This window comes from Mustelus asterias, chromosome 14 (genome assembly GCF_964213995.1).
Source record: "Mustelus asterias chromosome 14, sMusAst1.hap1.1, whole genome shotgun sequence".
In the NCBI taxonomy this organism is placed as follows: Eukaryota; Metazoa; Chordata; class Chondrichthyes; order Carcharhiniformes; family Triakidae; genus Mustelus; species Mustelus asterias.
Genome location: NC_135814.1, coordinates 84815103 through 85694072, shown reverse-complemented (window position 1 = coordinate 85694072; position 878970 = coordinate 84815103). Strand labels below are relative to the sequence as shown.

The 878970-nt window shown below is 43.9% G+C and overlaps 3 protein-coding genes across 4 annotated transcripts; 1 reads left to right on the top strand and 2 right to left on the bottom strand.

The window, feature by feature from the left end:
- Positions 1–4: 4 nt before the first annotated feature.
- LOC144503414 (nmrA-like family domain-containing protein 1) lies at positions 5–119913 on the top strand (the record flags this gene model as incomplete). The annotated part of the gene is made up of 5 exons (XM_078227722.1): positions 5–20; positions 63246–63484; positions 102254–102500; positions 104894–105084; positions 119670–119913. Coding segments are annotated over 5 exons (873 nt in total), but the record flags the coding sequence as incomplete, so codon positions are not given.
- A 29806-nt stretch (positions 119914–149719) lies between these two features.
- LOC144503832 (ETS translocation variant 5-like) lies at positions 149720–184068 on the bottom strand. The gene is made up of 13 exons (XM_078228760.1): positions 183960–184068; positions 183342–183518; positions 183061–183148; positions 182896–182943; positions 182690–182743; positions 173493–173619; positions 169987–170259; positions 166771–167021; positions 161025–161093; positions 157510–157578; positions 156021–156190; positions 151624–151725; positions 149720–150858 (listed from the first exon to the last, which is right to left on the bottom strand). Exons 2-13 carry the CDS (start codon positions 183390–183392, stop codon positions 150637–150639), a joined length of 1524 nt encoding a protein of 507 aa, XP_078084886.1. The 5' UTR covers positions 183393–183518; positions 183960–184068; the 3' UTR covers positions 149720–150636.
- A 65295-nt stretch (positions 184069–249363) lies between these two features.
- LOC144503830 (diacylglycerol kinase beta-like) lies at positions 249364–809255 on the bottom strand. Of its 2 annotated transcripts, XM_078228758.1 has the most exons (24): positions 808864–809068; positions 771637–771713; positions 716025–716190; positions 691521–691583; positions 631158–631328; positions 599796–599845; positions 594687–594761; positions 590712–590831; positions 581353–581470; positions 569885–569973; positions 567998–568114; positions 539693–539791; positions 536461–536577; positions 522122–522195; positions 512794–512868; positions 489486–489571; positions 489001–489090; positions 484015–484175; positions 427038–427102; positions 368376–368466; positions 323843–324044; positions 261953–262073; positions 261361–261421; positions 249364–250881 (listed from the first exon to the last, which is right to left on the bottom strand). In XM_078228758.1, the coding sequence occupies exons 1-24, from the start codon at positions 808928–808930 to the stop codon at positions 250783–250785; spliced, it is 2454 nt and encodes an 817-aa protein (XP_078084884.1). In that variant the 5' UTR covers positions 808931–809068; the 3' UTR covers positions 249364–250782. The 2 variants fall into 2 exon arrangements, with proteins under 2 accessions (XP_078084884.1, XP_078084885.1); XM_078228759.1 differs by lacking the exon at positions 691521–691583 and having other exon boundaries at positions 808864–809255.
- Positions 809256–878970: the final 69715 nt, after the last annotated feature.

Sequence of the window (878970 nt, the reverse complement as noted above, 5' to 3'; positions counted from 1 at the left end):
CGCTGTTTTTGGCGCCTCGGGTGAGTGAGAAACTCCCGAATCCGACCCACTGGATCCTCAGTGATCACTCAGCACAGCGAGGGCCGCTTCCGCGATCCACTCCCAGCCCGGGATGCACCCGCTTGTCCCGCACCGAGTGATCCATTCCCGGGTGTTTACCCCGCGATCCGCATCCCTCACACCCCGGATCCACCCCCTTCCCCCAGGGATCTCCCCCCCGACCCAAAGATCTCCCCTCATCCTCTCCCACCCAGGGACCCTCCCATGGGATCTCCTCCCTCGCATCCAGGGTTCCATTGCCCCCCCCCCCTCCTCTGGGATCCACTCCCCCCCCCCCCCCCCCGGATCCACTCCCCCCTCCCCCCCCCCCGGATCCACTCCCCCCTGGGATCCACTCCCCTCCTCTGGGATCCACTCCCCTCCCCTCCCCCTCCGGGATCCCCCCCGCTGTGGGATCCCCCCCTGGGATCCAGCCCCCCCTCTGGGATCCACCCCCCGCCTCTGGGATCCACCCCCCCCCCGCCTCTGGGATCCACCCCCCCACCCCCCCCCCCCGCCTCTGGGATCCCCCCCTCTGGGATCCACCTCCCCCCCTGGGATCCACCTCCCCCTCTGGGATCCCCCCCCCCCCCCCCTCTGGGATCCCCCCCCCCCCCTCTGGGATCCCCCCCCCCCCTCTGGGATCCCCCCCCCCCCTCTGGGATCCACCCCCCCTCCCCTCTGGGATCCACCCCCCCCCTCTGGGATTCACCCCCCCCCCTCTGGGATCCACTCCCCCCCTCTGGGATCCACCCCCCCTCTGGGATCCACTCCCCCTTCCCCCATCCACCAGTTCACTCCGGGGTCACCCATTCACTCCCTACCTGCATCTCAGCACCCCTTCCCCAGGTAACACTGACATTTATCAAAACAGTTTTTCAGCTAAAGAGAATATATAAAAATGACCCGTTTATTATTGAGTTAAATCTACCTATTTCCACGTGTTCGACATTTATCAGAAGTTAAATACTACAGATGTGGAAACCTGTCAGCAGGATCGCAAATTAACGTTTAATCACTGTGCAACTTCTTGATTCACTTTGCAAACACAGATTTAATGTTGTGACAAGAGATTGGGATGTGTGAAAGAAATCTTTTACATTGTGAATGGTAATAACCTCATACTCACTGGTCGGGATTCTCCCAAAAAAAATTCTAAGTGCCGAATTTGCTTAAACACTGGAGTAAATCCTACTTTTTTTTAGCGGGATTTTCAAAATGAATTTCCCACAGAGTGTCAACCTTGATTTTGATGCTCAAACCTTGGAGTGGGATTTGAACCCAGAATCATGTGATTCAGGGGCAGAGTGTTACCAACTGAACCATAGTTGATGATGGGTCAAATGGCAGCTCCTCTATTGTTATGATTCTCCTGACAGATGAAACAGTCTTCTGGCACATATCCTGTTAAACCATCCCAGAATTTTATATGTTTCTATGAAATCTGTGCAATCACCTCTCATTCTTCTAAACTCCAGGGAGTATAGGCCTATTCAACTCAATCTAAAGCTTAGTTCAAAGTTTATTTATTAGTGTCACAAGTAGGCTTACATTAACACTGCAATGAAGTTACTGTGAAAATTCCCCAGTCGCCACACTCTGGCTCCTGTCCAGGTACACTGATGGAGAATTTAGCATGGCCAATGCACAAACTGTTCTCATTGGAGAGCTCTCTCATTCCAGGGGTCAGTGTAGTGAACCTTAGATGCAATCTCCTTAAGGCAGTTATATCCTTCCTGGGGTAAGGAGGCCAAAACTGTACACAGTACCCAAGTGTAATTTCACCTGAGTCCTACATAATTGAAACAAGAACTTCTTTACTCTTACGCCCCAATCTCGTTGCAATAAAGACTAATATACCATTTCCCTTCCTAATTGCTTGATATACATGTGTGTTAATTTTCTCTGAAACAAATTTGGGTACATTACAATCAAATCCCTCATCTCTCTGTCCTGATGACCAGTCATCAACCTAAAACGTTGGGCAGAATTTACCCATATTTTTTCAAAGTTTCAGGCTCTGACTGAAAGTCAGCGTGTAGCTCTCCAGCTGCACAGACTAGTTTTCGCCCCAGATCTTGAGCCTCCCTGAGTAAAATAAATTAGTGGACAGGGTTTATGCCATCACTCTAGCGGGTGGGGCCTGATAGAGCTGGCAAGACCAGCTCCACAGAGATCGGAGTGCCATCTTTAAAGGGCACCACGATCAGAATTGAAGTTCAACTACCTGCCACCCCCTCCCCGACCACAGAGGTATCAGGGCTCTCCCCCACCCTCACTGCACAATCATTGGGGGCTCTCTCTTGCCCCCCTACCCCCAGCATCGTAGAAGTATTGCTGATGTTTACCCCCTCACTGCCCACTTCCCCACTCCTGTTCCTGCAAGTTACCCTCTCATTGGCCTTGGCGCTCTCCCCCACACTGCAGATAATGGACAGCCCCTCCCCATGTGACTCGCCTGTGGCATTGCTTGGCACAGATTGGCACTGTCATGTTGGCACTTTGTGTTTCCCAATTCTCTCTGGATTTTCCACCTGCAACGGCATTCCTGTGGACCGCTAACGCAACCTCAAAATTGCCCTCGTTAGCTTTGTTTCTCTCCATAGATGCTGCCTGACCTGCTGAGCTTTTCCAACATTTTATTTTGTTTTTAATTTGTCATCCAAGTCATTGATATGAATTGTAAATGGCTGAGACCCAAGCACTGATCTGTGTTGGACTTGACTTATTACACCCTGAAATCCCAAAAATGAGTAACTTATTCCTATTCTATTTTTCTGTTTGTTAACCGATCCTCGGTCTCTGTTAACATATTATCCTCATCCCCCTGAGCCCTAAGGCGTTCTCCCCCTTTCTTTCCTTGTTGATCTCCAATTGCCCCAACATGTTGAAAATAAACTCCCTTTGTTACCTCCAAATCCTTTTGCACCTTAACCATATGTGTATAATCTCCTGTAGCTTTAGATCCTTCAGTGCTGAGTTGCTGTGCACCATCCATTCTCTCTTTGCTCTGACTTGCTGCCAGAGTATTCAGCTGTCTTGGCCCTAGTCTCTGGAACTCACTTGCAAGTTACTGTTGAGAGTGTAGACCTTTTGTTTTTTATGACCACTTTGTTGAAGTCTATCGTTATGTTACCATATAATTGTCATTTAAACTACTATTATGATGACCTTCTCTTCCATTGTAGCTTTTTCAGTGTAATGAATGCTGCAGGCAAATTATAATGATAAGACATTCCACGTAAACCCTTTCATGTTACTGCAATATTTGTGTTGGGAGAGGAAATAAATATTTCAACAATTAAAATAAAGCCCGAGGGGGATAAATTAATTTCAAGTCAGCCAATTGTAAATTAATTATATTCATTTGTATGCAGGTGGTGGGTAAGAACTGGAGATTCACTTACATTCCTATAAAAAAGAACTGACTGAAACTGTGGTTATGGGGTGAGGGGGTGCATGCTTGTAATGTGTATCTCTGAACATAATTGCTAAGAAAAGAGTAAAGATTGAACAAAGAACAAAGAAAATTACAGCATAGGAACAGGCCCTTCAGCCTTCCAAGCCTGCACCGACCATGCTGCCTGACTTAACTAAAACCCCCTACCCTTACGCAGACCATAGCCCTCTATTCCCATCCTCTTCATGTATTTGTCCAGACGCCCCTTAAAAGTCACTAGCGTATCCGCTTCCACTACCTCCCCCGGCAACAAGTTCCAGGCACCCAGTACCCTCTGTGTAAAAAATCTGCCTCGTACATTTCCTTTAAACCTTGCCCCTCGCACCTTAAACCTGTGCCCCCTAGCAATTGACTCTTCCACTCTGGGAAAAACATCTGACTATCCATTCTGTCCATGCCTCTCTTAATCTTGTAGGCTTCTATCAGATCACCCCTCAACCTCCTTCGTTCCAGTGAGAACAAACCAAGTTTCTCCAACCTCTCCTCATAGCTAATGCCCTCCATACCAGGCAACATCCTGGTAAATATTTTCTGTACCCTCTCCAAAGCCTCCACATCCTTCTGGTAGTGTGGTGACCAGAATTGAACACTATATTCCAAGTGCGGCCTAACTAAGGTTCTATAAAGCTGCAACATGACTTGCCAATTTTTAAACTCAGTGCCCCAGCTGATGAAGGCAAGCATGCTGTATGCCTTCTCCACCTGCGCTGCCACTTTCAGTGACCTGTGTACCTGTACACCCAGATCCCTTTACCTATCAATATTCTTAAGGGTTCTGCCATTTACTGTATATTTCCTATCCGTATTAGACCTTCCAAAATGCATTACCTCTCATTTGTCTGGATTAAACTCCATCTGCCATCTCTCCGCCAAGTCTCCAAATGTTCTGTATCCTGCTGTATCCTCTGATAGTCCTCATCGCCATCTGCAAATCCACCAACCTTTGTGTCATCCACACACTTACTAATCAAACCAGTTACATTTTCCTCCAAATCATTTATATATATTACAAACAGCAAAGGTCCCAGCACTGATCCCTGAGGAATGCCACTTGTCACAGCCCTCCATTCAGAAATGCACCCTTCCACTGCAACCCTTTGTCTTCTTTAACTGATGTGGAGATGCCGGCGTTGGACTGCGGTAAACACAGTAACAGTTTTAACAACACCAGGTTAAAGTCCAACAGGTTTATTTGGTAGCAAATACCATTAGCTTTCGGAGCGCTGCTCCTTCGTCAGATGGAGTGGATATCTGCTCCCAAACGAGGCACACAGAGACACAAAATCAATTTACAGAATACTGATTAGAATGCGAATCTTTACAGCTAATCAAGTCTTAAAGCTAATCAAGTCTTAAAGTCTCGCTGGCTGTAGGAGAAGGGAAGGAGCAGGGCTCCGAAAGCTAATGGCATTTGCTACCAAATAAACCTGTTGGACTTTAACCTGGTGTTGTTAAAACTGTTACTGTTCTTTAACTGAGCCAGTTTTGTATCCACTTTGCCAGCTCACCTCTGATCCCGTGTGACTTCACCTTCTGCACCAGTCTGCCATGAGGGACCTTATCAAAAGCCTTACTGAAGTCCATGTAGGCAACATCCACTGCCCTACCCTCATCAATCATCTTCGTCACTTCCTCGAAAAACTCGATCAAGTTCGTGAGACATGACCTCCCCTTCACAAAACCATGTTGCCTCTCACTAATCCGCTTATTTCCAAGTGGGAATAAATCCTGTCTCGAAGAATCCTCTCCAATAATTTCCCTACCACTTATGTAAAGCTCATTGGCCTGTAATTACCTGGATTATCCTTGCTACCCTTCTTAAACAAAGGAACAACATTGGCTATTCTCCAATCCTCTGGGACCTCCCTTGTAGCCAGTGAGGATACAAAGATTTCTCTCAAGGCCCCAGCAATTTCCTCCCTTGCCTCCCTCAGTATTCTGGGGTATATCCCATCAGGCCCTGGGGACTTATCTACCTTAATGTTTCTCAAGAACTCCAATACCTCCTCTTTTCTGATCTCAACATGACTCAAACTATCTACACACCCTTTCCCAGACTCATCATCCACCAAGTCCTTCTCTTTGGTGAATACTGACGCAAAGTACTCATTTAATACCTTGCCCATTTGCTCTGGCTCCACGCATAGATTCCCTCTCTTGTCCTTGAGTGGGCCAACTCTCACCCTGGCTACCCTCTTGCTCTTTATACATGTATAAAAGATGTGCGGGTTAGGTTGATTGGCCAGGTTAAAAATTGCCCCTGAGATGCGTAGGTTAGAGGGATTAGCGGGTAAATATGTGGGGGTAGGGCCTGGGTGGGATTGTGGTCGGTGCAGACTCGATGGGCCGAATGGCCTCCTTCTGCACTGTAGGGTTTCTATGATTTCTATGAAAAAGCCTTGGGATTTTCCTTAATCCTGCTGGTCAATGCTTTTTCGTGACCCCTTTTAGCCCTCATTCCTTGCTGAAGTTTCTTTCTACTTTCCTTGTATTCCACACTTGCTTCGTGTGTTCCCAGCCCCCTAGCTTTGACAAATGCATCCTTTTTCTTTTTGACTCGGCTCACAATACCTCTCGTTATCCAAGGTTCCCAAAAATTGTCATACTTATCCTTCATCCTTACAGTAATGTGCCGGTCCTGAATCCCTATCAACTTACACTTGAAAGCCTCCCACATGCCAGATGTTGATTTGCCCTCAAACATCTGCCCGCAATCTACATTCTTCAGTTCCTGCCGGCTCCAGTTCTATCCTTTATAGCTTTCTAGATTATAACAAGCAGGCAAGAATGGTTGCCTAAAGGTAAAGGTTAGAAACTAAAAGATTTTCTTTTGGACAGTAAACTAAAATTTAGGGCAGCATGGTGGCACTGTGGTTAGCACTGCTGCCTCGCAGTGCCAGGTACCCGGGTTCAATTCCAGCTTCGGGGACTGTCTATGTGGAGTTTGCACGTTCTCCCTGTGTCTGCATGGGTTTCTTCCGAGTGTTTCAGTTTCCTCTCACAATCCAAAGATGTACAGGTTAGGTTGGCTGGCCATGCTAAATTGGCCTTTAGGGCCTTATTTTATCATTTTGATTCTAAGTGCTGGGCGGACTTGAAACTGGGAGTGTTTCAGATCCGATTTTTAGACCAGTTCTCAGGCGCCGCCATATGAAAAAATATCAGCAATTCCGAATCGTGCTACAGGAGCCTGTGGGCGGGGCCCAACGCGCCCGAAATCCTGCAGCTTCGATCAGTGCCCTCAACTGCACATGCGCAGAAAAAAAAGATAGAATGCGGCTCCCCTGCCACATCGCTCCCGGGCCGGATAATGCCTCCCCCTGGCCCACATACATTGCCCAACCCCCCCAACATTACTGACCCCCTTACCCCCCCACCCCCTCTGCCACCCAGACCGATTGCAGGCCCCTCCCCCCCTCCCCTCCACCCATCTCAGGCAGAGTGGCAGAAACCCCCCCCCCTTCCCCCTCACTGATCTCAGGCAGAGTGGCAGTGGATCGCCCCATTCCCCCCCCACTGATCTCAGGCAGAGTGGCAGCGGACCCAACCTTCCCACTCCGCACCGCTCTCAAGAAGAGAGGTGTCGGACGCTGGGCACTTACCTCCTCACTAACTGAAGCGTCCGAATCGGACTTTTGTAGAGCATGTCTATTTCACACTGATTCTGGATGGGTGAACGCAATGGTAAAGGGGGAAGTGCCGGTAAGATTGGGCGTGCAGCCCATCAAGTCAATTTAAATGTATGCAAATGCATTTAAATGGCCGTTGTGCCTGTTTCAGGCCCGGTCCCAATCGCGGCCATTTTCGGGCCTTGGTAAAGGGGGGAGCCGGCGCGGAGGCGGGTGCAGATTGCGCTACATCCCTCACGCCCGACTTTATCAAGTTTACGCGCCCGAAAACGGGCGAAACTTGATGATGATAAAATCGGGCTCTTAGTGTCCCAAGGTTAGATGTATTAGCCGTGGTAATTGTGGGGTTACAGGAATAGAGTGGGGAAAGAGAGCCGAGGTAAGATACCTGTCAAAGAGTTGGTGCAGACTCGATGGCCCAAATGGGCTCTTCTGCACTGTAGGGATTCTATGATTCTATGAAAATCCTAGTGACTGTTGTGGAAAATGGCAAAAATACCAAATGTAAATTGCTGGCATAATGATTACCCTCTGATGATGTCGGTGTCTGAACCATACGACCAGCAGAAGAGTGAAGTGGGTAGGTGGACATGGGTTAAAGAAACAAGTAATTGCCTCAGCGTTGTCGCTTCTCATAAGAAGTAAAATCAGAGATAAAGTATTTTATGAGATGAGTGCGTACCATTGAATAATGACGAAGATTTGAACCAACTTTAAGAGATTTTGGATGACATCTACAAGAAAGAAGATTGTTAAACACCTATCAGGCATGGTCAGAATTTGATAGATTTCAGAAAATGCATAGACTTCCTCAAATTGTATAAAAGATGGACAAAATTCAATTTAAATTAACGCTTTTTCAAATGGGCAGACATCTGGTTCTAATTGGTGTTTGGTTCTCAGAGAAGGAAACCCTATTCAATCAGATGCCAGTTGCCTTAAAATAATTTCTGGGGCAACAGTCCTATCCTTCAATCTTCATGGAACAAATGAGCCATTCTGCAGTGACACAAATAATCGAAGACTCAATGAATACCAGATTCCAAAATGGTCCAGATACTAGCTGCAGCTGTCAATACAATCTTCGATTGAAGACAGACAGAATGGGGATGAAAGCATGTTTGGCAGATTTCACTGTTACATCAGAAGAAAGAATTGGAGTAAAAATAATGGTAGAATGAATCATGGAACAATTAATAGATGGTTCAGGTGTGATTTGTAGTGATAATGTAGTGAATTGCATGCCAAAACAAAGCCAGGCAGTGTGCCTTAATGACTACCACCCGGTGGCTCTGACATCCAGCATCACGAAGTACTTCGAAAATTTAGTCATGGCACACATTAACTCCAGTCTCCCAGATTGCCTGGATCCACTATTCATCTATTGCCCCAAAAGGTCCACAGCAGACACCATTTCCCTGGTCCTACAGTCAACCTTGGAACACCTGGGTTATAAGGACACTTTGTCAGACTCCTTTTTATTGACTACAGCTCCGAACAAAACTCATCTCCAAACGCTGTGGCCTAGGGCATAACTCCTCCCTCTCCTCCCACAGACCACAATCAGTAAAGCTCCGTAATGAGGCTGCATAGGGCATGGTGGTTAGCACTCTTGCCTCACTGCGCCAAGGACCCAGGTTCAATTCTGGCCATGGGTCACTGTCCATGTGGAGTTTGCACGTTCGCCCCATGTCTGCGTGGGTTTCTTCTGGGTGCTCCGGGTTCCTCCAACACTCCAAAGATGTGTGGGCCAGGTTGATTGGCAATGCTAAAGTGCCCTTTAGTGTCAGGGGGACTAGTAGGGTAAATCATTGGGGTTACAGGGATAAGACCTGGGTGGGATTGTGGTCGGTGCAGGCTCAATGGGCCAAATAACCTGATTCTGCACTGTAAGGATTCTATGACGCCTCCTCCATGATTATCCTCAACATTGGTGCCCCGCAATGTTGGTCCTCAGCCCCGTACTATACTGCTTCTACAGCTATGACTGTGTGGCCAAATTCCGCTCCAACTCCATTTTCAAGTTTGCTGATGACACCATGTAGTGGGTCGGATCGCAAACAATGTTGAGATGGAGTACAGGAAAGAGAGAGAATCTGGTGAAGTGGTGCGATGACAATAATCTCTCCCTCAATGTCAGTAAAACGAAGGAAATAGTCACCAACTTCAGAAACGTAGTGGATCTCTACATCAAAGGAGATGAAGTGGAGATGATCGAGAGCTTCAAGTTTCTATGTGTTCAGATCATCAACAACCTGTCATGACCCCTCCATGCCGACGCTATAGTTAAGAAAGCCCACCAACACCTCTACTTCCTCATGAGGCTAAGGAAATTTGGCATGTCTGCTATGACTCTCACCAACCTTTACAGATGTACCAGAGAAAGCATTCTTTCTGGTTGTATCACAGCCTGGTATGGATCCTGCTCTGTCCAAGACCGCAAGAAACTACAAAGGGTTGTGAACGTAGCCCAGCCCATGACGCAAACCAGCCTCCCATCCATTGACTCCATTAACACTTCCCACTGCCTCGGAAAAGCAGCCAGCATAATCAAAGACCCCCCCACCTAGACAACTACCTACAAGAAATATTTTTATTCCACATTTCATCGACCTGGCGACAAGATTTAATCTTCCTGTCACCATATTTAAAAAAGGACATTAATTAATGACAAAATCGTGGAGAAGCAGTTAGGGAGCAAACTTGAGACACCAGCGAAGATTCTGACTGATAAAGAAAGAAAGTTTAGTGACATATAAAAATATGAACATCATGATCATCAATATCGCAGCTCGAAGTCCTTTCAGCAGTGGACTCTATTCTGTATAAAATGTTTGCTGATAAACCAGACTGCAAGTTGACAACATGACTGAGTCATATAAAGAATTTAGGCTGGATGATTGCGGCGTATAGTCCCTATCAATTAGTCTGTGGGCAAAATCCCAATTGCCATCTGTGCTGTGAGTTAGTTGCCCTGAGCAAGAAGGTAGTACCGGTAGTTCTGCTTTTTACTGTACATTTGACTGCTTCACATGGAGGGAAACGGCCTTTTATCACTGCCGAGATCTCAGAGAAAATTTAGAGAGCACTGAGACATCGTATAAGACCATCTGAGACAGAATTTAATTTGGGTTATTAAGTGTATTCTAAAATAGGGGGTCAAGGGGAATGGAAATGACCTGGAATTCATTACAAAATTGTGGACCTGAGAGACAGGTAGAAATAAATAAGCACCTTGTACCTGAAATGATTATGTGTCTTGTGTTGAGGGCCCTGAGGAACAGATTGAGCTGGATTAGGGACTGGATAGTGGTAATATGACTGATCGTGACACACATGACAGAGCAATCATATCTACAATCCAACTGTTCAAATTGAGTACAAGGGTGATGTATATTCCAGAGGAGTATAATGAATAGAGGGGTACGACAATTGTGAGATATCGCAGCAAAAACTATTGGAAAGTTTAAATATTTGTTGAATGATCAATATGATGGCCAAGATGTGAGGTCCTTGGATTGGCAGAATGAAGGGAAAGAGTGGAGAGTAAGAAATTGTGCAATTATATCAGTGGGTCTGGAATTAACTCTTGCATCAGTAAATAAATGAAGAGCCTCCAGTGGTGCAATAGGTAATAGTCCTGGTTGACGGAAAAGTGAAAGGAGAATCCTTATTTTGAATAGATTGGACACTGAAATAAGTGTCACAGATCAGTCCAGATTTTATTTATTAGTGTCGCAAATAGGCTTACATTAACTCTGCAATGAATTTACTGTGAAAATCCCCTAGTTGCCACATTCTGGCACCTGTTCGGGTACACTGAGGGAGAATTTAGCATGGCACCTAACCAGCACATCTTTCAGATTGTGGGGGGAAACCAGAGCACCCGGCGAAAACCCACGCAGACATGGAGAGAATGGGCAAACTCCGCAGACAGTCACCCAAGCCGGGAATCGAACCCGGGTCTCTGGCACTGGGAGGCAACAGTGCTAACCACCGTGCCACCCATAGAAGCAGAACTAGAAGCAGAAGTCCTCATGATCATGAAGTTTTGGTGGCTGCTGATAAACTTGAAGATAAACTCAAGAGGAGGGAGAGGCAAAACAGTCTCCGTGTTAGATCGTTAGAGAGAATTTGGAGTTCATTCTGAGGGATCAGATAAGGGACAACCTGCATTGTCACATGGGCATTTTTGATGCAAATTCACCTTTGCTAATGTGACTTATAAGGCTAAAGCGAGGCTAGTGCTAGGGATTTTGAAGAGCAACTGGTTGCTACAGATGCTAAGTAGCTTCTCCCACAGCTGGAAAAGTAACGTTAAAACTCCTTCTAACTCATTTGGCCGCTTACGGGAATCTAGGTCAATTAACGTAAAAATTGCATTTCTATAGAGCAGCTCAGTTCAGAGACAAATGTTTCTGAAACTGCCCAAAAGAGGCAGCAAATGCAGAAGAAAAACTGTAAACTAAACAAGTTTGTCTATGGCCTGAATGATGCTTTCAGAGTACGGCATTGTTTTGGTGAGATCTTTTTTGCTGAAGAGAAGTTGCATTCAATGAAAAGCTGCGCCCGCGATGTTTTATTAGCATAATAAAGAAAATGTGCAGGCATCTCTGCATGATGCACGTTGACTTCCAATGGGGTTTTACTGCGGAATTTGGGAAATGCGTTATGAATAAGATGAGAGAAAAATTTAAAATTGGGAGCCCAGACTTGTGAGGTTTTTAAGTATGTTGGTTTAGATATCGAGCAAAGTCGTTCTGGAATAACTTTAAACCAATAATTCTGTTTGGAGAGTGTTACCTCCCCATCTGTGACAGAGCAATTGTGATGCTTGGCTGGCCTGTTGAACTGGTTGTGCATTTAAACTAGACCAGATAGAAACATAGAAACTAGAAACAGGAGTAGGCCATTCGGCCCTCTGAGCCTGCCCACCATTCATTTTGATCATGGTTGATCATCGAATTCAATATCCTGATCCCCCCTTCTTCCCATATCCCTTGATCTCTTTAGACCCAAGACCTTGCCTTTTAGTGCTTCCCAATAGTTTTCCACTGATTTATCCTCTAGCAGCGCTGTCCAGCCAAGTCCCTTCTCATCCCTTCTCCCCCAGTTCAAAACTTTTACTATAATAAGAGTAAAATACTGCGGATACCGGAATCTGAATCAAAAACAGAAAATGCTGAAAAATCTCAGCAGGCCTGACAGAATTATGGAGAGAGAATGGAGCTAATGTTTCAAATTTGGATAATCGGGGGGGGGGGGGGGGGGGGGGAGGGTGTTGTACAATTGACCAAGATGCCACAGACAAAAAGACAAAAGGAATGCACATTTACACATTCTGATCTCTTGATGGACAATATTAGCACCATTCTCAGCCTTAATCACCACCATTTATATTCCTTTTGTCTTTCCATCCATGACATCTTGGTCAATCACACAACCCCCCCTCACCCTTACAGTATAAATCTTGTCCTATTTTCTTTGTCTTCAGCTCCGACGAAGGGCCATCCAAATTCGAAAGGTTATCTCTGTCAGACCTGCTGAGACCCTCCAGCACTTCCTGTTTTATTTCAAAATGCTAGTTTCAATGTGATGTAGTTCAGTACTATGATGAAACATTCTAAAGTAAAGTATGCTTTAAGGACAAATGAAACATTAAGAAAGTTAAATGTGCATTTATCCAGATTTAAGTTCCCACCCTTAAGTGACCCAAAGGATATTTTTAGCGATGCTTCGCATGCTAAACTTCTTGAGGAGTACTCCAGTGCAGCTGGTTTCATAATATTGCTGATGGCTGAGAATGGGGAAGGAATATTGTCCTTTATTTAGCTTGGGCAGCTAAGAAAATAAAAAGGATTGTTAAAAAGTACTTTGGGTTCAGACATTTTGTGCTCTGGGTTCTCTTGGGAGCCATGATGTGCAGATGCCGTTGTTGGACTGGGGAACAGAACTCCCACTTACCTGATGAAGGAGCAGCGCTCCGAAAGCTTGTGGCTTGTGCTACCAAATAAACCTGTTGGACTTTAACCTGGTGTTGTGAGACTTCTCTTGAGAGACAGAGAATATGGGATCCTATTGTCAGATTTTTAAAGTGAGATTCTGTACAGTGGGCATACTGAAGATTGTGTACCCACTGAATGTTATGTGGATAATGGTTCCTTGTTGCATAATGTACACTCAGTGAAAAGTGTGAATCAGAAAAGGTTACGGATTGACCTTGCTGTCTTAAAGCAAATGCTAAAGAGAAAGGAAATCTCTGAAATTAAGTGGGTGGATATTGGATCATTTTAACAAAAATGCATATGTGAAGAAATGATTAGGGATTCTAAAGGAGGGGAATATTACAATGCAATGCCTTGTACAGAATATTTGATTTAGTTTGTTTTGAAATTTTGGATTGTATATTTAAACTCTAATTTCTATTTAAAGAGTGGGAAAGGATTCCATTAATTGTATTAAGTCATATGCAAATAGTGGGCAATAACTGGGGTTTCATTCCTTCCCCTACAAATGGGAACAGTCTGAAAGTTTGGATTAAGTGCGTAAAGATTGGCTCAATTTCTATCCTTCATAACTGTCAGACCGTACATGGGAATCCCTCACTCCTTCCAAAGGGGATGAGTGAGTTTATGTGAATGAGTAGCTGAAACACAAACACCAGATTTGACCTGGTGACTGTTGAGTTGGATAATCACCAACAGAGTGACAGCAGTGGTGCTATAATTTGTAGGGAAAGGAAAATTGGTCAGGATTCCAGCTCCAGAGAAATAGCCAGTGGCTCTTTCTGGAAGTACATGTGTGCATGTGGAGGTTGTATGAGGACAGCTGAGGCTCAGTGAAGAAGTCTCCCGGCACTGCACTCTGTCTCGACTTCTAAATTGATAATGGCCACATGGGACAAGATACTTAAGGGAAGCAGTGCCTTGAGCAAAGGGTCACCATTTCAGGAAAGATATTGGGGGGGGGGCAAAAACTGCTGAGCCAAATAAAGGATGTCAAATGGCATTAAAAAATATGATCTGAGCACTGTTGGCAATATGTGGCAATAGAGTTTTCACAAAAATAAATGTTACATTTTATTTAAAATGTTTTTCATCTCTATTGACTTTGGCAGTGAATCTGGGGAGGGAAAGACAGCCGAGATGGGTTGCACTTGAACAGAGCTTGAACTACTGCCCTTGTGAAGTGGTTTGCTACTGCTAGTGGGGAGGATTTAAACTAACATGGCAGGGGGGATGGAAACCAAGAGATAATAGGAAAGAGAAAAACAAGATGCACAAAAAATCGGGAGAGATAGATAGCACTAGAGTGGGAAATAATTTTCAGCAAGTTTCACCCGACTCTTGGGCCGCAAATCACCTTCCAAGTGCCTGAGGAGTACATTTCAAGGGAGCTGTTTGATACAGTCCAGGTGTACATCATAACAAAGATGTGGAGATGCCGGCGTTGGACTGGGGTAAGCACAGTAATTGGTCTCACAACACCAGGTTAAAGTCCAACAGGTTTATTGTGCTGCCAAAGTTACAGAATAAGCTCATTACGGTCACTGCTATGGGTGAGAAGCTAATTGGCTGTCCTATGTGCATCGAAGTATGTCCGAAATGTATTGCTCTTCAATCTGGGCTTTGATTGTGATGCAAAAGCCAAGACCTGCTCCTTGGAGCCAATTGTAAAAAAGCTGGCAGGCTACCTCACCACACTGGAGCTTGAGAGTGGTTTCATCTCGAATGAAGACAGCAAGCAGAGTCCCACTGGTGACCATTATTCTGGAGGAGTTGAATGCCCATGGAGAGTGTTGGGTGGAATTTTCCATTCTGCCCAAGGTGGGTTTCATGGCGAGTGGGAGTGGAGAATTTTGCAGCAAGCAAGCGTAGTAAACAGTTTGCAATTCTCCCAATGGTGGGTTAATGGCAGCTCATTATTCCCGCTGCCCGGTGGCGTGAATGCAATTCGCAATCATTTGCATTTCGTGAATGTTCATTAAAACAGCTGCTCGCTGGAATCTCCTCACGCTTTCCAATGTCACGCCAGTGGGAAATTTTGTTGCCTCACATCCATTTGAAAATGAGTGGCATGCACAAAGTCAGACCTCAGTTCACTTGTGACTTCGAGCTGAGTGCAACATACATAGTGTACCTACTATAACGCTGCACCACTCTTGTTACACTCGACGCCACACTCCTGGGGCTGTACAGTGGTGCCCTTCTGCTCCATGCCGACGTTCTCTGTAATGACACCACTGTGCTGCGGGATTCATATAGCTTCCACTTTGACCAACTCTGCCCAGTACTGTGCCTGGGGTTGGGAAATGTAGGGGTTTTCTGCTCCTGGTGCCTGACACCGTTGTCTGTCTGGACAGCACTGTGCTGCAGGACTCATGCAGCCTCCACTTTGACCCACTTGAAGTTTGCCTGGGGATGGATGTGAGGTGAGGGTGGAATTGATGAAGGCAAGGGGAGCAGTGCGGAAGGAAGGCTGAGTAAGGGTCGGGGGGGGGGGGGGGTAAGGGAAGACACTAGGGGGGCAGTTGGGAAGAAAGGTTGTGCAGGGGCAATGGGAGAAGGACAAAGAGGCATGGTGGAAGGCAGAGGGCAAGGAGGTGGAGGAGGATGACAAAAAATGCAAGACAGAGGGAAAACCAAGAGCTGGGAAGCTGGAGCCTGACAAGGGTGCATTAAACGCTGACAAGTTTAAAGTTTATTTGTTGGTGTCACAAGTATGCTTACCTCAATACTGCAATGAAGTTACTGTTAAAATCCCCTAGTTGCCACACTTCGGCGCCTGTTTGGGTACACTGAGGGCGAATTTAGCACGGCCAATACACCTAACCTGCACATCTTTTGGACTGTGGGAGGCAACCAGAGCAACTGGACGAAACCCACGCAGACACAGGGAGAAAGTGCAGACTCCGCACAGACAGTGACCCAAGCCTGGAATCAAACCTGTGAGGTGCTGTGAGGCAGCAGTGCTAACCAGTGTGCCACCATGTCGCTCAGACACGATCAGAGCTGCAATATTGATATTTGTCTTTTGATTATGACATTATGGTCTCTATGATAGGAATAATCAATTATAAAAGAATAATACGGTGTACTGAAAGCTAGATTAAGTTTGGGCACCATTTGAGGTCCCAGAGCAATGGCATCCAGCAAAAACAAAGTAACATTGGTTCAGTCCAGGAAGAGTATGGGGCAGTGTGGGAAGACCACTCTGGTGGACTACAAGGCCCTGTATTGAGACACAGACTCACTTGTTGGTGCCACTACAATGGACAGCATCCAAGTCAGTTACAAAGGAGAGAGATCTTCCTGACATGTTGAAGATTCTCCTGAAGGCAGTGGGCTGGAGAGAGAGTTATGAGTGCGTTAGCCTGGCATTTACATATGGCACCGGGACCTTTGAACTTACCAACTAATGGCAGGCGGATGAATCAGCTCCTGACCCATCAGGTGAATCAGCCAGATGCTTGCCTGTGATGATTAATGAACTTCCAAGTGCAGAATCAGTCACGGGTTCCTGCCATTCCGAACAGCGGGAAGGGTGCAGCCAGAACTACCTGCCAATGCACTTAGTCAAACAAATGGAAAATTCTGCCCATTAAATGGAATCAAAGTAATATGGAATGCAGTAAGGTTTAAAGTACTGTGCATTGTAAGTGAACACAGAATGTGGTGAATGATGTTGGTGAGCTGTAACTACAGATAATATTGTGGAGAAAGCAGAGATCTGGCTCAAAAAAGGACTCTGCTGGATACTAAATATTTCTGGATGTAAGGTATTCAGAAAAGATAAGGTAGGAAATAAAGGGTGACAATATATTGATTAAGGAGCATATTACACTGTTTAAGATAGAATATGTCCTAAAGGAGTCAAGGACAGAATCTGCTTGGTTAGAGCCAGAATCAATAGAGGTAACATTACACTATTAGCTGTATTTTATAGGCTGCTGACTAGTGGGGAAGATACAGAGGGACACATTTGCAGGAAAATTAAAGAGGTGCTAAAACTATACAGTTATAATGTGGTTTTTAATTTTCCTCAGTAAAGTTTGGGGTGGCCATGGTGTACAGAGCAGAGATAGAGAAGAGTTTCTAGAGTGTGTTCAGGAGAATTTTGATCAGCATGTTTCTGGTCCAATGAAGAAGGAAACATCTGGTTCTAGGGAATGCAGCAGTCAAATGGTTCAAGTGTCAGTAGGTGAATATTTAGGAGACAGTGATCATAATATCATAAAGTTTAATTTGGCTGTGGAAGAGTACAGGGAAAAATCCAGAGTGAAAATAATTAATTGGGGGTGAGCCAATTAATTGGGGGAGGCGATGTTTTTGTTTTGTGTTTAGCTAACTGGATTAATTATATTGATGAAGTAACAGAGAGGGTAATGTGATTGATGTGGTGTATTTGGACTTCCAAATGAATTTTGTAAAATGCCACATAACAGACTTGTCATCAAAGTTAAAGTTCAAAAGGACAGTGGCAGAATGGAGATATCGTTGGCTTGAGTGAGTGACAGGAAGCAGAGAGCCATGGTGAATTGTTTTGAGACTGGTTTATAGTGTGGGTTCTCCAGGGATTGGTATTCGGATATCTGCTTTTCTTGCTCTCTGCTTAATGGCCAAATAGTTGGGTGTGCAGGGCACAATTACAACATTTGCAGCTGATGCAAAGCTTGAAATCTTGCAAACTGTGAGGAGGATAGACTTCAAGAGGGCGTAGACGGGTAGGATAGGCAGATATATTGCAGATGAAACTTAATGTAGAGGAGATTGAAGTAATAGAGTTTGGGATGAAGAATGAGGAGAGGCAATATAAAATACAGGGTACATTTCTAAGCAGGGTGCAGGGACAGAGGGACTTGGAGTGTGCAGATTGTTGAATGCGGAAGTGCAGGTTGAGAAAACATTTAATAAGCTTTCCAGGATCCTGGACCAAGAGAAGCATTGAGTACAAAAGTTATGGTGAACCATGAGAAAATACTGGTTTGTCTTCAGCTGGAGTATCGTGTCCAATTCTGGACACCACACTTTAGGAATGATGAGAGAGGATGCAGAAAAGATTGATATGAAATATTCCAAGGGTGAGGGAGAAGCTGGGGCTGGTCTTCTTGGAGAAGGTTGAGCGGAGGTTTAATGAGTAGATAAGAGTGAAACTGTTCCCATTGACAGAAGGATCGAGAATCAAAGGACACTGATTTAAGTTGCCTGGAAAAAAGAACTAAAGATGACCTGAGGAAAATATCTTTTTTACGCGGTGAGTGGTTAGGATGTTTAATGCACTGCCTGAGAGAGTGGAGTAGGCAGATTCAATTGTGACTTTCAGAAGAGTATTGGATAATTATCTGAAAAGAGAAAATAAATTGCAGAGCCATAGGGCAAACGCTGGGGGTCAGAACTAACGGAGTTGCTCTTGGAGAGAGCTGGCACAACACATTGGGATGAATGTGTCCTTCTGTGATGCAACTATTCTGTGTTTCTGTGATTACCCTAAGGTTTAGTTTGTTGGTGAAGTTAATAACAATTATGAGGAGAAAAGACAGGATCAAATTGCATCCTTTAAAATGGAATTTCAGAATCATAAATTATCAGTAAAAATGAAAAGAAGTAGTTACTAGTTTGTTATTACTACTTCTGGCTTCACGCGAGCTTTGCAACTAGTAATAGTCCGGTACTCCACATGTAAGATGTACTAGAAGGTAACAGCTGTCAGAATATTTTTGACAAACATTTATTTATTATTTTGGGCAGCAACATTTAATGGTAGTCAAGTTGATTGTTCAATAAAGAAAAGCCACTTTAATCTGAAGATATTATACTTCGCAAAGATGTATGCTAATGGATAGTGGCTCTGCTTTATAGATCCTGGGTACTTTCATCGGTCTAAGCACGGCGCTGCAATTTTAACATTGTTCAATGTCAGAACATCTTAATGTGGAACAATCTTGATGTAGAGTTTAACCAGAGGGATGATAACTGGGCAGGTCCAGTGAGTGGCCAAGTCCTCTTCAATGGATTACTGCCCAAACTGCAAATTTGAGGATTACTCTTTCTTAGTCTTGTGGATCATGGCTTTATCTGGGGGAACGTCTTAAATTATGGAGAACTATTCCCTCATTATTTGACGAAATGGCGCAAAGAGAATTCTGCTCTTCTTAATAGGCTCAGTTCATTTGTTCCTTTGATTGTGAACAGATCCTGGAACAGCTGTACATAGAATTTGTCTATATATGATACAGGGATAGGTAGGCTGTTCATATTGATAAATCAAATGTACCTCCTATCTTCCTTTCCCCACCCACCAGTCAGCTACAACCACCTTGCATTGCTTCATGATAAAGAAAAGCTCCAGACTGAAATCTCTATTTATATACCAGCTCATTGAAAACTCTGGATTTGATGCTGTCTATTGGTTTACATGCATTGTTAAAATGAGGTTTGTGATTTTCGGTTGTTGCTGAGAATTTATTGATCGTAGTTTTGAGTGCCTAGTATACTTTAGGAAGGCTTTGTTACATCTTAAAAGGCCAATTGCTAGTCGTGTCTACAGTTGTTTGCATCACAAGTGTACATAGTGAATGCATTGAAGTTTAAATCTTGCCTTTAGAAACGAAACATGAGCAATAGAAGACAGATTAAACAGATGTCATCTTTCAGCATCTCAGTCCCATTGATCTGCCTTTAGCACGCACTCTGTTGACCAGTTTTGTTACTATAGCAGCAGAGGTCAGAAGAGTTGGATGCTTTGGTTTCCTCGGAGACTGATGATTGTCTCCCTGTGTTTGCGATATTTGCCAGTCTTGGAAACAGCTTGTTAGGAAGCAGCAAGGAATGGAATCCCAGCGTGTCAATCCCTTTCATGAATGTTGGAGTATGACGCTAATTAGTGTACACAATAAAGAAACTGTCCCTGCTACTGTCTGGCTGTTTCAAATTCGATACAGAATATAAATTTCATTCAGTTTTTCACTTTAATAGCAGTTACCTGTGGCTTGGGGTGAAATGGGTTCCTAGAGGATGATTAGATTACAGTTACAGACTTTGAAGAACTGCATAAAGCAGTGAAAATGACTGCATACTTTGATCTTGTTTATGCTAATTTTGTACAATATGAGACATTTCGACATCGTGTTTCTTTTTTTTAAAGCTCTGGTTTTCATGGTCCTGACTGTAGCAGGATGAGCTACTTTCATAGTATTTTAATTGGCATTCTGAACGGCCCCTTTGGAGGTGTGCCAGACCTTTTTGTTTACCCCTTCCTCCTGTGGCAGGGTGCAGGGAGGGTTTGCAGGGATGGTACCAAAGGGAGAGTTAGGGTGAGCTGGCCAAACTAGGGCTTGGGGTGGGAGGAGGGGATGACCTGCTACATGTCTTTAAGATAATGGGCAATAGGGAATTATGTCATAGTTGTTATGTTACTGGTCTAGTAATCCAAAGGCCTGGATTAATGACCCAAAGATATGAGTTCAATTTGCACCACAACAACTGGAGAGTTCAAATTCAATTAAATAAATCATTCTGGAATTGTAAAACCAGTCTCAGTAAGGGTGAACATTACTAGCAAATTGACATAAAAACCCAACTGGTTCACTAATGTCCTTTGGGGAACAAAATTTGCCATCCCTACCCACACTGACTTTATTTGTTATTATTTATTAGTGTCACAAGTAGGCTTACATTAACACTGCAATAAAGTTATTGTGAAAATCCCCTAGTCGCCACACTCCAGTACATGTTCAGGTACACTGAGGGAGACTTTAGCACGGCCAATTCACCTAACCAGCATGTCTTTTGGTCTATGGGAGGAAACATAACCCAGAGGAAACCCATGCAGACACGTGTGGGTTTCCAGCCTCGGGTGACTGTGTGGAATTTGCATGCTCTCCCCATGTCTGCGTGGGTTTCCTCCGGGTGCTCTGGTTTCCTCCCACAGTCCAAAGATGTGCGGTTTAGGTGGATTGGCCATGCTAAATTGTCCCTTAGTGTCAGGGGGACTAGGGTAAATATGTGGGGTTACAGGGGTAGGGCCTGGATGGGATTGTTGTCAGTACAGGCTCAATGGGCCGAAAGGCCTCCTTCTGCACTGTAGGGATTCTATGAAATTGGTACCTCACTATCTCTGAAGAGACCTGTAATAACATCTCTGTAGATTGCAGAGACCATGTTCAAAATGGACTATATAAAGGTCATCTGCATTTCTGAACTCATATTTGCCAACCAAACTTAACCAGTCTGCTAGGACAAAGAGCCCTGCAACTTTCCTCAATTCTTAACTAGCTGGGGCATTTAACAGCCTTGTGTGACACGAATCTCCAGCTGGAAAAACCACTCATACTCTCTTGCTCCCTCCATAGCTCAGTCTGTCATTTCTCCACTTAGCAGCAGCAGCACTGAAAAGATACTTTGACCCAGTTTGAATGCCTGGCCCCCATTTACGCTGTTTCTATGAGACCTCTGTACCATTGCTGATAAGATTGGCTCATCTCCGCATGCCAATCTCATTGTGGAATTTAACTCTAATGAAAACATGAATTATCCAGCATTAGTTCAACCTTCCCACTTCTTGTGAAGAAATACACCATTGGACTTCGATTCTGGACACTGGACTCACATGAAAAAAATAATCCTTTTCTCTGTGGTCTTTGCCATATAAATCTTTCTTTCTTCAACCCTCTTTTGCTCTATGAACGAAAAGGAGGCAGTGTCGCTACCCTCCTCTCACGTTTGCATTTGACCATTGGGACAAACATGGGCTAATAGAGAGGCAGCATGGATTTGTTGAGGGAAAATTGGCTAACTTGATTACATTTTTTGAGGAGTTGGAAGTGGGTGTTGGATGAGGGGAGTATAGCTTACGTTGTTGGTACATGGACTTTCAAAATGTGTTTGATATTGTACACATCAAGTTTGATGGCAAAACTGAAGCCCATGGAATAAATGTTGGAACAGCATGAATACAAAACTGGGTAAGTGTTGGAATGATGTGGAGATGCCGGCGTTGGACTGGGGTAAACACAGTAAGAAGTTTCACAACACCAGGTTAAAGTCCAACAGGTTTATTTAGTAGCAAAAGCCACACAAGCTTTCGAAGCTCTAAGCCCCTTCTTCAGGTGAGTCTCACCTGAAGAAGGTGAGTCTCACCTGAAGAAGGGGCTTAGAGCTTCGAAAGCTTGTGTGGCTTTTGCTACCAAATAAACCTGTTGGACTTTAACCTGGTGTTGTTAAACTTTTTAAGTGTTGGAAAACAGAGTTGTGAATAGCTTTTTTTCCAGATTGGAAGGAAGTATGCAGTGGTTTTCTAAGGGTTCAGTACTAGGATCACTGCTGTTTTGATTTACATGAATAGTTTGGACTTGGGGAAGGGTACAAGGCTCAATTTTGAGATTTGCAGTTGATCTGGAACTTGGAAATCTAATAAATGATGAGGAAGATAATAATAGACTTCGAGAGGAAATTGATGGGTCGCTCGGTGGGAAGATATATGACAAATTATATTCAATGCAGGTTTTGGAAGGAAGAAGGAAGAGAGAAAATACGAGCGAACTTTTTAAAGGGAGTGCAAAAACTGAGAGATCTCGGTCATTTTACACAAATCTTTGAAAATGACTGGGCAGGTTAACGAATTATTCAGCAAAATCTGTGGGATTCTGGGCTTTATAAATTTAGGTATGAAGCACAAAAACTGGGAAATGATGCTAAACCTACATAAAACCTGACCCCAGCTAGAGTATTACATTCAATTTTAAACACCACAGTTTAGAGAAGATGTGAAAGCTTGGAGCACATACTGAAGAGATTTACTAGAATTGTTCCAAGGCTGACTGATTACAGTTACATAAGTATATTAGATAAGCTAGAATTGTCCTTACAGCAGACAAAGTTAAGAGTGGAATTGATAGAGGTATTTAAAATCATGAATTGTTCGAAAAAATAAAGAGAAACTGTCTTCAGTGGCTGCATGGTGGATAACCAGAGGGCACTGATTTAAGATGATTATTAAAAGAATCCTTCCAGTCTGGAAAAAAAGCTATTCACAACTCTGTTTTTTAACCTGGTGTTGTTAAACTTCTTACTGTGTTTACCCCAGTCCAACGCTGGCACCTCCACATCATTCCAACACTTACCCAGTTTTGTATTCATGCTGTTCCAACATTTATTCCATGCGCTTCAGTTTTGCCATCAAACTTGATGTGTACAATATCAAGCACATTTTGAAAGTCCATGTACCAACAACGTAAGCTATAGTCCCCTCATCCAACACCCACTTCCAACTCCTCAAGGGAGGAAAAACCTTTCCACACAGTGAATGGTTAGGATTTGGAATGGCATGCTGGGCAACATGGTGGCATAATGGTTAGCACTGCTGCCTCACAGCAATAGGGACCCAGGTTCAATTCTGGTCACTGTCTGTGTGGAGTTTGCACGTTCTCCCCATGTCTGCGTGGGTTTCCTCCGGGTGCTCCGGTTTCCTCCCACCGACCAAACATGTGCAGATTAGATGGATTGGCCATGCTAAATTGACCCCAGTGTCAGGGGGATTAGCAGGATAAATGTGTGGGATTGAGAAGGGGAATGTAATAACTGGAAATGAGGAAATGGCTGAGGCATTGAACAGGTATTTTCTGTTGGTCTTCACAGTGGAAGACACAAACAATATGCCAAAAATTGATGACAAGAAGGCTAGAAACTATCATAATCACGAAAGAGGTAGTGTTGGGCAAGCTAATGGGGCTAAAGGTAGACAAGTCTCCTGGCCCTGATGGAATGCATCCCAGGGTACTAAAAGAGATGGCGGGAGAAATAGCAAATGCACTAGTGGTAATTTACCAAAATTGGCTGGACTCTGGGGTGGTTCCCGCAGATTGGAAAACAGCAAATGTGACGCCACTGTTTCAGAAAGGAGGTAGACCAAAGGCGGGTAACTATAGGCCGGTTAACTTAACTTCTGTAGTAGGGAAAATGCTTGAATCTATCATCAAGTAAGAAATAGCGAGACATCTGGATATAAATTGTCGCATTTGGAGGACGCAGCATGGGTTCATGAAGGGCAGGTCATGTTTGACTAATTTGGTGGAATTCTTTGAGAACATTACATGTGCAGTGGACAATGGGGAACTTGTGGATGTGTATCTGGATTTCCAGATGGTATTTGACAAGGTGCCGCACCAAAAGCTGCTACATAAGATAAAGGTGCACAGTGTTACGGGTAATGTATTAGCATTAACAGAGGATTGGTTAACTAACAGAAAGCAAAGAGTGGGGGTAAATGGGTGTTTTTCTGGTTGGCGATCAGTGACTAGTGGTGTGCCTCAGGGATCAGTGTTGGGACCACAATTGTTTACGATTTACATAGATGATTTGGAGTTGCGGACCAAATGTAGTGTGTCAAAATTCGCAGATGACACTAAGATGAGTGGCAGACAAAGTGTGCAGAGGATGCTGAAAGTCTGCAAAGGGATGTAGATAGTCTAAGTGAGTGGGCGAGGGTCTGACAGATGGAGTACAATGTTGGTAAATGGGAGATTATCCATTTTGGTAGGAATAAATGGTAAAAAATTGCAGCATGCTGCTGTGCAGAGGGACCTGGTTGACCTTGTGCATGCATCACAAAAAGTTGGTTTGCAGGTGCAGCAGGTAATTAAGAAGGCAAATGGAATTTTGTCCTTTATTGCTAGAGGGATAGAGTTTAAAAAGAGCGAGGTTATGTTGCAGCTGTATAAGGTGCTGGTGAGGCCACACCTGGAGTATTGTGAACAGTTTTGGTCTTCTTACTTGAAAAAGGATATACTGGCACAGGAGTGGGTGCAGAGGAGCTTCACTCGGTTGATTCTGGAGTTGAGAGGATTGGTTTATGAGGAGAGACTGAGTAGACTGGGGCTATACTCATTGGAATTCAGAAGACTGAGGGGAGATCTTATAGAAACATATAAGATTATGAAGGGAATAGATAAGATAGAAGGAAGAAAGTTGTTTTGACTGGCAGGTGAAACTAGAACGAGGGGGCATGGCCTCAAAATAAAGGGGAGCAGATTTAGGACTGAGTTGAGGAGGAACTTCTTCACACAAAGGGTTGTGAATCTGTGGAATTCCCTGCCCAGTGAAGCAGTTGAGGCTACCTCATTGAATGTTTTTAAGGCAAGGGTAGATAAATTTTTGAAGAGTAAAGGAATAAAGGGTTATGGTGAGCGGGTGGTAAGTGGAGCTGAGTCCACGAAAAGATCAGCCATGATCTTATTGAATGGCGGAGCAGGCTCGAGGGGCCAGATGGCCTACTCCTGCTCCTAGTTCTTATGTTCTTATGATTATGGGAATAGGGCCTGGGTGGGATCGTGGTCGGTACAGACTCGATGGGCTGAATGGCCTCCTTCTATATTGTAGGGATTCTAGGATTCTATGGAACATGCTGCCTGGTGGGATGGTGGATACAGATTCAATAGCAGCCTTCCAAAGAGAATTCGAGAAATACCTGAAGAACAAAAAAATGTAGAAGCATAGGAAAGAGCGCAAGAATGGAGCTAACTGGATTGTTTTTTGAAAGAGTCACGCAGACACGCTGAGCTGAAGGGTCTTTTTCTGTGCCATACCAATCTATGATTCTATTCTATGCTGATAAATTAGTATGCAAGTGATTAGGAGGACAAATGGAACATCATCATTTATTGCAAGGGAAATTGAGTATAAAAGTAGGGGAGTGTTGCTATGGCTGTATTGAGCCTTAGTTAGACCTCATGCGGAGTACAATGTACAGTTTTGGTCTCCTGACTTAAGAAAGAATATACTTGCATTAGAAGCAGCTCAGTGAAGCTTCACTTGACTGATTCCTGGGATGCAGGGGTTTTAATATGAGGAAAGATTGGGCCTATACCCATTGGAGTTTAGAAGGATGAAAGATGATCTTATTGAAACTTATAAGATTCTGAGGGCATTTGACGGTGGATGTTGAGAGAATGTTTCCCCTTCTGGGAAAGTCTAGAGTGAGAGGACAGAGTTAAAAAAAATTACAGGCCTCCCATTTAAAATTGAGATAAGGAAATCTTTTTTCTCAGAGGGTTAGTACTGTGTGGAATTCTCTTCCCTGGAGAGCGGTGAATTTTGAGTCATTAAAGCACCTTGGGACATTCTATATAAGTTCAAGCTGGTGTTGCGCTTGCGTGTTGGAGGAAATTATAACTTTGGCAACTGATGATATGGGTCCAGTGAGTTGAATAGGTCAGTTGAAACAGTTTTGTTTTCAGTACCCAGTTTTAGTAGATAAGTTCTGGTGGAATGGTAACCGCAAGAATATGTTCCTTCCATTTTGGTCCTGCCTATTAACCAGCTATATCTACGGGGGTTCTGGAAACCACTATCTTAACTATCTCTCCACACAAGTCAATATATAGACATCTGTTGCCGGGCTAAGGTACCCACATTCACAAGCTTTTCTTCACTATGTCCTTTCCCCTACTATGATACAACCCATCAGGAAATGAATGCTCAGTGCAGTTGTGGAACCTTTGCCAGTCAGAGCAATGGAAGGGGTTGTAGCTGGGAAAATATCAGGGTTCAGGCTTGCACTCTATACAACCTTCTACGATTGATCTCATCTGTGGCTGCCTGCTCAGTTGATAGGGACAGGCCACAGCACCCTGACAGAAACCTGGTGCTGCTTCAGCTTATTGTAACGGGGAGGCATGGTGGCACAGTGGTTAACAGTGCTGTCTCACAGCGCCAGGGACCTGGGTTCGATTCCCAGCTTGGGTCACTGTCTATGTGGAGTTTGTACGTTCTCCCCGTGTCTGCGTGGGTTTCCACCGGGTGCTCCAGTTTCCTCGCACAGTCCAAAAGCTGTCCTGGTTAGGCGCAATGGCCATGTACCTCAGTGTACCTGAACAGGTGCTGGAGTGTGGAGACTAGGTGATTTTCATAGTGACTTCATTGCAGTGTTAATGTAAGCCTACTTGTGACACTAATAAATACACTTTGAAAAAAAAACTTTAAAAGCACCTAATCCTCCAAATGTGTCCTCAGTACCCTGACTAGGAATGACCACGGTTCCAGCACTGAGAAAACCTGTGCTTAACTGTATGACCCGAAACTACACGTGGCTGCAAACATTGTGAAAATAATTATAGAATGAAGTCTGTGTGAAACTATGTCCTGAGCGAGCATATAAATCACTTGTATAAAATTATTAAATGTTTACAGCAGCCCTTTGGCATCACCCTTTAATTGTGAACCTAGATAATGATTCAGCAAGCCAACCAGTTGTGAGAGTGGGTGTTGCAAATGAGTCGTACCAATATTGTTGCTGGTGCAGACTTAGATGGGCCGAACGGCCTCCTTCTGCACTGTAGGGATTCTATGATTCCCTATGATTCTATGAATATTTCGATGCAAGAGTGCTTTGCAGTAGGATGAGTGCGTCACAGTTTTATTTGGGAAACTCACACAGAATAAGGATCAGGGTGGGACTTACATTTTGTGTGGCTCAGTATCAGCCTGATCATTTTTTTTGAAATATGCATATTTTAGTTAGTTATTGCCAGGCAACTTTGCTGCCACAAAAATGTAGATACTTCTAATTAGCAGGTTGTTGGTCAGAGAATCCTGGTGTTAGCAATTAGATCTGCCACCCACTCACTGTGGTAGTGTCATTGAAATGATAATCAGATGTGATCGTTCACAGTCTCAGCTAAAGAGTAAGTATTTCACACACTTCAACAGGTGTGCTTTGATGCTGGAAGTTTAGTTTTAGTGGCAGTCACTTTTTTTCTCTCACTTAATTAGAATTGGTCAGTGAGCAGAGGGATGGGTGAATGGAACTTGATGCAAGTTAATAATCAGGGAGGAAAGGAAAGGCTGGGAAACATGCAACAGGTCTGCTGGCATCTGTGAAGAGAAAAACCAGGCTAATATATTCTGTTGCAAAGTTAATCAGAAGATTCTAAGTAGATAAAGCACTGCTGATATATATGAGTGAAGCAGGAAAACGGATCTGAAAATAGAGATGGGCCATAAATAGTGAAAAAGAGAAAATCAAAGGAAGGGTTGGAGATGGAGATATAAACACGCTATGTTTGCAAACTGTGGAGCTGATTTGCTCATTTAGCTCACCAAACCTATAAAGTAGCTCAGTCCAGGTTAGCTTAGTCCAGGTTAGCTTTAAGTGGAATTTTCCATACTTAGATCTCATGACTTTTACTGTTTCTTCCATTTAAACTTCATGGGCGGCACAGTGGTTAGCACTGCTGCCTCACAGCGCCAGGGACCCAGATTTGAATCCCAGCTTGGGTCACTGTCTGTGCGGAATCTGCACGTTCTCCCCGTGCCTACATGGGTTTCCTCTGGGTGCTCCGGTTTCCTCCCGCAGTCTGAAAGACGTGCTGGTTAGGCGCATTGGCCATGCTAAATTCTCCCTCAGTGTACCCCCAGTGTGGCGAATAGGGGATTTTCACAGTAACTTCATTGCAGTGTTAATGTAAGCCTACTTGTGACACTAATAAATAAACTTAAATTTATTCTCAGGTCCAGTAAAGAATCTGGGCACGAATAATCAGAAACACGTGGGTAAAATTTCCCCACCTGTACATAATTTTCTTTGTAGCAAAAAAGGTCTGGAAGGTCCAGAATGAAAGAGCACACATTGGACCCTCAGTTTCTGCGCACCATCCATGTATGATGTAGAGATGTGCACCCACACAAATGGAGAGGGAGAAGTCCAAAGGGATAGTATTATACACACAATTTGAGGCACTTGGGAAAGATTAAATCTCACAGATGTCAAAATAAAACAGCAGAAGAAATACATTACAACTATGCGGCACGGTGGCACAGTGAATAGCACTGCTGTCTCACAGCACCCGCTTTCAATTCTGGCCTTGGGTGACTGTCTATGTGGAGTTTGTATGTTCCTCCCTGTCTGTGTGGGTTTCCTCTGGGTGCTCTGGTTTCCTCCCACTGTCCAAAATGTACAGGTTGGGTGGATTGGCCATACCAAACTCCCGCTTAGTATCCAAAGATGTGTAGGTTAGGTGGATTAGGGGTGTTACATGTGCGGGGTTATGGGGATAGGATGGAGGGGTGATCCTGGGTAAGATCCTGGGAGAGTCTGTGCAGACTTGTTGGGCCGAATGGCCTCCTTCTGCAGTGCAGGGATTCTATGGTTTGTGTTTCCTATAATTCATGCAAAAGATAAAGCAATTTTAAATGTCTACACTGTAGTACCTGGTATACATTTAACACGTTTTATATGTTATATGGCATTTAAATATAGGAAAGTGATTTATATCTCGTGTTGAGTTAAAGAGTTCCTATCACCCTCACCCCATGCACCTCCAGATACAAATATAGAATAGGAGAATGGCCCTGCTGAACTAAAACAATTTCTGTCACTTAATGTACTGCGTAAAAATAGCAAGTACAATCATCTCACTCAGGTTGTTCTCCTGACTGGGTTGCCTTTCTTTTATCAAGTTTCAGAGAAACTGATGCTGGCATTGGTCTCACTGACTGACAGCAGACATTCTTGACCTTTACTGATGAGATGGAGGGTCCCTCACTTGCTGAAAAATTCACCATCCAAGACACTATTCTTCATTATAGCAATAGAAAACTATACTTGAATAATTTAATATCTAAGAAGTTTCTGTACTGTATTCTGCATCTTGTTTTAGTATTAGTATGTTCAAATTTATTCTGCATGCCAACACAAATAAGTGACTTGTAAGATTCAGGTGATTTAATAAAAATATAGTTCATTTGGGATCGGCCATAGGTGTTCAGTTCAGTTCAGTTCTTATTGCTTGTGCTGTTCCTCCCAATTATCTTTTGTGCTGCCAATTTTCTCTGCTTCCCTCTTCTTATGAAGGCCTCTTTGCTGCAGTATGGTACCACAGGTCCTCGTCATCCTCCCTCAGTTACCTCATCCCTTATTCATAGAATCCTACAGCGCAGAAGGAGGCCATTCAGCCCACAATGCACTGACCACAATCCCAACCAGGCCCTATTCCCATAACCCCATGTATTCACCCAAGCTAGTCCCCCTGACACTAAGGGGCAATTTAGCATGGCCAATCCACCTAACCCACACATCTTTGGACTGTGGAAACCCACGTAGATACACGGAGAACGTGCAGACTCTGCACAGACAGTGACCCAATCTGGGAATCGAACCCAGGTCTCTGGCACTTTAAGGCAGCAGCACTGTGCCATCGTGCCGCCTTAGCAATGACTGTCTTTAGGTTATGAAAGCATTGGTGCGAACCCAATGGTTTCATAATCTAAACTTCTTACTAAAGATCCAGGTACCTGCATGTTTAGTAAAGGACACTCCATACCAATCCAGAGGACTTTTTAATACTGTAAATCTTAGGATTGCAGGATATTGAATTTAAAGATAACCTTATTTTCCCACATACTCTTTTCATTTTTATTTGATACATTGTTTAATATTTGAAAGAGATAATGTGGTTATATCGCTCTGCTATTAAATGTGATCTCCTCTTGGGATGTTAAGTGGCTTAAATTGCCAAATTGATTTAGACTTTAAATTTGTTGAGATGAATGCAAAGTCTATAACCCAACCAAACTCACTCCAAAACCCTGCATGTACTAAAAGATGACCACCATTGAGGTGGTCATAATTGGCTGTGCTCTGCTTATTATCCTCAGTTAGCCACTACAAGGGGAATGGATGAGGAAGGTTAAGTTTTAACAATATGGGTGGGATTTCCTGGCCGCGCTTATCCCAAAACCGGAAAATCTCACCCGAGGTCAATGGACCTTTCCATGGTCCGCCCTTCACCCCCTCTACGATTCCTGTGGCGGGCGAGACGGGAAAACTCCCCTCTATATCTATAAAAAGTCTCAGTGAGAATGCACAGATGCTAAGTAATTCGAGAGTTGGATATTTAAAACTTTCTTATAATGAAAACAAAGTAATACCTGTTTCACACCACAGTTAACGATCTGCTAACAAAGTTCAGTAATGTGTGGCTTAGAAATGTACTGTCAGCTGGCGGATCATTGTTTATGCAGAGAATGAGGCATTCGCTCAGGATCAGCTATGTATAATGTGCTGTGAAAAGTATCCAAGAATTTATCTTGCACATTTTGTGGGTTTTCTAACCAAACCTTTGGAGAACAGTGATGTTCTGCTTGACTTATATGATATGGAACATATTGACAATTCATATAAATTGTTTTATTAGCTGCCTCTACGGTTAGAATAATATCCTTTCCTCATAAGATATGCTCTGTAATTTTTATGCCTACGGGCACTAAGGCTATTTACTTGGTATCTACGCTGTAATTATAAGTAATAACATTTTTCATTTTCCTGCATGTTAATTTGCTGTTGACAGCAAGTGTTCTCTTTGCAAATGTATCTCTTCCTCTCCTAAAGGTGTAAAGAAGCTTCATAATCGCCTGCTCTTTTTTGGTACTTCGTCCAAATTACCATTCTTTATGTGTGAGTCTCAATAGCGTTTGTCTAGGGATTATTCTACCATGCAGACATTATTGTTAAACCCATTCCTGTCTTGATCTGACATGACGTGTATATGCATTTTTTTGATAGGCATCATCGGTGAGTGATTATAATTGTGTAAATTAAGGTTAAGTATATACAGATGGAGGGCATTGATTGGATGATTCCTTGAGCACATATAAAGAGACACTCCCTTTAAGGGGCTGTCAAATTGTTAGCTTATTTTTTTATTGGTGTACTCAAAAGAGTATAAAGAGACACTTATTGACACTGTTGGAGAGTAGAGTTAGGAGTTGTACTGGAGTTGGTATTTCACCATGTGAATAAATTTAAAACTGAGTAAAGATTGGCTTCTGGTCTCCTACTTCACCAGCTGGTTGTTAATAGTGATCAGGAATATACGATTTCACCTTCTGTAATCTAAGAATACTATTGGGGCGGCACGGTAGCACAGTGGTTAGCACTGCTGTTTCACAGCTCCAAGGACCTGGGTTCGATTCCTGGCTTGGGTCACTGTCTGTGTGGAGTTTGCACATTCTCCTCGTGTCTGCGTGAGTTTCCTCCGGGTGCTCCGGTTTCCTCCCACAGTCCAAAGATATGCGGGTTAGGTTGATTGGCCATGCTAAAAATTGCCCCTTGGTGTCCTGGGATGCGTAGATTAGAGGGATTAGCGGGTAAAATATGTAGGGATATGGGGGTAGGGCCTGGGTGGGATTGTGGTCGGTGCAGACTCGATGGGCCGAATGGCCTCTTTCTGTACTGTAGGGTTTCTATGATTTCTATTGCATAGTCTACATATTGAACCTGGGTCAGATAAGAATAATGTAGAGAACTGCACCTTGCATTTAAGTTCCCCACCTGTGAGAAATTGGAACGTTCAGTTAAGCGATGCGCACTTTATGAGCTTTCACCCCTTTCACCACTGAATGGTCTGCATGGACCTTGCATAACTTCATTCGAGTGGCATTACAAATGCTGTATCAAGGCTGGATGAGGAAGCCAGGAGTTGCTTTCATTTTGCAGGAATTTTGCCTCCAATTTAATTCTATCATTTACTCTATGCTTTTAAAACTGTATCCTAATTCTTATAAACTAACGTTGCTCTATTCTATGACTGTAACACTATATTCTGCACCCTCTCCTTTCCTTCTCTCCTATGTTACTCTATGAATGGTATGCTTTGTCTGTATAGCGCGTAAGAAACAATACTTTTCACTGAATCCCAATATATGTGACAATAAATCAAATCAAATCTAAAAATTGACAGTCTCCAATTGAATCAGAGGATTTGGCAGAGGTATTGCTGATGGAATTTCTCCAGCGCTAATACGTTGCTAACACGCAGTACAGGTTGTATTGCAATACAGGAATGCGGTGATGACAACCTCTCTATACACTGAGCAATAGGCCACTTCCAGAGGGTTTTGTGGTCATACACTCACTGCCATAGTTTGTAGATAGAGATGGTGCAACTGATCCGGTGTTGAATCTCCTCGTCGATGGTGGCCTTTTGAGGAAATTGACTGCTGAAGTAAGGTAAGTGTTCAACATGTTCCAAAGTCTGTCCTTCAAAATCATTGGGAGATGGAATATTTGGCTGACCAGATGTGCTTTGATATATAAGTTTTTGGTGACCACTCAGGTACAGGCTGAATTTCTTGTATGCAGAATTGAAGATATCTAGAATGACTTGCAAACCTGTTGCAGAATGGGCAATGAGACTGCAGTCATCTGCAAACTATAGATCATGTATATCTACGGTGGTCAGTTTAGTTTTGGCATGGTACTGATATCAGAGGGAAGTTGATTTTTGGTAAGGTAGATTCTGAATAGTATGGGATCCTGTGAAAGTTCTGACATCCTTATCCATGGGAATTGTCCGGGAGGTTTGAACTTCTGCCATGAATTTCCCCTTCTTTCATGGACCCTCTGCAAAACTCTCTGATTCTGAATTAGAGTGGGAGACTTTGGACAATTCCATGGTACTAACCTAAATAGTTACAGAGGAAATGTTAGACAGAAAAATCCTAGTCTAACTCCTGAATAACTACAAAACTGGACCCCAATTGCAGTTTCTCACACTGATGCCCTGACTCTCCCCCCTCCTCTGATCCTGACTTCCCCTACTGACCTGTGTTTTGCTTACCCATTGTGAAGAGAGGCTTTAAGTCTGTAAGAGGAATATTGTTTGAACTGGAACTCGAGTGAGAGGTTAGCAGTTAAGACTTGTAGCTTGCCTTGTTTAAGTATTGTTCAATTGTTAAAAGTTAAGCTAATTCATTTGTTATAGTTAAACTATGTAGTTAAATAAAAGTTATTTTGATGAAAGCTTTGATTTGATTTATTATTGTCACATATATTAACATACAGTGAAAAGTATTGTTTCTTGTGTTTTGTCTGTATTGTTTTATACAGACAAAACTTACCATTCATAGAGAAGGAAACGAGAGAGTGCAGAATGTAGTGTTACAGTCATAGCTAGGGTGTAGAGAAAGATCAACTTAATGCAAGGTAGGTCCATTCAAAAATCTGATGGCAGCAGGGAAGAAGCTGTTCTTGAGTCGGTTGGTACGTGACCTCAGACTTTTGTATCTTTTTCCCGAAGGAAGAAAGTGGAAGAGAGAGTGTCATGGGTGCGTGGGGTCCTTAACTATGCTGGCTGCTTTGCCGAGGAAGCGGGAAGTGTAGACGGAGTCAATGGATGGGAGGCTGGTTTACGTGATGGATTGGGCTACATTCACGACCTTTTGTAGATCCTTGTGGTCTTGGGCAGAATAGGAGCCATACCCAAGCTGTGATACAACCAGAAAGAATGCTTTCTCTGGTGCATCTGTAAAAGTTGGTGAGAGCCATGGCTGACATGCCAAATTTCCTTAGTCTTCTGAGAAAGTAGAGGCGTTGGTGAGCTTTCTTAACTATAGTGTTGGCATGGGGGGACCAGGACAGGTTGTTGGTGATCTGGACACCTAAAACCTTGAAGCTCTCGACCCTTTCTACTTCCTTCCCATTGATGTAGACAGGGGCATGTTCTCCTTTATGTTTCTGAAGTCGATGACAATCTCCTTCATTTTGTTGAGATTGAGGGAGAGATTATTGTTGCCGCACCAGTTCACCAGATTCTCTATCTCATTCCTGTACTCTGTCTCATCACTGTTTGAGATCCAACCCACTATGCTGGTGACGTCAGCAAACTTGAAAATCGAATTGGAGAGGAATTTAGCGCCACAATCATAGGTGTATAAGGAGTATAGCAGGGGGCTGAGAACACAGCCTTGTGGGGGCACCGGTGTTGAGGATGATCGTGGAGGAGGTGTTGTTGTCTATCTTTATTGATTGTGGTCTGTGAGTTAGGAAGTTCAGGATCCAGTCACAGAGGGAGGTGCCGAGGCCCAGGCCACAGAGTTTGGAGATGAGTTTCATGGGAATAATAGTGTTGAAGGCTGAGCTGTAGTCAACAAATAGGAGTCTGACATAGGTGTCCTTGTTATCTAGGTGTTACAGGGTTGAGTGCAGGGCCAGAGAAATGGCGTCTGCTGTGGACCTGCTGCGGCGGTAGGCAAACTTCCCAGCTTCCCAGTATGTCAGTAGTCGTACCTGGAGTGAAATATCATATCCTCATATTAATGCCAAAATAGCAAATTGTTGGGGTCTAGTCACACTTCGTAATATACCTTGGGGTTTCAGATCTGTACCCTAACATTTGTCATCCACTCATCCGTTCACTAACATTCACATTGTACATTTAAACTTACCTTACAGCAGCTCGTGCTGTAAGAAGGGGTTGCGGCTTGCCTACCCCTGATGCTACAATGCTGCAGTGGAGCTCTTCATTGGACTGTATTTCCTGCATTTCTGAAAAAGCCCACCTCTGAAGACCCATCCAGAAATGCAGAGCACTGTCAGGGTGTCGGAAAGTTCGAGCGGAACAGCAATCCGATAATGATTGCCTCTTCGTGAAAGATCCAGGCCAATCTTTTAATAATCCTGACTTAAGTTTCTAGCGGTTAAGGGAAGATCAGAACATTATTTTAACCTCAGAAACTACATAAATTACAAAAGTCAGTGATCTGAGTTGTCACTCTTAATGCTTCTGAAAATCGTAACATTAAATGGTCACATTATGGTCTATTTTTGGTAGTTCCATCATTGCTGTATCATGTGTGTCTATGGTGACTATTCTGGGAAAGAAGGCTCCTCCATATCTTGAGGCTGTGAACAGCGCAGATGTTAACAAGTCATTCACCATTGTAATTTTGTTCACCGAGTGCCTTTGTTCCAATGGCCTTAGCCAGATTTGATCTGTCAGCTTCTATTTCAGCATTAATGTTCCTCAATAGGAAGACCAGGTCCCGCTGTGGTACTATCATGATGGCTATTTGGATTTATCTATAGAACTTGTCTTTCTCCTCCAGCATATAGAATAGGAGTTTATTTATTAGTGTCACAAGTAGACTTACATTAACACTGCAATGAAGTTGCTGTGAAAATCCCCTAGTTGTCACACTTCGGCGCCAGTTCGAGTACACTGAAGGAGAATTTAGTGTGGCCAATGCACCTAACCAGCACATCCTTCGGACTGTCGGAGGAAACCAGAGCACCTGGAGGAAACCCACGCTGACACAGGGAGAATGTGCAGACTCCACACAGACAGTGACCCAAGCCAGGAATCAAACCTGGGTCACTGGCGCTGTGAGGCAGCAGTGCTAACCATTGTGCCACCGTGCCGCTGATCAGGTAGGTGGATTTGGGATCCCATAAGTCTGATGAAGATCATTGCATTATGCCCATTTAGGCCTGCTCCATCTGCTGTTTTATTAGCACATTATTAAATTCACCTTGGAAAATTGAAGTTTGTGTTAAGCACAATAAAGAGTGTAATTGACAAAAACGTGATGAGGATCAAAATAACCATTCCGTTGACAGTGGTGGGTGCAGGTGGCATGGTGGCACAGTGGTTAGCACTGCTGCCTCACAGCTCCAGGGACCCAGGTTCAATTCCAGCCTGGGGTCACTGTCTGTGTGGTCTTCGCACATTCTCCCTGTGTCTGCGTGGATTTCATCCGGGTATCTATTTTCCTCCCATACTCCAAAGATGTGTGGGTTAGGTTGATTGGCCATGCTAAATTGCCCCTTAGTGTCAGGGAGACTAGTACGGTAAATATGGGGATAGGGCCTGGGTGGGATTATGGTCGATGCAGACTCGATGGGCCGAATGGCCTTAGAAACATAGAAACCCTACAGTGCAGAAGGAGGCCATTCGGCCCATCGAGTCTGCACCGACCACAATCCCACCCAGGCCCTACCCCCACATATTTTACCCGCTAATCCCTCTAACCTACGCATCCCAGGACTCTAAGGGACATTTTTTAACCTGGCCAATCAACCTAACCCTTCTGCACTGTAGGGATTATAAGATGGATGGAATGATTCATATATGTGTTAATCCTGTATGTCTCCAGCTGAATTTTAGGATGGAATTGAATAATAAAAAAGCTGGTTTGTGATCTGCTGAGTAGTTTTGTTATTGATTGCAGCTGTGGATTGTTGTGATAGGCTTTAATTGGGATGTAATCAATACTAATTTAGTTTTAAAAAATCCACATCCATCTGGGCCACTTAGAGAAGAATGTAATGGACTCAAATTACATGCATTGTGGATACAGTGTGTGCATGTAATAGCTCGCTGCCAAAAGTCAATCATTAATGAAGATTTTTGATGCACAAAAAGAAACCTGATGAGACCATTAGAAGAGAGGAGAAATTGCTCATGTCAGAGGCCATTTATGGCTCCAATGAGATTCAATAAAATCCTAGTTACTGTATACTGCAAATCATCTCTGTATGTGTGTATATGCATCAAATATATTTTTTATTTTTCCCTCGCCAGTTTCCTCCTTTCTCTCCTTATGGTGTTGTCTCTTAGCTGGGAACTCTTTGGTGCCTTTTCTTTGTCCTGAGGATGTAGCTGACCCTGGCAAGACTAAATGAATTGTTGTGCCGAGTTGCTCAGTGATGGTGACTGCCTTCTTGAACCACTACCTGGTGAAGGTGCCCCACAATCTCCATAGTATCCATTGCAATTGGATTGATGGACATGTGAACGGGAGGTGGGAGGGATAGAAACTGTGAATGAGTAATGGGTCTAAATAAGGATTAGGAATCGGCGCAGGCGTGGTGGGCTGAAGGGCCTGTTCCTGTGCTGCATCGTGCTTTGTTCTTCTTTTTCCTTTGTAATTTGGAAGCAAAGACTTACCTCCCATTAACAAATGTTACTTTTTGTACACAATCTAGACGAGTCTTATTTGATTTGATTTGATTTATTATTGTCACATGTATTGGGATACAGTGAAAAGTATTGTTTCTTGCACGCTAAGCAGACAAAGCATACCATTCATAGAGTACATAGGAGAGAAGGAAATGCGATTGTGCAGAATGTAGTGTTACAGTCATAGCTAGGGTGTAGAGAAAGATCAACTTAATATAAGGTGGGTCCATTTAAAAGTCTGATGGCAGCAGGGAAGAAGCTGTTCTTGAGTCGGTTGGTACGTGAACTCAGACTTGTGTATCTTTTTCCCGATGGAAGAGAGGATGTCTGGGGTGCGTGGGGTCCTTAATTATGCTGGCTGCTTTGCCGAGAAACGCTATTTGGGAATTTAATGTTCCTGTTGAAAAATGTTTTAAACTGCTTTAATCTGGTTCGAAAATATGACATCTTTACTCATAACCCATTGGAACATGAGAGGTCACACGACTTCACCTGACGAAGGAGCAGCGCTCCAAAAGCTTGTGATTTCAAATAAACCTATTGGACTATAACCTGTGTGACCTCTCATCTTGTCCTCCCCAACACTGGCATCTCCACATCATGGCCATTGGAATATGTAATAGGTTTTCAGAAACAGATGAAATATAGCTAGCATGATCAAAATACGATTGCTATTTGATACACTGGTTCCTAAGGAGCTCAGTGGAACAGGAATAAACTTTTCTATAATTTATAATAGAGCCATTGGGGAAAAGGCCCTGAGTATTTACAAAGTTACTGCTCCAAATCAGGATCAATACACAGTTTTAATGATAGTTATTTGAAACAATTGGGAATAGGTATTGTTATACTCATCCCTTTCAAGAGTGTCTCCATTGAGAGATATTTAATCATCATAGAATCCCTACAGTTCAGAAGGAGGCCATTCGACCCATCGAGTCTCTACCGACCACAATCCCACCCAGGCCCTATTCCCGTAATCCTTATTTACCCTGCTAATCCGCCTGACACTAAGGGGCAATTTAACGTGGCCAATCAACCTAACCCACACATCTTTGGACTGTGGGAGGAAACCGGAGCACCCGGAGGAAACCCACGCAGACACGAGGAGAAAGTGCAAACTCCACACGGACAGTCACACGAGGCTGGAATTGAACCTGGGTCCCTGGGGCTGTGAGGCAGCAGTGCTAACCACTGTGCCACCGTGCCGCCCCTGTTCTAAGCCAGTTTTATAAGGCTTGAACTGAAAACATATGTTAATAAATGAATAACTATTTTTAGAATTTTAATAAAGTTTGCAGATCTTTCAACTTAACTTGGTATTATGATGAATTATGACATTAGCTTTTAGTTTGTTGTCCTGTCATAAGATGCATTTGGTTTAGGATGTGTTGAATTGCAGGAAGATGTTTGGTCCTCCTTCTATGTTGAAATCAAGACTCATCTACTCAGTTCTTTTTCAGGATTTTAAAAAAGAGGCAAACTTATCTTCCTGGAATATTTCCACTCTTCAAATATTTTCAGACTTTTAAAACTTCATCTCAACAATGCCCAACCAATACTCACTTCTTTGTCTTGCTATCCCCTTCTGGGTTGTTTGCTTTGTAGGTGGTGTCCTACAGTATGGAACCTGGGCCTCATCTTGACTTCACAACAGAAAAACAATATGTACGTTAGACTTGAAAATTTATCCATGATTGAGCTGAGTTGCTTGTTTGCATATCTGCTAAGAACAATACTAAAACCCTGCTTCAAGATCCCGTTTAAAGGACATTTTTGAACGTTTGTGCATTAAAAAAATGTGTGGAATACACTTGAAGATTCAATTGTGGCATTGTTCATGATCAGAAGTTCTTTATAAAATAAAGAACAAAGAAAAGTACAGCACAGGAACAGGCTCTTCGGTCCCCCAAGTCTTCGCCGATCATGATGCCTGCCTAAACTAAAACTGTATGCACTTACGGAGCCCGTATCCTTCCATTCCCATCCTATTCATGTATTTGTCTAGTTGCCCCTTAAATGCCGCTATCGTACCTGCTCCCACCACCTCCCCGGGCAGTGCGTTCCAGACATTCACCACCCTCTGTGTAAAAACGTTGTCTCGCACATCTCCTCTAAACTTTTCCCCAAGCACCTTAAACTTATATCCCCTATTACTTGACTTCTCTACCCTAGGAAAGAGCATCTGACTATCCACTGTCCATGCTACACATGATCTTGTAGACCTCCATCAGGTCACGCCTCAACCTCCGTCGTTTCAGTGAGAACAAACAGAGTTTATCTAACATCTCCTCATAGCTAATACCCTCCAGACCAGGCAACATCCTGGTAAACCTCTTCTGTACCCTCTCTAAAGCAGCCACATCCTTCTGGTAGTGTGGCGACCAAGATTGTACACAATATTCTAAATGAGGCTTAACTAAGGTTCATTTGTACAGCTGCAGCATCACCTGCCAATTTTTATACTCAGTGCCTCGACCAATGAAGGCAAGCATGCCGTATGCCTTCTTGACTACCTTATCCATCTGCATTGCCACTTTCAGTGATCTGTGGACATGTACGCCCAGATCCCTCTGCCTGTCAATACTCCTAAGGGTTCTACCATTTACTGTATAATTCCTACATGCATTGGACCTTCCAAAATGCATTATCTCACACTTGTCCGGATTAAACTCCATCTGCCATTTCTCTGCCCAAGTCTCCAACCGGTCTATATCTTACTGTAACCTCTGACAATCCTCTTCACTATCCGCAGCTCCACCAATTTTTGTGTCATCTGTGAACTTACTATTCAGACCAGCTACATCTCCCTCCAAATCATTTATATATACCACGAACAACAAAGATCCCAGAACTGATCCCTGTGGAACACCGCTAGTCACAGCCTTCCATTGAAAAGCACCCCTCCACTGCTACCCTCTGTCTTCTATGGCCAAGCCAGTTCTGTATCCATCCTGCCAACTCTCCTCTGATCACCTGTGACTTCACATTTCGCACCAGTCTTCCATGAGGTACCTTGTCAAAGGCTTTACTGAATTCCATGCATACAACATCCACTGCCTTTCCCTCATCTATCATCTTTGTCACTTCCTTGAAAAACTCGATCAAGTTGGTGAGGCACGACCTCCCCTTCATAAAACCATGCTATCTATCAGTAATAAGTCCATTTGTTTCCAAATGTGAGTAAATCCTGTCCCTGAGAATCTTTTCCAATAATTTCTCTACTACTGATGTAAGGCTCACCGGCCTATAATTTCTTGGATTATCCCTGCTGCCCTTCTTAAACAATGGAACAACATTGGCTATCCTCCAGTCCTCCAGAACGTCACCTGTAGCCAATGAGGATACAAAAATTTCTGTCAGGTCCCCAGCAATTTCCGCCCTTGCCTCCATCAGTATTCTAGGGTAGATCCCATCAGGTCCTGGGGGCTTATCTATTTTAATGCTTTTTAAGATGCCCCAACACCACCTCCTTTTTGACATCGACGTGACCCAGAATATCTACACACCCTACCGTAGGCTCCTCATTCATCAAGTCCCTCTGTTTGGTGAATACTGAGACAAAGTATTCATTTAGTATCTTGCCCATTTCCTTTGGTTCCATGCATAGATTCCCTCCACTATCCTTGAGTGGACCAACCCTTTCCCTGGCTACCCTCTTGCTCTTTATGTATAAAACGCCTTAGGATTTTCCTTAATCCTGTTTGCCAAATGGACTATTAAATTTACAAACAAATGAAACAAAGCATTGGGAGATTTTTAGTTCAGGTGCAAATTGTGTGGCTGTGGCATACGCCCATGGCCAGAGCCATGAGGCCTGTATTGTTTTCAGGTTTGAGCCTCAATTAAATTTTCTGAGCAAACTGCAAGCATTCTGCTCTCCAGTTTTGGACTTTATAAAGTCGCCTGACTTCAACACAGAACTGGTGGGTAGAACCAGTTGAATGAGGGGGTCATAGAATTATAGAATCCCTACAGTGCAGAATGAATCCATTTAGCCCATCAAGTCTGCACCGACCACAATCCCACCTAGGCCCTATCCCCGTAACCCTACATATTTACCCCGCTAATCCCCCTGACCTACGTATCCCAGGACACTAAGCAGCAATTTAGCATGGCCAATGCACCTAACCCACACATCTTTGCAGTGTGGGAGGAAACTGGAGCACTCGAAGGAAACCCAGCAGACAAGGAGAGAATGTGCAAACTCCACACAGATAATGATCCAAGTTGGGAATTGAACCCAGATCCCTGGAGTTGTGAGGCAGCAGTGCTAACCACTGTGCCACCATGCCACCCGGTTAGGGTGTTCGGGATAAAGGAACGACAGCAGGCTGGAAGATTTTTGAGAAGCCAAGAGGAGCAAGATTGCTCCTTCAGGCCCCATCAAAATTTTATTCTTTCAAAAACAGAGGATCTTATCTTTTCAGAGGAGCTTCCCTTTAAGTCCCTTTAAGAAACATTGGTTCGGCCACTGAACAAGTTGAAATATGGAATCAGAATGTACTGCCCTCTGCCAGTTGCCAGGTGAGAGATTGGCAACTAGCAGTTGAGAATTTCACCCCCTGCCTCTTTCACTATCAATCTCAGAGCTTGCACTATAGCAAAAACATTTTTGTTGGGTATAATTACTTTTGCATAATATGAGAAAAATGGTTTTGCTCCAAAGTCACAGGACCTGACCTAACTCCAGCATATATGAAAGCCAATTGTGTGATTTCATCAGAGAGCTTTCAAGAGCAGAGGAGACTAAGCGGGGGAGGGGACATGATTGAGATGTATAAAATTATAAGATGTGGAGATGCCGGCGTTGGACTGGGGTAAACACAGTAAGAAGTCACACAACACCAGGTTAAAGTCCAACAGGTTTATTTGGTAGCAAAAGCCACTGGCTTTCGGAGCGCTGCTCCTTCGTCAGGTAAGTGGGAGTTCTGTTCACAAGTTCTGTTTGTGAACAGAACTCCCACGTACCTGACGAAGGGGCAGCGCTCCGAAAGCTAGTGGCTTTTGCTACCAAATGAACCCGTTGGACTTTAACCTGGTGTTGTGAGACTTCTTACTAAAATTATAAGAAGCATAGATAGAGTAGACAAGAGGAAACTTTTCCCCCTGGTGGAGGGATCAAGATTAGGGGTGTAGATTTATGGTAAGGGGCAGGAGGTTTAGAGGTAATGTGAGGAAAAACTTTTACACCCAAAAGGTGGTGGGAGTCTGGAACTCGGCCTGAAAGGGTGGTGGAGGCAGAGACCCTCATAACATTTAAGAAGTATTTAGATGTGCACTTGCAATGCCAAGTGCTGGAAAATGGGATTCGAATAGTTAGGTAATTTGTATTTGACAGGCGTAGACACGATGGACTGAAGGGCCTTTTTCTGTGCTGTGTACCTCTATGGCTCAAATGGATAACCACAGCAAGGTATATTCAGTAGTCAAGGCCATAGCTGGAAAGGAGTATGGAAGTCCAGGAATAGGTATCAAGGACGAAGGGCCTGTTTCCATGCTGTAAACCTCTATGGCTCTATGACTCTGACAACAGTCCCACCTAGGTCTTATCCCCCGTTACGCTACATATTTACCCCGCTAATCCCCCTCACCTATGCATTCCGGGACACTAAGAGGGAATTTAGCATGGTTAATGCACCTAACCCGCAAATCTTTGGAGTGTGGGAGGAAGCCGGAGCACCTGGAGGAAACCCACGCAGACACGGGGAGAATATACAAGCTCCACATAGACAGTGACCCAAGCCGGGAATTGAACCCAGGTCCCTGGAGTTGTGAGGAGACTTGTTATAGAAGGACAAGATCAGGCTGAGATGGAAAAACTGTTGCAGAACACAAGAAAAAATGGAAAAGATACACAATTAAATTGAAAGTTAAAGGAGGGACTGAAAGATGAGATTTGAAAGGTATAAAGAATATTAAAAGTGTAAAGGCAGAAGGATAAGCAGAAGCAGAAGTAGGAGGTGAAACAATCGTAGATGCAATGAAAGAACGTATTGATAAGATATGGTCAACAGATGAATGGCCTTGCAAATGGATCGTATAGTGAGAGAAAGATAGTCAAATATGGACATTGGAAATGAAGACCTGACAGCTTTGTCCTGGCAACATGTGAAGTAGAAATGGAGGGTCAAAACAGAAGAGGAAGAAATGTCAGATGGATGGATGACATTGAGATGTGGACCGAGGGAAGCTTGAAGAAAACCAGAAAAGCAAAGCAATGCCATTGGCCATGGTGAAGACAAACATTAGCCCCCTGAAGGACACTGCCTCTTATATTTGGGCTTAGACATTGGCTGGAATTTTCCAGCCCCACCGCAGCAGGTTTTCCTGCGGTGGAGGCAGCTCACCATTGGCCACTGGTGGGATCTTCTGATCCCATCGAAGTCAATGGCAACTTATGTGACTCAACTGTCCTGTCACCGGGGAACCTGCAATGGGGGTCAACTTTGGCAAGACCGGATGATCCCGCCAGTAGGAAGGACTGGAAAGTCCTGCCCACTGTGTGGAGCTTAGTTCAAGTTTGCTGTGAATCTAGATTTAAAAGTCCTAACCTGCTTTTGTAGCCACAGTGTTTTTGTAGTTTGCCCAGTTAAGTTTCTGGTGGCTGGTCAGATCTCCTGGATTCTTTATCGATGTAATAGTTTTAAAATATTGAATGAGAATGGACGCTAACACTCTGCCGCTGCTTTCTGCTTCTAGACCTTATTAAGTCACCTGTTAGACTTTTTATGGCTGTTCCTAGACCTTGCTCTTCATTATATGGCGCCAAACCTCACTTAACCTTCATTAAAGCAATTACTATACTGTACAACTGAAAGGTTTGCTACGATTGTTAAAGGAAAATCCTGATTGCCATTGATATTTCCATTGATTTTTTAAAAAAGAATTCTTCCTTGGGTGTGGGCATCACTGGCAAAACCAGCATTTATTGATCACCTCGAATTGTTCTTGAGAAAACGGTGTTGAGTTATCTTCTTGAACGCACAGTCCATGTGGTGTAGGTATACTACTACAGGTAGGCTCTGCGGTGGAAGTGAAGCGGAGAGGCAGAGACACTCGGAGGGGAGAAGCGGTGTGAAGCCTGGCCCAGCCCACCCACAGACACCAATACCATGAAATCTACAGCACCTCTGCTGCACTCCTCTTACTCCATCAGACACATCCTCCTGCTGCTGATATTCACTCCATCTGACGAAGGAGCAGGGCTCCGAAAGCTAATGGCATTTGCTACCAAATAAACCTGTTGGACTTTAACCTGGTGTTGTTAAAACTCTTACTGTGTAGATATATCCACAGTGCTGTTCCAGGATTTTGACCCAGCAATGATGAAAGAGCAGAGATATGAAGAAGTTTGCAAAGAAGCCTTGTTGAGTTACTGCAATGCATCTTGTTGATGGTACAAACTGCAACCACGGTATGCCAGTTTTGGAGGGAATGAATGCCTGTGGTGGTGGAATGGATACCAATCAAGCAGGATGCTTTGTTTTGAATGCTGTGTCGATGTTCTGGGAGTTGGGCTCATCCAGGCAAGTGCATTTGGCTTCTGATTTGTGCCATGTAGATTATGTACTGGTTTTGTGGATTCAGGAAGTGAGTTATTTGTCACAGAATACTTGGCCCCTGATACCCTCGTGCAGCCTCAGTATTTATGTGGGTTGTCCAGTTAAGTTGATGGCAATGCTCTTGCATGTCATGGGAAGATGGTTAGATTTGTTCTTGTTGGAGATGGTCGTTGTCTGATACTTGTGAGACACGAATGTTACTTGTCACCTATCAGCCCAAGCCTGATCATTATCCCGGTCTTGTTGCATGTCTACTAACAGTAACAAGCACCAGGTCTGGCAGCTGTCGCCCCAGTCACGGGAGCTTGGCAGATATTAACATGGCTCCTCACACTGCATGGATTCTGCAGTGCTGCCTACAATGGCCACCTGTCTTGTCACATTCATGAGGGTGCTTCTCCACCGTCTGTCTGAACTGCAGCCATTCCTGGAAGCCACTGCACCAGACGTCCAGGTGCATTCAGGTCTATGCATCAAGGGTTCCCAATGGGGCCCCCCCTCACGGTCACCCTCATGTTCCCCGTGCCCACCGTGGCAAGGATGTGGTAATGGCCAGCAGCCCATTGAGGTGACACATGACACTGGGGATGGTGTCGGGTTGCCAGCATCTAGTCTCATAGGGACAGTGGTTGATGGGATGGAGTGAAGGGTCGGGATGGATAACCTTATGGGCTCTCTCTCTCTTTTCACCCACTGCCCAGGGCAAATATGGATTTCACATTGGAGCCAGCAGAGCCGGCAGTTATCCTCTTGGCTGCTGTGGCGGAGGAGGCAGACGGCTGCCCGTGATGAGGCCAATTCAGGCTAGAGGCTGCACTAGGGGGACAGGGGGCCATTGTTTGGGGCCAGGATGCGGCTGCCCATTGGACTGAGGGGGGTGTCAGGTGACGGTGGAAGTAGCGACACAGACTTTACAGGACCCATCTATCCTTTAATGATAGGATGCCATGTGTCGCTGCAGACTCTGGCTCAGTCAAGAGACAGTGCCAGGTCCTCGTGGGGTAGGAGGACACCTGCTCCCGGTGGCAGTGGAAGTCACAGTGGCCTTCAAATTCTACGCCACTGGATCCATCTAGACTCCCAGTGGTGACCTCTGCGGCATCTCCTAGTCCTCTGCACACAAGTGCATCCGTGAGGTGATGGATGCCCTGTATGCCTGGGCCGGATACTACATCCACTTTTACATGGCCCGGACTCCACAGGATGCCCGAGCTGCAGGCTTTGCCGCCATCGTCGGGGTGCCCATAGTGCAGGTTTCTGTCGACGGAATTTATGTCGCCCTTAGGGCCTTGTGGAATCAGGGGATGCCCTTAATCAATCGGAAGGAGTTCTATTCCCCAAATGTCCAGGGCTTCACAAGTGCCTTCACAAAATTCAACATTTTCTCTTACTTAATGCTCAGCACCAGGATTGGACCAAATATCTGGGACTGTTTTTCAAAGAACCTTTTGCTGTCATTCACATTAGACTTGACGTTATCCTGGCCAGGCTTCCAGTCAGCGGGGTAAACTTCTCCATGTTTGTCAGTGAATTAGAATCATAGAATCCATAGAATCCCTACAGTGCAGAAGGAGGCCATTCGGCCCATCGAGTGTGCACCAACCACAATCCCACCTGGTCCTATCCCCATAACCCTATGCACTTACCCCAGCTAGTCCCCCTGACACTAAGGGGCAGTTTAGCACAGCCAATGCACCTAACCCGCACATCTTTCAGACTGTGGGAGGAAACCGGAGCTCCCGGAGGAAACCCACGCACACACGGAGAATGTGCAAACTCCACATAGACAGTGTCCCAAGCCGGGAAATGAACCCGGGTTCCTGGCGCTGTGAAGCAGCAGTGCTAACCACTGTGCCACCGTGCCGCCCAGGCTTGCACCAGCCTTAGAATCTCATTCTCTGAACAGCTAGAAGGTCATTGATTGTAATCTGCCGCAGATTTCCTTTATCATCAATAATAAAGAGTCCTCTAAGCAAGTCTTTCATCCTCTTTCAGAATACCATAGTCTTTGGCAATCTACTGTTTCAGTGGGATATCCATAGGACCAATACCACCCTTCTTATGAGGAGTCTTGGTCCAGGCCAAGCAGCTGAAGTGAGAAACTATGGAGGCACCAATTACTCCACAGTTGACTTTTTGAAACTCAGCAGCTCGGGCACTGAATGTTATCATCACCGTTGGGCAGACAAAGGTGAAATCCAGGGGGTAGAAGAAATACATGACATACTTTCTTTGGTATGATAATGATCCCAAGAATGAAGGGTTTGTCATATGAGGAGTGGTTGAGGAGGCTGGGTCTATACTCAGTGGATGGAAGGATGAGGGGGGTATCTAATTGAAACTTACAGAATACTGAGAGGCCTAGATAGAATGGACGTGGAGAGGATGTTCCCACTAGTGGAGGAGATTAAAACTTGAGGGTACAGCCTCAGAGTGAAGGGACGCTCCTTTAAAACAGAGGTGGAGGAATTTCTTCAGCCAGAGAGTGGTGAATCTGTGGAACTCATTGCCACAGAGGGCTGTGGAGGCCAGGTCATTGAGTGTCTTTAAGACAGAGATAGATAGGTCCTTGATTAACAAGGGGATCAAAGGTTACGGGAAGAAGGGAGGAGAATGGGGATGAGAATCATAGCAGCCATGATTGAATGATGGAACAGACTTGATGGGCCGAATGACCTAATTCTGTTTCTTATGGTAACTGGGCAGACTCAGGTCCTGGAATTCTCCAACTGACATCAAATTGGTTGAGTTGTCCCTCAGTTAATTTGCTTTATTTATTCTCGTTATACTCAAAAGAAATTAAAAAGGAACTGATTAAAACTGTGATTGATGGAGTGAGAAGGTACATATTTCTAATGTATATCTCTAAAGAAATACTTATAAAAGTATGTAAAGGTTGGATCCAGTCCTGTCCTTCACCACCTGATTTCCTGGAGTATGACATGCCATGTCCCTGACTGACCTACTGTGGGAACACCGTCACCATGAGGATGCAACAATTTGAAAGGAGGCTCAAGGCAAGTTGGACTGAGTAATAAATACAGCCTGAGAACGAATGTATTTCAGTAGCTGTTGTGAGCAGATGAGATCAGAAGGGTCTTTTCCAACTTGTCCTCATCGACTTCCAATGAGAAAAGAAGCTTCCATATATTGGGATTGTAGGCAATAGATGGAGAGCAACTATTCTCCTTTGCATTTTATTCATTCACTACCTACCCACTCATTCACTCATTTTCTGAAACATTGGCAGACACTGCAGTATTACAAGCATGGCACGGAATATATTATTTTTAATTGTTTTATAGGATGTGGGCGTCACTGGCTCGGCCAGCATTTATTGCCCATCCCTAATTGCCCTTGAGAAGATGGTGGTGAGCTGCCTTCTTGATCCGCTGTAATCGATGTGGTCTAGGTACACCCACAGTGCTGTTAGGGAGGGAGTTCTGGGAATTTGACCCAGCGACAGAGAAGGAACAGCAATCTATTTCCAAGTCAAGATGGTGAGTGGCTTGGAGGGGAACTTCCAGATAGTGGTGTTCCCAATTATCTGCTGCCCTGTCCTTCAAGATAGTAGCGGTCATGGATTTGGAAGCTGTTGTCAGAGGAGTCTTGGTGAGTTGCTGCAGTGCATCTTGTAGATGGTACACACTGATGCTACTGCACGTTGATGGTGGAGGGAGTGGATGTTTGTGGATGGGGTGCCAATCAAGTGGGCTACTTTGTCCTGGATGGTGTCTTGCTTCTTGAGTGTTGCTGGAGCTGCACTCATCCAGGCAAGTGGGGAGTATTCCATCACACTCCTGACTTGTGCCTTGTAGACGATGGACATGCGTTGGGGAGTCAGGAGGTAAGTTATTTGCCACTGGATTCCTAGCCTCTGACCTGCTCTTGTAGCCACAGTATTTACATGGCTAGTCCAGTTCAATTTCTGGTCAATGGTAACTCCCAGGATAGGGGATTCAACAATGGTAATGCCATTGAATGTCAAGGAGGTGGTGATTAAATTCTCTCTTGTTAGAGATGGTCATTGCTTGACACTTGTGTGGTGAGAATGTTACTTACCACTTGTCAGCCAAGCCTGGATGCTGTCTAGGTCTTGCTGCATTGGACATGAACTGCTTCTGTATCTGAAGCGTCATGAATGGTGCTGAACATTGTGCGATCATCATCAAAAATCCCCACTCTTGACCTAACGATGAAAGGAAACTCATTGATGAAGCAGCTAAATATGGTTGGATCTAGAACGCTACTCATAAGAACTCTTGCAGTGATGTCCTGCAACTGAAATGATTGATATCCAATAACCACAACCGTCATATTTTGTGTTAGGTATGACTCCAACCAGTGGAGGGGTTTCCCTCTGACACCCATTGACCCCAGTTTTGCTAAGACTCCTTGATGCCACACAAGGTCAAATGCTGCATTGATGTCAAGGGCAATGACTCTCACCTTACTTCTTGTGTTCAGCTCTTCTGTCCATGTTTTAACCAAACTGTAATGAGGTCAGGAGCTGAGTGACCCTGGCGAAATCCAAACTGGGCATCACAGAGCAGCTTATTGCTGAGTAAGTGCCGCTTGATAGTGCTGTTAATGACCCCTTCCATCACTTTTCAGTTGATTGAGAGTAGACTAATGGGGCAGTAATTAGCCGGGTTGAATTTGTCCTTTTTGTGTACAGGACATATCTGAGCAATTTTCTGGATTGCTGGGTAGTTGCCAGTATTGTAGCTGTACTGGAACAGCTTAACTAGGGGTGTGGAGCACAAGCCTTCAGTACTATTGCCGGGATGATGTCAGGGCCCATAGCCTTTTCAATATCCAGTGCCTTCAGCTGTTTCTTGATATCATGTGTAGTGAATTGAATTGGCTGAAGTCTGATATCTGTGATACTGGGGACCTCGGGAGGAGGGCAAGATGGATTATCTATTGGCACTTCTGGCTGAAAATGGTTGCAAATGCTTCAATTTTGTCTGATGTGCCAGGCTGCTCCACCTTTGAGGATGGGGATATTTGTGAAGGCTGCTCCTGTGGTTAGTTGTTTAATCAGCCACCATCTTCATAACCAGGCGTGGCAGGACGGTAAAGCTTTGATCTGATCTGTTGGTTGTGTGATCACTTTAGTTTGAATATTGCATGCTGCTCCTGCTGTTTAGCATGCATGTAATTATGTGTTTTAACTTCATCTGGTTGACACTCCATTTTTAGGTTGCCTGGTGCTGCTCCTGACATGCTCTCGTGCGCTCTTCATGGTGCCAGGGTTGACTCCAGCTTGATAGTAATGGTAGGATGGGGTTATGCCACGCCATGTGGTTACAGATTGTGGTTGAATATAATTCTGCTGCTGATGGCCCAAACGTCTCCAGTTTTTAACTCTTAGATCTGTTCTGAATCTATCCCATTTAGCATGGTGTTAGCGCACCACAGCACATTGAAGGGTATCCTCAGTGTAAGAGGTCAGTCTCTACAAGGACTGTCTGGTGGTGTCTCTGATCAGTATTTTCATGGACAGTTCCATCTGTGACAAGTCACCATTGGGGAGGGGGAGGTTAATTAGTGTTTTCCTTTTTGTTAGTTCTCTCACCACCAGCTGCAGACTCCGTCTGGTAGAGATGTCCTTCAGGACTCAGCCATCTTGGTCAGTCGTGGTGCTACTGAGCCATTCTTGGTAATGATCTTTGAAGTCACCCACTTAGAGTTCATTCTGTGCTCTTGCTACCCTCAAATCGCCTTCTAAGTTGTGTTCATCATGGGCAAGTACTAACTCATCAGCTGAGGGAAGGCAGTAGGTGATAATCAGTGACAGGTTTTCGTGCCCATTTTGACATGATGCCATGGAGCCTGGACTCAATATTGAGGCAGGGCGTATTTGTCATTTCTGGTGCCTAGGTTGAAGGTGGTCCAATTTTATTCTTCAACTTTTCTGTAATGGTTTGATTCAACTGATGACCATGAAACCATTGTCAATTGTCAGAAAATCTCATCTAGTGTTAGTGCCCCACAACACATGGGGAGATAGTGGCATAGTGGTAATGCCGCTAGACTAATATTCCAGAGACACAGGCTGGGGACACAGGTTCAAATCCCAGCATGGCAGCTAGTGTAATTCAAATTCAATTAATTTTGGGTGGCATGGTGGTTAGCACTATTGCCTCACAGCTCAGGTGGCTGGGTTCAATTCCCGGCTTGGGTCACTGTCTGTGTGGAGTTTGCACATTCTCCTCGTGTCTGCTTGGGTTTCCTCTGGGTGCTCCGGTTTCCTCCCACAGTCCAAAGATGTGCGGGTTAGGTGCATTGGCCATGCTACATTGGCCCTTACTGTTCCGGGGATGCGTACGGTAGAGGGATTAGCGGGGTAATTATGTGGGGTTACGGGGATAAGGTCTTGGTGGGACTGATGTCGGTGCAGACTCGATGGGCCGAATGACTTTTTTCTGCACTGTCGGGTTTCTATGATTCTATGATTCACTTATGTCCTTTAGGGAAGGAAATCTGCCATCCTTACCTGGTCTGCCCTACATGTGACTCCAGAGTCACAGCAATGTGGTTGACTCTCAACTGTTCTCAGACAACTAGGGATGGGCAATAAATGCTGGCCCAGTCAGCAATGTCCATGTCCCACAAATGAATTTTTAAAAAAACTGATTGGCTTGCTAGGCCATTTCAGAGAGCAATTCAGAGTCAATGCATTGCTGTTGGTCTGGAGTAACATGTAGGCCAGACCGGTTAAAGACGGCAGATTTTCTTCCAAAACGGGCATTGATAAACCAGATGGATTTTGATGACAGTCTAGTAGTTCCATGGTCCAGTGGATACATAGTGCATTTCGAGAGGGAGCGTTAGGTGAATCTCAGAAGAAAGGAGGAGCAAGTGGTGTTGGCATTTGAACAGATTAAGGAGTTGTGTCTAAGGGCAATGACTAATCTTTATCACCAAGAAGCTCTGCTTAAATGATGTCCAGCGTATCCAGAGATTTTTGGATAGTGGGACAAATAAAGCCTCGACCACATTGCTATTTATAAAGCAGCACAAGTAGGAGCTTTAGCATCTAATTGTCCTGTCAGTTAAGGGAAAATATGCAGGATCTATCCAATCATTCAACATGGGTGGCATGGTGGCACAGTGGTTAGCACACTGCTGCCTCACAGCGCCAGGGACTCAGGTTCAATTCTCACCTCGGGTCACTGTCTGTGTGGAGATTGGACATTCTCCCCGTGTCTGCGTGGGTTTCCTCTGGGGGCTCCAGTTTCCTCCTGTAGTCCAAAGATGTGCAGGTTAGGTTGATTGGTCATGCTAAATTGCCTCTTAGTGCCAGGGCGATTAGCAGGGTAAATTTGTGGGATTATAGGGATAGGCCTGGGTGGGATTGTTGTCAGTGCAGGTTCGATGGGCCAAATGGCCACTTTCTGCATTGTAGAGATTCTATGATTCTGTGATCTATCAATTCACAGCTTCTCAGCCTCCTTCAGCCAGGCTTCCAGACAATCTTCCAGAAATAGTCTGCTTTTACATTATAACAAGATAAAAAAAGTCTTAATATTTTATAAAATCATTTTCTAACATTGAGATAATTTCAATGCGGCATCTGTTTTTCTTGGAAGAGAGTGATTACCATGACAGAAGAAAATTGATAAAATAAACATGCAATCTCATTTTTAGTCAATAATCTTGACATCTATATATGTGCAACAGCTTCCAGCACAATTAATTTGTTAAGCATATCTACAGGCATCAGTGCCATCATGCATTACTTCCAACAAGTCCCAGTGTGTGGGGTGAAGCCAGTGATTTCCCGCACAAATCACAGCCATACTGCAAGTGAGCACAGTATGAAGTCTCACAACACCAGGTCAAAGTCCAACAGGTTTATTTGGAATCACGAGCTTTCGGAGCACAGCTCCTTTATCAGGTGAGCACTCCGAAAGCTCGTGATTCCAAATAATCTTGTTGGACTTTAACCTTCTGCTGTGAGACTTCTTACTGTGCCCACCCCAGTCCAATGCCGGCGTCTCCACATCATACTGCAAGCGAGGAAGAGGCAACAAATAAGCATTTCCTCTAATGGTTGTCAATTAGCTGTTAAAGCCTTGACCACATTACAGTTTATAAAGCAGCACGAGTAGGAACTTTAGCATCTAATTGTCCTCTTAGTTAAGGGAAAATGTGCAAGATCTATCCAATCATCCAACATCTTATCAATTCACAGCTTTTCAGTGACTCAACAAAATTGTATATTCCTGTTACATTTTATGCGAAATGTGAATGCAGCATTTAAGCAAGTAATGATTAAATTAGTTATTATTTTAGCTTTTCATTGGCATTATATCAGTCATTATACTTGGGGATATAAACACTGCACACATCAAGTGATTCAGATCGTGCAAAGTGACAAGGAGTTATTGATTGTTGCTATCACACCATAAATTAACTTTTATTAAAAATCAGATCCCCACTTTGGAGTGAGCAAAGCAGTTTGTTGAATATCTTAGCTGAGGCAAGCTACTGTGAAGGAAAGTCTGAAAATTCTGAAGAAGTCAAGTACATGCCAAAAATGGAAACTGCCGCTGTTTTAAATGCACTTGCCTCTCAGTTTTGCTCATTTTAAATCAGTCGGTAATTTTGCTTCTGTCCCAGCTTTCTTCTTTTCTCTCCCCTCTTCATGGAAATCATAAAAACCCTACAGTGCAGAAGGAGGCCATTCCGCCTATCGAGTCTGCACCGACAACAATCCCACCTAGGCCTTATCCTTGTAACCCCACATTTTACCCTGCTAATCCCTCTAACCTACACATCCTGGGACACTAGCATGGCCAATCCACCTAACCCGCATATCTTTGGAATGTGGAAGGAAACTGGAGAATCGGAGGAAAGGTTGGTGAGCCTTACATCAGTGGTAGGGAAATTATTGGAGAGGATTCTTCGAGACAGGATTTATTCCCACTTGGAAATAAGTGGACGTATTAGTGAGAGGCAACACGGTTTTGTGAAGGGGAGGTCGTGTCTCACGAACTTGATCGAGTTTTTCGAGGAAGTGACGAAGATGATTGATGAGGGAAGGGCAGTGGATGTTGTCTACATGGATTTCAGTAAGGCCTTTGACAAGGTCCCTCATGGCAGACTGGTGCCGAAGGTGAAGTCACATGGGATCAGAGGTGAGCTGGCAAGGTGAATGCAAAACTGGCTCGGTCAAAGAAGACAGAGGGTAGCAATGGAAGGGTGCGTTTCTGAATGGAGGGCTGTGACATTATTCATGTAAATAGAGTTTGGGTCTTTATATGCCCTGTTTGTGAACAGAATTCCCACTCACCTGAAGAAGGGGCTTAAGGCTCCGAAAGCTTGTGTGGCTTTTGCTACCAAATAAACCTGTTGGACTTTAACCTGGTGTTGTTAAACTTCTTACTGTGTTTACCCCAGTCCAACGCCGGCATCTCCACATCATGACAAGTGGTGTTCCTCAGGGATCAGTGCTGGGACCTTTGCTGTTTGTAATATATATAAATGATTTGGAGGAAAATGTAACTGGATTGATTTATAAGTTTGCGGACGACACAAAGGTTGGTGGATTTGCGGATAGCGATGAACATAGAACATAGAACATAGAACATTACAGCGCAGAACAGGCCCTTCGGCCCACGATGTTGCACCGACCAGTTAAAAAAAAACTGTGACCCTCCAACCTAAACCAATTTCTTTTCGTCCATGAACCTATCTACGGATCTCTTAAACGCCCCCAAACTAGGCGCATTTACTACTGATGCTGGCAGGGCATTCCAATCCCTCACCACCCTCTGGGTAAAGAACCTACCCCTGACATCGGTTCTATAACTACCCCCCCTCAATTTAAAGCCATGCCCCCTCGTGCTGGATTTCTCCATCAGAGGAAAAAGGCTATCACTATCCACCCTATCTAAACCTCTAATCATCTTATATGTTTCAATAAGATCCCCTCTTAGCCGCCGCCTTTCCAGCGAAAACAATCCCAAATCCCTCAGCCTCTCCTCATAGGATCTCCCCTCCATACCAGGCAACATCCTGGTAAACCTCCTCTGCACCCTCTCCAAAGCCTCCACATCCTTCCTGTAATGTGGGGACCAGAACTGCACACAGTACTCCAAGTGCGGCCGCACCAGAGTTGTGTACAGTTGCAACATAACGCTACGACTCCTAAATTCAATCCCCCTACCAATAAACGCCAAGACACCATATGCCTTCTTAACAACCTTATCTACTTGATTCCCAACTTTCAGGGATCTATGCACACATACACCTAGATCCCTCTGCTCCTCCACACTATTCAAAGTCCTCCCGTTAGCCCTATACTCAACACATCTGTTATTCCTACCAAAGTGAATTACCTCACACTTCTCCGCATTAAACTCCATCCGCCACCTCTCGGCCCAACTTTGCAACCTGTCTAAGTCTTCCTGCAAACTACGACACCCTTCCTCACTGTCTACCACACCACCGACTTTGGTGTCATCAGCAAATTTGCTAATCCACCCAACTATACCCTCATCCAGATCATTAATAAATATTACAAACAGCAGTGGCCCCAAAACAGATCCCTGAGGTACACCACTTGTAACCGCACTCCATGATGAATATTTACTATCAACCACCACCCTCTGTTTCCTATCCGCTAGCCAATTCCTGATCCAATTTCCTAGATCACCCCCAATCCCATACATCTGCATTTTCTGCAGAAGCCTACCATGGTGAACCTTATCAAACGCCTTACTAAAATCCATATATACCACGTCCACTGCCTTGCCCCCATCCACCTCCTTGGTCACTTTCTCAAAAAACTCAATAAGGTTAGTAAGGCACGACCTACCTGCCACAAAACCATGCTGACTATCACCTATCAATTCATTACTCTCCAAATAACTATGAATCCTATCCCTTATAATTTTTTCCAACATCTTGCCGACAACAGAAGTGAGACTCACCGGTCTATAATTCCCGGGGAAGTCTCTGTTCCCCTTCTTAAACAATGGGACAACATTCGCTAACCTCCAATCTTCTGGTACTATACCAGAGGCCAACGACGACCTGAAGATCAGAGCCAGAGGCTCTGCAATCACTTCTCTTGCCTCCCAGAGAATCCTTGGATAAATCCCATCCGGACCAGGGGATTTATCTATTTTCAGACCCTCCAGAATATCCTGCACATCCTCCTTATCAACTGTAATACTGTCTATTCTACTCCCTTGCAACCCAGTGTCCTCCTCAGCTATATTCATGTCCCCTTGCGTGAACACCGAAGAGAAATATTGGTTCAATGCTTCACCAATCTCCTCCGGTTCCACACATAACTTCCCTCTGCCATCTATAACTGGCCCTAAACTTGCCCTAACCAACCTTCTGTTCTTGACATACCTATAGAACGCCTTAGGATTCTCTTTAACCCTATCCGCCAAAGTCTTCTCATGTCCCCTTTTAGCCCTTCTAAGCTCGCTCTTCAACTCCCTCTTAGCCAATCTAAAGTTTTCTAGTGCACTACCCGAGTGCTCACGTCTCATCCGAACATAAGCCTCCTTTTTCTTTTTAACCAACAAAGAAACTTTTTTGGTGCACCACGGTTCCCTAGCCCTACCAATTCCTCCTTGCCTGACAGGGACATACCTATCACAGACTCGCAGTAGCTGCTCCTTGAAAAAACTCCACATGTCGGACGTTCCCAGTCCCTGTAATCTCCTAGTCCAACCTATGTTTCCTAATTCTCTCCTAATAGCCTCATAATTACCCTTCCCCCAGCTAAAACCACTGGCCCGAGGTTCATGCCTATCCCTTTCCATGAGGACCATCAGAGGATACAGCAGGATATAGATCAGTTGGAGACTTGGGCGGAGAGATGGCAGATGGAGTTTAATCCGGACAAATGTGAGGTAATGCATTTTGGAAGGTCTAATACAGATAGGAAAACTACAGTAAATGGCAGAACCCTATGGAGTATTGATAGGCAGAGGGATCTGGGTGTACAGGTACACAGGTCACTGAAAGTGGCAATGCAGGTGGAGAAGGTAGTCAAGAAGGCATACAGCATGCTTGCCTTCATCAGCCGGGGTATTGAGTTTAAAAATTGGCAAGTCATGTTGACGCTTTATAGAACCTTAATGAGGCCGCACTTGAATATAGTGTTCAATTCTGGTCGCCACAATACCAGAAGGATGTGGAGGCTTTGGAGAGGGTACAGAAAGGATTTACCAGGATGTTGCCTGGTATGGAGGGCATTAGCTATGAGGAGAGGTTGGAGAAACTTGGTTTGTTCTCACTTGAGCGACGGAAGTTGAGGGGAGACCTGATAGAAGTCTACAAGATTATGAGAGGCATGGACAGAGTGGATAGTCAAAAGCTTTTTCCCAGGGTGGAAGAGTCAATTACTAGGGGGCATAGGTTTAAGGTGCGAGGGGCAAGTTTTAAAAGAGGTGTACAAGGCAGATTTTTTATACAGAGAGTGGTGGGTGCCTGGAACTCGTTGCCAGGGGAGGTAGTGGAAGTGGATACGGTAGTGACTTTTAAGGGGCATCTTGACAAGTTCATGAATGAGATGGGAATAGAGGGATATGGTCCCCGGAAGCGTAGAGGGTTTTAGTTAAATCAGGCAGCATGGTCGGTGCTGGCTTGGAGGGATGAAGGGCCTGTTCCTGTGCTGTAATTTTCTTTGTTCTTTGTTCTTTGAAACCACGCAGACATGGGGAGAACGTGCAAACTCCACACAGACAGTGACCCAAGCCGGGAATCAAACCCAGGTCCCTGGAGCTGTGAGGCAACAGTGCTAACCACTGTGCCATCATGCCGCGCTCTTCTCTGAAGGAACAGACTCAAGATGGGCACGGTGGCCAGTAACTAGGGGTGGGTTTGGGTTGGGTGATGTGGCTTGCAGGTGGGAAATTCATAGAATCATAGAATCCCTACGGTGCGAAAGAGGCCATTCAGCCCATCAAACCTGCACTGACAACAATTCCACCCAGGCCCTATCCCTGTAACCCCATGTATTTGCCCTGCTAATCTCCCTGACACCAAAGGGCAATTCAGCATGGCCAATCCACCCAACCTGCACATTTTTGGAGTATGAGAGGAAACCCACGCAAACACAGGGAGAATGTGCACACTCCACACAGTCGCCCGAGGCTGGAATTGAACCCGGGTCCCTGGCTCTGTGAGGCAGCAGTGCTAACCACTGTGCCGCCCATGGTCACATTCTATTCATATCAGGCAGTTTAACATAAAGAGAACACTGTACAAGATCAGGGCTGGAATTTAGTGCAGGCAATCCTACCAATGGACCCAGAAATGGGGGCAACCTCAGTTTAGCAGTCAGTGGAACTACTGGCCGCATCTTTTCAGTGGTAGCTAATTAAGTACGGCCACCCACTTCCAAGAGCCACTGGTCACTTGGAGGGCCATTTATGATCATCTATTTCAGAGGCCTGTCCAAGGACCAAAGGGTTCTCCCCCACAGCTCACTGAGAGGTCACCAGGATTTACCTGGCTGTCTCCCCAGGTGATCCCTATTGCTAGTAAAATGCCAGCAGGGGTGGGAAGAAGGCTTTAATTGGCCTTTTAAGTGGCTCATTTGGGCTCTAGGCAGGAGTGCCATCTGCTACCTTCTTTGCTGCTGGCAAGATGGCATGGTGGCAAGAAGATGATGGGCATGCCAGCTCTGTCTTCACTTGCTATTTTATACCCCTGCTCCAACTCTGTATGGTGAGGTGTAACATGTGACTGCGAATGGCTTGCTTGGGCCGAAGTGTACGAGCAGTGTTGATGACTGTAAAGCCTGTTTAATTTTGACAAAAGCTTCTCTTTGCAAGTCTCCCCAATATCGCTGATGTTTTTACAATAGCCGGTGTACGGGGGCAAGATTTGTTGATGTGTCCGGCTGGAACCTTCCGTAGTAATTGACCATTCCTAGGAAAGACTTCAGTACTGTCACATTCCTAGGTGCAGGCGCTCTTTTAATAGCTTTCACTTTATCTTCGAGGGATGAAACCCTTTTATATCCACTTTGAAATTGAGGTACGTAATCTCCTCAGCTTGAACGATACATTTCTCATGTCTTAACCGTGTGCCACCTTCCTTAAACCTCTTCAGGATCTCTTCTAGGTTTGCACTATCTTCTTCGGGAGACGCACCTGAAATTAGAACATCATCCAAGTATGCCACTGCTTTGCGGATTCCTTGCAACAGACTCTCTATAGTGTGCTGAAAAATAGCACAGGCTAACGAGACACCAAATGGCAATCTGGTGTACTGATATAAGCCATTGTAACTATATTTATTGTAACTAACCTTCTGGAGTCCCCTTCCAGTTTCAGTTGCTGACAAGCATGGCTTAGTATATTTGATGCCCCCTCCTAACCTAGCATCGAGATCCTCTGCCCTCGGAATGGGGTAACAATCTAGCTGGGCTCTCCTGTTTACTGTTAGTTTGTAGTCCCCGCAGATCCTCACGGTATGGTCTGGTTTCAGGGGACGATGGGCACAGCCCATTCTGAAAACTGTACAGCTTGATGATGCCTAGGCCTTTTCAGCCTTTTCAGTTTGACCTCTAGTTTCTGGTGTGAACTCTGAAAAACCTAGACGTAGCTGACTGGTTCCTGTATGATACAGGTACAGAGGTTGTCCCCACTATCTTTAGTGTCTTTCCAATATAAGTCGTCAGAGTAGCCTCAGAATGGCTAAGACTGAAGGTTTGCAGTCCCTGCTGGAGATGTTTGAATGTTTTTATTATTATTATATTAATAATAATTAACAGTATGATATATCATATTATTAATATAATATTAGCTATGAGGAAAGGTTGAATAAACTGGTTTGTACTGACTGGAACGACGGAGGCTGAGGGGCGACCTGATAGAGGTTTACAAGATTATGAGTGGCATGGACAGAGTGGATAGTCAGATGCTCTTTCCTCGAGTAGAAAAGTCAAGTACTAGGGGACATAGGTTTAAGGTGTGTGGGGAAAAGTTTAGAGGAGAACTGTATGCAGCAAAGGGTGTAACACCACAACTATACAGGTCTACTCCTAACAAAGCCTTGACTCCAACTGCAGCCTCCAGCCATGGCGATGCGTGCCATCGCTCCTGAAGATTTGCATGTTCGCGGGCCTGATCACATGGCCCGCAAAGGATCACCCATTAAAGGGGCCACCCTACCACCAAAACAATCAAGGAAACTCAGGGATTCCACTAATCTGCTGTAGTCTTTAAAGCAGTTGAACCAGGAGCACTCCTCGTCACAATGGATGTCTCGGCACTCTACACCAGCATCCCCCACGATGATGGCATTGCTGCAACGGCCTCAGTGCTCAGCGCCGACAACTGCCAGTTTCCAGATGCAATTTTACATCTCATCCACTTCATCCTGAACCACAATATCTTCACCTTCAACAACCAGTTCTTCATCCAGACACACGGAACAGCCATGGGGACCAAATTCGCACCTCAATATGCCAACATCTTCATGCACAGGTTCGAACAAGACTTCTTCACCGCACAGGACCTTCAACCGATGCTATACACTAGATACATCGATGACATTTTCTTCCTTTGGACTCATGGTGAACAAGCACTGAAACAACTATATGATGACATCAACAAGTTCCATCCCACCATCAGACTCACCATGGACTACTCTCCAGAATCGATTGCATTCTTGGACACACGCATCTCCATTAAGGACGGTCACCTCAGCACCTCACTATATCGCAAGCCCACGGATAACCTCATGATGCTCCACTTATCCAGCTTCCACCCTAAACACATTAAAGAAGCCATCCCCTACGGACAAGCCCTCCGTATACACAGGATCTGCTCGGATGAGGAGGATCGCAACAGACACCTCCAGATGCTGAAAGATGCCCTCATAAGAACAGGATATGGCGCTCGACTCATCGATCAACAGTTCGGACGCGCCACAGTGAAAAACCTCACTGACCTCCTCAGAAGACAAACACGGGACACAGTGGACAGAGTACCCTTCGTCGTCCAGTACTTCCCCGGAGCGGAGAAGCTACGGCATCTCCTCTGGAGCCTTCAACATGTCATTGATGAAGACGAACATCTCGCCAAGGCTATCCCCACACCTCCACCTCTTGCCTTCAAACAACCGCACAACCTCAAACAGACCATTGTCCGCAGCAAACTACCCAGCCTTCAGGAGTACAGTGACCACGACACCACACAACCCTGCCACAGCAACCTCTGCAAGACGTGCCGGATCATCGACACAGATGGCATCATCTCACGTGAGAACACCATCCACCAGGTACACGGTACATACTCTTGCAACTCGGTCAACGTTGTCTACCTGATACACTGCAGGAAAGGATGTCCCGAGGTATGGTACATTGGGGAAACCATGCAGACGCTACGACAACAGATGAATGAACACCGCTCGACAATCACCAGGCAAGACTGTTATCTTCCTGTTGGGGAGCACTTCAGCGGTCACGGGCATTCGGCCTCTGATCTTCGCGTAAGCGTTCTCCAAGGCGGCCTTCACGACACACGACAGCGCAGAGTCGCTGAGCAGAAACTGATAGCCAAATTCTGCACACATGAGGATGGCCTCAACCGGGATCTTGGGTTCATGTCACACTATCTGTAATCCCCACAGCTTGTCTGGACTTGCAGAATCTCACTGGCTGTCCTGTCTGGAGACAATACACATCTCTTTAACCTGTGCTTAATGCTCCCTTCACTCACATTGTTTGTACCTTTAAGGCTTGATTATCTGTAAAGACTGCATTCCAATCATTATTCTGTAAATTGAGTTTGTGTCTCTGTATGCCCTGTTTGTGAGCATTTCTCCACTCCACCTGACGAAGGGGCAGCGCTCCGAAAGCTAGTGGCATTTGCTACCAAATAAACCTGTTGGACTTCAACCTGGTGTTGTTAAACTTCTTACTGTCTTTAAATAATCCAGTGAAAGACTAATCAGATTTTGTTTCTTCAGATGAAAGACGAAGCAACCTCTGATCATACAGTGCAAGGTCAAATAAATAACGAGGCAAAAAGTAATAGAATAATTTAAATAATTTTTGCACATAACTCATGTGCAAAGACATGTTTGGTGGGATTTTCCGGCCACGCTCTCCCCAAGACCGGAAAATCCCACCTGAGGTCAATGGACCTTTACATTGTCCGTGTCCCGCCCGCTACAATTCCTGTGGTGGGCGGGATGGGAAAATTCTGCCCATTAATTTCTATACAAATAATAAGTCTTGTATCTAACACGTCCAAAAGTGTTACATGCAGGAGGTGAAGTGCAATGCAAATGCAATGTAGGTTGCATTTTCACCCATTAGCTGAAAAATCGTGTTCACTAAACGAACAACTCCTAACTGGATAGTGAACCCAACAAATAGAACCCGATTTATTAAAAAAACTCACTTTTTAAAAAAAGCATACTCTCCTGAGGAATGGTAATTAGCCTCTGCTTAACCTTGGGATGTGTCTATTTACAGCACTTTCTACCCAGGGAATATCGAGAAAGTAGAAGGTCAGATTTCTATTCAGTTGGTGGCCTTAAAGGGACAGGAACAATTCTTGATGGGTCCTTGTTTTTAAATGACTGCTTTATAAACTCATTTTAATGGAACGCTGTGGAACATCATGGCTAAACATCAGATGTGCATTTTTTGAGTTGCCAAGTTCATTGCTGTAAATTGGAAAAAAGATTCTTTAATGTGGTTAATATTTGGTAACATATAAATATTTGTTACCAAGACAATTCCTTGTTACGTATTAAGAAAGGTCCATCAAAATGTAGACATTCTCCACCAGTAAACTAAATGGATGTTCTTTCATCTTGCACAGGAAATCAAGGTGGGTCAGTGGCAAAGGCCCTGTTAAAGGACGGTACATTTAAGGTGAGAGCTATCACCAGGAACCCAAGAAAACAAGAAGCTAAAGAACTGAAAGGTCTTGGAGCTGAAATAGTGAAAGCTGATCTGGACAATGAAAAGAGCCTGTTTGATGCGTTGAAAAATGTGTATGGAGTCTTCTTAGTCACTAACTACTGGGAATGTATGGACATTGATAGAGAAGTGCAGCAGGTATGAAGGAAATGTACATCTCCGTGTAATTTTTTAATATATTTTTTGCATACAGGATAGAAAAGAGACAACTGTTAAAAAAAACCCGACAGTAATTAAGGGACTGAAATTTGGTTCCTGTGTCTGGATGATGCAGTGGGCGCAAAAAACCCAGGACTATTCCCAATGTATCTGATTTGTCCTTGTCTTTGCTCTTCCAAGAGGGTGCTAGAGGGTGTTTGTTCTTCTCTATGGCATAAGCCTCTTGACAACACTCATTGGGTTGATTGCCGAAGGTTGTGATATGTTGATCCCTTGGAGCTGGGTCAACTTTTTCAATTCTTCGAAGGTGAACAACATAAGAACATAATAAACAAGAGCAGGTCTATAGCTATGGCCCCATAGGCCTGTTCTGCCAATCAATATAATCACGCCAGGTCATCTACTTTCACCCCACTATCCTGCCTGGTCCCCATATATCTTGGTTTCCTGAGAGATTAAAATTTTATCTACCCTAGCCTTGAATATATTCGATGATCCACAACCCTCAGAGGGAATTACTTGACAAGATTGACAATCTCTGAGTGAAGAAATTCCTCTTCATCTCAATCTTAAATAATCGACCCCTTATCCTAAGACTGCAGTCAAATGTTCTAGATTCCCTAGCAAGGTAGAACAAACTCAAAATTGCCTGCCTTGTCAAACCTCTTCAGAATCTTTATGTTTCAATGGTCACCTCTCCTTCCAAGCTCTAGTGTGTATAGGCTCAATTTACTCAGCCTCTCATCATAGAACAACACTCTCATTCTACTGAACCTTTGCTCTACTGATTCTGAGGCAAGTATATTCTTTCTTACATATGGAGGCCAAAATTGAATACAGTACTGACTCCAAAGTGGTTTCTCAAAACCCCCACTCAACGCTTAGCGCCACTGGGATAGTGTGGCCACCTATACAGTTGGAGGTGATCTTGAGGCCTGTCGTTTGGCACATAGAGGTAACTGTCCCCAGAGAGGCAGAGTGTCCTTGGGCACTGGACCTCAGACATGTTCAGGTAGCTGGAGTGCTGCCTGTAGACTCTTGCTGCAGGATAATGGTGTCTTCTGCTGACCCTTCCGTAGAGTCAATAGAACCATAGAATCCCTACAGTGCAGAAGGAGGCCACTTGGCCCATTGAGTCACCGACTCTCCGAAAGAGCATCTTAACCAGGCCCACCTGCTCCCTGCACTATCCCCATAACCCTGAAACCAAAGTGGTTCCTCAATTTACCATGGCTAATCCACCTTGCACTTCCTGCCATGGTTCCGGGTGACTTTTATCACACCTTGGATTGAAAAACAATTAAAAATGGATGGTCGTGTAGCCCATGTGCCGACCACTTTAATTGTTGGCAGACACACTACTGACTCCCGTGTGTGTCAGCCGACCGTAATATGATGCAACATCACAGTGATATTGGGATGCCCACCCAGCGTTTACTCGTGATTTCACACGAGTTCGGGTCAGCTACATGTTCAAATGCAGCACGTAAAGTTCTGGCCCATGTGTCAGTATTGGCGATTATGTCAAGCTCATTTCTCTCTATTTTTGCTGCTCGTTTGTCTTTCTTATTATGAATGGTACTTATGTTTGGGTGAAGAGCCTCTTTTTAACCACTATTATTTGCATGGGCATTATTTGCTGATGAACTATTAATGTTAAACCCTCTGTCCCTTCCTTGTCCCACTTTGCTTGTCTTTATCCAAATCATTACATTGCTCTATTGCCTCAAATTTTCCCTTTAGATTACTTAATCTCTCCTTCCACCTAACCAGTCCACTCCCCACTTCTCTCCTTTAAATCTAAAGATCACCACAGCTCTATGCCAGGACATTAATTCAAACCGGATTTATTTGGAGCCCATTCCACTGGAACAGCTCACGCTTCCCAGAATGTTGGTACCAATGCCCCATGAATCAAAACTCCTTCCCACAACACTCTTTGGCCCACATGTTTAATTCCCCAGTTTGTTGACTCTGTGATAATGAGCATGTGGCTCAGGTAACAATCCAAAGATTATTATCTTTGAGGTTCTGCATTTTGATTTGGACCCTAACTCCTCAAAATCTTTCAGCCGATCATTATTTCTAGTTTTATCTAGCTCATTAGTTCCTATGTGGACCACAACCACTGGATTCACCCCCTACCACTCTGAGGAGAGTTGGAGCTGGGGCGGCGCACTGGCACAGTTGTTAGCTGTCTCACAGGGCCAGGGACCCTGATTCGATTCCCGGCTTAGGTCACTGTTTGTGTGGAGTTTGCACATTCTCCCCTGGGTGCCCTGGTTTCCTTCCACAGTTCAAAGATGTGTGGGTTAGGTGGATTGGCTATGCTAAATTGCCCCTTAGTGTCAGGGGGACTAGCTAGGGTAAATGCACGGGATTATGGGGATAGGGCTTGGGTGGGATTGTGGTTGGTGCAGACTTGATGGGCCGAATAGCCTCCTTCTGCACTGTAGGATTTCTATGATTCTATTCTATGATTCTATGAGATCTCCATGACCCTGGCACCAGGCAGGCAACACAGCCATTGGAACTCCCAATTGCTGCTGCAGAGAACAGTATCTATTCCCCTAACTATACTGCCCCCTATCACTACCACGTAACCCCTTCACCCATTTGAATGGCATCCTGCACAATGGTGCCAAAGTCAATTTGCTCAACCACCCTTCATTTTCGTCCACACAGGTAGTAAGTACCTTGTACCTGTTGGTCATGATCAAGGGCTCAGGCTCCTCCATCAATACATCTTGGACCCTCTTACCTGACTGAATTGTAGTAACATCCTCCTCTCTCCCACCGTTGACCAACTCTAAAGCCCTGCTTAACCTAAATGTTGTGGCTGCCTCCTGGAACAGAGTGCCCAGGTAACTCTTCTCCTCCCTGGTGCCCCACAATGCTCCCACTCCACCTCAACAACTCTGAGCCGAATCAAGCTGCAGACACTAAACAGCAGGTATGTTTGCCCAGGATTGAGGTGCTGTCTACACATTGCAGTTATGACACACCATCTGTCCTGCCATGGCTGTCTAACCATATTTATCTGGCTAGTTAATTGGTTACTTGCTTAGTAAAGTAATACCAAATAGACCCCTGCAGACACACAACAGCATAAAATAGCTTTTAAAATTGACTTTTTCATGAGGTTATGTAATAACTCCACAGAGGCGAAAGTCCTGTCACCAAATTACTTTATTTACACCATAATCTGTACACAGCCAGCTCTCCAGTTACTCCCTGCTGAATGCAGGCTGGGAGTCTGACACACCTGCTTTAAATAGGGAGCATGAGGCTCCCTGATTTAACCATCAATTAGGACTCATCAGGTATTTCTTTCGACACCAATCAAGTAAACGAACTCAAATTAACTTAGGGACAAAGTAAAAGGGGCGGCTCCCCAAAAGGAAGGGGGGAACAGCCCGAACCAAAATCAAAGTCGAAAGGAAACTTAAAACGTCAAACCAAAAGGTGATTATCGGGGTCGATAATACACCCCAGCCCCTGCGGCGCCCAGCGGTCGCGGAAGGCGTCAACCGCGCCCGTGGACACCGCATGCTCCCTCTCCAGAGACACCTGGCTGCGAATGTAGCCGCGGTAGAGGGGCAGACAGTCAGGATGGACGGCCCCGTCGATCGCCCGCTGCCTGGACCTATTGATGGCGCGTCTCACCAGGCCCAGGAGCAGGTTCACGAGGAGGTCGGCATCCCGACCCGCCCCTCTCCGCACCAGGTGCCCGTAGATCAGGAGCGTGGGACTGAAGTGCAAACAAAACATCAGTAAAAGGTGTTTGAGGAAACCAAAAAGGGTGTGCAGCCTAAAACACAGAACGTAGACATGGTCCACGGACTCCACGAGGCCACAGAAAGGGCAGTCTCGGGAGCCCGTGTACCGGAAAAACCTACGGTTGCACGGCACTGCCGCGTGCAGCACCCTCCACCCCAGGTCCCCAAGATAATTGGGGGAGATCCCTCCGTAGAGGGACCTCCACTGGGGACCTCCGCCGCCCGGCGGCAACAAGGCCCGCCAAGGTGTATCCGGGCGACGGGCGAGGACGCGGTAGTGAAAGGTGTGCAGCAGCAGCCCGTACAGGAAACGCCTCCGCGCGGTGGAAAAGGGCACGGAGGGCATTTCCGCGAGGCGGCACACACAGTGGGGCACCTGACCCGGGGGGGGGAGGTCTAGGCTTCGGGCCAATGTGAAATTCCGTCCGAGCAGGGGAACGCTCGGGCGGGATCCCACCGCACGCCTGCGCTGCCTCTAGACCGCGTGCGCACTCGGGGCCGAGCACGACCGTCCTAAGGTCTCGGATGGCTTTGGCCGCGCGCCAGACGGCCACCCCCGCGCGCTCAGCCAGCACGTGGGGGCTCATCCAGCCCGCTCCTCCGCCATCCAGCACGTCCCCTATCCTGGTCACCCCGGCGTCCACGGCCCTCCTCTCCGCCAGCCACCTGAAGTCGTAAGGCTGGAGGTGCGGATTCCTGAGCAGCGGCTCTCGCACGAGAGCCGCTACTCCTGACGGGGGAGAGCTGCGTCGCGAGGCGACCGTGTTCCAGACCGTGAGGAGGTCCTGGTAAAAGACGGGCAACTCCCGCAGGGAGGTGGGAATATGCCCCAGGTTGATGTGCAGGAGCTGCACGTCGTAATTGAGGTCGTGCAAGTGGCGGAAAAAATACGTCGCCATCGCACGCCATCGTGGAGGAGGCTCGACGTAAAGGTATCGCTGCAGGGTCTGGAGGCGGAAGCTCGCTAGCTGCGTGCGGAGGCACACCAGACCTTGTCCGCCCTCCTCAATCGGGAGATGCAGCACCTCGGCAGCGACCCAGTGCAGTCGGTTGTCCCAGAAAAACCGCACGAGGGTTTTCTGCATATCGGTGACAAAGCCAGGGGAGGGGTCAAAGTGACCAGCCGGTACCACAGCATGGAGGCGACCAGTTGGTTTATGACGAGAACTCGCGCCCTGTCGGACAGCACTCGGAGCAGTCCTGTCCAGCGACCCAGGCGGGCGGAGACTTTGGCCTCCAACTCCCGCCAGTTTGCCGGCCAGGATTCCTCGGCTGGGCAGAGATGGACCCCCAGGTAGAGGAGGTTGGTCCTGCTCCAGGTGAAAGGCCTGAGCTCCTCCGGAAGGGGGTCCGTCTCCCACGGACCGACCAGGAGTCCGGAGCACTTGGCCCAGTTGATCCTGGCGGAGGACGCGGCGGAGTACACCGCCTGGCATTCTCGCATCCTCCGCAGGTCAGCCGGATCCGTGAACACGAGGAGCACGTCGTCAGCGTAAGCAGACAGGACCACCCTGACGTCCGGGCCGCGCAGAGTCAAACCCGACAACCTCCTCCGCAAGAGGCGCAGGAATGGCTCCACGCACATAGAATAAAGTTGGCCGGACAAGGGGCAGCCCTGCCGTACTCCTCTCCCAAAGCGAAGGGGCGCCGTCAGGGACCCGTTAACCTTAATCAGACACTCTGCGGCAGAGTAGAGTAAACGGATCCGGGCGACAAACTGCATCCCGAACCCGAATGCCCGCAAAGTCCCGAGCAAATACTCGTGCTCCACCCTGTCGAACGCCTTCTCCTGATCTAAGGACAAGAAGGCGCTCGACAGACCAGCCCTCTGGGAATGGTGGATCAGGTCCCGGACCAGATGGAGGTTATCGTGAATCGATCGGCCCGGGACCGTGTAGGACTGGTCGGGGTGGATCATGTGGTCCAGCACGGACCCAAGGCGTGAAGCTAAAGCCCTGGCAAAGATTTTATAATCCGTGCTGAGGAGGGAGACTGGGCGCCAGTTTTTAAGGCACCGGAGATCCCCCTTCTTTGGCAGCAGGGCAATGACGGCCCTGCGCCACGAAAGGGGCATCTCCCCGGTGGAGTTGCTCTCCTCCAGGACCCCCGCGTAGTCGCCCCCCAGGACGTCCTAGAACGCCCTGAAGAACTCTACCGTCAGCCCGTCCAGCCCCGGGGCCTTGCCCCGACCGAGGCCATTGAGGGCGCCGGTCAGCTCGGCCACGGCGATGGGGGCCTCGAGCCTGCCGACGCCCTCCGGGCTGACTTGCGGAAGGTCCTCCCACAGAAGTCTGCGGGCATCCTCGCTGGACGGATCCGGAGAGAAGAGGGAGGTGTAATAATCCCGGGCGATGGCCCGGATGCCCTCCGGATCCGAGACGGGGGAACCGTCGTCGGCCAGCAGCGTAAGGAGCTGCTGACGGTTAGCCCGCCCTTTTTCCAGCGAGTAGAAGAAGGGGGAGCCGCGGTCCAGGTCCACCCGGAACTGGAGCCGCGACCTCACGTACGCGCCGCGGGACCCGACCAGTTGCAGGTCCCGCAGCGCGCCCTTCTTCTCCCTGTACTCTAGCCGCAGGGCCGGGTCCGCGTCGGGCTGACTGAGACGTGCCTCCAGGTCGAAGAGCTCCTTCTCCAACTCCTCGAGCCTGGATTTCCGCCTCCTCGTCGACCCCCTCGTGTACTCCTGACAGAAGGTCCGGACGTGAGTCTTGCCCACATCCCACCATAGCCTCAAGGAGGGGAAGCCTCCCCGCTTCCTTCTCCAGCCGGCCCAGAATCGACGGAACGAGTCCAGGAAGCGCTCGTCCTCCAGCAGCGTGTTGTTGAAGTGCCAGTACGCGATTACCCCCGGATGCGAGACGGAGCAAACTCCGCCCACACCAGGTGGTGGTCCGTGCACGGCACCTGCCGTATGGAGGCCGACGGCACGCCGGACACGTGCGCCCTCGAAATGTAAAGGCGGTCGATTCTGGACGCTCCGCCTCCAGGCTTCACGAAACTGAAAGCTCTGGAGCCAGGATGGAGATGTCTCCAGGCGTCCACCAAGTCGTGGGTCCCGAGCAGGTCCCGCAACTTCATCATCGCCGGGGTGTGCAGCCAGAAGCCGGCGCGGTCCCGTGCCTCGAGGGTGCAGTTGAAATCCCCCCCGAGGATGATGCATTCGCCCCCAGCGATGGTGTCGAGGTGAGCGGACACTTTCTCGTAGAAAGTCGTTTGCTGCGGTCCGGCACCCGGGGCGTAGACGTTCAGCAAGTGAATGACCACGCCCCCCACACGGACCGTCAAGTGCAGCAACCGGCCTGGCACCGGCTCCTTGACCCCCAAGATCTCCGGCTGAAAATTCGGGGCCAACAAGATAGCCACCCCGCTAGAAGCGAGCATGAGGTGGCCCATGTAGACCCCCCTCGCCACTCCAGGAGCCATCGGGCTTCGTCTCCCGGAATGGTACGGGTTTCTTGCAGGAAACACACCGCATACTCCCCGTCGCGGAGGACCGAGAAGTTCTGGAACCTGCGGAGTGGCTCGCTGCTGCCGTTGATGTTGAGGCTGGCTATAGTCACCTTCATGTCAGTAGCATTGTGCCACCATCACCACTTATCTAAGTGCGTGGGGGAGCGCTGGCGGAAGACGCGCCAGTCCACTCCCCCGTGAGCCTGTCGAGGAACTCCTGTACCCGATGCCGCTCTTCTTCAGTCAGGTCCGACGCGGCCTGGGAGCAGGCCCGCGTGGACCGGACGTGCAGCGCCAGGTCCGACCAACGGTCGAGGGCCAGTCGGACGCTGTCAGGGCGACCAGAATGGTCATTGATAAAGGCCCTGAGTTCCCCAGAGGAGATGAGGGGCAACTCGGTGAGGGACACGAGGGAGTCCCCCGCCTCGCTCCAGGTGGACCCTGAAACAATCCCCGTGCCCACCACCGAGCAGCTTACCTCCTCTGGGCCGTTGTCCTTCAACTCCGAGTCCCCCGCCGCAGGGCGTACGGTGGGTGGCACGGAGCCGCCAACTAGTCCTAACTCCCCCAGGATCGGCGGAGGAGGGGTTCCCCCCGGGCTTTTCCCCCTGGGTTTGTAGGTCTGTGGGCGACGGCGGCTCAGTCCCCCGCTCTGCCCCAGACGTCTGGGCACCCCCCAAGTCCGGAGAGTCCTCCGGCCCGAGGTCGGGGGACGCCCAGCATCAGAGGTCGGGACAGAGAAGGGGTCCTTCCTCACCACCGTCGCCCAGGGACCCAAACATCGGGGTGCTGCCACAGTCCCCCAGCAGGTCAAGGAAGAACTCCTCCATGGTGCTAAAATGCACCGGGTGGAACGAGACCACGGGGACCCCGCTCCCACCCGGACACGGGGGGCCCCGCTCCCACCCGGACACGGGGGCCCCACTCCCACCCGGACATGGGGGGGCCCCGCTCCCACCCGGACACGGGGGGGCCCCGCTCCCACCCGGACACGGGGGCCCCGCTCCCACCCGGACACGGGGGGGCCCGCTCCCACCCGGACACGGGGGCCCCACTCCCACCCGGACATGGGGGGGCCCCGCTCCCACCCGGACACGGGGGGGCCCCGCTCCCACCCGGACACGGGGGCCCCACTCCCACCCGGACACGGGGGGGCCCCGCTCCCACCCGGACACGGGGGGGCCCCGCTCCCACCCGGACACTGGGGCCCCGCTCCCACCCGGACACGGGGGCCCCGCTCCCACCCGGACACGGGGGGCCCCGCTCCCACCCGGACACGGGGGCCCCGCTCCCACCCGGACACGGGGAGCCCCGCTCCCACCCGGACACGGGGGGGCCCCGCTCCCACCCGGACACGGGGAGCCCCGCTCCCACCCGGACACGGGGGGCCCCGCTCCCACCCGGACACGGGGGGGCCCGCTCCCACCCGGACACGGGGGCCCCGCTCCCACCCGGACACGGGGGCCCCACCCGGACACGGGGGGCCCCGCTCCCACCCGGACACGGGGGCCCCACTCCCACCCGGACACGGGGGCCCCGCTCCCACCCGGACACGGGGAGCTCCACTCCCACCCGGACACGGGGGCCCCGCTCCCACTCGGACACGGGGGACTCCTCTCCCACCCGGACACGGGGGCCCCGCTCCCACCCGGACACGGGGGCCCCACTCCCACCCGGACACGGGGGCCCCACTCCCACCCGGACACGGGGGCCCCACTCCCACCCGGACACGGGGGCCCCACTCCCACCCGGACACGGGGGCCCCACTCCCACCCGGACACGGGGGCCCCACTCCCACCCGGACACGGGGGCCCCACTCCCACCCGGACACTGGGGCCCCACCCGGACACGGGGGCCCCACTCCCACCCGGACACGGGGGCCCCACTCCCACCCGGACACGGGGGCCCCACTCCCACCCGGACACGGGGGCCCCACCCGGACACGGGGGCCCCACCCGGACACGGGGGCCCCACTCCCACCCGGACACGGGGGCCCCACTCCCACCCGGACACGGGGGCCCCACTCCCACCCGGACACTGGGGCCCCGCTCCCACCCGGACACGGGGGCCCCACCCGGACACGGGGGCCCCACCCGGACACGGGGGCCCCACTCCCACCCGGACACGGGGGCCCCGCTCCCACCCGGACACTGGGGCTCCGCTCCCACCCGGACACGGGGGCCCCGCTCCCACCCGGACACTGGGGCCCCGCTCCCACCCGGACACGGGGGCCCCGCTCCCACCCGGACACGGGGAGCTCCGCTTGGGGGACTGCGGCAGCACGTTCTTTTCCTTGCTCTTTGCCTTGCTCCCGACTTGGGGGCAAGGCACGAAGTCGGGTGGGGGCGGGGCAGGAGATGGTGTGAGTTGGGAGAGGGGCGTAGGCGCCACGACCTCTGAGCTAGGGGAGGGGGTGTGGGGAGTCCCACAGGTGTCAAGTTCCCCCTCCCCTGAGGTGTAGCGCCTCTTCCTGAGGGGCAACCCCTTGGCAGGGGATGCCCCTCGCACTCGGCCCCTCTCCTTCCTGCCCTGTCCTTTGGCCTTCCCATTTCCCTCCCCAGGAGCTGTAACATCCGCCGGCTCGGGGTCGCTACCCCCCCACGCCTGGACCCGGGAGCGTGCGCACCTGTGACGCCGGGCCCAGCACAGGACGCAGAGGCGCACACGGGCCCGGTTGATGTTTTCAGAGGGCAGCCATAGGTGGATGCTGTCCCCGAGCCGGCAGCCGGGGTGACTGGGGTGGTGGTGGGGGTTCCGTCCCCCCCCCTTGTTTTTGCCCTTGCCTTTTCCCGGGGTCTTCTGGCCTCACGGAGGCTCCACTTCCCCCCCCCCCCTCCCGCCGGCAGCCAAGGTGGCAGCTGCTGCCGGCGTGGCCTCCCCTTGCGGGGGGCCAGGTGGTACTCGGTTAGAGGGAGAGTGGGCTGAGGCGCCAGCTGCGGCCGCCTTGGATTGGGGGTCGGCGGCCTTGGAGGTGGGGCAGTTCTTCTTAATATGCCCCGCCTCCTTATAGGCATGGCACCGCACACCGTCCGCGGACCAGAAGACCCGATAGGTAGTCCCTTCGAAGGGGACATTAAAGCCCCCTTCCAGGCACTCCTCCCGGACCAGGCGGACATATACCTGGCACCGGAAGGAGTACACGTGCCTGAGGGTCGGGTCACGAAGGCCGAGCGGGACCGGTGCCACCCCGGACCTCACCTCCCCCAGTAGATGGAGGTGGGGGAGGAGGAGCTCCACGGGGATGAAGGGCGGGACGTTCGAGATGACTAATCAATGGGCGGTGGCCTCTAGGGGGTCCACCGCCAAAAACGTCCCGCCCACCGTGAGCCCCTTTTCCAGGGCGAGGTGGGCCGCCCGCTCGGCCTTCAGAAAGAATACGGCCTTGCCGTATATCTTGGAGGCTGCGACAATGGCTGAGGGGCTGACAACCCCAGCCATTGCCCGAACGCACGCCTCGATGGTCATGTCGGGGTGAGCGTAGCACTTTACCCCGAGTTGTTTCGTTAGTAGTCTAAATGGTGGCAGGGCCTTGGGAGCGGCAGGGGCTCTGGCTGCCACCACACCCGCATAGGTGGGCCTAGACGGCCCTGCCACTGGCGATGGTGTCACTGTCGCCATGATGTTAATGGTAGGTGCTACACCCACCCCGAGACTGCCCAGATGTACGGCAGGGCGTATTTGTCTTGAAAAATCCGTGGGGGGTGCAGGGAGTGTTAGGTGAGGTGCCTCTCTGGCCTTTATGTGAGGACAGTAAGAACTTTAACAACACCAGGTTAAAATCCAACAGGTTTATTTGGTAGCAAAAGCCACACAAGCTTTCGGAGCTCCAAGCCCCTTCTTCAGGTGAGTGGGAATTCTGTTCACAAACAGAGCATATAAAGACACAGACTCAATTTACAGAATAACGGTTGGAATGCGAATACTTACAGCTAATCAAGTCTTTTAAGATACAAACAACGTGAGTGGAGAGAGCATCAAGACAGGCTAAAAAGATGTGTATTGTCTCCAGACAAGACAGCCAGTGAAACTCTGCAGGTCCAGGCAAGCTGTGGGGGTTACAAATAGTGTGACATGAACCCAATATCCTGGTTGAGGTCGTCCTCGTGTGTGCGGAACTTGGCTATCAGTTTCTGCTCAGCGACTCTGCGCCGTCGTGTGTTGTGAAGGCCGCCTTGGAGAACGCTTACCCAAATATCAGAGGCCGAATGCCCATTCGACGCTGCAACAACGGATGAATGAACACCGCTCGACAATCACCAGGCAAGACTGTTCTCTTCCTGTTGGGGAGCACTTCAGCGGTCACGGGCATTCGGCCTCTGATCTTCAGCCTTCTAATCTTCAAGCCTGTTGGGCCAGCAATAAAGAAGTCCGGGTGTCTTCACCCCCACCCCTGTAGATGGTAGGGAGCTTCCTGTGGTTCTTGCCTCCCCCCCCCCCCCCCCTTCCTTCCAGGCACGGACCTTGGATAACTGGGGACACCAGCCCAACAACTCAGTCCTTTGATGTTGAGAGTCTTCCTTTGTGGAGAGCTGTCCTCCCTCCTGCAGGCGGAGAGCGTCTCTTTCTCTCTCTCTCTCCCTCTCTCCTCCCAGGGAGAGAGCACCTTCCGATGGTTCCCTGTGCAGGCGGGACGATGGTAACTCCTTCCTGGCCTTCCTTCCTCTGGAAATCCTTGAAGGGAAGCAAATGAGCCCTCACCCAGCCTTCTTCTTTCCAACAGCAGCAGCAGCACCAACAGTCCACTTCTCTGCATCCACACAGCCAGCTCGAACAGTTGCGACCTGCTGAATGCAGGACTCATCAGACAGTTCATACTGTAGCAAGCCAACCTCATTAGCCTGGCTGAAGACATCACAGGTTAGTATGTATTTTCTTTCGGATTTTGGTTTATTGGCACTTCGCCATTATTTGCCTCTTTGGATGAGAAGGTTATTGGTTTCCTTTTGTTTGATATCATCTTTGCTTCTGCACCCTAACATTCAAAACACTTTACTTGGCATAACTTTGTCTTAGGGTTCTAGAGCAATACAGCATGGAAACAGGCCCTTCGGCCCAACCAGTCCATGTCGACTATGGTGTCCTCCCAGTTAGTCCCAATTGCCTGCGTTTATAGTCTTGTCTTGTTCGTCCTCTGGACACCTGAGCACAAAGCAACAACAGAAATTGCCCAACTTCATACTTCCCTGATAACAGGGGTTGCAGCTGCCATCTTAAGAAACTGTACCATACTTTTCTACTTCTACATAGCAAAGGCAAACCTTTGTGTTCCCATTGCATGATATAAATTTCACTGGAAACGTACCAGCTGCATTTATATGAACTAATTCTGAGAAAGGGTCCATTTGCCCAAATAATCAATTTGTCTGTTTCCTCCACTGAAGTTCCCTGGCCAGCTGAGTGGTTTTAGCATTTCCCGTTTTTGTTTCAAATCTTTGGCACCTGCAGAACTCTTGCTGTTTGTTTAGAAAGTGCAAAATGTGCCTTGCTACCAAGTTCTCATGGGGGGGATTTTAGCCCTAACTCATCACAACATGTTCTACACATACAGGACTTGCAGTATGACTGGTGACTTCAAAGAATGGCTTGCTTCCACTGAAATTAGCGTCAAGGAGCATCCGGAACAAGGTAGATGAACTTGGGGCGTGGATTGGTACTTGGGACTACGATGTTGTGGCCATTACGGAGACGTGGGTAGAACAAGGACAGGAATGGTTGTTGGACGTTCCGGGGTATAGATGTTTCACTAAGTGTAGGGAAGCTGGTAAAAGAGGTGGAGGAGTGGCACTGTTAATCAAGGATAGTTTAACGGCTGCGGAAAGGCACTTCGTGGGGGATCTGCACACTGAGGTAATATGGGCTGAAGTTAGAAATAGGAAAGGAGCGGTCACGTTGCTAGGAGTTTACTATAGGCCCCCAAATAGTAATAGAGATGTGGAGGAAGAAATTGCTAAGCAGATTATGGATATGTGTGGGGGTCACAGGGTAATTGTCATGGGGGACTTTAACTTTCCAAATATTGATTGGAACCTTTGTAGGTCAAATAGTTTGGATGGGGCAGTTTTTGTGCAGTGTGTGCGGGAGGGTTTCCTGACACAATATGTGGATGGGCCGACTAGAGGTGAGGCCACATTGGATTTGGTACTGGGAAATGAACCGGGCCAAGTGTTAGATTTGGTTGTGGGAGAGCAATTTGGAGATAGTGACCACAATTCGGTGTCTTTTGTTATTGCAATGGAGAGGGATAGGGCCGTACGGCAGGGCAAGGTTTACAATTGGGGGAGGGGTAATTATGATGCGATTAGGCAAGAATTAGGGGGCATAAGTTGGGAACAGAAACTGTCAGAGAAAGGAACTAATGAAAAGTGGAACTTTTTCAAGGAACAAATACTGGATATCCTTGATAGGTATGTTCCTGTCAGGCAGGGAGGAAATGGCCGAGTGAGGGAACCATGGTTCACGAAAGAGGTGGAATGTCTTGTGAAAAGGAAGAGGGAAGCTTATGTAGGGATGAGGAAACAAGGTTCAGATGGCTCGATTGAGGGTTACAAGTTAGCAAGGAATGAGCTGAAAAAAGGGCTTAGGAGAGCTAGGAGGGGACATGAGAAGTCCTTGGCGGGTCGGATCAAGGAAAACCCCAAGGCTTTTTACTCTTATGTGAGGAATAAAAGAATGACCAGGGTGAGGTTAGGGCCGGTCAAGGACAGTAGTGGGAACTTGTGTATGGAGTCAGTAGAGATAGGCGAGGTGATGAATGAATACTTTTCTTCAGTGTTCACCAAGGAGAGGGGCCATGTTTTTCAGGAAGAGAAGGTGTTACAGGCTAATTGGCTGGAGGAAATAGATGTTCGGAGGGAGGATGTCTTGGCAGTTTTGAATAAACTGAAGGTCGATAAGTCCCCTGGGCCTGATGAAATGTATCCTAGGATTCTGTGGGAGGCAAGGGATGAGATTGCAGAGCCTTTGGCGTTGATCTTTGGGTCCTCGCTGTCCACGGGGATGGTGCCAGAGGACTGGAGAATGGCGAATGTTGTTCCTCTGTTTAAGAAAGGGAATAGAAATGACCCTGGTAATTATAGACCGGTTAGTCTTACTTCGGTGGTTGGTAAATTGATGGAAAGGGTCCTTAGGGATGGGATTTACGACCATTTTGAAAGATGCGGATTAATCCGAGATAGTCAGCACGGATTCGTGAAGGGCAAGTCGTGCCTCACAAATTTGATAGAATTTTTTGAGGAGGTAACTAAGTGTGTTGATGAAGGTAGGGCAGTTGATGTCATATACATGGATTTTAGTAAGGCGTTTGATAAGGTCCCCCATGGTCGGCTTATGATGAAAGTGAGGAGGTGTGGGATAGAGGGAAAGTTGGCCGATTGGATAGGTAACTGGCTGTCTGACCGAAGACAGAGGGTGGTGGTCGATGGAAAATTTTCGGATTGGAGGCAGGTTGCTAGCGGTGTGCCGCAGGGATCAGTGTTTGGTCCTCTGCTCTTTGTGATTTTTATTAATGACTTAGAGGAGGGAGCTGAAGGGTGGATCAGTAAATTTGCTGATGACACCAAGATTGGTGGAGTAGTGGATGAGGTGGAGGGCTGTTGTAGGCTGCAAAGAGACATAGATAGGATGCAAAGCTGGGCTGAAAAATGGCAAATGGAGTTTAACCCTGATAAATGTGAGGTGATTCATTTTGGTAGGACAAATTTAAATGTGGATTACAGGGTCAAAGGTAGGGTTCTGAAGACTGTGGAGGAACAGAGAGATCTTGGGGTCCATATCCACAGATCTCTAAAGGTTGCCACTCAAGTGGATAGAGCTGTGAAGAAGGCCTATAGTGTGTTAGCTTTTATTAACAGGGGGTTGGAGTTTAAGAGCCGTGGGGTTATGCTGCAACTGTACAGGACCTTGGTGAGACCACATTTGGAATATTGTGTGCAGTTCTGGTCACCTCACTATAAGAAGGATGTGGAAGCGCTGGAAAGAGTGCAGAGGAGATTTACCAGGATGCTGCCTGGTTTGGAGGGTAGGTCATATGAGGAAAGGTTGAGGGAGCTAGGGCTGTTCTCTCTGGAGCGGAGGAGGCTGAGGGGAGACTTAATAGAGGTGTATAAAATGATGAAGGGGATAGATAGAGTGAACGTTCAAAGACTATTTCCTCGGGTGGATGGAGCTATTACAAGGGGGCATAACTATAGGGTTCGTGGTGGGAGATACAGGACGGATATCAGAGGTAGGTTCTTTACGCAGAGAGTGGTTGGGGTGTGGAATGGACTGCCTGCAGTGATAGTGGAGTCAGACACTTTAGAAACATTTAAGCGGTTATTGGATAGGCACATGGAGCACACCAGGATGATAGGGAGTGGGATAGCTTGATCTTGGTTTCAGATGAAGGTCGGCACAACATCGTGGGCCGAAGGGCCTGTTCTGTGCTGTACTGTTCTATGTTCTATGTTCTAAAATGCTACTTCCCCTCCCCTAATATTTTTGTTTTGTCGAATTTATCATCTCTGAGCCATGCCCCAGTGTCTGGCTTGAGGTAAATGATTTGCTCCAGGGATTCTGCTGAAATGAACCCATGTGGAAGGAACTATTTATCATTGAATCACCAAATGTGACAGCTCAGAAACAGGACCTTTGGCCTATCATATTTGTGCTTTTGTCTCGGTGGCACAGTGATTTAGCACTGCTGCCTCACAGCTCCAGGGACCCGGGTTCGATTCCGACTTGGGTGACTGTCTATGTGGGTTTCTTCCCGATGCTCCGGTTTCCTGCACTGTAGAGATTCTATGATTCTTTTGGGCAGCATGATGGCACAGTGGTTAGCACTGCTGCCTCAGAGCGCCAGGGACCCGGATTCGATTCCCAGCTTGGGTCACTGTCTGTGCGAAGTCTGAATGTTCTCCTCGCGTCTACGTGGGTTTCCTCTGGGTGCTCCGGTTTCCTTCCACAGTCCGAAAGACGTGCTGGTTAGATACATTGTCCATGCTAAATTCTCCCTCAGTTTACCTGAACAGGCACTGGAGTGTGGCGACTAAGGGATTTTCACAGTAACTTCATTGCAGTGTTAATGTTAGCCTAGTTGTGACACTAATAAATAAACTAAACTAAACTAAAACTCGACATGAGCCATCTAGTCGTCTGCTTGCTCCCAATCCCTTTCAATTTTTCTCTTTTATAAACAGCTATCTAATTCCTGTCTAAAATAATTTATGTACTCAGCTTTAACAATGGATTGTGGCAGAGAATTCCACATTGTAACTTCCTTCTTTGTAAAGAAATTTGTGGCGATGACTGCCTTCCCCCGTTGGCGTGGGAAACTGGTAAATGATGTGCTGCGTGGCTGCGCCTCTGCTATTTGGTGACAGAGTTTTTTATAACTAGCACAGTGTCACCCCGTCACTTTCACAACACTTCTTTAAGTTAAAGATGGTGTGGACTTGGTGCTTCAAAGATCCTGCCAGCTTTGTGTTTTTCTGTAAGATTTCTGCCGAGTACTAGGAATTTGCAGAAATCTAAATCAAGCTTTGTCAGTCCTCTTTAGTTGGGGTCAGGTATCCTATAAAACACAACAGTTGAATTGCCTATATTACAAAAAATGTAGATATAATCCATGGAAAATGAGGCATGGAGCCAAGTTTTAGTTATAACATTGGATTCAACTCTTCAATTATAGTGGTTTGAATCCTGCAATTAGTATGATAGGTTGGGGTCATTTTGGGTTAAACTAAATTAAACAGAAGATCCAAGACAGCTATAAGGCAGTATTCTGATCTCAAGAGAGCACTTTATACAACTGGAACTTACGTGGAACTATCTTGTGCAGTATATGCAGATTGTCATCAGGGAAATCAGCCTTAGAGCTGTGTTAGGAATCTTTTTGGTTAATTGTGCTTTCTTGCTGGAGAGGCTTGTAGGCTTTTAAAGTGATTATTTTCGACTGGTGCAAACAGCTCATTAAAAATGCAATGCGTAGAATAGCTTACTTGTTGAAAATTTATTTTGCTCAAACTATAGTCTCTGCCTAGATATTCTGCTTTATTACTGCACTTCTGAAATTTCTTTCCATCTCTTTTGCAGACTGCCCAGTCTAGAATGCCTCTCCTAATGCCCCTTCCATATTTTGCCTGCACAAGATTAGCATCAAAACCCCTTCGCCTACCACTTACTGAATCTTAAATAATTTAACCAACTGATGTTAAACCTACAAGCTAAGCTATAACTTGCTTTGGATTGTCCCATGAATGCAAGGGGCGGGATTTTCTCACCCCAAGGACTGAAAATCCCGCCCGAGGTCAAAGCACCGTTGGATGGTCCGCTCCCCTGCCCGCTACGATTCCCGTGGCAGGCGGGACGGGCAAATTCCGCCGTTAATTGAATTAAATATTCTTTGATAAGACATTTCTCATCATTTTCCCATTTTCACTTGATTAAAAATTCCGGAACTCTGAAGTGTGTACAAGCTTTGTGGCATTTTATATTAGCGTGGTTTCTAGTGGCATCCTAACATTGATGACGATGCTATAATATAAATTAGTGATGATGTTGCTGCTGGAGGAACCGAGAATGACACTTATGCTGTTGTTTTGCAAATGTCTTTTGGGAATGGCAGTTCTGCCACTGCAAGTGTAAACAGATGGCACTAGCTGCCACTTTACAGGGGCCAGGACTTGGTATGGATTCCCTTGGTAGTCTTTGGGGAATATTCACAAGGGGTGGGACAATGAGTGCAGTTGATCGTCACATTTATTAGAACAGATTTTCTTAAAATTAATCCTTAGAGGGGATGGAGATTAAGGTTTGTGAAAGATTGTTCCAGTCCTCAACTGTTTTTAGGGAGGAGGGGGTGGTGGAAGCAGACTTAGTTGAAGATGGTTATGAACTCTTCAAAGTTGGTTACTTTTGGACTAAATGTACTGCTTAGAAATATTTGATAGTTTATTCAAAATTACATAGAGATTTGATTTATTATTGTCACATGTATTGTATACAGTGAAAAGTATTGTTTCTTGCGCGCGATACAGACAGAGCATTCCGTTCATAGAGAAGGAAACAAGAGTGCAGAATGTAGTGTTACAGTCATAGCTAGGGTGCAGAGAAAGATCAACTTAATGCAAGGTAGTTCCATTCAAAAGTCTGACAGCAGCAAGGAAGAAGCTGCTCTTGAATCGGCTGGTACGTGACCTCAGACTTTTGTATCTTTTTCCCGAAGGAAGAAGGTGGAAGAGGGAATGTCCGAGGTGCGTGGGGTCCTTAATTATGCTGGCTGCTTTTCCGAGGCAGCGGGAAGTGTATTCAGAGTCAATGGATGGCATGTCAACCTGGAGTCATAGAATCATAGACTACCTACAGTGCAGAAGGAGGCCATTTGACCCATAGAGCCTACACCGACAACAATCCCACCCTGGTCCCACCCCCGCAACCCCACACATTTACCCTACTAATCCCCCCGACATCCCTCTAACACGAAGGAGCAATTTAGCATGGCCAATCAACCTAACCCGCACATCTTTGGACTGTTGGCTTTTCTTTGTTTCTGGAGACTTTGCCAGCCTATGACCTGACCAGCTGGGATTTACTACTATCTCGCTGTCATAATAATGAAGAAAAAACACCGAATTACATCTGGAAATATTGAACTTTAAATAAGACCCGTTTTTCAAAATGGACACACAAGACAAAGATGGCTGAGCATGGAGAGTTGGTCACTGGCTGAATTACTGGGGCATGATGCCCTGCGAGACAATGGAACCACCCTGTTTACAGGCAAAGGTTCTTTTAAAGCACCCAGAAACTAATTGCCATTTCCTGTGGAGACAATGGGAGAACAGTGTCATCTCACCAAAAGATATCCTGTGTATGATGTCCAGATGGATTTGTGGACTTCACTTTTCAGGAACATACAAAGACTATATACAATATACAAATAAAAGCCAGCTGAAAAGCTGTCCTAAGCTGAACCAGTGCTGGGGTGATCCCGGAGCATATATGACACCAAAGAAGAAGGTGCTAGCAACAGCACCCTTGAAAAAGCTTTTTGCAGGAATCTTGCTCTCTGATTGTTAAAGTAAGACAAGTCATCAAAGACCCAGCTGAAACGGAAACAGGGAAGCTTCTCCACCAGACTGCAAAACACTGGAATCTCCAAACCCACTACTCACCTGCTGAAGTTAACGCTACTAGAATCTCAAAACCAACTATTCACCTGCTCAAGTCAACACTATGGAATCTTGAATCACATCCATATGAGCCGTAACGCTCAATCATCTATTCCTCATGAGTCAAGACTTTTTTGTATACTTTCTTAAACTTACTTTGGACTCAATTCTTGTTTCTAATCTGTATGAATGTTTCTGCATGTGTTTTATCATTTTCTTGCCTTTTGTAGTTAATAAACTCACTCCGTCTTTACTCAAGAAAACCTGGTTAAATTTTCTCCTTTTAAAACATAAATATTGGGCAAAATCTTGCCCAATAATGGCAGAGTGTTGTTCCTGGTGAGAAAACTGGTGTGTTTCTCTCCAGAGCAACCGGTTGGTTTTCTCTCCAGATTCTACAGCACTCTGCCAAAAACAATCAGGGGGGTGTGAATCACACCATCATAGAGGTGGGCATAGCTTAAACACGCTGGCAAACCCGGCTGCTCGGAGATCGGGCACCATCTTATAGGGCACCCTGATCAAAACTCCAATAGATCTCACCTTACCCCACCACCGAGGCTTCAGGAGCTCCCCTTCCCATCCCATAATCAGAGCCGGAACCCCACCCGCTGCCCCCCCCCCCCCCCCCCCCCCCCCGCATTATGCTCATCGCTGGCATCCCACATTCCCACTCATCGGGCCATACCCGGCTCACAAGCATAGCAGCATTAAACATTCACCCCCCCACCCCACTCCCCCCCACCCACCCATGAGGCTCCTGCTGGGTTGACATAAGAACTAGGAGCAGGAGTAGGCCGTCTGGCCCCTCAAGACTGCTCCGCCATTCAATAAGATCTTGGCTGATCTTTTCGTGGACTCAGCTCCACTTACCCGCCCGCTCACCATAACCCTTAATTCCTTTACTGTTCAAAAATTTATCTATCCTTGCCTTACAAACATTCAATGAGGTAGCCTCAACTGCTTCACTGGGCAGGGAATTTCACAGATTCCTCTTCAACTCAGTCCTAAATCTGCTTCCCCTTATTTTGAGGCTATGCCCCCTAGTTCTAGTTTCACCTGCCAGTGGAAACAACTTCCCTGCTTCTATCTTATCTATTACCTTCATAATCCTATATGTTTCTATAAGATCTCCCCTCATTCTTCTGAATTCCAATGAGTATAGCCCCAGTCTACTCAGTCTCTCCTCATAAGCCAACCCTCTCAACTCCAGAATCAACCTAGTGAATCTTCTCTGCACCCCTTCCAGTGCCAGTATATCCTTTCTCAAGTAAGGAGACCAAAACTGTACACAGTACTCCAGGTGTGGCCTCACCAGCACCTTATACAGCTGCAACATAATCTCGCTGTTTTTAAACTCCATCCCTCTTGCAATAAAGGACAAAATTCCATTTGCCTTCTTAATTACCTGCTGCACCTGCAAATCAACTCCTTGAGATTCCTGCACAAGGACGCCCAGGTCCCTCTGCAGCATGCTGCAATTTTTTACCATTTAAATAATGGTCCATTTTGCTGTTATTCCTACCAAAATGGATGACCTCACATTTATCAACATTGTACTCCATCTGCCAGACCCTCGCCCACTCTCTTAGACTATCTATATCCCTTTGCAGACTTTCAGTATCCTCTGCACACTATGCTTTGCCACCCATCTTAGTGTCATCTGCAAATTTAGACACACTACACTTGGTCCCCAACTCCAAATCATCGATGTAAATCGTAAACAATTGCGGTGCCAATACTGATCCCTGAGGCACATCACTAGTCACTGATCGCCAACCAGAAAAACACCCATTTACCCCACTCTTTGCTTTCTGTTAGTTAACCAATCCTCTATCCATGCTAATACATTACCCGTAACACCGTGCACCTTTATCTTATGTAGCAGTCTTTGGTGTGGCACCTTGTCAAATGCCTTCTGGAAATCCAGATACACCATATCCACAGGTTCCCCATTGTCCACTGCACATGTAATGTTCTCAAAGAATTCCACCAAATTAGTCAAACACGACCTCCCCTTCATGAATCCATGCTGCGTCTTACCAATGGGACAATTTATATCCAGATGTCTTGCTATTTCTTCCTTGATGATAGATTCAAGCATTTTCTCTACTACAGAAGTTAAGCTAACCGGCCTATAGTTACCCGCTTTTGTCTACCTCCTTTTTTGAACAGTGGCGTCACATTTGCTGTTTTCCAATCTGCGGGAACCACCCCAGAGTCCAGCGAATTTTGGTAAATTACCACCAGTGCATTTGCTATTCCTCCTGCCATCTCTTTTAGTACCCTGGGATGCATTCCATCAGGACCAGGAGACTTGTCTACCTTTAGCCCCATTAACTTGCCCAACACTACCTCTTTCGTGATAATTCATGTCATCAGTTCCTGTCATCAATTTTTGGCATGTTATTTGTGTCTTCCACTGTGAAGACCGACACAAAATACTGTTCAATGCCTGAGCCATTTTCTCATTTCCAGTTATTACATCCCACTTTTCATCCTTTAAAGGACCAATGTTTACTTTAGCCACTCTTTTTTGTTTTATATATGTGTAGAAACTTTTACTATCTGTTTTTATATTCTGAGCTAGTTTACTCTCATAATCCATAGAAACATAGAAAAACTAAAGCACAAACAGGCCCTTCGGCCCACAAGTTGTGCCGAACACATCCCTACCTTCTAGACCTACCTATAACCCTCCATCCTATTAAGTCCCATGTACTCATCCAGGAGTCTCTTAAAAGACCCTATTGAGTTCGCCTCCACCACCACTGACGGCAGCCGATTCCACTCGCCCACCACCCTCTGTGTGAAAAACTTACCCCTAACATCTCCCCAGTACCTACCCCCCAGCACTCTAAACCTGTGTCCTCTCGTAACAGACATTTCCACCCTGGGAAAAAGCCTCTGAGAGTCCACCCGACCTATGCCTCTCAGAATCTTATTCACCTCTATTAGGTCTCCTCTCATCCTTCGTCTCTCCAAGGAGAAAAGACCGAGCTCCCTCAGCCTATCCTCATAAGGCATGCCACTCAATCCAGGCAACATCCTTGTAAATCTCCTCTGCACCCTTTCAATCTTTTCCACATCCTTTCTATAGTGAGGCGACCAGAATTGAGCACAGTATTCCAAGTGGGTCTTATATAGCTGCATCATTAACCCCGGACTCCTAAACTCAATCCCTCGATTGATAAAGGCCAGCACACCATACGCCTTCTTAATCCATCTTACTTTTCTTTATAGCTTTTTTCATGGCTTCCTGCTGACCTTTAAAGATTTTCCAATTCTCTAGGTTCCCACTAATTTTTGCCACTTTGGATGCATTTTCTTTCAATTTGATACCCTCCTTTATTTCCTTAGATATCCATGACTGATTATCTATTTTTCTACAGTCCTCCCTTATCACTGGTATATACTTTTGCTGAGCACTGTGAAAGATCGCTTTGAAAGTCCTCCACTGTTCCTCAGTTGTCCCACCATAAAGTTTTTGCCCTCAGTCTAACTTAGCCAACTCCTCCCTCATCCCTTTGTAGTCTCCTTTGTTTAAGCACAAGACACTGGTATTGGATTTTACCTTCTCTCGTTCCATCTGTATTTTAAATTCAACCGTACTGTGATCGCTTCTTCCAAGAGGATCCCTAACTGCAAGATCATTAATTGTTCCTGTCTCATTACACAGGAAGAAGTCTCACAACACCAGGTTAAAGTCCAACAGGTTTATTTGCTACCAAATAAGTGACCAAAATGGTTGACGAAGGAAGGGCCGTGGATGTTGTCTATATGGACTTTAGTAAAGCGTTTGACAAAGTCCCTCATGGTAGGCTAGTGAAAAAGGTTGGATCCCATGGGATAAAGGGGGAGGTGGCTAGATGGGTGGAGAACTGGCTTGGTCATAGAAGACAGAGGGTGGTAGTGGAAGGGTCTTTTTCCGGCTGGAGGCCTGTGACTAGTGGTGTACCGCAGGGCTCTGTATTGGGACCTCTGCTGTTTGTGATTTATATAAATGATCTGGAAGAAGGAGTAACTGGGGTGATCAGTAAGTTTGCGGACGACACAAAACTGGCAGGACTTGCAGATAGTGAGGAACATTGTCAGAGGCTACAGAAGGATATAGATAGGCTGGGAAATTTGGGCAAAGAAATGGCAGATGGAGTTCAATTCTGATAAATGCGAAGTGATGCATTTTGGTGGGAATAATGTAGGGAGGAGCTACACGATAAATGGAAGAACCATAAAGGGTGTAGAGACGCAGAGGGACCTGGGTGTGCAAGTCCACAGATCTTTGAAGGTGACGTCACAGGTGGAGAAGGTGGTGAAGAAGGCATATGGCATGCTTGCCTTTATAGGACGGGGCATAGAGTATAAGAGTTGGGGTCTGATGTTGCAGATGTATAGAACGTTGGTTCGGCCGCATTTGGAATACTGCGTCCAGTTCTGGTCGCCACATTACCAGAAGGACGTGGAGGCTTTGGAGAGAGTACAGAGGAGGTTTACCAGGATGTTGCCTGGTATGGAGGGGCTTGGTTATGAGGAGAGATTGGGGAAACTGGGGTTGTTCTCCTTGGAAAGACGGAGGATGAGGGGAGACTTAATAGAGGTGTATAAAATTATGAAAGGCATAGATAGGGTGAACGGTGGGAAGCTTTTCCCCGGGTCGGTGGTGACGTTCACGAGGGGTCATAGGTTCAAGGTGAAGGGGGGGAGGTTTAACACAGATATCAGAAGGACATATTTCACACAGAGGGTCGTGGGGGCCTGGAATGTGTTGCCGGGCAAGGTGGTGGAGGCGGACACACTGGGAACGTTTAAGACTTATCTAGACAGCTATATGAACGGAGTGGGAATGGAGGGATACAAAAGAGTGGTCTAGTCTGGACCAGGGAGCGGCGCGGGCTAATTGTTCCTTGTTTCTCGTTTCAAGGCTTCATTCTATGATCATCTTGCTGGTGCCAGTACAGAGCGAGACTGCGGATAGTTGGGAACCTGTCTCGGGGGCAGGGAATTCATATGGTGTACGTGGAAGTGGAAATGACTAGGGTTGGGAAGCATTTCCCGATCAGGGCCATTGTGATCTCCTGGACTCGTTTCGATCGCCTCAGGGGGTCGGAGAGGAATTTCCCAGATTTTTTTCCCCATATTGGCCCTGGGGTTTTTCACTCTGGGTTTTCGCCTCTCCCTGGAGATCACATGGTCTGGAATGGGGGGGTGGGGGTGAGTTAATAGGTTGTAATGAACAAAGCATCGTAGCTGTGAGGGACAGCTCGGTGGATAGGATATTGGTATGTAGATAGGCTGGAAAATTGGGCGGGGATCCTGGATTCAGGATTCAATCCTGGACCGGGGAGCGGCGCGGGCTTGGAGGGCCGAAGGGCCTGTTCCTGTGCTGTATTGTTCTTTGTTGTTGTTGTTGTTCTTACTGTGCTTACCCCAGTCCAACGCCGGCATCTCCACATCATCATTACACAGGACCAGATCTGGGATAGCTTGCTCCCTCGGAGGTTCCATTACACACTGTTCAAGGAAGCTATCGTGGATACATTTTATGAACTCCTCCTCAAGGCTGCCTTGACCGACCTGGTTTGACCAATTAATATGTAGATTAAAATCCCCCATGATAATTGCTGTACCATTTTTACATGCATAAGTTACTTCTTTGTTTATTTCTCACCCCACCATGATGTCATTATTTGGTGGCGTATAGACTACGCCTATCAGTGACTTTTTCTCCTGACATGGCAGTGCCAATCTGGCAGTGCCAACCTGACAGTGCCAAACTGTGCCAAGGAGCATTGCTGGGGCACTACCTGGCCATGTCCCTGTCCCCTCAGGGCTATACCTCCTTTATGCCCTGGGGGAAACCCTCACGGTTCCTGTCTGTGCTGATCTGTTGTGAGCCATGCTGATGTGACATCACGTTGGCCTGTTGTCAATGTCTGGCCTGGGGGGAGGGGGGAGGGCGAGTTAATCGTATGGAAATGCATGCTAATACATGCAAAGCAGGTTCACACTCACTGTGGGTTTGAATCTAATGATGTCACTGGCGAGGGGCGGGGAAGATCCGAAGTCACCGGCGACTTCCTTATCTTGAGCCCCCCCCCCGCTGGCATCCTCGAAGATGGCAAACGTGGGCTCAAGATTTTGCCTATTTGGACCGGGAAAAGGGAATTTTTTTCTTAGATTAATCTTGTTGCGGCCAGCAGAGAGGGTTGAATAAAGAAAGAGAGCCAGTTCATCCCACATCACCTGGGCAACAACAATTTGGGGGCATCCTAGCCGCGCTGTAACAGATTGAGGGATCTTACCCAGGTTAATTGTAATAAAACGAGCTGCTTGGTGTTGAACTTTCTCAAGGAGGGTAATATTTTAAGCAGGATATGGGTCTCCAGTAGCTACACTATGCTGTGTGAGTGCTCTAACCAATGTCTGCTACAGCATAGCCTTCATTGTAGTTCACAAACCCAAGCATTTTGGACGTCTTGGAGGCTGCATGGTGACTTTCCCTTCCACTTCAAATTATTTTGGATGTGGATTCTTTAGCACATTGTATAGTTGAGTACTGATGGACATTGAGTATTGCTGATTTGCATGTTGTCGCAGGGATTCACTAGGTAGATTCCAGAGTTGGGAGGGTTGGCTTATGAGGAGAGGCTGAGTAGACTGGGACTATACTCATTGGAATTCAGAAGACTGAGGGGGATCTTATAGAAGCATATAAAATTGTGAAGGGAATAGATAAAATAGAAGCAGGGAGGTTGTTTCCACTGGCGGGTGAAACTAGAACTAGGGGGCATGGCCTCAAAATAAGGGGGAGCAGATTTAGGACTGAGTTGAGGAGGAACTTCTTCACCCAAAGGGTTGTGAATCTGTGGAATTCCCTGCCCAGTGAAGCAGTTGAGGCTACCTCGTTGAATGATTTTAAGGCAAAGACAGATAGATTTTTGAACAGTAAAGGAATTAAGGGTTATGGTGAGCAGACGGGTAAGTGGAACTGAGTCCATGAAAAAATCAGCCATGATCTTATTGCATGGCGGAGCAGGCTCGTGGGGCCAGATAGAGTCATAGAGTCATAGAGGTTCACAGCATGGAAACAGGCCCTTCGGCCCAACTTGTCCATGCCACCCTTTTTTTTTAAAACAGCTAAGCTAATCCCAATTGCCCGCATTTGGCCCATATCCCTCTATACCCATCGTACCCATGTAACTATCTAAATGCTTTTTAAAAGATAAAATTGTACCCGCCTCTACTACTACCTCTGGCAGCTTGTTCCAGACACTCACCACCCTCTGTGTGAAAAAATTGCCCCTCTGGACCCTTTTGTATCTCTCCCCTCTCACCGTAAACCTATGCCCTCTAGTTTTAGACTCCCCTACCTTTGGGAAAAGACATTGACTATCTAGCTGATCTGTGTCCCTCATTATTTTATAGACCTCTATAAGATCACCCCTCAGCCTCCTACGCTCCAGAGAAAAACGTCCCAGTCTATCCAGCCTCTCCTTATAACTCAATCCATCAAGTCTGGTAGCTTCCTAGTAAATCATTTCTGCACTCTTTCTAGTTTAATAATATCCTTTCTATCATAGGATGACCAGAATTGCACACAGTATTCCAAGTGTGGCCTCGCCAATGTCTTGTATAACTTCAACAAGACATTCCAATTCCTGTATTCAATGTTCTGACCGATGAAACCAAGCATGCCGAATGCCTTCTTCACCACTCTGTCCACCTGTGACTCCACTTTCAAGGAGCTATGAACATGTACCCCTCGATCTCTTTGTTCTGTAACTCTCCCCAACGCCCTACCATTAACTGAGTAAGTCCTGCCCCGGTTCAAGCTACCAAAATGCATCACCTCATATTTGTCTAAATTAAACTCCATCTGCCATTCGTCAGCCCACTGGCCCAATTGATCAAGATCCCATTGCAATTGGAGATAACTTTCTTCACTGTCCACTATGCCACCAATCTTAGTGTCATCTGCAAGTAGATGGCCTACTCCTGCTCCTAGTTCTTATGTTCTTATATTCTTATGTTGCATTTTTCTCCATTGAATTTAACTCCCCATATATTGGCCCATTTGATGAGATTATTTAAATTTTCCTGAAGATGAACCTCATCTGCTGCTTCAGCAATGGCTCTACTAGACTGGGCAGTCATCTGCAAAGACTCTTGTCTGTCTTGATGTTCCATCCTGGATGTCATTTATAAAGAGGAGAGACAAGGGTGGACCCAGGACTGTACCTTGGGGCACATTGCTTAATACTGGTTTCCAGTTCGAGACTTCCCCATTCATTGTGACTCTTTGTTGCTGTTTGGTATGAAATGTTCTTATCCACTGCTTAGCATTTCCTCAGACTCCATAACAATGTGGTTTGTCCAGTAGCTTCCCATGTGGTTTGAAAGCCTTGGAAAAATCTAAAATTGCTAAATCTGTGGGACTTGTTTGCAATTCGAATTTGTATATGGCCATGTCTCTCACATCAAGCAAAGTTCACAGCGAGGAAAGTAAATTCATAAATGTGATTTTTAAATGAAAGCAAATTGAGGCACTAGATTGCCACAGAGTAGCCCCACTGGGAAATACATGGCTATGCTCAGCATCTCTTGATGGTAGCGCAGTTTAGGAATGACAACTCGGCGAATGGAGAACTGCCATTGCAAACACATTCTCCCCCCTGTCTGGTTCAGTATCCTGATGGCCTGGGCCCTTTTGTTAAAATGCTACTTTGTAAACAGAGCTTTAGTAGCAGAAACAAAATGGAACTAGGTACTTGTCTTTGGGAAATTCACCTGTAGTTTCTGCAACAAGACGATCATTTGTGTGTCATGAAGTTATATTTGTACTCTGATAAAGTGACGTATTCCATTGAATATACAGTAGCACCAAGCATTAACTTTCCTGTACTAAGGCAGCTATACTGAGGTATGTAAAAGCAGTGAAGCAAGACGTAGTTATAGGCACTTTGTATTCTGCTACCCAAGTTCCATTCACAAAAGTCATAAACTGCAATTTCCTTATTATAAAGGCAAAATACTGTGGATGTTGGAATCTGAAACAAAAACAGAAAATGCTGGAGAAACTCAGCAGATCTGACGAAGGCTCATCCAGACCAGAAATGTTGGCTCTATTCTCTCTCCACAGATACTGTCAGAACTGCTGAGTTTCTCCAACATTTCTGGTACAATTTCCTTATTGTTGGCTGTTAAGATACCATCAAAGTTGCGTTAAGGATACCCATTGAAAGTAACTATAACAATGGCATAAATATAAAGTACTAATTGTAAGTTTACGTGGTTAGCATAAGCTAACTCTCCTCCTTTCAATAAAACAATTTGATTTGAGTTATTATTGTCATGTGTAGTGGGATACACTGAAACAAATTGGGCCTAATTTTACTATTTTGAGTCTAAGTGCTGAATCCGGGCATCAAATAGATCCACGCCTGGAATCCTCTTTCCAGCGTGCCCATACGCGTTTTGCTGGCTCCAGTCCGATCCGCGCTGTGGGTGGGGCTTAGCGCTGGCGGACTGATCGGAGCTCTGAACTGCGCATGCGCAGTTAAAAAAAAATCTGACAGAGCGCGCCTGGGCTCGAAAGAAAAAAAAAGCAGAAAGCGGAGAGAGCGGCTCTCTGACGATCATCCTCTGGTCGGGGGAGGTGTCCGCTGCCAGTCTGCAGCCAATCAGTGGGGAGGGAGGGGGCAGGGGGGTCCGCTGTCACTCTGCGGGCAATCCCGCCTCCCCGTCGGAGGAATGAATCCCTCCTGCTAGAGTGGACGTGTGGCCATGCCATCCCACAAAATCTTCAGGATGAAGCAATTCCTCGCTAAGAAGATGAAGCAGAACCGGCCGATTCCACAGTGGATCCGCATGAAAACCGGCTACAAGATCAGTACAAGTCCAAGAGGAGACACTGGAGAAGGACCAAGCTGGGTCTGTAAAGGGATACACCATCACTGGTTTGCCCCCCCCCCCCCCCCCCCCCCCCCACCAACCAGAGGATGACCTGGGTCAGAGAGCCGTTGCAGGCTCTGAGCCCGCTCTTCGGAAGCTGCAGCGACGACTTCAGACTTTTATTTACCAGGTTGTTAAAAGCACGGATCCGGATCAGGCCAAAAGACGGTTAAGTGGGATTTGGCGGTAGAGTTGGGCGCGCGGTTCATTAAGTCGATTTACATGCATGCTAATGCATTTAAATTGTTGGGCCACCTGATCCAGGCACGGGCTGGACCCGTGCCTGAATCTGGTGTTGGTAAAGCCGCGATCTGCCCGGAATCGGGTGCAGATTGCCATATAGGCCCGAAGCCCAACTTTACCGCGATTTCGTGCCTGAAAACGGGCGTGAAGATTTGGTAAAATCAGGCCCATTGTCTCTCGTGTTGTACAGACAAAGTATACCATTCATAGAGCACATAGGGGAGAAGGAAAGGAGAGGGCACAGAATATAGTGTTGCAGTTACTGATGGGATGAAGAGAAAGATCAGCTTAATATATGATAGGTCCATTCAAAAGCTTGAAGGCAGTGTGGAAGAATCTATTCTTGAGTCGGTTGGTACGTGATCTCAGATTTTTGTATATATTTCCTGATGGAAGAGAGTATATCCAGGGTGTGTGAAGTCCTTGATTATGCTGGCTGCTTTTCCGAGGCAGCGGATAGTGTAGATGGAGTCAATAGATGGGAGGCTGGTTTGCATGATGGATTGGGCTACGTTCATGACCCTTTGTAGTTTCTTGTGGTCTTGGTCAGAGCAGGAGCCATACCAAGCTTTGATACAACCAGAAAGGAGGCATTCTATGGTGCATCTCTAAAAATTGGTGAGAGTCATAGCGGACATGCTGAATTTCCTTAGCCTCCTTAAAACGTAGGGGTGTTGGTGGACTTTCTTAACTATTGCATTGACATGGAGGGACTAGGACAGATTGTTGGTGATCCGAACACCTAAAAACTTGAAACTCTCAACCATTTCCACTTCATCACCATTGATGTAGACAGGGGCATGTCCACAATTACGCTTTCTGAAGTCGATGACGATCTCCTTCGTTTTATTGACATTGAGGGAGAGATTATTGTCATCGTACCATTTCACCAGATTCGCTATCCCGTTCCTGTATTCCATCTCGTTATTGCTTTAGATGTGACTCACTACGGTGGTGTCATCAGCAAACTTGACATTGGAGTTGGAGCGGATTTGTTTTTTCCCCTGGGGTTTCAGAGTAGGGTTTTGATTGGGTTGATTGACAGAGTAAGAGTTTTAACAACACCAGGTTGAAGTCCAACAGGTTTATTTGGTAGCAAATGCCATTAGCTTTTGGAGCCCTGCTCCTTCGTCAGATGGAGTGGATATCTGCTCTCAAACAGGGCATACAGAGACACAAAATCAAGTTACAGGATACTGATTAGAATGCGAATCTCTACAGCCAACCAGGCCTTAAAGATACAGACAATGTGAGTGGAGGGAGCATTAAGCACAGGCTAAAGAGATGTGTATTGTCTCCAGACAGGACAGCCAGTGAGATTCTGCAAGTCCAGCAGGCAAGCTGTGGGGGTTACTGATAGTGTGACATGAACCCAAGATCCCGGTTTAGGCCGTCCTCATGTGTGTGGAACTTGGTTATCAGTTTCTGCTCAGCGACTCTGCGCTGTCGTGTGTCGTGAAGGCCGCCTTGGAGAATGCTTTCCCGAAGGTCAGAGGCTGAATGCCCGTGACCGCTGAAGTGCTCCCCCACAGGAAGAGAACAGTCTTGCCTGGTGATTGTCGAGCGGTGTTCATTCATCCGTTGTCGTAGCGTCTGCATGGTTTCCCCAATGTACCATGCCTCGGGACATTCTTTCCTGCAGCGTATCAGGTAGACAACGTTGGCCGAATTGCAAGTGTAGGTACCGTGTACCTGGTAGATGGTGTTCTCATGTGAGATGATGGCATCCGTGTCGATGATCCGGCACGTTTTGCAGAGGTTGCTGTGGCAACACAGCAAAAACCGCATCGACTTCCTCAGAAGACAAACACGGGACACGGTGGACAGAGTACCCTTCGTCGTCCAGTACTTCCCCGGAGCGGAGAAGCTACGGCATCTCCTTCGGAGCCTTCAACATGTCATTGATCAAGACAAACATCTCGCCAAGGCCATCCCACACCCCCACTTCTTGCCTTCAAACAACCACGCAACCTCAAACAGACCATTGTCCGCAGCAAACTACCCAGCCTTCAGGAGAACAGTGACCACGACACCACACAACCCTGCCATAGCAACCTCTGCAAGACGTGCCGGATCATCGAGTACATTGGCACTACCCATGAGGTATTAGGCAGTGCCAAGGGGGTGGGACCAGAGGGGGCAGGGCCTAATGGGGCAGGGCCTCTGGAGGAGATCAGTGGGGGTGGGGGGGTACCGCTGCCACTCTGCACTATGATCAGTGACAGAGGGAGCGAGGCCAGCAATCGGGACTGGCCATCAGGGTGTGTGGGGGGGTGGGGGTCGGGATCGCTGGGTGGCGCACAGAGTGTGGGAGACTTATTTTGAAACTGAAAGAACCAACGGGATTTACTCCAGTTTTTACGCAAATTCGACACTTAGAATTTATTTGGGAGAATCCCACTCCTTATCCTCAAACTAATGCCAAAAATAGAAAGAATTGTTGGGGTCCAGTCGGGCTTCATAACATACTTTGGGGTTTCTGCTCTGGTACCCTAACATTGTTTATGACATGAATGCTGTAAGTCACTGGCAGAGTGACCTTCTTGATTTCTCTGTAAAGTCCCTTGTGTTTCTCTCTCTCTCACACAGATCTATGCAAAGTCCTTTTGTTATCTTGTAATCCTATTATGTTTTCATTAGGCAATAAATTTGTACTTGTAATAATTGGCAGTTTAATGTCTTCCAAATTGCTTTTGATGATTTTTGCAGAATAGTGATGGAATGTAACCTCACATTGCTGACCACAAACATGGCATCTATCAAAAGAACTGGCAAACGGCAGCAAACTGTGCAAACACAGCAGCAGCTGCATTCTCACTGCCCATGGGTAGAGATTGTACATTTTTCTAACTTCTTCAAAGAACAGAAAATGGAAACTGAATACCCAACGTCTAAACAGATTGTGAAAATCAACATCAAATCATTTGCAAATGACTGAGACATACTTTCTCAAACAATAATTTATTTTGCTGGGCTGCAGATTATTTTAAGCTTTGCACCAATCTTTGTATATTCAGCTGGTTTTGATTAATCCTACATAAATGGCATTTTTAACGTTCTTTCATGAGATGTGAGCATCGCTGGCAAAGCCAACATTTGTTGTTCATCCCTAGTTGTCCTTGAGAAGATGGTGGTGAGCTGCCTTCTTGAACCACTGGAGTCCATCTGGTGTAGGCACACCCACAGTGCTGTTAGGGAGTTCCAGGATTTTGATCCAGTAACAGTAAAGGCATAGTTCCATGTCAGGATGGCATGTGTATTTTGTATATGGTACATACTGCTGCCAATATGCATGGGTGGTGGAGGGGAGTGAATGTTTAATGTTAAGGATGAGGTGACGATCAAGTGAGCTGCTTGATCCTCGACGTTGTCGACTTTCTTAATTATTGTTCCCTTCCCCACGCTGTAACCCTCAATTCTCTTCCTGTTTTTCCTAAAGGTGCTGGATCATGCTGGGCTGTGGTTCCTTCAGTGCTACATCGACGTGGACTGCTGTTAATGTTGGATCCTATTTAGCATTGAAAGGTTAATTAGTGATGGGTGGGAGAATCATAATGTTGTCCTCATCTAATGGTCACAAAAAGTACGGTTCAAACAACAGTCACTGGCTAGTGATCAGAAGCCGGAACCGTGTCTTGTATTTCTCCATTCTAATCTGGGGTGATGTGGCCACATATATTACCCTCACTGCCACACACCTGACATTAGCCATCTCAGCACAGATTGAATTTCAGGGCTTCCTGGAATGTATGACTTGGATTCTTACAAGGCAGTACATTTATCAGTTAGGGAGTGTTGCAGGTTTTGACGTCAGCCTCTTAATTGATCACAACTTTACCCTTCGAGTAACCAGACCAAGTCACGGAGTTCTCTTAAACTGCTGTTTTAATGCAAGCTATAGCAAGGACGCTGGAAAGCTACAGTTCACATCTCGGTAGCTCGCCAGAGTGGCGTATCCCGAGATACATAAGCAATTATAGTTTTCAAGTTCGGTTACAAGTAATTAGCATATACCAATCACAATCACTTGCTTCATATAATATCCAGTCAGCGTGAAAACTTAATACGTCACTGCTACAAAGTTATCATAGCTCCTTCCTATGGATCACTCCCTTCCTAATTACAGATGTCTGATTTAATGAGCTTTGCCCAGACTAATAGCCTTGGTGCCTATCTGTGAAGGGTCTTATAAGAAGACTTGTGTTTTCATATCAGAAAGTGAAGTGAAGTGTGATTATTAAACTTGTGTGATTATTAACCCTTTCAGGGAGTTTACTGTAATCCCTTCCTTTTTAAAAAAAAGGAAAAGTAATTGAGATTAAATAGCAAATAAAATTTCAAATGAGTAGACATGTTTATTTTGCTGAGTTCCAAATATTGATGATGCCTTAACAGATTTTCAACAGGAAGAGGAATAAAACTGCCATCTTATTCAGGGCCGTAGAAGAAAGTGAATTGACTGCTGCACTAAATCCTACTTATTGTGTCATGTAAAATTTAAGTATTTTATTCATCCCTATGAGCTATTTTACATGGCTGTTTGTTACCGATGAAAAATAATTTTTAACGGGATACAGAGATTCTTCCGTTGTTTTGAGTGGATGTCTATTTCCCCACCTCCAATCTTCTTTGTAATAATTTTAAGGCAGTTTCTTTCTCCTCCCACTCACATACATGCAAAATATTTCCTCTTACCATAAAATGCTGTGTGGGAATTCAATCTGTGCACAATGCAACAAGAGAATGAAAGTGTCGCCTACACTGAACATCTCCAACTTGGATCTGAAAATGCTTCACTTAACCTCGATGGTGTAACATTTGTTTTTTTAACTCTATCCAATTAACAAACTCTCTGTTTGTGATCTTTGTGAGGTGTAGCACGATTTGCATCTTTAATTTTATTTCTTTCTGTAGAGATTCTGAAATGCTAATATTCTGATGATTTATTTTAATAATCAACACATTTTTGTTTTAAAGAACACAAATCTAGGGTCCAGCTAGTGTTTTCCCTCCCTACAGATGCTGCCAGAGCTGCGGAATTTTTTCAGCATTTTCTGTTTTGTTTCCGATTCCAGCATCCACAGTATTTTGCTTATTTCAGTTTTTTTAATTTGATGTAATGAGGGGATTCTTACCAGAAAATGGCAGAATGTTGGTTCCGGTGAGAAAAACGATGTGTTTCTCTCCAGAGAAACATGCCAGTCTTCCCTCCAGATCTTACAGAGAAACAGGTGGGCATGTTTCATGCCATCGTGTGGAGGGGCGGGGCCTCAACACATGATGGCGGCTGCACTGAGGTCGGGGCGCCATGTTTAAAGGGTGCCCCAGTCAGAGCAAACAATGACCCCCCCCCGCTAAGCCCACCACATAGGTCTCACGGGCTCCCCCGTGATCAGGACCGACATTTATCCACTCGCCGCCCATGCCCCCCCCCTCGATCAGAGCTCACATTGGCGCCCCCCCCCTACCCTGCCCATATAAATGAATCCCCTCTCCCACATGAGGCTCCCACCGGGGTCCATCCCTGACACTGCACCTGATATGGTGCCAACTTGGCAGCGCCAACCTGTGCCATGGGGCAATGCCGGGGCACATGGCCAGACAGCTGCCTGGCCATCTCCATCGCTCCTGGGAGTTATATTCACTATTATGCCCCCGGGGGGAATCTCACAATAGGTTCACGTCTGGGCGAACCTGTTGGAAATCGTGGCGTGATTTGAATATACAGCAGGAGGTCAATATCTGGCAGGGGGTTTTTTAAATTATATTTAGATCGAGTAAAATGAATGTAAATCAGGTTAATGCCCGTTACAGGTATGAACCTGATGATGTCACCGACGTGGGGTGGCCAAAATCGGAAGTCACAATCTTGCTGACAAAATTTGGTAAAAATTACAGAGCAGAAGGAGGCCATTTGGCCCATTTTTTCCATGCCAGCCCAAGGAAACCCAAATGCCCTTTCTTAACCCACCTTCCTGCACCCGGCCCATAGTCCTGTAGCTTACAGCACGTAAGGTGCAGATCCAGGTACTTTTTAAAAGAGTTTAGGTTCTGTGCCTCCACCACCAACTCAGGCAGCAAATTTCAGACACCCACCACCCTCTGTGTAAAAAGATTCTTCCTCATGTCCCCTCTACACTTACTGCCACTTATCTTGAATCTATGTCTCCTGCTTCTAGAATTCTCCACCAAGGGAAATAATTTTATTCTGTCCACTCTATCTCTTCCCCTCATAATTTTGTACACCTCTTCCAAGTCACCTCTCGGCCTGCTTTGTTCCAAGGAAAATAACCCCAACCTATCCAATCTCTCCTCATAGCTACACTTTTCCAGGCCTGGCAACATTCTTGTAAACCTCCTCTGCACTCTCTCCAGAGCAATCTTGTCCTTCCTTCCTGCGGTGACCAGAACTGCACACAATACTCCAGTTGAGCCTCACCAGTGTTTTATACAATTCCAACATTATATCCTTACTTTTATATGCTCTATCACTGCCAATGAAGGAGAGAATTCCATATGCCTTCTTTACAAACTTGTCTACTTGGACTGCTGCCTTTAGGGACCTGTATATTTGTATACCAAGATCTCTCACTTCATCTACGCTTCTTGGTATATTCCCATTTACTGTGCATTCCTATGACTGTTTGACCTCTCATTTCACTATGTTAAAATCCATCTGCCACTTTACCGCTCACTCCACCAACCCATCGATTTTGTTTTGTATGTTTTACAGATTATAGCTGTCCAATACATTATCCGCTACTCGGCCAATCTTTGTGTCTGTAAATTTCCCAATCGTGTCCCCCACATTCATATCCAAATTGCTAATACATAACACAAACAGCAAGGATCCCAACACCAAACCTTGTGGAACACCATCTGTAATAACTTTCCATTCACAAGGGCATCCATCGACCTTTGTTTCCTGTTACTAAGCTAACTTTTGCCACGTTACCCTGTAAACCATGGACTTTTACTTTTCTGACCAGTCTGCCATGTGGGATCTTGTCAAACATCCGTGTACACAACATCCACAGCACTACCTTCATCAATCCCTCTTGTCACTTCCTCAAATAATTCATTCAAGTTTCCGAGGCAAGCCCCCCGGTCACGGGAATCGGAGCAGGCTAGGGGCGGACAATGGGAAGGTCTGTTGACCTCGGGCAGGATTTTACGGTTTCAGGATGAGTGAGGCCATGAAATACTGTGCATAATGTTTTTTATTTAGTATACATGTTACTAAAGTTTGGAAGAACAAAATAATTGTTCTGTCTATATTTGTTGTAAACTAATGTTTTGATTTGATTCATTATTGTCACATGCATTAGTATACAGTGAAAAGTATTGTTTCTTGCACGCTATATAGACAAAGCATACTGCTCATAGAGAAGCAAAGAAGAGGGTGCAGAATGTAGTGTTACAGTCAAAGCTAGAGTGTAGAGAAAGATCAACTTAATATAAGATAGATCCATTCAGAAGTCTGACGGCAGCAGGGAAGAAGCTGTTCTTGAGTTGATTGGTACGTGATCTCAGACTTTTGTATTTTTTTCCTGATGGGAAAAAGTTTATTAGTGTCACGAGTAGGTTTACATTAACACTGCAATGAAGTTAGTGTGAAAATCCCCTAGTCGCGACACTCTGGCACCTGTTCAGGCACACCAAGAGAGAATTCAGCATGGCCAATGCATCTAACCAGCTTTCGGACTGTGGGAGGAAACCAGAGCACCCGGAGGAAACCCATGCACACACGTGGAGAACTTGCAGACTCCACACAGACAGTGACCCAAGCTGGGAATCGAACCTGGTGCTGTGAGGCATCAGTGCTAACCACTGTGCTACCGTGGTGCCAAGGTGGAAGAGAGTATGTTCGGGTTGCGTGTGGTCCTTGATTATGTTGGCTGCTTTTCTGAGGAAGTGTAGACAGTGTCAATGGATGGGAGGCTGGTCTGTGTGATGGACTGGGCTTCGTTCATGACCCTTCTGTAATTTCGTGCTGTCTTGGTCAGAGCAGGAGCCATACCAAGCTGTGATACATACACAAGCTGTGATACATACACAAGCTGTGATGAAATGGTAATATACGAAAACCAACTCTAAAGGAAGCAGCACTAAACTTGTTCTATTCTAGAACTCTGGAATTGGAACTACACAGCTCAGCAAAATTGCTCAGACTGTCAAAACTTTGTTTCTTAGTTTTAATTCAGATGTTATAGAAAGCTGTTTGACATCATTCATTGACTATATTCTCCAGACAGTACGCAGTATCCATGGCCGCATCACACTGTTGCATCGAGTCAGTTTAGATTTCACCCTTAGATTACTGGAAAACCCCAGCAGATTTTGCTGTTCACACATAAATTTAATTACCATTTGGAACAACAATGGTTTACGAGGTCTTAGTATCGTAAAAATAGAATTAGAATCCAACAATATCACTCTTTCTTCTCTGAATGATACTGTATTTCAATTTTGTTCGATATTATTTGGTGAAATCTTTTCTCAAGTTTTAAGTTTTCTCTTACTTACGTTTGTCGTCTTTAGGTTTTACCAAGCATTGTTCCATAGCAGAGAGGGAAGGCACGTAGCATAACGTTGGGTTTTTTCCAAAGAACAGTGGCAAAACCAATCTTCAAAAGTGACAAATATATGTATTTTAACTGATCTGTGTTAAAATAAGTTCCCCTAACCTCTCCCGTCGCCTTCCCCCCCCCCCCCCCCCCCAACCCCCTTATCCCCACAAGCATTATTTTACTTTGAATCTTCATTACATGTGTCATTCTTCCTTCTCACATCTCTTGGATTTCTCTTGAAGGTACCCAGTTGTGCTGGAGTACTATTGTATATAGTGAGGTGATTCAGTCAAATAGCAGTTCTACATGTGAGAGACTGCAGCGTTACCAATATCAGCAGGTTACTTGAGATTGAAATAAATTTCACCTAACTGGATCCTGACTTCACCTGATACCTGCCCATATATGCTTCCAGATTGACAGTTGGACCAGGAATGGTCCAACACCACCCCTCCCTCTTTCTCTCTCAGATCCAGCCCCAATGATTAAGGCAACTGAGATCAGGATTGGAACCAAGGACTGTCCGAGACTATTGAAGGAGCTATAAAAGCGATTTTAATTCGTGGATTACTAACAAAGTAATGTTTTACTCTTTTTCTTTGTCAGGGTAAAAGAGTAGCTGACATTTCCAACCACCTTGGCGTGAAGCACATTGTATTCAGTGGTCTTGAGAATGTCAGAAAGCTGACCAATGGAAAGCTGGATGTGCCGCATTTTGATGGGAAGGGGCAGATCGAAGATTACTTCAGGGAACTTGGTGCTCCCATGACAAGTGTTAGAATGCCTGACTACTTTGAAAATTTCCTTGATGTGCTTAGGCCTGTTAAATCAGACAAAGGTTATTATGTTTTAGGTAAGTTATTGGAAAGCCTAAAGTGTTTTTGAAACAGCTAAATGGTTGGTGTTATAAGTAAATATTTTCTACTGCTCTGGAGAGTTATGACATTTTGAAGTACAGTTTTCCTCTTTCTCTTCTGAAGCTACAGATTCTTTTTGGGGTATGGCCCATGTGTGGGGTTGCGGGGATAGGACAGTACCTGGGTGAGATTGTTCTCAGTCCGGGCTTGATGGGCTGGATGACCTCCTTCTGCCTGTAGATTCTATGATATGGACCAACAGCTCTCCTGCACCTCACCTAAATAGAGGTCTACAAAATTATGAGATGCCTAGATAGGGTGAATAGTCAGAGGCCTTTTCCCAGCGTGGAAGGGTCGACTACGAGAGGGCACAGGTTTACGGAGCGAGGGGATAGGTTTAGGGGAGACATCATTCATTGACTATATTCTCCAGACAGTACACAGTATCCATGGCCGCATCACACTGTTGCATCGAGTCAGTTTAGATTTCACCCTTAGATTACTGGAAAACCCCATCAGATTTTGCTGTTCACACATAAATTTAATTACCATTTGTAACAACAATGGTTTACGAGGTCTTAGTATCGTAAAAATAGAATTAGAATCCAACAATATCACTCTTTCTTCTCTGAATGATACTATATTTAAATTTTGTTCTATATTATTTGGTGAAATCTTTTCTCAAGTTTTAAGTTGCGGGGAAAGTTTTTCACACAGAGGGTGGTGGGTGCCTGGAACGCACTGCCAGTAGAAGTGGTAGAAACAGGCATGTTAGCAACATTCAAGGTGTATCTTGATAGATACATTAATGGGAGGTGAACAGAGGGATAAAAACCATGTATTGACGCAAGCTTGGTGGGCCGAAAGTCTTGTTCCTGTGCTGTATTGTTCTTTGTTCTTTGTAAATGTTCTTTATGTTCAAGTATGGGCAATGAATCTTGACAGCCGATTAAATTATGGAGGACATGGTCCAGTCAGTCCTTTATATGAGTAATTCTTCCAGGCATCCAAAACTACATTAGACAGCAAACAGGAGCTAGACATTGGCTAGATTTTCCTTTCCATTCTTTGGGGCACTATAGCCAATCCCAGCTACTGCCTAGCTGAAATCGACTAACTTAGTGCAGGTTGGAGGGTTTTAACCAAACACATTCCTGATCTGAGGGGCACTTACCTCTTGATCTACGGCAATATAAACATTCTGAATTTTGAATGTGAACTTCAAGTTAGAAATTTTCTGAATTTTGCTTTTATCCTAATGTGGATTTACACCAATATTGATTCCATTCTTTCAGTTCAGATGTATTCAGAATTCATGTTGAAATAATTGAGGTTGCCAATGGAAACAAGGTTAAAATTGCGTTATTAAGCAACGAATAGAACAGAAACGAGTATTTCACTTTACCAAGTCTTGATAGTCAAGTTTCAAACAACATTGCACTGTAACTGTGATCAATAAGAGAAAACATTATAGCTAAGGTGAGTTAAATTCCTTATAGAAAGATTTTTACTAATTGATTAATTGTATTTGCTGATTCATTCTATTCAATTTCTGTTAATATTTAAAAAATAAAAACAGAAAATGCAGGATAAACGCAACAGGTCTGGCAGCATCTGTGGAGAGAAACAGAGTTAAAGGGTGGAATTTTACCAGCACGTCCGCTCGAGGTTCATACAATCCCGCTCGAGGCCAACGGAGAATGATGCTCTCAGAGCCCCTGGAATAGGGGCGGGCATGCCGGTAAAATTCTGGCCAAAGTTTTGGATCTAAATGATCTTTCTACAGAACTGAAGGAAGGTAGGAATGTGCAGAATTGTATAGTGGGAAAGTGGGTGGAGGAGGTGGGGCAGAATAGAAGACCAAGAATAGGTCAGGACTAAAGAGATGTGGACAAATTTGTCATGGACAAAAGACAATGGTGCCATTAAGGGCTGAAGAGTGCTAATAGCGGCAAAACGTGAGATGGCAGAGTGTTTAAATGGGAGCCACTGAACAGCCGGGGACAGGTGGTCAAGTGGGGGAGGAGTGGGGTTATGTTGGGACAGGCCAAGGAGCTGAAAAATTACTGACAACAAACTACAAACGGTAATATCCCTCTGTTCCTCGCCACTGATACTGCCAGACCTGCTGAGTTTATCCACCATTTTCAGTTTTCATTTCAGATCTTCAGCATTTTGCTTTTAAGTATTTAAAAAAATGTCTGAGTTAAATCTTGGTGAACATGTAAGAAGATGAAGAGAATGGTTGAAAAATAGACAAATTAATCTTTTTGATGTTGCTAGATTTCATTGTACACCCATGAAGCCTTTGCATTTGTCTGTTGTTAATTTTTCTGTTATCAAATCTTCTGTTGCCATCTGTCTAAATGATAGAATCATCAATTCCTAGACATTCCGATGGGAGGCGTTCCAATGGATGGGATGTCAGTCAAGGACTTGGGTGGAGTTGTTCTAGCCATCTTGAAAAGCCCTGAAAACTTCATTGGGAAAGAGATAGGTCTCAGCACTGACAAGCTTACGATTGAGGAATATGCTGATGTTATGTCCCGACACACTGGGAAAATAATCAGAGACTCTAAGGTTGGTAAAAAATATATATTTCTAAGCTAATTGGTTAATAGTAAAAAGGAGCAACTCCACCAGTGTTTAATCTGCAGCCCATTGGCTACATGTGATTGTCAAGGCCCAGACAATTCAATCCTGTTTGTACCTATATAGAATAGAATAGAAGGCCATTCGGCCCATTGAGCTTGCACCGACAACAATCCCACCCAGGCCCTATCCCTATAACCCCACATATTTACCCTGCTAGTCCCCCCGACACTAAGGGGCAATTTAATATGGCCCATCAACCTAACCAGCACATCTTTGAGCTGTGGGAGGAAACTAAATCATCCGGAGGCAACCCACGCAGACATGGGGAGACCATGCAAACTCCACACAATGACCCGAGGCCAGAATTGAACCCAGGTCCCTAGCACTGTGAGGCAACAGTGCTAACCATTGTGCCACCGTGACATTTGGCAGGTTTGTCCTACATGAGTGATATGGGCCTGACAATTTGGAAAGAGCTCATTTTGTCCTCGGTAGTGCATAAATCCAAAATCAGAACATCAAAATCTGTGAGAAGCCTTCAGTGTTCAATGGGATGAACATTTTGTGTCCCACGAACACTAAAAGCTTGAACACTTCTTACTTAGACAAACACTAGTGTTCAAGGTCAGAAGAAAATGTGTTCATTTTATAAACATTGTGTGCTGGTCTTCACCGTGGCCTAGAATGGGGATGTTCATATAGCAATCTCCACCTGTTGGCTTGTTTTTAACATAATTTTTGACTCAATGTGGTAGAGCTACAGAGTTTTGTTCTGATTTGATGATTAACTCTAAATCTGCTGATGTTGGTATGCAGCTGTTTCCTTAACCTTGCTGTTGCACAAGGACCACAACAGAGGTTTTTGACCAATCTGTGATACCAGTAACCGCAATCCCAATTCCTCATTCACCCAAACCTTCCCTCTGTTACTATCACAAAGTCCGCTTGGCTACACTGCAACAATAAGAGTAATCAGAAAATTTGATTTGATTTATTATGTATTTGTATACAGTGAAAAGTAGTGTTTCCTGCGCTATATAGACAAAGCATACCGTACATAGAGAAGGAAAGGAGAGAGTGCAGAATGTAGTGTGACAATTATAGCTAGGGTGTAGAGAAAGATCAACTTAATGCGAGGTAGGTCCATTCAAAAGTCTGATGGCAGCAGGGAAGAAGCTGTTCTTGATCGATTGGTACGTGTCCTCAGACTTCTGTATCTTTTTCCTGACGGAAGAAGGTGGAAGAGAGAATGTCTGGGGAGCTGGTTGTTTTTCCAAGGCAGCGGGAAGCATAGACAGAGTCAATGGGTGATGGACTCGGCTTCATTCACAACCCTTTGTAGTTTCTTGCAGTCTTGGACAGAGCAGGAGCTATACCAAGAATGCTTTCTATGGTGCATCTGTAAAAGTTGGCGAGAGTCGCAGCGGACGTGCCAAATTTCCTTAGTCTTCTGAGAAAGTAGAGGTGTTGATGGGCTTTCCTAACTATAGCGTCGGCATGGGGGGACCAGGACAGGCTGTTGGTGATCTGGACACTTGAAAACTTGAAGCTCTCAACCATTTCTACTTTGTCCCCATTGATGTAGACAGCGGCATGTTCTCCACTACGCATCCTGAAGTCGATGACTATCTCCTTCATTTTGTTGACATTGAGGGAGAGATTATTAATAATTAGAATAAACATTCCACACCAACTTTACAAATCCATGCAGCTGTATTATATTCCAAAGTCACCGAATCACCCTTGTACATTCTTTTAAAGTCTGATTCCAAGAACCTTTGCTTGTCTTAATGCTCCTAAGATGTACTACTCTTGTGGCTACAGCATGGCTGAAATGTGATCTCCACAACTTCAGTCCTGAAATGCCCATCTTCAGGCTGCACAATCTTGGCATGGACTGCAGCATCTGGGCTGGCTGGCTGATAGGCACCAGCAAGTGCAACATGGCAGGAGAATGAATGCTGTAACACTGAGAGAGAACAGCAGGTTTATGCTTCACGTTGCCATTGCCAATCCCATGTGGCAGCATCTCAAAAATCCTAGCAATGCATAGGAGGACAAATTGCTGGATAGCTGTGATTCCCTCAAGTTCCAGAGCTATGATGGCAGCAGTTTGAGCTTGAGTGATAACAGTTGATCTTGCATGACTTCAGTCTGAACTTTCTCTGTAACACTAAGACATTGGGTGGCTTCAGCTTGTGCTGTCACAGAAACAAACATAGGCCATGAGGTGCTGCATCATGCAAGTGAATTAATGTACCTGGCCAATGGTGTGTAAAACGGCTACTGCCTAGAAGCCTTTGTAGTAACATCAGAGGTCACATGAGTATGGCAAGCCACAGTGTACAAACGTATTTATCCAAACATCCCCATTTTCATAAAAGAGAAAGAAATTGCTTATTTATTTGTTAGTGTCACAAGTAGGCTTATGTTAACACTGCAATGAAGTTATGTGAAAATCCTCTAGTTGCCACAGTCCAGCGCCTGTTCGGGTACACTAAGCGAGAATTTAGCATGGTCAGTGCACCTAACCAGAACGACTTTTGGGCTGTGAGAGGAAACCGGAACACCCGGTGGAAACCCACGCAGACACGGGAGAACGTTCAGACTCCGCACAGACAGTGACCCAAGCCAAGAATCGAACCCAGGTCCCTGGTGTTGTGAGGCAGCAGTGCTTGCCACTGTGCTGCCCCCACATGCGCTGTCATTTACAAACTACTCCATATCCATAGTCTATGAAGAAAATCATCAGGCGTGAACAAAAACTGTTTTTCTAGTCTGGTCCAATTTTATTCACCCCCTACACGTGCATTGCACGCACAATCTTTAAAGTGTTCATTTTAATATTTTTATGTTAGAAATGCAAGTTGTTCACCTGGTGTCTGCTGGTTCCTGTGATGACAATGTTTCTCCGGGGAATGTTGTTGCCGTGGTGAGCGTTGCTGCTATGTTAATTGTTTTTGCTGATCTGTTGCATTTGTTGGGAAACGATTGACCTCTGGGACTGATGGTCGTTCAGTTCCTTGCGCAGTTGGTGAAATGCGATCTGCTGCATCAGCTGTCTGCTGCGAAGGAGCGGCTTCTCCAGTTGCACGAAGCAGTCTGCGGTTATGACGTTAGACCTAGTCATTCACTTTCATGATCAAGGTGATAATTTCTCTGCACAGGTCTCAAGTTGTAATGTGGGCTGACTTTTGTTAAATTCGTTGAATATTTGTACTCAAATCATCTCTCCAACTCTCAGGGCTGACAACAATTTGGCAGCTTTATCAAAGTGAAATTTGGCGGTCATTTCCCTTGATCTTGTCACTCCTGTTATCACTTCTGGCTTCGGTAGAATTTTAGCTATTAGTAGAGTAGTCTAGGTGTGACATTACTTTAGCGTTTGGACTGGAATACTCTCCATGCCTTCAGTAGGTTTGCTTTTCCACTTTGATTGCCTTGTTCACACCTGTGCTTGATCGAGTCAATTTTCTGATGCTCCCATTGGCAATTTTTACCATTGCCTCAGCCTTTCCGTTTCACTGAGGATAGTGTGGAGACGATGTGTATGGCTGAATTTCCCAATCATTCATGAAGTGTCTGAATTCTTCACTCGTGAATAGAAAGCCATTGTCACTCATCACAATGTTGGGGTGCCGTCACAACTCAAATGTGTTTTCAGGTGTTCTATGATCTCACTAGTTGTCATTAAGATCAGCTGATCTAATTTCCAGGCTGAATAGTAGTCGACTGTGACAAGATCATTAATAACAGTAAGAATGAAGAGGTCTACTCCAATCTTTATCCATGGTCTGGCTAGGATGTAATGAGTCTAACAACACCAGATTAAAGTCCAACAGGTTTATTTGGTAGCAAACGCCACTAGCTTTCGGAGCGCTGGCTCCTTGAAGGAGCAGCGCTCCGAAAGCTAGTGGTGTTTGCTACCAAATAAACCTGTTGGACTTTAACCTGGTGTTGTTAGACTCCTTACTGTGTTTACCCAAGTCCAACGCCGGCATCTCGACATTAGGATGTAATGAGCAGCTCTTTAGCTTGCTTAACTTGATGTTAATTTAAAACACTGCAAGGGCTGATGTGTTCCTTCATCTCATTGCTCGTATTTGGCCAGTAGGGCTTTCCTTCAACGGACTGGACTCGATTCCTTGATGGCTTGCACGGATGTACTTCAGTATCGCCTTTATCATCGTTTTAGGGATAATAACCCTAATCACTTTGCTCAAGATGCCATCTTGTGTGATCACTTCATCTCTGTGTGCCCAAATACTTGCTTACATCAACAGATATGCCCTGATGATTTCAAGTCATCCTTTCATCGCAACATCCTGTAACACTTGGAAAGTTGCGCCTTGTATAGTTTACTTGATCTCAACAAGACTGTCAGGATCTGTTCAGCAGTCAATGGTTTGGTGTCATGCAAGCACTGCAACTCTCTTCTGGTACAAGAAGCTTCACATCTCCACATCATGACTAGAAGCTTTACCAGTCCAAGTTCTTGACTTGTTTCAGCTAAGATGATGTGATTTTGCTTTGTGTCCACTATTTGGACCTGCTGCCCTCCCTTTGTATTGGACTCTCAGCTTATCTTATTGGGGTGAGCATCTGGTCATCCTAGATCCTCAACTTTATCTTTGACAGCTTCATTTTCAGGTCACCATCATGAGCAACTTCACACAAGCCTGTGAAGCACATGATGTTTCAACACCTCACATTCATTTGCTGTCTTCCTTCTGCAGTCATCATTTCCTCGGTAACAAACCATTTCCTATCTCGAGACATTATGGAGCCAACCCTTTCTAGTGTATATAGCGATTCGTCAGAATCATCATCTGACATCTCTACAACGAGTATCCTCTACAACTACGGCTGGAGGTCTGTGACCAGTGGTGTTCCGCAGGGCTCTGTACTGGGACCTCTGCTATTTGTGATATATATAAATGATTTGGAAGAAGGTGTAACTGGTGTAATCAGCAAGTTTGTGGATGACACGAAGATGGCTGGACTTGCAGATAGCGAAGAGCATTGTCGGGCAATACAGCAGGATATAGATAGGCTGGAAAATTGGGCGGAGAGGTGGCAGATGGAGTTTAATCCGGATAAATGCGAAGTGATGCATTTTGGAAGAAATAATGTAGGGAGGAGTTCTACAATAAACGGCAGAGTCATCAGGAGTATAGAAACACAGAGGGACCTAGGTATGCAAGTCCACAAATCCTTGAAGGTGGCAACACAGGTGGAGAAGGTGGTGAAGAAGGCATATGGTATGCTTGCCTTTATAGGACGGGGTATAGAGTATAAAAGCTGGAGTCTGATGATGCAGCTGTATAGAACGCTGGTTAGGCCACATTTGGAGTACTGCGTCCAGTTCTGGTCGCCGCACTACCAGAAGGACGTGGAGGCGTTAGAGAGAGTGCAGAGAAGGTTTACCAGGATGTTGCCTGGTATGGAGGGTCTTAGCTATGAGGAGAGATTGGGTAAACTGGGGTTGTTCTCCGTGGAAAGACGGAGAATGAGGAGAGATCTAATAGAGGTGTACAAGATTATGAAGGGGATAGATAGGGTGAACGGTGGGAAGCTTTTTCCCAGATCAGAAGTGACGTTCACGAGGGGTCACGGGCTCAAGGTGAGAGGGGTGAAGTATAACTCAGATATTAGAGGGATGTTTTTTACACAGAGGGTGGTGGGGGCCTGGAATGCGCTGCCAAGTAGGGTGGTGGAGGCAGGCACGCTGACATCGTTTAAGACTTACCTGGATAGTCACATGAGCAGCCTGGGAATGGAGGGATACAAACGATTGGTCTAGTTGGACCAAGGAGCGGCACAGGCTTGGAGGGCCGAAGGGCCTGTTTCCTGTGCTGTCCTGTTCTTTGTTCTTTATAGGCTTGCTTGTCTTCTTTCCAGCAAACACTTGTGTGCAAAGTGATTCAGTTTCTTACAGTTAGAGCTGGACATGTTTCCTTTTCCTTCCTCCTCAGTATTTACATCCAGTACTCTGGCCTTGATCTATCTCCTGGCCCTTCTGTAAATTACCCTTTCTTTTCTTCATTGACTTGTGCCAAGAAGGCTTGGACTGCCTCTCAGCTTAGTGCAAAATCTTCAAGATACTTAAAAGATCCAGCCTCTAAAGTCCGCTGTGGTAAAGAATTTCACAGATTCACTTCTATCTGAGAGAAGAAATTCCTCCTTTACTCTGAGATCATGATGTCTGGTCCTAGGCCGTTTCTCTTCTCTCAGCATTTTTGATCCGTCAGGGAATCAAGGGTTAAGGGGAAACGGCAGGAAAGTGGACGTGAGGAATGTCAGATCGGCCATCATCCTATTGAATGGTGGAGCAGGCTTGAGGGCCGAATGGCCTACTCTATGGTCTATTTCTATGGTCCTATGTACTCTCACAGCAAGATCTCTTGTTCCGAAGACAATCCTTTCTCTGATGAGATCATCTTCAGTTGCCCAAACTCTCAAGATTCAGCTAAACATCTCGGTGCAGTACTGACCAATGTTCTCCCTCTCTTCTTGGACTCTCATGTTAAACACAGTGTTCATTATTAACAGTAAAGGGCTCAAAGCGGCTCTGCAAGACCTCTAAAATTTCACAAGTCTGGCCCTCTGCTCCTCAGTGAGGTCTAAGTGCAATTTGGGTTGTAGCATTCCTTTCCCAACACTGATAACAGATTTGCTACTCTTATCATGATGTCACAGTGGATAGCACTGCTGCCTCACAGCACCAGGGACCCAGGTTCAATTCCGGCCTTGGGTGACAGTCTATGTAGAGTTTGAACATTCTCCTGAATCAGCGTGGGTTTCCTTTGGGTGCTCTGGTTTCTTCCCACTCTCCAAAGATGTGGGGGTTAGCTTGATTAGCCATGCTAAATTGCCCCTTAGCGTCAGGGGAATTAGCAGGGTAAATACGTGGAGTTCTGGGGTAGGATGGGATTGTTGTCAGTGCAGGCTTGATGGGCCAAATGGCCTCCTTCTGAACTGTAGGGATTCTATGATTCTATGATGATCTGTTCATGTTCCTTGTTCAACACTGTAGCAATCTCATAATTCTGCCATCAAGACTGGAAGGATTGCTAATTACCTCTCAAATCTCCCTTTGTCACCATAGGAACACGTACTGGAATATCCAAAGCTATAATGACCTACCCAGTTGTCAATATCCTTGGCAAAGTTGCCGACCAAAGTTTTAATTATTCTCTTGTTTCTGAAGACTTTATTTACATCTAGGGAAGGATTTTCTGTTCACGCTCATCACAAGGTTGGAAAATCCTGCCTGAGGTCAACAGACCTTTGCATGGTCCGTGTCCCGCCTGCTAGATTCCCGTGATGGACGGGACAGGGAACTTCCACCCATAATGTCATCAGAGGTCACATGTATGCGGTAAGCCTCAGTGTACAAAACTACTTACCCAAAGAGCCACCACCTCTATGACGGAAAGAATGAGCTCCCAGCTTTTGCACAAAGCTCCATGCAAAATTGGTGCCTAATTTCCCCCATGCTCCATGGCATTGAATGCAAGCTATCTGTCTCTGCCAATGCACCAAACATTTCACTGTGCAATCCCATCACCCTTTACAAAGGGTCATGAACGAAGCCCAGTCCATCACTCAAACCAGCCTCCCACCCATTGACACTGTCTACACTTCCTGCTGCCTCAGAAAAGGAACCAGCATAATCAAGGACCCCACGCACCTCAGACAAACACTCTTCCACCTTCTTCTGTCGGGAAAAAGGTACAAAAGTCTGAGATCATGTACCAATCGACTCAAGAACAGCATCTTCCCTGCTGCCATCAGACTTTTGAATGGACCTACCATGCATTAAGTTGATTTTTCCCTACAGCCCAGCTATGACTGTAGCACTATATTCTGCACCTTCTCCTTTCCTACTCTGTGCTTTATCTGTATAGTAGGCAAGAAACAATACATGTGACAATAATAAATCAAATCAAATCAAAGTCCTGATCTGAATCCCCATGTCCAAAACTCATGTGCAACTTGTCAGGAAATCGTGACTAAATAAAACAAATAAGAAATCTAATAATTGGGAGAGTGTTAGAAACATAGAAAAACTACAGCACAAACAGGCCCTTCGGCCCACAAGTTGTGCCGAACACATCCCTACCTTCTAGACCTACCTATAACCCTCCATCCTATTAAGCTCCATGTACTCATCCAGGAGTATAGAAACATAGAAAAACTACAACTGTTCTGGTGGTTCTATGACTAAAGAAGAACAAATGATTTCAAAATGAAAATTGTAGAAAGACAGGTTGGCTGAATTGGTGGAACTAGAGCTTTTGATATGCTGATTAGCTTAGCAACACTGTAAACAGATGTTTATGTAAGGCAAGTTGGTGACAATGGAGAATGGAGTATCAAAAGTGAAAGTAGAGGTGGTAAAAGTTCAAAAGAGAAAATGTGGAGGAATATCACACTTACCTTCTAAAATGTGAACTCATGTAATAAAGGTAATTGAGAGTGACTTCTGAGAAGGTTAGTTCAGATAAGGAAAGACCAGAAGGAAAAAACAGTAGTTCAGAGGCAAGTTCACCTTAAGTAAGGAATCTGCTTTTGAGATCGCAGCTCACAGCACGAAGCTGTCAACTCTCAACAAGCTACGCCTGGTGAAAGTCTGTTTGAGAAGGCAGCTGTCTTTATCCTAACTCAGAACTAAACCCAAAAGATATAGGTGCACGGTGTGGTAACAATTGCTGGATTTTGCGTATAATTTTGAAACCTGTGGGATGTTGTTCAGAGAGGTTTAGCTCTGAGGTTAGGAAAATAGAGGGATTTGGAACTGGGTAAACTTAAAGATACTGATGGCCCGATTTTGCCATCAAGTTGTGCCCATTTTCGGGCACGAAAACTTGGTAAAGTCGGGCATGAGGTGAGTAGCATGATCCGCGATCGCCTCTGCGCCCGTTCCCCCTTTACCCAGGGCCTAAAATGGCCGCTGTCGGCACCGCATTTGCATGCATTTAAATTGACTTAATGGGCTGGACACCCAAACTTACCGACATTTCCCCCTTTACCACCACGTTCGCCCGTTCAGATTCAGCGCGAAACAGACATGGTCCACAAAGGTCCGATTCGGGTGCTGCAGCTTCTGAGGAGTAAGTTCAGAGCTTCCAGCAGCTCTCTGACTCAGGTCGATAGTGGGGGTGGGGGAGTCAGATGGCTCTCTGGTGGGGGGGGTCAGATGGCTCTCTGTGGAAGGGGAGGGAGGCGGGTCAGATCGCTCTGTGGTGGGGGGGGAGGGAGGCGGGTCAGATGTTCTCTGGTGGGGGGGGAGAAGAGAGTCGGGACAGATGGCTCTCTGTTTGGGGGGAAGGGAGGCGGGCAAGATGTTCTCTGGTGGGGGGAGAGAGGTGGGTCAGATGGCTGTCTGGTGGGGGGGTGATGAGGAGTCTGCTGCCATTCTGCATGCGATCGGTAGGGGGGAAGGGGGCAGGGGGCCATGATCGGGCTGGGTAGCAGGGGAGGTGGGGGGATAAGGGATCAATTATGTTGTGGGTGTGGGGCAATGTCTGTGGGAGCCAGGGGTGAGGCATTATCCGGCCTGGGAGTGATGTGGCAGGGGAGCGTTTTTCTATTTTTTTTACTGCACATGCGCATTTGAAGGCTCTGATCGGAGCTGCAGTGTTTTGGGCACAATAAACCCGGCCCACAAGCTTCTACAGCGCAATTTGGAATTACTGATATTTTTTCAGGCAGAGTGCATATGGGGGGGCGCCTGAGAACAGGTCTAAAAGTCGGATCTGAAACACTCCCAGATTCAGCACTTAGAATCAAAATGGTAAAATGGGGCCCTGAGTATAGTCATTAATGTAGTTAAGTGTATTTTTAGTTGACTTTCTTGTTTTTTTTACTGTTTAATAAACATTTGTTTAAAATCATCATGAAATATCTGGAACATCCTTCACTGGTCTGTGTGGAGTTTGCACATTCTCCTCACGTCTGCGTGGGTTTCCTCCCACAGTCCAAAGATGTGTGGGTTAGATTGATTGGCCATGCTAAAATTGCCCCTTAGTGTCCTGAGATGTGTAGGTTAGAGGGATTAGCGGGTAAATATGTAGGGATATGGGGGTCGGGCCAGGGTGGGATTGTGGTCGGTGCAGACTCGATGGGCCGAATGGCCTCTTCCTGCACTGTAGGGTTTCTATGATTTCTATGGTCTTCACATCTTTCCTCACATTATATCAAATTGCAAAATATAGTCTTCCAAGTTTCCCTTCTAGTATTTGGAATACTCCTAACTCTTATCCCTCTCCAGTGAGGATGTGCCTGTGTTACCTTTAACTGCAGGCCATGTATGTCCTGTGTGTCCAATTGCAGATACCACCTCTGAGCCATCCTCTCGATTCTGCACATTGTCAGTATCTGATCTGGTGGCAGCAAGTGTGAATAGGTTATGGGGTTCTGCATTATCACTGTTTTCCTTCCTGCCCTCCAACACTTTTCAGGCCATGCTGCAGATCTTGGATATCTGAAAGAAGAAAGGCACATGGGTAGGTGTAGGAGCATTTTCAGAGACTATGTATTAAGCTGGCTTTCACGTAGAGGATTTCCTCTCTTAATTACGGCTCAGCTAACACAAAGACCCACGTAGACAAGTATTCTGGTGAAAGACGTTTCTTTATTTTCCGAGCTTGGTCAACGTATGAGGGAAAGAGGTTTGGGGCAGTTCCAAATCTGCTCTGAAATTACATCACTCTCAGTATTACAATTATACAATTTTCGAAAGTCATTTGCCCACCTCTTGCTCACCCCAGCCGGGTATGAGCCAATCATAATTAGTATACATTATTTACTTTGGCCAATAACATTTACCCTCTGACAGCATGACATGATCAGTTTGTGGACTTTGAGAGTCTTTCTCACAGTCACCTGACACCTTCCTGACCCTCTCATCTAGTGCAATGTATATCCTATTCATTAGAACTGTCTGGGACCCCTGGTATGTCCTTGGTTAGTGAATATCCTAATCATTGGGACTGTCTAGAGGCACTGATAAGAGTTGCTCTTCCCTTCGCTCAGTAGCTACACTGTCCGAGGAATGTGGTTCCTTTTACTTAACTACGTCCCATCATGCCTTAGACTATTGTGTCATTAACCAAGGTATATGCTTTCATTAGAGAAAATGTTTTCAAAAATATATGTCTAAATTCTCTAACAGTGGTTATAGGTGCCCCTCTGCAAACAATATTTTTCAGGCACTTCGTAACTTCTCTATACTCTATTCACTCTGATCTAATCTACCCTGATCTGTTAGTCTTTTAATCCCAAATTATTCTATATTCACTCTTACAGTGGGGTTGTGGTGAGGAAAGAGGGGATGGGGAAAGAAAGAGGCTCATGCTTATACCGTCTTCAGTTTTAAACTGGAAGAGATTGTGGGATGAGGGCTCAGTGAGAGGAAAAAAAGAGGATTAGACATTAGGATACAGTCACCTTTGGCTTCAACGCTGCTGCTAGCCACCGCCTCAGTTACAACAGCTCCAATGTAAGTATCCACTGTCTTTTGCAAAAGGGGAAGGACATGTTGTCATGCCTGTCCCCCAAGTTAGCTGCTGCAGACTCTGCTTGTCCTGCAAGAGAGATGGAGGTGTGTCAGTGGGGTGTGGGGTAATGTGATGTGACTGTCGTGGTTGAATAGCTGGCAGTGTGTGCTGATCATTGAGAGTAGACTGCTGCAGTGGTAATTGGCCGGGTTGGATTTGTCCTGTTTCTTGTGTACAGGACAAAGCTGGTACATTTTCCACGATGTGGAGATGCCGGCGTTGGACTGGGGTAAGCACAGTAAGAAGTCTCACAACACCAGGTTAAAGTCCAACAGGTTTATTTGGTAGCAAATGCCATAAGCTTTCGGAGCAATGCTCCTTCGTCAGATGGAGTGGTCTCTGTTCTCAAACAGGGCACAGACACAGAAATCAAATTACAGAATACTGATTAGCTGTAGAGATTTGCATTCTAATCAGTATTCTGTAATTTGATTTCTGTGTCTGTGCCCTGTTTGAGAACAGAGACCACTCCATCTGACGGAGGAGCATTGCTCCGAAAGCTTATGGCATTTGCTACCAAATAAACCTGTTGGACTTTAACCTGGTGTTGTGAGACTTCTTACTACATTTTCCACATTGCAGGGTAGATGCCCAGTGTTGTAGTTGTACTGGTATAGCTTGGCTAGGGGCAGAGCAAGTTCTGGAGCACAAGTCTTTAGTACTATTGCTGGAATATTGTCAGGGCCCATAGCCTTTGCAGTATCCAGTGCCTTCAACTGTTCCTTGATATCATGTGGAGTGAATCGAATTGGCTGAAGACTGATGTCTGTGAAGCTGGGGACCTCTGGAGGAGGCCGAAGTGGTTTATCCACTTGGCACTTCTAGCGGAAGATTGCTACAAATGCAAATGTCTTATCTTTTGCACTGATGTGCTGGGCTCTCCCATCATTGAGGTTGAGGATATTTGTGGAGTCTCTTCCTCCTGTGAATTCATAGAATTCCTACGGTACAGAAGGAGGCCATTTGGCCCATCGAGCCTGCACCAACAACAATCCCTCTCTATTCCCATAACCCCACATATTTACCCTGCTAATCCCCCCCCGAAACTCAGGTCGATTTAACTTATCAATCAATCTAACCCACACATCTTTGGACTGTGGGAGGAAACCAGAGCACCCGGAGGAAACCCACGCAGAGATGGGGAGAATGTACAAACTCCACATAGACAGTGACCCGAGCCGGGAATCGAACCCGGGTCCCTGGGAATGCGAGGCAGCAATGCTAACCACTGTGCCCCCGTGCTGCCCCCATTCAATTGTTTAATTGTCTCAGCCAGCGTGCCTTAAGCAGGGCAGATTGGCTTTAAATACTGGAGGTTAAATTTTAACTTTTGCTCACCTCTCACTGTTTTGTTCTCCCTGTTCGGCTGTGCAGCAATGTAACAGTGTGCTCAGTGCCGGTTCACACTGCCGTCATTTAAACCCACAGAGAGCACAAAGTCTGCTGGCCATTTTCAGGCTCTGTTCAATTTCATGGCATTTGCAATTTGGGTTACTTCAAAGCAATGGTACACATGATTTGAACTACACTCACATAGGTAGCTTGATTCAGATAGCTGCTGGTTGCTTTGTTGTGTAACCCAGAAAGAAGTCTCACAACACCAGGTAAAAGTACAACAGGTTTCTTTGGTAGCACAAGCCACTAGCTTTCGGAGCGCTGCTCCTTCATCAGGTGAGTGGGATTTCAATTCACAAACAGGGCATGTATAGACACAAACTCAATTTACAAAATAATGGTTGGAATGCGAATCTTTACAGGTAATCAAGTCTTAAAGGTACAGACAATGTGAGTGGAGAGAGGGTTAAGCACAGGTTAAAGAGATGTGTATTGTCTCCAGCCAGGACAGCTAGTGAGATTTTGCAAGCCCAGGCAAATCGTGGGGGCTACAGATAGTGTGACATGAACCCAAGATCCCGGTTGAGGCCGTCCTCATGTGTGCGGAACTTGGCTATCAGTCTCTGCTCAGCAACTCTGCATTGTCATGTGTCGTGAAGGCCGCCTTGGAGAACTCTTACCCGAAGATCAGAGGCCGAATGCCCATGACCGCTGAAGTGTTCCCCAACAGGAAGATTGTTGTTCTCTTCCTGTTGGGAACACTTCAGCGGTCACGGGCATTCGGCCTCTGATCTTCAGGTAAGAGTTCTCCAAGGCGGCCTTCACGACACAGACAATGCAGAGTCGCTGAGCAGAGACTGAGAGCCAAGTTCCGCACACATGAGGACGGCCTCAACCAGGATCTTGGGTTCATGTCACACTATCTGTAACCCCCACGACTTGCCTGGGCTTGCAAAATCTCACTAACTGTCCTGGCTGGAGACAATACACATCTCTTTAACCTGTGCTTAACCCTCTCTCCACTCACATTGTCTGTACCTTTAAGACTTGATCACCTGTAAAGACTCGCATTCCAACCATTATCTTGTAAATTGAGTTTGTGTCTTTATATGCCCTGTTTGCGAACAGAACTCCCACTTACCTGATGAAGGAGAAGCGCTCCGAAAGCTAGTGGCTTGTGCTACCAGATAAACCTGTTGGACTTTAACCTGGTGTTGTGAGACTTCTTACCGTGTTTACCCCAGTCCAACGCCGGCATCTCCACATCACATGTAACTCAGACCCAGATTGTGTACAATTGTTTGATGCAATCCTCCTTTGGATACAATGCTGGGTTTTATCAACAGATCTGGTACGTAACTAGGATGTATATGTCACCATAAAGAGCTGCTTTATATTATCCTATTGAATCATGGAACATTCAGGCACCGATTGATTTTTCTTAAAAGCATTTATAAACAAAATTGTTTTATAAAAATGTGGTCTTTATTTTAGCCAGTTTCTAAGTACAGTTCTTTTTCCTTTAGTATGAGGTTCTTGGTCTTATTAATGATTAAATCTAACCTTGTGCAGTATTAATTTAACATCAATTTTAAGTACAACACAACATTTCTTGCATGGGTGGACGCAATGGATTTAAACAGAGGTAATAAATTTCTATTATTATTTCAGATGTCAATCAAGGATTTTGAGGAACTGAATTTCCCAGGAGCGCAGGAACTTGCCAAAATGTTCCAGTTTTATATGAATCAACCCGATCGCAACAAGGATCTGACATTAATGTTAAATCCTGAGGCACAATCCTTTGAAGAGTGGATGTCAAGAAACAAGAATGCCTTCATGAATATCTGAACATAAGAAACTATTTTTAATGTGGATAAAATGCAATTGAAATAAACATCTGACAGCTAATGCACTCAAGTATCAGATAATCTTTGTGCAGTACCAGGCAAGCATAATGATCTTTAATATCAGACAAGCATTATTCTTCAAGTCGTGTGAGACAAACTATTCTCCAGAGAGTAGCAGACAAGCCTACCTGCATTCATCTAACTCGGGACTCTTGAATATCCCCAGTTTCAATGGCTCCGCCATTCGTGACTGTGGGGGCAATTGTCCTGTCCTGCCCGCCACAGGAATCGTAGTAGGTGGGGGACAGACCATGCAAAGGTCTATTGTCCTTGGGCGGGATTTTCCAATTTTGGTGCGAGCGCGGCTGGAAAATCCCACCCTATGTCTTTAACTGTCCAAGCCTAAGCTCTGCAATACTCTCCTATCCCTTTCTGCCTCTCTACATTGCTGTCTTCCTTTAAGATCTCCTTAGACTCTATCTACTTGATCAAACTTTTGATTATCTGTCCTACTATTTCCTTACGTAGCTTGATAATTTGTTTGGTAATGCCTTTGATGTTTTATTATGTTAAATACTTTATTTTTATGTTGTTGTGTAGCATCAGACAATCATTAATATCTGTGTACCACAGAATCCCTACAGTGCAGAAAGAGGCCATCCGGCCCATCGAGTCTGCATCGACTCTTCAAAAGAACATCCCACCCAGGCTCTGCCCTCTGCCCTATCCGCATAACCCCATGCTTTTACTATAGTTAATCCACCAAACCTACACATCTTTGGAGTGTGGGAGGAAACTGGAGCACCTGGAGGGAACCCACGGGGAGAACGTGCAAACTCCACACAGACAGTCACCAAGGCCAGAATCAAACCCGGGTCCAAGACCTACTGTAAGCCTACTTGTGACAATAATAAATAAACTTTAACAAACTTTTGCATGTCCCTGTAGATTGCTCTGTAACATTTAATGAATTTATCTAACTCACAGCAAAAACCATTACTGCAATTTACCATAGGGTCCGAATCTTGAATGATAGACTGCAACTCATCATTTAAACTAACATTTTTAAAATTATAATTTGACGAGTTACTTCTGTTCCTTCATTGTCTTTGTCATCATCCCCCCACAAACTAATTTCTATCTTCTCCAACTCCCACCAGATCTTCATTTGAAAAAGCTTCATTGTTAATTGCTGACAACTGCTCCATATCACCTGCATCAACTTCATTAAAACCTCACATAAGGGGAAGTTTAACAATCTCATTCATTTCAACTGCATTTTTACTAGGGGTAAACCCACAAAATTCACGCACACATTCTGGTCAAATCTTGTGCCAAACTGCATCTAATGTTAATGTTGGACTTCATCCCAAGTCTCACCAGTAAAATTAATGGCATGAAATACCGTTTGATATAAAGTTTATATTTATAACACACTATCATAAGAAACTAATTTGAAAGCATTGATTTTATTCTTTCTAATGATATACAGCAATACAGTACCGTATAATTCTATTTTAATCAAATACTTGTACTTGCACTCACTATGGTGAGAAATAGGTTTAAAAACGTCCTTTCTTTTGTACATAGTGCCTGTTTATGAAGCCCAGGATTCAATGTACATTTTAACCACTTCCTCAACCTGTCTTGTCACCTTCAATGATTTGTGCACAAGTTCCTCTGTTCCTGCATCCTGTTTGAAATTGTAGCCTCGATACTGCAATTCCTCGTTCTCCCTCCCAAAATGTATCACTACACACATCTCTTCATTAAATGTCATCTGCCATATGCCTGCCCATTCCACCAGCCTCTCTCTATGTTCTCTTGAAGCCTATCTTCATTCATAGATTGTCTTATTAATATTAACATTAATTATTAATATTCATAAATCTTCAGTCATCTGACACTTCCTGTGAGGTTGGACTACATGTCACCAGCTGTGCGGTGTTATAGTGTGGGAAGGCGTTGAAAAAATGTGCTGTCGGAATGCATATTCAGAGTTGCAGCATAAAGGCAAATGCATCACCTCCAAACATTTTAAACTCCTCATCAAAAAAAGTTAGGAATTTAAGTACATCACTCACATTCTTAATTACAATGGAGGAAATGTATCTTTTATACAAGACTTATTAAAGGTAGACATGGAAATATGCTAACTGAAACATCAAACATACCGGTGGATTTATGATCGCTGAGAATGCTCAAAACTGAATTAGTAATTAATAGATTGTAATGCATTATTTTCTCTTGTTTTGGGTGTGCACTAGACGCATGATACATTGATGTATATTTTCAGTTGCAGTGCCTGCTTACATATACATTAATTCTGAACTACTGTTCGTCTTTGTTTAGGCAGTTTAATGTTCCACGAAAAAAATCATCAAAAATGTGTTGCATGTTTCCTGTATATAAATCATACCTGCATTGCACTGGAACAGTGTGTGCAGTTCTGGGCACTACTCTTGAGGAAGCCTTTTGGGTGCAGAGGAGATTTATCAGGAACTTACCAGAGTTGAGTTTTGTGGGGAGACTAGAGAAACTGACATTGTTTCCCATGGAGAAGAGGAAGTTGTGGGGAGATTTAATGATATGTTCAAAATTATGAGCTGTTTTGACGGAGTAAAGAGGGAGAAGCTTACTTCCATTGGCAGTAACCAATAGTCACAGATTTAAGACAGTTGGCTAAGGAACTGTAATGAGATTTCTTGGCAGGTTGCAGGGCTGGAGGAAATTGCAGATAGCAGGAGGGATTTGAAAAGAAGGATGAGAATTTTAAACTCAAGTTATTACTTAACCAAGAACTAATATAGAGTCATAGAGCAATACAGCACGGAAACAGGACCTTCGGCCCAACCGGCCCATGATGACGACCATGGTGACAGCTCGTCCCAATTGTCCGTGTTTGGTTCATATCCCTGTAATCCTTTCCCATCCATCTACTTATCCAAATGCTTTTTAAATGTTGCTAATGGGCAGTGCCGGGAGTGGGTGGGGGGGGGGGGGGGGGGGGGTGTGTGTCAGGGCTGCGGGAGGTGCGGGGGTGGTCGGGACTGTGGGGGAGGGGTGGCGAGGCTGGCCGGGACATGTTGGGAGGCTAGTGATCGGGGCGTGGGGGACTCGGAGGGGCGGCGATGGAGGGTCATGGGGCTGGCCAGCGATCGGGAGGCCGGCAGTGCAGGGCTACTGTGCATGCGCCGATCCCCACTGAGACAGATTGGCACATGCGTAGTGGCCCGCTCAGCGCTATTCTGCTGGCCTCTCCAGGGGGAATAGGCCCCACCCACTGATTTTTAATGAGATTCTCGCTAGTGCACGCTGCAGTGCACAGTGTGTGCAAGATTCATTTTGAAAATCCTGCTGAAAAAACCAGCGGGGTTTATTCCAGTTTTTATGCGAATTTGGCACTTAGAATTTTTTTGTAAGAATTCCACTCTACATTCTCAAACCTACATTCTCTGGCCCTGTCCCTTGGCATTGCCCGATGCCCGGTGGGCAGTGCCAAGGTGCCCCCAGGACATTGCCACTTTGCCACTTGGGCAATGCCAGGGGGCCAGGTTGGCAATGCCCAGGGGCACTCCCCTTACCCCATGAGTGGGGGAGCTGTTGTAAACCCCGCTGGAGTGAAATCCTCTTGGCGGGTGGGGTGAGAGGCTAGCGGACCCCGGAGACTTCAATCCAATTTCTGTTGCGGAGCTGACGACACTGGAAATCTGCTAGAGCAGCACAGCGGGCCAGGAGAATCAACCCCGTATTGTTGTAAGGAACTTCGCTGAATATACTCTATGAACGCATCCTCCAGGTTAACTTTGCCAATTTGATTTGGCCAATTGATGTGAAGATTAAAGTCACCCTTGATCATTGCAGTACCTTTCCTGCAAGCCCCACTATTTCTTGATTATGTTCTGTCCTACTGGGTAACTGCTGTTAGGTGGCCTTTGAACTCTTGTCACACCAGTGACTGAATTCCTTTGCTATTTTCTATCTCCATCCATATGATTAGAGGGGATATCAGGAAAAACATTTTCACCCAGAGAATGGTAAGTGTCTGGAGCTTGATGCCCAGATTGGTCTTTGAAGTAGAAACCTTCAACTTGGTTAAAGGGTACTTGGATCTGCACCTGAGGGGCTGTAACCTGCAAATCTATGGACTGTGGTGCTGGAAGATGGGGTTAGAATGAACCGGTAGTTTTTCAGCTGGTGGAGACATGATGGGCTGAATGGCATCTTTCTGTGCCGTAACCTTTCTATGGTTGTAAATGACTCATCACATGCTGATCCGCTAAGTGGCAACATTCAGATATATGTTGTGAATAGCTGGGATCCCAGCACTGAGCCCTGTGATACCCCACTAGTCACTGCCTGCCAATTGGAAAAAGATCTGCTTCCGGTTTTCTATCCATCTCAATACACAACTCCCAATCCCACGCTCTTCAATTTTACACATTAATCTCTGAAGTGGGACCTTATTAAAAGCCTTCTGCAAGTAAACAACATCCACTGGCTCCCTCTCATCAAGTCTACTAGTTACATCCTCAAAGAATTCCAGTAGATTTGTCAAGCATTACTTCCCTTTTGTAAATCCATGCTGACTCTGTCCAATTTTACCATTGTTTTTCAAGTTCTCTGCTATTAAATCTTTTATAATGGATTCTAGCATTTCCCCACTACCAACGTCAGGCTGACTGGTCTATAATTCCCTGTTTTCTCTCTACTTTCCTTTTTAAATAGTGGGGTTACATTAGCTACCTTTCAAACTGCAGGAACTGTTTCAGAGTTTATAGAATCTTGGAAGATGACCACCAATGTATCCACTATTTCTAGGGCTACTTCCTTAAGTACTCTGGAATGTAGATTATCAGGCCCTGGGGATTTATTGGCCTTCAATCCCACCAATTTCCCCAACACCATTTCTCTACTAATAGGGATTTCCTTCAGTTACGACCTTTCACTAGTTTTTGCGTTTCCCACCATTTCTGGTACGTTATTTCTGCCCTCCTTTGTGAAGACAGAACAAAAGTATGTATTTAGTTGGTCAACCATTTCTTGTTCCCCATTATAAATTCCACTGTTTCTGACATTTGTTTTCAATCTTTTTCTCTTCACCCACCTACAGAAGCTTTTGCAGTCAGTTTTTATGTTCATCGCAAGCTTCAACTATGTCACTGTCCATCATGAATTCTATCATATTTTGGCTCAAGGGGCCCGCACAATTATTCCACAATATCCAGTCTAGGATGGCCTGTTCTCTAGTTGGTTCCTCAATGTAGTTGTCCAGAAAACCATCCCGTACACACTCTGGGAATTTCTTCTCTGCGGTATTGTTACTAATTTGATTTGTCCAATCTATATGCAGCTTAAAGTTACCCATAATTACAGATGTTCCTTTATCACATGCATGTCTGATTTCTTATTTAATGCTATCCCCGACATCATCACTACAGTTTGGGAGTTATATATAACCACCGGTAACATTTTTTGCTCCTTGGTGTTTCACAGCTCTGCCCATACAGATACCTCATCATCGGAGCTAATATTTTTCCTCATTGTTATTTCCTCATAATTTTCTCTTTCATCAGCAATAGTATTGTCTGTCCTTTCTAAATACTGAATATCTCTAGATGTTCAATTCCCATCCCTTAGTTACCCTGCAGCATGTCTCTGTAACTCTGACTATGTCATACCCATTTACATCCATTTGCACGTTTAATTCATCCACTTAATTTAAATGCTCTGTGCATTAAGGCACAAAGCCTTAAGGCTTGTCTTTTTAACATTCCTTATCCCATTCGCATTATTTTTCACTGTGGCCCTGTTTGATTCTGGCCCTTGATTCCTCTGCCTATCATTTTTCTTATTCCCCTTTCTATTTTTTGTTCTTGCCTGTGATTTCCCCCTCCTCTGAATCCTTGTGTAGGTTCCCATCCCTCTGCCATATTAGGTTAAACACTCCCCAACCATTCTAGCAAATACATAAGTCCTGGACCCACCCAGGTGTAATCTCTCCGGTTGGAACCGGTCCTACCTCCTCCAAAACCGATGCCAATGTCCCAGGAATCTGAAACCCTCCCCCTCACACGTATTCTTCCGATATATCCTGCTATTTTTACTCTGACCAGCATGTGGCACTAGATCTTGAGATCACGACATTTGAGGTTCTACTTTTCAACTTATTTCCTAACTTCCTATATTCTGCTTTTAGGACCTCATCTTCTTTTTGCCTATATCATCTGTACCAATGTGTACCATGACCATTGGTTGTTCACCCTCCCTCTCCAGAATGTCCTGTAGCTTCTCTGAGATCCTTGACCTTAGCAGCAAGGAGGCAACATACCATCCTGGAGTCTCATTTGAAGCCACAGAAATGCTTTTCTCTTCCCCTTAGAATTGAATCCCCTATACCTGTTGCATTCCCATACTCTTTATTCTTCCACTGTGCAGCAGATCCAACTGTGGTGCAACTAATTTGGCTAGTGCAGTTTTCCCCTGAGAGGCCATTCCCCTCAATAGTATCTAAAGCGCTATATCTGTTTTGCAGAAGATTGGCCAGAGGAGATTCTTGCACTTCCTGCCTAGTCCGCTTGCTCTGCTGGTGGTCACCCATTCCCTTCTTGCCTGCAGAGACTAGCCTGTGGTGTGACCACCTCTTTATATGTGCTATCCACGATACTCTCCACCTCATGAATTCTCCACAGTGTCCCCAGCTGCTTCTCCAGCTCTGAAATGTGGGCTTCCAAGAGCTTCAGCTGGAGACACTTCCTGCACACATGCTGGCCCCAGGCTCTAGAAATGATTCTGGCTTCCCACATACAGCAGGAGGAGCACACAATGGCTTTCAGCTCTCCTGCCATAACTTACTCCTTTAAATTAAACCTTTTGGAAGATATTTTAAATCAAATAATATCAATTATCCTAAGGCCCGGTAGTAAGAGGGGGACCAACCTGACCAGCCAGAGAGGAGGTTGCCAGAGAAATGTGATGATGGTGGATGGAAGAGAAGTGGAAGAGCATGCATGACTGTTGCGTGTGCTGTGCCCTCCTCAGTTAGGACAGAGGCCGGAATTTTACCGGCCCACCTGCCACTGGAATTGGAGCGGGCGAGGGGCGGACCATGGAAAGGTCCGTTGATCTCGGGTGGGATTTTACGGTTTTGGGACGAGCGAGGTTGTAAAGGCCTGCCCACTAAGTGTGCAGGATGAAATATGAGATGACGGTGATGTTAAAGTGTGTGTGAGACATTCAGTGCAAATGTCCCTTCTGTTTATAGTGTATGAAATTCCTGTGGAGTGTAATCCAAAGAGCCCCTGATGAGTGTGTGAGTCTAGAGTGTGTTGAAGCAGATGAGGTCATTCATCCTCTCCCTGCAGTGCAGGGCATTTCTTTTCTGTGTGCCAGATACAGATTTCTCTGGCAACCGCCTCTCTGGCTGGTCAGGTTGGTCCCCCTCTTACTACCATCCTTTGGGAAGAAGACACATGGGCATTTGCACATGGCCTGGAAGAGAGTCACCAGGGAGTTGTGACTGAGTTGACTGTTATGGTACGAGATCAGAAACACCAGGTTTATGAAGTTAGACTAGACCCCAACTATTTGTTATTTTGGCATTAATGTGAGGATATATTTCACTCCAGGTGTGATTCTATTGACAAAATAGGAAGCTTTTATCAAAACAAATTTTAGTTAACAAAACACTTTAACTATAACAAATGAATTACTTAACTTTTACCAATTTAAATGCTTAAACATGATGAGATACAATTCTTACCTGCTAATCTATCTCTATTAGTTCCACTTCAAACAATATTCCTCGTACAGACTTAAATTCCTCTTCAAAATTAGTTAGCAAACCCTACCTTACATGATTGTACTTATTAACAGTCTTAAAGCCTTTTGAACACCTCTGGGGGGAGAGAGATGGAGAGACACCTGTCTTCTGACCCCAAACAGCAGCCTCCAGAGAGTGACAGAAAGGCATCTCTTGCTTCTTTCAGGACCAAGCAGAAAACTGATTGTTTTTTGCTGTCAGCTTAACTCCTCTCATTTGCACATGACTCTGTCTCATATCCATCAACCTAATCAAACCCTACTGTGAAGTCCCAGGGGAAAAACCAAATCAACAAAAATGCATTAACTCAGATTAAAACAAACACATCCCTAGCTCATATATCAGTCATTCGCCTGCATTCTCAGCACGTGAGCTGCCTGGTATCCAGACAAATGGGCATCGTGTAAAACAGAGCTGAATTTTAAACATATCCCTCACAAGAAACATGATATGAATACATTTCTGAAAGGCACCATATCATCACATAACGCTCAGGGATTGCTCTCCCTGGTGGACATTTTATTCAGTGACACTACACACTGGCCTGCAGAGAGCAATTGTGTGTTTGCCTACTGTTTAAATATAGCACAAGGAACTTTGACCGCATGAGGTAACAGCAGGTGGACGAATCAGTGCGCACCCCACCACGTGATCCATCAGTCAGCTCACTGCTGCATAATTAAGTTGCTTTGAAGCTGAAAACCGGGTGTGAGAACCCACCCCATTGATTAGCGTTGATTGGGGTGGCCTTCAGTTTTTCACCGTCAGGAGGGGGTCAGTCAGAGGGGAGGCCGGTAGGGTGGGGTTGGTTGGGGCGGGGGAAGGAACGGGTGGTCAGTGGAGGATGGAGGTCAGTCCAGGGATGTGAATTGTGGGGTAGGGTCAGTGGGTGGAGATGTTGAGGGTCAGGTGCTCAGTACGAGGGGACTGGTTGGGAAGGGGTTGTGTGGTCGGGCGGTTGGGTAGGTTTGGTTGTGGGGTGGGGTGTTCAGGTGGTCAGATGGAGATTCAGGTTATCAGTGAGGGAGTCCTGGTGGTCAGTCGGGACATCAAGTGGTTGAGGGGCTTTCTGTGGAGAGTCCTGTGTGTGTGGGGGGAGGGGGGGTGGGGGCCGAGGGAACAGTTACCCAGTTAGAAGTGATTTTAATTATTGTAACTTTTCCTGAGTAATAATTACTGTAAGACAATGGGAACCATCCAAGTTTGCAATTTATAGCATACTTTTGGATAATTGCCATTGCAGAGCAATTGCCCAATGGAAGTTTGGATTTCCCATTGGACTTCCCGGGAAAGTGTAGGGTAATCCTCAGCTCGGGACTGCAGTGAGTGGGGCAGGGCGGGGTGCTTTGTTGGGGTATTCCCCCAGTTACGACATCCCGGAGCCTGGAGGTTACTCAGAATGTTCATAGTGACAGATAAAATGCAAGGACATCTCTGTCGCTTGCCACAGAAAGTGGGGTTGAGAAAGCTTTTCGCTGCTTTGTGAACCTGGCAACTAAATGATTATTTCACTTGGCAGAATCTTCAATCTTTTATCCAGTTTCTAGGATTGAGATTCTTTTAAGTTTCTTTTAAAGACCCTACTTACTTTAATATCCAAGAATATCTACTTCTAATAAAACCAATGTAATATTTCCTTTTTTTAATGAGATTTTCCAGTTGTTACAATGATTTTGTTTCACAAATACTTCCTTTGCATTTCAGAGAACGAACTTCTTCTTTTCCCACAATTTTCTTGTTTTGACTTACAGATGGAAATCCAATGCAGTTCCTTCATTTCAAGACACATTTAAAGAACCTCAGAACATAGAATCATGGAATCCTACAGTGCAGAAGGAGGCCATTCGGCCTATCGAGTCTGCCAACCACAGCCCCACCCAGGTCCTATCCCCATAGCCCCATGCATTTGCCTTAGCTAGGCCCCCTGACACTAAGGGGCAATTTAGCATGGTCAATACACCTAACCCGCACATCTTTGGACTGTGGGAGGAAACCCACGCAGACACGGGGAGAATGTGCAAACTCCACACAGACAGTGACCCAAGTCGGGAATCGAACCGGGGTCCCTGGCGCTGTGAGGTTGCAGTGCAAACCACTGTGCCATCTTGCTACCCTAATACCCAGTACATATTCATTGCTGAGTACATTCTAAGGCATGAGGCATTTACCACTGACTGCATTAATCTAATGGCATCTCCCTTTGCCAGGCCTTTGCTCCCATATCATATTTGATCATCTTGAAAACCAACACAGCTTGGCTTTGTGTTTCATTTTAGTCCTTGAATGTTTTTCTATTGCTTTTCCTGTATTAACCATGAGGGACAAAGAGACACAAAGAGAAATATAGGATTCATATTCTACAAACACATCGCAACAAAAATTTTAAAATAATCGTAAAAAAAGTTTTTGTAACTTTTTTTGGGTGAGAAATGAAAAACAACCAGATGATTGTTGCTATTGCCATGTCTTGCACAAGTGAGGTGAAATTATGTTTTGATGGATATTGCTGTAAGTTGTGGAGTGTTCACAAGCAAATAAGAAAAAAGCATTCACAAGAAAGAATTGGTTTCCCAAAGCGATGTTTCATTCTTCTAAGGCAGCTGAGAGGAATTTTTCCATTTCCCCCCGCCCCCGCAACCTAATCTGTTTTCTGCCCCTTTGGGAGATTATTGGCTTTCAAGTGGGGAGTGTGTATTTGTGCTACACCAGGTATCGCTAATGTGTGGGGCCAGCAGGGTGGGCTGGTGGCTCCTTCCCACTCCATCCCTTTCCCACCTCCATGGAGAGGCAGTGGCACAGTGGTATTGTCACTGGACAACTCATCCAGAGACCCAGGATAATGCTCTAGGGACTCGGGTTTAAATCATGCCACGGCAGATGGTGAAATTTGAATTCAATAAAAATCTGGAATTAGTCTATTGATGACCATGAAATCATTGTCAATTGTTGGAAAAACCCATCTGGTTCACTGATGTTCTTTAGGGAAGGAAATCTGCCACCCTTACCTGATCTGGCCTACATATGACTCCAGATCCACAGCAATGTGGTTGACTCTTAAATGTCCTGAGGGATGGGCAATAAATACTGGCCCAGCCAGTGATGCCCACAGCCCCCGAATGAATTTTTAAAAAATCATTACTCTGAACAAAGTTGATTGTTGTGCCCCGTATAATCCGCCCTATTTTCCTTCCATTGAGCAAGCCATGCAGTCTGCCAGGTAACCACTCGAAGTTGAAAGTTACCCCCGTAACTTAATGGGCACATGGCGAGCCATGATGAAAAGGAATGCTGGAGCAGGCTCGAGGGGCCGAATGGCCTACTCTTGCTTCTATTTCTATGTTTTTGATGCCTTTTGAGTGACGCACACAACAGATGGCGTCATTTCCAGTAAATATTTTGAAATCGGACTAAAACATTGGGAATCTGAGATTCTAACCAACCAATGTTTTCCTTCTTACAAAGAACAAAGAAAAGTACAGCACAGGAACAGGCCCTTTGGCCCTCCAAGCCTGTGCCCATCATGATGCCCTAACTAACTAAAACCTTCTGCCCTTACTCAGTCCGCATCCCTCCATTCCCTTCCTATTCATGTACCCATCCAGGTGCCTCGTGGATACTCGTGCCTGCTTCCGCCACCTCCTCTGGCAGCATTTCCAGGCATCCACCACTCTTGAAAAACTTCCCCCGCACATCTCCCTTAAACTTTCCCCCTCTCACCTTGAACCTGTGCCCCCTTGTAATTGACATTTCCACCCTGAAGAAAAAAATCTCTGACGATCCACCCTGTCTATGCCTCTCATCATTTGGTAGACTTCCTGCTCCAACGTCAGCGAGCTTTCCCAGTGAAATATGGGAACGGCTTCAGAATGTTCGTGGCAGCCTTGGTTGTGTCGAGAAATCTGTGGTCCTAACCAGGAAAAGCATTAAAATGTTACTGCAGCCACCGCACATATATCTTTAAGATTAGTCTGCTCTTCACACTGGCAGATGCTGCTGAGTCATACATCTTACTGTGCTTGTCACGACACACTGCCAATGTCTTTACCCTGTAGCACTGTTGCTGAAGAGTTAAAGCTCAACTGTAACAACTTGGAGGATTATTCTCCTAAGACCAAGGTTCTTTTTTCCTCTATTCATAGCAAGATTCATAGCAAGGTCTCGGATCAAAGGTTGACCTCAATACATGACTAAAAATCTGAGCACTTCTGTTTAGCACGGTGTCCTCTCTTTTTTTAAAAAATCCCGCCGTACTTTTTAAGAAGCTAAAAACCGGTTCCACTCACAGGAAAAAATGTTCCACTTTAATGCAGCTGTTAAAGATGTTATCCATTTGCCTGTGCCTGATCCCCAACGAGGCGGGCCAAGTTATTCAGTTCAAGTACAGACATCTTGTGGGATTTCATCAAATATGCGTTTGATTGGGAGAAGGAGTTTTGATCTGAACAGCCAGCTAGTTAAACCTGCTGGATCCCAGTTATTTTTTTAAGCTAGGATATAAAAGGACAAACTGTAGACCTGAAATAGAAATGGAAACTGCTGGTTTGTTTTGACTTTTGAAAAGGAAATGGTTCAAATTTCTACTTGAACTAATTCTGTATAACACAAATGCAACATTATTGTCCTTCCATTTTCAATATCCGTCCTCAGGCACTGCCATGTGATGTATTTTTTTGCCGCACCGCAGTTGCTAATGTCATTCGCTGTTCTGTCAGTTAACTGTTGTCACCTTCACACTTCACGCTAGTGTGAACGGGACTTTTGCATGTCCCCCCACCCCCTCCCCGGAAGGTGTTGGATCTTGCTGGGAATGCAGTTCCACACACTCAGCGTTGCCTGACAAGTAAATGTCAGCAGGCGGTTTAACAGCGCAGAGAATCACAGCCAGTCCTGCTTCTGTTCACACTTTACTGTCACACACACACAGTAACCAGGGCTGGGTACGATGTTTCATTTATCCCTTGCCCTGACCCAATGGTCATAAAGAGCCGGTTATAGCACCTCCAGCTCTCTGCAGTGAACGAGATCAGTTACAACAACAACTTGCTTTCATATAGCACCTTTTTAACGTGACAAAACATCCCAAGATGCTAGTTAATTCCACGTTGATCAGGAATTAAACCTAGCACCATTCACATGGCTTGCGAACATATTGTGAACGTACTTTCTAAAGACAAAAAAAATTCTCCACCACATGCGAGCCTTTTCATAAAATCCTTACAGTGCAGAAGGTGGCCGTTCAGCCCATCGAATCTGCACTGACTCTCTGACCCAGGCCCTCTCTCCTGCCCTATCACTGTAACCCACACATTTACCATGGCTAATCCACCTAACCTACACATTTTTGGATACTAAGGGCCAATTTTACCATGGCCAATTCACCCAACCTGTGCATTTTTGGACTGTGAGAGGAAACCGGAACAGCCAGAGGAAATCCATGCAGACATAAGGAGAATGTGCAAACTCCACAGAGACAACAACCCAAGGCAGGAATCGAACCGGGTCCCTGGCACTGTGAAGCAGCAGTGCTAACCACTGCGCAACGTGCAGCCTTTTTCTTGCAATATCTCTGGTTCCATCGGTTAGTGTATTGGTTGCTTTGACTCTCAGCTGCTTGTTTGTCAGATGGAGAGGAGAGGGATACTTTAATCATGAGTGGTGGAGAAATAAGTCAGAGATCCCCTTCAAATTAATCAAATCTTAGCTGAGACTTCACCAAATTTTTCAGACCTGGCTTTGAACTCAGCACAAATGAAACTCAGTTGTACATTGAGTATTCTTTTGGAACATGGCTTGGTTTTCAAATCTTTTGAAGAAAAATGCATGGATGACCAGGGTCAAGCCCTCAATTCGCATTGGGTCAGATAACTTGAGCATGTCTTTGCATAGACCCAAATATGTGGGCTGGATTTACTTCATCCGTAGAAAATTGTTAAGCCAGATTAATCCTCACAAACAACATGTTCTTGATTAAATTAAACCATATGGGAGCAAAACCATTGATCTTGGGCCATTATACTGATTGCACCAACAAGCCTCTTGCTTCAGTTTTTACTGTCCCAGTTGTTTTAGAGACAGTTATCTTGGGCAATCCACTCGTACTGAGTGATTGGCAAATAGACAACAAAAAAAATGTTTAAACTTTCTATAACCAAGATAGGAAATAAAAGTATGACACATTAACATGACATGTATGATCATGGCCACTTAGAATGAAGTGAGGTCACGCTGTAGCAATCACAGCAATGTGCTGGGAGAAATGTGACCTTCTTTAACAAGTTTGATGTCGGGGTCAGAAGGTTGAGAAAACAATTCAATCTCTGAATGTCAGGATGGAAAGTGGAATGTTATAACTAACCAGCAACAGAGCATGGATCCAAGTCTGATCAAACTGCAGCTATTGCCCACATATGTAAAATGAGTGAGTTATCTGAGATCTCTTCTCATCTGTACTCCCTTGACCAAGGTGGAGATCAGCATGCACAGGGGTGATGCATGAGGAAAACTTGAGACTTGATGCAAGTTAGGATACAACAGGCAGAATTCTGGATGGGCTCCAAGGTGGTTGGTCAGGAGAGCATTAGAGAACGCTAGAGGGTTAGAATCCCTACAGAGCTGAAGGCTGCCATTCGGCCCATCGAGCCTGCATCAACAACAATTCCACCCAGGCCCCATTCCTGTAACCCCACGCATTTATCCTGCTAATCCCCCCTGATGCTACAGGGCAATTTAACATGGCTAATCAACCTAACCCACACATCTTTGGAGTGTGGGAGGAAACCGGAGCACTGGAGGAAACCTGTGCAGACATGGGGAGAACATGCAGACTCTGCACAGACAGTCATCCAAGCTGGGAATCAAACCCGGTTCTCTGGCACTGTTAGGCAGCTGTGCTAACCACTGTGCCACCGTACAGCCCTATTGAGATCATTCATTGTACTCTAGTGCAGTGTTCAATATGTAACTCTCCAACCATGGCAGAACCATTGCTTTGCATAAATTCAAGAACAATACCATTGTTCAGAGGTTTGGGTGCATTGACTTTATGCAGGCTGAACATGTTGTGCTAGGATGGTGAGATAGGTAGGTAATAGGTAGGCCTCATCACCCATTGTAATAGATGGTGATGCAGCCACCGTGATTGCTGCTGGGAGTTATGTCAAGAGAGGGTGGCTGATCAGGGGGTGAGGGAGAGAGCAGCAACTGGGTATCAGCTCCATAATATGGGCAACTGGGGATCAGGAGCAGTGACAATCAAACGGGGATAAAAGTGGAGTCACGAGGAACAGAAATGCTTGCATTCAGGTGAATTACTTTCCTTCTTTTATTTTATTTATTTTATTCATTCATGGGACATGGGTGTTGCTCTCTGGCCAGCATTTATTGCCCATCCCTAGTTGCCCAATTGAGAGTCCAACCACGTTGCTGCGGGGCTGGAGTCACGTGTAGGCCAGACAAGGTAAGGACGGCAGATTTCCTTCCCTAAAGGACATTAGTGAACCAGATGGGTTTTTCCAACAATCGATAATGGTTTCATGGTCATCAGTAGGTTCCTAATTCCAGATTTTTCTTTTACTGAATTCAAATTCCACCACCTGCTGTAGCAGGATTCAAACCTGGGTCCCCAGAACATTAGCTGAGTTTCTGGATTAATAGTCTAGCGATAATACCACTGGGCCATTGCCTCCCAAAATGTCATTTCATGCCACTCCAAGGGCTGTTTTCTGTGAATGCAGACAATGATGACATTTGCTGTCTTTGGGCAAACCAATCTTGGAGCAGGGACATGTGTCGGGTTACTTATTTGAATATGCAAAGTGTTTGACATCTGCTTCAGGCTGTGGTGGCTCTTTTTTGACCATATCCAATGGCAGTTGACATACTTCAGGTGGCCATTTGGAGTGTCAGATATCACTTCCTGGCTCACATTTTTTAAAGCTTGCAACTTATTAATAATATAATAAAGAGGTGCAAAGACATAAAAGTAAAGTCTTTTTTAACCTGCCTTTAGCTTTGGTAATGAACCATCAAGATTCTACACTTTAAGAGAACTAGCATAACGTAGAAAACGTTAGGAGAACATGGGACACAGTTGATTTTTTTACTACATAATTAATTTTTGTACTTTATCATTTCTCTTCAGCCAGTTTGGATTCTGCACATTTTATCCAGAATGCACTTTGATCACAGCAATGCACACAACTGTTTTAGATGTTGAGATCACACTGGATAATTGGTGTGGGTGATGGAGATGATTCAGCTCATCAGAAACACATGATCACCTGAGTGTAACAGTAAATTAAAACTATATTTAATTCTTAGAGAAGATTGATTTAAAAATAAAACAACGTAACATAACGAAGAAGAAGATAGATTCTGACTCAATTTAAATCTGTATCAGTCTTACAATATGAACCAGGTCAAATAGACCATAAGAGCATAAGATATAGGAGCCGAATTAGGCCATTTGGCCCATCGAGTCTCTTCTGCCATTCGATAATAGCGGATAAGTTTCTCAACCCCATTCTCCCACCTTTTCCCCATAACCTTACCAACCAAGAACCTGTCTATCTCTGTCGTAAATACACTCAATGACTTGGCCTCTGCAGCCTTATGTGGCAATGAATTCCATAGATTCACCACCTACTGGCTGAAGAAATTCCTCCTCATCTCACTTGTAAAAGGTATTCATAGAATCATAGAAACCCTACAGTACAGAAAGAGGCCATTCGGCCCATCGAGTCTGCACCGACCACAATCCCACCCAGGCCCTACCCCCATATCCCTACATATTCCCTTTACTCTGAGGCTGTGCCCTCAGATCCTAGTCTCTCCTACTAGTGGAAACATCTTCCCCACACAGAAGAAAAGCTAATGGCTGATTTCTGTGAGCCGGAGTGATTGATGTCTGTGATGCTGTGGCTGGAAGACTCCAAGCACAGATAAACATAAACAGTGAGCAATGTTATGGCTTAGACATCTTCTTCATGCTGGTGTCATGTGCCTGAAAGTGAGTATAATCTTATCTTAACTATAATGCAATAATGATCTTAGGACTCTGCAAAGTGTTTTATTATTGTTGAAGATAGTTTACAGATCATCCAAAGAGAGGGCCTGAACTATAAGATGTTAAGCAAGACAAATCTGACACATAGGTCACCTGGCTTCTTTGAAATGCAAGCTCTTCTAGATGTACACCTAACTAAGTCTATTCATGTCACTTGCTGTTAAGAGGCTACAGATTTAATCCTTTTTTAATCTCATCTAGGTTAGTACGGTCCTCCTGGACTTTAGAACAAATAAATCGAGGTTCAAAGTAGTAGCTTGTTTTGGATTTGGTTAAACTCAGAGAAGTTTGCATCTGTAACAAAAAGGAACATGAGAGATATTAAGTGGGAGTGATGTCCACTTATAACTGCTCTGTTGATAAATCCTTTTGTGGACTCTGTATCCAGCCATTATATTGTCTGGTATGTGATACCTGCATCACTGCAGCTAGGGACTGAAACAGATAGGAGCTTCTGACCTCCAAACACAAAAGCAAATTGCTCATCTTCAAATCTTCACGGCTTTATGATTCTCTCCACTTTATTCATTAGAGAAGCTTTTTTGTTTGTCATGTTCATTGTCAGAACTCATGTAAATATGCAAATTGTATTCAGTGACTGGAGATAAATGAGAGGCGGTGGCATGGTGGTATTGTCTCTGGACAAGTAACCCAGTGACCCAAGGTAACTGGGGACCCGGGTTCGAATCCCACTACGACAGGTAGTGGAACTTCAATTCAATTAAAAATTCTGGAATGAAAATAAATTTGGAATTAAAAGTCTAATGATGACCATGAATCAATTGTCATAAAAAGCCATCTGGTTCACTAATCCCCCTTTAGGGAAGGAAATCTGCCACTCTTATCTTGTTTCACAATGTCAGCTTTAGCTTCTTATCCTATCTCCAATCCATTGATTTGCTCAGTGTTTAAAAATCTATGTGACTCCAGATCCACAGCAAAAAATCTATGTGATTTCAGATTCCTTCTGTCTGAAATGGTCTAGTAAGCCACTCAACTGTATCAAATCTTTACAAAGTCTATACAAAGAAATAAAGCCGGATGGACCACTTGGCATTGACCTAGACACTGGAAATGATAATGGCAAACACAGCCCTGTCAACCCTGCAAAGTCCTCCTTACTAACATCCGGGAGCTTGTGCCAAAATTGGGAGAGCTGTCTCACAGACTAGTCAAGCAGCAGCTTGACACAGACTCACAGACTCATACCTTACAGATGATGCCCGAGTCACCACCATCGCCAATCCTGTGTATTCCCTGTCTCCCCAGAAGGACGGACCCAGAAGAGTTGGCGGCACAATTGGATACAGTTGGGAGGAAGTTGCTCATGTGGTCCAGAGTCGATGATGGACCACATGAAGTCTCAAGGCATCAGGTCAAACATGGGCAACCCGGGTTTGGTTCAAGCCTTGGGTGACTGTCTGCATAGAGTTTGCACATTCTCCCCGTGTTTCCTCCAGGTGCTCCGGTTTCCTCCCACAGTCCAAAGGTGTGTCGGTCAGGTGGATTGGCCATGCTAAATTGTCCCTTAGTGTCAGGGGGTTTAGCAGGGTAAATACGTGTGGTTATGGGGATAGGGCCACAGTGGGATTGTTGTTAGTACAGATTTGATGGGCCGAATGACCCCCTTCTCTATGATAGGGATTTTATGAACAGGTCGAAGGTTTTTGCATCTGAAGCACCTTGGTGACGTCAAATGCCTCACTAGGACTACTTGCATGACAAACAGTATAAGCAGCAAGTAATAGACAGAGCTATGTGGTTCCACAAGCAACGGAGCAGATGCAGTCCTCTGCAGTCCTGCCACATCCAGTCGTGACAATTAAACATCCCACTGGAGGAGGAGGCTCCACAAATATCCTCATTCTCAATGATGGAGGAGTCCAGCACATACATAGAACATAGAACAGTACAGCACAGAACAGGCCCTTCGGCCTGTTGTGCCGAGCTTTATCTGAAACCAAGATCAAGCTATCCCACTCCCTATCATCCTGGTGTGCTCCATGTGCCTATCCAATAACCGCTTAAATGTTCCTAAAGTGTCTGACTCCACTATCACTGCAGGCAGTCCATTCCACATCCCAACCACTCTCTGCGTAAAGAATCTACCTCTGATATGCTTCCTATATCTCCCACCATGAACCCTATCTGTGCAAAAGATAAAGTTGAGGCATTTACTACAATCAGCCAGAAGTGCCAAGTGGGTAATCCACCTCATCATCTTCCGGAGGTCCCAACATTACAGATGCCAGCCTTCAACCAATTCAATTTACTTCATGTGATATCAAGAAATGACCATGGATCTTGACAATGTTCTGACAATAGTACTGAACATTTGTGCTCTAGAACTTGCTGCTCCCCTAGCCAAGCTATTCCAGTATAGCTACTGGTATCTACCCAGCAATGTGGAAAATTGCCCAGGAATGTCCTGTACACAAAAAGCAGGAATGGTCCAACCCAGCTAAGTACCACCCCATCAGTCCACTCTCGATCATCAGTAAAGTGATGGAAGGTGTCATCGACAGTGCTATCAAGCGGCACTTACTCAGCAATAATCTGCTCACTGACACTCAGTTTGGGTTCTGCCAGGGCTACTCAACTTCTAACATCATTACAGCCTTGATTCAAACATGGACAAACAAGCTCAATGCCAGAGGTGAGGTGAATGACTGCCCTTGATATCAAGGCTGCATTTGACTGAGCTCGGCATCAAGGAGCCCCATAGAACCATAGATCATAGAATCATATAATGCAGAAGAGGCCCTTTGGCCCATTGAGTCCGCACCGACACATTAGAAACAACAGAACTCCCACCTAATCCCATCTGCTAACACTTGGCCCATAGCTCTGAATGCCAAGTGCTCATCCAGGTACTTTTTAAAGGATGTGAGGCAACCTGCCTCAACTACCCTCCCAGCAATGGGAATCTGGGGGGAACCCTCCGCTGGTTGGATTGACACCTGGCACAAAGGAAAATGGTTACGATTGTTGGAGGTCAGTCATCTCAGCTCCACAGAACATCACTGCAATAGCTCCTCAAGGCCCAACCATCTTCAGTTGCTTCATCAATGACTTTTCTTCGATCATAAGGTCAGAAAGGGAATGTTCGCTATGATTGCACAATGTTTGGCAACACTCGTTGCTCATAAAATATTGAAGCAGTCCATGTCCAAATGGGGCGGCACGGTGGCCAGGGATGCAGGTTCAATTCCGGCCTCGGGTGACTGTCTGTGTGGAGTTTGCACATTCTCCCCATGTCTGCGTAGGTTTCTTCCGGGTGCTCTGGTTCCCTCCCACACTCCAAAGATGCACGGGTTAGGTTGATTGGCCATGGTAAATTGCACTTGAGTGTCAGGGGGATTAGCAGGATAAATATATGGGGTTATGGGGATAGGGTCTGGGTGGGATTGTTGTTGGTGCAGGCTCAATGGGCCAAATGGCCTTAGAACCATAGAAAATGACAGCTCAGAAACAGGTCTTTTGGCCCTTCTTGTCTGTGCCGAACCATTTTTTGCCTAGTCCCACTGACCTGCACTTGGACCATATCCCTCCACACCCCTCTCATCCATGAACCCGTCCAAGTTTTTCTTAAATATTAAAAGTGACCCCGCATTTACCACTTTATCCGAAAGCTCATTCCACACTCCCACCACTCTCTGCGTGAAGAAGCCCCCCGTAATATTCCCTTTAAACTTTTCTCCTTCCACCCTTAACCCATGCCCTCTGGTTTTTTTCTCCCCTAGCCTCAGTGGAAAAAGCCTGCTTGCATTCACTCTATCTATACCCATCAAAATCTTATACACCTCGATCAAATCTCCCCTCATTCTTCTGCGCTCCAGGGAATAAAGTCCCAACCTATTCAATCTCTCTCTGTAACTCAGCTTCTCAAGTCCCGGCAACATCCTTGTGAACCTTCTCTGCACTCTCAACCTTATTTACATCCTTCCTGTAACTAGGTGACCAAAACTGTACACAATACTCTAAATTCGGCCTCACCAATGCCTTATATAACCTTGTAAGAAGCTTAACAACACCAGGTTAAAGTCCAACAGGTTTATTTGGTAGCAAAAGCCACACAAGCTTTCGGAGCTCTAAGCCCCTTCTTCAGGTGAGTGGGAATTCTGTTCACAAACAGAGCATATAAAGACACAAACTCAATTTACATGAATAATGGTTGGAATGCGAATACTTACAACTAATCAAGTCTTTAAGAAACAAAACAATGTGAGTGGCGAGAGCATCAAGACAGGCTAAAAAGATGTGTATTGTCTCCAGACAAGACAGCCAGTGAAACTCTGCAGGTCTAGGCAACTGTGGGGGTTACAAATAGTGTGACATGAACCCAATATCCCGGTTGAGGCCGTCCTCGTGTGTGCGGAACTTGGCTATCAGTTTCTGCTCAGCGACTCTGCGCTGTCGTGTGTCGCGAAGGCCGCCTTGGAGAACGCTTACCCGAATATCAGAGGCCGAATGCCCGTGACCGCTGAAGTGCTCCCCAACAGGAAGAGAACAGTCTTGCCTGGTGATTGTCGAGCGGTGTTCATTCATCCGTTGTCGCAGCGTCTGCATAGTTTCTCCAATGTACCATGCCTCGGGACATCCTTTCTTGCAGCGTATCAGGTAGACAACGTTGGCCGAATTGCAAGAGTATGTACCGTGTACCTGGTGGATGGTCTCACGTGAGATGATGGCATCTCACCTTACCATAACACTCCAACTTTTATACTCGATACTCCGGTTTATAAAGGCCAATGTACCAAAGGCACTCTTTACGACCCTATCCACCTGTGACGTCACTTTTAGGGAATTCTGTACCTGTATTCCCAGATCCCTCTGTTCAATTGCGCTCTTCAGAGTCCTACCATTTACCCTGTACGTTCTACTTTGGTTTGTCCTTCCAAAGTGCAATATCTCACACTTGTCTGCGTTAAATTCCATTTGCCATTTTTCAGCCCATTTTTCTAGTTGGTCCAAATCCCTCTGCAAGCTTTGAAAACTTTCCTCACTGTCCACTGCACCTCCAATCTTTGTATCATTAGCAAATTTGCTGATCCAATTTACCACATTATCATCCAGATCATTGATATAGATGACAAACAACAATGGACCCAACACCGATCCCTGCGGCACACCACTAGTCACAGGCCTCCACTCAGAGAAGCAATCCTCCACAACCACTCTCTGGCTTCTTCCATTGAGCCAGCGTCTAATCCAATTTACTACCTCCCCATGTATACCCAGTGACTGAACCTTCCTAACTAACCTCCCATGAGTGACCTTGTCAAAGGCCTTGCTGAAATCCAGGTAGGCAACATCCACTGCCTTCCCTTCATCCACTTTCCTGGTAACCTCCTCGTAAAACTCTAATAGATTGGTCAAACATGACCTACCACGCACAAAGCCATGTTGACTCTCCCTAATGATTCTCCTATGATTCTAAATGCAATAAGACCTGGGCAATATCTAGGCTTGGGCTGACCAGTGGCAAGTAGCTCCCACCAACAAGGGAAAATTTAACGAGCACCCCTATACATTCAATGGCATTCCATCACTGAAATCCCTACTATCAACATCCTGGGGGTTACCATTGACCAGAAACTGAACTGGACTACCAATATAAATACGAAAAGAGCAGGGCAGAGGCTAGGAATGCAGTGGCAAGTAACGCACCTCCTGACTCCCCAAAACCTGTTCACCATCTACAAGGCACAAGTCATGAGTGTGATGGAATATTCTCCCCTTGTCTAGATGAGTCACTCACCATCGTTCATTCAATGTCGCTGGGTCAAAATCCTGAAACTCTCTTCCTAATAGTACTGTGGGTGTACCTACAGGGTTTTCAGCGGTTCAAGAAGGCAGCTCACCACTACCTTCTCAAGGGCAGTTAGGAATTTGCAATGAATGCTGGCCTAGCCAACGAAGCCCACATCATCTGAAGGAATAAAAAAGTCCATCCTCATTTAATTTTGGGGAGAAGGATAACTGGGTATCTATGTTCAGGATAGTTGAACATCAGTTGTGAGAAAAATACCAGGACCGGAAAATGTAGGGGTTGGAGCAGACATGAATAGCAGTGATATTTATGGGAGGTTGAAAAATGGCCTGAACCTTCACACTACTGGTCACATTTGACTGGACCAAGCTATTCTGGTTGGAGAAACTGAAATGTAACTTTTGTTTGTCACGATGGGATTGACTTTGTTTTTAAAAAAAGGCACTGGACTGTGTTCATGTCTTTTTAATGCTTGAAATTTTAAATGCAGTAGAAGCATTTGTGTGTACTATTTTATAACATGCAAAATGTTTAATGTTGCCCAGTACTGAAGGTAGCACATTTAACAAGATGTGCGATCTGTGTTCCAGAATGGGTAAGCATTTATCAATGTGAGTCATTCAGACTCTGAATAAAACAATACTATGGCTTCTGGTTAACAGCCGATTAAACACACCTAATTTGCTGTTTCCATTTAGCATTTTAATAATCTTTATGTCAGGTGGATAGTTACAACAAATTGACATCCATTTATAATGGCTTTAGTTCTATAAAATCAATCAATAATGTGCATCAGTTATTAGTAAAAATTGGAAGGCAAATCTTAATGCTCCTGTTAGTGGCTTTAAGATATGTCCAGGGTCAAAAGTTAATCAATATCACTTCCAGTTCATTGATACTGATGCCAAAAGGTTGTTGATGAATGAATGGAACAGACAGAATGACTGGAGAGATTCTTCCAATCTGTCATTTTATTGAACATCATTACCATAGATCGCAGAATTAATCATAAAAATCAGGAAATTTTCAATTATTATTTTTCCTTGCTCTCAAAGGTGCTAAATCCTGATGGAGGACAGCACCATAGCCACGGCTTGGTACCTGACCCATATAGTTGTACATTGTGTAAACTTAGTGAGTGAATGAAATGTAGGCTATTTCTCAATGGAAGGTATTACCTCGAAAACCTGTTGCTGGTCTCACCAATATGCTATTCAGCAAGGACATACTGGATAGCATTCCTAAGACCAAGGACACAGAAGTCTCTCAATCACTACTATCTCAATCACACCCTGAGCTGCAATCAACTGAGTTAGCAGATTGAAATTGGCATTGTATGTTTGTGTGTGTGTGTGTGTGTGTGTGCGCACGCGCATGTTTTAAAGTTGAAAGTTTATTTATTAGTGTCACAAGTAGGCTTACATTAATATTGCAATGAAATTATTGTGAAAATCCCCTAGTCGGCACACTCCGGCACCTGTTCGGGTACACGGAGGGAGAATTTAGCATGGCCAATGCATTTAACCAGCACGTCTTTCGGACTGTGGGAGAAAACCGGAGCACCCGGAGGAAACCCACGCAGACATGGGGAGAACGTGTAGACTCTGCACAGACAGTGACCCAAGCCGGGAATCGATCCGGATCCCTGGCACTGTGAGGCAACAGTGCTAACCACTGTGCCACCGGGCCATGTGTTTGAGTGCATGTGTGCGTGTGTGGGAAATTACTTGATAAGGGAAGGGATTACTTACAAATCTCAATGTTGCCGGAATCACTGAGAAATGGTACAAACAGCCAGTTTCAGTCTTATCCATGCAGTTCTACTTATCTTTGATTGGGAACCCACATGGAAACCCCAGGCACTGTGTACAGATTGCTTGACATTATAAATAGGCACACTCAGGTGAATCATTTAATCCAGTCATTAGGGAGCAGGAAGAAAATCTTATTAGATTTATCAGTTAGTGAAGGTTAAGTAGTAGGGACCAACTGGAAGTGCTATACAGGGATTTATTTTTGTCCTCCAGGTGACTGACACATAAAGTAAACCCATCAGGCTAACATCTTCCAAATCAAACAATATAGAAATCCCTGGTATCTACCTACCACAAAGAGTGCATTCAATTCTGTATGCAAACACTCCACTTATCCAAGCCCAGAAAATGTGTACAGGTTGTTGAGAGGTCATTAATTTGCACAGGAATACCACTGTATTTTCATGGCAAAATGTCAGACCAGGTCAGTTGGTAGCACTCACATCAGACTCAAAAGGTTGTACATTCAAGGGCCAATACAAGATTTATCTTATAATCTACTCTAATGCTATAAAATGCATCAATGAGCGCGAGCTGCCTTTTGGATGAGAGGCCCCATCTATTTGCTCAGGTAAATGTAAAAAACACATTCAAAGAACAGCAAGTGTTCTAGCCAACATTTCTTTCTCAACCAACATCACATTAGGATGGCATGGTGGCACAATAGTTAGTACTGCTGCCTCACAGCGCCAGGGACCCGGATCGATTCCTGTGCTTGGGTCACTGTCTGTGCAGAGTCTGCACATTCTCCCCATGTCTGTGTGGGTTTCCTCCGGGTGCTCCGGTTTCCTCCCACAGTCCGAAAGAATGAAAAGATGCACTGATCAAGTCTACGAGGAGAAGTGAAGAAGAGAGAAACTATATTTATGCAAAACATTTTAAAACCAAAATGATGGTTAGCTGCATTGGCTATGCTAAATTCTCCCTCAGTGTACCTGAACAGGAACCGGAGTGAGGTGACTAGAGGGTTTTCACAGTAACATCATTGTTTACTTGTGACACTAATAAATCTGCTTTAAAGTAGATTATATAGTAATTTCTTTGTTGAGTTTTGTTGCTGCTTTTTCTCTCTGCATTTCAAAAATTGGTTTCAAAATGTTTTAGAAAGCGGATTGTTTTGCGTAAATATAGTTTCTCTTCTTCACTTGTGTTCCTACTTGTGACAATAATAATAAATAAACTTTAAACCCCACACTTGACTGCCTAGCACCTTCTCTAATCTTCTACAATCCTTCTCAATAGCTCCTCAATTCACCCTGAAAAAACTCCTCAGAGGCCCGTGTCCCTTCATCAGATTCTATTTATTTACAAACTTATCTCCACTCCTGCTTAGGTATTAAGTCAGAATCCGGAGTGTCAGTCGCCCTGACACACTTCAATATATATATTCAGGTGAGACTCCCTGATTGGGCAGGCAATCATTACCAACCTTTTGGCGCACCTGGTATTCCAATGCAGTCTCCCATCCAAATACTAACCAGGCTCGAGTCTGCTTAGTTTCCGAGATCAGACATTTTCAGACTAGTATGGCTGTAGTCAGATGATCATTACCAATCTTTTTGGCTTTTTAAAAAAGTATTTTTATTTATGAGTGTCACAAGTAGGCTTATGTTAACACAGCAATAAAGTTACTGTGAAAATCCCCTAGTCGCCACTCTCCAGCGCCTGTTTGGGTACACTGAGGGAGAATTTAGCATGGCCAATGCACCTAAACCAGCACGTCTTTCGCACCGCAGGTAATCACTACCTCAATCAGGGAGCTCATATTCCAAGAGGCCTGCCTCATGGGCCTCAATAAGGTCATTACACATCCAAAATCTCACCATTGGAGGAATGCTTTCAGCTGTTTAGATCCTACACCTGAATCCCCTCCATTGATGTTTCTATCGCCCACTCCTTCGTCCAACAGGGATACAAAGTACTGCACCCATGCCTGAGAGCAGCTGTGTGGCGCAGGATCCTTGAAGTCAGGACCAAGTCGTTTTGCAGTTACCACATGACTCCCTGTAGATTTCAGCAACATCAAATAATACAAGTCACCACACGCTAGTACATACTTGGGAAAAGCTAGCAGAAAATAAATCAACTCATCTGAAAATAGACAATGATCCTGTTAAATAGCACTAGTGGGAGGTCTTTCCTGCTGTTGAATGCATCTTCAACTTAGGTTCAAGAGTTAATTAGCTGAGCAATGAGTTCAAAAATGGCAACTCTGATATCAAAACATTGCAGACTAACTGATGTCATGGTCTGCCTAATCTGCACGGTGGCAGTGGTTAGCACTGCTGCCTCACAGCACCAGGGACCCAGGTTCGATTGTCACTGTCTGTGTGGAGTCTGCACATTCTGCATGCCTGCGTGGATTTCCTCCGGGTGCTCCAGTTTCCTCCCACAGTCCGAAAGACATGCTGATTAGGTGCATTGGCTATGCTCAAGTCTCCCTCAGTGCACCCGAACAGGTGCTGGAGTGTAGAAACTAGGGGATTTTCACAGCAATTTCATTGCAATGTCAATGTAAGCCTACTTGTCACACTAATAAATAAATGCTTTCAGCATATGCTCACTGCACCCAAGCTAATACCACACCCAAGATGGTGGCCGCACAACCCCCAGAAGAAATGTGCTTGCTGTGGAAGTCGATTTAGAACCAAACCAGTGCCAAAAAACAGCACAACACAACTGAATGTTGCAATTATTAATTACCAATCTTCCCTTTTGAGTCAGGTCTCAGATGTTACCAGTATATAATCCAAATGGAAATGTGTGGATGCAGCTCATCAACATTATTTAGCATGCTCAATACATTTATGCATATTCATTCCAAACCCATCCCATCTTGCATCTCTCGTACCAGATTCCAGTTTCTCAACTGGTTTCCTGGAAAATATGCAGCACAACTGCATGGCACCCAAGTCATTACAGGGCTTGTAGGCGAAACTACAAGGGGAGCTCCAGCTTGCTACTATGACACAGGTTAATATATGTCTCTAGAAAGCATTGACTAAACATCAAGGCTGCGATTTTCCAGTCACGTCACGCCCAGTGCAGAACATGTCAGAGTGGAGCGGGGCCAGAGAATCGCAGGTTAGCTCATTCTGCGCCAGCACCAAACCTTGTATCTTTCCATCTACCACTCCCAGATAAAATCTGCTACCCCCCACCCAAGAATAAGGACCGGGAACCAGGTCAGCATTCAAGGCTGGACCTTTCCTGCTTCTGGGATTTCCTGACCCTTGGGCACAGCGAGAACCATTACTGGTCTCTACAGAGACTAGGCATGATGGCAATGGCAGCAGGTGGGGGTGGAGGGGCTTGGAGACCATTGAAGTCCCCAGTGGTCAGGGACATTGCTCATCTGGCAATGCCAACTGGTACTGGGCACTGCCAAGGTGCCAGGGAAGTGCCAACTGGTCTGGTCATGAAGGGGGGGGGGGGGGAGTTCATGAATGGAGGGGTCATGAAGGGGGATCACTGGGAAGGCGCTGATGCTGACAATCTTGGTTGGTGAAGGGGCTGAGGAACCATCCATTCAATGAGGGGAGGGCGGGGGAGTCCCTGATGTCTGTGTTGGGGAGGGAGCGAGTTCTTCATTTCAATTTAAGATTGGGGCGCCCTGTAATAATGCCACCCGAGCTCTGTGAAGCCAGATTTGCTGGCACGTTTAGGCCCCACTCCTCAGAACCGGTACGAAACTCACCAGTCTCCCAAAAAATGACTAAGTGTGGGACAATTGCAATTTGATTCATGCCAGCACATCTGGTGAGAATCATACCAGCTTTCCCGCCCGAAATGGCACTTCATCTTTGGGAAGATAAGACCATATATAGGAGCAGAATTAGGCCATTCAGACCATCGAGTCTGCTTATTTTACACAGAGGGTAGTGGGGGCCTGGAATGTGTTGCCGGGCAAGGTGGTGGAGGCGGACACACTGGGAACGTTTAAGACTTATCTAGACAGCTATATGAACGGAGTGGGAATGGAGGGATACAAAAGAGTGGTCTAGTTTGGACCAGGGAGCGGCACGGGCTAATTGTTCTTTGTTTCTCGTTTCAAGGCTTCATTCTATGATCATCTTGCTGGTGCCAGTACAGAGCGAGACTGCGGATAGTTGGGAACCTGTCTCGGGGGCAGGGAATTCAGATGGTGTTCGTGGAAGTGGAAATGAATAGGGTTGGGAAGCATTTTCCGATCAGGGCCAGTGTGATCTCCTGGACTCGTTTCGATCGCCTCAGGGGGTCGGAGAGGAACTTCCCAGATTTTTTTTTCCCCATATTGGCCCTGGGGTTTTCACTCTGGGTTTTTGCCTCTCCCTGGAGATCACATGGTCTGGAATGGGGGGGTGGGGGTGAGTTAATAGGTTGTGATGAACAAAGCATCGTAGCTGTGAGGGACAGCTCGGTGGATAGGATATTAGTATGTAGATAGGCTGGAAAATTGGGCGGGGATCCTGGATTCAGGATTCAATCCTGGACCGGGGAGCGGCGCAGGCTTGGAGGGCCGAAGGGCCTGTTCCTGTGCTGTATTGTTCTTTGTTCTTGCTCCGCCATTCAATCACGACTGATTTGATTCTCAGCCCCACTCTCCGGCCTTTTTCTTCCACCCCAAGTTTCTTCTCCTTAAATGTGAAACAATGAAAATGCCTTCCCCTCACTCGACAAAGACAACGTACAAATCGTGTGCAAGGCAAAAAAAAAACTTTATTGTACACATTAGAGATGAAACATTTATTTGGTGTATGGGTTTCCCTTAAATGCACAACACGTCGGAAAAGAAAAATTGTGAAATCTCAATAAATGCATCCAATAGTCATTAAAATGGACTTTGTCGCACAAATGTAGAAGCAAAACCAAAAAAAAACTGAATTACTAAAATAATATACAATTGAGATCCGGTGTAAAAATAATTTTGTTTCCAATAATATAAACCCTGGGGACTTTATACATAAAATCTAAAGAACTGAACAGAAAAGAGGTGTGAATATGTTGTAATTATACAATTGCAATGTGCCATTGCAGGATACAATGTGCAGAAACAATCATACCTATATTTAGATTTCCAAACATTAAATTGTAAAAGGTGTTCGGTGCAAAGCTAGAAGCAGGCATGTAAAACCTGCAGCAGAATTAACTGTGTTACACAGTAAAAGCCCTAACCCTCTGATTAAAGCTGAAACATTACCACCAAAATATTGGAACTTTATACTCTCGAGTGCAGTGCCATTAACAAAACCATTTTGCCTTAAATATAAAGAGAAAAAAACAAACCGTACAAATTTAATATACTTTTTTTGAAATTATCTTGAAAAATACCTGTCAACCTCTTCCCCAACCCCCATCTTCCCCTCCCAAAAGATAGTGTTACGAGCATTACCTCATTAGCGCTACTTGTGGGAACAACTTTTTACACAAAATGGTACCGAATAGAATGACTTTCCCTACAGCGGGACTGAGTTATCAAAGAATTGATTCCAGCCTTTCTTTTGTAGAAAGATTAAGTAACAAATTAGGAGGAGTGGGGTTGGATAGAGAAGGGGCGAAATAATTGAACGGCAGTGGTAAACCTGAATAAAGCTCTTCATCCATTGGAGAAAGAATGGGAATAAAATACTTAGAAACTGCTACATATACAAGTGTTGCTTAGAAAAGGAGAAATCATGGTGCCAGGTGTCAAAGAGTTAAAACATTTTGAAGCTTTTTTAAAAAAAAACACAAAATAAACTACAAGCTGTACTGTATTGAAGTCTCGGGTAGATAGGACTCTTGTCTTCAGCTACTTTAATACAGCACCAATTTGTATCCAATTCAGGGGACAGATCAACATGCTATAGTGCACACGGTTTTCTTTTCGAGTCTGACCCCATGATACAACGGTGGGGATTGTGCAAGTTGAAGCCCTTTAACATCGGAAAGGCAGATGAAAGAACTGTGTTCAACGCAAAGCAGATTGTCATTACAAATGCTAGTCACACGGTCTATCCAAGCTCTGTGAATGCCACACTGAACAATCACAAATGCCACACCTGAATGCATTTCTGATAATAACACACAGCCTAGCAGTTGGGCTTTTCTCCCCGCCCCACCCCCTTAACTACCAAAAGTAGAGGACTTAGCCATATTAAGTCACGCTTGTTAGTGCATCATCAGTGAAGCACACAGCAGCTTCTTCAGTAGTGCGACACTACTGTACAACTTTTAGGCTCCTGAATGTTCTGAAGAGCTGGATTCTTAACAGCTGAGAGCAATAGTACCACACGAGATGCTTCTTTTTTCAGCTGGCCAGTGATGCATTCAGTCACATGGGCTGCTGCGATTAAGTCAATACGCAAAGCCCTCTGGATACTGGAGGTTGGTGCAGTGATCCATGTCCAACAAGTAGGTCGCACTATCGTCAAAATGCGTGAGGGGGACAGTATCCTCCTTGTTAATATGACAGTCGATTTCTGTTTTCAGAAAGGGGCGTTGATTGTCTGGGAAGGCCATAGAGAAAAGCGCCTCGGGGTCACACACAAACTTGTAGACGTACCGCTCTCCTGCAACCTAGAGAGCAGAAAAACCAGTTTACATTTCTCAATCGACTGCAGCATTTCCGGCTGGTTTTTAAAGTTATGCCAAAATGGAAAAACAAATGTAAGTGGAAGTGACAATTACAAGGAGGCACAGGTTCAAGGTGAGAAAGGGAAAGTTTAAGGGAGATGTGCGGGGGAAGCTTTCCACACAGAGTGGTGGGTGCCTGGAACATGCTGCCGGATGAGGTGGTGGAAGTATGCACATTAGCAGCATTTAAGTAGCATCTGGATGGGTACATCAATAGGGAGGGAATAGAGGGATACGGACCGAATAAGAGCAGAAGATCTTTTCAGTTAGGGCACATGATCGGCACAGGCTTGGAAGGCCGAAGGGCCTGTTCCTGAACTTTTTTCTTTGTTAAAATGCAGAGAAAAAGAGTTAAGACCAATAAAAGTGTGAAAATAGTTGACCAAAGGACATGACACAACAGTGAGAAATGCAATGGGCATAATTTACATAAGCACAACTGCAAATCAATGTTTGAACCCATGCTATTTCGAAGGAGTGACACAACACAATATTTTATACTTAGAACAAAAACAGAATTCCACGTTTAACAAGATTATAATAGAATTTAAATACTTTTAAGAGTTGGATATTTATGGCTGGGTTGCTTGGATAGTAAATTTCACACAGATGCTACCACTTTAAGGAGTTACAGGATGGAAGGTTCCAACACTGTGGTGGCTGCTATGATTTATGTATTTTAAAAAAAAATCTTGATCTCTGTCCCACCTTTTGCATGATCCCCTTTTCGTAGTAATAGCGAAGTGAGCGGCTCAACTTGTCGTAGTTCATTGCAGGGCGGTTTTTCTGGAGTCCCCAGCGCCGAGCAACCTACAGCAGAAGAGGATAAAGAGACGAGGGTAAGAAAACATGTGGTTATATATTCATAGATATGGAAGCCGCACAAAAGGAGCTCTTAAATGGATGCAGAGATAAAATGACTGCGGACTGTGTTTGCATGCTATTGATCTATATTCCATTAGCAGCATTTCAGTATCAATGCAGAGGTCTGAATTTAGAAATCAATAGAAGGTAAATGGAAGGCCCATAGGTCACCGCTGTAACAATATAGTGCATCAGCTGCTTGCTAATGGGGCTGCTGATGTGGCAAGCAGGATTTTAATGAGATTTGAGAAAATGTTTAGTCCTTATCACCAGTGCATCTTTTTGCAGTCCTACTGCTCCCAAAGGTTTCAATAATTTAACACAAGAACTGGAAACGGCAAACATGAATTTGTCGAACTTGGTTGAGCTGATACATAAAGAACATAATGCTCAGAGAAAAAGTAGTAACAAAATGTTCCCTAACCAGAGCACCCGGAGGAAACCCACACCGACATGAGGAGAACGTCCAGCCAATGGGCAGACAGTGACCCAAGCCGGGAATCGAACCTGGGTCCCTGCTGCCTCACAGCACCGGGGACCTGGGTTCAATTCCTGGGCTAGGGTCATTATCTGTGTGGAGTCTGCACGTTCTCCCTGCGTCGGCGTGCATTTTCTCCGGGTGCTCTGGTTTCCTCCCACAGTCCACAAGACGTCCTGGTTAGGTGCATTGGCCATGCTAAACTCTCCCTCAGTGTACCCGAACAGATGCCAGAGTGTGGCGACTAGGGGATTTTCACAGTAACTTCATTGTAGTGTTAATGTAAGCTTGCTTGTGACAATAATAAATAAAGTGTTAATTCCAAGATGACTAGCGTCATGAGCTCAATGGCCAGCAAATATTGCAACATCCCTTCCTCAAGTCCCTTGAAGTTCTCCAAGTGATCAAATGAACAAGGTACAATTCATTAGTCACAAATAAATTAACAACCAAGGTTACATCCAATACAGCACCCTCCGACTTACAATTAGGGCGGAACAAAAACATAGTTGTCGCTTTGAAAAAGGAGTTGTATTGTCATTTTCTGACATACAAATCAAAAGGAGGAAGTTTTTGATTCAAATCAAACTGGACTCGGTTGGCCAGTAATTAAAAACGCTCCATTTTATGCATTTTCAAAAGCCATAAGCAGGTCTGCAAAGCTGCTGCAATTTCAGTCACAATCTGTTAAAACATGCAATTCAAATATGCATAGCCTCACATCAAGAGCACTGCCCAAATTCACTTAATTCTCACTGTGGCCTCAGCAGCCTAATTTGGTTTTGAGGTAGTGTTTCTACCTTGCTTTTCCAACCGTACCAAAGGCCACTTTTACAGGTCACAGCCTCCTCTTACTTTCCTAAATGTTCTTGCTGATGTAGCGAGTCCCAGTGCACTGACATGACATACTGATTTTGGACTTTGCTCGTTTTTAAAAGGGAAATGCACCATCTGAAGTGCTAAGCAAAAGAAATGGCACGTGGGCTTTGCAAAGTAACACTGCCAACTTTGATGAGTAACGTGGGCCCCAGTTTACGACTGAGAAAGGAGGGCCTTTCTGCAACTTGCTCAGTAGAAAATTATTCCGAAATAGCATCAAGATCTGCTCGTTGCAACTTGTAGAAATATGCTCAGATAATTGGTTTTTCTGAAAGCTGTCTCCTACACATGGGACGCAAAGGAACAGCTTAGACACCTTAACCCAAATATTCATCCAATAAAGGTTCACGTAAATAGCGGAAATCATAGAATCCCTACAGTGCAGAAGGAGGCTATTCGGTCCATCGAGCCTGTACCGACAACAATCCCCCCACCCCCCGAACCTTCCAGGCCCTATCTCCGTAACCCCACATATTTACCTCATTAATCCCCGTGACATTAAGGGGCAATTTAGCATGGCCAATCCACCTAACCCACACATCTTTGGGAGGAAACCAGAGCATCCAGAGGAAACCCAAGCAGATACGGGAAGAACGTGCAAACTCCACATAGACAGTCACCCGAGGCCGCGAATCGAACCCTAGTCCCTGGCGCTGTGTGGCAGCAGTGCTAGCCACTGTACCACCGTGCCACCCTGATATCCAGCTCAAATTCAAAGCGGAGTGCATTCTAAGGCATTTATCACTAACTGCATTAATCCATTGGCATCTCCCTTTGCTCCCATTTCATAATCGATCATCTTGAAAACCAACACAGCTTGGCTGTGTGTTTCATCTTAGTCCTTGACTGTTTTTCTATTGCTTTTCCTGAGAACATACAAACTTCACACAGTCACCCGAGGCCAGGAATCGAACCCGGAGGACCCTGATACTTTGAGGCAGCAGTGCTAACCACTGTACCGCCCACCACAGCCTGCTGTTGTATTTAAAGGGTTTCTTTGATGTGAACTGTACTAGAATAGATTTGCAGCAGTCTGCATTAAACAGGGCGAGCGATCCTGCCTATCTCCAAGTTTCACTCAGATCTGGATCCATTTTCTGGCATCGCCAGTTTTCAGTAATTCCATCCTGTGCACAGCTGTCGGCATAATACCGTGCGGTTTCAGCTAAAAAACCTTTCCTGGCCCCAGCGGGAGCCAGTAACTGGCTCACCCCCATCGCTTTCTTTTCATTTGTCTTAGCAAACCCTAGGCAGCCACACATCTATACCCTTGGGCTGTACAATACTCTTCAGAGCAAACATTTTTTTTTTCCTGAATGGGACAAGATCACACTGGTATTCTTCTTCAAATAATTTGTGGAGAACATAACCCTTTTGGACTGCGTGGCTGGGGGATACTCACAAATTTAAGACAGTTGATGCCTTCATCTCATCCCACACACACAATTTTAAAAACACAGACAGTAGCTCCAGGCAAGCAAAAGATGTAAGAAGTGACTGGAGACAGGGTTGCATATTCTGACTATTTCTCCTAAATGAAGGCTTGTGACCACACCCTAACAGTGCAGATAAATGGTTCTATTAAAACCTTGGGGCGCAACGGAAATCCGAATGTGCAAAAAAAAGACAAGAAAAATGGCCCGATTGCCATGGAAACGGGGCTTCAGGCAACTTGTTTGAACTCCAGGACTATGCTCTTTTGTTCCAGACCACCACTGAACCCGAGTCCCACTATTATGTACTATTTCTAGGTAAACCTGAAATACATGGAGGGACAATTGCAGTTTATCTCCCTGCAGCCACCTCGATGGTAAATTAAATCTGATGCAAGGTTATAAAGCATACACTGTTTTTTTTTTAAAGGTTTTGTTCCTTAAATGGTTACTTTGTCTTGTAACATTCAGCAGTACGGTATACCCATGATAAAGCTGAATTATTAGTAACAGAAAATAATTCAGTTCAATCTTATTCCAGTAACTCTGCAGAACTGAACAAAAGGCAAAGTTCAACAAGTCATTCTAATTTCCATTTCTTTAATAATAGTTCTGCTGCCCCTTGGCTTTTGCCGTAACATCACTTTGACATGAAATTCGAACAATTTCTGTGGGGCTGATCAATTTATGCTGGTATGCATCTAGGGAACTAAACCAGGAACCACAGCTACTAGCTTCAAGGCCCAGGCAGCTGAAGGCAGAGCCATGAAAATCAGCTGCGCAACAAGCCAGATTTGGAGGAGCACAGAGATCATAGAATCATACAGCGCAGGAGAGACCCTTCAGCCCATTGACCTCCCACCTAATCTCATTTACCAGCACTTGGCCCATAGCCCTGAATATTATGATGTGCCAAGTGCTCATCCAGGTACTTTTTAAAAGGATGTGAGGCAACCCACCTCCACCACCCTCCAGGACAGCACATTCCAGACCGCCACCACCCTCTGGGTAAAAAAACTTTTCCTCACATCCCCTCTAAACCTCCTGCCCCTCACCTTGAACTTATGTCCCTTTGTGGTTGACCCTTCAACTAGGAGGAACAGCTCTCTCTATCCACTTTGTCCATGTCTCTCAATCCTGTAAACCTCAACCAGGTTACACCTCAGTCTTCTCTGCTCCAATAAAGCCTATCCAACCTCTCTTCATAACTTATGTTCCATCCTGGCAGCATCCTGGTGAATCTCCTCTGCAATCACAATGCGGCGACCAGAACTGCACACGGTACTCTAGCTGTGGACTCACCAAAGTTCTATACAACTCCAACATGACTTCCCTGCTTTTGTAATCTATGCCTTGATTGATAACAGCAAGTGTCTCATCTGCCCTTTTCACCAGCCAACTAACATCAATTCAAATAAATATGAATAATAGAGTCCTGCCACAGCACCTACCTCTTCAGGTTCAATTAACTTGAATTCCATGCCTCGGCCTGTCCAGGCGATGAAATGGGAATTTGATGGATCATCCAAGAGGGTTACTAGGAACTGCCACAGCTGTAAAGAACCTCGACGCTGGTATGGCAGATTTTCCCTGTACACGGGCGATTCCTGCTTGACTTTATCTGTTTTTTAAAAAAAGAATCAAGTCAAAGAATGAAACACTGGTTTCATTTTTCTTACGGATTGCTTTCCATCTCAATAAACACCGATTTTCACAGAATTAAACTCCAACCCAAAGGACATATTGCTGCGGATACCTCTGCTCAACAGAGGAGCAGTGAGAAGATTTGTATATTTTATGTTGGTGTGAAGAATGCTTGCGGAGGCTTTCCTTTTCCACATGGCCAATTCCTTCAGGGACCGACAAAAATTCCACTGGTGAGCGGGAGTGACTTGAACAAACATGAGAGGCTCGCATTGGATGTTATTGACTCAGGCTCTCAGTCTCAGCAGTTGGCACGTGACATATGCAAGAATGAATAGCTGAATTTTATCCCTTTCAATAAAACACATCCCTGTACACGCACCAACCTCCTTCCTCAATCACCATAAAGGATCATTAAACAAGGTCTAGATTCTCCATTCGTATATATTTTTTTGTTTGAAATGAAAAATTAATGTTTACATCATTACTGTAGGTCCGCAGCTCAACTGACTCACCCCACTCTGAAGATCTCATCATTGACAACAGTTCAAGGCTTAGTAATGAACATTTTCAAACTCAAAAAGCATCTTCATTTGACAACAATGGACATCTATTTGGAATAGGTCTTGCCTCGACTGTACCTGGAGTACATGATCCCCACTGAATCACAGAATCCCTACAGTGCAGGAGGCGGCCATTCGGCCCATCGAGTCTGCACCGACTACAACCCTACCCAGCCCCATAGCCCCACATATTTACCTTGCTGGTCCCCCTGACACAAAGGGGCAATTTAGCATGGCCAATCAACCTAACCCACACATCTTTGGACTGTGGGAGGAAACTGGAGCACCCGGAGGAAACCCAGTCAGACATGGAGAGAATGTGCAAAGGCCACACTCCAAACTTCCACAATGGAAGATTGGTGGCAAGTCTTCCATTTCTCCATGTCTGAAACTAGGAAAAAAAAGGGCTGGACTCTGGTTGTGGTTTGGTGGGGCAGAAGGGGGTATCATAGACATGGTGGGCCGAAGGGCCTGTTTCTGTGCTGTATTACTCTATGACAAGTGCACCTTCCAATGGGGGTCACTGATTGGTGATAAGACGCATGAAGGCTGCTAGCTTTGAACCACCAATTCTCATAATCCTACTAATCCCTCAGTTGAGATCAACTAATTTAACAGATAATCTAATTTAATATAGACTGGCAATCAAAAGTGATTGCCACTGAACCATCACATAATTCTTTTGGAACCAGAGTTAAACTGCATTAAATAATAGGTTAAGCACATCACTTACGGTCAATTCTATCCGGTACCACACACGTATCATCATAGTATAGCCGTGGATCTTTCTCATAAGGAAAACCTGAGAAAAGGGTAAAGATGGGACATTTTCAATTGACTAATTGATTACAGACTTCCATTGCCAACATTACTTCGATTCAGTCAGAAGGTTCTTCAAGCAAAATAGGAGCTTGCTTTCCAAAAAAATTCTCAAAGTTGACATTGATGCGACACAAAGCCAATAGACCTTGTGTGCTACGGAGATAAGACCTATTGAGTTACAGACAAATACAGTTTACATATCAGCCCTGGGGCATTTGACTTGTTTGCAGAATGGGCCAATAGGTGGTAAATGCAGTGTGGTGCACGGACAAGATACTAGATTTTTTTTTAAACAAGGACATGCAAGCAGCAAGATGGAAGGGCAAAAAAAATCTGGAATTTTTTCCCCCCAATGTTAGTGCTGCAGGAAGAAAAGGCCACTAAAAAGCAACTCAGATTGTGGATTTGTACACAGAATATTGCTTCTTTTTGTATACAGTATTCAGAGAAAATTTTAACTTTCTGCAACTGGGTAAATGGATGCTAGTAAATTGGTAACCTGTTTTACTGACCTCCGCTCCATTATCTGATTGAACAACAGATTACAATCCAACAGCATTCAACATGCATGGACTTTGCATCCTGATCTGTGTTGGCACAATTGACAAAACCGTACCTCAAAAAGAAAAATCACCGTTATACTGCTTTGTTCCTGATTTTAATTTTTCTTTGCAGGTTGTTCATCGGAGGCCCTGGTGCTCTGTTCATAGCTAACATTAGTACTGCTCTGTCCTGTCTTGGACTCAGTGGAGTAGCTAGTGTTCTCACTGGCAGATTCAGATGAGATTTTGATTTGATGATTTGATTTGATTTATTATTGTCACATGTATTAGTTTACAGTGAAAAGTATTGTTTCTTGCTTGCAATGCAAAGCATACCATTCATAGAGAAGGGAAGGAGAGAGTGTAGAATGTAATGTTACAGTCATAGCTAGGGTATAGAGAAAGATCAACTTTATATAAAGTAGGTCCATTCAAAAGTCTGATGGCAGCGGAAGCTGTTCTTGTTCCTGACTAATAGATTGATTGGCTATGGCTCTCTCTTTCCCATAAGGAAACAATCCATGTCTACAATCAGTTTACTAGAAAGGGAAAGAAAATTGGCAGCATGTGCATATACAGGGTGCACTGACCTGTTTATTGCCTCATGTGGTCATACACTGTATTGCAATGAAATATATAATTCATTTACCCAGAGAGAAAAAAAAGAGGAAAAGGGTCAGAGGATCTTTGCACGATCATTTTTGGCAACGCATTTTTTTAATATCCCGTGACCCACCCGAGGGTCGGGACCCCCACTTTGAAAAACACTGATCTAACTGGGCAGCATGGTGGCAGTGTGGTTAGCACTGCTGCCTCACAGCGCCAGGGGCACGGGTTCGATTCCAGCCTCGGGTGACTGTCTGTGTGGAGTTTGCATGTTCTCCCCATTTCTGTGTGGGTTTCCTCCAGGTGTTCCGGGCCCTCCCACAGTCCAACAATGTGCAGGTTAGATTGATTGGCCATGCTAAATTGCCAGTTAGTGTTGGGAGATTAGCCGGGTAAATATGTGGGGTTACGGGGATAGGGCCTTGGTTGATTTTACTGTCGGTGCAGGCTCGATGGGCCGAATAGTCTCCTTCTGCACTGTAGGGATTCTATGAAATTGGTACCTCACCATCTCTGAAGAGACCATAACGACTTTCCTGTAGGCTATAGAGACCACGTTGAAAAGGAACTATACAAAGGTCATCTGCACTTCCGAACCCATATTGACCAATCAGACTTAACCAGTCTGCTAGGACAAAGAGCCCTGCAACCTTCCTGTTATAATGCAGCCTTGAGTAAATCTTCAGTGTTGCTTAGCATTCTAAGTTGGACGGTCTAAAATATAAGTTCTAGTTAAATGGCTAAATCTTGGAGCCTACACTCAACAGCCAAAGGAGATAACCTCACCGTTCCAAAATAGAAGAATTTCATTGATTAGCCATTTTGTCTTCTGAGAAGATGGGGATGGGAGCAAGAGGATGGAGGTAAAGCAATAAAAAAAACCATTTTGTGATCTTAAAGTTTAAGGAGAATATGATTATATAGGCCAGAAAAGCTGACTGCTTGAAGTAGGCTGACACCCAATTAAATAAAAAGATACTTATCAAGTTGCAGCACCTGCATTTTAGGGTTGAGATTTTGAGCTACCTAGCTTTCTCCTAAATATATAAACATGCAATACTCCTCCAGAAGCTGAGGTACAGCTGGAGATTAACCACAGCACATAACCCTGCTACCCAGGAAACTTACATAAAGCAACATCAACAAGCAGCTAAAACCTGCAGCTGCCGATGCCCCAGTCGCTGAGAATGGCAACAGTTCCGTTAAACCCTCAGAGTTCCAAAATAGATTGGTTTCTTTTTACACCTGCGTTTTTCAATCAGATATGTCGATGTTTTAGCAAATTAAATAGAACACTAAGGCTTGATGGCGAGTGTACGAACCCATCCTTCTCTCATTATTTAACTTTAGTTGTTAAAAGAAAAAATTGCCATATTTCATAGAATCCTACAGTGCAGGAGGCCACCATATGGCCCATCCAGCCTGCACCGACCACAATCCCATCCAGGCCCTATACCCGTAACCCCACATATTTAGCCTGTTGATCCTCTGACACTAGGGTCGATTTATCACGGCCAATCCCCCTAACCTGCACATCTTTGGACTGTGGGAGGAAACCAGAGCAGCCGGAGGAAACCCACGCAGAAACAGGGAGAAAGTGCAAACTCCACACAGACAGTGACCCAAGCTGGGAATCGAACCTGGGTCCCTGGTGCTGTGAGGCAGCAGTGCTAGCCACTGAGCCAGCCCATTGCAAAGGAACAAGTCAAATTTAGGGTTGGCCATTGCCTTCGAGTTGTTCCTTTGCAAGTTTGGTTGTTGCTGCATACCCGGCTGCCACTGAAATCCTGGGTGGTTGGGGACATGGCTGGGCAGTACCCATCTAGTAGGGCCAACCTGACAGCGCCAGTTGGGCACTGCCAGTATGCCAGGGGCAGTGCCATGGAGGTGGGGCCTGAGCTGGGTGCGGTATGCCAGTGGTCATAGAGTGGAACACATTGGAAGGGCCCAATGTTGCCGATGGTCGGGGCGGGGGGGGGGGGGGGTCCACGATGTCCGTGAGGGGAGAGAGGAGGTCTTCCAGTAACACAAGGAGATCGGGGCACCCTTTCAAACCGGCGCCCAATCACTTCACAGCCAGGCTCACCAGTGTGCGTGGCCCCCCCAACCCCAGAACCAGCACGCAACTCACCACTCTCCCAAAAAATGACCGAGTTTGGGACCATCGCAGTCTGGGTTGCGCCGGCTCTGATTTTCTCATCACTAGTGAAGTCGTTTTTTGGGAAAATTGCAGCCCACCATCACAATAAACAGTGGGGGAAAAAATGGCATGACTTACCTTCTGCGTTGTTGGGACTGGTGTAATAGCTTCCTCCCGAAATGTAAGAGGATTGGCAATTAGGCACTTCTATACAGAAAGATTGAGAGAGAGAAAAAAGGAGGAATTAAACAGGTGGAGACGAGGACATTTATCGTAACAGTTTATTTAGGCAAGTGAAAAATAAGATGGGAATTGCAACTCACTGAAACATCTCAGGAACATCTCTGGGCAACTCAACAAGCAAGACAAACAGGTGTGTATTAATAATTTACACACCAAGGCAAGTGCAAATTTAAACCTTAGAACAAGCTGTCGCCACTTCCAACATGAAAGCGTCATCTAAAATGCCAGTTGCCTTTACGGGAAGAGAATGAAATTTTAAAATAAAAGGCCCTGAAATAGGGAGCATCAGTTCCTGGTGTACAGTCTTGCTCAATGCGAGAAACATGGGAAAACTGGACATTGCCGGGGCTGATCCATGTTCTTAAGGCTGTTATTTCTTGTTTCTCTTAAAAGTAAAACTCCCAAATTGTAAGATTCTGCATCAGGAGCAAAGAATATTAGGGACTTAGAGCAGTCAGACATATTGCCTACATAAACAGAATTACATCGCAGCATGGTGGCACAGTGGTTAGCACTGCTGGCTCACAGCGGATTCGATCCCGGCCTTGGGAGACAGTCTGAGTGGAGTTTCCTCTGGGTGCTCCGGTTTCCTCCCACAGTCCCAAGATGTGTAGGTTAGGTAGATTAGCCATGGTAATATGTGGGGTTATGGGGGTGGGTGGCCGGGGGGGGGGGATGCACCTTGGTAAGATGCTCTTACAGAGTTGGTGCTGACTCAATGGGCCGAATGGCCTCCTTCTGCACTGTCAGGACTCTATAGTTCTATAGCACAGAGAAAAGCTATTCAGCCCCATTGATCTACACCCATATTTATGTTCCTCCCACTCCTGATTAAAGGCTTCATTTGCACAACATTGGGTTCTTCACAGGGGAACCTACTTCAATTTAATATTTAAGTTTTAAAATCTGGCCACTAAATTGTTGAAACCATATAAAACGTGAACAACTTCACTTTTTGCAATGCTATTAACTGTCCCTCTCGCTCTCTGTTCCGACCTTCCACGTTCATCGTCTTACTATCCTGAGGCCAGAACACCAGCAAATCCCACATCTCGACCAATGTCATTTTGAATTGAGAAATTTAAACAAGACCTCAGTTCATCCCAAATTTTCAGTAAGCGGAGTCATTTAGAATTGACGTGGAGGGACTTCGATATTCTGCTAAGGCTTCTGGATGGATGGAGGCTCATAGAATCCCTGCAGTGCAGGAGGCCATTTGGCCCATCGAGTCTGTACCGACAACAATCCCACCCAGGCCTTATCCCGGTACCCCCACATATTTACCCTGCTACTCCCTCTAACCTAAGCATCCCGGGACACTAAGGAGCAATTTAGCATGGCCAATCAACCTAACCCGCACATCTTTGGACGGTGGGAGGAAACTGGAACACCCACGCAGACACAGGGAGAATGTGCAAATTCCACACAGACAATCACCCAAGCTGGGAATTGAACCTAGGTCCTTGGAACGGTGAGGCAGCAGTGCTAACCACTGTGCCTTCCACAGATGTTGAGAGTCAGAGAGCCGAGACTGCTCTTCCTCAAATGAATTTACTCGAGCTGGTTTGATGCTCCTGGCTCGAGTAACTTGGCGACCTACTTATTCAGCACAAAACCCTGTGGATGCAGTTCAAAGACCAGAGAGAATGTAGGTCACTGGAAGTTATACTACAGAACGTTGACAACACTGAGGGTACCACACATCTGTTTTATCAGCACCTTGGGAGTGTAAAACTGCCTCAAAAGCTATTTGCAAGTGGCCCGAAGGCCTGGGGTACCAGAACTCAACTGCTCATTAATGCCCAATAGGTGATCTCACCATATTCTAATTCTATACCATTGTGTGAAGATGGATACCAACATAAACAATTGGGAAGATTTTAAACCAGATACTGCTGACTTCACCTAGTTTGTTGACTCCTGTTGAACACATTCACAGAGGTCAGATCTGCAATGTAAGAGGGGCTTAGCCAATCCTCAGGTGGAGTTAGCAGTTAGGCTGCGATGAATGCCACATCGGCAACTGAAGGGGACAAACCAAAAGATTTTTTTTTAGCTAATCACTAAATAGTGAGTCCTGTTGCAAAAGGTGTACTTATGCAGTCTCCATGGGTGAAATTCTCCAGCCTCCCAGTTGCGCGTTTCCCTCGGCGGGAGGTGGCACGTTGTTTGCTGGCGGTGGGATTCTCTGGTCCTGCTGCCATTAATAGGAATCCCCATTGGCGCCACCCCACGCCAGCAGAAAACCTGCAGGCGAGGGTGCGCTGCCGACAGGACTGGAGAATCCCACTGGTGTGAATGGCCGGAGAATTCCAGCCCATGTGAAGAAGTGACTTGGTTGCAGTGAACCCATCATGAATCAAAAATCAGGCTGAATCCATAGCAATGGCTTCCTCTGTATTTACATGAAGTGTTGATGTCCAAAAGGGCCTGGGTGCCCTTGTTCATGAGTCACTGAAAGCTAGCCGGGGAGAGGCTGGCCTTATATTCCAGGAGGAGACTGGCCTTATATTCTCTAGCATCTAAAGGAATGAGAGGTGATCTCACTGAAGTATGCAACATTCTTAGAACTCAACGTTGTAGATGCAGGAAGGGTGTTTCCCCTAGCTAGAGGTGGGGAACACAGTTTCAGAATCGGGGGTAGCCCAGTGAGGGCTGAGATGAGGAGGGATGTCTTCACCTTGGAGGGTGGCGAGTCTTTGGAAAGCTCTACTCCAGAGGTCTCAGGAGGCTCAGTCATTGGGTATATTCAAGGTAGAGATCGATAGATTTCTAGATATTAAATATGTATCAAGTGAAATGGGGATAATGTAGGAAAATGTCTGCAGGTAGAAGATCAGCCATGAATGACAGAGCTAGTTCAAGGGCCAAATGGCCTACTCAGAAGTAAAAGTTTATTTATTAGTGTCACAAGTCGGCTTACGATAACACTATAATAAAGCTACTGTGAAAATCCCTTAGTCACCACACTGTGTGCGCTCAGGTACACCGAGGGAGAATTCAGTATGGCCAATGCACTTAACCAACACGTCTTTTGGACTGTGGGAGGAAACCCACTCAGACATGCAGAGAACATGCAGACTCTGGACTGAGTGACCCAAGCTGGGAATCGAACCCGGGTCCTGGTGCCATGAAGCAGCAGTGCTAACCACTGTGCCACCATACCTCACTCCTATTTTCCTATGAGAGCAGTTTAAAATTTTGGTTTTCACTGCACTATCAAATTCCATATTACCTTCTTCTGCCCAGCCCACACTCCATTAAAAGAAGCGGCTGTGACTGCAATATATTGCAAGGCCTGAGCATTTTGTTACATTGCCCTCCTGGTGGAGAAGCGCAAGTAAAATTGGTTCAATAGTAGCTGCTTGCTGTGAACCCACATGTTAATCTGTTCTCCATGCAACATCAAAGCAAAAGCTGATAGGATAGGATAGAATTCTTAAAAGTTTTAAGGCCTGAAGAACATCTGTGACACACTTGTTGAAACTCAAAGTTGAACTTGAAGAAGTTTGAAGGATCTAAAAGATTCCTCTGTATGTGTGCATGTTGTATTCAGGTACACAGTGAGTCAGCATGGAACACAATAAACAAATGGCACAGAAGGCATATTTGGGGACAATGGGGGGGATTCAATCTTCACAAAGCGGACTGATGTAAAGGCTACATTTTCTGTTGGAAGCAAACAAAAGAGATGAGGATAACAAAGATATTTTCCTCAACATGAAGCAGCCAGACAGTCCATCTGGTCAAACCAATTTGGGCTGCAAGATCCCAGTTCTATGGATTATTCTGACATTAAATGAGACTTTGGATTCTTACGACAACTAAAAATGAGTGTTGACTGAGGGTTGCACTTGGCCACGTGAGATTGTTGCAGATTACATTCTCGAATTAAAGAAACTCTCTCCCCCACTGTAGTATGGCCCGAATTTAAAAAAGCAACCTTAGAGACATGTTTGTAGGAGGTCTAAAGAATAATGAGATCTAGGCCAAGCTTTTGAACAAAGCAATAAGAGGACGTGTAAAGAGTTCTTCAATGAAGCCACAGCCATGGAATGGCAGAAGGAAATAGTTGCAAATTGCAAGGGAGTTCTTTTCCAGATCTGGTAGGGAAGGTGACAATGTGGACTTGTCTGTTTGCACATGCTCCCGGTGTCTGTGTGGGTTTCCTCCGATAGTCCAAAGACTGGTTCAGTGGATTGGCCATGCTAAATTGCTCCTTAGCACCCAAAGGTGTGTAGGTTAGGGAGATTAGTGGGGTAAATATATCGGGTTACGGGAATAGGGCCTGGGTAGGGTGCTCCGTCACACAGTCGGTGCAAACTCAATGGGCTGAATGGCCTCCTTCTTCACTGTAGGGATTCTCTGATTTAGGAAAAGTAAACAGGAAAACCAGGCAATTGCTGTGGAATCTGTAACACAACCATTTTAGCGAACTGGCATCATTTCGTAGAATCATAGAACCCGACAGTGCAACAGGAGGCCATTCGGCCCATCGGGCCTGCACCGACAACAATCCCACCAAGGCCCTATCCTTGTAACCCCATGTATTTACCCTGCTAGTGCCTTTGAAACTAAGGGGCATGGGCCAATCAACCTAACCTCCTTGCATTGTGCTAAGTGGAATAGGGGAATTATTTAATTTTTGGAGGGGATACAACAACTGTCTAGCTATTACAAATAAATTCTCCACTCCGACCCATCTCCAACCAGCATGCAAAGCTGGGTCAGCCAGTTCCACTGGACTGACAGGTGACAGCAACACCTGCAAAGAAAGCAGCTGTTTCCTGGCCATTGTCCAATTAAATCAGATGTCTCTGCTCGCAAACCAGTACTCCCTGGATTTTTTAATCTGTCAGATGGACCAATAAACACCTTTCGGTAGTCAACGTGAACATGGGAAGGAAAACTTTATTTATTTATTATTTAAAATCATGTGTAACCATGACCTACATTAGAAAAAAAATCTGTTCTCTTAAATCTTTGGACGCTATTAGACGTTGTCCTTTAGCTTTAAATCTTTACCATCTGCTTAGCTTTACTGTAGATCACCACTCAGCCTCTTATAGGTGATGGTATTTTTAGTCCTAAGCTGATTAGAAGAGTTTACAGTCACATGACAGAGCATCAAATTAATAACACACTTGAAGAAACAGTTTTGCAAACTGCATGAAAAAAGATTGACCTTTAAATATCAACTCTTTTAAAGGCTTATTTTGGTTTTAAGCACAAAGGACCTGCTACCTAACACAGGACAATCCACGGACATTAAAAATAAAAACTAGAGGAAGTGAGTTATTCCGAAAGCTGGTGACTTCCCCCTCACCTCCCATGAAAGGTTGGCCTAAATGAAAGGTCACTTTTGTAAAGCATTCTCAGCCACATCTGTCAAACAACATCCATGAAGTAAGTGTGTGAAATGCCAACCAAGGCCTATCGCCGTGGTAACAAATCTCTCAGCTTGCTGATGTCAAAGATAATAAAATACCCAAGGGCAGGAAGGCTGGCCAGACTCATTCCTTCAAACCATCGACAACTCAATCATTTGACAACTTAAGAAAAAACTCATTTTACACCTACTGAAATAACAGGTCAACGCGATCTGTAGGCCTCACCACCAGGCCCGAATCGGGGAACCAACCTGAGTCATAGCAGTAGTCTCTTGGCTCCTGCTTAATCCCGAGGGGGGGCTGGAAATTCTGTCTGCTGGGACCACTGACGCCTGTAGCAATATGATCATAACGCGAGTCATGGTACTCCTGCTTAAAGCCCTGAGGAGATGGCGAAGGCATCGGTTCGGACATCTGGCGTTGGTAAACTTGCCGACTGTCACTGGAGACTCCTGACTGGGGTGGGTATTGGTGGCATGGCTCAGACATCTGCCGGTGGAACCTTTGATGATAAAACAAAGTCAGTGTCAGTCACCTCTCAAGACACAGCACACTAGCATCAAAGGGCTCTTTATTAGCCAGATGTTTAAAAAAAGGGTTGAATAAATATCTTCTGTGTGCCTCAAATAAATCTGGGTAGCCCACTCTTCTCTCGTTTCCGCACTCTCCGTAATATTATGGATTGTTGCCCAGATTGTCTGCAATTGTTGTAATTTGGTACAAATGCATGTCGGTTGAACACCAGATGCACATTATGAAGCACCAGGGATAGCTAACAAACCTTTACATCATGTGTAGACACATATAAACATATTAACAGCAGGATGGTGGCACAGTAGTTAGCACTGCTGCCTCAGTGTTACTGTGTTTACCCAAGTCCAACGCTGGTATCTCCACATCATACCTCACAGCACCAGGGACCAGAGTTCGATTCCTGGTTTGGATTACTGTCTGCATGGGTTTCCTCCAGGTGCTCTGATTTCCTCCCACACTGCAAAGATATGCAGGCTAGGTGGATTGGCCATGCTAAATTGCCCCTTAATATCCAAAAATGTGTAGGTTAAGGGGATTAGCCATGGTAATTAAAAAAAAATTATTCATGGGATGTGGGCGTCACTGGCTGGACCAGCATCTATTGCCCATCCCGGAGGGCATTGAGCGTCAACCACATTGGTGTGGCTCTGGAGTCACATGTAGGCCACACCAGGCAAGGGTGACAGATTTCCTTCCCTAAATGACATTAGTGAATGAGATGGACTTTTGTGATAATCGGCAATGGTTTCATGGTCATCTTTAGACTTTTTCATTCCAGATTTTTTTATTGAATTCAAATTTCACCATCTGCCATGGTGGGATTTGAACCCAGGTCTCCAGAGCATTACCCTGGGTCTCTGGATTACTAGCAGAGCGCCCCGTGAATGTTTGGGGTTACGGGGATAGGGCGGGAGAGAGGACCTGGGGAAGATACTCTGTCAGAATCAGTGCAGACTTGATGGGCTGAACGGCCTCCTTCTGCACTGTAGGGATTCTATGAAGCATAAAGGCAATTATTTGAAAGGCCAACCATACAAACTGTACAATAAATGTGACTCTAAGAGGGTGGCCTGGGTTGAAAGCATACATTTTGGAGAGAGACATTGGATGGTATTTTCTCACATACCCCCCCAGCATTTTTGGCAGCGGCAGAGACAGCCCACCATTGGCTGGTGGTGGGATCTTCCAGTCCCGCTGCTGTCAACGGGGTTTCCCGATGTTTGCACCCTCTGGGGTGAGGGGGCAGAAATCCCGCTCATTTGATTTGGTAACAGGCCATGAACTCCTGGACTGCAGAACTGAACACAGGGGTTATAGTATTGTCATAGAATGGCACTTTCACATTAAAATAATGTTGGTTTGGTCTCAAAACTACTTTCTCTTCAGGAGGGTAAGTCAGTACACATCCAAAATTTACCACTCGAGAATCTTTTAGCACCTTGAAAGGTGATCCCACACAAAATCAGCTCTTTGCAAATCATCTGGGCCTCCGGCACCACTTTCTGTGCAAGACGATCCTTCACAGCTGACTGCGGGCAGATTAGTCCCATTTCCACTTCGTATCAAAGTGCCTGCCAAGCTGAAATCCATAGCATCGCTGGTATGTCTCCATCGGAACAAACACTTCCAGATGGTCTGTAGCCAGCATCCCGTGCATACCACTTGGCAAGAGTGAAAGCCAAGAATTGTGGGAAGCAAAAGCCGCCACGGAAGCAGGTGCCATCCCGGGAGCTGCCGTTGCCCGAAATACTGCGCCCTTTTAGCACATCTTCCTGCACTCCTTTAGGAGAAGGGCAGCTCCTAATAGGTCCTTAATTCTGATCTGCCCAAAATAACTCCCATATGCACATAGAAGCAGGGAGATAAAGGATTTGACCTTAGAAATAAAATTCCTTCCCTCCTGGGTAGGGGAACATGAGCCAAAGAGCCCAGTGCGTTCCGCTGTGCGCTATTTCTGCTGATAACTCATCCAATTAGTGGGGTTGGTATTTTAAAGACAAAAGTTAAGCCTGTCTTTTGCAAGTGCAGCATGTAATAATTGAACCAAGTAGCATCTTGGGGTAAGTTTTACCCCCCTCGTTCAGAATGCACATTCCAGTGGAATAAAGTGCACCAAGATCAGCTTCTCCAGTAAATGTTCCCTTCTCCACTGTGCCACCCCCCCTCCCCCCACACTCACCATTGTTTGCCCTTCTGCCTCCATTCAAAGTCTTGGTTCACACTGAGGTACAATTCCTCAGCTAGCCTCTTCACTCATCTTGCCAGGTTTTCACAAGCCAAGACAGTGGAGCTTGGCTATTCCACCACAGGGGCCATCACAACTGAATGCAGGCTGTCCTCACTGCAGTAGGGCTTTGACTCATAGAATCCCTACAGTGCAGAAAGAAGCCTTTCGGCCCATCGAGCCTGCACTGACAACAATCTCACACAGTCCCTATTCCCATAACCCCATACATTTACCCTACTAATCTCCCTGAGACTAAGAGGCAATTTAGCAATGCCAATCAACCTGACCGGCACATCTTGTGGGAGGAAACCGGAGGAAACGCATACAGACATGGGGAGAACTCGAAACTCCACACAGACAGTTGCTGAAGCTGGAATTGAACCTGGGTCCCTGGAGCTGTGAGGCAGCAGTGCTCACCACTGCGACACCCATTGCCTTTGGGCAATGATTTCTTCGTTTCCTATTACAAGGAATGCTACTGTCAACTGTGGCATTTCTCCTGCAGGCCTGACTGAGATTGTGGGATGAAGCAGAGACCAGGGGTCAAAATCTTCACAGTGAGACAGAACTGACTGGGGAAAAGATTTCACAACATGCGCAGATCCAAAAAGTAATCAGGAACTGGGGCCACTATTTTCTTGCAAGATTCATGGAGCACTTTTAAGCACTAAGTTGGGACTGCTATAAACCGTCAGCACATTCTTACCTGTGCTCTGGCGTGTACTGGGACTCGCTCAGGGTCTGCGACATCTGAAGTGGGGGCTGGGGAGGTCGAGGTACTGCGAAGGTCTGTTGCTGCTGTTGTGGAGTTGACGCGGGAACTGCAGGCTGCACGGGGGATGATATCGGGCCATGGGCCGAGGCTGGCACTGCTGGGGGGGAGAGGTGAGAAAGAGGGGAATTCTGATGGACTGGAGACACAGGGGTGGCTGGTGGAGTTAATGGCTTGAACCCAGCGGGGGGTTTCCTATCATAGGCACTGCAAATAGAAAAAGCACAAAGATTAGATACTTTGCTGGTGTTTCACTTAGCACATCATTCACTTTGCATTTTAGGTTAGCATTGGTGAATAGTTGAGTGGAAATACAATAGTCTGCATCAACCTGTTACAATTAACAGCTCTTTATGTAAAACTGTGTGCCCTGAGGCGATTTGTGTGTCACCTTCGATGATAGCCCATACGATACAAATCTATTCAAAAGCAGTTTCTCAACCAGGCCACATTCCTCAGGGTACAATTTCCTCATCATTTCTCCATGATTCGTGATTTTCACTAAAGTGAAGCCTTAATTTGGGATTGGGGGTGTTAAGATTGTGAAAAGCAACATTTGAAACTACTTCAGGCCAGGTCAGGTACTTTCCAACAGAAACTGGAGTGAGATCGCATAGAACAATACAGCACAGAAAATGCCCTCTGGCCCATCGAGTCCACACCGACACATTAGAAACACCTGAACTCCCACCTAATCCCATCTGCCAGCACTCGGCCCATAGCCCTGAATGTTATGAGGTGTCAAGTGCTCATCCAGGTACTTTTTAAAGGATATGAGGCAACCCGCTTCCACCACCCTCCCAGGCAGCGCATTCCAGACCTCCACCGTCCTCTGGGTAAAAAAGCTTTTCCTCACATTCCCCCCCCCCCCTAACCTCCTGCCCCACACCTTGAACCTATGCCCCTTCGTAACGGACCCTTCAACCAAGGGGAACAGCTGCTCCCTATTCACTCTATCCATGCCACCTCGATTAAGTCACCCCTCAGTCTTTTCTGCTCCAATGACTTTTGCTACCAAATAAACCTGTTGGACTTTAACCTGGTGTTGTTAAACTTCTTACAATGAAAACAACCCAAGCATACACAATCTCTCTTCATAACTTCAATGTTCCACCCCAGGCAGTATTCTGGTGAACCTCCTCTGCATCCCCTCCAGTGCAATCACATCCTTTCCATAATGTGGTGACTAGAACTGCACACAGAACTCTAGCTGTGGCCTCACCAAAGTTCTATACAACTCCAACATGACTTGCCTGCTTTTGTAATCTATGCCTTGATTGATAAAGGCAAGTGTCCCATGTGCCTTTTTCACCACCCTACTAACATGCCCTTCCGCCTTCAGAGACCTGTGGACAAACACGCCAAGGTCCTTTTGTTCCACAGAACTTCCTAGTGTCCTACCATTCACCGAGTATCTCCTTGTCAAATTACTCCTTCCAAACTGTATCACTTCGCTTTTCAAGGTTAAATTCCATCTGCCACTTATCTGCCCATTTGACCATTCCATCTATATCTTCTTGTAGCCCAAGACACTGCCTCACTGTTAACCACCCATTCAGCCTTGGTGTAATTTCCTCTCCCTGACCCAGAGTCACTGAGGAAAATTGTAGTACCCTCACAGCAGGTGCGGCTAAAATTCAATTGCTGACGCTAACCGTGGGAAAGAATCTAAAATCTACCTTAATTATTTTTCCATGCAAGAGCTGTCTTTCAGAACACAGGGTTCCTTCAAAAATTGGTCTACATGCACATTTAAATTAGGCTGGACTAATTTAACAACTATACCAATCAGCCATCCTCACTCTGTAAATTAGATCCCAAACTCTGGCCGGAATTCTCCGGCCATTCATGCCCGCCGCCACTGCCAGTGACGACGAACAATTTGACATTCAGCCAAATCTCCATTCAGTGCAGCGGGACAGGAGAATCCCGGTTGTTAGCGAAGTCGGAGAATTGGGCCATCTCCACAGATGCTGCCAGATCTGCTGAGTTTATCCAGTGTTTTGTGTTTTTATCTTTTTCTTATCGTGGCAAAATTCACTCTTCAGTGTATTTTACAAGTAGTTCTGTAATCATTACAATGTATGGAGCAATAGGCTACTCCCAGTCAGCCTGAGTCACAGTTTACGAACATACAGATGAACAAGGAGTAGTAAGCCATTCGGCCCTTCAAATCTGCTCCACCATTCAACAGGGCCATGGCTATCGGATTGTGGTCTCCACATTCCACCTACCCCCGACCACCTTTGAAACTGCAAGCATGTCCTCCCTGTGCTATAGACCGTGTGACTATCAGAATAATAAAAGTACAGTAAGAAATAAAGTTGCGGGAACACATGTGCACCAGGATAGATGATGGGGATGTTCACTTGACTGTCAAACAATTGCTTCAAAATCAGAATGAGTAAAGATTATGTGACAAGCATGATGTGACGTACTTGAAGGGGAGGTCATGGCCTAGTGGTTTAATGCTGACTATTAATCCAGAAACTCAGTTAATGCTCTGGGGACCCAGGTTGGAATCCTGCCACGGCAGATGTTGGAATTTGAATTCAATATTAAAAAAAATCTGGAATTAAGAATCTAAAGATGACCATGAAACCATTGTTGATTGTCAGAAAAACCCATCTGGTTTGCTCATGCCCTTTAGGGAAGGAAATCTGCCATCTTTGCCTTGTCTGGCCTACATGTGATGCCACAGCAATGTGGTTGACTCTCAATTGCCCTCAGGCCACTAGGGATGGGCAATAAATGCCAGTCAGCCAGCGACAGCCATGCCCCACTGTGGTGAACCATCGTTGGTTCCCACCAGGTAGTACTGAGCCAGGGTCTGGCCAGTACTATGAGTTTGTATATATGTTACTGTTGGGGTTAGGGTTGGGCTGTTCTACATGTTACTGTTGGGGTTAGGGTTGGGCTGTTCTACCTGTATTATAGTTATTATGGTACATCCCAGTCGGGCTCCGCCTCCTGGGAGAGGTATAAAGGTCACTGCTCTGTCTGGGACCCTTCAGTCTGGGGTCGTGTATTATATATGGTAGCTCTATTGTAGTAGTCAATAAAAGCCTTTATTTCCTCGAGCATCTCTAGCCTCGTGAGTTATATCGCGCATCACCCACAAAAAAAAAATCATCACTGGAGAACACAAAGGGAAAAGCTTTGAAGGGAAGAATGGTGCAGGCTCAGCTGGAGTTACAGCAGAAGCAAGGGCACTTAATGAGCCAAGGTACAGGATGAGGAGTGGGGAGGGTAGTAAAGACTCGGAGCGAAATAAAGCAGAAAAAAATAAGGCAACTTAAAAAATTTGTACTTGTATGACACATCACTGACACTCTCAATGTCTTAAAGCACTTCACAGCTAATGAAATGACAGTTGTTGTGGAAGCAAAAAGCACAAAGAGTTGAGGATTGCTCAAATCTAAGAATAACACATTGCGTACCTATAACTGTAGAGGCAGTTTTCACCATAACTAGAACTGAGGCGCTGCTTGTGACGGCAGGACACATCCGTATTTGGGCCGTCGGATTCTCGCTTGACCTTGGCTGGAGGCGGTCCATGAAATACCACTGAAAGAAAATAAGTTGACTTTTGTAACTCTAGCTGCAGAAACTGACAGATGTAATACGAAGATAGATAAATGATGAATCCGCACCAACTAGAACGTGATTGGACATTAAAGGCCATCTATAATTGTCCAGCTGAAAGGTGGTGGCGCATTGACTGTAAACGGAACCGTGTTATTTATATGCAATAAATGTTGAGAGATTTTTTTTTGCAGGGGAGGGGAAAGAAATGTAGAAAAAAAGTGGATCCCCATAAATCATAAAATCCCTACAGTGCAGAAGGAAGCCCATCGAGCCTGCACCGACAACAATCCCAACCAGGCCCTATCCCCGTAACCCCACATATTTACCCTGCAAATCCCCCTGACACTAAGGGGCAATTTAGCACGGCAAACATCTTTGGAGTGTGGGAGGAAACCGGAGCACCTGAAGGAAATCCACGCAGACACGAGGAGAATGTGTAAACTCCACACAGTGACCAAAACCGGGAATCGAACCCAGGTCCCCGGTGCTGAGAGGCAGCAGTGCTAACCACTGTGCCACCATGCTGCCCCAACTTGAAATACAGAGGATGAGTCTGCAATGGTTAGATTTCTCTAATTTATAACATTCCACAATATTTATAAATTAAGTACACATCCTTAAATATCAGTATAAATCCACATTCTCTGAATACTTAGTCATATTTCACTTCGTTTTCACACACACTAAATGACTATCCACAAAATTCAGCAGATAACATATGAATTCTCTTATTGTAGTGTATCGGATTCACTAACTAGACAAGGCAGATCTAACTGTTGCACTCCAAAGCTCAAAGTTTACTGTGAAGAAATATTTTCACAGAGAGTGAATGGTTTACAGATGGAGGCCGTTCAAAACAAAAGGCCAGACATTGACCCTCACACCTTGTGGGAAAGTTAATGATCTTTCCAAGTTTGAATTTCACTCCCCAGAGAGAGATTCCAACCCTTCCCAGGGAATGAGAGTTGTTTTTTAAAAATCACCTACAGGATTATCACTCAAACCTATGAAGAACAAGTCATACAATTTATTTCCTAGACTTCATTACCAAATGCAGGAGAAAATTTAATAATACCAAGATTAAAAATGCAGGCATTAAAACATGTGTGGCTAATATGCTTCATGTTTCCTGGAAATGGAATTGTAAGCACTGTATTCATACTGTGGCATATTCTGGTATGCATACATAAACTATCACTGTAGAAATAATATAGAAACATATTGATCTATATCATCCACATATATCTATTTCCCAAAAAGCTATATGTTGTAACAGCAGTTAGCACTGTTGCCCTACAGTAAGAATTTTAACAACACCAGGTTACAGTACCAAGGACCCGGGTTCAATTCCTGGCTTGAGTCACTGTCTGTGCAGAGTTTGCACATTCTCCCCGTGTCTGCATGGGTTTCCTCCAGGTGCTCCGGTTTCCTCCCACAGTCCGAAAGATGTGTTGGTTAGGTGTATTGGCCATGCTAAATTCTCCCCCAGGTGCCAGAGTGTGGCAACTGGGGGATTTTCATAGCAACTTCATTGCGGTGTTAATGTAAGCCTACATGTGACACTAATAAGTAAATAATTAATAAATAAACTTTAAACCTTAAACAATGTTTAAATGTATCCACAAAGAACTGCAGCCTGGAACTAGCCCAGCACCACCTGCATGATCTACAATTGCCACATTACTTGTGGCATATACCTTTGGTATTTGGAGATGCCTATCAGCAAAAGGCTACAGTTATCTTTTCAAAATTTTTGGCACAAAACAAAATTGGTGCCAGAGCCAAACCTTTACCAAAGACCACTACCAATGCACGTTAACATCGGCTAAATCAATTCTAAACATCAATCAAGCTGTGGATCACCGCAGCCAGACCCAGAGAAGAAACTACACAATGGGCTATGGCCCTGGGCTAATTGCTTCCATCCATCTTTCCTAAGCAGATGATGCAACAGTTCACTAAGGGATGACTTCCCCACAGACGAATAAGCCGATAAGCTTCACAAACACAGCTGGTGGCTGACTGCAGGAATTCAACTGTGCAAATAAAATCTACTTACAATTATCAGAGGAAAAATTATCTGCCTTGTAATTATATACAACTGTGGCAGTTAATGTACAAATTTCTTTCCAAGTTGAAGAAAACTACAACTTGCATTTTTAACAAACTGGACTCTCAGAATATGGTGGCACAGAAACCAAATCACTTCACGTTGCAAAGATGCTGGAAAATCTCAGCAAGTCTGACAGCATCTCTGGGGAGACAGAATAGAGCCAACGTTTTGAGTCCAGATGAGCCTTCGTCAGAGTTGACTCGAAACGTTGGCTCTATTCTCTCTCCACAGATGCTGTCAGACCTGCTGAGATTTTCCAGCATTTTCTGTTTTTGTTTCAGATTCCAGCATCCGCAGTATTTTGCTTTTATCGCTTTACGTTACCCCCACTTCACTATCCAAAAACATAATTTTCTGTGAGTGAGCAGGGTATGGGTAATGAGATGAATAACCAAGTCATTTAATGTGCTCGGTGCATCATGTAAGGACCGAGCTACTGCTGTACTTTCTCAAGTGCCTTATGCTTCGCTGTCTTTTAGTCACCATGATAGTTTGTGTCAATGTTGCACCTTTTGTTTTGCAGTCACTGTGGGTAGAATGTGACATTGTACAATCAATCTGTCTTTTGGTAACAGCACATTTCACCACTGCAGACATCAGCAGCAATAAAGAAAAGCCAAAAGGATTGCTTACCAATTATTGTGCTCTGTATTTGTTTAGCACCTGCTACAGCATCACACTTCAGCAAATTAAAGATCATTAGCATGCACTTTACAAGCCAGGTTTCATGTCCAGCCGAATACTTGCTGTTAATTAACACAGACTGAGATGAGGGGCAAACTTAGCATTAATGGTTTCTTAGCTAACTGAAACATTCAAATTCACTAGCCCCCAAACCACAATCTTCAAGTCAAGAAAGTCTTAATTTCTTCTACCTTGCATGCCATAAATATAACAGGAGCTAGTTATATCAGCTTACATTTACAATGGCTTCAATGTAGTTAAACACTTCACAAGAAGGTAACCAGAAAGACAATTGACATCAAGATAGAGGATAAGGCAATGGGACAGAAAACCTATTGGTTTAAGGGTGAGTGGGGAGGAGAGAGAGATAGATTCAGGGAGAGAATCCAGGGCTTAGGGCATTGACAACTAAAGACAATGATGAGAGTTACAGAAAGGGGTAGATGGACAGCAGGTCAGAATTAAGAAGGGTTGGAGGAGCTTACAGCGATAGAGTGGTGAGGCCATGGAGGGCTTTTGAACACAAGGATGAAAGTTTTAAATGGAGGCATTTGGCGACTGGGAGTCATTATAGGTCGGCAAGCGCAGGGATGATGAGTGGGTGGGATTGTGAGAGAGGGTTAGGGTAAAGTTTTCAATTAGGTTCAGTTGATGGGATATTGGAAGATAGGAGATTGGCAAGTAGAGTATTGGAATAGTTGAGTCCTGAAGTGCAAAAAAGCACAAACAAGATGATCTCAGTCGTATACGGGCTGAAGCAGGGGTAGAGACAGGCATTGTTACAGATGTGGAACTACAGGGTCAATAGCAAGCCAGAGTGGGGTCCCTATTCCATTCAAAATACGTCAATTTCAAATTACTCTTTTGCATTTAGTTCTGCTTTCTGTGTTGAATATGTATGCTTACATCATGCAAACAGTATTACTAAATCAGCACAACTTCTGAATTGCCTATAATAGAGGCCAGCTCAGACCCGAAACTGGATTCCGGGTGAATATATGATTTAAAGGGGACTCAGTGAACATTTATTCTCTTTGATACCAGTGCACTCATAGGCAATTGCGAAACCGAAATTTTCACTGTATAACTAGAGTTTCTATTGACTTCCAAAACCAAGTGTTCCCTGCCAAGCATGACCTATTTTATTCAACAAAAACCCACTTTTACACCACGTTCAGCATGGAGGTTCGTGAAGGCCTGACTTTGTGTAGTGCCATTTTTTCACCAGTGGTACCTCTACCCACTATTCTATTGTCCAACAAGGCAGCATATATGTCTGGGGCTTCTGGGTTGCCCCAGCTCAGCTTCGCTAGCGGGGCACAGACACGGACACACACACGCACAACTGTGGCCAATACACCTAACCTGTATGTCTTTTGACTGTGAGAGGAAACTGAAGCACCCAGCAAAAATCCATATAAACACAGGGAGAATGTGCAAACTCCACGCAGACAGATACCCAAGGCTGGAATTGAATCCAGGTCCCTGATGCTGTGAGGCAGCAGCGCCAAGCACTGTGCCACCCCTTCCAAGGTTAATATACATCTTATTACTATCATTTTCACATACAATTGTACTGTTGAGGAAGTGCCAGGGTCAGAATTAGAACATGCTAATCATATGGCTTAGTTTAGAAGAACATTTATATCTATATCAATCTATTCTGTGCCTCCAGCCATCTCAAATTATCAATAAAGAAGCATTGAATCAGACAGAGATGGCTATCGCCCAAACCACAACAATGCTTTATCTGAAAGCTACAATCTAAGCAGAATTTTCCTCCTCCTGCTTAAATATTGGCACAGTTTCACGGCAATAGCCTTAACTCTTCACCTACATAACGATTAGCACAAACAGCAAGTGGCCATACACACAATACAAACATGAAAATTCAAGGCAGCTCTGGAAGGTGTTATGTGCATGAAGTCAGTTTTTTTGTGTGCTGTTTAAACTAATGTTGTGTGGGACCTAAAATTCATTAAACAAAATACCCTTCCCATTCCAACATACAGCATGCCCATCCATCACATTACCCCACAGTACCACCATCTGTATACAATCCACACCCAGACTCATGCACATTTACCAGCACAAGCCTACTGCACCAAGGACTCTAGGATTGCAGAAAGATAGATAGGTTTCCATGAACAATGAGTACATGCCAGGCATCAATTTCTAGACCACTCTGCCAGCTATCAGAAATGGAGCTTGTATTCCACCACTGTATAACCCTATAAGCTAATTAAAGCAGGTCTTAGCTGCATTGAATTTGAACTTGGCACAGTTAATACCAAAAGATCACTTTCACACTGTAAAAAGATGTTTCAAGTGAATCCCACAGCTCCCGAGGGATTGGAGGATTGTGATGTTGAAGATCAGTCTGACCTGCCTCGTACACACTGCAACAGGGCACAACTTCAGAAATCTGACTTAACAAGCTACATTTTTAGCCAACAACTCCAGCGCTATCTGCTTCATTACATGCTGCACACAGACATATCTGGATAGCAGCCAACAAAATATATTTTAAGCAATGATGATTTCATAGAACAGAATTCAGCCTAAAAGATGTAGCCTTTTCCTGCATTCTTTCGATATAAAGCTTTCTGGTGAACCCCGGCAAATTTTTACTGTACTTAATATAAAGAAAAAAAAACAAGGTTTTTAAAGAACTATTATCTCTCTGGTGTGACTGTTAAGCAGCAGCTTCCAGGGTGCGGATCATAATTCTAGGCTGATCAAAAGGTCCCGTTTACAATGCAATTGCAAGGCTTCCCTTCCGATCAGAATCTGTAATGGAGGTTGGTTTTTAAATGTTTCATTAAAACTAATTGAGTGCCGTATGATGAATCAAAGCCAGGCTCTCCAGGCTACCAGCACTGCTTCAAATTGATGATCATCTGACTTCCAAGTACTCCACAAGTGATGGGAATGAAATGTTGAGTGTGTTGGGGCAGGGGGGAGAGATAAATCCCTTATTCCACAGAGAGCATTCAACACAAAATAAACTTCAACTTAGTTAAAATGTCAACGTGCTTCTCATAAATTAAGAGAGATAGCATTGTTGCTTAGGCAAAATCTGCTTCAACAGCACATTATGCTGGAAGAATGCCATTTCATATCAAGTAGCATTATCCATTGTTCGACAGCACTTGGAGAGATTTGGAGTGGCAGTATTACTTTCTTGCATAAACAGGTTTTGGAAGGAAAGGGAAGTGAACAATAAAGATTCATCTCACCTAGTAGCAACTGGAGGGGGGGGGGGGGTGCAATGAAAAGAGACATTTGCATCCCAATTATTGTCAATAAACATGCATATCCTCTACCATTGCTTCACTCAACAACTCTGTGAAAGTCACTATTTATAAGCAAATAGGGCTATTATTGCACTGCACAGTGCTTCTGGGTTTTGTGCAAAGGAACTTGATTACTGACATTAGTTTTGGGATGGGCTTCTGGACAAGTAACACATTCTCTCCCCCCCTGCCATCCCCCTAAGATATCCTAGCACCACTCTTTATTCCCTGATAGAGCAAGTCAGGTCACCTGTTCCCATAGCTTCCCTTGTGGCTTTGAAACTGGCTCTTGGGAATTATACAGAAGTCACGGGCAATACGTAACAGCACAGCTGAGATCAGAAATTCTAACAGCATCAAATCCATGGTGCGCTGTCAGAGTCACGGCTCCAATCTACAATGTGGTTCCAATAAACAGCATGCTCACGGGTCAGTTTGCCTGATTCTCCAAGCGGTTACAATATTGCAAAAGGATGAATGTTCCTGAGTGAAGCAGGTTTGCTGCAAGTCACTTCTGCATCAGTGACACAAATTCAAAAGGCAAGAAAAGCACACTTTCTTGACTTAAATCATCACATTTAATATAGTTTGGGTTAAAGAAAAACCAAAGTGAGACCCTGTTACTTAAGTGTTATACTTAAAGTGTTGTTAATTAGAACAAGACAAAGTCAATGTGGAAAAACCACAGTACCATCGCAAAAACATGCAGCCTTTGCAGTCTGCAAGCACAATTAACCAGAGATAGTAGAAAAGGAAGCCCAGTAATACTGCATAAAGCTGTAACTATTTCTCGCATTACAAGTGATCATACTTCATGAAGTTCTTCACTGGAAGTTGGATATCCTAAGGTCACGAGAGGCACTAGTTAAGTGCAAGTCTTTTCAATTACTGCCGTGACTGTTCCATTGTGGTAAACTTCACCACATTAAAAAGGAAACAAAACACACAGGCAGCTATCCAAAGCCAGAGACAATCACAATGACTAATAGCATCTAAAGCTGCCATCGGCTGGTCAAGTTTCAGTAATGATTCTCGATCAACCAGATAATATAATAAAATATTAGAGAACCACTCCTGTTAGAGAAATGGGCAGGATCTCCAGGTTTAAGGTAAAATGAATGCAGATTAAAAGTTGTGGTTAGTTTATGTCAGTATGCCGACAAAGAGTTAAACGCTAAACACTCATTGGATCATTATAAATCTGAACAGACACGAGAAGCCCCCTGGCCTTGTGCCAACCCCTCCTCTCAGCACCCAAAATATTAAGCTATTCACGAGCCTGTTACAAGAGTCTACAATTATCCAGGAGCCAGCCAAAAATGAAAGGACGAAAAGGAAAACAACAAATCTCACCCTCACTGAATCTATTTATACGGGTTTAGTCATTGGAAGATTTCATAGGACCTGGATCCCAGCTAAATCTAATCACTTTTGACAGTCTTCTAAACTGTGATATAAAGGAAAGGTGGTTAAATGTTCATAAACTGGTATATGCTAGGATGGCAAGACAGGAAGAGAAAGGAGAATGACAAGTTCATAAACTACAGCAGCTAAAACCAAGGCAATAATGTCCTCAGTGATCAAAAGGTCTATATTTGAAATATATACCCACATATTGTTGCTTCTTCCAGAAACTAGAATGTTGATTACTCACTTGGCATTTAGATGGCACAAGGATTCATCTGTTCCTCACTACTTTTCATCTCTGCCCAAGGCCCACCTTGCAATAGTAAATTGTAATTCCCACTGGTGTAGCAAGTTTGGGATTCGCTACAACAAACAGAAAATGCTGGAAAATCTCAGCAGGTCTGACAGCATCTGTGGAGAGGGAATCAAGCTAATGTTTCAAGTCTGGATGACCAACTCTGATGAAGGGTTGAAATGTTGGCTCTATTCTCCCTCCACAGATGCTGTAGGACCTGAAATTTTTCAGCATTTTCTGTTTTGGTTTCAGACTCCAGCATCCGCAGTATTTTGCCTTTATCTGGGATTCACTAAACTGTTTCCCTCCTACCCACGAATAGCTACCGAGGCCATTACTTCATTGGGGCTGCATGGTGGCTAGCACTGCTGCCTCACAGCACCAGCGACCTGGGTTCGATTCCCGGCTTGGGTCAGTGTGTGTGGAGTTTGCACATTCTCCCCGTGTCTGTGTGGGTTTCCTCTGGGTGCTCCGGTTTCTTCCCACAGACCAAAAGATGTATGGGTTAGGTGGATTGGCCATGCTAAAATTGCCCCTTAGTGTCTAGCTAGGGTAAATGCATGTGGTTATGGGGATAGGGTCTGGGTGGGATTGTGGTTGGTGCAGACTCGATGGGCCGAATGGTCTCCTTCTGTACTGTAGGATTCCTCTCTACCAGATGAAGACTTGCGAAACACATGACAAAGACCCAAAACAGTTCTAAGCAGACTCTGCAGATTTATATATCAAGATTTTAGTGAAAAACAAGAAAAAGGATCAAATCGGAAATGCCCAAAATCTTCTAAATGGGTGGTCCAAGTTTATCGCCAACTCTCCAAATAAGGTTAACCTCAACAGTATCCCCCACACAATAAGATATATAGCTGGGTTTCTAATATTCCAATAAAAACTGAAATAATAATTTAGTCATTGATTATACTGTGTCTAAAAGACCTTCAATTTAAAAAAATGAAAATAATTTAGTAACCGGTATTAAGATAAGACAGACACATTACAAATACAGCTCTGCATTAATATTTTTTCCATGCCTGGGTAACATCCCACTCCACCTTCCCCGACTATTTACAGCTGATTAACACTCGGGGGCGAAATCCAAGCGAATTAATTGAGACCCCCACGAATAAAGGGTTAAATCTTAAACTTAGGCTACTTCCAAGGCAGCAAGGAAAAGGCTATACCGGCACAGCAATTGCATTAAGATAGCCACCATATCAAATTAAATCAGTAAACCACCCCCGTAAAAAAAATACTTACAATTAACCGACTGAAAATCTGGTACAAACTGTTCATCTTCTTCGGGAACTTGGGCTACAGAAGAAAAAGAATAAAGGAAAAGATTTCTAACATTTTTCCCCAATCACTTCTACATTTTATCTCTTATTGCTAAAGACAAAATATGTAGTTTCAGGCTTCATAGCTTAAAGATTATATCTTTTTAAAAAAAAACACGCCTAACTTACCCTCTGCAAGCCACGTTTCTTGCAACAAGCTCAAATCTTGAAATAGTTCTGAGAAAGGTGAAACAGACCAGAGGTAAGAACGATACAAAAAGAAAAGTCGTTGCAACACGCAGAGTATCCAACGTGAAAAGTAACCATTGAATCCAAACCAAAAGATATATTTACCTTCAGAATCGTGAGCGAGGTCGGTCTCCACAAATTTCCTTTTTCTGTCGTTCAGTTGTCGGCCGCGAAGTTCATCCACGCGTGTTTTCTGCCAAATAAATCCACGTAGGAAAAATTGAGAGAACTTAACACGAACACACACAAAAAACCTAGCGCATTTAAACCATCACCCCCCCCCAAAAAAAATGAAAACACAGATAAGGTGCAACTTTCTTAATACTCGTGAATTCTAAATACAACATCTTCAAAAGGAAAGTGAACATTTGTTCTATTTCGCTTACCGGTACACTGTGCACCACAAAAGGAACTTGCTGGTCGTAAAATCCGTCCATTTTGTAGCTGGTCTTCTCTTAAAAGTCCTGCTGCAAACCATTAACATGGACTCGCAGAGTGGGGTGAGGTTTCTCTCTCTCTTTTTTATTTGGCTTGTTTTGTTTCCCTTTGCTCTGCAGCTCCTCCTGAGAGAGACAAGAGAAAATTATGAATGGGAGAGGCTGACGACAGGTAGGAAGGAGCGTAACGGGATCCAAGCGCCCCATTCACAAAAAAAAACACTCATTCACTCACTCACTCAGCTGAGCCCACCGCCTCCCACACTGCAAACAACAACTCGCTTTCCCCCCCCAGCGGCCAAGGCAGCCGCCCCTGTGCTCACCTCCCAAATGGAATAAATACAAAAAAAAACCTTGCACAAAATCACTTCGACGGGCACCACTCTCCAGAGAGCAGAGACGTGTTAGGAGAAAATGGCGAACATTTGCAACACAAGCGAACATTAGCATCTATGTTTAGCTTTGAGAAGCAACACTTTAACCCCCCCTCCCTCCCATTCTGCTGAAAATAAAAACATCCACTTTATTTCAATCAACCCTGCACCATCAAATATCTCTTCTGCTTACCTGTGAAGGGCCTGGTGTTGTGTTTACTCAAGGGTTTTGTTCCCAAAAATATACACTTTCTAGCAATTAAAAGAAACACCACGCACTTGGACTCCCAAATCGCCGCTCTGAAAAAAAAGTTGAATGGGTTTTTTTTTGCTTCAGTTTCAGTGAATGCGACTTCTCTCCCCCGCCCCCTCCAGAGGAACGCCGGCACCACCGATTGGTTAGTCTGCCCGTCAATCATGGTGTACGCCAGTCCATTGGTCCGCGCGGCAACATCGGGCCAGCCAATGGGCGGACGGCGTTGAAGAATCCGCAGCTCGGATTGGCCAAAGGCTGCGAACTCGATACATACACACAATGGGCCGTGCCGGCCAATCAGAGAGCCGGGCGTGCCCCACTGATTGATAACTGGCCCAGGGTTTTCATTCACGAAAATCTGCTCAGGGCTGAGTGAGTGCGCCATTGAAAAGGGGCAAGGCACCGCGGTTAGAGCTAATCCCGTGCAAGGTCACAAATAACTTCAGATAGCCAAAAGCCTGATCACTTGCAGCAACCCCAATCTCTTCTTCCTACTTTCACAAGTAGGAAGAAACAAAAATAGACAGCTCGTGAGAGCCAACACTCGGCTCAAGAAATATCCACTGCTGCCTCACAGCTCCAGGGACCCAGGTTCGATTCCCAGCTTGGATCACTGTCTGTGTGGGGTTTGCACATTCTCCCAGTGTCTGCGTGGGTTCCCTCCGGGTGCTCTGGTTTCCTCCCACAGTTTGAAAGACGTGCTGGTTAGGTGCATTGGCTATGCTAAATTCTCCCTCAGTGTACCCGAACAGGCGCCCGAGTGTGACGACTAGAGGATTTTCACAGTCACTTTATTGCAACCTACTTGTGACGCTCAGCTCAAGAAATATTCACGGTGGCATAGTGGTTAGCACTGCTGCCTCACAGCGACAGGGACCCGGGTTCAATAACTGTCTGTGTGGAGTTTGCACATTCTCCCCGTGTCTGTGTGCATTTCCTCAGGGTGCTCCGGTTTCCTCCCACAGTCTGAATGGTTAGGCGCATTGGCCATGGTAAATTGTCCCTCAGTGTAACCCGAACGTGTGCGACTGGGGGATTTTCACAGTAACTTCATTGCAGTGTTAGTGTAAGCCTACTTGTGACACTAATAAATAAACTTAAATATTCACTGCAATTTGATGCATTATTGTCACATATATTAGTATACAGTGAAAAGTATTGTTTCTTGCATGCTATACAGACATAGCATACTGTACATAGAGAAGGAAAGGGTGCAGATGTAGTGTTACAGATATAGCTAGGGGTGTAGAGAAAGATCAATTTAATATAAGGTAGGTCCATTTAAAAGTCTGATGGCAGCAGGGAAGAAGCTGTTCTTGAGTCGTTTGGTACATGACCTCAGTTCTGTACCTGTTAGCACCTTCCTTTAAAATATGCAATTTAGCAGATGAAACCTTAATACTTTCTGCTTTGGTGACTGTGAAAACGTCATTTTTAATGTTAGGATGTGATGTATTTTTTCAGTCTACAGATTTTGCATTTCTGCTATTATACAATCAAAGATCTAAGCTTAATGCATTTACAAAAATAGATTTTGGGTCTGCCCCGTCCACTCTTCAGCTGTGTAACTTTCAGAATGGAAGTTATTTCCATACCCTCGCCACCAACTTTGCATGTACCAGCTAGATTTTCAGGAGCTGGCGAGGGGGAGGATTCTCAGACAACTCCGGGCTCTCTCTCTCCCCAGCCGCACACTTGTAGATGATGTAAAGGGGGAATGGGTGGGTGCGCCCCGCTAGAAATGGTAAAATCCAGCCAGTGAAGGAAAGAGGATTCTCAAATCCCTCATTAATTAATTCAGCAATTCCCCATACTAAAAAAAAACACATTTCCACTCTCTCCTGCCATTGTGCTGTGTTCCCTTGTGGAGTGATCTTCAACAAGAAAAACAGACTCCTACATCCGTAATCTGCCAGCTCTCTGTTTGTATCTGTGTATCGCGGGTCTCTAACTAAAATTACACCGATATCGATACAGTTCAGCGTCAAATATGTGGTACAATGCCACTGTAAGCCGGTTTTGTGGCTCCTGTACAGCTGAATCTTCCAAACATGGAGGTTTGATCGTAGATTGATGCCGTTTCGATTCCACTGTAACAGCTGGAGCCCATACAGTGTAAACAAAAGGGCAAAGCACACAGAAAAATCTCTTGTAGCTGCCGGAGAACTGAAACAAAAGCAGAGAATAGAGGAAACAATCTGCAATCAGCCTGCATTGGTTCACGTGTCAACTTGTCTGTTCTCCCCACAGATGTTGACAGACCTGCTGAGTGTTTGCAGCTTTCCCCCCCCTCTTGTTTGACGCCCATACAGATCTTAAAGGGGGTGGATAACTTAATTGGAGATATATGTTGGACGACACAAAACGCGTTGCCAACGAGGCAGCTTTTAAAAAAAAAGTGTATACCTTGTTGTATGGAACATATAAGCCAATTTCGTGTGTGCAAGTCCCACTGACAGCAATGACTAGGTAATCTATAATGACAATACTGGCTCAGTTGGTTAAGACACCAGAGAATACTTGCAACAAAAACAGAAAATGCTGGAAAATCTCAGCAGGCCTGACAGTATCTGTGGAGAGAGAATAGACGTGATGTGGAGATGCCGGCGTTGGACTGGGGTAAACACAGTAAGAGTTTAACAACACCAGGTTAAAGTCCAACAGGTTTATTTGGTAGCAAATACCATTAGTTTTCAGAGCGCTGCTCCTTCGTCAGATGGAGTGGATATCTGTGGATGGAGTGGTGTGAATGGAATGGAGCAGATATCCACTCCATCTGATGAAGGAGCAGCGCTCCGAAAGCTAATGACATTTGCTACTAAATAAACCTGTTGGACTTTAACCTGGTGTTGTTAAAACTCTTACTGACAGAGAATAGAACCAGACTCAGTTTGAGACCAGATTTTAGATGCGGTCAGACCTGATGAGATTTTCCAGCATTTTTGTTTCAGATTCCACCACCCGCAGTATTTTGCTTTATTTGAGGTAAAGCTTGCTCTCCTTCAAAAGTCTTCATTAATGGACAATCCCTGGTGTCGAAAACGATTGTTTTGGTGGAAGATGTAAAAGTTGACTGTAGTACACAGCCTTACACATTGGCAGGTAGAGTTGGCAGCAGATTGTTGACTGGAGCAGCTGCCCTCTCTTTCCATCTTCTCTCTTGTTGTTTAGAAGATTTTGACACCATTTCAATGATGGGTTGCTATTTTGGTCGTGATTAGTCATCTGTTGATGGAACAGATCTCCACTGAGGATTTGAGGTTGTCTTTGAAACGTGCCTTTTGGCTTCCATGTGAGCAGGCTGCCTGAGTAAAGTACCTGTATGAGCAATTTTGAATTGACTATTGTGAAATATGTTCCATCCACCTCGGCTGTGAGATTGTCATGGCCTATAAAATCCTGATGTGGAGATGCCGGCGTTAGACTGGGGTAAGCACAGTAAGAAGTCTCACAACACCAGGTTAAAGTCCAACAGGTTTATTTGGTAGCAAATACCATAAGCTTTCGGAGCGCTGCCCCTTCGTCAGATGGAGTGGATATCTGTTCTCCAACAGTGCACAGAGACACAGAAATCAAGTTACAGAATACTAATATTCTGTATTCTAGTATACTATAGTATATTCAGAATACTAGTATTCTGTAACTTGATTTCTGTGTCTCTGTGCACTGTTGGAGAACAGATATCCACTCCACCTGACGAAGGGGCAGCGCTCCGAAAGCTTATGGTATTTGCTACCAAATAAACCTGTTGGACTTTAACCTGGTGTTGTGAGACTTCTTACTGTGCTATAAAATCCTTCCAGGGCAGCAGAGGCCATTTGGCCCATCGAGTCTACACTGACTCTCTGACAGACCCAGGCCCATCCTCTTCTTGCCCTATACCCATAACTTAGCCATGGTAAATGTGTGGGATTAAACTTTATTTATTATTGTCACAAGTAGACTTACGTTAACACTGTAATGAAGTTACTGTGAAAATCCCCTAGTTGCCACACTCTGGCACCTGTTCGGCTGCACTTAGGGAGAATTTAGCATGGCCAATGCACCTAACCCGCACAAACTGTTGGAGGAAACCGGAACACCCGGCGGAAATCCAAGCAGACATAGGGAGAACGTGCAGAGTCCACACAGTGACCCAAGCCTGGAATCGAACCTGGGTCCCTGGCAGCAGTGCTAACCACTGTGACACCATGCTGGCCATCCATCAAATGTATACATCTTGGGACAGTAAGGGCAACTTAGCAAGGCCAGCCTACCTAACCTGCACATCTTTGGACTCATAAATTATCTGTGTCTTGGAGGAGGATCATGTTTGTGCTTCTGTCCTCCTATTTAAATCATAAGATCCTTCTAAGAGAGAGTTGAAGATGTTCTTCTGGGATCTTGATGTGGTGATTTTCCAGCACTTTAGTTTATTTATTATTGTCACAAGTAGCCTTACGTTAACACTGCAATGAAGTTACTGTGAAAGTCCCCGAGGTGCCACACTCCAGCACTTCTTTGGGCACACTGAGGGTGAATGTAGCATGGCCAATGCACGTCTTTCAGACTGTGGGAGGAAACCGGAGCACCCGCAGGGAGAATATGCAGACTCCGCACAGACAGTGACCCAAGCCGGGAATCAAACCCAGGTCCTTGGCGCTGTGAAGCAGCAGTCATTGTGCCACCATTAAGGTCTTGAGCCTATTAGCAGTGCTAACCATTCTGCCACTGTGCTGCCCACCATGAATCTCAGTTGAAGGTATTAGATTTGATACATTCGGTGTAGATTGGTAGAGGACTTTGATCTTCCTGTTCAGGGCAAGTGTTTCGCTGTCATAGGCGAGGGTGAATATGTCAACTATCTCTTCTTCAGAATGAGCACTAACATGTGCATCATCACCACACTGGAGTTTTAATACAGAAGTAGTTATTGCCTTGGTCATGGCCTTCACAACTGACCAGATAGAATGAGGGATATTATCCTGCAGGCAGGGTTTAGCAAGCCAGGAAAGAATCAAAGGGTTGAATTTTAAAGTTTATTTATTAGTGTCGCAAGTAGGCTTACATCAACACTGCAACAAAGTTACTGTGAAAATCCCCTAGTCACCATCCGGTGCCTGTTCGGGTACACTGAGGGAGAATTTAGCATGGCCAATGCACCTAACCAGCACATCTTTTGGACTGTGGGAGGAAACCAGAGCACCCGGAGGAAGCCCACACAGACAGGGGCAGACACTGCACAGACAGTGACCCAAACCGGGAATCGAACCAGGGTCTCTGGCGCGAGGCACCAGTGCCACCCTATTTTATTTTTCCAAGGGAAATTTTACAAGGGGCATTGGATCCGTGCTGTAGGGGTAAAAGCAAATCCTCAGTCCCCACTGACCAATTCTCAGCAATTTTACACAAGCGTCCTCCTAATTGGTTATCTGTGGGCCTGCCCTCTGGACAGGCTCCAGATGCCCTGCAGCTCTGGAACCCCAGAGGTGCTATTGGGAGAGGGGTGGTCACTGCTGAAAGATGTAGGAACCTGGAGGCTCCAAGAGATAACATAAAAACAAAATGAAATTAAGCAAATTCATGAGGTTGAGAGTCAGAGGGGAAACCCTTCTGGGGAGGTTGTTGGGTGCTGCCTTTTCAGCCTGTGGCCCCCTCTTGGGCCCATCGAGCTTTGCCCTGTTGACTGCGACAGGGAAACCAACTTCATTTAGCTGACAGCCTGCCCAAACAGAGGGAGGGGGCCTCTGAAGTTGTAGACCAACTCCTTGGAGTGCAGCCTCTCCACACCCAGTCCTGCTGCCAGTTAAAATCCCCTATGACTCCCTGTGATGGTACCAACCCTGCCATTGGGGCTGGCAAAATCCTGGCCTAAGAAGCAGGATCTCAAAGACAGTAATCTCTGGCTGTGCTGGAGAATATAGAAATAGGATGATAGGGCAACCTAATGTGAGACTGGAAAGAGAGCGCTGCAGGGAGTTTAGATTCCTGGGACATTGCAACTGGTTGGGGAGGGGGGGGGGGGGGGGGGAGAAAGAGGGGGGCAGGTGGGACTGAAGCAGGCCGCAGGCCAGATGCATTGTACCCTCAGAGCAGAACTGGAGCCAATATCGTGTTGGGATGGTTTGATAATGCTGTAGGGAAGGTTTAAGCTACTTGGCAGCATGAGGGGAGCTAGGATGTCGCAACAGAAAGGAAGTAGAAGGAGCACAAAGTAATTGGAGAGACAGATGGCACAAGAATAAAAGATATTGATATATTAGGTGGGGTCATAGTAAGAGGGAATGAAATTAAGATCCAATTGGCCTTCACATGTCTGTAATCATTCTATGATAGATTGTCAATTTGACATATTACCTTATCCAGAAGATACTGCCTGAATAGCTGAGTGTTTCCTCCATTTTCGGTGGGTAGGCCAGTGGCATCATTACTGGACTAATAATCCCAAGAATAATGATCTGGGGACCAGAATTCAAATCTCACTATGGCAGATGGTGAAATTTGAATTCATAAAAAAAAATCTGGAATTAAAATGTCTAATGGTAACCAAGGGCGGCGCGGTGGCAGTGGTTAGCACTGCTGCATCACCGAACCAGGGTTCGATTCCTGGCTTGGGTCACTGTCTGTGTGGTGTTTGCACGTCCTCCCCGTGTCTGTGCGGGTTTCCTCCGGGTGCTCCAGTTTCCTCTCACACTCCAAAGATGTGCGGGTCAGGTTGATTGGCCATGCTAAATTGCCCCTTAGTGTTAGGGGGACCAGCAGGGTTAATACGTGGGGCTATGGGGATAGGGGCTGGGTGGGATTGTGGTTGGTGCAGACTTGATGGGCCGAATGGCCTCCTTCTGCACTGTAGGGATTCTATGATTTTATGAAACCATTGTCGATTGTTGTAAAAACCCATCTGGTTCCTTCCTTGGGGAAGAAAGTTGCCACACTCACTTGGTCCGGCCTACGTATGACTCCAGATCCACAGCAATGTGGTTGCCTCTTAACATGCTTTTTCAAGGGCAATTAGGGATGGGCAGAAAATGTTGGCCCAGCCAACGACACCCACATTCCAAAAAAGCATTAAAAAAAATTCAAACTTCCAGTATCTGCTGTACTTTTAAGCCCAATGCTACACTCACTACACAGCCACACAGAGGGGCCACCTTACCTTTATATAGGATATATATATTGGACATTACTTTTACTGAACTATTGGGAGCATGAAAGACTAATGGGGTGGGATTTTCCAGCCACACTCACCCCCAAAACCAGAAAATCCCTCCCCAGGTCAATGATCCAATGCATGGTCTGCTCCCCGGCCACTACGATGCCCATGGTGGGCGGGACAAGATAACTCCCCCCATAGATTTCCCATTGGATAGTTCCGGGATAACAAAGACCTTTGATGGTGACTGGGTGGATAGCATCTTAAAAGTAATAGTTGTTTTCTCATTACTATAATTACAGCATACTTTCAAAAGATTGTAAAAATATTGCATGGTTTAGAGATATGAAAAGACCTGGGCCTCATGGTCCTAAGTTTATTATAATCCTTGCCTAAATTTACAAAACTGCTCAACATTATCCTTCCATCGGAAATCATTTTCATTTAATTGCTTGCATTTTATTGTACTTCTTACAACCAATTTATAAGATTTGGGTCTTGTAGCAGGGTAAAAACAATAAATCCTCTATGCATTTGGCTCACAGCAAGGTTCCTGTCAGGAACTGGAACTCCCAGATCCAAGCTGTGTGACTGAAGCAAGATTCAAACCAGGAGCTGCCAAGGGGCGGTCAGGTGAAGGGGGTGGGGGATGGGTGAATCCATCTGGAGAGGGGAAGGTTTTTCTACATCTTTCCAAAATTAAATGTATAATTTTATGTTTAGTGTTCCCCTACCCACCCCCATTCCATGGTTATGCAATTGTTAACATTGATATGAATACTATTTTGAGTTGTATAGACTGACCTGAGGGATGAAAGAATATAGAGACTAAAACTAGTTTATTTATTTAATTAGTCACAAGTAAGGCTTACAGTAACACTGCAATGAAGTTACTGTGAAATTCCCCACACTTCTGCGCCTGTTCGGGTCAATGCACCTAACCAGCATGTCTTTCAGTCTGTGGGAGGAAACCGGAGCACCCAGAGGAAACCCACACAGACAGAGAGAACATGCAAACTCCACACAGACAGTGACCCAAGCCGAGAATCGAACCCGGGTCCCTGGCTCTGTGAGGCAGCAGTGCTAACCACTGTGAACCCTGCCACCCACTTTTGTAGAAGCAAGTTCAGCATTTGACTGTTTGCGATTCCTGATTGGAAATGGTAGCAATGAGATATTTGAACAAATCCGAAGAGGTCTTAGTTATTAAACTAAGCATTAAAATATGTGGAATCTCTCTTTACTGTCTTTTCCAAACACTGTTTGTGCATATTACTCATCTTTCCTTACCATGTGCAATAATTGCATTCTGGCCAGCTCCAAAAATTGATTCATGACTTCCCCCCATTTTATTTCACAGCCCTTCCAAGTTGGATCCCATCTGGAAATTTAACCAATTTGCACTGAGTTTCTGAAGTTACCAATGCTAATTATAAACCACGGTATCTCAAGTACTGAGCCCTGGACCACACCAGTCAGTATTTCTCCCCACTGGGCATTTTCCCTCTAACTGAGACCTATTATTTACAAACCTTCAGCCTTATCCATTCCCTGAATCCTCACCGCTTTGAGTTTAATTAGTAATGTTTTGTGTGGACTTCGTCAAATGCCTTTTGGAAGTCTGAATACATAAGGTTTACTGTGATTCACTTGCATTGTCATATCCTCAATGACAATCTAGGAGGTTGGTCAGGCATGATCTTCCTTGTCTAAAGGCGTGTCGACTATTGTTTGCTCGGTTGTTTTAGCACAGATAATCCCAAAGTTTACCCTTGATAATCAAGTGTTTTGTTTTACATTGAATGGAAGTAAGATTAAGGAGTTTAAGGCCCCCTATAATGAAGACAGAAAAAAATGGAAATACTTAGCAGATCTGGCAGCAACTGTGAGAGAAAAAGAGAGTTAATGTTTCAAGTTGATGACTTTTTGTCAGAACAAGAGTTGGCGGTGTAACAGGTTTTAAGCGAGTGAAGAGGGCAGAGAAGGGAGGAAGAACAAAAGGAAAGGTCTGACTGAGTGAAGCCCTCAAAACACTGCTTTCCTCCAACCCCCAACATGAGGCTGTGCACATACCTAGCCACGGCAGAGGAGAGATCAGAGGAAATCAGAAGGGGCAAGGATTGAGGAAGAAAGATAAAGGGGACACTGGAGATCAAGGGGCAAGAGATGGGATCAGAAAGGAAAGGATTAATATCACAGGGAGAGTGAAAAGGAACCATTAGGAAAGGGAGAATGTGACCCAGGTCTAACAAAGGGAGGATGTGATCCAGATGGGAAAATTGGAACACGTTCTCCCCATTCTGTTAGACCTACAAATCATTCTTTCCCCTCACCCCAACACTTACCTTTTCAAACCTGGTCCAGATTTACTCTTTCCACAGACCTGAATCATGTCTCCCACCCCCTATATACCTGCAGCCATTCATCCCATGTAGACCTGGATCACGCTCTTGATGCTCAGCCCAACATGAGTGTAGCCAGTTACATCACTGGATTGGAAGAAATCAGAATTGCTTCCAAATGCAAAAAGGTGACACCCCTCAACCCCCACACTTACTACCCAATAAACAATCCCCACACACTGCCCATCCGTCACTGCGGCTCTCATCCACAGTATTTAGTTTGATGGTGCGATTGGTGACACTGTGGGTAATTCAATTTTGGGTCAATGACTTCACCTGATACATGAATTGGGTCAATGGCATCATTCTCAGAGCATGCTAAAGCTGTACTTCTCTGCTCATGATATCTCTTGCAATTATGTTTAGTTTATTTGTTATTGTCACAAGTAGGCTTACATTAACACTGCAATGAAGTTACTGTGAAAATCCCCTAGTCGCCACACTCCGGCACCTGTTCGGGAGAATTTAGCATGGCCAATCAACCTAACCTGCACATCTTTGGACTGTGGGAGGAAACTGGAGCACCCGAAGGAAACCCACGCAGACACAGGAAGGGCGTGCAAACTCCACACAGACAGTGACCCAAGCCGGGAATCGAACCCAGGTCCCTTACGCTGTGAGGCAGCAGTGCTATTCACTGTGCCCCCGTCAATCACCTCTGAGAAATGGATGCAGCACCCTCCATGATCTTGCATTGCCCATTGTTGGGGTCACCTTTTTGAAGGGGCCCAGAAGTCCTTGGTACTGGTGAAGAGCCACTCGTGTGGGCAGCCTGGGGTCACTGTTGCTGTTTCCTACAAATCGCTCTGCTGCAGATACTGGAAATCTGACGCAAAATGCAGGAAAGGCTCAGCAAACTAGGAAGCATTTTAGGGGAAAGAAAAAGAGACATAAAATTAGGCCTGATTTGAACCCTATCAAAACCCGTTTACTTACACAAGAGTTAAAATCAGGTCTATTAATGTTACATGTCCTTGTGAATGGTCATTGACCTGAATTTTTACCAATTGGACAAGTGACTCAATGTTGGGCGAATGTCCAGAGAGTCAGGATGGGCAGCAGGTTACATCATCGACTTCACGACAAAGAGTCAATTAAGGACCAGCAGATGGGGGAGCTGACTAGTCAAGGGTGGGTCCTCGTGCCAGCAGCTTTCCTCTGAGGCAGCATTTTTAAAGAAATATACGTGGCATTCAGGTAACCAGGAATCGAGGTAGCAGGGGAATGCCTTCAGCATAAGGAAGGATCGCTTCACGATTCTGTGACACCTCCCTGGTTTTGTTCCCACAGGCTGTAAGAGAAAGAGGAAACATCCTGGTTCCAGCAGATAGGAGGAGGGGGGCCAGACCAAGAAGGTTTGATTGGATGTAGAAGAGACAGCGAGCAACTGAGAAGTCATTGCAGGAAGCTGGGTCAGTGCTGGGAGAGATTTAATGATCTGGTACAGTCTGGAGTGGCATTTAGAATGGGAAACCAGATGCCCAACACGAATTAGCACTGCTGCATCACAGCACCAGAGACCCGGGTTTGATTCCCGGCTTGGGTGATTGTCTGCGTGGAGTCTGCACGTTCTCCCCGTGTCTGCGTGGGTTTCTTCTGGGTACTCTGGTTTCCTCCCACAGTCTGAAATATGTGCATTGACCATGCTAAATTCTCCCTCCCTCCGTGTACCCAAACAGGCGTCAGAGTGTGGCGACTAGGAGATTTTCACAGTAACTTAATTGCAGTGTTAATGTAAGCCTACTTGTGACACTAATAAATAAAACTTTTAACTTGAATTAAAAAGGCACTCATGAAATGAGAGGCCAGGTGGTGGGTCTCATGCATGGGACTGCACGAGGCACCAACATTCACACAAACCCGAACTCCATGGTTAGGGGAAGCGATGGCCTAGTGTTGTTGCTAGACTATTAATCCAGAAACTGAGTTTTGGGGACCCGAGTTCAAATCCCTCCTGGTGATGGTGAGCCTCAGGTGTCATAAGCAGATGTGTCTCAGCAGCAGCGTGAATATCTGTCGGAGTTAAGAGGCAATGAAAACACATGCGCAAACAATAGAGGGATCCTTTCATGCCAAAAGTGATGTCATGTCTCTGGCATGTGAGCAAGTGATATCCTCTGTAAAGATGGTGGTGATCCCTCATAGAAACATAGAAACATAGAACCCTACAGTGCAGAAGGAGGCCATTCGGCCCATCGAGTCTGCACCGACCACAATCCCACCCAGGCCCTACCCCCACATATTTACCCGCTAATCCCTCTAACTACACATCTCAGGGACAATTTTTAACCTGGCCAATCAACCTAACCCGCACATCTTTGGACTGCTGTGTATATTTTCATAAGGATATACACAGCAGAGCAGCCAATGGATGCAGCAGGTCTCAGACCGCCCTAGCAGGCAACATCTATAAGGTGACCAGATTTAGGTGGGGGAGATTGGCCAATTATGCATCAGCCCTTTGCCAGGAACAGCACCATTTCAGGTAAATGGGGCCAGAAAAGGCGGAATGGCAGAATGAAAGCAATGGAGGCTCCTCTCAAGGCACTTGGAACATTGCATGGTGACACTCACATTGATGACTGAGTGAGGTGACCCCTGATGTGCTGGGCCCCAGAGTGCTCAGATACAGACATCATGCTCAGGAGCAAGACAGATAGCAGACTGCCCCTACTTCAACTCCAGGAGCAGGGGATGCATCTGTAGAAATAAGACCACAAGATATAGGAGCACAATTAGGCCATTCAGTCCATTGCTCTGCCATTCGATCATGGCTGGTATGCTTCTCAATAAGAGTTTTAACAACACCAGGTTAAAGTCCAACAGGTTTATTTGGTAGCAAATGCCATTAGCTTTCGGAGCGCTGCTCCTTCGTCAGATGGAGTGGAAATCTGCTCTCAAACAGGGCACAGAGACACAAAATCAAGTTACAGAATACTGATTAGAATGCGAATCTCTACAACCAACCAGGTCTTAAAGATACAGACAATGTGAGTGGAGGGAGCATTAAGCACAGGTTAAAGAGATGTGTATTGTCTCCAGACAGGAGAGCCAGTGAGATTCTGCAAGTCCAGGAAGCAAGCTGTGGGGGCTACTGATAGTGTGACATGAACCCAACATCCCGGTTTAGGCCATCCTCATGTGTGCGGAACTTGGCTATCAGTTTCTGCTCAGCGACTCTGCACTGTCGTGTGTCGTGAAGGCCGCCTTGGAGAACGCTTACCCGAAGATCAAAGGCTGAATGCCCGTGACCACTGAAATGCTCCCCCACAGGAAGAGAACAGTCTTGCCTGGTGATTGTCGAGCAGTGTTCATTCATCCATTGTCGTAGCGTCTGCATGGTTTCCCCAATGTACCATGCCTCGGGACATCCTTTCCTGCAGCGTATTAGGTAGACAACGTTGGCTGAGTTGCAAGAGTAGGTACCGTGTACCTGGTAGATGGTGTTCTCACGTGAGATGATGGCATCCGTGTCAATGATCCGGCACGTCTTGCAGCTGTTGCTGTGGCAGGGTTGTGTGGTGTCGTGGTCACTGTTCTCTTGAAGGCTGGGTATACTGTGTCCAGTTCTGGGTACCGCTCTTTTAGGAAGGATGGGAAGGCATAATAGAGGGTGCAGAAAAGATTCACAAGAATGGTACCAGGGAGGAGGGTCTTCAGTTATGGGGATAGAGTAGCTGGATCGATTCTCCCCAGAGAAGTGATTTGATAGGCATCTGGACACAGTAGACAAAATTAATGACAAAAGACCAAAAGGAAATTCTTATGCAATGAGTGGTTATGTTCTGGAATGCAGTGCTCAAGAGTGTGAAGGCAGATTCAATTTGAGAAGTAAGAGTTTGCAGAACAATAAGTAATGGTGGACAAGTGGAACTAAGTGAGTTGCTCTTGCAAACGGCCAGCATGGATACTATGGGCCTGTGTTGTAGCCCATATGATTCGAGGAACTTACTCAGTTTTTCATTGGACAGCCCTCCCAGGAACTAATGTAGTGAATCTGCACTGTACCACCTCCAATACAAGCACATCCTTCCTCAGATACAAAACTACACACCGTACTCCAGATGTGGTCAAAGTAGTTGGTAACTTTTTTTAAAAATGTGATCAAGAGAATCTGGGAGAAATATATCTCATTGAAAAGCAAGAAGAAATAAACTCATTTTAAATCATGTCCACTGCCTGAAATACTAAAAATAATTTCAAAAAATGCACTCTGTAGCAAGAACATCTTTCCTCAGATAAGGAAACAAAACTGTATACATTATTCTGATGTGGCCTCACTAAGGCCCTGTATAATTGTAGCAAGACACCCTTGCTCCTGTACTCGAATGCTCTCGCTATGAACATAAGAACATAAGAAATAGGAGCAGGAGTAGGCCATCTAGCCCCTCGAGCCTGCCTCGCCATTCAATAAGATCATGGCTGATCTGACGTGGATCAGTACCACTTACCCGCCTGATCCCCATAACCCTTAATTCCCTTACCGATCAGGAATCCATCCATCCGCGCTTTAAACATATTCAGCGAGGTAGCCTCCACCACCTCAGTGGGCAGAGAATTCCAGAGATTCACCACCCTCTGGGAGAAGAAGTTCCTCCTCAACTCTGTCTTAAACCGACCCCCCTTTATTTTGAGGCTGTGTCCTCTAGTTTTAACTTCCTTACTAAGTGGAAAGAATCTCTCCGCCTCCACCCTATCCAGCCCCCGCATTATCTTATAAGTCTCCATAAGATCCCCCCTCATCCTTCTAAACTCCAACGAGTACAAACCCAATCTCCTCAGCCTCTCCTCATAATCCAAACCCCTCATCTCCGGTATCAACCTGGTGAACCTTCTCTGCACTCCCTCCAATGCCAATATATCCTTCCTCATATAAGGGGACCAATACTGCACACAGTATTCCAGCTGCGGCCTCACCAATGCCCTGTACAGGTGCATCAAGACATCCCTGCTTTTATATTCTATCCCCTTCGCAATATAGGCCAACATCCCATTTGCCTTCTTGATCACCTGTTGTACCTGCAGACTGGGCTTTTGCGTCTCATGCACAAGGACCCCCAGGTCCCTTTGCACGGTAGCATGTTTTAATTTGTTTCCATTGAGATAGTAATCCCATTTGTTATTATTTCCTCCAAAGTGTATAACCTCGCATTTCTCAACGTTATACTCCATTTGCCATATCCTCGCCCACTCACTCAGCCTGTCCAAATCTCTCTGCAGATCTTCTCCGTCCTCCACACGATTCACTTTTCCACTTATCTTTGTGTCGTCTGCAAACTTCGTTACCCTACACTCCGTCCCCTCCTCCAGATCATCTATATAAATGGTAAACAGTTGCAGCCCGAGTACCGATCCCTGCGGCACGCCACTAGTTACCTTCCTCCAACCGGAAAAACACCCATTTATTCCGACTCTTTGCTTCCTGTCGGATAGCCAGTCCCCAATCCACTTTAACACACTACCCCCAACTCCGTGTGCCCTAATCTTCTTCAGCAGCCTTTTATGGGGCACCTTATCAAACGCCTTTTGGAAATCCAAAAACACCGCATCCACCGGTTCTCCTCCATCAACCGCCCTAGTCACATCTTCATAAAAATCCAACATGTTTGTCAAGCACAACTTTCCCCTCATGAATCCATGCTGCGTCTGATTGATCGAACCATTTCTATCCAGATGAAGGGAGATTAAATAAAACAAAATGTCGGCAGAACTCAGCAGGTCTGGCAGATTCTTTGGAGAGAGAAATTGGCTGCTGATGAGATCTTCCAGTCCTATTGATGTCTACAGTGTTGTGTGGCTTTCCTGTCCCATCGCCAGGGAACCTGTTGCACGCAGGGAGGGGTGAGGGGGGGGAGCGCAAGGTCCTGCTGGCAGAAAGAGTTGGAAAATTCAGCCCAATGTTTTGGGGTGGCATGGTGGCAGTGGTTAGCATTGCTGCCTCACAGCGCCAGGGACCCAGTTCGATTCCCAGCTTGGGTCACTGTGTGCAGAGTCTGCTCATTCGCCTTGTGTCTGCGTGGGTTTCCTCCGGGTGCTCTGGTTTCCTCCCACAGTCTGAAAGACGTGCTGATTAGGTGGATTGGCCATGCTAAATTCTCCCTCAGTGTACCCGAACAGGCGCCAGAGTGTGGGGACTAGGGGAGTTTCACAGTAACTTCATTGCAATGTTAATGTAAGCCTATTTGTTTAAACTATTCAAAGTGTTATTGACTCAAAACGTTCACTCTCCCTTTCCATAGATGTTGCCAAATTTTATTTCAGATTTCCACAGGATTTTCCATTAATTAAGGAATATGGTAGGCCTATCCCCCCAGCTCCAGGACATTGGGAGTTTCTCAGGACAGCGTTGCAGCTCAGACATCAACAAGTACTCCATTAATGACCCTCCCTCCATCACAAGGCCAGACGTGGTGATTTTCTTTGAAGATTGCGCAGTTCTCACTTCTATTTGCAGTCCCTCAGATAATGAAGTGGTCTGTGCCTTGTACGCCTGGATAACATGAAGGCTTGGGCTCGGAGGTGGAAAGCCAACTAACCGACTGGAAGCTGTCTTGAGAGATGGGAAGTCTCAGGCAGCTGTTACCATTCCATTGGGTCCTGGAGCTGACTGATCTAATAACAGTCATCATCTTCTTGAAAGCCCAGAGAGAGGCAGAAACCTGAACACAGACCACCATCCCCTGGAAGCCTGCTCCAAAAGAGAAGATGTGAAAAGTGAGCCAAACTCTATGTGCCATTTAGCTGCTGCTTCCCCAGTGGGATTCTTTAATCTTTTGCCACTTTGGCTCTGTAAAGGATACACTCTTAATTTTCAAACACCCACCAGCACATCACACCCATTTGAGAGGGGATTTGCATTGGAGATTCTCCAATGAATATAGAATGAGTTGATCCATGGAATTCCGGCAGATTCCGTTGCTTATTGGTGGATGTAATTCCTGACAAATCCGACTTCTCATCACATGAAATTCCAGGATCCCAGTGACCAGGCCAAAAGGCATCAAGGTGCAAATACTACTGATTTTAAAAAAATATATTTGTAGATGGGAATAGGCTTAATTACCATAATGTAGTTTATTAGTTTCTCATCCCTTAATGTTCCTCATGTAACTGACACTACACTGTGGGATTGCGGAGCCGGGATGGGTTATATGGAAGTATTATTTCAAAATTACCTCAGAACAGTGCCAATTATGGTAATCGTCAGGGAAAGTTACATTAAAATGCCATTAAAGGTTACATTAGCTGGAGGCAAAGAGATAGAAATCAACGGGAGGCACTGCAAATTGGAACACTCAATAGCGTTTAACACTTTACCACAGCAGCTCTTAGTTGGACTTGCAGCATTCACCTCAATTCAAAATCAAACAGCCTTTAGGATTTCATCTTCCCAGTTTTCTCCCATGCTCTTGGCCAGGGGAGAGGGTGGCGTAGTGGCAATGTTGCTAGGTACCTCATCCAGAGGTTCATGCTCTTTGCTTTTACTAATGGATTCAAATCCCACCAGAGCAGGAGGTGGAATTTAAATTCAATTAATAAACCTGGAATATAAAACTAGTCTCAATGGTGACCAGGACAGCTATTGCCGTTTGTTGTATAAACCTGTTTGATTCACAAATACCCCTTCAGGAAGGAAAGCTACCATCCTTATTTAGTTTGGCCTACATGTGACTCCAGACCCATAGCAGTATGGTTGACACTTCACTCGCCCCCTGAAATAGCCTAGCAAGCTGTGCAATTAAACAAGGTCTGCTCTCCTTGGCTTTCTAGGCGGTAGAGGCAGCAGGCAGGTGGTGAGCTAGTTCCAGTGAAGGCCAAGCAGAGGTGGAGCACATTCGGAGCAGGCAATGGATTGCTGGTCAGGTAGATGCCTCATTCCTGTGCAAAACGGTCAAAGATGGGGTTGTCCCTGAAAAACCTGTCATGTCTCTGTGGCCCTGGCATCGTGGAGAGGTGCTGTGATATATCTGGCCTCTTCCTTGCTGTCAAGTTCATCATACAGCAGCACCTCCGTGCCTCGGATTGGCAACTCCTCTCCACTTTGCAATATAACATTGTTGCAGTCTGCTAGGCATTGCACAATCCTGGACACCCGCTGTGACATGTATTGTAAAGCTCTGCTAAACTGGTCAGGGCATCAGAAGCACATTTTCAGCAATCCAGTGGTCTGCTCTATGAGTGCCCTCATGGATCTGTGTGCAGCATTGCAACACTTCTCCACGAGACAGTGGGAATAACACACTAGTGTCATGAGCCACGTCCTGACATGATAGCCATTGTCACCTAACATCCAATCTAGCAACTGGGAATTGCATAAGATGTGAGAGTCATGAGGGCTCCCTGGAAAACAAACACCGGCTTGCTGTGTAATGTTTTTTTGATAGTCACAGACCAGTTGAACTTTAAGTGAAACCTCTTCCAATTTACAAATGCAGCAGGCTTTTCACAGGAACTTTAATGGCCATGTGAGTGCAGTTAATTACACATTGTGCTTGTGGGAGGCACACAATGACCCTGAAACCCACTGCTCGAGAGGCCTGGCTGGTAATGTCTGTTGTGAATGAACTCGTTGACTCTTCTGAGCAAGACATTGGTCACTCCCCTCACACATACAATCAAAATGATAAAATAGGGCCTTAATTGCTGGGCGGAGTTGAAACTGGGAGTGTTTCAGATCCAACTTTTAGACCTGTTCTCAGGCGCCCCCGTACGCACTCTGCCTGCAAAAATGTCAGCGATTCCAAATCAAGCTGCAAAAGCCTGGGAGCGGAGCTTAACGCGCTCGAAACCCTGCAGCTCCAATCAGCGCCTCCAACTGTGCATGCGTAGAAAAATGATACAATGCGGCTCCCTGCCACATCGTTCCTGGGCCAGATAATGCCCCCTGGCCCCCACAGACATTGCCCCACCCCCACAACATTACTGACCCCCTTATGCCCCCACCACCCAGACCGATCCCAGGCCCCTCCCCCTTACCGATCACAGGCAGAGTGGCAGCAGACCCCCCTTCCCCTTACCGATCACAGGCAGAGTGGCAGCGGACCCCCCTCCCCCTCTTCTCCAGTAGCTGAAGCGCCCGAATCATACTTTTGTAGACCATGTCTGTTTTGTGTCGATTCAGGATGGGCGAAGGTGGTGGTGAAGGGAGAAGTGCAGTCCATTAAGCCAATTTGAATGCATGCAGCCTGGTTGATGACCCTGTGGCCTGTGGTGCTGTGCAGTCCAGGTTCTGTTGAATCCTGTCCTCCACCATCCAATGGGTGTATGTGACCCATTGCAAATTTACAAAGTGAACTGTGAGAAAAAACATGCAAAGGTATGAGCACCTTTACTCTTAGACACATTTGTGGGACATGGGCACCGCTGGCTAGCCAGCATTTATTGCCCATCCCTAATTGCCCTTGGGAAGGTGGTGGGTGAGCTGCCTTCTTGAAACACTGATACAACTCAGTGGCTTGCTAGGCCATTTCAGAGAGCAGGTAAGGACGGCAGATTTCCTTCCCTAAAGGAACCAGATGGGCTTTTCCAACAATCGACAATGGTTTCATGGTCATAAGTAGATTCTTATTTTTAAGATCAAATTCAAATTGCACCATCTGCCGTGGCGGGACTCGAACCTGGGTCCCCAGAACATTAGCTGAGTTTCTAGATTAATAAATCTAGTGATAATACCACTAGGCCATTGCCTCTCCATTTGCATGGCCTTAATTTCTAGAGCAACTGTAATTGGCCAATGGGAATACCTCATCCTTCCATAGACCACACCCAAAACTCCCATGCCATAGTGGCTTCCTCCCACAACAAGCTTATCTGCGAGTTCAAATTCCCTTAGCAGCCATGTCGATAGACACTGGACTTCACCACCCTTCCAGTCCCCAATCTTAAACAGTGCCCCAGGCAACTTCTCATTCTCCCCTCCCCTGTGCCACTGAATTAGACAAAGACAAAAGCTCGCTTCATATGCAAAGATTGAATAATCCCACCTGGTGCACACCACCTTTACGTTTCCTGTGTATTCCTGACTCAATCTTGAAGATAGATAGGGCCTGTAGTGATCAGTTGTTTGATTATGTATGTCTGTTGACTCTTGACTACGCACTGCATATTTTTTTATTCAGTCATGGAACATGGGCGTCACTGACTGAACAGCATTTATTGTCAACCACATTGCTGTGGCTCTGGAGTCACATGTAGGCCAGACCAGGTAAGGATCCATGATCAACATGATAGTGAGGAATATCAGGAAGAGGCCAGAGATATCACAGATGATGCCAGGGCCATGGACAGACATGACAAGTCTATCAGAGACAACCCCATCTTCAACCATTTTGCACAGGAATGAGGCATCTACCTGACCAGCAATACATTGCCTGCTCCTAATGTTCTCCATCGGTTTGGCCTTCAGCAGATTTCCTTCCCTAAAGGACATTAGTGAACCAGGTGGGTTTTTCCCGTCAATCCACAATGGTTTCATGGTCATCAGTAGATAATTCGTCCCAGATATTTGTTATTGAATTCCAATTCCACCATCTGCTGTGACTGGATTCAAACCCGGGTCCCCAGAACATTAGCTGAGTTTCTGGATTAACAGCCTAGCGATAATATCAGTAGGCCATCGCTAATATGATTAGCTAGGCCTGGTCACGTAGAAAAATAAACTAACTTCGGGGAAGCATCTGTAACCATGAACAAGCAGTCATTTGAAAGTATTGAGAAGCTGGTGTATTATCTCTGCATATGTCCAAAGCATACAACACAATAGGGCCTCGTTTACTGAAACTCCCATTTAATGAGAATTCATGGTATGAAATCCATGGCAAATAGGGAACCTATTGGAACAATCAATGGGCAGCGTGCTTGCTGCCCCACCACTAACCAAGTGCCCCCACCCATTTTCCTTCCAGCTCCTGCAGACTGCACTCCATTCTTACCATTGTGGGAGACTGAAGGAAGTGTTATCAGTAGGACATTGATCACTTTGTTGGAAATCTCTTCAAAATTGGGAAATAACTGATGATATAATTTCCCTGTTGCCAGGAGAGGAACACAAGGTCTCACAGCAGGGAGATGGGTGAAAGGACAAATACCTTCCTGCCTTGCCTATTACAAATTATTTCCTTCAATATCTTCCGCTGCATCTCATTTTTTCAGCTGAAATCTTTCCTCAGTATATGTTAACCTCCAACTGGTTTCTTTTTCACTCCACAATTGCCCACACAAAATGCGTAGCATACAAGGCTACAGACCAAGTGCTGGAAAATTGGATTAGAATAGATAGGTGCTTGGTGGCCAGTGCAGACACAATGGGCCGAAGGGCCTCTTTCGGCACTGTATGATTCAGTATCGCTTCCAGCAGGCTGGTAGTGCCAGGTGAAACCTCTGCACATTTGGGTGCCACTTTCTATTCAGATCCCTCTCATGGACAACTGGAATTAGGAAATGGGGGCCCAAACACTTTATACATTTTTGCTTTCTTTACTTTTCCTTTATTGATTTTGAGCTGTCTTTCAGGTTTTACCAGCCTTGTGATCTCCTGGGTCTGTCTTTTTTATCTGTCCTGTTTGATTGACAGCAAGTGCAAGCTTCATACCCTGGTTGTAAGCATGCAATCTCAGTGAAGATAATAGCACTACAACTTGTCTCTCATTCTGGCAAGAGCTGTGTTTCAATCTCAAAATATAACTGGAAGTCAGACTCACTTAAAGAATCTTAGAATGTTACAGTACAGAAATAAGCCATTTTATTATCCAAATGAGCCAACTCATCTAAATCAGATGTCCCCACTCTTCATTCATTCCCCATAAAAAATGGTGGTGTTTGATGCGCGATTAAATCACTCGGGAGGCTGGATCGTACCCAGGAAATAAAGCCTTTTATTAGTAACAAGAATGGAGCATACTGCTTAACAATACAATCCCAGACTAAAGGGTCACCCGGCAGTGCAGTGACCTTTATACTCCTATAGGTAGGCAGAGCCAACCGGAGTGTACCACAGAACAATACCAACAGGTAGAACACCCCAACCCTAACCCCAACAGTGACAACAGTAACATATGTACAAGTACCCATAGTGGTAACCATCTATGGTTCAGTACCCATAGTGGTAACCATCTATGGTTCAGTACCCATAGTGCTAACCATCTATGGTTCAGTACCCATAGTGCTAACCATCTATGGTTCAGTACCCATAGTGCTAATCATCTATGGTTCAGTACCCATAGTGCTAACCATCTATGGTTCAGTACCCATAGTGCTAACCATCTATGGGTTCAGTACCCATAGTGCTAACCATCTATGGTTCAGTACCCATAGTGGTAACCATCTATGGTTCACCACAGTGTTACAAGGGGCTGAGCATCACTCAGTTCAACAGCTCAGTTGTTCAAATAAAAAAAAAATCTTTATTTAAAGGTCTTCCACTACTCAGCAAAAAAAAAACAGAAAAGGAAATAAACACCGAGCTATTCTTTGAGCCTAACTTTACACACCAAGGGCACAATCTTACCACTCATTCACACCACGCTCCCACTACAGCAAGGTCAGAGAGTTTGGCAGCCAGCCAAATCTCCATTCACTGCAGCAGGATGGGAAAATCCTACCAGCATGAACAGTGGTAAGATTCCAGCCCATATGTCCCCATTTAAGCCAGGATGGTTAATCAATTTCCCAGGGAAAACTCAACAACAGTATATAATAACAACAGTCCTTCAGGAGGGTAAGGCAAGGTCAAAACACAGACAAGAAGGTCAGATTACCAGAGCAGTTCTCCTACAGGCCAACATTCAATCCATATCAGGGTTTTCATACATTCCAAGGTCAGCAACAAAACCAATTGGCACACAGCAAATTCTTCACTCTCCACCTCACATTCACAAAGTTAGCTTCCCCTGTGGTAGGGCGCAGTGCTCTGCTTATATAGTCTAGCCAGGCGACACAGCTGATTCTCACAGCACTGATTCCTGACAGGTGTTCTCCATTAGTTTGCCATGTGACTTCTGGGTTGGCTTCCTGTAGCCATCTTGGTAGGGGGAAACACTGTTAAGAAACTGGGGTGGCTCGGTGGCGCAGTGGTTAGCACTACTGCCTCACAGCACCAGGGACCCAGATTCAATTCCGGCCTCAGGTCACTGTCTGTGTGGAGTTTGCACGTTCTCCTTGTGTCTGTGTGGGTTTCCTCCGGGTGCTCTGGTTTTCTTCCACAGTTGTGCAGGTTTGGTTGATTGGCCATGTTAAATTGCCATTCAGTGTCAGGGGGATTAGCAAGATAAATGAGGGTTACAGGAATAAGGCTTGGGTGGGATTGTGGTTGGTACAGACTTGTTGGGCCGAATGGCCTCCTTCTGTACTGTAGGGATTCTATGATCATTCAATGAAATTGGAGGGTATTACGAGAAAAGTATCTTCCAGCGCACAGCCCCTGGTGACACCACAAAATTAACTCTCCTTCATCAAAGGTTTGTTGCAGAGTTCCACATCCACACCACCCTCCACATAAAGACATTTATTCCAAACTCACATTTAATTCCTTTTGTCATTATGTTAAATGTCTGTCTTCTTGCTATTGTCACACAGTCCAGTGGAAACAATCTATCAATATTTACCTTATCTTAACACTTGGTAATCTTGAAGATTTCTGTTAGGTTACCAGTTAACTTCAGTTGAATGAAGTCTGCAATTCTCCCAAAATAACTGTAATACTCTAATTCTTTTTTATTCAGTCATGGGACATGGGCATCACTGGCTGGCCAGCATTTATTGCCCAACCCTAGTTGCCCTTGAGAAGGCGTGGTGAGCTGCCTTCTTGAAACACTGCAGTCCACGTGCCGTTAGGGTCGGAGTTCCAGGATTTTGACCCAGCGACTGTGAAGGAACGGCAATGTATTTCCAAGTCAGGACGGTGAGTGGCTTGGAGGGGAACTTGCAGGTGATGGTGTTCCCATGTATCTGCTGCCCTTGTCCTTCTAGATGGGAGTAGTTGTGGGTTTGGAAGATGCTGTCTAAGGATCTTTGGTGAATTGCTGCAGTGCATCTTGTAGATAGTACACACTGCTGCTACTGAGCGCGGTGGTGGAGGGAGTGGATGTTTGTTCCAATCAAGTGTCCTGAATTGTGTCAAGTTTCTTTAGTGTTGTTGGAGCTGCACCGTTCCAGGCAAGTGGGGAGTATTCCATCACACTCCTGACTTGTGCCTTGTAGATGGTGGATAGGCTTTGGGGAGTACGGAGGTGAATCACTTGCCACAGTATTCATAGCCTCTGACCTGCTCCTGTAGCCACTGTGTTTATGTGGCGAGTCCAGTTGAGTTTCTGGTCAATGGTAACCCTAAGGATGTTGACGGTGAGGGATTCAGTGATGGTAACACTATTGAATGTCAAGGGGCGGTGGTTAGAATGACTGTTATTGGTGATGGTTGTTGCCTGGCATTTGTGCAGCACAAGTGTTACTTGCCACTTGTCAATCCAATTCCTGGTGGTTTACAAGTGAATCAATGCTGAACATTTTACATTGTTTTCATGACCTTTCCCTAATAGCCAAGGCTAAAACTGTATTCCATCTACAGCCTAATAATTTAGTATTACCTTTGGCTTTGCGTTCCACGGCTTTAGATGCCAGAGTTTATTTGCATTGCTACCTTTAATAACCTGTGTGCCTGTGGCCTCATTTGGATAGGTAACTGGATTCTTGTCACCCACTTCTATTTGGAGGATTGTGTGTGAATTGCAGATTGATTGCATCTTGTATGATGCAAGCAGGCAGTATCCACGTGTTGCTATGAAACGCAAGGCTAAATTCAGTTTCAGTTTCCTAGAGACACAGACATGTGAGCAATAGAAGAAACTGATTGGAACTTGTTAATGGAGGTAAATTGTAGTGTCCCCTTGCTATTCATAGAAATACGGTGCGCTGATCCATCTAAAACTGGCCATAGCTTAATTTAAATAATTAGCAATGATTTCAATGAATCTATTTCACATCAACCTCCGCACACATTGGCGTTAATTAATCTGCTATTGAATTGAGATGTGGGCCAGGATTCTCCAATCTCATTCACCCCACCACCGCTGCCAGCGAGAACGGAGAATTTAGCGCTCAGCCAAAATTCCATTCACTGCAGCGGGACTGGAGAATCCCAGCCACAGGCGTGGTCGGAGAATTCCGGCCATTATTGTTCAATTATATATTAAATAAACTAATCCTAGATATAGGAAATAACAATACAGAATGTCAGTCAGAATCGAAAAGAAACAGACAAGTCATTTGAAGCTTTCAGGACTTGAGAAATCACAGATTTAATGTTATTGTTAATGACATTACTGACCAGTTCTGTAGCTCCAGAAGCCAGCAGCTGGGTTAGTTTGTTTTTTTAAAATTTGTTCCTTGAATGTGGGCACCGCCGGTAAGGTCAGCATTTATTGCCCATCCCTAATTGCCCTTGACAATCTGCCTTCTTGAACCTCGATGTGGAGATGCCGGCGTTGGACTGGGGTAAGCACAGTAAGAAGTCTCACAACACCAGGTTAAAGTCCAACAGGTTTATTTGGTAGCAAATACCATTAGCTTTCGGAGCGCTGCTCCTTCGTCAGATGGAGTGGATATCTGTTCTCCAACAGTGCACAGACTCAGAAATCAAGTTACAGAATACTAATTAGAATGCAAATCTCTACAGCCAGCCAGGTCTTAAAGGTACAGATAATGTGGGTGGAGGGAGCATTCAACACAGGTTAAAGAGATGTGTATTGTCTCCAGACAGAACAGCTAGTGAGATTCTACAAGCCCAGGAGGCAAGCTGTGGGGGTTACTGATAATGTGACATAAATCCAACATCCCGGTTTAGGCCGTCCTCATGTGTGCGGAACTTGGCTATCAGTTTCTGCTCAGCGACTCTGCGCTGTTGTGTGTCGTGAAGGCCGCCTTGGAGAACGCTTACCTGAAGATCCAAGGCTGAGTGCCCGTGACTGCTGAAGTGCTCCCCCACAGGAAGAGAACAGTTTTGCCTGGTGATTGTCGAGCGGTGTTCATTCATCCGTTGTTGTAGTGTCTGCATGGTTTCCCCAATGTACCATGCCTCGGGACATCCTTTCCTGCAGCGTATCAGGTAGACAACGTTGGCCGAGTTGCAAGAGTAGGTACCGTGTACCTGGTAGATGGTGTTCTCACGTGAGATGATGGCATCCGTGTCGATGATCCGGCACGTCTTGCAGAGGTTGCTGTGGCAGGGTTGTGTGGTGTCGTGGTCACTGTTCTCCTGAAGGCTGGGTAGTTTGCTATGGACAATGGTCTGTTTGAGGTTGCGTGGTTGTTTGAAGGCAAGAAGTGGGGGTGTGGGGATGGCCTTGGCGAGATGTTCGTCTTCATCAATGACATGTTGAAGGCTCCGGAGGAGATGCCGTAGCTTCTCCGCTCTGGGGAAGTACTGGACGACGAAGGGTACTCTGTCCACCGTGTCCCCTGTTTGTCTTCTGAGGAGGTCGGTGCACAGGACCTTCAACCGATGCTATACACTAGATACATCGAAGACGAACACGGGACACAGTGGACAGAGTACCCTTCGTCGTCCAGTACTTCCCCGGAGCGGAGAAGCTACGGCATCTCCTCCGGAGCCTTCAACATGTCACTGATGAAGACGAACATCTCGCCAAGGCCATCCCCACACCCCCACTTCTTGCCTTCAAACAACCACGCAACCTCAAACAGACCATTGTCCATAGCAAACTACCCAGCCTTCAGGAGAACAGTGACCACGACACCACACAACCCTGCCACAGCAACCTCTGCAAGACGTGCCGGATCATCGACACGGATGCCATCATCTCACGTGAGGACACCATCTACCAGGTACACGGTACCTACTCTTGCAACTCGGCCAACGTTGTCTACCTGATACGCTGCAGGAAAGGATGTCCCAAGGCATGGTACATTGGGGAAACTATGCAGATGCTGCGACAACGGATGAATGAACACCGCTCGACAATCACCAGGCAAAACTGTTCTCTTCCTGTGGGGGAGCACTTCAGCAGTCACGGGCATTCAGCCTTGGATCTTCAGGTAAGCGTTCTCCAAGGCGGCCTTCACAACACACGACAGCGCAGAGTCGCTGAGCAGAAACTGATAGCCAAGTTCCGCACACATGAGGATGGCCTAAACCGGGATGTTGGATTTATGTCACATTATCAGTAACCCCCACAGCTTGCCTCCTGGGCTTGTAGAATCTCACTAGCTGTTCTGTCTGGAGACAATTCACATCTCTTTAACCTGTGTTGAATGCTCCCTCCACCCACATTATCTGTACCTTTAAGACCTGGCTGGCTGTAGAGATTTGCATTCTAATTAGTATTCTGTAACTTGATTTCTGTGTCTGTGCACTGTTGGAGAACAGATATCCACTCCATCTGACGAAGGAACTGTGCTCCGAAAGCTTATGGTATTTGCTACCAAATAAACCTGTTGGACTTTAACCTGGTGTTGTGAGACTTCTTACTGTTCTTGAACCACTGCAATCTTTGTGGGGAATGCATTCCCACTATGCTGTTAGGAAGGGAATTCCAAGTTTTTGACAGTGATGGTGAAGGAACGGCAGAGTATTCCAAATCTGGATGATGGGCAAATTGGAGGAGAACTTGTGGGTGTTTGCATGCATCTGCTGCCCTGGTGTTTCTAGGTGGAGAGGCTTGGGAGGTGGTGTTGAAGGAGCCTTGACGCAGTGCATCTTGTGGATGGTACACCTGCAGACACAACGTACCTTCTGATGGTGGAGGGATTGGATGACGAGGCTTCTTGTTTTGCCAGGTCATTCCCGGTTTATCACCAAATGTCCCGTGTCCAAAAATTTGCTTAAATATCTCAGCTTTCAGCTTCCCTGAGTCCCTTCCCTGGTAACCTGTGACCTGTGTTCCACTGGGTGGGATTTTCCACGCACTTCATGGAGTGTTTTTAATTCATTTGTGGGAATGGGTATCGCCGGCTGGCCAGCATTTATTGCCCATCCCTAGTTGCCCGAGGACAGTTGAGAATCAACCACATTGTTGTGGCTCTGGAGTCACATGTAGGACAGACCAAGTAAGGACAGCAGATTTCCTTCCCTAAAGGGCATTAGTGAACTGAATTGATTTTTCCAACAATCAACAACTGTTTCATAAAATAAGCTTTGACAAAGGGTCATCTGGACTCAAAATGTCAGCTTTTTTCCCTCTTTACAGATGCTGCCAGACCTGCTGAGATTTTCCAGCATTTTCTCTTTTGGACAATGGTTTCATGGTTATCAGTAGATTCTTAATTCCAGATTTTTTGAATTGAATTTTAATGCCACCATCTGCCGTAGTGGGATTCGAACACGGACCCCCAGAACATTAGCTGAGTTTCTGGATTAATAATCTAGCGATAATACCACCAGGCCATCGCCTCTCCTTTCTATTGCAGCAGCAGAGGTAACAAGCCATTAGCCGGCGGCAGGATCTTCCAGTCACGCTGGGGTTTCTTATTGTTTGCACCCTCTACCGCCAGCGAACCCGCAGTGGTGGCTCATCATCATCAGGACTGGAGGATCCTGCCAGTGGGATCAGCCGGAAAATCCTGCCTACTGTCAGCAAACTCTCCCCCCCACCACCAAAAAAAACCTGTCGTGCTGCACTGCACCTTGGGAACCGCAATTCTGCCTGTTAAGTGGTCGTATTGGGATGCTCCTGTCTGCACCAAAATCCTTCTCACCGACATTCGAAGCTGAAAGGAAATCAGTCTGTGGATGATGGCAGCTGATTGGCAGCGGTGCCTTTGTTACTCACTGTGAAATGAATTTGATGAGTTAGTTGGATGGCATCCATCAGAAAGCTGCCAATCAGTGCTGAGGAAGATGGCAGGCAAGTTTGGTTGAACCTTGGTACATTCAACCAAATTTCTCATTGAAAGGTGATGGGTTTTCCTGTTTGTGACTTTGCACGCAAACAAAATCTTCCACATTTGAGCGACATTTATCAGTTTAAAATCCAGCTTCTGGCTGTACATGTCTATTGTTAGAACCCAGTGCGCAAGTGGAAATAAATAAAGTTTTAAATGGGGATTGATTTAAAGTTTATTTATTAGTGAGACAAGTAGGCTTACATTAACACTGCAATGAAGTTACTGTGAAAATCCCCTAGTCACCACACTCCGGCGCCTGTTCGGGTACACTGAGAGAGAATTTAGCATAGCTAATGCACCTAACCAGCAGGTCTTTTGGACTGAGAGGGGAAACTGGAGCACCCGGAGGAAACCCACGGGGAGAATGTGCAGATTTGCAGATTCCGCACAGAGACAGTGACCCAAGCCGAGAATTGAACCCAGGTCTCTGGTGCTGTGAGGCAGCTGTGCCTCTGTGCTGCCCAGTGGTCTTACTGTTGTGCATTGCACAATAAAATTGAAGTGAAATAGAGCATCTGGCTGGGATCTTGTGAGTGACGAAGCCTTGGTTCAATATTCTTTTCAGAAATTGAGGCAAAAATGTCATTGAAACAATAATCTGTGGTTCACAACAGCCATTTTCAATAATTGACTGCCTTAATAGATATCCCAACTGTGACTGGACATATGCTGGGAGATGTAATCACATGACCATCCACCTTTAACTGCCCCTCCCCATGGCTATTGCCATTGCTTGCCCAACATGTGTATAATCAGGGTGCCCTGCCTTCCCATTTCCAATATTTTGGGCTTTGTCTTTTGAAAATCTGGTCACCATACGGTGGAAATGAATGTTTAAGGTTGTGGATGGGTTCCAATCCAGCAGGATGCATTGTCCTGGATAATGTGAAGCTTCTTGAGTATTGCTGGAACTCATCCAAACCAGTGGACTCTATTCCACCACACCCCTGATGGTAGAAATGTTTTGGACAGTCAGTCAGTAAGTGAGACACTTGCTGCAGAATTCCCAGCCACTGACCTGCGCTCGTAGCCAAGTATTCGTGCGGCTGGGCACTTGGTGGTGGGTTGTTCACCTCCTGATACCTCAGAGCTTCTGCAGTACTGACAAGACTCAAGTCAGGAATGTGCTGCAATACTCACTACTTGCCTGGATGGGTGTAGCTTCAACTCCAGTATAATAACTCCAAGAGCTGGTTGTAAAGGAACAGTGCCTTATTGCACAAAATAAAGTAAAGCAAAAACCACAAGCCTGTGGTGAAAACAACAGGTCCCAACTGGGACAAAGCAATAACGGACCCACTCAGGGGCCTGCTTTATAAAGGGCTCGGTATGCAAGCTCCACCTGGTTAGTTAATTACCAATCCCCAGGGACCTCGTATTCAATGAGTCCTACAGGGAGGTCAATCAGTGATTCCCTAAGCAAGTCCTGGGGGTTATCACACCCAGCTTATTCTGCAATCAGATTCGATGTCCATTCCCTCTATCACTGCCGTGTCTAAACTACCAAATACATTGCAGCAACTCACCCAGGTTACTCCAGCTAACCTCCCCATCCTCTATCACCGAGAAGAACAAAAACAGTGACATGGGAACACCATCGCCCTCAGGTTGCAGACTATCCAGATCCAGGACGGCATGATGGCCCAGTGGTTAGCACTGCTGCCTCACAGCTCCAGGGACCCGGGTTCAATTCCGGCCTCAGGTCACTGTCTGTGCGAACGTTCTCCCTGTGTCTGCGTGTGTTTCCTCCTACAGTCCAAAGATGTGCGGGTTAGGTTGATTGGCTATGCTAAATTGCCCCTTAGTGTCAGGAGGATATAGTAGGGTAAATACATGGGGTTACGGGGATAGGGTCTGGGTGGGATTGTTGTCAGGGCAGGCTCATGGGCCGAATGGCTTCCTTCTGCACTGTAAGGATTTTATGATTTGTATTTATATCTCAGCTCCATCATTATCACAAACAAATATTTCAATTTAAGAGCCTGATGGCTCTTAAATGCTTCAATTTAAAATGCTGATAGACTTATTGTGGTGGGATTACAATAGACCCATCAGCATCTTCTCAAGACAATCAGGGCTGTAATAAAAGTATCTTCGCCAGTGTTATCTACATTCTGGGAACAAATTAGAAAATGCATTCATAACTGCTCAGAATACATTGGTAAGGAAAGCCCTGGCAGGGCCCCTCTGTAATTGTAATTTGTACTCTGGGAAATGAGCCTAATAGTCTGAGAATGGAAGTATAAATGCATACAACTTGTCCAGGGTTATGGATGAAAATAGGTTTTTGTTAACCAATAATTGCTAATTGACTATTCATAATTTATTCAGGTATGGGAACAATTTTTTCCATTAGTTTTAGATCAAAACTGTCGCACTTAATGCTCCAAAAATAGTACTTGTATTAATAAATTGTCACAGCACCAGTTTAATCTTTTTATCTCTGTGTCTCATTAACACTCTAGATATAAATACATATTTCAAATTGGCAGTTTGGGGAGGAATTGGATCAAGGTGTATGTCCCTGGTACTGTGTGACTGCACGCAGATCTGACAGGAAATGTGCACAGAGGCTCAGATTGTAGAAGCTTCTGTAAACTTCCCAGGGTATTTGTAAATGGCCACCGCTCTAGACATGTAGGTAGACACAGGAGCCACTATATCTATAATTGGAGAGAAAACCTTTAGGCAACTCCAATTGGGCATCTTGTCTTTAAGCCTATGGAATACAAGGCTAGATTGGCAACATACACTGGGGAGCCCTTACATATTGTTGGGACCATTGTAACTCTAGTTACACACGGGCAACAGACAGTCCGATTCCCCCTAATAGCGATGCAAGGACCAGGGCCTGGCCTTTTGGGAAGAGACAGGCTACAGAAAATCTGCCTGGATTGGCAACAATCTTTAAAATGGGTACTGGCAATCTGTACAAAGTTATTATGAAGTATCCCAAAGTATTCCAAGAAGGCCTCGGAAAGATGAGAGACGATAGGGCCAAGATCTACATGGACCCAGAGGCCCGACCTTAATACTTCCAGGCACGATCAGACCCCTATGCCTTACAAGCCAAAGCAGAAGCTGAATTGGGATGTTTAGAGGAACCTGGTATTGTACACCCAGTACAATTTGCTGAATGGGCTGCGCTGGTAGTACCAGTTTTAAAACCTGACAATTCGGACCATCAGTGTGGGGATTATAAATTGACGTGCTACAGAGCCTCCCACTTAGCCAGATACTAAGTCTTCTATGTCACACATACAAGACTTGTATGTAAAGCTGGCTGGAGGTCACATATTTTCCAAATTAAACATGAGCCATGCCTAGGTCCAGCTGGAGCTTGAGGTGTCATCCAGGAAGTATGTCACCATAAATACTCACAAAGGACTGAATAAGTTTACTCGTTTGCCCTTTGGGATGTCTTCGGCTTGCGCCATTTTTCAAAGAGTGATGGAGAACATCCTTCAAGCGGTGCCCAGATTGGCAGTCTATCTGGATGATGTTTTAATCTCAGGAGCTACTGCAAAGGAACATTTGGAGAATTAGGAGAAGGTCTTATGGCTTTTTTCTGATGCTGGCATCGATTAAAAAGGGAAAAATGTGTGTTCTGGGTCAACAAGGTAACGTATCTCAGGTACAGAGTTGACAAGGATGGATTACACCCTGTCAAAGAAATGGTTAAAGCCATAAAAGGGGCTCTGACTCCAAGGAATGTAACAGAGTTGAAGTCTTTCCGAGGCCTCATAAATTACTAAGGAAAGTTCATACTTGGTGACCCTGCTGGCACCCCTCCCCGTAACGTTAAAAAAAAATCAGAAATAGTCATGGCAAATGCCAAAAGAGAGAGTCTTTACAAATGTCAAACAACAATTACTGTCAACAAATATACCAGCCCATTATGACCTCCGAGACCACTCATTGTAACCTGTGATACCTCCCCCTTTGGAACAGGACCGGTATTATTTCACTGTTGGGATGATGGGACAGAGTGTCCAATCGCGTACGCAACACGAACCTTGGCGGATGCAGAGAGGAAGTATGCTCAGATCAAAGATGGTTTGGCCATCTTTGGTCACAATGGAAAAAGTTCCACCAGTACATCTACGGTCAGCATTTCACCATAGTAACCGATCACAAACCTCTGATGGGCTTCTTCAAGGAAGACAAAGTGATTCCTCCCATCGCATCAGTCCAAATCAAACGCTGTGCACTGCTATTAAGTGCCTAAGAAAATACCTTAGAACATCATTCTGAGAGATATGTAGCCAATGCCTTGAGCCACCTGCCACTACCCACCAGCCTACCATCGCCTCCAAAGATGGATGAAGTTATCATGACGCTGAACTTCATGGACACACTGCCAGTATCTGGCAAGCAAATCCAGGCATGGACCCAAAAGGACCCTACGTTGGTGAAACTACGTCACATCATCCTAAGTGCTGGACCACAAGGGCATCTGACGGAGGATTTGAAACTTTATCTCTCTAAATATCAGAAGTCGCGTATAGAAGATGGCATCATCTTGTGGAGAGCCCGGGTGGCTGTGCCACGTCCAGGCCAGTGACCAATACTTGAAGAATTACACAATGGCCACCCAGGGATTTCTAAGATGAAAATGCTCACAAGGTGCTATGTCTGGTGGCCTGGCACAGACAGTGATATGGAAAACCTGGTCAAGCAGTGCAAAATCTGCCAGGAAAACCAGAAGGTCCCACCAGCAGCCTTGTTGCATCGTTGGGAATGACCGGGGATTCCCTGGGTGTGAGTACATGCTGACTTTGCAGGGCCATTTGTTGGCTCCATGTTTTTAATTCTCATTGACGTCCATTCAAAATGCATTGATGTGACCCAAATGGCCTCTACTACCTCTTACAACACCATAGAGAACCTCTGTCAGTCTTTTAGTTATATGGTATACCCAAGGTTCTCGTGACAGTCAACAGGACCCCATTTACCAGCGGGGAGTTTCAGATCTTCCTGAGTACGAATGGAATAAGGCACATCCGCACGGCCCCCTACCACCCATCCTCAAACAGCCTGGCTGAGCGGGCGGCCCAGGCAAAAGTGGCATAAAGAAACAAAGCACAGATTCTCTAGAAACAAAGCTCGCACTTTCCTTTCTAACTACAGGACTATGCCATCAGACAACGGGAATAGTCCCAGCGAAGCTATTGATGGGCCAACACCTTCAGACTAGGCTTACTCTGATGTTCCCAAATTTGGCTGGCAATGTCGAGTTAAAACAGGAAGCCCAGAAAAGGGGCCATGATGGTCAGAGACCGGATAGAGACTTCAAACTGGGAGATACAGTCCATGTGAGGAGCTTCAGTGACGGCTCTCTGTGGATTCCAGGAGTTATTCTCGAGAAAACAGGGCCAGTGTCTTATAAGATAAAGACCAGGGAGAAGACCTTAAAGAAGCACATAGATCACCTCCATCACAGGGAACCCTCCGCAGAGGCAACTGTTTCTATGGACGCGCCACTGTCAGCGTCCTTCACACAGCCTGTGGACTGGAAACTCCACCCTCCAAAAACTCAAGATGAAGATTCTGGCATGGACATGGAGACAGAGGTGGCGGACACCCAGTCAGAGGTCGCCACTGAGGACAAGCCTCCTGTAGTGGCTCTTTCATGGCCAGACCCTAAAAGCGACGGAGTTGAGGTCACGGGCAAAGAGACGGAGAAGGCCCCATCATCGTGAGAGCAAAGGGAAATATTGGTATGATAATCTCCACGAGGTCCATAGGGAATCACTGATTGATTTCCCTCTGGATCTTGTTGAGTATGAGTTCCCGCGGTATCAGGCAGTGGGCTGCCCGGCTGGAACTCATTTCCTGAGCCTTTTATAAGGGCTCAGGACTGGGCCTGCTGAACTGTAGTCCCAGGCACAGACTAGTGTGCATATACCATGGTAGTGATTTACTTTGCACTCTGTAATAAACTATGTTCCTTTCCAGTCGGGCTTCCTGAATCATTGCAGTTTCACTTAGTATGTCTCCAGAAGTGTGGATTAAAGTTGATTACTATGGCAGTAAGGACATGGGAACCCATTCAAAATGCAGTTAGGCCCGAGCCTAACTGAATTCACACTCTCACACACATACACATTTAGCAATATAGGAGCAGGAGCAGGCTGCTGCTTTTGTTGTTGATAAAAAGAATGTGGAGTTGGTTTCCATGGGTTTTGTAGAATAAAACAAGCAGGTTTGTTAAGAGCTGTTCATTACACAAGGGCTGGATTTCGACCCTGGCAAAGCCCGTGAAATATCCAATGACGACACGGAGTGAATTTAGAGTGAACGCGTGAACATTCTTAAAGTGACAATGCAACAACACAACAACAACTCAAAATATAACAAAGGCCATTTGGCCCTTTGAGACTGCTCCACCATTCAGTTGGATCATGGCTGATCTGGTTGTGGTTTCAACTCCACTTTCCTGTCTGCCCCCCTTGACTCCTTCTTTGTTTATCAAAGATCTGTCTAACTCGGCCTTGAATAAATTCAATGACCCAGCCTCCAATTCTTGCTGGGAAAGGCAGTTCCTCAGACTGATGACTGAGAGGATGAAAAGTCTCCTCATCTCAGTTTTAAGTTCATTCTTAAACAGTGTCCTGTACTTCTCGTCTTCCCCCATAAGTGGAAATGTTCTACCGGTATTGTCTTTGTCAAGTCTCCTCAGGGTCTTATATGTTTCAATAAGATCACCACCCATTCTGCTAAACTCCAATAGGTACAGCCCAACCTGTCCAGCCTTTCATCATAGGATAAGCCCCTCAATCCAGGAATCAGTTGAGTGAACCTTCACTGTATTGCTTCTAATGCAATTACATCTTTTTTCAAATAAGGAGCCCAAAACCGTACACATTACTCCAAATGTGGTCTCACTAATGCCTTGCGCAACTGCAGTAAAGTGCCAATGTTCCATTTACCTTGCTGAACCTGCACATACTTTTTATGATTTTACAGTTCACTTTAGCTAGCCCTACTTTCATATTCTGATTATGTCCTTTATTCAGCTTTCAAACACTCAACTCTCGACCCACGAGACCCATAGTTTATCCCTTCAAACTGAACATAAAATTCTATCATGTTATGATCACTGTGACCTAAAGGCTCCTTTACCATGAGGTTAATGATTAATTCTGTCTCATTTCCGAGTTCAGACTAGTCTGCTTCCTGATTGGCTCCCAAATATACTGCTCGAAGAAATTGTCGCGCATACGCTCCAGGAATTCATTTTCCAGGTACCATTGTCAATATGATTTTCCCAGTCCAAATGATTAAAGTCACCCATGATTATTGCGGTACCTTTCTTCCATGTCCCATTTACTTCTTCCTGTATACTCTGTCCTACAGTGTAATTGCTATTAGGGGGCCTTGAACTACTCCCACAAGTTCTTTTGAGCTAAGGTAATCTCACTACCGCACTAATGACATCCTTAATTAACTGAGATACCTCACCACTTTTCCCAGCTTCCCATCTTTTCAGTATGTCAAATACACGTCAATATTCAGGTCCCAGTTTTGGTGGCTCTTCAGCTATAACTCTGCGATCGCTATCAGTGGAAAGAATTAATTCATTTTGTTATGTGTGCAGTGCGCATTCAGGTACAGAAACTTCTACTTTGACTTTTTACCATTTTTGCAATCTCTATTCTTATCTCCCAGTGCACTAATTTTGTACTCTCTGTTCCTTCCTGCCACACTCTGGTTATCTTTACCCAAATCGCTATCATGCTGATACTTTTTGATTTAGTACATCACCTCTCACACATTCCCATCCCCCCACTATTTAGTTTAAAACCCTATCTAGCTTCCTGGCTATGTGACTCATCAGAACGCTGGCGCCTGTATGGTTCAGATGGAAACTGTCCCAATGGCACAGCTCCTATATTTCCCAATACTGGTCCCAGTACCCCATGAATTGAAACCCATTTCTCCCACACCAGTCTTTGAACCATGCTTTCATCACTCTGATCTTATTTATCCTACTCCAATTTGCTCATGGTCAGGTAATGAGAGACTTTTTTCCCTGGAGCGTAGGAGGATGAAGGGCATCAGTGAGATGAATAGCCAAGGTCTTTTCCCAGGGTAGAAGAGTCCAAAACTAGAAGGCATGAGGTTAAGATGAGAGGGAAAAGGTTTAAAAGGGGCCTGAGGGGCACCTTTTTCACACAGAAGGTGGTGCGAATATGGAATGAGCTGCCAGAGGAGGTGGTAGAGGCGGGTACAATTACAACATTTAAGATACATTTGGACAGGTACATGGATGGGAAAGGTTTGGAGGGATATGGGCCAAACGCAGGCAAAAGGGACTAACTAGTATAGTTTAGGAAACCTGGTCAGCATGGACGAGTTGGGCTGAAGGGCCTGTTTCTGTGCTGTATACCTCTATGACTCTAATAATCCAGCGGTTATTTATTATCTTTGAGATTTGGCTTTCTATTTTAATCTTGAGCTGCTCAGAATCCCTGAGCAGAACCTCTTTCCTCGTCCTACCAGTGTCGTTGGTACCAACATGGTCCATGACAACAGGATCCTTCTTGTCCCACTGCAATTTCCTCTCCAACCCCGAGTAGATGTCCTGAACCCTGGCATCAGGCAGTCCACACATCAGTCTGGACTTACTCTCAGCTGCAGACAACTGTGTCCACCCCACTGACTATAATGTTCCTTACTGCCACCACATTTATTAACTCCCCCAACTTGAATGGCTTTCTGTGCCACAGTGCCATGGTGAGTTCACTCACCCAACCTACAGCCCCCACTTTCATTCCCACAGCTGCAAGAACCTTAAAGCTATTGGACAATTGTAAAATCTGAGGCTCTTCCACTTCCACCTTCTTGATTCCCTTACCAATTTCGGGGACACATTCCTGTCCCTGACCACTGACCAATTCAAAAAGGTCCTAGACTAAGCATCATAGAATAAAATTCCTACACTGCAGAAGGAGGCCATTCAGCCCATCGAGTCTGCACCGACAACAATCCCACCCATGCCCTATCGCCATAACCCCACATATTTACCCCATTAATCCCTCGAACCTACGCATCCTGGGACGATAAGGGGCAATTTTAGCATGGCCAATCAACTTAACTCATACATCTTTGGACTGTGGGAGGAAACCGGAGCACTTGGAGGAAACCCACGCAGACACAGGGAGAACGTGCAGACTCCACACAGACAGTGACCCAAGCCGAGAATTGAACTCAGGTTCCTGGAGCTGTGAGGCAGCAGTGCTAACCACTGTGCCATCGTGCCACCCTTGAGGTGAGAGATGTAACCACTTCTTGGTACAAAGTGTCCAGGTAAATTTCCCCCTTTCCGGATGTGTCGCAGTGTCTGCAGCTCAGTCTCCAGCTCAATGACTCTGAGCTGAAGCTCTTCAAATCACTGACACTTACTAAAAGCAAATTACTGTGGATGCTGGAATCCGAAATAAAAACAGAAAATGCAAAACACAGAAACATTTGGGGTTATCCAGACTTGAAACGTTGGCTCTATTTTCTCTCCACAGATGCTGTCAGACCTGCTGAGATTTTCCAGCCTTTTCTGTTTTTGTTTCTTATTAGAGATGTGTTTAGAAATATAGAAACATAGAAGATAGGAGCAGAAGGAGGCCATTTGGCCCTTCAACCTGTCAAGGTTCGTTTTTCAGAGACCCTTACGTACTTGATGCAAGAGCAAGACACTGATCTGTATAAGAAAACCCAGTCCTTTATTTTCAAGCAAGTACAAGTTTTTGGAGGATTGCAGAACTTCACCGAGCAATACTCTCCGAACGGGGGGGGGGGAGTTCCCCCTTTTATACTCTTTTTACAGCAATTAGTCACATACACACAGTATAACTTCACCCAGATCACATGCTTAGCAACAGCAAGTCAGTACAAAGACAGTATGTCACATAAAGCGAATGTTATCTCCTTCAAACAAGGACAGCATTAGGAGTTGATATAGGGAATATGTTAGCAGCACAAATTGTTCCAGAGAGCAAGTTAATCACAGCTGCGTTTGCAAAGTTCAAAAGTTCAAGCACACATTTTTTAAAAAATCATAGGATATTCATGGGATGTTAACCCCTTAACATCTCATTCCCTCCTTTTATCATTCCATGATAACACTAACCTCTTTAGAGGGGAACTTGTGCTCTATGATATGCTAGGCATTGGCAGACACCCTTCAATAAGCCTAGCAGTAAGCAAACTACCAGGGTAATGACTCCCAGGTGCAACAGCATTCCTCCCCAGTCTCCAAAGAGGTTGCTAAAAGGCCACCAGCCAGGAGGATTGTAGTTCTTAAAGTTTTGCCCTTCAGCCCTAATTTTGTCAGCGGTCTTTTTAATATGCTCAGCTAAATCAGTGATATTGTTGGAGGAGTCTGGAATGTATGTACAGCACTCGGAGCCTATTAGGGCACAGGTGCCTCCTGTTGCGGCCAACAAATAATCTAAAGCCATTCGATTTTGGAGTGCCACCGTCCGTATAGCTACGACTTCAGCTGAAACTTCGGAGATAGTGGTGCTCACATCCTCTAATCTATCTGCAGTATCATTAGCTATTTTCTCAAGAGCTGATGCCATATTGATCAGTTCTCGAGCTGCTATGGCGGTCCCATAGGCAGGAAAGGCTATCATCCAAAACCGTTGAGCTTCGGTGATGGCCCGTTTAGATCATAACAGATGTATCTTGGGGTGGAGATGCAGGGAGTCATAATGTCGGACATAGGGGACCACATACGCTAGATAGCAAGATCCGGACCAGTCCCAGGGAAGCCAAGGGTAGGCGTTATCTCCACAGACAAAATAGGTGCCATTGTACGCTACCATATCGTCTAATAGGCTGGGATTGGCTGGGAAACTGTTGTCATTGGGGCATGTAATGTTTCTCCCTTCCCAGCCCCAACCTTCACATTCCTTTGATAAGATGAAGGCGTTCTGTATGAACATCCCAGTTTGTGTAGTGGAACAAAAAACCTTTTTTTCTTTCCGACTGGGATAGGTAATATTAAACTGCTGAATGCAGCAGCTACGGCCAACGGGTATGGTTCCGTTTCTTATCAGGCAGATAGATCCTCTTTGTTGATTTTTTACAACAAAGTGGGGTGGGGAGTCTGATCTATCGTAGTTGGGTTGGTAATGGTTCTTAAAAGAATTCGTTATATTACACCTCTCTGCAAGTTGAGCAATATTTTTGCCCGAAGGTACCCATAGAGGGACGTCCTGTCCGTTAACTTTTATGAAGCCTATAGGACCGAACACAGCCCTCATTCCGTTTTTAGTCTCGCTTTGATACAAAGTCCATTCTATCATTTCCTGGAAGTTGAGAGGAATAGGGAACAGAGGAATCCCTTCTTTAGCATGTGGTGGTATGTGTGAGCAGACCTAACACCCACTTACGTTAAACTTTACAGCATACTCATAAGACATGTACAAAAAGGTGTTAGAGTGAAATCGTCCATTAGTCAGTCCATCTTTCAAACTCCTCTTCTGTACTGATTCAGAGAGCGGAAAAAGGGCCAAGAGGCCAAGAATTAGGAAACACGCCTTCATGATGAATCACTTAGCTGTCGGGGTCCACTGCTTGCAACTTCCCAAATGGATCCAGTGATTCTGTCCTTTAGCTTTAACTGCCGTTGGAGTTTGGAGAAGCACTTGAAACGGTCCTTTCCACTTTGGTCCAAGTTTGGGGCGATCCCAATCTTGAATCAGCAAGAAGTCTCCTATCTGCGGCCCAGGGAAGTAGCCCTCTGGGTCAGAATCTTGATCCGGTGTCCGTGGAGTTGATCCAAAAGCGCACTGTACCTGTGAATGAAGAAACTTTAAAGACGATGTTAGCTGTCGAAGTACTTCTGTATTTCATCACCCATAACGTGTAAATCTATCTGGGTGGGCGGGCTTGTATTTGCATCCCAGGGTGTTCTACTGGGTCGGCCATAAATTATTTCTTCCGCCGTGAGTCCAGTAGTAGAGTGGGGCGTTATTCTCATATGGTACAGAGCTAGGGGCAAAACCTTTAACCAGTTAAGGCCGGTTTCGGACATTAACTTAGTCAATTTAGCTTTAAGAGTTCCGTTAGCTCTTTCCACTATTCCTGCTGCCTGAGGATGGTAGGCACAGTGGAATTGTTGTTGGATGTGTAACGCATCACACAATTCCTTATTGACTTTTCCTACAAAGTGGGGGCCATTATCTGAACTAATTTGTCGAGGCACCCCAAACCTTGGTATTACTTCAGTTAGCAACAATTTTACTACTGTCGAGGCCTTGTTGTTTGTTGTTGGGAAAGCCTCTATCCATCTACTAAATACATCAACAATCACAAGACAATACTTGTAGCAATGTACACGCGGCAATTCAATAAAATCTAGCTGAATACTTTCAAATGGTCCACCTGGCAAGGGTGTTCTTCCTGGTGAGCATCTCACCCTCTTGACCAACATTGTTTTGCTGGCATGTCAAACCTGATGCTATACGAGACTGGGCTGCCTCAGCTAGTCGGGGGTGTCACCAGGTACGGAGCATAATACCACTCATTCCCTCCTTGCCAAGGTGGGTATCAGAATGAAGACAATCAATGAGCAAAGGCAACAAAGCATCAGGTATACACACTTGGCCGATTGGAGTAACCCAAAGGCCTGATGGCGCAGAATGTGAACATCCATGTGCCTTCCAAATGTCCTTTTCAGAGGCAGGGGCGTCTCCCTGTAAGAGCTGAACAGTGACAATATCTGGCATACCCGTCGTGTTCGAAGAAGGTGAGCGATTTATCGCCTGCTTGCTCATAGAGGGCACAATAAAAGTTTGATCTGCGGCAGCCAGTTTGGCAGCCTGATCAGCCCGAGCATTGCCCTAAGTATCTGTAGAGTCATTGGAGGCATGGGCAACGCATTTGCTAATAGCCAATTATTTAGGGAGGAGTATTGCTTGGAGAAGGTTTTGGACATACAAAGAATTCTGGATGGGCGTGCCCGAGGACGTTAAAAACCCACGCTGAGACCATAGTTGGCTGAAGTCGTGGGAGACGCCAAAGGCATACCGAGAGTCAGTGTAAATATTTGCTGACTTTCCTGAGGCTAGAATGCAAGCACGGGTGAGGGCAAAAAGTTCTGCTTTCTGAGCAGTCACCGGTGGGTCAAATGCCACCGATTCTAATGTGGAGGCGGCATCGACAATCGCGTATCCGGAGAGGGGGGTACCCAAGGGGGACATAGATGAGCTGCCGTCAACAAACAAGATAAGGTCCGAAGAAGGGAGTGGGACGTCAGTAAGGTCTAGGCGGGGAGAGGTTAAAAATTGGTTCCTTAGTAAGCAGTCTTGTGGGGGTTCTAAGAACTCATCTGGAGGGGCACTCAAAAATGTGGCTGGGTTAATAGTGGAATGTTAAGGGGTTAACATCCCAAAGCCTGCTTCTCCATTCATCACGATCATGGCTGATTGTCCAACCCAATCGCCTAATTCTGCTTTTTCCTCAAACATTTGATTCCTTTCACCCCAAGTGCTATATCTAGCCACCTCTCGATTATAGAAATATTCAATAACTACGTAGAACATAGTTTGCCTTGGATCACACTGGTGTCCAGAAACCTCCTCGTTCTAAAGTTGCAACACATCACCTGCCTCACCATCTTTATTATGTGCTAATTAATTTATTAGTTTCTTGATTAATTTATAATTACAAACCGTACTACTCCCAATCAGGTTTACTAGTACTACTTAACAAGACCACCTCCATTTATACTGGCTGAAATTCTACAGAGATGTATCAGAACTGCTGGCAGTGGAAACTAGCTCAAAACTAGCTACCTGATGAACTATAAGTGCCTCTCCTGTTTATCCCTGACGTAAGACTGAAAGAAACTTAACTTTAACAGGAAATTGTGATTGAATACTAAACGCAAACTAGACTAGATTTTAGAAACAGATTAATCCTTAAATATAACCTCAAAATTCCCTCAACCACCAAGTTCACACTGTGTGGCTAGCCCCTCTCAGTGACGAGCTGCTGTCTTTGTGCATGCTTACTTCCAGCAGTTTTATCTGGTTAAAGGGTAGCGCCCATAACTCTGAGGTTATGACATATGTGACTAGACATCTACACCCAAGATCAGCTCATCCAGCATAGTGATCAGAACTGAAACTTTGTTGTTCTATTAAATCCTCATAGAGACTGATAACTTTTAAGAAGATATTTGAGTTCCAATGACCAACTGAAAAGATCACATGATTACAAGTTTAAAAACTTTTACTGTAATGAATAAACTAAAAGCAACGTTGACCAACATTATTTTTGTTGGCAATTTATATTTTAAATGATAGAAAAAATCCCCTATTTGGTTTTAACACGACTGAAAATCATGTGCAACACATTTGTGCTCTGTCCTTTAAGTGGACACTTTATTCTCCTGGAACCTGTCCATTCTCCACTTCCAATTGTTGGCTTCCTTCTTTCATTCGCAGCTATGTTAATCCCTGGACTGGACTGACTTTCACAGTGAGGGTTAACCTGGAGATTTCTCCTTCTAGTCAAGGCTAGGTGAATCTTCCATCGTCGCCTAAATATTCACCAGTTATGTTTCTTCAATCTGAGCACCAGCTCCCGCCTGCCTTCTGTATGGTCCCAAGGCCGTCCTCCCCAGCTTACTCCTGGCAAATGTCCAATCTTTGGAAAACAAGCTCGATGAACTTAAAGTCGGACTCAGTTTTCAAAGGGAATTGAGGGACTACTGTGTGCTCGGTTTCACAAAGACTCCTACTTCACCGGACTGTGCCCTAAAATCAGAGGGCTTTTCAATCCACTGAAAGGACCACATCGTAGGGGAGGTGGATCTGCCTTCAAAACAACACTTCTTGGTGCCTAGACATAGCAACACTGGCGAGTTTCTGCTCCCCAGACCTAGAATACCTGACAGCAAAATGCTACTACCTTTGGTGGGAGTTCACCTCTGTTATCCTGACAGCAGTTTACATCGCACCCCACACGGACGTGAAGACCGTGCTGGATGAAATACACACCACCACAAATAGTCTTGAGAAGAAACATCCCGAGGCCTGGTTCATCATGGTCAGGGAGTTCAGTCAGGCCAAGCTCAAGAGTGACGCACCAAGGTACCACCAACACATCTCCTGTTCCACCAGAGTTCTACCGCTCTATCGCCCGCCTACACTTTGGCAAACCAGACCACAAGGCTGGGCTCCTGCTCCCGGCTTACAAGCAAAAACTGAAATGGGAGAATCCGTGAAAGAAAGTTGTGCAATGTTGGTCTGAGGAATCGGATGATTTCCTACGGACTGCTTAGAGTCAGCGGACCGGTCAATATTTAAAAACTCTGCGACCAGCCTGAACGAGTACGCCACTACAGTAACTGACTTCATTAGCAAGTATGTAGAAGACTGTCAAATGAGCAAATCCGTGTGTTTCCCCAACCGGAAACCATGGATGAACAGGGATATCCACTGCTTGCTGAAGTCCAGATCTGAGGCGTTCAAGTCAGATGACACTGACCTATACAAGAAAGCCAGATACAATCTAAGGAGATCCATCAAAGATGCCAAAAGACAGTACCAGACCAAGCTAGAGTGCCAGGCTAGCCATACAGACTCCCGCCGACTATGGCAAGACCTGCAAGAAATAACAGCCTACAAGATGAAGGCATGTAAAATCACCGGCTCCAATGCACCTCTCCCTGATGAGCTCAATACATTCTGTGCCCGTTTTGAGCAAGAGGTCAGAGAGAGCATGTCCTCCACCCTGGAAATCTCGGCCGAATTTGTATCTGAGGTCACCATCGCTGACGTTCTCGAAAGTCAACCCACGGAAAGTGACTGGCCTGGATGGGGTACCCGGACGAGCACTCAGATCCTGTGCAGATCAGCTGGTCGGGATATTCGCAGACATTTTTAACCTCTCTTTACACCAATCTGAGGTCCCTATCTGCTTCAAGAAGACGACCATCATCCCAGTACCAAAGAAAAGCCAGGAAGCGTGCCTTAATAACTACTGTCCATCATTATGAAGTGCTTCAAAAGGTTAGTCATGGCACGAATCAATTCCAGCCTCCGAGATTGCCTGGATCCACTACAGTTTGTCTACCGCCACAACAGGTCCACAGCAGACGCCATTTCCCTGAGCCTGCACTCAACCCTGGAACACCTAGACAACAAAGACACCTATGTCAGACTCCTATTTATTGACTACAGCTCAACCTTCAACACCACTATTCCTACAAAACACATCTCCAACCACCATGGCCTCGGGCTCGACTCCTCCCTCTGTGACTGGATCCTAGACTTCCTAACCCAGAGGCTGCAATGAGTAACAATAAGCAACAACACCTCCTCCATGATCATCCTCAACACCAGTGCCCCACAAGACTGCGTCCTCAGTCCCTTACTATACTCCTTGTACAGCTCTGACTGTGTGGCCAAATTTCCCTCCAACTCGACTTTCAAGTTTGCTGATGACACCACCATAGTGGGTTGGATCTCAAACAACAACGAGATGGAGTACAGGAAAGAGATAGAGAATCTGGTGAACTGGTGCGACGACAATAATCTCTCCCTCAATGTCAACAAAATAAAAGAGCTAGTCACTGGCTTCAGGAAGTGTAGTGGAGGACATGCCCCTGTCTACATCAATGGGAATGAAGTGGAAACGGTCGAGAGCTTCAGGTTTCTAGGTGTCCAGATCACTAACAACCTGTCCTGATCTCTCCATACCGACACTATAGTTAAGAAACGCCTCTACTGTCTCAGAAGGCTAAGGAAATTTGGCATGTTCACTAAGACTCTCACCAACTTTTACAGATGCTCCATAGAAAGCATTCTTTCTGGTTGTATCACAGCTTGGTATGGCTCCTGCTCTGTCCAAGACCGCATAAACCTACAAAGGGTTGTGAACGTAGCCCAGTCCATCATGCAAAACAGCCTCCCAGCCATTGATTTGGTCCACACTTCCCACTGCCTTGGAAAAGCAGCCAGCATAATCAAGGACCTGGACATTCTCTCTTCCACCTTCTTCTGTTGGGAAAAAGATACAAAAGTCTGAGGACAGGTACCAACCGACTCAAGAACAGCTTCTTCCCTGCTGCCATCAGATTTTTGAGTGGACCTATCTCTATTAAGTTGATCTTTTTTTACACCCTAGCTATAATGTAACATTACATTCTGCACCCTCTCCTTCTCTATGAACAGTATGTTTTGTTTGTATTGCGCCCAAGAAACAATACTTTTCACTCTATACTAATACATGTGACAATAATAAATCAAATCAAATCAAATAGACTCAGTATTTTCTCTGCTTCAGGTGCAGGACTGATTGCCGCTATCCCAATGCTCTCTCTCCCTCTCTTAGATTGTTGCAGACTAACCTGACTTGAGGTCCAGGAATATCTCAAAAAAACTGCAACCTGACATCGCAATGTCTTTCTACTGACTTTTCCCTCCCACAACCCATCCCAACATGAATCACATGGACCTCGTATCCAGGTAGGAATGCTAATCCTCTAGAAACCCCAAATCCATTCTATCTTGGAATTACATAGACATTTGAAAGTATAATTGTTTATAAAACCTGACATTCCAAACATTTCCCTGTGAGACTAAGGCTTGAATTTTCACTCACAAAGGGAGTGCACAGAATCAGGAAATCTCTTGGCTTGCTGCACCTGCCACAAGAAAAAGTGCCTCAAATGGCAAGACCTTCATTCCAGAGCTACCGGATGCGAGGTGCAGCCAGGCCCACTAAAATCTAGGCCTAAAGGTCCATCTCCAATCAGTCCAGATCTTCTTGCTTCTGTCTACAGGTGTAAGCACCTTGCATATTTTTCCCAATAAAACAACCCGGGCTCCCCTTTAGCAGCTAAACCAACCAGACTTGTTGTCGGGCAGAATTCAGAGTAAATTAAGTGATCCTTTAATTGTACCCCAATTTAAAGAGACAGTCGCAAGACGTAACAACCTTATAAATTGGCTATTTCTAAAGTGGCTGAGCTATGGATACCAGTGAGGCAGTTGGAATGGCTGTAGGAGTGGGGGGTGGGCAGAGGGTCCCCAGCTCGTAAATGGCCTTGGGATGCCTCCCCTAACTTTCCCTCTCCCAGTAGGTGGTGGGGACTTGGAACTTACTGTTAGAAAGATGTGCAGGTTAGATGGATTGGCCATGCGAAAATTGCTCCTTCAGTGTCGGGGGATTAGCAGGGTAAATATGTGAGGTTACAGGGATAGGGCCTAGGTGGGATTGTTGTTGACGCAGGCTCGATGGACCGAATGGCCTCCTTCTGCACTGTAAAGACTGACAGAGAAAGAAACTCTCACTGTACTTACAAAAAGATTGGATTTATGTATGAAGTGGTATAACTTACAGAGAAACACACCCAGGACTGGGAAGTGGTATTAGGCTATATAGCGTGTTTCTTTTAGCTGGCACAGTCACGATGAATGGAATGGTTTCCTTCTGTGTTATTAATTTTCTACGTTTCTCTTTCCCTGGCAAAAATGATACTGAGGTCAGCTGGATTGCCCCTAATTTTTCTAATAAGAGCACGGGAGTTCCTGATCAATACTTATTCTCTCAACCAAAATGATCTGGTCATTATCAAATTAGTTGTGTGTTTCCTACATTACTACAGTGACTACACTTCAAAAGTACTTAATTGGCTATAAAGCGCTTTGGGATACCCTCAGGTCATGAAAGGCACTAAAGTAGTAAATCATATATATAAATTCAAAAGCAAAAACTCAGCATGATTTCACTCACTTGTGGTCAAGTTCCAGGGAGTTAAGGATGGCACTCGATTAGAAGCAGAGGCTGATGAAGTTGCAGAGCATTGGAACAAGTCTGAGGATTGGGGAGAGTTTTAGAAACTATCAAAGTGCTCCAGAAAGACTGGTAAAAAGGGAAAATACAGAACACAAGAGCAACATGGGTTGGTAAGTAACTGCTAATTTGAATTACCTACTCTAAATTGCTTTAAGATTACAGGTAATAAGGTAAATATTTTATGGATCAAGAGGCTAAGAACCAGTTGAAAATGAAAAAAAAAACAAATTAAAAACAAATTAAAAAAAGTAAGGATGGATGGCCAAGCAATGTGTTGTACCTGCATGATGTGGAAGCCGGTGGACCCCATTGTGGTTCCTAGTGGACACATCTGCAGTAAGTGCTGGTTGTTGAGGAAGAATGTAGTGGCATTAGAGGTAGTTCAGTGGAGGTTCACTAGATTGATTCCAGAGATGAGGTGTTTGCCTTATGTAGAGAGGTTGAGCAATTTAGGCCTATACTCTCTAGTGGTCAGAGGAATGAGAGGAGATCTCATTGACGTGTATAAGATGATAAAAGGCATTGATAAAATAGACGTAGGGTGGATGCTTCCTCTTGTGGGCAATCCAGAACAAGAGGTCATAGATTTAGGATAAGAGGTGGCAAACTTAAAACAGAGATGAGGAGAAACTACTTCTCTCAAAGGGTGGTGAATCTGTGGAATTCCTTACCCCAGAGTGCGGTGAAGGCCAGGACATTGAGTAAATTTAAGGAGAAGATAGACAGATTTTTAAATAGTAATGGGTTGAAGGGTTATGGAGAATGGGCAGGAAAGTGGAGTTGAAGCCAAGACAAGATCAGCCATGATCGTATTGAATGGTGGAGCAGACGCGAGGGGCTGAATTGCCTGCTCCTGCTCCTACTTCTTACGTTCTAACTAACCAGGAATGAGAAAAGTAAGAGCTTTTACAATATAAAAAAGGAGAGTAGCTAAAGCAGAGACAGGAAAACCTATTATGGTGAATATGTAAATGGCAGAGACTTTGAACAAATACTTAGTATCTGTCTTCACAGTAGAAGACACAAGTTGTAAACCAGAAACAGAGGATAATCTAAGGGGCTAAACAAAGTGTAGAAATTAGGGAAATTAATATAAACAAGAGAAAAAGTACTGGAGAAATTTGAGAGACCAAAAGATGACAATCTGCCATTTCCCAGGGTCTGATGGCCTATGCCCTAGGGTTCTAAAAGGGACAACTTCGGAGATAATGAATGTCCTGGCCATGGTTTTCCAAAATTCCCTGCATTCTGGAATGGTCCCGATAGTTTGGAAATGAGCAAATATAACACTGTTATTCAAGAAATGAGAGAGCGAGAAAAAGGGAACTGCAGGCCAGTTAACCTGATGCCAGTTAACCTGATGTCAGTTCAGAAAATTGTTGGAATCAATTAACAAGGGAGGCTGCAGTGGTTCAGTGATGGTTCCTGGCAGAGTGTGATAACCAGTGCTGTGAGATGTGATGTCTTTGGCGATGAGGTTACAGATCTCGGTGACCAACTGCCTGGACCCTCCTGTGGCACTGGTTCTTGGTCAGCTCCAGATAGCTGCATATTGGGCAGCAGACCCTGTGTTCAGGGTATGATCTCTGTTGCGTTCCTGCCCGTCTTTTCTCCCCGGTCCTCCGGCTACTTGCTGTTCCTCCCTTTTTGTAGGGGGCGTTCGTTACCTGTCATTGCTACCAGTCTCAAAATCAGAAATGAAAGGAAATTACTATGGATGCTGGAATCTGAAACAAAAACAGAAATCTCAGCAGGTGTGACAGCATCTGTGGAGGGAGAATGGAGCTAATGTTTTGAGTCTAGATGACCCTTAGTCAGATCCAAAATCTGAAAGTTGTGCCTCGATTTCCTGCCTTCCTTTCAAACAATTGGAGGTCCTATTGTGACTGCCAGCCTTTCCCAATAGCTTGTGTGCTGTGATGCCAGGGGTGATGACCCCATTCAATGTTCAAATACTGAGTGCCCATTCTCCTCACCAGCTGGGCACTGCTAAGGGCACCTCTTATCCAAATGCTAAATCCTTCTTTCCACCGTTGACTCTGCTGATGAGGCCAGGGTAGCAGCCATGACTGGCTCCCTAAACTGTTCCTCTCTCCCTCCCTTCAATTCAATCAGCAAAGCCATTCAATAATTTTATGTTTGATTATCTGAGTTTGTTTACTATTGATGTTCACTGTGCATGATTGATTTAGCTTGAATGTGGACTCAGAAAAAAATAAACAAACTGTAGAAAGAGTTAGAAATCAGAGCTAGTAACATGGAATTTACATTTTAAAATATTTTATAAAGCATTATAAATAATACTCCTACACATATAGAAACTGGTGTCATCTCTGCATAGCTCCAAGGTATAAAAAACACAATATACAGCTCCTCTAAACTTCATGTCACCTTCAAAGTTCCAGCTTCCACCTCGAACACGCTCTATAAAATCAGAGAATCATAGAATCCCTACAGTGCAGAAGGAAGCCATTCAGCCCATCGAATCTGTACCAACCACAATCCCACCCAGGCTCTATACCTGTAGCCCTCATTAACCCTGCTAATCCCCATGGCACTAGGGTCAATTTAGCATGGCCCCTCCACCTAACTCCCACATCTTTGGACTGTGGGAGGAAACCCATGCAGATGCAGACACAGGGAAAAAGTGCAAACTCTACACAGGCAGTGACCGAGGCTGGAATTGAACCTGGATCCCTGATGCTGTGAGGCAGCAGTGCTAACCACTGTGCCACCGTGCTGTATCTCATTGTGTAGGGTCAGGAGGAGACGGGGTCCTTGTCCTGCCTCTCACCCTCTCCCCCCCAGTTAACATTGCCAGCACTGGGAATGGTTTCTTGAAACTGACATGGAGGCTTGCACCAGTATTTCTGAGCCTCCTTCCGCTCCATTCCTGACCTAGGCTGGGGGTTGGGGGTGGGCGGGGGTGGGGGGGGGGGGGGGGGTGGAGGAGGGGGAATGGAAGGTGTTGTATGGGCCTCTATAAATTCCGGTCCTAATTTTGAATCTCTGGTTAATCATCTTGAAAACTGAAGCCATCATCTTTAGTCCTCACTCCGAACTCTGTACGCTTGCCATTAATTCCCCTCACCACTCTGGCCACTGCATTAGGTCTGATAGCCTATAAACAACTGCAGCATCCTACTCAATCATTAAGCATCTCAACCTTGTCCTTCAAAACCTGCCGATTATTTCTTGATTTCGTCCCTATTTCAGCCCATCTGCTGCTGAAACTCTCACCCATTTCTGTGGCACTTCTAAGAATAATTATTCCAATTCTGTCTCAGCTTGCTTCGAGTCCTAACCTTCTCTGAACTGCAGCCCATCCAAAACTCCACTGTTCAGATCCTAGCCCACACCAAGCCCTGCTAACCCATCGCTCCTGCCCTGCTAACCTACACTGGCTCCCGATGCTCCAAATCTAAATTCCAATTCTTGTGTTTCAGTCAATTCATGGCCACGCCCTTCCCCAGCCCTGTAATCACCTTTACACAGAGCTCTACTTCTCTTCATCTCTGTACTTGCTCCTTCATCCTGAGCAACCTCAGTCTTCTAGAATCATAGAATCCCTGCAATGCAGAAGGGGGCCATTCGGCCCATCGAGCCTGCACTGACAACAATCCCACCCAGTCCCTACCTATGTAACCCCACATATTTACCCTGCTAATCCTCCCGATGCTAAGGGTCAATTTAGCATGACCAATCCACCTAATCCGCACAAGTTTGGAGTGTGGGAGGAAACCCACGCAGGCACAGGGAGAACATGCAGACTCCACACTGGCAGTCACCTGAGGCCGGAATTCAACTCGGGTCCCTGGCGTTGTGAAGCACAGTAAGAAGTCTCACAACACCAGGTTAAAGTCCAACAGGTTTATTTGGTAGCAAATACCATAAGCTTTCGGAGCAGAGCTCCTTCGTCAGATGGAGTGGATATCTATTCTCAAACAGGGCACAGACACAGAAATCAAATTACAGAATACTGATTAGAATGCAAATCTCTACAGCCAGCCAGGTCTTAAATGTACAGACAATGTGGGTGGAGGGAGCATTCAACACAGGTTAAAGAGATGTGTATTGTCTCCAGACAGCAGCCCTGCTAACCACTGTGCCACCAGGCCGCCCTAGTCCTAAATGGGGAATTTCCTCCCTTTACTTCTCCAGTTCCCTCTCCTTTAAGGCTCAATTCTTTGGCCAAATCTTTGGTCATCCCTTCTTGGATCAACTGTATTAGTTTTGCATTCAATTTCACTTGATTAAACCTCTGGGAAGATGTTTCTCAAAGTGAAAGGTTTTAGATGAATACAAGTTCTCATTGGCTGAGATTACCTAACATGGGTGCACTCGTGATTTTCCTGCTTGATAATTGTAAGCTTTTTAAAAAGTTTTATTTATTAGTAGGCTCGGGGCGGCAAGGTGGCACAATGGTTAGCACTGCTGCCTCACAGCGCCAGGGACCCAGATTCGATTCCCGGCTTGGGTCACTGTCTGTGCGGAGTCTGCACGTTTACACTGTGTATGCGTGGGTTTCCTCCGGGTGCTCTGGTTTCCTCCCACACTCCAAGAGATGTGCAGGTTAGGTGCATTGGCCATGCTAAATACTCCCTCAGTGTACCTGAACAGGGGCTGGAGTGTGGCAACTAGGGGATTTTCACAGTAACTTCACTACAGTGTGAATGTAAGCCTACTTGTGACACTCATAAATAAACTTTACCTTTAACTTTACCTTTTTACCTTTATTTTAACACTGTAATGAAGTTACTGTGAAAATCCCCTAGACGCCACACTCTGGCACCTGTTCGGGTTCACTGAGGGAAAATTTAGCATGGCCAATGCACCTAACCAGCATGCCATTCAGACTGTGGGAGGAAACCGGAGCACCCGGAGGAAGCCCACACATATACAGGGAGAACATGCAGATTCCGCACAGACAGTGACCCAAGCCGGAAATCGAACCTGGGTCCCTGGCGCTGTGAGGCAGCAGTGCTAACCACTGTGCCACCATGCTGCCCATTATAATGGTATTGAACGACTGAGTCACCAATATCTGTCGCCTAATTTAGGTGCTGTTGTTGAGGGAGCTAAGGGAGTATTTGAATTGACTCATCCTCAAACAGCTTCTTCCTGCAGCAATAAACTGCCTGTTCTGTGTTGAGACAGGGAGAACAGACATTCTGTTTCAACCTGAATGAGCAGAGATTCCACAGTTGGCATGGAAACCCCCTTATAGCCCATCAAGCTTAAATGACACAAGTGGTGCCTGATGCAAGTATCACCAATTTCCAGCTAATAAGAATGAGAATGTGGGAATTCAGTCAATGCTTTGGAGCGAAAGAGCAGTCTGAGTTGTCAGATAGGCTCCCTCAATCATTTAGTGAGTGTCTGCATCCTCGTATCTCATTGTGTAGGGTTAATAATCACTCGAAAGTCCACATGGTGAATTTCCCTCAATGGACCCACTTCCCACATTGATCTTGGGCTACTTGATGAAGATGGATTAAGTGCTTTCCTTCAAGAAGGGAAGGTAGATCTAATTGCTGGCTCTTGAGGCTGGATATAGTTAACTCAAGAGTCACATTGGCAGAGGACTGGCATCAGGGCATCTATCCACCATCCCACCTGAGGCAGTTGGGAAGAAAGCTTTTATTTCCATTTGGCGCCCTTTCTTGCTGGGTCTTTCTGGGGCAATAGCTGAGTGTTGACTACCTTGCTAAAGTGGCCATTGCAAGTGTAAGCCTAGATAATGGGGGCGATTCTCCAAAAGTGCTGAATTGGCTAGAAAACTGGTCTAAATCCTGTTTTTTCTGTTCAACTTCAGACCCGAATCTCCCCACTCTGTGCAATGCAGAGGTCAAGAGGTCACAACCGTCAATATTATTAAAAGCTCAGGGGTCGAGGCCTATTCGCGCCAGAGGCTGACAGCTCTGGAACTCACCCCACAGCCCAATTGTAGCCCCCACGACAATTCCCGGGCCAGCCCCGACCCACGCCCCCGTCCTGGAGCACTCCAATGTCCAGGCCCCCCCCCACAGCAGTGGCGATCCCCACCACCCCGACAGACCTCCTGCCCCCCCTGCTCCCCAGGAGGCAGGTCCTCTCCAGCAAACGCCCCCAGGAGTCGGACCCCCCTAGCAGACCAACCCCTGGGAGGCAGACCACTCCCACCTCCCCCAGCAGAGCACCCCGCCCCCAGCCCGCCCCGATCACTGGCCTCCCTCCAGCCCTGACCGATCCCAATGCAGAGTGGCAGCGGGACCCCCCCACCCCCATCCACTAGGCCCCACCCACAATAGACCCCATCCCCTTGGCCCTGTCCCCTTGGCACTGCACGATGCCCGGTGGGCAGTGCCAAGGTGCCCCATGGGCACGGGCACTTTGCCTCTTGGGCAGTGCTGGGGCCACAGGCTGGCACTGCCAGGGTGCCCATGCCCGGGGGCACCACCCTCCCACTGCCTGACCCCCTGAGGGGCCCCGATTGCCATCCCTTAACTCTGGCAGGGTCTCCCGCTAGTTCCCCGAACGTGGGGAGCTTCTCTAAACCCCACTGGAATGAAATACTCCTGGATGGGAGATGCTATCAGGCCCAGAGAATTCCGTGCTGGGCCCGATAATCACATTTAAATTACATTAAAAAAATATTTAAATCACTTACCTCTCTTCCTGCCGGTTTCCAGCACGGTCCCGACTGCGCCTGTTCTTCGGCTCTGGGAATCGCACATGCATCAGGAACGCATGCACAAATCATGCGAAATGGCCGACACGCGATTCTCCCATCCCAACCCGCCAAAAAACGTGCGCATCGGGATGGAGAATCGCCCCCAATATGTGTTGTTGGCTATTCAACCTTGGGGAACATCACAGCAAATATTGAATCATTTCCCATCTAATATCACACATCCAAAAAAGTTAAGGAAACCTCAAAGATATTATAAATGCATAAAGAGCATGAGGGTAAGAGAGTAGGACCTATTACACCCAAAAGGTAACTTGTGTATGGAAACAGAAGCTGTCAGCATGATTCTAAATACCTTGCATGTGTTTTTGCAAAAGAGGCAGAGAGGTATTGTGGTTAAGGAGTAAGGTTATGGTGATATGACAGGGAAGCGGGACTAAGTGGAATGCTCTTTCAGAGAGCCAGTGCAGACTCGATGGGCCAAATGGCCTCATTCTGCATTTGAAAGGTCCTGTGATTTTGTGAGTTGGAATGTGATGTATTAGATTGATTTGGTTTGATTGATTTGATTTATTATTGTCACATGTATTGGTATACAGTGAAAAGTACTGTTTCTTGTGCACTATGCAGACAAAGCATACCATTCATAGAGAAGGAAAGGAGAGAGTGCAGAATGTAGTGTTACAGTCGTAGCTAGGATGGAGAGAAAGATCAATTTAATGTGAGGTAGGACAATTCAAAGGTCTGATGGCAACAAGGAAGAAGCTGTTCTTGAGTCGGTTGCTACGTGTCCTCAGACTTTTGTATCTTTTTCCCAATGGAAGAAGGTGGAAGAGAGAATGTCCAGGGTGCGTGGTAGCCTTAATTATGCTGGCTGCTTTTTCAAGGCAGCGGGAAGTGTAGACACAGTCAATGGGTGGGAAGCTCGTTTGAGTGATGGACTGGGCTTCGTTCATGTAGTTTCTTTCAGTCTTGGGCAGAACAGCAGCCATACCAGATGATACAACCAGAAATAATTCTTTCTATGTTGCATCTGTAAAAGTTGGTGAGAGTCGTAGTGGACATACCAAATTTCCTTAGTCTTCGAGGAAGTAGAGGCAATGGTGGGCTTTCTTAACTATAGTGTTGGCATGGGGGGACTAGGGCAGGTTGTTGGTGATCTGGACATCTAAAACCTTGAAGCTCTTGACCATTTCTATTTAATCCCCATTGATGTAGATAGGGGCGTGTCCTCCACTACGCTTCCTGAAGTCGATGACAATCTCCTTCATTTTGTTGACATTGGGGGAGAGATTATTATTGTCGCACAAGCTCACCAGATTCTCTATCTCATTCCTGTACTCCGTCTCGTCATTGTTTGAGATCCGACCCACTATGGTAGTGTCATCAGCAAACTTGAAAATCGAGTTGGAGGGAAATTGGAGGCAATAACCTTAGTGAGAGAAGAAATATTAAGGAGTTTATCATTACTCACAATATATATTAATGATTTGGATGAGAGAACTAAATACAATATCTCCAAACATTGCAGATGACACAAAGCTAGGTGGGAGGGTGAGCTATGAGGAGGATACAGAGGTGCTTCGGTATGATTTGGACAAGCTGAGTGAGTGGGCAAATGCGTGGCAGATGCAGTATAATGTGAATAAATGTGAGATTATCCATTTTGGTAGAACAGGAAGACAAATTATTATCGGAATGGCTATAAATTGAGGGGAGTGTGCAACGAGACTTGGTGTCTTGTACACCATTTGCTAAAGTTAAGCATGCAGGTGCAGCAGGCAGTAAAGAAACCAGATGGTATATTGGCCTTCACTGTGAGCGAATTTGAGCACAGGAGCAGGGATATCTTGCTGCAATTATACAGGGCCTTGGTGAGGCCACACCTGGAATATTGTGTGCAGTTTTGGTCTTATCTGAGGAAGGATGTTCTTGCTATAGAAGGTGTGCAACTAAGGTTTACTAGACTGATTCCTGGGATGGCAGGACTGATGTATGCGGAAAGATTGAGTCAGTTAAGATTATATTCGCTGGAGTTCTAAAGAATGAGGGGGTTCTCATAGAAACTTATACAATTCTAACAGGACTACACAGGTAGATGCAGGAAGGATGTTCCTGATGGTGGGGGTGTCCAGAACCAGGGGTCATAGTCTGAGGATACAGGATGAAACTTTTAGGATTGACATGAGGAGAAATTTCTTCACCCAGAGAGTTGTGAGCCTATGCAATTCGTTACCACTGAAAGCAGTTGAGGCCAAAACATTGTATGTTTTCAAGAAGGATATAGTTCTTGGGGTGAAGGGGATCAAAGGATATGGGGGGGAAGGTGGTATCAGGCTATTGAGTTGGATGATCAGCCATGATCATAATGAATGGCAGAGCAGGCTCGAAGGGCCGAATGGTCTATTCCTGCCCCTACTTTCTGTGTTTCTATCTTTGAGAGTAGATAAATATCAAGGCCCAGATGAAATGTGTCTCAGGTTGCTGAGAGAAGTGGGGCAGTAGTAAAGGCTCTGAACTTCATTTTCCAAGATTTTCTGGCTACAGGTATGGTGCTGGAGGACAGGCAGGCCACTGAGGTTGTACCATGATGTAAAAAGGGAGCAAGTGATAGCCCATGTAATTGCAAGGCAGTCAGCCTCACGTTGCTGGTGGGCAAATTATTGGAGAAAGATCTGAGGACCAGTATACATCATTTAGATTCTAAATATACTGATCCTCAGAATTTTCTCCAGTAATTTGCCCACCACCAACATTAAGCTGACTTGCAATTACATGGGCTATTTCTTTCTTCCTTTTTACAGAGGGTACAGATTAATCAAGGACAGTCAACACAGATATGGTAAGAAGTATCACAACACCAGGTTAAAGTCGAACAGGTTTATTTGGAATCATGAGCATTTGGAGCGCTGTTCTTTCATCACATGATGAAGGAGCAGCGCTCTGAAAGCTCATGATTCCAAATAAACCTGTTCGACTTTAACCTGGTGTTGTGAGACTTCTTATTATGCCCACCATAGTCCAACGCCGGCATCTCCACAACATGGATATGTTAAGAGAATGTTGTTCCTAACTTGATTGACTTTTTTGAGGAGGTAACAAGGAGGGTCAATGACAACAACTTGTTTAGTGTAGTCTCCATGGATTTTAGCAAGGCTTTTGACAAGGTCTCACAGGGCAGACTAATCAGAAAAGTAAAATGCATAGGATTGGAGATAAAGTGGCAAGTTAGATCCAAAACTGCTTCAGTGGGCAGAGCAAAGAGTAATGGTCAAGGGGTACTTTTGTGACTGGAAGGGACACCACAGGGCTCAGTACCAGGTCCCTTGCTGTACATGGTGCATACCAATGATTTAAACCTAAATATAGGGGGCATGATTAAAGAAAATTGCAGAAGATACAAAAATTGGTTGCATGTTTGACAACGAGGAAGGAAGCTTTAGACTGCAGGAAGATATCAATGAATCAGAGAGGTGGGCAGGAAAAGAACAAATTAATTTCAATAAAACATTTGTTAGGCCACAGCTAGAGTACCCCATTACAGGAACAATGTAATCATTTTAGAAAGGGTGCAGAGAGGAGATTTGCAAGCATCCTGACAGGACTGGGACATTTCCCTTATCTCAGTCAGTGATTGGGTTTTTCTTGACATAGGTATGTGTTTTACTGCCCATTTCAGTGTTTATCTATTATTCAATGGATTACATCCTTATTTCTAGTGATAGCATAGGGATTAGTATTGGGATCACAGCACTGTAGGTGAAGAATGTCAATACTAATGTAAGTTGCTGTTAACAGAATCTGACCTGTTACATTAATTATTCATTCCTTAGACTTTTAACTTTGAACAAATAAAAGTGTTATTTGTTATCATTGTAAAGTCTTTGGTGATTTTGATTAAAAGAAGCTGAGCTAAGATTAACATTGAAGCTTCTTCACATTGCCAATTATTGTTGTTCCTGACTCTGCCTATGCAGTCTTTGTGAACTAGGTGATCAGCTGAGAATTCACACCAGCCCTCACTGACAGTAAAAGCAACCTCTAACTGAACATCTGACCGCAGGTTTAATTCCAGGTCACTGCTGGGTCAGCTGCCCTCAGCTGGGGTGACAGTGTTGATGCTACAACCTTTGGGTTAGACTCTTAGAATCTACACTGCAGAAGTAGGCCCATCAAGCCTGCACCGACAACAATCCCACCCAGGTTCTATCCCCGTAACTCCACATATTGACTCTCCTAAACCCCCTGACACTGAGCGGAAATTTAGCATGGCCAATCAACCTAATCTGCACATCTTTGGAGTGTAGGAGGAAACCAGAGCACCCAGAGGAAACTGATGCAGGCACGGGGAGAATGTGCAAACATCACACAGACAGTGACCTGAGGCTGAAATTGAGCCCAGGTCCCTGGCGCTGTGAGGCAGCAGTGCTAACCACTATGCCACCGTGCTGCCCCCTTAGGAAGGGTTGTCACTAAGTTCATTCATCCATCACCCCTGTGCTCGCTGACTCACATTGGCTCCCAGTCCCCAATAACCTGCTTTTAAAAGTTTCAACCTTTTTATTCCAAATCTGCTGATGGCCTGGCCCATCCCTATATCCATAACATACATCATATGCCATGGTGGGATTTGAACTCAGGTCCCCAGAGCATTACCGTGGGGCTCTGGATTACTAGTCAAGCTATTACACCACTGTCTCCACCACCACCTATTTGCTGGCACCCCCTGATTTAAACTGTTGTGGGGAGAGGGGAAATTCCTGCCAGAGATTGCTGGATGTTTGTGGGCAGCCTTCTTTGAGATCAGAAGTGAGCATCCTTGATTTGTCACTGACTGCAAAGTTCAGTTTATTGTCGACAAGACAGGAGGGGTGGGGGAAAGGCAAAAATGAAGATGTTTAGACTTGACTTGTTAAAATGATGGCAAATCCAAATAAGTCTAGTTACTGACTCTTTTGTTAACTTACCAATGTTCTTTGAAACAAGTACTGTTTGGCAAAAAATTGAAAGTTCAGTTCACTCGGGCAAGGCTCGTAAAATCCTGCCTGAGGCCAACAGAGAATTCCGTTCTGCGAGGCAGTAAAAGTCCGGCCCATGTGTTCAGTTGCATCTTTCAAATTTCCCCTTTGCCCCTCAAACCAAAATTCTCTGCTGCCCAGCGTAAACTTTGTCTTTTTTCCACTTCTGTCCGTACCTCACCTCATGTCTTGCTGCATCTGTACAGGGCATTGGTGAGGCCGCAGCTGGAATACTGTGTGCAGTATTGGTCCCCTTATTTGCGGAAGGATATATTGGTCTTGGAGGGAGTGCAGAGAAGGTTCACCAGGTTGATACCAGAGATGAGGGGTGTTGATTATGAGGAGAGACTGAGCAGATTGGGTTTGTACTCATTGGAATTTAGAAGGCTGAGGGGGGATCTTATAGAGACCTATAAGATAATGAAGGGGCTGGATAGGGTAGAGGTGGAGAGATTCTTTCCACTTAGAAAGGAAGCTAGAACTCGTTGAATATGTTTAAATCACGGATAGATGGATTCCTGAGAATTAGGGGTTATAGGGATCAGGCGAGTAAGTGGAACTGATCCACTTCAGATCAGCCATGATCTTATTGAATGGCGGGGCAGGCTCGAGGGGCTAGATGGCCTACTCCTGCTCCTATTTCTTATGTTCTTATGTCCTCCAAAGAACTTCCCACCCCTGCACCTTTGAAATTCTCCAAACACGTATCCTGGGACTTTGTCTTGAACAGGTTCATATTCAGGGGAAATCTTATTTGATGTGGCCACTTTGGATAGTTTCTATTTCTGGAAGAGAGTTAATAAGCTTGGCGGAGAGTTTCACGGTCTCAATTTTGTTGGTAACTATCAAATATAGCAGATTAAGGATATTTCTAAAATCAAAGCAAATATTATTTTTCTGGAAACTGGAATAAATATTTTCCATTATAGTGTGTCACGCAGTCACCAAGAGCTATGCTATTATATAATTTGCCTTTGGAGTCGGATAAATACTGGTCAGTAATACATTGTAAGACATACAGATCAAAGCTAAAGCATTGTTACAAACTTGAAGACTCACACGGACATACTGATTAGGAGCAGGAATAGGTCATTCAGCGCCTTTAGCCTGCTCTGCCTTTTAATAAAATCATCGCTGATCTGATAGTGGCCTCAACTCAGTTTTCTTGTCTTCGTGCTATAATCCTTGTTGATCAAGAATCTACCTATTCTGTGACCCTACCTCCAATGTTCTCTGGGGAACAAAGAATTCCAAAGACTACTCTCAGAGAAAAAAATTCTCCTCATCTCCATCTTAAAAACAGACCCCTCATATTTGAACTGTATCCCCTAATTCTAGTCTCTCACATGGGAAACATCCTCTCAGCATTCACCCTGTCCAATTCCCTCAGGATCTTGGATGTGTCAATAAGGTCATCTCTCATTCTTCTAAACTCCAATGGATACAGGCCCAACCTGTCCTCATAACCCCTTCATTCCAGGAATTGGTCGCCTGAAGCTTCATTGAACTGCTTTCTGATGTGGTCTCACCAACACCTGGAACAACTGTAACAAGACTTTTGCACTCAATCCGCCTTGCAATAAACACCAACATTTCCTTTGCTTTTCTAATCACTTCAAACCAACCTTTTGTGGTTCATGGGCCAGGCCACCCAGAGTTCTGCAATCTCTCCCCATTTAAATAACATTTTTAAAAATCTTCCTGCCCAAATGGACAATTTCACATTTCCCCACAATATATTCCATTTGCTAAATCTTTGCCCACTCACTTAACCTATCTATGTCCCTTTGCAAACTCCTTATGCCCACTTCACAATCTACTCTCCTACCTTTGTGTCAACAGAACATTTAGCTACCATACATTCTGTCCAAATCATTGCTATAAATTGTAAATAGTTGAGTTGCCAGAATTAATCCCTGTGCCACTCTACCAATTACAGCCAAAAAAGACCCATTTATCCCTACTCTCTACTTCCTGTTAGCTAGCTAATCTTCTATCCATGCTCCTATGTTACCCCAACACCAGGGGCTCTTATTTTGTGTAGCACCCTTTGATACTGCACCTTGTCAAAAACCTTTTAGAAATCCAAGTACACTGCATCTCCAGATTCCCCTTTATCCATGTTGCTTGTTACTGCCTCAAAGAACTTTAAATTATTCGAACTCAATTTCCTTTCACAAAACCATGTTGATTCTGCCCGATTTGCATTAATATTTTCTCAATGTCTTGCTATAACCTCTTTAATCAAAGACTCTAGCATTTTTTCTATCACAGACATTAAGGTGTAGTCTTCCTGTTTTCTTGAATGGGAGGGGTTACATTTACTTTTTGCTAATCCGATGGAACTTTTCCAAAATCTGGGGAATTTTGCAACCAGTGCATCCACTATCTCTGCAGCCACTTCTTTGAAGACTCTAGGATGCAAATGATCAGGTCTGAGGGATTTCATTTTCAGTTCCAGTAATTTTCTCTGCACCCTTTTCCTGGCGATTGAAATTACTTTCAGTTCCTCCGTACCTTTTGCCTCTTGATTTACAAGTATTTTTGGGATTTCTTTCTGTTTCCTACAGTGAAGACAAACACAAAGGTTGGAGTTCTCCTGTTTTGAGACAAAGTCCTGTGGTGGGGGCTGGAATGTGGAGAGTTTTCCACTGTTGAGGTTGGCTGGAAAACATGCCAAATCTTCCAGCCCCAGCCTCATTAATTATGCACCTGGGTGTTGTATGCGGTATTCTGTGGTGGGACAGGCCGGGATGGCACATAGTCTGTCATTATGTGTGGGCACCAAATTGAAAAAGCACCCAACATCACTGACCCACTAATGAAGGAAGAAGGTGGACATCCTGGAAATGAAGGTGGATTCCGGAAGCACTCTTGAGGCTGGATGATGGATACCCTCCAGGGCACTGAATAGAACAGTACAGCACAGAATAGGCCCTTCGGCCCACGTTGTTGTGCCGAGTTTTGTCTGAAACCCAGATCAAGCTATTTCCTCCCTATCATCCCGAAGTACTCCATGTGCCTATCCAATAGCTTCTTAAATGTTCCTAAAGTTTCTGACTCCACTATCACTGCAGGCAGTCCATTCCACACCCCAACCACTCTCTGAGTAAAGAACCTACCTCGGACATCCTTCCTATATCTCCCACCATGAACCCTATAGTTATGCCCAGTAGTTACCACTCCATTCACCCGAGGAAATAGTCTTTGAACGTTCACTCTATCTATCCCCCTCATCATCTTATCATAGAAACCCTACAGTGCAGAAGGAGGCCATTCGGCCCATCGAGTCTGCACCGACCACAATCCCACCCAGGCCCTACCCCCACATATTTACCCGCTAATCCCTCTAACCTACGCATCCCAGGACTCTAAGGGGCAATTTTTAACCTGGCCAATCAACCTAACCCCAAACCTCTATCAAGTCTCCTCTCAACCTCCTCCGCTCCAAAGAGAAAAGCCCAAGTTCCCTCAACCTTTCCTCATAAGACCTACTCTCCAAACCAGGCAGCATCCTGGTAAATCTCCTTTGCACTCTTTCCAGTGTCTCCACATCCTTCTTATAGTGAGGTGACCAGAACTGCACACAATATTCCAAATGTGGTCTCACCAAGGTCCTGTACAGTTGCAGCATAACCCCATGGCTCTTAAACTCAAACCCCCTGTTAATGAATGCCAACACACTATAGGCCTTCTTCACGGCTCTATCCACTTGAGTGGCAACCTTCAGAGATCAATGGATATGAACCCCAAGATCTCTCTGTTCCTCCACATTCTTCAGAACCCTACCTTTGACCCTGTAATCCACATGTAAATTTGTCCTACCAAAATGAATCACCTCGCATTTGTCAGGGTTAAACTCCATTTGCCATTTTTCAGCCCAGCTCTGCATCCTATCTATATCTCTTTGCAGCCTACAACAGCCCTCCACCTCATCCACCACTCCACCAATCTTGGTGTCATCAGCAAATTTACTGATCCACCCTTCAGCCCCCTCCTCCAAGTCATTTATAAAAATGACAAATAGCAGAGGACCAAGCACTGATCCCTGTGGCACTCCGCTGGTAACCGGTTTCCAGTCCGAAAATTTTCCAACCACCACCCTCCCTCTGTCTTCTGTTAGATAGCCAGTTACCTATCCAATCGGCCAAACTTCCCTCTATCCCACACATCCTTACTTTCTTCATAAGCCGACCGTGGGGGACTTTATCAAACGCCTTACTAAAATCCATGTATATGACATCAACTGCCCGACCTTCATCTACATACTTAGTTACCTCCTCAAAACATTCTATCAAATTTGTGAGGCAAGACTTGCCCATCACAAATCCGTGCTGACTATCCCAGATTAAGCTGCATCTTTCTAAATGGTCGTAAATCCTATCCCTGAGGACCTTTTCCATCAACTTACCAACCACCGAAGTAAGACTAACCGGCCTATAATTACCAGGGTCATTTCTATTCCCTTTCTTAAACAGAGGAACCACATTCGCCACTCTCCAGTCCTCTGGCACCACCCCCGTGGACAGTGAGGACGCAAAGATCAATGCCAAAGGCTCTGCTATCTCATCCCTTGCCTCCCAAAGACTCCTAGGATATATTTCATCAGGCCCAGGGGACTTATCAACTTTCAGTTTATTCAAAATTGCTAGTACATCTTCCCTCCGAACATCTACTTCCTCCAGCCTATCAGCCTGTGACACCCTCTCTTCCTCAAAAACATGGCCCCTCTCCTTGGTGAACACCGAAGAAAAGTATTCATTCATCACCTCTGTTATCTCTTCTGACTCCATGCACAAATTCCCACTGCTGTCCTTGACCGACCCCAACCTCACCCTGGTCATTCTTTTATTCCTCACATAAGAGTAAAAAGCCTTGGGGTTTTCCTTGATCCGACCCGCCAAGGACTTCTCATGCCCCCTCCTAGCTCTCCTAAGCCCCTTTTTCAGCTCATTTCTTGCTAACTTGTAACCCTCCATCGAGCCAACTGAACCTTGTTTTCTCAACCTTACATATGCTTCCTTCTTCCTCTTGACAAGACATTCCACCTCTTTTGTGAACCATGGTTCCCTCACTCGGCCATTTTCTCTCTGCCTGGCAGGGACATACCTATCAAGGACACGCAGTATTTGTTCCTTGAAAAAGTTCCACTTTTCATTAGTGCCTTTCCCTGACAATTTTTGTTCCCATCCTATGCTTCCTAATTCCCGCCTGATTGCATCATAATTACCTCTCCCCCAATTGTAAACTATGCCCTGCCGCATGGCCCTCTCCCTCTCCATTGCAATAACAAAAGACACCGAATTGTGGTCACTATCTCCAAAGTGCTCTCCCACAACCAAATCCAACACTTGGCCCGGTTCATTTCCCATTACCAAATCCATTGTGGCCCCACCTCTTGTCGGCTTATCCACATATTGTGTCAGGAACCCCTCCTGCACACTCTGCATAAAATCTGCCCCATCCGAACTATTCGACCTATAAAGGCTCCAATCAATATTTGGAAAGTTAAAGGAATCTGGAAGGTCCACCTGTAGATGCTCCCCTGACCCACTGCTGTGGTGTTCCGGGTCGAGGTTTGCTGGTGGATTCCATCCTGAATTCCAGAGGCAGCCTGTTAAGACCCAGGCCAGAGACGCCAAGGTGTTTTATGAAGATAGCCTAGACCCTAAGTTTTACATTTCATTTTGGCATGGGTGAGCAGAAGGTGTTCCACTCCAGGTATGATTCAAGTGACCCAGCCTTTATCAAACAAAGTTTATTTAAGAACACAGTTAAAATATAATAAAAAATAAATTAACATAACATTTACCAATTACAAGAATTAAACATGACACAATATAAACCTTAACAGCTAGCTATCTATGTTGTTCCAGGACAAATGCCATCCCACATACCCTTTTCTATACTTGGCACAAAAAGCAAGTATACTCACGTGATACTGGGTCTTCAGCTTTTTAACACTTGCTGTGAATTGGTCCTTTGAATTTTGGATCAACTCTCTGAGGCTTCCCAGTCCTGGAACTTTCCAAAAAGCCTCTGGAGAGAGAGAGAGAGACTCTGTCTGCTTCCACCAGGTTCTAACAACAACTAAACCAAAACTAAAAACTTAGACTTTTCTGTGAAAACAAAATTGTCCCCAGGCATCACCTGACCTGTCAATCATCCTCAAATCAATCTCCACTCAGCAATCCCCAAAGGATTGTAAAACTCCAGGACATTGCATTAGTCCAGATTAAAGGTAAGCACGATGTCCACTATATTGCTTCAGTAATTAGAGACACTGGCTGCAGACAAAACAATGCCAACAACTTCCAGGGCCTGCTGGAAACATCCTGCAAAGGAACATGGTTAAAATACATTTCTTCTTAAAGGCACAGTATAGTCACAAGCCCCAGGCATTATTCCGGTTATACAATAACGACATTCAGCGAGAATCAGCCGTTTTTTTTTATTTGTTCTAAAACAGTATCCATTTCAGGTTACATACAAACATGGTACACAACAGATCTACACAACACCCAGCAAGCAGCTGAAAGCAATTCAACTGACAAGGGAGAACATGACACAGGCAGACTTTATTTTACATAACTTTCAAACTCAGAACAATATACAGGTAAGAAAACTCTAAATTATCCAAACAGCAAAAGTAAATGTCTTCTAACAGCTTTACAGTACATTCAAAATAGATATGGACCTTCTCACCATACTAGTAGTGTGTTTAGTGGCATTTCTATTCATGGACCTTTCACATGTAGAGCAAACACAAAGAATATAAAACAAGTGCTATATATTTGGCTTCTTTTACCATTTAAGACCTATATTTTTTTAATAATTATTGCACCTTTTATGTCCAGACACATAGTTAAGGCTGATGATTGTAAACTGACACAGAGAACACACAAGCCTATCTTTGCCACTAATATACTACATCAAAAATGATAGTCTACACGTAAACACAACCAGTGCTGATGCATAGGTTTAACTTGAATACCAATGATGTTCTGCAATCATGTATATGATTCACACACACACACACATACACACAGGTCTGGCCTCTAAGCACAGCTTCCTCTGAATGTCAGTACAACTATATTACTTAATAGATTTCTCAGTCTTTGCCAATATTAGGAATATCGACATACAGTCATTTAAATATATTTTACTGTTACTTTCTATAGCTATGCAGTGGTATCACAGCATAAGAGAAGATTCACCATTAGATTTTGTCATTTTTTTGCCATGATACTATGGGGGTATTTAATCAGCGTGTAAGCTACAGGGCTTACAATTTCAGAACATTGGTACTATTCACAATCCCAAAATGCAAATCTCCTCTCGCTATCCCAGAACTGCCTGCAGTTCTGAGATGATTACATGAAATAAATGCTGTACTGATTGGCAATGTGCATGGTCTGGAGTGGATCGTTTTATTATTGTAGCACTGGTGAATCTGGATCACGTCACGAAGTACTGCACCACTTTTTTTGAGGATTCTGTTGCATTGTTCCTAAGAAGACACAAGAACAAAGCTTTGGAAATGGAAATGTCTTGGTCTGACATTTACCCAAGTATTTGCTGATTCGGTTCATTCTCAGAGAGCTTACTGCTTCACTTCATCGGTCCATTTTAAAATAGATAGTACAAAGTTATCTTCATTCAAGTCCAAATCACGTGTTGCTATTATACAGTATTTGAGTCCAAAGACTCTGTGCTACAAATGCAGAGTAAAAATGAACAATCTTAAGTAAAAAGAAAAAATCCATTTGTCCAGCGGGCTTCCTTGTAACATTATAATTATCAGCTGTAACATTTTCCTGCATGCTTAATCTCTGCTGCAATTTCTTCTTTTCCAGAAAAGTAAACTTGCCTTTGCTGGAGGTCCCAGGAGCATGGGTACCTGGTTTCTGTGTGTAATTTTGATCTAGAAAAATATAACGAGGAAGGAAATAAGTCTTAAACTCGGTATTTATTAAATAGCACTTATTTTCATGTCCTACTGTTAACAGGTTAAACACTGGGTTAAAACACAAGCCACACTGATGAAGTAAAGTCATTCATTACAATTTATGCAGAACGTGTTCCTTCCTCATTCTAGTCTAACCCAATTCCTCTCCATTCCAAATTGAATTTGGATTTGAACTGGGTAACAACTACTGCCTCACAGCGCCAAGGACCCGGGTTCAATTCCGGTCTCGGGTGACCAACTGTGTGAAGTCTGCACATTCTCCCCATGTCTGCGTGGGTTTCCTTGGGGTGCTCCGGTTTCCTCCCACACTCCAAAGGCATGCAGGTTAAGTGAATTGGCCATACTAAATTGCCCATTAGTGTCAGGGGACTAGCAGGGTAAATATGTGGGGTTACGGGGATAGGACCTGGGTGGGTTAGTTATCGGTGCTGGCTCGATGGGCTGAATGGCCTCCTTCTGTACTGTAGGGATTCTATGACTTCTATGTATAAGTAGTGAATGTGCAGACGAGATGGACTGAGGGGCAACATTAATAACACCATAATGGTGGAACCTATTCATCAGGAAGGCATGTTTCTGCAAACTAAAAGCGTAGAAATTGTATATATCTATTAGGACTGGCGGGACTGACTTCATTTCATCCTTTTTCAAAAATCATTAACTCTGCTGACTAAGGTGATGATGTTGGAAGGACCTTTAAACAATCGTGCTGAATGCCAATTTGTTAATGATCCTCTCTACCTTCTCTGGACCATGACCTTGCTACTGAACTCCATGCCATCATTTCTTTGACTATTACCGATCTCACATCCATACACCCCTCAATCCCATAGTCTTCAAGATCATTGTTCCCCAACCCCACAGAGTTTCTCCTCTAAGATACACAAACAGGGCCGTCCTGGCTGACTGACAGCACGCTCCAATCCCACTGAACTACACTTCTTCCTCCTAGATTCTATTTTTAGCCTCCATGTGCCCCTATATTTAGCACTCCTCTGATGCCCTCCATTGCTTTAAAAAAATCATTTTCTCCAGCTCTGACCATCTTGTTTTCCCCAATGCAACTCCAATCTCTCTACATTGCTCTTCCTCACCAGGATGGTCTTTGGGCTCTCTGCTTCTTATACAAATACATGGATGCCAGCAATGTATGCTTTTCATTGAGTTACTTTGAAAATGTGACTAAACACATTGATGAAGGAAAAGCGGTAGATGTGGTTTACATGGACTTCAGCAAGGCGTTCGATAAGGTCCCCCATGCAAGACTTCTCGAGAAAGTGAGAGGGCATGGGATCCGAGGGGCTTTTGCCTTGTGGATTGAAAACTGGCTTGCCTGCAGAAGGCAGAGAGTGGTTGTAGATGGGTCTTTTTCTGAATGGAGGTCGGTCACCAATGGAGTGCCCCAGGGATCTGTTCTGGGACCCTTGCTGTTTGTCATTTTCATAAATGACATGGATGAGGAAGTGGAGGGATGGGTTGGTAAGTTTGCCGACGACATGAAGGTTGGTAGTGTTGTGGATAGGTTGGAGGGATGTCAGAAGCTGCAGCGTGACATAGATAGGATACAAGACTGGGCGGAGAAGTGGCAGATGGACTTCAACCCGGATAAATGTGTAGTGGTCCATTTTGGCAGGTCAAATGGGATGAAGGAGTATAATACCAAGGGTAAGACTCTTAGCAGTGTAGAGGATCAGAAGGACCTTGGGGTCTGGGTCCATAGGACTCTTAAATCGGCGGAGGAGGTGGTTAAGAAGGTGTATGGTGTGCTGGCCTTCATCAATTGAGGGATTGAGTTTAGGAGTCGGGAGATAATGATGCAGCTTTATAAGACCCTCGTCAGAAACCACTTGGAGTACTGTGCTCAGTTCTGGTCGCCTCATTACAGGAGGGATGTGGAAATGATTGAAAGGGTGCAGAGAAGATTTACAAGGATGTTGCCTGGATTGGTTGGCATGCCTTATGAGGATAGGCTGAGGGAGCTCGGTCTTTTCTCCTTGGAGAGACGAAGGATGAGAGGTGACCTGATAGAGGTGTACAAGATGTTGAGAGGTATAGATCGGGTGGATTCTCGGAGGCTTTTTCCCAGGGCTGAAATGGCTGCTACGAGAGGACACAGGTTTAAGGTGCTGGGGAGTAGGTACAGAGGAGATGTCAGGGGTAAGTTTTTCACTCAGAGGTTGGTGGGTGAGTGGAATCGGCTGCCATCAGTGGTGGTGGAGGCAAACTCAATATGGTCTTTTAAGAGACTTCTGGATGAGTACATGGGACTGAATAGGATTGAGGGTTATAGGTAAGCCTATATATAAGCCTAGATAGGTAGGGACATGACCGGCGCAACTGTATAAATGTTTTTATTTTTCCTCAGTCAAGACCTCACTTATCACAGTGGTCAAAAGGACCCATGATAATATCCACCACATTTTTCAGTTCATCCCTTCCACCTCCGCTTGTCACAACATTCCTTTTCTCTCACCTTCCAACCCACTGGCCTCTGTATTTGCCAGGCCATCTTCCAACGCCTTGTCCATTCTTCCCTTATCCCGATTTATAACTGACTCTCCCATACGATCATAAGGGATGTAATACCTAAGCGTTCACCTCCCCCAACACTTTGCAAGTAGTCATTTGACAAGAAAGTATTCAATGAATGGCATGACACTAGGAAGTTCTGAGGAACAAAGGGACCTTGGCGTATTTGTCCACAGATCTCTAAAGATGAAAGGACACGTTAGTAGGGTGGTGAAAAACACATATAGGACACTTGCCTTTATCGATCAAGACATAGATTAGAACTGCAGGGAAGTCATGTTAGAGTTGTATGGAACTTTGGTGAGGTCACAGCTAGAGTACTGTGTGCAGTTCTGGTCGCCACATATAGAAGGGATATGATTGCACTGGAGGGGATGCAGAGAAGATTCACCAGGGTGCTGCCTGGGATGGAACATTGAAGTTATGAAGAGAAGTTGGAAAGGCTTGGGTTGTTTTCTTTGGAGCAGAGAAGTCTGAGGGGACAACCTGATCAAAGTGTCCAAGATTACGAGGGGCATAGACAGAATGGATAAGGAATCACGAGGGGACACAAATTCAAGGTGAGGGGCAGGAGGTTTAGGGGGGATGTGAGGAAAAACTTTTTTACCCAGAGGGTGGTGACGGTCTGGAATGTGCTGCCTGGGAGCGTGGTAGTGGCGGGTTGCCTCACATCCTTTAAAAAGTGCCTAGATGAGCACTTGGCATGTCATAGCATTCAAGGCTATGGGCCAAGTGCTGATAAACTGGATTAGGTGGGAGGCCAGGTGTTTCACACATGTCAGTGCAGATTCGAAGGGCTGACGAGCCTCTTCTGCACTATTTGATTCCATGATAGTTCAAGGGGGCCAAGTATTCCTTCCATGCGAGGCAGCAATCCCTTCAATTAAGGCATGAGGAATATAGCAAGGGATCCTGTTTTTAACTCTGTGAAAGTGAGAGTGAGTTCAAATCCCACCCACAGATTTCAAGAAGATGTATATATGCAGGTGGAATGGGTGGACGCATGGTAGATAATACTCGATGGAGGCATGAGGTGATACATTTTAGTGGGGCAGAGATTAGAAGGAAACTTGATAGTTGTGCTTAAAATCTGGAAGGGTATAATTTAAATAAATAAAGAGAAGTTGTTTCCAACAGCAGAAGGGTCAACAGCCAGAAGCATAGATTCAAGAAACGAATCTTCATGGAGAATTTGTTCATCTTCATCTTTAAAAATGGTGGGGGGCTGCTATTTAGAAATCCCACGCCTTTCCAACAGACCCTATTTTCATCAGTTGGAGAATGGGGGCAGGGTATGAGACACACACATGATGGAAAACTGAACTCAATTGGGCCATTTCAACTCAGTGCTTAGCTCAAATTCACCATTTTCACTGCAGCTGGAGATTTAGCCCACAGTGTGGGTGTTAGAATTTTTAAAAAAAGCTTTTGAAGAGCGGATAAGATCTGTGGAACTGTCAGATTATTTAAATCACCAGTTCTTTAAAAATTAAAATAGGCTGCCTGTGTCAGTGATAGATGAAAAAACTGTTTTAATGGTTAAAAAGCTGTCAGTTGGCATTATCCCAAGTGCTATCACTACATCATTATTAATGATTGGTTGCTTTGCACAAGCTATCATCATCTTAGTTGGGGTCCTAAATTCACAGATTGACTGGCTGCTTAAAGAGGTTATTAAAGGATTAGCTATCTTTGATGTGGGGTTATAAATCTAAGTCTGTTTGTTTCTGCAAATAATTAAGCACTTGAGGGGATTTAAATGTTTTGAATGGGCTTTCACGAATGGGAAAGTATTTTTTACTACTGCAAATGCTGCAATAGATATTTAGAACAGTATTTTATTTAATCTCAATTTGGCTCCTGAGGTCTACCCATGCTGGATACTGGGTGAGTTGGCATGGAGGGTATAGGGGCAAAGGATTGTGAGTGGGTTGGCATGATGTTGGCATCAAGGCTCTAAGAGACCAAGGGGGTGGGTGGAGACATGGGCTAGCATGGACCTTATTAGAGATCATTGGGGGTGGGAAGACACAGGTTCGCATGGAGGTTAGAGGGGCTACTGGGGTAGATGGGGGTATGGTTTTCCATGAGGTCGCATGGATCAGGCTAGGGGAATGGTTGGGAGGTGGTATGGTGGGTAGAAGGCCTGATATTTAACAAAGCAACTGGGACAAAGACCCAAAGAATCAAGACGGACCTTTTAATCAGCCCACCTGACCCCCTCCGCTTTGAATCCAGGGGTGGTGAGCTTGAATCTATTCTGCTTCTGCATCCCCTCACCCTTCCGAAGTGAAGATCCCACCATCTGAAGCAGATGAGGTGAGCCATAAGATTTCCCAAATTCCGCTACCTGACCCAGGAGCAAACATTTGGGCCAAGGCGTTTGGCGAAAGAACCAGAAACAACAGGAAGAAATTTATTTTGTGCAATGAGTGATTAGGGTGTGGAATGCTCTGTCTGATAGGATGGTGAATACAGATTAACTAGTAGCCTTCAAATCAAACTGGGTAAGTACTAAGGAGGAGAGATATTTGTAGGGTTATGGAAAAAGAGTGGGCAGTGGGACCTAATGGGCTTTATAAATCGAAGTTCTGATGAGCCTTTATAAATAACATTGGCTTGGTTTCATCTGGAGTATTGTGTCCAGTTTGGGGAATTGCTCTTTGAGGGGAATGTGAAGTCATTGCAGAGGGTGCAGAAAAAGAATTAAGAGAATGATTCCAAGGATGAGGGACTTCACTGAGCAGATTGGAGAAGCCATGGTTATTCTTCTTAGAGAAGGATGAGAGGAGATTTGATAGAGGTGTTCAAAATCATAAGGGTTCAGGATAGAACAGATAAAAACCATTCATGTTGGCGGAAGAGTTGAGAATCAGACAATGCTGATTTAAGGGATGCACAATGGTTCGCACTGCTGCCTCACAGTGCCAGGGATCCGGATTTGATTCTGGTCTTGGGTCACTGTCTGTGTGGAGTTTGCATGTTCTCCCAGTGTCTGCGTGGGTTTCCTTCGGGTGCTCCGGTTTCCTCCCACAATCCAAAAAACATGCTGGTTAGGTGCATTGGCCATGCTAAATTGTCCCTCAGTGTGGCCACTAGGGGATTTTCACAGTAACTTCATTGCGCTGTTAATGTAAGCCGACTTGTGACACTAATAAATAAGCTTAAACCTCAAGTGGAATGGCAAAAAAAACAGCAGAAGAACAATGTTTTTCCACAGTAAGTGGTTTGGACCTGGAATGCACCGCTTGGAGAGTGAGGTGGAGGCAGATTCAGTTGTGGCTTTCAAAAAGGAAAAGCAAAGGGAAGGGGAAAGGGAAAAGATTGCAGGACTCTGGAAAGAGAGATGAGTGGGCCGAGCAAAGAGCTGGTAAGTACCCAATGGGTCAATTGGCCTTCTGTGCTGTAGCCATTTTATGATTCATTCTAGAGCTGGATTGCTCAACAAAAGACTTGATAGGCTGAATGGCCTCTGTCTGTGCTGTACACTACTAGGATTTTATTACACCGCACTCATTGCCCAGTTAACATGTTCAGCATTTTCTGATTTAATTCTTGATAATGGAATAATTGCTTTCCACTTACAGAAACTCAGATATTACATTTCTGTTTTTCTCCAAAACCTGCATAATCTGAAAGAATATTTTTAAAAATAATAATCTGTCCACCTGTGATTCACTTAAAAAACCCCAAATTGTCTGGTAGTGGTAAATCAGAAAAAAAGTAAACAGATCTTGTAGCAATACTATTGCATTCCTGTTGCAATCATTTTCAGCGTGAGGTGAGGTGCAAGGGGAGATGTAATTCCCTAAAGGAAAGGAAATTACACCAAATAAATATTTCCATATCCTAACCGCTCCCAGTCTACAACTTTTTAATAAAAGATAGCAGAAAGAGGGAACAGATAAATCCCACGGAGAAATTTTATTACTTATTTTCTTGGTTCAGAGCTTGAATAACTTAATGTTGGGAATTCTGAATGCGCCAACCAGTCAGCATTCTAGATTCATGGCCTACATGATTATCCTCAACACTGGGGCCCGCAAGGCTGTGTCTCCAGTCCCTTACTATGCTCCTTATACACCTATGACTGTGCAGCCAAATACCCCCCTCAACTCAATTTTCAAGTTCGCCAATGACCCCACTGTAGTGGGTCGGATCTCAAGCAATGGCGAGACAGAGGGCCTGATTTTACCATTTTCATTCTAAGTGCTGAATCTGGGCGCAATTCAGATCCGACTTGGAAATCTGCTTTCTGGCGCCCTCATTAGCACTTAGCCTGAAAAAAAAAATCGTGAGCCTGAATCGTGCTGAGGGCGGGGCTTAGTGCACCTGAAACGATCGGAGCTCTGAATTGCTCAGTTAGAAAAAAATTGAAAAAGCGCGCCCATGTCAATCGCTCCCGGGCTGCAGAAAGTGGAGAAAGCAGCACGGAAATGAAAAGCGGGAGCGATGGCCCTCACAGACATCACTGTCCCCCTTATCCACCCACCCCGTGCCCTCTTCCCCCCCACCGATCGCCCGCAGAGTGGCAGTGGAACCCCCTGTCCCCCCACCAGAGATACATCTTACCCATCTCCCTCCTGCCCCCCCCCCCCAGACAATGATCTGGCCTCATTTCCACCCCCCCGCCCCACCTCAGAGAAGGATGTGGCCTCACTTCCCCCCCTCCCACCCAGAGAATGATCTGGCCTCACTCCTCCTCCTCCCCCCAGACAATGATCTGGCCTCACTCCTCCCCCCCCTCCCCCAGAGGTACATCTGACCCGCCTCCCTCCTCCCTCCCCCCCACCTCACCAGAGAATGATCTGACCTGCCCCCCCCCCCCCCCCCCCCCACCCCCGACTGCCCCCACCACCGATCTGAGTCAGGGAGCCGTTGAAGCTCTGAACTCGCCTCTTCAGCAGCTGGAGTGCCCGAAACAGACTTTTATTCAGCATGTCCATTTCGGCGCGATTCCGGATCGGTGAACGCGATGGTAAAGGGGGAAATGCTGATAAAGTTGGGCAGTTCATTCATTCAATTTAAATGCATGCACTTGAATTTAAATCGCCGTTGCACCCGTTTCAGGCACGAATCGGATCGTGGCCATTCCCGGGTCTCAGTAAAGTGACCATCTGCGTGGAGGCGGGGGCGGATCGCGTTAATGGCCTCACACCATCCTTTACCATGTTTTTGCGCCTGTTTAAAATCGGGCCCAGAGTACAGGAATGAGAATCTGATGAAATGGTGCGATGACAATAATCTCTCCCTTAATGTCAGTAAAATGAAGGAGATAGTCACTGACTTCAGGAAGCGTTGTGGAGAACATGCCCGTCTACATCAACAGTGGTGAAATGGAAATGCTCGAGAGTTTCAAGTTTCTAGGTATCCAGATCACCACCAACCTGTCCGGGCTCCTCCATGCTGGTGCTATAGTTGATAAAGCCCACCAATGCCTCTACTTTCTCAGGACGCTTAGCAAAACTGACATGCCTGCTACGACTCTCACCAACTTTTACAGATGCACCATAGAAAGCATCCTCACTGCTTGGTACGGCTTCTGCTCTGACCAAGACTGCAAGAAACTACAAAGGCTCGTGAACGTAGCCCAGTCCATCACGCAAACCAGCCGTGTGGGCGGCACGGTAGCACAGTGGTTAGCACTGCTGCTTCACAGCTCCAGGGTCCTGGGTTCGATTCCCGGCTCGGGTCACTGTCTGTGTGGAGTTTGCACATTCTCCTCGTGTCTGCGTGGGTTTCCTCCGGGTGCTCCGGTTTCCTCCCACAGTCCAAAGATGTGCGGGTTAGGTTGATTGGCCAGGTTAAAAATTGCCCCTTAGAGTCCTGGGATGCGTAGGTTAGAAGGATTAGCGGGTAAATATGTGGGGGTAGGGCCTGGGTGGGATTGTGGTCAGTGCAGACTCGATGGGCCGAATGGCCTCCTTCTGCACTGTAGGGTTTCTATGTTTCTCCCACCCATTGACTCTGTTTACAGTTCCTGCTGCCTCACAAAAGCAGCCAGCATAATTAAGGATGCCACGCACCTCGGGCATACTCTTTTCCACCTTCTTCCTTCAGGAAAACGATACAAATCCAACCGACTCAAAAGCAGCTTCTTTCCTGCTGCCATCAGACTTTTGAATGAACCTACCATATATGAAGCTGATCTTCCTCCACACCCTAGCTGTGACTGTAACACTATATTCTACACCCTCTCCTTTCCTTCTCTCCTATGTACTCTATGAATGGTATGTTTTATCTGTATAGTGCAAGAAACAATACTTTTCACTGCATCCCAATACATGTGACAATAATAAATCAAATCAAATCAAATACACCATTTTCCACTGGTCACATGCAGCTCTGTGGTGGTAGTGCCAAACTCCTCAATGTGCCACACATGAAGTGGTGGGTTAATGCCACCACATGGTAATTCCCAATCTTGAGTGTGCCAGTGAGGTGAGGCACTGAACAGATGGTAAGCTGCTTCCCTACGCTCCAGGGCTGCTCCTGCACATGTTCTAGTGGTCAGATCGAGACCAGATTTGGCAGAGGCCCTGGGAACAGGTTGCAAGGACTGAGAGGAATCCAAAACGGGGGATTAAATGCAACTGCTTATTTTAAAGAAGTGAAATGTTTAAAGAAAATGCTTTTGGCAGATATTTACAAGACAAAAAATAGTTAATGAGAAGTGATCACTACTCAAAATAATACAGTACCCAGCTTCAAATTTTTAGAAGGTTGTTGCTCAATGTTAATTACATTTATCCTCTGTGGTTTAGTCAATCAAACAGTAATGGGTGGCAGACCTAATACCACTCATTTTGTGCACTTGCTGAAATTGAATTTTATTCCCCATGCCTCTAAAGAAAATCCCAAACATTTATGGGATGGGGTGGGGTGGGGGCGGGATAGTGAGCTTGATTGACAAGTTATGCTTCCAGGAGTTGTGTATGTTCAAGCTTGATTATGGGGAGGTGATGGCCAAATGGTATTATCGCTAGACAATTAATTAATCCAGAACTTCAGCCCATGTTCTGAGGACCCGGGTTCGAATCCTGCCACGGCAGATGGTGGAATTTGAATTCAATTTAAAAAATCTGGAATTAAGAATCTACTGATGACCATGAAACCATTACAGATTGTCACAAAAACCCACCTGGTTCACTAATGTCTTTTAGGGAAGGAAATCATAGAATCCCGACAGTGCAGAAGGAGGTCATTCGGCCAAACGAGCCTGCTCCAACAACAATCCCACCCAGACCCTAACCCCATGCATTTATCCTACTAATCCCCCTGACGCTAAGGGGCAATTTAGCATGGCCAATACACTTAATCAAATCCCACCACGGCAGATGGTGGAAGGGCAGCTGGCCCTTGCCAGCTGAAAATGGTGCATGACTGCAGGATCCCTTTTTTTATTTAAGATTTAGAAATGCTGGAGGGCTCCTCCACATTGATGAGCTCTCTTCATTCCTTACCCTCGGCCCATCCCCCTCATTGAGAGAAAATCATGCCTTAAAATGCAGATGGTGTTTCCTATGGTGCTATTTTTAATATCATCGCTTCTTGATCTTTTGGCTAAGATCAAGCGTCAGATCAAACTCAAGATGGGATGCAATGCCTTAGCTTGTCAGCTTGGGTCTTGCTTGTCTCTCTCTTGTGGGGACCATGAAATGGACTCAATTTGGATTTGGTTTTTGGAGTAAGCAGGGTGATGGATTTGGGTCCGCCATGTACACTCTGAGCATTGGCTTTGTAACTTTAAGAATGAAGTAAAAATTCTTTTAAAAAGGTGGTATTTTTAACAAATCATTAAATAACACAAAGGTGAGTCAGTGGCGGCAGGTATGAGAGAGTAGATGTATTCATATTGTGTCGCACAATAGCACAACCACAGAAATAGGTAGAATTAACACTTACAGTAGAAGGAGGCTGCATCCAGGGCTCCCCATCAATCTGCATAGGCAGCAGCTTGGTTGTTCTATAAATAATTACATGCAGTTAACTCAGTATTTGAAGGGGACATTTCTGTGCCATGCTTAGTTTTCAGACTGACTAGTCATCAGACTAGTGTGTGTGTGTGTGTGCCTGTGTTTGCGTGCGTCTGTGTGCACGTGTGCATGTGCGTCTGTGTGTGTGTGCACGTCTCTGTGTGCATGTGTGTGTGCATGGTGTGTGTCTATGTGCATGCGTGTCTGTGCGTTTGTATGTCTGTGTGTGCATTTGTGTGTGTGCGCGTGCATGCGTGTCTGTGCATGTGTGCGCATGCATGTCTGTGCATGGGTGCCTGTGTGCTTGTGCACAGTGTGTGTCTGTGTGTGCATTCGTGTATCTGTGTGTGTGTCTCTGTGTGTGTGCATGCATGTCTGTGTGTGTGCATGCATGTCTGTGTGCGCGCATGCATGTGTGTGTGTGTGGGGCGTAAAAAGGGTCAGGCAAAAGCTGCAATGGTTTTGGCTCTGAACAATCTGCTGTGGAAGAGAAGAGCAAATGGAGAGATTTGAATAATTACCTGATAGTGACGCAGGAACACTGAGCCAGGCGTTTCCCAGCACTTTTCAATCCAGTGTAAATCTGCCCCATCTCCATGGCACCTTCAAGGCCAACAACCTCAAGCAGCTGATCACTGAAATCTACAACAAAAGTAAAGACAAACTCAGCTCTTTTTGAAGCCAGTGACTGACAAACTGAAATCCTACACAGGTATATATACAAGCTGAGTGATGACAAACATTTCCTGACGATTGAACACAAAAACATCTTCCAACTCCGGCTTCCACCTTGTTGTCCTGTTTGAAGCAGTTTTATAATTAATATATAAATATACCTTCAAATATAAACCAGGATACTTTTACTGATCTGTAACATTTTGTTCACTGATTTATTTCTGTGGATAATATTGCTACATAAAAATAATGCACTACTTGCGCCATAATGCACTGTACCACTGACATTTGGTGTCATGGAATTATGTGACGTAGGTTCAATTGCACTCATACACAAGGGAATATCACCGGGATTATTAATGTTTTGGCTCTATTCCGGCTGAGATTTTCCAGTCCTACTGTGGCAGATTCCCTAGCGGCGGATGCGGTGAGCCGTTCAAATATCCGTTAACTTTGGCGGGACCAGAAAATCCCACCACCGTGAGAGGCCAAAAAAATTCAGCCAAAGGGAATATTTAGAAAGTAAAAGAAAAGTCATTTTGGGAGGCCACGATTTGCCGATACTGGTCGGCAGCCAGGTTTACGATAGTTAGCAAAAAAAAATCCAGGATAAGGAGAAGGTTTTTCCATTTCTGCCGTATTTTGCTCTAGTCAGAAGGTAACATTTTCTGGAGTGAACAACTTTGTTGCAATCTCAAACTTTTCATCAGAAAAATCAGATCATTAGTAGATCGTAGAATGATGCAGCAGAGTGCCGCATTGCTGTGAAACAGTGGCACTGGCTCCCAGCCCTGGTTTAATGAAAGATGTGCTGTAAGTCCAGCCAAGGGGTGGAAATGCTTTGGTAGTCAGGGAAAAACAAGACAACAAGGAACTATATATTTGCATCAAATTCCAATAGCAAAACACCCTGTGATCTGCTTAACTAAAGCTGCAACGTTCATCTTCCAACCTCAGATAGATTCTGAGGGCCAGTCGGAAATTATCGCAGATGCATGTCCTTCTGTGACAGAGGTACCCCACACCCTCTGTGGAGAGGTGGAGTCAGTGAATGTTGCATTAATTGAAAAGCTTTTTTAAGCCAAGGTCAGATACCAAAAGATTCATTGAAACGTGATTACTTATAAAAGATGCTCAAGATACCAAGGCACTTTCTGAGAAAACTGCTGCTCTCTGGCTCATCTACTCAAACAATGCCCATTAACCAGCGCTAAATAAGAAGCAACAAACCTTCTCCGTATCTACATTAAGGAACACAAGTTAGATCCTGATAACTAAATTCCAAGTATGCTATTGTCAGTTGTGCTAAAGTTCTAGGAAAAATAAGCTGCAATTTCTGACTTACACAATTGGGTTATCAGTTCAATGTTTACATAGAATTTGTAGTACGCAAACAGGCCATTCAGGACAACTGGCTTATGTTTGTGTTTCTGCTCCATGTGAGTCACTGTCCATCTTTCTTCATCTCACTGTATCAACAAATCCTTCTACTCTTTTCTCCCTCATGTAATTGCATCCGTGCTATCCATCTCAAACACTTCATATGGAATTGAATCACACATTCTCACCACCCTCTCAGTAAAGAAGTTTCCCTTGAATCCAGTATTGGAGTTATTAGTGACACTATATTCTGCACTCTCTTTTTTCCTTCTCTATGAACGGTATGCTTTGTCTGTATGGTGTGCAAGAAACAATACTTTTCACTGTATACTAATACATGCGACAATAATAAATCAAATCATCGTAGATTTGTGCTCTCTTGTTCTGGATTCTCCAAAAGTGGAAACATCTCCTCGACCATAACTCCTTCATTAAAGGAGATGTGCAAGAGGTTCAAATTCAAGGAGCACAGATATCTTGGAGTATTTTAGGATTGGAGGAGATTACAGAGATTGGGGTGGGGCAGGCCATGGAGGAATTTGACAACAAGGATGGAAATTTTAAAATTGAAGTTTGCTTAACTGGAATCAGTCTAGGTCAGTGGGTGTTGGGTGAACAGGATTTGGTGTAAGATAGGACACAGGGACTCCTGAATGAGATTAAGTTTATGGATAATAAAATGCAGGAGGGAGGTCCTGCAGTGCATTAGAATAGTTAATAAAAATGCTTAGCCTAGAATCCTAAAAGGAGGGAATAAAATGACATTCGAAAGATGTGTTTGGGGTAGGGAAAGGGGAAATTAAGTTTATTTATTCGTGGTCAAGTAGGCTTAACACTGCAATGAAGTTATTGTGAAAATCCCCTAGTCGCCATACTCCGGCGCCTGTTCAGGTACAATGAGGGAGAATTTAGCATGGCCAACGCACCTAACCAGCACATTTCTCGGATTGAGGGAGGAAATCGGAGCACCCGGACGAAGCCCATGCAGACACTAGGAAAACATGCAAACTCCACACAGACAGTGACCCTAACTGGGAATCAAACCTGGGTCCCTGGCACTGTGAAGCAGCAGTGCTAACCACTGTGCCACCGTGCTGTACCATGCTGTTTTTGTTACATTCTATTTCTATTAAGAACTAACATTTATATAATATCCTTAAGACATTCTAAAGCACCTGACATGTAACAAAGGACTTCCACAATGTATTCACTGTTGTACAAGCAAACACAGTGGCCAACTTCCACACAGTAAAATTCTACAAATAGGGAATGAGATGAAGGAACAGCTTTTGGTGATGGCTGAGGGAGGAATGCTGGCCAGGACATTGAAATAACTCTTTACTCTTCTTTAAATCATGCCATGAGATCTTTACAGTGGCACAGTGGTTAGCATTGCTGCCTCACAGTGTCTGGGACCTGACTTTGATTCCAGCCTTGGGTGATTGTGTGGAATTTGTACGTTCTCCTCGTGTTTGCGTGGATTGCCTCTCGGTGTTCCGGTTTCCTCCCCACAGTCCAAAAATGTTTAGGTCAAGTGGGTTGGCCATGCTAAATTGTCCCTTAGTATCCAAAAATCTGTAGGGGAGGAGGATTAGTGGGATAAATGTGTCGGGTTATGGGGAATAAGAGAATTGGTGCAGACTCGATGGGCCGAGGGTCTCCTTCTGCACTGTAGGAATTATATGACTATAAGATATGATTGAACAGTCAGACGTGGCTTGGGTTTAATGTTTCATTCAAAGGATGTGCAGTTTGGTATATGAGAGTCTCTGATTTCACTCAGGAGTGGGCTGATTGCAGACATAGAGATAATGTTCCTGCTTGTGGGGGAGTCCAAAACAGGAGTCAATAATAACTAATAAATCCAGTCAGAATTCAGGAGAAACTTCCTTTTCCAGGGAGTGGTGACAAAATGGAACTTGCGACCACATGGCGGTATGAGACCATCATGGTTATGATACTTGCCTCACAAACCATAGGGCTGTGCAAACGCTCGGGAAACACGAGTTCATATCCCACCATATGGCAACTTGGGCAATTGGTTAGTCAATAAATCTGGAATTAAAAACTAGTATCAGGAATGGTGACCATGAAATAACGGGATTGTTGTAGAATCCCATCTGGTCTACTAATGTCTCTTAAGGAAGGAAATCTGCCATCCTTATCCGGTCTGGCCTAGAAAATGACTCCAGATCCACAGCACTGTCATTCCCTCTTAACTGTCTAAAGTGGCCTAGCAAGTCACCCAGTTCTATTCAAGGAGATGGCTCTTTGCCACCTTCTCAAGGCAATTATGGGTGGGCAACAGATATTGTCCTTGTCAGCCAAACCCACATGCTGTGAATGAATAAAAATAAAACATGGGGTAATTAAGACAAATAGCATAGATGCATTTATTGGGAAGCTGCACAAGGAAGAAAAGAATAGGTGGTATTACTGGCAGGATGGGAGGAGGCGGAGCAAAACACCAGCATGGACCAACTGGGCTGAAAGGCCTCTTTCTGAGCAGCAATTTCTATGAAATGGCTTCTTCCTTCCTAACCCGGAGCATTGAAGTTTATTTGATGCCACTACCGATCTGTATGATTCAGTTATTCATTGAATAAATTCAGCAAATCATCAAGGGAGCATACAGCATTTAACAACAATGCACCGCTCCCTCAGTACCCTCTGAAATGCCAGTCTAGACTCAATGCATTATAGAGTATGTATAGATAGAAATGGTATGGACTGTTACTGTGCCACGATGTAACAGAGGCCTCAATTATCCCAAGACTCTTTCACAACATTATAGTGCATTTCTTGAGTGCTGCAGTAACTTTGTGGTTAAAGTTAAAACCATCTGGGCTGATGTTGCAAACAGATTATCAGAGATACACTTGGGAATGTAAACAAGGCACTCATTCAGGGTTTGCCAAAAGTGCTAGTTAGTCAGGAAGCAAATAACTATTTTATATATTCCTTTGGGGAAGAAAAAATAAATGTTTTGATTTCTCATAGCATACATAACTTTTTAAAAGAGCATTTGTTAGATTTGGACAAAGTTTACAAAATCAAACTTTATTTTATTCTCCTCCCCAGCCCCCCCCCCCTTTCTCTGAAGGATGTTGAATCCTTGGTGGGTATGGTTTCGCAGGTGCCAACTGTCTGCTGATATTTCATCCAAATGGTCATTACTCACATGAGAGACCTAACAGTAGGTGTTGGCAGGCTACTCACCATTACTGCTGAGCCTGATCTTGTCCCCATCCAACTCCCAGAAATGTACACTTGTAGCAAGGAAACCATTGGGTTTCTTTCAGAAGCACAAACTCTGGCTCTTTTGTCCCTTCCTGCTCCAGGACTCCAGGCATTTGCTGCTGCTACTACCCAACACCCAGGATTAGGTCAGCTAACTGTGTAGATTGAAGAGCGAAGATGGGTCCTTTCTGATGTATATATCTTTGTTATTTGCTTAATAAATTCTGTGGGGGGGAGGGGTGCTTTGAGAGACATTTTAAGCATTTATAAACAGAGATAGCTAATATCTAATTAATTACACACCCTATACCTCTGCCAAAGAGAGACAATAGAATCTGTGTAAACTGCCTTAGCCTTAAGGCAGCAATGAGTTCTCAAGGGACTTCTGGTTGGAAATTTGTGGACTCGAGTAGACTCTGTGGACCTTTAAAAATGGCAGCAGGACCCAGATGCTGATGTCTTGCCCTCATTTCTGAGGTATTCAATTTGGAAAGGAGTAGGGCGTCATTCACAGCGCTGAGTCTAAGTTTAAACAGACCCCTTTTGGCTGTTACAAGGGCCTTAACCTGCATTGCGGGATCTACAAATTGATGGAGTAAACATAAAAAACTCTTGGAGGGTGGATGTGATCTGTATAAACATTTTGGTCTGAATATTTTTAAATAACCTGCTCTTTATACTTTAAAAAAATAGGTTGCAGCTGTCGGTGAGAGTTAAAAGATACCCATTGCCGGGCTGTTTTGATTCACAGAGCAGGTTAGAAAATAAAATAGCATCTGCTTATGCAGTTGCAATACTTTCTTGATATTTCCTAAGGGTTATCATTATGCAACAATGAATGCTTGGTTGAGTTTCAAAAGCTAAATTATCTCAGCAGTTGGGTTCTGAGTTCACAGTTTGATTGACAGTTTAAAGAATCATAGAAATCATAGAAACCCTACAGTACAGAAAGAGGCCATTCGGCCCATTGAGTCTGCACCGACCACAATTCCACCCAGACCCTACTCCCATATCCCTACATATTTTACCCACTAATCCCTCTAACCTACGCATCTCAGGACACTAAGGGGCAATTTTAACATGGCCAATCAACCTAACCCGCACATCTTTGGACTGTGGGAGGAAACCGGAGCACCTGGAGGAAACCCACGCAGACACGAGGAGAATGTGCAAACTCCACACAGACAGTGACCCAAGCCGGGAATCAAACCCAGGTCCCTGGAGCTGTGAAGCAGCAGTGCTAACTACTGTGCTACCGTGCCGCCCCAATCTATTAAAAGATTAGCTGATTTTGATGTGGGTTCTGAATAGAAGTTTCCTTGTTTTTTTTATTAGAGATTTAAAAGCTTTGGATGGGTTTTATGAATGGTATTTTTTCACTATGACTATCAAAAGTGTAGAAGTGAGACCTTTATCCAATTTTTAGATGTTGTTTTTCATCTCAACATTGCTCCTGAGGTCTGCCCATGATGGATACTGGGTGAATTCACAGTGAGTTGGCTTGGAGAGTATGAATGGCCATGGGGGGATGGGTGGGGGGCATAGAATGACACTGAGTTGACATGGAGGGCAAGAGGGGCCATGGAGATGGGTGGGGTATGAAGGGTGAGGGCTAAAGGGCTGAATGAAGTATAAAACAACTGGGGCAAAGTCTGAGAGAACGGAGGTGAGCCTCACCCACCCCAGTAGTGACTTGCGTTCTGCTTCTGAAGTCATTGGGCTGACTCCATCCTGCCCCTGCTCACTAGAGCGAGAATGTTGCATTTTGGGGTATATTTTACCCTGGAAGGTCTGGCCAGTCAGGAGGTTTCCTTGCTTGAGTTACCTGTCTCGGTACACTTCGATAATCCAATTCTCTAAACTCAGTTTCCTTTAAAAAAATCTAATGAATTCTCCCACATCCCTTCTCCCTCAGCAGACACTAGAATGCAAATGTTGTTTAAAATTCAGTGAAAATCCTCATGAAGCCAGCTTTTGTACTATCTGCTAGAAATGCATAATGAAACCTTGTAACTCTGTTGGCACCTTGCAGGATCGCGATTCCATATGTGGTAATAAGCTGAGGCATAACAAGCTACCTTCTGCCTGGGATAGAAACAGCTGATAGTGATACTTGCCAAGAATTCATGAATGAAAAACAGGATGCAATGCTGTTGGAGGTGGCGGTGGCATAATGAAGAGTGAAGTGAAAAAAAATCATTGTACACAGAAAAGGAGTTTTTCTTGGGGAACAGTTCACCTAATGTGCTGAACTTCAGCAATATAATTTTATGCAACACAGAGTGAGCTGACAAAAATCAGGCTGCTATTGTATTGTGGATAAACAAAGTGGTCAGTGGGTGAGGGAAGGTTACTTTTCTAATGTTGCGCTCAGGAGAGGCAACTTACCTGTTCAAAATGACTACCGGGAATTCAGGTATACTCTACATGCAGTATTCATACCATTAGTTTAAGTGAACAGAAAATCATGTTCACTTAACTATCCCCCACCCCACCCTCCCAACCACCCCCCCCACCCTCCCTAGCCCCCCACACCCCTCCACCCTCCCTACCCTCCCCCACCCTCCCTACCCCCTAACCCCTCCCCCACCCTCCCCCATGACGTATTTCTACTCATGTAATTGAACTGACTGACCTCTGGTCCTTTCCGAAGAGTTGAAGTGAAATAATCTAATCGGCATGTAATTCAGCCTTTTCATTGTTTAATTAACTCTTAGTAATCTCTGTTGCTGTTTTAACTATAGTTCTTTAAGCTGGTAAATAATCTTGTGGTACTTTTCTGAACCTTCTACTCTCTCACTTGCCATGTGAAAGAAACAAAACTGAATTATACACGTGGTCATTTCTACATCTCTTACTCTGCAGATTATTTTAAAGTTTTTGTAGCATAAAGGGTCAGCTAATGGGAATTTTTTAAATATTCTGTTATGGGATGTGGGCATCGCTGGCTGGGCCAGCACTTATTGCCCATCCCTAACTACCCTTCATTTCAGAGGGCAACTGAGAGTCAACCACATTGCTGTGGTTCTGGAATCACGTGTAGGCCAGAACAGATAAGGATGGCAGATTTCCTTCCATAAAAGACATTAGTGAACCAGATGGGTTTTCCCGACAATCGACAATGGTTTCATGGCCATCAGTCGATTCTTAATTCCAGATATTTGTTATTGAATTCAAATTCCATCAGCTGCAGTAGTGGGATTTGAACCCAGGTCCCTGGACCTTACTAATTACTAATCCAGTGACAATATCATTACACTGCCACCTCCCCCTATGCTAACATATAAAATGGGTGATGGTATTCCACTGACATCAGTCAGTTGTATGTTAGATTCTCTCTAGAGAGGTTGGAATACCATGCCTAGAAGCAACATGCTTACTCTGTAACCTGTTTAGATGAAGCACTAATAAGCAAGCGTTAAACAGACACCAGATATGACTGCAGTCTGTCTACCAACTACTGTGCCTAGGGTCCACAGAAAGAAAGACTATCTCAGAACATGGTGGGAGCAGTGGAGACATCAAAAAGCATTTGGTGGTATTGAAGGAACTTGTGACTCAACGCAAGAAAGAGGCAAACTGGAGAGAGGTAACGATGACCATACCTGGTGAACGGTCCTGCCTCTATCTTGACCATCTGACTGCCTCGCGAGCCTGCAGAGAGGCCAGCAGTGGAAGTTATAGAAACCCCATTTTTGCCGTTATCAAGCAGCATTGGATCGTCGATGAAAAGCATATTTATTCTGTAGTTCCAGTAGCAGGTGACGTTCTCCTCAGACAGGAGTGGAGGAGTACACTGTACTTAAGACTGTAAGAGTTTTAACAACACCAGGTTAAAGTCCAACCTGGTGTTGTTAAAACTCTTACTGTGTTTACCCCAGTCCAATGCCGGCATCTCCACCTTAAGACTGTACTCAAAGCTTTTGACACCTATGCTCCTAGTGGCAGAGTGGGCCTCATTGTAATGGGTTTCCCCCTCAGTCTGGGGCCTCTACACAGGTGTCATCAGCCATGACCTTAACGGGTAGTCCTTGTCCCCCACTAGCCATCCTCTCGGCTGAGGGTGACCTTTGAACATGTCGGATATCTCCGACTGTCCCAAGATGTAGGAGTCGTGCATGCTCCCAGATTGTGTGCACAGACATGTATGATGTTCATGAGGTGGTCACACACCAGTTGGATATTCATAGAGTGGTACCCCTTCCTGTTAATGAAGGACACCCCATGTTGAGACGGAGCACGAAGGGCGACATGGGTGCTATCTATTGCCCCCTGGATCAGGGGCATCCTGGCGATGGCAGAGAATCCTTCAGCCTGGGCATCCTGGTGAGCCGGGTCCAGGTGGAAGGTGATATAATCAGATGCCCGAACACTCAGGGCATCTGTCACTTCACGAATGCACCTGTGCCTGGAGGTTTGAGATATACCGCACAGGTCCCCAGTCGATTCCTGGAATGATCCAATTGCACAAAAGTTCAAGGTAGCTGTGACCTTCCAAGGCCACTGGGAACAGGTATCCTCCTCCTCCTCCTGCAGGTGCCAGATGAGTTAACGCCTGGCACAGATGCTGCACCGTCTCCCTATGAAGGGGAGAATGGGGGAGGGCAGGGAGAGAGAGAGAGAGACAGAGCAATAGAGCGAGAGAGAGACACTCCGCATTGTCAAACACCCTGTTGCCCTCGAGTCCTCCCTTATTCCTGAATCATATAGTGTTTGAAGACTGACGAACCCTCTCCAATGCAGCTTGCAGGAGCTGCTTCCTCCAGGAGTGAGGTGGAAGGGTCACAGACACAGGCCCCTGCTCCCCCTGACCCACCCATGGTCTCTGGGTTAGGTGATCCCTAACCTCACTGGACATCATCACACTCCAAACTGCAGTGAGGCCACACAAGGAACAGGCAACTTTTCCACTCAAACCTGTCTCCCCCAAGAAAGCCATGATGTGGAGATGCCGGCGTTGAACCTCTCCGGCTACGTCGAGGGCATCCTGAGACCCATTGTACAAAGAACCCCCAGCTTCTGTCGTGACACTACGGACTTCCTACAGAAACTCAGCACACATGGAGCAGTTGAACCAGGAACACTCCTCGTCACAATGGATGTCTCGGCACTCTACACCAGCATCCCCCACGACGACGGCATTGCTGCAACTGCCTCAGTACTCAACGCCGACAACTGCCAATCTCCAGATGCAATTCTACAACTCATCCGCTTCATCCTGGACCACAACGTCTTCACCTTCAACAACCAGTTCTTCATCCAGACGCACGAAACAGCCGTGGGGACCAAATTCGCACCTCAATATGCCAATATCTTTATGCACAGGTTCGAAAAAAACCTCTTCACCGCACAGGACCCTCAACCGACACTATAACTAGATACATCGATGATATTTTCGTCCTTTGGACTCAGGGCGAACAATCATTGAAACAGCTATATGATGACATCAACAAGTTCCAACCTACCATCAGAGTCATCATGGACTACTCTCCGGAATCGGTTGCATTCTTGGACACACGCATCTCCATCAAGGAAGGTAATCTCAGCACTTCACTGTACCGCAAGCCCACGGATAACCTCACGATGCTCCACTTCTCCAGCTTCCACCCTAAACACGTTAAAGAAGCCATCCCCTACGGACAAGCCCTCCGTATACACAGGATCTGCTCGGATGAGGAGGATCGCAACAGATACCTACAGACACTGAAAGATGCCCTCATAAGAACAGGATATGGCGCTTGACTCATCAATCGACAGTTCCGATGCGCCACAGTGAAAAACTGCACCGACCTCCTCAGAAGACAAACACGGGACACGGCGGACAGAGTACCCTTCGTCGTCCAGTACTTCCCCGGAGCGGAAAAGCTACGACATCTTCTCCGGAGCCTTCAACATGTCATCAATGAAGACTAACATCTCACCAAGGCCATCCCCATACCCCCATTTCTTGCCTTCAAACAACCGCACAACCTCAAACAGACCATTGTCCGCAGCAAACTACCCAGCCTTCAGGAGAACAGTGACCACAACACCACACAACCCTGCCACAGCAACCTCTGCAAGACGTGCCAGATCATCGACACGGATGTCATCATCTCACGTGAGAACACCATCCACCAGGTACACGGGTACATACTCTTGCAACTCGGCCAACGTTGTCTACCTGATACGCTGCAGGAAAAGATGGTACATTGGGGAGACCATGCAAACGCTATGACAACGGATGAATGAACACTGCTCGACAATCGCCAGGCAGGAGTGTTCCCTTCCAGTCGGGGAACACTTTAGCAGTCATGGGCATTCAGCCTCTGATCTTCGGGTAAGTGTTCTCCAAGATGGCCTTCACGACACATGACAACGCAGAATTGCTGAGCAGAGACTGATAGCCAAGTTCTGCACACATGAGGACGGCCTCAACCGGGATCTTGGGTTCATGTCACACTATCTGTAACCCCCATGACTTGCCTGGGCTTGCAAAATCTCACTAACTGTCCTGGCTGGAGACAATACACATCCCTTTAACCTGTGCTTAACCCTCTCTCCACTCACATTGTTTGTACCTTTAAGACTTGATTACCTGTAAAGATTTGCATTCCAACCATTATCTTGTAAATTGAGTCTGTGTCTTTATATGCCCTGTTTGTGAACACAACTCCCACTCACCTGATGAAGGGGCAGTGCTCCGAAAGCTCGTGCTGCCAAATAAACCTGTTGGACTTTAACCTGGTGTTGTGAGACTTCTTACTGTGCTTCCCCCAAGAAAGCCAAGGCATTCCCACTCTCCCACCTGTCCAGCAACCCCCCTGTTAATTACAAAATATTCAGTCAGACCCAGTGATACTGATTTTGGCCATAAGACAATAGCTGGAACTCTACCACATCACCCGCCACGGAATCGGAATCGGAACGGGTGAAGGTCCAACAACGGAAATCTCCGTTGACCTCGGCTGGGAATTCCCGGTCTTGCTCGAGCGAGGCCTTAAAATCCCACCCATACTCTTCAGGATGGGTTTCTCCCCTCACTTCAGCTACAGAAGAATGAGCTTGAGCATTATCTTGTAGTTCCATTCCCATTTCAGAGTCCACTTCTGGTTCAAGTTTTTCAGGTGATGTGTTGGCTCCAGAAATTGGCAGGTCAAAGCAATCAGACAAATCATCAAAACCTGTGGTGGATGTTGTTGTTGGGGATGAACGTGCAGTTTAGGCACTGCTCAATACTTCAAACCTTTACCTTTTGCCCAGCTTCATCCTCTTGTTTCACCTTCAACTTTCTGCATTTTGGCCAGATTTGTAGTGTCACTTCATGTTAATTGATTGATCTTCATTTCAACAAATATGAATTTTCAGAAAGAGCAGGCCTCTTTGCCCTTCTCAGCCCTGGGGGTCAAATTGTCCCTGCTGACCTCGAACACTTTGCCTCACTGCTGGCTCAGGCTGCCTGGCTATGGTCTGGCCTCACCCTCGCCTGCCCAGCCCTCCTCAGCTCTGGCCTGGGGGCCATGTCGCTCCTGCAGCTGCTCCCTTGATGACCTAAGCTTGCAGGCAAGCTGGTGGCTCACTGGTTACCGCTGCTGGTTCTCTGGCCTGGTCCCTGCTCTCACCCTTGTCAGTCTGGTTGCCCAGCCCTCCTCACTCTCAGCCATGGCCTCTGGTTGAGTTGGCCACTGCTCCGTGAAAACAATGTTGGTGCCTGTCTGGCCCATGCACCGCCTGACTGCTTATCTCTTGCTTGGGTGGCCAGGCTTTGAATTTTGACCAACTTGTATGTTCCTGGCTGGCTGCCTGGCTGCTGTTGTTGGCTTTATCTGGCCTCCCCTGGCCTCTGCTCTCGCCCTGGCTCAGCAGCCTCGTCCTCGCCGCCTGGGCCTCTCACTCTCAAGTTCAGAAACTTCAGGCCAGACAATAAGGAGATAAGTCCAAACTGCTTTCAAGTCACCACCACCTTTCAATGTCTAAGGGAACCCCACCAAACAGTCTGATGTTTTTCTGCAATGCCCGCTGATAGGCTGAAGAGCCTAATGGTGGCAAGTGGTTAGCACTGCTGTACCACAGCTCCAGGTTCGATTCCCGGCTTGGGTCACCATCAGTGCAGAGTCTACACGTTCTTCCCGTGTCAACATGGTTTTCCTCCGGGTGCTCCGGTTTCCTCCCACAGTCTGAAAGGCGTGCTGGTTAGATGCATTGGCCATGCAAAATTCTCCCTCAGTGTACCTGAACAGGTGCTGGAGTGTGGCGACTAGGGGATTTTCACAGTAATTTCATTGTGATGTTAATGTAAGCTTACTTGTGACACTAACAAATAAACTTTTTATTAGCAAATACTGAGCTACCAGGCTCTGATTGGTGCTCCCACACCCACCTCTCAGTATGGGGCCCCTCCATTGGTGGGGGCCCTATGCTGCAGTGCTATATGTTTCATTGTAAGTCTACCTCTGCCATGGCTCAGTTGTTAGCACTCTCACCTCTGAGTTATAAGATTGTGCGTTCACGTCACGCTCCAGAGACTTGACCACAAAATGTCGGCAATGCAACACCGATGTGGATGCTGTGTTTTGGATGAGATGTTAAACTGAGGGCCCCGTCTGCTCCCTCAGGTGGATATAGAAGGTCTCATGACATTTTTAAAAAGACGAACACAGGGGAGTTACCATCAGTGTTCTGGCCATTTTAACCCTCGGTCAACGTTCAGTGTCACTCAAGCAGATTATCACATCGTTGTTCTGGGAACTTGCTGTATGGAAACTGATTGCCAAACCTCTTACATTACAACAGAAGTATTTCATTAGCTGTAAAGTAATTTGGAATGATCTGAGGTATGAAAAGCATTATTGAAATGCTAGGATTCTTTCTTTCCTCTCGAGTCTGAAGAACAACCGTTTATCACTATGCTTTCTGTCCCTTAGCCAATTTTGTATCCCAGTTCATAGAATCATTGAATCCTTACAGTGCAAAAGGAGGCCACTCAGCCCATCAGGTGTGCACCGACAACAATCCCAACCAGGCCCTATCCCTGTAACCCCACGCATTAACCCACTAGACCCCCTAATGCTAAAAGGCAATTTAATATGGCCGATCAACCTAACCTACACATCTTTGAAACGTGGGAGGAAACCGGAGCACCCGGAGGAAACCCACACAGACTTGGGGAAAATGTGCAAACTCCACACAGTCACCCAAGGCCGGAATTGAACCTGGGTCCCTGGCACTTTGAGGCAGCAGTGCTAACACTGTGTCGCCCAGTTGTCACGGTCCCTTTAATTCCATAGGTTCAATTTTGCTAACAAGTCTATTGTGCGATATTTTATGTTCTGTAAGTCTATCTACACAACTGCCCTGTGTGCCTGGTGCAAATCGCGTTGTGGCCGGAGAATTGCGCAAGATGCGCCAAAACACACAACCCTCCCACCGCAGCGACGTATTTCCACTCATGTAGTTGAACTGCCTGACCCCTGGTCCTTTCCAAACAGTTAAAGTGAAATAATCTAATAGACATGTTTTTCAAACTAGAGGCCTGTGACCAGTGGTGTGCATCAGGGATCTGTATTAGGTCCACTGTTATTTGTCATTTATATTAATGATTTGGATGAGAATTTAGGAGGCATGGTTAGTAAGTTTGCAGATGACGCCAAGATTGGTGGCATGTGGACAGTGAAGAGGGTTTCCAGGATTGCAATGGATCTTGATCAATTGGGCCAGTGGGCTAACGAATGGCAGATGGAGTTTAATTTAGACAAATGCGAGGTGATGCATTTTGGTAGATTGAACCAGGGCAAGACTTACTCAGTTAATGGTAGGGCGTTGGGGAGAGTTACAGAACAAAGAGATCTAGGGGTACCTGTTCATAGCTCCTTGAAAGTGGAGTCACAGGTGGACAGAGTGGTGAAGACGGCATTCGGCATGCTTGGTTTCATCGGTCAGAAGACTGAATACAGGAGTTGGAACGTCTTGTTGAAGTTGTACAAGACATTGGTAAAGCCACACTTGGAATACTGTGTGCAATTCTGGTCACCCTATTATGGAAAGGATATTATTAAACTAGAAAGAGTGCAGAAAAGATTTACTAGGATGTTACCGGGACTTGATGGATTGAGTTATAAGGAGAGGCTGGATAGACTGGGACTTTTTTCTCTGGAGCGCAGGAGGCTTAGGGGCAATCTTATAGAGGTCTATAAAATAATGAGGGGCGTAGATCAGCTAGATAGTCATTATCTTTTCCCAAAGGTAGGGGAGTCTAAAACTAGAGGGCATAGGTTTAAGGTGAGAGGGGAGAGATACAAAAGGATCCAGAGGGGCAATTTTTTAACACAGAGGGTGTTAAGTGTCTGGAACAAGCTGCCACAGGTAGTAGTAAAGGCAGATACAATTTTGTCTTTTAAAAAGCATTTAGACAATTACATGGGTAAGATGGGTATAGAGGGATATGGGCCAAACGCAGGCAATTGGGACTTGCTTTGGGGTTAAAAAAGGGGCGGCATGGAAAAGTTGGGCCAAAGGGCCTGTTTCCATGCTGTAAACCTCTATGACTCTATGTAATTCAGCCTTTTCACTGTTTTATAAACTTCTAGCAATCTCTGTTGCTTTTTTAACTATAGTTCTTTAAACTGGGAAATAATCTTGTGGTACTTTTTTGAACTTTTTACTCTCTCACTCGTTATGTAAAAGAAACAAAACTGAATACAGTATTATACATGTGGCTATCTTTAGATCTCTTACTCTGCTGATTATTTTAAAGTTTTTGTAATATAAAGGGTTAGCTGATGGGATTTTAAAAAATATTCACCATGAGGTTCAATTTTGCTAACAAGTCTATTTTATAATATTTTATTTTCTGTAAGTCTATACACACAACTGTGCTACCTTGACCAATCCCTTATGTTAGTTCATCAGATAACTTAACCAAGTTAGTTAAATATGATTGTGACACATTTGGGCTGACTTGCATATTTTTCTAAATGCTAATTAATTTTGTCCCAGATTAATATCTTTAAATGTTTCACCATCATCAACACTTGGGTAACTGATCTGTAGTTGTTGGGTTTATCCCTCTCCCCTTTTTTGAACAGGGATTTCCAATCCTCCAGACCTCTGGCACAACTTTCACATCTGAGGAGGAATGAAAGAATTTTGCCAGGGCCTCCAGAGTTTCCAACCTTACTTTTCTTATCAACTTGGTGTGGTTGATGTTGTGTAAACAGACTTTCAAAAAGCTTTTGACAAAGAACCACATTAAAGACTTGTTAGCACAATTGAAGCAAAGCCCACTGGATAAAAGGAACAGTGTGGATACACAATAGGCTAAGAGACAGAAAGCAGAGAATAGGAAGCGTCCTATCCTGAGCAGGTGTCTTTTCTAATCATTTTAATATTTCCTCTTTACCTGTTTTTATCCTATCCAATTTCTCTACTGCATCATTGGCAATATCCTAGTCCTTACTAGCAACATCTGAAAAATACTCAATTAGTACCTCAGTCATGTCCTCTGATTTAAGAAGATTTTTGTTTGCCTCAATTGACTCCACCCTTTATTTGACCACTGTTTTACTTTTATCATGTCTATAAAAGACTTTTGGGTTCCCTTTTAAACTTATTCTCAAACACAGGCTATTCCTCTCTTATTTCCATTTTTGGTTTGGCCTGTACTTTCTGTATTTACAGACTGGAAGACCAGAAGTCTCATTAGATTCCATTAAGGTTGCGAGTTAAGCTAGTTCCCTGCTCCCCTCTGGGTGAGTGGCTCACTTGTATGTTATTGTCATAGCATTTTTTTAAAGAAAGCTGTTACAACTTTAGAAAATTGCAAAGCATTAAACCTCATTTCTGGCACTTGAGCACTGCCTCTTATACTTTCCAGGCATATCTCAATCCAGTTAGTTGTTACAAAAAGCTTCATGAATTGTGCATAAAGGGAAGGATCGCGGCTTGTTAACTAGTCTCTTTTGCAAATTAACTTTTTGGTAAGCAGTTTACATCTGCAAGCTTTTATTTAGGGCACTTCCTAAAATTCACAGCTCCTTGTTACATGTGGCTTTGTGGTTACATGTGGCTTTGTTGCACCTTGTTTGACTCAGCATGTTCAATGGTGGCTTCAGAAAGGAAATGTGTTGTGGAGGCAGTGAATAGTGAGGGTGGGAGATGCTTGGAAAATGTAAACCTATGTTACTTAGTATAGGCTGGAATATCCCTGCACAGATGACTGACTACACTTGTGTTTTATGATTGTTCGTTCAATTAAAGTAATTGGTATTGAAAATCACCTATAACAGAACAGAGATGAAGGAGCTTGCAGATTACCCTTGGGGAAAACAGAAGTAACCAACATCCATCTCACATTAACTCTTTATTTGCCAATCACAGGGGATGATTTTTTAAAAGTGTATTTATTAGTGTCACAAGTAGGCTTACATTAACACTGCAATGAAGTTACTGTGAAAATCCCCTAGTCGCCACACTTTGGCAGCAGTTTGGGTACACTGAGGGAGAATTTAGCATGGCCAATGCATCCAAACAGTACGTCTTTCAGAGGAAACCGGAGCACCCGGAGGAAACCCACACAGACACGGGGAGAATGTGCAGACTCCGTACTGACAGTGACCCAAGCTGGGAATCGAACCCGGGTCCCTGGCGCTGTGAGGCAGCGGTGCTAACCACTGTGCCACCGTCACTCTGCATCTGCTTATGAAAGGAAAAAGGATAACTCGAATTGCCCAGCAGAACACAAGAGACCTTGAACCCAAATACCTCATCCCCATTGAGATCACACGGACAGATAACAAGCTTTACTGAAGATAGGATCTTAAAGGCCAAATAAGTCACAAGTATAGGAAAGCTCACGGGATAGTCACAGCTTTTATTGCAGTATGGCAATGGAGTTAAACTCAAATAATCACAACAGCAATACTGGAATTTGAGCTTCAAAAACAAGACTGATAGGTCTTTGTTAGTTACAGGTATTAAGGAATATCGGGCGAAGTTGGGTATATTAAGTTATGTCGCTCAGTAATGATCTTACTAAATGGTGGAACAGACAAGAGGCTTTTTTGAGTGGCTCAGTTGCTCATGGAAAAATCAGGGAAGCAAAATCTGTCTACGTTTTTATCGATACATTCGCGATTGGATCTTTGGATTCCGACTATTTGAATTATGGTAAGGAGTCTAACAACACCAGGTTAAAGCCCAACAGGTTTATTTGGTAGCAAACGGCACTAGCTTTCAGAGCACTGCTCCTTCGTCAGGTGAGTGGGAGATCTGCTAACAAACAGCAAACAGGGCATATAAAGACCCAAACTCAAGTTACAGAATAATGAATAATGATTGGAATGCGAGTCTTTACAGCTAATCAAGTCTTAAAGGTACAGACAATGTGGGTGGAGAGAGCATTTAGCACAGGTTAAAGAGATGTGTATTGTCTCCAGACAGGACAGCCAGTGAGACTTTGCAAGTCCAAGCAAGTTGTGGGGGTTACAGATAGTGTGACATGAACCCAAGATCCCGATTGAGGCCGTCCTCATGTGTGCGGAACCTGGCTATCAGTCTCTGCTCAGCGACTCTGCGCTGTCGTGTGTCGTGAAGGCCGCCTTGGAGAACGCTTACCCGAATATCAGAGGCCGAATGCCCGTGACCACTGAAATGCTCCCCAACAGGAAGAGAACAGTCTTGCCTGGTGATTGTCGAGCGGTGTTCATTCATCCGTTGTCGTAGCGTCTGCATGGTTTCCCCAATGTACCATGCCTTGGGACATCCTTTCCTGCAGCGTATCAGGTAGACAACGTTGGCCGAGTTGCAAGAGTATGTACCGTGTACCTGGTGGATGGTGTTCTCACGTGAGATGATGGCATCCGTGTTGATGATCCGACATGCTCTCCCAAAAGTCACTGAGTGTTGGATGACTGCAGTCTGCACTGCGTCAGTGGGTCCGGTGCAGGTCACTCTGGTTTTCTCGTTGTTATGACACTTAGGCTAGAATTTTCCGCTCCGCCGCCTCTGCGAGAAAGGACGGAGAATTTGGCGCTCAGCCAAATTCCCATTCATTGCAGCGGGAGCAGAGATTCCCACTGGCGTGAATGGTCAGCCTTAGTTTTGTTTGGGGAAAATCGCGTCCTTTGTATTTTTTGTATCTTGTTTGGAGAGACTCCACTTAAATGGAAGTGTATAGTTTGAAGAATAGTTGGATTCTATTCGACAACAATTTGGATTGGACAAATTGTCTTTTGTCCAATCTTTTTTAATTCAGTAAAGCTGAAGATTCTGTGAAGAGCTGTCTGTCTGAAAAGCCTTACCCAGTTAGGTCAATTCAACAGCTAGCAAGATGTTGCTGAGTGCATTTCCAGATTGAAAATCTCTCTGCTGAAAATGAACATCGATTGTGCAAATGTTACAAGAACATAAGAACATAAGAATTAGGAGCAGGAGTAGGCCATCTGGCCCTTCGAGCCTGCTCTGCCATTCAATAGGATCATGGCTGATCTTTTTGTGGACTCAGCTCCACTTACCCGCCCGCTCACCATAACCCTTAATTCCTTTACTGTTCAAAAATGTATCTATCCTTGCCTTAAAAACATTCAATGAGGTAGCCTCAACTGCTTCTCTGGGCAGGGAATTCCACAGATTCACAATCCTTTGTGTGAAGAAGTTCCTCCTCAACTCAGTCCTAAATCTGCTTCCCCTTATTTTGAGGCTATGCCCCCTAGTTCTAGTTTCACCCGCCAGTGGAAACAACTTCCTTGCTTCAATCTGATCTATTCCCTTCATAATCTTACATGTTTCTATAAGATCTCCCCTCATTCTTCTGAATTCCAATGAGTATAGCCCCAGTCTACTCAGTCTCTCCTCATAAGCCAACCCTGTCAACTCTGGAATCAACATGTTGTGTTGTGATGGAAGTGCATAGAGTCATAGACCTGAAGTGGGAATGAATGGGAGATCTTTGCCTTTTGAGTCAGGTATTTAAAATACTGACTAAAACGCACATACCCAATCAAAGTAAACAATACCCTTAATTTCAATTGTACATTCGTATTTTGAAAATAACATGGCAGAGTGTGTCATGGAGGCAGGAATTTGTAAGCAGTGTTTGCAACAAAGAATCCATTGAACAGAGTTATCCCCAGCGACAGAAATAGGAATCTACAATGAAAACAATGGTATTCCATGGTTAATGTTAAGAGTTCTGTTAATGCACCAAGGCCCCAAGGCCCCAATGTTAACTCCCCATGCCTACGGAAACCAAGCAACTGGCAATGAAAACCAGGGTAGTCATTTACTCCTCCACCTTCTTGCTGTATCTCGATGTTACCATGTTTCTTTACATATGCAGAATGGCTGTTGATGAGATTATAGAGTCATAAGAGGTTTACAGCATGGAAACAGGCCCTTCGGCCCAACTTGTCCATGGCGCCCTTTTTTTAAAACCACTAAGCTAATCCCAATTGCCCGCATTTGACCCAGATCCCTCTATACCCATCTTACCCATGTAACTATCTAAACGTTTTTTAAAAGAGAAAATTGTACCCGCCTCTACTACTACCTCTGGCAGCTTGTTCCAGACACTCACAACCCTCTGTGTGAAAAGATTGCCCCTCTGGATCCTTTTGTATCGCTCCCCCCTCGCCTTAAACCTATGCCCTCTAGTGTTAAACTCCCCTACCTTTGGGAAAGGATGTTGACTATCTATCTTACCTATGCCCCTCATTATTTTATAGACCTCTATAAGATCATCCCGAAGCCTCCTATGCGCCAGAGAAAAAAGTCCCAGTCTATCCAGCCTCTCCTTATAACTCAAACCATCAAGTCTCGGTAGCATCCTAGTAAATCTTTTCTGCACTCTTTCTAGTTTATTAATATCCTTTCTATAATAGGTGACCAGAACTGTACACAGATTGTCAGGACCAAATGTGATATAGCTGGGAGGTTTGAGCAGGGACAGTGACAGTTTCGCCCTCAGTCTAGACCTGTCAGAAGGATGGGCTCGAGGAAGCTCAGACAATTAGGTTTGAAAATTTCATTTGAGTTTTCCATGTAGGGCCTGGAGTGCTCCTCAGCTGATTAAGAAGCTTTGGGCCTCCCTTACTCTGGACACCCTCTCCATACCTACCACTCCCCTCACCCCCACCTGGTTTCCACAGTCCCCAGCTGTGGCACTGGCTGCAGAATTTCCCAATCAAATCCATCAACCAATTACTGAATCTGGCTGGGACACAGGGAAAATCAATGGGAACAAGAGCCAGTCGTTAAGATTGGTCATGAGAAGGTCCAGAGCAGGTTCACGAGAATGATCCTGGGAATAAAAAGCTTGACGTATGAGGAGCGTTTGAGGACTCTGTGTCTGTACTCCATGGAGTTTAGAAGGATGAGGAGGGATCTCATTGAAACTTACAGAATATTGAAAGGCCTGGATAGAGTGGATGTGGAAAAGATGTTTCCATTAGTTGAAGAGACTAGGATCCGAGGGCACAGCCTCAGAGTAAAGGGACAACCCTTTAGAACCGAGATGAGGAGGAATTTCTTCAGCCAGAGAGTGGTGAATCTGTGGGATTCATTGCCAGAAAAGGCTGTAGAGGTCAGGTCATTTGAATATATTAAAAACAGAGATAGATAGGTTCTTGATTCGTGAAGGGTAAAGGTGGGAGAATGGGGTTGAGAAATTTGCCAGCCATGATTGAATGGCGGAACAGACCTGATGGGCCGATGGCCTAATTTTGTTCCTACATCTTATGGTCTTATGTCCTCCCTACCCTGGACTGCTCTCCAGCCCTCACCAGTGAGGTATTATTTGATTATGAGGTTTGGAGAGCATCATCTGACTCTTGTGATTAGTTTAGAACGTTAAAAGTCATTCCTGGTGTCTGCTATTTTATGTAATATGACTTTTGTGTGTGAAATGTGGAGCTAGAGCTAAATCCTTTCAGCATTCCTGTTAATGTTCCAGTATTTCTTGCCATTTTCTTGGTGTTAGAAAGTCTCAGTGCTGTGCACCATGATGTTCACAAAAGGATACTATGGCTATTTTGATATTGCTAAAAAATTAGAGAAAAATCTACAAATGATTCAAGGAACTAGATTGCGGTAAGCATTATATTATTTGATATTAATGCAATTTCATGAATTGGTGATAAAGAAGTCATAGATCACTGAATTGAAATGCTTTATATGGTACTGAAATTCATACAAGTTAAGATTTGCCTATAAATTGAAATCTATTTCTGTTGTGCTTTTGTTATGGTGTGGAATTGCTGTAGAAATAATGGTGAGGCTAATAGCACTTAACGTGATTTGAGTGTCAATCAGATGGCAACATCTGCTACCTGCACCCACATACAGAAATCCAAATATTTCTATCCGAGTTACCCTGCTACTCCAGTAACTTTTTTATATCCCCTCAATAGGCTTGACATTCAAACGGATGGAATGGCATGAAAGATTCTATACTTACATGATAAATATACACAAAACATGCTGGAATAAGGGTAGGGCTTGTGCATTCCTGTGTAATTTTTAATGGTGCGATAAATCTGAATTATTGCCAAACAAATCTCTGGCTCTAAAAATCAGCTTTTACAAGTGTGGAATCTAATTCCTTCAGATTTTCATCATTTTTAGAGATTTAAAAACAATGGGCTCAATTCTCCAAAATAAATGCCTAAGTGTCAGTTCCAGTGGGAAACACGGTATAATTCCTGCTGGATTGGTTGGCATGATCGCTATCACAATCCTTCCCCATTTTCTTTTGGGGGGAGCATGATTTGCGTTGTTAATGAGAGGGGTGGGGCTTAAAGACACCGGGTTAAAGGCCCCCTCGCCCACTGTCCAGCATTAGGTCCCGCATTCCTCAGAGCCCTTTCTCAGTGCTCCCCCCGTCACGTGAGTGAGACCCTGCTATGGGGTCAACAAAGGCCCTCTCCTCAGGCCTCTTCCCCTTCAGAAACCTTCAGGCCCCACCACCTCACGCCCTGCCCCTCATGCTCAGCCCCCTTCAGATTTTCCTCCTTTCAGGCCCCATCCCGTGGCAGTGCCAACCTGGCACTTCCCCCAGCACCTTGCCAGTGCCAAACTGAGGGTGGCCAGTGGGAAGTGCTCGGGCATTGCTCAGCCATGTCCCTGACCACTCAATGGCCTCTGAGCTCCCCCCCACCCCACTCTCCTGGCATGGTCATCATGTCTCTACTTGTGAGGTCTGTAGTGCTTCCCACTGGCTTCACGTTGTGCTGGTGGGTGAGTGGATTCTGGAGCCAGGTGAATCTAGTTTAAAACAGATCCTGCATATTTAAATGAAGGTTTACATATGCTAACCTGGTTTACACCCTCGCTGGGCCTGAATCAGGTTACGTTGCCGCCGGCAGGAGCCAGGAAGAATCTCCAAATGAGCTCCCTCCCCCGGCAAGTGTCTCTGGCCAGAACGGGATCTGTGCTGCACCAGTGGGGCCAGTTAATCTCCCCCAATCATTTCTTTGTCTTTTTTTCTTGCCCTCTGTCTCTTAATCCCAGTTTTCCTCTCTTTATTTTGCTTTCTGCACCTGCCTTAAAATTGAATTAAATATTCCAGAAGACACTTTCTGGTTCAGCCTCCGTGGTACTCATTTAACGATTCTTCAATCAGATTGGTAAATAAGGCCATAAGGTATAGAAGCATCCTTATCTGATCTGGCCTACCTGAGAATTCAGACTCACTTGACACTTAAATGTCTTCTGTAATGACCTAGCAAGCCATTCACTTCAAGGGCAATGGGATGCTTAGCCAGCAACACACAACACCCATGTATGAATAGAAGATCTCGATCATTAATACATATCAGGAAAAGTAAGGGCCCCAATACTAACCCATGGGGAATTCCACTACCGCAAGCCCATGGATAACCTCACGATGCTCCATTTCTCCAGCTTCCACCCTAAACGCGTTAAAGAAGCCATCCCCTACGGACAAGCCCTCCGTATACACAGGATCTGCTCAGATGAGGAGGATCACAACAGACACCTCCAGACATTGAAAGATGCCCTCATAAGAACAGGATATGGCGCTCGACTCATCAATCGACAGTTCCGACGTGCCACAGCAAAAAACCGCACCGACCTCCTCAGAAGACAAACACAGGACACGATGGACAGAGTTACCCTTCGTCGTCCAACACTTCCCCGGAGCAGAGAAGCTACAACATCTTCTCCCGAGCCTTCAACATGTCATTGATGAAGACGAACATCTCGCCAAGGCTATCCCCACACCCCCACTTCTTGCCTTCAAACAACCGCACAACCTCATACAGACCATTGTCCGCAGCAAACTACCCAGCCTTCAGGAGAACAGTGACCATGACACCACACAACCCTGCCACAGCAACCTCTGCAAGACATGCCGGATCATCGACATGGATGCCATCATCTCATGTGAGAACACCATCCACCAGGTACACGGTACATACACTTGCAACTCGGCCAACGTTGTCTACCTGATACGCTGCAGGAAAGGATGTCCCGAGGCATGGTACATTGGGGAGACCATGCAGACGCTACGACAACAGATGAATGAACACCGCTCGACACCGCTCTTCCTGTTGGGGAACACTTCAGTGGTCATGGGCATTCGGCCTCTGATCTTCGGGTAAGTGTTCTCCAAGGCGGCCTTCACGACACATGACAGCGCAGAGTCGCTGAGCAGAGACTGATAGCCAAGTTCCGCACACATGAGGACGGCCTCAACCAGGATCTTGGATTCATGTCACACTATCTGTGACCCCCACGACTTGCCTGGGCTTGCAAAATCTCACTAACTGTCCTGGCTGGAGACAATACACATCTCTTTAACCTGTGCTTAACCCTCTCTCCACTCACATTGTCTGTACCTTTGAGACTTGATTACCTGTAAAGACTCGCATTCCAACCATTATTTTGTAAATTGAGTTTGTGTCTTTATGTGTCCTGTTTGTGAACTGAAAGACCACTCACCTGACGAAGGAGCAGCGAGCGCTTTGAAAGCTAGTGGTTTTTGCTACCAAATAAACCTGTTGGACTTTAACCTGGTGTTGTGAGACTTCTTACTGTGTTTACCCCAATCCAACGCCGGCATCTCCACATCATGAATTCCACTACAGAAAGGGTCCCAATACCGTTACTCCACTCCAAACTTCCTCCAGCCCTAAAAATATCCACTAATCGTTACTCTCTATTTCCCATTACTCAGCCAATTTTGTATCCACATTGCTACTTCTACTCCATGAGTTATAATTTTTCTCACAGGTCTGTTGTGTGGCACTGTATCAAATCCCAATCCAACATACTTGGGATGGGACGGGACTTTGTCCTTCTGGGAACATTTGAAGAAAACAGCAGCAAAGGTCAAAACGAGAAAGAAACCAAACTTGCTGGATCTACGTGAGGCGCTGCTGCCACAACACTCCAGACCTCCGTCCTTGCCCTATCATACTCTGCAGCAGAGTACTGTCTGGCAAAGGCCATCAAAGACACATCTTGTTGATACTCAACTGAATGCAATAATGTGCATTATAACTGGAACCTTCTGCTCAAAACCGCTCCCCTGGCTTCCTGTTCTTGCAAACATCACTCCACCACACATCCACTGCCGACTGAAGAAAACCCACACACTTGTTTAAACCATCCATGCTGCACCTCACTTTGGAATGACCTGTTCAACTCACCTACTGCTTGCCTTCCACCTCAAAGTCCCATGTGAAGCGCCCTACCTGAGGAAGATCCATTGGTAGACATCCTTTGCATCAATGAATGGGAAACACAGGAAGTCACTGGTCGAATGGTTGGCTTCAAAGTACCCCGGTGAGAGTGGTTCATGCTAAATAAGGAAAGGCCAGGGTACCTGCGCAGCCAACCTCCATCACTGGGGCCTGATCCACTTATGAAAGACACAAAGAATGCTGCACATAACCGAGGACTGTCCCCTCTACAGGCCAAGTGGCAAACTAATCAACTTAGAATCAGCAAATTGGGATTTACATTTGCTAAATAAATAACTGTGAAGATGGACACAAAATACTTGTTTCGTGACTCAGCTCAGCATGTGTTGTGGTACCCAGATATAAAGAGCAGAAAGATCCATCAAACCATAGAAATGTTACAGTACGAAAAGAGGACATTCAGCTCATCATATCTGCATCAGCCAAAAAGAGAGAAAAGATAAACTAGCAGCTCATTTTAATCTCACTACCAGCTTTGCAGTTGAGTGCTTCAGCATCAACCACCAAGACACCCCACCCTCTGGGTGAAAAAATGTTCCCTCATGTCCTCCCTAATCCTTCTACCAATTACCTTAAATCTATGCCCTCTGGAATTTAACCCCCCCCCCCCCCCCCCTCTCCAAGCTCAGGGAAACAGGTCTATGATGTTTTCCCTATCTAGGCCCCGAATAATTTTGTACACCTCAATTAGGTCACCCCTTAGCATTTTCTGTTTGAAGGAAAACAACTCAAGCCTCTCCAATCTCTCCTCATAGCTGCAATTTTCAAGCCCTGGCAACATTCTTGTAAATCTCCCCCTGCAATCTCTCCACAGCAATTGCATCCTTCCAGTAATGTGGTGACCAGAACTGTACACTAAATTCCAGCTGTGGCCTAACCAGCATTTTATACAGTTCCATCACTACATTCCTGCTTTTCTATTCAATACCTCATCCTTTATTGGATGAGGTATTGAATAGAAAAGCAGGAATGTAATGATGGAAGCTGTATAACCTTTACCACCTTGTCCACCTATCCTGCCACCTTTAAGGACCTGTGGACATGCACTCCAACGTCTCTCATTTTCTCAACCGCTCTCAATATCCTCCCATTTATTGAGTATTCCCTTCCTTTGTTTGATTCCTAAATGCATTACCGCACATTTCTCTGGACTGAATTCCCAATCATGCCTTCCACATTTTAGTCCAGATTGTTCATATATACTACAAACTGCCAGTACCATAAGATGTAGGAATAGAAGTAGGCCATTTGGTCCATTGGGTCTGCTCCGCCATGGCTGATCTGCTATGATAATCCTCAACTCCACTTTGCCACTTTATCCCCATAATCCTTGATTCCCTTATTGATTAAAAATCTGTCTATCTCAGCCTTGAACATACCTAATGACCCAACCTCTACAGCTCTCTGTGGTAGAGAATTCCACAGATTCACTACCCTCTAAGAGAAGAAATTCCTTCTCATCTCTGTCTCAATGGGTGACCGCTTACTCTGAGATTATGCGCTGTGGTCCTCGACTCTACTACAAAGGGAAACAATCTCTCAGCATCTACTCTTTCAACCCCTCTGAGAATCCTATATGTCTCAATAAGGTCACCTCTCATTCTTCTAAACTCCAATGAGTACAGGCCCAACCTGTTCAACCTCTCCTCATTAGAAAACCCCTCCATACCCAGGATTAACCTAGTAAACTTTCTCTGGACTGTCTCTAATGCCAATATATCTTACCCTAAATAAGGAGACCAAAACTATTCACAATATTCCAGGTGTGGTTCCCAACACTGAACCCTGTGAAATGCCACTGGAAACAACTTTCCAATTGCAAAAACATCCATCGACCATTATCCTTTGTTTCCTGTCACTGAGCCAATCTGCCACCTTCCCCTGTAAGCCCTAAGATCTCACTTTTCTGAGCAGTCTGCCTTGTGGGACCTTGTCAAATACCTTACTGAAATCCACAGCACTACCCTCATCAATCTTCCTTACTACTTCCTCAAAAAATTTGATTAAGTTAATATGACACAATCTTTTCCGAGCAAAACCATGCTGACTGACCCTTTCTCAGTGACAGTTTATCCGGTCTCTCAGAGTTGATTCAATTAAATTGCCCACCACTAAAGTCAGACTGACTGACTATAATTTTTTTGGCCTATCCCTTGCATCCTTTTAAAATAGTGGTACAATGTTTGCAGACCTCCAGTCCTCTGGTGCCTGTATCTAGTGAGGATTGGAAAATGAGCCTCAGAGCATCCATTTCCTTCCTGGCTTCCTTCAACAGCCTTGGATATAACCCATCTGGCCCTGGTGATTTATTCACCTTCAAGGATGTCAGTCCCTCCGGTACTTTCTCTCTCATTATGCTTATTGTATCTAATGTTTTACACTCCTCCTCTAACGAGAATGTCTGCATCATCCCGCTCCATCATGAAGACAGAGACAAAGTACTCAAAGAATCTTACCTACATCTTCTCAATTAATGCGCAAGTTATCCTGTAAATCTCTTATATACCTCTTCCCTTAGCATTCTCTTGCTCTTAATGGACTGGTAAAACATCTTTGGGTTTTCTTTGATATTACCTGCCAATATTTTTGTACCTTCTCTTTGCTTTCCCAATTTCCTTTCTTACTTCACCCCTGTAATTTCTACACTCCTCCAGGCTTTCAAAGGTATTAAGCATTTTGTGGCTATCTTAAGCTTTCTTTTTCTGCTTTATCTTACCCTGTATGCTTCTGGATAATCAGCGGGCAGTACCACTCCTTTTCCTCTGTGGGGACATGTCTACATTGTGCCCTCAGAATCTTGTCTTCGAATGCCTCCCACTGATTTGACACTGTTTTCACTTCAAGTGGCTGTATCCAGTCCACTTTCGCCAGTTCACCTCTCAGCTTTGTAAAATTTGTCTTCCCCCAGTTTAAAACCTTTACTCCTGTTCTATCTTTGTTCTCTGAAAGTAAGCGTACAGGTACAGCAGGCAGTAAAGAAGGCAAATGCTATGTTGGCCTTCATAGCGAGAACATTTGAGTATAGGGATAGGGATGTTTTATTGCAGTTGTATAGGGCTTTGGTGAGGTCACACCTGGAACATTGTGTGCTGTTTTGGTGTCCTTATCTGAGGAAGGATGTCGTTGCTATAGAGGGAATACTGCAAAAGTTTACCAGGCTGATTCCTGGGATGGCAGGTCTGCCATATGAGGAGAGATTAAGTCGGTTAGGATTATATTCACTGGAGTTCAGAAGTGAGAGGGGATCTCATAGAAACTTATAAAATTCTAACAGGGTTGGACAGGGTAGATTCAGAAAGAATTTCCCAATGGTGGGGGAGTCCAGAACTAAAATTTATTTATTAGTCACAACTAGGCTTACATCAACACTGCAATGAAGTTACTGTGATAGTTTGAGGATAAGTGGAAAACCTTTTAGAACTAAGGTGAGGAGAAATTTCTTCACCCAGAGGATGGTGACTGTGCTGAAATCACGACCACAGAATGCAGTTGAGACCAAAACTTTGTCTGATTTCAAGAAGAAATTAGATATAGCTCGAGGGGCTAAAGGGATCAAGGATATGAGAGGAAGTGGGGATCAGGATATTGAATTCGATGATCAGCCATGATCAAAATGAATGGCGGAGCACGTTCGAAGGGCCGAATAAGAACATAAGAACTAGGAGCAGGAGTAGGCCATTTGGTCCCTCAAGCCTGCTTCGCCATTCAATAAGAACATGGCTGATCTTTTTGTGGACTCAGCTCCACTTACCCGCCTGCTCATCATAACCCTTAATTCCTTTACTGTTCAAAAATTTATCTATCCTTGCCTTAAAAACACTCAATGAGGTAGCCTCAACTGCTTCACTGGGCAGGGAATTCCACAGATTCACAACCCTTTGTGTGAAGAAGTTCCTCCTCAACTCAGTCCTAAATCTGCTTCCCCTTATTTTGAGGCTATGCCCCCTAGTTCTAGTTTCACCCGCCAGTGGAAACAACTTCCTTGCTTCTATCTTATCTATTCCCTTCATAATTTTATATGTTTCTATAAGATCTCCCCTCATTCTTCTGAATTCCAATGAGTATAGCCCCAGTCTACTCAGTCTCTCCTCATAAGCCAACCCTCTCAACTCCGGAATCAACCTAGTGAATCTCCTCTGCACCCCCTCCAGTGCCAGTATATCCTTTATCAAGTAAGACCTCATCCAATACCTCCTGGCCGACTCCTGCTTCTAGTTTCTATGTTTCTTCCATAATGATGCTAAATCTAAATATATTATGGTCACTATCTCCAAAGTGGTCTCCCACTGCTACCTCATCCACTTGCCCAGCTTCAATTCCTAAGACTAAATCCAGAATTGCATCCCCTCTTGTTGGACTTATCGCTAAAAAAGTTCTTTTGAATGCAGTTCAAGAATTTTGTGCCACTGTGGTCTTCACAGTGTTCAAATCCCAATTGATATTTGGGTAGTTGAAGTCCCCAACAATTACTGCCCTATTGCTATTGCAGTCAGAACTTTGCCTGCATATTTGCTCTTCTAACTCTTCTACTATTTGGGGGGTCTATAGTATGTTCCTAGCATTGTGGCTGCCCCTTTTTTATTTCTGAGCTCAATCGATATGGCCTCATTTGATGATACATTTAGTATATCATCTCACTTCACAGCTGTATTTGATTCTTTTACCAATAATGCTACATCCCCACCTTTTTATCCTCGTCCATATCCTGCCTGTAAACTCTATATGTGGAGATGCCAGCGTTGGACTGGGGTAAACACAGTAAGAAGTCTCACAACACCAGGTTAAAGTCCAACTTTAAACTTTAAAGTTGGACTTTAACCTGATGTTGTTAGACTTCTTACTGTGTAAACTCTATATCCAGGGATGTTGAGCTGCCATTTTTGCCCCTCTTTAAACTAGGTTTCTATTATAGCGATGATATCATGCTGCCATTTGTCTATCTGTGCCCTCAGATCATCAGCTTCATTTACTACACTCCTTGCATTTTAACTCTTAACACTGCCACATTCCTGTGTCATACACTTTTTAAACCTATGCTTTTTTGGTTTTTCAGTCACCGCTAATTTTCCATCTCTCATTCCCTGCTCTTAATATGCCCTCAGGTTCCCATCCTCCTACCAATCTAGTTTAAACCCCCCCTCAAAAGCACTAGCAAATCTCCCTGCAAGGATGTTCATCCCAGTCCTGTTCATGTGTAGACCGTCCTACTTGTACATGTCTCACCTTCCCCAGAAACAGTCCCAAAACTTCAGAAGCCTAATGCTCTTCCTCTTGCACCAGCTTTTCTGCCACATGTCCATTCCTCAATTCTCCAATTTAATGTTCACTTTAATGTGGGACTAGGTGTCATCCTGAGATTACTGCTTTACAGGTCCTGTTTTTCAATCTCCTTCCTGGATGCCTACAATCTGCTTTCAGGACCCATTCCCTTTCTCACCTAAGTCATTGGTACTAACGTGGACCATGACCTCTGACTGATCACTCTGCCCCAGAAGAATGTCCTGCTGCTGCTCCAATACATCCTTAACTCTGGAACCAGGGAGGCAACATACCAGCCTGGGGTCATGTCTACGGCCACAGAAACACCTGCGTGTTCCTCTAACTGGTGAATCTCCTATCACTACTGCTCTTCCTTTCTTCTTCCTCCCCTCCAGTACAGCCAAGCCACCCACAAACTTAGTTCTGACAGTACTCCTCCGAGGAACCAACTTCACCAGTATCCAAAATGGAAAACCGATTGGTGAGCGGGACCCTAGCGGACTGCTGTACTAGCCTGGTTCTCTTGGACTGCCTGGGTCACCTATTCCCTTTCTGCCTCCAGGCCCCTAAGCTGTGGTGTGACCACCTCTCTGAATATGTAGCTCTGTGCCACAGTGACTCCAGCCACTGCTTGAACTGCAAAGCACGGAGCTCAGGTTTCTGTAGTTGGTGACACTCCCAGCACATGTGGTCTTCTAGGACTCCGGTAGCATTCACAACTTCCCACATGTTACATGACATGCATTCCACTTAACCAAGCGGTCCTACCATGGATTCAGTTTACTTCCCTTTTGTTAACTTCAAGGAAAGATGTAATCCAAGGTTACATCGACTCCTTCAGTGAATTTTACCCAGACAGGGATTGGGTAAAGCTTTGATGATCCTCACAGGCCAATGCCTTATCGACTCTCACACACAGGACACTTAGTTAAGATAGTCAAGGGCCATTGAAATCATACTAAGCCCCTTGAGAGCAGGAGAGATGAGAAACTGGGAGCAATGTGTTTTGTTAGTATTATTCTTGAGAATGGTGGCCCAACAATACAGCGACTTCAACACAAAGAGAATGCGGTGATGGTGTGGAGCTGAAGCCAGCAATGAAAAAAACCCATCTATGTGGGCCATTGTCAATGCATACCAAGGGCAGGGAAATGAGAAAACCAAAGTTTGATGCTTGCTATACCAGCTGTTAAATTGATTTATATCACTTCTCCAGAATTATCTCATTACCTCCATTGATGAAAGATTGAAAGACCTTCTGTGAAAATTCTACCCAAGAATAGGTTTTAATCCAAATATCTTAAGCACTAGCGTCATTTCCCGAAGAGAAAACAGGGATGGAATTTTCTGGCTGTGCTCGCTCCAAAATTGGAAAATCCTGCCCAAGGTCAATGGACCTTTGCATGGTCTGCCCCTTGCCTGCGACGATTCCTGTGGCAGGCGGGATGGAAAATCCACCCCCTGCCCCCCTATCTGTCGGTTTCTGTTTTGTGAAGTAGAATGGCACCGGATATTGAAATTGACTTTTGTAGGATACCACAATTTTAGATTGTGGAAGAGAGAACATCTCATAATACCAGTGCCTAGTATCTGAAATGCAAATCCCTCTGTCTGAGAGTCAGTGATGGTATAGGTGGTATAGTTTTAGTCGGTTAGGTAAAATTACCTCAAGGTATTAAACACATCAGATTTTAATCGTATATTCTATTTTTGGAAACACCATTAAAGCAAATTACAAAGCACATCACTGGAATTGCTAAGTGAAAGGTAGCAGAGTTTTTAGTCAGTCGACACAGCGATGATTATTAAAAATATACCACAAAGAGATATTTTCAGCTGCTCTGTCAGAACCTGCATCTGTCTTCAGGCCGTACATGTTCTCCTTGTCGACTTCTCCCGAGTTCAGCAACAAGCTATCAAGCTGGATGAGTCAGACAAAGTGATGATGTCGACTGATGTTACATGGCCTGATATGGCAGGCAAGTCTCTCAGCTTTTGGTTACCATACCAACTGTCCTTTCTGCATTCAAACATCAGTGCAAAGGCAATTAACATGTAATGAGGTCAAGACAGTGCCGCAAAAGATGTGTGCTGACTAAACACGCAGAGAAGTGGATTTACATTGGCAGAACTTAAGTTGATTATTTTCATAAATCACAAGACTGGATGAAAGAATTAAGTTGCATCTTTATTCTGTGAATAGCATCTAAATATATTCTTACAGTGCCAGCTCATCTGATGCAGTTGCAATCCAATCTAACTCAGAAGCTTGCAGGTTCAAACTTACACCAGGACCCCTGACTGTGTGGCCAAATTCCCCATCAACTCGATTTTCAAGTTTGCTGATGACACCACCGTTGTGGGTCGGATCTCAACCAACGACAAGACACAGTACAGGAAAAAGATAGAGAATCTGGTGAACTGGTGCGATGACAATAATCTCTCCCTCAATGTCAACAAAATGAAGAAGACAGTCATCAACTTCAGGAAGCGTAGTGGAGGGCATGTCCCTGTCTATGCTAATATGAATGTAGCCAATCCATCATGCAAACCAGTGTCCCATCCATTGACTCTGTGTATACTTCCCACTGCCATGGAAAAGCAGACAGCATAATCAAGGACCCCGCACACCCCGGACATACTCTCTTCCACCTTCTTCCATCGGGAAAAAAATACAAAAGTCTGAGATCACATACCAACCGACTAAAGAACAGCTTCTTCCCTGCTGCCATCAGACTTTCGAATGGCCTTACCTCGCATTAAGTTGATCTTTCTCTACACCCTGGCTATGACTGTAACACTACATTCTGCACTCTCTCATTTCCTTCTCTAAGTACGGTATGTTTTGTCTGCATAGCTCGCAAGAAACAGTACTTTTCACTGTGTGCTAATACATGTGACAATAATAAATCAAATCAAATAATCAGGGACAGGGATGTTCAAACTTTGATTTTGTGGAGCAGCACAGGGGGCACACCATGGGTCCAAAGGGCCATATGTAAAACTTTTCATACAGTCTTATTAATTTTCACTTTTTTCCTCAAATTACTGATACTAACAGAGCTTGGGTTTCTGATTAAGATTTATTCACAGCTCCAAAGACCTGGGTTCAATTGCGGCCTTGGGTCACTGTCTGTGTGCAGTTTGCATGTTTTCCCCGTGTCTACGTGGGTTTCCTCCAGGTGATCCGGTTTCCTCCCACAGTCTGAAAGACGTGCTGGTTAGGTGCATTGGCCGTGCTAAATTCTTCCTCAGTGTACTCGAGCAAGCGCCGAAGTGTGGCGATTAGAGGATTTTCACAGTAAAACTTCATTGCAGTGTTAATGTAAGCCTACTGATGACACTAATAAATAAACTTTAAACTTTAACCAGCCCATCAGTCAGCCGAACCTAGCTCCGCCCACTGAATAAATAATTCACGCATGTATTTGGGCTGAAATGGCAATGTTCCGAAACTAGGAAGGGGAAAATATGCTCATATGGTATCATCTAGTGATGCTGCTGAAATGGTGCAATATATGTATGTTAAATAAGAACTATACTAGGCCAAACAATTCCATGATCAAATAATATGTCAACTTTCAATTTCCATCCTCACATACAAAGAAATTCTCCTTTGGCAAGGTTCCAGAGGGTTCCACATGAGGCAGCGGCTTCAGCAGAATAAGGTTAAATAGTGCGGAGAGAAGAAAATTCAAATCATTAAGTGCGCTCCATTCACATATGTCTGTTTTAAGATTTCTCTTGGAGAGGGAAAAGGTTAAATCACTGCCACTAATTCTCATCATTTTGTCTGTCTTGTTTCCCACTCTTCCTTCAATAAAATCATACATACACAACAAAGATCCCAGCTTTGATCATCAGTCTGTGCTAAATTATTTTATTTCAGGTTTTTGGGAGAGCATTATAATTACTCTCTGCACCTGAATTCAGGCAAAGAAAAATGTGAGCAGATTTACAACTCTGACTGATGTCTGGTATTTCAGGAATTGGGCTCGTCTCAATGTTGAGTGAGGATAGGACTGCAAGAGGGAAAAGAAAAACTGAATGGTGCTGAAATATAGGGAGGAATTTCCAAAATAAAAATTAAGGGCTCTGAAAAACATTCTAAGCCCCGAATGTGTGAAAAAACGGGAGAGAATCGTGCTGGTTTTTTGAGCGAGCTGCAAGTCACAATCTTACATCACTGAGTGCAAAAGAAATAAGAAGTCTCACAACACCAGGTTAAAGTCCAACAGGTTTATTTGGTAGCAAAAGCCACTAGCTTTCGTCAGGTGAGTGGGAGTTCTGTTCACAAACAGGGCATATAAAGACAGAAACTCAATTTACAAAATAATGGTTGGAATGCGAGTCTTTACAGGTAATCAAGTCTCAAATGTACAGACAATGTGAGTGGAGAGAGCATTAAGCACAGGTTAAAGAGATGTGTATTGTCTCCAGACAGGACAGTTAGTGAGATTTTGCAAGCCCAGGCAAGTCATGGGGGTTACAGATAGTGTGACATGAACCCAAGATCCCGGTTGAGGCCGTCCTCATGTGTGCGGAACTTGGCTATCAGAGACTTGTGAATAGAGACTTGTGAATCAGAGTTTGAGAATAGAACTCCCTCTCACCTGACAAAGGAGCAGCAAGCGCTCCGAAAGCTAGTGGCTTTTGCTACCAAATAAACCTGTTGGACTTTAACCTGGTGTTGTGAGACTTCGTACTGTGTTTACCCCAGTCCAACGCCGGCATCTCCACATCATGACTGCAAAAGAAGTGCCAGGATGCTGTTCTTGCCAGTAGGGGAGGTGGTGGTGAGGGGTGGGGGTGGGGGGGTGATGCCTGAGCTCATCCCCCCACCCATCTCACGGACATTGGGACCTCCCTCCCCCACTTATTGCCTCCTGTGCAGGTCTACGTTGCACCCCCCCTCCCCCCATGGACATTGCCACTCCACCCCACCATGCCATTCAGCACCCCTACAGAATTCCCTCCCTCTCCGATTACCTGTTTGCAGTTTCCCTCTTCCCCGATCATCACTCCTGCAGAGTTCCCTTCCTCCCCGATCACCACCCATGCAGAGTTCCCTCCCTCTCCGATCACCACCCCTGCAGAGTTCACTCCCTCTCTGAGTCAATGTCGTGTTAATCACTCTCGCGCCCTTTCTGGGTGAGATCTGGTTTGCATCAATATAAAGGGACTGGGACTATTGCAAACAGTTTGGTGCCGGGCATGGAGCCGATTTTTAGGCCCACACGCTATTTTGTGGGATTGGTGCAAACTCCATTACCTCTCTTTTTCCCTAAACACACCTTGAAACAGCCCTTGAAACTGCCTCTCTGACTAAACGTTTGGTCAGCTGGCTTTATATCTCCTTATGTGGCTCGTAGTCCAATTTAGTTTCATTACACTTGTGTCAAGTACCTTGGGATGTTTTACTATGTTAAAGGTGTAACTTAAATGCACGCTATTGCTGTTGTCCCGTTGTGGTCATGACGTAGTTAGGAGGCACTCAAGTCTTGGAGGAGGCAGAGAAAAAAGTCAGTTTTAGACACCCAGTTGGCAATATGGAGTGACTTGAATAAAGCAGTTCTGTATTCCTGCATCTCGGCTCTAGTGTGGTGAAATTACCCTGTTTCTATTGCAGAGTGAGTTTGTCAGCAGGAGGACCAATAAAGATGCTGCTGCTTTCAATCAAGTCATCCCTAATGGAAAGTCTACCTGTGTAGGTGAAGCGTGAGGACAAGTTTGAGCTTGGTTATAACACCCATTGTGTAAGAAACCATCAACATACTGTCAAGGCTTACACATGAACAATAGCCACTTTGGGTGAAGCGTTGAAAGGCTACTGGCACCAGTACATCCAAATTGCAATGTGAATCTCAAACTTTGAAAGAAAAGGAGTAACACGGAAAAAAAAAGGAAGACAATTGGGAAAGGAGTAAAAGGAATGACCTACTCCAAGCTGTACAGGTCTCAGTAAAGAATGCTGGGTGGAATTTTCCCATCCTGCCCGCCACAGAAATCGTAGTGGGCGGGACACGCACCATGCAAAGGTCCGTTGATTTCAGGTGGGGTTTTCCGGCCTTGGGGTGAGCATGGCTGGAAAATCCCGCCCGCTGACTTTTGTCCTAATTTGCAGAGTTCAGGAGGAACTCAGTACGGCTATACAGTCCACCCAGAGCTAGATTTCAGACCTGCTACAATTCTTGAACTGCAGGATAACCAGGGCATGAAAAGAAATGGGTCAATTGGAATAGGATTCCACTTGCATTACATGACTCCTGTGTCAGTCCAAATTATGTGCAGATCACTGTTGCCTAGCTGCTACCAGGCTACAGCAGCTTAGTTACAATCTGGAACATTTTCATAAGATGAAAGTATGCGTCAATTGAGCATTACTGATACTTCACAATGAAACCATGAAGACTGAATATTCTTAATCGTGAATGAAATGTGAGAAATAGGACTATCCTGCTTTAGTTATGTTGTGACCAAAAAAAAGCCCGATGACCCAATAATTTTGCCGCACGGACAAATTAGATTTTGTTTTGCAGGGTAATTGTATTGGCAAATGTTAATGTCAAATAAAGTCAGTTAAATTCGGAGATCTCAAGTTGACTTAAATCTAAATGCCTTCTTACTCCAGGGTTGAAATTGCATTTTGAAAGTATTACTGCACTGACAAACACATTACAGGGCCATGTTCATCTGAATTTCCTGTTTATTATCTTAATTCATTTGTACTTGCTGCTAACCACACACTGCACTCTTAAAAAAACACTCATAATTTGCAGGAAGTAATTTCTGCCCCTAGATTCACAGCTATATGGGTGCAAGTCGCAGCCACTGATTTGTGTTTGAAACCGAAGGAAGTTCTAAGATTTCATTTATTTTTCAGTCCTTTTTCCTTCTCCAATTGAAACAGTAGTATCTGCTCAATGACTGCAGCACTGTGTATGCACTGAAGGAGTCAGTACTGACATTAACATACAAATGTTAATACCAGTACTGACTCTCAGCGCCAGGGACCCAGGTTCAATTCCCGGCTTGGGTCACCGTCAGTGCAGAGCCTGCACGTTCTCCCTGTGTCTCCATGGGCTTCCTCTGGGTGCTCCGGTTTCCTCACACAATCCGAAAGACGTGCTGGTTCGATGCATTGGCCATGTTAAATTCTCCCTCAGTGTGCCCAAACAGGCACCAGAGTGTGGCAACTAGGGAATTTTCACAGTAACTTCATTGCAGTGTTAATGTAAACCTACTTGTGACACTAATAAATAAACTTTACACTTAAAAAAACTTAAAACTAACGAGGTTAACAACCCATTCAATGGCTTCAGCTGAGATAGCATGCATGATTTTGATGCAACCAGGAATGGATCTCTCAGGGCAGAAATTCAGTATGTGGATGTTCGTCTAACTTGGATGGCAGTCACAATGTGGAGCAAGTGGTCACATCTCCCCTCAAGTGGCTGAAAGTTGCCCAAATTTTACATGGAAGGTTGAAACCTGGGACTTCATTCAGATCAGTTACGAGGTTGTGGTTGGTGATCTTCGCGGTCAATCAGTGTGGAGTGTGTTCCAGGAGGATTTAGGGAATTTCAGACGAGCGCATGCGGCTTCTTTTGAGGTCCGATGTCAAAAGGAATGCTTCGTTAGCTGTCAGCCATTGGTGTTCTTTGAAGAGAATATTTTCCCTGTGGACATCAGGATGTCCAATATGTGTTATCACAGGAAGCCATGTTGGCCTCCACATCCCAGAAATAAACCTCATGACTTCCTGGAAGTGGATGTCCACCTCTGTTTGTGTGGCGACTCCTGAGCCAGGTTGAGAAAGTACTCTGCTGGTAGGCAGACTAGGGCAAGTGGAGCTTTGTGTAGTTTGTTGGTTCTGTCGCCCCAGGTGTTACCTGCAGTTTGTGTATGAGATTCACTCTCATCACAGAATCCCTACAGTGCAGAAGGAGGCCATTCGGCCCACCAAGTTTGCACCGACCACAATCACACCCAACCCTATCCCCATAACCCCGTGCATTTACCCTAGCCAGTCCCCCTGACATTAAGGGGCAATTTAGCATGGCCAATCCACCTAATCCACCCATCTTTGGACTGTGCGAGGAAACCGGAGGACCCGGAGGAAACCCACAGACACGGGGAGGGCATGAAACTCCACATGGACAGTGACTCAAGCTGGGAATTGAACCTGGGTCCCTAGCGCTGTGAGGCAGCAGTGCTAACCACTGTGCCACCATGCCGCCGTCATCTTGACGTTGGCTCAGGTTTTCTGAATGTGCTGCCGGATGTATTAACCTTGACATCAAGCTATAATTGCTTCTCCAGCTATACGAATATTAAGTATATTAAGTATATAAGCTATATTGAGTATACCTCATCATCACCCATTGTTTCCAATGTACAATTTGGAATTCAATACGAATTGGTTTAATTTACAGAAGATATCAAAGTGAGGTTGACTGGAGAGCAACTGAATCCGAGGTGGTTGGGAATGACAAAATGAATTGGACAGAATATGTAAGTGGGTCAGAGTTTGTAAAATTATATTTAATATGGCCAAATTTAGATTACTTTATACAGGAAGAAAAATGGACAATGTAAGCCCTTCACAAATAGTGTTGAAAAAACTAAAGATGAAACCATGTGAAATCAAGGCTAGAAATAGACATCATGCTCAACGTGATAGGACAGTAATTGGAAAAGCAGAGAGTGTGTTAAACTCTGTAAACCAAAACAGTAGCATACAATCAGAGAAAGTCAAACTGTCTAATGCTCTGGTCAGATAACACCAGCTCTGGTCACTGAGTAGCAAAGGAGATATTCAAACTCTGGATGTTTTTGAGGAGAGCAGAATTCACCGGCAGGTCGGAGATTGAGATATCCTATGAAGAGTGGCTCACCCATCAATGTTTCTCCCCATCTAAAACTCAAGTCAGGAGTTTAGAATAATCATCGCTTGCCTGGACATGGTGGCTGCTGATTCAAACTCTAGGATTCTCTATCTAACCACATTGCGAAAACACTATCACTAGAAATACGGCAGCGGTTGAAGAAAGCAATTCACCAACCACCTTCTGTGGACAATTAGGAATGAGCGATACATTTGGCCCCACCAGCATCACCTACTTTGTGAGAACAAATTAAAGAATGAAGTGAAGAATGAGGAAAGATTGGAGAAACCTGAGCTTTTCAGCTTTGAAAGGATGCATTTGAGAGATCTTATCATAGAATCACTACAGTGCAAAAGGAGGCCATTCGGCCATCGAGCCTGCACTGACAACAATTCCACCCAGGCCCTATCCCCGTATTTACCCTGCTAATCCCTCTGACACTAAGGGTCAATTTTTAGCAAATCAACCTAATCCGCACATCTTTGGACTGTGGAGGAAACGGGAGCAACCGGAGGAAACCCACGGAGACACAGGAGAACGTGCAAACTCCACACAGTCACCCAAGGCCGGAACTGAACCTGGGTCCCTGGCGCTGTGAGGTGGCAGTGCTAACCACCGTGCTGCCCCTTATATATGAGATAAGCAGAATAGAAATGTTAGATAAAGATAATTATTTCAAAGTAAACCAGGTAAGACATGTGGACAGGTACAAGCTAGCGTAACGGAAATTGAGGGCTGATTTTAGAAAGTGCTTCACAACATAGGTGATTAATTAAACTTTGGGTAAAGTACCTGAGGCAAAAACCTTTGCATCATTTAAGGAACAATTAGATAAAGGTAAGAGGGGACCAGGGGGTCTTTCTGAATGGGTAATCTGAGATTAGTCCAATTTCTGGTATTGTTAAAAGTTGGTAGACATTTCGCAAAAGTTTTGAGTTCTATTGGCCTACATTTTAAAATGTTTATTGACTGTACAGTACATGCGATGTCCTGGAGATTTGAAGGGCATTATATAAATGCAAATTCTTTCTTTGTGGGAGCTGAATCACTTTGCTAAAGCTTGCAGTTGCTGGTTAGTTAACAGGTTTGAAATATCCAATAAAAAGCTGAGAAAACCACACCGCACATCCTGGGGGTGTTCTACACATTCTATTGTATGAATTGTCACCTGGTCGTTAAGGATCTGACTTGCTATTTCCAATAGACATGTAAGCAGGAAAATTCTGAAATCCTAACCCCTCCTCAGGTCACACAACGTTTTGAAATACAGGTGCGGAATTCACTCCAAATGACAAACTGAACATGATTAATAAAACCACTCATTATTTTAATGACTTCATTTGCATAAAATCTTGCTTAAAGCAATAACGTGCTCACATCAGTTTATTGCATAGAGTCACTTTGAAAGGAAAAAGATATTTTCTGTGGCAGTTTCAGCCATCTGATGCTACAACTACCCTCTTATTTTCCCAGCAGAGAGGAGGGAAAAGATGTTTCTGCCTTGTCTGTGCTCTCGCCAACTTTGGATAAAAGGAAATTACTGCGGATGCTGGAATCTGAAACCAAAAGAGAAAATACTGCAAAATTTCAGCAGGTCTGGCAGCATCTGTAAGGAGAAAAAAGGCCTGACGTTTCGAGCCAAAGCTTTGTCAAAGGGTCATCCGGACTCAGCTCCCACAAAAAAAGAATTTGCATTTATATAGTGCTCTTCAAATCTCCAGAACATCGCATGTTCTGTACAGTCAACTTTCTCCTTTACTCTCACTGTAGGCATTAACTTCTGCCTGGAATTTGGTAAGAAATCTCACAACACCAGATTAAAGTCCAACAGGTTTATTTGATAGCACAAGCCACAAGCTTTCGAGCGCTGCCCCTTCATCAGGTGAGTGGGAGTTCTGTTCCCAAACAGGGCATATAAAGACACAAACTCAATTTACAAAATTGAAAGCTTGTGGCTTGTGCTACCAAATAAACCTGTTGGACTTTAACCTACTGTTGTGAGACTTCTTACTGTGCTTACCCCAGTCCAACGCCGGCATCTCCACATCATGGGATTTGGTTCCCAGAGTGTCAATCACCTTTCAGAACCTCACTCCAGTGGTCATTTTTCATGCATGAGCTTTGGCAATAGTCGGCAGACTATTCACAGTAGAGATCATTGTAAATCAAGACAAATGATGACACTGGCTCACAGGGCTGGATTCTTGTGTGGTTGTGGAGACTCCAAAGATCTTTCAAAACAGTGGGCGGATTTGGACCTGGAAGTCCTGTCCCTATTCTGACAGATCCCATTTTTGCTGATAGGGACAAGTGGGTGGGGTTTGACTCCCATGGGGGAAACTTGAACTCAACAGGGCCATTTGAACTCAGTGCTGAGTTTAACCAGACCCCATTATCACAAGGGCCTTGAGCCGTAGTGTGGCAATTACAAATTTCGAGAGTAGATATAAGTACTGTTGAAGTGTGGTGAGGGTTTGTGGAGCTGTCAGGATATGAAATTATTTAAATTCACAGTCCTTTAAAAAAGGGAAAGGAAACTTGCCTGCGTCAGTGAGAGGTAAGAAAAGTCAACCTGTGAAGTTACTTAAATCCCCAATGTTGTTAAAGAAATAAAGGTTGCCTGTGTTAGTGAGAGGAAAAACAAACATAGTCTGAGAGTTACAAAAGCTGTTTGTTGGCATTTCCCCAAGGTTTATCATTATGTCATTATTAACGCTTGGCTGCTACCGGCAAGTTATAATTACTCCAACAGAGGGTCTTAAATTCATAGTTTGATCGACAGCTTAAAGAGGGTATTAAATAATTAGTTGTCCTTTATGTGGGACTACAATACAAGTCCATTTGATTTTATAAGGGATCAAGTATTGAGGGAATTTAAAAAATGTAATGGATTTTCATGAATGGGGTGTTTGTTTTAAATAAAGTGAAGGCTATCATAGATATTTAGAACTTTACTTTATTTCATTTCAACATGGCTCCTGAGGTCTGTCCATGATGGATATCAGGTGAGTTGGCATGGAGGGTGTAAAGGCAAAGGGTGGTGGTGGTGGAAAATCCCACCAGTTGGAAGAGATTAATCTGAGGCGGGTGAGCTTAAAAATTCCCCCACATGCACTCTGGGTCAAAATCCTGGAATTTCCTCCATAACAGCACTGTGCTTTTACCTACATCACAGGGACTGCAGCGGTTCAAGAAGGCAGTTAACCACCACCTTCTCAAGGGAAATTAGGGATGGACAATAAATACTGGCGATGCTTACATCCTATAAATGAATTTTTTAAAACCCTCAGAAGTGGAAATCCAAGCCACAGACATAGCTAGTTGACAATAGGAAAGCTGGCTGAATTTTACCCAGTATAAAATGATGAAGCCCAATGTGGAATGTCCACCATCACCCTTATTGAGATCAGTCAATTCTGCAAGAAGCAGGGGTATTGAGACGCTAACAGTCTAGTGGACTCAACATCACAGGAGCTTAATATAAAAGTATTTTTCACCTGTTGCAGGCAGGAAACTGGCTTTGGAACCACAGTTTGGTTTGTTTTCTAGGTAACCTTCTGGCACTTTGCTTTTTCCAATCTAACAAGTATCCAGGTAATATCATTACATAAATTAAAAGTTATTTCCAGACTCTAGGGTTTACTATTAACCAAGCAAAATGAGGAGGGTGCAGAGAGTTGAGAACTGCCCTGAGAACAAGAAACATTTTAGTGCATGGACAGGCTTTGAAAATTATTTTCAACTACAGTTTCACTCAGTTGCATTTTTATACTAAAACTGGGAAAATGGAGGACAGGCAGCCAGCAAGTCTCCCAAGAAACTCAGGAGTAAGAGTAGGAGGGGAGAGTTTGAAGTGTGTGTGTGTGGGTGGGTGGGTGGATGGCGGGTGGGGGGTGGGGGGGTGGGGGGGTTGGGATTTCTTCCAGGTGCTCCGATTTCCTCTCTCAGTTCAAAGATGTGCAGGTTAGGTTGATTTGCCATGCAGAATTGATGCTCAGTGTCAGGGGAATTAGCAGAGTAAAGACATGGGGTTACGGGTGGGACTGTAGTTGGTGCACACTCGATGGTTGGATGGCCTCCTTCTGCACTGTAGGGATTCTATATTTCTATGCGAGGTAGCAAGAAGCATTTCTCTTGGGCACCATGGATTGTGTTTTCATTAACATCAGAGCAGCAGAAAAGTGAAGTCAAACCTTTCCTAAAAATTGCGGATCTTAGGCTTTTATTTTGCAACTGAGGAGCTTACAGTGATTACCAGGAGACAATTCAAACACTGTCTCAAGTGTGTGCTACAACTCAACCTGAGGTGCAGTTGTCCATGGGCAGAAATTCAGACAGAAGCATTTAGAAGAATTCAACTCCATTTTTGTGCCATTTAAGGTAATTTCCTGGTATAAGAACCAAACAAAGTCCCCACTTAGCTACTGTCAGAAGGGGTTACTGGATGGTGTTCAGAACCCAGGTGTCTGAACTAGAGACACTTAGGCCAATTGCGCTGTCAGCAGTATAGCAATATGTGAGAGTAAGTAACAGCATAGATCTTGGGTGGAAGTGGGAACCACTTTCATTTCGGTGACTGTCAATCTCACTCAGTGCAATTAGCTAATCAGTTTGGAGGCCAAAGGCCTTTTCATTGTTTGTGCATTTTGTGGTAATTGCAAGCATGTTGAAGTGCTTTGCTCATTAACATCATAATGAGATGTCAATGGTGCAGAAGACATTTGGAAACATACATTCACAATTGGGAATTTGTGTACTGCTGATGCATGCTGTGGATGTAACAACCTGCAGTTTAGTGGATGAAAAAATGGTTTTCAGCAAAGCCTTTGTGCATTGCTAACCGCAGTAGGGTTGTATGTTGGCCGATCTGACTTCACTGAAATGTTTTCATTTAGACACACACAGTAGATGAAGAAATTTGAGCCTGACGCAAAGAAAAAAATACCAGCATAATGACTGGAGACATATGCAAGTTTGATTCATTTCACTTCCTTACTTAAAAAGACACGCAAGAACCTGTTAAATCAACAGGCCCCAAATAAACAGAGGAGATTCTTTTATTTGCAAGAAGCATCATGCCTCTATCAAAATGTTTGGTCAGGTCCTGCAACATTAGGAATCACTTATATTTACATAAGGTCAATAAGGATGGTGTGTTACATAATCATCTCAAAGGTATTAGATTCAATGACATCATGGTTACTTTTTATTAGATGGATTGTGAATTAGGATACTTGAGATAATATGGGAGTTTCAAAGTGTGAGATTAGCCACCTCCTCACACATTAGGGATTCTGCACAAGACAAGTGGAATTTATGCACTGAGTCAACACAAGAGCAAGCTGCTGATTCTAAGTTATGGTTTGCAACTGTGTACATGCATCAGGCTTATGTAATCCGACCGACTCACCAACCGACCTCCCCCGCCGCCCTCCCACCACACACACCCACACAAAAGAAAGGCCAAGTAAGTGTGCCTAAACCATGAAATGGACCAAATAATATTCAAATATCTAATCAACCCAACGTAACCTTCTTTGATTTGGTTCTCATCTTCATTTAAGTCTACCTCGTATATCTATGATCGCTGAAGGGACTGAGTACTGTAATCATCACCTGTGTGGATTATATTCTAGGCTACAATTCTAGTTGAATTTTACTATCTATTTTACCAAATCTAAGTGTGCTTTTTGTTGCTATTTTAGTTATAGCTAATTACTCAATCTTAATTCATCATTAGTGCATTTCCACTTTGTTCAAATGTGGAGTGTGCAGATTCCTGTCAGTAATCCATCTTTGAATCCATATTAAAACAAGACCATAAATATTTTGCTCCTAAACAAGCTATCAAGTTACAAACACACTGGAGTCACTGATCACATAGTTGCAAGTCTGTGCTTATATGATATAATAAATGGTTGACATTGCAGCAATATATTTTAATAATTACTGCTTTCTTGCTGATGCCTATTCTCACTAATGTATTTGTGTTACTGTAAATGGATGTGAATTGCTCATGCAGCTGATGATGCAGCAAGGAAGTTATTCTCATAGAATCATAGAAACCCTCCAGTACAGAAAGAGGCCATTCAGCCCATCGACCACAATCCCACCCAGGCCCTATCCCCAGATCCCTACATATTTACCCACTAATCCCTCTAACCTACGCATCTCAGGACACTAAGGGCAATTTTTAGCATGGCCAATCAACCTAACCCGCACATCTTTGGACTGTGGGAGGAAACCGGAGCACCCGGAGGAAACCCACGCAGACACGAGGAGAATGTGCAAACTCCACACAGACAGTGACCCAAGCCGGGAATCGAACCCAGGTCCCTGGAGCTGTGAAGCAGCAGTGCTAACCACTGTGCTACCATGCCACCCTTCTCCTTCTTAACTGTCTCACAGCAGCTTCAATGGATGAAACTTTAATGAAAATCTGTTCACTGATTAAAGGAAACCAGGCCCTGGATTTTTGTGTGGGCTTGGGTAAACCTGACCTTCACCTTAGAGTCATAGAGGTTTATAGCGTGGAAACAGGCCCTTCGGCCCAACTTGTCCATGCCACTCTATTTTTTAAAGCCTTAAGCTAATCCCAATTGCCTGCATTTGGCCCATATCCCACTATACCCATCTTATCCATGTAACTCTCTAAATGTTTTTTAAAAGACAAAATTGTACCCACCTCTACTACTACCTCTGGCGGCTTGTTCCAGACACTCACCATCCTGTGTGTGAAAAAATTGCCCCTCTGGACACTTTCTTCCCTCCCACCTTAAACCTATGCCCTCTAGTTTTAAACTCCACTACCTTTGGGAAAAGATATTGACTATCTAGCTGATCTATGCCCCTCATTAATTTATAGACCTCTATAAGGTCACTCTTCAGCCTCTTACGCTCCAGAGAAAAAAGTCCCAGTTTGGTCCCAGACCAAAGATGTGCGGGTGAGGTTGATTGGCCATGCTAAAAATTGCCCCTTAGTGTCCTGGGATGCGTAGGTTAGAGGGATTAGCAGGTAAAATATGTAGGGATATGGGGGTAGGGCCTGGGTGGGATTGTGGTTGGTGCAGACTCGATGGGCTGAATGGCCTCTTTCTGTACTGTAGGGTTTCTATCCAGCCTCTCCTTATAACTCAAACCATCAAGTCCCGGTCGCATCCTAGTAATTCTTTTCTGCACTCTTTCTAGTTTAATAACATCCTTTCTATAACAGGGTGACCAGAACGGCACACAGTATTCCAAGTGTGGCCTTACCAATTTCTTGTACAACTTCAACAAGATGTCCCAACTCCTGTATTCAATGTTCTGACCGATGAAACCAAGCATGCCGAATGCCTTCTTCACCACTCTGTCCACCTGTGACTCCACTTTCAAGGAGCTATGAACATGTACCCCTAGATCTCTTTGTTCTGTAACTCTCCCCAAAGCCCTACCATTAACTGAGTAAGTTCTGCCCTGGTTCAATCTACCAAAATGCATTACCTCGCATTTGTCTAAATTAAACTCCATCTGCCATTCGTCAGCCCACTGGCCCAATTGATCAAGATCCCATTGCAATTGGAGATAACTTTCTTCACTGTCCACTATGCCACCAATCTTAGTGTCATCTGCAAACTTACTAACCATGCCTCCTATATTCTCATCCAAATCATTAATATAAATGACAAATAACAGTGGATCCAGCACTGATCCCTGAGGCACACCGCTGGTCACAGGCCTCCAGTTTGAAAAACAACCCTCTACAACCACCCTCTGGCTTCTGTCAAGAAGCCAATTTTGTATCCATTTAGATACCTCACCCTGGATCCCGTGAGATTTAACCTTATGCAACAAGCTACCATGCGGTACCTTGTCAAAGGCCTTGCTAAAGTCCATGTAGACAACATCAACTCCACTGCCCTCATTTACCTTCTTGGTTACCCCTTCAAAAAATTCAATCAAATTTGTGAGACATGATTTTCCACTCACAAAGCCATGCTGACTGTCCCTAATCAGTCCTTGCATCTCTAAATGCCTGTAGATCCTGTCTCTCAAAATACCTTCCAACAACCTACCCACCACAGATGTGAGGCTCACTGGCCTGTAGTTCCCAGGCTTTTCCCTGCAGCCCTTTTTAATCAAAGCCATAATATTTGCCACTCTCCAATCTTCAGGCACCTCACCTGTGACAATCGATGATTCAAATATCTCGGCTAGGGGACCCGCAATTTCCTCCCTAGCCTCCCACAATGTCCTGGGATACACGTCATCAGGTCCCGGGGATTTATCTACCTTGATGCGCTTTAAGACTTTCAACACCTCCTTCTCTGTAATATGTACACTCCTCAAGACATCACTATTTATTTCCCCAAGTTCCCTAACATCCATGCTTTTCTCAATAGTAAATACCGATGAGAAATATTCATTTAGCATCTCACCCATCTCTTATGGATCTGCACACAGAAAACCTTGTTGATCCTTAAGAGGCCCGACTCTCTCCCTTGTTACTCTTTTGCCCTTTATGTATTTGTAGAAGCTCTTTGGATTCTCCTTTGCTTTATCTGCCAAAACGATTTTGTGTCCCCTTTTTGCCTTCCTGATTTCTCTCTTAACTCTACTCCTACACCCCCATACTCTTCAAGGGATTCACTTGATCCCAGCTGCCTATGCATGTCATGTGCCTCTTTCTTCTTCTTGACCAGGGCCTCAATATCCCAAGACATCCCTATATCTACCAGCCTTGTCCTTCACTCTAAGAGGAATGTGTTTACCCTGAACCCTGGTTAACACACTTTTGAAAGCCTGCCACTTACCAGACATCCCTTTGCCTTCCCACAGACTCCCCCAATTAACTTTTGAAAGTTCCTGCCTGATACCATCAAAATTGGCCTTGCCTCAATTTAGAATTTTAACTTTTGGGCCAGACCGATCATTCTCCACAGTTATCTTAAAACTGATAGAATTATGGTCACCTTTTGCACCTTCTGAAATGCATACCCAACCCATGTGTGACTTTGTCCGTGATTTTTGTCTTTTTACACAAGATTTTGGTTCATAATACATTTTGTGAGCCGTGATGGAGTGATTGACAAATGTGGGTGTGGAGGTGGCCTGGTCAAAAGGCCCACTCCAGTTTTCTAGCACAGCAGGCTAGCGCCCAACACCATTTAAAGACCATCTACACCTCACACTCGCACCCCTACCAATGCACCTTGCCACCTCATGCTCCCTTAGATCATCCATGCCAATATGATTCCTCTATAGCCACTCACTCAATGTGCACATTGAGCAATCTTCAGGAACCATGCAATAGCAATACAAATTATTTTAAAATCATTGGGAAAATTAAATCTCTAATAATCTAATAAATAAAATCCTAAATTCAAATACACCATCATTGATACTGGATTCCAGCACAGGAAAGGTCTTAAACAAACAAGAAATCACGTCAGAGGAAATTCTGTTATTACAACCTCTTAAAAACTTCAACTATTCTTGGATCAACAGACCACCTGCTGAGCTGAACCCATGAACAGCTTTGGAAATGCAGGCAAGCATTCCTAATGGCTACAGCTGTCATAACAAAGGCTTCCAACTACTGTGCCTTCCAAATTAGAATGATGTCCCATTTCCATTTCAAAGAATTTCAATCAATGGAGGGGAGCAGGTGCAGAGATTTTTTCAACTTTCAAAAGCAGGTGTTTTTTTTAAACAGCCAGAGTGGTCAGTGGATTTAAATCACTGTACAAAATATGATAGCAGAGGCTAACAGAGCATTTTGTTTTACATTGTTAATGCATTATGGCACTTTGACCATTGGAAAAGTCCTGAAAACATGACAGCAATTAAAATGATGCTGATCAATACCTTGCAGGACAAATCTCTTTGATGAATCATAGCATTAAAAATACATCTACATTACAACATAGCACCTAATAGTGACACATCTGAAGGAGCCAAAACATTCTACACTTACCTTTCAAAATTATCCCAGTCAGGCTTCCTCCAGTGGTCGCAAATTCTCCAAAAAGATGCCTTTGTGTTGGACTTACAAAACCCACACCAGTACACAAAAATAGTGTGTGGAAGGGAATGCAATTTTCCTGTGCTCCTCATAGTGGGGATCCTGAAACCCTTGCACCCAAGGCCTTCCTGACCCGCCAAAAGGCCAGACAAAAAATGGTATGAGGTCAGGAAGACAGATGAAAATTGTTTTTCCTGCAAAGAAAATGAAGTTTTGTATTTCATGACCTGATTCGCACCTCCTTTGGGAGACGAAAATCTGGCCTAATGTATCTGCTCTTAATATTTGCCTTCAGCATACAGAACCCAATATGATTTGAGACTTGACATCTCAGTCAGTATTTTGCTGAATATGGGTACGTGGTTTATTTTATCCATTACTGCAAATTTTCCACTTTGCACTCCTTAATGATGTGTTACCTGCTAAGGTACAGTGCCAAGTGTGTTAATTAATTCTTCATCTAAGTCACTATTTTGTACAGTGCGTACTAGTAATCTATTCACCTACAGATGACATTTAAGGGTGGCATGGTGGTCAGCACTGCTGTCTCACAGCGCCAGGGACCCGGGTTCAAATCCGGCCTTGTGTGGAGTTCGCATGTTCTCCCCGTGTCTGCGTGGGTTTCCTCCGGGTGCTCTGGTTTCCTCCTATACTCCAAAGATGTGCGGTTTAGATTGATTGGCCATGCAAAATTGCCCCTTAGTGTCGGGGGATTAGCAGGGTAAATACAAGGGGTTACGGGAATAGGGCCTTGTAGGATTGTTGCTAGTGCATGTTTGATGGGCTGAATGGCCTCCTTCTGCACTGTATGGATTCTAGGATTATATTCAATGGCATCACCTACAAACACACATTTCTATCCCAAACGTGCATATATACTTTCTAACAGGGATCACTAATAATGGAAATAAACTAGATCACCCCTGGATTCTTCTCCTTCTTAGTGCAAGACACTGATGTCAACTGCTGCATCTCTGCTGCCTCCTGGATGAGATTGGGATTTTTGTCTGCTAATTCCTTGTCTGGATAGCTCAGCTACAAACTACCTTTGTGAATTGAATCGGCAGTTTCATTCAGCATGTTTTTGGTGAATAGCTATCATATTGGTTCATCATCACACTCCATTACTGTGCTCTCTTCATAATGAAAAAATTTATAGCTTGTGATTGGAGTATGTGATGGGAAATCTATTATGACTTGCTACATTTTATTAGTTTGATGACCCTTAGGGAAGCGACTTCCTGATTAAACTTGAAAGCTTCTTATAAGTTACTGGCACTTATCAGTCTACATACACATATCTTTGCTGATTACATGGTTCTGAACTACTGTTGTAATCTAGTCTCAATGTATTATTGCATGTCAAATTAGCAGAATTGGCGAATTGTTATAGTACCTCTTGTTCTATATTACCTTCTTCCATTGTTTCTGCCAAAGCAAGTGTATCCTAATGGTAAAAAAATGTAACTCCACCTCTCAGAATTTCTTGGATATCATTCCACAGATAGCAATAACTGGTCCCTCGACAAAGTCACTGTTATTGATGTGGGAGTCCTGAGTGTGAGAGTCAGTGGATGAGTGGACCAAGCAAAGGGTTAATATGTTTTTGCATTGTTTTTAACTTCTTATTCCAGGTAGATACAGAGGAGTAGGCTCTAAGATTGCACTCCCGCTCTGAATCCTTCAACTTGCATTTGGAGTTACTCTCATAGGTAAGTCTGAACTCCTGGCAGTCTTAACTGTACCACCATTAATTCCGGCATCTGGAGAATGTTTCTGATAGTGAGACCAGGATAATGAATTTTTCTCTTTCTCTAAAACTTTTCTCTAAGTTGGGAGAGAGAGCTTCATAACAACAGCATTCATTATTCCATCATTATGAAATGCTTCGAAAGGTTAGTCATGGCACGAATCGATTCCAGCCTCCCGGACTACCTGGATCCACTAGTCTGCCTACTGCCACAACAGGTCCACAGCAGACGCCATTTCCCTGGCCCTGCACTCAACCCTGGAACACCTAGATAACAAGGACACCTATATCAGACTCCTATTTATTGACTACAGTTCAGCCTTCAACACTATTATTCCTACGAAACACATCTCCAAACTCCATGGCCTGAGCCTCGGCACCTCCCTCTGCGACTGGATCCTGAACTTCCTAACTCACAGACCACAATCAGTAAGGATAGGCAATAACACCTCCTCCATGATCATCCTGAACATCGGTGCTCCACAAAGCTGTGTTCTCAGCCCCCTACTATACTCCTTACACCCTATGACTGTGCGGTCAAATTTCCCTCCAATTCGATTTTCAAGTTTGCTGACGACACCACCGTAGTGGGTCAGATCTCAAACAATGACGAGACAGAGTACAGGAATGAGATGGAGAATCTGGTGAACTGGTGCGGCAACAATAATCTCTCCTTCAATGTCAACAAAATGAAGGAGATCGTCATCGACTTCAGGAATTGTAAAGGAGAACATGCCCCTGTCTACATCAACAGGGACAAAGTAGAAAGGGTCGAGAGCTTCATGCTTTTAGGTGTTCAGATCACCAACAACCTGTCCTGGTCCCCCCATGCCAACAATATAGTTAAGGAAGCCCACCAACGCCTCCACTTTCTCAGAAGACTAAGAAAATTTGGCATGTCAGCTACAACTCTCACCAACTTTTGCAGATGCCCCATAGAAAGCATTCTTTCTGGTTGTATCACAGCTTGGTATGGCTCCTGCTCTGCCCAAGACCGCAAGGAACTACAAAGGATCGTGAATGTAACCCAATCCATCACGCAAACCAGCCTCACATCCATTGACTCTGTCTACACTTCCCACTGCCTCGGCAAGCAGCCAGCATAATTAAGGACCCCACGCACTCCGGACATTCTCTCTTCCACTTTCTTCCTTCGGGAAAAAAATACAAAAGTCTGAGGTCATGTACCAAACGACTCAAGAACAGCTTCTTCCCTGCTGCTGTCAGACTTTTGAATGGACTTACCTTGCAATAAGTTGATCTTTCTCTACACCCTAGCTATGACTGTAATACTACATTCTGCACTCTCTCATTTCCTTCTCTATGAATGGTATGTTTTGTCTGTATAGCGTGCACGAAACAAACTTTTCACTGTATGTTAATACATGTGACAATAATAAATCAAATCAAATTCATTTTAGGTTTTTACAATTATGAAAATGTGTTGGGTGACAGATGAACAAGTAACTAGATAAGAGTAAGATAGAGCTGAACTTAATGCTCCCCATAAGGTGGGCAGGTGGGTGAGAGTAAAATTAAATGGATGGCAATTCCGCCGGAAACCTGCCCGCCCAACCCAGATGCAATTTCACACTTGGACGCACCATGGCCTTGGGCGGGCAACCTGTCCATTCACTTATTAAGTGGCCACCTAAGGGCCTTATCCTGCCCAGCCTCAATTTTCAGGCTGGCGGGAGCGAGCATAGTGGCAAAGTGACATTTACACTTTTCCCACCTTGGTCGGAAAGGAGGGGGTGGCTCACAAGATCCCCTCCTCCCCCTCAGGGCATTGGCGCTCCAGGACCAGCCCCCCACCACACCCAACCCTCCCTTCTGGGCGTCCCTTACCCTCCTGCCCGCGGGACTTGGCATTTCAAATGTGCCGGGACTGGTTCCAGTCAGAGCACTGCAGTACGCTTCTGACCACTGCTGCACTGTGCCTGGCCAACTCAAAGGTGCAACTTCCTTCTCAGGGCATTTGGAAGTCCCACTCACTGCCAATCAATGCCTGAGTGAGCATTAAATGGCAGTGGGATTTCAAGAGTTTCTGGCTGCACATTGGGCGCTGATTCTCGCTTGCTACCATTAAAATCCTATCCATATTGTAGATACTAAACTAACCAGTTACTGGAAGAGTGAAAGCAATCTTAACACTTACTATTTTGCAGATAATCTTTAAATTAACAGTATTATTTTCAACCTCAGTCTAACTGCCCGGAATAATTAAACTAACCATCACGCCAAGTATACCAACCATTTAATGATTCAAACAGTTTAATTTACCCAAAAACTACTCTATCAGTTATTAGGACTAGTTGTCCCATTTTAAATGGCGGATCCATCATGCACATAAGAAGAAGAACTTACATTTATATAATACATCAGACATAGTAAAAAATCTCAAGCTGGTTTCACAGGAGTGTTATCAAACAAAATTTGACGCTAAGGAGGCAACAAGAGAGGGTCAATGATGTGGCACATTTAACGGAATCTACAAGGTCCAATTTGACAGACTGGTCAGAAAAGTAGCAGATCATAGGATTCAAGGGAAAGTGGCAAGTTAGGCCCAAAATTGGAACAGTGACAGGAAGCAAAGGGTAATTAATAATATATGATCAGAAGGCTGTTTCCAGTGCAGTTCTGCGGAGCGCGGAATAAGGTACCTTGCGTTTTGTTGTACATATAAATGATCTGGCATTAGTAGGGGGAATAATGAAGAAATTTTCAGATGATACAAAAGTTGGGTGTGTGTTTGAAAGTGCTGAAGAAAGCTGTAGACTGTAGGAATATATCAATAGGGTGGTCAGGTGGGCAGAAAAGTGCCAAATGGAATTCATTTACTGAGAATGGTGAGATGATGCATTTGGGGTGGGCAAACAAAGCAAGAAGTACCCAATTATTGATAGGAAACTAAGAGGTGTACCAAGGGACCTTAGAGTGTAACGTTATAGTCACTACCTTAAGAGGAAGGATCTGATTGCGCTGGGGTGGCTATAGTGGTAATTTATTTGGATGCTGCCAGGAATGGAGAAATTTAGCATTAGTAAAAATGAGCTTTGAACAAAAAACAATGCAGAATTAATTGAAATTGATTATAACTATGTATTGAATAGAAAGAGCTCTGAATCGTAAGGACGTAGAAGCAAACGTATTGCACTGACAGTAATGGAGGAAGCAAAGACCAAGCAGTAGAGTTGGGGAGTAATGGCTTTGGGTGAAAGGGGTGAAGGGACAGAGGCAGTGATGGTAGATGGTATTTACTGTGATTGGAATGAGTGGTGCTGGGGAAGTAGTATCAGTGTTGAGGAAAGTTATGAGAGGAACAGCAACCACGAGGTGAATGATGTTGCTTTCAGAGTGAAGGCGGTGGAGGGAAAATGGTGGTGACCAAGTGGCGCAAAGGAGATGTAGGGGGAAATAATGGTTATGGCAGGGTTGACAGTAATGGGGTAGCAGGAGTGACGGGGAGTGGTGATTGAGGTACTGATGGTGGGTTTGACAGCTGAACAATATTGACAAATCAGTCGAGTTTAAATCCCATGGAGTGAATCTCGTGTATTATCCTGTTCAGGACATATTGGAATGCTGCTTAGAATTTTGGTTATCCCAACATAACACAGCCATGCAGACTTTCTGGGCAATGCACAGTGAAGTAACAAGGCTGAGAAAAGCAATGAGGAATGACGTGATAAGTTAGGGCTCTTTAACATTGAATCGGGATATTTGACAGTGGGCATCTTTGAACAACACAAGACGGAGAACATAAAACTAAAAGAGTACCTTTATAGGTGCCAGGCCACAAGTTCAGGATTCTGAAGGTTAAATTTAGGTTAAATATGAGGAAATATTTATTTGAACGGAGCAAGATCAACAGCCTCTACTGATTGACATGAAGATTGCTTAAAGCCAGTACACTGGGCTCACTTAAAAGGAGTTAGATGCTGTAATGGGACGAGGACAGGACTGAAGTTGTGAAAGGATGAGATAAAGTGAGTCGAAAAGCTGTCTTCATTCAAACATCCTTTCCAATCCTGTGATGATCAAAACGTTTGGAGAGAAGAGTGGAATACTGGAGGAAGGGAGAGAGCTCTATTTTATATCAAATAACCCATTCAATTTAATATTTGATGCAAACATTTAAAATTTTACTGATCAGAAGGTAGTAATGCTTCAATAGATTTCTTCACCTTGCTACACACTCATCCTTCAACTCCCAGTGGTTAGTATTGAAAAGGACTATGCTTTTTGGCCATAAACCTGGTTTTACTGCCTACCTTTGTATGCACAAACAAATGCCTTTTGAGCAGGATGCAATGGACAACGCTAGGAGTGGAATCCTCGCATCAATAAAACATAAACCCTCAGACAAAGTGTTATTCCATCTCCTGATACAAATTTTAAAAGCTGGAACAGCACAGTTGTTTTCGAAAATCTGCATGAAAATCAGCCCTCGGCTACCAGTGTAATCAATGCCACTGAGCCCAGTGGACTCTGCCTTTGATGTGCGGCAACATCTTGCCTGCCCCTCTGTTATTGCTCTGAATTTAACAAATGGCACCACACAGGAAAAGCAACATGTGAGGAAGTACAAAAGTTCTGATAGAGAATAAAGGAAAATGCATGAGGACATTTCCTATTATTTGCACTTGTCAATGACTTTTGCAGGTAGATTGAATACCACTTCAAAGGTTCAACTGCAATAAATGTTCGGCTTTGTAACCTTTGGCACACATGGTGAAAGACTACACTAAGTGCGGCAATTCTTATTATGGGAGGATTTACACTGTATTCAAATGACAATGAATTACATCTAGCCCTGGGAAGATTGATGCATAACATCCACAACCTCAGAATGTAGCTGTTAACAGAGCTCTTCGACTTGGCATCCATTTTAAGATTACATCTCTGCACAGCATTTTGCAACATCTTTTGATACTGAAGGTTGTTAACGAAATACAAGTTACTGTAATGTCATATCAAAATGTAACCAAACTCTGTATAAACGCAGCACTCAGATTTTAAGAGATGTGGTCACTTCAATAGGAAATGTGAGTATGTTACAGGATTGCAACACATCAAAGCATTTGGATGCCATAAACTACGAAACAGAGTTCCTCCCCATCACCACCCTCTGCTTTCCCTGTCGCCTACTAATTGCTAGAGGCACCGACTAATGCTGAATACAGCGCTTCAAGAACCGAATGCCTTCCAGTATCGCAACCAAGTACTGATTATACTTCACAGGCAGAATGGAACATGAGTGTCCAAGTGGGGACCATGTTGAGTCATTTACTATTTGCACCCAAAATCCACAAGATTAGCTCCTTTTGGGTTCACTAGAGTCGGACAATTGAGGCAGCTCTTTGTAACTCTGTGGTGACATCAAAATGACATTCACTATACAGTATTACACTGGTCTTTGCACAAAGTTCCCTGTTCCAAAAGAGAACCTGTGGGATATGATGGTATGCTTCAAAACACATCACACTATTGAGGATTAATACTCAGAGTCACAAGCCAGGCAGTGTATATACTAGACAAACTGACTTTACTTAAGAGTTTTCCAGCAAAAGCTAGTCTTGTATCTGTCAGCAGCGGAACATAAGCGTGGGAGTAGGTCATTCAGCTCCTGCTCTGCTATTTAATTATATCTTGACTGTGTACTTCAACTCCATTTACCTTTGTTCCATACTCCTCAATATCCTAACTGAACGTGAATCAATTAATCCCTCAGCACCGACTGAGGGGGCAAGAAGTTTCAGATTTTCACACATTTGGCTGGATTTTACTGGATGCTGTGGTCCCCGTTCCCTGGCTAGAAATTCAGGGAGAGGTAGGGATGGTGGGAATTGTCCATTGTCCCGACGGCTATCCTACAGCAAGTTAAAGCTGTGAGCCGTGTTAAATCACTTCAAGACTGAGACTTCTGGCGCTTTCTTAGGAGGGAGGGAGACCTGCTTTAGAGATCTGCCAGCCAGTTGGATGGCCGACAGCTTTCTCATTTCAGCAGCGCCAGCCATGAGCAATGGCCACTGCTGGGACTACAAGCAGTAGTCCACATCGAGGAGCCCAGAGAGATCTGCGGTTGGGAGTCTCAGCAAAGGGGGTGATGGAGGGATGGGTTCAAGAGGCTGGGAGAGGATTAAAGAGGAGGACTGGCCAGGAGAGGGGAGCCTCCAATGGGCCAAGGAGATCCGCAAAGAAGGTCCCCCCCTCCCCTTAGTTGACACTTGCCTCTGCAGCCAAAGCTGCTGGGCTTCCTGCGTGGAGTGGGCCTGTACCTACCACGGGTAAAATACCAGTGGGATAGGATGAAGTCAATTGATTGACTACCTAAGGACCTCAATAGGCACAAAGGTGATCGGGCCACCAATGCCTCCTCTGTCCCCACATAAAGGGTCCTATTTTACCATTTTGATTCTAAGTGCTGGGCGGACTTGAAACTGGGAGTGTTTCAGATCCGACTTTTAGACCCATTCTCAGGCCCCCCCCCCGTACGCATTTTACCTGCAAATATCAGCGAGTCCAAATTGTGCTGCACAAGCCTGTGGGCGGGGCTAAATGTACCCGAAACCCTGCAGCTCCGATCGGCGCCTCCATGTGCAGAAAAAAAATGATAGAATGCCGCTCCCCAGCCGCATCGCGCCCGGGCTGGATAATGCCTCCCCCGGCCCCACAGACATTGCTCCACCCCCACAACATTACTGACCCCCTTATTCTCCCAACCCCTCCGCCACCCAGGCCCCGATCGTGGCCTCCTCCCCCCCACTGATCTCAGGCAGAGTGGCAGTGGATTGCGCTGCTTGCCTCACGCTCGATTTTACCAAGTTTTCACATCTGAAAATGGGAGCAAAGCGATGGTAAAAATCGGGCCCAAAATTTCAGAGACAGGTTGTGGGGGGTCAACCCCACCCCCAGAAGAGGGTAGAATCCAGTCCATTCCTGATTTCATTTGAAAATGCCTAGCTGTAATTTTAAGGTTGTCTTCTTGCCCTGGATTCCTCACCAAAGGAAATGGTTTCTCTGTAAACATGCTGTCAAAAGATCTGCGTTTATATGGTGCTTTCCACCACCATCATACGTCCAAAAGGGCTTTCCAGCCAATGAAGTACTTTTTGAAGTGTAGTCACTGTTGTAACGTAGGAAAACTGGCAGCTAAGTTCGCACAGGAAACTCTCACTGTGACAATGACCAGATAATCTCTTGTTTTGTTGATTGAGGGATAAATATTGACCATTAAACATTTACATTAACAGTGCAATGAAGTTACTATGAAAATCCCCGAGTCGCCACACTCCGGCACCTGTTTGGGTATACTGGGGGAGAATTTAGCATGGCCAATGCACCTAACCAGCACGTCTTTCAGACTGTGGGAGGAAACCCACGCAGACACGGGGAGAATGTGCAGTCTCTGCACAGATAGTGATCCAATCCAGGGTCCCTGGCACTGTGAGGCAGTAGTGCTAACCACTGTACACTCATATTCTCATCTGAGCAATCCCGATCAGTGAATCATAGAACAAAAACACAGCAAAAATGTTCAGCAGCTAACAATGATTTCTACCAAATATATATTAATTATTTATGTTTAACGTGCAGAGTGAAGTGGCTTGACTGGTTGGTTTGACTGGGCCTGTATTCACTGGAATTTAGAAGAATGTGAGGAGGTCTGATTGAAACGTATAAACTTGTAACAGGGCTGGACAGACTAGATGCAGGGAGGATGTTTTCCCTGGCTGGGAAATCTAGATGTGGAGATGCCGGCGTTGGACTGGGGTAAACACAGTAAGAGTTTTAACAACACCAGGTTAAAGTCCAACAGATTTATTAGGTAGCAAATGCCATTAGCTTTCGGAGCGCTGCTCCTTCGTCAGATGGAGTGATATCTCTGGTTGGATGTAGAGATTCGCATTCTAATCAGTATTCTGTAACTTGATTTTGTGTCTCTGTATGCCCTGTTTGCTTGGTAGCAAATACCATAAGCTTTCGGAGCGCTGCTCCTTCGGCATTTCCACTTCATCTGACGAAGGAGCAGCGCTCTGAAAGCTTATGGTATTTGCTACCAAATAAACCTGTTGGACTTTAACCTGGTGTTGTTAAAACTCTTACTGTGTTCACCCCAGTCCAACGCCGGCATCTCCACATCATGCCCTGTTTGAGAACAGATATCCACTCCATCTGACGAAGGAGCAACGCTCCGAAAGCTAATGGCATTTGCCAGCAAATAAACCTGTTGGACTTTAACCTGGTGTTGTTAAAACTCTTACTGGGAAATCTAGAACCAGGGGACACAATCTCAGGATACAGGGTAGTCCATTTAGGACTGAGATGCGGAAAAATTTCTTCACTCAAAGGTAGTGAATCTGTGGAATTCTCTAGCATAGAAGGAAGTGGAGGCCAAGTCACTGAATATATTCAAGAAAGAGCTGGATGAAGGTTTAGATTTTAATGGCATCAAGGGGTATGGCATTGAGATAGAGGATCAGCCATGGTCATATTGAATAGTGAAGCAGGCACGAAGGGCTGAATGGCCTACTCCTGTTCCTAGTTTCTATATAGTTAGATAGATAAAAAATGTCTCATTATCTTAGTTACTGGCATTCAGGATCTCCCTGAATGGAAGCAAATTTCCATTAATGTTTGATTATCATTTCATAACTAGGAAGATTAGGAAAGAAGATAAAGAAATGCTGACATCAAGCATAACATATAGTATATTTGTTTGCTTACCATGAGAATCGTATTTTGCTTTGGTTTTTCCTTTGTTGCTGACACTGCAGTGCACCAGCCTTTGACAACAACTTGTATTTATATAACACAGTAATGTAATAAAAATAACAAAATAATAAAGAAGAGCATGTTTTCCACATCAAAGGTTATTGTGGAAAATAAAAGCTCATGGTGTAGTGGGGGGTAACATATTAGCTTGGATAGAAGTTTAGCTGGCTGGCAGAAAACAGAGAGCATGCATAAATGTGTCTTTTTCTGATTGGCAGGATGTGATGAGTGGACCCCACAGAGGTCTGTGCTGGGGGCTCAACTTTTAGCAATTTACATCAATGACTTAGGTGAGGGGAGTGAAGGCATGGTAGCTAAACTTGCAGATGACACAAAGATAGGTAGGAAAGTATGCTGTGAATAGGGTGTAATGAGGTTGCAGATGGATATAGGTAGGTTGAGTGGGAAAAAATCTGGCAGATGGAGTATAATGTGGGAAAATGTGAAGTTATTCACTTTGACAGGAAGAATAAAAAGACAGAGCATTACTTCAACAGAGAACACCTGCAGTATTCGGAGGATCGAGGTGTTCTCGTGCATGACTCAAAAAGTTAGAATGCAGGTACAGCAAGTAATTAAGAAAGCTAATGGAATGCTATCCTTTATTACGAGAGGAGTTGAACATAAAACTGAGGATGTTATGCTTCACTTACCAGGGGAAATGGTGAGATCACGTTTTGAATATTGCGTGCAGGTTTGGTCCCCTTATTTAAGGAAGGATGTAGATACATTGGAGATTGTTCAAAGGAGGTTTACTAGATTGATGCCTGGAATGAGTGGGTTGTATTATGAGGAAAGGTTATAAAGACTGGGTTTGTTTCCACTGGAGTTTAGAAGAGTGAGGGGTGGCTTAATTGAAATAGATAAGATCCTGAACGGTCTTGACAAGGTGAGCATAGAAAAGATGTTTCCTCTTGTAGGTGAATCCAGAGGTAGGTGGCACTGTTTTAAAATTAAGAGTCATCCTTTTAGGATAGAGATGAGAAGTTTTTTCTCACTCAGAGGGTTGTGCAACTCTCTGCCTCAGAAGACAGTGGAGGTGGAGGGGCGGGGGGTGGAAGTAGGTGGATTTTTGTTAGGCCAAGGAACTAAAGGTTATCAGAGATAGATAGGAATGTGGAACTCGAAACACAAACAGGTCAATGGTGATCTTAGTGAATGGTGGAACAGGCTCAAGGGGCTGAATGGCCTATTTCTACTCCTATTCTGTATGTTCATATGTAATGAAATGCCCCAAGGAGCTTCACAATGCCATTATCAAATAAAATATGATGCAGAACCAAATCAGGAGATATTAGGGCAGATGATGAAAAACCTGGTTAATGAGGAAGGTTTTAAGAAGTGTATGAAAGGAAGAGAGCAAATTAGAGAGGCAGAGTGGCTAAGAGAGGGGGTTCCAGAGCTTAGGAGGAGGGGATTCAAGAGCTGTTTCAGGTTTGAATGCCAGATACTTGAGACTCATATCTATGAACAAAAAATGGAAGTCCAATAGTGGACTGCAAACAAATTGACGTTTGAATTATATTTTGAATGGGTTTCATGGTACCTGTTGATAATATAGCTGGGATATTGAATACCTGAATGGGCTCACAAATGATCTGCTGCTTGCGACATGCTTTTCTCACATATTAATTACAATAGTTACGCAGTTAAATGTTTCACAGCACTTTTAAAGATGTACTGGTGGCACAGACACCAATGCAAACCCATGAGTTAAACAGCACACAACATGAATTTCCTACCTTGTACACAGAACTTCAGCTCCTTCACGTCTGTCACTGTTGTTGAAAAGAGTTTCTCTGGGACTTTTTTACTCATCCGGTTATAGTTCCTTCGCTTCTTTGTCTCACCCCAAAGGTTGGAGCCTCCATGCATGCTAGGAATGTTGAGGATTGCAATTCCTTCCAGTGACGTGTTACTTAGATCAAGGACAATACCATCACACTGGAAGATATAAATCATAATGCATCATGCTAAACTGCTTAACCCAATCTTCCAAAGTCTGAAGGGAGGCACAGAATAAACTCTGCCATACCACTGGTCATCAACCAACTGGACTTTCCTGGGCTAAAGGAACGCTTGCACAATTCTCACTTCATGTCAACCATCTGGCTTTCATCCACAAAAAAAATGTTAAGCTCTTTTGATCCAAATAGAATTCGAATGAATCCAAAACAGTTTTAAGGTCATCACCTTAGAAGGATGCAGCTGCTTGGTAGCAATACCATCTTCAGCTGATTCCCTAAGCTAAAGTACAATTCAAAAAGATCAGACATCTGGCATGTGCCTCAAAAGAAGAATTGAAAAGTGACATGATAAACAATTTGGGACATTTTTCGCAACCCATGTTTCCAAGGTGGCAGAAACAGATACATGAGACCAGGCTGCCTCTACTTTCCTCCTCAGACTGGGATTGGTATAAATGCAAATAATAGGAAGTTAATAAAGTAGGAACAATAATTTAAACACAAGGACAAATGATTTAAAAATCTTCAATTCAATATTATATATATGAATAAATGGAGCAATAGGCCATATCTATGGCCCTTAGAATAAATCTTTTCAATTCCATAAAATTAGTAATCAATGATATAAGAAAGGTTTTGCTAATTTCCAAAGTTAGTATTTAATAAACAACATTCAAAGGAGATTAATTTTCACCACAATATTACCTCAGACCAAAGTTTGCAACTTATGTCCTGTGGTAATGTGGCCCTTTTAAAGGACAATGCTTTGAGGGCCACGTGATCAGGCTGGACCCTCAGGAGAGGCTGCGTGGGAAGCCGAGCCAATTGGGAGCGAGGACGCACGTCCCGGGACGGGGAGAAACCTCGGTTGGAGTCAGGAAGGAGAAGAGTAGACTTGTGTATTAGCTCTGTCAGACTCTTATCTTGTATACACATTATATTAATAATAAATCATTCATTATTGAAGCCACAACAAGCTGCCTTTGACTTTACTGCAGGTCTGAATTTTATTTTCAGTAGGTCTTGTAATCTGGGGAGATTTGGGAGGAAAGTTTTGTGGCCAACGGTTCTACAGGTGGTTCCCCGCTGCCACGCAGGGTTTTCAGCTAAGGAGGACCATTGATATGTAATACGCCAACCCAAATGAGATAGGATTTTCCTCTTTTTTTCAACATACTAAATTCATAATTATCCAACATAAATTTTACAATTCAGAGCTAGCACCATTTAACATCCTATATTGCGGTAGAGCCACTTGTTCAGCAATAAGGTCCCCTTCTTTCCTGAAGACTTTTATCATTAAAACCTGTGTTATTACCATGATAGAACATAGAAGAACTACAGCACGAACAGGCCCTTCGGCCCACAAGTTGCGCCGGTCGTGTCCCTACCTACCTAGGCTTATAAAGAGACTTACCTATAACCCTCAATCCTATTAAGTCCCATGTACTCATCCAGAAGTCTCTTAAAAGACCCTATCGAGTTTGCCTCCACCACCACTGACGGCAGCCGATTCCACTCACCCACCACCCTCTGAGTGAAAAACTTACCCCTGACATCTCCTCTGTACCTACTCCCCAGCACCTTAAACCTGTGTCCTCTCGTAGCAACGATTTCAGCCCTAGGAAAAAGCCTCTGAGAATCCACCCGATCTATATCTCTCAACATCTTGTAAACCTCTATCAGGTACCTCTCATCCTTCGTCTCTCCAAGGAGAAAAGACCGAGCTCCCTCAACCTATCCTCATAAGGCATGCCACCGAATCTAGGCAACATCCTTGTAAATCTCCTCTGCACCCTTTCTATGGCTTCCACATCCTTTCTGTAATGAGGCGACCAGAACTGGGCACAGTACTCCAGGTGGGGTCTGACAAGGGTCTTATAAAGCTGCATCATTATCCCCCGACTCCTAAACTCAATCCTTCGATTGATGAAGGCCAGCACACCATACGCCTCCTTAACCACCTCCTCCACCTGGGGGCCGATTTTAGAGTCCTATGGACCCGGACTCCAAGGTCCTTCTGATCCTCTACACTGCTAAGAGTCTTACCCCTGATATTATACTCCTTCATCCCATTTGACTTGCCAAAATGGACCACTACACATTTATCCGGGTTGAAGTCCATCTGCCATTTCTCTGCCCAGTCTTGCATCCTATCTATGTCACTCTGCAGCTTCTGACATCCCTCCAAACTTTCCACAACACCACCAACCTTCGTGTCGTCGGCAAACTTGCCAACCCATCCCTCCACTTCCTCATCCAGGTCATTTATGAAGATGACAACTGGTGACCAACCTCCATTCAGAAAAAGACCCATCTACAACCACTCTCTGCCTTCTGCAAGCAAGCCAGTTCTGGTTCCACAAGGCAACAGCCCCTTGGATCCCATGCCCTCTCACTTTCTCGAGAAGTTTTGCATGGGGGACCTTATCGAATGCCTTGCTGAAGTCCATGTAAACCCCATCTACCGCTTTTCCTTCGTCAATGTGTTTAGTCACATTTTCAAAGAACTCCACCACGCTCGTAAGGCACGATTTGCCTTTGACAAAGCCGTGCTGACTACTTTTGAGCATATTAAATCTCTCTAAATGTTCATAAATCCTGTCCCTCAGGATCTTCTCCATCAACTTACCAACCACTGAGGTTAGACTCACCGGTTGGTAATTTCCTGGGCTATCCCTATTCCCTTTCTTGAATATAGGAACCACATCTGCAATCCTCCAATCCTCCGGAACCTCTCCCGTCTCCATCGACGATGCAAAGATCATCGCCAGAGGCTAAATCCAATTCTATTCTTCTTTGTACATTTTCTTCCTCCCTTAGAGGTATAGACATTCTGATATGTGATTCTACAGGCACGATTCCATCCAGTATCTTGCCCAGAAAATTATTCACATGAATAAAAAGCACTGGCTACGCAACAAAATTCTGTCCTCATGCTATGCAAAGCAAGAGCAATTCAAATAGGAATTACTCATGTGAGATAGGCAGCCTGACTCTTTACCTATCATAGAATCCCTACAGTGCAGAAGAGACCATTCGGCCCATCGAGTCTGCACTGACTCTCTGACAGAGTATCATACCCAGGCCCTCACCCCCTCCATATCCCTGTAATCCCACGCATTTACCTTGGCTAATCCACCTAATCTGCACATCTTTGGAGTGTGGGAGGAAACTAGAGCACTCGGAAGAAACCCACACAGATAAGGGGAGGATGTGCAAACTCCACACAGACAGTCACCTGAGGCTGGAATTGAACCCGGGACCCTGGAGCTATGAGACTGCAGTGCTAACCACTGTGTCACCGTGCCGCTCATAAAAGCCCGTAAATTATGGGTGCTTTGACCGACTGTAGAACCCCTAGCTAGCTGAAATCAACTGACTGACCCCATGGAGTAGGATGTCACAAGCTTTTTGACATTGAGGTGGAGGTGCAGATAAAATCTATCTCAGGCCACTGTGGAAAATGATTGACAACAAATTGGCAGCCTGTTTTACTCCAGCAAAGTTAGCAAAGATAAATTTCACCTCTTAAGGTTTCCTGAATTCTAAAAGGGATATAAATTGAAACTAGGTTAAGCACCGAACTTTAATCAAGAACAAGAACTCAACATTCATTTGACCCTTCACAGAGCAAATGTGACCAAAATTGAAGATTCTCTTTTGCTCCCTTTTCTCTCAAAGTATTTGCATAAGATCAACCATAATTCTATCCAGAGATTGAAACCCCTGTGGAGACTAGCACCCGATGACAAATTGATGGGAGCGGGTGGCATATGTGGATTGTTCTTCAGGTATGGACAAAAGAGTGAAAGTAAAAGCTCCTTCACACAGTACAATAAGGCAATACTGTACAGAAAACTGAAAATTACAATGCTTCACTGTTTAGCTTAGGAAGGCAACAATCATGTTCGAGCCTCACAGACTATATCACATTTACATCTGAAGTCCACATCATACACTTAAGGCAAGGGGCCATTGAAGAGCAACCAGGAATGAGGTGTTTATTTTCCCTCTTCTTAACTCATGTTGACACAGTGGTTAGCAAAATTTGTAAAATATGATGAAAGTGCTGATTGTGCATCAGTATTTGATGGTCATGGGTTAGGTTTTTATCTGGTTTTATCCTATCTATTTTTCTGCTGTGCTAACTCAATGAATTTTTGATGGTGGTTAAGGTGCATGTGTGTGAGAGAGTTAGTATTCTCTAGAGAATGTCTGACATTAACATTCTAATACTTGGATGAGATGTATTGCAGTGATGACCTACTGTTTGGTCTCTATGTAAAATTAATAAAGGAATGTTTGGAAAAACACACTGCACGTTGAATGATGACTTTGAAATTCTATCCTGTGAAATAACCAAGAATTTCATGCAATTAGCACCACAAAATTATTACTGTTACAACCAAAAGATTTATTTTACTTCAGTCGCTTCTATATTGGCTGATTTTAAATGTCTGGGTCAAGGGAAAGTGCTTGTTTATCACTCTCCATTTATTTTTCACAAGGTTTGTTTCATTTTCTTCTACTTTAGGATGTGGGTGTCACTAACAAGGCCAACATTTATTGCCCACCCACATTCTTGAGAAGGCAGTGGGTAAACAGTCTTCTTGAACCGCTGCAGTCCATGTATTGTAGGTACACCCAAAGTGCTACTGGGAAAGGAGTTCCAGGATTTTGATCCCACACAGTGATATCGTTCCAAGTCAGGATGGTGTGCAGATTGGGAGAAAACCTGCAGGAAGTGGCGTTCCCATCGGCTGCTCTTCTCCTTCTAGATGGTAGAGGTTGAGAGTTTCGAAGGTGCTATCAAATGAGTCTTGGTGAATTGATGCAGTGCATTTTGTATTTGTCACATAATGCTGCCACTATGTGTCGGTGGTGGAGGGAGTGAATGCTTAAGTTGGATGGAATGCTGATTAAGCAGGCAGTTATTTCTTGAATGGTGTCGAACGATTGGAGCTGCACTCATACAGGCAAGTGGAGAATATCCCATCACACTCGTGACTTGTGCATTGTTGGTGATGGACAGGCTTTGGGGAATCAGGAGGTGAGTTACACACTTCAGAATTCCTGATGAAGGAGCAGTGCTCCGAAAGCTTGTGCAACCAAATAAACCTGTTGGACTTTAACCTGGTGTTGAGAGACTTCTTACTGTGCCCACCCCAGTCCAACGCCGGCATTTCCACATTCAGAATTCCTAACCTCTGAACTGCTCTTGTAGCCACATTATTTATATGGCTAGTCCAATTCAGTTTCTGGCTAATGGTAACCTCCAAGTGTAACCCGAGTTAGAAACATAGAAACATAGAAAACTACGGCACAAAACAGGCCCTTCGATCCCACAAGTTGTGCCGAACATATCCCTACCTTCTAGGCCTACCTATAACCCTCCATCCTATTAAGTCCCATGTACTCATCCAGGAGTCTCTTAAAAGACCCTATTGAGTTTGCCTCCACCACCACTCCAGCCAAACTATTCCAGCTGGTTTGGCTGGAATGGATTTGTCCTGGTTTTTGTGAACAGCACATACTTAGAATCCCTACAGTGCAGGGAGAAGGAGGCCATTCAGTTCATGAGTCTGCACCGACCACAATCCCACCTAGGCCGTATTCCCATAACCCCGCACATTTCCCCGGCTAATCCCCTAGCATGGCCAATCAACCTAACTTGCACAGCTTTGGACTTGGACTTGGGCAATTTTCCACATTGTTGGGTAGATGTAATTGTTCTGGAACATCTTGGCTAGGGGTGCAGCTAGATCTGGAGCACAAGTCTTCAGTACTATTGCTGGGATTTTGCCAGGACCGCAGCCGTTGCAGTCTCCAGTGCCTTTAGCCATTTGTTTTATCATGTGGAGTGAATCCAATTGGCTGAAGACCAGTATCTAGTTGTCCCAGGCTGTGCTGTGTAATGCAGGGATCTGATTGTAATAAGAGTGACATGGCAGGAAACTTGTTGTACAATTTTGCCTGACTTACCAGAACCTAGTGGAAGATTTGGAGACCTTTTGTTTTTGGTAGGTCTCCAACTGTATCATTTCTACATTGAATTACTTCTTCCTTGGAGAACGACCAACGAAGAGAGAATGGCATACTCTTTGATTCCACTTTTGCATTGTAGAAGTGCTTAAAGAATTGCACAACATCAGTTGTACTTAGTTCCAGTTTAAATACATTTCCTCCTGGCTGATCTATGATAGATTTTGTTAAGACTCAATAAATCTTATCTATTGCGCTACCATCAACAGATGGAAAAGGTTTAATAAGATGCCTGGCAAGCTTCGAACCAACCGAACCTGCTACAATCTATGCAGTTGTTGTTGGCAAAGATACAGCCAATTCAGTGTGCGGTGCGAGAATGTGGGCATGTCTGAACAACACTACAGTAGACTGTTTCAGTAGGAAGTGATTCGTTGAATCAAAAAAATGAACAGCAAGCTATCAAAAAGGCTTTTAAAAAAAGTCTTCCCATTAGTATATTATTTTTTGTCCATCTTCCAAATCTCAGCTAAAAGGATTTTAAATAGGCAACTTCTTCCTAGCCCTCTGGGGATGTCAGTTTGACTGCCAGGACATGTTCAGGATAATTCAACCTCTGACTATTCCATCAGTTCCTCTGGGGAAACACCTGGCTGCTGTTCGGAATTTGCCCTAATGCTATTCCCAAATGTCTGGCGGAAGGTAGAGTGATAATGTAATAAAATGAGCAACGTCTACCTTCAAAAACACTCCCGCTCAGAGAACAACCAGAAAACAGTATTATTGTCACAAAATTTGCGGTGAGGTCTGGGTGTCCTGCAGCTGAAGTTCACCAATCTGTGGCAGCATGGTGGCACACTGGTCAGCAGCACTCACAGCGCCAGGGACCCAGGTTCAATTCCGGCCTCGGGTCACTGTCTGTGTAGAGTTTGCATAATTGACAAAAAAAAATCATTACAGTTTGGAATAGAATTGAGGCTTAGGATCAGTTCTTTCTCAATGTTTTACAAGCACTGTAAAACAATAAGAAAGCCTACAACCTCCTAATTAATGCCATCCAATTAGCAACAAGGTAATGACATACATGAGAATTTGGCAATGCTAGTTAAATAAAAAAATAGACATAGGCTGTTGTGTCACTTTTCTCAAGAATGTTTCATGATGGATTGCTCTGAATTCAGTTACCATTATGCAGGCATCCAGCAGATAGTAAGATCCCATAATTGGGCCGCACGGGGTGGCACAGTTATTAGCACTGCTGCGTCACAGATCCAGGGACCCAGGTTCAATTCCAGCCTTGAGTCACTGTCTGTGTGGAGTTTGCATGTTTCCCCCCCGTGTCTGCATGGGTTTCCTCCAGGTGCTCTGGTTTCCTCCTTGGAGAAGGGGATTCCTAACCAGCTAATAAGATTCATAGGCAGAACGCAGTCTTTCAGAGAACAAGGGATCAGTAAGGAGTTAAATGATTATTAGACAAGCTAACACAAACAGTTTACACATAAGTGAATCAAAACAGGTAGTTATGATTTTAAAACATATGTGCTGATATTTTAAATGTATTTTAAATGTATTATTCACTTTAGCCAAGCAAAGTTACCGAAAGGCATGGTGGTAAATGTCATTAGTTTAAAACTAGTGGTCTTGGGATCCGGCTAGTCAGCAGTAGTCATGTTGGGAATTCCTATGAGGGAACATATTTTGCAACGTTAATGAATCGATGCATTCACTGCCCAGACACAAAGATAGATCTGCCCCTGGATGCAGGAACACATGTCTATCCAACTTGACAGTGATATTTTGGGAGAATTGTTAAATTCTGTAAGTGAGCCTGTGTGAGGCTGCTCTATTCTGGACAATGTGAATAATTGCTGAGACATGGAGACAAGTCAGCCTCATCCTCTATAATGAGACAAAGTTCCTTTAAGTCAATTAACTCAGGGACAAGACTGCTGTACAGAAGTCTACAGTTTCCAGAGTACTCGAGATTCTATTGCAGCTTCTGTCCTGACCTTCAGCTCTGGAGGGAAGAGAACTTCCAGCCGGAACTGAAGTATGGCTGTGTTACGATCCCAATTAGTGTTATAACTAGATGGGAAGATCCCAGAATGGAACTCTGGCTCAAAAGACTGTAACCTTTTTTCATAAAATATGAAGGAATAGAACCTCAGGTTCGCTGATTAGTTTTAACAAGAAAAAGCATTTATTAATCATGAAAAACTTGGATTATAATACCCCTTGGTTTAACAAATACACAGAGTTTATTAACACAGATTATGAAGTATCTCTTAAACTACAATGGTCTTTGTAACACAATGTACCTTTAAACATACAAGATGACTGTGGTCAAATACACTCTAGACTCTGAACCTCAAGTGATCGTCTATATTGATTTCTCCTCCGAATCCCCCCAGATGATTGCTACATGAGAATTTCTAAACTCCACTCCCAAAAACGTGCTTTAAAATCTTTGTTCATAATAATGTCACACAGATTGTGCTAGACTACATGGACAGTCCAAAGATGTGCGGGTTAAGTTGATTGGCCATGCTAAAATTGCCCCTTAGTGTCCTAAGATGCATAGGTTAGAGGGATTAGTGGGTAAATATGTAGGGATATGGGGGTAGGGCCTGGGTGGGATTGTCGTCGGTGCAGACTCGATGGGCCAGATGGCCTCTTTCTGCACTGTAGGGTTTCTATGATTCTATGAATGCTTTCCATCTGTGTTTTGCATTCCAAATTCCAGTCCACATTTTCCAAATGATTCTTTTAAACAGAGCTTCTGCTCCACTTTTAACACTAATTCCAGTCCAGGATTTACACCAACCCCCTTAGGATTTATTTGTCTTGACTGCTGCATAAACTGTTCACAATTACTTTAACTCTCAATTCCAAGACTGTATTAAAATGGCATCAGATGTTTGATTTAACTACTAAGCCTGCTGTCCCACTTTAAATCTAGTTACTGCTATTGTCTCTTTAGCTCAGAACACTTTGTTTATTCTTCCTTGAATTCAACTGAACAATATCTTTGTCTTTATCACTTAACTTTAGTCGTCTCAATCATTGAATTGCCCCTTAGTGTCCGGGCATGTGTAGGTTAGGTGGATTAGTCATGGTAAATGTGCGGGGTTCCAGGGTGGTGGGCCTTGGTGAGATGCTGTTTCGGAGAGTCAGTGCAGTCTCGATTGGCTGAATGGCCTCCTTCTGTACTGTAGAAATTCTATGATTTATGATTCTATGGTTCTTTCTGTCCAAGCTCCTCGTTATCTGGACTGTAACTTGTTCCTTAGGAAGCCTGCATCTTTGCAATTCCCTTGTCTTGTCCAGCTTTTCCTGGCAAAGTTGAGAGAAGTTCACTCACCAGTGTCCTGTCTCCAACTACAATATATCCAGCTAAAATGTTAAAATCATTTTTTTCCTTAAAAGGGCCTCCATTTGTTAAGCAACACCCACACGTTTATGCCTTTTTTTTATTCTTCACGTTGTAGCCCTCTCTAGGCACAATAGAAACACAGTTGGAACTTAACCAACCCCCACACATACAAACACCTTTGACCAGCATGAATCTAACTATAGGTTTTACCCTTCCAGGCACAGACACATCAAATTAAACCAACTTAACACTATACCTTATTTCTAATACACATATAAATCCCTTAAAACTTCCTAACAGGGTCGCAATTGACTCTCACTCCAGAAGGTACCAGCTTTTCAGCAGTGCGATCCTCCATGGACTCTGACATGGACTCAGGCAAGGCATTCTTTGTGCTAGACTACATGGACAATAGGAGATAGACAATACATTGGTAGATTCATTATGATTAAGATCTCATAGAGTCGTAGAGGTTTACAGCATGGAAACAGACTGTTGGGCCCAGTTTTTACCAATTGCCTGTGTTTGGCCCATATTCATCTATACCAATACCAATCTTACCCATGTAACTGTCTAAACACTTTTTAAAAAACAAAATTGTATCTGCCTCTACTACTACCTCTGGCAGCTTGTTCCAGACACTCTACTCTCTGTGTGAAAAAATTGTCCCTCTGGACCCTTTTGTATTTCTCCCCTCTCACCTTAAACCTATGCCCTCTAGTTTTAGACTCTCCTCCCATCGAATGCTGCTCAGCCACTAGAAACATGGCTGACTCCTCTAGAAAGACAACAGATAGATGATATGGTGCATCAGTCGATTGGAAAGGTTAATCATCCTCTCAGATCTCAACCTCCAACAGGTCACTCAATACAGCAAGGAATTCTGCTTCATCAATTTCTATAAGAGCCAATTCAGATCCAGCAGGTCTTCATGTGGATGGCCACTGTCTGCTGCAGTATCTTTTGCATCTGCCACCTCTGGCCTTACTTCATGAAGAACTGAGAGGTTCATTACTCCAATCACTGCTAAGGGTCTCTCATAAAATATCAAAGAATCATAGATATCATAGAATCCTTACAGTGCAGAAGGAGGCCATTCAGCCCATCAAGTCTGCTCCGACCACAATCCCACCCAAGCCCATGTATTTACCCTAGCTAGTTCCCCTGACACTAAGGGGCAATTTAGCATGGTCAACCCACCTAACCCGCACATCTTTGGACTGTGGAAGGAAACCGGAGCACCTGGAAGAAACCCATGCAGACACAGGGAGAACGTGCAAACTCCACACAGATAGTCACCCGAGTCCAGAATTGAACCTGGGTTCCTGGCGCTGGGAGGCAGCAGTGCTAACCGCTGTGCCACCGTGCCGCACTGTCTAGTACATGGTGTTTCTGTGAAAGAAAGAAACTAGCTGCTGAGTGTACAAATGTTCTCAGCTTCTGCCGGCTGAATTGCCACTGGTTCTAAATAAAAGATTGAAGCTTGTTCTACAAATGACAGTGAGTCATCCAAATGATAAACATAATCTTTTTTTTTCTGAGATTCCTAGAAGTATGCCAACATCACTACTCAACAAGGATGTATGTTGATTATAGAACATAGAGAATAGACAATCTGTTAACCCTTGTAATGAAAAGGAGCAATAATCCTGCCTTTGACTGAAAGGTCTATGCTGCCTGGATCTTGTATTTTGATGACTGAATGATGAAGTGCCATTGGCTGAAGCAAGCTATGGTCATCTGCAAATTCTAATAACAATCCTTAACAGGGGAGGCGGTAGCTTAGTGGTATTATCACTGGACTGGTAACCCAGAGGCCCAGGGTAATGCTCTGGCTTGAATCCCACCATGGCAGATGGTGGAATTTGAAATGAAGAAAAATAAATCTGGAATGATAAGTCTATTGAATCCATTACCGATTGTCGTAAAAACCCATCTGGTTAATTGATGTACTTGAGGGAAGGAAATCTGCTGTCCTTGCATGTGACTCCAGACTCACAGCAATGTAGTTGACTCTTAAATACCCTCTGAACAAGGGCAATTAGAGATGCGCAATAAATGCTGGATGCCCAGCTTGAATTTAAAAAGCTCCAGTATCAGTTTTAAAAATAGTATCGAAGCCTTGAACTGTAACTAACCAATAGTCTGGATTAAGAATATCAACTTCTCGGAAAAATTGTGTAATTTTGCCTTTTTCTTGACTTTCTATTTCTAGATGGAATGTGTTTCATAAATACTTAGTGTTCACTTTGATTAAAATTGTTTGATTTGCAGAAACACTTGAAATGTCCTGTTTGGCTGCATTGGAAACAACATCCCATGCCCCCCATTGGACAGTCCTGCATCTATGTTGGTTTTGTTTTGCACCCTGTTGTCCTGTTTTTGTGTGGGTGGGGCCACTGCCTGTAAGATTACCCAGCCATTGCAGCCTTGTGAAGCCTCAGAACTGTGCTGACTTATAGGCTGGTTGAGTTCTCTAAGCTCACCTTTCTTGATTTGATTTACTATTGTCACATGTATACAGTAAAAAGTATTGTTTCTTGTGTGCTATACAGACAAAGCATAGCGTTCATTGAGAGGGAAAGGAGAGGGTGCAGAATGAAGTGTTATAGTCATAGCTAGGGTGTAGAGAAAGATCAGCTTAATACAAGGTAGTACCGTAGGAATGCCATTCAAAAGAATGATGGCAGCAGGGAAGAAGCTGTTCTTGAGTCGGTTGGTACACAACCTCAGACTTTTGCATCTTTTTCCCAATGCAAGAAGGTGGAAGAGAGCATGTCCGGGGTGCGTGGGGTCCTTGATAATGCTGGCTGCTTTTCCAAGGCAGTGGGAAATGTAGCTGGAGTCAATGGATGGAAGACTGGTTTGTGTGATGGACTGGGCTTCTTCGTTCATGACCCATTGTAATTTCTTGCAGCCTTGGTCATAGCAGGAACCACAACAAGCTGTGATGTAACCAGAAAGAATGCTTTCTATGATGCATCTGTAAATGTTGATGAGAATCGTAGCGGACATGCCAAATTTCCTTAGCCTCCTGAGAAAGTAGAGGCATTGGTGGGCTTTCTTAACTATAGCATCGGTGTGGAGGGACCAGGACAGGTTGTTAGTGATCTGGACATCTAGAAACTTGAAGCTCTCGAACATTTCTACTTGATCTCTGTTGATGTAGACAGGGGCAAGTTCTCCACTACGCTTCCTGAAGTCAATGACTATCTCCTTTGTTTTGCTGACATTGAGGGAGAGTCTCGCACACTGAACCACTTGATCCAAAGTAAGATCATCTTTGGTTTGCAGAAGGTCGGAGTTTTTCATCCATGACTATGCAATCACAGATTAGCTCATCCTTCGGCCCATATCTGCAAGAACCCGAGGCAGTCAAATGGGTGCAGTAAGGGCAGGGACTACTCTCTAGGTACAGTCAGTTATCTGTCTCCAGTCTGTCTCTTTCTTCTAACCATGTTTTACGAGCTTCGATCAAACTTTTCTTCACTCTGTGCTTCCTTCGATAACACTAATGTGTTTTTTTGCATTCCTGTCTCCACTGTTGCCACCATGTATTGGGATGGCTTTCCTATCTTGGACTCTCAGCGTGGGACTTGGTTAATAGACAGACTATAGATATAGTCTGGTTTCTGCTTAACACTTGTTTATCAGTGTTTCACCTAAACAGGTTACAAAGTAGACATGCTGCTTCTAGGCATGATTCCAATCTCCCTCTCAAGAGATGCCAGTGGTACATTATCCACATCATAGATTAGCATAGCCCATCTGTTAACCCTTTATACTATACCACACAAATTAAGATGAGATCGTGTGGAAAAGTCAGGAGCACTCTTCCCATTGGTGAAGAGTTATAACTATTGGGTTTGAAATTGTTAGGCGCACATACTTGGACTAAACTTTGTAAAAAGGATAGGGGTGCATCATTGAGGACTTTCCATCTGTCACAGGACACTTGTTGGTCGGGAAAGAGAATTAGGAGTAATTACCAGGTGAGCACTTGCCAGGAGTTGGACACTTGCTAGGAAGTTACATTTGGATAGGACATTGCCAGTTAAATGGTTGAGGTTGCCTTAAGAACCCAGTATAAACCAGATCACCAGGGCTAAAGTAATTGGAGGGAGGGAGAGAGAGGTTGAAAGGAGAATGGGGGGTGGGAGATGGTGGGAGAGGGGGAGAGGGATAGAGGGCGTGGGGGTCACAGAAGGAAGAGGGTCATAGGGAGGAGAGCTGGGGAAGGGTCAGGGGGCAAGGATCAAGGGCGAGGAGGTCGGGGAGAGGCTCACGGGGGGGAGAGGGTCGGGGGAGAGAGGGTCGGGGGGGAGAGGGTCGGGGGGGAGAGGGTCGGGGGGGAGAGGGTCGGGGGGGAGAGGGTCGGGGGGGAGAGGGTCGGAGTGGGAGAGGGTCGGTGTGGGAGAGGGTCGGGGGGGAGAAGAGGGGGTCGGGGGGGAGAGGGGGTCGGGGGGGAGAGGGGGTCGGGGGGGAGAGGGGGTCGGGGGGGAGAGGGGGTCGGGGGGGGAGACGGGGTCAGGGGGGAGACGGGGTCGGGGGGGAGACGGGGTCGGGGGGGGAGAGGGGGTCGGGGGGGTCGGGGGGGAGAGGGGGTCGGGGGGGGGAGAGGGGGTCGGGGGGGAGAGGGGGTCGGGGGGGAGAGGGGGTCGGGGGGGAGAGGGGGTCGGGGGGGAGAGGGGGTCGGGGGGGAGAGGGGGTCGGGGGGGAGAGGGGGTCGGGGGGAAAGGGGGTTGGGGGGGAGAGGGGGTCGGGGGGAGAGGGGGTCGGGGGGGAGAGGGGGTCGGGGGAGGAGAGGGGGCTGGGGGGGGAGGGGGGGGCGAGGGGGTCGGCGGGGCGAGGGGGTCGGGGAGGCGAGGGGGTCGGGGGGCGAGGGGGTCGGGGGGCGAGGGGGTCGGTGGGGCGAGGGGGTCGGGGGCCGAGGGGGTCGGGGGCCGAGGGGGTCGGGGGCCGAGGGGGTCGGGGGCCGAGGGGGTCGGGGGCCGAGGGGGTCGGGGGTCGGGCGAGGGGGTCGGGCGAGGGGGTCGGGCGAGGGGGTCGGGCGAGGGGGTCGGGCGAGGGGGTCAGGGGTGAGAGGGTCGGGGTAGGGTCGAGGTAGGGAGAGTGTTTAAGGGGGGAGAACGTTTAAGGGGGGAGAGGGGTTGTTTGACAAAGGATCCACGAGGATTGAACCCTTCAAGCAGTAAAGGGATTTGTATGTATGTTCGAGTTAAATTGGCAAACCTGAAATCTCAGGACATCGTGAGGCAAGATATGAGGATCAAGGAACCAAGAAAAGACTCCCGGTGTCTTAGGATCCTTGGGGAAGACAGGCCCACATGTACTGAACTTGTGGATTGTTCCATGACATGGCTGGTGAAATAATACGCATCAATATTTATTGTCCAATAAACTTTGTGAGATTGCATTCTAAATTAGTGATTGCCGGTTTTGCCAATATAGTTATTCTTTAACAGGTATTTTCTTGCTCTGGGATTTAGTATAGAGTCCAGATTTTTACAAGGCTCTGAAGCTGATTGTAGAGCAGGGTGGCCGAGCTGGTGTGGATGGTGAGATTGGAATACAGCGCGATGCCTTGAGCTCAGTGTCCATGGCTCGGCATTAAGTGTGGATCAGACATGAATAGGAAGAGGGATTGGGATGGTCTTTGCACCAATTGTTTGTGTTTTTCTGTTGGAGTTGCAGCTGGCAGACAGGGGAGAGGCAAAGGCTATGATCAGCCATGTGTGGATGACACAGGAGTTGGAGCTCTGCTATGTGTTGGGTGTCTGGGTGCATGGCTTTCACCATGTCGAGGCTAGTGACTCTCATTGAAAGCCAGATCCAACAATCACACTGTGGCTGCTGTTCTGTGCACAGCTCTGCCTACCATTGCAATGGCCTTGAACTCTATGCAGGGAAAGATGGGCCTAAACTTCTCTCCTGGTGTCCCACCATTTCCAGTAGATAGGGAGATCCTATTGCCTCCTGCAGCATCTGGGGGTTCTTCTCTGGACAGACACTCCTCAGTACCTCTGTCAGTGACCGGTCTGCCTCCAGTACCCGCTGCTATGGAGAAAGTAGCTGCACTTGTGCTGAAGCCCTCCAGGTTTGAGGCAGGCCGAGGAGGATTTTGGGAGTCACATGTAGGCTAGACCTTCCCCAAAGGGCATTTGTGAACCAAATGTTTTTTTCTAATGACAATTGATAACGGTTTCATGCTCATCAACTGAATTTTTAATTCCAGATTTTTATTGAAATCAAATTTCACCATCTGTCGTGGTGGGATTCGAACTTGGGACCCCAGATCTTGCCCTCGATCTCTGGAATGCTAGTCTAGTGACGGTACCACTACCCCGCCACCTCCCTGTAATTTGCAAGTTAACATTTAAATTCCATTTCAGAGGTATGGAAATGTGATACAAGTCCCTCTTCAACAATCTCTTTTGCCATTCGGCATTTGAAACAGTGCCTCCCATGGCACGATCCATACACCCCCTGCTCACCCCATCTGGCATTTTACTCCTCGATCCAACAGGATTCATGGAATTCCAGCCCAATTGCCAGCATTAGGTAGACACACAGTATACAGTGTAAAAAAAAACAACCTTCCCCTCAATATCTGTATTTCCCACCCACAATGAACCTTGGTCCCGAACTTAGTATCTCTTACATTACCAGTCTGTCAATTTTCCCTACTTCCTCAGTGATTAGCATTTCTATGGTGCTCTAAGGTAGCAGATGAGCGCCTGCACCTCAGCATGAGTCACCACCGTAAAAGGAAAAGGGATAAAAACTGGCGGGAAATATATGTAACTATCTATAATGTGGTATAACTTCTTATGGCTTGGTCTTGGACAATAGTTTGCACATCATGTGTGAAATCTGAATTCAACTAGTTTCCTAACAGATTTTCTGAACTAAGGATACAACGAGAATCTAATCAGCACAGTGGTTAGCACTCCTGCCTCATAGTGCCAGGGACCAGAGTTCAATTCTGGCCTCAGGTGACTGTGTGGAGTTTGCACGTTCTCCCCGTTACTGCGTGAGTTTCCTCCGAGTGCTCCGGTTTCCTCCCACAGTTCAAAGATGTGCAGCTCGGGATTGACCATGCTAAATTGCCTCTTAGTGTCCCAAGATGCGTAGGTGATAGATTAGCCAGGGTAAATGTGTGGATAGGGTGGGGGAAGAGGGCCTCGGTAAGCTCCTCTGTCAGAGAGTTGGTGCAGACCCAATGGGCCAAATGGCCTCCTTCTGGACTGTAGGAATTCTACATTGGTTTTCTATCTTTCCTGTACAAAAATAGGAAACTTTAATGACCTTACACTGGCATAAATTAATGAGAGCATTGTTCCAGAAATACATGCAATATTTTATTTTAGTCTGATAGAACATACTGCACAATGACTCAGTACTGTGCCATACAATGCCTTCAGTTATGATCTGCACTAAGTTTGCTAATTGCTGTTGAAGCTGTAACTGAGCTGCTGCATCTAGCCACCAATATTGCAAAATGAAGATAAATTTACTGTGTTTTTAGAAGCTGCCGCCTCTATCCAGGAGCCATTGAAAATGCTATTTCTGTGGCAGCAGTATACTCACCGGGGGCAATACCACAAGACATCAGTGTGACATTGCCCCTTTGTGCATTGCTCATCAACCCTATCTTCTGGCAAATGCAGGAGAGTCACCCTCCCCAGATCCAGTCTGCATTATAAAAATAGCCACATGGGCAGGAAAGATTAAAAATATTCTGGTTTCCTGATTCTGTGTGCTGCTGCGCAGTGCAAACGGGCACTTGGTGGCAATAAGGTTCATAACAGTTATGAGATGATGGCTGCCATGCAGGAATATCCACTAAGGCAAGAATGTGCAATACATAGAGAGGAGATTCTCGTATTAAGTTTGCAAAATGAGTTAAGTGGTGAAAATTTCTTCACTGGATTATAGATCTCAGTGAGTAGTTGGATGCTATAGACCAGAAAACTTTAAACTCCAAATTCAAACCAAGATCGGTGTTGAAGGGTCCTACAATAATCTTGGGTTGGTGGTGTGTTCCAGTTCACTCAGGGGGTCCAAGTTGTGTGGCTACATGGACATTTTACACGCATGTTGTAGCCTGGAGTTATGCATAGTAATGATAGAGCCTCCAACTTTCCTTCCATCGTACGCTGACCCAGGAATCTCTCCCGCTCTGACCGCCTGCCACTGACTTGTGTTGGAAGGATTTGCAGGTTGATGTTCAATCTGTTTGGTCACATTATGAAATCATCTTCCTTGGCCATCAAGTCCTGAGGTAGGACTCAAATCTGGAGCTTCTGGCCTAGAGGCAGGGCTACTGGTACCTGCCTCAGTTCTGGGTTAGGGAAGGGAAATGCACTGAGGTTCCAGCTCTTGTACGGTATCTAGAAATTGTCCTTGTGTTTGTTAGGTCGAGACAGAATTGGGCTAATTGTGCTGACCCAGAATCAAAATTATTGTAAAGGTTCAAACATATATATGAGCCACTGGGTAAGACATTAGAGAATGTCTGGCACTAGTAACCAAATTAGGAATCAATGTTATCAAGGCAGGAAGGGAGGGAAAAACAATTGGCAGGGATTTAGCAGGGAGACAGTGATGTAGTGTTAGTGCTACTGGACTAGCAATCCAGGAATAATGATGGGAATCAGGGGGAAAATAGTCTCTATTGGTTGGAGTAATACCTAGCACAAAGGAAGGTGCCTGCACTTGTTAGACGTCAATCATCTCGGTCCCAGGATATCACTGCAGGAGTCCCTCAGGGTGGTGTTCATGATCCAGCCATCTTTGGCTGTTTCGTTAATGATCTTCCCTTCATCATAAGGTCAGGAGTGTGAATGTTCACGGATAATTGCACACATTCAGCACCATTTGCGATTCCTCATATACTGAAGCAGTCCATGTCCAAATGCAGGAAGACCTGGACAAGGCTTGGGCTGACAAGTGGAAGTAACATTCACACCACACCAGTGCCAGGCAATGTTCATCTCCAACAAGAGAGAATCTAACCAATGATCATTGACAATCAATGACAGTACTATCACTGAATAACCCACTATCAACATTCGAGGGTTACCACCGACCAGAAACTGAACTGGACTGGACTATACATACATACAAACATTGTGGCTATAAGAGCAAGTCAGAAGGTAGGAATCCTGTGGCAAGTAACTCCCAAAAGCCTGTCCACCATCTACAATACACAAATCAGGAGTGGGATGCAATACTCTCCATTTGCCTGGATAAGTGCAGCTCTAACAACAAGCTTGACAGCATCTAGAACAAAACAGCCCGCTTGATTGGCACCACATCCACAAACATTCACTCCTTCTACCACTGACGAGCAGATGCATTTCCAAGCTCACAACCACTACAATCCAGAAGGACAATGGCAGCAGAAACATAGGAATGCCACTTCCTGGAGGTTTCCCTCCAAACCACCCACCATCCTGACTTGGAAATATATCACTGTGCCTTCATTGTCACTGGGTCAAAATCCTGGAACTCACTCCATAATAGCACTGCAGCAGTTCCAGAAGGCTACTCATCACCACCTTCTCAAGGGATTGGTAATAAATGTTGACCTGGCCAGTGACGCCCACATCCAAGGAATTAATTTTAAAAACCATCCAGGACAAAGCAGCCCACTAATTTAAACATTCATTCCTCCCACCACTAACACATTGGGGGTGATTTTGAGCCCGGACCTCTGTCTGTGGGAATGGTGGCATGCGCTAAAAGTCCAGAGGGCGCAATTCGCACCTCCGAGTTCTGATCTTTTCTGCCACTCGTCAGTGCAGTGGCGAGAAACATTCCGCGGGACCGCATGTCATTAGCGTGTACACCCTCTGGAACCTGCCCCTCACCAGATCTTCAGTAGGCACCGGCATGACATCACATGGGTGCCATTTACAACAGGTGAATTCACCAGACGTGAATCTGTTGTGGGGGCCTTCCTGGGGTGTAAAGCTGAGTATAGCCACCGGAGAAGAAGGACATGACCGGGAAGTGTCTGGCACTGCCCCTTGGCACTGGTTGGCATTGCCAGGTTGGCATCATGCCCATGACAGTTCCGACTGTGGGTAGGGGAAGGGGTTGATGATTGTTGGGAGGGTGGGATGAAGGTGCCAATGATCGGTGGGGGATAGAGAAGTGCCGACTCCAATCAGGGGTGGGGAGGTGGGCCACTGAGACCTCCATGGTGGGTTGGGGGAGGAAGATGATGTCCCAACCACTGTGTAGCCAGCCGGGTTTTGCCAGTGTGTTTCAGCCCAGCCCCACTGTATGACGGTGTGGAACACGTCCCGTTGATTTTTTTGACAGAGTGTCATTAAGATCTGGAGAGAAGAAGACTGGTTTCTCTGGAGAGAAACATGCCAGTCTTCTCGCCAGAAACAACACTCTGCCATTTTTTGGTTAGATTCCCTCAACAGTGCCAGTAGTGTGCACCATCTACAAGATGCACTGCAGCACTTCAACAAGGCTCTTCAACAGCACCTTCTAAACCCACACCCTCTACCATCTAAAAGGACAAGGGCAACAGATGCATGAGAAGAGTATCACCTGCAAGTTCCCCTCCAAGTCACCCACCATCCTGACTTGGAAATATATCACTAGTCCTTCTTTGTCACTGGGTCAAAATCCTGGAACTTCATTCCTAACAGCACCGTGCATACCTACACCACATGCTGTGGCTCAAGGTAGGTCAGTCATCACCACTTTCTCAAGGGCTATTAGGGATTGGCAACAAATGCTGGCCTAGGCAGCGATGCCCACATATTGTGAAAAAAACTTAAAATCCAGAGCTGTGGGCACATGGCAATGATGGAATTTAAATTTAATGAATAAATCTGGAATATAAACCTCATCTCAGTAATGTAGACCATGACATCCATGCTTGATGGTTATAAAAACCCACTTAATTTACTGGTGACTTTTAGGGAAGGAAATCTGCCAACCTTACCTGGTCCAGCCTCCAGATCCACAGAAAATGTGTTTCACTTTTAAATACTTTCTGAAATGGCCTAGTAAGCCACACAGTTCAAGGGCAATTAGGGATGCTGCCCCTGCCACATCCATGGAAAAAATAAAGGAGGAAGATGATGGGGATGAGAAAAGAAAATAATTGAATATCTGACAAAACTCAATTACAAGGCAGTATAGTGCACCACTATATAGTATAATAACTATATTGTTCTACTACATTGCTGTTTTTAGTGTCATAATGCCAGTTTTCCTCTAAAGAAAGGAAAAACCAAATTTGATTACAAACTCAATTCAAAAGCATTACCTTACTGTGTACAATGGATGACCAGATGTGGGAAAGCTGCTATGTGAAATTTAAGTGCGTCATAGTCTCAAAATTATGGGCATATTATGCTTGTAAAAGAGCACCGATAAAGTTCACGTTTGAATGAACATTAAGCTGCAGCAGGCTATTTTATATTAACAAAGGTTTCTGGACTTGGTGCGTGTCCTTGTGCGAAATCCTGGTGTAAACATAATTTGTCAACCGTAAGTCGAAAGATTCAGATAAGCCTTCATCCAAGAGAGAGGGCTGGGTAAATGGAGCTGAATTCAGAGGTCAGGGTGGGGATAAGCCATGAGAAACAGTAAATAACCCGGGATATTTTTAGCAGTGGTGTGACTGGGAAAGAAAAAGTGCTGTTTAATCAGGCTGTATTCGCATGCACTGCCATGACCACAAAATGGCAGAGTTCAGTTGCAAGCAAGGATAGAATTCATGGCACAAGGCCAAATAGTGTGATGGAAAATCAATCTCTTGTTGATCTTGCACCAAAATTTGAAAGGAATAATGTAAACCTAAATGCCTTCCTCCATTTGACTAAATTCCTAAAAGGTCATCTGCTCCATATACCTGCTTTGCACTACTGTCATATCTCTGCGGCATTCTTCAAATATCAAAATTGACAGCTTATTCATTCTTGAGTTTAACTCTACTGTGTTATTTGCACTGGCTTAATTAATTCAAAGAACATTCTTTATAAAGAACGATTCTTAACTTTTTAAAATCCTTCAGCGCAGTATTTGATGCTTAGTTTGCATTTATAAAAAAAGTCTGTTGCAATATTATCTGCAAACAATTTTTTTTTTTTAAAACCACAAGGAACTTCATCTAATCTAAATGATCTGATCAGATTTTATTTTGCACATACTGTGAAATAATCTATTAGCAAGTAGCGTTTTGAAGATTGCAAGCGCATTGAACTATATACAGCAAAAGAATCACGGTTGAAATGGAGCGGAATTGGGGTCTAGGCTATTGACACCTGTTGTGCCTAGGTTACTTAGTACCAATAAACTGATCTGTCTGTCACTATGCTCAGCCACCTGCTAACACAAAGCAGTTTGAAAAGTATGAGCAGATGCAACACAAACAGAATGCAATCCTCAAGCTCTTAAGATGTGTTCTCTGTCAGTCAACTGGATTCTCTGTCAGTCAACTGGGCCAGTCCACAGGCATGGGTTGCCCTTGGACAACCCTTGCTCATGGCTAGTTCTCCTATCTGAATGTGAACAGTGATTGTCTGCAGGTTTTTCAACAGTGGTTTGTACCACAGCTCTGCCCAATTCTGGGCTCATTTTATCACCCACACATACGCACTTCCAGCGGGCACCCTTGAACAAGAATCAGAAGTGGACATCTTGACAGAATTTTCATTTCCCATTCAAGAGCAATTGCAGCTCTTCATCATAGGCTTTGCTGAGATTAGTTAATGTGGTCTCCATAGCTCAGCAAGTCATTGGATTAATTCTCTGAGTCAGCAGAAGAATGAACTAAACTAGATTGCAGCTAGCTGGAATTATGTTGGTTGCCTACCTCTCGTCATCTCCCACGGACAAACGTATTGTTCTGCTGATTAGGCAATTCTAGGATTAATTACTTAAAATCAACCAGTTACACCACAGAAGGCACAGTGGTTAGCACTGCTGCCTCACAGCACTAGGGACCCTGGCTTTGGTCACTGTCTGTGCAGAGTCTGCATGTTCTCCCCGTGTCTGTGTGGGTTTCCTCCGGGTGCTCCGGTTTCCTCCCACAGTCCGAAAGATGTACTGGTTAGGTGCATTGGTCATGCTAAATTCCCCCTCAGTGTACCCGAATAGGCACTGGAGTGTGGCGACTAGGGGATTTTCATAGTAACTTCATTGCAGTGTTAATTTCAGCCTACTTGTAACATTAATAAATAAACTAAACTAAACGGGAGGAGGCTATTCCTCCCTCACTTTTGGGACGTCATAACCCTCGATGTGAATGGAATTACAAGCACAAACCCACATCTCATCACTTTATATGTCAATGCTGCCTTTATTTTCGCTGCGATTCAATTCATCTCATGTGGCTGAACGATTTGGGTTAGACTTCATGATTCACACACTGGAATAAGCACTCCTCACAATGTGTGGAATGATGCACAACTACCATTTGAATGACTGGACTATTGGACTCGTATGGTTTCAAACCTAAAGCCACCAGAAATAATTCAACTACCTTCTTGAAAATGCGAGTCACAGACGACATACTAAACAGAACTCTTTCCACACAATTCTCTCCCAGTGTGTAAGGCTGGCAGAATGGCCAACCAACAAACCTTAAGTTATTACTCTTAATATAAACAACCATTCTAACAATTTTCACATTTTAAAAACTTTAGAACTTTTTAAAACTTTAAAACATTTTAAAAACTTTAAAAGGTTACTGCATTGCCTGACAAATACTTAGCTTTTCCCCATACAGGCCACCTTAGAAAACCAGCCATGACCTGAAAACAAAACTTGAGACTGCACAAAATAAATGACTGCAGCTACAAGCTACATGCACTTATTGTTACTTAAATTGCAAATACTGTATAACACTTCTCACTTGTGCAGGACTGATTCAACATTTTTGCTTTCTTCACCTTAATTTCTCACAGAGAGCCTCTTGTGTACTGGGAACATGTTTTAGTGGTGCTCTCAGTAAATCTGAGCAGGTTACAATGGCACTATAATACTGGTACACTCCCTCCGACATGTTCAGCTCACATTGGTGTTCTCCTCCCTGCTCCTCCTAGTTCACAGTATACCCAATTTATGATTGTTCTCTTCTCCAACTCTCACACCTGATGCCCCCCCCCACCCCCCCCACCCCCAAGTTCACCCTGACAAAGATGCTACCAGAGTCTCCTCACATCTCAAAACTCTGCCCAATGCTGTGGAAGATAATGTCCGGTAATGCAAGACTTTCACTTTCTCGCTGATTGGTTGCTGTTGGTAACTGCAGGTAACTAACATAAATAAATTAATCTCTGCACTTCCAGTAGTGTTCAGAAGTTGACATTTGTGGGGTTTCAACAGCATCACAGGGGATGTAGAAATTGAGGACAGTTTCCTGTTGACCTTCCAACAGGTACAGTAACAATGTTGCTCTAAGGCCGTTGGTCTCTGTTTTATCACTTGGTCCTAGCCACAGTTTGGAAATATTGTTCTGATGAGCATAACATTTTGAATATAGAATAGAATCGCTACAGTGCAGAAGGAGGCCATTCAGCCCATTGAGTCTGCAGCGACAGCATCTTACCCAGGCCTACACACCCCCCACTCGCCCAATCCCCCTAACCCATTTTACCTACACAATTTGGAACATTTAGGGGAAATTTAGCAAGGCCAATCCACCTAACCTGCACATCTTCGGACTGTAGGAGGAAACCAGAGCACCCGGAGGAAACCCATGCAGACACGGAAAGAATGTGCAAACTCCACAGAGACAGTCACTTGAGGCTGGAATTGAACTCAGGTCCCTGGCACAGTGAGGCAGCTGTGCTAACCACTGTGCCACCGTGAGCACTGTTTGGAAGATTATAACATTGTATATGCTATCAGCATGGGGATAACAATGAGGTCCTTCTCGCATGACTAAAAAGGCAAGTTAACTGTCCTGATTCATGTCCCTTTGCTTTCTATGAACTGACAGTTCTACAAATTGATATGTTTTCAGTAACATGCTTCTGTTAAATATTACTCTACATCCAACCCTTACTAGCTGAATTGCGTCGAGTGCTGTAATTATCCTTTTCACTGCTTTAAATAAAACAAGTTCTGTTTCGTTCAGATGGTATTAGTCAGGTGATTTTATATTGTTCCAACCCAGCCTGGGCTGCACTTTCACTGCACGCCTATTTCTGGAGTCCAGCCACAGACCTTTTTTTAATCCCTGCTACTTGAATGACCTAGTCCCATAATACAAATGAGAATGATTGCAAGCAATAGAGGGATTTGGAGCTACGTTGGTGCTGAAAAGCTTGTGGCTGGACAATGATTACACACAAAGCAGACTTTCTGCAGTGCCTGCAGAATATCAAGCACTCTCACTGACCAATCAAAAGCCAATCTCACTGGCTTTTATTTACCTGATATTCTGAATACAGCTAAACCAAGGACGACTGATGCAAAATGCGAGGGGGTGGGGAGCGGTGAGCAATGGGAGTCTCCAGCACATTACAAAATGATAGATACAAGCTTGCACCTGGAGCCTTCCACACACTGATGTATGTACCTCAGCTATGCTGACATTATGAGCAGCACTTCTCGACAGGGAGGTATGAAAGTCTCTCTTTCGATTTTTCAATTTATTGCTCTTTGCTTTGAGTCACAAGATATTGACTGTGGATCCCAGCTTCTTACTTGAATTTATTACAACCAACTCCATTATTTTGGATCTCAACACAACATTGAGGTTTGTCTGACTGACCAGCAGTTCCTTGATCATTCCCCTTCTCTCTTTCTAAACAACAGTGCACTGTTAGCAGTCTTCCAGTACCACAACTGTAATAAGAAAGGATTGGAAAAGATTGGTCAGAATTGCTGCTATTTTCTGCCTTGCTTTTCCAAAGAGCCTGGGATACATTTCATTTGGATCTGGCAACTTACCTATTTGAAAATGCTAAAGTCCTGAGTATTTCCTCTCTTTTTACATTTACTCCACTCAATATTCTATACTCCTTCTCACCTACATTGTACTGGCTTTGGCTTTCCTAGTTTCCTTTTTCTACTGTACTTTTTATATTCCTCTGTGCTTTCCGCAATATCTGACACAACATTCTCCCTTTTTGTCTTATCCTGCTCCTTACATGTGCTCTTTGACTTCTCAGGTGGTCTAGGTTTGGGAATCTCATCCTTTTTCTTCTCACTTGCTGGAGATGGTCATCGCCTGGCACTTGGGTGGCGCGAATGTTACTTGCCTCTCAACAGCACAACCCACACTAGATGGACTGCAGCAATTCAAAATACAGCTCACAGCCACCTTCACAATGGTTATTAGTGATGGATAACAAATGCTCACCTCAGCAGAGTTGCCACCTATGCTCATATCTCATGAAACATTAAAGAAACAAATGTTTGAATAACTTGCCTTTTGTTATCATTTTGCTAAAATGACAACTAACAATACATTTGCCTATAAATTCTATAGACTTAAAGGCCAGAAAATGGACAACAAAGGACTTGTTCAGTGATTAATGGTGTACACTTTAAAGTAAGAAGTTCAGTGGCAAAGACAAATGTGATGAAGAAACAGACACTTGGAAGCATGATATCAAAGCTATGACTAAAATTTCGCTTAAAGGACAGGAATGACAGCTGAATATTTCTGCCCACAGGGTTTTCATAGGGGACAGAGGGGGGATAAAAAAGGAGACAGGTCACAATATTGGTTAAACAAACAAACACAGCTGTAAGGAGGAAGGATATGCAAAAAGAATAAATACACAAGGTCACATTTGCTGAACTGATGATCAAGAAGGGGGCAATCATACTGCTGGGAGTGTGCGAGAGATCCCAAACAGTTCAGTGGGAGTTGGAAGAGAAAATATGTAAGTAAATTGCTGAGAAGTGCAGAAACAATCCAGCAGGTCTTGCTGGATATGGAAGTAATGCTTTATACCTGAGGAGTTGCAAATGGTTCTGAACACTGTTCAATCATCAATTTAACTTAATAATGGAAGGAAAGTCAGTGATGAAGCAGTTGAAGATGGTTGGGTCTGCTGATATGACTAACTTTTTTACATTAATTAGCAATTGAGCTTCCAATCCCACATCCCATGTAAATGCACAAAGTGTGATGAATAAGGTTGGTGAGCCACAAGCACAAATAACCGTGTGGGAATATGATGTAGTAGCAATTACAGAAACATGGCTTAAACATGGCGAGGATTTGGGGCGGCACGGTGACACAGTGGTTAGCACTGTTGCCTCACAGTGCCAGGGACCTGGGTTCAATTCTGGCCTCGGTCATTATCTGTGGAATTTGCACATTCTCCCCGTGGCTGCGTGGGTTTTCTCCGGCTGTTCCGGTTTCCTCCCAGCTCAAAGATAAGTGGGTTAGGTTGATTGGCCATGCTATATTAGACCATAAGACATAGGAGCAGAATTGGGCCGCTCGGCCCATCGAGTCTGCTCTGCCATTCAATCACGGCTAATATTTTTCTCATCCCCATTCTTCTGCCTTTTCCCCATAACCCCTGATCCCCTTATTAATCAAGAACCTATCTATCTCTGTTTTAAAGACATTCAATGCCTGGCCTCCACAGCCTTCTGTGGCAAAGAGTTCCACAGATTCACCACTCTCTGGCTGAAGAAATTCCTCCTCAACTCTGTTTTAAAGGATTGTCCCTTTAGCCTGAGGTTGTGCCCTCTGATTCTAGGTTTTCCTACTGGTGGAAACCTCCTCTCCACGTCCACTCTATCCAGGCCTCGCAGTATCCTGTAAGTTTCAATAAGATCCCCCCTCATCCTTCTAAATTCCAATGAGTACAGACCCAGAGTCCTCAACTGTTCCTCAAACGACAAGTTCTTCATTCCAGGGATCATTCTTGTGAACATCCTCTGGACCTTTTCCAAGGCCAGCACATCCTTCCTTAGATACGGGGCCCAAAACTGCTCACAATACTCCAAATGCAGTCTGAACAGAGCCTTATACAGCCTCAGAATTTTCATCCCAGCTCTTGTATTCTAGCCCTCTCGACATGAATGCTAACATTGCATTTGCCTTCCTTACTGCTGACTGAACCTGCACGTTAACCTTAAGAGGATCTTGAACAAGGACTCCCAAGTCCCTTTGTGCTTCTGATTTCCTAAGCATTTCCCCATTTAGAAAATAGTCTATGCCTCCATTCCTCCTTCCAAAGTGCATAACCTCACTCTTTTCCACATTGTATTCCATCTGCCACTTCTTTGCCCACTCTCCTAATCTGTCCTAGTCCTTCTGCAGCCCCCCGCTTCCTCAATACTATATGTCCCTCTACATATCTTTGTATCATCTGTAAACTTAGCAACAGTGCCTTCAGTTCCTTCCTCCAAATCGTTAATGTATATTGTGAAAAGTTGTGGTCACAGCACCGACCCTTGAGGCAAACCACTAGTCACCGGCTACCGTCCTGAAAAAGACCCCAATATCCCCACTCTCTGCTTTCTGCCAGTCAACCAATCCTCTATCCGTGCCAGGATCTTACACTTAACACCATGGGCTCTTAACTTATTTAACAGTCTCCTATGTGGCACCTCGTCAAAGGCCTTTTGGAAATCTAAATAAATCACATCCACTGGTTCTCCTTTATCTAACTTCCTTGTTACCTCCTCAAAGAACTCTAACAGATTTGTCAGACATAACCTCCGCTTGACGAAGCTGTGCTGACTCAGTCCTATTTTATCATGCACTTCCAAGTACTCCGCGATCTCATCTTTAATAATGGACTTTAAAATCCTGCCAATGACCGAAGTCAGGCTAACTGGCCTATAATTTCCCGTCTGTTGCCTCCCTCCCTTCTTAAACAGTGGTGTTACATTAGCCACTTTCCAGTCCTCTGGGATCCTCCCTGCCTCTAGTGATTCCTGAAAGATCACCACCAATGTCTCCACAATTTCCTCAACTATCTCTTTTAGAACCCTGGGGTGTAGTCCAGATGATTTATCCACCTTCAGACCTTTCAGTTTCCCCAGAACCTTCTCCTTAGTGATGGCCACTACACTCACCTGTAGCCCCTGATTCTCCTGGAGCTCTGGCATCCCACTGATGTCTTCCACCGTGAAGACTGATGCAATGTAACTATTCAGTTCCTCTGCCATTTCTTTATATTCATATTGCCCCTTAGTGTCAGGAGGATTAGCAGGGTAAATATGTGGGGTTGGGGGAATAGAGCCTGGGTGGGATTGTGGTCGGTACGGACTCAAGGGGCCGAAAGGCTTCCTTCTATACTGCAGGGATTCTATGATTGGGTGCTTAATATACAAGGTGCTCAAAAAAAATAGGGAAGGAAACAAGTGGGCTGGCGGTTGTTAGGGAAGACATTGCAACTTTGCAAAGAGAGGCTGTGCTTGTGGGAGCAAGGACAGCATCTATTTCTTTAGAGTTGAGAAGCAAGAAAGGTAAGATCTTACTACTGAGAGTAATCTGCTGGTCGTTCAAATAGTGAGAGAGATAGAAGAGCAAATCTGCAGGGAAATCACAGAGATGTGAATGAACTATAGAATGGTATTACTGAAGGGGCTTTTAATTGTACAATTATCAACTTGGATAAGGCTAGAGTATGGGGAAAGGAGGTGCCGGAATTTCTGAAATGTAACCAGGAGTACTTCCTTGAGCAGTGTGTTCTCAGTCCAACCCGGAAGGAGATATTGCTGGATCTGATGCTGGGAAATGAAGAGTGCCAAATGGACCAAGTGGCCATGGGTAACACTTGAGAAGAGTGATCATCGTATCATAAAGTTTAGATTAATAATGGCGAGGAGCCATTAACATCGAACTTCTAGATTGGAAGAGGGCTAATTTCAATGGGCTGAGGATCTCTGGTGAAGGTAAATTGGAATCAAACATGGTCATGAAAACTGCAATGTAACAATGGGCAATCTTTCAGCAGTAGATCCTGCAGCTGCATTCCATTAAGAGTGAATGTTTTGGATGGCCAGGAAGATAGAGTATATGTTGAAACAAAACAAAATAATATATGATGCATGTCAGGTGAATTCTTCAAGCAAGACATTGGCCAAATACAATAACTTGAGAGTGGATGTGGCGATGAAATGAAACTGATAAGTGAGAATATGAGAATAGAAAGGAAATTAAAACAAAAGGTAATCCAAAGATCTTCTACCAGAATGTAAATAGTAAGGTGGGTGGGTGCTCTTAGGGACAAAGAGAGTGATATATGCTTTAGGGTGCAGGGCAAGGCTGGAATACTTAATAAGTACATTGGTTTTTACAAAGGAAGAGGATAAGAAAAATGCCATTAGAAACAGAGATGGTAGAGGAGGGGTGATAATTAATAGGCAGGATATACTAGAAAGACTGATTAGATAAGTCGCCTGCTCCAGAAGGTTTGTTTCACAGGCTGCTAGGGTTGAAGATAGTGGAAGATTTTGCCAAAATCTTCCAATTTTCCCTAAATAGGTAGGAGATGCCAAAGGAAAATGACACCCTATGACACCCTTATTTAAGTAAGGGTGTGAATGTATTCCGACTAACCACAGGCTGGTCAATTTAACATCAGTGGTGGACTGCCTTTCCTACCACTGATGTGGAGGATCAATGTGAAGCCATTGCCAGTGGGACTTCTCCAGTGTTTCGAGGTGACTGCTGTAGGTTGTCCAAGTCTCAGAAGCATATAGGAACTTGGGAATTAATGCTGCCCAGTAAACCATGACCTTAGTCTTAGATTTGAGATACTGGTCCTCAAATAGTCTTTTTCTTAGTCAGCCAAAGGCTGAGCTGGCACATTAGAGGCACAGGTGAATTTTGTCATCTACTTTTGCCTTCATCGAGAAGAGACTCCCAAGATATGGAAAAAAAAGTCATAGTTCGAAAGAGTGTGCAGGAACAGAGGGACACGGATGCTCACGTGCATCTATCTTTGAAGGTTGCAGCACATATCGAGACATATTGAAAGTACCTTCCATTCTCACATAGATTTCTCTTGCAGGGCAAATCAATCTCCTTCTTATGCTGACCTATAGTATTGCCCAAGTGTTATTTTGTAATTTTTTAAGCATTAAAATTATCCAAGCAGAGTAATTCATTTTGCAGCTTCCTACCGCATTTAGAATCAACTTCTTTTATCTCCCAGGTATCCCCGATAAACCACCTCTTTTTCTATCCAATCATGTTTAAAACATCGTAGACCTCCGAGTACTGTGTTTATTTCCGAGCTTTGGTTAAACCATAGTTCTGATATTCGCACCATATCACATTCCAGGGATACATGGCAATTCTGAAGAAGTGCCATATTGGACTTGAAAAGTTAAATCGTTTCTCTCTCTCCACAGATGCTGCCAGAATTGCTGAGATTTTCCAGCATTTTCTGTTTTCATTTCAGATCTACAGCATCTGCAACATTTTGCTTTTATTTTATCCACTCCTGGACCTGGTGCGTGTGTTTCTTTGTAGTGTGAGTTTGTAACCGTCTACTAACCATTCTCTGTGATCTGGAATTTTACTCTTCACTCTTTCCCAACTCAGCCCATCTAATTCAATTGATCTTCTGTTGCTCCTCACGTTCCTCGCAAATCTGTTCCCTCTAATTACTTCAAGTGTAGCCCTGCTCTGCTTTCCCAGTCCATTTTACCCTGTGGGATTCCAGTTAGTTACAAAGGTAATATTGTTACACTCACACCGTGCTGCTACTCATTTACCTCTTCAGTTCTTTTGGGGAATTTCCCACCTTTTCCAAATGCAGTACTCGAAATACACAGAGAACATCACTTTGTATCCTCCACCTTTGAACTTTGAGCAATTCCCCAGATATGTGGTGCTTAAATCCCCGACTATTTTATGAATAAATAAAAATAAACATAGCAGGGTGCAGTAAATCAAACCACAAGCAGAACGTATTTCATGAACTGAATCCCCAACAGCACCTGCCTGCAGAAACCCCAGGCAACAGTCTATCCAAATGCAAAAACTAAAACGGTCACTATCACATCTGTCCATGTCCATTATCACACGGTAGCCCACAGGATGGAATTGAGAGCATGCAGGCTGAACTATTTTAAATAAACAGCTTTCATTTCTGATGATTGGTCAGTAGCCTGAAATGTTAACTTTGCTTCCCTCTCCACAGGCACCACCAGACCTGCTGAGTATTTTCGGCATTTCGTTTTTATCTTAGATTCCCAGAATATTTGCAGTACTTTAACCTTGAGCTTTCATATCTATGTGGTCTTATTTATTTTATGTAGCGAATGGAAAGCCCCAAAGCCAAGTGATGGCCTCCTCATTTGCTGAGTTTGTGATTAGTTTGCCTCTTAGTCTGTAGAGGAGAGACTCCTTGGTAATGAGGAGCATTGTGTCTGGCTCTCTGTAACTACACAAGTGGTTTTTAACAAGGCCTTAGCAGCGGAGGTTGGCTGGATAGGGACCCTGGTTTATTTTGATTTGATTTATTATTGTCACATGTATTAGCATACAGTGAAAAGTATTGTTTCTTACGTGCTATGCAGACAGAGCATACCGTTCATAGAGAAGGAAACGAGAAAGTGAAGAATGTTACAGCCATAGCTAGGTGTAGAGAAAGATCAAGGTAGGTCCATTCAAAAGTCAGATGGCAGCAGGGAAGAAGCTGTTCTTGAGTCGGTTGGTACATGACTTCAGACATTTGTATCTTTTTCCCGACGGAATAAGTTGGAAGAGAGAATGTCCGGGGTGCGTGGGGTCCTCACTTATGCTGGCTGCTTTGCCGAGGCAGCGGCAAGTGTAGACAGAGTCAATGGATGGGAGGCTGGTTTGTGTGATGGATTGGGCTACATTCACAACCTTTTGTAGTTCCTTGCGGTCTTGGGCAGAGCAGGAGCCATACCAAGCTGTGATACAACCAGAAAGAAAGCTTTCTATGGTGCATCTGTAAAAGTTGGTAAGAGTCATAGTTGACATGCCAAATTTCCTTAGTCTGCTGAGAAAGTAAAGGCGTTGGTGGCTTTCTTAACTATAGTGTCGGCATGGGGGGACCAGGACAGGTTGTTGGTAATCTGGACACCTAAAAACTTGAAACTCTCGACCCTTTCTACTTCGTCCCCGTTGATATAGACAGGGGCTTGTTCTCCTCTACGCTTCCTGACATCGATGACAATCTCCTTCGTTTTGTTGACATTGAGGGATAGATTATTGTTGCCGTACGAGTTCACCAGATTCTCTATCTCATTCCTGTACTCTGTCTCATCATTGTTTGAGATCTGACCCACTACGATGGTGTCGTCTGCAAACTTGAAAATCAAATTGGAGGGGAATTTAGCCACACAATCATTGGTGTATAAGGAGTATAGTAGAGGGCTGAGAACACAGCCTTGTGGGGCACCGTGTTGAGGATGATCATGGAGGAGGTGTTGTTGCCTATCCTTATTGATTGCGGTCTGTGGGTTAGGAAGTTCAGGATCCAGTCGTAGAGGGAGGAGCTGAAGCCCAGGCCTTGGAGTTAGGAGATGAGTTATCTTAAATCTGTTTAGTAAGGACTCAGACGTCCTTTGGATCAATGAAGTCACTAATAAGTTCCTTGTGACAAACCCCATCTGTAAAATGGTAGGCTTTGGGCTACCGTGGTTAGAGTAGTCCTTACTACTCTAACCGAGATAGTCCAAAGCCTACCGTTTGACAGATGGTGTTTGTCTCCAGGAACTTGTTGGTGACTTCATTGATCCAAAGGACGTCTGCTGGTGGATCATGCTCCGGAAGTGAGCTTCATATGGGGCGTCAAGATGGAAGGCAGACAGTAGGTGAGTTGAACAGCTCATGGTGGAGTGATTAGTGAGGTGCAGCACAGATAATTTCAACCAGCTTGTGGGTTTTCATCGGTTGGAGGATGTGTGGCGGAGCGATGCTTGTGTGGACAGCAAGTCGGGGAGGAATGCTGAGTGGAGAGTTCCAGGTATGATATGCTTTGTTGCATTCAGCTGAGTGTCAACAAGATGTGTGTGTGCTGACCTTTGCCAGACAGATGCACAGTACTCTGATTGTCTAGAGTCTTTTGGCCACAGAGTCCCATGCAGATCCAGCAAAGTTGGTTCATGGGTTGTTTCTGACCTTGATCTTTGCTGCTGTTTCTTTCAGATCATAGAATCCCTACAGTACAGAAGGAGGCCATTCGGCCCATCGAACCTGCACCGACAACAATCCCACCCCGGCCCTATCCCCAGAACCCCTCATATTTACCCTGCTAATCCCTCTAACCTACGCATCCCGGGGACACTAAGGGGCAACTTGGCATGGCCAATGCATCTAACCTGCACATCTTGGACTGTGGGAGGAAATCGGAGCACCCGGAGGAAACGCACGCAGATATGGGGAGAATGTGCAAACTCCACACAGACAGCGACCCAAGTTGGGAATTGAACCCAGGTCTCTGGAGCTGTGAGGCAGCAGTGCTAACCACTGTGCTACCGTGCCGCCCTGGAAGGACAAATTCCCAAATTCCGTCAACTTTGTAATGTCTTCATTAAAGGTCTGGTCCACAGTGTAGAAAGATAAAACTTGGGTGGCGCAACATATGTCAGCAGCAAAGATGAACTTGTGGGACTTGATTGTTGGCTGGTCATTTGTTTGTGTGTTGAGGAGGATTTGGGTAGCATTAAGCCTCATAGACTCCCTGCAGCGCAGAAGGCGGCCATTTGACTCATGAAGCCTGCACTGATAACAACCCCACCCAGACCTTATCCTCGCAACCCACATATTTACCCTGCTAGTCTCCTGACACTAAGGGGCAATTTAGCATGGCCAATCAACCTAACCCACACATCTTTGGAGTAGTCAGTAGTCATGGTAGTCAGTATTCTACAAGCACTTCTGCTTTGCCCAAGATGGACTCTAAAGCAACTGTTATGAAGGAGTACATTCACAACCATCCTGACCTAGATTGGAAGCACTCAGGACAGTTCCAGGAGCAGGTTAATGTACTGCACTATATTGTAGGTACTGTATCATTGGAGTGTTCGCATTACATGATGACTTTAATATTGAGGAGCTGTTGGCTGCCAAGTGAATACTCGTGTTTTAAGAGGGACTAGTGTGAGTCAGCTCACTAAAACAAAACCTGGGGTGTCACATGAACATTAGCCTGCATCTACTAGAAGCTGCTCAACCCACAATGTATCTCAAACATTTTCTAATGCATGAAGTTAGTAATTGATGTTGAAGTTAAAAGATGATGAATGCTTAATGCACATGTGCACATTCCTTTAACAAGTAGTTCAACCAAGAAACAGTGGTTAGCACTGCTGCCTCACAGTGCCAGGGATGCAGGTTCAATTCCTGGCTTGGGTCACACGTTTCCCCCATGTCTGTGTGGGTTTCCTCCGGGTGCTCTGGTTTCCTCTCACAGTCCGAAAGACGTGCTGGTTAGGTGCATTAGCCACACTAAATTCTCCCTCAGTGTTCCCGAACAGGCACTGGAGTGTGGCGACTAGGGGATTTTCACAGTAACTTCATTGCGGTGTTGATGTAAGCTTACTTATGACACTAACAAATAAAGTAAATAAAGTACATTGATAGACTGCTTCTAGTCTTGGGAGCTGGAATCTATTCTACTTACAAGCATGGTGTAACAATTACAACTGTTACTCCTCACATTTCCCTGCGGATGCCCACTCCTCCATTATGGATGGGTGTGGGCTCAGCCTCTGAATGTTAAATGGTGAAAAATGGATGTCTACCACGAGTCTATAAACAAACTGAAAACTGCAATCCAAGTTACAGAAGAGAGTTAGGTACTGGAACTCACCCACACAGCCCAACCGTCTGCAATATGCATTATGGTTGGATACTGTAGTAAAATCCAGAATATAAGGATCTCAATATAATTAATTAAACCTGGCGCCATTCCAATCTCCTGCCTTACATTTTCAAAGCCCAACACTTGTGCAGGTGACAGGAATGCACAAGCAATGCCAATTAACATATTTACAGTAGAATATTCTTCAAAAAGGATTCTGCAATTGATCTTAAAGAAAAATGTGCACATAGAACAACAGTTGAGCATGCTCTATGAAGTTCCTTTGACATGTTTCTGAGAAACTGAATTTTGGCAGCCTACTTATATATAATCGCTTCAGCGTCTAACACTAACTAATTGCATCTCTCAGCAATTATTAGCTTATTTGAAAACATGAGCATAACTTAAAGTGGAAAAAAGTTATGTTAGATTGTTTCTCAGATTTTGCAGTTGCAAAGTCGAACAGAACTGATTGACCTGGATCTTCTGTGAAGCAGCAATCACCGTCGCGTGTGCAGGAAGTGTCACCAGCTGCAGAAACTTGAGCTCTGGGTTTCCAAACTCGAGCGATGGCTGGAGACAACATGGCGTATCCGGGAAGCTGAGAACTACATAGATAGCACATTTCTTTATGTGGTCAACCCTAGGATAATAGAGAGCAGGTAGCGAGGGAATGGGTGACTGCCAGACTGTCTAGGAGGACCAGGCAGGTAGTGCGAGAGTCCTGAATCTATCTCGCTCACTAACCGGTTTCCCATTTTGGATACTTCTTGGATGGTCCTTCAGAGGATTGTAGCAAGAGCCAAGTTTGTGGCACCATGGGTGGCTCAGCTGCACAGGTGAGGAGGAAGAAGAGTGGAAGAACATTAGTGCGAGGAGGTTCAAAGTTAGGGGGACAGGTGTTTCTGTACAGATGTGACTCCAGGATGGTATGTTGCTTCCCTGATGCCAGGGTCAGGGATGTCATTAAGTAAGAGCAAGATATTTCTTTGGGAGTTGGTGAATAACCAGAGGTCATGGTCCACGTTGGTACCAATGACACAGGTAGAAAGAGGGATGAGGTCCTGAAGCCAGATTTTAGGGAATTAGGGAAGAGATTGAAAAGCAGGACCTCTAAGGACGTAATTTCAGTATTACTCTGAGTACCACGTTAGTGAGTATAGAAATAGGAGATTTGAGCGAATGAAGATGTGGCTGGAGAAATGGTGCAGGAGGGAAGGCTTTATATTTCTTGGTCATTAGGACTAGTAAAAGGAGGATGGGTTACATAGTAGGAGTGCAACTAATGTCTGATGGGCAGGTTTGTTAGTACTGTTGAGGAGGGTTTAAACTAGCTCGCCAGGGGATGGGGAATTCAGATAGGAAAAAAACAAAACTGGCAATGGGATGTAGAAAAGTTATAAACAAAAGTGGAAGGCAGCAGAAACAAAGGCCAGTATCAAATAAAGTGGACACAAATGGACACAAAATCCGACGGCATTGTTTCCCAACTCACTCCCACACAGTTATTGATTCCTTGCTAGGGTAGAGTTCCATAGCATAAATCACCAACTGATACCTTGACAAAGTGATTGTTCATCTTGTTTGAGTCTAGACAGTGAATGTCGGCAAATTATTTAAGCAAGGGGAGATCACTGCCGAATCTGATCATGATAACTGATGGTCACACAAGCATATCCAGTGTGGGTTTCTAGATAGTGGTTACATCTGGCAACATGAGCTGATTTTCTCCTCTCTAACCTGGGATACAAAGTCAATTGTAGTTCTTTTCTCATTACCCTGGCTGAGATCATGACTGTAATGTCATGATATAAAGGTTAGATAAGCTGAGTATTTCCCTTAAACTGAAGTCTAATTAAAAAAAAACAGGATGTTAGGCCTACAAGTTTGTGAATAGAGATCCATTAAAACCACTCCTTCCAAGAATGATGATCAATAATGAAAGCCCCTCCCCCACCTAGCATCTCAAATCACTTCATTACTCATGAGTCAGGCAGATCTGTATAGCCCTCAATTTGACAGCTGCCAGTGCAGTTCCTCTTTAAAGGTATCAATTGATGTGGAATCAACTACTTTTTGCAAGTTGTCTGTTCCACATATGGAAAGAATGATTTTTAAGTGGAATCACAGACAGATTATAGCAAAAGGCCTGTTCAGCAAGTTGAAAAAGAAAGGCCTCACATTTCATTGAATGTGTTTACTCTGTACAGTCCTTGGCTTCTATTCAGGGGAGCTTGCTTTTTCCTGCTGCTTCCAATCGAGGTCAAAGCAATCATATGTGGAGCAACAGGGAATGGAAAAACTATTTTTCATTGCTTTAGTCCGGTCTTGAATCGAGACAGGAATGGAAACAGATGACAGATTTTACAGCAATTGGCAAGCTGCCCAAAATGGATCTGTATGATGAATGGATGAAAGTCATTCATTAGGAATGCTTTTGCTAAATGGTTGTGTTGTGAGCAGTACATTTATGATGACTTGGCACTGGCTGGCATATGTTGTTTATTACACACAGTAAAAACCATGAATAGATGTCCACATAATAGGCTGGAATGAAGTTTGATTTGTGAATCCAACTGTAGCAATTCTGGTGCACAATGCCATTAAAAATATGGTTAATTGAGATTAAATAATTGAATATAGTAAAAAATGTTTATCTACAAATTAGCTGAAATTCTAACCGAGTGCTTTCAGTTTGTCAGATCATTGAAACAAAATTGAAATTGATCATCAAGAATAAAGGGTATTTTCTTGAGTATAATTTACTATCTAACAACAGAAAGTGTTCCCTCCCTGGATCCTGATATAGAGGCAGTCAGAGCTGTCAGAATGTCAACTCCAAAGTACAAAACAGATCATATTAAGTTTCAACATCATACTAAGTACAGAAATATACAAATGGGACAATAAAATTCTTCCTAAAGTATAACTAATACACTGAATTTATAGTGGATATCACCAGTTTTAAATGCAACTGGGGATATTTTGTGATCTGAAGGCCACATAGGCTAGAGTTTCACCAATGCAATAAACAAAGGAAGATGTTTTGTTCAACAGAAGTATTGGAGATTATGGGCCCTTTTTTACCATTTTGATCCTAAGTGCTGCGCGGACTTGAAACTGGGAGTGTTTCAGATTTGATTTTTAGACCCATTCTGAGGCGCCTCCATGCGCATTCTGCCTGCAAAAAATATCAGCGTTTCCCGAATTGTGCTGCAAAAGCCTGTGGGTGGGGGCTTAATGTGCCCAAAATCCTGCAGCCTCCAACTGCACATGCGCAGAAAAAAAAAAGATAAAATGCTGCTCCCCGCCACATCCCTCCCGTGCCGGATAATGCCTCCCCTTGGCCCCCACAGACATTGCCCCACCCCCACAACATTACTAACCCCCTTACCCCCCCCTACACTCCCACCACCCAGACCAATCGCAGGCCCTTCCCCCCCACTGATCACAGGTAGAGTGGCAGCGGACCCACCATCCCCCCCCCACTGATCTCAAGCAGGGTGGCAGCGGACTCAGCTCCCCTCCCCCCCACTCCACACCGATCTCAAGCAGGGAGCCATCGGACACTCGGCACTTACCTCCTCACTAATCCTCACCGATGGAGCGCCTGAATTGAACTAATATGGAGCATCTTTTTCACGCCGATTCCGGATGGGCGAACACGGTGGTAAAGGGGGAAGTGCCAGTAAAGTTGGGTGTGCAGCCCATTAAATCAATTTAAATGCATGCAAATACATTGGCTGTTGCGCCCATTTCAGGCGCGGTCCTGATCGCGGCCATTTTCATGCCTTGGTAAAGGGGGAACCGGCATGGAGGCGGGCGCGGATCGCGCTTCTCGCCTCATGCCCGACTCTACCAAGTTCTCGTGCCCAAAAATGGGTGCAACGCTATGATAAAATCGGGCCCTATGTCTAACATATTGTTAAAGGGATATTGAATTGTGCGATGAAAGACTTCCATGTTGCCAGGTATAAGAAAGCTCAGAGAGTTCCAAGTACGGCTGGTGGTGAAATGGAAAACATCAGGTTGCTGCAGGAAGAGAAGAGCCAGTTATAATTTTTAATCATGATGTGGAGATGCCGGCGTTGGATTGGGGTGGGCACATTAAGAAGTCTCACAACATCAGGTTAAAGTCCAACAAGTTTTTTGGAATCACAAGCTTTCGGAGCACTGCTCACCTGATGAAGGTGCTGTGCTCTGAAAGCTCGTGATTCCAAATAAACCTGTTGCCTTTTTAATCAGACTCTACTACGTGGAAGTAACAATGTGCATCTATTTTTAGTTTAGCCCACGTGCTAGTATAAGATTTACAATTTCAAAACAGAGGTTCATATATTTCACTGGATACCCCAAATTTGACAGTTGAATTCACTTTAACATTCTTTCCCTGCCACTACAAATTATGGCAGTCGTGAAAACAAAGTCTGGGCGAGGCTAAAGCAAACCGCCATACTGCAGCTGAAGCAGTTTTTGAAGCATGTGCTTGTACTCTGTTCCTTCTAAGTAATACCATGCAAATAAATTGGTTAACAGAGCACACACCAGGGACGCAGAACTTGGGATCCTATAGCCTCATGGTTCAGGCTAAAATACATGTTGTTTTTATTGGCTGGACCACCGAGGGAGTTTTTTTAAAACCCCTATTTGTACAATACATTTTTCTTAGCCAGTTTTCTCATATCTCACACAAACAGCCAAATGGATAGAAATTAGTGCCTCCAAATTTCTGCAATAGCGGAGGAAGAAGATAAGTGTGCTGCAGATGGGAAGGAAGAAGTTGACAAGAATCACATTGTTTGGACAATATAACCACCTTTTACTTTCTGATTTACTTTCCTCTTCACCTTCAGGCAGGAACCTCTGTGAGATCACAATTCTGCAGGTGCTGTGCACACTTTTAATCTTTGCCACATTGATAATTTTTCATCTGGACAATGTTTGCTTAGAGCTATTGGATCTCGGGCAGAAGTAAGACAGCTACTGTTCTCATCTGAACATTGCAATTTTAAGCAGCGTTCTATTGGACAGAGATCAAATGTGGGAACCCTGGCTAAATTATTCTCCCTCCCATCGCTGAAAAGCCAATGGAGTTAAAGGTAGTTGCTACGTCAGCTGAGTGCATGACTCTTTCTCCTTGCTAAGTGAAACTGTCCCACTTGTAATAGTTTTTTTTTTGCAAAAGTATACTGTATTTATGAAGTACCTGAAAGAACATTACAAACCTTTCAAAATATCCATCACACAAAGTGCAATAATATTCAGGTTCTCTACATACATCATGTTGTACTCTGGGGTGCTTCAATATAGTGAAAGAAACATTAGACATTTCACAAATTGTGCAAAAGTATTTAAGTTGTTGGTGACTGAGATCAAGTTGCATTCTGAGGTGCTTCAATACAAGTGTGATACATATAATATTCACTGTGTACATTCAATTTGAGTCACGCAGCCCAATGGGGGTTCTGTACCATTCCTCTCCCCTCAGTTCACTATGGCTGAAAGGTCTTTGAGAGCGACATTCCCCATTGTGCCTTTGCGGCAGCTGCTCCAAGTTTTAGTGCATCACTCAACACACAGTCCTGGACTTTGGAATGTGCCAGTCTGCAACACTTGGTCAAGGTCAACTCCTTGCACTGGAAGACCAACAAGTTTTGGGCAGACCAAAAAGCGTCTTTCACCGAGTTGATGACCCTTCAGCAGCAGTTGATGTTTCTCTCGGAGTGCATCTCTGGGGACAGCCCGTAGAGCACAGAGTCCTCCGTCATGGAGCTGCTTGGGATGAACCTCTACAAAAACCACCTCATCTCTCTCCAAATTACTACCTGAATGGCTGTAAATTGGGAGAGGAGAGTGTGCAGCGGGACCTGGGTGTCCTTGTGCACCGGTCACTGAAGGTAAGCATGCAGGTGCAGCAGGCAGTAAAGAAGGCAAATGGCATGTTGGCCTTCATTGCGAGAGGTTTCGAGTACAGGAGCAGGGATGTGCTGTTGCAACTATACAGGGCCTTGGTGAGGCCACATCTAGAGTATTCTGTGCAGTTTTGGTCTCCTTTTCTGCAGAAGGATGTTCTTGCTCTCGAGGGAGTGCAGCAAAGGTTTACCAGGCTGATCCTCAGGATGGTGGGACTGATGTATGAGGAGAGATTGACTAGGTTAGGATTGTTTTCGCTGGAGTTCAGACAAATGTGGGAGGAGGGATCTCATAGAGACTTATAAAATTCTAACAGGTCTAGACAGGATAGATGCAAGGAGGATGTTCCCAATGGCGGGGGAGTCCAGAACCAGGGGTCACAGTCTGAGGATTTAGGGTAGACCATTTAGGACGGAGGTGAGGAGACATTTCTTCACCCAAAGAGTGGTGAGCCTGTGGAATTCATTACCACAGGAAGTAGTTGATGTCAAAACATTGAATGCATTCAAAAAGCGGCTGGATATAGCACTTGGGGCAAATGGGATCAAAGGTTATGGGGAAAAAGCAGGATTAGGTTATTGAGTTGGATGATCAGCCATGATCTTAATGAATGGCGGAGCAGGCTCGAAGGGCCAAATGGCCTCCTCCTGCTCCTATGTTCTATGCTTCTATGTTTCTTTGCAAAGGCACCTTCCACAAAACAGTGGACAATGGTCTCTTCTCCACCACAGTCACCTCGAGGGCAACGTGCAGATGGGGTGAAACTCCGGGTGTGTAGGAAGGATCTGACGGGGAGGGCCTTTCTCATGACCAGTCAAACTAGCTCTTGGCGAAAGTTCTGGTGATGAGGCATTCTGCCAAATTACCTTGACAGTCTGCTCAGGGAACCATCTGACTGGATCCACCATCTTCTTTTCCCATATGGCCTCTAGGATACTACGTACAGACCATTCCCTGATGGACTTGTGGTCATACATTTTTCCAGGAGGGACAGGTGGTACGGCACGGTCCAACTACTTGGAATGTTCTGCGGCAGACCCATCCTTCACAACACTGGGGACAGGTAGAACCTCAGTACACAGTGACACTTGGTATTTGCGTACTGAGGATCTATGCACAGCTAGTTGCAGTCACACACAAAGGTGGCCTTCAGGATAAGGGCGATGTTTTTCCCTGGAGGTTTGTACATCATGTCCCTTTGAAGGCAGTCCATTTTTGACCATGAGATGATTGCCACAGTGCAGGAGTGAGGAATGGGCCAGACCTGCACCACATACAGTAACTCCTTGTAATAGTTTCATCTGGATGTTTATACTGGGAAGCAGCAAAACCTCAAAGCTGCTGTTTCACTTGTAAATCCAAAGTTGTGGAGCCTTGTTTTCTCACCATCAAGGACTAGCCAGACTAGAGAACCAGAAATCATTCAGCTAGCCTTCAATATCTCCCCTTTGAGAAACATTTCTCTTCATCAATTAACTCTGAATCAGGTCAATTACTTGAAATTACCTAGCTGCAATAAGCATTTATCATGGTGGCCAATATGAGCCTTTAATTAAATGGATGTGTAAAGTTGAGAGAGGGCAATGGTTCTTCCAGCTAAATCTGTTGCAGGTCTGGAAAATCACTCCTATTCTGAACAGTGCAAAAATTCTCGTCACCAGAGCAGGCAGCAATTTGTAGTGAGATTTACTTATAACAGTGTGAAGCGAAACAGGTGGAAATAGGAGCATTGGGAAATGAAATCATGAATTCACAGCAGGATTGAACATATGGGAACAAAAAATGTGAAGCATTGACCGGTGAAGCAATGTAACCTGGCTACTTTAAGTAATCTAGAAATTGCTCTTTTAAAATTGATAACCAGGTTAAACAGTTGGATTTAATAAACTGAAGATTTTCTTTGCGATCTTTTACTACTAGATATCAAATTATTGAGTACAATTTCAATCTAAGGTAACAATGAGTTTGCTTGAGTAAGCAGGAACTTAAATAAAGCTCCTTTTTATTCCTTGAGGCTAATTAACACCTTTGTAGTAATACTACCATTCACAGTATCCCTGGAGCAAATACTTAGAGAGAATAGTATCAGTATTTGCTGAGTACAGCTGTGGTTAGAATATTCATTCCGACACCAGATGGTGCGTATTAAGGGGGGAGGCCTGGTGAAATATGATTTTAGGCTGAAGGAAATTGGAAGTAATTTCTTGGAATTATTGATATTCCCATGAGACAGGAAATCATATTTTCAGCAAATGGCAAAAGGTTTGTATACAATTTCATTCAGTTAAAATTTACAATGTAGGCAAAGTCATGTGAGAAAGCATGAATGATTTCCCTGCAGTTGCTGATTGCTGCTTTTCCAAGTTTTCAACAAATTGCGCATTAACTTCTTAGTCCAGAAAATGTGCCAAATACATGGCAAGTCCATCAATATTTGTAATAGATTCATGTTTCACGTAAAGTTTATTTATTAGTCACAAGTAGGCTTACATTAATACACTGCAATGAAGCTACTGTGAAATTCCCCTAGTCGCCACACTCCAGCGCCTGTTTGGTTACACTGAGGGAGAATTTAGCATGGCCAATGCACCGAACCAGCACATCTTTCGTTATGTGGGACGAAACCCATGCAGACACGGGGAGAATGTGCAGACTCTGCACAGACCGTGACCCAATCCGGGTCCCTGGTGCTGTGAGGCAGCAGTGTTAACCACTGCGCCACCATGCCACCCATGCAGACTTGGGGAGGTGATGGCCTCGTGGTATTATGGCTAGACTATTCATCCAGAAACTCAGCTAATGTTCTGGGGACCCAGGCTTGGATCCCGCGACGGCAGATGCTGGAATTTGAATTCAATTAAAAACTGTCTGGAATTAAGAATCTAATTGATGACTATGAAAACATTGTCAATTGTCGCAAAAACCCATCAGGTTCATTAATGTCCTTTAGGGAAGGAAATCTGCTATCCTTAGCTGGTCTGGCCTACATGTGACCCCAGAGCCATAGAAATGTGGTTAACTTTCAACTGCCCATGGACAACTAGGAATGAGCAATAAATGCTGGCCAGCCAGTGATGCCCATGTCCCATGAATGAATATTTTTTTAAAACCCTCAGAACGGCTTGAAGAGTCTACAATGGAGCCATTATCTTACTTTTCTCTTTCCAGATGCTGACCGATATTGCTACATGTGTTCACCATTCTCTGTTTTTATCTCAGATTTCTAAGCTCCATAGTTCTTTAAACTTCAACCAACTTAGTAGCAACAAGAAAATGAGATACCTACCTCTACTTCTACAAATTCATTTAACTTCTTGCAAGTCGCAGAAAATGTCTCTGTGGTTCCAAATTCAAAATACCATAGTTTGTTCTTCATTCTGAAAATAATATAAAGAAGCAGAACCTTTTATTTAAAATTGGAGAGTAATATGACTGAACAGACCTAATTTGAAAAACCTTCCCATGGGTTTCATTATTATGTTCGTAACAAATGAATGCAGTGGCTAATACTTTATCAATAGTAATCTCAGCAGGAGGGAGAAGGCAATCACAAAGACCTCCTCTCCCCCTGCTCGTCATTCACCAAATTGAAACCTGCCAAGGGCAGTGAGTGAGTCATCGCTTGTGGTATAGAACAATGATTACTAGTAGCAAGTTAACCCTATACACACAACTCCAGTTATCCTCACTGAGTTGTCGAGTTCCCTTGCAGTCGTCTAGGGCCAACTCCTAGCTGGGAAGGCATTGTTGCCTGCCAGGGTGAATTTGTTTAGACATTTGTGAAAAAAACTCCCCTTACTAGTAGCAATTTCTTTAATGAGGGCGGCACGGTGGCTCAGTGGTTAGCACTGCTGCCTCACAGTGCCAGGGACCCGGGTTCAATTCTGACCTTGGGTGACTGCCTGTGTGCAGTTTGTACGTTCTCCATGTGTCTGCGTGGGTTTCCTCCAGGTGCTCTGGTTTCCTCCCAAAGATGTGCAGATTAGGTGGATTGTCCATGCTAAATTTCCCCTTATTATCCCAAGATGTGTAGATTAGGGGGATTAGCAGGGTAAATACGTGGGGTTACAGGAAAGTGCCTGGGTGAGATGCTCTGTCAGAGAGTTGGTGCAGATCTGATGGGCTGAATAGCCTCCTTTTGCACAGTAGGGATTCTATGATTCTATTCTATGATAGGCGAGTGTGTGGTAAGATCTACTTGGGTGAGATTTCATATTCGTTTGAAACCCATCCAGTTGCTCAGACTTAAAATTGGACACTTGGACTTTAAACTGAATTCAGAACGTGCACATTTTAAAAAACTGCAACTTGCATTTATGCAGCACCGCTAACGCAAGATAGACATCTGAAACATCCCACAGATACATCAACAGAAAAAAATGGATGCAATGAAAGAGATACTAAGAGGCATGAGCAAAAGCTTTGCTCAGGCTCCTGAAGTAGTTGGCAAGTATGGCAAAGGACAGCCAGATCTAATTGCACATGGCAAGGTCAAGTCAGATGTGCTAATGAATGGCTAAATCAATGGTACACTAAATACATTCAAAATCTGCACTCTCTGATTTGAGGAAATGGAGATGGGGCTGTACCCATGGCAACAATTGGGATGGGAGTAAAGGAATTGCTGAGACAACATCAATTAGAGATGGTAAACATTGAGCACATCAATGAATGTATTCAAGAGGCTGGATATAGCACTTGGGGCGAATGGGATCAAAGGTTATGGGGAGAAAGCAGGATTAGGCTATTGAGTTGGATGATCAGCCATGATCATAATGAATGGCAGAGCAGGCTTGAAGGGCCAAGTGGCCTCCTCCTGCTCCTATCTTCTATGTTTCAACGATACTGTTGGAGTTGTGGTAAATAGTGGATCAAAAGTTTTCAGTTTATAGATATAAAGTGCAGTTGTACATAACTTCAGAGCATTCTACTAGTGGCTGCTGCAGAAGGAAGTGGTGAAAGATGTAAGGAAATGGTCGGAAATGGCCTTGTCTGTGATTGAGGCCAGGAGAAGCTGTGGGAATAGCACGAATGAAGGGATGGAGGTACAAATGAGGAGGAACGTTTATATGGCCAGAAATGTTTAAGGAGGACAGTGGATACACAGTGGGGAGGGCTGCTGAGATGGGGATGGATGTCAATGAGGATGAGGGACCGTTTTGTCTAGAAGCTGAGGGAAAATATCTCAAGATTTTAAAGGAGAGAATGATGGAAGGTGAGGTGAGGTGCTCAACTAGAAGTTTACAGAGGAGCAGGAAGAAAGACCCAAGGTGTTTTCTTGATGATAAGGGCCCCAATGTGTTTGTTAATGTGTGGAAGGTGGTAGAAAGTATAGCCAGGTGACTTCAATAAGGACACCTGTATATCAGGTTTCAGTCAAAACTATGATGCCAATGAAATCACATTAAAATCGTGGATGTAGTGAGGGCCAATTCATGTATGAACATTCTGGAAGGACATGGAACCAGGGGCAAGGATTGCTGATTCACTGACCATCCAAAGGGTAGTGGTCTTATTGAGACGGGATTTTAGGTAAACACGTTTTGGAGAGGCAAGTCTTTAAAAACTGCATAAAATGGAACTTTTAAAAACATTGCAATGCACATATGATGTTAAGAATGAGGAAATATCACACTGATGATGATAATGAGTTCTGAGCAATGTCATAAAAGTAAAAAAGATTAAAAACTCACAAGAAAATAAGCATACCAATAATTTATGATAGAGGTCTAGTGAGTTAAATAACACATATAATTTGATGTAATTGGCATGTTATCCAGCTTGCTTTATGCTTGTTGAGAACATCTGCCTGTCGGATGGCACAATGGTTAGCACTGCTGTCTCACAGCTCCAGGGTCCTGGGTTCGCTTCCCAGCTTGGGTCACTCTCGAGTAGATCTTAAATGAGTTGCAGCGTCCCACAGTCCAACACTGGAGAAACTGAAGCCATTACAGGCTCTGACCAACAACTATCTATCTGTCTCTGACTCCCATCAACTTCTGGACTGAACCCAGTGGTCTGCAATCTTAGTAATCTGTTCAAACCTATATTGAGTTTTCTACCTTCACGTCCTGCTCATCACAAGTGCATTTCCTTCCACTCTATAACATTGACTGCTTACACTATTCCCTGATCCCTTCTTCTGCTGGCATTCATTCATCAAATGCCTTAACATAGGAACATAGGAATTAGGAGCAGAAGTAGGAAGTTCAGCCCTTCAAGCCTGCTCTGCCATTCAATCAGATCATGGCTGACCTCTCCCTGGTCTCAAATCCACCTCCCCATAACTCCTTATCCTGTTTTTTTATTGGAAATATATCTATCTCCCTCTTGAAATCATTCAACGATTCAGACTCCACTGCACTAAAGGTTTATTTATTGGTCACAAGTAGGCTTACATTAACACTGCAATGAATTTACTGTGAAAATCCCCTAGTCGTCACACTCCTGCACCTGTTTGGGTACACTGAGGGTGAATTTCGCATGGCCAATGCACCTAACTAGCACGTCTTTCGGACTGGGGGAGGAAACCAGAGCACTCGGAGGAAACTCACGCGGACACAGAGAGAATGTTCAGACTCCACACAGACTGTGACCCAAGCTGTGAATTGAGCCTGGATCCCTGGAGCTGTGAGGCAGCAGTGCTAACCACTGTGCCACTGTGGAGCAGCGAGTTCTACAAATTCACCACCCTCTGCAAGAAGTAGTTCCTCCTCATCTCAGTTTTAAATCTACTGCCTTGCAACATAACCTTCAGTAATAATTCAGAGTCAGAGGAGTGGAAGAGATAGGCTGGGATACATAATCGTAGAAAATGGCTCAGATTAGGTGCAATGGAACGATTTAATAATAAAAAGGGACCTTGCTATCCCATTGACAGGGAGCTAACAGAGCTTAGCAAGGGCTGAGAGAATAAGAGTACAAGTCTTTACATGGAAAAGGATTTGGGCTGCAGCTTCAAATTCAAGTGAGGTTTCACAGAGTAGTGGAGAGGAGGCCAGGGGGAGAATAATTGATAAATGCCCTTCTGGAGCAAAGCCAGATTCATAAAATTATATTCTCCTTCTGCCTGGATCACATTAAATTCCCATCAATATTCTAAAGATCAGGTGCTTAAGCAGCTGAAATAGCCCATAGGGAGTGACTGATGCTGCCATCATAGATTCCACGGATGAAACACAATAAAAGTAAACAAAATAAATTGAAGGAGAAATAAATAGAGGAAAGCAGGACAACATTCCCAGACAGGGAGCTGAACATTAACATATAATTACAACGACAAAAGTAAAAATATGCCGAAAGTTAGACAAACTGGATTAACTACAGAAAAAACAGAACTGTCTATTCAACAACACCTACATAAACACAGGTCCACGGAAGAAACAACGCAAGCCTGAACTGGCGATAATACTCAGAAATATAGTCGTGTATAAGAATATTTTCAAGACCTTCAGTCAATTACATGAAGAAAAAGATAAAGGAGGCGATTCTCCCATCCTGCTGCGCCTCAAAGGCAGTGCAGTAGGCCGGGAGACTCGAGTGGACGCTATTTCGTGGGCTCCCCGTTAGGCGCCACGGCCTCCGCGCATTTCGGCGCCGTCAGTTCTCTTACGTAGATGTGCATCTCCATGTCTTTTGAATATTAGCGGGCCCGGGACTGAAGTCAATACTAAGAGAATAAATACAGTCAAATTATTTATAATTGCTTCAGCCTGCAAACATGTACAAATCTAAAGTTCATTCATGAATTTTATCAAAAATATTTTCGAATTCCAACAGATGATTAATAAGGTGGTTTGATGTTCTGAGGTTTTATCAGACTAGGCCCAATCATTGCAAACTTATCAGCATCCGGCAAAAACAATTACTTAATTTTAGGGGTGGCGCGGTGGCACAGTGGTTAGCATTGCTGCCTCATGGCATCAGGGACCCGGGTTCGATGCCTTGGGTGACTGTCTGTTTGGAGGTTGGACGTTCTCCCTGTTTCTGCGTGGGTTTGTTCCGGGTGCTCCGGTTTCTTTCCACAGTCTGAAAGACGCGCTGGTTAGATGGATTGGCCATGGTAAACTGCCCCATAGTGTCCCAAGATGTATACGTTAGATGTTTAGCCGTGGGAAATATGAGGATAGGTGAGAGGGCTTGTGTAAGTTACTCTGTCAGAGAGTCGGTGCTGACTCAATGGGTTGAATGGTCACTTCAGCACTGTAATTCTTCTATGATTTTAGACCTCTCTGTATAAGATGATGGCAAGGCTTTTATTGTGAGGAGAGACAAGAGAAAAAGCATGTTAAGTAGAGCTTTAATGGGATGTTCATAATTATGGAGGAGTTTGGGGAGACTCTGGGATGTGGATATGGCTCTGATCTCTCAACAGGGAGCATGGAGTAAAGAGGCCTGGCCCTCTGAACAAGGAGCAAGATGTTGGCAGGGAGTGAACCTGGGTTTTTGCAAAAGCAGCACCAAGTGTAGGCCAGAGTCACAAGAAAACCAAATATATGTGTGACTGTTGAGGGGTATCTTAGAATCTTAGAAACCCTACAGCGCAGAAAGAGGCCATTCGGCCCATCGAGTCAGCACCGACCACAATCCCATCCAGGCCCTACCCCCATATACCTACATATTTACCCACTAATCCCTCTAACCTACGCATCCCAGGACACTAAGGGCAATTTTTTTTAGCTTGGCCAATCAACCTAACCTGCACATCTTTGGACTGTGGGAGGAAACCGGAGCACCCGGAGGAAACCCACGCAGACACGAGGAGAATGTGCAAACTCCACACAGACAGTGACCCAAGCCGGGAATCGAACCCGGGTCCCTGGAGCTGTGAAGCAGCAGTGCTAACCACTGTGCTGCTGTAGGACCTTGACATGATATGGAATGTGGCTAATTGACAGGAACCACTGCAGTAACAACATTATTCAAATTAACATGTGCAGTAACAGCAATATTTAAAATAACTGCTGCCGTAACAGCATTATTTAAATTATATTTATTCTTTGATTTCTAGGTCCTTCACTGCACGCAACCGATGTCTTACAACCCACAGTTTGAGAATTACTGCAGGTAAAAGGAAAACTAAAAGATGAAATGTAACTAAACCAGATGAGAGAAATGGAAAACGTGTGACACAACTTAAGAACTGTTTGGAGTGTCTGGCTGAAATGAGCATTCTTTATGCAGACATGGAGAATGAACCACAGGCACATATTTAACCATGATAGCCATTGCGAATGGCCGTAAATTTTTGAAGGGGTAGCCAAGAAGGTAGATGAGGGCAGTGCAGTTGATGTTGTCTACATGGACTTTAGCAAGGCCTTTGACAAGGTACCGCATGGTAGGTTGTTGCATAAGGTTAAATCTCATGGGATCCAGGGTGACGTGTCTAAATGGATACAAAATTGGCTTCTTGACAGAAGCCAGAGGGTGGTTGTAGAGGGTTGTTTTTCAAACTGGAGGCCTGTGACCAGCGGCGTGCCTCAGGGATCAGTGCTGGGTCTACTGTTATTTGTCATTTGTATTAATGATTTGGATGAGAATATAGGAGGCACGGTTAGTAAGTTTGCAGATGTCACTAAGATTGGTAGCATAGTGAACAGTGAAGAATGTTATCTCCAATTGCAACGGGATCTTGATCAATTGGGCCAGTGGGCTGACGAATGGCAGATGGAGTTTAATTTAGACAAATGTGAGGTGATGCATTTTGGTAGATTGAACCAGGGCAGGACTTACTCAGTTAATGGTAGGGCCTTGGGGAGAGTTACAGAACAAAGAGATCTCGGGGTACATGTTCATAGCTCATTGAAAGTGGAGTCACAGGTGGACAGAGTGGTGAAGAAGGCATTCGGCATGCTTGGTTTCATCGGTCAGAACATTGAATACAGGAGTTGGAACGTCTTGTTGAAGTTGTACAAGACATTGGTAAGGCCACACTTGGAATACTGTGTGCAATTCTGGTCACCCTATTATAGAAAGGATATTATTAAACTAGAAAGAGTGCAGAAAAGCTTTACTAGGATGCCACTGGGACTTGATCGATTGAGTTATAAGGAAAGGCTGGATAGATTGGGACTTTTTTCTCTGGAGTGTAGGAGGCTGAGAGGTGATCTTATAGAGGTCTATAAAATAATGAGGGGCACAGATCAGCTAGATACTCAATATCTTTTCCCAAAGGTAGGGGAGTCTAAAACTAGAGGGCATACGTTTAAGGTGAGAGGGGAGAGATACAAAAGTGTCCAGAGGGGCAATTCTTTCACACAGTGGGGGTTGAGTGTCTGGAACAAGCTGCCGGAGGTAGTAGTAGAGGCGGGTACAATTTTGTCTTTTAAAAAGCATTTAGATAGTTACATGGGTACAATGGGTATCGAGGGATAGGGGTCCAATGCAGGCAATTGGGATTAGCTTAGGGGTTTTAAAAAAAAGGGCGGCATGGACAAGTTGGGCCGAAGGGCCTGTTTCCATGCTGTAAACCTCCATGACTCTATAATGGGTGGCTTGTGGTGTGTGTACAACCACAAATTTGCCTAGTAATTCATGATTACCTTAATTCTGGATGTTAGAGTACAAGATCGTGTTGACTGTAGACTTTTATATAGTAAAGGCTCTTCTGTGCATTTAAAATCAGAATCGTGTGGCTTTATTCCCTTAGTAAGTAACTGGGATTTCAAATTTCAACTACCTCATTAAAAAAAAAGTTACTGGTCCCAAACTGGATCTCAACAAATTTGGCCATCTAGTCAGGGATCATAACAATGCACAGTGGTAGATGTTTGGTATGCTTGTCTGCAAAAGGCAATTAACGCTAGCTACATTGTTCATTTCAAAACTAAGATTGATCGACTGTTAGACAAAAGGCATTAAGGGATATGGAGCACAGGTGGGTAAATGGAGTTTGGTCACAATTCAGCCATGATCTCATTGAGTGGAAGGTACAGGTTTGAAGGACTAAATGTTCCCATGTTCCTATCACCATGCTGCACCATGTACCATGTGTAGGGGCTTCAAATGTTGATTAAAGCTATGAGAGTTCGAAATTCCCTGGAGTCGTACTGAAAAGGAACATCAATTTGCATCAACGATATACACCTCATGCTGGCAGAATGTGGGAACAGATTCTATTCCCACGAGAAAGGAATTCCTAGTTCTGAGTACGTTTTGATTTGATTTGATTTATTATTGTCACATGTATTACTATACAGTGAAAAGTATTGTTTCTTACCAGCTATACAGAAAAAGCATACCGTTCATAGAGAAGGAAACGAGAGTGCAGAATGTGGTCTTACAGTCATAGCTAGGGAGTAGAGAAAGGTCAACTTAATGCAAGGTAGGTTCATTCAAAGGTCTGATGGCACCAGGGAAGAACCTGTTCTTGAATCGGTTGGTATGTGACCTCAGACTTTTGTATCTTTTTCCTGATGGAAGAAGGTGGAAGAGAGAATGTGTGGGGTGCGTGGGGTCCTTAATTATGCTGGCTGCTTTGCCGAGGCAGCGAGAAGTGTAGACAGAGTCAATGGATGGGAGGCTGGTTTGCGTGATGGTTTGGGCTACATTCATGACCTTTTGTAGTTTCTTGCAGTCTTGGGCAGAGCAGGAGCCACACCAAGCTGTGAAACAACCAGAAAGAATGCTTTCTATGGTGCGTCTGTAAAAGTTGGAGAGAGTCGTAGCTGACATGCCAAATTTCCTTAGTCTTCTGAGGAAGTAGAGGCATTGGTGGGCTTTCTTAACTATAGTGTCGGCATGGGGGTACCAGGACATGTTGTTGGTGGTCTGGACACCTAAAAACCTGAAGCTCTCGACCATCTCTACTTTGTTGATGTAGACAGGGGCATGTTCTCCACTATGATTCCTGAAGTCGATGACAATCTCCTTTTTGTTGACATTGAGGGAGAGATTATTGTCGTTGCACCAGTTCACCAGATTCTCTATCTCATTTCTGTACTCTGTCTCGTCATTGTTCGAGATCTGACCCACTATGGTGGTGTTGTCAGCAAATTTGAAAATTGAGTTAGAGGGGAATTTGGCCACACAGTCATAGATGTATAAGGAGTATAGTCGAATAACTAAATAAAGATCTGTAACCAATAATTATTTATATTTTAAACTGAACACTGCCTTAATAAGCACTGGTTCACTGATATGTTAAGAAGCAATGTGCTTCAAGATTATTTTCAATGAGGTAACTCTTTAAGGTAATGTAGAATTCAGATGAAAATATACTGAATTAATTAGTTTAGAAAAATAAAGCTAAAGTTGGAATAAATAGCAGTGTACAGAAATAGTGTAGGATGCACTACATAGTTTTCTCCTCTTAGATAACTGCATGCCAAGCACATTATCGAGATATATGTACACAAACTGAATTATAGTCTACGCCGTTCATATTTGCCATGGTTCATAAGTCTGTGCTAATGGGTGGGTACAGTCAACTTGATGTGAGGCCAGAGGTTTTGGTAATGCTTTATGTGTCAGCCTTTCATTTCAATACTTCCCAAATGGTGTGGCCACACAAATGGTGCAGACTGGCACATTCCAAAGACCAGGACTACATGCTAAGGGATGCACTAATGTTTGGGGCACCGCTGCTGAAGTGCATCAGTCTGCGTGACTCACATTGAAAATATATGGTGAATGTTACACTTACCACAATTGTATTGAAGCACCTCAGAGCACAACTTGACCTACGTAAATAGCTTAAATACCACTGCACCATTTGTGATGACCATACTGAATTATCTGTAATTTTTTTGACTGCATTGAAGCACCTGAGAGTACAACAGGATCTCTGGAAGACCTGAATATTATTGCACTTTCTGTGATGGCCATTTTGAAATGCTTGCAATGTTCTTTCAAATATTTAATGAACAAAATCTATTTTTTTCAAAAACAAATGAACAATAATTCTCTCAATTTCCACATATCTGACTCCCAATATTTACAGCACTAATGAAATTGCATTTTGTTCTATGTAGGTGTGGCAGCAAGAATAAAAACAAAATGCTAATACTGACAAAACAAAAATGTAGGGATCATTAACATACGAACAAGGAGCAGGAACAGGCCATTTGGCCCCTCGAGCCTACTCTGCCATTTACTAAGATCATGGATGATCTGATTTATCACCTCAAATCTGCATCCCGCCTATCCCCAGTAACCTATCACGCTCTTGCTAACCAAGAATCTATCCACCTTTGTCTTAAAATTAAGACTGCTTCCACTATCTTTTCAGGAAGAGTCCCATAGACTCATGACTCTCAGAGAAAACGTTTGCCTTATCTCCGTTTTAAATGGACGATTCTTTATTTTTTAATAGTGATCCTTCCCACAAGAGCAAGCATCCTCTCCATATCCACCCTGTCAAGATCCCTCAGGATCATATTGGTTTCAATTAAGTTGTCTTCTACTCTTCTAAACTCCAATGGGTAGAAGCCTAGCCTGTCTAACCTTTCCCCATAAGGCAACCCATCCATTCCAGGAATTAGTCTGCTAAACTTTCTCTGAACTGCTTTCAATGCATTTACATCCTTCCTTAAATAAGGTGACCAATATTGTACACAATACTCCAGATACGATCTCATAGTGCACTGTATAACTGAAGCATAACCTCCTTACTTTTGCATTCAATTCTCTTCGTAATAAATTATGACATTCATTCACTTAACTAATTACTTGCTGTACCTGCATAGTAGCCTTTTATGATTCATGCACGAAGATACCCAGATCCCTCTGCATCTCAGAGCTCTGCAATCTCTAACCATTCAGATAATATGCTTCTCTTTTAATTTTCCTGCCAAAATGGACAATTTCAAATTTTCCCACATTATACACCATTTATCAGAACTTTGCCCACTCACATAACCTATCTATATCATTTTGTAGCCTCTTTATGTCCTCTTCACAACTTACTTTCCTACTTTTCTTTGTGTCATCAGCAAATTTGGCAACCATACCATCCATCCCTTCATCCAAGTCATTTATATAAATTATAAACATTTGAGGTCCAAGTACTGATATATGTGGAGTACCACTTGTTACATCTTGCCAACCTGAAAAAAACCCTTTTATGCCTGTTAGCCAGCCAATCTTCTATCGATGCCAATATGTTACCCCCATACCATGAGCTTTTATTTTCCACAATGATCTTTGATGTAGCACTATATCAAATACCTTTTGGTAATCTAAGTACAGCACATACTCTGGTTCCCCTTTAGCCACAGCACATGTCATCTCCTCAAAGAACGCAAATAAGTTGGTTAAATATAATTTGCCTAAATATAATTTGCCTTTCACAAAGCCATGTTGACTCTGCCCGATTACCTTGAACTTCTTCAAGTGCTTCTTTAATATTAGCTTCAAACATTATCCCTATGACAAATGTTAAGCTAACCAGCCTGTAGTTTCCCCATCTCCCTTCCTTTATGAAAAATGGAGTTACATCCGGATCTTACAATCTAATCTGACCTTCCCCGAATCTAGGGAGCTTCGGAAAATTAACAACAATGCATCATCTATCTCATTAGACACTTCTTTTAAGGCCAGAGGATGAAGTCCATCAGGACCTGGACTTCTGTCAGCCTGCAGCTCCAACAATTTACTCAGTACCATTTCTCTGAGCTACTCACTCCTTTCCATTTCTCTGATTTTTGCTGCTTCTGGGATGTTACTTGTACCCTTTATAAGGATTATCCTACAAAATCTAAAATGCACATATCCAACCGACCGTACCCTATATGCTTGCGTAAAGGTTGCGTTTCTGAGACTACATTTTTAGCCAAAAAGTAGGGGGTCAGCCTTTACACGTGTAATATTTCTAAGTGGTTGAAGTCTATCCTCTCTCACTGTATCACTATGGTAAAGTTGCCAGATCAGAGACTGTTTCTGCTAACCCCACCCCAAAAGTAATATAAAAGGAGCCCTGTTGAATTTCTACTTACTAGATAATAACCTTCATGATGACACCAAACTTAAATTAATCAAAAACAAAAGCCACATATACAAATTTATACACAAAGTACAGAAAAAGAATACTATTTAGCAGCAGAGCATGCATCGGACATGTATTAAAATCCATAAAAATCACCCTCCTCCTTGTTTTCAAACCTAAATAACGTGTCCCAAACCACTTCTTAAAAATGCATTTATTCATGGGATGTGAGCATTGCTGGCTAGGTCACGATTTATTGCCTATCCCTACTTGCCCTTGAGAAGCAGGTAGTGAGCCACCTTCTTGGACTGCATCTTGAACTGTATCATCATATGGATCATTGGCTGCATAATTCCACAAATAATCACCTTCTATGCCAGAAAGTGCATTGAATATCCCACCAGTCCAAAGAGGTGCTGGTTAGGTTGATTGGCCATGCTAAAATTGCCCCTTAGTGTCCTGAGATGCATAGGTTAGAGGGATTAGTGGGTGGATATGGGGTAGAGCTTGGGTGGGATTGTGGTCGGTGCAGACTCGATGGGCCAAATGGCGTTTTTCTGCACTGTAGGGTATCTATGATTCTTTCTTGAATGACTTGTTGATAATTTACTTTTTGATTTCATACCAAGCCTCTACAACATGGTTAACATCAGAAACCAAATGCTACCTTCCTTGGAGAATGTCTTTCCTCCTCTGATCATCCAGTTATTCCACTTTTCCTCATGCTATCCTTGAAGGATTTGTTTAGAGAGACATTCAATGTTTAAACAAGGTTGTTTAGACAACCAGGAATCAGTGCAAATTAGCGAACAAACCTCAGCAACAACATCATCAACAAGGTGCGATCTGTACATGTCCTATGGGAAGAAGCTTTTCTTTACGTTAATCCTCCTGGCCGGAAACTCCCAACTTTCCCCAGCCATATTTTCCAGCCACCTTCATCGATCCATCCTTTATTGTGAATGTGGGTGACTACTACTTTTGGGAACTGTTTTTGGGAGGATTTTTCTCTTGAGCATTATCATCGTCTTAAGCTTTGTCCTGTCAGACGTACACAACAGCACAACAGTAAATCTACTCTTTTTATTGCCAATTGTCTTCATGAACGCTTTTTCTCTCTCCAACTTTGCTTGCCATTTGACTGGTTAGCATGTCAAAATTCATGGGAGTCTCATCCATGTTCCCAATACAGGCCAATCTGGATTTGTTTTGTTAACGTTTGACTATAAACCAGTGAGATATACGATAAGCATTGAAGCATGGAGTCGTGGGAAATATAAGCAACACTCCCAAGAACTTTGGAGAGATATGGGAGATTGGAGGCGGCACAGTAGTTTGCAAGGATAGATTAACTGAGAGTGAGTTTTTGAGATCAGGAAGAGATGTTGGGTGGGCAAGGAGCAGGATGATAAGCTGAGCTTGAAGTAGCCATAAGGCAGCATAGGAGAGAAATTAAGTAACATCCAGTTCTCAGGTTAGGGCAGAAGCTAGACTAGGGAAGGTTTGACCTGGTGGGGAAAACAGCTTGAGGCAGCTAAAAGGATGGTCTTGATCATAATGACAAATAAATCCTTGAGCTCCTTGGCTGGTGAGGGGTGTTAGAGAGACAACTAGCAATGGAAAGTAAGTCAGGGTTTATCTATGCTCTTGAGCAATCTCTTATGTTTGAGCTAAAAGTATCTGAATACTATATTTGGTCTTCAATGTAAATTTCTCTCTATTTAAGTATGGATCAATTATAACATTTGCGCAAGTTCATTCAATCAGTTTAATCATAGGCTAAACATCATTTATATATAGCTTTATCTAAATTAATATAAATTTAATGTAATCTGCTAAGGCATAACAGTTTATATGTTTCACATTTTTCAACGGGATTTCTCCCGTATTTTATTTACATCTGAGGTATAAAACTTAACACTAGCCATTTCACAGAATCTTTACAATGCAGGAGGAGGCTATTTGGCCCAGTGATTCTGCACTGGTTCTCTGAAAGAGCATTCTACCTAGTTCCATTCTCCTGTCTTATCCCCATAACATTGCACATTTTTTCTTTCCAATTCCCTTTTGAATACCTCAATTGAACCCACCTCCACTGCCCTCTCAGGAAGTTTGTTCCAGACTCCAACCACCCTCTGGTGAAAATATTTCCCGTACATCACTTTTACTCCTTTTGCCAATTTTTGTGAATCTGTGCCCTCCAGTTCTTGATGCTGTCTTGAGTGGGAACAGTTTCTTACTATTTACCCGGTCAAATCCCCTTAGGACCTTGATAGTCTCCTCAGCCTTATTTTCTTCAAGGAAAACAGTACCAACTTCATAGAATCCCTACAGTGCAGGAAGAGGCTATATGGCCCATCAAGTCTGAACAAGATAACAATCCCACCCTGGCCCAATCCCCGCAACCCCACATATTTACCCCGCTAATCCCTCTAATCTACGCATCCCGGGACACTAAGGGAAAATTTTGCATGTCCAATCAACCTCATCCAGACATCTTTGGACTGTGGGAGGAAACTGGAAAACCCAGAGGAAACCCATGCAGACATGGAGAGAATGTGCAAACTCCACACAGAGAGTGACCCAAGCCGGATATCAAACCCAGGTCCCTGGAGCTGTGAGGCTGCAGCTATCTGCATAGCTATAGTCCCTGGAATTATTCCGGTAATTCTCCTCTGTATTCTCCCCCTAATGCCTTCACATCCTTCTTCAAGTATGGCCCCCAGAACTGGACATATTATTCCAGATGATGCCTAACTAGTGTCTTATACAAGTTCAACGTGACTTCCTTACTCTTGTACTCAATGCCTCTATTAATAAAGCTGAGGATACTATATGCTTTATTAACTGCTCTTTCAACATGCCCTGCCATCTTCAATAACATATGCACATAATCACTGAGGTCCCTTTGTTCCTGCATCTCCTTTAGAATTTCTCCCTTTATTTTGTATTGTCTCTCTGTATTCTTCCTGCCAAAATGAATCACCTCACACTTCTCTGCATTGACCTTCATCTACCATGCGTCTGATCGATCCACTAAAATATGTCTATGGCCTTTTGAAGTTCAAGACGATCCTCATCACAGTTGACAACTTCCAACCTTTGTATAATCTGCATTCTGAAAAACAACCATTTATCACTACTCTTTTTTCCTGCCACTCAGCCAATTTCTTTTCCTAGTGCCTAGGTTGCCTTTTATTCTATGAGCTAGAACTTTGTTCAAGTCTGTTGTGTGGCATTGTATCAAATGCCTTTTGGAAATCCACATATATTACATCAACAGGAATGCCCTTATCAATCTTCTCTGTTACCTCCAGCAAAATGCCAGCAGATTAGTTAAACACAATTTTCCCTGACTGAATCCATGCTGACTTTCTTTAGTTATCCGGCATTTCTCTAAGTGACTATTTTGTCTCAAACTATAGTTTCCATAAGTTTCCCTACCACTGAAATCAACTAACTGGTCTGTGGTGGCCGGCTTTATCATTTTGCCCTTTTTGAATTCTCTAGTCCTCTGGCACACCCCTGTGTCTAAGGAAGACTGGAAGAATATCACTAGTGCTTTGTAATTTCCACTTTCCCTTCCCTCAGTATCCTTGGATGCATCACATTTGGTCCTGGTACGTTATCAATTTTAAGTAATGACAGCCTTTCTAACACCTCCTCCTTTTCCAGTGTAAATTATTCAGTGCATCAGTTACTTCCTCTCTCATCTCGGCCTGGGTAGCATCTTTTTCCTCTGTGAAGACAGATGCAAATTATTTGATTAGTACCTCCACTATTTCTCCTAGCTCCACATGCAAGTCCACTTTTCTTTGTACCTAATCAGCCCTACTCATTCTTTACCACCCTCATATTATTGATACACTTATAGGAGACCTTCATATGTTAGGTGCCAGCCTCTTTTCATGCTCTTTCTTTGTTTTTCTTATTAGTTTCTTCACTTCGCCTCTGGTTGTTCTATGTCCAGCCTGATTTTCCATTGTATTTACAACCTGACATCTGTCATATGCACACTTCTTCCTTTTCATCTTCACCTCCATTTCTCTTGTCATCCAGGGCACTCTTGTTTTATTTGTCCTACCTTTCCCCTTCAAGGGAAGGTACCTTGACATTGTCTGCAATACTTTTTCTTTAAAAGATAGCCCATTGTTCAGTCACCATCTTTTCTGCCAACATTTAATTCCAACTCACTCGACTCAAATGCATTCTCATCCCATCGAAGTTGGCTTTCCCCTAATTAATTACTTCAGCTCTGAATTGTTGATGACTATGGTGGCTCCTACATATCTCTCACACTCCAAAGATGTGCGGGTTAGGTTGATTGGCTGTGCTATAATACCCCTCAGTGTCAGGATAAATAGGTGGGATTACGGGGATACGGCCTAGATGGGATTGTCATCGGTGCAGACTCAAGGGCCAAATGACTTCCTTCTACACTGTTGTGATTCTCTGATTATTCTCACAATATTTTTGCATTGCAGCAGTAATAAGACTTCGGCAATGGTGTGCAGTTCTTCGATTTCACTGTGAGCTCAGCCACCTGGCAAGTCACCTCCAGTGAACTCCAAACCATGCACGTTTGACCCTTTCTCAACTGGTGCGCGCACGGAAGGCCCAAGCTTCATTGGGATTTGGAGTTGCTGACCCCCAAGCTGAAGACGAAAGTCAGTTTTGATTTATTCACATGAATTTTAAATCACTTTGAATCTTATATCATGGCACACTTGGGAGGCCTTCACATCACACCAGTTGGCAACCACTGCTGTATTGTAACAAGTTTCACATTCTCACCATTCTCTGGGTAAAGATGTTTCTCCCGAAAACCCAATCATATTTATTAGTATGACGCTCGGTTTTGTATTTAACATGCAAATTGGAATGTCCCCTTTACATTTACCTTATCAAATCTCCTCACACTTTTGAAGACCTCCAACAGGTCACCTCTCAGTCAGTTATAGAATCATAGAGTCATAGAGGTTTACAGCATGGAAACAGGCCCTTTGGCCCAACTTGTCCATGCCGCCCATTTGTTTAAACCCCTAAGCTAATCCCAATTGCCCGCATTTGGCCCATATCCCTCTATACCCATCTTATCCATGTAACTACCTAAATTTTAAAAGACAAAATTGTACCCGCCTCTACTACTACCTCTGGCAGCTTGTTCCAGACACTCACCACCCTGTGTGTGGACAAATTGCCCCTCTGGACACTTTTGTATCTCTCCCCTCTCACCTTAAGCCTATGCCCTCTAGTTTTAGACTCCCCTACCTTTGGGAAAAGATATTGCCTATCTACCTTATCTATGCCCCTCATTATTTTATAGACCTCTATAAGGTCAGCCTCAGCCTCCTACACTCCAGAGAAAAACGACCCAGTCTATCCAGCCTCTCCTTATAACTCAAACCATCAAGTAGCATCCTAGTAAATCTTTTCTGCACTCTTTCTTGTTTAATAATATCCTTTCTATAATAGGGTGACCAGAACAGTATTCCAAGTGTGGCTTTACCAATGTCTTGTACAACTTCAACAAGACGTCTCAACTCCTGTATTCAATGTTCTGACCAATGATACCAAGCATGCTGAATGCCTTCTTCACCACTCTGTCCACCTGTGACTCCACTTTCAAGGAGCTATGAACGTGTACCCCTGGATCTCTTTGTTCTGTAACTCTCCCCAATGCCCTACCATTAACTGAGTAAGTTCTCTTTTCTAAAGAAAGGCAGCCTTATTGGTTCCGTCTTTCCTGATAATTAAACTTGCCATCAACAAACATGTGATGACTGTTCCCAATTTCGCTATGTGGCTGAAAATACTCACTAGTTTTATCTCTAACCATGAGCTTTAAGTGTTGGCCTAAGGTAGATATGAGATTAACTGGTCTGTTGATACTTGGTGCATCTTTCCCTTCCTTTAGGAGGAGGCATTTTCACAGCTGATGCCATGTACAATTTGGATGTCTAAGGAATGAACAATTGTCGTCAGTCTCTCTGGCTGTTCCTCTCTAGTTTCCACCAATGGCCCCGGGTGCGTGCTGTCCAGGCACAGTGACTTGTACACTTTGAGTGCTTATATTTTTCCCAAAGCCAATGTATTTTCTAGTTACCTCTAATAATTATTTCACAGCCTCTTTGGCACATCTACATTCTCAATTCACTGTCATTTCTAAAAATGGATACAAAGAGGTTGAATTTTAACACAGAACAGGTTTTTGGAAGATGAGATTGGCTAAAGGCACAATGCACTTACCTAAATTTCAGGCCCGGTATATTTTAACAACTGGCTCCTATTTAACCTAAGACCACACATTCCATAATGTGACCCTAATTCGTAAAAACTTGTCAGCTCCTTTCAGTGGCTACTTCCTTGACATACCTGCTAAATATGGAATTGAGCCACAATTAACTGTAAATGTGCATTCAGCTCTATTTGCTCATCTTGCTAATAAAATGAAAGTAAAATCAAGCCTGTGATCTTGGGCAAGTTGCATCCTTTTGCACAATGTTGTGATTAGATGCATTTGATGACTATGGCAATAATTAGAAAATGAAGAGTCCTATACTTAAAGCTGAATAAGAAAGCAAAACAGAAAATGCTGGAATACTCAGCAGACCTTCCAGTTTCTATGGAATGAGAAACAGTTAACATTTCAGGTCAAGCACCCATCAGCAGAACCCTGACCTGAAACATTAACTATAGAGACCTTACAGTGCGGAAGGAGGCCATTCAGCCCACCGAGTCGGCACCGACAACAATCCCACCCAGGCCCTATCCCTGTAACCCAACATATTTACCCTGCTAATCCCTCTAACCTACGCATCCCCGGACACTGTGCCAGATCTGCTGATTGCGCCCTATCGTCTTGGGCGCAATCTTACCATCCGTTCACGCAACATTCCCGCTGAAGCGAGGTCGGAGAATTTGGCGGCCAGCCAAATTTCCATTCACTGCAGTGGGATGGGAAAATCCCGCCGGCGTGAACGGCTGTAATATTCCAGCCACTGTTTTATATTTCAGATTTCTAGCATCCACAGTATTTTCCTTCTGTAAGAAAGAGCTTGGTTTTATACAGCCCATTCACAAATTCAAGATAACAGAAGCTGATAGTTAAATTTGAGAAGAAACAACATTCTTTAGTCAAAATTTCACCAGTAGATCCCCTGACCCTACAACAATGGGTGGATCAGAAGGAGCAATTTGGATTCTGAAGCATGGTTGGATGGCTGGTTCATGCTGTGGATCGACGCCGACAATGTGTGTTCAATTCCTGTACAGGCTGAGGTTATTCATGAAGGCCCTGTCTTCTCAACCTTGCCCCTCACCTGAGGTGTGGTGACCCTCAGATTAAATCACAACCAGTCAGCTACCTCTCAAAGGGGAGAGAAGCCTATGGTCCTCTGGGACTGGTGGCCACTGAAACACAGTAAGGAGTCTAACAACACCAGGTTAAAGTCCAACAGGTTTATTTGGTAGCAAATGCCACTAGCTTTCGGAGCGCTGCTCCTTCATCAGGTGAGTGGGAGATCTGCTCACAAACAGCAAAAAAGGGCATATAAAGACACAAACTCAATTTACAGAATAATAAATAATGATTGAAATGTGAGTCTTTACAGCTATTCAAGTCTTAAAGGTACAGACAATGTGAGTGGAGAGAGCATTAAGCACAGGTTAAAGAGATGTGTATTGTCTCCAGACAGGACAACCAGTGAGATTTTGCAAGTCCAGGCAAGTTGTAGGGGTTACTCACCTGACGAAGGAGCAGCGCTCCGAAAGCTAGTGGCGTTTGCTACCAAATAAACCTGTTAGACTTTAACCTGGTGTTGTTAGACTCCTTACTGTGTTTAACCCAGTCCAACGCCGGCATCTCCACATCATGGCCACTGAAACTACAGGGTTACAGAGCAAGAACAATGAAGAGAGGGAGTATAGATCAATTAGCTCTGCATTTTTAATTAGCTAAGTTGCACTTCAGGTTGTGAATGGGGATTCACACACTAATAGCTAAATCTGGAAATGCCACTTTATTTTGCAGCTATCCCTGTTATTGTTATCACTGAGGCAGCACTAATATAAACTGTGCTGCTTCAAAAGCAACGATAGATAGAAACAACTCATTCAAATGAAGCAATGCATAAGAGGAACCACGAGCATCATTTTAATATAACTGATCCTGAGGAATCACATTAATCTTCATAACACCCACTCCAAGAGAAGATGAGTAACAGAATACACTGCCTCTGGTGTAAAATGAGGCTAATGTACAATGACGCAGGATCCTCCGATTCCTTTTGTATGCCGAAGGCAAATCATTAACTTCAAGGAAGTGCTTGGAGTTAATCTAGCAACCAGATAAAAAATTAAAATGGTAAATAGGATCCAATGAGATGGCTAGCTTTACTAAAGCCAGCTAAAAACAGTGAGGCCCCAGTTGCATAAAATCAATTTAAATGATGATCACCAATTCAGCGCCTTCTGACTTACAGGGCAAGATTGTCCTGTGATCTCCAGAAATCTAATGCTGGACCAAAAAGGGGTCTTGAGTCCGCACTTGCCAGGAATCAGGCTGGGAGGTGGGGGTGTGTGTGTGTGTGTGTGTGTGTGTGTGTGTGTGTGTGTGTGTGTGTGTGTGTGTGTGTGTGTGTGTGCGCTATTTTCCAGTGGCAGAGAGCATTAAGCTCTCCAATTGGCCACCTCCAATTAGGCCGGCCAATTGTGTGTGGGGTCCTGATATGAAACACAACCATGTGGGGCCAGCAGCTCTGGCACTATGGGTGAAGTGAGCACTCCTGAGGCAGGTAAGGGAACTTGAGGGTGCCTCATAATGGAGATACCCCTCAGAGGCAGAATAATAATTATTTTAGATAGCCCAAACAAATAGGCCCTTCCGATTAGAGGGGAAACTGCTCCGACGGAATCACTTGGGCCGTGACCTTTACTCTAATAGTCCCATCATTGATGGTGGAGCCAATGACCCCTCAGCCTGCCACAGGGTGGTGGGGGAATGCTCCACTGCCATGGGACCTAACTGGGGGCTTCTTCATTCAAATTGGATGCTCGCTTCTGTTCAGCAGTCAGCTGATCCAAATCCCTGCGTGCCTCTGGGGGGCTTCCCCAATGACAGGGATGTGCCAGAGATTAGCCCTGACACAGCCCCCCCCTATTTTCCTGGTACCCCTGCCTCCAAGCCCACCACTCAGAGCTGGATAAATTCTGCCCATACATTCCAGAAACGTCTTAGAATGGGATGCAAGTGGGTTTGAGATTTACGCTAGGAGCAAAGAGTAATCTATCTCGGTGCATCTTGAATGGGGATGGATTACTAAATTGGCAGAAGGCACAGGCCCAAAAATAGACTTCTTGGATCAGACTCAAATCACAGCGTTGTGCAGCAAGTAGATTTCAATGCAGCTCTGTTGAAACCCTCGTCCACAACAACCACTATACAGTGGAGTTCCTCGAGACGTATCAGCAATGCTATACAAATGCAAGTGTTTATTTTTTAGCCAGCACTGAATTTCACACTGATTGAATAATCTGCATTTGGCAACATTACATGTTCAAAGGTTTACCGATAGAATAAAACTATTCTTCCAACATAAATTCCTATGAAAGAATTTGCCACCTATGACAAAGTGGTTGGTTATTAAATAAGACCTTTATGTGCTATGAAAAGAGTAGGTGCTGGGAATACTCAGAAGCTCAGGCTGCATCAATGGAGTGAGAAACAGAACTAATGGGTGGAATTTTCCCGTCCCGCCACGGGAATCGCAGTGAGCAAAGGTCCGTTGACCTGGGGTGGGAATTTCCGGCCTTGGGGTGAGCACGGCTGGAAAATCCCGCCCAATGTTTCATGTGAGTTAACTCTTATTTCTCTCTCCACAGGTGATGCCCAACTTGCTGAGTCTTTCCAGAATTTTCTATTTTTCTTTCAGATTTTGCTTTTCTGCGTAATTACTATAATTGAAGACTGAAATACCAGTCCGCTTAACTGCTGAGAAATTTTAAATGAAACAGATTTTACATGCTTAATACCAAACAAAACAACTGCTTATCTATATTCATAACCAATGCTTAACCGCAAAGCTTAATTACTGCTGGGCGAACGTGGTCTAAATGCTGCATGTGGATGTGAGTTCATTTGTCCAGCTTGTGATTACATCTTGGTAAAGTGATACTGGTGTTCAGTTTCGACCTAGATTGCTCATGAGGCAGCTTGGCTCCTAGTGTAACATCTGTTACGATCCCCTGGGGGGGATTGTAAACCAAAATAAGCAAATTTACTATATGATCCCCAAATGGAGAAATCGGCAACAAGATTTTACTTTTTGTAACATTTGCCTCAACATGAATCAGAGTCAAATTAAACATGAATTAACAGGCAAATGAAACTTCAAATAGAAAGGTAAATTTCACTTTAAATAGTTAATACAACAAAGATACACCTTACATCTTGCATCACTGCCTGCAGATACGTGGCACTATGTAGCTCCACAGTTCCACAATATGCAGTTCTTTATTCACACAAGGCAGTCCAGAAGTCCTATCCAACAATAGCTCTCACCTTCAGGTCTCCATAGTTATGATTATCACCAGCAAGGCACTTTTCTACGATCCCTCTCTCCCTTGGGTCATGACAGTCCTGATGGTGCAGCTTTCCAATCAGCCAACCAATAGAAATCTGGCTGACAGTTTGGTCACTTCTGGGAAAACACCTAGCTCTTTAATGTCTCTGAGGTATTCATGTAACTTTCCAGGTTGTGGATCTTTTTAGCCAGCTCGCAGGTTGCCTCCAAGAACTCCTGTCTCCTTTTCTGCCAAGCAGAAAAACTGATCTCTTCCTCAGTGATTTACTTCTGCTCCTCACAGGAATTCTGTGTTCCTCTTTTTGTCTCTGTTTTCTCTTTGTATCTGCATCTGTGCTTCCGCCCTCCAGATCCTCTGCTTGCATCTCTCCTTTGTGTCTGCAAGCCACATGGCTTCTTTGTATCTTCCTTCCTATTAGTTCTACTTGCATGTCAAAGGTGGCTAGGTCACATGGACCAGTATTTCTTATTATTGAAAAAAATTACAATTGATCCTTTTACAATTGATGCAAACGCTTAAAAATCCTTTTCAAGCATTGTTTAAGAACACTAACAGATTCTGCAGGCCTTTTAAAGAAATTAAAGACATTTTCCTTGTTGTACTGCCTCCAGGTCAAATTGTCACTCTCACTGCACTGTCCTGCATTCCGGTAAAACCTGTTGATGTTGGAAATGTGTTGTGTTGCAAATGTAGCACATTTTGAACTATTAAAGGTCAGCATGACAAGTCTCACTTGTGAACAGGCAGAGAGGGATGGAAAAGACCTTCCAGGCAATGTGCAACCTGATGTGTCAATGAAGCACTCAATCTCTCATAGAAAGAGAAAAAAAAGAGCAAAACAAACTGCAGCTGATTCAGTGAGGAATTTAATGAGGAATTCAAGGATACTAACGCTCCGTTTTTAACGCAAACAAAACCCTGGAAGACAATGGTAGCTCATAACACCTCACACTTGGAATTAGCAAGCAGTTTATCCTCTATAATATCCTCTATAAACTCCCTTTTGAAGGATTGCTGCATCCCCTTAATCACCATACATTTCAGCAGCATGTTCCAGAAACTGTAAAATATACTTCCTGACGTCTAAGCTGACACTTTGCCTGCAGATTTTAAGTGCATGACCTGAGGCTTAGCACCCATGCCCTGCTCTGAAAAATAATCCCAACCATGGCCAGTCCAGTCCTTTCATTATTTAAAAACTATATATTTATATAGTTTATATACATTTATATTTATATCTCCTGCTAAGTCTGCAATTCTCGAAATGAAAACAAGCCTGTATCCTGGAGCCTATACTAAAACTTAAAGTTTCAAGATTAATTATTATTGTGCTTGACATCTTTTACAACTTCGTCAGAGCTTCAACATCCTTCCGTCACATGTAAAACCAAGGATTAACACAATAATCTGACAGCAGACATGCCTTATATTGTGAACCCTGGTAGTGCCCTCATCTTTGAGTCACAATAACAAAGAACAGTACAGCACAGGAACAGGCCCTTTGGCCCTATTTAAAAGATATAGCTCCATGCTCCACTTCAGACTTATCTATCTGCTCTTCTTGAGCAGATAGATAATCTTGGTGATATTTCAGTGTGGTGCTGTGAGAATGCCGTCTTTCGGATGAGACCAAGGCCCCAACTTTCTCTCAAGTGGACATGAAAGGAGCCATATAAAACCAAATTCTTTATTTCTTCCTTCAGTATAATAATCTTTTTGTCTTTAATAACTGTACCAATGTAAGCCAAAACACTATTTGCCTCTTCTATAATCACCTCTTTAATTCACCTTCAACGGGTGATCAACTATTAACCTTAGAGTTCTTTCTTGATTTTCCACCATTAACGGTTAGCTATTCCTGCATTATTTAAACCACTCTGGGATTTCCAAACTCCAAGCGACAGTGTTCTAAGAATTCATAGACCTATCCATTGGACTGCAACCAATTAATTTGCCTAAATGACTATTTCCTGCACAGATGTTTGCATCATCGGTGAATTTATGAATGATGCCCTTTAAACCCTCCTCTGAATCCTTAATGCAAATGATTAGCAGCAATATTTCCAATAGAGCCTTGTGGAATTCTACTCAGACCACACCACAATATAATGTTAAAGAAACAAACTGCTGGAATGATTTCACTAAGGTATCTGTTTAGTGTAACAGCTGCTAACCTATCTAATCTATATTATTTCTAACAGCTGTATAGGCAGGACTTTATGAAATGCTTCATGGAAGACAATTTTCTTCAATGTGATATTGCTGATCCAAACATGCAAGCAAGTCATTTTTGGATCCCAATCCAAATAATAAACACATCTCCGTTCATTTCAATTGGTCTGACTTGATTTGCCTATGAAGCATCCACTCTTGAAACAGGCTACACTGACAACTATACTGATGCAAAAAAAATGTTAATTCATCCCAGAAACTTTTGGAGAATGCTATTTGCCTTATTCATTTATATTAATATAATTATTAATACGTTAAAGTATTTCTTTAAGATAAAACATTCAGGACAACAAATATCGACTGAAGTTTTATCAGTATTTCCTTGACGGATAATCGAATTGAAGGTTAGTTAGGTTCAGATAGAGCTATTAGAAAGACTCATAAATTTTCATAATTGAGAATTGCCAATATAAATTTTTAACTGGATGCTTACACAGCAACTGACTACGAACACATGATTCTATTAGAGCACTTCAGAAATGGATGTAAACATCGATCAATTTAATTAACTAAATTATATTCTTTCGTTCATTCACAGCTTTAAACACGAGCTTTTAAAAAAAAATTTAAGAAAGAGGATGAACACTGAGCCCCAAAGATCTTAATTCGGTTTGGATGAATGCGTGTGCATTTCTCCATTACAGCTATACAAGTATGTACTAAAAAAAAACCAGGTGGTATGGAGCACTAATGCTGAATGTATCAAGGTGAGAAACATATGTTTGAGCTGTTATTCTGCTCACTTCCCAATCTGAGCCATATCAACAAGCAGGGGAGTGCCGAGAGGAAGCTGTGGCACCTGCAGACAGGAGAAGGGACAATTGGACAAAGTAGCCAAATCTGATAGGATAGGTGATTCACATCCTTTACCACCTGAACACAGATGATCTATGAGCAATAGCGAGGTAAATATGTGGGTTACGGGAATAGGGAGGAGGGGTGGTCCTGGATAAGATGGTCTGTCAGAGAGTAGGTGCAGACTTGATGGGTCGAACGGCCTCTGTCTACACTGTAGGGATTTTTTATTCCCTTACCAGTCCTGATGCCATACAAACCAATGGTAATTTACTTGCTTCTGAAAATAAATCAGTAACACAATATGGGACAAATGTTCTTGTACAAGATATTTTACCTTTCTATGTATAACAGAATTTTCTTTGCTTTATCAAATTGTTTCCATTTATGTATTTGAAGAGGTACAAAACTTTCTTACAGCATTTGATGAGACAATAACACAAAGGGGTAGAAATTCATCTGCCCTGATTTTTTGGCACCGGGACTGTGATTTGTGAGCTGGCTGAACCTATTCAGATTGAGGTGGGTAAGAATCAAAATTTGTGTACCGATCTCATTTGAATGATTGTGGCACTAGTTGGTCCACCCCCGCCTCCAACATAGCTCCCTGCTCTTCAATACTGCGAGTGAGCTCTGCATACAGCAGGTAGTGCTGGCAAGGTTGTCTGACAATTACGTGGTACAGGCAGTCAGCTCTTTCTTAAAGGCAGGCTGTCTCTTGAAGGGAAGCTGCTTATAGCGACTGCTACAATGGAAAATTTTGGAAAATTGACACTGAGGAGAATAGAGGATCCCAAGTGATGGAAGCATTGGTAGTGTAGGGGTGAAACCACGATCATGCAGGTGATGAGGCTAGCCCATTGCACTTGACGTGTGCTGGCGCTTGCGATAGTGGTTTGCCCAGGCTAGGATAGATTAGGGCGGCACGGTGGCACAGTGGTTAGCACTGCTGCCTCACAGCGCCAGCAGCCTAGGTTCGATTCCCAGCTTGGGTCACTGTCTGTGTGGAGTTGCACATTCTCCCCATGTCTGCGTGGGTTTCCTCCTACAGTCCAAGGATGTAAGTGTTAGGTGGATTGGCCATGCTAAATTGACCCTTAGTGTCAGGGGGACTAGCTAGGGTAAATGCATGGGCTTATGGGGATACGGCCTGGGCGGGATTGTGGTTAGTGCAGACCCGATGGGCCGAATGGTCTCCTTCTGCACTGTAGGATTCTATGAGTTAAAGGATCAGGATAATCAATGAGGTTAAACCGAGACTTTACCTGATGCAATTTTTAAAGCCATCTCAGGCAGCATCCCAGATACTCACCAAAAACAGAAAGTCAAACTAAAAATGTCACCCAGTTTGAAATGGTGCAGTGGTCGGAGAAGCTTTTTAATTCATTTGAAAAATAACAAAGGTTGTGCTTTTACACTTGGCACAGAATAATTTACTCAAGAGCAGAATTTGTCACAATTACAAATGCTTTGCAAAATAATTGTTTTTGTGCAGTTTGAAGATTAGTTCCATCAGTTCATTCTGATCCATGGCCAGTGTTAGAAAACATTAAGCACTAATGTACTGTACTGTATCCAAAAAGCACTTTACATCTTTAAGGTAGTTCTGGTTTTGAAGGCGGTCAGCAAGCAGGGAACCTAAATCGGACAGTCAGCACTGCTTCCCAGGGATATCAGAGACAGATCTCTATAACACAGGCTGTAATTACATACATGCATCTTTAATGCACCATCCTCTGAGATTACTTTACGTTGGAGGTTAAGTGTGTAATGGCAGAAATGTGAAACCATCCACTAAGAGCTTGTGCTTCAATCTGGACATAATATTTTGTCTTTTATGGAGCTTTACATTCAACATAGCTGCTATTTTTCTTCTATTAGCTTACTGCTTGCTACCATCCATACACCCCAATGTTAGAAATATCTTCAGCAAGACTGATTGATATTTTCTATTCTCTACATTAAAAGATCATTTTTCTACACGTGATATAACTGAAATTATATATTTACATGTACCTTTATTTAGAAGGCTGAGAAAAGGAAGTTAAAATAGAACCATTAATATTGTGATGGACAATGCAGACATTTAGGCCGGAATTGTACTGCCCCGCCCACCACGGGAATCAGAGCAGGCGAGGAGCAGACAGTGGAAAGATCCATTGACCTCGGGTGGGTAGTTACGGTTTCGGGATGAGCGAGGCCGTAAAATCCCACCCTTAATTTTACAAACAGAGATGGTAAAACTTGCAAACATTCTACGGAACTGAAAAAGTGAAACTGAAAATTGAAATCTTTCCCATAAGTATTTTCTAAAAATTTGCACAGAAGACAAGCTAGAATTTGGGAACTTGACAGTACCTCATTGCAAAGAACCACCATCTGATAAGGTAATGTATGTGCATTTGGATGATTAGATATAAAGATGGGGGGAGAGAGAGAGAGAGAGAGAGAGATAGAGACATAGATAGATGGAGATATCTCACAGGACGGTTGCCTTTTGGAACCATCACTTGGAGTTGAGAATCTTAAATGCTTTATGCATGTTTTATGTTTTATTACACCAAAGAGCAGGAAAAATGAACATTCTGATTCAAATTAAAATATTTTCTGGAATTCATGATTGTCAAATCCTGGTGAATCGAAAAGCTGCTGTGATGGAGTAAGACCTTTATTGTTATGTCACTGCAATGTAGAAAAGGCTACCTCCATTTTCAAAATTCAATTCCCATTAGTTGTGATATGTGCATACTGTGGGGTAGATTTCTATCTTCACCTGCTGTGTAGTGCTGTGATGGTGTGGATCACCTATTCATTATAGAAAGTGCCAGTTTTCAGTCTGTTTGGTTGTGGGGGTAATCCACCCTTCCAGAATACTGCCCAGTGAAGATGAAAATTTACTTATGTCTTTTTCAAATATGAAGCACCAGCTCATTGACGGACAAAATGTCTTTTTTATTTGGGCAATGCACTTACACCGTTAAGCTTATTGTTCATTTCCATCTCTGTGGCTGCATATACATAGTTTTAAAGATATGCTACGTGTTTTAAAATGTCATTGAAGAAAATTCAATAAATGATATACAAAAAAAATCAAGTCGCTTTTCAGTAATTCATCAAGTTTTACACCTTTGTGTAAATTAATAAAGGCAGAATTTGCCATTTTTAAACTTTCTACCTCAGCATAATTAACACACTTCAAAGTATCTGCAACATTTTTCCATGCGTATCCACGTATTTATCCTGAGCTCATTTATAAACTAAGTTTTGTTTAGCACACTCTTTTGTGTTGGGAACAGGAATCAAGAAGCCGCACATTCCTGCAAGAGGAGAGAACAGTAACATACTCAATTAACACAAGCACTTTTGCAACATCAGAAATTTCAATATAAGCCCATCCAGTGTGAAAAGATTACTATTGAAATGTGGCAAAAATGTACACTTTGAATTTAGAACAAAATGCACGTTTCACGTGTAGTTAATTAAGGCAATGAATGCCTGGGCCTTTCTGGAGATATAAGGTTCTATCGGCTGAGTTAGCTGATCTCAGAAGACATGGTGATATGGGTGCTCTTGTTTAGACTGTCTCATTATCTTTCCAATTCGTGAGTGTGTCTGCATATTGCTCAGTTTACCTGCATTCTGATTTTCAGCAGGGCATAAGTCTTGTCATTGAATAATCCCATAGAATCACTACAGTGCAGAAGGAGGCCATTCAGCCCATCAAGTCTGCATCGACTCTTCAAAGCGGGTCCCACCCAGGCACTATCCCCATAATCCCACGTATTTACCCCGTTAATCTGCCGACAATAAAGGGCAGTTTAGCATGGGCAATCCATCTAATCGGCACAGCTTTGGACTGTGGGGGGAAACCGGAACATCTGGAGGAAACCCACGCAGACACGGGAAGAATGTGCAAACTCCACACAGTCACCCAAGGCCAGAATCAAACCCGGGTCCCTGGCGCTGTGAGGCAGCAGTGCTAACCACTGTGCCGCCCTACTCCTTGGTGGAAGTAGTTCCTTTATATTCCAGATGGAAGTTGCTTAGTGCATGTAAATACAGTCAAGAGAGGTCATTTCAACACCAATCTTGTTTTCAACCCTTACTGCCCGACTATTGCCAGTTCTTGTGCTGTTCACTAATAATGGAACGGGCTTAGGAGCACTCAACACCTCAGACCAATTCTGCATTCAATTAGAATATGGCTGATGTGTACCTGTACTCCATATCTTCATAGGAAAACTCCAGAGGGGCTCTGACCAAGACTGTGTACAAGTTAAGTATCACATTAATTTCAATCCCCTTAAGATAAAGGTCAAAATCCCACCTGCCTTTCTGATTACGGTTTGCACTTGTGCACAAGTTTTCAGCAGTCTATACACATCCAAATCTCTCAGCCTTTCAACAGCTCTGAATCTCTCACCATTAAGAAACTATTCTGAATGATCTTTCTAGAATTTAGTGTGAATGACCTTACACTTCTCTTGAGTTTTAGACCAAATTGTCCAATACTCAAGTTTTGTCCATTCACCTGGTTCATCTATGTTCTTTAGTAACAAACACTGCAGCCATGGCAAGAGTCAGCGTAAAAATCCAAACAATAAGATCCTCAGCTGTTCTCAGGCAAAACAATATAGCTATTAGGAGACTTAAATGTTTTGAAAGCACAACTTGAGATGATGGGAGAACGTGGTGAAAAGACAGGTACATTCACCCACTGATCTATGGTGGCGTGAAGAGGTGAAGTAACCATGACATTTCTTTAAACATAGTGTGCAAAACAGAGTATTAAACTATTTATTTACTTGGAAAGAACCCATAACAATCTTTAGCAAGTGAACTATTTTAAATATATAAACATTTATTAGTGTCCATTTAACATGGTTTTTCACAACGATAAACCATTTTGACAGATACAGGCTGAATTCTTCCAAAGGGCTCATTCTCTCTCCTAATACCATCCCATATTCTTATAATACATGGCATTAAAGTTCCTGAGATGTGCAAGCTGTCCAAGGTAGACAGCAAAGCAGGGGAATAAGGGGTAGGTATCCAGAGTGGCAGAAGGTGGGAAAGTGATCTTCCATGAGGGTCAGCTCTGCGACCACGCTGAACACAATTTACATTCACAATTTGGAATTTGGAATCAAAATCACTTTCTACATTTGTGGATGACACCAATTTGGTGATATGGTCAATATGGCAAAGGATTGCAAAGTACAGGAGGATATCAATAAACTTGCAGAATGGACAAATAATTGGCAAATGAATTTCAGCACAGATGAGGTGAGGTAGCCCATAGGGAGGTCACCCATTATTTGAAAGGTGCAAATCTAGGTGGAGTAGAGGGACAACGGAATCTCACTATATCAAAATACCACATGTGAGCAAGGTCATTATAAAAAAACACAAACCAAGTATTAAGCTTTATTTCTAGAGCTGTAGTATTGTAAATTAGTTACGGGAGAGGTCATAGAGAAGATTTACCTGAAATATGTAGGTATATGTATATATATATATTTATATGTAAGGATTGACAGATTGGGCTTCCTTTCTCCAGGAGAAAGAAGGTCGAGTGGTGACCTAATAGAGGTCTTTAAATGAGAATGTACAGCATAGCTAGAGACTATCAGAAGAAGCTAGTCACCAACAAATCCAATCGGAAATTCAGAAGAAGCTTCTTTACCCAAAGCATGGTGAGAATGTGGAATTCATTACCATAAGGAGTGGTTGAAACTAATAGTATCTATACATTGAAGGGGATACTGCACAGATTTATGAGGGAGAAGAGGATAGATTGTTACAGTCATAGAATCCTTACAATGCAGAAGGAGGCTATTCAGCCCATCGAATCTACACCAACCACAATCCCATCCAGGCCTTATTCCCAGAACCCCACATATTTACCCTGCTAATCCCCTTACACCAGGGTCAATTTAACATGGCCAATCAACCTAACCCGCACATCTTTGGACTGTGGGAGGAAACCGGAGCATCCGGAGGAAACCCAAGCAGTCACGGGGAGAATGTGCAAACTCCACACAGATAGTGACCAGAGGCTGGAATTGAACCTGGGTCCCTGGTGCTGTGAGGCAGCAGTGCTAACCACTGTGCCACCGTGCTGCCCCGTGATATATTTAGATGAGAAAAGACAGGAAAGGCTTGACCGGAACATAAACACTGTTATGGACTGGTTGGACGGAATGGCCTGTTTCTGCACTGTATATCCTATGTAATATGTATCATACGCAAGAGGTCTGCAAGGCAAAACAGTGAATACAAGCAGAATAATCAACTATGGAAAGCATCACAGCTAAGGCCTAGTATTATCCACATGCATACTGCGCACCAATCAGGGAAGGGAATGGGCATAATGACCTCCATCTATGTCATCAATTTTCTATGATATCCATAGAACCCTGGTTGATATTTTTTTCCTTCCTTAATAACATAGGGTCACAGAAGTTAACTTTAAAACCCAGGATGCTACTTCAATTCAGAATTATCAGAGCAAGGACTGGGAATCAAACACAAAACCATCTAGTCATTACAGAAGACTGCTTGCACTTAGAGGGGCTTTTACCCATTAGGCTGTTTGCTAGAGGAAACTGTTGGTTTCAATTTAATAGCAATCGAAACAGGACACGTAGTTAGGCAAATGTTCTGTCTGTTTTGGCCAGTGTCCAGATTAACAATGGGATGAACTCGATCCAAGGAGGGGCGAATTCAAACAGACATTGATGTGGCATTAAGATAACAAAAATGCTTTTGATAGGACAGTGATGTAAGGTTTTGTGCACTAATTTGTTTTCAAAAAGATCACATGGCACACCTTTGAGAGCAGTGAAATTGTATACCTCAGCTAATTGTGGTTGCCTTCCGAGGAAGATGGATTGACGGCCAATGTTGGGTGTTGCTAGATTTCATTTTACAGATACAAATGGGAACAATGCCAGAGGATTGTAATGTATCAAGTGTTACATTATATAAAAGAGGAAGGAAACCCAAACAAAATGACTGCAGGCTGGGGAATTTCCAGTCATGGCAAAGTTCTTGAATCTTCTTAGTCAATTTCGAATCAGTTAGCTGCGTGAAAAATATAGACTGATCAGGAAGACTCAGCTTAATTTTATGAAAAGAATTCATAAAACACTACATATGTTGAAAATCTAAAACAGAACAAAACCAAAATAGCAATGCTCAGCAAATTAGTCTGCTGTTGTGGAGAGAATAAATGCCGAGAGGTTGTTTCCCCTTGTGGGAGAGTCTAGGACCAGAGGGGAAAAAAATCTCAGAGTAAGTGGTCGCCCATTTAAGACCGAGATTAGGAGAAATTTCTTCTCTCAGAGGGTAGAGAATATGTGGAGTTCTTTACCGCAGAGAGATGTAGAGGTTGGGTCATTAAGTATGTTGAAGGCTGAGATAAACAGATTTTTAATCAGTAAGGGAATCAAGGATTATGGGATAAGGCGGGAAAGTGGAGTTGAGGATTATCATAGCAGATCAGTTATGATCTCATTGAACAGCAGGACAGAGTCGATGGGCCGAATGGCCTACTTCTGTTCCTACATCTGATGGTTTTTCTTTTACAAACCACAATACTGCGTGGTGGTTTTAGATAATTCTAGACTTCAGGTTGAAATTACAAGATGTTAAAACTTTCTATTACTTTGAAGTGCAGAAGTATTACTTGCGTGATACAGGATGGGGGTGAGTGTAACTTCTGTATTTTCACCCCACTACACATTGAAGTAAAATGACTGGAATATTTAGCACACATAAGCAGGCCAATTGGCCCAGTGTTGGCTCCTTACTGGAGCAATCAAAATAAATAATTGCCCCTTCTCTTCCCATTTTCTTAAATTTTTATCTGCTTCAAACACCTTATCCACTTTTCCTTTCAGAGATGTAATGGTCTCAGCCTCTCTACCTATAACTATACTCCACTCAAAGTATCCCATGTCCCAACAACCATCAACATAAAAGAATTTCTCCTATCTTTATCTTCAGTCTTCATAATATTGAAGGTACACACTCATCAATTCTCTCCACAGACTCTGACTGATGCACTGTATGTTCTTAGCAATATTTGCTTTTTTAATGCCTTTGCAAAATGGTTATATCTAATTAAACCTATTGGGGTAAATTTTTGGGTCCCACCCGTTGCGGGAATCATTGTGGGTGGGACGGAAAATGTAACTGACCATTTAAAGGAATTTCTGGTCTCAGCGTGGATGGGACCTGAAAATCCCATCCATTGAACTCTTGGAGAGATTTGCTCGTGGATAATAGAAAAAGAATCATTGGATGATGCCATTTATGAGAATTTGAGGTGAGTGAAGTAGAGTGAACCTCATTGCATGGAAAGGAAATTGGATGGGAGGCAGTGATAAGTAGGATCAAGAAGATATTTTAGAATATCAACATATAGGGCCTGATTTTACCAAACCTTTGCGCCTGTTTTCGGGCGCGAAATCGTGGTAAAGTTGGGCGTCGGGCCTTTAACGCTCTGCACCCGAATCCAAGCAGATCGTGCCTTTACCGACACCCATGACGTCTCATCCCCTGGGGGGTGGGGGGGCGGGGTGGGAGGGGAGGGGGTGTGATGTCTCATCCTCTGGTTGAGGGGGGGGGGGGTCGGCTGCCAGTCTGTGGCCGATGCCTCCTGGCACCATCACTGGTACACTACCAGCCACAGATTACTCTTCCCTGTAGGGGCAAGAGAGCGGGAGAGATGGCTGTGGCTGGTAGTGTACCAGTGATGGTGTATCCCTTTATGCTGTGGAATCGGCCACTGTGGAATCGGCTGGTTCTGCTTCATCTTCTTAGCGAGGAATCGCTTCATCCTGAAGGTTTCGTGGGATGGCATGGCTGCACGTCCACTCCTGCAGGAGGCATTGGCCGCAGACTGGCAGCTGACCCCTCCCCCCGACCAGAGGATAAGACGTCACTCCCATCTCCCCCCCCCCAGAGGATAAGACGTCACACCCCTCCTCCCCCCCCCACCCCCCCAGGGGATGAGACGTCACACCCCCTCTCCTCCTCCCCCCCCCCAGGGGATGAGATGTCACCCCCCCCACCCCACCCAGGGGATGAGATGCCACACCCCCTCCCATCACACCCCGTCCCCTCCCACCCCCCCCCAGGGGATGATACGTCACACCCCCTCCCCCCCAGAGGATGATCAGTCTCACCCCCCCCCCCCTCCCCCACACCCCGCCCAAAGGATGAACGTCAGAGAGCCGCTCTCTCCGCTTTCTGCTTTTTTTTTTTGCGCCCGGGCGCGCTGTCAGATTTTTTCGAACTGCGCATGCGCAGTTCAGAGCGCCGATCGGTCCTCCAGCGCTAAGCCCCGGCCACGGCGTGGATCGGGCCGGAGCCGGCAAAATGCGTATGGGCGCGCTGGAAAGAGGATTCCAGGCGCGGATCTATTTGATGCCCAGACTCGGCACTTAGGCTCAAAATGGTAAAATTCCCCCCATAACGTTGGTACCCCCAACAGCGGCATGGGAAGAACAGCTTTGCTCTTTATACATAAAACAACTGAATTTTGGAAGAGGGGAGTACAGCTAAAAGAGGAAAATTGACAATGATTGAAAATGATAATAAATGAGAGGGTAAAATGAACTGAGAAAGAAGATAGCAGAAGATAAGTTACTAGATACTGCGAAATACTATGGACCATGGACACAGTTTAAAAATAAGGGGTCTCCCATTTAAGACAGAGATGAGAATCTTTTTTCTCTCGGAGGGCATTCTCTTCCACATAGAGAAATGGAGGCCGGGTCATTGAATATTTTAAGGCTGTTAGATTGACTTCCTTGTTAATCAAGCATCTAAGACTCCGGGAGTAATTCTAAGTGGAATTAAGGCCACAATCAGATCAGCCATGATCTTATCAAATGGAGGAGGAGCATTAAGAGGCTGAATGGCCTATTCCTGCTCCAGATTTGGATGTTTGTGTTGTTATAACCAGGTGAGGAGTCGTCAAATGGCTCCCCTTTGCCCACAACAGGATTTTGAGAGAAAGATCTTACATGATCATGCTGTGATCATGTAAGAAAAGGGCAGGTTTCCATGAGTTTAACAAAAAGGTTAGCTTTATCATACACAAACCTAAGCAAAATTATAAAATCGGTACGTACATACAGCTGGTTAATGGCTGAATCTGGTGGTCTTTTGCATTGAATGTCAAGATGGTTTAAAACTAAAATGGATGATCTAGAACAAATACAATTACAGCACAGGAACTGGCCCTTCGGCCCTCCAAGCCTGCACCAACCACGCTGCTCAACTGAACTAAAACCCCCTACCCTTCTGGGGATCATCTCCCTCCATTCCCATCCTATTCATGTATTTGTCAAGATGCCCCTTAAAAGTCACTATTGTTTCTGCTTCCACTACCTCCCCCAGCAGCGAGTTCCAGGCACCCATCACCCTCTGTGTAAAAAAACTTGCCTTGTGCATCTCCTTTGAACCTTGCCCCTCGCACCTTAAACCTATGCCCTCTAGTAATTGACTCTTCTACCCTGGGAAAAATATGCCCCTCATAATCTTGTAGATTTCTATCAGGTCGCCCCTCAACCTCCGTCGTTCCAGTGAGAACAAACCAAGTTTCTCCGACATCTCCTCATAGCTAATGCCCTCCATACCAGGCAACATCCTGGTAAATCTTTTCCGTATCCTCTCCAAAACTTCCACATCCTTCTGGTAGTGTGGTGACCAGAATTGAACACTATATTCCAAGTGCGGCCTAACTAAGGTTCTATAAAGCTGCAACATACTGCCTCTATTTGCTCTTCTGGAGACAGCTGTAGAGTTAAATTCTTTCCTTAAAATCTCTTGTGTGCCGTACCTGGAGAGTGACTCAACAATAGCAGAGAGGACCCAGGAAAACTTGCGAGTTGGGTGATAAGAAAGAGAGAGAGAGAGAAAGAGGTAGAGGGAGGAAAGAACTCTCTCAGCTGCTTAAGTTCAGTTCTGCTAAGAAACAATGTGCATAGAAAATACAACGGGTTGGATTGTCATGTGACCACTCTCTCCCATTGATCAGTAATTCAAACATTATCCATATATTCCCATTCTAACATGTTTAGATTGGGTCTGGGAATTCCCCCTCTTAACCAGGGTCCTGCTGTTCAAATGATTATGTTTGATGGCTTGTCTCCACACAGTTGAGTATCTTGAAAGTGTCCTAATGGATTTATACATATTCCTCTGAGGTCATTGTCTTTGATGGATTTTGCAGGGTTGGAATATGGAATGTGCAGTAATGCAAATTAGGTAGCCACCCTGACTGAGTTCAACTCCCCTTAGTTTTAAAAAGTGTTTGTGTTTTTAAAAGTTTAATTTATATTTCTAGTCAGTGGATTAAAAATCATTATCTGGCATAAAATACATCTTCATTATGTTGTGAAGTAGAGTAATTGTAGAATTTGGTGTTTGTAAAATTATTAAAACATTTTAAAAATGCAAAGAGGTGAAAGTATTGCATGGTCCCTGTAAAAAGGTTTTTTTTTGTGCTTAGCAAGTTAAAAAAATGTAAGTACATCAGAGAACTCAGACTGAAACATTTGCATCGAAGGGCCAGGCAGCAGTGTTGCCAAGACAACAAACATGAATATTTCTGAATTTAACCAATCAGTTTAAATCAGGCACTTGGATGCCGGCAACCTATTAGATTTAAATTCGATGATTCTGGCAACCTGAGACCAATCCTATTGTGGGGGACAGGGATATGTCATCACAGATATAAAACAAGGCGGCAGTTGGACAATAAGCAGAGAGAGAATCTGCCAGCGTAACAGCCTCATTTATGTCTTAGAGAAAGCTCCATCTCAATAGTGAAGATAGCAAAGAAGAAATAAGACAGAAGAATCAACAGAGAAGGTCCAAAATATTCTGGAAGACACCAAACCTGGTTGTAATTTAGAGAGCAACTAAAATTCTATTTCTGTGTTAATAAGTGGGACTTGTATGTATCTAAGCAGCATTCTGTTAGAATCGTGTTTTATTCGGTTTGTTAATAGTTTAGTTAACTTGTTCACTGTTGGCTGACTTTAAACAGAATGTCAGGGAGTTATTTTGATTTCACCACTAGAAGTTGCTGAAGTGCAGGTCGTACCACTTCCCACCCACCTTTGCAGATTATAAGGCGAGGTACTCCTCTTTGAGTGGTTAGGTGTTAGTCTCAGAGGAGGGGCTCCACCTCCACTTCATAACAATTACGTCTCCATACCATGCAAAATAGAAATGACAACAAGACCTTTCATTATATGGTTGTAAATAGTAAAAAACAGACAGACACATTCATCCTCAAACACACACAAATCAACATTACCAGAGGACCAGGAAACACATCTCATAATAAAAGGTGGACCGTTGAGGACTGAGACAATGAGGAATTTCTTCACTCAGAGGGTGGTGAATCTTTGGAATTCTCTATGCCAGAGATATGTGGAGGCTCAGTCATTGAGTATACTCAAGACAGAGATCACTAGATTTCTCTATATTAAACACATCAATGGATATGGATTAGTGCGGAAAATTGGTGTTGAGGTAGAAGATCAGTCATGATCTAGTTGAATGTCCCACTCTGCTCCTATTTCCTATGTTACATGGCTATAGCTATGCTCTGTTTAACTTTCTTCTGGGATGATTCAGTAATGAGTTACCTCTGGATAAAGCTCTAACATTGTTTTTCTTTGCAATGTGGGCAATCTTTAGGTGGTAAACAGGGTTCATCAAAACAGCCTTGCATTAAGTGTTCTGAATTTCATTTAGTGCTGAGTTCTGGCTTCAGGAAGGCGTTGTTTCAGAACCTGGCGCCACCATCTGCCTATTCGTCTAGGGGATGTCTGGGTTTTCACCAACATCTAGTGATAGTGCTCTGGGCATGTTCCTGCACACATCTTCTAAGTTGTTGGGGGTAACAGAGATTCAGGTTTGCCTCTGCAGTTGAAGGAGTTGCACCCACAAGTTGCTGAAGAGACCTGTTGCTTGATTGCCTGGTTGTACTGCCAGTAAGTGTCCTTCAACAGCCATTTTGCAACACATGGGTCTAATAGTTCAATTTTGGGCATATTCACAAATCTTGTTTCTCGAGTGATTGTGTACTGTAACCTGCTTTTAGTTGTGTGTAAGGTGTCTAGATTCACCTCCTGCACCTCGTCTTCATTGGGTTCTGAATATAAACTGCTAGGTTTGGTGATATTTGAAACCTGGACTTAACCCTTTGATTCACCAGTGGGCACATAGATTTCACTGATATGTCCCTTGTGGTTTGCATAGGTGGTGTTTACTTTCGGGTATGTTACCTTCCCTTTCCCTCACTTTTCCCTTAATCTGTCCCATGCCCTTTGCCAGCCAGCTTCTGCTGCATTGCTCTTTGGCTGGTTGAGGCATCACCGTCGCTGTCTGTCAACAAAATATGCATAGGTGCGTGGGTCAGCCAATTACACAAGCATTAGGTTGCTGAACTCATTGTCAGTTGACAGAGTCAGAGATCTGGGCATCATTTTTCAGCAGCATATGGACATGCCTCCAATCCCTACTGTAGTCATGATGTGACAGTGGCTGTTAGACCCAGGGGCATTACCTTGACTTCCTCCTTCCTCTCTGCCACTGACTCCAGGAGCATCACCTTGGCCTTCACACTTAACTGGCAAATTTCCCAGACGAGGCAACATGTGGCCCCACATTTCACTGATGCTTTCCTGCCAGTAGAATTCAGTGTAAGTCTCAGCAGAAGAAGCATCCTGAGGCCAGAACTTGCAGGCTGATATGTTCACCACTGTACAAGTAACATTAGGATTGGAATTGGACTGGTTACCTGGGAGGCCTCATTATCTTTCAGAGTGATGCATGCTGATAAAGAGGGCTTAGGTGTTCATCAAGATGAGATTCATTCTCCCCTTCTGTCTGCAGGACAAAATGGCCCGTAACGACAAGGAATGAGCAAACTCAGATTGCCTAATATAAAGACAGTCACACCAGCAGAGGTGGCAGCAGTGGAGTTGGCTGGAGAGCAGGGAGGCCAGGCAATCACAGACAGCACACTGCAGAGAGAGTTAAGTGAGGAGGCCTCGAGCCGGGTGTCTACCACTGGTCAGAAAGGATACATGCGCCACAGAGGGATGGAAAGAAGGATTCATAGAATCATAGAATCTCTACAGTGCAGGAGGAGGCCATTCGGCCCATCGAGTCTGCACTGACAACAATCCCACCCAGGCCCTATCCCCGAAACCCCACCTATTTACCCTGCTAATCCCTCTAACATACACACCCCGGACACTAAGGGTCAATTTAGCATGACCAACCAACCTAACCTGCACATCTTCGGACTGTGGAAGGAAACCGGAGCACCCGGAGGAAACCCACGCAGACAGGGGGAGAATTGCAAACTCCACACAGACAGTGGCCCAAGCCAGGAATTGAACCCAGGTCCCTGGAGCTGTGAGGCAGCAGTGCTAATCACTGTGCCATGTGAACAACGTGAACCTAATTTTGTGTGCTCTCTTGCTTTCTGGAGGAACAACCTGCTCCATCATCCGTGACCCTCTGTCCGTCTCCGAGTAGGAGAGTGTCCATGCCTCAGAGGGTGCACTGTCACATCTTTCCTTTGCACTTCCCACTAGTACAGATACTAACTGGTTGGGCATTATTAAACGTGGGACAATGCCATATAAAGAAATAATAACTTTGTTCAGAAAACAATTCAGTTATAGAGGAAACAGAGCGGAAGGAAATAGAATAAGAAAAAAAAATCTGACAACTGGAAATTAAGCTGGGCTCACAAAAATCCTTTGTGAAATTATTTCAAATGTGGTAACAAATACTCATACATTGGGGTTTCCCGTTGTTCACACTCACTGCTGTGGGTTCGGCGAAACCAGACGAACTTGCCGGCGGGAATGCCCGGAAAATCCTGCCCAGTGACTATGAACTGAACTCTATTCCTGCATTTGGTGCATTTGTTTGAATTATTAGAAATCTGGAATTATAGCCAGAAGGTGGCAGGATGTATTTACTTGGAATGCAAATAATTTAAAACAAAGTTAACATTTATTTTTACTTTTCCTTTGAACGTCAAAGAGTAAATTTCAAAGTTAGCAGGCAGGGTACTTGTTTTGTAGTCTTCTGACTGTCAAGTTGCTCTTTTGTAGTGTTCACTAACAGCCAGATGGATAAAGCTGCTACAGAGGAGATACTGTAGTGACTGGTACGCCCATTATTTGAAGAAACCACAGGCTGCAGTTATGAAACATTTTTAACTTATTGATGACACAAGTAACTATGCATTGATGGGTGACCCATGGCTGAAAACAGATGGCACTATAGCTTAAATTACCCCTCTGCTGAAGCATGAGGTAGTGATGGTACAGACTGAGAACTAGCTACCATCTTGTTCAAATTGAAGTTACAAACTCAATTTGACCTGTCTCTTGACATTCGTGGTGAAGTAAACATAGGCAGTTTACTTGTCAAGTAACATTTCCTGTAATAAAAAAAGGATATCTGATGATGACTGATTGGTTTTTATTTCACTCTGCGAATGGGTAATGCTTTCTTTGTGGTAAGCTTTTACAGAGATAGAGGGAAAAAAAACCTAATAAATAAAACATCAGAAAGATTGTCTGGGCCTTTTGCCTAGAACTACAAACAAAATGTTCAAAACAAGTGATTGAATTTTAAATGACATGTAAATTTGCCTTTGAAGATGAAAGATAATTAGCTAAAAAGGGACAGGTCTTTTCAGTCCTTCAGAATTTACATGAGATCTGTTGAAAACCAAATATGCAAAGCCTGTCCCCAATGTTAAATCAGAAAATAAAGTGTACCAGTACAAATTGTATTCCTTAAGAACTTAAGTAAATAACTGGGCTGCCAATTAAAGACCGAATGCCACTTAGAATTTGAAAGTAATGTTGGTGATAAGTATCTGTATTTTGAGGCGAAGCTATTGTTACATAACCAGCAATTGCATAATCCCATGGACCACTGCAGATTGCCAAGTTACAAAAAGAGGGCTTGATCCTTCTTTTTATCACTGAGGAAAAGTGAAGAAGCAAGCCACAGTAAGGCTGAAAAGCACGAGAAAGATAAAATAAATCAGAAAGCAGTGAAGAGATGGTACTAAGCAAATGTTTTGAAAGATTGGAGTTTCCAGGAAGAAAGGAAAACAGAGAAAAATAAAGAGGGGAATTTTAGCTCCCCTCCCCCAAAGAAAAACAGGGTTGGGTTGGGATACAAACATTTATAAATCTCAAACCTAAATATCCAACCAATCTTGAGCTTGTCCACTTGCAGATTTAATATAGGTGAGATATGAGATGGGGGCGGGGGGGGGGGGGGGGGGGTGGTGTTCTGGGAGGGCGGGCAACCAACCCTATCCCAGGAAGCAGGTTTCCCATTTAAGTATTTTAATGGGTCCATGTGCCTCAAATTTTATCTTCATTTTGAATTGAATGCTGGCCGACCACGTTTCCCAGGCTCTGGGAAACCCAGGACCAATGGGTGGAAGATGTCTTTTCAGCACTCTCTGCAGGCCAGGAGAAGTAGGAGTGCTTCCCACTGGTCCTACTAAACTAGTCTGTTTCCCTGTCCGTGATCATACCGCTTCCCCACTCGCCTACCATGATAACTCTCTCTCCACAGATGCTGTCAGACCTGCTGAGATTTTCCAGCATTCTTCTGTTTTTGTATGGAAGAGAGTATGTCCGGGGTGCGTAGGGTCCTTGATTAGCTGGCTGCTTTTCCGAGGCAGCGGGAAGTGTAGACGGAGTGAATGGATGGGAGGCTGCTTTGTGCGATGAACCGGGCTACGTTCACAATCCTTTGTAGTTTCTTGTGATCTTGGTCAGAGCAGGAGCCAGGAGCTAGGAGCTGTGATACAACCAGAAAGGATACTTTCTATGGTGCATCTGTAAAAATTGGTGAGGGTCGTAGTGGACATTCCAAATTTCCTTAGCCTCCTGAAAAAGTAGAGGCATTGGTGGGCTTTCTTAACTGTACTGCCTTATTATGCATATTCAGAGCTGACGAAGGGTCATCTAGACCCGAAACATAGGCTCTACTCTCTCCTCACAGATGCTGTCAGACCTGCTGAGATTTTCCAGCATTTTCTGTTTTAGTTTCAGATTCCAGCATCTGCAGTATTTTGCATTTATACTCTCTTCCAACTTCCTCCGTCAGGAAAAAGATACAGAAGTCTGAGATTACGCACCCATTGTACTTTTGAATGGACCTACCATATATTAAGCTGATCTTTCTATATACCATGGTTATGACTGTAACACTACATTCTTCACCCTCCTTTCCTTTTCCCCTATGTACTCTCTGAGCGGTATGCTTTGTTTGTATAGCGTGTAAGAAACAATGCTTTTCACTGTATCCCAATACATGTGACAATAATAAATCAAATCAAAAAGAATTTTCACCTTCAGATGGACCAATTTACCATCATGTCACCAATAGCTGTTAGTGAAGAGGCAGCTCAAACACAGAACTACATATGTTCAGGGTACTCTCAGTAGGCAAAATATTGCTAACATTTTGTGCAAAGGTGGAACAGTGAGCAAAGGAGAGTTCAGAGAAAATTTAATAATGACAAAAGATTGGAAAAAATGAATGAAGCAAGGATCAGGAGAGTGACTGTAGGCGAGAATCAGAAATAAATAAAACATGAATTAATCCTGCAGGCAGGACTTTACAAAGGTCTTTACATCCATTTGAACTACTTTCCAAAATCGTGAAAGTATTTTCTGAACGTAAATGAAGTGGACCAGAGACATTCGAGAAGCAAAGGGCTGACAGTCATTGCTACACATTGGAACATCCTCAATGAGTTAAGGATCTAAAAGAAATGGTGACCTTAGATGATTGGCTCTTACTTGTCAGAAGATTCTGGCTCTCTGCCTGACTCATAGTGGCCAGATGTGGGATTCCTAAAAGCAATCTAGAATGTTAGCCCTGAAGAAATATTTATAGCAAAAAAGTACTCGGCACTTTTTTTCCAATAGTAAATAATCACTATCATTACTCCTCATCTCATTGAGGGCAAAAGATTCGATGGCACGGGCATTTTGTTAGCAAAGCCAGGATGCACAGGAAGTCAAGTCATTTCAAGTCCAAGTACCCTTTTAATAATATGATAAATGTTAATTACTGCCAGTCAACCTCACTGATAGAAAGATTGAAAATGTGGAGTGTTAAAAACAAATTGTAAAATTATTTTTTCAAACTTTTTTCTCGCATTTTTCAAACCTTAAATAATATTTGCTAAAGAGAGATGGATTGTTGGTGCCATCGTTCATCAAGGTCCCGATGCCCAGTTGATCTCATGGTATCCATATCAGCTTGCACTTTCAATAATTTGCAGTGCAGTAGTGTTTCTAGTTGAAGTGAGATAAACAGTCCAACTGAACAAACACGGGAGATACATCACTCTAGCAAACATTGAGCTTAAAGAGTTATAACTCTGAAAACCAGCACCTTCTGATTCCGAGCAAGAGTGCTACCACCAGGTTTAGCTAAAACGCTTCATCATTTCATTTTTACTTCAGAAAATATAGCTGAAGACTTGCAAAGCAGAATTATGCCAGATTTTATATTATTTAATTTCCTTTGAAAATTGATGTTTCAAAGCACTTCCTTTATACAGTAGGGGAATTCCTTACTGACTGTCTAGTTTACAGATGGCCCCCAAGTCTGTTTACAATTATATTCTCCTTTCTTTTGCCTGACAATTGTCTCACTTCCAATTTGATGTTAAAGTTTTTCCTCCTTGCTAGGGTAAAGTTCCCAGGCTCTGGTATCTGCCACATGCAATCATTATGCTTGTGTAAGCCTTCACTCTGGATGCTAACAAGCCAAGTCTGCCTCATGCAACATCCATACCTTTCTAAAAACAGAGCAACATTTTGAGTCATGTCTCTCTTTTGGGAGAAGAAATAATCTTACAATTCCCAAAGGAAGGTGTTTGTATTCGAAGGTTTATTTTCCCTGAAATAGGGAAAACAACTAAAAGCTTCTGATGGATGCCATAAAATCAACCAAGTGCATTAGTGGATAGATTACTGTAAATGAACAGTTTAATTGGTAGATTGAATTGACACCAATGCGCAATAAAAGCCCATATTTCCTAGAAAAAGCTCGATGGTTACAGCGTCGGGGCTTTGCACCAATTTAATCTATTTATTAAATAAGAGACACTAACATTTTCTGCCAGACCAGTGGTGTATACGGCATGCGGCACTGAGTGCTTTAGAGTGTGTACGATGTGCATTGAATGTAAAATATACCTGTATATTCACTATAACTGCATTAAGTTTAAGGTTATTTATTTATTGTCACAAGTAGGCTTATGCTAACACTGCAATGAAATTACTGTGAAAATCCCCTAGTCACCACACTCTGTCCCCTGTTTGGGTATCGCCTGTTTGAGTATACTGAGGGAGAATTTAGCATGGCCAATGCACCTAACCCGCACGTCTTTCAGACTGTGGGAGGAAACCGGAGCACCCGGAGGAAACCCATGCAGACATGGGGAAAACATGCAGACTCCACAGAGACAGTGACCCAAGCTGGGAATCGAACCCAGGTCCCTGGTGCTATGAGGCAGCAATGCTAAGCACTGTATCACCGTGCCGCCCAAATGCACAATAAAGTTGAACCCAAGATAAGGATTGGATGACCAATAATCATGAATTCACAGTGTACACCTTTGAATGGGAAAATGGCATATGTTAGCAGAACAAAAGTGATGCATTCAAATACCTTTTCTAATCAAAAGGAAGTGTAACAGTACCAATCCAAAAAATTAAATACAAGAGTCCAGGTCTTTCATGAAGTGACAATCTTCGTCGAGGGGGAAGCCAAGCCACATCCCCTTTTTTACAGCAGTAGCTGCTGTAAGGCAAGTTTAATGGATGAATGCCAGTGAATGGATGAATGGGCAATGAGTGAATGGGCAGAGTGGCAGGGTGGGTGAAGTAAATCAATAAATGGGTAGGGTGCAGTGGGTAGGGTGACAGTTAGGTAAGGTGATAGATAGGTGAAGTTGCCAGTGAGTAGGGTGGCAAATGGGTCGGGGATTAGTTAGTTTGGGACAATAGTCAGGTTAGTTGGGGGGGGTTAGCATGGTCAGGAGAGGTAGTTTGGTTGGGTCAGGGAGTCAGTGTGACTGATTTGGGAAGGGGGGTCAGATCTGCAGATACTCAGAAGTTAGATTTGGATTTTTCTCACAAACATTTCCTGGGTAAGTCCCACAGAACTGTTAGAAGTCCCCAGCTTTAACTCAGGATTGGCGAGTCCCAAGGAGCAGAGGAATTGCCCATTGCAGGTTGAATCATGGACTGTACGTCTGCAGACCGGAAGCTCTGGGCTAATATTCTTAACTGAAAACTGTTAACTGGGGAAAAAATGTTTGCATAAAAAAATGCTAAAAGTGGCTCATCCTGAATCATGCATGAACTGAATGTTCCACTTAGATCTAAACTGCAACTTTAATGCAACACGAAAGGAGACCATTCAGCTTATCGAGCCCATGCTGGCTCTCCGAAAGTTATCCAATTGGCTCAATTTCCTCATTACCCTGCAAACATTTTCTTTTTATGTATATATCCCCTTGCCTTTTGAAAGCTATGATTGAATCTGCTGCCATGATCATTTTAGACAGTGCTTTCTAGTTCATAAGATGCTGCATAAAAAAATAAATCTCATCTCTCTGTAGCGTTTTCCCAAATATCTTAAGTTTGTGTCCACTCGTCAACAACCCCTCTGCCAGAGAAAACATATTCCCCCATCCACTGTACGAAGCCATATCTCTGCAACCCAGGCTTTAAAAAAACTCTGTGGCCCTGATTCCAAACAGACCTATTGGATCTTTGATTATAGTCCTGTCAATGATTTGTTAAGTTAAAATAATAAGTTTTTGAATGAGTGCAGTACAAAGTGCGGTACTGATGAGTCACAACTTTAAATAGCTGCAGTACGTACCAACATATAAAAAGGTTGAAGAACCATGTGCAGCAGTTGAAAGGAAGTCACTCAAATAGCTAACGAAAATATCCACCTACATGGCAGACATTCACAAGTGCCTGAACATGTAAATTTAGAATGCCAGGGGACAGATTCTGAGTAGCACATTGTATTACAGGAACTTGGAATCCCTAAGTGGAAGCAACTCATTGTGGGTATTACAGGTCCAAACTTGTAGACTAAACACAATCTGCAAGAAATAATAGATGCCTGTTCAGAAGCAATACTGTACTTGACATTGATCCAAAAGACATTTTACTGTTATATGAATTGTAACTGGCACTTCCCATTGCCATATGAGGGTGTTTTGGCCAGACTTCTAAGACAATCAAACATGAGCAAAACATTTATGATGTCTCAAGTAAGTTTTACCTATTGGTTGGATGTGATATATAGGCTTGGAAGGCCTGAGATTTGATCTCTTGACTGGGCTGAATTTGTTGATCTCAACTGGGGAGCAATAGGGCTCTACAACCGGCTATATTGCCACTGGGGTTAGGGATGGGAAATATCAGCCAGGCTTCTGGTCTTGACTATCCAGAGACAGGAGTATACAAATGAGAACAAAAACTTGTATTTATATAGCACCCTTACCATAATAAAATGTCTCAAAGTAGAGAGATGTAGAGAGGTATTGCCAGAGTTAAGGACTTAGGCAACTGAAGGCATGACCACCAATGGTGGAGTGATTAAAATTAGGAATGTGTAACAATCAGAAATAGATGAGCAAAAATACTTTGCAAGCTGAAGGAGATACAGAGATAGGGAGAGGGGTTTAAAAACAAAGATGAGAATTTTAGAATCAAGATATTGTTTGACTGAGAGCCAATATAGGCCAGCGAGCACTTGGTGAGAGTTAAAACACAGGCAGCAGAGTTTTGGATAATTTTGAGCTTATGGGCATAGAATCATAGAATAGAATCCTGACAGTGCAGAAGGAGGCCATTCGTCCCATCAAGTCTGCACCAACTCTCAGAGTATCTTATCTCTTCCCCACCCTATCCCCGTGACCCCACATATTTTGCATGGCTAATCCATGCAAATCTTAGGACACTAAGGGGCAATTGAGCGTGGCCAATCCATTCTGCACATCTTTAGACTGTGGAAGGAAACTGGAGCACGCAGAGGAAACCCAGGCAGACACGGGGCGAACATACAAACTCCACACAGATAGTCACCAATATCAGGCCAGAATTGAACCCTGGTCCCTGGCGTTGTGATGCTGCAGTGCTAACCATTGTGCTGCCCTGGAATGTGGGAGGCCAGCCAGGTGTGCATAGGAATAGTCTAGTCTATAGGTAGCAAAGGCATGAATGAGGGTTTCATCCGCAGACAAGTACCATACCATACATAAGGTGCAGAAGGAGGCCATTCAGCCCATCGAGCCTGCACCGACAACAATCCCACCCAGCCCCGTATTTACCCAGCTAATCCCCCTGACACTAAGGGGAAATTTTGCATGGCCAATCAACTTAACCCACACTGTGGACTGTGGAAGGAAACTGGAACACCCGGAGGAAACCCACGCAGACACAGGGAGAACGTGCAAACTCCACACAGTCATCCAAGGCCATAATTGAACCTGGGTCCCTGGCACTGTGAGGCAGCAGTGTTAACCACTGTACCACCGTGCTGCCCAAGCTGAGATGGGTGAAGCTGGGTGATGTTACGGAGGTGGAAATAAGTGGTCTTATTGATGAAGTGAATACCTGGTTTGAGGCACATCTCTTGGTAAACAACGGATGTGAAGAAATCATGCTTAGTCATTAAGACAGAGATAGATAGGTTCTTGATTAATAAGAGGATCAGGGATTATGGGGAAAAGGCAGGAGAATGGGGATGAGAAAAAATATCAGCCATGATTGAATGGTGGAGCAGACTCGATGGGCCGAGTGGCCTAATTCTGCTCCTATTTCTTATGGTCTTATGGTTGTGGTATCCCCACCATTAGATAAATGCATAATGATACTCATTGTCAAGACACACATATAAATAACAGCGAATTGCCAAAGGTAATGAGGGGCAACTGGCTCCTGTGGAATTGTACAACAGTAACAAGCCAATGGCTGCAAGAGAGGCAGGGAAGGAAAAGAAAACTGGGCCAGGGGAAAATGTAAGCTGATCAATGACTTCAGTTTGTTAGGTAGTGAATTCTATTCACTGAATTAGTGGGGATTTCGAAAAAAATAATTCCCGGGTTAATTTTTCCATCACATCCATAAATGCACATGAAAATTATTCACACACATCTGCATTCTTGGCTGCTCTCCTTCTATACTCTTATTTCTGCACAGGCAATTTCCTTCAAGCTCTCATATCGAATATCTATCCTTGCTAATTTAATAGAGATTGTGTAGAATTTACAGCACAGAAAATGAGGCCCAGCTGGTGTTTATCAGTGTTTATGTTTCACAAAAGCTTCCTTCATTTAATCCCATCTGCATATGCTTCCATACATTTTTGTCTCATGGTTCCTCTTAAAGGCTATTCACCTCAACAACTCCATTCTGGTAGCAGTTTTACATTCCTTTTGAATACCTCTGTCAGCTTTTCTTCTTAAGTAAAGAGCCCCATCCTGTTCAATCTTTTCTAATAGTTAAAACCTCTTAGTTCGGTTGTCATCCTCGTAAGTATTTTCTGCACCTTCACCAGTATAATTTGGAGGCCAGAACTGTGCACAATACTCTAAGGGAGAAGTTTTCCACTGCCATTTTCGGCAGTAGACACCAAACAGCTTTAATGAAGGTGGGAGGAATGTCCCCACTCAATTGTCCCCACTCACCACCAATGACATAATGAGGACCCCAACTTTACATATGTGTATCAGGCGTTTATGTCCGATTGCCTCTCCATATTGGACTGCATGCCTACAACGTCCACTTCGCGAGCAGAACCCGCACAGGGGAGTACAGCCCCAAGGAGTGGGGGAAGAGTTATGCTCGGGCAGTACCCTGGCATTGGTCCTGGGCACTGCCCCTGAAGGGACAGTGCCCAGGGTGGATTCCATGGGGGAGGTGCCAGGAGTTCCATGGTGGTTGGGGGGATTTCTGGGTTGGGTGATGGGGGGTGGAATTCTGAGTTGGAGGGTGGTTGTGGATGGTGGGGGTGGTCAGAGATCTGCGTCTGTGAAGGGGACTTTGTGGTGGGGATTTTGGGAGGGGGGTGGGTAATTCCATGTCCGTGGGGTCCTTCTTTTTACTATTTTTATTTTCTTTAATTAAAGTTGGGGCACCCTTGAAACTTACATTTCCGAATAATAAAACACTAAGTATTTTTCTCCTGTAATGTAACATAGGTAGGTTGGTGAAATGAAAAAAACAAATCCTACACCTCCATTCTAAACACAGCTCTGAATGGAAAACCATAATTTAAAACAAAGCAATGTGGTTTGGAGTTTAATTAAAGCAGAACAGCAAACTGGATTTTCTTTGATATTTCCCCAGCTGCAGGTTTTTGAAGCAGAAATTTGAATGCCAATTTTTGATCTGCGGTGTAGAATTTGGAGTTGCACAGACTTGAGGATTCTTGATCATTTCACATAGAAAAATCAGCATTATATGTTAGGTTCCTGTATGAGTCAAACACACAGCTGCCAAATTCCAGCATATTTCGTAGCTCAATGAAAACAATGATGAAAGCCCCAATTACTAAATAGTTGGCAAATTAATCACTAGATGTAAAAAGCTTAAGGTAACTCAACTTCAACCCATTAATATATCTGCTGAGTTAGGTAGATTGAAAAAGTACAACCTTTTTCCCTTCTGAAGTGGCCAGGCTGAAACCTCTATTATAGGTTTGTGTTGAGAAGTGCACTGCTTACCACATAGTGGAAAAACTATCGACATTTTGGAGCCAAAATTTGCAGCCAGGAGTCTTTTAATAAGTCTCTTATGATTTCTCCAATACAGCATAGGTGGAACAATTATTATACTCATACCTTGGGCATTGCTGCAGATTGCTTTCCTGGTTCCATGCCATTTATCATAAGAATATGTACCTAATTGATACAGCATGTAGTTTGTTAGTAGCGGAGCCCACTGGAATTAATTGACATCCTTTTATATTGAGGTTCTTCGAAAGATGACCAAAGTAGGTCTGACTCCATTGAGTTGACACTCAGCAAATCAGACCTTTTCCTCTTCTTTCCATCAATTTTCTCCTCTCTTGACAATGTCGATCCCTTGCTGTGAGTCCACCCTCCTGCTTCTCACCAGGTTCTCACCAGATGCATTCTTCATCTGTGAACCCAGCGATTGAGTACTAGCAGAAACAACACCCGATCCCCTTCTCACCCAATGTCCTGCCACATACACACATGGGTGGCGTGGTAGCACGGTGGTTAGCACTGCTGCCTCACAGTACCAGAAACCACGGTTTGAATCCAGCCTTGGGTAACTGTCTGTGTGGAGTTTGCATATTCTCCCTGTGTCTCTGTGAGTTTCCTCCGGGTGCTCTGGTTTCCTCCCACAGTCCAAAGATGTGCAGGTTAGATGGATTGGCCATGCTAAATTGCCCTTTTGTATCCTAAAATTGTAGGTTAGGGGGAATAGCGGTATAAATACGTGAAGTAATAGGGATAGGGTCTGGGTAAGATGCTCTGCTGGAGAGTCAGTGCAGACTCAATGGGCCAAATGGCCCTGTAGGGATTCTATGAATGGTTGCTGCACAGAATCTGGATTGATTTATCCATCCCTCAACCAGATGTAATTGGAAATGTCATCTTTACAAACACTGGGACATGGAGTAGCAAAGAAGTAAAAAGCCAATTCAATTCAACAATCAGTATAAAAAGTGTTCCCCAACAAAGAAAATTTATTTGGATAAGATAGAGATGTGGAATCCATTTTGACTTCCAGATATGATTTGTTGGCATCAGAAACCAGGTTCAGGGATACTAAATTAGAACCAAAATAAAGATGCTGATGCCCATTGCATACAGCTGCAACAATGTTAGTGGGCAACTCCATAAAGCATTTGCATAACATTCCTTTGCCCACTGTTTAAAGAGAACTTCTACTGAGGAGTTCCAAAGTAAAATAAAAGCCAAATACTGCGAATGCTGGAAATTTGAAATAAAAATAAAAAATGCTGGAAATACTCAGCTGGTCAGATAATGTGGAGAGAGTAGTTGAGTTAATGGGCAGAATTTACTGGAGCTCGTTGGAGCAAGCAAGATGGCGGGAGGCCCCAGAGGATCATGTGGGAGGCTGCGGGTCCAACTCCGGCTGACAGGAAAACCGTCCCACGTTTAGTGAGGGGTGGGAAGGGCCTAAACATGGAAAACTCGCTGCTGGTGATGGGAAGGGAATTCAGGGTTTCAAGTGTTTAACAAACTACTTGAAACCAATTATTCCCGAGTCCTCTCGGTGGTTCCCATCTTAGCTCAATGACCTCTTTCCAGGGATCTATCAATGATCTCTAGTGAAGGCCTCAAGAGTATTACCTACAGTGGTCACCACTCCCAGTTATGCTGTTGTTAATGACAAGCAGTCGGCCTCTTTTTAGCTAGCTCTTGAGGGTGGGATTTCTGCCCTACTGAGGGCTTGATTCAGTGAGTCACCCAATGTTGTCCAGGTAAGTGAAAACTTACCTTGTAATTGTGCCAGGCCTCCTGTGGAATGGCGATGTGGGACTACCACTGGTGCTTCAACCAGTGGGCAGGACCCTAAGCACCACCACCAAATTGCACCCAACCGTTCAGGTCGGTGACCTTTCATCAGAACCATAAGGCCATAAGAACGTAAAAAGTTGAAGCAGAAGTAGGCCATTTGGCCCATCAAGTCTGTTCCTCCATTCAATGAGAGCATGATTGATCTGATATGATAATCCTCAATTCTACTTTCCCGCTTTATCCCCATTAAAAATCTGTCTATCTCAGCTTTGAATATACACAACAATCTAGTCTCTACAATAAAGAATTCCACAGATTCACTACCCGCTGAAAGAAGAAATTCTTCCTCATCTCTGTTTTAAATGGGTGACCCCTTACCCCTTTGCCTTCTTCCACAAGGGAAAACAATCTCTTAGCATCTATCCGGTCGAGCTCCCTGAGAGTCCTACATGTCTCAATAAGGTTGTCTCTCAGTCTTCTAAACTCCAATGAGTACAGGCCCAACTTACTCCCCTTATAAAACATCCCTCCATACCTGGGATCAGCCTAGTGAACCAAGGAGCTGAAAAGTAAAGATTATGAACCTTATGTGGCCTGTGAGGATAGGTAATTGTAATAACTTCACGGAGGCGAAGGTCCCGTCACCAAGTTGCTTTATTTACATGATAATCTGTACACAGCCAGCTCTCCAGTTGCTCCCTGCTGAATGCAGGCTAGGAATCTGACACACCTGCTTTAAATAGGGAGCATGAGGCTCCCTGATTTAATCGTCAATTAGGACTCATCAGATAGTTCATACTCTGGCAAGCCAACCATATTAGCCTGGCTGAAGTCATCACACTCCTCTCCCCCGCCAAAGTCCATGAAATCCCCTTGGTTTGCTTCCCTCAGGGGTCTTTTCCTCTGCTTCAGCACCGGGTCAGGATCCTCCAACTCGGCCTCTGATGTCGGCGGTGTGTAACAGTTGGGCACCCGTCTCTTCCGCAGTGACCGCCGGAGGTCTGGTTCCTGGTCCACTTCAGGTGGTAGGTGAATCGCTGTAGCTTCACCCCCTGTGTCCATTTTGGACCCCGAGGTCCCCATTAAGGGTGCAGGAAAGGCGGTACTGGCTTGTCGAGGGGGACTCTGCTCGTCCCTAGGGCTGCAGGGTGGACTCGGCTCCGGAACGGGTGGAGAGCTTGAGGCCCGGACCTGGTCCAGGTGTTTCCTTATCACTGCCTCGCCTACGTGTACACAGTAGGATACCGGTCCGGTCCTGGACTCGGATGTTCCGGTTAGCCAAGCGGGGCCATTTGCATAATTTCTGACCCAAACTCTCTCCCCCGCTTCAAAGTGCCTCTCTCGGCGAGTGTTGTTATGGCCCCTGCATTGGGCTTTCTGGTGCCTTTCCACCTTTCCTCCCAGGTTTGGCAACAACAGGCTCAGTCTGGTGCAGGGCCGTCTGCCCATCAGTAACTCTGCTGGCGCAGTTCCCATGGTGGGGTGGGGAGTGGTCCTATAGTCAAATAACCACCTTGAGAGTTTTGTCTCTAATGAGGCCGCTGGCTGTTTTTACAACCCAGCCTTTAACGTCTGGACTGCTCTCTCCGCTGGCCCATTTGACGCCAGGTGATAGGTGCCGTCTTGATGTGCCGGATCCCATTTGATTTCATAAATTTTGTGAATTCGAGGCTGGTGAACACTGAACCATTATCGGAAACTAATACCTCTGGAATCCCGTGCGTTGCAAATGAGGTGCGCAGTTTCTCAACGGTTGCCGTTGTGTTTGCCGAGTTTAGTTTATAGACATCTAACCACTTGGAATGGGCATCTATTATCACTAGAAACATGGACCCCATAAACGGGCCTGCCAAATCGACATGGAGTCGCGACCATGGTCTGTCTGGCCATTCCAATGGGTCGCCAGTTTAAAGCATCGGCATTTGCCACTCTAGTCTCTGGTCGGTGCTCCAATCGATACTGCTATGCCCCCAGCAATAATGCCCAATGCTGGATCCGGGCTGACGCTATCTGCAGCACAGCTTTGTCTTCCTTCAGTAGGCCCAGCAAGAGTTTATGATCTGTTACGATCGTAAATTTTCGCCCATATAAATACTGGTGAAATCTTTTAACTGCGAAGATTACCGCCAGTCCTTCCTTTTCAATCTGGGCATATCTTCACTCTGCCATTGCCATGGTCCTGGAGGTGTACGCTATTGGCTGCTCTTGTTCGCTCTGCCTCCTGTGTGCCAGGACTGTGCCCACTCCATATGGGGACGTATCACAGGTGAGTATCAATTCCTTCCTGGGGTCATAATGTACCAATACTTTTTCGGATGAGAGTTGCTGTTTAATTTTCTTGAAGGCCCTGTCTTGGTGGGCCGACAGTTCCCAAGTTTGTCCCCTTTTTAGCAATTGGTGGAGGGGATCCATTTCTCATCCAGAATGGAGGCCCTATTCTGTATGAATTTCCTGTAGTATGTTACCAGTCCTAAAAACGACCGCAGCTCCTGGATGGTTGTGGCAGCCGGAGAAACTTTTATTGCTTGCACCCGATCCTCCAGAGGATGTAGGCCCGACTTATCCACTTTGTACCCGAGGTAGGTTACTTGTGGTGCTAAAAAGACACATTTCTCCCTTTTCAAACGCACTTCCGCTGCTGCAAATGTCCTGAGAACTTCCTCCAGGTTCTGCAGATGTTCCGCCCTTGTTTTACCCGTAAAGAGGACATCGTCTCGGTAAATGGCAACCTGTGGTAACACCTGTAGGATGCTCTCCATGGTCCTTTGGAATATGACACACGCTGATGAAACCCTAAAAGACAATCTTTTATACTGGAAGAGGCCTTTCAGTGTATTTATTGTGGTGAATTTCTGCGAGTCCTCGTCCAGCCGTAGCTGCAGGTATGCGTGGCCCATGTCCAGTTTTGTGAATAGGAGTCCTCGTGCCAACTTTGCGTACAGGTCCTCAATCCTGGGAATTGGGTATTTGTCTAGCTCAGAGTAACAATTTATCTCTGTTTGAAATCGCCGCAAAGGTGCACCGAGCCATCCGGCTTTAAGATAGGAACCACGGGTGCCGCCTATTCCCCTAACTGGACCGGTTTTATTATTCCTTCATGCAGTAATCTTTTGATTTTTCCGCATCGACCTTTTCCCTTAACGCAAACGGTACCGGTTGGGCTTTGCAAAACTTTGGGACAGCCTCAGGGTCGACGTGCAATTTTGCCTTGACTCCTTTGATTGTCTCTAGGCCTTCCCTAAAAACCTCTGGATATTTGCTCAGGGCCTCTCTCAGGCAACCATTTTCCAGCTGGAAGATATTTGTCCAATCTAGCTGGATCTCTTTTAGCCAATTTCGTCCTAATAGGCTCGGTCCCGAACCTTCCACTACCATTAATGGGAGCCTCACTAATTGTTTCCCGTAAGCAACTGGCACATGGGTTGTACCCATCACTTTCAGTGGTTCCCCCATATAGGTCCTCAGCCTTGCCAAAGTTTTGGTCAGGGCTAAGGGTTGGTGTCCATCTTGCGTATCTTGTTAAACATTGTCCCCCCCTATGACCGATACGGCTGCGCCTGTGTTGACCTCCATTAAAATTGGACGTCCATTCAGTCTCACTGACAATTTGATGGGTTCTGATTTTGTCATCACTACACCCAGTAGCTGTTCCTCGTCAGAGGTGGGGGGAGTTTCCAGGTTGTGCATTCTCCTGTCCCTCGGCATATGTGTTCTTGTCGGCCACGTTGGTTTAGGAAACTTGCTTTTCCTCTGTACAACCTGATACTGGCAATTATCGCAATGTCGTGTCGGGCGGGGCTCTACAGGAACTGCTGTCACTCTGGGCTTAACCCGACCTTGTCTAAGTGCGGTTCTATAGGCGGACTTGGGCTCCCTCGTATCCAAATCCTTCCGGAGGGCCGCTATGTAGTGGCCTGCCCTGTAGTGGTAGTCCCCTAGCCCAGTCTCCCTGGTGTTGGCCTCTACCTCCATTGGGATACCTTGGAGCTCATGCGCTCCGCTTGCCTCTTTTTCTAACAACAAGGCCAGCTGTAATGCTATTTACAGTCCAGCTGGGCCTCCGCCAACAGGCGTTTCTGTATAGTCATATCGTAAATTTGCCCACATCAATTGGTCCCGGAGCATCTCATTCAGTGTACCCCCGAATTCGCAAGCCTACGCCAGACATCTTAGCCTCGTTAGGAAACTGGTGATTGACTCCCCCACTTCTCTAAATGTGGAGTAAAAATGGTACATCTGCAGGATCAGGGGGGGCTTAGGGTCATAATATTCTTGAACTAAGTTTGATAACTCTTGGAAGGACTTTGTGTCCGGTGCCTCCAGGAAAGTTAAACTGCGCATAATCGCAAAAGCTGCTGGTCCACATGCAGTCAGCAGGGTAACCCTTGGCTTCTCATCTGAAGTTACATCGTTTGCCCTGAAGAAACACTTAATCCTTTCCACCTATTGGGCCTAGTCCTCCACTGCGGGGTCAAAAGAGTCCAATTTCCCAAACAGCGGCATGTTTTCTCAACAATGGCTTACTTTCAATATGTGTGGTGATTCAGCAAGTTCCTTCAGGTCACTCCTTTTTCCTCGTCGCCACTGTAATAACTCCACAGAGGCGAAAGTCCCATCACCAAGTTACTTTATTAACACCATACACCTGTACACAGCCAGCTCTTCAGTTGCCCCCTGCTGAATGCAAGCTGGGAAACTGACACACCTGCCTTTTATAGGGAGCATGTGACTTCCTGATTTAACCATCAATTAGGACTCATCAGGTATTTCTTTCGACACCAACCAAGTAAACGAACTCAAACTAACTTAGGGACAAACTAAAAGGGGCAGCCCCCCAAAAGGAAGGGGGAACAGCTCGAATCAAGAACAAAGTCGAAAGGAAACTTAAAACATCAAACCAAAAGGTGATTAGCAGGGTCGATAATACACCCCAGTCCCTGCGGTGCCCAGTGGTCGCGGAAGGCGTCAACTGCGTGGACACCGCATGCTCCCTCTCCAGAGACACCTGGCCGCGAATGTAGCCGCGGTAGAGGGGCAGACAGTCAGGATGGACGGCCCCGTCGATCGCCCGCTGCCTGGACCTATTGATGGCGCGTCTCGCCAGGCCCAGGAGCAGGTTCACGAGGAGGTCGGCATCCCGACCTGCCCCTCTCCGCACCAGGTGCCCGTAGATTAGGAGCGTGGGACCGAAGTGCAAAGAAAACATCAGTAAAAGGTGTTTGAGGAAACCAAAAAGGGTGTGCAATCTAAAACATAGAACATAGACATGGTCGGACTCATCAGATATTTCATACTCTAGCAAGCCAATCTCATTAGCCTGGCTGAAGTCATCACAGTAATCTAATGCACAAACTCCAGTGTTAGATCAACTTTTATTTCTTATTTGCTGGCTTTTTCTGTTTGAACTTTGTGGCTTTACAGGATTGGGAGGGATGACCATTTTTTAGTATATGAATCTTGAGATATAAACAAATTAACAGGTGTATTAGCTGCAGCTTGATATGTGGCCCACATTCCTCCATGAAATGCAGCTAAGCAGCTTGCAAAGGTACAAGTTAAGATACTAAATGCATTAAAAATATATGGACTAATGTTTCTGTTGAAAAAGTGGACTCAGGAATATCAAGAATTAAGCATGTCTGTTAGATGGCCTGCAGTAATATCAAGTTATATCATAAACTATTTTCTTCTGATCCAAAATGATCCAGGGGTTGCCTCTTTTGGTTCAGTTACGAAAATATGAAGCAATAAAAGATCAGTTCATTAACTATTTCTCCAACTTGGAATTATACATTCATATTCATTAGGTAGCAGAACATTCAAACAAATCTTTGCTGGAATACCACAATATCGGTTTTAATCACCTTTCGCTAAAATAAACAATTTCCCAACCACCATTTTAAAATCAGACAGAATAAAAGTTCATAAATATTAATTCATTCCGTCTAATTGTTCACTCAACTTGATTCTACCCTATTATATCGCTGACAGGTCTTTAATTCAAGCCTTGCTGTTTCTGTTTTTATTCTATGCTAGAATACATGATTATTATAAGTTATTAAACTATGCCACTGAAGGAATAGACAGAGTACTCACCAAACTCAATCAACCTGTGGTTGCAAAACTCAGAACTTAATGTCTAATGTTAGGCGTGATTCCATGATTGGCCAACAGTTGCTGAACAATCTTGAGTGCATTAAGAATTACACGAACAACCAACTTCAGTTGGGTTCACAATGTGCCTCAGTTTGTTTGAAACTACACATGTTCCAATACAGGGCCCTTTCCTCTGCAGGCAAAAACAAAACGTCCAGGCAATGCGCCTTTTGAATTGAACAGAAGCATAGCAGACAATAGTGCCCTGGTGCTCTCTCCATGGCAATGCTTTGACCAGAGTTGACTTGCAAACCAATCAAAACCCTCTTCTCATGCTGTATAAATTGTTGCTCCCTTCGAAATTTGGCATTCTTGTGTATGTCCTGATGAGTGCAAGATGAAAAATTTCGACATGTCTCTTTTTTCAGCAATACTCAGGTTCTGTACGACCAAATGACTATTCTTAAACCATATGTAAGCCAGACAGATAATGAGCAGAAACAAACAAAAGTGTACTGAATCAACATTTTTATATGTATTCAGTTATGAATTGGAATGAAGGAACATTGTCTCAATATTCAACATCTAATGAAAATGTATTACTGTCAGTGTAGCTGCACAGTTAGCAGTTTCTCTAGAAAAGAAAAATAGAGGAAAAGAACTCTTACCTGCTGTTGAATTTTTCTGGATGCTTTTCTCTCATTACGTGAAATCTATGAGCAATTGATGCATCCTGCAGAAAAAGATTTCAAAAATTTAATAGTGTACAAGAAACAAAAATAAAAAGGACAACAATCAATACAGTTTAACTGGTATAGAATTGGGCTGTGCCTCTTTTTATACTTCATACATTTTGGTCCAAGTTATTCATTTCACTGATTTAAATTTAAAAAAAATACTTCTGTGGCATTGCATGGCAGTCAGAAGATATTATGCTTCATTACACAGATGCAATTCCTTAAAGCACACAGAATAAAAACAGGTTACTTGGCCCGACCAGAGCAGAATGTGGTTTATGCTCCACTTGAACCAGCTCCACTTTTTCTTTAGCTAATTCCTTCAGCATCACCCTCTATTCCCATCTCCCTCAAAATGCTCATCTAGCCTCATCATAAATATATCTCTACTATCCACTTCATCATTTCACTTCATAGCAAATTGCACATCCCCACCAATCTCAAAGCAAAGAAGTTAGTTCTTAATTTCCTACTTGATTTCTGGGCTGGATTTTTCAGATGCCGGGGTTTCCTTCCCCAACTCTGGTGGGGATGCATTGCCCGCCGATCACAGCAGCTCCATAGCTCTTTAATGCTCAGAGCAAGTTTTGACATCCGCCCTTCACTTGAGCAGAGAGGTGCCAACCAATCTGATAGGCTGGTACCTTTGTAATCCCAGCAGCGTCAGTGGCAGACACTCAGACGGCAAGAGGTCCCCAGATTCTAAGTCCTGTAGACCAGGACCAAGTAAATCCGGAGGAAGGGTTGGGGGGGGGGGGGGGGGGGAGGTCCAAACAGCAGGGAGAAGGGTGAGGCCATGAGGGAAGAAGGGCGAGGCCAGGAAGGAAGGGGACACCTGAGGATGGGGAAGATGCACTTGATGTGGAAATGGGGCCCTTGAGGGAGGATTCCACTCCCCCTCCCACTTCCTGCCTGATTAGGGTGACCTGCTGAGCTTCCCCCTGCCCCCGAATCCTCCCTGTTAAACTCAAAATTGAGGAGAGACATGAAGGGCCCTTAAGTGGCCAATACCTGGGCCTCACTGGGATAAAATTAAAGACAGGTCAGGGGTGGGCGGTGAGAAGGCCAACCGGGGAATTTTCTGGGGTTTCCGTCTGCAAGCCTGTTGGTGGGTAGCCGTAAAATTCTGCTCTATGCTATTTCTATTATGGCGTTATCTGGTTACGTTCTTCCCACACGTGGAATAATTCACTGTTGACTCTGTTAAAAACCTTTCATAACTAAAATTGTCAACATTGAGCCTCTATTCAAGAAAAATAAACAGCCCATTCATCCTTTCCCGATTACTGTAACCTTGAATTTCTGTAAATAGCTTTTGCACCCTCTCCTGTACCTTTATAACCATTATATAATATATGTGACTAAGTATTATCGGGATGTTTAAGCCATCCAGCGGACAACTTCAGTAACACTAAACCACGATGATGAATTTCTTCTACAATCTTTCTTTCTGCTTTGGGCACTAAGTTTTGAAACCTTAGCCAATCTATTTACCTATGCATTTCATTTTTTACTTTCCATTTTTACTACACAGACAAATGGCATGCAATATTGTCTTTGGAACTTCCTTTCTCAAAACTTGGTGGAAAGCAGAGTCTTTTTAAAGCAGTGATAGACAGTTTCTTGATAAGCACGAGGGTGAAAGATTATAGGAGGTAGGTGGGAATTTGGGGTTGAGGTTACAATCAGATTAGCCATGATTTTATTGAATGGCGGAGCAGGCTTGAGGGGCCGAGCGGCCTACTACCACTCCTAATTCGTATGTAATATATACGAATATATATTGGAGAAATGTGGTATTCAGCAGTCCAGTTGAGTATGGAGTTTAGCTGCACCTGGGAAAGTACCATGCTTTGGTAACAAATGAGACAGTCTTGGGGTTTGACAAATTGTTTGGGGTTTGGAAGAGATGTGGGTGGAGATCCTGGTGCTTGAGGAACTGCTGAAATTTGGGAAGCTTTTGGTTGGGCATCACTTGGAGAGGAGGATGCAATTTGGCTAAACTGCAGCAGGTGATCCTGGATTTTGGCGGAACTGGAGATTGAATAAGAGCTTTGGCTCATTATGCTACAGATCACTAGGGGTTGGAGAGGAGAATGATGGTCTGATAGTATTGGTTGTGTACAGGGTGCAGGGTGTGAGGGTGTGGTATGGTGAGATTCCATGCTAACATTCCATGTTCCATGTGACATTGTTAAGGATCAATGTAAAAACTGAATTTGGCATTTTTGTGACTGGTTCCTCGGTGTCATCTCTGCCTGTGCCTTTGCACTGTCTCTGTCTTTTTAAATACCATGACCAAACCAATGACCAGGTCTCAATCAAGATGAGGGTAGGTGGGTCACCTTTTGCCTTGCTTGCCTCCTGTAAAATTGAGGACAAGTCGGGGGCAGGACAGCAACAGGAAGACAACTGTGGAATTTTATTTCATTATTTACATTTCATCAGCACAGTGTATGGCACCCAAATTCCTTTGCCCTTACACAGCAAGAGCAGCATGGTGGCATAGTGGTTAGCACTGCTGCCTCACAATGCCAGGGACCCGGGTTCAATTCCTAGCTTGGGTTACTGTCTATGCGGAGTTTGCACGTGCTCCCCGTGTCTGCGTGGGTTTCCTCCGGGCGCTTCAGTTGTCTCCCACAGTCCGAAAGACATGCTGGTTAGGTGCATTGGCCGTGCTAAATTCTCCCTCAGTGTACCCGAACAGGTGCCGGAGTGTGGCGACTAGGGGATTTTCACAGTAACTTCACTGCAGTGTTAATGTAAGCCTACTTGTGACACTAGTAAATAAACTTTAAACTTAAATTAGCTACTCATTTGGGATCATTAAGAAAATATTTTGATTTAAATTCTTCGATCCAAAGACCATCTTTCATCATATTAAGCTCCGCCTGCCTGATTTTGTCCATGTCCTTTTGTAACCTTTTAGTCAAATTCATGCAACTATGCCTTAGGGTAGCAACTATTATGTGCAACATTAGCTCACATTTGCTCTTGTCTGTCACCCACAACAGCTGTGAAGAATGTGGCTTCGAATGGATGTGGTGTGATGAAATTGGACAGGATAATAATGACCTTTTCAAAACTGAACTGCATGAACACCAAAACGTAATGGGAAGCATATGAACCTGCTTTACATGTGACTGTTAATTAGCCATATTGACTTCATTTGAATTAAATCAAATAAAAAACTCTTCATATTTCCATGTGACTGACAGAAAAGCTGAAATGCTTTAGTACTCTACAACCACTCCTGTAATGCAAATCACTGCATCACAACTCAGATTTCATTTTTACCAATCTGCAATTGAAAAAAACCACAGAAAGTTCTACATTATCCTTTATTTTTGTCTTTTAACCTTACATGCTGCTTAATTGCAAAAGAAACACAATTGGCATTTCATCTAATGGGCATCATATTTAACACTCATTTGTTATGTGACTTCCCTCACAATTTACATATTCATTCACTGTTCATGTGTTTCCAAATGTCAATTGAATCCATTAAAAATGATCTCGCGCAGGAAAGTTTAATTTCACTTAAATCCCCCTGGAACTGCTATAAAGTATTCTTGGGACTGGTCCATTAGGTTAAAGCTTTAAATGTCTACAGTGATTGCGGTTTGCAAGTCCAGCCAAGTCCCTTTGGGACTATGGATTAAGGGACACTGGTAATTTTCAAATCTCGTTACATGCTGAGTGCTGGGATGCAAAGAAAACCAAGCCAATAAAAGAGTGAAGTTCCTCTTTTCACCCATTGATGTTGTTCGACTGGGTTCAGTCCTGCTTGCATTAATTCAGTAAGAGTTTTAACAACACCAGGTTAAAGTCCAACAGGTTTATTTGGTAGCAAATGCCATTAGCTCTCAAATCTGCTCTCAAACAGGGCACAGAGACACAAAATCAAGTTACAGAATACTGATTAGAATGCAAATCTCTACAGCCAACCAGGTCTTAAAGATACAGACAATGTGAGTGGAGGGAGCATTAAGCACAGGTTAAAGAGATGTGTATTGTCTCCAGACAGGACAGCCAGTGAGATTCTGCAAGTCCAGGAGGCAAGCTGTGGGGGTTACTGATAGTGTGACATAAACCCAACATCCCGGTTTGGGCCGTCCTCATGTGTGCGGAACTTGGCCATCAGTTTCTGCTCAGCGACTCTGCGCTGTCGTGTGTCGTGAAGGCCGCCTTGGAGAACGCTTACCCGAAGATCAGAGGCTGAATGCCTGTGACCGCTGAAGTGCTCCCCCACAGGAAGAGAACAGTCTTGCCTGGTGATTGTCGAGCGGTGTTCATTCATCCGTTGTCGTAGCGTCAGCATGGTTTCCCCAATGTACCATGCCTTGGGACATCCTTTCCTGCAGCGTATCAGGTAGACAACGTTGGTCAAGTTGCAGGAGTAGGTACCATTACCTGGTGTTCTCACGTGAGATGATGGCATCCGTGTCGATGATCCGACACGTCTTGCAGAGGTTGCTGTGGCAGGGTTGTGTGGTGTCGTGGTCACTGTTCTCCTGAAGGCTGGGTAGTTTGCTGCGGACAATGGCCTGTTTGAGGTTGTGTGGTTGTTTGAAGGCAAGGAGTGGGGGGGTGTGGGGATGGCCTTGGTGAGATGTTCGTCTTCATCAATGACATATTGATGGCTCCGGAGGAGATGCCGTAGCTTCTCCGCTCCGGGGAAGTACTGGACAACGAAGGGTACTCTGTCCACCGTGTCCCGTGTTTGTCTTCTGAAGAGGTCGGTGCGGTTTTTTGCTGTGGCGCGTCGGAACTGTCGATCGATGAGTCGAGCGCCATATCCTGTTCTTATGAGGGCATCTTTCAGCGTCTGGAGGTGTCTGTTGCGATCCTCCTCATCCGAGCAGATTCTGTGTATACGGAGGGCTTGTCCGTAGGGGATGGCTTCTTTAATGTGTTTAGGGTGGAAGCTGGAGAAGTGGTGCATCGTGAGGTTATCCGTGGGCTTGCGGTACAGTGAGGTGCTGAGGTAACCGTCCTTAATGGAGATGCGTGTGTCCAAGAATGCAACCGATTCCGGACAGTAGTCCATGGTGAGTCTGATGGTGGGATGGAACTTGTTGATGTCATCATATAGTTGTTTCAGTGATTGTTCACCATGAGTCCAAAGTAAGAAAATGTCATCGATGTATCTAGTGTATAGCATCGGTTGAAGGTCCTGTGTGGTGAAGAAGTCTTGTTCGAACCTGTGCATGAAGATGTTGGCATATTGAGGTGCGAATTTGATCCCCATGCATTAATTCTGCATTAATTCATCCAGTGACTCCTTATTAAGTTGTAGCAACTCGCTGCTTCTCCTGGTTTTGTTCCAAAATTAGGTTCTTTATCATCTTTTTTACTAAATTATAAAATCTTGATGGTTATTTATTCTGTCAATTTCTTTAGGTATCAGTTGCATTAAAGTAATACTTCTTCTAAATTGCATCAGCAAACTGTATGCAGTAGAAAGAGAGGAAATAAATCAGTTAGTCCCTGAAAATGGGGGCAACTGGTAATTTAACTGTTATCCTTTCCTGCAATCTTTGTGCTACCGAGTCAATTACATTGCTTGCAGTCTAATGCTAAATGCACTGCTAAGTGATGCCAACACCATTTAAAGCTAGTCTGCACCTCTTAGAGGGGAGGCACATTCTGGCTAAAGCAGCTGGAAGAGGCTGAAGACGATATTCAGAGCAGGAAGAAATAGTGATTAATGGTGCAACAGGGCAGCAAGCATGCTCCAATGTTCTCAGATGCTGTAATGAAGGCCTTGGTGAAGGAGGTGGATAGGCAAAGAGATGTCCTCTATCCACAGGGGTCAGAAGATCCTCCAAACAAACTCTCAAAAGATAACGGAAGCATGCAGTCATTGCAGATTATGCAGCACTTTGAGCTCACACAAGTTGCCAAGGTCAGTGAATTACTCTTCAAATGCCAAAGAAAACCAACTGAACCACTAGAATCAAACTCTGCTCAATTCATCAACCCTATCTTCACTTACCTTCCAATGATTGTTATCAATCATGACTCATACCTCAAATTCATAGCTTCACCTCCCTTGTATACAATTAGCACTGCTGGATGCAGCACACGCACATGTACACGCGCACACACACACTTTTAAACCATGACAGCCACATCACCCAAGGCACATTGCATCACACCCACTGACACAACTCCCACGTTTTTGCAAGACAAGGTGGCATTTAACTGTAAACAGCAGTACCTAACCAGCCAAGGATAGGTATAGATGTTATGTCTCCATCTAATGGTGGAGACTAGCTATCGGCAGAGTGGCCACAACTAAACCCTGGACAGCAACAGGGCTTAAAGCTTTGAAGTCGTCGTCGCTCATAATCTTCCTAAGATTCTCTTGTCCATTACTCCATAATCTTATCCAATTTACAAAGCTGCAGATGTTTTAAGGACGCATCTGGTGCTTTCTCCATCTCCCCTCACCTTTGTTTTTCTCTATTCAGATACAGAAAGACTGCAACCTGGTCCAAAACAGGTGCAGGGGCAAGAAATGTGAGCAAAAGAAGATGAACAAACACTGTCATTTGCTCGGAGGCCAGTTCAGACACTGCATGTACATGAGAAGGTATCACAGGCAGGATCATTATTTAATTGGTTTACAGAGTGTGGGTGTTGCTGCTGAGACCATGATTTACTGTCCATTGCTAATTTTTCTTGAGAAGGTGATGGTGAGTTGGCTTCTTGGACCAGTGTGTTTTTTGTGGAATGGCTGCACACAGCACTTGCTGTTAGGGAGGAAGTTCCAGGTTTTTGAACCATTCATGGTGGAGAAATAGTGCTATAATTTCAAACAAAGTTGGCATATGGCTTGCAGGGGAAACTTGATGGTGGTAGTTTCCCAAGAACTCCTACCCTTGTCCTTCTCGGTTGTAGAAGTCACAGCTTTGGAAGATACTATCAAAAGAGTTTTGGTGAGTTGCTGCAGAGCATCTCATAGATGATGCACACTGCTACCACTGTGTGCTGCAGGAAGTGAATGTTTAAGGTGGTGGATGGGGGTGCCAGTCAAGCGGTTTGCTTTGTCTTGGATGGTGCCAAGCTTCCTAAGTGTTACTGATGCTGCTCTCATCAAGGGAAGTGGAGAGTATTCCATCACACTTTTGACTTGTGCCTTCAAGATGGTGGACAGGCTTTGCGGAAGTCAGGAGATGAGATACTTGCCAAAGAATTTCCATCCTTTGACCTGCCCTTTTAACTGCTTGTACCATTGAAGACTACTTACATATTTTGCAAGACTGAAACTAATTTTTTCCTTTCTGGTCGAACATCTTTGAAGACACTATTTGTTTAGAATGCATTCGGTCAATTGCAGCAGACTGCAATTCAAAAGCATTCTTGCTGGGAGTCACTAAGGCTCGTGACTGGAAGAGTATGCTTTTATTAGATCCTAGTGACTGAACCTGAACTGGTTGCATGAGAGCTGCTGCAAGTAATTAGAACTGACTGCATGGGAGCAGCTGTAACTCACCTAAACTGACTGCATGGGAGCTGCTGCAACTACCCTGGACTGACTGCGTGGGAGTCACTGCTAACCTTGTCTGACTGCAGGGGAGCTGTTGTAACTAATCTGGATCGACTATGCAGGAGCTGCTGCAACTAACCTGGACTAACTGCATGGATTATGTTGCAATTAACCTGAACTAATTGTGTGGGAGCCTCTGCAAGTAACCTGGACTGACTGCATAGAAGTCACTGCTTACCTTATCTGATTGTATGGGAGCTGCTGTAACTGACCTGGACTGACTGCATGTGGGACACTACAAGTAGCCTGAACTGACTGCGTGGGAAAATAAAATTCCTTGGAATGAAGGGCTTGTATTTATAAAGCATTTTCCTGAACTCAAGACATCTTAAAGCACTTCACAGGCAATGAAGTACCTTTGAAGTCTGCTTATTTCTGTAATGTAGGAACTGCGTCACTTTGCACACGGGTTCATGAAAAGAAGTAGCTCTATACAGCATGTACTTTTGGTATAATAAACCAAAACCATTTTGTCATTCAGAAAGATTTTACAACTCTTCCTTAAGTTAACTTTCCCCATAATATGTTGCCTGATTTTCATTCTTTCTACTCATCCAAGGGAGTGAGGACATAAAGCTCCAGAGACTGGTGCTTCGTAAAAATGTTTAGGAATCTCGAGCTTAGAGGATAGATCAATAAATCAGTCTAGAATTATTTTAAGGAAGTGGTTTATAAAAAGTGTTTTTGTTTGACGGTCACTTACAGAATAATCTACACAAGTAGTTTGATTGTTTGGTTACTACAATAAGAACATAAGAAATAGGAGCAGGAGTAGGCCATCTGGCCCTTCGAGCCTGCCCCGCCATTCAACAAGATCATGGCTGATCTGAAGCGAATCAGTTCCACTTACCCGCCTGCTCCCCATAACCCCTAATTCCCTTATCGATCAGAAAACTATCTACCCAATAAATTATATTTCATATTTAAATTCTTCATCCATTTTAATGATGGCAAATTTCAAATGAATTGCCATTGGCATTTTGCAGATTAAACACCGAGACACTATTTTGAAAGAAAAAGGTAATTTAAAATAAGATCATTCCTTATGGCTTCAAAAATAGAGACTAGGATTCTGCCAAAAAAATTGTAAGCTCCCAACAAATGGGAAAGTGGGAGTAACTCCCGCTGGTTTTTTCAGCGTGATTGCCAGAATGAATCTTCGACCCTCTGTGCATTGCAGAGTGCCCTAGCACGATTCACACTGGAAATCAGTGTGCGGGGCTTATTTCCACCTGAGAGGATGGCAGCATAGTGCTGAGCGGGCCACTGCGCATGTGAGATCTGCGCTTGCACAGTGGCCCTGCATTGCTGGCCTCCCGATTGCTGGCCAGTCCCACAACCCCCCAATGCAGTCTGATCACGGGGCAGCCCCCAATCTCCCTGGCCCCCAACCCCACTCCCGGCCAGCCCCAATTTCCCGATTCCCCCTGACAGTCTCAAACTGCCCCCCTCCCCCCGATGACCATCCCTGATCCCCCCCCCCACAAGCAGCCTTGACAACCCCCCACCCTGATGGCCAGCCCCCATCACCCTCACTCCCTCCTTCCCCCACCGATCCTCTTGCACTGCCTAAGGAGCACCCCCCTCCGCCAACCTCCTGGGGGAGCCTCATTCTCTTTCCTCCAGTGGGGCCGGGCCATCTGTTTCCCGTTAGTGAGGAGCTGGAGTAAACCCCGCTGGAGTCAATCACTAGTGGCCGGGCGGGTGGGGTGCTGGAGATGCACGGAGGCCATGACGCCCAGCGGGAAGCCCGCGAAGTGGCCCCGCTGATGTCTCCTGGCCTGCTGCGCTACTCGAGCAGTGCAGCGGGCTGGGAGAATCGCCCCCAGAATCTTATATTACAAAAAGAGAAAATGCTGGAAATATTCAGCAGGTCAGGCAGTATCTGCACACTGACCAATGAAATGGATGTTATCCTTATTAATCTGTCATCCAAACAGAATTTTCCTGTCCTGTCCACCACGGGAAGTATAGTGGGTGGGACATGGACCATGCAAATGCCTGTTGACCTCGAGTGGGACCTTCCAGCTTTGGGGTGAACATGCCCTTGGTATTTTGTGTTAGGTTATTGAACACAAAATTGTAAATATCTGATTTGATTATATTTCCAATACTAGGGGTGAGAAATTAATTTGCATGGCGCTGCTAGATGTGCCTCGATTCCTCTGATGTGGAAAGCTTACGTGCTTCCTGCATGTCTCGCAAGATGTTTCAAACTGGTATAGGAGCACGAAGCAGCAATAATAGTGTCTCTGGATCTGCAGCACCAAAGGAAGATGGAACAGATCATGCATAGACAGGTTCTGTACCATGCCTGGGACCCAGACTCAGACATGTTCTTTGAAGTGACAGGTGGCTCTCTGGCAGGCCAGCCAATGCATTCGGCATCTTGGTGAGCCTGTCCCATCCATGTTTCCCTGTATACTTTCCCATTGAGACCTGCATCTGAGTCCTTTGCAGCAGAACTGGGTCTGCCACTTCATCTTCGAGAGAGCTGACAAATGGCCACCCTTTATCTGTGGTCTGTTTGCAGTCCAGTTGTGTCTAGATGACTGAATGTATGTTGTTCCCACCTCTCTTCTGTTCATTCAAGTGATGTAGCTAGGCTAGCATTTATCGCCCATCCCTAATTGCCCTTGAGAAGGTGGCAGTGTGTTACATTCTGTACATACCTCTGAGGGCATTTTTGGGGTGTGAAAGGAGGAAATGAGAAGGGGAAGGTTGGGGTGAGGGAAAGAGGTGGGGTGGAAAGCAAGAAGTCTGTGGTCACACCATCTGTATCAGTCTTGCCACACAGGAGGATGAGGATCAGCTGTGAGTTGATAAGGGACATAAAGCAGGGACATGCCATCATTCTCAATGTTCTCACAGGCTTACCTTCATACAAATTATGGAGAAGTGGAATTATGGAGAAGTAAGCTACTCGGTGCCTTGGGCCTACTCCAGCATTCCATAAGATTATGCTGGAACTAACTGTCGCTTCTCGGCCTTTTGGCTAAGATCAAGTGTAAGCAATCAGGGCAGCCAATGAGGTTAAACTACAGCTTCATCTGATGCAATTACTCAAAGCCATCTCAGCCTTTTGGCTAAAGTGAAGCATCAGATCGAGCCCAGGAAGACGTGTAATGCCTCATCCAGTCAGCTTGGATCTTGTTTGCTCAAGCCCAAGGTGGGATGTATATCCTTGTCTAACATAGAAACAAGAAGCAGGAATAGGCCATTCAGCCCTTCGTGCCTGCTCCGCCATTCATTTTGATCACGGCTGGCCATTGAATTCAATATCCTGATCCCCCCTTCCCCCCATATCCCTTGATCCCTTTAGTCCCTAGAGCTATATCTAATATCCCTTGATCCCTTTAGTCCCTAGAGCTATATCTAATATCCCTTGATCCCTTTAGTCCCTAGAGCTATATCTAATTTCTTCTTGAAATCAGACAATGTTTTGGCCTCAACTACTTTGTGATAGTGAACTCCACACATTCACCACCCTCTGGATGAAGAAAACCTTGGGGGCGATTCTCCCATTGCAACCCGCAAATTTTCTGGCGGGTCTGGTCGGGAGAATCGCGTTTCGGCCATTTCGCGGGATTCACACAGGTGTTCCCAATGCATGCGCGTCTCCCGAGCCAGAGAATAGTCGCAATCGGGACCGCGCTGGAAACCGGCGGGAAGTAAGTGATTTAGATCTTTTTAAAATGTATTTTAAATCTATTTTGCATGTGATTATTGGGCCCGGCATGGAACTTGCCGGGCACAATAGCATCACCCACCCTGCCAGGAGTACTTCATTCCAATGGGGTTTAGGGTAGCTCCCCACATTCGGGGAACTAGCAGGAGACCCCGCCGGGGTGAAGGGAGGCAATCGGGGGCCCCCCTGGGCATGGGCACCGTGCAAGTGCCAGCCTGTGCCCCCGGCACACTGCCCTAGGGGCAAAGTGCCCGTGCTCAAGGGGAACCTTGGCACTGTCCAACAGGCATCGGGCAGTGCCAAGGGGGCGGAGCCTATTGTAGGCAGGGCCTAGGGGCGATTGGGGGGGGGTCCCGCTGTCAAGGGGATCAATCTGGCCAGCAAACGGGGAGACTGACAGTTTGGGGCCACTGCGCATGCGCAGAGTTCCAGAGCTGTCAGACTCTGGCATGAATAGGCCCCGCCCCCCCGGGTTTTTAATGATATTCACGATTGGGACCTCTGCAGTGCACAGAGTGCGGAGATTCGGGTCTGAAGCTGCACTGAAAAAACAGTCGTGATCTAGAACAGTTCTCTCATCAATTCAGCACTTTTGGGAGAATCGCCCCCCTCAGTTCTAAAAGGTTTGTCAGCTTGGATCTGGTTTGACTCTCAAAGGGGACCATGATGTCAATCACTTCTTTGATTTGGAATAAAGTAGCAAATAGTGAAAGAAAATCTAACTGTGGCATTGCTGTCAGTTCCTTTCAGTATTCGTGTACTCAAATCCTCTTGTGATAAAGGCTAATGTCCATTAGCCTTCCTAATAGCTTGCTGCACCTGCATGTTAGCCTTCAGTGACTTCTGAACCAGGATTCCTTTCTACATCTAGACTTTCTAATTTCTTACCATTTAGGAAATGCTCAGCGCATCTGTTCCTCTTATTAAAGTGATCAGATTTTTCCACATTATATTCTATTTGCCATGTCCTTGCCCACTCAGTGGGTGGAATTTTACTGTTCAACCTGCCCAGCGGTGGCTGGAGCGAGCTAATAAAATCGCTTGAAAACCGAGAAATCAGGATCGCTCCCGATTTCTCAGCTCTTGTGATCTTACCAAAACCGAATTTCTGGCGAAGTCAGTCTCTCGCCCATTTCTGGTGAGAGGCTGAATAAATTATTTAAATTTATGTTAATGTTCATTTACACACATTAACAAGCCCGGCGCTTAATCGTCCGGGCTCACTTGCCTTTATGACCTTGCCAAGCGAGTTTCTCTCCAGCAAGGAAAACACCTATGCCAGAATTCTACCCCCCTGCCTGCCACAGAATCGGAGGGGGTGAGGTGCAGACAATGGGAAGCTCCATTGACCTGCATCATTATATTTGTGAAGTGCATCATATCAATGTGCAGGATGTAGATGTAGCTACAACCACTTATCTGCATCTTTAATGCTCTCATATGCTCACTGCTGCTCTTCATCCATCAGGTGGATCGTCATCCAGACCAAAAGATGATCCAGCCGGCCCACCATTAACATCAGAGGCTGGTCCCACAAATGCTGCCATGTCACCTACTGGTCCCGCACCAGTAGGTCCACACTCTGTGGGGTAAAGCACATCTGTATGGATGGTAGCAGAGACTGGGTGCAGCACATCACAATTACTTCAGCTGTCAGAGACTAAGAGTTTCCAGGACTCTTGACCGCTGGAGGAGTGTTGGAAACCAGAAAGAATTTGAGCCCCTTGCAGATGATGAGCCTCTGGAATCCTCCATCAAGCGACAAATGCTATAATGCCCAGCGGGATGTACGTGGAGACCTGGCAGAGCTTCCAGAGAGCATGCTTGTCCTGGTCCGCACAATGACAGAGTTCATGTGGGAGCACTGTGGTCACCCTATCATTTGAACACACATCATGCTCCATTAAGATATTGGCAACTCTCATGGCGAGCCAACTCCATCAGCTCAATCGAGGGTTCCTGGGGCATGGAATAACTCAGAAAATTAGAGATGCATGTAATGTGGGTCATACAATAATAATGGATGACTTCAATTTACATATAGACTGGGTCAACCAAATCAGCACTAATGCTCTGGAGGAGAATTCCTAGAGTGCGTACGAGATTGGTTTCTGGAGCAGTTCATTCACTAGGAATCAGGCTACTTTGAATTCATTGTTGTGCAATGAGAAAGGGATAACTAATAGCCTTGCTGTAAATGAGCCTTCAGGAAATAGTGACCATAATATGAAAGAATTTTGCATCAAGTTTGAATGCAATGTAGTTCATTCTGAAACTTTTTTTTTTATTCGTTCGTGGGACATGGGCGTCGCTGGCTGGCCAGCATTTATTGCTCATCTCTAGTTGCCCTTGAAAAGGTGGTGGTGAGCTCCTTCTTGAATTGCTGCAGTCCATGTTCTGTGGGTTGACCCACAATGTCATTAGGAAGGGAATCCAAGGATTTTGACCCAGCGACTGTGAAGGAACGGCAATGTATTTTCAAGTCAGGATGGTGAGTGGCTTGGAGGGGATCTTTAAAGTTTATTAGTCACAAGTAAGACTTACATTAACACTGCAATGAAGTTACTGTGAAATTCCCCTAGTCGCCACACTCTGGTGCCTGTTCAGGTCAGTGCACCCAACCAGCACGTCTTTCAGAATGAGGGAGGAAACCGGAGCACCCAGAAGAAACCCATGCAGACACGGGGAGAACATGCAAACTCCATACACTGACCCAAGCCGGGAATTGAACCCAGGTCCCTGGCGCTGTTAAACAGCAGTGCTAACCACTGTGCTACCGTGCTGAACTTGCAGGTGGTGGGTAGCGTTCCCATTTATCTGCTACCCTTGTCCTTCGAGGTGGAAGTAGTTGTGGGTTTGGAAGGTGGTGTCCAAGGATCTTTGGTGAATTGCTGCAATGCATCTTGTCGATAATACGCACTGCTGCTCCTGAGCATCGGTGGTGGAGGGAGTGGGTGTTTGTGGATGTGGTGCCAATCAAGCGGGCTGCTTTGTCCTGGATGGTGTCAAGCTTCTTGAGTGTTGTTGGAGCTGTACTCACCCACTCTTTTCTCCTTCTGCAGCATGCTATCCCACCTTGAATTGAGAGAGTACTCATTCTTAAGTCCTCGGTTGCCCTTGCCCTGACTGTAAAATTCATTGGCTGCTTAAAATTGCAGTGCATTGTCTCTCTAATTAGTTCAATTGCCCCTTTAGCGGGCTGCCTACCTATCATAAAATCTGTTCAGTTCAGAAGAGGCTACTCAGCCCATCGAGTCTGCACCAACTCTCTGACAGAGAATCTTACCCAGATCTTCTCCCCCGCCCTACCCCCATGACCCCACACATTTCCCATGGCTAAACCATCTAACCTTCACATCTTTGGACACTAAGGGGCAATTTACCATGGCCAATCCACCAAACCTGCACATCTATGGGCACGCCTGCTTCCTGAAATATTGTGATGCGGTGCAATGGTATTGGGGACCCTCCGACGGCACGGCAGGCATTTTCCACGCTGTCCCCACGCGTCGTAAAATTCAGACCATTACTTCTTTCGCAATATTGAGTGACATGGAATGTGTAATTGAAACTAGAGCATTATTAAGCAGAATTAAGAATTAAATTTAGTTTTGGAAAAAATAAACCACTCTGTAACCAACTTCCTGTTACTGATACTTCCTCTGACAGCGCCCAGACTTAGAAAAAAGACTCAAGCACTAATTATTTTCAGATGAATGAATCGTTCAAGATGTAACAACCATACATTTATGGTTAGTCCCACTCCTGCAATTTTGTTAAACCAGATGTAATCAGCATGATCTCATAGATATCTACATGCAAAATGCTACTGAAGATTAGTATTTTTGAGACAAACCCAAAATTATAAACCTAACATTTAAATAGCAGAACTGATCTACTTAACACTGAGTTACGATCATTGGATATATTTACATCTAGATAGAGCCCAGTTAAGTTCAAAAGGTGAACGCAAACATTTTGTCTGATGTGATAAATAAAGAGCCAAAAGAAATATTTGCTCTTGTCGAAATGTAGAAGCAAAATATGCATTGTTAAAAAGAATTAGCACAAATTGATTTATTCTGCTTAAAAGGAGTGCCTTTTGAAAACTCAGTGACTGTACCGTTTACTTTCCCTCCTTTAATGGATGAAGAGCTTAAAATAATTCAAATAAGTATTTTGCTGATTTTTGGTAAAAAAGATGTTTCAGTCTTTTTAATATGCTGAAGATAAATTGAAATAGTTACACAATAAACACAGACATCTTTTCGGTTCTTAATAAATGATTAATGTGGCTGCAATGTATAATAATGGAAACATTACAGCTGACAATGGAAACAAAACCATATCAATGTAACACATTCAAGGGTGCTGCTCAAGAACATTAATGTCATATTGCAGAATTATCATTTTATGATAGTCTGTGGCTGGGGAATGAAAGAACATTTGTCATGTGATGTCACAATCCTTCAGGACTATATTTACCACCCTTTCACCAACTCATTGCCATTTTGTGATGCATAACATAAGTAACAAAAGATATACAAAAAAAATTAAACTTTATAATAACAGGTAATCAAAAGCTGGTGGTAAGGTTAAAAATTGAATCTCAGCCTCCAGCTCTGCTCAATTGAATTAGTATTCTTTATTTCACAACTAGCTCCCTCCTATCCTTCATATATGTAATCCTTTCTGCCAGTTACAAGATTGATAACATGCCTTTGCTTACATCACAAAGGATTGGAATATGTATTGACAATCCACCTTCACTAGGATCCAAAGGAATTTACAAAAGGGCAAAACTAAATTTAAAATACATTCAGCGTAATAAAAATAGACAGGCTGAAGGGAGTTAAAGATGGTAACATAACCTTATGACTCACATGTCATTCATAAACTACTGAGCTGCAATTTCAGTTTCTGATCTAATTTGATCGCACATTGCTGTTGTTGCATTGTCAGCTTGTCCACTTTGCTGGGAAAGTCCATTGCATTATAAGAGCATCCGGCACAGCTCAAGGGTCTATCTGCTGTCTGAAGATTGCACAAGGAAAGCAACTCCGTTGGCAATAAGTAAATTTATTTTCTGTGCAGGTGCAATGAAATGAAAAAGAACCTTCTTTATAAAGTACAGAGCGGAAACTTTCTGCTCCAGGAGTAAGTAGGATAATCAGTTAATGAAAAAAAGACAAAGAAAACCTCAATTTCTTTCAAGATGGATAAACACAAACAAAATTTTAACAGGAAAAGCAATTACAAAATAAAAATTAAGCAAAATTGCAAAGGCAATTTACTTTGAATTTACTTTTTGAAATAACTTGCAGAAAATCCTTTTAATCCAAGTGGTGCAGTCGCATGCTGGAGTCCCACTGTGTGGTGGCATGGCAACATGCTGCTTTTGGCCTTCCATTCCCTTGAATTGCCAAGCTCAAACGATGTTGCTATGGAGTGGTGTCAAATGCAGGGCCCACTAAAGGTAGCAAAAATCTGAAAGTGGTCACAGGGTTTTCATGTACACCTGAAGCCAGGCTCACGAGTAACACAGACAAGGCTTTGGTTTCAGCCATTCAGCTGCCATCTCAGCTACAGTTGGTGCAAGGGGAAAGTTTGTTTCTTTTTGAAAAAAAAGAAACATATCCTCATCCAAAAACTTCTCTAGATTGGATGCAAGCATTGGGTAACAAGATGGGCGCAGAGGGGCTCAGTATATCTGATTGTGAGCCCTACTGATTTTCTGTTATGTAACTTATTCCTGATTTTGCAAGATTTAATCTTTTAAGCCTACCTGAAATTAGTAAAAATATACAGCTACATCAGGACTGTCTGATGAGTAAAGTCCAATTTGTAAAATATATATTTCCTCTGAAGATGTGGGCAGTGTTGGCATGGCCACAAAAAAGTGTGTGCCTTCTCTTTAAACTGTTGCACTCCCTTTATTGAAGATGCCATTAGTTTGAGGATTCCAGGATATATGTTCACTAATGATGAAGGAGCTATGTTATCTGTCCAAGTGAGGATGAAGTGCGACTTAGAGATGAGCTTGGAGGTGATGGTTTTCCCATGACAACCCTTTTCAAAGATTGAACGAACAGTGGAAGCAACCTTGGTGAGTTACTGCTCTGCATTCTGTAGATTGCACATACTGCAGCCACAATATGCTGCTGGTGGGGGTGGGGTAGAATATATCATCTAATAAACCAAGTGAGGATTAAGCAGGTTGCTCTGTTGCGGATGGCATCAAACTCCCTGAATGTTGTTTTGCTGTGTCCGCCCAGGCAGGCAAGTGAGGAGCATTTCACTGCATTCCTCATCAAATATTAAATTTTTGACCCTCAGATGGTGGAAACGCTTTGAAGGTTTTGGAAGCGAGTCACCCATTACAGTATACACAGCCTCTGTCCTGCTTGTGTAGCAATGTTGATAAAGCTGGACCTCTTCAGTTTCTGGCCAATGGTAATGCCCAGGACATTGATGTTGGGGGAGATCAGTGATGGCGTATATTCCTGAAAATCAGAGGAAGGACTGAACTTTTTCTTCTTGAAAGTGGCCATTGTCTGACATTTCTAAATGTCATTTGTCAGTCCATGACTTGCTGTTCCTCAGGCCCTGTTGTAGTTGGGCACAGACTGCTTCATTATCAATAAGGTCTTTTGCGAGATAGAAAATAGGCCAGTAAGCAGCAGGTGCTATATCATTTGGCTGTCTTGTGAGTGGAGTAAACACACTGGAAAAGTTACTGACAGCAAACGTGTGCACTAGAAATTAAAACACTGCTATATGAAGTATTTTAAAGGTAACCCTGTGATTTAAGTAATTAATTTTCCAGCAGTAACAGCTGGTTCCTAAATATAAATAAATGTGAGGCAAGAAACTACTGAGCAAAGATTATAACTGCCACACAAGCAAAGAAAGGTATCAAATTATTTCCTCCTCCTGCTGCTGCTGCCTTTGGGAATTCTCTTCCCTTCTTTGCTGAACTCTGACTCAACTGCATGAAGTCCCGCAGGCACCTTTTGCTCTCCAGTTGACCATGTGCAAGACCCCATTGTGATTCAGTGAAACATCAAAGCTGAGCCTGGTCCTGTCCTCCATCTGGCAAGAATCCTACAAGGCGATACTGGATATTGACTGGGAATTTTAGCCAATCCTTCCCTTCCTAATTCGGAGTTGAACTTGGTTGTTATGGTTCAGCCATCCACTGGAGTTGTGGGACCGATGGGCACAGATTTGGGAAGAAAGACTTGCTGACAAAGTTTTGGAAATGGAAAACTGAAGAAGCAAGACTTGTCAGCAAATGAGTACAACCAGAAACAATAGTAGTTGTAACTAGACAGGAATGTTTATTGTTGGCACAGATCTGACTTTTCTTTTCACCTTTCAGGCTTGTGGATGTTTTTATGGGATAACATCATGATTAAATTAATTAAAACATCTTAATTGCTTCCATGAATGTCACAGGTATAGTGACTCATGTTAATCATTTTGTTGCATCATGATTTTCTCTATCTGGAGATTAGACACTGATACTTCTCTGAGGAACTGTATTGGTGCTATAAATGTTAATTTACAATGTGGACACATTAGCAGAGTGACTCACATACACATACTCACTCTCTTATCCCACCCCCACAAACATACTCATATCAGATGATCAACTTTTTTCCTAATTTGCTGTCAGAATACCCGTGAGGCTAATTGCCCTCACCATTATTTATACCGAAATGATACAACTTCAGGCAAGGAGAAGATGGGTGGTTAAATGGCAATATTCAAAAGTTACTGTCTGAGCTGTGCCACTCCACTCTTAGCCTCACAGTTTGCTATCTGCCCCACAAGGAGGCGCCCAATCTCAGTGGACCATAGGGCTGAATTTTATAGGTGTAGGTTGGTTGTGAATGACTGACTTTAAAGAGCTGTCTAGCGATAAGATGCTGATGGCGATGGACCTAAAGAAGTAATTACTCCTCTCAGGGAAGCCCCACCCTTAGAGAGCTGTCAGCAATCTGATTGGTTGGCAGTGCAGTAGACCCAGCAGCACCAGAACTCAGGGACTACAAGCAATCCCAAGAGAATTGGCAAACCCGTGGCAAATGGACTTAGAAGTTAGGACTGAGATTCTTGGTCTTGGTGGGATTGGGGACTGTGGGTCCGGGGTGGGGTGGGGGGAAGGGGGGGGGGTGTGTGGCCAGACAGCTGGTTAGTGATGTAGAGAAATGCCAAAAGTGCAGGAGTCATCCCTGTAGTGCAGCACAGATTTACCAGGGTTAAGTTACGAGGAAGCATATCAGAGTTGAATTCCCTGCACTTTAAAAGATTAAGGGGTGATTTTGTTCAAGGTTTTCCAAATATTAAGGGTACTGTTGTGATAGAAAAGGAGGAATCATTTCCATTGGTTGGGCAATCTGGATGGGGGAACTTCATTTAAAAATTAGAGCCAGGCCTTTCATAGACCCATAGAATCCCTACAGTGCAGGAGGAAGCCATTAGGCCCATTGAGTCTGCACCGACTCTCTGACAGAGTACCTTACCCAGGCCTTTTCCCTGTAACCCCACGTATTTACCCTGCTAATCGTCCTTTGGACACTTAGGGGCAGTTGAGCATGGCCAATCCACCTAACCTGCACATCTTTGGACTAAGTTTCAGGAAGTGGAATTAGGAAACACAAAAGGTGGTAGAAGTTTGGAACTTTCTTCTGCAGGCAGTAGTTGGTATTCAATCAATCGTTAATTTTGAATTTGATATTTATTGATAGATTATTGTTAACTAAAAGTATCAAGGCAGATGGACATGTGGAGTTAGTTCACAGATTAATTCTGATTTCACTGAATGAGGAAAAGGCTTGAGAGATTAAATAGCCGACTCCTATGTTTCACATGTGCAATTATGTTCCCAACTCCAACAGCTTTGAATGTCAGTCTAGGAGGCCACAAAGACTACAGACAAAACTGTTGATTTCTGAAGGAGTCAGGCAAGGCTGCAATTTTTTAAATATAGAATTATAGACGTATAAAATCCCTACAGTGCAGAAGAGGCCATTCGGCCCATCAAGTCTGCATCGATGCTCCGACAGAGTATCTCACCTAGGCCTTATCCCCTGCTCAAACCTTGTAATCCCACACATTTAGCATGGCCAATCCAATCTAATTTACACATCTTGGAACACTAAGGGGTAATCTAGCATGGTCAATCCACTTAAACTACACATCTTTGGGGTGTGGGAGGAAACTGGAGCACCCAGAGGAATCCCACGCAGACACGGGGAGAATGTGCAAACTCCACACTGACAGTCACCTGAGGCCGGAATTGAACCCGGATCTCAGGAGCTGTGAGGCAGCAGTGCTAACCACTAAGCCACTGTGCAGCCCAATTTCCTGTACCTGGCTGGGTTGCCAGTGTGTTCCTCCTTTTGGGCCATTTTGGACCTTGCTGCTTTGGTGCCAGTGGGGCGGGTGATGATGGCTACTGGCCCATAAGTGGTGGGTAGCTTTTTAAGACAAGTAAAGGGCCTTTTAAGGCCAATTTCTGAAGCCAACACAAATTTTCCCATCAGCTGGCCAAATCTGGATGGAGTTCGGCTTCCGCCGGTAGACCAGTATGATGCACTCCAGCATCATTTCAAACCCATCCCCCATGCTGCAGCCAACACTCCTTCCATAGTAACTGTGGAAAGTTTCAACTTCTTCAGAGGGTGCCTCCTTCTCTTCCTATTTGCCACATTGTCAGCTCCTACCTCACAGTGGGGCTGCTGATCTCTCTGTGGAGGAAGGTCTCCGATAGGAGCATGCTCACGGTCCTTCACTGAACAGCTTACACACAACTTGGCCACTAATTGGCTAGCCATTACAAAATCAAATCAGATTTCAGGCTGCAACAGAATGCCGGGTTGGGAATCTGAAGTGGCCCCAAAGTTGGGGTCCCAAACCTGGAGCTAAACTTCAGCCCTATCAGTGACCTTAAGTTCCTTCTCTGAAAGCCATTTAGCTCCTCCTGGGTAAGTCTGCCACTTAAAGAATGAAAGTCTTCTAGCATCTGGGTTAGTGCAGTTCTTGAAGATGCCAGCTTACCAAGGGGAAATGCAGCCCTCTCAACAGCATATGTGCGGGTAAGACAGCTGCATAATATCTGACAGTTTGAATGGTTTCCATATGGAATTGGGAAAGTGAGGAAGTGCCAAGCAATCTGGCTACCCCCCCTGGAGGCCCACACAACATGTGTTTCCATTAGCAATATGTTGCACATTGTCTTCCAGCAGCCGTATTCTGGAAGGAACAGTTCAAATGGTCTGGAGCGCCTTCAAGCCGATTCAAATCAATCGTCAGATCTTGTGAAGATTAGGAACTCTTTGGGGCCAAAAAAAAAAGGTGCTACATGGTGGGAAGAAATATCACCTGTATCCGTCACAAAGCCGCATCAATGATCCAGCAGTATTTCACTTACAGGACGGTGAATTTACAGCCTTGACAATAGCTATCAGCAGGTCATGCAACCACAGCGGCAGGGTAGGGGTGGGGGAGAAGGTGGGAAAGTTGAGGATGCTGGAAATAAATCATAGTCAAGCCTACTCCAATCCTTTCACAGTGTAGGAAATGTATCTGATTTCTTCTCTCCAATGATATGGAGGCCAACTGCGTTACCCCTAGCTGAAGTCAGTTAACTTGGCATTCAATCCTGGGATCTTCCAAGTCTGCTTGGCTGCTCAATGGATATACTCACTAAGTTATGAGGAGAGTTACAAAGCTAGTTAAACATACATACTTTTATAAAGAATAAAAGATAGCTAAGCATACATATTTTTATAACGAATAAAAGATATCTGGGAGTATATTACAAACTTGAACACACTTAAGGGATTAAAAAGAGCAGGAAAAGATCAAAAGCAAATCTTGAATGGCTTATATATTCAGTCCCTGAAGAATGTATTAAAGCTGGAACTTTCTTCCAAACTATTAAACTTGTCTATTTTTAAGGATACATACGGTTTATCTTTTTGAACCTTGTCTTTAGAGTTTTGCCAAAGAGTATAATTGATTTGAAGCTCCTTTTATGGACTCTGGGTATTTCCAGCGAGGATGCAAGAACATTTTACAAGATTCACACATTAAATTGAGCATCGCCTTCCACAGCAAAGCAAATTCTTTTATTAATAAACAAAAACTTACTTTACACCAATATGCTACTTTTGGATGCATACAATACATAGTTAACAGTATCTCAACACTAGCGTCTCAAGCACTGCTGCCTCACAGCGGCAGGGACCCAGGTTCAATCCGGCCTCGGGTCATTGTCTGTATGGAGTTTGCACATTCTCCCCGTGTCGGTGTTGGTTTCCTCCGGGTGCTCCAGTTTCCTCCCACACTCCAAAGGTGTGTGGGTTAGGTTGATTGGCCATGCTAAACTACCCCTTAGTGTCGGGAGATTAGGAGGGTAAATACGTGAGGTTACGGGGAGGGCCTGGGTGGGATTGTTGTCGGTGCAGGTTTGCTGGGCCGAATGGCCTCCTTCTGTACTGTAGGGATTCTATGAATATGAACTCCAATTAAATAGAAATTAGATACAACCTAGCGGGCTACTCAGAAAATAAAAAATCAACTTGACAGATAATACTAGCATTTTGTTCATAATTCTTCAGGAATCAGCAATGGTAAATGGATGACTTTTGATGGTTTAAAAACTAATTTATGGCTCGGCTCAGCTCATCTGTTTAGGTCACAGAGCAATTTTTGTACTCACTAGGCTGCATGGACATTTTCCAGCTATGGAGAATGATGCACTACCCAGCTACACAGCCACAAGTCATGATTTTAAAACAACTCGCCATGTTCTAGCATGTGCCTGTACAGTTCTTCTTCTGTTGTTTGGCTACTGGAGAAACTGTGGCATAGAGAGAAGGTTTCTGTAGCATACACACACCCAGAATCAGAATTGCAAGATCATGCCAGGAAACAGCTCTGCAATTAAAGGACAAGTTTGTTCCACAAACAGGCATTGTCATTGCCACATAATCTTCCTGTTATGAAAAACAGTTGGGAGTAAATACAGTTAGATAAGGAATGCTGGGGCTGATTTTCATTGCCCTACATGCCCACTTTTCAAAGTGAATGGGATGGTAATGTGATATGGGAATTGCAAATAAAATCTGCCAGTTATCTCTGATTTTCAGGTGGGCCAATGCTCTTCCTCAAAACAGATGGGGGCCTAATTAATAAATTGATTGAAGATCTTATGACATTAAGACCGTTTTTGTGTCAATGAGAGATACCGTACCTGAAATCTGTCCACAAGTCATAGTTAGGAGTTAACCACTCACAGTGCTCTTTAAAGGCCTTATAAATTATTCAAGTTGGAATTACGTCTGGAAATATCTTTTTCTTTATTACTTTGGGAACTTCTAAGTCTTAAAGGCACCCTGAAGTTCAAACCATTGCTATGATGTACCCTTTAAGTTTCCCTATCATGTCAATCTACCCTCCCCTTTAAAGTGTCCTGATCACCAACAACCTGTCCTGGTCCCCCCACGCCGATGCTATAGTTGAGACAGCTTACCAATGCCTCTACTTTCTCAGGAGACGAAAAGAATTCGGCATGTCCACTATGACTCTCACCAATTTTTACAGATGCACCATTGTTATGGTTCAGGTCAGAAACTCCAGAGTGTTCTATGGAGCCCGCCTGAATCATAAGTTTTGTATCTTGAATTTGGCTAGGATAAGCACAAGATGTTTCACTTCAGGTATGATTCCAGTGACCCACCAGGGAGCTTTTATCCCACAAAGTTTATTTAAGAATAAATTAGCAAGAACTTTTATCATTTACAAACAAGAAACAAAACAACCACTATAATGTATCACCCTTCACAAAGATATCTAATGTGTTCCAATCAAATCAAAACCCTTGCCATAGACAAAGCCCTTTAAACAGTTTCAATAGAGCAAAGTCTACTGCTCATGTGACAATGGGGTTGAGGCCATTAGTTGAATTTTACAGTCAAATGTTCTTGTGAAGCAGAACAGTTTGAAGATAAGACAGCTTCCCAAAAAACCAGAGAGACTCTGGTTCAGCCCCAACAACAGCAGATTTTCACCCTTCAGGAAACCAACAGAATTTTCAGAACAACAGGAAGAGAGGGAAAACCTTTTTTAGCTTGCTGTCCCTTCTAAAACCCAAAAGTTCAAACGTGCAACTCCAAACTGAAACTGAAAATGAATCCCTGTCACCTGGCCTGTACACAGGCTTTTTCTCCTCCCAGCAATGACATCACCGAAGGCTGTGAGCATGAATTAAAAAAAAACTCTTAAAGGTACACTGACATCACACCATAGAAAGCATCCTTTCTGGATATCACAGCTTGGTATGGCTCCTGCTCTGACCAAGACTGCAAGAAACTACTAAGGATTGAGAACATAGCCCACTCCATTACGCAAAGCAGTCTCCCAACCATTGACTCAGTCTACACTTTCTGCTGCCTTGGAAAAGCAGCCAGCATAATCAAGGACCCCACGCACCCTGGACCCGTTGGGAAAAAGATACAAAAGTCAACAACTGACTCAAGAGCAGCTTCTTCCCTGCTCTGGACATTTGAATGGACCTACCATATATTAAGTTGATTTTGCTCTACATCCTAACTATGACTGTAACACTACATTCTGTACCTTCTCCTTTCCTTGTCCCTACGTACTTTATGAATGGTATGCTTTGTCTGTATAGCATGCACGAAACAGTACTTTTCACCATATAGCAATACATGTGACAATAATAAATCAAATCAAAATGCTGTTTCAGGTTCACTTCAATCTTTGCCTTGCCGGATCTCCTGCTCGCCCAAATGGCATATTAGCAAGGTGACAAAAGTGCTTGCAGCTCTTATAAATGACTTCAAATCTTCAGTATCTAAATGAGCTCATTCAGAAAAAGGATCAATCAAGGCTCTTATCAATATCATCAGGTGGGTGCAATGGGGCTCCCTTATCTACTGCCCATCTAAGGCACCTCAGAAACAAATCGATCCCACTGCTACGAGCCTTAAATAATCATGTTTAACACTCAGCAATGAAATCCATCTTCTTAAATTTTAATTATATTTAGAACAAAAAATAAATTGGTCTTAACATAGATTATAATAAGCAAAACTGATATCTTCCTTAGTACGTAAACTTTTTCAAAAGCTAACACTCGTACATTAAAGCCAGCAGTGCCTCAGTACCACAATTACTGCAATCATAAAGGACAATCGCATGATTTTCCCTGAGCTTCCAACACTTTGTAAGTGATTATAAATCAAACTGTTGGAGGACTGGTATATCAATGGCTGAAACAGCATGAAGGTAAGTGATGGTTTCAAACACCATCAATTTTAATGATGAATTAATGTGTTATCTGGACAGGGGAAGAAAAATCCTTCCTTGGCTCACTTGAAAGCATCTGAAACAAGAATTGATACATCATGGGCCTGATTTTAACAAAACTTAAACGGGCGCGAAATCGCGGTTAAGTTGGGTGTCGGGCCTTTAACGTGAACTGCACCCGAATCCGAGCAGATCGCGCCTTTACCAACACCCGATTCGGGCGCGGGTCCGGCCCATGCCCGAATCGGACAGCGCGATGATTTAAATGCATTTGCATGCATTTAAATCGACTTAATGAACCGCGCGCCCAACTCTACTGCCAAATCATATTTTACTGTCTTCTGGCCCGATCCGCGTCCGCGCTGTTACCGACCTGCAAAATAAAAGTCTGAAGTCGCCGCTGCAGCCTCCGAAGAGTGGGGTCAGAGACTGCAACGGCTCTCTGACCCAGGTCATCCTCTGGTCGGGGCGGGAGGAGGAGGGAGTGTGACGTATCATCCCCTTTTGGGGGGGGGGGGGGTGGGAGAGGGGGTGTGACGTATCATCCCTTGGGTGGGGGGAGGAGAGTGGGTGTGACGTCTCATCCCCTGAGGGGGGCGGGGAGGGGGGGGGGGGAGAGGGGGTGTGACGTATCATCCCTTGGGTGGGGGGAGGAGAGTGGGTGTGACGTCTCATCCCCTGAGGGGGGCGGGGGGGGGAGAGGGGGTGTGACATCTCATCCTCTGGTCGGGGGGTTCCGCTGCCCGTCTGCAGCCAATCCCTCCTGGCACCATCACTGGTACACTGCCAGCCACAGATTACTCTTCCCTGCAGGTACGAGAGAGTGGGAGGGATGGCTGTGGCTGGTAGTGTACCAGTGATGGTGCCAGGAGGGATTGGCCGCAGACGGGCAGCGGAACCCCCCCGACCAGAGGATGATACGTCACACCCCCTCTCCTCCCCCCACCAGGGGATGGTCGGTCACACCCCCTTCCCTCCCACCCCCCAGGGGGTGATACGTCACACCCCCTCTCCAACCCCGCTCCCCCCCAAGGGGATGGTCGGTCACACCCCCTCTCCAACCCCCCCCCCCCCCCCCCCCCACTAAAGGGGATGATCGGTCACACCCCCTCCCCCCGAACAGAGGATGAATGTCAGAGAGCCGCTCTTTCTGCTTTTTCTTTCGCGCCCGGGCGCGCTGTCAGATTTTTTTCGAACTGCGCATGCGCAGTTCAGAGCTCCGATCTGCCAGCGCTAAGCCCCGCCCACAGCGCGGATCGGACCGGAGCTGGCAAAACACGTATGGGCGCGCTGGAAAGAGGATTCCAGGTGCGGATCTATTTGACGCCCCAGAGAAAGCAGTATTTCACTTCAAGATCTTTATTCATTGGGAAGCACTGTATGTATCTTTGGTGACACATCATCTGGAATTGGGTTAAAGGATAGTTAGCTTTATTCCTTCTAGACTATCAACATCAGTTCAGTCATCACCTTTTAAAATAAGAGCCATATTTAATTTGACTGTCAAAACCACCTGACTGGAAGACAGCAGAATTAAAATTGAAAAGTGGATTGGGATAAGCATTGGCAAGAAAACAACTTGCACACAGGACTGACAGAGACAAATGCAGGAGCATTATAAAATGCATTATTGAAAACAACTAATAGACTACCTCTTTGCTAATACGTTATTTCTTCTTTTTAATCCATTCACGGGACAAGGGTGTCGCTGGCTGGCGAGCATTTATTGCCCATCCCCAGTTGCCCTTGGAAGGTAATTGAGAGTCAACTACATTGCTAATACATTATTCCTTTGGATTGATTGTTTTAGTTTTTAAGTGATCTCAAATTTGTGCTTTGTCCATTTTGTGAACGCAATTTTCTGCATACAACACAATGGAGGCTTGTTGGCTTCAGTTGGCTCGGTGGCTTGAATATGGTGCATGATGACATCAAGAGCATGGGTACAATCCTGGTACTGGCTGTGATAGTTCCTGGAGGCAAGCCTTCTTATCTTGCTCCACACTTGATGTGGAGCGTTGCCTCTCAAGCTACATTACCACTGCTCTCTCTCTCTAATGGAGAGAGATGCCGATGGTCCTTAAATGTTCTGTGGCTAATGATCATTGTGTACAACACAACAGGGTGCTTTAAATATCAATCACGGCCTTTAACTCATTTCTGAACATTGGTGTGAAACCATATAAAAACATTTTGGAATTAATTGTGTAACCTGATAAACAAATTCAATGCATCCTCTATTATCCTAGATCGCAATTAAACTGAATTGTTTTCACTGTCTTCAAAGTTTAAAATCTTACGTGAGCATCCTCAGATGTTGTTAATATATTTAAGAAAAATCAGCCTTATAAATTTTGTTTCTGATGACTTTGAAATTAAGCCAATGAAATGCAAAGTTTCAACTTACATTAATTGATGGGTTTCTAATTTGCAAATGTAATTACTTCCACAGTCAGTTCAAATTTGGATCAGGGCACCAGCTGCACAATAATTAACACCATGTCTCAAGCACTAAAGCAATCCTATCATCATCTGTATAACCCTCATTAACAAACATCCTGTAAGCACACAATTCCTTACTTGGAAATGCTTGCAGCATTGTGCCCTTTCACCTCTGAAAGATAGGTCTGAATCAAACTCAGAATCACAAGGAAAAGGTATCCTCCTTTTTGATGGCTGTTAAAGATCCTGAGCAAAAATAAGTTAACATATATAAGGAACGCATTGTCTTCAGGTACGGTGATTCCGCACTCTCCATGAACGCAGTTTCAGCCTGAACCAGGCTGTTTGCAAATCCATGTATTCTCATTCACAAGAATAACATGCACTGCCCATCAATTTTGTTCCTTCCAAAGACCTTGTAATGTTACCCAATCAATTTGCAAGATTTGTCCCATCCTCTCCCAAATGGTAATGGAATTATTTTAAAAATATCAAATCTCTAATCCGCATAACTCGAATATGAGTGATTCCATTACAAGATTCATTTCCATGACCCCTATAAACAAGGGATCGTTGTTTTCTAGTGAGTATTCCCCCGTCTCTGTCTCCAACTACCATAATGATCTGGAGCCTGATTCCTAATCATGTATCCATCCAACTTGTCTAAACTCTACAGTTAAACGTGGATGAACTCTCCATATATTCTCTCAGGGGGGAGATTCACCCGACTGCATGCTCAGTGCTCCCATCAGCATGAAATCTGCTACCTGGTGGCGTTAGCAGCCCCTGTCAGGTGGGATTCTCCCATCTAAATAATTAAAAACATTCATGCTGTAAAACACTCTGACCAGCCCAACTTTACAGAGAAAAGGGCACTGAGAGACAGACCCGTCTCCACCCCACAACAGACATGGCAACTTCCATTGTCAAGGAGAGCACCCCCTAACCCCAGAGTGGGGCATCCTACCCCCCCAATCACTGAAAGAGCAGGTCACCTCCCTCACACCACATAGTCCTGAGGGTGACGTGATTCCCCCAAGTGCTTTGTAAACATTGTGGTTAGAAAAGAGGAACTAAAACTTCATGGCTGGTGGATAATTGATCCAACCTCTCAATTATAAACATTGTAGTTAGGAACAAAGGCAGCACTTGAGATGCATTCAATTGTGAAGGGAAAACAAACAAAGATCCTGGCTAGTGGGTAAGTGATCCAACCTGTCAATCAGAGCACTTCAAAGGAGCCAGACAGCAGATGCTACTCTTTCAATGTGAAAAGGGGAACTCAATCCCTGCTGTTAATCAAAGCACTCCAAAGGGGCCAGGCAGCAGGTGCAGCTCTTTCAATGTTAAAAGGAGATCTTCCCAGTAAATCTGACAGCCTGCTGTCCATCAAAGCACTTCAAAGAGGTTTCAGAACAACTGAGCCTTATGAGAGAGAGCAAGGGGATGACCCTGGTAAACCTGACAGGTCCTTTCTAGAAAAGTACTTTGAAGAGATCATTTAACATCAGAAGCTTAAGACATTTACCAGGATCAATCCCTACTGTGGAATGGAGTGCTGTGGTGATTTTGAAGGCTTCCAGGTGTTCAGAGGGCATGGTGTTCTATGTGACCAGGGCACTTCAAAGATCTTAAAGGACACAGACAATAATGAATATATTTACCAGAATGGATCTGAAATAACTATCCTGAGAGCGAACACCACTTTTTCCTGGGTGCAGTCACTAGACCACCATTCTGGGGGAAAGTCCCGAGCTTAACCCCTTCCTGCCAGCCCAAGCCCTGCCAAATCCCCATGTCCCTTGAGGGAACCTCCCTCTGCAGCTTGGCAGCGGGACACAGTTGGAGGTTGCAGTTCACTCCTTGCTCCCGCTCGTAGTTCATGGTGCCAGGTCTGCACTTCTGTGGATCATGTGCAATCAGTGCCCACAGGACTTCCAGCTTTTGGGGGTGGGAAGAAATGCAGGAGCCCATTCGGGCTTCAAGCCCGCTAAATTACAATTAATTTAAATGATCTGTGACCAGGTTCTTGCCCACTATGGGATCAATGCCCAGTGGGTATTTTGATTTGCCCTCTCGCCTGATTCATCGGGGACCAATATTCTCAGTTGGTGTGAACGGACCCGGGGAATCACGGCCTCAATCTTTATGTTCAAGTTAAATTCAGGAACTCTTTCAATCTTCTTTGCTTCAGTAAAAAAATTAAATTTAATCTTTCTTCATAATTTAGAGCATTATGACCGAGAATTATCCTTGATTCTCTTCTGAGAATTCAAGTTAAAGCATTGATATCTTTCCATCATAACGCCATTCTCAGTGAAGCGCACAAAACTAATGGTATAAATTGCAATCTTGTAATTAATGAACAAAGTGACTAGCATGATGGATGGATGGAAATGCCGCACTTTCACATTAGGATGAAAACAGGCACATTTATACATGTATAACAGTCCTATGGAAGATGTAGTTTGCAGAATGATGTTTTGACAAAATTATCCCTTCCAGAAACTTCCTTGATGGTTCACTGAGCTGACCAGTGAATAGTTAAGTGATGCCATTCAGGAAGATCGCTGGTTCAGTAGCAGTGCTTAATTAACCTCAGTGCCTTTGGGTTATGAAAGGAAAAAAAAAAAGAGGCCAGTTTTCTGCTCAAACACCACCTACGTGCATAAAGGGTACTTCTTTGATCCCATTCCCATTAAATTGCTGGCGACTAAACTCCCCTTGGAGGTTCCCATGCTAGATAATACTGTAAGTGGTTCCCTATCATCAGGTACTCTATATTTACTGGGATGCTACCAGGACTTGATGGTTTGAGTTATAAAGAGAGGCTGGATAGACTGGGACTTTTTTCCCTCAGAGTGTAGGAGGCTTAGGGGATGATCTTATAGAGGTCTGTAAAATAATGAGGGGCATAGATGAGGTAGATAGTCAATATATTTTCCCAAAGGTAGGGGAGTCTAAAACTAGAGGGCATAGGTTTAAGGTGAGAGGGGAGAGATACAAAAGTGTTCAGAGGGGCAATTCTTTTACTCAGAGGGTGGTGAGTGTCTAGAACGAGCTGCCAGAGGCAGTAATAGAGGTGAGTACAATATTGTCTTTTAAAAAGCATTGAGACAGTTACATGGGTGAAATGGGTATAGAGGGATATGGGCCAAATGTGGGCAATTGGCACTGGCTTAGTGGTAAAAACTGGGTGGCATGGACAAATTGGGCCAAAGGGCCTGTTTCCAGGCTGTAAACCTCTATGACTCAACTGCCATCTCCCTTTCAAAATCATCAACATCTTCTTCTTCTTCAAAAAAGGACCCATCCGTTGCTGGTAAAATGCCAATGGCATTGGGAGGAGGTCCTTCATTGACCACTTAAGCGGTACAATTTGCGTCTGGGTGGGAGGGCAATCCTCCACCTTCCCTCTTGCTGATAAAATGACCGTGGTGATAGGAAGACAAAGGGCACTCCACCCACACTGTTTTAAGGCCACACCCACCTTCCAGATAATTAATTCCCAGACTTGCTCAATCCAGTTTTTTTCTGGTTTGTGTCCCATTCTCCACTCTCTGCAAATTACAATGGATCTTAACCTCTACTGCCCAGATCTCATCTTGCAGCAAGTCTTTCCAATAAATCTTTGCTACCCTACGTTGGTTTCTGGTTCCCTCATATGTCCAATTTCAAATTCTCATCCTCGTGTTTAAAACTCTTCATGATCTTGTGCCTTTCTATCTCCGCGAATTTCTTTAACCCTTTAACTCATGCGACTACTCTCCCTTTATCCGTACACCCTCTTTCTTATGCCCTTACAATCAGCATCTCTTCAGCTATCTAAACTCCACAATGTGCAATCCCCTGCCAAACTCCCCCCCGCCTCCTATCCTCCTTAATATCCAGTTTTTGACCAAGCTTTTTGATCACTGTTCCAAATATTTCCTTCAGCTTGCTGCCGTCTATTTTTTTGTCAGATTATACTTCTTTGAAGCACCATGGGACATATTTCAATGTATAAAGGCGATATATAAATGGAAGTATGGGGAGGGTTTAAACTAGATTGGCAAGGAGTTGTGGACCTGAAGGAAGACTCAGATTGGGCAAAATCAGAAATGGTAACGGAAGGCAGAGGAAAGCAAAGATAGAAAATAAAAAAGAGAATTTGGCTGGGCTCAAGGAAGTTCTATACTTCAATACAAGGATGTGGAGTTGCCAGCATTGGACTGGGGTAGGCACAGTAAGTAGTCTCACAACACCAGGTTAAAGTCTAACAGGTTTGTTTGGTAGCACAAGCTTTCGGAGCATTGCCCCTGACTCACCTGATGAAGGTGCAATGCTCCGAAAGCTCATGCTACCAAATAAACCTGTTGGACCTTAACCTGATGTTGTGAGACTACTTACTATACAAGGAGTATAGCAAATAAAGCACATGAGCTGAGGGCACAGATAGAAACGTGGCAGTATGATATCACATCTATTACAGAAACATGGCTTACAGAGGAACAGGAATGGCAGGTCAACATTCTTGGTTGTAGGGTTTTCAGACGAGACAGAGAGAAGGATAAAAAGCAAGGGGATTGGCAATTTGAGTTAGGGAAGAAATTAGTTGTGAGGAGGGATGATACATTAGAAAGATAATAATTGAGGCCACATGGATTGAGCTTGGGAGCAAGAAAATGGGGCATTTGGGAGAGCGCTATAGGAACTCCAAAACAGTCAGAGGGTGATGGAAGAGCAAATATGCAGACAAATCTCTGAGATGTGCAACAGCAGTGGGGCAGTAATAGTAAGGGATTTTAGCTACCCCAATATTATCTGGGATAGTTTAGTGTGAAAGGAATGGAGGGAATAGAATTCTTAAAGTATATTCAGGAGAACCTTTTTTGGCTAGTTTGTAGCAAGTCCAACAAAAGGATGCAGTTCTAAACTTAGTTTTAGTTAATTTAACTGGGCAGGTGGAATGAATGACAGTGGGGGAGCATTTTGATGCTAGTGATCATAATTCAGTTAGTTTTAACATAATTATAGAAAAGGACAAAGATAAAACAGAAGTTAAGAATTCTAAATTGGGGCAAGGCTAATTTTACTAAGCTAAGGAGTGATTTAGCAAAAGCAAATTGGAAACAGATACTTGAAATTAAATTGGTGACAGAGCAGTGGGAGGCATTCAAAGGGGTTCAGAGTTAATATTTTCTCACAAAGAAAAAGGGTGGGATGGCCATATCTAGGCTTCCCCTTCCCTGGAAGTCAAGGAGCTTGCCGGATAAGATAGGGAAAGTTTGCCAATGAGAACTCAGCAATACAAAAAACCAAATGGAGTTTGAAATCAAAAAGGAAATTAGGAAAGCAAAAAGAGGGCATGAAAGATTTTGGCAAGCAAAATCAAAGAGGACACAAGATGTTTTATATATGCATTAAGATCAAGAGGACAATGAAGGAAAGAGTAGTGCCCATAAAAGACCAGAAAGGTAATCCATGTGTGGAGTGGAGGATGTAGACATAGCAACATAGAAGAGCAACATCTTCTGGCTAGACACTTTACAGCCTTCAGGTATCAACATTGAATTCAACAACTTCAGATGATTTACTCTACCCCACCTTGACCCTTCCGTTTTCATTCTACCTTATTTAATTTTGTACTATTCTCTACCTTTTATTTCTTTGTCTTTCTTCATTTTTTCCCCACTTTTTTCCCCTACTTTACGCCCCTTCCTTTAACTTTTCTCCCTTTTTGCTTCTCCTTTTCTAAATCTTACCTCTGTTCCATCCATTCCCCCCCCCCCCCCCCTCCTCCTCCTCTAACATCTTCACTTTAGCGTCTCTGCCGTTTGGCCATTCACACCCTTTATTCTCTCTATGGACAGGTATTAATTGGTTTCCCTGGTTTCTGTGGCTATGACTCATCTTTCATTCCCTCACCCTGCAGTATAAATATCTCCCACTTTCTATGCCTTTTAGCTTTGACAAAGGGTCGTCTGGACTTGAAACGTCAGCTCTTTTCTCTCCTTACAGATGCTGCCAGACCTGCTGAGATTTTCCGGCATTTTCTCTTTTGATAGCAACATAAAAAACAGGAGCAGGAGTAGGCCATTCGGGCCTTTGAACCTGCTCCTCCATTCACTATGACCATAGTTAATCATCCAACTCAATAGCCTGATCCCACCATTCCCCCATATCCTTTAATCCCCTTTGCCCTAAGAGCTATACCTAATCCCTTTTCGAAAACATATAGGCTTGAATTCTCTATTCCCACCGCAGTGAATAGAGATTTGGCTGAGCGCCAAATTCTCTGTCCAAGCTTGCAGCAGCAGCGGGCGTGAACGGCCGGAAAAAATATCAGTTAGGCCAAAACTTGAGCGCAATTTGCTCTTCTGGTCACCTCATTACAGAAAGCATTTGAGAGGGTACGGAGGAGATTCACGAGGATGTTGCCAGGACTGGAAAATAGCAGCAATGTGGAAATATTGGATAGGCTGGGGTTGTTCTCTTTGAAGTAGAGAAGACTGTGGGGAGGTTTGATTGAGATGTACAGAATTGTGAGGGGCCTGGATAGAGTGGATGGAAAGTGTCTATTTACTTCAGCAGTGAGGTCAATGACTAAGGCATAGATTTCAAGTGTTTGGTAGAAGGATTAGAGGGAGATGAGAAAAAGTTATTTCACTGAGAGGGTTATGGGGGTCTGGAAATTACTGCCTGATAGGTTGGTTGAAGGAGTAACCCTCAATTCATTTAAAAAGTGTCTGGATATGTACCTGAAGTGCCGTAACCTGCAAGATTAAGGACTAAATGCTGGAAAGTGGAAATAGGCTGGGTGGCTCCTTTTTTGGCTCGTGCAGACACGGTGGGTCAAGTGGCCTCTTTTTGTGTTGCAAACCTTCTGGGATTGTAAGTTTTTGATAATGTTGATGATGAAATTAGGCTCAACCATGAGCCTCCACCAATCAAATAGCTGATCATCAATCAGTGTCAAGAGTTAGAGACTACAGTCAAGGTTTCAGACAAGGGGTTGGATTTACTCTGTGGGTGCGGAAAACAAAAGCCCTTCCCGCTCCTGGGGTGGGGTGGGGAGGGTCACTTTTTGGCATTTTCAAGGGAGTGCCGCCTTAATAGGCCAGGAATCAAGTTCACTTTTCAATTCAGAGAAATGGGCGGGTGCTCAGAATTGGAGAAGCAATCAAGGGCGTTCCATCAGGCCTGCCCCTGAGTGCCCACCTCCTGGCACCTAAACTGGTCGCTGCTGGTGCCCGAACCTGGAGGCCAACTGGAAAATTCCTTTAGTTGGCTTTGATTAGGACCTTACTGAACTTGATCAATGGGTAGTTGGCCAGCCTGGATTCTGCCTCTGCAAAAATGATCTAGAAGTGGGATGGAGCTGAGGAACAGGCACATTGGTTGACAAGGCTAATTTTCACCATCGCTCGCCTTCAATCTGGTCAAAAGTCCAGCCCAAAGTGACAACAAATTAAATAAAAATTTACATTTACAGCATCTTTCATGTCCCAAAGCATTCCAAAAGTCTAACAACCAATGAATTACTTTAGTAGTTTAGTCACTATTGTGGATACACGGCAAGGTACATCAAAGAATAAATAAAATCAGAGGCCTGATAATCTCTTTGATGGTTTTGGTTGAGTGATGAGTATTGGTTGTATTTCATTAAATAATGCCTCGGGATCTCATTTTTCCTTGTTTTGTCTAAATGACAGCACCTCAGTCATTACAGCACTCCCTCCGTACTACACTGAATTTCCAACCGAGCTCTTTCAAATTCCACAGCAGAGCTTGAAACATAATCTTGTGAGTCAGAGGCAAGAGTACAAACACTGTGCTATTTGATATATAGAAACAGCTAACCCTTTTGGACAGGAAGTGTAGGGAGAAAATTGATTAGAAAAATTCTTATTTAACTAAAATAGTATTTGCAGCCAACGTCGACAATTGCAAAACTTGAATCTCAAAATGATACTACAAGGTTTTAACCTAACTTTTAAACAATTTATAATAAAATTAACTGCGATAAGATAGCTGTAAAATAATTTTCTAAGTATATATTAACCAGTGATTGCAGAAGAAAGCAAGTACACTGATGTCCCTTTTACTTTGATTCAGTTTTATGCCAAGGTTGTTATATATTTCCTTAAAATGTTATATTTTAGGTATTGTGTCTTTTTTTATTCTTATATTATTGCTGGGAGAGCCGATGGAAAATAAATGGGTCAGTGTTAGATTAACAATTGGAAAATCTAAGCTTGTGGATCTGGGCAAATCAATGACTGGTAATAGTGAGCAATCTTCCCCCTAATTTTATTACATGAAAATAATTGCTCCATTAAGCAGAAGCTATTTTTGAGAACTGCACTGAAGGTAGGGGAGTTTCTGACTTAGTGTCTATTTACATCACAGAATTGTTACAGTGCAGCAGGAGGCCATTCAGCCCATCGTGTTTGCATTGGTTCTCTGAATGAGCAACTCATCTGGTTCCATTCTCCCATCTTCTGCCCATAACTTTGCACATTCTTCCTTTTCAGATAAATCTAATTCCGTTTTGAATGCTTCAATTGAAACTGCCTCCAACACACTCTCAGACATCTATTCCAAACCCTAACCTCTCACTGCTTAAAAAAAATCCTCATATCATGTTTGCTTCTTTCACTAATTGCTTTAAAATCTGTGCCCTCCGTTCTTGATCCTTTCAAGAGTGGAAACAGTTTCTCCCTATCTACCCTGTCCAGACTCCTCATGATTTTGAACCCCTCTATCAAATCTCCACTCAACCTTCTTTTCTCTCAGGAAAATAGCCCTAACCTCTCCAATCTATCTTCATAACTGAAGTTCCTCATTCCTGGAACAATTCTTGTGAATCTTTCCTACACTCTCCCCAGTCCTTGCAACCATTCTGAAGTGTGGCATCCAGAACTGGATGCAATACTCTAGTTGAGGCCGAACTAGTCACTTAAGTAAATGCAACATAACTTCCTTGCTTCTTCTCTGTGCTTATTTTAATAAAGCCCAGGACATTGTATGCTTTGTTAACTGCTCTCTTAACCTGTCCTGCCACTTTTAAATGATTTATAAACAGGTTCCTCTGCTCCTTCATCTCCTTTAGAGATGTACTCTATTTTATATGGGAGGGGGAATCCACTGGGCCCGCTAGCTGCTGAAGAGAATCCCAATGGCCCATTGAACCCTGCACTGAGACTAAAACAGGATTCCCAATGGGCGGGAATCCACTGATTATGCAAAATTGGTCATTGTAATGTCATTAATGGGCTGGAAGCCTGATTCAACAGCCTGCTGTCACGCACCCACCTCTCCAGCGGGAAGACCACCGGGTGGGCTTTGGTGCTGCCCATGAAAAGCAGGGCCCTGGGCACAATGGACTCTGAGGGGAGGCAAGGCGGTAAGTGCTGTGCCCATGTGACCCGCTACTGCTGCCAGGCTATAGAGAAAGGGTCCCCCAAGGGTCCTGTGGCGTAAGGGGTTGACCTTGGTACTTTTCCTGGGATGGGGGTCATATGGCTGGACTCCCCCTTCGAGCCCTGGGAAACCTAAAGATCACTCTTGACATGGTGATTTCAGGCACCTTTCTGTTCGCAATTTACATTCTACAGGAAAAATCTAAAATACAAAATTTCACTCAAATATGAATTGGCTATAATATTAAACTGAAGTGAAACAAACATTAGTATGTTTAATTTCCTCTGGCAATGCAGATGCAAATAATATTTTGTTTTGAATTAAGGATTGGCTTAAAACAACGCAAAGGAATTTTATACTGAGCACTGCGCTAGAAAGGCAATTATATAGGCGGCAGGGTGGCACAATGGTTTGCACTCTGCCTCACTGTACCAGGGACCCGGGTTTGATTCCGGCCTTGGGTGACTGACTGTGTGGAGTTTACACATTCTCCCTGTGTCTATGTGGGTTTCCTCCCACAGTCCAAAGATGTGCAGGAGGATTGGCCATGTTAAATTGTCCCTTAGTGTTCTAAGATGTGTAGGCTAGATGGATTAGCCATGATAAATGTGTGGGGTTACAGATATAGGGAGTGGGAGAGGGCCTCAGTAGGATACTCTGCCAGAGAGTCAGTGCAGATTTGATGAGCCGAATGGCCTCTTCTGCACTGCAGGGATTCTATGATATGTCCAGGCATCTAAATCCAAACTCTTGGTGTAATGGAAAGTATTAATTTTCCTATAATGTCAATCTCAGTGGTAACACTCTTGGCTTTGAGTGAAAACGTTCTGAGTTTAAGCCTTGCTTGAGCACGAATTCTAAGCTGATAGGCTATTACACTGCTGAGGAGTGCTGCATTGTCAGAAGTGCCGTCTTTTAGGACAGTATTAAATTGAGGCCTGGCTACGTGTTAAGAACATAAGAACTAGGAGCAGGAGTAGGCCATCTGGCCTCTCGAGCCTGCTCCGCCATTCAATATGCTCATGGCTGATCTTTTTGTGGACTCAGCTCCACTTACCCACCCGCTCACCATAACCCTTAATTCCTTTACTGTTCAATAATTTATCTATCCTTGCCTTAAAAACATTCAATAAGGTAGCCTCAACTGCTTCACTGGGCAGGGAATTCCACAGATTCACAACCCTTTGAGTGAAGAAGTTCCTCCTCAACTCAGTCCTAAATCTGCTTCCCCTTATTTTGAGGCCATGCCCCTAATTCTAGTTTCACCTGCCAGTGGAAACAACTTCCTTGCTTCTATCTTATCTATTCCCTTCATAATCTTATATGTTTCTATAAGATCTCCCCTCATTCTTCTGAATTCCAATGAGTATAGCCCCAGTCTACTCAGTCTCTCCTCATAAGCCAACCCTCTCAACTCCAGAATCAACCTTGTGAATCTCCTCTGCACCCCCTCCAGTGCCAGTATATCCTTTCTCAAGTAAGGAGACCAAAACAGTACACAGTACTCTAGGTGTGGCCTCACCAGCATCTTATACAGCTGCAACATAATTTTGCTGTTTTTAAACTCCATCCCTCTAGCAATAAAGGACAAAATTCCATTTGCCTTCTTAATTACCTGCTGCACCTGCAAACCAAAACCTTGAGATTCCTGCACAAGGCCACCCAGGTCCCTCTGCACAGCAGCATGCTGCAATTTTTTACCATTTAACTGATAGTCCATTTTGCTGTTATTTCTACCAAAATGGGTGACCTCACATTTACCAACATTGTACTCCATCTGCCAGACCCTCGCTCACTCACTTAGATGATCTATATCCCTTGGCAGACTTTCAGCGTCCTCTGCACACTTTGCTCTTCCACACATCTTGGTGTCATCTGCGAATTTTGACACACTACACTTGGTCCCCAACTCCAAATCATCTATGTAAATCATAAACAATTGCGGTCCCAACACTGATCCCTGAGGTACACCACTAGTCACTGATCGCCAACCAGAAAAACACCCATTTACCCCCACTCTTTGCTTTCTGTTAGTTAACCAATCCTCTATCCATGCTAATACATTACCCGTAACACCGTGCACCTTTATCTTATGTAGCAGTCTTTGGTGTGGCACCTTGTCAAATGCCTTCTGGAAATCCAGATACACCACATCCACAGGTTCCCCATTGTCCACTGCACATGTAATGTTCTCAAAGAATTCCACCAAATTAGTTAAACATGACCTGCCCTTCATGAACCCATGTTGCGTCTTCCCAATGGGACAATTTATATCCAGATGTCTCGCTATTTCTTCCTTGATGATAGATTCAAGCATTTTCCTTACTACAGAAGTTAAGCTAACCAGCCTATAGTTACCTGCCTTTTTTAAACAGTGGCGTCACATTTGCTGTTTTCCAATCTGCGGGAACCACCCCAGAGTCTAGCGAATTTTGGTAAATTACCACTAGTGCATTTGCTATTTCTCCTGCCATCTCTTTTAGTACCCTGGGTGTTCAGTTGGCTGTAAAATATCCTATGGCATGTTAATATACTATTAATCATACTGCATGGCAATTACCTTGTAAAGGTAATTGCTAGTTAAGCATATGATCATAGAATTCCTATGTGCAGAAGGCGGCCATTTGGCCCATCAGGTCTGCACCGACAACAATCCCAACCTATTCCCATAACCCCATGTATTTACCTGCTAGTCCCCCTGACAATGAGGGGCAATTGAGCACAGTCAATCCACGCAACCCACACATCTTTGGACTGTGGGGGAAACCCACGCAGACACATGGAGAGCATGCAGACTCCACACAGACAGCGACCTGAGGCTGGAATTGAACCCGGGTCCTTGGCGCTGTGATGCAACAGTGCTAACCACTCTGCCACCATGCTGGCCAGATATAGACTGTCCTACAAATAGAGACAGCTGGAACACTTTGGGGAGGGAATTTCACGTAGGTTAGTAGCACACTAAGGAAGTGTCTTACAATAAACCTGCTTGAACCTAAAAGACTAGATTAGAATGATTCTTCCACTGTAGCCTCTTGTCGTGAGTAACAATGGTAGCAGAGGATAAGCCTTAAGCTTGGTGACTGACTGTTGTATGTGAAACCTTTTGTCTCAGCCCTCTGAGGATATTATCAAACTAGAAAGAGTGCAGAAAAGTTTTACTAGGATGCCACTGGGACATGATAGTTTGAGTTATAAGGAGAGGCTGGATAAACTGGGACTTTTTTCTCTGGAGCGTAGGAGGCTTAGGGGCGATCTTATAGAAGTCTATAAAATAATGAGGGGCATAGATCAGCTAGATAGTCAATATCTTTTCCCAAAGGTAGGGGAGTCTAAAATTAGAGGGCATAGGTTTAAGGTGAGAGGGAGAAATACAAAAGTGTCCAGAGGGGCAATTCTTTCACACAGAGGGTGGTGAGTGTCTGGAACAAGTTGCAAGGGGTAGCAGTCGAGGTGGATACAATTTGGTCTTTTAAAAAGCGTTTGGACTGTTACATGGGTAAAACGGGTATAAAGGAATATGGGCCAAGTGCGGGCAATTGGGACTAGATTAGTGGTTTAAAAAAAGGGCGGCATGGACAAGTTGAGTCGAGGGCCTGTTTCCGTGCTGTAAACCTCTATGTCTCTATGAAAACAAGTTTTCTGTTGCTGGTGAATTAAGTTGCAGAATGGCGGAGGGATTTGCAAGTTTTGACTATCTACCAATTTTTTCTGAAGCATACCAGCAATGGAAAGCTGAAGTGGAAATGTGGACCATGTTTTTAAAGTCACCCACGAGACTGATTTACCTGAGACTGAAAATGATGATGCTGACTGCCATGATGGAATTGCATTGGTAACTGAGATTTGAATGCAATGATGAGCATATTGGTGGTCAATTCCTTCAACTGTGCAGTTTTCAACAGTGGTTGCACTTCAACAGTGAATGGTGTGGACTGGTTTTACTACTAAGTGGGGGTCTCTCAATGAGACAGACCGGCGGAAGGTCACGGAGTATGAAAGCAACACCAGCTTCAGATTTGGAAATGACACATTAATATCCTCCAAATGGGAGGTCCTCCCTTGTAAGACCACAGGGATCAGGCTTCCAAACAGAAAGAGTGAGAAAGTTGGAAGGAATTTGGAGTATATTCTAAGTACCTGACAGCCAGCTCCATTTCACCGGTGGATCTGTACAGAAAAGATACTCCGTTGGCACATATAAGGCCAAAGTGAGGTTAGTCGCCAGAGGCTTTGAAGAGACATTGGGAAATCAGGATATCAGGGTGGACTTACCTCCTGCAGGAAAAGTAAGTGTGAAGATTTGAAAATCTATTGACATAAAGGCTGCATTTTTACAAAGGGAAAAGTTTCAAATAAAAGTTTTTTGAAACCACCCAAAGGAGCTAGTGATGAAGAAGGAAAGCTATGGAAGTTGAACAAGTGTGTTTATGGAGTGAATGATGCATCAAGAGTGTGGTATTTTTCCCTGATGTCTGTCCTATTGAAAATGGTTGCATTTGGCTGGAGGTGGATCCTGCAATGTTCTACTGGTACCCCGAGGAGAAACTAGCTGGAATTTTCATCATACACGTTGATGATTTCCTGTGGGGAGGCCCTGTTGAATTTGAGCAAAGGGTAATCCAGAAGGTAAAGAAGGAATTCAAGGTAGCAAGTCAGGCTTCAAGGGCCTTTAAATACATAGGTTTAGACATTAAGCAAAACAAGTTAGGAACACTGAATCACCAGTCTTATCGAGAAAATGTTAAGCATATCCCTCATCCGGATGGTTATGGCTAACATGAGGGGACATAGCTTTAAATTGAGGGGTGGGACATATAGGACAGATGTTAGAGGTAGGTTCTTTACTCAGAGAGTAGAAGGGCGTGGAATGCCCTGCCTGCAGCAGTAGTGGACTCGTCAACATTAAGAGCATTCAAATGGTTATTGGATAAACATATGGATGATATTGGAATAGTGTAGATTAGAGGGGCTTTAGATTGGTTTCACTGGTCGGCGCAACATCGAGGGCCGAAGGGCCTGTACTGCGCTGTAATGTTCTATGTTCTATGTTTTAACCCAGGTTAGATCCTCACAAAAAGTGGATCCAGCTACCAAGGAAGAAACAGAACAAATGAGAAGTTTGACTGGGCAGTTGAAGTGTTGTGCATTCAGAGAAGACCTGATGCTATAATGTGTTATAGCTAAGTACCATGATGAAACTTGGTAATTGACAGCAAATAAAACACTAAAAATGTAACATTTGGAAAGATGTGTGCTCAGGTTCCCAGCCTTGGGTGAGCCACAGGATATGAGTTTAGTGATGCTTCACATGCCAATCGCCCAGATGGGTACTCTAGTACAGCAGGGTTTATCGTATTCTTGGAAAAGATGAGAAGTGTTGCCCTTTGGCTGGGGAGACCAAGAAAATAAAAAGAATCGTAAAAAGCACATTAGCTGCTGAAACACTGGCATTGATAGAAGCACTGGATATGGGGAATGTCCATTACATTACCAGAAATAAGGGGCAATGTCAGAAAAACTTACCCATAGAGTTATGTCGACAACCGATCTCTTTGGGACAATGTTCATCCAACAATGAAAGTAACTGAGAAAAGGCTAAGAATAGACCTAGCCAGCATAAAATTAATGCAAGAGAGAAGGGAAATCTCTTAAAAACAATGGGTTGAAACAAGTCACCAGCTATTGGACTGTTTACCAAAAAAAGTGCCGGCTCTCAGAAATTACTAAATGCATTAGAAGTGAGGCATCTTATTATAATTATGGAATGAAAAAAAATCTATTTTCTGTTCTTATAATCGCTTATGTATATTTGGTAAAGGAATTACAGGATTCATAGATGTGGAAATGTGGGATCATTTATTTGTTTAAATTCAAAAGAATGTTCTTTAATTTTTTTTCTTTTAAAAGCTTTAATTTGAAGAGAGGGGAATCTGTTAATGTACTATTAATCACAGTGCATGGAATTACCTCAAGGGAATTGCTAGTTAAACATGTGACATTGATTGTCCTAGAAATAGAGACAGCTGGAACACCTTGGGGGTAGGAGTTTCTTATAGGTTAGTGGTACTGAGGAAGTGTCTTACAATAAACCTGCATAAAGACCGGATTGGATTGATTCTTCCACCATTGCTTCCAGTTGTGAGTAACATGACATTATTCAAAAACGGGAAACAGCTCTAGATATTATCAATATTTAAATCACAGTCTATACCACGCAAAACACATTTTGTTGCTGTTTGTACACTTCAACAAAAACAGTCCATTGGTTGTGAGCACTCTGATTATGTGAATGGTGCAATATAAATGCAAGTTCTTTCTTACTTTCACATAGTTGTATGCAGCAATGAAATGTGCTTTTTAAAAATAAAATAGTTGTTGGTGCAGAGTTTGTATTGTTCAGATAAAACTCAATACAAAATCAGGTAATCTGCCAATACTATAATGACAAGCAAAAGGATGTAGCAATGCCTTTAAAACTGGCAGATCATTAGTGGAATGAGCTATTAAAAAGAAATATTGGAGACTAACTTCAAAAGGTTCCTTTCATCCATCATTAATCAATCTGAAGCAAAAATCAAAGTGAAGTCAAGAGTCTGACAGAAACGGAAACCTCCAAGTTACTTTGTAAACAAGATAAATGTAGCGTTTGTAAAAACACCTGCTCAGTCCATAGGATACATCAATTATAAATGGTTTTATTTCAATACGCTATCAAGTTTACTGTAGTAGAATAAATATAGTTTTACTATTTCCAATAAGATTATACTGTAGTTTTAAAGTGTTTGCATATGATTTCAAGAGATGACTGCAAAATTAACATTTTAGAATGTGTGGAAGTTAAACTGGATAATCGCTGAGAATGGGTGTGGGGATTGTGTTACTACACAACTAATTCACACAGTATGTTAAATTGGCACTCCCTGCTGTTTCAAACAATTTCTATGCATAGCCAGTGCTATATCCTCACTGTTCATTGGCTCCACACATCATCAGGGGCCTGATATTGAGTAGCTAGGGTTACTTGAGGATGCTCGAGGGGGGGGTACTCTGTGGTTGTAAGAAGTAGTGCAAGATTATTGAAAAGTGAACTTGGACTGTGACACTTTTGAGTAATGGCTGAATATGGGGCAGAGTGAACACTATGATTTTTACAGGTGGTCTTGGTGAAATGGTGGGATGGACGTGTGATATTCACAGAGGGGTAGGAGACCCTTGAGACACATGTTCAGGTTAGTGGGAACAAATGGCAGTGGATGTCAATGACAGGAGTGTTGCTTCAAGCACATGTACACACAAGGAAGTTGTTCTAATGAAGGGTTATTGACCTGAAACATTAATCTAATTTCTCCCCACAGATGATACCTGACCTAAGTATTTCCAACATTTCAAGTTTAATTATCTGACATGCATTGTCAAGGTGAGTGGGCTCATCTTCAAAATGGCATATCCTACGAACTGCACCACTAGCCATATATATTGCTTAACTCAACACATCCCCATTACCCACTAACAGTCTCTAACAATCAGTGCCCAACCCTTCAACTGATGTCCTTTACCTCACCCTCAGACACACAAAGCACTGTCGCGATCTCGCACCCACAACTTGGGAGTTTACACACACTAGCAACTTTTCAACAATGACAGTAATATCACCCCAAACATATTGCAGAAGACACTTCCCTCTTTCCTGCAAGAGGAAGTGGTGCATAACAGGAAGCAGCAGGAAAACACAGGTGGAGAACAAGCAGCATGCGTGCTTTAACCCCAATGGAGGAGTCAGTGCTGGCCATCAGAGGATGCAAGAGCTGGAAGGATCAATGATGAGGATACCAGCATACCTAATGCTCCTTCTCTCATCCCACTTCTCCCTCATTCCACAATCTCTTCCACCTCACAAGCTGCAGAGGGTGTATACAGGTACTTCTTCCTTTCTCCTCTCCCATCACCACAACCCATTTTTTTTCTTATTCAATTGTGGGACATGGGCATTGCGGGCTGGCCAGCACTTATTGCCCATCCCGAGTTGCCCTTGAGAAGGTGGTAGTGAGCTGCCTCCTTGAAATACTGCAGTCCATGTGCTTGGTTTGACGGATTTTGTCCCAGCGATTGTGAAGGAATGGCGATATATTTCCAAATCAGGATGGTGAGTTGCTTGGAGGAGAACTTGCAGGCGATGGTATTCCCATGTATCTGCTGCCCTTGTCCTTCTAGATGGAAATAGTCATAGGTTTGGAAGGTGCTTTCTAAGGATCCTTGCCTCTTTTTCATTTCAGATACTCAAGAACTGGAACCTTACTATTCATTGGACGGGGAATGAGGAGGAACTTGGTGAAGATGGAAAAAAAACTGTCACTTAATCTTATATTCATGGCCACCAGCTCAGAGACTAACCCTGCGCATATTTTAGAAGTTAGGATAGAGAAATCTACATTGGAGATAATGAGCACAAGTGCACAGGAGACAGAATGTCTCAGGATAGCTCAGGTTCTAACTTGTCATTGTACATAATGATTGAATTTTCTAAATTCAATTAGAATGTATATTTTCTGGTAGTTTTTATTTTTGTGTTGCTCAGAGGATGGGAATGTAATCAATGATGGAGGAAAGGTAAGATAAAAACTGAGTGAAAGGTGAATGTGTTTGAGGTTACTGGCATTGCTCATGAATTATTCAATCCTGTAAAGTCCCAGCAGAAAGGGGCTGTCTATGTTTTAGCCTCCCTTCCTCCTTGGCTTCTAGTCGGATAGGTGATGGCAATGCACTGTCCCCTCATAGTTACCTCATAAAAGTAAATATGCAGAGTATTTTCACAAATTGTGATACTGCTCAGCTAAGATTTACAGGGCTTCTCCAAAAATGTCTGGGCAGTTGAAGTATTATTAGAAAATACCAATGGTGGGTTCCGTGGTGTTGCTTGTGGAAGTAAGGCTCTCAATTTAAGCTTCAGTGCCTATGCACATGATTTCTGGACTGGGTCATCATAAGTCATGTCATGAAAGGATAATCTTTGACTTCTAGTGGTGTTTGGGTCAAATAGGGGTGACACTGAGGGCTGCTGTGGAGTGAAGGATTCTTGACTATTGCCAGAATAACATTATTCCTGCATGATGTGCTGCCTGTAGTCGCACACCAGCTTCACACTGAGGCAGTGGAATCCCTTTTGGACCATAAGAATGAATAAGTCCACATGAAGCATATACAAGGCAAGATACATGCAGGCACCCTACACAATGGAGGAGTTTGCATCACTTGCAAACTCTTGTGCTCAAACCGCTTTCTCGCCTCTGGCAAGAGGGAATGAGATTCAACTGTTTCTCTTTGCACAGAGTGCCTAAGTGATAACCATTATGCATCACTGAACTGCAAACTGTCAGACCTTAATTATATCTCCAGCAGAGCTAAAAAAAGGTAGGCGCACAAAAGTTAAGAGCTATGGTCATTTTAACAGCCATATGCAATGTGTTCCTTGGTCTGTGATTGCAATTTTCGCTGCTGTGGTATATTGAAAATTGTATTTTGCATTTCCCCAATTAAGGTTACGATTCACATTTATCAGCAGAGGGATTCTAGAAGGAGAATAAAGGAATCTATATTTTCACAGCTCGCAAGTTCAGATTCTGAATGAAAGGATCTTACTGAATCTTATGGTTTCTTCCCGAGAACTTCACAATGGTGACAAAGAGGTTTGAAAATATGCAACATTGCTTTCAAGTGTGCAATTTTTGGAAGGTGTTTGTCTAGTTTCTAGAGATAGCGTTTTAAATTAGGGTTTTAGGGAATACATTGCAGCAGTAGCCTGTTGTTAAACACACAAGAGGCACTCCAGCTCGGTATTAGCAACAGGAAGTGTAAACACATATTGATTACGCTAAAATAACCTTCCAAAAATTAATCTCGGATCGCTAGAGAGAGGTGTTCTTTGAAAGAAGCATGATCCTGGATCCTTAATCACGCACTATTGCTGTACTGCAGATCAAGATGGTGTCTATGTCCAATCTAGAACATAGACATAGAACATAGAACATTACAGCACAGAACAGGCCCTTCGGCCCACGATGTTGTGCCGACCTTCATCTGAAACCAAGATCAAGCTATCCCACTCCCTATCATCCTGGTGTGCTCCATGTGCCTATCCAATAACCGCTTAAATGTTCCTAAAGTGTCTGACTCCACTATCACTGCAGGCAGTCCATTCCACACCCCAACCACTCTCTGCGTGAAGAACCTACCTCTGATATCCTTCCTATATCTCCCACCATGAACCCTATAGTTATGCCCCCTTGTAATAGCTCCATCCACCCGAGGAAATAGTCTTTGAACGTTCACTCGATCTATCCCCTTCATCATTTTATAAACCTCTATTAAGTCTCCCCTCAATCTCCTCCGCTCCAGAGAGAACAGCCCCAGCTCCCTCAACCTTTCCTCATAAGACCGACACTCCAAACCAGGCAGCATCCTGGTAAATCTCCTCTGCACTCTTTCCAGCGCTTCCACATCCTTCTTATAGAATCTATCACTTTTTGATGGGGATTTGGAGTCATCCTCTATATTCCTGCATTGGCACAAGTCTCTGTGACATCTGAAGATGCAACAGCACGTTTTGCAATCACAGATGACAAGAGAAAAGTACTTACCTATTCTACTATCTTGGTGAAGAATTGGAGAGATGTATTTGAAACACTTATGCCTGGGCAAGATGCAAACAACTAGGGTTGGCAAAAAAAATGCCCGAACAACCTATTTCATGCCCGGAAAGAATACAATATACGAAATGTTTTCTGACATGAAGCAGGAAACGAATGAGGCAATTGACTAATATTGCATGCAGATGAGGCAACTAGCAAACAAAAAAAGGTTTCAATGTTGAACGGGAAATCAAAACTCAAATAATTGAAGGTTGTCTCTCTCTAGTCAGCTATGCCAAAAGGCACTTCACAAAGACTGAGAGCTGTCAGAGTTGCTGAAGTTAGCAAGGTTGCTATTGCCTTTGAGTTCAGAGAACAAAGAAAATTATAACACAGGAACAGGCCCTTCGGTCCTCCAAGCCTGCACTGGCCATGCTGCCCGACTGAACTAAAAAACCTTCCGGGAACCATATCCCTCCATTTCCACCCTGTTCACATATTTGTCAAGATGCCCCTTAAAAGCCACTATCGTATCTGCTTCCACTACCTACCCCGGCAGAGAGTTCCAGGCACCCACCACCCTCTGTGTAAAAAACAAAACTTGCCTCGTACTTCTCCTTAAACCTTGCCCCTCGCACCTTAAACCTGTGCCCCCTTAGTAATTGACTCTTCCACCCTGGGAAAAAGCTTCTGACTATCTACTCTGTCCATACCCCTCATAATCTTGTAGACTTCCATCAGGTTGCCCCTCAACCTCCGCCGCTCCGGTGAGGTACTGAAGTTAAAATTAAAGCAACTACCACACTATTGAGCTCAAATCCTGTAAACACAGTTCATCACTATGCCAGGAAACCACATGAGAGGCAAGAGCAGTTATCTCCCAAACAGAGTTGCAACTTGTCCAAAGGATGTTTCCACTGTGGTGGTCTTTACCTACACTGGACAGAATGTCCTGCTGCAGGCAAACAATGTAAAGCTTGTGGGAAACTCTGCCACTTGGCTCATATTTGTTGCTCATCAGCGAACTCCATGACGATGACCAATATTGCAACAAAAGGGCGAGAGAATATCGCCAATCTAGAGGCAGATGACCCCGAACACAAGTTTGTGTTCTTTCTTGTGTACAGCAACCAGTCACATGTGACAGTCACCATAAACTGTCTGGAGGTAGATGCTCTCATGGATACAGGAACATTTGTCCATGTTATGGGAGACAAGATGTTCAGTAAGCTTCAGGACTGCCCTATTTGCAAACAAGGAACATGAACATATTCCCTTGCAACAGTGACAAACCACTGAAAATTGAGACTTTTGAAAGGCCATTCTCATTCAGAGACTAGAATTAATGTATTCTATGTCATACCTGGAGAATCTAAGACTTAGCAGTTTTCATACAGCAACACACATGATTGTAGTACAAGTCTGATGTTTACTGACAACATTCTTAACTTGTAAACTGACAACTCCTCTGGGATTGGCAGACTGAAAGGTGTTAATACAAGCTGCATGTAGACACTACTGTGCCCCCAGTCATTCATCAGCGACAATAATTACCATTTCACTTCAGAAAACAGACAGGAGGAACTTCAGTGTTCACTTGACCTTGACAGTATTGAGAAAGTTGGGGATAAATCTAGCCCTTGGGTCTCACTCATAAAAGTTGTCATGAAACCCAGTGAGATTAGAATCTGTGTTGATGTGTGATCACCAAACCAAGTCATACAACAAGAAAGATATTTGACTCTGACACTTGATGCTATTATAGAGGAAATGAATAGTGTTAAGCACTAAGCTTGACTTCAATGCGAGCCACCATTAAATTGAACTTGAAGAAGAATGGAAGTATCCTCTAGTATTTTCCACTTGCATCAAACTTTTCCGAAACAAGAGGCTCAACTTTGGAGGCAATTCAGCAGCTGAGGTATTTCAGCATATGATTCAGTCTGTACTTCAGCAACTTGAAGCCATGCTGAACATCAGTGATATTGTCTCCCCTACAGTCACACTGAAACTGAGATCAAGACACACCTCCATGCATATCTACAACATCTTGCAACCTCACCTTAAACAAAGACAAGTGCCTGTTCAATGAAAGCAGAACTGGATTCTTTGGTCATGTGTTTAGCAGTGAAGGAATATCACCTGATCCACAGAAAGTTGAAGCCAATACAAACATCGCTGATCCTACAAAGGTGAAGGAAGTTCAGAGTCTGCCATAACTCATCACATACTGTAGTCATTTCATTCCTGACTTTGCTATGTCACCTGCGCCCCTAGGATCTGACAAATGAGACCACCAAGTGGGAATGGACTAAATCACATGAACAGATCAAACAATGGCTGTCTGTAAATTGCACAAATGCCTATTTTGACCCTGAGACAACCACCCAGCTAGCTGTGGATGTAAATCCAGTGGCTTAGGCACAGTTTTCATGCAGAAAGACAAGGCAGACAACCCATCAATCTTTGCGATGGCAAGTAGATTAGTAATGCTATTTGCAAAAAGAGAAGCACTCTCAATCACATAGGGTCACAGAATCATAGAAACCCTACAGTGCAGAAAGAGGCCATTTGGCCCATCGAGTCTGCACCGACCACAATCTCACCCAGGCCCTACCCTGTAAGGGTAAGGGTATCTTACACTTCCATCTCTATTTGTATGGAAGTGAGTTTGAGTAATAACAGTTCATAGACCACTAATAAACTTGTTCAACAATCCAAACTACCCAACTCAAATAGAGTGTGGGATACTCAAACTATAAGAGTACAAGTTCCATGTTGAGTATCAGCCAGGCAAGCTCAACCCAGCTATCTTTAATAACATCTGTTGCCGATAGTCAGTCCTAATAGTTATTAAGAAAAGGTTATCAACATCTTAACCTTAAGCCTAAACTAAACTAAAGTTACTAAAATTAGTTGACATCAAAGCAAGAAAAAATAAGATGAGATGTTGAAACAATGTATGATGGATATGGAATCACAAAACTGGAAAGATTTGATCAAGAGAGCATCTACAAACAAGTCACTCGCGTACTACAATGTTTTAACAATGTTTATTGCTGCAACCACATCTGAACTTGTATTACATGGCAACTGAATTGTCATTCCGGATTCATTGAGAGAATGTGTTGTAAACATGAAGGTCACCATGGAATTGTCAAAACCAAACAACTCCTTTGGAAAAGGAGTTCCCAGAAATTGACCACATGGTAGACATGATACATACAGCTACACCTGAGAGCAAGTCATGGAAGCAAGAGCTGTATCATTTATTTGCAATTATAGAGTGACTGTTCAATTGACTACAGGAAAGTCTACAGCTACGCTCACTGTTGAACACCTCCGCACATGCGTCTTCCTGAGCTATCCCACAGAATTAATGATCATCGGGTACGTTAATGTGATTGAGAACAGAAGGATAGAATGAGAGTCAATACAGAGCAAAATATGCAATTCAGAACTATACTGCTTAAAGCCAGGAGATAAAGTACTTGTGAAATGTGATGATCATGTTGGAAAGCAAACAACACCTCATGACATCCAGCTATTTGTTGTGCCCAACACGAAAGATCAAGCATGAGTTCGCAAATCATCACGTGAAATGTCTTTGCTCAAAGCACTGAAAACACCATTTACAAGCATTACATCCAATTCTGACATTGACATCTCAGATTAAGAGTTGTCAGATGATATTCAACTCATGACAGAAGACATCCAACATACTTGAGCAATTTGGTTACAAAGCAAACTATTTTCAGTTGACAAACAAATCTTTTAAATCATTGTACATCGTACAATGTGTTGATTATGAGGAGAGACTGAGCAGATTGGGTTTGTATTCGTTGGAATTTAGAAGGCTGAGGGGGGATCTTATAGAGACCTATAAGATAATGAAGGGGCTGGATAGGGTAGAGATGGAGAGATTCTTTCCACTTAGAAAGGAAACTAGAACTAGAGGGCACAGCCTCAAAATAAAGGGGAGTCAGTTTAGGACAGAGTTGAGGAGGAACTTCTTCTCTCAGAGGGTGGTGAATCTCTGGAATTCTCTGCCCACTGAAGTGGTGGAGGCTACCTCGTTGAATATATTTAAATCATGGATAGATGGATTCCTGATCGGTAAGGGAATTAGGGGTTATAGGGATCAGGCGGGTAAGTGGAACTGATCCACTTCAGATCAGCCATGATCTTGTTGAGTGGCGGGGCAGGCTCGAGGGGCTGGATGGCCTACTCCTGCTCCTATTTCTTATGTTCTTATGTTGTTATAACCAAATGTGTTGTTGAATCAACAGGAAAGAATATGTAATTGCGTTTCTGGTGAAGTTGATTGTTTGCATCATGTTTAAGTTTATTCTTTACACTTTTGGAAACAAACCATTGACACACTATGCCTCTGATTTAATAAGGAGAGGGTGTAGTGTATTGAAAAGTGCTTTGTGCACAGCATCCACTTAAGCCTACCGTGCACATGCAGCAGCAGAGGGGTCTAGACGGAGAATAAAGAAATCCATATTTTAATAGCACATGCAGTTGTGATTCTGAGTGCATCTTACTTAATATTACTGTTTCTTCCTAGCAGCTTCACAGCTGCAGCAATTGGTAGATTTCAATCATGAACGCTTTTGCGACACATAGACATCACAAAGTTCTTGCTGAAAGTTGAGGTAAGAGAATTGTTTCCTAAAGACCTTGGGCCTCCTTTTCCCCCTCCTCCTCTGTCTTCTCGCAGCTTATGTGTGATTTTGTGTAAACTCTCTTCATTCTCCCAGTAATGCTCAATTCCCAGATCATCCATGTCTAATAAAAACATGTGCTGAAATAAGTTGTTTATGGCACCAGCCAGATCAATCTTTCTGTACTCCTAAAAGTTTAGATGTAAGAACATTCCAAAGAAAGATACCATTGCAACATCCACCAAACAAATTAATCCAGCAATTAATTTACAAGTACAGTTCATAGTCCCTTTAAGCTGCACTGGTTGATCTGGAGGGAGGCATGGGGGTTTTCTTCATTCCATTAAATGTTGTGTTTAGTTGTGTGAGGTTAAGGCAGGATGTTGTCTGGAATATGATGGCACACTCATTGATTAATCTGCATTCTCTGCAAGTCCCCAGCCGTGTTGTCAGGTACATGCATATGCAAACCCTCTTAGCAAGATGACATTTGGCATATCTCTGGTCAGAAGTGTGATCATGCATCTCATACCACATTTTCGAGCATTAGGTTGATGTATAACACTTAAAACATGGGTGTTACGTACCCCGATTTAGCCCTGAGATAGCTATTAAGAAATGTCAGCTGTTTTCCCAGAGATAATGTGTTGGATTGTGTGGTCCCAAATTGGGACTGCATAGCTTCAGGAGGGAGAAACAAAATGGTACCCAGAACAAGGTAACCCACCCTCTTTTCCATCTCCAGCTATTTTCAGGTTTAGGGGACCAGTTAGGTCAGTTGGCTGCATGGCTGGTGCGTAATTTGGAGTGACGCCAGCAGCACAGGTTCAATTTCCATACCGGCGAAGTTTATTCAGCCTTCTCAACCTTGCCTCTTACCTGAGGTGCAGTGACCTTCAGATTAGATCACCACCAGTCAGCTCTCTTTCAAAAAAGTGGGAGAGCAGCCTATGGTCCTCTGGGACTTTGGCGACTACCATTTCATTTTCAGTTTTCCAGGTTGTGGTTGCCAGGCTGTTACTTCAGACAACTGTCAAGTTTTCAAGTGAAAAAACAGCAATGTAAAGTGGAAAAGTCTTTGGATGCATTGGAATAGATAATCCACTGAATAAAGTGTTATTTCACACTGTACAATATGGAAAGTACAGTTCAGTGTGAGATCAGGAGCCAATTGTGTAAACGTTTCACAAGACTTTCACTCATTCTTTGTAGAACAACCCAGCCATCTGTTTGGTTGTTTGAAAGCTTTGACAGTTTACTGAGCTTTCACATAATCTTTATAGAACAGCATAGCCCAATCCGTTTGATTGCTTCAAGGCTTTCCCCGATGTCTGAGCTTTTGGCTGTCTTTAAAGACACAAATGGATCACGCACTAAAGTATTAGGTTTGTTTATACAGCTGTTCTGGGGAATATTACTGCCTTCCAAACCTCTGATTCAACACTGCAGGGTTTATTTACATAGCTGTTTGGGAAATGTGAGCGTGTTTACTATGATAGGTTTATGAGCATGTGTTGTGAGAGGATAATGGTTTTCAAGCACGTGGTCAAGTGATATTTGTTTATACGGACAGATTTATGAGCTTTCCAAAGACCTTGTGCTTCAGCATAGATCTACCTCCATCTCAAACACCCAGTCAGAATCCAGGCTGTCCCCTCCTCCACCAGATGAAAACCCTGCTGGCTGACACTGATGGAGATGAGATTGTGACTTCAAGAAAATTCCTGACTTCCAATTCCCACTTCCATAATGAAAATCTGGCCCAATGATATTTTTTTAGATTGCTTGAATGTGATTTGACACAGTACTTCAATCTAATCAATTGGACGAATCCAAAGCTTTCTGCCTAAAAGAAAGGACATGTGTGTGAACTTGCCATGGCCCACAATTTAACTGCCTATTAACATCAACTGTTGTGGGACATGTATAAATAATGTCCACTTGGCAAGTTACTGGATGATTAGAACAAAGAACAAAGAACAAAGCACAGGAAACAGGCCCTTCGGCCCTCCAAGCCTGTGCCACTCCTTGGTCCAACTAGACCAATCGTTTGTATCCCTCCATTCCCAGGCTGCTCATGTGACTATCCAGGTAAGTCTTAAACGATGTCAGCGTGCCATGATTGTTACTATTCATGGAATTATTCTCAACCTTAATCACTGTCATTAGGAAAGAGATAAAGAAAGGGAAATTAGAAAAATTAAAAGGAAAATTTTGTTTCATGGGTAAGGAACAGACAAAGATATTGACATAAGTCCTTGGAATATGATTTCCTGAAAATGTTGAATCCCTATTCATATTTGTTTTATTAGTTATATATTAAAGGCATTACAGAATAGAGCTACCAAACTATGACTCCATATACCGAACAAACTCAAAGTGTGGGACAAAATACATGCCTGAACTAAATAAAAGGCAGCAATTTACTATTAACATTTTAAATACAAAGCATTGATATTTCCCAAAGTTACAGCTCTGCCAATTGTGAAAATCTGTTCAATGAAAGCAGAACTTAACCTTTTTGTATTGAAACTCATGCTCAGGTGAAACAGTGCATGACACTAACATAAAACTCATGAAAGAAAATCCATTTTATCCTGCAACATTTTAGTTACTTTATGTTAGATCTCAATCCTATTCACTTCTAATAAATCTAAAACAAGATGAGAATCATACATATATGGATTGACTATGATTTCTAGAACCACTAATGTTATTTCCCTCACTGCAGGATATATTCAATTTGGCGTTGGAGCCACCCAGCTTGGGTTTACTTCAGGTATATTTCTCAGTTGACTAAGCCTTTGTTGATAATAAAAACCACTTACGACCTGGCATGTGTACTATAAATATGCCAAACTATAGTATGCATTGAGTAACATCAAGTGTAAATACATTTTTGGGAAGAAGGTCCACCACAGTGACCGAATGCCCTATAAACTTTCCATTGACATAAATACAACATGCAGATCTAAAACACATTTTCTATGAAGGTTACTCATGAGAAACCTTAGTCTTAGATTTTTTAATTAAACTATCCATTTCCATGCACTGGAAATTACCCTTAATAGAATTATACAATTAGGCAAACGGATTTTTCTGACAGAATGGTATATCTATACCAATTAACAGTTGCTCATATTTCCACAGCAAATTATTTTTTCATGTGTTAGGTTAGGCAAAAGGTGAAAGGGTGAAAAAAACTCGCACTTTTTGGCTTTGGGTTTTAGAGATTTCCTCAAATCAATCTATTTCAATGCTATAATTGTGTGCAAAGGTTCCAGCTTCACAAATGCATCCCATTGAATGTTTATATTCTTTGTTCTGTGGTAGTGTCAATATAGACAGTGAACAATGAAAATGAAATCTACCTCTCTGACACTCAACCGTTGGAGGTGACTTAGGCTCACTTGTGTATTAGTGTAAGGAAATGACCCTGAACGGGATAAGATTTCCTGAAATCCTTGGAGGAAAATGTTCTGAAAGATAGTTTCCTTCAATAAAGTGATATATCAAATGAAATGCCATTGCTTTGGCACACTGACTTGGGCTCAAAAGTGCTGAAGTTACATGATACTGCCTGGGCAGAAATACCCAGACACCACTTCTCTTAATGGGTTTTTTTCCTGAACATTAGAGAACAAAAACACTTCAATATCTTTGTCAAAGTATAATGAGAATATATTATGGTCTCTGCACAGTGAATGAGGCAATGGTAACTCATACTGTCTTAAACCTCTAATTAAATCTAAACATAATTCTAGTTGCTGTCTTTGCTTTGGTTGTAGTTTCTATCTTTTTGGGTCATCAGCTAACTGAAAGTGACTGGTCACATCTGACTGATGAGAGAAGTGAAGCTAAGGTGGCACATGAATGACTTGCTTATCTTTGTCAAACATGTTGGCTGAAATGTGTATGATTTGCACTAAAATCAAATATCTTGCACACTGACAAAAGGCCATGAAAAACGTTGGGTGGGATTTTCCAGCCTCACCCGCCATCAAAATCTGCCGAAAGTCAATGGATCTTTGGCTGGGCTGTCGAACTCCCACAGCAGGTCCTACCATGATGGGGCTGGAAAATCCTGGTCATTATGTGGTGAAGTCAGATGAGAATTAGCAAATCTAATAGATACTTGTAGAAAATAAAAGGACAAGAACATCCTTTGGATACTTACCACACCTATAGAGAAATAGTTGTTAACAATACTGTATGGCACTGGATCCCCTTTTTCATCTTTGTTGTTTGGTATCACCTCTATACTCCATCTGTCCAGCATCACCTCGATACTGTTCTCAATGTCTTTGAGAACTTTCATTAAGTTTCCGCCTTCATATCCTTTTATAAGCATAAAGAAACACAAGTTTAAAACTTATCTTTGACTCTACATAACTGAAGTAACAATGATATTTCAGATTGCTGAAGCAGAACTTTGGACTGGTTATGAATTTGAACAAAGTTTATTTATAGTGCCTTTCACAACCACAGGATGTCCCGAAGTCCTTTAATAGCCAGTGATGTACTTTATGAAGTGTAGTCATTTTTGCAATGTTTGGGAGTACAGCAGCCTTTTTTCACACATGCAAAAGCAATGCCCTTCTGTGACCAGGTAATCTGTTTTTAGTCATCTTGGCTGAGTAATAAATGTTGTCATGATGTGGAGATGCCAGCGTTGGACTGGGGTGAACACAGTAAGAGTTTTAACAACACCAGGTTAAAGTCCAACAGGTTTATTTGGTAGCAAATACCATTAGCTTTCGGAGCGCTGCTCCTTCGTCAGATGGAGTGGAAATGTGCTCTCAAACAGGGCACAGAGATCTGTCGATCCATCTGACGAAGGAGCAGTGCTCCGAAAGCGAATGGTGTTTGCTACCAAATAAACCTGTTGGACTTTAACCTGGTGTTGTTAAAACTCTTAATAAATGTTGAACAGGGCACCAGGAGAACTGCCTTGCTGGTCATAAGAAGTGGAATGGAATTCAGTTGAGGGACAGATAGAATCTCAGTTTAACACCAAATTTGAAAGATGGCACCTCCAGCAATCCCTCAGTGCTGTAGTGAAGATTAAGAAAGAATTTGTATGCATTGTCACCTGATCACATCCTCATGACATCCAAGAACCATTTCACATTGAAATCACCTTTGAAGTGTACTTGCTGTTGTTTTGAAGGTGAACTTAGGGGCGGCACGGTGGTTAGCACTGCTGCCTCACAGCACCAGGGACCCGGTTCAATTCCAGCCTCGGGTCACTGTGTGTGGAGTTTGCACATTCTCCCCGTCTCTGCATGGGTTTCCTCCGGGTGCTCCGGTTTCCTCCCACAGTCCAAAGATGTGCAGGTTAGGTTGATTGGCCATGCTAAATTGACCCAAGTGTCGGGGGGATTAGCAGGATAAATATGTGGGTTACAGGAATAGGGCCTGGGTGGGCTTGTAGTCAGTGCAGACTCGATGGGCTGAATGGCCTCCCTCTGCACTGTAGGGATTCTATGATTCTATGAACTTAGCAGCCAATTAAAAAAAAAACCATGAATAGTGTCCCATAAATAGCAGTTGAGATATATGATTAGCTATTTTTTCTAAAGGCTGTTTGCAGGAAAAATGTTGGAAGAATTAAAAGCTCTTTTTCAAATAGTACCATAGGATTTTGATGAATAACCAAATAGGAGTTTAGTTCAATGGGCCACACCTTTGCCTTATTCTTTAGTTGGTATTCTTTGACTTTAAATTCAATACAATGAAAATCTGGAGAATTAATGAATGGGTGATCCTTTCAATGAGATTAACACTCAAGAGGTGAAGCTAAAAATCTATCATGAAAGTCAGCAACCCCGTCAATGTAGTACACTCTCAGTGACATGCACATACCAGCTCTGAGACAAAATGACAATATCTCATTACAGTTAGGACTGAAAATGATCCCATTTACATTACAAGCTTGACTCTGGAACATGCCTTCAGCACACTAGCTGAAATTCTCCGGCCGTTCACGCCAGCGGGATTCTCTGGTCCTGCCAGCAACGCACCCCCGCCCATGGGTTTCCTGGCAGAGTGGGGTGACATCAATGGGAATTCCCATTGACAGCGGCGGGACCAGAGAACCTCGCCGCTAACAAATAGCATGTCGCCTTCCTCCGCTGGGAAGCACGTGGCTGGAAGGTCGGGAAATCTCACCCACTGATATAAACATGATATAATGGCTGAGGGCTTCCAGTCTCCGGATGGGCAGAGACTGGCCATATCTGGAGGAAGTGCTACGGGACCCCTTGGGATGAGAGAGTCGGTGTGGGGGCACAGCGAGAGAGTCAGGGGGTGGGGAGGACGAGAGAGTCATTGGAGGGGATGAGAGAGTTGGTTGGGGGGGAGCGGCAAGAGAAATGTAGGGGGCGAGAGAGTTGAGGGTGTGGGGGAGGGAGCAACAGAGTTAGGTAGTCATGCGCGCATTGGGTGGTCGGGAACGGGTGGGAGGGGCAGTTGGATGAGTCAGGTGGTCAGGGATGTAATCGAGTAGTTGGGAAGGGGTGGGGCGGTTATAACTGGGTAGATGTGAGGGTGGCAGTCAGGTGAGACTGGGGTAGTTGGGTATTCAAATGGAGTAGTCGGATGGGAGTCCAGGGGTCACCCAAGAGTTAGAAATGATTTTACTCGGTAAATAAGTTTTCCTTGGTATCTATTCTGCTTAGCCAGTTGGAACCAGTGGAAGTCTGATTTTAAAATCAGAGTTTCAGAGGGTTCCAGATGAACAGTAATCAGCTAACAGAAGCTGAAACTTTCCAGGCAATTCCCATGCAGTTGTACCCTGGAGGTAGACATCTCCCAGGCTACCTCCAGGGTCGACTGGAGGATCTGGGCCAACATGTCTAACTCCTTGGTATTTATACAACTAACACCCCCCATCTCTTCCTACCCGATCCTCTTACCCCCAGCCTCCGACCAACCCCAACACCTTCTCCTGAACCTATGCTGACCCACCAAATCTTTGCCTTCCTCCAACCTGCAAACTCCTGACTCCTCTCTGACCTTCTGACTTCCTGACTCTCCCCGACTTCCCCTTGATGCTGAGACTCTCCCTCAACCTGATCACCCTGCCACCCTACCCATGCTCACTAATAGGCTGAAAATCTTTTAAATGTCCCAAATCTTTTCAGTCCGTCATTGAATGACGACCTACCATAGTATGGCATCTGGTGGTGTAGAAAGCGGGTGTGAGGGATAGATGAACTCCCCCCCCATATACCAACTTCCCTCCCCCACCCCTGACTACCCGACCCCCCAACTCTTCTCCCATTCTCTGTGATTCTGCATTATGAGGAATCTCTCCCAGAACAAGTATGTTCTGAAGACTCTCCATTCCGAAGTCCAGGACTGAAATGCAGAGCTCCATTTTAGTGTAAAGGAAAAGTTGCAGAATGGCAATCTGACAGCGTTTGCCACTTCTCAGAAGATTTGGCCCAATAACTCAGCCCAGTGAACTTGATTTTTACTGTTATAAAATGAGCATAACCCCAGCGTAACGAGATAACACTGATATAATTGCCTAAAGTCAGATCTGACAAACAAGTGAGTCTAGTTAGGTGGATTGGCCATGCTAAATTGCCCCATAGTGTCAGGGGGACTAGCTAGGGTAAATGCATGGGGGTTATGGGGATAGGGTGGGATTGTGGTTGGTGCAGACTCAATGGGCCAAATGGCCTCCTTCTGCAGTGTAGGATTCTATGATTCTAGTGGAACAGATATTATTTTGGGGTCAATACTACCCATCTTCCAACCCAACAGAAGCAGTCACAGGCACACCGAATGGAGATGGTTGGAGACCCGAACCACATTCAGAATTGGAACTGATATTAATTCCATTGGTGAGCAGCTTGTGCACTCCAACCAATTTGTTAATTTGATGAGATGGGTTTCTGGCAGCTCTGCTGCAGATCCCAGCTGATTCAGAAAGGTTAAAGGAGGGTGGGTGGAAACACTCCTGTGAGAGAACCGAAGGAGTGAGGCATGCACCCTTCAACTCTCAACAGTCATTCAAACATAGTCTGGGATTTACTGGCTGTGTCATGCCCGATGCAGAATGTGTTACAGTGGAGTGGGGTCAGAGAGTTGCGCGCACAAGTGGTTTAGAGCATTCTGCACTGGCACCAAACTTGTCGGTAACTTCCCACCCACCGCTCTTGGAGCATTTAAACATGCAGATTCCATTCGAGGCCACATCTTCCCTGCTCTCAGCTCGGATTTTCCAACCCTTGGGAGCAGCGAGAACCCTGCAAGCGTCATCACTAGTCTCCACAAACAGAGATCAGACATGATGGCCACGACAGTTTGGGGGGGGGAGACGGAAGGGCTCATAAGCCATTTAAATTGGCACTGCCAGGTGGGCACTGCCAGAGTGTCAGGGGCAGTGCCAAGAGGGAGGTGAAGCTTGAGGGGAGTGGGGCATAAAGTGGGGGGTGGTTCCATGAATGGGTGGTTCCTGAAGTTGGTTATGAAGGGGGACCCATTGAGAGGCCCCAGTGCAGGTGACCTTTGCTGGATAATCATCCCTTTAATGAGAGAAGTGGGGAGTCCCCGATGTCCGTGAGGGTTGGAAATTCCTCGGAGCTGGAAGAATCCAGTGTCGAATGGGCTATGCCTATTTAAATACTACTTTAAATATGCTAATCAACCTCGCGATTTTTCTGTGCGCAATCCAGTTCACACCATTAGAAAGGGACTGGGATGATTGCAAACCGTTTGGCGCCACGCGTGGAACCGATTGTTATGATGGCACGCTATTTTCTGGGATCAGCGCGATCTGCAGCAGGGGCAGCGAGGTCGGAAAATCACCCCCTTATTCATTTTTGGGAAAATTCTGACCATAGAGTCTCAGGCTAATCCACAGCTCCAGCCAATCTTCAAGTTAAGGTGTGTTTTATTTTGCAAGTTTCCTACAGCTGCGCAACAAAATTTTTAAAAATCGTTCTCATGAATCACTCTTTAAAACAGTAGATTTTTAGAAAATATGGAAAAAACCAAAGCACCTTTTCCTTAGCAGCAATGCACAATCTTTAATCATATTATTTGCTATAGCCAGAGAGAAACGATGTAGGAATAAAACATTTCTGCTTTTATTTATACAGTCAAAGCCAAGGGTCGCCCTCAATAATGAGACACTACGTTTCATTCTTACCTCCTCCCCATCTCAGACATCTAGCCAGATCATTTCCAGTACCCAATGGCAACACAGCTACTGGTGGGTGTTTTACAAGGTTGATTTTATCTGCAATAATGACAACAGATATGTAAGGCTCAGGTAAATTGAAAGCTGGGGAAACAGACACAAAGAAACTGCTGTTCATCACAAGGATAAGATCATAAACCAGTCATCAGCAATTATCACACGAGTGTGGGCCTTGAATATAGATTTAGGCATCTATAATAAAAAGGTTTATCAGCTCCTTTTATTCAAACTATTACATATTTTGGGCTGTACAGTCTTTACAATCCATTGGCTATCAAATTATAGGCTGATCGATAATTAAAATTTAATATGCAGCATTATGGTTAAGAAGCAAAAGTACTTTTTTACCCAAGTTAGAGAAGTTTGGGTTAAATATAATTTAGAAGATAAAATATAATTGCATTTTACTATAATGTTTTGAATATTGCAAATACCAATACAATCCAGTATCCATCCTACAGTTCCATCTCCTCCACAGGCTAGGATTCGGAAATCAGGTATGTCACGAAAAGTATTTAACCTGAAACAAAAATGCAAATTACAACATACTTTTAAACCTACAGAGCACTGAATGCTGCCAATAATCCACAACATGAAAAATTATTTTGAAAGCATGATACAATTATCTATAAATCTCTAACTATTTTTCAAAAATGCCAAGAGCAGGCCAGGTCCAACAATTGGCAGAGTGATAGTCTAGATTAGTTGTTTGGTTGAATCTCAGTCAATCCAACATTTGGTCAACACTACAATCAACATAATTTGTAGACTATTTTAGTCATCTCTCTCTGTGAAGTCCCTCAAGGAGGTTTCCTATGTTAAAAGATCTATACAAATGCAAATTGGTGGCGACAAAAGGGAAATGACTCCAGGGCTACATCAAAGTGGGCAGCACGGTGGCACAAGGACCCGGGTTCGATTCCCAGCTTGGGTCACTGTCCGTGCAGGAGTCTGCATGTTCTCCCATGTCTGTGTGGGTTTCCTCTGGTTTCCTCCAACAGTACAAAAGATGTGCTGGTTAGGTGCTTTGTCCATGCTAAATTCTCCCTAAATGTACCTAAACAGGCGCCAGACTTTCCCAGTAACTTCATTGCAGTGTTAATGTAAGCCTACTTGTGACACTAATAAATAATGAACTTAAAGTTCAGATTTTATGGAGCGTCGAAGTTTTCTGTAGAAATCAGTCTGATAAAATGTGAGCATTGATTTTTTGGAAAGAAATGGCAATTGAAAAGCAATTTATAACAAACTCTTTACTCTCTGCAGGGCCCAAGCAATGTCTTAAGAATTGTTGATGTTCAAAGGTTCTTTAACATATTCTGTGAAGGCCTACATATCTGTTTTCCCTTTTATCTCGGTCCTTGCAAGCTGAGTTATGAAAAACCAGAAGAGCTTCAAATAATTACAGCTGAATGATGCATTGTGCTTGAGGTTTGGTTAAAAGATGTTACGCAGACGATTAAAATATTCATAGTAGCCATGCAATCATAGTCATGTGCACAGCACTGCAATAGTTCTATAATCGATATGTAGGCTGGGATTCTCCCAAAAACTTTTAAAGTCCCCAACATGTGGGTAAAGGAGTAAATCCCGCTGTTTTTTTCAGCGTGCTTTCCAAAATGAATCTCTGCCAGTCCGTGAATCAGAGTGCCCCGGTGAGGTTCACTCTAAAAATCAGGGTGCAGGGCCTGCACATGTGCGATCTGTCAGCGCGGAGATCGGCGCATGTGCAGTGGTGGCCCCACATTGCTGGCTTCCCGATTGCTGGCCAACCCGATCACTGGCAAACCGAGCAGCCAGCCATCGCTGGTCTTCCAAAACCAGCCCCCCCCCCCCCCCCCCCCACCACCACTCCCCGATCGCTGGCCTCCCAGACCTCCCCGGGCTTCAGTCCTGGGCCCGCTAATCAAATGCAAAAGGGATTTCGGTATTGTAATCAGCTCAGCGCCTATTTCCAGTGCAGAGCTGGTGACGCTGGAAATCTTAGTTGCGGAGACTCCTAGAGGCCTGGATGCCCACCGGGAAGCCCATGAAACTGCCCCCACTGATGTCTCCCAGCCCACTGCGCTACTCGAGCAGAGCAGCGGGCTGGGAGACTCACCCCATAACATTTTCCTAATGACTCAACATGCAATCTCAACATGTTACATCTGCACCAAAGAACTTCAGCATTCTGCTGTCACTATAATATCTCCAACCTTAGTTGTCAAAATTGTGTTAAAATTTCAGCGCATTTGTGTCACACCATACATTGGAGTTTGAGATTAATCTCAGCAGTTTAGATATTCTTGGAACGTACATATGCCTGAAATAAATGTTACATGCTAAATCCACATGGCAGATTTTGAAAACCCACCTTTAAGGTAACATTTTAATAAATGATATATAATCTGTACACAATTAAATGTTTTGACGTACAAGTCAACAAAAGTGGCAAACCTAGTCAGCTGCAATGCTACATAGCCCGATCTCCCTTGGCACTGTTTGTGGGTAATTTGGCTATGGAAATGATTGTAATGTTTAGCTACTAATCTGGCCTATCTCTTCAAGGCCAGTGTTCAAGTATTTTGTCTGGGACATCAAAAGACACGCACTAAGATTCAAAAAGCAAATCACTAGTGCTTTTGGACATTTCGCTTGGGTAAAAGTTACCTGGCTCCTTGTGAAAAGTTTTGTTTTAGCTTTGTTTTAACATACATCTCTTATTACATCGCTCATTACCAAATATAATGAGGAACTGAGAAGGTTAATAAATAGAAGCAAGTTTTCCAAGGCACCGCCTGCAGTACATAGCTGCACAGAAAATAGATGGGTCTCAGGGAATTAGGTTCACGGCACTGAGCCCAAATCATAGTCAATTCCTAACTGGCACAGGAATGAACTCATGCTACTGTTCTCATGACCATTGAGAAATTTTTCATATGTGGTCCCTTACTGCAATTCCAAATGTGCAAATGATGGATTGTCACAGCATCTTGATTGTCCAGATGACTGCACATACTGGAAAATCTTAGATTTTGGTAGCGTTCTTAAAGGACCTGTTAGTTGTTAAACATTAGGGGCTTTTGTTCATTTCTGGAACAAGTTTACTGCATTTTACTCGGTCCAGTAGTTATTTTTGCTGGGATCTATGCCATTTTTGTGGATTTGCTCTTGCTGCCAATGCTTTACTTCTGCAGTTTGATTCTTGCTTGACATATAAATTGAAACAAACAAAACGAATACTCGTTACCAAATTCTGAATGCACAGGATGCTTCAGATTAGGATGTGTAGTCCACATGTGATTACCAAATCCAAATGCAGTTTCAGTGACACCCGAGACTTTCTGCTCATGCTTGGGGAGCACGGTGGCACAGCGGTTAGCACTGCTGCCTCACAGTGCCAGGTATCTGGATTCAATTCTGACCTTGGGTCACTGTTTGTGTGGAGTTTGCATGTTCTCCCTGTGTCTGTGTGGGTTTCCTCCGGGTGCTCCGGTTTCCTCCCAACTCCAAAGATGTGTGGTTTAGGTACATTGGCCATGTTAAATTGCCCCTAATTGTCAGGGAGCCAACAGGGTAAATATGTGGAGTTGCGAGAATAGGGCATGGGTGGAACTGTTGTTGGTGCAGGCTCGATGAGCCTGCTGCCCTCCTCCTGATCTGTAGGGATTCTATGATTCTATCTATAAATCCCTCCTCCTTTTGCACCTTGGCATGTTAGAGGAGATCTGCCTTAGTCACATTCTCTTTGCAAGACAAGCTGTCATTGTACCACATTTTGTGGGCTAACCTGCAGACATCTGGAACATGGACAGCTGTTACTGCTGAACTGAAAGTTACCATAACATGCAACTTACATGTTTCCAGAACCTTCTAAGCTACTCCAGGATCATGCACAACACAAGGAAATCTGTATCAAACAAGTGAGAGATATTGTACTTGCAAGACCTTCAACACTTTCATCAGCTGAACAAGATATAGAAGTCTCATAAGATGTTAGGCTTCTCGTGAATGTAAAGTGCCTCTAGTGGCAACCTAGAAGTCATCATTTCTCAACCTTGTGGCTGGTATGTAAGTAAAGGGTTTGCACTCTTGCCAGAGAAAGGATGTCAATGTCTGTTCTCCAAATATAAAGCCACGATGCCATTATTAAACTGTAGCTCAAGGTGCAGTTTTGGAGGTGGCAGAGTGTGGTGTTTGTCCCCTTTAAGGATCGAACTTCAGAGAGGTTCACATGATCCACGTAACCAATCAGGGCATGGAATCACTCTAACATACCTGCAGATTCGATCCTGGGAGCTGACTGGCAGCACAAGGCTGTGAAACTTTTGTGTTATAGTTGTATGTAAATAAATGTTACAGTTGTTATTTGCCTAACTGGTGAACTGGAGTTATTATATTGGCGATGAGGATAAAAGAAAAAAATGGCGGTCTCAAAATCGTGAGTATAAAACCCCACTGAAGTTGAGTCTAGGTTCAGAAACATAGAAGTACTTGCAGATATGCCCCTATTCAGACGGATCGATCCCTTTGATGCCTTGGTGGAGGATTGGACACAACATATTGAGCATTTGGGCTATTACTGTCAGGCTAACGGAATAAAGGAGGAATGGAAGAGAAAGGCAGTCCTCCAAGCATGTGGGGCCCAGGCCTACAATTTAATTTGCAGCTCACAGTCCCAAATGTGCTCGATCCCACATCAGCCACAGAGATAGTTGATTTGGTGAAGCCCTCAGTCACCCTATAGTGGTTTAAGTTTAATTCAATGGGAATTGCCACAGGGGAGACCACTGCAGAGGAGACCAAGCTGAGACAGATCTCAGGGCACTCCAACTTCGGAGCCACTCGGAACGATATGCTGAGAGAAAGGTTAGTTTGTGGGTTAAATAATGAGGCCATCCAAAGTAAGTTGTTAGCTGAGTGTTTGTCCCCTTGAAGGTTCAAACTGTGGAGAGGATCACATGGCCCAGATAACTAATCAGCGGCCAGGGTGAGGGATCACCCTAACAAGCCCAGGCTTGCCCAGTAGATTTGACCCTGGAAGTGGACTGGTAACACAAGGCTGCAAAACCACTATTATTTTGCATATAAATAAAAATTGCAGTTGTTACTTACCTAATTGGTGAATCAGAGTTATTACAGAGGTTAATGGTATTTGGGGAACCAGGCTATCTTCTGCATCCTGCATTAATGGTAGGGCATTGGGGAGAGTTATAGAACAAAGAGATCTAGGGGTACAGGTTCATAGCTCCTTGAAAGTGGAGAAACAGATGGACAGGGTGGTGAAGGCATTCGGTATGCTTGGTTTCATTGGTCAGAACATTGAATACAGGAGTTGGGACATCTTGTTGACGTTGTACAAGACATTGGTAAGGCCACACTTGGAATACTGTGTACAGTTCTGGTCACCCTATTATAGAAATTATTTTATTAAACTAGAAAGAGTGCACAAAAGATTTACTGGGATGCTACCGGGACTTGATGGTTCGATTTATAAGGAGAGGCTGGATAGACTGGGACTTTTTGCCCTGGAGCGTAGGAGGCTGAGGGGTGATGTTATAGAGGTCTATAAAATAAAGAGGGGCATAGATAAAGCAGATAGTCAACATCTTTTCCCAATGGTAGGGGAATCTGAAACGAGAGGGCATAGGTTTAAAGTGAGAGGGGAGAGATACAAAAGGGTCCAGAGGGGCAATTGTTTCACACAGAAGGTGGTGAGTGTCTGGAAGGAGCTGCCAGAGGTAATAGTGGAGGCGGGTACAATTTTGTCTTTTGAAAAGCATTTAGACAGCTATATGAGTAAGATGGGTATAGAGGGATATGGGCCAAAAGTGGGCAATTGGGACTAGCTTAGTGGTAAAAACTGGGCGGCATTGGACCAAAGGGCCTGTTTCCATGCTGTAAACCTCTATGACTCTATCCATGGCACTGAGAAATCTCTTAACAACAGAGGAGAGCTTTAGGTTAGAATCTGAATGTAGTACTTTTCCCGCAACAAATCACTCAAAATTAGCATGTCAATAGGAAATGGAGCGAGAGTAGACAGAGGAGTCCTCAGGTAAGGTTGTGCAGTCTGAGGAAGCATCATCACCATGGCTCATGACACCATTCACCCACTCAGATACACACAGCATGGTGGAGCCTCTGAGGGAGATAGCTAGGTTGTCACAGGTGAAGTGCACATTATAAGTGATCAGGAGCATCGTATTGTAGCCAGATTTCCTGATGATACAAGCAAGATCTGAGGCATGCACAAGCGTCTGCATAGTGATGTACATTGGTTAAGTGGGTGGGCAAAATTTTGCAGATGTAGTGTAATGTGGAAAATGTTACGTTGTCCACTTTTGAAGGAAGACTAGGAAAGCAGAATATTTAAATATGGAGTGACTGCAGAATGCTGCATAACAGAGGGTCTTGTGTGCTTGAATCACAAGAAGTTACCAAGCAGGTATAGCATGTAATTAGGAAGGCAAATAGAATGTTGGCCTTAATACAAGGGGAATGGAGTAGAAAAATGAACAAGTCTAACTACAACTGTACAGGACATTGGTAAGACCACACCTAGAGTATTGCATACCGTTTTGGTCTCCTTATTTAAGAAGGGATATATTTGCAATTGGGGCAGTTCAGAAAAGGTTTACTTGGTTGGGATGAAGGTGTTGTCTTATAAGGAAAGGTTGAACAGATTTGGTTTAATTTCGGAGTATGATCCTGAGGGGCCTTCAGAGGAAGGATGGTGTTAAGGACCAGACCAAAATCTCCAAGGTATTTTGCGCAGGTAGCCTAGATCCCAACTTCTGCATTTGATTTTGGCATTGGTGAGCATAAGGTGTTTCGCTCCAGGTATGATGCAATTGATCCACTAGCAGGTTTTTATTGAAAAAAACTTCATTTAGGAACACAGACCATAACAAAAAGTACTAGCATATCTTTTACCAAATAAAATACTTAAACATGACAAAGTATAATTCTTAACAACTAGCTATCTATATTATTCCAATTCAGCAGTATTCCCCCATAGACATAAATCCCTTCTGTAGAACCAGTTAGCACAGAAACCAAAGGTGCTTACGTGATGCTAGATTTCCAGCTGTTTGACTTCCGGACAAAGATCCACACAACAGTTTTCAGAGAAGAATATATCCTCAAAACAGCAAAATGTCAAAGAAGTAAATCTAGTCTCTGGCAGGTCCCAGTCTCCAAACTTTAGAGGCAGAAAGGGATACATATCCCTCTGCAGCTTCTAAAACAGCAACTCTGAAGTAAGATCCACTCTCATATAGCAGAATCTCGAGAAAGAAACTCATCACTTGCCAGTCTCCAACTTCAATGACTGGAAAAGAGAGGCACTTTTCCCAAAAAAAGCAGACTGAGCTTGAGTTCTCTGTGTAAGCCCAGCTGTATCCAGTCATATGACCTTACCTGTCAATTAACCTAATCAAGCCCCACTCTGCAAAATCCCAGGGAAATACCAAGCACAGCATTAGTTCGGATTAAGCAATTATGCTGCTGCAACATCAATATAGGAGGTGAGTTATATACAGAATGGCTCCGAATGCATAGAACTACTGCAACAGTTCCTGGAACAGGAACATGACTCAAATACATTTCTCAAAGGCACGGTATTGTCACAATGAACTATAGAACCATAGAAACCCTACAGTGCAGAAAGAGGCCATTCGGCCCATCGAGTCTGCACCGACAACAATCCCACCCAGGCCCTATCCCCGTATCCCTACATATTTACCTGCTAATCCCGCTAACCCTCATATTTACCCGCTAATCCCTCTAATCTACGCATCCCGAGACACTAAGGGGCAATTTAGCTTGGCCAATCAACCTAACCCACACATCTTTGGACTGTGGGAGGAAACCGGAGCACCCGGAGGAAACCCACGCAGACACAGGGAGAATGTGCAAACTCCGCACAGACAGTGACGCGAGCCGGGAATCGAACCCAGGTCCCTGGAGCTGTGAAGCAGCAGTGCTAACCACTATGCTACCGTGCTGCCTTCACAATGGTGTGAGGATGTTTACTTCCATGGGAAAATTTAGAACTAAGGGGCACAGTTTAAAAATAATGGAACTCCTATTTAAGACAGAAAGGATATCTTTTCCAAGAAGGTAGCCAATCTTTGGAATTTTCCGCCCAGAGACCAGTGGAATATATTCAGGACTGAGTTAGGTTGGATTTTTGATCTTCACAGGAGTCAAAGGTTATGGGTCAGTCAGCAAAGTGGAGTCAAGGCCACAATCAGATTAGCCATGATCTTACTGAATGGCACAGCATTACCGAGAGGCCAAATGGCTTATTCCTGCTCCTATTTCTTATGTTCTTAACAGTTTCATGTTGTTGAAAGTCTTCATAAATTGGCTCTTAACATTTTTAGACTATAGATTCATGGGTGTTTCCCAAGTATGTCCAAACATGCTCTGTAGAAGCTTGATCATGTTAGAATCATAGAAACCCTACAGGGTAGAAAGAGGCCATTCGGCCCATCGGGTCTACACCAACCACAATCCCACCCTGGCCCTACCCCCATATCCCTACATATTTACCCGCTAATACCTCTAACCTACCCATCTCAAGATACTAAGGGGCAATTTTAGCACGGCCAATCAACCTAACCCACACATCTTTGGACTGTGGGAGGAAACCGGGGCACCCGGAGGAAACCCACGCAGTCACGAGGAGAATGTGCAAACTCCACACAGACAGTGACCCAAGCCGGGAATCGAACCCAGGTCCCTGGAGCTGTGAAGCAGCAGTGCTAACCACTGTGCTACCGTGCCGCCCTTTCTGACATGCTGCTTTTCCCGGGAGATTTAACCCCCTTCCTGTACCCAGTCTCTCCCTTACCTTTCCAGTTAAGATTCTGCTCATAAAACCAGTTTAATATAGCAAAATAAATTGACCTCATGGATGGTCAAAGATGACTCCTCACAGGTTTCATATTGGTTCAGCCTTATTTTTGTTGAGCAGATGCCTAGAGAACAAAAATGGGGAAGAGTAAGAGTTTCCGTGATATAAACCAAGGAAGCTGAGCTTTTGTTGCTAAATTGTTGCCGCCAACATTCAACATTCAGCCCAACTTGTCCATGCCGCCCTTTTTTTTAAAACCACGAAGCTAGTCCCAATTGCCCGCGTTTGGCCCATATCCCTCTGCACCCAGCTTACCCATGTAACTGTCTGAATGCTTTTTAAAAGACAAAATTGTATCCACCTTTACTACTACCTCTGGTAGCTTGTACCAGACACTCACCACCCTCTGCGTGAAAAAATTGTCCCTCTGGACCCCTTTGTATCTCTCCCCTCTCACCTTAAACCTATGCCCTCTAGTTTTAGACTCCCCTACCTTTGGGAAAAGATATTGACTATCCAGCTGATCTATGCCCCTCATTATTTTATAGACCTCTATAAGATTACCCCTAAGCCTCCTCCGCTCCAGAGAAAAAAGTCTCAGCCATGATCTTATTGAATGGCGGAGCAGGCTCGAGGAGCCAGATGGCCTACTCCTGCTCCTAGTTCTTTCCGGCCTCTCCTTATAACTCCAACCATCAAGTCCCAGTAGCATCCCAGTAAATCTTTTCTGCACTTTTTCTAGTTTAATAATATTCTTTCTATAATAGGGTGACCAGAACCGTACACAGTATTCCAAGTGTGGCCTTACCAATGTCTTGTACAACTTCAACGAGACGTCCCAACTCCTGTATTCAACGTTCTGGCCAATGAAACCAAGCATGCTGAATACCTGCTTCACCACTCTGTCCACCTGTGACTCCACTTTCAAGGACCTATGAACCTGTACCCCTAGGTCTCTTTGTTCTATAACTCTCCCCAACACCCTACCATTAACTGAGTAAGTCCTGCCCTGGTTCGATTATCAAAATGCATCACCTCGCATTTATCTAAATTAAACTGCTATTTGTCAGCCCACTGGTCCAATTGATCAAGATCCCGTTGCAATCCTAGATAACCTTCTTCACTGTCCACTATGCCATCAATCTTGATGTCATCTGCAAACTTACTAACCATGCCTCCTAAGTTCTCATCCAAATCATTAATATAAATGACAAATAACAGTGGACCCAGCACAGATCCCTGAGGCACACCACTGGTCACAGGCCTCCAGCTTGAAAAATAACCCTCTACAACCATCTGTCTTCTGTCATCAAGCCAATTTTGTATCCAATTGGCTACCTCACTCTGGATCCCGTGAGATTCAACCTTATCCAACAACCTACCATGCAGTACCTTGTCAAAGGCCTTGCTAAAGTCCATGTAGACAACATCAACTGCACTGTCCTCATCTGCCTTCTTGGTTACCCCTTCAAAAAACTGAATCCAATTTGTGAGACATGATTTTCCACTCACAAAGCCATGCTGACTCCCTAATCAGTCCTTGAGTCTCTAAATGCCTGTAGATCCTGTCTCTTAAAATACCTTCTAACAACTTACCCACTACAGATGTGAGGCTCACCAGCCTTTAGTTCCCAGGCTTTTCCCTGTAGCCCTTCTTAAACAAAGGCACAACATTTTTCACTCTCCAATCTTCAGGCACCTCACCTGTGACAATCACGAAGCTCAAATTGAGGCAGCAGTGAGTAGTATCAGAATACAACCCGGGGGGCTAGACAGACTTTTATGCCCCCAGAGGGATCCCCTTGACAGGCTTAGGTTTGGTTAAAGCTGTCAGGAATCTTGCCAACGTGACATCAGGTCGGAGAGATATGAAAATTCAGCAAGGGCAGATAATGTGATTGGGGGGGGGGGGGGGGGGGGGGTGCATATGATTATAAATTTATTGGAATGTATTGAAATCAGGTTCTACCTGATTATGTCTCCGGTGAGGGGCTGGGCAAACTGGAGATCGCGATCTTGTTGGCAAGATTTACGATTTCCGGTTTTTGCCGAATTTTGAGCCTCCTCCAGTGGAGAGTGTGGATTCAATATCCCGTCCAATGTCTTTAGTCTTTATGGCTCCAAACGAAATACATTCACGATGAGCTCATCAGAATAATCTTCCCATGTAATTTTTAAGAAAGATAGAAAGTGCATTGATTTGGCAACATTCCCAACCTTGGGATGTGCCACACAATCAAGTATTTGAAGTCATGACAGCACAGCAAGACTTCAAAGTCAGCAGTGAGATGTTGTCAAGATAATCCGTTTCTCAGTGCAGCTAGATCGAGAGGTAAATATTGGTCAGGACATCAGGCGGAGCCTCTTTGCTTCAATGTGCATCCGAGCGGGTAGCTGGCACCTTGGTTTAACATCTCAGCTGAAACAAGGCACCTACATTGCTACAGTGTTTAAATGCCAGCCTAAATTATTCACTCAGGTTTTGACCCACGACATTCTGGCTCAGAGGTGACAGTGATATCACAACCATAGCTGACATCTCAAAACTGGCAACATCAGGACCAAGTCCCTGCCGGATTTCAGATCTTGCCAGTTTTCAGAGGCAAGGTGACGGTTGGCTTCAGTCTCATATATATTGCAACATGTCTGCTTAACAGAAGTGCTATACTTGTCAAAAAAATAAAGTAATGAATTTCAGAAGTTTTTTATATATATATAAAAATATAATATATATATATATATGTATACCATATCATAAATGGCTTCAGTACACAATACCAGATCCACAGAATCATCGAATTCCTGCAGTGCAGAAAGAGGCCATTCGGCCCATTAAGTCAGCACCAACTCTCTGGCAAAGGATCTTACCCAGGCCCACCTCTGCCCTACCCAGGAACCCCATTCTTTTACCATGGCTAATCCCCCTAATTTGCACTTCTTTGGACACTAAGGGGCAATTTAGTAAGGCCAGTCCACCTAACTTGCACATATTTGGACAGTGGCGGAAAACCGGAGCATCTAGAGGAAACCCATGCAGACACGGGCAGAATGTGCAAACTCCACACAGACAGTGCCCTGAGGCCAGAATTGAACTCTGGTGCTGTGAGGCAGCAGTGCTAACCACTTTGCCACCGTGGCGCCAATCCAGCCTGATTTACACGCAGCTTGAAGAAATGGGGATGTTACAGTGGTGGGACTTGGGGAAGATGCCCTGTCGGAGAGTCGGTGCAGATCCAATGCGTCCCGATGTCATGGGTAAATTCAAAATGCTCGATGTCACCGTGCTGGAAGTAGTGAAGACTTTTCAGCAATACCAATGTTCCTGTGAAGTTGTGGGCAAGCGTGGCTGCTTAGCAGCCTGGAATGTACTGCACTGGTCTTTTCCTGTGGTAAATACTGAGGGTGCACAGCAGTGCAGAAAAGTTTAGAGTTATTGCACATTTTTAAAAACTGTCACACACGACAGAATTTTAAGAGAGAACATTAACCAGTCCATAAAACATTGGCTAGGCCACAGCTGGAATTTTGCATACTGTTCTGGTCACCACATTACTGAAAGGACATAACTGCTCTGGAGAGAGGGCAGAGATTTCTAAGAATGCTTGAGAATTTTAACTTTTCTATGGTTTTGTGGTGGACTGCAGTTGCGCCTTTGTCCGGCCTGGACCACCGTTGTGTGTTTGTCATGCCTGGACACATCCCCTGCCGGCTCCTCCCCTTGTCACCTAGTATAAAGGTGGCTGTTTCCTCCCCCTTGTTCAGTTCGGGTCGGTTATCTGTTGGGATATGCTCCTAGTTCTGTAATGAATAAAAGCCTACAGTTGTATTGGCACACAAGTAGTCTTTTGCCTAATTGATAGCGCATCAGGTTTTATGGTAAGAAATAGGACTAAAGAACAAAGAACAGTACAGCACAGGAAACAGGCCCTTCGGCCCTCCAAGCCTGTGCCGCTCCTTGGTCCAACTAGACCAATCGTTTGTATCCCTCCATTCCCAGGCTGCTCATGTGACTATCCAGGTAAGTCTTAAACGATGTCAGCGTGCCTGCCTCCACCACCCTACTTGGCAGCGCATTCCAGGCCCCCACCACCCTCTGTGTAAAAAACGTCCCTCTGATATCTGAGTTATACTTCGCCCCTCTCACCTTGAGCCCGTGACCCCTCGTGATCGTCACCTCCGACCTGGGAAAAAGCTTCCCACTGTTCACCCTATCTATACCCTTCATAATCTTGTACACCTCTATTAGATCTCCCCTCATTCTCCGTCTTTCCAAGGAGAACAACCCCAGTTTACCCAATCTCTCCTCATAGCTAAGACCCTCCATACCAGGCAACATCCTGGTAAACCTTCTCTGCACTCTCTCTAACGCCTCCACGTCCTTCTGGTAGTGCGGCGACCAGAACTGGATGCAGTACTCCAAATGTGGCCTAACCAGCGTTCTATACAGCTGCATCATCAGACTCCAGCTTTTATACTCTATACCCCATCCTATAAAGGCAAGCATACCATATGCCTTCTTCACCACCTTCTCCACCTGTGTTGCCACCTTCAAGGATTTGTGGACTTGCACACCTAGGTCCCTCTGTGTTTCTATACTCCTGATGACTCTGCCATTTATTGTATAACTCCTCCCTACATTATTTCTTCCAAAATGCATCACTTCGCATTTATCCGGATTAAACTCCATCTGCCACCTCTCCGCCCAATTTTCCAGCCTATCTATATCCTGCTGTATTGTCCGACAATGTTCATCGCTATCCGCAAGTCTAGCCATCTTCGTGTCATCCGCAAACTTGCTGATTACACGAGTTACACCTTCTTCCAAATCATTTATATATATCACAAATAGCAGAGGCCCCAGTACAGAGCCCTGCGGAACACCACTGGTCACAGACCTCCAGCCGGAAAAAGACCCTTAGACCACTACCCTCTGTCTCCTATGGCCAAGCAGGCCACATGGCCCATCAAGCTTTCTCTGCCATTCAATAGGATCACAGCTGAACTTCTACAGCAACTCCACTTTCCCATTCTATCTGCACACCTCTTGATTCACTGATTCCTCCTTATCTGCCTTGATAGATACAACATAAAAAAACTCTAATACATTTGTCAAACACAAATGCCCTTCCACAAAATACTGTTGACTCTGCCTAATCATTTTGTGATTTTCCAAGTACCTTCCCCTAATAAATAGATTCTAGGATTCTCCGCACCACTGCTATCAGGCCTGGCCTATAATTCCCTGTTTCTCTCTCCCGCTTTTCTTAAATGGTGGGGATATTTACTATCTTCCAATCATTCTATAATCCAAGGAATTCCGAAAGATCAAAAGAAATGCATCCTCTATTTCTGTAGCCAGTGTTGTTAAAAGCTGAGGTGCAGACTATCAGGAGCAGGGGATTGGTCAACTTTTAGTTGTATTGATTTTTCTAGTACTTACTTTTTACTAATATTAATTATTTTAATTTCCTCCTTCCATTAGGTTCTTAGTTCCGCAAAATTTCCGATGTTTTCTCTATTGTGTGGAGGGGCACATAAGGCTAGATTTTGGTGGAAGAGATAGGAAGGTCGAATTGGAAAACTTCTCCACATGGCAGGTCCATCTCATTTAAAAGGGCGCCCAACTGCTGCGTTTTCATTCCAGATAGGGTTTGGATGGAGTCAGGAATATCACCTCTGGAGGCAGTTTGGAGGTGGTCATGGAGGCGTGTGAGTGCTGAGATGGGTTGGTTAGAAGGCCTCTTGGCTCTGGGACGTTTGGCCCTGATGCATTAAAGTAGCTAGGCCCTCTAGCCCTCATACACCCTCATCGCCCCCATCCACCCCCATGTCACCTCCAGACGCTTTTCATACCTCCCATATGCCTTCTATTACCTCCATGCTCCCTGCATATTCCACACCCAATCACCCAGTATGCACTATGTACAGAACCAATGAGCCACATAATAATAGAGGCAAATGTTTGAAATGCTTATGAAACCTAAAAAATACAGACAATAAATCTCCTTTTTTAAAACAGGCCACTGCTCTGACAACCTTGTAAAATTGCTAATTAGACACAACCATTCGTAGGATTAATAGCAGATTTTTCCCACTTCAGTCCTCTTAATCTTGTCCAAATAAATACACAGACATTGAAAAACCACAAAGAAAAGGTAGCTTATTATAACTTTACAAAGATGTCAATCAATCAAAGCTAAAACTTCCCTTCAAGATGTATAATCAGATCCCCTACTAAGCTGATTACATCAGTGAGACTGGGAGCACAGCCAAGCAATCATAATGAGGCCATTTGAAGGAACAGATGTCTAGCCATGGAAAGGGAACATGAGGTATTTGAGCGGGTATGGGAGTAGCATGGAGTATAAGCAGGGATGGGTAAGTCCTTTAAACTTAACCGTTAAACTTCACAAATCCAGACTTCTCTGAGGAATCATGAGTCCTTAAGAAACTGGCCGGACTCCATCAAAATTTTGTGGGGGAGGACATGAGATGTCATTCATGAAGTCTGTACCAAGCCAATGACTCATGCAATAATAATGTGTTGAAACGTTCATGAAAATCCCACCCAAAAAAAACCAGGTTGAGAGCACAGGGTGCAGGCTCAGTACCCAAACCCTTACCTCCGCTGGCAAAAATTGCCAGAAATGGGAATGGGGGTGTGAATCTTAGAATTGGATCCACTTGCCATCCCTAAGGGTCTCTGGAGAAGGCCTGATAATGCAAAAGTCTGGGCCAAAGTATTTGTTTGAAGTCGCTGCCATTTTCTGATTCCCCATTAAAATTTGCCCTGTCTCTAAGGGATTCATGTTTATTTTCACTAATCTTTATTTTTAGTCGCAAAAACTCTCAAATTATCTGTTTCGATATTTTTGTTAGTTTACTCTCATATTCTATCTGCTTCTTCTCAATCAATTTCTTGGTCATTCTTTGCTATTTGTTAAACCTTATCAATCTTCAGGGGTATATTACTTTTGGCAACATTGTAAGCTCCTTTCAATCCAATATATTATCCTTAAGTCCCTCGCTAGCCATGGCTGTATTACTTGTCCAGTGGAGATTTTGTTCCTCAAGGGAATGGATATTGATGGGATTTATGATTTATTTCTTTGGATGCTTGCTATTGCTTATCTTTAGATCTAGTATATTTTCATCTAATTGCCAAATCTACCTCAGGCAAAATACATCTCATACTTTCATAATTGGCTTTGTTTAAATTTTAAGACCCTAGTTCCAAACTTAACCACATCACATTCAGGCTTAGTATAAAATCCTATCACGTGATTACTCTTCCACAGAGGTTCCTTTCCTGTAGGATTACTAATTAACCCTGTCTCATTACACAATGCTAGATCTAAAAGAGGCTGCTCTGTAGTCGATTTCTCAATATATTGCTCTAGAAATTTGTCTCGAATATAATCCATAAATTTGCCCTCCATATTACTATTGACTATTGAGAGACTACATGAAGATTCAAGTTCCCATTACATTATACTATCCTTGTTACAAGCTCCTATGATTTTCTTATTAATACTTTAAACAATACTAGGATTAATGTGAAGTGGCCTATAAACTATTTCCACCAATATTCTCTGCCCTTTGTTATTTCATAGGTCCACTCATACAGCTTCTACATCCAATTTATCTGGGCTGAGATCCTTTCTCACTACTGTCTTTTTTTCTTCCTTTACTTTCAGGCCTACTCCTTATCCATTATGGTGACTTTTAGCTCATCAGCCACCCTGGCTTACGTAGTTTCTAATCTTGGTTGCCCTGCAAACATTTTCTCAAGAATGGTTACTGGATCAAACCCATTTATCTCTATTTCGACCATTAATTCACCTATCTTGTTACATATGTTTTCTGTATTCAGATACATTCACCGACATCTTGCTACCGTTTAGGCCGCAGGTTTCCGGGTGATGAGGGGTGTGTTCAACAGGAAACCCCGTTGACAACAGTGGGACCATAAGATCCCATTGCCAGCCAGCTGTATACCGCTGTGAAACACAGCGCAGAGGGGGAGGAAATTTCTACCCATTGTCTTTAAGGACAGCTTTTATCAGTTTTTCTGATGCGAATTTACTTGCTGCTTGCAATTACAGTTATCAGATGTTCCAGAGTCTAAAATTGATGCTCCTGAAACAAGCTGTGGTCTCGTGATGGTAATTATCACACACCAATTGTCTGCAATGCAGGCACCATGCCATATGTTGGCTGCCTACTGTCTTGCTCAAATGTCCAGCATCCAGTCAGCTGGACATTTGAATTGGATCCACTTGCCAATTCAGTCAGCTGGACATTTGTGCAAGAGGCCAGTAACTTGAGTGGCGACCACCACTTAAAGTTGGTCTGCACTGTTTCAAACTGTTTAAAACTGGCCTTTGTTTCTCAAAGGGCTGGTGCATTGTGTCTGGAGCACATACATGTAATCATATGTGAGCTGAATCTAACCTGGGAAGGCAACATAGGAGGGAGCAGACTCCACAGTTTTCTGATGCTGCAGTCAAGGCCTTGTTGAAAGAGGTGCAGAGGAGGACAGATGGAGACAAAGAAACCATCCAGACACATGCTGAGAAGGCAGTGGGAGGAGATAGTTGTGGAGGTTAATGCAAAGGGTCGAGGACCTGAATTTGCCACAAGAAGTTTAATAACCTCATGAGTGCTCAAGGTTAGTGAATGTATACTTAAATTCTACCTCATAACCCTCTGCACTAACCTTAGCCACTGCTCAATTCACCATATAATCACTCATCTATCAGTTAGGATTCACATCAGCCATTCATATCTTAAGTTGCACTCTCACACATTTAGCTGTGGCAAGCCTCACATCTGAGTCCCAAACGTTGCAGCCATTGTCAGCTATTCAACCATGACAATCATATTACCTGATGTGGAGATCATATTACCTAACAGTGATGCACTTCCCTCTCTCTCAAAGGGCAAGGTGGCATACAAGCGGGGCAGAGAAATCCAACTGGAGGGAGACAGCCATGTCTGCATGTCCTGGTCCTCATGGAGGCGATAACAGTGCTGGCTATGATTGAATGCCCAAGTGTTGTGATCTTGAGAAAATAGGGCTTGAAACCATTGAAGTTGCTTGTATCTTTATACCTAATCCATCTCTGATTTATAAACTGTAGATGGCATAAGCAAACACTTCCGATTTCCCACCCAAGCCCTACAGCGGAACCTTACCCTTATGCCTTCCTACTTTCAGATAGCCAGTAGTTAGTAAGCTAGTCTGGCAATGGAGGAACAGCAAGATGATAGTGGCGAAGAAGACGTAGACCATCACTTGATTTTATATTTGCAACAATCAGATACTGAACTGTATGCAATTTGGAGGGGGTAGAGGTGAAGTGATGAGACACAGGTCACAAATGGCTAATAATCAGGGAAGGGAGAGTGGGGGTGGGGGGTTAATGTAGATGCATGACTTCTGTTGCTTTGAATTCAGATGAATATTTCAATGACAGGGGTGGGTGTACATTAATGGCTAGGATTTGGAATGCGCTGCCTGACTGGATACAGATTCAATAATAGTCTTCAAAACAGAACTGGATAGATATTGCATAAATAATGGAAGGAGAAATAATTGTAGAAAAATGAGGGACTGGCACTAACTGAAGGGTCTTTTAAAGACCAGGCACAGACTTGATGGGCTGAATCATCTAATTCTGTGTTATAATAATTTATGGTTCTAGACAAAAGCTGATGGATAAGCAGGGCAAAACGCTTGGTGCACTGGGAGCCTGCCAGAAAGCCAGCTGTCCACGTCAAGGAATAAGAAGGTGGTCAGCACCAACTTGGCATTGGGCTTTGCACAAAGCTCGGAGCTCATTCTGTTCAGCATGGAGAATTCACTTAGCACCCTTGTGGACTGAACCATGCTGCACTGTGTGATGGGCAATATCTTAGTTTCCATCCCAGTCCAATATGTGTGCTGCAATGGAAGCACAGAGGGTTGTCATGCATGGTCAGCTTGCTGCCACATCAGCTCAGACTGTTATCATCATGGCTGTGGATGCCAGCATGCTGAGAAATTTACCAGGTGTCATAGCACTCTAACAATATGTCCAACAGATTACTGTTGACCAGCTAATCTTGGAGAGACACATGGAATCACGAAGCTGCTGTCCTCTCTCAGGGAGACAGAATTAATCTTTCCACTCTTCCTCCTCTGCCAGTGCCCACACGGGCAGCACCTTGGCACAGTGGTTAGCACTGCTGCCTCACAGCTCCAAGAACCCAGGTTCAATTCCCAGCTTGGGTCATTGACTGTGTCGGGTCTGCACGTTCTCCCCATGTCTGCGTGGGTTTCCACTAGGTGCTTTGGTTTCCTCCCACAGTCCGAAAGACGAGCTGGTTAGGTGCATTGGCCAAGCTAAATTCTCCCTCAATATGCCCGAACAATGTGGTGACGAGGGGATTTTCACAATAATTTCATTGCAGTGTTAATGTAAGCCTACTTGTGACTAAAATAATAAATAAACTGCTGTCACCCATGCTGATGTGTGCAATCCACAGCCAGACTAACTAACTAGGTAGAACACTGGGTGCTTCAGTTTTCTCCAAAAGCCAGAACAAAATAGTATACATAAAATACGCTAAATAATGTATTACTATATACAGACACTAAATAGCATGTGCCCATGCTTGTGTGATAGTGCTGAGTCTCATTCGACAGAGGAATGTGCAATGTGTGTGATAAGGGTAATCAGATCCCACCTGCCAAATTTGATTACTGATACAAGCTCCAACCTCTACTCATCACACCGATACTAGGGGTGAGGGGTAATTTCAAGTTGTCAGATTGGAGCTAACATAAAGCTACTCGATCCATCTACTTAGCCAAATAAGAGCATAGGAAGGGAAGACAATTCAGCCCTTCAAGCCAGTACTGCCATTAAATTAACTGATCATAGAATCCTGCAGTGCAGGAGGCCGCCATTCGGCCCATCGAGTCTGCACGGACCACAATCCCACCCAGCCCCTGTCCCCATAACCCCATGCATTTACCGTAGCGAGTCTCCCTGACACTAAGGGGGCAACTTAGCATGGCCAATCCACCTAAACTGCACATCTTTGATCTACAACTTAATGTCACCTACCTGCTTTGGTTCCCTAATCCTTAACACTCTCACACCCAAAAAAAACCTATTAATCTAATGACCTTTTCTCAGCAGCACTTTGGAGGAATCAAATTCTAGATTTCCATTACCCATTGTGCAAAAAGTTGCTTCCTGATATCACACCTCAGTGGACATCATACAACTAATTCAGTGAGATTTGGTTACTGTACATTCTGATATTTATATTAAACTTACATGGTAACCAACCGTGGAAACAAGAGTACAACCAAAACATAACAATGCAGCTGAAATAGGCAAACCCTTTTCCTAGAATCATAGCATGAAACAGCACAGCAGGCAGCCATTTGGCCCACTGTGCCTGTGCTGGAAAGGTTATCAACTCAAACCATAAGACTACAAGAAATAGGAACATGTGTAGGCCATTCAGCCCTTTGGGTCTGCTCCATGTAATCAGATTATGGCGAATCTGATACTCACTAAGTTCACTTTCCTGCCTTCTCTCTGTAACCGTTAATTTCCCTACTGATTAAAAACCTATCGATCTCAGTCTTGAAAATGTTCAAGGACTTGGCCTTTACAGCTTCCTGGGTAAAGAATTCCAAAGAATCACCACTCCTTGAGAGAAACAATTCTTCCTCAAATCCGTCTTATTCTCCTTATTCTGCGACTATGCCCTCTGGTCCTCCACTCTCCCATGAGTGGAAACACCCTCACAAATCCCCGTCTAACCCGCTAAGAATCTTACATGTTTTAATCATATCAACTCATTCTTCTGAACTCCAAAGTGTACAAAGCCAACATTAGGCTGTACTTTTGTGGAGGAGGTAGAGTCAGGAAATTGCCCGAGCTGACAGACCCATCTCCTTTAACCAGGCCTCTACCTGCTGTTTTTCGATCTGGGGAGATGGGGTGGGTTGGATTCGGGCCTGCTGACTCCATGGTGTGTCCAAGATGATAAGAGGTGAGTGGGTGGTCACTCAGGCAGGCTGGAATGTCTGCTTCAGTTCACTGGGACATAAGGTCCTCAAACTCTTTCCCTCTGCACTCCCACCCACCCCTTATGCATCGCCATGCACCCTGCGTCATCTCCATATCCTAATTACCCCATGCAACCTCCATGACCCCCCTCCATCTTCTGTCCCCCATGTATCCTCCATAACCACTCACTCAGTATCAACAATGTTAGCCCTCAGGATATAAAAAAAAAATAAACTGCTAACAATCTAATAGAGCTGTCATATTCAAAGATACTTCATTCTGAGAAAAAGACCCTCTCATCCATCAAACCCACTGAAAAAAATGTAAATTCCATCAAGTGATCAATCCATTATAAAAACAAACACATCCACTTTCAATATCAAAGACAGATAATCCTTTAACAACTTCTTAAAGGAGTCCATCTTAACTTGTAAAATTCAGCCAAGCATTCATAGCTATCAGAACAATTCCTGACAAATATCAACAGTGGAAATCACTGAAATCCGATAGCCTTTCACTGGAAATCTGCAACTGCTGTTTAATTTCCGTTTCAAAGTAAATTGCCTGTTAATTGATGTGGTGTCGCAAGTGCTTAAATTTGTTTTAAAAAACTTTCAGGAGCAGGGTCATTTTTTCAAAGCCAACAATTGTTGGACATTTAAATGGCAGTCCAAAATATGAGGTGAGTTTCCAAGTATATTTTTCTCCAGTTTGGAATGCATTCTGCCGATTTATCCATTGGGAAATTTACTGTAATGCATGTTAACACTTACACAATGGTGGTCAACATGATAGTTTACTTGCCTTTGTGGGACAGAACCCTATAATTAATCACTGCAGTAAACCACAACTATTAAACATCTAACCCCAGAAACTGAAAGAACATTGTTCTGTATTTCAAAGCCTGTCAATGAAAGAATTCCAGAAAAAGTGAATTATTTTGATTCTCCTCTTGGGACTGGTGATTCCCTGTGGTTTGTGACCCTCTGATGTTCTGCAAATCACATCTCCTGACAAAACAGGCCTGACTCCATGAAAATAGTGGGATATCTAAAATAGCCATCTCCACAATTGAGTGGGCAGGGGCAGGATTGTTGAGTATGGGCTTGGTACACACACTCTTATCCTGGTACCATTAAAATTCCACACATTGGAATAGGGATTTGGGTCCTGCCCTCCATTTCTTCTTTCTTTTGCCTCAATTCTGAAATGGTCAGAGGCATAAAAATCTGGGCCATTAACTTCATTCTCCATAGTTGCTGTCGACCTTAGAACCATAGAAACCCTACAGTGCAGGAGAGGCCATTCAGCTCATCGAGTCTGCACCGACTCTTGGAAAGAGCATCTTACCCAGGCCTTCTCTCCCACTCTATCCCTGTAACCCCAAGCATTTCCCATGGCTAATCCATCTAACCTACACCTTGGAACAATAAGGGGCAATTTAGCATGGCCAATCCACCTAACCTGCACATCTTTGGACTGTTTCCTCCGGGTGCTCTGGAGGACACCCATATAGACATGGGAGAACGTGCAAACTCCACAAAGATAGTCATCCAAGGCCAGAATTGAACCCGGCTCCCTGGAGCAGTGAGGCAGCAGTGCTAACCACTGTGCCACCGTGACGCCCCTGACTTGCTGAGTGTTTCCAATGCTTATTGTTTTTTTAAAAAAAACTAAGATCTGTAACAAAATATTGCTACAAATGGACCAACATCAAATCTCACAACTTTGCTCAATTGTAATTTGCTTCACAATTTTTATATTGGGAAACAAAATAGGTAATAGGTATATCTGACAAAATGGACATATTGAAATCTTGCATTCTATATCTTCAAATAGAGGTACCTGGGTGATGACCAGATGTTTAACAAAAATTGAATATTAAACATGAGGGGGTTGGATGCTGTTATTAAATAATATTTTAATTTTATTTTGCTGCTATGGTGATTCCAACGTAACCCGAATGTGACTCAAGTCAATTTATTGCTGTTGAAGTCCAACCGGTTTTCATATCCCAACATTATTTTAGTTATGGTTAATTAAACATTGTAACATGGTTGTTAAATCATGATCATGGAAATCAGGAAAATATGCTGTACTATGAACAAACTATTTATTTGTGATAGTAAAGTGTTACCAATGTAATTTCTTCTGCTTTCACCTTACTGCACACCAGATTGTTTACCTGACTCTCTCAAATCCAACAGCAAATATACTTGCATCTCTAAGTTTATCAGACAAACTCATAAAAGTGTTAACATCTATCATTTCAATAATAAGATTTGATTTGATTTATTATTTTCACATGTATTAGCACACAGTGAAAAGTATTTTTTCTTGCCTGCTATACAGACAAAACATACCGTTCATAGAGAAGAAAACGAGAGAATGCAGGATGTAGTGTTACAGTCATAGCTAGGGTGTAGAGAAAGATCAACATAATATAAGGTAAGTCCATTCAAGAGTCTGATGGCAGCAGGGAAGAAGCTGTTTTTGCGTCGGTTGGTACGTGACCTCAGACTTTTGTATCTTTTTCCCGAAGGAAGAAGGTGGAAGAGAGAACGTGCGAGGGTTGTTCAGCTTCTGCATTCTATCAATACCCCGTGAATATATAATTTCCATGTACCAAACATTAAACTAGATAATACCGAGACATATAAACTAGGGGAGTAGATTTATGTGGGCTTGGCTGACCCGAAGCAGATGAACAGTTTCAATTGTGCTTTTGGTCTGAACATCTCCTTCGTAGTTTCCCCCATGAATAAAAGAAAACACAATGCATCAGTATTATCCACTGTTTAAAATATTGTGTAACACACTTACCCTGGCACAGGTCCACCCCTGTCAAGATTATAAATTTGTCTTGGGTTGAGGAGGTATTGAAATTTTCGGAGAACTCTATCAAAAAAAGGGTTTACAGAAATTATTCTTAATTTTCAAGAGACAAAGTATTTTGCAATCAAGCTGTACTGCAATCTATATATTTCATCTCAGGTACAACTCCAAATGTAAAATAAAGGCAGATGCTGGAAATCTGAAATAAAAGCAGAAAGTACTGGTAAAACTCAACAGGTCTGGCAGCTTTTGTGGAGAAACACTTTGGACGGGATTCTCCAGCTGTGCTTGCCTGAAAACCGGAGATTCCTGCCCAACTTCAATGGACCTTTACATGGTCCGCCAATCCTGCCCACTAGAATTCCAGTGGCGGATGGGATGGGAGAATTCCAGCCTTTGAGTCAGTGTTGGACTCGAAGGGCCCGATTTTACCATCAAGTTGCACCTGTTTTCAGTCACAGAAACGTAGTAAAGTCGGGTGTGAGGCGAGTAGCGAGATCCGTGCCCACCGCTGTGCCGTTTCCCCTTTACCAAAGCTAGAAAATGGCTGCAATCGGGATTGTGCCTGAAACAGGCACGACGGCCATTTAAATGTATTCGTATGCATTTAAATTGACTTAATGGGCTGCGCGCCCAACCTCATCGACACTTCCCCCTTTAAAACAATGTTCGCCCATCCGGAATCAACGCGAAACAGGCATGCTCTACAAAAGTCCCACATTCAGGCGCTCCAGTTAGTGAGGAGGGAGGTGCCGAGTGTCCAACAGCTCTCTGCGTGAGATCGGGGGGGGGGGTCCACTGCCACTCTGCCTGAGATCAGCAGGGAGGAAAGGGGGAGGGGCCCCTGATAGGTCTGGGTAGCGGAGGGATGGAGGGATTCGGGGGGGTTAGTAATGTTGTGGGGGTGGGGCAATATCTGTGGGGGCCAGGGGGAGGCATTGTCCGGCCCGGGAGGGATGTGGCAGGGGAGCGTTATTCTATGGTTTCTTTCAGCGCCGAGGCGCCGATCGGAGCTGTAGGATTTTGGACGCGTTAAGCCACGCCCACAGGCTTGTGCAGCACGATTCAGACTCACTCATATTTTTCCACGCAAAGTGCATATGGGGGGTGCCTGAGAACGGGTCTGAGAGTCGGATCTGAAACACTCCCAGTTTCAAGTCTGCCCAGCACTTAGAATTAAAATGGTAAAATAAGATCCAAAATGTTAACTGTTTTCTCTTTGCACAGATACTGCCAGACCTGCTGAGTTTACCCAGCATTTTTTGCTTTTACAACATCAACTGTTATTTACATAGTATCTTTAGCCCAAGACACTTCATAGAAGCACTAAGCCACATTTGACAATAAGCCACATGTTAGGGCAGATGCCCAAAAGCTGGGTCAAAGATGCTGGAGCATCTTAAAGGAGGAAACAGAGGTAGTGAGGCAGGGAAGTTCTGGTAGGGAATTCAAGAGTTTAGGGCCTAAACAGCTGAAGGCTCAGCTGTCAATGTCAGAGCCATAATGGCACAGGAGGAGGCCATCGACCTATCAAATCCATGCCAGCTCTCTGTAAAGCAACCCAGTCAGTCCCATTTTCCCAGTTGATCCCCATTGCCCTTCAAGATTTTTTTGCCTAAGTGCCTATTGAAATCACTAATTTTAAAGGAATTTCTAGGTCATAACCACTCACTGCGGTAAAAAAATTCTTCATTTCCTTACTGCATCTCTTGCCAAAGCATTAGATCTGTGTCCCCATGTCAGCTAATGAGAACAGCTTTCCATTGACTACCTTCTTTAGTCCTGTCATAACCTTGTACACTTCTATCACATTGCCCCGCAAACCTGCTTAGAGTAATAGAGGTATACAGCACAGAGAAAGGCCCTTCAGCTCATCACATTTGCGCTGGTCAAAGACAAATCACCTAACTATTCTAACCCCATTTTCCAGTACATGGCTCATAACCTTGTATGCCTTGGCATTGCAAGTGCACATCTGAATACTTCTTAAATGTTATGAGGGTCTCGGTCTCCACCACCCTTTCAGGCAGAGAGTTCCAGATTCCCACCACTCTTTGAGTGATAAAGTTTTTCCTCTCATACTTCTAAACCTCCTGCCCCTTACCTTAAATCCATGTTCCTTAGTCATTGATCCCTCCACCAAGGGAAACGTTTCTTCCTGTCTACTCTATCTATGCCAATCTTAATTTATTCATCTTAATCACGCAGATGACACCAAGATTGGTGGCATAGCGGACAGTGAAGAAGGTTATCTCGGATTGCAACGGGATCTTGATCAATTGGGTCAGTGGGCTGACGAATGGCAGGTGGAGTTTAATTTAGATAAATGCGAGGTGAAGCATTTTGGTAGATTGAACCAGGGCAGGACTTACTCAATTAATGGTAGTAGGGCATTGGGGAGAGTTACAGAACAAAGAGGTCGAGGGGTACTAGTTCATAGCTCCTTGAAAGTGGAGTCAGCGGTGGACAGAGTGGTGAAGAAGGCATTCAGCATGCTTAGCTTCATTGGTCAGAACACTGAATACAGGAGTTGGGATGTCTTGTTGAAGTTATACAAGACATTGGTAAGGCCACACTTGGAATACTGTGTACAGTTCTGGTCACCCTATTATAGAAAGGATATTATTAACCAAGAAGGAGTGCATAAAAGATTTACTAGGATGCTACCGGGACTTGATGGTTTGAATTATAAGGAGCGGCTGGATAGACTGGGACTTTTTTCTCTGGAGCGTAGAAGGCTGAGGGATGATCTTATAGAGGTCTATAAAATAATGAGGGGGATAGATCAGCGAGATAGTCAGTATCTTTTCCCAAAGGTAGGGGAGTCTAAAATTAGAGGGCATAGGTTTAAGGTGAGAGGGGAGATACACAAAAGTGTCCAGAGGGGCAGTTCTTTCACACAGAGGGTGGTGAGTGTCTGGGACAAGCTGCCAGAGGTAGTAGTAGAGGCAGGTACAATTTTGTCTTTTAAAAAGCATTTAGACAGTTACACGGGTAAGATGGGTAGAGACGGATATGGGCCAAATGCGGGCAATTGGGACTAGCTTCAGGGTTTAAAAAAAAGTGCTGCATGGACAAGTTGGGCCGAAGGGCCTGTGTCCATGCTGTAAACCTCTATGACTCTGTTCCTCCTCAGCTCCAAGGAAAACAGCCCCGGTCTATCCAATCACTCCAAGGAGTGCAATCTCAATCTTAACCAATCTTGTAGCTAAATTTCCTCATCCTCGGAGTCATTCCGGTAAACCTTTCTGCACCCAATCAAGAAGCTTACATTCTTCCTAGCCAGAACACATAATACACTAGTTGTAACTTATAGCACAGTGGTTAGCACTGCTGCCTTACAGTGCTAGGGACCCGGGTTCGATTCCTGGCTTGGGTCACTGTCTGCGTGAAGTTTGCACGTCCTCCCCGTGTCTGCGTGGGTTTCCTCCGGGTGCTCCGGTTTCCTCCCACAGTCCAAAGATATTCCTGGTTAGGTGGATTGGCTATGCTAAATTCTCCCTCAGTTTACCCGAACAGGCGATTAGGGGATTTTCACAGTAACTTCATTGCAGTGTTGATTTAAGCCTCCTTGTGACTAATAAATTTTACTTTAAAGGTTCAGCATAATGTCCCTGCTTTTGTACTCAATACTTCTATTTGTGTCCAGGATCCAGCTTTCTTAGCTCACTGATCTTTCAATATGTCCTGCACATGAAGCCCCAGTTCTCTCTGTCTCTCTACACTCTCAGAACTAACCTGTTACTGGGAAATTAGGTGAACAATGCAGCCGTGGAAGAGTATCATAAGATTTATATTAATGGAGAAGAGGAAGAAACAAAGTAGAACTTTACTGTACAATTACTCACTATCTCCTTTGCTAAAATGCATCACTTCATACTTCTCTGAATTAAATTCCAGCTGCCACTTCTGTCCACTCTGCTAGTCCATGTCCTGTTACAGTTGATTATCATCATTACTGTTTGCCACACCTCCAAGTTTGCTATCAGCAAAGCTTGAAATATTCACATATATTATTTTATATATATAATATATAGATCAGAAAAGTAGTGTTTCGAACACCGACCCTTGGGGCACACAACCAGCTACCACCCTCTCGTCTGAAAACAACCATTTAACGTAAGTCAGTATTTTCCATCCTTTAACCTAATTTTACTCAAGGTGACACTGATCCTCCTACTCCATAAGCCTCATTTTTGTTAACCAGCCTTTTATGTGGTCACCTCTACCATCTCCACTGCTACTGATATTTTATCAGCATCTTCTTCCTCAGTAAGTACCAACACAAAGTTTTCATTAAATATTTTAACTCTGCTCTGCAGCTCTAAGCATATCTCGCCTTCTTTGTTCCCTGAACGACTTTCCTCACCTCTTACTATCTACTTACTATTTACATGTTGACAGAATACTTTTGGGTTACCTTTTATATTAACTGCAATTCTGTTCATCTACTAGTCTTATTTTCCTCTTCGCTATCCCTCCCAACTTATTGTATTTAGCCTAGTTCTCAATTGAAGAACTCATTTGACATTCACATATAATACATCCTTTTGTTTCACTGTATTCCCAAGCTCACTTGTCATCCAAGAAGTCCTGGCTTTGATTCCCCTGTCTTTCCCTCTGGGGAGTGTACCTAGCCTGCACGTGAAACATCTTGTCCTCAAGGATTACCCATTTTTCTGTTACAGACCTTCATGTTGAATTTTGGTTCTGTTTTTCCCTGGCTAGATTCTCCCTCATCCCATTGAAATTAACCCTCTTCCAATTAAAAGTTCTATTTTAGTTTATTTCTCGCCTCCATTAATCAAAGGGCCCGATTTTACCAATCGAAGCCGAAGGGCGGGATCCGGGTGTAATACGGATCCGAGCCCGGAATCCTCTTTGCAGCGCGCCCATACGTGTTTTGCCGGCTCTGGTTCGATTCGCGCTGTGGGCGGGGCTTAGCGCTGCCGGAATGATTGGAGCTCTGAACTGCGCATGCGCAGTTCGAAAAAATCTGACAGAGCGCGCCCGGGCGGGGAGAAAAAAGCAGAGAGCGGCTCATCTGGGGGGGCGGGGTGTGACCGATCATCCCCTGGGGGGGGTGGGGAGAGGGGGTGTGATGTATCATCCTCTCGGGGGGAGGGGGGGGCGGGCGCTGCCACTCTGCGGCCGATCGGTGGGGAGGGAGGGGGCAGGGGGTTCCGCTGCGACTCTGCGGCCGATCCCTCCTCCCCACCGGAGGAACGAATCCCTCCTCTCCGGAGTGGCCACATACTTCAAACACCACGACTGTCATTATTCACCTCAGCAGAACCCCTTGCCGCCTCTCTCCCCACTAATCGGCCACAGAGTGGCAGCAGCTCCCCCCCCCCTTTCAAAGAGGATGATACGTCACACCCCCTCCCCTCCCACCACCCCCCACGGGATGATTGATCACATCCCCCCCCTCCTCTCCCCGCCCCCCCCCCCGAAACGGGATGATCGGTCACCCCCCCCACCCCCCCCAGAGGATGATACGTCACACCCCCCTCTCCTCCTCCCATCCCGCCCCCCCCACCCACCCAGAGGAGGAGGTGGGTCAGAGAGCTGTTGCAGTCTCTGACCCCGCTCTTCGAAGGCTGCAGCGGCGACTTCGGATTTTTATTTGGCAGGTCAATTGGAGCACGGATCCGCATCGGACCAGAAGATGGCAAAGTGGGATTTGGCGGTAGAGTTGGGCACGCGGTTCATTAAGTCGATTTAAATGCATGCAAATGCATTTAAATCGTCGGGCCGTCCGATTCGGGCGAGGGCCGGACCCGCGCCCGAATCGGGTGTCAGTAAATCCGTGATCTGCTCGGAATCGGGTGCAGATCGCGGTATAGGCCCGACGCCCAACTTTACAGCGATTTCGCGCCCAGGTTTTGGTAAAATCGGGCCCAAAGTCTTCTGATACAATCTTACACAAGTGCTCTCACATAGATATTTCATCCATCTCATTTCCCCAGCCCTACATCCAGCAATTCCTCTTTCCTAGATGGACCAGGAACATATTTATCAAAGATGTTTTCCTGAATACATTTCAGAAATTCCACTCCCTCCTTTCCATTTAATCTTCTTCAGTTTTCTGCCTGAAGGCAGGTCTGATTCACAGTGCCACAATCTCCAGCACAGGTAGGACAAGGAGGCAGGTCCCAGACCTTCCTCTGGCAAAATTCGGGATTGACCCACAATGTCCATCCATCCCTCTAAGCCAGCGCACCACCCCCCTGCCAATTACAAAGAGTCTGAGTTGTTGCAGCAACATACATTTTTACATGCGTGTTGTAGCCTGGAGCTATGGACAGTGATAGTAGAGGCTACAATTTTCTTTCCAGCACATGGTTGACCAGGAATCTCCTCACTCTAACTGCCTGCCATTGGCTTGTGTTGGAAGGATTTAGAAGATGACACTCCACCTGTTTGACACCTTCTTTGACCAAATGCTGGAGTGGGACTTGAACTCAGAGCTTCTGGCTCAGAGGCAGGAACATAACGCTCTGCACAACAGAATCTCCCTTACCCATTTAACCTAACATCATCCAACTTGATATTTGCGTAATTAAAGTCCTAATATCATTATTCTATAGTTCTTGCATACCTCAGATTTTCCAGCAGATTTGCTCTATCTCTCACTAATTGGAGGCCTTTATCCCCAATAGCATGATCATCCCATTTTGCTTCTCAACTTAAACCAGATGGTTTTTGTCTAATTCCCTCAAGGAAATCCTCTCTTTCCAACAGTACGATGTTTTCCCTAATTAGTGTCATTCCACATTCCCTTTTTCCTTTCCTATCTTTTGTATACACTTTATATCTTTGAATATTAAGTGCCCAGCATTCAGATTTTAAGCCATCTCTCCGTTATTGCCACAATATCATATTCTCACACTTTTATTTGTGCTTGTACCTCATCATCCTTATTCACCACACTTTGGTTTACATACAAGGGATGGTATTTAACTGAGGAGATGAGGGTTTCACCTGCTGGCTGGAGAGCTGGCGGGAGTCTTGCACCCACTCCTTTGGTGAAGGCCCATTGAATTAACTGTGTTTCAGGCACTTGAGTGGCCAGCAGCAGGCCATCAGCACCGCGGGGACTGAAATTCAGCACCCTATGAAAGCTACCGAACCATCAGAGGCCATCAGCACCATCAGGGGACCACGCACCCACAGAGGTCCAGGATTGTTGAGTGACCAGGGTCACAGATGAGTGAAGGCAGGATGCACTTCCGCTTCCTGATACTAGGAACGCTCGTCAGGCACTGAACACCTAATAGCGAGAAACTCTCCTCTCCGCCTCCTCCTCCTTCTGTCCCCGTTGTGCACCCCCCAAGGTAATGCCGAAAGGGTTTGCTTTTCAGGCTCCCTACATGCTGATTGCCCCACCAGAGGCTGGCTGAATACCAGTGATGGTGGAATAAGGAGTGAATGGCCATTAATTTCCCACTTGAAGACATCAATTGGCAGCAGGGTACCTTCGCGTCCCAGATTGAATGGAGGCCTCTATTAGATCCCCATCCGGCACACTCCCTTCTGATTAAATGCTCCACCCCCCTCACTGCCTCCAACCTAGGCATTAAATTCTACCCATGCAATGTAAGCCTGTATTTGTACTCCTCCCAGATCTTCTTAGTCTGCTCTTATCTAACGAGGGTATTACGTACCTAGTACTATCGAACACGTGCACTCATTAATGGATCTTATTGCTCTGTTCCACTTCTATAAGCTGGTGACCCATCCCCTGTAATTTAGTTCAATTCCCTCTCCAACCTCAGAAGTGAACCACCTCATGAAGACATTGATTCAAATCCGTCTGAGATGCAACTCTTCCTTTTGACTAGGTGCCTCATCGTCCAAAAAATGTTCTAATGTCCTCAAAGCTGAAGTCCTCTCTCTTACACACATTAGTTGTGTGCTAATGAGAATTTTATTCTCATTAGCACACAACACTGGGAGGTATCCAGAGATGACCACCTTTAATGTCCTATTTTTTTAGCTTCCTCCCTAGCTCCTGAAAGTCTGACTATATAACGTCAATACCTGCCCTCTCCATCTCAACGGTGCTGAATTGTGGACCAATTAAGATCAGGAATCTGAAGGAACTGTCCAGCTGTCAAAGCTATCCAGGAAGTGTCAAACTCATCCAGGAAGTGTCAAAGGAGGGTCGAATACTGCTGAAATCTGGCAGATTACACCCAGCTGCCATCTTAATTTTTCACCTGCCCTGTTCAAACTGGGTATTCAAGGTTAAAATCAGTGCTCCAGCATCTGAATTTGAGGCCTGGAGTTTGCAGTCATTGTCAAACGAATGGCTTTAGCGATTCATTACACCTATACTTGTCCACGTCTATGGATTTTTGCACTGGAAATTGCACTAATTGGAAATCCAAAATAGCATACATAGTACTCTCTCAACAGGGGATCTGGGACTCCTGTGCACAGACCAAGCAACTGTATATCTCCTTAAGCAATCAGATGGATGAACCTCTAATGAAACCTGTTAAATCTAGACCAAGAAATGTAATTTAGAATATTTAATTCAATGTCAAATCATGCAAAATAAAGACAGGTGAAGGGAAAATGGTATTAAAAGAGAGACAAATGGAAAAAAGAAAAGTAAAACCTATTTTTATTTAAATTCTTTAAAATCTGAAGGGATTTGACGCTAGGCTTCTAAAAGTAAAAGTTCAGTGCCAGAGTGTGCCGTCAGCAATTAAGAAATTAAGTGGTCCCCAACTTCACAATGTTGCCCATGTTTCAATGCGTGAAGTTGTGAATATTGTGAAGTTTCTGGAGTAGCAAGGCAACACAAGGCAGCACCTTCTTGACTTCCACGTTTAATTTATATGTGTGGTTGCTGAAATTTTTTAAATTTTCTCTGTAATCATGATTAATATTGACAACCTCACTGTTATTCTTGCTGCAAAACATGCACCATTATGTATTCATCAAAAATCATTTTGAGACCGCTTCCTGTAGCTAAGCTGAAATACTGCCTTGAATAACACTGCACACTTACAAAGTTGCTGTAAAGGTTAAGTCATTTATTTCTTCTGTTTTGCAATCTCTTGTGTTTAATATGTATCAAAAGTAGAAGATTAGATGATCATTCAACTGTGTATTAATTTCAAAAACAATATTATGCTGTTTAGCTGCAAATGGATGGAGGAAATTTCTCCATGGAGATAGGCAGATTTCTTCTGTCAAGGAGATTTTCCTTTATGTAACTTTACTGGAGTTTCCAGATCTTATGAACCGCAAACAAATAATGTTTCATCAGGGCCTCTTCTGATCTGATATTCTTCTCACTTACCTTTCCCCTTGTCTTCCACCACTTTTGGGATTCACAAACACAAGAAGTGGATGTGTTCCAGGCACTGATGTTATCTGTAAAATAAACGTCCTAATAAATATGAAGTTCTGATAGCAAACACACATTGTATCAGTTTGTCAAGCGGGTGCCATTTAACTTTGGGTATATTCATATTTACAAAAGTAATAATCTTTTATTATGATTAACCACCTCCGGATAGAGGCTTCATCCCCAGTGCTCACTGAGTCATAGAAGATATTCTGCTCTTTGATCATAACTATAACCATATGCTGTGAACATAGCCATTGAAAGTAAATGCAATTAAAGATTGAAAACACATTAAAAACAACGTTGATGCGTGCATAGCATACACAAATTGTCAGAGGTAATTGTGCAATATTTTCCATAAATGTACGACTTCATATTGGGGTAGTAAAACTGAACAACAAAGAATATGACTGTAACTCATAGTGAACACTAAACATAGAATAGAATCATAAAATCCCTACAGTGCAGGAGACCATTCGGTCCATCGAGCCTGCACCGACAATAATCCCACCCAAGCCCTTTCCCCATATCCCCATGCATTTACCCTAGTCCCTCTGACACTAAGGGGCAATTGACCATGGCCATTTCACCTAACCTGCACATCTTTGGACTATGGGAGGAAACCGGAGCACCCGGAAGAAACCCACACAGATATGGGGAGAACGTGCAACCTCCACACAGACAATCACCAAAAGCTGGAATCGAACTCGGGACCCTGGCACTGTAGGCAGCAGTGCCAACTACTGTGCCACCATGCCACAATGGTTTAAATAAAAGCTGTACACATCATAACAGTGGATAAAAGCATTACTGCGGATGCTGAAATCTGAAACCAAAAGAGAAAACGCTGGAAAATCTCAGCAGGTCTGGCAGCATCTGTAAGGAGAGAAAAGAGCTGACGTTTCGAGTCCAGATGACCCATTGTCAAAGCAAATCAGAACAGCATTGGCGGCACAGAAACAGGTCATTTGATCCTACAAATCCAATCCACTGTTTATGCTCCACATGAGCTCTTCCCACCCTTCCTCATCTAGCCCCCTCAACTACTTTCTCCCTCAGCTTCCTTTGAAATGAATCTATTCTTGTTGCCTCAGTTACTCCTTAGATAATGGATTTCACATTCTAAACACTCTCTGGGGTAAAACGGTTTCCCCTGAATTCCTTATTGGGTTATTATAGTAGCCCTTTTATATTTATGATCATTAGTTCTGGTCTCCACCAAAACTGGAAATATCCTCCTCAATTCACAGACTTTTACAGCACAGGAGGAGGCCATTTGGCCTCTCATGTCCACACTGGTCAACAAAGATCTGGCTATACTAATCCCATTTTCAAGCGCTTGGCCCACAGCCCTGGAAGTTACGGCAGCGCAAGTGATTACCTAAATACCTCTTAAATATATAAGTTTCTGCCTTAGCCACAGACACCACACTCAGTGAAAAAGTTTCTCCTTAACTCCCCTTTTAGCCTCAACTTCCCCTCTTACTGTAAATCTATGCCCTGTGGTTCTTGGCCCCTCTACTAATGGAAAAAGTGCATTTCTATCCTATTCCTCTTCCCCAAGTCCTCGACTTATCAACTTTTTCATAATAAAAAGGCTTGATCAGAACTAGTTGTGTCCCTAGCCAACTTGTTCCAATTCTGTTCCAACATTGACATCCACTTGATAAAGTGGGAAATTGCCCAATAAGTTCTGCCCATAAAAGCAGGGCAACTCCAATCTGACCAATCACTGTTCCATCAGTCCACTCTCAATCATCAGCAAAGTGGCAGAAGGTATCATCAGCAGTGCCAATAAATGGCACTTACTCACCTATAATTTGCCCAATGATGCCCAGCTAGAATAATTTGGCTCCAGACCTCAGTGCGCCACATGGACTGCAGCAGTTCAAGAAGGCAGCTCACCAGCACCTTCTTGTGGGCTTTAGGGGCAATAAATGCTGTTCTTGTCAGCAATATCCAGAACCCATGGATGACCAAAAAAAGGTCACTCCCCAGTCTTCCCTTTTCCAGACAAAAGAATCCCAGGTTGTTCAATCTTTCCTGATGGGTATAACCTCAAAGCATCATACTAGTAAATCTATTTTACATCTTCCCCTGGTCATAAAACAGAGATCAGAACTGCTCAAAGTACTCCAAGTGTGGTCTAACCAGCGTTCCTAGCAAGGTTAACATAACTTATCTGCTTTCAATTCCAATCCTCTAGAAATGAACCTGGGTGCTCAGTTTGCCTTATTATGTCCTTTTAACCTGGCTCACTAATTTAAGTGATTTGTGTAACTGCACCCACAGGTCCCTCTGCTTCTAACTCTAGACAAAGGGGTATGTGATGTTCTTATTCTGCCTACTTCATCTATACTGAAGTTCATTTTGCAGACCCACTATTTACATTTATTTATTCAGGTTTTTCTGCATTTTTTCGCAGTCATCCTCTGTAAAACAATGCTCCTTATTAGGTGTACAGTAATGCACAACGTTCAAAACTGTGTTTTTGATTAGGGTCCAAGTTGTTTTTGCAAAAAGTGAACAACTTGGCACCACAACCAATCCTTCTGAACACCACTTTCTAACTTTTGCCTGTCTATTTAACTACTTTTAGTCTGGACTTTGTTTGGTAGCCAGTTTGCTATGCATTCTGCTGAAAGGTCACTGACCTAGAACACTGGCCCATAACTTCCAGGTTCCTCAGTGTTGCAGTTGGGAAGGGGGAGTACCCCAATGATGTGCTGAGGGATCCCTGCAGGAAGCACGGGACCGCCCTCAGGCCCTGCCCATTGGCAGTGCCAAACTTGCACTGTCCCCAATGTTGACACCTGGCGGTGACCATCCTGACCTGGTGCCTTGGACTCTGAGTGGGGGGATGGGGGAGGAAATCAGTGCTGTGCCCATGTTCCCTTCTGTTGCTCCAAGCTGCAGAGGGAGGGTTCCAAAAGAGACATGGGAGTTGGGTGGGCTCTGGCTGAGGGGAAAGGGTTGACCTCAGGACTCTCCATTGGATGGGAAGATGGGGGAGTCTCATGGCTGGTCTTCCCCTTCATGCCCTGGGAAAAGTGAAGATCACTCTTGACATGATGAACTCAGGCAGCTTTCTGTTCCAAATCTTCATTCTGATCTGTAGTGCTGTGAAACCGTTGAAGTGGCCTGGTCATTTTAATATCCATGCTCCCTGGATACCTAGAATTCTTTAAAATCACAGCAGCATTCCATTCTGCAAAAGAGATTGCCCTTGCTCTCTCTCAGAAGCCCCAGGTGCCAGCAGACCCCCTCCTTGCCTCCCTTGGAGTCCAAGGTGCCAGGTCTACGTTTATCAAATCCCGGCCACTGGACCTCCCATTGGGGGTGGGGGTATAATTGTAGGAGCGCGTTGTATCAGCCTGATAATGACATTCAAACGCCCAATTATGATTATTCATCAGGTTCCGTCCCACTCTGTTTGGGAACCTGATCGAGGGCTGGCGCAGTGGACAGGGAGACTTGCAATGGGTTTGACGCTTGGCGAGAATCTTCGTTTTGCCTTACGCCCAATTCAACGGGTCATTGTGATTCCTGCAGCAGCCCCGGTGAATCGCCTCCAGGATTTCTAGCTATTCTCTCACCAATTATTTTAACAGAATAAAAAGCTCTCACAAAGTTACAGAAAGCTGTCCATGTGGAGAACAGGCTTAGAAATAGAACTTCAAATTTGGTCTTGCATTGTAACTTGCTTATAGTAATAGAATATGAAAGCTTAATTGGGAATCATTTTCTCCTGAGCTGTAAAGGTAAGTTTACATTTGGTGGGTTCAATGTTATTTGAGGAATAAATACATGAGTGAGTTTTATGGCCACTTGCTGGTGTATCTGAAGATGGGGGTGTCACGTCAAATAAAGTGAGTAGTCATCCGCTGCTTTCTCATCCACCCATGATCTGTCCCCATATTACAAGAGGAGGGGGTAAGGTGTCAGGCAATATGCCTTTCCTTAGGCCTGTTGAGGCCTTTAAATGTATAAGTAACGCCAGTAAAAGGGCAATTTATTGGAGGAAGGTGGGTAGACACGCAGCTGTAACAGCGCTGATGCTGTTGGGCAGGAACGGAGTTGGGGTGCAGGAGGTCCTGAAATCGGGGATACCTCCTCAAGGCATAATGTTCCCCTGCGCCCCCCCCCCCCCCCCCCATCCACTTTGTCCCTACCTCCTGGCTTCTCTATTCTGGCCCCCATTCCAGGCAACATTCTCACATCTTCATGGGGAGTGTTATAGTCCCAACAGTGGCTATTGCTGTCTTCTGGCAGTGCTGAGACTACAGAATTGCCGGCCAAACAGATTGACTGGCCCTATATGGGGGAGGGGGGGACACATCCTGTCCCTGAGGGCAGAAATCCTGTTCTACATTAATTAAGGCTGTCCCCACTAAATGGTTACAAGATGCCCAGATTTAAAGTCAGCTAGGTGCCAAGTGACTTTCAGCTCAGGAGGTGAGCAGTCCACCCCTCCCACCTCCCCCCGCCCCTCTAAAATTTACTTATCTCTGTGAAATCTGCCTGTTGTAATATCAGCATCTATCAAGGGAGAAAATAGCTTCATAACTACCCATCTTTGTAGCATGACAATGCCTTTGTTTAGGATTCACGTTTCGTGGCAACATCATAACTGTTCCTTTCTTGAGTCTAAGTGTGTATGGTGGCACGCTCATTGGAGTTGGACTGTGTACGAACTCTGGACGGTTTAGACGATCATCTTCTTTTTGCACAGTATCACTGCTAATGTATTCTTTTAACTTGCTTGACAGCTTCTCTAAAACTCTTTCATCCAAATCCAGTGAGTCTTCATTTTTATCACAGAGTATAACTTCCAAATAATCAGTTCCATCAAATAATTGTCCCAATCATTTTGTCATATTTCTTCAATTTCATGATCTCATCCATTCCTCATATTGGGAGGGCCGAATGGCTCCTATTTTCGATGTTTCATTTTCTATGTTTTTACCCCGTGCCACCACTTGTTTCTATTCCTCCCATGTAAAAGTAAAGTTTATTTATTAGTCACAAGTGATGCTTACATTAACACTGCAATGAAGTTACTGTGAAATTCCCCTAGTCGCCATAGTCCGGCACCTGTTCAGGTCAATACACCTAACCAGCACGTCTTTCAGAATGTGGGAGGAAACCGAAGCACCCGGAGGAAACCCACACAGACACGGGGAGAACGTGCAGACTCCACACAGACAGTGACCCAGAGGTCGGAATCGAACCCGGGACCCTGGCGCTGTGAAGCAGCAGTGCTAAACACTGTTACCGTGCTGCCCTCATTTCCATCCCCATCTTATCCCCATCTCTCCCGTCACTATACCATACTATTGCGGCACAATGGTACAGTGGTTGGCACTGCTGCCTCACAGCACCAGGGGACCGGGTTCAATTCTGGTCTCGGGTGACTGTCTGTGTGGGGTTTGCACGTTCTCCCCATGTCTGCGTGGGTTTCCTCCGGGTGCTCCGGTTTCCTTCCACAGTCCAAAGATGTGTGAGTTAGGCCGATTGGCCATGGTAAATTGCCCCTTAGTGTCAAGGGGACTAGCAGGGTAAATACGTGAGGTTAAAAGCAAATTACTGCGGATGCTGGAATCTGAAACCAAAAGAGAAAATGCTGGAAAATCTCAGCAGGTTTGGCAGCATCTGTATGGAGAGAAACGAGCTGATATATCGAGTCCGGATGACCCTTTGTAAAAGCTACTTTGAGAAAGGATCATCTGGACTCGAAACGTCAGCTCTTTTCTCTCCTTGCAGATGCTGCCAAACCTGCCGAGATTTTCCAGCATTTTCTCTTTTGATTTCAAATATGTGGGGTTACTGGGATAGGGCCAGGGAAGAATTGTTGTCGGTGGTGCAGGCTTGATGGGCCAAATGGCCTCTTTCTCCACTGTAGGGATTGTATGATTCCAATTATATCCCTCACAGGAACAATTTCTGCAGCCAGGATAACTTTGCTACTGGGCTCCCCTTATCATCCACTTGTTTTTGTTCTCTGCCAACACTCATCATCACCCGCATGTGCAACATGAGCTCCCATCCATGCATCCTTTGAGCCTCTGCCAGCTGTTGCCAACCATATAAACCCACCAACAAATACACCCTTAAACTGACCAAAACAGTTCAGAGAGGCAAAAACTGAATATTAATATAGATTTTTTAATATTCTTTGATAATTCGATTCTGTAATTTCTCAGCTTTCCAAACTACTTTGTTGACTTGTTTTTCAACATTTTTGTCTGATCTTTTGTTATCCTCTCCTTTTTTCCCTGACATATTTTATCTTTGCTCTCAATTTAGCTCTTATTTCTTCACTCAACCAGGGTGTTTCATTATTGGCTACTTTGTCTTTGCTTTTACTGGGACTTTTCTCTTGGAATCTATTGGTCAAGGTTTTAAATGCTGCATTTCTTGGTTTGTCAGTAAACGTTTTCAGTTTGTTTTCCCTGAATCCACACTCATCCCCTTAACAAACCAGCTTTGCCTGAGTTTTAAAAATCTTGGCTATAATTAGGTCCTTCTCAATGTTTATCGTAAACTGACGGGATTGTGATTGCTATTGTCAAGATTTTCCCCTGCTCTTTCTTGTTCTGGTTCATTTCCCTCACATGGTCCCTCACAGGGCAAAATAGGAGTCCTGCACACACTGTAAAAATACTCCATTCCATAGAATTAATAGAATCCCTACAGTGCAGAAGGAGGCCATTCGGCCCATCAAGTCTGCACTGACCACAATCCCACCCAGGTCCTATCCCCATGACCCCATGCATTTACCCTGCTAGACCCCATGACACTAAGGGACAATTTATTGTGGCCAATTCACCTAACCCACACATCTTTGGACTGCGGGAGGAAACCGGAGCACCTGGAGGAAACTCATGCCGACACGGGGAGAACGTGCAAACTCCACACAGACAGTGACCCAAGCTGGAAATCGAACCCAGGTCCCTGGCGTTGTAAGGCAGCAGTGCTAACCACGGTGTCACCGTGGCGCCCCAATAACCTTTTCTTTACCTCTTCTTGCTAATTTCTTTTGGAGCACTTAAAGCCTGGAATTCTCCCGTCCTGCCTGCCATGGGAATCATAGAAGGCAGAGGCAGACCATTGCAAAGGTCTGTTGACTTCAGGCAGGATTCTCCGATTTTGAGGTGAGCGTGGCCGGAGAATCCCGCCCAAAATCTCTGATGATCATTATTTTACGTATTTAATTCATTTCACATTTCTGTTTACATATTTCTTCTCCCACCTCCTTTTGACCACCAGGCAATTTGTAGTATATCCTGGCTAACAGAATTGATCTTTTATCTGTTACTTTAATCCACATGGATTGTGTTCCTATCCTTCTGTTAAACATGTCCTTTTTATCTACAGCCATGATGTTAGTGTTAATTAGTATAGTTACCCCAAACCCTTTTTCTCCTGCACTGTCCTTTCTAATTACATTCAAACTTAATATTTAGTTGTCAGCCCTGTTCTTTATCTATGTCTCAGTTATCCCTATTATATCTGGTCCCTTGATATAGATTATTGCTTCCAGCTTTCCCATTTCACTTGGATGCCATTTCCATTGTTGTGCAGGCAGTTTAATTTGTCTTCAATAGTTATTCCTTTTACTTTATTTTGACAGTCCTTTTTTATATCGGTTTTAAGATCTGTATTTGTTCTGTGGCACTGCATGCTATCCTTGTTCCTTACCCTGGTCTAACCTTTAGCCTCATCTATTTCTTTTGCCTTCAGACTCACTTTAATTTTTACCAGACGCCTTCTTCCACCTTATAAGATGAAAGTTCTATCTACAGCCCTTCTTACCCTTTTTACTTTTCAGGCGATGCTTTCACGGTGGCACAGTGGTTAGCACTGCTGCCTCACAGCGCCAGGGACCTGGGTTCAATTCCGACCTCGGATCACTATCTGTGTGCAGTTTGAATGTTCTTCCTGCGTCTGTGTGGGTTTCCTCCAGGTGCTCCAGTTTCCTCCCATGGTCCAAAGATGTGCGGGTTAGGTTGATTGGCCATGTTAATTTGACCCTAGTGTCAGGGGGATTACTAGGGTAAATATGTGGTGGTACGGGAATAGGGCCTGGGTGGGATTGTGGTCGGTGCAGACACGATGTGGTGAGTCTGCACCGACCACAATCCCACCCAGAATGGCCTCCTTTTGCACTGTAGGGATTCTATGATTCACTAGGAAACCAGTCCCACTCTCGTTCGAGTTGAGCTCATCCCAGTGGAATAGGTACAGTATTTCCTGTCCAATACTGGTGCCAGTATTTCATGAAATGGAACCCCTCTTACCCAATCAGGATTTAAGTTGTAGACATAATTAATCTGTAATAGCCACAGTAGAATTGTTCACAACAGAAGGCAAACTGCAGACTTTAACACTAGGTATGAAATTTGCTTTGTACCATTCAAAACACTCTGCACACTTACTTTTTTGGAAATACAATGAAGTACTGGAATGGATGAAAGTCGTGAAATTTTCACAATAGCTACTAACTTCTCTCTCTCGATGAAATTGGAAAGGAAACTTGTTACATTAATAAAAGTAGCAAAACATATTTATGCTAATTAGGCATTTTCATTATGCAACCTGGGTAATTATTAAATACATTTTCTCCTGTAGTTCATAAAACATAATTCCTTTCTCTAAGTTACTTGGGACAGTACATTTGTTATCCTAAGATGAATATGGTAATGAAGTAAGCTAATTAACCTAATTAGAAAGCATACAGGACACTTGGCTATGATTATAAGGAAAGAGCAGACTTATAAAATTACCACAAAATCCCAGGGAATCTAAAAAGTCAGAGCTTATTGGATTTGATATCAGTTTTTAAAATGTGGGAATAGAAAACTTACAGGACACTAGAGTTTTTAAAAAATTTATTAGTGTCACAAGTAGGCTTACATTAACACTGCAATGAAGTTACTGTGAAAATCCCCTAGTTGCCACACTCTGGCACCTGTTCAGGTACACTGAAGGAGAATTTAGCATGGCCAATGCACCCAACCAGCACATCTTTCGGACTGTGGGGGGAAACCGGAGCACCCGGAGGAAACCCACACAGACACGGGGAGAACGTGCAAACTCCACACAGAAAGTGACCCAAGCCTGGAATCGAATCCAGGTCTCTGGTGCTGTGAGGCAGCTGTGCTAACCACTGTGCCACCCAGATGGACATTTCCTCAAGTCCTAACAATTGCTACCAAAGGAGGTAGATGGGAAAATTTCCACCGTGTTCATCATCATTTTCTAAAACTATCTAGATTCAGGAATTGTGCCTTTTGTTGAAAAAATTGCCATTAATTAAAAAAAGGAAGGTGGCAGAACCCAGGGAACTATTGATCTGACAGTTCTGGGGAATTGACTGGAATCTTTCATCTGGGGCTGAGCACTGGAATATGTATGAGCTAATCAGAGGGAATTTAGATTTGGGAAGGGTGGATCGTATCTGATTAAGCTAGTTGAATTTCCAAGGAAGTCACTAGCATGATGGACAGGGGACTGTACCTGGATGTTATCTATGTAAACTTCCAGACAGCATTAGTAAAGATTCCGCACAAGAGGTTATGGGAAAGAACTATTTAAGATTTGGTCAAAGCAATGCAATGATGGGGGAAATTGAAGCAAGCACAGGATACCTGGCAGGTTTCTATTCTATTGCTTACACACACATAAGGTAAAGGGTGGGATTGTCTGGCCATGATTGCCCCAAGACTGGAAAATCCTGCCCGAGGTCAACGGACCTTTGTATGGTCTGTGTCCCAGATTCCCTTGGTGGGTGGGACGGTAAAATTCTCTCCAGTGTCACCTGGACAATGATTGAAACACACCTAGTTAACCAAGGTACTAGCCTATGCATGCAGTACACTGGATAGCTAAGAGCAATATTCAGATTCACATCAGCTCTGCTCTAATTGTTGGAACAATCTTAAGGGTTTGAATGACCTACTGCTTCTACAGAGAGCTGGCAAAACCCTGACTTTTTGTCTTCATTATTAATCTTCTCTAAACCTCTCTCCACAAACCCATGATCACGTGGAAGAAGCTAATGGGCTTCTTTGCCACGATGATTGAGGCCATCTACTGATTTCCCTCTACTGATTCCCATCCTTCCCCTTGCTCAATTTTCCCCCCACTTCTTGCACTGACTTTTTTCTTGATTCTTCTTCATATCTCCCTCATCCCTTTCTTGAGACCACCTTACCCCAGAGAATCACATGTGCTTCCATGATCCCATTTCCAGTAAACTGCTGACCACTCAACTTCCCTTTCTGATAATCATGCCAGTAGTTACATGGTAAATGTCTCACGCGGTCCCCTTATAATTAGCCATTATCATCCTCCTTCTCAAATCAAAAGCACCCTTGATCCTATAGACCTTGAACACTACCACCCCAACTCGATACCCATCTTTCCTGCAACTCCACTCTGCTCCCATCTCTGGCACAGCACTGAACCAACCCCAACCAGCATCATAAATAACATTGTCCGTGAAAATTGTCCATTATCCATCCTTGTCGTATGTGACCTTTTTTGACAAGCGAACCTCCCCATTCTAATCCAAAGCTTCTCTGTTATTCAGCTCAGTGGTACTACACTTTCTTGACTTTGTTCTTAACGATTTGATCATAGCCACAACAATTGTTCTTAACGATTTGATCATAGCCACAACAATGATTGAAACATATCACAAAGCCCCCAAAGGACATATCCTGAGCTCCTTCCTCTTCCTCATCTACATTCTGGCCCATTGTCTTTGGGATCAACTTGAGAGAGAAACTTTTGAAATACGCTCCACAGACCCACCTAGTGGCCAGAACCTTCAACAACAATATGGAAAGGGGCAGGAAGAGACCAGCTAGTCCATCCAACCTTTCATTCTTTCGTAACCGTTTCGAGCTAAATCGAATAGAAAATATTGGCATTGGAGTTTACAATGGTAAATGCTGACAGAAAGGGGCGGCACGGTAGCACAGTGGTTAGCACTGCTGCTTCACAGCTCCAGGGACCTGGGTTCGATTCCCGGCTTGGGTCACTGTCTGTGTGGAGTTTGCACATTCTCCTCGTGTCTGCGTGGGTTTCCTCCGGGTGCTCCGGTTTCCTCCCACAGTCCAAAGATGTGCGGGTTAGGTTGATTGGCCGTGCTAAAATTGCCCCTTAGTGTGCTGGGATGCGTAGGTTAGAGGGATTAGACGGTAAATATGTAGGGATAAGGGGGTAGGGCTGGGGTGGGATTGCGGTCGGTGCAGACTCGATGAGCCAAACGGCCTCTTTCTGCACTGTACGGCTTCTATGATTCTATGAAAGGCATGGCCAAAATTGTGAAAAAAAGGAGGATTTGTGAACAGGGAGTGCAGGCCCTATGAAAATTACATTCACTTTTCATATCACCTTATTCACAAGTTTGGAGAGGTGGATTATCGATTAATATTAGGCATAAATAAAATTTAACTACCATGGCAAAATATTTTCAGTAAAATGGTTCATGTAAAGTGACATTTCTAAAGTTTGTACTCCTATCAGCCTTCTATCCCAGAAAGATAAAAACAAATAGTTATTTTAAAAAATTGAAAAATTGCCATGTATTAATATTTATTTTCAAGAGAAAATGCACTTGTGGTGGCTGTACAATGTATTTATGTACAGAGAATAAACAATGTTTCCATGCAAGAGGTCCACAATAATCCCTGACTAATAACAACAAATTTCATGTCACGGTTTTAAACAGAGCAGCAACATTGACTTGTTTTTTACGTGGTAGTGCAGTACACATGGATAATTATATGGTTATTAAATATAGGCTGACAAACCAGTGACAACAGTTTACTAAAAAAATGTCATGAGCCATTTATATTTAAAGGTTTTTTTTTCATGTTCTATGTATATCTCGAACGAATGTTTTTAGCATGCACCCGAGACCTTCAAATGGATGATTCACAATAGCAAATCAATAGAGAGTTTGATTTTTAAAAATTCAATTACAACAAGTTACCAGAACATTGGGTAATTAACTTATTGCTTACAGTTGTATAATAAAGGTATATTTGACATAAAAATAATCTCTTTATATTTTTACTAGTATTGCATGATGCATATGAAGGGGTGCAATATATTGAGTGATTTGTTCTACTTGTGTGAGATTTCTTATGTAAATAGTAGAGATTCCAACTATTAGAACGATGCAGTAGTTATTCGTCCATGTTCCACTTAAACATCCATTCTCCACTTTATACAATGTTCAAAATCTACTCATGACTTTGATACTTCTATATAACTTTCAGTCATGGAACCAATTGCTCATCCTACTTCTCTTCACTGTGGTCACATCAATAGGTTTCTGTCTCTGACGAAAGGTCATCTAGACTCAAAAACATTGGCTTTATTCTCTCCCCACAGATGATATCAGACCTGTTGAGATTTTCTAGCATTTTCTGTTTTTGTTTCAGATTCCAGCATCTGCAGTATTTTTCTTTTGTCAATAAGTTTGTTGCTATTTTGACTCGTAGCAGCACTCTCTTCTCTTAATCAGAAAATGTGCCTTTGAGCCTCGGTCCAAGATGTAACCTTTCCAGCGCAGTACTGGGCTGGTGTACTGCATTGTTGGAGGTGCCATTTTTCAGAATATTAAACTGCCTGCTTTGGTGGTTTGGGTGGATGATAATGAATTATTTGAAGAAAAGTCCAATTTTCTGGCCAACATTACTCCCTTAACCAGTTACCAAAAACTGATTGTTCATCTTCTTATTATATAATGCACACAATGCCTGCCTTGTTTAGCTGTTTTACAATAGTAGCAGTTCGTGTAGATTTAGTGCTCTACTTACAAAGCCAAGTATCCTGAATGCTTCCTCAACAGCGTTATCAATTTGCACTGCTGAGTTCAAAGGTTTGTGAATATGTGCCCCCATGTCCTACTGTTTTTGCACATCCTTCAAACTAGTACCATGTAGATTAGACTACCCCTCTGGCACAACCATCCTTCTAAACCATGGTTGGTTAACGAAAAGCTTTGAAAGTAATAAGTTACTTTTGTACATTTTATGCAGTTTTACAATATACAATTGAGAACGAAAAGTGGTTTCACAATGTTATAATATAAAAAACAAGCTAATTAAATAAGAATTGAATGCCTCCTCCACCTGATGTGAGCTCTGGGATTGGGGGGCGCGGTTGCGTGGGAGGTGGAGTGTTCAATTTAGCTCAGTTGGCTGGACAGCTGGTTACTGATGTGGAGCGATGCCAACAGTGCGGGTTCAATTCCCTTACTGGCTGAGGCTATTGATGAAGGTCCGCCTTCTCAACCGTGCCCCTCGCCTGAGGTTTGGCGATCTTTAGGTTAAATCACCACCAGTCACACCTCCCCCTTGAATACCATTAGCCTTTGGTCATCTGCAACTATGGCAACTTTACCTTACTGTATGACTTGAATCTGTCTTTAATGGGTCCATATGCCCTGATAGCACTCTCTCTTAATTTATGAGTGAAACATTTTCCTGTTGATTCTGACATCCGTTGCATGGTTTTGCTCCTATCTCTTTTGCTCCCTTTATTGTTTTTTTTTAATAGATTTTCCAGAATTTCTGCTTAAGTTTAGCCCAGTTAACCTGAGGTCAATTCATTTCTTATCCTTGCAAAATTTGGCTTGCTTAAATTTAAAACCTCTGCATCTCTCGTCTCCCTTTCGAACCTAATATCAAAATATTATAGCTGTTGTTTATATCAAACAGCACAACAAAACAGCAATTCATCCTCAAGGTTGCTGCAGATTCCTTCCTCAGCTGCTAGCATGTTACTCATGTGTCAGCTTTCATAGAATCATAGAATCTATAGTGCAGAAGGAGGCCATTTGGCTCATCGAGCCTGCACCGACAACAATCCCCGTAACCCCACATATTTACCCTGCTAATCCCCCTGACACTAAGGGGCAATTTAGCATGGCCAATCTACCTAACCTGCACATCTTTGGACTGTGAGAGGAAATCGGAGCACCTGGAGGAAACCCACACAGACACGGGGAGAACGTGCGAACTCCACACACAGTCACCCGGGGCTGGAATTGAACCTGGGTCCCTGGTGCTGTGAGGCAGCAGTGCTAACCATTGTGCCACCCCTTTGCTCAGTCCTCTTGATGTCAGACAGGTAAGTATATAAAAATTGGTGCAGCAAAGCTGTCCATTTTCAAGCCTCTCCAGTTCCACCTTCACCAGGGGTCACATCAATCCCTTTACATTTCAAGTTAATAAATGGGAATTGCTGATGAATTGATCTTTTTAACATACCTGCAGTCCTTGCCCATCTACTGTTGTCGAGTTGTATTTAAAAGCCTGATTGTTATCATCTGAACTTGTGGTAGTTGGTGAATCATTTTCAGCCTTTTTCTGATTGGGCTGTCTATCCTTTAAAACAGAAAACCAACCCAAACAATTAATCAAATCTGATTCCAGCGTATCATAATAATTGCAACATTTTCTACATCTGACTGCATCACTGAAATCAGTATTCTAAATTGTCCGCAACGTTTAAAATCTATGCATCAAGGACAATCCAAGGACACTTAGCCATACATCTTTTAAAAAACTTTTTGCCCAATTGGACTCTAATTTCCCTTATTTCTGATTCCCACGTGTGTGACATTGTGTGTTTATTATTTTTTGCCTTCTGGTTTTGTGGTTAATAAATTTGCTCCTTCTTTGGCTCAAGAAAACCTTGTTTGATTGGCTCCTTATTGCTCACAGCTTACATGGTTGAATACATTTCTATTCGGACAATGGTTTATTCTTGTGAAAAAGAAACTTGAACCTTTGTTGTGACTAACTGAAGAGGTTGAACAAAGGGAGCATGTTCACTCCAACTCAATACCACTCCTGAAAGCTGCCAGCCAATCGGAGGCCTGCAGCACGCCATTATTATCAGCCCCACAGAGCGATGGCCACTGTCAGCCCCAGACTTGGTCCTGCTGAAGGGATTGGTGACGGATCCCTCAATAGAGATGAGTATGGCAGGTCATGGGGGTGGGATTGTCAGATGGGCAAAGGGGTGGTTTTCAGTGGGCACCTCCCTTCCAAATGCCAGGTTTCTCAGTCAGGGACATGGGGCCTGTCAATGAGGGACATCTACACACTGCCCTCGTGGGCCACAGGGTTTGCTGGGTGGCTTCCCTGGATGATACGTTCTCCGCACACCATTGGTATTCAATCTGAAGTGCCTCCATTGGCCACCAGGATGGAAAGTCACCCCACTACCCTTCTTGGCCTGAGCTTGATCACAGGGAGTCGTGAATGTTATAGGGTGCCCACCCTGCACCCTACTTCCCAATCTAGTGGCAGCCACCTGTGTTTATAATGAAACCACAGGCTGCCAATCAGAATTAGACTCTGTCAACATTGCGGTTAGGATCAATGGGGTAATTGAGCTGGATTCAACCATAAAGGGAAATCAAAATAAACACAGGTGGTTGGAGGATGATAGAAATCCATTGAGCTGAGAACTGAATCTTTTACAAGACATTGCACATTGAACTTGTCACAGATCAAAAGCTTCAAGTGCAATGGAAAGGGTTTCAATGATTTCAGCTTGCTGGGAAGCCTCGGTAACTTCAAATCAAAGCTGTGTGCGTACATTTGGGTTGAGTGCACAGCTGGGCAGATTGGAACCGTCCCCCTCTGCCACCGCAGCTTCCTCCCAGGTGAAATTGAGATCTCCTCTTTGTCAGAGGACTTTAAGGGGGTCTGCTCTCACCTGCAGCTCCTAACAAGAAGAAAGGGAAATCTCTGTGCAGAATGGAGTGCTGTAATGATTTAAAATCCTGCCTGGTGACCAGGTGGTCTGGCCAATTCGGAATTTTCACAGCTGACAGGCAGGAATGCAAATGTTGATCACAGGGCTGCCTGAAAATCACCATGCCAGGGGTGCTCTTCAGGTCTGCCAGGGCTTGGAGCGGCAGTCCAGCTACGACACCCTCATTCTGGCAGAGGCTGGTGAGGTCAACTCCTTGTTCCTAGCCCAAGCCTACCCAACCTCCAGGATCCTTGAGGAGCCCTTCCTTTGCAGCTTGGCTGCAGCAGAGGGGCAAATGGCACTGGACCTACCTCCTTGAGCTCCCTTGGGGTCCAAGTCACCAGGCCAGGGTATCAGTGCCAGGGTGCCGTGGACAGCGCACTGTTGACACGGCCAAGGCTCATGGCCTGATGGGGGTTGAGTGAGGGGTCTGTGGGGTCTGAGAGGTCGGGGGGCCTGAGTGGGGGCTCGGACTGGATAAAACTCATGCCTGTGTGGTGTGGATTGGGGACGATAACTCTCATTGCTGAGGGATTGGTGGTGTTTCCTTGATCCTCAGAGTCCAACATGCAATGTTCTCGCTTGTAAGGACCTGTACGAAAACTTGCTTGCTGCAGATCCCGCTGGGGAGGTGGGGGGTGAAAAGCGAGGGCCATTTGACTTGGGCTGCAAGCCCGCTAATTGTATTTAAATTTGTGGATTTGAATATGCATCAGCTTTTTGCCCACTACGGACAGGAACTCAATGAGGCCGGCAGCGCAGCTTGGGAGGGTCGCAGCGGATTCTCTTTTTCGCCGACTCCCAATTCTCTGGGCCATTGCGATTCGCGATCGCAGGTGGCGAGCCTGAAGACCCCCCCATAATCTCTGCTTATTATAAATGATCTGGTGTAGGGAAATTAGACACACATGAAATTTCTTCACAAGTTCCTATCATCAACATTGGTGCAGAAAACAACATAAAATTAGGCCTCCCGGAGTACAATCCAGGAAATTCTGTATTCCTACTGTTCCCAAACAGGTACTTGACAAGCAAGTTCAAATGGTATTCATTTCATAATATCTTCACCTTTTTATTTCCATTTTCTAAACACCTTACTCACGGCTTGGTTCTTACACCTCAGCCAACCATTAGGAGAGCTGAATTCCTACGTCAGATCATAATCCCCCTGATTATTCTAGCATCTAGTCATGAATATACTCTAGACTTGATTAATTTGTAAACTCATGTCTTGCTTAATCAGACCAATGGAAAAGTTCCAAATATTCAAAGCTGCTCACAGTATTTATACTTTAAGAGTAATTTTTTGGCAAGGAAACAACACACATGTATTCACAACACCCAACCTGTGCTTGAACTCAAAATATACACACTTGAAGAGATTGGGAACCTATTTAAAAGAAATGGCAGCTAATTTAATCATTTACCTCTAACAATACTTGAAGTATTAAAGACGGAAATGAAAAAAGATCAATGTGTTCTGTTACTCAATAGTTTCACAGAATATTTTTTATCTACTGCCCGTTTTTGCATGTACCTGCATGCCTTTATTCCCTTCTGAATCAAGAATTGGTCCACTCTTTTTTGAATATTTCTCTCAAGTCAACATTTTGAGAACGCTAAGAGTGAAATTCAAAAACCAGAGGAAGTTTAAAAGATTAAGAGGAAAGTAATACAAAATTACACTTGAAATCTCAGGATTTGCACAAGAAAATAAATTGTTGGATGCCTTACCAGGACTACAGGGCATATGTAGGAGGGAAGTAATATATGGTCTTTTAGTTGGCCACCGTCACATTCAGGTTTGATATGTGAGACACATTTGTTGTGAAGCTGCAAAAAAAAAAACAATAAGTAACTCAAACTAGAAATAACTAACAAGTAAAGATGACCTTAACAATCAATGATGGAGGGTTACACAGTCCAAATAGATTCTAAAATAATTAAATGAAGTCAAGAATCAAAGTTCTAGGATTGTATAATGGGCCCAGACAGGATTTCCATAGAGTGGCTATCATAGTTGGATTGCCACTTTGTTCTTTATTACTCATCTCAGCCTGGGGCGATATATTTCTCACTTGGACTTCTGACCTAGGCCTGTGAGAAGTGTGCAGCGCAGCAGCTCCAGACTCCTTCCAGTACAGGATAGGGTAATTGGGGGTGGGAGGGAAGTGGAGCCACAATGATTTCTTAAGGTACTAGCTGTGTAAAGCAGCAAGTTTAAAAGTCCCAGTCACTTTGAGAAGCCAGGGAGAAAGTAAATGTGTGAGAATTGGGGAGTGGGGGGGGAGGTGGGGTATTCTTCTAACTTGTCCTGGGTAATAATTCAGTTAAAAATGTTGGAACATTTGAAGTGTTTGATTTCTATCTCAGTTTTGGATGGTCCCAGTACAGGGTAATTACCTATCGGATGTTTAAGCTTCTAGCCAATTGTCATGTAGTCCTTGTGTGGGGATTTTTGGCAGGGGTGGGCAGTCCTCCACCGTAAGTTCTGGGGTAGCTCTGGGATACGGTCCTCAGGAAATGGAAGTTCTGGGCCATTATGATTAAAACAATGGGTGGGATTCTCCAGCCGTGCATGCCCCAAGACTGGAAATTCCTGCCCAAGGACCTTTAAATGGTTCACTGAATTTTCTCTCTCAACCACGACGATTCCCACGGCAGGCTTTATCAAAAATATTACATTCTCAAAGCAAAAGACAAGGAGTGACAGCACCCTAAGGGCTTGATTGACAAGGGCCTACAAGCTGAGGCCTGCAAGCATGTAACCCACTTGCCCTCTAAAGTGCAAAGTAAAATATGGCCAGGAGAAAAGTGAAAACATTGGATATCTTGAAAAATTAAAAGAAGAATCCATCGACAAATTTAAAAAAACTAAATTCAGATTAAATTTAATTTGTGGCTTAGGAATGAAGGTATCCTCATTCTGGATTCTTTCAGGAGGTAACCCTGATGTATCTATGAAAAGAATCTGCATGCTGTCTTGATGCGCAATATAACTCACGAGGCTAGAGATGCTCGAGGAAATAAAGGCTTTTATTGACTACTACAATAGAGCTACCATATATAGTACACGATCCCAGACTGAAGGGTCCCAGACAGAGCAGTGACCTTTATACCTCTCCCAGGAGGCGGAGCCCGACTGGGATGTACCATAATAACCATATTACAGGTAGGACAGCCCAACTCTAACCCCAACAGTAACATGTAGAACAGCCCAACCCTAACCCCAATAGTAACATATATACAGACTCATAATACTGGCCAGACCCTGGCTCAGTACTACCTGGTGGGAACCAACGATGGTTCACCACATTCACCCTTCCTTTGAAGACAAAGGCCGGCGGGGTACAAAAAAACACAGAACAATTGGTCATCAGTCTATAAGTTCAGACGGTCAGGGGGACTGCACCGTCGTTGTGACCTCCTCAACACCGGCGATGACACCGGAGTAGGCACTCGCGGTGGCGTTCTCCCCAAGGCGGTGTCCAACGGCTCCTCCAATGTCTCACGGGCCGGTTGACCCCGAGGTGGTGACAATCCGCTGAACTTGGACACGCCTTGAAGTGGCGACCATCTCCTGGACTCAGGCAAGCTGTACACGGGAGTAAAAGGGTTAAGTGATGGTCCCGATGCTGCCCGCGCCGTGTCAGGAGGGGAAACAATAGTTGGGGGGTCTCTAACAGGAGGTATGGGAGCGACAGGGGTTTCCAAGCCCCCTGCTGGCGCCAGGTCTCGAATCGAGACCGTGTCCTCTCGCCCGTCAGGGTATGCCACATAGGCATACTGAGGGTTGGCGTGGAGGAGATGGACCTGTTCAATCAAAGGGTCGGACTTGCGGGCCCTAACATGTCGCCGCAGGAGGACAGGTCCTGAGTACGTCAACCAAGATGGTAATGAGGTCCCAGAGGAAGACTTCCGAGGGAATGAAAACAGTCTCTTATGGGGGGTAGCGTTGGTTGCCGTACACAGGAGTGAGCGTATGGAGTGGAGCGCATCAGGGAGCACCTCTTGCCAACGGGAGACTGGAAGGCCTTTTGACTTCAATGCCAGTAAGACAGCCTTCCAGACTGTAGCATTCTCACGTTCCACCTGTCCGTTACCCCTAGGGTTGTAGCTCGTGGTTCTACTAGAGGCAATCCCGTATGAGAGCAGGTATTGCCTCAAGTCATCGCTCATGAACGACGAGCCCCTATCGCTGTGGATGTAACAGGGGTACCCGAACAGGGTGAAAAGATCACGAAATGCCTTGATAACCGTGGCAGCGGACGTATCAGAACAGGGAATGACAAAAGGGAATCGTGAGTACTCATCAATGATATTGAGGAAGTACACATTCCGATCTGTCGAGGGAAGGGGGCCCTTAAAGTCCACACTCAGTCTTTCGAAGGGACGAGTGGCCTTAATGAGGTGTGCCCTGTCAGGTCGGTAAAAGTGCGGTTTGCATTCCGCGCACACCCGGCAGCTTCTAGTTATGGACCTGACATCCTCCACCGAGTAGGGGAGTTTCCGGGCTTTTACGAAGTGGTAGAGCCGAGTGACCCCTGGATGGCAGAGGTCATTGTGGAGAGCCTGCAAACGATTCTCCTGCATATTGGCGCATGTTCCACGCGACAGGGCATCCGAGGGTTCGTTGAGTTTCCCTGGATGATTTATGATGTCGTAATTATAGGTGGAGAGTTCGATTCTCCACCTCAAGATCTTATCGTTCTTGATCTTGCCCCGTAACGTGTTATTGACCATGAACGCCACGGACCTCTGGTCCGTGATCAGGGTGAACCATTTTCCCGCCAAGTAATGGCGCCAATGCCGGACGGCCTCCACAATGGCCTGGGCCTCCTTTTCCACCGCTGAATGTCGAATTTCGGGGCCTTGGAGGGTGCGAGAAAAAAAGGCGACGGGCCTGCCCGCCTGGTTAAGTGTGGCGGCCAGGGCGAAATCAGATGCATCGCTCTCCATCTGGAAGGGGATGGACTCATCGATAGCGTGCATCGTGGCTTTCGCGATGTCGGCTTTTAGTTTTTCAAAGGCCAATCGAGCCTCTGGTGCTAGGGGAAAAGAGGTAGACTTGATGAGCGGACGGGCTTTGTCCGCGTAATTGGGAACCCACTGTGCGTAGTAAGAGAAGAAGCCTAAGCATCTTCTCAGTGCTTTTGCGCTAGTGAGCAGGGGAAGTTCGAGGAGGGGACGCATACGGTCTGGATCAGGGCCAATGACCCCGTTTTCCACCACATATCCGAGGATAGCTAGGCGGCGCGTGCGAAATACACACTTCTCCCTGTTGTAGGTCAGATTCAGGCGAGATGCAGTGCGAAGGAACCTAAGAAGGTTGGTATCGTGGTCCTGCTGGTCATGGCCGCAGATGGTGACGTTATCCAGGTACGGGAAGGTAGCCCGCAGTCCGTTATGGTCCACCATTCGGTCCATAGCACGCTGGAAGACCGGAACCCCATTCGTGACACCAAAAGGAACCCTTAGAAAATGGTACAAGCGACCATCCGCCTCAAAAGCCGTGTATTGTCGGTCCTCTGGGCGAATGGGGAGCTGGTGGTAGGCAGACTTTAGGTCGATGGTGGAGAACACCCGGTACTGCGCAATCTGGTTGACCATGTCAGAAATGTGCGGGAGGGGATACGCATCCAGCTGCGTGTATCTATTAATGGTCTGACTATAGTCAATGACCATCCGGGGTTTGTTCCCACTCTTGTCCACCACGACCTGCGCTCTCCAAGGACTAGCGCTAGATTGTATGATCCCTTCCTTGAGGAGCCGCTGAACCTCAGATCGAATGAAGATCCGATCCTCAGCGCTGTAACGCCTACTCTTAGTCGCGATGGGCTTGCAGCCTGGCACGAGATTCTGGAATAGGGAGGGTGTGGTAATCTTAAACGTTGAGAGGCTACAGGTGGAGCGCGTTGGACAATTTGGAGGCTGCTGTTCTCCCACTGAAAGCGGAGGGAGTGGCCCACCGTACTGTAGGGTTACACTCTTCAAGTGGACCATGAAATTTAGTCCGAGGAGTATTTGGCGCGCAAAGGTGCGGTAACACCAGGAGTTTGAAGCTCTCGTAAACTGTGCCCTGCACCGTTAGATTTACCACGCAACTCCCTAGCACGGTGACAGACCGGGACCTTGACGCCATTGAGATTGTCTGCTTGACAGGATGGATCTGGAGGCCACACCGCTTCACGGCGTCTGGGTGAATAAAGCTCTCCGTGCTCCCGCTGTCAAACAGACAATAAAACGTGCGTTTGTTTACCTGTATGTCCATCATGGACTTGTCGAGTCTGTGAGGCTTTGCCTGGTCCAGGATAATCGACGCCACCGTTGGTTCGTGAGCGCCACTGCAGGAGCTGAGATGGATGATGACGACCCCTGCTGGTCATTCGCGGTCGGTGCTGACCAAAATGGCTGCTCCCATAGGTCGCACGTGGGCGATGGCGCCAAAATGAGCGACCCCTGGTGGTCGCGCGTCTCTTGCGACTCCGTCGTCAGGAATGGCGACGTCCTGGCCTCGCACGTGGAAGAAACCCTTGACGATTCCGACGACGAGGAACCCGGTTCCGGGGAGTCACACGCCGCACTGCTGTTCCTGGATGTAAGTTTGGATCGACATACCTTTGAATAATGCCCCTTCTTGCCGCAGGCGGAGCACAACACCGCTTTAGCGGGACATCGCTGCCGAGTGTGCTTCACTCCCCCACAGAAGTAACACCGTGGGCCGCCTGGAGCTGCTGCCGTCGTCAGGCCCGATGGTGGGCACGCCATCACGCAGCTTTTCGGACCCGCTGGACGAAGTGGGGTCTGTGACTGCTCCTGCCACGCTGTCTCCACGTGGTCTTCGGGATACATCGCCAGGCTTTTGGAGGCCGTTTCTAGCGTATCCACTAGCTCTATAGACTCAGTGAGATCGAGATTACCTTGCTTCAACAGTCGAAGTCGGATATAAGATGATCCGATTCCCGCCACAAACGCATCTCGAGCGAGGTCATTCATGTTCTGGTCTGCCGACACTGCTTTGCAGTTACAGCCCCTGGCTAGCTGTAGGAGCTCGCACGCGTACTGTTCCGTCGTTTCGCCGGGCTGCCATCGTCGAGTGGCTAAGAGATATCGAGCATGCATCTCGTTTGGCGGTTTAATGTAGCGCTTCTTAAGAAGCTCGAGGGCCCCTTTGTAGTCGGTGGCCGCATGGATCGCTAAATATACAGCGTCGCTTACCCTCGCGTGGAGTACCCGAAGTCTGTCGTCATCTGTGGTGACTGCTGCGGAGGCTTCGAGGTAATCCTGAAAACATTTCAACCAGTGGTCGAAGGTGTTGGAGGCGCCCGCCGCACGTGGGTCCAGCGTAAGACGTTCGGGTTTTAACATTTGCTCCATGCTCTCTGTATCGTTTTCTTTTTTTTTTCAACGACGAGAGTTCAATTAGTAGTCAATAAAATTGATGCGCGATATAACTCACGAGGCTAGAGATGCTCGAGGAAATAAAGGCTTTTATTGACTATTACAATAGAGCTACCATATATAATACACGACCCCAGACTGAAGGGTCCCAGACAGAGCAGTGACCTTTATACCTCTCCCAGGAGGCGGAGCCCGACTGGGATGTACCATAATAACTATATTACAGGTAGAACAGCCCAACCTTAACCCCAACAGTAACATGTAGAACAGCCCAACCCTAACCCCAACAGTAACATATATACAGACTCATAGTACTGGCCAGACCCTGGCTCAGTACTACCTGGTGGGAACCAACGATGGTTCACCACATGTCTGTAGCTACTTGTGGAAATGCAACATGTGTTGTACCTGTGTATTTTCAAAAGATGCATGATAGGATGCAAGATAGGAGGTTTGCGGATAAAATTATGTTTATGACATCGTACGAATTCGGGCAGCATGGACTGGAAATTGGAAGTGGTGCTGAATGGATATTTATTGGACTGGAAATACATAACATTTGCATTCCTGAAATGCCTCTGTTGAGTTCATGAACCCCTTTTATTTATTTGTAGGTAAGCGAGGGGTAATCATGAGGCGGAGTGGGTAGACTCCCTGCCTTGGGGCAAGAAGCTCTCGGTTCAGTCCTACTCCAGCACTTGATGGGCAAGGAAGGTGTGCTCATAACGCAACCAAGCAGGTTGTGTACCAACGTGTAAATCCTAACAACATGCACCAATGGCAGGTGGTAAGAGGGGAGAAATTGCTGGTCAGCTATGTGATGGAAAGAAATTGGACGTTTTTTTAATTCTTCCATGGGATGTGGGTGACACTGGCTAGGCCAGCAAATTCTGGTCATCCCTAATTGCCCCTGAGAAGGTGAGGGTCAGCCACCATGTTGAACTGCTGAAGTCCGTGTGGTGTAGGTACACCCAGAGTACCGTTAGGAAGAAAATTCCAGGATTTTGACCCAGTGACAGTGAAAGGATAGCAATATAGTTCCAAATCAGGATGGTGTGCATCTTAGAGGGGAACTTGCAGATGATAGTGTTCTTTCCGTAGAGAGTACATTATCCCACGATGAACAATTATCTACGTACCATTCACCAGGTATAATTTCTCAGGACCACCACTGCACAAAACACTGCAACTTTTGTATGCAACGTCTCCACAAGAGCCAGTGTTTCAGTAGCCAGAATACTTTTAACAATCTGTTTGATTTTCTTAGCTACCGGACAGCATTTCTCAACCTCACCATGAAGAAATACCAATGAAACCAGCTGTATTAAAATACTTATCAGGAAGATTGGCATGTGAAGCATCATGATTTATAACTTGCTTCATGTTCTTTGGGTCACCTAAATAGGGGAACTTAAGAACACATTTTTCGAGACTTAAATTTTGTAATCTTTTGTTTATGCTTAAAATATCCTCTGCTGTGGGGTATGTCATCAAAGTACTGAACAGCAACAAACAAAACTAGTTTCGGGTCTAATCTGAATGCATAACCGGATCAACTGGCCAATCGAGCTTTACAACTATTATGGTCTCTTCTTTAGATATAAAATCACTCCTCTGTGATGACCTACATATTTAACTGGAATAAACACAATATTCTCTAAATTGGATTGTTGATTAGAAGTATACCAGACTCACTTAGCTTTTCTAAACCAAAACATTTAAGAGCCTATGAGCCTGATTCCCAATTTTAAATTTTCCTCGACGCATGTCAAATTCCACATTAATACTCCATAAGAAATTATCAACACACATCATGAAGGTACCTGATGGTAACAACAAAACATTGAGAGATCTATTTTTCGGTCGATCACATTCTAGTTTCAACAAAACATATCTCACCAAAAATCACCTGGAAGCATCCTTCAGGATGTGGAGATGCCGGCGTTGGACTGGGGTAAGCACAGTAAGAAGTCTCACAACACCAGGTTAAAGTCCAACAGGTTTATTTGGTAGCACAAGCCACAAGCTTTCGGAGCGCTGCTCCTTCATCAGGTGAGTGGGAGTTGTGTTCACAAACAGGGCATATAAAGACACAAACTCAATTTACAAGCTAATGGTTGGAATGCGAGTCTTTACAGGTAATCAAGTCTTAAAGGTACAGACAATGTGAGTGGAGAGAAGGTTAAGCACAGGTTAAAGAGATGTGTATTGTCTCCAGCCAGGACAGTTAGTGAGATTTTGCAAGTCCAGGCAAGTCGTGGAAGTTACAGATAGTGTGACATGAACCCAAGATCCTGCAAGAAGTGGGGGTGTGGGGATGGCCTTGGTGAGATGTTCATCTTCATCGATGACATGTTGAAGGCTCCGGAAAAGATGTCGTAGGTTCTCCAAGGCGGCCTTCACGACACAAACAACTTGCCTTCAAACAACCGCACAACCTCAAACAGACCATTGTCCGCAGCAAACTACCCAGCCTTCAGGAGAACAGTAACCACGACACCACACAACCCTGCCACAGCAACCTCTGCAAGACGTGCCGGATCATCGATACGGATGCCATCATCTCACGCGAGAACACCATCCACCAGGTACACGGTACATACTCTTGCAACTCGGCCAACGTCGTCTGCCTGATACGCTGCAGGAAAGGATGTCCCGAGGCATGGTACATTAGGGGGACCATGCAGACGCCACGACAATGGACGAATGAACACCACTCGACAATCACCAGGCAGGAGTGTTCTCTTCCTGTTGGGAAATACTTCAGCAGTCACTGGCATTCAGTCTCTGATCTTCCGGTAAGTGTTCTCCAAGGCGGCCTTCACGACACACGACAATGCAGAATCGCTGAGCAGAAACTTATAGCCAAGTTCCACACACATGAGGACGGCCTCAACCGGGATCTTGGTTCAGGTCACACTATCTGTAACCCCCACGACTTGCCTGGGCTTGCAAAATCTCACTAACTGTCCTGGCTGGAGACAATACACATCTCTTTAACCTGTGCTTAACGCTCTCTCCACTCACATTGTCTGTACCTTTAAGACTTGATTACCTGTAAAGACTCGCATTCTAACCATTATTTTGTAAATTTAGTTTGTGTCTTTATATGCCATGTTTGTGAACACAACTCCTGCTCACCTGATGAAGGAGCAGCACTCCGAAAGCTTGTAATTTGTGCTACCAAATAAACCTGTTGGACTTTAACCTGGTGTTGTGAGACTTCTTACTGAGCATCCTTCAGACCAGCCATAGATGCACTGATTTAGTTTCCATAGCTTTTCTTCTGCACCTGCTGTCTCTTTGGACAGTTTTGGAAACCTTCTCAATGAAAAGTTTGCTCTGCAAAAATGCAGACTTTGTACCAATTGACTGATCATGAATATGTGACCAAGGAGTCAAAAAGATGAACGATCACAGACCTGAATCGTTAACCTCTCAGCATAGATGCTGCCAGATCAATGTGTTCCAGATTTTCTGTTTTCATTCCAGATTTCCAGCATCCATAATATTTTGTGTTTGATTGCTAAGGTAACTTTTCCAACAGTGGGAGAATCCACTCTAATATCTGCACCATCCAGTTGCTCTTCAAAATGCCTAGCTGCTAACCTTGCTTTAGCCTTATACATCCTATTTGCATGGGGAAACTTTCCAGTACAAAACAGGTGATGAGTTTGGTTGACATTTGACTGGTACAACAGAGTGAACTCCAAACTCTCTCCAATTAGCACCCTTTGTTTTGCTTCTTTTATTAGTTTAACTTCAAGTTTATTGGCAGCCACCAAAACTTCACGATCAAGCCGACTTCTAATATTAGTTCCATTAAGTGACTGTTCTGTGTTATTTCATTGTAATCAATACAACTTTTTATGCCTGTAGGAATTACTGCTGCAAGACCTCCCTCTTGAACTCTGAGGTTTCTTTTGTAAGTTGTGATTCTTTTCTGACTTAAGAATCACTTTGGGACCCACTATCATTACTTGTACTGTGGCATTTTAACTCTTTCATCCCATTCTGTTAGTCCATGGACGTTCCTTGGCCATCATCCTGAATGGTTATCTAAAATTTAAACTTATCCTGGTTTACCCTGGTACATCAAATAATTGCTACATCTCCACTCACTGCACCCCCTGGAACATATAGCATCAATGCACCCACTGTGGGATATTGTTCTGAGCATGCGATAGTCTTGTCATGTGTGTCGTGATCACTTGCATTACCACTATCCAGTCTGTAATCCACCTCATTCTGTTCCTCAAGATCTTTATGAGGAACTATCATGAGATTTGAGGTGTAGGATGCCTGGTTTACTTCTATCAGGCTGCTCAAAGTCTGATATCTTATAATTAATTCCATTTAACCCTGAGAAATGAACCTTAAAAGTTTGAAGGTTATAATTGAAAAGTACGATAACCATCACAACATGTTGGCTTTCAGAGTCATTTCATTCCCTACAATCTTCTATTTCATAGTATACCAAATCTGAATCGAACTTTGCCTCAGAAGGTCTGATAATCTCAGTGATCTATCAATGCCATCTCTTAACGCAATCTTGGTAACAGTTAGTTCCCCTCTATTCAAAGCATTTGAATGCTCAGAAAAAAATGGAAATAATTGTAGTAGCTTCTACATCAGAAAGACTATCACAAAGAACAGAAGCTGAGGGTCTGGCTTTATCTCTCAATTTCCAAGGAGACACAAGCTATAGAATACCCAAAGCTGACAGTCTCTCAAGCTGCTTCTCTCTACCTGCTGGCTATACAGAATTCAGAGACAACTCAAATCAAAGAATCTCACTAGGCTGCACCTACCTCCATGGTAATGTGACATACATGGCCTGTTTCCAGGTAGATTGCAAATTAACTACCTTTCCATTCCAACTCTTTTCGTAATTCTAGGAAATAGCATGAATAATTTATCCCTTACTCAAATAACTCCAAATGTCATGTCTCCAGTTCTTTAGCTGCCATTTTATGATCTTGCCTTTCCAGCTGCTAACCTCTTAAATTAACACGGCCTCAACATTTTAAGTGTAATCAACTCTTGCTTGAATTGCGTTTTCTTAATCAGGATTTTCCATTTATCTTGCAATTAACACATTAACCTCCAAACTACAAAGTTATATTCTATAACATCTGTATCATGAACTAGATATTCACAACATTGGTTACCATCAAGACCTCTATTCTTTGTGTCACAGCTTAATGCCTCATTTGTTGCAGGAAGGCTGAAACAAATGACTCTTTTTGCAGGAATATTTCCAAGGCAGCAGACATCTGATCCAACCGAGTGTTGTTCTCTTAGAACTGAACACCAATTAGAAACATTTGTCTGTCCGTATGAGAAACCTGAGCACACTCTAGCATTGTAAACTCTAGCACTGAGGCAGGGGTCCCCAAAGTAAATTGTCAACATTTTGTGCAATTTGTTAAAGTTCCTGGATTTATGGAATTACCATCTGTTTTCCAAAGTCTATCAACTTTTGACCAGGCCTCATAAATCATCTTTCTTGTAGACATCCAGTAAGCAATCCCATTAGAACATCCAAACCCTCATCACTCTTCAATTAATTGGCATCCGTAGGCAGCAACAATACCAAAGCCAACTACGTTTTTTAGTAGAGTACTTACCTATGTCCAATTAGCAACATCATTCTTCCACTCGTTATAAAGTTCAAACTTTCAGAACACCAGAGGGGAATGATACCATGACAACTCAAACTTGCTTTCTGCTATTTTTAAAAAAGTTTTAAAAAGTTAAAAGTTGAAAAGTTTTTTTATTAGTGTCACAGGTAGGCTTACATTAACACTGCAATGAAATTAATGTGAAAATCCCCTAGTTGCCACACTCTGGCGTCAGTTCGGGTACACTGAGGGAGAATTCAGTATGGCCAATGCACCTAACCAGAACATCTTTCAGGCTGTGGGAGGAAACCGGAGACTCAGAGGAAACCCACACACAGGGAGAATGTGCAGACGCCGCACAGACAGTGACCCAAGTCGGGAATTGAACCCAGGTCCTTGGCACTGTGAGACAGCAGTGCTAACCACCGTGCCGCCCCCCACCCCCCCCCCCCCCCCCCCCCAGACTATTTTCCATAATCCATAAGCATTATATTCCAACCTTCATATTTGATTCTCTGCTACCCCTGTTACATTCAGATAGTCAGATATATCATTAGAAGCTTTATTGACAGACATTACATATTGTGCGCATCCAATCTCAGGTCTTCTCTGATATGAACATTGACGAGTCCCAGTTAATGCCCAGCACCTGAACACAACGAACACCGATATAAAATTAACATTCAAGATTAGGGGAGAAAATGTAAAAAAAAAGGCGAAAAATAAATTTATTTTGCAAAGGAGTTCTTCATATGGTAACGGTTCTCCAAATTTCTAGCATATTCTTGAAAATCCAAGGAAGCTCTGAAACACAAATCTCCCTCAGCCCACTCTTGTAAATAGTTCTTTCTGTTCTTAGAAAACATATCAAATGTAATCTATGGTTTGACAGAAAACTATAAAGCGAGTGTTTGCTGCTGCACAGTTTGAGAAAAGTTGATGATCTACTGGCTTAGAAGGTAGTTTTTGTTAGTTATTTATGAGGTAGAAGCTTAAAGCAGTAAAATCGCCAACTACAAACACTCTCAGATGCTTTGGAAAATCAATTTTCTCCTCTCCACTTGCCAATCTAAAATAATGTGAATTACATCTTTTAACATCCAGTTCCTGATGTTGATCCTAAGGGTTTACTGGCTATAACATTTCCTTGTGCTTTAGTCAGATGCCTTGCACCACTGGCTAGTTCCTGTACTGTGCTCAGGGAAGGGCCACCAGAAGTCACTGAATCAATCAAATTTGGCTATTGCTGGTCTTGGCATGGAATCATAGATCAATCTTCAAGTGTTCGGCTGCAAGACCAGTGCTGCACTAGAGTTACTTAAACAACCATGCATACAAATTGGGGGTGTGGCAATTTTAAAGAACCATCGCAGAATGTCTGGAAGTGCTTTGGAGTGTTTTTGGAGGTATTGTGGTAAGTTCCTGGATTTGGCAGGGAGTGGTGCTGCTTCCACACTGGACAGTGACTTGTGCGCACAAAGGCTGCAACAGGCAAGGAACAACATTGGCTGCACTGCTGGTTTTCAGGAAGATGCAGCAGAGCTACAGAGGGGGCAAGCTCTGCACGATGTCCTCAGCCAATCTGGAGTCAGACTCCTCCATGCTCCTTAACATTGACAGGTGGCTGTTTTGCAGGCCAACCAATGCACCCAGTATCTCAGTTTGTTTGTCCATTCAGTGGTAGCCTGAATGCCCATTGAAGTCCTTATCTGAACCCTCCGCAGAAAACCAACCACGACCTCACCCACGAGTGAAGTTGGCAAACAATTATCCTTTCCCCCAAGGCCTGGTTATCGCCCACTCATATCCGATGACTCAACATATGCTGATCCCAAATCTATAGTTATCTCCAAGGTACATGCAGTACCAATATCAGGGCTGGTGGTTGTGAGCATCAGATGAAGTGACAGTGCCACTCCATCAGTGCTATGCTGTTATTCTCTCTTTCCTCCTTGAGCTGCCGTGGTTGAGTAAAAACAAGAAATCAGGCTGGAAGAGTTTGGCAAAATGGGGGGATGGGAAGCAGGAAATTCCTGGTCACATCTTGCAGCTTGCGTATCATGTCTGGTGGCAGGATGAAAGTGTGCTGTGAATTGAGAAGGGACAGAAAGCTGGAACTTACTGACACCTTCAATGTTTTCATTGACATTGGTACCACAGACCCGGTTGCAGCTGGTACCAGACCATCTTTGCCACAGGGCTCAGGATGATGCATGCACCCTTGTCCCCCTCTGATTCTTCTCTGCTCCCCTGTGTACTGCCTTGTTCTCCAAGAGAGAGGACAGAATGCCAGTGATTGTGTTGTGCTATTTTTGGGTGAAGTGATGGCATGGCTGAGTAACTGGAGATATGTGCAAGGCAATGAGAGGGGGATGTGAGGATGGCAGTGGTGGGTGAGGGTAAGGTGATGGAGTATCTGGATGTTAGGTACAAGTCCTGAGTGCCAGAATGTAATACTGGAATAGTGACGTGGGTCTGGTGAACAGTACAAGATGCCATGTGAAGGTATGTTGTGTTAACCACGCTGGCTACCTGCTCCTACTTCGAGAGGATAATCCTTGATGGCTTCCTAAACTACTTTCCACTCATCCACCCTCTTTCTCCCTCCCATCCTCTCCTCCTCCTCACTACCACCACTAATGCCTCCAGTGCTGCATCCTTCACCCTGGAACCCTCTCCCTTCCCTGGTGTTTGCCATCATTTAAGAGGGACAACCTGCCTTTAAGAATAGCAGGTTAGGTACACTGTGGTTTGTGAATAATACTACTGGACTTCTTTGCTGAATGCAGAGGCAGGTGAAACTGCTAAGAAGAGGGTTCTCCCTTGGTTGGATGTTGTAATCATTTAGATGAGGTGGGTGTACCAAATCTCATGCTGCCCACCTTGATCTGAATGGGGCATGGGCACATTGTAAATTGTGACCCCCAGCACCTGAATTTATATCCTTCCATGTTTCCAACCAACAATGATCTCCCATGACAAAGTCTACAACTTTACAACTTAATTTACATGTTTAACAAAATTGAACAAATGGTTTTAAAAAGGCTAAACAACTTGCACGAGTATCGCCAAAGCTCTCGGTTGCTTTCTGTGCTGGCCAGAGCTGCATCTGGCAATAATGTTCAATAGCTTATTTTCACATGTAGGTATTTCTCAGATAATGTCAGTGTAAAGTTGCTTCAACTACTACGTTCTTTTGACAAGAGAAACTTATCCTGGGATGGCCAGTTTGGCCATCGATGGCCTCCTGAAATAACAAATGGAGAAATGAGGTGCTTCTTGCAACAGCTCTTCTTGTGCATGTTGAAGTGATGTGATGTCATTCATGGCCTGGGACTCCCAGCCACAATCTCTCGTCGGGTCCATTCCTTATCTTCTACTTGTGGAGCAGGTGGCTGCATCAACAATGTCTTTTGTATTTTTAGTTAAGCTTGTCCTCTATCCTCAAGGGAGGCCGAAGTGAGGGATCTCTGCTGCTAAGTCAATGATGAGGTGCTAGCTGTTTTTATCCAACATGCGCCCCATGATTCTGAACAGCTGCATGAAACAACTGCTGTTCCCAGAATGATGGCGTGACTTTATGTACTTTCTTGATGTGTTTTTCTGAGTTGTAATGAATGGGAAGGTTGATGTTGCTCATGACCTTGTCCATCCCATGTAGTATGAACCCCCTGTCGTGACTGGCAGGAAGGGCAATGAGGGACAGCATTGGAGCCATTCAGTTAGTGTGCAGTTAAGCATTCCTGTCTGTAGGATCTGTTCACCTGTCAGAATAGACAGAGGCAGCACTGGTCCGAAGATGAACTTCTTTTATTGAACATCATTTAAAATTAACACATCAGAATAAGGGGGCGAGGGAGGCGGGGTGAGGGAGACAGGGTGGGGGGGCCGAGATTGGGGAGGGGGGGGGGGAAGGGGGCCGAGACGGGGAGGGGGGCCGAGACGGGGGAGGGGGCCGAGACGGGGGGGGGGGGGGGGGGGTGGGGGCGGGGGCAGGGGCGAGCGGGAGCGCGGGGGGGTGGGGGGAAGGGAGGGGGGTGGGGGGAGGGGGGCGGGGGCAGGGTGCGGGGGGTGCGGGGCAGGGGGCTGGGGGGCGGGGGGAAGGGGGCGGGGGAAGGGGGCGGGGGAAGGGGGCGGGGGAAGGGGGCGGGGGAAGGGGGCGGGGGAAGGGGGCGGGGGAAGGGGGCGGGGGAAGGGGGCGGGGGAAGGGGGCGGGGGGCAGGGGTGGGGGGAAGGGGGCGGGGGGAAGGGGGCGGGGGGAAGGGGGGCGGGGGGAAGGGGGGCGGGGGGAAGGGGGGCGGGGGGAAGGGGGCAGGGGAAGGGGGGGGAAGGGGGAGGGGGAAGGGGGAGGGGGGGAGGGGGGAAGGGGGAGGGGGGAAGGGGGAGGGGGGAAGGGGAGGGGGGAAGGGGGAGGGGGCGGAGTGCGGGGGCAGGGTGCGGGGGGCAGGGTGCGGGGGGCAGAGGGCAGGGGGTGCGGGGGGGAGGACAGAGAGCGAGAGAGAGCGAGAGAAAGTGAGAGAGACTGGCAGAAGCTGGTCCCAATACTGACTTGATCCAAATCTTGGATGGAACAGAAATGAACAGATGACTGTTGCTAAAATATATGAATTCATATCTGTGTTATTGAAAGAGCCGGGCGCACATAATCTCTAACTTATATAAACAATTGGCAGCTGTGTGGCCATGAAAACTTTGTTTAGCATCATTTCTGCTAACATTGTATTTTGAAAGAAGGCAGTCAATTTCTAAGGTCATCCCAGAATTCCCAGCTGAGTTTTAAAATGTGGCCAAGTTAGCTTCAAAGTATAGCATAATTAGTTACATAGGCAGAAATACCTTAAAATGACGCCTTTTAACTGAACCAAACCATACAAAGGATCCCACACTGACATTGTCCTCATGGACATGTTCAGCTGCAGGACCACAAGACAGAATAACATTCTGCAGTAAACAAGTAAAGTTGCAGTGTGGAATGTTCTGCTACATTGCCCCATGACACTGGACCAGGTTCACCCCTGATTTTTCACCTTTTGGCCAGTGTTGATGAGCTGAGACAGATAGTGAGAGTACTGTCCCAGGTGCCATCCAGGTGTTACGTGGGGTCATACAGAAGGAAACACTGAGTCCTTGCTTGACAGTGACACACTGGCTTTTCTGTAAGACTGCAAGCCATGCTGGTTCCAGAAGACCCAAGGATTTCTGGCAGAGTGTAATGTCACTCAAGAACCAGACAAAGCAACAGCAGTCATAGATTCCGGAAATGAAGGTAAATTAGCACAATGGTGAGGAACCACTGGAAACCTACAATCCTCACAGTCCAGCAGGAAGCCCTTGAACTTGCTTCACCACCTCACCACCCTGACATGAGGCACCAAAGGTCAGCGCAGATCCTAACCAACTCAAAGGCAATGGCCATCACTGAAAACAAACGTAGAGTGAAAAGGCTGCTTCAGCTCTTCATACACCTTTATGGCTGCCTTCACCCCTGACGAAATGGACACAGTGCTGACAGCTACCAAGCCTGGGCAGGTCACTGGGATTATTGGCATTTATCCAGAATTTCTCAAGGGCCAAGACCCAAATGGTTGGATATAGCTTGGAAAACTTGCCTCCAACATCTTTGACACTGGGATAATCCCAGGAGTCTGATACTGTTCCAAAGCTGTTGCCATCCTAAAGCCAAGAAAACCAACCCAATATTCCAAGAGCTAAGTGTTCCATCACTCTTCTATCTATGGTTTACAAGGTGGTTCAACAGCTTGCCCTTAACCAGATAAAATTGGTTTTAGAAACCATCCTCCCAAATGAGCAGGTGGGCTTCAGAGAAGGAAGAGGCTACTCTGACAAAGATCTTGCACCCATGACCAACAAGGCAAGTTTCCAGGAGTATTGAAGATTAGACTGGGGCTGTGGTTTTCCGGCCGCGTTGTGCCTGGCGCAGATCACACTAATCTGGGAAAACTGCATGCGGCCTAAAGACAGGTTCTGCGCCTGGCGCCAAACGGTTTGCAATCTTCCGGTGCCTTTCTGCTGGTGCAAACTGGATCTGACCCAGAAAGATGCAAGGCTGATTAGCATGAGATTGACTAGATTTCAATCTCATTGGCGAGTTCGACACAGGACCATCCCCCCTCCCGGATGGTTCCCATCCCCTCAGTGGCATGTCACTGGGGTGCAAATCACTACTGGTCCCTTGAAGTGTGGTCCAGGTTCCATGGATTGTGAAGGCGGGTGAGGGGGTGAGTACCGCTTAGCACTAATATCCAGGGTGCAAAAGGGCAAGTCAGCCACTGCCATGGTGTGGGGTTAGGGGAACCTTCAAGGATGGAGGACCTTGGCGGGGCTCGAGTTCCACAGGTCAGGGCCCACTGTTGGGTTGGGGCTTGTGTGGCGGGTATTCTCACTGGCTGCTGAGAGGCCCTTCAGGAACTGCCTATGATGCCAATTGCAAAGCCTGCTAATGTCGCACTGGTTACCCTGTTTGAAAGGTTCTTTGGTCTATTTTTGACATTCCGTCCCAGGCCTGACTAACAGTTGCAAACACAAGCATGATGCCCACACCGGGGGTCTTGGAGGCCACTGAATCCCTCGGTGTTGGGGACACGGCTAGACATTGCCCACCTAGCGCTGTCAGCCAGCACAAAAACAGAAAATGTTGGAAAATCTCAGCAGGTTTGACAGCATCTGTGCAGAGAGATTAGAATCAACATTTTGAATCTGGATGACCCTTCGTCAGAGGTGCCGTCAGTGCCAAATTTCACCCTGGTATTGCAACCTGGCACTTCCAGATAGTACCCTGGCACTGCCAGGTGGGTATCGCCAGGGTGCCGGAGCAGTGCCAAGGGAGTGAGAGCATGGGGAGGGTGGAACCTGAACCGGCTGGGCCATGAGGAGGGTGGAACCTGAGGGGGTTGGGGCATAGGGAGCGGGGTCATGAAGGGGCGTGCATTAGGTGGGATTCAATGCCCTGATGCCAGAGATCTTTGTTCACTAGGGCCGGAGGGAAACATCCCTTCAATGAGGGCAGTGCCAGGAGGGGGTGGAGGGATGAGGATCCCCCGATGTCTGTGGGGGCGCTGGGGGGGCCTCAATTTCAAATAGTGATTGGGGCGCTCGACCTTTGTGAAGCTGAAGTATCGGCATTTTTAGGCCCTGTCCCTCTCAGAACCGGTGCAAAACTCACCACTCTCCCAAAAATGACCAAATGTGGGGCGATTGCGATCTTATTCACGGTTTTCTTGCCCAAAATGACACTTGGGGAATTTTCCCAGCCCGCCCACCATGGGAATCATAGCGGGTGGAGGTAGCGGATCATACAAAGGTCTGTTTATCTCGGGCAGGATTTTACGGCATTGGAGTGAGCGCGGCTGGAAAATCCCATCCTTTGTCATTTTTTGGGAAAATTTCACCCTGGAGCTTCTTTCATAGATTCGTCACAGCCTCAGCAGTTCATATGGTGAAAGTTTATCAAAAGCAATAAGTGCATGTGCCAACATGAGTCTCATCATCAATACCTATTTAGCAGAAAGGAATGGAAGGGAGTGGATTTTCTTCCTCAACACTTTGTGGGACATTAGCTAAATTAGAATGGTTATAGTGAGCCCCATGACACTGGATTCAGTGGATGATGCCTATCGAAGTGTTTGAAATACCCATCTTTACCACATTGTACGGTGTGATTTAACTACCGTCAGCAATCAAGAATAATGAAGGAAATCAAGTGGTAACAGTTAAACTATCTAATAAAACCAACTAAAGGATAGAGCAACTTCCGATTCAAACTGCAGCAATAAACAACAACTTTTATCAACAACAAGAAGCCTGCTTGAGCGGGCCATGGCTGTGAATTATATAACAAAGTCATAAAATTCTATAGGGACCATTTGAAACACAATTTTAATAAAGAAATAAGGCCCATGTCTATCAGTGAAAAATTTCCTAGGAAATTGGGTGCCCAGAAATTGGAATACATCTAATTTTCTGGCCCACATTGAGACTTGTGTTTGACAAAGCTTTGGAAAAATTGGGACTAGAATATTCTACACAATGGGCAGAATTTTCCCGTCCCACCTGCCACGGGAATCGTAGCGTGCAGGGGTAGACCATGCAAAGGTCCATTGACCTCGGACGGGATTTTCCAGTCTTGGGGCAAGCGCGGCCAGAACAATCCCGCCCAAGGTCATCAGAGATATCTGACCCTGCAGACTGAACCCTGGATTAATTTAGGAAATGCATTTGGAGTCTGCTTTGGAATTTTGCATTTCCACAGAGCATGAAACCCTCTGCTAAAATTTCAGGTCTGTATGCGACAGTAAGGGAAAGATCTGTTGACTGTAAATTATTTTTGTGCAAACTGGGTTGAAATGGAATCATGTTATAAGATGAGAGTAACTTGACCCACATAAAAACCAAATATATGTATTGAAAGGATTCCCTTTTCTTTACTGTTGCTTTTTCCACGTTCAAATGTATCCATCCAAAGTCTTGAAAATTATTTTTTTAAACAATGATGGCAACAACGCCATTAACTGTTTTCTTTATAATTCAAAGATTTAAAAATGAAGTGTGGGGAATTAATTGAAACTGAATTCTGAACCGGCTTAATTATTCCTGGATTTAAAATTTTACCATATGTAGGCCGTGACACAACAAAGGGATTTCTTTAAATTAGTCACATATGTCGATTGTCACAAAATGCAATTTATTCAGAAAGTATTATTCATTACTAGTGTCAACAATTTAACGTTTTAAAAAATAATATCTAGCAGGGTTTCAGAAAGAGCGAACACACTCGGGATATGGTAAGGGTTTACTGTAGGTGCAGACTTCAAAGAGATATATCCAAGATCACAAATACAGCAAACAAACTCGGGATCCTACATAATTAATGCTCTGGTGACTGCAGTTTCCATGAGCCACCCTTGGCACAAACAACTGAATCTATTTGACTTCAATCGAATTACAAGACAGCTCTTAGATCTGCTTCTGCTGATATTTAACCCTCTCCCACTCAACTGATGAAAACACCCACTCAAAATGTTCTCAAGCATCCTTCTAGAGCTGAAGAGATTTTTCATTTCATTGCACCGCTCAGCTTTATATAATCTCCTTTCTTCTCCTCTCTAAATCTCATACTCCTGTAAAGATGGTAACTGGATGACCTTCCCCCATGGTTTCTGAAAATGTTTCTCATGAGCCAGCTGCTCATGGACACATGGCATTAATTCAATCGTTTGATTTTCCTCCCTCACTATAGAGAAGCACCCTTCTAAAACTCAGTTTGAAATTAGGAACGAGCTATGTGGAGGAACATTGAACTTGTGTCTCCTTTGTCAAGCTTTGAAGAATTAGAAAATAAGATCTGATAATTTCTCCAGGTATCACCGTAGCCCATTTTAATTTTATGTAAATATATATTATTCACTGAAACTACATTTCTTTTTGGAACTTGTGGGTTGAAATAGGTTTCACACCATACATTCATCCTGAGAATGAGAACAAACTAACAGGTCTTGGAATCATAGAATACAATGTAGAGAGAGGCCAATCGGCCCAGCAAGCCTGCAGTGACAACAATCCCACCCAGGCCCTACCCCAGTAACCTCACGTATTTACCTTGCTAATCCCCCTGACACTGAGGGGCAATTTAGCATGGCCAATCAACCTGACCCGCACATCTTTGAAGTGTGGGAGGAAACCGGAACACCCGGAGGAAACCCACGTAGACCTTGGGAAAATGTGCAAACTCCACACAGACAGTCACCTGAGACTGGAATTGAACCTGGGTCCCTGGCGCTGTGAGGTAGCAGCGTTAACCACTGTGCCCTCGTGCTGCCCCGTCTTCTCTTTGTAAAGGTTCAATATGAGTGGACTTTGGGTGACCAGGAATCCGCAGAATAAAATCAGACCAAATTTGGCTTTGCTTTAATTGATATATTTACCTGGGACTAAGTGATGTTGACACTGGCTGCTGAGGTAAAGCATTATTACCCCGAATACCGACATTTCTTTAGTGATGGGGAGTGCAAATATGCTCACTTCTAAGGAACTGTTAGCGGAGTAGATCATGAACAGATTGGGAAGTTGAGGATTTGGTAAGAGTGGGACGCTCTGGTAAGATGCGAAGTAGATCAAATTGAAATGAGGGTTAATATTTAGAATTAAACTTTAAAATCGGTAAGACAGTTAACAGTGGAAAATTTGCTGAGTGTGTAAATTCAATGCAGAGAAAGAAGGATCTGTTTTTTATTCCTAGTGATTTGTCTAAAATCAACCAAATGGGTTAATTTCAGAACTTTAATCAAATATCTAAAACAAGATTAAATAGAGATGACGGTGCAGGAAGTGCTCCACATATGAAGTGTGTGGGAGGTTGTGGAGAGTAGTGTGATCCCAGGCAACTACATCTGCAAGAAGTGTCTGTAATATGAGGAACTTTGGTTTAAAAGTTTTTTTGAGCTGGAGTTAAAAGTGCAGACATTGCAATGCATCAGGAAGAGTTTTCCCAGAAGATTTTGTCCCAGGCAATCAAACTCTTTGGGCAGAATTTTATCAAATAAAATTGAAGTGTTATAACGGCGGGAACACTGGCGCGATCTGCGCCAGTCTGACAGGCACAGGGCAGAGGGGGGGGGGGCAGAGGAGGTGGGGGGGGGGGGGGGGCAGACTAACCATGCCAATGAGCCAAGCTTCAGGGCACTCGGATGCCGTTTTGTAAGAATGCCCCAATCTCACAGTGCACTCGGTGATCCTTTCCTTCCCTCCACAGACATTGGGACTTCCCATCAATGGCATATTACCCACCCCCTCCCCAATGCAGGTTGTTGGCATCAGGGAATTGGGGCCCTCCAGATGGGTCCCCTTGCCTGACCCCCAACATGACCCCAATGTGACCCGCCAACATGCCCTCCCCATTATGACCCCTTCTTGCTCCACCCCTACATAGTCCCCCACCACCATCATAGCTCCCCACTGTAGCCCCTACTCAGGCCCTTCCCATTGTAACCCCAAGTCAGACCTCATCCCCAGTCAGGCCCCTTGGATTGCCCCTGGCATACTGGCACTGCCCACCTGTGCTGCCGATCACTTGAGACTTCAATGGACTCCTTGCTGTGGCCATCGAACCTGGTCTGTGATAGTGGAGGCTGGTGTTGATTCATGTCCATGTGACGTCCCGCTGGAAAGGTGGGAACATTCCGGGAGAGGGGACAATATTTGCTAATGAGATTGAAATCAAGTCAATTTCATGCTAATCAGCCTCATGCGCTTCCTGGGCATGATCTGGCTTGTGCCAGTGGAAAGGGGCCGGGACAATTGCAAATCATTTGGCGCCGGGCTGTTAGGCATACATGCTATTTTCCAAGATTGCCGTGATCTGCGCCAGGTGTGGCAAGGTTGGAAAATCGCCTCCTTTATGTTAGGTAGTGAGTTAGATCTTATTAGAGTGGTCAGGAAAAGAAGGGTGGTATTGCGACCCACGCATGTAAAAGGACCACAGATGAAGAAGTGGAAGATCTTCGTCAACAGATGAGACTTTTGCTATTAGTGTGCAATGTCAGTAACTGCAACACCAACACCTTGACTTGCTTCAGTCACAATGCCCACTTGACCAAAGCGCAAAAATAAAAGCCACCACAAAATAAACATTCCAAATAGTCACCTGGCAGTACAGAACCTGAACATTGCTAAAAAGAGAAACACATTGTCCAGGTTGTTCATCTTGCACTTCTCAGGACAAACACAAGAATGCCAAATTTCACCAATCACAATAATTAATACTACAGATATTGTTGGTTGGCAAGTAGACTCTGATTGGCCCAGGCCAGTCATGGAGAAAGCAAAGGCTCTCCAGGCTCCTGGATAATGTGCAAGTCTTGAACCTATTCCTTTTGTTTGAAGAAAATGAACCTCTTTATATTAATGTATATAATTTCTAGCAAACATAAATGAGCCACATTGCAAGCTCGATTTGATTATCTTCAATTGCTCGTTCGTATAGCTATTAGTGTATTCAGGATTATTTAGCAAATGCAAAATTACATCTAACAGTAGATGTAATGTTTTGGGTTTTGAAAGCATAGGCTGGTGAGTATGGTCTGTATTCTGTCTATTACACACTGCTTGATTCAATCTGCCAATTGCTGGGATCTACAGCCTATACATCACACTGGCACTGACACGACATTGCTCAATTGTGTGGTAGGGAGAACGTCTTTTTGGACTGATCGTAGCACAATGTTGGTGGAAAATATTACTCACATAGACGCTGCATTGTAGCACCAGTGAAAGGCTTACAAATCGAGGAAACAGCATTCATTCCACAAAGCAAAGCAATCCCCAACTAACTGATCAGATCAAAGCTTTGCCACAAGGTCATGAATAGTGGTTGACTATTAAGCAACTAACGGGGAGAAGGCTCCAAAATACGTCCCCATCTTCAATGATGGGCCAAGTCCACAAACAGTGCTTAAGACAAAGCTGAATCACCTGATTCATCTTCAATGAAGTGTGCTGAATAGATGATCCATCACAGCCTTCAGCTGAGCCTTAGTCCCAGCATCACAGATGCCAATCTTCAGCCAGTTCAATTTGTTTCAGGGAATTTCACAAAATGACTGAAGGCACTGGATAGAGCAAAGACCAGAGGAATTGTCAGCTGTAGTACCCAAGACCTGTGCTCCAGAATTAGCTACTCTCCTGGCCAGGATGCTTCAGTAGAGCTACAGCAGTGTCTTTTACCCATCAATGTGACAAATTGCTCAGGTAAACCTGTCCGCAAAACACAAGACAAACCCAACCTGACCAATTACCACCACACCCATCTACTCTCAGTAATCAGCAAAATGATGGACAGTTTGGCAGTTCTGTCAAGTAGCACTTATACAACATTTACCTGCTTACTGACGCTCAGTGTGGGCAGGGTCACTCAGCTCCTGACCACATTACAGCCTTGGTCCAAACATGGACAGGAGAGCTGATTTCAAGAGGTCAGGTGGGAATAACTGCCTTTGACATAAATATAACATTTGAACGAATGTGGCATTAAGAAGCCAGAGCAAATCCGGGAGAGAACTCCCTACTAGTCAGAATCATACTTAGCACAAAGAAAGCTGGTTGTGGTTGTTGGAGGTTAATCATCTTAGCTGCAAGACATCACTGTAAATAATGTCGTGGGCCCGTTTTCAGCTTCTTCATCAGTAACACTCTGATGTGGGATGTGCATTGATGATTGCATAGTGTTCAGTACTATTCACAACTCATCAGATACTGAAGCAGTCTGTGTTTGCTTGCAGCAAGACCTGGATAACGTTCAGATTAGGTGGATAATTGGGAACTGGCATTTGTGCCACACAAGTGCCTAGCAGTGACCATTTCCAATTAAATGGAAATCAATATTAGTAGAGAAATGGGGAAATTAATGGGATTGAAAGTGGATAAATCTCCAGGGCCTGATAATAAGAGTACTTAAGGAAGTGGCCCTAGAAATAGTAAATCCATTGGTGGTCCTTTTCCAAAATTCTCTGGATCCTGGAACAGTTCCTACAGATTGGAGGGTAGCTAATGTAAGCCCACTATTCAAAAAGGGAGGTAGAGAGAAAATAGGGAACTTGAGACCAGTGAGTCTAATGTTAGTAGCAGGGAAGTTGTGAGAGTCCATTATCAAGGATTTCATAGCACAGCATTTGGAAAGCAGTGATACAATCAGACAAAGTCAGCGTGGATTTATGAAAAGGAAATGACAAATTATGCCAGAATTCTTTGAGGATGTAATTAATAGAGTTGACCAGGGAGAACCGGTGAATGTGGTTTATTTAGACTTTCAGAAGGCTTTCGACAAGGTCTCACATAGCAGATTACTATATAAAGTTAAAGCACATGGGATTGCATGTATCCATTGAGATGGATAGAAAGCTGGTTAGCAGACTGGAAGCAAAGAGTTGGAATAAATGGGTCTTTTTCCAATTGGCAGGCAGTGACTAGTAGAGTACCGCAGGGGTCTGAACCCCACTGTTCACAGTATATATTAATGATTTGGACAACAGAACTAAATGTATTATCTCCAAACTTGCAGATGATACAAAGTTGGGTGGGAGCATGAGCTGTGTGGTGGATGCAGAGATGCTTCAGCGTGATTTGGACACGTGACTGGAGTGTCCAGTCAGTCCAAGTCCAATATAGTGTCTCTGTCTGCAGGATTCCGTTCTTTGTTCGGAAGAGACTCTCTGAAGGAAAGACTTGGGAGTGATGGTGGTCAGAAGTATCGGCATATGATCAGCTGCGGCCATTATATCAGACCTGCAATGGTCCATTTTGAAAAACAGAATTTAAACAAGAGAATATGGAAGAAGGAAAGATTTTAAAAAGATTTTCTTGCTTCATCCCTTGCTTGCATGGCAAATTAGATAGTTTTTTTCTGTACTTCTTTACAAAATTATTAATATCATTGTGGATAAAATCTCGTCGTAAAGATGCACTTTCAATCATCAATATTGCTGAACTTGTCAGATGTTCCTGATTCATTGTACTTTGCAAATATTTTTTTAACTCTGTTTAATACAGAAAAAGAACATTCATTGGAATCATTTGTGTCAAGTTTTTAAAAAATATTTTCAGAATGGTTTCCACATTTGGAAAGGTTGCCTGCAAACGATCACGAACAAATCTGTACAAATCAGCTGATGATCTAGAAGCACAGAACTCATTATTTTCCATGAAATATCTATGGGCGGCACGGTAGCACAGTGGTTAGCACTGCTGCTTCACAACTCCGGGGACCTGGGTTCGATTCCCAGCTTGGGTCACTGTGTGGAGTTTGCACATTCTCCTTGAGTCTGTGTGGGTTTCCTCCGGGTGCTCCGGTTTCCTCCCACAGTCCAAAGATGTGTGGGTTGATTGGCTATGCTAAAAATTGCCCGGTTAGCGGGATTAGTGGGTAAATATGTAGGGATATGGGGCTAGGGCCTGGGTGGGATTGTGGTCGGTGCAGACTCGATGGGCCGAATGGCCTCTTTCTGTACTGTAGGGTTTCTATGATTCTATGAAATGAACTGTTTCACTTCAGCTTCAAAAAGATTTGTTCTGAAGAGACTATGTCCTCCCAGTAGAATTCACTTAATTTCTTACTGCAGTGGCTTTTAGCATTCTCACCCAAACTTCTGTCGAAAAGCATGCAGAATAAATTTTTTTCTTCAGAGGTTCACTTCTAATCTACAATTGCACCATTATTTTGTCACAAATAACACTGACAGTCTCAATGATGATCTTCTCTTTCCCCTTTAAAGTGATTTCATTGTCAGATTGATAGCGCCACTTCATATTAACTGATCTTTCTTAATTTTAATGAAAATGAATTTTCTGAAAGTGCAGTCTTTTTTTGCCCTCCTCAGCCCTGTGAGTCAAGTCGCCCCTTGTAGCTCGATGATGGCTACCCTGAGTCCCTACTGCAGGCTGGCTCACTCACCACCTTTTCTTTTTGCCAATTTGTCATTCCCAGCGGCGCCTTGCACCTCACCTCGACAACCTTGCTTCGCTGCTGACTGCCTGGCTGTGGCCTGCTCTGCCTTCCTCAGCCCCTGGCCTGGATATCGAGTCGCCCCTGCTCCCCCATTAATGGTTTGCTTCTGAGTCCAAATCTGCTGGCTGGCTCACTACCACCTTTCCTCGTGGCTTTTTTCACCAATACCCAAAATAGTTACTTAAGTAAACACAGGAGATCTTCGCCTTGACTGCTGCCTCTCGCCTTCCTAATCACTCAATGTTCACCAGTGTTTTCCTGCTCTGAGGGGACTCGACCAATCAAAGTCTGATGTTACTCTGCATTGCCTGCTGATAGGTTCAAATGCAGAGTGTCTTCAGGCTCTGATTGGTGCCCACAGACACAAGGGGGAGAGGCAAGGGGCTCCTCCATTGGTCAAGGCCCTGTGTCTAGGCATAATGTGTTTCATTACAAGCCTGCCCCTGTTCCAGGTCATGATGCTTGATCAGAACTGGGAAAATATAGAATTGTAATAGCTTTTCTTGCCCGAGTAGAGTTTTGAATCCAGATATCTAGGCAAACGCCACAAGCCAATACATTAATAACACTGAAAATAGCAGTTTGGACATGATGTTCATTCCCATAACTAGGATTTGTTTTGAGCTAATGATGTTGGTAGGGACATTAATTAGAGTGAAATAGTTGACCTCAGAAATACTGTGCTACAGCATGTAATAATAGCTCGGTTCCCATCCCTAGCCTGGTTTACTGTAGTAACCTGGGCTTGTGCAGCTGTGATCCCTACTTTGGAAATTTAATTAGAGTGAAATACTACTTTGAGGACTTGACAATAAGGGAGATGGAAATTTATTTTCTCCTTTTAAGAACCCCTCTTTCCATTACTATGTTATTTTTAAAAAATCTGGCAATAGCATCTCACGGAAGACAGCCGTGCAGATGAATCATTATTTTGCAGTGCAAGTATCATAATGGCAGCACCAAGGAAAATGTAAATCAAAGGGCAAGTGAGACAGCGTTTAGGATAAAATTAGCAACACAAGGAAGAGTTGTACACTGAAATGGCATTGTTTTCCCCTCCATGAACAGCACGACACCAACACCAAATAAGCTAATTTTAACATGATATACATCAATGGTTTATATCTGTTTTGTTTATTTTCCACGTCTCGTGAGTTGTCGTCTTAACCGAATGCACGGATTCACCTACTTTGCTCCTCTCCCTTCATTTTAAAATGAAACATCATCATCTGGACTTTGTATAAAATGCAAAAGAATCTGACAAAAAAAATCTTGCGAATATGGTGAACTATGAAACGCGCAAAGAACACTTTTTTTCATGATCATCACCATTCCTGTTTCAAACTGTGCATATCTGGGTAACATTTCCATTGGCAACAATTATTTGACGGTGCCGCGAAACCAGCCTGCCCTCTAGTGCTGATGAAATATGACTGGACTTTCTCAAAAAATCCTTGCATGTTCGTTTTAAAAATTGCATCTTATTTTCTCTGTACTTACAGTAATTTGGCACCAAACACAGTGGAGACCTGTGAGACCCTGGTAACATTTAATGCTTTTATGGCACCGGTCGCACTTGGTTGGAGAGTTCCCTTCCACCCAAACGTGCTGCATAACCTGTATAGAAGGTAGAAAAATGGGGGAAAAAAATTAGATCAGTAACATAGATTAATCAGATAATTAGCTCCGTTGTATAAATCAAATAGGGCTCTTGCATAAAACAGACAGACACACCAGCGGATTCCAATTCAAATAATCCTAATATAACATGTTAAATTATCTCACTGACATGAGTAAAAAAATATGAGGGCACTATTTTCAGAATGACTTCATCATAAAATAATTTTCAGAATAACCAACCTTTGAAAAGTCACATTTTTTGTGGTGTTTAATTAAATTTTAAAACCTCAAGTTGCTCAAAGGCCCTACACACTTTTCACCTGTCAGTCTGTGTGGGACTGGGGAAGGATATTAGAGGGAGGACAATGGTCAAACTGTTAAACTTAACATTTATCCTCTTGAACAATTGATGGCAGTTCTATTTCTGGAAGGAATGATCTTGTAATGTGGTATTCATTTAGTTTTGTGACATTCTTTTGGAGTACAATAGTCTGAGAGTTGTAATGGCCTGGATTCAGTTAGCAACAGAGTGGGAGTACACACCACTGACCACATTTGAAACTATGGACTTCCCTTTTTATACCAGAGTCTTAGGACCTTCCTGTCCTGTTCCCGATTGAATCTGGCAACCAGGTGCTTCAGGAAATCCATTTATGAGGCAGAATTCCATGGATGCCAAGTCCCCTTTCATGTCATGAACTGAAAACCCCCCACCCCCGATATTGTGGGAGAGGTATTTTGGGAGGCAGGAGAGGGTGAGCAGCATTGGGGACATGCAATATTGTTGGGGGGGTGGGTGGTGAGCAGTGTCAGTGGTGCAGGAGGGGGTTTAACAGTGTGTGGAGTTGGGAGGTAGGAGCAGTGTTTGGAGGTTGAGCAGTGTTGGGAAGGTTCATTGGGTGGGGAGGTATGGTGTTGAGCCATGTTGGATTGTAAGCAATGTTGGGAATGAAGGAATAAACAGTGTTGGAGGGTGGAAGGTAAACAGTTTCAAATATGTCGGGGTGCCGGAGCACTTTGAATTGAATCCTCTGAATTTAAGGCGCTGCACTGAGCAGTGGGTAACAACTACTCAAGCACTGGGCAAACAATCCAAGTTTACAGCCGACAAGTCTGGGGATACCATCAACGTGGGATCCAAAAGGGCCAATCCTGACAAACCTCAAGTTTGGGGTTTGAATGTAAATTGGCTTCTGGAAGTTCCAATACCGCTACCCCACACCTCTCTGTAGCAGCGAATGGCTTAGCCACATCTGGGATCAGAAAATCTGGGCTATTTTTTGTTTTTGATGACCGCATGCTATGTTTTAACAAAATCTAGATCAAAGGAGTTAATTTTTAGTTGGGATATATTTTCATCACACAACCCAAATGATGTTTCTGATTCATTGACAGGCTTTGAAAGGCACAAAGATCAAGTATTATAATGACTTAGTCTAGACTATGACCTGCCCCAATATGTATTTCCTAGGTAATTATACTAAACGTATTTAAACAACAATTACTTTAACAGCACAACCAATTTCTCAAATACAAAAATGTTACAGATAAATCTCTTTATATCTCTGAAAAATTAGCACTCAATTATTGGGCTTGGGTTTGTTATTGAATGGTTTGCTTAAGACAGCGAACTTATTTGTTTGTAAAGTTTGCTTCGAGCAAGATTCGAAAACATGAATGAATGCTCCATTTTCAGTCTTACAGTATTCACAAGTTCAAAATCTATCTTCTGTATGCACTGCAAACGATCAGTGAAATTGCACTTACATTAGTATTCCTTTTGGATTTCACATACGTGCTTATGCATGATGCAATTTCTTTGGAAACACATCTCTCATGGACTGTGTACTTGCAAACTGAAAAATAAAAAGGGAGGTCAAATAATTATTTTGTAGCAAATGTGGATTTCTCTTATTTATAGGATGCCAGTCTACCCTGTTTAATATGAAATTACTTAATTTTAATTATTTGTTAACTTGAATATTTCTGAAAAAGAAGACTTTTTTGTCAAAACTTTTGGTCTTGCACTCGACAGAACTGCTCGCAAGAATATCAATGTCAGGGGAAACAAGAAATTTATGCTGTATGAGAAGAAAGTGTTGATTGGTTGGCAAGCGGAATCTGACTGGTAGAGGCATTGCCATGGAAAATGCACCAGTTGATGGTGTCTAACAGTTAACTGCTATGCATTGTTTGCAATTTAAATCAGGCTGTTGGACTTTGATTGGTCATGGCATTGCCCTGAGGAATGAATTACCAAATGTCTGTCACCTAAAATTGTTTCATTCACATTTTTGATGATTCAGACTGTGTTGATCAAAAGCCAACTTCAAATTGACAGGTATGAGCTGTATCAATATGATTCATGCCATCAATCTTTCAATAACTAGTTCAGTAAACTCTGTAAGCTTTAATTAAACTTGGAATTCTAAGGATGTAGGTCTGCTCTCAATCTGCATTTGGGAACAAGGAGGAAGCTTCCCATGTGTGGGCTTGGAATTTCATAGCTTAGGTCCTAGGCAACTGAAAGCAGTCTCTAATGGTGGAACAATTATAATTGCGATGAGCAAGAGGCCAAAATGAGATGTTTGCAGATATATTTCAGAGGTTTGTGCTCTAAAAAAATCTTATATATTGTTACATTTTTGGGTGAGATCCTCCTCTATCTTCTTCTTATACAGTCCCTTGGGTTCGAGCATGATTTGCTTCCACTCCGATTTGATGGATCCTGAGATGTCTAATGAGTCCAATGCACAATCTGCATGTGGTGCTTGAAGAGTTGGTAGATAAATGGTTTAGAGGTTTGCTCTTTCCATTTGATTCTTTGATTTCACCTCTGTTCCTGATGAAGTCTCTCCATGTGTTCATTGCCATTCTGAATGAACCATCTCTATTTTGGTTGGTCATAAGCTAGGGTCTCCCTTGAGTTGCTGGTTATGTTTGGCCTCTTCAGGGATGATTTGAGGAGATCTCTAAAGCATTTGCCATGTCTTCCTCGGAGTCTCATGGCAACAATAAGTTCTGAGCAGAGCAGGAACTTTCCTGCCACTGGGTTTGGAGGATGGACGTTTGAGGGGCAGAAAGATGTAGGGAGGAAATTCCATTACTTAGGTCCTAGGCATCTGAAGGCATGGTCCCCAATTATGGAGCAATTTAAACCAGGGATGCACAAGAGACCAGAATTAATGAGCACCAGATATCATGGAGAGTTGTTGGGATGGAGGAGATTACAGAAAAGAGAAGGGAGAAGCCACAGAGGGACACAAAAACAAAGATGAAAGTTTTAAAATCAAGAAACTGCTTGAGTGAGAGCCAATGTATATAAGGAGCACAGGGGCAACAGCTGGTGCGAGTTAGGACACAGGTAGCTGAGTTTTGGATGACCTCAAATTCACTGATGGTAGAAGGTGAGGACCAGCCAGGAGTGTGATGGGAGAGTCAAGTCTAAAGGGAACAAAAGCAGAAATGAAGATTTCAGATTCGAGGCAGGGTGAAGTTGGGCGATGTTATGGAGGTGGAAATCCGTGGTCCTGGTGATAATATGGATCTATGGTCCGAAGCTCATTTTCAGGATCAACTAAAGTTGTGAATAGACTGATTTGTGAATGGATCAATTTGACGCAAGCTGTTAACAATGGCAGGGATAGATTTGGTAGCTAGGAAGCGGAGTTTGGAGCGGGGACTAAAAACAATTGCTTGGGTCTATGCAATATTTGACTGAAGGAACTTTCCGCTCATCCAGTACTAGATTTCAAATAAGAGGTCTATCACTATAGCAACAGTAGAGGCAACAAGATGGGTGATGGTGAGGAAGAGCTGGGTGTTATCATGTAAAAACTCTTGTATGAAGTCACCAGGGAGCAGCAAGCAGATGAGAAATACGAAAGGCTTGAGAACAGATTCTTGAAGGACATCTGGGGTAACAGTGCAGAAGTGGAAAGAAAATCCATTGCAGGTGACACTTTAGCTACGATTAGGTAGATAAAATAATCCATGTGCCTTGAAATATCAATAACAAAAATGTTTGTGTGTTAACTCTACATAAAATTGTGAAACTAATTGCTCTGTTAGGTGTTTAGTAGTTACAGCCGAATCTCTGTTTTACCTTGTATACCCTCACTCAATTGCTGTCTTGATGCATCACCGTCCAGATAAAACTCCCAATTGCTTTGGAAATACCCAAACCAAACAGGCATTGAAACTACACCACACACAACTAGAGTTAGTGATCCATTATTTAATAGCAATGGGACCAGTGGTGGTCAATTCCAGATGTTGGCCCTGAGGACCTAGATGCAGGTCCTGAGGACCTAGATGCAGTGCAGCAAGTAGCTCATAAGAACGGTCAAGATCATTGAATGCATCTTACAATGCCAGAACCTACAAACTGAATCATGAGCCTTACAAACTTCTCATTGCAACACATCCCCATTCACTCAATTAACAAGTCTCCATTGATCATGACTTACCCCCAATATTTACAGCTTTGCTTTATCCTCACAGATTCAGCGCTGCTGCAAGCTTCACACTCTCACATTTCACAGCTTGCACACACTGTCAACTATTCAATCCAGACAGACAGGTCATCCATAAACTTCACACCACTCAAACTGACATTCTCACTCGCAAGACAGGTTGGTGCATAACCAGAGTCAGCAGGAACTAACTGATGGGGACAAAAACCAACAATGGCCTTACCCCAATGGAGATGATGGTAGTCACCAGTGTGGCCAACAACTGGGCTAAAAATATTGAAGTTGAAGGTACCCTCATACATAATCCTCCTTACACATCCCCCCTCTCCTTTATCCCACAAGCTCTTCTGGATTTACAAGCTGCAGATCATGAACATTTATCTATGACTTCCCCAGATTCCCCTCATAACAATCCTTCCTTTGTGCCTTTCTCCATTCAGATAGCCAGGAGCTGCAACCTGGTCAGGCAGTACTGCAAAAGCAAGAAGTGGAAGAGCAGGAAGATAGTGGGGAAGAAGAAACATTGCCACTTGCTCTCATGTTTGAAACTATCAGCTGAGATACTGACATTGTTGGCAATTTAGAGGATGGCATAAAGGCTGAACCCTAGCTTGAGACTCCGTGCATGAATGGCCAGCAGGCAGGTAGCACGAGTTCCCACTCATTGGGAGGACAAGGTCACACCTGGGGACTGCGCGGAGATCTCAGTTGAGGACTTTGATGGAGCTGTCTATAGAAGGTGGATGCTGGGGATAAATAATGCACTGGCAGGCCTGCAGAAAGCATATGTGCAATGTCATTTGGAGTACTGTGAGCAATTTTGGGCCCCACACCTCAGGAAGGACATACTGGCACTGGAGCGGGTCCAGCGGAGATTCACACGGATGATCCCAGGAATGGTAGGCCTGACATACGATGAACGTCTGAGGATCGTGGGATTATATTCATTGGAGTTTAGGAGGTTGAGGGGAGATCTGATAGAAACTTACAAGATAATGAACGGCTTAGATAGGATGGACGTAGGGAAGTTGTTTCCATTAACAGGGGAGACTAGGACGCGGGGGCACAGCCTTAGAATAAAAGGGAGTCACTTTAGAACAGAGATGAGGAGAAATTTCTTCAGCCAGAGAGTGGTGGGTCTGTGGAATTCATTGCCACAGAGGGCTGTGGAGGCCGAGACGTTGAGCGTCTTCAAGACAGAAATTGATAAATTCTTGATTTCTCGAGGAATTAAGGGCTATGGGGAGAGAGCGGGTAAATGGAGTTGAAATCAACCATGATTGAATGGTGGAGTGGACTCGATGGGCCGAATGGCCTTACTTCCGCTCCTATGTCTTATGGTCTTATGGTCATGGAGCATTGAGGGGATTGGCAAAAATTTGACACAGGGCTTTGTACAGAGCTGTTAGACCATCATTTTTGGCATGGAAGTAATGGCCAACTCCATGAAAACACTTGCAGACCCACAGTTAAGATGATCAATATCTCAGCTTCCATTGCACTCTGCAATTGGGATCGGTGGGAGAGGGAGGGAGGAGGGTGCCCGCAGCTGGCCATTGGGGTGGAGTGGAGGGTGGGGAGAGTTCTGGGCTGGCCCGTGCGGTCCAGTAGGCCAGCTTCAGGTGGGGTGGGTGGGGGGAACGTCAGGAAGGCTGGCAATCAAAGAACAGTACAGCACAGGAACAGGCCCTTTGGCCCACCAAACCTGCGCCGATCACGTTATCTAGGCCAACCACCTGTATCCCAAAGAACAAAGAATCAGGGGGATTGTGGGCCAGGCCTGAGATCGGAAGCCGGCAATCGGGGTGGGGGGGGCATGCACCAATCCGTCAGTGCGGAGATCAGCACATGCGCGCACTGGCCCACTCAGCACTATGCTACTGGCCTCTCGGGTGGGATGAGGCCCTGTTCCCAACCCCCCCCCCCCCCCCCCAACTTTCCAAAGGGAATCATGCTGAGGCACGCTGTGTTGCTCAGAGTCTGGTAAGTGCGCACAAAAAACAGGTGGGAAATACTCCTGTTTTCCCACCCGATGGGCACTTAGTGCTTTCTTTGGGAGAATCCCAGCCATTGTTCATGGACAGTCTGACTGGAACAGCACTGTGTTGGTTGCCTTTCCAGTCTCCTCAGCTGCTCACTGTACAGCTAGTAACAATGCGAGAATGTGCACAAATTATGATACATGTTCTGGCAAGTATTGCAGAGGCGCCCCAGAGCAGTTCAAGGAGCTGATGCATTGTTTCAACATATCACCAATCTGTTCTTTCACAGCTCATGTGGCTGCTTGGCTTTTGTAGCAGGCATACCGCCCACCTGAGCGTGGGCTGTGCATCAGAGTCACGAGTCATCCTACCAAAGGATAGCTCTCGTCAGTCAGTAGTCACCCTCGCCTTTGTCTTGATGACTCCAGTGCAGATTACAGAGTGGATTGCAGAATGAAGACATCATGAGTGCTGCTATCATATCAGTGGGGACACGTTAGCTTAATGTTGAGGGAGCATGGTATATTTGAAAGTAGACATCCGATACTTGAAAAGTGACATATGCGTGGTCAATGGCACCGGATACCAGGGGAAAGCCTGCAATGCTCACAAAGTTGCATGATCACTTTCATATCTCTCTCCGGCAACACAGCGTAATGTTTAACAATAAATAACAATACATTTCTACAATCACAGCAATAGCCGGAAGAAATTGATTGATCAGTAACTAGCCTCAAGACTAACATAGGAATATAGGACTTAGGAGAAGGAATGGGCTATTCAGCTCTTTGAGCCTGCTCCACCATTCAATAAGATCATGGCTGATTTCATAGAAACGTCAAATCCCTACATTGCAGAAGGAAGCCATTCGGCCCATCAAGCCTGCAGCAGCAACAATGCCACCCAGGCCCTATCGCCATAACCCCACACATTTATCCTGCTAATCCTGCTGACACTAAGGGGCAATTTAGCATGGCCAATCAACACATATCTCTGGACTGTGCATCTCAAAAATGGATGCTGAATCAAATCTTGAAGCCAGTGTGTTTAAATTAACAAAAATGCTGTAGCGTGGTACTGTGGCATATCTGTTACTTGGATATCTTTGTCTTGGATATTGAGGCCCTGGTCAAGAAGAAAGAGACACATGACATGCATAGGTAGCTGGGATCAAGTGAATCCATTGAAGAGTGTAGGAGTAGAGTTGAGAGAGAAATCAGGAGGGCAAAAAGGGGACACGAGATTGTTTTGGCAGCTCAGGCAAAGGAGAATCCAAAGAGCTTCTACAAATACATAAAGGGCAAAAGAGTAACAAGGGAGAGAGTAGGGCCTTTTAAGGATCAAGAAGATCATCTATGTGCGGATCCATAAGAGATGGGCGAGATCCTAAATGAATATTTCTCATCAGTATTTACTATTGAGAAAAGCATGGATGTTAGGGAACTTGGGGAAATAAATAGTGATGTCTTGAGGAGTGTACATATTACAGAGGAGGTGGTGCTGGAAGTCTTAAAGCGCATCAAGGTCAATAAATCCCCGGGACCTGATGAAGTGTATCCCAGGACATTGTGGGAGACAAGGGGGGAAATTGCGGGTCCCCTAGCCGAGATATTTGAATCATCGATAGTCACGGATGAGGTGCCTGAAGATTGGAGAGTGGCAAATGTTGTGCCTTTGTTTAAAAAGGGCTGCAGGGAAAAACCTGGGAGCTACAGGCCAGTGAGCCTCACATCTGTGGTGGGTAGGTTGTTGGAAGGTATTTTGAGAGACAGGATCTACAGGCATTTAGAGACGCAAGTACTGATTAGGGACAGTCAGCATGGCTTTGTGAGTGAAAAATCATGTCTCACAAATTTGATTGAGTTTTTTGAAGGGGTAGATGATCTACCAAGAAGGTAGATGAGGACAGTGCAGTTGATGTTGTCTACAGGGACTTTAGCAAGGCCTTTGACAAGGTACCGCATGGTAGGTTGTTGCATAAGGTTAAATCTCGCGGGATCCAGGATGAGGTATCTAAATGGATACAAAATTGGCTTCTTGACAGAAGTCAGAGGGTGGTTGTAGAGGGTTGTTTTTCAAACTGGAGGCCTGTGACCAACGGTGTGCCTCAGGGATCAGTGCTGGGCCCACTGTTATTTGTCATTGATATTAATGATTTGGATGAGAATATAGGACGCATGGTTAGTTAGTTTGCAGATGACACTAAAAATTGGTGGCATAGTGGACAGTGAAGAAAGTTATCTCCAATTGCAATGGGATCTTGATCAATTGGGCCAGTGGGCTGACGAATGGCAGATGGAGTTTAATTTAGACAAATGCGAGGTGATGCATTTTGGTAGATTGAACCAGGGCAAGACTTACTCAGTTAATGGTAGGGCGTTGGGGAGAGTTACAGAACAAAGAGATCTAGGGGGTACCTGTTCATAGCTCCTTGAAAGTGGAGTCACAGGTGGACAGAGTGGTGAAGACGGCATTCGGCATGCTTGGTTTCATCGGTCAGAAGACTGAATACAGGAGTTGGAATGTCTTGGTGAAGTTGTACAAGACAATGGTAAAGCCACACTTGGAATACTGTGTGCAATTCTGGTCACCCTATTATGGAAAGGATATTATTAAACTAGAAAGAGTGCAGAAAAGATTTACTAGGATGTTACCGGGACTTGATGGATTGAGTTATAAGGAGAGGCTGGATAGACTGGGACTTTTTTCTCTGGAGCGTAGGAGGCTGAGGGGTGATCTTATAGAGGTCTATAAAATAATGAGGGGCACAGATCAGCTAGATAGTCAATATATTTTCCCAAAGGTAGGAGAGTCTAAAACTAGAGGGCATAGGTTTAAGGTGAGAGGGTAGAGATATAAAAGTGTCCAGAGGGGAAATATTTTCACACAGAGGGTGGTGAGTGTCTGGAACAAGCTGCCAGAGGTAGTAGTAGAGGTGGGTACAATTTTGTCTTTTAAAAAGCATTTAGATAGTTACATGGGTACGATGGATATAGAGCGATATGGGCCAAATGCGGGCAATTGGGATTAGCTTAGGGGTTTTTAAAAAAGTGCAGCATGGACAAGTTGGGCCGAAGGGCCTGTTTCCATGCTGTAAACCTCAATGAAGGAACAGCTGATCTGTTTTTGTGGCGAAACTCAGAACTCTTCGTCAAAAAGAAAACAAAACTGCCCTGAGATATTTTATGTTCATCTTAAAAGGACATCAGTGTCTTTGCTTAATGTTTGATCTTTAAGATGACAGCTCTTAAAATCCCCTCAGTACTCTCACGTGCTATGTTGAAATAAGGTATGTGTTACTTCAACAATGCTGAAGGTGCAAAGCAAACTGTCTGATCCTTGTCAAGTCTCTTGAAGGTGTCTGAAAGGGTCGGGTGGTGTTAAAATGTGAAACAGTCATGATATTATCCCCATGGTGTTGGGTTGCTGCTTTTATTCTGCCAGATGGCATAGTTCAAAAATAGTTTTCTCAATCAGACACAGATTTCAATCAGCTTTCCTACCCAAACTGAAGGAATTAAATTATTTCAACTTTGCTACTTACAGTCCAGTATAAAGAACTGACAGCAGCGCGGTGACACAGTGGTTAGCACTGCTGCCTCACAGCGCCACGTACCCAGGTTCAATTTCGGCCTCGGGTCACTATCTGCATGGAGTTTGCACGTACTCCCCGTGTCTGCGTGGGTTTCCTCTGGGTGCTCCGGTTTCCTCCCACAGTCCAAAGAAGAATGGGTTAGGTTGATTAGCCATGCTAAATTGACCCTAGTGTCAGGGGGACCAGCAAGGTAAATATGTGGGGTTACGGGAATAGGGCCTGGGTTGGATCATGGTCGGTGCAGACTTGATGGGCAGAATGACCTCCTTCTGCGCTGTCGACATTCTATGATTTAAGTGGAATTTTCTCTCACATCTCCTCGTCACCCCTGCCTCCCTGAAGTTCTGCTCTTTATTCAAAGTCTCCACTAGGGTCATGGAAGCAGCTCAGCACCTACATAGTTGTCCCCTAATCAGTTCAGTGAGATGTGTGTGTCTGAATCAAGCTCCAAAGAAATCTGCAGCATCTCAAATGCCAATTTTTGAGGGTAGCCCTCTCAGATTCTGTTGCTGATTTCTGGGCCGCTCCTTTGAATTTCTGTGAAATATTACTAAGAGGCCCAAACATCAAGGGAGTTTGAAGAGGAGAAATGGATATGGTGATCGGCCCAATGATTCATGGCTTTTTATTAATTTTCCAGAAATTGAGAAGGCTGACTCTCTGCATCAACTTATCTCAGCCATGTTCCTGCATGTGAAAGCACCACCCTGGGACTGAAGCCTTCAAAAATCAACCCTAAATTCCTGTGACTGGACAAATGTACATATTTAAAATGAGAGTAAGCATGCAACCTTACTAAAAGCTAAAATTAATCCCTTAACTACATGAAATCAATGAACCACAGAGAAACAAATCTCTTTCTTTAGAAAGCATGGCAGACAATGCCTGTCAAAGTTACAGATTACATTCTGTGTGATCAGGACAGTGTTACACTATCTCTCCACATCCTTCGCAAACCATCTTCTGCCTTTGACATGACTGACCACTCCAGCTTCCTCAAACACCTCTTTTCCATTGTCCAACTGGATGGGATTACACTCATCTATCAAGTCATAGCCCCAGAATCACTTTGCAATGGCTTTACTTCTCTTTCCACTCCTGCACCGTTAACTTTGAATTCCACCAAGAATCAGTGCTTGGCCCCAGCCATTTCTCATCCACATGCTAACGCTTGGTGATACCATTTGAAAATGCATCAGGTTCCACATGTATGATGTGGGTTATTTTTAAATACAACGGGCACACAATTGTTCCTGATTCAAGGGCACAGAACAGGAGGACTTCAAACTTCAATGCATAAAGGACCGTATTCCAGACTGCTTCTCTGACACCCAGTACTGGATGATATTGAGAGCACCAATGTCATTGTCTTCAGCTCTTGTCTGTTCCTGAGCATTGACTCTATTCCTCTCCCTGGCAACCAGTTAAGGTTGAACCAGGCAATTAGCAACCTTGATGCCATACTTGACCCAGACATGAGTTTTTGCGCACATATGCATCCCATCACGAAAACCATCACCTGATTTAAACCACCCATCTCCAACCCTCCCTCAGCTCATCTGTTACTGAAGCACTCATTCATGCCTTTGCTGCTTCTAGGTTTGACTATCCCAATGCACTCCTGGCCAAATTCCTATCTTCCACCCTGAATAACCTTAAGCTTACTCAAAATCCTGCTACCTGCACCCCACTTCACTCCATTGTCTTCTTCACCCACTGCTCACTGATATACATGGTGCTTCACTTTTAAAATTCTTATCATTGTTTCTAAATTCCTGTGAGATCTGGCCCCTCCTTATCTTTGTAACCAATTCCAACACTATAACCCGCCAAAATCTCTGCACTTCTCCAACTGTGTCTTCTTGCAAATCCCTCCAGCATTGGCATCTGTGTCCCCAGCTGCTGAGGACCTGAGCTCTGGAATTCCTTCTGTAAATCTCTCCGCTTTTCTTTTCTCCATTAGGATGCTCCTTAAAAGCTACCTTTGGACCAAGCTTTTGGCACAGTCTCCGGCGGAGCAATGTTCTTTCCGTGCAGGAGAGTTGATCTTCTTGTGTTTCTTGCAGCCCCTTTATTAAAATTCACACCAAAAATTGGTCCAAATGCCCGACCGGTATAATATGATACACTCCACAGGAAGAAAAAGCAGTTCACTGAAACATTGCTGCCATTTGACTGCATCTTCAAAACCACAACGCCTTTTTTTAGAAACAAATTTTAAAAGGTAAAGTGGCTTCAGAGAAGGTCAAACTATATGGCAGGATGGCGAATCGCACAGCACGCAAACATGTAACTAACCAAGATCTGCTGAAATTTAGAATGAAATCTATGGGACAATTTGGCAGGTTCCATCCAGTTTTGGACCCAGCTTGCCACGCAAGATTCCGTACAATTGCACAAAGCCATTTATTATCTACAATATTCTGCAGGATGTTTTGCCTTACCATTTAATCAGTGCTTACTGACACTTAACAAGCACAAGTCCCATTTAACAGATAACCTGTGCATTATGCTTCTCTTCTCTACACCACTCATTTCCTCAAATTATTAACTTCAATAACGTGATAACTATTGCATTAGCACAAGCACACCAAATTGCCTTATGTTAATACAGGTTTAACACATGCTAACTTTGATGCACAGACCAATGTATAATTAGGATTCCATCGGTTTTATGTTGGTGAAATTTCCATACCATTTAAGATTAAACAGACAAGTAATCATGATCGCAATTTAGTTAGCCTAACGTAAAAATAAAGTTAAAGTTTATTTATTAGTCACAAGTCGGCTAACATTAACACTGCAATGAAGTTACTGTGAAAATCCCCCAGTCTCCACAATCCGACACCTGTTCGGGTAAACTGAGGGAGAGTTTAGTATGGCCAATGCATCTGACCAGCATGTCTTTCGGACTGAGAGAGAAAATCGGAGCACTCGGAGCAAACCCACGCAGACACGGGCAGAATGTGCAGACTCCACACAGACAGTGACCCAAGCTGGGAATCAAACCCTGGCACTGTGAGGCAAGAGTGCCAACCACTGTGTCACTGTGCCACATGCAAATCTGAAATCAAATTTGTGAACTGTATTCTACAACATATCAGAACTTAACTGCATAATATGCGCAGATGCTCAGAAAGAATGGCGTTCTTTAGTAGTAAAATAGGTGGAGGATTTACTTACAAGAACAGCAAAGACCTTGTTTTCTAACACCCAACAGCATATTCAGACAGAAGTTGCAGTATGCAGGCTTGTTGAAATGTTTTAATCGCCAAACATGTTGCCCATCATCTTTCACGTTCTGCAGTGAAAGAAAGCATACACAATGAAAACAAATAGTAACTTCACTGAAATATTTCCTTTTCTTATTCCCTGTCTCTATCATACAATAGCACAGCTCTGAAAGAGGCCATTCACATCACTGAGTCTGTGTCGACTCTTCTAAAAAGCAATCCAGTTAGTTCCACTTTTCTGCTTTATCACCATACTCCTGCTGTATTTTCTCCTTCAAGTATTTATCCAATTCCCTTTTGCAAACTAGAATTTAAACTATTTCCATCACCCAATCGGGTGGTGAATTCCAAATTCTAACCATGTATTTCATGACAATTTTTTTCTCACATCATCTTTGGTTCTTTTGCCAATCACCTTAAATCTGTGCCATCTACTTTTGTGCTCTAAGCAGCACAAGTTCAGCTTTTAGTCTATCTAAATCCCACATCCTTAAAACCATTCCAGTAAATCCCTTCCCGGGAGGAGTGTGAAGCAGGTCAGCTTCACTGTGAAGCAGACCGGGAGGAGTGTGAAGCAGACCGGGAGCTGTGTGAAGCAGACCGGGAGCAGTGTGAAGCAGACCGGGAGCAGTGTGAAGCAGACCGGGAGCAGTGTGAAGCAGACCGGGAGGAGTGTGTGAAGCAGACCGGGAGCTGTGTGAAGCAGACCGGGAGCTGTGTGAAGCAGACCGGGAGCTGTGTGAAGCAGACCGGGAGCAGTGTGAAGCAGACCGGGAGCTGTGTGAAGTAGACCGGGAGGAGTGTGAAGCAGACTGGGAGGAGTGTGAAGCAGACCGGGAGCAGTGTGAAGCAGACCGGGAGGAGTGTGAAGCAGACCGGGAGCAGTGTGAAGCAGACCGGGAGCAGTGTGAAGCAGACCGGGAGGAGTGTGAAGCAGACCGGGAGGAGTGTGTGAAGCAGACCGGGAGGAGTGTGTGAAGCAGACCGGGAGGAGTGTGTGAAGCAGACCGGGAGGAGTGTGTGAAGCAGACCGGGAGGAGTGTGTGAAGCAGACCGGGAGGAGTGTGTGAAGCAGACCGGGAGGAGTGTGAAGCAGACCGGGAGGAGTGTGTGAAGCAGACCGGGAGGAGTGTGTGAAGCAGACCGGGAGGAGTGTGTGAAGCAGACCGGGAGGAGTGTGTGAAGCAGACCGGGAGGAGTGTGTGAAGCAGACCGGGAGGAGTGTGTGAAGCAGACCGGGAGGAGTGTGTGAAGCAGACCGGGAGGAGTGTGTGAAGCAGACCGGGAGGAGTGTGTGAAGCAGACCGGGAGGAGTGTGTGAAGCAGACCGGGAGGAGTGTGTGAAGCAGACCGGGAGGAGTGTGTGAAGCAGACCGGGAGGAGTGTGTGAAGCAGACCGGGAGGAGTGTGTGAAGCAGACCGGGAGGAGTGTGTGAAGCAGACCGGGAGGAGTGTGTGAAGCAGACCGGGAGGAGTGTGTGAAGCAGACCGGGAGGAGTGTGTGAAGCAGACCGGGAGGAGTGTGTGAAGCAGACCGGGAGGAGTGTGTGAAGCAGACCGGGAGGAGTGTGTGAAGCAGACCGGGAGGAGTGTGTGAAGCAGACCGGGAGGAGTGTGAAGCAGACCGGGAGGAGTGTGAAGCAGACCGGGAGCAGTGTGAAGCAGACCGGGAGGAGTGTGAAGCAGACCGGGAGGAGTGTGAAGCAGACCGGGAGGAGTGTGAAGCAGACCGGGAGCTGTGTGAAGCAGACCGGGAGCTGTGTGAAGCAGACCGGGAGGAGTGTGTGAAGCAGACCGGGAGCAGTGTGAAGCAGACCGGGAGGAGTGTGTGAAGCAGACCGGGAGGAGTGTGTGAAGCAGACCGGGAGCAGTGTGAAGCAGACCGGAAGGAGTGTGTGAAGCAGACCGGGAGGAGTGTGAAGCAGACCGGGAGGAGTGTGAAGCAGACCGGGAGGAGTGTGAAGCAGACCGGGAGGAGTGTGAAGCAGACCGGGAGGAGTGTGAAGCAGACCGGGAGGAGTGTGTGAAGCAGACCGGGAGCAGTGTGAAGCAGACCGGGAGCAGTGTGAAGCAGACCGGGAGGAGTGTGTGAAGCAGACCGGGAGGAGTGTGTGAAGCAGACCGGGAGGAGTGTGTGAAGCAGACCGGGAGCAGTGTGAAGCAGACCGGGAGGAGTGTGTGAAGCAGACCGGGAGGAGTGTGAAGCAGACCGGGAGGAGTGTGAAGCAGACCGGGAGGAGTGTGAAGCAGACCGGGAGGAGTGTGAAGCAGACCGGGAGGAGTGTGAAGCAGACCGGGAGGAGTGTGTGAAGCAGACCGGGAGGAGTGTGTGAAGCAGACCGGGAGGAGTGTGAAGCAGACCGGGAGGAGTGTGAAGCAGACCGGGAGGAGTGTGAAGCAGACCGGGAGGAGTGTGTGAAGCAGACCGGGAGGAGTGTGAAGCAGACCGGGAGGAGTGTGAAGCAGACCGGGAGGAGTGTGAAGCAGACCGGGAGGAATGTGAAGCAGACCGGGAGCAGTGTGAAGCAGACCGGGAGCAGTGTGAAGCAGACCGGGAGGAGTGTGAAGCAGACCGGGAGGAGTGTGTGAAGCAGACCGGGAGGAGTGTGAAGCAGACCGGGAGGAGTGTGAAGCAGACCGGGAGGAGTGTGAAGCAGACCGGGAGGAGTGTGAAGCAGACCGGGAGGAGTGTGTGAAGCAGACCGGGAGGAGTGTGTGAAGCAGACCGGGAGGAGTGTGTGAAGCAGACCGGGAGGAGTGTGTGAAGCAGACCGGGAGGAGTGTGAAGCAGACCGGGAGGAATGTGAAGCAGACCGGGAGGAGTGTGAAGCAGACCGGGAGGAGTGTGAAGCAGACCGGGAGGAGTGTGAAGCAGACCGGGAGGAGTGTGTGAAGCAGACCGGGAGGAGTGTGTGAAGCAGACCGGGAGGAGTGTGAAGCAGACCGGGAGGAGTGTGAAGCAGACCGGGAGGAGTGTGTGAAGCAGACCGGGAGGAGTGTGTGAAGCAGACCGGGAGGAGTGTGTGAAGCAGACCGGGAGGAGTGTGTGAAGCAGACCGGGAGGAGTGTGTGAAGCAGACCGGGAGGAGTGTGAAGCAGACCGGGAGCTGTGTGAAGCAGACCGGGAGCTGTGTGAAGCAGACCGGGAGGAGTGTGTGAAGCAGACCGGGAGGAGTGTGTGAAGCAGACCGGGAGGAGTGTGTGAAGCAGACCGGGAGGAGTGTGAAGCAGACCGGGAGGAGTGTGTGAAGCAGACCGGGAGGAGTGTGTGAAGCAGACCGGGAGGAGTGTGTGAAGCAGACCGGGAGGAGTGTGAAGCAGACCGGGAGCAGTGTGAAGCAGACCGGGAGCAGTGTGAAGCAGACCGGGAGGAGTGTGAAGCAGACCGGGAGGAGTGTGTGAAGCAGACCGGGAGGAGTGTGAAGCAGACCGGGAGCTGTGTGAAGCAGACCGGGAGGAGTGTGAAGCAGACCGGGAGGAGTGTGAAGCAGACCGGGAGGAGTGTGTGAAGCAGACGGGGAGGTGTGTGAAGCAGACCGGGAGGAGTGTGTGAAGCAGACCGGGAGGAGTGTGAAGCAGACCGGGAGGAGTGTGTGAAGCAGACGGGGAGGAGTGTGAAGCAGACCGGGAGGAGTGTGAAGCAGACCGGGAGGAGTGTGAAGCAGACCGGGAGGAGTGTGTGAAGCAGACCGGGAGGAGTGTGAAGCAGACCGGGAGGAGTGTGAAGCAGACCGGGAGGAGTGTGAAGCAGACCGGGAGGAGTGTGAAGCAGACCGGGAGGAGTGTGAAGCAGACCGGGAGCTGTGTGAAGCAGACCGGGAGGAGTGTGTGAAGCAGACCGGGAGGAGTGTGTGAAGCAGACCGGGAGGAGTGTGTGAAGCAGACGGGGAGGAGTGTGAAGCAGACCGGGAGGAGTGTGAAGCAGACCGGGAGGAGTGTGAAGCAGACCGGGAGGAGTGTGTGAAGCAGACCGGGAGGAGTGTGAAGCAGACCGGGAGGAGTGTGAAGCAGACCGGGAGGAGTGTGAAGCAGACCGGGAGGAGTGTGAAGCAGACCGGGAGGAGTGTGAAGCAGACCGGGAGCTGTGTGAAGCAGACCGGGAGGAGTGTGAAGCAGACCGGGAGGAGTGTGTGAAGCAGACCGGGAGGAGTGTGAAGCAGACCGGGAGCAGTGTGAAGCAGACCGGGAGGAGTGTGAAGCAGACCGGGAGGAGTGTGAAGCAGACCGGGAGGAGTGTGAAGCAGACCGGGAGGAGTGTGAAGCAGACCGGGAGGAGTGTGTGAAGCAGACCGGGAGGAGTGTGAAGCAGACCGGGAGGAGTGTGTGAAGCAGACCGGGAGGAGTGTGTGAAGCAGACCGGGAGGAGTGTGTGAAGCAGACCGGGAGGAGTGTGTGAAGCAGACCGGGAGGAGTGTGTGAAGCAGACCGGGAGGAGTGTGTGAAGCAGACCGGGAGGAGTGTGTGAAGCAGACCGGGAGGAGTGTGTGAAGCAGACCGGGAGGAGTGTGTTTCAGACCGGGAGGAGTGTGTGAAGCAGACCGGGAGGAGTGTGTGAAGCAGACCGGGAGGAGTGTGTGAAGCAGACCGGGAGGAGTGTGTGAAGCAGACCGGGAGGAGTGTGTGAAGCAGACCGGGAGGAGTGTGTGAAGCAGACCGGGAGGAGTGTGAAGCAGACCGGGAGCAGTGTGAAGCAGACCGGGAGCAGTGTGAAGCAGACCGGGAGGAGTGTGAAGCAGACCGGGAGGAGTGTGTGAAGCAGACCGGGAGGAGTGTGAAGCAGACCGGGAGCAGTGTGAAGCAGACCGGGAGGAGTGTGAAGCAGACCGGGAGGAGTGTGAAGCAGACCGGGAGGAGTGTGAAGCAGACCGGGAGGAGTGTGAAGCAGACCGGGAGGAGTGTGAAGCAGACCGGGAGGAGTGTGAAGCAGACTGGGAGCAGTGTGAAGCAGACCGGGAGGAGTGTGAAGCAGACCGGGAGGAGTGTGAAGCAGACTGGGAGGAGTGTGAAGCAGACCGGGAGGAGTGTGAAGCAGACTGGGAGCAGTGTGAAGCAGACCGGGAGGAGTGTGAAGCAGACCGGGAGCAGTGTGAAGCAGACCGGGAGGAGTGTGAAGCAGACCGGGAGCTGTGTGAAGCAGACCGGGAGCTGTGTGAAGCAGACCGGGAGGAGTGTGAAGCAGACCGGGAGCAGTGTGAAGCAGACCGGGAGCAGTGTGAAGCAGACCGGGAGCAGTGTGAAGCAGACCGGGAGGAGTGTGAAGCAGACCGGGAGGAGTGTGTGAAGCAGACCGGGAGGAGTGTGAAGCAGACCGGGAGGAGTGTGTGAAGCAGACCGGGAGGAGTGTGAAGCAGACCGGGAGCAGTGTGAAGCAGACCGGGAGCAGTGTGAAGCAGACCGGGAGGAGTGTGAAGCAGACCGGGAGCAGTGTGAAGCAGACCGGGAGCTGTGTGAAGCAGACCGGGAGGAGTGTGTGAAGCAGACCGGGAGCAGTGTGAAGCAGACCGGGAGGAGTGTGTGAAGCAGACCGGGAGGAGTGTGTGAAGCAGACCGGGAGGAGTGTGAAGCAGACCGGGAGGAGTGTGTGAAGCAGACCGGGAGGAGTGTGAAGCAGACCGGGAGGAGTGTGAAGCAGACCGGGAGGAGTGTGTGAAGCAGACCGGGAGGAGTGTGAAGCAGACCGGGAGCAGTGTGAAGCAGACCGCGAGGAGTGTGAAGCAGACCGGGAGGAGTGTGAAGCAGACCGGGAGGAGTGTGTGAAGCAGACCGGGAGGAGTGTGTGAAGCAGACCGGGAGGAGTGTGAAGCAGACCGGGAGGAGTGTGAAGCAGACCGGGAGGAGTGTGAAGCAGACCGGGAGGAGTGTGAAGCAGACCGGGAGCAGTGTGAACCAGACCGGGAGGAGTGTGAAGCAGACCGGGAGCAGTGTGAAGCAGACCGGGAGGAGTGTGAAGCAGACCGGGAGCAGTGTGAAGCAGACCGGGAGGAGTGTGAAGCAGACCGGGAGCAGTGTGAAGCAGACCGGGAGGAGTGTGAAGCAGACCGGGAGCAGTGTGAAGCAGACCGGGAGGAGTGTGAAGCAGACCGGGAGCAGTGTGAAGCAGACCGGGAGGAGTGTGAAGCAGACCGGGAGCAGTGTGAAGCAGACCGGGAGGAGTGTGAAGCAGACCGGGAGGAGTGTGTGAAGCAGACCGGGAGCTGTGTGAAGCAGACCGGGAGGAGTGTGTGAAGCAGACCGGGAGCTGTGTGAAGCAGACCGGGAGGAGTGTGTGAAGCAGACCGGGAGCAGTGTGAAGCAGACCGGGAGGAGTGTGAAGCAGACCGGGAGGAGTGTGAAGCAGACCGGGAGCTGTGTGAAGCAGACCGGGAGCTGTGTGAAGCAGACCGGGAGCAGTGTGAAGCAGACCAGGAGGAGTGTGAAGCAGACCGGGAGCTGTGTGAAGCAGACCGGGAGCTGTGTGAAGCAGACCGGGAGGAGTGTGAAGCAGACCGGGAGCTGTGTGAAGCAGACCGGGAGCTGTGTGAAGCAGACCGGGAGGAGTGTGAAGCAGACCGGGAGGAGTGTGTGAAGCAGACCGGGAGCTGTGTGAAGCAGACCGGGAGGAGTGTGTGAAGCAGACCGGGAGCTGTGTGAAGCAGGTCAGCATCACTGAAGTGACAACGAGAAACATCGCTGGAAAGCCAAGAGGTGATTGGCTGGTGAGTATTGCTGCTGCTTTTCTTTTCTCTAAAGTTAAAATTGGTGAGTGGCGGGAAACATTGGGAGCAGAGCGGGGCTATCCACTCCTACCAGGGGCCAGTCTGTGGGTTCACAGCCTGCATTTGGAAAGATAATCAAGTTATAATATCATAGGGGAGTAGTTAGGTGATTTGATCATGAGTATTTCCTATTGATCTTATCTAAATAGGGGAATAAACTATATCTTATATTTTATTTTAGAAGTTGGAGGAGCCCTGCCATTTTTCTATCTATTAGTTAATAACTTTGCTACTGCAAATAATCCTTTACCAATGCTAATAAACCTTACTAACATAATAAACCCTAATAATATTTAATAATAGTGACTAGTTGGGTATCACAGGGATCTGTGCTAGGACCCCAACTGTTGACATTATATATTAATGATTTGGAAGAGAGGGCTGAATATATTATTTCCAAATTTGCAGATGATACAAAGTCAGGTGGGAGGGTGAGCTATGAGAATGATGCAGAGATGCTTCAGCGTGATTTGGACAAGCTGAGTGTGTGGGTATATGCATGGCAGATGTAATATAATGTGGATAAGTGTGAGGTTATCCACTTTGGTAGCAATAAGAAGAAAACAGATTATTAGTTGAATGGGTGTAAATTGAGAGAGGTGGATACTCAGCGAGATCTTGGTGTCCTTGTTCATCAGTCACTGAAAGTAAGCACGCAAGTACATCAGGCAGTAAAGAAGGCAAATGTAATGTTGGCCTTCGAAGCGAGACGATTTGAGTATAGGAATAGGGATGTTTTGCTGCAATTGGATTAGGGGTTGGTGAGGCCACACCAGGTGTATTGTGTGCAGTTTTAGTGTCCTTATCTGAGGAAGGATGCCCTTGCTATAGACGGAGTACAGCAAAAGTTTACCAGGCTGATTCCTGGGATGGCAGGTCTGTCATATGAGGGGAGACTAAATTGGATAGGATTATATTCCACTGGAGTTTAGAAGAGTGAGAAGGGATCTCACAGAAACTTACAAAATTCTAACAGGGTTAGGCAGGGTTGACTCAGAAATGATGGGGGCGATTCTCCCATCGCAACCTGCAACTTTTCTGGCGGATGGGAGATGCGCGTCATCGGCCTTGTTTTGGGATTTGCGCATGCGCAGAGTTCCAGAACTGTCAGACTCCGGCGCGAATAGGCCCTGTCCCCCGGGTTTTTAATGAGATTCACGACTGGGACAACTGCAGTGCACCGAGTGGGGAGATTCGAGTGTGAAGTTGAATTGAGAAAACAGTCGTGATCTAGAACAGTTTTCTCACCAATTCAGCACTTTTGGGAGAATCGCCCCCATGTTCCCAATAGTGGGGGAGTCGTGAACTAGGGGTCATAGTTTGAGGATAAGGGGTAAAACTTTTAGGACTGAGGTGAGGAGAAACTTCTTCACCCAAAGGATGATGAATATGTGGAATTCACTATCACAGAATGTAATTGAGGCCAAAATGCTGTCTGATTTCAAGAGGAAATTAGATATAACTCTCGGGAGCAAAGGGATCAAGGGATATTGGGGGGGGGGATCAGGATATTGAATTTGATGCTCAACCATGATCAAAATGAATGGTGGAGTAGGCTTCAAGGTCTGAATGGCCTACTCCTGCTTCTAGTTTCTATGTTGCTATAATAAAAGGCTGGGTAACAAAATTGTGGCCCATAGAATAAGAGGTTCAATCAGCTTGGATTAAAAGTGGCTTAAGGACAGAAATCACCCTGTCATACTAAATGGTTATTTTTCAGACTGAAGAATGCAAGAATCACTGCACTGGACATAACTTTTTTTCTGTGTGTGTGTATGTATGTAGAATCACAGAATCGCTGCAGTGCAGAAGGAGGCCATTCAGCATATCGAACCTGCACAGACAACAATCCCACCCAGGTCCTATCTCCCTAACCCCACATATTTACCCTGCTAATCCCCCTGACACTAAGGGACAATTTATTATGGCCAATCCACCTAACCCACACACCTTTGGAGTGCGGGAGGAAACCGGAGCACCTGGAGGAAACCCACGCAGGGCAAACGTGCAAACTCCACACAGTTGGCCAAGGCCGGAATTGAATCCGGGACCCCCGCACTGAGGCAGCAGTGCTAACCACTGTGTCACCGTGCAGCCCCACATGCCTTATGTAAATGACATAGATATTGGGATTTCAAAATTTGATGCTGATACCAAACAATGGGAAAGAGGGCAGTTGATATAAATCAACTACAGCCGGACATAGATAGGCAAGTAGAATGGGAGGCACACGGCAAATGGAATTTAATACAGAGAAGTGTGAGGTGGTGCATTTTGGCAGAGCGAGACATGTGTTCAATGTAATGAGGATTACTTACCATAGTTATGTAAATAGCTAAGAAACATCATTGGTTTTTAGCAGTATTCTCACTGATACAATAAAATTATTTGTACTATACCGGAAACTTCAGTAGATGGTTAGATCAAGTCATTCTCCAGTACCACAAGTTGTCACGAACATATCAGTGATAGTTGCAAAAAGAACGTGTGTTTAAAATTCTACTTCTAAATAACACAACGTTTTACTGATGAATGCTCACAGCCCTCTACTTACTGTCTCCATGCCAAGGAGGACGAGTAATGGAATGGTAGTTATTCCTCCTCTAATCCACTCTTCCAGCGTAACTGTACCATCGTGATCATAGTCTATTTCCTCCATCATCTCCATTAGAATCTGCAGTGTAACATATGAACACATAATCTCCTAATGTGAAGAGACTTTCCTTAAACATGTATTCTGCACACTTTGAAAACAAATACTAAAGATTAGCATTAAAGCACTTACTGTTCTCTTTAAAAGTTACAAGGTAAGCTAATGCAACTCTTTCTATAACCATTCCAAGATATTTATCAAAGGTGAATAATTGCTGGGCACAGATAAAGGGGCTTGATGATCAAAGGCACAGTGGTCAGAATTAAATCTAGTGAAGACTTTTGGGGAAGGGGAGAGAGGTAACGAGGTAAAGGATTCTACGGTGCAAGGTGAGATAGCTGAAGATGCTGCCATCAAAGGTTGAAGGAAATGGGAGGGGTTGCACAAGAAGTTGAGGTGTAGAAACAGAGGGCATGAGCTGACAAATAAGAGCGCAGGAACTGAAAATGCAGGGAGTGGGAGGAGTGGGTGGACAAGGGCTGTGGAGAGATTTGTATACAAGAATGAGGATTGGATGCCAATGGCGGTCAGTGATAATAGAAGCAAGTGAGCTAGATTTAGGGTGCTACATGATGGAGATGTGGCAATTGAGATGAGTTAGTGTTTGGAGGATGGAGTCTAGGAGAACATTAGAGGAGTGGAAACCAGAGATGAAGATGTGGATCAGAGCAATGGAAGGTAAAATAATGGGGGTGAAAATCAATGGATAAGACATGGAGCTTTAAGCTTTCAGGTAGGATGCTGAGGGTGAACACAATTGAGTTGAATCTGAAACATACATAGAAAATAGGAGGAGGCCATTCGGCCCTTTGAACCTGCTCCACCATTCATTATGATTATGGCTGATTATCAAATTCAATATCCTGATCTGTTCCTTCCTCCCATATCTCTTGACCCCTTTAGCCCCAAGAGCTATACCTAATTATTTCTTGAAATAAGGCAACATTTTGACCTCAACCTTTCTGTGGTAGTGAATTCCACAGATTCACCACTCTCTGGGTGAAGATATTTCTCCTCACCTCAGTCCTAAAAGGTTTACCCCTTATCCTCAAACTACGACCCCTAGTTCAGGATATTCCCATTGCCATTCTTTCTGAATCTACCCTGTGTAATCCTACACGAATTTTATAAGTTTCTATGAGCTCCCCTCTCACTCTTTGAAACTCCAGTGAATATAATCGCGCGTCTCAGTGGCTAGCACTGCTGCCTCACAGCACCAGGGACCCGGATAACTGTCTGTGGGGTTTGCATGTTCTTCCTGTGGATGCGTGGGTTTCCTCTGAGTGCTCCAGTTTCCTCCCACAGTCCAAAGATGTGTGGGTTAGGTTGATATGGCATGCTGAATTGACCCTAGTGTCAGGACGATCAGCAGGATAAATACTTGGGGCTCCAGGGATAGAGCCTGGGTGGAATTGTTGTCAGTGCAGGCTCAATGGGCCGAATGGCCTCCTTCTGACTGTAGGGATTCTATGGTTCTATGATTCTAAACTTAACCGATTAAGTCTCTCCTAATATGATAGTCCTGACATCCCTGCAATCAGCCTGGTAAATCTTCGCTTCATTCCCTCTATAGCAAGAACATCCTTCCTCAGGTAAGGGCATCAAAACTGCACACAATACTCCCGGTGTACCCTCACCAACACCCTATATAATTGCAGTAAAACATCCCTTTTTCTATACTCGAATCCTCTTGTTACGAAGGCCATCATGCCATTTTCCTTCTTTGCTGCCTATTGTACCTGCATACTTCCTTTCAGCGACTGATACACAAGGACACCAAGGTCTCGCTGAGTATCCACCTCTCTCAGTTTACACCTATTCAAATAATAACCTGTCTTCCTATTTTTGCTACTGAAGTGGATAACCTCCCATTTATCCACATTTTACTGCATCTGTCATGTATATGCCCACTCACTAAGCCTGTCCAAATCATATTGAAGCATCTCTGCATCCTCCTCACAGTTCACCCTGCCACCCAACTTTGTATCATCTGCAAATTTGGAGATAATATATTCAGTCCCCTCTTCCAAATCATTAATATATAATGTGAACAGTTGGGTCCTAGCACAGATCCCTGTGGTACCGCACTAGTTGCTGCCTGCCAATCGGAAAGAGACCCATTTATTCCATCTCTTTGCTTCCTGTCTACTAACCAGCTTTCCATCCATCTCAAGACAGTACCTATAATCCCTTGAGCTTTAATTTGACGTAGTAATCTGCTATGTGAGACCTTGTCAAAAACCTGCTGAAAATCTAAATAAACCACATCCACTGGTTCTCCCTGGTCAACTCTACTAGTTACATCCTCAAAGAGTTCTGGTACATTTGTCGAGCATGGTTTCCCTTTTGTAAACCCATGCTGACTTTGAATGAGCTGCAACAAGGATATGGAGAATGTGCAGCATCTTTGACAGGGCTAAAAGATATTGTTTTAATCTTGGAATCAGAAAATTCCACAACCCATGATTACAGTACAGAAGCAAATCATTTGGCCTATTAGGTCCAGGCTGGCTCTCTACAAGAGCACTTAGCTAGCCCCACTCCCCTGTCCCTCCCATTTCACCTGCAATTGTTTTTAGCTTCAGGTCTAGATGCTTATCTAATTCCCTTCTGAAAGCCACAATTGAATCTGCCTCCATCTCTCTCTCTCAGGCAGTTCATTCTTAATTACAAGAGGGAACTCTGGTGAGATGAGTGCAGAGTTGGGTGAAAAGGAAGCAATCCAGTGCTTTATACTGGAATGCAAAAATAAAGTGAGGGTAGAAATAGGAGTGGACCGAGGCAGTAGAAGGTTAGCTTTCTGAGGAGAGGTGGATGACTAAAGTTTTGAAGCATGTAGAAAAGTGCATGTGTTTAAAAGCACAGAAGCGGTTAGGTCAGAAGTCAGTTTTTGATAGGAAGGAGGAAATAATGCGGGTTTTTACGGAGTACATTTCCTGTGAAGAAATGAAGGTCATGATAGTGTGGGGTGGGGTGGAAGTTGAGTGAGGATTGGAGGGCGGTGAAATTGAGGGAAGGGTGGGGAGGGGGGGGCGGGGGCAGGGGAAATTTAAGGAAAGGTTGAAATCCTATCACATATTAAGCTGATCTTTCTCTTCGTCCTACCTGTGACTGTAACATGATATTTTGCACCCTATCCTTTCCTGCTCCCCTATGTACTCTATGAACAGTATGTTTGGCTGTACAGGGCACAAGAAACAATACTTTTCACTGCATTCCAATACACGTGACAATAATAAATCAAATCAAATCAATGAGAATGAGGGCATAGCTTCTTGCAAAGTCTAAGCAAAAAGATCTTTGTGAAGAAATTTCCACTATAAATAAATATACTTCCCATCAGCATACAGTTTACATACTGTACACTGATGCATGCATTACGTAATTTAGGCCACACAATATTTGAAATCATTGATTTTTTTTTTCTCCCAATTGTTTCCCAATTATTTTTGAAAGCTTTATTAATGTGGATGTGGAAGGAGCTCTGGTGAAATTATAAATGCAATGTGGCCCAAAAACAACGAAAGGCCAGAAACAACTAAACTCCCAAACAATTGCTTTGTAAGTAGCATACTTCATAATAAGCAGGAGACATGTGGCAGCATGTTGTATCTGACATTTTAAATTAACTTTGTCCTAATGATTTGTGGGCATGCTAACAGTGGCTATTAAAGGCATAAATCCAATAGAAATGACAAATATGCATGTAATTTCTGAGAAACATAATGTGAAGTTTGCAGAGCAGTTAGTTAGCAGGATAAAACGCGGTTTTTAAATATCTGACAGTGGTGTATGTTCATACCATCATACTGTCATGAGCTGCAGTCAAAATTTCACTTGTTTAATAAAACAATTCTGCTTCAATGCAGCACTTACCGGCCTGAGTTCAGTAGCATCCCATTCCAGATATTCTGCTACATGGACCATTTGGTTAATGATACGGTCTAATTCCTGAAGTTAAAATAAACATAGAAATTAACCAACTGACCATTTATCTTTTGCTTGCAAAGACACTATGGGCCCGATTTTACCAACAATTTGCGCCCGTTTTCAGGCGCGAAATCGTGGTAAAGTCGGGTGTGAGGCCTTTATCGTGATCTGCACCCACGTCCGCGCAGATCGCCACTTTACCGAGACCCGCAAATGACGGGGATCCGTTCCACGCCCAAATCGGGCGCAACGACGATTTAAATGTATTTGCATGCATTTGAATTGAATTAATGAACTGCCCGCCCAACTCTATCAGCATTTCCCCCTTTACCACCGCGTTTACCAATCCGGAACCACGCTTTTAGGGACCTGCTGAATAAAAGTCCGAGTCGGGTGCTCCAGCTTCTGAAAAGCGCGTTCAATGTTTCCAATGGCTCTCTGGCTCAGGTCAGTGGTGGGGGGAGGGGGAGGAGGGAGGTGGGTCAGATCATTCTCTGGTTGGAGGGGGGAGGAGGGGAGTGAGGTCAGATTGTTGTCTGGTTGGGGGGAACGGGGGGAGAGGAGGAGGCGGGTCAGATGTATCTCTGGCGGGGGAGGGCCAATCATTGTCTGGTGGTGGTGGTGGGGGGGGAGGGCCGATCTTTGTCTTGTGGTGGTGGGGACGGGGACGGGGACGGGGGGGGGGGGAGAGGAGGAGGAGGGGTGTCAGATGTTCCTCGGGAGGGGAGGGGGAGTGAGGCCAGACCATTCTCTGGCGGGGGCGGGGGGGGAGCGGGGTGAGCCAGATCGTTGTATGAGGGGGGTGGGGTGGGGTGTGAGACCAGATTGTCGTCTGGAGGGGGCAGGGGGGAATGAGCCAGATCGTTGTCTGGGGAGGGGGGGGGGGTGGAGTGAGGCCACATTGTCGTCTGGGGGGGCGGGGTGGGGAGTGAGGCCAGATCATTGTCTGGGGGTGTGGGGGGGGGGGGTGTGGGGGGGGAGGGAGGCGGGTACGATGTATTTTGGGGGGGAGGGGGCAGATGGATCTCTTGTGGGGGGGGCAGTTGGATCTCTGGTGGGGGGGGGCAGCGGGTCCGCTGCCACTCTGCGGGTGATCGGTGGGGAGGGGGGGCAGGGGTGGCGATCGGTCTGGGTAGCAGGGGGGTTGGGTAAGGGGGACCTCCCACTACCCAGACCGATCACCACCCCTGCCCCCCTCACCGATCGCCTGCAGAGTGGCAGCGGCCCCCCTGCCCCCCACCAGAGGTCCATCTGTCCCCCCCCACCAGAGATCCATCTGCCCCCCCACCAGAGATCCATCTGCCCCCCCACCAGAGATCCATCTGTACCCCCCCACCAGAGATCCATCTGTACCCCCCCCACCAGAGATCCATCTGTACCCCCCCACCAGAGATCCATCTGTACCCCCCCACCAGAGATCCATCTGCACCCCCCCCCCCCCCCGAGATCCATCTGCACACCGCCCCCCCCCCCGAGATACACCCTCGCTCCCACTTGTCACTCCCGGGTTGCTTTATCCGCTTTCTGCGGCCCGGGAGCGACCTGACACGGGCGCGCTTTTTCCAATTTTTTTCTAACTGCGCATGCGCAGTTCAGAGCTCCGATCGTTCCGGCCGCGCTAAGCCCCGCCCACAGCGCGAATGGGACTGGAGATGGCTGAGCGCGTATGAAAGCAGATTTCTATGTCGGATCTGTACTACGCCCAGATTCAGCACTTAGAATGAAAATGGTAAAATCGGGCCCTATGGGTTTTGTTTTACTAGCCCACAGGAAATAGGCTGGGAGGTGGAGGCCTCTTAAATCAACATCGGAAGGCATCAAATGGTGGGATTAGCTACACTGACCATCAGCCGACCATACAGCCACTTCCAGCCCTCACCGGTATTTAACCGGTACATGGGCCAACCATCTCATAAAAAAACCACAGTGGCCTCCGAGCAGGTTCCCAGGGTGGGATGAGAGGGATGGGGAGTGGGGGGATGGACATACATAAAACCATAAGACATAGGAGCAGAATTAGGCCACTCGGCCCATCGAGTCTGCTCCGCCATTCAATCATGGCTGATATTTTTCTCATCCCCATTCTCCTGCCTTTTCCCCATAACCCCTGATCCCCTTATTAATCAAGAACCTATCTAGCTCTGTCTTAAAGACACTCAATGACCTGGCCTCCACAGCCTTCTGCGGCAAAGAGTTCCACAGATTCACCACTCTCTGGCTGAAGAAATTCTCCTTATTTCCGTTTTAAAGGATCGTACTTTTAGCCTGAGATTGTGCTCTCTGGTTCTAGTTTGTCCTCCTAGTGGAAACATCCTTTCCACATCCACTCTATCCAGGCCTCGCAGTATCCTGTAAGTTTCAATAAGATCCCCCCTCATCCTTCTAAACTCCCAACGAGTACAGACCCAGAGTCCTCAACAGTTCCTCGTACGACAAGCTCTTCATTGCAGGGATCATTCTTGTGAACCTCCCCTGGACCCTTTCCAAAGCCAGCACATCCTTCATTAGATATGAGGCCCAAAACTGCTCACAATACTCCAAATGGGGTCTGACCAGAGCCTTATACAGCCTCAGAAGTACATCCCTGCTCTTGTATTCTAGCCCTCTCGACATGAATGCTAACATTGCATTTGCCTTCCTAACTGCCGACTGAACCTGCACGTTAACCTTAAGGGAATCTTGAACAATGACTCCCAAGTCCCTTTGTGTTTCTGATTTCCTAAGCATTTTCCCATTTAGAAAATAGTCTATGCCTCCATTCCTCCTTCCAAAGTGCATAACCTCACACTTTTCCACATTGTATTCCATCTGCCACATCTTTGCCCACTCTCCTAAGCTGTCCAAGTCCTTCTGCAGCCCCCCGCTTCCTCAATACTACCTGCCCCTCTACCTATCTTTATATCATCTTCAAACTTAGCAACAGTGCCTTCAGTTCCTTCCTCCAAAGGAAGAACATCATAGGTGGGGTAAGGTGCCTTCCTTTCTGGCTGCTCTATGATCGATGGAGTGGACAGAAATGGCTCCATGCCACCACTGGAGGATTTATCCCTGAGTGCCAGTGTCTGCCTGCCAGACCCAGCACAGTAAAAAAGACTTTTAAGGGCACCTCGACATGGAGGTGCTACCTCCTTTTCCCTGCAGCCTCCTCAGCACCAGCCACCTTTACTGGTGACATGTGGAGAATGCCAGCCCGGAGGGCTTGGCAGCTCTGAGTGATGAACCATTCATAATCCCAACAGTAATATCCTGCTTAGGGTCCTGCTGTCCTCCCACGCAGGCTCGGGACCTGCTTTTACCCCAGCAGTAGTTCCCTCTAAAATTTCACCCTGTATATTTCAGAACATGAATCATCACAGATAATGTTTATCAGAGAAAGTCACTGTATAAATTGCATAAACCTTGCATTCAAATCAAACCATTTTACATTTCCACATCCTGCCTCTAAAACAAGTTAAAGACAAAGATGAAGAACAAATTAAAATTGCACCTTGCAAAGATATCTCCCTATTACACTTGGAATCCTTGTTGCCGTAGCCTTTCAGTTGCGAGTAGCTAATTTTTTGGCATCATGAGGAAAACCTACACAATACCCTAATTGTTACTAGATCGATTGTGAAAACATCAGCTTACTTTCTGTGGACTTACATCCCCTTGTTCTCAGTATAAATTAGCTATTTCTGGACATCGAAACTGCAAAAGCAATTAATTACTATTAATACTTGCGGATTCCTTCCTAAAGCCCCAATCTGTGGCGAATGCGGAGGGTTCCATGGCTGAGTTAAAGTGGCACCGGACCCTTGATACATTATTAATTACCAGGGTGGGAGTGGGTGGCATGGACGGGGTATGGGGATTGTGTGGGGGCTGAGAGGAGAGGGCTAAAGGGCTGTTTTTTGGTTTTATTGTTTTTGCTATAGCTGAAATGAAGTCCCAGAGAACTGAAGTGAACCTTTAAACCAGCGTGCTTTGACATTCCCCCATATGGCTGTCTCCACACCCGGGGGTGGCGGTGGTGGGGGCGGGGGGGCGCAGTCCCACAAACCATTGGAATGAAAGATCGACTGTTTGGGACACTCCCTCCGCAGTTGGGGTTGAAGAGTTGGGAAATTTCATACTTGGGAGCAAAATTTCAGCCCCAAGCCTCCCTGCTAGAGTTCAAGATAAGCTGCAAACTTAAAAGCGTGGCATTAAAAATATTTGAGGCCAACAAGTCTTTCGACTGTCTCTGCTAAGCTTGAAAAAAAAAAGCCATGCAGACCAGGAAAACTACAGGTTCAATCCCTGATTTGTGCTGAATTAACTGGAGCAGAACTGTTTGGACAGTTAAACTCTGCACTAGGCTTGTCAACTTTGGTTGGAGATACTCCAGGAGGTTTTGCCACTTGATTCTTGCTTCGACAGTCCTGCCACTGGCTGCCCAGCATGTTCCTCCTCATGTGTACCCGCATTCCTGTGCCAATTGGAAACTGAACGGAGTCTTCATTATCCGATGTCCCGCTGTCAGTCAAACAGCGCTTTTCTCAAAGTTTAATACTTTTATAATTAATAAAACGTGTTTAAATAATTTTTTAAGAAGCATTTTTTTGATGCACCTGTGATTTTTCTCCTGGGTTGCTCACAAAAGTCTTGGAAATAAGTCTTCAGTGCTTGGAGACTCTTGGACAATCCTGGGGAATTGGGAACCATTCTCAGCACCCAGAGCTCAAGAAGGTTGGTGGTGGTGGTGAAGATGTAAAAAAAAAGGCCGAGTTGCTGTTACTAATTGATGTTTAATGACTCATGCCATAAAATGGGTGTAACTTGGGGAAGAACAGGATGGGATACAGCTGTCATGTCCTCCATTGACAAGTAATCTCTTTAAAACAATATTGAAGTTTACGATATTTAATTACTGCAGGAAAAACTGTATGGAAACCATGAAATTGTTCATTACTATTGATGCTTCTGCTGCAATATTCAGGAGATATATGGACTTTGAAAAGACAGAGAATTATTTCTGTTGGGTAGATGAGTCTCAAGGAATGCGACTGCAAACTATTAAATAAAAAGACTTACTGAGCTGTCCAGAACACCATTTCCATCTGTGTCATAGAGTCGAAACATAACTGTCAAAAAATAAATATTAGAAAGTGAATAATGATACACTCCAATACTGAACCTCAAATATTAATTATTTTTATGAGCTGAATATATAATCTTTATTGAAAAAACAGAAGCTGAGCATTAACAGTGATTCAGCATTTTAAGAGATTGGTGTCAATTCTCAAAATCATGTGAATGGGCAAACACAGCATTCCTTCCTCAAAATGATTTCTGAGGAGAGGTTGGAGAGAGGAGAAGGTTTTTTGGTGTGTTTTGTTGCCCCTCACATATAGGTTTACCTCACATATTTGGGATCTACTGAAGGGCAAGTGCACCAATGCAATCTAAAGTACAGCAAGATCCTTGAGACTTATCAGTGCTATTAAATACAGATAGGATAGCTTAATTGGTAGGAGTAATATCAAAGCTGCTACAAAGACTACTCCAGGATTCCTTAAAAAACCTACTAGACTAGGAGGTTCGCATCCACTTCCCACAGTCCACACATCATTACTGTCACACTTTTCAATGTCTCACAAATTTGATTGAGTTTTTTGAAGTGGTAACCAAGAGGTAGATAAAGGCAGTGCAGTCGACATTGTCGGCATGGGCTTTAGCAAGGTTTTTGACAAGGTACTGCATGGTGGGTTTTTGCACAAGGTTAAATCTCATGGGATCCAGGGTGAGATAGCCAATTGGATACAAAATTGGCTTGATGACAAAAGACAGAGGGTTGTTGTAGGGGGTTGTTTTTCAAACTGGAGGCCTGTGACCAGCGGTGTGCCTCAAGGATCGGTGTTGGGTCCACTGTTATTTGTCATTTATATTAATGATTTGGATGAGAATTTAGGAGGCATGACTAGTAAGTTTGCAAATGACACCAAGATTGGTGGCATAGTGGACAGTGAAGAAGGTTATCTAGGATTGCAACCGGGTTTTGATCAATAGAACCAGTGGGCTGATGAATGGCAGATGGAGTTTAATTTAGATAAATGTAAGGTGATGCATTTTGGCAGATCGAATCGGGGCAGGACTTACTCAGTTAATGGTAGGGTGTTGGGGAGGGTTGTTGAACAAAGAGATCTGGGGGTACAGGTTCATAGCTCCTTGAAAGTAGAGTCACAGGTGGGTGAAGAAGGCATTTGGAATGCTTGGTTTCATTGGTCAGAATATTGAATACAGGATTTAGGACATCTTATTGAAGTTGTACAAGACATTAATAAGGCCGCACTTGGGAATACTGTGTACAGTTCTGGTCACCCTATTATTGAAAAGATATTATTAAACTAGGAAGAGAGCAGAAAAGATTTACTAGGATGCCACCGGGACTTAGAACATAAGAACTAGGAGCAGGAGTAGGCCATCTGGCCCCTCGAGTCTGCTCCGCCATTCAATAAGATCATGGCTGATCTTTTCGTGGACTCAGCTCCACTCACCCACCCGCTCACCATAACCCTTAATTCCTTTACTGTTCAAAAATATATCTATCATTGCCTTAAAAACATTCAATGAGGTAGCCTCAACTGCTTCACTGGGCAGGGAATTCCACAGATTCACAACCCTTTGTGTGAAGAAGTTCCTCCTCAACTCAGTCCTAAATCTGCTTCCCCTTATTTTGAGGCTATGACCCCTAGTTCTAGTTTCACCCGCTAGTGGAAACAACTTCCCTGCTTCTATCTTAGCTATTCCCTTCATAATCTTATATGTTTCTGTAAGATCTCCCCTCATTCTTCTGAATTCCAATGAGTATAGCCCCAATCTACTCAGTCTCTCCTCATAAGCCAACCCTCTCAACTCCGGAATCAACCTAGTGAATCTCCTCTGCACCCCCTCCAGTGCCAGTATATCCTTTCTCAACTAAGGATACCAAAACTTGATGGTTTGAGTTAGAAAGAGAGGCTGGATAGACTGGGACTAGATTGCCTGGAGCGTAGGAGGCTTAGGGGTGATCTTATAGAGCTGCCGGAGGCAGTAGTAGAGGCAGATACAATTTTGTCTTTTAAAAAGCATTTCGACAGCTACATAGGTAAGATGGGTATAGTGGGATATTGGCCAAACGTGGGCAATTGGGACTAGCTTAGTGGTAAAAACTGAGCGGCATGGACAAGTTGGGCTGAAGGGCCTGTTTCCATGCTATAAACATCTATGACTATGACTATATTCCCTGGAACTATCACCTGGTCAACCATCGCCCATTGTAAATGTGCACAATAATGCACGCCTACAATTATAGTCATGTTATGTGTAATGTTAATGCAGACATTTGGCAATTCCCTGAATACAGCTATAAACATTTTTCTTTAATGCTAACGTAGAGGGAATGCAGGAATGTACTTCAATAAGACACACTTAAATCCTTCATGTTAATAAATTCATAAAGTTCACAAAATATCTTGTTTGTAAACATGCTTTAAAATTGGGCGGCACAGTGGTTAGCGCTGCTGCCGCACAGTGCCAAGGCTCTGGGTTCAATTCCGGCCTTGAGTGACTTTGTGAAGTTTACACATTCTTCCCGAGCCTGCGTGGGTTTCCTTTGTGTGCTCCGGTTTCCTCCCACAATCCAAAGATATGTAGGTAAGGTGGATTAGCCATAATAAATGTGCGAGTTATGGAGATAAAGCAGAGGGGTGGGCCTGGGTGGGATGCTCTTTCGGAGAGTCGGTGCAGACTTAATGGGCCAAAATGGCCTCCTTCTGCATTGTAGCAATTCTATGGTTCTATGGCTTCTGCAGAAAACAGGGGATCATGTCGTGCAATGGTCAATAATCTTCATGGCAAGGATGGGCCCAATTTTACCATTTTGATTCTAAGTGCTGAACCTGGGCACAATTCAGATCCGACTTGGAAACCTGTTCTCTGCCCCCATACGCACTTAGCCTGAACAGAAAATGCGAGTCTGAATTGCGCTGTTGGTGGGGCTTATCATGCCCAAAACACTAAAGCTCCGATCGGAGCTTTGAACTGCGCATGCGCAGTGAAAAGAAAATTTGAAAAATGCGCTGATCACATCGCTCCCTGGCCGCAAAAAGTGGATAAAGCGGCCTGGGAGCGAAAAGCTGGAGCGATAGCCCCCATAGACATCACCCCACCCCCACAACATAACTGTCCCCCTTATCCACCCACCCCCCTCCCCCCCGCTATCCATACCGATTGCGACCCTCTGCCCCCTCCCCCCCCCACGATCACCCGCAGAGTGGCAGCAGTGCCCCCTGCCCCCCCCCGCCACCCCCACCAGAGACCCATCTGACCTCCCTTCCCCCTCCATCAGAGAATGATCGGGCCTCCCTCCCCCTCCCACCAGAGAATGACCGGGCCTCCCTCCTCCCCCCCACCCCCCCCCACTCCCCCAACCAGAGAGCGATCGGGCCTCTCTCCCCCTGGCACCCCCCCCACCAGAGATATATCTGACCTGCCTCCCTCCCTCCCCTCCCACCAGAGAATGATCAGGCCTCCCTCCTTCCCCTCCCTCACCATAGATGCATCTGACTCTCCTCCCGACCAGAGAATGATCTGGCCTCCCTTCCCACTCACCAGAGAATGATCTGCCCGCCTCCCTTCACGCCCCCCCATCACTGATCCGAGTCAGAGAGTCGCTGGAAGCTCTGAACTTATCACTTCAGAAGCTGGAGCACCCGAAACAGACCTTTGCCGAGCATGTCTGATTCATGCCGAATCTGGACGGGCGAACGTGATGGTAAAAGGGGAAATGTTGGTAAAATTGGGTGGGCAGCCCATTAATTCAATTTAAATGCATGCAAATGTGTTTTGGGTGCGGTTCGGATCGTGGCCATTTTTGGGCCTTGATAAAGTGGGCATCTCTGTGGACGTGGGTGCAGATCGCGCTAATCGCCTCACGCCCGACTTTACCAAGTTTTCACGCCCGAAAACAGGCACGATACAATGGTAAAATCGGGCCCAATGACTTCAATAATTCTTCAATCGTATGGACTATACAAATGTTTGGTGGTAAGCACGTAGTAGTCCTAACACTTATGTATTTTTTTTCCTGGTGCCATCTTATTAACAGGAGGCAGTATCACCACTGAACATACTGGAAAATACATCTGAAGTCTCAGCTGTTGACTGAAACCCAAACAGTCTATAGTGAATAAAGATACTGACTTTCAAAGTGAGCCCTCTTTCATTCATTAGTAAATCAAGAGTGGAGGGCCTAGTCACAACAGAGCATGTTGCAGCACACAGCTAAACACAAAATAATCATTTATTGTGACGGGAATTGAATACAGAAGTAGGGAGGTTATATGCCTCAGTTGTAAACAGCATTAGTGAGACCATATTTACAATAGTGTACACTATTGGCCATCTTACTTAAGGAAGGTTGTACATACATGGAAACAGTTCAGAGAAGATTTACCAGATTAATACCTGGATTGGGTGGATTGGATAGGTTAGGCTTGTATCCACCAGACTTTATAAGACTAAGAGGTGACTTGACTGAAGCATACAAAATCCTGAGGAGTTTTGATAGGATGGAAGTGGAGATGATGCTTCTTCTTATGGGAGAACCTAGAACAAGGGGTCACTGTTTAAAAATAAGGGGTCGCCCATTTAAAACAGGGATCAGGCAAGTTATTTTCACTCAGAAGGTCATGAGTATTTGGAACTCTCTTAAAACTTAGTGGAAGCAGAGCTTTTGAATATTTGCAAGACAGAGGTGGATAGATTCTTCGTAAGCAAGGGGGTGAAAGATTATCGGGGGGTAGGCGGGATACAGATTCAAGGTTACTATCAGATCAGCCACGATCTTATTAAATGGCCTACTCCTGCTCCTTGTTCATATGTAATTAACAATGATAGCCTTTGCAAGTGAAATGTAGTCCAATGGTGGAACACCTCAAATCATTCAGCAAGTATGCCATGATGCAACAAACTACACTCCATATGGCAGGCAAAAATAGTTAAAAATCAAAGTAATTATTGCAAAAGTGTTTAATTTGCAGATAGTATATAATTAAAACAGTACAGACATTACACCACTTGTTCGAGTGGACCAATAAATCAAATCACGTCTACTCCATCCTCTATTTCTGTATCCCTGGGATAAATACAGTGCAAATTGGTTTAAGTCCTTTTGAAGGCTGCAATATTTCTTCGTCAAGTAATGAAACTGACACTTTGTTTATCCACAGACCATTACAAATTTCTGAAAGGTGTTATAGATTCACCTATTTCGCTACTTCTACTTCTAATGTTTAGCAGTTGTAAAAGCAACATCATTTTTATATCCATCATGAATGTTCACACGTTTTCAAAGTTGTTAATTATCATAAGCATTGAAATTAGCTATTTTTTGTGGCCAAAAAGTCTATTTTTTTTTGCTTCTTCCTTATCTGGTGCTGACTTACACCTTAGTGCATGTCGCCTGGCTACGTACCTATTGCCACCACTGGATCCATAGCAATTAAGGGAGATATTTAATGGTCAAGGGTGATAATTGAAGTTGATTTTTAAGAATGTTTTCATGCTTAAGCGGTTTAGTTGTGTTTGAACAACATACTTCTTTCCTGCTGCTCCCTGAATTTTTTCCGAGGAACAAAGGAGCTTTTAGGATCGATCACCCTGTTGCCCACCAAATATATGGGCGAACAATGAAATTGTGGATTATTAACCTTAAAACTTAAAGATTGTCTGGTGACAAAAAGCCCTAGATGATCAAACTGCCCTCATAGATCAATCTTTTTGGTTGCATATTTATTGTCCTCAGGATCTGGACAGCTCCTTTATATCACAATAATTCTGTAAGCAGTGCTGCAATTGTAGCCTGGCCAAGACACTTTATATGTTCAGCAAAACTTGTGGGGATGTGAACTCAATACATTTGTCATTATAACTCATCCCATCCATTCTGTTTATTGCCACATTGTGCCGATTAGACATAGAGCAACGAATCAAAGAACACCCTAGTCACTGTCAACTTCCCTCTCAGTAAGTTATATTTCATCCATGAATTACAGGGGTCTCACATTCTTACTTCTAATCTGCAAAACTTTTACATTTATTGATGTTGAACTTCAGATGTCATAAATCAGCTCAGAATTTTGCAGTATCTTCTGGTTGCTTGGTTATATCCTCAGAATGCTCAGTTCTTGTAGCCTGGCAACATCTGGGAATTTAGTTGTATTAGGACTGCAATTTCAAAATACTTGTTACTCGGGGAAGAGGGGTTCCAGCACCACATTGGGTATCTTATTCAAATCTAATTCCTTTTATGACTCTATGGTATGTTAATGGATATAGAACATAGAACATTACAGCGCAGTACAGGCCCTTCGGCCCTCGATGTTGCGCCGACCAGTGAAACCAATCTAAAGCCCATCTAACCTACACTATTCCAATATCATCCATATGTTTATCCAATAACCATTTGAATGCTCTTAACGTTGACGAGTCTACTACTGCTGCAGGCAGGGCATTCCACGCCCTTACTACTCTCTGAGTAAGGAACCCACCTCTAACATCTGTCCTATATGTCCCACCCCTCAATTTAAAGCTATGTCCCCTAGTGTTAGCCATCACCATCCGAGGAAAAAGACTCTCACTATCCACCCTATCTAATCCTCTGATCATCTTGTATGCCTCTATTAAGTCACCTCTTAACCTCCTTCTCTCTAACGAAAACAACCTCAAGCCCCTCGGCCTTTCCTCATACGATTTTCCCACCATACCAGGCAACATCCTGATAAATCTCCTCTGCACCCTTTCCAACACTTCCACATCCTTCCTATAATGCGGCGACCAGAACTGTACGCAATACTCCAAATGCGGCCGCACCAGAGTTTTGTACAGTTGCAACATGACCTCCTGGCTCCGAAACTCAATCCCTCTACCAATAAAAGCTAACACACCATACGCCTTCTTAACAACCCTATCAACCTGGGTGCCAACTTTCAGGGATCTGTGCACATGGACACCCAGATCCCTCTGTTCATCCACACTACCAAGTATCTTACCATTAGCCCAGTACTCTGTATTCCTGTTACTCTTTCCAAAGTGAATCACCTCACACTTTTCCGCATTAAACTCCATTTGCCATCTCTCAGCCCAGCGCTGCAGCTTATCTATGTCCCTCTGTAACCTGCCACTTCCCTCCGCACTGTCTACAACTCCACCGACTTTAGTGTCATCCGCAAATTTACTAATCCATCCTTCTACGCCCTCATCCAGGTCATTAATAAAAATGACAAACAGCAGTGGCCCTAAAACAGATGCTTGCGGTACACCACTAGTAACTGAACTCCAGGATGAATATTTCCCATCAACCACCACCCTCTGTTTTCTTCCCGCTAGCCAATTCCTGATCCAAACCACTAAATCACCCTCAATCCCATGTGTTCGTATTTTCTGCAAAAGCTTACCATGGGGAACCTTATCAAACGCTTTGCTGAAATCCATATACACCACATCAACAGCTTTACCTTCATCCACCTCTTTGGTCACCTTCTCAAAGAACTCAATCAGGTTTGTGAGGCACGACCTACCCTTCACAAAACCGTGCTGACTATCCCTAATCAAATTATTCCTTTCCAGGTGATTATAAATCCTATCTCTTATAATCCTTTCCAATACTTTGCCCACAACAGAAGTAAGGCTCACTGGTCTATAATTACCAGGGTTGTCCCTACTCCCCTTTTTGAACAAGGGGACAACATTTGCTATCCTCCAGTCTTCTGGCACTGTTCCAGTAGACAATGACGACCCAATATGGTTATTTCAGGAGCAAATTCAAAACAAATCTATGGAAACGTTTCAGGAAGTGAATGGTAAATCTATGGAACAGACTCCTTGGGGAGATGATGGAAGCAGTTAGCAATGATTCATCAAATACAAATTAATCGATTTATTTTATTTATATAATAACATTTTGAGAAACAATCCATGAGTAACTTGAAGTCTGATGTGCTAAGGGTAATGTGCCTTTGAAGCCATGATTAGCCTAAATTTCCACCACTGGGGTTTTCCCCACCTCATGTCTGAGACTAATTAATACAGATTGATTCTGTTCCTATGTTCCTATGATTGGTCAACAACTCCATTATTATGGCATCAGATGACCACCAGGATTGTAGAAGGGAAACGAGAAGGACCCTGGTCTATTTTTTGTACATCAATTCTTACATTCCTATGTTCCTCATAGCGGAGGTAACTCATTCTTTTAGATATATATGCAGGAAATTCATTTTCTGAAAAAAAATCAAATGGAGATAATAACTGATTTGCGATGAAGCCACTCAAACCTTGAATTAAAGCTACCCTTATCCAGAACTCCCAGATTAAAATGATGTCGATTGAAAGAGTGCCCCATAAGTTGCACATGTGGCTAAAAAGAAACATTCCTATTTAGTTTTACAAAATACTCAAGATAACAAGCCGCAATACTCTAATTTAATTGCTGAGCTCAAAAGTGTAACATCTTAGCTTCTGGTAACAAGTATAGAAAAATCAGCAGACATTAAATTAGACTTTTTGTTGAACAGAAGTCATTATTCAAACCAATGTTGACAACAATAGACAAGCACCTAATTGCCATGTGCTCGGGAGCAAAGCATTTAACATGAAATGCAATTGAGAGCACTTCCTGATTAAGAAGAACAACTCTGCAATCACAGTGATGGCTAACAATCTCAGTGTGAAAATCTTATTGCAGAGTTTCGTTAAAGAGAGAAAGGAAAATGGCCCAAATTTTCAGATGAGTGGCAATCACTGTCGGATTGCTAGTCTGCTCCTACTTTGCTGCACCATGCCAGGTTCTGTGTTTCTGGCTATGATTTCTGATCCCAGCTTCTCCAGAAATGCAGAGTATACCTGAAATGGAACTGGTTCTTTGTTGCATTGGATTGTCAGGGAAAGACAAGCCAGGCCCTCTTTTTACTACACTAGTTGCGGTATTCTGGTGAGTAAAGTGAGGTAAATGGGTAAAAGAGTAATGCGGGTAAGGTAAATGGGTAAAGGGGGTAGGGTGGGTGAAGTCAGCAGGTAAAGGGGAAGGGTGGTTAAGGAAAGTGGATAAGATGGGAAAGGGGGCAAGGTGAATGAAGGGCAGGGTAATAGCTGGGTAGAGTGGCAAGATCAGGTTGTTTCAGGTTGGCGGTAGTTGGAGCTAGTCAGGTTAGGTGGGGGAAGGAGGGGATCTAGAGGGGAGCCAGGTGGTGAGGTCAGGTTGGGGTCATGGGGGGGGGGGAGGCATGGGGTTCAATGTGAGTGAATACTCAGGAATTAGACTAGGAATTATCAGTCTAACATTTCCTGGGTAACTATCCAGGTAAGTCAGTCAGAACTGTCCGACTTCTCCCACTCTAGCTCAGAGTTGGGGACTTTCTCAGAGGGTTCCAGGGAGCTGGAGAAATTGCCCATCGGAAGTTCAAACTTCCCATGGAATACTTGTGTTGGAATTTTTGAGGGGTATCAGAGTGCACCCTGGGAGGGTACACGTCCAGTCTCCGACCATCTGGAGACCAGAAAATCTGAATCATGAGGATTAAACCTGAAATCCTAGCTCCAGTTCCCCACTGATCAAGCAATGAGATTGCACTGTGTAATATTCTTTGGTATTATTGGAGGAAAGGGTTAATTAAGTCACTAATTTACATTTTGCAAATGAATAACTATAATAATGATGCAACTTAAAATATTGGAAATCAAACATGAAGCAAAGTTGCAAGTGGCCTATACACAGTAGATGAATAATTCTTCTCATGTCTGAACCTAGATACTGAGGTGAGGGCAGTGGGGAGTGGTGGAGTGTCTGGGCTCCCATTCCTAATCAGTATTTAGTGAGTCAGTGCTGTAAATCACACATGAACCATACACCAACACACCGAGCAGATGTAAATGAAATTATTTTCAGTCAAAGCTCCGAAACGCACAAGCAGAAACACCTTTATCCTTTAAAAAAAATACATGAGGCTTTTTCTGAGCTCCTGCAATAATTTCCCTTCCTCCTTCAGACACCATTCCCTGAGAGAAAGCTGGCGACCATGGACTTCTATTGGATTATACTTGACAAAGTGCTGCAGTGGTTTGTCATTGGCTTCTGCAGTATGGTTGACCAGGAAACTCTCCTGCTCTTACTGCCTGCTTACTGGAAGGATTCACAGGCTGATAACCTGAACTCATCTGTGCAAGTCATCATTTCTGACCTTATGGTGGAAGGTCGACATCTGAAGGCAACTGAAGATGGTTGGGTCTAGAAGACTATTCTGAAGAACTCTTACAATGATCTCTTACGGCTGAGATCATTCGCATCCAACAAAGACAACCATCTTTCTTTGTCTTGACTTCAATGGTAGTCACCCTCACCTTACCGCCTTTGGAATTCAGCTTTGGGTCCAGTTTTAGGCCAAGGCTGTTAGGAGATCTGGAGCCGAGCACCTGGTGGCACTGAGCATCAGTGAGCAGGTTATTGGTGACTTAGTATTCCATGGTAGCATTGCCAATGACACCTTCCATGACTTTGTTGAGTGGCAATTGTTCAGATCTGATCGATCTTGTTTTTTGTGTACCGAACAATCCCAGGCAATTTCCTATATTGTTGGGTAGATGCCAGTGTTGTGGCTGTACTGAAACAACTTGACTAAGGGTATGGGTAGTCCTGGAGTACAAGTCCTTCAGCACTGCAGCCGAATTGCTCTCAGGGTCCATGGTTCTGCTGCATCCAGTACCTTTAGCCATTTCTGCGAATTGATTTGACTGAAGACTGGAGGTTGTGACGCTGAGGGCCTCAGGAGGAGGCTGAGGTGGATGGATCATTCACTTGACACTTCCGGCTGAAAATGATTGCAAATGCTTCAGTCTTATCTTTTGCAGTAACATGCTGGGCTCCCCCATTTTGGATGAGGAGGCTTCCAGATCCTCCTCCTCCTACAATTGGTTGTTTAATTGCCCACCACCATTTATATGTAGAGCTTTAATCTGACCAAGTGGATGTGGGATCACTTGGCTCTGTCTATTGCATGCTGCTTCCGCACCCCGGACATACTCTATTCCACCTTCTTCCATCGGGAAAAAGATACAAAAGTCTGAGATCATGTACCAACCGACTCAAAAACAGCTTCTTCCCTGCTGCCATCGGACTTTTGAATGGACATACCTTATATTAAGTTGACTTTTCTCTACACACTAGCTACGACTGTAACACCATATTCTGCACTCTCTCCTTTCCTTCTCCCCTATGTACTTTATTAACGGTATGCTTTGCACGGTAGCATGCAAGAAACAATACTTTTCATTGTATACCAATACATGTAACAATAATAAATCAAATCAAATCAAATCCTGCATGTGTATAGTGCTGTATTGTAGCTTCACCAGCTTGGCATCATATATTCAGGTATTTCTGGGCCTTGCATGATCTCTTGCTCATTGAACCAGGGTTGATCCTTTAGCTTGCTAATGATAAGAGGGCTACGCCTGGCCATGCAGTTATAGATTGTGGGGAAATATAATTCTGCTACTGCTGGTGGCCTCATGGATGCTCAGTTTTGAGCACTGACTTCCTTGTTGCTGAACGTCTGGAGAACCCCTTGACTTGACATCAGGTTCAAACCGAGGACAAGAAAAGGGGAATGCCACAAGAGATCATTAAGATCTTTACGGAGAGCTTTCATTGCGGTTAGCAGCAAGCGTGGCTCAGGCTTGTATTTTTCCAGCGCACAAAAACATTTCCAAAGTTATATAATTCAATTTCACTGAAATTTTTGGATTACTTTAGCTTTCAGTAGTTAAAGTAGTAGTTAGTAAAGGGATACATATTTGCAAATATTAGATGTTAAAGCAAACTGCAAACAATTTACAATTTAGAGTTCACTATCAAAGAAATAATGAGACTAATGACATCCACTGTTACTTATCTAAGGTACATGGATAAATGTCAAAACCCAAACATTTTTGTTCAACTTCATCTCACCATTGACATATGGGGCAAAATCTTGCCAAAAAACGGCAGTGTTGTTCCTGGCGAGAAAACTGGCATGTTTCTCCCTGGCTGAGAAACTGGCTGAATTTCTCTCCAGATCTTACGACACACTGCCTAAAAAAATCAAGGGGGCATGCTTCACACCGTCATGCAGGGGGCAGGGCCTCAACATACTGGCAAAACTCAATGACACTGGGATCGTGGCACTATCGTTAAAGGGCACCCTGATTAGAACAGCAATAAACCTCCCTCAGAGCCCACCAGGGAGTTCTCGGGCTCCTGCCAATGCCTCCCCCCCACCCCCCCAACCGGATACTGCACTTGAACTCCCCGCACCTCCCCCAATTGGAGACGTCATTCAACCCCCCACACACCCAGATCATTGCACCCCTTTCCCCCAACAGTCAATGCTGGCATCCCCTTCTCCCCAATGATGGGGCCCTCCTCCCACCATCCCCAAACTGTCAATGTCAGCACCCATCCCCCTGATCATTGGCCCCTTCCCCCTCACCCTCCATCAGCCAGCACTGGCATCACCAGCTCCCATGTCCTCTCCAGCCCACCTCACATATGAATGACTCCCTCCAACGCCCTGCCATGAGGCTCCCACTGGGGTCACCCCTGGCACTGCCCCCGACACACATTGGCACTGCCAGAGTGACACTGTGCCAACCTGTGCCAAAGGGCAGTGCTAGGGGGCATTACCAGGTCACTGCCTGGCCATGTCCCCCTCACCTGGGGACTATACTTACCATTACATCCCTGGAGAGACCCTCACGACAGGTTCACGTCTAGGTGAACCTGTTGTAAACCTCTTTGTATATAGTGGAAACTGTCAAGATCTGGCAAGGGGACAGGTTAATGATAGTAAGATTTATTGAGATACATGTAAGCAGCTTCACGCCTGAGGGACAGGGAAGATCCAAAATTAGGATCTCGCCGGCGAGATTTGCGACTTGCAGATCGGGAGGCTCCGCCAGAATTGCACGGACGGTGAGCATGGACTCAAAATCGCCCTCACATTGTAAGTCATTGAACTGCTTTAATCAAGTGAAAGGTACAAACGATATAACTATGCATTTTAAGGGATGATTTTTAGTAGTGCAAGTATACTTTTAACAATGTAAGAATTGTTACTTGCTTGCAATCAACCTCTCTGGAGCTGACAATTAACTAGTGCAAGAATGCAGTCTTATTCCTCCTGGTTTTGAACTTTTAAGGGATTTGATAAAAATATTGTCTTCATTTTTGTCTTTTTCTTTCTCTCTTCCCTCTCTGTATCTGTTTCGGCACTGAATTCACTACCTTAAATTCACACTTCTTCTAGGAACATGTCCTCCCACTGTTTATTTCCCAATCTTTAAATCTGACTGATTAAGCTATTGCTCTGTAAGTTGCCCTGTTATTCAGGTTCCCTCTCTCCCTCACTGCACCATTATCAGTTTGCACATTCAGCAATTGCAGGAAATGTTTTTTGTGGCTGACAGGTTCAGGGGCAAACGTAACGAATGGCACACCCCAAAAGAAGCTCTGCTTTAACAAAATCTGGCCCAGCTGTTTTGGTTGTGTTGGAGCTCTATCTAGTGGCAATAGTGCGAACAGTACAGTCAAATCAGTAGATTGTTTCTGTGCAATAGCACACAATGGCAACTCATGAGAAATACAAACACATTGGGTAAGATTCTCTGGCCTCCCCTCAGCATTTCTCTCAGTGGTGGGAGATGGCCTACTGTTTGCTGGCAGCAGGATCTTCTGGTCCAGCTGCTGTCAATGACGATTCCCATTGAAGCCATCCCACACTGCCAGGAAACAGCGGCAGGGGGTATGCTGCCGGTGGGACCAGAGAATCTCGCTGGCGTGAATGGCTGGACAATTCTGGCCATTGTCTAGGCATTTGAAAACTTTTGGGCTGCTCATTTCAATGTTTGCCCAATTTTGGTAGTTCCTATTGATTTTAATTTGAAAATCTGTAGAAACAAAGAACAAAAAAAATTACAGCACAGGAACAGGCCCTTCGGCCCTCCAAGCCTGCACCAACCACGCTGCCCGACTGAACTGAAAACCCCCTACTCTTCCGGGGACCATATCCCTCTATTCCCATCCCATTCATGTACTTGTCAAGACGCCCCTTAAAAGTCACTACCGTATCCGCTTCCACTACCTCCCCCGGCAACAGGTTCCAGGCACCCAGTACTCTCTGTGTAAAAAATCTGCCTCGTACATCTCTTTTAAACCTTGCCCCTTGCACCTTAAACCTATGCCCCCTAGTAATTGACTCTTCCACCCTGGGAAAAAGCTTCTGACTATCCACTCTGTCCATGCCTCTCATAATCTTGTAGACTTCTATCAGGTGACCCCTCAACCTCCCTCGTTCCGGTGAGAACAAACCAAGTTTCTCCAACCTCTCCTCATAGCTGATGCCCTCCATACCAGGCAACATTCTGGTAAATCTTTTCTGTACCCTCTCCAAAGCCTCCACATTCTTCTGGTAGTGTGGCGACCAGAATTGAACACTATATTCCAAGTGCGGCCTAACTAAGGTTCTATAAAGCTGCAACATGACTTGCCAATTTTTAAACTCAGTACCCCGGCCGATGAAGGCAAGCATGCCGTATGCCTTCCTGACTACCTTCTCCACCTGCATTGCCACTTTCAGTGACCTGTGTACCTGTACACCCAGATCCCTTTGCCTATCAATACTCTTAAGGGTTCTGCCATTTACTGTATATTTCCTATCTGTATTAGACCTTCCAAAATGCATTACCTCACATTTGTCTGGATTAAACTCCATCTGCCATCTCTCCGACCAAGTCTCCAACTGATCTATATCCTGCTGTATCCTCTGATGGTCCTCATCGCTGTCCGCAAATCTACCAACCTGTCGTCAGCAAACTTATCAAACCAGTTACGTTTTCCTCTAAATCATTTATATATATTACAAACAGCAAAGATCCCAGCACTGATCCCTGAGGAATGCCATTCGTCACAGCCCTCCATTCAGAAACGCACCCTTCCACTGCTACCCTCTGTCTTCTTTGACCGAGCCAGTTTTGTATCCACCTTGCCAGCTCACCTCTGATCCCATGCGACTTCACCTTCTGCACCAGTCTGCCATGAGGGATCTTGTCAAAGGCCTTACTGTAGTCCACGTAGACATCCACTGCCCTACCCTCATCAATCATCTTCGTCACTTCCTCGCAAAACTCGATCAAAATGTGGTGACTTTATACGGGCGGCACGGTAGCACAGTGGTTAGCACTGCTGCTTCACAGCTCCAGGGACCTGGGTTCGATTCCCAGCTTGGGTCACTGTCTGTGCGGAGTTTGCACATTCTCCTCGTGTCTGCGTGGGTTTCCTCCGGGTGCTCCGGTTTCCTCCCACAGTCCAAAGATGAGCGGGTTAGGTTGATTGGCCATGTTAAAATTGCCCCTTAGTGTCCTGGGATGCGTAGATTAGAGGGATTAGCAGGTAAAATATATAGGGATATGGGGGTAGGGCCTGGGTGGGATTGTGGTCGGTGCAGACTCGATGGGCCGAATGGCCTCTTTCTGTACTGTAGGGTTTCTATGATTTCTATGATACAAATCTCATGATTTTGTTGAGTACAACGGGTTCTGGGTTTGTGCATTTAATGTGGTCACATGCCAAAATCATACCTTCTTTCTCCTGTCCACAGCAGTGCACAAGTTACATAGATATACAGGGTCACTGTAAAACACAACTTTCTTTCTGCATGTTCAATGGTCAGCTGTCAACTTTCTCTTCACCTCTCAAGAACAGTCATACTAACTTGTAATGTTAACTGTTTCTCCCACCACAGATGTTGAGAGACCTGTTGAGTTTTCCCGGCATTTTCTGTTTTTATTTCAGATTTTCAGCATCTGCAATATTTTGCTTTTATTGCCAAATTCCCTATTGCTTAATGAGGGTTCCTTGCTGCCCATTGATTTCTCCCAGTTCACTTTTCCTGATCTTATCCTCCTGTTCTTAAGGTTCCATTTATGTCACATAGCCAGGAGAGCTCCTTTCACAGTGAACTGAAATCCACAGTAGTGCTATCATGAGGGAACTTTTCATATTGTAGTAATTCAACTGAACGTCAGTTTCCCATCACTAAGCACCCTTTAATGTATACCAAGAAAGAGATCGCTCCTGCGGCTCAGTTAAATAGTGTAACACCTCGGGACCTACAACACTGGTCCGAGTAAACTAACAGGTTTAAAAGCCTCTGCTGAATGCATCCTATTGGGCAAGCCTGAGTCTGCTCAATAAGGAAGCTCGTACTCGAAAAGCCCATGGAGAGATCTATTGATGATCCCCCCTGGCCTTCGTCACCATCAAAATATCCCTCCCCCCTTCAGTCCGAATCTCTCCCAGCACCTCAATTGCGAGCAAGTCCTTTATGTTATTTAGCGATCGGTTGGAGATCCGTCGAAGGTGGGGCTGTGGGTCAGGCAGCGTAAACCTGACAGGGGATCTTCATTTCCAGAGGAAGCATCACAGGGCTACAGGTGTGGGTTCCTCCTCCGGTTCTACTTCAGCCTGGAGGCCTATTTCTTCTGTCTCCATCTCTGAGTCCATCCCATCACTATCTAGAGGGGCTAACTCGGAATCAGCTTTGAGCAGAGGGCTGTTACTGGCAGCGGCTATCTCCATGGCCAGGAGTGGAGCCTGCTCAGGCATGGACACCCTGGCTGTGAGATGGTCAAGTGCATCATCAAGGCTTTACCTTGGACTTTGACTTTATAAGATACTGGTTCTGGTTTTTCCATAATGATCCTAGGGATCCAATTAGGACCATCCCTGAAGTATCTCCGTAAACTAGATCACCCTTTGAGGAAGTTCTTTTTGCCCTTGCAGAATCATCATTTATTTTTTGGTGTTCTTGTTGGGATTCTACCATCCCCACCAATTTTGGGAATAGCAGGCTCAATCTGGTACAAAGCCTTCATCCCATTCACAGTTCTGCTGGAGCAACATCTGCTGTTGGGTGCAGTGTGGTCCTATAACCAAACAAAAATCATACCAGTTTGGTCTCCATGGATGCTGCTGGTTGCTTCCTCATACTGTTTTTGAAGGTTTGTGCCACCTGTCCACGTGAGAAGGTGAGTTTGGATGTGTCAGATACTATTGGACAGCACAAAGTTCTGGAAATTACTGCTAGTAAAGGCCATGCCGTTATCGGAAACCAGGACTTCTGAGATCCTGTGTAGACTGAAGCTTAGACATGATTTCTCGATCATATACTGGGAAGACATGGAGCCCATGCAGTGCACCTCCAACCATTTGGAGTGCGAGTCCACCATGATTGATAACATGGAGCCCATAAAGGGCCCCACAAAGTCCACATGTACACACACCCAAGGCCTGCCAGGCCACCTCTATGGGCGTAGAGAGGCTGAGGGAGGGTATTTTTAATTTTCCTGGCACAAGTCACATCGCCTCACCAAGTCTGTGATGTCAGAGTCAAAACCGGCCCACCAGATGTAACTTCTGGCCAGCATTTTCATTTTTGAAAAAATGGTGGCCATTATGTCGTTCTGTTAATATTGGACATTGTCCTGGGGGTGGAAAAATTACTCAGGATCTCCAAAGAATGATCCCGTCCTCAACACTAAAGTCAGCTTTTTTAGTAAGGTAGGGTTTCATTTCTTCGAAGTGTCGTCCTTGCAATCCACCATGTAGGATCATGTGCCTTATTTTAGATAAGGATCATAGAGTAGAATCATAGAATCCTACAGTGCAGAAGGAGGGCCATACATCCCATTGAGTCTGCACGGACCACAATCCCACCCAAGCCCTATCCCCACAACTCAATGCATTTACCCTAGCTAGTCCCCCTGACACGAAGGGACAATTTAGCATGGCCAATCCACCTAACCCACACATCTTTGGACTATGGGAGGAAACCGGAGCACCCGGAGGAAATGCACGCAGGCATGGGGAGAACGTGCAAACTCCACACAGACAGTGACCCGAGGCTGGAATTTAACCCAGGTATCTGTCGCTGTGAGGCAGCCGTGCTAACCACTGTGCCGCCTCAATAGGGTTGGATGTTTTTGGGTCCAGGCCTTAATCTGCCTTGCTGACACTGGCAAAGTCTCCAAAAACATTCAGTCATCACAACCTCTCCCGATGCTGGTAAAGGAGTCAGGCTTGTGGATAACTGGAGGCGACTCAGTGCATCAGCATTAGTTATCTGGGTTCTAGGATAATATTCTAGAAGATATTGGTAGGCCGCCAATAACAAGGCCCAGTGGTGTATCTAAGTGGAGGCAAAAGGGGGGATTGTCTTGTCCTTTTTGAAAAGGCCCAATAAGGGTTTACGGTTGGTAACTATAAAATAAGCATCTACTGTAGACTTATTGATGGAACTTTTTCACACCTAATACGACTGTCAACCGTTCTTTCTCAATCTGAGGATACCTTTGCTCTGCCTCAGAAAGGATCCTGGAGGAATATGCGATGGGATTTTCCATCCCATCTTTCCAGCGATGTGACAGCACTGCCCCAATTGCCTGGATTCACTACAGTTCGCCTACCGCCGCAACAGATCCACAGCAGACGCCATCTCCCTATCCCTGAACTCAACCCTGAAACACCTCGGTAACAAAGACACCTATGTCAGACTCCTATTTATTGACTACAGCTCGACCTTCAACGCCATTATTCCTACGAAACTCATCTCCAAACTCTGTGGCCTGGGTCTCGGCACCTCTCTCTGCAACTGGATCTGTACTTCCTAACCCACAGACCACAATCAGTAAGGATAAGCCAACAACACCTCCTCCACGATAATCCTCAACACCGGTGCCCCACAAGGCTGTGTTCTCAGCCCCCTACTATAGTCCTTATACACCTATGATTGTGTGGCCAAATTCCCCTCCAACTCCATTTTCAAGTTTGCTGATGACACTACCTTAGTGGGTCGGATCTCAAACAATGAAGAGGCAGAATACAGGAATGAGATAGAGAATCTGGTGAACTGGTGCGACGACAATGTCCCTCAATGTCAACAAAATGAAGGAGATTGTCATTGACTTCAGGAAATGTAGTGGAGAACATGCCCGTCTACATCAACGGGGATGAAGTAGAAATGGTCGAAACCTTCATGTTTTTAGGTGTCCAGACCACCAACATGTCCTGGTCCACCCATGCCGACACTATATTTAAGAAAGCCCACCAATGCTTCTACTTTCTCACCAACTTTTACAGATGCACCATAGAAAGCATTCTTTCTGGTTGTATCACAGCTTGGTATGGCTCCTGCTCTGCCCAAGACTGCAAGAAACTACCAAAGGTCATGAATGTAGCCCAGTCCATCACGCAAACCAGCCTCCCATCCATTGACTCTGTCTACACTTCCCACTGCCTCGGTAAAGCAGCCAGCATAATTAAGGACCCCATGCACCACGGACATACTCTAGTCCACCTTCTTCCGTCGGGAAAAAGATATAAAAGTCTGAAGTCACGTACCAACTGACTCAAAAACAGCCTCCTCCTTCCTGCCATCAGACTTTTGAATAGACCTACCTCGCATTAAGTTGATCTTTCTCTATACCCGAGCTATGACTGTAACACTATATCCTGCACTCTCTCGTTTCCTTCTCTATGAATGGTATGCTTTGTCTGTATAATGCATAAGAAACAATACTTTTCATTGTATACTGATACATTGACAATAATAAATCAAATCAAATCAACTCCATATTGGGAAGCATCACAAGTCAATTGAAGTTCTTTCTTGGGGTCAAAATGGACCAGTAGGTTGGATGACAGTAAATGATGTTTAACTTTAGAGAAAGCCACTGCTTGCAGATCTTCCCAAGACCTGTTTGCAGGTATTTTTGTAGCAGGGCATGCAGGGAGGCCAGCACAGAAGCCAAGTCTGGGATAACTTTTCCATAACAGTTTACTAGCCCAAAGAAGGATTTCAACTCTGTGGTGTTTCTAGCATTGGTTGATGGCCTTTACCTTATCCTCTACTGGATGTAACCCCTTGCCATCTACTCGGTAGCCTAAATAAGTTACTTCAACTGCTCGAAAAATGCATATCTCCCTCTTCAAGCAAAATCTAGCCTTGGAAAATTGCTGCAAGACTTCTTCTAAGTTGGCCAAGTATTCCTGTTCTGAAGCCCCTTGACCAAGACATCATCTAAGTATACTGCTACCTTATGTACCCCTTGGAGAATGTTTTCCATCATTCTTTGGGAAGTGACGCACGCTGGCGAGATCCCAAAAGACAAGTGGGTATACTCAGAGTCCCTTATGCACATATTTCCAGGATTCAAGCTGAAGATGGGCATGGCTCATGTCCAACTTGGAGAACGTCCTTCCCTGGCTCAGTCTTCATTAAGTTTGTAATGTTACCAAGTCCCACAATCAAGATCCGTGCCTTCCAAGTCTGGCCTATTTTGCATCTTCAATTTTTATTGTGATGCCACTGGCGGCTGTGTTTTCAGCTGCCAAGCCTCTCTGGAATTTCCTTTCTACACCCCTCCATCTCTTTTCGTCTAAGACACCCTTTCAAACCTACCTCATGATCAAGCTTTTGTTCACCTCTCCTTGTATCTCCTGACCTAGGTCTTTGTCAAATTTTGCTTGATAAAGCTTCTGTGAAGTATCATGGGATATTTTGTGACATTAAAGACACTATATAAATTCAGGTTGTTGTTGTGGAATTTTTTAAAAAGATGAATAATTCTTCATATAACTTTTCAATTGCCCCAAATAAGGAATTCTATTTATCCTGTGCAATTTGGAGAACAATACAATTACTGCTTAAAGGACATGAGGATAAACAATTACTTCATAGGTATGTGTACATATGAGCGGGATTGGATGAAAGAAAGGAAAGGAGAGATGTGAGACAGAAAGAAGGGCAAATGGAAAGACCATAGAAACCCTACAGTGCAGAAGGAGGCCATTCGGCCCATCGAGTCTGCACCAACCACAATCCCACCCAAGCCCTACCCCCATATATTTTACCCGCTAATCCCTCTAACCTACGCATCTAGGACACTAAGGGCAATTTTTAACCTGGCCAATCAACCTAACCCGCACATCTTTGGACTGTGGGAGGAAACCGGAGCACCCGGAGGAAACCCACGCAGACATGAGGAGAATGTGCAAACTCCACACAGACAGTGACCCGAGCCGGGAATCGAACCCGGGACCCTGGAGCTGTGAAGCAGCAGTGCTAACCACTGTGCTACCGTGCCATCCTGTAGAAAAAGTCTGAATAAAATTAATAATGATGGAAAACATTCCAATGTTTGGCCTTCCAGAAAGGTCAAACCTTTTGAACTGCCACTACATCCATCCAAAGACGAACAGACCCACACAGAACTTTGTAGGGCTCTTATTTTCTGCCATCCTTTGGATGTCATTGTAATTATTTTACTTCCAAGTCAGTACTCCAATAGCTTGATTAAAATACTTTCAGTACTTCCCATTAAACCAGCTTTAAATCCATGACAACTTTAACTTGCGCAATAACCTGTTTTGTCTTTTATCACAGTATGATAATCCCACACCGAGTACTGTAACACTTCGTCAAACTAGTTCAATGAATCATTTTCATTTCCTTTCACTGCACCAGTTGTGCCTTTAATAAGGTCATGCACATAAAGGTGCGTTAATCTTTTGTGTTCAAATACATTTACAAGCAGAAATGGCAAACATGTTTCAAAACCATCTGTTTTTAAAGAAAAGACATTTGTATAGAGTCTCGTTCATAACCACTGGATGTTACACATACGTGAAAGGTAAAGCCATCCTCAAATACCTACTTCAAAAATGGGTAACGTAAAATTAAAATCTAAGATGAAAACCATGAATAATGCAACAAGACATTGCATGCGCCCTGACATGCCCTTATGTAGTGTGGGTGGGTTGAGAGAGGAGTGTAGGTTGGAAGCTGTCAATTCTTTAAAATGTACATCTTTAGCTACATTTGTTCTTCCCTCCAAGAGTGTGTGTTGCAAGGCAAATAAATTTCAGTCGTACGGGAAATGGCAACTATTGTCATACCACTGACTACATCAGTGCTAGATATCAGTTCAAAAGCCAAACACGGTGGATGTGGAAATCTAAAAGAAATCAAAAAATGTTGCAAAAACTCAGCAACTCAGGCAGCATGTGTGGAGAGAAACAGTGTTTGTTTCAGATCGATGACTTGTTATCAGAACAAGATATTAGCATACAGATTAGCACTTAAGCCTTGTTATCAATGGTCATGTGGAAAATGTTATTTTCATTGCTGCTGTCAATCTCGACCTAGTCGCAAGTTATAGTTGATTTAATTTAAAAGCTGCAGCATAAAAACTGCACAGTGGTTAGCACTGCTGTCTCATAGCGCCAGGGACCTGGTTTCGATTCTGGCTTGGGTCACTGTCTGTGCGGAGTCTGCACGTTCCCCGTGTCTGCCTGGGTTTCCTCCGGGTGCTCCGGTTTCTTTCCACAGTCCAAAAGTCGTGCATTGGCCATGCTAAATTCTCCCTCAGTGCAACCGAACAGGTGCCGGAGTGTGGCGAGTAGGTGATTTTCACAGTAACTTCATTGCAGTGTTAATGTAAGCCTACTTATGACACTAATAAGTAAGCTTTAAATTTTAAAAAGTGCACATTCTCTATCTCACTGCCAAAACTTAAAATTAGCCACTGTCTGAGGTAAAGATGCATTAAAATCAGGTTAGAGTAATAAACTTCATTACAATCCTTATGCATACATTGGTTTTGGTTAAAATTACAATGAACTGCTAAATAAATACTGGCTACCTGACATTGCTGGAGAGCAGCATTTACTCAAGCTATGTGAAAGAGGTTAGTGATAAGCTTGAGACACAGCCAATATATAACAGCTGTGCCTCATCTCACAACTCCATTTGCAAAATAAAACAAAGGACTGCAATCGCCCTTGTCATACTACTAAACTGCATTGTCCGACACAAAATGGAACACACTTATTACTCACAAATGTGCTTGTGATAGCCCAGCGTCTGATATCCCAGCACAAAAACAATCTTTCAGAGACTTTCAAACTAAACTCGGAAGAGTACAACTGTCATAAAATCCCAAAATTAAACCAAACCAGAGGATGTGAAGTTTTCATTTCGCCATTTTATTTGAAGGGATTAATGGGCTGCCCATGTAATCAGGGGTAGTAACCAGATGATAGTGTGGGGTAGAGAGTCCTGTTCATAAGCTTGAGGATGGCTATTTGCACAATAGATCAGGAATGAAGCCGTAGCAGTGACATTCAAGACTGTGCAGCATCCCTTTCTCTACAAGATGCAGCAAGTTAATTAAAATCAGGCCTTTACACATATAGATCAGCACTCACATGCCCCTAGATTGATCAAGCATTTTGCCAATTTAAACAAAGACAGTGCCATATGCAGCTAACAGTAGGGAACCTAAATTACTTTTCATTTGGACTGCAGGGTTTGATTTACTTTGATTTAAATCATAACAGTTTGAATTCCGATTGAATCCAGCTCAGTGGGGTGGCCTTTTTTAATTTGGTCGCACTCCAAGGTGATTATATTTATGCTGTATTTAAACAATAGTCCATTGAAAACAAGGACTTACGTATTCACAGTTCAAGCTTACAATATAAGCAAATGTTTTCACAAAGGCTACCAGATAACTGGGATGTGCTTCCTTCTTGCACTTTATTTTACATATTTTATTTTATCACGACCAAGTGCAAGTATATGCTTAAAATTTGTTTTCAGAAAGGTTTCTGTGTTACCCAGATGAGTGCACTGAATAATGACAATATTGAAGCAGCCATAGAATAGTACAGCAGAGGAGGCCATTCAGTCCACAAAGTTTGTGTTGGCCTTTTTGGGACAGCAATATTTAGTCCCACAACTAGTTACGTAACAACATTCTTAGACTCTCAGAATCGATCCATCACAGGAGGAAGCCATTCAGCCTATCTGGTCTGTGCTTGCTCAAGACAGCAGCAATTCATCTACTGCCACTCTCCACCTTCCTCCAGGAGCCCTGCACATTCTCCCTTTTCAGATAATAATCCAATTTCCTCTTGAAAAACCACGATTGAACCTGCCTCCACCACACTCTCAGGCAGCACATTTGAGATCTATTTGCTATGTGAAAAATATTCTTCTCATGTTTCCTCCATTGCTGCTTTTGCCTAAATCCATGTCTCTGGTTCTTGACCTTTCTACCAATTGGAACAGTTTCTCCTCAAATACTCTGTCCAGATCCCTCATGATTTTGAATACCTCTATCAAATCAACCTTCCCTTCTCCAGAGAAAACAGCCCCAAAATCTAAAACATCTAACTCAATTTCCTTATCCCTGGAACCATCTCGTGAATCTTTTCTTCGCACTCTCTAATGCCAGCACATCCATCCTAAAGCATGATGTCCAGAACTGGATGCAACTCTCCACTTGCGGCCGAACCCATGTTTCTACAAATATAAAATAACTTTCTTGCTTTTGGACTTTATGCCCCTATTGATAAAGACTGTATCAACCTGTCCTGCCATCTTCAATGATTTATTCACATGTATTCCCAGATCCCTCTGCTTCTGCACCCCTTTTAGAATTGTACCCTTTACTTAATATTGTCTATTTGTGTTCTTTCTACCAAAATGAATCATTCCATCCTTCTCTGCATTAAGTTGCATATGCCACTTGTCTGCCCATTCCACCCACCAAAGTCCCTTTGAAGTTCTAGAATATCCTCCTCATAGTTCACCATGCTTCCAAGTTTTGTATCATTTGCAGTTTTTGAAATTGTGCCCTGTACACCAACATTTAGGTCATTTATATATGCGTCAGGAAGAGCAAGGGTCCTAACTCTAACCCCTGGGGAACTCCACTATCAATTATCCCCCAGCCCGAAAAGCATTCAACAACCATTACACTCTTGTCACTCAGCTAATTTTTTTACCCATATTGCTCCTGTCCCTATTATTCCATAAGCCCTAACATTTCTCAAAAGTCTGTTGATTGAATACCTTTTAGAAGTCCACGTGTACAACATCAACAGCATTACCCTCAACACTCTTGTTCTCTCATCAAAAAATTCAAGCAAGTTAGATAATAGAATTTTTCCTTCACAAATTCATGCTGGCTTTCCTTAATTAACCTACATTTGCCCAAGTGACTATTAACTTTACCCTGAATTATCATTTCTAGAAGCTTCCGCAGCACTGAGGCGAAACTGACTGGCCTGTAGTTGCTAGGCTTATCTTTACACCCTTTTTGGAACAGGGATCTAATACTGCAATTCTCCAGTCCTCTGGCACCTACTTGGAGTCTAAACAAGATTGGCAAATTTTAGCCGACACCTCTGAAATTTCTATACATCCACTGTCCTCGGTATGCCTGAATATATCGCATCTGGTCAAGGTGCCTTATCAACCTTTAAGTACAGAGTCTATCAAATGCTTCCTCCTTATCAAATTCAAACCCTATTAGTGACTGACTGACCTGTTCTTTCACAATGGTTTGGGTAGCATCTTGTTCTTTGGCAAAGACAAATGTAAAGTATTAATTTAATGCCTCGGTAGGCCCCTGTGCCTCCATTTGGTCCTTAATCAGCCTCATTCCTCCTTTTACCTTCATTTTACTATTTGCATTCCTATGGAAGACTTTTGAATCCCCTTTGATGTTAGCTTGCAGACTCTTTGCATATTCTCTCCTTGTTTCTATTATTTGTGTTTTCAATTCCCCTCTGAACTTTCTATATTCAGCCTGGTTCTTGATTATTATCTACCTAACATTTATCATAAAGCATACTTAATCTTCTTCAATTTAATCTTAATCTCTTTGCCATCCTGGGAGCTCCAGCTTTCCTCTCTGTAGGAATATACCTTGATTCTGTCCTAAGTAATTCATTTTTTAAGACATTTAAAGCAATGGGATGTGGCGTTGCTGACTAAGCAGCATTTTTATTGCCCATCCCAAATTGGGAACCCATTGTTCAGTTACAGTCTTGCCTGTCAAACTTTGATTACAATTTTTTGGAGTCCAACCCATTCTCATCCCATTGAAGTTGGCTTCTCCCTCCACCCCGGTGCCCACCCACCCACCTGCCCCTCACCACACCAGTAATTATTCTTACGCTGTATTGTTTCTTCGTCTTTTCTTTAACCAACCTAAGCTTTACGAATCACTGTCCCCTATACGTTCCTCGACTAACACTTGATCCACTTGGCCTACGTCTTTCCAACGAACCAGGTCCAGCAGTGCCTCTTTTCTCATCGGACTGGAAATAACCTAGTCTGGAATTCTTGTGAAGTCGTGGAGATGCCAGAACCTTTAAAAATGGCTGCAGGGATCCAGATCTAGAAGTTCTTCTCCCATTTTCAACAGATCGCATGTTTGCCAGTAGGAGAAAGGATGCAAAGGCCTGATTTATGCAGGGAAGCCCAGACTAGGCAGGGCCATTTGTACTCGTGCTGGTTTCATAAATTTTTGGAATTGTCATGAAGGCTCTTGTAGGGTGGATAAGGTCTATAGAACTGTCAAGCTCAGAAGTTATTTAAATCTCCAGCCCTTTATCTCTTTAAAAAATAGGCTGTGTCAGTGACAGCTAAAAAAAGAAATCTTTGCTAGCAGTTATAACAGCTGTTTGTTGACATTACTCCAAGGGTTATCATTATGTCATTAATAATACTTGATTGCTTTCCACAACGTATTATTATCTCAGTACAGAATTCTAAGTTCACAGTTTGACTGACTAGTCAGAGGTTATTAAAGGGTTAGTTAGCTGTCTTCGATGTGAGGTTATAACTATGAATCTATTTGTTTCTGTAAAGGAATAAGTGCTTGAGGGGATTTAAATATTTTGAATGGTGGCTTAGTAGAAGTGTCACTGGACTAGTAATCCAGAGCGCCAGGCTAATGCCACAGGGCATGAGTTCAAATTCCACATTGGCAGCTAGCGTAATTTAAATCCAACTAATAAAATCTGGAAATGAAAACTAGCATCAGTGATGGTGATAATGGCAACTATCATTGATTGTTGTAAAAACCCACCTGGTTTAGTTATGTCCTTTACGGAAGGAAGTCTACCATCATTACCTGGTGTGGTCTACATGTGACTTCAGATTTGGTTGATTCTTAAAGGCTCTCTGAAATGACCAAGCAAGCCACTCAGTTCAAGGTTAATTAGGGATGAGCAATAAATGTTGGCCTTGTCAATGATCCCTCCATCCCAAGAGAGACTAAATGAGGCTCATGTTTGTATTGTGCATCTCTGAGAATAAAAGCTTGTAAAAACATGTAACTATTTCCTACTGTTCTATCAAACATATGAATTAAGAACAGGAGTAGGCCACTTGGCCCTTTGAATTTGCTCCACCATTCTTTAAGACCATGGCTGATCTGATTGTAACCTCAACTCTACATTCACACCTATTGCTGATAGCCTTTTGTTCCTTATCTATCTAACTCTACCTTAAAAATATTCAAAGACTCTCCTTCTGCTGCCTTTTGAGGAAGAGAGAGTTTCAAAGGCTTTCAATCCTCTAAAATAAATTCTTATCTCTGTCCTAAAACGGCAACACTGTTTTTTTTAAAAAAACAGTGGCCCCAGTTGTAGATTCTCCCACAAAAGGGAACATCCTCTCTACCTCAACCCTGCCAAGAACCTCAAGATCTTGTATATTTCAGTCATCAACTTCAGGAAGCGTAAAGGAGAACATGCTCCTGTCTACATCAATGGGGACGAAGTAGAAATGATCAAGAGCTTCAGGTTTTTAGGTGCCCAGATCCCCACCAATTTGTTGTGGTCCCCCCATCCTGACACTGTCGTTAAGAAAGCCCATCAATGCTTCTACTTTCTTAAAAGACTAAGAAATTAGTGAATAGTGGATAATGAAGAGGATTGTCAGAGGTTACAGCACGATATAGACCAGTTGGAGGCTTGGGCGGAGAAATGGCAGATGAAGTTTAATCCAGATAAGTAGAAACCCTGCAGTACAGAAAGAGGCCAATCGGCCCATCGAGTCTGCACCGACCACGATCCCACCCAGGCACTATCCCCATATGCCTATATTTACCCACTAATCCCTCTAACCTACACATCTCAGGACACTAAGGGCAATTTTTTTTTAGCATGGCCAATCAACCTAACCCGCACATCTTTGGACTGTGGGAGGAACCTGGAGGAAACCCACGCAGACACGAGGAGAATGTGCAAACTCCACACAGACAGTGACCCAAGCCGGGAATCGAACCCAGGTCCCTGGAGCTGTGAAGCAGCAGTGCTAACCACTGTGCTACCGTGCCGCCCGAGTGTGAGATAATGCATTTTGGAAGGTCCAATGCATGTAGGAATTATATAGTAAATGGTAGCACCTTAGGAATATTGACAGGCAGAGAGATCTGGGCGTATATGTCCATCGATAACTGAAAGTGGCAACGCAGGTGGATAAGGTAATCAAGAAAGCATACGGCATGCTTGCCTTCATCGGTCGGGGCATTGAGTATAAAAATTGGCAGGTCATGCTGCAGCTATACAGAACCTTAGTTAGGCCTTATTTAGAATATTGCATACAGTTTTGGTTGCCACACTACCAGAAGGATGTGGATGCTTTGGAGCGGGTACAGGAGAGGTTTACCAGGATGTTGCCTGGTCTGGAGGGCATTAGCTATGAGGAGAGGTTGGATAAACTCGGTTTGTTCTCACTGGAACGACGGAGGTTGAGGGGTGACCTGATAGAGACCTGATGGGAAAATTCCACCTGCAATATTTTTGGCTTTAACTGCTCCAATTCTTGTTATTAGACTGCAGTTCACAGATGTGAGCAAGAGCACCAGCTGCTATTTCAGTGACAGGGCTAACACCTATTCTATTTCTGATGGATCTCCTGCGGCATCGCTTGCAATGAGAGTCTACAAGTCAAATAAGGATTCTAGAGAATGAGTTAAATAGGCCGGACCAATATCCATTGGAATTTAGAAGAATGAGAGGTGAGGATAATGGGAAGCTGCTTCCACTTGTGGGGCAGACTCGAACCTGGGGACATAGTTTAAGAATGAGAGATTCTCTTTTTAAGATTGAGATGAGTTTTTCTTTCCCTCTCAGAGGGCTATGTGGAAAGCTCACTGAATCTATTTAAGATAGTGTTCGACAGATTTTTGATCAACATGGGAGTCAAGGGTGATGGGTGCAAACAGGAAAGTGGGATTGAGATCATGACCAGATCAGCCGTGACCTTATTGAATGGCAGAGCAGGCTTGATGGGCCGTATGGCCTACTCCCGCTCCCAAGCCCAACATTCCTATGAGTAACATGCAAGACCAAGGCTGGTAAAAGAGGAAGGATTGACTTGGCTTAGGAGGACCAGTCAAAAATATGACAAAGGCATATTGGCCTTATTGCCAATTATGTCAATATTAACTGTGTTTAAAAGGTCAGCAATGATGAGAAAAGGGAATTACAAGAGAAGCAGAAAACTGCCAGTACTTCCAAATATTTTCTAAATTTTAATGGGATGCGGTTGGTGCCTTATTTGTGCATTTAGCCGATTTTCTGAATGATAGTGAAACACTGTGTGCTTTTTGATCATGTGCTATTTAACGAAAGCAATACATGAGCCAAATCACATATTACTTGAAGACACATTAGACCTATTGCTGTTTGCAGCATACCAGATACAAATTTATGCATGTAGACATAGAATTGAAAATAACATCTTATAAAATAATGCTGGTATTCCATTATTTCCACAGCAATGCACAATTGATCTGTGTTCAATCCCCACTTAAGTGATTTCAGATCCATTTATGGATGTGTTCCAGAAATCCCCAGCTGTGCATCCCAATTTTACCCTGTTGTCATCTAGAATTGGATTACTGTGCATTTCCCCTCCATCCATTAGTGGGAGCAATTCTCATATCCCAGCACTTATCATCATCTCTACATTGTTACATCTTGCAGCTGTGATGAATATCCAGCTCATGTTAATATTCATGTTAATAATTTAGAGGTAATTTTTAGTTCTGGGAAGATATGTAGAAAATGTGACAAATGCAATTAAAGCAGCCTCAATGCAGTCTATTACACTGAGAAAAGATTAAGGACGTGTTGAGTTAAGGAGTTAACAGCTAAGGTAAGATCCATTAACCAGCAGGCGGGCTTACCTAGTTGGATATATGATGTCGACACTAGTTGCAAAGAAGTGCAATCCAAAACGATGTTTTGGACTGCAAAGGCTTCTGTCAACCTTAAAAGGCTACATTATCATGGGGATGGGTGGTGCTCAAGAAGATTCTTCAGTTTCAATTTACCTGAGTGTTCTGCAGCAGGACAAGAGGTTATACTGAAAGGGTGCTGTTGTTCGCAGGCTCCAGACAATTAGTACTCGAAGAAGCGCCGGGAACTATTAGAGCTGCTGTTGACTGCAGTTCATAGGTCAAAGAGAAGCCCGTGGAGCTGTCAACTGGTTCCAGCCAGTTAGGGCTCAGGGAAGTCCTGTGGAGCTGAGAAGGTGGCACAAGGTCACTAGCTAAATTTGAGAGGAGATTAGAACTCAGGAGACGCCATGAAAGCCATTTATAACTCTGTGCATCTAGGAGACAGAAGTTTGGAGAAACCCAGGGACAGTGACAGTTTAGTGAAGCTATGACCTGAGAAATAATTGGAAGTGGGCCAGTAATTAGGGCTTTAGAAATTCCATGAAACACAGACTCAGGAGAAGAGACTGAACCATCGGGGGTGAACAGTCACCGAGACAGGTTGAGTTGGAGCCGCTTTCAAGGGAACTCAAGAGTCTAGGTCTTTGAAAGTGAAGAATTGAAATCCGTTATGAGGAAGATAGAGATTTAATGAAATTGTGTGACGCACAGTGGTCACTGACGTCTGGGTGAGTTGCTGAGAAATCTGTGGCATCTGTCTTGGTGACATCTACCATTTAATGTTCAGTGTGATGCGTTTGCCCACAGTTTGCCTGTTAGTTAACATTTATCTCTATTTAATTCTGAATGTTAGTGTCAAAAATAGATATTAAAGATTTCACTTCTCTGACTTTACTGTTCTAGTAAAGTTATTTTGTTTGTTTTAGACCATGGAATCTTGTGGCTTTATTCTCCGAGTGGGTATCTGGGAATTCAAACTTTGTTTATTATAAACAAAAAGGTTACTGGTCTCTAACCAGATCATAACACATCTTCAAGTGTATACCTCAAAGTCTCTCTCTTTCACCACATCTTCAGATACCATCTTGAGCTCTTTCTCCCATTTTCTGTTGTGTCCAGTGCCCCTTTATTTGAAGCCTTTTGGATAGATTTGCTACATTTAAGCTACAAGATGGATGCAACTTATGAAAAATTACCAATATGTTGTTTCCATAATGAAATCATAATATTGTATTTGCCGATTGTTTGTTTCAGTCAGACCTGCAGTCAGTCACTTACACTCCAGCTTATCTTCAGCTCGTCCTCGCTCCAGCAATGACAAATAACAGACAATATCCTTTAGATAGACCACTTGCGGCATCTGCGACTGTAGCATGTGAGATGGTGATTTCAGAGGGCTGTGACTCTTCCGAAGTGCTGAACTCATCTTCTTGTCCAAGCATTTTGTACCTGTGAAACACAAGGAATAAATTAACATTAATGGTATGAAATGCGATGAAACAGTCACTCATGGATTGGGGAAAGAATGGGTTTGACTTGCCAGACAATCTCTTCTTGTTATTAACTTATTTATTAAATGTGCATTTAGCCACAAATGCAATTTCTATGATACATGCCTTGTCCATAGAGGATCATTTTTTATGTGTCTGTTTTTAGACCTAGAGCAGTTGCATATTGGAATGGAATCCTATTACATAAAAGACAGGATACAAAACACAGATGCATATTCCTTAGTCCAGCAAGAAATGATACAAAACAGACCAACTGCCCTTTAAAAACAAGGGAAATCAAAAGTCATAGATGCATTATAGCAAAACCTAGAATCTCAGAAGAACAGAACTGTTATGGTGAAGGAGGCCATTTGGCCCATCATGTCTACATTGGCTCACTAATTGAGCATTATGACTTAGTGCCATTCTCCTGCCTTTTCCCCATACCTCTGCACATTATTTCCATTCAAATAATCACCTCATGCCCTCTTGAATCCGTCGATTGAACCTGCCTCCACCACACATCCAGGCAGTGCATTCCAGACAAGAACAATTGGCTGAGTGAAAAAGTTTGTTCTCACATCACATTTGTTTCTTTTGCAAATCTCATTAAATCTGTGCCTTCCCATTCTTGATCCTTTTACGAGCTGGAACAGTTTCTCCCTATCTACTCTGTCCAGCTCCCTCATGATTTTGAACATCTCTATCAAATCTCCTCTTAGCTTTCTTCTCTCCAAGAAGAACAGTCCCAACCTCTCCAATCTAGCCTCATAATGGAAATTTCTCATCCCTGGAACCATTCTTGTAAACTTCTTCTGCACTTTGGCCAATGCATTTACCCTTCCTATAGTGTGGCACAGAACTATACACAATATTCCAGTTGAGGTTGAATTAGTGTCTTATAAGTTCAGCAAAATCTCCTCATATTTGTACCTATTCTTGCCCCTATTAATAAAGCCCAGAATATCATATGCTTCATAAACTGCTCTCTCCACCTGTAGTGTCATCTTCAATGATCTATGCCCATACACTTCTCCCAGGTCCCTCTGCTCCTGCACCCCCTTAAGAATTGTACCCCTTATTTCATACTGCTCTTCCTACCAAAATGCATCACCTCACACTTCTCCACTTTGAACTTCATCCCTTCCCTATATGCCCATTCCACTAACCTCTCTATGTTCTTTTGAAATTCTACACCATCTTTCTCAGTTTACAAAGCTGCCAAATTTCATATCATCCACAAACTTTGAAACTGTCCCCTGCATGCCAAGATCTAGATCATTGTGTATCAGGCAGAACAAGGGCCCCAATAACGATCCCTGGAGGACTCCACTACAAACCTTTCTCCAGCCTGAAAAATACCCATTGACCATTATTGTTACCTACAACTCAGCCAATTTAGTATTCACATTGCTAGTGTCCCTTTTACTCTATGAGCTATAACTTTTCTCATAAGTTGTATGGCACTGTATCAAATGCCTTCTGAAAATCTATGTACACCACATCAACAGCATTACTCTCATAGACCCTTTCTATTAACACCTCAAAAAAGCCCATCAATTAGTTAAACATGATTTCCCCTTTAGAAATCCACGCTGGCTCTTCCAAATCAATCCACAATAATTGTTTCTAGAAGTTTCCCCACCACTGAAATTAAACTGGCTGCTCTGTAATTGCTGGACTTATCCTTCCAACATTTTTTGAACAAGGTGCAACATTTGCTATTCTCCTGAGTTTAGAGAAGCCTGGAAAATTATGGCCAGCGCTCCTGCAATTTCCATTCTCAGCTCTTTCAATATCCTTGGATGCATCTTATCCAGTCCTGGTGCTTTGTCAAGTTTAAGTTACCACAGTCTATTCGACACTTCCTCCTTATCAATTTTGAACCCTCCTAGTGACAGAGTTTAGTCCTCTGTCACCGTGACCTGGAGAGTATCTACCATCTTGGCAAAGATAAAGTTGCAAAATATTAATTTAATACCTCAGCCACGTCCCTGCCTCCATGTATAAATTACTTTTTAGGTCCCTAATCGGCCCTACTCCTCCTTTTACTATTTATACGCCTATAAAAGACTTATATTGGCTGCCAGTCTTTTCTCATTATCCCTCTCTGCTCCTTTAATGTGCTTTTCCACTTCTGCATGAACCTCCTGTATTCCTGTCGGTTTGAATTGCGTTTTCTACCTGACACCTGTCATAAGCACACTTTTTCTTCTTTATCTTAATTTCTATCTCCTTTCTCATCTAGGAAGCTGTGGATTTGTTCACTCTATCTTACGCTTTTGAGGAAATATACCTCAACTGTGTCCGAACCCTTTATTTTTGAAGGTAGTTCATTGGTCAGCTACAGTTTTCCTCGCCAACCTTTTATTCCAGTCTATCCAGCCCACTTCTGTTCTTGCCACATTGAAGCTGGTTCTTCCCCAGTTAATTATTCTTATTCTGGATTGCCCATTGCCTTTTTCTATCATCATCCCAAACCTTAAGGTACAATGATCATTGTCTCCTAAATGTACCCCCACTGACACCTGATCTACTTGTCCCACTTTATTTCCAAGAACCAGGTCCAATAGTGCATCTTTCTTTGTTGGATTGTGCACATAGTGCTGTAAAATGTTTTCTGAATACCCCTCTCTCCGCCCTTTGCACTACCACTATATCCCAGTCTACATTTGGGTAATTAAAACCCTCCATTATAAAGACTCTGTATTTTTTACCTCTCTGTCATTTCCCTGCAGATTTGTTTCTCTACATCCTTCCTACTATATAAACTACACCGTGCAATATGATCACCCTTTTGTTCCTTAGCTCTAGCCAAATTAATTCTGTCCTTGAACCCTCTGGGCCATTCTCTTTCTCCAGCATAGCAATGATCTCCTTAACTAATACTGCCACATTTTCCACCTTTTCTTTTCTCTCCTGTATTTTAGGAGGTATGGTTAGACTCCTCTTTCATATCTTTTCTGAACACCTTGCACCCATGAATATTTCACACCTGGTGCTGCCCTTCCTTGAGCCAGGTCTCTGATATCACCACAACATCATGGCCGTGATTCTCCCATCCGTGCCCGCCACTTTTCTGGTGGGTCTGGCCGGGAGACACGCGTCTGTGGCCTTGAATGGGGATTATCGCATGCGCAGGGAATGCATGCGCATCTCCCAGAGCCGGCGAGCAGTCGCCCGCTGGACCACGCTGGAAACCGGCGGGAAGGCAGGCAAGCAATTTAAATCTTTTAAAAATCTATTTTAAACATGAAGATTAGTTAATTATCAAGGCCTTTCAGGTCCCGATCGAATCTCCCACCCCGCCAACAGTACTTCACTCTGGAGGGGTTCAGACTAGCTCCCCATGTTCGGGGAGCTAGTGGGAGACCCTGCCAGAATGAAGGGGGGCAATCTGGACCCCCCAGGAGATCGGGTAGTGGGGGGGTGGTGGCCCTTGGGCATGTGAACCCTGGCAGTGCCAGCCTGTGCCCCCAGCACTGCCCAAGGGGCACAGTGCCCATGCCCAGGGGGCACCTTGGCTCTGCCCATTGGGCATCAGGCAGTGCCAAGGGGGAGGGGCCTATTGTGGGCAGGGCCTAGGGGCGATCGGTGGGGTTGGGGGGTCCCGTTGTCACTCTGCAGACAGGATCAGTCTGGGATGGAGGGTGGGCAGCGATTGGGGCGGGGGAGGATTGCCACTGCTGGGGGTGTGGGGCCTGGGCATCAGGGCGGTCCGGGACGGTGAGGGTCAGGGCTGGCCTGGGAATTGCTGTGGGGGCTGCGATCCAGGCCATGGTGGTGTTGGGAGGGGCAGCACTGCAGTGGTCCCAGGCTGGCCAGCGATCGAGTTTTCCAGCAAACGGGAGTTTGACAGTTTGGGGCCACTGCGCATGCACAGAGCACCAGAACTGTCAAACTCCGGTGTGAATAGGCCCCGCCCCCCTGTGATTTTAATGAGATTCACGACTGGGCCCTCTGCATTGCACAGAGTGTGGAGACTCGGGTGAGAAGCTGACCTGTCAGAACTGGTGTGATCTAGAACAGTTTTGCCGCCTATTCAGCACTTTTGGGAGAATTGCCCCCCCCACATTTCCACATGGCAATCTGTGCATGTAACTCTCCAATCAATCATACACTCCATGCATTCACATACATGTACAGTAACATTGATTTAGACTTCATTATTTTCTCCTGTACTCCACCTATGAATTTACTATTCTCTGTATTAGCGTTATGTATCTCTCCCAGTATGTTGTGCATCCTGATATTCCTCTCTAATATACTCTCTAGTTCCCACACCCCTGTAAACTTTAGTTTAAAACCCTCTGAACTGCACGAGAAAAATGCCCCACAAGGAACTCAGTTCCAGCTCTATTTAGGTGCAACCCATCCAGCTTATACAGGTGACATCTTCCCCAGAGCCACTCCTAGTGTCTCAGGAATCTAAAGTCTTCCTTCATGCACCATCTTTCCAGCCACACATTCATCTGCATTATCCTCCTGTTTCTGTACTCACTTGCATGTGGCACATGGATAATCTCGAGATCCAATACATTTGAGGTCTTGCTGGCTAGTTTTCTATCTAGCTCTCTAAATTCTAATTGCATGATCTGCCACCGTGTGACACTCTTGATTCTGGCAACAGGATGGGAACACACCATCCTGCATTCACATCTATGGCTACAGAAACGCCCATCTGTTCAACTAACTAACAAACCCCCAATCACTGTTGCTCTTCCCTTCTTCTTCCTCCCCTCCTGTCCAGCCGAGCCACTCGTGTTGCAACAAATTTGGCTCTGACTGCAGTCCTCTGAGGAAACAATGCCCCCACCAGCTTCCAAAACAGAAAACTGACTTGTGAACATGACCTCAGGCATTACCTGCCTCGTTCTCTTGAACTGCCTGGTGGTCACCCATTCCCTTACCGCCTTCAGATTCCGAAGCTGCGGTGTGACCACCTCTCTGAATGAGCTCGCTCCATGTAGCTTTTCAGCCTTGTGAACGTGCCACTGGATGTCATTGATGCATACACATAGACACCATAGTGAATAAATAGTGATCAGATCACCACAGATATTAACTTCAGGGCACAGGTATAACAGCAGGTGACATTAGAAGTTTAGAGGTATGGTTAGACTCCTCTTTCAATGCACATCAAAAATATTTGTCACTTGGGGTACTTTTTGAAGGAATAAGGGTTCATATTACCTGTGTACCTCAACGTCCTGTGTTATTTGTTGGATCAACACAGAGTTAATTCAGCTTTCTGTTGAAGATGTATAGAGTGGATCTTATAGACAGGATTAAGGAGCTGATGGAATGTGTAAAATATCTTGATGGTCTAGAAGGTGTAGATCTGGTCACTGGTGTTTATAATAAAATGTAGCAGACTATATATCCATGGCAGCAGGATGATTACCAAAGAACATAGAAAAGCTACAGCACAAACAGGCCCTTTGGCCCACAAGTTGCACCGAACATGTCCCTACCTACTAGGCTTACCTATAACCCTCTATCTTACTAACTTCCGTGAACTTATCCAAAAGTCTCTTAAAAGACCCTATCGAATCCGCTTCCACCACCACTACTGGCAACCGATTCCACACACCCACCACCCTCTGAGTGAGAAACTTACCCCTAACATCTCCTCTGTACCTACTCCCCAGCACCCTAAACCTGTGACCTCTTGGGTTTGAGAAAGTCTAACTGTGTTTTGCTGTCTCCCCTGTAATGTATCAAAGGTGACATATGGTGCCTGTGTACTCTGTTGTTTAACATAATGAAATAAATTAGAACAAGAAAGAAGTCCAACACCTTGCTGTGTGTAAATTGGCTGCTGTGCTTGTCTGCATAACAACAGTGACTGCATTTAGGCTGTCCTGAAGCTGTTAAATGTTGGTTCTTTATGCAAACTGGTTTGGTTTAGCAGTGAAATATTTTTCCCATTACCATTTTCTTAAATTGTATACTGCACTGAATGAAAGCAAAGTACAAAATATTTCATCTTTAAAAAATGGCATCTGACATGTTCCTTCCCCCCCCCCCCCCCCCCAGAAGCTGCAGAGTTTTCAAGCAGCTAAGAATGACCACTCTTTAGTATTCCAGACACATATTAAACAAACAGCCTTTACTCAGTTCCCTGGCACCATGCTGACAGAGCACATTGTTACCTTTCAGTTTTTTGGCCCTGTTTTAGTCATTTTGTTTTATTTAATCTTTTGCAGCTTTGAAATAGATTTGGTTCAAACAGCATCACAGAATTTTCTGCTCAGGTATTGATGGTTGCTGAATAACTGAAACAAGCCATAATTTCCTCTACTGAACGTGACTAACTAATTGACAAGTATATGCTGTTCGGCCACTGGAATGTTGATCTTTTATTCTCTTACAGCTCTAACCTTCAAATCGAAGGATGTTTTCATTCAAATACACAACAAATGCATTATTGACAGGTTCTTTTCTGGTAAATTTACATTTTTAGCCTCCAGGTGATATCTCTTCAGTATGCTGAAGAATTGCATCTGGAAAGTTGCTTCTACTTTGAAGTAATCCAATGAACTGGCTGCATTACAGAATGTGGAGATGCCGGCATTGAACTGGGGTAAATACAGTAAGAAGTCTCACAACACAAGGTTAAAGTCCAACAGGTGGCTTTTGCTACCAAATAAATCTGTTGGACTTTAACCTGGTGTTGTGAGATTTCTTACTGCATTACAGAATGCCAGAGAATATTGCTGTGGTGAAGGTTCACTAGCATTGCCTGGCTATTGATCAATTATGCCTCAGGTTGATCATTGCATATGTATCTTAATAGTAACTAATCAAAATAATATTATTTTCTAAATTAGCACTGCAGTAAGATGTAATATTTTTTAGGAGATACTAAATTAGTAAGGGACGGCTAAATTAAACAATAAGCAAAAAGGAAGGACTACCCTAAAAAGTACAAGGTTCGTTGAAATTTTAAGAGCTGTGAAATTCATAGAATTACCATTGAATCCCAATCATGCAAAAGGAGGCTATTCGGCCCATTGAGTCTGCACCAACTCTCCGACTGAGCACCTGCCAGGGCCCACCCCCATTCTATCACCATGATCCCGACGTATTTACTCCACTAATCCCCCCTAACCTATACACCTTGGGACACTAAGGTGCAATTTAGCATGGCCAATCCACCTAACCTGTACATCTTTAGACTGTGGGAAGAAACCAGACCAGAGCACCTGGAGGAAATCCACACAGACATGGGGAAAACATACAAACACTGCACAGACAGTGTCCTGAGGCTGGAATTGAACCCAAGTCCCTGGCGCTGTGAGGGGGCAGTGCTGACCACTATGCCACTGTGTTGCCCTTCACAAAAATCACAGAAGTGTTGTGGTGCAGAAGGAGGACATTTGGCCAATCATGTTTGCACCTGCTCTCCAAATGCGCTTCATGACTTTGTGCCGTTCCCCTGTCTTTTCCCCATACCACTGCACATTGTTTCTATTCAAGTAAGTATATAATGCCTCGATTGAACCCGTCTCCATCATACTTCCAGGCAGTATGTTTCAGACCCAAACCACTCATTGTGTGAAAACGTTTTTTCGCATTTGCTCCTTTTACAAATCACTCTGACATCCTTTCGTTCTTGATCCTTTTACGAGGTGGAACAGTTTCTCCCTATCTACTCTGTTCAGCTCTTTCATGATTTTGAAATTGTTACTTCATGCAACATAATTCCATAGGCTTGAAAACTAAGGCGCTGTTAATGGTTCAGGTTTATGTTACAAGAACCTTCCTTCCAAAGTTCAACACATCTGACAATGCAGCACCTCTTTAGCATTGAAGTGAACTGTCAATAAGTGAATGAAGGGAAGGCTGAGAGACAGCCCTTCATTTTGTGGAATTAAATGCTTATGCTCAATTTGCTATGCAAACAACATATCAGTTTTTTGAGGAGTTAATTTTAACCAGATCATAATACTTTTTCAAAGGGTTCAAGACTTGTAGTTATAATACTATTGCAGGGTAAAGAGAAGAAAGAAAACTGGGTATTTCTTAATCGCTGCTGATAATTTTTCAGGAATTAGCAAAGTGGTAAATCTTTTCAATTGCAAAAATGCTAGTGTCAGGGCACAGAATAGTCATAAAATTGGTCTCAAGTGCCAATGGGTTGAGTCATGAAAGCGAACTGGAGAGCTTCTCGGATGGAAAACGAGGCACATGGGAGGTGATGGTATAAAATTATTCAATATAGCAATAGGAGCATCTGTAATACAATATTTGATTGAGATAAAAACTGCATACAAGAAAACAGATTCAGTAAAACTGTGGGAATAGGACAAGAACACACTTGTTCAAACAATATGCAATTAGATGTTGCCAGCAATGGAGAAAGCTGTAGGATATTTCTAGATGAAGGAATTGTGATGGAACTATAATGGATCACAGCATCTTCTGCACATGTTACAAAAAAGGTGCATTATAGAGAAGGAAAGGGTGAAAAACTACAATCAAATCATTCTTGTATACATGACCTTGGCTAACAGTTCACTGAGTGCTGCATTATTCAAAGTGCTATGCTGTGGGTCGGTGTCTAATGTCCACTTTAACCGAGGACAAGATCCAATGGCACTATTTGATAATGACCATGAAATTCTCCCAGACATTCTTCTTTTGACTATCATCATCAATAAATAAAGATTAACTGATCATTCATAATGGTTGTGAAATCTTGTAGTGTGCAAAACCTCAGAAACTGCAGTCTGTGTAGACTCTGCAGCTCCAGGACTGGACTATTCATCCACTGTAGAACCCAAATTCCTGGAGTGGAAGCAAGTCATCCCTGACCGTGAGGGACTGCCAAAGAAAGACTATTTATATATCAGTGGAAGACTTTGGGTTTCCCTTTTAATGTTGGCTGCCAGTCTTTCCTCATTGAAGAAGGGAAAGGGTTAATTTTTTTGTACTCAATGTATTTTGTACCTTAAAGGTTGAACTTTGTACTTAGAATGTATCACAAGCATAACCCTTCATTATAGCTAATCCCCTTGTTTATACTGCTTCTGGCATTAATACAAGTTAACTTTTATTCTTATAACAATAGATAGTCAAATGTAAATGTGTGTGTGTTTGAGAGAATACCTTTTCTACCAGCCAGTGTGTGGTTTGCGGAAGGAAAGCAATTCCATGATGTTTGACAGAAGGATTCCCGCTGGGGCCGCTGACCGCACACAATCACTTCAAAGGGAAGCCGCGGAAGAGCAGGAAACCAGAGACTACATCGTGACTACAGCTGCCAGAGACTGGTGCTTCGTGACCTGAGAATCAGATACACTCTGATTTATGGTCAGGTGCATCGTGCTTCGTGATCAAGGACTGTCAATTGGACTTTAGTTCATGACCAGACCAGTGTTTGTGTCGTGACTGGTGCTGGGAGCCATGCTGTATAAATGTCCCCACTTTCTGGTGTTCTGGTGAATCGCTGTTAAGGTTGCCAGACCTCTCCCGCAAGCTTGTGAGAATAAAGCCTACTCTATTTTGACTCATAGCAGTCTCAAGTAGTATTTTTTACCTACTACATCATTATCCCCCTTCAATCCTCTAATGAGTTTTTTCACCTCCCTTCAAATCTCACCAATCACCATGGTGGGATTTGAACCCAGGTCCCCAGAGGATTATGCTGGGTGTCTGAATTACCAGTCCAGTGACAATACTACTACGTTACTGCCTCCACAGTAAGTGGAGTTCTTAAACTGCCATAAGGAGCAATCATGCTTGGTGGTGTGAGGAAATTGAATTGATACCAATTAAAATGAAGTCACTTCAGTTTATCTGCTTCAATAGTACACATTCCTTCACTTCTCTTCTAAGCTCTTACATGAAGTAATATCCTCTACTGCTTATACTAAAGGAAAGTTAAGGATCATTTTTTGCAATAGTTTAATATTAAAGTGACTCTCCAAGTATAATAATTACTCTCAGTTGCAATTCTGACTCACATTATCCAATACAACAATTTTAAAGATGGATTATTCAATTTAATTGATACCTTTTATTTTCATTTTTTTACATTTATATGAAACCCCTCCTCCACTTCGTTCCACACTTACTTTTAGTTGCTAAGGGTGTTATGTTGCCCTGATTTGAATGCCTGGAGATGCTCCAATCCTTGTGCCAATGATCCAGATGCATGAAAATGAGTGAGAATCATGTGATGTGAAATTTCAAGTTCGCCTCAACAGATCTAGTTCATATTTCAGCCAATAAATGCCATCTAATGCTAATTCCCAGGCTGTGCCAACGTGCAACACTGCCATCAGCACCTAACCCTTCGTTTGTTATTCTCTAGTCTTCAAGTTATCTACAAATTAAGGGACTTGAAAAGATGCTCCTCTTTCTTGGAGCTATTTTTAAAACCATTAACTTGGTTATTCCAAGGTTTATGGAAGAGGAATAATTTATAAATAAAAATAATGATATACCACTCACAGGCCATGAGCACACTCACATTTCTGCACCCCCCAATGTGCAACAGTAGATCAATGATACTGTTATAATTCAGTGGAAGTATTGACAGTGGTATCATTGTCACACTGAGCCTAAAGGTTTGGTCTTTGTTGCCTGTTGCATTTGCCCAGCCTCTTCCACATAAATCAGAACAGCCCCTGCAGTCTCTGTTTCCTCCAAAGCTTCAAAAATTGTGTACACTATAACTTCCTCTTCATCTGGCTCCATGACCTTTGCTCTTGCTCTCTCAGCCACATCTCACAAGTCCCTTGATATCTCTTCAATTACGCACAAGAGTGCAGCTATTTTCTGTTGCTGTAGTACCCTGTACAAGTTGTGCAACACTGGTTCTGCAGTGCCATGTTCCACGTTGGCATCAATTGTTTTGTCACACCATACCTGGCACAACAATAAGCTTTATTTTTAAACAGAGAAAAGCTGTGTCATGGAACTTCCCTGTAGTGGCCTGACTGGTTTTTACTTTAACACTCCTGTGATTTAGTTCAAGAGCAGATATCCACCTCTCGGTAAATGAAACATCGAATCAAAAGCTGCACAAGACTGATAATGGTAAGTGCAATAGCACTTCTTAGCCACGGCATGGTTATATTAAAAAGTAGCTCATTGTGAATATTTCTCTGATATCAGCAGTGTTACAATGGTATGAAACTTACTTCCAGCTTAATGCCATTTTCGTAGCTAGTTAATTAGGGAAATTGATTGAGCACACAGAGTGTCACGTCTCAATTATTTATTACACTCATCTTACTGAAAATTTTATCTGCGTAATCTGATGCAAGAGAAGCAGTCTAGTTTCAACATTTTCAATCAGATTAAATATTTTGATTAGACACTGTGCTGCTATTTCTCCTCCCCCTCCCTTAATTTATTCCCCATCTCTTCTCAAGGCCCAAGCTACGCTGTGATAACATGGGCACTGGCAATCCTCCAGCACCTTGCCTAAAATGGCCAGTCTGGAGAGTGGTCCTAATCAGCAGACTATTTGACTACGGCAGGTATTACAACTGAGCCCAAAGCTTATCCTTACACAACATTTGTGCAGAAGTGGGTACAGAAACCCCTGGGATGTTGAAGACGATTAAAACAAAGTAGACTAGTTTAGAATAGGGATCACAGTGTGTCATATGGAATCACAAAGTGCCTCATGTAGATCTCATGTGAAGGTATTGTCTGCATAGACACATATAATCATTGGTAAAGAGTTTTGAATAAGTATTGTAGATTTAAAATGTATTTTTAAATGTCTTGTAAACTTTGGCCAAGATGCAGCCTGTCCTAAAGCATAATGGGAAACAAGCTGAACTAGACAGACCACATTCTTTGGAAACAATAAGGTATAGAATATATTCTCTATTATCAGTAGCTTGCAAGCTACCAAGGTTTTAAAATGAATGGAGGTATTTAGTTTCTGGTTGCAGTGAATAGATGTATTCAGCTTCTACTGGTAAGGGGTAGTTAGCAGAAAGAGGGAAAAGACTCCATCTCCATTCCCATGGTTTGCAGGTGATGAAGGCGATTCTTGAACCTACCGGATTTGTGAAGGTAAGGTTGCTAGGCAATAGTGGGTAAGAACTTCCGGGTCCGGTTGACCAATGAATTCCCAATTCTGCTAGAAGGTAGAATGCCATTGGCCAAGGTAAATAACATGTATTAAAGTAATTGGATCATCCAGTTTGGATGACAGGTTTGTTTCTCCTGCCCAACCTTCGAAAAAGTATATCTGTCTTATACATAAGACCATAAGACAGAACAGAATTAGGCCACTTGGCCCATCGAGTCTGCTCCGCCATTCAACCATGGCTGATATTTTTCTCATCCCTCTTCTCCTCCCTTTTCCCCATAACTCCTGATCCCCTTATTAATCAAGAACCTATCCCTATCTATCTCTGTCTTAAAGACCCTCAATGACCTGGCCTCCACAGCCTTCTGCGGCAAAGAGTTCCACAGATTCACCACTCTCTGGCTGAAGAAATTCCTCCTCATCTCTGTTTTAAAGGATCGTCCCTTTAGCCTGAGGTTGTGCCCTCTGGTTCTAGTTTTTCCTATTAGTGGAAACATCCTCTCCACGTCCACTCTATCCAGGCCTCGCAGTATCCTTTAAGTTTCAATAAGATCCCTCCCTCATCCTTCTTAACTCCAACGAGTACAGACCCAGAGTCTCAACCGTTCCACATACGACAAGCTCTCCTTTCCAGGGATCATTCTTGTGAACTTCCTCTGGACCCTTTCCAAGGTCAGCACATCCTTCCTTAGATATGGGGCTCAAAACTGCTCACAATACTTCAAATGGGGTGTGACCAGAGCCTTATACAGCCTCAGAAGTACATCCTTGTTCTTGTGTTCTAATCCTCTTGACACGAATGTTAACATTGCATTTGCCTTCCTAACTGTCAACTGAACCTGCACGTTAACCTTAAGAGAATCTTGAACAAGGACTCCCAAGTCCCATTGTGTTTCTGATTTCCTAAGCATTTCCCCATTTAGAAAATAGTCTGTGCCTCCATTCCTCCTTCCAAAGTGCATGACCTCACACTTTTCCACATTGTATTCCATCTGTCACTTCTTTGCCCATTCTCCTAACCTGTCCTAGTCCTTCTGCAGCCCCCCTGCTTCCTCAATACTATCTGTCCCTCTACATATCTTTGTATCATCTGCAAACTTAGCAACAGTGCCTTCAGTTCCTTCTTCCAAATCGTTAATGTATATTGTGAAAGATTGTGGTCCCAGCACCGCCCCTGAGGCACACCACTAATCACCAGCTACCATCCTGAAAAAGACCCCTTTATCCCCACTCTCTGCCTTCTGCCAGTCAGCCAATCCTCTATCCCTACCAGGATCTTACTCTTAACACCATGGGCTCTTAACTTATTTAACAGTCTCCTATGCAGTACCTTTTGGAAATCTAAATGAACCACGTCCACTGGTTCTCCTTTATCTAACTTCCTTGTTACCTCCTCAAAGAACTCTAACAGATTTGTCAGACATAACCTCCCCTTGACGAAGCCATGCGGACTCAGTCCTATTTTATCATGCACTTCCAAGTACTCCGCGATCTCATCTTTAATAATGGACACTAAAATCTTGCCAATGACCGAAGTCAGACTAACCGACCTATAATCTCCTGTCTGCTGCCTCCCTCCTTTCTTAAATAGCGGTGTTACATTTGCTACTTTCCAGTCCTCTGGTACCCTCCCTGCCTCCAGTGATTCCTGAAAGATCCTCACCAATGCCTCCACAATTTCCTCAGCTATCTCTTTTAGCTATCTCTGGGGTGTATTCCATTCAGTCCAGGTGATTTATCCACCTTCAGACCTTTCAGTTTCCCCAATACCTTCTCCTTAATGATGGCCACTACACTCACCAATGCCCCCTCATTCTCCTGGAGCTCTGGCATCCCACTGGTGTCTTCCACCGTGAAGACTGATGCAAAGTAACTATTCAGTTCCTCTGCCATTTCTTTGTTTCCTATTATTACTTCTCCAGCCTCATTTTCTAGTGGTCCAATGTCTATTTTTGCCTCTCTCTTACCTTTTATATATTGAAAAAAACTCTTATCTTCTTTGATATTATTAGCTAGCTTACACTCATATTTCATCTTCGCCCCCCCTTATTGCTTTTTTAGTTGTCCTCTGCTCGCTTTTAATGGCTTTCCAAACCTCTGGCTTCCCACTAATCCTCGCCACTTTGTATGCATTTTCTTTTGCTTTTATGCTATCCTTGACATGTACTGTAATGGCAGAGAGAATCTTCTGGCTGTCGCTCTCCTAATACTTATTGGTCAATATAGAACGTCTTTAACTGCATACTGTCTTTCGTGAGTCTTTGTATGAGCTGAGTTCAGTTCATAACACCGGAGGGAAGCCCCCGGAAAATCTGCCTAATATATTCCAGCAAAAACTGGATGCCAATCAAGAACAGGGATGGTGCTATCAGCTACACTGCGATAAGTGCTGATCCAACATAATCAGCAGAGTCTGGGGATCAAACCTGGGGCCTTCTACTCTGCACGGTTTATTATTGGGTGTAGTACTTTACCCGCTAGGTTTTTGGGGACCCAAACATACTGTTTGTCTCAGGAACAAGCTTATTAATTCCCAGAATCATCAGACATTAACTTGTGAAATTTGACTGTGTTCAGGTCAGGTTTGTAACCAAACAAACTGTACCAACCAGAATTCTACGGAGCACTGTAGAATTCTGGCCATTGTTGGTAGAATGGGGGCGGTGCATCAAGTAGAGTGTGAGGCTACAGTTGCTGCTGGTGGATATTCATGTGAGATCATTGATCTTGGAAGTGGCAATGTACCCAGATCCTCAGTCCTCCTGACATTCTGTGCCATCTTTCAGCTATATCTGTCTGCAGATAGATATCGGTCAACGAAGGAGCACTTTTCTCCAGAGGCGTCCAGAGAACCCATTGAGTGTCCTCCTTGCTTACACTCTATTTTGCCATCGGTTTTAGCAGCCATCCTGCCCAGATTGCATCTCCCCTTTAAGAATTGCAGTCTAGTTTTATGTGGTGCTTGCGTCAAATAAATGTAGGCTACAGCTCAGGCATGCAGCCATTCAACAGCACATACAACTCTGGTTGTCTGCAGCTGTCATGCAAATCTGCAGGGAGCATAAAGTTTGCATAATGACTGTATCGGAAGCAATAGGTGAAGGTTAATTATGCATTGTGGCTGTTTTCAGGTCCTGTTGTATTTTGCAGCCACAGTAGTGAGTGTGTTAATAATGCTGAATCCTGTCACTTACGAAAAATGCTCCTAGCTGATTAGACAAGTCGTTTTGGGGCTACCGATTACAAGATGTAGCATCTAATCTAATATAAATGGCAAAGTGACAAGGCTACAAGGGAATTCATTTGCATCTGGTACCCATTGTTATTGCTGACATATTGAGCTGTATGTATACTGAACTGAGTCTATTAACTTGTATAAACCCATCACTGGTTACTCTTTAAAATCGATAAACTGGTTGTAAGCAGACAAGACTACTGGTTTTAAAACAATCATAACTGTAGGTCAACATATTAAAATATCCTGTCTCCTCCACCATAATGTGGAGATGCCGGCGTTGGACTGGGGCAAACACAGTAAGAAGTCTAACAACACCAGGTTAAAATTCAAGTTGGACTTTAACCTGGTGTTATTATACTTCTTACCGTGTCTTCCACCATAGGCAGGAGAGCATTAATCAGTCAACATAATTACATCTTTTTACTACAGAACAAAACTCTGTGTACTCTCTGTGTTGATATTGGACCTTATGGCTCTGATTATCCCCAGCTCCCCTAAGCCATCAGGGCGAAATAGGTGCCTGATTGGAGAAAGTGTGTCCCAATACCTGGGGAGGGTCACTCCGGTGTTTCTATGGTGCAGGGGAGGCTGCCCTGATGTTTACACAATTGTGGGGGGGGGGGGGATTACCCGTTGCTTGTGTGGGGGGAGGGGATGGTGCTGCCCTGATGTTTGTGGTGGGTGTCCTCAGTGTCCATGGGGGATGGGAGGAGTTTATTTTTGTGCAGATTGGGACACCCTTTAAAGATGGCATCCTGGTCTCTCCGGAGATGGCCTTGCCAGTTCTATCAGGCCTCGCCCCACCAAAACCATGCCCCCAGATTCTCTGTGCACTAAATGTCAGAAAATTGGGAGTGGAAACTCGGCTGTGCATCTGGACAGATACACGCAGAGTTGCCATCTGAACCTGACACTCTGACAAACTTTGGAAAGTACTGCCCACAATCTCACTTACCGAGCACGCCTGTCCTTACTGATGTGTATTGGCTCCCATTACCCCAAAAGTTCAAATTTAAATTCCCATCAATATTTTTAAATATTGCAATGGCCCTAACATTCCCTATTTTCCTTTCCTACTCCAGCCCTGTAACCAACAATCCCGCATCTCTATTCACACTAAACCTTCTACCCACCATGTGCATCAATGCTTTCACCATACTGTGAGAATCCTATCCTAAAGCCCACCTCCTGCTTCAAACCATCTTTAAAATCCACCTCCTTGAAAGAGTCTGTGTTTACCATTGTGATTACCTCAGAGAAGTGCCTCAAGATGTTTTCTAATTTATAGATGCTATATAAATCCAAGCTGTTACAGATGGTAATAGAATATACAAGTTCATAGAATCTACAATGCAGAAGGAGGTCATTCGGCCCATCAAGTCTGCACTGACCACAATCCCACCCAGGCCCTATTCCCGTAATCCCTTATATTTACCCTGCTAATCCCCCTGACACTAGGTTTGATTTAGCATGGCCAATCAACCGAACCCGCACATTTTTGGACTGTGGGAGAAAACCCACGCAGACATGGGGAGAATGTGCAAACTCCACACAGACAGTGACCCAAGCTGGGAATCGAACCTGGGTCCCTGGCACTGTGAGGCAGCAATGCTAACCACTATGCCACCCCATTCTAAGTTCTAAGCTAAAAACTGAAAATGCAGGCCAGACATCATCCACGAAGAAAGTGGGCAGAATTTTCCAGCCGTTCACGCTGGTGGGATTTTCCAGTCCCACTGCAGTGAATGGAGATTTGGCTGAGCGCCAAATTCTCCGTCGTCACTTGCAGTGGTGGCGGGGTGTGAGCAGCTGGAAAATTCCAGCGATGGGGTTGAAGTTTCAGATTAATGACCTATCATCAGAACTTCTGAAACAACAGCCTGAATCTTGCCAGTACTGGTAATGATGGTCAGATTGCCTCTGCACTCAGAAATTTCCCTAACTCGATGCTGTTGTGCATTTCTTCCACAGTGTTCCCATTCCGGCTTTTACAAAAAGGCAGAGTGCAGCATTCCACAGGGAACGCTGTTGGAGTAGAGTCAGGGGAAGACAGGAAAGAGATCCCTTTTACAGCACTAGCTGCCATAGGCTATCTTTAAAGGCTCAGTTTTAACATTAGTGAATGGACAAGTGAATGGGTGAATGCACAAGTGGATGAATGAACAGGTGATTGGGTGACTTGGTGTAAGAGGTGGGCGAGTGGGCAGTTGGATCAGTGAGGAGTGGGGTTAGTCGGATGGCCAGGTCAGATGGGTAGTTGAGTTAGATTGTTGTCGGGGAATGGGGGGAGGGGTCAGTCAGGTGAGGTCAGGTGACAGTGGGGAGGTGATTGGGGTCGGGTGGGAGGTGGTCAGTTTTATAGTTACTCAGGTGTTACACGAGATTTTAATCTAAGATTTCCTGTGTAACTATTCAGGCAAGTACCGCAAAACCATCTGAAATCCCCAACTCTAGCTGAGAGTTGGAGACATTGATGGAAGCTCCTAGGGATTAGAGGAATTGCCCATCGGAACAAAGAACAATACAGCATAGGAACAGGCCCTTCGGCCCTCCAAGCCTGCGCCGCTCCCTGGTCCAAACTAGACCATTCTTTTGTATCCCTCCATTCCCACTCCGTTCATGTGGCTATCTAGATAAGTCTTAAATGTTCCCAGTGTGTCCGCCTCCACCACCTTGCCTGGCAGCACATTCCAGGCCCCACCACCCTCTGTGTAAAATACGTCCTTCTGATATCCGAGTTAAACCTCCCCCGCCTCACCTTGAACCTATGACCCCTCGTGAACGTCACCACCGACCTGGGAAAAAGCTTCCCACCGTTCACCCTATCTATGCCTTTCATAATTTTATGCACCTCTATTTGGTCACCCCTCATCCTCCATCTTTCCAGTGAGAACAACCCCAGTTTACCCAATCTCTCCTCATAACTAAGCCCTTCCATACCAGGCATCATCCTGGTAAACCTCCCCCGCACTCTCTCTAAAGCCTCCACGTCCTTTTGGTAGTGTGGCGACCAGAACTGGGCGCAGTATTCCAAATGCAGCCGAACCAACGTTCTACACAACTGCAACATCAGACCCCAACTTTTATACTCTATGCCCCGTCCTATAAAGTGGGGATGCCGGCGTTGGACTGGGGTAAACACAGTAAAAAGTTTAACAACACCAGGTTAAAGTCCAACAGGTTTATTTGGTAGCAAAAGCCACACAAGCTTTCGGAGCTGCAAGCCCCTTCTTCAGGTGAGTGGGAATTCTGTTCACAAACAGAGCATATAAAGACACAGACTCAATTTACATGAATAATGGTTGGAATGCGAATACTTACAACTAATTAAGTCTTTAAGAAACAAAACAATGTGAGTGGAGAGAGCATCAAGACAGGCTAAAAAGACGTGTATTGTCTCCAGACAAGACAGCCAGTGAAACTCTGTGGGGGTTACAGATAGTGTGACATGAACCCAATATCCCGGTTGAGGCCGTCCTCGTGTGTGCGGAACTTGGCTATCAGTTTCTGCTCAGCGACTCTGCGCCGTCGTGTGTCGTGAAGGCTGCCTTGGAGAACGCTTACCCGAATATCAGAGGCCGAATGCCCGTGACCACTGAAGTGCTCCCCAACAGGAAGAGAACAGTCTTGCCTGGTGATTGTCGAGCGGTGTTCATTCATCCGTTGTCACAGCGTCTGCATAGTTTCCCCAATGTACCATGCCTCGGGACATCCTTTCTTGCAGCGTATCAGGTAGACAACGTTGGCCGAGTTGCAAGAGTATGTACCGTGTACCTGGTGGATGGTGTTCTCACGTGAGATGATGGCATCTGTGTCGATGATCCGGCACGTCTTGCAGAGGTTGCTGTGGCAGGGTTGTGTGTTGTCGTGGTCACTGTTCTCCTGAAGGCTGGGTAGTTTGCTGCGGACAATGGTCTGTTTGAGGTTGTGCGGTTGTTTGAAGGCAAGAAGTGGGGGTGTGGGGATGGCCTTGGCGAGATGTTCGTCTTCATCAATGACATGTTGAAGGCTCCGGAGGAGATGCCGTAGCTTCTCCGCTCCGGGGAAGTACTGGACAACGAAGGGTACTCTGTCCACTGTGTCCCGTGTTTGTCTTCTGAGGAGGTCGGTGCGGTCTTTCGCTGTGGCGCGTTGGAACTGTTGATCAATGAGTCGAGCGCCATATTCTGTTCTTATGAGGGCATCTTTCAGCGTCTGGAGGTGTCTGTTGCGATCCTCCTCATCCGAGCAGATCCTGTGTATACGGAGGGCTTGTCCGTAGGGGATGGCTTCTTTAACGGTGTTTAGGGTGGAAGCTGGAGAAGTGGAGCATCGTGAGGTTATCCGTGGGCTTGCAGTACAGTGAGGTGCTGAGGTGACCGTCCTTAATGGAGATGCGTGTGTCCAAGAATGCAACCGATTCCGGAGAGTAGTCTATGGTGAGTCTGATGGTGGGATGGAACTTGTTGATGTCATCATAGAGTTGTTTCAGTGATTGTTCACCATGAGTCCAAAGGAAGAAAATGCAACCTCTGCAAGAAGTGCCGGATCATCGACACAGATGCCATCATCTCACGTGAGAACACCATCCACCAGGTACACGGTACATACTCTTGCAACTCGGCCAACGTTGTCTACCTGATACGCTGCAAGAAAGGATGTCCCGAGGCATGGTACATTGGGGAAACTATGCAGACGCTGCGACAACGGATGAATGAACACCGCTCGACAATCACCAGGCAAGACTGTTCTCTTCCTGTTGGGGAGCACTTCAGCGGTCACGGGCATTCGGCCTCTGATATTCGGGTAAGCGTTCTCCAAGGCGGCCTTCGCGACACACGACGGCGCAGAGTCGCTGAGCAGAAACTGATAGCCAAGTTCCACACACACGAGGACGGCCTCAACCGGGATATTGGGTTCATGTCACACTATCTGTAACCCCCACAGAGTTTCACTGGCTGTCTTGCCTGGAGACAATACACATCTTTTTAGCCTGTCTTGATGCTCTCTCCACTCACATTGTTTTGTTTCTTAAAGACTTGATTAGTTGTAAGTATTCGCATTCCAACCATTATTCATGTAAATTGAGTCTGTGTCTTTATATGCTCTGTTTGTGAACAGAATTCCCACTCACCTGAAGAAGGGGCTTGCAGCTCCGAAAGCTTGTGTGGCTTTTGCTACCAAATAAACATGTTGGACATTAACCTGGTGTTGTTAAACTTTTTACCGTCCTATAAAGGCAAGCATGCCATATGCCTTATTCACTACCTTCTCCACCTGTGACGTCTAACTAGTTTCTAACTAATACATGAACTGTATCAGCACCAACTAAAAGGAAAGCTTCTCCGTATTGGCTTCTCTTTTCAAGGGACAAAAAAAAATCTTTTATCTTATCTTCACCCATTTCTCTTTACATCTAGTCATTGGCTGTCTACTTTTACTTCAACTCATTTGTTTTGGTTTCCTACCCATCTTTTCTTTCCTTTTTGCCCTGGCATCAATTTCGCCTTTCCTTGCCTGACGATCTCCAGAACCATTCCATCTCTGTTCATCAACCTTGCTTTCCCCTCGTTCTGCCCACTTTTCTCAAAAAAAAAGTTGTTCCCCCCCCACTGTTCTTACAATCACAGCATTATTGGGGGCACTGACAATAATTGCAACTTTGTATTCGCTGCTGCCATATAGAACACCATTTTACACTAATTGCTTAAAACAAACAAGCCGATGACCAGTATACTAATATTTCCTGAGTATACTTCGGATAATGAGCAATACACTTAACCGTAAAGCCCTCTGATACTCATCAATTCTCAAGTCTTTCATTCCAGCTTTAAACAGGTACTATTCATTATACCCAAACTTTCAATTATTAACAGTTTTGCAGTTTTACACTGTTCATTTCCAACATGAAAGCATAATTTATAATCTGTGCAGGAGGCTTAACCTCAACCAAATAAGTGTAGGTAACGTCATCATATCACATCACTATTTTATGAAACATTTAGTTTACAGGGTAACTACCCAGTCAAATAAGGAACTGCCAATATTATCTCATCCCTAGTTGCAAGAATTTCATTATTCATGCTTCAAATATACACATTATGATTCATGGTATTTTTCATACATTTATTGCCTTATTTGACTAAATATCACAGTGATTTAGAATGAAGTATCTGAAATTGTGTAACTGTAGTTAAATGCCATGGAAATAAATTAACCTGTTCTCTATATCTTATTTCATTTCATTATATATTCCCGCACAGAAATTTGAAATTTTAGGGACTAATACATACTTAATTCAGATTTACCAAATAAATATTTTAATAGTTTATTGAAACATTAATTGAAATTCTTTACACCACTGATCTGTATACACAGCTTTGCACATTGTATCTTCAGCCACATTATGTTTACAAGCAGACTGATGACTAAAATGCATCTTCAGTCAGGGATTTTCTCTAAAGTGAATATTTAACATTCAGTTTGTGGCATTGTGTTATTATTAACGTACTCAAGCAGAGAGAAATTTGTGGTCTTTGAAAACTGTGTTGAATTATTGCAGTGTTCTCCTGATGGACCACCTCAGGGAAGGCAGACTGTCCATTTGTAGTTTCCTTAATAATAAACTTTGAGTTTTGTGAGGAATCCATACAGCCAACAGCTAACTGTAGCAAATAATGAAGATCCTGGGCACCCAATAAAATCTCCATTAATAAATTAAACAAAGTACCTGCAGGAGTTTCATATGGTAGCACAGATGGTGAAAATGACTACAAAGTTTCATGTCAAGAATATTGCAAAATATTTTGTATAGATTTATGTAATTTTACTTTTAAAAGTAAAAAGTTACAAATCTAACAGGGTAATGGGACCAGCAGAGTTGCTCATACAGTGAGCTGGCACAGGCATGATGGACTGAATGGCTTTGACCATTCAATGCGTTGATGATTATTCTTCTTCAGTTTTCTAAGATTTATCACTGCTTTACCAACAGGACAGGATACAAACCTTGCTTTCAGGCTTTTATCAAAGCCACTGCTAAGATGGCTGTTATAAAATGAAGCAAAAGTGGTCTTTATTTTTTGCATTGTAATTTTCCCTCTCCTTCAGAAGGAAACAACTACTGTTGGTTTGCTTGATTCCTTGTGTAATTCCATTAACAGTGTTAGCAAACTTCACTCACAGAAGGCATTGGGAATATTATTTTAGGGTAAAATCACCCAGCTGACACATCTGAACATTTTTCTAACCTCTTATTCGGTACACATGTGCATACAATTTTCCAACCATCAACAGCAACTTCAATTTAATAGGTAGTTCATTGTTGTAAAACACGTTTTGGGATGTCCTGAGATTGTACTAGTTTTTTCACCCCACAATATATGTCATTTCCTTTTCTAATTTTCTACCCTTTTGTACTAAGATCTGGATTATAGCTGTTAGTATCAATATGTATCGACCCAACCAACCCATGCTGGAGCTTGTGCACCACATGAGCCTCCCCCATTTTTTTCTCATTTAAATCTACCATTGCAACAATCCATACCCTTTTCCCTCCTAGATTTATCCAGCTTCCCCTTAAATGCATTTGTACTAGTTACTTCAGCCATCCACCTGTGGCAGCAAGTTCCACACTCTCACCATTCTCTGGGTAAAGAAATGTCTGCAAAATTTCCGATTAGATTTCTTGGTGACTATGGGCGGGATTTTACAGCCTCGCTTGTCCCAAAACTGTAAAGTCCTGCCCGAGGTCAACAGACCTTTCCATGTTCTGCCCCTCGCCCGTTCTGATTCCCGTGGTGGGTTGGGCAGTAAAATCCCAGCCTGTATATTGATAGTCTCTAGTTACACTCCTCCCCACAAGAAAAGACATTCCCTCTGTATCCACGCTATCAAAACCTTTTGTAATTTTAAACACCTCTATTAGGTCATCCCTCAGCCTTTTTTCAAGGGAGAAGAGATCCAGCCTGTCAATCCTTTCCCATATCTAAACCCACGCATTTCTGATATCACCGATGTCCTTTAGGGAAGGAAATTTGCCGTCCTTACCTCATCTGGCCTATATGTGACTTCAGAGTGGTTGACTCTCAACTGCCCTCTGAAATGGCTTAGCAAGCTACTCAGTTCAAAGGCAACAAGGATGGGCACTAAGTGCTGGCCAGCCAGCGAAGCCCATGTCCCATGAATGAATAAAAAATCATCCTAGTAGATGTTCTCTCCACCCTCTCTAGAGCCTCTATATTATTTTTACAATATAGAGACTTGAACTGCACACTGTACTCTAATTGTGGTATAACCAGGGTTCGATACATGTTCAGGCCAACTTCCTTACTTTTAGTCCTGGTTTGCTTTTCTTATGGCTTTGCTAGCCTGTGGCATAAATTCCTGTCAGTGTTGTGTTTTTATTCCATGATCCATTAGCTTCTCTACCCCACCTAGACTTGCAGCTACTAAGTAACAAATAAAATTCCCTATTCTTCGTACAATGCCAGTCATCTTAGGGGACATCACAATTGAGCACAATCTAGTCCTTGGCACAAATGCAGGAATCAGTGGACAAGGCAGTAGAACCCTGGTTGAATAAATCCCTAACCTCAAGAACGTTGCGACCAATGCCAAATGCCATGCGGAAATGAACAAATCAGTGCTTAAAGTGGGATGTAAGATTCATAGTATCTGAAAGCATTGAGTTCAGAGCCTGCAAGCTGTTCAATAATCTTGGTCTTAATCGAGCACAGGGCGGGACGGTAGCACAGTGATAAGCACTGCTGCTTCACAGCTCCAGGGACCTGGGTTTGATTCCCGGCTTGGGTCACTGTCTGTGTGGAGTTTGCACATTCTCCTCGTGTCTGCGTGGGTTTCCTCCGGGTGCTCCAGTTTCCTCCCACAGTCCAAAGATGTGCGGGTTAGGTTGATTGGCCATGCTAAAATTGCCCCTTAGTGTCCTGAGATGTGTAGGTTAGAGGGATTAGCGGGTAAATGTGTAGGGATATGGGAGTAGGGCCTGGGTGGGATTGTGGTCGGTGCAGATTCGATGGGCCGAATGGCCTCCTTCTGCACTGTAGGGTTTCTATGATTCTATGAAAAATCCGGAGTTAAGTCTGGTAACGTTCTGAACTGAAAAGCTTATTAACATGCTACGGAAAGCATTGAGTCAATGAATCATCAAAATATCAAAACAACATTTTTTGTTGGCATAATATAACAATTTAAAACAATATTTAATTACATCATAAGATGCAAAGCTAATTGCATGTGGGAAATGTAGATTTGATGCAAAGCTGAAATAGATGCATTGGCACATTCCCACTTAGCAGCATGTTTTATTTTTAATGGAAACATTTAGACAATCTATCTTGCCATATTTTGTCATTTTCCACTGCATACGAACTTCCTTCATTTAGCAATCTTGTTTTAAAGTACACAAATTCCATTTTCCTTATATTTTTGATAAATTTAACTTGTTTATAAAAAAGAGGGAAATAGTTTTTTAAATTCCTATTTGCATTTGTCATTTCTCCTGAAGAGCATATTCCCTTTGCCATTAATAGTACTTAGCTTGCCCATAACTCTGCATGTGTGTTATGTACCATAGAAGATTAGAAAACTGATTGCTTAAATCACACTAATTTTAAAATGCTGCATTGGTGACAAATTCCGGACGTATATGTCTGTAAAATGACCTGCACCTTGTTCTCTTAAGTTAGGGCATTGAAAGGTTTCACAGCATTTGGTGAACCCTAAAGCACCATTCACATTGTGTAATTTAAGAACAAATCTGTAAACATTACCATTACTCTCCAAATCTTCTTTAACTGAGGTGGAGACCTTTTAATCACAGCTCATAATTGATCATCATAAAACCTTAGAAATTATTTCAAAACACTTTAGAGAAGATTTGAGTCCCCTTACTCTGATGAGTAGACTGCCCATGGGATTGTCATTCATTGCACTTATGATAAGGAGATAATTCATGTTTTCGCACAGGGACTCTTTCATCCCTCCTCTCCCATTGAGATAATTAGATTCCCTGATCATTCACTTCTGCCTGAATTGACTAAGGACATGACTGATATTCAGCAGGTGCTTTCAAATTCAACTAAAAGCTGAAGACAAGAGAAGTCACTTTTGGTGGATGACCAAGACCATCTTGTATAAATGTACTGTGACCTTGACAATTGGGCAGATGGGATGTGGTGACTCAGCGAAGCCTCCCCTGCTTCCTTATGTCCGGATGCGATGATACTTCAGTAACACACCTATGACTTCCAACAAGCACGCTGAGATTTAATTAAGATGTTTATGAAAGGCAAACCTGGTGAGGGGATGAATGTTTGCAGGTCCTAATTAAAACTGTAGCATCCGTTTCTACAGACCTTTCTGAGTTGTACTTTAGTACTAACAAAGATTCGAGTTACCTCCTATGCCAGCTCAACAGTCACCTTTGGCAAGCATGCAACTTTTGGAATAGACCAGGCTGCTGGAAATTCACTCTTAATAACATCCCTGTAGATTAAGACCTGCTGGGAATAGCAGAATCAAACAATGGGCATCAATATTCATCCACAATGTAATCACTAACCACAGACTTGGCAATATTGATAAATTTTAAAAAGTGCATTTTCAAAAACATGAAAACGTTCATAGCTAGTCAGCAGCCTGTTATACACATGTTCGACTTCCTTTTCTATAATTTTGAGCTACGAGTGAAGACCAAATACACTCTTATACCTTTTCTAAATCTTCAACAAAAAAAAAGTTGCAATGAAAATATAGTTGGAATATATTTATCCGGCAACATGAATACTACATTGCTGAATATAATACTGTCTGCTATTCAGATCTATTACAAACAAACAAAATGATTGTTTTGCTCTGTTATGTTCCTATCAGAAAAAAAGTATTTAATGAAAAATCACCGATGAATGAATACATAATACTTGATTATCTGGAATACACAGAGTTTAAGTGTCACACTTGAATAGATTTGGTTTGGATAACAACAGTAGACAAGTGAAGAGTATACTGAAGAGCGCCATGCTGTGTTAATGCAATGTTATTACAACTATGCAGCTCTTCCTTAAGAACTTTCCCTGAAGTTGGTGCTCCAAGTAAAATGGAATCTTATTACAAACTTCCATTTCATTGAGGAGGTTACAGGCAAATCCACATCCAAAAACCTGCTCTGAAAACTCTGCTCCATTTTTGAAAGCCATGCCAAATTCCACCATAGCAGCTGAGAAAATCCACAACATTCTAAATAAAACTCAACATTCTAAAAATAAACCAATTCACCAGATACCCTAACATTAATGGATCTTTTTAAAAATTCCAGGATCAGGATCTACATCTTCATCAAAAATAATCAGTTCTTCCTTGGGCCATACCCTGATGGCATATCAGGTTTAGTTGAAATCCATGCATTAGTTGAGATGTATAAGGCCAGATACTCTGATCTCGCCCGCTGCTGGGATTTTCAGGTCTTGCTGCAGTGAATGGAGATTTGATTAGCATGCGGAATACATGTGTGTCAAAATCAAGTATGCACAGCAGCAGTGTCAGGCGTGACACTCTTTTGATCGAGGGCCACAACAGCATCCACCGTCAAGTGATTAACAGTTATTTCATTGAGTGACCAGAGGTCAGCCATTATCAAGAGCCAGATTCCAATATGCCTACATGGGAGGTAGAAAGACAGTGAGGGGAAATTGGGTGTGTGTCAGTAGGGTGGTGGGGAAGGTGTTGCAGAAGGAAACTCTGGAATTATAATATGGAATAATGTGGAAGAATGCCTATGGTATAACTTTTGAAACCTGTGGAAAAGTCTGATTTGAGCAGGGTACTAACTTACACTCAATTGAAACAAAATTAATTTTGTATTTGCAAGTGAATGAAATGGGAGATGGTCCCTGAAATCAGCTTTGAATACCAATGCACCTAGTTTGCAGCTATATAATCGCAGTCTTAATGCAGTAGCTTGGTCTTTGACATACATATTCCTACTTCTGTCAGACACATGGACAAATCACCAGCTTGTTTTAATCCTTTTCATTCATCATGCTCTTTCTGAATGGAATCAGAAACTCAGTATGGGGGCTGTAAAGGGCATCGGGATCACAAACTGTCTGACCCAAACTGCTTGCAATCCCGACATCCTCTGGATTCAGAGCTGAGCTTCGACCTCATATCCATGCAGCAACAAACACCTCCTACATCTCCATAACATTATCTGCCTCTCACCTGAGTCTATCTGTTGCTGAAACCGCACCAATGCCTTTTGTCACCCTCAAACTCAACTACTTATATGCTCTCCTGCAGGCCTTCCATCGTCCAAGATTTTCAGGTCATCCAAAATTTAGCCAGCCAGATCATATCCTACACAAGTCCCATTCATTAATCAGACCGATCCTCAGTTACATCTGATGTCAATTTCCTAACACCTCAAATTTAAAATTATGATTCATGCGTTTAAACCCACTCACTGCCACACTCCTTCTCATCTCCAAACTCCTCCATTCTACAGTCCTATTCCTAAATACTCTGGGTGGGACTTTCTAGTCACGCGCGCCCCAAGACCAGAAATTGAGCCCAAGTTCAACGGACCTTTAAACGGTATGCCAAATTTTCTATCTTGCTGATCACGGGAATTATAGACGAGAAATTTTCAGCCTCTATTTAACCGGGTGGAATTTTCCCATTTTGAGACTAAGAACGGTGGTGGTGAGGGATGGAAACATGGGAGTGTTTCCCACTGTGGAGACTGGCGGGGAAACATACCAAATCTTCCAGCCTCGAACTCATTAATAACGTACCCAGATGTTTGATGCTGTATTCAGAGTTGGGGCAGGTCTGGAAGGTGCACAGTCCAGTGTCATGTTCGAGTGCCACAGTGAATAGGCAACCAACATCACTGACCCAGTATTGAAGAAATAAGATGGATCTCCTTAAAAATTAAGATAGGTTTTTGGGAGCATTCTGAGACCAAGTTTTGCCTGAATGAGAATAAAGATGGATCTCCTGGAACATTCTGAGGCTGGAAGTCCTCCAGGGTGCCAAATCTGGAAGGTGCACCTGAAGATGCCTCCTGACTCACTGCTGTGGTGTTCCAAGTTGCAGGGTTGCAGATGGCCTCCATCCTGATCTGCCGCCCCAGGTATTAATCAAGTGAGTCCAAAAATCTGCACGACATATTGTTCTGAATGTGTTTGATGCTGGCGTGTTGACCCGCCAGCATCATGGAGAATCAGGCAAGAGGGGGGTGGTGGGGTAATCAGGGGAGGCCTTCATCTGCACCCCATTAATGCGATCAAATGAGGTTCACGCCAGCCTCTGGTGGGTTTCCGATCTCCATGGTGGGCACCTGTGGAAGATCCCGCTGTAAATTCATGCTGGTGTGAAACTGATTTCTGGGCCTTCTGCCATATTCTCCCTCTCATTCCCACCATCAAACCCGCCAGTGGTGGCTTGGAAAAATTCTGCTCACGGACCCTAGTACCTTTTCCCTATCATTAACGACCATTCTTTCACGAGGCTAAGTGCTACACTCTGGAATTCCCTTCTTCAAAACCTCTGCCTTTTTGAAGTTAAATTCCTTATTAACTATTTTGTTAATGCAGCAATCATTTTTCTGCCTCTGTGAAGCACTGGAGTGCATTTATCTGTTTAAGGCACGCAAAGTATTGTTGATGCTGCTGCTTTTAATATACTTCCCTTCCCATTGTTAAAGTGAGCTAATTAAATCAAGATAGTACCCAAAAAAAAACTTATTTCAATTATTTGATTGGAGTAATTTCTTCAACAATAACTTATATTTATATACTATCCGTAACATAATAAAATATCCCAATTCACAGGAGTGTTAATAAGCAAATATTAGACAGTCACATGAGGAGATATTAGGGGGGTTGCTACAGTTTGGTCGAAGAGGTAGGTTCGAAGAACATCTTGGAAAGGTAGAGAGGTGAAGAGGTCTAAGGAAGGAGTAGCAGAGCTTAGAACCTGAAGAACTGAAGGCACAGCCACCATTGATGGAGCAATTAAAAATTCGGGATACTTAAGAGGCTGGAATTTGATGAGTGCAGATGTCACAGAGGGTTGTGAGAGGGGAGGAGATTCCAGAAGTCGTAAGAGGTGAAGTCATGGAGGACTTGAAAACAATGTATATAACATTCAAAACATAAATTCAGACCAATCTTTATCTAACATCTGAAAATAATTTCTAAACTCTCATATTCGGGCAACAACTTAAATTAAAAACATTAAACTACACAATGAAACTGACTACAACAACTTATACTTATGTAGTACCTTTAGTGTATAGAATATCCTAATGCACTTCATAGAAGGCTGTTAAAGCAAATATGATATGGGGATTCAGAGTTTAGAAAGGATGTGAAGGCATTAGGGAGAGTGTCGAAAAGATTCATGAGAATGGTTCCAGGGATGAAGAATTTCAGTTATGAGGAAAGATTGGAGAAAATAGATCTGTTTTCTTCAGAGAAAAGAAAGCTGAGAGGAGATTTGGTAAGAGGTACTCAACATCATGCATGGTTTTGACATGTCCCACTCATGAAAGAATTGGGATCAAGAGGCTGAAAATTTAAAGTAATGATAACAGAAGCAAAGGTGATAGAAGGAAGCCTTTTTTATGTAGTGAGCAGCTAAGGTTTGGGATGCACTGCTCGGGAGTGTGGTGAAGGCGGATTCAATTGTAGCAGTCAAAAGGGAATTAGATTGTTATCAGAAATGGATACTCCATACAGCTTGCAATACACATTCTGTTTGCTTTCCTAATTACTTGCTGTATGTGCATGCTATGTTTTTGTGACCCATGCACAGGGACACCCAGATCCCTCTGTACTGTAGCATTCTATAATTTTCCATTTAAATAATATTTTGTTTTTCTATTCTTCCTGCCAAAAGGGGCAACCTCATATTTTCCTTCATTATGCTCCATCTGCCAAATATTCCCCCCTCGATTTATATCCCTTTGCAGACTCTCACAACTCCACCCGGGCCATTAATATGGATCGTACATAGTTGAGACCTCAGCACTGATGCCTGTGGTACTCCATTATTTACAGTTTGCCAACCTGAAAACGACCCATTTATCCTGACTCTCTTTCTTGTCAATTAGCCAATCCTCTATCCATGCTAATATAGCAACCTCCCAGACATGGATGCAGAGGACAGTATTTATCCCATGACAACACTGTCTCCTATCACCATCAGATTCCTTTTCATTCCAAGTTCCCCCACACGAATGGCAGCCTGCACCATAGTGTCATGGTCCATGTTGTCACCCACATAGGTTCTCATACCTCTTGGTCAATGTAAAGGGTCAAGGCCCTTCTATTACTGTATACTGCATCCATACCTGCCTGATTCTCAGTAATACCCTCATGTGCCTGATCAGTGACCAACTATAAAGTTCTACTTAACCTAAGGGATGTGACTACCTCTCAGAACAAAGTGCCCAGGAGTCTCTCCCCATCCCTGATGCATGCAACTCAGATTGTACTTCAACAAATCTGAGGTCGTCTGAGATTGCAATGCATTCCTGCAACTCCCACTCATGGCACATTAACTGCCCTGCCATGCCTGTCTAAACATAGTTATCTGATTACTTCAGCTAAGTAGTAACTAATTTAATAAAGTAATAGAAAGCTACAGTCACCTAGAATTGGAGGCAAAGAAGGAACACACATTAGCAATAGAGAGCAAACAGAATAAAAAGCAGCAGCGCCACCTTCCCCCTCTGTACCAATTTCCCATTTACGCCAATTCCCAACTTGACACTGTTCACAAAACACTCTATTGCCAGCTCCCTCTGTAGGACAGCAAACACCATCTACTTATACAGACAGCATTTGACTCACACCTAAATTACAACTAAGTCAGCTTCCCGCTGGAATCATTAACACTTATTCCGGCAACCACTTTTCATTGATTAACAATTAACTGCCGCTGCCAGGCAGTTTCTGTTAACTAGGTATCTTAACTAGCTGGCTGTCTCTTCTGCATTTTTAAAGTTTAAGTCAGATTCTAATTACAGCTTAAGAAATACTTAGCAGAGAGACCCCCACTTAGACCAGATTTCAAACTAAGTACCGGAGCTTAAGGCCTAGGCAATTGAAGGCACAGCCACCAATAGTGGAGTAATTAAAAATCAGAGAAGTTGAAGAGGCCAGGCTTAGAGCAGCACAGGTATCTCAGAGGATGTTGCGGCTGCAGGAGATACAGAGAGTAAAGGGCAGGGTCGGGCTGTGGAGGAATGAAAATTTTTAAATCAAAGACATTGTTTGACCAGCAGTCGATGTAGGTCGGTGAGCACAGAGGTGATAGGTGAAAGGCTCTTGGGGCAAGTTAAGACCTGGACAGCAGATTTTGGATGATCTCAAATTTATGGAGGAGAGGCTATGCAACACTATCCAGAGTACTTTGGAATAGTCAGGTAACGGAGACAACAAATGCATGAATGAGGATTTCATTAGCAGAAGAGCTGAAACAAGACAAAGTTAGGGGATGTTATGCAGGTGGAAGTAGGCAGTCTCAGCAATGACGCAGATACAAGGACAGAAGCTAAACTCAGGGTCAAACATGACGCATGGTTATGATCAGACTGGCTTAATCTCAGACTGTTGCTGGGGAAAGAATGGGGACTTTAACTTTCCAAATATTGATTGGAACCTTTGTAGGTCGAATAGTTCGGATGGGGCAGTTTTTGTGCAGTGTGTGCAGGAGGGTTTCCTGACACAATATGTGGATAGGCCGACAAGAGGTGGGGCCACATTGGATTTGGTACTGGGAAATAAACCGGGCCAAGTGTTAGATTTGGTTGTGGGAGAGCACTTTGGAGATAGTGACCACAATTCGGTGTCTTTTGTTATTGCAATGGAGAGGGATAGGGCCGTATGGCAGGGCAAGGTTTATAATTGGGGGAGAGGTAATTATGATGCGATTAGGCAAGAATTAGGGGGCATAAGATGGGAACAGAAACTGTCAGGGAAAGGCACTAATGAAAAGTGGAACTTTTTCAAGGAACAAATACTGTGTGTTCTTGATAGGTATGTCCCTGTCAGGCAGGGAGGAAATGGCCGAGTGAGGGAACCATGGTTCACAAAAGAGGTGGAATGTCTTGTGAAAAGGAAGAGGGAAGCTTATGTAGGGATGAGGAAACAAGGTTCAGAAGGCTCGATTGAGGGTTACAAGTTAGCAAGGAATGAGCTGAAAAAGGGGCTTAGGAGAGCTAGGAGGGAACATGAGAAGTCCTTGGCGGGTCGGATCAAGGAAAACTCCAAAGCTTTTTACTCTTATGTGAGGAATAAAAGAATGACCAGGGTGAGGTTAGGGCCGGTCAAGGACAGTAGTGGGAACTTGTGTAAGGAGTCAGTAGAGATAGAAGAGGTGATGAATGAATACTTTTCTTCAGTGTTCACCGAGGAGAGGGGCCATGTTTTTGAGGAAGAGAAGGTGTTACAGGCTAATAGGCTGGAGGAAGTAGATGTTTGGAGGGAGGATGTACTAGCAGTTTTGAATAAACTGAAGGTCGATAAGTCCCCTGGGCCTGATGAAATATTTCCTAGGATTCTTTGGGAGGCAAGGGATGAGATTGCAGAGCCTTTGGCTTTGAACTTTGGGTCCTCACTTCCACGGGGATGGTGCCAGAGGACTGGAGAGTGGAGAATGTTGTTCCTCTGTTTAAGAAAGGGAATAGAAACGACCCTGGTAATTATAGGCCGGTTAGTCTTACTTCAGTGATTGATAAGTTGATGGAAAAGGTCCTTAGGGATGGGATTTACGACCATTTAGAAAGATGCGGATTAATCCAGGATAGTCAGCACGGATTCGTGAAGGGCAAGTCGTGCGTCACAAATTTGATAGAATTTTTTGAGGAGGTAACTAAGTGTGTTGATGAAGGTAGGGCAGTTGATGTCATATACATGGATTTTAGTAAGGTGTTTGATAAGGTCCCCATGGTCGGCTTATGATGAAAGTAAGGAGGGTGGGACAGAGGGAAAGTTGGCCGATTGGATAGGTAACTGGCTATCTGATCGAAGACAGAGGGTGGTGGTGGATAGAAAATTTTCGGACTGGAGGCAGGTTGCTAGCGGAGTGCCACAGGGATCAGTGCTTGGTCCTCTGCTCTTTGTGATTTTTATTAATGACTGAGAGGAGGGGGCTGAAGGGTGGATCAGTAAATTTGCTGATGACACCAAGATTGGTGGAGTAGTGGATGAGGTGGAGGGCTGTTGTAGGCTGCAAAGAGACATAGATAGGATGCAAAGCTGGGCTGAAAAATGGCAAATGGAGTTTAACCCTGATAAATGTGAGGTGATTCATTTTGGTAGGACAAATTTAAATGTGGATTACAGGGTCAAAGGTAGGGTTCTGAAGACTTTGGAGCAACAGAGAGATCTTGGGGTCCATATCCACATATCTCTGAAGGTTGCCACTCAAGTGGATAGAGCTGTGAAGAAGGCCTATAGTGTGTTAGCTTTTATTAACAGAGGGTTGGAGTTTAAGAGCCGTGGGGTTATGCTGCAACTGTACAGGACCTTGGTGAGACCACATTTGGAATATTGTGTGCAGCTCTGGTCACCTCACTATAAAAAGGATGTGGAAGCGCTGGAAAGAGTGCAAAGGAGATTTACCAGGATGCTGCCTGGTTTGGAGGGTAGGTCTTATGAGGAAAGGTTGAGGGAGCTAGGGCTGTTCTCTCTGGAGCGGAGGAAGTTGAGGAGAGACTTAATAGAGGTTTATAAAATGATGAAGGGGATAGATAGAGTGAACGTTCAAAGACTAATTCCTCGGGTGGATGGAGCTATTACAAGGGGGCATACCTATAGGGTTCATGGTGGGAGATATAGGAAGGATGCCCGAGGTAGGTTCTTTACTCAGAGAGTGGTTGGGGTGTGGAATGGACTGCCTGCAGTGATAGTGGAGTCAGACACTTTAGGAACATTTAAGCGGTTATTGGATAGGCACATGGAGCACACCAGGATGATGGGGAGTGGGATAGCTTGATCTTAGTTTCAGATTAAGCTCGGCACAACATCGTGGGCCGAAGGGCCTGTTCTGTGCTGTACTGTTCTATGTTCTATGAATGCTAGGGAGCTTAGAGCAGGGAGTGAATGCCTTCAGTATTCCCAATATTTAACTGAAGGAGATTTTTGCTCATCCAGCATGGAAGTCTAATAATTTAGCAATAAACTTCAGCTACGAGACAAAACACCAAAAAACTCATAAGATAATGGGGCTGATTTTGCAGCACTTGTGGCACCTTGCAATGTTTGTGCCCTATTAGTCACTCGTTCATCATGTTTGGAGTTTAAAAATTTCTACTCAAAGTTGCTGGAGGTGTATTTTTAAAAAATTCATTTATGGGATGTGGGCGTCGCTGGCTAGGCCAGCATTTATTGCCCATCCATTTTTAAGAGTCAACTACATTTTGCTGTGGATCTGGAGTCACATGTAGGTCAGACCGGGTGAAGACAGCAGATTTCCTTCCCTAAAGGACATTTGTGAACCAGATACATTTTTACGACAATTGACAATGTTTCATGGTCAGTATTAGACTTTTAATTCCAGATTTTTATTGAATTCAAAGTTCAGCATCCGCTGTGGTGGGATTTGAACCCAGGTCCCCAGAGCATTAGCCTGGGTCTCCGGATCACCAGTCCAGTGATAATACCACTACGCCACCGCCTCCCCTCAGGGTTGCAGTGCAGGGAGGGCAATGAGGGTCTGGGGCCTTTGTGAATAACTGGACAAACAGGATCTGTAACCAATGAGATTTAAGGATTGATAAACAGAGGAAGGATTAAGAGTAAATTAGAGTGGGCAAACTCCATACCAAATCATCATCGAATCCCTACAGTGCAGGAGGCGGCCATTCGGCCCATCGAGCCTGTACCGACAACAATCCCACCCAGGCCCTTTCCCTGCAAATCCCGTATTAACCCTACTTGTCCCTTTGACAGTAAGGGGCAACTTAGCAAAACCAATCCACCTAACCCGCACATCTTTGGACTGTGGGAAGAAACCGGAGAAATCCACGCAGACATAGGGAGAATGTGCAAACTCCACACACACCCGTGGCCGGAATTGAACCCCGGTCCCTGGTGCTGTGAGACAGCAGTGCTAACCACTGTGCCGCCCTTATTAGACTCTGAAAGAAATAGAGAGGGAAAGAAAGAAAGATGGTTTAAGAGACATAAAAGATCAGGAAAAAAAGTGTTAAATTTGATTTATTAAAACCCAAAATATTTCACAAACTGAGGAATGAGACATTTGTAAGTCTTAACCTCCTCTGCAAAGTTTATTGACAGTTGTCAACAATTATCCTGTCATTTAAAGGGCATTTATTCCGCTAATTACCAGGCTCAACTAGCCGTGGCAAGTTTAATGGTTAATTAATGTGTAGATGCAGCAACTTCATGAAAATCACAGGGAGGTTAAGCACGAAGTGTTGCTTTTATAAAGCTAATGCTGCAACAAGGCAAATAAAACAGCAACTTTGATGATTTGCAATTCACAAGGCATCTCTTTCACATCGCAGATTGCTGAGTCATTTGTGCATTAATAACAGTGTTGTTATCCTTTTAGCAAAATCTGGCCGATTGGTTTTTAAAAAATTAACTATTTGACTTCCTTGAAATTAACAAACGTGATTCTTAAGCAACAAATAGACCTTTAGTGGACGTTCAAAAAAAAAAAGACGATTGATGCACATTTTTAAATGGCAAGGCAAGGAAGCCGAAGTTGTGTGGTTTTTGAACACAGTGTGCAATGGGTAGGTTGTACATCAATGGAGAGAACAAAGAGTAATTAGTGAAAGAATCAAGGTGTGAACAGAGAAAACGTGTTGAATGGCTTCTTTCACCACCACATAACATTCCAAAACACTTTACAACCAACAAACTACTTTTGAATTGTATTCACTGTTGTAATGTAGAAAACTCAGCAGCCAATGTGTGCAGAAGACTCCTACAAACTGCAATTTGATAAATGAACAGATGCTCTGGTTTAGTCACGAAGTGTTGCTTTTATAAAGCTAATGCTGCAACAAGGCAAATAAAACAGCAACTTTGATGATTTGCAATTCACAAATTTTACCAAGACTCCCTTGGCTCCTCTTTGAAATAGTGTCATGGAATCCTATGACCATCTGACCAAACAGATTGTTTAATGCTTCATCTGAAGGATCGGAAAAATGGGCCGTGCACACTGGCGCGAGACAATAATTTTAAGTTGGAATAATTTTAAGTTTGATATTCAACCAGCATGCCTTGGGAAAATGCTAATGAAACGATGCTGGTTTTAAAATTAAACTTGCTGAACATCCTAAATCGAGAGATTCAAAACAAATGGGCCATACACACTGGTAACAACCCAGAAAATATAGACTAACCTGAGACACTAATATTTTACGTTATGAAGACTAAGCCTCAAAATGAGGTAGGGTGAAGTACGATATTCCAGAAAATACAAACATCTTTTCCTGGAAAACTGACCATATGGGGTTTAACATAATGGAAAATTACCGGAGAAGGCAAAGAGATAGAAAGCTTTCTGAGTGGATACAAATCATGGTTTAAATAAAGGTCACAGAACATAATTGGGTATTGTGCTTTGAAAAGAAACTTCACAAAATTGTATGGCAGTATATCCTGAACTAACTCTATCCCCTGGAAAACACATGGGAGATCTTTACCGAAGGAGTGAGAGGCCAGCACTCCAGTTAGGGTATTGCAATCCCAATGAGAAAAGCTAATTATTGGGCAAAGAATCTACAATCACAGGAACCGGCCACTTCAGACTGAATGAGCAGAGTTAAAAACAGTATTGAGTTAGATATTGACAAAGTACTTACGTGCTTGAAGTACCACAGTTAAGCATTCTGCTCCTAGATATGAGTGAAGCATACGCTTGCTGGAAGCACGGTAACAAAGCAGCATTTTAAAAAATCATCTCTTCTCTGCTTTTCTCAACTTGCTAATTCTGTAATCATTTTCTGCAACCATTTTCATTTTCCTGCGCAAGTCTCATATCGTGGGTATAAATAAACTAACACCAAGCATAACAGCTTTTGAGTGAGTCCTTGTAATTTGCGGGTCAAGAGAACCGTAAGTTAAGTAGGGTGTTATGTCAAAGGATAAGAAGCTAATTTCCTCCAAAATTCTAGCAGTTATGCAGATAGAGTGTTGTCATCACATATTCACCCGTACATGCACAGTGGTTCAACGTATTTAAAGACAATGGAATTACTATCATTTTAGCAACTATAGGGTGGAACTTTCCCAAAACAAAATGACTAGGGGTGGGATTTTACACCCTCACTCGTCCCGAAATCGTAAAATCCCGCCTGAGGTCAATGGGCCTTTCCATGGTCTGCCCCTCACCCACTCCAATTCCTGTGGCAGGTGGAACGGTAAAATTCCGGCCGAAGTGTCAGAAGGGTGAAAGATCCGGAGCGATCCGCACCACTCTGTCTGGAACGAAGTGGCACTGGGGCTTTCCCAATGGGTCTCCCTTCATGACCCCTGACATGCCTCCCCTTCATGACCCCCACAGGCCCCAGCCCCACTCAGGCCCTATCCCCTTGGCAGTGCCCCGGCACACTGGCAGTCCCTACCTGGACACCAGTAGTGATTCTCGTCAGGATCAAGCTGCGCCCAAAGTTTGGAAAATCCTGGGAGCTGGGAGAATTCGGCGTCGAACAGGCTAAGCATTTCTGGGTGAGATCTGGTTTCTGCCAGCATTGGGACGATTGCAAACCGTTTGGCCCTGGGCGCAAAACCTGTTTTTAGGCCTGCACACAATTTACTCAGATTAGCGCAACCTGTGTCAGGCACGGTGAGGCTGGAAAATCGCTCCCATAATCTTGATGATAAAGTGCAGCCAGTACAGCAAAATCTATTGCAAGATTGGACCAGGTTATGTGAACTAAATATTAAACCTCATACAAATGGTATTCAATGGCAAATTGTTGTAAACAGAACTTATTCATGAATGATGGGAATAAATGATGTTTAAGAACCACAGGTATGAAATAAGCAATGCAGCGTAGGCTTGTATCAGCTAAATTCTATGTTCAACAGATTATTACTGAATATTCTGTTTAATACCACAATTGGTGGCATACCATAGCATGCTAAAATGGAATGTTACAATTTTGCCAACATTGTTTTAATCTGCTGTAAACATGTGAATTAACTATCATGTTTCGGGGAGATTTTGAAAATCCCATCAGATGGGATAATGATAAAAATGAACTGCATGAAGTGTTAAGTCTTTAATTACTATATGTTTCAACAAAGGAATTATGCCTGCGATTCTCCCATTGCGATCCGCAACTTTTCTGGCGGGTTGCGGTGGGAGACATGCGTCTCCAGCCTTGAACAGGGATTTGCGCATGCGGGAATGTGCATCTTCCGGAGTTGTAGAACAGTCACTGGCCAGACCATGCTGGAAATTGGCGGGAAGGCAGGTAAGTAATTTAAATCTTTTCTGCATGTATTTAAAATGTGTTTATTAGTTAATTATTGGCACCTTTGAGGTCCCGATTGAATCTCCCACCCCGCCAGGAGCACCTCATTCCAGTGATGTTCAGACTAGCTCCCCACGTTCAGGGAACTAGCGGGAGACTCAGCTGGAATGAAGGGGGAGCTTTCGGGGCCCCCCCAGGGGGCTGGACAGTGGTGCCCCCTGGGCCTGGGCACACTGGGAGTGCCAGCCAGAAAATACTGCCCAAGGGGTGAAGTGCCCATGCCCATTGGGCATCAGGCAGTGCCAAAGGGGCGGGGCCTATTGTGGACAGGGCCTGGGGTGATCGGTGAGGGGGATCCCGCTGCCACTCTGCATTGGGATCGGTCTGGGATGGAGGGAGGGCAGCGACTGGGGGGGGGAGCTGGGGGAGGGTGGCTGGTCTGCTGGGGATGGGTCTGCCTTCTGGATGATGGGGGGGGGGATTGAGGGTCTGACCCTGGGAGGGCTGTCAGCTACGGGGGGGGGGGGGGGGGGGAATTGCCACTGCTGGGGGGGCGGGGCCTGGACATTGGGGCATTCCAGGACAGGGAGAGGGTCAGAGCTGGCCTGATAATTGCTGTGGGGGCCGCGATCGGGCCTTGGGGGGGGGTTGTGCAGCACTGCGGGGGTCCTGGGCTGGCCAACAAATGGGAGGTTGACAGTTTGGGGCCACTGCGCATGCTCAGAGTTCCAGAACTGTCAAACTCTGGCGTGAATAGCCCCCCAGCCCCCACCCCCCCCCCCCCCCCCTGCATTTTTTATGAGATTCCCGACTGGGACCTGTTCAGTGCACAGAGTGTGGAGATTCAGGTGAGAAGCGGGACTGACAGAACCGTCAGGATTTAGAACAGTTCTCCCACCAATTCAGCACTTTTGGGAGAATCGTGGCCTATATTTCTGGTTTCAATGACATTTGGTATTTGAAATATCACAATAATATATAAATCAATTTGATTACAACCTACACTTTGTGAAAATTTTCTCCACTACAAAATAATTATTATATGCTTCACAATCTTTGTTTCTTGCTCCACAAGCAGATGAACATATAAATTAGAAGCAGGCCCACTCAGCCCCTTGAGCCTGCTCCACCATCCAATAAGATCGTAGCTGATTTAATTTGAACCTCAACTCCACATTCCTGCCTACCCCCTGATAATCTTTCACCACCTTGTTTATGAAGAATGTATCTCCTTCTACCTTAAAGATATTCAAAGACTCTGCCTCAACCACATTTTGAGGAAGAGAATTCTAAATTCTCACAAACCTCAGAGACAAAAAGTTCCACATCCCTGGCTTGAAACAGTGGCCCCTAGTCCTCGATTCTCCCACAAGAGGAATCCACCATGTCTATGTCCATCGGGAACTTGTATGTTTCAATCATGTGGCCTCTTGCTCTTCTAAACTCCAGCAGATACAATCCTAGCCTGTCAAATCTTTCCTCATTAGACAACCTGCCCAATCCAAGTATTAATCTAGTAAACTTTCTCTGATCAGCTTCCAATGCATTTACATCCTTCCATAAATAAGGAGCCCAGAATTGTAAATAGTCCAGATGTGGTCTCACCAACGTCCTGTATAACCGAAGCATAACCTCCCTATTCTTGTGCTCAATTTCCCTTGCAAAAAATGATAACATTCTACTAGCTTTGCTCAATATTTTATGCACCTGTATACTAACCTTGTGCAATGCACGAGGACACCCAGATCCCTCTGCATCTCAGAGTCTGCAATCACTCACAATTTTGATAATGTGCTTTCCTTTGATTTGTCCTACCAAAATGGACAACCTCACACTTTCCCCACATAATACTCCATTTGCCAGATCTTTGCTCACATACCTCACCTGCTGTGGATAGGGGGAAATTTATAGATGTACTGTACTTGGATTTCCAGAAAGTATTTGATAAGGTGCCACAAAGGTTATTGCAAAAAAAGCTCATTTTGTAGTGTGTAACATATTAGCTTAGTGTGAAGATTGGCTGGCCGTCAGAAAACAGAGTATGCATCAACGGGTCTTTGTCTGATTGGTAGAATGTGATAAGTGGAGTCCTCTTCACAACTTACTTCCCTATCCATCTTTGTGTCATCAGCAAATTTAGCAACCATTCCACTGATCCCTTCATCCAAGTCCTTTGTATAAATTGTAAAGAATTGAGACCCCAGCACTGATCCCTGTGGCACAACACTTGTAACATCCTGCCAACCAGAAAATAATCAATTTATGCCTACACGTTTCATGTTAGCTAGCTAATTTTCAAACCATGCCAATATGTTACCCCCTACACCATGAGTTTTTATTTTTTGTAATAACCTTTGGTGAGGCACCTCATCAGGTTCCTTCTGAAGCCCTTTACAAACCCTTGTGGGGCTCCACTCATCAAATTCTATCAATCAGACAAAGACTGGTTGATGCATACTCTGTTTTCTGCCAGCCAGCCAATCTTTACACCAAGCTAATATGTTACACCCTACTCTATGAATTTTTTGCAATAACTTTGATGTGGTGCCTTATCAAATGCTTTCTGGAAATCCAAGTACAGTACATCTATAGGTTCCCCTCGATCCACAGCAGTTGTTACTCCTTCAAAAAACTTTGATAAATTAGTTAAACATGATTTCCCTTTTATAAAACCATACTGACTCATCCCAATTACCTTGAGCTTGTTTAAATGCCCAGTTACAACCTCTTTAATGATCGATCTTTTGTGCACTCCCAAATTTGCTCATTTCCTTCCTATATGTGGCACCCAGAACTGTACACAATACTCCAACTGAGATCTAACTAGTGTCTTGTATAAGTTCGGCAACGCTGCTTGGTCTTGTACTCTATGCCTCTGTTAATAAAGTCCAGAATATTATATGCTTTATTAACTGTTCTCTTCACCTATCCTGCCACCTTCAATGATCTGCGCACAGTCCCTCTGCTCCTACACCGTCTTAAGAATTTTACCCCTTATTTTATATTGTCCCTCCATGTTCTTCCTACCAAAATATATTACCTCACATTTCTCCACATTGAACTTCATTTGCCAACTACCTGCTCACTCCACCAACGTAACTATGTTCTATTGAGGATTAACATCTTGATAATATAACACTTAGCAACACTGTCCTCTTCATTGTTTACAGTGTTTCCAAGGTTTCTGTCATTCGCAAACTTTGAAATTCTCCCTTGCACACCAAGATCTAGGTCATTAATATACATCAGGAACAGCAAGGCTCCCAAAGCAAACCTTCCTCCAGTCTGAAAAATATCCATTGATCATTACCTTCTGCTTCCTATTATTCAGCCAATTTAGCATCCACATTGCTCTTGTCCCTTTCATTTCATGAACTATAACTTTTCTCAAAAGTCTGTTGTGTGGCACTGTATTGAATGCATTTTGTACACCACATCAACAGCATTACCTTCATCTATATCTTCATATTTCTAGCTAGCTTGCTCGTGCGCTCAGATTTCTCCCTCCTTGTTAATTGTCATGGATTTGCCTGGTAACAACAAGACCCAGAATTAATAAAAGGAATGATGGGATACACTCTACCTAGCAACAAGGGAGAACATTCAAAGGGGCCGATGGGATGTGTCCTTTACTCAGTAATGAGATTAGCAGACATCTACATAAGATCTGATGTAAATGACCTTATCATCAGGAAGCAGTTAATATAGAAGACTGAGACATCAGTGGAGGAATACAGATGTTAATTTACGAGCGTCCAGGAATGTAGGAGAGACAGACAGCCCAATGTATGGTGGGCAGAATCAAAGAGAGCCAGAGGTATAATTGCCAAGTCCTGCGGAAGCAGACAGGCCAGTTTAACATCTCACCAGAAGACCAGGGTAACCTCTAATAGCAGCTAACAGCAGCGGTCCTTTGTAACATCTTACAGCTAAGTTAATGCAGAAACCTTTGTAAAGGCAGTTTAAATATATTTGCTGGACCAGACAGAGATGCTTTCCAGACTGGATCATCCTCCTAGTATCGCGTGGTAACTAGAAGCTGGATTTGCATTAAGGTGGGTGTTGTGTTTGGGGAACGGGGAAATCTTACAGAGTTCAGGTATTGGGGATATATTTTGGAACAAGGGGTAAGTTCTAGATAGAACTGTGTGAATTGGTATTGCTCCAGGGTTTGTGTGTTTTATAGAATTATAGTCCTGTTCGTATTTGTCTGTTCTTCCATTTAATAAATAGCCTTTAGAAATTGGAACACTACGACTGGACTGTTTATTCTCACAGGTGGTTTCACATCACGTCATTTAAAAAAAACAACATACACCACCATGAACCACTGTCTCACATTGAGACACTCTCGCAGATAACATCAGCGTGATTTGGGACATAACCTTGTTATTCTTTGCTGTTTTTTCTGCCCAATCTTCTGACCTACCACCCACCTATGCGCACTTATATGCCTTTTCTTTAAGTTTTATATTATCTTTAACTTGTTCTGTTAACCACAGATGGTGGGTCATCCCCTTGGAATTTTTCTCTCTCGTTGGAATGTATATATATATCTGAATTTTAATCAAGAATCTGCTTAAAGTGGGAGCTGGCCCTCTGCCTTTTTCCAGCTTTTGAGTTTGGAAGATCTTTTATGGATAAGACTGCCTAATGCCCTGCTACTGGACCAGTAACCCAGAGGTTGAGTATTCAAATCTAAGTTGTGAAACTAACTTCCGTAAATCTGGTCAATTGTGAGCTGGTACCAAAAAAGAGCTGTTCGAAAGCCGCCAGATAGTTAAAAAACCCTATCTGGTTCACTGATGCCCTTTAAGGACCTGCTCTTACTAACTTCCAGCAACCAGAGGTGAATGATAAATAACGCCTTGCCAGTGTTGCTTTCATCCCAAAAATAAATGAAAATAATACTTGCTGCTCTGAGAATCAGTTGGGGCTTGCTTGCTCTGAAAGGTTGTACTGTTTGAAATTAGATTCTGGTCAACAAAGCCTGTGTTACATTTCTTATATCCCTGGTCTTGCAAAGCAGACATGACCCAAATGTTTCCCATGCTGGTTTTGAAACACTGACTGTGGTAAAGCTTGAGCATGAGTAAGTAACCAGGCAGATATAAAAAGCCAATCTTTAGAAACCTCTGAGGAATGATGCTGGAGATAGACTAGTAATCTGGCAATAAATGCTGCTTCTCATTAAGAAGAAATACTTTTTTGCTGTACATCAAAGTAAATTAATTCTAAAATTAGTGGTTTTTCAGAAACACTTTTGGTCTTCTAAAGTGGCATGCTTTAGCTAAATAATTGCTCGAACATTTTCATCAAAGTCTTTGATAATGAAAAAAATTTTTCAACTAGCGTGCTTTTTGATATTCTTGCAGTGATCTTAGCTTTGTGAAGTGGAGTTCAGTTTTATTTGAAATCCTCACAGAGGGAGACATTGTCTTTTATTACCATTATACATTTCCAGACTGGTTATTTAATGATATTATTTCCTCAACCCAAGACTTATGCTTCAATTTAGCCAGCAGAAAAACAATAAAACCCAAACCTAAACATGACAAGGCTGACCTACAGAAAGGAAATATAGTCACCTGGGTGGCACATGGCACAGTGGTTAGCACTGCTGCCTCAACAGTGCCAGGAACCCGGGTTTGATTCCCGGCTTGGGTCACTGCCTGTGTGGAGTCTGCACGTGCTCCCTGCGTCTGTGTGGATTTCCTCCGGATGCTCTGGTTTCCTCCCACAGTCCGAAAGAAGTGCTGGTTAGGTGCATTGACCATGCTAAATTCTCCCTCAGTGTACCCGAACAGGCACCAGAGTGTGGCAACTGGGGAATTTTCACAGTAACTTCATTGCAGTGTTAATGTAAGCCTACTTGTGACACTAATAAATAAACTTAATAATATTTCTGAATTCAACCATTAAGGCTGGTTTATTTCCCTACCTTTTCACCATAGTTAACAATAAATATTACAATTCAACTAAGAACCTCAGAGGTGAAATTGGCCAATGGTAACAATGCGAAATGGCATGGCAATGCATTGGCAGCCATTTCTCACCCGGTCAATTTTTATTTTTCATTTAGTTGGAAAATATTGCCAAGATTTATACCTTCAAACGAACTAAAAGTGATTGACTAGGAAACAAGTGCCCAAAAATAAAAGTGTTTAAACTATTACCCCATGAATTTTAGTGGAAAGAAGATCAGGCACAAACAAAATCAGTTGCCGATTCACTACAAGCCTGTTTCGTCCTGCTAACAGGCCAGTTTCATCCCTTTTACATTCTGAAATATAAATTGAGTATTTTTATGTTTTTTGCCAATAACTAATAACAAATTTAGAACTGCCAATGTTTATGCTGATCTCGCCAAGGAATTTCTTTTTAGCGAAGAAAATCAGAAGTAAATTATAGCTGCAAATTTATTTAGTAAACCTGTCCAAAAATAATGAACAAGCCTCCTAAAGCATGCCAATGTTTAAACATTTGCAGTATACAAGTTTGTTCCTGTGTTGACATTTCAAACTTGAACAATACAATGCAATCAAGCTTAATACAATCCAATCCAAGTTAAGAAACAATGCAGACACAATAGGCCACTATCAATTAAATCTCAAGCAAAGGTTTTTCTTTTAAATATTTAATGCCACAACATACTAACAGCAAAGTAAGTACATAGATACTGGGTCATAAGAACACAGCATTTGTTTTTATATTGCAAAGAATATGACCTGCTATGTGGTTCACACATTAGATTTCTATACTGAATTTAAATTTAGAATCATTTAGGTTTCTCTTCCAGATTGAAGCTAAATCCGACAGTTACCCAAAAGACAAAGACACAGGGCATGAAATAATTCCTTCCTTCACCACTGATGCATTCCTTCTGGCATTAATCTATATTGTCCATTGATTCTGACAATGGTGTTCTTGTAAACTTCTCTAGTCCTGATCAAGCACGGGGAAGAGGTGAGATTACTCATTCAGAATACAGCCATCTACAATCATCAAATCAAAGTCTCCTACGTTTGCCCCAGTACAAATTCACAGTCTAACAGGATAGCTCACATCTTTTAATGTCATGTGTCTGGAATGCAGGAAAGGATTGCAGAAAAAATAATGCAGTACATCTGGTGTACCACGGTTATAGTTTGTCCTACTTTTAGGATGCACTGCAGCAATTTGAATTTTTTGACAGACCCTCCCAAACACACAGCCTCCATTATCTACAAGGACAAGGGCAGTGGATGCATAGGACATTCACACCCAGGTTTTCCTCCAAACCACACACGATTTAAACTTGGACAGGTATTCTTTGATTATAGCTGGATCAAATTTCTGGAACTCATTATCTAATAGCATCATGGCACCACATGAACTGCAATGGTTCAAATAGAAGGGCGACCACCTTCAGTTTCTGAAAGGCAACTTGGAGTGGATAATCAGTGCTCACTTTGCCAGTGATACCCACATCCAAATAATTAATTTTAAAAGAAACAGAAAAATGTGAGACCATGTGAGGAAATTCATCTGCTCGATCATCCTTCCCCATTCAATTGTTCCCATCCTTCTATTATCCCAAATAATCCTTTTTGATGATTTCTGTGTTCCAACTTCTTTTTCTGCTTCTCTCTCCCCTCACGCAGTTCTTTCACTCTCGATCACTCCTCAACCATCAGTTCCCTTTTCTCTGCATCTTTTCTCTCCGCTCCTCTTCTGATTGTATGCATGCACATGATGCATCTCTCTCTTTTCAGGAGAAAGTATCATAGAATAGAATCCCTACAGTGCAGAAGAGGCCATTTGGCCCATCATGTCTCCACTGAGTCTCTGACAGAGTATCTTACCCAGACCCTTTCCCAGCCCTATCCCCGCAACCCCACACTTTTCGCGTGGCCAATCCATCTAACTTACACATCTTTGGACTGTGGGAGAAAACCGGAGCACCCGGAGGCAACCCACGCAGACACAGGGAGAATGTGCAAACTCTGCAGAGACAGTTACCAAAGGCTGCAACTGAACCCGGATCCCTGGAGCTGTGAGGTAGCAGTTCTAACTAACCACTGTGCTACTGTACTTCTTAAAAAGTTCCATCTAATGATATGATCTGCAGTAAACAAAGCAAAAGTCTGATTATTTCTATTAAAGCAAAGAGTAGGCAACAAAATGTTTCAATTCTTGAAAATCACCCCTGGGTGCCAGATGAAACCACTTGCGTTATGAAGCAGTAACTAAAGTCATCCTGAGAACTTCAGAGACATCTCCCTCAATGCTCTGAGCATGAGGATAATTTTGTCTTTTAAAAAGCATTAAGACAATTACATGGGTAGGATGGGTATAGAGGGATATGGGCCAAACACAGGCAATTGGGGATAGTTTAGTGGTTTAAAAAAAAGGGTGGCATGGACAAGTTGGGCTGAAGGGCCTGTTTCCATGTTGTAAACCTCTATGATTGCAAAAAGGAACAGATTAATCCAATGTGACCTTAAAGAGTATGATAAAAAAGATAAATGACTGTACCAATCCTACAGGTGAAAGGAGTTAAAGGAATAGAAATATATAAGTAAAAAAATTAGCGAGGCAAGAGAGACTTGAAGAAACCATAACATGATATTAAGCAGCAAAATAAAATCAGTGCCACTGCAGCAAAAGAGCAGCAAGAGGTGAAAACCATTAAAGCAAACAGCCTTAAAACCAACGATAAGAACAGAATAGTTAACATTCTGAATCCAATATTTTCAGAAAGGAAGTCGTGAGCAACATTCCCCATCTAAAAATATCCCAATTAAAATCAATGGATTTGTTCCAGACATCTCAGGCAGCCTATTCAGGCTCAAAGGAAATAAACCAAAGGGATAGATGACACTTATACTGGATGTTAAATCAGATGAGGGAAGAGGAGAGAGTGACAATTATGAGGGTGTTCTTTGAATCCTACAGATGTACCGTGAAATTCGAAACAGACTAATTGGTACTCGTACTCAAAAAAGGCAACATCACAGACATGGCTAACTAGAAGTCCATTTATCTGCCACGTAAAATGATGGAATTGATCACCAGAGGTAAACTTGAGGATTATCTGTACAATTATCCAGTCAACAACTAAGAACTTGGATTCATTTACTGCAAAATTATCTGAATTTCAGGTAGTATCGATCAGAAAAGACAATCTGCAAATGGCCAAAGCTGTTGAAGTGGTATAAAAGAAAAAGAATTGCAGGAGGGCAGATAATGGCACACTGAATTTTGGTAAGAAGTTTAACAACACCAGGTTAAAGTCCAACAGGTTTATTTGGTAGCAAAAGCCACACAGGTGGCTTTTGCTACCAAATAAACCTGTCGGACTTTAACCTGGTGTTGTTAAACTTCTTACTGTGTTTACCCCAGTCCAACGCCGGCATCTCCACATCAACACTGAATTTTACACAGACAAATGTAAAGTGCTCTACTTGAGTAGAAAAAAATGACATGCATCTGTATGAATGCCGTTGAAATAGCCAAGGATGAAGCTGACGGAAATCTTAAATACTTTGTTTGATTTTGGTCATCAAAAAACAGAGGTATTTAGATGCTGGACAGCAGTGCGCAAAGAACCATAAGGGTAACCACAGAATCGCAGAATTGTTACAGTGCAGAATGAGGCCATTTGGCTCATTGTGTCTGCACTGGCTCTCCAAAAGAGCATCATGACTTTGTGCCATTCCCCAGCCTTTTCCCCATAGCCCTGCACATTATTTCTATTCAAATAATCAACCAATGCCCTCTTGAATGCTTCAATTGAACCTGCTTCCACCATAATTCCAGGCAGTGCATTCCAAGCCCAAACCATCTGTGTGAAAAAGTTCTCACATCGCATTTGCTTCTTTTGCAAATCACTTTAAATCTGTGCCCTCTCATTCTTGATCCTTTTACGAGCTGGAATAGTATCCCCCTATCTACTCTGTCCAGCTCCCTCATGAGTTTGAACACCTCTATCGAATCTCCTCTTAGCTTACTTCTCTCCAACGAGAACAGTCCCGACCTCTGCAATCTTTATACTCATAACTGAAGTTTCTCATCCCTGGAACCATTCTTGTAACCCTCTTCTACACTCCAATGCATTCAAATTCTTCCTAATAATGTGATGCCCAGCACTGTACACAATATTCCAACTATGATCAAACTAGTGTCTTGTGTAAGTTCAGCATAACCTCCTTGCTCTTGTACTCTATGCCCCTATTAATAAATTCCAGAATAGTATATGCTTCATTAACTGCTCTCTCCACCACTCCTCCTACCTTCAATCATATATGCACATATACACCCAGGTCTCTCGGTTCCTTTACCCCTTTAAGACATTTACCCCTTATTTTATATTGTCTCCCCATGTTCTTCCCACCAAAATGCATCACCTCATACTTCTCCGCATTGAACTTCATCTGCCATCTATCTGCCCACTCCATCAATGTGCCCATATCCTTTTGAAGTTCTACACTGTCCTCTTCACAGTTTACAATACTTCCAAGTTGTGTGTCATCTACACACCAAGATCCAGATCACTGATATATATCAGGAAAAGCAATGGTCCCATTAACAACCACGTGGGAACACCAGTACAAATCTACTTCCAGCCTGAAAAATATCCATTGACCATTAGTCTCTGCTTCTTACTATTCAGCCAGTTTTATATTCATATTGCTACTGTCCCTTTTATTCTATGAGCTAATCGTTTGAGTCAGAGACACAAGTTATGAAAAAGGAATGGAAACATTTGAGCCTTTCAGGCCAAAATTGAGTCATCAGAGAAGCAATTTTCTTGAGGTTTAGTTATTGTTCAGGTTTTGAAAAGTTTTACCTGGAATATCATTTTAAAACTGCAGAAGCAGAATAAGGAGACTCAGATTCAAACTGGAGACAAGTTGCTACACATAGGACAGTGATCAAGAAATTCTGCTTCGTACAAATGAATGAAGCGCATCTGGAATACGTTTCCAGATAAGAGTGGTGGAGAGAACAAAAGTGGAATCATAGAATCCTACAGTGCAGAAGGTCACTTGGCCCACCAAGTCTGCACCGACCACAATCCCATCCAGGCCCTATCCCCATAACCCCATGCAGCTCCCCTCCCCGTGGTCCCCTCCCTCTTCCTTCCCCCAGCCCCTGTTCCTTAAAATCATGTAAGAAAATTGGTTGACAGTAAGATCCCTCTCGATAGATGAATCAAAATTGACTTCTTCACCCACAACTACCTTGTGAACCGTGCCTCTCTGACTCAAACTTTTGAGGTATACATAAAAAAGAAGCCAGCCAGCAAAACTTAGAAAGCAATGCTGTGTTCGGGTTGCATACCTGTAATCAGAATTTTACTTCAGTAAATCAAAAAATCTGGGATATTAAAATGGCATTGCTTACAGCTCTGAAATACAAGCTCCCTGCAGGCTGGTTCAAGAGAATGGTCATCTACATGAAATATTAACTGTTTTTCTCTCCACAGATGCCGCCAGACCAGATGAGTATTTCCAGCATATCCTGTTTTTACTCTCTATATGCTGCCTGCATTGACAATATCATTACCAACATGATTTTCACTTTCCCTGTCTCAAAACATCTTTTCAATTTAATGTGCAGCTCTTGGTGCATGTAAAATTCTCCACAGAACCAAATTCAATTTGTTTAATTGAGTTTCACATCACACCGTTTCTGGAAATAACAAATCAATCTTGATTATTACATTGTTTTCTTTACATTTTTGAATTTGAGTTGCTTACATTCTGTACTATTTCCATCAACTTAGAGATTAGCAAAGTTACAGCGCTCCCTTGTATAATGCTACAGTTATGAAGTGCAGTAAAGCAAACATTTTATTATCATCATATCTTGCACAGGGAAATGAAACAGAATAACGGATCAAATAAATCACCACAATTTAAAGTGAATAGTTTCAAAATTAGGAAAGTCTGCAGCAGTGTTTTTCTCACCAGTGCAGGATCCCTGAAGACACTGACAGTCCTACAGACCCATGCTAACATTGTCAAACTGCCAAAGGACCTTGCCCTAACTTCCAAAGGGTAGTGTCAACCAATCAAAAGAAAAACAGGCTTTCATTGTAATGAAAATATTTCATTAATATGCGACAGCAGAAATAATGTGTTAAAAGGTCAACGGATAAAGAAGAATATAGAAATCTGATTATCTCTCGGACATTGCGATGACTCAGGCACTTCAGTTTTAAAGTTTACAGGTTAAAGAGGGTTGTAGCAGCTAATAGGATAGTGACAGTTCCAATTATCAAGATTCCAGGAAATAAATTGTGACTGTAAAAATGCTTTTGAAAGTTCATGCTGGTTTCATTGACTTGTGCTAAGCAGTCTTCTGCAGCATGCAAGATAGAGCATAAATTAAAAATCAACTCAGCCGAATATTATTAATCACAGCATATTCAGAAGTCTAAGAAATGGGATTTAGCTGGAAAGATAAACGAACAATGGATCCCTCCCCGCAAACATTAACAGCAGCTGAAAAACACAGGAGAGAGAGAAAATGAGGTATAACCACTACCTGGGGATTGGGAGTTAAGCATTGAGGCAGAAGAAATCTTGGAGGAACCAGAGGAGTTATGAGCAGAGCGAGCACCGACAGTGGATTTCTGGGAGGAAGACCGAGAGGAACCGGGAGAGCAAGTTGCGGTGGCGGCAGCAGCTGTAGCGACAGGAGCCAAGGTGGGAAATTGCTGATCGCAGAGGTTAACCTGGGAATTCCTGCCATCTGGAGTATGTCTGCTCATGGCATTCAGAATACTTTTACCATTAATTCCTGCAGTGTTATTACAAAGACAATAAGGGTTAGTATAAAACCGATGAAGATAAAAAGATCTCAACCATCCGGAGGTTTTTATTTTGCAGCATGTTTGACTGAAACTAAACAGCTTAATCACTAGAAATGCACTTATGACTTCTACTATCCCACCATAGCTCCTGGGAAAACCTGTTTCGGGAATTCTGTTGAATTTGGGTGGGGAGAGGGGAGGGAGGGGGAGATTCCTAAAAGACTAATACTTCATAAATAAATCACTTCTAACATTTCATCGCCTAAAGTTGCCAACTCCCACAGGGGTACAGTCATCCTCCAGTATCTTATTCAAATTGTTTCTTTCGCCCTGTGTGAACCTTGTGTGTGTTGACAGCTCGTGGGCAGCATAATCACAACTCAACCCACTCACATCCTCACCAGGCATCCACCTTCATGCAGGCAAAAGTGAAATGCTGGAGTTCTGAAATAACAACAGAAAATGCTGAAAATATTCAGCAGGGCAAGCAGGACCTGTGGCAAGAGAAGCAAAGTTAACATTTCAGGTCAATGATCTTTCCCAGAACTGGGAAAAGTTAGCGATGTTAACAGATTTTAAACATGCCCAGAGCCAGGGAAAGTGCGGAGTGGACGAAAGGTCAGAGTGGGAGTGAGGTGGAGAATTAAGGTAACAGGCAACCAGAGCTCAGGGTCTCATCTGTGTACTGAACTAACAAAATTTGCAAAACTCTTAGCATCTCTTTTGGTAACTAAAATGATTTGAGCATTATACTTAAATTAAATACCTCCTTCTGCAGTAAGCATTTCATTTGATGTTCCAAACTCATAAATACTTCACACAAAAAAAAACAATTCAGCAATGTCATTTTAATAACACTGCAAATCATATAGTGGCCCAAAACTGCAAATAATGAAACACTTCCTCCTGAACAAAAGTTACAGGTTCAAGCTCCTGAATTACCAAGCACTCACATCAGTTTTTAAATATGTGCTAGATGGAGTCTCACATTTCATCTCTGTGTTTGCTAGGAGATCACAATACTAAGGAAACTCTCCTTGAATTTTACCTTCAGCTAAGTCGTTACATGACAGCTTTGAGGGTGTTCATGGTGATGGATGCAGCCCAGATGGTTTTACCTTACTAGTTAAGGAAGGATGTTTAGAGACTGGGGGCTGCAGAGAAAAAAATGTGCAACACTCCACCACATTGTTTAATGTTATAAAAATGGATATCAGAATGATGGACATTTCTGCCTCCCAAAGTTTGTGCAGTGGGTTTATTTGACATTTTTCCGAAACTAAGGCTGCATTGCTCAGTCCATTAGATAGGAGTGTAGCAAAGTACTTGAAAAGATTCTGCAGCTGATTTGGCCATTGCAAAGTTATCTTAATCACCTCAATGTCATAGGGAAAATGTTTGAAGCTATTATTAAATATGTTATAGCAGGGCACTTAGATAAATTCAAGGTAATCAAGCAGAGTCAACATGGTTTTGTGAAAGGGAAAACATGTTAAACTAATTTATTAGCGTTCTTTGAAGGATTAACAGGTGCTGTGGATAAAGGCGAACCAGTGGATGTACTGTACTTAGAATTGAGAAGGCACTTGATAAGGTGCCATATGCGGAAAATATGAGCTCATGGTGTAGGAGTAACATATTGACGAGAGGATTGGTGAGCTATCAGCAAACAGAAAATACACAAATGGGTCATTTTTTGGTTGGCATGATGTAATGAGTGGTGTCCCACAGGAATCCGTGCTGGGATCTCAACTGTTTACCATTTATATAAATGACTTGGATGAAGGGATCAGAGGTACGGTTGCTAAATTCGCTGATGATACAAAGCTAGGTAGGAAACTAAGTTGTGAAGAGGACATAAAGATGCTACATATAGATAGCTTATGTGCGTGGGCAAAGATCTGGCAAATGGAGTATAATGTGGGCAAATGTGAAATTGTCCATTTCGATGAATAAAAGAGAAGAACATTATCTAAATGGTGAGAGATTGCAGAACTCTGAGATGCAAAGGGATCTTGGTATCCTAGTGCATGAATCACAAAAGGTTAATATGCAGGTGTAGCAAGTAATTAGCAAAGCTAATAGAATATCATTTGCTGCTAGTGGAACTGAAAATAAAAGGAGGTTATGTTTCAGTTATCCAAGGCACTGATGAGACCACATCTGGGGTACTGTGTGTAGTATTAGTCTCCTTACATAAGGAAGGATGTAAATGCATTGGAAGCAGTTCAGAGACGCTTTACTAGATTAAGGATTGTCTTATGAGGAAAGGTTGAATAGGCTAGGTTTGTATCCATTGGAGTTAAGAGTAAGAGGAGTCTTGATTGAAACATAGATCCTGAGGGATCTTGAGAGAATGGACGTGGAGAGGATGTTTACTCTTGTGGGAGATACTAGAACTTGGGGTCACTGTTTAAAAATAACAGGTCACCCACTTAAGACAGAGATGAAAAGAAGTGTTTTCACTCAGAGGGTTGAGAGTCTCTGGAACAAAGGGAGGTGGAAGTGGTACCTTTAAATATTTTAGGGCAATGCTAGATAGATTTGCAATAAGCAAGGGGGTGAAAGGTTATTGGAGGTTGATGGGAATGCGGAGTTACAATTACAATCAGATAAGCCATGATCTTAGAAACATAGAAGAAACATAGAAAAACTACAGCACAAAACAGGCGCTTCGGCACCACAAGTTGTGCCGAACATATCCCTACCTTCTAGGCCTACCTATAACCCTCCATCCTATTAAGTCCCATGTACTCATCCAGGAGTCTCTTAAAAGACCCTATTGAGTTTGCCTCCACCACCACTGACGGCAGCCGATTCCACTCGCCCACCACCCTCTGTGTGAAAAATTTCCCCCCAACATTTCCCCTGTACCTACCCCCCAGCATCTTAAACCTGTGTCCTCTCATAGCAGCCATTACCACCCTGGGAAAAAGCCTCTGAGAGTCCACCCGATCTATGCCTCTCAACATCTTATATACCTCTATTAGGTCTCCTCTCATCCGACGTCTCTCCAAGGAGAAAAGACCGAGTTCCCTCAGCCTATCCTCATAAAGCATGCCACTCAATCCAGGCAACATCCTTGTAAATCTCCTCTGCACCCTTTCAATCTTTTCCACATCCTTCCTGTAATGAGGCGACCAGACCTGAGCACAGTACTCCAAGTGGGGTCTGACGAGGATCTTATATAGCTGCATCATTATCCCCAGACTCCTAAACTCAATCCCTCGATTGATAAAGGCCAGCACACCATACGCCTTCTTAACCACCTCCTCCACCTGCGGGGCCGATTTTAGAGTCCTATGGACCCGGGCCCCAAGGTCCTTCTGATCCTCTACAGTACTAAGAGTCTTTCCCTTTATATTGAACTCCTTCATCCCATTTGACCTGCCAAAATGGACCACTATGCATTTATCTGGGTTGAAGTCCATCTGCTACTTCTCCACCCAGTCTTGCATCCTATCTATGTCCCTCTATAACTTCTGACATCCCTCCAGACTATCCACAACCTTTGTGTCATTGGCAAACTTACCAACCCATCTCTCCACTTCCTCATCCAGGTCATTTATGAAAATGACGAACAGCAAGGGTCCCAGAACGGATCCCTGGGGCACACCACTGGTGACCGACCTCCATTTAGAAAAAGACCCATCTATACCCACTCTCTGCCTCCCTTGGGCAAGCCAGTTCTGGATCCACAGGGCAGCAGCCCCTTGGATCCTACGCCCTCTCACTTTTTCTAGAAGCCTTGCATGGGGGCCTTATCGAACGCCTTGCTAAAATCCATATAAACCACGTCTACTGCTTTCCCTTCGCCAATGTGTTTAGTCACATTTTCGAAAAAGGTTATAGGTAGGCCTAAAAGGTAGGGATATGTTCGGCACAACTTGTGGGGCTGAAGGGCCTGTTTTGTGCTGTAGTTTTCTATGTTTCTAACTCCACCAGGCTCGTAAGGCACGATCTGCCTTTGGCAAAGCCATGCTGAGTATTCTTGAGCATACTAAATCTCTCTAAATGCTCATAAATCTTGTCCCTCAGGATCCTCTCCATCAGCTTACCAACCACTGAGGTTAGACTCATCGGTCGGTAATTTCCTGGGCTATCCCTATTCCCCTTCTTGAAAATAGGAACCACATCCGCAATCCTCCAATCCTCTGGCACCTCTCCCGTCTCCATCGACGACTCAAAGATCATCGCCAGAGGCTCTGCAATCTCTTCCCTCGCCTCCCACAGTAACCTGGGGTACATCCCATCCAGACCCGGCGACTTATCTATCTTAATGCCATTCAAAGATTCCAGCACAACCTCTTTCTAAAAGTCCACATACTCAATCTTTTCAGTCCACCGCAAGCCCGCAGTACATCCACGCAGGTCCTTCTCCTCTGTGAAATCCGAGGCAAAATACTCATTAAGCACCTCTGCCATTTCTACTGGTTCCGTACAGACTTTCCCGCCTTCACTTTTTATAGGCCCTATTCCTTCACGTCTCATCCTTTTACTCTTCACATATTTATAGAATGCCTTTGGGTTTTCCTTAATCCTACCTGCCAAGGCCTTCTCGTGATCCCTTCTAGCTCTCCTAATTTCCTTCTTTAGTCCCTTCCTACAAGCCGTATACTCATCTAGATCCCTATCTTCTTGAATGGCGCAACAGGCTTGTGGGGCTGGGTGGCCTACTCCTGCTCCTAATTCACATGTTCACATGGACCCGCTTCCTCATCTCTTTTAATGGGTGACTGCTCTTAAAAAATATTTACATTTATATAGTGTCTTTCATGACCATTGGATATCCCAAAGTGCTTTACAACAAATGAAGTACTTTTGAAGTGTAGGCACTGGTGTAAGATAGGAAGTACGGGAGCCAATTTGCACACAGCCATCTCCCTCACACAGCATTGTGACAGTGACCAGATAATAGCTACCAATACCTCCCCCCATTCTACTTCAAAATAGTGCCGCTTTACATCCGCTTGAGAAAGCAGATTGTAACTCGATTTAATGTCTCATCTGATAGATGGCACCACCGTGTGTAGCACACCCTCAAGTACTGCAATGAAGTGTCAGCTTTGACTTGTGAGCTCAAGTCATGAGTGAGATTTGAACCCACAAGCTTCTGACTTGAAAGGTGAGAGTCCTGGTAACACCGTATTTATGTACTGAGTTATGATTTTGACTGTCCCATTGATGTTACAATGTCACAATAAAAAATGAATATGTTAACAAGTTTAGTGTGCAATACTTTTCATATCGTGAGACTTACTGCATTTAGTTTATCATCATGCTGTAAGGAGAGCAAGGCTAGACACCTGCTTCGAGGTTCTACTCATCCAACAGAAAGACATGATACCATTATGACAGTGAATGCGTCTATTTGGATAAATATCAGGTCCAGTAAGCAATAAAGACACAGGGGTGATTTTGAGCCACATTCTCCGTCTGCAGGGATAGCGGCACATGCTCAAAATCCAGAGGGTGCAAATCACGCCGGCAAGTTTCCAAGTTCCAATCTTCCTGGCCCCTAGCCGGTGGAGTGGCGAGAAACACATTGCAGGACTGCAGAAAGCTCATTTGAAGACGTTAGCATGTCATTAGTGAGCACTCTCTGGATATTGAGCCCACACAGAATATTCAGCTGGTGCCAGCGTAACGTCACATTGGCGCCATTTACACCAGAATTACATAAATGTGAACCTGGCACCTTCATCTCAGAGGGGTTTTCAAAGGTGAGCACCTCAGGCAACCAGCACCCTTGACAGTGTGCATTGCTCAAGGGGCACCGGGGAGGACTCAGGGGACACAGATAGGTTCAACTGGGGACCAGGGGTGGGGGTCCCAGAATCGTCATTTCAGGGAGAGGGGTCGGGAAGGGTCATTTGCAGGGATTACTTTCCCTTCATGTCAGGCCACCCCTTGCTTTAAAGGGGTTGAAAAGACTGTTATGTAGGCAGCGCTTCCCATGCGCTCCTCCCTGGATTCCTGTCCATATCGCAGCTGAGGGAGGTCCTTCCTTAGTGGGGGCTGACAAGAGGGTGGGAGGGACATGGCTGTGCCATTCTCACACTTCACAGGGATGAGATGCCAGGTGAGTGTGGTCGTTCCTCCAAGCTTGGTGGCAGGAACAGACAAGGTGGAGGCTCTGTGGGTGAACGGAGTGAAATGTACTGATAAACATTCAGAATAAAATTGTGACCTTACTGCAATAGTGCCTATATTCACCTGTGCCCAAGTGCCTGCTGCTTTATAACCTTCCTCCCACTATATCTCGGCGTCTCCCCAAGACCTGTAGCTGAGGTTGAGGTTGCCTGTTGACTTCCACATCCTTTTGCCTGAGATTATTTTAGTGGACGTCCCCTGGGAGCTGGGACCTTGAGGGTCCAGGTCTGCTTTTGGGCAGCACAGATGTTGGACTAATGTCCTTCACAGTGTAAGGGGCTGGAGACTGTGTTGCTCACAGGGAGGGGGGTGTCAAATAGGCTGGGGATGCCCAGAGTCTAGAGGACTAAAGGGCCCTGGGCAGTACTCCTGCCGATCCTCTTCCCTTCGGGTTCCCGGGGGTCCCTATGCTGGAGTGAGATCCCGAAGGCCCACCGTCATCTGATGCTGACACTGATGGATTCCCACCAGTGTCTCCACCATGCAGTCGAAGCCCTGTACCATGGTGAAGACATCTCCTGTCAAGGAGTTCATGTCTTGCACCAAGGTCTCCACTGCAGACGCCAACCTCGCAGTGTTGGCCTCGGTGACGACATCTCCTTGGATGGAAGGCCATGGGACTGCTCCAATTGGCCTAGCAGTCTGAGGAGGGCTGCTGTCATCCCTTCCTGATACTCGTGACTCTGCCTTTACAGCTCCAGCAGCTGTGGGATGAACGGACCCAGGGGCACATCATCAGTAAGGGGCTCAGCAGAGTCCTGGACTCCGGCATCCCTCCAAGGGCCGATTCCCTGGGACTTTCCTGCCTCCGCTGGCTGTGGATCCTCAACTGTGAGGTGCTCACCAGGGAGTGATCCAGAAGCTTGTCTACTGATTGGGCCCATCGAGGCATGAGTAACTGCACTGGTGCCAGGAGTGGGTGACAGCTGTGACACATCTCCCACTGACGCCTGTTGTGGTTGAGTTTGTCCTGCAATGACACAGACAGGGAGAGTGTGGATGGGAGTGTTGACATTTAAGATGGTGATGAGGTGTGGCAGGTGGGCTTGGGTGGGAGCTGAAGTATGAGGAGCATGGGAACTACTGGGAAACCCAGTGATTGGGGGGGGAGGGTACCTGGTGCTGGCAAAGGCCAAGGTGGCTGATTGCGAGAAGAGTTGGGGCAACGAGGGAGTCCAGTGGGAGACTGAGAGTGGTTCACTTACCCTGACTAAGGGAAGATGATCATTCATCTTCTGACACTTCTGCCCTGTCCTCTTCTATGGTGCACTTGCATTCACAGTAAGAAGTCTCACAACACCAGGTTAAAGTCCAACAGGTTTATTTGGTAGCAAAAGCCACTAGCTTTCGGAGCGCTGCTCCTTCGTCAGGTAAGTGGGAGTTCTGTTCTGATCTTCGGGTAAGTGTTCTCCAAGGCGGCCTTCACGACACACGACAACGCAGAGTCGCTGAGCAGAGATTGATAGCCAGGTTCCGCACACATGAGGACAGCCTCAACCGGGATCTTGGGTTCATGTCACATTATCTGTAACCCCCACGACTTGCCTGGGCTTGCAAAATCTCACTAACTGTCTTGTCTGGAAACAATACACATTTCTGTGTTTAACGCTCTCTCCACTCACATTGTCTGTACCTTTAAGACTTGATTACCTGTAAAGACTCGCATTCCAACCATTATTTTGTAAATTGAGTTTGTGTCTTTATATGCCCTGTTTGTGAACAGAACTCCCACTTACCTGACGAAGGAGCAGCGTTCCGAAAGCGAGTAGCTTGTGCTACCAAATAAACCTGTTGGACTTTAACCTGATGTTGTGAGACTTCTTACTGTGTTTACCCCAGTCCAACACCGGCATCTCCACATCAGCACTTGCATTCATCAGGGCAGCCCCTGCATCCCAGGCAGGGATGGTCACCATGCTGGATGGCCGTCCAGCATCCTAGTGATGTCCCCCTCTGAAAAGCACAGTGCTGGTTTCTTGGCTACCATCCCTTTCAATTGTGGAACATGTGCTGGGGAGCCATTTATATGGAGCTTCCCAGTGCTTGCAGGAATTAAGTCATTACATGGTGGGTGAATCAGAAGGAACACGCTGCGGGAGTGGTGTGAAACTTGTGGAAATAGGCGCTGACAGCAAGAAATACTGCGTTTTTGATAAGATTCACCCATATTGTTTACTTATCCAGTAACAAGGATTATACCACATATGAATCACTTAAAATGAGATGGCTACCATAATCAGAGATGATACATTATACAATGCTACACAGAAAGATGATCGCAAGCTTGCAAAATGAATTATTTTGTTCTATTTACACATCTGCACTATATGAAGAACAAGCCCACTTTATAGTTACAAAACTTAGCCAACCTGCAAAAAAAGGTCACGGAACAGTAAGGTTCAAAGGAAAGAAGGATACACCATGTACCTGTAATAGGAGCACATGCTACTTCTGTCTGGAAGGAGATGCCAGCATCTATAGTTTTTGGTTCTATAACAAATAATAATTAAAAGCAATTTCATTTAATTACAAAATGTTGTAGTTTTTATTTAGCATTATTACTTAAATTTCTTTTTGAAAAGAAAAAATATATGAAACATGAAAAACGAGCAATGGCAATTAGTTTTTTTTAAACCAGATTGAATCACAAACATTGTACTAATAGAAATGTTATAACGATCTGATAAATGGTATGGTCATGTACACTGAGCAATGTTCTGTTATAATGACATGTAACAAAGAAGAGAACAGTTTGTTAACTTTCATTCAATAGTGCTGGTCAACATACCCTACCATGTAATTGGTAAAAACATAGGGGGTGGGTTTTTCCGGCCGTGCTCACTCCGAAACCAGAAAATCCAGTCCGAGGTCAACAAACCTTTCCATGGTTCGCCCCTCGCCTGCTAAGATTCCCATGTTGGGTGGAATGGGAAAATTCGCCCCATTAATTCTCAAAATCACAAAGTGGGATTTTTAACACTCAAGACTACCTGGTCTGCAATTTACAAACAGTGCAAACTCATCTCTTCTTTTGGAATCCCAAACATTTCAAATGGAGATCAAATTGAGACCTTCAAATCAAAATAGGGCATAGGTTTGAAAGGTTAAACAATTCAGCCTAGAATGTTAAACCAAGACAAATACAACCATTTTAAACAGTTCACATAGACACTGAACATTACCATAAAAGATGCATTTTTAGGGATTTGAAAGCTAAATTTAGCATTCCGTTTGTCAAACAACTATAATGCATTTACAGGCCTAAAGTCGAAAGAAAATAGCAATAAAACTCAAACTATTTTTTGGATGTCTTAGCACCCTTTTTCTGGAAACTCTAATAAACAATATATTAGATTCCCATAAAAGGGTACCATTTCTTCTTACAGAAGTTTGTAGATGACTCCACAGTGTTAATAATAGCAATGCTGAAATGTGCAAAGCTAGAAGCAGCATCTCCTCTAGATGATAGTGTTGATGTTGAGCCTTTCCATTGCGAAAATAGCAGAAGAGATTGAAATATGAAGTCCCATTCTGAAAATGGCACCTACCATTTCCATGGGAACAGAAAGCGGCCCGGGTCAGGATTTGTGCATTTTGCAGAGGCAGCTACCCATGTAAAACAGTAGCTGTCTCCAGTCCTATTAGGGATTTAGCTTTCCTATTTAGCTTTCAAAGCCCTGAATAAACTGAAGGTCAATAAGTCCCCTGGGCCTGATGAAATATATCCTAGGATTCTTTGGGAGGCAAGGGATGAGATTGCAGAGCCTTTGGCTTTGATCTTTGGGTCCTCACTTCCACGGGGATGGTGCCAGAGGACTGGAGAGTGGCGAATGTTGTTCCTCTGTTTAAGAAAGGGAATAGAAATGACCCTGGTAATTATAGACCGGTTAGTCTTACTTCGGTGGTTGGTAAATTGATGGAAAAGGTCCTTAGGGATGGGATTTACGACCATTTAGAAAGATGCGGATTAATCCGGGATAGTCAACACGGATTCGTGAAGGGCAAGTCGTGCCTCACAAATTTGATAGAATTTTTTGAGGAGGTAACTAAGTGTGTTGATGAAGGTAGGGCAGTTGATGTCATATACATGGATTTTAGTAAGGCGTTTGATAAGGTCCCCATGGTCGGCTTATGATGAAAGTGAGGAGGTGTGGGATAGAGGGAAAGTTGGCCGATTGGATAGGTAACTGGCTATCTGATCGAAGACAGAGGGTGGTGGTGGATGGAAAATTTTCGGACTGGAGGCAGGTTGCTAGCGGAGTGCCACAGGGATCAGTGCTTCTGCTCTTTGTGATTTTTATGAATGACTTAGAGGAGGGGGCTGAAGGGTGGATCAGTAAATTTGCTGATGACACCAAGATTGGTGGAGTAGTGGATGAGGTGGAGGGCTGTTGTAGGCTGCAAAGAGACATAGATAGGATGCAAAGCTGGGCTGAAAAATGGCAAATGGAGTTTAACCCTGATAAATGTGAGGTGATTCATTTTGGTAGGACAAATTTAAATGTGGATTACAGGGTCAAAGGTAGGGTTCTGAAGACTGTGGAGGAACAGAGAGATCTTGGGGTCCATATCCACAGATCTCTAAAGGTTGCCACTCAAGTGGATAGAGCTGTGAAGAAGGCCTATAGAGTGTTAGCTTTTATTAACAGGGAGTTGGAGTTTAAGAGCCGTGGGGTTATGCTGCAACTGTACAGGACCTTGGTGAGACCACATTTGGAATACTGTGTGCAGTTCTGGTCACCTCACTATAAGAAGGATGTGGAAGCACTGGAAAGAGTGCAGAGGAGATTTACCAGGATGCTGCCTGGTTTGGAGGGTAGGTCTTATGAGGAAAGGTTGAGGGAGCTAGGGCTGTTCTCTCTGGAGCGGAGGAGGCTGAGGGGAGACTTAATAGAGGTTTATAAAATGATGAAGGGGATAGATAGAGTGAAACGTTCAAAGACTATTTCCTCAGGTAGATGGAGCTATTACAAGGGGGCATAACTATAGGGTTCGTGGTGGGAGATATAGGAAGGATATCAGAGGTAGGTTCTTTACGTAGAGAGTGGTTGGGGTGTGGAATGGACTGCCTGCAGTGATAGTGGAGTCAGACACTTTAGGAACATTTAAGCGGTTATTGGATAGGCACATGGAGCACACCAGGATGGTAGGGAGTGGGATAGCTTGATCTTGGTTTCAGATAAAGCTCGGCACAACATCGTGGGCCGAAGGGCCTGTTCTGTGCTGTACTGTTCTATGTTCTGTCTCCAGTCATACCTAATTTTTATTAGCCACGAGTAGCAAACATGTCATGTGCAGATTAGATCTGATAGGAGCAGATCTAACCTTTGCGGAGTCCTTTGGAGAGGTGGGGTATCTATTTGGATATGGTCCTGGGACATTTTTGGGTGCGGTAAGGTGCGCTTTTGGATTGTTAAGAATTGGACAGGAATGTGCATAAATTCATTGGAACTGTCAAAAGCAACTGTCAAACTGTACTTTAAATCTTTGAAAAACTTTTGTGGCATATTAGAAATCATCGCTTGATATTTCGCTCTGTCTGTGGACATTAAAACTGAGGGCTATCATTACTTGGTTAGTTCTATGAGTGATTTCACAACCTTATATCATCACAGTAGGGTGAGTTCTATGAGAATTTGATTGACAGCTTCAAGGGCTTATAGACTCTTTCAAGTGGGACTATGAATTCCAATGATTGCTATAATTAGGAATTAAGCACTTGAATAAAATGGCTGTTCTTATATTGGCTTATATAGTTGAAAGGAAGTCAATTTTGTGAATAGGCTTTTATGAATTAAAAAAAAATAAAGTCTACAATAGATGCTTAGAAATTTGTTTCATTTACTCTCAGCATGATTCCCGAGGTCTGGTGGATAACGGGTGAATTGGCATGTTAGGCATAAGGTGATGGGTGCAGGGATTGGCACTAATTTGGCAAAGGGGCTATAAAGGGACATGGAGGTGGGTAGAGGATCATCGTTGGCATGGAGGGTATGAAAGGTTATAGGGTAGGTGTACAGGATAAAATGGCATAGATCAGCATGGATGGGGCATGGGGTGTTTATGGTGGGTTAAAGGGGATGAGGGAGCTTTAGGTGAGAGCTGTTTTTTTATTTTAACGCTTTTAAAAAAGGTAATTGAAGAAGTGCCGGCACACCAAGTTAAGCTTTCCATCCAGCCTGTTTCTGCACCCGGCAGCCTCCATGCTTGCTCAGGGGTTGCCTAGCTCGATTCGCAGAGAATACCACACCCCAGAACAAGCATTCTAAATTCCGGGCACTTGCTCCCTGGTTAGGTTTGCAGGAAATGTCTCATCTCTCTATTCCTGAACCAGGAATGAAAATTCAGGTCCAAGGAGGCCTCCTTCCGCACTGTAGGGATTGTATGATTCTCTTAAAGAGGTTTGACCAATTTAAAGAGAATTAAGCTGCACATCAAACCAAATTTTAAGTCAAAGCTTCCATACCCAACATGGCACTCCGCCCCCCCCACCACACTGGTTATATGATATTACAACTTTATCAAAAGTGCTCAATCAACAGAAATGTCTGTACATAACAGTACATTGCATAAGCAATTTTCTAATTTTCCTTCACTTATTTCATAGAACATAGAAACCCTACAGTGCAGAAAGAGGCCATTCAGCCCATCATGTCTACACCGACTCTCCAACAGAGCAACTTACCCAGGATTAGCCAGGGTAATCTACACACCTTGGGATACAAAGAGGCAATTTACCATGGCCAATGCACTGAACCTGCACATCTTTGCAAACCCACGCAGACACAGGGAGAATGCGCAAACTCCACACAGGCAGTCTCCCGAGGCCAGAATTGAACCCAGTTCCTGGTGCTGCGAGGCAGCAGTGCTAACCACGGCACCACCATGCAAATAACCTACCACAAAGGCTTGGCCATCATTAAAAGCTCTCCTTGTGGAAGACAGACCAACAAGTTCTGAGGACACGTACCAACGGACTCAAGAACAGCTTCTTCCCTGCTGCCATCAGCCTTTTGAATGGACCTACCTCGCATTAAATTGATCTTTCTCTCCAGCCTAGCTATGACTGTAACACTACATTCTGCACTTGTGCCTTTCCTTCTCTATGAATGGTATGCTTTGTCTGTATAGTGCGCAAGTAACAATACTTTCCACTGTATACCAATACATGTGACAATAATAAGTCAAATAAAAATCTTGCCATTAAATAATGGTGTATTAGAATTCAGTGAACTGGGTAATAGAGAGGGAGTGACTTTCAGCTGTTGTCAAAAAGGAACCACACTCGAGCCAATATTTGCTGCCCCCTCTCCTGCCTCTGACTTACTGACTCTTATGAGCGGATTGTTCACCCTCCTACATCTGGGCAACTGCAGCAAAGCACCTCTTGGCATTCTCAGCTACACCAATTTATTCAAGTAAAGTCCGAACAGGCTCCCAAGCCTGGCAGAAATTAATAAAGAAATTAATAAAGACACTGCCATGTCTCCCCAACAATTTAAATATATTCTGTCACCAATGCTACTTACTAGAATGTTCCAGACTCTCAAAATGTTTATCCAGCCGACTAACACGAGATATCAAAAAATTTCAAATTTCTATATTACGGTTAAGTGTTTTGGGGCACCCTGTGATTGCCTAAAGGTAATAAACATGCAATTCTGATTCCCTTTCAATACATCTATTAAATTAGATCCAAGAAATGGTTTCGCAATGCTGAGACTCAGCATTGCGAAACCATTTATTGGATCTAATTTAAACACATTTCCAGTGCCCTTTGGTATTTAAAGTGTAGATATGATTAAAACTGAAGGCGGCATGGGGCAGAGAAATGCAAAACCTGGTCAGGGAAAAAAAATGGAAATGTAGGGGATTTGGACTGGACGCTGGACATGCTGCAACATTGGATGCAGCGAAGGTTATTCCATTTGAAATGGGAACATCATGTTTTCAAAGGCGGTGTGAGGGGCAAGTTTTTTTTAAAAACAGTGGTAGGTGTCAGAATTTTGGTTGCTACAAAGTTGCCTATTGGCAGCATTTCCAGCCACTGGCCCACTAACATTTTGCCGGGAAGCCCCATCAAAATTGCACTGCCAGGGATGGTGGTGCAGGCAGGTACGATAGGTGCATTTAAAGGGCTTTTAGTTAAGCATGTGAATATGCAAGGAATAGAGGGATATGGACCAAGGGCAAACAGAAGGGATTAGTTTAATTTGGCATCATGTTTGGCACAACTTCGAGGGCCAAAGGGCCTGTTCCTATGTGGTACTATTCTATGTTCGGTAGGAGGTGGCAGTCACGTTCACACTTTCTACAGTGCTGGCTGGACATGGAGCAATACATACTGAGGAATTAGGCATGGCAAGACAACCCAAAATTACAAATTGCCAGGCATATGCTCTACGATACCTTATCACAATCTGTTCCACAAGTAAAACTCACATGCCACTAAATCTTAAGGTTCTTTCATCACATATCCATACCACAGAAGGGCACACACTCAAACTACAAGGTAGATTTGAAAGCTTTGCCATCATACCAACCTGCTTCCACAAACATGGACAACTGCCGACTACCAAGAAGGGATTTAGATTGGGCTTGCGGCATCAACACTAAAACAAAACGTATTGTGGAAAAGGTGATCAAAGTGAAGACCGGTTTAACAATCACCTATTTGATATATGTGTCAGAATCATATTAGCGAGTGCCAGAAACTGGAAATGAGCCAGACCATTCCACTAGCTGTGCGGGTTATGTTGATTGGCCATGATAAATTGCCCCTTAATGTCAGGAGGATCAGCAGGGCAAATAGGATTGTTGTCAGTGCAGGCTCAATGGGCCGAATGACCTGCACTGTTGGGATTCCAGGAAAGAAAAATACGCATGTCAATTAATAGCCCAGAACTCAGCCAGGTAGTCATTCAAGTATTTTTACAGATAATCTAGCCTTCTAGAGACTACAAGTACAAAATAGGGGGAAACACTTCAACTCACATGCAGCAGGCTACAGAAACACCATTCCATAGGAAACCAAGGTGCTTTCCTAATGCTGTGATTTCTCCTATGCTAGTCGAACATTTGCTTGTCAGCAGAAAGCAATGTACAATTTTACTTGAAAAGATTTAGTCCATTATCTTATTAATTCTCACAATCGCAAACTGCTGAGACCAGCAAATCTGGATATTCAGATTTATACTCATCTACCAGTGAGGCAACAGCATGATGAGTAGCACTTTCCAATCTCCAGGCCCACAAATTTCCAAAGTGGACAACCCAGGAAATTAGGTACAGAAGTTTTAAAGGGACAGTGTAGTGATAGAATCAGGGCTTCAAGAACCAAACTGCAAGTTCTTACAGAAAACAATAGCCCAATGGACAATATTTTGGAAACCAATGATATAAACGATGCTGTGGGGAACATGATTTTTACATTTTTTTTACAAACTGAATGAATATTGTCTAAAGATGATGCACATTCATTTCCAAACTACTTCATTTAAACAAAAGACTGGAGAGGGGAGAAAATCTTATTTAGGACTTGTTCATTGCTGAATGTGTTTGTCCAGCATTACGGCATCAAAAATGTTCATGTTTTTCTCAAAAAAAGGTGGAATTCAAAGAGGAGGAGAATTCTGCTGTTTGGGAGGAGACATTAATGAGAAACAGATGTGACAATGTTCCTGGTTCATTTACAAAGCTCAGTGTGGAGCAATGACAGCTTATTACAGCAACTTAGCTTAGATTTTCGATTTGAATGCATCTCTGGTAGAATCAGAATTTTGTTTGCTGCAAAGATGCCCACTGGCAGCATTTCCAGCAACACCAGGTTAAAGTCCAACAGGTTTATTTGGTAGCAAACGCCACTAGCTTTCAGAGCGCTGCTCCTTCATCAGGTGAGTGGGAGTTCTGTTCACAAATAGGGCATATAAAGACACAAACTCAATTTACAGAATAATGAATAATGATTGGAATGCGAGTCTTTACAGCTAATCAAGTCTTAAAGGTGCAGACAATGTGAGTGGAGAGAGCATTAGCATAGGTTAAAGAGATGCGTATTGTCTCCAGACAGGACAGCCAGTGAGACTTTGCAAGTCCAGGCAAGTTGTGGGAGCTACAGATAGTGTGACATGAACCCAAGATCCCGGTTGAGGCCATCCTCATGTGTGCATCATGTGTGCACATCCACACGAGGACAGCCTCAACCGGGATCTTGGGTTCATGTCACACTATCTGTAACTCCCACAACTTGCCTGGACTTGCAAAGTCTCACTGGCTGTCCTGTCTGGAGACAATACACATCTCTTTAACCTATGCTAATGCTCTCTCCACTCACATTGTCTGCACCTTTAAGACTTGATTAGCTGTAAAGACTCGCATTCCAATCATTAGTCATTATTCTGTAAATTGAGTTTGTGTCTTTATATGCCCTGTTTGTGAACAGAACTCCCACTCACCTGGCGAAGGAGCAGCGCTCCGAAAGCTAGTGGCGTTTGCTACCAAATAAACCTGTTGGACTTTAATCTGGTGTTGTTAGACTCCTTACTGTGTTTACCCCAGTCCAACGCCGGCATCTCCACAGCATTTCCAGCCACAGGGCCACTAACATTTTGCCGGGAAGCCCCATCAAAATTGGGCCCAAAATTGTCACAACAGGGTTGGGCAACCTGTGCTCGGTTATTGTGCAGGAAATGAACTCGCTTGCTTCGAGTACTCCTGCACTGCAGCTGAGTTGCATGTCTGCCTTTGCAACATGCAGCAACTATGCACATTCCAGCATCGTGAGAGGCATGATGCTGCTGAACAGGAAGGATCACCTCCTCCCACACCAACACTATTGCCAGATGCACATTAAAATTTCTTTGTGTAATATTTAACATGAAACAAGGTCAATGCAGTACTTTCCAGGCTGCTGCATGCCTGTACACATGTGCAGCTAACTGGGACCGCTGATGGAAGATCTGATAGAATCCCTACAGTACAGAAAGAGGCCATTCGGCCCATCGCGTCTGCACCAACCACAATCCCACCCAGGCCCTACCCCCATATCCCTACATATTTTACCCACTAATCCCTCTAACCTACGCATCTCAGGACACTAAGGGGCAATTTTAGCACGGCCAATCGACCTAACCCGCACATCTTTGGACTGTGGGAGGAAACCGGAGCACCCGGAGGAAACCCACGCAGACACGAGGAGAATGTGCAAACTCCACACAGACAGAGACCCAAGATGGGAATCGAACCCGGGTCCCTGGAGCTGTGAAGCAGCAGTGCTAACCACTGTGCTACCGTGCCGCCCATATCTGACATAGGTGATATTGGGTAATCCTCTTGTGAAGAGGATATTTCCTCCCACTCATTCTAGCCTCTTGCACATCCACAAATTTAACCACTCCACAATTGGATACTGAAGCAGTCCGTGATCCAGACAACATTCAGGCTTGGATTGATTGGCAAGTAACCACCACACCAGTGCCAAATAATGGCCATCTCTAACAAGAAAAAATCTATCCAGTTTCACTTGACATTAAACAGCATTATCATCAACATTCTGGGAGGTACCGCTGACCATAAACTTAACTGGACTAATCATACAAATACTGTGGCTGTAAGAGCAGGGCAGAGGCTGGGAATACTGGAGCAAATAACTCACCTCCGTGGGCTCAAAAGCCTGTCCATCATCTACTAGGCACAAGTCAGGAGTGTGACCAAAGAGTATAGCTCCAACTATACTCAAGCAGCTCAACACCATCCAGGACAAAACAGCCCCTTGACTGGAACCCCATCCACCACCTGAAACATTCACTCCCTCCACCACTGGTGCATGGTGGCCGCAGTGTGTTTGATGTACACTATGCACTGCAATAACTCATCAAGCATCTTGCAGATAGCTTACACTGCTACCACAACGAAAACCTGCAACTTCTACAATCTGGAAAATCAAGGACAACGTGCACATGGAAACACCACCACCTTCAAGTTCCCTCCAAGACAGACACAATTCTGACTTGGAACTATGACATTGTTCCTTCACTATCACTGGGTCAAAATCCTGGAACTCCTGCCTAACAGCACTTACATTATATGGACTGCAGCAGTTAAAAAGGCAGTTCATCACCATTACCTTCTCGAGGGCATTAGGAATGGACAATAAATGTTGGCCTTTGCCAGCGATGCTTACATCCCATAAACAAATGAGCAAAAATTTGGAGTACAACATTTTAACTGAAATGGAATGTTCTTCTTACCCAAGCAGAAACCACAGATTTCCATTGTAGCAATTTTGTAGGACATTTACTGAAGACACATCCAATTTTATTATTTTAATGAAATTTTCAATGACAGTTATAACATGTTTTATATGATCTACAAAAATTGATTTCTTATGCACAAAGCCACAAATCTGGATTTTAGGATTACATTAACCGCATTTAGAAATGAATCATGCAGTAATGCTTTCATATCCTTTTATTTAAAAAATCTTTCAACCGTTATTAAAAATAAATTCTAATCCTTTTTAAAACAATCATAAAATGTTAAACTAACAAAAACTTTCACTTCATTTCTAAATAGTGATGGAAAGGTACAATACTTTTTTTAAAATTTGCACTTGTTCCCATCAAATCATTAGCTATACCAGCTGTGTTACCTTGGTTTGAGTTTCATCAAGACTGCTCAACTCCAGACCTCATTGCAGGTTCGGTCCAAACATGGACAAAAAAGCAGAATTCCTGAGTTCATAACATCAAGGCACCATTCAACGAAGTGTGACATCTACTGAATTCAGCAGGAATCATGGGAAAGACTCTCCACTGGTTAGGGTCATGCCTAGTACAAAGGAAGATGGCTGTGGGTTGTTGGAGGTCAACCTTCTCAGCCACAGGGCATTACTGCAGGAGTTCCTCATGGAAGTGCCCAAGGTACAAGCATCACCTGCTGCTTCATTAGTGATCTTCTCTCCATCAAATGGTCAAAACAAGATTTTTTCTGATGATTGCACAGAGTTCAGGATCATTTACAACTCCTCAGATCCTGAAGCCTCAGTAGTTGGATGCAGTAAAACCAGGTTGACACTCAGTCTTGGGCTGATGAGTGGTCATGTCACCACACAAGTGGCTTGCAATGATCACCTCCAGGAAGAGAGAATCTAACCATCTCCCCATGACATTCAAAGGCACCACTATCACTGAATACCCCATCATCAATATCCTGGATGTTACTATTGACAAGAAATATAACTGGACCAGCTATGCAAATACCATTTCTGAAAGAGCTAAAATTTACTACTGACTTCCCAAAATTTTGGTGAGCCAACCTTTGACTGCATTAACCCGACTTCTTTCAGAAATATGTGCCAGATTAGGAAGCAGTGGCATCCCCAGGTTTTCTAATGGAATAAATCTGTCCTAATCTCAACTGGTGTTAATAGAAGAAAGCTGTATGCAGAGGTTTCAGGTATTCATTCATTGTAAATTCTGAATCCATTTGAGGTGCAGATATTGGAAATGCCAGACATCAAGTTCACGTGAAGAGCTGATCAGGGACAGAATGGAAGCAGAAGATCAGCACACATTTTCTTCCTCTGCTATTACATCTATCCTTTGGCTACTACTTGAGGGACAATCATCCCTCAAGCCTTCATCTGAATTTTAATTCTCCAACGAGGAAACCTACGTTATAGTGGACAATCAGGTCACGTCTGAAGTAGACTGGATCCCTTATGAAAAAATGTTTTCTACCCAAATTAACATCTCCAGATTGCTAATCAATGATAACCAGGCCAATGATTTATCACGGATGACTAAGGTGCCTTTTAAGATGAGCCAGAATCTCAAATATTGTGAAATATTGCAACCATATCAATGATTAGGGCATATATTTAGTGGTTATATAAGCTATCTCCAAGTTCAGACCTTTAGAAGAGGGCTTTGGCCACAAATCTGACTTTTATCTTTCAGTACCAAAGCTTATCTGCTAAAACGTTTCTAATCATTCTGTAGAAATCCTCTCTACTGATTAACAATATTTCAATTTATTTTCAGAGACACATTACTGTCATTTATTTTTTACTTCATTTTGGAATTATGAGATTTGATAAACAACAGTTTTTACAATAACAATTCTTTTTTGTATGAAATCAACATTTGTTATTACATTAACTATTACTCTATCCACATGTACTCAATGTTAGCATTCATTCTACACTGAACTTCACTCAACTTCAACTGCATGATCTGCATTGTTATCCTCACAATGACAAGCTATGATTAACAAAAATGTTTGCTGTTATCTTTGGAATTGTAAGATAAATTTGAAGTTTAATGTTAAAGTTTATTTATTAATGTCACAAGTAGGCTTATATTAACCCTGCAACGAAGTTATTGTGTAAATCCCCTAGCTGCCACACTCCGGTACCTGTTCGGGTATTGAGGGAGAATTTAGCATGGCCAATGCATCTAACCAGCACGTCTTTCAGACTGTGCGAGGAAATCGGAGCACCCGGAGGAAACCCACGCAGACATGGGGAGAATGCGCAGACTTCGCACAGACAGTGACCCAAGCCAAGAATCAAACTCTGCTCCCTGGCACTGTGAGGCAGCAGTGCTAACCACTGTGCCATAAAATTTGAACACAGGAGTAGAGGGGTACAAAGGCCAAGGATGCTTGGGGAACAAAATGAGAAGGGAAGGTTGGAGTGTGAGAGGAAAAATAAAAAGAGAAAAAAAAGACTTGCATTTATAAAGTGTCTTTCACAACTACTGGACATCCCTAAGCAATCATCTAATGAGGTACTTCTGAAATGTACTCAATGTAGGAAACATGGCAGCCAATTTGCATTCTGCAAACTCCGACAAACAGTTATGTGATAATAGCAAGATCATTTGTTTTGTGATATTGATCAGGAATAAATATTGGCTAGAACAGTGCATTTACTTCCCTGTTCTCCTTCAACATAATGCCCTGAGATTATTTACATCCATTTGAGAGGACAGATGAGGCCCGGTTTAACGTTTCATCCAAAAAACCTCTGACAGTGCAGCACTCCCTCAGTACCGTACTGGAGTTTCAGCCTTGATTTTTGTGCTCAAACCCTGCAGTGCGGCTTAAGTGCACAACCTTTTGACTCGGAAGGTGAGAACATTACCAACTGAATCACAGCTGATGTAAGAGAAGCAGAACGGGGGAGTAGAAAAACTGCCAGCCTCTACTAACCTCCATCGCCAATCCAGAAATATTGCCAAGTTGTAGATCTCCTCTTCACCACGTACCCTGATCCCATTTTATTTCTCACTCCTGCTACCACAGTTATCCTCCCACTCTGCAGCCTGGTACTAGCTGCTCATAAGCCTATTAGACGGCAGGCATCAGCAACTGACACAAGCAGATAATGGTGGATGAAGGTCAGGGTGAAGGGACTGGTCAAGGTGGTCAGGATCTGGCAGCATGGGGAATCTGAGACATCAGATGCTAGCACCCTCCTCCTCCTGCATGCATGCAGATCTTGGGACCTTCTGCAGGGCTGAAAGAATTCACAACCTAGCACCCCAGCACTCACAAACATCATGATTCTTTATCCTCTCCTCTCTTCTCTAACTGGGAATTCCTCTGTATCTAGTCTGCAGGAACACACAATCAGAATGCTGTATTCACAGCCTCATCTTCTTGCCCCTTTGTTTTTTCCCTTTAGCTCATTTTTCCATAAGGGATACCTGTGCAAGGTGTTTATTAGGGGATGAAGCAGGTCCAATACAGCTGAAATTTAGCAGCTAACCATTATTACCACAGATCCCAGCTGTACATTTTCTCCTTTGTTATAGACACAAATATGTACTGCATAAACTGAGCAACAAATGATGTTGCACATAGTTAATGTCATTGACTTTTTATTTCTGAAGTTGACGGCCATCCGACTTTACGGAATGAAAGAATGGGGAAAGTAATCATATGTTCTTTAATTATGTAACCAACAGATTCAAATCATAATCATATAGCTAATGTAGGTAGACATAACCACTGGAGAGAGAGAAACCAACAAACTGCTAATCTACAGTGAAAAAAAACCAGCTGTATATATTAAACTGAGAAGGGGAATAAATTCTGAATTAAAGATGCACAGATACAACAGATGGATGACAGAGATTACCTGGTAAAGTAGTATCTTGAACAGAAATGCAATGAAGTGGGCCAGTTCACAAATTATGCAAAAGAGTGAATCTGATCATTCAATCTGGATTCAATCTGTCCACATCAGCAGTTTTTGTTGAGCTAAAGTTTTAGTCATGAAAACTGCTATAAGAGATTGTAACAATAATGCTTGCACCAAGCATAATTAGTGTTGCAATATATCCTGTGTCAGCCTAATTAAATCAAAAAGCATAACAGACAACGCAAACTTCCACAGTGGTTTCAAGCATAAAGCTTACACAACTAAAGATTCTATAGTAACTTTTAACTCTCACGACCAATAAATAACGGATAATAATTAACTGGGACTAATAAAACTTATGATTTTGGTCCCCGCCACAGTTTCGGTTCCAAAGCCACCAACTCCATCTCTCCCCTGGAAACTGTCCAGACTGCTCACAGCCTTGTTAACCAGAGATGAGCTTCTAACCACATATCTGTATGAAGACTACCTATTTTCACCTCTGTGACATTGCCCAACTCCACTCATGCCTCATAAACTTGACAACTTTCTTTTTCAAATTTTTAGACAAATTTCCCCCAAAGGAGATAATGGTTTCTGCCTCATCCACTCCCCCAGACAAAGCATTCCATGTTCCAACAACTTTTGTGTAAAGGATTATCTCCTAACCTCTCTGCTTATTACTGACATTTATAAATTAATGATCCTTCTGCATCAATTCCCCAGAGGAAATAGTCTTTCCCTATTCAGACTAATAAAACTCTTCATTATTTCAAAAGTCCTGAAATCTCCTCTTAACCTCCTCTGCCTCAAGAGAAATTGTCCCAGCAAATCTCACCTCATAAATAGCATGATTTTAAATTAAAATATTAATTGTTTACTGAAAGCCCATCAAATAAGTACAGAGTGCATTTAATCAATTTGATACAACAAAATTTGTGCATCCTCACCAAAGTTATTAACCTTTTTTAGGTCCCTGGTGAGCAAGTGTTCATCAGATAAGGAACTTTTTTCGTTCGTCTACTCATCAATAGCTAAAAATGAGGCCAAATTTTACTGACAAAGGTAGTGATTAATCATTACCAATGTTAATGTTGAAGTTAGTGGATAAATATACTTGAATATATTCAGTGAAAAAGAGTAATTGGTGGATCAACTTGCTTGTAGTAACAAAGTAACTTTGATGAGCTAAAAATGATGTCTTCCCCTTTCATTCAGAGGTAAGAACAATTTGAGAGAAAGGTGTCTGTCAGGAAGCATGTCAGACTCTGTTCAGACCGAGAAGAATAATCAAATGCTTGCTGTGCCAAAGGGAAAACTGAAAATGTTTGTAACAGTATATTCTGCAGCCTCTCCTTTCCTTCTCCCCTATGTACTTTATGAATGGTATGTTTAGTCTGTATAGCACGCAGGAAACAATAGTTTTCAATGTATCCCAATACATGTGACAATAATCAATCAAATCAAAAATTGCCGAATGGTATGATGCCTGCAGTGGTTTAGCTGAAATTCGAACAGGAAAGACAAGGACTGCAGACGACCCAAGGAAAGGCAGCAAAGCGCAGGGAAAGATGGATTTATTTCAATGTAGCAGGATAATGGAAATTAGATTAAAAGAAGCCCCGGAGAGGAACCACAGACTGAGAGAAGCCCATGGGAGGAGAAGCACTGTGATCGAATTCAGAGTTTGAACCAGACAAGAATAATTTAACAAAGCCACAGCAATGGACAAAATGTCATGTGGGATGAATATAAATTAAACTATAAAGTTAGACTAGATAAATTAATCAGTATAATAATTTACAGCCATTTTGATAATTTATCATAATTAAAACCAGTTCAATCAATCACTCAGAGAGAGGATAATGTAAAGTCTAAATAGCAAAGAATAGGACACTAAAGGGCTCTGAATTTTTCAGCAAATTAAAATCTGATGTGGTTAGTTGGGTTAAAAACATTTCAGCTAACACTCTGCAGAATGAAGTGAAGCCAGCATATGGTAAGTTGCTGATTGTTGAATTGCTGGTCTTAATTTTATTTCAATTATCAGTCCAATAAATAGTGGCAAGGTAGGACATCTTGGACCCATAGAGTGCACAGTCTGTTCAAAGTAGGAACTCTAGTATCTTTCTTGTGTCCTGAACAACCACACATGAAAGTAGTGTTGTCAGCTGGGGAAAACTGAGCTCTGGGTTTTGGAACTTGGGCAGCAGCTGGTGTCACTGCAGTGCACTTGTGAGGTTAAGAGTTTCATGGATAGCACATTTCTGGATGTGGTCATCTTGCAGCTTAAAGATGTGCGGACAGAGAGGAAACGGGTGAGTACCAGACTAGTTCCGAATATTAGAAACAGTGATAGCCCCTCTGGGAAGTGGTGCCAGTGCCAGCCAGGGATCATAATCCATGTCCATACCAATGACACTGGTAGAAAGAGGATATGGTTCTGCAGGCAGATTTTAGGGAGCTGACAAAGAAACTAGCAAGCAGGACCTCAAAAGTAGTCACCTCCAATTTCCTCCTGGTGCCACACTCTAGTGAATATATATAATTTATACAAACGTAGTGCAGATAATACATGGCGCGGGAGGAAGGGTTTTAGATTCCTGGGACACAATCAGTTCTGCAGGGAAATGGGACATGTACAGGCCAGATGGCTCGCAACTAAGCAGAGCCTGTACCAAGCTATCAGCATGGTTTGCAAGTGCTGTTGTGAAAGATTTAAACTAACGTACGGACATAGAACATAGAACAGTACAGCACAGTACAGGCCCTTCAGCCCTCGATGTTGTGCCGAGCTTTGTCCGAAACCAAGATCAAGCTATCCCACTCCTTATCATTCTGGTGTGCTCCATGTGCCTATCCAATAACCACTTGAAAGTTCCTAAAGTGTCCAACTCCACTGTCACAGCAGGCAGTCCATTCCACACCCCAACCACTCTCTGAGTAAAGAACCTACCTCGGACATCCCTCCTATATCTCCCACCATGAACCTTATAGTTATGCCCCCCAGTAACAGCTACATCCACCCGAGGAAATAGTCTCTGAACGTCCACTCTGTCTATCCCCCTCATCATTTTATAAACCTCTATTAAGTTGCCTCTCATCCTCCTCCGCTCTCAAGAGAAAAGCCCTAGCTCCCTCAACCTTTCCTCATAAGACCTACCCTCCAAACCAGGCAGCATCCTGGTAAATCTCCTCTGCACTCTCTCCAATGCTTCCACATCCTTCTTATAGTGAGGTGACCAGAACTGCACACAATATTCCAAATGTGGTCTCACCAAGGTCCTGTACAGTTGCAGCATAACCCCACGGCTCTTAAACTCAAACCCCCTGTTAATAAACGCTAACACACTATAGGCCTTCTTCACGGCTCTATCCACTTGAGTGGCAACCTTCAGAGATATGTGGATATGGACCCCAAGATCTCTCTGTTGCTCCAAAGTCTTCAGAACCCTGCCGTTGACCCTGTAATCCGCATTCAAATTTGTCCTACCAAAATGAATCACCTCGCACTTATCAGGGTTAAACTCTATCTGCCATTTTTCGGCCCAGCTCTGCATCCTATCTATGTCTCTTTGCAGCCTACAACAGCCCTCCACCTCATCCACTACTCCACCAATCTTGGTGTCATCAGCAAATTTACTGACCCACCCTTCAGCCCCTTCCTCCAAGTCATTGATAAAAATCACAAATAGCAGAGGACCCAGCACTGATCCCTGTGGTACACTGCTGGTAACTGGTCTCCAGTCTGAAAAATTTCCATCCACCACCACCCTCTGTCTTCTATGAGCCAGTTACCTATCCAATCGGCCAAATTTCCCTCAATCCCACACCTCCTTACTTTCTTCGTGAGCCGACCATGGGGAACCTTATCAAATGTCTTATTAAAATCCATGTATGTGACATCAACTGCTCTACCTTCATCTACACACTTAGTTACCTCCTCAAAGAATTCAATCAAATTTGTGAGGCAAGACTTACCCTTCACGAATCCCGGATTAAGCTGCATCTTTCCAAATGGTCATAAATCCATGGGAAGAGAGAAAGACTGAAACCCAATTCCCTTTCTCTTCTGCCTGTAATTAGTGTAGTTTTGATGTGCGTTCCCAACAGCCCCTTCACCCCCAACCCTGTTAGTGGTGGTCAATTTAAAAGTCACCAGCAGCAGACTTCCATGGAGTTAATCAAGGAGTATTATTTATTCACAAACACAGACTCCAGGAAGGTCTATTGCTATGTCAATCACACAACTCAAACTCAAGGTACATCCAGTGATATTCAGTGTTTAGGAAGGACAGATAAAAAGGAAAAGGTGGCGTGATTGCATTGCTGGTAAAAGAGGGAATTAACACAATCGTGAGGACGGATTTTAACTCCAATGATGTGAAATCTGTATGGGTGGAGCTGAGAAACACCAAGAAGCAAACAAATTGGTTGGCCAATAGGAAACAAGGAGTAGGAATAAACTGGTCTTTTTCCTAATGGCAGGCAGTGACTAGTCGGGTACCACAGGGATTAGTGCTGGGACCCGAGCTATTCACAATATATATTGATGAGGGAACTAAATATAATAGAAACATAGAAAACTGCAGCACAAAACAGGCCCTTCGGCCCCACAAGTTGTGCCGAACATATCCCTACCTTCTAGGCCTACCTATAACCCTCCATCCTATTTAAGTCCCATGTACTCATCCAGGAGTCTCTTAAGAGACCCTATTGAGTTTGCCTCCACCACCACTGACGACAGCCGATTCCACTCGCCCACCACCCTCTGTGTGAAAAATTTCCCCCCAACATTTCCCCTGTACCTACCCCCCAGCATCTTAAACCTGTGACCTCTCATAGCAGCCATTACCACCCTGGGAAAAAACCTCTGAGAGTCCACCCGATCTATGCCTCTCAACATCTTATATACCTCTATTAGGTCTCCTCTCATCCGACGTCTCTCCAAGGAGAAAAGACCGAGTTCCCTCAGCCTATCCTCATAAAGTATGCCACTCAATCCAGGCAACATCCTTGTAAATCTCCTCTGCACCCTTTCAATCTTTTCCACATCCTTCCTGTAATGAGGCGACCAGAACTGAGCACAGTACTCCAAGTGGGGTCTGACGAGGGTCTTATATAGCTGCATCATTATCCCCGGACTCCTAAACTCAATCCCTCGATTGATAAAGGCCAGCACACCATATGCCTTCTTAACCACCTCCTCCATCTGCGGGGCCGATTTTAGAGTCCTATGGACCCGGACCCCAAGGTCCTTCAGATCCTCTACCGTACTAAGAGTCTTTCCCTTTATATTGTACTCCTTCATCCCATTTGACCTGCCAAAATGGACCACGACGCATTTATCTGGGTTGAAGTCCATCTGCCACTTCTCCGCCCATAATATCTACAAATTTGCAGATGACACAACGCTGGTTGTAAGGGTGAGCTGTGAGGAGGATGCAGAGATGCTTCAGTGTTACTTGGACAAGTTGAGAGAGTGGGCAAATGCATGGCAGACACAGTACTATGTGGATAATTATGAAGTCATCCACTTTGGTAGCAGAAACAGAAAGGCAGATTATTATCTGAATGGCTATAGATTGAGAGAGGGGAATGCGCAGCTAGACATAGGTATCCTTGTACACCAGTCACTGAAGATAAGCATGCAGGTGCAGCAGGCGGTAAAGAAGGCAAATGGTATATTGGTCTACATAGCGAAAGGATTCGAGTACAGGAGCAGGGATGTCTCGTTGCAATTATACAGGGCCTTGGTGAGACTACACCTTCACCCAGCTGATGCTTTGACAGGTGATTAAGATACAATGGCCCAGATCTTCCAGTCAACAGTGGAGAGGGTGTCTTCCGCAGACTGAGATTTATTTTAAATTCAATTACGGGATGTGGGTGATGCTGGCTGGGCAATTTTAGAGGGCAATTGAGAGCCAACCACGTTGCTATGGGTCTAGTGTCACATACAAGCCAGACTGAGGATGGCAGATTTCCTTCCCTAAACGACATCAGTGAACCAGATGGGATTTTACAACAATCGGCCATGGTTTCATGGTCATCATTAAGACTTTTAAATCCGGATGTTCATTGAAATTAACTTTCACCATTTGCCATGGTGGCATTTGAACCCGGGTTGTGGTTGCGTTCCTGGAATTGCCACTTTAAGTGAAAAAAACCTAATGCAAATCATGGGTTCCCATAAGAGTCAATGTTAAAGCTGGAGTTAGGTTCTGTCGCACAATTCTCACCCGAGAAAAACAATGTACAAATACCGCACACTATGCCTGCATCATTCTGATTAAATTTAAATTTTAATAATTTAAAGCAAAAAGGAATCCTGTATAAATACAAATTAGATAACACTCACTAGCCTCAGGATGTTTGAAAACATCCAATTTCACTTCCAGGCTGATGGCTTTTCTTGCTTTCTTTGCAGCCACAGGCACACTACCAGCACTTACTGGGGATTTCCAGCTCATGGTTAAATGTACTTTAAAATTCTCACCCACAGCAGGCACTCCTGAACCTCCAAAATTTAAAGAAAATTTAAATCCAGCTTTCTGCTTGAAAATAACTGCTTTGGGTGCCTCTAGGTTTAAAAAAAATCGATCTTTCCTTGAGAACAGTAAAACAGTCTCCTTAGCAATGGCGCAGATTGGGTCACAGGACCCGATGTTACAGGAAAGGAGCCAATGAAAGGGAGGGGGTGGTCTAATAATCCAGAGACCCAGGTAATGCTCTGGGGACCCAGGTTCGAATCACATCACGGCAGATAGTGACATTTGAATTCACTAAAAATCTGGAATTAAAAGTCGAATGATGAACATGAAACCATTGCCAATCTGGTTCACTAATGTCCTTTAGGAAAGATAATCTGCCATCCTTAACGGTTATGGTCTACATTTGACTCCAGGTCCACAGCAATGTGATTGACTCTTAAATGCCCTCTGAAATGGTCTAACAAGCCACTCAGTTTGAGGGCAATTAGGGATGGGCAACAAATGCTGGCCCACTCAGCAACACCCATATCCAATGAATAAAAAAATAACCAGTAATGATTACCAATGAAGATAAGCAGTAATAAAGATTGGCGATGATGACAGGAGAAAGCTGGTGATGCAAAATGACTCTGAAGCAGTAGTCATGATTTAAATTGGGGAAAGTGTTTCTAAAACAAAAACAATGTTAAAACAAAACAACTTAAGTTGGGACATCTTAAAATGAGGACTTGCTTATTTCCATCTCTTTGTAGACAGCATGTTAAAATATAGCAAGCTCTAATTTTAAACTCAATATAACCTTTAAAAGTATGTTCCCAAATTATGTTATCAAATATGAAGTTAAATTCAGCATAGTGTAAACCTGCATGACGCACTGAAAGCGATTTTGTGCAGAGAACACTTTGTATTAGCTGCATACTGCAAGGCAGCATCAATATAGAATACTCCTTGAACTTCCCCCAACTTGTGCTGTCAGGACCCATAGGGACAAGATGCTCTGAATGCAGCTGATCATGCTCATCGAATTTTACATTATGCTTTGCAAGTTCTCAAGATTTACTTATAAGTATTTCTTTCCAAGACCAAGAAGTTTTCAGACTACAGATGTTTTGTCTTTTTTTAACCTGATAAAGGACATATTGACTACAGGTGATTTTACCTATTCTTTTCCACCAAATTCAGAAAATATTAGTTTGAAGATCAGAAGACCAAAAAATAAAGCACAAAGCTATAATTTATCATTGTAGAAAAGCTTCCACACAAAGAACTTAGGCAATTCTAGATTTGGTTAGATGTAATATTGTTGATTTTCATAGCAGGTTTATAAGGTCAAAAATGAATAATTGCCTTATTAAAATATTGATCAGACATATCTGATCAGATATTACTAACACAATAACATAACATAAATGGTACTTCTAATGTGATAAAATGCCCAAATTTGATTCAAAGGTGAAAAATAACCTGGCACCAATCAGTGCTGAGAGCAGGGCTAGGCAGGTGGAAGAATTATCAAGTGTTACGAGGGTAGGAATCTTCTACAAAACATGAACAATTACTCGTAAAAAACAATGGAAAAGACAATCAAACTGGTGTAAACAAGGCTGTCAATTCACTATTTGCCAATTTTGCATCATCACCAATTTCACCCCACAAGTGTCTCAGTAACAGCAGCTTTTGCAATGCAGCTACAATGTCATCCATATCACTAGCAAAACATAATTGATTAACCAACTATTAATGCACATGTACATTGATTATCAGAAACTTCAGTCATTTTATCGAATGAATTTGTTTTCACCCCACTCCATCTTGGAAGCGGTTTTGTCCTTCATTAGGGCCCCATTTTATCAGGGGGAGCTCAGGTAGTTAAACACGCAGCAGCTATGAATCTGACAATGCTCAACAGCAGGCTAGACACATTTTGAAACATACATGTCTTTACCCACTCATTTATGCTGATATTTCTCATTAATAAGCAAGACTTTCATCGTGGAATTACAGATGACATATGATGAATCTTGTTAATTGAGCTACCAGGCCAATGAGACTACTGACTAACTGGCTGCCAACAACCCTCAATGTTTATGTATCCTTCCATTAATGAATCTTCTTGTCATCTGTTGATAATTCAACATTTTAAAGCCGAACATCTGTGACTCCCTATATTGGTACAACCTGTTACCAACTTATTTTGAATTAGCAGATTGCTCCCCAAATATAAGCTCCTGAACCTAATAGTTTTGTACATTTTCAATGCACCCCTGTTATACTCAAACATATGCGATTACGGTAACCAAAAGTGACATTGGGCTTGTACTCACTGGAATTTAGAAGTATAAGAGAGGATAGCATAGAAACATATAAAATCCTGATGGGACTGGGCAGGCTAGATGCGGGAAGAATGTTCCTGATGTTGGGGAAGTCCAGAACTAGAGGTCACAGTCTAAGAATAAGGGGCAAGCCATTCAAATGGGGAAGAACCTCTTCACTCAGAGTTGTGAGTAAAATGTATAATTAATACCATTAGATAAACATTCTAACACTAATAAGCTGTTAACTAAATCTGGCTCACTTCTCAGTCTAATATGATATGCCCTCTTGTTAGTTCTATTGCTAAACATACTATTGCAGAAAACTCTCTCAGACATGCTCAAGAAATTCAAATGACAATTGTTCGCTAGTTTGTCCGATATGAAAGTTAAAATTACCCATTAAAATCACTCTGCCGTTGCTTTATGTTTGTCTAATTTCTGCTGGGATGCAAACTCTCACTTCACAGCTGCTTCCAGGGGGTCTGTGCACCAACTCCCACAACAAGTTTTCCTATTCTTTAATTTCCCTGCATATCTCTAATTATATCCTCTCTTGAAATCCGCATGGATATGATCTATCCTTAATCACCAAAGTTTCCTCCTCCTCTCCAATTGTCCTTTCTTTGTTGTAGACTTTATAACCATGGTAAATTCGGTCCCAGCCCTGACCATTCTGCAGCCAGGGCTCAGTATTGGCCACCATGTCATACACTTCAAGTTGAATTTCTGCCTGCAATACATTCCAATTTAACTGGGAGTTAACTGGGTTAAACACCTTAACCTGTCTTCCTGACCTAATGTTTACTCATACAGTTCTTATTTCTCTTTCTTAGTTTAATTACTGTACTTGTTTAGTTTTTCCTTTACTTGTAGTGTCTGGAGCACAATTACTCTCTTCCCTTTTATTTGTTTTCAAACCGTTCTTTAAACTACCTTTTCTACCCGAGTCCTCCACGCAGTTATTAAATCCCAAGTGACTGCCCCCATTCCATTTTCTCTCCCTTCCTTTTCTCCATCTATTTTTATTCATTCCTTTTCGTCATTTGTTATCAGTTTAACTTTGATATTACTGTTTCATCATCAGGTCTGAGTTGAACTACTTTTCCTTTCTTTTTTCGAATTTCAAAACATTTCACTGACCTTTTCCTTTGATCCTCCCAAATACAGTACACATTTTGTAAATGTAAGCAACTTTTATTTCATTGACTGATAAAAGAAATGGTCTGAAACAGCATCTTTGCAGCCAAATAATAAATCAAAATAGAATTATTGTCACGGTCACAGTGCAGAAATAACCAGGTCAATCTTTCTTATGTGGTAACATCAAACAAACGGGAGGTCTGCCAAATAAGTGCTCTGACCCTAACAAATACAATTCCACACTTGTGCTAGAAATATTAAATCACAATGCCCTTTCATAAAAAACCATTCTTCATTCATGCTATTAGTTGTTTTTCTAGCTAAAGTCTCCTTTAATTGTGAAAGATTCCTCCTAGGATAAAGGGAGAACACGACTGCCTATAACACAGAGATGGTCAGGCTCTAATACCCTTTACTGTAACCATTTGAGAGACAGAATGCTGCAGTGAGCATTATGAGATAGTTCAACACACTACGACAATTTTTCATGTACCAGTGCATTGATGAATTGCATTGATCATCAGTTACTTCTGAACATATACAGATCATTACATTCTCAGCAGTTTGGTTGCTAAATTAAACATTTCGAATAAACATTAACTTTGTTTTACAAAGCACACTGTATTGCATAGTGTTAAACCATGACCAAAAACAGAATAATAGGATCATTAACCAAAACATTTCCTACATTTGCAGGCATTAGGTTTCCCATATTCCTGCAATCCACTAGCTAAATCACCCTATTTGGGAGAACTGCATTAGGGTCCTGTTTTTCAGAAAAACAAAACCTAGCCATTTGAATGTCAAAGTGATACCATATTAACTTGATCCTTACCCAACAGATTAAACTGTGAATTGCTTGAGCCTTGCCTCTGGGATTCTGGTGAATTTTGGCATGTCTTCCTTTTAAAAGACATGAATAAGTGTTGACAGAGCTCCTCTGGGATCTCCACCTCCAGATATGTCTTCATGAATAATTTGAAGCCTTCATAATCTATAGGCTGGTGACAAGGAAAACATTGATTGAAACAAAGAGCATATAATGCCAACAATTTATTCAATAACATATGTATGTATCGCTAAAGAAAAAACTTTTTTGTTGAACCTTTTCATCTTGCATTCATTGGGACATTTTGCAAGAATACAAATCCAAAGGAGACAAGGAATTTATATTCTATGAGAAAAGAGTGTTGATTGGTTGGCAAGTGGACACTGATTGGTGGAGGCATTGCCATGGAGAATGCAGCAGTTGATGGCGATTGTTAAACGTTTTAAAAAATTTAAACCAGGCAGCCCGACTTTGATTTGTCATGCCATTGTCCTGAGGAATGAACCAGAAAACGTCTGCCAGTTATTCTGTTTGCCTGAAACAGGTTCAATGTGTGTACATGTTCTTGATATCTTTGGTTATTCTCAAAGATTGGTGGATCGTATCAAAACATGTCCCTTCTGCTGTTCACAACAGGCAAGATATAGACCATACCCAACCAGCTGTGCTCGCAAAATTCAAAACACAGTGCTCAACATCAGATGTGATTGTGTGACTGGACAACATTTGCTAAATAATCAGTGTACTAACAATTGTCCTGACAACCAATTTAAGATAATCAGTAGGGCTTGCATGTGGTGCATTTGTACATGCTGGAAGCTACATGTATTGATACACAGGGCCCGGTTCATTGCGGACAGAAAGAACATGTACACACATTGCATCTGTTTCAGCTGCACAAAATAGATGACAGCCATTTGCTGGTCCGTTCCTCAGGGCAGCGCCTAGCTCAATTAGTCAAAATGCCTGGTTTGAATTTTAAACATTGCTTGTGTGATGAGACATGCATATTTTTATATTTTTGAGTTAAAGAAAACCATATGCATGTGTGTGTGACACCAGGGTTAATTTAATTAAACAGGGGGAAGTTTCCTAGAGACAGTCTGTCTGTTAGGTCTAAGAGATGAAAGCTTAAAAGTGTTTGGTTTGTGGATTTGTAATGAAAGGTTATGGTGAGTTTGTGTTTTTTAAAATTCATTTATGGCATATGGGTGTCTCTAGTTAGGCTAGCATTTATTATCCATACCAAATTTCCATCAAGAAGATAGTGGTAAGCTGCCTTCTTGAACTGCTGTAGTCCCTCTAGTGTATGGACATGCATAGGGCTGCTAGGGAGTGAGTTGCAGGATTCTAAGCCAGCACCAATGAAAGAACGGCAATATATTTCCAAGTCTGGATGGGGAGTAGCCTGAAGGAGAACTTTTATTTGCTGGTATTCCCATGTGTCCACTGCCCTTGTCCTTCTAGATGCCAGGAGTCTTGGGATTGGAAGGCGTTGCTTAAGGAGCCCCGATTAGTTCCTGCAGTGCATTTTGCAGATGGCACACACTGCTGCCGCTGCTTGTCAGTGGTGGAGGGAGTGAATATTTGTGGAAGTGGTACCAATCAAGCAGGTTGCTTTGTTTTGGATGTTGTTAATCTCCTGAATGTTGTTGGAGCTGCACTCATCCAGGCAAGAGGAGAGTATTCTACCACATTCCTGATTTGTGCTATGTAGATGGTGGACAGGCTTTGGATAGTCAAGGGATGAGTTAAGTGCTGTAGGATTCCTAACTCTGATTGGATCTTGTAACCACAGCATTTATATGGCTAGTTCAGTTCAATTTTTTGTAAATGATAACTCACAGGATGTTAATAATGAGGGATTCAGCAATGGTAATGCCATTAAATATCAAAGTGCGATGGCTAGATTCTCTCTGTTCGAGATGACCATTGACTGGCACTTGTGTTGCGCAAATGTTGCTCGTCAGCGTCAACCCAAACCTGGACATTTGGACCTCAACTGCTTCAGACTAACAAGCAAACAGTTGGATCTAAATTTGCATTGAAAGGTAAGTGAGGAAATTGTTTCTTCAGCTGTTAAATTTCAGAAGGGAGTTCAGAGATGATAAGGAACATTTGCATCTTACAGGGATTCTGTGAATACATTAAATTAAAGATATATTAAATTTATTGAACCAAAATTAGAGTCAAAATAGAAAAAAACCATGAAAGATTAAATTTGGGGAAGTTGAATTCAAAAGAGTGTTTAAAGACAATGAAACTTGAGGTGAAAGGGGAAAAAGATTTTGAGTTGCAGTGGGGGGGAGAACCTTTGAAGACCAGCTCCTTTGTGTGGAATGCTGAGGAGCTTCTGTTTTCAGTTCTGAATTGGAGGCATCCACTCAGTGTTAAGCCTGGAGAGTTTGTTTAAGGAAACAGTTTGTTTCTGAACCTACTTTTGGAATTCTCCATCAAGGTGGAAATGTCTGAGAAGTTGTGAGGTGTACCTTCATTAAAGTGACAACAATTCCTTCACTTTTGTTGTATTTTAGTATTTCCCGGATTATCGTGATTAGAATCTAATAGAGGTTAGTGCCGAAAAGATAGTTTAATTGTTTACTTTTGACCAAGTATTTTTTTTTTAGGGGGGTGGCTCTGTAAGATTTTTTTAACTGTACAACTTTTATCTTGTAGCTTAAGTTTATTTTTTTTAAATAAATCTTCTAATTTTTAGAATTCTAAAGGTGTTTCTAGAGTCCTATGCTTTTGAGGAAAGTAGCTCTACCCCCTCATTTTCTTAATGAAAATACGGTTTATGATTAGCAAGAAAGACTTCACTCTGGGGTCTGCCTTGCTCAGCAGTATCAGCTGTGGATGTACCACTTGACAGTTTACTATCAGTCACCAGCAACTGGTGCCTCCTCCACAGCAATGCCTCCACCACAGATTCCACTTATCAACCAATCAGCACTCTCTTCTCATGCAGTATAAATCTGTCGTCCCTTGGATTTGTATTCTTGTGAAATGTCTTGTTGGGTGCAAGACAAAAAGCTTTGACAAAAAATCTTTTTTTCAGCAATACTCAAGTTCCATATTACCAAACGACATATATATTAGGAGCTAAACAATTACAAGTTGAGTAACAAATGAAAGTTATGAATTTAAAAAAATCCTTTTCCTGCGCCACAAGTTTTTGACATCCGTTTTAGTCCACATGCTGCTTCCACAAAAATATTTAGATGTTGTAATGGACAACAAAAAACCTGATTGTAAATGTTCCTACTCATGGGGCTTGAATTACTGTGATGCTCAATATTTTTGTATGAACAAACCACAATTGTATTTACAATGCATTTAAGAGAGAAATGTAGTTATTATCATAAAATTAATGATGTATGTAGTGACAAAATATACTCCAAGTTGCAGCTTGCATGACACAAATGACAGAAGGAATAGGTACTGAAAATGACGAATAAAGCTATGGGTCAGGCATTGATTATTAATTCTTCTGGTTAGTCACTTTGTATCAAGGCAGCATTAATATCACAAGAGTCCATTAGCTAATTACACCTCTGTACAGATCTTAATTTTAACATGATAGAGCTGTTCTAATACAAATTTCCTGCTGTAATTGATTTAAATTGCTCATTGGGAAGCTGCACTGTATGCAAAAAAGTAAATAAACCACCTTAAATCCCTCAGTGATGAGCATTAACATTTGAAAGTAATGCTTATAAAATGCATGTAACACTCTGAATCTGCAAGTTATAAATATACTATGATGCCAAAACTTCAAACTAAAAGCATTCCAAAGAATACATTCAAAATTGTACATATATATTTTTTTTAAATCACGTACGAGACTGGAAAACAACAGCACAATCTTAAGACGCTATGGGCTAAATTCTACGTTCTACCGGAGTGAGAGAGGCCGGAGAATTGCGGTCTATATCATTCTCACAATCTTTCAATGCAATTTTAAGCCTCTTTTTAACATTACCTAGGAACATAGCTCTTTTTAACATTACCTAGGAACATAGCAACTAAGCTATCAAGTCTTGTAAGAACGCTGTATGTTTCAAAAAGATCACCTAAACTCTGAAGAACATAGGCACAGTCTCCTCAATCTCTCCTCATAGGACAATCCTGCCATCTCAGGAATTAATTTAGTGAACCTTCATTGCACTCCCTCTAATAAATCCTTCCTTAGGTAAAGAAACCAAAGCTGTATATGGTGCTCCAGGCGCAATCTCTCCAAGGCTCTCTACAATCACAGCAAGACTTTTTTACTCCTGTACTCAAGTTCTCTAGGGATAAAGGTCAACATAAAACTTGCCTTCCTGATTGCTTGCTGTTCCTGCATGTTAACTTTGGGTGACTCATGAGCAAAGACACTCAAGTCCCCTCAGACATCAACACTTCCCAATCTCACCATTTAAGAAATACGCCACATTTGTTTTTCCTACTGAAGTGGAAAACAATATTTTCCCACATTATTTTCCATCTGATTACTTATTTAGCTTGCTATTAATGCAGGATACTCCTTTATAATGCATACCACTGTGAAATCAAAGCTAATAATATTGCAGTTCAAGTAAGTTTTTACTTTAGTTGAAATCATAGATTAATCCCAGTATCTGAGGTTACCTTCAAAAGCACCCACTTGCAATTAAAATCTGTGAAAAACAAAGATACACAAGTGTATATGTCATAATATAACTTCAACCCAGATAAGTGTGTGGTGGTTCATTTTGGCAGGTTGAATAGGATGGAAGAATATAATATTAAGGGTAAGACGCTTGGCAGTGTGGAAGAACAGTGGGATTTTGGGGTCCGCGTTCATAGGACGCTCAAAGCGGCGTCGCAGATAGAGGCTGTGGTTAAGAAGGCGTATGGAATACTGGCCTTCATCAATAGAGGAATTGAGTTTAGAAATCGGGAGATAATGCTGCAGCTGTATAGGACCCTGGTCAGACCCCACTTAGAGTACTGTGCCCAGTTCTGGTCGCCTCATTACAGAAAGGATGTGGAAGCCATAGAACAGGTGCAGAGGAGATTTACGAGGATGTTGCCAGGATGAGGATAGGTTGAGAGAGCTAGGTCTATTCTCCTTGGAGAGGCGAAGGATGAGAGGTGACCTGATAGAGGTGTATAAGATGTTGAGAGGTATTGATAGAGTGGATTCTCAGAGGCTTTTACCCAGGGTTGAAATGGTTGTCACGAGAGGCCACAGGTTTAGGGTGCTGGGGAGTAGGTATAGAAGAGATGTTAGGGGTCAGTTTTTCACTCAGAGGGTGGTGGGTGCGTGGAATTGGCTGACGTTAGTGGTGGTGGAAGCGGATTCGATTGAGTCTTTTAAGAGACTTTTGGATAGGTTCGTGGAGGTTAGTAAGATACAGGGTTATAGATGAGCCTAGAAGGTAAGGAAATTGTTTGGCGCAACTTGTGGGCCGAAGGGCCTGTTTGTGCTGTAGCTTTTCTATGTTCAATGTTCTAATATAATTTAAAACTGAGGTGCGTAGAATTTCTTTCTCGCAGAGGATGGTGAATCTCGGGAATTCTCTGCCCCAAAGGGTAGTGCAGGCTGGATCATTATAAGTATTCAAAGCAGAGGTGGATAAATATTTGATAGATCGACGAATAGAGAGCTATGGGGAAATGGCACAGAAAAGGAGATGAAACTGGCATAGATCAGCTATGATCGTATTGAATGGCAGGGCAGGCTTGAAGGACCTGGTGGCCTACACCTGCTTCTATATCTTGCGCGTTTTTGTGTTTCTACGGGAAGCGTCTCAAATCTGACTATCTGACAACTGGAGCAGTAGTACTAAAAGGAGACATTTGTGTAAGCAGCCATGCATCAATTATAGGCGTATTAAATAAGTAGAATATCATACTAGGTGCTGCATGACATGCCAGACTATTTATCAGCTTTGTGTGGTCTTTTCCTGCACCTTGATGACCTTTGACCCCACATGACCCTGTTTGGCCTGACCTGCCCACTCCGACCCATCAACCTTACTGTTTAATATTTTCCAAATGTTATTTCTTCACTACCGTGCATTCTTTCTTCAAACTTGAATAACAAGAAACATATTCACTCGATTGTTTTTGAGTATTGATTGAATTAAGATAATGATCGAATGGCTTTCTTCTATGTTGCAGCAATTCTGTGAAACTGACAAGATCTGAAATCCAGCATGGATTCGGTTCCGAGGCTGCCGGATTCGATGCACTACACCTGTACATACACAGCATTTCCTGCATACATCGTTAAAATTACTTCTTTGATTTTGTTTCTTCTCTTGAAGTTTATGACTCATCTGGGGTACAATTCATGAATGGCAATAACACTCTAGAAAGTCAATAATGAACCATTTTTATGTCTGAAAACCAAAGCTTGCTTTTGTCTGATGTTCGTCCTCTCACAATTCCGACTCAGGTTGACTGAATAATAATGAGGAGGCGGAAACCTAGTTTACTTTGCCTCGCTGTCCAATTAAACACTGATTTTACAGCAACTCCACTCCAGCTGACACCAACTAATCAGTAAATGTCAAGAGCCAACCTGGAAGGTTACTTCCATTTCAGTTATACACCTTATGGAGCAAACTTATATTAAATATGACAAATTAAGCTTCATTATGACAAATCCATGGGCCACATGCAGCCCACCTGGGTCACGAAACATTTTGTTGACTGTTGCCCACACACAGGGTTGCCACATTCCATTGATTTCTGTTCGTGTAGTTTATTTCCTCTTGGTATAACTGAAGTAATGTGCATGTAAAGCACGGGCAAGTGAAGTGAGATGCATGCTGATTACACACAATACTGGCTGCGAGAGCTGTGCACACACTCTATTCAAAATGTAAATATTTCTTTTGTTTTTACCATTTGAAGTTGATGATAGTTCTATTAATAAAAAATGAATTATTTTCTATAACTCACTATGAAATATTTGGTGTGTATTAAATGTATTTAATCTTATTCATGGAGTGATGGGTATTGAACAAGCCTAATTTCAATTGTGTTGCTCACTGGGGTGAACGAGGGCTACTCATGTGGCCCATTGACTAGCCTAGGTTGTCCATTGCAAGGTCAGGTAAAAAGTGAACATGATTATACTCTAGTTACAGGTTACGTTGAAAACTAAGACACATACGACTTATAACAAGTAAACTGTGATTAACAAGAAATAAATCTTCATGAAAGTCGAAATCTAGTTTAACAGATATATAATTATATCATCATGGCTACTTCCTAAAACTTTAAAACTGGATAATGACCCATTTTAAAATGACTAAAACCATGTCTGTCTCTGAGCTCAGTAAAATGAGCTAATCCAACTCTATTGAAGAAACATGTGCCTTGGTTTCCCTGAAGATCTACTAATGACCCTGTGGACTGCAAAGAGCAAATTCAAAGGGAACTACATTTCAAAAGGAAGGTCTGGCCATTGGAGACTACGGGGGCAATTCTCCCATTCAGACGTGCTAGTGTTTTAGCGCAACAGGCCGGGAGAATCACATGCACGCTGATTCGCGGGATTCGCGCGTGTGTTCCTGATGTGCGTGCATCTCCCAGCGCCAGATATCTGGCGCGGTCGGGATCACACTGGAAACCGGCGGGACCAGCAGGTAAGTAATTTTAATCTTATTTTAATGTCATTTAAATGTCATTAGCAGACCCGGGACTGAAGTCTCTAGGCCCAATAGCATCTCCCACCCCGCCAGTACAAATTCACTCCGGCAGGGTTTAGAGTAGCTCCCCACTTTCGGGGAACTAGTGGGGACCCCGCTGGACTGAAGGGGGGGGGGGCAATCGGGGCCCCCCCAGGAGGTCGGCTGATGGTGGTGGCTGTACTCCCAGGTATGGGCACCCTGGCACTGCCCATGGGCATGGGGCAATGCCAAGAGGGTGAGACCGAGGGGTGATTGGCAGGGGTGTCCTGCTGCTACTCTGCCATTGGGATCAGTTGAGGCTGGAGGGAGGCTAGCGATCGGGGTGGGCTGGGAGAGGGTGGTCTGGTGGGGGGTAGACCTTCTGTGGGATGGGGAGTCTTCTGGGGTGGGGGAAATCATCACTGCTGGGGGGAGGGGGCTGGAGATTGGCGTGCTCTGGGACAGGGGGGTGGAGGGGGATTGGGGGGAGCTGGCTGGGAAATGCTTGTGGGGGCCACAATCAGGCCGTGGTCTCGGGGGGGGGGGGGGTATTTGGAGGGGCAGCACTCTGGGGGTCCCAGGCTGGCCAGTGATCGAGCTGGCCAGCAAAGTGCGGGCTGACAGTTCGGGGCCACTGCGCATGTGCAGAGTAAGAAGTCTCACAACACCAGGTTAAAGTCCAACAGGTTTATTTGGTAGCAAATACCATAAGCTTTCGGAGCTTGCTGCTCCTTCGTCAGATGGAGTGGTCTCTGTTCTCCAACAGTGCACAGACACAGAAATCAAGTTACAGAATACTAATTAGAATGCAAATCTCTACAGCCAGCCAGGTCTTAAAAGGTAGCACATTATCTGTACCTTTTAAGACCTAGCTGGCTGTAGAGATTTGCATTCTAATTAGTATTCTGTAACTTGATTTCTGTGTCTGTGCACTGTTGGAGAACAGAGACCACTCCATCTGACGAAGGAGCAGCAAGCTCCGAAGGCTTATGGTATTTGCTACCAAATAAACCTGTTGGACTTTAACCTGGTGTTGTGAGACTTCTTACTGTGCTTACCCCAGTCCAACGCCGGCATCTCCACATCATGTGCAGAGGCCCAGAACCGTCAGACTCTGGTGTGAATAGACCTCAACCCCAAGCTTTTAATGATATTCACGATTGTGACCTCTGCATTGCACAGACTGTGGGAGATTTGAGTCTGAACTCTCAATGAAAAAGCAATCGTGATTTCCCACGAATTCAGCACTTTTGGGAGAATCGCCCCCTACTAGTCTGCTACGACAAATACAAATACATGAATACGATGGGAATAGAGGGATATGGTCCCCGGAAGGGTAGGGGGTTTTAGTTCAGTTGGACAGCATGGTTGGCGCAGGCTTGGAGGGCCAAAGGGCCTGTTCTTTGTTACAATTTTCTTCATTCTTTGACAAACAGCTCTGCAACTTTACTTTGTAATTCTTAATGGTTGGAACATCAACATTATCAGGAACCCAGACAAAGGAATATATGCCTTTTGTTGGAGCCAACATGGAAAGATGCAAGTCATGTGGCTTGACCTTCCCAGTTGGAGGACGCTATATTATCTTGTGGAGCTGCAAAGCTCAATCTGCTACTTTTCCATCTATGAAACAGCAGCCCAGAAAAAGTGCTCTGTCCAGATATGAATGCATCCCCACCTACACTGTCTCTCCTGGAATCTCTTAACTTCTGTATCCTTGCCTACAAGTCTAATTTATCTCCACATGCCCATCTCAGTGTGAGCCATCTCTGCTGGAAAAGTTAATTATCAAGCATCAGTCTTCATCCTGTTAGAGTTAGATAAAGGAGAACCAATGGACATGATTTATTTAGATTTCCAGAAGGCCTTTGACAAGGTGCCGGAGAGGAGACTGTTAACTAAGTTAAGATCCCATGGTGTTAAGGGCAAGATCCTGGCATGGAAAGAAGATTGGCTGACTGGCAGAAGGCAGAGAGTGGGGATAAAGGGATCTTTTTCAGGATGACAGCTGGTGGCTCGTAGTGTGCCTCAGGGGTCGGTGCTGGGACCACAACTTTTCACAATATACATTAACAATTTGGAAGATGGAACTGAAGGCACTGTTGCTAAGTTTGCAGGCGATACAAAAATATATAGAGGGACAACTAGTATTGAGGAAGCAGGGGGACTGCAGAAGGACTTGGGCAGGCTAGGAGAGTGGGCAAAAAAGTGGCAGATGAAATTCAATGTGGAAAAGTGTGAGGTTATGCACTTTGGGAGGAGGAATGGAGGCATAGACTATTTTCTAAATGGGGAAATGCTTGGAAAATCAGAAACACAAAGGGACTTGGGAGTCATTGTTCAAGATTCTCTTAAGGTTAATGTGCAATTGGCAGTAAGGAAGGCAAATGCAATGTTAGCATTCATGTCGAGAGGGCTAGAATACAAGAGCAGGGATGTACTTCTGAGGCTGTATAAGGCTCTGGTCACACCTCATTTGAAGTATTGTGAGCAGTTTTGGGCCCCATATCTAAGGAAGGATGTGCTGGCCTTGGAAAGGGTCCAGAGAAGGTTCACAAGAATGATCTCTGTAATGTAGAGCTTGTCGTGTGAGGAACGGTTGAGGACTCTGGGTCTGTGCTCGTTGGAGTTTAGAAGGATGAGGGGAGGATCTATTGAAACTTACAGGATACTGCGAGGCCTGGATAGAGTGGACATGGAGAGGATGTTTCCACTTGTAGGAAAAACTACGACCAGAGGGCACAACCTCAGGCTAAAGGGACGATCCTTTAAAACAGAAACGAGGAGGAATTTCTTCAGCCAGAGACTGGTGAATCCGTGGAACTCTTTGCTGCAGAAAACTGTGGAGGCCAGGTCATTGAGTGTCTTTGAAACGGAGATAGATAGGTTCTTGATTAATAAGGGGATCAGGGGTTATGGGGAAAAAGGCAGGAGAATGGGGATGAGAAAAATATCAGCCATGATTGAATGGCGGAGCAGACTCGATGGGCCGAGTGGCCTAATTCTGCACCTATGTCTTATGGTCTTATGTTATGCCAGCCTCTGTGAAGGAATGCACCATTGGACTTTGATTCTGGACTCATGCGAAACAAGAATTCTACTCTTTCTGGTCTTTGCCCTGTAGATCTTTATTTCTTTATCCCCTTCTTTTGAGACAACTTTTCTACCCTCTTCCCATGTTTGAGTGTGCACAAATAAGCTAACCCTCTAACTCTAGTTTGCTTTGGGTAATTCCTAGGAATTGGATCATAAAACTAAGGGATTTGGAAATACACTGCCACTTGTAATGGGCAGAGGTGGGGGGCACCTTTCTGTTTGGGGTGTTGACCAGGTGTGTAGATGAGGGTAGTGCAGTCGATGTAAAGCCTCTGACAAGGTACCACATGGGAGACTTATAAAGATGGTAAAATCACATGGATACAGGGTAATTCAATGAAGTGGATTCAAAATTGGCTCAGTTGTAGCAGACAGGGGGTGATGACAGAAGACTGCTTTAGTGACTGGAAGCCAGTATCCAGAGGTGAATAGGCCACAGAGATCTGTGTTGGGCCCCCTATTATTTGTCATTTATATAAATGACATGGATAACTATGTGGGGGGTAGGATTAATAAGTTTGCGGATGACACAAAGATTGGATGGGTGGTTAACAGTGAGGCAGAGTGTCTTGGGCTACAAGAAGATATAGATGGAATGGTCAAATGGGCAGATAAGTGGCAGATAAAATTTAACCCTGCAAAATGAGAGATGATACACTTTGGAAGGAATAATTTGACAAGGAAGTATTCAATGAATGGTGGGACACGAGGAAGCTCTGTGGAACAAAGCGACCTTGGCGTGTTTGTCCACGTCTCTGAAGGCGGAAGGGCATATTAGTAGGGTGGTGGAAAAGACATTTGCTTTTATCAACAGAGGCGTAGCTTACAAAAGCAAGGAAGTCATTTTGGAGTTGTATAGTACTTTGGTGAGGCCACAGCGAGAGCTGTGTGCAATTCTGGTTGCCACATTATAAAAAGGATGTGGTTGCACTGGAGGGGGTGCAGAGGAGGTTCACCAGGATGCTGCCTGGGATGGAACATTTAAGTTATGAAGAGAGGTTGAATAGGCTTGTGTTGTTTTCGTTGGAGCAGAGAAGACTGAGGGGCAACCTGATCGAGGTATACTAGATTAAGAGGGACATGGACAGAGTGGATAAGGAGCAGGTTGAAGGGTCAGTCACAAGGGAACATAGGTTCAAGGTGAGGGACTGGGGGTTTAGGAGGGATGTGAGGAAAAACCTTTTTACTCAGAGGGTGGTGATGTGATGCCTGGGAGGGTAGTAGAAGCAGGTTGCCTCACATCCTTTAAAAGTTTATTAGTGTCACAAGTAGGCTTACATTAACACAGCAATGAAGTTACTGTGAAAATCCCCTAGTTACCACACTGTCTGGGTACACTGAGGGAGAATTTAGAATGGCCAATGCACCTAACCAGCACGTCTTTCGGATTGTGGGAGCAAACACACGCAGACATGGGGAGAACGTGCAGATTTCACACAGACAGTGACTCAAGCTGGGAATCGAATCCAGATCCCTGTAAGGCAGCGGTGGTAACCATTGTGCTATCATGCCACCCATGTGAGTTACAGTGCAGAAAGAGGCCATTCAGCCCATCGTGTCTGTGCAGGCTTAAGAAAAAAAATGAACTTTTATCACCAGATTCAAATGGTTCATGAACCATTCCAATCCAACCTCCCAGCAACTGTAGTCTTGCAGGTTACAGCACATCAGATGCAGATCCTGGTACCTTTTAAATGAGTTGAGGGTTTCTGCTATCACCATCAAACCAGGCAATGAATTCCAAACACCCATCCTCATCTGGGTGAAGATGTTTTTTCTCATGTCCCTTCCAATCACCTTAAATCTATAAATTGGTCTCTTCTCTAGGAAAAAGCAGGACACCCCTGTTAACATCTAAGCCCCTCATAATCTTGCTTACCTCAAACATGTCACCCCTCAGCCTCCTCAGTTCCAAGGAGAACAACCCCAGCCTATCTAATCTTTCATCATAGTTGTAATTTTCCAGTCCTGGCAACATTCTTGTAAATCTCCTCTGCTCTCTCTCCAGCGCAATTATGTCCTTCATAATGCAGCAACACTGTGGCCTAACCAGCATTTTATACAGCTCCATTATTACATCCCTGCTTTTGTGTTCTACACCTCATCCAATAAAGGAAAGCATTCCATGTGCTTTCTTTGTCATCATATCCACCTGGCCTGCCGACTTCAGGGACCTGTGGACATGCATGCCCAATGTCTCTCACTTCCTCTACCCATTCAACTAAAACATTGATATCATTTTGGAGTTCACAACTCTCCTCTTAGCTATCAACTACATGGCTAATTTTTGTGCTGTGTGCAAATTTCCCAATCATGCCTCCCACATTTGATACTAAATCATTAACATTTTTCACAAACAGCAAGAAACCCAACATTGAGCCCTGTGAAGCATCACTGGAAACCGCTTTCCATTCGCAAAAATATGCATCAACCTTTGTTTCCTGTCAATGAGCCAATTTCGGATCCAACTTGGATTTCTCATGAAAGGGGTTCCAGCATGTGTTAGAATGGCTCAATTGGACAGGGATTCCTGAAATTAAAGCAATCAGAGAAAGAGAGAGAAGACCTAGGGTGTTACTGCCCAGGTTTCTCACTCCTACCTGAAGGCCCTGATGCAGGGGCTGAGGAACTGTGGGAAGGTGATGTCTCCCCAGTGGTGAGAGGAAGAGTACAGCCTTTACAACCAAGCAGACATGGATTGAAGAGGCCAAGGAAGTCAGAAGCAAAATGGTGGTCCCTTCAACCAGGAGACAATGTACCTCAAAGATCAACAACCTCAAGAGGGTCAGGAAAGTCAGCATTGTAACATTTTCAGATGACAAGCCCTATAATCCTGACTGTCCCGGCATTGTTCTGCACGACACTCCTCTGAACAACACACCTCCATTCATTCCTCTTCAGGCACTCCTTCAAATCCCCAACAGGAAAGCCAAATTTCTCACTCACACTCATCTTATTGTTTGCTCTTGCACCCTTGCTTCATAGTTAGCCCTTCACATATGTGGTCCTTCCTGCCTCTTCGCACAAATCATTTCTAACACTCTTAACTCCCAACAAGAAAGGACAGTACAATCTTTGGGGAGAAGTAAAGAACTGAGTGAGGAGATGAGTGAGGTGGTGGTCTCGGCCCACGAGACTGCAGATGCCAGCAATGCCCGTAGCAATATCTGTAGAAAATGTGGTGGGGAAGTGTGTGTCTTGTCTCCTTTGAGCTGGCTCGATCCCCTCTGACCTGTGTGGAAGCATATGGTTGAGGAGAATGCAGTTGTTCCTTTTGTTCCTCATCAGAAGTGCAATATAGAGCTGCAATAAGCTGTTTCCATGCTGTGGTGAAAGTTGGCTAAAAACAGAGTTCAAGGTTAAGGGAAGTGCAAAACAGGTGAACTAACTTCTTCAGAGCTCATTCAGGTCATGTGGACTTGAAACCCTGGGAGGTGATTTTCTGGCTTTGCTATGCCTGGCACAATTTATGCCAATCTTGGAAAATAACCCGTGTGCCTAACAATTGGTTTCACGCCCGGCGCCAAATGTTTTCCAATCGTCTGGGTCCCTTTCTAATGGTGCAAACCAGATCATGTTAAGGAAGGGCACGAGGCCAATTAGCATACTTAAAGTAGCACTTAAATATGCATAACCTGTTCAACGCTGGATTGTCCCAGCTCCTGGGATCCTCCAACCCTTGGGAGTGGCGCAAGAATCATTACTGGGCTCCACCAGGTGCAATGGCCATGCCACGGGGCTCAGCCCTGGGTGGTCAGGTACATGACTGGGCAGTAGCCACCTGGCAGGGTCAGGGCAGTGCCTGAATGGAAGTGGGGGCTGAGTAAGGGCTATAATGGTTGGGGGGAGGTTATAGTGGGGGCTGAATGCGCAGGAGGATCGCACAGGGGGGGGCATATCGGGGGGAGGGGGGGGGGGGCATGTCGGAGGACCCATTGGGAGTCATGAAGGGGGACCCATTGGGAGTGCTGCTGCTGGTGATCAATGTTTGGAAGAGGGGGATGGGTTGCCGATGACGGGGAAAGAATCCTGATATTTGTGGGAGGTAGGGAGGGGGATCCCCTAGTGCGCGGCACCTCAGCGCTTTGCAGCTGGGCTCACAATTGTGGTTAGACCCAGCCTATCCCAGAACCGGTGCGCAACTCACCACTCTCCAAAAAAATGGCCAAGAGTGGGATGACTGTAGTCCAGACCACGTCCAGTTTTCCCACCGTTATGACACTTATTCATTTTTTTTTAAGGAAAATCCTGCCCTTTAACTCTGTTTCTTTCTCTACAGGTGCTGCCAGGCCTGCTGAGTTTTTCCAGCATTTTCTGTTTTTATTTCAGATTTGCCATATTTTGCTTTTATTATATTGACATGTATGGTGATGTGAAACTACTAATCAATAAATGGTGATGAGCCACTGGAATGTACTGGAACCTGATCGCAACTTGTGAGCAGAAAAACTTATGCAACAAAACAAAACCTGGCCATGCTGTTCCACAGATAATTTTATTAACCTTTGCATGAACTAGAATCAAGGCGCTTATTCATAATTGAATATAGAATTACTTGGATTATTAAAGTTAACCGGTTTTTGGCCCAGTACATAAATCACATTCAAAACACAGGCATAAGCAGCTTAATTCTCCCACGGCATGTGTGCAAATCATATGCAGTTCATAATTTTCTCTGAAATAATGAACAGGTTAATTTATGTCTAGTCAGTATTTCAATGATCCCATCATATTATTAACACAGTCAGACAAAAGAATATGGGTGGGATTTTCCTCTCCAATCGAGTTGGGCGGGTTTGGCAACAAAAGTGAAAAAGCGATCGTCAACTCCCCCCACTCCCCTGTCAGCGGTGGACCACATTTCCTGCCGTTCAACGACGAGAACCTCAAATAATAAATTATCAGGCTGGAATCATCCTACCATGTCAAATAATCCGTCCACAGCTGCACGATGACAGAACGGCATGAAGCACAACCGGTCTCAGGAGGTGTACACCTTTTTTAAAAAATTCATTCGTGGGACATGGGCATCACTGGCTGGCCAGCATTTATGCCCATCCCTAGTTGCCCTTGTTCGGAGGACAGTTGAGAGTCAACCATATTGCTATGGGTCTGGAGTCAAATGTAGGCCAGACCAGGTAAGGATGACAGATTTCCTTCCATAAAAGACATTAATGAACCAGGTGGGCTTTTCCGACAATGGCTTTATGGTCATCAGTAGACTCTTAATTCCAGATACTTTTTATTGAATTCAAATTCAACCATCTGCCGTGGCAGGATTGAAACCCAGATCCAGAAAATTAAACGTGTTTCTGGATCAATAGCGATAATGCCACAAGGCCATCACCTCTCCAGGTGAACAGCACTACCAGGGGAGTTCAGAGCTGAGTGCAGCACTGAGGTGGGAGAGGGTGACACCAGGGTGGTGCCAGAGGATGTGAGGCAGATACCAGGGATGCTCCTGAGTGAAGTTTATTTCCTGGTGTGCTTGCTGTGTGCCAAAGTGGCCTTTAAATATGGAGCCTGGATTTTCGATTTGCTGATTGTATGGCAGGGCAGGCGAATCAGAGGCCACCTGCCAGTGATACAACATGCAACTCCTGCCTTCCTTCTTTTTTCATCATAGTCTCACATTATATGACAGAAAAAAACCACCACTGCCATTGGTGGCCTCAATGGCACCTTTCGCACCTGATATCGGCCTTTGCCGATATCAGAAAATCTCACCTAATGGGTTGGATTCAATGGAATCTGCCACAGTGGGATAAATGGCAGCCAGGCCCACCTAATCTCAGGAGACATTCCATGTCAGTTGCCCAGCCATGGTAAAACGTCCCTCTGATTAGGTCAGAAGGCGGATGGGAACACAGGGTGTTAGGATATATTATTTTTTTCCACACCCTTGGAAGGCCGGCTTTTAGCCTCTGGAGGTGGGAGGGGTGCCTTGTAATTAGACACTCCAGGCCTGATCGAGGGACAGGGAAGTTGCCGGAATGGGGTGGGGTGGGTGGAGTAAGGGAGTGCTAAAAGCTAACCATCTGCTCGGTTATGACCCGCTCAACATGATCCCCATCCCAATTTTACTCACTTTTGTTCTGGGCCCCCCATGATGATCCTGGCACTCTGGTGGGTGCATTACCTCCAGCAGCCATTACTCCATCTGATGGCAAAGAAGAGCTGGCAGCCTTTGATTGGCTGGAAGCCCTTGGTGGGTGGGACTGCTACCGCTGGGATTCTCAATCATGGGGAAAACCCAACGGGGACCATGCGAGTGCCTGAAGGGTAGTTGGTTTTGGTTAGTCTCCTGCACTGAAATGACAGGAGTGCCCCACAGTCCGAGGCCCCTACCAGTACAACTAAATCCAAACCTATTTCAGTATTGAACAAATGAAACACAAGATAAAAGCATTTCTTACCCATGCATCATTCATTTTTTTCAGCTTGAATAGGAATCCTCAAATCCTGCATTAACAATTTCCTCACTTTCTGAGCATCTGCAGTTACTATCCATGTAAAGGCTTCAATGTTATTTCTGTTTGTCCAATTGAGTTAACAGCACAAACTGCATCAAAACATCAGTTCATAATTGAAAAATAGCTAATGTGGAGCTGTTCTACTGATCATTCATTAAACTCAAACGTGCTAACATCTTATTGTCGCTGAAATAGAAATCAATGATTAAAGAGTTAGGAAGGCATATGGATGCAGGTGATGTCACGTCTTTCTACCACTTGCAGCAGCTTCAATGACTCATTCCCAATATAGTAAAACTGTAAAACTTCATAAAAATGTTGTGAGATTACATGCAATGTGTAAGGTAAAATGTAGGCAGCAAACAGAGAAGATAAAAGCAATAAAAGTAACATGCTTACTTGATTTAGAATATCTTGCTTCTGCAGAGTTGTGTGAATTGAAGGACAGACAGAAAGAAATGAAGGAAGAAATAGGTTATTGAACAGTAATAGAAAGATTTGCAAAATAATAGAAATTGCTGAAAGAAGTGATTCTTTTCCAGAATTAATTACATTGTACCCGTACAGATTTGTGCCAACCAGGGGAGGAAAGGAGGACTATGTTTTACTTATGAGAAATGACGCATCCATCACCCTTTGTTTCTTCAAGGGACACTCTCACCCTGAATAATACAGTATTTGGCAAAAATCTTGTTTATACACGCAATGCCTTCAGTAGATGCATTGTTGCTTTTCTTTATGTACACATAAAACAGCACTAATGAAAATGAAAGGTCAGAAGGACTTGCATTTACACCATGACAGACAACCCAAAATGTTTTACAGTCAATGAAATATCTTTGAAGTGCACTCAGAATCGTAATGTAGGAAATGTGGCAGCCAATTTAGCTCAGCAAACTCCCACAAACAACAATGTGATAATGAGCAGATAATCTGGTTCTTGTGATGCTGATTGAGGGATAAATATTGTCTCATTTTAACATTTCATCCAAAGGACAGCACCGTCATAAGGGTAGCACTTCTTCAGTACCACATTGGAACGCCAACATTGATTTTTGTGCTCAAGTCCTGGCACATGAGCCTACCACTTACACACTCAAAGGCAAGCAAGCTATCAACTGAGCCAGGGCTGACACTGCGACAACCTAATGGACATAAGACTCTCCTGGCTTGTTCTAATTTCACCCTCACATTGGCTGGAACTTTGACTCTTCACGTCCCGCCGTTGCAGCAAGTGAGGACGAAGAATTTGGCGCTCAGCCAAATCTCCATTCACTGGTGGAATTTTCTGGTCCCACTATAATATAAATGATCAGAAAGTTCTGCCCATTATTTTTAAACAGCATTATAGTTCCTTCAAGGCAACACCTAATAATTAGTTCAATATTTCACAAAAGATTCACATCTTTAAAAAAAACTTCACCTTAAAAGACTATCATTCAAAAGAAGAGTCTTGAAAGAGTCTAGAAAGGCAATTTCAACTGTGAAGCTATTAAAATCAATTTTTATCTTTCTCCTTACAAGATCTATGCATAGGTCATTTGATAGAAATGGGGATATTGAGCATCTTTCCCATTCCATTATGTTTAACTGTCCCCATCACCTGTCTGGTTCTCTACCAGGAACCAAGCCTTCCTTAATTTGTACTACATCAAGCAACAAACATGCCCATTGCAACAGCTAGAAAGATAATGAGAAATAAGAGTCAGAATAGAGCACACAATGCCTTGAGCCTACTCCATCATTCATATGACCATAACTTCTGCCTCAATCAGTCTGCTCCCCCATAGCCCAGGGATCCCTGGGAGACCAAAAAACAATCTCAGCCTCAACAAAACACCATTTAATTTGTCAAACATGATTTCCCTTTCATAAAATCAAGTCGACTCTGTCTAATCATATTATGATTTTCTAATTGCATTATTAAGACTTCCTTAATAATAGATTCCCATGTTTCCCGATGACCCATGTCAGGTTAACTCTTCCGCCAGTCCCTGCTTTGCCTTTACTGGTTTTGCTGAACAGCGGCATTACACTTGCTAACATCCAATCCACTAGGATTGTTTTTAAATTAGGGAATTTCATAGCTAACTCCTAACAAGCAAATCGCTATCTCTGCAGCAAATTCTGTTAGAACCCCAAAATGTAGGCCTTCAGTTTCCTGGTGATTCATCTCCCAAACACCCTTTCTTTGCTGATAACATGGAATCATAGAATGGCTGCAGCACAAAATGAAGCCATTCGACCCTTCATCTCCATCTCCACTCCCCTGACCTTTCACAGTAGCCTTGCAGTTTTCTTTGCCTTCAGATAATTATCCAATTTCCTTTTGAATGCCACAGTTGAACCTGTCTCCATCAAACTCCCAGGTAGTGAACTTCATATCCTAACCACTCATTACATGAGAAAGCTTTTCCTCATGTAACCTTTGGTTCTTTTGCCATTTACCTTAAATGGGTACCGTCTGATTCTCAACCTTTCCGCCAGTTTTCTCCTGCCTACTGTGTCCAGACAATATTACTTATTAAAGTTTCTCACTCTTATTATAACCTTGGTTACGCTTCATTTCTGGTATGCAATTTGTCTCTGCTACTGTGAAGACGAACACAAAATGCACGGTCAATATCTTTGCCATTTCCTCATTCCCCATTATTATTCCTCCTGTCGTTGCTTCCAAGCGCACACTCACTTTTAGCTGCTCTCCTTTTTATATAGTTGTAAAAGCGCTTATAATCTATTAATTTTTTTATTTATGTTGCTACTTCATTATTTTGTCATGAGTGCTTTGGGCATTGGGATAAAGAGCTCTTAATTTCATTCCTGACTAGTTTTACTCTCATACTATTTATCAAATTTTGGGTCACCTTTTACTGGTTTCTACAACTCTCCCACATCTCAGGCTAACTACCATTCTTCACGACATTATGAGCTGTTTCTTTTAATCTATTACTATTCTTGATTTCCCTCATAAGTAAGTAACTTGCAGAGGTTGTGCTTTATGGTGGAATGTATTTTGATTGAAAAATTTTAATCATTGCTATAAATGTTTACCACTGTCTATTTACCACACATATTAGTTCATTTATCTAATCAAATTTGGACAGCTTTCTCCACATAACTATATAATTGGTTCTGTTTAAGGTTCCTGAATTGGACTGGGTAATTAGTTCTGAAACTTAATACAGACTTCAATTTGTACAATGAACATTTCTTCTCTCAGAGGATCTTTTACTCTGAGATTACTAATTACCATTGTCTCATTTACACAATACTAGACATAAAACAGCTTTTGTCCCTAGTTGGCTCTACAACATTGGCTCTACAACATTTGCTCTACGAAATTGTCATCTAAATATTCCACAAATTCAACTCCCAGAACACCTTTGGCAACTTCAGTGGTCCGTGTTATAGAAAGGTTAAAGTGCCCCATTATTACTAAAATGCCTTTGTCTAAAACTCCAATTATTTCTCATTTAACATCCTGTCCACGGTATAGCTACTGTTAGAGGCCTATAATCTATTCTCACTCACATTTTATGACCCTCATTAGCCCTAATCGCCATCCAAACTGATTCTAAGTCCTGGCCCTCTGGTCCTATATAATTCTTTATTACTATGGCATCTCGTCCTCATTTTCCATTCTGCCTGCCTTTTTGATTGTTAACTACACTGGAACATTTATCCCCCAACCTTGTTCTCAGTTTCACCATGTTTTTACAATACCATTAATAGGCCAATTTGAATCTGAAAAAATCCTTTCTATTCTCCTCCTGCCAACCCTGATCCACTGCCCCAAGACATATTTTTATCATACAAATACAAAATTTGATTCACAGTTTGTCATTAGGTTCACTTTGGCCTGTCACAGTAAAAGGATACACACTTAACACTCACTGATGCACAGCCATAGAAATCCTGTGTAGTGTTAGGGTCCAGGACCTGAACCCTGAGGTACTATTAAGATAGATTAAGCTACAACACTTTCTTTATTTTGGCATAAAGGTGAGGAAAGGATGCTTCACTCAAGGAATAATTTCACTGACAAGTTAGAAATCTTTTCAAAACAAGCTTGATTTATAACACAATTTAAGTACAACTCTAACAAAATGAAACAGCGTAACCATTAACAATTGGACAATATTTAAAAATGAAAGGAAACAACTCCAATTTCTAACTTATCACTGTTTCAATTCCAAATAAGCAACAGTCTCATACAGACTTAAAATTCAATTGAAATACAGTTATTGCAAATATAAACATACTTGCTATAACGAGTGCAGACAATCTTGAAGCTTTCATAGAGGTTTTGAGTTTTAGAGCAGTTGGTAGACCTCTGTCTTAAGCAAAGCCCACCAGAACTGAAAGCTGTTTCCTTCCATTAACCACATTATCACATGACCCTTTGATTTGATTTATTATTGTCACATGTATTAACATACACTGAAAAATATTGTTTCTTGCTCGCTATACAGACAAAGCATACCATTCATAGAGAAGGAAACAAGAGAGTGCAGAATGTAGTGTTACAGTCATAGCTGGGGTATACAGAAAGTTCAACTTAATGCAAGGTAAGTCCATTCAAAAGTCTGACAGCAGCAGGGAAGAAGCTGTTTTGAGTCGGTTGGAATGTGATCTCAGAGTATCTTTTTCCCGACTGAAGAAGATGGAAGAGAGAATGTCCGGGGTGCGAGGGGGCTCTAAATTATGCTGGCTGCTTTGCCGAGGCAGCGGGAAGTGTAGACAGAGTCAATGGATAGGAGGCTGGTTTGTGTGATGGATTGAGCTACATTCACGACCTTTTGTAGTTCCTTGCGGTCTTGGGCAAAGCAGGAGCCATACCAAGCTGTGATACAATCAGAAGGAATGCTTTCTATGGTGCATCTGTAAAAGTTGGTGAGAATCGTAGCTGACATGCCAAATTTCTTTAGTCTTCTGAGAAAGTAGAGGTGTTGGTGGACTTCCTTAACTATATTGTCGGCATGGGGGGACCAGGACAGGTTGTTGGTGATCAGGACACCTAAAAACTTGAAGCTCTCAACCTTTTCTACTTCGTCCAAGTTGATGTAGACAGGGGCATGTTCTCCTTTACCTTCCTGAAGTCAATGACAATCTCCTTCGTTTGTTGACATTGAGGGAGAGATTATTGCTGCCGTACCAGTTCACCAGATTCTCTCTCTCATTCCTGTACTCTGTCTCGTCATTGTTTGAGATCCGACCCACTACGGTGGATTCACAGTTTGTCATTAGGTTCACTTTGGAGGAGAATTTGGCCACACAGTCATAGGTATATAAGGAGAATAGTAGGGGGCAGAGAACACAGCCTTGCAGGGCACCAGTGTTGAGGATGATCGTGGAGGAGGTGTTATTGCCTGTCCTTACTGATTGCAGGCTGAGAGTTAGGAAGTTCAGGGTCCACTCGCAGAGGGAGGTGCCAAGGCCCAGGCCACGGAGCTTGGAGAGGAGTTTCGTGGAAATAATGGTGTTGAAGGCTGAACTGTAGTCAATAAATAGGAGTCCGACATGGGTGTCCTTGTTATCTAGCTGTTCAAGGGTTGAGTGCAGGGCCAAGGAAATGGCATCTGCTGTGGACCTGTTGCGGCAGTAGGCAAACTGTTGTGGATCCAGGTAGTCCGGGAGACTGGAATTGATTCGTGCCATGACTAGCCTTTCGAAGCACTTCATAATGATGGATGTCAGAGCCACCGGCCAACAGTCATTAAAGCACGCTACTTGGTTTTTTTTTTAGGTACCGGGATGATGGTCATCTTCTTGAAGCAGATAGGGACCTCAGATTGTTGTAAAGAAGGGTTGACGATGTCTGTGAATATCCCCGCCAGCTGATCCGCACAGGATCTGAGTGTCTGTCCGGGTACCCCATCTGGACCAGTCACTTTCCGTGGGTTGACCTTCAAGAAAGCTGCTCTGACATCTGCGATGGTGACCTCAGATACAGCTTCGAGGGTGGAGGGCATGCTCTCGCTGACCTCTTGCTCAAAACGGGCGAAGACTGCATTGAGCTCATTAGGGAGGGGTGCGTTGGAGCCAGTGATTTTACATGCCTTCATCTTGTAGCCTGTTATGTCTTGCAGACCTTGCCATAGTCAGCGGAGGCCAGTGAGACTAGCCTGGGACTCTAGCTTGGTCCGGTACTGGCTTTTAGCATTTTTGATGGATCTCCTAAGATCATATCTGGCTTTCTTTTATAGTAAGAAGTTTAACAACACCAGGTTAAAGTCCAACAGGTTTATTTGGTAGCAAAAGCCACACAAGCTTTCGAAGCTCTAAGCCCCTTCTTCAGGTGAGTGGGAATTCTGAAGAACACCTGAAGAACACCTGAAGAAGGGGCTTAGAGCTTCGAAAGCTTGTGTGGCTTTTGCTACCAAATAAACCTGTTGGACTTTAACCTGGTGTTGTTAAACTTCTTACTGTGTTTACCCCAGTCCAACGCCGGCACCTCCACATCATTTCTTTTATAGGCCTGACTTGAACGCCTCAGACCTCGACTTCAGCAAGCAGTGGATATCCCTGTTCATCCATGGTTTCCAGTTGGGGAACACATGGATTTGCTTCTTTGGCACACAGTCTTCTACACACTTACTAATGAAGTCAGTTACTGTAGTGGCGGACTTATTCAGGCTGGTCGCAGAGTTTTTAAATACTGACCAGTCCACTGACTCCATTTTAGGAGATCATCCGATTCCTCAGACCAACATTGCTTGACTTTCTTTGATAAGATTCTCCCGTTTCAGTTTTTGCTTGTAAGTCAGGAGCACAGCCTTGTGGTCTGATTTGCCAAAGCGTGGGCGGGCGATAGAGCGGTGGGCATGTTTGATATTTGTATAGCAGTGGTCTGGGATGTTTGGGCCTCTGGTGGAACAGGAGACATGTTGGTGGTAACTTGCTAGTATGCTCTTGAGCTTGGCCTGATTGAAGTCCCCGGCCATGATGAACAAGGCCTCAGGATGTTTCGTCTCAAGGCTATTCGTAATGTTGTATATTTCGTCCAGCGCGAGCTTCACGCCCGCCTGGGGTGGCATGTAAACTGCAACTGCACGTGACCCTGTCAATCAATCTAATCAAAAACCCACATTCCATTCCTTTATTCAAAAACCACCAAGTGGCATTTTTTGTGAACAAAAGTCCATTAGCTCTAAGTAAATACTACAAGGCTAAAATAAGTAATTAGCCTGCTCTCCCAGAATCTGAGCTGTACTCTTTCCTGGCATACTGACTATCTGCAGCATAAAGCTGAACTTTAAAGCATCCCCTTAAACAAAAGTATATAAATAGCACAGTATGATCACAAAAGCAGCAAGAGGTTTTGATCATCTCATATCTGGAGATGCACAGAAACTTACTAAGGAAGGCACATTTCTGTGTCACTTTTCCCTTAGCTTTGAGAACAGTCTGCATAATTTTCTTCACAATGTTCATGATAGCATTGCTTGGAGCTAGCCATGTATAGTTTTAATTTCTAGCATCGACTGAGGTATTAAAAAATCACCACTTAAATTAGATAGGTATCAGACAGTTGAACCAAGCTATCTGCTAATCAATATTTTGTCTACTGAGTGGTCTTTTTCTTGATTATTAGTGTCACAAGTAGGCTTACATTAATGCTGCAATGAAGTTACTGCGAAAATTCCTTAGTCACCACACTCCAGCGCCTATTTGGGTAGACTGAGGGAGAATTTAGCATGGCCAATGCATCTAACCAGCAGGTCTTTCGGACTGTGGGAGGAAACTGGATCATCCAGAGGAAATCCATGCAGATACGGGGAGAATGTGCAAACTCCACCCAGACAGTGACTCAAGCCGGGAATTGAACCTGGGTCCCTGGGGCTGAGATGCAGCAGTGCTAACCACTGTGCCGCCCCATTCTGTTATAACAACAGTGAATTTCTGATCATTAGGTCTTCCTGTTCTTGCGTGAAGCCTCTAGTATAACGAGTACATAAAGGCCTCATTTGTGTTTGGATTCAATTATATGAATAAGTGATCCAGTTTCAGTGTTTAGGAGGAGATGGCGGTGTAGTGGTAATGTCACTGGACTGGTAATCCAGAGACCCTCTTGGAACATGGGTTCAAATCCCACCATGGCAGCTGGCAGAATATAAATTCAATTAATAAGTCTGGAATATAAAGCTAATCCTAGTAATCCTAATTATAACTATCGATTGTTGTAAAAATCCACCTGGGTCACTAATGTCCTTTAGAGAAGGATATCTGTCATCCTTACCTGGCCTGGCCTATATATGACTTCAGACCCACAGCAATGTGGTTGACTCTTAATTACCCTATGAAATGGCCTAGCAAGCCACTCAGTCCACAGGCAATAAGGAATGGGCAACACATGCTGGCTTTACCAGCGATACCCACATCCCATGAAAGAATAAAGGGCAGACAGAGCATTTGGTGAACCTCTGTCCTGATATTTTGTAACTATAATTTTGATTCTTAATAAATTGGATTTATAACCCAAAAGGTCTGATAAAAAGTGACCAAGTTTTTTTTTGTTATACGAAATTGTCCACAAATTATTGAGTTAAAGGTAAAACTACAGCAGATGCTGGAGATCTGAAACAGGAGTAGAAAATGTTGGAAGCATGTGCCACTCAAATCAAATTTATACAGCTGGTGCTGTTCTCTCTACAGATGCTGACTGAGCCGACCGTTTCGAGCACTTTCTCCATTGTCTCTGTATTGTTCAACTCCGGTCAATACTTTGTTATTGATATTTGTGTGCATCAGGCTATTAGAGAGTGAAAGGTGCCTCGACCTTTCTGAGCACAATAGAAATATCAAGAGCACTTGAAAAATCCTGCACGCTTGAGCTTTTTTAAACAAATGCTGCAAACAAGGAATCGAACTAATGACAATATTTCAAAAAATAGAATGAGTCATTTTTAGAACATGATAAATTTCAGTAGTTTACACAGCAATGAATTTCAGAGTACATGGCATCACAATAAACTTTAATTAAATATTGAGTATAGTGGAGTCATTGACATTTATTACTATTATTGATAATATTTCTAAAATGTTATGCAAAGCAATAATGTAATCAAACTTTTACTTATGGCTACATCAGTGTAAAATATCTTCTCTTTGTGCAGTCCGCTCACAGGGATTGATGTCTCCAAAATGTGCTTTGAATTTGCAGCAGCTAATTTTCCCACTATCCCCCTGCACAATGGCACAAAAGAATGACCAAACACTGGCTTTTAAACTTGAAAATCTACTATCTACCATCACACTTAAAATGCTGTGCTGCATTGATTACAAGTACTTTACCCATCTATTTCCACCCCCACAAACCATTACTTTCTAAGTTTCTGACATTGTGCCTGGCTTCCATATTGAGAATGAGGTGAATGATCATCCCCAACATCTCACTGTTGCTCTGCAAATAGATGCAGAATAGTGGATGGGGAAAGCCTGCGGTTACTGAAGCTCATTTTTTGAGTTTACTTTTCCACCTCCCTTACGCAGAAAGTAGTACTTCCCACCCCAGCAGCCAGTTTGGCTTTCAGCCTGCTGGAAATCTGGGGCTATCCAGTGCACTCACATCAATGCACGAGTTTGAAGTAAAACTTGTGTGACCCACATCCCATGCTTTTTTCCCCAAACTCCACAGGGGCAGGAGGTTGTACAAGGGACAGCCCACATACTGCCTACCCCCAAGGAAGGGCGGCATGGTGACACAGTGGTTAGCACTGCTGCCTCACAGCGCCAGGGACCCGGATTCAATTCAGGCTTTGGGTCACTGTCTGTGTGGAGTTTGTACATTCTCCCCACGTCTGCATGGACTTCCTCTGGGTGCTCTGGTTTCCTTCCACAGTCCAAAGATGTGCGGGTTAGGTTGATTGACCATGCTAAATTGCCCCTTAGTGTCGGGGGATTAGCAGGTAAATATGTGGGTTTACGGGGATGGGTGGGATTGTGATCTGTGCAGATTCGATGGGCTGAATGGCGTCCTTCTGCACCATAGGTATTCTATCATTCTTCTATGAACCGAGGTCAGTAGTCAGTTTAATACTAAAAGCAAATTACTGCGGATGCTGGAATCTGAAACAAAGAGAGAAAATGTTGGAAAATCTCAGCAGGTCTCACAGCATCTGTGGAGAGAGAACAGAGCCAACGCTTCGAGTCTGGATGACTTTTTGTCAGTGTAGTGTTGTTAGAAATAGCAGTTTGCAAACAAATCACTCCTCCGTTGTGATGTAGAACAGCCATGGAGCAAGGTTAGAGCCTTCTGGCTGCTACTGAAGCACTCTGAATAAATAATGATCCATAAAATAATTTTTATTGAACACTCTGAATGCAGGCTTTACTTAGGCTAATGATGCAGACTGATATCAAAGGATATTCTTAAAGCAGACATATTCATAAATAAAGGCAACTGCCACTCAGTAAGAGTTAATATTTTCTATATTCCATACAATTTTCCTACTATAATCCACTGAAGTGGAGAATACTGAAGCAATTCAAATATTATTTGAAACAAAAACAGAAAGTACAGGAAAACCTCAGCAGGTCTGGCGGTATATGTGGAGAGAGAACAGGGTTAATATTTCAGGGTGATGATCTTTCATCAGGACATTTTATTCAGATTCAGTTTTACCAGCTCTAAATCTAGTAACAATATCAAATATTGTCCCCAAAAATTTCGAAGTGTCGAATTCGCATAAAAACGGGAGTAAATCCCGTTGTTTTTTTCAGAGGGAGTTTCAAAATGAATCTCCCACACTCTATGCACTGCAGAGTGCACTAGCATGAATCACGCAAAGATTCAGTGGATGGGGCCGATTCCTGCTGAAGAGGCCGGTAGCGTAGCGCTGAGTGGGCCACTGCGCATGCACCGATCTGTCAGCGCCGAGATCAGCACATGCGCAGTAGCCTGTACTGCCGGCCTCCTGATCGCTGGACAGTCCGATCACTGGCCAGCCCCATGATCCCTGCATCACTGGCCATGCGACCCCCCCGCCCCCCCAAGGCCCAATCACTGACACCCCAAATGTGCCCGGGCTCAACCTGAGTGCAGAGTGGCAGGGGGCCCCCATATCCCCACCGATCACCCCCCAGAGGCCCTGCCCCCAATAGGCTCCACCCCCATTAGGCCACACCCCTTGGCATTGCCCAGTGGGCATTGCCAAGATGCCCCCAGGCATTGGCACTTTGCCCCTTGGACAGTGCCAGGAGCCCAGGCTGGCAATGTCCAGGGGGCACCCCTCCCAGCGCCCAACCCTCTCACAGGCCTCGATTGCCCCCCTTTACTCCAGCGGGGTCAGGTCACCTGCTCTCCGCAAGTGGGAGGCTATACCAATCCCCACTGGAGTGAAACACTTCTGGCGAGAGGGAGGGGGGGACATGGCGGGGGTGAAGAGAGAAGGAAGATAGTAGCAGGCACAGAGACTTCTGTCCTGGGCCTGCTAATCAAATGTAAAGTTGATGTAAATAGTCATTAGCATAATTTATTCAGCTACAAAAACAGCACAGCGGGCCGGGAAAATCGTCCCCCCCTATATGTTTGACTCCAGAAAGTATTTAGCAGTGAAAGAACCATGAGGGAAATCCATTCTTCAGATGATGAAAGCGTGAGATTACCATGAGTGATGAGAATGGGTTAGGTATACAGGTGAACAGTCGAGAGAGATGGAAACAGGTGGCATTTGTGACTTGTGGTTAAGTTAGGTGGAAGGAAAACAGACAATGCAGGAAATACTCAGCTGGTCACAACATCACTGAAGAGAATTAATGTTTCAAGTCAATAATGTTTAGTCAGAACTGAAAAAAGAGATATAACAGATTTTAAGCTAGTACAGAGCCAGTTATGGTGGGTTGGTTGAGAACAACATGGAAGAACTGTGATAGCCAGTAAAACAGGAAAGATTAAATGACAACAGGGATGGTGGTGCAGGGCAAAAAGGGACATGGTAATGAGAAATGTAACAATTCAAAAGATGAGTCTAGACTCATGAACTGGAAATACAGAATCATGACAAACAATTTCCGACATTGTTGATCTCAATGTTGAGTCTGCAAGGCTGAAAAGCACCTAATTGAGAGATGAAATGCTGTTCCTCAAGCTTACATTAAGCTTCACTGGAGCATAGTAGGAGGCAGAATTCAGAGAGCTCAAAAATAGAAGTTGAGCGGAGAATTAAAATGGCAGGTGATTGCCACATTTGCCAACTGAATGAAGATACTCTACAAAAAGGTCTGCATACGGAAGATGCAACACTTGCCCTTTTATCTTTTACAGTCCATGTTATATATTTAAGTGGTTGCATGATTGCTTTAAGAACCAGACACATGATTTGATGGTGATGTCACTGGAATGTTTCATAGGCTCCTGCTTAGTTTCATTTTCTACTCTGTACAGGCAACATCTTCCACCATAAATCTGTTGCTGTTATTTTGTATCTACGTGTACAAGCCATATATTTTTCTTTTAAACCCGCAGCCCCTAACATGGTTGAGACATACAGTCCAGTACCCTAGTCATTCCTTCTACGCCAGAGTGATTTACTTATGCCTCTTTTAACTTAATATACAATATTCACTGTTCTCAGCACAATTTCCTCTACATTCCTCACCAGTTAAAACATTCTCTCTTGGTCTATTTTATTACAACCTTTCATAATTTTCACCCCTCAGCCTTTTCAATACAAGAGAGATTCAACATGTTTATACTCTCCTGATAGATATAGTCCTGCCTTTCTTGTATCATCCCTGTAAATCATTATGGGCATTCTCTCCAGTGCCTTCATATCATTTTATGTTATGGCAACCAGAATTGCATACAGTGTGCCAAGTGCAGTGCAAGAAAGGTTTGATACAAGTTTAGCACAACTTCTCTAATTTTCAGTTCTATCCCTCTAGAAATAAACTATAATTCTTGATTTGTAACCACTTCATTGTTCTTGCCAAAATATAATATCTCATACTTATCTATCCCGAAATTAATTTGTCATTTATATGCCATTCAGCAAGTTTGTTGATATGCTCTTACAGTTTGTTGCAAACCTCAACAACTTGGTGTCATGCACACATTCAGAAATTGTGTTTTTCATTCTGAGTTCTAAATCATGAATATAAATTCTGAACAATAGTGATTTCAGCATTGACCCTTGTGGAACAGACTTCCCACCGTCTATCTTACTCTCTGCTTTGTGTTGAAGCTAGCTAGCTATATATGTTCTCTGGCATTATTTATTTATCTGTTAAGTGGTACTTTATCTGAGGCTTTTAAAAAATCTAGACAACTTACATCAACAGCATTTCCCTTCAATTCTCTCTTTACTGCTTCAAGAATTCAGTGAGGTTGGTAAAGCAAGACTTTCCCTTTTGAAATCCATGCTCACTGACTATGCTCACATCATAATCTTGGTTTCTAGATGGGATAGCATGGCAGCACAGTGGTTGGCACTGCTGCATCACAGTGCCAGGGACCCAGGTTCGATTCCCGGCTAGGGTCACTGTCTGTGCGTTCTCCCTGTATCTGCATGGGTTTCCTCCGAGTGCTCCGATTTCCTCCCACAATTCCAAAAGATATGCTGGTTGGGTGCACTGGCCATGCTAAATTCTCCCTCAGTGTACCCAGTGCACCGGAGTGTGGCGACTGGGGGGTTTTCAAAGTAACTTCATTGCAGTGTTAATGTAAGCCTACTTGAGGCACGAATAAACAAACTTTTAAAAAGATTTGCAGGTTAGGTGGATTGGCCATGCTAATTTGCCCCTTAATGTCCCAAGATGTGTAGGTTATGGGATTAGTGGGGTAATTTTGTGGGGTATGGGGATAGGGCCTGGGTAAAATGCTTTGCTGGTGAGTCAGTGCAGAATCGATGGGCCAAATGGCCTGATTCTATGGTGACAACTGCTCCCAATGGTAACAACTGCAAGACAGCAGCAACAGCTTTAGTTGTTTAGATTGTGAATGGTGGAATTGACATGCCATCATGTTGGCATGTCAAAACAAATCTGATAATATAAATTGTACCTGGTTTTGCATTTCATTAAATATTCTTAAATGACCATAAGACCATAAGACATAGGAGCGGAAGTAAGGCCATTCGGCCCATCGAGTCCACTCCACCATTCAATCATGGTTGATTTCAACTCCATTTACCCGCTCTCTCCCCATAGCCCTTAATTCCTCGAGAAATCAAGAATTTATCAATTTCTGTCTTGAAGACGCTCAACGTCTCGGCCTCCACAGCCCTCTGTGGCAATGAATTCCACAGACCCACCACTCTCTGGCTGAAGAAATTTCTCCTCATCTCTGTTCTAAAGTGACTCCCTTTTATTCTAAGGCTGTGCCCCCGCGTCCTAGTCTCCCCTGTTAATGGAAACAACTTCCCTACGTCCATCCTATCTAAGCCGTTCATTATCTTGTAAGTTTCTATCAGATCTCCCCTCAACCTCCTAAACTCCAATGAATATAATCCCACGATCCTCAGACGTTCATCGTATGTCAGGCCTACCATTCCTGGGATCATCCGTGTGAATCTCCGCTGGACCCGCTCCAGTGCCAGTATGTCCTTCCTGAGGTGTGGGGCCCAAAATTGCTCACAGTACTCCAAATGGGGCCTAACCAGTGCTTTATAAAGCCTCAGAAGTACATCCCTGCTTTTGTATTCCAAGCCTCTTGAGATAAATGACAACATTACATTTGCTTTCTTAATTACGGACTCAACCTGCAAGTTTACCTTTAGAGAATCCTGGACTAGGACTCCCAAGTCCCTTTGCACTTTAGCATTATGAATTTTGTCACCGTTTAGAAAATAGTCCATGCCTCTATTCTTTTTTCCAAAGTGTACGACCTCGCACTTGCCCACGTTGAATTTCATCAGCCACTTCTTGGACCACTCTCCTAAACTGTCTAAATCTTTCTGCAGCCTCCCCACCTCCTCAATACTACCTGCCCCTCCACCTATCTTTGTATCATCGGCAAACTTGGCCAGAATGCTCCCAGTCCCGTCATCTAGATCGTTAATATATAAAGAGAACAGCTGTGGCCCCAACACTGAACCCTGCGGGACACCACTTGTCACCGGTTGCCATTCTGAGAAAGAACCTTTTATCCCAACTCTCTGCCTTCTGTCTGACAGCCAATCGTCAATCCATGTTAGTACCTTGCCTCGAATACCATGGGCCCTTATTTTACTCAGCAGTCTCCCGTGAGGCACCTTGTCAAAGGCCTTTTGGAAGTCAAGATAGATAACATCCATTGGCTCTCCTTGGTCTAACCTATTTGTTATCTCTTCAAAGAACTCTAACAGGTTTGTCAGGCACGACCTCCCCTTACTAAATCCATGCTGACTTGTCTTAATCCGACCCTGCACTTCCAAGAATTTAGAAATCTCATCCTTAACGATGGATTCTAGAATTTTGCCAACAACTGAGGTTAGGCTAATTGGCCTATAATTTTCCATCTTTTTTCTTGTTCCCTTCTTGAACAGTGGGGTTACAACAGCGATTTTCCAATCCTCTGGGACTTTCCCTGACTCCAGTGACTTTTGAAAGATCATAACTAACGCCTCCACTATTTCTTCAGCTATCTCCTTTAGAACTCTAGGATGTAGCCCATCTGGGCCCGGAGATTTATCAATTTTCAGACCTTTTAGTTTCTCTTATCAATTTTCAGACCTTTTAGTTTCTCTATCAATTTTCAGACCTTTTAGTTTCTCTTCTCATATTAGCAGCAGGAAAACAGTGAAGTGATATGTAAATGACCCTTTACATATTGTAACAATAACTTGCATTTATACAGTACAATGAATGTGGCAAAAGACCCATGGTACAACACAGGAGCATTAATCAGACAAAAATCGAACACTGAGCCAGGTAAAAGGACGTTAATGCAGTTGATCAAATATTTGGTCAACAGGTAACATACAATGTTGCTCCCAACTGCTGATTATCATAGGAACAGCCATCCAGAGGATAATTAAATTCCCCACTTGCACACAATAAGGAAGTTGTATCCATATTCTGATCACTCAACCTTTACCAAGTCCTTCCCAAAAAGCAACCAGCGGCTTTGGAGTAAACTAGCTATCGCAGATTATTTTGAACTCTACTTAAAGGAATATATCTTTTATTATTCACTTATTGGTGGAGGTTAAAAGAGGACCTTTGAAAGATATCAGGAGTTGTTGGAGACATAAAAAGGCATGAACAGTCCTGAATACAGGGATGAGAATTTTAACACTGATGCTCTGCCATGCCAGGAGTCAATGTAGGTCAGTGAGCACATGGATGATGGCTGAGCAAGACTGGAGGCAAATTAGGACACTGACAGGCTTTTACATGAGGCCAAGTTGACGATGATGGGAGATGGGAGAATAGCCAGTAGAGCACTGCAATAGTTGGGTCTAAAGGTAACAATGGCATGGATGGAGGAGGAGGAGGGCCTTCAGCAGCAGGTAAACAGAGGCAGGGGAAGAAGCATATGATATTATCGTGGTGGAAGTCAGTCTTGGTGATGGAGAAGATATGGAGTCAGAATGTCTATTCAGGATCAAGTAACATGGCTGGTTTGTGAACAGCCCAATTTAGTTTCAGACAGTGACCAGGGAACTAAGTTTGTGGCAAGGCCAAATCAACTGTGGTGCTGCTGGCGTCAAATGGTTACAAACCATTATTATCATCTTAAAATCAATGGAGAAGATGGGAAGAAACACGGACGTTCCTTCTGTCTGCAGGCCTTTCTCTCGTTTGTGACTTGCATAATTATGGGTGAATTCTCTCTGCCAATCTCATAATCCTGGTCTCAAATCTCTTTGTTGCAGTGATCAAAGTCACTTTGTTCACCATCTGTACTAAAATTCTCCAATACAACATGTCAATTTGCCAAAACATTACTTCTAAATTTTAAAAGCTTCCAGCAGATGACTTGGTAGAATCTTTCTGTAGTCATTTCAACAAGTTAATAATGTTCGTTTCTAAATTATCACATATAAATAAATCTGCAAGGACAAAAATGGAGTAATCCCTAGCCCTGAAAATTATTAAAAACAAATAATCTAGTCATAGTAACGTATTCCAATGTTGATAGGATCAAAAGAGTTTGTAATCATTTTGGCCACAAAATATTTAAATCAGAAAAATGGAAAATTTAACTGCATGATATCGAACCTAATCTTTGCCAAGCTAACCCATGAGTCTAGTCACATGTGCATTTTGGCTTCTCCTCTGGACCCTTACCTCCTGTTTTTTCTTTATTCTTCCTAGGCTCTTCCCTCCCATCATTATGCCTCTTTTCATTCTTCTTTTTCACATACTCAACCCGCCCACCCCCAAAATCCCTACCCCAATTCTCTATTACTTCCACTTACCTGCTGCCATCCCAAGCCCACACCTTCCCCATGTGCCACTCTTTTAGGTATCTTCCAAAAGGCCCATCACGCTACTTCTTGCTGCCTCTTTATGAGCAGTAGCTCTAACTGTCTCATTCTACTTTGGAGTTGGCACAGTGGTTAGCATTGTTGCCTCACAGCTCCAGGGATCTGGGTTCAATTCCAGCCTTGGGTTACTGTATGTGTCGAGTGTGCATATTCTCACTGTGTTCGCATGGGTTTCCTCCTGGTGCTCTGGTTTCCTCTCACAGACCAAACATGCAAACATGTGCAGGTTAGTGGATTGGCCATGCTAAATTGCCCCTTAATGCCCCAAGGTGTGTAGGTTAGACAGATTGGTCATGGTAAATGTGTGAGATTAGAGGGATAGGGTGGAGGCGAGGAGCAGGGTAAGATACTCTGTCAGAGAGTCGGTGCAGACTTGATGGGCCAAATGGCTTCTTCTGCACTGTAGGGATTCTACGATAAGTTTCTATGATATTTTCTCACCTTTCTGACCTGCATGCTCTAGGGCTAAATCATGACAAACTTCCTTCCTATCCCATTTGTTCTTCAGAGCCCAGAGCCTCTAGACTTGGTTAGTAAATCAGATATCAATCACCCCTCTTTTTTTTCCTTCAAAATATCCATTTACTGATGAACAAAGCCCTTGACCATCCATCAGCTTATTGCAGATGACTGTTTTTTTCAGCCTTGACAGATACCTTGCACACAGGTGATGGCAACTTAGCCTTAATAAAGGAACCTTGCCTGACTCCACCTTCCAGCACTGGCCCCATTCCCACCGCAGCCCATATTATCAAATCTCAGCTTTGTCTATTCCCCTCCACCCCTGGCACCATCTTTCCCTTTGACCATCTCACTTTTTTCCACCTATTTTGCCTCTCCTTCAAAATCTTCATTCTCTACTGCTCACCCAGGTACAATGCCAAGTTTCTCATCAAAGTATTTTCATTGTATTCCTCCCGCAGTCCCTGAACTGAATGACATCTCAACTCCCGTTGCCCTCCGTCCTAAGAGTTGACTATCCATCCACTCTTAACTCTTTCTTCCTTATAAACTTCCCTACCCAGATGCATGACCTCTCTACTCTCACCATGTCAATAACAGATAAGGCCAGCTCTGATCTCTTCCTTTTGTCCCTTTCCACTCGTATGGACCTTCCCCTCTAAAATCCAGTTACTGCTGTGCCTTTCCCAGTTACTTCCGTACTTCCCTCACATCTCTTACTACTGCAAATTCAAATTTCCCACTGCCCAGTTTTTGGTCTGCAACATTTCTGTAGTTACTGATTTGCCCAATTATACCATCGCCTCCATCTTTGATATCCTTGTCCAAAATAAAACTCTTACACTCACACATCAGTTGCTCCCCAGTTCAGCTCAATTAAGGTCAAGGGTGCAGACTTGAACACATATTTATCACCAGAAATGGCTAGAATGCATGAAGTGTCTTTCCTTCTCTGTCAAAATTGCACTCGACTCCAGGATCATCCTGGAATGTAAAGATAACACCAACTTCTCTACATCACTTCCTCTTTAAGCCACTCATCTCTGACAACAAACCAGAACATAGGAAATATGGAAGAGGAGTAGGCCAGTTAGCCCCTTGAGCTCATTCCAACATTCAATAAGATTATGGCTTGTCTCCGTGACTTAACTCCAAATACCTGCTTTATGGTCTCATATCCTTTAATATCTCTGGTTACCAAAAACCTATTAATCTTTGAATTACAATTGATCGAGCATCAATTGCCGTTTGCTGAAGAGAGCTTCTACCAGCCTTGTAGAAGTGTTTCCTAATTTCAACTCCTGAAAGGTGCGGCTCCAGGCTAAGCAACGTTTCCTTGATGATTCCTCAACCAATGGAAGCAGTTTCTCTTTACCTACTCTATTTGTTACTCTAATATCTTGTAAATCAGTCCTTCAATTTGTAAATTCCAGAGGACAAACCTAGTTTGTGTAACCTCTCCTCATAATTTAACCCTTGAGGGTTCAGGTATCATTGTGGTAAATTCAGGTGGCACTCCCTCCAAGGTCAACATATCCTCCCCAAGGTGTGTTGCTCAGTACTGAGCACAGTACTCCAGGTGTTACCTCACCAAAGCTTTGCATATAATTGTGACATGACTTCCACTCACTTCCATTCCGGTTCACGAGATTTGAATGCGAGCATTCCATTTGTGTTTATTATCTTTGCATCTATCCATGATATTTAAATGATCCATGTAAATAGAACACTAGTCAGTTTGGACATCCATTGTTTCAAGTTTTTCACCATTTAGAAGGTACACCATTCTATCCTTTTTAGATCTAAAGTACATGACCTCATGTTTGCCCATATTAAAATATATTTGCCACAGCTTTGTCCTGCTCTTAATTTATTAGTACATCTTTGTAATTTAAGGTTTCCATCTTCATGGTTTACAATGTCACAAATACAAAGTTTATAAGTTTATGTTTTGGCACACTTTGTTTAATTTAAGGTAAAATAAAGTGGGGGCAGGGGTCATGTGACCTGCCCCAAATCCAGCTTGAGAAGGAGCAAGATCTTCACAGCTGTAAACAATAAAAAGAGCAGCTATGCTGATGGTGGATGGACTGTTAGTCTCACAGATAGGCGTTAGCAATATCAGGTTTTTTTAAGTAGTTACACTTCAAACTGTCTATTGAATTTCAAGATAGAATGGAGTTGGGAGTCTAAAGGATAGCATTTTTACCTGGATACAAGACCCATATGATTCACACTGCCACAGAGATGGACTTTACAAGGGGTGGGAAAGCTGTAGCGACAGAGTTTCTTCTAAGATATCACTGAAACTGAAACAGACAAGGGAGTTTGCAAGAATCTGTGTACGAGAAATAGAGAGAACAGAAATAGAGCCAGCCAATTCCTTTAGTTCACCATGCAGAATGCAGGTGAGAGCTCATGCTTAGATTGGGGGGTGCGTGGGTGGTGTGTGTGCGTGGACAGGATGCGTGCATGGGCGGGGTGCGTGCATGTGTGTGTCAAGCTAGTGCACCTTCTCATATTGACCAGGCAGTCATAACCTCCTTGAGATTGACTTTTGCTTGAACCACTTATCACTGCCTTCCATTTAATGGAGAAAACCAGTTCTAAGCATTGCTGTATCCCTGCTCCACGTCATACACAATGTCAAAATCAATAGTCCTCTTCACAGTATTTCTGAAGACTAAAAGCATTGGAGAGCCAAACACTAGAATTCATTCACGTGGACTCTACACACTTTCTTCATCTCCTTGGTCTACGTCTGCCCCACATGTTGCTGCTGCTTCTCTCCCATACAAGGCATAAATGAGAACTGTGATTGAATAAATTCAATGTGCCTCTATGAATGCAGCTCCCAAACTCTCAAAGACACTTAACACTATCCAGGATAACTCAGTTCACTTGATCGGCATCCCACGCACCATCATGAATGTTCACTCCCTCATCCTCTGGTGCATGAGGCAACAGTGTTTACCATCTAAAAGATTCATTGCAGAAACTTGCCAAGTTTTCTTTAACAGCACCTTCTAAATCCACAACCTCTGCCACTTAAAAGAACAAGGACAGCAGGCAATTGGAACCGACTTTCACCACCTGCAAGTTCCTTTCAAGTCACACACCACACTGACTTGGAAATGTATCACTATTTCTTCATTGTCACTAACTAAAATCCTGGAACTCCCTACTTAACTGTGTACCTTCACCATATGGATTGCAATAGCTGAAGATGGTGCCTCACCATCAACTCTTCAGGGAAAACCCTCATCCCATTAAGAGCAAATAAGTAGAGGAAAAAAATGCCTAATCTTCATTGTTCCACCATTGTGGCCACATATTCAAACCCAAAAGTCTAGAATTCCCTCCGTAAACCTCTATACCTATCCATCTCATCTCCTTTTTGTCCTTTGTCCTCTTTAACCTGCCTATTTGACGAATTAGTAAATGATTTAGAGCCAAATTATTGCTAATGAGGCTGCCAGGAAGCAATTTAAGATGATTTCACAATCTTAAAATATGCTATTTAAATGCAGGTTGCTGTTGTTAAAACCATAATGTGAAATTAAATGGACATTGGCAACTGTGAAAAGAAATGCTTTCCGTGCTGATGAAATTACACAGAAATAAATATTTATTGCTAAAGACCAGTCGGAGCATGTTGAGTCATTTTGCCAGGCCAGGGGAGAAGTGGCAGATCCCAAACGAAGCATTATATTGCAATAATTGCCTGAGAATCTGAACCCAAGACAGCAGAAACCTATTCTAAAATAATATGAATTAACATTAGAAAGAAACAAAACAGAATTGAATTGGGAATTCTTCCCTCACAGCTGCATCAACAGTGGACGTCTCCAAAAGGGAATGGATAAAGCATTATCCCGCACACTTACATTTCTGAAATGTAACTTCCATTTAGTTTCCACCAAAGTAATTTCCCTAAAGGTCTGTCACTCAGTAGACAGCAAGATATTCACAGCCATACAGCAGGACCTTCTGTGACATGAGCAAATGCCCTCAGCAAGTATTAATCTTGTTAGTTTCCTTTTACTGGCAAACAATTACACTGTAATTTGTCCACCTTTGACCTTTACAGGATTATTATTAATTCTGGTACAACTCCAAAATTACTGGGCATAAGGGATGATCCAATTCAACTTGACATTGTTGGTGTTTAATTTGGTTGACATGACAGAAAGATTGGCATGCGGCTGAGGTAATGATCCAGAGATTCTAACCTTGGTTGTTCTGTTTTTTAATTTAGTGCCTAGTTGCTCAACCTCTCCATGCAGAACCATTTTTCTTCTTTAACTACGTCATTGGTACTTACATGGACTACAACAATGGAATCATCCCCCTTCCTCTGCAAGTTCCTCTCCAGCCTGGAACGGATGTCCTGAACTCTTGCACCAGGTATACAACACAACCGTCTGGACTCTGTCCCTTTGCTACAGAGAACAGTGTCAATCCCCATCACTCTACTGTCCCCTACTACCATTACATTCTTATGTGATCCTCCCCTTGAGTGGCATTGTGTACCATGGTGCTATGGTCAGTCAGCTCATCCACTCTGTAGCCCCCATTCTCATGCAAAAAAGTTCAAATCTTGGACAATTGCAGAGGCTTCACTCCTGCCCTCTGGTTCGCCCTTAAAGGGACAGATGTGATGTTTGATGCTTTAAGGGCAACACAGCAGAGTAAGGATCATATGGCCTGTGTTGCCTTTAAAGGGACAATCAATCACCACAGCCCCCTTACCAACTTCAGCTGCAGTCACACCCTCCCGTCCCTGACCACTTTCCAAAACAGAAGATTCTATATTAAGGGGTGTGACTGCCTCCTGAAACAAAACGTTCAGGTAACTCTCACCCTCCCTGATGTGTCGCAGTGTCTGTAGCTCAGCTTCCAGCTTAATGATCGAGTCGAAACTCCTCAAGCCATGGACAGTTGCTGCTTGCCCTGGATTACACAAGTAATCAGGAGCACCCACATGCTGCAGCCTGGATACACCACCTGTCCTGCCATACTTATGAGCTTTGATTAATGACTTAATTATTTATTTATGCCATGCCTTTCGTAACCTCAGGATGTAAAACACTTTTGAAGCAACACCCCTGTTGTAACTTGTGGTAACCAATTAGTGGGGGGCAAGATCCCACAAACAATAATATAACAAGTGTACAACATGTTCTGTTTTAGAGTATTGCTGAGGGATAAATATTCACAAGAACACAGGGGAAAAATCCCCTGCTCATCTTTGAATAGTGCTACGGAAATTTTTACATCCACCCGACATGTTTAAATGTCTCAGCTGAATGACAATACCTCCAACAATCAGCATTTCCTACATGGAAGTGTCACCTCTCAATTGTGCTCAATAGACTTGGTGCAGTATAAGGAACTAAAGGATTCTAATCTATAAAAGCCAGAACTTCCAAGTTGATCTGCAGTAAAACTTCAGCAGTACAGTTATCCCCCAATCAGTGACAAGAATTAGAAAAAAATTAAATACCCTAAAAATTATAAATTGACATCACATTTCTGTAGTTTGCATCACAGGCTTGCAAATATGATTCTTGGTGTAGGTGTTCCCTGGACTATGCTATTCTTTCTGTTCTGAAAGTTTTAGAAGACACTTTCTATGTCATACAGAAAACATTTGCAGGAAAACACTTAGCCTCATGGGGGCACAGTGGTTAGCACTGCTGCTCTCAGCACCAGGGACCGAGGTTCAATTCTGGTCTTGGGTGACTATCATGTTTTTCCCACATCTGCGTGGGTTTCCTCTGGATGTTCCGATTACCTCCCACAGTCCAAAGATGTGCAAGTTGGGTGGACCGGCCATGCTAAATTACCCCTTAGTGTCCAAAGATGTGATGGTTAGGGAGATTAGCCAGGGTAATAGAAGACAGAGGGTAGCGGTGGAAGGGTGTTTTTCTGAATGGAGGTCTGTAACTAGTGGTGTTCCGCAGGGATCGGTGTTGGGACTTCTGTTGTTTGTAATGTATATAAATGACTCGGAAGAAAACGTAGCTGGTCTGATTTAGCAAGTTTGCGGATGATACTAAGATTGCTGGATTTGCGGATAGTGTTGCAGATTGTTAGAGAATGCAGCAGGATATTAATAGGCTGGAAAATTGGGCTAAGAAATGGCAGATAGAATTTAATCTGGACAAATGTGAGGTGATGCATTTTGATAGATTCAATTCAGATGGGAGCTACAAAATAAATGGCAGAACCATCAGGAGCATTTGCACACAGAGAGATCTGGGAGTACAGGTCAAAAGATCATTAAAAGTGGCAGCACAGGTGGAAAAGCTGGTCAAGAAACCATATGGCATACTTGCCTTCATCGGCTGCAGTGTCGAGTACAAAAGTTGGCAAATTATGTTAGTTATATAAAACATTGGTTAGGTCACATTTGGAATACTGTGTCCAATTCTGGTCGCCACACTACCAAAAGGACGTGGAGGCTTTGGAGAGAGTACAGAAAAGGTTTACGAGGATGCTGCCTGCTATGGAGTGTATTAGCTATGAGGAGAGATTGAATCAACTAGGATTTTTCTCCCTGGAAAGACGGAGGCTGAGAGGCGACCTAATAGAAGTTTATAAAATTATGTGGGGCATAGATAGGATGAACAGTTGGAAGCTTTATTCCAGGGCAAAAATGACAATTACAAGGGGGTGCAAGTTCAAGGTAAGGGGGGAAAGTTTCAGTGGAGATGTGCAGGGGCTTTTTTTTTTTTACATAGAGGGTGTTGGGGGCCTGGACTGCACTGCCAAGTGAGGTGGTTGAGGCAGACAAGTTAGTGACATGTCAGACTTATCTGGATAGACACATGAACAGGCAGGGAATAGAAGGATACAGGTGGTTGGTCTGGATAGGACAATGTGATTGGCTTGGTGGGCTGAGGGGCTTGTTCCTGTGCTGTACAGTTCTTTGTTCTTTGTAAATGCATGGGGTTACGGAGATAAGGCAGAGGGTTGCCCTGGGTAGAATGCTCTTTCAGAGAGTCGGTCGAGATTCACTGGTCCAAATGGGCTCCTTCTGCACTGTAGCGATTCTATGGATTTAGAAAGCACCCCGTTCTATGGATTCCTCAACTCCTTTATGCCTAGAATTACTAAGTTTTTAAACATAAAGAGCGTAATATTAACAAGACCAGTCTTCCTCCCTTTGTTGAAAGCAGTCCTCAAAATTGCAAAATACATTCTACAAAAACACACTGTCATAAATATTATTTGCTTAATTCTCAAATACTTGGAAATTGCTCTCACATAGTCAAATACTAATAGTTTCAAAGGCATGGGTTAAATTATGGCGCCTTCTGCTATTTAATATATTGAAAGTCAACTCCAGTGATGAAGGGGATAACTTGTGCCACTTTGGTCATAGGCAAATCCTGAGCAATGAATGACTTGACAAAGAACCAGAGATACAGCAAAAAGCATGAGAAAGATGTAAATTAAAGTATCCAGATATAAAATAGGAATAATGAAAGAAGCCTGTAACAAGCAGGCCAATTTTGAAATGAAGAGTTTGCCAGCGCTGAAGCTCAATGAACTATTCCCATTGCCCAATGATCACTTGAGGCAACATTTTCTTCATCTCACTGCCAGAATGAATTGACGTGGCCTCAGTCAATGCATCATCAGCTACGAAGCAATTTCCTCTCTGATATAATGTCAAAAGAGGAATTTTAATAACTATATCCATGAACAAATGTTTGCCCCTAGGAAGCAAGTCTCATCTCCCCCACCCTCACAGCACTAAAGACCCAAGGTGAAATGACAAATGGTAGCCTCAAACCAGGACCTCACACTAAAACTTACCATAATTCTGCTCAAACTGGCAGTGGCTGTTATGGAAAATGGAAAGATTTCTCTTGGTCCACTGGGAAATTCTCTATTGACGTCATGGCTAATGTACAAGGTCAAAGCAGGAGAGTGTTTGATTCTGTGCCTGACCCAACCTAAGAGTCCTCAAGTGTCAAAGGTCTACACTTCAGCATCAAATTTTCCATCTTGGCATAATGAAAAGAAAAATCAGAAATGAGTTTATTAGGAATGAAAGAGCCCCACTGTCAAATAAAAACATATTTTATACCATATTTGTAGCCAGGAGTTAATGGCCATAACAACATACTGGAACGGAGTTTGAAGTTTTAAGCCCAGGAGGCAAGTTAAGTTGTGGATCAGCCACTTGCTTCAGAAACCATGTGATTACAATTTTGATTGACGTTCCACAACGTATGATGTTAGGGACCAGATCAGAAACTCCAAGGTATATTTTGAAGTTAGACTGGACTCCAACTATTTTTTTTATTTTGGCATTAGTGTGAGGATAAGGTGTGATTCACACTCCAGGTGTGATTCTACTGACCCACTGGGAAGCTTTTATCAAAAAAAGTGTTATTTAATAATGCAGTTTAACTATAACAAATTGATTAGCTTAACTTTTACCAATTGAAATACTTAAACATGACGAGAACCTATCTTTATTAGTTACATTATTCCTCATGGATTCATGCTTTTTGCTGCATCTCTGGTTCTTTGTCAAGTCATTCATTGCTCAGGATTTACCTATGACCAAAGTGGCACAAGTTATCCCCTTCCATCATTAGAGTTGAATTTCAATATATTAAATAGCAGGAGGCGCCATAATTTAACCCATGCCTTTGAAACTATTAGTATTTGACTATGTGAGAGCAATTTCCAAGCATTTGAGAATTAAGCAAATAATTATTCCTCATTATTACAATATTCCTCAGATATAAACTCCGCTTCGAAATCAATTAGCAAACAACAGGCTTAAGTGCTAGTACACGGGCTGCTAGACCTCCAGCCTCCAAAAAAACAAACACTGGAGAGAGATACCTATTTTCTAGCAGATCCCAAACTACAGTCTCCAGAGAGAGAGAGAGAGAGCAAGAAAAAAGCTCTTGCTCCTTGCAGATCCAAGCAGAAACTGCCTGCTTGTCTCGGTAAGCGCTGCTCCTACTATTAGGACATGACTCAGCCTGTGTCAATCAACCTAATTAAACCCTACTCTGAAACCTCACAGTACAACACAAAAATAAACAAAACTGCATTAGCTCAGATTAAAACAAACACCCTAATATTTAGGATCAAGCATTTTTCTACATTCTCAGCATGTGGGCTGCTTAGAGCAGACAGCTTGGCACCAAGTAAACAGAACATCCTCTTAAACATACTCCTCATCAGAACCACAAGATAAATATATTTCTTAAAGGCGTAGTGACGAGTTCAAAATGTCAGGTTTCTGGCTCAGTTGGAGCAGTCATAGAGAGTGAGGTTGAGAGTGGTGCACAGTGCTCCAAGTGGGTAAGACTGAGGACAGAGTACAGCAACTTAAGGAACGTAGCCAAGAGCTGGGCAAAATGATGAGAGAGAGAAATACCAAAAGCAGAGTGGTATATGGGGCAGGGCTGCATGTGCATCAGTGAACCGAGTAATAGGAGAACAATTAACACATAGTGATGTCAAAGAGCAAGGACACTTGCAGGGTTACATCTACAGGTAAAGACTTAACTTAATTTAAACAAATGACAAAGTAAGCTCAATCAAGTAAGTGGTACAAAGTCAGCCAATTTGATAAAATACACAAACTTGAAGTTATTTTTTACATTGTACAATTTAGTGATAACAGTGATATACGTAGTAATAATTTATAATATAATTATGATCAGTGTTCAACTGATAAATCAGATGTAGGAGAATTATGCCAATATTAAATAAAAATGGGAAGCAACATTAAAGGCTTCTTTCTTATTAAATTAAAATCTGGGACTTGGATTTTAGTGTCAATAAAAGCATTTATGTTAACCTATCTATAGAATAAAGTGATGTCAGCAGAAGAGAAGGAGTGATTGGTGAGTACATGATGAGTATTTGATTAATCCTCAAGCATATTTATCTTAATATAGTGAATAATATAAAAATAGAAATATGGCCAGGTATCTGCATTTAGGGGGATGTGCATCTTATTCCATGTGAGAACTTCAGGATGCTTCTCATGTCCTGGACAAGAACATGTGCAGAAAAAGTCATCAGCTAAAGGTGCTATAGGTTTTTGAGCTTGAGCAGCAGCTTAAGTCACAGCAATCTATTCACTAGGCTAGGTGAGTAGAACATATGGGATGAGGAGGTCATCCCATTGCTTAAAAGTACCAGACTAGGTAGGTCGTGTAGCAGTCCCCTGAGTGCATCATGTTGCCCAACTAGTATTCAGAATACCAATGAGAGTGATAGTTCCTGAGGAAGTGAAGCCAGAGCCAAGTCAACAGTTCCATCAGTGGCGCAGTTGAGAGGGTGAGGTGAAGGAAGTTTGGGAAAAGCAAGTAAGGGATTCTATAATTAGAGGAACAAATAGGTGTTTCTGCGGCTGCAGAAATGACCCCAAGGTGACATGTTGCTTCCCTGGAGCCAGGGTCAAGGATGTCACTAAACAATTGGCACAGCACTCTGTAGGGGGAGTTTTGGCCCACAATTGCAAATCTGGGCAGAATCTTGTTGAGGCACCATGGATCTCGCCTGCGAGAGCCAGCGAGAAACCCCTACAGCCTCTTTTTAGGAAGAGCTGCCACACCACAAATGGCAAGGCCAGTAGTGGGCCTTCTGCCAGAATACAGACCTTGTGGATGGAAGGCTTGCCTACCAAGGCACATGGCCTTTGGAGAGAGAAATATTTATTTCAGGCATTCTTTTGCATTTTATATACTTGTCTGATTTTATGTTCCTAGCTACTTCCATGTTTTACTTCTTCCCTTTTTATTGTTACGGACAGGAGGTAGTGTTAATTTAAATAGCACGGCATTAATTTCTCCTTTCACCACCCATCTGTAAACAGAAAGTTGTTTTGATTTTCTTTCCCCTTTACAAGCAGTGGTGTATTTTGCAACCCATTGGTTTTGATGAGATCCAATTTCTATTAATAATCCTACAGCAAACTCGAGACAGGGTGAACTCAAAAGGTTAACTAGGCAAATTTGTTGATACAAAGATTGGAGGTGTAGTGGACAGTGAGGAAGGTTTTCAAAGCTTGCAGAGGGATTTGGACTAACTAGAAAAATGGGCTGAAAAATGGCAAATGGAATTTAACGCAGACAAGTGTGAGATATTGCACTTTGGAAGGACAAACCAAAGTAGAACGTACAGGTAAATGGTAGGACTCTGAAGAGCGCAGTTGAATAGAGGGATCTGGGAATACAGGTACAGAATTCCCTAAAAGTGCATCACAGGTGGATAGGGTCGTAAAGAGTGCCTTTGGTACATTGGCCTTTATAAATCGGAGTATCGAGTATAAAAGTTGGAGTGTTATGGTAAGGTTATATAAGGCATTGGTGAGGCCGAATTTAGAGCATTGTGTACAGTTTTGGTCACCTAGTTACTGGAAGGATGTAAATAAGGTTCAAAGAGTGCAGAGAAGGTTCACAAGGATGTTGCCGGGACTTGAGAAGCTGAGTTACAGAGAGAGATTGAATAGGTTGGGACTTTATTCCCTGGAGCGTAGAAGAATGAGGGGAGATTTGATAGAGGTGTGTAAGATTTTGATGGGTATAGATAGAGTGAATGCAAGCAGGCTTTTTCCACTGAGGCGAGGGGAGAAAAAAACAAGAGGGCATGGGTTAAGGGTGAAAGGAGAAAAGTTTAAAGGGAATATTAGGGGGGGCTTCTTCACGCAGAGAGTGGTGGGAGTGTGGAATGAGCTGGCGGATAAAGTGGTAAATGCTTTTAACATTTAAGAAAAACTTGGACGGGTTCATGGATGAGAGGAGTGTGGAGGGATATGGTCCAAGTACAGGTCAGTGGGACTAGACAAAAAATGGTTTGCCACAGACAATAAGGGCCAAAAGGCCTGTTTCTGAGCTGTAATTTTCTATGGTTCTATGGTTAGTTTATTTTCATAAAAAAATATTTTCCTTAAACATGAAAAGGGTTCACAACTTTTATCTTTTACATTCATACAACAAAAGAGAGAGAGAAAAAAAGGTTTCATCATGCAGGGACCACAGAGCACATAAATGTTGTTTCACGTAGACTCCAGAGTCCAGAATCAAAGTCTACTAAAGGTCTTCCTTCAGGAAGGTCAGTGAGCCAATGTTGGATAATTCACTTTTCCAGTGGTGTTGACATCACACGATGATATTGTCATGCAGAGATGGCGATGGTACAGAATTTCCAGTAGAAGCTGTATAGATGGGGCCAGGTGTCCAATCTGGGCCAGAGCTCCTGGTCTGTGAGGCTGATAATCAGATGATAAAAAACAGACTGCAACTTTTCAGTTCAGCAAGGCAATATTGCTGGTTCCATAAGCCAGAGACCTATTTCACATGACTCCCACCTTTCCACACAGCCTTTGACAAAGGATATGCATCTATACTCTGGGTCCCCAAGGTTGTGAAATATCCCAACCACTGAGAATTGAAAGGAAGGCTACGGGTCCCTTTTTCTTAGTAGACGATTGGAAACCTGTTGGACAGCCCATGTTATGAAATGCAGATGGCGTTTGTATAGCTCTCTTTAAATTTGGTCTATGCAGCCCACAGGTGATCATTAGTATCACTTCAGGTTAAACGATGTGTAAGTTTCACCGATATCGCCAGGTAGCTTCTTTTGTTTAGGGTCACAGAGACATAGATTCAACCATTTCATATCTTTGTCCAGCATGAAATTATTAGATAGTGATGAACTTGAAATATTTTATGAAAAGAATATGCAGATCAGATTTGTATCCCTCAAAATCCTTGTGGCCTCAGGGAAAAATGAATTCTATTTATTTTTTAAAAATGATCTTATGAAGGAGGAATAGGAAGTAAGAAACATGGATAAGAATCCATAGAATAGAATCCTTACAGTGCAGAAGGAGGCTACTCAGCCCATCAAGTCTTTTTGTGGTTTAAATCTGGGGCGGAGCATCAACAAGGATGAATTTTCTTTCCTGAGGTTGGAATGTGTAGGTTGACTTGGGAAGGTTCAAAATCTGTCTTTATGGGAAAGTCTAGGTAGTTTTGTATTTTCCTCTGTTGGGGATCAGGCATTTCTTTTTCAGAACTCTGCTTGTCCAACTCTTGACCAGATATTCTCCAAAGAGTCTTGGTGTCTTATGTGGTGGTTAGTACACAGGAGTGAATAAAGGTCCAACTACTCGGTCTATTTGCTGCGGAATGTTGGATGTCTGAGAGTGACAGGTCCTTTGGTCATAGGGCTAAGCGGCTCTGGTCCAGTTTAGCCTCTCCCTGTCTAGGTAACCTGTGGGTTCAATTGATTAAACCCAGGGACAAAAGTGTACAAGAGATTAGAGGACAATGTCTTCAGTTTCATGAATAGATTGATGAAGTTGGGTTACAGTGCTTAGAGAGGTTTGAGATGATATTGAACAAGGTATCCAAGATCATGAGGGGCCTAGAAAGAGTAGAGATAAATTGCCCCCACTGGCGGGAGGATTGGGAACCGGATGATTTAACCTGATTGGTAAAAAAAAAACAAAGGCAAAAGACAGGAAACTTTTTTTAAAAGCCCAGCAACTGCTTAGCATCTGGAATTCATTGCCTGGAAGGATGATGGAAGTAGATTTAATCACGGCTTTCCAAAGGGAATTAAAAAAGAAAAGAAAATGTGGGGATCCAGGGACTAGGTAAATTGCTCTTGCAGAGAACTGGCAGGGCGCAATTGGCCGAAGAGTCTCCTTCTGTGCTGTAATCATCCTATTATTATACCAGCTCTGACAAAGGGTCATCCAGACTCAAAACATTAGCTCTATTCTCTCTCCAAAGATGCTGTCAGACCTGCTCAGACCTTCAGATTCCAGCATCTGCAGTATTTTGCTTTCATATTACTACAATTATACCTTAACATTTTAAATAGCAGTATCATTTTAATGTACATTCTATACCCCTATCTGAAATTAACTGAAGAATGCTTTTAAAATACCAGACTGACTTTCATGGTAAGTGCAATCACGGTTTATTTGGAATACATCTCACCAGCTCAATGCTGTGAGATCACAATGCTCTGTTGTTCAGTTTGTTATTGCTGCCACTCCCATTAGCAACATACTAAAGGTATTCTTTACAATGGAAATACAAAGAATAGAATTACAGAATAAATACTGAACAAGAAGCTGTCCTCTCACAAGTTCACCCAGCAAAATGCTGATACTTGTGCCCTTGACAGAAAAATAAATTTCAAATTTGAAATAAAGGTGTAACAAAACAATCTGTGCTGAGAAACAGGGAAATTGTCCAACGTGGACAATCTGCAAAATGATAGGAGTCGTCAGCAGTTCAATGCTTATCCTTTACTCACCAATAATTTGCTCATCAATGTTCAGTTTGAGTTTAGTCAAAGCCCACTCACCACTTGTCTTCAGTGCACTCTTGGTTCAACACTGGACATGGCTGCTGAATTCCAGAGGTGCGATGAATACAAATGTCCTTGATATCAAGGCTGTATTTGACCAAGTGTTGGGGTTGCAACAAGGAGCCCAGTAAAACCCAACCCAAGTTCAACTCAAGTGGAAACCCTCCAATGGCTGAAATCATATCCAGCAAAAAGCAAGAGAGTTTTACTTGTTGCTGGTCAATTACTTCCTCTCCAGGAACTCACTGCAGGAGATCCTCAGGTGGCATCCTAGACTCAAACATCTTTAGCTGCTTCATCATTGCTGTTTCTTCCAGGTTAAGATAATTCGTCAGGCTCTTCACTGGTGATTGTCGTGTTCAGCTCCATTTGCAATTCTTCAGATAATAAAGCAGTGCTTCCTCACATGCAAAAAGACCAGGGTAACATTGAGGCTTGTGCTCAATTATGGCATGCAGCATTCACACCACAATGAAGATCTTCAACAAGAGATAGTCTAACTAATTCCCTTGGAGAGTAAATGCTATTGCCATAGCTGAACACCAACAACCATCAACATCCTGGTGGTCAACACTGACCAGAATCTCAATTGAGCTAGCCACATAAATGCTACAGCTACTACAGCAGGTCAGGGACTGGGTATTATATGACAAGTAGCTCACCTCCTTCATCTCAATGTCTTTCTCAGCCATCTAAAAAGCACAAGTCAGAGCGTGACATGTTACTCTCGACTTTCCTTGTTGTGCACAGATGCAACAATACCCAAGAGGCTCGACAACATCCAGGACAAAGCAGTCCAAATACTCTATTGTGCAACCACCATCTTCAACTCCCCATTCCCCTCACCACCATACAATATCAGCAGTGTGGACTATCTACAGGATGCACAGCAGAAACTCACCAAGATTGCTTTGACAACATCTCAAACTTGTAAGCTCCATCAACCAGAAGGACAAGGGCAGCATGTACATGGGAAGACCATTAACTCTTCAGTTCACATGCTGCAGGGTTAAAATCCAGGACTCCCTACAAAACACTCTGGGAATATGTTCACAACATGGGCTGCAGCGGTTCAAGAATTAGTTCATCGCCACCTTCTCTAGGGTAACTAGGGATGGGAAATAAATGCTGGCTTTGCTGGCAATTCCCATATCCACACAATGGGCCCTATTTTACCAATAATTCACGCCCGTTTTCGGGCGCAAAATCATGGTAAAGTTGGGAGTCGGGCCTTTAACGGGATCTGCATCTGAATCCGAGCAGATCGCGGCTTTACCGACACCTGATTCGGGCGCGGGTCCGGTCCGCGCCCGAATCGGGCGGCCCAATGATTTAAATGCATTATCATGCATTTAAATCGACTTAATGAACCGCGCACCCAACTGTACCGCCAAATCCCACTTTACCGTATTCTGGTCCATTCCTGATCCGCGCTGTAAGCGACCTGCCGAATAAAAATCCGAAGTGGATTTCTATTCTGCAGGGGAACCTCCGAAGCCCTCTCTGCCCTTGTGAAGTCACCATCCACCTCGACCATCCTTCGCAGACACCCCTGCTAACCACCTCGTCAGACCACCCCCCCCCCCAGATCACACCCCCCTGGGAGGGAGGGAGGGAGGCAGGCCCCCCCCCACCCCCCACACACAGGATCGGACCCCCCCTGGGAGGCAGGCCCGCCTCGGTAGACCCCCCTTCCCCCCCCCCCCCCCCGGGAGGCAGGACCCCCTCGGCAGAGCACACCCCCAACCTACCTCGATCGCTGGTCTCCCTCCACCATCCTTCCGACCTGCAGTCCTTCGAGAGCCTGCAGCACCTTCCTGGCCTTCCGTCGGAGCGGGCTCAGATGGATCTCTGGTTGGGGGGTGGGGGGGGGTTGGGAGGTTGGACTTGGGAGAGTCTTGCAAACTGAAAATAATGTAGCATCTTCTTTGTGCTGCCTAATTATCTATGGGAAGGGTAAATAAACTACAGTGTCCTAGTGAGCAATTAGTGACCTGTATAATACATTTGTGATCTGTAACTGGATTGTTGATGTCAAAATATGGATGGGGGGATATATATTTTGAAATATTTTCCCAAATTTTTGATTGTCAGGTTTTTAGTTCCTGCGATTATAATTTTGACATTATCTTCCAAAGGGAATTCCTCTAATTCTGTGCAATGTTCAGGTGAAAACAAGATGACAGAAAGGATCCAAGGCTGCTCCAGAGGCAGAGTAGCTGCACCCAACGTTGCCCATGCAAATCACATTCATAAGTAGGGGCACGTCTGCCACGGAATGTGAGAGAAGAGTTGCCAATACAAACTTCTTTTCACTATGGTTGATTTCCCACATTTAGTAATCTCCTTGAATCTTATTTCCAACCAAGTTCCACCACGGGGCCAATTCTTCCAAGTTCACCACATGACTCTGAACATTTGAGCACCTGGCTCATGGCTACAGGGACATCAACAATCCAGTTACAGATCACAAATATATTATACAGGTCACTAATTGCTCAGTAGGACACTGTAGTTTAATTACCTTTCCCATCGATAATTAGGCAGCACAAAGAAAATGCTACATTATTTTCAGTTTGCAAGACTCTCCCAAGTCCATCCTCCCCACCTCTCTGCTCTCACTGCTGTCTTTTTCTTTCACGCCCAGGCGCGCTGCTTCAGAATTTTTTTCAAACTGCGCATGCGCAGTTCAGAGCTCCGATCGGTCCGGCAGTGCTAAGCCCCGCCCCACTGCGCGGATCAGACTGGAGCCGGCAAAAAACGTATGGGCGCGCTGCAAAGAGGATTCCGGGCTCGGATCTGCACTACGCCCGGATCCGGCCCTTAGACTCCAAATGGTAAAACCGGCCCAATGAATAAACCCTCCATTACAATCCATTGAATGCATTAAAATCTACGTGCCCTGCTTATCCTCAGTGTATTATAGTGTTGCTGCACTCGATTACTCTATATTTTAATATTTTTTTCAAAATTTCCCTCTGTCCTCAAATACACATTCCTACTGAAAGATTTTTGTTCTGATTATATTTACCATCATTCATTTAAAAAGGAAATTCAAGTTCAAAATGCAAAAGAAAGTTTTAAAGTTTGTTTATTAGTCACAAGTAAGGCTTACATTAACACTGCAATAAAGTTACTGTGAAATTCCCCTAGTTGCCACAGTCCAGCACCTGTTCAGGTCAATGCACCTAACCAGCATGTCTTTCAGACTGTGGGAGGAAACCAGAGCATCTGGAGGAAACCCATGCAGACACGGGGAGAACGTGCAAACTCCACACAGACAGCGACCCAAGCTGGGAGTTGAGCCTGGGTCCCTGGCGCTGTGAAGCTATGAACTATTTCTGTTTAAAAAATTACAAACTGAAAATGTAAAATCAGTTCATGCTCTGCACAAACAGTTTGCAAAAGTCCCGGCTCCTTTCTACTGGCGCAAACCAGATCATGATTAACATGAGATTGACTTGATTTAAATCTCATTAGCGAGGTCGGTACACATCCGCCCCCCATCGGGTGACCACGACACATGGGCTCGAATCAGTAGCGGAGACTAGGTGCGATGGCCATACCAGGGGACTCGGAGGCCATTGAAGCCCCCGGGTGGTTGGGAGTATGGTCGGGCAGTGGGCACCCGGCAGTGTCCTTGCCTTGAAATCCATTAGTCAGTACTAGCAACAAATGAAACAATTGGAGCCTTAATGGAAATCATAGAATCATGGCCTCCTGCACTGTAGGTGATTGGCCCTTCGAGTCTACACCCTCCGAAAGAGCACTCAACCTAGGCCCAATTCTCCACCCTATTCCCATAGCCCTGCTCATTTACCGTGGCCAATCCACCTAACCTGCACATCTTGGGTCTGTGGGAGGAAACCGGAGCACCCAGAGGAAATCCACACTGACACAAGGAAAACATGCAAACTTCACACAGTCACCCAAAGCCATAATCGAATCTGGTTCCCTGGCACTGTGAGGCAGCAGTGTTAATCACTCTGCCACCGTGCCTCAAGGGTCCAACTCCAGGTTTTTTCAACTCTCCTTTCAGTGCCTCGAACTACCATATACATTCAAACCTCCACACAAAACTCAGGCAGTCTCCAACAGAACACTACTGTTTCAAAGACTGGAAGTATGAACAAGAATCCATATATAGAAACACAGAAAATAGGAGCAGGAATAGGCCATTTGGCCCATCAAGCCTGTTCTGCCATTCATTATGATCATGACCGTTCATCCAACTCAACAGCCTGAGTCCGCCTTCTCCCCATTTCCTTTGATTGCTTTGCCCCAAGATCTGTATCTAACTCCTTCTTGAAAACATACAATGATTGCTTCAGATTTGTCCCTGGCTTCCCGCTAGCCGACTTTACCAATTGCTTTACTTTCCAGCTTTGTCTTTAACTTCAATAAGCAAGTACCCCGTTTCAAATCCAGTTTCTCTTTGCTCCTTTTCGACTTTAAACTTCCTGGAACGTTTATGTTAATTCTCTAATTTCGCTAACGAGCTGTTCTTTAGTTTCTGGTGTTCTTTTTGGGCAGTTTGCTTTTTGCAGCTCCCTTTTCTGGCTTCTGTTCCTGTCAGGGCTAAGAGCTGTTCTCACTCTGGCTTCCGAGCTCCATCTGCCAAAGTTCAGCTAAAACACAAGCACAAGGTCTGTCTCTCTTAAAGTGGCACCTGGTTGCTAAGCATCATTTCATTCTTTCTCCAAGCTCATGTTTACTTTTCACGTCATAAATTCTTGCACACAATACAGTCTCAGTTTGAACTGAAACCAAAAACCCCTGCATACATGAAAACACCAGTTTAACATGAATCTAACTAGGAGTTTTTACCCTTTCCCACACAGAAACACTAAATTAAACTCACTTAAATCTATACCTTATTTCTAACATCCAATAATACAAACATGAATCACTTAAAACTACCTCCTCTTCTTGATACCAGAGACGCTGATTTAAAAGTGCTCGTCAGTAAATTACACAAAATGTAGCAGTTGGAATACAGGCAAGTGAACAGTTTCTAAATACCATTCAAAACCTGCCCAAAAACTGGACTGAGATAGTTCATAAATTGTACAAAAGATTGAAGGGTTAGAGCAAACTATGAAACTCCAGAGGGAGGAAGTGATTGACGGGCTCAAACAAGATTGAAAGGAGCTCATTTGAAATGGGACTGGAAGAAACAAAGTCATAAAATGTTCAAAGAGCAAACAAAGCAAGAATACAAAACCATTTTGAATGAACATAAGTATCTTAACAGCAACCTTGAAACAGCTAAGATGTTAATGCACAAAAAATGCCATTTTGACTTTGTTAAACCAAAATGAGAATTCATCACTTGTGAATTTGGAAAATGGGCTTGAGAGTGGAACCATGCCTGCCTATGGTAAATGAAACATTCTTTTCAGAGTTAAAATTATTAGGTAAATTGTATAACAAAATCATAATCTGCTGTTCATCTTTACAGTTTCATGCTATTCTGCTAAAAGGAATACATAGTTTTATTAGTTCATGCATGTCACTAATTAAGTAAGCTACATTCTGATGAAAGGCAAAATTAACAATTGCAATCTTAGCAATCTAAGATTGCAATCTAAATTACCATTAAGAATAGGAGCAATGATAAGTGTAATCAATAAAATACAGAAAACATAGCAATAAAAATAATACTTCCACAACTGTTATTGGAAAAGGATCATCATTGAAACAATCAGGTATCGGATGGATAAAGTTCACACAAAGGTGACATTGCAAGTTGATAAAAACCTTCTACTTTCTATTTTGTTTTACTTCACAGGAAACAGTTATTTTGAAAGCTAAGGTTCTCAAGTTTATTTATTTGTGTCACAAGTAGGCTTACATTAACACTGCAATGAAGTTACAGCGGAAATCCTCTGGTCGCATCAATCGGGCACCTGTTCGGGTACATGGCGAGAGAATTTAGCATGCACATAACTAGCACGTCTTTTGGGCTGTGGGAAGAAACCGCGGTGAGCACCCGGGGGAAACCCACACGGACTCAGGGAGAATATGCCGGGAATCGAACCTGGGTCCCTGGTGCTGTGAGGCTGCAGTGCTAACCACTGGGCCACCGTGCTGCAAAGAACTGCATGGGTTAAACTACAGAAAAACCTTTAACAGGAGTGGAAGTTGTTGTTACCTGTTCTGGGTTATATTTGGATAGCACCCCATCCCCATGAAACTCCTCCAGCACATCCTTCAGTTTCTTTGAAGAATCTGTAAAGGAAATTTCATGAAAAAAATTAAAGTTTATTTTAGTGTCATAAGTACGCTTACATTAACAGTTATGGCTGCATGGAGCTTATTTCCCCTGCTCCTAACTCTCCCAAAATTGACCGACTGCAAACTGCTGTTCACTGATCCTTGAACTGATCTGGGAACCTATCGAAACATTGAGAAGGTCCCACCCTCGTTACTTATCAATGTAATAAGTATTGGAACATCATGCATCTTAAATGTTACTATCTTTACAGGCCAATGAATTGAATTTATAGTGGAGCACATTTATGGAAACTTAGAATAATTACTGGCCCCGATATTAACTTAAGTACACACTGGGAGTTTGTGGGGGGGAGGAAGGGGGGGGGGGTGAAGAGAGAGAGGGGGGGGGGGTGAAGAGAGAGAGAGAGAGGAAAGGGAGAGAGCAGGTGGGGCAACCACGTGGTAATCCAATATCTCGGAAACCCAGTAGGTCCCGTGCATCTACCACTTAAGAACAGCCAGCTCATTATTATTTTACTGCTGGAATTCACGCCAAGTGTGCAGCAGTGGATGTGAGTAGAAATCACATGATGTGATCTTAACTGCAGTGTTGCAAGAGTCAAGGATGGAATTGTCACAAGTTTGGAGTTGGAAGCAACAGAAGACAAGATGTAATAATGGATTGAGGACACTCAAAGGCTGCATCCCACTTCAATGATTCTGTCATTAATGTGCTGCGGGTGGCTGTGAGGAGCCAGAGATACAATTCCCAAAACAAAGGGAGGAAAGTTGCTACTTCTACAAAGAAGACATGGCCATGGGTGGTCCCAGAAGGGGTTTCCAGTCATATTCTCAGATTAAGATTAGAAAAGGCGAATGATGTTGCACCTCCTGCTGTACGCATCACCCTATCCCTTCACTCTGCCTTGTCAACAAAGAACAAAGAACAATACAGCACAGGAACAGGCCCTTCGGCCCTCCAAGCCCACGCCGCTCCCCGGTCCAGGATTGAATCCTGAATCCAGGATCCCCGCCCAATTTTCCAGCCTATCTACATACTAATATCCTATCCACCGAGCTGTCCCTCACAGCTACGATGCTTTGTTCATCACAACCTATTAGCTCACCCCCACCCCCCCATTCCAGACCATGTGATCTCCAGGGAGAGGCGAAAACCCAGAGTGAAAACCCCAGGGCCAATATGGGGAAAAAAAATCTGGGAAATTCCTCTCCGACCCCATGAGGCGATCGAAACGAGTCCAGGAGATCACACTGGCCCTGATCGGAAAATGCTTCCCAACCCTATTCATTTCCACTTCCACGAACACCATATGAATTCCCTGCCCCCGAATCAGGTTCCCAACTATCCACAGTCTCGCTCTGTACTGGCACCAGCAAGTTGATCATAGAATGAAGCCTTGAAACGAGAAACAAAGAACAATTAGCCCGCGCCGCTCCCTGGTCCAAACTAAACCACTCTTTTGTATCCCTCCATTCCCACTCCGTTCATATAGCTGTCTAGATAAGTCTTAAACGTTCCCAGTGTGTCCGCCTCCACCACTTTGCCCGGCAACACATTCCAGGCCCCCACGACCCTCTGTGTAAAATATGTCCTTCTGATATCTGTGTTAAACCTCCCCCCTTTCACCTTGAACCTATGACCCCTCGTGAACGTCACCACCGACCCGGGGAAAAGCTTCCCACCATTCACCCTGTCTATGCCTTTCATAATTTTATACACCTCTATTAAGACTCCCCTCATCCTCCGTCTTTCCAAGGAGAACAACCCCAGTTTCCCCAATCTCTCCTCATAACCAAGCCCCTCCATACCAGGCAACATCCTGGTAAACCTCCTCTGTACTCTCTCCAAAGCCTCCACGTCCTTCTGGTAGTGTGGCGACCAGAACTGGACGCAGTATTCCAAATGCGGCCGAACCAACGTTCTATACATCTGCAACATCAGACCCCAACTTTTATACTCTATGCCCCGTCCTATAAAGGCAAGCATGCCATATGCCTTCTTCACCACCTTCTCCACCTGTGACGTCACCTTCAAAGATCTGTGGACTTGCACACCCAGGTCCCTCTGCGTCTCTACACCCTTTATGGTTCTTCCATTTATCGTGTAGCTCCTCCCTACATTATTCTCACCAAAATGCATCACTTCGCATTTATCAGGATTGAACTCCATCTGCCATTTCCTTGCCCAAATTTCCAGCCTATCTATATCCTTCTGTAGCCTCTGACAATGTTCCTCACTATCTGCAAGTCCTGCCAATTTTGTGTCGTCCGCAAACTTACTGATCACCCCAGTTACTCCTTCTTCCAGATCATTTATATAAATCACAAACAGCAGAGGTCCCAATACAGAGCCCTGCGGTACACCACTAGTCACAGGCCTCCAGCCGGAAAAAGACCCTTCCACTACCACCCTCTGTCTTCTATGACCAAGCCAGTTCTCCACCCATCTAGCCACCTCCCCCTTTATCCCATGAGATCCAACCTTTTTCACTAGCCTACCATGAGGGACTTTGTCAAACGCTTTACTAAAGTCCATATAGACAACATCCACGGCCCTTCCTTCGTCAACCATTTTGGTCACTTCTTCAAAAAACACCACCAGGTTAGTGAGGCATGACCTCCCTCTCACAAAACCATGCTGACTATCGTTAATGAGTTTATTCCTTTCTAAATGCGCATACATCCTATCTCTAAGAATCTTCTCCAACAACTTCCCCACCACGGACGTCAAGCTCACCGGCCTATAATTACCCGGGTTATCCTTCCTACCCTTCTTCAATAACGGGACCACATTGGCTATCCTCCAATCCTCTGGGACCTCACCTGCGTCCAGTGACGAGACAAAGATTTGCGTCAGAGGCCCAACGATTTCACCTCTCGTCTCCCTGAGCAGCCTTGGATAGATTCCATCAGGCCCTGGGGATTTGTCAGTCTTTATATTCTCTAACAAACCTAACACTTCCTCCTTTGTAATGGAGAATTTCTCCAACGGTTCAACACTCCCCTCAGAGACACTCCCAGTCAACACATCCCTCTCCTTTGTGAATACCGACGCAAAGTATTCATTTAGGATCTCCCCTACTTCTTTGGGCTCCAAGCATAAGTCCCCACTTTTGTCCCTGAGAGGTCCGATTTTTTCCCTAACAACCCTTTTGTTCCTAACGTATGAATAAAATGCCTTGGGATTCTACTTAATCCTGTCTGCCAAGAACATTTCGTGACCCCTTTTTGCTCTTCTAATTCCCCGTTTGAGTACTTTCCTACTTTCTTTGTACTCCTCCAGAGCTCCCTCCGTTTTTAGCTGCTTGGACCTAACATACGCCTCTCTTTTCTTTTTGACCAGTCCCTCAATTTCCCTGGTTATCCACGGTTCTCTAATCCTAATGCAAGTGCATCCATCCTTCTCTTTCCATGCACTTCCTCACATTCACATCCATCCCTAACCATCCATCACCCACCCTCAGCCTTATAACATTTGATGCCTCTCCCTGATAGTCACTAAAGTAAGGGAACTGAAATAATTTGATATGAAGATTGATATTAAGGTGAACATTAACAGCTTTAAAAGCAAACAAGTGTATTTATGATAGCTTTGTCGGCATGACGGGAAATTTAGCCAACATTATAGGCATGATGGGATCCCTGGGCAAGGATAGTTCCAGAGGCGGCTAGTCCAGAGGTTATAACGATAACAGCTTTCACAATTGTTCATTACTGAACAGGACAAGGAGAGAGAATAGGAACTGAAGGCCATATCCAAGGTTGAGCGTTGAGATAATGGGAACATGTCTATGGTTGGGTGCTATAAACCCTGTACCTTCGAGACAGGCACCATGGCAAGCTGTGGTTCTCTCTCTCCAGCACATGTTTGAATAAAGACTTTGCTCACTGGAACTCAGACACAACAGTCACTCATACTCAAATACAGTACCTCTATCAGTGAACACAGCATCAAACACTAGGGATAGAGAATACCAGTGGTCATCCTCCAAAAATAGAAGAGGAGGGAGGGAGGGAGATCAGGAGTATTTTAAAGCCTCTGATCATCAGAATTTGGAGATGGGGGTCATCTAGCTACAATTTTATTGAAAAATGTATTCGTGGGATGTGGTGTTGCCAGCATTTATTGCCTGTCCCTAGTGGGCCCTGAGCAGTGGTGGTGAGCATAGGAATATGAGAACATAGGAAACAGAAACAGGAGAAAACCATTGGGTTCCTCGAGAACGCTCCACCATTCGACTCGATCATGCCTGATTTTCTACCTCAAAGCCATTTTCCCACACTATCCGCATATCTCTCAATACCTTTAATATCTGGAATCCAACCAATCTTTGTCTAGGTAGTGAATTCCAAAAATTCATCACCCCCTCCGTGAAAGAAATTCTGCTTAGCTCAGTACTAAATAACCTATCTCGTATCCATTGACTTAGTCTTCTGACTACAGACCCCGCTGGCCAGGGGAATCATTCTTGCTCATCTACCCTGCTGAGCCCTGTAAGAATTTTGTATGCTTCAATGAGATCCCCTCTCTTTCTTGTGGATGCTGGAGAATACATGCCCAGTATCTTCAATCTCTCCCCATGGGACAATCCTGTCATCCCAGAGATCAGTCTGGTGAAATTTCATTGCACTCTCTCTATGGCAAGTACATGCTTCCTTATGTAAGGAGACCAAAATTGTATGCAATACATCTCGTCAGTCTCATCAAGGCTTTGTACAATTTCCGCAAGATTTCTTTACTCTGTACTCAAATTCTCTTGCAGTATAGGCCAACATACCATTTGCCTTCCTAATCATGTTCGCTTTCAATGACTTATGAACAAAGGCACGCACCCATGTCCTTTTGGACATCCGCAATTCCCAACCTCACCATTTAAGAAATATTCTAAACAAAGGAAATTAGGAAGGAATCAGGTGAGAGTTGGCTAAAAAAGACTGCAGAACTTAATTCAAGGAAGGTATTAGCTAGAGTTCTAGACTCTAAAAGGTGTCAAGGGGTATGGGGGGACTGCAGGAGTATGGCGTTGAGGTAGTGGATCAGCCATGATTGTATTCAGAGCAGGTTCAAAAAGTCCAAATGGCCTACTCCTGTTGCTATTTTCTCTGTTGCCACACATTAAGAAATATTCTACCACTACAGTCCACATGATGTAAATACACCCACAGGGCTATTAGAAAGGAGGTAGTTCCAGGGCTACAACTCAGCGACAGTGATAGAATGGTGATATACTTCCATATCGGGATAGTGTGTTGCTTGGAATGTTCTAATGTGTCCACTGTTCACCCAAGTGGTGGATTTGGGAGGTGCTGTTGGTGAATTGTTGCAGTGCATCCTAAAAATGATACACTGTATGCCAGTGGTGGAGAGAGCAAATATTTGCGATGATGGACAGCACTGATCGAGTAAGGCTACTTTTCATTGGATGATATTGAGCTTCGAGTGTTGTTGGAAAGTTACTCATCCAGGCAAGGGCAATTGTTCCATTGGGAAGGCACAAGTCTGGATGATGTTGGACAGAACAAAAACAGAAAATGCTGGAAAATCTGAGCAGGTCTGACAGCATCTGTGGAGAGAGAATAGAGCTAATGTTTGGAGTCAAAATCCTGACCCAAAACGTTGGCTCTATTCTCCTTCCACAGAGGCTGTCAGACCTCCTGAGATTTTCCAGCATTTTTTGTTTTTGTTCCAGATTTCAGCATCCACAGTATTTTGCTTTTATGATGGTCGACAGGGTTTGGGAAGTGGAGATCAAGTTATTCACCAAGAATTCCCAGTTTCACTCCTGTTTTTGTGAACACGGTATCTATATGGATGTTACAGTCATGTTGCTGGTCAGTGGTAACACCCAGGATGTTGATGGTAGGGGATTCAGCAATGGCAATGCCAATGAATGTCAAGTGGAAATAATTAGATTCTCTCTTGCTGGAAAGGTTACTGCCTGGCACATAACTGACAAGTAACATTAGTTACACATCGACCCAAGCCTAAATGAGGTCCAGATCTTGCTGTACATGGACACAGACATTTCAATTATGTGAGGAGTTGTGAATAATATTGAACACTTTACAATCTTCAACAAATATCTCCACTTCTGATCTTATGATGGAAGGAATATCATTGATGATGCAACTGAAGATGGTTGGGCCTAGGACTCTACCCTGAGAAATTCCTGCAGTGATGTCCAGGGATGAGATGACTGACCTCCAACAACCACAGCCATTTTCCTTTCTGCCAGGTAAGATTCCAACCAGTGAAGAATTCCCACCACCCCTTTCCCGATTCCTATTGACTTCAGTTTTACCAGGGCTCCTTGATGGCGCATTAGATCAAATTCGGCCTTCATGTCAGGGACAATCATTCTCACGTCACCTCTGGAATTCAGCTCTTTTGGCCATGTCTGAACCACGGCTGTAACTGACAGTCGGGGAGCAGCTTATTGGTAAATGCCACTTGACAACACTGCTGACCACATCTTCCATCACTTTACTGATGATTGAACGTAAACTGATGGGGCTTTAATTAGTCAGATTGGATTGCCATGCATTTTGTAGACAGGACATACTTGTGCAATTTTTCACATTGACAGATAAATGCATATGCTGCAGCTGATTTGAAGCAGGACACAGCTAGTTCTGGAGCACAAATATTCAACTCCACAAACGGGATGTTGGCAGTGCTTCTAGCTTTTGTTTTATGCATCATCTGTTTCTTCATACCATGAATCAAGTTGACTGAAACTTGACATCTGTGATGCTGGTGACTTCAGAAGAGACTGAGATGGATCATCCACTCAGTACCTAGGTTGAAGATGACTGTAAATACTTCAGGCTTGTTATTTGCACTGTTGTTCAAGGCTCATAGAATCATCTCGGCCAAGTAGATTTGAGAAAAGTCAGTCAAGTAGGAATTTCCCTTGTGTTGAACCAGGCCATCTTTGGCGACGGATAATAAAAATCCCTCACCCGGAGTATATGCTGTGCCTTGGCTATCCAGTGTTCCTTCCAACTGGTGTTCAACATGGAGGAGCAGCGATCAGCACTCATCAGCTGAGGTAAGCAGTAATCAGTAGGCGGTTTCCTTGCCCATGTTTGACCTCAAGTCAAGACATGCAGAGTCAATGTTGCGAACTCTCAGAACCACTACCTTTTGACTGTATACCATTTGGGTTTGCTCTGCTGGAGAGAGAGGGATGGTGATGGAGGAGTCTGGGACATTGACCATTAGGGTATGATTCAATGCGAATGACTCTGCCAGGGTTTATTGACTAGTCTTTGACACAAGACCCCAGATGCTGATGGGGAGGACCTAACAGTCAATTGGGCAAGGTGTGCCTTTGTCATTTCTAGTGCTGAGGCTCGTGCGACGTGGTACACCCAGTTTTATTCTCATTTAACCAATGTGTAGCAGTTCAATACCACTATAGGAGAGAATTGCTAGACCATTTCAGAGGGCAGTTAAGAGTCAACCCCATTGTTATGGGTCTACAGTTACATGTGGGCCAGAACGGGCAAGGATGGTAGATTTCCTTCCCTGAAGGACATTAGCAGATCAGATGGGATTTTACAGTGATCTGGAAGTTTCACGATCACCATCACTGATGGCCAGCTTTTTAAACCAGATTTATTAATTAATTGAATTTAAATTCCCTCCAGCTGCCATGATAGGATTTGAACTCATGTTTCCGGAGCATTAGTCTGGACCTCTGATTCACAAATAATTACACCTTTGCAGAGCAGAATGCACCATGACCAATCTGGGCTCCCTGGTCGGTGCAAACCAAAGGGCACCCCCTGATCTGGAGTGCCATTTCAGCATGTCATATCTTGTTCGAACACACATCTGGTGGTTATATGACATTCGCTGGAGTGCTGTCAGGTTTCTGATGAGTGTAATCAACAAAGTTGGAAGTGGGTAATCCTCTTTCCCCAGCAGCCATGTCTTGTGCTCGATTGCAGGTCCAAAGACATCAACAAGCTTGGCCGGCCTCAGGATGAAAGCATCATGAGAGTACCCCAAGAAACTCACAAATATCTGCAGAAACATTTTTCTTTGACTAAACGACTGGAAACCCCTAACTTGCTGAATATTGCTGGCTGTTCTGGAGAGGTTGATTTGCCCCTGTATTCAGTCAATGACACCCAGCACCTGTGGAAAGCCAGCCAGAGTGGCAAACCCCAGTACCTGTGTTCTGATTCATCAGCATGGGCAACACTGGCATAATTGCTGGTCCTGAAAACCATTGGGTACCTACATTATGCTTACAGGAACAAATATTTCTCCAGGGATCCAGAGGCAAAATAATTGAGAACAATGATCATTTTTACAGCCAAGTCCAGGAGGGAATAGATCACCATCTTGGAGGCTTCATATACCTGGCACAAATTGAAACACCTAAAGCACTGCTGTTTCAATATGTCGAGGAAACTCAAATCTCTGCCTGTTCACCCTGTCTTACCTGCAAGTTGCATCCCTCCACTTTTCTCTAGCTGCAAGCTCCTCTGCTGCTACTTCTGTTGTAGATGGACACCTCACCCAAGATCCAATGTGAGGCAACCAAGATACTACCCATCCTAATCTGATTCAGTAAACCTCCAAAGTGTAGAAAGTAAACTCTCAGCAAAAGCATTGCAAACATTCATTTGACACTCATTGGTAAGGAAGTCATTTTGCATACTGAGAATTCATTGCAGCATTTTCATGAGTTTTAATCGGCCTCTTCAATTGTTGTTGAGTTCTCATCTTACTTTCAGCGGCTGGTTTCAGGAAGCCCTGGGAACTTACAAACAGAGTGTTAAACTATCTATTCTCTAATTGAGTGATTATCACGTTAAGGGCAACCCATTTTTCTTAACAGATCTGCCGAATACGCTCAGGTTGAAGGAGGAAGTTGACAAGTTGTTGCCAGCTTCCAGACACAGTGTTTTTGCTGGCTTAAAACCAATCCTCCTTGAGTTTGGAGATGGCACTATACAGCTTCAGTAGCACAAAAGATGTTTAACACAAAACAATAGCAGGATAGGAACTAATGGCAGTATTGACAATATGCATGTTGTTTATATATTCATGAAACTCTAATTTCCTGCTGCATAACATTGGTAACATTCACCCCTAAAGGCCTTATGCTCAACTTTGATTCCAAATATTTTTGTTTTCTCCAGGGAAGATAGCAGGGTGACAAGGCCAGGGAGGACAGCAGGGTGACAAGGCCAGGGAGGACAGCAGGGTGACAAGGCCAGGGAGGACAGCAGGGTGACAAGGCCAGGGAGGACAGCACAATGATAAAGCCAGGGAGGACAGCACAGTGATGAAGCCAGGGAGGACAGCACAGTGATTGTGGTGAACCACTGTTACTACATGTATATGCCTGGACACACCCATGCTGCACCTGGCCCGAGACTCCTCCCTTTCCACTCAGAGTGGGGTATAAAGGTGATGGTTCCTCCTCCTCGCCTCAGTTTAGACCAGGTCAGCTACAAGGGTGTGCTCCTGTTCTCTGTGAATAAAAGCCTATTAGTTTCCCTCACTCACTGGAGTCTTCGTGTCGTAATTGATAGTGCATCAATGATAAAGACAGGGAGGACAGCACAGTGATAATGCCAGGGTGGAAAGCGTGATGATAATGCTACCGGGCTATTAATCTAGAGAGCAAGAACGGTGGCACAGTGATTAGCACTGCTGCCTCACAGCACCAGGGACCCAGGTTCAATTCCAGCTTCGTGTCACTGCCTGTGTGGAGTTTGTCCGTTCTCCCGCGTCTGAGAACCTACAAAGTTCACCTCAGGAACATCTGAGGACTTGTGTCAAATTTGAGAGAGCTGCCCACAAAGGAGACAAGTAACAGTCTGACATAGGCATATTCACCAAATGTCACACATTCCTCCATCACTATCCCTGGGTATATCCTATCCACCAGTCAGGAGGGAGAAGCCCTGGGAATCCTCAATCTTGACTCTGTACCCCATAGAGTCTCACGACATCAGGTCAAACATGAGCAAGCAAACCTCCTGCAGATCATCTACCACCCTCCCTCAGCTGATAAATCAATGCTCCTTCATATTGAACACCACTCGGAAGAATCACTGAGGTTGACAAGAGCACGGCATTGGGGGGGGGGGGGGGGGGGGGGGGAGAAGAGGTGTGGGGGACCCAATGCTCAAAGCGTCTCAACTGACCAAGCTAGCCATATCCTTAAGCATATATCTGCCAGCCTGGGGCTAGGTATGATAAGAGAATCAGCACGAGGGAAAATGCTACTTAACCTCAATCCTCACCAATCTACCTGTTGCATATGCATCTGTTCAGGAGTGACCATCACACAGTCCTTCTGTACATAAAGTATGGCCTTCAGAGTGAGGACACGCTCCATCATGGTGTGCAACACTGCCACCATGCTAAGTGGAATAGTCTAAGAACTGATCTAGCTGCTCAAATCTGGGCGTCCTTCAGACATTGTAGATCATCATCAGCAGGATTGTATTCAACCTCCAATTCCCAGCATATCCTTCACTCTACCATTACCATAAAGCCATGAACCAACCATGGTTCAATTATAAGTGCAGGAGAACATTCCAGAGCACCAAGGTATACCTAAAATGGTGGTGTCATCCTGGTGAAGCTACAACATAGGTCAACATGCATGCTAAAAGCGGAATCAACATACAACACAGCTCAGCAATCCAACAACCAATGGATCAAATAAAAGTTCTGCAGTCCTGCCAAGTTCTGCGAATGGTGGTGGAAAATTAATGGGAGGAGGTGGCTCCCAAAAAAGAACCTCAAATGGAGTCCAGCACATCAGTGCAAAAGACATTTGCAACCATCTTCAGTGAAATGCCAAGTGGTTGATCCATCTCAGCTTCTTACTGAGATTCCCAGATCCCTGGCAAATGCAAATCTACACCCAATTTGTTTCACTCAATGTGATATAAAGTGGCTGAAGGCAGTGAATACAGCAATAGCTATGGGCCCGGACAGCATCATGGATGTAATACTAAAGACGTGCTCAAGAATGATCTGATTTATTGTCACATGTATTAATATACAGTGAAAAGTATTGCTTCTTGCATGCTATACAGACAAAGCATACCGTATATAGAGAAGGAAAGGAGGGAGTGCAGAATGTAGTGTTACAGTCATAGCTAGAGTGTAGAGAAAGACCAACTTAATAAAAGGTAGGTCCATTCAAGAGTCTGATGGCAACAGGGAAGAAGCTGTTCTTGAGTCGGTTGGTGCATCTGTAAAAGTTGGTGAGAGTCGTAGTGGACATGCCAAATTTCCTTAGCCTCCTGAGAAAGTATAGGCATTGGTGGGTTTTCTTAACTATAGTGTCGGTATAGAGGGACCAGAACAGGTTGTTGGTGATCTGGACACCTAAAAGCTTGAAGCTCTCAGCCATTTCTACTTCATCCCTATTGATGTGGACAGTGGCATGCCCTCCACCACGCTTACTGGAGTCAGTGACTATCTCCTTCGTTTTGTTGACATTGAGGGAGAGATTATTGTCGCCGCACCAGTTCATCAGTTTTTCTGTCTCTTTCATGTACTCCTTCTCATCATTGTTTGAGATCCGACCCACTGCGGAGGTTTCATCAGCAAATTTGAAAATCGAGTTGGAGGGCAATTTGGCCACACAGTCGTAGGTGTATAAAGTGTATAGTAAGGGGTTGAGGACACAGTCTTGTGGGTCACTGGTGTTGAGGATGATAATGGAGGAGGTGTTATTGCCTATCCTTTCTGATTGTGGTCTGTGGGTTAGTAAGTCTCGGATCCAATTGCAGAGGATCTGCGTCCTTAGCCAAGGTATTCCAATGCAGCTACAATATGGGATCTAGCTGACAATGCGGAAAATTGAACTGGTATGTCCACAAAATAAGGACAAATCTGGGCAATTAATGCCCCGTCAGTCTACTCAGTCATCAGCAATGAGATGGAAGCTGTCATTGACAGTGCTATTAAGTGGTCCTGATTTTTACAGGGATTTGAAAATTTTGAATTATTTTTTCCTTTTGCAGCAATTTGCTCAAAAGCACCTTCCAAACCCATGACCTTTACCGCACTGAAGGGCAAAGGCAAATGGTCACGCCACCACTTGCAAATTCGATTCCAAACCACACACCACCCTGACTTGGAAGTATATCGCTGTGTATTCACTGTTGCTGTGTCAAAACCTGAAACACCCTTTCTAACAGCACTATGGGGATACCAATAGCACACGGACTTTAGTGCCTCACCACTACCTTTTCAAGCACAATTAGGGATGGACAAATGCTGGTCTGGCCAACAAAAACTCACACCCCATGAACAAATTAGAAATAGTTCTCTTCCGCTCAGCAGCTGTGATAAGAGCTCTTCCTTCCACGAAAAGGCAGAACACACAAACACCTGGAACTCGCTGCCCACAACGTTTGTGGAAGCAGAAACAGTCATTTCAAAAGGAAATGATACTTAAAGGAATAAACATGCAGGGCTACAGGAAATTATATGGGTAGTGGGATTGACCGGTTTGCTTCACAGAGAGCCAGCAAACACTCAATGGATCGACTGGCCTCCTTCTGTGCCGTGAATGACTGTGAGCCCCTTTACTCAAAACTGTCACATAAACTGCTTCTAGTCTTAGACATTTTGCTAAATAACAAATGCACCTTCAAATCGCCATCACAGGACAAATGTGTTCACATGAAGAAACTACCCAATCCACTCACATGTCCTTAAATTTCCTACTGCCAAAAAAAAACTTGGCATACAATTATAGTTAAAGAGCAGCCTCATTAAAATGCTTCACTGAGTGCGTGTGAAGGGGAGACACTGCAAACTGTGACAGATAGGGAGGACCCATGGAAAGAAAGAAAGATTGGACAAAAGCTGGTTGATTAAAAAGGTTTGGAAAACTTATAAAATGCTCATACTTTTAACACATAGGTGCTTTTTCAAAGTATTGCAGTACTCTTAAAGTAAGCCACCATTTTGTCAAAATGGGAATGTCAGTGTGCAAACAGCTAAACAAGCTTTTCTGTATTTCACAACAAAGACAGTGCCTTGCAGGAACAGGCCAGAAGGCCATGACAACGAGCTAGACTTTTTCACTACGGAAGCTGCTGCCACGCTCACAGTCCCAATTGTTGCCACTGCAATGCACCAAGCAATGCACTGAGCAGTGGTGAGCATGAAAAGCTGGGATTCGGAAAGGATTGGGAGGAGTTCAGTGGCCATAGTAAAATGACTTTCCCATAACTGAGAAGCCAGGTGAGTCAGATCTCAGGGGCTCAAGTCTTGAAAGTGTGACAATTGAGGAACATTAATCTTGCATGCACACAGTAGAAATCTGCAATAAAATGCCAGCAACGTCTGAGCCTGCAGAGGAATGGGGGAAAAGGAGTAACGAGGGATAATGGAGGCTCAGTAAAGGGGTGGCAAGCAAGAAGCAATGAGAACTTAGGCCAGTTGCACACTAGACGACTCATGCATAAGCCCGTACTGGCACCAGATGACAGGTGCTCGCTCATGATGCCATCAGAGGGAGAATCCACACATGCGCTAGTGGACAAAGCGTGCTGAGTGCAGATGTGGCACTGTTCCTGGCACTTGGCACATTTGTGTCAAGAGTTAGTGTTGAATTATAGACATTCCTATTTAAAAGTCTGGGGGATTGTGATATTCAATTGTCACTTGCACTCCGAGAATCATGCCAATTTGTAGGACTGGATACAATTTCCTCTCTCTGGCTTCTGTCAAATATTAATGGACAGGAATCCTGCCACCTTTATGTAAAGGACATCAATGACCTCCTTGATGCAATGGTATTTCCTTTAGATAACAACCCAAACAGGTTGCAATAGTATTCTTATTTACCCATTTTACTGGGATTCTGTGTTAAAATATACAAGACCAGTTCAGACCAGGATTTTTATTTCCCTCTTACTGCTTTTCTCTTCTGGGAAAGGCCACCTGATGCAGCCTGGAACAAACAGTTGCAAAGGAATTGAAGATAGTATTGACTTTAAGTGATAGAGAGAGCACTGAGTGGAAGTGAGCTGCAGGTCTTCAGCCAAAAGCTGAAATATTTCTACAAAGATCCTAAGGGGAAGCATAATTCAGTGTTGTGAAGAAATGTGAATATGCACAGAGAGAAGAAATGCTTTTTGTGATGCCTGACTCCTAAAACCTTTTTTCCCACATCCTCATATTTCTCCTAGAGAGATGCCCATTCATAAGTCTATGTTTCCAATGCAAAGCAATAGTCTTAGCAAAGTTAAATGCAGAAGCAGCAAAAGCCTTGAGTAAGTCTCTCAGTCATTAAAGTGATTGATATATTGGCATCTACCTTGGGGGATTGGGTCACAGCCTTCACAGGGGCTACCTGCCGAAGGGACACATTCCTGCAGCTCCTCCAACTATAGTGTTGTGTTAGGAGACATGGGTAAGAAAGGGTTACTAATCTAAAGCACATAAACAGGCATACAAAAATGTTTCGTTGGTACCAAAACTGGAAAAACAGGAGAGAAAGAAAAAAAATGGAATAAATTCACCCAAAGCTAATTAGCTAGGTAACAGTGGTTATTACTGCAGAGATTTTAGGGTAACTAGTTTGGCAAACAGATTGGTGAGGGGGTGGGGGGCAGGAGAGTTTGGTTGTGCCATTTTTCGGGGATTGTGCATTTTTTGGGTGGATAATTCAAGTGCAGTTTTCTCAGCAATGAATTCGAGGAGGTAGCCTCCAAGAACCTGTTTTGCCACCTCAATCAATTCCAAAAATCTAGTTCCTCCACCCGCCCCCCCTCTTTGTGCGGAAACAAAATATGCAGTCGTTTATACATATAAGAAATGAGTTAAGCATGCCTATGTTAATAGCATCCTGCATCTGTATAGCATTTTTAATGATGAGGAGATGCTGGTGTTGGACTGGGGTAAACACAGTAAGAGTTTTAACAACACCAGGTTAAAGTCCAACAGGTTTATTTGGTAGCAAATACCATAAGCTTTCGGAGCGCTGCTCCTTCGTCAGATGGAGTGGAAATGTGCTCTCAAACAGTGCACAGAGACACAAAATCAAGTTACAGAATACTGATTAGAATGCGAATCCCTACAACCAGCCAGGTTTTAAAGACACAGACAATGTGGGTGGAGGGAGCATTAAGCACAGGTTAAAGAGATGTGTATTGTCTCCAGACAGAACAGTCTGCCAAGTTCCGCACACATGAGGACGGCCTAAACCAGGATGTTGGATTTATGTCACATTATCAGTAACCCCCACAGCTTGCCTCCTGGACTTGCAGGCTGTCCTGTCTGGAGACAATACACATCTCTTTAACCTGTGCTTAATGCTCCCTCCACCCACATTGTCTGTATCTTTAAGATCTGGCTGGCTGTAGGGATTCGCATTCTGGGGATGGGGATGGGGATATAAGCATTTGGAGGGCTGACTCCGTGATCCATGCCTGTGATCAACAGCCCTCAGTTTTTGCTTGGACGAATCTGTGCAAGTTGAAGGCAAACAGACAAACATTTCAAACTATAGTCTATGTCATAATAACCGGAATTTGCAGCACTGTTGAATTCCTCAGCAACAGCGAAGGAGGTATTTGCCACCATTGAGGAAGAAAACTATGGGCCATTATATTGCTTCCCTTCTGTTAGTCATCAGTTCTAATGAAGTTGTGAAATAAATCTCAGCCATTCTATTGATCTAGGTGAAACAGTGGCACAGTGCTGATGTCACTAGACTAGTAATGCAGAGGTGCAGGCTAATGGACTGGGGACATGGGTTAAATATCCCATCATGTCTACTGGTGGAATCTAAATTCAAATAATAAATCTGGAATATCAAGCTAACACTCAATAATTGGTGTAAAAACACATCTGGTTCACTCCTGTTCCAGTGAGAAGGAAATCAGCCATTCTCACCTGGCCTGGCCTACATGTGACTCTAGACCAACAGCAATGTGGTTGACTCTTAACTGCCCTCTTAACGGCCTAGCAAGCCACTCAGTTAGAGATGGGCAACAAATGTTTGCCTTGCTAATGGCACCCACAACCCATGAAAAAAAAATTCAACACCTGATATAATCCAGGAAAACAGTTTCAAAGACCAGTAATGTTTTTGTTAAGGAAAACTACTGCCAGCTCATTTTTTTTTTAAAAAGGGAAAATAGATGAGGGGAATGTATATATCTGTGGCTTTGTTGATAGTTTATTCACTAAGTTTATGCTGCTTCCATGCAGTGATAATTGTCCATATATCTGAAGATGCAAGTATTCACGTTTAGGGAGTTGGAACTTGCATTGGAATTTCTTGAACAAAATTTGAGAGATCAAGCAACTTCCACTAGAGTCTGTGTGTGCTTCCTTCAATAAATATTCCCTTATTTTCATGAAAGCAGTGCCAAGTTCATGCCCAAGTACACAAATGTTAATATAAATACAAGCAACACATCTACACACAGTTCCAAAATAAGTGCAATTGTCTCTCAAACAATTTCTGCTTGAGCAGAATGGGTGAGATTTTAACTCATTCAAACCATCCACTTGCAGTGTTAAAGGCACGCCCAAAGCTATTTTAATTGATTAATTTAATGTGTTTCTTGTGTTTAACAATTATCATTTTGTGGAAAAAAGGATGACCTGCTTTCACTCCACACCCTGCACCCCCCTCCCAACCCACTCCCCATACCTGAAAGACTCTGGTAGAATTCATACTAAAATTACTTGACTAACTAGCTCCTTGTGTCTGAAAGGGGTCAGTGGCAGAAATTTGTCATTTTCACTTTCACTATTTTTCCCCGGGTTGTAGGTCGGGATTTGAGAGCTAAGTTCAGTCAAAGGTAACGCCACTTTGAGGTATTGCTCATATATTTTCCTCTACTTAAGTCCAGGGAGAGAGCACATCAACAATTCCCATGCTTCTTTGGATAGTGGCAATTTTCAAAGGTCCAACTGTTTCATTCTTTCAATGAAAGAAAATTCTATATTATATCCTTATATGATTTAAGATAGGGTGAAGGAGATTGAAATACTGCATTTACAAAAATGTTTTGCTGCAGTAGTTTTAAAGTTCAAAGTTTATTTATTAGTGTCACGAATAGGCTTCCATCAACACTGCAAAGAAGTTACTGTGAAAATCTCCTAGTCGCCACACTCCTCTGCCTATTCGGGTACACTGAGGGAGAACTTAGCATGGCCAATGCACCTAACCAACACGTCTTTTGGACTGTGGGCGGAAACTGGAGCACCCGGAGGAAACCCACGCAGACATGGGGTGAGAGAGAGGGAGACTGGGGGGGGAGAGAGAGGGAGACTGGGGAGAAGAGAGGGAGGGAGATTTGGGGAGAGAGAGAGAGAGAGAGACTGGGGGAAGACTCCACACAGATAGTGACCCAAGCCGGGAATCGAACTCGAGTCCCTGGCGCTGTGAGGCAGCAGTGCCACCAATGTCCATTCCTGGCTGAGCACTGGACCTCATTACAGCCTTGGTCCAAACATCAACAAACAACAAAAGAGTTGAAATCCAGTGGCGAGGTGAGAATGGTTGCACTCGATGTCAAGCCACCATTTGATTGAACAAAACTGATGCTAATGGGAATCAGGGGAAAATCTCTCCAGTGGCTGGAATCTTACCCGGCACAAAGGATTGCATTTGATCAAAGTCAATCATCTCAGCCCAAGAACATCACTGCAAGAGCCCATATGGGCAGTGCCTCAGAAGGATATGGGCAGAAAGAAGATGCATGGGGACACTGCAAGTTCATTTTTTAAAAAATTCATTCGTGGGAAACGGGTGTCGCTGGCTGGCCAGCATTTATAGCCCATTCCTAGTTGCCCTTGAGAAGGTGGTGTGAGCTGCTTTCTTGAAACGCTGCAGTCCACGTGCTGTGGGTTGACCCACAATGCTGTTAGGGAGGAAATTTCAGGACTTCAACCCAGTGACTGTGAAGGAACAGCGATATATTTCCAAGTCAAGATGGTGAGTGGCTTGGAGGGGAACTTGCAGGTGGTGGTGTTCCCATGTATCTGCTACCCTTGTCCTTCTAGATGGAAGTGGTTGTGGGTTTGGAAGGTGCTAAGGATATTTGGTGAATTGCTGCAGTGCATCTTGTAGATAGTACACATTGCTGCTACTGAGCATCGGTGGTGGAGGGACCGAATGTTTGTAGATATGGTAGATATGGTGCCAATCAAGCGAGCTGCTTTGTTCTGGATGGTGTCAAGCTTCTTGGGTGTTGTTGGAGCTGCACCCATTCAGACAAGTGGGGAGTATTCCATCACACTCCTGACTTGTGCCTTGTAGATGGTGGACAGGCTTTGGGGAGTCAGGAGGTGAGTTACTAGCCTCTGACCTGCTCTTGTAGCCACTGTGTTTATGTGATGAGTCCAATTGAGTTTCTGGTCAACGGTAACCCCAAAGATGTTGACAGTGGGGATTCAGTGATGGTTACACCATTGAGTGTGTCTCTTAATGGTGATGGTCATTGCCTGGCATTTGTGTGGCACGAGTGTTACTTGCAACTTGTCAGCCCAAGCCTGGATATTGTCTAGATCTTGTTGCATTTGAACACGTACTGCTTCAGTATCTGAGGAGTCTCGAATGGTGTTGAACATTGTGCAATCATCGGCGAACATCCCCACTTTTGGCTTATGACGGAGGGAAGATCACTGATGAAGCAGCTGAAGATTGTTGGGCCTAGGACACTACCCTGAGAGACTCCTGCAGAGATGTCCTGGAGCTGAGATGACTGATGCCCCACAACCATCTTCCTATGTACCAGGTATGACTCCAACCAGCGGAGAGTTTGTCCCCAACCCCATTGATTCCAGTTTCGCTAGGGCTCCTTGATGCTACACTCGGTCAAATACGGCCTTAATGTCAAGGGCTGTCGCTCGCACCTCACCTCTGGAATCCAGCTTTTTCATCCATGTTTGAACCAAGGTTGTAATGAGGTCAGGAGCTGAGTGACCCTTGTGAAACTCAAACTGGGCGTCACTGAGCAGGTTATTGCTGAGTAGGTGCTGCTTGATAGCACTGTCGATGACCCCTTCCATCACTTTATTGATGATCGAGAGTAGATTGATTGGATGGTAATTGGCTGGGTTGGATTTGTTCTGCTTTTTGTGTACAGGACATATCTGGGCAATTTTCCACATTGCTGGGTAGATGCCAGTGTTGTAACTGTACTGGAAGAGCTTGGCTAGAGGATCGGCAAGTTCTGGAGCTCAAGTCTTCAGTAGTATTGCCGGAATGTTATCAGGGCCCATTGCCGTTGCAATATCCAGTGCCTCTAACCATTTCTTGATATCACATAGAATCAAATTGGCTGGAGACTGGCATCTGATTGGGGACCACAAGAGGAGGCTGAGATGGATCATCCACTCGGACTTCTGGCTGAAGATTGCTGCAAATTCTTCAGCCTTATCTTTTGCACTGATGTGCTGGGCTCATCCATCATTGAGGATGGGGATATTTGTGGAGCCTTGTCCTCCAGTGAGTTGTTTAATTGTCCCCCACCATTCACGACTGGATGTGGCAGGACTGCAGAGCTTAGATCTGACCCGATGGCTGTGGGATCGCTTCGCCCTGTCTATCACTTGCTGATTTTTCCATTTGGCATGCAAGTAGTCCTGTTTGATAACTTCACCAGGTTGACACGGTAGCACAGTGGTTAGCACTGCTGCTTCACAGCTCCAGGGTCCCGGGTTCGATTCCTGGCTTGGGTCACTGTCTGTGTGGAGTTTGCACATTCTCCTCGTGTCTGCGTGGGTTTCCTCCGGGTGCTCCGGTTTCCTCCCACAGTCCAAAGATGTGCGGGTTAGGTTGATTGGCCATGTTAAATTGCCCCTTAGTGTCCTGGGATACGTAGGTGAGAGGGATTAGTGGGTAAATATGTGGGGGTAGGGCCTGGGTGGGATTGTGGTCGGTGCAGACTCGATGGGCCGAATGGCCTCCTTCTGCACTGTAGGGTTTCTATGATTTCTATGATTTCTATGACACCTTATTTTTAGGTATGCCTGGTGCTGCTCCTGGCATGCTCTCCTGCATTCTCCATTAAACCAGGGTTGATCCCCTGGCTTGATGGTAATGGTTGAGTGGGAGATATGCCAGACCATGAGGTTGCAGATTGTGCTGGAATACAGTTCCACGGCTGTTGATGGCCCATAGCGCCTAATGGATGCCCAGTCTTGAGTGGCTAGATCGGTTCAAAGTCTGTCCATTTAGCACGGAAATAGTGCCACACAAAACAATGGAGGTTATTCTCAACGTGAAGGCGAGACTTCATCTCCACAAGGACTATGCAGTGGTCACTCTTACCGGTACTGTTATGGGCAGATGCATCTGCAGCCGGTAGATTGGTAAGGATGAGGTCAAGTATGTTATTTCCTCTTGTTGGTTCCTTCACCACCTGCTGCAGACCCAGTCTAGCAGTTATATCCTTTAGGACCCTACCAGCTCGATCAGTAGTGCTGCTACAGAGCCACTCTTGGTGGTGGACATTGAAATCCCCCACCCAAAGTACATTCTGTGCCCTTGCCACTCTCAATGCCTCCTCCAAGTGTTGTTCAACATGGAGGAATACTAATTCACCAGCCGAAGGAGGATGGTGCGTGGTATCCAGTAAGAGGTTTCTTTGCCCATGTTTAACCTGAAGCCATGAGACTTCATGGGGTCCAGAGTTGATGTTAAGGACTCCCTCCCGACAGTATACCACTGTGCCGCCACCTTTGCTGGGTCTGTCCTGCCAGTGGGACAGAACATATCCAGGGATGGTAATGGTGGTGTCTGGGGTGTTATCTGTAAGATATGATTCCGTGAGAATGACTATGTCAGACTGTTGCTTGACTAGTTTGAGAAACAGCTCTCCCAAATTTGGCACCAGCCCCCAGAAAGGTGCAAGTTCCACCACAAGTTCCCCTCCAAGCCATAGACCATTCTGATTTGAAAATACCGATATCCTCTGTTTAGAGCACATTCTAACAGCATATTTTCATTCTACAGTGGCTTGAAAATATGCAAACTTTCCCAAATAGTGCTGCCTGCCACAACCTCAATTTTGAACTTAGTGCAATTACTGCACATGCATCAAGAAGGACATTTGGTCTGACACATTACTGTGTATGCTTCTGATCTCACTAAAGTCATGGCTAGGTTAGTTAGCTTTGTTTTAAAATGGTATCTTGAGAGAGTGGGTATTATGCCATAAGTAAGATGCTCTTTATTCCTCCTCTACAATTTTGGCCTGAAGTAGAAAAAAATTATATCCGTTCAGGTCCCTGTATAAAATGGCTGGAGATATGGTTTCAAGCAAAGACTTGGCCCTGCCAGATATCCCACCTCTACCAGGTCCTTGGGGTTTGACTTCATTGCTGCCTCACAGTGCCAGGGACCTGGGTTCGATTCTAGTCTTGGGTGACTGTGGAATTTGCATGATCCACCCATGACTGCGTGGGTTTCCTCTGGGTGCTCCGGTTTCCTCCCATAGTCCAAAGATGTGCCGGTTAGGTGGATTGCCCCGGTTAGGTGGATTGCCCCTTAAGTGTCCAAAAATGTGTAGGTTGGTTGGGGGGGGGGGGCTTGGGTAAGATGCTCCACAGGAAAGACAGTACAGACTCGATGGCCGAATGGCCTCCTTCTGCGTTGTAGTTATCCTATGATTCATTACAGCTAAAGAATGTTGGCTCCAGTAGTTAAGCAAGTGATTTGATGTGTCACAGCACCCAGTAACTAATCATCTGAGTGACTAGATTTGGTTCTAATTTGGTAAATCATTATTTGTTAGTTATCCATGTAACTTGTGTGTTAAACACAAACACACTAAATAAATCTATAAAAAGATTTTTAATCCCAAAAAATAAATGTAACTCGCCTTTTTGAGGGGAAGTTATTTTTAGTAAACACATTTATTTAGCACACCATTTCTTGGGAACATATTAGGTGCGTTGAACGAGAGTGAGCTCTATCATTATCACAGTGTGTGATTTGTAGAATTACCTCCCTTACAGGACTGTGGGTGTATCAAGACCAGGTGGTTCAATATGGCGGGTCCTCACTACTTTCTGAATGGAAATGTGGAATGGACAATAAATAATGGCCTTTCCACCAACACCCTATGAATGAATAAAGTAAATACAATAATAAGGCAACAGGGGTGTACTTCTGAGGCTGTATAAGACTCTGCTCAGACCCCATTTGGAGCAGTGTGTGCAGTTTTGGGCCCCATATCTAAGGAAGGATGTATTGGCCTTGGAAAGGGTCCAGAGGCGGTACACAAGAATGATCCCTGGAATGAAATCATAGAAACCCTACAGTGCAGAAGGAGGCCATTCGGCCCATCTAGTCTGCACCAACCACAATCCCACCAAGGCCCTACCCCCATATCCCTACATATTTACCCGCTAATCCCTCTAACCTACACATCTCAGGACACTAAGGGGCAACTTTAGCATGGCCAATCAACCTAACCTGCACATCTTTGGACTGTGGAAGGAAACTGGAGCACCCGGAGGAAACCCATGCAGACACGAGGAGAATGTGCAAACTCCACACAGACAGTGACCCAAGCCGGGAATCGAACCCAGGTCCCTAGAGCTGTGAAGCAGCAGTGCTAACCACTGTGCTACCGTGTTGCCCAATATGAAGAACTTGTCATATGAGGAACGGTTGAGGACTCTGGGTCTGTACGCGTTGGAGTTTAGAAGGATGAGGGGGGACCTTATTGAAACTTACAGGATATTGCGAGGCCTGATAGAGTGGACATGGAGAGGATGTTTCCACCAGTAGGAAAACTAGAACCAGAGGGCACAACCTCAGGCTAAAGGGACGATCCTTTAAAACAGAGATGAGGAGGAATTTCTTCAGCCAGAGAGTGGTGAATCTGTGGAACTCTTTGCCGCAGAAGGCTGTGGAGGCCAGGTCATTGAGCATCTTTAAGACAGAGATAGATAGGTTCTTGATTAATAAGGGGATCAGGGGTTATGGGGAAAAGGCAGGAGAATGGTGATGAGAAAAACATCAGCCATGATTGAATGGCGGAGCAGACTCGATGGGCTGAGTGGCCTAATTCTGTTCCTATGTCTTATGGTTTAATTCTTAATCAGAGGCATGCTATCCAGTAATTCCAGAGCTTCCCTTTGGCCTCTTGCCATAACATTGTGGGCAAACTGGAAGAACCCCCAGTGGGAATGTCTGAAGGGGATCGCACTGAGGTTACAGCAGTTGATGAGGAGAAAGTCTGCAGAATTACAGAGCCACCATGTAAAATACTTGAAACTGATTAGATTGGAAACTGATTCTTTGTTGCAGACAACAGTATTGAGAATTGCTCAAATTATATTACTGATATAATTGATCATTATTGAGCATCCAAGATTGCTGAGAGTGGTAAGGGAGCAAATTGCAGTGCTTCTCTGAACACAAGATTAGTCCCGGGGGACTGGAGGAACGCTAATGTATAATGCCATTGTTTAAGAATGGGGCAAGGGATAACCCAGGAGACTACAGACCCATCAGCTTGACATCAATAGCGGGAAACCTGACGGAGGCCATAATACAAGATAAGATAAATATACACTTAGAAAAAAATAAGCTAATACTAGACAGTCAACTTGGCTTTGTCAAGGACAGGTCATGTCTGACAAATTTAATTGAGTTATTTGATGAGGTGACACAGGCAGTGGATGAGGGTAGTGCTGTGGATATTGTATACATGGACTTTCAGAAAGCGGTGCCACATGGCAGGTTGGTTAGCAAATTAGAAATGTTTGGGATTGATGGGTCTTTGGCAGCATGGATTAGACGTTGGATAAGAGATAGGATACAGAGGGTAGGTATAGATGGTGAGACGTTAGTGTACCTTTAAGAGTTTTTAAGAAAATCACGTTCTCTATAGCTCATAGCCTTAGCTGATGTCACTGCTGTTTATGAGGAGTCCTTTTATTGCTCCTTCAGTGGTTTGAATGAGGGTTGTTTATTTTTGCTTTGGGAATTAATTTTATGACCCTGCACTGTCAGGAGGAAGAATGTTTTCAGGTCAGGCGACAGGAGCCCTTTCATTTTCAGTTCTGAGCTGCAGGTTTTAGTCTTTAGAAAGGACGTCAAGCTGAAAAGAAGTGTTTCTCTCTCTCTCTCTCTCCCTGATTTTGGGAAATTCTACTGGTTGGCTGAAAACCTTCCTGGAGTAGAAAATCTGCTGTTGATGGCTTGACCAGAGTCTCCCTGTTGTTCTGGGAAGCTATTTTGACTTCAAACTGTTCTGAGTATATATCTGAGAACTGCAGCATTCAACGAAAGGACTCAATTCCAGTATCACGTGAGCATTAGTCTTTGTTATGCTAAACCTGTGGAAGGGTTTGGCTAAGGAAGTTCTTGTTTGATTGGAACATCTTAGATATATTTGTTAAGGGTCTATACATTATTGTGGTGGTTTTGGTTTTGTTTGTGATTGATAAAAGTTATTGCCAATTTTCTTTCCATACATGTTAACTATATTCCTAAATAAACTTTGTTTGATAAAAGCTCCGTAGTGGATCATTTGAATCATACCAGAGGTGAACATATCATGCTTATCCTAGCCAAATTCAAGGTGAAAAACTTATGATCCAGGTGGGCTTCATAAAACACTGGATTTTCTGACCTGAACCATAACAATGGGCATTTCTCAGACTGGAGACAAGTTGAAAGTAGTGTTCCCCAGGGATCAGTGTTAGGACCCTTGTCTTTTCTGATCTATACAAACAATTTAGAGATGGGTTTTGAGAGTATAATCTCTAAATTTGCAGATGATACTAAGCTGGGAAGAATAGCGAATTGTGAGGATGACGTTGAGTGACTTCAGAAGGACATTGACAAGTTGGCCAACTGAGTGTACACCTGAGATAAATTTCAATACAGCGAAATGTGGGGTAATGCATTCTGGTAGGAGAAACATGGGGAGACAATACAGATTCAGCAGTACAACTTTGAGGGAGTACAGGAGCAGAAGGACCTCAGGGTTCAAGTACATAATTCTTTGGAAGTGTCCAGGCAAGTTGAAACAGTTTTTAAGACTTAACGGAGCCTTGGGTTTAGAAATAGAGAAATAGAATATAAAAGTAAGGAAGTGATGCTACACCTCTGCAAATCATCGGTGAGACCACATTTGGAGTATTGAATTCAGTTCTGGGCACTTTATTTAAGGAAGGATGTTAAAACCCTCAAGAGGTGCAAAGGAGATTTACGAGAATGATACCAGGAATGAGGAATTTTAGATACAAAGAAAGATTCGAGCAATTGGGTTTATTCTCCTCGGAGCAGAGAAGACTAAAAAGTGACCTTATTGAGGTGTTCAAAGTTATGAACAATTTTGACATGGTAAAGAAGGATATTCTGTTTCCGCTTGTTGGTATGTCAGTGACTAACGGTCACAATTCCAAGATGGTCAGCAAAAGAACTAGGAGTAAGATGAGGAGAAACTTCTTTGCTCAGAGAGTTATTGGGATTTGGAGCACGCTGCCTGGGAGAGTGGTGGAGGCGGATTCCATAGGAGGTTTTAAAAGAGAGCTGGATACATATTTGAATCTGATGAATTTAGAGGGCTACAGAGACAGGGCTGGAGAATGGGACTAGCTAGGTAGCTCTTTTGGGAGTTGGTGCAGACACTTATGGGCTAAATGGCCTCCTTCTGCGCTGTAAAATTCTATGATGCCCTACTGCCCCTAGTTCTCCATTCCTAAAATGTCTAAGTGAGATTGGTGATATACATATAGCGCTGGATTTACCAAGTCACTGATCTTTGAATAGTTTTATAAGAATCACCTGGATTGGTCATTCATCGATTTCTATCTCCACTGTGTTTACACCAGTTACAATGGGGCAAAAATAATAAATCCTACATAAACCTGTCCACTTTTCATGCAAAAGAGAAAACTAAATACTTAATGTATGGTACTGTTTATACTTGGGGACAATTATGTGAGCAGAAATTAGCACTCATTCCATTAACACTAACAAAACAAGTCATACTGTAAAGAACAATTAACACTGCTGAATACTCAAAATAAATTAAAACTTTTTTTTATAAAAGGGACCTACAATGTCCTGTTGAAAAAACAAAAGGTTTTCAGGTACTTACTGAAAGGGCATTTAAACAAATATTGAATAAATGCTAAAGAGAATTCTGAAGTTACAGTTCTGCAAACTTTCAGACTGCATCAAAGTCATTAAACTGATGCAGTGCAATATTAAATGCAATGTCTATGTTAACACTGCCAATCAAATATCTGTAGCCTCACACAAATCTTACAGTGCCCATAATGTATACTTGTTGCACAAAAAAATTCTAAGAAAAGAACAAAGAATATTACAGCACAAGAACAGGCCCTTCGGCCCTCCAAGCCTGCACCGACCATGCTGCCCGACTTAACTGAAACCCCCTACCCTTCCGGGGACCATATCCCTCTATTCCCAATTCTATTCATGTATTCGTCCAGACGCCCCTTAAAACTCACTATCGTATCTGCTTCCACCACCTCCCCTGGCAGCAAGTTCCAGGCACACACCACTCTATGCGTTAAAAACTTGCCTCGTACACCTCCTTTAAACCTTGCCCCTCGCACCTTAAATCTATGCCCCCCAGTGATTGATTCTTCCACCCTGGGAAAAAGCTTCTGACTATTCACTCTGTCCATGCCTCTCATAATCTTGTAGACTTCTATCAGGTCTCCCCTCAACCTCCATCGTTCCAGTGAGAACAAACCAAGTTTCTCCAACCTCTCCTCATAGCTAATGCCCTCCATACTAGGCAACATCCTGGTAAATCTTTTCTGTACCCTCTCCAAAGCCTCCACATCTTTCTGGTAATGTGGCGACACTATATTCCAAGTGCGGCCGAACTAAGGTTCTATAAAGCTGCAACACGACTTGCCAATTTTTAAACTCAGTGCCCCGGTCAATGAAGGCAAGCATGCCGTATGCTTTCTTGACTACCTTCTCCACCTGCGTTGCCACTTTCAGTGACCTGTGTACCTGTACACCCAGATCCCTCTGCCTAGGAATTCTGCCATTTACTGTATATTTCCTATCTGTATTAGACCTTCAAAATGCATTACCTCACATCTGTCCAGATTAAACTCCATCTGCCATCTCTCCGCCCAAGCCTCCAACCTATCTATATTCTGCTGTATCCTCTGATGGTCTTCATCGCTATCCGCAAATCCACCAACTTTTGTGTCGTCCGCAAACTTACTAATCAAACCAGTTACATTTTCCTCCAAATCACTTATATATATTATGAACAGCAAAGGTCCCAGCACTGATCCCTGAGGAATGCCACTTGTCACAGCCCTCCATTCAGAAACACACCCTCCCACTGCTACCTCTGTCTTCTTTGACCGAGTAAGAAGTTTAACAACACCAGGTTAAAGTCCAACAGGTTTATTTGGTAGCAAAAGCCACACAAGCTTTCGAGGCTCTGAGCCCCTTCTTCAGGTGAGTGGGAATTCTGTTCACAAACAGAACTTATAAGACACAGACTCAATTTACATGAATAATGGTTGGAATGCGAATACTTACAACTAATCCAGTCTTTAAGAAACAAAACAATGGGAGTGGAGAGAGCATCAAGACAGGCTAAAAAGATGTGTATTGTCTCCAGACAAGACAGCCAGTGAAACTCTGCAGGTCCACGCAACTGTGGGAGTTACAAATAGTGTGACATAAATTCTGATTCTAGGATCGCATGATAAAGACTCAGGAGGAAAAAAGCAGAAATATTTATGTGAAATAGTGTGACATAAACCCAATATCCCGGTTGAGGCCGTCCTTGTGTGTGCGGAACCTGGCTATCAGTTTCTGCTCCGCGACTCTGCGCTGTCGTGTGTCGCGAAGGCCGCCTTGGAGAACGCTTACCCGAATATCAGAGGCCGAATGCCCGTGACCGCTGAAGTGCTCCCCAACAGGAAGAGAACAGTCTTGCCTGGTGATTGTCGAGCGGTGTTCATTCATCCGTTGTCGCAGCGTCTGCATAGTTTCCCCAATGTACCATGCCTCGGGACATCCTTTCTTGCAGCGTATCAGGTAGACAACGTTGGCCGAGTTGCAAGAGTATGTACCGTGTACCTGGTGGATGGTGTTCTCACGTGAGATGATGGCATCTGTGTCGATGATCCGGCACGTCTTGCAGAGGTTGCTGTGGCAGGGTTGTGTGGTGTCTTGGTCACTGTTCTCCTGAAGGCTGGGTAGTTTGCTGCGGACAATGGTCTGTTTGAGGTTGTGCGGTTGTTTGAAGGCAAGAAGTGGGGGTGTGGGGATGGCCTTGGCGAGATGTTCGTCTTCATCAATGACATGTTGAAGGCTCCGGAGGAGATGCCGTAGCTTCTCCGCTCCGGGGAAGTACTGGACAACGAAGGGTACTCTGTCCACTGTGTCCCGTGTTTGTCTTCTGAGGAGGTCGGTGCGGTTTTTCGCTGTGGCGCGTCGGAACTGTTGATCAATGAGTCCAGCGCCATATCCTGTTCTTATGAGGGCATCTTTCAGCGTCTGGAGGTGTCTGTTGCGATCCTCCTCATCCGAGCAGATCCTGTGTATTCGGAGGGCTTGTCCGTAGGGGATGGCTTCTTTAACGTGTTTAGGGTGGAAGCTGGAGAAGTGGAGCATCGTGAGGTTATCCGTGGGCTTGCGGTACAGTGAGGTGCTGAGGTGACCGTCCTTAATGGAGATGCGCGTGTCCAAGAATGCAACCGATTCCGGAGAGTAGTCTATGGTGAGCCTGATGGTGGGATGGAACTTGTTGATGTCATCATAGAGTTGTTTCAGTGATTGTTCACCATGAGTCCAAAGGAAGAAAATGTCATCGATGTATCTAGTGTATAGCACCGGTTGAAGGTCCCGTGCGGTGAAGAAGTCTTGTTCGAACCTGTGCATGAAGATGTTGGCTTCAAACAACCGCACAACCTCAAACAGACCATTGTCCGCAGCAAACTACCCAGCCTTCAGGAGAACAGTGACCAAGACACCACACAACCCTGCCACAACGGATGAATGAACACCGCTCGACAATCACCAGGCAAGACTGTTCTCTTCCTGTTGGGGAGCACTTCAGCGGTCACGGGCATTCGGCCTCTGATATTCGGGTAAGCGTTCTCCAAGGCGGCCTTCGCGACACACGACAGCGCAGAGTCGCGGAGCAGAAACTGATAGCCAGGTTCCGCACACACAAGGACGGCCTCAACCGGGATATTGGGTTTATGTCACACTATTTCACATAAATATTTCTGCTTTTTTCCTCCTGAGTCTTTATCATGCGATCCTAGAATCAGAATTTATGTCACACTATTTGTAACTCCCACAGTTGCGTGGACCTGCAGAGTTTCACTGGCTGTCTTGTCTGGAGACAATACACATCTTTTTAGCCTGTCTTGATGCTCTCTCCACTCCCATTGTTTTGTTTCTTAAAGACTGGATTAGTTGTAAGTATTCGCATTCCAACCATTATTCATGTAAATTGAGTCTGTGTCTTATAAGTTCTGTTTGTGAACAGAATTCCCACTCACCTGAAGAAGGGGCTCAGAGCCTCGAAAGCTTGTGTGGCTTTTGCTACCAAATAAACCTGTTGGACTTTAACCTGGTGTTGTTAAACTTCTTACTGTGTTTACCCCAGTCCAACGCCGGCATCTCCACATCATGACTTCTTTGACCGAGCCAGTTCTATATCCACTTTGCCAGCTCACCTCTGATCCCATGCGACTTCACCTTCTGCACCAGTCTGCCATGAGGGACCTTGTCAAAGGCCTTACTGAAGTTCATGTAGACAACATCCACTGCCCTTCTCTCATCAATCATCTTCGTCACTTCCTCAAAAAACTTGATCAAGTTAGTGAGACATGACCTCCCCTTCATAAAACCATGTTGCCTCTCGCTAATATATCCATTTATTTCCAAGTGGGAATAAATCCTGTCTCGAAGAATCCTCTCCAATCCTTCCCCACCACTGACGTAAGGCTCACTGGCCTGTAATTACCTGGATTATCCTTGCTGCGCTTCTTAAACAAAGGAACAACACTGGCTATTCTCCAATCCTCTGGGACCTCCCCTGTAGCCAGTGAAGATACAAAGATTTCTCTCAAGGTCCCAGCAGTTTCCTCCCTCACCTCTCAGTATTCTGGGGTATATCCCATCAGACCGTGGGGACTTATCTACCTTAATGTTTCTCAAGAACCCCAATACCTCTTCCTTTTTGATCTCAACATGACTCAAACTATCTACACACCCTTTCTCAGATTCATCATCCACCAAGTCCTTCTCTTTGGTGAATATTGGTGCAAAGTACTCATTTAATACCTTAATGCAGGTTAGGTTGATTGGCCATGCTAAATTGCCCCTTAGTGTCACGGAGATTAGCAGGGTAAATACGTGGGGTTACGGAGATAGGGCCTGGGTGGGATTGTTGTCGGTGTAGGATCGATGGGCCGAATGGCCTCCCTCTGCACTTCGCTAACCCTAACCTTACCTTCTGTAGGGATTCTGAGGAATTTCTACAAACTCTGGAATGTCAGCTAGCCTTGTGTGAAGACATCAAGTGGGGCTTCAACCCAAAACCTCTGACCAAGAAGGAGCAATGCTTTTTGAAGTGAGCGGATAGTGTGAGATAATACTACAAGAACATGTGGAGGAAATGATACCTATCTCCTTCGCTTAATGCTGATTATAGAGAGCCTCCTCCTAGATCAGAGGAGATTTCATCGAGGTATTGGAATATAGTGTTCAATTCTGGTCGCCACACCACCAGAAGGATGTGGAGGCTTTGGAGAGAGTACAGAAAAGATTTACCAGGATGTTGCCTGGTATGGAGGGCAATAGCTATGAGGAAAGGTTGGAGAAACTTGGTTTGTTCTCACTGGAACGACAAGAGTTTGAGAGGTGATCTGATAGAAGTCTACAAGATTATGAGGGCATGGACAAAATGGATAGTCAGAAGCTTTTTTCCAGGGTGGAAGAGTCAATTACCAGGAGGCATAGGTTTAAGGTATGAGGGGCAAGGTTTAAAGGAGATGTACGAGGCAAGTTTTTTTTATACAGAGGGTGGTGAGTGCCTGGAACGCGCTGCCTGGGGAGGTAGTGGAAGCAGGTACAATAGTGACTTTTTAGGGGCACCTTGGCAAAAACATGAATAGAATGGGAATAGAGGGATATGGTCCCTGGAAGGGTAGGGGGTTTTAGTTCAGTAAGGCAAGCTTGGAAGGGCCTGTTCCTGTGCTGTAACTAAGCTTTACAAAGATTTAAGGCGATGAATAGAATTCCTCACCTAAAGTAGTAAAAAAAATCACCCTCTCCTACCCTTAGAAATGTATTAAAGTACAGTGAATACTTTTGAAGTAATCGCTGTTGTGTAGGCAAGCATACCTACCTACTTGCATACAGCAATGTATCAAACACGACATTAATGAACAATTCACCATTTCAAAGGCCTTTGTTTAATATATGTGCAAGATAACTCCAGCATTCCATCAGTGAGGCACTGAAATATTGATGGAATTCTATTTTGCCACGCTTTATCACGAAAATGCAAATATAAATTAAAAGCTTTGATGAAAGGCCATCACCCTGAAATGTTAACATCTGTGGAAAGAGAAACACTTGTCCATTTGCTGAGTGTCTTTAGCATTTTCTGGTTTTAGTTTAAATAAATAAGGGTTATTCATTGACATCTAACCAAAATATATTTTCTACCAGGTGAACAACAGATGGGGAAGATACACAGGTAATGCTACAAAGCCTTTTAGAATGGCCAGTAGTCAAGATGGATATTAGGATGGGTGAGTGAAGGCAAGATCAAGGTTAGATTTTGAGGCTGTTGAATGAGGGAAGTGAGGTAGCAAAGCAGAGGAATTTAGTGAATGCTCCAAAACCTTTTGCCAGAATGACAGAAGTCTTTGTCATTGAGTGTGGAGTGAAAATAATACCAACTGGTCTGAATTGAAAAAGTAGAGAACTGGATAAAGTCATGGAGGTTGGGTTGTGTAAGATGAGGATATGGAAGGATTTATAAGATGAAGCCAAGGAACATGATGTTTACCGAGAGGGGGAATAGGGAGTAAGAGAAGATTGATGAGCATGGGTGTAATAGGGGAAGAGTACAATAGGACAAGAACTAACAGAGCAGGTAAAGGGTAACAAAGAACATGCATGCACAAAGTACATGAAAAAGAACAGATTCTGGCAACTCAAAGAAATACAAAGAACAACCTAACAATAGTGGTGTTCAAAATCCTGTACAAAGTAGATAAAGCCAAACTATTCCTGTTGGTAGAAGGAATGAAAACCAAAACACAGATTTAAGGTTATTGGCATAAGAAGCAACATTAACACGATAAAAGACTCTTTCATGCAGCGAGATGTTAGGATCTGAAAAGTACTGCTTGAGTACCATGGAGGCAGATTCAATTAGGGCCTTCAAAAAAAATTGAATAAAGGTGAAAATGTGATTACACAAGCTTCTCCTGCAGAGAGCCAGCATGCACACAACGGCCTGAATGGCCTCTTTCTTTGCTGTAACCATCCTATGATTCCACGTGACAATGAGCAAGTGTTAGTAAAGAGCAATATGCAAGGTATGTCAAAATAAGCACAATAAATATTTACAATTAGGAAAGGGAGGGCAGTTAGAAAAATGTGGAAAACTGATAGTGGTGATACTGCCACTGGAGGACATGATGAGTTGTTACTTTGTGGCATCATTTACAGTAGAGAAAAAAGTAATCAGGATCATGGGCTCACCAAAATTAATATAAGAAAAGTATAATGTCATCAAAGACGAACAGATCCCCAGGACCAGATGGCTTCCTGAAGTTTTGAGGAAGTCAGTGAGAATATTGCAGATGCCCTAACTATAACCTTCCAAAGTTATTACAATTCAAGAAGCTTTACTTTAGATTGGAAAATTATCTGGCAGCTCCACAATTTAAGAAATGTGAGGTTAAACTAGAAAATGATAGACAAGTTAACCTGATATCTGCTGTCAGGAAATGACTAGAATCTATAATTAAGTGCAGATGACTGAACAACTTGAAATTTTTCCACTGATTGAAGAGAGCCAGCATGGATCGGTCAATGGTCAATAAAGGCCGATGAAATAGATTCAATTTTTTTAAGGAAATACTAAGTTTCAGTGCACAGGAAGTGAGTCACAGACAAGATTAATTGGTAAAGGCTTGGCACTGATAGGGAGGTGTAAAAAGTAGTCTGTAGTTGGAGAGTGACTTAGACAACCAAACAAACAGTCTCAACCTTTGAGACAATTTGAAATCCATGAGCTCCCTGACATTCCACCAAGCCCCGAGGATAAACTGCTGTTTGGTGCTGAGTCAGGAAATAAAAAGGATTTTCAGTAAGATGTTGCTATCTACTGAATGAGGGGTAGTATACACGAGGGACCTCGCAAGTAGAAGTAGAGAAATGGGTGAATTGCTGTAATATGAGGTGATAAATGAAGAATTAGCCAGAGGAGTAAGGCGTCAGGTGAAGTAGAAACCAGGTCCAACATCTAAAAGTCAAGTTTCTACAAGACTGAGCTTATCAGTGAACTCATTTATATGGAGCCTCCAGGTGATGAATGCCGTATTTGCATGAGTGTGGATATTTTGAAAGATGACATGGAATGGATGGGTCAAAGACCAGTGGATGAGCAAGGAACAATGAAGAAATTGGAATGGCTTATTTTCAGAGAGGGAGATGGATGGGTTTTACAATATTGTAGGCATTATGAGGCAGCTTTAAAAGAACCAATCATCTGATCTGTAATACAGGGAACATAGAATAAAATCAAGGTTAACCACAGTCTCACTCTCAGCAATGCTTCAACCCAGGGGCAGCAGAGTGAAAAAATGGAACTGAAGTAATAAGAAACAAGAAGAGATTGCAGAACATTTGGTGAAAATCGGGTGATCATAATGTAAAACATGAATAGGCAGCAGAAATTTCCTGCAGCAAGCACACTGGTTTTGGAAGGCTTATGCTTTCTATGTGTATCTTTGATAGAACCTTTTGTGAGTGCCATCAAGGTTTGAGGCCTGCTGGTGATTGAAGAAATTCAGGACTGACGTTGGCTAAGGATATCTGGGCCAAACAGCAGAGAAAAGAAAATGTAGTGTGTGGTGAAGAGATTCCAAGTTTGAAGGTTGTTTCATGTTTCACCAGAATTTCAAAATGCAGGCACATATAATATGGTGAGTGACACTGAAACCTTTTGTAATGAAACAGGCAAAATACTCTTGGATAAATACCAATGTAATAAACTTTTCACAGAACTGTATAATGGCATTCAGTAATTGATTTGAGTGTGCATGACAAAATATACAGTAAACTTCCACAAAATGTAACAAACATTTTGAAAAATTACTCATGGTATGAAACGTTAATTATAAAATTCAGCAAAAACAATCCAGGCATATATAATTATGAGATTCAGTATCAGGAAAAGGTTGCAAGTGTGAAATGAGCCACATTGATGGAAACAGACATTCCATACAGAAGTACAAAAAATACACAACTGAGACAAACTCACACTACTTAAAACATAAATGAATCCTTGTAAACTTTCCTTCAGTTTAAATCAACAGCATATTTTGAAAAAAAATAACCAAAAATAATTCGACATTAGAACTGATTACCATAAAACATTACCTAGAGCCGTACTTAACAATGACATTTTACAAGTCTTTCATCTATTCAAAGCATACCAACGTTAATCTGCTAGCCACCCCCACACTTCCTTCTAACAGTTAAGTGTGATCTTTGACAACTATTCATTTCACTAATTTAATTTTACCAAGCTATCTGAAAATAACATCAGTTGCAATATGTCTCCCGACACACAGAATCCATTTCATTGTTACAAATAAAGCTGGAATCCCCTACACACAGCAAATTCAGAAACTGGCACTCCAGCTTATTCATTCCAAACAAAGAAGCACATTTCAAAATCTCTGACAAATAGTCACAATGAAAGCACAAACCATTAACAGATTAATGATGGGTACTGTTTTTGAACAGTTTTCTTTTGCATGTTACTTAACAGCTGAAGAAAAGAAAAAGCTGAAACTCATTCAGATTAGAATTCCAGATGAAATGAAGCTGCATTCTAGTGACCAAGTGAATAAATAAACTTCAGTAGTCTGGTCGGTATTTTTAAAATCTATTTTAACCAAATTTGCATTCAGCTATCACATTTGTAACTGATATTTAACTTAATGCAAGTAAAATAGCCTTTTCTTTACGCCAATATTTTTACAATAGATTTTCTGCAAATTGTACCCGTATTACACAATGCAAATAGCACGGTTTTGACTTTAACCTCAGAAACTGAAGTACTGTACAACCTTAAACAAATATGCAACACACGCAGTTATCCTATAACCAAAAGCAATGCATAACGTATGTGAATAGATGTGAAGTTGATTTGCACCACCCAGTCAATCACTCCTTTGAAGCATAAAATACTGTAGTCACGTTCTTTTCAATTGACAATGCAAAGCTTTTTAATTCTTCCTAGGGTCAGTGCAGCCAGTGAAGGAATCAATGATTCAATTGTCTGGGTCATGTTGTCTGGCTTTAGAACTCCAGAAGTTTCTTTTGTCTGCAGATATTTTTAGCCAGAATACAAAAATTATTTTAGTTCTAAGCTGGTCTCAGCAATTATAACTAGAAACAATAAAAGGTGTGAAAAATATAAACACACCAACAGCAACTTGCATTAACATCGCAACAAGATTGTAAATCAGGCTAAAGGATTGGCATAAGCCAAAGAATGGGACATTATTACAGGTAACCAATAGCTTGGATAAAGAGGTAGGGATGTAAGGAGCATTTTAAAGGGGCAGAGAGAGGTATCATGGAGGAGTGTTTTAGATGAAGGCATGACAGGGTATTAGTGGGATGAAGAAAGTTGAGGATGCGCAAAAAGCCAGAAACACCAAATGGGTTCACTTCAATATGGAGTTACAATTCAATCTCGGCTGTGACATGTTTAGTTATAGAACCTCTCACCAGAATGCTGGCACCCTACATTAATCAGCACAGGGAGGCCTAGTGATATTATCGCTAGACTATTAATGCAGAAATCCAGCTAATGTTCTGGGGAACTGGATTGGAATCCCTCCACGGCAGATGGCGGAATTTGAATTCAATTAAAAATATAGTCTGGAATTAAGAATCCATTGATTACTATGAAACCATTGTCAATTGTCGGAAAAACCCAGGTGGTTCAACTAATGTCCTTTAGGGAAGGAAATCTGCCGTCCTTACCTGGTTTGGCCTACATGTGACACCAGAGCCATAGCAATGTGGCTGACTCTCTCCTGCCCTCTGAAATGGCTTGGCAAGCCACTAAGTTCAAAGGCAACTAGGGATGGGCAATAAATGCTGGCCAGCCTGCATGTCCCATGAATAGATTTTTTTAAAGTTGACCAACAAGTGCTGGAGAATGTCTTTATAGATGCAACTTGGGGCTGGTTTTATGCAATCACACTGTTGCACCATTCAACTGTTTCAAGTCTGGAACATCTTGCAATAATCAGCACCTGACTCTTCAAGTGCATTTTATACAGTGATGCCAAAAATAACCCCTGACAGAATGGCAAACTGTGCATTTTCTGACATAAGCATAAAAATGAAGAGGTTTCCTTTGCTTTCTTCCCATTATGCTTTCTTCTTGTGAAAGGGAATATGATTCTCTCAGTTCACTCATTATTTCTTCATGGCCGTATACAAATACAGCATGCTCCACAGTTAGATTGATGTAAGCTTTGTCCGTTTTTGGTTAAATTAGCTATTAGCTTCTTGAAAAGCTTAATGCAATGTTTTTGTAAGCGTGAAAGGATTGACCGATTTTAGGAATTCCATATTATGAATTGATACTGAAAACCACTAGACAGTAAAATTGGAGGACCTGACCAGTTTAGACACAAGTCTTAAATTTCACATCATGTTGGGGGAAGAAAAGGTCACAAAGGAAAATTTAATGCAATACCAACCATGAAGACTAACTAGAACAGTATGACACAGAAGTATTAGAATATAACTACGACATGCACGCATTCCATTTCTACTTTGCAATCTGCAATTTCCCTTTAGAGGCATAAGACTCATTATAATTATTGCTTTAGTGGCACTACAATTGAGATCATACTTACACTCTGTATACTGTTGCAGCTGAGCAAACTCTGCTGGACTTAGGATAACCCACTTTCCATCACTCATTTTCTACAAATCTGCTACGACCAGATTGTTACTCACGAAGATAGGACAACAATTCACAAAGTAAAGTGCTTCTAGAAAAATACGATCCCAGAAGACATGGCCTCTTCGTTTTTAAAATGGACAGGAGAACTTCTCTGATGTTTTGTTTACTCTTGCTGGTGTGGTTTACATCTGCTTTTAAATTGGGCAATCACACTTTTCTTCCCAAAGAAGTTGCTCATTAATTATTCTTAACTTCTGCTGATCAGCTGTGCTCAGATTCTCTGCTTAAATATTTCATTAACAAGATTTGTCGAACAAAATCCATTCATATTTTTGAAGGGTGAATCATACAAGCTTTTCTTTTCCAAATCTGCAAAAGCATAAAAAAAACTACAATGAGTTTACAAGGAAATAAACACAAATTGAAATAACTTCCACAATATTTTATTAATGCCAACTAATGCAGTCCAAGACTGGTTTAATTTGGAATTATAAGAGGTGTGAGTGTTTCCTTCAATTATCTAAATTCAACACCTACTTCTCTTCGATTAAAAAAAAGAATGCTACTCACCAGAAGAGAGAGTAGTGTATTAGACATAAATACTTGAACGGAATTGGAAATTGGAAGACAAAGTTCTTTACAGGACTGAACAAAGCAAGAAGGAAATAAAAGCAGAAAATGCTGGAAATAGTCAGCAGGTCTGGCAATATCTTGTAAGAAAGAAAGAGTTAACATTTTAGTTTGATGACATGACATCTGGGAGGATGTAATTATAACGTTGGCCATTTCCTTGGCTTCCCCTGCCACGGATTTTAAATATGGTCATAAGAATTTCTCATGGAAAAGAAGTGAATACAGTTGCAAGTTTATTTCTGTGTACTGTACAGATTATCAAATCTAACAGAACTATTATTAGAATGCAGACTCTAAAGTAAGAACTAAATTAAATTAATTTTGTGCATGCTGGCTCCATTTTGTATCCCTACTGTTCAATAATGCTTCTTCTAAAGGTCTTGACTCTCTGTGGATAACACCACAAGAAATTAAACAGTGATTCAAAATACCCTGATTTTGTTTTGTTGACTCCAATGGAATAGAGAAAGGAGAGGCATAAGCTAAAAGTGAAGAAGGATATATAAACAAGTACTCCAAATTTTAGTAATGGATTTTGCTCATGTTCATTCATGAAAATCTCTTATAAAGCAAGTGGTTAGGTTCATGGGTACGAATCTGTCATTGCTTGCAGATCACCTCCACACAATTCAACAACTACATTTAATTACCTTCTTCTCCATCAGCTACCCAGTTACAGCAGAAAAAGCTTCTCCCACTTCTGTCCCTTTACCCAAGGCTGCAGCTTGAACACAAACAAAGTGGTGGAAATACTCAACAGTTCTGTCTGGCAGCATCTCGGGAGAGAGAAACAGAATTAACGTTGCTGAAGACGACTTCTACCGTGGAAGTGTCCTATTCAGCTTGAAACATTAACTCTGTTTCTCTCTCCACAGATACTGCTGAGTATTTCCAGCACTTTTTCTTTTCTTCAGATTTCCACCACCTTCAATATTTTGCTATTATTTTACTGCAATTTAACTGATAGGCTGGGCAGATGGGCATGAGACAGGAAACTAACTACATAGATCTAAACAAACAAGGAACACATCAGAAGACGAGTGAAAAGACTAAGTGATGTGACTAATGAAAGCAAATTCATTGTATAATATAATTCAATATTATACAATGGTTTTATACATTCTATTAATCAATCTTCCTCAGGGTGGATAAAAGGCCAATTGAAATAAAATGATTCTGAATATAGAACTTTAATGCAGCTTAGCTTCCTGTTGCAGAACACCATGTTAAATACTTCTACTCATTTTAAAACATATTTAGGCTTTTCCTGCAAGGAGTGGTTTACAAAAGGTCCTTTTCAATGAGAAACAGGGGGAAAAAAATGACAATAAGCTTCTTGTCATGCTCTTCAGCTGCTGACGTGCATGTAGGAGATCTCGTGGAGATCATGGTAAAATCAAGATTAAAATAAGACACGCACAGCAAGCTTAAGATCAGCAACCCTACAGGATGATTTTGTTTAACCTCTTTTATTTTTAGAACAACTTCTATCTTTCAACTGATAAATGCACTGTCTGGCCAGTCCAGCAGTACATTTTGGTAGCAACATCACTATACACAACCACGTCATTACGCATACAAATTACCTCTGCGGTAGCAGCATGACATTACTAATCTGCACAGGTGCACCAGCCAAATTGCCTTGGGTAATCTGTATTTCAGACTCTACAAAGAATCCCGCAATAGGGGACAGGTTACAAAAACACTCATAGCAGTAACCACACTAAATGTAGTGCAGTAAAGCTTGCTTGTTTAAGAGTCATGACAAATTACAAAAGCAACTCAACATAATATAACATTTGGAAGTATGTTAAAGCTCTAATTCAATTACAATTTTCAGAGGAACATCGTTCATTGGGCGGTCAACCAATGACGTGTGACAAACTGTCTCAAGGACAGATGTTATGGTGGCTCTTGGGATAGGATGTGAACAGGATCTGGCCCTATGTTCAATGCATCTTCGTTATTACTTTCTACATGACTGTTTCAGAATAAAGGGCAGAGTAGGGCTAGGATACAGATTACCCAATACGCTATATATTACTAGTAATCATTTTTGGCATTGTTCATGAATTTTTTTTATTCATTCAGGGATACGGATATAGCTGGTGAGGCCAGGATTTATAGCCCATCCTTAATTGCCCCTGGGAAAGTGGTTGTGAGCTACCTTCTTGAAGTGCTACAGACCTTGTGATGTAAATAGTCACCAAAATGCTGAAGAAACAGTAGTGTATTTGATTTGATTTATTGTCACATGTACTGAAATGCAGTGAAAGACATTGGTTCTTGCATGCTATGCAAGCAAAACATATCTTCCATGAAGTACGTAGGGGAATAGGAAAAGGAGAGGGTGCAGAATATTGTGTTGCAGTTATAGGTAGAGTGAAGAGAAAGATCAGCTTAATATATGATAGGGCCATTCAAAAGTCTGATGACAGCAGGCAAGAAGCTGTTCTTGAATCTGTTGGTGAGTGCTTTCGGACTTTCTAGATATTTCCAGATCAGTCTGGTGTGTGACTTGGGCTTGGGGAACTAACAGGTGGTGCTCCCATGCTTTTCTAGACACAGTAAGAAGTCTCACAACACCAGGTTAAAGTCCAACAGGTTTATTTGGTAGCAAATACCATAAGCTTTCGGAGCACTGCTCCTTCGTCAGATGGAGTGGATATTTGCTCTCAAACAGTGCACAGACACAGAAATCAAGTTACAGAATACGAATCTCTAAAGCCAGCCAGGTCTTAAAGGTACAGACAATGTGGGTGGAGGGAGCATTCAACACAGGTTAAAGAGATGTGTATTGTCTCCAGACAGAACAGCTAGTGAGATTTTACAAGCCCAGGAGGCAAGCTGTGGGGGTTACTGATAATGTGACATAAATCCAACATCCCGGTTTAGGCCGTCCTCATGTGTGCGGAACTTGGCTATCAGTTTCTGCTCAGCGACTCTGCGCTGTCGTGACAGCGCAGAGTCGCTGAGCAGAAACTGATAGCCAAGTTCCGCACACATGAGGACGGCCTAAACCGGGATGTTGGATTTATGTCACATTATCAGTAACCCCCACAGCTTGCCTCCTGGGCTTGTAAAATCTCACTAGCTGTTCTGTCTGGAGACAATACACATCTCTTTAACCTGTGTTGAATGCTCCCTCCACCCACATTGTCTGTACCTTTAAGACCTGGTTGGCTTTAGAGATTCGCATTCTAATTAGTATTCTGTAACTTGATTTCTGTGTCTGTGCACTGTTTGAGAGCAGATGTCCACTCCATCTGACGAAGGAGCAGTGCTCCAAAAGCTTATGGTATTTGCTACCAAATAAACCCGTTGGACTTTAACCTGGTGTTGTGAGACTTCTTACTGTGCTTACCCCAGTCCAACGCCGGCATCTCCACATCATTTCTAGACACAGGCAGCCCTTGACTTTATGTTGTTTGAGATACGGCAAACATCACTTACAACATTTAAAAATGAATATCCTGTTTTGAATTTACCAATCAGTTTCGAGTTTATGATGCAACAACCAGTCCATGTTTTATATTTTTATAATTATGATTTATAAATTTGATATGTTTTGAATGAGCCCAGGCAAGTTGTGAAACCTTTTGCCAAAACACCAGGTCTCCTGCACCCTTCACTCACCAGGTCATAACTCTGGGCTGGAAGGTCGCAATGGAAGAACAGTAGCCGTGGACCGCTGGCAAAAATCTGAATGCATCAGGACAAACATCTAAAACCCACAAGAAATTAGGTCATAATTTGCTGGTAATAAATGCTGCCTTGCCCTGCTGATCGAACCAAACCCCATTTTTAACATTGTTCCATTGGAGAAATTGGTTCCAACTTCACGTCCTTCTGGTCGCCACACTACCAGAAGGACGTGGAGGCTTTAGAGAGAGTGCAGAGGAGGTTTACTAGGATGTTGCCTGGTATGGAAGGGCTTAGTTATGAGAAGAGATTGGGTAAACTGGGGTTGTTCTCACTGGAAAGACGGAGGATGAGGGGTGACCTAATAGAGATGTATAAAATTATGAAAGGCATAGATAGGGTGAACGGTGGGAAGCTTTTTCCCAGGTCGGTGGTGACGTTCACGAGGGGTCATAGGTTCAAGGTGAGGGGGGGGGGGGGGGGGGAGGTTTAACACGGATATCAGAAGGACGTATTTTACACAGAGGGTGGTGGGGGCCTGGAATGCGCTGCCGGGCAAGGTGGTGGAGGCGGACACACTGGGAACGTTTAAGACTTATCTAGATAGCCACATGAACGGAGTGGGAATGGAGGGATACAAAAGAATGGTCTGGTTTGGACCAGGGAGCGGCGCGGGCTTGGAGGGCCAAAGGGCCTGTTCCTGTGCTGTATTGTTCTTTGACTCACGGCAGCTCGACTTATGGTGTTGTTTCCAGGAAGCAACTGTGTCGAAAGTCTGAAGACTGCCTGCAGTAGATCTGAAGTTTAGAAAGTGCTATTGAAGAAGCCTTGATGAGCTGCTGCAGTACATCTTACAGATGGTTCACACTGCTGCTTCTGTGCACCTGTGATGCAGGGCTTGAATTTTTAAGGTGATGGATGGGGTGCCAATCAAGAGGGCTGCTTTGTCCTGGATGATGGCAAGTTTCTTGAGTGTTGCTTAAGCTTCATTCATTGTGGCAAATGGGGAATGTTCCTCTTGACTTGCCGTGTAAAGAATGGAAATTCAGGAGGTTGATCAGGCAGGCTGATTCCAGCATGTTATCCTCAAACCGGGAGGACTTGCATCCTGGCAGCTCACAGTGTTCAACTACAAACATTACTTGTTACTCGGTGAGCAAATTTTCTGCCATTTCTCATCATTTAGTTAATTTCTCCATCTTTGTTCCATAGTCGCATGATAACTAGCTTTTCTCTATAATTATTTTCTTACGCCACAAGGTTAAAAAGAAAATGATATAAAGTTAGTTGCTACACACATGCACAGGGAGTCTCTTAACCACCCACTGCTGAACATACCTGTGCTAAATAAAGGGTTTAACTACTTACAGGAGAGTTGCCAAGTTGTTTTTTTTTTAAAATCAAGCAACTCTACTAATTTGTTGAGCATTCCTATTGTTTCAATATTCTACAGGAAGTGCTCTAGCTGATCGGTGGTTTAAACGTTTGTGCAGAAACTAGTTGCTTCCAGGCATGGGTGATCCAGTAGGCCTTACACCTGCAATTGAGGAATCAGAGGCCATGCAGCGAAGGAGAAGTTGATGGAGGAGAAAGGAGTGCACAAAGAGAAAGACTCTTGGCAGGAACTTTATCTGCTATGAATGTTCAAGGAGGAATTCTCTCAGCATTATAGAATTTTACAGCACAGAAGGAGGCCATTCGGTCCATTGTGTCTGCACGGTTCAGAAAGAGCTACCCAGCTTGCCCCATTCCCCAGCCCTATCTCTGTAGCCCTCTAAGTCCATCACTTTCACACATGTATCCAGCTCTCTTTTGAAACTGCCTATGGAATCCGTCTCCACCACTCTCAGGCAGCACATTCCAAATTCCAACAACTCTTTGAGCAACTCTCTGAGGCAGCACCGTGGCACAGTGGTTAGCACCGCTGCCTCATAGCATCAGGGATTCGGGTTGGATTCCCGGTTTGGATCATTGTTTGTGCGGAGTCTGCACATTCTCCTCGTGTCTGTGTGGGTTTCCTCCGGGTATTCCAGTTTCTCCCCCCCCCCCCCATAGTTTGAAAGACGTGCGGGTTAGGTGCATTGGCCATGCTAATTTCTCCCTCAGTGTACCCAAACAGGCGCTGGAGTGTGGCGACTAGGGGATTTTCACAGTAACTTCATTGCAGTGTTAATGTAAGCCTACCTGTGACAGTAATAAATAATCTTAAACTTTAAAGAAGTTTCTCTTCATTTCACTCCTAGCTCTCTTGCTTACCATCTTGAAATTATGACTCCTTGTCACTGACATACCATCTAGTGGAGCAGAATATCCTTTACCCTGTCAAAATTGTGTCGCCTCTTAATCATCTCTGCTCCAAGGAGAAGAAACCCAATTTTTCTACTCTTCCCTTGTATCTAAAATTCCACTTTTCTGGTATCATTATAGTAAATCTCCTTTGCATTCTCTCTACGGCTTTAACATTCTTCCTTAAATAAGGTGCCCAGAACTGAACACAATACTCCAAATGTGGTGTGACCAATGACTTATAGATGTGCAGCATCACTTCCTTGCTTTTATATTCTATGCCTCCGTTTCTAAACCCAAGGATCCTATAAGCCTTCTTAACAACAGCTTCAATTTGCCTGGCCATCTTCAGAGAATTATGCACTTGAACCCCAAGACCCTCTGCTCCCCTCAAAAGGTGTACCATTGTGTCTGTATTGTCCCCCCATGTTTCTTCTACCAGGATGCATTACCCCACATGTCACTGCATTGAAATTCATCTGCCAGGTGTCCGCCCATTTGGCCAACTTGTCCATGTCCCTCTGAAGTCACTCAGCGTCATCCTCACAAATCACTAGTCTTCCGATCTTAGTATCATCTGCAAATTTAGAGATTTTGCCCTGAACACCCATTTATAAATCATTTATATCAATATCTAAATCTAAAAGCAAGTGTCCCAGCACTGGTCTCTGGGGAACACCACTGTCAACTCATCTCCAGTCTGAGAAATGTCCACCGATACCTACCCTCTATTTCCTATCTCTTAACCAACTTCTAATCCATGAGGCCAAGGACCCATCAATCTCAAACATTTCTAGTTTGCTAACCAACCTGCTATGTGGCACCGCATTAAATGTCCTGGGTTTCCTGAACCTGTTGTCTCTTTTCCTTTTGACGAATGGTTATCCACTCTCCTGCCCTCCCTATACACCTCCTTGCCTGCCTATCACGATGTGGAATGACCACCCTCTGGGACGACCGTTCCAGAAACCTCTCTCCCTCTTCTTTGCTGTGCAGTGAAGAACGTCGTTGCTCCAAATCAGCCACCTGTTGTTCAAGGACAGCTAACCTCTGGCACTTCATGCCAGATGTGACTTGTCCTGGACGTCATATGGTTCCAAAGCCTCCCACATCTTTCATGCCACACACATCACAAGCTTTTCCAGGGACCCTTTACAGATCAAGATGATACATACCACTGAGGCTCTGCTGTTTCTAAGTCACAAACAATTATCTTACCTGAAACATAGAAAATAGAAGCAGGAATAGGCCATTCTGTCCTTATAATTATGGCTGATCATCAAATTCAATATCCTGATCCCGCCTTCCCCCATATTCCTTGATCCTTTTAGCCACAAGAGCTACAATGTTTTGATTGAACTTCAGAAACAACTAATGCATGAACATTTTTCTTTCATTAAGAGATTGTGATTGAAATCTGTCAACTACAACCTCAAAGCAAGGCAAAAACCGCAAATGCATGTGGCTGTCAAAGTGACCTTGGCTATGAGCTTTTATGCATCTGCTTCCTTCCAGGCTGCTGCTTGAAATTTAAACCAGCATCTCTGAAGTCGCAGCACAATGCTGAATAAGGGAAGTCCCGGAGGCCCTCTATCAAAAGAAAGATGGCTTTATCTCATTCCCTCACCAGAGGCCAGCAGGCAAAGTGGGCACAAAGCTTTCCTCAGACTTCTCTTTGGTGCAAGCTGTTCTTGATGACAAGCACATTGCTTTAAGCATGTCTCGTGTCAACGCTGCCATTTTCCTAAACCAAAAGGCATTCCCCTCCCTGAATGAGTACTCTGGAGCAGTCCTGTCATATTCGGCTAAGTGGATCAAAGATTTATATTAGAATCCGCATTCTTTATGACCTGGCTATTATTTGGTGACAGTCCCTGCAACCACCTATTAGTTGAGAAGCTGAGGAGCAGGAGGCCCTCAAGGATTTCTCAGCTAATACATCAAGGAAAGGGAGTTAATTTGACTGCTCCATTTCAAAGGTGAATTTGAGCACAGGATAGAGCCCATTAAGAAATGCAAGAGTGGCACAATGGTTAGTGCTGCTGCCTCATAGCTCCAGGGACCCGGGTTCGATTCTGGCCTTGTCTGTGTGGAGTTTGCACATTCTCCCCTTGTCTGCGTGGGTTACCTGCAGGTCTCCAGTTTCCTCCCAGAGCCCAAAGATGTGCAGGTTAGGTGGATTGGCCATGCTAAATTTCCCATCCGTATTCAAAGGTGTGTAGGTTAGGTGGATTAGTCATGGTAAATGCATGGGGTCACAGGGATAGGGTGGAGGGGAAGGCCTGGGTGGGATGCTCTTTCGGAGATTCGGTGCACACTCAATGGGCCAAATTGCCTCTTTCTGCACTATAGGGATTTTATGATTCTATGGAAATTATTGCATGCAACTGCAGAGTTAAATATAGCAAATCTATCCAAATATTGGAAATATGCAAAGGACGGGATTATTTACGCTTCATTCCATCAAAGACACATTTCTAATGGAACAAGATGTTTACGAAAGCTGGGCTAAATGGGATCCCATGTCAAGACCATATATTTGGGCATACACGATCTCATTAAAACTGGACTCAAATGCATGAGTTGAATGAATACTGAATCGAGCAAATGAAGGGTTTAGACCGGCATGATATAGTGCTGCTGCACAAATGTCTGTGGCTTCCTTAAGTGGAACATTGGTAAACAGGCTAGCAATGTCAAATGGGCACATTGATAGAGCATTGTTATCAATAGGTGTAAGAGGGAATTTAGAATAACTTGGGATTAAAAGACTAACAGATTTGGGTTGATCAGATCAGAGTGAATAGAGTATGGAGAAGTTACAAAGTGCCTGAAAAATACTGTTTGCATAGGGGCACATATAACCACTGTTAGAGAATTCAGACATGCATTTTTGAAAACATACTTGGTATTAAAAGCATAAACCTTGGTTAATGACACAACGCTCTAAGCCATGATGGGATGTAGTTAAGTAAAAAGAACCACGTTCCTCAGAACAATGCAGCTACTGAGCAAAGGGAAGAGCAATTCTTATCAAGGGCCAGACAGTCCTAATAAATAGGATATTCACTAACCAAGGCACATCAGGGGTCCCAGACAGTTCTAATGAATAGGATACACATTGCACCAGATAAGAGGGTCTGGAAAGTGTTGGGAGACTGTGAGAAAGACTTTCAAAGTCCACAAACTAATCACGTAGTCCCATGCTGTCAAATGGTAAATGTTATTGGCCAAGGTAAATAATCTATGCTAATAATGATTGGCGTGTAACCGGCTGGGGTGAGCAAGGGGTGGGCAAATGACTTTGGAAAATTGTATAATTGTAATACTGAGAGTGATGCAATTTTAGAGTAGATTTGGAACTGCCCCAAATCTCTTTCCCTCATACGTTGACCAAGCTCGGAAAATAAAGAAACTTCTTTCACCAGAGCACTTGTCTCTGCGAGTCTTTGTGTTAACTGAGTTGTAATTAAGAGAGGAAATCCTCCACTTGAAAGTCAGCATAATACATAGTCTCTGAAAACGCTCCTACAGATTTGTGCTAAGAGTAGGATAATTCACCAGATTCCAGTGGCAGGATATGTCTCCTATGTGGGTGAGTACAATTTTGTTTACCACCCAGTAGTCAGAGGAATCACGTATCAGGATGCCGGAACCATAAGCTGAGTGACCCTAGCAATAATTAAGGAGCTGCGGACTCAGGTATTACTGACTAAATACGCCGTGCTTAATGAGGGGAAGAGCAAAGACTGACTTTTGATCTACCCCGGTTAGTAGAGCAAGAAAAACACCACACAAAAGGAGAATTAGAGCTTTCGTGCCATGCTTAATGGGAGGGGGAACAAAGATGGACTTTTGTACCGCCCCGATTAGCAGAGTGAAAATTATGCCGCATGAAAGAAAAGACATTAAGGGATAGAGCCATGCAACGGACTGATGACAGCCGGTCTAAAAGCAGAGGATCTCCAGGGGGGACCCAAAGGCAATTTTATTACAAACAATAATAATTGAGCATAGCAAATTAATAAAGAAAATTATAGAAAGGGCATTTGATTTGAAATCTCCTGAAGCCAAAAAGCCTGGTGGCTGGGACAGACTAAAAACAGACCATGTGGAGTATGGAGGAGCACAAACCCTCACCAACATCACAAAGAATCCCAAGGGGCACTTTGCTTTTAATATGGGGGAGGGGGGGGGGGTTTAGTGTGCAGTGTGATATTACAGAATTGAGAGAGAAAGGAACAATGTTCTCTCACCTGGACAGGGAAATATGGTGAATTAATTGGCAAGATGCAAAAAAATGATCTGATTCAAAAAGACCTGAAGTTGAGCTGATAATTTGAGTATTTTGGTATTTCAGTGAGTTCGTGTGGTCTAGTTGCTTGTTGAATGTAGGTGGTTGTTGTTGCATTAGATTGAGAACAGGAGTTGTTAAAGTCATTGTTGTTCTTGTAGAGTATTTATTGCGGGCAATAAATGCAATGCTATACACTTTGGTTTAACTTCAAGGGGGCTGAGAAAATGTTAAAACTGTTAAAATTTAAGTTTAAAATTTATTGAATTTACTCTTGCTTTTGAACGTTTTATTTTCATTCCAGTTTAGAATGCTGAGAATGAATGAAAGAAAAATGCTGTGGAATGAATGTTGGAAGCTTCCATTTGCGTTTGTGTATGTTTAATAAAGTATTTGTGTGGATGCTTTTGTCATGTTGTTTGCTTTAATGTTCGTCCCCTAACTGTGATTTTACAGAGTTTAAAATCAAATGGGAATTGGATTGGATTAAAGTGTAAATTGAAATAAGAGAAGTTTTTGAAATTCCTTGATCTTGAGTATAATAGATGGCCATGGTTGTTCTCACGAGATATAGGGTATACATACATATATAATATGCACGGTAGCACAGTGGTTAGCACTGCTGCTTCACAGCTCCAGGGACCTGGGTTCGATTCCCGACTTGGGTCACTGTCTGTGTGGAGTTTGCACATTCTCCTCGTGTCTGCGTGGGTTTCCTCCGGGTGCTCCGGTTTCCTCCCACAGTCCAAAGATGTGCGGATTAGGTTGATTGGCCATGCTAAAATTGCCCCTTAGTGTCCTGGGATGTGGAGATTAGAGGGATTAGTGGGTAAAATATGTAGGGATATGGGGGTAGGGCCTGGGTGGGATTGTGGTCGGTGCAGACTCGATGGGCCGAATGGCCTCTTTCTGTACTGTAGGGTTTCTATGATTTCTACGATATAATATTGAATGAGTGAGAAATTACTTTGAACACAATTTTTGGAAAGTAAATTGAAATTTTAAATTCAAAGTACATAAATTGGAGTTTGAAATAAACAATTTGAACTTTGAATAATCCTGGCTTCAAATTATGATACGAAAGGATTTAAATCTTGGAGGGAACCATGTTTTTGTTCCTTTGTCTGAGTCTGAAGAAATTGTGATGGCATCACTTTGGAATTTGTTTTATCTCTTGTGCTTTTAACTAGTAGAGATTTCACCATTTCTGTTCCGAATTTGTTAATTAAGGATTCATTTACATTTGAGATTATGAATTTTATTTTTATTTTTTAATTTGATAGAGATTTCGAGCTCTGTCACTTTAAGAAGCTGGAAGTGGAAAGTGGCTTGTTAAAATTTATGAGCTGTGCCTATCTCTATATTGCGTGCTAAGTTTTATTTGGGGTCTGTAGGGAAGTTAACTATTTCAACAAACAGTTGATTTGATTTTAAATCACTCTAAAACTTGTGCCTGTGTTAGTTTATTATGGCAGATTTATGGGAAGCAATTAAATGAGGAAATTTTAAGCATAGGCTGGAGAGATGTGGAATAAGTGTGAAAATATGACAGTCTTAATTTATTGGGTTAATTAAAATTTGGGATATTTGAAGTGATTATAAAAAACCTGTGTTGGATTGATCTTGGATCAAAACTTCTTGTCAGGTTCAAATATATATTCCTGATACAATTGGCAACGAAAAGATCATTCTTGAATTAAATTCTGAGAAAGGAATTAATCCTGGGTCCAGAATGCTTGCTAGACTTTAAAAAAGAGTGACAACGTAATGATGTCCATTTGAGAACTTGACTTCGTCCCTTTTGAAACTAGCAGAAAATTAACCATTGTTGTTAACTGCAAAATTTTAAAGTTTTGAATTTTCAGATATGCTCAGACTAATTAATCCATTCTATCTTGAGCAGGATGGATCTTCGTGCTTTTGTTTTTCAGGTAACTGCTAATAAAGCAAAATTTGCAGAGCTTCAAGAATTTATTTGTAGATTTTCAATATAGCATAAGTTATCAGCCTGAATCAAAATCTTGTAAGGGGGGGGGGCATCTAGAGAGGAGTTACACCAATATTGAACAACTTTTAGCTTTAGGGCTGTCCGATAATGATGGAAACTATTACACTGCCATAGTGACCCAACACCATTCTAGTTGGACTGTGTGGTTTGGGTGTTCAAAGTTAGTGAACCGATCACAATGCTGGGAGAAGTGGTTCTGAACTCAGAGCACATCCTGGGACAAATCCTGAATATGGGAAGATTGAAAACTGTATCAGATGCGAGGCGGGCTCAATGGGAAAGTCTGCTCCTACCACTAAACTGGCAGTTTATTATAGAGATGGGAAAATAACCCAGTGGGATAGATGAACATTGAAGGAAAGGACCTCATATGTGATGTGCAGATGAGATGTGAGGATGTGAACAGGGTGATAGAAGAGACGTTCTCGGAAAGCTGATAGTTGAACAAGATAGGACAAAATTAAAGGTGGGATTCATTTGATGGATAATGAGAATGACAATGGTGATAAAAGAGACATTTAAAGGGATTCGACGAGAGAGAAAAAAACACGGTTTGGTTGGTAGTTATGGATGCAGGAACAAAGTTTTTTTTAACATAAATAGGCACTAATGGATATTTGAAAGCCCACAACACTGTTTTCTGAATTTGGGACAACTCTGACATAGGAAAATGTGCTGTAAACAGCTACCTTAACTTGATGCTATCTAAGACAAAGAATGAGCAATCAAAATAGGTTACTGTCTGGAATCATATGGAAAGGCTTGATTTCTGTTTTGAAGATGTTATGGAGCAAACTAAATAGAATTAAGGAATTGAGAAGATAGAGACCGGAATTTAAACAGCAAAAGGGAATTTGGAAATTGAGTGCAATTCAAATAATTGGAATGTTTTGACTTGGCACTGATGTATATCTAGTGAAAGGAAAGTATAAATGGGCCACTGGAGTAGCCCAGGTCATGGGACAAAGGAACCAAGAGAACGTGAGCAGGGAAAAGATAGAAATGGGGCGATTAATGTAATACTAATTGAGAGCCAGAAGGTGTTTTATTCATACCTACATTATACTGCTACCTACATTATACTGCGACTACCTGGGGGCCCTCAACATCTGCCACTTCACCGAATAGGATCTCATCAGATGGATCAACTGAACAACATTGGATAACTGGCATGTACCTGAATGTACTGTGGTTGCTACGCGAATCTGTAAATATTAATGTCATTTACCCCTTTGTTCCAAGGTACTCTAGCAAAGAGGATACTGGTCAACAACTAAAGGACATAATCGTATGGGACCCGTGGGGCAAACAGTGGGACATTGCCATAATCATGTCATTAATATGATACCAGAGGGGTATTGTAGATTGAGTGCCTGGGCCGATTAATTGCGAGGTGCCTTGGCACCACACAAGATAGTAGGACTGTGAAAGGGTGGAGATCAAACACAATGGCTGAATTATGGAAGAGGGCAACGAGTTCAAGGTTGCAAACCGACGCAAGATCCCTGAATGGGACCATAGGGATTGTACAGACATGAGACGAGTCTTAAAATGTTGGAAGGTAGAAGTATCATGTCAAAGGGTGCTAGGAGGTGGGCCAAGGGCCTGGAAAACCCTTTATATGTACAAAGGGGAGAACAACGATCCAGGCAGGTAATGAGGACCCGAGTACCGATCGCCCATTGTCAAATTTAACCACTGGGCACGGATTGGTAATGGTCCCCATTAAGTGTGTGGTTACCCTAATTCCAGGGTATAGACATGTGGAGGTCCTAGTCAATTTAGGCAGTCTGAGTCTCCCAGGCTTTATCAAGGGCAGTCATTGTTTGAACTTATGCTCAAGAACATAGTGCAGGGAACTGGACTATGGAGGCATGAGAAAAGGGATATACTGGCTCTGGCTGCAGGAGCACATGGGGCAGGTATGTCCACCGTTAACTCATCAGACATAGCCGGAATGCAGGAGGAGGTGACATGAATGAGAGAACAGTTAGCTTCAATTATATACAACATGCATGAGGACGATATGGAGTCAGCCAAGATAGAGAGGAAAGGCACCGAGTTGTTGCAACATGGGATAGAAGCAACACAACCTTTTCAGGACACAATTAGTGCTCTCATAGATAGACAAGGAGACCTTTCAGAAGTTACCCATAGGCTCCAAGTATGCTCAATGTCTATTGGCTTCATGGTGCAAGAAGTGCAGGCCAGCTTCTTACAGCTGGAGTGTCATAGAATTGGATCTCCAACGACCAATTAATAACCTGGATGAAGGCTGACCACCATGACCCACAGACTATGAGAGAATTGATATTAACTACGAGAGTGCCACTTCAGATGCAGAACAAACACCTACTCGTAGGTATGATGTTGCACATTCCCCACACAGGGGACAACAGCACACATCTTATAATGCAAGTAAGGAATTTGGGATATTATGAACACGGAGTTGAAGCCAAATTAAAGGATCTGCCCATGGAAGCAGCATAGATAAATAGGATTCTATATATCCTGAACAAGGATAGATGTAAGACTGGTCATAATGGAAATTGGCTGTGCCCGGAGTACAAGATCAGAGACAGACTGAAGTGTGGGGACGAACCCTATGACAACTGTACTCTGTCCTGATGGGCCAAGAGCCATGTGGTAAATTATGCTGTTCTACAGGACACCATTTATCATGTTACATCCTATAGACAGTATCAAAAAGGAAGAATGAGCTGCACCCTCCCGGGTCACAATGTGATTTAACCAATTTAAGCAAGCCTATAATGATTGGCGATCGTGAGATTCTCCCAGAAGAGAAAGACGACCTCTACTGGACTAATAATGACCAACAGCTGTGGGAATACGTGCAAAAGGAGTTAGCACAAATCCCTCGCCTTAAGGTAAATTGGAATAAATTTAAAAATCAGACCCGTGACATTGAACATCTTTGGAAGGTAGAGACTGACTTAATTAAAAAAACATGAGGAGAACGATGATAAGAAACAACACCAGGTTAAAATCCAACAAGATTTATTTGGAATCACGAACTTTCGGAGTGCTGCTCCTTCCTCAGGTGACTCACTCACCTGAGGAAGGTGCAGCGCTCTGAAAGCTCATGATTTCAAATAAACCTGTTGGACTTTAACCAGGTGTTGAGAGACTTCTTACTGTGCCCACCCCAGTCCAACACCGGCATCCCCACATCACCACTGTTAGAGAACTTAGACATGCATTTTTGAAAACATATTCTGTATTAAAAGCATATACCTTGGTTCATGACACACTGCCCCAAGGCATGATGGGACGTAGTTAAGTAAAAGGAACAACATTCTGCAGAACAATGCCGCTACTGAGCAAAGGGAAGAGCAATTCTTATCATGGGCCAGACAGTCCTAATGAATAGGATATTCACTAACTGAGGACACACCAGGGGTCACAGACAGTTCTAATGGAATGGATATACATTGTATTAGATAAGAGGGTCTGGAAAGTGTCAGCAGACTGTGATAAAGGCTCTCAAAGTCCGTGGACTGATCATGTAGTCCCATGCTGTCAGACGGTAAATGTCATTGGCCAAAGTAAATAATCTATACTAATTACGATTGGCTCATACTGAGCTGTGGTGAGCAAGGGGTGGACAAATTACTTTCAAAAATTGTATAATTGTAATACTGAGAGTGATGTAATTTCAGAGCAGATTTAGAACTGCCCCAAATCTCTCACTCTTGTCGGTTGACCAAGCTTGGAAAATCAAGAACTGTCTTTTACCATAGCACTTGTCTCCGTGAGTCTTTCTGTTAGCTGAGCCGTAACTAAGAGAGGAAATCCTCCACCTGAAAGCCAGCATAATACATAGTCTCTGAAAACGCTCCTACAGTAGGCAAATCCTGTATAGTCTTCGCAATGTGAAGGAATCCTTCACTGTGTATGTGGAAAAGCAATTAAAATTTGTTGTAATAATTCATCTAATCACTTGGCTAATTTATGTTGTGCAGAACCGGTCATAGATTAGATAGGACGTAAAGTAATATAACTTCTGTGTATCTTGGGCAGCCCATATGTACCCTCACTCAGTGAGGAAGACATGTATACACGATGCACCTTTTTCAGCTTAACAACAGGGCAAAGCCTTGACCAGAGTCAAGCTGCTTGGTTTAAATTTCAAACAATGCTTGGCAGCTAATTGTCAGTCACATTCAACTGGTGCATTCTCGATGGCAATACTCTACCAATTAGACCCAATTGCCAACGAAGCATCAGCCTCTACTCATTCAGTATAAAGTTGCTGTTTCCCCTGACATTGGTATTCTTATGATTGTCCTGACGAGTGCAAGATGAAACGCTTCAACAAACTGTATTTTTTCAGCATTACTCCAGTTTCCTACATTTTGTAGACATGATTGTGTTTACAATAATACATAGCAAAGACAAAAGGGTCATTATAGACTAAGTCATGAAAAATGGATAGGGACTACACATCGAACACCAGCAAAGTTTCTGACTGATAATGGAGGGCAATTTGCCAGTGACTAGTTAAAGACAGGTGTGAGAAAATGGACATCTTATGGTCATGAATACTGCAGCTGAAAATCCTTTCAGAAAAAGAAGATGTGGAACGATTCATTTGCTGGTCAGTTTGACTACAAGTTGACAACCACCCTTGCATAGAGGTTCATACAAAAAATTCACTCCAGATAGCTGGGAGGATATAACCACTATGAAATAAGTCAGTGTTAAAATCCCAAGTTGCCTTCTGTGTTGTGAGACAGTTCTTCTGCTCTGGAAGGTACTACAATTTGTTCATTTTTTTCTTCATGTCGGAATGCTTTACAGCATGCAAGAAGACGGGCTTTCATTATGGCTGTGGTCTTGGAGAAAATTCAAAGAGATCTGGTTTAGACCTGAGATTGGAGGGTGGCAAATGCATCCCCACTACTTAAAAAAAGCAGAGGGTGAAAACAGGAAATTACAGATTTTTCAGCCTAACTTCAGTAGCAGGGAAAATGCTAGAGTCTATTATAAAGGATATAATAACAGGCACCAAGAAAATATCAACAGGATTAGACAAAGTCAACATGGATTTATGAAAGGGAAATCATGTTTTACAAATCTACTAGAGATTTTTGAGGGTGTAACTAGTAGAATTGATAAGGATGAACCAGTGGATGTGGTGTATTTGGATTTTCAGAAAGCTTTTGAAAAAGTCCCACAAAAGAGGTCAGTGTGCAAAACTAAAGCACAAGGGATTGGGGGCAATACAGTGGCATAGATTGAAAATTGGTTAGCAGGCAGGAAACAGAATAGGAATAAGTGAGTCTTTTTTGGAGTGACAAGCAATGACTATTGGGGTCCCCTCTAGGATCAGTGCTTGGGCCCCAGCTATTCACTACATACATCAATGATTTGGATGAAGGAACCAAATGTTACAGTTCCAAGTTTCCTGACGCCACAGAACTTGGTCGGAACATGAGAGGTGAGGAGGATGTTAAGAGGCTTCAAGGTGATTTAAACAAGTTGAGTGGGCGAATACATGACAGATGCATATGGTGGATAAATGTGAAGTTATCCACTTCGGTAGGAAAACAGAATGGCAGTGTATTATTTAAATGGTGATTGATAGGGAAATGTTGACATACAAAGGGACCTAGATGTTCTTGTACACCAATCATTAAAAACAAACATGCACGTACAGCAAGCAGTTAAGGCAGCAAATGGTATTTTGACCTTCATTGCAAGAGAACTTAAAGGAGCAAGGATATAGTACGACAGCTGAACTGTACAGGGCCTTGGTGAGGCCACACCTGAAATAGTGCGTGCAGTTTTGGTCTTCTTACCTAAGAAAGGATATATTTGTCCTGAGGGGAGAGCAGCGAAGGTTCTGCAGACTGATTCCTGGGATGGCAGAATCGTCACGCAACGAGAGATTGGATCGATTCTGCCTCTATTCACTGGAAGTTAGAATGAGAGGAAATCTCATTGAAACATAAAATTCTGACAGGGCTGGACAGACTTGATGCAGGGATGTTGTTCCCTCTGGCTGGTGGGGGGTTACAGTCTCAGGATACGAGATAGGCCATTTACGACTGAAAGGAGGAGGAACCTCTTCATTCAAGAGGGTGTTGAACCTGTGGAATTCTCTACCACAGAAATCTGTGAAGGCCAAGGCTCTGAATATACTTAAGAAGGAAACAGATAGATTTCTAGACTCTAAAGGCATCTAGGGAAGAGCGCGGGAGTATGGCATTGAGAGAGGTGGTCAGGCATGGTTATTTTATTTGACAAAGCAGGCTCAAAGTGCCAGCTCCGCCTCCTATTTTCCTGATGATGGATCTGGAAGTGGCACCTGCATCAGAAAATGATCACATACTGAGATTCTGATTGTTCAAAGAGATCTTGAAGTAATAAACCAGACAAGACATAAATGTGCAAGGAGAGACCATGGTTTTAATAGATTACACAATGAATTAAAGGCCACAGAACAAAAGTGTGAGGTTCTGGTGACCATCAATAAACTTTGAAGATAAACTATTAAGAGAGGGACAAAACAAAGTGAATTTGGAGTTTGGATTTTTTTCTGACCAGATAAGGGGAAACCAGTTTGTCACATTCGTGCCCACAAAGTCCTCACAGATGGGACTTATAAGGTGAAAGCTAGACTAGTTTTTCGGAGTTTTAAAGAGTGATTGGGTGATACAGATGTTAAGATTGGACTCTCCCATAGTTGAAAAAGTAATCTTCAAAATCCTTTTACTCTTATTGCCACAGAACTGTACATTAATCAATATTCAGGGCGATATGTTTCAGAAAGAAGTGTTTCAGAAATCTCCAAAAGAGGCAGTAAACACACAAAGAAAATTAAAAGCTTCAACAAATATGTCTATTACCTAAATTATATTTCTAAGATGTGGAATGTTAAGTGAGATCTGCTTTGCTGAAAATAGGTTTTGTTCAGCTAAATGCAAACCCCACAAGGTTTTATTGGTATCATGAAGCAAAAGGTGATTTCTTATGGGATGAGACTGTGAAATGAGAAATATATTACTAATAAGATCAGAGTTGAATTTAAATTTGGGAGCCAGGTTTGTGGGGCTTTCAAAGATATTAGATTAGATAGCAAGTACTTTTGGAATAACTTTAAATCAACAATGTTATTCAGAGAGTGTCACTCCAATCATGGAGTAACTCCAAAGGCACAAAATAATTGCATTTTGAAATTCTGGTTGACCATATCTACTCTTCTTTTTATTTTTATTGAGAGAGAAAGGAATCTGTCGATTGTTGATTAATTGTAGTTAATTGTATGGAAGAGATGGGCATTAACTCAGGATTCACCTGTGTCCCTATAATAGACACAGATTGAAATGGCGTTTCTTAGGTCAGGAAGTGCATGATTGCTATATCTATCTCTGTAAAAAAAAAAGTTTTTAGAAGAAATGTGTAACAATTGGCTTCAGCTCTATCCTTCAAGTGGCTTTCTGGAAGAAAACAAATCATGTCTATCAGATACCATAAAAATGTATTGCTGCAAAAAAAAGCGACATTGAAGATTTTCATCTTGCGCTCATCAGGACAGTTGGCAAGAATACAGGTTTGAGGAACAATTCATATTGTATTAGAAGAGAATGCTGATTGGTTGGCAAGTGGACTCTGATTGGTAGAGGAATTGTCATGGAGAACGCACCAGTTTATGATGACTGACAGATAACTTCCAAGCATCAAGGAATCTGAAAGATTTGAGCAACAGGTGAAGCTAGCTGTTTAATGCTGCTATGAGCGCTATTTGACATGAGCAGGAAGATATTCTGCCTATCACACAAATGAGTAATGTGGTATATGAATTTCATTGCCAGTGTATTGTTAGGTATGTAGGCTGTGTCATTCAGCATGTCCATTCTGCTGTTCACAACAGGCAAGGTATAGATCGTACCCACCTAGCCTATTCTTGAAAAACACAAAACAATATCGAACCTTAGATATGATTCTGTGATTGGACATTTGTTAAATAATTCTCACGCGCTGACAACCAATTCAAGATTGTCAGTCGGACTCACTGTGTGGCACGTGTGTTTCTTGCAAGCTACATATATCAGCACATAGGGCCCTGTTCTTTGCAGACAGAAAGAACATGTACATACATTGTGCTTGTTTCAGCTAAGCAAAAAAAGTGACAGCTATTCATTGATTCATTCCCCAGGGCAATGCCTTGACAAAAATCAGGGTCAAGCTGTCTGGTTTAAATTTTACCTAATCCTTGGCAGCTGTCAGTTATCAGCAACTGGTGCATTCTCCATGGCAACACCTCGATCAATCATAGTCCACATCCCAACCAAAACAGCATTCTCGTCTCAGACAATTGTTTTCCCCTTAAACAGGTACTCTTGCAAAGTTTCCTGATGAGTCAAGACTGAAAAGCTTTGACATGTCCCTTTTTTCAGCAGTACTCAGGTTCTGTATTACCAAATGACCATCGTGGAAGTGCTAAAAATGCCAATATATTTTTAAACTGCAGAAGCTAATTTCCAACACAGACACCAATCTCCACAAATTTGATCAGTTACCAAGGGTCCATCTTACCAAAAGAAAATCTAAGTCCAGAATGGGTGGGAAAATGGGAATTCCAGGCTGGCATTGCCTAATGGGCAACCCCCTGGCCCCAGCCTTCCCAGGGGGCCTCAAGAGCCTCCAGCTCTACTAGCGAGGCCATCATAACTGGTCCACATTGCTGGGGACCAGCTGTGATTCTCGCCGCAGAGAACTTCATCCAGCGAGGCCACAGAGGCAAGTGAGATCGGATGATAGCGTCCCGGGCTCATTAAATCAATGCAAAATATGTTTTAAATAATTTATTCTGCCTCACGCTGGAAATGGGCACAAAGCGGACTTCACCGGATGTCTGGTGCTGGTAAGATCGTGAGAGGTGAGAAATCTCTCAGAGAGGTGCGAACCTGATTCCTCGGCTCTCACGTGATTTTACCAGTTCGCCCCGCCCAGCGGCCAGCAGGGTGCAACAGTAACATCTCCCTCCCCCCCAAGTGTCCACTGAAGCAGTCAGATGCATCTAAACACTTTGATATGCTGTAGTGCTTTAGATAATCCTAGAGTCAACAAGTTCACTAAATCCTAATCTAAATAAAAGTTCTGGGTAGCTGATGAATGGAAAATAAACAACGAGTGACACTAACCACATAACTCAAAGAGCACCGCAGACACAACTGAGCTATTGTAACCATCCCACAAGTTTTTAGTTTCTGTTAGCAGCCCATCCCTTAAAATGCATCTATTTGCTCAGTTCCAAACATTACTTTCAAGCACACGTATTGCTGTGGCTACAAAACATTACTATTGTGTGTTAGGTAATGTGGTCAAATATATTTCCTTTAAGGTTACATGATGAGACTGGAGCTAAGGATGTAAGGCACATTCTGTGTGGAGTTAGCACATTCTCCTCGTGTCTGCGTGGGTTTCCTCCGGGTGCTCCGGTTTCCTCCCACAATCCAAAGATGTGCGGGTTAGGTTGATTGGCCAGGTTAAAAAAATTGCCCCTTAGAGTCCTGGGATGCGTAGGTTAGAGGGATTAACGGGGAAAATGTGTGGGGGTAGGGCCTGGGTGGGATTGTGGTCGGTGCAGACTCGATGGGCCGAATGGCCTCCTTCTGCACTGTAGGGTTTCTATGATTTCTATGACATAGACGAGTGGAATGCGTAAAAAAAGCGTAAGGATTCAAGAACAGCTAAATGAGAAGCAGTCTCATTCAACATTCTGTAGCACAAACGCGGAATGAAAATGTGTTCTGGTGGTCGATTGTATGAAGGACAAATCAACGAAATCATTGGTTTAGAGACCACACTATTGTATAAAAAGCGGATGTGCTGTGGCCAGCTATGACACGTACGATAACCATCTTCACAAATCAGGTTGACCGGAAAATATTTGTGACTTATGGTTGCCCATAAAATAGAGATAATGGAAATATTCTATTTATAATGACCATTGGAAAGTAATTTTCAAAGCTCTTCAAAGAAACTAACAGAACTGAAAGAGATTCATTTGGTGTTTCTGGTTCAAGGATAAACTTGAATTTCCATTATAACAGATAATTGTGAACACACATTTATTTTTATTTCATTAGTTAATAAATACAGTAATATATCCAGCTATCTTAAATTCCATGTACTCTGATTTTTTTTTACCCATTCTAACTTAAAAATATTGCAAACAAATGTCACAGCGAATGTGCACTAATCGCCATCTGGAAAGACCGGTTGAACAGTAATACAGGATCAGTAATTATTTAAACTGGATTTTAGCACACACAATAACACTAATAATCACTACAATATCTGTTTTATTCTAAGGATGATGTCTGAAGTTGGCTCAGAGAATCCCTACAGTGCAAAATGAGGCCATTCAGCCCATCAAGTCTGCACCAACACTTCAACAGAGGATCCCATTCAAGCCCTATCCCCGTAACCCCACGTATTTACCCCACTAATCCACACATCCTGGGACACTAAGGGCCAATTTAGCATGGCCAATCACCTGCATATCTTTGGAGTCTGGGAGGAAACCGGAGCACCCGGAAGAAACCCACACAGTCACTCGAGGCCGAAAATATATTACAAAACCAAAAATAAAATTTAAACAAAACCGTTAATTTTGATTTATTATCTCTTGCTTGTCTTGCCAATTCTCTCTCTAATAATTTTGATTTTAATACCAAATCCAATCTAAACCCACTCGCAGGAGGCGGTTGTTCATCCGACAATAAGAATACTTCAGTAGCAAGCAATAAAAAAAGAACTTCACAAAGTAAATCAAAGTAAAGGTTTAATAAAGGAGCTTCATTACACCATCACTTGGGCTATGCCCTGGGCCACAAACGCTCTCCCCAATCCCCATCTGCTTTCTATTTATACCGGGTCAGCTGACCACCACATCATGTTGCCATTGGTTATGTTGCCTAGTGGGTCAAGCTGCCCATCACAGCATATTACCATTGGTTGCATTGTAACAGCGGGTTCTAATGTAAATATTTAATAAGGCTTGGCCAGCACTACAGGTAAACCCTCACTAGTTGGACTGCAGCAGTTCAAGATGACAGCAATTATGGATGAGTAATAAATACAAGCCTAGTCAGTGATGCTCACATCTTGAACACTGACCTGGGCTGAAGGACATTAGAGGGGTGGGGGGAGGGGGGAACCTGGGTTCACCAGGGAAGATTTGTCAACCCCCACCCCGGGCCACCTATCTCCCTCATGGACCACCCCCTATCGACCCCCAAACAGACACTCCCCCCACCCCCCCTCCCCGCCCCCTCCACTCCACAGGCCCCCTGTGATCGTCAACAACCCACAGACCACCCACCCAAAGCACTGGCCTCCCGACTGGCAACCCCGACCCCCAAACGGCAGCCCTGAACACTCCCCTCCCGCTTGGCACTGCCCGTCAGACCCCGCTTGGTGTCCTGTGGCATTGCCCCCCCCCCCCCCAACCCCTGGGGCTGCCACAATGGCCACCAGTCCCACAGCAAGGTCATCATGTAATTTTCCCATTGGTGGGGAGCATCTGTGGTCCTCACCGGCGAGGTGGGAGAGCTAAGTGAGCACAAACGATTGCGTCCCAGGCTCACTAATCAGATTTAAATAGGTTTATAAATAGTTAAATCAATCTCATGCAGTCAATAAAAGTGGCTGGGGAAGATCACAACCAGCTGGACGCCAGGCGCAATTCCCATCTTTTACCTCCCGCTATACTACTCAACCAGCGCAATGGGGAGGAAAAATTGCGCCCTATGTCTGCTCCCTCCTCTCCATAAATATCGGGGTACAAATTGATATGAATAATGCTTGGGAGAGATGCAGTCAACCTTTATTCCAGTGACTCCAGATTTAGAGAAGAAATCTTAACTCTTAAAACACTGAAACCATTTATTTTATACGTCAGCATGAACAGAAAGAAACAAAACATCAACGCCCAACTTGCTAATCGATTTATGACTTCTGTTATGACAAAACTGATTTTATACAAAATTTTTTTACCCACAATGATCACATCCCCTTTTGACCAAATCTATTTACATAAAAAAGGCAAAATGTTTGTCTGCTGGCAAACTCCTCCAAGGTCCTTGAATCAATTCCAACCAATTCTGGTTGGACGATACCTTAGACCAAGGGGCATATCGTAGGGAAGATGACACCTGAACACGCCTTCTGGAGTGGGGCTTTGGTCTCCTAGCAAAGGATCCCGAGGCCCTGCCTATACTGCATCACTACTGACATACAAACTCTCAGATGCCTTAACCAGCCTTAGCCATACAATCCAAGAAAGAACGTAATGACTCCTTGACTTCCTTTCATATTTCATTTGTTTTTTTTTCTTCAAATTTTATTTGTTCCATGTAAATTGTATCCTGCAACACAGGTTGCAGGGGAATGCAATAGGCAGTGCCAGGGGAAGATGAAGAGACTAGAACTAAGCAGAAAATTGACAGAAAATAACAACGCAAGAACACCAGTACTGCAAAGATCAAGACTCTTTAAGGAAGTTTCCATCTATGATCCTCATCATAATTATGGAGTCAGATCCAGAATATGAAATTGACAGTCATTCATAGGCATGCAAATATTATGGTGCAACAAAGTGGTAGAAAGAGCCACCTTCAATGTGTTGCACAATGGTAATGTACCCTCACCACCCGATCCACTGGATATTCTTATAACGATGAAATAAAAACACCTCTTGAAAAGCATCAGAAAATCTAACAGCTGAGTAAGATCACCAAGGAACCTATCTGTTTTGACTCAAGGAAGTTGACTCATGGTCCATCATGAAATATTTAATGTTTGAACAAATAGTGAAAATGCAGACACACTGAAGATGTGGAGTGATACTGCAGATATTGCCTTTAATATTGTTTGTTAATGCTCTGAATATTTCATCATCAGAGGAAATAGGTGTAGGACGTAGATTTTGATCCTGAGGATTTTGAACGTGACACTGAGGATGTAGAGAGTGATTCGTAGAAATCATACAGTTAAAATTGCAAATGTAAATCTACAAAAACAGGGCAACCTGTCCTACTTCTGGTAAATAAAGAGGTAAAAGTTAAGATAAATCTAAACCAGGCAAGCCAAGTAAAGCAAAATAAAGTAAATTCATTGTGAAAATAAATTTGTCAAATTTACTTTTGAACATAATAATGGAGAATTTGGTTATGTGTTTCATATTTATGCGATTAAAATTATTAAAATAATTGTGTGAAAGAAGGCAATTAAGTGCAGGGTTGAATGAAATCTGTTGGATATAAGAAATGCTTCAAATAAATTACTTCATGGAAACATTTTTTGAGATTTGATTTTCAGCTTTAATAACCATCTCATTCAGTTCATTTGCCCGTTCCCAAAACACATTTTAATTTCATTTAAATCTTAATTTTTATCTCTTTATTTACTGAAGTAGGACGGGTAATCCAGTTTGTAGTTGATAATTCCAAACATTCCAGGTCCTCACCTCAAACTACATCTGCAGCCTTATCCAGCCACAGTTCCCTCTTGTACTTTCACTCTAGCTTCATGTTCATTGATCCTTCCTAGACTCTTACTATTCTCTCCTTAACCAGAACTAAAGTTTTTTGGCCTTTTGGCTAAGATGAAGCATCAGCATCAGCCCAAGATGGGGCGCAATGCCTTATCTTGTCAGCTTCGATCTGGTTTGTCCCTTTTATGGGAACCTCAAATTGAATTCAATTGTAATCGGTTTCAATTGGAATTTGAATTGGATTCATTTGGAATTTGAATTGGATTCATTTGGAATTTGAATTTGGTTTTTTGAAGCAAGCAAGGCTTTGTAACTTTAAGGATGGAGTAAAAACTTAAAAAAAAGGGTTAAATCTTGAGATTTTCTTGGTTGCTATGTTTTGGTTTTCAGGGACTCCTTTTTCATTCTCACTAAACTCCTTTATTAGGTGACGCAGTCACATAGTAACATTATCTGCTGTATTGTGAAATGTTTTAACTTGGATGTTCTTTTGGTAATTTGATATAAGTAAATCTCCCATCCTCAGTTTCCAAAATGAAAATTCTGGCTACTTGGCACAAGGTAACCTATTACCAATGAGTTGCACACCTGCAGCCCTTTTTTTTTTAAGCACTCTCTAGCATTCGTTGGTTGTATGGTTACAATTTAAAGTTTCTTTTCCCTAAGTACTTCTGTTTAAAGTGAGTGCTGCCACACATTCCAGGATGCTGACTTCCAAAGGTCCAACTGTGCAACAATTCCCAGTCTCCCTGTGTGATATTGAAGATATTTGGACTCACACCGCAGCAGAATTCAAAGAATGAATCAACATCCTCAATAATCATCATTCCTATCATTAAACTTAAAGCCACAACACGGAAGGAAAACTTTACAGCGTTAAACACCACAGTATCTGAAGTGACAAAAAAGGAACAACAGCCATCAGCTAGCAACAAATGTTTTTTTTTCTCCCCAAAACAGCTGACATACATTTCTACACAAAAAACCATCACGCTAAACACACCTGCGTTCTGGAGAGGCCTACGTGTTTTGATCATATCTGCACAACGCTGGAAGATTTTAACCAGGCAATTAGTAGCATTTTATTGCATTAAGACAGAGAGAATATATAAAAAGATTCCTCAGACATATGTTAGGGACCAGGTTAGAAACTCCAAGGTACATTATGGAGTTAACCCAAACCCCAACGTTTTTTGATTTTGGCATTAGGGTGAGCATAAGGCGTTTCTCTCCAGGTATGATTCAAGTGACTGACTAGGAGGCTCTTATCAAAATAAATTTTACTTAAGAACAGGGAGAATACGACAAAAATAATTCGCATAACATTTACCAATTGAAATATTTAAACGTGACAAAGAATAATTCTTAACAGCTAGCCATCTCTATTGTTCGAATTTAAGCAGTACCCCATAGACATAAATCCCTTCTTCAAAACATTTATGCTCAGGTGGATGCTAGATTTCCAGTCTTTTTACACTTCTGGACAAAGGAGGTTACTGTATGAGAGTCAAAAGACACCTGTCTTTTGACTCTCATACAACCACCTCCAGAGAAAGATCCATCCCAGACAGCTAAATCACAGAGAAAAAGACTTATTTCCTGACAGATTCCTGCCTCCAACTTCAGAGAGAGAAAAAGACACTGAGAAAGCTACCTCTCTCTAAAGATCCCAAGCAGCAGACTATCATTGATTTCTCGGTGAAAGCCTAGCTCCACCCAGTCACCTGAAATTTTCTGTCAATGAACCTAATCAAGCCCCACTCTGTAAAACCCCAGGGGAACACTAAAACAACAGAATAGCAGCCAACATTCCAGCAATCAGGAGCAATTATGCTGCTGTAGGCCTGCCAGATACAAACCCAATGGCACTGGTTAGAAGACTATTAAAACAGATCTTGCACAAAAATCATTTCATAAAGGTACAGTATCACACATATTAAGTATAATTTGTTGACAGCACTAGTCAACCTATTATTGCAAAATAGGTCAGCAAAAAGATCATACTGCACAATGTGACCCAAAAATAAAGTGGCTAAAGATAATTTTGAAAAGTTAAAAGGGCATGTCACTGAATCAATATGAATAATCACTGAATAACATTAGCTTTTAAAAGAGGCAAAAATCTAGAGATTTATTGCTGGTCAGGAGTAGAGAGGGAACACAAAAGGTATCCCATTTCCCAGCCCTCCCTCTCATGCACGGACGCTCATTCCCACTGCTCCCTCCAATCATAGGCTAGTTCTCTCCTGCACTTGCTGCTGATGACTCACAAGTGAGATGTAATTGAGCCCATCAGCAGCAAGCGTAGGAAAGAAATAGCCTGTGATTGGAGGAGCAGCTCCCCAGATACTGGAAATCTGAAATTAACAGAAAATGCTGAAACACTCAGAAGGTCAGGTAATATCTGCAAAGACAGGAACAAAGTTAATGTATCAGTTCATTAACTTTGTCATAACTAAGGTGCTAGAGATTAATATTGGTCACTTTAAAGATGTAAATGCCTTGGAAACAGTTCAGCGGTTTACCAGACTAACGCCTGGAATGGGTGGACTGTCTTATGAGAAAAGGTTGGACTTGTATCCACTGGAGCTTAGGAGGGTAAGAGATGACTTGTTAAAACATATAAGATCCTGAGGGGGTCTTGACAGGGTGGATGTGGAGAGGATAATGAGACAAACAGCAAGCTTAAACATAGTCATCATGATAAAGCAACAATCTGAATGTCAAACAGCGTAAGACTAATTTTTCACATCTGTTGAATCGCAGCAATTTTTTGCAATTGCTCAAACAATTTGAACTGATATAGCACCTTTAACACTGTAATAGATGTCCCAAGGCACTCCAAAGGAGCATTTTCAAACAAAGATGGGGCACAAAGCCAGATTGGGAAACATTAGGGAAAATGACTAATAGCTGGGCCATAGAGGTAGAACGTTTTAAAGAGTGTCTTAAAAGGAGAACAGAGAGGTAGACACAGAGAAAAACTTCAGTAGGGAATTCTAGAGTTAGGAGCTCTGCAGGTGAAGGTACAACAGCCAGTGCTGGAGAAAATAAGATCAAAGGTACTCAAGAAGTCAGAACTGGAGGAGGATCAATTGCCAAGTGTCTTAAAACCAGATGAGATTACAGAGCCAGGGAGGAACAAGGCCAATAAGGGACACAAAAAAAGGACAAGAATATTAAAATTGAGGTGTTGCTCAACTGAAAGCTAAATGTAAGTCAGTGAGCACAGGGGTAATAGGAATTGCTGCGAGTTAGAACGTAGACAGCAGAGATTTGGGTGAGGTTATACTTATGTAGGGTGGAAAATGGGAGGCTGACCAGGAATCAGCATGATCAATTAGGGAGGTAACAAAGGTATGAATGAGGATTGAAGATGATGTGCTGAGGCAGACATGGAACCGAGCAATGTTCCAGGGCTGGAAAAGGTGGTCCTACTGATGGTGTAGGTAGATGGTCAGAAGATCATCAGAGTCAAATACAATACCAAGGTTTCAAGCAGCCCGGCTGAGGCTCAGACAGTTGCCAGGTAGAAGGATGGAGTCAGTGGCCGGGGGAACTGAGTTTGTGGTAATTCTTTGGAAGGTTCAAATAGTACTACACGTTTATTCATGCAGAAGAGAAATGTGCTTAATTTAACAGTAAACCGCCCATTTAAAAGCACCAAAATCATATTGCTTAAAAACATTGCCCTGGGCCTTCCATTGAGGGGAAACACCAGATTCTGTTATTATGGAGCCAAACAGCAGTGGCCAGTCTGTGTGTTAAAAACAGAAATTTGAAAGTTGGTGTAAAATTTACTTTGTTCCTCCACTTGCCTGGTTACAACAATAGCACACCAAGACTCTTGGTATTCTGATCCATGTAAACCAATGAATTAACAGTTCCTAACTTGAATATAGCAGCCTGAAAATTCTTTGGTGTCTTTAGTGGGCAAGAGAATTTTTAAACAAAAGATAAGTCTTAATTACTTACGCACAAACTCTCTGGCATTGAACATTTAATTTTTAGGTATGGTGTCTTATATCTCCAGAATTTAATTGTTGGGTAATCTAATGAAAAAAAACCTAGATTTCTTTCCATCTTTTTTTCCCCTCACTCATTGTACATGATTTTATGATGAATTAAATATTCTGATACACAATTCCTGATTTATACTGTGTCTCAGTGAAAATGTTTCAGTCTGGTTGAGTGCCATGCTGTTGCTTGCTTTTTTCACACATGCCATAGATGAGCCACATTGAAAATGATCTCTAGGATCCAAAAGATGCTGTTCACTGCCCACAAAAAGTCTGTGGGCAGCTGCGAGCACGATGAACGGTAAACTTCCTTCCTCCACTGCTGACCGCAAAACCTGAACAACTATTAAATAGATACAGCACTCCATTTATTGAATTTCATATTGTCTACACAATAGATTTTGTCAGTTGAAATTTGATTTCACACTTTATCATTAGCTTTTGAAAATCACATAACATTGCATGGTTTTTGCCCCTTTTGGGTTTAATCCTACGAGTAGTTGTTGAAGCTCAGGCTATTAGATGAATTTCCACCAGTCCAGGTTGATGTTAAAAAGAGTAATTATCTCCAAAATTTCCCTGAAATAAGGTTTTTTAATCTACAATGTTGATGAGATAATATTGACGCATACCACATGTATCCAGAACATCCTTTCAGAGAGAAAATAAATCTGGTCAGTCAAGACTTATTAAATTGGAAATTTCTGTGATTTATATTTGCATGCACACAGAGAAGGTCAAAACAACTGTAGACTTCATCCATATTGTCTTTCTAATTCTGTGCATTTTTAGGCAGGTCTTTTATAAAGTTTACAGAGCATTACTCTCCTTCCAAAAAGTTAGTTGCACTTTTCCATTATCTGTTTGCACACAAGAAGACATTCACAGTCATGTATCTCCCACTTCTCCCTCACTTGGCTTAATATAATTTCTCCCCAAAGCCTGTCCCATCATCTTGCCTGGATGAGTGCAGCTCCAACAACACTCATGAAACTTGACACTATCCAAGACAAAGTAGCACGCTTGATTGGCACCATAGCCAAGAAACATCCACTCCATCCACTACCAACGCTCAGTAGCAGTGTGTATTATCTACATGATGCACAGCAGAAATTCACCAAAGATCCTTAGACAGCACCTTCCAAACCCACGACCACTCACATCCAGAAGGACAAGGGCAGCAGATGGGAATTCCACCACATGCGCGTTCCCCTCCAAGCCACTCACCATCCTGACTTTGAAATACATTGCTTTTCCTTTGCAGTCGCTGTGTCAAAATCCTGGAATTCCCTCCTTAACGGCATTGTGGGTCAACCCACAGCACATGGACTGCAGCGATTCAAGAAGGCAGCAAACACCTCCTTCTCAAGGGAAACAAGGGATGGGCAATAAATGCTGGCCAGCATACAAGAAATAGGAGCAGCAATAGATCACACGGTTGCTAGAGCCTGCTCCACCATTCAATACGATCGTGGCTGATCTGTCACAACTCTACTTTTCCTCTGCATCCCATATCCCTGAAAAGCCTGAGAGAGCAAATATCTGTCAATCTCAGCCATAAATATATTCAACTATTGAGCATTAATAACCCTCTGGGATAGACAATTCAAAAGATTCACAATCCTGTGGATGAAGAAATTTTTTCTCTCAGGTGTAAGGAGTTAATCATTTTGGACTGAGATTGTGTTCCCATGCTCTAGATTCTTAAGTCATGGAGAACAACCTCTCAGGCCAAGCCCTTCAGAGCCTTGGAACTTTCAATCAGATTACCTCTTTCTTCTGAATTCCAGAGAACACAGACTCAATTTACTTTGCCTCTCATCATAGAACACTCACAGAAATTAATCTAGTGGACATTTGCCTCCAATGCAAGTACAGCCTTCCTTAGATGAAGACCAAAACCGCCGACAGGACTCCAAGTGTGGTCTCACCAAAGCATTGTACGCCTGCAGTAAGACTTCTTTATTCTTGTTCTCCAATCTCTTGCAATAATGCAACATGCAATAATGCAACATGCAATTTGCTTTCCTACTTGCTTGCTGTACCTGCCTGTGAACATCTTAAGAGTTCCTTGTCCAAATATACCCATGTCTCTGTTAGTAGCCACATTTAGAAGTTTCATAATTTTTAACTCTTTTATATAATTATTCATGGGATGTTGGCAATGCTGTACAGGCCAGCATTTATTATCCATCCCTAATTGCCCTTGGTAACGATCCACCATTTTGTACTGCTGCAGTCCATGTGGTCTACATTGCTGTTATGTAGGGAGCTCCATGATTTTCATCAATCAGCAGTGAAGGAACGGTGATACAATTCCAACTCAGAATAGTGTATGGCCTAGAGGGAAACTTGCAGGTTGGTGCCCCATGCATCTGCTGCACTTATCCTAAGCGTTAGAGGTTACAGGTTTGGAAGGTGCTGTCGAAAGAGCCTCAGTGAATTGCTGCAGTACATCTTGTAGATACACTGCTGCCACTGTACCTTGGTAGTAGAGAGGCAAATGTTTAATGCGGTAAATGAGGTGCCAATCAAGTAGGCTGCTTGGTCTGGGACGGTGCAGGATTTCTGAGTGTTGCTAAATTTGCACTCATTCAAGCAAGTGGGGAGTATTCTATCACATTCGTGACATGTTCCATGTAGATGATCGAGAAGCTTCGGGAAGTCAGGTGGTGAGTTGCCTGCTGCGGAATTCCTCACCTCTGACCTGCTTATGGCCTTTTATTTACATGGCTAGTCCGATTGCATTTCTGTCAATGGTAGCCACCACCCACCTCCCCCCCACCCCACAGGACGTTGATAGAAGGGGATTCAGTGATGTTAATGCCTCTGAAGTCAAGGGGAGATAGTTAGATTCTCTCAAGTTGGATGGAAATGGTCATTATCCAGCACTTGTGTGGTGCAAATGTCAAGAAGTCCAAGCCTTGCTGCATATGGACATGGGCTGATTCAGTATCTGAGGAATTGTGAATGACACTGGACAATCATCAGCAAACATCCCCACTCCTGACCTTATAATAGAGAAAAGGTCATTGATGAAGCAGCTGAAGATGGTTGGGCCTTAGACACAACCTTGAGGAACTTTTGCAGTGATGTCTTGGCACTGAGATGATTAGCCTCCAACAACCACAATCATCTTTCTTTATGCCAGGTATGACTCCAACCAGCGGGGAGCTTTCCTCCTGACTTCAGTTTTTTTGGGTCTCAGCTGAGAATCCAATGGTGCGAAGCTACCATCTGTGGGATTATGATTGACCGCCTCTAAGTCAGAATCCCCTCTAAAAGTAACGATCAGTCTCAACCAGTCAAATGTTGCCTTGATGTCAAGGGCAGTTACTCAGACCTCACCTTGGAGTTCATTTCTTTTGTCCGTGGCTATAATGAGCAGAGTAAGAAGTTTAACGACACCAGGTTAAAGTCCAACAGGTTTATTTGGTAGCAAAAGCCACACAAGCTTTTGGAACTCCAAGCCCCTTCTTCAGGTGAGTGGGAATTCTGTTCACAAACAGGGCATATAAAGACACAGACTCAATTTACATGAATAATGGTTGGAATGCGAATATTTACAGCTAATCAAGTCTTTAAGATACAAACAACGTGAGTGGAGAGAGCATCAAGACAGGCTAAAAAGATGTGTATTGTCTCCAGACAAGACAGCCAGTGAAACTCTGCAGGTTCAGGCAGGCTGTGGGGGTTACAAATAGTGTGACATGAACCCAATATCCCGGTTGAGGCCGTCCTCGTGTGTGCGGAACTTGGCTATCAGTTTCTGTTCAGCGACTCTGCGCTGTCGTGTGTCGTGAAGGCCGCCTTGGAGAACGCTTACCCGAATTCCCACTCACCTGAAGAAGGGGCTTGGAGCTCCGAAAGCTTGTGTGGCTTTTGCTACCAAATAAACCTGTTGGACTTTAACCTGGTGTTGTTAAACTTCTTACTGTGTTTACCCCAGTCCAACACCGGCATCTCCACATTATAATGAGCAGAAGCAGAGTGGCCCAGGTGGAAACTAAACGGAGTGTTTGTGAGCAGGTTGTTGCTGAACAAGCACTGTTTGATAGCACTGTCGATGATCCCTTTCATCACTTTCATCACTTTGAAAGAGAATAGACTGATGGCCGGGTTGGATTTGTCCTGCTGTGTGTGTACAGGACATACCTAGTTTAAGTTTATTTATTTGTCACAAGTAAGTCTTACGTTAACACTGCAATGAAGTTACTGTGAAATTCCCCTAGTCGCCACAGTCCGGCGCCTGTTTGGGTCAATGCACCTAACCAGCACATCTTTCAGAATGTGGGAGTAAACCGGAGCACCCGGAGGAAACCCACGCAGACATGGGGAGAACCTACAAACTCCACACAGTGACCCAAGCCGGGAATCAAACCCAGGTCCCTGGCGCTGTGAGGCAGCAGTGCTAACCACTGTGCTACCGTGCCACCCCCCCCAGACATTTTCTGGGAAATTTTCCACATTGTCAGGTGGATGCCAGTCTTGTAGCTATATTGGAACAGTTTGGGTATAGGCGCAGCTAGTTCTGGGGTACAAGTCTTCAGTATTACTGTAAGAATATTGCCAGGGTCCATAGCTTTTGCAGTATCCAACGCCTTCAACTGCTTTTTTTTGATATCATGTGGAGTGAATCGAATTGGCTGAAAACAGGCATCTCCGATGCTGGACACTCAGGAGAAGGACAAAATGGAAGATGGTTGTGGCTGCGGGACGCTCGTCATCTCAGCTCCAGGGCATCATGGCAGGAATTCTTCAGGGCAATTACCTCATCCCAAACATTTACACCTCTTCAACAACGACCTCCCCTCCAACACAAGGTCGAAGATGTGTATTGCTCACTGACGATTGCACAGTTTCATTTCCGTTCGCAGCTTGTCCGATAATGAAGCAGTCTGGGCCTGCACAAATTTGGGAATATCCAAGGCTGGGCTATTAAGTGGAAAGTAACATTTGCAACCCTCAAGTACTAAGCCAGGATCATCCCCAACAAGAGAGAACCGGACTGTTCAACGGCACTATCACAATCATATTCCCCACACCCTGAACATCAGGGTCACCACTGACCAGAAATTAACTGTATCAGCCACAAATACTGTGCTTACAAGACCAGATGTGGAGATGCCGGCGTTGGACTGGGGTAAACACAGTAAGAAGTTTAACAACACCAGGTTAAAGTCCAACAAGTTTATTTGGTAGCAAAAGACCAGGGCAGACACCGACAGGTGATCCACGTTCTGACTCCTCAGTGCCTTTCCAGCTTCATCAAGGTACAAGTCAGGAGTACAATGGAATACTTTCCACTTACTTGCATAGGTGCAGCTCCAAAAATACTCAAGTAACTCCACATTTTCAAAGACAAAGCAACCACTTGCTTGGAATCTCATTCATTGCTGTGATTATTAAATTCTCCACTGGCACAGTGCAGCAAGAGAGCATAGTAGCCGAGAGGGACTTTTAATCCCTATCAGCTGAGAGTCCACCTTAGACAAGGAATCTGCCTTGACTGTTGAGAACCATGGCAACTGTTAGGACTGATTAACTATGACTAATACTATACTTAATGAAGGGAAACCACTTCAATATTGTGAGTGTGCATGTTTTGAGGTGGTGGATAATCCCCATCTGTAATTCAGGAGATGGCATCAATTTTGAGATGACTGTTAGTGCCAACCGATTTGCCTCAGTTACATCCCACATAGCTTGTATTTTTCTGCAAATTAATCCTCTGAAAACTTAATTTAATGATAAAGTTGAAGTTTATTTATTAGTCACAAGTAAGGCTTACATTAACATTGCAATGGAGTTACTGTGAAATTTCCCTCGTTGCCACATTCCCACGCCTGTTCGGGCCAATGCACCTAATGTAACCCAAAATGCCTTTTAGGCCAATTCGGTAAAAATCTCAACACAACACAGCAGGTGTATCTACAGTAAATAGTCTGCAGCAGTATAAGGTGGCTGCACCAACACCTTCTTGATGGCAATTAGGGATGGACAACAAATGCTGGCTTTAAAGAAAGCCTGCTTAAAAAAAATAAACTTGGGAAATTTAAACTTTGGGGGCGACACAGTGGTTAGCACTGCTGCCTCGCAGTGACAGGGACCCGGGCATCTGTCTGTATGGAGTTTGCACAATATCCCCGTATTTGCATGGGTTTCCTCCGGATGCTCCAGTTTCCTCCCATCGTCCAAATATGTGTGGGTTAGGTTTGGCCATGATAAATTGCCCCTTAATGTCAGGGGGATTAGGAGGGACAGGGATAGGACAGGACCTGGGTGGGATTCTTGTTAGTGCAGGCTCGATGGGCCAAATGGCCTACTTCTGCACTGTAGATTCTATGATAAGATGCACCGTGCACACAATCTTGAATTTGTTTATTCCAGAAACTCTGGTGGAGAATTATAAAATCAATAGTCTTATTTTTTATAAATAATTAAAGTTGATTTACACAAATTCTTTGAACTGCAACAAAAGATAAGATTTAATGTGCAGTGTTATAACTGTTCTACTCACGTAACTCTGCATGTTATTTTAATCAAACTTCATTCGGATCTTTGAAATAAAGGGGCAAAAAGTCTGGGAACTTTTTATTGGTGATTCTGCTCTCAAATCAAACCTGTAGGAAATCCCTCATTGCATATTCTAATTTTCCATCCAATCACAATATTATGCTAATTTATGAATATATTTTCTTGTTTGCATGCATTGGAAATTTGGTTTTAAAAGAAAGAGTCCAGTTGGAGTTCCAAGAGGGAATGAGTAAAAAGCTCAGGAGCCATACAGGTCATTAGTTGCCAGCAACATGTATGGAGTTTAGTGTGACTGTTGAAGACTAGGTCAGACTCTAACTAATTTCAGCAACACCAAACTAAGGGGATCTACCAGCGCTCACATTATTGTGATCATTGCTCCAACTTCCAGTCCACAACACAGCTGCAGACCATGAGTTCGAAGAACGAAAAGCCGAATGGAAAATGATTCATACTGCTGCTGCCAAATGGAAAAATTAAATAACTAAGAATAATGTGCTGCCAACAGTTTTAATTGCCAATTATCCCAGAATTTTGGAACACCCTAATGAACATTTTGAAAACATTATTTTTGAAAGGCAGGCTTTAACAAATGCATTAATGGCAATACGCTAATGAAAATGAGGAGACTGAACAGGCAACAGCATCTACAAAACTTTCCTCTTGCATAGCAAGGCAATGGGGATTGTTTTAAGAAAGTTTTTAAATCAGCAAACACGTTTTTTAAAAATACAAATTCTACCTTCTCAAGACTTTAACAAGACAGATTTGAACCAAAGTATGAGCTCAAGTGAACATCTGCTGTCAACTGAATTGTGTCAAATTGTTCGAACGGTATATACTGACAAACCTCATCAATACCTCTTGTGGTTTAATTACATTATGTTGGTTGTAAGCTCTGTTAGCACATTGAGTAACTCACCTTTACTTGAGGAAAAAGTCAAATTTCAACATGCCTGTTCTCCCAAAGCATTATTAAAAAGGAAAGTTTGTGCTAAGCAGTTGTCAGTTCAATGGGTGGGTGGAGAATAATACCAAACTTCATCAAATGGTATTTACATAACTCCAAAAATTCAACAGCTCATTCTGCTGAGAAACAAAAATCAAAGGCTTATTGTCAGAAACAGCTTTGATCAGGATTGGCAATGAGTAATCACAACTGGACATATCTAATTGGTTTACTTGATTGCTCTCTTGTTAACTGTCACCAGAATCCTATTATAATATTCTATACTGCATAGTGTGGTAATTTTGGGAGAGATTGTTCAGCCAGTGGCCCATCACATTCAAGCTCAATATAATGATTGTCCCGGCATCGCCACTAACTACAAGATCCGGGCCTTTGTTTTCTCCAAATAGAAGTTCCAGGACATATTTTACTTTTATTTAATAAACACCATTTAAAACTTCTAAGTTACAGAAGCATGTTTCCGTGACAAAGGATTCAACTAATGCAACCTTGGGCTTCTTTTTTAAAAAAAACTAGTCTGATCAATTGCTATAGAATGGGATATCCGAATACTTTGTACATTGACAGATAACTCCAGGTCATATTCTGTCTTTCTTTTTAACCTTTCATGAAATGGTGTTGTAGCAATTTACACTCACTAAAAGGATAGGCAATTCATTCTCATTTAGTAGCATTGCATCTAACACCATAATGGTGTAATGTGGTACCGACCACAATCTTACCAAGGGTAATCCTGGGTAGAGCTGTGATCAGTACAGACTCAATGGGCCGAATGGCCTCCCTCCTTCTGTACTGTAGGGATTCTATGATTCTACGAAAAAGACTGAAGACTGAATGCCACCTGCAACATTAGAAATTGACCCTTTGGAACTTCTACTGTAAAATCAAGTGATTTCACAATACAGCCAACTGGTGCTAAACTGAACCCAGAATATTCACAGCATGCCAGATTACACATAATTGTCACAAATCTTCCATCGTATTGTAGATATCCACAGCATCTTCAAAAACACATTATGACTCAAAATCGTACAACATCTTGAGATTTAGCACTTCGGTCTCATAACAGTTATTACCACAGTAATGAGAACCAGTTTGAGCATCTAGATAAGACAGTTACAAATGTTCCAAATTTTAATTTTATTTATCCAGGTCTGTAAAAGGTAATCACACTGTTTTACTTTTACAGTACAAGATAATCTTTTTGATCAAATTAACTGTGTTTACTTTTGCTTTAGAATAAAACAGGAAAGGATTGTTGGACCTTTGCTAGGTCTGTCAGTTACAATCCTATATACTGACCCAAGGAACCTTTGAAGAAATAGAAGTACGGGGTGTTCCCATAACTTTAATCATTCATCAGAGTGCGAAGCTGTTCCATTAGCCTGGAAGGATTGAGCTCCACATTTTAAAATGCATAAGTAGATGAGGGTTCCCAGGAGACATTGCTTTGCTGGACTTTTAGAGAGCATTTGATGACGTACCTCAAGGGTATCCCAATGTACCTCAAAGAAATGTTGTCAAATTAAGGGTGATTGCGGTAGACTGAAATTTAGCTAAATGCCAGCTAGCAGAAAGTGTTGTGAATGAATGTGGATCTGCTTGGAAACTGGTTGCAAGAGAAATTGGTGTTCGCAATCCTATCTTCAATAATGACATAGATATAGGTGTTGGAAGTAAAGGATCTGCAAGTCTACAAACAATAGGAAGTTGTGTGTAAACATTAGGACCGCAGAGGATGCTAACATACTACAAGCAGATCCTGATGTTTTGAGGGAAATTAATGTTTTTCAAATTATGGCTAAACTTCAAAAAATACACACAGGATCTAAAATGGTAGCACACACCATTCATCTTGTCTTGTTGGTGTTGACTCATTGCAAAGCAATTGACCTACATGGTACCATTCCCCTACCTTTTTCCCTGTATTGGTGTAATTTTTTCCCTTCAGATAATAGTCCAATGCACTTTTGAAAGCCATGATTGAATCTGCCTCCACTACTCTTAGAGTCAGAGAGGTTTAAAGCATGGAAACAGGCCCTTTGGCCCAACTTGAACATGCCATCCTTTTTATTAAAACCACTAAGCTAGTCCCAATTGCCCACATTTGGCCCATATCCCTCTATACCCACCTTACCCATGTAACTGTCTAAATGCTTTTTAAAAGACAAAATTGTCCCCGCCTTTACTACTACCTCTGGCAGCTTGTTCCAGACACCACGCTCTGCGTGAAAAAATTGCCCCTCGGACACTTTTGTATCTCTCACCTTAAACCTATGCCCTCTAGTTTTAGACTGCCCTATTTTTGGGAAAAGATATTGACTATCTAGCTGATCTATGCCCCTCATTATTTATAGACCTCTATAAAGTCACCCCTGAGCCTTCTACGCTCCAGAGAAAAAAGTCCCAGTCTATCCAGCCTCTCCTTATAACTCAAACCATCAAGTCCCAGTAGCATCCTAGTAAACCTTTTCTGCACTCTTTCTAGTTTAATAATATCCTTTCTATAATAGGGTGACCAGAACTGTACACAATATTCCAAGTGTGCCCTTACCAACGTCTTGTATAACTTCAACAAGATGTCCCAACTCCTGTATTCAGTGTTCTGACCGATGAAACCGAGCATGTAGAATGCCTTCTTCACCACTCTGTCCACCTGTGACTCCACTTTCAAGGAGCTATGAACCTGTACCCCGAGATCTCTTTGTTCTGTAACTCTCCCCAACGCCCTACCATTAACTGAATAAGTCCTGCCCTGGTTCAATCTACCAAAATGCATCACCTCGCATTTATCTGAATTAAACTCCATCTGCCATTCGTCAGCCCACTGGATCAAGATCCCATTGCAATCGGAGATAACCTTCTTCACTGTCCACTATGCCACCAATCTTGGTGTCATCTGCAAACTTGCTAACCATGCCTCCTATATTCTCATCCAAATCATTAATATAAATGACAAATAACAGTGGGCCCAGCACTGATCCCTGAGGCACACTGCTGGTCACAGGTCTCCAGGCCTCTTGGGCAGTGCATTCTAGCTCCTAACCACTCACTACTTCAAAAAGGCTTTTCCTCATATCTCCATTGCTTCTTGTGCCAATCACCTGAAAATCAGTGTCCTCCAGTTCATGATCCTCCTACTAATGGAAACAATGTCTCCCCATCTTTTCTGTCCATAGCCCTCATGATTTTGAATAGCTCTATCAAATAATCTTCTCTTATCCAATGAGAATAACCCCATCACCACAGCCTGGTTTTATTCCTCGGAGATTGAGAAGAGTCACACATTCCTACATTTCTTCCTTACCTGACCAAGGATGGTTGACACATAAATGCATTTCATAGGAATATAAAAAATGACACTCAATTGGCAGCCAATACCCTGCACGAACTAAAAGCATCAAGTCAAATCCAGACTAAAACTAACTCAAGCTTGCACAAATCGGTGTGGCACAAGAGATATGCTGTGGGCCAAGTCGGTGTACTGCCTGACCAGCTGTACCTCAATTATTCTAAAATTGAAATAAAAATAGAAAAACCTGTCAATACTTTGCAAGTCTGGAAGCATTTGCAGAGAGAAAAACAATTAACAATTGGATAGGCACATGGAATACTTCGGGATGATAGGGAGGAAATAGCTTGATCTGGGTTTCAGACAAAGCTCGGCACAACATCGTGGGCCGAAGGGCCTGTTCTGTGCTGTACTGTTCTATGTTCTATGTTCTATAATTCCAAGTCACAGACAGATGCTCCCAGACTTACTGGGCATTTCTTGCATTTTCTGTTTATATTTCAGATTTCCAGCATCTGCAGTTTTCTGCTTTTTAAATTCAAATTTTGCTAAGGACTTCAACAAAATTCCAAATTAACACTCCGTTTCCATTCTCTTTAAATTTCTGTGGCCCCCATCTCCACAAATTTTAAAAACATCTCCAGCTGTTTATTTTTATTCATCACAGTTTGCATCTTTATCCAAACCACTTTTTCCTTGTTTCAGTTTCTTCCCTTTGTCTCCTTTTGTTCTTTGTTTTGCTTCATAATTAATCAATTCAGGGTCTAAATTATAAAACACTTCGGACCTTGTGTTGCGTTTGATAGTTTTATTAATTCACAGTGAAATTTGGTTTAAGCTCCCCAAGATATTTTAGAACCTGGATCTTGCACTTCTTTCCAGGAAGAAACACATGAAGCGTGAAGTTGTTTACCCCTTAAATAGCTGCCAATCATAGTGGGAAAAATTAGGGTCCATCCATTGAAGAACAGGTGACTTCACGGTGTGATATCTTAATTACTGCTGAACAACGTCTCTGGTACTTTTACAAGTGTGAAGTCTTGTTCTGTCAAATGTTAAAATTTCTTAAAATATTTTTACACATTTCTTCATCTCTCCCACATTATTTTACATTCTATACCAGATTTTACAAGAATTAAATATTCTAACCAACACTTCTTGAATTCTTCAATGCAACTGAGGATTCTCAGACTTGTTTGTCCGATTCACATTGGCCTCAGATCTGTTATAGAATTATCAAATCCCCGCAATACGGAAAAAGGAGATCATTCGGCCCATCGTGTCTGCACCGACTACAATCCCACCCAGGCCCTATCCTTGTAACTCCACATATTTACCCTACTAATTCTCCTGACACTTAGGGCAATTTAGTATTATGGAGCGTTTTAGTTTTATAGAGCACTTCACACTGTATTAGACTCCCAATGATTTAAGTTGCTGCCGAGAAGCCCCCAAAAAAGTTTGTTAGCAGTCGCAAGCCTGATGAATTGTGAGCACCATACATTCCCCACATTGTAAAATCCTGCTCATTACTGGTTTACTAGTCAGCCTAAGGTCCTGAACTCAAATCCCATCCTAGCATGCTGTGAAAATGCAATTTGCGAGTGGGACCACAAAAGCTGTTGGATTCTAAAAATAAGTGGTTACTAATATCGTACAGGGAAGGAAACCTATTCACAAAACCTGACATGGCTAATATGCAGCTCAGCCCCACAGTGCTTCTTAAATCTGAAGAAAAGGAAATTATGAAGGTATGAGGGGCAAGTTGGCTATGTTGATTTGGGAAAATACACCAATGTTTGATAATAGACAGGCAGTGGCAAGTTCAAGAAAGACGACACTCTATAACAGATATACATCCCTCCAAGGTACAAACACCCAAAGGGAAAAGTTAATCAACGTGGTTAACAAAATAAGTTAAAGATTGCAGCAGGGGAAAGGAGGTGGCTTGTATGGATGCCAGAAAAGGTGCTAAACCTGGAGATTGGGAGCAATTTAGAAGACACTTAAGGAGAACCAAGGAAGTGATTATGAAAACAAAAAGAGAGCACGAGTGCAGACTAGCAAGGAACATCCTGTACAATACTGATGTTCTTACTTACCAGTTCGTTAGGATTCACTCCACTGATCTTTGGGATGAAGTGGCTATCTTATGAGGAAAGGTTAGACGGGTTGGACCTGTATCCATTACAGTTGAGAAGTATTGAAATATAAAGGATAATGATGAGAGGACTTGACAGGGTTGCTGCTCAGAAGATGTTTTCCCCCATGTGGGAAAGACTAAAAACTCGGAGACACAGTTTAAAAATAAGTGGTCTCACACTTAAAGCGGAGATGAAGAGAACTTTGTTTTCTCTGAGAGTTGTTAGTCTGTGGAATTCTCTTACCCAAAAACAGTGGAGGCAGGGTCATTGAATATTTTTAAGGCTGACTTAGATTCTTGACTGACAAGGGGTGTAGGGGGTAGACAAGAAAGTAGAGTTGAAGCCACAATCAGATCAGCCATGATCTTTACGAACAGTGGAACAGGCTTGAGGGGCTGAATGGCTTCTTTCTCCTCCTAATTCTTATGCTCATATGTAATTGCAACTTGTTTTTTTTCCTTAGCTTTAGCCAAATAGATTTTGTCCTCAACCGCTCTGGGGCATCTTTTTCCTCCAGCAATGAAACATTCTTCTGAGTCTTTACTGCCACCCCTCCCCTTTCTCTTCCTTTCCCATCTTGCATCCAGAAATATTTAATATCCAGTACTTCAAGTCACAGGTCTCCTTTATAGCCACAGTATCCTACTTCAACATGACTATCTGTACCTGTAACTCACCAATCTCTTATGTCACACTCTCCACATTCACATAAATGCATAGTAATCTCAATTTAAACTTTCATAACTTTCCCCCTTACTCTGCACCCAACTAATAGCCTAGAATATAAAATAGTAACATACGGCTCTCCCAATATTTTGTGCACTTTGGTATTCTTTTCTAATATTACTTCCTGATCCCCACTCCCCTAACTTACTTTAAATCCTCCCAATAGCACAAGCTAATCACCCTGCAAGGAAACTGGCACAGATTGGTTTAGGTGCAGACTCTCCAACCTGCACAGGTCCCTTCTACCCCAGAACTGGTCCCAAAGCCCTCATTCATGCACCATCTTTCCAGCCACATATTTCTTTGCTTTGCCTTCCTATTTCTATACTCACGCAGAGTACTGAGTGTATTCTGGAGATTATCATTTTTCAGACCCTTGCTAATTTTCTATCTAGCATCCTAAATTCTGACTGCAGGATCACATTGCTCTTTATACTTATGTCATTGTCACTGATGTGGACAAGACTATTGACTGTTCACCCCAGCCCACCCTCAAGATGCTTTGCAGCTGTTCCATGGCAACATACCATCCTGGATTCATGTCTACAGCTGCAGAAATGGCTGTCAGTTCTATCAAATCTCCCACTACTCTTATTGCCCTTCTACTACTACCAAACATTGCTAAAATAAAATAAACAGAAATAATCACGAGCTACTCACTTTCCTTCTGTTGAATGTCAAAACATTCAGGAAAACTAAATGTTTTACTTAACGCTTAAATTTAAAAATATTTAATTTCTCAGCTGCTTAGGCCAACTGGTTAACTTTGGCGAAAAGGAAACACTGCAGTTATACTCACCAACCAATCAGCTCAGCCTTCTAGTGATGTCCCAGTTCCCTGCCCCCACCCCACCCTCCCCAACCTAGCATGCCCAGGTCCCAATTCTCTCCTCAGGATTCAAAAGGTGAAAGATGAACTGTAAAGACATTTTCAAGATCGTGCACTGAAGATCACAGTGCAAGGACTTATTTCTTCAGGGCAGAACTGGAGAAGGATGACAACCTTTTATTTATTTTTATTTGTATTTATTTTTATTTCTACTTCTTGGAATACATTGATCCAGTGCTATAATGCTTTTGCTACTATTTCATATGGTGACCAAGAAAACAGCATTTTTTGTTGGTTGCATTTTATTTCTCCTCTGGCGAATAGCTCCTGATGGCTGCGAAATTCAACTTTTGCTAAAAACAGATGAAGCAGCTGAAAAACATGCTCAAATGATGCCTGTGAAAGGCCTGGACCAAATTAGTTGCCATGGTTCATTTTAATTATGATTGAAGGGCTAATGCTACAGAGAACTGTTTATCTTCTTATTGCAGAAGATACAGAGGTATGGGATTGAGGGTGATTTCGCGGTTTGGATCAGGAATTGGCTAGCTGTAAGAAGATAGAGGCTGGTGGTTGATGAGAAATGTTCATCCTGGAGTTCAGTTACTAGTGGTGTACCGCAAGGATCTGTTTTGGGGCCACTGCCGTTTGTCATTTTTATAAATGACCTGGATGAGGGCGTAGAAGGATGGGTTAGTAAATTTGCGGATGACACTAAAGTCGGTGGAGTTGTGGACAGTGCGGAAGGTTGTTGCAGGTTACAGAGGGACATAGATAAGCTGCAGTGCTGGGCTGAGAGGTGGCAAATGGAGTTCAATGCGCAAAAGTGTGAGGTGATTCACTTTGGAAGGAGTAACAGGAATACAGGGTACTGGGCTAATGGTAAGATACTTGGTAGTGTGGATGAACAGAGATCTCGGTGTCCATGTGCATTGATCCCTGAAAGTTGGCACCAGGTTGATAGGGTTGTTAAGAAGGTGTACGGAGTGTTGGCTTTTATTGGTAGAGGGATTGAGTTTCGGAGCCAGGAGGTCATGTTGCAGCTGTACAAAACTCTGGTGCGGCCGCACTTGGAGTATTGCGTACAGTTCTGGTCGCCGCATTATAGGAAGGATGTGGAAGCATTGGAAAGGGTGCAGAGGAGATTTACCAGGATGTTGCCTGGTGTGGTGGGAAGGTCTTATGAGGAAAGGCTGTGGGACTTGAGGTTGTTTTCGTTGGAGAGAAGAAGGTTAAGAGGTGACTTAATAGGGGCATACAAGATGATCAGAAGATTAGATAGGGTGGATAGTGAGAGCCTTTTTCCTCGGATGGTGATGGCTAGCACGAGTGGACATAGCTTTAAATTGAGGGGTGATAGATATAGGACAGATGTCAGAGGTAGGTTCTTCACTCAGAGAGTAATAAGGGCGTGGAATGCCCTGCCTGCAGCAGTAGTGGACTCGCCAACATTAAGGGCACTTAAATGGTCTTTAGATAAACATATGGATGATATTGGAATAGTGTAGGTTAGATGGGCTTTAGATTGGTTTCACTGGTCGGCGCAACATCAAGGGCCGAATGGCCTGTACTGCGCTGTAATGTTCTAAGTTCTAACCATTGATGCCAATTGAGGATACCAGGTAGATCATCATGGGAAAGGGATGTTGTGAGCACTGGCAGCGATTGAGAGAAATTGATGAGTGTTATCTGCATACCTAATCCACTTTCACGTTGAATATTTCTCCCTTATGCCCCAATCTCTTCTGATTTAGAAACTGAAAGATGCTGCAAGCTCACACTTCTTACTTCTTCCTCTCCCATCTATACAACCCTTTCAGATAGCCAAAAACTGGAACCTTCCCAATCAAAAGAGGAAGGGGAAGAGGGGATGATGAACATGAAGAGACACTGTCACGTTATCTTACACTCGGAGCCACATGCTCAGAAACTGATATTACTTATACTTTAGCGGCTAGGGATACAGGTGGCATCTGCATGTGACGAGACACTGAGAAGTGACCAGGAGCCAGGGTGGGAGGAGCAGAGTGTGGATGCTGGCTTGTCAGAGAACAAGGTTGCACTTGAGTTCCACTCCAGAGTCAGATGGTGACTTTGATAAAATATATACTCGCTCCACAGATGCTACCAGACCTGTTGAGCTTTATCAGTACTTCTTGTTTTTATGCTGATGACTTTCAAGGGCTAGGTTACAGAATAATGCTGATAGATGTACACAACCAAATGCCTGGTGCATTGAAAACCCTGCCAAAATATTGTAAACAGTGTCAGGAAGCAAGGAACCAGCTCCATCTTGGGACATGGAGTTTTGACATGGAAAGGGTGACCACTTCCAAATGCAATACTGTGGGATCCAGTATGGTAGTGTCTGATGACTGATATTACAACTTATACAGCAACAGGAACAGCTTCCACCTACGATCCAAGTGCTGCAGTAGAAACTCAGAATGCTACCAGCGTGGCTTTCAGCCCATCACAGCAGTTTATCATTCAGCAGAATTGCTGAGATGCTGCCCTAGGAGAGTGACAAGGGTTCCACAGAACACAAACCCACTCTTCTCTCTCTCAGGATAACAGCATTCTTGCTGCCAGTGCTGTCACACCACCAGTGCCTTCGATGCCAGTCTGCGAACCCAGGCGAGAGGATATAGTCTGATGCCTAGTCCTTCTGGGCCCAGAGCTGCTGAAAATTGTCTTCAAAAGCCATCAGCAATTTCCTCAAACAGACATAGGGACCCGGGTTCGATTCCCGATTTGGGTCACTGTCTGTGCGAAGTCTGCACATTCTCCCCGTGTCTTCCGGGTGCTCTGGTTTTCTCCTACAGTCCGAAAGACATGCTAGTTAGGTGCATTGGCCATGCTACATTCTCATTCCGTGTACCTGAACAAGCGCCAGAGTGTGGCGACTAGGGGATTTTCATAGTAACTTCATTGCAGTGTTAATGTAAGCCTACTTGTGACAATAGTAATAAATAAACTTTTAAACTCAACAGTCTTCCACGCCCAAGCTAGAGCCACTTCAAAAGTATTCTTGGAAGGTACCTGAAGGCAGGCAAAGATTCACTGAAGATGGACATTAAAAGAATGCACAAGAGTGAACATTTTAATATTCCATGTATTATTCAATGAATTAATTGGTAAAATCGGATCTGAATGTGCACTTACAGTTGGGGTTGTTGGAAAGACGACAAGGTCATCAGTAATAAGGAAATATAAAGGTTTGCTGGTGAATGGGGAAAACAGTGGTTGAGGATACTGTCACTGTTCGTGACTAATTTCATCATGTAGAGTTCTGGCAGAAATGGGTTGTCTATGTTGTAATCTCCCTTCCTCTTCTTTGTGCTCCTGCTCCTCAGATTCTTGCTCAATAAATGGCAGCAACAGGCACTCCCTTAGGCAGCATGTTGGCGTAAATCTTGATACTTATCCAGCTATCAACTGCAGCCTATCTCCAGGGTGTTGTGTGAGAATACAGATAATGTGCTATATTACTTGTGGCAGTATGGTTCTCACTGTAGACCTGCTGTCACGTGATACTAACTGGAATCATGAGCTATGTTTATGAGAGAATAACTCTGGTCACCCAGATGCCAGCCTTTGACTTCCCACGGTGGATTAAATACAGGTGGAACAGAGCACCGTCTCAGAATGAAGGGATTGACTGCTGATAGGATAAAGTGCATTCTCCTGCACGATGATACACTGCCTGTGGGTGCACAACTGCTTCATATGGTGAGATTTTTAGTCAATGAAAATGGCAGAATTCAGATGAAAAGATGGCAATGTTGGTACAGTTAATGGCTGTACCATGGGAAAGTCTACAATCCATGCAAACCTGCAAACCCATTCTGCAAACCTTGTGTTCACTCTGTCTGCTTGGCTCTAGTGAGGGGGAATGAGATGGATGTATTTATCCCTGTATGCACAGCAGAACAGTGCTCACATCTCCATCGACAGCCTGAAAAAAGTCAGACATGCAAGGTGAAGGGTCACAGTCACAAACAATGCTGTCTTTGCCCTGCTTTAAAGTTTCAGTTGTGGCTGCAACAATTAACTGATTTCACTCACAACTTCTTTAGTGAAGTAAAAAACTTCTCACACATTGGTTTTCACTGAAATTGAGTTGAGCAACTCACTTCCTGAACACCGCCAGCAAATATGGCTGCCTATTGAGCTCCCTCCTACTCTTTTAGCTACTTTTCCTGTGGTGCACGATATCTCTCCATTCCCCTGCTCAAGATCGATGTACAGAGGAAGCCCTGCCAGACCACCCATGTGTGGATGCAAATCGTTCACTGCAATATTTTAAGTGACAAAAAAAACTTCAAACCAACCGCAAAACTCTCAAGTAGATTACTCAAACTTTTAGCCAAGTATCGGAACGATCCAAAAGTGCACAGTTACATCAGCAGTCAGAAGAAATAATCCAGCAACAGTATTGAAAGTCATCAGGAACCCTTTAAATAGCACTGCTGGGAGTTATCCTCAAGCCCAGTTAACATGCGTTCAGTTGTATGGGGTTAAGACAAGGCATTGGCTGGAGTGTTTAGTTTGAAAATGCAGAGGTAGCTTCAAATCTACATTGCACACATAATTGTATCACGTTGCTGCTCTGCATGCTGCCATGGTGGGTGTGTTCAAACCCCTTGAATAGATCAAGGCCTGCATGCTTCCTGTCAGAGGTTTGCACACACATTTTGGACCTTATTTTTGAGCCTTTGTGCCCAAAAGCAAAACAGACACTGCACAGCCCAATTTCATACGAATTATTTGCTGATGGTGGCCAGAATCTGAGTCCCTGCCACAAACCTATTGATGTGGAGATGCCGGCGTTGGACTGGGGTAAACACAGTAAGAGTTTTAACAACAACAGGTTAAAGTCCAACAGGTTTATTTGGTAGCAAATGCCATTACCTTTCGGAGCACTGCTCCTTCGCTGCTCTCAAACAGGGCAGTATGCCCTGTTTGAGAGCAGATATCCACTCCATCTGACGAAGGAGCAGCGCTCTGAAAGCTAATGGCATTTGCTACCAAATAAACCTGTTGGACTTTAACCTAGTGTTGTTAAAACTCTTATTGTACAAACCTATTGAAACAGAGTGCACAGTTTTTAAAACAATTATTTTAAGAAACGAGATTGAACCAGACCGTTTGCAACTTCAGCATCCTATTGGATGTTGAGCTGCGCTTCCGACATCCAGAATTTCTGAACCAAAAAGAACTTTCACCTTTGCAACATCAATCCCCTGCTTCTGCCCATCTAATGCCAAACCCCTCGTCCATGCACTTGTCACTTCCAAGCTTGACTGTTGTAATTCTTTCTGGCTGGCTTCCAATCTTCCAAAAACTTCAACACATTAAAAACCGGTTTCCTGTAATTCAGCTTAACACTATGTAACACTCATCCTTTATCCCTGTACTTACTGATCTACATTGACTCTTGGTCTATTTCTATACTTGCATTTGAATTCTTTATGCCCTTAATATTTCTACGAATTTCTCGAATGCTAAAATCCTCCAAGAATTCTATGCTCCTCTAATTATGGCCTGCCATGCTTCTTGCAGAGTATTCATAGAATCATAGAATCTTTACTGTGCAGAAGGAGGCCACTCGGCCCATCGAGTCTGCACCCCCACCACAAGCAGCCATACCTTTCGCCTTCAAGAAGAACCCAAGCTTTGGAATTCCCTCTCTAACTCTCTTCACTATCTCCACAGATTTGAGATTCTCCTTATAACCACACTCCTTGTAACCTAACACGTCATTCAAAACATTAGTCATTCTCTTCTAATTATCTCCTTCTTTGGCTCAGTGTCAACTTTTGCTGCATTACATTAGCATAAAACATCTTGCGGCATTTTAGTATGTTAAAGATTATATATGAATTTCAAGTTGTTGTTGGCTCATTCAAAAAGTCAGGACCTTCAAATGCAGTGAAATTGGACAGAAATATCACGGGTCAGAACAGAGAGCCATAACGGGATTTGCGCCTCAGTTTGAGATCTTCCCCACCAGCAATGTAATCAGGTTCACACCAAGAAGGGGCATGAACCTGATTTGCATGGATTTAATTCAATTTAAATTTGATTGTACAGCTTTACTCCATATCATTGGGCCCCATGGAATGTTCCCCCCACCCCCAGCCCCCAGCATATGCGATTTACCACTGGTTTCAGAGAATGGAAATCAGTAGCGAGGACCACACCGGGGGCAAGGAGGAGGTGTGTGGAGATCCTGGGAGTTGAGGGCCTATGCTGGGCATTGCCCTTTGACACCCTGCAAGTACCAGGGCTGAAGTGGACACTGACAGAGGATTACTCTCCTCTGTGGGTGATTTCCCTTTGCCTATGTCTGGAAGGTGCGGGTGGAGAAGATGGGTATGTGCTAAGGACAGTGTGAGCAGAGGGGGTGGAAAAGAGTGCTTCCAATACTTCCTTGGTGGGGGAGAGGAAAGAGGGGGTTGCCCCAAAGTTTGAGTGGAGGGAGGCGGGGGGGGGGGGGGGGGGTGTTGTCCTCCATGGCCATGGGGGAGGGGATCAATTAATTAAAAGTAACACCTGATCTCTGTGGAGCCAAGACCAGCCCCATCTGGCCCACTCCACCACAGTGATGACAAACTATGCCCTCCAACTTTGTTTTACAGTGTCAGAAGATATACTGAGACAACCCGACCGTGTTTCTGTAGAGAAACATGCTAGTTTTCAGTCAGAATTTGACATTTTGCCATTTTTTGGAAAATTCTGCTCCACACCTCATTGTATGCACAAATTCCTGGAGCCGAGCGTGAAACAGTAATCTGATTCATAGCATCGGTGGGAGATTATCATTTCTGTGATAAAACTAGAATGATAGGCATGCTATTTTTAAAATATTTAATTACTGCAGCAAGTAATTTATTTTTTAAACAGCAGAGGGATGAGATTTTTTTCAGCTAATTTGTATACCTTCAACTCAAATTCTCATCAGGCTAGAGTTGCTTGCAAACATAAATAAGTCTGCTCAAACAAAATGCGGTAACAAAATGTCTCTTCCTGTTGGGGAGCACTTCGGCGGTCATGGGCATTTGGCCTCTGATATTCAGGTAAGCATTCTCCAAGGTGGCCTTCACAACACACGATAGCGCAGAGTCGCTGAGCAGAGACTGATAGCCAGGTTCCGCACACATGAGGACGGCCTCAACCGGGATCTTGGGTTCATGTCACACTATCTGTAACTCCCACAACTTGCCTAGACTTGCAAAGTCTCACTGGCTGTCCTGTCTGGAGACAATACACATCTCTTTAACCTGTGCTAGTGCTCTTTCCACTCACATTGTCTGTACCTTTAAGACTTGATTAGCTGTAAAGACTCGCAATCCAATCATTATTCATTATTCTGTAAATTGAGTTTGTGTCTTTATATGCCCTGTTTGTGAACAGAACTTCCACTCACCTGATGAAGGAGCAGCACTCCGAAAGCTGGTGGCGTTTGCTACCAAATAAACCTGTTGGACTTTAACCTGGTGTTGTTAGACTCCTTACTGTGTTTACCCCAGTCCAACGCCGGCATCTCCACATCAAACAAAATGTTGTAGACTCACTGAATCCACAGAATTGTTATGACGCCAGAGGCCATTGTATCTGCACCAGCTCTTTAAATGAGCATTATAACTTAGTGCCATTCCTCTGCCTTTTCTCCATACCTCTGCACATTCACCTAATGCCCTCTGGAATGCCCCAATTGAACCTGCCTCCACCACACTTCCAAGCAGTGCATTCCACAGCCAAACCACTCAAGTGTGTGGAAAAAATTGATGACTCACATCGCATCCACTTCTTTTGCAAATCAAGTGAAATCTGTGCCCTCTCATTCTTGATCCTTTTATGAGTGGGAACAATTTCTCCTTATCTATTCTGTCTAATCCCTTCATGATTTTGAACATCTCTATCAAATCACCTTTTTCTCTCCAAGGAGAACAGTCCTAACCTCTCCAATCTATCCCCGCTAACCACTGTGCTCCCCACGGTAGCACAGTGGTTAGCACTGCTGCTTCACAGCTCCAGGGACCTGGGTTCGATTCCCGGCTTGGGTCACTGTCTGTGTGGAGTTTGCACATTCTCCTCGTGTCTGCGTGGGTTTCCTCCGGGTGCTCCGGTTTCCTCCCACAGTCCAAAGATGTGCGGATTAGGTTGATTGGCCATGCTAAAATTGCCCCTTAGTGTCCTGGGATGTGGAGATTAGAGGGATTAGTGGGTAAAATATGTAGGGATATGGGGGTAGGGCCTGGGTGGGATTGTGGTCGGTGCAGACTCGATGGGCCGAATGGCCTCTTTCTGTACTGTAGGGTTTCTATGTTTCTAATTGAAGTTTCTCATCCTTGCAACCATTCTTGTAGTCCTCTTCTGCACTCTCCCCAATGCGTTCACATCCTTCCTATTGTGTGGTGCCCAAAACTGTATACAATACCCCAGCTGAGGTCTAACCAGTTCCTTGCATATGTTCAGCATAACTTCCTTGTTCTTATACTCTATGCCCCTATTAACAAAGCCCAGGATACTGTATGCTTTATTAATCCTCTTTCGACCAGTCTTGCCACCTTCAATGATTTATGCACATATTCACCCAGGTCCTTCTACTCTTATACACCCTTAAGAATCGTACCCTTAATTTTATATTTCATGTTCTTCCTACAAAAGTGCATCATCTCACAATTCCCCGCATTGAACTTTATCTGTCACCTATCTGCCCACTCCACTACCTTGTCTAGGTCCTTTTGAAGCTCTACGCTATCCTCCTCACAGTTTACTATGCTTCCAAGTTTCATATTATCTGCACCCTGCACACCAAGATCTTGATCATCAATATAGATCAGGATCAACAAGGGTCCCAAAATTGACCCCTGGCGGTCTCCACTACAAACCTTCCTCCAACCCGGATAGTATCCATTGACATTATTCTCTTCTTCCCATTACTCAAGCCAAATTTGCATCCATGTTGATATTGTCAGTTTTCCTCCATGAGCTATAATTTTTCTCACAAGTCTGTTGTGTGGCAATGTAGTGAATGCTTTTTGAAAGTCCATATATAACAATCAAGCATTAGCCTCACCATCCCTTCCTGTTACCCCTCCAAGTTAGGTAAACATGATTTCCCCTTTAGAAATCATGCTGGCTCTGCCTTATCAATCCACATTTTTTCATGTAACTACTAATTCTATCCCAAATAATTGTTTGGAGAAGCTTCTCCACCACTAAAGTTAAACTGGCTGGTCTGTAATTGCTGGGCTTATCCTTACAACTGTTTTTAAACAAGGATGCAACATTTGCAGTTCTCCAGTCCTCTGGTATCTCATGAGTCTGGAGAAGACTGGAAAATTATGGACAGCCTCTGCAATTTCCACTCTCACTATTATTGTTAGGGTGCTGGACGAGAACCCCAAGTTATATATCAAGAAGCCAGACTGGACTCCAACAATTTTTCTTTTTGGCATAAATGTGATAGGATATATATTGGGTTGACAAGTGGCAAGTAACATTCGCGCCACACAAATGCCAGGCAATGTCCATCACCAATAAGAGACACTCTAATCACCGCCCCTTGACATTCAATGATGTAACCATCACTGAATTCCCCCATTGTCAACATCCTTGGGGTTACCATTGACCAGAAACTCAACTGGACTCACCACATAAACACAGTGGCTACAAAGGCAGGTCAGAAGCTAGGAATACTGAGTCACCTCCTGACTCCCCAGAGCCTATCTACCATCTACAAGACACAAGTCAGGAGTGTGATGGAATACTCCCCACTTGCCTGGATGGGTGCAGCTCCAATAACACTCAAGCTTGACACCATCCAGGACAAAGCAGCCGGCTTGATTGGCACCACATCTACGAACATTCAATCCCTCCACCACCGCGCTCAGTAGCAGCAGTGTGCACTATCTACAAGATGCACTGCAGCAATTCACCAAAGGTCCTTAGACAGCATCTTCCAAACCCACGACTACTTCCATCTAGAAGGACAAGGGCAGCAGATACATGGGAACACCACCACCTGCAAGTTCCCCTCCAAGCTACTCACCATCCTGACTTGGAAATATATCACCGTTCCTTCACAGTCACTGGGTCAAAATCCTGGAATTCTCTTCCTAACGGCATTGTGGGTCATCCCACAGAACATGGACTGCAGCGATTCAAGAAGGCAGCTCAACACCACAAGGGCAACTAGGGATGTGCAATAAATGCTGGCCAGCCAGCAACGCCCATGTCCCACGAATGAATTTTAAAAAAAATATCTCCAGGAGTGAGTCCACTGACAAATTAGGGATTAGTACTGCTGCCTCACAGCGCCATGGACCCAGGTTCGATTCCTGCCTTGGTGAATGTCTGTGTGGAGTTTTCACATTCTCCCTGTGTCTGCATGGGTTTCTTCTGGGTGTTTCAGTCCAAAGATGTACAGGTTAGGTAACTGGCCGTGGTAAATGTGCGGGGTTTTTGGGATAGGGTGACGGGACAGCCTGGGTGTGATGCTCTTTTGAAGATTGGGTGCAGACTCGATGGACGGAATGGCCTCTTTCTGTACTGTAGGGATTCTATGAATCAATTGCACTACTATCATCACACCTTCAATATCCTTGGATGCATTTCATCTTGTCCTGGTGAATGATTAAATTTAAGTACAGACAGTTCATCCAATATTTTTTCCTTAACAATTCTGAACCCTTCTCGTGACAGAGTTTCCTCTTCTGTCTCCATGGTCTGAGTAGCATCTACCTCCTTGGTGAAGACAAGTATTCATTTAATACCACAGGCATGCTATTCCTCCTTTTACCAACTTTTTACTATTTATAAACCTATAGCAGACTTTGGGATTCCCCTTTATGTTGGCTGTCAGTCTGTCCTCATAATCATTCTTTGCTTCTCTAATATGCTTTTACACTTCCCCTCTGAATCTTCAGTGTTTCTCTTGGTTCTCAATCGTATTTTCTACCTGGCACTGTCATAAGCACACTTTTTCTTCTCCATCTTAATTTCTAGCACCTTGTTCATCCAGGGAGTTCTAGATTTATCTGCCCTACCTTTCCCTTTTGCGCGAATATGCCTTGACTGTGCCCGAACCATTTCTTTTTTGAGAGTAGCCATTGTTCAACTACAGTTTTACTTACCAACCTTTTGTCCCAGTCTACCCAGCCCAGCTCTGTTCTTGCCCCATTGGATTGGCTGTTTCCCAGTTAATCATTCTTACTCTGGATTGCCTATTGACCTTTTATGTCATCATCCTAAATCTTACAATACATTGGTTATTGTTTCGGAAATGTTTTCCCACTGAAACTTGATCTACTTGGTCCCACCTTGCTGAAGAAAATTTTCCTGAACACAATCGAGCAATGTTTACCCCTCTCTGCCCTTTACATTACCATTGTCCCTGTCTACATTTAGGTAATTAAAGTCCCCCATTATAACCACTCTATAATGTTTGCATTTTTCTAATTACCTTGCAGATTTGTTCCTCTACATCCTTCTCACTAGTTGATGGTCTATAGGCTCCAGTGAGCAATATATAGGTTTTTCTAGCTAATTTATTAGCGTCACAAGTAGGCTTACATTAACACTGCAATTAAGTTACTGTAAAAATCTTCTAGTCACCACACTCTAGCACTTGCTTGGGTACACCGAAGGAGAATTTAGCATGGCCAATGCACGTAACCAGCATGTCTTTCAGACTGTGGGAGGAAACCGGAGCACCCAGAGGAAACCCACAGACACGGAGTGAATGTGCAGACTCCGTACAGACAGTGACCCAAACTGAGAATCAAACCCGGGTCCCTGGCGCTGTGAGGCAGCAATGCTAACCATTGTGCCACAATGCATTCTTTTGTTCCTTAGCTCTAGCCAAATTGAATCTGTCCTCAAGTCCTTTGGGTCATTTTCTTTCTCCAATACTGCAATGCTTTCCTTAACCACTACGGCTACTCCTCCTTGCCTATTTTTTCTGAACAGCTGGTACCCAGGAATATTTCACACCTAGTCCTGCCCTTCTTTGAGCCAGGTCTCGGCAATTGTCACAATATCATATTTCCACAATGTAAATCTGCTCCTTTAATTCCCTAATCCTATCTACTATACTTCATGTATTCACAGAAACGCATAGTAACCCTGATTCAGACATCATTATTTTCTCCTTTATTCCGATCCACCAATTTACTCTTCTCTAAAGTAGTGCTATCTGTCTCTTCCAGTATTTTGTGTATGCTGCTATTCCTCCTGGCTCCATACTCTTTTTAAGTTAAAGCTCTCCCAAAAGCATTAGCAAAAGATCCTGCAAGGAACCCTGTACCAGCTCTGTTCAGGTGCAACCCATCCGGCTTGTACAGATGTTAAATTCCCCGGTCCTAGTGTCTCAGAGACCTAAAGCCCTGTAGTTGAGAATTCTGATTAATTCGCATTAGCGCATAGACCTTAATGCTTACGCGGAATTTGGATGTGGTTGCGGTGACAGAGACATGGTTAAAAGAAGGACAGGACTGGCAGCTGAATATTCCGGGGTATAAGTGTTTTAGGCGAGACAGAGGAGGGGCTAAAAAAGAAGGGGGAGTAGCGGTATTAGTTAGGGAGCATATTACAGCAATGCAGAGGGTGGACAATTTAGAGGGATCATGTAATGAGTCGCTGTGGGTGGAGCTCAGAAACAGGAAAGGTGCAATCACTTTGCTGGGGGTATACTACAGGCCACCCAACAGCCCACGGGAAGTGGAGGAACGGATATGTCAGGAGATTCTGGATATGTGCAAAAAAAATAGGGTTGTTGTAGTGGGAGACTTCAATTTCCCTGGTATAGACTGGAAAGTGCTTCGGGCTGGGGGTCTGAACGGGGAGGAATTTGTAAAATGCGTACTGGAAGGTTCTTTGGAACAGTATGTAGATAGCCCAACTAGAGAGGGGGCTATACTGGATCTAGTTCTGGGAAATGAGCCCGGTCAGGTCGTCAAAGTTTCGGTAGGGGAACATGTGGCAAATAGTGACCACAACTCTGTTAACTTTAGGATAGTAATGGACAAGGACGAGTGTTGTCCTAAGGGTAGGGTGCTAAATTGGGGGAAGGCTAACTATAGCTGGATTAGGCAGGAATTGGTGGCCGTTGATTGGGAGAGGCTGTTCGGGGGTAAGTCCACATCTGCCATGTGAGAGTCTTTTAAGGAACAGTTCATAAGGCTGCAGGACAGGCACATGCCTGTAAAAAGGAAGGATAGGAAAGGTAGGATTTGAGAGCCGTGGATAACCAGGGAAATTGAGGATCTGATCAAAAAGAAAAGAGAGGCGTACGTTAAGTCCAGGCAACTGAAAACAGATGCAGCTCTGGAGGAATACAGAGAGAGTAGGAAAGAACTCAAACGGGGAGTTAGAAGGGCAAAAAGAGGTCACGAAATGTTCTTGGCAGACAGGATTAAGGAGAATCCTAAGGTAATTTATTCATATGTTAGGAACAAAAGAGTTGTCAGGGAAAAAGTCGGACCTCTCAGGGACAAAGGAGGGGAATTATGCTTAGAACCCAAGGGAATAGGGGAGATCCTAAATGAATACTTTGCATCGGTATTCACAAAGGAGAGGGTCTTGTTGACTGGGAGTGTCTCGGAGGGAGGTGTTGACCCGTTAGAGAGAATCTCCATTACAAGGGAGGAAGTGTTAGGTTTATTAGGTAACATTAAAACTGACAAATCCCCAGGGCCTGATGGCATCTATCCTAGACTTCTCAGGGAGACAAGAGATGTAATTGCTGGGCCACTGACGGAAATCTTTGTCTCTTCATTGGACACAGGTGAGGTCCCTGAGGGTTGGAGGATCGCGAATGTGGTACCGTTATTTAAGAAGGGTAGCAGGGATAACCCGGGTAATTATAGGCCAGTGAGCTTGACGTCCGTGGTAGGGAAGCTGTTGGAGAGGATTCTTAGAGACAGGACGTATGCGTATTTAGAACGGAACAAGCTCATTAGTGACAGACAGCATGGTTTTGTAAGAGGGAGGTTGTGCCTTACAAATTTGGTGGAGTTTTTTGAGGAAGTGACATAAAAGGTTGACAAAGGAAGGGCCGTGGATGTCGTCTATATGGATTTCAGTAAGGCATTTGACAAAGTCCCTCATGGCAGGTTGGTTAAGAAGATTAAGGCTCATGGGATACAAGGAGAGGTGGCTAGATGGGTAGAAAACTGGCTTGGCCACAGGAGACAGAGGGTAGCAATCGAAGGGTCTTTTTCCGGCTGGAGGTCTGTGACCAGTGGTGTTCCGCAGGGCTCTGTACTGGGACCTCTGATATTTGTGATATATATAAATGATTTGGAAGGTGTAACTGGTGTTATCAGCAAGTTTGCGGATGACACGAAGATGGCTGGACTTGCGGATAGCGATGAACATTGTCGGACAATACAGCAGGATATAGATAGGCTAGAAAATTGGGCAGAGAAATGGCAGATGGAATTTAATCCAGATAAATGCGAAATGATGCATTTTGGAAGAACTAATGTGGGGGGAGTTATACAATAAATGGCAGAGCCATCAAGAGTATAGAAACACAGAGGGACCTAGGTGTGCAAGTCCACAAATCCTTGAAGGTGGCAGCACAGGTGGAGAAGGTGGTGAAGAAGGCATATGGTATGCTTGCCTTTATAGGACGGGGTATAGAGTATAAAAGCTGGAGTCTGATGTTGCAGCTGTATAGAACACTGGTTAGGCCACATTTGGAGTACTGCATCCAGTTCTGGTCGCCACACTACCAAAAGGACGTGGAGGTTTTAGAGAGAGTGCAGACAAGGTTTACCAGGATGTTGCCTGGTATGGAGGGTCTTAGCTATGAGGAGAGATTGGGTAAACTGGGCTTGTTCTCCCTGGAAAGATGGAGAATGAGGGGAGACCTAATAGAGGTGTACAAAATTATGAAGGGTATAGATAGGGTGAACAGTGGGAAGCTTTTTCCCAGGTTGGAGGTGACAATCACGAGGGGTCACGGGCTCAAGGTGGGAGGGGTGAGGTATAACTCAGATATCAGAGGGACGTTTTTTACACAGAGAGTGGTGGGGGCCTGGAATGCGCTGCCAAGTAGGGTGGTGGATGCAGACACGCTGGCATCGTTTAAGACTTACCTGGATAGTCACATGAGCAGTCTAGGAATGGAGGGATACAAACGAACAGTCTAGTTGGACCAATGAGCGGCACAGGCTTGGAGGGCCGAAGGGCCTGTTTCCTGTGCTGTACTGTTCTTTGTGTCGGTGGAACCATTGAACTCTCATTTTGGCCAAAATGAGATTTGTCTTGTCTTAATTGTACGTTTGTCTGAATATTGTTAATTTGTAATGTTTTTGATTCTAACATTTCAATGTTTTAATAAAAACTAGTTTAATTGAAGAATTTCATTGAACTGAATAAAGTTTTTTTGCCTTTATGAAATGAAATGTTTAATGAAAGGATTCAGTCTTCAAATTAATCAGGCCACCTAAAAGAACTTCCCACAACAACACACCCCGCATCATCTTTCCAGCCATGCATTCATCTGCCTTATCCTACTATTTCTGTACTCATTGGCACTGGAAGTAATCTGGAGATTACTGCATTTGAAGTCCTGCTTGTTAATTTTCTACCTAGCTCCCTAAATTTGATTGCAGGATCCCATGCCCCTTCCTATCTCCGTACCAGTGTGAACCACGTCCTCTGGCTAATCACCCTCCCCATAAAAATGTCCTGCAGCAGCTCTGTGACATCCTTGACCCTGGCACCAGGAAGACAATACACCATCCTGCAGTTACACCCGAGGCCACAGAAACATCCTTCCTTTCCCCTAACTAACAAATTCCCTACACTAATGCTCTTCCTTTCTTCTTCCCCTTCTGTACAGCTGAACTCACCATGGGCTGGTTCTGCGTAGACGAATGGTGTGCCTGTCCAAGTCCCAAGACAAGAGATTAACAGAAATATGTTCACCAGTGCACTGAGTCTAGCTCTTAAACATTCTAAACTTTGAAAGATTCCCCTTTGACATAGAAGGGATTAAAGCAATCTCGGTACAGAAATTTGAACCTTTTAATTTTGAAATGAAATTTGTCATGTAAAAACGCACTTTTAGTTCAACAGTGTGAGCCTTGTTCAATCAGCATGCAAATAATTCAGTCGATGAGCTAGGCAAGTTTCTCTATGTTCTAGCATGATCTAATGCTCTCTTCCTGGCCCAGGTCTGCTTTCGTAACATGGGCAAGTATAATCCAGCAATAGTGCCAGTATGCCAGAGGGTAGGTTTGTTCATTTGTCACTTATGTTTTGCATACTTCTGCTTTCATTCAACCTTCCCATACTTGAGCATTACTTATTATATTTAGAAATCTGCTTCCTAACATACAGTAACCATGTGACATACAATACATATAAACCCTGTAACAAGTACTCTTTAAGTACTTGCCACATCATCTTTAAGATGCAGCCTTCAACATTGTACAAATTCTTATCCTCAGGCATTTCAAACATGTATCTCTTTTAATCATGAAAAAACTTGTCTTCTGTAGCAGTTTCATGTCCAAAAACATGAAACCTTCCCTCTGTACTCAGAATAACTTCTCTTGCTGCTTAGTGTTTCTATGTCGTATAAATGCTGGGAGGTAATAGCAAATAGAAGAAAACTGTGATGTTTATCTCCTAACCTCAGAAATGTGATTTGAAAAAGTGCAGCCTAGATCAAGAATTCCGTGAAGTATTTTGCAAACAATATCATTTTTAAGTGGCATTTATGGATTTACAGAGGTAATTTTTTTTAAGGTAAATATCAACTTTGCACACAATTAACCTGGACCATTCAAAGAAGTTCTCATAGATAAAATTATGTGGTTTAAAAGCATACAGCAGTGGATCTCTTGAAAACGCTACACAAATAATTCCTTCCCTGCTCTTTCCTCACAGCCATGCATATTTCTTTTTTAAGTACCTATCCAATTCCCTTTTTTAAAATTACTATTAAACCTGCATTCAGGCAGTGAGTTCCATAACTTGTTGCACAAAAACATTCCTCATCCCTCAAAGTTCTTTTGCCAATTTTCTCAAATTGATGTCCATTGGTTACTGACCCATCAACAAATGAACACAGTTCACTCATTTATTTAGTCAATAATACCCTTCAAAATTTTGAACACTTCTATTATAATCGGTCAGCATTCTTTAATATATCTTCCTAGTTTATTTGGGAGTTTCTTAGCGACTGTGGATTTTTTAAACTACTAAATATAAATTTATAAATGCAACATTGTGAACTGAAGGGCATTTAGCAAATAACTAATTGAACAATCCATGCCACATCGGGGTGTATAATGCATTGTTTATTGAACAAGGAGGTTGTGTGGTTGTAGCTCTGATAGAATTAGTCATTTTCCTTCAATCTGTAATAATACTACTGCATCCTTCCCAAATGAAAAGGTATTGCTAATTAAAAAAGGTGTTTAGTGTTATTGCTGGGGAAAGCTGGTGCTCACCACCATGAGGAACGCTGTCAGGTTATTTGTCAAGTTCCAGCCTTTCAACTTAAAACTAATCACATCACTGATCATTTGTCAAAAATAAAATGATTCTTTAACCTGTAAGCTCCAGTCACTTTCCAACAGACATTCGGAAGGTTTTTTAAGAAAACCTTTTCACTTCAGTGTGCCTACCTCTTCAGTCTGGAAAACTGAAAAGTCAAAGTCATTATTTGCAATGTTGTACCCCATTGTAGGTTATTTCGCATGGAAGTGAAAGTCAAGGAAGTTTCAAGATTAGCACCTGCAACCAAAATGCTTGGCTTGGTATAAAGACACTGCAACAACTACTCATCATTAGGTCACAGTCAGGATCAACTTTGATCTTAGGATCATTAAATTTAATGAGAGATCTGCATCAGCAACAGGTCTTGCAGATTACCAGCTCGTTGTTAGAATGCATTCAGGATAATCTGTTAGGGATCAGATCAGAAACCCCAAGGTATATTGTGAAGTTAGCCTGGACCCCAACTTTATTTGATTTTGGCATTAGCGTGAATAGTGTGGTCACTGTCTGTGTGCAGTTTGCACATTCTCCCCTTGTCTGCGTGGGTTTCCTCCAGGTGCTCCGGTTTCCTCCCAGGGGGCTAGCTAGGGTAAATGCATGGGGTTATGGGGATAGGGCCTGGGTGGAATTGTGTTAAGTGCAGACTTGATGGGCCGAATGGCCTCTTTCTGCACTGCTATGATTCTATGTGAGCACAAGGTGTTCCGTTCCAGGTGTGATTCTATTGACCCACTAGGCAGCTTTTACTAAAACAGTTTAAACATAACAAAATGAATTTGCATAACTTTTACCAATTGAAACACTTAAACATGACATGGTATAATTCTTAACTGCTGACTATTTCTATTAGTTCTAATTTAAGCAATATCCCCATAGATGTAAATCCCTCTTCAGAATCAGTTAGCAAGAAACAAAGGATTACAGGAGTTCCCAGTCTCTCAGCCTTTAACACCTCTAGACAGAGAGAGAGAGAGAGAGAGAGACCAATCTTCTGACTCTCAGACAGCAGCCTCCAGAGGAAGACCTGTCGTCACACAGCTGAACTCCAGTGAGAGAGAGAAAAAACACCACTTGCTTTTTGCAGACCTCTGGAGAGAGGTACCCATTTTCTAGCAGGTTCCAGACTTTAATTTCCAGAGAGAGAGAAAGGGGAAAAGAACAGCTGCTCTTTCCAAATTCAAACTGAAACTGCCTGTTTTTTCTCTGTAAGCCCACTCACGAGTTTCCACTTGTCAATCACCCTACTCTCAAACCCCAGGGAGCAACAACTCTAAGAATAGCAACAATGCATCAAAGCAGGCTTGCGGGGCTAGATAGCCTACTCCTGCTCCTATTTCTTATTAGCCCAGAATAAAACAAACACTGCAATAATTAGGAGCAATTAACCTGCTGCAGTATCAGCAGGTGGGCTGTTGACTCTAAACAATCGGTACCATACTCAGAGTTAAAGTCTAAAACAGTCCCTTCGGGAAAAACGTGACAAATACAGGCACAGTATTGTCACAGACCTATTTAAACCCTCATGGACGTGTTTCAGTTTGTGCACGTTTTAAGTACTTGTGCTATTAGTTTCATTTGCTCATGTGTTACTGTGTAATTACAAATCTTGTAAATGAATTCAGGCATTGGTGTTCACTAGAACAGTATAGTGCAGTAGTAACAATAAAAGATATCTACGCCATATTAGGTGCAAAAAAACAAATTTAGCAGAAATGGAGTAGTTAATCCTGAGGCATGCTAGTCCCATTCAACACATCATCTAATTATGACAGGTGGGTCTGCCTAACGTACTACATTTTGCTTTGAAGAAACAGAGAAAGCGAGAGGTGGGGGCCAAATTTATTTTTCAGTAATACTTTGCAATTAATGAGTTGCACACTCAAGAACAGATTGTGAGTACAATTCTTTGCCCTTCCAAAGGCATGTCTTCGGCTGTCTTGGTCATAGCCTCTGGAAATCTCTCCCCAAACCTTTCAGCCTTTCTTTTAAGATTCTGCTTTAAACCCTGCTTAGTTATTAAGAGTTTGAAAGTTCTTTATTGATTGCTTTTCCTCCCGTGAATTAATGAAAGTCTGTAATCCTTTTTTTAATGCACTTAAGAAGAGTTGAGGTTTTAGGAAGATGGGTTCCCTGTAGGTTACTGTTCGCAGGGGCAGATTTCGCCTGTTCCATTCCAGTCAAGGTGCAAGATAACAAGGACACCTATGTCAAACTCCTATTTGTTGACTACAGCTCAGCCTGCAACACTATTATTCCCATGAAACTCACCTTCAAGCTCTGTGGCCTGGGCCTCGGCACCTGCCTCTGTGACTGGATCCTGTACTTCCTAACTCTCAGACCACAATCAGTAAGGATAGGCAACAACACCACCTCCACGATCATCCTCAACACCGGTGCCCCACAAGGCTGTGTTCCCAGCCCCCTACTATACTCCTTCTACACCCAAGACTGTGAGCCAAATTCCCCTCCAATTCAGATGTTCAAGTTTGCTGACAACACCACCGTAGTTGGTCGGATCTTAAACAATGACAAGACAGAGAATCTGGTGAACTGGTGCGGCAACAATAATCTTTCCCTCAATGTCACCAAAATGAAGGAGATTGTCATCGACTTCAGGAAGCATAGAGGAAAAAATGCCCCTGTCTACATCAATGGGGATGTGGTAGAAAGGGTTGAGAGCTTCACATTTTTAGGTGTCCAGATCACCAACAACCTATCCTAGTCCCCCCATGCCGACACTATAGTTAAGAAAGCTCACCAATGCCTCTACTTTCTCAGAAGACTAAGGAAATTTGGCATGTCAGCTACGACTCTCACCAACTTTTACAGATGCACCATAGAAAGCATTCTTTCTGGTTGTATCACAGCTTGGTATGACTCCTGCTCTGCTAAGACTGCAAGGATCTACAAAAGGTCGTGAATGTAACCCAATCCAGCACACAAACCAGCCTCCCATCCATTGACTCTGTCTACACTTCCCGCTGCCTCAGCAAAGCAGCCAGCATAATTAAGGACGCCATGCACCCCGGACATTCTCTCTTCCACCTTCTTCCTAAGGGAACAAGATACAATAGTCTGAGGTCACATACCAACCGACTCAAGAACAGTTTCTTCCCTGCTGCTGTTAGATTTTTGAATGGACTTACCTTGCATTAAGTTGATCTTTCTCTATACCCTAGCTATGACTGTAACACTACATTTGCACTCTCTCGTTTTCTTCTCTATGAACGATAAGTTTTGTCTGTATAGTGCGCAAGAAACAATCCTTTTCACTGTGATAATACATGTGGCAGTAATAAATCAAATCAAAGCCCATAGCAAAATCCTGGTCCATTTCCTCAGGCAGAAAGTCCAAGGCCATCCCAAATCTCTGCCTCCTGGGGTTCCTTAGGCAAGGTCTTGTTCCTTTGCAGGTCTAGGTGCTTCTTCCCTCTCCAGAAAAAAATGTGCCCCGTTAAATCTTCTCATCAGAAACTTAGTTTATGTAACCAGAACATGTTTTTCCACAGTCCTCACAAACGGCTTCTGATAGGTAGGTCCTTGTCAAACACTGGGGCCCTAATATCACCGATTCACGTATCATTGTAATAAAACATAACTTTTTCATACTCATTCTCCTTTCAACTCTGTAGTGGCTTCATTTGCAAACAGTATTGTTAAACTGTTTTCTTTAATTATTTGGAGAATGGCAGCCATTAAACACATTTGGTTGCATTTTCAATACATTTTAATTACTTATCAAAGCTATGTTCAGCAAAGTCATTTCCACTTTCATGAATTTGTCAAGATTTGTCCAGACAATTAGCTCAGGGGGTCTTGTAATTGGCGAGAAAGAAAGATCACCCGACCTCTCAACTCCATTTAGTTTGAAAACATGTCCATTTTGAGTTCATACTTCATTAGTCCATATTGCACGAATGTGGCATTAGATACAGAAAAGTCTTAAAACTTGAAATAATGTGTGATTCTTTCCATTGGTTACTGAGAAATAATACATTACATTCAACAACTTATTAGGTCAGGGTTTTTTAGATTTTGTTTTTTCTGTCATTTCATTCATGTTATGTGCTACAAACATGGATTGAAAGCATGCAGATTGGAAAATTGGGTCAATGTTCTCACTGTATATGCATTTATTTTAAATGCATCCTTTTTTAATCAAACAGACTTTATAATTAGAAACACAACATGGAACAATTGTGCCTAAAAGTTGGAATAACTGAATGTTTGGTACCATTATATTTTACTTGCCGTAAATTCAGATACTTGTTCAAATCTTATTATGACATAAAATGAACACCTACACAAATATCTTGAGTCACTGGCAGCAAAGTATTAATTTCTTTAAATAACTGGGAGCATCTGAGCAGTTAAAATCTGTTCAGTAACTATAATTTGTGAAACTGTTTACAGAGACAGATTACTGGTGAGATAACCATATCAACAAAATATATTGTGTATGGAATCAAAGACAGCAGTTCAAAAACTGCTTTCAGGGCCATTAAGTGTTGTCTCATGCTTATCTCTACACGAGTCATTTCATCCCATTCCTTACTATTTCATGAATTTATATAGCTCCCCGAATGCCCCAAAACACTTCTCAGAAGCAGAATCTGGCAAAAATTGACATGAGGCAAAGAAGGAGATATTAACATAGCCAGCAATGGAGGAGCAAAGGTAGTCAAAGATGCACAAAAGGCCACATGATGGAGGAACTCTGTTGTTGGAGGCTATCGGGGTTTACTGAGAAAGAAAGGAGAAAGACCGTGGTGGAATCTGAATACGACAAATGCGTTTAAAATTAAGTCATTATTAAACTGAATGCCAATGTAAAACAGTGAGCACAGGACTGCTGGGTGAATGGGACTTGGTGAAAGACTGGATGTATAGTTCATTTATTATTGTCACAAGTAGGCTTACATTAACATTGCAATGAAGTTACTGTGAAAATTCCCTCGTCGCCACACTCCGGCACCTTTTCAGGTACACTGAAGGAGAATTTAGCATGGGCAATGCGCATAGCCAGCACGTCTTTCAGACTGTGGGAGGAAACTGGAGCACCGGAGGAAACCCATGTAGTCACGGGGAGAACATGCAGACTCCGCACAGACAGTGACCCAAGCCAGGAATTGAACCCAGGTCCCTGGCGCTGCGAAGCAGCAGTGCTAACCACTGTGCTAGTTCAGGGGGCTTTGGAAGAGCTCACAATTATGAAGGATGGAGCATTAGGCTAATACCTAGCTGCTTACATAGGTACATGCTAAAGATCTTAATGAACTATTCAAAGGAAAAAAAAACTTTTTTCTCATTTTTGAAAATTAGTATTTGTATAACTCCTTCATGATTTCAGGATCTCTTAAAGCAGGTTACAGTTAATTACATATTTCTGAAGTATAGTCACTACTGCAATGTAGGAAATGTTGGGTGGCATTCTTCCAAAAAAATTCTAAGTGTCGAATTTACATAAAAACTGGAGTAAATCCTGATGTTTTTTCCAGTGGGATTTTCAAAATGAATCTCCCACATCCTGTGCACTGCAGAGTGCACTAGCATGAATCTCACAAAAAATCTGTGGGCGGGGCCTATTCCCACTGGAGAAGCCAGCAGCATAGCGCTGAGCGGGCCACTGCGCATGCGTTGATCTGTCGTAGCCAAGATCACCGCACGCGCAGCAGCCCCACACTGCCAGTCTCCCGATCGCTGGCCAGCTCAATCACTGGCCCACCGGACATATCTGGGCCAGCCTTGACCACTGAGCAACCCCGCCCACTGCAGTCCTGATCACTCCTCCCCCCCCCAACCGGGGCAGCCCCAAACTCCCATCCCCAACTTCGCCCCCCCATAACCCCCACCAGCAAGCTGGCCCCCTCTCCACCCCAATGTCCAGCCCAGATTGCTAGCCTCCCTCCCTCTGTCACCGCCATGTGCAGAGTGGCAGCGGGACCCACCCACCCTCACCGATCTCCCCCCACAGACCCTGCCCCCCTATAGGCCCCATCCCCTCGGCACTGCCCAATGCCCGGTGAGCAGTGCCGAAGTGCCCCCTCGGGCATTGTCACTTTGCTCCTTGGGCAGTGCCAGTGGGCCAGGATGGCACTGCCAAGCTGGCAATGCCCAAGGGGCACCCCCTTACCTCTGACCTCATGAGGGGGCCTCCATAGCCCCCCTTCACTCCAGCGGGGTAAGGCTGCCAGCTCCCCGCAAGTGGGAAGCTATTGTAAACCCCGCTGGAGTGAAACACTTCTAGCGGGGAGGGGAAGTGAGAAAGAGAGGCTGGCGGGCCCAGAGACTTCAGTCCCGGGCCTACTAATGAGCTGCAAATTCTACTTTAAATCATTTATACAGCTCCGGTGCCGGAAATCCAGCAGCCGGAGACTCGTGGAGGCCATAACATCCAGTGGGGAGCCTCCTAAATGTGGGGAGCCCCTAAACAGCCTCTGCTTGAGTCTCCCGGCTAACGCAGTGCACCGGGCTGGGAGAATCGCCCCCGTTGTATCTCATTTGCACGCTGTAAGATTCCACAAACAGTAAGACGATAATGATCAGATAATCTGGCTTTGGCAGTGTTGACTGAGGGACTATTAAAATTAGTCAAAACAGCAGCAATAACTTTCCAACTTTTCCTTGTAATAGTTCCCTGGGATACTTTCATTTACCTGACATTTTAGAAGAGGCCTAGGTTTAATGTCACATCTAAAAGACAGTACCTCAACAATACAGCACGCTTGTCAGCATTGCACTGGAATGTCAACCAAGATTTTGTGCTCAAAGTCTCTCGAGTGGAATATCAACCCACAGCCTTTGACACAAACAAGTGCAGTGCCAACTGAGTGGCAGCACAGTGCTCTCAATGTCATGGCCAACATTCACTCTCTTCATCATCAAAACAAATCATGTGCTATCAAAACAAATCATTCTGGTATTTGTGAGGTATTGCTGCTTGCCGATAAAACGGTGACAACACTTCAAAAAGGCTTTGTGAATATTAAACTACTTTTGAGACTTCATGAGGAATTGGAAAGTACTATAAAAATATAATTTCCTTTTTGTGTTACTTGGAAAGTGGTTTATACATTAAGGAGCTAGGCTGACGGAGTTGCCAATCATCACCGTCTGACTAAAATCAGATTGAATAAACTCTACATGCACAAAGGATGTATTTGGGCAAAACACCTCAGCCATCATCCTTCCAACATCAACAGAATTTGTGGAATATATGCAACAAATTTAGTTATGACTCATTTGGTTGCTTTGATTGCTGCAAGGACATGTCTCCACAGGGATCCTCTTTTCCTCCTCCATCTTTATACCAGTTTATTCATCAAGACCTATAGGTAACATGCTTTAGAATTCCTTTACCTTACCTGGCAACAAGCAAGTTGGCAAGTAAAATTTAATTATCCTTGCTTCGGCAGGTTAAAAGCAAAGCTTTTTACAATGGTGAAGAAGGATGAAGTTCAGAAAGGCAAATGAAGGGTGTCAAATGAACAAAAAGGAAAGCAACAGGTTTTCCTTTAAAAAAAGAGTTACATCATGCAACAGATTTGCGAATCCTTCACTGCTAGAGATGGGATTTTAAATTCACATCAAATGGTGAGATGAAAACATTCTCCCTTG

Excerpts from the sequence above, each read along its gene's own strand:
- LOC144503832 (XM_078228760.1), bottom strand. The coding sequence starts at position 183,392 with ATGGACGGATTTTACGACCAGCAAGTTCCTTTTGTGGTGCACAGTGTA. Across the intron at positions 182,944-183,060 it reads CCTCGCTCACGATTCTGAAG|AACTATTTCAAGATTTGAGC; the intron begins GTAAATATATCT and ends CACCTTTCTCAG. Across the intron at positions 151,726-156,020 it reads AGTTAATTGAACCTGAAGAG|GTTGCTCGGCGCTGGGGACT; the intron begins GTAGGTGCTGTG and ends CTTCTGCTGTAG.
- LOC144503830 (XM_078228758.1), bottom strand. The coding sequence starts at position 808,930 with ATGAGTGATGGAAAGTGGGTTATCCTAAGTCCAGCAGAGTTTGCTCAG. Across the intron at positions 568,115-569,884 it reads AATCCAAAAGGAATACTAAT|GTTATGCAGCACGTTTGGGT; the intron begins GTAAGTGCAATT and ends CCTTCTATACAG. Across the intron at positions 522,196-536,460 it reads TAGATGGGCAAGGACTGCAG|ATAACATCAGTGCCTGGAAC; the intron begins GTATGTTAAAAA and ends TTTATTTTACAG.